This window comes from Chrysemys picta, chromosome 1 (assembly GCF_011386835.1).
Source record: "Chrysemys picta bellii isolate R12L10 chromosome 1, ASM1138683v2, whole genome shotgun sequence".
NCBI lineage: Eukaryota > Metazoa > Chordata > Testudines > Emydidae > Chrysemys > Chrysemys picta.
The window spans coordinates 183080618-184234050 of NC_088791.1; the positions used below are offsets into that span (position 1 = coordinate 183080618).

A 1153433-nucleotide genomic window follows, 5' to 3' on the forward strand; every position below is an offset into this window, starting at 1 on the left:
CAGATATATAAATATTTAAAGTGAACACAATAGGACCCACTACCGATGTTTGTAGCATTGCACTTGTCACGTCTCTCCATTCTTCAGTGTTATTCTCTCATTGCTACTCTTTGTCTTCATTGTTGAAGACAGTTCTTTATTCTTATAAGCAGCTCACATCTCCTACAATACTTGCTGACCTTGTAGAATGTAGTCTTTTGTACAGTTCTGTATTAAAAGTTTTCTTGTAGTTTTTCTATGAGAGGTAAATTTATGTCCACAACTTTTCCCTGTCAATTCTTTGTATTATTTGCTCAACCAAAAGTCTATCAGGTTTGTCATGTATGGTCTTCTTTTTGTGAAATCATGCTGATAATCTTTAAACAATGCATGTCTCCCTTTGTGCTGGCCTAATCTATCTCTGATCAGAATTATCTGTACTTTTCCACAAAACTGCAGTCAAGCATACAGGTTTGTATGGGGTTTTATTATTATTATTTGATCTCCCCTCAAATCTATCTTAAAAATGTGGATAATAGTTACTTCTCTCTAGGCCTTAGCTTTCTTTCCTGTTACTTTTTTATGGATTTCTGTCAGTAGTGCCTGTGACAGATATGGCAATTTCCTGCAATGTCCTTGAAAGATCTGATTGTATTAAGTTTATGTATTATTGTGGGTCAGGATTGCATATTACCTCTCTAGGGAAGAGATGTGCCAGATATTTGCAACCCCACACACTATCTTTGGGGCCCATTGATTTAAATGAATAGATTATGTATGACTGTTCTACTCCATCTGGGAAGGCTATCACAGCTCCTCCAGGAACTAAACACATTGGGTGGGGGAGGACTGAGTTGACTAGGTAAATTCACGTAGGATGTGACACCCCCAGAGAAGTACCACGACCTGGGGAGGCTTGCATATATTAGTTCAAAACAGACCAGAGATCAAAAGACAAAGAAGAGACTTTTGGATAAATAAACTGAATTTAAACTGATCCAGAGCCTTTTGTCTGATGCAACAAAGGGAAAGAACTATACATATAAAGTGATGGGGTCTAAATTAGCTATTACCACTCAAGAAAGAGATCTTGGAGTCATTGTGGATAGTTCTCTGAAAACATCCACTCCATGTGCAGTGGCAGTCAAAAAAGCAAATGTTTGAAATCATTAAGAAAAAGATAGATAATAAGACAGAAATATCATATTGCCTCTATAGAAATCCATGGTATTCCCACATCTTGAATATTGTGGGCAGATATGGTCTCCCCATCTCAAAAAAGATATATTGGAAAAGGTTGAGAAAAGGGCAACAAAAATGATTAGGGATATAGAACGGCTGACATATGAGGAGAGATTAATAAGATTGGGACTTTTCAGCTTGGAAAAGAGATGACTAAGGGGGGATATGATAGAGGTCTATAAAATCATGACTAGTGCGGAGAAAGTAAATAAGGAAGTGTTATTTACTCCTCATAACACAAGAACTAAGGTTTATTGAAATTAATGAAATTAATAGGCAGCAGATTTAAAACAAACAAAAGGAAATATTTTTTTCACACAATGCACAGTCAATCTTTGCCCGAGGATACTGTAAAGGCCAAGACTATAACAGGGTTCAAAAAAGAACTGGATAAGTTAATGGAGGATAGGTCCATCAATGGCTATTAGCCAGGATGGGCAGGGATGGTGACCCTAGCCTCTGTTTGCCAGAAGCTGCGAATGGGTGACAGAGGATGGATCACTTGATCATTGCCTATTCTGTTCATTCCCTCTGGGGCACCTGGCATTGGACATTGTCAGAAGACAGGATACTGGGCTAGATGGACCTTTGGTCTGACCCACTATGACCATTTTTATGTTCTTATTTTCTTAACCTTCTGTCCAGGGAAGCGTTGGAAGGACTTGACATACTAGGGGCCCATAAGACTGATTGGGTACCTCTAGTAGGCTCTATAGCATATGTGTAGGTTCCTTTATTTTAATATGTTTTATCTATAATGCTTTCATCTTAAAAATAAATGTACTTGATTAGAAAAGGCTGTGTGGTAACTTATAACTGAAGGCAATTTTGATGTTGCACTCCATAATGTTTTATGGAAATATGCCTATGACTGTGAATATGATGTAACTGGAATATGCTTTAGGCAAAAGATCTCTTGTAAAGTATCATTACAAAGCTTATAATCTACTGAGTGTGTTTGTCCTATTTGTATGTATGTATCATACTTGTATCTGAAGCTAGAAATATAAAGTATAACTCTGAGGTCCTATTGTAATTATGCAAAGTGTGGGCCATTTATGGTGATTTAGAATCTTGATGGCTTCCATTGACATGGACAATTGGTTATAAATGGTCTGTTTACTTGCAAACCTTCCTGCATGTGTGCAGGCCAGCCCTAGAAGAATGAAAGCTGGGGTCTCACAGGACATGTGACCATGTCACCTGATACTGGAATCCATCTTAAATCTGGTGCTTTTCCATTTAGAAGGAGGTGTGGGGCCAGAGAGACAAAAGATTCCCACCTTGTGCCAAAGCTATAAAAGGGGGTGGAACAGAACAAAGGAGGCTGCCAGTCATGAGAACACCCCTGTTTTCCACCTAAGATGTCTGCTGGAACTAACAAGAAATGTACCAGAGGAAAGGACTGGGCCCAGATTAGGAAGGAGTCTAGTCTGTGAAAAAAGCTTATTGGAACATCTCTGAGGGTAAGATATTACCTGTAAACAGTTTCTTAATGTATTAGGTTTAGACTTGCATGTTTTTGCTTTATTTTGCTTGGTGACTTACTTTTTTCTGTCTGTAATTACTTGAAACCAGTTAAATCCTACTTGTTATACTTAATAAAATCACTTTTGTTTATTTTTAAACCCAGAGCAAGTGATTAATACCTGGGGGAGAAAACAGCTGAGCATATCTCTCTATCAGTGTTATAGAGGGCGGGCAATCTATGAGTTTACCCTGTATAAGCTTTATACAGAGTAAAACAGATTTATTTGGGGTTTGGATCCCATTGGGAACTGGGTGTCTGGGTGCCAGAGATAGGTAACCTGCTGAGCAGTTTTTGGTAAAAGTCTGCAGTTTTGGGGGCGTGGGGACCAGACCCTGGGTCTGGGTTGCAGCAGACTAACGTTTTTGGCTCAACAAGACAGGAGTCTGTCTGGAGTCCCAAGCTGGCAGGGAAAATGGGTTCAGAGGTAATCTCAGCATGTCAGGTGACAGTCCCAAGGGAGTCTCTGTGACTGAACCTGTCACAGCAATAGACTGGTCATATGCTTTGAAGAGAAAACAAAGCACAGATGCTGGAGCCTGTTTAGGTAGTCTGGCTTGCTGGGGATCTCACAATATCACATTATAAATCCAGGGAGCTGTGCAGCCTTAAAACCCTGGTCAGAAGGAGTATGATGTAGATCTCTGCCCAAAAGAGGTGATGGCTAATAGCTGGGAGCCCAAGTGGGTGCTGTGGGAGGACCACAGAATGGGATACTGGTGCTGTTACCCTGAAACTGTGACAGCTCCCTCCACCTAATTTGCGAGATCTTTCCCAGCTCTAGGATGGAACTGGTTTGTTTACAATGCCTTAACATTTTCAGGTTCATGGGGGTAGTTATCTTTCTCATGTGATAGTGTGTTTCTTGATTTTTTTTTTTTTTTTTTTTTTTTTGTGACCTGGTAAAAATGTGTTCCTGTCATCAATTCTCTCATCAACCTTCTCCCTTCTTTGAAAATACTGATGCAACAAATTCATTTAAATTGTGTGCATTGTCTCTTCTATCAATAAATTACCCCTGCTATCTCTTTAAGGTTTTAACCACTCCTCAGAAGCCTACTTTCTCCTATAATATTCATTTCACTGTCAGCTTCAACTTTCTTTAAAATTATTTTTCGATTCTGTTAACCTCATTCTATAAACCTCCCATCCTTTTCTATGCCTGAAGTGTTTTATGTTTCACACTTTTTTCCTCCTATATTATAATACTCTGCACTTCAATCGTGCTTTCCATCTGAGGACCTACATGCTTTACCATAATTAATGAGTTAAGACTCTGAGTGCCCTTCTTAGAAGTAGTGTATTATCTCCATTTTACTGATGGGGAAACTGATGCACAGAAAGGTTAAATGACTTGCTGAAGGTCAAATATCAAGTCATAGAATCATAGAATATCAGGGTTGGAAGGGACCTCAGGAGGTCATCTAGTCCAACCCCCTGCTCAAAGCAGGACCAATTCCCAACTAAATCATCCCAGCCAGGGCTTTGTCAAGCCGGGCCTTAAAAACCTCCAAGGAAGGAGACTCCACCACCTCCCTAGGTAACGCATTCCAGTGTTTCACCACCCTCCTAGTGAAATAGTTTTTCCTAATATCCAACCTGGACCTCCCCCACTGCAACTTGAGACCATTGCTCCTTGTTCTGTCATCTGCCACCACTGAGAACAGCCGAGCTCCATCCATCTAAAAGGAAACAACAGATTTCAGTTTAGGCTGGAATATTTTTTTCATTTCTGTTTTTTTCTCAATAGTCTTTTTTAATAATTATTCCTAGTGTAGACTTGCTGCAGAACATATGGAATTTCTTTCCCTTCTCTGGCAATAGCCAATGTGGGCTATGATTTGCCCCTTAATCTTGATTAGAAACCTAACATAAAGGATTATTGCTATCGCTAAAAATGCTGTTCCACATTTACATAATCAGTTATTTAGTATCCGTCACTATGAGCAAGAAGAGAATTATTTGTCACGTGTTCTGCATAACTGGTTCTTGTACAAAACTACAGCTCAGTTTATATATTCGTATTTGTGGGTATGTTATATACATAATTTTTAAAACATTATTTGGTTTACAAAAGCAAGAACTCAGAAGTTAGGAAATGTGTGTTTTAACTTGAAATCTTGATTTTTTTCCCCTTATGCATATGCATTAATACAGTCTTTAATTACATGATCATATACTGTATTTTCTACAGGCAATTTAAATATAGGGGGTTTACTGTGTGTGTGCACAACACACACAACTGTTCCCTTAATTATGCCTGATTGATTGATATCTATCTCCAATGTAAATTCTTCAGAGCAGGAACTGGGTCTTGTTAAAGTGCTTGTACAGTGCCTAGGACAAGGAGACCTGATCCTGAATGTTATGTTTGGGCACTACTGCAATATATATGTATATGTCTTCTTTCCATTCCTTTTTACATATCTGCTCTCTGTACCTTGATCTGCTGTGCTTTTTAGAATGACTATTCTATTGCAAATTCTCATCAACAGCCTTCTCCCTTTATTATCAAATACTGAGCCACAGAGATTCACACCACGGGTAGTTTCTCCTAAGATCCCCTATCTCTGTACTCTGAGAGGCCAGCTTTTTCCAATTTACAAACTCTGATTCCCTTTTCCTATGAATTCAATAATGGAGAGCCGTGCTCCCTTGCTCTTAATGTAGGCGACGTATGGCTGCCTACATCTGCATCAAATGTAGTACAGGAAGCAAACAAGATGCACTGCTTTGTTCAGACCTGAACTGGCCTTCTCAATAATTTAGTTTATTTTGTTATTTATCATACAAAACCACTACCCTTCATTTGTGGCAAAGGATACTGCATTAGTGAAATGTGTTTCAACATGTTTCTCTAGTTGGAGGGGTAGAGGAAAGGAAAGGAAGGAGTGCAGCTTATGTTAGGAAAGTTTGCTATTAATAGGACATGATTCTGTCACTCTTACTCATGGTGAACAGTACATTACTCCATCAATAGTCTTATTGAAACCAATGTGACTACTCACTGAATAAAGTACTACTCAGGGTGAAAAAGGTTGACAGAATCTGGCTTATAACTCTTGCCTTTTTAGGCAAAATACTTCTGAAATGGAAAAAGATGAAGCAGAAGAGGCAAAAGTCACTCTCATAGTAGCTGGGGAGACAATTGGTTCTAGACAGACCACTGAACTGCAAGTTTATTATGGGTCTCCTAATGAAGAAACAGCAGGATATAGCTTGGGTAGTAGGACTGAGGCCTTGTTTACATTGGAATGTCATCCACCACTGTAGCTGCACTGGTGTAGGACTCTGAAGTAGACATGATTGCAAATTGTGCTGTGCTGATGTAAACTGCACTAGAGGTTTGCCTTTGTACTACTACACCAGTGGCTGAAATCCCAATGGAGATTGGTTAGGGGAAGTGCCATAGAAACAAGGAGAGAAATAGAAGCTACAGAACCTTTCCCCTCACACTGCAACCCTGGAAAAACTCCAAATCTCCTCCTTTGCCTAATGGAAATGTTTGCAACAAGCAGCATTTGCCATACAGCCAGTGGAAAGAGACCGAAAGTATGTCCAGCTTTTGATAATTGAGATTTCCTTTGTAGGAGAAAGGAATAAAGACACAGGGGTTAATAAATCTGAAATCATTGCCACTGTCAAAGAAACAGCCCCGGATGCTGTCATCCCCCCTTCTCCAACTATGGTATTTCTGTATACCAGCAACCTTCACAAAGGTAACTTAGCAGTATTAGAGTTCAGCCTCTGGCTATAGCTCATGTTCTACCTGTAGTGCACAGTACCCATTGGGTGCGTCCTGCAATGGTCACTCCACTGCTGCAGTGATCTGTCTCTTCCTGCGGCCAAGTCACTTTTAAAGTCTCTTCGATTCCAGGAGAGTCCATGAATAAAAACCAAAGGGAACTAATACAAATATATAAAGTGAACAGGAAAGAGAGGGGAATGATTCCCTCTCAGGGTGCATCAGAATCAAGCCCTCCCATCCCTCAGGGAGGGGCCATCAGGCAGCAGGCATCTGGGAAGCTCCTGCCTTCAGTCAACCCTTTTTTCAGGAGCTGAGGGCTGATAATCTGCCCAAAAGTAAACTTTTCTGCTCCCATTTTAAAGTCCTCCTCCAGTCTGTGCATTCAATGCAGGTGAGGTGGGGTGGAGCTGGCTGAGCCCAGAGCCTCTCCTTAACCCATTGTTGCCCAGCATGGGTTTTATATACCCCTTCACACTGTTGACTTATCCAACAGGGAGACAACAGAGCTACTACCAGTCATGCAGAAAACAGTGATCAAGTTCTGCCGTTGTACATTAACTTATTTCACAGTGAAAAAATGACTTTGAGTGTATGTACTAAATTTTCCACTGTAACATATTGGTAGCATTCAAAACACAGAGGCAGCCTCTTCCCCAACAATACTTCCTTTGGTGAATTCCTGATCTTTACTAACTCTTCCCACTGCAGAGGTGCTTTCATTTCCTCCCAGCATGCCTTTTAGGGTCTGGCTGTTTCAATTTGGCAGAGACAAAAAGCTGCAACTCTAAAGTTATCATAAAAAAATACAAACTAATTGGACGTGCAACTGGCTGCTGTTTGTTACATCGCTTTCCATTTCAGCTGGTTAGTATTCTTAATTTCCTTTTCCTTTTCTGGAGGGAAATTGCACATCCTCATACACATCTTTGATCAAAATTGTTCCTGACAAGCTCTTGATCTTTCTCTTTGTGGGCCAATGGGAAATTTTGTCTGTATTTTCAGAATGGTTTGTATAAGTGACTTGAGCTTTGAAGAGGAACACTGTAAAAATCTAAAGAAGTAATCACTGGCCATTAAGTAAGCATCTGCCAACCCTCACAAAGATGGTTGAGGCTCTGTGCAATAACTTCATAATAAATAAATTATAAAATCCACTGTAAAAACAATATAATAAACATCACCATATAAAATGATGGGTTTAATCTGTTACTCTTTTCCTGGGAGCTGCAGGTGGTGGGAGAAAAATTGACTTTGTCCCTTTTGAGTCCCTGACTGTTGGGGGACATGCATGGCCTTGCTTGGACCCTGGTATATGTTACAGCAGCCCTGAGACTACTCTTATTATCTGCTTCCCATGTGCCTCTGTGGGCCCTAGAAAGCAGAGCAGCTGTAGTGCAGTGCACTCCGGCCAGCAAAGGCGCCGACTTTCCAATGTGCCTGGGGATGCTCAATTTTCGGCTCTGCCACAGGCCCCACTTCCATTCCAACCTTTCCCCCAAGGCCCCACCCCCACCCTGCCTCTTCCTACCCCTGCTCCACCCCCACCCCACCTCTTCATGCCCCGTTCCACCCCATCCCTTGAGTGTACCGTGCTCTCACTCCTCTGTCCTCCCTGTCAGCACCTCCTGCATGCTGCGAAACAGCTGATTGCAGCTGGTGGGAGGCGCAGGGAGGAGGGGGAGGTGCTGATTTGTAGGGCCTGCCAGCAGGTGGAACACACTGGGGAGAAGGGGGAAGGCTGATATGTGGGCTGCTGGTGGGTACTCAACACCCACCATTTTTTCCCTGTAGGTTCTCCAGCTCTGGAGCATCCACGGAGTCGGCACCTATGCCAGCCAGGACCCCAATTTTCCTCCTGTGCTGGGAGCGGGATGCGGGATGCAGGGTTGGTTTAGATACCCTATGCCAGCCCTACACTGTCTGAAGAATCCCTCTACACAGATGGTACTCTCAGGGGGCCATTTCTGCCTGTTATACAGCCCCCCTATGCTTCCAAAATGACCTAAAAAAGCCTTTAGAGACATGGTGGGTGGGGTAATATCTTTTATTGGACCAGCTTTTGTTGGTGAGAGAGACAAGCTTTCGAGCCACACAGAGCTCTTCTTCAGGCTTGTCTCTCTGTCACCTACTGAAGTTGGTCCAATAAAAGATATTACCTCACCCACCTTGTCTCTCTAATATGCTGGAAATGACACAGCTACAACTATAGTACAAACAAAAAAAGCCTTGACATGAACGAGATTCAGGTCCAATGCACCAAAAAGACAAACACAGGGAGCAATCCATATCAGAAAAGGAGGAAGGATAAACATTTTGAATAGAGAGAAATAAATGATTCTCTCTCTTTTTTTTTTAAGGGGGACAGTTGGTGTGTTTTGGATAAGTTAACAAAGGGTTAAAAGCATCTCTTCTGAGATATGACAGGCTGTTTTACATATTTACTTATTTGTTGCTAATATTTTTCTGGTCTGGAGCTTGTGCAATATATGTGTGAGCAGAGAAAAAGAAATGATATTTCACAGTTCATGAATCACTCAGGAAATAATCATATTACTTTGCCAGCAAGCTTTTTTGATGGACAGCACCTTGTCACTCTCCTCTCTTCCCGACCAGGGAGTCCTCTTTTATTTTTTAAATATAATATAAACATGTGTACTTATAACATGATTTGTAGAGGCTAGACAATTTTTAAATGAATAATAATTTCTCAACCTCTGTGGTTGTAAAATGTTGCAAATATCGTATAAATAAGATAGTTGATAGGGTTTTTTGAAACCCAAGTAGCCCTATGCAACTAAAGGTTATCAAAAAACTGCAAAGGGGCCAATTCTGTCTCACTGAAGTCAGTGGCAAAGCTCCCACTGACTTCAGTGGGAGCAGGATTGGGTGCAAATTTACAGAAATCCACTTAAGGATTTCTGACCTCTTTCAATTGTATGTTTTGTAATCAAGCAATTCTTCAATAAGAAATAAAAGAGAATAGGCTAAAAAACAGTTTGTTTCTAACTCAGTGTTAATTATTCTGATTCTGTGTCTTTGATGTAATGTTGATATGCTATTTAAAAATAACTGGCTAAGTGGTGCAGCTGATATGTACTGAGGGATATTTACATCTGTCTTTCTCTTTTCTCTCCCCAAGCGCACACATATACGCTCCTGCTGTCTTGCCTCTAGCCAGTTCCGACTCAGATTTTTGCTGCCCAAAAGAAATAAAAAAATATATACTTCTCACAGGCTGCAGTTACTCACCCAATCTACAGTCACTAAATGTTTTGCTTCTTTTAATATTTTGCTGCCTATGGCAACCACCTGTTCTACTTGTGTGCCAGAGCCTGAGAGGACTCGAAGGGGTAAACATTCAGCACAGTGCTCAGGGAATAGAGCACACAGATCCTGTCATGGGCAATCAGAGTTATGCCTATAAATCATGGTACTCAAGCTGTACCAAAAGTTGCTCATATGCGTAAGTGTTTTCTGGATCAGGCCCTAAATTAAAAAAAAAAAAAGCCTGAAGCTGGTTTTTGTTTTTTGTTTAAATTTAGGGCCTGATCCAGCAAAAAATTATGTGTCTGAGTAACTTTGGGGTTTGATGATATACCTACTTTAGTAAACTCACATGTGTATGTGTTTGTAAGGTCAGCCTCTTAGAATTATAGAACAGTCATTAGTGTTCCTGTTAAATGCACAACATATTACTGCCTGGTAAACAAACGAAGAGGATAACTCATCTTTAGTAATGATAGTAACGTGCTCTTTTCTGTTTTATTCCTGTTTCAGAAACCATTGTTAAGGAATGAAAACAGTTCCTGCAAAAGTAGCCACCCTCTCTTGGCTGGTAGCGATGTGTACTGCAGGAGAGAAATTTTTTCATAATGTTCTTCAGCAAATAGTGTTATTTAAGCCCAAGGCCATTGAGTGTGCAACCTGAACTCCCACTAAGGTGTTTTGATGCCTAAGGAATTCTGGATTGCAAACTGTCTATTTACTTAAAAAAATGGCCAAAATTTGCAAATTTGGGCACCTAAAGTTAGACTTCTAAATTCATATTTAGGTACTTAAGTGTCCTCATTTTTCAGAAGTGCTGAGCATCCACAAACACGATTGGAGTCAAAGGACAATATCATTAAATCAATGTAGAGTCAAATTCATTCTTGCAAATACTGGGTAGCTGTGCTTCATAATCTATGAAGCAATATGGCCCAGTGGAAGTTCCTGGTAAGGTGACCAGACAGCAAGTGTGAAAAATCGGGATGGGGTGGGGGGTAATAGGAGTCTATATAAGAAAAGTACCCAAAAATCAGGACTGTCCCTATAGAATCGGGACATCTGGTTACCCTAGTTCCTGGTGCTCAATACTTTTTTTAAATGACAACCTTTTGCCTAAAAAAAAGGCTCAGGAGCCCACTTTAAACTATAGAGATTTGAAGATTTTGGCCAGTGTGTTTTTAGCAAATTGACTTTTGAAGTGACAGGTTTTCAAAAGTGGGAAAAAATCTAGTTACTATAGTCAACTGAAACAAACTTTTACTTTTGATTCTGTTTTGTAATTCTTCTGTTGACCTAGCAACCACCTCTTGAGACGGAGGATTTCCTACACTGATGTTAGAAGCTCTCCCATCAGCATTGGTAGTGTCTTTACTGAAGCGCTTCACAGCAGTGCAGCTCTGCTGGTGTAGCATGTCAAGGGTAGGCAAGCACTGAGCCTGATTATTATTATTTTTTGGGAAAGGCGGGGGAAGAAGAACACTAGCCAGAATTGACAATGTACAAGAGAAAAAGGACTCAAAGTCAGAATGTAAAACAAACTATTGAATGGGCATAATCTTACAAAGATTACCACAGCTCCCCACCAGGCTAGATGACTATAATGGGCCCTATTTGAAGCTGTTCTTGAAATCCACACATTGAGCACAGAGTAGATCATGACAGCATGACGGTTCAAAGAGTCTTCCCTGTGAGAGCTGGTGACATTCAGTATGTCAGAGAGGCTGCCTGTTGCTCAGCAAGTGGAATTCCAAATTGTACTTCTAATATAAAAGCCTCCCATAATCCTGATGACTGTCTGATTTACCCCCCATCAAGGCACTGGAAATTGGGGGAAGGGGGTTGGGATATGTACACTATCTTTCATTATAATATTGAGAAGGCTGGAGGAAGGCTTATTTCCTGTCTGAATTTGTCTAGCATCAGCTTCTAGCCACTGGATGTTGTTAAATTTTGTCTTCTAGGTTGAGGAGCCCGTTATTAATTTTTTGTTCCCCAAGTAGGCACTTAAAAACTGTGACCAAGTCATCACTTAACCTCCGCTTGGCAAAGATAAAAAGATTGAACTACTTGAGTCTCAGGCCATGTATACACTACACAATTTTGCTGATGCAAGTTACATAGAATCATAGAATATCAGGGTTGGAAGGGACCTCAGGAGGTCATCTAGTCCAACCCCCTGCTCAAAGCAGGACCAATCCCCAACTAAATCATCCCAGCCAGGGCTTTGTCAAGCTGGGCCTTAAAAACCTCCAAGGAAGGAGATTCCACCACCTTCCTAGGTAACGCATTCCAGTGCTTCACCACCCTCCCAGTAAAATAGTGTTTCCTAATATCCAACCTAGACCTCCCCCACTGCAACTTGAGACCATTGCTCCTTGTTCTGTCATCTGCCACCACTGAGAACAGCCGAGCTCCATCCTCTTTGGAACCCCCCTTCAGGTAGTTGAAAGCAGCTATCAAATCCCCCCTCATTCTTCTCTTCTGGAGACTAAACAATCCCAGTTCCCTCAGCCTCTCCTCATAAGTCATGTGCTCCAGACCCCTAATCATTTTTGTTGCCCTCCGCTGGACTCTTTCCAATTTTTCCACATCCTTCTTGTAGTGTGGGGCCCAAAACTGGACACAGTACTCCAGATGAGGCCTCACCAATGTCGAATAAAGGGGAATGATCACGTTCCTCGATCTGCTGGCAATGCCCCTACTTATAAAGCCCAAAATGCCATTAGCCTTCTTGGCAACAAGGGCACACTGTTGACTCATATCCAGCTTCTCGTCCACTGTGACCCCTAGGTCCTTTTCTGCAGATCTGCTACCTAACCATTTGGTCCCTAGTCTGTAGCTGTGCATGGGATTCTTCCGTCCTAAGTGCAGGACTCTGCACTTGTCCATGTTGAACCTCATCAGGTTTTTTTTGGCTCAATCCTCTAATTTGTCTAGGTCCCTCTGTATCCGATCCCTACCCTCCAGCGTATCTACCATGCCTCCCAGTTTAGTGTCATCTGCAAACTTGCTGAGAGTGCAGTCCACACCATCCTCCAGATCATTAATAAAGATATTAAACAAAACCGGCCCCAGGACTGACCCTTGGGGCACTCCGCTTGAAACCGGCTGCCAAATAGACATGGAGCCCGATCTAGCCAGCTTTCTATCCACCTTACAGTCCATTCATCCAGCCCATACTTCTTTAACTTGGTGGCAAGAATACTGTGGGAGACCATATCAAAAGCTTTGCTAAAGTCAAGGAATAACATATCCACTGCTTTCCCCTCATCCACAGAGCCAGTTATCTCATCATAGAAGGCAATTAGGTTAGTCAGGCACGACTTCCCCTTGGTGAATCCATGCTGACTGTTCCTGATCACTTTCCTCTCCTCTAAGTGTTTCATAAATGATTCCTTGAAGACCTGCTCCATGATTTTTCCAGGGACTGAGGTGAGGCTGACTGGCCTGTAGTTTCCCAGATCCTCCTCCTTCCCTTTTTTAAAGATGGGCACTACATTAGCCTTTTTCCAGTCATCCGGGACCTCCCCCGATCGCCATGTGTTTTCAAAAATAATGGCGAATGACTCTGCAATCTCATCCGCCAACTCCTTTAGCACCCTCGGATGCAGCGCATCCGGCCCCATGGTCTTGTGCACATCCAGTTTTTCTAAATAGTCCCGAACCACTTCTTTCTCCACAGAGGGCTGGTCACCTTCTCCCCATACTGTGCTGCCCAGTGCAGCAGTCTGGGAGCTGACCTTGTTTGTGAAGACAGAAACAAAAAAATCATTGAGTACATTAGCTTTTTCCACATCCTCGGTCACTAGGTTGCTTCCCTCATTCAGTAAGGGGCCCACACGTTCCTTGACTTTCTTCTTGTTGCTAACATACCTGAAGAAACCCTTCTTGTTACTCTTAACATCTCTTGGTAGTTGCAACTCCAAGTGTGATTTGGCCTTCCTGATTTCACTCATGCATGCCTGAGCAATATTTTTATACTCCTCCCTGGTCATTTGTCCAGTCTTCCACTTCTTGTAAGCTTCTTTTTTCCGTTTAAGATCAGCAAGGATTTCACTGTTTAGCCAAGCTGGTCGCCTGCCATATTTACTATTCTTTCTACACATCAGGATGGTTTGTTCCTGCAACCGCAATAAGGATTCTTTAAAATCCTTTAAAATCCTCAGCCCCCACAGTTAGTATATCGCTCATGCGCATGCATAGTTGGCTTCTTGTGTTGACACAGTGCATGCTCACCAGCTGTGAGCACCATGGGTAAGTGTCCCAGTGTGCACCATGTGTAAGTGAGGTGCACCATGGGTAAGTGTCCCAGGGTGCAGCCCACCATGGTTCAGTGCACTGTCTTTTGCATAGTTTTGGCAATGCTTGGTGGTGCAGAAACGAGTCGTGCAGGGGTGAGTGGGAGAAAAGAGTCAACTTCCCATAAGTCAGTGTTCTCCATCCCATACTTTTTGTGCATATTTGCAATTTCCCATGAACCTGCTTGGGACTTGTTGCTGTCTGCCATCTCTGGCAGAAGCATGGAGCTGCACAGCTGTGCACTATTGCCATGAGTGTTATAAGCACAGGATGCATGATCCTCCGATATCTAAAGAGCTGCAAGAAAAACTGTCAGGAATATGATGATTTCCAGGTGGCCAGTTTGCTGAGGGATGTAGGGATAACCAATTCACAATTGTTTGTGGCATTCACAGAGGAGCTGCAAACAGAGGAGCACTGCTTCTGGGCCCGAGAAATGAGCACTGACTGTTGCGATCACATCTTAATGCAGGCTTGGGATGACAAGCTGTGGCTACTGAACTTTCAGATGTGAAAGGCCACATTGCTGGATCTGGGTGCTGAGCTTGCTCTGAGACATCCAGCACGGGGACATCAAAGTGAGAGCAGCACTGAGAGTGGAGAAGCGAGTGGTGATCACACAGTGCAAACTTGCAACGCCAGATTGCTACTGGTCAGTTGGAAGTCATTTCAGAGTGGGAAAATGCACTGTAGTGGCCGTTGTCATGCAAGCATTCAAGGCCACTAATTGTGTCCTACTGTGTAGAACTGTGACTCTCAGCAGTGTGCAGGACATAGTGGATGGCTTTGCAGCCATGGGATTCCTGAACTGCAGTGGAGCAATAGACAGCATGCTCATCGCCATTTTGACTCCAGGGCACCCTGCCACAGAGTACATCAACAGAAAGGGCTTCTTTTCCATGATTATGCAAGCACAGGTGGATCATCAGGGATGCTTCACTGACATCAATGTGGGCTGATCAGGGAAGGTACATGATACCCACATTTTTAAGAACACAGGGCAGGGGAAACCTTGCTGCATCGTTAGAAGGTGAAAGTGGAACAGCTGTCTGCTGAGTTAGAATAGCCAGACGCCAAGGTTATCAGACAAGATCAACAAGGATCTATATAGTTTAGGGAGGCTTTGAAAAGAGCACTTTAACAGTGAACCACAGTATTGTGGTGTACTGTGCTCAACCTGGAGGAGCAATTTGGGAGCCTGACAGAAACTGTGTAGTGCTTGTTGCTCATCTGTGGATGTATCAATGACAGTGCACCTATTAATGTTGATGGGGTTACTGTACAGTAACCCCAACTACGGTGTTTCACACTGATCTGATGGGTAGTGAGTGTACAAGAGCACTACTTTCATTGCTAGCAGTCACTGTACGTTATGCTTGTTCACTAATGAAAACAGCTTGTGAAAATAATCTAAAGAACTTAAAAGTAAATATAACTTCAAAAAAATTAAGAACCTTAATAAATGAACCCAAGGAAGGAACATTGATATCCATTGTAGCTACACATACATCAACCATGGCTCTCACAGGTCAGTTTATGTGAAGCTGTGGTTGTCCATGCTTTCCCCACCATGTGGAGTGGTAGGGGTAGGTGTGCTGGCCCTGAGACCATGTGGAATTATGACAGGGAGTGTAGAAAAGCGCTGTGCTGCATTCCTCCATCGAGTGCCATGGCAGTTGAGCCCGGCATTGAGCTTGGAGGTGCACAAGATTCTGCAGCATCCGCGTTTGCTGATGGAGAATCTCCATTATGTTCTGGTGCATCTCCTTTTCCTGTACCTTTCTCTTGTCTGCTCTTTCTTTCTTCATACAGTCTGCAATATTCACACTCCAGGTCCTCTGTTCAAGGTCTGATGCAGCACTGGCTTCAGGGATCTCCCAAAACATGTCCTCCCACATCCTCTTTTTTTCTTCTCCTTATCTGGGTCAGTCATTCTGCTGGTGTGAAGGGAGTCTCCCTCAAAGCTGCAACAGCTGCACCTGCAGATAAAACACACACCAAAGTACCATTGTCAGGATTGTAGGAATAAAAAGTGAATTTTTTTAAGATCCAGAACTCCCCCCTTCCCTTGGGTCCTCTAAAGTGTTAAACAAGATAAGCTTATTGATACTTCTGCTTTGGAATTCCTGATCCCCGGTACCATTCTCAGCACAAGCTATGGTGAGTGGGACCTGCCTGGGGTATAGGAAATGACGGGGAATTGCTAGGTTGCTTGAAGCTGTGTATAGGGCAATGGCATTGAATAATGACAACATTTTCCACAGGTGGTGTTGTTAGTCGATACCTCACTCCTGAGAGTAACAAATGCAGTGAGAGCATAGGTGCTGCTGGCATCCTGAAGTTGCCCAGGCCCATATGCTAGCCTGCGTACTGCAATGGTGCCTCCCAAGCACTGGTTTGCTCTACCCCGGCATCAAGATCCCAGAGTTAATGGACTAATGGGTTTGCTCTGGCCCCAGCCTAACGCGTCCAGAGCCCACAGACTGCAGAATCTGCTTTGGCCCTTGCTAAAAGGGCCGAGGGACTATAGACTATTGGCTGTGCTGCCCCAGCCTAAGGATCAGAGCATACGGACTCCTGGGAGCCCCTGTTCCTGCCTACGGGTCGCAGCCTGTTGACTATCTGGGATTCAGCCCTGCTGGACTGGCTGGGACACTAAGGCCTATTTGCTAATTCCCACCGACACTAGGCAGTGATCCCGACGGTGTAGTGAGACAGTGTTGCTTCCCTCCGACCCAGAGGGGGAGGGACGACTGCCGCACCTACTACACCATGCTTCTATTTATTTTTAAATTCAATGTCATTCAAGTCTAGTAATCTGAAAAAGTTTCAGCTGACACAGAATGTGTGCCCAGTTACACAGATGGTCATGAACACATCACCCTAGAGCGCCTCTCTCTCCACTGGATACAGCGTCCAATTAAAGGTCTGTTTTAATATTAAAATCTCTCCTTGGATCTGGCTCTGGCTACCTGAATCAATGTGCCTCACTCCACAACTCCATAACTGATAGCTATATTCCACTGGACTATTGACTGTTGATCAATATGAGAAGGCTCATAACTGCAGGAGATGGAACTTCATAAGAACTGGACTTAGACTATGAAATTCCTGTAGAAATAAAAATAATCACAGACCTTTCACGCATTCAGAACTAAATACAAAGTTCACCTCTTTGCCCTAGTTTTTTTTTCCACAGTAGCTGCTCGCACATGCACACATATGCTTCAGCTACCTTTAAGCTATCTCTACATGCAGAAAAAGGAGAGAGAGATTTTCTTTCCTGATTGGGGCTGCTCAGACACTATGGGGATGATGACTTTATAAATACCTCAGTGTAGTAGACAGTCATTTCCCTTATTCTTAGAATATAACTAGCTGTACACTCAGGGAAGTGAAATGCTTGGCTGGGATTGTAGGATCTTACAATGAAATATTGTGGGTAGAACAGACACATCTCTCATAACTGACCTCATGGACTCTGACTTTCTTTTTTTTTGCCAGATCATTCATCTTTCTAGTTGAATATATATAAAGATACCTGATAGTTGTACCTATCTGCTTTATAAATGTGATTTATTTATATAAATATTTTATAAAAATACAAAATTGTATAATTGTATAATTTCCTAAAAATCTCCAATCCACAAACAATTCAGCTTCCACATGACATACACATATATTTAAGTATCTTTTTAATATCAAAAACAGCAAAGAGGGTAGATACATCATTTTGTACAAAGATGGGTTTGTTTTTACATCCACTTGTCTGTCTCTTATAGAAAGGGTACAATGAGGAGAAAAAAGATAGAAACTATATTCAAAAGAAAGAGACTGCATAAACCTGTATATGGACCCCCACTATAAAGTTCTGTTGATTCCCTTTACAAGGCTAACGTATGTTTGGAGCAATTATCTCAATGATTTAGACCACCTTTCAAAACAACAACATTAAATGTCTGGGTCTGCAACTTTTAATCACATTGAGAAATACTTATGTGAATATAGTGCAATTTAAACAGCATTACCTTCTCCTGAGCCTGTCCCTGGCTTTTATGCCACAGAGGTATTGCAATGACAGCATAACTCCTGAAGAAACCAGGCTGCTAGGACAATCAGGGAAACAAGGATTGCTGTATGAAATATAATAGACCGATGGCTCTCAACCTTTCCAAACTACTGTACCCCTTTCATGATTCTGATTTGTCTTGCCTACCCCGAAGCTTCACCTAACTTAAAAACTACTTGCTTGCAAAATCAGACATAAAAATACAGAAGTGTCACAGCCTACTATTATTGAAAAATGGCTTACTTTCTCATTTTACCATATAATTATAAATCAATTGGAATATAAATATTGTACTTACATTTCAGTGTATAGTATATAGAGCAATATAAACAAGTCAGTATGAAATTTTAGTTTGTACTGACTTCGCTAGTGCTTTTTATGTAGCCTGTTGTAAAAGTATGCAAATATTTAGATGAGTTGAGGTACCCCCTGGAAGACCTCTGCATTCCCCCCAGGGGTACGTGTATTCCTGGTTGAGAACCACTGTAGACTGTCCATCACCAAAGAAGAAGACACAGAGGGCTCAGTTCTGCAACCCTCATTCACAGTGAATAGTACTTAGGTAAGCAGTCCCACTGAGGACCATAGGGGGTTTACCCACACATGCAGGGCAGGGTCTAGACCCATATGTCCAAATCACCTTATATCACAATGAAAAACTAAATCCTAAATAATATCATTGAGTTGCCTCCCCTGTAGAATTGATGTAAGAGCGGGAAATGAAAAGTTCAGTACCACTCTGGAACATATTACTTCCTGGCAGGTTTCTGGCTTTTTAGAGTTTTGAATAAATGAGGAGTGAGAAAAGAAGTGTTTGGCTTTGGCTTAGGTATTGTGTGAAACAAAATTCCTTCTGAACTTGTTCAAAGTCTGGAGCTACATTGAGCTGTATACTGGGGAACTGTACTGGGATGAACAAGCCTCCATTTATACCCAGTAACTCACTGCTTGTCTGTTCTATTTATTACAAAAAGTAATCAAAAGTTTCTTACAACCCTGGGCCACCAGAAAGATTCAAAATGCAATGTGCTGGTGTTAGATAGAGTTCCTAACACTATAAGGTGATAATCAGAAAAAAAAATCCCATTGTGTGTTCCAAGTGTGACTGTGTATATGTTCACACCAAAAACTGATCTCTAGCAGCATACAGACAAGGAGCAAACACGGACTGAGACAATAATAGTAAGCAAATTACATCCTTATGGGTTTCGGAGGCTGGTAAGTGACAAAAGTATCAATGGAACAGTGAAAGGAAGTGGGCCTGGGCATAATTTTTATATATATATATATATATTAAAAGCATTTGATAGAAGGATATAGTGAAATAGAGCTTAGACTAAAACCCAAAGGTCAAAAGAGTCCATTAGTCAGGAATTGCTGTGAGAGTTCCCTTGTTGATCCCTGCCCCAGAATCACCCTCAAAGGAAGGGTGATTTTACTGTGCAGTAGCCTACACAGCCCAAGATAATGCTGACTTGGAGTCTTAATTGTCCTTTTCTCTTTTGCAAACTTGGCCCCGGCTCTGGTGGAGCTCTCTTTGTGGGAGCATATGCAGGGGGTTGCCATGGTTTTCTGGCATTGTATCATTCTTCCTAGGACCTTGGCATTTCAAGGGCAAAGCCAAGAGGAGAGAAGATGGGGACCAGATGTTCTCCATGGCATCATCTTTTTTCTGAGCCTGTAGATTTTCACCTGGAAAGTCAATAGGGAGTTAATGTGCTTGAAACACATTAAGTTGGTCCCTCCCCATGGCTGCTACAGCACAGAAACAGGAGTCTGGTCTGGCAAATGCCAGCATGACTCTGAAAGCAAACACACTGCTACAGGAAGGGGAAAGCCTTTCAGAGGGATTTGGAGAATCCCTCCCATTGCAGCTTTGGGAACCAAGACACTAAGGGTGTGTGTACACTGCAGTGTAAGCCCGGGGTGAGTGGGATTTGAGTCAGCTGACACACATTAGAGAACCCTGGGCTTGAGCTTCTGCAATGGTTCTTAACCCTATATTAAGACTTTTCTAACCCGGGCTTGAACCAGGGCTCTGGCATCCACACTGCATGCTAATGCAAGTCAAACCAATCACATCCCAGAGTCCCTGAAGTGTTCTCAAAATGTAGCCACTAGAGCTCTCTGAACATGATGCGCCGTGGGAAAACGTCATTGCCCACTCTGCACATTACAGGAAGTTTGAACAGCCTGCCAACACAGCCTGCCAGGAGTCTTTTTGGTCTGTGTGCTCCCAGCTACCAGAGCCAGCAACATGAAGGAGGCACTGTTTGAAGAAATTATCTTGCTTGTACTTTCATAGCTGCGTCAGGAAACTGACAGAGCTTCTGCGAGGTGCTGGTGGACATTTCGGCAGTGTTTTCTGACCCACCAAAGGTACCTGATGGATTTCATGATGTAGGAGGCAGAGAAGGAGAAGCACCCTGGTATTGCAGACTTGCACTAGTAGATGTTGCTCTGTACAATCAGCATAGCTGCTGATGCCCGCTATCAAACCATCTAACTGACCTATGATGACCAGCAGTAGGTCCAGAACTTTCTCATGAAGAAAGCTACATTTCTGGAGCTTTGTGAACACCTTGTCCCGACCCTTCAGTGTAAAGACACACACATGAGGGCACCCTTCAGTGCCCAGAAGCGGGTTGTTATATACGGCTGGAAGCTGGATACCCCACACTGCTACAGATCTGTTGCCAACCACAAACTGCACAGTTTTGTGGGCATAAATTGGGCATGCAAACAGATAAATTGGACCAGAGACATTCTGAAAACTGACTCTTTATATGCCCTTATCCTGCAAGTTATTCCATGTGGGCAGAACCCTGCATCTGTGAAGAGCCTAACTGAAGCCAACTAGGCTCTGGGTGCGTGTAGTGGTCTACCTGCACAGAGAAATTTGCAAGATTGGGACCTTAATGACATTTTAAAGAATTGGCTGTCTCGCTGAATTTTCTTAAGGTCTCAAAGCTCTAGAACCAGGTTGGGAAGCAATTATTTGTATGATTAAAAACAAACAATCAAAAAACAAAATACACACATGCATATAAAGGGGAAAAAAGAATTATTTATGCAATTGTTACAAAGAATCTAGTAAATGTATTGGATAAATTCCTGGCCACGTTGAAGTCAATGGCAAAACTCACATTGGCTTCAAAGGAGTCAGGATTTTACCCTTTGTTATTTAATCACAACATTTTATCAATATTGCATTTAGAAAATATATCTGAACACAAAGTGCATAGGTCTTTCCCATTTTATGCTGATTCATTCTAAAAGCAGCAAATGGACTCAAATACTTTCTAGATTTTCTTCTGCCTTATTATTTATGCCACTTTTTATTTCTCCATTGGTTGTAGTCAAGTTCTGTAATCTAGTGTATACTGGTTTTTTTTAAATTAATTATTTCAAGTGAGTTCGTGTATGCCAGACATCTCAAAGATTTAATGATAAATAGTTACTATTCTTGATACATCAGAAGTGCCTTAAGAGAAAACAAATTCTTCCTAAGGGTATCTAAATGAGCTCTGCAATGTGATATGTATCTGCAAGGGAAGAAACAATTTTACATGGAAAAGTACTTTGGATTATACACTTATCCTCTACAGTATAAGATATTTTCACCCTGACTCAGGATAATAGTCAGAACACCCTGACATTTGCTAACTCAACTGGTATTTACATTATTATAAAAGAAATACATTATTGACATAAATTCTGGAAAATTCTGGATAAATCTCTTGGCTCTAGTTAAGGACAATGAAAGTGTATTTTTTGGGGGGGGGGGGGTTCATAATGATATACTTGCCATAGTTTAGGTAACTTTACACAATACAGCAGATCCATATGGCCATGTAAACTGGCTGTGTACTGAGCTGACAGACGACCTGGTAAATGCACAGTGGTAAAAACAAACAGAATCTTGGGGTATATAAAAATTGAGTATATACAATTGTGTATATACAAAAGGATGCTGAAAATATTATAATCTCACATATAAATCAGTGATACACCCTCATCTGGAGTTTTGTGTTCAGTTCTGGTCTTTTTATCTCAAAAAGATATAACTAATTCAATAGACTCATGGATGGATAATAAAAAAAATGATTAGAGGCACAGAAAGACTTTCATGTAAAGACAGACAGAGATAGTGAAAATACCAGAACTGTCCAGTTTTGAAAGGAGGCAAACAAGCATGGTAGGCTATACAAGTAATGCAGTGTCTAGAGAAAGCAAATTGGGTTCTCTTATTTATCCTTCTACATAATACAAGAGCAAGAGATGAAATGTAAAGGCAACAAATTTAAATCTGCTATAAGGAAATAATTTTTCAACTAACACATAATTATCCTATGAATCCCTTTGCCACAAAATATCATTGAGGCAAGAGCTTAGAACAGAGGTCCTCAAACTGTGGACCGTGGACCACCAGTGGTCTGCAATCTCCATTCAGGTGGTCCGCGGATAGTTTCCTCTAAGGTGCGTGCCTGGGGGACCGCATGAAGGGCCACACAACTAATTAGTGGAGCAACACAGGTGTGGCTCCACTAATTAGGTGCCTGGACCCTGCAGAAGATGCACATGTAAGGTGATGTGGTGGCCTTGGGGGGAATAGGGGATAGGTGGGAGAGGGCAGTGGGGTGAGAATAGGGGGTGGGGGAAATTTGGGATGTGCAGGATTGTGACGGCTAGAGAAAGAGATGACTTTCTCCAGCTCCAGAGCTGTGGCTGTCGGGGAGAGATGGCCCTCCTTCCCAGACTCAACTCTGTGGCTGCTGTGGCAGGGCAGAGACCCCCCTTCTTCCCAGCCCCAGCTTGGGGGCCGCTGCGGCTGGGGAGAGAAGGCACATCCATTGCATTAGAAAGGTAAGACTACTGATATTAAATTATGAGTTGTGTGCTTTTATTTGTAGAACAAAAAATGTTTATTATTAAGTTTGTTTTTTATATAGCACTTTTATCCAAAGTGCTTTACAATAGTTAGCTAATGGCACAAACAACATTTTGAAATATCATTAAGTGGTGCACTGAGACTCAGCAATTTTCAAGTGGTCCGTGGAAAAAAAAGTTTGAGAACGACTGGCTTAGAAGATTTTAAAAAAGGATCAAACGTTGATATGAATAATGAGAACATCCACAATTATAGGATAAAAGCTAAAATTCAAATTAGGTATATAAACTCATGTTTCAGACCACAAGCCCCCATTAACTGATGGAGGTTAAAAACATCCTGAATAGTCAGGTAATTCCATAATTGTCAACTACGGATTTTTTTACACCTTCCTCTAAAACAGTGTTTCCCAAACTTGGTACGCTGCTTGGTAAGGGAAAGCCCCTGGTGGGCTGAGCCGGATTGTTTACCTGCCCCGTCCGCAGGTTCCACCAATCGTGGCTCCCAATGGCCGCGGTTCGCTGCTCCATGCCAATGGGAGCTGCTGGAAGCAGCGGCCAGTACGTCCCTCGGCCCACGCCGCTTCCAGCAGCTCCCATTGGCCTGGAGCAGCGAACTGCAGCCAGTGGGAGCCACAATCGGTGGCACCTGCGGATGGGGCAGGTAAACAAATCGGCCCGGCCCGCCAGGGGCTTTCCCTACACAATGGGCGTCCCAAGTTTGGGAAACACTGCTCTAAAACATATAGTAATGGCGTCTCTCAGAGAAAGAATACTGGACCAGATAGACCACTGCTTTCGCACAGCATGGCAACTTCTATGTTCCAGATGACATGCAAATGAACTCTACTATCCCAATCACACTAGGCAGTCTCTTGCCCTCTCTCTTGCTCCTCCTCCCCACCTCCCCCGATCAACTCTAAGCACATTCTGAATTTTCCACGTCACATGACATAACAGTTTGAAAGTCCTCATTAATTGGAACTTCCTTTACTGCTTTTCGGCACCCTCTCTCAGAATTCACATATGATCTCACCTCCACCTTGAAAGATAAACCTAGGAAGATGACTCTTCCTGATTCCTCCAAATACCAATACTCTCCATCTGTGCTCTCCCCAGCCATAAAATCATCCCCCCAACAAATGAACAATCCCATTCATTTCTGGATGTTTATCAAAGTCCTCCATACAAGTTGCAGAAATTGTAGGACAAGACCTGGTCTCTCTGACCAGGTAGGACTATGGGAGTTAACATTTGCACAGGTTCCATCAGAAAAAAGGAAGGCAGAGACACAGGCCTATGATATACTTAAATTGAGCAGAATCCAAGAATACCTATCTAATCTCTCTAAATTCTTACACCATGTCTAGCACCAGGAAATCAGAGTGCCTTACTAATAAGAAATCAAGAAGGTTATCTTTTATATTCTGTAGGAAGTCTGTTGTTTTGTTCTGTGTTTTTATAACATGATTTGGATTTTGATCATTAAAGGAAGAGTGGAAGGGTGACTTTTTTTTTCTGAAGGCTCTGAAGTTTGTAGTGATTCTGAGCACTTCTGGAAGTAAGTTCTACAGTTGTAGACCATTTGGTCTAGTTCTTGCATACAAAAGTTTCACTCTTGAAGTTGGCAATTCCATTGGGCTAGTGCAGCATAGGAGGTCATGATTAAGTTACCTGATGTAACATAGCTTATTATAATTTATGATTTCCATGATAACACCCAAAAAATGCTAGTTGATTTCTAAGTGCAGAAAAAGACACAGTCCCTGGCTCAAAGAGTATACAATCTAAAACATGGGCCAATCTCATGGAGAGCTTTGAATGTCATGACCAAAATCTTGAATTTCATTCTCTATTCAATGGCAAGCTAATGGAGAGTGGACCACTGGGGTGATGTGAGTTGCTGAAGAAACAGACAGCTGTGTCTGAAAAAGTTGGTGCCTTTTAAGGTTGGCACTTTCACTCCTAGGTACTGTATCTAAGCCTGGAAATCATAAATGAGTTGATAACCACATTAAGGTGTGACTCTGACAAGAAGAGATAAGACTACTAGTCAGCAGTATGTGGGAAAGAATGTCCATCTCCAGCCATGGTTATTTGGGTGAGAAGGAGTTGGGTGGCCATATAAGGGCAAAACAGTCAACTTTGGGGATGTGAGGTTCATGTCACGATCCACTTAAATGTCTGGCTCTGTTCCCATGCCTCAGTTGCTGCTTGGGCTGTATTTGACCCATTAAAAGTACTGTTATGCTGAGAGGTACTGGTAACTGCATGAATCACAAATCTCTTTTGAGACTGGGTATGAACACATCCTTAAATTAATATAACTGTTAGGATGAGTTAATCGCAAGCCCATACCCTAAGACAAAGGGGATTGTGAACAAAGGACTTTTGCTGAGGCTCTGTGTGTGTGTGTGTGTGTGTGTGTGCGAGAGAGAGAGAGAGAGAGAGTGTCACACAAACTGGAAACTGAGAGAAACTCAGAGGGGAAGAAAGTCAAGCAGCATCCTGTGAGCACAGCATGAGAGCTAGAGAGAGAGCTTTTGGGACTGGTGTTGGTTAGAGAGGCTTCTTGCTGTAAGCTAAAAAAACTATTAATTTTGTTCTTCATTCCTCCTGCATTCAGAGAAGTGGGACTTTGTACGGCCCTTGTAAATAAAAAAGATTGCATGAAAGAAAATACCAGATTCTATCAATTTCTACTCCCAACTGAAAGGACTTTGACTAGTCACTCATGTCACAAGGAGTAACAGTAGTTTCTCATGCTATATAAATGCAGTATTTTATTGATTCTTGTGTGAGTACAGTGCTTTGTACTGTATCAGTTTTAATACAATCTACTTAAATATTTAATGACAGTGAGGCGGTTTAATCAGTATTTTAACTGGACAAAATTAAATATACCCTCTTTCCTTTGTTCCAATGCAGGAATAAAACAGGCAATTATCTCCATAATGGCAGCCTGTAAGTCTCTGCATGCATCAGAATAATTTCCAAATCATTTAAATTTCTCTAGCTGAAAGGAGAATACTTTATTTAAGGAGAATTTAAATATAATGAAAACAATGTTATAATTTTAAGTGACTGTTATCCATAAAGTTTTAATCTAAATGGTGGTAATTTTAGATCTTTATGAAAATCTTTGTAAGATGTTAAGAACTTGAAACATAGCAGTAGTGCAAATACTTATGAAACTGTCTTTTTTGTTTATTGTATACCATTTCCTCACCATTGTAATGATATTGTTCACTGTTGAATAATTTATGTTAGTACTTCTTTAATTGTGTTTTTGGTATTCATAAGAAAGCATCATTTTGGGGATAATTGCTCACTTTGGTGAAGATCAGCAATTTGGCTCACATACACTTCAGAAAATTAGTCAAAATGTTTGAAGAAGACAGTTTCCTACAAAGATATTATGTGTTTAAAACAAAAACAAGAAAGAATTTATTTCATTTTCGTCTATTGAAGAGCTAGGCAATTATTCTAGAACATTTTGACTTGTTTACCATTGTTCGACAGTGTTTCTAAATACAAGGATCTTTAGTACTATAAATGCCATGGTTTATTTTGAAATAATTGTCAGCCATGATCATATGTTCCCAGAGATACTGAACTGATTTTCAAGGTACTTCATGAAAATTTCAAACTGTAGAAGATAGTTAGACAAAGCTAGTTGGTGAATGGATTGTGAACAAGCTGGAATGTGGAATGTGAACAAGGAACCACATAATTCAATATACAACAACATTATCAGCAGAATTTGTTTTAGTATTTTATTATATTTGTGTAATATGTGCATGCATCAAATAATATTTTTTGAAATAATTGCTACTGTATTATTCAGATAGCAAATGAAAGCCTTTACAAATAATGTCTGTGTCTCATAGAGGTTACAAAGGAAGGGAAAATCTTCAGCTGACATAAATGTTCATAGCTCCAGTGACTTAAACAAAGCTATGACAATTTACACCAGTCAATGGAGCTATGACAATTTACACCAGCTGAGATTTTGCCACCATATGTTCAGGGCCTAATTTTGTCACTCTTACTTGTGCTGACTAGTAGTTTACAAGTAGTCCGACTAAAATTAATTGAAATTAATGGCACCACTTAAGTACTCACCCTGATTAAAGGTGGCAAAATTTAGCCCTTAATATTTCCCCCTATATTTCCTATACAATATTATAGCCAAACCATCCTTGTATGAAGCATCTAGCATATGACTTAATAAAGTTTTGAATATTCAAAATCCAAAGCTTTGCTGAACTCCCTTGCTGTTTTGTAATAAATAGTAATATGCATGTTTCAGGGACATGTTATTCGTTGTGCGTTGTGAAACTTATCACCTTCACTGCAAATTAGATTAATGTATTGGCTTGTTTTGTATTTGTCCAGCATTTAGCACAATGGGGCCATGGTCCATGACTGGAGCTCCTAGGTGCTATGATAACACAAATAATAAATAATAAAATATGGATCTAATAATGGCTACCCCTAAATTATGACATCCTTTTTCCTTCTCATTAATTTTTCCCAGTGACTGCTGTTTCGTCTTTAAATGTTGTAGTGACACATCAACATTGACTTTCAGTCTTTCACATTAAAGCCACTTCTGAGACTGATTATTACTCTGTTTCAGAATGTTATAGAGTTGGGCATTCTGATCACCTTTTGGGGTGTTACATTTGATGGCAGTTACATTACAGGCCTCATGTAACAATGTGCATGTTGAGTAAGCAGCATGTAATCATGAACAATTGAACTTTTTTTTATCAATGCACTTGTTATGCATGTGATCTTATTCAGAAAATAGGTCCTTTCTGTTTAAGGAATGGTTATGTAAAAGACTCACAAATGACTGTTCCAGTATGGACCATTCTCTTGAAGGCACAGTGTCTATTTTATCCAAGGAATGGCAGACACTACAGTTATATTGATGTAGATTGGGATTAAAGTTTTACAGTGCTTCCAAATTCAAATCTTCTGTTCATTTAATATGCTGTCATGATCATCAAAAACCACCTACGTGGGGATTGTGGCAGGTATGATTATTTCTCCCATTGTCTTGTAGTCTTTTTTTTCAAGTTCTGAGTGTCATATTCTGTCACATCTTACTTCATTGTTGACCTTTCTTCAATTAAAAGGAAAAAAGCCCATCCCTTTAGCTCTATTTGCTCAAACAGCCCATATCTCAGCTGTCTGCTGCTTCAGGAAAATGTATTTTAGAAACAGTGTCAGAATGAAGAATCAGAATTCTAATCCCAGTTCAGGGCAATAACATTTGTATACTTGGACACAGCACTGATGGAGAAACTCTTAGCAGGTTTATAACTGAAAATACAAAAAATCTGGGGTCATAAAGGATTACAATTTTATTTTTCCACTTGGGGTATTCTAATTGGAGTTTGTGACCACTGACCTCCTGACTCCTCTTGTACTGTAGTATCTTTTGAATATAATCATCAGCAAAATCTTGTAAATGACCAATATGAACTTCATATGTGATTTCTTGCCATTTACTGTAAGTTAAGATCATAGGCTGTGTTACATGAACCTCTGTTATATTATTTCAATCTCTATGTTAAACTGTGGATGTTAAGAAGCGCGTACTGTCTGTTTTGGTGTCTTAATTTCTGGTCTTGTTTTTTTAATGCTTTTTTCCCCCTAATATTGATAACCTACGTTTTGTTATATATCAAATTGCTGCATGGTAGTGTTTTCAAAATAAAATTAAAACCAAAGATAAATTAATTTGGCAATGGAATCCAATCTGCTTAATGCAAAGGGGTTCTTGCCTTGTGCAGTAACTTTCCGCCCCCCTCTTCGTCTCAAAGTCTACTTTTCTAGCTGGGCACAAAGACTGTGTTTCAGGAAAACATTCCTATTCAGGAAGGTACATAAGTATGGATTTAGCATATGCTGAAGTGCTTTCCTAACTCAGGGCCCAAAGTCCATTGCAATCAATTGGAGTCTTCCCTTTTAGGCTTGGATTAGATCCATAGCCTATTAAAGTCACAGACTGCTGAACCTGCCATATATTGGTTTCACCAATATTTCATACAGAATGACAGTCACCAAGCTCATTTTCATTGTACAAGAAACTGCTTCTTTTTCATTTTGTAATGTATGCTCCAAAAATGTTTCCCTGTAAGAGCAGGGTGGCCTAGCATATCCTTGGAATAATTACACATTTGATTTATATTATAAAGATTAACCACTGACCACAAGTATCTCACTTTTTTCTCTATTAATATTATCTGAATATATTTCTGAGGATTCTAAATGTCATCCACTAAAGGCAACCATTCAGTTTTATTAAATTTCTTGTTGTGTCCAGCAAGGTTTGGCTAAAGGTCTGATCTTCCTTTCCTGTAGCTCCACTTTTTTATGAGTATTTCCCAGCAAGTGTCAGGCTGAAGATATGTATCATGTTACTTTAGGTTAGTTTTCTATAAACTGTTCCCTTCCCCAAATAAAAGGATGGAGGGAAAAGGATCTCAAATATTATGGAAATGTTAATTATGTTAATTGCATATCACAGCTCTCTGTCAAAATAAATCTGCTTCTATCTCCCAGCATGTATCAGAGAGGGGAAAAGGTGATGAGTTCCTACACGAGGCTCCTGAGTCCAAAGTTCAATGAAGAACAGGATGAATTTTACCTTTTCATAGTCATGCTGATTAAAAATTCCTATCTTTTCTTATTTTTTAAGAAAGTGGACTCTTTATAGAGCAAGATCTGTAATGAGACTGTACTGACCCTAGTATCAGGAAATGTAAAGAGTGCAAGCTGTATGCTTTAGTGTAGAATGGTTTCAAAATAGACTCCTATAAATCGTAGAGAATCTCCCCCCCCCCTTTTTTTTTCTAATAAAAAGTCAAAACAGGAAATTTCCTAGACAAGTAAATGAATAGGTGTAAAGATCTGTGACATTTTTAAAACATAAATGAGACTCCTATATGTCTCATTGCCTAATAATATTACAGTATTGTAACACACAGAAAGGCTGACAAGACGGAGACAAACCACAGCATTATCCTCACAACACGGGGGAGAGGACGGGGACACTCCCCAGGCAAACGCCTTCACACCTGCCCTCAGGCGTGCTGGAACAATCTGTCTAGTGGGGGCGCTGAGAGCCATTGAACCAAACTGTAAACCCTGTATATGGTGGGAACCACTTCAAGCCAGGGGTGCATGAGCACCCACAGCAGCACCCCATTGTGCCAGCACCTATGTCTGCCCCAAGAATGAAAGACCAAATGCACCCACCTCTGCCTCCCGCAGCCTGCCCAAGGCACTTTGGCCCGACTCCGGCAGGTGACAGGCACAAGCCCTCCTAAAAAGGCGAGCTTCGGCTGCGAGCCAAAAGCGAGCTGCAACCCCAGCGCTGCTCACCTCCCCGGCGTATAGTGGGCTCCCCGCAAAGCCCGGCTAGTGCCCCCGCTGCCGCACAGCCCTGCGCCCCTTGCCGGCAACGCCCCCGGCACTGGCAGCCCCCGCTTCTCCCGGGGAGAGGAGCAGCCTCGCAGCCCCGTGCAACCCCCAGGTAGCTTCCTCAGCCCAGCCGCCGCTGCTCCCGCGGGCTGCATCGGCCAGGCCAGACCGATGCCTCCCTCCCGCCAGGCTGCACCAGCCCCCGGGCCGGGCGGGGAAGGGAGCTCGGCAGCGGCCGCGAGCTGAGCGGCGGAGGAATCCCCGCTCCTGCATGTGTGAGTGAGTGAGAGCGAGCACGCGCGGAGGGATACACGCTCTCTCCCTCTCCGCCTACCCACCTCCTCCTCCGCTGCCTCCCTGATATAGTGCGGCGCGGAGCGGCGCTGGCAGTCACTTGGCGAGCGGCGCTGCCCGGGCTGTGCGTGCGAGCCGGGAGCTGCGGCCAGAGCGGCGGCGTCGGCGGCTGGGTTTTCCTGTGCTCGGCATCTCTAACTTGGGAACTGTCCACCAGCGTGAGCTCCTGAACATGAGCCGCCTCTCTCTCTACCTGCTCGGATTGCTCCTCAGTAGCGGGCAAGGTAGGAGCGGGGATTTCTTGCATTTCCTAGCTACCCTCCACACCAGAATGCGTCCTAATTACAGTAACCAAAAATAAGCAAAGATCTCACCCCAAAGGCCATCGGGAAAAAAAGCCTGTTCAACCTCTCCACCCCCCAAAGTTGTATTATATTATCTCTTAAAAAAATGTCTACAAGAAAAAAAATGTCATTTAGATGGAAAAGAAAAGAAAAAGCTGGAAGATGCTAACTGCACTTAGCTGCTTTGCTTGGGATCTTGTCTTTTTTTTAGTATTTTTTCTAATAATTAATGTGTTTTGGGTTGTTGGTTTTGTGTGTGTGTGGTTTCTTTTTTTTTTTTTTTTGAAGAGTTTGTGTCAGTAAAAAAAAGACAACCTCAAACCGAGGCATGTTTTGAAATACGGTCCGCTATTTTGTGTGCAGCCAAAGTGGGCTTTATTTTTAAGAAAAAGGATTTTGTGCCCCCCCTCCCCGCACTCCGTTGTCGGTGAGAAGTAATACTTGAAGCCTGCCTGTCAAGATCTTTCTCCTTCTGTAACAAGAAGTGGCTGACGATGGTTCATTTCAGTCTATTGGGAAGTGAAAACGAATTGTTGTGATCAGTAAAGCAGGGTATCTGTGACAGTGAGGTGAATGTGTGAGTATCTATATGTCCGGATATAGGGATGAGTGTATAACATTGAAAATAAAATAATGTTAAAAGGCAGGTGTTTGGAGAGAAGTGAAATATACTAAGATTTCACCTGTATGTACTGTTTGCTTTAATTTTCCTCAGTACAAGTATACACATCGTACAGCAGTTGTCCCTAAGATATAGATTTGGTGTTTTGTATATTACCTGTATGTTTATTTAGGGATTTTTTCTACTTTTAGGGAGAGAGAAAGAAGAGGGGGACAGATAGGAGGGGTTGTGCTTGTGGTTATGACACATTGACCGTGCCCCTTTGTGTAAACTAATTACACTATTTCAAACTGTTCAGACAAGTTTTTGGCGTTAATTTAAAACTGAACTAGATTGCAACACCAGTCTCTTTCTTCCCTCCTAGTCCCCCGTGCAAGGATCTACAAATTACATCTGGAGTCACCACACTAAATTCCAGGACCTGGTGAAAAATGATTTTGTGTATGTGTGTCGCATGCAATTCCTTTTAGGGGGAAAAAGAAAAAAAATCAGTTAAGGGACGGTGTCGGAGCTGGTGCTCCAGACAGTTTCCCCCTCTGCTGCTTTTCTGCCAGCAGGGGGTGGTAGAGCTCCATTCAGGTGATTGCGCTTCTTAGTATCTGGCTGTATTAAGGAAAGAGAGAGAGAGAGTCTGTCTTCTATCATTCTTCAAGCACAGCTTGACATTTTGGATGTGAAGCCTTCATTTCCCCTCTCCCCTGCCCCCCGCCATAGGAGCTGAAGTGACACAATCAGATGCAGATTAGCAACACTCACACACAGACCAGGGAGCATTAGGAATGACTATCTATGGCAGAGAGATTTTATACACTAGCTTGTAAAGTGCCTGTGCGAACTGTTGCGCTTAAAACATTGGGGCTGTAGAGCACTGCAAATCCCCACGTAATTGCAGTTACTGTATGTTTAAAGCCCCTGGCACGTAGGACATTTTGTTTAAGAAGTGGTAAGTAGCAAAGAGCCATCAGATGCTCTTGAGCTATGCAGAAATGCCTCTGTGCTTTCACCATCTCCGAGTGAGCTCTGGAGCTATCACAGTTAACAATTCAGTAACAGTCTGGAGGATTTTCACCATAGCCATACACTGGGGTGGGGGAAGCATCCCTCAGAATTTGCATTGACCCAGCTAGGTGTAGAGGGTATACAGGTGGTGTTTGCAGTGCCTAGAAGGCCGAGAATGGAAGAAAGCAAGTTTGCAAATTGTGATTATTCTCTAGCTGCGCTTGAAAAGGATTGCATAGCCCGGAAATCTAGCATTGCAAATGCCAGGAGTTACGCAGTGGGGGTAAAATTCACAAATACCATTAAGGGAGGCTGAATAAGAGTTTTAACAATGACAAATGACAGAGTTGTATGTATGTGTCTGTATTTGGTATATATATAATATCCGATGGCACTGTCAACAGACAACCACTATTTTTGTAGAGCAAGGGAACTGTATTAGAAAATAAGGGAGAATGAGACTGTCTAGATGTGGAAGGAACAAACAACCTCAATCGGCTGCAATAAATGGTGAATGGGAGTGAAAGAAGCATCTGTGTATAGAAAATCTCTTTATTTAGGTTGCTACGGGAGAAAAAAATATCAGGATTTCTGAAAAATAAACATTGTCTAGGCAAGGAATGTATAGATAAATGTTTACTCAAAGGAAATGACACAAAAACTGAAGGATTTCTTGAAATGCCTTTCACAATCTGAAAGGCTGCTCTGTAGACACTTGGGATTTATCTTCTACTCAGTCTGAGTATTTGGGGATGCTGTAGCAAAGACATTCACATCACCAGCACAAGTATTTAAAAAAAAATCTGAATCATCTGTACAGTATATTTTTTTAATAGAGAAGGAGGCTGGATACAAAAATAAGCTAGTTAACCATCACTGGGGTCATTTGCTTTAGAAATACTAAAAATCTAGGTTGAGGATTTATGTTTCCAGCAATATAGTTGCAGTGGATTTTATGAAGCATGATTGAAGCTATTTCGTTGGGAAGTGCTGTTAGATTGGGGAAAGGAAATTATGATGTATTCCCTTTTAAGCAGTCAAAACGTTTTGAAACTAAGCAGCTGACTGCAAGCAAATGACAGAAGTGAAAAACTGACTAACTTAAGTGCTTATCAATGTCATAATTAGCTAACGAGGCCAAATACTCCCACTCCTAACTTTCATCATAGAGGAGCAAGTTCCTTTTCACTGGCAATGTCATTAAACTGCAACTAAAAAAGATATTTTTTTTGTAACCTCTCATAGGTGCGAGAGAATCCTTCCAGTGTGGAAAGGTCCACATTAAATTAGCACTGGGGGAAAAAACAACCAAAACCCCCAAATACCCCCAACAATACTAGGCTATATATAAATTGATCTTTTATCAGGTGTGGAAATATGGGAACAAAAAAGAGTAGGCTTACTCAATCTTTACTAGTAACTAGGGACACTGATGGATAGTGAATGAACCATTCAAGATGTCAGTGTTCAAAATTTTACTGGTATGGGTAGGAGACTTTTCTCTGGGTTGCCACACTATAATCCTTCCCTTTCATTAAGCTGGAATTCAAAAACTGCTACGGTCAAATTTCAGTTATTTTAAACCCACACATGATGCTGTGGTAAGAGATGCATCTGTATGCTTATCAAATGGTTTTCCCTGCCATTCCCTGTGCTTGAAGTTTCATCCTTCCCTGATGTAATATGGGGAAAGAAGCATGTTTTTAGTTCTTACCTCTGTGTTGCCTATGCAGACATTAATCAGTTCTGCTGCTGTGTTTCCTGCTAGCCACATGCAGTGTTTCCTCCCAGGAAGTTCTAATAAGGCTTTATTCATCAATCAGGAACATCTCTCAAAATAGAGGCCAGGTGTGTCACATAGTCTGTTTTTGAGTGAAATTGCAGGGATGAAATACTGGCTCTACAGAAGTCAATGGGAATTGTGCCATTGACTTCAGTAGGGCCAGGATTTTACCCAGATGTCAATGTCTGGTTGGGCCAAGGTTTTGGGTGCCTTCTAGTACCTTGAAAATCTCCTTTCTCTCCCAGTTACACGTTTATAAAAACATCAGCAACAAAATAAAAATAAAATACACTCCTACCCTCATCTCCCCAAAAAGGAAGTGCATTGCAACCAACCCAGAATGTCTGAGAGTCTACTGTTCACCAACTGATGGAAGAGTCCTATTTTGGGTGGATACAAGGATACCAAGAGTGATCTTTTACCAAGGAAGGGGTTGTTTCAGAAGCGTCACCTGAAGGTGGATGGTGAGGAAACTGAACATTTCTTACAAAGAAAGAAAGAAAGAAACAAACATCCCTGTATTTGGAGGATGGAGGCGTTTTAAGTTAGTTTGCAACAGCGCTATGAAGTGGAAAAAATGGAGAGAAACTCCCAGGAGCTCTTTTATAGAATAAAGCACCAGAGAGAAAGCACTGATTCTTCCTAATAGTTTGAATTAATGTTTTTGTTTTGTTTTTTTCTAGTGGGAGTTGTTTATTTATTTAAAAATACTTTTATCATGCTTGATGAGTGTTAACATAGAGAAATTACCAAATTATAAACGTCTTGCAAGAGAAAATGAACTTCCTGCTTTTTTTTTAAAAGACCTTGGAACATGAACACTCTATTTATTTCCCCTTTTTGTGACCTTTCCGCAGAGGTTTTCCAGCCCTGGTGATTGTATCGTGTTGGTACATGGTTTTCTTAAATTACTGAAGGAAGTTTACATTCAGCTGATGCCACAGATTCCCATTCAAAAAGGTCAAGTTATTAAAATGATGACATTTTAGAAAATTATGACTTATAATTTTGTTTAAATTACAATTTGTGGCTAATTATGCTGTTGTACCTGCATTGTAAGGTACAGTATGAGAGACGAGGACACATATTTCAGTCAGTTATGGAATTCAGATAGACCTTTATATCCAAATATTAGGCAATGGAACTATTCCAAATTATTCCAGCTAAGGATCTGTCCCATCTAATCTTAAAGGACATTTTTGATTTTATAACATTTATTTATTTTATAAAATTAGGGTAATGTGGTTAATGAAGCATATCCTAGGGTTGCCCATATTATAAATTATGATTATTGGACTGGGCCAATTTAATGATTTTGAAGGTCACAAAGTGAAGTGACTTGGCAAGAAAAAATGTGGATATTATATTAAATTGCAGTAATTCAAGCTTTTTGAAGGCACATTTAAGGCTGAAAGACTAAAATTATGCCTGTCATCTTAAAAATATCTTATTAATATCAAGCATTTTAAATTTGATCAATTATGATAGCTAAATCTAAAAAACAAGCAAACAAAAATAATACCCCACAACTCTATCCTCTAGGCTGTTGATAAAATAATTGAATTTTCAGTGGCTAAACTCAGAATAATTTCCAATTACAAGTTCAGCATTTAGAACACTATTTGGTATTACCTCAGTAATCTTGTGATGGCCAGCTTCACAAAGATAATGCTACATTCACTTCAACAAATTGATATTTTGAATAGTTTCCTTACACAGACCAAATGTCCATCAAGACCAGTAACCTGTCTTCTGACAGTGGCCAATGCCAGGTGCTCCAGAGGGAATGAACAGAACAGGTAATCATCAAGTGATCCATCCCCAGTTTTCCATTTCCAGCTTCTGGCAAACAGAGGCTAGGGACACCATCCCTGCTCATCCCAAAACCAAAACCCTGCCAAAACCAACACTGCCCCCTGAAAAAAAACATTACCAAGCAAAAATCACAGGGTGTTTTAGATATTCTGTTGGAAAAGTTTCTATTGTTTTGTAAAAAAGAAACAGTTACAAACATATACAGACAAATATAGTTTTATAAGCCCTTGCTCAGCCTGTGAGTAGTTCCACTGAAGTCTCCTGGGCCTGATCTACTGCGTAGAGCAGTTAATTGGAGTCTTTCTACTGATTTCAGTGGGCTTTGGATCAGGCCCTAGCACCTGTACAAGTACCTTTCTGATTTGGAGCCACAATGAACAGTTTGGATTTTGAAGAAATATAGATTGGGAAGATACCATCTAGTTGGATAACTTTTGATGTGGTTTATGGAACACACTTTCTTTAAGGACTTAATTAACAGAACATTCATAGTGATACACCTATGCTTGAGAATTTACCGCCTTAATGACCTGGCACCGAAGCAGTGTCTTGAACTTCTGAGTCTAAAGTAAGATCTACTGCAAAGTGAGATATGTGTACTGTAATTATTTCTAGAAAACTATTGGTGCCATGACCAAAACTTGTTCACTTTACTCAGATGAGTATTTCCATTGACTTCAATGAGACTATATGTGTGAGGATAACAAACAGGATTTGGCCTTCTAACAGGAATTATTTCCTTCTTGTTTCCAATGTGATTAATTTCAGTAAGGAATGATTATGCATTGAAACGTGTTTCTATATGATGAATTTCAAGTTATCTGCAGTTGCGACACTCCAGATGAGACACCTATCCATAAACAAACTACTGTAAAATACTTTTGTAATGTTTTCCCTTATCCTTCATTTTTTTAGAATAGAAATATATTGTTTATTGATTTACAGTATGATATAATGGGATCTGTCGAGAAATAGGATTAAGAGAGGAACTTTGTTCTGAATATGTCTGTCAAATAATGCATTGATAGATCTTTTGGTAAGGCTGCAGCCATATTAAAGACAGGCTGTGATCTCCTCAGCTCTCACACTGAAAGCAGGGTCAGGTCTGATCTGGTCAGCACTTGAACAGAAAACATCCAAGGCAAATCTGGATGCTGAGGAAGTGATTTTGATAATTCAGTAGGTTTGGGCATAATTCCTTCCCAGTCAGAACTGACAACTACCATCTTTTAGAGAAGATATAAAAATGGGATCCTGATTGTTCATGGTCATCAATAGTACCATAACATTTCTCTGAAAAATAGATCAGCCTTTTCCCTTTATATCCTGGCTAAAATAGTTTGTGTTTTGCCTACTTAAAATTCTCTATGTAATTTCAGCTGGGTAGATTATTTTTTATTTCTTGTTCTAAACAGTTGTACAATGTTGCTGAGCACTCATAAACAACTACTAAAGGTGGATGCATTTCAGCAGTTTGTGAAGTGGTTCTTTAATGATATATCATTTTGTAAAGTTCTTTAGAATTTTCTGGGTTGAAAAATGATACATAAATATAAGATATTAATAGTAATATATTCTGTTGCTGGCATCTGCAGTTTCCTTTTCTAATCAATGAAGTTTACACTGAATATTTACAGTGCAGCCCTAGTTTAAATACCAAGAAGAATGGCGTGGTTTTTGTGTAGACTGAAATTCTTAAATGGAAGTAGTTGGGCACTATACTAGACAAAATGATGGTGTCCTCAATGTTTTATTCAAATAGCATTCTTTGGAACGTATCATGGATTCTAGAGTGAAACAAATTTCCATTACTGTTCTCATTATTAAAACACAATGGACCATGTTCAGACCTGGTGTAGACAGTTTCAAATCCATTAATTTCAAGAGTGTTGCAGCAGGGCTGAATTCTGCCTACATTGTTTAGTGCTTTGTGAGGGTGGCTTTAAACCTGTCCTATGTTTCAAATGAGGAATTTCAAGCAGAGATGAAGTATTTGGAGAGAGAGGTATAGAGCAATGAGAAATAATAGCACTTCTAGCCAGATTGTATGCAGGTGTTTCCAAAGTACCTCCTGGATGGCCACCTTAATAAATCACAGAGAGGGGTGGTTCTGTCCTTTGCTCATGAATAATGCAAACTCTAGAATTTCTCTTAAACTATAACATAAGAGATAAATACTGTCCTTTTTCTACTAAACAATCAAAGCAAAATTAACAAAAAACAATCAAGTACACCTTTACCCCGATATAACGCTGTACTGCGGAGCCAAAAAATCTTACTACGTTAGAGGTGAAACCGCGTTATATCGAACTTGCTTTGATCCGCCGGAGCGCGCAGCCCCGCCCTCCCCCCGGAGTGTGGTTTACCACGTTATATTCGAAATTGTGTTATATCGCGTCACATTATATTGGGATAGAGGTGTATTTGTTTCTGTTTATGAAATGCTGAAGGATGATTGCTAGAAATAAAATAGTACCTACCATTTTCTTTGGAGTCACAGAACATTCAAATATTGTTTATGAACTGGATACTAGGAGTATAGTTAGAATAGTGTTCAACCAGCAAAAGTATGGACTCTTGTGTTTTATGTTGATGCCCAGGGGGCTAATCATACATAAACTTTTTTGTTTCATAATTTTTGGGCATAGTGATCAGTTGTTGTCAGTCATCTTTTTCCAAGCACTTCACATTCAAATAATGCTTCCTTAGATATGCAGAAAAAATCATTGTTGAATAGTACTTTCTGGCAAATAACATAATTACAATATTTCTTTTGCTCTAGCAGGTACTGTGTGTCAGACATAATAGATGAATACAGTCAGATATTACTGTATTCATCTATTATGATTATGGGGTCAAATTCTCCCCTCTGATACACATGTGCAATCCATACTGAAGTCACTGGGTGTTGCATCTGCATATACAAGTGGAGAATTTGAGGCCTGCCCCTGCTACTGGTACTTATGTGAGGACTTCATTACTACAGACCCTTGGTTCTTAATGTTTCATGTTCCATTTGTAAAATACCTGCATGTTTTCAAGCAGTTTTCAACCTGTTAATTGTATTTATATTTAGATATAAATGAAAGGAATTTCCTTTTTTTGAAAATTCAACATTAAATTATTGATTTGCATATACAAAAATAATTGAAAATTACAAAGATGAAAGTCAGTTATATCAAGACGTTATTGCTGCTCAATGACTCTGTATGAGATATGCTCACTTTGTAAGTAAAAATGATTTTCCTCTCTAAATTTCAGTGTTTTATACTCAGCCTGGGATCTGAAAGTCAAGCTGGTCTCTTTTTTGAACATGAATAATCAGTAATAAAAGGTTTTACATAAAATACAATAATGCCCATACACACTCTGTATGAATGTAAAGTTTCAGTGTCAGCACCCTGCTTTCAGTGTTTGAAATTCATATCCTAATTTTTCTCATGTGGCCAATCTATAGTAATATATTCTGAATGTACGCTCTATTTATCTCTATACTTATTTAGTGATTTTGGGAAATTGTTTAACACGAGGAACTCTGCTGACTAAATTTTGGGTATGAAACTGCAATATTTCCATGCACAGAACTCTCACTCTCAAAACTGAGTTTTGTTCTCAAGTGAGGCTTGCAGATTCAGATGTTGTTTCAATTGCAGCTTTCAGGAGCTATTCACAGCTGTGAATAATATGCACCATAACAGCCTTATTCTACAAGCCTTATTAAGTAAATAGGCAAACGTCTCAAGTGAAGGATACAAGATCAAGATCAAGCTGTACCTTTATGGAATCTAAATAGTGGGTATACTTCTGCTTCTCAGGTGAGTGAGTATCTCAGGAACATTAGTGCTCTATAATAGTATAAGAGGACCAAAAGACATGCTGATGTAATAAACTGATTCTTTTTGAGATAAACCATGCTCACTGATTACAAGGAAGATGGTTTCTTTATGTTTATAAAATCAAAATAATATAGGTCTCGCAGGTATTATATGCAACTTTTGGAATAAATGAGAAAATTTTACCTTTGTGTCTTTTAATCATTAAACAGATTTAGCTCGTCATTGCCCAGGTCAATGCTATGTTGAAAGTAGAATATTTTTGTAGAGGAATTTACCTTTCAATGCAAATGCACTGTTTGTGGTTTGTGTATGTCTCAGAGGTTGTTTTCTTTTCTTTTTTGGTTTTGTCTATGGCTTTGTGACACCCGTCAAAATTGTTTTTAAGACATTCAGTATTCAGATCATGTTGCTAAGTCATTGAAGCATTGTGGCTGAATGATTGGATGTTAAATGGATTTGTGCCAATTTATGTGCCAGGCATTGAGTCCAACAGTTTCTTAGCACTTGGGTAAAATTAACCTCCTCTTCCCCCACCCATCCATGAGTTTGTATTAGAATTCTGTGAATATTTTTGATCATGTATGCTGTATGATTTATATGATTCTTTTTACAATTGTTTATTGTGCTTGTTGGACTTTTTTAGAGTGGAAATTTTTTACAGTTTTCCTAACTTCATTGTTGAAGTAGCCTGGTTTTACCATTCATAGCAAGATGAGATTGCATAAATATCCTTTATTTTTGTCAGGAGTGAATTCCTGTCCTGTATATTATTTCTGTGCCGAGAGTATTAGCTGAAAATTCTATTTGCTGGCATGATGATGCTTTTAAAACTATTCTTTGTTATGTGTTTTTTATATATTTTGTTGAGTGTGTACTTTTTCTGTCATACTTCCAGACATCTGAGTGTAAGAAAAGACCTCTCTGGACTGACACCTGAGGAACTTCTTCCTTTATTCTATTCTCTCCTATGAGTACTCAAAAAGAACAGGAGTACTTGTGGCACCTTAGAGACTAACAAATTTATTAGAGCATAAGCTTTCGTGGACTACAGCCCTCCTGTTCTTTTTGCAGATACAGACTAACACGGCTGCTACTCTGAAACCTCTGAGTACTCAGTTCGTGATACCTTCCATTAGCTGGGAGGGTGGTTGGATTCTCATTCTGCTTTGTATTATATGTTAACAGTAAAGCTGATTGGAGAAATTATTTTTTCCTGTGATAAGATTTGATGAAAACAATTTTGTTCTTGTAGAAATTTTTTTTGAATTTTTTCAAGTATAAAAAAAATGGAGGGGGGGGGGATTGGTTTCTCGATAAAAACCTAACATTTTATGGCAACCCAGACATTTTCTGACCTTTTTCTGTTTAAACAAAATGATTGCACCGCACCTGAAGGGGGGAATGTTGTCCAGGCTTCCCGAAGGAAGGTAGCAGTACTTTACGATGGTGGTGGGAAGGAGGTCAGAAACTACTGCAAAAAGGTGGGTGGCAGTCAGCTTTGTGGAGGAAAGCCGACTGCTGCAGAGGAGCACATGGATCGGACAGTGACTTCTCTTAGAGGAGAGTCTATTGATAGGGAGTCTCTAGGTTTTAGTCAGGAGGAGAGGATGGAAGAAGATAATCTAGGGGCCAGATCAGACGAGAAACATTCACATAAAAAAGAATTGGACACTTCAGAAAAGGGCAGACAAATAAACAGTGACAATTTTTTAAAGTGCTTGTATATAAATGCTAGAAGTCTAAATAATAAGATGGGTGAATTAGAGTGCCTCGTTATAAAGGATGATTTTGATATAATAGGAATCACAGAAACCTGGTGGACTGAGGACAATCAATGGGACACAATCATTCCGGAGTACAAAATATATCGGAAGGAAAGAACAGGTCGTGCGGGGGTGGAGGGTGGGGGCGGGGAAGTGGCAATATATGTGAAAGAAAATGTAGAATCAAATGAAGTAAAAATCTTAAGTGAATCCACCTGTTCCATAGAATCTCTATGGATAGTAATTTCATGCTCTAATAAGAATATAACATTAGGGATCTATTATTGACCACATGACCAGGACAGTGATAGTGACGATGAAATGCTAAGGGAAGCTAGAGAGGCTATCAAAATTAAGAACTCAATAATAGTGGGGGATTTCAATTAGCCCCATATTGACTGGGAACATGTCACCTCAGGACGAAATGAAGAGACAAAATTTCTTGATACTTTAAATGACTGCTTCTTGGAGCAGCTGGAACCCATACGGGAACCCACAAGGGGAGAGGCAACTCTCGATTTAGTCCTGAGTGGAGCGCAGGAGCTCATCCAAGAGGTAACTGTAACAGTACTGCTTGGAAATAGTGACCATAATATAATAACATTAAACATCCCTGTGATGAGAAGAACGCCTCAACAGCCCAACACTGTGGCATTTAATTTCAGAAAGGGGAACTATGCAAAAATGAGGGGGTTAGTTAAACAGAAATTAAAAGGTACAGTGACTAAAGTGAAATCCCTGCAAGCTGCATGAACACTTTTCAAATACACCATAATAGAGGTCCAACTTAATTGTATACCCCAAATTCAAAAACACAGTAAAAGAACTAAAAAAGAGCCACCGTGGCTTAACAACCATGTAAAAAAAGCAGTGAGAGATAAAAAGGCATTTTTTAAAAAGTGGAAGTCAAATCCTAGTGAGGTAAATAGAAAGGAACATAAACACTGCCTAATTAAGTGTAAAAAATGTAATAAGAAAAGCCAAAGAGGAGTTTGAAGAACGGTAGCAGGCAAGGCAGCACCCACCTTCCCTCCCATAGAGGTTCAAATGTCAGGTTTGGTTAGGATCTCTGCTGTGGGCATTGTGCTAGTTGCTCCTTTTTAGGGGGGCTGGGAATTTTTCCTTACAGCATATTGGCTTCAATGGAGTGGGGTTTTTTCACCTTCCCCACAGTGAGTGTGAGGGAGGACCTTTTCTGGTGAGGAGAAAAGGTGATTAGGTGATATGTCGCAACTCATTTTGTAAGTGTGAGGCACGTGTCAGGGCAGGTATTCCCAGAGGGAAGGCATCCAGTGACCTGATAAATTGCCTACGACTTAAAAAGTTTTAAAAGGAGGTGTTGGTTAAAGGAATGGAATGGGGCGTGGTGGTTTGGGGCTCCTATGCTTGGAACGGCAGGGAGTCATTTGACTAAACATAGAGTTACCTGCACAGTACACTTTTATCTGCCAGGTAGTCCCACACATCTAATAATAAAGTTGCAACCTGATTAAATCCATATCAAGTGTCTCCTGCCCTTCTTTTGGTATAGCCCGACAAAAGCTATTTTCCATTTCTTGTTTTGTTTGTGGTATTTTTCCCAGTTCTAATGAAAAAATTTGACCAGATCTAGAAAACAGGCAGTTCTTATACATTTATTATTATTTATTTGTATTTCTGTAGTGCCTTGAGGCCCTAGTCATACACCAGTACCCCATTGAAGTAGGTACTTTACAAACACAGAACAAAAAGACCATCTCTGCATCAAGGTTGTCATCTCTCATTTTGCTTTAGTGCTGCTTTGTCAATCCTGACTTTTTGGGCAGGAGGAAATTTACATTTGCTCCTGACTTTTTGCAAGATCTCACCTTCTGCAGTTGAGTTGGCAAGTCACCAGGCCATCTTTCAGATTTCAGTTTTTGTTTGTAATTTAAGTTTATACATCTCTACATAAATTATAAGAAGGGATTGTTTCCCCATTTGAGCCTTTTGTTTTTGAAAGTGGAATGTCTCCTTGCTTATACCCAATCTGGTCTAGGTCAGGCTAGATAGGAGTATTTTTGTGTGTGTGTATGTTTTTAAAAGGAGAATACATCATGATGCTATCACTTTAGATACACTTATATATAAACCTTATTCAAAATGTCTTCTGTTTTATACTGAACAGTAATAATGCTTAATCACAACTTGAACGTCCTTGTGACTATTTTCAAGATTCTGAGTAGGGTGACCAGATAGCAACTGTGAAAAAACGGGACAGGGGGTGAGGGGCAAGAGGCGCCTATATAAGAAAAAGTCCCCCAAAATGGGACTGTCCCTTTAAAAATGGGTCATCTGGTCACTCTATGAATGTGAATGGGTCCAATTCTGAAGAGTGCAGAGTATCCTCCACTCAATTAAATTCAAGAGGAGCTGAAAATCTCTGGGGGTTGCTCAGCAACTCAAAGGATTTAGCTACAGGTTTTGGTGATCTAACACAAGGCTATATTAACCTATAGATGTGGACATTTATGAAGAGGTGTCCTATTTCTACTAATAAAAACATTGTTGGAAAAGCTGACAGTGCATAATGAATTTTACAACTTTATCTGTGAATATTTAATCTGAAAATCAGCAGCATATGAAAGACATGTGAGGAAGAGCTCAAGGCACAGCTTGTGAGACCTTAGCATGTCTGAGGACATGAAGAGGTCTGCCAGAGAAGGAACAGATTGAACTTGGAAGGCAGAATCTTATTCTTACCATATGTGTACAGGTCAAGTGTACTTTGAGCACATAATGTTTTTCATTATGGTTCTGAAAGATTTAAGTATTAACACTGGAAGACCATAGTTAGCTTGATGTTTGGTATGCAAGACTGTCCTTCTGTGCTTAACTGTGGGTTGTGTTTTTGTCATAAGAACTTCTCTCCATTAAGGACTGAACAGAGATCAATAAGACTATTTCCTGGAGACAGAGTGAAGATTGTGGAGATGTCATTTTCTGTGATGTCAGTATCTATTAGGTGTCTGTTGTTCATAGGGTAACCTTTATTGCATCCAAAAAATAAGCTAAGATGAGAGAGTGTCAAACTTTTATAAGAGTTGCAGTATCATGGCATTTCTCACATGTCTAACGTGATTTCACAAATATATGTTCTGTATCTTCAGTTCACATTCCTTTTACAACATTATGTATCTCTGTAAATATATACTGATGTTCCCAATTTTTCAGTGATTTGGTTTCATTACAGCATGTTTAGACAATTAGAGGCCACCTTTTCACATGCTTGTTTACTAAATTCACCGAAAGGTAACTCCAGAGAGAGTATAAGTTCCAGATATGTCCCTTTACTCTGTAAATGTAGATCACCAGGGTAAAGAATTACCAAACCAGCGAAAATGACAATTTCTAAGCAATTGTTAGCAAGATTGCAGAGCAAAGCAAAATATTTTTTTTAACACACACAAATATTCTTGTTACATACATCATCTAGGGTATCATTTACATATTTATTAAAAAGAGTAAGATATTGTGAATTAAATATTGTTGTGCCTTTTTAATATTTGTCATGATTAATCATTTTGTCATGCACTTATTACATTATATTATATTATATATTACATTTGGGGACTAATGTCTCAGATCAAGTATGAACAGAGTGGGAATAAGTTAACTTTGGCTATACTGAAAGAAGGACAGGAGACACTTGATATGGATTTTAATAAGGCTGCAACTTTATTATTAGATGTCTGGGACTACTCAGCAGATAAAGTGTACAGTGAAGGCAAATCCATGTTTATACAAATCATTACCCGGGGCTTCCACCCCCTTCATTTCCCATCCAGGTCCCCAGCCAGTCCATGGCTTAGACCTTACCATCCACTCCCCTCGTAGGAGGGTTAAGGTGGGCTATAAGAATGGGGAGTGGTTGGCTCCCTGCCGTACCAATTATACCGTCCCAGCCCCCGCCCCCCCATTCTGTTCCTTTATCCAGCACCTCCTTTTAAGTGCTTTAGCAGGCCATTTATCTGGTCACTGGATACCTTCCCTATGGAGTACCTGCACTGGACATCTGCCACCAGGAGGTGCCAGCAATTAGCTTAGCTGCCTCCCCCGCAAACCCAGTCGGTTTTCCCTGACATCTCCCAATGTACTCTTTTATAGCAGCCCAAATAGGTGAAGCCCCATTCTCCCGAAGGAGCCCGTTGTACCTTGCACTATGCCAGGATCATCAAGGACGCCAGCAGCTGGGTTGTCAATGATCAGGTACCGCAAAACACGTCCCTCTGTAGTGGGCAATATCTGTGACCAGCATTCCAGATCCTGAAATTGGAAGAATTCATTAAAACTTCCTTTATAGCTGAGCTGTGTGCCCGGAGCCAAGAATTTCCATGCCACTGACAACATCATATGCTGAGGCTCCATAAAGCCAGCGGCATCTGCTCGGGTTCGTTGCTAGCTCCTGGTGCAAGCTCATGAAATCTGTCAAACTGAAAATGAGACAAGGCGTATGCTATGCCATTATTCATCCCATGCTTGGAAGGAAAACAGATGTTAAAGTTTAAACATTGTAGAACTCACTAACTTCATAACCCTGTGTGATCTGTAAATTTGGCAATTGATAACCTGTAGCACTGCCATGTTGTCGCACCAGAAACACACCCTTTAATTAGCCAGCTCTGGTCCCCAAATAACCATTGCAACTAAAATGGGGAAGAATTCCAGGAAAGTCATATCACACACAACCCCATTTTGTGTCCAGATAGCAGGCCATTTCTGGGCACATCATCTGCCTTGATAAAACACCCCAAAACCTGTCTCCCCAGAAACATCCAAATGGATTTTTAAAACTCCCTGTAATAATCATTACTCCCTCCACAATGACACCCCATTAAATTGACTCAAAAAACGTTCCCACACCTTCAAGTCTTCCTTCATCTTTCTGTTAACTCGTATGGAATGGTGTGGCCTGGCTATGCCTGTTGTTGCCACCGCAAGCCTGGCACAAAATGCTCTCCACATGGCAACAACCATGCAGGCAAAGTTCAGGTGCCCCAGAATAGACTGCAGGTCTTGCAGTGTGAGTTTTTTGGCTCCTACAGCTCTCCTAAGCAATCTCAATAGCTTCAGAAGCTTATCCTGAGGGAGTTGCAATATGCCCGCCCTAGTGTCCAGCTCGATCCCCAGGTAGGTCAATGTAGTGGAAGGGCCCTCTGTTTTTGCTTCCACTAGGGTTACCCCCACTTGTTTAGACAGGACCTGAAATGTGTCCAACAGGTGAATACTCTCATCTGACCCGCAAACAAAAAGTCATCTAAATAATGCACCACTTGGCATAGTCCAGCTGCTCGCACCACTGCCCAGTACAACACAGTACTAAAATTTTCAGGATATCGAACAGCTCATGGGCATAGCCTTGTCACAATAAAATTGTCCCTCAAAAGAGAAACCCAAAAGGTCAAAGTTCAGTGGGTGCACCAGCAGCAGTCAAAAAGCAGTCTTGATATCACACTTAGCCATTAGTGCCCCTGGGCCACAAGACCTAATCATACAAACAGCTTCATCAATGGAGGAATAGCACACGAATATAGCGCCGGGTCTATCCCATCATTAACAGAGCCATCTCATGGGTACGAGAGGTGATGAATTAATCGGTATGTCCCTGGACTCTTGGGGATCAAACCCAGGGGGGAAACCCTTAAGTTCTCTATAGGTAATTGATCAAATGGCCCTGCCACCCTCCCCTCATTTAATTCCTGTGTAATCTTTTCTTGAACAATATGTCCCATCCCAAACACTGACTTCAAATTTTTTGACTTCACATGAGTTCTACTCCCTGAAAAGGGGATCTCAAATCCCACAGTAAATCCCTCCCACAACTATGCTCCATCTGCTTTATTAGGGTAATCTCAGAGGAGAACCCTTAGAACCTCCGACCTAACTGGTATTGGTGCCCGTGCCCATTGCACTGCGCCCAGCTTGCCCCTCTCCCCTGCTTGTGTTCTGTGTCCCATAACCTGTTCCAACCGAGCCAAACCTGCCGTTGGCACTTGAGCCACCTGCAATCTGTTTCCCCCTTGTGACCGTCCCCTACCACTCTGGCAAGAATGGGCTGAATGTGTCCCAAAACATGTCCCGCAAGCAGGCCTAAATTTGCAGGTGCTGCGAAAACAACCACTGTCATTAAATGCCCACAAATATAATTACGTGACTCAGGCCCCTCCCGAGCTTCCTGTGGGATGAACCAGCTACTGTCTGTGTGAACCCCTGGTACCCTCGGAGTCATCCACTCCAGTCACACTGTGTGATGAGGTATGTCCCACCGGATCCCAGTTTATGTTGCTGCCTTCAATCAAAACTGCTCATCATAATTAAACCAGGACATGCCCCTAAACATATTGTACGCCTGCCTGATTATGTCCATACGCTTAAACAAGGGAGGGCTTCTCTCCGAGTAAGCCTGTACTATCACACCTGCATAGATAAGGAAGGCAGCCTCCCAATTTTCTCATGTTCTAGTCATGCTTGGCGCTTGGGGAGCTCCCTATTCCACTTGCTCTGCCCAGGCTTACTCTCTGTCAACACCTCCCTGTGCAACAAGGATAATATGTCCATGTATTCCCCTTTCAGGATTTCATCTTAGTTGTACTGAGCAGGTGAACTCCCATTGGGTCAGCCACCCCGGCATAACCGTACTCGGGACTGACTTGTGGGGTATCCTCAGTTCCCTGCACCTCCCCGGCCCCCCACAGGAACCTCTACTCTATCCCATGAAGTTGTATTTCCTAACAGCCAGTGAGTCAAAATGTGCCCAGGGGCTTCATCCCCACCAGGGGCTCCCATACCCGTGTGGGGGGATTGCCCCATCTGCCCATCTCCTGCCTTCCAAATTTGAGCCTATGCCGGGCCTATGCTGTCACCCCGTCCAGGCCCCTCACTCAGAGATGCCTGAAGTTGTTGCAACAATTGCAAATTAATGTGAAGCAGCTGTGTAACACCATTAGTGTCCCCATCAGGGATGTGCCCCCCAGATGGGTTTGCCAGGGGTCTCTGAGACTTCTGCTCCCAGGCCCGGACTATTTATTACTCCACTAGCCCCACTCCTGTCCCCCACAGGTAAACTCACAGCGGGACAGTTTGAGCCTAGACCCCACACCTCACCGAGGCCACTGCAAATGTCATGCATTGCCACACTGCAAGGCAGGATATCACCCATGCCAACAGTCCCCCCCCAAACCTCTGTCTGTTGCAGGTCATACTCACCCCTGGAATTAGCGTCACCCCCATCTCTTGAGTTCAGTGGAGAAGAACATCTTGGTTCTGGGTGACCCCGTACACTTTGAAAGCTCTGCAGTGCTGTTGAAACAAACTCAGAAACAACTTCACTGACCACTTGCTACACAGCACTGCTGACTGTCCCACTAGCAAACACAGCCTGTCCAACTGCATGAGTGGATGCTTTCCCATGAGCATCTCCATCCCTCAGCCCATGAGTCCTGCTGCGTGGAAAAAAGGGCTTTCAACGCTCAGGGCTTACACCTTTATAGCCTTCCGACCTCACATTCCTGGGGGGGGGGGGGTGAGTCAGCGCAAAAAACTGACCACCACTCGCCTTTTGCAGCTGATTCTGACCTCCTTTCACCCCCTCTCCACTGCCATAAAGCATTGTTGCCTTCCTTCGGCAAGCCCAGACAATGTTCCCCCCGTTTCGGGGGTGTAATGCGGTTATTCTCAAAAATTCACTGAGTTGACTTTGAGCTTTGCCCTCACCCATTTGACACAAATATCTCCTTTGAGCTGTGCTTCCATTCATGGACAGAATACAATGTAACTGCATTATCTGAGCTTTATTTTTCTGCAGTATTATTTTCTTTCTAATGGGTGTAAATTGTCTAGTTCAAAGCTGCTCACCTTTTAGATATAGGAGGGCTGGTTTGATGTTACAGTAGCACATTAGTGATCCACAAGCCCAAGTGGCATCAAAACAGCTAGTTTGACTGAGAAATTCAGTGCTTGATCTGCTGGTAATAATTACAATAAATAAATAAAAACACATTTTTCCACAGTACAGGAAAGATATAGAAGTCTATTTGAAAGTAGATGATCTCTATACAATTTTTAATGCATGGGTGTCCAGCTATTGAAATCATCACTCATAACTGACATCATTGTTGTTGTTAGTCTTAGGAGAGACGCCAAAGACTAAGCAAGCGTGGAATCTTTCCTTCCTTCTTAGCGCTAGAAGTGGTGTCTCAAGATCAATATTGCAGGATGGTGTGGGGAGCTTGCATTCCTCCAATAAGAAGTTGTACCTCTACTATATATAAATAAAGAAACACGAGAAATACTGTCCATCCAGTATCATTCATGAGGACTAAAATGATCTGTCTTAGGTATGACCCCCCCTTATCACAGTATCTGAATGTCTCACAATCTTTAATGTATTTATCCACCCAACACCTCTGGGAGGTAGGGAGATGAGAACTGAGGCACAGAGAGATATGTGACTTACCCAAGTCACACAGGAGATCTGTGACAGAAAAGGGACTTGAACCCAGGTCTCTCAAGTCTAGTCTAGTACCCTAACCACTGGACCATCTTTAAAAATAGTAATTGTAGAGCCAGCCAGTCTCGACTCCCACATAGACCACATTTCTACTATATTTATTAGAGTTACTTAATATATGACTTTTATCTGAGACTGTCCACATAATTTATTGTACCAAATTATTAGTATTCGTATATTAAGAGTCAAACAGTAACATTTTGGAAGGCAGTTTATGGTTGCAGCCCCGGACTGGATTTGACTTGGTATGACTGAGATATGAAAGGGTTGGGAGTGTATCACCAGTTCCCAAGCCACCAGGGCTGGTGCAACCATTTAGGCGACCTAGGCAGTCGCCTAGGGTGCTAGGATTTGGGGGGCGCCATTTTCTTTGGCAGCGACCGTGGCAGCCGGATCTTCGGCTGCCCCGGTGGCCGCCGGTATTTAGGCAGAGGGAGCTGGGGCAGTGGAGCACGGGGAGGGCCGCCTGCAGCAAGGGGCCGGGGGGCGGCACTTAGGGGAACTCCCCGCCCCAGCTCACCCCTGCCCCACCTCCTCCCCGAGCATGCCGTGGCTGCTTCACTTCTCCCGCCTCCCAGGCTTGCGGTGCCTAAGCTGATTGGCGCCGCAAGCCTGGGAGGCGAGAGAAGTGAAGCAGTCACGATGTGCTCGGGGAGGAGGCGGAGCAGGTGTGAGCTGCTTCACTTCTCCCACCTCCCAGGTTTGCGGCGCCAATCAGTTTAGGCACCGCAAGCCTGGGAGGCGGGAGAAGTGAAGCAGCGACGGTGTGCTTGGGGAGGAGGCGGGGCAGGGGTGAGCTGGGGCGGGGGGGTGCCTCAGGGTGGGGGGTGGGGAGCTGCCGCAGGGGGGGCACCTCAGGACGGAGGGGCGCCTCAGGGCAGGGGTTCGGGGACGGGGGGGGGGGGCGCAAGGTGGAAGTTTCACCTAGAGCGTGAAACATCCTTCCACCGGCCCTGCAGGCCACTCAGTCCTAGAGACACAAAGAAGTTATGAAATGGGGAAAACCACAGAGCTACCTAATTCATCCTCTACTGAGGTCAGGCTTACACACCACCTTAGCCAGAAAATGTCACCTGGGGCTGTAGGTGCACCACTGCCAATCTAAACAATTCACATAATTTCTGTCTAAAAGCAAAACAAAATTGGAATCTGTTGGATATCTAAGTCCAAAACTTACATTTAGGAAGGGATCGTTGTCTAATGAGTATAGCACAAGAATGGGCATCAGGAATTCTGGCTTTTGCCCCTGGCTCTTACTGTGAGTGACTATGTGACTTTTTTCATTTAGCCTCTCTATGCCACATTCTTCCTTTTAATAAATCGGGTCAGTAATACTTACACACAGGGATATTGTGAGGCTTTGTTCATGTTTGGCAAGTGTTTTGACATCCCTAACTGAAAGGCGCTATAAGTTCTAAGCGGTACAGTTAAAAGTGCTATATATATATGTTATTTACTATTTGTCTTAAAATATATATGCTAGCCAGTTATGTGGTGAGTCAGTTAAGAAGTGATATTCTTTAGACCAGGGGTCGGCAACGTTTGGCATGCGGCTCGCCAGGGTAAGCACCCTGGCAGGCCGGGCTACTTTTATTTACCTGCTGACGCGGCAGGTTCGGCCGATCGCGGCCCCCACTGGCCGCGGTTCACCGTCCTGGGCCAATGGGGTCAGCGAGAAGCCGCGGCCAGCACATCGCTCGCCCACACCGCTTCCCGCCGCCCCCATTGGCCCGGGACGGCGAACCGCGGCCAGTGGGGGCTGTGATCGGCCGAACCTGCCGTGTCAGCAGGTAAATAAAACTGGCCCGGCCCACCAGGGTGCCAAACGTTGCCGACCCCTGCTTTAGACAGCAGAGAAAATGTACCATCTTATAAGAAATGATATCTCTGGTTTGTCAAATTAACAATTGTTGCATCATCTCTGGTCAAGATAACCATTGATGTTCTACATAATAACAGAGGAATAACATGATCTCTGATCCAGCTGTTGACATGAAAAGAGAGGAACTATTAATAGGGAGGAAATACTTCAAAAAGGAGGTAAAGGAGGCACCATTTTCTAGTGGTTGGAGCAGAGGAACTAGGAAACCTGAGCTCTGTTCCTAGTTACCCTAGGTCACAGGGCATGACAGTGGGAGAAGTTACTTCACCTGCCTGTCTCGGTTTTATAATCTATAAAATGGGAATACAAGTACTTAGCCACCTTTTGTAAGGTGGTTTGAAATTCTTACATAAAAGCCACGATAAGTGTGAAGTATTATGATATTAATGAAGAAAATCAAGCCTGGAGTTTCTTTTCTTAGCTGTCCTGAAAGATAACTATTTTTCTGCACATAAACTGTGATAGCATTTTACCAACTTAGAAGCAAATCAGCAACATTTGTGGCATAGTCAAATTAGTTGTTCCTGTGTTCATGGTCTATTCAGTTTATTGTATTATTATTTATTTATATTATGATGGCATTGAGAAGCTTCAGCTGAAATTGCTGGCTATTGTTGTAGGCACTGTTCAAACACCTCTTGAGAGATAGTCCCTGTCTTGTAGAGTTTACAGTCTAAATAGACATGACACACAAAGGGTAGGAGAAAGGAACTATTAATCTTCCCATTTTACTAATGCAAAATGAAACAAAGAGAAACTAACTGCTTACCTAAGGTTACAGAGGAAATCCATGGCAGAGCCAGGATTTAAGCCCAGGACTTCTGATTTTCACAATAATATCTTAACTATAAGATCATCCTGCCTCTGTTATATGACAAGACAAGGGTTCTCCACCTTTTTCTCTCTGAGGCCCCCCCAACATATTATAAAAAAACTCCACAGCCTATCTCTGCCACAGCAACTGTTTTTCTGCATATAAAAGCTAGGGCCAGCATTAGAGAGTAACAAGCAGGGCACTGTCCGGGCCCCATGCCAGATGGGGCCCCACAAAGCTAAATTAGACAGGCTTCAGCTTCAGCCCTGGGCACTGGTGCGGCTCAGGGCCCATAGCTTCAGCCCCATGTGGTAGGGCTTCAGCTTTCTGCCCTGGGCCCCACCAAATCTAATGCTGGCCCTGCTTGGTTCCCCCCCAGGGGGCCCCAGACCCCAGGTTGAGAACCACTGTGATAAGACATAGTAGCAAAACTGGCAACAAAGGTGATGATTAGTATACTAATCTCACTCCTTCAGTCTCTGGGAGCAAAGAATATCCTCCACCCCCTCAGCCCTCTGTCTCCGGGGACTTGAAACTTGCATGAGCGAGTTGGGGCCAGACTGGTTGGTCAATGTGGTGATTCAGCACACCTCCCGGGCCATCTGTGGAGACCCACCGGGAACCTAAATCTCCCCTCCCATTGCAGAGTGCCCAAGGGAGGACCCTGGCAGTATCACCATCTGCCCTGCCCTAGGGGATGAAGTCCTCTCCAGTGCAGCTACTCCCAGGACTGCAGTTGGCCCAAAATATGTGTATTAATGTCTGACTAAATGCCGTCTCTACATTAGTAAAAAGACTAAGCACAGGACATACAAAAGTGTATATCTGTTATATTCTGAAGCATATCCTCTTGAGTCTGTTCTGAGTAGTCATTGATTTAAAAAACAACTAAGCAAACACTCTCTTTGCTGGGAAATTTAAGAAAAATTGCCAGAGTTTTCATAAGACCTTGATACAAACGTTGCTTTATGCACTCAGCTCAGTACTCTGGCTCGGTAGCAGTAATTACAATAAAATATGATACAGTCAAGACTGTTTTTCATAGTTTTGAAATAATCGCTCATGGTTTATCTCTTTGAAGGATGAAAGCAAATTCTGTCTCCTTACCAAATTGTTTTCCCTCTGTGGAAAAACAGACCATTTTGTTATTACAGGTTGGTCTTGAGTGTTGGACTGCTAACGTTTTATCATTGTTTTGGAATAGGATATATGAGGAAAAGGGAGGTCATACTTTGAGCCTACCAGTACTTTTGTCTCTCTCCAGGGCTGGCCTTAGGGAAAATGGCACCCGGTGAACTTTCTTTGGCACCTTTTAAGAACAGCTCCCTGAGCAGTGGGCGGCTGCTCCACCGGCAGAGCAGCAGCAGGTGGCGTGGTGGCGGCACTGTAGGAGTCATGCTGCTGGGAGGGTGGAGAGGAGACACGTCTGAGCCCTTGGCTCCCGCTCCGCAGCCCCATTTACCTCTTCCTCCTGCCTCCCTGGTGGACTCGTCCCTTCTGCCACCTCTTTACCCCGGTGACCCCTCTGACCCCGGCAATCCGGGTGTTGTATCTCTCTCTAACAAGCCTTATTACTAAAGTTGCTGGACTAGGAATCCGTATACTTGGGTTCTGTTCCCTACTCTGTACTGATTTTTTGAATCAGTCATTTTGGAGCCACTTTTGCACTATGGAGTACTGTTTCTCTTTATTTAAAACAGGGATGATCATGCATGGCCATCTTTGTATTTTGCTTTGAGGCCTATGGATTTAAAAAAAAAATGTACACATTATGTAATTGCTAGATTTTTGTCATAATGGTAATGTTAGTTCAAGAATTAAACAAACAATAAAGCCATAACAATTTTGATTAGAAAAATCAAGGAAATACTGAAAGTAACTGATAGGGAATCCTTTTATTTACCAAATAGTGAATATTTGCCTACAAAAGTGTAAGTTACTATGCAGGTGGATGCTCTCACCCACGTTTTATGATACAGAGAGAGTTTTGGAATACCAGCTCCGACACATATTTCCAAAATATCTCCTTACACAAAGTAGATGAAGGAGCAATCTGAAAGAAAATGGGTGTGTTCTATCTATAGCTATATTCACATGATACTGAACATCCACTGCAACAAACTGGAGAAGCTCTGTAAATATCAATATAACCTATTTCAGGTCAGGTCTTGGAGATAGGAGAAGAGGAATTATTAGGAGGAACAGGAACAAGAGGTAGATTGCCAAGGAAGGTTCATTCTGGGACCCTGGTGTCACGGTAGTTTTCAGAACAGCCTGTATTGCATATTAGGTAAGTTTGGGGTGGCTGGCAGAGGCTCCAGCCTCTTTGCTTTGTGGAGCACATATGTTGTTCATGCTTATAACTGGGGACATTTAGAGATAACCGTCCTTCCTTCAGCATGTTCTGCCAATTCCCAGCTTCACAAACTCATGGCTTTGAGTCCCAGCTAAGTTTTTTCACCTCAATTTATGTGCTATTTGGAATTAGCCATATAACAACAATCATAAATATATTACTTACCTAGGAACTTTCAACTGAGGTTTGCAAAATAATAAGGGCTGATTTATGCTTCTTGTTCAGATGAGCTGCACTGAAGAAGATGATGTGCCACCTAAATGGAGGTGGTTGGAGACACAATGGGTGACATATTGACTCCACTGATGTTAATAGCAAAACTTCCAGTGACTTCAGTGGGGCAGGGATTTCACTAATGCCTCCTGTGTTTTGAGGGGAGTATTTTGGGATGTGTCCCCTGCTATAGCCATGCTAGTGCCCACCAGTGTGTGTCCCTGCCTTTGTCCCACACAGAGACACCTATTCCAGGGCCTCTAGAGCTTCCAGAAGTAATACCAGTCACCCCTGTCATGTGCTGAGTACTACTGGGAAGCAAAGAGACTATGCCTCCATTCTCTTCTCCTCTTCTCCCCACACCACATAGGTGCACTGGGGCAGAATAACTCCCTGCCTCTACACTGTTAGGGAGACATAATCTCTCTCCCACCTCTAACTTTAATGGTGACTATTGACACTGTTTTCAACCAGAGTAATATAATTGCACGGAAAGGTAATCGGACATGACCATGGATACAAAGCAATTCAGGGGTAGAACCAGGAAGAGCACTCACCTGCTATATGTCCCTAGACCACACAGCCTTGTAGATAGTACGGTAATCCCCAAAAATGCAAGGTTGAATTTTGGAAAGATTTTTAACTTTAACACTACATTTGAAAGTCTTTAAGCTTTGCAGTTATACGTTCCATAACCTGTATCCACCATAGGCAGAACCAGGAATTTTCATGAACATTGTAAGGGAATGGGGGTGGTGGGTGTTTGTTAGCGTTGTATATTGAGTAAACATTTTCTGCAAATGAGAGAAATCTGAGTAAAATTAAACTTTCTTTGTTCTGTTTGAACTTAAATACAGTTGCTTCTGCTTTAAGATGGCTTGCTCAACAAGGACAGCCCTATTTGTATTACAAACTATGATTTGTCACATGCAAAATATATATCTTTTTTCTAATCTTAATTGTTAACTTTTCCAGAGCAAATCTGTCACTTTGACAAGGTGGATTTCTTATTTAATCTCCAGCCCTTAATGCAATCCTGTGAAAAAGATCCTTTCTGAGTCCAAGTTCTTCATTGTCATGTTGCTAGTGTGCGTTTCTGACCAGAATGCAAAGTAGTTTTAATCCATACATCCCTTTTTCTGTACTGGGATAGATGCCAAATCTATGCCAGCGATTAACTTTTGAATGTCAGCTGTAACAAATACAGTTTCAGTGTAATTTTGACCAGTTAACTAGTTAGACAAAGGAACTGTTTTCATGAAATAGTGCTAGGGTATATTTTCAATTCACAGAAATATTCAAGCTGTTTAACATCTCGAAAGAGAGGGAGAGAGAAGGTCAGAGTGCAAGAATATTCAATTTGTAGAATTTTTTTAAGATTAATTTTTAAGAAACAGCTTTGATTAATTTCTCAAATAATAGCATGCTGGATTGCTGACTGATAAAAGTGACATATAAAACTGTAGTAGTTTTCAGGTACTCTTTACAGAAAGTGTATTGAATGATTATTCCAATTCTTCTGCGTTCTTGCAAAAGGGAAAGAAAACAAAAATATTCCTTCCTCCTCCCCACATGCCTGGCTGTAATCATTAGGATAATATTGTCTGAGACTCTGGGTAGAAAAAGTATTGTAAAAATAGAAAAATACTTAAAATATCAGAAAAATCTGATCAAGCAGCAGCTGTCAATCAAGAACAAAGTACATGACCCCATTAGATGGAGCTGAGTGAATAATACACAACAAATAATTTATTCAGATTAGTGGTATATTTTCTGTTTGCAAATTGTCAAACAAATCAACATTTAAAAATGTATTTGTCATTCATAATTAACTCATTATTTCTTCAGCAAATAAGTTTTAGTCTGCAGATGGCATGGGAACAATTTGTATTTCCAGTTTATAGTGTGTTGATTAGTTGAATAATGTTTTTGTGTTTTAGATTTGATGACATGCAATGAAATACTACAAATTATGAATTTTGTGATGAAATATATACGTCATAATTCACTTAAGGTGAATTTTCTACCGTGAGATCTTAAAAATGCACTTTTGTGAGTATTCTTGCTAATAAAACTCAAACACTGGAATAATAGTAAGCAGACACAAAAGGATCATTGTAAAACGGTGTCATTTTTAGGATCTTGCATATGACTTCAGAGTAGTTTGTCTTTGTCACACTGATGTCAGGTGCTAGAAGTCTTTGCAGACTCACTCTGATATTAGATTAGCTGAACCCTATTAATTCCAATCTGGGAGCAATAAAAGTTTTGCGCATCAGGCAGCGGAGGCCTTGCAAAGAAAATGTGCAGGAAATGTGCAGAGGAGGAAGCTAATTCTGATGTTTATATTGCACTGTGTAAGTCAACAATAAAAAGCAAACTCCAGGAAAGGGGTTTTGAACTATAGTTCAAACTATAGTTTGTGTATGTAAATTTGAACTATAGTTTGTGTATGTAAAATCTGTTCGGGTGAGAGTAGGAACTCTACCTCTTTACAGTTACGAATGCTGATGAAAGTTGCCTTTTCATTCTGGAGAAGACTGATGGAAATTTCCACTGTTTGCTGTTAGAATGCCCAACATTTACTATATTCAGCTGATTCAGTTTGACCAGGAGAAATAGACACATGGAATAGGCTTAAACAGCAATCTGCAACTTTATTAATTATATCATGGGGAGGGGCACTAAATTGCCCGCCCACCTATCATGTGTCATGCATTTAAGTGGTTGCAGTTACTCCTGGGGTAATTCTGGGCCAATGCATATATGCAGAATTCATGTCCCCACAGTTTTCTTTTCTCCACAGAAAATAAATTCTGCGGGAGATGTGCTGCAGTTGCATCTTTCGCCCAGCAGGGGCAGATGTGGTGCTAGAACAGAAGGCAACCAATTCATGGGCCAGAAAAGCCACCTTCAGATAGGGAGGAGGAGAGGTTGCTTTTCTCACAGCACCCTGACTATGGGGCCAAGTGAGGAGGCACTGGATATAGGGGTATGGACTGAGCAGGGCACATGGGGCTGCTGGGGGGGTCACATAGACTGGGGGTCAGAAGGCCTAGTGGAGTGGAGAAACTGGGGTGGGGGTATAGGAGCCAGTGGGTGACTGTATTGAGCAAGGGGCTAAATGGGAGTGGGGGTGCAGAGCCACATGGGGAAAGGGGAAGGAGTTTAGGGACACATGGGGAAGCAGGCAGTACCCACACCCAACAACCCTCCAAGTTCATTCCCAGGCTCCTTCCCAGCAATTACTTCTCTCTCCCTCAGCATCTTCATTACCCCTGACTCCCCCAAGCCTTTGCACTGCTTTTGAGGGGTGCAAGAAATACATTTCTGTATCGTAGTTTAAATGAATTATTACTCAAAGTTCTGTATTAATATGCCTAGTAAGAATCTATTTTTCATAAAACATTTTCTAAATCTTTGTTGTTGTCTGTATTGTTACAGACATACTTACTGACAGGTATTTTGAAATAAATTAATAAAATAATTGAAACCGGCATGATTACATTATGTTATTTTGACAAAGGAAATATGCTGAATTTTGCAGAATTTTAAAATATTGTGCGCAGAATTAATTCTTTTGGCACCAAATTCCTCCAGGAGGAGGCCTCTCAATCTGCAAAGACTTCAAGCTTCTCTACTCCCATGAGTATAAGGTTCAACTGCATAATCCTGGGTCTCATTTACCTCTAGGAGCTGTCCCTTTTAGCATTTCCCCACACTGGACACTGGCCTCAAGTTGTGATAAGTCAGTAATTATAACAGCATTCTGAAAGCCATAAATCCTCTTGTTTCTAACCCAACTGTTATACCTGGAGGCTGCAAGGAAGGTGGAAAAAACCCACTTGGCTACGTGAAATTTGGCCCAGCGGGAAGAAATCCTTTCTGACTTTTAAAAATAGGTGATGAGTCAGACCTGTAGCATCATATGTGGCACAGCTCCTAATCTACAACTAAAGGAAAGGAGAGCAGGAGAGCTAACCAGTGATAAGAGACTTTTGCAAAACCCAGGCTTGGCTCAGATTGGCTGTTGCATGTACATCGTTGTCTATTAGCTCGCCTCATCCCCATTTACACAGGCCATGGCTAAGGAGAAAATCAAAGGGAGATGGGCTGCGAGGGAGCATCCCCCCATCCAGCCACACATGTGTTTGGACTTCCCTTGTTGCCCAAAGTTCCTTTATCCCAACTAAAGGCAGTAAGAGTGTATTGGGGTGGAACAATCCCACAACATATGTACATCACATTCAGAAAGTGTTATTTATTTATTTAAAGTTGACTGTGTCCCTGTTATGTTTCCATTACATTTTAAAGACACAGGTAGTAGAGCTGACTGAGGAGAATGTTATATTCTTTCCATTTTATACTGCAGTCCTGTGGTCTGAGGAAATAGCTAGGCATACTTTTTTCAAATCCTGTTTTTCTTGCAGCTTCTTCTTTTTGTTTAGTTTGTTTGTTTTTGTTAAAAAAGAACTTGCATCATTCCTATTTTCTACATAGGTAAGAAGCAATCATTCTGTTGACTTTGGTTGATAGTGTACTGCATATTAGGAGAAAAAAAAGATGTCATAAGTCTTTTCTTCCCCATGATTCAAACAAAGGAGTGCTAACAGTCTGCAGAGAAGATTTTCAAGGGATGTGCATATTTCAGCATTGCTCACCAAACTGGATTATTTTAAATACATTTCAGTACAATCTGAACTTTTATGGTCTATGATGGTAAGATTCTTTTTTTGTCATGTTTCTGTGCTCAGTTTAAATGTACATCAGACATAGAAGAAAGTAGAATGTGATTTCAATCATTTATTATTTTATTTCCATTAACAATTTTATGTTGTTACATTATTTTTTTTTATACCTCTGTAGATAAATAGGTAGTTTCTCATTAAGCAATCTCCACCTGGTGGCAGCATGTCATAGCCAGCAACTAAATAGATAGATCTAGTGCACTCAGATAAGGTCCTTTTTTCCTTTAAACAAATAGGATGTCAGAGTTTTAGTCAGATAAGTTGTCGTTTAATGTTTAAAACATCTCCTCATATAGGTGAAATATATTTAATTTTAAGATGCTTTTACTCATCTTGTATCTCATGTCACAGAAGTGCCAGGATGGGTGTGCAACTTACAAGGATCCAATGCATAAGCACCTTCTAATGGTGAAGCAATTGCCAAATTCTCCATTAGCATATCTGTATTAATGGCTGCATTACTTCCGTTTATAAAGAACCATGAGTGTTGACTTTAGCCATCAAAATACCGCTAAAGTGTTTCACATTCATATTCTGCATATTGCTTTAGTTATAAAATATGTATTTGGAAGCTCAAAGTTAGCATAATGTACTTTCTTCAAGCATAATTTTGTAGCCCATTGCAAAGAAATGTTCCTTGAATTGCCAGTTTGCCACAGGAAAGAAAGGAAGCTTTTCCAGACAGTAGACACAAGCATCAACCTATCTCATCAAATGAATGTGTGTTCTTCTAACTACAAAGCTATCCATATCAGTTATGTCTGAAGTGGAAGATATGAATATAAAGTTATATATTATATGATTTGAGAAAAGGATCACAGATGGTTAAGCTTTATAAAGAAAAAAATAATTCCTTCTATGTCTATTTTGAGTGTTGATTATGTTTCAAAAATAAAACCACCTTGGCAGCCATTAGGATGGCATATATATGCCTAAATTTTCAAAGATATATGTATTAAAACTCTGTGGTGGGGGAGCTCATCTTTCAGGAAGAAAGATCAACTTCTTGCTGTGTTTGTGTGACCCCTTCAGACAAACTGAAGCTGCAGTGTCAATTAACATAGTAGAATGCTTTGTCTAGCTTTCCTGATTATACACAAATGTTACTGCAATGTTGGGGAGAGGTGGATGGAAAATGGACTTTTTTCCATGGAAAATCTAGACTTTTCATCAAAAGAAGCAAAAACACAAAGCAACACCCCCTCAAAAAAATTGTGTTTGTTTTTGACAAATGAAAAAAAAAATTGGCTGAATACTGAAGAAAAAAAAACTTCAACATTTCTTCCCAAAACTCAACTGTGACAAACCAATTTTTGGGGTCAAAAACTGCCAAAATCCACACAAAATCTGATGGGTTTTTTTGAGGAAAGCAACTGTGACAACTTTCATTTTTTGGAAAACCCAACTTTTCATCAAAAGAGTTTTGATGGAAAATTATTGACCAGTCCTAATATCGGGCTTTGGAGTGTTGTGGTAGAGCAGGGGTCTCAAACACGCTCCCTGCCTGCCTGCCCTGCCCGGCACCACTCTGGGAAGAGAAGGGGGGGCAAAGGGGCTGTGTGTTGCTGTTGCTTCAGGCAGCGCCCCCAGCAGCTCCAATTGGCCGGGAATGGGGAACCGCGGCCCCCCCTTCCCCACGTTCCAGCCTATTCCCGGAGCAGCGTGGGGGCAGGGCAGGCAGGCAGGGATCCTGCCCTGCCCCCGGTACGCGCCGGGCCAGATCCTGCCCCCCGAACCCCTCCTGCAGCCGAACCCCCTGCCCTGAGCCCCCTGCCACACCCTGTACCCCGAACCCCTGCCCTGAACCCCCTGCCTCACCCCGCTTCCCTCCTGCATCCCAACCCACTGCCCTGAGCCCCATGCCGTACCCCTCCTGCATCTCGACCCCCTGCCATACCCTGCACCCCTCCTGCACCCTGACCCCCTGCCCTGAGCCCCCTGCCGCACCCCAGCCCCCTGCCCTGAACCCCCTGCCTCACCCCGCTCCCCACCTGCATCCCAACCCACTGCCCTGAGCCCCCTGCCGCACCCCGCACTCCTCTTGCATCCTAACCCCCTGCCCTGAGCTCCCTGCCGCACCCTGACCCCCTGCTGTACCTCACCTCTCCTGCACCCCACACCCCAACTCCCTGCCCTGAGCCTCCGCCACACCCCACACCCCTCCTGTGCCCCCTGGGGGTAGGGAAGGGGCAGAGTTGGGGTAGGGATTTCAGGGAAGGGGTTGGAATGGGGGCAGGGAAGAGGTGGGAAGAGGCGGGGCAGGGGCGGGGCCTCATGGAAGGGGTGGAGTGGCGGGCCGAGGGCGGCGGGGGGGAGGTGTCAGTTAATGCGGCCCTCGGGCCAATGTACTAGTCCTCATGTGGCCCTCGTGGTCATTTGAGTTTGAGACCCCTGTGGAAGAGGGTGAAGGTGAACACTCACCCACAGTGCCACCTAGTGGTCAGGTTCGGGTGTGGCAACTTGTCTTCCTCTTGGGTGTTACCTTTTCTCAGTATAGATCCACTTTATGTGGATCTTTCCTTTTAGCAACTCAGCCTTCTGGCCTTGCACTTTCAGGATCTTCCCCAACTATGTACAGACTTCTATCATTGTCCCCTTTTTAGAGGTTGGTAGGGTACCCCCTGCCCACCCTCTCCACAGGGCTCCAATCCAGGGCCCAATGGCAGGCAGCTACAATATGCACCTTGTGGTGCTATTTGGCTGCCTCCTTGGATCACTTCCAACTAGTGTACCTGTCATGCTGTCTAGAGTGGCTCACAACTTTGGCAAACTGTTAGAAAACAAGGGCAGATACCCCAAACTGATGGTGTGTTCTATAATTAGATTTCACCAAGTCAGTAACAAATGTGAATTCCTGTACCACTATACCAGTCTTACTATGGAGTCACAGACAGCCCCTTAGTATCTCCAGTCTATCTTGCTGCTCAGACAAACTGAACTTTGTGATATCAGGTTACTTAAACCAAAAATCACACCACATCAAGTTTCTCCCAATCCCAAGAGACTAGTCGGTCACCCCAGATCAACTGGTAGTCCAGATCTTACTCCAAAGACAATGCTGGCAGCCAATTCTATAGTAGGCTTGGGTGTATTAGCTAAGAAAAAAGAACGAGAATTAAAGCAGGTAAAATATAATAGCAGATAAATCACTGTTTGTAACGCAGTGATGTAATAGTTTGTCAGTTTCCCAAAAGTCTTTTCTAGGGCTACCCTGAATAATTTCTGACTTTCCGTTCAGTTATTATGCCCTGTTAGAATCCAAACAGTCCAGTGATAAAGGATTTTTCTTTTAATCCATATTATATCTTCTTCTCACACAAGACAAGCTGTCGGTCTCTCTACCCAAGTGGGCCTTTCCTCTGATGATGGTGTGAGAGGAATGCACTTAGTCTTTTGACCTCTGATCACATACATAAAGGCCACTTGATTGAAATTAGCATTTTCTGTTAAAAATCCTTAAGCCCTTCATTATCATTTCACAAGATTTATTTTATGGGTAATTTAGTTGCAAGGGTATTTATCATGTAAATGTTTGCTATTACACTATGACAGGAATAGATAAGTGAAAACAATAAAAGAAACATCCAATTAGTTTTATGAATTTTGAACACCCAAACCACTTATACATTAACAATCACTTAGATCTACACTAACACAAGTGAATTGGCCTGTGGCCCTGGACTGACCTGGTTTGTGAGCATCACAATCCCCTCTTCCTGCACGGTAAAATAAAGATCTGAACACACAAAAAATAAAGTTTCTAACTTTCAGAAGTCACCAGTTCTTCCTTTGCAGGTTTGGACTGATCACACTCTTCAAGCATCAGGCAGCAAGAGCTCCTGGGATACTCCTTCCCAAAAGCTCAGAGCATAGGTCTGCTCCCTTCCATCAACAGTGTAGGATCAATTTGTATAGTGGGGGTAATGAAGGCAGAAACGATGCACTTGGGTTGCTATTACTAATTCAAGCCAGGGGATGGTTTGCAGCACCCTTCATTCAGCACCTATGCCTTCCACTGTCTGCCTCCTTCTGAGCTGCTCTGCTTCCCCTTTTAAGCCTTCCATCCTGCTTGTGCAGGCTTTGCAGGTGCGGCATGGTAGGGCTGCCTTGTACCAGAGGTGCTCCTTAACCCCTTCTTCTATAGAGTGGAATTACACCCTATTACAGGGAGAGGTGGGAAGTCTTGGCAAAACCTGCAGAGCTATTTAAACGTTTTTAAAGCCTTGTATACATGTATGTCTGAATTGCTTTTCTGATCTGCGCTCATTATTGGGAGAAATATTTGCTATACACATTTTTTTTCTATTGTCTGTTCAATCTATTATTCTTTTTTTTTTATTTGTTTGGTCTTGTGGCATATTTGTATTCTTGATGATTTCTGATACATCTGGTGATTTTGGCTTATTTAGTCATTTATTTATTTATTTGCAAAGTAGCATATCTACTGTCCTGAGTAAGGGATACCTTTTTAATCCTGGCACTTAGGTTGAGGCTATATATTTCTGCAATAAAAGCAGGATTTATATTTTAATATTGCTATTTTCACAATACAGCGGAATGGGAGGACTTTTTACAGCAAAATTAAAATTGATAAATGTTACAAATCAGGGTTGATGATGAAAGTGCAGACAAAACCTAATTATGATTGTTTTAATTTCTTGGATTGTAAAGGCAGGCACTATGTCTACCTCTATGGCCCAAACCTGTTTCATGTGCCTGCATGGAGACCTATTGAAGTCAATGGTCCTGTACAAGGGCACTAGAGTCCACACTTGCTGATTTGATTTTAGGATTCTGCCTGTTTGCAGTCCACCAAGCACAGCAGCACCCAGACCCTGACCGAGGCCTCTGGGAATTAAATATAAAAAGTAAAGGTATATTACAATCTAGTAATATTTCCATTAAAATAAATGTTGCTCTTATGTATTGAAAGTTAAAACATTAAGTTGTTTGTTACGCTGTCCCTGAATTACTGTGCAGAGAGATACAAAAAACATGAACAAAGAAAAGAAGGGGGAAAGAGAAGTAACCTAAAGCAAAAAAATGGAGCTTACATACCAAAGCAATGGATCTCCCTTACAAAGCATGAAATGTAGTACTGCTAGCATGATTTGCAGAAGATAAACTTTCCCAAAAGGATAAATTGTGTATTACTGAGGGTGAAACTAACAGAAAGTAAGGCCTCTTTTCCTTTAAATTTAGCATTAAGAAAAATGAGACCTCCATCCTTCTAAGTGATATCTTAGAAAGGAAATAGATCTAACCACTTCACTAATTATCTTCCCAGCTCAATGCATTTGATTATGACATAAGCATGTGCCCACATGGCATCGACTCAATTAGGTGATCCAAGAAATAGGTTCTGCATTTATGTAGCTGGCCAAGGTTTTTCCTTTTCTTTGAGTGCTGTAGAGATTATGTGCAATTATTACATGGCGTGGATCCACTTCTTTGCTCTGTTTCATCCAACAATATCTCACATTCTCAAGTTGATCAGTTAGCAGCTAAAACTCAATAGATAAGTGGTATTTTATGGCTGATACCATTATTAAATAGAACTATTTTTCATTTATGGAAGTTCAGTTTAAGTGGCAAGGAATGTGTTGCATAAAAGGGAACTGCTGCAGACAGTTTTGTTATGAAGCACTATGATGTGTTTAATCTTCAGCATTTGTTGTTGTATTGTCTTTTAAAAACTAGTAACTAATGACAAATTGAAAATACACTACAAATGCATCCTGAATGAGAGCTGGGTCTGTTGTTTGCTCTGCAAAGTTCTGATACCTGGGAGATATGTAAGAGTATATTGTGGCTTTGTCATAAACCCTAAATAAGTGGCCCTGTACAGTTGCACTGCTCCAGGACAAGGTCAGATCAAATCTGGTCCTTGGTTCCCGCCTTATATCTGGTGCAGGATATTGCTGCCTCAGCTGAGCTGGCTGGTGTGCTGGGTAAAGGAGCCAAGACCTCCTGTCAACACCTGCACACACCCTGCCCACCTGTACAGGAGAGAGAATAGTAGCTGCTCTCTTCCTTTTTCCATGACTTGTAATATGAATGGCCAATACAGAGAAGTAATGGTATGCCATATGTCTACTAACTCCCCTGTACAGATACAGATAGTGGCTCACACTCTGGCCTTTAAAAAGTGGATTTTTATTGAGTAGCAGCAGTGAACAGAAGAGCTTTTGATTTCACATTGCCAGAGGTACACATTTGATTTCAAACACTAATATTGAAACAAAATGAAAAAAAAAAGGGGAAATTTTAACAAGGAAATTGTGTCACAGTGGGTGCACCGGAGAAGAAGATTGAAAACCTTAGTTCAAGATATAAGTTCTATGTATTATTATTATTTATTTCTATTATTATTAGATTACAGTAGGCTGAGGGATAATGGGATAATTGATTAATAAGGCTCTAGTCTAATAACACATAATAGACTAACATTTTATGAGAAATTGACCTAGTGTTATAGCAAGTAATCTGTGACTTGAAAATAGTTTAAGAAAGTAATATTCATGGTTATTTTTAATTTTCTATACAATATATAGACAACTCCACTGAGACAGTACTCCCTCCAAAAGTGGGGAATTTATATGATCTGTTGACATAAGAAACAACAAATGAAAACTGGCATAATATTCTGGATGTTGGAATCTGGGAATAGTACTGAAATATGAATTTTAACTCAGTAAGTTTGGCACTGTCTGGTTACTTGTATGCCTTTCTCAGGTCTGTTTCCTCACTAATAATTCTATGTTGCTGTTATTTTCTGTGCTTCCTTCCCCTCCGTGTATAAGGAAAGTTCTACATTTTGCCAGGACTTATATAGACTTATTTATTCTTTCTTGCAGAAGATGGCAAGCGCCTCCAATCTACCTCATACTCTTGAAAGCAATTGACTTTTGAGAAATAACCAAAACAAATATAACTTAGGTGTTAGAGAACTTGAGCTCACATTCCAAGTCCACTATTGAGGATATATTTCATGCCAAAGAAAAAAAATGAAAAGGTTGTGTTACTCATGCATCAGATAAAGGAAAATGTTGTATAAGTTTATGGAACTCCTGGAGGATTAAAGGTCCCCCCACATAACCTGAATAAATAAATCTGATCCTGCAAGTAGACATTAATCTAATTGGACTCTGTAGATAAATGTGTGGAAACACCTTTAATTAAGAAGCTGGTGCTTTTGCTTGAATCTTGACCCACTTTCCCCCATTATTATTTTGCCATAGTTTAATAATTTCTCTTTTGCATTAAAGAGTAAATCTAATGAGACCAAACAGATTAAGAATAATATTAAAGTGGGTTTTTTTGTCCCTTTCTGTTACATACATGATGTCTACAGTGACTAAAAAAAGGTTCAACTTTTGAAGATTTATGTGTTACAAGTCAGCATGAAGGAATATATGACTGCATTGAGACTATGGGAAATAGTATGACTTCCAAAAGTCAAGGGGTAGGGACGGTTTTATGGCCTGCAGCATGCAGGGGGTCAGACCAGATGATCATAATGGTCCCTTCTGACCTTAAAGTCTATGAGTCTATGAGTTGATCCAATCTTCCTTTGAAGAGGTTAAACACTACAGCCAATGTGCTGGTAAAACTATGGAAGAGGAAGCAGATACTAATAGCTTATATCTTCATTGAGTGAAAAAACTAAAATATAGCTGCCCAAGTTAATTTGGAGATGCAAGGAATCCCAGGCATATCTGAGTAAAGTATATATAGTACATGCAGCCCACATTTCTTTATGGTTCCTTTACATATGCACTTTTGATTGGCCTTTCTTAGCATTATATAATTGAATCCTGTGGCAATGTTATGATATTGAAGTGCCATGTGCTTAGGCCTAGTGTACAACACATCTCCATTGAAATCAATGAAGTTTTGCTTTGCCCAGTTACACCAGAGAAGAGTTGGTTCATAGTTTAAGTTACGTCTATTGAGATAAAGTACGTTTCTCCTGGATTCAGCATCGTAGCAGACCCTTCTTATTTCTTCCAATCACAAGAGAGCATCAGGAGTTGCAGCATTTTTCCAATAGCAATATTAGCTAACTGAAACTGTTGAGGCATGTCCTTGATTACCACTTTTCATACAAATGTGTATTTAGTATTTTCTAGCACAAAACCACTTACATTATATATGAATTTAATCCTTTCTTTATATTAATCATATTGTTAGCCAGAAACATAATGATTATAATAATCTATGCATACATTTCATCCCCTTCCTTTCTCCTGCAAAAGATAAGGTATAATTTTGAATTGACATTATTCCATTATTCTTTATTAAAAGAAGAAATAATGTGATTGACAGTTTATTGTTGCCAGGGTGCTGCTTTTTATTTTATTTTTTGGGAAGACTTACTTCAGACTGTCAGAAAGACAGACAAAATAGCCATTATTCACTCAGTCACATTTCCTTAGATTCTTGGATGCTGGAGATCATCCCAATATATTTCTGTGTGTCTGTCAGTGTTGTGCATGTGTGTGGTTATTGAAACTCATGGGAGAAGTGGCTTTCCAACTTGGCTTTGAAACAAAGATTTTCAGAAAACCCAGCATCTTGGGCTAAAGAAAACCTTTCAGATCTCTCACATGACTAAATGCAATAATATGAAACGTGTCATTTAGAGTTTTTGTAACATTGTCGTTTTTAAAAGCTATATGTAAATCAAACTTTTGAGGAATTAAATGTGAAATTAACAGAGAATATAACTAAAGTGTTGAGGTGAATTTGTCATTACTATGTAAGGGAAGTATTCCTTTGTTTAATTAGATCATGCAGTCTTTTAAAATGATTTTTTTCACTCGTGGTTTATTTACAACTCTTGCTACTAGCAGTTCCCTAGGGATAAGTGCATGAAAATTGCCTGAAACATTTACATTTTTAATTAGCTGAACTCAGGTGTTCTAGTAAGTATGCAACTAAGCTTACCTACTATAAATAATGAATGTAAAGGAAAAATCTAGGGGGAGAAGTTTTGAACACCTCTGCTGGCACACATTGCTGGGAAAAAATGAAAACAATGACTTAGTTTTATTTCAGGTAAACTATTATTAAAATGAACTTCAGAACTTCATTTCTGGCCTGACTTTCAAATCCTGTTAAAAGTCAGTAGGAGGCAAAGGTGGTCATTGGAAATCAGGCCGGTGTGGATATTTATGCTCTAATGTATAGGGCTGGTCTCTGAGTCCCAGAGCATTCTCAAAGTGTATATCTGTATCATTATTAGACACAGATCAACTTTCCCTTGCCACTTTTGCTGCTGTATACCAATTATACAGATATTTGTGTGCTTAATATAATTAACAGTGGTTTAAATATAAAAACTGAGGCTTGGTCTAGATTTGATTAGCACCTCAGAGCCCAGTACTGTACTGATGGCCTGATTTTCAGAGGAGCTGAGTGCTCACAAATGAAACTGAAGTCAGAGGGCCAGATTGTGTACAGCTGCGAAGGTGAAGAGGGAGGGGTAAGGTACTTCCCCCCCTCATGTGGCTCTGCAGAAATCCCCAGAGCACAGGGACCCGTGAAGGCCTCTCACAATCGCAGTCCCTGTGTTCTGACAAGTACTGGGACGTCTTGCTCCTGTTCTCTTTCTTTCCCTGAGAGGCAAGACTCCTAGGGTATATCTACAGTGCAGTTTGAGGGGTGATTATAACTCAGGCAGACATATCTGCACTAACTTTATCTTCTCTACCATTGTTAAAAATTAGCAGTCTAGACACTGTTGCGTGGGCTTCAGCATGGGCTGTACAAGCATGTTGCTAGCCTGCACTGAAGCCTGTGCTGTCACATCTACACTGCTATTTTTAGTAATACTAACACAAATATAGCTAGCTTGGGTATGCCTACCTATGCTGCAATCAATTGTGAGATTGCAGTGTAGATATGCCCCTAGAAGTATAGCTTCACAGCCTCATCTTTAATTGGCAGCCAACAAAAAAGGTGAAAAAAAATCTAAAACCAAATCTCTAAATGAAAAAATAAATAAGTGCCTAGTTTTTTTGTTTTTGTTTTTTGTTTTTTTTAAAGGTTCACTACATTGCATGCTGAGCTCTTCTGAAAATCTGGCCACTTATGTGTGTCTAAATGGGAAATGACCTCTTATGAAAATTCTGGTGTATATGCATGTACTGTAATACTCAAGATGGGCAATGTTTGTAGTTGTTTATATGAGTCACTCAACATACAATCTCATCTGCATCCAATAACTAAACATATGCTACTTGTATAGAGCAGCAATTGTCTAAGATATTTATTCTTCTGTTCCAGGTGGGAAAACCTATATTACTGAGATCCAGCTGTTTCTGAATTTTCCCTTCATACAAAGGGAGTCAGAGAAAGAAACTTGTCTATGCAAATGGCCAGGAGTTAAACATGGAATCTGTATGCTTACTTTTGGGATAAAAATGGAGCTGATACCCAGCTCCAGCTTGGAGCTGAAAACAATTGTTAGTTAGTCATTTTCCAGCAAAATCTTTCTCTAATGGAGAGCTAGTGACTCAGATGCCCTGTCAGCACCAGTCTTTGACCAGTCAAAATAACTAGGACTCTAAGAAATTCATGGCCATGAAAAACGCATCACGGATCGTGAAATCTGGTCTCCCCCCGTGAAATCTGGTCTTCTGTGTGCTTTTACACTATACTATACAGATTTCATGGGGGAGACTAGCATTTCTCAAATTGAGGATCCTGCCCAAAAGGGAATTGTGGGGTGGGGGGGTGGGTCACCAGGTTATTTTAAGGGTGTCACAGTATTGCCACCCTTACTTCTGTGCTGCCTTCAGAGCTCGGTGGCCAGAGAGCGGTAGCTGTTGGCCGAGCGCCCAGCTCTGACGTCAGCGTCCCACCAGTAACCGTGCAGAAATAAGATTGGCAATACCATGCCATGCCACCCTTCCTTCTGCGCTGCTGCCGGCACAGCTGGGCAGCCAGAGAGTGGCGGCTATTGACTGAGGGCCCAGCTCTGCCGGCAGTAGCACAGAAATAAGGGTGGCAATACCATACCATGGCATCCTTACTTCTATGCTGCTGCTGCGAGCGGCTCTGCCTTCAGAGCTGGGCACCCGGCCAGCAGCCACCACTCAGCTCTGAAGACAGCGCTGCTGCCAGAAGCAGTGTAGAAGTAAGGGTAGCAGTACCACAACCCCCCTTACAATGACCTTGCAACCCCACCACAACTCCTTTTTGGGTCAGGACCTCTACAATTACAACACTGTGAAATTTCAGATTTAAATAGCTGAAGTAATCAAATTTACTATTTTTAAAATCCTACGACTGTGAAATTAACCAAAATGGACCGTGAATTTGGTAGGGCCCTACTGATAACTTTAAGAGGGAAAGCCAGTGCAAGTTTTTTGTTACTGGTGGGATTCAAAGAAATGTATCTGAAAGAGGGGATTTGAAATTGTGCTAGGGGAGCAGAGGACAGGGCCGGCTCCAGCATTTCTTCCGCCCCAAGCCAAAAAAAAAGCCGCGATCGGCGACGGCAGTTCAGCGGCAGGTCCTTCGCTCCTAGAGGGAGTGAGGGACCTGCTGCCCCCGAATTGCCGCAGGTGCCGCCCCTCTCCCTTGGCCGCCCCAAGCACCTGCTTGTTAAGCTGGTGCCTGGAGCCGGCCCTGGCAGAGGACATCTGGGCACAATGGGAAGCCTTGTCAGAGTGGAAATATATGACTGGTGGTGGACCATCCTTGAGTATATACACTATATATTCTCTGCCAACTAAATTCCACTGCAGTTGTTCTGCTGAAACCTATTGTGAATAATCACATGAATAATTACAAGTTCAGTCCCTGCTGAATGAAGGGAAGAGAGACAAATAAAACTACATTATCTAAATACTTCCTAACCAGGATCCTAGTTTTCCATGATAAAAAAACAAAATTCTCCAATAAAAAACCCCATAAAAATTTCCTTTTTTCCATGATTAAAATGAAATGCTGAACATTAGGTTCCCTAGCTACAATGTATTTAGACATCAGTTGAACACATTTAATTGATATACAGTAGATACCCATTTATCCGATCTTCCATTATCTGGCTCTTCTCATTAACTAAACTACCAGCAGGACCAATGGCGGGGGGGGGGGGGGGAAGCCGATACAAATTACTGGGGCCCGGCAGTCCGGAAGGGTGCCCGGAGCCCAACTCTGTTGCATATGTTTTTGTCTTTCTCGGTAGTATCATTATTTGTCGATTGTTTTCCGAGTATTTCTGAGTTCTATATGAACATTTGCTTCTGTGCTTTGACAGTATAACAGTGCAGTCTCATGATGGGGGGCCCGAAAAAAAATTTTCACCGGGGCCCGAACCCACTTTCGGCGGCCCTGACCACCAGATGTCCAGGGCTGATTGCCTGAGCCCGAGCTGCTGTCAGTCCTGGGCAGCTGGTGATTTGGTTAATATGGAGAGCTGGTTAATGGAGGCTTGGATAACTGGACTTCTACTTTATATTTTTTTATTTTTTCAGAAAATGTAAAAACTAAAGATTCTCTGTAAGAACACAAACTCCAGATTTTCCATGGCAAATGGCTTTCTAGGATACCTGTTCAAAACTTTGGTTGAGTCCTGCAGTATCTGGATATTTTCTTAATAGTTAGAATAAAGTAAGGGTTTCTTGATGAAGCCTGTATCTGCAAACTTCTGTTGAAAAGATTCTGTTGGAATTTACCAAAAACAAAAAAAAAAAGGAACTAAACAAGCATTCTTTTAAAACTGATGGGGATGCTGGTATGTTCCTTGAAAATAGGAATGTTCTTTGGGATTTCAGGGCCACGTGGTTGCAGGCATACTTAGAGCCTTTGTAGCTGAAGTATACATCTGCCTATCGAACAGCTTACAGTAGCTGCTTAGAAATACTGTAACAGAAATAATTCTAAAAAGATACCATTCTTACCTAGGCATGACTGAACATGGAGGTCAGTACATAAGTCTCTCACAAAAGAGACACTATTTCCCAGTTCAGACTCAGCTTCTTCAAACAGATTAAAGTCATCCTACTAACAAAAGCAGATTGATTACAACATTAAATTGTGACCAAAGGATAGCCACAATATTAAGTCCTTTTTTGGACATTCATTATCGTACTCAGATGCATGTTATAATTGCATTTCCTGCCATTGCTGGGAAAATATCCAGCCTGCTAGAGTAATTTGTACTTCAGAATTAAAATAACCCACACAAAGATTGAAATTACTTTAAAGTTTCTCTTTTTGATTTTTATAGGTTGCAAAAGTTATAAAAGCAAGTATAATTAAGTTCCAGGGAGTGTGGTGGTTCTGATTTTGTCTTGGATTTTACTGAGAGCCAATGGGAAATCAATTATCTCCAATCCCTCCTGAAAATGCTCTCTGCATAATTAAATATATTTCTCCCTCACCTCGCCTTTGAACAAGAATCATTTATGGTGGTCCAGGATAGACTGTACTCCAAATATTCCAGTGAAAACCCAATGTAAAAAAACAAATGTAGAATGCCTGATTCTGTATATTGCACTGAATAATTTAACATTTCAGTGCAAATGATAAGCCTAACAGAAAATAGGTTGGATGAACTGATAGTAGGTTTTTTTTTTGGCCATTAATATTTGTGTACTTTTAAGTGTATTAATAGACTTATCCAAAGATGGATAATAAAAAGAGCAAAACTGAGGGGCTGGGAAGTGTAAGTCAGATCATTTAATCTGGGAATAATAATAAACCTTACTATGTCTTGCTGTCTTTTAAAATAATTTTATTGGATTTTAAACTATTTGATTACAGCCTGGATCTGAGATTAATTTATTAGATGAATTTAGTCTATTTTCCTCCCCACAGAATAAATGTGAATAGATCACCAGTTCTTTGCATTTATTTATTATTTAAATTCAGTTAATAAGTGGTATATAAATAAAATTACTTTTTGGATTGATTGCAAATATTTGAAATCCAAGCAGTGTTGTGATTGGATAGATGGTTAGCCCTTAATTGATTGGTTAGATTGGTTAGTCCTTAATTAATTTTTTTGAAGTGATTTTTAAAAAATACAGCCCCTTTCAGCAAGTTAGGTAAGTGCTAGACACATGAGTAGTTCGCTTAGTTAAGCATTTGAGTAGTTCCACTGAATTGGGTTATGTACCTTACTGGATTTTGGCTTGTGATGGGGTCGCAAGCTAGGAAGAGTTAAAAGCAAGTTAGTCACATCTATCACACCTGTGCTCTAATTGCTTCTCAGCCAGAGGTAGGTGGGACTAAGAGGTGTCAGGTAATAACTTAATGGACTTCTGGGCCTCATAAAAGGGAGAGAGCTCAGCCTGAGTCTGGAATCAGAAGGACTAGAGAGGGTTTGTTGAAGGGGCCTGAGCTTGCAGGATAAGGGAAGACTCAGTTTGATGGTATGTCTACACCAGGGGCTTTCTAACTTTTTCTTTCTGAGGCCCCCCCACCATGCTATAAAAACTCCTCACTTGTACCACGACAATTGTTTTTCTCCATATAAAAGCTAGAGCTGGCGTTAAAGGGTAGGAAGAGGGGCAATTGCCTGGGGTCCCATGCCACAAGGGGCACCTGAAACTGGGACTATGTCTACACTAGCAACTGAATGATAAAACTTTTGTCTCTCAGCTATGTTAACCCCCCCCCCCCAAAAGATCAATGTTTTGCTGATGACAAGTGCCAGTGTGAACAGCACTTTGTCAGCAGGAGTGCTCTCCTGCCGACAACGCTTACGCCGCTTATTGAGGGTGAACGTTTTTTGTTGGCTGGCGAGGCGATAAACAGCGGCTACGCTGTGCACCTTTTAGTGGCACAACTGTAGTGACACTGCTGTGTTGCTAAAAACTGCTTAGTGTAGACATAGCCTAAGTTGCTCAGGCTTCAGCTTCAGTCCCTGGTGCTGGAGCTCAGGGCCCCAGGCTGCAGTCCTGCATGTGGGGCTTTAGTTTTCTGCCCTGGGTCCTAGAAAGTCTAACACCAGAAAAGCTTGGTGGACCCCCTGAAACCAGCTCGCGGTCCCTAGGGGGCCCTGGACCCCTGGTTGAGAACCACTAGTCTACACTATAATTAGAAACCTGTGGCTGGCCCAGGCGTGCTGGCTTGGGCTCTTGAGGCATGGGCTAAGGGGCTATTGAATTGCAGCATAGACATTTGGGCTTGGGATGCAGCTGGCTGTCCCTAAACCTCTGACTGCCAGAAGCTGGGATTGGATGAGAGGGTGGATCAGTTGACAATTGCCCTGTTCTGTGTATTCTCTCTGAAGTAGCTGGTACTGACCATTGGTCTAACCCAGTATGGCTGTTCTTAAAGACAAAGAGCTGGATTCATCCTTCATAGCTCCAGTTTTAACTAGTACTGTAATTTGACTTTTGGTCACCTGTACAAATTCTCCAAATATTTCTGAAGTATTAAGAAAAAGTTCTCCATCTAACTTAATGTCTAACATTCAGTACATAGCTACTGATACAATGGAAAGCCACCATCTTGTTATGAAGAATCTGCTTTCAGATCCATGTGTAAATTGAAGTGTGAGTATAACACACATTAGCGTTAATGTGAAACATCCTTTCCCCTCCCTCAAAAGCATGGGCAATTAGACCCTAAGTGCCTTCTAAAAAGCAAAACAATTGGCAGGGAATTTAGCCTTTGCCACATTCTCAATTCTGTCATTTAGAAGCTGCAAACTGAGAACAGTGTGTGTATTCGGATGCTCTTAGATGACTAAATGTGTTACCCATCAGCATTAGATGTTTTGTGTAATTAAATAAACTAATTGTAGTTAATATGACATACACATTATTCATTGTTGTGCTAGATTGATATTTAGCTATGGATGATGAAATTACTATACATTTCATGACCTATACAACTTGTAAACTGGAGGCTAGTAAAATGTAATGAGGGGAATGGTTGTTGTATAACATTGTCTTTATTTTCAGATTTTTTTTTTATATAAGGTCATATAAGTAACAAACATAACATTGTCTGTAGTATGTTATTTACATTATCTGATCAGCTCGCTATTATTTTTCATGGTATAGAGAAGTATGTACTCGTGCCCATTCTGCATGCCTTTATATTTGGCAGTGACTAAAATGAATAATGATCAAATGTACTCGGTGCTTAGGTTATTGTAACCGGTTTTAATTGTTTCCTTTTTGGAGACATGGAATTAAAAGAATAAAGCATTTAATATTTTAAGACCTCTTTCTCCTCCACTGCCATTCTCTACACAGGGGACACCTTTCTCTAAACAGGTTTCAGAGTAGCAGCCGTGTTAGTCTGTATCCGCAAAAAGAACAGGAGTACTTGTGGCACCTTAGAGACTAACAAATTTATTAGAGCATAAGCTTTCGTGGACTACAGCCCAATTCTTCGGATGCATCCGAAGTCTCTAAGGTGCCACAAGTACTCCTGTTCTTTTTTCTCTAAACAGATGTCATTGACAGTTTAGTTATATGGAAGTGACACCACTTCAGAGCATGGGAAAAGTCCTGCTCAATACCAACCTTTAGCATTTGAAGATCCAGAGCTTGAATCACTAATGCATTAGACCAATTTGATACAGTGTAATTCCATTAAAGTTAGAAGTGAAGTTCTATCACCACTTCATAGGAGTCACTAACACACCTTCCGAGGAATCAGATCCTAACCAGAGTAATAAAAAACAATAGATAGGGCAGATAACAAAAGTGATGCCCAATAAAACGTAATGGGACAATTCCCTGTACTTTTTAATTTGAGAGGAATTCCTTTTTTAACCTATGGCAGCTAACAGGAATTCAGGATGAGGCTTACAGTACTCAAGCAAAACGTCCACTTGCCGTTATCAGCCATAATTCCACTACATTGGCATAGTTGTATATGAAAAATTAGAGCCCTGGCAAATGGAAGTATAGGAACAACTGTTAAATTCCAATAACAAGTGGGCTTTTATCCTGGCTGGGGCATGACAATGGTGGGGGACATGATCACAAACAGTAAATTTAGTGAGCATCTTTTAGTGTGTTGAGTGCCTTCAACTCCTCTTGAAGACAAATGAAAGGAGGAGAGAATAGCTGGCAAGAAGCTGTGTAGGAGGATTGAAAGGTGGAAGCAATAATAGTGTGAAGAGGAGCAATAATGGCGTGAGATTTGAGCTTCTTTCCATTCTAGTTTCTGACTTCTGGTTTGGGCTGTATCCGAGTTATATTTTCAAGATATTTCTCTATAACCATCATGGCTAGAACCTTTATAAAAAAAAAAATAAAAAAAAAAGGCAAACTGAGAGTCTCCTGTAATCACAAGAATCCAGGAGGTGGATCCCTTCCCCCAGCACACACATGGGATTTGTCATTAAATTGTGAGTGTTGTTTGCAACAGTGTTGGAGCTCCCTAGGTAAAGGCTGAGTTGCAGCAGGAGTGAACACCTTCCTGTGTGCAGAGAGGGGAAAGAGGGATATCAGAAGGAGGAAATATTCTGTGAGAGAAAGTGAGTGGAGGGGATAGTGGGTGAGAAGGAAGGTGACATCAGTTCTACAGTTTTCTCTGATCAAAGGGTTTGCATTTTTTCAGCTCTCCTGTACTGTTGCAAGATGCAAACTTTTTGATCGGAGCAAGTTACAGACAGAGGTAATGATCTGTTCCATCTCCAGTCCTTCAGTGGTAGGGAGAGTCCATGTGTCTGGCTTCTCCCTGCACCTAGTGCTCTGTGCCCTGGAAGGGAAAGCTAGCAATCTGCAGCAGAGTCCTGTCTACATTGGTGGGACGTTGATCCCTCTGCCTGCCCCCATATTACTGGGCTTGGGCACAGAAAAAATCCTCTACCTGCTTAAGGGGGCTCTCTCGCACGCACACACAGCTAAAATTGCATTGGGTGAGTTCCTTATTGATTTTTTTTGTCTCACTGGTTATTTTTACATGCATGGGACCCCATTGACTTAATTGGGGTACATGTGTGTACCTAATTAGATAAATTTGACCTAATTTATTTAGGAAGATGTGAATGATAGAAACATATGGAACTATTTTGACCATATATGGTAAATCGGTAGCACCCAAAAGTGATACTGTGCACTTTAATGTTCTTTCCTTATATAGGTAGTCTGTGTTTTTGTTTGTTTGTTTGTTCTGTAGTACTACAACTACAAAATGGGTAAAATGTTAAGAGCTCTATATTTGAATGAAACCCACGGTATCTCTCAGTCTGTGAGGGTCACTCAGCAAGGCTCTGGAGAGCAGGAAGTATTTTGAGCTCTCATGTAATACACACACACACAATGGAGATATCCTATCTCCTAGAACTGGAAGGAACCTTGAAAGGTCATCGAGTCCAGCTCCCTGCCTTCACTAGCAGGACCAAGTACTGATTTTGCCCCAGATCCCTAAGTGGCCCCCTCAAGGATTGAACTCACAACCCTGGGTTTAGCAGGCCAATGCTCAAACCACTGAGCGAGTGAGCTGTGCTTTTAATTTGCAGGTATTCTAATTTTTTTCAGATGAAATGTTGTTGTGATTTGTAGGCATAATATAAAGTTTAAATAATCACAGAGGTAATACTTACAAATTGTAACTTTGTGAAGCTGTAAATTTGTGTTAGTGTCAGCAAAAACTTGCTGCATGCAGTTGCTTAGGAGGGTGGGTATATGGTTACAGAGACAGCCATGTTCTGGTTGAGTTTAGAACCCTGAACAATAGCTATTTCATGAATCAAATACCAAAAGCAATCTAAACTGCGTTTTATTTATAAACTGAAGTTTGATAGTAGTTTTAGACTAAATCTTAGGGAAGAGTTTTGATATATTTTTTTTTAACAGATAACACTGAAGCTGGTCTGAACAATAGCTCTGGATAATGCTGAAGAGATTGTGATTTTTTTGAATGTATTTATTCATTACTTGCCTCTTATTTTATGTTAAAGTTCCATGTAGTTTAGAATGTAGAAAATATCTGTTTAAAATTATGCAAAACAGTACATTGCTGCATGGGTTTGTGTGTCCTATAACACTTCCATAGTGAGCTGTCACCTTTAAATTTTTAGGTATAATAAAATGTAGCTAATCAGACAGCACTCTCATCTGTAAGCCTAACAAGCTCAGCAGGTAGCAGATCAGCTCAATTAAAGTATGCTATATTGCATTCTATAAAGCAGATGCTAAAGCAGAAATGTTTTTAGACCGTTATTAACATCTGTGACTTGTATGACTGTCTTTTATACCAGTTCTCCCTCCTAAAATCCTCAGCTACTGCAGACAACATTTTTCAGGTTAAAAATTGTAATCCTGAATGCGTGTACTATTGTTCTTTCTCACATTCAGTCAAATGTCTAAAATAACTATTATTTATAAATTACTTACTATTGTCAAAACAAGTTAGATTAAATTCAGATGTATTTATTTTTATCAGATTGGCTTCACATGCTATGATCACCTGAGGTTACCTAGTTACTAAGAACTCTGTTCTTTTGTCATTCTAGTATCTAGTGCCTGCTAACTCCATCTTGATTTAGCTCATGGACATGTTTTAGGTGCTTTGATTACTCGTAAATGTGACTAGGAAAGTAAGATTATATTCATTTTATAATAGATAATATGAACCTTCTCAACTTTATTACCACTTTCAACTTACTTTAAAAGCTACCACCAGGTTTATGAACTCACCACTTATTCCTAAAAATATCATTTTTTGGCAGAGTGGGGATATAATTTCAATTTTTAATAAGCCTAATTCATTCACTCTCTGGTATTTCAGTTTCCCAGCAGTGTCATCTGATCTTTCTCTTATGCAGCACTGTCAGTGGTTTTGCAAAAACAAATGGGTTTTCTTATTAGCTGCTTTAATTCATTATTTCTCACATTTTGAACTTTCTGGTACTTTTATGGAGATACACCTATCTCATAGAACTGGAAGGGACCTTGAAAGGCCATCGTGTCCAGTCCCCTGCCTTCACAGCAGGACCAAGTACCGTCCCTACTCTATCTTTAATACTCAGCTTCAGTAACATTCATCTGTTATGTTGATGTGGATTTTTCCAAACAAGATTAGATAAAATTGCAAATGTTCTAAAGTATTAATAGTCTCTCTGTTAATAGACCAGAGCTGCTATTGCTTGATAATAAACTGGAAACTGTTTCCAGCTTACTTTCTGCTTTAAGATGGCATTGTTTTTCAGTACCATTAAATTCAAGGTTTGCCATTCAGGTGATCACTCAGGCAATCTTGCAGATTTGGTCCTCAGGAATAATCATCTTAACTTTTTGGGGCATAACAACCTGAGTGTTGTCCTGTGGATTGTTACATAAGCATAAGAAATTATTTCTCTGGAAGCACGGTGAAAGGGAAGTGAATAGAGAGTTGGCCTTAATTTTACAAGGAAGAAATCTATGGTGAAAGTCAGGAAATAATCTGTGTCCATAAAGTTAATGATATGTCAGTCTAATTGAATGCAATAGAATTGCATAGAACATGGCAGCACAAGACAAAGAGGTATAAATTAAATCAATCTTTGCAGTTCCTAGGAATGTACTACCTTTTCAATCACAAGTATATTGGCATGAAAGAAAGACAGTGCCACTGGCATGGTGTTGGTAAACTGATGTTGCAATGAAAAGTGGAGACTCAGTATTGTGAGTGTTGTACAGAGGCTGGACAAACAAGTATGGATCATCTTAGCAATTAATGGTCTGAGAAAGGCAGGATGCAAGCTAACTAGTTCTGCTGTAAGGTAATTTACTCTAGAGAATGACAACTGAATGCAAGTATGCTTCCATTCATTTGGAGCATACGGGTTGTTCTGCTTGTCTGCTTGCTCACAAATAAGAAGGTGAGTCTGTGAAAGAATGAATAGGGTCTTCATGGTTCCTATGTTTAGGCTTCTAAACGACCATATCATCAAAGAGGATCAGGTAATAGAGTAAAAAGTAAAGGTCCAAGTCCTACTCTTGAATTTTCACACGGACTTCATTGGGAATCCCAGATTCTTGTCAAAGTAAAAAAATGACCTAAAACAGGGACTATTTAAGAAACCATACATATGAAAATTTGAATTGAACATGTGCATATTGACTCTTACACAAGGAAACAGAAAATAGAGTAACTTCTGATAATGGTAAGATTTCTTCAATGTTAAACTGAGGAAAATGGAGATGGGTGATAATAGGGAAAGTATTTTGATATTGATGTGATGAAGTAATCAACAAAGTTGCATTCCATTTGTCATTGTCACTGCTGCCCCTCCTGTACCTGTATTGTGATTAAACTGATGAAACAACAACAACACAGTTACTCCTAGAGAATGTGATTCTGTTTTGCTCTTTCTGAGGAGGGTAGTTTTACATGGACTGCTTCCATATTATGTACTCTAATAGGAGCTCAGAAATGATGGCTCTAAATAATGCATAATCCTCCTTTTTGCTGAGATGTATTTCCCTACATAAATGAAGTGATGATGGAAATAAATTGTTTTCTAGTGTTTTGTAATCTGAATGTACATAAGTGCATTAATGTGAACTGAAATATATTTTGTTGTGGTGGCAAGAGTGCACAAATATGCTTTTATAGATCTGACTTTTTGTTTGGTCGGGGAGCATGGGATTAAGGAAGTGGTTAAAAAAATATTTCCCCCAGGACATATTTGCAGAGGCCCTGATAGGGTTATTGCCTTCCACTGAAGTTTGTTCTCCATTGGGATTAGGAAGGTGTAGCCCTCATTAGCCGTTTCCTGCAGGAAAGGAGTAGCAAATGTCTTCCCCCCCCCCATCTTCTTTTGTTTTAGGTTGATATATAATGTAGTCTTGAAGAAACTCTAGGCCCCTAATATTCATCAGGCCCAGGCTGACTCTGACCGTAAGAAGGTGTCAGTTCAGTGGCCTGTGTAAATTGACATGATCATCACAGTCCACATTCTGGTGGGCACAAGTCCTCATCACAAAGAAGTACTATTGCTCTTGGCACTAATTTTCATTGTTGAATGGGTATTTATTGCAGAGGATAAAGACGGAGTAGGCATGGATGAACTGAGTGTTCCTCTATGTCAGGATTAAGACATTGACGGGGCAGTATGGGGAGGTTTTCACTACTGCTGCCCCTCCTGTACCTGTATTGTGACTAAACTGATGATTACTTCAGTCTGCATGAGTGCTGATATGGACAAGGACACCTCTCACAGGCACTGAATTTGCTTAACTCAAATTTAAAAAGAATGCAGTGAATATACATACACCTCTACCCCGATATAACACTGTCCTCGGGAGCCAAAAAATCTTACCGCGTTATAGGTGAAACTGCGTTGTATCGAACTTGCTTTGATCCGCCGGAGTGCGCAGCCCTCCCCCTCCCCCGGAGCATTGCTTTACCACGTTATATCCGGATTTGTGTTATATCAGGTCGCGTTATATCGGGGTAGAGGTGTACATGATGAATGCCAGTCAGCATTATTCTTGAGGTGCTATCTGAAAGAAAGTACGGTGACAAATGCAATTTTATATTGCTGTGCCTTGTAGAAATATTGGACATAGCCTCAAGTCTCTGTTGCTAGTGCTTGGAACAATTATTATACCCTTAGCGAAGTGTGAGACTGTTTAAGGTGTGATAGAAGACAGTATGTTGAAGTACAGTTTGTATTTACAATACCTGCAACATTGATTTACACCAGTGGGTGAGATTAGAATCTAGTCTGTAAGAAAATAAAGTATCTAGTTACAATGAACATTTTTTTTTTGGCTATCCTATGAAGGAATTATTGTCAATGGAAATATTTTAAGTTGGGCACTAAAAAATACGATCTCCTCCCTAATGATAACCTTCCAGAGAGGTGTCCTTTACCAGCTTGTCACTGTAATGACTTACATATAGGTGTCCTGTGCAACCTCGCTTTAGGTAATCCCAAGATTTCCAGTATAATTATGTTAATTTTCAAGTATAAGATCATCTGTTTTATGCAGCTAGATTTGCCTGGGATCTTGAATGCTCACAAAGGGCCAGTTTCTCTATACTATTTGTTAAAGGAAAAATATTAGTGCTAAGTTTTTTATAATCATATGGTTGGAAATATAATATATTTGTAATGAATTAGGCAGAATTGCTAGCATAATTATTTGTGATGAATTCCAGTCTAATTGTGGATACTTACCTGAACTCTTCCATTTGTTTGACAGAAATGTCTTGTCTCAGGTTGCATAATATACATTGATGCTCCACTAACCAATACTACAATGACAAGAATAACCTTGTGGTAATGCAATCAAAATGTACTCTTCCTCTCTAGGGGTGTTTACAGAGATCACCAGTAGTGCAAGTCTGGAAGCCTCTATCTTCTAAGTAAATGAGCAAAGCTACCTTTACATATCAACACTAAACAGTAGAAATGGAAAAATGCCTTACAGGAAATAAAATGAGTTAATTGTTCTGAAAAATAGTCAAGGGCAGAAGGTTCAGTGGGTAAGAATATATCTTTTTTGAAAAACAAGCCATTACCATACTGCTGACTATTGTGAAAGTCAACAGATTAACACATTTTTGTGCACCTTTGCCATTACATATCAAAGATTAAAATTATTCTGATTTTCTTCCTGAACATAAATAAAACTAGGTGTATCATATTGAATGTTGCGGGACCTGGCTCATTGGCTAGAATGATGTCTCAGCTCATCATTATTGTTTTCAATATGAAGTGGCTCCTGCTCCCAGGATGGAGTGTTCTGCCAGGATGAGAGCAGGGTGGATTGATTTTAATCGCAGATTTTAAATCACGATTTAAGTCAGCAGCAAGAAACCTTGATTTAAATTACTGATTTTAATCATGTTTTGCATTTGTAGTTTTTAGTTATTTTCCTAAAGAGAGATTAACTCTCATAAGTTGGTAGCCATTAAAACATGTTATTTGCACCGAAGTATAGCCTTTACACTAAATTTGGTGTTTCTTTTTGCTAACCAGGAGGATATGCTATCTCTATATATATTTATTTAAGCAATCACGTAGCTTACCTTTACATTTATTCAGATGATTAATTTCTACATGTTTATTATATTAAAATGATGAATCATGGGTTTCTTATTTGCTGGATGATGATTAATTTTTTACTTGTGACTTGTGCCAAGCTCTATTTGGTTGGAAATTAAATTGAAAAACACAAACAGCATTTTAAATGCTTTTATTAAATAAAACCTTAAATACTTGTTTGATCAAAATATGTTTTGCATTTCAAACTAAATGATTTATTAAGTAGTTTTGTGTAGTATAGTTGGTGAATTGAATTGGGTCACCGGGCCATTCAAGATTTTAGAATGGGTAGATTTCACCCTCTCATATATAGTTTTTATTCATAGATTGAAAGAGGAAAAACAAGTTTTCCTGTTTTTTCAACTCCCAATTAGTTTCTTAACTTTGCCTCAACTAGGCACTGAACTGAACTAGCTGAGTAAAGTAAAAGAGAGAAAATATTGTCTCAGCACCTGCAGACGGGGCTACTGCTGTCAAAAGCTGGTTTAGTGATTCAAGAAAACCTGATTCCAGGTGCTTAGCCAGTGACTTCTAGCAGTGGTTTGCTTTTCTTTAAAACTTAGCAGCAAACATGTATTGCTTAATATTTGTTTTTGAATTTAATTTAAATGATTTTAATAGATTAAAGTGTAGGCCTTAACATAGGTTGTCAATATCAAATTTAGCTTTAAATAAGCTTATTTAAAAAAAAAACCCTACATTTAATTTAAATAAATAGAAAGAGAATTTTTTAAAAGGTGAAAAACTATTTACTTTATCAAACCTGGATATTAGCCCTGTGTAACAGACGTATCAGAAGTTTCCATGAAAGTTTATTGTGAATGGGAAACAGGTTAATTTTGAAATAAAGTCTGTAGTCACATACTGCACATGGATGCCAAAATGCCCCATCAAAACCTCCTTTGTTCAGTCTATCTGTACAGCACTTTGAATGCGTAAAGTGCTATATACAGTGCTAAGTAGTAGTATATCTAATGAAAAGATGTTTTAAGACTTTGCATTTTAGGCAAATTATATCTTTGGACAAACTGCAACATAGTAATCCATTGATTTTTTTTATATTAATATTTGTGTAATTAAAGCTGCTGAACAGATGCATTGTGCCTGGTTTCTGTTTGGAGACTAATGGAGCTGGTATGTAACACAAACCAGGATTACCATTTCTTACACAATTGGTGGCAGTACTGAGTAGTCATGGGTATTTTCTTGTTTTATATATTAATTAAAACAACAGACTTGCAGGAAAAGTCTTGTACTCATTTGGTCGCTGATCCATGAAGGTGGCCCTCTGTGCTCAAAGCCGAGCTGAATGAAATTCAGTGAGGCTCAGAACAGAATGAGCCTGTGTGATCCAATTACAGGAGTGGGCCCTTTAGTTGTTTTTTGTGTAGGTTGCAGAAAGGAGGAGTTGTTTTGGCAGAGTAAATTTTCAACTTTGTCCATAGATAATTGTCATAATGTTTGCCATTAAGTGTAATGTTTTAGCTATAGTTTCCTTCAGATATAAGGCCCTGATTCATCAAACCGTCCCTGTCCAGTGTTTAATCACATGCTTAACTTTCACTGACTTTAATGGGACTTGAGCATGTACTTAAAGTTGAACATGTAAATGAATGTTGGGCTGACCAGGGATGAATTTAAGCAAATATGTAATTGTTGTTTGAATTGGGGCCTAAATCCCCAGGGAAAGGGAGAGTACTAATAAGAGAAAGCACATTTGATTCTCTCAGTATATTTATTAATTGAAATCTATTTAAAATTAAATATATAATAGCAGCCCAAAACAACTACGAGTTTGTGTGGAGGAGGAGGGAGACACCCAATTTTTTCTTTTACACATGATTAAATTTAAACTTAGCTATGAGAAGAATATTTGGTTTATTAATCTCTTAAAGTGCCATTTTGTCTTTGTCTGATTTGAGTGGCTTTAAGCCAAGATGCAGTTGCTTCACAGGCTTCAAACTGAAGACTTTGATTGCATCTAAAAGTAGACAAAATGGTGTCTTAAAGATCTTTAGTCTTTAGTTCATTGTAAGTGGGATATGAAAAAAAGAGGGAGGAAAAATAAATCATAATATATAAAGGATTTGTTCCTTTAAGAGTACAGTAATTCTTCCACATTTGTTGTTAATTATATTAACACCATAAAATGCTACTAATACAGAAGAAAAAGTAAAATTTCAGGGTTTTTAAAGTCGAATACTAAAACACTAATAAATATCTTTACGATTCGGGCATAAAGTTCAAGAGAGAATTTGAACATCTGTGTCACTTAAACTTAACTTAAGGCTTAGGTGATGCTAATGACTTGGGATGGGCTCTCTACATCTGGGTGAAATTTCACCCTAGCTATGCAGGACCTGATCCAGAGCTAAATGAAGTTAATGGAAGCTGGACAAGGTGCTCAGTCAGGTTTGAGGCTGAAAGGTGGCTTGCACCCTGCTGAATATTACTTCATAGCAGATAGTTCCAACAGTTTGAACATCACGCTTCATAGATTCTTTAGAGCATTCTAACGCAAAGAAGTTTGTTTCTTATGGTAGTTCTAGTTCTGGATACACGATCAATGTTATTGGGGGAAAATAAACTTCCCATTTTTGAGTGTACTACATTACTTGTTCTTTTTTTTTTTTTTTTTCCCCATAACTTCACAACTGGCTCTGACTGGAATTTATTAGTGGGAAGCTGTGGTGCATTTTAAGATGCTTACAGCAGTTTAGGAAATATTCTTCTTGGAGTCCAAAATATAAAGCATTTTTGAACTTTAGTCTTTGCTGTCAAGACAAAGTGGTATATAATTAGTTACTTCAGTAATCTTTGCACTTAAATAGATTTTACTATTTACTTGCTCAATAAAGAGCTGCTGATGCCTCATGGAAATTTTTTTTGAACATAGTAATCTATAAAATACTCTGTTTCTCTACCATATATTTTCTGATTGCTCTTTGCTGCTAAGGATATTTGCATGATCTTTGTTTTGTGAAGTGCTCATCTGCTGTTTTTTGCTGGTCCCATGCCTTCTTGCTCCTCTTCCTCTTCCACCTTTATCCAATTATATTTCTAAAGCGGTGGTCCCCAAACTTCCCCCCCTTATCCCTATCCACCCCCTCCACGTAGCTGGGAGTTGGGGGACAGGGGAAAGGGAGCAAAGCTGGGGGTGGGGGCAGGAACAGACCCTTGGCCAGGGGCCCCGAGGCCGGGGACTTGGGCTGGCAGCCGAGGCCCCCGGGCATGGGATGTGCAGTGCTCCTCCCCACCCCCTGTCCAGACACCGGCCATGCCCTCCTGAATGTTACTCTGTGTCCTCCTAGAAAGGTGCACCCCACAGATTGAGGGTCTCTGTTCTAAAGCAACTGACTGTGATGGACAGCTGTCAAGACACTCACCAGATGCAAGAGTTACCCATGTTGAGAAGTTTAGTCCCATGTCCTTCCCTGCCTCCTTACTAGAGCTTCAGTACACATGCCCTGTTCATGAGGTACTGCTGAAATCCACAGCTGGCCAACAAAATACACTTTACACTTTAAATTCACTACTTGCGAAGGTCAATGGAGTTCTGCTGAATCAGGCCATAATTTGTCAACACATAATTTGGTGAGCTGTGTGTCCATCCATGTTTCCAGTATGTTTCTTTTTGAAGTCTGTTGTGCAGCCATTGTCCTGTATACTGCCACCTTTCCAGGGCTCAGAAGGTCTGGGTTCAGTTCCTGGTTCTGACATGGACTTCTTATGTGACTTTGGGCAAGTCACTCAATCTGTGTCTAAATTCCCTATCTGTAAAATGGGTATAGCAACACTTCAGCTCCTTGATGAAACAGTGGTGGGAGTTGAAGGTTACATAAGTATCTAGACAGATATTTAGATGGAAAATAGAGGGCAAGGACAGAAAAAGGCAAAGAAGAATAAGAGCAGGAAGAAGCAATGCAAGAGGTGCCTTAACAAAGAGATAAATGCGAGGAGTTAGGGATAAAAGACCATATAAATCAGGAATGCCTCATATTGTCAGTGTACTCAAGTCATTCCAATCAAGAGCATTGCTGCTTTCTCTGAAGCACAGGGCAGAGTGAGGCACCAATTGGTAATTGGGACAGTACTTTATTTAAATTGTGCAACTGATTGTCTGCTTGGCTCCCCAGTCTGACAGGTGGATCAAAGTGAATTGTTGAGAGGCGTGTACAATAAGTATCTCTACCACGCTGCTGACTACACCAGTAAAGCAGAGGAGACTATTCAAATCTCCTGAAAATGAGGAAGTGTCTGTTGAGCTTTGTGGCTCTGGTGGTGTCATACACAAGGATAATGACTATGACCCTTATCCTCTTTATGCATGGTAAAATGGTAGGAGTGGCAAAAAGGGTCTCTAAAAGCCCCATTTCTAGCTGGGGAAACAATTCCCTGGTGTAGGAACTATGCATTTGGTAAGGCTGCATTCCAAGGTGCCCTAGCAAATCGTGGCATAGGAGTGGGAGACCTCATGGCAGGGGCAGCAGGGGGCAGAGCCAGAGTTCTCAGAGAAGCCCAGGATCAGTAGACTGCAAAGGTGGCTTAAAGACTCCATAGTCTCCCCTCTCCTCCCCTGGGATGTGAGTTCAGTATTGGACCTCTAAGAGATGCAGCACAGAATCTCGCCCTATGACATTAAGTGGAGATAAATGGCGAGAGCAGGAAAGAGGAACAAGACAATGTAGAGGGTCAAATTCACAATGTGCCTAATTGGATGCAACTCCATAGACTTGAATTTGAGTGGCTTCTGCTTTCGGCAGTGGTTAACTTCCCCTAAAGTGAATAGAAATGTTTCAAAATATTTCTTGTTATTTAATATTTAAGGACAATTATTCTTTTCTTTGGGTTAAGCTTGATAAATATATTACAGAAATTATTGTTTAACACAATTTTGATTTAAAATAAAATACACTTCTGCTAGATTACTGCTCTTTCGCTCTATTGATTTATTGATTTTTGAACACCAACAGTAACCTTATATTCATTGCTAAAGGCTGAGATCTAATTACTGGCCAAGATTAAGCAGGTCCATGATTGCTGAACTGGTGATTCATATGCTAACATGTCTGCTTATCACATAAGTGATATTTCCAGAGATACAAGGCCAATAAACACTGACTAATACCATATATGCAGTTTAGATATGAGAAAATAATTTCTTTTCCATTAGACCAGGGGTCGGCAACGTTTGGCACACGGCTCGCCAGGGTAAGCACCCTGGCGGGCCGGGCCAGTTTTATTTACCTGCTGACGTGGCAGGTTCGGCCGATCACAGCCCCCACTGGCCGCAGTTTGCCGTCCCGGGCCATTGGGGGCGGCGAGAAGCCGCCGCCAGCACATCGCTCTCCCGCGCCGCTTCTCGCCACCCCCATTGGCCCAGGACGGCGAACCGCGGCCAGTGGGGGCCGCGATCGGCCGAACCTGCCGCGTAAGGAGGTAAATAAAACTGGCCCAGCCCGCCAGGGTGCTTACCCTGGCGAGCCGCGTGCCGAACGTTGCCGACCCCTGCATTAGACTTTCGGCTTGCTAAATTTTACTGAGATTCTTTCTGTTAATAAAAATTAAGTCCTCCCAAAAGCTAAGTATTTGTGTCAAATGACCTTACTCACGAGTCATATGCAGAGAATTTATTGGCTTCACAAACATTTTTTTTTCAATTAAGGTTTCGTGCACTATAGATGTTTCACAAGTTAGCATACAAGACAATAAGTATCTGAGTATTTAAGCCTTTGATATGTCATGTTCCTAGACAGATATGCACTACTTAAACCATAAAGGCCAACATACATTGGCTAATAAGGACCAATAAGTGTAGTTCAGAACTCCTAATGGTACTAGGAAAATGCCTCTATTTAAAGTCTTATAAAAATAATACTTTTGTTCCTTGGCTAGAAGGTCAAATGATTATATAAATTAAGATGAAAGATGACTAATACAATGGGATCTGTAGAAAGAAAGAGTAGATTTTATCATGTAAGAGAGGAAGAAATAGATTGTTGTGGTCACGTGTGGCCTTAAAATCTCTGAATCCATGAAGAAGATACAGAATTAACATGAGACAGGTTATGGGTTTAGAAAGAAGGAAAGAGAAGAATCAAAAGAAATATGAAACACTGAAATTACGAATCTGGAAGACAGGAATGACACTAATAGAATGCGTCTGATGAAGTGGGCATTCACCCACGAAAGCTTATGCTCCAATACTTCTGTTAGTCTTACAGGTGCCACAAGACCCTCTGTTGCTTTTTACAGATTCAGACTAACACGGCTACCCCTCTGTTACTTGACACTAATAGAATAGTTGACTGACTATATTGCTACTTAATTAATATATGTCCTTTCTAACTTGCTACGTGGTTTGTCAATCATGGCAAGTCGTAGTATCCTTGCCAATATGATATCATACTACATAATCAGAAAATTATACTAGGAAATGTATATTCATCCAGCCTGAAGTCCTCAGACTTATCCATAATGTATCCAAATGCATTTCTGAGATAAATACTGTTTCAGTCATATCTGCTGGTGACTGTGACTTTTAATCAAGTGATTGACCTCCTGCTAGAGCAGGGGTCGGCAACATTCGGCATGCGGCTCGCCAGGGTAAGCACCCTGGCGGGCCGGGCCAGTTTATTTACCTGCTGACGAGGCAGGTTCGGCCGATCGTGGCCCCCCACTGGCCGCGGTTCGCCGTCCCGGGCCAATGGGGGCGGCGAGAAGCTGCGGCCAGCACATCGCTCGCCCGTGCCGCTTCTCGCCGCCCCCATTGGCCCAGGATGGCAAATGCCAGTGGGGGCCGCGATCGGCCGAACCTGCCGCGTCAGCAGGTAAATAAACTGGCCCGGCCCGCCAGGGTGCTTACCCTGGCGAGCCGCGTGCCGAACGTTGCCAACACCTGTGCTAGAGAGTCAAAGAGCAATGAAGGTAAGTCGGGGATAAAACAGAGTTAAAATGTTTTTAAAGATCTATGGTTAGTAGACATTAGGAGGTTAGTTAACACATATAGAATGGATTTAAGAATAAGATTTCTTATCCCAAAACATCTGATAAAATGTATGTTAACAGGTCTACTATGTATATATTAATACATATGAGTGTATATGTACATATACTGTATATCTGATAATGCTCAAATTACACAAGCTATTGCTAATCTAGACATGCCCAAAAGGCAATTCTGAATGTAGTTCTCACATTAGAGAAATCTTTTTATGGTTTCTTATGAGTAGAAACAGAATCAGTTTTAGAATTCAATGAACAAGGAGCCCCAAGCTATTCTATGTGGTGGGGATGCCTGGAAGGGAGACATTAGAGGAATAATTATCTTTTATTCTTCCAAAAGAAAAAGAATTCTGAGGGGGAAAAAAACTGGGGAGGCCGGGTTGGTGGCTTTGCATAATTAATATTCAGAATACCTCAATTCAAATGAAAAGTGAATGCAAGCTAGATAGCAAACTGATATATTTATAACTACAAAGAATGAATATGCTTTGTGTTAAGCAATAGCTAAAAAACTTTTGGGAACCATCAAAAAAGAGAGGCAATTTTTGGTCTGTTTATATACACATCAACACATGAAAATACTAATTGAGGGCCCAGTTCAAGAAAGTATCCTGATCTAGGAAAGTGCTCCAGTGTGTGCTTAAAATTAAGCACATGTATATGTACTGTTCCTGAATAAGGATGCTTTCCTGAATTGGAAGTCACTAGAAGTTAATTATTAAACTGATAATAGGGGCAAAAATAATAATTTAGTTCATAAAAATAATTAATCCACACATTCATTTAGAAATATTTGTAAAATATGTATACCTCCCCATTATATCCATAGAGGATACCTTAAAGCTTACCCATTCTGGTAGTATTCCTAATACTAAAAATGGGGAATATCTGTAGAACTGGAAAGAATTTTTGAAATGCACCCATTACACATGCCAACCAAAAATGAATCAAGATATTAAGAAAAAAAATCAAAATAAATTGCAATATTTGTCTGGATAACTGATTCAGCCAGGTTCAGTAGAAATCTAATTTGTCTGTATGCAAAGATCACTCCTGGAAGAAAAATTGCTATTGTCCTTATGTATTGGTCTGACCATAATATTAAAAGGACAAAAAAATCCAGTGAATATACAAACTGCAGTCCAATCTTATTGATAAATGAAGACATCATTCTAGAAAAAAAATGGCTAAAACACTATTAGGAAAAATAATTCCCCAAATTGTCCACAAATCAAGGAGAATATATTCAGGAAAAAAAAATGCCTTAACCAATGTGTCAGTTTCACAGATTAAGGCCAAAAGGGACCACTGTTATTCTCTAGTCTGACCATAACTTTTGGTTGAGCTAGACAATAAAGACATTCAGTCTTAATTTAAAGATTTCAAGTGACAAAGAATCCACCACATCCTTAGTTAAGTTGTTGGAATGTGAATTTACTGTCCCTATTAAGGATGTACACTTTATTTATTTAAGTGGAAACGTGGACAGATGACTAGGGAGGAGTATAAAAATATTGGTCGAGCATGCAGGGGTGTAATCAGGAAGGCCAAAGCACAACTGGAGTTGCAGTTAGCAAGGGATGTGAAGGGTAACAAGAAGGGTTTCTACAGGTATGTTAGCAACAAGAAGAAGGTCAGAGAAAGTGTGGCACCCTTCCTCAATGTGGGAGGCAATTTAGTGATAGATGATGTGGAAAAAGCTGAACTACTCAATGCTTTTTTTGCCTTGGTCTTCACAGACAAGGTCAGCTCCCAGACTGCTGCGCTGGACAGCACAGTATGGGGAGGAGGTGAGCAGCCCTCACTGGTGAAAGAACAGGTTAAGGACTATTTAGAAAAGCTGAACATTCACAAGTCCATGGGGCCAGGTCTAATGCAGCCGCGGGTGCTGAGGGAGTTGGCTGATGTGACTGCAGAGCCATTGGCCATTATCTTTGAAAACTCTTGGCGATTGAGGGAGGTGGAAAAGGCAAATATAGGGCTCATCCTTAAAAATGGAAAGTAGGAGAATCCAGGGAACTACAGACCAGTCAGCCTCACCTCAGTCCCTGGAAAAATCATGGAGCAGATCCTCAAGGAAACCATTTTGAAGCACTTGGATGATGATCAGGAACAGTCAACATGGATTCACCAAGAGCAAGTTATGCCTGACCAACCTGATTGCCATCTACAATGAGATAACTGACTCTGAGGATATGGGGAAAGTGGTGGAGGTGATATATTTTTGACTTTAGCAAAGCTTTTGATACGGTCTCTCACAGTATTCTTGCTAGCAAGTAAAAAAAGAATGGATTGGATGAATGGACTATAAGGTCGATAGAAAGCTGGCTAAATGGTTGGTCTCAACAGGTAGCGATCAATGTCTCGATGTCTAGTTGGCAGCTGGTATCAAGTGGAGTGTCCCAGGGGTCGGTCCTCGGTCCGGTTTTGTTCAGCATCTTCATTGATGATCTGGATGATGGGATGGATTGCACCCTCAGCAAGTTTGTGGATGACACTAAGCTGGGGGAGAGATAGGGTCCAGAGTGACCTAGACACGTTGGAGGATTGGGCCAAAGGAAATCTGAGGTTCAACAAGGACAAATGCAGAGTCCTGCACTTAGGACAGAAGAATCCCATGCACTGCTGCAGGGTGGGAACCGACTTGCTAAGCAGAAGTTCTGCAGAAAATGACCTGGGGATTACAGTTGACGGGAAGCTGGATATGAATCAGTGTGCCCTTCTTGCTAAGAAGGCTAACAGCATATTGGGCTGCATTAGTAGAAGCGCTGCCAGCAGATTGAGGGAAGTGATTATTTCTCTCTATTTGGCACTGGTGAGGCCACATCTGGAGTATTGCATCGAGTTTTGGGCCCCTATCCACAACCACTACACATTCCTGCATCACTTTGTCTAAAACTATACCAACTACATTTTTCTTCTTCAACATGCCATACTATAGTAAGTTTTAGCCTTTCCCAGTATCTTGTGCCTTTGCTGCCTCCTGTTTAGTTTCTTGAACGCAGGCAATCTGTACTTTCCTTTTCTTCAGTGTCTGAGCCAGATCTGCACTTTTTCCAGATAATGTCCCTATATTCCAAGCTACACATCTTATTTTCTGGACCTTCTTCTTTAACCCCCTGTGTCCAGAATGCACAACCAGAGCACTATGCTTTCTTCCAGGGAACACCCCAGTTCCATATAGGGTGTTTAAAGGCCACATTATTGTGTTTCTTTGGCAAAGTTTTATAGCATGCTGCCAGCCTGATGCCAACCTCCCTTCTTTTTTAATTTGGTTTGGGACTGGCTGCAGTGGAGTTTGTTCTCAATTCTGCAAGTCACCGAATGAAAGCACTCTATCAGCAACTCTGCCTCTCTTTTAACTAATAAAATGGTCTCTATTAGCGCTAAAGAAGTAGACAATACAGATGTCCATTTAAAAATTGTTGGAGGGGGGAGGGTGTTTTCTGTTGCCACAGAGGACAGGGCAAGAGGCAATAGGTTCAAATGATGGCATTCTAACCCTATGTTTCTACTTCTTATGTTATATATTTTAGACTTAGAGCTAATGACCAAAACTTTTTCTAAGCGACTAACGACTTTTGGATACCCACTAAATGGGACCTGATTTAGAGAGGGCAAGTGTTTGGCATTTTCTGAAAATGAGATATCTTTAAGGTGTGTCAAATTGGGCATACAAAATCAGCAGTGTCTCTTGAAAACCTTAACCTCTACTCATGGACTTTGCTCTCCTCCATGAAGCAAGCAGAGAAGGAAAAGGCCGCTAGAGAACTCCTCTTTTATCAAGGGGGAAAATCCAATAGCATAGAACTATAAAAGAGACGTCTATACTACTCACCCATACACGAGACCAGTGTCAACATAGAGGGCAAGCAAAGGCAAAGCTTCCTAAATCCCCTCTCCTCTACCCCACATGCCCTCTGCCCTTTTTACTCCTTTTCACTGTTGGAAGCCATGGTAACTTGTGGTAACCTTCAGGCTGCTCTTATGCTTGTGCTCTAGGTGGTACGGAGCTGTCCAGGACAAGGGAATGCAAAGGTGAGCTTTCACTGCATTTGCACTCCCTAGTCTGTATTCGGTGCTGTTTGCTTGTAGCCAAAGCTCTGCATAGGAGGGAGGATAGAAATCTCTTGTACAGTTCTTGAGAGCACTGTAAAAATATTAGCTAATTAATAAATTAGGGTAGCGGGAAGTTACTCATGTATTAGCTTGACTTTAAAATTCATTTCCTACGAGTGTTCATATGAGCAAAATCATCACTCAGCTTGCAAAAAGTGAAGACAAGAGCATGGAAGCATGGCTGAAACTCATTTATTTTTAAAGTCACATAATCAAGGAGTTGAGGACAGTGAGTTTTAAACTTGAATTAATACATGTGATACTGAACGGGGTACTGCTTGGCACAGCAGGCAGACAAAGTTCCTAGAGACCACCCTAGCCTCCATTCTTTTTTTCTTGGACCACAAATGCCATTACATGGTGACCTGATTAGGTGAGAGAATTACATATAGTAAATGCTGTAAAACGGACAGGATACCTAAAAAAACATCCCATCAGAGCCTTAATGAAGAGGTTATCAAGCCAGAAAAGCAGCTTACAGCACCATTTTTGCCTAGGACTGTTCATGCACCTGCAGTTATTTAGGGTGAATGTGACAAGAGAATATTAAACTTTCTGCACTGAAATAATAAATTGTTCTTTGGTATATAGAATAATGATTAGCTGAAGAGTGTGTGGGAGGGGAATCAATCAGTTGTATTCAATCCCAATTCTGGTTCTGTACCCGCTCTTTTAAATTATGAAGTTTCCCCGAGACATTTTAAGCCATGGTAGTGTCTTCAAAGTCTCCTCCTGATTAAAAGAATGTCACTCAACTAATTAGGTAATAGAAACATTACTATATGATCTGTCACAACTAACCAGTTTTGAGTATCTGGTATTACATACATATTTTAAACAAATAAAGAAAATATCTAAAAAGTTCAAGTGCATTTGAATAGTGAATAATTTAAGGAAATTGTCATCTGTTTGTAGACATTCTGTGAGCAGGAAGACCAGTGAATTATTCAACTAGCTCTGATTAATACTCAAAATGTTCTTTTGTGAGCTAACTAACAAGTATCCCCATTTTAGTGACAGAATCTGAGTTACAGAGAGTCAGATTCATGGTCTGCAGAAGTGAATGCACCACTGTTGACACTGCATAAACTAAAGTAAACTCTGTTAAACTGTAAATTGGAACCAGAGTGCAGCACTACCTAGTCCAAGGCAAGTGGTGTCCAGTCCCTATTAGATTATGTGGTTTTAAATACCTTGTAAATGCATGTGGATTATACTTTATGATTTGTGACTTTGCCTCAAACTATCAAACAGTTCCAGAAATAATTGAATTTGTTAATGAATATATTGGAGTATGTTTGTTGTTTCTACCTGTCTTGGGAGAAGGTGGGGGGAATCTTCAAGTTCAAAGTTAAACTGGTATCTTCAGAGTATCAGACTTTGAGGTTTAGATTTCCTCATAATTACATTAAATCTGTTCTCAAAAACTGACAAAATTAAGTTTGATTTGTTTAGATGAAGCCATTTTTATCATTGATCTGGGTCAGATTCATATAAAAGTTTAGGTAATACTTCATTATATGAAATCATTTTTTCTATGCATAATAACCAATCATAAATACTGCAGTAAACAAATGGGGCTAGCCCCTTAGCTGGTGGAAATTGGCATAACTCCATTGACTCAATTTACAGCGGCTGAGGGTCTAGTCCAGGGGTCGGCAACGTTTGGCTCTCCAGGGTAAGCACCTTGGCGGGCCGGGCCAGTTTATTTACCTGCTGACGCAGCAGGTTCGGCCGATCGCGGCCCCCATTGGCCGCGGTTCGCCGTCCCGGGCCAATGGGGGCGGCAAGAAGCAGCACGGGCGAGCAATGTGCTGGCCGCGGCTTCTTGCAGCTCCCATTGGCCCGGGACGGCAAACCGCGGGCAGTGGGGGCCGCGATCGGCCGAACCTGCCACGTCAGCAGGTAAATAAACTGGCCCGGCCCGCCAGGGTGTTTACCCTGGTGAGCCGCGTGCCGAACGTTGCCGACCCCTGGTCTAGCCCATAGTTTAGTAGAGACTTGGGTTTTGAGGTGGGGGAGGGGTGGGATAAGCTGCCAAAAATACTTATGTAAAAAATAATAAAGTTTTGCCCAAGTGAGGTACAACTGAACAGGGTGGATAAAAAAATCAATGTTTAAAAAAGAATACATAAAAAGTGGCTTTTTATTTAAATTAAATTCATGTTTATTTGTTAAAAAATTAACTTATTTGAAATTATGACCTCCTGTGTTAAGGCCTAAATTTACCATAATCTACTGAATCATTGAAATTAAATAAATAAAACAAATATTAAGCAGTAGATGTTTCTGCTGAAGTCAGACCACTGAACTGCTGGAAGTTATTGGCAAGTACATGGAATCAGAGTTTGTTGAAGTGGTAAACTGATTTTTGACAGCAGTAGCCTCTAATGCATGTGCAAAAGAGTATTTTCTTCATTTAGTTCATATAAATAGTTCAGTTCAATCATTAGTTGATTCAGTGTTGAGACACCAGTTGGGAGTTGAAAAAGCAAGTAACAGGAAAGCTATTCTGATGTGGGTCTCCCTAAAGCTCTGCTGTTGAAGTTGCTACAGTGGAGATGATGATGAAACAGGGGTTGGAACAGAGAGACTGGACTAGCATCTCCCAGGTGGGTGCCACTGGATTACAGAATCATTCTCGTGCTCTCGCGCTCTCTCTCTCTCTCTCTCTCTCTCTCTCTGGCCTAGTGACTAGTTTATGTATTTATTTACAGCAGAACAGTCATGGAGCCATAGACAGTGAGATTGAGAATGACTTTGTATGCTTAGGGGTTAGGGCACCCACCTGGAAAGTGAGAGATCCTGTGTCTGGTCCAGCCCCCTGCTCCAATCACTTTCTTTATTTATCCAAACTGGAACAGCTACAATAGGAGAGACTGAGGGAGCCCCGACATCTGAATAGCCCATAGCACAGTGGTTAGGGCACTCTCTATAAAAAGGAGTCATATAAAAAATGGAAACTAGGACAGATTACAAAGGATGAATATAGGCAAACAACACAGGAATGCAGGGGCAAGATTAGAAAGGCAAAGGCACAAAATGAGCTCAAACAAGCTACAGGAATAAAGGGAAACAAGAAGACTTTTTATCAATGCATTAGAAGCAAGAGGAAGACCAAAGACAGGGTAGGCCCACTGCTCAGTGAAGAGAGAGAAACAGTAACAGGAAACTTGGAAATGGCAGAGATGCTTAATGACTTCTTTGTTTCGGTCTTCACTGAGAAGTCTGAAGGAATGCCTAACATAGTGAATGCTAATGGGAAGGGGGTAGGTTTAGCAGATAAAATAAAAAAGAACAAGTTAAAAATCACTTAGAAAAGTTAGATGCCTGCAAGTCACCAGGGCCTGATGAAATGCATCCTAGAATACTCAAGGAGCTAACAGAGGAGGTATCTGAGCCTCTAGCTATTATCTTTGGAAAATCATGGGAGACGGGAGAGATTCCAGAAGACTGAAGAAGGGCAAATATAGTGCCCATCTATAAAAAGGGAAATAAAAACAACCCAGGAAACTACAGACCAAATAGTTTAACTTCTGTGCCAGGGAAGATAATGGAGCAAGTAATTAAGGAAATCATCTGCAAATACTTGGAAGGTGATAGGGAGTAGCCAGCATGGATTTGTAAAGAACAAATCGTGTCAAACCAATCTGATAGCTTTCTTTGATAGGATAACTAGTCTTGTGGATAAAGGAGAAGCTGTGGATGTGGTATACCTAGACTTTAGTAAGGCATTTGATACGGTCTAGCATGATATTCTTATTGATAAACTAGGCAAATACAATTTAGATGGGGCTACTATAAGGTGGGTGCATAACTGGCTGGACAACCGTACTCAGAGAGTTGTTATTAATGGTTCCCAATCCTGCTGGAAAGGCATAACAAGGGGGTTCTGCAGGGGTCTGTTTTGGGACTGGCTCTGTTCAATATCTTCATTAACGACTTAGATATTGGCATAGAAAGTACGCTTATTAAGTTTGCGGATGATACCAAACTGGGAGGGATTGCAACTGCTTTGGAGGACAGGGTCATAATTCAAAATGATCTGGACAAATTGGAGAAATGGTCTGAGTTAAACAGGATGAAGTTTAACAAAGACAAATGCAAAGTGCTCCACTTCGGATGAAAAAATCAGTTTCACACATACAGAATGGGAAGAGTCTGTCTAGGAAGGAGTACGGCAGAAAGGGATCTAGGGGTTATAGTGGACCACGAGCTAAATATGAGTCAACAGTGTGATGCGGTTGCAAAAAAGCAAACATGATTTTGGGATGTATTAACAGGTGTGTTGTGAGCAAGACACGAGAAGTCATTCTTCCGCTCTACTCTGCTCTGGTTAGGCCTCAGCTGGAGTATTGTGTCCAGTTCTGGGCACCGCATTTCAAGAAAGATGTGGAGAAATTGGAGAGGGTCCAGAGAAAAGCAACAAGAATGATTAAAGGTCTTGAGAACATGATCTATGAAGGAAGGCTGAAAGAACTGGGTTTGTTTAGTTTGGAAAAAAAGAGTGAGAGGGGACATAATAGCAGTTTTCAGGTATCTAAAAGGGTGTCATAAGTGTGCTCTTGTTGAGTCAACAGTGTGCTCTTGTTGCCAAGAAGGCTAACGGCATTTTGGGCTGTATAAGTAGGGGCATTGCCAGCAGATCGAGGAACGTGATCGTTCCCCTTTATTCGACATTGGTGAGGCCTCATCTGGAATACTGTGTCCAGTTTTGGGCCCCACACTACAAGAAGGATGTGGAAAAATTGGAAAGAGTCCAGCGGAGGGCAACAAAAATGATTAGGGGTCTGGAGCATATGACTTATGAGGAGAGGCTGAGAGAACTGGGATTGTTTAGTCTCCAGAAGAGAAGAATGAGGGGGGATTTGATAGCAGCCTTCAACTACCTGAAGGGGGGTTCCAAAGAGGATGGAGCTCGGCTGTTCTCAGTGGTGGCAGATGACAGAACAAGGAGCAATGGTCTCAAGTTGTGGTGGGGGAAGTCCAGGTTGGATATCAGGAAAAACTATTTCACTAGGAGGGTGGTGAAACACTGGAATGCGTTACCTAGGGAGGTGGTGGAGTCTCCTTCCTTGGAGGTTTTTAAGGCCCGGCTTGACAAAGCCCTGGCTGGGATGATTTAGCTGGGAATTGGTCCTGCTTTGAGCAGGGGGTTGGACTAGATGACCTCTTGAGGTCCCTTCCAACTCTGATATTCTATGATTCTATGATTCTATAAGGAGGAGGAAGAAAACTTGTTCACCTTAGCCTCTAAGGATAGAACAAGAAGCAATGGGCTTAAACTGCAGCAAGGGAGGTCTAGGTTGGACATTAGGAAAAAGTTACTAACTGTCAGGGTGATTAAACACTGGAATAAATTGCCTAGGGAGGCTGTGGAATCTCCATGTCTGGAGATATTTAAGAGTAGGTTAGATAAATGTCTATCAGGGATGGTCTAGACAGTATTTGGTCCTGCCATGCGGGCAGGGGACTGGACTCAATGACCTCTCGAGTTGCCTTCCAGTCCTAGAATCTATGAATCTATGGTGAGGTGAGAGGATTTGAACAGGGGTCTTTCTCCCCCTTTGGCAGAGATGGGAGGGGAGGGTTAAACCTTGGTCTCTCACATCCCAAGTGAATGCTCTAATCACTTGTCAAAAAATTATAAGATGGGCAGCAGCACCTGCTCCTTAGGTTAGATTTTGAATGGCCTCTGAGCACACCTACTGTTTTGGGCCCCACATGCAACTTAGATGGCTGGATGTCTATCTTCCCACCCCACCCATTTGTTAATTGGTCTGGGGTTAGGTGTGAGATAGGCACTGGGAGGCAGCAGTGTGCATGATGAAAGGAAGAAACTTACAAAATTGTTACCCTGAAAATTTAGGTGCTGAATACTTTTAGGTGCTTACACGGTTTGGCAGGAGTTTTGTGGATTGAAGTGGAGTCAAACCTGGGATTTAAGTGCCTAAATTTAGACATCTGAGTTTGAGGTTTGTGGATCTGGGCCATGGTGCCTAGAAACAATCAATTACATTCACTAACCACAGGTACTATTTCCTTTGTTTTAAATGGAAAATGTTTTGATAAACTTATTTTTTTTTCTTGTCCAGCATATTTTAATAGGGTGGCCTTCCTTGTCAATTGCCATACCCAGCCGAAAAGGAAGTAAGTGATTATAAAAGCCAGTAAGAGGTTTAATTGAGGGAGAAAAACCAGAAGCTGCAGCAGAGAGAAGTCAGGTTAGGCCTTACATCTTCTCCAGTGGCTCAGAGAGCAGGAAAAGACAGTACTTCAGGTAGGAAGGACTGAAACTGGGACTAGTCTGAGAACAGGGTGAAAAAGGTTCCTCACTAGGAACCTGTGTGAATCTGCACAGCCCGAAGAAGGAGGACTGTGACATTCCTTGGTGAGGAGAGATGGTGGAAAACTACAGACAACAGATCATCAGGGAGGACCTGGGACACCTGAAGTCTGGTTGGAAGAAACGTTAGTTTAAGTCTGGGTGGAAAAAAACTTTGTTTATTTGGCCTTAAAGTAGAACACCAGCAGTGGAATTGTGTTATACCTTTTGGACTCTGTGCAGTTCTTAAGGGGTCTTGAGGGAAGAAGAAACTGAGGCAGGGGGATGCAGAGTGGTGCCCCATACCATTCTATGCCTTTTACATACCTCCATATGTTTCCCTCTGTCTTAATCCACATCTTGGCAGCTTGTTTGAATTGTTAACATTTTTTAAATATATATTTTTTTCAACGATATAAGTGATTATTTTCTTGTTTGTTTTTACATAAATCAGAAATATGTTAATGTTATATTAACTCTTCATTTTAAAGTCATGATATGGGACAAACCAACCATGGAACTGGACACACAGACATTATAGTTCTCTTAGCTTCAGAAAGGTGTCCTGCCAGTTGATCACTGTCTGTAAGATGACATTGTCATATTGCTTAGGAACTGATCCTGCCCTCAGTAAGTCAGAGGAAGCGGGATTAGACCCTTATGAGCTAACCTCATCAATCCTTCCAGATTCCGTAGAACTGACACTCCTCTGCTATGTGAGGGTGCAACTTCAGGACCTCATGTAGGGGGTGACAGTACTTTTACATATGCTGAGGCCAGCTCTGTGAGGGCTTTGTGTGGTGGTCACATGCAGCAGCTCTTCTGGGCAGACAGAGTGTGTGGGGGGGAAAGGGAAGGGACGGGGGGGAGGAAAGGGGGGAAAGAACAGAAGAAAGTTGTGGGGAACAAGTGAATCTGTTTCTGTATAAATCTGCCAGTTGTTGTCCCCTGCAGAGTGGCAGGGACAACATAAGGTATTTTAGCACTATAGATGTTTGTATGGGTGCTCTCTCCTGGGGGTTCAACCAAAGGAGGGCAGTCTCACATTGCATCTGGGGCCACAAGGGCCTAGCTGGAAGAGGCGTCCGAAAAGATACATCAACTCAGGTCACCCCCTTGTTGCCCTGATTGAGCATCCCTCCCATGCCAGCCAGGGCCGGCTCCAGGGTTTTGGCTGCCCCAAGCAGCCAAAACCAAAAAAAAAAAAAAAGCCACGATCGCGATCTAAAAAAAGCCGCGATCGCGATCTGCGGCGGCAATTCAGCGGGAGGTCCTTCACTCCCAGGCGGAGTGACGGACCCTCCGCCGAATTGCCGCCGAATACCTGGAACTGCCGCCCGTGTCCGGAACGGCCGCCCCAAGCACCTGCTTGAGAAGCTGGTGCCTGGAGCTGGCCCTGATGCCAGCATTGATTACTTAAGGCTGATTTAACCAGAGCCAATCCTAATGTTGGAAAGTAGGTGAGGACGCTTTGAGTGCCTGCAGACTCCTCCAGATGGTTTCACTAAGTGCTTCCTGTCTGAAGTTTTATGATTTTGGTTTATTTCTCATAGTTCTAATAAATCCTTCAAACCACTGTTTCCTTTTAGTTTTAAATAACACTTGTGTTGTATTTCAAAAGTTACTTATACTGTATTATATTATAGTTCATGAGTCTTTTCTAATGTGCCTAAAACTTATTTTACATTACAACTACAGGACACAGTGACATATGGCTTGTAATTTATTTGAAAAGTAAACTTTATTCAATTCTGTACCTCCCAGTTTGTACCAACTGATAAGCCAAGTAACCTGTGGGGAGAGGAGAGGTAGTAGATCCTTACTGTGATAGTCTGTATATAAACCCATTAAAATCAATATAGTAAAAATGAGTACAATTTTTAAAGGCAAACCAACCACAGTGGTCTTCACAGGGGAGAGTGAACCCTTATTTCTTTGTATTTTGTGTGTTCAACCTTGTAAAACTCCTGGTATTCTGGGTGGGAATTTTTGCAGCTTTGCACCCTTGACTCACATTGGTGAGCACTTACATGTGTGCTCCTGTAAACTTTGGCTTCAGTGCAGCTACTTGTGTCAATAATTGCTTACCAATGTGAGTAAATAGTTCATGATTGGGTGCTATTTCTGGCCTCCTCCATGCCCCCTCTGAATTCTTTGGGTCATAGCATAAAGGGAATTTTTGTTTCCATAAAACTATCATGCAGAGCACATGTTTACCAACAGTCACCATATCAGAGTGTACTTAACAATGGCGGCAATTTTTCAAGTTGAAAGTTAAATTGGTATCTTCACAGGATCAGACTTCAGATGTTATTTAAAGAGGAATTACTAATTTGTTTACTGAACAGGAAACCACTGTGCCATCTCAGATACTGTGACATAATAAATCTTGGTTTATTTATATATTTTTTATAAAAACGAGTCCAGTGGTACCTTAAAGACTAACAGATTTATTTGGGCATAAACTTTCATGGGTAAAATACCTCACTTCTTTGAGGTTTTTTACCCATGAAAGCTTATGCCCAAATAAATCTGTTAGTTTTTAAGGTGCCACTGGACTCCTTGTTGTTTTTGTGGATACAAACTAACATGGCTACCCCCTGATACTTATACATTTTTGTAAAGCAACAGAGGGTCCTGAGGCACCTTTAAGACTAACAGAAGTATTGGGAGCATAAGCTTTCGTGGGTAAGAACCTCACTTCTTCAGATGCAAGTAATGGAAATCTCCAGAGGCAGGTATAAATCAGTATGGAGATAACGAGGTTAGTTCAATCAGGGAGGGTGAGGTGCTCTGCTAGCAGCTGAGGTGTGAACACCAAGGGAGGAGAAACTGCTTCTGTAGTTGGATAGCCATTCACAGTCTTTGTTTAATCCTGATCTGATGGTGTCAAATTTGCAAATGAACTGGAGCTCAGCAGTTTCTCTTTGGAGTCTGGTGCCATCTTACAGCAAAAGAACTCAGGACCAGACTCCAAAGAGAAACTGCTGAGCTCCAGTTCATTTGCAAATTTGACACCATCAGATCAGGATTAAACAAAGACTGTGAATGGCTTTCCAACTACAGAAGCAGTTTCTCCTCCCTTGGTGTTCACACCTCAGCTGCTAGCAGAGCACCTCACCCTCCCTGATTGAACTAACCTCGTTATCTCCATACTGATTTATACCTGCCTCTGGAGATTTCCATTACTTGCATCTGAAGAAGTGAGGTTCTTACCCACGAAAGCTTATGCTCCCAATACTCCTGTTAGTCTTAAAGGTGCCACAGGACCCTCTGTTGCTTTTTACAGATTCAGACTAACACGGCTACCCCTCTGATATATTTTTATGACCCTCTTTCTATTTTTGAAGCCCTATGAGCAAAAATTACTGTGGTTACTGTCTTAAAAAGAAACAGTTTTCCATTGTTTTCATAACTGTCTGCATTATCCATACCATGAGGCTGATCCGGTAATCACATACATTTGGGCAGATTTTTGTGCCAGCAGAGAGCCTTGTGGACACATTCAGTGTCAGGATTGGGCTCCCCATGTATGAAGAACTGATCTTATTAGAGAGACCTCAGCAGATAATGCTTGCTTGGGATGGAATCCTCATGACATTCTACTGATAGTGTGCCCCGTTTTTTGTATAAAGTATATTGTGTAAACTGTGGTCATGTTAATTACTTACAAATATGAGCTGTAAAGATCTTAATGGCAACAGTACCATACAAGAAATGTGTTCTTTTCATGTTGTTAGCTTGATGCCCTTGGATTGACATCTTTCTTGGCAGTAGCGAGTATTTGTTAGGACAGAAATAGTTAAAATGAGCTTATGAGCTAACCTTGAACCATTTAAAGTGTCTAATACTTGAGTGTGGCATGTAAGATCTGCTTGAAAGATGCACATGTTGGATGTCTTGAAGGGAAATGTTTTTCTACCAGTCTTCCTTGCTTCCAGTCTCTTAGAGCAGTAGGAGGGTAACAAAAAGCTTGAGATTGTAAGGCTTTAAATCATTATAACTATTCTCTCAGGAAATCTTGATACATTCTCTCTCTTGGCATTGATTTCTTCTCATATAAACTGCTGACAGAGACAAACAACTTTTCTATTATCCAGATGATGTTTGGCCAAATTTATCCCAGATGTAATGTCATTGACATAACGAGCTAGACTATGGAAATCTTTCATCTGTTTGCTTTTTAGAAAGATTACACTTCTAATTCAGTTGTGTTGTTTCGACATGACTCTTTTAGAATTGACTGTCACCATTAATACAACAGTGGCTTCACATTCTAGGGGAGAAAATACTTTCTATGCTCAGGGGACAAAATTCAACTGTGAATTTCATTACTGTAACCCCCACAGAAATTGCAAGTGTAACTCTGAATGGATTTTTTCAAGATATTTGGTTCATGTAGATTTCTTTTTGACTGGTCTGGCATCAACTCCAGGCTGGAAAAAATAGGTTAGACACTTGAGCTTTTTCTGGTGTCTTAAAATATAAAGGTGTATTCAGAATATATGTATGCAGTATTATTGTAGCTGTGTTGATCCCTGGATATTAGAGAGACAAGATGGATGAGGTAACATCTTTTATTGGGCCAACAGAAATTGGTCTGAATAGAGATGCTAGATTTATGGTTTATTACAAACAGTCTATAACCACTAACAACTCCCCTTCCTTTCCTCCCTGTGACTAGAGGGGTGTTCACAGGTCACTTCTACTTGAATGGTCCCTTGAAATATGTGTTAACTACTTATGTTAAACGATCTCTTCCACCTTTCATTTAATAGTGACAGTCAGAGATAATTTCCCAGATGTGAAGAGGAGTTTTGAGCTCAAAAGCTTGTCTCTTTCCCCAACAGAACCTAGTCTTGTCTCTCTAATATTCTGGGACCAACACGGCTACAACTACACTGCATATATCTTTTTAAAAACACTTGTATAGTGAACTTTTTGGGGATTGATGAACTCTTGTCTCACCCTTGAATTGTGCATCTATTACAATCCCAAGATCTATTTTAGTCTATTTCCCAAAATGTTTTAGGCATAATTACTTAATTCTTTAAAGTACTATCTTCCCCACTATAACGTGCTCTTTGCTTGTTTCAAATATGTTCTTACTCTATTTTTAATCACAGTAAATGCAGTCCCAAGAGCTACTGCACATGAAGAGATGAAGCTTCACCACAGAACACAAAACTCAATTCCTTGATCAAGGAATTGAACAAACATGCTCATCTACTATGTTATTTTGTTTATATCACATTCATGTTAGTTCAGGCAGGTCATCTGCTCTATTGCCAAAACCTATGTGGTAAATAACAGACCAGGGGTCGTCAACGTTTGGCACGCGGCTTGCCAGGGTAAGCACATCGTTTGCCCGCGCCGCTTCCCGCCGCCCCCATTGGCCCGGGACGGCGAACTGCGGCCAGTGGGGGCCGCAATCGGCCGAACCTGCCGCCTCAGCAGGTAAATAAAACTGCCCCGGCCCGCCAGGGTGCTTACCCTGGCGAGCCGCATGCCAAACATTGCCGACCCCTGTAATAGACCATTAGTTGTTGGGTCTGCATTGTATTTTGAAATCCCCATGGCTTAAAGCTGGAGTTTTGGTCTGTGCCTCTAAATACTCCGGTCTGCTCATTGATATGGCTACTGTTTGTCAGGAATGAGTTTAATATTTAATTTGGGAGGCCATGCTTCCCTGATCACATTCATAGACCTCCTCACTGCAGATATTTATACATAGGATGTTATTTAAAGGGAAGTTATTAATTTGTTCAGTCAAATTGTAATCTGTTGGAAAGTCTGCAGGTGATGAGAAAGGAAGTTTCAACCTTACCTTAGTTTAATATGAGTAATAAATATAGTGATAAATATAAAGCGGGAAAATGATCTGGGAATACAGATTTTCTGTACTGATTTGGGCTAACCTGTGTAACCGAATAAATGCCATTTAAACAAATGCTAGTTCCTAGACTGACGTTTTAAACTAACTTTATCCACAGAATATAACTGGCCCTGGAAAGAATGTATAAAGGAAGATGATAGATGTGATGAGATTAGGGTTTAATCATGATTAGCTGACACAGTGCTGAATGCTTGCTGAGAAGAATGGTGGCTGGTCAGGTGTCATCAGTACCATTTTGTCTAAACCTGCTCATCACATTAGTGTTTTGGTTTTTTTTTTTCTTTTTCTTTTTTTTTGTGTGTGAAGACAGGTCCTGAGGTATATATTGGAAACAGGTCATTCCCAGAAACCAGATTTTCCTTGTTGTGTTTTTTCTAAGAAGGACATAAGTCTCTGTTCTGAATGTTCAAACCACAGTTGAAGCAGAATTTATACAGCACTAATGAGGCAGTTTGAAAATATCAATATTACAATACAAAGTTAGCTATTTTAAGAAATACAGCAAATACTGTTTTATAGTTGGTGTTCTTTCCACATTCTTTTAAAATACTTTTTATCTTTAGAAGTTTAAGAAAACCTGGTAGAAAGAGTCTGTGCAGACTGGATGATTGGCTGGTTGAAGAAGGGGTAGTCGGGTAGATGTATGCCTAGTAGTATGTGTAATAACTAAAACAACACGGTTGATACTCTCTTACTCCTTATGTGCTCATTTTCATCTTTATAATATTGCAATAAAATGCTATCGTTCTGATATGCTATACACAGGTATAAATTAATACATAAAGGTGTGAGGTGACAGAGTCAGGCTGTATATCTTTCCTTTAGTGCTTGAATTGCAACCTTTCCCCTGGATGTGTAGGAGAAAACTGACAGATGGGCTTGGCTGTCTGCTTATAGTAATACTCTCAATTTTAGGGTCAGAGATGACAGTCCAGTTGTGATAAAGCACCTTAACATAAAAGGGTTTGTGTAAAATAGAAGCCAATGATCCAATGGCATCTTTGGGCTGTGCACCGAACAGCATGCCAAAGCCTGCAAGTTATGACCTAATGTGCTGATATAAGAATATATCTTATTAGAATTTCATCTTGTGGTAAGTGGTGGTGTAGTAGGTTTCAAAGTTGTAATGGAACAAAATATCAAGGTCGCTGTGCTGATCTATGACTTTATATAAATGCTTGGTTAGTAAGATATGACTCTGTAACTGTCTGCTTTCTCTTATATTAGATGACTCGTTTTTTTTTTCACTCTTCCATTTATTGGCTTTTTCCTTTTTCTTCTTTTAAACTTATCTGGATTTTTCATCTGAATTTAGTGTTTGAGAAAGGTGACTTATTGACAACTCTGGAGCCTGCAGTCCTCTATCCACAGAACAGGCAAAAGAATTGCAAGTTTCCATTCAGTTACTGGCCTCTTTGCTGAAACTGTCAGTGGTGCCAGTTGTACAGATCACAAAACCATCACATCTGTCCATTGGGGATTGGACTGAAAATACCAGACTAATTTCACATATGTCACTTGTTGGATAGTCTGACTTTCTTGATGTGTGATGCCATTGCTGCATTCAGTTTTTCATTTCCTTATGATGCTGGAAACAAATAGAGTGGTTAGTAGTTCCAAATTTCTCTTATTCCTGTATTTGCAATTTGTTCCTTGTGATCAGTAAGAGGTAGATCCTGGATTATATCTACTCTAGTTGTTGTCTCAGCTTATTATCTAGAAAGTCATTGTTCGTTATTCCTCTTAACCTGACAAGGTGCAGATGTAAGATGCAATGGATCACAAACACACAAAATGAAGGTGTTTTTTTTCATTCAGTAAACTTGAAATGCAGTAGGATTACTTCAATCAGTGTAAAGAACTCTTTCTATAACTGCAATTTCATGATTGTGTATTTCTAATGCAAATCCACAATAAAAATGAGGGGATTCCAAATAGTATGGAGCATAAGTAGCCTTGTGATTAACATGAGTGATCTCCCTTGAAATGAGACACTTAAAAGATAAGTGTCTTCTATGTAATTTAAGAAGCTCTTTTGATGTTGCCTGGTTGTTTAACTGTTTGCTACTTAAAATACCCCATGAACATAGTAAGCTGTGGTTTTTAGAATACGTTGAGAGTTGGTCCCAGGATTTGTTGTTGTTGTTATTCTCTCTCTCCTGGTGGTCTATGACAACTCCATTTTTTTTCACCTTTATTTTCCAACATATTTCTCCACCATTTTGTGGTCAAAATGTAGCTCTCTAAGAACTTCTTTGATATCTAGGCTGTCTACACAACAGAACTGAAACATCCCTTGATTGAACCACTGAGATGGTACCAATTTTTAGCACAAATCATTCATTCTGACATTTAGTTATATTGATTTGTGCCCTGAAACATTGCAGTTTTGCACTGTGTCCACACTGGAATACTCTAAACCACTGCAATTTGAACACTCTCTGGGAACCTATCCTAGAGTTCCCAGCAGAGCTTCCACATATGGTGGATTCCAGGAGACCGCAAAAGCAAAATATGCATCACACATGGAATGAGTATCTGAACTCGTTCAATGAAACCTATTTACTGAAGTCCACTCTGGCAATAAACTCAAACTGAACCAGTATTTAACACAGCCGAGAGTAAATATTATTTGGCACAAACATAAATTGTTTGGAGTTCTTTTAAGCATGATAGAAGGATCACAAAGCCATTTTTAAAATGTTGACAAGGTTATAAAACCATTTACTAATTATTTGTATTATAGTGAGTAGAGGGCTCAATTATGACAAGGGCCCCATTGATCTATGAAGAGTATAAATACATCCCTCTCCAAAGAACTTAAAATCTAAATAGAAAAGACAGAACAGGTTGAGGGTGGGGGAGTTCATCCTCCACCTATTTACTTTGTCTACCTCTTGTACATTTTAACCTTCTGATTATGTCACCAAGTTTTTATTTTGTTTTAGACTATATTTTCCATCATTTAAGGGGATTTCTTATTTCCCATCCTCTTTGAATGTATATATTTTAGTATATTTGCTCTTATTTAGAAGAACACATCTCTTTTTAATTAGAGTTATTCCATAGAGCCTCACCAGTTTGCATCTCGCTAATCGGTTTGTCCCATTAATTGCACACCTATTCTGACCGCCTCCGCCAGCTTCTAAGCAGAGATTTAATAGCAGAGTGCACTGTTGAAATTTCATTATCAAGAAACAACCACTTCTTACTAAATACAGAAAAAAATAACTGTTGCATTATCTTTATTTTATCAAAATGTATTGTTTAGCCACCATATTGTGATGAGGTTATTCAGAGTGTCAGTCATTCCTCCAAATTACTGAGGTACTGTTGTATTAGTATTTCTAGTCAAATCTCCAATTTTCTAGCACAGTTTAATTAAAGTTGTGTTTTAATGAAAAATGAAGTATGCTTTTAAGAGAGAATTGGATTTTTTACACACTTCTGTTAAATAAAATGTGAGCTTAATGCTTGTTAAGTTTCACTGCAACTGCCTTAAAACTTTGGTTGTTCCCTTCCGTCATATAAAATACCTTTTCAAAAAGTGTTTTGAATTTCCACTCTTAATGTAAGAGGAAAATATACAAAATTAAACACTTAATAATGAATAGTGAAGTTGGAGTGGAAACATCTGCTGGCAGTTAGGTCCTAGCTGATAGCCTGCTATGGTTATATCAGGATCAGCATGATCAAGCAAATGATCATTTCAACTGTTTAAAAAAAAAAAAGCGAGAAAGAGAAGATTAAATATACTTGTTTATCTACTTCTAAAATTACTATGTACTAGGAATGGGTGAATCCATTGGAATTTATCCAGAGTTAATTCTGTATGGGCTGATTCCAGTTAAAACCATTACAGTTGTCAGACAGAATCCAAAAATATTCTTCTGTATTTAGGATGCTTCTTGTTACTCTGCTCTTCTTACCATCAAGGGCTAACGTTATAATGCAGGGGTTGGCAACGTTTGGCACGCGGCTCGCCAGGGTAAGAACCCTGGCTAGCACATCGCTCGCCCGCGCCGCTTCCCGCCGCCCCCATTGGCCCAGGACGGTGAACCGTGGCCAGTGGGGGCCGCGATCAGCTGAACCTGCCACATCAGGAGGTAAATAAAACTGGCCCGGCCCGCCAGGGTGCTTACCCTGGCGAGCCGCATGCCAAATGTTGCCGACCCCTGTTATAATGCTTATTCTTGAGTTAATCCTGCCCTGAATAGAAGTGTGAGAATGCCTTTTCTTTCTCCCTGATGCATTGCAGCCATGGAACAACAGAGATGTCCAACAGTGAACAAAGCAAGATATCAGTAGGCAGAGCTGTCCCTTGGGTACGGCGAATCTAGGTGACCGTTCTGGGCCCTGTGCTTTTGGGGACCCCACAGGCAGGGAAGTGCGATGGGAGGAGTGTGAGCGAGGGGGTGAGGAGGTGAACAGGGAGGTGACAGGTAGGTGGGGGGGGGGGGGCGAGAAAGAGCCCCCCTACCAGAACCTCCCCCTCCCCGCAGCGCCTGCTGCAGTTCAGATATTTCGTGGCATAAGTAGGCATGGGGAGGGGAGGGGAAGGGAGAGCAGTGAGGGTGCAGCGCACTTGGGGAAGGGGGAGAGGAACTGGGCAGGAAAGAGACGGGGCGGAAAGAAGCAGGGGGGCCTAGGGGGAAGGGATGGAATGGGAGTAGGGCCTGGGCAGAGGGGGGGAGAGCACCCCCCAGCAGATAGGCGCTGAGTTTCTGATGGCCCAGGCCCCGGACACCCCTAGCGACGGCCCTGTCAGTAGGTGCTTTTTTTTTTTTTTCAATTAAACACTGATATCAAGAAGGGGAGGAAGAAGAGAAAGATACAGTAGATGTCACATGGGACAAGGACCAAGAGGGTAAGAGTAGGCAATCCTGGAAGACCATATAACTTGCTTTAGCTGTTATCCAGTTCATTAGACTCAGTGCTTCTATCAGGGCTACACTCATGTCTGTAAATCAACTGGGGTTCACTTTCAAAAATGATATACTCTCTGCTTCTTTGGATACCAACCTGTTTTTTTTATGACTGCAAAGTCATCTTCTGATATGTTAGACTCATTCAGAACATTTGCTTGTTGGTAGAGAATTTAAGAATTCAAAAAGTGAACTGGCAAGATCAGGTCAATATGACTCCTTCCAGTAATAAAATGAATAGCTCACGTTATATTGAAGCTATTCATGACAGGAACAGCAAAGCATTTTGAGAACAAAACACTTTGAGAACAAATTGCTCATTTTGTTGCTGGCATACCATTGAAGAAGCTTGTGAAAATCATCTCCAAAGGCTGACGTGTGAACTCTTAAATTAGGAATTGCTCCTACTAGTGCTTCTGGGAAATCTTAAGCAGAGAAAGGAACTGAAAGCTGTTGGAGGAGTTGCTGCTGATGCTGTGCCCAGTTCCTCAAAAGATTATTCTTTACTTAGTAGTTTTTTGATCCTGCCTAAGTGTCTGAAGATTCCTAACTTTCACAATGCAATGTATGTCTTTCAATTCAAATGCAAACTGTGCAAACATAAGCCATTAGTGTGACTAGCACATAAAATAAGGGTTTTGATCACCTTGCTAAACTAGAACTTACCCTACATCTGATCAGTCACATTCTGAAAGCTAGTGTTGGGATCTCTAATGAATATTTGTGCTTCAGGTAAATTAATTGATCAAAATCAATTTGAGGTTCCAGAAGCTTATTGTGTTAAGTGACTCAAGGAAGCTGACTTAGAAGGTATCTCTCTTCAAGGCAAATGACTATACCTATATGTTGAATCAAATTCCATTGAAGAAGGGATACATACTTTTTTTTAAACAATAATCATACATTTTTATTTCTGTTCAGAAAGATGTAATTCCACCTTGTATTCACATCCCGTTACAGTTTGTTTTGCCTCTACGTTAAACTATATTCAGCCCGAAGAAGACTCTTTCTTGGCAGTTGAGACTGCCAGACATTTTTCAACAAACTAAATACAAGATGTGAAACTTGCCACCTGTAAGTCCGCCGTCCTTAACAACTTTAGCAATGTCTGCACCATTGCCTCTAACACTGTACTCTGACATACTTGAATAAAAGAACGGATTTCTTCTTCATCGTGGCTGATGCTCTTGCAGGTTGAAACCTCTTGACCTTTTTAAAAATGGACTTTGAGATGTAGCAATGCCATTGTCCAGCCACGTGGAAGATACAGACACATGAGGCAATGCATGTGGTTTAAATAGGCCATAGTTTTATTCACCTAAAATATTTGGGAATACCTAGCAATTAACTGTAAAGTGCAGGTCATCATTATTTACTTTATCATTTCCAACTATTTTGGAGGTCTGCTGTCAGTCCTTTCCCCTCCCAACATGGTGTCAGCCAGCCCATTTATGGCCCCTTGCCACCCTTCCCTTGTATAGGTGTTAAGGGGGCTGAAGAGGAAGGAAGGAAGTGGCTCCCTGCGGTACCAGACATTAAGAGCTCAGGGCCCTCCTCTAGCTTCCTCAAGGGCTGTTTTCCTCTAAATCCCCTTCCAATCCATTTTATCTGGTCAGTGTCCCTTCCATAATCCTGCACTGGACATCTGTCACATTTTTGGTTAAGTTGTAACATTTTGACCAAATGACTCTGAAGCACTGAGGGGGAGACAACTTCCCCTCCCCTCCCACACACACACATTGGCCAACCTGGCTGTGAGGGAAAAATTCCTAACACAACCCCAAGGAAAGAGGATGATCAGTATAATACCCCCATAAATTATGAAGAAACCAGTTCTACCCTGACTACATAGATGAGAGAGTGAGTATTGCCAGCCTGATCTGAGTGTGAGAGGGCTCCTCCAGAACTGCCCCATTGTAGAAATACCACCCTGCCTCTGGTCACCTGGAAGGGCAGTGTCCCTCCATCTGGTCCAGCCACTTCCTGTTTCTCCTTGCTCCATCCAGGTAAAGCTTTCCCTCTGCCACTAGTTCTAAAAGGAGCCATTATCAGGCAGCAAACCCTTTTTATTTGGCCAGCCAGTCAAAGGATCCACCACATACAGCTGCGGTGAGCACATTTTCAGTGGGTCAAATGTTAACACTAGATAAAGACAAAAATGGGCGACAAGCAATGATAGATAATCAAGTGTCCATACAATCAAATGTAAACTCTTCCCTCACCCCTTTTGTGTGCCTACATGAACATGTGACCTGATTGAGAATGGGATATATAAAAATAAGGAATTGTATTGGAAGAGAAGTGACTTAAGGAATTAATTAGACTGACTCTTCATGTTGTTGATGCTAACAAAGTGTTGACGACCATAGCTCTACTTTTTTACTTTTTTCATAATGTATCTCTTTCTGTGATGTTTACTTATCGTCAGAAATCCATGGTGAGTGGCTTAATGGTTTTTTGAGTAACACTCCAAGAATATAAAGAATCTTTACCTCTGTTTTATTTATTTATTTTTTTTAGCTGTAATGATTCAGCAAAGGCTAACTTTGCTAACCAAGAAGACCTACCATGCATGACTTTTTGTGTGTGTGTGGTGGTGGTAGTTGCTGTAGGTTCACATGAATGCAGAGTTGTCAACTCTTGTTACTTTTAAAGCCTCTACTTCTTAAGTCAGGTGAGTGTGGGAGAATCTCACTTTGTATTTTAAAAAGATACAATTCTAGCCCTTGTGGTTCCAGAAGAAAGCTTGACAACATGATTGAAAGCATTAATATAACATAAAAGCTGAAAAAAACAGTAGGCAAAGAGCACAGCATTTTAAAATATCAATTTTAAGCCAATCTCATAATTGTTTGGGTCCTGACTTGTGATTTGGGTTTGGTAATACTGTAAACTAAGGGTTCTGCTTCAACTGATTGAAAAGACTCTGTAACTGCAAGTGTAGCCAGGGCCAAACTACTCCAGCACTTTTTCAGTAACTATGGTTGAATCTGCAAGGGCTAGACTAAATGGAATCTATTTTTTTCTAAACTTTCTCACCTTACTACCATTATTGGTGCAGCTCCATAGGTGGTAGGATTGGTTGGAGCTCTGGTGTAGTCAAAGCACAAGAAGCCTCTGGTCTTTTAATCATGAACAGGTTTAATTGGCACATAGTTAAGATGCCAGCAGCCTGACTAAATGGGAGCTTCCACTATTGCTACCACAGAAGGTGGTGAACTAGAGGAAGAGAAGTGATGGTAATTTTGAAGAAATATGCTAGTATAGTGACGCAGTCAGAATGAGTCTCAACCACACTTTCTGAAATATTGCTAAACGTTGTTTGGTCTTGCCTCCACTTGCAGTTAAACAAGCTTCTGCATTAGCTGTCAGAAAAGAGTCAATTTCCTAGTATAGACAAGGCTTAACTATGTAGGCCACATCATGAAGAGACAATGCAATTGGTGTGACAGGCAGAATGACAGTGTGGGTAGAATTTGTTCAGCTTCATATACTCATCTAAAACTGATATAATAGAGGCTGCAGAGAAGGGTATACTGTTAGTTGATTCTGGTCTTTACTTGCAGATACGAAAGTGCTCCTCTATGAATTACTAGTAATACAACCATATCTTGTAAGGGGCAAAAATTTTGTTATTTTTAGTACTTCTAGTTTTATCTTGTACCAAGAGCAGTAGAAGGCAAGTCTCCTGTTTTGTTTTGTTTTTTTGGGGGGGGGGGGTGTGGATTCCAAATCATTGGCTTTCAGATTTAGAAGTTGATTTGATACGAGTGTTCCTATCTCTTTTCAGTATAAACAACCGCCTTAGCACCCTACTGCACTACATTATCAAATTCTTCCTACCTGGAATACTGATACCTGTAGCAATAGCCAACCTTTCCTTTTGTACAAAAACCTGAATGGAATAAATAATTTGTGCGCCCTCATAGAATTTCTGGTTTTGTCCATCAACAAATAATGCAGTAGAGTTTCTTGGATGTGGAAAACTGACATATTCTGTGTTGGGGAGGTTGATTCTCTCAAAAGCCCTGTGACAGGCATAAACTGTCAAGACTCCCTCAAAAGGAAGTGATAGCATAAGGAGGTCACCTCTGAATTGAGCAGCCCTGTAATGTTAATAGTAGCTTTGTAACACAGCATAGCAGTAAATAGTAGTATGAAGTAGGTGGCACAGCAATTATGTAGCCTTAGGTATAGCAAAAGAGGTATACCCCACACTTTCCTTTCCACAGCCTTCCACCCTGAAAAAGTAGTGGTGGCCCAAGTGATTGCCATTATTAATGGTGTAACTTTTTATAAATTATCAGTAGGGGTAACATTGACTTGCTGGAAATGTATTCTAGACATCACAACTAGTGTATGCAGTATTATGACATGGTATGCAGAATGATAAGCAACATATGGTAGGAAAAAAAAATAAGTGGAAAAGCACATGTAATACTGGTCTTATGGGATAGAGGAACATAGGCAGGTATATCATTTGGGCCAAATACAGGTCACCTAATTTAAGGGAAATACAGTATATAACTTTTGAAACCAGAAATTGTCTATCCAAAGCAGAAGCACAGGACATGTCTGTTTTAGGTTGGGAGATAAGAATACAACAACACAAAATAAAAAGCAATAGAGGCTCTGCTTAATTGAACAAATGTATCCATAGCATCTAGATAACATAATGGTGCAACTGCTGGAAGAAAATGTGCAATAGGTGATAATACTAGTGTGTAGATGATCATAGTTTGAAGCTGTGACTCTTTTCAAAGACTTGGATTTATACATGTGGGTACTGTATACCCTTTGGAACGTATTTTAAGCTCCCTCACATTAGAGTAACTTCACTTATCCAGGGGGTTACACTGGATTTACATTTGTATAATATCAGAATATGTTCTTCTTATATAGCTAATATTTTACTGCACGCTTACAGCTGCAGCCCAGCAGATTATCAACAACAGCATAACAGTGTAATTGATAGCACTATAAGTGCCTCATTGTGTTTCATAGTACAGTATTGAGGAGAGACCGAAAGAAAACTCGGCCAATAAGTTAGAGTGAAACAAATGGCAGCTCTGTATAGACCAGGGGTCAGCAACCTTTCAGAAGTGGTGTGCCAAGACTTCAGGGGGTGGGATAGCTCAGTGGGTTGCACATTGGCTTGCTAAACCCAGGGTTGTGAGTTCAATCCTTGAGGGGGCCACTTGAGGATCTGGGGCAAAATCAGTACTTGGTCCAGCTAGTGAAGGCAGTGGGCTGGACTCACTGACCTTTCAAGGTCCCTTACAGTTCTAGGAGTTGGGATATCTCCATTAATTATTATATATATATTATTATTTATTCACTCTAATTTAAGGTTTCATGTGCCAGTAATACATGTTAACATTTTTAGAAGGTCTCTTTCGATGTCTATAATAAATAACTAAATTATTGTTGTATGTAAAGTAAATAAGGTTTTTTAAATGTTTAAGAAGCTTCATTTAAAATTAAATTAAAATGCAGAGCCCCCCGGACCTGTGGCCAGGACCTGGGCAGTGAGAGTGCTACTGAAAATAAGCTTGTGTGCCGCCTTTGGCACATGTGCCATAGGTTGCTTACCCCTGGTATAGACACTCAATTTTTTTTGGGGGGGGGAGAGTGCATATAATAGACTTTAAGTTTAGATTTGTTTCATACCCTTTGAAATGTTTTTCTTAGTTTCTTCTATCCTGTGTTTTTGGTTTGAATAAATATTTTTGTCCTCCTGTGTTCCTTTTATACAAACTCTGCATCTAAGAAATATTGTCTCCTTTCTTTTCTCTCCCTCCCCCCAACATCAGCATCTATTTTTTCAAAAAGTCTTCTATTTTCTGTTCCTTCCTTTCAGTTTTCTTAGTTTTTTTTTTTTTTTTTTTTTTTTTTTGGAGCCCTTCTAATTTTATTTGGGACAAAAATATTGGGAGCCCAGAATACACATTTGCAGCCCATTAAGGGTTTTTATCATCAGGAGAACTTGATTTTGAATCAGAACATAAACACAACTTACCAACCAGGCAGAGCACCATTTTTTGTCAAATCTAGGTGTGGAATGCAAACTCAGGAAAGCATGAGTACACAGTCTCACTTCAAAATGAGCCTGAATAAGTGGAAAATTTAGGCAAAGTGGATACAGTTGTTCCTAGTAGTAATTCCAAAGAAATAACTAAAAACATTATATGCTTCAGTTGTTTTCTTTCCATTAGAAGAAGATAGCTATAGTACTGCTAAAGGACATGATTACAAGTACTGCCAAGCAATATTAGAAATTATATAATTATGTAACTTGCAGCTACTGTGCATCAGGGAAAACTTAGTGATTTCCTTTTATCTATTTTTTCTAGATATCTTGCAGAACTATTTCTTCTTGTAGAATACCACATTTCATTTTTAGATGTTCTCTACCTTCATGGATTTTTGTTTTGTTTTGAAAAGATTAAGCTTCTGTCAGATGACTTCACATTGGAGAGCTGTCTTCTGAGATTTTTAAACTCAGCGAGTGGCTATGGAATATGTCAACTGACTACTGTGTTTTTATTTTTATTACATTTTGATTAAACATTCAACTCAGAGACTTCACTGACCGTTCACTTGGAAATAGTTATGGCCACAGACCTTCAGGTGTGATTTCTCCCCCCCCCCCCGCCCCCCGCTTTACCTGAAGGACCCTTAAACCATTCTGGCAGTGTAAAGGGTCTTGGATGTGAGTTGCTGACAATTTAAGGCTCCTTTATGCTGCCAAAGCTTTGTCCAGGTACAGATGTTTTTGTGTAAACAAGGGACTGGGTCTGGTCTTGAACTTTTTTTGTCAAGCCAATCTCTGGTTGGGCTATCTGTGTGAAACTGAAGATATATATTTTTTTTTTCATGGATTGAGCCATTCAAACCCACATGGCAAAGCCTAAATGGTTCAATTTTTGAGTTGATTCCAACTGACTTTACTCTTGTCACTTCATTACAAATGTCCTTTATTGACATTCCTCAAGATTCACTTCTCACTGAGGCCTGGTCTACACTGATGCTGGGATCAATATAACTATTTTGGTTATACATGTGATTTGTGGGTTTGAGGTGGCATTTTTTTTAACTTGGTGTACAAGCAGTTACAGCAGTGTGTAGATAGTTGCCGTAGGGTACTCACTGAAGGTGGTGCCTTCTCTTGATTATTCTGGGGACTAGCTTCTACGGCAGACACCTCCTTTTGCAGTCTCTTCCCATCCTTTGTCCTTACACTCTGCGACCCCCTCTCTTGCTACAGGAGCTGCAGCTTCCTCTTCAGGACTCAGTCCTCTGTCCAGGTCACTATGTGGTTTCCCCTTCCAGGATTTAGAGTTTCTCTGGACCTGCATCCAGGTTTGCCATGCTGTCAGTGGGTGGTAGGGGAACCCAGGCCCACCCACTCCCCCAGATTCCAGCCCAGGAACCCTACAATGCAGCCAAGATCTGCTCAGTCCCCCACCTTGCTGCTCTCTCCCTGGACTACTTCTTACTTGCCTACAATACGCTTTCTCCTCCATCCTGCTCTCTTCAGGGTATGCCCTACCCTCAGGGCCGGGTTCCCAGCATTCTGCTCTATCCCTAGGTTCCCTCTAATGCATAGTGGGTGGCTGCAGACTTCTTCACTGCAGCCATTTTTGTTGCCAGCTTCCTGGCTTTATACTAGCCTAGTCCCAATCTGCTTATCTGAGCTCCATCTTCCAGTCAGGGATTGCTTCTCCAGCCTAAACCCTTCTTGTGTGGCCTGTCTCACTAGCTGACCCCTTTCTCGGCTTCCTTCACTCTTTCCGGGCTGGTATGGGGTGAACATCCTATGAAAAAAAAATATGCTTTTGTCAGGTGTGTATAATATACACTCACATGTATAAGCAATTTCACATCTACATCCACACTGGATTTGAGGCTGGGCAGGGGTTCTACTGCTAGAACAATACGGTATAGTTTACAGTATTGCAATTTTCGTGTGTAGACCAGGCTTTTGTTTTTCCTGAATGCTAGAACATATTCTGCTAAAAGAATAAAGTATTCTGAGAATTTCAGATACTCTTTGTAACTCAGATCACAGTAATGACTGATAATTTCCATTTTATGGTAATCATTTTCCACTACCATGAGAAGACTTTTCAGAAGCCATCTGCCACGATCCCTGGAGATTCCAGGAAGAATTCAGTAGAATAAAACATGTGAACCCCATGGCAACTGAATGTTCAGAGCCATTTGATTCCAGTAATGGCCTTGCCCTGGAAATGCCTTAATTTGAAGTATTTTCACTGCATGTCCAACAGGATACGTGAATCAGTTACAGTACAACCATTTATTATATTTTTCACTCAAAGTACATAGTACTGGGCACTGAGCCAATACCCCTGCAAAACTTAAGCACAGTGGAGAGAATTAATCTTTATGGCTAGGCAAAAAATTCCCAAACCAAAACAATAATAAAATATTTGACACTGACAATTTATTTCATGTGCATGAATTTCTAACACCATCCAGGTAGAGGGGCTATAGCTACTTCATACTTAAATCTGAATCTAACTTCCCAGACTAAGCCCCAATTTCAAGCATACTTGAGCCATCTTCCCAAAAAGAAATCACTCCCTCTGAAATTTCAGATGCTGGAATTTCACAGTTATGAGAAATGATAGGACAGGTGATCAGCCATTAATTATTTCATATTAGTAGAAGATATTCAATAAGTTAAAGCTTTATCACCAGTAAAACGCACGTTGTCAACATCACATGTCCAAATATACAGAATAATCAGCCTTAAATCAAACTTTTATGTCCTCAAGCAGCATTTTTTGAACTTTGCCTATCTCTAAGTTTTGATTATTATTAGTAGAAGCTTTTGTTTTGGTCAGTTTGTGTGCTTAGGGTGAAATCAATGCTTGCTAACATTTACCTATTAAAAATATAATTCTTCCACACCTAATTGTGAACCAGGATCATATCCTATATATCCCGAATCAGTTGGCCTACACATTTTACATTTTTGGTTGGCCTTGAGAAAAAGTGTCTTAGGGATGTAATATATTTGGAAGCAGAAAAGGTTAGAGAGAATTTATTTTAAAATATATGCATGTATATATAGATTTTGCAATAAGATAGGCAAGGAAAATATTAACTACAGCAGCAATATAAATAGAAAGCACAGGAAAACTGGAAGGAGGGCCGTGAGGGGAAGAGGAAGTGGACTTGTGTAAGTTTAAGAACTATTTGGCATTTTGCTATCCTTGTGTCTTTAGTCCAGGCTGAAAAAAGCCACCGTCCTTGTTCCTTATATATTAGGAAAGTGCAGAGAAATGCTCTGTGCAGAACTGCATGGCATGATGCATTATTTTCCCCCTCCTCCCACTATTTCTATGACTCCTATTTTTCCTTGTGTCCTTAAAGCTTTGTTCTAAAGAAATAAGGTTGAAATCATGTTTCAGTGAGATCTACTAAACACACAGGAGGAAAAGCATTTAGTCATTTAAAAGTGGACTGGACAAAGTGTTTAATACTACTGTAGGGAGCAATCTTGCACTGGCAAAAGGAGGGATCAAATAACAGGGCCGGCTCCAGGCACCAGCTTAACAAGGAGCGAAGGACCTGCTGCTGAACTGCCGTCGCCGATCACGGCTCTTTTTTTTTTTTTTGCTTGAGGCGGCAGAAATGCTGGAGCCGGCCCTGTCAAATAAACAAACCTATTTTGGTTCCAGTATTTTGGGGATGAGGAGCTTTTTAAATCACAGGACTTAATTGTTTCCTAAGCATCACCCTGCAATATAAAAAATCTATTATGTGTGCATAAGTGTATTTGCATATTTAACAAGCTATCTGGGAATTCCCAGTAGCATAGGGTTACCATATTTCAACACTGAAAAAAGAGGACACTCCACGGGGGCCCTGGCCTTGCCCCAACTCCACCCCTTCCCCACCCCCGGCCCAGGCCCAACTCCGCCCCAACCCCGTCCCTCCCCAAAGTCCCTGCCCCAACTCTGCCTGCTCCTCTGAGCACCTTGCATTCCCCCTCCTCCCTCCCACTCTGATCTTCGTTGGGGGTTGCTAAGTGCTTCCCTGCTCCCCACTCGCCCTGCAGCCCCTGCACCCCCCTGCCCCTGCAGCCTCTGTGACCCCTGCTCCCCACTCACCCTGCAGCCTCTGTGCCCCCCGCCTGCCCTGCCCCTGCAGCCTCTATGCCCCTGCTCCTCACTCGCCCTGCAGCCTCTATGCCCCTGCCTGCCCTGCTCCTCCTCGCCCTGCAGCCCCTGCACCCCCCCGCCTGCCCTGCCCCTGCACCCCCCTGCCTCTACAGCCTCTATGCCCCCGCCTGCCTAGCTCCCCCGCTCCCCCGGCAGCCTCTGCCTGGTGCAGGCTTCAGACACTCGGCAGCATGGGTCCCTGCAGCCCCGGCCGCAGCTTCCTTCCTGCTGCCAAGCATGTTCCCCAGCCTGTCTGTCCCCACCAGAAACAGCTCCTGCGGCGCCGGGTTCCGAGCTGCGCAGGGTAGTGGGGCCACAGGAAGGGTTCCCCAGTGGCTGGGGAGCCCCCCTGTCCTCTGCCCGAGGCCCCCCCCCCCCGTCCCCCACCCGAGCATTGTAGCCGGGGCGGCTGGGCTGCGCTGCGGACCCGGCGGATCGTGCTGGGCTGGGCGGACCCTGGCTTATGCCTCCCTATTTCCCTGGACACGTCCGGCTCTTTGGAAATTCCCCCCGGACGGGGATTTGAGCACCAAAAAGCCAGACATGACCAGGGAAATCTGGACGTATGGTAACCCTACAGTAGCATATCAAAGGTGAGATGTCAGCCCTTAAAATCTAATTTATCTCCTTGCACTGGGAACTGGAGATTTCATGCTTACTTGTTTCAAAATGGATGAATAGAGAGGTAGCTATGACAAAAAGGAAATGCCATCATTCATCCAGTGATATGCCTCACTTCCCTGCTCCTTCTCCCCCCGTCCAGCATTAGATAGATCATAAGTGCTGCTGCTAAATGTAGGTGATACATATGTAAGACAAACTGGTTATTAGCTAAGTGCCTTGTACAAAAAAACATCAGAGTAAACCTTTTTCTGTAGTCTTGAGTCTGTTAAAACCTCTATTCATGTTAGTGCGAGTTTTGCCTCAGTTAAAAACTGTGGGAGATGGTCCAAGGTGAGGAGGTAACATGTCCACTCTGAAACTTTGATAGTACTTCTACTCACATGGCAGTATTTTTCAGTGGCTCATGGTGATCCCTGTCGAATATAAAAGTCAGTTAAACTTTAGGTTAGTTTGAAGCAAAGTCATGATACTTGTTGAAGGCCCATTTTCTTTTATCATTGGAACTTATACTGCCTGGATTTAGACAGACTTAAAGTAAAATTAATTTTTAAAAGCTACAGTACAAGACTTAGCTATTGAAGTACCTCCTCCGTCCCCTTATGCATGTATGGAGTTTTTAATTTTTCTGCAGACTAGCTTGTATGTCGGGATCTCAACAGATTGAGCTTTGTCAGTTGAGAAATGTTTTTACTCCTGTACTTCCTACTTGAATCCTCCCATCATTCCTGCTCTAGTTTTCTCTGTGCCTCTGGGCCATCATCAGCAATTACTTTTTTATACAAACATTGTGTTGGGTTGGTAGGACAAAACTGGTGGAACTTGTATATTAAAAGGAATTTCTGTGGTGGAAGAGAGAAATTATTGGTGGGGAAGGTTGAAAGAAAGTGATATATATTAATCACACTCCATCTTCAGCTTCCTTGTACATGTTCCTTGTATCCATCATTTTGCATATTTGTCTCACATTGTGGCCACCATTTAGAACATGCTAGCTGAAGCAATAAATTTCCGAGATAGTGTGTGAGCAAAGAACCAAAGTGCTGTATGTGTCTGTATTGAACAGTATTTCCCAGCTGTTGGCTCAGTCACTTGAATGATGCAAATTCTTCATTTTCTAACTCGTAGTTTGATGCTTCTGGAATTACACCCTCTCATTAGAGGTCTGAATTTGACTTGTTTTCAGACTTCAAATTGCTCATTTTCTGATAATTGACCTTTGGGACAATCTAGTTGTAATAGTTTTTTTTTTTTAATCTGAGAAGTTTTCTATGGATTTCCTTTCTCTCTTACTTTTTAAGACAACTTCATATTTAGAACACTGTTTTGCCATTGATTGTATGGCTGTAAACTTGGCCATTAATCTCTGAGGAGCCTTGTCAAATGCTCTTTGCAAGCCTAAATATAGTATATCCACTGATTTCCCCCCCCCCCCCTGTTATTTATTATGGCAGTAATGTTTTCAAAGAACTACAGAAGGTTAGTTAAGCATGACCTCTCCTGTCTGAATCCATGCTGGCTATCATTAATCAAACTGTGCTTAACCACATGTTCTTCTACCTCATCCCTAAAGATAACTTTAAAATTCATCCCCCCAGTGGATGGTAAGTTTACTGGTTTGCATTAGTTACCTAAGGCTTTTTAAAAAACATCTGTGGTGATGCGGTCTGAAGAGTCCACCCTTCCCCTTCTTTTTTCCCTATGACAAAAATGATATCCTTACCTCTCTTCCAAAAGAAAAAGGAGTCTGCCTGGTGGACTCATTTCAACACTCACTATCAGTTATACGTCTCACCCAGATATGTGCTTTCTCAAACTAAAATGATTCTACTGAGTCCATCTGGTGCTACATTTAAATTAATCAAAATATGTGTAATAAAATGAAATTAATATAGAAGTATATTCTGATTCATTATAGAACTAGAAGTTTCAAGGGAGTCTGAAAGAAGGACACCTTGTCACACTGAAAATTGCCAAAGTTTAACAATGTTTACTGTGGTTTTTGATGGACCATCTATATTTACATTTTTTTCTCTCTCCTTGTATATACATAACTCATAGCACTCGTCACATTTGAAGGTTTCTTATATAATCAGTCAGGAGAACCTTTGTGTTGTATCTGAGGGAGAAAGTATTTTGGTGCACAGCACTTCAGTGAAATACTGAAAAAAAGTTGAGGGAGGAGGGAGAGAGAAAGGGGGGACAATGCTCTCCAAGGATGGCTTAAACAACTAGTGCAGGGGTCGGCAACGTTTGGCACGTGGCTCGCCAGGGTAAGCACCCTAGCGGGCCGGGCCAGTTTATTTACCTGCTGACACGGCAGGTTCGGCCGATTGCGGCCCCCACTGGCCGCGGTTCGCCGTCCCGGGCCAATGGGGGCGGCGAGAAGCCGCGGCCAGCACATCGTTCGCCCGCGCCACTTCTCGCCGCCCCCATTGGCCTGGGACGGCGAACCGCGGTCAGTGGGAGCCGCAATCGGCCGAACCTGCCGCGTCAGCAGGTAAATAAACTGGCCCGGCCCGCCAGGGTGCTTACCCTGGCGAGCCGCGTGCCAAACGTTGCCGACCCCAGAACTAGTGTCTGGTTAGTATATTTTGCAGTAATAATGCTTTTTCATAGCAGGAACTTGCTGAGTCTCTTGAGGCTATTTATATCATCTTGGTGCAGTGAAGTCAGTGTGTCATTTCCACCATTTTATTCTTATGGGTGTGGCTCTACATCCCTGTAGATACTTTGGTTTAACACATATGTTAATGATGTGTACAGTGAATTGTGTGGACAAGGAAGGAAGGAAGATAAAGAAGAAATAAGACCGTACATAGTTAAACTATAAAATTCTCTGCAGATGTTTTTGACCTAATATAGTATTCTCCCCATTTAGGGAGGATATTATGTAAGTATCTGTCAAGAGACATGGATGGAATGAGACAAGGCTCGTATAAATTAGAAGTGACTTTCAGAATATTATCAATGCCCAAATTATTCAAGTGGCAAATTCTTGTGTGCCCAACTTTGAAAAACCTGATTTTCAGACAGTTCTGAGCACTTGCCTTCTGAAAAATCAGTTGCCTACAAGGTGTTTCATGTTGAGCACCAAAAGTCACATGCCACTTCTAAAAAGTTTGGTCTTACTCTTTAAGACAGATGTATAGAAAATCAGGTCATGATCACAAAAGGGATAGATTCAAATGGTAAATATTTAACAAGGGATATTCATACCAAAGAACAGGAAAAATGCTGATCTTAATGATAAATTCCTATAAAACATTAGAATCTGTTAGGTTTTTTAATCTTTATGTTTTTAGTGTAGTGGTAGATGAACTTAAATTAAGACTGCTTCATACATACTAAAGAATATTGTTGGCAGAACAAAGCTGTTTCTGGTGCTTTTACATTTTGCTGATTTGCTGTTAATTGCTCTTGCCTCTCTGAATCTGCCAACCCACTCTGCTGCAGGACTTCATTTCCTCCCCAGTGCCACTTCACCATTACATCCTGCTTTCCCCATTCCATTTCCCCCTTTAGTAAACTGTATTATAACTGGATTATATTGTGCATCATCAACAGCATTGTTTAGGGCTCTATAATGAGCCCGCTTCTCACCCTTGCAGAGGGGAGGGGGGCTTCAAGGAGACCCTTTACTTTCCCGCACAGGCTATCCTATTACCAGTGGCTGCGTGGGGAGAAGCAGCTGTCTTTGGATTGTGATTCTTCCACACAGGGAGCAGGTGTGTGAGAGGGAGTGGCAAGAGGGGAGTAGGCAGAGCACATTGGAGTTGGTATGAAAAATGAAGAAATCTATGCCCTTCCTCAAAAAAAAAAAAAAAAAAATCATGTGGGTGAGTGTTTGAAGATGACTTCCCGTTGAAGCAAGAATGAAGCAGGGACCAGTTTGTGAATGAATGAGTCACAATCTGATTCCTGCCCCTACTACAGTGCACCCATAGTCAGGCTAGATTGTAGTGTTACAATCCAGATCTTGGTGAGTTTAAAGTAGTTATACCAGTGGAACTCATTTAGAAGCAAGTTGACCAACAGAGCTTTTATTAATAGTGGCTATGTGAGAAAAGGAAAGAACCTTGCTTGACTCTTAGGTTGAGTTTCAGGAATAGCAGTTTATAAAACTACCCCTCACATTGATTTTATAAATTGAGAACACTTTGTTTTGAAAGTTTGAGACACAAATAGTGAACATCACAAGGTCATTTTTAGATTCTGTTTTTAGAGTATACAACTATAATCTAAGAAGAATTAATAAAAATCGTAAGTATGGATCTGTTTTCAACTCTAAATATTTTTGCTGTAGATTTTGACTATAGCTTTTCAAAATCAATGATACTTGCTACTCCCTAAGAGTTAGTTATTAATTTATTCTATGCACACACCCAGTGCATGTGTGTGTATGTAAAATCATAGGACAATATTTAGCAACTAGCAAATAATCTTTTTAGCTCTTTGGCTTCTACCTATACTATATTTAAGATGAATATGATTTTTTCTTTATTAAATAAAAATGGATATTAAACTTTGATCATTAGCACTCTTAAAATGTAATTTTCTTTAAATGTCCGTTTGTTTTCACAACAAATTACAGAAATACAATATATAATACTGTATGTGCAAAAATGAATGCATCTCTTATACAAAGAGAGAAAAAGCTGCCTGTCTTTTTGATAACAGTTCTTCCTCTAATACTTAAAGTTAATATTGTTTTTTACTTTCATGGTTTTGGTATGGCCATTTAGGATCAAATAATTTCATTAATTATTCATCATCTCATACCCAGTGTGTATAAAAGGGAGAAGGACATATATAACCAAAAGAAGAACTTGGCCATTATGTTTGACTTTTATATGCAGCACCTATTGGTCTCTGTGTACAGAAAACTAGAATTGTTATTTAGCTCAGACTTTTGAAATGCTAGTGTACTTCCACCATGAAGAAGGTAGAAAAACTGGCCTTCCCCTGCCCTCCCATTTCTATTGTCATTCTTACAGGCATAAAACTACCTTGTGTGGTTTACTGTGGGTGTATTGTTATAATACAGCATTTCAACAGATGATACATTACGAAGTATTTTCTTCAGAGAAAGTACCTTAGTCAGATGTTTGCAGTTCCTATTTCAAAGTTGGTAAAATGAGCCAAAAAGGGAGATCTGTATCTAGAGTATTTTAATGTCTGCACTTAGAAAAAAAATCTTTTGTCAATTTCTGCATTTGAGTTCTGCCAAATGGTGATGTGTATCACAATATCAGGCGATAACAGTATTTCATTAAAACTTTATTGGGGATGAGGAACATTATTTTAATGTTTTCTCTATTGTATTTATGGAGCTGTTTACCAATCAGATTTATATGTTTCTCCAGATCTTCACAGATTAGTGAGGATTATACTGATCCATTGTACACACATTTTATGTGCAACACAAAATTATTCTTGTGCTAAGATAATTAAGAAAATTTTGTCTTAGTAAAAAGACAACTTTTCCTGTCATTCCTTTTTCAATTTCAGATTTGTGTAATGCTACAGTATATAGGGGTGGGCAGATGTCTGCTGGTTTCTTTGTATTTACCAAGATCTAATAAAATAATATCCTTTAAAATAATCATTGTAAATCTAGCTGCTGATCCAGTAGGATATTTATTCCTTAATAAAGGATCAATTAATATACTTCCATTCACTCATAGGTCACAAGGGTTATAGAGGATGGCAAAGAAAATCAGTTCATTCTTAATATGAATGAGTAGAGACAAAAACGACAGAGCAGTGCAAAAGGCCACAAACTGATTACAGCTGATGTAATTTTGACATAGCGTCAATGAATTTCATAGAGCTATGACAGTTTACACCAGCTGACGACAGGGGTACACAACCTAATAATTATAAAGCAATATTTTTAAAAAAGGAATTAATGAATCTTGGGTACATCAATTACTGAGTGTCCAACTCCAGGCCCCTTAAAGAGGTCTGATTTTTCAGAAGGTGGGTGCTTAGAAGTTTTTGAAATCTGGTCCTTTTAAGGTGCATCAAGTTTGGCAACTGGTAACTGAGGCACCCAAAATTCATTAGTCACATTTTAAAACACATTGGTGATTGTGTTTAGAATCAAACACTAGAAAGTTGACATAGCATGAAACTTTAAGAGCTGAAAATCAACAAGCAAGCAATACACTGCCATTTCTCCTTTCCTCTCTGAAACCCGTAATTCAGGTTAAATAGTATGAAATAAGGTTGATTTATTCACTATAAATTAATGAAAGGAACAAACAAGGAATTCTAGGTTAACCTTCAATTTTAGAGCAGATACTCATGTAGGAGAAATTCATATAAAGTTTCCTCAAGCCTATGAAATACTACTAGTATCATTTGACTAGCTTTTAAGAAATACAGCCTGTTCTAATAACAGACCCCCATTAAAGAAAACATCTGCACCAACATGGTTCTTTAATTAGAAAATGGGATTCTCTGATAACTTGGAAACACAGAATTATACAGCTGCAGAAATTTTGTATTGAAGCAGAGGCTATTGGTCCTGATGAAGCAACCTGGATAATTTCATCTTAATTTAAAACACAGTCCAGGGATATGAATATAGACTCCTCAGCCTTTAGCAGAAGGAAACAAAAATTGGATGTGATCCATATTTTGGTTGAAGGGAACTGAAATTCCGCATTGTGAGCCTGAACAAAACACTTATTGTATGGGAGGAAATAGTGGATAGACAAACACCAAAAAATTAGGCTTTTTACAAGATGAGAGAATCATTAATGAGGGACAATAAGAATATCCAATTAGGAAGAAAGATAGAAAAAAATCTGGAGAACTCTCCTAAGTACTTAAACTAGTGGTAAGGAAGCTTCTTCGATGACTGCTATTTAATAATAAAAATATATCTATTTGAGTGAAGATATGCAGGAAGTTTTAATGAACTGTTTCTATCCTGTTGCAAAAGGTTTTTTTTGGTTTGTTTTGTTATTCCCCTCCTGTCTAGTTGGAAATTCATCTGTGAAAGAGAACTTAACAAAATGTCTGTTGCAACCAGTTAGTTAATTCAGTAGCAGACTATAGAGAGCTAAAGTTTACATCCTGAGGGAAGCACAGCACTAGTGACTGATACAAAATGGAGGCTCACTTTAGTAGGGTTACCATATTTTGAGTGTCCAAAAAGAGGACACTCCACGGGGCCCCGGCCCCGACCCGCCCATGCCCCCACCCCAACTCCACCCCCTCCCCAAAGTCCCCGCCCCAACTGCGCCCCCTCCCCTGCTTCCCGCGAACATTTTGATTCGCGGGAAGCCTGAAGCAGGCAACAGGTAAGCTGGGAGGGCTGGGGGGAGGAGGCGCGGCCCAGTATGGCCCCCCCAACCGAGCGGCTCCCTCCGGCGGCCGGCCCTGGCCCCAGCGTCTCCAGCCTGGCTCGGCTCCTGGGGTGCCGGCCCCCGGCCCAGCACCCCCGGCCCCGCACCGCCAGGCCCGGCCCCGCACTCCTCGGCCAGCCCCCGGCCGAGCACCGCCGGCCCAGCACCCAGCGGTGCCGGCCCCTCCCTATTTTCCCGGACATGTTCGGCTTTTTGGGATTTCCCCCCGGATGGGGATTTGAGGCCCCAAAAGCCGGACATGTCCGGGAAAATCCGGACGTATGGTAACCCTAACTTTAGTTGTGAGGTTATTTATTTTCATGTTTCAAAAATAGAGTGCATCTGCTATACTGCCTCTCTTCTTGTCATTTTCTGCACCTGTGGAAAGTGACTGTAAACAAATTACCAGTGCAGGTCCCACACCCTTTGCACTCACTTTACCCAAATGTCAATGACTATACAAGGGGCCAGATGAGGGATAATCAGGCTAATTGATTTTAGAGGGTATTGAAATTTTTATCATTTTGGAGCAGAAAGATTGACTCATGTGGATGTTTGTTGAAATACAGCCTCCAGTAATCTTATTATATTGACTAATCTGTAAACTTTTGTGTAATAAGGGTAAATATAACAAGTTAGATTCTTTACCCTCAGGCTTGTGCTGGAGTGATGGATGCAGAGAAGGACTCTGGAGAAAATCAATAGCAGAGCTCCCTTTTACATCACAAAATTAAGGACGTGATTCGGCATCATCACACTGCGTTTCCGGATTATACCAAGCTGGGCGGGATTGCAAGCGCTTTGGAGGATAGGGTTAAAATTCAAAATGATCTGTACAAACTGGAGAAGTAAATAATTGGATGAAATTCAATAAGGACAAATGCAAAGTACTCAACTTAAGAAGGAACAATTGGTTGCACACATACAAAAATGGGAAATGACTGCCTAGGAAGGAGTACTGCGGGAAGGGATCTGGGGATCATAGTGGGTCATAAGCTAAATATGAGTCAACAGTGTAACACTGTTGCAAAAAAAGCAAACATCATTCTGGGATGTATTAGCAGGAGTGTTGTAAGCAAGACAGGAGAAGTAATTCTTCTGCCCTACTCTGCGCTGATTAGGCTTCAACTGGAGTCTTGTGTCCAGTTCTGGGTGCCACATTTCTGGAAAGATGTGGACAAATTGCAGAAAGTCCAGAGGAGATCAAGAAAAATTATTAAAGGTCTAGAAAACATGAGCTATGTGGGAAGATTGAAAAAAAATGGATTTGTTGAGTCTGGGGAAAAAAACTGAGAGGGGACAGGATATCAATTTTCAAGTACATAAAGATTGCAACGAGGGGGAAGGAGAAGAACTATTCTTCTTAACCTCTGAGGGTAGGATAAGAAGCAATGGGCTTAAATTGCAGCAAGGCAGGTTTAGGTTGGACATTAGGAAAAACTTCCTAACTGTCAGGGTGGTTAAGTTGTCGAATAAATTGCCTAGGGAGGTTGTGAAATCTCCATCATTGGAGATTTTTAAGAGCAGGTTAGACAAACACCTGTCAAAGATGGTCTAGATCAGGGGTTGGCAACCTCTGGCACGCAGCTTGCCAGGGTAAGCACCCTGGCGGGCCGGGCCAGTTTATTTACCTGGACGTCCCGGGCCAATGGGGGCGGCAGGAAGTGGCGTGGGCAAGGGATGTGCTGGCCGTGGCTTCCCGCCGCCCTCATTGACCTGGGACGGCGAACCGCGGCCAGTGGGGGCCAGGATTGGCCGAACCTGCCATGTCAGCAGGTAAATAAACTGGCCCGGCCCGCCAGGATGCTTACCTTGGCGAGCAGCGTGCCAAACATTGCCGATCCCTGGTCTAAATAATACTTAGTCCTGCCATGATTGCAGGGGACTGGACTAGATGACGTCTCATGGTCCCTTCCAGTCGTATGATTCTAGGAAACTGCCTAATTTAAGAGGTTAAAATATATTATTTTTAATAACTTCATTGTTGCCTACATTTTTTTGGTCTATCACAGGATTTTATGCTGCCTCACGTCATTGTTATCTCTGAGAACTGTTCATGTAAGAACAATAGCAATAGCAAAATCCATTAAAGTGGTATTAGAAGCTGAATGGGAGCCAGCACAGAGACTTGAACACAGGATTGATTTGCTCACTGTGGCCTGAGCCATGAAGGTGGGTAGCCATGTTCTGTACCATCTGGGGCTTGCGCATATTCTTCACTCTCAGCGTCAGATATGATGGGTTACAGTAACCCAGCCAGGAGGTGATAAATGCATAGATTACTGTGGCCAGACCTTTTTATGGGAGGAAGGGGCAAGGTTTCCTGGTAAGATGGAGATGAAAGAATGCATTTTTTGAAGCTGATGCCACTGTTGCATCTTTGGAAACTAAGTTTAGTGAGGAGTCAAATAAGACCCTGTCCTGAGGCTTCACATTGCTTAGACTAATGGGGTGGTGTATGCCTTTGATGGAAGGTGTCGACCAGTGGCTCTCAAACTTTTGTACTGATGACCCCTTTCACAAAGCAAGCCTCTGAGAGCAACCACCTCTAATAAATTAAAAATACTTTTTTATATATTTAACACCGTTATAAATGCTGAAGGCAAAGGGGGTTTGGGGTGGAGGTTGACAGCTCGCAAGCCCCCATGTAATAACCTTGTGACCCCCTGAGGGGTCCCGTCTGACTCCCAGTTTGAGAACCCCTGGTGTAGGCAATGCCTTGGGCAGCTCTTCAGAGCACTTCTCCTTTTTGACCAGCATCACTCTCATCTTCCGTGGTTCAGCTTGAGCCAGCTGCTGGTCGTCCAACAGCTTCATTCCCTATGGGCATTCTGACATCTTAGTAGTGATTTAATCAGTTGAGAATGAGATATGTAGTTGAGTGTCATTGACATACTGTTGGCAGCTAGATGACCTGTTGGACTAGATGACCTCCTGAGGTCTCTTCCAACCCTAATCTTCTATGATTCTATGAACCCCATGGAGTCTCATTATCTCTCACAGTGATCACATGTAGATATTGAAAAGAAGTGGGGATAGTGTATGGATCACTTCTGGAGAGGAGAGATTGGAGCCGCTCTAGTTCTGGGCCATTTATTCCTGTTATATTATGTAGGTATGTTAGGACCTTGTGGTCCTGTGCCAACAGCTGCAAAGGGGTCCATCAGTGTGAGTGTGGAGATTTTACCTGAGTCCATAGCTCCAGGTTCACCCTCCCCGCCACCCCGATTAATTTTGGTATGAATAAATGTTATGAACTTTTGGGCTGCACAGAGCCTCTCTCTCTCTCTGTGTATGTGTATATGTATATGTAAACTGATTAGATGAACAATTCCCTATAATTACACTATGTGATATTATTTTTCTTCTATTTATCTTGTCTTAGAGTTGTCTTCTGGGTGCTCATGCTGTCATTAGAGGTGAGGAAGATTATAGGATTCGATATTATTGAGTGGAACAATATACTGACACGTAAATGTGGGCCAAATACTTGCAGTGTGTATAGTGGTGGTCAGTTAGGTAGGCCATGAAATATATGCAACACAAGATGCAGGCTTCCATCTCAGGGCAGGTTGCCATTTGCCAAGCTCGCTGAGTGATGCAACACATTTTACTGCTCCTCTCAGCATAAGAACATAAGAATGGCCATACTGGGTCAGAACAAAGGTCCATCCAGCCCAGTATCCTGTCTACCAATGCCAGGTGCCCCAGAGGGAGTGAACCTAAAAGGCAATTATCAAGTGATCTCTCTCCTGCAATCCATCTCCACCCTCTGACAGACAGAGGCTAGGGACACCATTCCTTACCCATCCTGGCTAATAGCCATTAATGGACTTAACCTCCATGAATTTATCTAGTTCTCTTTTAAACCCTGTTATAGTCCTAGCCTTCACAATCTCCTCCGGCAAGGAGTTCCACAGTTTTTTTTATATATGGAGGTATATCTATCTCATTGAACTGAAAGGGACCCCAAAAGGTCATCAAACCCAGCCCCCTGACTTCACTAGCAGGACAAAGTACTGATTTTTGCCCCAGATCCCTAAGTGCCCCCTCAAGGATTGAACTCACAACCCTGGGTTTAGCAGGCCAATGCTCAAATCACTGAGCTATCCCTCCCCCCAACTAGCCTACTGCCCATTAATTTCATTTGGTGGCCCCTAGTTCTTATATTATGGGAACAAGTAAATAACTTTTCCTTATTCACTTTCTCCACACCACTCATGCTTTTATATACCTCTATCATATCCCTCCTTAGTCTCCTCTTTTCCAAGCTGAAAAGTCCTAGCCTCTTTAATCTCTCCTCATATGGGACGCGTTCCAAACTCCTAATCATTTTAGTTGCCCTTCTCTGACCCTTTTCTAATGCCAGTATATCTTTTTTGAGATGAGGAGACCACATCTGTACACAGTATTCTAGATGTGGGCGTATCACAGCAGGGATAACCTCCTCATTAAAACTATAGTAACACTGCCAATGGTAGTGTGTGCGCAATGGATTATGTCTGCCTTACTTAGTATCTCTTTATATGTCACCAATATGTATTTAGGTATTTGAGACGAAATAGGTCTCTCTTTCAGCCACCCATGTCCCCTTTTATTATGATATGTGACCATCTATTAGTGCCAGGACACACAGGTCCGACGAGGGGGTTGGGAGGGGAAGCTGGTACAAATTTCCGGGGACGGCGGTCCGGAAGGGGGCCCAGCTTCCCCGGCTTCTTCCCCTACCCTCGTTGGCCCTGTTTAACCAGTCCACCCTTGCTGGGGGCCCGAAAAATTTTTTTCACCAGGGCCTGAACCCCGCTCTCAGCGGCCCTGCATGCTATTGTGCCATAATAGGATACCATCTGTCTTTTTCACACTCTAGGGCTTCTATGCTCATGTATTATTTTAGCACTGTTTTCTTCATGTATTCCATGGTAAATAAGTACAATATTTGCATAGTGATTAATGCTATTAAAAGAAACTGGTAGTAGTTTTAAAAATTGTGCATATTTTTCATGCTATCATGAGGTGGAAAAGCACAATGTTAAGGAAAATCGTCGTATCTCAGATAGAACAGTAGGGTAGCTGTTGGTTAATGTTAATCTTTAACTGTATAGAACAGGATCACTTAATAACAAGACAATCAAGAGTGAGAGTTATACTATGCTGTTTGCGTGTTTAACTGCATTCACCCTATAACTGTGCCAAAATTGGCCTGGTTATCAATTATTACACTATAACTATCATATTAGCATGTTTAACTGCTCAAAAATATCACAAAGGAAAGTGAGTGGAACCTGTTTAATTCCCAAAGATTATGTAAATTGAACAGCATAAACATAATGCATGGAGGTTCATGACGCGATATACATAATCTAATACAGGGAAATCCTGGATTTGTTTAAACTCAAAGAAATAAATGATCACTATACATAATCAGGCTTTAAGAAGCAGGAAATTCAAAGCAATATGTGCCCCATTTTTAATATACAGTAAGAAATAATGATTGTTATTGCTACATTTTAACTTTTTTTTCCTGGATTTCCTTTATGTAAAGTGATACAATTCAATTTAAAAAGGAGCCAAACAAATCCTTTATGAAAATGCCAAATCACAATAAGAATGTCACCTGGTTTCCTTCTGTCTGCTCAAATACTGGAAGACTGGGCACTACTAATGTAACACCAAGTCCTGTGGGGAATGAAGCTATAGAAATGTAATCCTCTGATGCCTGCGGTGTAATTTCTGAAACATGAATGAAAATAATATGAAAGTGCCTTTGCAAACTTACCTAGAGCATTCACTGCTGGCAGACACTATAATATGACTCTCTAAAGTCTATTAAAGTAAATGCAGCGTTTCCCCTTGTGATGTTCCCCTGGTGTTATCTGGACCAGTGATCTGCTAGGTCACTCCAATTCTTGACTCTGGGAGCCAGCCTTACCCTGCTCTGCTGTGAGAACCCTCACCCATGGGCTGTTCACGTACAGCCTCTGGCATGTAAGCTGCTCCTTGGATTATGCAACCGAATGACACTAGCCAATATCTCCGGTCCCACACACAACCCTAGGAACCTCCATCTTGCAGTGTCCCGTTATGCCCGCTGGACACTGCAAGCTTATATGCATTTTTCAATTTAACAAAGAAATTGATATGTACCAGGCTTGTTATCCCAAGGGGAGTCTCTGACATGCTTCAAACCAAACACACTGCTAGAATAAACAAACAAGTTTATTAACTACAAAGATAGATTTTAAGTGATTATAAGTCAAAGCACAAGATGTCAGATTTGGTCAAATGAAATAAAAGCAAAACACATTGTAAGCTGATCTTAAGAATTTCAATGTCCTTACAAATTTAGATGCTTCTCAACACAGGCTGGCTAGTTGCCGTTCAGCCAGGCTCTCCCCTTTGATCAGCGCTTCAGTTGCTTGGTGGTGTTGTCTATAGATGGAGATGGAAGAGAGAGGAAGAACATGGCAAATGTCTCTCCCTTTTATCATGTTATTTCTTCCCTCTTGGCGCCATTCCCCCCCACCCCCTTCAGGGTCAGGTAAAGATTATCGCATCGTAGTTCCAAATTGACCAGAGGAAGAGGGGTGACTCACTTGAGAGTCCAGTAGATCCTTTGTTGCTCTCTAGGCCAGTGTCCTTTGTTCCTGTGAGGCTGGGCTGGGTTTGCCCCAATGTGCCCTAATGAGATGTGAACTGCCCCTCTGCTCTTGGAGGGTTTTTGCCTGGGCTTGTTTTAAGCCATGAGGACACATTTTCAGCCTCATAAATATATACGTGAAATTAGAACCTATACAATAGTATAGCAAGGCTCAGTGCATCATGAGCCTTCCGAAGACACCCGACATGAGAAACTTTTAATTGGCCTTCTGTCTACTAGAGTCTTTGGGTGGGGATCAGACTAAAGGTTTGGGAAGACCAGAAAGGAGTAAAGAACATGACCTCATCTCTCTTCCCAACTAGTCAGCAGCAATGGCTGTGTGCACAGTGGCTTTGGGGTGGGGCTGTGGAGAAGTCATTCTTCAGGCTCTGAAATGTGGTTAACAACAAACATACTACCTCCTGAGTATTGGGCAACTCAGTGGAATTCTGCCTGCCAAAATTCCTCCTGGGGTAGTGCAACTTTACATCTCTCAAAAGCTGGTAAGCAAACCCTTAACTTGAGTGAAGGTTTACAAAAAAACAAAACAAACAAAAAAAACAACCAAACAAAAAAACAGAAAGCCCAGCTGTCTCATGACCTCTTGGGAAAAGCATCTGTACAGGAGCAGAATCACAGCTTTCTTGTGAAGTTCAACCAGTTCTGAACTTCTTGTTGGCCCCAAGCTGCCAAATTTCAACGGGAAATGATTTTCTCCCTCTTTAGGCCATTGCATGCTGTAGCACTTCAGATACAGGTAGACTTCTTTTAACATAAAAAGGAACTTTTAGAAATCCAAATTAGGAGAATTGTTCAGCATCAAATTTCTGTTTCTAAACACAGACTTGAAAGTAGCTTAGTTCTGGCTCCTCCATTTCCTTCCCATCACACTATGGCCAGCATTTTGAGCAGCTGAGCTTCTTTCAGTTTGTGTGGTTTGTGTGTGAGGTGGTCAAATTAAATTCCAGAATGGATTTAAGACCTGATCCTGATCCCACTAAAAATTCATCGTTAGGGAAAGCAGAGCTGGGCCCATAAAATGTTGCTAGAAATGGGTAGGGGGTAGGAATGGGGGAAATCATCTTGCCAGAAGGCCCGATACCAGAAAGGGCTCAGAACACACAACTTCCATAAAAGTCAGTGGAAGCTGAGTTCTTCAGCCCCTCACAAGATCAACTCTCAAGTGACTATCCAAGGAAAACAAGGAAAAAGGGCTGCTAAAACTAAAATACCTGGAGCTGTAAGTTTACAGAGCAAGCATGACAATTAGTAAGTAGGAAATTAGTGTGCTGATGATATTCAGAGTAAAGCTAAAAGTGCTGGGTAGCAGTTTTCTTAGCTAGAGTACTCAAACTCTCCTTGCTATCTCAGAATGGGTATATTTTAGAAGTAGACCTCTACCTCGATATAACGCTGTCCTCAGGAGCCAAAAAACCTTACTGCGTTATAGGTGAAACCGCGTTATATCGAACTTGCTTTGATTCACCGGAGTGCGCAGCCCCGCCTGCCCGGAGCACTGCATCACCATGTTATATCCGAATTAGTGTTATATTGGGTCACATTATATTGGGGTAGGGGTGTATTGACTGACAGTACACTCACAATATGGCAAACAAATCTTATGGTATTTTCCTCCAAAGTAAGTTGTAGTGTAACTTTTTTTATTATTATTATTATTTTTATTTTGTTCAGTTAAGCAAGATGCTGTAACTAGCCTTGGAATACTTTAGTTTCAGTGCTGCTTATATTTGAGAAATAATTACAGTTTACAATGGTTCAGTGGAAATACACTTCTACCCCAATATAACGCGGTTGTGGGGAGCCAAAAATCCCTACTGCGTTCTAGGTGAAACGTCGTTATATATATAAATGTCTTTAAATTGCCGGCGGAGCCCCGGGGTAGCAGCAGCAGGGCTCCGGCGGTGATTTAAAGGGCCCGGGGCTCCCCGCAGCAGCCGGAGCCCCAGACCCTTTAAAGCGTTGCCGGAGCCCCGCTGCTACCACGCTATATGCGAACCCATGTTATATCGGGTCGCGTTATAGCGGGGTAGAAGTGTATTATCTTGTAATGAATTACATCTTGAGATCTAGAGCTTAATCGTGCACTTATTGAATCTGTGGCAAAACTCACATTGATGTCCTCATCCTGATGCAAGACCTTAGTCTACTTGAAAAAACAATAGAACATATTGAACTTAATCTGCTAATATTACCATAATTGTACAAGGTAAAGATGATTTTGTCATGTTAGTAGTTGTATCTCTCTCTCTCTCTGTCGCTGTTCTTTATGGATTTTGCGCTTGTATTCTAAAAATCATTTTTTCCTGCATTCTTATCAGTTTGGTTATTATTCTAAATCTACAAGGCAAAATATACTTCAGTCATCTATTCTTATGACTTAATGATTGTAATTTAAGAGAATGCAATATACAGAAAGGATTCAAATACTTATTTGAAATTATATTGTACTCAATAGCAACAAAAAGTATAATATCTGAAAACAAATGCTTTGATTTGCATAATGCTCTAACAAAATAATGTAGATAATGGTCCAAATTAATGTTGCTTATTATCAATTTATGACTTAATAATTGTCAAATTCACTTGATAGCCATAATGAACTCCTTGAAGCAATGCCCTTCAGGTTACTCAGATGGGCAGCGTTAGCTCATGCTAGAACTTTAATAAGTCATTGTATTGCGCTAAACTTGTTCTGACTTTTTATTTACAAAGGATATTAATATATCTTGTAGTAAATAAAGATCTTTTGGTGGGATTTTTAGTTTTCAGCAAAAGCACAATGTTACCTGAACAAATATAAAAAGTGTGCTTAAAAAAAACCACAACTGAAACAGGATCTGTTTATACAATAGGTTGTTACAGATATGATGAAAGATGTTGACAGAACACTCAGGAAAGGATTTACACCAAAGAGTTCTTTTGTTAAGATGACTTTTAAAAACAAATCTGGAAAACAATTGTCATTGCTTGAAGGTCTGAGTATGCAGAGCCCTGCAAATCTGCGGATATCTTCTTATATCTTTGGATATGGATGCGGATATCCGTGGATCATTTTTGCAGATCGGATACAGATAAAAAATTTGTATCTGCAGGGCTCTGAGTATGGCTGCGTCTGAATCTATCTACTGACTTACATCATAAAAAAGAACCAAACCTGACCCCATATGGTTCAATAGTTAACTACCAAAACATTAAATTCTGTAGTATAAAATGGTTCATAGTTTCATACTTTTTGATATTATTGATATTTATAAAGCCCCATTGAATGTATTCTACTGAATAACTTTTTGATTAACGCTATTGATCACTTTTCTATTTACAGTGTAAACATGCAAAAAGGTTCTAGCTCTGCAGCTCAGGTTTTGATGAAGAATGAACAGCTAAATCCCCATACCCAGTTCTGGAGGGGGGAAAAATGTACTCCTTGAATGTCAATATCTAGAATTTTTTTTCATTCCTCAATCTGAAATACTAGTTTAGTTGTGAGGGAATATCATCACATAAAGGTTTCAGGTTTTATTTTTGGTGGTAAATATCAGCTAGACTCTATAGTGTAGCATAATTAATGTGCATGAAGTGTTAATTACAAGTAAAACTGCATGGGGAAATCAGCATGGCAACAGAAGAGCAGCTATAACTCTGGATGCAATTCAAATATGTCTGGGTAGTAACACAAGGCTAGAATCACGGAGGATTACTTCTCATAAAATGAAACAAACAGCATCTGGCTGGCATATAACAAACAGAATTTTTTTTTGTTTTCTCTGACACTGCAGATCCTCCTACATTATGTATATATTTCAACAAGGTGCTATATGAAGTCAACAGTTCTGCTCTTTATTGTAATTCCTAAGAAAGAAATGAAATCACTTATTTTGCCATTATTAGATATATATCACCAGCATAGCTTGGACACAAACAGATTGAAGGTCTATTTTGGTTTGTATCAAATAAACAGTTTACATTTATTTTGAGAATTTTTTTCATTCCTCAGTCTGTATTTGACATTACTTTGTAAACTAATTACAGATAGTTGATGGTTACAAATTGTGGTTCAATATTGTTCTTGCTAGAGAAGTGCTCACATTTTTCCTGGGTAATGTTGAGAGCTCGCACATCATGCTCAACCAAGGTCTACCTTACAATGCAGATAAGACAGGAAAAGGACCAAGGTTTGTTTTGTTTTGTTTTCTGCTAGGTAATATTTAAGCATATATAGCTGTCTTCAAATCAGGCTTGATTAGACAAGAAATGTTGTTGTGTAATATTTGTAGTGAACACACCATATTCAACTTCTTCAATATTCAAAGATTAACTGGTCCTTTTCTTTCAGTATAATAAATAATGCTAGTAAGTGCATAAAAAATGAGGCATCTATATTCATAATGTTACTGAAGATTCTTTGAATCTCCCCACTAATTGCCAGTAAAGCTGTCTTTAATTTGAGTGAGTCTCATGAACAATTGGTTTCACTCAATCTTACTTGCGCATTTAAGCAGCCCAAAACATATCAAAAGTGAGCGTACATTCCTTTGCATGCACATGCTTGTACTCTCTCGTTATTGGCTTTCAACCTGTCTCAATGGATATGCAGTTGCACAATCACTTCCAAATCATTTAAACCATATGCTAAAAGTCAGCTGTATGCTTAAGTGCTGTGCTGAAATAAAGGATGCTTTCTTGACCTGGGTGTGTAGGCCTCTCCTCTCTTTCCAATTTTTCATGAGTGATTGAAAGCCTCACTTTCCCTTTCTGGTTAACAAACATATGTACTGAAGCCCACTGGAACCATGTTGTAAAAGGGCACTAGGGGGGTGCTCCACTCACTCTTCTGCTCTTCTCTTCTCTTTGTAAGTTTTTTAGCCTTCAAACTTTCTTCTCAAACTCAGCATCATTATTTTAAATACCAGGAAAGGGTGCTTTTCTTCAGCTGCCAAAATTAATCATTTTGTATTCATTAATCTTTCACCCATTTTGTCTCTTGCATTCATCCTGTCAACAGTAGATTGACATAAAGTATACAATACAACAAATTCCAAATTTAGCTGAGACCACTTCAGGAAAATGAAACCAATCACATCCCCCTTCAGCATCTGTCTTATGAAAGACCTATCCATAATGAGCAGTCCCTCAAAATAGATTTTGTAGATCTTCCCACATCATCTTACATGCTTCTATAAGCGATGAAATGGCTAACAATGTTGATAGTTAAAGTATCATAATTGGCATGTGGGTTAGAACCGACTGAGGATGGAAGAGCAGTACACACCTCAGAGCTACTGTTTCAGGTTCTCTGCAAACTCACTGTGCATCTGTTACATTTAGTCATATTTTCAGTGTCTTCTTTGCAACCATATAGCCAGAGACTTATTTTTAATAACATAAATACACAATAAAAAAACTGAGATTCTGGGAAGCATTTGTCCACCTTTGTGTCTTCCCAGATAGTCCTTCACACTCTCCTCCCCTCTCTTTCCGCCCCCCAGGAGGATATCCCCACACTTGTAGAACTGTACTGCGCCACTTCAAATAACTGATTAATATATAACATAACTTGGGAATTTAGAGCACACTATGCACAACTTTCATATAAAGATGGTGCAGTAATAAACAGCTAAAAGTTTGCACACTCTAAAAATCAGTTTTTTTAGGAAGTTTTGATATTCAGCAATGTTTAGTTTTGTTGAAATCTCTACAGTGGAGAGCTTCATTGGAAAATATATCATTAGTGAAATTCCACTTTGAAGGCTATTTCCTCTGAGTATGGGCTCTGTTTTGTCTACTTTGTTCAAAAACAGTAGATAAGACTTTTTGTGGGGTTTTTTTTTGTTTTGTTTTGTTTTTGTCCGTCCCCCCCTCCGTGCTTTTGAATATAGAAAGGAATCAATGTTGATTTCTTTTAATGTATGCGTTTGGAGATTTCAGCCTACTATTTGTATAAATATATCTATATATACACATTCTACTAAAATAGCTCACATTAAGAGTATTTAAGTTGCAAAGTAAAGCTATCAGATTCCCCTGGAATTCTAAATATTTTCAGAGATAGAGATGAAGAATTTATGTAAAAACCCCCCAAAAACCTAATTAACTCTGTTTGCTCATAATCCTGCTAATGCTTCTAATTTTATTGTTAGACCGTCCTCTTCTACACATACATGATCTGTTTCGAGTTTTTCCATACCAACCTCCTAAAATAAGGGATTCTGAAAAAAGGTGGTCTTGCAACATAAATTGAGTGGTCACAGGTTTGTTTTACACATTGGCATTATGCTTTCTACATGACATCTTGTGACAAAATAGTCAATAGTAGAATGTTCTAGACTTTGAGAATTCAGTGGCGAGTCATTAGACCCATTATTTATGAGAGCTGTTAATACCTCCCTATAGGAGGGGAAACTACCAGCACCAGTCACTGATGGTTTTTTCCTTCAGTTAAAAGTCTTTCGATATTAACTTTGACAAATACCATCTGATTTCAAACTTCTCATTTTTAGCAAAGGTAATGGGTGTGAACTAGTTCCTACTACATCTGGATCCTCCTCTTTTTTTTTTTTTTTAATCTGTACCAGTGTGGGCAGTCTTGAGTATAGATGTAAGACAACATTTCATCAGAAAGATTTCCTTACAGTTTTGACCGACCTGTTGTCAGTTTTTGAACCAAATGACCATGCAACATTGCTGACCCACAAAGTGCCAGCACAGGTCCTCGTTAGGCGGCTGCAAGTTTCAGAAAGATGAATGGGGCAGTTTGCACCTCTCACCTCGCTGATATCTCAGGCGATCTGCAAACTCAGACAAGCATTGACTCCTGAGTCATGTTTTCAAGCCTTTCTTAACATCCAGGAGGACAAAATACATATTTTAGAATGGAAAGCTGAGATTCTGATCTCATCATGTGACTCCAGGAGATCTGGCTCTAGGCACAAGTCTATAGTGCCTATGCCTTAATCTTGCCCTTCCTGTGCAGGGCAATAGGCACTTTTCTCTCAGCCACAGCTGTCCAAACCAATTTGCAGTAACCTTTTTCATTACTTTTTTCAATACATAGCTAATTTAGCCAAACATGCACGCTCAGGAAATCCTCCCTTAGATAAGTACTTCTCAAGCTTAGGGGAAAAAATGTAGTGTGCATGTTCAGTCGGCAATTTTTTTGGAAGGCTCATAATTCATAAAACTAATTTTCATGAGAACAACGAAGGACACTTCTCTTCATAGACAGCTATTTTCCCGCTAAATTTCAGCTTTCAAAACACTAACTCGGCTGTTTCAAAATGGAACCCCAGCTGTTTCAGCTGCAGAGGTTGGATAAGGGTGGTCTTTTTTTCTTTCTTTTTTTCCTTTTTACTCTATTAATGCTCAAAAATAGCTGAACCAGTGTTGTTCAGACTTCCAAAAAGATCACCTTCAAGCAGATACGTAGTATGAACATTATCAGCTGAAAAGAGAATTCTGAATGTCTAAAAAATGGAATGGGAACTTTAACATTGCTGCCCCTTTTTATATTGTGTTGTGCCACCTGATGCATACCCAAATATGTCTCTACATGGGTGGTTTTTTTTCTTTTTTTTTTTTGTATCTACCATATTCCTTGTGGAAGAAAGAAATGTCTTGTTAAGAGAGCCTCTTGTTAAGGCTCTGGACTGGGATTGGGAGATCAGGATTCTATTTCCAGTTCTGCCAGAAGAATTCCTCTGTGAACATTAGAAGTCCTCTGTACATGTTTTTTTTTAGTAAAAAGAGAGTGACTTACCACTGCCCTATCACGCTGAGGTGTTATTAGGAAACATTTATTCATTAACAGGTGTCTGGCGCTTTGATAGTATGATAATGAGAGATACAAAGAAGCCAATTAAATCAAGGTTTTTTTGTATACAACTTAAGACCAGCTTCCTAACCTTTAATAAGGTGAAATTCTGGCCCTACTGAAGTTAATGGGAGTTTGTTCATTGATTCCAATGGGGTGAGAATTTCTCATGTTGTATATAATTGCCTACAATAGCGATGAACAATAATAGCTAAACTCTGCCTTTAATTTTACCCCTGCAGCCAAAATGATTCTTTTGGGTATAAATGGGTGCAACCGAGGATATTATATCTATGACAAATATAAAACGATAGATTTTCCGTTGGCATAATTCCAGTGGAATCTTAGTCTAAATCTCTACGCTGCTAAAAGTATTGTTTAGCTAAACAGGAAATGAAATAAAATATATAGCATGTTCTGGAAACAGTAATTCAATCTGTTAAAAAACAAAACAAAATAAAGCACAGTTTAAAAAAAAAACCCTAAAAGCCAAGTTTTTAACTGGAAACAATCTGTGATGTGCCACTTCTGTTGTAGCATGGTAGACAACCCAGAATGTGGTGTGCCATTTGCTTCATTCAAAAGGATGCAACGTGTCACATCACTTTTGGTGCCCTCGCATTTTTAGAAACAACTTACATACATTTATTTTTATTCTGTATTAGTCACAATGGCTTGTATTTATACATCTTTGTAATGGAGATTGGGGAATAAACTAATATATGTAGGAGTTTAATCCATTCACTGTTTTTGAGTGTCGAACACAGAGTTCTTGTGTGTCAAAAATCCATGTGGTGTCTCTGAAATCTAAGTCTTACATTTAGATCTGAGTCAGTGGAAAGATGTTTAAAACCACAGCTAGTTAGAGAGCTCTCTGACTATAGATCATGAGACTCTTGTGCTTTGTCCCTGAAAGTACGTGAAATCATTTTCAAACATGAAATGTAGCACACATACTTACCTTGGGTGGGAGTATGCCCACAACTTGTGTACAGGGCCAACAGGCACCTCCTGCTTTTGGGAAGATCATGCCTACCTCTTTCAGGGACAGGCCTGTTCTATTAGGAAAGCTGTGTGTGACTAACTTTTGGAACAGCAGGATGCCCTACTAGCACTTTGAGCAGATGCTTCAGCTGTTGCATCAGTTGGGTCCCTCTTGGACTTATGAATGGCCCCATCTCCAGTTCAGAATGGGAAACAAGTGTTGTAATGCACTTACTTTGGTGTTTTGAAATGTTAAATGGAAAATGTAATGCATCATTTTAGCTTCTTTAGGTTTATGCTATTGATAAGGAAGAGTGTCTAATTTATGGTGTACTTAAAAGGCCTGAACACTCAAAACCTCCACTGCCTTTGGATTTTTGAGCATATCAGTTGTTATGGCAAATGTTGATTAAATCATGGATTGTGATTTGACATTGTGACTCAGGGGGCTTTATTCTTTTCCTCTTCCTCCCAGGTGACGTCTTGCTTATGGTTTTAAGTTAAACAAATGTCTGCATCAAAAACTGCTGTTTTTTCCCTTCTTACAACTGAAATGGGGACTATTCTATAAATGTCTAAAAATTAAATGATTCCTGTGCAGAGATATTCTAAACTAGATATTTGAAACTTGTGTGTGTTTGTATAATGTATATAGCTGTAGCTCTGGCTTATGCAAGGGAGTTAAGACATAAATAAAACTTCTTTGTTTTGAAACCGACCTGAACCCTGGCACAGATTGCAGTCAGAAGCCAGAAAGGTGTGGGAGAACACAGAATATTAAAAGAAGATGACGTTTAGGAGAGCATATACACTCTACATCTAGCCTGCTCACCTTCTAAAGAAGACAATAAATCAAAATGTCACTAAGTCACTTCCACAGGTATGTGGACATCTCAAAACTCCCTGTCATAGTGATTAGACTAGCAGGGGCGGCGCTCCGTTATTTGCCACCCCAAGCACGGCAGTCAGGCGGGCTTTGGCGGCATGCCTGCGGGCAGTCCGCAATCACTCAGATTCGGCGGCGTTTCTGTGGATGATCTGCCGGTCCCGCAGTTTCGGTGTAGCCGCGGCCGGATTACCACCGAAACCGCGGGACCGGCGGACCTTCCGTAGGCACACCGTCGAAGGCCGCCTAACTGCCGCCCTCATGGTGACCAACACGCCACCCCCCGCAGCTTGCTGCGCTGGTGCCTGGAGCCGCCCCTGTAGACTAGAGCATCAGCTTTTCTATTTGTTGACCATGGCATAGTAGAACACTAGTGGAAGCAATGAGGCTGGCTTGCCGCTTTCACTGAGTGCAGATTCTATGCTAAACCTATCAACACTCAAACAGGTATAAGAAGATGTAGAGAAGAATTGCATAATTACACCTAGAAGGGGGAAATGTAAGAGCTGTCTGTTGACTGAGTCAGAGGAGTGAAATGTGAATTATCTATCCTGCAAAAGGAGATGGATTAGTTTACAGCAGTATTTTCCCTTAAAATATTTTATTTTCTGTAAGTATTTTAACTCCCCCCCCCCCCCCCGGTGTTCTGAAGATCTGTAAGCCTTAAATTACTTAATTTGTTTTTTGAACTTGTAAAACCTGCTACTTATAACAGGAACAGCAGTGGCCACTTAAGTTTGCATGATGATTTCCATTCTAACCCAGTGTTTTCAGTTGTTCATAACTGCCAACTCTTTCATCTTTTGGGGTGATGGTTTTATATACTGTGTCCAGTGGTGCATATTTTCTTGTGGCTGATGCTCACTATCAGATCTTTTGTTCTCACCCTCATACGTTTGTTCTTCTTGCTTGATAAAGCTTACTGGGCCAAACAATCTTTTTTTGATAGAAGTGACATCACAAGTACACTTTGGAATTTGCATTTGTTTTTGAAGTTTCATGTGACTTGGTCCATAAAGCCTAGTTCCCCTTAACCTACTTGTGCAGAAGTTTGTTGTTTTTACAAGATATAGAAGTGCTATGCACTTTATAGCATACACTGAAGAGTGCCTCTCACCCCACTCCCCCAAAAACAAAACAAAAACTTATGGTACAATTATTATCTGACATGACATAATGATTGGAAATAACAAGGATTAGGGAGGTAAGTAAAAACAACAATAAGTTCACACAGTTTAGTTGTGAGCAAATCCTTGTAATACAATTAAAATTTGTTTAACATAAAACACCTTTCAAATACACACTTGAGCAGGGGTGAAAGTAAGGCAGTACAGGTCAGTACGGTGTACCGGTAAAAAGTAGTTGCCGATACCGGCCTGTACTGCTGACTTTAAAGTGCTGCACGGCAGTGTTTTAACGTCGTTGCCCACCCCCCGCCACCTCTGGGGGGAGGGGGTGGCGGCAAATGAAGTAGCTGCCCTGGGGCCGCGATTTAAAGGGCCCGGGGCTCCGGTCGCCTCTGCCGCCTTTAAATCACTGCTGGAGCCCCAGGCGGAGCGGGCCAGAAAACACAGATGGGCTGGCTGGGGGACGCTGACCCTCCAGCCCAGACCCGCCCCTTCTGCCTGAGGTTCTGCCCCTTCCGGGGTGGTGGGGGGGGGCAGCAGAACTGGCCCCGTACAGGTAAGAGCTTCATTTTATTTTCATCCCTGCACTGGAGTTATGGTGGAGAGAATATATCAGTAATGTAAGGGTAAAAACATTGTAATTATCCCCAACGTGAGCATTACAAACTCAGTAAATTAAGAGTTAGGGCCAAATTTAATAGGTCCAGACATGTTAGAGTAGGACAAGACACAGACCATGCAATAAACATACAGTTTTGATTAGTGCATAACAGTGTTTATAGTTCTATGTTAAATATGTCTGATTTTAAAGAGATTTTTTTTCCATTTTCCCCCCTTCTTGATGTCACTAAAGGGCAGAATTGAACCAAATTGCTGTCTCCCTATGCTATAAGGGGCCATCTCAGTAGAGGGCAGTCTGGATTGACTGCTGTTGGGAACAATACAAGGCAATAACCATTTTGAAACAGGGCTGTTCTTTGTGGAAATCTATCCTATTAATCATAACAAGCTGAAGCAGAAATTTTCAGCTATGAGGAATATCTGCAAAAAATGACTATTCGTCCAAAACAAAGTTTTTATGTGTAGCTTATACATAGTATAGCAATGAGTTTTAATTGTATAGGAAGTTTGAAGAGCCTATATCTTATTCATGAGATCATTTAGGACAAAAATGGTCTATGGTAAATTTTGTAAAGGACCCATTTTAGACTATTTTTTACTCTACTAATAACATGTATTTGCAAATTCTCTGAATGAATAAAATGAAATCCTTCTGTGACCAAACAGTAAGTACGGTGCTATGTATTCCTTGTGTGTAATAAATGGTTGAATCTCTGCTTTTAGGTGAAGAACACAACTCAATTTTTAACTATACAGAGACAGAAATTCTTTTTGAAGAGGTATCTTGCTTCTTTGTCTTACTTTGGATTTTTATTTCTTTGAGTTTCTCACAACATGGATTGATTTTTTTTTTTTTAATCAAGGCAATGTAAATTATATATTTTTCACTTGATTTTCTTTAAATGACTGTAAATCTGATTCTGTGTAAAACTTAATTGAAAATATTTTGTTTTTACAACTTTGAATTATAAATGCTATTTTTATTTAGTCATTCTTAATGTTAATGTCACTATAGGTAAGATATATTTGAGTTGTACAAAGCTGTTAGGCAAATTATATATACAAATACTCCCATCAGACAGCCGTGATGACATCATGAGTCTCTCTCCTTAAGTCTAAGATTATATCAGGTTCAAGCTGTTGGAACAGGAAAGCAACAAGGGAAAATACCAATTTTCATGCACACAACGATGTTAATAAGGAAACGTGCTGTGCATTTTCAGCTGGATAGTGAGGCTTCCTGCAATGTGATTCCTCAGAGGAAATTGGGCTTGAGCACACCCATTACAAAGAGCAGGCACATTCTAATAATGTACAGTGAGAGCATAATGCAGCCCATAACAAAATGTGATCTTATAGTAACTAACCCCCCAAAATAAGAGATGGTACCAACTGAAGCTTGTGGTGTTAGTGGATGGCAAGCACCACAGACCCCTCTTGGGGGAATACAGCCATGCATACCATAAATTTGGTAGGGTGCAGTGTTAGAAATATATAGATGCAGTGCAAGAAGCAAAAGGGAAAGTCCCGTGGATAATGGAGAGAATTTTAAAAGCATATGCCTCCAATGAAAGCTGTGATTGGAAGTAGACCCTACAGTGGAAACTGCTTCTCATGAAGGAAAATTCCAGTGGCCTATGTAATTCAATGTGCAAGAAGGCAGTCTGCAGAGCAGGGGTATCATGTAGCTCTGCCTCATGCATAAATAAGACATCTTTGTTTTGAAACTGAACTCAGACCTGGCACAGATTGCAGTCAGAAGCCAGAAAGGTGTACGATAACACAGAATAGTAAAAGGCAGCAAAATTTGGGAGAGAGTATGCACCCTATATCTAGCCTGCTCACCTTTCAAAGAAGACAGTAAATCATTACGTACCATCTGGAAAAAGTAGCATGGTGGTGGTTAAGATGCCACCAGGCAAATTACACATTTACATAGATCCAAAGCAACTGAACTGGGCTTTGAAAAGATGCTACTATCCACAGCCCACAATTGATGATCTGTGACAGGGTTTTCTGCTTAGCCAACCCTCTGTCACTCCAGCTCCAATTAAGGGAGGTGAATTGGAGCTGGGTAGACCACCTGGCCCTGATTGGGGAAGCTTGAACAGCTGCTGCCTCATCAGGCTGGGACTGGATAAGAGCCCCAGGGGAAGGAAGGCGGTGGGGGGAGGGGGGTGTTGGAAAGAGGAAAGCTGCAGGAGAGGAAAGGCAGTGAGGGGAAGCAGAGAGAGATAGCTTGCCCACTCTCCCCTGCTGGTGGACTGCAAGAAGGGGACTACTTGTATGGTGCAAAGGCGGTGGGAGCACAGCCTGTAAATAAAAGCACCAGGTGAGCACTACACCAAAAGGTTTCTGTGTGACTTTCTCAGCCCAGCGGGGCAAGAGCCAGGAGGGCCCTGCGGGGATGCTGCTACGTGATCTCTTGTCAGAACTTCCCAAATCCAGAATCTTTATGGTCTGTGATGTGAGGAATGGGTCTTGCAACATAAGCCTGGATGAAGGGTCCAGCATTGTGACAAATTTTGAAATGCCATTTGGTTGCTACAGAGGTGCCTGCCAAATGGTATAAGCCCAGCCCCCAGAGGTCTTCCAGAGAAGACTCTCCCAAGCACTGGAAGGACTTGCTGATGTGAAAATAATTGCAGATTATATCCTCATTGTAGATGAAGGAAGCATTGATACAGAAGCTGAACAAGATCATCACAGAGAACTACAAGCTCTTTCTACAGTGATGCAGGAATAAGAACATAAAACTCAACCCAGAAAAAATGCAACTCAAACAGCATGAGATGAGATATGTTGGACAGCTAATCGCAGCAGAAGTACTAAAAGCAGATCCCAACAAGATCAAGTGAGTCAGACATGCCAGCTTTAATTGATGTAAAAGGAGGTACAGCACATCATAGGATTGATCAATTTTCTGTCTACACCTGGCTGCATTAGCAGAACCCATTCGTCATCTGATAGGGCAGAAAGTGGAGTGGGACTTTGCAGGTTCCCAATAGCAAAAATTTGACACAATGGAACAAATAACTGATGCCCTTGTCCTGAAGTACTGTGAGCCAGGAGAGCCCCTGAAACTCCAGTATGACCCATGAGTGAAACAATTGGGTATAACTCTTTTGCAGGAGAAACTGGTCACTTGTGCCAGCATGGTCTTGTGAGAAACTGAACATGGGTATGTTCAAATAGTGAAAGAGCTTGATATTTGGAATGGAACGAGTCCATCAGTACACTACCACTATGACTACTCAGTAACAGTGTAAGCAGACCACAAACCCATAGAGGCAATCATAGCAAAGCCCCTTCTTAGTGCTCCAAAGAGATTGCAGCACATGTTGATGAGCCTCCAGTGCTATCAGATTGAGATCAAATATTGTCAAGGATGTTTCCTGGTGTTAGCTGACTCTCTGAGCAGGACATATGTAGCCAGCATCAGCAAGTTGGGGGAAGGAGATCAGGACATAGTGAATCCATTAACATGCCTCAATCTCCTAATTACAGCAGTGAAGCTGATGGAAATCAAAGAGGCTAGAGAAAATAACATCCAACAACATTAGTCAAGACAGCAATACTAGCAGAGTGACCAGAAGACAAAAGCTAAGTAATAGTAGGAGCAGAATCATCTTTTCAGATTAAAGATGAGCTCAAGAATGCAGGATAGAATCATATTTTGAAGACCGAGAACTGTTTCACTGCCTGATTATGTAAGAACCCCATGCAAAAAAAAATGCATGCCTCACACCTGCACATTGACCGCTCTCTAAGATGGGCTTGTGTTATGTTTACTGGCTAGGAATGGATACACAACTCGGCTCCCTGATAGAAGGATGTGATGGGGGGGAGGGATAGCTCAGGGGTTTGAGCATTGGCCTGCTAAACCCAGGGTTGAGAATTCAATCCTTGAGGGGGCCATTTAGGGATCTGGGGCAAAAATCTGTCTGGGGATTAGTCCTGCTTTGAGCAGGGGGTTGGACTAGATGACCTCCTGAGGTCCCTTCTATCCCTGATATTCTATGATTCTATGATATGTGCCAGCTGTCTGATAACTGCTAGCAGAAGAGACAGTTGTTATATGAGGTGCCTGACCATAAGAAAAGGTGGGAGAGGACTTCAAGGAAAAGCAGTATTTGATAACAGTCCAGTGTAATTGGGAGGTCAGTGCCCTGCCTGATGCAACAAACAAGTTGGTGATTGGCAAATTGAAGGCTAGCTTTGCAAGATATGGCATTCCAGATGGTGTATTCACCAACAAAAGACCCAATTTACCTGGGAAGAATTCAACGAATTTGCACTCAAATAGGACTTTGATCACCACACCACCTGGTCAGCATAGCCACAGAGTAATGTTAAAGTGGAATCATTTGTGAAAATTGCCAACAGACTGAGGATCTAGCCAATAAAGAGACTGCAGAAGGAGTGGACTAAAGGAGTCATGATGCACTCAGTGGAGATAACTATGCAAGGTGGAAAAGTGATGTGAAGGAACAGGAGACACTTAAACTATGTCTACACTACACACCTTTTAGCAACATGGCTGTGCTGCTACAGCCATGGCGCTAAAAGCCACGCAGTGTAGCCACTGTTTGTCAGCTCTCCTGCCGACATAAAACTTACACCCCCAACGAGTGGGGTTAAGCTCCTGCCAACAAAGCGCTGTTCACACCAGCGCTTGTCGTTGGCAAACCTTTTGTCTTTCTGGGGATGGGGGGGGGAGTTAACACCTCTTGAAAGACAAAAGTTTTATCATTCAATTGCCAGTGTAGACATAGCCTTACTTACATGTAAGGAGACACAACACCTAGAGAGAAATAATCAGAGCGGAGAGACAGAGAACCGTTGGGAGACCAACCCCAGAGGGAGGGAGGAGACTCCACAGAAAAAAGTTTGCTAGGCTTGGAGACTGGTGACAGGGAGACAGAGATCGATCACTCCCAGTGTGATTGCCTGATGAGCAGACCAGAATATCTCAGATTATGGAGCCAGCTGAGTCGGTAAAGATGAGATTCCAATTTGGCTATGTGCTAGCAACCTGTGTCCAAGGGGACTCAGTGTAGGAGTTCTGGGCATTAATTATTTATTTTTAATGTAAAATAGGGAAGATGAATCATGATCAATAGAACTGGACACAGAGAATACCTGTTCCCTGGAGGGATAGTTATTGAGTGGACACCAGAAGAACAAGGAATGCAGGGAGTTAGGCTGGAAGCAACTCAGACAAATGAATAGAACGGTACTCAGTGTTTGATATAGCTCTACTTGTTCAACTTAACCTGCTTTCAGTATCTCTCTTTGCCAGTTATACAGAGGTATGCATGAAGAGCCCAGGAACAAGGGGGTTGGTTCAGAGGGAGGGTCCCCTGAGTGTTGCTAGGATTCACAGGTGAGGAAAACTGGAGGAGAGAAACTCTGAAAAGAGCCCTGTTGTGTGACATCAGATTTGGGGAGGAAAAAGCTGGTCTTGGAACTTCTAGGCAAGAAGGCCTGGAGAGTGAGACCCAGGAACAGGGCCTAAAGGAACGGGGACAGAATGGTTAATGTTTTGTGGTTGGCTGACCTTTGAATAGAATTGAAATGCTGCTGCATATTTACTTTGGGGTTTTGAGGAACTGTTTTTACTATGAAGGATCTCCGGATTGTGGCACATATGAATAAAAGGGTTTGATTTTTTTTTTGATGCTGCAAAACAACATTCCTTTACATGAATGAATAAAGATGACTCTAAGGCAGGTGCACCCTAGAGGCACTCCAGCCAGCAATTGCCTTACTGCAGTCCAATTTGACTTCTGTTCGGCTAATCACAAACTTAAAGTAACCATATGCATGTGTGTATGTGCATGTATCAGAAGCCAAAACTATTTTTTCTTAGTGGCATAAAAGCGTTGTCACTTCAATATAAAATTGCTTCAGTGTTAATGAAGTGATTTGGACTTTCAGTACATTGACAAAGTTATTGTGAAGTTTTTATACACACAGGCCAACGTTTTCAGAAATAGGAGCCTAAATTTAGGTTCTGATTTAGGGGGCACAAATGACACAAATTGCATTGACTTCAAACCGCAAACAGATGGAGGAGCATAGCCTATTTGAAGCTTTTCAGCTTTCTTATGGAAGCTCAATATATTGGAAGGTGGTGGTGGTAGTGTCTGCAGATGTAGCACTTGCTATATCCTTATCACTTTTTTGTGTTTGTTCTCACAGTAAGCATGGACTTTTTTATTAAAGCATAAATGAGTTTGTGTGAAATATTAGTAGCAAAAAATCCTGTATAAAATCTGAAATTCTACTACTAGTTAGAAAACTAAAGTAACAAATAAACATCCACTTGAGTAATTTAAGACTATACGATGGAAAGAATGTAAAGAACTAGCATTATGTACATTTAAAAAATCCATTCAAATATAAAAAAATCACATTTATTACATTTACTCCTTTTTCAGATGGTGAATGAAACTGCAAAGAAGTAACTGTTTGATTTAACTTTCCTTCTAAATATTGGTGGAGAGTTAGTCCAGTAGACTTAATGCTCAAAAGCAGCTTGTATTTTTATTCATTTTAAGATAGTCATTCTGAAATCCTTATGACACTTAGAGCCAGATTTTCTAAATTAGGCATGCTCAATTGCACATGTAATTTGAGCCCACAAATACTGTAATTGTGCACACAGACTGGTAACTGTGAATGCAAATAGCCAGTTAAATATGAAAAATAACGTGAAAAATACTTATGTTTATGATTGGATGTCTTATTATGAAAATCCAGTCAGGAGAGCAGATGTATATCTGTCTAAAACTAGACAGTTTTTTCAAGTTGCATGGGTTTTCTACTTTTTCTGTTAGACATTTTGTTTTCCTGTAAATTATTCCTTTAAAAAATACACAGAATAAAACCATGTATCATGATGCCATTGATTAGCACATCCAAGGAATACTTTGCCTTTAAATCCAAATACAAAAACAGTATTGTGGTACACAGAGCGCTATGCGGAAATAAGACATAATGTCAATAGCGATAAGGATTTCCTTATCTATTCCTCTGAGTTTTACATTTTGTGGCATAATAAAATAATTCAAATTAAACAGATTTTTATATTACAAAAGGGAAAAAATCAGACTGCATGAATAATGGGCTCTTCTATTCAACTGAAATTCAAAGGTCAAATTTTACCACAGAAGCAGTTAACCTTCCTCTCTAGTGAAAATGAAATTAATATATGCTGTATGCATCAAGTTTTAATAACACGTTTGGTTACATAAACTTAATAAACCCCATTTACAATGGTTGTACAAAATGAGCAGTACAGGACAACAAAAATGGCCTTTAACATTCCGTATCACAGTTTCTTAATCAGAGTTTAGGTGTACTTGAAAAGAAAACTGTCATACTTTTCCTGTCAGCTGTCGAAGTCCTCATTAAAGCCAAAATCATAAATTACACATGCAAGATGGATTTTGGTCTTTCAGGAGTGAAAAGAACATGCTATAGACTGCATCTAAATTATGTTATTTGCATTTGCCTTTATCACAAGGACACTGCAAGAATATATCTATAAAATGTACACTATCCATAATCCTGTTGTGTTCTAAAATATACTTGTACATGATTAAGGTAAGATTATGAATCAGTGAGCTATGCATATGAATGATGGTGGTTATAGTATTTAATCAATTTAACCCATGAAAATAAGCTTCAAAATGAAGATACCTTGGGGTATGAGTAAAAGAAAATATTAATTAGTACTACACCCTGTGTAAAATACAAAAACTTGTCTTCATTAACTGTAAAAAGGATCTATAAAATATTCATGAAATAGATAATGATTTTTACCTTTAGAACAATAGTGAGTTATTACATTTGCAATACTGTTTGTAAGTACAGGCCCTTGACATATGGAGTAACAATTTGTGGAGATTTGCCTAGTTACTACTAAGCCATGCAAATATTAAATATATCAGAATTATTAATATGTGGAATTAGGATCAAGAGCTGGAATATCTTTTCTTTGTAGCTATGGATTTCACATTCATGTTGTGTATTTAGGAGGTCATTGGTGTACACTAGTAGTTGAACTGAATCATAGAATATCAGAGTTGTAAGGGACCTCAGGAAGTCATCTAGTCCAACCCCCTGCTCAAAGCTTTCAGAGGCTGTTGGTAACAGTGGAATAAATCTTTAATTCATTCTCAAGCAAAACCCTCATTTATTTCAATGGGAGTTTTGCCAGAGAAGAATTCAGCATTTGGCCCTATGTGATTGGCTGATCAGACTAGGAGTAGATGGGAGTTTGTTTGGATGTAGTATTTTATAATCTGTTTCACTGATTGAATGTGTAGGCTCTTGGTATCCTTCTGAGGAGTTTTATAAATTCATAATTTTCTACCATTCTAAGCTCTTTATTGTCTTCTCTCCCCTCCCCCCACCTCAATCTTCAGTGCTAGAGGTGGAGTGAAGGGGAACTTGTGCAGGCTGGTATTAAATTGTGTACATGAACCTTGCTGTAAGGCTCATTTTAGAAATCTAAAATTAATTTGAATTCAATGGGAATTTCCCTTATATCAGGATTTATTGTTTGTTTTTGTCACAAAGGTAATTATCTTCCAATATTTTAAATAAGATGTCTGTTGGCATGAATCAGTAATAATTGAAAAATAGGTGTCCAAACTGGTTACCTCAAATTAAAAATATTGAACTTGGCTTCTACAAGGGAAAAAAGTATATGCTGTCTGTAGAAGATTCATTTTAACTCACAGAATGCTGGCATAGAAACACTTCCACCCATATGAATTATTTTGAGGCTATTCACTTTATATGTACATACTCTCTCAGAAGATGTCATTAAAGTGGTACAACTGTTAGTCCTTCAAAAGGACTTGTACAGTTATAAACTCATTGGCACCCACTTTTAAGGCACTACATGTGGGGATTTATTTATGTGAATCCTATTAATGGAATTTTCACAGCTAAAAATCCCTATGCGTCACATTGTAAATGTCCTTTTTGTGTGTGTTTGCTGGTAAGTGACTGGTATTCCTACTTAGCATTAGCTTGTGCATATAAAAATTGTGAAATAAGGTAATGCAGTTCCCATGTTGTGATGCTGGAGGCACACCTCGATGTCCCAGGTCAAGAAAACCTCAACCTGAGGAAAAAAACAAACAAAAAACCTGTTTAAGTGTTAGAACAGATGGTGAATTTTAGCCATAATAGTGGAATGATGGTCCTACAGAAAAGGTTTGCCCTTCGCTTGTAGTTATTCATTGTTTCCCCCAGTGGTTGTAACTAGCATCCAGAGTTACATTCAAGAACAGCTGTTTTGCACAGATTGTAACAAACTTGACATCTGTCTCTTACTTTCATGAGAAATCCCTTAAATGTTGTTGAGAACTCAGATGAGTTCAGCAGTAATGCAGGCAACACTTAACAAGTTAAACAAATCCAAAATACTTACTGGCACTGGATAAACATTTTCATTATTTTTTTTATCACCATTTCCTATTTTTACCATTTAAGTGGAACTATTGTTGAATTGTGCCAGAAATCTGTTAGATATATGGTGGTAGGCAAAAACTTAAAAGAAAGCTTTCTTTTATTATTTTTATCATTTCTGTGGAGGGGAGACGCACAATGAAATCATTAGAATGACTGCTAGTATCATCCAGAAACAGGCAATATAGAAAAGCACTATGCAACCTTACTCATGTAGTTATGCCAGTGCAACTCATCCAAATATTAAGTTAGCCATGATAGTCTGGGTTGCCTCTGAGAAAAGACTGAATCACCATTTCAGTCCTTGTGACAATATATCATGTTATAGGGAAAAAAATTTCAAAAGACCACCAACCTCATTTTTACCTAAGCATTTTGTGTGTAACAACCAAACATATTGATAGCCATTAAAAAGTCAAGATTTACTACCAGTTACTTCACAGTGGCATCTGAATTATTACATAATTTCCCAATTGTAAGTAAAGTGAAATACTGAAATGTTTTCTATCGGATCATAGCAAGGAAGGGTTGAAAGGGTCCCTGAGGGGTCATCTAGTCCATCCCCCTGCACTGAAGCAGGACCAGGTATAACGAGACCATCCTGACAGTTGTTTCTCTAACCTGTTCTTAAGAACCTCCAATGACAGGGATTTCAAAACCTCCCTTGGTAATCTATTCCAGTATTTAACAATCCTTATAATTAGAAAGATTTTTCCTAATATCTAACCTAAGCCTCCCTTGCTACAGATTAAGCTGATTACTTCTTGTTCTGCCTTCAGTGGAAATGGAGAATTGATCACCCTCCTCTTTGTAACAGCCCCTAACATATTTGAAGACTGTTATCAGGTCCCCCATCTGTCTTCTTTTCTCTCTAGACTAAACATGCCCAGCTTTTTTCACCTTTCCTCATAGGTCGTGTTTTCTAAAGCTTTTATCATTTTTGTTATCATCTGGACTCTCTCCTAAATTTATCCTAAAGTGTGGTGCTCAAACTGGACACTGTACTCCAGTAGAAGCCTCACCAGTGCCCAGTAGAGGAAGACAATTGCCTCCCGTGTCTTACATTCCCCAGAATATTACTGGTAGTCTTTTTTGCAACTGCATCACACTGTTGATTTATATTCAGTTTTTGATCCACTATATCCCCCAAATCCTTTTCAGGAGTACTACTACCTAGCCAGTTATTCTCCATTTGATAGTTGCATATTGGATTGTTTTTTTTCCCTTTCCTAAGTGCAGTACTTTACACTTGAATTTAATGTTGTTGATTTCAGACCAGTTCTGAAGTTTACCAAGATCGTTTGGAAGACAAGCTTAAAATTAAAAAGTGCCTGTCACCCAGTCCAGCTTGGTGTCATCTGCAAACTTCATACGTGTACTCTCCACTCCATGTCCAAGTCATTAGGGAAAATACTGACTAGTATTAGACCCAGGACAGACCCCTGCAGGATGCCACTACATGCATCCTGCCAGTTGGACAGAAATCCATTGGTAACTACTCTCTGAGTACGGTCTTTCAATCAGTTTTGCACTCATCTTGCACAGGCCGAGGGATATGCTGGCCGCGGCTTCCCGCAGCCCCCATTGGCCTGCAGCGGCTAACCGCGGCCAGTGGGAGCCACGATCGGCCAAACCTGCGGATGCGGCAGGTAAACAAATCGGCCCGGCCTGCCAGGGGCTTTCCCTGAACAAGTGGCGGACCAGCTTTGAGAACCACTGATCTAGACCACATTTCACTAGTTTGTTTGAGAATTTCATACTAAAATCAAGATAACACATTTGTTGCTTCTCCCTTATTCATTAAAAAAGTAACCCTGTCAAAGGAAATTAGATTCATTTGGCACGATAGACACCATATGGAATCTTTAGGGAAATTCTTGCTTATTTATGGTGATCAGTGTATGTGCGTGTATGAGAGAGGCCTCAGTTTCATAGATCAAATCCAAAGTTTACAGTGTCTTCAGATTCAGCATTGTTTTTTGGCTCATGGTCTGTCATTTATAATAGCCAACATGTTTGAACATATTATGTATAATTGCACATTGATACCAAATAATGTTTGTTTGTTTTTTTAAAGACAAACAGGAACATTATGTAAGAGTGACGGGACCCTATTACAACATGTATGCAAAGCACTTAACAAGCCCATGACTATTCCAGGGTGAATCTGTAGATTTCCAATAACGTTTATCATATCTGACTTCCTTTATTTATAGGTAGTTGAAGGGTGGGTTTCTTTGTTTTTTGTGTTGTTGGATCTTCTTTGTTAGGATAAAAGGCTTAACACACTGAGTAAAACAGAATGGAAGGTTTTGAAGTTGATTAGTAGATATTGCAAGCAGTTGCTCTCGACTGATGTAATCAAAAATGTGTTGTATAAACTTTTTCCCCCTCATTTTGATAAATGATTAAATACAGCTCTGGACATAGCTTTCATTTTTTTCAGCATCATGACTTGCTAGGGTTTTTGTTTCTTTGGTCTTGATATCTAACTTTGAAGAACAGTACTGCTGAGGACGTCTTTTGAAATTCATGGAGGTCCTTAATATACCTAGTGGCTTTTATCAAACATCAGTTGTTTAAAACAACAAATCCTAATTATACCAGCCCCGAAATAAGGAAAAGGAATATAATTGTTTTTCATATTCTTCCACCAAGAGGGAGGGACTGGGTTTCCTGATTACCTCAATGAAGGTCAAATATACTAGGCAGTTTTAATAAATGATATATAGACTAAACTCAAACATATGATTATTTCACACGAGAATAGGTTAAGAGAACATTAAGGTCAAAAAGGCAAGAAGTTAAGAAATGCAAGAATTTAAAATCGCAATGCAAGCTTTATTTGACCCACATGTGTATCATAACATAGTCTAATTATATGATCACATATTTTTCCACAGGAGTTCATTAATATTGTATATAATAGTGGCATACATTCCTATCACTATATAAATATTGAAGAATAATCTTGGTAGTAAAATGGCTAAAGCTTTATTTGGTGATAGGTGCTTACTTGCAGTTAGAGCTGGCTGGGAATTTTTTATTTTGAAACTTTGGAAAATGCTGATTTGTCAAATCTAAAAATATTTGCAAAAAATGGTCAGTTTCAACAATTTTTTCATTTTTTGCAGCGGAGGAATTAAAAGATTTCAAAATTGTCAATCGTGTGTTTTGACACTTTCAAAATGAAAAAAAGTTCAGTTTTTTGAGATGTGTGAAATCCCCCAACAAATTTTTGGTTCAACTTTTTTTTGGTTCAAAAATTGAGAGATTTCACTTTTGGGGATAGCAAAAAATAGTGAGATCTCAAAATTTCTCATGAGATAGGAAAATTATTTCCTGCCCAACCCTACTAGCAGTTAATGACATTTCTTCAATCGTTGCTCTTTCTACCTATATATCCATCTGCCTAGTCCAGTTCACTGGTTCCTGTGTGGCTCTCAGATGTAACAATTCAAAAGCTGAGATTTGAACAAGTGTAAATCACATCTCCTGAGACTCCTTTAACATGGAAAAATAATTTCTTTTCCATCAGTTTGCCACTAGAATCTGTTTGCACCCCTGTTTTTTCTGCTTACTTAGCTCTCCAAAGACTATTGTAGTTGAAGGCTGTTGTGCATTTTCAGGGTCATTGTCATTTTCATTCTTTAGTGCTGTGTGTCCAGTAAGTTGTTCTGGAGTGAAAGTCTATCTTCAGATCTGTCTGAATAACTCATAAGTCAGTGGAAGTTGTCTGATATCAACTGGCCATCAACAAGCTTAGGTGTGAAATTAGATATAGCTTTCTAACCATCAGAGGAGTGAAATTCTGTAACAGCCTTCCAAGGGGAACAGTGGGGGCAAAAGAATGAATTAGCTTCAAGACTGAGCTTAATAAGCTTATGGAAGGGATGGTATGATGAGTGCATACATGGTATATAGCTGAGCTGTGACTGCTAGTAGCACATATCCCCAGTGGCCAGTGATGGGATGCTTGAGTTACTACTGAGAATTATTTCCTTGCTGAAAAGCTTAGGGTCCAACTGACAGCCATATTTGGAGTCAGAAAGGAATTTTTCCTTAGGTCAGATTGGCAGAGACCTTGGGGGAGGAGTTTGCGTTCCTCTGCAACATGGGACATAGGTCACTTGCAGGTTTAAACTGGTGTACATGGTAGATTCTCTGTAATTTGGAGTCTTTTTAAATTATGATTTGAGGATTTCAGTAACTCACCAGAAGGTGTTGGCTCTATTAAAAGAGTGGGTGGATGAGGCCCTGTGGCCTGCAACGTGCAAGAGGTCAGACTAGATGATTATGATGGTCCCTTCTGGCCTTAAAGTCAGAGTAAGAACCTCTCCATTAGATGAAAGCAGCCTAAGTGTTCCTGGAGGTGGTCACCAAATTTGAATGTCTTTGGCTTGCAGGTTGGATATGTTTGGAATTCACTTACTCATTGGTCTGTGTAGGGCTGCTGCTCTGTTTTCCCTGTCACAAAAGGGACTCGCCACAGCCAGAGTCTCAGTCCCTTTCTCCAGGACACCATTTATTTTTCAAACATGAAACTTAAGCAAAACATGAAAATAAAGAAACTTCTCTGCCAGCCAAGGGCTACAGTTCCCAGAGGCTTTTCCCCATGCCTCTCTGAATGCTGAAAGGAGGACACACTTTTCTCTTTGATCTCCCTGCTTCAAGCCCTGCTGAAAGAACCTGTCCACGTCCTGCAGGTGCTCTCCAATTCAGATGTTTATAGAAAGCACCTGACCCCTTCCCAGCTTTGCCTGATGATTGAACACGGCTGGTTGGCTCCAGGACCTTCTGGCCCTTAAGGGGCAGATGACCCCTGTTACAGTCTAAAAGATCTAAAATAAGTTGCCTTCCAGAAAATACTACAAGGCTTTTCAATTCACTCAGGAATTTTACTGAAGGGGGTGGTGGTGATGGGCTGTATTCTGGAGTTGAATCTCAGATGAAGTGGTTATATAGTACTTTGTTTGCTCTAATGGGAATAGGCAAGCATACACCATGTATACCATGGCATATAGCTTGTTTTTTAATTTAATGAGTGCAATGCTTATGATGACTGGTATGCTTTTAGGTTCTCTGTCAAGCAAGCCTTTTGTTAACACACCTCTTTATCTGGCCCCACCATGTTGGAGGTGCTATTCTGTGGAAAAGCTTGGTGGGAGATAATGGTTATCCTGGTTGGAGGAATTCATTGCTCTGTTAGTGTGTATATACATTTGAAATTACTAGCAACACCTTTGTGTGTTTTAGGTCTCCCTGCATGGCTTCTATTTCATTCTTAACTTTCCTTGTTTCTTTAAGTAATAAGTTTAGTATTTTAGTAACTGTCCAGAACTAAGTCAATAACGTAGAAAGAGTAATATTTATGGTGTTTTATTAAAAAGATGGATGATTATTTCTGTATCCAGGAACTGTGGGATAACAGCTAATGTACACTTTCCAAAAAACAAAAAAAACTTTGTCCCTGAAATACTTTTAAATAAGGCTTTTCAAAACTGTAGAATTAATAAGTTACTAACGATCTGGATGCTTTGAGACTTCTTACTATATGACCAACAAATGATAGAACTCTTCATGGTGACTTTGCAAAGAAGTTAGAAGTATAGAGAAACAGTTTCATTGTTTAATGGGATTAGGATTGCCAACTTTCTAATTGCACAAAATCGAACATGCCTGCTCCATCCCTTCTCCGGGGCCCTGCCCTGCTTGCTCCATCCCCCCCTCCTTCCGTCGCTTCTCTCCCTCACCCTCACTCACTTTCAACGGAAGGGGGGCTGGGGTGTGGAAGAGGGGGGTGAGGGCTCTGGCTAGGGATGCAGGCTCTGGAGTGGGGCCAGGGATGAGGGGTTTGGGGTGCGGGAGTGGGCTCTGGACTGGGACAGGAGGTTGGGGTGTGGGGGGTATGGGCTCTGGGCTGAGGATGCGGGCTCTGGGTGGGGGCAGAAATGAGGGGTTCAGGGTGCAGTAGAGGGATCTGGGTTGAGGCAGGGGGTTGGGGTGCAGGGGGCATGAAGGCTCTGGGGATGAGGGGTTTCAGGTGAAGGAAGGGGCTCCGGGCTGGGGCAGGGGGCTGGGGTGCAGAGGAGGATGGGGACTCCGGCTGGTGGTGTGGGCTCTGGGTGAGGTTGGGAATGAGGGGTTTGGGGGTGCAGGAGGGGCTCCAGGCCGGGGCCGAGGAATTCGGCATGTGTGTGTGGGGTGAGGGCTCCAGCTGGGGGTGTGGGCTTTGGGGTGGGGTTGGGGTGCTGGAGAGGGTTCAGGGTGCAGGATCCCGGAAGCACTTACACGGCTCCTGGGAAGTGGCCTCCAGGTCCCTGCAGGCCTTACATGCATGGGCAGCCAGTGAGGCTCCGCAGGTGCTGTCCCCGCAGCTCCCATTGGTTACGGTTCCCAGCCAATGGGAGCTGCGGCGCGGGTCCTCAGGGCAGGGGGCAGCACACGGAGCCTCCCTTGTGTTTACGGGCTGCAGGGACCTGGTGACCGCTTCCAGGAGCTGTGTGCAGCTAGGGCAGGCAGGAAGTCTGTCTTAGCCCCGGCCCTCCGCTGTGCCACTGACCAGAATTTTAACAGCGCCAACCAGGGCCACCAGGGTCCCTTTTGACTGGGTGTCAGGAAAGTCTGCTAGCTATAAATATTTGAACATGAATTAGGAGTTGGGCAGGTAATATCCTTCAAGGAATCCTTACAACTCAAACCTTACGCTTGCTCCATCTGTGCTGTGTCTCATCACAAGTCTACATGTGAAACACTTGTAACTCATTTCTTTTTTTTCTCATTTATTTGATAAAGCAATGTGGAAGTACTCTCATTTTCATGTTTAATACTTCTGTGATATTACACTAATCAACACAATTCACCTAAGACTGCGTTCCTTTTTAAAAGTTGTTTGCTCATTGTACTACTTGGGTTATACCTAGCAGTGAGATGAATATATAAACAACTTGTTCCAGTAGGTAGGGTATTTTTCCTATTTTTTAAAAGTTGCATGATTTGCATACAGTAGCTACCCATATGCAGCCCAATCTCTATCAATTTTATTCCAGAGTGGAATAATTTAAAGCTCACAAATTTTTCAACTCTGTAGGAGGGGAAGCAACTTGAAATGGACACAAAGCTGATATACTGTAGTGCTATTTTTAGAATCTTTCACTTAAAAGTACATGCCATACACATGCTGTACACAGTAGAAAAGTTGAAGTGAAACCAACTCTATGGACAAACTTTTGTTTGAACGTCTTTGGCTAGTGATTTCAATGTCTTCATACTTTGCTTCTATGTCATAATCAGGGGCGGCTCCAGGCACCAGCGCACCAAGTGTGTGCCTGGGATGGCAAGCCGCGGTGGGGCGGCCTGCCAGTCGCCGTGAGGGCAGCAGACAGGCAGTCTTCGTCGGCGTGCCTGCAGGAGGCAAAAAACATAGAGCCGTCCCTGGTCATAATACAATATCTTGTATTCACTGCTAGAACTTGCCTTTGATATTCAATAGGACTCGTACTCCTAAATAATTTAGAAACTTTGAAATATCCAGCTCAGGTACCTAAATGAAGATTTTGGTATCTAAGGGTTTGTCTATACAGAGAGTTAGTGGATGACAAGCTGGGGTGTAAATCTACAGCTCTAGCCTGCCATGCACTAAGGTGCTGCATCAAGTGGATCGATTAAAATCAAGGCGATTTTAAATCACCAGCCTCAATTTAAATAATTGATTTTAATCAACTTTTCCATTTGTACTTCAGTTATTTTCTAAAGAAATGTGCATTCCCATTGGTTGATATAATTATTAATAAAACACGTTGATTTACATTTTACAACTAAATAGAACCTTTATATAAAGGTATATTAAGCTACATAATTCCTTAAATAAAATGTATATAATATTTTCAGATTCTTAATTGTACATTTTTAGTGTTAGAAAATGGGGCATGATTATATTTTTTACTACATAATTAACTTTTTTCCTCCTGATCTGTGTCAAACTGCACTAAGATGGTGACTGGAATTTTAATTAAACACCCAAAGCAGCATATAACATTTATTTTTATTAAAACAATCTTACATATTTTGGATGCATAAACTTCTCTTATGAAATTATTTCACATTTATAACCAATGATTTCTTAAAGGAACAGAAGGATTAACTGTAGTCAGTAAATTAAACTGATTATTTCAGGTGGGCCTGGGAAAAAATTCAAATATGCCTAAGTGAAAGTGACTGGAGCTTAAGTTCATATTTGCCTAAATCTCTTGACAGTGACACAACAATCTGCTATATTACTTATGCTGTCCTTCAAACTTTTCAAACTAGTAGAGCTCATCCCCTTCCTCCCTCTCTCCTTCCATCCCTCATTTTTATTCGTGGGTTCAGCTCGTGGTTAATTTCTCAACTTTGAATGGAGTCCAACTGAATAAAAAATTCTGTGCCTGTATGTGATGTTATCTGATTAAAAGATGAATATGTAGATCATTGTTGCTACCACTATTATATAATCGCAACAGATCTTGTACAAAATGTATCAAGTAAAGTGTCTATGGAGAAGTTATGATGTGCTGAATATGATTATCCTATTTGTATGCATGTATCATTTTTGTTTCTGAAGTTATGAATATTGACTATGTACCTGCATTTCAAATGTGTATGCTCATGTGGTTATACACGCAGGATATTTAGCCAGCACATTGTGAAGGGACTATTCAAGCTGAATGACCAGTCAAGGAACACTTAACTCACAATGGACCATGGAAGACACCCATCCACATCTGATGGACTTTCATGTAAATGTTCTAATATGGGTAATGGCCTCTGCTATGACTAAGCAAAGCAGGCACAGACATGTGACTTACCCATGTGACTCCAAACTCTATTTTGTTACCTGTATTTTTTCACAAGCTGTGTGGAGGGCTTTGTTTAAAATAATGGGTTTCCTTCCACATGGCAGAAGCTATACCAGGCCTTGGAAGCATCTCCATTTTGCCTCTTTCCTGCTCAAACCTCTGGACTATGGACTTACAGTAATGGGAACATTCTAACCAAAGGACTGAGGATCTTCCAATGATTTGGAAGCTGCCCAAGACTAAACAAGCCATCAGTTTATTCCATCACTGCTAGAAGCCTGAGCCAAGAGCTTTGCAATTATTGTATGTATTTGATTCCTTTAACCAATTTTAATCCTCACCTTTCTTTCTTTTTATAAATAAACATTTAGATATTAGATACTAAAGGATTGGCAGCAGTGTGATTATTGGGTAAGATCTGAGCTATATAATGACCTGGGTGTGTGGCTGGTCGTTTGGGATCAGAAAAATCCTTTGGTTGATGAAATTGGTTTTAAATAACCAGTTGTCTAGTGTTTTTGGTGATGATACAAGGACTGGAATACCTAAGGAGACTGCTTTTTCTGACTTCTTGTTAGTCAGTTGGTGAAATAGAAGTTTACTTTTGTTGCTGGGCTGATATATCTTATGAGAGAATAACCACCAGTTTTCGGGGTGTGTTTGCCCTATTTCTCAGAAGTTTGTCCTGAATTTGGTATTCTCAGTTGGGACTGAGACACGGTGACACTGTAGAAGAAGTTATTGCTGTCAAAAGTTGGTTTAGCACTTAAACAATCTCTGGTCCCATGTGCTTAGCTAGTGACCTCCCCCAGTTCAGTGATGTGACTTTCTTTAAAACATCATCACCAAACATGGTATTGCTTGAATGGGTTACTTCTAGTCCTCAAATGTATTATGATTGGCATGATTGCTGGATGATTATTAGTTGTCCATATCATAACAGCAGCAGCATCTTCAGCAGTTAAACATTGTTATAAGCTGGGGAGGCATCACTTGGAAGTAACAGAGGAGGAGAAGGACCTTGGAGTATTGGTTGATCACAGGATGACTATGAGCCACCAATGTGATATGGCCGTGAAAAAGCTAATGCGATCTTGGGATGCATCAGGCGAGGTATTTCCAGTAGAGATAAGGAGGTGTTAGTACCGTTATACAAGGCACTAGTGAGACCTCATCTGGAATACTGTGTGCAGTTCTGGTCTCCCATGTTTAAGAAGGTTGAATTCAAACTGGAACAGGTTCAGAGAAGGGCAACTAGGATGATCCGAGGAATGGAAAACCTGTCATATGAAAGGAGACTCAAAGACCTTGGCTTGTTTAGCCTAACCAAAGGAAGGCTGAGGGGAGATATGATTGCTCTCTATAAATATATCAGAGGAATAAATACCAGGGAGGGAGAGGAATTATTTAAGCTCAGTACCAATGTGGACACAAGAACAAATGGATATAAACTGGACATTAGGAAGTTTAGACTTGAAATTAGATGAAGGTTTCTAACCATCAGAGGAGTGAAGTTCTGGAAAAGCCTTCCAAGGGGAGTAGTGGGGGCAAAAGATATATCTGGCTTCAAGACTAAGCTTGATACGTTTATGCAGGGGATGGTGTAATGGGATAGCCTAATTTTGGCAATTTGTCTTTGACTACTAGCGGTAAATATGCCCAATGGCTTGTGATGGGATGTTAGATGGGGTGGGATCTGAGTTACTACAGAGAATTCTTTCCTGGGTGTCTGGCTGTGGAGTCTTGCCCATATGCTCAGGGTTTAGCTGATGGCCATATTTGGGGTCGGGAAGGAATTTTCCTCCACGGCAGATTGGCAGAAGCCCTGCGGGGGGGGGGGGGGTTGCCTTCCTCTGCAGTGTGGGGCACGGGTCACTTGCTGGAAGATTCTCTGCATCTTGAAGTCTTTAAACCATGATTTGAGGACTTCAATGGATCAGACACAGGTTTGATACAGGAGTGGGTGGGTGAGATTCTGTGGCCTGCATTGTGCAGGAGGTCAGACTAGATGATCACAATGGTCCCTTCTGACCTTAAAGTCTATGATTCTAAGATTTACCCTGGTTCTTTGGGTTAAGAATATTGGCAAGAAAATAAGTACTTGATCCATCTGCTTTACTGTGTGCCAACTTCGTTGTCAGGTATTTCTTTCTTCAGTGTCTCTTGAAGTTCTTTCCAAATGTCAATAGCATCAGTCTTTCTGCAGTTTGTCCAAGTGTACAGAAATACATTCAGCATATTTTCTATATTTCACTTTAGTCCAATGTTGACTTCTTTGGCTGTGATAGTTCAATCTATTCTGTCACAATATTCTTCAGAAGTTGCCATCAACATAGGTTACTTCTTAATAAATAGCACAAAACAACCAACCACCAAATTTTGTCATACATCTTGGGGGAGAATTAGATTGGATCTGCCTTCTCTTTTCACTGAAGCTGAAGCAAAGTGGTGGTTGTGGGAGTATTTTGCAATTCCAAAATTTGTTTTTTATTCCTGGAGTTTTAGTCTTTGGCCAAAAGATTCACTGAATGAACACTGCATTCATATGTTATAAGTTTCAGGTTTCCTTCACTATCTTCGTCTAGAGTTCTCTTTACTGCATAGGGAGCATTGTCTGAGAAAAACCCACATACTTTTTTTTTTCTTCAGTTTGCTATATATTTTATTGCTGCTGCTTTGGCATTCTGCGGTATGGTCATTTCCTGATGTATCAGTTGTTTCTGTAAAATGGGGTTGTCTATCTTCTATTGTCACACAAGCACATATTACTGAATCATTATCTACATTGCTCCACTCATCAAGACTCAGATTAACACATCTCCTGTCAGTTTTTTGCACACTGTTCAGTTTGCTTCTCACACTGTACCCAGCAACCTTCCAACAATGTCTTCTCTGCCAGGTGGAGTGTAGCCTGGTTGTAATGATTGAACTATGTCAATGAAATGTTTGTTCTGAACAAAATGAAACAGAGAATTTATTGCCTAAATGAACCAAGCTATTTTTTTCATCTGTGGAGTTTTGCTGGTCCTGGTTATGAACTCATCCATGGTTTTACTGACCGATGAAGCAAGTCTTTTTCTCGTTGTTTGTTTTGTTTTTTAATATAGATACTTTACTGGCTGATGTATGTCTAGTTGCAGCACTGCTGGTGGTATCAGCAGATGACTCTGAAGAAACTGCAGATGCTGGACATTCATAACCTTTTATATCTAAGCTGGACCCAGAAACAAAACGATAAACTAGTTACTCTCAATCACTATTATTATGTGTAGTGCTTTAAAACATTGTAACTTTGTGCCACTGTTTACATTTAATAATTTATGCTTAACCCAGTGTTCTAGGAATAACAATTGATAAACCATAATGATTATCTAAATCTATTTAAACCCTTGTCTCTAGCAACATATCAAACATCTTGAGGGGAAAATATTTTTAAATGTTAAAATTCATAAATGCCTAATAACACTTTATTTTTAAGTAGGAAATCTTCACCTAGGATGTTTGTTGATATTAAGTAATAAAAATCATTTCAGAAGTCCAATAATAAAAGTAAAAATATAATTAATAACTACTCCTACAACAAACTAACATGCAAATTCTATTTTGAATGCAAACATTTTGAAATTCATAAGAAATCCACCAAAACACGAATGTAAATCTAAATTATTTACTAGCATGCTAAGTCCTGGTAGGGAATCCATAAGAATGGTGCAAAAATAAATGTACTAACCTGTTGATCCGGATTGTTCAGACATATCCATGTCCACATCATCATCTTCAAAGTACTTGCCTTCTGAGTAGCATTTTGCATAAGGTTTCATTCTGACAACTAGCCAGGCCTTCCATCTTTGTTGCACTGTTTACATTTGGCACATGTTCCTTATTTTTTAACCCAGAGGTACAGGAATACAAAAATATATATTTCCAAATGGGGTCATTTTTATGACCTGAAGCCATGGCAGTTTTTCCTCCAATTCCCAGGTGTTGGAATCAACATTAGAGGCTGTGCTCTGAAGAATGTTGTCAATTTTCCTCAGTGTCCTGTTTTGACACCACTGTTGCTCATTTCTGGTTCCACGCGTGGCTTCTTCACCCTTGTTAAATCCACCCCACCTGCACCCCAAGAAAAATAGAAGAACATACAACAATACAAAACTTCTGCTAATGTAACCCACTGCCTTTTGCACTGAAGGGAGAACCCTGAGAAAGTAATGGATTTCTGTTTGCTCGTATCTGTCTGTGTAACCTGGAAAAGGACAGCACAAGGCCATTTACATGAAGTGCCCAGAACTGTCCATAAGCAAGGGCTATGGACGCTGAGCAGATGAGTATATTTCCATCAGCTGGAAAGTAAGTTGCTGTGATGGGAGGAGTCCTAAATGGCTCAGTGAATTATGAATAATCAGAGCTCTGGTAGGGAGAAGCTATAAAATAGGGGTATGAGACCATACAAGTGGGCTCAGTGGATGATCCTTATGATATGCATGGTGGTGTCTTTTGGTATCTGAGAACAAGTGGTGCTCAGAGGTAGTAAAAAGAACCACTTAATTTCTAGCTATACTCTAGAACAGGGGTCTGCAACCTTTCAGAAGTGGTGTGCCGAGTCTTCATTTAATCACTCTAATTTAAGCTTTCACATGCCAGTAATACATTTTAACGTTTTTAGAAGGTCTCTTTCTATAAGTGTATAATATATCACTAAACTATTGTTGTATGTAAAGTAAATAAGGTTTTTAAAATGTTTAAGAAGCTTCATTTAAAATTAAATTAAAATTCAAAGCCCCAAGGACCGGTGGCCAGGATCCAGGCAGTGTGAGTGCCACTGAAAATCAGCTTGCGTGTCGCCTTTGGCACGCGTGCCATAGGTTGCCTACCCCTGCTCTAGAATAACATAGTGGTTTGTGCCTTTTAAGAAGCCTAGAAGCAATTCTCATAAGGAAGTGTAGTCTACTGAATCTAGTTGAGCCAGAGCGAAATGCGTGAAAGACATGTTTGTTGTAACATTGTGTGCTATTTCTCTGTGTTAGCTGCCTCCATATCTATAAGGAGAGAGATTAAAACCATGGATATTAAACATAGGATATTGAGGCCCTACCTCAGGTGTCGACAACGTTCGGCACGTGACTCGCCAGGGTAAACACCCTGGCGGGCCGGGCCAGTTTTATTTACCTGCTGACGTGGCAGGTTCGGCCGATCGCGGGCCCCACTGGCCACGATTTGCCGTCCCGGGCCAATGGGGGTGGTGGGAAGCGGCGCGGGCGAGCGATGTGCTAGCTGCGGCTTCTTGCCGCCCCCATTGGCCCGGGACGGTGAACCACGGCCAGTGGGGGCTGCGATCAGCCGAACCTGCCGCGTCAGCAGGAAAATAAAACTGGCCCGGCCCGCCAGGGTGCTTACCCTGGTGAGCCGCATGCCGATCCCTGCCCTACCTAATGCTTCTCTCTTTGATGTTAGCTGACTAAATGGTGCTGTCATTCTGTTTGTGAATTGAGAATTTATCTGCATGAAAGATTGATTAATAATGGTGTGATATAGTTCTAGCATAGTTTAATTTGTGTCTGATGTAGTGACAACTAAATTTACAATACTAGATCAAAGCTAATTCTGAACTTCTTGACCTGAACAGAACTGGACACAAGGGAATTGTGACTTGACGGATAAATCACTTAGTTTTATCCTAATTGCTATTGTGGTTTGAAGAATTCAGTCTTGTGAATGAGGTGAAATAAGCTGAGTTCCCAGTAGGCAGTAGTCTGTGTAACAAAACGAAGAAAGTAATCATACGTAATTTGGTGTGCTTGACAGTTATTTGCTGAGAAAAATCCCCGAACTGAGCTAGTGTGGAAACTGAATTTTTCTTCTATCCCTAGAGGCTACCAGTGGAGGTCACTGGCAGAACAATGTTTGGAATCTGCAATGCAAGCTTCCTGACTTATGTATGAACTTTAAGAGAAAATGAAGATACAATTTTAAGCAGTGGCAGTTGGAAAAACAACTTGTCTAACTCTAGGAATTCTAATCCCAACACAACTCAAGATATATTTCTAGATTGCAAAAACTTGTATCAATTTTGACTGAATCTTAAGATGACTGTACATTTATTGGGGAACATATTTTATTTTAATGCCAACTCAGTGTGAAGATTGCTGAAATGTGCAACTGCTGATATACCGCATCCCTGAATTTTCAGAATGTTTCACAAGGTTGCTTGACTCTAACGGAATCAGATTTAATGAGAGCTGCATAGTTAAAACTTTTTGTAACTTCTTGATAATCTAAGACTTTAAAGAACTTTTGTACATTTGGAAGATTTAGTGCTGACAGAAGGTATTAGGAAAATAATGCCTTCTCTTCAGTTGTCACTTAGAAAGTATGGCCCAGATTATTTCATGTGCCAAGACTCACTTGGTGCAAGAGATGGGAAGTGGAACCGTCATAATTTCCACATTGCGTCTGGACCTGGGTCATCTGCATAACTTAGAGAATCTTGTGGTATAGTTAGACTGCAATTAGACACCTGCGGCTGGCCCATGCTAGTTGACTCTGGCTTTTGGGGCTCAGGGTAAGGGGCTGTTAAAGTGCAGTGTAGACTTTGGGGCTTGGGCTGGGAGTAGGACGCTGTGAGGTGGGGGGAGGGTCCCAGAACTCGGGCAGTAGCCTGAGCCCAAATGCCTACCCGCAGTTAAACAGCCCCTTAACCCAAGCCCCTTCAGCCAGCTGGCATGGGCCAGATGTGGATTTTTAATTGCCATGTAGACATACCCTTAGAGCAGTGATGGGCAACCAGTCACCTGACGTGCTGGCCACTGCTTCCCATAGCTCCCATTGGCAGGGAACAGCAAACCACGGCAAACCTGTCAAACCTGTGCAAATGTAAACTGTCTGGTGGCCCGCCAGTTGATTACCTTGACAGGCCACAGGTTGCCCACCTTAGAGTCTGTTCAGAATTTCACCCTGTATGGCTGTTGAGAGCTCTCCTTTGCAGAGATAATAATCACCTGGTTAGTTAAGACCAGACTCTTCAGTTTAGTGCGACCTCTCTTAGATTTACAGAGTTGCCAAAAGAGGGAAGGATAATCTAGCCTAATAACTTCCTCTACTTAGACACTGGTAAACAATTAACACAGAATGCCATAAGATTGTTCACATAGTCTGCTGAACTGAAGAATAGATCTTGTGCTTCTTGGGTTGGTATGTTTGTGGTGGTATACACAAATCACACACTTATATCTCAGTGGCTGAACAGAATACAATATGCTAATATTTTGTGTATATTGGATAATCCGGTGGCACTTTGCTTTATCTTCCATGTGCGTTTTTAGGGAAGATATGTTGGCATATTGGAAAGATATCTTTTTAATGAACATGATGTTAGGAAGGAAATACTTGACTGTAGTGTGGTGGTAGTTTGGGTATGCTATGAGTGCAGAAATGGGTCAACAATCCAAATGTTTTATTTTTTGGAACCATTTACTTTGTAAAATTCAGGTGCAGGGATGAAGATGTTCCCAAGCATCTTTAAATTAGGTGCTGGACAGTGCATGAGGAATCACTTGACATTTTAATGATCAGTAGTTCTTTGTAGATGGCTCAATAATCAGTGGAAAGGACATTCTCATAATCAACCATACATATTGGAGAGGGGAAGGGAAGTGTTGTGTGTATTTTTATTCCTTTTTATAAAGAATATACTCATTGTAAAATAATATTTATTTTTATAAACCTCTAAGATAAAGGAGCAGTAATCGATCTCATAGCTACTTGTTTTACTAAACATACTTTATACTGCTTTATCCTGCATACTATGCTGTTTCTATTAGAGATTTAAAATAAATTGTATTATATTTATTTAAAACCTATTTTTAAATAGGCAAATGTTGAATTATATTCCTTAATAAAGAGTCCGAGATCAGCAAGACTCTAGATTCATATGGTTACACATTGGATTGGAAAATGGGCAACAGTGTTCTGACTGAAAGAAGCTTGGGAAACCATATGAATCTAAAAAGGAAGCGGAGATGGGAATAGACATGAAAGAGAAGATGATCATTATTTTTAGGTGGAAATAGGTATTGAAAACTGAAGATCAGGGTTTCAGTAACCAATAATAATAATAAATAATTAAAATCCATAAATTGATAAATAATTCAGTAATTGGTATCTATATATCTTGTCTAATTTATAATGGTTGAGTGATCTGAATTTATTAAACAGAGACTACAAATAAATCAATGATGAGTTTCATTAGAAAATTATACAGTTAGCACACAGCAGAAAAGGAAATCGTTTCCACAATTTCTGTGAGAACGCAATCCTGTAGTGATGACCAGCTAATCCCAGCCTTGTCTTGGTTCTGATAATTGCTTAATGCTTGCTAATACTTACAATAAGGTTGTGTATAATCCCATTAGTTCCTCTTTCTATATCATGGATAAAAATACATATTTGTCTGGCACATTTTATAAATTTTTAAGCACCTGATTGGATGTCTGTTAGTTAATGCATTACTTATACATATCCCTGTCTATTGTGATTGAAACATTGCTGGCTAAGGAAAACCACAGGGAATGTGTTAAAGGTCACTATATCTTTCTCCTAATGATTTTAGCAAGTTGGTATTTTTTCCACTTTTTAGCATAACTCTCAAAGCATAGTTGGGGAAGTCTGTCTCCTAGGCAACAAAACACAGCTGATAAGATAAAGAATAGGTAGTTTGGAATCAGTGACCTTCCCGACTTCTTTGATTCCTGTCAAAAGCAGGGGATATATGACTTGTAAAGGAGAGGGAATTGTGACTTGGAATGCTTCAAAGTGAACACTTCCTTCTGTTGAATGATTTATATGTACCTAGGTAACTTTAAAAAGTTGCAATTCAAAATGTTCTGATAGATTAACCTACAGACCTACCCAGGCAAATAACCAGAACCTCATAAATGTTACAGGAATTAATGCTAATCTGAAATAATATCTTTTTCATAAAGGAGCATGTACAGCATGTAAGCTGTCAGAACGAATCACCAGCAGGAAGATGCTGCTGCTGCCGCTTTTAGACAGTGCAGTTGTAAGGGAGAATGCATGGAATTGGTTTTTTTTGGAGGATTATGCCATTGGCTGGGGTGTCATCATATATTTTATAAGAAAAAGATTACAAAATTATCACGGTAATATTTTTAATACTTTCAATGTTATAAGTAATAGTAACCTTCTGGTAGTTAGATTAAGATCAGGGTTGCCTTACTTTTACTAAATGGGGTCCTTCTCATTAAGGCCCTAATCAAAACCTCCTTAAATCAATGAACAGACTCCCATTGACCACAGTGGGCTTTGGATCAGGACTGCACTCTTAAAACAGGATTTCATCTTTCTCCAGCTTAATATTTATTTGCTAGACACAAACCATACAAATAATAATGTCTACATGAAAAGGAACACTTCATATATTCAGAGAAAAAGAAAATACATTTTCATGATGACTTAAAGTGGGTATATGTAGTATATGCCCATTAAAATTGTGGGCCCAGATCTTTAGCTGTGGCTGGGGAGTGCAAAGTGCAAGTCTGTAGAGTTTATATACTACTGAGAATACAGTTCTTGGACTAAACTGAATGTGGCAAGGAATATTGGAACAAAGCAGCACAACTTTAGAATTTACACTTAAACTTCCATAGGGACTTTTAGCAAAGATTAACAATTCATATTTGGCATTCATACATAGTTACTTTATATGGGACAGAAAATGTAACAAACTACATATTGAGATATACAAGACCTTACACTGGCATTATTGGTATAAAAATGAAACTACAGCATTTAAACCCTTTTTGTAGTTTTCCTACAGGAAAAGGGAGTAGAGCTGGGGAAGTTGGGTTATTTTAGTCAATGGTTGTCTACATAGTCATCCCTTAAATGCACTATTAGTTTTAACTTGAAACCTTTTCTCTGTAGGGAAAACAATCTCTTTCAGACTGCTTTTTAAATGAAACTTTATTAGATTTTCACCTGGAAAGTGCACGCATGATTTAATCTGTTAAAACGAGTGACATCGAGTTTGGTTTTTGTTTTGGGTTTGTTTTTTAAAAAGCTGTAAAATATTTTAGGAACAAATAATGTGAACATAGAGGAAAGATTCTCTCCCCCCACCCCTGTTTTATTTAACTAAAGTGTCTCTTTAGTGAAGAAAATAAGTAATTAGCGAGAGAATAACAAGCTGGCAATGTTGGCCTGAAAGCTGCACCCTGTTATCAGGCAACGATCCTGCTGAAATATTAAATGTGCTTTGCTGACTCACTTGTTGCAAGTGTCTTCTTACTCCCATTTTAAGGGAGGTGGGAATGGCAATTTAGAGAGAGACAACCTGTCATATGGGCTGAGAAGTCTGTCATAGCTAAGGGCCACTGAACCTTTTATTCTTGAGGTAAAAAGCATTACAGAGAAAACATTATAAAACAAGAAACTACACACATGCCAATAAGCTTACCAGAATTCACCCTAACAAGGATTCTAGCAGGAACAGTCTTTCAACCACCCCCTTTACCCCTCTAGGGGATCCCTTGTTGTTACAAGTGCATCAGAGTTTCAGCTCAGAATGAACACCTAGTCCCTATGAGGACTTAGTAGGCCCAGTCCTTCCAACCCTACCCTCTGTGGACCAGGGCTCCTGTCGGCTTGCTGGAACAGGAAGAAGGCCATGAGACCATTTAAAATCAGACTAATTATCCAAATCCCCTCACTTTGTGTGCTGGTCCCTGGAGAATCCAGTTTGAACTAGCATAGGCGAACTTCTACAGGGAGCAGCTTAAAAAGGCTGATAACAAAGGAATTACATGAGCATCCCACTCCCTACTAGAGAAGGTACATACAATGCCAGAACAACATATACACCGGGGTCAGCAACGTTCGGCTCGCCAGGGTAAGCACCCTGGCGGGCTGGGCCAGTTTTATTTACCTGCTGACGTGGCAGGTTCGGCCGATCGCAGCCCCCACTGGCTGCGGTTCGCCGTCCCGGGCCAATGGGGGCGGCGGGAAGTGGCGCAGGCGAGCCATGTGCTGTCCGCGGCTTCTCGCCGCCCCCATTGGCCCGGGACGGCGAACCGCGGCCAGTGGGGGCCGCGATCGGCCGAACCTGCTGCGTCAAAAAAACTGGCCCGGCCCACCAGGGTGCTTACCCTGGCGGGCTGCGTGCCGAACATTGCTGACCCCTGATATACACATTTTCATTTTTAATATAACGGACCCCAAGGGATTTAACCCTAATTTATTAAGATTTAATTTATTTCAGTAAACTTTATCTTAATTCTATGAGGTCTGTTCAGGATATTGTTACTCTCAAAGGACTTGGTGAACAACTGTTTAACCTTCAATGAGGAGGTGTAACTGCAGCATGTTTAAGCTTTGATTGAGCTAGCTCACTGAAAATAGCAGTGTAGTTGTGGGGACATGGGTTGGCAGCATAGGTAGCCGCCCTGAGTACATACCCAGTATTCTGCTTGGGCTTGTTCTTGGGCAGCTAGCTCGTGCTGCTGCCTGCACCACCACAATTACACTGCTATTTTTAGCAAGCTAGCTCGATGTCTACGTGTGGTGCAGTTGCACCTCCCAAATGCAGTTCAACAGAGTGAGAAACCTTGGAAGTAGCCAAATTTGGGAAGAAGGCTATCACAAAGCTTATATTCTATCTACTTAAATTACTTAAGCCCTAGTTTGGAGACTGAAATGGTGCATAGACCTTGTGCTGGCCTTCTGCAGTAGGGTGAATTTTGCTACAAAGCTTGGTCTCTGGAAGTATGCTTAATGTCAGAAGAAAGAAAAGGGAAAAACTTAACCCATACAGAAACTGAGATATTAATGATTCCCTATTAAACATAGGATTGATTTCTCTTTTCACTTTACAGTACATTAATGCCAACCTAGTTCTTTGCAGTGAGAGAGATCAACATTTTGGAGGTGGGAGAGAGAAAAAGCTGGGGCTTGATTTCTTGTGTCCTTGAGTATAAAATAATGCATGTAATTAACAATTGTCCTTTCTCTCTCTTAATGGTACTGCAAGAGACATAACATGAGCAATTGTAGTATTTTGACTTCATGTTGAAAAATAATTTTAATTCTTTTTGAGTCATCACTGTTCATAAAGTGGACAGTATTCTGAATCAACGAATGGTGTTATAAAAGTTAGTATAGATTGAAATGTGACTGCTTCTATTATTGACAGTGTTTTCCAAAATTTACCTTTATATTTAGGCAACTGTGCTTTATCTTGTTGGCAATCTGAGTTTGACCACATCGCACCTTTTAAGCGGGGGGCTGGAGAGGGGGGATTTGGCTTGCCGGCCTAATCAAGGGAACGGTGCTTTATGGCTGGGGATGGGGAAAGATGAAAACTGCTGCAAAAGGGTGTCAGCATGGTCGCTGACTCATCCCTGCGAATGCAGGGTTTAAAAGAGGCAGCTCTGCGCCTGAAGCATCCCTTTTACACGGAGCAGGCTGAGGCAGCACCCACCCTCCTTCCCCTTTTGTGGTAAAATACCAGGTTTGGTCAACATCTGCTTGGGCATTACTCTAGCCGCCCATTTTTTAGGGGGTCTGGGAAGGAATTTGTCCCTTACCACCATATTGGCTTAGGTGCAGTTGGATTTTTTTTTTGCCTTCCCCACAGCAGGTTCAGCAAGGGCTCTGTTCATGCATGGCATTACAGGCGGTAGGCCATATGTCACAACTCATTGTTTAAGTGTAGAGCCGATGTCCAGTGCAGGTACTCCATAGGAAAGGCATACAGTGACTGGATAAATGGCTTGGAAAGGACTTAAAAAGAGGTGTTAGTTAAAGGAACGAACAGGAGGTGGTTGGGGACTCCTATGATTGGTACGGCAGGGAGTCAACCCCATTGTTATAGCCCACCTTACCCCTCCTACGAGGGGGTGGATGGTAATGTCCCGGCAATGCTGGAGGGCCCTGGATGGAAAAAGAGGGGTAACTGATAAAAGACCCCCAGGTAATTATGCAATAAACATGGGGTTACCTGCATTGTACACTGTTATCTGCTGCGTAGTCCCAGACATCTAATAATAAAGTTGTGGCCTGATTTAAAACCATGTCAAATGTCTCCTGTCCTTCTTTCAGTATGGCCAGAAAATGACTCTTTGTAAAGAGAGAACACATGAGAAAAAACATATTGCTTGTATGGTTGTGTTTTAGGAAGCAGTAAGCTTTTGTTTTGCTATCTTTTTTTTTAAGGTGTTGGGGTAGGAGCTTCTTTGTCGATGGTTGTATTGCCGCATATCCTATTACTGTCAAGGAGTGCCCGGCACAGCTAAGGAGAGGTGTATATAGAAGTGGCCTTTGCATTCCACTGATCCTGGGCCAGCTGTGTACCTGCCTGGTCTGCTAGTATAATTTAGACTAGCCTTCATCCAACTGGAGTGCAGGAATTGCATAACTGAGAAATAGCTCTGCAGATGTGGGCAAGTTGCTGGTTGTCTGAGACAATTAATTCTTTTGCCTTCAGGTGGCTCTAAATGACCCTGATCCTGAGAAGCTAAAAATGCACCCAGATCAGCTGCACATAAAGCATTCTCTTACAATGGCAACGCAGAGTGAGGTTGGTATAGGAGTTGCTAAAAGGACTATACATCACCAAGGGATATTCTGTGCAGGAGTGATCCATCCGTAGCCAGCCAATATGCTTTTAAGTAAGGGTTACCATCAGCGCAGTGACAAAGCTGCTGTACCACATCCTATCCTCTGGGTTTTCATTTCCCCCTGACTCTCATTGTTCCAAGCTTGAAGTCATTCTTGGGGGGAAAAACAAATATTGGCATTTGTGAAACTAGTTTGTCCAAGGAAATGTTTTGAGATCTTTCTGAAAACTTAGCCATTTACTTAAGTACCCATTTTGTTTCCCCTTACTGGTAGGTTTGCAGATATGTAAAACAGGCAAACAGTAAGGTGACCCGACAGATAACCAGATATGAAAGATCATTATGCTTCTTTTGAAGACTCTTTTGTAACAAAATGACTTCTTCATCTATAACCAGCCACTCGTTTTTGTTTAACTTGAAGGGATCGGGCAATGCGGGTCCTGATAGTCCACCTACATTGTTATTGTCGGCAGAAACCAAACAGGAAAAATGGATCAGTTGCTGTGTCATGTGCACACTTTGAAATTGGATTCAGTTATCCACTGTACTAGGATTGTCTGATGGCCAAGAAATTAATGATTCTGGAGTCTGACTGACATATCCATAGCTGTAATGGATGTAGCTTAACTGGGTAATTTCTAGCACTGAATAACTCACCTATAAAGTAGAGAAAACTGAGCCACAGTTCAGAATGTTAGACACATAACAACTCTCATACTTGCTCCCATATTCCAGGAAAGAACATGCCTCTGAGCTGTTCAATTGTATTTGCATAAGTTCAGAAGTTGGTGCTCTAGGCAAACTGAATGACTTGTCCACGAAAGAATCAATTTTTTCCCCTGATAAAGTTATACTTTGGCGGGTACTTGCTTTTTCTTTTCAAAATTATTCCTCCGTATCACATTATCTAAGCCATTTGCATACCATTGTTATGTCTAAAATCATCTCCACTAAAGGAGGTTATATAACCTCACCTTGATATAAGGCTGACAAACAAAAGGTATTTGGACAGAACAAACATATTCAGAAAGATGAATGCTTTATTTGTGCCATATGCAGGAAAGAACAAGGGAGCTAAAATATCAGAGCCCATCATTTCAAGCTTTGTCTGAACAGCCATCTTTGAGGTCTTTAGCAGATGGGGTGAAACTCCTTCAGGTTAGAAACTCACTTGTAGGTCAATTTCCACTTAATGAGGATAGAGTAGAATGTTACATGTGGAGTTCTGCAAACTTTGAGGGTCTTTTCACTCGTTACAAGGTAGCCATCTCATTGACTGAAGCATTTGGTCATCAAGTCTTGAAAGCCACTATCATCCTTCTTTGAGTTTTCTTTTCCTGTCTCGTCCTCTCCCACCCTTCCTCATTTGTGGATTGCTTGTTAATTCACAGTAGTCTATCTTGAGATGGACAGACTCTGGGCATGTGAACAGGCCAATTTTGCTCCTAATTGTAAATTTGTCGTCTTGTAGTAGGGAATTCAACAGTCTAGAGAAGGAGGAATTAATGTTATGTAATAGAGTTATATTTGCTTCAGAAGATATCATTCTGGAGTTCTTCTGCAGTTCTGTACATTCTGCACAAACAAGTGCCCTCTTGAGCTCTCTCTGTGAATGTTCTTGGATGAAACTACACAATAGACTGACTCTGGCCTGATGGATCCCCTGCTATTGGAAGACCACAAGAACAAAATGTGTTCTATTTTCATCATTAATTCTTCTTCCCTTGAGGCCTTTGATATACTTCAAGTATTTTGGCAATTTGAGTGAGCTAGAATTTAGGTGAGTCAAGTGCATCTATGATCCTTGCTTTCCTAGTTTGCAGAGGCTCATTCTGTATATGTTGAGAACATGGCAAGAGGTACTGTGTGCACCAAATATAGCTTAGAGCAGCTCTGATTTGCTGCACATTAACTTGAGTTTTATCCTCAGATTTAATTGAGTGGTAAACTGCCAAATCAGCATCCAGCTGTCCCTACAATCCAACATAAGGTCTTGAAGGTCTCAATAAAACAGAATTTAAATGCTTTTCAAGTAATCAGCTCGTGGCCACTCATCCCAGTTAAGCTGACAACCCTATTTTCTGGGTCCTTATTAAGTGATGCCAACTCTAATACTCTGCATTTGCACAAAACCCAAACCTCTTGATGCTAGCAATCTGGATTTCCTGATAATGACTGCTGACACATTCCTCACTGGCGCTCCAAAATGGGTCAATTCTAAGGACGTGAAAGAATGATGAAGACACTTTAAATGAATCCTGGAGACTTTGCTCCAGCAAAACTTCAGTAGATCTCTTGCTAGAGTAAAGACTGCAGGAGTACACCCAATATCTTTTTAGCATAATAATTATGTCAGAAGGATGAGTTAGCAGAATTCAGGAAGGCAAAAAAGAAAATAGTGTATTAAAACTGTAATCTCTTCTGAGCAGAGACGTATCTTCCTTTGTCTTGCACTGTATGTTGCTGAGCACAGTATTGGTGCTTAACACAGAGTCTGGGGGGGAGGGGAGAGAGATTGATTTTTCTTTTTATTAAGGAGTATATGGTGTCTGGTAAGTGAATAAGATTTCTGTGCACCAAATAGTCTCTTCCTATTTCCATTGGCCGTTTACATGTACATTTTATCCTCCAAGATGATTAATTTAATTCTACTCCTGGTGTATGTAGCTGTGATTCTGTTTTTTATACACTGCAATGCTAAATGTAAGATGACTCATCCTGGATATTTTTAAATTTGTTCGTTCTTTACTGCTTTTTCATAATCCAAAATAAAAGTAATCTAGGATGTAGATACTTTTTGCTCTGTGTAGAAAACAACAAAGAAAACAGAGAATTATATACTTACATGCTCCACATTACTATATAGAGAGAATTAAAAATATACTGAACTGATCAGAATTTGAAGGTAGAATATCCTTATTTCTTTTTTTTCATAATTGAATCATTTTCAGTTAGGGTGACCAGATGTCCCGATTTTATAGGGACAGTCCCGATTTTTGGGTCTTTTTCTTATATAGGCTCCTATTACCCCCCAGCCCCTGTCCCGATTTTTCATACTTGCTGTCTGGTCACCCTATTTTCAGTTACTAGAGCAGGAGCTACTACATAGCTGTATATTTGGGTTGACTTTGAAATCACAAATATATTTTAAAGCGACATATTATTTCAGCTGTCTAGTTTGTAGTTGATTGGGGTTTTTCCCCAGAGTTATGATATGTCTTCTTTTATGTGGAGAAATTTACTGTCCCTTTGTATTTCCACTTATCCTTTCAGATTTTTTAAAAAAAAATATAATATAACTGTATTGCTGTTGTTGTACTAGCAAATTTGGAAATTAATATGTGTGTGTATATGTGTATATATATATATATATAGAGAGAGAGAGAGAGAGAGAGAGAGAGAGAGATGTAACAGAGATATATAGTGGAAAATACTTTTTTTAGTACCTTCCAATACCTGCATTTAGGATTCTGTTGACAACTTAATGGCAGTGTAAACCCAGTACTGCGATACCATAGTGGAGCTGTATTCTGTACAGTTTCTGAGATATGTGTGTTGTCCTTAAGATTTCCATAAATGTGGTTCCTGTCAGGTAAGATAAAGAGAGAATTGTTTTTTAATTCTGTACATTGGTAATTTAATCACAGCTATATTTGACAAATGATTTAGGAGCTTCAGCCTTTTCTGTGCATCTATAGAATTGTTCGTTTTGAGTGTTACTTTCTAAAAAAGTGTGAGAATTCAAAATTACACTAATATGTGGGAGGGCACATGTCACTGGCAGCTGATAGCCCCAAGTTTGGAAGTGACCTCAGCACACTAACTTTTCAAACTGTTAAGTGACAATAAGATTATAGTAATACCCCATTTTGCAGTTTTGGTGGAAGACTGATGGGTGCTTTGCTTTTGTGACATCCCTTGACACCTGATACATTGAAAAGCAGTGACTTCAAAAGAAATATTTCCCTTTTCTATTTGCTGCATCAGCAGCTGATTGAGGAGATGGGAGATTGGCATGGGGAAAAGCTAAAGCTGTCTAGAGCCAATTTGTCTACATTTTTTTTCCATCTTGCAACTAAGAAGTTTTCAAAGTAGTGGTTTTTTGATTAAAAAAAAGTTAATAGGAATAGTTTGTTCTGTTAGGGGTTCAATGGTAGCAAAGTCAGCTTTAAATAAGATGTATTTTTTCTTAAATGTCACAGACCTGAGTAATTGCTGAACAGAACATATAACACTGCTTATAACTGGGCATAATGCCATTTATTTCAACAAATAAGTCACAGAGACTTAGAAAGTGTAATAAGGTTTTCACATGATTCCTCAGCTGAGGCGGTTTGTAAAAGTACTAGTGATACAGTACAAAGGGAGTGAAACTGAGAATAAATTTAAAATTAATAACTTGCAGATCTGAGGCATTTTATAGACTGTCTGAAAAGGAGATTTGACTGTATTTCTGAATAACTGGCTAGCAGGGTCCCTAGGAAATGTGATCTTCATTAAGTCAGTGTGGCTTCCACCAGGTGTAATTTCCCCAGATATAACCAAACTTATATTTATTGATTTCTAAATCTGAGAAATGTGATGATTCTGAAGGAAATACAATGTGACTGAATGTGTATGGAATTTAGCATGTAACTTCTATCCTGACTCTAATAGGCTTACAGAAAAAAGTCACAAAAGCTAAGTTATGGTAAAAGTAGCACGAAAAATCTAAAGTTTTTTTATGCAAATGCCTTGACTTCAGCAAGGCTGTCAGGAAAATGGAGTTGTCAGTTATACATCTGCAGCCCTGAGAATAACACTTTTGTTGGCTAGAAAATTGGCCTAAAAGGATGGTCTTGTAATTAGGGCCTTGGACTGAGGATATTCCTGAGGGTTGTATTCCTGGCCCTTCAAAAGACTTCCTTTGTGCCATTGGGAAAATTGCCTAATCTCTCTCTGAATGGGGAGGATACTTCCTTCCACCCCTTGTCTGTCTTGGTCAATTTATGTATAGTTCCCCCCTTCTGAGAGCTTACAGTGTTACCACGTACCTGGAACAGCATCTAGTAAAACGAGGCCTTGATCTTAGATGGAGTTACTAGTGCTACCTTAATGCAAGTAATAATGAAATAGCATTTGAAAATGTGAATAATTCACAGCTTTACCAAATTACATTATTTCTTTCTGTAAAGTTTGAGGGAAGAAAGGAAAGAGAATAAACAGTTTCTCAGGACAACTTTCTGGAGTATACCTGAGTATACCCATTGTTGAATATTGGGTGCAGCGAAACTGCTAATGAACATGGTTTAGATTAAAATATGTGCAAGGACAAACTGTGTTTAGAAAATGCAGTTAGCAGGAATGTTTAGCCACAGCGTCTGAAGTAGTGCTGATGGGCAAACAACCTAACTAGTTTTAAAATAGAACATGATCAGTTCAGTTCATGAATGGGATTATATGACAGGTTTGCCTGCGATAGCAAGGGATTTGTCTTGATGAGATCCCTTCCAGTCCTATATTCCTATGTAACCATGCTTGTTGCTGGCACCCATCATCTTCCTTCCAATTAGTTAAATTGAAACTTCGTTTTAACATATACACCCTGCAAGGTCCTGTGTGCCTGAAATACTGCCTTCCTTTTCATGTTACATAATAGATGGGATGCTCTTGGTGAAAACAGGGTAGATTTAAAAAAAAGTAAATACACCTGTAATGTAAAAATAAATTTGAAAATATGACAACATTTAAGGTTTTAATTTATTATAATCTTCTAAAATTTCCTAAATTAGGTATAACAATAATATTAAGCAATACATGTTTGCTGCCAAGTTTTAACAAAAGTTAAGCCAGTGAAGCGGTGCAAGTCACTGGGCAAGCATCTGGAACCGGAGCTGTGGAAGTGCTAAAGCAGCTTTTGACAGCTGTAGCCTCTTCTGCAGGTGCAAAGAATATTTTTTTTTTCATTTCAGCTTATTCGACTAAATGATTCGTTCTTTCAAAAGTAAGAAATCAATTGGGAGGAAAGCTTGCTTTCTTTTTTCAATCTATGAATAAAAACTAGGTGTGGGAGGATGAGATCTATACGTTCTAAAATGGTAACTAGAAACAATTAGTTCAGTAAGTAACTACAGATAATGCTTGGTTGAACAAATCAGTTCGTTTTAAATGCAAAATGTGTTCTGATAAATTTTGATACTTTTTTTCTTGTGTGTCCAACACTTTTAAGGTAGTTTTAATTTAATAAAAATAAATGTTTTTGTGTGTATTTTATATTAATTTGGATTTCCATCCAATTAGTGCTTGACACACATCACAAGTAAAAAGTTGGTCATGAGCTAGTGAATAAGAAATTCATCTTTCAACATTTTCTAACATAAAAAATTAAAAATTAAGAATGTGAATAAAGGTAATTTAAGCTACCTAATTGCTTAAATCATTGCTTACAGCGTATACTTCTGGTTAGCAAGAAGAAGCATCAAATTTACTCTGAAGGCTGTATTCAGTTGCAAATGTGATTTAATGTTTTAATGAGAACCAACATTTCTTTAGGGAAATAGCTAAAAATATAAATTCAAAACACAATTAAAATGGATTATATCCTGCTTGCTGATTTAAATCATGAATGAAATTGGTGATTTAAATCACTTTGATTTAAATCAATCCACCTGGGATGAAAGTGTCTAGATTTATACATCTGAGATCAGACAACAGAGTGATAAGGAAGAGTTCTCTCTCTGGAATCTTTCTCCATCTGGTCTGGCACAATGTACAGCGTGTGCTGAAGGAGAACAAGTCTAAAGTCCACATTTACTTTCCCTAACCCACATTTAACCATGTGGTGTAAGGGAAGAAAGGATTAATAGAGAAATGGGATTTATTTCAGTTTTTGTAGACTAGCTTTGCTGTTGCTGCAGTTGACAGATTAGATTTTATAATACTGTTTTATTATAAATTCTACATATGCCTAGAACATTTTATAGTTATTAATATGATAATATTAACACAAAGAAATTACTAAAGTGGTATTGAGAGGAATCAGGAGGTTATAGTATACAATAAATAAAATGAGAGTTAAACTATTTTATAAAGACTGTGTATGTGTGTGAGAGAGAGATGTTGTATTAGGTGTCATTAAGTGGAGTATCAGTATAAAACAAGCAAGGAAATAATTCTGTTGCTCTTGACCCTGACTAGGCGGCATTTGGAGTGCAGTGTTTATTTAGGGCAGCAATTTAAAAAGACAAATTAGAGTTCAGTGGAGAGAAACTCAAATGATAAATGTGGTTTGGTAAATGAGACCTCTGAGGATAGAATAGAGAAAATTGTGCACATTTAGCCTACATAAAAGAAGAGTGAAGGGAGAGAGGATAATTGTCCACACGTACAAAAGGATATGTTAAAGTGGACGGGGACAATAATGCATTAGTTAGTAAAGAATAGACGAGTAGTAGTAGGATTAAAAGGCAGCATGGTGGATTAAAAATTGGGTGGATGGTGGGAAATATACAGGAACAACTTGGTGGTAGAATGAGCTGTGAAAGGGGAATTACAGAATCAGTTTAACTGGATATGTTCAAGGCTAGACTTGACATCATCCTATCAGGGAGAGTTGCTAATGAACTTGAAATCAGTCCTGCCATCAACCAGGACTAAATGACCACAAGGAGTGCTTTCTAACCAAATTAATTCAATGATAGTACTTATTTTAAGAGGATGATATATTCCTTATCACAACGTGGAAGTACTGAAAAGCTATTAAACAACTATCCATTTTGAGAGGCTTTTTTAAAATCCAACATTTTGTAAAATTTTATTTCAGACATTAGACCCTCTGGAGAATTTAAAATGTGTTTTATTTCCTGGTATGTTGGTTGTTTTCCATGGCTTGATGTGGTTTCTTAGGAGCTTGAAAGTTTTATTTTTACATGGCAAACAATACGTTTTTCCTCATATTAAATGTTAGTTTCAAATCCAGCCATTTTTATCTTGCCTAAACTTCTGCTGATGCCCCAACATTTTCAATGAGTACAGCACAGCTTTGGTAATAGCGTTTAACAGAGCAAACCTACACAGCTACACTACAATAAACAACTATTTTTAAAATGGCATAGTGATTTATAAAAAATAATTAATTAGACCAAAATAAAGCCCTAGATATCTTGAATCTCAAAGTCTTCCCTTAAACATGTATTTTTTAGATGGCGTGCTTTAAGACTCAGATTTGTTCCTGGGCCTAGTGCAGGTGCCAAGGTGTGACAGTTTGCAATTTCCCCTCTGTTCAAGAATTGCTGGAGGCCAGCATAGCTTCTCCTACAGGTGGAGCAGCCTGGCGGACTGTTCTAACTTGGATGCCGGCTGCAGGAGTCCTTGTGACACAAAGCATTCTAACCACTCCCATGCTGCCAATGAGAAATGTTCTCCCTGCCCATCAACATTCCCAGACTCTACCTTGTGCTTAGGGAGGAGAGAGGGAAGTGGAGCAGGCAGCACAGAGTTGGCTCTGCAGCTCTCAAAGAGGGACACCTATACCTGGGGTACTTCATGGGGGGTGGGGGGTTGGCCCTTTTACACCTACTATTCCAGTGCAAAGGTGGTGAAACACACCAGTGAATTCCACCTGAAAGCATCCTTTGATTACACTGCTCTACAACCAAAATGCTTCTGAAATAAATGTAGTCAAATTTACTAATTCTGGGTCACTGAGAACAAAAATGATGCTTAAAATTGTTGATTGGCTCTAGTTTTCAAGATATGCTGTTGGGTCAGTATATACGACCCTTGACTTGGGAATGGTGGAGGATAAGTGAGTTACAAAGGGAAGGGATCTCAATTTAAACCAGAAATGACTAAAATACATCTTTGACTGGATCTATGAATAAATCTATGACTGGGTTTGGACAGTACTTGCTTTTTAGGCAAAATAATGAATGATGCAGTCTGAAGCTGGTATTGCATCATACATGATATGAATAGCATCATGTTATTCCTAGAAGTCATGGATGATGCAATCATAACGAAGCTTACATCACTCTGCTGAACAAATTGCCCTATATCAGCTCTAGAAATCATACAGTGTCGTGCTCTCTTATTTGTCAGTGTTTGATTTTGCAAAGGGACACATTTCTGTTTAGCCAAAGTGAGCAGAGATGCCTCGTACTTGTGTGAACAGTGCAGATAACTTCTGCTATGTTTGTGGTGAAGTGACTTTTGCATCACAAAAGAGCAGTATAACCACTATGGTTAAGAAAGCCTATCACCTTTATTTTGGCTGCAAAATTGGAGATCAGGACAAGAGGTGGGCCTCACACATATGCTGCAACACTTGTGCAACAAATCTTCGCCAGTGGTTGAACAGGAAAAGGAAATCTATGCCTTTTGCAGTGCCAATGATTTGGAGAGAGCCAACAGATCATACCAGCAATTGTTACTTCTGCATGGTGCCTCCAGTTGGGAAAGGTGTGTCAAAGAAGAAAAAGTGGACTGTGCATTATCCAAACATTCCATCAGCTATACACCCAGTACCCCACGGAGAAGGACTGCTGGTTCCTGACGCACCGGAATCATTCTCACTTGAGTCAGACGAGGAAGAGGATGAAACTTCTGGTCCTGAACCATCAATGTCACAGGACCCACATTTTCTCCCATCCTCCTCTGAACCACACCTCATAACATAAGGTGAACTGAATGACCTTGTCAGGGATTTGGAACTACCCAAGAGTAAGGCAGAGCTGTTGGGCTCCAGACTACAGCAGTGAAATCTCCTGGCAGGTGATGTTAGGGTTTCCATGTTCCATGACCGTCAAAAGGATCTTGTCCCATTTTTCTTCATGGAAGGTGATCTTGTAGCCTGCAGCAACATCGATGGTGTGATGGCAGCCCTCAACATCGTTCACGAACCAGATGAGTGGAGGCTGTTCATTGATTCATCGAAGAAGAGTCTTAAAGCTGTTTTACTGCATAATGGCAATGTTTTGCCATCAATTCCAGTTGGTCATGCAGTCCATATGAAGGAAACCTATGACAACATGAAACAACTTTTGAGGTGCATAAACTATGACCAACATCAGTGGCAGCTTTGTGGTGATTTGAAGGTTGTTGGTCTGCAGACTGCATATACAAAATACTGCTGCTTTCTCTGCGAATGGGATAGTCGTGCAAGAGATTCCCACTACATCAAGAAAGATTGGCCACTCCGACAGTCATTGGAGCCTGGGAGGAAAAGTGTTCAGCATCCACCACTTGTTGAATCAAGGAAGATTTTGTTACCACCCTTACACATCAAGCTGGGTCTGATGAAGAACTTTGTCAAGGCCATTGACAAAACACAAGCAGCTTTCAAGTACCTCCGTGGAAAATTTCCAAGGTTAAGTGAAGCTAAGATAAAGGAAGGTGTCTTTGTTGGTCCTCAGATTCGTGAACTTCTTCGAGATGATGCATTTGACCATGCACTGCGTGGCAAGGAAAAGACTGCATGGAAAGCCTTCCAGTTAGTGGCAATACATTTTCTCAGAAACAACAAGGCAGACAACTACAGGTTGTTGGTGGAAAACCTCCTCAAGGCATACAAAAGCCTTGGTTGCAACATGTCACTAAAGATAAATATTTTGCACTCTCATCTAGATTTTTTTTCCCACCGAACTGCAGAGCAGTGAGCGACAAGCACGGCGAGCGATTTCACCAGGACATTGCAACAATGGAGAAACGCTATCAGGGCAAATGGAGCCCATCAATGCTTGCAGTCTATTGCTGGACAGTGACAAGAGATGCTCCATTTAATGAATACAAGAGACAAGCCAAGAAGCGCCGAGTAGACACTGAATAGGACTAAACTATATACATAATCGTTTTTTGCCTTTTGTTTCATAATAAATTTTATTTATATAACCCTTTTGCTGATTTTTAAAGTGTAACATAAACTGGACAGGTGAAATATTATCATGTAAAGGAACCATAAACACATGAAAAGACCTAGGTTTAAAATTTTTGATTAAAACAATATACATAGACATAAAATGTAAAAACTTAAATATCTTAGAAACAGTAGCCAATCAGTTGTTTTAATTGTCATATTTGAATTCAGCACATCAAAATACATAATAAATAGCACATTTTATCTCTGAAGCAGACGACTTCTCAAAAATTGTAGACCAGTGTTATTTGTGTCTTAAGTTGCTGGGTGAGAATCTTAAACAATTGTTCTCTGTGTCCACTGAAGGTGAAAACAGTTACCCAGGAAACACACAACCTTTACTGCAGCTTGCTGCAGGTAGTGTCCAAGGCAGCATATCTTCAGAATATTTAATTTCCAATAGTATTTTAGTTAAACCTGTTACAAAGTGAAACAGGATATTGTTCAAGGAATATAAGGTCATATTTTTAATACTACTTCTAGGATGAGTACACAAGTTGCTGCAATATACTCAGAAGATCCATGGAACCAAGCTATCTGCTGGTATTCTGTTAGGTTTAAGGGCATCGAGAGAGTTTGTCGTCAAGTAAACCAGAATGTTCATGCTATCTGGTCTCATAAGAAATTAGTGTACAAGTTTGTTTTGTTTTTTATGTAAAACTTAAACTTAACTTAAAAATGACATTGTTTCAATGACTATTCTTCCCAAAGTATTAAATTCTGTATCATTACAGTACAGTATTATGGAAATTAATATACAATAGCTCTCTAGATGTCTGAAACAACAATGGAAATGCATTGCTTTAGGGTTTCTGTTTTTTGCAATAGCCTTTTTCAATTTTGCCAGCCTGCTAAAGCTTTGTAAGCACAGATGTAATAGAGGAGGTGATTTTGAATCAGTGTAATTAATGTAAATTACCTCTTTTGATTATATCAGTTTTTCTGTCCATTGTATCTTGCATATTAACTGTACCCATTAATGTGGATGCCTTTCTCTTTAAGTCTTATTGAAGGTAGGGTGCTGTTTAACAGAAGAAATGCCTACCACATTCCAGCTGTGGTTGTGACCTTGTCTGCTCTTGCAACCTAAGAAGGGCTGATTTGTATTAGATTGGAGACATTTGTATTAAACAAATGGTGCCAGAATGAGTGGTTTTTGAAACTCAGTAGTTGCATTCTTCCTTCTGTATGAGAGATACCTTTTCGGTATCATACTTGGAAGCTGTTTAAAGCTCACAGGGACATTGCCCAAAAAAATAGAGGAGTAAATAATACATGTTCCCTTTGATATTGCAGTTGAAATTGTAGGTATCGTAGATAAAGTATATTATAATTATCCAAACTAGATAATTTGCTCAGGCCACCAAACTCAACTGCCCCCCAAAAGAGCCATGATAGTTCTAACAACCACTGTGTTTTAGTTTTGGGGTGAAGAGATAGGTGTCTGTCTGTGGGACGGGTGTGGGGGGGAGGGCACACAGAAGAAGAGGAGCACACAATTAGTGACCAACCATGAAAAGAGTATTTTAAGTCTGTATACTCCAAACAGTGGATTGTGCATAGGGTGACCAGCTGTCCCAATTTTATAGGGACAGTCCCGATTTTTGGGTCTTTATCTTATATAGGCTCCTATTACCCCCCACCCCGTCCCGATTTTTCACATTTGCTGTCTGGTCACCCTAATTGTGCAAGGGAAGTTTGTAGATGGGTTGCAGGCCCTGTATGAGTTGCAGCTCAGGTGCTGGGGGTGAGGGGTTGGAGAGTGAGCTGGGCTTGGTTCCTCACTCAGAGTGTTGCAACCTCATGCACGGGGTTGCAGGGTGATTCGGGTTTGGCTTGTTTGCCCCTCCATTGTGATGGCAGGGTGGCTGGGCCAAATTTGAGTGGCCAAACCCGAGTGCCACTGCCATGCACCAGGTTGCAATCCCCAGAGTGGGGAACAGGGCCCACCCTGCGGGACAGAAACGATTGCTGCAGAAGGAGTACAGACCTTCACACCAGGCCAGGATTAGGGTTGCCATGCCAGGATGGAGGGGGTTGCTGAAGGTAGTCAACACCCCCTCAGCGTGGCAAGGAGGACAACATAGCAGCGGTGGAGGAAGACACTGGCCTATGATTTTGCTCTCCCTGTCACCTGCAAATTTGGATCCTGGGTGAGGCACACAAAAAAATGCAGTTGATGGGTCACCTTACTGAAAAGTTTGGGAGACACTGCTTTACATGACTTCTCTTGAATTACATAGGACTTGTGTGGCAGAGGCAAAGACAGAATCCAATTCTCCAGGACGGTATTCCACCTAGCCACGAGACTGACCTTTTCTCCTGCAATCCCCAGCTTCATTCATTACAAAGCTTCCAACTTCTGCAACAAATGAGGCAGGGATCTTATAGACAGGGCCAGCTCCAGGTTTTCTGCCGCCCCTAGTGGCAAAAAAAAAAAAAAAAAAAAAAGCCGCGGCATCACGATTGCACCGCTCCACTCTTCTGCGGCAATTCGGTGGCAGCGGCAGGTCCGTCGCTCCGAGAGGGACTGAGGGACTTGACGCCAAAGACCCCAGACGTGCCGCCCCAATAGCGGCCGGAGTGCCACCCCTTGGTACTGGCTGCTCCAAGCACCTGCTTCTTTAGCTGGTGCCTGGAGCTGGCCCTGCTTATAGCCTCTTTCTCTATACAACCCTGAGATCCCCAGAGCAGATCTACCTTGTGCACTGAATGAGGCAGAGATCTCCTGGGCGGAAAAATATAGTACATAGTCACAAAGGGCTCAATTAAGCACAGGCAACCTTAATACTGATATTTCCTGACTTTCAAGTGCTTGAGTTTGCAATGTTAATAATGTTCTTTTAATGTGTAGGGTGTATCTCTGTAATTTCTTAATTTAAAAAAAATGGAGAAAAAATGTCATCATGTGGCATCATATGGCCATTAACAGGGATGGAACATTTCCAAGTGCTGCACAGACTGCTACCTCAATCTCCTTGCCCACTCAGTCTCATTTCCCCTTCACCTATTGACTCCCAGTACTGCCCATTTCCTTATGTCTCCCAATCACATTCTCCGCTCCAGTCCTCTCTGTTAGTCCTCGTTCAACACCAAGGCTTCCTGTCCCCTCAATATTCAAATGACTGGCTACTTTCCATGCTGCCTGGACTCAGCAAGGGGACCATTGAGAGCACTGAGAACACAGAATAAAGTACCTCTGCTCTTAGTTAAAGTACCCAGACCTGGACCCAGTATGTCCCACTGCAACGGAAGGCAAGTCTTGCTCAGACCCAGGCTGGAGCATGCTTTGGTGGAATCTTTTGGGGATATTGAGCTGCTAAAATCTAAGTAGTCTCTACTAAGGATGTGCAAACTGAGATTGTTTTTCAAAGGTCAAATTTGGATGGATTTTCACAGGGATGGCAAAAGGTATATCCCAGAGAAAAAGGCTGTCACTCAGCCAGATTTCAGCTCTCTCCCCCAAGGAATTGGACTAGAGCTTTTTAAAAAAACTTGCCAGCATATTTTAATATGGACAAAACAGCAAAGCTTTCCTGAGCCTTGTTCTTAGAAATGGCTCAATCCTTTTGGGTGACGTTTTCCAAAAGAATTCAGCCTGGGGCCCACACCCAACTTGGTCTGAACTGTTGAAATTTGACGAAGTTACAACCCATCTGAAAACAAGATCTTATAATGGGAAGTGTCAGGCAGGCAGCCTTAATAATAGGTTTTACTATAAGCCCTGCTTATAATAATATAGTTTGTAAAGTGTTTTGAGAACCTTTGATGAAAGGTGCTGTGTGTGTGATTTTATTTTTCTTATTTCCTTTGTTTAATATTACATTGTTATATTAGACAGTTACAGATAGGCAGAAAATATTGATTACCACTCTAATAACAATTTGCAAATGCACATTTTAGAGAAATTCAGCAGTTCATGCCAGCATAATGGAGATTTGAATCAAACCTAACATTTTATTATGAACATCTTTGGTTCTAGTTTCAGTATATTTTACACTGCTTTTGATTTTTCTGCATATCATTTTTACTAGACAAAGATGAAAATGGAGAAGTAGTAGAGCCAAATCCTACAAATACTTGCTCTTGTGAGTAACTCTGTTGCAGTCAAGGGTGCTGCTAATTTGAGCAATGATTTGTGGGCCCAGGCGGTTAAGTGACTCATTAGGGACTGCATTCTGCTTCCAAATCTATGTTTTCAATCAGACTACTCACCGCATGGGTGAAATCTGGATTTAGATTGGGCAAACGAATAAATTATTTATTGTATTGTATTGGCATTGTGGTAGCGTAATTAGCTTTCACCAAGCCAGTAATAAAAGTGAGCTCATGTGTCATCACACTGGTTAACAAGAAGCCAACACACAAGAAAGCCTTAGGAATCCCAGCCCCTGGCTTACCACCCAGGCAACTGGACTTCTGTGATAAATGATTATTAAAACCAGAAATCACATAAAAAGTTCTTTCGATCCCAAAGGACCAGCCACTTCTCCAGGTCAAAATATGCCTTCAGGATTTCAACAAATATCATGCTGCAGCCAATTCCTGTAGTAAACTAAAAAGTAGAGGTTTATCACTAAAAACGAAAAGGAGACATTAAAAAGTTAAAGGAATCATATACATTACAATTGATTTCAGAGTCTGTAGATCAGGACAATAGCATGAAATAAGTCTCCCTGGATCACCTAAAAGATTGGGGGTCATCAGTCCTTCATTCAAAGCTTCCTTGTTAGAAATCACAGTCTAGAGAAGTAGAACAGGATTGAAGACAAAGCAGTGATGTCAGAGTCTCCTCTTTTATATCCTCAGCCCATGGGTTTGGAAAGTTAATGGCAAAAAAAGAGGGAGTCTTAGAACACATGCCCTTACATTCCTTGCTGAGTCATGGGACAGCCATTGCCTCAGTGTTCTCTGAAACGTCTCCAGGAGGGGCTCACTGGGCGAGCTGAGTCTCCAATAGCCCATCAACACATGGATGGCTAGTCTGGATGTAAATATGTCTTATGGGTGTCATCCAAGAACAAAACATATTTGAGATGCAAACACATAGCTAGTATTCATAACTTCAGATACATGGATTTAAACAGGATAATCATACCTAACAGATTATAACTTTTCTATTGATACCTTACATGACATACTTTGTATAAGATTTATTGCAATTTTGTAACAGGGGTAACTGTATTAGCATAACTAATTATCTTTCTTTTTATACAGCATCACACCCAGACATAGAGTTGGATGAAGAAAATTAATACTGTTTTGTGGAGGACTTTGCTATATTGAAATCTGGGTTTGTTCCGATTTGGAACAAACCCCAAAACTTTCACTATTCTCTGCAAAAGGAAACCAACCAGGTTCTTGGGCAGTCTTCCTGGTGGACTGCCATGGACACTGGAGTCCTGGGAACTCGAGATGCCAAGGAGCTGCAAGCCTGGGATCTGAGGCTTCCATGGTCTCTGCTCCTCATCAGCCCACCAGGCAGGCAAACTGGCAGGACACCAGGCAGTGTTCTGTCAGAAGCCTGTCCTTGAAATGTTTCAATTTTGATGAAATGGACAAATTGCAAAGAAAAATATTTTGTTTGAATTTTTCTGACCGGCTCTACCAAGTCATGGGACCAAGACTGCATGCTGTTGGACTTTAGTACAAACACAGAACAAAAAGTCAGTCCCACCCCCCAAAGAATTTACAATCTAAATGTAAAGTATAATCAAAGTCAGTGATGTGCAAACTTTTCCTGTTGTCCTTTTCTTACCATGCACAGAATTTGTTGTGCCTCCCTTACTTCTGCGCTGCGGCGGCTGCTGGCCAGGGTTTTCATGTTGTTTGCGTCCCAGAGGACTATTATTTTTAATTCTGCTCCCACCCCGCAATATCCACTCTATTTTTATCCCACTCCTACTATTATGCCAGCTGCAGGACCAGCGGGTTCCCAGTTTCTTCGCACCTTCCCAGAGAACCTCTGGGACCTCCCCATGCAGCTGTGCCCCCATGTTGTGCACCACTGATCTAAGTATAAATTTTATGGACTTTGGTCTTAATCCCACTAAAATCAGTACCAACATTTCCATTGAACTTTAGTGGTTATGGGATAGGGCCCCTGTGTTTGTCTGTTGGCTTCAGTTTTTGCCACCACATAATATGTGCCTTGTGTTTATATCTTTTTAGATTAATTCTAATGTTGCCATTTGTGGTTGCAGTCTTACAACCCATGGGATAAATATTAATAGCTGTTTATAAAACTGCAACATAATACATTATTAGACTACTTTTTTGCAGAAATAGCTGGTATATCCTTTTATAGGATATAAGCATATGGATCATTCTGGTTTGCCTTTGTCCCTGCTGTTGTTTTTTTTTTTTTAACCGCATCACAAATTAAAACAAATAAAAATCCTAACTGTTAAGATGAGGTAAAATAAGAGACACTTCACCAAGGAAAATGATGTTGAATCTTAATATGCATATTTGCTCTAGAAATTTATAAATTTCCTTTTTTATTTATTTCTTTTAACCAAATGAACTGGCTTTGGTCAATCTAACAACTGTATTTCCTTCAACTGGAATGTGATCTCTTTTGTGGCTTGACTAATACTGCAAATAGGTAAGTTAGTGATTTTTTTTCTCTGAAATTGTATGTGCAGTATTATTTGACATGTAGCATGAATAAATAATTTAACCATTCTAATATTTTAAAAAAATGTTTAAAGTTTGTGACAATTAATCAATGCAGATTATCTATACTAATTGGAAATTTCTCTGTACTTAATATATATTTTTCCTTGCACAGCAGTCAGCATGTTCACCTCATTTCTGCTCCTTAGATGATCCACTAATCTGGACTGATTTTCCCTTCTTCATTTGTATTGGCACGCAGAAGGACCAATCACATTAAAGTTGTGGTTTTTTCCTCTGTTGGGAGATGAGTGCTACAAGTCCACTTCAGTAGGATTGCAGTTTATTTTCCCTATATTTTTACAGATGATCGATTTGTAATGTGTAGGGCCCTACCAAATTCATGGCCATGAAAAACACATCATGGACCGTGAAATCTGGTCTCCCTCCTGTGAAATCTGGTCTTTTGTGTGCTTTTACCCTATACTATTCAGATTTCATGGGGGAGACCAGCGTTTCTCAAATTGGGGGTCCTGACCCAAAAGGGAGTTGCAAGCAGGGGGGTCGCAAGGTTATTCTAGGGGGTTTGCGGTATTGCCACCTTTACTTCTGCGCTCACTTCAGAGCTGGGCGACTGAAGAGCGGTGGCTGTTGGCTGGGCCCCCAGCTCTGAAGGCAGCACAGAAGTAAGGGTGTCAATATCATTCCATGCCATTCTTATATCTGTGCTGCTGATGGCGGTGGCTCTGCCTTCTGGGCTCCCGGCCTGCAGTTGCTGCTCTCCAGCTGCCCAGCTCTGAATGCAGCACTGCCACCACCAGCAGCGCAGAAGTAAGGGCAGCAGTATCACAACCTCCCCGACGATAACCTTGCCCCCCCAACTCCTTTTTGGGTCAGGCCCCTACAATTACAACACCCTGAAATTTCAGATTTAAATAGCTGAAATCATGAAATTTACAATTTTTAAAATCCTATGGCTGTGAAATTGACCAAAATGGACCATGAATTTGGTAGGGCCCTAGTAATGTGGCAGACTTTGGGGACAAGAGTAGGAAGTGGCAGAAAATGCTTGGGTTCTACTCCCTCCCACTTGCCATAGCAGGAATCTTATTTCTCTCTAATGAAAATGTATCGGGCTCACCTTACTCATTGCTGTTTTGGCCTCCCACCTCTTTCATTATAAAGATCCAAACCTCATGTACAGAAAGTTCCCAAGTATATATGTGTGTATAAATATATAGCTTGTGAGGGTTGATTGGAATCTGAATAAACTTTTACCAACCTTTGTGACAACAGACTCACCAAAACACTTTGTTTACTCTCAAAGCAGCTGCTTAATTGCTACTAATTTTTATATCCAATTCACATTATGTTTTCTTTTTTCTACCTTCAAGAAGCCACCCATTGTCTTTACTGTATGGTCCACATATACCCTGAGAGGCTGAATGTCCTGTTTATGACTACTGTTGTATACTGCTGCAATCTGTGCACTCTGGCCAGAATGTTTATTGTAGATAGGATTACATGGATAGAGGTATCAAGGTCATCCTCCCATAGCTAACTCTTCAAAGGCCAAAAGGCATTGGGATCATGGAAAGCACTTCTTGATTTGTGGAAATAGGTCTGTTTGTAATCCTGGACATATATGCAGATGTTTTAAATTAGAGATAGTACTGGCCCTCCTAGGACATTTCCATCTGCTCTCCCCAAACTTGCAATATTTTTGGTAAGCCCTGCTGTTACAATAGCTTCAAGATTTGTAGGCTTTTGGATTTGGTATTGCTATTGGGGAAACCTGAATTTGATTTGGAATTTGAATTTGAAACAAACCTATTCCTATTTCTCAGAAAGAGAAAGTAAAGATTTTTCTTCCTCATTTCCTGAAGTTATGTCAAAAATATCTCAATAAACAAATGCAACTTCTATGCATCTAAATATTGAATCCACTTCAAAGAATTTAATTCCTGAACAAACTCCCCTCTCCCCCCTTTTTGCCCTTTACTTGCAAGATAAAATGGTTCAAGATATGTGGTTAACCCACGCCTCATGATTTTCCCTTTGCTGTTTTTTAAAACGTATTATTTACCTCATGACAAAATAGATTAATGTGATAAATCAAACAGTACAGTACTCTTAAGTTATCTTCTCTACTTCAGGAGGCTATACTTCTTTGATTTCTGATGACAGAAAGAAAGGATACATTGCTACACAAATCAGTGATTCAACCAAGTATTAAAGATCAGAGTTTTCACAGTGCTTGAAAAAATGTCCTATGAACAGTTTTAGTAGAACTACTCCACATGGGGATGAAGTACCTAATAAACACCAGGTAGGAGAAACAAAAGCAGTCAGTTTCTTAGGATGTAGGATTTTAATCCCATGAAAATCTAGATCTATTAAGAATCCTTGAAAACTTGATGCCCACGAACACCTGCTAAAGGAGAACCCATCCTCCCACCACTGTTTCCCTGGCTAGAGGGTTTTCTATCCAAAATATATTTGACTTTGATTTTTCAAAAGTGTAACCATATATTTGGCGATAGACTAGAGAGTTTAACTAGTCTTGACATTTCTTTACCATCTTCTAAGAAGAGCAAAACATTGTTGTCTCTGCTATAGTGACAAATAAAGTTGTTCTTTGATGTATCATCTTCATGGACAACAGAGAATCCATCTCTAATACCTTAAGTATGATATCAATAACACATTTCCCATCATCCTTTTCTCTGTGAAGATCACATTTATTCCCTGTTCTAACTACATGGGGAAACTGATACCCTGTTTCCCCGAAAATAAGACAGTGTCTTATATTAATTTTTGCTCCCAAAGATGCGCTAGGTCTTATTTTCAGGGGATGTCTTATTTTTCAGAAATGAAAAATGCCTTATTATCGGTGGATGCCTTATTATCGGGGAGGTCTTATTATCGGGGGGATGCCTTATATTACAACGAGAGGCAAAACTGTAAGTAGGCCTTATTTTCGGAGGATGTCTTATTTTCGGGGAAACAGGGTATCTCAGCTGCCACTCTGTGGCGGATAATGGTCAATGCTGATTTGTCTCCCTGGGTTTGTGTTCACCTGCTTTTATTCTGCATCAGAGTCAAAACGTAAATCAGGATCCAGAAGATACAACACCTACTGGAGGTACATGCCATTTTACCAGAACCAACGTGAGAGGGGTGAAGATTTAATTCCTCCAAATATATAGTGTTAGTGTTTCATAACACCTTTTTTGTTAGGTGTTTCAGACAGTAACAAGGTAGAGATTCAAGTGTCAAAATACTATCTCTTTGAATTATTGTTCAGGGCAGAGCTACGCAAACGTGCACTATGTTACAGGAAAATAATAATGCGCCTTATCAAATCGGTGGCTTCCACCTCTTCAGATGGATGATAGTCTAGATGAGTAATGGTGCACTTATGATGCAACTAAATAGAGAGAGTGTGTACCCAGTGAGATGTTATTAATGTCATTTCTCTGGAACAAAGAAAGGTAAACATCAGTGGTGAAAGTAATGGGGCACTGTTTGGCAAAGAGGTCCTTTTTCAATGAGAACGTGGCTGTTTATATTCTATGCCTACTGCCCATTCATCTGATTGTTAAAAACTGTTAGCAAGATGATTGCATGCCGCCAAGGCACAAGCAAGATGCAGGGGTCAGCAACATACTCTCTTCACCTTCTTCCAGTTTGACAGGAACTAGGTTCATCTCTCTCTCTGCTCTTCGACTTCCACCATCCCCTGGCTATAATTGCTATGGATGACAATGGTAGGCACACTCACCCTTTCAACAAAATTAGTAGCGGTTCTGAGTGAGCTGCCTCTCTTCTTTGAACCATACTCTTGTTAGTATAGTGAAGCCTCCATCGACCAGAAGAGAATATAGGGTAGCACTCTTACTGAAAGATTTAGAGCTAGTCAAGATACAGCCTTGCTCAGAAGGAAGGATGTTTTTATCTGACAACATGCATCCCCTTTCACCACCCGATGGAGCAAATGTTTTGTTTTGTTGTTATGGTGGGGAAAATCCATGTATGTTTCAAATTTTGTCTGGATTTTAGTTCAAAATAGGAAACACAAATATTTTAATTTAAACGGTAGACTTTTTCATGAAAGCTTCCACATCATCAGGTCTTCTTTTTTTAAACACATTTTTTTAAACACAGATCTATTTCAGTGGCTCTTATAAGTCCAATTTTGAGGCAGTTATATATAATTCTCAGTATTCCAGAAAGTTTGAATAGAAAGTTTGAAGGCCTCTGTTTGAATGAATGTGATTGCACTAACTTGTACAGAAGGAAAAAAAAATCAGTATTAGCTTCTGTAGAACCAGAATACTTTGACTTGGAAAGCTTCCAAGGTACATAACAGGCCTTGTTACGGCAATTATAGAAGAATCCTCATATTTAGCTGCACTTCCCTCTTAATGAAAGCATTTCCATTTAAATTATACTTTATTTCTTCGTTGACTAAATCTAGAACTTTTTTCAAAAGCATTTTGTGTGGATGGGAGATTTTCTTATACACAAGACTTTTTTTAAAAAATAGCAATTGTTTTTACTAGAAGTATTGTTGAAATCACCGCACTGCACCTAAATCGGGGGTGGGATGGGGTGGATGTTGTCGAGGCTTGCCGGAGGAAGGCAGTAGTGCTTTATGGTTGGAGGAAGGGAGAACAAAAGGTCAGAAACTGCTCTGAAAAGGTGGGTGGGGGTCAGCTTTGCAGCGCTGACTCAACCCCTGGGAATGTAAGGGCAAAAGGCTTTAAAGCTGCAAGCCCTGGAGTTTCTCCATGCAGCTGGCAAGGCAGCATCCACCCTCACGCCCCTTGATGGAAAAAGAGGGGGAGCTGGAGGAAGCCCCTGGGTATGGAAAGGTCCCAGCAATAGATTTGCTGAAGGAACCTGGATGGAAAAATGACGGGCAGCTGGTGGAAGCCTCCCAAGTATTTATGGAATAAACATGGGTTGTACACTTTTATCTGCCCGGTAGTCCCAGACATCTAATAATAAAATTGTGGCCTGATTAAATCCATATCCAATGTCTCCTGTCCTTCTTTCGGAATAGCTGGACAATGTGAGTCTTCCCCTACAATCATTTTTTTTTATCCTTCCATAAGGATAATGCTATTTCTATCGCCTCATAATCACACTCACCTATATCTGTCTTATTATTCATATAGCCTTTATGGTAGCATCTACTTTTTTGTGTGAGATGAAAACAAAACAAACAAATCTGTTCAGACTAGCCAAAATGATCCCTTTCCAGATAATATAGAGATAAGCTGTTATCTGTCTTCCAATCACTTTTTTTTTTTTTTTAACTTTTATGGGCTAGTGTTCTGCTTTGGAGTAGTAGATTCAGCAGCAAAGAATTTGTGAGGTCACTATTCCACTCACTTAATTGCTCTCCACAGTAATTTTTATTTTAATGTACAAAACTATATTTGTTCTCTGCATCAGACTTCTTATAGAAAGTGTACTGAAAAATCGATAGACGTTTCTCTATAGATTTCAGTGGGCTTTGGGCTAGGTCCAAATATCTTTCTTGACTGAGAATATTTGATAGTACTCTTTACAAGCACCAAATTGACAATAAAAAATGAAGTTCAAAGATGTGCAGTTTTGATATGTTTACAGTTCATCTACCAATTCAACTTTGAACTACTAAAAAAGCTGAGAATAGCTAAATATATTGGGGGGGGGGGGGGAATAACTACCGGTATATCTTTGCATCTGCTGTCCTTAGAGAAACTCCACTGTAACTTGATTACTCAGCCTGGTGACAGATTTTTTCCACGTAGAAGCATACATTTAACATCTCATGTTCTAAGATTTTTTTAGAGATCTGATACTAAGAAGCCTATAAAGCAAAACTTCTTTACACTAAATCACACACTTTCTGTGTTCTGTCCATCCTCCTGAGATGAAAAGATGTACTCTGTCTTCTGGATATTTGCCTTTTAACGACCTGTCAGTTTGTTGAATATTGAACTCATTAGAATATCACAATACATGTTTAGATGCCAAGTCTTTTCATCTGACAGTGCTTCTCTGTCCTCACTAAGTACTAATCAGAACTAATCATTCCTGATTGGCTCATCTGATCAGCAGAAAATGACATTTCTCTAGTAGTAAATTGGTTTTCAGTGACTCAGATATACCAATCTGGAGACTGTCCTATAATTAGGTCTATGTATATTTCCTCTTTCTAATGTTTTATTTTATTTAGAGGAGATCTCTGTAGAAATCCACTGAACCAGAACATTAATTTTCATGTCTCACTTCTCAGTGGAAAATGCTTTAATATGACTGGTCCATCTGTTTGTTTGTTAAGATAAAAGGGCAAGTCCATCAGGGCAGATGGTGTATATAAATCCCAGAGATTCAATTTAGAGGTAAGAAAATGGCCTGTTTTTTGTTTTTAATTAGTTCAGATACAAGATTGATAGTAGCACAATGAGATCTATTTAAAGGTTAATGCTCAGATTTTAGTTGGATTAACACTTTATATGTAATCTAAATGCTGTGGGCCAAATGTTGTTGTCCTGAAATACATCTGTACAATTTCACCGAAGTCTGTAGAGTTACATTGCTATAATTCTCAGTAAAATCTGTCCTTGCATTGTTATGTCTTTAACTTATTCCTGCTGTATGCCACTGGAAGTCTAATGTTTGCTTGATAGGCTCCATAAACTTGGTGTCTTAAAGATTTTAATTTAAAACAGTTGGTTTTCTGATGCTTTTATCAAGTGTCAGTGATTTTTAACTTATTTTACATAATTCTTGTCATACCTCTTTTTATTTCACTTTGTGAAATCAAACCTAACTATTTTTCATATTTATCAAATAAATTTCCTTTATTTATTGACTGTAATGAAAACCCAAACAATAACACTTCTTGACCAGAATAAAGTTAACATTTTATTTTGCTTCTCTATGTATTTTATACTTTATTTATGAATGTAGAAATGTTGTTCCAATATGTATAATATTGTGCAGGAATCCAAGTTCTCTTCTGAAGCACTGAACTGTCATCTAAAGATCTCCTGTAGAACAGTTTATAATTTAACATAAAGCCATGTGGAGGGAGGGGTGTGTGTGTGTGTGTGTGTGTGTGTGTGTTCAAAAGCACATAATTACCATAGAAGGTCACTGAAATATTTTCATTCTTGTTGGCAAAGAGTTTATTTTTTCCAGTAGCAATTCTTTTTGATTCCTGAGGATTGTGTTATGTAGTTGGAGCTTCTAGCTTACATTTTACTGTAAATTTTGAAATCTAGTAACATAAAATATTAAGGTGATAAAATGTTCAACCTTTATAATATTTAATATTTCTTTTTCTTTCGCTGTATGGTTTCAAAATGATGCCATAGTTGTCAGATAATTTTGACTCATATTATACTGAATTAGGTTAGGTTGGTACAATATTGGAAAAACTGATGGCAAACATAAACAAAAAATAATATACTCAATATAAAATATAACTCAAAGTTATAATTTACTTTATAACCAGTGGCTTCTGTTTTCCTCTTATGAAAAAGAGTTATGAATTTAAGTAAATGCATTACTTAGAGGATTCACTGCTAATTTTTTTCTCAGACAAAACTCCTAATGAACTCAATAGTGGTCTTTCCTGAGTTAAGGTATGCAGATCAAGAACTAACACATCCCTAGCTTCTGAGCTGGTCTATCTTCTATTAAAGTTTCTTAGGATGTACTCAGCATCTTATGATATTAGACATTTGTATGTGGAAACTGTCACTTCTGCTAGTAATTTTTTGATATCAGTAAGTAATCAGTTACTAAAGTCTGTTGCTGCTGACCACTAGAGTAATTTCTGAACAGCCTTCTTATTTGACAGCACTCTCTTAAAATTCCAGCTTCAGAAATAGTGTAGGGCTGAAACTTCAAAGTCCAAAGAATATACTCAACATATACATGTTAGTAGGCTATATTATTAGGAGATACAAGACATCGAAAATATTTTCTTCCATTTCTCTCTCCATGTTCATAAGTATTGCTGTCACAAATTACACACAGCTATCAGTTTCTCTGTGTGCTTGCGTGCGTACACACACATTATATAAATGAATAAAATGATGGTTACAGCCTTTTGTTGCACATGCAACATGAAGTGAAAGGCCTATTATAGAATGGCTTATTGGTGCTGACATGCCCAAACCAAACAAAAACGATCCCTCCCCACCAACCAAACAAAAAACAAAAAAAACCTGACATGCCCTGGGTCAGAAAACAGAAAATTCTGCTGTAAATTAATAAGGCGGTCTTACTCATTTGTACTCTGAAACAGCTAAATAAATTCAATAGTACTTTGAACATAATTGCAAATTATGCAAATTATACTTGGATTATTTATTAATACTTTTTTGTATAAGATATTCAAAGATGTATACATACTATAATGATATAGTGCAGGGGTTCTCAAAGTTTTTCTTTCTGAGCCCCCCCAACATGCTATAAAAACTCTATGGACCAACTGTGCCACAACAACTGGTTTTCTGCATATAAAAACCAGGGCTGGCATTCGGGGGCTAACAAGCAGGGCAATTGCCTGGGGCCCCATCCACAGCTCCCCACCCCCCTCCGTGAAGCTACATTGCTCAGCCTTTGGCTTCCACCCCGGGTGACATGGCTCAGGGCCCCAGGCTTCAGCCCCATGCAGTGAGGCTTCGGCTTTCTGCCCTGGGCCCCAGCGAGTCTAACACTGACCATGCTTGGCAGACCCCTTGAAACCTGCCCCAGACACCTGGTTGAGGACCACTTATATAGTTAACTGGAATATTGAACTTTAATTCCCCAAAGAGAACCACAATTCCATATGGTGTCCCTGGGTGAGAGAATTTACGTATAGGACTCTGTAGCTGAAAGATATGTAATGTCATCTTCTACCCCCATGGAGAAACTGGAGCCAGATATATTTATCAGAAATTGTTCTGACCTCCAGTTAGTTTCCCCCTGCTTTGGCCAAAAGAATTCCTTTTGGGGCGGGGGAGGTTTATGGAGAATCCAAATGTTAGTTACTGAAAGGTTTGTTTTACTGTTCTGCCCTAACGAGACTATCCATAAAACTTTAATCTTTAATAAATACATTAATTTAATGAGAATAACAATAGATACTAAACTTGAACTGTCTAATTTAGAGAAGATGGCCTATTTTCTCATTTGTCCGCCAATTACTGGGTTGTATTTTTATAACCATTGGTGACTTTAAGAAACAATAAACACATACTCTTCTTATAGATGATTTAAAACATTGAGCAACTTGACTTCATACAAGCACTGTTTGAGATGTTTAGAAGACAGGCCATGGACACTGAAGTGGTAGAAACTGAAATTTTTGGATTTCCTTTCTCTCTTCCCTCAGTTGGATAGTGAACATGCATATGACAGAAAGGCTGCATCATTTGCTTGGTATATGTAACCCTGAGGAGATGTTTATTTCCTAAATCCATGTTTTAGTGCATAAAATGGTAGTCCAAAGTTCAGAAGTGCAGAGCATGCACAAATCCTTCAGGGCTAAGTTACAACTTTACAATCTATCCTGAGTAAGGGACAACATAAAGCTGCTTACACCCTCCACAAGGCCACGGTTGTAAAGTGAGCAGGACCAACTTTTTCTCCACTATGCAGACAAATAAAGGCTGTGACTGTCAAGAAGTTAGCAGGCGCTCAGCGCTCTTGAAAATTAAGCCTTTTTTAAAGTGTCCAAATATGGATTTAGGATAGTATTAAGACTTCAGGCACTTAAGTTGAAACTTTTGGGCAGGCCTTTAAGTGTAAAGGCCTCCTCCTAACTGCTGACTAGGACATTGCCTGTGAAGTAACGTGAAATGGTGGATGATACAGGGTGAATTGCCCAGTGCAATGGTTCTCAATCAGGGGTATGCAGAGGTCTTCCAGCTTATCTAGATATTTGCCTACTTTTACACCAGGCTGCATAAACAGTCAGTATAAACTAAAATTTCATACAGACAATGACTTGTTTATACTGCTCTATATACTATACACTGAAATGTAAGTACAATATTTGTATTCCAATTGATTTATTTTATAATTGTATGGTTAAAAAGGAGAAAATAAGCAATTTTTCAGTAATAGTATGCTGTGACACTTTTGTATTTTTATGTCTGATTTTGTAAGCAAGTATTTTTTAAGTGAGGTGAAATAGGCAGGGGGTACGCAAGACAAATCAGACTCCTGAAAGGGGTACAGTAATCTGGAACGGTTGAGAGCCACTGGCCCAGTGCACTTCATGTCTCTCAGCATCTGAGAAAAGACCAGTTCTTTTAAAAAAAAATCGGACGAAGGGGAAACTACATTAGAGAAATACTGTATGTTACAAATCAAGCCAAGTAAACATAATTTGTAAATGACACAAACTAGAGAGGGTTTGCACTGTAGGTGTGGTGATTAGAGTTCTCCATGGTCAAACATAACATTTTCAAATTGCCATTTTCAATAATAAAGAAAATTAAATGTTTCACATTTCAGGTCTAAAAGCTACGTGAGGAGTTAGATGGCAATTTTTTCAGGAAATGACTTAGTGTGTGCACAGTATTAAAAATGGCTATTATGCTCTACTTTTGTGTATCTATTTTTTAGTGCCTATTAATCCCATTATCTTAACAATGTGCCTTATTTCAAGGAATATATAATGCAAATATAACTGAAAAGCTTGGGGCCTTCTGCTTCCAGTAATTCAATTTCAAATCCAGGCAAATTACGATTTAAAAATACATTTGTCTGTCATTGTGCCAATAACTGGGTTGACCTTTTCTATGGCCTGACTCTATTGGTGTGCTCCCCATATGAATGTGTGAGACTTTATAAAAGAAAAATTATTCAAGCTGAGGTGCGGGCCCTCCTGGATAGGGGCAGGGTTAGTACAAAATAGGGGTGCAGAGTGTAACAGTGGGATTGGAAAAAGACACATGCCCTGTATCCATCAAAACTCCCACTGCAAATATATAGCAGCAGGCAACTCATTGGAAATCTTATACCTGCCATTTCTTCTCCTCCTGGGGCTCATAACCAAGCAGTCACAGCAGGAGCTCAGGCAGCATTCTACCTCTTCAAATGTACTCCCTTTCTTCCCAAACATTAAGCTATTCTAATTACCTGATACTGAACTTCAGGATTAGGGAGGAGGAAGATGTAGCAGTAGAATATGGACCCTGAACTTCAGAAAAGCTGACTTTGACTCCCTCAGGGAACTGATGGTCAGGATCTCCTGGGAGGCTAATGTGAGGGGGAAAGGAGTCCAGGAGAGCTGGCTGAATTTTTAAGAAGTCATATTGAGAGCACAGAAACAAACCATCCCAATGTGCAGAAAGAATAGCAAATATGGCAGGTGACTAGCTTGGCTTAACAGAAATCTTCAGTGAGTTTAAACACAAAAAGGAAGCTTACAAGAAGTGGAAACTTGTATAGATGACTAGGGATATGAAAATATTGCTCGAACTTTTGGGGTGTAATCAGGAAGGCCAAAGCACAATTGGAGTTGCAGCTAGCAAGGGATGTGAAGGGTAACAAGGGTTTCTACTCAACGGGGGAGGCAACCTCGTGACAAATGATATGGAAAAAGCTGAAGTATTCAATGCTTTTTTTTTGCCTCTGTCTTCACAGACAAGTTCAGCCTGCTGCACTGGGCAGCATAGTATGGGAAGGAGGTGAGCAGCCCTCAGTGGTGGAAGAACAGGTTAAGGACTATTTAGAAAAGCTGAACTTGCACAAGTCCATGGGCCCAGATCAAATGCATCCGCAGGTGCTGAGGGAGTTGGCTGATGTGATTGCAGAGCCATTGGCCATTATCTTTGAAAACTCGTGGTGATCAGGGGAGGTCCCGGGTGATTGGAAAAAGGCAAAAATAGTGCCCATCTTTAGAAAAGGGAAGAAGGAAAACCCGGGGAACTACAGACTGGTCAGCCTCACCTCAGTCCCTGGAAAAATCATGGAGCAGGTCCTCAAGGAAACCATTTTGAAGCACTTGGAGGAGAGGAAGGTGATCAGGAGCAGTCAACATGGATTCACCAAGGGCAAGTCATGCCTGACCAACCTGATTGTCTTCTATGAAGAAATAACTGGCTCCGTGGATATGGGGAAAGCAGTGAACGGGATATATTTTGACTTTAGCAAAGCTTTTGATATAGTCTCCCACAGTATTCTTGCCAGCAAGTAAAAAAAGTATGGATTGGATGAATGGACTATAAGGTGGATAGGAAGTGGCTAGATCGTCGGGCTCAATATGTAGTGATCAATGGCTCGATGTCTAGTTGGCAGCCGGTATCAAATGGAGTGCCCCAGGGGTTGGTCCTGGGGCCTGTTTTGTTCAACGTCTTTATTAATGATTTGGATGATGGGATGTATTGCACCCTCAGCAAGTTTGCGAATGACACTAAGCTGAGGGGAGAGGTAGATATGCTAGAGGGTAGGGATAGCGTCCAGAGTGACCTAGACACATTGGATTGGGCCAAAAGAAATATGATGAGGTTCAACAAGGACAACTTCAGAGTCCTGCACTTAGGATGGAAGAATCCCATGCAATGCTAGAGGCTGGGTACCGATTGGCTAAGAGGCAGTTCTGCAGAAAAGGACCTGGGGATTATAGTGGATGTGAAGCTGGATATGAGTCAACAGTGTGCCCTTGTTGCCAAGAAGGCTAACGGAATATTGGTCTGCATTAGTAAGAGCATGGCCAGCAGATTGAGGGAAGTGATGATTCACCTGTATTCGGCACTAGTGAGGCCACATCTGGAGTATTGTGTCCAGTTTTGGGCCCCACACTACAGAAAGATGTGGACAAATTGTAGAGAGTTCAGCAGAGGACAACGAAAATGATTAGGGGTCTGTAGCACATGAGGAGAGGCTGAAGGAACTGGTCTTATTTAGTCTGCAGAAGAGAAGAGTGAGGGGGGATTTGATAGCAGCGTTCAACTACCTGAAGGGGGAATTCCAAAGAGGATGGAGCTAGGCTGTTCTTAGTAGTGCCAGATGACAAAACAAGGAGCAGTGGTCTCAAGTTGCAGTACAAGAGGTCTAGGTTGAATATTATGAAAAACTTTCTCTAGGAGGATGGTGAAGCACTGGAATGGGTTACCTAGTGAGGTGGTGGAATCTCCATCCTTAGCGGTTTTTAAGGCCTGGCTTGACAAAGCCCTGGCTAGGATGATTTAGTTAGGGTTGGTCCTGCTTTGTGCTGGGAGTTGGATTAGATGAACTCCTGAGGTCTCTTCCAACCCTAATCTTCTATGATTCTATGTAGTCAGTCTACCGGGACCATAACATGTTAGGGCCTGCTTACAGAACATTTGTTGGAGACAATGGACCAGATAACAACACAGCAGTAGCAGGAAAGATTAATTTCCCTGTATGTGAAATTCCTATCTGGAAAAGAGAGAGAGATACACTTTCTGAGAGGTCAGAGTGACCCTTTTTTTAGGGAGCCTACTACAAATTGGGAGAGGGAGAAAAAAACAAAGCAAAAGACCCAGATGTGCACTTGATGTGAGGTTACTCCTTCAAACCTCTAACTTTGGTAACTTGTTTCATAAAAAAGTTTTTAGCCCCAGAAATATTCCTCAAACGGGGGAGGACTCTGGTTCTATATCTTTTTGACAAATCTTGACATTCAAAGACTTTTTTTTCTTCATAAGGCTCACGTGAAAGAGTTCAGAGTGAAGGAATGCATATTTAGTCCTTAGTAATTGTTCTCAGATTTTGCTTTGTTTCTCCCCCTCTCCTCTCCCTTCCTGGTACTCCAGGAGGTTTTGACAAACGTAATAGCCAGGATGGTCTGGATTGGCTCTACCACATTGACTATCTAAACCACGGTGCCACTCAATTCTTAAATTCCTGATACGCTTCCCTGTAGCTCAGAAAATGGGGCATAGCCATCAAAATTAATGGGGATCATAGAGACAATACCTCATTGAAGGATTCTCCTGAAGACCATCTTGCTGTCACAGGATCTTCATGTGGAATTTCGTGAACAAGCTGTCAGCTCTTGTTTTCAGTTTGGACAGTGCACTATATAACATTCTTACAAGTGGCTCCATAAGGACTTATGGGAAACGGTGGGGGCGACAGACCTGTCTGGTTTTAAGATTAAGTTAGATAAGTTTATGGAGGGAATGGTTTAATGATAAAACATAGTAGCTAAGGAAAACCAAGCAATGGTACGTAAATAGTATAATGGCCAACAGGGGTCGGACTAGAGACTCTTGCCTACATGCTCGGGGTCTTACTGATCGCCATATTTGGGGTCGGGAAGGAATTTTCCTCCAGGGTAAATTGGCTGAGCCTCTGGAGGTTTTTCGCCTTCCTCCGCAGCATAGGGCAGGGATCACTAGCAGGAGGGTCTCTGCCAATTGAAGTCACTAAAACACAGGATTGGGGACTTCAACGGCAGAGTCCAGGGAAGGATTCTGTGGCCTGCAGCATGCAGGGGGTCAGACCAGATGATCATAATGGTCCCTTCTGACCTTAAAGTCTATGAGTCTATGAGACTTTGTTTTATTGGAAAAATTTAAATGTGGAAATAATTATCTTTGCAGAGTTAAGTCTTTAATTCTGGATCATTTGGCGAAACAGCAGATGATGAATCTACTTCAAGGATTAAGTGTGTATTCCTGTATTGGCTTGTGTTTTCTTTAGAGTAACTGGAATAAGGAGCTTGGCATGATAGACATGATAGAGCTGCCTTCCTGGCCAAATCAGTAAAGTCTAAATATGACTTCTTTTAGCTAAACCGCTTAACCTCAGCTGACAACTCTTGCAGCATTAGGGAGCTAGGTATTAAATGCTATGACCCTTTTGCCTAGACCCCTGATGTATTGAAATTGGTTATTTTAAATACCAATAAAACCTGGCTAAATGAAGATTTTAAAGTGTCTGAATTTCTCTTGCCTAGGACAAACTGCAGCTCACTCTGCTCTATATAGCATAGCTAAGCAAAATTCATGAGTCCTTCCCCTCCTGTTCACAAAATGTTTTGAGGATTGAAGGGAAGTATCTATATATTTTCATTGTGACAGCTGAATTTCTCTGTATGTATCTTAATTTTAATGCCCTAAGGATCTGGATTAAATTTTTCATGAGAAACACTGTTTTAGAAGTGTCCAAGTTGGGGTATGTCCCATGAGAGGGGCATCTGCAGTAGTAGAAAACAAGGAATAGTGTTGGTTTTTTAAGAGTATAGTACTAGCTGAAGCCTGATGACAAGACTTCTATAAAATATTATTAGAGGCCTGCATATGAGATATACCACCTGCAAGTCTTGTGAATATAGTACTTCTCAGTTGTAGGAATATAATGTGGAATCATGCCCTGAAGAATTAGAACAAAGTATCTTTCAAGAAAATGTAATTCTGTTTAATTTTAGGGACACACTTCGTTTTTCCTCCTATCTTTGTATTATATCTAGACTATCTGTATAGTGTATGTCTTTCCCATTCACATACACTAAATATTTTTATCTTATGTTGTTCGTGTCAAGGTAAATTTCCACCCTATCATTTCTTCCCTTGTAAGAAGACCATAAAAAATAACCCAAACCCTAAGATCTAATGAAGACAAGAGTCCTTTCTACTTCAGTAATGCCTAATTGGATTCTTCATATTATGGATTTGAATTTTGGGCATAAAATATCTTGTGATATCTTACAATCTCAGATAACATGGTCAGTGTATGGTAGGGAAATATCCATTTCTTGGTAATGTTTACTATTCAAAAGACACACACACACGCACACTGTTTTTTTCTCTTTAATATTAACTAAATTTTCTTGCCTGCTGGGGATAATAAATGTATTTCTTTAGAGATGCCTTAGTCTTGTTTTCTACTCATGTCTAGTTCTGATTTATGTGACTTGAAAATAAGTCACATTATAGATGTGGATCAAATATTTAGCATGACATATTTTTTGGTCTGCACTTGACATCATTCTAAAGAGAAATCATAAACGTTTGTCTGCTGAAAGACAAACTTTAGAAAGTTGTATGCAACAGAAGCATTAATGCAATGCAAATTAAATTGGCAGATACATAGAAGCAATCTATTGGCATACAGTATGCTTTATTTACACTATGCATACGTTGAAATTAAATGCAGAAGAATTGAGCAGACATCTTGAAATATCCTTTAAACAGCACTAAAGACGAGGAAATATTTGCAAACATGAACAAATCTCAGAGGAATAGGAAATTGTCTTTCAATAATTATGTAGCTATCACATACAATTTTCTATAATTAGTGGGTAAGCAGAAGATGTTGACTTTCTAATTACATGACAATTCCAAAGGCAGTTCCCCTTTAATTTGTCTTAGTAAATATTTCCAGTGTATTCAGAATTGAAATGCACTACAGCTACAAATTTAAGGTTCATCATATGTGTAGCCAGCTAAATAAAATCAAGGAGGCGGGGGGGAATGAATGAATGGAATGTGTTCCCTCCCTGAGAAAGGGCGGGGGGTACATGAAAAGCCACGTATATCATCCTGAAAGTGAGATTTTCATAAATTGCCAACAAAAAAAATATATGCCAAAATGTAAGTTTGGTAGAAATTTGTCTGGAATTCTGTCTTAGGAGCACTTGCCAGTAGCAACTGGACTGAATTCATTTCAGAATGTGAGGCACCAAAACTGCTGATAGGGAATTAAGGAGGAAAGAAGAGTAATCAGTCAAATTGTAATGTGGGGGAGGAGAAGGTGAATGGTAGTTAAATTGGAGAGAGGAGCTATAAAATACAATGGACTTCAAAGGAGGAAAATATGTGGGGCTGGAAAGGGACTGTAATCAATAGGGGGTGACAAGGAGTCCAGTTGCAGTGAAGTAGCTGTGGATCTGGGGGAAGAGAGTGAGAGAAGAGACCACTGAAAGCAAGAACATCAGCAGAATCTGGGTTGCTGAGAGTCTGATAGGTGAGCTCAAGGAGATGGAATGTGTAAGATAAAGATGTGGATGAACAGATAAAGTGGTCCTGAATCGGGAAGAGTTTCCTGTGGGTGGAACAGAAGAAGGGAATATGGGAGCTTGCAGGAGTGGAGGCTGATGGATGGGTGTGGGAAAGAGGGAAGCAGAGGAGAATGAGATCCATTAAAAGGAGGACTAATTTCCCAGTAGAATCTGTGGAAAATCATCGTGTGGATCATTTGAAAGTAGACTGGGCTGAGTACTAGCCAATATCGTGCAAGAAACAATCCTGCAATAGCAGGGCAGGCTATTTTCTTTTACATATCTACTTTCTATGAACTTTCCTTTCTATGTGGACTTAATAAGATGTAGGGAACAGAAAGGGAGGCCAGCACCTCTTCCCACTTTGTGGACTTTCTCTGCTAAACTGAGAAATGAATATATCTGTTGGTACTAAGTCCTGTTTGTTAAGGAGCTAATTTTTAATAATGGAAAAAATTCTTGTATGTGTGTCTGAATATATTCTAAATGTATAAAAAGAAACCAGAATGTGATTGCAAACATTGACAAGGCCAGTAGGTTAATTTCTTCATGTTGTGATGCAGAAAAAAACTTCTGATCTCAATTTTTGTATTACATTAGATTAATTTTGGTGATTAGAATGGATAGATATCATGTTAATTAGTGAGTGCTGATAATGCTGCTTTCCATATGGCAATGAACTGCCACACTGAGACATTTTCAACATCTGGGGACTGGGGAGGAGTGAATTGTGGGGCTGAGTGAGGGCTGCAGGTTGTCAGAGTGGACCTTGTGATGGGACAGCGTTGCATCAAGAATAGACCCTTGCAAAATTGCATGGCCTCACATCAAGGTGGATTTTTTTTTTCCACAATGGTGAGTAACATTTGTTATATCATCCTTGTCATAGCTGTTGGCAAGTAGTGTACATTATAAATGAAGCATTCAGATAACACAAAAAATAAAACATCAGAATGTCTAGACAAAATATAAAACTCCACTGTGTTTGATGTCACTCCATTTTCAATTAGGGCAGAAAATTTGTACATCAGATTAGTGTGCTTGATTAATAACCATAAATTCACTGGTCTTGAATTAGCCTCTTGTTGGCTCCCCTATTGTTATCTAGATACATAGAAACATGGTGATAATTACAAGGAAAACATTAGCACTAGTATAATATATTCAATATAAAATGTATATTAGTTCAAAATTAAACTATTCCCTAGTTTACACCATTACCCAAAATAGTTCTGTATCATTAATAAAACATTGGTTTTTTTTCTTTTTGTGGTGACCTATAGCCAAATGCATGTACAAGGCACAGTCTCATTACTCTGTTATCTTGTTATAATCTGGCCACTGAAATACCCTAAAACTTCTCCCTGAAGGCCTAAGAAATCATTAATGGTGTCTAATGCACTGCTGTGCTTGCTCATAAGAATATAGCAGATTGGGTAGAACAGATGAATGGTGCAGGATTTGAGTGTGCCCCCAAATCATTAGGGAGCAAGAAGCTTTAATTTTAGTCCTCAGAGCGTTTTTAGTTGTCTTCTTAGATCAAGACCACCCTTCTTTGTAAGTCACACCCTAGCTATCATGTTTGACATTTAATTCTAAAAACATTATAGCACCTTCTTAAAGGGACAGTGTTTTGGAATCCGAAGATGTTATGAGGCTGGAATGCATTTCAAGTATTCCATTGTGACAGTAACTCTTGAAAGGTAACCTGCAAATCTATAAAGAAAACTAATTAAACCAAGAACGTCTGACTAGCTAGTCTGTAAATGGTATTTGGCATAGATATAAGATTTAATTAACTGTTGAAAAATATTTTTCTTTTCTAAGAAATACAGTGTCAATTTCTGGTTCACTAAATTTTGTGACTTCACTCTAGTACTAAATGTGCCGTAACCCATTCAGTAAAGGAATTCAACACAGCATCTGTTCGTGTCCATAATACATCTTACTGTATCTCCTTTCAGCTAACCCAGCCATTCAGTCTGTGACAGATATGTTGATATATTATGGTAATTAGGTGCATTGTGTTGTAGAACAAACAAATGAAATTTAGAGATGCAACTATTACTTACTCCTGGGGGAATTCTGTGTCAAACATGAAAAAGGGATCTCAACCCTGGCCAGGAGTCTGGGTGCTGATCAGCTAGGTAAAAGAGGGCTTTAGCAAATGCTAATGAGAACTTTGGGTGGACTTTAGACAGGAGGATAACTTGTTAGTTAAGAATAGGCTTTAGAATGTGTGTTATGATGTATGTGTAACCATTTGGTCCCGTATTTCACACTGGCTTTTATTTGAATCTCTATTATTTCTTAATTTTTTTTGTTTTCCAGTAGAACTCAGATGCTGTGTTTACTGTACAACCAATGGTCTAAGCGGTAAAACTGGCAAATTGTGGTACACTGTTCCTGTGGGCCCAGAGCAGCTGGGATTTCTGTGGCTATCTGGGGATCAGGGGCTGGATTCCACAGGGGGCACATTGAAGGGAATTGGGTCTGGGTGCATCTGCTGCAATCTGCAAGGCAAACTCAGGGATGGTTAGCCCAGAGGAGAGAGCTTGAGTGGCTAAGAGCGGCTGGTCATGTTAGGAAGCTGACACCCACAGTCAAGACTCCCTGTGGGCACAGTAGCCTGTAAAGCCTGTGTGGAGTGGCTCTACTGATGGTCCATGGTCTAAGTTTAGAGGAAGGATTCCATTCCCTCCAAATCTCATGAAGATCCTTACTAAGGCTTTGTGCAGAAGATTAGGATTTGACCCTTCTGGAAGAAGCTTCTGCTCTTCCAAACTCCTCATCTAGGGCAGCCTCTAAATCTTCCTCTGATTTAAAAACAAACAAACAAACAAAAAAACCTTCAGTAACTACCCTAAACATTGAAGGCTTTTTATTTTGTTTCTTAATATGGTGATGGAGATGTGCTAGTATCTGTAAAGAGTCTGTATGATGGGTATATAAAATATTTTAAAACAATATTTGAAGAGTTTAAAAAATAAGATGGAATAGGGAAGAATGTGACCTAGAAGCTGGTGGCTTTTTTTCTTAAATATGAGAGCTAAATTTGCCATCTGGGAAAACATGTCATTCAGAGACATAGTGGCTCAAGCCTGTTGGAAAAAATTGGTCAACAAAAATAGGTGGCTGGATTTTTCAATAACAAATGCTACTGCAGCTGTCTAAGCTTGAGATGATAAACACGTAAATTTGTTCCACAGAGCCATAGTTAACATGAAAAATGAAAGTTTTAACAACTATTTATCTAAAAGAAAAAAAATGGCCAAATTTTATTTATTTTGTGAGTTTTTGTTCGTTTGTTTTGATTTAAAAAGCTTGATATTGCAACAGTCTTTCTTCAATATCTAACTTTTTTATTGTTACACAGGTGCTGGCAAAGTTGAAAGGAATAGCTTCTTATATCAGCCATAAATCAAAGACCTTGAAAATGCATGAGTTTAATGTACAAATATTGATCATATTTTGGGGTGTTGCTATTTAACCTTAATTCATGAACTCCTGCACATTTTGGGCTCTCAGAACTCACACTGACTTGAATGGAATTTCTGGGTGCACAAGAAGTGGAATATTTGGCACTGAATGAGCTTATCTTATATTTAATGTGTCAGCACAGTGACAGTAAGGTTATGTTTTGTGTGTGTGTGTATTTGTGATAGTGCATACCAGATGGTGGCTTTAGTTAATGTTTTCAAAAGTTTCTCACACCCACACAGAGACATATTTTGTTCTTCAGTATACTGATGTAAGTCCAAAGTAACTCAATTTACTTTAAATTGATTAATTTCAGATTTACTCCAGTGTAACTGATGTCAGAATTTGGCAGGGTCTCTATTTTTCCGCGACTAAACAGTATGTAGTATCCTATACGACACATTTCACTTGAAGTGTATTAAAGCTGTTACTGCTTTACTACCAGATTTAAGGTAGGATTTCTGGTTCTGCAAAACTTTTAAATTAACTCATATATCTTTAAATTATAATAATACTAGAGTGAATAACTGTGCTGTAATCATTTTGGTTGCAGTTGTTCTGGAATAAGTTAAACTGGGAATCCTGCATCACAGTGTTTCATTAACATCAGAGATTTTCAGCTGGATTGAACCCTCTAAACTTTAGAGTTGATTTGTGTAATAATTATAACTCAGAACAAACCATCCTCTTCCCCCCCACCCCGTTTTAAATTTATGAGGTGAAATCTGCTCTTTTTTTAACATACTCTTTACAGAAAAATTGTAAGATATATCAACTTTTAAGGGAAGCAGGACTGACAAGTGAACAGAGGACTAGACTGGGAATCAGGTGGCATAGATTCTGGTCCTGACCCTGCAATTGACTTGTGTAATTTAACATCTGAGCCTCAATTTCCCAGTCATAAAATGTGGATGATAATATTTCACCCATCTTTGTAAAGTATTTTTAGATCTACTCATGAGAAGTACTATAGAGGTACAAGGTAGTAGTAAGATAATTGTATAAAGAGAAAAATAGAAATTTAGCAGAAAATCCAACTGTTAATTAGCAAATTATCATTACAGCATCTTTAAAGAAGTTGTCATACTTGGGAATTCTCCGCCCCCTTCAGTGCTTCATATGTAGTTTAAAAAGCCATTGTGGCTTCTACTTGTACTCTAATGCAGCATACTGTAAGAGCTAATCACAAAAGATGGGACTCAATAATTGAAAATCATGAGACCACTAAGATAATATAAAACTAGGAACATTATCCAGTGAATGTGCAATAATTAAAATATTTTAATAAAAAGATGCTTATTTAGGCTCTGCAACATCTTACCATGCAATCTGATTAATTTAAGGGAATTGCAGTACAATCTAAAAATAGCAACCTGACTGCCCTTTTGCAGACATATTAATGAAGAAAAGATTTAAGACCTGTATTAAACACGCCTTACTCAATGACTTCAATAGGAGTTTTGCCTGACTAGGCAGTGAGTATACATTGAAGAAAATGGCAATAAGAAATTGGTGTCTTTCAGTTAAAACTAGATTTCATTTTCTAAAATCTCAGTGTAGTGATGGAATTGCTGAGTTCAGGTTTTAACAAATTACTAAGAAAAAACAGGTATTGGTCTCAACTTGAAATTAGAGGTTAAAAAAAAAAAGCAGCCAGTGGAACCAAAAAACTCAGTACTGCAGGATATTATGGAAGCAAATGGCCTAACTCGTTTTTAAATTCCAATGTTTAAAGAAGTAAAAAATAGCGACCTACAGTCATATTAGATACGATAAAATCACTAGAGTTGGAAATGCTTATTTGTGAGTGCTTAAGCTGATTACAGACCGGAGTCTGTGACAGTGTTCACTAGCAATACATTGTTCAGCCAGTAGTTGAACTTGTGCTGTATTTTGTTCCAAACAACAAGGGAGTGAAAGCTAGCATTGAAGCTCTATGGAAGTCTTTTTTGTATCTACAGTTTAGTTGTTTCTTAAATGCCTCCTGTTTAGGATGGACTGTGAGTCCCTGTGTCACGACAGAGTCTAAAAGAAACTTCTCTCCATGTTGTATTGCATGATTAGTTTGGCACTGGACAATATATAGAGAAAAGCGAAATACTAGAAAAGCGACTGAATTTAAGTGAACCATTGGTTGGTTCTGCTATTTTAATTCCTGTGTTCTTGTACAAAATGTGATGGGACTCAAGCTGCTCTCCTTTTATGAACATTGCATCATACAAGCTTTAGAGTAAAACATATCAATGTTTTGTTTTGTTTTGTTTTAACTCCATCTTTCTTGCTTACTACTGGGTTATCTGATATTAAAACAATAACTTGTAGGTATACTGTATTCCCAGGACTCTTATAAACTCCAAAGCTACAAAGCATATTGACATTTCATTTTGACTGCTTTTTCATGTTAATAACTTCTTTGTGTTAGCTTAGTGTCACTCTTTTCTTTCTTTTCTTTACCTTCTTGCTTTTTTGTTCCGAAAGAACGAAAAGGAATAACATCAGTCCTCCCTACTGCTGCAGCACAGACAGACTTGCATTTGTTTAAGCAGCAGTGTCACTGGATGTCCCATTCTGTCTAACTGTATGTAATTGAAATGTTCTGCCTCATCATGTCAATTTCCTGGAGTATCTGTAACATACAGAAGACGGGACTAGGGCATGCCAGAATTATTATTGGAGATTTGAGGCCAGATTCCTCTATCTGCCTGAGCAGTGCTTTGCCCAAGACAGGAGCAGATTGGGTAAAAATGGCATTAAAACCCCTTTTATGGTCTACCTGGGACTACCAGGCTGCTCCCCAGAGTAAATTGGAACAGCCTGAATGTTAAATGTGGTATTAAAACAAGTGAAATTAGCAAGTATGCCCACATTAATGTAACCAGTTCACTTTAAATTCAGGTAGTGTGAAAAGATTGGCCATGAAAAGGATTGTTACATATTTAAGGCAAGCCTAAGTACCTAATGAGAGCCCCTTGTGCATTTCAGAAGATGCTGTGACACCAGCCTGAAGCAAGGCATACTTCGTAGGTACAAAGTGAAACCCCACAGTCCTTTGTTTAAATCTGGACAGTTAAGTAACAAGAATGGGAATTTAGCTATTGAATATGTAATGGAGACTATGAAATACACAGGAATTGTGAGCACAGGCTCAGTATAGAAATTATTAGACTGGACTTGCTGAAAGTCCTAGGAGAGCCTGGCTGGTCTCAAATGGAGACAGGAAATTGAGAATATGAACCTGTTCAAAAATGGGGAAAACGGATGCCTGGAACTTGAGCAAGAGGTCTGGAGAGCTGAGATAGTGGATGAGTTCACAGTTCGCTTGGATTTCATTATGGCTAATAACCATATAATAGATGCCAGTAAATGTGCTCTGCAAATTCTGTCTGTGAAAATTCCCATTAAAGAAGTGAGCCAGGTGAAACAAATGCTTTGTAGGTGACTGTTCTGCAGGGAGTATGTTATCCTAGCCCCGGAGTCTGAAACCGTAATTACCACCAAATTACTGGGTAGCTTTCCAGTAAAGGAAAAGGAGGAATTGAACAGCTGCTAAAATTTGTGTGTATATATAGAACAGAAACAGGCACCTGATCCCTTGTTGAATCTTTCTAACAAAGCCAAAAATTGTAAAAAAGTTACCAGTCACTTGAGTAAATGTTGGCACAGGGAGAAAGAGGTGAAGGTGAGCTCCCAGAATTTCCTTACACTTAAATGAGAAGCAGTAATGTTTGAAAATGATTCTGGTACAAAGTTGTTCCCCTAATTCAATAAATATAATTCACTATAACAGCACAAGAGTGGGATGCCAACCTATTATACAAGGACCTCACCAGTTATCAATTTCAAAGAAAAGAGATTTAAAAGCCATTGGTGAAAGGCACATCAAGAAGGCAGATATGAGCCTTCATCCTGCTTTTTGGGCTTCACCCATAATTCTGGTTAAGAATAAAGATGGCAGCACTACATTCTGTGTGGACTATATAAATCTGAAGTAGTTTAAAATAATTTTTTACCCTTTGAATTGAATAGATGATATTCTGTGTATTGTAGTTGGGTTCAGTCTGACTTTCCACAATAGATCTTAACAGTGGGTTGAGTGGAAGTGGATCCAAAAGACAGGTTTCTGGAATGTCACTGCCACCTTTGAGAGACTTATGGAAAGAGTATTTCATGGCACGTTCCACTCAGCCTGTCTAGTGTACATGGAGGGGTTCCTGGAACATGCTTATATTTTCCAACAGTGTCATGGATGGTCTAATCGGCTTAAGTTTCTACTTTAGTCTATTATATATACACATTCTTTTGCACACTTATCACCATAGAATGCCTTCCAGTAGTACCTTAGGCAATGTGACTAATATCTGTCACATGTTTGTTCTTTCGTCCTCGCCCCAGCTGAAGAAGTGCACGTAGTTGTGTTTTTGTTGTGGATATTTTATCCACACACATTGCTATGTTTGTCAGAGAAGGCATGGTCAAAAAATGCATCTTACACTTAGAGTGGAAAGCAGTGGGGTTTGTAATGGTCTCCTGTTCATACCATTGTCTTGGGCCAGACCTCAAGAAAGCAAGCATGCGTTCTCTCTCTCGCACTGATAAGCTTTACCTTTAGTGTAGAATATTCTGTTGTGCTTGAAAAGTGTTAACCATGGTCTTTGTCCTGGAGCCTTATCAACGTTCTAGTTTGTAAATTTGAAACTGGTTTCAAATAAATGGAGACATGCCTCACGCACACAGTTAATAAGGAGGGAATTTCCATTGACAAAAAGTCTAGATACAGAATTTAACAGATTTCGCACATACGTACTTGCATATGTTCAAAGCTTTTTTAAAGTCCCACTCTTACTACAAAAGGTTCTTTGCCAAGATAATCACCGTAGCAAAACTATTGCATAGGTCAGTTGTGAAAGAGAAACAATTTCAGTTTGGCATTTACAGAGTTAAAAATATTTAACTACTATTGTCTTAACATATCCATGTGTCCTAAATTCCTTTCATATTAGAACCAGATATTAGTGCTTATGGAGGGAATGCTATATTGGCACAAAAATATGAAGGATTTGAAAGATTGGTATCTAATTACACTGGAAGTCTAAGTTGTGCTGAGGACAAAAAAAAAGAAAAAAAAATCTTCACTAGGAATATGGAGGCCATTATGAGTATGGGGGAAAACTTGTAGTCAGGATGGATACTCCATTTTTACAATGCCTCTTTAAAGTCACGTATCCAAGGCAACTGGCTAGGTAGCTGGAGAAACTACGGGATATGATTTACAGAGGCCTGGGGACAAGGGTAGAACTGCTGATGCTTTGTCTAAATGACCATTTTGGGACAACAGTTGAAAATATGTGCCCTGAGGAAAAGAACAAGGAATTGATTGCACTAGGGAAGGAGTGTGCTTCCTGGAGAAAGCGGTCTCCTCAAACCTCAAGATTTGCTAAAGTGCAAATGTTCTTGGTTTTACTGCTGGAGTGGTGAGTTTAGGATTGCATGACTAGTTAAAGACTATGGCCAGGTTTATGCTACAAGTTTTGTTGTCATAGCTATGTCAAATAGGGGTGTGAAAAAATCCACACCCCCGACTGTACTAAATATGCTGGCAAAGAACCCTGTGTAGATGCAACTATATCCGCAAAAGAGTTCTTTCACCAGTATCATATGTTCTTCAAAAAGGTAGTTTAACTATCCTGGCAAAAGATCTTATTGTGGTCTAAGCTGTGTCTCCACTAGGGGGCTCTGTCAGTCTAGCTGTATTAACAAAGCCTTTCTAGTGTAAACTAGCCTGAAGAGAGAAGAATCCTGAAATTAAGATGGTGTGATTGGAAACTTGCAATATCATTCACCCTGGTGTGTAGTATCCCTTCAAAATACAAATGTAGGCTTTTAGGCCATAATTAGTGATTAATTATTGTATAGTACATGGGAAGGATCCACCCTGTGATGGCTTTCCCCAGGTTACAACACAACAAGCTAGCATGATTTAAAATGTATTAAATTTGCTTTCAGTTGAACTTGTGCTCCTGAGTTCTTTTGTAACCCTCTGAAGGCACGGAAGTGTTTTGTTTGTTTGTTTGTTTGTTTTTTGGTTTTGTTTTTGGAAAGCAGTCATCACTAACTGAACTCTGGCCCTGGTGGAGCAAGTGGTTCCATTGACTTCCACAGTAATGGAGTTCTACCAGCACTGTGAGCATTTGTGAAAATTCCATGCCTTGATTTGAAGTTAAGCCCTCATTCTTCAAAAGTAGCAAGAGCATCAATGTACATGGAAGGGATGCTGTGAGTAACTGTAGTAGTATTTTGATGCTGTGTTCCTGATCCTACCCATTCAACATCTATTTTGAGAATATGGGTAATATAGATACTATTGTTGCCCTCTGTGAAGTGCACTAATGGAGGTGCTAAAACTTGAATTTATCGGACTTGTTTGCAGTGGAACTGGGGTAATCCACATGTTTTTCATCACTTCTCTTCCCTCCTCCCCCCTTCTTCAAGCCCCAAGGAAGGGAGAGATGCAATGGGAAAGATCAATGAATTTTAATTTGGAATAGTCTGTATCTCTGCAGAGGTGCAGGGTAATTCCAGTTTTACTTACTAGGGAATCCCTCTCTAAGGATAATGTTTTGTCTACAGTGTGTTGCAGGGACCTAGAAGAGTTGTGAGGGAAGCAATTATTGCCTCTAGAGGCAACTGAGTATATGGAACTTGCATTTAGTAGCAGCTCACTGCTCTAAACTGAGATTCTGTCTCAATCAAAGAGAGAACAGGAGCAGAACTGATTGAGGTGAGGGCTTGTACATTTTTACCTCACTTATCTTCCCCTCATGGGGAAAATACAGTGCCCTGCTGAATGAGAGCTTAGAGTAATCCAGGGAATACGTGATTTAAATGCTGATCCTAACACCTGTACACTCTGGATACAGACTATAGATTTGTTTTTGTTTGTTTCAACAGCAACTGAGAGGGCCAGCCAACTATTAGCATAAAGGGTTGGAGTGCAGCTGATTGTGTAGATCCCAGATTGTTGGTTTGCTGACAGCATTCTGAAATGTTTGGAAAAGTGAGTTACAGCCTTTCTTAAACTTTGAAAAGTCCTGGTGACACACATTACATGTTATGGCCACTGTATAAAATCTGAGAAATTATCTCTGACAGAAGGTCAGAGGGGGTTGTGTTTTGTGTGTGCAAAGGTATAGAAATGTAAACGTTATGCTGAAACCTTGTGTTTAAATTTAAATATGCAACAGTCACAAAAGGGTGTGTGGAGTTTTTATAAGGAACACTTTTATTAGACTTACTGTCTATTAGTCCTCTTCATAACAACCCTTAACCTATTTGAAGACTGTTATCAAGTTTCCCTTCAGTCTTTCTCTACACTAAACAAGCCCATTTTTTAAAACCTTTCTTCATAGATTATATTTTCTAAACCTTTAATTATGTTTGTTGCTCTCTTCTGGACTATGCCCAATTTGTCCACATCTTTCCACAGGTATGGTGCCCAGAACTAGACACAATATCCCAACTGATGTCTCACCAGTGCTGATTAAAGCAGAACAGTTACGATGCTCCTGGTAATGCACCTCAGAATATTAGCCATTTTCTGCAGCTGCATCACATTGTTGGCACACGTTAAATTTGTGATACACTCTAATCCCCAGCAATACTACTGTCTAGCCGGTTACTCCCCATTTTGTGTTTATGGTGGGACAGTTTGCTGTTGTGCCTTTAATATTGTTCCTTAGAGAAATAACCCACTTTCCTGCACTCCTTTTTCCCTTAGATTTTCTTCCCCCGGGAAGAAATAAGATATATTTCAGAATGAAAAATTGGGGGTATTGAAAAGAACGCTGGTATAAAATAAAATAATGGCTAAAAATAGGGAAGCTTAAGTTTAGTTGTCATTTAAATTAAATCTAAGGACATGGAAGCTGGAAGTAGGATAAAAATCAATATTAGAACAAATGTGACTTCAGCTGAACAGCAAAGGACATAGAAGCTTGGAATAAGAATAAGATTGATTTATGTACGGATGGGATTTATACTGAAAAGCTAAGGAAATGTAAGACCTTCAAATAGATTTGTATGTAGGATTTACATACTATTATGAACACATTTTTAAAGGGCTAGATCCTACACTTCCTACACAAGCAAAAAGCCCAATACCAACAACAAAAATTGGGCCTGATTCTTAATTGCCTTGCAACTTATGCACTCGATTACTCATTTGCAAAGTGGGAGTAAAATACTACTCCCATTATAAGAAAAGTTCTGATTTAATGGCATTTTACACCCAGTTTGAACAGTATAAATGGCTACAAAAGAAGCAAAAAATGAATGACAAATTAAATAAAGAAAATCTGAATTGGAGTTCCACAATCAACTTTACATAATTTAGAATATTACCTAGGATATTCAACATAATAATGCCCAGGTTTTTGATGTAGATAATTTTTGAGTGAGAACAACACTCACTATATTTTTTTAACCAGTATATTCAACAGGAGAATTTCAACCTAATAACTGGTGCAAACAACAAAACTAAATAACCTAAATCTGTCACGTTCATAACTTGTATTCACAACAGTGGGAGAATAGAGGCCTGATTTTTTTATGCAAAAATAAACATGTTGATGTAAATAAAAAATATCAGTTCACTTGTTCAAATGATTAATTTTATATTGTACATTTCTAATGTTTTCTCAAAATACAAAAATTGAATGAATCTGGGAATCTGAACCATCAGAACTTATTTCAGCACCAAGTTGTTTAGGTGATGCAGATAGTGCAGAAGTAGATACAAGGTAACATTTACAAATGTGCATAAGTGACTTAGGCTCTTGTCTCATTAACTTCTAATGCTCTCTAGGTTTCTCAGTCCTTTAGGTGCTTGGAAAATTTTACCCCAATAAATGAAAAATGTATCGATAGTGTACGCTTATTTTACTGTGCTTTTTTATCATGTATTTTACTGTATTTTTTAATTCTTAGATTTTTTTCTTTCTCCTTATAAAGGTTTGAAGTTTTAATAAAAACTCATACAAAATCAGAAATGATTTATGATTACAACATTATTATTGAAAAATAAGTGACTATATGGTGGTGCCTGAGAGAGAGGGAGAGTGCTCTCTAGTGACTACTTGCTCCCTACAGAAGGTAAAAACCCAACAACTACTATCAGGTAATAGAGATTGTCCTTCATTTCAAGTGGTAAAGGCCCATAATTTTGGAGCAAAAGGTCCTAGGACTTATTTCTGATGTGACTTAATATAGATTTAGTGTCTTCAATATGCAAAATAGTTATCTATTTACACAAATTATGTTCCAAACCACCTCCATAATTAAGATTCAGTAACAGTATGGACAAATCCTGGCAGTATTTCAAATAGTGGTTCAACTTATATATGATTGAAGGATGCTGGCAGAATGGATGGTGACATAGAAGTGTCCTTATTGTTAACTGTGGCTGATGCAAAGGCCCTAGATTTCAACATATTTTTATTTTGATAAGGTCCTAGCAAAATTAAAAGCTGATAGTGTATCCAAGAAGAATGAAATCCAAGAAAGAATCCTCTTCTACAGGAAAATCCAGAAGGAATAAGAAAGTATTAAAAATATTAGATATGAAGCCTGTGAGCTACTCTTAAGAGATTCACAGATTACAGACAGACTGGTGGTGGGATGCAGAGATGGGAAGGTAAATGAGCATTTGTTCAGAGACTGAGCTGACTTCTTAAGTTATACAAATCTGCAAAGTGGTGGAATAGGTAAAATTGCAGGTGCGAGTGTAAGTAAAGAGAAAAATAAAAAAGTGCATATGGGTTTACTGGAATATGAAGGACGGATGTGAGAGGAAAACATGAGGAAATCAAGAAGCACAAGAGAGGATGACAAACCCAACCACCAGCCAGCTAACCGACTATGTGGGAGGAGTGGACACGAACATGCATATAGAGATTGCCCAGCATTTGTGCCAACGTACAGATTTTACCATTAGTATATAACCATTTTACTGGCAAAGCAAGTGAAGTAAAACTGAATGCAATGAAGGAATCCAGTGATGAGATATTGTACGTTGATTTCATACAACTGCCACTGGCCCTGGTCGGTGGAGAGGAGATATAAGCAGAAAATAGATGATTGCCCAGGCTCCAGTGAACCAAGTTCCATTGATAACAAATACTGAGAGTGAATGTGTGATTTCAGACTGAAGACCAATACCGTTTGGAAATACGTTGGCATGATGCCTGTTCTGAGAAATAGATTTTACTCCTCTTCCCCAAGAAGATAGATGATTAAATGCTGGATGTTCCGCTTCTTTCTGGTATCCTACTACTCCTAGAAACAGAGGGTCTGGAGATCATCCACGAGACTTTTTGGTGTGGGGGGGGGAGAGGGGGAAGGATTCCAAGCCTTTCAGTACAAGAAGTTTTACTCAGAGCAATATTGACCATTAAATCTCCAGAGTAGCCAGAACCAGAATAAGACTGATAGTGTCATTTCTGACAGCAAAATGATGATTCCTTAACCAAGTGTCATGTTATTGCAAATGACCTCACCACACATTAAGAGGTGGAGCCCTTTCTGTAGCTTGTCAGAGAAGATGTGTTATTCCTTTTAAGGGCTAGAGAGCCAGAGCAAGTCCATAGCTGATCACACTGACCCATTCCTCCCCCACCAGGTGACTGGAAGAAAGGGGGACTATTTAGGTCCACATTAGTGCAGTAAAAGCTCTCTTCTTTTCATCTGGACCAGGTTGAGGAGCATCCACTGTCCCTCCAGTTGAAGTAATTAAAATACTAGATTTCGTCATGATACACTGTGGTCACTCCTTTTTCAGGGCACTAAGAAGTAATTTTCTTTCTTCACCTGATTGGCCCAAGCAAGGTGTTTGCGTTTTTTTGCCTTCTCCACACAGCAGTTGGGGTCTTAGTGGAGGCAAAAAAACAAAAGGGGGGTTAGTTTATGATGTGTCAGTACATGATATAAGTGTGGCGCAGATGTCTGGTGGCCCCCCGATCCCTACCTGACTCAGTACTCAGGATGGATGCATTTAAGCATTCATCTGACATTTCCTAACTTTGCAGCCTTAATAACATATTTTAATATCTGGGGGTTGTATGTTTATGGATATAAATTATCTATATTAATTATTTTGGAACAAGGGTTATTCTGGGGAGGTGAGGAAATTCGCCATATAAAGTTTTGTAGAAGAAGCCCAAGTGCTTGTAGATTAATACGTTACTGAGTTTATGAATGAAATTGATGACCTAAAGTTTTAGGATGTGGAATTAGATCTGGTGTATAGAAATTTGAAAAATCATAATTCTGTTCAGATCCTCAGTTATAAATAGATGAATAACCTTCAGGTTTGTGAGGTGGCAGGAATGGGGTTCAGAAATTGTCCCTCATTATTCCTACTTGGATTCAATACTTCTGGTCAGTGTGACATGTTTAGAATGCTTTAGAGAGTTTGGCTTGATATTCAAAAATGCCTCTGGTTCTTGAGTTCTTCGAAATTCTCCCTAGCTATTTTTTTCTTTAGCCTTTTAGGGCATTGTGGGGCAGGTTGGGGTGGGAGGGGAGGGGAAAATGTACACAATTGTATCTTCCATGTCATTTCAATCAATTGTCATTATTGTCTTATATGATTATCACATTGGAGGCAATCAAACTATATGATCTGACCTCCATCCCTCCCAGGAGAGGAGCTGCTGTAGAATATCAAATGCAGTATTTTGATCCTGATAGAGGAGATGTCTCACCTCTGGAGCCTTCTCATGGCTATGAAGTGCTGAGGTGCTTATGTCGGCTAAGTGCTATGGATCCTTTTCCTGCCTTTAACAGTCCCAAATCATGCCAAAATAAATAAATAAAATAAATAGATAAAAAGCCAATGAATGCAAAACTAAGAATTTCTTTTATGCTGACTCCTGCTGAGATGTAATTTAAATTCGCAAATAGAAATTTCTGATATGCTCAATCTTTCTTCCTACTTGACCTTTTATGCATGGAATTTCTAAAATATTGCAATAAACCTTATTTGTAACTTTATTTAATCTGTTCCTCAAAAATGTTTAACTGTCACTTAAAACAAAAGTGAAACACTTCGAGCAGAAGCAGTGCCTGTGAGTTATGAAATAATTCTGCTTAAACCATTTATTAGGCTGTCGTGACTATTAGCTTGCTTCGCCAAATTGATAACAATGCGGCAGTAGTTCATAAGTCCCTTTGAAGTTAATTACACTTAGTTGCTAGGTAGCATTTTCTGAGGTATACTGCAAACACATAAAAGACAAACCAATTAAGTGAAAGTATGTAGCACTGGACAAATAATATGACCTTGAATCAGTGTAATGATGAGTAAAATGGGGGGGAGGGGAAATAGAGAACATTTTAATTAGCACTTCAAATAAATTTCATTGACTTCAGACTAACAAAACACAATGTTTTCTAGTCAGCACAGGGAGTCAGTGTCACCACTGTAGTCTTAGATATGAAGTAAAAAATGGTGCATGGAACAGCAGCTTTTCTGAAAAGTCCTGGGAAAGCAATCTAGATGTTTACACAATGTAAAAATGTTTATAAAAATTAGGTAATAGCACATTAATTGATCAATTTGATCACATTAATTGTTTCATCAAAACAAACTCCTTGTTTATCCAGGTCAAACAATACTAAAATAAAACTTGATGGTAGGTCCCATTTATTGGAAGAAATATGAAATGTCAAGGATAGTTTCTCTTGGGGATTTATAGCCCCAATAGGGTGACCAGATGGCAAGTGTGAAAAATTGGGATGGGGTGGGGGGTAATAAGTACCTATTTAAAACAAATCCCCAAACATCGGGACTGTCCCTATAAAATCAGGACATCTCGTCACCCTAAGCCCCAATTCAGCAAATTGCTTAAAGTCCCATTTACTTCAGTGTGCAGCGGCATTCAAAAAAGCTAACAGAATGTTAGTAACTATGAGGAAAGGTATAGATAATAAGACAGAAAATATCATAATGCCACTATATAAATCTATTGTAGACCTGCAACTTGAATACTGCCTGGAGTTCTGGTCATCCCATCTCAAAAAATGGTATATTTACAATTGGAAAAAATACAGAGAAGGGCATCAAAAATGAATGATAAGGGGTATGCAACTGCTTCTATCAAGACTGTTTAGCGTAGAAAAGAGACGAATTGGGGGGGGGGGAGTGTCACTCAATGAAATTAATAGGCAGGTCTCCATATTTAGACTTACAAAAGTAATTATCTCTGAAAGCTGCAATACTATTATAGTAGGAGGATTTTCCTAAGTAACTATGCAAACTGCAAGAAGCATATTACATCACTACCCATGATGCTCAATCTACAACATTTGGGCTTCAACCTTATTTTGTATTTATATATGAAAATATCTACACTGAATGATCAGATCCAGAACATTGTGTATATACATCAACTCTGATTGGACTTGCATCAGAAGAAGCCTGCAAAATTTTTAACAGGCTAAGGACCTGCTTCTGCTTTTGTCTCATGATTCTGTTATGGTTTTGAGACAAGCTAAAATGGAAATATTTCCTTTCATAGTTAGATTGTGAGACTTAGCACAAATCTATTAAAAAGGAGAAAGGGTATTTTTATGTTTAGTAACTTTTTTTTTGTTCTGAATTATGTGCCTGTTGTAGGGGAAGGGGATAAGCTTAGGATTTGGCTGACATATCACTAATGTTATAGAGTAACTGCCTAGGGGCAAGAGATTACTAGGGGCTGGCTGAAAAAATGAAAAATATTTTATTTTTGTCTGATCCCTTAAAGCTTTGTGCTTTTGATTTTTATTTGTGTATTTGAGGTGAGGGATGGCGTTTGCATCTGTGTATGAGCAAAATGTGGTTCATGTAGCTCTTGCTAGTGGTCCACAGGTCACAAGCACCCTCCTTGCTTTAGGTTGCTATTGCAGGCATTCAGATTCAGGAGAAGGAGCCATCTAGCTGCCTCCACTAGGGACTACTGCTGTACAAGGGGAGGAGGGGAAACATGCAGGTGACAGAGACATGTATAATGGAAAAGGTTGAGAACAAATGGAGGGGGGATGAAAAGGAACAGCTAAAGCAGACAGTGTGGTTAACATTTAAAAAAAAAGACAAAATGCTTGTTTGACAGATGAAAATACATTAAATACTCTCCTAATATGACTGTTCCATTGTAAGTTATTGCTTAGTTGCCACACAGTTGCATGATGACAAATGGAAATAGAGGTGATATCCCATGACAGTACAAGGGAAGGGAGACTGGTCCACACTGAAAGAATTGTAGAACCTTTAAGCTATATATAACCATAGAGAGAAGAGAACAGAATTGATTGACAAGCTCAGATAAGAAGAAATCCACCCCTCCCCCACCCCCACACAAGTATTTAGTACATAGGTTAGGAGCACGTTGAACTGCTGAGCACAGTGGATTTCTTTTTCATAGAGCTGCACTGACAACCAAAGTCATTGATCTTTAAAAGAGCAAAGAACAAGAAAAGAGCATTTTTAAATCAAACATCCTATATAGCATCTAGGCATATTGATGCATCTGTTTCATTTCTCATCATCACAAGCTGCTTCAGTACAGATTTGTGATTTCAAATGTGCATATATTGCTTGTGTGATCTATAATCAGGTGAAGAGTCAGCTCGACAATATACTTCCATAAGTCAGTAGCAGTTTGTGTTGAAAAATCGCTTGACCTCAACATCATCAAATGAAAATGGGGAAATCTGCAATCGCAAAAGATGAGCACAGTACATCTACTCTAACAGACCTCATTCTTATGGGTTTTTCTATGTCATCACTCAAGCTAAAGTTAGAAGAGAATGTTACCATCACTACTTCTATGACTGATCTTCTGCCAACAAGAATGTAACAGCTTACAATGGTGGTATCACCGGTGCTATCCATCTATGTCTAGCCTGAAAATGGTGACAGCCAGTTATGTACAAGGTTGCATATTTTGATAGTGACTTAAGGACAAATAGATCCCTGGTGTATTTAATAATGTGCCCCTTTGCTGAACACTAAGAGACTCTGACGTTTTGCAATACTGATGTCATAACTATAAAGGGAAGGGTAACAGCTGTCCTATGTACAGTACTATAAAATCCCTCCTGGCCAGAGACTCCAAAATCCTTTTCCCTGTAAAGGGTTAAGAAGCTCAGGTAACCTAGCTGGCATCTGACCTAAAGGACCAATAAGGGGACAAGATACTTTCAAATCTTGGGGGGGGGGGAGGGCTTTTGTTTGTGTTCTTTGTTTGGGAGTGCGTTCGCTCTCGGGACTGAGAGGGACCAGACATCAATCCAGGTTCTCCCCATCTTTCTAAACAAGTCTCTCCTATTTCAAACTTGTAAGTAAAAAGCCAGGCAAGGCGTGCTAGTTTTACTTTGTTTTCTCAACTTGTAAATGTACCCTTTACTAGAGTGTTTATCTTTGTTTGCTGTACTTTGAACCTAAGACTAGAGGGGAGTCCTCTGAGCTCTTTAAGTTTGATTACCTTGTAAGGTTAATTTCCATACTGATTTTACAGAGATGATTTTTACCTTTTTCTTTAATTAAAAGCCTTCTTTTTAAGAACCTGATTGATTTTTCCTTGTTTTTAGATCCAAGGGGGTTGGATCTGTATTCACCAGGAGTTGGTGAAAGGAAGGAGGGGGAATGGTTAATTTCTCCTTGTTTTAGATCCAAGGGGGTTGGATCTGTATTCACCAGGAGTTGGTGGGAGGAAGGAGGGGGAATGGTTAATTTCTCCTTGTTTTAGATCCCAGGGGGGTTGGAACTGTATTCACCAGGAGTTGGTGGGAGGAAGGAGGGGAATGGTTAATTTCTCCTTGTTTTAAGATCCAAGGGGTTTGGATCTGTATTCACCGGGGAATTGGTGAAAGGTTTCTCAAGGCTTCCCAGGGAGGGAATCCATTGGGAATGGTGGCAGTGGGGATACAGCCTTGACAACTGACAACTGACTTCAGTAAAGTTGTACATGTTATTCCAGTATCAGGGGGTAGCCGTGTTAGTCTGTATCTACAAAAACAACAAGGAGTCTGGTGGCAAAGTCTGTAACTTTCAGTCTATGCATCTGAAGAAGTGAGGTTTTTACCCACGAAAGCTTATGCCCAAATAAATCTGTTAGTCTTTAAGGTGCCACCAGACTCCTTGTTGTTGATGTAATTCTCAAAACTCAGGAAAGTGTAGTCACAAGGAGGCTGGCCCCCGTAAATGATGTATGCCTGCTCTTCTGTGTTAGAACAGGTGCTCCCATTTGTCCATTTAAAAGGGTGATGCAGTGCCTGGGGCTATAGAGGATCAGAGACAATCAAGGGAGAGAGACCTGATGAGTCTTTATTCACAGCCAAAGTGATCTCCTGCCCATTCTGACTGGGCCAAAACAAGAGCCATGGAAAATTTGCTATTTGGAATGCTCACAAAAGTTTGCTTAACTCTAAGGGCTCAATCCTGATCTCATTCAAGTCAATAGGGGGGTGGGTTGGAACGTACCATTTACTTTAATGACACAGCATCAAGCCCTAATTTCTCAGCCATGTTCCAACTCTTGCTATGCTGCACTTCACATAGTCAATTGGCTAAGTAAAGGGATGATTTGGGAAACATATCATAGAGCCTCACTAATTCACCGTAATGACTAGGAGACCAAATGTTGAAATTTGCAATGGTAATGAATCATAAAATGTTCTATATTAGTTTGTTTGACACGTGCGATGTCATTTAAATTATGGTATTTTCAGTGCTACTAAATATACTGTATTTTATTTTGTAAAAAGTGATATTTTAGTTGCAAGTAATATAAGACCATGTGGCAGCATATTGTTTAAGCTTAGGTGAAATGTTGAAGGAGACCACAATTGTTTGTCTGTAAATGATAGGATGGGACAGTTAACGCATTTGTAATTAGTGAATCTGTTAATTTTGATTTAGTAAAATTGCTCAGTCATAAATTTGAAGTGATAGATCATCCATAACTGCTTCAATGTTGCATAATAAGGTCTGATGTAAACTCGTTTGGAATCAGCAGAAATTCTCCCATTATTAATAACCAATAATTAGGTGCCTGCGACAAAATTAAATTCTATGTTTTTGCTGAAGTGGAATAAAATTTTGGCCCTTGAAGATTGCTGCTGCAAGATTTCACTGCAGCACAGACACTGACATTTAGCATTACAGTGAAGTAGTTCATGTATTTTTGAACTATCCGTTCTCCCAACTCTGAATGGACCGGAATTCTTCCTCTCAATTTAACTTATAGGCAGAAACTATCCATCCCGTCAAAAAAACACATTCACAACTAAGACTGCATTTCATTTCTTGCTATTTGACTTTGGTATTCTTTCAGTCTCTCTTCTAGGCTTCAGAACTGGAAAAGTAAAGAAAAGCAAGGATGAATTTTTTTGTTGATTTCTTTCCTATATTGACAATTGTAGATTGCTTATGTAGGCAAAACCATTCCATTAAAGCTTTGATTCTTTCCTTGCTTTTAAAGGCAGCATGCTAAATTTCAGTAAGAGCGTAGCCCAAGGGAAAACTGACAAGGGCTACTAAAAACCTTATAGACTTGCTGCCACCCATTGTGAATATGTCTTTGTAAGTAAAATATTTCTCTTTAATCATCCATGATTTGGTCTAGACAAAAACTTCTGAAGTCATATTATTACCTCACATATGCCAAAAAAAAAAAAAAACCCACTATGTTTTGAGATGGAGAAATGTAGCATTTCTCAAGATTTACAACAAAGCTTAAAAAGATAGATTTATATAATGATACATTTATATAACAGGCTTTCAAGAGCATACTTTTCTTTATTATTCTGAAAAAGCCACCATTACCATTACTCACGTACTTCAAATTAATTTGTTTGTACACAAGCTCAAATGAGATGATCAGCTAAATGAAAATGTGTTTTACTTTATTTCCAGTTATACCTAAAAGCAAAACTGCATCACAGGGGAAAATTAGGTTTATTATGTTTAAAGGGTGGGATTTTTGTTACTGAAGCAGATTCCAAGTTATTGGTTGCCCCGTTCCATGAGATGATCTACTTCTCTGGTGGAGTGTCCTTGTTTGAATAAGGCACTTTTGAGTGTGTTAAGATATATATCCTGGACTTTCTCCTCGGAGAATATTCTGTGGTATGTGAGTGCCTGGCTGTAGATAACAGATTTTGTGGTGTGTTTGTGGTGGCTACTGGATCTGTGAAGGTAAGTGGTGTGTTCCATGGATTTCTTGTATATAGTTGTCTGGAGAGTTCCATTGTTGAAGCTGATTGTGGTGTCCAGGAAGTTGATGGTAGTGTGGAACTTTTCCAGAAAGAGTTAAATGGACAAGTGGTAGTTGTTGAAGTTGTGGTGGAAATCTATGAGAGAGTTAAGTCGTGTTAAGTCATCTGTACAGAGGATGAAAATATCATCAATATATGTCAGGTATATCATTGGTTTTGTAGTGCATTTGCCCAACAATTCTTCCTCAAGGTGGCCCATGAATAGGTTGGCATATTGTGGAGCCATCCTAGTGCCCATGGCTGTTCCGTAATTTGGACAAAGTGTGTGATTGTTGAATATAAAATTGTTATGGGTAAGGATAAAATGGATGAGTTTGACAATGGATTGTCCATTGTGTTGTAAATATTTGAGGCAGACAGCAGTTCTATCATTGTGAGGGATGTTGGTGTAGAAGGAAGTGACATCAGTAGTGGCAAGGATGGGGTCCTGAGGGAGGCGGTTAATGTTGTAGAGTTTGTGGATGAAGTCGGTTGTGTCCTGGAGGAAACTGACCCTTTGTGTGGTGAGTGGTTTGAGGGTGGGTTCCATGAGTCCCGATATTTCTTCAGTAAGAGATGTCATTGCCAGATATGATGGGTCTGCCTGGGTTCCCTTGTTTGTGTATCTTGGGAAACATGTAGAAGGTCCCCCTGGGTTGGATTCTTGGGGGATGAGTTTGGAGTTACTTGGGGAATGATTTGATGATATCCTTACATTTTTGGGTAAGTTGTGGTGTGGAGTCTTTGAGTTCTTTATAGTGGGTGGTGTTGAACAGTTGATTGGCTTCATTAATGTAGTCCTCATGATTGAGGACTACAATGGTGCCCCCAATTGCTGTATGTTACAAACCTCCCCCTGCCCAATATTCTATTTGAAATCCATTTGCAATGGAACAATATTACTAGGGTTAGAAATTACATTCAAGCAAATATAAAGGTAATTTTGTGCACTTTGAAATCTTCTCCTTTCTGATATTCTTTCATCAGATCTTCATTCTGGAAAATATTTTTTGAGCTTTAAACTAAATTTGATTAAGTAGATTAATATACAGAGAAAATTAAATGAGTGACTCAGTAACGATTTAATAATGTGCCTGTATAATATTTACATTACTGCATTTCATCTCTAACTCGGAGAATTATGAAAAATTACATATTTCTTTCCTACTATTTATATACATGTTAATGTAATAATCTCATGTTATACATTCAAACAGTATACAGCATTATTTCCCATGATTACACATCAATGATTATTAATCTGTCTTTGTAATGAGGTAATGAAAATACCTTTTGCATATTTTGACTGCAGCTTATATCAGAGTAGTACATTATCATCACATTGTTCTGGATCTATGCCACAAAGCTCTGAAGTTTCATCATAGCAGACTGCAGGGACAGCTATTAGGAGAAGGAAATGTGGTCAGAGCATGACAGTACTGGGGTAGCCGCAATCCTCTGTTTGTGAATCGCTTCTTAAGTGCCATAGTTAACTGATATGATGATAGCAGGCCAAGGCTCCTTTAAATTGCATCAAGACCCAGATCAGGAGGACACAACTGACTCATTGGTGATCCAATTCCACTTGTTCCCAGCAGACATTGAACAAAACAGATCCCAAAGCTTTGCCAAGGTATAGGCCACAGTTTTGTATAGAGTTGTATTGTCCATTTTCTGATAGATCGGATGCTACACAGTCAAGAGGCACCAACCAGCTTAACCAAAAAAGACAAAATATGTATATCATGAATCAATAGTGTGGCAGTCTAAAGCTGGCCATCCAGCATAATTGTAGTTGTTGTGCATAAAATATAATGAGGTTATGATCGGGTCTATTAAATAATGTACTAAACTGACAAGTTAGTCAGGGAAAAATTCATTTCCTGGGGTGAGGAAGCTATTAAAAAGTGAATAGACCAGGGGTAGGCAACCTTTCAGAAGTGGTGTGCCGAGTCTTCATTTATTCAGTTTAATTTAATGTTTTGCATGCCAGTAATACATTTTAATGTTTTTAGAAGGTCTCTCTCTATAAGTCTATATTATATAACTAAACTATTGTTGTATGTAAAGTAAACAAGGTTTTCAAAATGTTTAAGAAGCTTCATTTAAAATTAAATTAAAATGCTGAACTTACGCTGCCACCCTGCTCAGTCCACTGTCAGCCTGGGGTTCTGTTCACCTAGGACGGCAGCGAGCTGAGCCAGGCCTGCAGCCGGGACGCCAGCTGGCAAGGGGCCGGCAGCCAGGACCCCAGACCTGGGGGGGCATTCAGGGGTCAGGGCAGAGGGCTGGGGGTGTGGGGGGGTGTAGGGCAGAAGGCTGGGTGTGTGGGGTTCAGGGGTCAGGGCAGAGGGTAGTGGGGGTGGCCGGAGTTCAAGGGTCAGGGCAGAGGGCCGGGGTGTGTGGGGGGGTGTAGGGCAGAAGGCTGGGGGTGTGGGAGGTTCAGGGGTCAGGGCAGAGGGCTGGGGAGTGTGGGGGGTGCAGGGCAGAAAGCTGGGGGTGTGGGGGGTTCAGGGGTCAGGGCAGAGGGCAGTGGGTGTGGGGGTAGGTTCAGGGGTCAGGGCAGAGGGCCGGGGTGTGTGGGGGGTGTAGGGCAGAAGGCTGGGTGTGTGTGGGGGGGGTTCAGGGGTCAGGGCAGAGGGCTGGGGGACATGGGGGGTTCAGGACAGAAGGGTGGGTGTGGGGGGGACTTAAGGGGTCAGGGCAGAAGGTTGGGTGGGGGGGGGGTTCAGGAGTCAGGGCAGAGGGCTGGGGTGCTCAGCTCGTGGGAGTGCTCCCAGCCCCCCCTGCCCTGAGCAGCTCATGTCAGGGGGCTGGAAGGGGATATGCCCTGTTCCACCCCATTCCCCAAGGCCCCGTCCCTACCTCTTCTCTGTCTCATCTATAGAGCAGCGAGCATGCTGCCACTCTTGCCCCTCCCCCTTGCAAGGGCCATCTGCTGATCAGTGCAGGGAAGGAGAGGAGGAGGGGCAGGAAAGCACCTCGCTAGGGGAAGAAGCGGGGGAGGGGGGAAGCTTGGCTGCCGCAGGACCAAGCTTCTGCCTCCTATCCCCACAGGGGAGAGCGGGGGGGAGGAGGGGGCTAAGTGGGGCTGGGGGCCAGAATTGCGGCAGGCAGCAGCATGCCACTCAAAATCGGTTTGTGTCCCATGTTTGGCATGCGTGCCATAGGTTGCCCACCCCTGGAATAGACCATATCCTAACAGGGATGTTTGTTCAGACAACAGACAGGAGGGTCTCTCCTTTGAAAAAATCCAGTGTATGTATTATCCATTTCAGTTTTGTCATACACGGGATCTAAAGAAACCTTGAAATGAGCAAAAACCTTTTAAATACTTTTTATGCAACCGTGCAAATAGGATCTGGGTAGGAGACTACCTTACTGTATAGCAAGGGATAAATAACGATCAAATGCCCTGTAGCATAGAGATACAGTTGTGCATTACATGTCTACTGTTGTCTGAGATAAGTGGATGAAATACATTTAACATACTCACGACAGAGTTTAACACCTGGCTGGAAACAATAGATCTGAAGGCCTATAAACATCATCCCCTTCCATGGAAAAACCTGTGTGAGGTGATTTTTGGGGAGGAAATCTGGGACATTGTCTATGTTGGTGACACTTGCCTCCCCCATCCCCTTCAGAAAAGGTCCTCATTCCTGCCCCAAACCTGATAGATCCTCCGAATGATTCACAGAAGGTCAGGGTCTTGTGTGCATTATTTTTACCACCTATGTATGACAGTCTGCAAGGGGACGATGTGTATCCCTTGACCTGCCTACTATTTTCCCCCATGTTACCCATGCTCTTCCCCGTCACACAGCATGGACCACCCACTCCATGGAGAACATATGAACAACCATACTGGGACAGACCAATTGACCATCTAGTTAAGTGTCCTGTCTTCAGCCAGTGGCCAATGCCAGAGGATGAACAGGACAATTATCAAATCATCTTTTCCCTGAAATAACCATCTCCATGGTGTCCAGAAGCTTATGTGAAAGAAGGGGAACAATGTGACATAGGTGGATTGGCCACCTTTCCATGTTCTTTTAGCTACAGTCTGTACCACATCTCTTTAGTTACACAGGGAATCTGAAAGGAAGGCATGACTGTGATCAGTGAAGCTAGGGAAAGATGCAAAAGCAGAGACAGCTAGAATGCTGCTGCTGCTTGTGAGAAAGAAATAGATCTTGCTACAATATAAGGCTTTATATCTCTTTGGCCTAATAAATTGTAAGTAAAAGATCTGACCTGTGTAGCTAAGCACATCAATGATTAGGCTACATGTCTGGTAGACTTTTATTTTTACTCTTGATTATCTGTGTATTCCCTGTCAAATAAACCTTAAAATAATTAAACTAATTAGAAATGGCAACTCTCACCATAAGGGATTATTGTTGTTGGGCACTTCGGAGGTAAAAGGTTTCTCTTTGACCTGAAGGAGAGTGCAAAGTCAGAGGAAGTCACTGTCTAAGCACTCATTCAAAGCCATGGGACCACAGAAATATGTCCTGAAATATGCCTTTGATCTTGCTGGCTTTCTTTGTGTGAGCATAGAAAAATTCTAACTGCCAGGAAGAGTGCTAGGTGACAGATAGGAAATGCCATAATGGATCAGGTCAAGGATCCATCTGGTTCAATATCCAGTCTTTGAGAGTGGCCAAGACCAAGTGCTTCAGAGAAAGATGCAAGAAACACTGTTATGTAGGATGTTATGGAATAATCTGCTGCAAGAGAGAGTTTTCTTCTAACCCCCGATAGAGATTTGCTAATGCTTTGAAGCGTGAGAACATCCCTTCCAAAACTTTTTTTGTTGTTGCTGTATGCTGTTATAGCTCTGGGTATCCTTGTTATCCATATAAAAGTCTAATCCCTCTTTGAGTCCTGTTAAAGTCTTAACCTCTTTGTTATCTTGTGGCATTCAGTTCCACAGACTAATTTTGCATTGTATGAAAAATGTATTTATAAGTTTTGAATTTTCCACCTTCCACTTTTGTTGACTGTTCTCTCTCTAATTACACATAAACTACTACATAAATACTAAGATTTGGGGGGAAGACTAAGAGAGGCAGGCGGAGGAATAGACAGGTTAGTGAAGGGAGTGTGTGGTGTTCTGGCATTGTTTTGGTGCTCATTGGGGGTTTGTTTTGCTGTGGGTGGCGGTGTTTTAGTTTCGTTTGTGTTGCCCGGACTAACAGGATTTAGGTGGGAAGGGTATGACAAATACAGAGGCAGCAGTGGTAGTGACCCAAGCAGTGGAAGACACAATGAAGATGACTGGATGTGGAAGCTGTGGCATGTACATGATCCTGGAGGGGGTACATGAAGAGTTTCATCTGCATGAAGTGACGCCTGATAGAGCTGATGGAAGAAAAGATCCGAGGATTGGAGATGCAGATGGAAACTCTGGTTGAGTTTAGAAGGGGGTTTGAGTAGATGATGGAGCAAAGACACGAGGAGGCTGAAGGGAAAAGCTCAGACTTGCAGATGGAAGCAGGACCAAAGAACTCTGAGGGGAGACTGCTGGGTGAGAAAAGTGGACAGTGGAAGCCTGTGACTAAGAGAACCAGGCAGAGGAAAAGCCGGGCTAGTGAAGGCGAAATAGAGCTCAGGAACAGGTTTGTGGAATTGGAAAATGAAGAAGGGGCACAGCAGGTGGTCACTGAAGGTGAGAGGGCAAGGAAGGAGAGAAGAGCAGCTAGTCCTATAGGAAGAGGGAAAGAGTCAATGGAGATAACACCAAATATGAGCCCCAGGAGGATATGGGATGGGTTGCAGAGGATTGCAAGGGAGAATAGGAATCAAGAGGACTTGCAGCCAGAGGGAACAGGGGATAGACCAGAGAATCGCACCATCACCAGGAAAAGGCAGGTCTACATGCTTGGGGACTCCTTACTGAGAAAAATAGACAGGCCTGTAACTGGAGCTGATCCAGAGAACAGAATGGTGTGCTGTCTGCCGAGTGCTAAGATACGGGATGTAGACCTGAGGCTGAAGAGGATCCTAACGGAAGTGGGAAAGAATCCACTGATTGTCCTTCATGTGGGAACAAATGATACGGCTAGATTCTCGCTGGAATGTATCAAGGGAGACTATGCCAGGCTGCGGAAGACACTTAAGGAATTCGAGGCTCAGGTGATCTTCAGTGGGATTCTGCCTGTTCCTAGAGAAGGGCAACAAAGGTGTGACAAGATTATAATGATTAACAGATGGCTCAGGCAGTGGTGCTATAAGGAGGGCTTTCGGATGTATGGCCACTGGGAGGCATTCATGGACAGAGGACTGTTCTCTCGGAATGGACTTCACCTGAGTAGGGAGGGAAATAGACTTCTAGGATGGAGGCTGTCACAACTGATTAAGAGAGCTTTAAACTAGGAATTTGGGGGAGATGGTTGGGAGATGTCCAGGTAATCTCCATGCCGAATTTTAACATTGAGAGGGAAGAAAAATGAAGTAAGAAAGGATATAGCCATGGGTAGGAGAATGGACATAAGGAGGAAGGATAGTGTAGATACCAGTATAATAGGTGATACTGGCAGTAGAATGTCTGTGCCTAATTGGGTAAAGAATGTGAGCGAAGCCAAACAGCAAAAAATAAGATGTTTGTACACCAATGAGAGGAAACTAGGTAACAAAATGGAGGAACTAGAGTTACTGGTGCAGGAAGTGAAACCAGATATTACGGGGATAACAAAACATGGTGGAATAGTAGTCATGACTAGAGTACAGGTATTGAAGGGTATGTGCTGTTTAGGAAAGACACAAATAAAGGCAAAGGTGGTGGAGTAGCATTGTATATCAATGATGAGGTAGACTGTAAAGAAATAAGTGATGGAATGGATAAGACAGAGCAAAAATCACATTGGGGAAGAAAGCTACTAGAGCCTCCCCTGGGATAGTGCTTGGGGTGTGCTATAGAACACCGGGATCTGATTTGGAGATGGATAGAGACCTCTTTAATGTTTTTAATGAAGTAAATACTAATGGGAATTGTGTGATCATGGGAGACTTTAACTTAGGGTGACCAGACAGCAAGTGTGAAAAATCAGAACAGGTGGTGGGGGGTAATAGGAGCCTATATTAAAAAAAAAAGACCCCAAAATCGGGACTGTCCCTATAAAATCAGGACATCTGGTCGCCCTTCTTTAACTTCCCATATATAGACTGGAGGAAATGTGCTAGTAATAATAATAGGGCTCAGATTTTCCTGGATGCGATAGCTGATGGATTCCTTCACCAAGTAGTTGCTGAACCAACAAGAGGGGATGCCATTTTAGATTTGGTTTTGGTGAGTAACGAGGACCTCATAGAAGAAATGGTTGTAGGGGACAACCTTGGTTCGAGCGATCATGAGCTAATTCAGTTCAAACTAAATGGAAGGAAAACCAAAAATAGATCAGTGATTAGGGTTTTTGATTTCAAAAGGGCTAACTTTAAAAAAATTAAGGAAATTAGTTAGGGAAGTGGATTAGACTGAAGAACTTGTAGATCTAAAGGTGGAGGAGGCCTGGAACTACTTCAAGTCAAAGTTGCAGAAACTATCAGAAGCCTGCATTCCAAGAAAGGGGGAAAAAATCATAGGCAGGAGTTGTAGACCAAGCTGGATGAGCAAGCATCTCAGAGAGGTGATTAAGAAAAAGCAGGAAGTCCACAAGAAGTGGAAGATGGAAGGGATCAGCAAGGAAAGCAACCTTATTGAGGTCAGAACATGTAGGGATAAAGTGAGAAAGGCCAAAAGCTGTGTAGAGTTGGACCTTGCAAAGGGAATTAAAACAATAGTAAAAGGTTCTATAGCCATATAAATAAGAAGAAAACAAAGAAAGAAGAAGTGGGACTGCTAAACACTGAGGATGGAGTGGAGGTTAAGGATAATGTAGGCATGGCCCAATATCTAAACAAATACTTTGCCTCAGTCTTTAATGAGGCTAATGAGGAGCTTAGTGACAATGGCAGGATGACAAATGGGAATGAGGATATGGAGGTAGATATTACCACATCCGAGGTAGAAGCCAAATTCGAACAGCTTATTGGGACTAAATCGGGGGGCTCAGATAATCTTCATCCAAGAATATTAAAGGAACTGGCACATGAAATTGCAAGCCCATTAGCAAGAATTTGTAATGAATCTGTAAACTCAGGGGTTGTACCGTATGACTGGAGAATTGCTAACCTAGTTCCTATTTTTAAGAAAGGGAAAAAAGTGATCCGGATAACTACAGGTCTGTTAGTTTGACGTCTGTAGTATGCAAGGTCTTGGAACAAAAATTGAACGAGAAAGTAGTTAAGGACATGGTTTTACAAAAGGTAGATCGTGCCAAACCAACCTGATCTCCTTCTTTGAGAAGGTAATAGATCTTTTAGACAAAGGAAACACAGTGGATCTAATTTACCTTGATTTCAGTAAGGCATTTGATACTGTTCCACATGGGGAATTATTAGCTAAATTGGAAAAGATGGGGATCAATATGAAAATTGAAAGGTGGATAAAGAACTAGCTAAAGGGGAGACTACAATGGGTCAAACTGAAAGGTGAACCGTCAGGCTGGAGAGAGGTTAGTAGTGGAGTTCCTCAGGGATTGGTTTTGGGACCAATCTTATTTACTATTTTTATTACAAACCTTGGCACAAAAAGTGGGGATGTGCTAATAAAGTTTGCAGATGGCACAAAGCTGGGAGGTATTGCCAATACAGAAAAGGACCGGGATATCATACAGGAAGATCTGGATGACCTTGTAAACTGGAATAATAGTAATAGGATGAAATTTAATAGTGAAAAGTGCAAGGTCATGCATTTAGTGATTAATAACAAGAATTTTTGTTATAAGATGGGGACACATCAGTTGGAAGTAACAGAGGAGAAGGACCTTGGAGTATTTGTTGATCACAGGATGACTGTGAGCCCCCAATGTGATATGGCTGTGAAAAAAGCTAATGCGGTCTTGGGATGCTTCAGGCGAGGTATTTCCAGTAGAGATAAGGAGGTGTTAGTACAGTTATACGAGGCACTGGTGAAACCTCATCTGGAATACTGTGTACAGTTCTGGTCTCCCATGTTAGGAAGGATGAATTCAAACTGGAACAGGTACATAGAAGGACTACTAGGATGATCCGAGGAAAGGAAAACCTGCCTTATGAAAGGAGACTCAAAGAGCTTGGATTGTTTAGCCTAACCAAAAGAAGGCTGAGGGGAGAAATGATTGCTCTCTATAAATATATCAGAGGGATAAATACCAGGGAGGGAGAGGAATTATTTAAGCTCAGTACCAATATGGACACAAGAACAAATGAATATAAACTGGTCATCAGAAAGTTTAGACTTGAAATTAGACAAAGGTTTCTAACCATCAGAGGAGGGAAGTTCTGGAACAGCCTTCCAAGGGGAGCAGTGGGGGCAAAAGACATATCTGGCTTCAAGACTAAGACTGATAAGTTTATGGATGGGATGGTATGATGGGATAGCCTAATTTTAGCAATTAATTGATCTTTGACTATTAGCGGTAAATATGCCCAATGGCCTGTGATGGGATGTTAGGTGAGGTGCAATCTGAGTTACTACAGAGAATTCTTTCCTGGGTGTCTGGCTGGTGAGTCTTGCCCACATGCTCAGGGTTTAGCTGATCACCATATTTGGGGTTGGGAAGGAATTTTCCTCCAGGGCAGATTGGCAGAGGCCCTGGTGGTTTTTCGCCTTCCTCTGCAGCGTGTGGCGAGGGTCACTTGCTGGAGGATTCTCTGCACCTTGAAGTCTTTAAACCATGAGTTGAGGACTTCAGTAGCTCAGGTTGGGGGGTTGATACAGGAGTGGGTAGATGACATTCTGTGGCCTGCATTGTGCAGGAGGTCAGACTAGACGATCATAATGGTTCCTTCTGATCTTAAAGTCTAGGTTGCAAAGTCAAGCACTGAAAAGTTTGGAAATTAGCATTATATAGCATTGTATGTGTTTAAAACACCTCTCATTGATTTCAGTTGCAGCTGTGAGTGCTCAGCACTTCTGCAAATCAGGCCTCAGGTTGGGTAACCAGAAAATAAAGAAAACACATTTACAGTAGTGACCATCTGTGAAAAGTTTGGCTTAAGTGACTTGCCCAAGACCTAGGAACTCTGTGGCAGAGCCAAGGATAGAATCCAGATGCCTGTCTGGGATATCAGTTGGGAGCTCCTGCATAGTTCATGGATTCCCCAGATACCTGTCCTTTCTGCAGCAAGAGGGAGACCCTGGTGCATATCTATTTAGAGTGCGTCAGGCTGCAGACCCTCTTCCGGCTCCTCCAGAACTTTTTACTGATATCCTTTTGTACTTTTCCTCATATCTCCTGATTTTTGCACACCCCATCTGAGGCCACACAAAGTCATGAAACCTCCTCGTCAACCTCCTCCTGTCGCAGGCCATCACAACCAGCCATCACACCAGGAGTAGGAAGCTGGATGCATGGGGGAGCTCTGCAATTGTGGGGCCTATTTCTGATCCCTTGTTTGATCATGTATCTGGGCAGTGTCCATTGCCACCTTAAATGCCTTTGAGGAGCAGTGGGTGCTGCGGGGGGCTATCTGCTCAGTGCCCCCTTCTGGTTCCCTAATTGTCACCCTATGACCTTCAATCCTGTCTCTGTTATTTTGTTTTTGTTTTGTTTTTCTTCTTATGTTGTACCCAGTAGTCATTTGTAGACTGGTACACTGACTGGTCCCTACGCCAGCTAAGAGAGAGGGCCTTTGGCTATGGCCAGGTTTAGCGCCTTCCCCCCAATCTCCCAGCAACCATAATAGGTACACACCACCTAAGTTCTTCAATAAATGAGACAGGGCTTCTACAGACAACAGCCTTCTTTGCTATATAGCTCTAATTAATTCCAGAGTAGGCCCATCCTATGCACTGAACATAGGTGGTTTTGTGAGGGGGAAAAACCATCACTGTGCTTATGTAATTAAAGATTATATCATAATGCATATGCACAAGGAGACTGCATTTTAGGTTGTACAGGCAACCTTAATTCTGGCATATCATAACTTTTGAGTGTTTGACTTTGCAACCTTAATAATTTCTTTGTGTGTGTTTGTGTGTGTGTGTGTGCATGTGTGTGCGCGTGTATAAATAAATGGAAAAACCATAAATTCAATCATTTAGCATCATATTGACACTCACTTAGGTCATCAGGTTGGAACCTTTAGATCTGACTCACAAGCCCCTGCCACTTGAGCTAATGGAGTAACTAATAGCAATAGTAAGTTATCATCCATTATGTGAACCAGCACTATGAGGGGAAGGGCACTGTGCCAGTGGGCATCACCAGTAATTACTGACAGCAGAAGAATGGTGGAACTTGGGAATCTTGGTTTCCATTTCAGACTCTGGAGGGAGTGTGCTTTAGTGATCAGACCTTTCTACTCATTTTCCCCAGGCTTGATCTCTTCTGCCTTGTCTCCTCCAACATGTCCTGTCCTGTGTCTTTCCCAGTGGTGCAGGTAGATTTTAACTCTTACCAATACGGTACCGACCCCTTGACCGTGATCCCCCTCACAAAAATTTTTCCGTGACTAGAGCCCTGCACGGATACAAATTTACACCTGTGGATGCAGATATCTGTGGATAGAAATCGGTATCTGTGGAACTGCAGGGCTCTCCCAGGAACTGCAGCGGCGACCTGGACTCAACCCAGCCCAACACAGAGAAGTCAAGGGAAAGGCCTGCTGAGCTGCCTAAAGCCCTCAGCTGGAATATGTTCTGTATACATGGCCTCTTCTGGAAATTTAGCTCCAAGACTCTGCACATACTCAAAAGAGATTTGCTAAACTGATTCCCCCCCTCCCTCCCAAAATCCAAATTAGGGTGGATTTTCATGGGAGTGGCAAAAGTCACATCCCTGACTCAAAGGCCAGCCCCAGACAGATCTCAAGCCTCTGCTTCAGCACATGTGCATGCTAGAGCTTTTCAAAAATGGTCACAAGAATTTTTTGACTTGGGCAAAACAATATTTTCTCTAAATTCATTCTTGGGAAAATCTCAACCATTTTTGGCTGAAATTTACTGAAACAATTCAGCTTAATTTCAGCCCAAAAAGTTTTAAAGTTATAAGAAACTGAAAATGTGGTCTTAATCTATGAAGTATTCGAGAACCTTAACAATAGGTGACGCTACCCACCTCACCTATAGTATGCGTGCAATCTCTCTCATGCAGCATTTCTCATATTCTACCTATGTCTATTATAGAGAAGGCATGATTAAGAATATAGATTGCAATATTTCAACATTTTGCAGTTAGAATTTTTTTTATTTTGTGACACTTGGCGTACCTCCGAATTAAGTGTAAAGCACTCCATCAAGTAGCTTTTTGGCTGTGACAGGCCACCTACGCTATGTCATGGCTCCACAGAAACCAAGAGCATGACATTCATTCATTTCACCATGAGGTGTGCTACCTGTCATAAAGAGACTTCAGCATTTCTTCACATTTTGTATAAGCTGTTTCCATTCAGTTGTGTTCTCCCACTCGTTCTATTCTTCCGGAAGAGTTGAACAAAATTATTTCTAAATTATACTAATATGGCATTGAATAATACTTGGATTACTTGGATTAAAGTCAGATCCTCTCCCTGCACCCACTTACCAAGCCCAAGTAACCACATTTATCATAGGGGACAGAATCATGCCCCTGGCCAGGAGCGCCACCAGCTTTTCTGCCTCCCTAGGCAGCGGAAGGCCCCACCCCAAAATGCCGCCCCCCACAGAGGTGGCGGAAGGTCCCACCGCCGAAATACCACCGCGGTCGCTGCCCCCCAAATTGTAGTGCCCTAGGCGACTGCCTAGGTCGCCTAATGGGTTGCGCCGGCCCTGCCCCTGGCTAGAGAGCTGCTATCTAGCCAAAACTATGTAAACCAAGCTGTTCTGTACCTCTTTTGGGAAAGTCTGAGTCAGTGGATCTTCTATTATGTTAGGTCAATCCTAATGCACCCCCTTCTTTTCCCATGCCAAATCCAACTGTTCAGGTTCATAGAGAAACCCCCCCCCCCCCCCAAAGGGTAAGGCTCTGCTGCATACAGGAAATCTGCATACTTTAAATGTTTTCCCAAAATCATGCCTCCCTGGCAGCAGAATCACCTATGTTCCATTGCAGTTAGTGATTCTGTGCTTGTGAGGAAAGAGGCAAGAATTAGATCCAAATTAATATTACCATGAATATATTTCTCTCAGATGAAAAGTAGTCACAATAATACTATCCCTTTTTTTGTTTGTTTATGAACTCAAAGCACCCATCATCTGTTAAAATTCTACATAATGTCACTCAGTGCTTAATTTTAAATGCAGATCTTTAAGTTAGGTGAAGCATAGGTAAAATCACATTTTGGCAATGGTCTAAATAGTGGAGAAGGAAAAGTAATAATATGCTAAAAACATGTCCAGCATTTGGGATTGGAATGTGCTTTTGCCCCCTTTTTATTTATTTTCTTCAACTTTAGATTTATTTTACACTTTTTTCCTCCAGTCTTTCTAACCAGTTTTCTGCTGATGCATCAGGAAATTAAGTTTTAGAAATTGAATACAAGATTTTAAAATGTTGAAAGAAGGGAGGAATTGTTTGGAAAACAAGTAACTTCAGCCTTGTTTTGAGTTGTTTAAAAAAACAAAAAAGAAACAACCAACCGACCAGACAATTCCCTCCCCGCCAAGATGTAGAGAAGGCTCCATAAACAATTTCAGCTCCTGTACATCAGAATTGATCCAGACTCTGGTCTTCTAAATGCTGGAGTTGCAAATAAATTTATATAGCTTCTGTGCAAATCTCTGCAGTTTCAGCTCTCATGTTAATCTGAAATAGCATTAGAACCAGGATAATGCCACAATATGTAGAAAGGAGGCCAGGCCGCCACAATACAGCAGCTACACTACCACGGTGCTTATATGTGTCATCTGCTTGTCCCTATTCCTTTCCACCATCGGCCTTTGTTAAGGAAAAGTACTGGTATGGACCAATATGAAGCAAAGAATGGCTGAGATGTACCTGACTTGAGCATCAAATGTAGGTCAACAGTTCCTAAATAACTAAATATCTGGAGCTAGATTGACAAAGGAACTTAGGGTCATGCTCAGCATCACCCCACCTAACTTTTCGGTGCGTAGGCAATTGCTGGAATTAAAACCTGAGTTAGGTCCCTAGGCTTCCAATATAATGAATGGGGAGAGATAGGCACCTCAGAGTAAGATTCACCAATTTGGTGGCTCCCTGCATAGAGAGATGCAACACCACATAGGGGAAGTCATTTTCAAGAGCCAGTCACCCTGATGGCCTGATCTAGCATGCAACGTGCATGCAAGATTACGCCAGTTGGGGTGAAGCAGCGTGCTGTTCAAAATGGCTTCCTCTGTACAGTACTGAGCAAAATCACATCTGGTTTTGTCGCGGTACCGGACAGGGGCAAACCTCTCAAAAAGAGGACTGTTCAGTATAAAACCAGACAAGTGGCCTCCCTATGCCAAGATGAGGGATGTGTCCTAAACCATGCCCCTCTCAGGGGACCACCTCCTTCTCTTCGGATTCTGAGTGGCTAGGGCACTCACCTGCCAGATGGTAGATACCTCATTCCCCTCGGGGGAAGGAGGGCTTTAACCACAGATCTCCCCGGTGAGTACCCTAACCACTGGGCTAAAAGTTATGAGGGAGCTCCTTCTTGTCCTCTCAACCTCTGTTTTGTATAAGCTTGTCTATTTTGGCCCAATCTGGTAGGTGAGCACTGAATATGCTTACCAAATTGGGCCACGCAGGTGAGCTAGGTGGAGGAACACCTCTCTTCCCTCAGTTCATGCATCACATTGGGGCTTAAACATCTGGATGTCTAGAGTAAGGCTGTAGTGACCACACACACAGGCAGACACATAGGCACTTAGGAGACTTTTACTGCAAAAATTTAGGTGCTGAATGAATGTAGGCACCTACAGGGTTTGGCAGCAGTTGAATGGAGGTTGTGTGAATCCCAGTGGGTCCTGATTCTGGGATTTAAGTGCCTAAAATGGCAGTTAAGCACCTAAATCCTTTTGTGAATCTAGCCCCTGATGAGGTTTGTGTGTTTATTATATATTGTGCTCATGAAATCTGCTCCTGAATGATGCACTAGTTTCAGACTGGGGTGTGTGGTTATTTGGTACATAAGGTTTCCGCTTCTTACTTTCCATCAAACTCTGATGCATTTTTTATCACCTTGGTGCAGAAGCACATCAGACATGCTTGCCTGATTTAATACACCTTTTGGGAAGAGGGCAGTATCCTGGCACAGCAACATTTTTCACGGTGTGCTACTTGTTTCTCAGATGCATAGATTATTCCCATTTCTAGTGCTGTGCGTGTGCAGAGATAAAATCAGATTCAAACCTTTAGTTTGAGGAGGATAAATAATTATTCAGAAAAAGAGGAAATGTATATGGTGTCCAGTACTCCTTCACAAGTTATGCACTGTGCTATTTGTTATTAAATCTAAGGGTTTTCTGTCGCACCTGTCTAGATCCTCTAAGCACTTAGATTATTAAATCAGATGCAAAAATACACAACTGCCCCAATTGCCCTAGGACCTTTCCAGCTCCAGTTGTTGTCAGGACATAACTCTGGTGACACCTTGCTAACCAAATTAAATTCTGAAATCAATACACATGTGAAGAGGTAGCAAAACAGAACTTTTTTTTTAAGATGTGTGGGTTTAAAAGTCTATTCAAATTCAAATAGGACATTCACCCATACAATATTGATACTCTATAGATTGTCCTGTAGCAATCTTGGACATACCTAGTACATTGTAGTGAATCCATGCATTGCTAATGTAATCTGTTGATGAAAAAGTAGAACTTCAAATTATAATTGTGGGAGCATATTTAGTAGTTTTTTGCACTGCCAGTAGAGAGAAAGAAAAGGTGCTATAAATTATACCTGTTAATATGCATAAAAATAGATAGGGTTCCAGCTAGTGTTTATTCTTCTATAGTTTGTTTTGAATATTTCAAGTTGGAATACTAGTTAGTGACTGCAGTTGTCACTGTTTTTAGGATCCTTCTTGGATAGATGTATTATAAAGTTAAAATGACTCATTACAAGCTGGAAAGTGCTGGAGAATGATTGGGTAAAGTTGAATGTTAGAAGAACTAGTTAAACTCTGATATGATTAAATCTTGTTTGTATTACATTAGTGCCTACAGGCTACACTTAGGAGTGGAGTCCAGTTATGCTAGATGGGGTACAAACATAGGGCCTAATTCTGCACCTTGCAGTGCTTGAGCAGAATAATGCCTATTTGGAGCACCATTGTCAGTGAAACTGTGAGGACCAAGTAATCTGTGCAGTAGAACTAGAGCTTGGCAAATGATTGACTTTTTTCAGTTTGTGGGCCGAATGGAAAAATATGAAAAATTGTTGGTTAGAAACTAAACATTTTTATTTTACCATAACAAAAAACAAACAAATATTGTTTCAGGTCAAATGAAACGTGTCTCTCAACCCAAAATTTTTGTTGTTGTTTTGTTTTGGGTTTGTTTGGGGTGTAGTTCACCTGTTTTGTTTGGGTTTTTTTTGTTGGTAAGTGAAATTTCTACATTAAACTCTGTGTTAGTTGCATTTAGTTATGTGGTCCCCTGTGATGCCCTCACCATGGTTTAAACATTGTCCGTCATGTCATGGAGCAATCAGTGCTTTCTGTGCTTGGGTGAGGCCCACGTCAAGGAGCGGTGTTCAACCTGTAGATTGTTCACAAAACAGATTCAAGTGGCTAGGGACCTCCATCTAATGCAGCATTTTCTTGAACAAGCCATGCAGCCTGCTTCATCATCAAGACAGTTGTTGGATTGGCGGTTTCCCGTTGATTCCATGAGTGCTACCTCCTCATGGCCAGGAGTATCTCTCTGAAGAGACAGAAGAGACATTCCCCTTCTAGTGGACCAAAGAAAAGGTCGCTTAAGACCAATCAAGACCACTCTCAATCTCGTGGGGACTCTCCCGCCTCCCCTAGGAAGAGTGTGGACTGGCACAGGGTTAGTGCTGGTGTACGGGATGCATGGGTGCCTCTACCTGCACCCTGCTACTGAGTGTGGGGGGGTTAGAGACCCTGTAACATCAACTCTGGTTCTGGCCCCAGGGTCCTGGTTGAGTCCAATACCGATGAGGATGATGGCAACACCAACTGTTTCCTCATTGGCAGCATACCATGTGGCTACAGACCTCTTTCCTACCATCCTGACTTCCTTTGGTCTAGGACTTGACCAAGGCTGCATTGTTTATAGCCCTGTTGTCTGGATAGGCCACTGAACCTTTGGGTCTGTCAGCAACGGACCCCAATGTTCCATTTCCATAGTCTGTGGAAGCAGGGCCAGTAACAGGTTCGGTACAAAGGACCTCAGCACCATTGCAATCGGCCCTACGGATGTTACCATGGCACCTTTCACTGCCATTCACTTTGGCACAGTCAGCTTTTTCGGTACTGCTGCTGACTTCTGGGTCAACACTGCTTCCAGTACTGGCGTACTTGGTGCCGGTGGTACCACTTCCTTCATCGGTGCTGGTCCCCCCCTCATTCTGGCTGATGAATGAGTGAGACCATTTACTCACTCCTTCAAGACTGTCTCCTCTTTTATCCCCAGATACCAGAGACACCTTGGTGTCAAGGTCGGGATCTTCTCTCCGCCCCCCCAATCACCCGACCCACACTGGGGACTGTTTATGGAGGACTTTGTGGTGAGTGTGAGGATTGCCACTCATCTCATGGTTGGGATGGGGGCCCTGGCCCACCAATTCCCTATCCTTTTCAGTGCACTCTGTGGAATCCATCGGACATCCCTTGGTCATGGAGTTCACACTCCTCCACTTGTTCTAAGGTGAGGTCATTTTTATCCAAGAATGACTTTGTAAATTGTACAGCTATGTCTAAATTTGCAGACTAGCTGCTTGAAACCTCCAGAGAGGAGTTTCAGGTGTATGTCCATTAAGGCTGTTTAGTGGCCAAGATGTCACTGCAGTCTGCGCTGGATGTTGCAGACACTTTGGCTAGAGTTATGTCCTCTGGTGACCATGAGAAGGACATCCTGACTATAGATTTCAGGCAATGCTCTCAACGTATAACAGGCCTTAGAAAATTTGCACTGCGATGGTTGGGTGGTGTTTTTGAACAAGATGGATGAGACCCTGCACTCCTTCAAGGATTCTAGGGATGCCCTAGGTTCCTTGGGGGTGTATACACCACTGCAGAGGTGCCACTTCAATGGCCAACAGCAGCAATAATACCATCTGCAATACATCTTTAGAGAGCCTTTTCCTCCCCTGAGACAGCAGGATTACAGAACAGGGCATAGATCCCATAGGAGGAGGCAGTTGGGTCCAAGGTTTGGCCAGTTGACACGCCCTTCCCCAGGACCCCAAGCACCTATTTTGACTCCTTATGCTTTGTTTATCCCAAGGTCTGAATGCAGCCATTTCACAGCTAGTCAACCTCCTTTCCCTTGATCAGAAACAAATGTCCATGGCAGTCCATTAGTGACATCATTGGCTCTCTGACCCTGCTGTTCTCTGCCTCACAGAGATGGCCCAGTATTCACTGTCACTCCCTAGTCCTGCCAAAAAATTGTGGGGCATAAAGGGACCACTTCCCTTATTCCATAGGAGTGCTATTTAGATCCACAAAGGGATTCACAACATTGTAAATAGAGCTAAATTTAAAAACAGACCATGAAGAAAAAAGTACATCCCAGTAACTTCTACTTTTGGAATCACAAAACTGTACATGAGACTGACTAGCTGTTTCAAGAGGAATATTCTTTAATGAGGGAGCAATGGAGGAATCTTTTTTGAATTTTCAAATTTTTGAATTGTCATTATTGAATGAACATGGAGTTACCTGCCTTGTACACTTTTATCTTCTTGGTAGTCCCAGGCATCTAAAGTTGCGGCCTGATTAATAAAACCATATCAAGTGTCTCCTGTCCTCCTTCAATCAGTATAGCCGGACAATAGTGAGCATTCCCTATCTGAACTTGTCTGACAGCTACATATGAACATAGCTGGTGTTTACCAATATATTTGTGTGCTGAGATTATGAGAATTAGATGCATTATAGACTGCAGTATACAGGTTCTAATGCTCACTAATAAAGACATCCACAGTTTCACTTATGAATACTAATGGCTCTTTCTCTGTGTGCAGCTCTGAGTTTTCGGTAGGTCAGATTTTCATGATTAAGATAACAGAACAAATTGAATTCATTTTCTAAAAGAGATGAATGTGAGTAGTGCACAGCAATGGGAGTCCCAAGCAGGCTTTCCCTGGCAAGTTGATGTATAACTTAATGAGAGCAAACCATTAGACAATGAACAAAAGAGGAGACAATGAGCACTGGGAGCTTTATTATGAAATCATTCCTGAGATACTGAAAGAAGTCGCCACCCAGGTGAGCAAGCTGACTGCTAATTCAGAAGAGGATACTGCAGTATGTGCACAAAAGACTAGACAACTGCAGAACTCAATTTCTAACTTCTAATCACTTCTTTGTCACCTAAGTACTTGGATTGCTTTATAGTGTGTTCCCCTGACTCCTGAAACCTTGGATTTCTTCCTTCTTTCTCAAATACTGCTGCCAAGAAAAAAATCTCTTTAATTAGCTGTTTATAATTTTGGACTCCTACTATGTGCTTCAAACTGAGACATAAAATCTACTCTTTTTAAGAGCACAGGTTCCAATTTTCAGGTCCATCTAGACTTTAGGGGAAAAGAGTAAAGGTATTTTGATGCTGTTTTTGCAGCTGACTGTTTCTGGGGACCAGCAGAGGGCTACCTCAGCTGTGAGTATGGGTTAGTGTAGCATGATGGGTGATCTACCCAATGTTTGATTATGCATGCCCCCAAGGGTGGTGGCTTTCTCTCCATTAATGCAAGGAGCGCTTGTTTTACAGAATTAGGTTCCATTATAACTGTGTATCCACCTAACAGAAGACAGACCAGAGCTGCCTCCTAACTGCAGCAGGTAGCTCAATGTGCTAATTAGCATTCTCAGCCTTTCATTACTATGTGAATGGTAGCCCTTTGCGCTCGCTCTCCAGTTACATCCTATACCTCTACATAACCATAGCAGTTGCTCCACCCACAGAGGGGTCACAGCACACTGCAATAGACTGGCCAGCCACTAGGAGCATACCTACTGGCAGGGCCTGGTGGTTCTGACTGGGGGTGGATTAAAAAAAAAAGTCTACCTATTCATTTGGGGTTGGGCCATATGCTCTACCACCTGCTCACTCTGAACACCTACTTGTCTAAAGGAGCAGTATGGAAAACTGAATGTACTGACTCAAAAGGTGCAAAGTTTTTGTGCTGATTTGCTTTCTGATCATGTTTTCAAAGGAGAGGGAACATGAGGTGTCTCATTAATAGATCATGGAACAAGAATGAACCAAATGACTCTAGTGGATAAGGCAGTATAGTTCACTAATTTACATTCTGTGTACGTTCTGAGAAGGAACACATGCATTTTAAATCTTGAAGAGAAAATCCTCTCCTTTTTTACATATTTGAACTTCAGTGGTAGCACATAATTTTAGTTTCATTAAATCACAACAAGGTGCATGGTGATAACTGCCATAAACCAACAGGAAACAACCAAGGTAGTACTGTGTCTGTACAATACAGTCAACAGCTAGGTCACCACGATAGGAATGGCCCTTTGTTCTGATCACTCTTTTCACACTTATATGTATTTAAGACATGCAAATGAGAGGAAAAGGCTAACTGCAGAGTGAAAATAGAGGCACTGGAGTTTCAGTATGTAGTATTGCATACAGAAAAAAAAAGTGCCAAGCTTAATACATGGTAAACAAAGAGCAGGAGAAAGAATCACATTTGAAAAGATAACAAACAAATTCCAGCAACTGGAGGGAGAGGAGGAGCAGGACTAGCTAAAGCATTCAGAATAATCCTATTTCAAATATAATCAAGAAAATAAACCAGAGTGTGGAAAACAATCACTTCAGCACAGTGGCATGTCAAGGGGAGAGACAGAAACGCACATTAGAATAGCAATGCTTTATGCCACTACTTCCATTTTGAGAATCTATTTTCAAGGGTTTAAAACTCAGCCATACGCATTTGCTTCAGGCTGAAACGTGGCATAAGTGGAACTAGCCTGAGAGCACACTTTTGTTTTACCAGTGCTTCAAAACAATACATTATACAATTTTTTTACCTCTTTACTGCAGTGTAATTGAGAAAATAGCCTCTCCAACCTAACAAACATTGCTGTCATGGAACAGTCTTCTTACCTTCCACCCCCCGTCAAAGCGCCTGTGTTTCAACAGTGAGTGAAATAATCTCAGTACATACAGTTTGTAAAGGACAAGAAGAGGAATGGTTCTGTGTAAGTGTCAGGTATTATTATTATTATCGCTGATGTACTTGTGTTCCATACATATGAAATAGGTATTCTGCTGATAGCTGCTGTGGGGGACAAATGCTTATTACAGCAGCGGTAAAGGAACTGAGGAACAGGGTTATGGCTCTAGTAAATAAACATTTAAAGAAATGCATAAAATTCTCAGTTCAATTAAGTGTTTTAATTTTACACACATCCAACATAGCAGTGTCTAATTCCCTCCCTCCACATGCAGCATTCCTATTAACAGTAACAGGAGTCACACAGAAATAAAAGGCCAGAATTGTGAAGTCATCCATCTGGTGCAAATCTGGCATAACACCATTAACTTATGCATTATACACTAGAATAAGCTTATTCAGGCAGTGACTATCTTTTTATTATGTGTATGTACTGCACCTAACTCAATGAAACCTTGGACCCTAATCGGGGTCACCGGATACTACTTCCATAGAAATAACACAGGACAATAAGGTACGGAATTTAGAATTTAGTCCATTACTCTTGGGAGCATTCTGCACCACTGTGCAATGCAGAATTTTGCAGAAATTAATTATTTTTGCGCAGAATTTCCTTTCCCTCCCAGAAATGGGCTGCAGTGCTGCTGGCTGCTACTAGGAGCCTGTGGATCCAGCAGAGCCCAGCTTGCACATAGAAGACACTGCTGGGGGGTAGGGGAATGGGATGAGGAGCTGGAGCGTTTCCGGCAGATGCAGTTCACCGGGCACCCAGAGGGGAGGAGGTGGCAGCGTGCAGGAAACTCCACGCAAGCCTGGGACCAGGCTGTTTCTCCCTCTGGATCACTGGGCTCTGGGGGGTAGGGGTGGGTGTCTGGGCTAGAGGGGCCCTGTGGCTATGCTATGGGGGGTAGGGGATGCAGGTGTCTGGGCCTGGGGGACCCTGCAGCTAGGCTCTAGAGGGAGGGGATGCTGGTGTCTGGCAAGGTAGGGTTCGTGGCTGGGCTGTGGGGGGAGGGGGTGTGGGTATCTGTGCTGTTGGGGCATGCAGGGCTTTGGGGGTTGGCTGTATTGTCTGGGGGGGACTCCACTGCTGAGCTCTGGTGGGGGGAGGGGCAGAGAAACAGGAACTATGTTGTCATAGGGGTTTCTTTATCTCTCTAAACCTGGGGGAATTTTTGTGTGTGTCTGTATTGTTAGACATACTAGCTTACAGGTCTTTTTAAATAAATTATCAAAATAATCAAAACTTGTGTGATTATGTAGTGTTATTTTGACAAAATTTGTAGAATTTTAGAATCTATACACTTTCTTTATTTTTTTGGTGCAGAATTTTTTGGCCCGGAATTCCCCATGGAAAAAAATAATCTCATATTTTTATTATGAATTTGGCTTTTGTGTTATTTTAATGTTTTATCAAATACCTGCATGAGAACATCTTAAACCCCCACAATTTTCAAGTAAACTATTTTCTTCCAACCCAAAACATTTAATTTTGCATCACCAATATGAGTGACCATTCTGTGGATGATGAATATATTGCTAAAAATGTTCTGCCAAGTTGCTAAAACATTTCATTATGTATGTATCCAAAAGAATGTAATGGTTGAGTCTTGGTCTAGAAGAGAGGTGGGCAAACTTTTTGGCCTGAGGGCCATATCAGGGTATGGAAATTGTATGGCGGACCATGAATGCTCACCAAATTGGGGGTAGGGGAGTGGGAAGGGGTGAGGGGCTCCGGCTGGGGGTGCGGGCTTTGGGGTGGGGCCAGAAATTAGGAGTTCAGGGTGTGGGAGGGGTGAGGGTTGGGGATGAGGGTTTTGGGGTGCAGGAGGGGGCTCTGGGCTGGGATTGAGGGGTTTGGAGGGTGGGAGGGGGATCAGGGCTGAGGCAAGGGATTGGGGCGTGGAGGGGGGTCTCAGGGGTGCAGGCTCTGTGTGGTGCTTACCGGAAGCAGCTCCCAGAAGCATGTCCTTCCTCTGTCTCCGAGGTGCGGCCAGGCAGCTCTGTGCACTGCCCCGTCCACAGGCACCACCCCTGCAGCTCCCATTGACTGGGAACTGTGGCCAATGGGTAACAGGGGCGGTGCCTGCGGACAGGGAAGTGCGCAGAGCCGCCTGGTCACGCCTCCACATACTATGTAGGAGCTGGAGGGGAGTCATGCCAGCTGCTTCCTGGGAGCTGTGCAGAGCAGGGTAAGCCTCTGACCCCACTCCCCAGCTAGCACATCAGATCAGGGCAAACCCCTGACCCCGCTCCCCGGCTGGAGCTGACGGCCAGATCAAAAGGTCTGATGGGCCGGATGTGGGCCGTGGGCCGTAGTTTGCCCACCCCAGGTCTAGAAAGTAAATGCTTGTTTTATATAATGCATATGAAAAAGCACATGTTGTACAGAGGATTTAACTGATAGACTGAAAGGACTCCCTTGGAACATTTCTGACCTTTCAGGATGGATAACACTTCTTAAAATCTTGCCTGAATATAGGCCAGTGTCTATAAAAGCTCTAGCTGGCTTCCCCAGTATAAAATATGGATGAAGTATGGAAGCAAGACAGAGTTTTCACCAAATCTGGCCCTATGATAAAGTCAAATCCTGGGAAAATATTTGGATACTTGCTCCTGCTTTGAGGTATGCTATATACCGAGCAATAGAAATATGCTACTAAATTCCTGCACTATTGTATATTAGCACACACTGCATTTCAGTATATGAAAAAAAGTGTATCTAACAGTAAAAATAAGACCTTTGTGTTAGAACATTACTTTTTTTCTTCCTTTTATATAGTCCAATTTAGCATTCATTACATTTCCTTGCTTTTGCTGGATTGTGTCAGAGATTTCATTTTGATATACTTTCTGTATAGGTGTACTGAATTGCAGGGGGGTCTCATTTTTAAAGTGCGAAATTATTTTTTACAAAGAAACAAACTTTGAAGGTGACTCATGGTAGCAATCACGCACTGCTCAAGAGAAGCTGCCAATCTTTCTATCTTGCACTAATGTGTGGCCTGATTCTGCAGGCTTTAAATGTAGCACTACCACTGTGTCGATGGCAGTCTTGTGTGGTAAATATCGATGTCTAGAGTCCATGGAGCAAGCTATAAACTAAGGATCAGATTTTCAAACGTGTCTACTTGAGGTAAGAGCACAAATCCTATAGACTTTCAATATGTGTTCCTTGTGTTCCTGAATCACTTAGGTGGTTTTAAGAATCCCATCCTGAAGCCTTGATTCCAAGATTGTATTGTTCCGTTTGAAGTCAATGGAACTATTCATGTGTTTAAAGCTAGGCATGTGTTTAAATAACTTGCTGAATCAGAGTCAAAAATGCAGATATAAATTAGAAGTAACTACTACTCAGTGGAAGTTGCATATTTCTTGGCGGGTGCTCATAGACTCATTGGTATAGCAAAGACAATCTTCTTTGCTTAGGTACTGTGGCAATCCTGATTATCCTTTAAGACCCTGTTCCTGCCATTGCATCCATGGGGACGGATGCATAATCAGGACTCAGTTTCATTTTTAGATGAAGAACTATGAAATTTACCTTAAGAAAGTTGGAAAGGGGCTGGAGCCCTATAGACAGTGTGGGTATAGGTCCTTTCAGAAAAACATTTGAACTTAATGTGAGCTGAATGAGTGAAGGTCATGCCTACTAGAGCTGAGAAAAGAATTCATGATGAAGAATTTATTTAGTCACTTTAGCCTTACTTTTCTGCTTCTGGAATTATCCATGAGCTGATCGAACCTTCTTCAAATGTATTCATTATTTGACAGTGGATAAGTAGTGAACAATTTTTGGATGAGTGCACAATCACTTCTGGGACACAAACCTCATACATACACATTTAACATTTCTTTTTCATGAGTATTCATGGAATGCAACTTTGAATTTTTCTTTCTGCAAATATTTGTTCCAGTAAAACTAAATCCTGTTAACATTTATTGAAAGCAAACTAAAAAAGGAGGGGAAACTTGGCCAAAATTAATTCATATAGAGTTAGATTGTGCCTCTAGGTAAAATCCTTAGTGGAACAAGCTGCGCTGGATAATACATAGAGCACTTCTAGCCCACTCCTTTTTTACTTGTTGGAGACACCATTGGAGAACTCAGCGCCCACATGTTCTTCTCCTTGCCAGAGCCACAATATGGGTGGATATTAGACAGCAGTGCAGATGGGTGGGTTTGGGAGCCTTATTACCCTGTGCAGCCACACAGATACAGAACACAATCCATTAAGTGTTCAAGTAAATATTCAGGAAAGTTGCACTACTCTATTTACCCAGCACCTAGTCCCCATTAGCCAAGCAATGGACGCTACAAACTAGAAGATAAAAACTACTAAATAAGAAGAATGTCAATGCCTGGGTTCTGAATTTAATTGCACAATGAAGTAGACTTTTTAGCATTTGTAGCACTCTTTTATAACACATAACATCACAAATGCATTTTTGAGCATTAAAAGAACTTGCCAGAATCCCTTTCTGAAATTGGTTTGTTTATAAGTGGCTTCATACACCGTTTTCTGGCTTGTAGAAAAAGGTGTGTGGCACCTTAAAGGACTCCATAGCGTGAAGGAGACTTGCTGCGGCAGCTTCAGACCAGGTCAGCAGGGGGATGTTGACTCATGCCCCTCAGGTGACCAGAAGAGAAGAGCGGACTATTTAGGTCCATGCTCATGCAGGAAAAGCCCTCTTTTACCTGGACCAGGCAGAGGTTTGCAGAACAGTGAATTTATGGGGCTGTGCAAATGGCTTCATAATTTTCCTTCTTTTAAAGTTGCTGTCTCAAAAATATATTCATGCTACAGAAGCTGAAAAATATTTTGTTGCCCAGCTGGGGGGCATAGGGCAGCATTGGAGCAGAAAGAGGATTGCAAAGGTAGGCAGCTATCCTCCACAGCAAGCCTCCTTCCATAGCTGTGGACCTTCTTAGCGGCATAGGAATGAATGTATTCTATGGACATGTTCTAAGCATTTGATGGCATGACTGGTAATCTGGAAAATTCCAGCAAAGATTAAAAACAAAATATTATTATATAGAAACTGCTGTAGAGGGTTAGGTAAATGTTCCAAATAGAGCAATACCCTGTCTCCAACAGTTGCTCATACCAGCTGCTTCCAAGGAAGATTGTAAAACCCTATCATAGACAGTTATCTTTTGCACAGTGTATAATATACTTGTGGAATTCATTGCCATTGATATAACTGAAACAAATAATTTGGTAAGGTTTATCATTTATTTGAATACGGATAGCATTTCTTGTAACATTAGCTAGCTTGAAAAGGATATGAATCATCATGTCTCAGGGCATATGCCAATTTTTCAACTGGAACAGGAAAGAATGGTTTATCTTGTGAGCTAACTCAGACTTTTGGCAAGGAGCATTCGGGGTGGAATTTGCCTTCTCTAAAGCAATAGGTAGGGTACTGGCAGGGTGTGATATTGTTTGAATGGAGGGATTCATGTGTTTCTAGTGACTCTAGTGAGTCTTCATGTTAGGGATTCTGTATGTTCTTTGTGAATTACAGGAGATCAGAGTGTGGAGAATGCATTTTGGGGGGTTATTTTGCTTTTGCTTTAGGAGAAGCCCCTGAGAATGCAAGGTTTAAATAAGTGGGGTGGGGGCCAACAAAAAGAAGCAAACAGCAGAGTTCCAGACCTGAGACCTCCTCAAAGGCAGATAACATTTTGTGGCACAGAAGACATTGTGGAGTTATGGAGATTAAGCTGTGGGTAGAGGAGTTGACAGCCAATCAACTTGTTTGGCATTTCAGTGGGTGAATGATGCAGGGGGTAGACATCCTTTAGGGGATGAGGAAGAAATTGAGCATTAGGGTTATGGAAGGACGAGGAAAGAATCTGGTTGGGTTGGAACCTGAGAGTAAGATGAAAAGCAGAGAAAGGAGACATCCACAAGATCAGATAAACTTTGAACAAAATCCACATAATGTTCTTGTGATGAAATCATTGGCCTCATAGTCAGTGTTCTTGGCAGGGCCGGCTCCAGGCACCAGCCGAGCAAGCTGGTGCTTGGGGCGGCAGCTTGTAGGAGGCGGCATTCCTCCCAATCCTAGGACAGCACGGCCACTTTTTTTTTTTTTTTTTGGTAGTGGTGTTCCGCTCCGGCCGCCCTGTAGGCGGAGGATGGCAGCGCCCTGCAGCAAGCCCGGCAGGGCAGCCCTCCCAGCTGACCGGAGCAGCATAGAGCCCTCCCGACAGGTGGCGGGGCCGCATGGCCGCGCCCCGCTGAAGCCCTGACCTCCCCCCTTCTCGCTCTCTCTCCCCCCCGCTCCCTCCCCCACCCCCCGCTAGCTGGGGCACATCTGCAGCGCAGGGAGTCCCCCTGCACCCTGGCTCTGGCCGCACTGCAGGTTTTTTTGTTTTTTTGCTTTGCCATTCTGGCCGCCCTGTTTTTTGTTTTTTTGCTCGGGGCAGCCAAAAAGCCAGAGCTGGCCCTAGTTCTTGGAAAAGTCACTTCACTATTCTCTTCCTCCATTTCCTCATCTGTAAAACATTGATAATCGTGCTTATCCATATTTGTAAGGTACTTTAAGAGCTTAAATGAAAAATGCTATATAAGTGCAAAGTAATATTATTAAAATGAAGATAATACTTATCTCACAGTGGTCTTGAGGCTTTATCATTAACATTTGTAAAGCATTTCTTAAATTAGATGGAAGGCTCTGCAGTAATGAGTAGTACTTTATATGTGCAAGTGTCTTCAGCTAATGTTAAACAGACAGAATTTCAGAAGAACACAGGGCATGTGGGAACCCATAAAGACCTTATTTATTAGTAGAATTTGGCATGTTATGGTATCTGGACACCTTTAGAGAAATTCCCTCCTTGTCTTCATGTTTCAGATGTTTTAATACCATCACTAAATCAAGGGAGATACCAAGAGCAATTGCAAAATTAGCTGCCAGTCTTTTTGAATGATTAGGTAAACAAATCATCGCCAATAATCTGAAGTCTGTTTATTGATCTGCACTAAAATAAAATAAATGTCAGGAATAGTCTGTTGTCTCATTTTTGTAAGGAGATAGAGTTGATTCAGTAGCTTAAAGTGCCGTAAATTTAGCTGCATATTGCAAAGTAGCCAGAATAACTAGTCTGCTACACCAAAGGGATTTAATCAATAATCCTTTTATATAGATTCTTCACTATAATTTTTTAGGTTTTGTAGACAACTTATAGGAACACATTCATTTTATCTTCAATATTTTGCATCTTTTGTATTATTGTACAATGATAAGAAATGTGTGTTTATTTTCTTTCTAAGAACTAAACTCAAAAATGTATATTTAATAGGCAAAATAATCTCTGATATTCTGTTAAAAATTCTGGAATGTGATACAAAATGAATCTGTTAAATGTAAATCTGCACAGGGCAGTAATGGTGTAAAATTGGAAAGATTATTAAATTATTTATCACCGGTACTGTTTAGATTTAGTCCTTTGTTTCAGAACTGATTATTTGCACTTCCAAACCATAAAGTAAATGTCATGTAAAGCAGTATTTTGCTGGAGATAAGCTACTGTATGCACAGGTGTGGCTAGTCTAGTTTATATACTGCCTTTTCTTTTCCTAAATCTTCTCAGGCGCCTTGCCTGGTTGAGATTAGGAAGCAGATATTGCAGATAATAGTTTAAGATTTAAAATATTCTCAGATTCCAGTTCTGGTTCCAAGGTTAAATCAATGTCATACAAGAAGCCTTTAAGAATCTTAGTGTCTACACTTCCAAATTATATAAGCATTAAAAAGTCAGGTTTGCCAGGAGAGAAAAAAACAGTTCTTTTATTAACTGCAAAAATGCTTGACACTTATTCAGCCCAGGCTTCTGGAAGTATCTAGGCTTGGACAAAAAAAATAATGTATGTATTAGCAGTCATTCCCAAGGTAATATAACATTATCTCATTAACATAGTCACACCCTACCAGGAACATGATAGTTTTCCTTGCTATCATCTGTGTGTGAAGCAATCTTATTTTAAGCAAGGACGTGGCAGTACTTAAAATTATTCTTCTCTCAAGAGTGACTGTAAAATTGCACCTTCTTACTGTGAATATATCTGTTCCTGATGTGTACTCAGAGACTTATCTGCTTTTACAGATTAAGGCAAGTTTAATGTTTTTATTTTCACTTTTTACTTCCCTTAGCACTGAAGAACCAACACAGGTAAGACAGAATAGAAGCCAGGTCCTTCTTTTTTGAACATCCATCACCTTGTTTGGTCTTGCACTTTGAATGTAATAATCATTTACACCTGTGCAAACTCATCGAATGAAATGGGATTTCACAATGTCACCAAAGGCATAATTTAGGGACAATGGAGTTTCACATTTGTAGCTGACTATGCCCTGGAGTTCCTTTATTATAAATGATGGATGAGAAGAAAGAACCCAGCTTGACTGCCAGGTCCCACATAGAGTTCGAAGGGCTGCCAATTTGAAAGAAAACACCTTTTTACTTGGAAATGGACTTACATTTTACATAGACTTTGAGACAAAAAAAAATGCCACTTTTACTGAGTCACTTTTTAACTTAAAACATGGTTTTATTGTATCGTGGGCTCCTTTTGAGGATAGTGTAAAGTACTTAACAAAGAAGACATTTAGCACCAAATATGCACAAAATAAATCTGTAGGCATGGATATCTCTCACATTTTGAAGTCATCTGCTGCACAGTGTTTGCACTAGTGCAATCCCTTGCACACTGACTTTAATTGATCTAACACTTTTACCCCCCACCCCCAAACAAACCATGAATCAGTTTTTAGTACAAATTGTGCCACACAAACTGTTGCAATGGTCCAAAAATGCTAATCAGTTTTCAGAATCTAATTAATTTCCTTCATTTTGTAATATTAGTACTAGCTTGCAGACACAAACAACATCAGCAGTTAATATGTTCCATTGTAGTTTTCAGTGTTCTTGTAGCCCGGTTGGTCCCAAGGTGGGTGAGGTGATATATTTTTATTAGATCAAATTCTGTTGGTGAAAAGAGGCAAACTTTTGAACTTACCCAGAGATCTTCTTCTGATCTCAGCAGTTTAAGTTTTTTGAACCTCCAGAGCACAAACCTAATTCAATTTAGATAAATACTGATCAAATATGGTATTTTGTGTTATAAAAACGAATTAGCTTAATGTGATAAGTGTCTGCCTTGTGTTGTTTTCTCAAATAGTAATAGCTTCAGAATAGGCCTTTCCCTTAGTCAAATAGAACAATTCAGTAAAGAACATATGCATATTGTCTTATCTCCAGGAATGTAATTTATGGAAATAGACTTTACATTTTTATCAGAGAAGTAAATTGTATGTTGAATAGAAAACAAAACAATACTTCAGTTCTGTATCACATCCTTTGTACATTTTTTTCTTAAATTTGTCAGACATCTGCCTTTTAGCAGATTCACACTTACAAACATCAAAAGAAATATTTCTAACAAACTAAGCATTAGCAGCAAAGATACACTACCAAAGGGCTTGAATTTTAACAAACCCCAATAGTCTATGTGAGTTCAAAAATATAATTGCTCTTAAGTTTTATTTAGGTTTAACTACTTGATGTTTCTCATGTGCGTAGGCGAGACTGGATTTCAGGAAGATGAACACCTGCTGTTTATTCAAGTGGTAATATTTTAGTGAAGATATACAGTTAAAAAGATTCAATTTTATTATATTAACTTTTTAGTACATTACAGTAGGAAAGAAAACAGTATGGTCATATTTTTAATAAAATATTTTACATAAACATAAGCTTAAATGAAAGTGCCATATTGATATAACATTTTGGATAACTTTAGACATCTTGGACCATAGTACCAATTGGAACCAAACCACTGATTTAATTAGCATACAATTCCTAAACTTTAAATCATACCATATTTATAGGCCATCTTTATTTTGTATGCATTTACTTGTGTAAGTTTGCTGTCACAATGAATAACAATTGTTGTCTACATACCCTTATGCATATGTATTTTCAGTTACATAATCAAGGAATGCAATGACAAATCGGATTTTTCATGACAATAATTGGAAAGATGGGAGTCTTTAAATAGACATTGAGAGTGAGAGATTAAATATAGTAAGGAGATTACTTACCATTTTATCAGCAATATTGAATAGGCATCAGTCCTTCTCATCAGAGGAGCTGAACCTAAGATGTGTTGTATCAGTGGGAATTGCAGGTGCTTAAAATGAAGCCAAAAGTTATCCTAAGTAGTGATATAGTGAAAGCCAGTCATTTAGGAATAGGAAGTTGTACACCAGCTATTCATGTTTTTCACTCAAGCATTGCATGCCTACTGAGGGTCACTTGCCTATTCCGTTAAAAAAACAATAAATATCAAATTAATCATGTTAATATTTACATCTGATATAAACTGAACCGTTTGTAGTGTAAAGAATAATCTGGGCATGGAACTCATTTCAGTAATTGATACATGACTCTTCTGATTAGTGGAGAAGGAATGACTATGTATCTATTTAGCTCTCACTGGACTTCACCGAGCAATGGGTTGAAAAAATGCAATGCAGTTGCACACGATCATTGTACTAAATATAATGGTTAGGACAAATTACATAAAACCAGTAATTAGTTATTAATTTGTTAGTTCAAGAAACAAAATATATGTTCATGAAAATTAGAGAGAAGGTGGTTGAGACAATATCTTTTATTGGACTAACTTCTGTCATAGACCAGAAACCAGACCTGAAGAAGAGCTCTGTGTATCTTGAAAGCTTGTGCCTTTCACCAAAAAAAGTGGGTCCAATAAAAGATATTGCCTCACCCACCTTGAGTCTCTAATATTCTGGGACCAACCTGGCTATAACAACACTGCAAATTAGACACATGTTTTTGGCCATACTTTAACTTTCTGGAAAATCAATTAAAATTAACATAAGTCTGTGGTTTTAGTTTTTGTGGGGAGTTGTTTGTTTTGATTTTAACTATATAAGCTTTTAAATTTTCTTGAGCAGACTGGAGAGGTAAAACTGAATAGGTAACAATCCCTTGCTTGTATCCTCAGTGAGTTTTATATCCAGGAGCCTTAGTTCTAAATACATTGGCCTCTACCACTTAATTTCATCAGCTGGTAACAGTAGTAGGCTCTTATTCTTTTATGTATACCAGATATTAGAGGAGGATGTGACACATATGGCATCAGTGTGTTACATATACCGCTATAATTTAGCATCTAGCAGAAACCTGCATCCCATGGAATGAATACTGGACTGATCTTTTCTCTCCCGTCCTTTGCAGTAATATGCAAACAACTCAGAGACAGAAAGTAAGTTGTAGTGAGGTCAGAACTGTGAAGTAAAGACAACATGAACTGGGAACCATAAGAAATCTAGCCAGCCAATTGAGAAATAGATGGAAAACAGGAAAGAAATCTATTAGCCAATACCAATAAAATGAATGCAGTTCTATGTGTGGGTGTATGGTAAACCATTCCTTTCCTCATACTCAGATTCCCAGGAATGATGTGGAAACTCCATGCTCTACATTTCCAAAAGTGATTAGCAATTTTTGATGGCCAACATAAGACCATCTTTAGAGGTGTTTGGCTTTCAGAGGGTGGGTTCTCAGCATTTTCTGAAAATTAAGTCCTTTTAAGGTATATCAAGTTGGGCACCCAAAAGGTAAGGCACCAGAATCACTAATCACTTTTGAAAATGTAAGCACGGGAGTTCACACTCATGGTGTTTCTAGTCCTCTATAGTGGAATACTGCATGTAGGGGATCATTTGGCACATAGGTAGTGTGACAGAAGTTGGTAGTGATCCAAAGGGCTATAAAGCTCACACTAAAAGGCAAAATGTTAGCATATTTATCTGACCACATGAGCTGTTAAAATGACACCATTTTAAAACAAGCAAAAGAGAAAAGTTACGAGTAACTCATCCTTTTATTTCATCCAAATTCCAGTCACATCTTAAATTCTATCTCTGGTGTATTTTTGGAAACTCCATCGGGTCATCTACTATTCTAGTCCCTAACCTTGTATTATGGCAGGATTGATTTGATTAGAGGTAGAGAACAGTAATCTTTTTTTAGTGTTGTGATAGTTCCAGTGTGTTGATACCAGGAGCTCTGAGAGTAGGGTCAGTTTAAAGTACACAGCATGGATCAAATTATATTATTAATCAAAATATTATTAATATAAATTACAGACCTTATAAATTCCTAACAGTGAACACTTGTAGAAGAGGATGCCAAATTTATGACTGTCTCTATTGCATCAAGGGATGTCTCATTGTCCTTTAAAACTGCCTATTTTCTTTGGGAACAAATAGATAAATAATGGGTGTAGGTCCTATCCCTGTCTTCCAGCATTAATATTTACTGGCATTAGTGTAGGATTATATAGTTGATTGCTTTTGGGAGTGTTTTACTGTAGCAGTTAAAAGATCAGTAGTATAAGGAGACAAACTTCTTTGAAAATAGGTCACATTTCAAATTCATCAACAATTCTCATACAACTTTCATACCTGTCCTGCAAATGGCTCCATTTCTTTCTGGTCTCCAACTGCCTTACTTCTATCTTTTAAAATAACTTTTATTTCAGAGTTCATTACTTGTGAAATACCTTGTTTTCTTCTACTATGGCCTGCAGAAATTCAATATTGAGTCTTTTTTATTGTACAACTTGTAATTCTAGAAGAAAATGACTTTCACTTTTCAGTTTAACCTATTGATGACAAAGTTTTCAAAATATGCCTTGGCATCATTAGACGTTGAGATAACAAATGGTCACATCCAGTTGAAATGATTCTGTTAGCCAAAGCAGCTGATTTAAAAAAAATCTGACTTTTTTTTTTGCCATTTTGCATATGAGTTAGTAACTGTTTAACTTATTTACATAAAGCTTTCCAAAACTAGTTGCATGTGGGTTTGCTACAGTATATTAATTGTATTTGAGCCGTAATTGATTTGAAAGGAATAAGAAGAACTTTCTCACCTGGAAAACTGAGTTTTATGTGTTGGCCACCTATTAAGCAACAGGAGTGAGATTTTTTGCATTAAAAATACCATGAAAACTTTGATCTGGTGCATACTTACACTAGCTGCTTTTCAAAGATAAAGTGCAAGACTTTAACATGTTTTTCTTTCAGAATAACAAAGCAATTAATTTACTTTTAGGGAATGGCTACACACAGTGCTCTAAACCCTCCAACATCAGAGCATGAAACACACTAGCTCAGGCGTAGGCAACCTATGGCACGTGTGCCAAAGGCGGCATATGAGCTGATTTTCAGTGGCACTCACACTGCCCGGGTCCTGGCCACTGGTCCGGAGGGCTCTGCATTTTAATTTAATTTTAAATGAAGCTTCTTAAACATTTTACTTTACATGCATACATATTTACTTTACATACAACAATAGTTTAGTTACATATGGTAGACTTATAGAAAGAGACCTTCTAACAATGTTAAAATGTATGACTGGCACGCGTAGGGTTACCATATCTCATAAATAAAAAAAGAGGACCCTCCACGGGCCATGGCCCCGCCCATTTCCCCACCCTAGCCCCGCCCCAACTCCGCCCCCTCTTCCCTCCCACTCCCAGCCAGGGGGAAAGGGCTGCCCCAGTGCTACCAGCATCACGGTTTCCCGGGCAGCCCCCAGACCCTGCGCCCCCAGCCGGCGCTTCCCCAGCGCAGCTGGAGCCCGGGAGGGGAAGCGCCCAGCCGGGGGCGCAGGGTCTGGAGGCTGCCCAGCAAACCGTGAAGCCGATAGCGCTCGGGCTTTGGGCAGCCCCTATGCCTCCGGACCCTGTGCCCCCAGCCGGGCACTTCCCCTCCGGGGCTCCGGCGGCTCTGCGTAACTTACACTGTATAAGTTAAACAGAGCCGAAGAGGAGCAGAGACCCCGCAGCTGGAGGCTCTGCTCCTCTTAGGCTCTGTTTAAGAGCCGGGCTGCCCCAGCGCTACCGGCTTTGGGCAGCCCCCGTGCCTCCGGACCCTGCGCCGCCAGAGCCTGGGAGGGGAAGTGCCAGGCTGGGGGCGCATGGTCCGGAGGCAAGGGGGCTACCCGAAGCCGGTAGCTCTCGGGCAGCCCGGTTCTTAAACAGAGCCTCCAGCGGCTGGGGCTCTGTGTAACTGACACTGTGTCAGTTACACAGAGCCCCGGGGGCTGGAGGCTTTGCTCCTCTTTGGCTCTGTGTAACTGACACTGGGTCAGTTACACAGAGCCCCGGGGGCTGGAGGCTTTGCTCCTCTTTGCCTCTGTGTAACTGACACTGTGTCAGTTACACAGAGCCCCGGCGGCTGGAGGCTCCAGCCGCCCCGGCTCTGTTTAAGAGCCGGACTGCCCAAGCGCTACCGGCTTCGGGCAGCCCCCGTGCCTCCAGACCCTGCGCCCCCAGCCGGGCACTTCCCGTCCTTAAACAGAGCCGCCATTTTCCCGGACATGTTCGGCTTTTTGGCAATTCCCCCCGGACGGGGGTTTGACTGCCGAAAAGCTGGACATTTCCAGGAAAAAGAGGACGTATGGTAACCCTAGGCACACGGAACCTTAAATTAGAGTGAATAAATGAAGACTCGGCACACCTTCTGAAAGGTTGCCAACCCCTGCACTAGCTGCTGGTATCAGTTCTGTGGCTCAGCACCTACAATTGGTGCCAGATATTCAGAGGGCTTCATTTCTCATAGAGGTGCTCATATAAGGGTCAGATTTTCAAGAGTGCTCAGAACTCAGCAGCTGCTTTTGTGACAAAACTGATTACCCAAAGAACTCAACACCCGATGTTATGAGCCCTTTTGAAAGACTGGCCCACAGAGACTGAAGTGCCACATAGGTTAGATGGCTGTTGGCAATGTTCACTTATTCCTCCTAAATATGGTCTGAGTTTTCAGAGCAAAATGTTGGACTCAAAACAACTTTGAAGTATTGATTGTATTAACATTATTTTACTTGTTTTTTGATATTTTTTCAGCAAGTAACAGATTTAATCTAGTTTAAAAGGTGTATGTGTTAGTGTTACAAGAGTATAGAGATGTATTAATGCATGTTTGTGTTCCCTACTCCAGTTGCTACCCTAGTTACCAATAAAGAATTGATCAGTTACCACCTGGTCCATCTCTGAATCTTGGCTTGTATCGGCCAAGATCATGACTATTTTGTAATGTGTAACCTAAATCACTCTAAATTAGCTGGTGGAATTCTGAAAAGAGGCAGTAGTCTCAGCGGCTGAATAACCTGATCACAACAACATCCTATATCTTTAGGTCTGTTTGGGCCTAAGGTTTCATATACACACATTAGGTTAATTGAACATGTGTCTAACAGTTCATTCCTGAAACTAATTTTCTTCCTACTAGAGTGATTGGATTGGGGAAAAGTTTTTTAAGGATGACCGGGCATGAATATTTTAGGAAAAGTTAAGAAAAATGTGAGGAAAGTAAGTTTTAAAATCCACCAGCATTTGTACCGCATTCAAGGACATCCAGAACTACAGCTCACATTGCTCTGAATAAAAATTAAATTAATGCAGAGAAATATTAAAAACTAAGGAAGATTTTTAATTTGATGTATGCTGATTCAAAACAATTCTCCCTTTTCTGTGTGCCACTGTACGCAAGATTGGACAAGCTTCAGCAGAGAGTGATGGAAGAAGCAATGGTATACAACCATTAGCATGAAAAAAAAAAGAACATTTTATCAGCAGTAACCACACCACGATATCTCAGTTGCATTTCTTATTATTATTATTTTATTCTAAGTATTGGAAAGTAACAGGAGTGAATTGTTAAATGTTGTATTTTTAATGGCAGCCATTGTATTAAGGTGAAAAGAGTATTTCTAAAGGATATAAGAAAAGCTGGCACAGACTGGAGTTTTAAGTTTACATGGAAACTTTAGTCCCGTGGTTGCCAACATGACCTACAGTAGACAGTAAATCTCTCAGCTTCTGGGAGTATTATATCCCATTCTTTGCCAGTTTGTCAATAGATAAATAGCTTTCCTTAGCAGCTCTGGTTAATTGCCGGAGCAAAGCAAGGCCCTACACTCAACTTGATGGATTTTCCCTGTTTGCTCTCAATCTGGATGTAACACGATAACTTTTCAGTGCCACAACTGATCAATTCCAAAATTTCAGGGAATTTTCTTGGTATCAAAAGGAAGAATCTTATTGATTTGATGGGAAATTGGAATACTGGAAGGGAGAATTGAGGGCGCACCCAACCTCTAGCACATGGAGGGGGAATGTGGGGAAGAAGTGAATGGAAAGGAAGTGGAAAATCAGGAGGCCACAGAACCCATGGCATGGGGAGACAATGGGAACCCTGGTGTGGGAGGAGGAGGGAGAATGGGGGCATATAGAGTCCTTGGCATGGGAAGGCGGGGGAGAATGGAGGGACACAGTGCCCCTGGCATGGGGGAGGAGAATGAAGGACCTGGTTATGGAAGAAGAGGGGAATGCAGGAGTACACTGGGGAATGAGGGGCAATGGCATTTGAGGAGGAGGGCATGGGTCACATATAGCCCCTGGCATAAGGGAAGTGGTGAAGTGGGCTGCAGGGAGTCTGTGAAAGGGGGGGGGGGGATTATTAGACTTATTAGATGCTCTCATGTCTTGTAACATGAGGAAACCCAGTGTTTCCAACACTGTCTGTTTAATACCACATTTCTTGCTGCATTATAGTCCGTTTCCATGACAGTATCTTTCTCAATGGTTTTCTTATGTGTCATCTGTTATCCTCCTTTTTTCTGTCTTCCACTAGGTGATATCCATTTAAGGGCTTGTGTAGGAACATGTACAAATCACTTCATCTTGCTTTCTTGAATCGTCATTTCTACAGTCTGTTCGCCAGCCCTTTGTAGTACATTAGCACTGATTACTTTGTACCACCAATGGACACCAAGTATTCTTCACAAACATCTCTAATAGAATGTGTTAATTTTCCTGTTGTGGGCTTCTAGCATTTGCCAAGTTTCAGAAGCATATAACAAGGTGGAAATTACAATGACATTGCATAACTTTATCTTGGTTCTTGTGTGAATCTCCTTATTTTTCCAGATATTTGTCAGTCATTAAAAACCTCCACTTGCCTTCCAAGTTCTTGCTTCCATCTCTTTATGGAGTTGTCCATCAGCACTGACTGTGCTTCCAAGATATACAGACTCATTAACCATGACATATTCTTCACTATCAGTCACATACTGACTTCTCTTTCAATGATGAGCATTTTTTTTCCGATTCCTAATCCTATTTGATAGCCTCACATTTGACATTGGCAATGCTCTTTTTTCAGGGCATCATTGTTTGTATCCAACAGAAAAATGTCAAGATCTTGAAATTTCCCTATACTCATATCTTCATTTGATGTTGCCTTTCTCACACCAAAAATCTTTCACAATACGGGAAATGATCGGTGACAAAATGTAACCCTGCTGCACTAAAGTGATGATCGCAAACCAATCAGTCTTTCCACTTTCTGTCCTCACGCAGCATTCTGAACCTTCATACAGAATCGGGCCAGTAACACTATCCTTCTAGGAAGCCTAAATAGTTGCAGGAACTTCCATAGGAAATCTCAATGAATGCAGTTGAAAGCTTTGGTGAAATCTATGAATTTCAAGCTTAATCTTCTCCGGTAAGCAACCTCATTCTCAATCAATCATCTCAGGGTAAAGATGTGATGTACATTGTCTTTTTAGTCTAAAGCCTGTTTTCTCAGTACACAGTTTTTCATCAAGGACCCAATCTGATTCTCTTCAATAGTACACTGCAGAACACTTGTCCAGGTACATAAAGTAGTGTTGTTCCTCGCCAATTATCATAAACTAGTTGGTTACCTTTCTTTGGTAATTTACACATAACATCTTTCTTCCAAACTATCACAACTTTCTTCCTCTGGGCAGAATTCTTTCTTCCCAATTATATTACAAAGTTTATGTATTTCATGTACTACTACAACATTTCAGCAGTGATCTTATCTTGACCAGGAACTTTGCCATTTTTTTAGTTGTTTAATTGCTTTCTCAGTTTCTGCTTCTGAAATTCCTAGCAGTGAGATGTTTAATTCTTCATCTTCTTCACATCCATCAGTTGGAATTGTTAGCTCTGGTTGGGTGAGTACTTGTTCTCATCATCATTCCTTTTGTTCTGCTTCCTTTAACTATCTTCCATCTTTCAATTTTATGATACCACTGTGACTGTGAAACTGTGATGACAATTGCTTACCCACCTGAAATAGTGTCTTGGTGTCACCGCTTAGTGATTCATCTTCAGCTTCTCTCACTATTTTTGTGGAGCTATTCTCTAATCTTTCTTTCTCTTTTTCTACATAGTCTCGTTGTAGCATGAGTTCTTCTGGTTGTGGCACTTGTGCTTGTCTCATTTTTTAAAGGCTTTTCTTTCCTCAATCATTTCCATGTGTGTGTGGCTGTATTTACTCTTCTCTTCTTTGTCCTCCTGGTCCAAGTGAAGTTGTGGCTGCTTCCCAGCAAATATCTCAAAGAAAGCCCATTGTTCTTCTGTATCATCATTCTTACCCATCATTGCTGATATCCATTTGAGAGCTGGATTTTAAAATTCCTCTTGCTTCTTGGGTCAGACAGTTTCTTCACATCAAATACCATATTTTTTTTCTTATTTGAGTGGCACGGCATATGGGAGGATGGAATACAAGGAGTATGTGGGGAGGAAAGCAGGAATGCAAGGAGCTTGGTAAACAAACACAATGAAGACTGCATATACTTAGTTATAAACATATGCATGGCTGATAACTCATGTGCCAAATTAACCATTTCAAATTATATTGTGAATTTTAGAGATGTGAACCCTTAGAGGTAGGGCACTGTGGTGGAAGGATGGAATCTTTGCCCAATCTTTCCTAGATAGTTGCATCCTGCACAACTTACCCTGTTACAAAGCCCCTCTTCTTTTACCTGTGTCTTCCTCCCTTTCATTGCTGAGTCCTACCTAATCTCCTAGGACAAGAAATAACAAGGTAGAAAAGTCCTGGATCAGAATTGTAAGCGAAAGAGGAGGGAATCTGACGCAAAGTTTAATGTGGTTCCTCAGTGAGAAGCAAGTGGGGAATCAGATGAGCAGGCCTGTGGCATAATGCTGGGAGGGTGTTGGTAGTCCTTTGCATATTGCTGGAGAAGATGGAAAGGACGTAGAATGGGAGCAGAGGCAGAAATAGAGTGGGGAGGTGGTAGAGTAGGAAAGGGACAAGTTCAGCTCCTAATCCTCTCCTTTCCGAGCAGATCATACTTGGCCCTAGAGTTTTAAGATATAACCTAACAATTAGGGATTTATAATGGTGGAAACTACATAGATTTTATCAGCTCATATGCAAGTAAGACACAGGGCCTTTAGCAACCTTCTGTAACAAATATAATCGACTTAGGGGGATAAAACACCAAACACCATGTATAGCCCTCTCCTGTGGAGATAACACTTGTCTCTGATGTGTACCCAGAGGGACTGTCTCATATTTATACTTAAGGAACACTTGCAAATAAAGTCCCACTGAACTGAATTGTACTATAATTGTAGCACATTTAAAGGACTATCCTTGTTACATTTTATAAAGTGATATTGATATTCCTGACTTTAATCAGCCAAAGTTTGTGCTTATTTTGCTTTTCTACAAAGTTCTGCAAATAGTTTGCTCCTTGTTTGCAGCGTAATTTCCCCTTTGAAAAGAGACTGTCATTTGTAGTTAATTATGTGATGTAAATAAAAATAAATGTTGGAAATAAGCCAGCATCTGAAGTAATCTACATTTGCTTGTGAAATAAGCCAGATTGAAAGCCAGTTTTTTTATAGGTTGGTGCATTAACCTATTGAACTGTCTCCCCCCTATTCCTTCCCCCAGTATTTATCTACATTTTATGGTTTTCAAACAACTGGCCAAAATAGAAAAAGGAATTTAACTACATATAATAATGCAACCAGGATATCTTTGAAGCATGAAGGACCGTAATTTTAAATAAAGCTATTTATGTATTTATTTATTTTTAAAGGGCCACAGAAAACCGCTAAAATCTACTAAACTTCCCTTGTATCTATCCATAATAATTTTCCTTTATGGTGGTGCTTGATATTTAATCCCATTTTTTCTCCAGGAATATATATATATTTTTTGTAGGGGAATGAACTAAAGAATATAATTTGTAATAAGCATGACTACCTAATTCCTTAATCCTCTTCATTAGTCAATCTTATTACTCTTTAAAATTTTGGATCATGTAGAGAGTCCTAAGGGATCAGCTTGCACTGTCTCCTCCCACTCCTCCCCAATTTTAAATGAGCCCTGAAAATGCTATTTAAACTTGTGAGAAAGGATAGGACCATAACCTCCCTTCCTTTTATGTGGCGTGGAAAGGAGTAGAAGGTTCCTAATCGTCTGCAGAAAAATTAGGCAAAGGGGTAGTGTGGGGAGGGAAAATGTGACTTAATGGTATTGTTTCCATCCACCATCACTCCCTCTGCATTTGGGTCTGATCCAAATGCCCATAGAAATCAAATGGGAAATACTCCCACTGATTTCACTGGACACTGGATCTGGCTCCATGAAGGTGGCAGTGCCTCTGTAACAGCAGAAACAGGTATATCCTGATTGTTTGGGAAGATGTACTATATGCAGATTATGCCCCATGGAATTCAGTTTTGGGAAGTGCAATGTGAGAAATATTTGCATGAGTAAATAAGTTAAGACATTGCAGTATTCAGTGATTACAGCAAAGCAGATCCCAAAGTGGATTGTGATAGGTCATTCCTACCTAATGAAAATATAATTTGTATCCTCATGCTGGTTACCATCCTATGTTTAGTCAATTGACTTATTTCCTGTTTGTTGGTGTTTCACTTTTAAAAGCAAATTGATGGTTGCCATTTCTCTATATCCACAGAAGGGCTTTTCAGATGTAATTTACTTCTGTGTTGAGGAGTGGTTCTGGTTTTAGAAAAAAAAGAGTACATGCAAATTGCTGCTAAAAGTGTGAAAAGGTTCTGACAGGATTAAATGTTCGTTTTCTTCCATTTTTGGAACTACTCATTTTTTGGAGATGTCTGTCACAGAATGTACGATTCTAGACGTCTGACTCCATAATTTAATATATAACATTGTGATTCAAAATGTGATATACTGGACAAAAATATCACCCTTCATTCAGATGTTAAGAGCAGTTCAGCTGTTAAGAGCAGTTCAGTGACTTGAACAACATCACAAATGATGAGTCAGTAGCAGAGGCTGGAATAAAACCTAAGAATCCTGACTCCAATATGACTACCCAACCACTAGAAAATTCTCCTTTGCCTAGGTCAGACCTGTCCCCCTATTTTTAATTATAATATTAGTGGAATGTTTTTTTTTATTTATTTATATGGACTTGGATTTATTTTGCATAGTATAAGAAAAGGACATTTGAACTGGATTATTACTAGTTTGCATATCTGAAATTAGGGCATGATGAGAGTAAAACTCACGGTTATTTGTGAAAAAGTTCAGTTAACAAGCATAAATGGAAATTGAAATTTAACATTCTTCTAATAGTCTACTGAGAAACAGGATGGTCTCCATAAAGCCTTTATAATTCATAATAATCTCAGACTGAACACAATTGCATTATCAGATGAAGAGACATTTTCAGTCTCAGATCCAGAGCTTATTTGTTCTTGTTCATGGAAAAGCATCATTTTCTAAGTTTCTATGTATTTATTTATTTTATTTTAAGCTACTTATAATTTTAACAGATAAAGATCTAATTAAAGAAACTATAGCAGCACTGATAAATACATATTCAGTCCCGGGAAGGTGATTTTTAACACCTATGGTTGTCTGGAACCACAGGTTATTTGCTTATTAATGTGTCTAGCTAATTTCATATCAGTTGCATGCCGGTTCTCTACTTAATTAAGAAAACCTTCAAAACAATCCTTTGAAAGGGAATTAATTTCCTAAACCATGATGGAAAGTTAGAAATGGAAACTTGTTAGCACCCATACAATAGCACTAGAAGATCAAAGGGCTTTAGGGGTTAAATGAAAGGGGTTTCAAAGCCAGTCTGTTTCATTATGATTGCAGGCAGGTTATTTCTCATGAGTGTTTCATGGAACCTTTAATTTTTAGAAGCATAAACTGAAATGAAATAATATTTGTGCCTGAAACAATGTTGTTGTTTTTATAATTCCTAAAAGGATTCGTGAGGACTGTTTGGCTGTTCTGCTAAAATTTAAAATGCTGACTGTTTTTTTTTTTTTATTGGATGAGTTACATTAACTTGAGTTTATATAGTATTTTAATAAACAAATAGTTCTGTGAAATACTATATTTCCTTTTTAATAGGTTTTGGGGGTTGAGACGGTAAAGATTAGTTTATCTTCTTTATAATTTGTTGATAAAAATGGATACATGGATATATACTGCTTACTGGTAATTAGAAAACCATTCTGGAGAGCTGAGTTTGCTACTCAGTTCACTTTGGCAGTTAGACCAGTCACAAGATTTCAGAATTGGTTACCACCACTCACTGTACTGAGTTAGTTGCTCATTCTGGGCTGGATCCAAAGAGATAACTTTAGAAGTGGATAGAAAATAGACAGTATGACAGATAAGTCAGTTTCTTGCAATATTCTTGAAAAACCTTGCTGCACTGAGTTTAATTAAGCCTCGTCCCTGCTTCTCTCCACAGTGTTGGTTACAGGATTTCCTCTGCCATTGGCTGGATGTTCCCTGCAAACATGGACTATCCTCTTCTGGTCATCAGAATAAAGCAAGTCAATTAGCTGAGTCTTTGTCTGTCCTCAGTGTCACACTACTTTTCTTTGCATAGCTGGAGCAGCTGACTTTTCTTCAGCTGTTCAAAACTCATTTCCCCTGTTTTTCTTTTTGCTATTCCTTTCCTGAAAGGACTGAGACTTTCCTCTGTGTTTTTCCCTTCTGTGGTACTTGTTTCCATTGTTTTTGGCACTTATGTCAATTCACACTGTCATAGATCCCACCCATTCCACCATTTAAGGGCAACTGCACCTGTGTTCCCCCTCTGTGGTCCCTTGAGGGCACCCACTGTAGTCCGTATCTCCTCAATTATCACATCTCTTGGGTAGAGATCCAGGTCTCTCTTCATTCTGACCAGAGATTCTCCAGTCTGCAGTTCCTTGCCTACTCTGTGATATCCCCAGCAAGACAGACAGTCTAAAGATGCCAGCATCTGCATTTTGCTTTGTCTTTCAAGTCTATGAACAACTAAATTGTCAGCAGTTATGAGTTATCATGCAGCCTTTATAAGCATGCAAATGTATTGTTAAAGTGAAAGTGTTACAGAGAAAACATACTAAAACAATGAAAGAACCTACATGCATGCTAGTTACCAGAGATCACCCCCCAACTCCAACAAGGGCTCTGGTAGAAGTCAGTCCTTCACACCCCACAAAGGAGTTTGTCTGTGGTGACCAATTCGTAACAGCCTTAGCTCAGAACTAGCACAACCATTAATAGTTCAGTTGTTCTTTCATGCAGCTTGGGCCTTTCAGCTTGAGATTCCAGGAACAAGTAATCAAACAGTGGTCTTCTCCTCAGTGCATAGTTTCAAATGTCTGGGTTTTGCATAACTGGGGGTGGGGAATTTGCATTCACCTCCTGATAGATATTCCTCAGGAAATCTACTTCATGTTCCATTCTTATCAGCCACCCTACTCATCATAGTCCTTTAATCATTTGGGCCCACATTAACACTTAATCTTTAATTTAATACAATGAGGACTCCAAAGATACCTAAACATAGTTCAATAGAGTTTTTCAAGGATATTGCAGGAAATTGTCATCTCTGTCACAGTGAGCGAGAAGGCAGAGAGAAAAGAGCAATAGGCCAAATATTAATCCATACAGATAGGTTCTTTAGGTGTAAGAAAAAACAACAGAGAAAGAATGAACATGATAGGTGGGAGCAGACAGGAGGAAATAAGTGATGCCTAGGTATGAAAGCAGAATGGAGGGGTCCACAGTGCTGCAGGCTGGGATGTGGCCAAGGAGAATAAGAATGGAGAAGGAACACATTTCAATGTAAAGAAGATTAACCATGTGGAAAAAAGACATTTGAAACAGAAGTGAAATACATTTTAAATTGTCAAAGAAATCTTTCAGTAATTATAGAAATTATAAGCCATATGGCACTTATAAAAAAAAAGTGTTTGGGTTGAATCAAGTAATTACCTCATGGCAGCAGGTGGCGGCAATGAAGGGGGAAGCCCAGGGAACTGTGGCAGAGTCTGCAGAGAGTGAGGAAAAGTTTCTGCAGGGAAAACCTTGAGACCAAGGGAGTTGCCTCAGGCAGGGATATGTGGAAGAGAAATCTTGTGTTGTATGGCCTTAGGTATGGATTTTGGGAATTTCGAGTTGCATGGGCAATTTATTTTACATTAATAAAACTAATCCCCAAGAAGGGTTATTTTTTACAACAGTGCAAGGGGGAAACTGACGAAGGATGCCTGTAGCATCACCGTAAACCGGGAGGTGTCTGGCCTGGTTACAGGCTCCAATTTCAGGGTAAAGTTCCTATAAAGGTACTACTCATAGAATAATGGATGCTGACCTGAGTTTTCTTTGGGGCGCTTAGCGTTTCCTTTCACTCACCCAAGTTGAAGGCCAAAGAAGCCTACTTTAGGGAACTGCTCACACACAAGCTATGTGAAAAGGGAAATCTGTCCAGAGAAATGCAGAAATCTTTACATTTCACTGCACTTGGGACAATTTTCTTTGTGATATCTCATAGATGACATATTATTTTTATCCAATATCTACTTTACGACTTAGGGCTTGTCTACACTACTGCTTAAGTTGATGCAAATTACGTCGCTCGGTGGTGTGAAAAAACTGCCCCCCCTGAGCAATGTAAGTTACATTGACTTAAAGTGGTGTCTACATTTCGCTATGTCGCTGAGAGATGCTCTCCCGCTGACATAGTTTCTGCCTCTCATTGAGGTGGAGTAATTATGTTGACAGAAGAGCACTCTCCCATTGAAATAATGCATCTTCACCCGATGTGCTACATCAATGCCACTGTATCAATGAAGTGGTGTCAATTTAGCATGGTAGAGAAGAAGAGCCCTTAGGAGAGGTCTGTGACTTAAAAAGCGACTGGTGTTTTTTGTATCTCAATGAAGACTTGTCTTCCTGTTAGAGGTCAGACTTTATTTTTTACAGAATATCTGGATATTGCTTTGAAAGTTGTTTTTAAATTATTTTTTCTACAATTCAAAAAAAGAGAAGCAGCTATGCTAGACCTATTCCACAGAGATGTGTAGTCAGATGAACTCTGGTCACAAATTGAAGTGATGTGGGGCCAATTCAGGGTAACAGATCTATTTAAATAAGAGATCCACCACTCCCTCTTGGCCCTTCTGTTGTGCTGGAGGTCAGTCTGAGAATTGAAGAGGGATCATAGTTACCACTCAGGACAGAATTTCCAAAGCAGCAGGAGGACTGCTTTATTTATAAGATTATCATGCTGCTGAGACAGCTTTCCCTGGTAGACGCTACTGTACATTAACACTTTCTGCCATGTCCTAACTCACAAGGTTCTTATTGTGGATGTTCACTGAGGAACACTACACAAATTTCATAATCAGTACAAGCCTTGTTTTACATAGCAGACATAAGAAAATATACTGAAAGTGCTCCCCGAGCTTCAGTTAGTCCTTGGAAATAGTGGAACTGTCTCTTAAATATTTTTTACCAATTGAACCCAGAATAAGTGGGTGCAGTTCCTGTAGAAGCCAATGGGAGTTCTGCTTGATCACACCAGATGCCCAGATTGATGTTCTATTTGCTTAGGGCAAACTTGTTTTATCCTGAATCTGCTTCTGAATGGTGTCATCTCTGTGAAGTTTCTTGTAATAGGAGCTAAAATTATTTGGAATTCTGCAGTACAGTACAGTAATTGCTTATTATATTTAATTGCTGATTTTGAAGGCAGTATATACTGGGAGAGATTGAATAGTTCAGAAAGTGGATTAATGGTGCCCAGCATTAAAGTCTTGCATCTGGTCTTTCTGCCTGTCCAGGTAAGCCAAGTTGGAATCCTACCTTCCGGATTCATCTAATGAGCAAAAACCCAATGTACCTGTAAGCGCAACATTTCCCTACTATGCTGCCCTTAAAAAATATTGAATTTGCAATAAAATCACCAGTAGGATGGAAAAAGCAATTTAATAATAATTAGAAGTGAAGGTTTTGAGGATTAAGAGACTTTTATGTGTTTCATACCCACTATGTGCATTTCACTTTATGAAGTAACTTTTAAAAAGAATATTCCTAACAGTCCTATGTCTCATTTTCAGAAGGGTCCTGGGAAAGCAAGAATGACAGCAGATGTAAAAAGATGATAAATATAAAATGTCTACATACATATACGGCTATAAACCAGCTCATATAAACATGCTGAAGTGGTTACTAAACATTAAGAGGTGCAGTCTTACAAATAGAGAATGTTTGTGGGATTTATATAGACAGCTCTATTTTTTCCTAGATGATTCTACAGCTCTTTAGAGGCAATATTGCATTGGGAAGAATTGTTTTGCTAATTCACAGGACAGGTTCCTGCAAAGGAAATAAGGAGTGAGCTTTTTGTGTAATAGAAATATTTTGTACTGCTCAAAAGATCTGAAATATTATGTTAAAGTTTTCAACTGAACAATGTGCAATGACTTATTTTATGGCTGTGAAACATGCTACATTGACAAAATCCAATCTTTATTTCATTAGTTACAAAATTACTATTTACCTCATGGGCTAGATCAGGGGTCTCAAACTCAAATGACCACGAGGGCCACATGAGGACTAGTACATTGGCACGAAGGCTGCATTTACTGACACCTCCCCCCCGCCACCCTCGGCCCCGCCCCTGCCCCGCCTCTTCCCACCCCTTCCCTGCCCCCATTCCAACACTGTCCCTGAAATTGCCACCCCAACTCTGCCCCCTCCCTGCCCCTGGGGGGGCAGGAGGGGTGTGGGGTGTGGCGGGGGCTCAGGGCAAGGAGTTGGGGTGTGGGGTGCAGCAGGGGGTCAGGGTGCAGGGTGCGGCAGGGGGCTCAGGGCAGGGGCTTGGGGTGTGGGGTGCAAGGCGCAGCAAGGGGCTCAGGGCAGGGAGCTGGGGTGCAGGACGGGTGCGGGGTGCAGCAATGGGCTCAGGGCAGGGGGTTGGGTGCAGGAGAGGTGCAGCAGGGGGCTCAGGGCAGTGGGTTGGGGTGCGGCAGGGGGCTCAGGGCAGGGGGTTCGGCTACAGGAGGGGTTCAGGGGGCGGGCTCTGGCCCGACGCGCACCGGGGGCAAGGCAGGCTGCCTGCCCGCCTGCCTGCCCTGCCCCCACGCTGCTCTGGGAAGTGGACGGAACCTGGGGAAGGGCGGGTGCAGGGGTGTGCGTGGCTGTTGCTTCAGGCACCGCCCCCAGCAGCTCCCATTGGCCATGGTTTCCCATTCCTGGCCAATGGGAGCTGCTGGGGGCGGTGCCTGAAGCAACAGCCACGCACACCCCTGCAACCCCCCTTCTCCAGGTTCCGTCCACTTCCCGGTGCGACACGGGGGCAGGGCAGGCAGGCAGCATGCCCTGCCCCCGGTGCGCGTCGGCCCGGAGCCACTTTAGGTAAACGCTGGGGGAGGGCGGGGGGCCGCGAGGAGCTCGCGGGCTGCAGAACATAACACTGCGGGTTATGTATTTGAGACCCCTGGGCTAGATCATCACCAAGTGTAAATGATTTATGGCCATTCACATCAGCAGAGATTCTGGTCCATATGTCCCACATGTCCCATATGTTTTCGTGCATGATAATGTTGTGGGAGGTGGGGGAGGGGCAAAAAAACCCAAACATACAAATAAGAACTTTGACTTGTTCCCTTTATTCCTCCCAACTCTACTTTATTAGTTTACCCTCCCCCCCCAAAAAAATGTTTAGGTTCCAAACAATAATAATACGGGGAAACAAGATACACTCATTATTCTAGCTACTCCATTCCTTTTAGTGACCTTCTGTGTACCAAAAATTGCATGCATCTTTGTCTTATAGATAGAAGGAAAAGCATCTGCTGCAAAAGGGAGAAAAGGCAAGATTGATGTTAATACTTTGTTTAAAAGACCCTGATGATGTAGAATATCAAGTGTACTGTGAAATACACTCTTTAAAAAAAGGAATCTGGACCCGTTAAATCTTACTCATAATATTATTTTCCAGTTTAAATTAGTGTGTGGGTCTTTGATCTGCATTAGGAAATGACTTAAGGGATAGATTTTAACAGAAATACTTGAGCTTTTCCTACGAGTTTATTTAAGCATATTTCAGAGAGCTGCCTGCTAAACTATCTGCATTTATTTATTATGAATGCTGTGCAATTAAAAAAATATTTTTTCTCCATTAAACATAAGTTTTCTATGTATTTTTAAAATTAGGTTTGTAGTTTAAGCAATGCTACTCTGGAGTCTTTCCTAAGCTCTCTTCTAAACATCATCGGGGGAAGAACCATTATACTTTTAAAGAGACTTTAAAATAAATCAGAACATGCTATTTATAATAGATTTTTTTTAAACAGTCAGTTTTCTGTTGCATAAATGTACAATTAAACTTGATCCCAGCCAATAAGATCACCAAATATGTTTATCTGTAATTTCTCGGGCAAGGCCTAACTCAAGTGGCTTGAAGAGGAAAAACTTTTAAACATCCCGAAAATTCTCATATCCAGTCACCCTAACTCCTTCTAATGTCATTATTTCTATCCTTTTCCTTTTGAGAATCAAATGTCCAGTGACTTGATAGTTTCTTCCGCCTCTTTGCTACATATACATGCATTCAATTAATAAACAAAAATAGTGCCATGTGACTGAGGTGACCCAATCCCACAATGATAGTAAAGAAAAGAACATAGATCACAAACAACCCAAAAGCTGGACTGTATTAGCATAGGTGCTGTCTGATCCTGAAAATATGTATGCATATGCTTAATATTAGGCTAAATAGAATTATTTGTACATAAAGTTACTCATCTGCATAAGTGTTGCATATGATCAAGGTCACAGATCGTTCATGGAACAATTACAAATAAAGAATAAAGTTGGAACAAACAAAACTGAACAAATCTATTGAATACATTGGTAATTTATGAATAGTTCTCCCAGCTCTTCTTTTGAGAGCTGATCTTGTATCCTTAACTTTTTTAAACATAGTGATTCCTATGAGTATTCCTTTTTTTTTTTTTTTTTTCAAAAAGGCCTATGGCTGCTTTATTCTCCCTAAGCCATTGAGAATGCTCTGCACCTTTCAGGATCAGTGTTGAAGAGCATCATATCTTTTCAAGTGTTGGATTGGCAGTCCTGGTTACTGAAGTTCTCTGCTTATCCACAAAACGTGCAACATTTGAGGTAGCAGTGCAAGTTCCTCACACTTCCCCCTCTGCATGTCTCAAGCCTCTTTTCAGTTGACGAGCATTAGATCAGTTTCCATATTCATTCAGTCCTGACCTCTGTGTTAGCGCTGTCACAAAAGTTGACCGTTTTGACTATGACAGAGCTGGTGTTTGTGATGGAAGAGTATTGTTTTAAAATATTATTACTTTTTTGGAATGACAGGGGTCTTGAATTTGTATTTTCTTCTATGTAGTAAGAGTCAGGTGCTCTCAATCTGGCACCTTTCAGTATCACTAAAACTAGCTTTTTAATAAATAGTCTATTTTTTTTCTATGCAGACAAGTAGGCACCAAGATCAGTACTCATTTATGCAAATGAGTTGCCCATAGGGTTTGTGCCTCTGAGAGCTGATATTGGACAGATAGAAGAAGATACTGGGGGCTCTCAAAACCAGATTAAGACAATCCAGAAGCCTACTAGCACTACTTAAACGAGAAACTATGGGTCCTTATGTACATTAGGGTTGCCAGGTGCCCAGTTTTCGATTGGAACACCTGGTTGCAAAGGGACCCTGGCGGCGCCAGTCAGTACCACTGACCAAGCCATTAAAAGTCTGGTCAGTGGTGCAATGGGGCTAAGGCAGGCTCCCTGCCTGCCCTGGCTCCGCATGGCTCCCAGAAGCACCCAGCATGTCCGGCACCTAGTCCATGCCAGGAACCGCAGCCAATGGGAGCTGCTGAGCCAGCGCTCAGGGCGGGGGCAGCACGCAGAGCCCCCTGGCCTCTCCGCCTAGGAGCCAGACATGCCAGACACTTCTGGGAGCCACCTGAAGTAAGCTCCACCTGGCCAGAGCCTGCACCCCAAACCCCCTCCCATACCCCAGGTCAGAACCCCCTCCAACACCCTAACATCCTCCCAGAGCCTGCACCCCTGGCACCTGCTCTGAGCCCCCTCCCACACCCAAACTCTCTCCTAGATCTCACACCTCAGCCTGTGCCCCAACCCTCTGGCCCAGCCCTGAGCCCCCTCATGCACTCCCAACCCCTCATTCCCAGCCCCACCCCAGAGCCCGCACTCCCAGCTGGAGCCCTCCTGCACTCCAACCCCTGTGCCAGCCCGGACCCCCCCGGAAGGCGGGGCAAGGGTGTTCGGTTTTGTGTAGTTAGAAATTTGGCAGCCCTAACGTACATTCCTGTGTTCTGTGGCACTATGCCATTTTAATGGGGCGGGAGGGAGCTGCAGGCTTCAAAATTAAGATGAATGGGGCAGTTCACATCTCTTGCAGATATTATTTCCATCACTCTGCAGACTCATGCTGACATCAGTTACACTTGGGTCACATTTTCAAAATATTCCGAGTTGCAAGAGTGGCAACTTTTTTTTCTCCTCCCAATGAAAACTGAGATTCTGATTTCAGGCTGAGACCCAAGGAGCTTGGGCCTACAATGCCATGCTTCAATATAACCCTGTGCACTCTGGATTGGTTCAAGGAGCTCTACTAAACTGGCTTAAAAAGGAGCCAGCCAAATAGAGAGCTTATCTGTTCCTTTGCTGTCAGAAACCTTTCATGTTCCTTGCTTCTTTTCTCTAAATTTCTAAAACAGGTCAGTTTGGTATAGGCTATATTTAGGGAAGAAAAATAAATTACTCCATGTGCAAAGCTACTTCTGTATGACTGATGTTTTAGGGGGACTTGGAGGTTGAGTTAAAATAATCCCCATTCAATTGTGCAGGGCTTGGTCAATCACCAGACATGGGTTCAAAAAGTAATTCAGTATACTGGCAACGTGTTGGGGTTATTGTGGTAATGGTGGTGTTTTATGCCTCTAGTGCATCTTAGAGAGTTCACTGTATTTTCAAGAGGGATGAATAGTGAGGTCTTATTTGCTTGTTAGGTAAATAACACACCTTTTTTTTTTTTTTGGAAACTGATAAAGTTTTCAGGCAGACTGAAAATGAAGTTTTTGACACGTGAGATTTGAAAAAAAAATCACTTTGCTTCAATGAAAATATTTCATTTCAATTTTGATCCTTTAAAATGTTTAATTTAAAAAAAATGAAATTACAGTAAATTTTGAAATGAAAAAGTTCAAACCAAGAATAACAAAATTATTTTGAAATTTTTGAAACAAAACATTTCTATTTTTTGGATATTTTTTTTTTCAAAATTAACATGAATTCACAAAACTTTTCAATGTCACTGAAACTGCATTTTTTCTTGCCTCCCCTTCTGCAATATCTGTGAAAATGCATCAGCTATGTGAGAAGTTTTGTACTATACAATAACTATTACATGCAAAAAACTATTTTTTGTTCCAAAAAAAAATTGCCCAGGTTTGTTTACTTGTTGTAGTTGTATGCTGAGATAGTTGTAGGCAATTACTTAGTGTAGCGCCTTGTGTTATGAAGATACAGTTTGTTTTGAAGAAAATGGAGCTATTGTGATTTTCACCAGCAGAGGATCTGATCCACAATTCTGCTCATTCTTTATTAGAAGGCCACTTTCTTTATACAACCACATTTTGTCTTTCAAATGGTCACTTAAAATAGGATTTAAATAGGTTACTTAAAAATATAAACATAGGAAATAAAATAGATAGTTGGAAAGGAGTACTATACACCGCTCTGGTGAAACAGACTAGAAACACAGGTTACGGTGCCTATAAAAAATAGAAAATCTCTGTCTCTTTCTCTCTGTTTACAAGATAAATATGTGGTAGTCCTTTCTTTACAGTTATGTCAAGAGAACCTATTCTACCACAGGTTGCCCTAATAACCATACCTCGGTATCCTTTGTATAAAAGCTGAAGTATCTTCTCTTTGATATGGAAGAAAGCTAATTATATTACACAAAACATTATTGAAGTGCAGATTGCCTTCTCTTAACCACCTGGCACTGTACAACAAGGAAAGATATTTTTTATTTGCATTTATGATAATTATAGGTTATATGTGCTTCACTTTAAGCTAATAAAAAAGGTCTAATTTCCCATTATGTTTAGTAAATTAATCATTATAACTGGGATCTATTCCAGTCTGTCTTCCTCCTTCCCTCCTACCTTATCTGTGAAACTTCATCGACTATGTTAGAATTTTTGTACTATACCACGGATCGGCAATGTTTGGCACACAGTCCACCAGGGTAAACCCCTCACGAGCTGGACCTCTTTGTTTACCTGCCACATCCGCAGGTTCAGCTGATCGCGGCTCCCATTGACCGCGGTTCACCGCTCCAGGTCAATGGGGGTGGTGGGAAGCAGCGACCAGCACATCCCTCCGCCCGCGCTGCTTCCCGCAGCCCCCATTGGCCTGGAGCGGCGAACCGTGGCCCATGGGAGCCACAATAGGCCAAACTTGAGGATGCAGCGGGTAAACAAAGTGGCCCGGCCCACCAGGGGGCTTACCCTTGCGGGCCACTTGCCAAACATTGCCGATCCCTGTACTATACAATAACTATTACATGCAAAAAACTAAGTTTGAAAAACATTATTTAGGTTGCAAAGTCAAGCACTTGAAAGGAGCTCCTTCCCAGTGTGTCCCCTAAACAAGAGGACGGGTCACTGGTCCATATGCTGAGTTTGGAAGAAGGATGTAGGAAAGGGGCAGGATCTTGACCTGGCGTGCTCTTTCCCCAACTTCCTACAGAAGCTGTCTACTGCTAGGGTTTCCAGTGCAATGTTGTCTGCTGCTTCTTTGGAGACTGTGTGGGTTCAGCCTTGGGTTACGATATTCATGTTCAGTTATTGATGTAATATGCTTAGACTTCTGGAAGGCATTTGACTTGGTAGTGCATGAGATTTTGATGGGGGGGAAAAAACGAATGATATAAAATTAACACAACACACCGTGCATTGATTAAAAACTGGCTAACTGATAGTTTCCAATGTACACCTCTACCCCAATATAACGCTGTCCTCGGGAGCCAAAAAAATCTTACCGCGTTATAGGTGAAACCACGTTATATTGAACTTGCTTTGATCCGCCGGAGTGTGCAGCCCCGCCCCCCGGGAGCACTGCTTTACCGTGGTATATTGGGTCATGTTATATCTGGGTAGAAGTGTAATTGTAAATGGGGAATAAACACTGAGCAGGAGTGTTTCTAATGCAGCCCTGCAGGAATCGGGTCTTGGCTCTACAGTGACCTGGACAGATGTATAAAATCATCTCTGATAAAGTTTTCAGCTTACATAAAACTTGTGGGGAGTGATAAATAATGAGAGGACAAGTCACTCACCAAGAGCGACCTGGATCACTTGGTAAACTAAGCACAAGCAAATAATTTGAGTTTTAATATGGCTAAGTGTAAAATGTATACATTATTGAACAAATGTTGTAGGCCATGCTTAGAGTTTGGGTGACTCCTATTCTGGGAAACCTTGACTAAAATATATGTCTGATCATAAGCTCCCAGTGTGATGCTGTAGCCGAAAGGTCTAATGCAATCCTTGGACACATAAACGGGAATCTCAGGTAGGAGCAGAGAGGTTTTTTTAATTTCTCTGATTGGCATTGGTATGATTGCTACTGAAATATTGTGTCCGGAACTGGTGTCCACACTTCAAGAAGAATGTTGATAAATTGGAGAGGGTTTAGAGAAGAGTCACAAGAATGATTAAAGCATTTGAAAATCTGCCTTATAGTGATAAACTCCATGAGCTCAATTTGTTTAGCTTAACAAGGAGAAAATGGGTGTCTTGATTACAGTGCATAAGTACCTACATGGGGAACTAATATTCAAAAGTGGGCTCTTCAATCTATCTGAGAAAGGTATAACATGATCCAATGGCTAGAAGTTTTAAACTAGACAAATTCTTTGGAAATAAGGTGTAAATTTTTAGCAGTGAGGGTAATATAATACCAAGGGTTGTGGTGTACGCTCCCTACTGACAATTTTTAAATCAAGATTGGATGCTTTTCTAAAAGATATGCTCTAAGAATTAAGTTTGAGAAGTTCTACGGTCTGTGCTTCGTACGAGGTCAGGCTAGATGATTACAATGGTCCCTTTTGGCCTCTGAGTCTATGAATTATTTTGGTATACACTCAAAGTTTTCCTGGCTACACAAGTGACAAATGAAAAATAGTGATTTTCAAAATTTTATCTTAGCTTAACCTGAACTACATTTAACAGGATAAAGAAAAGGCACTTTTCTGACCCCCAAGCATTTTTTCCTTCTGGGTTTCCAAGGTCACAATTTAACCCTACATCATACAATTACTAACATTTTATTATTTGTTTATGCTCAGAAATCATTAAAATACTTTTAAATATAACCCAACAATTCTAGCATGTGGTATCCTTTCCATCGGCCTTGCCCTCAGTGCTTGTAACGATGGACAGACTTTGAAGTATTTGGTTTTGGCGCCACTATAAGTACTCTTATAGTGTTCATCACTATGCAATTATCTCAGTTGTTTTGAGGTTCTAACTTATACTGGTGATCATTGATTGTAATGTATGAAACAAGTTGTTACTGGAACAATGCTGAATTGAAAATGGTGCTTAATCCAGTTTCGGTATTGGCAGGCATAAAAATGGGAGGTGGAGGCTGTTTTGACTTTTCTTTCTTAAGTCTCCTTTTTAATTCTTTTCTGTTTTATTTGGTCATATTTTGATTCATGTGAATATATTCTGATTGGTAACCAATTTATAATTAATTATGAATATCATAGTTCATCATTTATATTGATCATCGTAGAGACTGGGCCAAATTTAGACCTGGGTTAGAGGTGCTTACTTTTATTGACTTAGATGGAGGTGTGCTTGTTAATTTTAGTCAGCACTGAATTTGTCCCAGGGTCTAATTCACTGAGATCTGTCACTCTTAAACTTAATTCCGTTTAACTTTGGAGAGAAAGCACCAAGCTGAGTCCATATCATATACTCCAACTATTAAACTTAATTGTAAAACATAAATGAAAACACTTTTTTAATCAAATTAGTCCTACATCAAAAGATATTTCTGATATCTTCTTTCTATATTTTACTCTAAAATAAAACTTTTAAAGCTCATTTGGAAACTAAAGAAGCTCAGAGAATGTCTTCAGGGTATGAAATCTCCTTGTAGTTTGGTATGCTATAGATAACTCATTTCCAACTTTTTTTCCCCCTTGAATTGGACTCCTAGCTGTTTCAGATATTTATTCTAGATAATTGTCTAGCTTTGAAGCCTACTATGCTCTTAAATCTAATTCATTTTTTCTTATCCACTCTTAAATGGCTGAATTATTTTTTCAGCAAAATTGTATATAGTGGGGTTATGCAGTGCCTGAACATTTGAATTGATTGAACATGTTTCAGTGTGTCTTAGGCTGCTGGAAATAATATGATTGTAAACTGATATTGAACCTGGTCCAATGGAATTCTTTCCACTAACTGTAATGGGCATTGAATCAGGCCCATATTTTACATTTTGAATCTATTTTCCTTGAATGCCAAGGAATTGTAAACTGTGAAGTCTCCTAAAGCTCTGTAGTGGGCCCAGTTTTATTTTGCATGAATTTGTTTTCTTTGGGTGATATCATCCATAAGTCTATTCTCAATATTCCACAGGTTATAGCCAGTCTTTCAATTTGCCTCATAACCCTTCCTGAAGTTCTGCAAATTATTTGAAATCCTTAGAAAAATAAACAGAACGAGTTTGGGTTTGTTCTTGTCGCCTGCTTACAATACATTTTGATGACTGCACGTTTTTCTGCCTGGGCAGACCTCTCACTTCAATAAGGCTTTTGCATGGACATGGAACAACTTGTGGGATCAGGGCCTTAATCATTGCCTACATCATGTGACATTTTTTGCAATATTCTTCTGTTAAATAACACAATTTTTTAAGACTCTATTCCTTTCCCCTGCTCTTGAGACTTGTTTGTTTTTCCAGTGTAGTGTTCAGCTGACTATTCATTTATTTCCTCTGACTAAATGTGTTTAATCCGGTGCTATCTGGTGATTATTCCATATTGTCTGCAGTGTTTGCAAAGTCAATTTTTAACATTAAATCAAAGATTAAGATTTCCCACCATATTTCTCCACAATTAATAAATTCAATGTGATCCTACTAAGCAGTTTATTGTATTTTAAACCTCACCTGCTTTCTATTTATATATCTTACAGTGTTTTATAATTCCAACTAAAATGTCTTAAATAGAATTAAGTATCTACATTTAGTTTAAATAGCTGCCTTGAAAGGGTCCTTTCTGTAGCTAGGAATGGATGAAGTCCTCTACAATTTATTACACTCCATCTGTTTAAAATCTTTGTCATCCCACATGGGCTTTCCCATATCAATTAGGCTGGTTAAATCAAAACTCATATCAGACTTCTCTGATCTCGCTTTTCTTCTTGCTTTGTAAATTGCTTTCAGCTGCTTTGACTGAAGGATGCTACAGTAGATAAGATTAAAATATTGGTTGAATATATTTTTTAACAAGAGCCTAAATTAAGGCTTCTAAATCCATATTTAGGCATTTAAATCAGTGGCCAGGTTATCAGCGGTGTTATGAAGTGCTGAGCTTCCAGCTGCAACCATTAAAGTTAATGAATACGGCTGGATGCTCAGCCTCTCTGAAAATCAGGTGATGTATAGAAATGCCTAAATAGAACCTAGATGTAGGCATTTTTTTTTTAAAAAGGTCTTGCCACTAAAAATAGTTTTAGTGAGTTACTCTTTATATTAAACTACAGCATTTTCCCTGCCTGATATATATTTGTACAATTGAGAATGGGCCTCTCACATCAACCTTTTCACACCTGAGCCATCTGTAATGTCCCATGGAGCAAAATGAACTTTGTGTGACTTCTAGCTCTTTCATCAGGGAAAACTAGCTTATTTTAACAGATGTAGAAGTTGTAGATGCTATGACACAAAACCTCCCATGTTTACCTGCAAATCATGCACTCTTTATTCCACAAGGCACCAGGTATAATGAACTAATAATCTTTATTGATCAAGTAAAAATTGCTCTTAGGAGCTTCATATCATGACTCTGTTTCTTGCTGATAAATCCAAAGCAAATGCCCTTAATGACCCTTAATGATAAAATGATGAAGTGGAAATTTATCCTGTACTCTTTAATTAATCCTGAAACTTGATGTCAAGCAATTAAAAATGTAGCAAACATCTCTCAGTACTTTAACACTCTAGAGAAGCAACTCATAATGAACCGGTAGTCCTGCCAATATGCAGTTAAAAACTAACCAACCTCAATAGAGTTTAAATTTGTTTATTGAGACTGCAGGTGCAGTTTATGGGATATTTGCACAAACCAAATTGCAAGCAGATGATCAAGCCACTTACACACTTGTATGGATGACATAAATTATCATTAGCCCAATTGAGACTTCATTCACTGAATACAATACTGGGGAATATGGTGCTACATCACTCCATGGGACATTAGACGTGTCAAAGAACTTTTTTTAAACTTTGAAAAATTCAGATAATTGTTATATAATGCTATATGTATATGACAGAAGTATAAGAGAGAAGATTCTGAAAATATTATTAATTAGTTAACACAATGCTGAGTAAAAAAAAATTGAGAAAACCACACTCCAACTTAAGATGAAATGTGCTCTGAATTTCTTACAGGATAGCTAAGTCGGATAGGCCATCAATTCTGCTAGCATTATGTAGCAAGAACGCTAAACCCATCCAGCTCTTAGAAAAAAAAGGCCCTATGGAGTCTATCAAACACCTTTTCGATGTCCAGTGGAATAACGTATTTCCAATGAAGCCCCTCTGAAAGTGCTGAATGAAATGTCATAGTGCTGGCAAGATGAGGATGTTTTTCAACTGATTTAAAAATATATATTTATTAGGAGTGAAACTGGATAATAGAAAAAGCAATTAGCTGGGCCTTTATCTAACAGGAAGAGATTACTTGTTTTTAACTCAAAGACTTTTGGGTCAACCGTGCCACCCTACCTCATGTTGATTAGACCTTTACTCAACAAAATTTTGACTAATGATGATGCAAGGTGTCTATCTACTTAGGATGGGTAAAATAGGCACAATCAGGATTTTAGTGATTCCTCTTTTTATGAAGTATTGACACAAATTTTAGCTAGAAGCAGATAACACGCTTTTGGATTAAATTCTAGTGTGGGCCTTTTTCCTGGGCCTTTGTGCATTCATTCCTTTAATAACTTTTTATTTATATAGTGCCAAAATTGTGTTAGGTGCTTTAAAAACATGTAGGAAGACAGATCCCTGCCCCAAAGAGATTGCAATTATGGAAGATAAAAAGGAGGTCTGGTGGTATGCAGCAAAATACTTCTTTACTGATTTGTTTGTTGTTTTGTTTTTTGTTTGGTACTCTATAATAATGATGGCATTAGTCTCCCTTTGTGACTATTATATTAATTGCTGTGTGATGAAGCTGATATATTGCCCACCAGCATGGCAGGGGTGTTAAGGAGAGCCTTTGGGCCCATCTCGCTCTGCTCCATTATATCTGTAGCCAATGTCAGGCCTGGAGGTGGGAGAAAAAGAGAGAGCTGGGCCCACTTCAGGGTTGACTGGTAAAGAGGCAACAGCTAGCTACCGCGCTACCTGAAAGGAAGGATCACTAGTCTGCTGACCAAGACAGCCATCAGGAAGCATTTTCTGTCTCCCAGCCAAGGGAGACTATGGAGGAGACCTCAGAACAGTGGTGGGCAACCTGTGGCCTGCGGGCCACACATGACCCATGAGGGTAATCCTCTGGCGGGCCACTGGACAGTTTGTTTACATTTGCACGGCCGCCTGCAGCTCACAGTGGCTGGGAACGGCAAACTGCTGGGTGATGCGGGCGGCCGTGCAATTGTAAACAAATTGTTGCCCACCACTGCCTCAGAGCTTTTGGTAACTGGGTGACTGCAGCCCAGAGAAATAGGCACTTTGACTTCACCAAACTCATGGTTGCCTCACCTGAAGGAGCATACAACCACAGCAGGGTGCTGCCCAAGATCCTTAAGAGGGCACCACAGGAGACAAGCCATTCCAGCAAATGGAACCATAACGAGCATGCCCCAAACTGAAGGGAGTCTGGTAGGAATTAGCCCAGGGCAGTGGATTTAGACTCCCTGCTCTGAGTGCCTCCTGTTCAGGGATCAACTTACACTGGGCCCTGGGTGAGCTGACCCAGTGAAGTGGGAGGGTCTGGGTCCCCTTACCCCCACTGCCTGAAAAACGGAGGTACCTTGACCAGAGAAACAAGGGGGCAGAAGTCAGGCATGCCAACCACTAGGCCACCTGGCCCTCCAAGCAGCCTGTTACAAGCAGACAGTACTGCCATCTTCTCCAAAGTGGGGAAATGCTGGGGGCTTGCTAATGGCATTATAGAAGGAAGCCTACAACCATGGCTAACTTATCTTTGAACTAAATAAGTTACTTCCTGTTTTTCTCTAAGGCTCACTTAGCATCTTGCATCCATAAGGCCTTTCTTTAATTCACCTCTATTTTGGACTGGAACTTTTAAAATAGAATTCTTCAGCATACATATATGTGCTTCCTAGCTGTTTGATCTGATACAGAAACTGCTCTGTTCATATCTTCTCTTTTTCTCCAACCTATAACCTTGATAGGACATTTGTATAACATCTTTGCAATTCTATCTCTGCTGAATTAATCCTAGAAATGAGTCAATGGTTCAGATAAAAATCAGAAACAACTAGAAGATTTGCCCTAAATTCAGTTATTTTGAAACATCTCATGTACAAAAACCTGAGTTAACATTTAACAATTCCTTTCTACTTCCTAGTTTAACCCAGGATACAGAATGGAAATAAAATATCCCAAAAAAACAAAACAGCTACCAACCACATATTCTTTTTATGTTCCTAACTATAGTAAAACCAGGAAGCAATAGAAATCTCAGGGAGTGCCTGATTTTTTACAACAATCACCAAATTATTATTTTTTTATAGTTTAAACATCTGAATTTTGTTTACTGTACTTAAACTCAGAGTCCTTAAAGATTCTTCCATTGCTACATGGAGTATCACAGGAAAAAGGATTGAAAAAGCCAGGGACAATAAGAAGAAAGAAACTTAAAATATCAATGAAGGGGATGAAACCTGGTATTTAAATTAAAATGTTATCATTAACTTCTTCATGCTCCAGCATAAAAGAAACAAGTCCTATCGGGATGAAAAGTTGTGATGTAATAGTTTCCTAAATGCAAAAACATACCATTTATATAAGCCCTTAAGACCAAGCTGAGATCAATGGACTTATGCCATCAGGGAATTTGACTTATATGCATGCTTAAAGGGGACATTCCTCCTTTTGACTGATATCTCATAGTCACTGTAATAATGCGTGGCTGTCCCTCCCCAATCTCAGAGGGAGGCCACACTCACTTGCTCTCGGGTCCCTCTCTAGGCAAGGCTTATTGGGGGATTAGCGGTCTAATGCCCTGGCCCTTTAGGCAGGACAAAGCAGCAAGTAGTCCAGCCTCTGGCCAGTCTGAGCACTAGTCTATTGAGCTCAGGCTATCAGGCCGGGCAGAGCAGCAACAGGTCTGTAGGCTCAGGCCTTCGGGCAGGGCAGAGTACCAAACAGTCTAGGGGCTCAGGGCAGCCCTGACATCCTAGTTCTGGCAGACAGCTCTGACATCCTAGTTCTGGCAGACAGCGGACAAACTCAGGCCTGATGGAATGAAACTTTCTTTCAGGTTGTGGAGTGGCCTTAAGGGTGAATGGCCAGTGGATCTATGTAGTTATAGATTCACCAACCTTTCCTCTTCATCAATCTACCCCCACCATTCCCAACAAAACCCTCTGAAAGGATCCCCTGATAATATGCTCTCTGATGGGCAAACTCCCCAAATCCTGCCCCCTCTCTTGCCTGGTGGAGCTGCACTACTTCTGCTGGCCTACTTATGTGGGTCTGGGGTATTGAAGTATTCTTAATGGAGATCCTGCAATCGGACCATATCATGACTCTTAAGATAGAGAAGATTTAGGACTCTGTTGTACTGAATAGAACAGAAATTCTTTATTCAGGCCACTGAACTCAGAGACCTGCTATTTCGCAAACAGACTAATTAAAAACACAGCCTTTGCTGCCTATTGAAATAGCTAGGGTCTCCCATCAGTCCTGGCCTGGATCTTGTAGTCATGAAAGGGACTACTGAATAGTTATTCAGTGGTACAGATGAGCTTAACCTTTCCCCGTACTTAACAGAACACACAGACCCACTGTCAGTCTTCAAACTCTTCCTTGGGTGCGACTGTATAATTAAAACCAAAACAAAATCTTCCGATAACTTAATGTAAACTTCATCTCAAGCTTCCTTCTGGGGTTTGACTAGGGAATGCCCTTCAGATCTTCCTCTCTTAGTTTTCTCTTGTATTAGTATCACCCTGGATGTTTCCCAAACCAGTTAAGCAGGTAGCTCAACATCAGAATCCTGCTACCCCATTACAACTCTTCATCACTACTGACAGCATTGTACAGGAGAGAGATTGTATATCCCATCCAGTTTCCTCTCAAATTCTACTTTATTCACTGCTGTACTGTGACACCTCCCTATGGCTGAGTGGGTATTTCCCCACAGCAGTTGATGTTATGGTAGCAGTGTTTTTCACAGCATGTTCTCCTGAAAGTGGTGTGCCTAGGAATGCACTGTAAATGTTCATTGGCTTGCACTGTAATATCCTTGGAAACGTGGGAAGAAGCAGTATTTTCTCAGAACCTGCAAGTAGCAAATGTTTGAATTCTGGTTTCTCTGTAACACAGTTATAAACATACCCTCTGCTGGCTTGAGTCTGTGGAACAGCTTAATTGACCTGATGGGCAAAGCATTCACTCATGCATCCAGAGACCTTGAAACCAGTCTTGATACGAACTGTTGCCTGTAATTTAATTTATTAGTTGTTGATGTACAGCAATAACTTAAAAATATGCATGCTGCTGTATATTGGCATCATCAGGTTACCTAATACCTTACATGTCTAAGTGGTTTCAACTGAAATAAATTTGGATGAAATGTAAAACTTTTTGTGTTGTGTAGTCTCTTCACAATATTTTAGTTTTAATTAAATGTCACACTTCAAATAAGTGATGAGCGAGCTTCTGTTAGCCTTATAATGGACTCTCTGCTTGACTACCTCATAAGCACAGATTGCTAGACTAATCACTTAGACAATATTTTCCTGTTCTAATTTACATAAAGGAATATTTTTCTATTCCTATTTACATAAAGCAATGCCAGTAAAGGGCAATGTTGGCTAGGCTGTAAAAATGGGGCAGATGGTCTGATATTTTCCTATTTTGTAAATATTAAAGTACCATATGTAGAAACTGTGATTTCATTTTGATTTCATGGATGTAGATACTATATCTTTTGAGAGTTTATTATTGGGTTTATGCTTAGAATTATAAATGCGGTTGAACATTTTTGCTAAAGCTCTTAAGATAGAGAAGAGAGAGGACTATTTCAGAAGTATATTTCATTCTTGGAGGAAAAGCGTCCCCTATTTTTGCTTTGACCTTTCATAGCACAGTGTTATTTTCAAAACCTATCTAGAACATATTACTTAATATACTGAATTTGCATAGTTCCATCAGTTTATTAAATGCAAGGATATGCTGTGTAACTAAACTCTCCAAACTGTGTAATTGAGATGCTAAGATACTTAATACCCTGTAGAAAATCGGCAAGATTGGAAGAATACCATACCATTAAATGTATATGGGGCTTGTGTGGGGGTAGAGGAGCGCTATACGTTTCTTCATATTTGGGATATTCATCCAGACTCCGAGTTTTTGAGGTCCCTCAATCACCAGATTTATTTGTAGTGTAACTTAAGTGTGAGACTAGCTAACTGGCTTTTATACAGAGTTTGGCTAAACTGACCCTAGGATTTACTTCCCATCCCCTCTTGTAGTTATTATGGACAGGTTAATATAAAGAGGAGTGCTTTGGGTACATCATGGACTTCTGGATGATTTATTGCTTCCGAATACTATAACAAAAATACACATCCTACACTTGGTTTCAAACTCTTTTCCTTTGCTCCAGAATGCGTTTGTCAGATCACACAGCTTCTCAACTGTCCATCTCAGGGGGCCTGCCTCATCTCCATGGACTGCAGGGATGAAGGGTAAAATTAGATCACAGTTCTAGGATTGATAGTGGTGTCAGAGCAAGAATCTGCTATTGGCAATGGAGCAGAGGATGTGCCTGTATTTGTGTCCTGTTCCTGGTTCCATGAGCATCAGAACCATCTGCAAACCAGAACATTATTCTTTGGCTTAATAGCTGTGGTATGGAACTTTGTCACAGGCTCAGCAGGTAAGCCTCGTGGTCATACAGGACCACTCCTGAGGTCTGGGTGAGAGCATCTACACAGCCATTGCCTGATCCCACTCAGCAGAAAATGAGTACCGTATATACTCGATCATTTATAAGCCGACTCCCCACCCCAGATGGATATGTAAAAATGGAAAATTTTTATAACCCATTCATAAGCCGACCCTATAATTCAGGGGTCAGCAAACTTTGGCTCCTGGGCCATCAGGATAAGCTGCTGGACCGAGATGGTTTGTTTACCTCAAGTGTCCGCAGGCACGGAGGTAAACCTAAGTAAACAAAATGTCCTGGTGCCCCAGCTGCTTACCCTGATGGGCCGGGACAGGAATTGGTGGGGAAATTTTTTGTGGGGGAGAAGCTGGGAGTCAGGGGAGTAACCCCTGTGACCACCTCCCACATGACCCCAACCCTAGCCCGGGACCCCCACACTCTCCCCATCCCATCCCTTCCCACCTTATCTGGGAAGGGCCAGGGGAGGATGTCTCTGACCTGGCTGGAGCTGCTCCGGCAGGCTGGGCAACACGGCTGCAGCCTGCTTCGTCGGGCCAGACCGGGCAGCGTGGCCGCAGCATGTGCCAGTGGGCTGGGCCAGGCGGCATGGTCGCAGCGTGCTCCGGCGCTCAGGCGGCGCAGCCACAGCCTGCTCTGGGGGGTGGGGCTGAGCGGCACGGCTGTAGCCTGCCAGCCCCAGAGCTGCAGCTGCTTTGGAGGCTGGGGGGAGAGCCGCGTGGCCAGAAGCGGAGAGACTCTGGCTCCGCCTCTTCCCTTCTGTCTCTTGCTGTGCTGCCTCTCCTTGCTGCCTCTGTTGGGGAGAGGGGCTGTGTCCCACCTCTCCCTCTCTATACCCATTCATAAGCCGACCCCCATCTCTGGTGCTTCCCTTTTACACTAAAAACATTTAGCTTATGAACGAGTATATACGGTAACTCTTCAGGCCTTGCACGATTCGCATTTCCTTTAGCTGCACAAGAGAGTGGTCAATGGAAGCAGCTGCATCCTGAGAACTTTGGAAAATATAGTCACTTCATTTAGGTGCTTCATTAGAAGCTGAACTCTTTTGCAAAGCTGTCTGCAAAGGTCTATCCACACCACAGCCGACTGGGTGCCCCCTAGCCCAGAAAGACAAGCATGATCAAGCTAGAAATAGCAGTGTGGATATTGTGGCACAAGCAGTGACATGGTCTAGATACCTGAGTGCAAGCCTGTCCAATACCCTGAGCCTATACTTGGGCAGCTAGCCCATCCTGCTACAACCTCCACATGACTATTTTTAGTGCACTATCTTGAGCAGAATTAGAGCATATCTGTTTACCCAGGCTGAGAGGCATGTTCCCAGCTGCAGTGTAGACGTATGCAAAAGTAGGCATTGGTGACCCTTTTTTGGAATAAATGTATTCAAATGTTTCCTTCAGTTTCTTCCAGATGTATTACTTGCTTCTTAGTCTCAGAAGACAAACGTTCCTAGTGAAATGGTTTATTTATGATCTTTTCAACTGACATTTTTAACAGTTTACTTCATTTTATTTCATGCTATGCCATAGAAACTTAGTTTCATGTATAGAGAGAAACTTCCTTTCCTTGTTAATAACTATGAGCTGGAATGTATGGGTCTTCTGGCATATGAACCTGTATGTCTGTGATCCCTCGGGACAAACTTTCAGATGTGCAGTAACTGGGGAATTAAGCACATGTATTCCCATTTGGCAGATTAGATTTGTTCCAATCCAATTTTCATTTTATCATATTGAAAATGTGTTATACTGAATATCACTTACTGGGCTTGTGTATTTGGTGGATAGGCAGGAGGAGGGAGGCATTTGTTTGCTGTAACTTGAGTTAGTCTACTATGAAAATTCCTGTGTATACACAACACAATTCCTTAGAATGCACCAACTCCACATTTGTATTAAGGACTGTGGAGTCCTCTTACAAAGTGTACTAAGTTTGATGCAAATTGAGTTAGTTCAGTCCATTGTTTGTGTGCATGCAACACTGCCATAACACTACTTTGGCAGCCCTCCAGCTGCTATTCCACACTGTTTTGTGAGTGTCCCTTACTGACCGGTCTGTTTACCTGCGTGCCCGCCACTTCTCTAATGTTAAGTTGACTAGGGTTACCATATTTTGTGCCTCCCAAAGGAGGACACTCCACGGGGCCCCGACCTCGCCCCCAGCCCCGCCCCTGCCCCGCCCCAACTCCGCCCCCTCCCCAAAGTCTCCACCCCCTCCCCTGCTTCCCGCGAACATTTGAGTCGCGGGAAGCCTGAAGCAGGTAAGGGGGAGTGTGGGGGGAGGAGGCGCGGCCCAGGCTGGCCCCGGCCCTGGGGTGCCGGCCCCGGGCCCGGCCCCTGGCCGACCACCCCCGGCCTGCCCAGCACTGCGGTCCCCGGGCCCCCGGCCGAGCACCCCCGGCCCCCGGCACCGCACCGCCGGTCCCCAGCCTGGCCCCCGGCACCGCCGGCCTGTCCCCTGAGCCCCCGGCCCGGCCCCGCCGGCGCCCCCAGCCCCGCCGGCCCAGCCCCAGCGGAGCCCCCGAGCCCCCGGCGGAGCCCCCGTCCCGTCCCCGGCGGAGCCCCCGAGCCCCCGGCCCGGCCCTGGAGCCCCCGGCCAGGCACCGCACCGCCGGCCCGGCCCCGGAGCCCCCGGCCCGGCCAGGCACCGCACCGCCGGCCCGGCCCAGCCCGGCCCCCAAGCCCCCGGCCCCGCTCCGCCGGCCCGGCCCGACCCCCGAGCACCCGGTCCCTGGCCCGGCCCCCGAGCACCCGCACGGCCTGCCCGGCATGTCCCGATTTTCCCGGACATGTCCGGCTTTTTGGGCTTTCCCCCCAGACGGGGATTTGGAGCCCAAAAAGCCAGACATGTCCGGGAAAATCCGGACGTATGGTAACCCTAAAGTTGACTGAATGTCCCCTCCCTCATTTCAAAACTGGCATGGAGCCAGAATTTGCCCATTTGCTCCTGGATTCAACAGTATCAGTATTGCTATACCATTACTCCAGAAGCCTTTACACCATGTCTCGAGTACCCACTTGTAGTCACGCTGAGACTCTAGATCTCTCCATCTGGGATGAAGTGTCAGTGCAGCAAGCTCTTGAGGCCAGTCACTGGAATAAATATGTATCGTTGAAACCTCAGCATGTAAGTGTCTATCCTCACAATTTTTTCTTATACTATACAGCTGTACTAACTTCCATTCTGGCTGCTGCACACCTGCAGTTATTTTGTGAACTAGGAGCCTTTCGAAGTCTCCACCCCCATCTGCCTCCTTCCCTCCCTCCCTCAGCCACACTCTCTGTTCGCTCCTCCCTATACACGCTCCCACCTGGCAATCTGCTTCTCTCTCATTCTAAAGCTCTGACTGTCAACTATTTACAAGTCAATGCCATGGAGGGCACACACAAATCTATCTATTTTCCTTTTCCTCTCCCCTGCCCAGCAAATGTTCCCCCCCAAACCCATTCACTTACTCAAAATGGCAGATGGCAGCATGGTGCAACTGCAATCTGTACACCCCCGCCCCCAGCATATTCAACTAGTGAAAACATTCACTTGTGTGAAATTCACACAGTTTATTGATTTAATTGTTCCAGGAAAAGGAGTTTGGTTAGTATAATCAATTTACATGACATAAACAAGGGCATTGCATGCCCGTAAAGGTACTAAGGCTGCTGCTCTCTGATGAAGTATATATGCCCAGTAACAAGCATTCATATGGGAAAATAAGTTTACCTTAGGGATATCGTAGCTCTATAGCTCTTAATGGGTTTTCACAGACCTACATAGAGAGAGACTGGAAACAGGCTTCAATCAATCAGTGGAGAATCCAGTCTGTTTTTCTCTGCACCTTCAGCATGTCTGCAGGGGAGATAAGCAGAATTTAAGACAGATACGTTGTTTTCATTTGGTGTGGACATCCTGTGGGATAACAGAATGGTCATTGCCTCCAGTATACCTTGCAATTCTCTTCCTCTCCTACAGCTCTTCTGTGGGGCAGGGGGACCATTCTGGTGAATAGTTTCCCTGCATATCTCACTGGACTGCCTTAGCCTTTTTGAAAAGGGTTATTCTTTGCATCCTAGTCACCTGCCTCAATATAATGTCATCGAGAGTCAGGACAGCATAAAGGGGATGTCGAGGGGATTATTATCCAGCTTGCTCCCCACTGCCCCCCGCTAATCCCTTTGGCCCCACATAAGCACTTCCAAGGCACAGCAAAGCCAAACTGGGAACATAATTCCCAGCTTCCCCACACCCAGCTTCCAAGGCACAATTGCAAACCCAAACAGTATATATTGCCAACCCCAAAATCCTATTCTAGCTCCCTCCTCCACACCCTATCTCTGAGGTTCCTCCAAGACTGGCAATAATCTCAGGAAGGGAAAATCAGAAATGCATGTTAAAAAAATGCTATCATAGCCTCCCTGGAATATGAGCAAACAACTGCTTGTTGTTGTTGTTTTTCCTACTCCCCCAGCCACAGTACCTGCAGCACTCAGACCCTCATGGACAGGGCCTTTCTCAATGGCTGAAACGGCTGGCTAACCTGAAGGGGAAGGAATGGAGAATTCAGAATGCAATGTTCACAGATCTCACTGCAGACTCCCTTCTCCCTCAAATTGAATACAAGAGAGAAGTGGAGGTTGTATTTGAGGCTGAAGAGGGGGAAAAGATAGGCAGTTCTCCAGAGAGAATGTTGCCATGGCAAAGACACTGTAGAGAAATACAGGAACATGCAGAGGCGATTCCGGAGGCAGTACAGAAGAAGAATATTCTTCTGCAGAGCGTACAGCTAGTGGACCCACAGACAATCCTGTGCCCTAAACCAGGATCCAGCCATGTTTTTCAGCTCCTAGACAATGCAAGGTACTGGAAATACCAGCATATGTTCCCTGCTGTACCTCCACAGTTGTGTTTCCAGAGGCCATTCCCCTCCCTGGCCCCAGCTCAGGGCAGTGAGAACAATTGCAACTGGGATCCCAACTCTTTCAAGCTATTTTGTTCCCCTGATAACTTTGAGACCCGACACTCAATTCTAGAAGGGCTAAGAACAAGACAAGGCAGAGCCTTAGATGTTTTCTTGCCTGTGAATTTGAGCTTCACTTCCCCCGTTGTTATGTGCTGCCCTCCACTGCACTGTGTCACTTCAAAGCTGTGTTTCTTTGTTGTTTGAATTAAATGTGTGTTTCTGGTTGTTATATAATTGTTTATGAATGATTGTAACAGTTTTTTAAATTAAATTGTCAGAAAAAAACATAAGTTTTGCATAAATCATAGGTTTTACAAAAGGACAACGGTATAAGCACAGGATAAAATAAGGATTGCCACAATGTGCCACTTCCAACATGCATAAGAGCCAGTATTGCCCATAATACATTCCCCCCATCACCTCCAGGATAACAGTTGGATATACAACTTCTTTGTTGCAGGGCTGAGATTGAAAGAGTGAGCAATAGGCATTAATGACAGTATTGCCCTGGTTGTTTCTGTTTTCTAGTGGATGCTTTGCTGGCAGCTCAAACCTCTGAAAAAGTTTCTGCACCTCAGCCTCCCACCCATTGTTAACACTTTCTCTCTTACTCTCGTTATACGCTGCACAATTCAACCTGCCGATATAATCTTGGGCACAGCTTTCAGCCTATTCCATAAACTGTGCCACTTTCCTTTCAGACAGCAAATTGGACACACCACCGTCATTCTGCATCTACTGAGGCAATAGTAAAACAGTTCCTTCCTCCTGCCCAAATGGCCTGTGAATGGCTTCATTAACCAAGGAAGCACAGGATAAGCTAGGTCTCCCAGGATAACCAGGGCAATCTCCATATCATGAATGTCCATAGTGATCCTGGGGGCAAATTTCTTTATTCATTAAGGCAAATTGAGCTGTTTTGTGAAAGATCCTAGCACTGTGTACTTTTTTAGACCACCCTACATTTATGGAGGAGCGCCATGGAGAAATATTCCTTTCTATTTATAAACACTGAACCCTGATTCCGGGAGGAGGCAAATTGTAGGCATATGGGTCTCATCAGTTGCCCCAGTGCAGTTTGTGAACCCCAGGCATTCAAAGCCATCAATAATCTCCTGAGCATTAAGTTTTATAACCTACTGCAAAAGTACCTTATGCATGGCATCACGCACCTGCGTGACAATGGCCTCAGCAGACCTGAGGATTAAGTGTCAGGACCCCAGTATTGAAAGCAGGCCCACCACAGCTGGGGAAGAGCTCTGTTTACCTTGAAAGCTTGTCTCTCTCACCAACAGAAGTTGGTTCAATAAAAGGCATTACCTCACCCACCTTGTCTCTAATATCTTGGGACTGATTGGTCCTGCTTTGAGCAGGGGGTTGGACTAGATGACCTCCTGAGGTCCCTTCCAACCCTGAGATTCTATGATTCTATGATATGGCTACAACAACACTGCACACAGTAATGGCCCTAACAGTCAATCTCCGTGGGCTGATTTAGTTGACTATAGGCTGCTAATGTTCAAGGGTGACCAACTTCCAGATGGCAATGACAACCCACTTCTCAACACATAGAGCATATGGCATGTTCGTACACTGCCACTGTAGCCCTGGGGCAAGCCCAAGCAATGGCACTGCACTGCATGGAACTGATCCAGGAACAGCTTCCGTAGTAGCAGTTGCTTAGTGTCATCCTCCTTTCTCCATTGTTGCTGCTGCTGCTGCTGGAGAAGCCACTGCTGCAGTCACAGCATCTGCTCGGTGCAATTAGCGAAATTCAAAAACTGCTTCAAGAGCTCAGATAAAGGCCAAACAGCCTCTGAGTATTCACAGTTACTGGCATAGTGCTGCAGATCATTGCTGGGTCCATGCTGGCTGACAGCAATCCCAGAAAAAAAAAAAAAAAAGGAAATAGGGATAAGACAGCAGAATCATGAGATTTTCTTTTTTACTTTGACCCCAAGTTCCAGAATTTTACTGGCTTCCACATGGCTTCTCCTATGCATCCCATAATATGTAGTGAGAAAAATCCCAGAATACACATTGCTCAGCAGCGAAGCAAAGGACTATGGGATACCCTCCCAGAATATCATACCCTTAGTGTGCCCCAAACCCCTGATGTGTGTACACAATGATACAAATTGAAAGGGAGAACAATCATCCCATGTGTACGTTATTAGCATGGCCTAAGTATAGATCACCAACTAGTGCATGTCAACTCAGTGCAAACTAAGTGCCCGGTGTAGACAAGTCCATTATTAGCATTGCCTCATATATTTAAGACCTCATCCAGTAGACAGTATTTGACTATATGTCTACAGAAGGTCACAGAACCTGCCTTTAAGGGAGGCCACCTGTTCATTACAGAGGTTATCTTATTGTTAGCAAAAGGCAAGGGATCCGGGGGCAGGGAAGGGGAAGGAAAAAACAATGCAGTGCCATTTGCAACTGGAAGCTGCACTCACACATTCTCTTCATTCTGCAGACCAAAATGCTGGATTCTGGCTTTGCATAAACCTCCTCCCTTACCACTGTCCTACATTAAACAGAAGTTATTCAAGCTATAAACAAGAGTAATGTATGCATTTTGGTAGTGCATAAGAGCCAACCAAGAACTGGATCCCATTGTACTAGGCACTGTGCAAACACACAATAAAAGACAGTCCATTCCATGAAGAGCTGATTGCTTAATGTATGACAGCAAGTAGTATGACAGTCATTCTGTCCTTGATAGTTTAATTTTATTTGGCTCTGATAATACAACAACCAATAAAAGCTGTTAGCCAAGGAAAAGGATGACAACTTTGAACTACAACCTCTTTGGTGACCTCTGACTGATGTTTGGTCTTCTGAGTAAGAACCTTTCCTTAACTGTGTAGGGTGTTGGCTGCTTCTGGAAACTACTCAAAGGAGTCCACCCAGTCTATTCTCAAGGGTCAGCTGCTCTATTCTGGAGACGGAGGGGAAATAGAATATCTAATGAAGAATTATGTGCTGCAACAACAGGGCATTTTCCACATTGAATTGCAATATAGTCATCCCAGCAATGAGCAAAGTAAGTGTTTAGTTTCTTTGGAGCAGCAGACATGGAGTTTAATTTTGAAAATGCACAGGAGAGCACACTTATAAAGTTTGCGGACGATACAAGCTGGGAGGAGTTGCAAGTGATTTGGAGGATAGGATTAAAATTTAAAATGATCTGTATAAACTGGAGAGATGGTCTGAAGTAAATAGGATGAAATTCCCCAATAAGGACAAATGCAGGGATCAGCAACCTTTGGCACGCGTCCTGCCAGGGTAAGCCCCCCGGCGGGCCAGGCTGGTTTGTTTACCTGCTGTGTCCACAGGTTCAGCTGATCACGGCTCCCACTGGCCGCAGTTTGCTGCTCCAGGCCAATGGGGGCTGCGGGAAGTAGCATGGGACGAGGGATGTGCTGGTCACCGCTTCCTGCCGCCCCCATTGGCCCGGAGTGGTGAACCGCGGCCAGTGGGAGCCGCAATCAACCGAACCTGCAGATGTGGCAGGTAAACAAACCGGCCCGGCCCACCAGAGGGCTTACCCTGGCGGGCCGCATGCCAAAAGTTGCCAATCCCTGGACAAATGCAAAGTACTCCACTTAGGAAGGAACAATCAGCCGTACACATACAAAATGGGAAATGACTGTCTAGGAGGGAGTACTGCGGAAAGGGATCTGGGAGTCATAGTGGATCACAAGCTAAATATGACTCAACAGTATAATGCTGTTGCAAAAAAAGCAAACATCGTTCTGGGATGTATTAGCAGGAGTATTGTAAGCAAGACATGAGAATTATGTCTCTACTCCACACTTATTAGGCCTCAACTGGAGTATTGTGTCCAATTCTGGGTGCCACATTTTAGAAAAGATGTGGACAAATTGGAGAAAGTCCAGAGAAGATCAACAAAAATGATTAAAGCTCTGGAAAACATGACCTGTGAGGGAAGATTGAAAAAAAATTGGGTTTGCTTAGTCTGGAGAAGAGAGGTCTGAGAGAGGACATACAGTTTTCAAGTACATAAAAGGTTGTTACAAGGAGGAGGGAGAAAAATTGTTCTTTTTATCCTCTAAGGATAGGACAAGAAGCAATGGGCTTACATTGTCCCAGCCTTAAAGGGGAAGCTTGTGTATTAAGAACTGCAACATCCAGTGGGGTGAGAAAACTGCTTGTTTCAAATACTGCCAAGTCAAATGAGGTTTAGAGATTTAGACTGTGCACTTATCTTTTATTTTCTTTGGTAACTATCTTTGACCTTTTGGGCCTAAGAGTTATAATCACTTAAAATCTATCTTTCTGTAACTAAGAAATCTGTTTTATATTTTACCTAAAACAGTGTGTTTTGCTTGAAGTGCTTGGGAAATCTCAGCTCAGTTTACAAAGGCTAGTGATCATCCTCTCCACATAGAAGGAGGGATGGACTGGGTAATAAACATACACTGGTCTGGCTTCTGACCAGGGCATGGAATATTCCAGGGGTGCAAGCCTGGGGAGTTGACAGATTTGCTGGTGCCTTTCTCTGTTTTGTAAGTGGCTCAGGGAGCATTCATGCAATCTATCTGGGTTTGGGGTTGCACATGCTGTTGTACTGAGTGATAATAGTTCCCAGAGGGGTTTTCTGCATGTCACTAACATAGCATTCTGAGTGACAGCCCATGCTAGAGAGTTACGGGGGAGCAGCATTGCCCTAATTCCAGGTTGCATCCCGGGGATCCTGTCACAATGGGTTTGGCATCAGTCTGTGAAAATGGGCAGACTTGAGCTCATTCTGATGCCCTTAACAAAGATCCATAGTTGAGAATCCCTCACAGAGAATACCCAAAGTCCAGCACTCAAGCATTTAATTCTTGTTCAGAACAACTGAATAAATTAAAAGTAGTTAAGTAGATAATGACTTAAATCATGCCAACTTGTTACTCATTAAAAGTTTAGAGTGGGTTTTAGAAGAACTTTTGATTTGTAAGTGTTTTAGGCCATTATTGCTGTTCTACGAAGAGGACCACTTTCTCTTACATTACATGGGTTATTAGTCTATAAATTCACATGTGGTCTGTGTCTTCCCTTTCCCAAGCTGTTTATGTAGAGATAGAACAGGTATTGCATAATTGTTTGGATTGTCTTTTATTGATGGTAGTAATTGCCATATGGAGCTATATTATGTATGAAATACTCTTTCAAATCTGTTTTTGGTCTTCTGCTTTCATTTTTTATCCTGTAGTTAACAGCAGTACAGTCAGTACTGTACAAGGAGTTTTTCAAAGTGTTCTAAAATGTAACATATTCATGGAAGAAAGAGGTTTTGTCATATAAAATAATTTTGATAGTAATTCTGCCCACCCCCAACTGTCCTCTCACTGCAAACAAGAACCTTCAGCTTGTCTGTGCCAGCTGACTCAGACTTGCCGGACTCAGATTGAAGGATAGTTTAATTGTAGTGTAGGTGTTTGGGCTCGGGTTGGAGCCTGGGTTCTAGGACCCTGTGAGTGGGGAAGGTCCCAGAGCTCGGACTTCAGCCCACACCCAAATGTCTATGCCATAGTGTAACAACCTCTTAGCCCTAGACCTGCAAGCCCAAGTCAGTTGGCACAGGCCAGCCATGGGTGTTTAGTTCTAGTGTACACATATCCTCAGACTCCCATGATAATAGTGGGTCAAGGAGCTGACGAGGTGAAATCTTTAGTCTATTTGGCCATCTTTAGCATTCACTGGACACAATTGTACTGATCATGGTTTTAAAGGCGTTCAGTCACTTCTACACACCTGTGAGATAGATGAATCAATCATGTGTTTCAAGACAAAAAAGAAGTTGAAAGGACACTATCTAATATTTTTAGAGCCCCAATCACCCTATAATTCTTTTTTATAACTTCTCAGAACTTTGTAAATAAAAGTTCATTCCTTAAAACTTTGGTTCTTTTCCATCTGGCAGGTATTTTACTTGTTTCTGTTTCTAGTAGAACTTGCAATTAGTATGACATTTTTTTTAGTATTCCATTTTGGTGTGTGTGCATATGTAAGCCAAATTCTGTGTGCCAAATTGACTTATGCAGATGCACCTACTTACTCTAGGATTCAGTAAGGCCCTGTGTTAATTGAATTACATCTCTGGAAAAAAGGGTTTCTTATTTCATTTGTGCTTTCGGTGCTGCATCTGCAATAAGCAGCGTGTAAAGTATCGGTATTGCTTAGGTTCTTCATACAGAGTGGCTATGTATTTGAGAGAGTTTTTTACTGTGTGTGAGTGTGTGTGTGTGAGAGAGAGAGAGAGAGAAAGAGAGAGAAACTGAATACTTAGGATCTCCAAGACATTCCGCATCAAGTTAACTTTACTGAGATGTTATAGTTTGTATCTAAAACATGATCTCTAGCTTACTCTTAGATTTCTCCCCCCACCCCCGCTATAAATACTCTGTTTTGGGAGATACTATGTTTAGCTGGCACTCAATCTTTTTTGTGCAGTTTGTACAGTATATATCATACTGTGTATAGGCATCTTTTAACTCATATATGCAAAATGTATTCATGCTGAATTTACATTGTATTTTTCAGCTCTTCTTCAAGTGACGATTTCACTTAGCAAGGTAGAGCTTAGTGTGGGCGAATCCAAATTCTTCACGTGCACAGGTATGTATTTCATTATATCTCCAGGTATGTTTTGCTAAATTTTCAGATCAACCTTTTGTATAATTTGAATGCTATTAATTGGCTTAGAAATATTTTTATATATAAAATATATTGTTTCAATCTTTGCATTGAATTCTGACTGCTTGCATGTTGTGATAAATACCAAGTCCTGCTTAGCTTCACATAATGTATGCTTTCAGACTACAGATTTCAGATGCCAAACAGACTAAATCACTTATTTTGAAATTGATTTCCATTAGTATAAATTATTTATGTATGTTAATTTTTGTTGCTTTATTAAAATAATTTTACTTGTCTAAACACTAATATTAGAATGAATATATAAGATCATAATTGAATCATTTTTGGTAAATAGCTAATGAATAAATTAGACATAGCATACTGCTCTGAAGTTGCACCTGAGTGACTGTTTCAGTATCCAACAGAGCATATGTAACCTGAAAAGTTAGAATTATTTTTTCTCATAAAATCAACTTTTTAGCCAGGGAAAGTTTCAGCAGTACTTTACTAAACTTTGTCAAATAGTTTATTTCTCAAACATAGGACCTGAACCTGAAAGGTACTGAAAAAAAATTGTGCATCAAAGATGCTCTCATATGTGCTTTGACAGGGGTCTGTTTTATCATATCTAATTGGATGTGTATGGAGATGTTAAGAGGGTTAGTGTGGAGATGGCGATGAAATCCTGACCCATTTTAAGTCAACAGGAGTTTTGCCAGGCTTCGTTCTGAGGCATTGAGGTAGTTTTAGTTTGCTGCTGACATCCAGCCCTAAGAGTTGAATTCTGGCCCCACTGAAGTCAGTGGAAAATTATTACTGACTTAAAAAGGGTCAGGATTTCCCTTTGTATCTTTGTCTTATCTTGTTCAATTAGTGAGGTCCAAGGTCTTGACCAATGTCAGGTTGAGACCTGCATAGGTGAGACTGTTGCTTTATTGTTATGGATGGGACTGAGTTACCTGCTGGAGTCAAGGTTCTGCTATTAACTGACTGTGTTTAAAAAAAATCAGGGAACCTGGAGTTTGTGTTTTATAAATCAAATTAGTGACTGGAGTGTTCAGCTTCTCTCAAGATGAGGCCAATAATTTTTCTTAGAGATAATTTTATATATGATGTGCATTTAGAATTATGCCGTCATTGTGGTCAAAATTATCCAAACATTGAAATGAGAATATTCATACTTGTATTGTCAACATGATTACTCAGTAGTCTGTAAACAATGTTTCAGTTTTGTTGCGGTAACAATGGAACTGCTGGATCTTTTAAATGTTATTAGGTAAGAGTTAATTATTCTTTTCAAATGACTCATCAGCAGATGACTCATACTGTGCAAAATACATGTCCTCATAAGCCTTGTTAACAACTACCTAAAACTCCAAACAGCCAAAAGCGGAGGGCCACATCAGGATCTTGTGTTGGTTCAGACTGATCCTGTGTCCTTCCCCGCTCCTGTCTCACTGGGGGACATCTTAGGTTTTCAGGCATATCCTCCTGTCCAGTTAAACAAGTCAACTGAACCTTTGTGGAACTCTCAGCTGTCACTGCTCATTGGGGCATGCAGCCTCTTTGAGCTCTCCACAGCTGACTGTCAATCACCTGCAGAAACCAATCCCCACAGCCACAGGGTCAGGAGGCTTTTCACATACTTGGGAGCCTCGCCGATGTCATTCTCATAATCCATCGGGGCAAGAAGGGTTCCAGGCTCTCCTCCCTTGGCAGAGATGTGATCTGATGTCACATAGCTGCTATACAACAACCTCTGCAGAGAAGTAAACCTCTCTGCCTTGAGATTTTAGTTTTATTCCAAGTCGGGGGAAGGTGTATGTAATTCTGTGATGCAGAAGGTGGTAATACCAGGATTTGATATTGAATCTGGCCCAATGTTATCTGAATATCTAACATATAGTTATATCTGAGGGGATTTATGCCAACCACTCAGGCAGTTGGATGGGTTACAGTTTATTCATTGTGTGTTAAAAAAAGAAAAAGAGCAAAAAAACAACTTCTACCAGCTGGAAATTAGATATTTCTGAAAAGTATGATACAGTTTTAAGGACTGTTCTTTGAATATAGGTCAGTGGTTGCTTACCAATTCCTGGCTCACTTAAAAACTTTAGTCCAATGGCAACTTAAAACTATACGGTAACCATTAAACATGGCAAAATGCACATATTTACTCTTAAATACAAACATGTGAACATGTATCTGATTGCATCTATAATGTTGTGTAATGTTCTTAGTTTTTGGTTTTGTTTTTTTGCCAAAATGCTTTTCTTCCATAGACAATTATTAAAAAGAAAACTTTTTTTCTAAAAAACTGGCCAAATGAAGTTGTAATCCTGGTTCAAAATCTGTTTCTTTCTACAAATGTGATTATTACCATGTCTGTACTCCATGGTAATTTGACACATAACCAAAAACTTGCTTTTGGTTCAGATAGAATATAGTGAAAACACATTTGTGAGAGAAAAATCAGTAGAGCAGGTCAAAAAAAAATGCGACAGTTTGTTTTTTTAATCTTTTTTGAAATTTGAACATAGGCTGGGACCAAGAGGGACCAATTTGCTAGTACTTGAACATTAGATTATGTCATGGAGGAGGGAAAGTTCTCTGATTTTGGTCTTTGAATCTTGTAAAAAGGTTGTTTGGATTTTGGGCAAAGGTTTGATCGAAATCAATTTTTCTAAAATACCCACAGATGTCCCAAATAATTACTGGACAATGTGGACATTTTGGTGATATCTGGCTCAGCTGGATATATAAACATTTTCCTAATTCTTATTAATATCTCAAAATAGTTAAATTATGGCCATCATACTTGCTGGCTTCTCTTTTCTCTTTCTTATAACTTGTGTTCCTCCTACAGACAAGGCAAGCTGGATATTGCAAAGAAAGAACTCAACTGAATGTTACTTAGGGTCTAGCTGAACTTTTCTTTTAACATTGCTTTTTGTAGCGATTGGTGAGCCAGAGAGTATAGACTGGTACAATCCACAAGGAGAGAAGATTGCGTCTAGTCAAAGAGTGGTCATTCAAAAAGAAGGTGTTAGATCACGGCTAACTATTTACAATGCAAATATAGAAGATGCTGGGATATATCGATGTCAAGCAACTGATGCAAAAGGACAGACTCAAGAAGCTACTGTTGTTTTGGAAATTTATCGTAAGTGAAACATAAAGGAAAAACTAACCATAAAAAAGAGGATCTATTTTGAATTCCATTTGCTATACAGAAAATTAACATTAAATAAATATATACCCCTTCTCTATATATCTCATTTTAGGAGCAATAGATTGTATCTGTTGCAGTCAAGCATATCTACTGTGAAAAAGACTTGAATGGAATTGATATCCAGAGTACATTAATCCAGTATGGTATAGCATCATTTATCATCAAGATGCACCATATATACCTTTCTTATGGAAAGGACAAAATGTGTTTGTGAGAGAGAGAGAGATATGCACCAAAATAAATCCTCTTACAATAGTCAAATTGTGCATTGATTTGGAGTGCAAGAGACACAACATATACGTTTAAACCAGTTTGCAATGGCTTTTATGTTAATCTTTTCCTGTTCTTGCCTGCATAAGGGACTTATATGACATAAAATCCTATATGTGATGAGATATAAATCTGTATAAGCCACCAAAGTACTATTATTTTTAAAATTGAGTTAAACAATTAATGGAGGATTATTTCTTCAAAGGTAAATATAATGCATTATGCAAAATGAATATGTAAAAGCATCCTACAGAAACTTTGTCAAGTTGTAATTGACATCACTTTAAAAAGTACAGAATATTGAACTGAATTCTTTACATCAATTAGAAAAATATAATATGCAAAATGCATTATACAGAAGAGGCTTAAGGCTAACACAAAACCAAAAAGAGGAGCCATATTGTGCCATTAGTATTTAAGCAGAATTCCTTATTGATTTGAATGGTGACATTTTCTTAAATATTCATGACAGGATATGGTTCATGGTCAGGCCAAGACTTATGAACTGAAATATGACAGGTAAATGCAAGATAAAATAATAAAGTACTGCAGCTTTAAAGGTACAGCAGATATCAAATGATAGATAATTTTAAAAATAAATGTAATTGATAAAACCACCATTCAGGCTGATGATGACAGTTAACAAGCAATTACATGATGGTTGCAAAGTTGGTAGTTCGAAGAAAGGATTTCATATTCTGTAAGTCATCATTTTTATGCTTAAAGCTGCCAATCACTATACAGGTTGACTACTGTGCAAGATAGAAATCCTTTGAAATCTGTCAGGAAGAGACATAGTAGTTCTTTACAAAAAATAGTTCTCAGGATGGAACAAAAAAAAACCATAGAAAGCCAGACACAAGGTGTGAAGTTTGACAGAAATTTTGCCTGAAACTAGCACATTTAGGGCTAGATGATATGTTGCAGAGGATCAGCAAGATGATTTCCTTTTGGGTCTGAACCTAAGCTAATTGATGTCAATGGGAATTTTTCCATTGATTTCAATGGATATTGGATCAGTTTGTTAGTATCATCGTCACAAGCGGTGACAGCAGTCTATGCTCTGGGTAGCACATGAACTGTTTACTCCAGCTCTCACATCTCTGAAAAGGGAATAGGGAGAGATAGGGGGCAGAAATGTAGGGATGCCTTCTCCTTATCTTTTATGGCAGCCATGAACTGGAGTTGATGGATTGGAGGAAAGCAAAGCAATCTGCTCTGACTAAAGGAGGCACATGTTTCTGCACTACCCATATGCAGTGAGTTGAATAGAGAGAGGATGTGTCACTGAGAAGCAGTTCCTCCAGAGCTCTTCTTAAGTCTGTACAATTCCACAGTGGTGCCTAAAGAAGGTTGTGGAGTAAAAGCCATTTTGCAATAACAGCTAAAATTATGCAACCCTTACTCACAAAACTGAGTACTTACTTATGGTATTACCAACCCCTAGCATTCAAAAATCAGACCTCCAGAAAATGGTCATATTGGCTAAAAATCACATGATTTAAAAATAATTGGGTTTCTTATTATTTGCCTTTTGGGTTTTGAGCCAGTTGATGATGTCAGGCTTTTCCCCACAACCATGATAGAAAGTCCTCCCCACACTACTCACCCCCCCATGAAAACTGAAATTCTCACAATCACTTGCCTTCAACAGCCGGGACTTGAAGAAAAACACCAAATAATGGAGTCAATAGGGCTACTCACTGGAGTAATTAATGCTCACAATATGAGTAAGAGTTCCACAGTTGGGCCCAAAAATGTTGAAAGCAAGAAGAAAGTAAGAAATTATTTTGTATATTCAAACTGAAGAGATTACTTCAAAAGACTCTTATGACACTGTCCCACGTGACATTCTCATAAATGAACTAGGGACATGTGGTCTAGATTAAATTGCTATAAGGTGGATGCATAACTGGTTGAAATACCATACACAAAGACTAGGTATTAATGGGTTGCTATCAAACTGGGAGGGTATATCTAGTGGGGCCCCCTATGTGTCTGACACTAATCAATATTTTAATTAATGACATGGATAATGGAGTGGACAGTGTGCATATAAAATTTCTGGATGACACCAAGATGGAAGGGATTGCAAGTACTTTGGAGGACAAGGTTAGAATTCAAAATGATCTTGATTAATTGGAGAATCAGTCTGAAATTAACAAGATGCAATTCAATAAAGACAAGTGCAAAACACTACACTGAGGAAGGAGAAATCAAATGCACAAATAGAAACTGGGGAATAACTAGCTAGGCAGTAGTACTATGAGACAACAATACGATGCATTTAAAAAAAAAGCTAATATCATTCTATGATATATTAACAGGAGTGTTATACTTAACACAAGGGAGATAATTATACCACTCTACTCAGCTCTGGTGGGGCCTCAGCTGAACTATTATGTCCAATTTTGGACACCATGCTTTAAGGAAAAGGGACAAATTGGAGAAAGTCTAAAGGAGAACAAAAAACATTTTGAAAGGGGGGTTAGAAAACCTGGCCTGTGAGGAAGGGTTAACAAACCTGGGAAAAGAACACTGATGGGGGACCTGATAAGTCTTCAAATATGTTAAGGGCTGTTGTAAAAGGGATGGTAGCCAATTGTTCTTCAAGTCCACAGAAGGTAGGAGAAGTAGTAATGGGTTTAGTTTGCAGCAAGGGAGATTTAGGTTAAATATTAGGATAATCTTTCTAACTGTAAGGATAGTTCAGTACTGGAATTGGTTATCAAGGGAGGTTGTGTAACACCTTTCATTGGTGGTTTTAAAGAAAAGGTTGGACAAACACCAGTAAGGGATGATCTTACTTGGTGCTGCCTAACAGGGAGTAGTGGTGGAATGGACTAGATAACCTCTTGAGGTCCCTTGAGCTCCCTTCCAGCCCTACTTTTCTATGATTCTATGATATTATGCAGTCATTTCTCAAGGGAAATAGTAGAATTCTCATTACCAGGAACATTTATGCCTAGGCTGGCCAAAGCTATAGAAAATACACTGGAAACAGTCCTCTACTGCACTCGCCGAAAAAACAAACTATCTTTCACATCTCTAATTTTCTATGATTTGATGCTGTGTTCAGAGTAACTGTGCATGTAACTTGGACTGCTAAAGAAAACAGGAAAAGCTTGTTAAATTCAGTTTTCTTTCTTTTTAGAAAAGCTCACTTTCCGAGACATAATAACCCCACAAGAATTCAGACAAGGAGAAGATGCTGAAGTGGTTTGCCATGTTACTAGTTCACCTGCACCTGTTGTCAGCTGGTTGTATCGAAATGAGGAAGTCACAACTATTGCTGACAGTTAGTATTTTGGTAACTCTTTAAGTTATATGTTCTATTTATAGATTAAAATATTATTTTAAAAGAAAATATATCAAAACTGCAATGTAGGATAGCAGTGAGTAGTTCCTAAACGTAAACTTTAATTTTACCTATGGATGTGGTGAATTCTCCATCACTTGAAGCTTTAAATCAAGACTAGGTATCTTATTAAAGGATGTACCTTCAATTTCACTTTGGTTTCATATTCACCCAATAATTTTAAAGCAAAATTCAGCCAAGGACTGTTAGCCCATGTAAGCAGTTACTCACATGAGTAGTCCCACGGAAGCCAATAGAGGTACTTGAATGAGTGAGTTCTCACCAACATGTTTAAGGATTGTACAGCTGGGTCTATAGAGTTGTGTATGATTTTCAATCCAAACCATAAACTCTGGATCATCTTCTCTCCCCCATACCTGTTGTTCTCATGGGATGTGGTGTACTAGTGGCTTTCAGTGTCCACTACACACACCTGTGATGTCTTTAGGAAGCAGTTGACTGCCCCAATACTACTTTTTCTGCCTTTCTGGGGCAACAAAATAATTATGTACCTCACAATGCACAGAAAACCTCTTTGGAGAGCTACCTGCTTATTCTCCCACAGCTTTGGCACGAAATGTATTAAAATGCAAGGTTGAGTTTGTACATCCCTCATGCTGGTCATTAATATATGTTTTTTTTCATATTTTTAATTCAAAATTAAATTAAAGTTTATTTAGAGGCGTGAAAGTATGGAACTGTAGCATCACTAAGGAATGATTACAGCCAAAGAAGAGAGGATTTAATAAACCTATTAGGCTTCTTATTGTAAAGCTGAAAAATCACTTATTTGGGTGCTTTCAGATTCTTGTGTGAACCTCCATGGTACAAAAGCCAGACAGAGTTTTAATTGGATTTGCTACTTACATATTGTGTTTAATCTCTGTCATTACTCACATAGTCACATGTGCAGAATTCATGGTGAAAGAGTTACCTGTAGAAGAGAGATGCAACTTTTATATATGTTTCAATTGTAAAAGAAGGTAAGGGTTACAGGATTTTGGAACTAAACAATAGCTGAACAATTAAGCAAGCAGCATTTGCTCAAGGTTACAGTTTAAAGTCTACAAATGTGAGATTTTCTCCAAAAGATCAGGGATACGCTACAGTTTGTTAATTTAATTTGATTTTGCACTTCTGTTATTCCAGTCAACCCTGTTTTAGAAGACTTAATCATAAAAAGAAAATCTTGAGAATTTTTTTCTTAAGATCATGCATTTTAAATTAATCTGAGTTTTTGAAATATTTCCAGTGTGCCATGCTGCATTTCATTATGTAATTTTGAGTTTGTTTCATTTTCTTTTAAGATGTGACAGGACATAAAGCAGTTTAGCTGTTTGAGCCAGATAGATACAAAGTGTTTGGATTTTAAACAGTATATAGTTGAAAAACAGATTAAAAAAAAACAACAAAAAAACGTTTTCTTTTATCCCCTGATCTTGCATTGGGATCTCCTAGCACAGACTGCTATGCCCATACAAATCCCCATTAAAATTCAAGGGGATTCTGCATGGACCAAAGATAGCCGCTCCTGCTGTTGAAATTGGTGCTTTAAATAGTATATAACTAGAAGAGTTTGAGCTGCATGAGTGTTCACAATATCACCTGGACATACCACCTTGAATGGTGGAGAAGAGATTATTCGCTAGTAACCAATTGATCATTATTCCTATAGTATATAATACTTAAATTCATTAAATGTTATGTATACTAAAAGATGAGTTTATTAGAGATAATTAAAATAATGCATATTTGTCTTAATTGTTTTGTTCATAGAAAGCTTAAAATGTAAAATAATTTGACATCTGCAGTTGAAAGGATAATTTCCAGTTATATTATGTAGCTTTTTATTGTGCATTGGGAAGCAGCTTCCATTTAAAACCTTTTTTAGCACCTGCATTGTGGAGAGATACACAGTGATTGGCTTTTTAGTTATAACGTGAAAATATTTCTGCTATATGTGGCAAAGTGAATAAACCTCTAGGATATGATTTAGCACAATTAACTATGACTATTCAGGCTGTACAAAGTCTTGGCAGTTCCTAATGCTTGTATGTGCTATCCACACAGAGCTATCTGCTCACCAGAAAGGAAGTTTGTTCACGGAATCAGAAGTGAACATTTAAAGAATTGTTCCACAGGGAAGTGTAGAGCTGACTGGGAATGGCAACTCCTCATTCTAAAGTAGCTTTACTTCTTCCCCCAGAGCCAAACTCCTAGACATCTGTTCAGTCCCGAGACCTATAGTCCTTCTCCTGTTCATCTATCAGGGGAGGGAAAGAGGGACAGAGGGGTCAGCGGTCCATCATCCTTTGACCAGGGAAATTAAATACAATGACTGGGGAGACCATGACCTCAGGAAAGAGCCCACACTCTGTTAAAAGATTCTATCTTGACTTGATGTTGTATCTTTAAAGTTGGATGTAAGAGCTCAATAGCTCAATGGAATGTAGAACTCTCTGAGCATGTTCTGTCCTCAAAAGTTTAATTGTCACAATCCCATTGTGCAGGCAGCAAGGGCCTGGTACTAGAGATGAAGGTGGCCTGCAACTTTTTTTTTAAAGATCAAACCTTATTCTATTCACCAAGTCAGTGATTTACTCTTTATTTTTGCACAGCAGTATTGCTGCATAAGGAATTAAACACACTGCCTACACCATAGTGCCTATCACAAATACAGCAAGGTTATATGGAGACATTCAGGTCTCTGGGACTGATTGGAGTCAGCCACAAGAGGAACTAGCTACCGAGGGCTAGTCTGAACATCACCCGCAGAAAACTTTTCTATTCACCAGTCCAGTGCTCAAATTGCAAAGGTTTGTCGTACATGCAGTTACAACTTGCTGGATATAGCACAGTTGTAAGGTTCAAGATTACTGTATGTAAATGTTGTTTTGGTCTACATCATAGCTGATTGCAGAGATATTGTACTGAAGACTGGTGTATCCTTCACCCCTTTCATGTATTATGTTGTGATATTATATTATATATTTTCCTTTTTGTCTGGTTCCTTTCTGGGGGGTTTCTGATCATTTCAGTATGGAGTGTGACTCTCTTCAACACCATCACATTTTAGGTCTGTAAGAGATTCTACTAGGGTGACCAGACAGCAAGTATGAAAAATCGGGACAGAGTGTGGGGGGTAATAGGTGCCCATATAAGAAAAAGACCTGAATATTGGGACTGTCCCTATAAAATCAGGACATCTGGTCATCCTACATTCTGCAGACTGTTAGAATTACAGGTGTGCAAACCATTCCAAGTTCAGTTCAAAAAGAGTTTGCAGGATTTTTGGTGGAAACTGGTTTGTATGGCTTTTCAGGTCCTCAAATTCATACTTCTTCATATGGGATCACTGCTTCACAAAACATGAAACAGGAAGTAGGCCTGCGTCCTGATGTTACAACAGAACTCTTATTTATGTTTTCTCCCTGACATTTCAAGATAGATTATGATGACTTTTATTTTTTTTATCAAAAAGCTTAAACAAACTACAGCCTCTCTCAATCTGAGATTACAAATGAAAAAGACTTCTATTGAACTGGGCTGACCCTATTGGACTGATCATATTGGATAGGCTCAACCAATTTAGAGCCACTGAAGAAATGCCATGTGATTTGCACCGATGACTTATCTCAGTGATTTTGGCTCAAATTACATTATGAATGCCATAAAGTGAACCAATAACCGGAGAGGAGAGTTGAGGTTATAAAAAGCTTCTGCTGATAGCTTGAAGAAACAACATTTATGAAAGCCATCACTGCTTCCTGGAAACAAGCTGAACACAAAACCAGGATGGTTTTGCATATTTTTCTGCTTTAAATCAAGAGTTTACACACCTCTAATTAGAACTGTGCAGCTATGCGAAGGAGAATGGGGCACGCTGGGTGAAATTCATCCTGATACAGAGAGCCTGCATAAGTTCTTGTCAGTGGGAGTTTAGTGGTGCATATAGCTTGTGTTGGCTGCCATCACAGAAGTAAATTTCACCCTTTCTCTGGAAAACTACTGTACCCAGGACTGGCTGCGGCTTTTAGGCCCTGCCTCTAAAAGTAAATTTATGGGGGGCAGTGGGACCATAAAACACTCATACTATCATTATTTCAGCTGCATCAGTGGCAGAACGGGTGGAAGCCTTAATGGTTTCAAGTACTTCCAGCATTTTGTCCTCAGCAAGTCTTTGGTGGGGGTGCCTTGCTAGGTCTCCAGCACGTTTTTGTGTGGGCCTCATGCTTGTCTACCAATTAGCTATGGGTGTTCACATCCTACTTTGGGTATGTCTACATTGCAGTAAAAGACCTATGGCTGCCCCAGGTCATCTGACTCAGGCACAAGGGGATAAGTCTGTGGGGCTATAAAATTACAATGTAGACATTTGGGATCAGGCTAGACTTTGTGTTCTGGGATCTTGTGAGTGGGGAGAGTCTGAGAGCCCAGGCTCCAGCCTGAGTCTGAACATCTATACTGCACTTTTATAGCCCATTAGCCTGAGCCCTGTGAGCTGAAGTCAGCTGTCCTGGGGCAGCTTCAGGTTTTTAATTGCAGTATAGACATACCCTTAGTGTCTTAGGCTATGGTGAACGTTGTTGACTATGTGTGATGAGCTGGCAGTGTCTGGTGGCTGTTAACTGCCCACATCGTTTGACTGTGATCCCCTTACAAAAGCATGCAGTTTATATATCAGTGTATCTATGGATATATCATAAAGTACTACTTGTATAAACATGGAGTCTGCTAGAGAGGTTGGATGCTCTCAACTTCGCTCTGAGCATACTTTTATGTGAATCACATTATCCAGGCTTAATGCATGACTGCAAAGGTTCAGGTGAGTTTGCTGTTTCAGTCTGACTTTACATAATTACTATGCAAGGTAGAAACAATTCTTTAAAATATTTGCTATTATGTCTTGAAAGGCAGTAATTCCCTCCAGCTCTGTCAGTGGATAAGTCATACAGAGTTGTGTGTGGCTTCTCTGAGAAATCAATTCAATTCACTTTCCACTCTTTTTCAACTTTCCGATAGGTATTGTGTGTGCTGTGTATTAATCTGTCTGCCTATATGCTAGGTAGTATGGGATGTAGAAACATCTTGGTTCATCTGATCAACCTAATTTAATCATAAGCATTTCTCCTCTTTTTATACACACATTTCTCCAGTATATCCTATGACAAGATTAGGGTGTTTATGGTCTGCAGTCACCCAACATTAGAGTTCATTTTCATTTCATTTTCTTTGATGAACTCGAAATAGCCTCCTTAGCTGAAAAGGCCTGGTGGTTGACAGAACATCCAGCCAGCAGGGATGAAGCTTTTCTTGTATTAAATTAATCCTCTAAACAGCATTTTCCAAATGTTTGAAAATATACATTTTTTTATGATCTAAGAATTTAGTTTCAACAACAACAACAATAACAACAACAACAACAACAAAAGCTAGCAGAAGTTTAAAGAGAGAGAAATGACACCCCCCACACGTTTTGAAAGAGAGAACATTTTGAAGTGTGACTGTCAGAGGATCACACCAGGAAATGGGTTTTACTTCTAGGTGTTTTGGATTGTGACTCTTATTGATTTGAAAATCAGCGATTAGATCTTAATGGCCAGTGTCTGTCTTCATGATCTTAACAAAGGGAGTGGAGCACCAGGACCCCAGTTCAGCAAATCCCTTAAGCACGATGTTATCACAATATTATCTGCAATAAGATCCCAGTCCTGCAACTTGTTTCATATTGGTAGACACCTATTGAAGTCAGCAAGGTTCTGTGAGGTCTGGCTGCACAAAATGAGTTGCAGAATTGGGACATAAATGATGTCATATTGGGTGAAATCCTAGCCATATTGAAGCCAGTGTGAGTTTTATCATTGATTTAAATAGACCCAAGATTTCACCCATTAACTTTAATTTGGAAAAGCAAGGTTCTCAGGATAGTTGGTCCTTGGCAAGAACTGAATAAGGTGTGAGGGAGGATGCATGTAATATATCTTATTTAAAAAATATAGCACAGCATTTAATATTTGGTTGAACGTACTGTATTTATATTATGCTTCTATTGGCACTGCAGTGACAAGTCGGGAATAAAAATGTACAGAAAAACATCTGCATTTCCATTTTATATAGAAAAAAACCCAAACTGAATTTAAACAAAAGATAAACCAATGTGTTTTTGGGGTGAAATAACTTAACTTATAATATTACATTTTAATTTTAAATTGAAAGTGTTTTGTTGATGAACTATTTGATCTCATTAGACAAGTTCATTAATCTTAATAATTTAAATTAATATTCCCAGCATTGTCTTAATTTACTGATATCACTTTATTCCTTACATGGCTTTCTAGATCGATTTGTGATGTTATCAAACAACAATCTCCAAATTCTTAATATCAATAAAAGTGATGAAGGAATATATAGATGTGAAGGAAGAGTGGAAGCTAGAGGAGAAATCGACTTTCGAGATATCACAGTTATTGTCAACGGTAAGGTGTACAGTGATTTTTCTGAAGTTGAAATTAGGTCTTGCTTTCATTGATTATAACATTATATAAACAAGGTTTATCATCTTCTACAAAATCTTAATTAGGCCACTTATTGCAGTATCAACTACATAATATAGAAGTTACATTGTTTTTCTTTAAATAGAAATTGAGTTGTTTACTGTTTACAATTTGTACATTGTGAGGTTTAACTTATGTGGGTTTTTATGTTTAATTTAATTAATATAATTATGTAGTTAAGGAAATTTCATATCTCCTTTAATGGTATAAACGTGTGTAAAGGTAGGGGTTTAAAAAAACATATCCTTCATAGGAAATAGCCAACCACACCAAGCTCAGAGTTCAGACTATAACATGCAATAATTTAGCTAGGTGTATATCTTTCAGTGCGTGACATTTTTTGTTATAAACCACTTCATTTTATGCAGTTATTAAGTTTCACAGTAGCACAGTTATTTTATAAATTGCCAGTATTTAAAACCTGGTTAAACACCATGGACATAATTTGTAACTGTAGGACTACAGCTGAATTAACTGGATATGCCATTGAACATTGCCACTATTATTTAAGTCATTATAAATTTTAACAATTTATTATAAACCCTTTTAACAAGGAATATGAAAGTGAAAGCATAAAATTGAATATGTAGGTTGACCTCACTGTTTAAGTCAGTGTCAGCACAATAAAACATAAGTGAGTGGATCTCTATTCACTTATTGGCCAGCAAGGTTATCTCTAACTTAGGTATTTCTATTATACTAGCTCCTTATTATCTAAGTGCCATTTCTAATATCTAATGTCTTGTTTCTGAATGGCCCTGTCATGCAAACCTTTGCTCCCTTGTGTAATAATGAAACTATTGAAGTCTGGACTGCTTGTGTGAGTAAAGGTTACTCATTGCATGGGTATTCCTTAAATCCATAGCGATAAAGAATAGCTGTGTATTAAAGCAATACATCTTCAGGTTGCTATCAATAGTGCACGGAAAGGGATTGGGAGGGAGGGCAGAAGATTGTGCTGTGCACAATTAAAGAGTATAGGAGTGTGCATGCTTTGTGTATACTGGGGAGTTCCCTAGGGAAAATGTTTCCCTCTGCTTCCTTGGTGTGCAATACTCCTCAGTCCTGGCTATGTGCAATTTCCATAGTCTAGTCTGTAATATTTACTATATCACAGTATTTCTATCTGTAATCCATATTTGAGCTGGGATGTGTGGTTCTCCACACAGATAGACTTATCTATGCTAGTTCGGCTCGAATTAGTGCACTAAAAATAGCAGTGTAGCTGGGGTTGCAAGGGCTGTGGCTTGAGCTGGCTGCCTGAGTACATATAGACCCAGCCCCACCACATATACAGGGAGCTAGCCTGGCCACCACCCCTGTTACCTGTCTATGCTGCAGCGCTAGCATAGGTAAGTCTATATGAGCTGGGAAGCACACACCCCCACCTCAAATGTAGACATACCCTATATGGCTAGGTGTCTCTTACTTAAAAAAAAAAATCATTAACTATAATATATAATAAAGGGATTTGAAGAGAATAAAAAAGCTTTACAGCCTGTAATGCGTTGAATGCTCCAGGTATCCTTGAGTGTTTCACAAAGCAAATGAGATAAATGCCGTTAGTCCCATCACTGGGTACAGAAAAAGAGCAACCATTACGCAGTGAGTTCACTCACAGTTTGGATATTGGAACATAATTTATCAAGGCAGGTAATTGTTGGCCTGAACACTGGAGTTATATCCTTCTCATTTTGAAGGATGCTATGAAATCTTTCACTTCAGACTGGACTTTTAAAAAGAGATGGAGAGGATGGCTGTGTCTGGCACAATGTATTGCATTAAAAATGGTGGGCCAAATTCTAACCTTGTGTGATTGAATGATGTCAGTAGAGTTGTACCTCTTTGCACTCAGTCTGAATCTGGCCCAACATCTTTATCAGTGAACACATCTAGCTTTGAACTCAGTGTTATGATCTAGAGGCAAAAGAGTTACCAACTGAGCAACGCTAAAAGCATTTCACATTGTAGAGTGATATTGATTAAGGCCATCTCCTGCTTGATTTATCGGGATGACTGGCTTCTGCAAGATGAAGCTAAGTGTACTAAATCTATTCCCAACTGGTCTGTAAAGTAACAAATAAATAATTAAATTGCAATGACACCTAACAAGAAAGGGAAATGTCTATTAATCTGTTTCAGCAAAAATGCATCAATTTTCTTTGCCTGTAATACCTTCACGAGTGCAGCCCCACAGTACCTTCCCCTCTTCCATAAAATAAAAATGACTTGGAGGATAGTCATATAATTAAAATAATAATAAAAAGGGTAGGAGAGCTATGCAAGAGGTTTTTTTGTGCATAGATACTGTCCAGCTTTGGAGCTTTGTGAAATCTTCAATTTTATTTTTAATACTGTTTTAATTGAGTTCTTCAGGGAAAGGTCAGTGTGCAGGACCTTGGGGAGCAGAGTGTGCAGAAATGGCTGATGCTGTCTTCAACTCATCTTTTTCCCCCTTCTTCTTAATCATCCTGGCCTCCAGCATCTCTCTGTTCCACCTATATAGCGTCCCTCCCCATCCTTCACTGCAGGAGCCCCCTCATTGTTTTCTAGATCCTTCTCTTGCCCTACCCTTCCAGTGGCTCCTTGGACATTTGAATTCTTGCTACTAGGGAAGTGCCAGAATGGAAAGTGAATAGGTAAAGAAGCAAGTTTTAAAAGGGAACACATTGCACATATATGAATCTCTCTAAGGGATAATTCTTAGAGTACTTTAAAAAATTTAAACACTCTTCAAGTGTTAAAGCACCTATCAAATATGTAAGTACTGTAGTATTAATTCACTCTAGTAGGAGATATTAGGAGCAAAAATAAATAACATATACTGAAGTACTAGATACCAATACGAATGCCACCTCAAAAATACCTAAGATGGACAGACATATCCTTCATCATTTTAATGGTGGCTATAGTATCAGTCTTATACTGTTAGGCTGAAGTATAGCACTTGGTCATATTTGCCTATTTTAAAAAATAGACATATCTTCAGAATATAGAATTTCCCTCATTTAGGTGACTGTTTCCATGCCACTTTCCAAGCTATCCTGAGAAATTACATACACTAAGAAGGATTTGACTGTGTTGGTACTGGATAGCCATTAGGGAAACCCAGAAAGCTACTTGAAGTATTTGTATCAGGAGATGGCACTGTTGTTATCACATATTCAGTTCTTTGCGTATGCATAGCTCATTATAGACAAATAAACGTGTGGTCAATAATGAACAATGTCCGAACATAGGATTAGAATTTACTGTAGTATTAAGTTTCAGAGTAGCAGCTGTGTTAGTCTGTATCTGCAAAAAGAACAGGAGTACCTGTGGCACCTTAGAGACTACAGCATCTGATGTAGTGGGCTGTAGCCCACGGAAATTTATGCTCAAATTTGTTAGTCTCTAAGGTGTCACAAGTACTCCTGTTCTTTTTGTAATATTAAGAAAACTGTCTTTCAGAGGAGGTACAGGTCCAGGTGCAGGTCCCTTGGTACCTTTAAAGATTCCACAGTGCTTTTCTTAAGAGCAGAGTTATTAAATTAAGTGTCCCTAATGAAATATTGACCCAGGAAGCAATTACATCCCACCTACCTAAATTCTCCCTGCAATTTCACTTGGAAAGTATTTTCTTCTTCACGTACTGGTCTAAAATCTTGTGTAGTGTTGCTGAGTGCTGTTAAATCATTGATGAATTTCAAGAGGGAGGTGGATAAATATCAGTTGTATGTTATTTGAAGGGATCACAGTGTAAAGATTGTCTGTAAAGTGCTTTGGATTCCTTTTGGGACAAAAAAGTACTATATAAATGGAAGATCATTCTCATTGTGAGACAGTAACACTCACACTGATTTGAATTATATAAAGAGTCAAATCAAACTTTAAAATTAACAATCTGATTTTTCCTGAAAAAATAATTTCACCTTTTAAAGTTACATTCGAGTAAGGAAAATATTTAGATGTTGACAATAAATTGAAAAAAATATACTGAGGTTGCAGGGATGAGGTCTGCTATTAAAAGTGGAGCTTAAAAGTTTTTGCTCTGAAGAGTGTTTAACAGTCTTACTTTTATACTCAGAGGACTGGATTAAGTGCTAGTCTGGAGTGGAGATATAATAGTTGAGTCATGCAGCTAGCAGGTTAGGACTAGATACTTGTAGGGAATGGGATAAGAGTAGAGTTTGGCAAATGGGAAGAGGTGATGTGGGCCATAGAGGTAACTGGCTTGAGGTAGAGATATACTGGGGATTGTGGTTTGACTCATGGGAAGCAGAGAAGACAAGATTATGTACAGGTAACAGGAGCAGGGCAGACAGTAGTGTTTGATAGTGGAGAAAGGAGTCTTTAGGAGGCACTTATCATACAGGGTAGGGAAGTTGAGAAGATGAATGGGGGGTAAGAGGGATGATGTGTGTGAATGAGAAGGAGGTAAAAGGATGGTTTGGCAGAAGGGCTTGTGATCAGGTGTTGGATGGCCAATTGAAAGTGGGTCATTGATAGGGCTTAGCATACAACACAATACCTGTTTGTTTAAACATTTTCATAGCTTGGCACTGTAGATGAAAAACAAACCTTCAGGGCTTTAAGGTTAGTCCTTCTGGTTGTTGGAAGTGCAATATTCTATTGTGATTTTTTAATTTAATTTTAATTAAATAATTAATATATATATATATTACTTATTTATGGGAACTACAAGTTCTTTTGGACCGGAAGAGGTTTAACCTGGGCATCTTTCAAGAGCTGACAGTGGATTTTTCAGACCATAAAAAATATGTGGATCCTATGCATTACCACTAGAGTAGCCTGAGATATGGATTTGTATCTCATTGAATATCCAACCACTACATAGATTAGAAATGCAGATGATAATATTGATTAACCCCTCACCCCCTTTACTATTTTATATAACTGTAATACCTGTGGGTCCAATCCTGCAAGGCAGTGAGCACCCTGAGCTGACATTGGCTTCTGTAAAAGCTTTCTGAACAAAAGCTCAGTCTCTCGTAGGATTTGGTCCTTTGCTGAAATATAGGGATCATTGGACCAGATCCTCGGCTTGTGTAAATCAATGAATCCCCATTAGGTCAATGGTGCTTTGACAATTTACACCAGCTATGGATAAAACCATCTGTTTAAAAATGGATTCTGGGCTCTTAGTTTAAAATGTTTTGGAGATATAAACTATCCATATAAAAGTCTGCTGTCATGTTTGAGACTGGTAGAGTGAAGGAGATATCGAGGCTAATTTGTCAAGTTAAAAATATACAGCATGTCGTTTCACTTCATTTCTCAACTCCCATTCCTATCTATATGTGGTTGGAGTGCCAACAATTCTTCACCACTCCTTCTGGTCAATAGCACAGGTTCGTAAATCTTGCAGTTCCAGTCCTTTTCTCTTCAAACTTAACTTGACAAAGTCGTTCATGTATCCTTGGTCTTCCACATCCTTTCCTGATGTTCTCTTTCTCCCATGCTTTCTTCTTCTCCTGTTTCCACTTGCATAACTTCATGGTTTTTTGGGTTTACCTTCAAACCATGGTCTTCGAAAACAGATGCCTGCTCTGATACCATATTTACCAATCTCTCTTTGCTGCCAATCAGAAGGGCCAGATCTTCAGCATACATTTGTTTTCTATGTGTCTCCACAGTCTTGATTCTCCTACTAATTAACTCCATAATTAGAATGAAGAGAAGTGGACTCCGCACACTGCTCTGTCTCAATCCCACTGTCATGTCAAAACTCTTTGAAATTCCATTGTTACCACTGTAACTCTTGAGGCTCTATACACTTCCTTTATCATATCCACTTCTTGAAGCCCCCCTTCCATCCACCTCAAGAGTCCAAATACTAACTCCCACAAAACCAAGTCATATGCTTTCTCAAGATTAATAATTGCTACATAGCAGTTATGCCCTCCATTTATCATTCTTTCAGACTTCGGTCTCATTGCAAATATGAACAAATGTACCAAGTAAAGAAACTATTTTAGAAAATGTCATTGTGAATACAATAGAAAGACTTTGCATTCTGATTCTGTTGTGCAGTCAAGACGAATGATATGCTTATTACTATTTCAGGCTTGGTAATGGAGGAACAAGCAACTTACAGAGAGAATGAAAATTGCATGATAGTGTCATTTTTGCACAGATCCTGGGGCAACACAAGGGAGCCTTAAAACAAACTAAGAGGACTACTTCATGATTCCTGCTTGGGTGTGGCCATGTCATCTCTACCCACCTGGATGATTCATGGCAGCCGGAAATGTCTCTTGAGACTGTTGGCAGCTATTGCAATGTAGAACATCCACTGTAAACTGGAGGACCAGGCTAGTGCCTGGCATCCATAGAATAATGGGGAAAGTAAAGTGTTTTAAATCATCCCTTCAGCTGTTCCAGAGACACACAGCCGTTTTAGCCCAAATGGTCAAACCTGTATAACTAAAATTAGGCATCAGCCTCCATATTTAGGCACCCAGATGCATAGCCTGATTTTCACAGTTGCTGAGCACCTGCAGTTGTCATTGACTTTAACAGGAGTTAAACACCGAAATTTGGATATCCAGATTTGAAATGTTTGGCCCTTTTGTTTCGTAGAAGTATTTTGTAAATACATATGTCTTTAAATAAATAAAACACCCAACAAACCAACCAAAGTTATATATGAAGACACGCAGGAGCTGGGTTGTGTGGATAAAACAGTGATATTTACCTGCGCAGTAATTGAGGCCTTACAGACTGAAAAAGGCTTCTTGAACCAAAATGACAGAATTTGGGGGAGTGGGGAAATGAACAGGGGATCAGAACATGACTTTTTTTTTTATTTTACACAGTGCATTTTGCATCATTGAAAATACAGAATTCTTGCTTTGTAACTATGACAGAAGGGGAAAAATAATTCACAGCTAGAATATAAATATTAGGCTCTCATAGCTTGGGTTGATTGTGTTGTGGAGATGATTCCCTCCGTTTTGGGGAGAGGACGAATGGTGTATCTGTTGGAAGACCCTTCCTCCTCCCTGGCACCCCTTAGAGGTTAGTGGAGAGAGGGATTGCAGTCATAGAGGAGACTAATTCGACTGTTAGGCTGGTTTTCTTAACATTGCCTTACTCACAGGTAGAATAGATTCAAATGGAAAACTAAAATGAAGGAATGAGTTGAAACCCAACAGTATCTCTTCATACGTGTGGATGTCAGGTCAATTCCGTATGGAAAAAATTATTTAGTAATCAATGTTCTGGTCACAGTCGGATGACAGAGAGCCTCTGCTGAATACCTTGATAGCTTGGTTCTCAAACTACATTAAAAATAAATAAAAATCCTCCCTTCTAATTTGTGAGGAGAGGAAAATGCCATGAATGTCCTGAAAAAAAGGTTTGTAATATATCTGTCTAGATAACTGACAGTCAACTGTGGAGGTTCCTTGTTCTGGGAATACAATATTTCTATGTCCAATCATACATATGCTACAATAATAAGTATAACTTATTGGCATATTATTATTGCACCATTTGAATATCTCATTTCAGGAAACAGTGCTCAGAAAAATAATGCAGTACTTTGTGATGGAAAGAGCTGAAGTTATTGTGCTCTTGTAGTTTGTATCTATGACCAGGAAGACAGTATAATTGGAGCTATCTATCTGAAGACAAAATCTTCATTATCATCTTCCAGTCGTCAGTCATTACATTCAAATATTTGATTATGCATGCATACCTTTTCTCCAGAATTTTCTCACAGCAAGTCCCGTACATTGTCTGAAATATATTAAAAATAGAACATCTGAAATGTACATTTGCACATTAGCACCTGATTTCACTTTGATTTATGAAAAGTGAGGTTCCCTCAGAGCATAGTGCACCTGGTTTGGTTGGTGTCATAGAATAAGTTTGGAGCTTGCTTTTCCCCTCAGATTATTCTAATATCTGAAATGGTGCTTATGTACTTTTTGCCATTTATGCCCACTGTATATTGTACAGACGTGATGGGGCAAGAAGTAAATGTATCTTCACTTCACTGATGATACAAGCAACTGAATTACAGTTGACAGAAGACACGAATACTAGTACAGAAGGGCAGTAAGGGCCTCAGACTGTTCTCATTAAAGTAAATAACAACAGGCTTGTTGACTTCAATGGGAGAAGAAGCAGGCCTAATGTATTGCCACTTGTTCTGTGTCATTAGATATAGGGTGTGGGAAACATGTAGAATCCTATTATACATATTTTAAGATTTTATATTGTCACCCATCAGTGTAGTATCTCAACACAATTCTCTGCTGAACCTACCTTACATTAGTGTTAGAATATTTTAGTGGTAATTTATTTCAGTCTGATTACTGAGATATTTCTCATTTCTCCGGGTGTCCTTGAAAGCAGGACTGGAATTTAGAATTTCTGGTTAATGAGAAGTCATAGGACCTGTTGATCTTACATCATTTTCCATCCTTCAGTTCATTTATTTGTCTAGTTTTGAAGTCAAAATTGTATAGAATATATGCTGACATTATCTGATTAAAAACTAATCCTTCCAAGCCTAATTATAAGGTATGTGTTTCCTGATGATCTCTCTTCCACAAATTATTCTCTCTAATTAGTTTTCATGGATGACAAGGGAAAGATGTATTCTGAACCCTCCAAGAGCTGATTTAGCATCGAATGGCTATTCAGTGGATTAGTTATCTTGACTTTATTGTACTATAGGTAAAATGCTAACAAAATCCAGGTCAACAAACAAAAGTTTAAAAGCTTTTTTTTTTTTTTTTAAGAAAATGTGTTTGATATGTAATTGTTAGTTTCTGGAGTTTTCAGTTCATTGTTTCTCTCTTAAGCTCCCTCTTTATTACCATCTTGTCTTAATGGTACCTAATAGGCTTGAACCACAAATAAAATTACAGGTAAATCAAGATGGATGGGAAACTCAAATGTTTGGAAGCCTTGGGCCTACAAAGAAAGAATGAGGCTTAGAATAAAATTACTTCATTATATCTCTTTTTTATCATTTGAAATTATTAAGCAAGTTGCTGAATTGAGTCCATAATCTTGAAATTCTTAACTTCAGCGGAGTTTGTGGTCATTGGAGAACTTGCTGTTGGTCCACAAAGAGCTGTCTGATTACCTGGAGTTGGTTCCTGCTCAGGTCCAGGAGCTAGAGCAAATCACAAAATAGCTACAAATTAATTAAACACATTCCTAATATTTTGCCATATAAGAAATTGCTGTAATTGCCAGAGAGATGTTTTGAAATTGAAAGAGGGAGGCAGTGATCTGTCAATGAAAAAGGGCTTCATTCTCTCCTCTGGCCAAGCAGAGCTTGGGTACAGTGGAGGGAGGAGACTGACAGGGAGCTGTTTTTGGTTCCCTGATCCTCACCCAACAGCCACCACATAAGTTAAAGCTGCACAGGGGCACCTCTAAGTTATCCTGCTGACAGGATATCCTTGCCAGCAGAGAATTGGGCTTGGTAGAAAACAGATCTCCTATTCTCCCTGTTCTGTCCTCTTCCAATACACCCTCTTTCTTTCCTTATTCTGGGGAGTGGCATTCCAACACAGGTAGTGTGGAAGTCAGGCAGCAGAGCAAAGTGAACTTGATGGCAGAAAATTCAGGTCAAAGTCCTTGAGCTTCTCTCTTTGGTACAGTACAAGCAAAGAACACATGTGATTTTAAATCTGCTTGGCCGCAGAGGAATTGGGATTTTTGCTTATCTATCAAAGATGTCTAACTATGACGTCTCTAATAATATAATAGATGCTTTTAGTTCATCTTGAGTAGGAATCTTGTGGAAATTAAGATTCATACCATCCATCTTAAGCCCATTCCAGTAGAATAGCAAAATTAGTATCATGAATGGAGATATTAAATGACATCTTCTGCTTTATTGGTTCTTGAAACTGCTTGTTATTATGAATGTTGGTGAGGTGTTCAGTGCAAATTACTGTTGTTTTAGTAATAACTGCATTATATCAAAAATGCAAACTATGCAATTACCAGGACACAATAATTAGTTGGAATTTTTGGAAATGTAATTTTAGATATGGACTGTATATGGAGAACTCTATCACAATGTATCATTTTAAGCTGATGATATTCCTGTCCAGAAAATATACTGTAGTTTGTTTAGAAGAATTAAATATGTTTAATCAAGAAGAACATTAAGGGTTGACACCTAATTTGAAAGTGCCGTCTCACATCAGTGCATGGTTGTCTGTCAGCTGCACGATTGTGTCAAAGAGGGAGGAGAAAAGAGAGACATTTTCATTTCAGGTAGTTTAATTAACACTAATCAGTCTCTTTGCACTGACATGCACCCAGTAGCTATCGTCCTTCAGCTACTTTTAAATCTTTTTTAATAAAGCAGATCAGGAGAAAAACATGCTTATATTCATTTTGTTGTTAGTTTAGTTCAAAAGAAACCATACACAAGTGGTTTGATAACATTAAAATGGAATAATCACGATTAATGTTGTCTGAAGGAAATACAAGAATGCAAATATAGTGTTATCTGATATTATAGGCTGACTTCATTTTGTATTTGTAAATGGAATGCTTAATAAGGATTGCTCTGCTCAAAGTTTCCACAGAAGCAGTTGAAACTTTATATTTTTTTCAATTATTTTACCTCACATGTATTTTTTTACATTTCCTTCAGTTCCTCCAGCAATTACTTTGCTACAGAAGTCCTTTAATGCTACAGCAGATCGGGGAGAGGCAATTACTTTATTCTGTAGAGCCACTGGCTCTCCTGAACCTGAAATCAGCTGGCATAGGTAAGTTCAGTTTAGATCTGTATATCAGAAAGATTTGAAATATGCTACAAGTTTGTATCATATTGAAATAAACTATCTCCATTGTGTTTATGGCTGTTTATAGGGAATTGCTAAACAAATTAAATAACACACATTTGATCAAACTATGTTTATCATCAAGAAAGAGAAATTGGAAAATATCTAACATATTTTAACGTGCCTCACATTAAAGGAGAAACAAATAAAGCTGAAGAACCTATGACTTTAAAAAAGGCTATGGATGTATTTCTCAATTTCTCCATGAAATTTTCACACTCCAATCCCATATACAACTACCTAAAATAACACAGAATACAGATTAATGCTATAAATACATGTCCAACACACAGAGTAACAGTATCATATTATACATCAATACAATGTAAAAAAATATCTATCTTAAGCTGATTTTAGTCATCTGATATTTCAGTGCAGCCAGATATTCAGTAACAGGTATGGGTTCTGTGTGTTGTGTTAGTTTGTCTGAATATTTGATTCCATTAATTACAGACAGGTTGTGGATACTCTTGCAAATCTGATTCTCTTAAAAACAGAAAACTGTTTGGGGGATATAGGGTATAGCTTCCAGGTGAAGTCAGTGAGATTTATATGGTTAAAACTGTGCAATTTTGAAAATTTGCCACATAACGTCTCTAAGGATCTCACTTTTGCATGCATATTTATGGAACGGACTTATATGCCTTTTGTTTCAACACCTGATCTATTCACGAAGGATGCAGTCCAATATCAGGGTGTGAAATAGCTCAGATTCCTTGTATGGACATGTATTTCTATTTGGGGCTTGAATGAATTGTCCCCCTATGTGCTCTTTCAAAGCGACCAAGAGATTAGTGAACATCTTTCAGCGTGCACTGGACTCTGTAGTGATTCTCCTCAGCTATCTTCTCTCATTGTTACTCAGCATTTGAAACTTAAGAGAGTCTGTTAGATTCATCTTAGGTAGATGTTGGTTTCCCTTAACTGATACCTGCTTTATGACACATATTGTGTCAGATGGTATGCTGACTTTGTCTCACATGAATTCATTTGGATTGCAGAAGATGCAAATAAGTGCCATCTTTGCCCCACTCACTAATATAGATGAGAATTCAGTTCCTCTCAGATGAAACAAAAATAACAGAAATCATTCAAAGCCCAAATTATTTGAAGTAGTAATTTGAAATTCACAAACAAAAGTTTCACACTTTGGGAATTTGGTATCCCTTTGAGGTCATGTTATAAAATGTAGCTCCCAGCTGGGCAGAAGTCTCTTGAGTTTATCAGAAATCTGATAACCTCATTTGCCTCACTGCAAGAAGACAATTGAACATGGTGTTTTACATGTTCAAGATGAAAAGAATGGACACAGTCATCTTGTGTCTTGGGGAGCTATATGTTTAGAATTGTCAGTCTTCAGTGCCATATCTTTAGTATACTTTAATTTGAAAGTATCACAGTAAAATATACAAACAAATGAAACACCTTACAGAAGGCCCTATACAAATATTCTGTGGATCAGATACTAGTGAACCAGATCTTCCTTCAGTAGCAATAATGACTCTTCACTAAGAAAAATGGTTGTTGTAGACCTTCCTATACCTCTAGTCGATAAAGCCTTACTCAGGCCCTGAGCCACTGTGTGGTCTAGTGAATGTGGTAAAGGCTTGTGAGCCAGTGGACTTGGGTTTTATTCCTAGCTCTGCCTCTGACCTGTGCTATGAGACCTTAGGGAAATCAATTCACTTCTCTGTTTCTCCTCCTGCCTTCATTTGTTTTGTCTATTTACAATATAAGCTCTCAGGGGAAGCAGGACTGTCTTTGATTATGTGTTATTACAATGCCTGCTACAATGAGGCTTTGATCTTGGTGACCAGGGCCGGCTCCAGGCACCAGTCGAGCAAGCGGCAGATTCTAAGAAGTGGTTTCCCTCCAATCCTTTTTTTTTTTTTTGCTTCGCTGATCCAGCCGCCCTGTAGGGGGCAGCGGCGCGGAGGAGGGGAGCACCCTGCTCGGAGCGAGCTGCGCGCTCCATCTGCCCCAGCCGGTGCCAGGTCTGCAGCAATCCCGGCAAGGCAGCCCACGTCCTTCCCTCCCCGCCGACCGGAGTGGTGCAAAGCCCACCCGGCAAGCGGCGCAGCGGGAGGGGCTGCATGGCAAGCGCCCCAGCTGACGGAAGCCTTGGCCGCCCCTCTTCTCTCTCCCCCCCCTCCGCTCCCTCCCACTAGCTGGGACGCACACTCTGTTGCCCGGGGCACGACTGCAGCGCAGCGAGTCCCCCTGCACCTTGGCTCCGTCCGCCCCACACGTTTTTGTTTTGCTTGGGGCGGCAAAAAAGCCAGAGCCAGCCCTGTTGGTGACAGCACCTAGATGCTACTTTTTGTTTTGAAATATTTAATTTTATTTTTATTAAATAAAAATGTGAAAAAATGTTTAAAATAAAAATTAATCTTTTTGTTTTGGATTAAACAAAACATTGATTTTTTATCACTTCAGTTAGCCCAAAACAAATAAAAAATCTTTTCAGGTTGACCCCAAATTATTTTATTTTATTTATTTTTGGAATTGCCAGTGAAGCAAAAAAATCCATTCAGATTTTGTTTCTTCTGTAATTAATAGAGCAGGTTTGAGGAAAAAAACAGATCAAAATATTTACCTTTCTTATTATTTCTGATAAGTTAATTTTAAAGTTTACTCCACCAAAATCTTGCCACTTGTAGCCAACATGAGGATGCTTTTACAAGAGATTGACCTATAGGTCTATATTTGGAACCTAATTCAAAGTGTTTCCTCAGCATTACTGCTTCATTGACATTATAGAAATATGGTCGGTGAGGTAATATATTTTATTGAATCAAATTCTGTTGGTGAAAGAGACAAGCTTTGACCTACACAGAGCTTTTGTTCAGGTATGGGGTTAGAATGTTATTTTGTCTTGTTTAGTATTGTATGCTATTTATGTTATTGGTGAAACAATGTTATTTTGGCCTTTGTTTTCCCAAGCTATCAGAAAAATCCTATTTAGATTCATCTTCACTCCCCCACTAGAGTTTGATTGTGTTAGATTTTAAAGTAGACTATGAGAAGAAATGTGATCTATTGTTTGAGAGCCATGACTTTGCATTCTGTTTCCAACTATGCCATTGAGTTCTGTGTCCTTGGGCAAGTCTCTTATCATCTCTGTGCCTCAGTTTACTTATCTGTAAAATGGGTACTATATAAAAAGCACATAGAGATCTTAAGGTGAAAAGTGCTAGAAATATGCAGAGTACTATTATTGTCATTTATTTACCACTTACGTCAAAAGGAATAGAAGATTTGCGTTTATGCCAAGATATCTACACGCTTATGCTACATGCTAGCGCAGGGGTTGGCAACCTACAGCACACGTGCCAAAGGCGGCACGCGAGCCGATTTTTGATGGCACGCAGCGGCGGGCTTAGCTTACTAGGATTACATTCTAGTAGAAAAAGTGCACAATATAATTGAGTATATGCCAGGGTGCTGAAGTGAGTTGCTCAAGTACTGATCAACCATCAGAGTATTCACAGGTTTCATTATTTCTAAACCATCTGCACTGCATATATCCCAGTGACTAGAGGTTAGTTTGTTTACTGTTGTGTGGCTAGCCAACAACAGCTGAGAAGAAAAAACTGACACAAGTTGTTTATGTGCCAGTGTACTATATGTGTAAGTAGTATGAAACTATTTTTATACATTATTGCACTAATGTCAATAGTAGTGTCATTAAATCAATGTTAAAACTTATTGGAATGAAAATGTTATATTGTTTCTAATTAATTTGTATTTTAGAACATGGTAATAAAAATCATATGACAAGGAGTTCTGAGCATCAAGATACAATCCAGAATGATTCCCTTATGCCCAGAATTTGGACACATTTATAAAGACACGCAATTACCCACTCCAACAATTTACATCAGAGTGAAATCAACTGCTTTCCAAATATAATGCCAGTCTCTACCACACATTTTTTGGTGTGCTTTTTAAGATAGCAAAATAGTCACTTCCACCAGTGGAAATCACTGAAGTGACTGACACTTCTAAATCAGATTATGAAATACACTGTGTGATTATAAATCCCTTTTATTCTTCAGGAATGGCAAACTTATTGATGAAAGTGAAAAATATATTTTGAGAGGAAGCAATACAGAATTAACAATCAGAGATATCAAAAATATTGATGCAGGTCCTTATGTTTGTGGAGCAAAAAATAAAGCAGGAAATGATAAAAAGCAGACATTCCTCCAAGTTTTTGGTAAGTATTTCACGGCATATACTATCATGCTATTTTGTTTCTTTGTTTTTGTTTTGTCACAGTTATCTGATTGCAGCTGGTTGTAATATTTGATATAAAAAGACATATTGTGACAGATCCTCACTGGGTATAAAATGAAGTCAGTGGAACACTGGCAATTTATGCCATTTGAGGATTAGGCCCATATTGAGGTCACAATTTTATTTGTAGACATCAAAACATGGAGGAAAATAAAGTATCAAGAAGCCGAGTGAGGTTATAAAGTATGGACTTTTGAGGTCCAAATGCCAGCTTAGTTTATTTATTTATTTATTTATTTATTAAATACACGCAACAGTTACTGAGGGGAAATTATAATTCACGAGTTTATATGGAATCGTGCCCCCCGGAGGTGCCTATTGATGCAGCTGCCAACTTTTGGCATTGGGTTACAAGGAAAGCTTTCCCGGCTGTTGGCCACTTTAACCTTTACTCCTAAATTTGACTTTGCAATTCTTTTATCTTCAGTATCTGCTGTTCTACAATTCAGATACAGAACACTGAACTGGTAAATTGTTAATTTTCTCTGGATTCCTTTTCAAAGTTGGTTGTTGGACTGTGAGAAAAAGAAGAGGAAACCTTGTGGGTCAAAAACAGGATATTTAGCCTTCTAAATACAGAATTTTTAAGCCAGATAAAACCATACAAAAGCAGGGTATTTATTATTTATTTTATTCATTTTTTTAAAATGTATTGGTTGATCTTAATATACTTTTTTTTTGTTTTTTACGTGAGAAAGTCGAAAAATCTTATTGCTGTTTATGAACCCTGTTCCTCCAAGCCAACCTATGTGGGTGGACCCTTCTGCTTACACAGGTGTAATACTGTTAGCTTTAATGGAGTTCCATGTAGATGGAGCCCCATTGCCGACACTAAGGCTCTGTGTGGGTGAAGAGGTCAAGACTGCAGAATCAGACTGCAGGAACAAGGCTATAATTTTTTCACTAAAGCCCTAAAGTAAAGAAACATCCCAGGTGCACAATGTCAGATAAAGAAAGAAGGGGAGAAAATAAACCCCAGAGAAGACAAAAAAAAATTCTCACATTTATATCAGCACATAATGTTGCCACCATAAAATAATGTCTCCTAAATTGTTAAATTAAAAATATAGTATAGTAGAGCAAAGCTGCTATTTACATTGGCAGTGTGTGTGGGGGGGAATCTGAAATATGAAAGAACTTGACCATTATAATTCTGAAAATACATAATTAAAACAAAAAGTATACATAAATATTCATTGAAATTAACACTAAATATTAACAATTGAAATGACTGATGCAACAATGTTGAAAGCAAATATACTACTATGTTTTTTCAATTTATCTATTAAGTCCAGGTTAGTTTGTTTGTTTTTTCAAAAGGGCTAATTTCTACCTTTTTATAGAAGTAATACTAAGGATTAAATCCACTCCATCTGTATAAAGTTGTCTCTAAGAGGATGGCATGAGAAGGGTCTTGGGAAAGTGGAATCCACATCCCAACCAATCATCAACCATGACCCCTCTGCACCACTTCTGCAGGATGTTGGGAACATTGGTCTGTGTAAATGACATATCTATAACCCTAACCTTCAGCCTAAACTTTCCCTGTCCTATCTAATGGCTTTCTACATCAGCCTGTATACAGTATTAGGGTGACCAGACAGCAAGTGTGAAAAATTGGGAATGGGGGAGGGGGGTAATAGGAGCCTATATAAGAAAAAGACCCAAAAATCGGGACTGTCCCTATAAAATCGGGACATCTGGTCACCCTAATACAGTATTGGCATGACTTGTGAACAGACCATCCTATATGGAAACTGAGACTGATCGAGGAAGGAAGCTGGGACTTAGATGAGAAGCCTGAGAATTGGTGATTAGGAGTAGTTAGGCAAGGAGAATGGGACTGGGACGAGGATCCTGGTGTAAGGAAGAGAGAGAACTGGAAGTAAGATAGATTGGAAGGGGCAGGACAGAAGGGGTTAAGTTTGGGAAGAATGGGCAAGAGAGTCTGTGTTCACTCGATCACACTCATCTGCAGCGTCTGGAAGGGAACTCATGATTCCTAACTCTCACCAGTCCTGTGGTGTAAGCAAATATCAGTGAAACTCACTAGCAGAGTGCTGTGTTACAAAGAGGATGTCAGCCAAGTGCATTATGTTCTCTGATAGCTGAAGTGGCAGAGGTCTGTACAGTGGATCTAAGGGTTTCAGCCCTGTTGATGACCCATGTGAGCGTTAGTATGATGCTATATGATGGAGTTTGATTAAGTTGTGTTGTTGTTGTTTTTTAAAGAACCCTAAGAAATTATACACCAAAATCTGTTATAAATGAACACAATGGTCACAAATGAACACAATGGTCCATGGAGGAGCTGCCAGCTAATATCCCTAGTGGGCTATGGAACCAGAGTAGAGCACGGACTGGCCCTACATGGTTTCTCATGGTTATCAAAGATGGTCCTGCCCACGATGATGTAGGTCCGATTTTGGTGTGCCATGTCTAGCACAGACCCCAGCCCCAGCAAGATGACTTTCGCTATGACCTTGTAGTCTGTGTTGAGGAGTTGAGGAGTGAGACACAGACTAAGATGCCATTTCCTTAGGTCATGAAGGTAACCCTTCTTAGGCGGCAGTTCAAACACAGCCCACCAAGACGACATGGGGAGCTCCCTGATTCCTAAGGACTTGGCCCAGATGGTGAAGAGGTCCAGACAGGAATGTCTTAGAACTAGTGGTACAACTCCAGGGTCAGCACGTTAATTCATGGAGATTTGTTGGTGGATATCAGATGGAGGGCTTCCAAGAACTCAGCCAGAGTGAGAGGGTGCTCTAGCCAGTCCCAGTCTCCTATACTGACCATAAGGAGTTTGTCCCACCGGACCCCAGAGGTATTGGCATCAGTCGGTTCCGGGGAGAAGAGGCTGGCATAGAAGGCCCTAACCTTTCCCCACATCTCCACTGGGTCCATGAGAGGGATACTGTCCTCTGCCAGGAGGCAGGTGATGTGCTTTTTGGCCCTCTCTTTTTCTCCAGGTGTAGAAGAAGTGGGAGCCACAATCCATCTCCCAAAGAAGCTGGATGCAGGATCAAATGAAAGGAGCACAGGCCAGATGGTCATTGAAGGCCCAAAGTTCATCCCACTTCTCTTGACATTCTCTGCAGAGGGACAGGTCCCACCACCTCCGTGCCAAGGCAAAGATGTGCCTCTGCTTCTGCCTTTGCCAGGCCAGCCAGAACTCCTGGAATGATGCTACAAAGCACACATCCTCAAAAAGACTGTTATTGAAATGCCTGTAGGCCAGCTCCAGCCTCTCAGATGTCATTGAGGCTGTCATGCCCCCATGTGGTGGTGCAAGAATGGGGCCAGCCTAATGCTGGAAGAGTTCTCCTACAAGATGTTAAATCAGGAAATATAAATTAGGTCCAACTCTGAGGGGCATGACCAAGTGTCCTCCATCTGGACATAAGCGAAGATGGTGGAGTCATCCAGGTGGTGGTTGCACCAGATATCTACCAGAGAGTTGTAGTCAGTGGTGCTCCTGAGAATGTTCATTTCTGTCTCCCAAGGTGGTCCTGTGGTTCAGGGTGGTGTTGAAGTCCCCACCTAGGACTAGGAACTCATGCCTGCTGCACCGCCGGGCCCAGTATCAGGGCATAAATGTTAATCAGCTTGAGAATCAGCCCCTCCATACAGTCCTGGAGGTGCAGAAGGTGTCCCAGTGTGACCTTAGCAAGCCCCAGTATCTTGGACAATAGGTGTGGGGAAAATAGGGTTGCCACCCCACCTGAGAGCTTGGTGAAGTGGCTGAAGTACTCCTCATCCCCTTTGACAGCTGAATCAGTGCAAGTTTCCTCCAGAAACATCACAGAAAACTCCCACCCACCCACCTGCCCAAAGAAAAGAGAGTACTTGGCACCTGTGGAGACTCACCCTACAGCCGCTGCCCACCCCTGCGGAGCCACGCAGCCAACTGTGGTTGATCCCAAATGCAATCAAAGAATTGCAGAAACTGCAGGCCCACTGGTAGGCTGCATCATCCTGTTTCCTGGTCCTTTTGCCTTCCCCCATCACAGCTCTCACAGCCTGGAGTAAAAGATTAAAATCCTCCCCACCGCTGCAGAGTGAGCTGCACCTTCCCCGTGGAGCCATGTGTGTCTGCCAACAACAGGCGCAGCTTGTTCCAGAGCATGGTAGAGTCTGAGAGCTCTGCAGCCTCAACTGAGCCCACAGACTCCCGATCATCCTCCGGCTGGGCACCATCAGTGGCCCTGCAGCCTTTGGGCAGGGGCATGAGCAGTCCTCCCTCAATGGTATCAGAACGCTGGTGCAGCACCATGTGCACTGCATTGTCACTGCATGGGAGTGAGTGGCAGAGGGAGCACAGCAGCACACAGTGGAGCAAGGAAGAGGAATACAAATACCACCTCCTGAGGGTCATCCCCCAAGAAAGGGATGAAGAAAAGGGTGACAGTAGCATGGGACAGACAAGGGGAGGGGTGAGGAGTAGAATTAAGGTCCCCAGTGGCCAAGCCACCAGAGTGCAGCAGCACCTCACCAGAGGTAGGGATTGAATGGGCAGGTGTAGGAGGCTCCTGTATGACATGGGCTCACACAATAGCTATATGATCTACTGGGTATATTTCAGTTATAATAATCTAATAATCCTTCTACTGTTTCCAAGAAATGAGGGAAAATAAGAGAGAATCATTGCACCCAACACTAATTCCTTATCATATCCTACAAATATCTGCACAATCTTTATCATACTACTTTTTCACAATACCTTGCATTCACCCTAACAATGCCAGCTTTGATTGCCTGATATTCCTTTTCTCCCCCAAGACTCTTTCTTCCACGTTGTCCCTTACACAAAGAGAAAACTCCTAGTCATAATCTGTAAAGACAACACCTTCTCCTTCAAATCCCTCCTTAAATGACATAGTTCATTCAGAAACCTGCGGTCTGATAATGATTAGGAAGATAACGTCTGATTACTGCTCAGAATTGTGCACACGGCCAATCTATGCTAAAACATCCTATCAGGTTTTTTTTATTGTCCTTGAAACCCTACTTCCTGCTTGTCTCTCTCATCCACCTGTTATTTATTTTTTTCTTTAGAATGCAAGATCTTTGGGGCAGGGACTCTCATTTACTATATGTTTGTAGGGTATGCAGCACAATGAAGCGCTGATCTGTCAGTGCTTCAATATAAAGGTTAAGTAGTAATATAATAAGTTACAACTCCACACTTTTAAACTCCAGACGATGTAGCTGAGAGGGTAGTAAAGGTTTTAGAATGCTGTGTTTTCTGAGTTAATATGCCTACGTCTGTGCTTATCAATATCATTGTTTGGATTTGTTATATGGGCTACAGTTTTTATTTTATTCAATAATTAGTTTGCTATTTTCCACTCCCCCAAAAGATGTTTTCTCCTTATATAAAATCCTAACGTTGGAAGATTACAGAACTTCTACCTCTATTTTCTGGAACACAATATTTTTTGATCTTTGCTAGGATTTTATATCTGTTCTCTGTGATGAGGCTTATATCAGGAAGATATCAGAAACATGCTATTTTCCTTATAGAGGATCTGATCATGAGCCAGTCTTGGTAATCTCTCTCTGTCATTCTGTTTTCCTGCCATAGTGTCGCTCCGTATTGATATTCAATGCCATTCAGGAGATCTCGTCCAAATTAATGTTTAAGACTTGTGCCAAGGTTTTTGCTATAAATTCATTTCTATTTGATCCTTCCATACCTGCTGGGAAACATGGGTGTTAACTGATTTTTTTTTCTTCTGTTTTTGTCATTTCCACTATTTCTGCTATCTGGACATTCCTACTTACATACTGATTTAAAATATTCTATTTTTCTGTTTGTCTCCTTTCTTGTCATAAGCTAGGCCTCATTCTTTTCAATCTTACCTTATAGTTCTACTTTTTATTTCTCTAGGCCATTATCTCTGTCTCTGTGTGGTGTATTTATATATATTGTGACGGACTCAGGCCAGAAGGATATAAGAGGGTAGTGGAAGGCAGATATGAGCAGGTCCCTGTTCCCTGGATAGCCAAACAAGGGCTACTCCAGGCCAATCAAGACACCTGACACCAATTTAACCAGTAAGGTCATTAGGCTAATACCGGCACCTGACCTCAATTAACTGACAAAGGGTCTGCTAAGGCTGTTATGCTAATGGAGCCAGCTGGAACCAATTAAGGTCCCACTTATACTGTTTTAAAAGCTCTCCTTTCCAGTTCTCTTGAGAGGAGCCCAGGTGAAAGGAGCTAGAGAAGAAGCATTACTGAACGCTGAGGTAAGGGTGAAGCTTGGAAAAGGGGACCATGGGGAAGTCGCCCAGGGAATCAAAGCAGCATCAGTGGAGGAGGGAAGCCGCCAACAGCTGCTATCATTAGGGTCCCTGGGCTGAAATCCCTTGGAGAGGGGGAACGGACTTTGGTACAGGCAGGAGACCAAACTGTGCCTACGGGGCTCTAAGGAGCAACAGAGACTGTGGGTATTCCACCTTCCCACCTCCCATACCGGCCTATGATGAAAGTAGCTCAATAAGCTGTAACCTTTGCCACCATACTGGGAAAGGGAGGTCATATTGAGGGCTTTAGCAAGCTTCTGAGGCCACTGTATCCTCCAGGAAGCGCGGGACCCAGTAATACAGGCTCGGAACTTTGTCACAATATATATCTGGAGGTGACTACCCAAAAGCTGTAGGTGCCCTGACATACATTACAAGAGCACAAGTACTGTACTAATTACCTGCTAAACCCTGTGTCAGCCAACAAAGCTCAACCCCCTAGAGCACTCCCGCAAAACTCTCCATCATCTCATTATAGACCTAAGCCCCTTCTCTGAATCATTAATTCTCACATTTGGAGACTGCAATATTTGCTTACCTAAAGTAAGTGTATTAATGGGACCAGATTAAAAAAACAACTAATTCTAATTACATATGTGCCTATGCTTTGTATCAGTTATGCTTATTTCCTCTCTGGGTACAGGACTTAAATTTTGTTTCTATTATTTCTTCTTTTGTTGCTCACGGACATCATTGCTGTTACCTCACTGGGTCACTTGGCAGTTTGATTCTGCCATTCTGCATGTTTGCAATTCCCTCCATTTTTGCCATTGTCAACAGATTTTATCGGAATTCAATCTACACCAAAGTCTTGGGAAAGAAAGAGAGTTGATTATAGACTTCAATTTCTGTTCTCCAATAAAAACAGACACTAGAATCCAAAGGAGTTCTGTTTTCAATGATTGGTTCCGTTCATTTCAAAACTTTTTAAGATAGAACTTTTTTTTGCCAACTCTATCATTTTTTAACAAAGCACTGCTTAAAAGTTATACCTGAAAGGAAGATTAAATAGCCAGTGTTTATCAATTCAATGTGCAAGAGACTTAGCAAAGCTTTCATTGCCATTACACAGTTCCTGGCAATTGCCCTCCAGCAGAAGAGATGCATGGCAGTGTTGGAGAGAATATATTACTGCTATTGCTTTCTCCTCATTTCTTCAGGCAAGTGAGCCGATGCAACTACCATCTCCTTTTCTACCTTAGTTAGACATAACCCAACATATTCCAAACCCATTGCACTGAAGGCATTTTGCAAGAAGGAGCCTCAGCTACCCATGGGTTTCAAGACTAAATAGATATGCTACAGTAGCTCTAAAATGGGACGTGCCCTTTGGAACATGATTCTTCCCCCCCACTTCCTTCATTATCTCCAGATTTACCATCCATGCTGATTGAAGCCTTTATAGTGGATACAAATGGGTAATATTTTTGCTGTATATATTAAATTGGTTAATAAACTTCAGAAAAGGAGGCCTATCAATACCCAATGGAAGTTCCCTGATTAAACACTACAGATCTACCCAGAGGAAGAATTCCGTGCATTCTACAGAGGAGAAAAGTGAACTCTGCACACCAAGGAGTTATCAATATCCTAAATATAATTTCAAGTATTTATCATTCCCACAAAGCAAAAGTGTTCTGTACCCGAGGCAGGGGGACCAGTGGCTAAGCCTGTGTGTGCTGTAAGAAGCGTCTTTCTAACTACCACTGACCCAATTCATTCCACTCAGCATCAAGGCCACCTGCAATACAACATATCTAATTCCATGAGCTGGCTAAGATCTTTTGTCACCTATAGTTAGTTTATACATTTTCTAAATTTACCTCTTGCCTTCCCTATTACTCCTCGGCCTCCCTCTCTCTCGCGCGCGCGCGCTCTCCTAGAAAAGAGATAAAAAATGTTACAGTCCAGTATACCTTGCTATAAAGACAGTGATACCAGTGCTCTCAGAAGAGGAAGTTTTAGATTCCTACTGTATTAATTTGATATTGAAAAATTGCTCAGAAGGAGACTTCTCCCTCATGGCCCATGGGTTCAAGATAGATTTGTCCAAGTCAGTCCTTCCTTACAAGTGTATCTGTAAGTCCTGATTACCTCAGAACCTACAATGCTGTCTCAGGAACCTGCATCTGAAGTAGTTCTGTCTCTTCTTTGGCTTCTCATTGGCCTGCAGCATATTTACCAAATTCATGTCCATTCTGGAAGCAGAGGGGGTTGCAGTTTTGCTATATCTTTATGATTAGCTGGCTTGAGGTAGTTCTTTCCAGAAGCAGCAATGTCTCTGCTCTTAAACTTTTTCCTAGTCCTGAGTCTTATTAACCCCTTGTCCGAAGATCCTACAGGAACTTTCTGACCCTGGGTAAAACTGTGGGCTCTTTTGAAGACATTAAAGAAAAGGACAATCAACAACATTACAGTATTACTAGGTCTTGTGATTTTTATTACGAATCTTGCAATATTTGGTATTTTTCTTAAAGTGCTACCTCTTCGAGTTATTTGATTATGTGAGAATCTCATCTTAAAAATAAATAAAGTTTCTAACCCTCATTCTTTTGCAGAGAAAAGCTTGAAAACCTGAATCCTAAAAGCTGATAAAAACAAAGCAAACAAAAACAAACCCAGCATTTTATTTAAATGGGAAGATATGGAACTAGTGTCACAGATTAGAAAAGGTTCTGTATAATCTTCCATGAATACTTCTGATGGACACTTATCATTCTGTAGATTACTCTTTATGTTCTGGAGAAATAATATCACCTTTATGTATTGATAAAATACTACATAGAGCTTATCTAGTGACTGACCTTGACTGCTCAGACAACAGACATTTTTTTCTTACCTTTAAAGGTTGTTTCTCTGATGGATGTTTAGTCTCTTTGTTAGTGTCCCATTTGTGATTTTTTTTTCTTATAGGGGACTGTCCATTTTGTTTTCTGCATAACAATTTTCACTTTAACTAAGCTTGTGTGCAAGTCCTTTCTTTCCTGAATCTTCTTTCATTCCAGACAGATATCTCAGCAAGATCACAGCTTGTTAGTACATTTTATTGTATGTGCTTTACTTACAATAAAAGCATTTATGTTTATGTTAACATAAACCTTCAACGTTTCTGGATTGGCATCCCAAGATTCCATAATTTCATTAGTGGCATGCCTGGATTGGCAGCACAATTCTTTAATTCCATTGGTTGCTTGTCTGATCAATAGTACTGTAAGCAAGTATCAATTTAATTTGAGAATGGCCTTGTCCAATCAGAGAAAGAACATTTACAGATTTAAAAGTCTGTTCTAGTTTTCCTATCCACAGAAGTCTTGGTACCTCACTGTGGCATAGATGCATAGTTCTCATTTTTTTTTAAATACTATCTTATTATCCTACCTGTATAATTAAAAGTTAACCAACTAACATAATACATTGCAGACCTTTAGGTCAATAGTGAATTATGATTTTCTGGCCTATAAAAACAAGGCAATGAAATAGTATCTTATTCTCCCTTTCAAGCTTTTCTCCTTCCTCTTAATAATAATTGTCAGCTAGGAATATTAATCAGTGGTTAGTCTATTAAATGTCAGCTCCTTGTGTCTAAAATGTCAAACTGAATGTTTTCCTCCTAAAGTGACCCACTAGAAGAAGGTGTTTATGAAATTTAGAATAGTAGAACCTGTAAAGATCAAGGCTTTTTACATGTAAGGTTTAGAACATGCATCCCTTTGGGAAAATTGAATTGTTTGTCATGCATAAATTTAGGGAAATATCCTTGTGCTAATCCGAATAACTTCTACAAAAGGCGGGCACACAAAATTTGTTAGAGGGTCCTGTGGCACCTTAAATACTAACAGAAGTATTGGGAGCATAAGCTTTTGTGGGTAAGAACCTCACTTCTTCAGATGCAAGTAATGGAAATTTCCAGAGGCAGGTATAAATCAGTATGGAGATAACGAGGTTAGTTCAATCAGGGAGGGTGAGATGCTCTGCTAGCAGTTGAGGTGTGAACACCAAGGGAGGAGAAACTGCTTCTGTAGTTGGATAGCCATTCACAGTCTTTGTTTAATCCTGATCTGATGGGGTCAAATTTGCAAATGAACTGGAGCTCAGCAGTTTCTCTTTGGAGTCTGGTCCTGAAGTTTTTTTGCTGTAAGATGGCTACCTTTACATCTGCTATTGTGTGGCCAGGGAGGTGGAAGTGTTCTCCTACAGGTTTTTGTATATTGCCATTCCTGATATCTGACTTGTGTCCATTTATCCTCTTGCGTAGTGACTGTCCAGTTTGGCCAATGTACATAGCAGAGGGGCATTGCTGGCACATGATGGCATATATAACATTGGTGGACGTGCAGGTGAATGAACCGGTGATGTTGTAGCTGATCTGGTTAGGTCCTGTGATGGTGTTGCTGGTGTAGATATGTGGGCAGAGTTGGCATCGAGGTTTGTTGCATGGGTTGGTTCCTGAGTTAGAGTTGTTATGGTGTGGTGCGTGGTTGCTGGTGAGAATATGCTTAAGGTTGGCGGGTTGTCTGTGGGCGAGGACTGGTCTGCCTCCCAAGGTCTGTGAAAGTAAGGGATCATTGTCCAGGATGGGTTGTAGATCACTGCTGATGCGTTGGAGAGGTTTCAGCTGAGGACTGTAGGTGATGGCCAGTGGAGTTCTGTTGGTTTCTTTTTTGGGCCTGTCTTGTAGCAGGAGGCTTCTGGGTATGCATCTGGCTCTGTTGATTTGTTTCTCTATTTCCTTGTGTGGGTATCGTAGTTTTGAGAATGCTTCGTGAAGATCTTGTAGGTGTTGGTCTGTGTCTGAGGGGTTGGAGCAGATGTGGTTGTACCTCAGCGCTTGGCTGTAGATGATGGATCATGTGGTGTGTCCGGGGTGGAAGCTGGAGGCATGAAGGGAGGCATAGCGGTCGGTGGGTTTTCGGTATAGGCTGGTGTTAACGTGGCCATCGCTTATTTGTACTGTGGTGTCTAGGAAGTGGACCTCCCGTGTAGATTGGTCCAGGCTGAGGTTGATGGTGGGGTGGAAGCTATTGAAATCATGGTGGAATTCTTCCAGGGTCTCCTTCCCATGGGTCCAGATGATGAAGATGTCATCAATGTAGCCTAGCTAGAGAAGGGGCATGAGTGGATGAGAGCTGAGGAAGCGTTGTTCCAGGTCAGCCATAAAAATGTTGGCATATTGTGGGGCCATGCGGGTGCCCATAGCGGTGCCACTGGTCTGGAGGTATATATTGTCACCAAATTTGAAATAATTGTGTGTGAGGATAAAGTCACAGAGCTCAGCAACAAGCTGTGCTGTGTCATCATCAGGGATACTGTTCCTGACAGCTTGTATTCCATCTGTGTGTGGGATGTTTGTGTAGAGAGCCTCTACATCCATGGTGGCTAGGATGGTGTTTTCTGGGAGGTCACCAATGCATTGTAGTTTTCTCAGGAAATCAGTGGTGTCACGGAGATAGCTGGGAGTGCTGGTGGCGTAGGGTCTGAGTAGGGAGTCCACATATCCAGACAGTCCTTCAGTGAGAGTGCCAATGCCCGAGATGATGGGGCGTCCAGGATTTCCAGGTTTGTGGATCTTGGGTAATAGATGGAATAACCCCGGTCGGGGCTCTAAGGGTATGTTGATTTGTTCCTGTGTTAGTGTAGGGAGTGTCCTGAGTAGATGGTGCAGTTTCCTAGTGTATTCCTCAGTGGGATCTGAGGAAAGTGGCCTGTAGAATTTGGCATTGGAGAGTTGTCTGGCAGCCTCCTTCTGGTAGTCAGACCTGTTCATGATGACAACAGCACCTCCTTTATCAGCCTCTTTGATGATAATGTCAGGGTGGTATCTGAGGCTGTGGATGGCATTGCGTTCTGCACGACTTAGGTTATGAGGCAAGTGATGTTGTTTTTCCACAATTTCTGCCTGTGCACGTCGGTGGAAGCATTCTATGTATAGGTCCAGACTGTCATTTCGACCCTCAGGAGGAGTCCATGTGGAGTTCTTCTTCCTGTGTTGTTGGTGGGAGGGTATCTGTGTATCAGTGCGCTGTTCAGTGTTATCTTGAAAGTATTCTTTGAGTCGGAGGCGGCGAAAGTAGGCTTCCAGATCACCGCAGAACTGTATCATGTTGGTGGGGGTGCTGGGGCAAAAAGAGAGTCCCCGAGATAGGACAGACTCTTCTGCTGGGTTGAGTGTGTAGCTGGATAAATTGACGATATTGCTGGGTGAGTTAGGGGTACCCCTGTTTTGGCCCCATGTGGCAGGTAGGATTTTAGACAGCTTACGGTCCTTTTTCCTTTGTAGAGAGGTGAAGTGTGTAATATAGATCTCCTGTCTTATTTTAGTAAAGTCCATTTGTGTGGAGGGTTGGTTATTTATGAAAGTCTCCAGGTTGGAGAGCTCTTTCTTGATGTTTTCCTGTTTGCTGTATAGGATGCTGATCAGGTGGTTCCTCAGTTTCTTTGATAGTGTATGGCATAATCTCTCACTGTGGTCTGTGCAGTATGTAGATAGCAATGGATTTTTCACCTTCAGTCCATTTGGTATGATGTCCATCCGTTTGCATTTGGAAAGGAAGATGATATCTGTCTGTATTTGTGCAAGTTTCTTCATGAGGTTGATAGATTTCCATTCCATACGGCTAAGTGCAGTGCCTTGCATGGTGTCAAGTATTAGAGGGGTAGCCATGTTAGTCTGAATCTGTAAAAAGCAACAGAGGGTCCTGTGGCATCTTGAAGACTTTAAGTCTTTAAAGTGCCACAGGACCCTCTGTTGCTTTTTACAGATTCAGACTAACACAGCTACCCCTCTGATACTTGACAAAATTTGTAAGGTTAGCTCTGTGGTCGATGAACATCAAGCTTTATATCTTTCCTATAGAAAAGGAATAGGAGAGTGGTAGATGGGGATTATTTTGAGATTTAACATGATTTTCTTCTATCTTCAAAGATGCAGTTTTGCCATTAGCCAAAATGGACATCATCTCTCATTCTTGTCAATGGGACTGAAGCCACAGGCTGCCCTCAGCCAAGATGGCCACCATTTCCCTACACTGTTAGCTGATAAAAGTGAGGATTCCTTTAGTAAAGGTGGCCACCACGTCCCATTGTTTCCAATGAGGCAAAAGCCAGCCTGCCAGTCAGAAAGAGTGTGGCCCTTTAGTCACTATACAGGTGATTCAGGTGTACGAAAGGGGAATGTTCAAATGCAGGACCTGAAACTGAGGTGGGGATCTGGAAGATGAGGCACAGCAGAGGTGGAGGATGTGGAGGGTATAAGGAATGTGAGTAGAGATAGTGATAGGGAATGTAGAGGGATCAGGAATGGAGACTGGGGAATAAAGAGGGACAGGGGGATGTGGTGGGGTGGTGGGATGGTAAAGAGTCTGTTGGATGCAAGAAAATGAAGCCTTGTTTGAACCCAGTTTTTTGAAATGATACTGGACATGCGTGGCAGCTAGACCATGTTTATCACTTGATCAGGTACTTTTAGACATAAAGAGACCAAGAGAGCACGTTTGGAAAATGTGGAAGAATAAGAGATTGTGATGGGAAGGGGCTGGTGGGTGGGGAAGGAGGCAGGAGGGTGACAGAGCCAGAATTTTGAGAGCAATAGAATGGCATGTCTCCTGCCATAGAAGTTAGAAGAGAGTAACTCCCGACCCTCTGAGTAGTATTGTGGGGCAGGAGGGCATATTTGTGTATACACTTAAGGTTGAATTTTCAACCAGAAAGGAAATATAGATATTGGCAGTGGGAACTTCGCCTAAAAAGTAAAAAGTCCAGAGACAGGAGTCGAAAAAAGTCCCCCACTTCAGTTTATAATTTTTTACAATCCCTCATTTTTGGCTTTGACTCATAAGTTTTGAACTCTACGACTGGCAGTATTGGGCTAGCCAAGATGCACTGTGTCAGCGGCCAAGAGGAAATTATGAGTTCTAGTCTCAGTTCTTCCACTGATTGGTGTTACTTCTGTGCGCTTCATGGTTCTTGTTATTGGCCAAGGCCTCCTAGTGCTTACTTTAAAAAGCAGGTTTCAGAGTAACAGCCGTGTTAGTCTGTATCCGCAAAAAGAAGAACAGGAGTACTTGTGGCACCTTAGAGACTAACAAATTTATTAGAGCATAAGCTTTCGTGGACTACAGCCCACTTCTTCGGATGCATATGCCATAGAAGTTCTTCTTTTTTTAAAAAGCAGGTAAGTATTATCCACCCACTTAGTGGCACTGTTTTGCTGAAGTAGTTCTGGGTACTTGGCTTAGCTATTTGTAACCACTGGACAGCATTCCCCTCCTAAGCCAGTAATACAATCTGATATATTTCTCCCGTCTAACAAATACTTTTGCAAACCAATAGTAAAATGTGTCACATAGTGACTGGTTTATACTGAAGATAACAGCATATTGCTGCTGTTGGTTATTCCTTTAGTTCAATTGGTAAAGGTCTGTGCTGTGGACCGATGGGAGGGTCATTATGGTTCTACAGGATGCAATTTGAGTTTTGTTTAACAAAAAAAAAAAAAACCTAAGAAAAGACTACATGCAAAATACTACAATCTCTTAAAAGAATGTTAAAGTTACAAAGTCTAATATTCAAACATAAAAGAGGCCAAAATTAAGGTGACTAGGACAACCATAAATTTGCCTGCTGTTCCATATGCATGAAGGCACAACCTTTAGTTATATGATCACACACTATTTTTCCAACAGAACCCCTGCCTTGATCAATATATAAGATCGATGGAGTTGTGAGAATGAACCAGGATTGTGTAGTGAATAAGGCTAGAGGACCCCATCTCATTTACTTTGGAAGTTGGAATGTGGGAAGAGAATGAACCAAAGGACTGTAAGAAGAGAAAGGATAGTCTTGTAATTAAGGTAGTTGATTTCCATCCAGGAGAACTTCTTTTGGTCCCTAGATCTGCAGCAGAATTCCCTTATGATGCTATACAGGCAAGTTGTCTAAAGCAGAATCACAATTGCAACCAAAGTTAATGGGAGCTGTGGAGGTTCAGCACCTCAAGCAGTGTGGTCTGAAGGAATGAGCCTAAGCTTGGAATCAGAGCTCATCCTGAGTTCTTATCCTGGCTTTGTCACATATTTACTTGGTGGCATTAGATAAAATACTTTGTTTTAGTTTTCCCATCTGTAAAATGGGAATATTAATACTCTCCTATCTCTCAGGCAAGTTGTGAAAGTAAATTAATTAATGTTTGATGCACTCAAGTACTTCTGAACATAAGCCTTTCTGGAGCTATGATGAGACAGAAAAGTTAGGGGGATCTTCAATTTTTTACTGGCATAGAAAGTTTTTAAACATTGTAATTTTACAACTCACTTTAATTATTTTCTTAACTTAAAAATAATCCCTGTTCTGGGGATGAGAGGTACCATGTAAAATTTTGGTGTGATTTGTTTCTTTTCGGGGGGGATTTGGTTTGTGCATGAATATGTGAGTTAGAAATCAGGATTTTATTATGGGAAACTGACTTAAGCCCTGACTTTACAGCAGCTACTAATACTGTAGAATGTATGACATACAGTTCAGTGGTTCTCACATAGATACCACATTTTGAATTGAGAACCAAATTGAGAAAATCTGGATAAAAATGAAGTAATATTAGAGATCAGCCCCTATTTTATGCCCCTAAACTTTTGACCATGTCTTATCTTCTTCCTGCATGGATGCAAACATCCTTAGGAGAAACAAAATGTATTTATTTGTTAATTTATTTATGAGTAGTTCCATATCTAAAATTTTAACATGAAACAGTCTTGTATTGTTCCAGTGGTCACTGAATTTAATAAACAGGAAAGAGAGATAATGGGTGAAATTCTTCACCGATTTGTTCCACATGAAATCACATTTACTTCATTGGGGTTACACCAAGGGTAAGACTATAGACTTTGTCCCAAAATAATAAGCAAATGTTTAGAGCAGGGGTCGGCAACGTTTGGCATGTGGCTCACCAGGGTAAGCACCCTGGCGGGCCGGGCCAGTTTATTTACTTGCTGATGCGTCGGGTTCAGCCAATTGCGGCTCCCACTGGCCATGGTTTGCCGTCCCAGGCCAATGGGGGCGGCGGGAAGCGGCGCGGGCGACGGATGTGCTGGCTGCGGCTTCCCATGCCACCCCCATTGGCCCGGGACGTCGAACTGCAGCCAGTGGGGGGCCGCGATTGGCCGAACCTGCCGCATTAGTAGGTAAATAAATTGTCCCGGCCCGCCAGGGTGCTTACCCTGGCGAGCCGCGTGCCAAACGTTGCCAACCCCTGGTTTAGAGTATTGAAATTTGTTAGCTTTGTCAAATACACTTGACACAGCGATGTATGTCACCACTGTAACCACTTGTGTTTGCCTTAAAAGAGTCTGTTTGGGATGGTCACAATAGACAGCAGGGACCACTATAGTTAGGGGAAATCATGGAAATAATTTTGGAAACAATTTTCTCACATTTTTCTTTCTAAACTATTCAACTATCAGGCTAAAATTTTTCATGCTTTAGTCTTTGCTTCAAGATGATTTGTGTGTGAAAGACTGAGCAAAATCCTAATAATAGTATAAATATATAGGAAAAAAATGGAAATAAGATGTGTGACCATCTTTATCTTAATCACTTTGCTTATATGTTCTATCCCATTCCCCCAACCTTTGTCTATTTTTGTATGTTTGTTTTTTATCTTTTTAAAATGTGTTCTTTGGGCCAGGAACTTTGTTTTTACAGCACCAAGCACAATGGGACTTGTATTCTGACTGAGGCTTTAGCACACAATAATTTAGCATTAGTAAAGACTCTGGTCCTGTAATGTTATCCGTGCATATGGACCCTGGCATCCATGTGGATTACCAGTTGTCAAGAGTCCACCTGCATGGATCTCTTCAGGATCAGGGCACCAGTTTGGAGAAAATTGTTTCAATAGTTTTGCAGTTATGAAAGGTTAAATTCAGCAGGCTAAAAGGTTTAGACTGATTCAAAGTTAATGTAGTATAGGGCATTGGTCTGTCTTAATATCTGAGTCATCTCAGGGTATGGCTACACTACAGGTACTACCATGAGCACCAGCTACACTCCCATAGGTAAATTCTTCCTACGGCAATAGAATGGATTTTTCTGTCAATAAAGGTAATTCATCTCCCTAAGTTGCAGTAACTAGGTCAGTGAAATAATTATTCCATTGACCTAGCCACGTCTATCCTGGAGGCTAAGTTGGCTTAACTGTGGCATTCAAGCATGTGAATTTTTCACACCCACTGAGCGACACTGCTAGTTCAATTTAAATTTTAAGTGTAGAGCAGGCCTCAAACTCAGGATCATTTCAATATCAGTGTTTTAAGGCATAAGTACAAAGGAGCAGAAGTAAAGTTGAGATTTCAATTTGAACATTTCATGTCTGCACACCTGAGTGCTTGATTTCTCTGCCTTAATATTACGTTAATGCTATTTGTTGGTTAGTTTTTTTCATAGGATATATTTAACTTGTTAATAATGCAAGGTCTGTATTCAATTTTGACCTACATTGTTTTAAAAAATAAGTCCCACTATGCAGTTCGTTTTGCTGTGTTGTCTCATGAATTTTGAAATAGTGCTGCTGATAATCCCAATGGACTAAACATGAATGAACTTTTAAAACAAAAAGGACATTTAAAAATAAACTGCTATTTAATGTTTCTGATGCACAATGAATAATATAATTTATACTTTTAACAGTACAGCCTCAGATAATACATCTTAAAAATGAAACCACATTTGAAAACGGTCAAACAACACTGATATGTGAGGCAGAAGGAGAACCTGTCCCAGAAATTACTTGGAAAAGAGCCATCGATGGAATAACTTTTTCTGAAGGTGACAAGGTAAACCAGCATTTCATGTATGTTTCTACAGGATTAGAGATAAGTCTAAATATGTATTGTCATTTGTTTTGTTGTTTTTATAATTGGAAACTAATGTAGAAAACAATTAACAGGCATATGTTAGAACTGGAGGATGCCCTTATGTTTACAAGGTCATAGCACTGTGGTATAAAAATCCTAAAAAATTAAATGAAAATATGAAACAAAATATGCTGTCAAATTATTAAAAGTCCAACTGTCAAAAATTAAACTTTTAAAGGTGTCCTCTTATTTTGAGTTCTTTAATTTCTTGGTGCCCATCTTGAGACATATGGAACCCAATTTTTAGAGGTGCGGCTCTCCCACAGCTCCCATTCACTTTAGCTGGAGCTTTCGGTGCTCAGCACTTCTGAAAATTGATCTGTAGGTGTCCGAAGTTGGGGACCCAAAAATTGAAGCAGCCAAAATGAAGAACATTTTCGGAAACTTCGGCCTAAATCTTCTGCACCTTTTCTTTACTCCTCTTATCTATTCTTCTCTCCTCATTTTTTTTCTTTTGCTCCCAACTTTCCTTCTTACAGCTCAGAGAGACTCTTCACCCCACTATAACTACAATACATTTGTTTCTACAATGTTTTCTTTCATAACTGAATGGGATGGGAAAGGATAAGATTCTTCCGATATAAACAAAAACATAAATAGATGACAGTTATTGTGGGAACAAAGAACTGTGCAGGAGGGGAGTGGTGAAGGGCAGACAAATATTAGAAAAAAGGCATAATTTTACCCCTAATCAAGTCAACAGCAAGACTTCAGCTGATTGCAATAGGAGCAGGAGCAGGGCTACAGGAGGGGACTGAGTCAAATATTTAAAAATTTCCCTTTCAGTGGTTTCACAATGCTATTTGCTTGCTGGTATTTTTTTTCTTTTTTCATATACATTTTGGAGTTTCTCTGCTTCATTTGAAGGGAGTGAGATGGCATCTTGATTGGTGGCAAAAATGAGAATATTGAGTACAGGAAGCAAAGCAGATGGTTTGTTGTAGCCACTCAAGTTAGAGATATTTCCGTATCCATAATACCATTACTGAAAAATAACCGTACAGTGATTCTGCCAGTCAGATTCTCCCAGAGCCAAACAGTGTACAGGGAATTAGTGAATGGAAGAAAAATGCACATTTTTGCCTCCTCAAGGGTCTGATCTAAAGTGAAAAGAAAATAATGGAATTACCTTCATTGACGTCAAGTGGGCTTTGCTTGAGGCCCTGCCTTTACTCCCTGCACTCTGATTGGATGAGATATTCCCCTTTCAATAAAACAATATAGATGAATATTTGCAATTTTATATCATAATCTTTCCAAGAAATATAAATTAAAACAGAAGCAAAAGACCAACTGAAATATTTTGAGTTAAATTTTGCCAATGGTAGCATCCTTCTATTGCACGAACAAAGGGCAAAATTTCTGGTGTTGGAATGTACCTTAGGATAGCTTTGCCATATCAACCAGTGAACTCAAATAAATTCCATTAATAGTTTGATAACTTTTTGTGCAATCTGGCCCTAAGTATTTCCCTATATTTCATACAGTATTATGCTTTCCATACATTGTGTGAAAGGTTAAAACTCTGTGTGTCATATTAATCCATGTTGCACCTCTTTCTTTTTAGATTGTGCATCAACCTAAAAAGGTAGTGATGAACAAACTCAGTTCAGCTACCTTTTGTATGCTTGACACACTGCATATAAAAGGTCAAAAGAAATGGGATTCAAGAGGGTTGTACAATTGCCTTTTGCTTTTACCATTGAATGTCCCTCTTACTTCATTCATTGCTCATCCAGACAATATTTGATGGGGCAGAGATTAAGTCACCGGCTTGGAAACTTGGCTATTCAGTTTGGAGTTTACTTAAACCTTCCCCAACTCACTTGTATTTGAACCTTATTACAGTGGCATGGTGGAAATTTCATAACCAATGGTGTGTCCTCTCTGTATCGGTTTACATTTACATTTACATTTAGATTGTATCCTGAAAAAGGAGTTTATTTTTAAAAAAGAGCTTTTATAGATACGTTACTTGTAACACCCAAATAAAACATTATGATCAACAATTCTGACCTGCATAGCATAGACTATAAAATGTCTCCAATAATTCCTGCATTGAGCCCAATAATTTATTGTTCAGCTTTGTGGGTAGTATTTATTTAGTCTGTTCAGGGAGCTACCTGCACTGTAAGTGAGGTGAGCCTACTCTGTCACTGATCTTTACTGGCTAAAAACTAATATTGGAATACATTGCAACAATGCATATTATGACTTTACTTCAAAAGTTCTAATTCCTTTGAAAAATATTAGCACATATAAATAGAGGACACTTATGTGATTGTCACTAGTTTTAAATTTAGCACATTTTTTGGCCTAGACTGCTGTGGTATAATCACTAGCTTAGCTTTAAGCACATCAGCTCCACATTCACAAACTGTGGGCACAAGTATGTATCCCCATTAGATTTCTCTCTCATTGAAAGACTCTAGCTAAATTGTCTCAATTGTCTCGTATTGCTAGCAAGTAGGACATTGTGGCTGTTAGCTTTATTTATTTAAAGTTAGCTATTTCCTTCCTTTGGAAATGATAGGAGTATTATATCACTAGCCTGTACCAGAAAAGAAGTACATTTAGCTACATATTAAAGTCTCTCAATAGACAGTATCATTTTTCCATTGGTAATATTTGTCAGACTAGTCATCTGTTTCTCATTAAAAAAAGAATGGAAAGATGCCACCGTTTTTAGCATTTGTTTTCACCAAGTTTATTTGTCAGCAAACATGTATAATGAGATTACAGGGCTTCTGGGCTACAAAATCAACCCAATATATGCTAGAATGTGACTCTTGGGCAGTAGTTCTTAACTTGTTCTGCTTGTTCTACTTCATGCTATTAGATGAGCTAAACGTGAATGAGAAAATAAAGTTTTTCAGTAATGACTCTTATACAGTTTCTTCTCAATAATAGTAAGAAGAAGAATACTGGTACATGCCATATATTTTTGGTTGTTTCTGGATGTGGTACCCTCCTCTTTGGCAGAACCTAATCTTAAAATAAAAAAAGTTACTAAGTGAAGTTTTTTTAATTTGATCCACTATTCTGCCATGGATAGAGTTTTGACTGTTGTACAGTAGTTTTTTTCCAATCTGATTGAATTATCTCTAATTGAGAATGAATAACTGAGAATAAATTAAAAATATGAAGGTTGCTCAGCATTTTTTATTTAGAATGAATCATTTATTTGAAAATAAATATTAAAACTTCTTGTTCAGCATTTGCAAATCAAATCTAGGTCCTAAAAATTTCATGGGGAACATTACAACTGTAGATTCCATCAGTAATATTTAGAACCCAGAGTATAAAAATGTGTTAAACTGTGAAACATATTGATATTAAAATTGCCAATAGCACAAGTGTTGTGTGTGTATGTGTGTATATATATATGTATATGTATATAATTAAAAAAAAAACAATTATTTAACACACTACACAGACACTTAGGACCTAATCCAAAGCCGATGGAAGTTAATGTAAAGAACTCATATTGAGCTGAATGGGCTTTGAATAAAGCTCTTGTTTAAGTAGATAAGCCTATATTATTACAAATGTATGTCATTAAACATTTGTGTTCAAACTATCGAAAGTAGTTCTTTAAAATGTTAGAGCTGATAATGAATTTGGTCTTCATATATAGATTCTTAAGCTGCAAATGTTGTTAAGAGTATAATATCTAGTTCCTCAGCCTTTATTGCAAGCTTTTGCTGCCCCTTTTACTCAGTCCAGTTTTGTAATTACAGTGCAAAAGCCTTATCAAGTAAGTAGCTTACACTTGTGATAACTTTTTTATTTTACATTAAAATATTTAATTGTTTTTTTTTTCAAAATATATAAATAGACCACTACAATTACTATGAAACTGAATTGATATGTATGTTATACAGTACAATTAAAATATACTGAGAAACCAAATGTGGTCCCTTTTTAACTCCTCAGCTTGTATAGCCATTCAAGAGGCCCCTTGAAGGTATGTGTGGAAAACCAGTAGACTGGCCTGTGATGCCCACGAAGCCTTTAGTTTTCCACCTACCCAAGGGGTCTCTTCAGGTGTCACCCCATTAGTGCGCTACGGCCGTGGTGGAAGGGTAGCCAGGACAGAATCCAGTCATGACAAGGAAATATAATGGGTATATCCTATATCGGGGATTGGCAACCTCTGGCACACGGCTCGCCAGGGTAAGCACCCTGGCGGGTTGGGCCAGTTTGTTTACCTGCCGCGTCAGCAGGTTCGGCTGATCGCGGCTCCCACTGGCTGCAGTTCGCCGTCCCAGGCCAATGGGGGCCCAGCCTACCAGGGGGCTTACCCTGGCGAGCTGCGTGCCAGAGGTTGCCGACCCCTGTCCTATATAAACAAACCAACCAAAACTGTACCTGCATTATAGGTGTTGTCATAAATATAAAGGGAAGGGTAACAACCTTCCTGTATACAGTACTATAAAATCCCTCTTGGCCAGGTAACATGGCTGGCACCTAACCAAAAGGACCGATAAGGGGACAAGATACTTTCAAATCTTGGGGAGGAGGGAGAAGGCTTTGTTTTGTCTGTTCTTTGTCTGTCTGTTCTGTGTGCTTGCCAGAGACAGATCAGGAAAGCAAGCAATCCAACTCCATTAGTATTAGTAAGTACTAGTGAAGGGATGCGTTAGCATACTTTTATTTTGGCTTGTGATTTCCTTTGTGTAAGAGGGAGATTTATACCTGGTTTTGTAACTTTAAGGTTTTGCCTAGAGGGGAGATCCTCTGTGTTCTTGAGTCTTTTGTTATTCTGTAAAGTACTTACCATCCTGATTTTACAGAGGTAATTCTTGTACCTTTTCTTTAATTAAAATTCTTCTTTTAAGAACCTGATTGATTTTTTTCATTGTTGTAAGATCCAAGAGTTTGGGTCTGTGTTCACCTGTACCAATTGGTGAGGATATATTTTCAAGCCTCCCCAGGAAAGGGGGTGTAGAGGCTTGGGGGATTATTCTCAAGCCTGCCCAGGAAAAGGGGTGTAGGGACTGGGGGGGATATTTGGGGAAGGTAGGGCTCCAAGTGGCCCTCCCTAAATGTTTGTTTAAATCACTTGGTGGTGGCAGCGTTACTTAATCCAAGGAATAGAGGAGTTTTTAACCTAAGCTGGTAGAAATAAGCTTAGGGGGTCTTCATGCGGGTCCCCACGTCTGTACCCTAAAGTTCAGATTTGGGAGGGAACCCTGACGGTGGACTAGAATGCATCATTAGGCTATAAATAAAGGAACATCATTGTTCATGATTAAGTTGTTTTAAGATCTTCTGATAAAATGTGTGCTACAGTAGGCAGGCACAACAGGGGTTATTTAAGAGTGCTTGTGGCAGGCTTAGATATTCCTTGCTTTTGATTTTGTTTGTTTGACAGAATCTGTTATTTCCACTGTTTGACCCACACAGTTCTTCATAGATTTTTAAGGACAGAAGGGAACCATTATAGTTATTTAATCCAACATCCTGCTAATACAAGCCATAGAATTTCACCCAGTGAATCCTTAATCTAGCCCAACAGCCTGCAGTTGAATTAGAACATTTTTTTTAAAGAAAAACATCACATATTTCAAAGAAAGACTCCATTTGATGGAAAATGTATCATATCCCTTGGTAATCTGTTGCCAATGATTAATTGTCCCCATCTTATTTCCAGTTTGAACTTGGCTGACTTGAACTTCTAGCCATTAAATCGAGTTATGTCTTTATCTGCTAAAAGAAAGAGCTCTCTAAAATCAGGTGTCTCCTCTCTTTGTAAATAACTGATCAAGTTGCCTCTTTACCTTCTTTTTAATAAGCTATATAAATGAAGCATAGTGTAAGGCATATTTTGCAGACAACAAATTATTCTAGTAACTCTTTTCCAAACACTCTACAGTGTTTCAACATCCTTTTTTAAAGAGTGGACACAGAACTGGACACACTATTCCAGTAGTGGTCGCCCCAATGCCATATACAAATATAGTGTCTCCATATTTCAGTTTGATCGTCTCCTCTTTATGCATCCAAGGAACATATTAGCCCCCTTTGCCACATCACCACTCTGGGAGCTCATGTTCAGTTGGTTTAATAAATTTAGTTAAGAGCTCTTTAGACACACACACACACACACACACACACACGCACACAAAAAAAGACTCACCAACCTATTACAAAACAATACTATTTCTATTTGCTCATAGAATCTGCCAGACATCACAGACATGGATACAGTACAAACAATATCCCTCAGTCTTGAATTAACTAACTTGAATATCCTAGTGATTTGTCATTTGAAAACTTATATTTATAGTTAAAGGAGGTTTATTTCCAAAAATTTGTACATTTGAAATTAAACCATGTTTTATGCATACAAAAAGGATTACATAAAACAAGATTTGGCAGAAATAATGTCACTTTAATATGAAAGGCCTTGAAGATTTAAAATATTTACTGCTCATATTACTGTTATGTTGCATGGTAAAACAATTGAAAGTGTTCATTCTGTGAAACTGTCAAAGAAGTCCCACAGAAGCGGCATACAGTACTCTAAAAACCCCCAAACCCACTTTTATACTTGAGATTTAGCTGAAAGATGCCAAAATTGTATACACTTCTTTTGGGCTTAGGCTGAGGTTAGCTTTGGAACTCTGTGGGATTCTGTGGATCTCATATTGGAGTTGAGACAAGATGTTGGCAAAGTGGAAATTACACCTTTGTTATGGATCAATCATTGCCTCCTCTATTTGAGGTCAAGAAACTGACCTGTTTTCATGATTTGCCCTTAGAGGATAGAAATTTCATGCTCTAATAAGAATATAACATTAGGGATCTATTATCGACCACCTGGCCAGGACGGTGATAGTGATGATGAAATGCTAAGGGAAATTAGAGAGGCTATCAAAATTAAGAACTTAATAATAGTGGGGGATTTCAATTATCCCCATATTGACTGGGAACATTTCACTTCAGGACGAAATGCAGAGATAAAATTTCTCGATACTTTAAATGACTGCTTCATGGAGCAGCTGGTACGGGAACCCACAAGGGGAGAGGCAACTCTAGATTTAGTTCTGAGTGGAGCGCAGGAGCTGGTCCAAGAGGTAACTATAACAGGACCGCTTGGAAATAGTGACCATAATACAATAGCATTCAACATCCCTGTGGTGGGAAGAACATCTCAACAGCCCAACACTGTGGCATTTAATTTCAAAAGTGGGAACTATGCAAAAATGAGGGGGATAGTTAAACAGAAGTTAAAAAGTACAGTGACTAAAGTGAAATCCCTGCAAGCTGCATGGGCGCTTTTTAAAGACACCGTAATAGAGGCCCAACTTCAATGTATACCCCAAATTAAGAAACACAGTAAAAGAACTAAAAAAGAGCCACCGTGGCTTAACAACCATGTAAAAGAAACAGTGAGAGATAAAAAGACTTCCTTTAAAAAGTGGAAGTCAAATCCTAGTGAGGCAAATAGAAAGGAGCATAAACACTGCCAAATTAAGTGCAAGAATGTAATAAGAAAAGCAAAGAGGAGTTTGAAGAACGGCTAGCCAAAAACTCCAAAGGTAATAACAAAATGTTTTTTAAGTATATCAGAAGCAGGAAGCCTGCTAAACAACCAGTGGGGCCCCTTGATGATCGAGATACAAAAGGAGCACTTAAAGATGATAAAGTCATTGCGGAGAAACTAAATGGATTCTTTGCTTCAGTCTTCACGGCTGAGGATGTTAGAAAGATTCCCAAACCTGAGTCGGCTTTTGTAGGTGACAAATCTGAGGAACTGTCATGGATTGAAGTGTCACGAGAGGAGGTTTTGGAATTAATTGATAAACTTAACATTAACAAGTCACCGGGACCAGATGGCATTCACCCAAGAGTTCTGAAAGAACTCAAATGTGAAGTTGCGGAACTGTTAACTAAGGTGTGTAACCTGTCCTTTAAATCAGCTTCTGTACCCAATGTCTGGAAGTTAGCTAATGTAATGCCAATATTTAAAAAGGGCTCTAGAGGTGATTCTGGCAATTACAGACCGGTAAGTCTAACGTCTGTACCAGGCAAATTAGTCGAAACAATAGTTAAGAATAAAATTGTCTGACACATAGAAAAACATAAACTGTTGAGCAATAGTCAACATGGTTTCTGTAAAGGGAAATCGTGTCTTACTAATCTATTAGAATTCTTTGAAGGGGTCAATAAACATGTGGACAAGGGGGATCCAGTGGACATAGTGTACTTAGATTTCCAGAAAGCCTTTGACAAGGTCCCTCACCAAAGGCTCTTATGTAAATTAAGCTGCCATGGGATAAAAGGGAAGGTCCTTTCATGGTTAAAAGGCAGGGAACAAAGGGTAGGAATTAATGGTAAATTCTCAGAATGGAGAGGGGTAACTAGTGGTGTTCCTCGGATCGATCCTATTCAACTTATTCATAAATGATCTGGAGAAAGGGGTAAACAGTGAGGTGGCAAAGTTTGCAGATGATACTAAACTGCTAAAGATAGTTAAGACCAAAGCAGCTTCAAAAAGATCTCACAAAACTAAGTGATTGGGCAACAAAATGGCAAATGAAATTTAATGTGGATAAATGTAAAGTAATGCACATTGGAAAAAATAACCCCAACTATGCATACAATATGATGGGGGCTAATTTAGCTACAACAAGTCAGGAAAAAGATCTTGGAGTCATCGTGGATAGTTCTCTGAAAATGTCCACGCAGTGTGCAGAGGCAATCAAAAAAGCAAACAGGATGTTAGGAATCATTAAAAAGGGGATAGAGAATAAGACTGAGAATATATTATTGCCCTTATATAAATTGATGGTACGCCCTCATCTCGAACACTGCGTACAGATGTGGTCTCCTAGAAAAGGTTCAGAAAAGGGCAACTAAAACGATTAAGGGTTTGGAACGGGTCCCATATGAGGAGAGATTAAAGAGGCTAGGATTCTTCAGCTTGGAAAAGAGGAGACTAAGGGGGGGTATGATAGAGGTATATAAAATCATGAGTGATGTGGAGAAAGTGGATAAGGAAAAGTTATTTACTTATTCCCATAATACAAGAACTAGGGGTCATCAAATGAAATTAATAGGCAGCAGGTTTAAAACAAATAAAAGGAAGTTCTTCTTCACGCAGTGCACAGTCAACTTGTGGAACTCCTTACCTGAGGAGGTTGTGAAGGCTAGGACTATTACCGAGTTTAAAAGAGAACTGGATAAATTCATGGTGGTTAAGTCCATTAATGGCTATTAGCCAGGACATGTAAGGAATGGTGTCCCTAGCCTCTGTCTGTCAGAGGGTGGAGATGGATGGCAGGAGAGAGATCACTTGATCATTGCCTGTTAGGTTCACTCCCTCTGGGGTACCTGGCATTGGCCACTGTCAGTAGACAGGATACTGGGCCAGATGGACCTTTGGTCTGACCCGATACGGCCTTTCTTATGTTCTTATGAGTTTGATGGGTCATTGAACTTCCAGGCAACCTGGAGAGGAAGAGGATTGAAATACCACTGATTTTGTTTTGGTAGGACTTGATACAAATCTTTTATCCCCAACTGTCAACATATAGTGGTGCCTGAATGCCTTCTGTGAGATTTGTTCTCATAGATCACCTTACTTTATAAAAGATCTTTGACAAAAGAAGTGATAGAAATATGCTACAGCATTGGTTGGAAATGTTTAATGTTGAGTTAAAACAATTGTGATGTAAAGAGTTTTGAAGTTTTATGCTATGCCTATGCAGAAGGTGAGGATAGATTATGTTGCCTTGACCATCATAGCATCTGTGAAGCACAGTTTCAGCTGGTGCATAGTTTAGTTTAATCTGGGTTCCTGACACTCAGTTACTGGATTGCATTTTTTCTCTCTAAAGAGTTTTCCTGCTACATTATACATCATATTGCTCAGATCTAGACTGAGCAGTCAACTATCAGAAAGGCAAGTCAATATCTTGAGGAGCAAAGGCTGAGTTTATTGTAGCAGTGGCTAATTTGACTGTCTAAGCTTCTGAAAGTTTCAGGAGTGCCCCTATCATGACCTATGAATAGTATCATATCCTTCCTGGCTAGCCAACAGTAGTAGTGGAGTGTGAGTTTATTGATGTTTGAAATGAACAGTTCCTTCTGAGATTGCAGGGTCCTAGTTTCTTTTAAGAAAGCTAGTGTGTGATGTCTGCTCAAAATTGTCTCTTGGTGCTGACAACCTTGCTAATTTTGATATGTCCAAAATGTTTTTTTGGGGGAAAAATCATAGAAAAAATTGTAGCTGGCTGCTCTAGGGTTTCTGTGGTCCTCATACTTTCTTGACCCTAGTTAATCATGTTAATGTGACTGGTCAGTGGTCTACCGCAAATGATAGATGAAGATCAAGATCTTTGTGCATTGGTGGTTCTTCTAGGGCCTGTCTGCTCCATACCCACTTAGCTGCACAGCATCTCGTTGTCGGATTTATAGACCTGTCCCAATCACTGCACACCAGACAGCTCCTTTTCCAGCCTCTAGGCCTCCATTCAGTCATTCCGGACTCTGGCAGCCTCCAGAAATCTTATGAGGTTGAGTTATCTGGGTAGATAACAGTTGAGGGATAACTGATGAGTTTTAACAGAGCTGGCTGAGGTGCTTTCTGGACTGTCAGTGTTGATTTGAAATAAGTCTTGTAACACTGAAGAAATTCCAGAGGAGAGTAAGCAAGCTAATGTGCCGACCTTTTAAAAGGGTAAATATACCTGTCACCCTGACATTGAGCTTGGGAAATATAATGGAATGAATGATGGGGGACTTGATTAATAAAGAATTTAAAAAGGGAATATAATTAATGCTAATCAACATGGGTTTATAAAAAACAGATCTTATCAAATTTGTGGAGAACAGGGAAACATCTGATTTAATTTTATGAATGAAATGTGAGTCAGTTTTCCTTCTTATCCTGCATTGTTGCCCACTGAAGGGGTTAACATCTTTCTTGAAATATGATAAGCAATGCAGCAACTGAGAGGAAGTCACCTAATGTGAATGAACTATCAGAAACTAGCTAACTAGGGGGCAATTACTGTAAATCCACAGATGCATAAATAAGACTGCAGAAATAGCACCTCCTTGTGGAAAGTTACATATACTGCTTTTGAGTGGGTTCAGGAGTCCCAGCAGACAAAGAATTGAGAATGCATAAAATGGGAAGATTGCTATAGAGAAGCGTTCACATTCACTCAGCCTTAGAACTCACATGAGACTTTCACCAAGAGGAAATAGTCTTGAAATCACGATTTGAGGACTTCAGTAACTCAACCAGGTGTTATGGGTCTTTTACAGGAGTGGGTGGGTGAGGTTTTGTGGCGTACTATGTGCAGGAAGTTGAGACTAGATTATCATGATGGTCCCATCTGGCCTTAATATCTGTGAGTCTAACCTTGCTGGAAAGGTTGAAAGACTTTGAAATCTACCAGAATCTCCATATAGAAGATGGGTGACAACTGGTAAGGCAGGCATGCATATAAGCTGTTCATTGTTTTCAAGTTATATTTTATCTTTAATGCTTGTGTTCTAAATAAATACTTTGCTTTATGAAGTCTGGCTGGTCACTGGTAAAACCTGTCATAGCCCTTGGAAGATAACAGGGCCACAAGTGCTGGAGTAACCTCAGGCTTGCTAAAGTGATAACAGTGAAGGGCAGGAGAAATTGCAGCCTACATCCCCATTCTAGAGGAAGAGGAATGTTGGTTCCCACCCCAAGAGAGGTGACAACTGGAGGCCAGAGATTTAGTGGGGGTGCTTCCAAGGAAGCCACAAAAGGGTCAGAGTTGCAGTGACCCCAAAACTTTGCCAAAACTAACTTGATATTTATTTCTGATGATATTACAGGTTTGGTAGATAAAGGTAATAGTGTAATGTAAGGATTGGTTGTAGACCGTATGCTATTTAACATTTTTTATCAATCACTTGGAAGGAAATAAAATCATTACTGATAAAGTCTGAAGATAACACAAAGATTTGGGAAGTGTTAAATAATAGGTTACTGATACAGACTGCTTAGTAAAGTGGGTGCAACCAAACAATATGCATTTTAATATAGACAAATATAAATGTATGCACTTAGGAACAATGAATATAGGCCATACTTACAGGATATGGGACTTTATCCAGGAAAGCAGTGGCTCTGAAAAATACTTGGGGGTCATGGTAGATATTCAGCTGAACATCAGCTCACTGTGGCCAAAAAGGCTAATGTGATCCTTGGATGAATAAATAGGAATAAACAGGAGTAGAGAGGTCATATTACCTATGTATTTGGCATTGGTGTGACTGTTATGGAATACGGTGTCCAGTTCTGGTGTCCATCATTCAAGAAGGATGTTAAAACATTAGACAGTTTGGAGAAGATTAAATGATTGGAAAACATGCCTTGAGGTGAAAGACTCATGGCACTCAATCTATTTAGCTTATTGAGGGAAAGTTAAGGACTGTTTCGTCACTATTTATAAATGCTAACATGGGGAATACATATTTCGTAATAGAGGGCTCTTCAATCTTGCAGACAAAGGTATAATAAGATCCAAGTGACTGGAAGTTGAAGTTAGACAAATTCAGACTTGAAATAAGCCTCCCCCCCCTTTTTTTTTTTTTACAGTAAGAGCTGGTTGAGAATTTTTCGACTGAACATTTTTCATTGTAAAATACTGATTTATTGAAACCAACTTTTTCTAGAAATACAAGTTTCCACAAAAAATTTGTCAGGAAAGGATTGTAAGGTCCAAGATGTAATTTAGAGAGAGAAAAAGGCAACCCAGTCCTATGGTTAGGGCACTCACCTGAATTCTGGGAAACCCAAGTTTAAGTCCTGTGCTGCCCAATTTGGAGCAGAGATGTGATCCTGGGTCTCCCACAGCCCAGGTGACTGTGCTGACCACAGAGCTGTAGAGTTAATGTGTCTCTCTGTGTCTCAATGAATATTTACACATAGGAATGGCTCCAGCAGGAGACATTGAGACAGACTAGATCAGACAGAGCAGGGACTTGAACCTGAGGCTCCCATACCTCCAGGGAGCTGGGCTATTTTCTGAGGTTTGTGGGTCTCTTTCTTTTCATAAAAAGTTATTTGTTTGGACCAAGCCCTAATTTAATTTATTGTTTGGCCTGATCTCTAAACTTACTTAAATACAAAGTTTACATTTTGTTAATACATTATGCAAATGAATGGATAAAATATCAGCCATTTAATCCTTCTGCTAATGCGCTAAATACATGAAATGGATGCTGTCGAGTACTTTATGGGTTGTAATATTTCATGTCATGTTTTCAATAAAGTTCTAGAAGCTTGTAAATGACATTTCTTTCTCTGTGTTATATGCAGTTTTTCTGTGTTTATGTTGATCCCAGGATATTGGAGAGACAAGGTGGGTAAAGTAATGTCTTTTATTGGACCAACTTCTGTTGCTGAGAGAAACGAGCTTTCAAACTTACACAAAACTCTTCCTTAGGATATGTCTACATTACAAAATTAGGTAGACCTAAATTATGTTGCCGTACAGCCACCAGAGTAATTAGATTGCTTTTGCCATGTCTACAGTATGCTCCGTGTGTCAGCAGTTCATGTCAGCACCAGGAGCACTTGCACTGATTTAACTGTCAGCATGGGGCATTGTAGGACCCTTCTGAAAGGCAGCAATAGTTGATGTAAGCAATGCAGTGTCTACACTGACATTATGTCAACCTAACTACGTCGACCGAAACACTATGCCTCTCAAAAAGATGGAATTATTAAGTCGGCATAGCAGGCAAATTGCATCAGTGGGAGTGACATATTGGTATAGATGCTTACACAGTTAGGTTAACATAAGCTGCCTTGTGGTGTAACAGTTAAATATATGGGGACACAGAAGGCTAAAGAACAAAATATAGCTGGGGGAGGTAGGGGCTAGTGGATTATAGATTGTTGTAATAAACCATAAATCCAGTGCATGTCCAGGACTTTGGAGCGGAGCCCGGATCTGGAGCGGAGCCCGGATCCGGAGCAGTGGAGCTGCAGGTTTTTGCCTGGAGCTGGAGCGGAGCCGGAGCACAGCTCCAAAGCCCTGGACACAATAAACACCCCCACCAGCTTTTGCCTTGAATATGTTTTAACTGCTCATGATAAACAATCTGTTCCACCTTGTATTTAGCTGTGACACTCTGTGTATGTCTACACTGTAATTAGATTCCTACAGCTGGCCCGCACCAGCTCACTCCAACTTGCCGGGCTCAGGCTAAGGGGCTATTTAATTGCAGTGTAGACATTTGGGCTCAGTCTGCAGCACAAGCTCTGGGACCCTCCTACCTCACAGGACCCTAGAGCCTGGGCTACAGCCCAGACTCAGACATCGAAACGGCAGTTAAACAGCCCCTTAGCCCAAGCCCCCCAAGCCCAAATCAGCTGGGACAGGCCGCCATGGCTTTTTAATTGAAATGTAGACATACCCTCTGAGTACATTTTCCAGACCTGAAGAAGAGCTCTGTGTAAGCTTGAAAGCTTGTCTCTCTCCCCAGCAGAAGTTGCTCCAATAAAAGATATTACCTTACCCACCTTTAATTTCTTTCCCTACAAATATAGGTTTTTCCCCCCCATTTACCCTTCACTGATGATTTTCCCTGTTACACTGACAGAGAATGAAATTAATATGTTTTAATTTTTAAGCTTTTTTTATGCACCAGCATCTCCTGTCATATCAGTAAAGCTTGGAAATGAATGTTAATTAACTGCTGCTACAGCAAAAAACATAATAACACAAAGTATTGGTTTGTGGACTTCTGTATAAGCAGCAGCTATTTTATGTTTCAGTGATTTTCATATAGTTTTTCAATAGCTATTGTTTCTTTAACTAAGAATGGATATTGTTTCTGAAAATGCATTCAGTTGTTACAGTCATACAATGAGCATAGGATAGGAGACATGAAGTAGTGTACTGTAAGGTATCACCGAGAAATTTCTGAAATATGTAGCCTTTCAGGGTTTTATCTACTGTAGGAGTCTCTTTTCCAAAATCTGCTGTCACCATGGGAGCTGTGATATAGTGGACCGAGAGCAGCATTGGGAGTGAGGGAACTTGGTTACATTCCTGACTCTGCCACTGTTTTGCTATGTGGCCCTTAGTGAGTCACTTAAACATTTTGTGCATCAGTTACCTTGTTAATAACATATCAATAATTGTTACCTAACCTTTGTGAAACAGTTTGAAATGTAGAATAAAATAGCGCTAGATAAGAGATGAGTGGTCCCTTATTAAGCATTATCTTTGCTTAGTATACTGACTACTTATAAAGCTTGTTCTGCTGTTTTTTAAAAAAAACACAGTATAATGGGGAGGAATCTGTCTTTGTTTGAGACCTCCTTGTTGAACCTCATCCTATAAGGTGAATCTGCGCTCGGATGCCATCAATGTTTTAGCGGTCCCAGCTTCATTTTGGGTCATTCTATGACCAAGTTTTTATTTCAGTGGTCTTTGGATATAGAATTCCTTACACATGTACATATGCTTATTGCTACATTCCACAAACCTAGCACAGGTGTGTACACAGGAGTGTACATATACACATGGTGAGGAGTTATTCATGATACAAGAGGGTGTAGGAGTAATAAAGTGACATTTAAAACATAGGTAAATTAACCTACATTTGAAGAAAAACTCCCTGAAACAGAGACTGGTTACATTCTAGAACATTATTTAAAGGCAAATATTTGAAGCCTCATTCCTTAAAACATTTAAAATTAAATTAGGCAAAGAACTAGAACATGTACTGTGAGGAATTATCTTGCATTGGCCGGAAGGTGGGGCAAGTGACCTAACAGGCTTTTTTTAAAATTTCATCTTCAATTTATATAATTCTCTGGTTCTACAAACAAAGTGCAAGTACTTGCAAGGATGTGACACACATGTCAAAGGTGAGGGAATTAATACTATAAAGTACTCTTTAATTTATTGCTGCTACAGCTTTAACCTACCTCATTGTACATTACAGGCAGCTGATATAATGTATTGTGTTAAGGCCCACACAGAAAGGATTGTAATACTCAGGCAAAACAGGATGAGTTAAGGATGGAATTACAATCTACAGACAGAGATTCAGCCTTAATACCAGGTACATTTCTGGTTTTCACAGTTTAAGAAGGATTTTGATAAATTGGAGAAGGTTCAGAGAAGAACCCCAAGAACAATTAAAGGACTGGAAAATATGCTTTGTAGTGACAAACTCAAGGAACTCAATCTATTTAGCTTAACAAAGAGAAGGTGAAGGGGTGACTTGATCACAGTCAATAAATACCTATACAGGAAACAGAAATTTGATAATAGAGGACTCTTCAATCTTGCAGACAAAGGTACAAGATTCAATAGATGGAAATTGAAGCTAGACAAATTCAAACTGGAAATAAGATGTACTTTTTTTAACAGTGAAGGTAATGAACAACTTACCAAGTGTTGTGGTTACCATCACTAGAAAATTTTAAATCAAGATTGATTTTTCTCCTCTAAAAGATAAGCTCTAGTTCGAAGAGGAATTAATTTATAGAAATGTCCTAAGCCTGTCTTATAACAGGAGGTCAGACTAGATGTTTGCAGTGGTCACTTCTGGTTTTATAATCTATGAATCTTAACTTATAATTTATTTGGTTTCCCATTTTTTATCATAATCTTAATATTTCTTTGAACATAACATTCACTTTTTATAGTAATAAAAAAGAGGAAATCTTTAGTGTTGAAATTTGCATTAAAAAAACCATAATAGCCCAATAACATTGCTATGAATATGTGTAGACTAATTTTATGTGAAGGAGTATTGTTTAACCAATATATTTCAGTAGCCCCATTTGGAGTTCTGGTCTGTTGATCAAATACATATTTTTAATGTCTGTTAATTTTGGAAACATGCAAATGCATAAGCAGAAACTATAATGACTCTGTTTATGAGCTTTTATTCTTTAGCAAGTAAACAGTAGTTTAGTATGTGTATTGATTCTGAAAACATATTTCCAGTATGAAATATATCCAGTTACTTAAGTCCAGATGTTCCAACACTTATTTTGAGTAGTATCTTACAGGTTCCGACTAACTTCAATAAGACTATGCATATTGTAAGTGTCTACTCAATGTGAGTTATAGCAGAATCTGGTCCTTAAAATTATTGTAGATATTTGATATGCTCAATTGAAATAATTCTGAGACTCATGGAAATTCTGTGTTCTAGAATTACTGAACTTATTCAACAAAAGTACTCTGCTCACATTGTGAACATTTCTGATTTTTTTTTAAATTACTGTATATACATTGGACATTAATAATTTATTAATTGTCACTATTTTTGGCTATTTTATTTGTTAAAATACCCAAAGTAATCAAACCATATTACAGAGGAGTCATTTACCAAAGTGGGGGGCAAAAGTGTTTCTTAAACCTTTTTTTTGCTTTAGCAACACTCATGTAATTTACATTTGAACAAACACATTCTTTTGAGAGTTGTTTGAGTAACTACGTTTCTGGACTTTGGGAAGTTGTAGTACAAAAAGAAGTTTTATTCTAAGACGTAAACCACAAAGAAGAATGGCATATAATGGGAACACTGCATAAACTTAACTATAGCAATATTATCTGACACTGAAATTAATTTCAGAATGGTGAAACTTGGCAGTTTCACATAGAGAAGGACACATGCAAACATTCTCTTCAGTTCACTTGTTGTTTTTCCAGTTCCTAGGCTGAATACATGATGATTGCTTCTTTGAACTCAATTCAATAATAAAAAGTCTCAGTGCATCTAATGGGTTCTGGTGCTTTAATCAGGTCGATCAGAGAAAATTGTAAAGATGTTTGTTTATTTACACCAGAAGAATTCCACTTCAGTTTTCTGTGCTGCTAGGCTGCAACCTCCCCCTTTCAACATGGGATAACATTCACTCGTGGTGCTATCAGAGCTGACTTCTGTTTACATGAGTGGGAGGTGCATCCACTTATACCAATGCTGAATCTTGCCCATGGACTCCGTTACCCAGGGTTATCAGAACCCCCAACAGGAACAACTTAAGTATTTCACTCCAGGCGGTGTAAGGAAGAAATCAACAGGAACTCAGCAATTCTGTCTGATCAAGGAACAATGCAAGTAAGCATGCTCTTGCCTAACACTGCAGGTTATTAGATTTAAGCACACACAGACATAAGCAATAGGCTTAGAACATCCCAGATATTTACATATATTCTGAGATGGTATTGAGTAATCGACAAAAGGTCAGTGCTGACCAAATGCCACCCTGCCGGGGAGTAAATATCTCAGGAAAATGTCTCTCCCAGGATAGCTCCCGAGGACTGCTCCCAAATACACTCTGTTATCTGAACTTTTTATAGCTAACTTCTACTAAACACAAAGGTCAGACTGACCCTAATAAATCATCACTTTTCCTAACTTTCAATAAACTTTTCCTATCAGAGGCGTCTAGACTCAAGGTTGTCCATCCACATATCTTCTTTCATTCTCAGTTAATTACTTTTTCCTCCCCTCCTCCCATACTGATTAAAACTGCCAGTAATTATGACCTTGCTTCTGAAACCCTCTCTCCAAATTAACCCTTAACTATTTGGTGTTCTATTTCATTAATTCATGGTGTCTGATTCCACGTAATATGGTTGCAATTAGCTTTATCACATTCCGGGATATATGCCTCAAATCTAGAGTAACAACTCGACCAATCTGATTATCATCTATAGCACATAGGGTCTTTACAGTGATGTTAACTACACTCAGTTGAGCATGTTCAGGAAATCTCCCTCAGTGTTCTTATATGGGTTATGACTTTTCTGTGATGGGCCCTTTGCTGTTGTCAGCCGGGAGGTGGAGTGTTGCAAGTCTCACAAATGTGTTATGAGTAATGTGAGTTTGGCCTCTGCTGCAGGAGGTCTCATGACAACATGTTAAGGTCCTCTATATATGATTTAGGAGAAACTTAGAGAAATGGTGCACTGCACTATAAAATGGAAAACAGAGTTCTAGTCCCAGTACTTTTTTTGACATTTTGTTAACATTGATGTGCCCTTCACAACACTTCTATTAACTAAAACCTCATACTGGTGCCTTTAAGTAAGTAATTTTCATTCAGACATTTTACAGGTAGGATAATGCAGAGTTTTCACTGGGAAGCTAAAGATAGATCTGTGAATAGAACCCAAGCTTTTAACATAACAGAGCCAAGTCTCATCTGCTTTGCCACATTGCCCTTTAGAAGGATCATGACAAAGGCACTAACACAGTTTGGCACTGTGTTATGTTCTAATGGCTAGATGACTTTCAGAGGTTTATGACTATTACTGTCTCCAGGCTAGCATATGTAGGTCTTTACCTCAAGTGGTATCAGCTCAAGCTTTTACATCCAGAGGTCATGGGTTCAAACCCTGGAAATGATCCAAACAGGAGTGAGATTGTATGTGGCTGCTGTCCATTATCACTGGAACACACTTTGATCCCAGAGTCAGGAATAGACATCAGGAATCCTGATGCCCAACATTTCATTGCTGTCTAGAGATAATTGTGTAACCCACAAGCCACAACCCACAAAGGAGGTTGATGGGTCTCCCAACATGAACTGATCCACATAGCAGATAATAGCATGCTTTCTCCCACACAAGTTATTCCTACATGTCACGGGGTCAACACATCACTGTTAGAGCCTGAGTCCTTGTCACTCTGGGGATTAGCTCTTTCCAGGTACTGTGCCCTCCTCTGGCGGCCTCTTGATGTATCATCCCTCTCGCTCCAGGAGCTGCAGTTTCCATTTTGTGACTTGGCCCTCCAGCCAGGTCACTGCATGTTTTCCCCTTCTGGGGCATCAGATTATTTCAGGGTAACTGGTCCAGGCAGTCTGCTCTCCTTTACCTGGTCTGCACCACTTCCCCAGTGGGTGGGAGGGAAACCTGGGCCTGCCCTCTGCTCCAGATTCCAGCTCAGGGGCCCTCTCCTCAGCAGCCAAGAATCTGCCCTGTCCCACACCTTGCTGCCTTTCCCCTGAGCCTTTCTGGTTCTCCTCCTTCTCTGGGTTTGCCAGGCTCCCAACTTCCTCCTCCCAGGGAGTAACTGTGGGCTACCTATCCTAGACCCAAACACACCTCCCTTCTCCCATGGAGTGACTACAAAGTAGCCCCCTTCTGCTCTCAGCTCTTGGACTTTATACAGGACCCTTCTATTCCTCCCCAGCTGAGCCTCATTTAATCAATTCCTGCTCCCTGGCTTCTCCTCCAGATGCAGTCTGGGAAGTTAATTGGCCCACCGGGCCACCTTAACCCATTCAAGCCTTGTATGGGGTGGACACCCTATCACACACTGCAGCTGACGTCAGTCTGAAAGTTATGGGTTCAAACTTGTGTGTAATACACACACACACACACACACACAAGTTTGAACCCATAACTTTCAAATTTATGTATATGGAATATATAAAAATCAGACTAAGGACCCTGGAATAATTGAAATGGTGGGGTGACTTTATATTGCAAAATACTGTGTTTAGAAGTGAGTTTGGAGATTTTGTTAATATTTGTCTTAATTTAGTTTCAGTAAATGCATTTTGGTTAATAGGAGGTATTTGTTCAAGAAGAGGGTGAGGTGCTTTAATGTAAGGTATGTTTGGGGCTGAGTGCCAGGTGTAAGAGATTTTTCTTGTGTGTCCAGAAAGTGGAAGATCTTGTCTGCATAAACTTCAAAAGGTCTGAACTTGATTTAATAAATTTATTCATTCTTGACAGTCTAGCTTTAGCATTTATAAATGACTGGATGCCTTAGTGCATTGCTAGTGCACAGCAGAGCCTTTGACTGTAGGACAGCAGTGAGAATCAACAGAGATTAAAAACTGTTCCAATCCAATGGATGTTTATATGGGATGAGTTTGGTGGGTCCAGTTCCAGCTCTCTCATCACAAACTTAGCACTTTTCTTTGCATTAGATTGTAAACTGCTCAGGTTGGGATGTCCCTTACTATGTGGCTGTCCAATGCCTAGTGCAATGGGGACAAGATCTTGTTTGGTCCCTAGAGTGAAACCTCCTATAGCAGGAGGCAAAATCTCTCTGCTCACAGTAAAATTGCAAAATTTGGTAACATGGTAATTGACACACACACAGACACACACTGGGGATATGTCTTTGTCCAAACTGTGTGCTCCTCCAGATCCATCACCTTTCCCCAATCTCTTAGTTTATAAGATCAACTATGACCTTTTTAATTTTACATGCCAGCAATCTGGTTCTGTTATAGGCTCTTCATTTCCAAAAAGGTTCCTGGTTCCTAGTAAACCTAACTCTCTCCTTCCAACACCATTGTCCCATCCACTCATTGAGACTCACTTCTGCCTGTCTAACTGGTCCTGTGCATGGATTTGGAAGCATTTCAGAAAATGCTGACATGGAGGTCCTGGAATTTAATGTGTTAGATAGCAGTCTACGTTTGGCCTCCAGGAACTTTCTCCTGTCTTTTCTTATGTCACTGGTATCTATATGTACTGTCACCACTGGCTCCTGTTCAACACTGTAGATAAGTCTGTGTAGATGTCTCATGAAGTCTGCACCTTCTCACCCAGCAGGCAATTCACCATGCAGTTCTCCTGGTCATCACAAAGCCAACTATCCTTGTGTCTAATAATTGAATCCCCCATTACTATTACCTGTCTCTTCCTAATGTTGGGGTCCCCCAGTGCGAGAGGATACCATGACCTCATCTGGAAGGGGAGTCTCAATTATGGGATTGTTTCCCTGTGCTCCAGCTTGATGTTCTGATTCCCCAAGACTTTTGTTGTCCTCAACAGCACAGAGACTGACAGAATGGGGGTAGGACCACTCTACCATGCCCCTGAAAGTTTCCTCTGTGTGCCTCTCTGTTTCCCTTAGCTCTTTCAGTTCAACCACTCTGGTCTAAAGCGCCAATATTTGGTTTCTGAGGGCCATGAACTGCTTGCACCAAATACACACATATGCCACCTGCCCACAAGGCAAGTAATCATACATACTTCAATGAGTGCAGTAAACTGGATTGCCCCAATTCTGCTGCTGGAGTTCTACTTTTTATTCTTGTAGGTGTTTTTAGCTGTTTGGTTGGGGTGTTTTTGGGAGGGGTTATTGGCCTAAGTTTAAAGTAAGTTTGCTAGATGAGTTTGTCTTTCACACATCCTCTCTAAACTCCCTTGCAAATCTCCCATGTTGACTAGCACATCTGGTTGTTTAGGACCCGTCTTTTTAAACTCCTGTTCTCACTGAGCTAGTCCCGCTTCCTTGTTGCGCGCTCTCTCTCTCTCTCTCTCTTTCTCTAGAAAGAGAGAGAGAGAGACAGTAAAAGAAAGTCATCAAATCCATGAGATTTCCAAGAGATGCACTGAATGTGCTTTTATTTCTTCACACAATGCATTCTTGCCACAGGATGTGTTGAGGCCAAGAATTTAGCAAGATTCAAAGAGGAATTGGACACTTATTTGGATAAAAAATATTCAGAGTTACAATTGTTAATGCTTGCAATTTTTGAAGGGGTATAAAACATCAGGTTTCAGGGTTCAAACCAATCTCTAACAGTTAGGGATTAGGATAAAACCTTCCTGGAGACAGATTGTCCCACATTTGTCCACTGGGGAGTTGCATGCACCTATCCCTGAAGCCTCTGTTGCTTGCCACTGTCAGATAGGATACAGGACCACAATTTCAATATGTAACTAAAACTAAGTGTGATGTGGTGTGCATTAACAAAACATTTTAAAAATAGAAAATGCCTTACACTGGGATTAACTAGTTTTTCCCTTGGTGGTAAAAAAAACATGATTTTACCTGATATAAAAACTCCTCTGTAGATACCATGACATACCTGGTTTGTGCCCCTCCAACTCTGTGGCAAGAGGAAAGAGGAGTGGAGGAAGAGTTTGCTGAGGCTGCAGCACTCAGCAGCAATAGGTCCTGCTTTCTGTTGTCTGTCAGCCAGTTGAAAGTTCAGAGAAGAAAAAGCAGGCTGAAAGATGGAGAGGGATTTGTCCCTTCACCCACTCATAATTGCACCAATGTTCCACAGCTCTCAGCATTTCCAAGTATTTTATTAGCTTATCTGTGGGGTGAGGAGATGTGCCTAGCAGAAGATGGCCTGCCTAGCCCATCTCCATCCCTGTTCTGTTGTCTCAATCCTGCAGGACGCTTTGCACTCCTGCGAGGTAGTGTGTGTTCTCATCTACTAGTGACTTGAATGGGAATTGAGGGAACTCAGCAACTCATGGGAGTGCTCAGTGCTTTGTAGAATTGTGCCTAGGAGAGTTGCCAGAATGAGTGAAACTGCTGTGGGAGCCTTTGCAATATACAGTTATAAATGTACAGTGCCTCTGTGAATGATGAGCAAGGTTTTAAAGTTTAAGTGAACTCAGAGTTATCTTCCCCAAGAGAAGGAGATCTTTTCCCCTGGTTCTCCACTTCTCAATTCGCCTTACAATTTCCCAAAGTGTAATACATTAAAAATAAATAAAATAAAAAAAATAAGCTCATATGGCATTTTGACCTTTTTGCTGCTGGGTCTTACCACAGATCCAGGATCCACAATCTGCTGGCCCATTCATATCTTTCCTCAGTGTGGAAGACTGATGACATTTACTGTTGAGTTTTGAATGCATTATGACAGCCTTCAAAAATCCTGTGTGGCGATCATCAGCATATGTGTCATCTCGAAAATATTTGTATGAGTTAAAAAAGAAAAAAAAATCCACTGAATCAAACAGAGGAGGGCTGGGAGGTGGAATACATATGTCCACAGTTAAATGTTGCTCTGAGTGTATGGTTTAAAAAAGGATCCCATAGATAAGTGAAGTGATGAAATAGCTGTGTAGTGTTTCTGTAATATCACTGTAGCAAGCAGAAAACTTATCTAGAGCCATATTATCACCACTTTCTGTGAGTCAACATACAGAATTGTACCCCCATATTATGATTTTTTTAAAAGTGATTTATTTGAATGAATAGTTTCCTGTAGTCAGTTACAAAACCTGTGGAGGTTTGATCTTGACAGTTTTGCTATTGACTTAAGTAAAAATGTCATCTGGTCAAAGTTCTTGAGCAGAGTGATCCTACTTACCACAACTGCTGCCATGGATAGTTCACACTGGTGATTCTTGTTCACATGCATAGGGTTTGACTGATCATTAGTAGCTAGATTCTGGTAAGTTAGGGTTACCATTCGTCCGGATTCTCCCGGACATTGCCGGCTTTTTGAGTTTAAAAATAGCATCGGGGGGAATTTGTAAATGTCCGGATTTCTCCCCCCCGGCAGAGTGTGGCACGGCTGACAGGACAGCCAGCCGGATCGAGCCACTCGCACGGGGCTCCAGCAGCCAGAGCCCCTCCTCCGCTTCCCCCCTCCTCTTCCCTGAAGCTTCAGATCACTTCCCTCCTCTCTCTCCCCCCCTCCGCCTCCCTGCATTCGCAGATCGCCGGCCATTCGCATCGGGCCTCCAGCAGTCTGGAGCTCCTCCCCCTGCTCCCCCTCCCCTGCTGCCCATGCGCGCCTGGGGGAGCGCATGGAGCCCGACACGCTGTTCTGAGCGGCACGGTAAGGGGGCCAGGGGGTTAGAGAAGGAGTAGGGGGGTTCTGGAGGGAGCAGTCAAGAGACAGGGATCAGGAGGAGGGTTGGATGGGTCAGGAGTTCTGGGGGGGCTGTCAGGGGGTAGGGGTGTGGATAAGGTTTTGGGCAGTCAGGGGACAGGGGGGTAGGGTCCTAAGGGGGCAGTTAGGATGGGGGGGGTCTCAGGAGGGGGCAGTCGGGGATAAGGAGCAGGGGGGTTGGGAGTTCTGGGGGCGGTCTGTCAGGGGGCAGGGGTGGGGAGAGGGATTGGAGCAGTCAGGGGTCAGGGAGCAGGGGGTTTAGATGGGTCAGGAGTTCTGGGGAGGGGGCTTGTCAGGGGGCAGGGAATGGTTGGATGGGGTGTGGGAGTCCCGGGGGTCTGTCAGGGGGCGGGGGTGTGGATAAGGTTTTGGGCAGTCAGGGGACAGGTAGGGGTAGGGTCCTAGAGGGGCAGTTAGGATGGGGGAGGGTTTCAGGAGGGGGCAGTCAGGGGACAAGGAGCGGGGGGGGGTTGGAAGTTCTGAGGGGGGCAGTCAGGGGGCGGGAAGTGGGAGGGACAGAGGTGGGACTAGGGCGGGGCTCCCACCATCCTCTTTTTTGATTATTGAAATATGGTAAACCTAGGTAAGTGAAGGTATTAGAATCTAAACAGGATCAGACCTCATATCTGCACATGCTTTGGGACTGTGTGTTCTGGCAGTCTCCCACTAGCATAATGGATTCTCTGGCTACTCCAATTTATGCTGGAGTCTGAACTGCGGCTCAGCAGTTCCAAAGGGAGCACAAAGGTGTAATATAGCCACCTGTGGCTGATCCTCTTGTAGCCGGAGTATCTTATCCCAGTAACTGGCTTTAAGATTAGATGTGGTTCTGTGGTAAAACTATTATTTTTGATGGCTGTACTAAATAAGGTCTGTATTATATAAGACTTATGTTTTATGATCTTTTTCCTGTAAATTGTGCTCATCCTCCTCTGTAGAACTAACATCTATCTGAATAAAATTGTTTTTTCAGGAATGGAGCCTCTAATAACAAAGTGCAGATGATCGAAAAAAATATTAAATTCTTTGTTTTTATTTTTTCCCTTTTTATTACCACAGAGTTATGTTTTGCCCAGCTTCTCTGTAAGATTCTATCACATGCTGCTAATATACTCATCATTATTAGTCATCAACCATTTCTCCTTAGTGATTTGCACCTTGTAGGCGATGATTTTGAATGACCAGATACAATGTTCTTTCTTCATCATTTCTCTTTCACATGCCTTCATGATTAGAAGCAAACCAAAGTGAGCTCTTCCAAGAACAGCAGCCCGACCTTCTGTTTTATGCTGTAGTGTTTGATTTTGGTATGTGGAGTGTGCTCTGTCACCTGACTACTCACCAGCTAAAATGTTGCAAGTAAGCACCAGCATGAAGCAATAAAGGTTTATATAGTTTATATAGTGTTGTCATTTTTTAAATGCCATCTGGAGCTCTCAAGAATATAATTTTCCTGAATTATAAAAATCTGCATAGTACCTGCTTGCATTTCCACTTTGAATTCTTTGAAAGTAGCCACTATGTCTGCAGATGGAAAGAAAGTCAAAGCAACAAAATGCCTTTACTTCAAGACTAGTTTTTCATGACTTCCTATGTATTACACTGTAGACCTTCAGTTAATGGCTTAGTCTGAATAAGTTCTCCCATGTGGAATAATCAGCTTTCAACCCCTTCAGAAATTTGTAGCATGCGACAATGATTGCTACCTGCTTGAAATCTGTAATAAACCAGATGCTGTTCTAGATGACTCCCAAGGTCTTACATAACAATAATTCAAGTCCAAGACTCTGCTGTAGCATTATTCTGATTCACTGGACATTAAGGCATAAACACGTAGCAATACTCTGGAATTTTCTGCTGTTTTCAACAGGTGCATGGATAGAATACATTTACCTGACGAGTATGGGGAATGTTGTGAATATACCATCCAGAAGGGAGCTTCCATCAGCTTCTGCACGTTGATGGCTGTTGTGAATGACAGCCCTTTCTCATCGTCAAAGGTAGATTCTCAGACTAGGAATTGTTTGTCACCTATTTTTTTTGGACTTCTGGAATTTTATCCTAATCCAGTACCTTCAACTCAGTTGGCAACTCTTCTCTTTTACCTTGTTACTTCAAGGACCAGTTTACTGGGCCATTCTATATCTGCTGGTTGAAATGCTTCAGATTGAATGACTCACAAGTGTCTGGTTTGAAGTTCTTGCTCTTTCACGGATGACAATTCAACAGCAACTGAAAGCAGCAAGTTTCCTGACAATGGTTGTGAAATTCCAAAGATGATTCTGTTCATCAACTTCAATTACTGTGCCTCTTCTTGAAAATTCAATATCATGTGTTCAAAATATCAGTAGACCATATAGTAATGGATCCTTGCTTTTATAGTTAGGAACCATCTGACTGCAGAAAATGAAAGAATGAAGAACTAAGTATAAAGTTAAAGTGTCTTCTTGTTTGGGCTCTGCTACTGTTGACATCTGTGACCGCTACTTTGGAAGAATTCAAACCACAAATATTGCAAGTGCTGTAAATGTTGTGTGTTTTCAGGACAATTATGGGAATGTATTTAAGAAAAAAAACAAGTTTAAATACTAGACCCTTGTTCCTTTATCATTTTGGTAGCTGAAACGTGACATTCTTTGTATCAAAAAAAACCCTGAAGCATATCACAGAAGGTGCAAGTTGTCAGTGAGAAATGCCTGATGTCTCTATACAGTGACAGGCACTGAACTCTAATAGAGTGATATGGGGAGTCATGATACTTTAGTCATAAAAACAAGTTTAAAACTCTAATATGAGAACAAATAAAGTAATTTCAACCTGTCTAGATGTTAAATGTGAGGATTTTATTAGAGATCTTGTACTTGGCCTTCAATAATATAAAATAGATCATTTCACAGCCAAACACACAATCACTGAGCTCTATAGGAGAGAAGATAATCAACACAATGTCACAGCTGCTCTCACCAGACAAACGATACTATCAAAAACCAGCCACAATCCAGTCACTATTTCATGCAGCTGTTCTCACCTGCCACACTACTCCCAGCCAACTCAAAATGCACATTCTGGCAAATGTAAAATGCCATCTCATTTGGTCCAGTAATCCCACAGTTGGAGTCAGAGAAGGGTTTGATCAAACTCAACCAATAACTACGCCCCCAAGTCATACCAGTTGCATCCTGCTACAATTGTGAAGCAAGAAGAAAACAAAAGAGTTTCCAACCATCATCTAATTGTGCACTATCCACCAACACAAAACAACTGAAAAGTTATACACTTGAATCTGTAACATCACTGGACTCATGCCCCTGGAGACATTCTCAGTATCAGAGCACATGATTAGTCCTAAAAGTTGGTTTACACCAAAAGCTGCTATTTTCTCTCCCTGGATACTATTCTCTTAGCAATTTCCTCAAGACTCCTGAAAGAGGCATGTCTCCTCTGGAACCCTTAGATATGAGGTTCTCATCAACCCCACTGCTCTCTTGGGAGCCCTGGAAGATGTTTTCAACCCAGCAGCCTGCCAGTAATTGCATACATGGGACACCAAATGTCAGGAGGAAATTCCAGGGATCACAGCAGGAAAATTCAGGTAACAGGTGATATATAAAGCAATAGAAGTAATAAATAAATTGCAGAGCCCACAGATAAGCAGGTAAGCACACTGATGTCATCATCTTAAAGTATTTGATAAAATTCACTAGAGGTGAACTGAATTTTGGGGTAGGGGTGTTGTATTTATGTAAAGAACCTCTCAACTGGATTTGTGTTTGGAAAGATTTTTATTTTTTATCATGGCTCTACACAGTTATTAACTTTGAGCTCACTTCAGCATCTATAAAGAACAATCTCATTTTGTTCTTGACAGTTTATTGTACCTTGAATATTTAATCTTTAGGTCTTTGTAAATACGGCTGATGGAATTAGATTGCTATCACTATTCAAAATGCTAGGCTGTCATGCTGTGAGAGGTTAAACTTTCCAGTTCACTGAATAGGTTTTACGTGTTTCAGTCAGATTTCTTGGGATGGATTGCTTCGTTGAACTCTCATTTATCAGATCATTAGCTTCTAGTCCTACTTGACTACATTTTGAAAGTGTCATAGATCAAGATTTTAGAAATATAGTCAGCATTATTGTATGAGGTCATAGGGCCATACTGAGACCTCCCATAAGTGGGTGAAACTCCAGTATAGCCAATGCCACAGAATGTGTTCCCTTGTCTAGATTATCCCAGTTTTTACTACATCAATTTTAAAATTACTTTTGTTATGCTGGTGTATTTTTGAAGTATACAGTGCTCCAAATTTAGCTTGTTTTTCTGACATTTTTTATTGTCTCTTAATCTACTACTTTTTAAATTTCTGTGGCACTGTGCTCTCCTATGCGTGCATGACTTAAACAGAATAAGCCAGAGTAGTCTACATGGAGGGAAAAGGCAGCTATGCATAACACTCTCCCATCTGTATAATAGCCTCACTTTCTTCCAGAAAAAAATGGGCCAGGTAGAAAAAAGGGGTTCTGGCCTGGAGTAAAGGAGAAGAGACTGGGAGGAGCTACACTAGACAGTACATTCCCATCCAAGAACTGTAGAACAACACATTAAAAGAGGTTATACAGTAAACTTAATGCTGCTTGAATCAGCATTCCTCTCCTGTGTGTTCTTGGTGACATCCTCCCACAGGCTGAGCGCCCACATTTGGGTTGTCAACCTACACTTGTGCATCACCATGTGTATTGACTAATCCAGCCATGCTGCAGTGGCTGTGTATGGGTATTGGGGTCAGACAAGCCCAGCAGGATAGTACCTCTACATAGCTACCTGGGGGTCTGAAGTGTTCAAGCCCTGGAAACCATCCAGAAAGATAACACAGTGATGGGCATCTGTATAAAAACCTAAATAGATAATGGGATTGTCTGAACTGCTTTTTCTGGGATCGCTTGCCCTCTATGCTCCTCTGGTGATCCCAGAGAACTGGGATGAATGCAATTTTTTTTAAAATACATATATTAGGTGTTTTTTTCCCCCCCATCTACCAAGTTTTACATGGGAGAAGAACTTTGGATAACAATTAAATTTTATGCTACTTTTATGAAAGAGGCTATACAAAAAGCACTTATAATTATCATTTACATATTGGCTCTCCTGAGAAGAGAACCTACCATTTTCAGCAACCGGAAATGTTACTGCTATGCCATAATCTATTGCTGATCATTATGAACAACTTACAGCTGGCATTTGCTTCCTGGAAAGTGCCAGACTGAGTTTATGTTCATCTATTGGCTAATTAATAAGTTGTGGTTTAGTATCTCGCTGATTTTGATAATGTGTGCCACAGTTTAGCTTTTAAGACCCGCTGGATAAGAGTTTACTATTACAGCATTGAATTGTAGAACTGATTGCTTTTGTCCACAGTATTAATTCAAATGGGGATGACTTTCACCCTCATATGTTTAAGAAATACAAAAAGTACAGTGGTCATATTAAAGTTATAATTTGACAACAATTACTGCATAATGATCTCAGCCACCTCATAGATTTTCTCTATACTGAATATAAGAGATAGCTGTGGTATTAATGTTGTATCTCTGGACAAATTCTGACTATTTTAATAGGAGACACTGTATTTTATATGTACATTAAAACATTAATAAACTGAGAGTAAATGAGTAAACTAATTTTGGTTGGTAGCAGTGACATAAAAGCATCTTCAACCACTATTCTAGGCCTAAAGAGTTGGCAGTTAATTTCCTGAGAAACCAAATGGAATTGAAATAACAATGAACAAGACACTATAATACATCTCTACCCCGATATAACGCAACCTGATATAACACGAATTCGGATATAACGCGGTAAAGCAGTGCTCCGGCGGGGGTGGGGGTGGGGAAGAGACGGGGCTGCGCACTCCGGCGGATCAAAGCAAGTTTGATGTAACGCGGTTGCACCTATAACGCGGTAAGATTTTTTGGCTCCCGAGGACAGAGTTATATCTGGGTAGAGGTGTATATATTTTCTAATTATCAAATTATGTCAATGAATATTAATAAATAGAAATGTTTATATGTAGATACATCAGTTTATTCATGAAATACTATATATTCCCATAGCATTTTTATTTCCTCCACTTATATCCTTTTTAAATCTAATAAAGGCATACTGATGACTTATAAAGGAAAAGTAAATAAAGTAATCCCTGATAAAGCCCACTAAGGTGAAAAAAAAAGCATTTCATTATTATTCAAATGGTCTTATGCTTCTCATTGCATACAGTAGAGGGCCTGAATATCAGAGCAGTAGAGTATCAGAGTAGAATATTCACTTTTATAGGTAGTTAGTTTTTATGACCCTGTTGCTAGTCCTAGCATTGCAAAATGTTGTAATATCTTGATTAGTTATCCATATTTGGGTATATTCTGCTCTCAGTTGTACCTATTGACTATAGCGTTTAACCTATTGACTATAGTGGGTTTGCACAGGTGTAGCAGAGAGAAGAATTTGAACTATTACATTTATTTAGAATTTGATAAGGAGATATGGCCTTGCTGACCATTTCTGGTAGTTTGGAGATAGTCATAACTTCTTACTCTTCTAACAAACTAAATAGACAAAATTCATCTGAAACTTAGAACAATGAGGTATGATGGTCAACATTTATAAAGAAAATATTTGCTTTATTTATTGCATACTTCTGTGGTGATAATCACTATAATGTGTGAACACATACCTTGCCATGGCATTACAGTCTAATTACAGAAAAATATTACAATGAAACTAACTTTATGCTAAATTAAATGTTTCCTTTATCATATTTATCATTGTATATAACGCTGATCATTGTGTGTGTGTGTGTGTGTAATATATTTTCCTTTTCTGAAACCATGATGCCATAAATACACAGAGAAACCTGAAGTCCTTAGGCAAAATTCCAATTGATTTCAAGAACATATGCTTTGGATTCATTGGGATTATTCTAACACTTTTCAGAAATATTTTCTCTATTGGATAGTCATACTTCTCATTTTCAGGAACATCATTCATTTTAGCCCAAAAGAGACCTACATTGGACAAATGCAGTGTGAAACATTATTAAAATATATTTACTTCCAAAATAAAGAATCAGAAAACCAAAGTTACTGTAAGAGTTATTTACGCTAAAGGAATAAATCAGATACCATCTTAAGTTTCCTCTGTGACTATTTTTTTTTCTTTTCTCTCATTTTGGATCTTTGTTACACACCTTTTCCCTAATTTCAGCTTTGGCAGGTTGAAAGGAGTGGCACTACTACTTAATAAAGCTATTGTGCTGCTACTTAATAAAAACATCTTCAATTTTATTTGTGATCATAAATAAACAAAAGGGATTGGCTGGGACACATGACTACAAGGAGAGGTTTATAGAACTGGGCTTGTTTAGTCTGCAAAAGAGAAGAGTGACGGGGGGGATTTGATAGGAGCCTTCAACTACATGAAGGGGGATTCCAAAGAGGATAGAGCTCGGCTGTTCTTGGTGTTGGCAGATGACAGAACAAGGAGCAATGTTCTTAAGTTGCAGTGGGGGAGTTCTAGGTTGGATATTAGGAAACACTATTTCACTAAGAGGTTGGTGACGCACTGGCATTGGTTACCTGAGGTGTGGAATCTCCATCTTGAGAGGTTTTTAAGGCCCGGCTTGACAAAGCCCTGGCTGGGATGATTTGGTTGGTGTTGGACTTGCTTTGAACAGGGGATTGGACTAGATGACCTCCTGAGGTCTCTTCCAACCCTAATCTTCTATGATTCTATGATTTATATGAATAATGGAAACATTCACAGTCCCATTAGATAGTATTATAAATACAATAAACCCCCCAAGAATTAGAAGGGATGACCTCAATGAGACAAACCCTCATCCTTCAGGGCATAAACCAACTGATGGATGAACTTCTGCGCTAAACATTTTAATTCTGTAATTGTTTACTTAGACTTTTTTGCACCTTTTCCCCAAAAGATGTGGTAATGACCATTTTTGGAAACAGGAAACCATTGCCCCAATCTGTTTGTAAAAGTCAGACAGTAAAATAATTTCAACAGATATATTTGTATAGAGATAATATAACACATTACAATTTATCAGGGAGAATTTATTGCACAGTACAATAGAAAGGTCCTTCATCATAGTTTAAGCAGGCCTTTTTAAAAAAAAATGTGTTATTTTTGCAGGGCTTCACTAAACCAACAGTCCAAAGACAATGTTTTTCTTATGTCATCTCTCATTACTCTGTATTGCTGTCTTTGAAAGGATAGATTTAGATTCTTCCAAGGAACAAATGTATTACTGTATGTTTATCAGAACTAAGTAGGTACATGTTTAATGATAAGACCTATATTTCAATCGGATCTGCATGGTCTTGAACGAGAATGTTGCCCCCTGGTATTAACCCTAACATCAGGTCTTACATCCTGTGCATCCATCAGATCATTTTTTTCCTTTCTGTTCAACTACCTTACTCCTGTATGATGATAGTTGTTAATGAATGGATAGTGCTGTTAACTACTGCCTATTGTATCTCTGACTTTTTTAACTTAAAGTTACATTCACAAGTCATAAGTTCATTTCAGTATAGGAAGTCTCTGATAGTAATATTAAATGTTACCCAATATGATCCAATTGCAGTTCTCAAGGTGAAATCAGAAAGAGTAGTCACTGGATGTATTGTAAAACTGCTAAAACACTTTTGCTTCAATTTATTTTTTAAACAGGAACAAACTTGATGTAGAATTATCCATTTGTTTATTTCACTTTTTAAAGTAAACCAGTTAAGCAGCATCCAGACAAGTAACAACAGTCATCAGTTTTAACAAATATTAAAACAAAAATTGAAAACATGCCAGACCTGCAAATAAATAAATAAAATAATTTTAAAAGCAAAATTTAAAAAAGATTACAACAAATGAATAAACAAAAAAATCTACGCGAAACGTGATGTATCAAGATCTTTTACTCTAGTAGTTGTTCACTAGTGACTGTAAATTCTGACATTTGTATGAATGTCTTGAGGATATGCATTTGTTTAATATAATGATGACTTGAGGATATGCATTTGTTTAATATAATTTGCAGCATTTAAGATCGACATAGTAGGAGATAGTGACCTTGTTTTATTTCTATCAATTTGAGGGATTTTAGGGCATATTCTTGCGCTGGCATCTACTATTGCAAACCCCTGCACCCATGCAGAATCCTATTGAGTTCGATGGGACTGTGCACAGGAAATGAGGTCTGTGCTATTGGATTCAGAGGTGGGATCAGGACCACAGGTTTCTCTATATAATGATTCCGACATGTACATTGCTGATATTGTGTTGATGTGAACAATTCTGTGAACTGATTTATATGTCAATTTCCTTCATTAATTCAGAAACTAATCATATAGACATGAGGTAAAATCCTTCAAACACTAGCAGCCACAATAGGAATCCTTATGGTAATAAGCAGTAGAGCCAGGCAGCTAGGGTTTACAGGATAGGACCTCAGAGTGCTTTAGATGTTTAAAGTATTGTACAAGCATTAACTAATTACTCCTGACCACACTCCTGAGAGGTAGGTATCATGTCCCCATCCCCCATCGTACAGCTGAAAGAACTGAGGCAAAGAGGTGAAGTGAGTTGCTGAAGGCTGTAAAGCAAATAAACTGTAGAGCGAGGATTAGAATTGAGATGTTCCAAACTCCTAACCCTTTGCTCATTCCTCTGGACCATTTACTTCACAGAAGTTAAAGTGCCACTCTCAAGTACTTAAACACTTTTTTTCAATGTCTATTTTATTTTTCATACTCGTATAGGCTTGTAAATTATATTTTTTCCTACCTGTTATGCCCACCATCAATATGTCCTCCCCCACCCCCAAGCTGGCAAATATTGAACTTTTTTTCCTGGTAAAGCAGAAGCCAATAAGTATGTGTGTATGTATGTTTGTTTGTTTATCTTCTATGTTATATTTCTGTGTTGTCATAAGTATCACCAGTGAAGTCCAGTGGTTCCAGGAGTGTTTCCGGACCGTGGTTTCTTAGTTAATTTGTGTTTCTAGCAGAAAAATAAAAATAAGAAAGCTATCAATAGCTGCTTTTTCATTTTTGGATTTTTCAACTTCTCACTGATATGAAAGAGAACAGAGAGAGACACTGTAATCTTATTTACAATGATTTTAAACCAATATAATTCCATTGACTTGATCAGAGTTACTCCTCATTTACAACAGTGTGAGATCAGAATCAGGCCCTTTAGAATTGACCAACAGATTATATCAATCTTAAAATGATAATTTTGGTGATCTAACTACTTGACAGTGTTCCTTTAAGCATGTACTTATTCCCTTGACCATGGAGTCTAGAATCATAACTTCTCTTTTCTTTAGATTTTTTTAAATTGTATATTTGACAGATTTTGAAATTGCTCAGTTATTAATATTTATTCACCATACATTATGAGATGCTTTCACAACAAATACTGTACATTCAGTCATAATTATTAATGGTGTTTTATATATAAAACAAATACACATATACGTATATATCTATATATGAAACCCTTTCTCTTTCTTGAATCAATATAAACAGAGCCCAGATGGCCGTATAGAAGTCAAAGGGCAGCATGGAAAATCGTCACTGCATATTAAAGATGTGAAGTTGTCAGATTCAGGGAGATATGACTGTGAAGCTGCAAGTAGAATTGGTGGGCATCAAAAGAGCATGTACCTTGATATTGAATGTAAGTTCTAACATTTTGTTTTCTCTTTAAATTTGTTTTAAAAGAAAAAAATACATTCTTAATGGAAGATCAAATTTTACTGGCAATTCATGCTTAAACTCGAATAATTTAAGAAAAAGTGCCCTTCCAAAGTTAGCAATTCTGAACACACCAGATGAAATCCTGGCCCCAGTGAAGCCAATAAGATTTTTGCCAATAACTTCATGAGGGTCAGAGATTCACCCATAATGATATTTTGGTGGCTTCCCTCACTGCCACACCTTATGACTGAACTTGGTAACTTTTTCAAGACTTTCAGGCTGGTGGAGACTAGCTGTGGATGTAAATGTTTTGGGGAATAAAGTAATAACTCATCTGAGCTGCATCTCAGTCTTGAATTGAAGTTTCTAAAAATGTCTGGAATACTCTCTCCCTCACCTCTCCCCCTCTCCCCCCAACTATACTCCTACTTTTGTTATAACCATTCTTGGAGTTCAAACATGTGACAAATCCCCCTGCCTCTGCTGATCTTGTCACTTCCAATCAAAATTTTGTTTGGTGGAAACTTCACAAGCAACAGTAGTGATATTTGTTCATTGGTATCTGAGACTGATTGGTATATTAGACTTCATCTGAAATCCACTGAACTTGATGGGAATCTTTCTGTTGACTTCAGTAGCAATTGGATTGGCTCTATAGTGGAGAGGAAGGAAAGATGAGTAATGATTGTTTTGCTTTTGCTGAATCCCAGTTGGGTGACTCCTAAAGTAGCATTGACAGAGATCTCACAGTAGGCTGCATGTGCCACCTTTTTGATAGGAAGTGAGTCTAAAAAGACAAATGAAAAATATTCAGACTGAAGAATTGGAGCAAGTAATTTATGCTGGATGAAGGAGATGGAGAGATTTGCCAACACAAATAGAACTAAACAAATACAGTAGAAGCTGTTAAACTGAATTATGAAAAATAGCTTTAATGCAGTTATTCATGAACAATATTCATTTGGAGACTTCTGAGGTTTGTGAAATACATTTATGTTTTTGAGAGTGTACTCTCTTAAAAGATGCATTTCTTGAACATCTCAGTGTTATCCCTCAGTGCACAGAAAATATATTCCTTTGTGTACATTTTAATTTAAAATACTTTTGCTGTGTCGCTGGTGTAAGGAACAAAAAATGAATACTCTGATGTGTTCCTTTAAAATCCTGTTGTTAAGATCTGTTTTCCTGTAATACAGATCTAAGGTGACATGAGATATATTATTCAATTGAGATTTTAAAATGGCGACTCTTTTTAAAAATAATCAATTTTACTTCTGCTTTTATATTCTGTGTCCAGTGTAGGGTTATCCAATTACAGAAGTGGTTCATGGGCCACATTATGTGAAACATATGAGCTACAGAAACTTAAGAGCACATTAGAAGCACAAAATTAATACTGAAGGGCACAATAACATAATCTCTAGATGAATACAATGGAATAATGTAGTCAAAGGTCTCTGTCAAAGTAAGAGTTTTAGTATGATAGCAGATGTCCTAAACTGAATTGTAATACCATCTTCCTTCTCAATGCAAGGCAGTTGTATGGTAGATTTACTTTTAACACTTAAATAGAACTAATCAGATGGTATTAAAATCGAAAATTTATTAGCATTTGCTGTTAAATCTGGATGTGGTTAACTGCTCAAACTAATTTGAAATGCCAAAAAACTTTCTACAGTTCAAATTGAAAAATCTTTGAACCCATTAGCAGGTAATTGGTGAGTTTGTTTGTTTATTTGCTGGGTTGTTGGGGTTTTTTTGGACACTTAATATGTTAGCACCATTTAAGATGACAACATTTCAAATGTATAATGCATGACTTGTTGTTTTGACCTCACATAGCATTATATGATTAGACCTAATGAAAATGCTATCATGTTGCCTGTTTTATTGACTCTTTACACTTTTTATATTACTTTTTGAATCTTTGTAAGGGACTCAAATACTTAAGAATGGTTCTGTGACACTGATAACTGAAGTACAATATTTATTTTCAAAGCAAGTGCTCCCTAGTAGCAGGAGTGCAAGTTTCTCCACATTGCCTAAACAGTGAAACTTATTCATGACATGAAGGAAACACCTCTAGTGATGAGAGAATAGTTCTGTCTTCATGCCCATTCTGATTAGACTGCCATTCGTAGTGAAGATTTTTATCATCGGAACACTTGTCCACGAGCAAATGAACTGAGACCACAACTTAATTTGCCCAAACCACAGAGATCTTGTCATTGATAATGACTTCTACTGACCTTACCCATATTTAAATTAGTGTCCTAGAGATTAAAGCTTCTTTATACCAATAATATCAATCTCCCAAGTCATCCGGTTCCCATAATAAAACTATTTTTAACAAAATGATCTCTTCACAGGACACTCTTGCTATTTTTACATACAACAATCTTGTCAAAATCATCAGGAACAAAATGTATTTCTCTCATCCACAAATAAATTGTTTCTCTGTGGCTGATGTAACATATCCAATAGCTGCCTCTTGTTTCCAGTCACTTTCTTGATGATATTTGGGCTGGAGATCTCATCTGACAACCCTACTGTTCCACCAGTAAATTATGCTGTACTCCTACAGCAAAATGGTGAAAAGGAGTGATTCTTTATGAGATTCTGTGAAGTCTGTATAGAACCGATTCTTTGTACAGGTCTGTCTCATCTTACGCGAGGGTTCCGTTCCACGGTTAGCGCGTAAAGTGAAAACCGTGTATAGTCAAAATTACATTGAGTTCAATGGCGGGCGGAATCGTCCGCAATACAGGTACAGTATTGAAGTTGTTATTTTTCTCTTTTTTTTTGTTTTTTGTCGACCGCGTAAAGCTGAAATCACGCATGTTAAGTGCGCATAAGATGTGACAGACCTGTAGAATCTTTGTGATTTTCCAGATTACTTAAATTGATCGCTTTTTTCAGCAGTTCAATAGTAATAACAACAATGTCCTTTACACCTTCTAAATATTTTTAAAAACAAATTTACAAATCCCCATGCAGTTCTTGGAAATAGGTATTATAGTTATTGTATTGCACACTTTACTGAAAACATAGTATTCCCCATTTTACATATGAAGAAAGTCAGATACAGAGAAGTTAAGTGACTTGCTGAAGGCTACAGAGGGAATCCCCAAGTCAATGTTCTAATCTACCAATGTCACACTGGGATTATCCCAGAGTTTTGAATTCCTTGGTTTATATACTAGAATAGCATATGCCATTAAATTTTTTCATTAAAGCCAGAGACATAAATGTATACTACACTGTAATTCATAATTAATACTAGTGTTGTTCCTAATAGTAATTCATAACCATGCCTAATACCATTCCATAAATTAATGTTCTTAACAGTGTTTCCTCATGTTCTTTTTTCATTGATTTGAGTAGTTTGTACAGTCACAAAGAACGTGTCCGTGACACATTTTTCCAGTATATTACATTCAGACGTAATGAAAATTCATAGTTTCATAGTGTCTCTATCTCATCACTTATCAATTCTCAGTGACCATCAGCAGAGACTTAACTATCAGCATGATTGGTGGGAGATTCCACATTTTATTCATGCTTTCTCTTGGAGTTGCTTTTGATGATAAGAGCAATTGCTCTTGAGGAGCGGAAAAGATGACTAGGTCCTGGCATGATTAATTCTGCTCCTGCCATTTATCTGAAGTGCTCACTGCATAGACAGAAATCATAGTGGAGTCTAGAGCCATTCCAAACCCAGACTTTCCTGCAAGTGTCACCTTCATAACAGAGCACCTCAAGGAAGTTTAGGTTGAGGTAAACTTAGTAAGGTAAAATAAACCAATTATAGAAGAAAAAAATTCAAAAGAAAGATTTATTGACTTCATTGGCTGTAACATTTTATTCTTTGTACAATGTCTATTACTTACTAAGCATCAAGAGAGTCTCCCTTGTGGTTACTAATATGTTTCCAATAAAATAAAATATTCCATGGAAAACTTGACAAAAATATAGAAAGCATAAGAAAGAGATTCTTTTTTCAAAAGAGTAGTAAGGGAGTTAGGTATGAAAATCCCATTGAATTTCCATGGGATTTGGGCATCTAACACCATTAGGCTCCTTTTAAAATTCCAAGATTACTGCACAACTAACACTTTAGTGTTTCTAATTAATATTTTGAATCTCTTTATTTAAGAACTGTTTGTTCTCATGGGTGATGGGTATCATAGGCCAGGGCAGGTTAAGCCTCCCCTGACCAGGCCATGGCCCTGCCCATGTTGCATCCTGAGTCCCTGCCCTCCCCTTCCCCCCACACCCCTCTATCTACCTGAAGCCAGCAGGGACTCAGCTCCAGACAGCAGCCCTGAGCTCTGGCCCACCAGCTGCCAGGTGCGGCCCCAGGTTGGTGCTGGGGCCAGTGGGCAGCTGTTGGTGGAGCCAGCAGCTTGGTCTGGCGCGCGGGGGAGCCGGGGCTCCTTCAGCCATGGGAGGGCACTCAGGGCTCCAGTGGGTGGGAGGGCAGGGCCTTGGGGGGAAGAGGTGAGGGGCAGTCTAGCCTGCCCGATGATGGGTGTTCACCTGCCACCCATGTTTGTTCTGAAAACAAAAAACATAAGACTAGAAAAATAAAGAAATCCTAAAAAAATAACAGAATCATGGAAATCTTCCCCGCTCTAGTAATGGCACACACTGATTTCTTGAAACTCTTCAGCAGAATAATTAACATTTTTTGTACTGGGTTGTCATCAGTGGGGTGGGTTGGAGAGCAATGAAGGTAACATAGAATTTGGTCAACCCCAAATGACCCTTTAAATAGTCTATTCGTGCCTCTGAAGCTTCCTCTGTCCTCACTGTAGTCAAAATGATGCACTGATAACATAGATAAGGGAGATTACAGATGTATGATGTGCTGGCATCTCCAAACAACCAGCACTCTCTCTGCACAACAGAGGTTTTTGTTTTGTTTTGATTTGTTTTTTACCTAGCACCATAAACTTTAATACCAAGGTGTTGAATGCAATGTGGTATATTTTTCATGCAGCAATGAGATCTGAACAATGATTACCAGACATATGTGCTTTCATAGCAAAATATTACTTTGTGGAGAAAAAAAAAGAAATCATCATTAAAGCATTACGATACTTTGCAACATTATGCACTGCTGCTTTTCTTCCAAATTACGTTAAACATCATCATTGCATAGTTTGTCTCTCGTCTTGCTGACATTGTGTTCAGTGCTACAGAATAAATAAAGAAATGGTATTACAACACACTACAAAATTTATCTGTAAAGAATCCTATACAGTGTCTATGATGATTTTGTCATTAACACATTCTTTATTTCTTATTGGCAATAGAGTCATTGTTTTTGTTTGCAAGCTGAAGTCAACTTCATTAATGTAAGAGCACTAAATTTAAGATGCTGAGCAGATTATCCTCTTGGACCTTTCCACTTTCTTTTATGTTAGTGAACTGTATTTTGTTGCAGTTTATGCAAATTCATTGGCTCAATGCCATTTCACTTTAAAGCTTTTCAAAGGCATTGCATTACTTAAAGGCAAGTTGAACTACAAATGAGGTCCAGCCTAGAGAACTGATTGAAAAGCAGTTCAGATAAACTGAGACATTCAGGGTTTAATGTAATAAGAACAAATGACCTACCATGTTTGATTCCAATTGATATTCCATTTAAGTTATGTTTGTACTGTTATATATTACTAATGAGAGTAGAAATGTATTGTTCAAATTCACCTTCTTTTCATAGAAGCTGATACAAGAATTTCTTGTTAGTAATTAGTCTCCAAGTCAAAGTTATGGTAGGCTGTCTCTATCCCCTTATATGTTAATGATGGTTATGCATCACATCAATCAACATCAATCATATACCAGGTTCCTCAAAAGATTCTATATATTGACATACTATTACCTAGAATTATAGGATTTACTATGTTCTAGGCTCACTTGTGTTCCTCTTTCTTTTCATTCATGAATAATTCTAATCTTATACATCATATGATAATCTTGCAAAATCTTAATACTACTGGGTCACTTTAGTGACATTGCAATGAAGTGAAGTGAAGAAGGATTGTTAACAACCTGAATGAAGACAAAATAGCCAACATGCTCATGCTGACAAGGCATACCATTTTTAAAAGAACCTAAGTGACAGAGGAGTCTCAGTCCATTTTCAAAAGTGCCTTAGGAATTTAGGAGCCTAACTTCCATTGAAAAAAGCCTATTGGGATAGATCTTTAAAGGTATTCAGGCATTGAATTGAAATATGATTGAAATATGCAGATAGGAGTCTAGTGGGATTGACATTAAGGGGAATAAACACATAAGCAGTTTTTAAAATCCCATGTGGCTCCTATCTGTATCTTTAGGCACCTAAACGCCTTTACAAATTTGTCCCTATCAGCCTAAGCCACTTGTGAACAAGGGATTTAAGATGTCTAGGATGAGCTGCGGGGAGGAGGAAGAGTACATAAGTATCCTATGATTAGAGATTACATTGATTAGGTTAGGAGTTAGGTCGAGGTTGATAAAATAAACTACTTAATTAAAAAGAAAGAAAAAGGTCAGGATTAATCACAGTTTAGTCTTAATGGTGTAAACCATGGAGGACTAGAGAACAGGATGTTAAACCCAGAGATATGGCATAGGAGACATTTAAATGATATCGGCTGCATCCAAGAGACACAAGTATCAAAACATTTTCAAATATTTTCAAAGCATCCTGTCAAACCAGGTACAGTAACGCCTCACTTAACATTGTAATCATGTTCCTGAAAAATGTGACTTTAAGCAAAATGATGTTAAGCGAATCCAATTTCCCCATAAGAATTAATGTAAATAGGAGGGGTTAGGTTCCGGGGAAATTTTTTTCACCATACACAGCAATGATGATTGAGAAGCTTGGTTGAGATGGTGAAGTCAGAGGGTGAGATATTTCCCAGGGAATGCCTTACTGCAAAATGATGAACAAGCACTCGGCTGTGCCGTGAAGGGTTAACACAGGGTTCGGCAACGTTTGGCACGCGGCTCACCAAGGTAAGAACCCTGGCGGGCCGGGCCAGTTTATTTACCTGCTGACGCGGCAGGTTTGGCCGATTGCGGCCCCCACTCGCCGCGGTTCGCCGTCCCAGGCCAATGGGGGCGGCGGGAAGCCGCGGCCAGCACATCCCTCGCCTGCGCCTTGTAGTCTACAAGGCAGCACAAATGGAGGGAGGGGAGACAGCATGGCAGACAGAGACACACACCCTGTGTGTGAGAGAGAGATGTGCATTGCCCCTTTAAGTACACTGACCCCACTCTAAGTACACTGCCTTTTAAGTAGATCAGCAAGTTGAGACAGCAGCTGCTGCTAGCAAGCTCCCTCCTTCCTGAGCCCTGTCGTGCCAGCCTCCCTGCTCTGTGGAGCTGAGGTAAGTGGGGGGCAGGCAGGAGCGGCGCCAGGGTTTTTGGCACCCTAGGCGGGGGTCCTCCCGCGCTCCCGGTTGTCGTCGGCAATTCTGCGGTGGGGGGGTCCTTCCACGCTCCCGGTCTTCGGGGCACTTCGGCGGCAGGTCCCAGAGCTAGTGAAGGACCCGCTGCAGAATTGCCATCGAAGACCCGGAGCGTGGAAGGACCCCCTGCCACCAAATTGCCGCCCACCCAAACCCTGGTGCCCTGGTATCCTGCTGGGCGGCTGCTGCAAGGGAACTTAGGGGAGCGGGGAGCTGATAGGGGGGCTGCCAGTCCACCCTGGTTCCAAGCCTGCACCAGCTACCTCCAATGGGCTGCTCTTCCTGCAAGCAGTGGATAAAGCAGGTGGCTGCCAAGCAATGGGAGCATTGTGCAACTTTACACGACCATGTTCTCTAATTGATCAGCAATGTAACAACAAAACAATGTTAACCATGACAACTTTAAGTGAGGAGTTACTGTACTGTTGAAATAAAATCAATTTTGGTTACACAGATCCTTGTCAAATTATGCTCATAATTGTTTAATTGTAACTTTTACATTAAAGAAATGTTGAGGTTTTAACATGACAACAAAACCCAGGAAATCGATTAAGACTTGCAACTTTTACTTTAACCTTGACCATTATGCACAGCTATGGGAGCAAAAGAGACCTAAAGAGAATAAAAAGTTTTAGGTGTATGAGGAAAGGATCAGGCACATTACATAGAATCTATAAAAACACTACTCCAAGACTCCTTTAGTACCTAAGCAGAGAGGAAGTATGGTCTTGTGGTTAAGGCATGGGTCTGTGTGTCAAGAGATGTGTTCTTGATTCTGCCACAGACTCCTTGTGTTATCTTGGGGAAGTAAGTGGCTCAACCTTTCCATTCTTCTATTTCCCCATCTGTAAAATGTAGCTATCTCTTCCCAAGCTCAGGGGTTCCCAAACTTTTTTTCCTTGAAGCCCACCTGTGCAGCCGCATCAGGCACTGTGGCCCACTATTAACACTTATTAAGGAAAATTGTTAATTTTAATTTTTACATACATATAAACTGTATATAAACTGTAGATGAACAATGTATATGTTTACTTTTCATTGTAATGAAAACAATTCTAACGTCAGAAATCCCTAGCACTATGCACTCAAAGAAATGCCTCAAGATCTTTGAAACCAAACAGTTTTAGAAAAACTACACTTTAAAAAAATGTTGAGAGCAAAATGTGGCGTTCAAACACAGAAATACAGTTTTGTATAAAAGTGAACAAGATTACATGAGTCACATGGAGTTAAAGATGTACTAAAAACTTGACTGAAGAATGCAGTTGTGCCAGCAGATCACCTGGGACTGAGTCACAGCCCAGAGTTTGGTAACCACTGTCCTAGCTCATGTGGGTGTTCTAAGACAATCCTTTAAATATAAGCACAAGGTTAAAATGTGAACTTTAGTTATAGAGTATGTTGGCTTTTTCTCGCAAGCATAATGTAATTTTTAAAGAATTTAACCTACTGTAAAGTATCATCTTCTAGAAAATATTAAATTTTCTGCAGTAAAAGAGCAGCTAATAAAGTAATAAAAATTTCCTGTAAAACAATCTTTGAAAAAAGGAAAAGCTATTTTTCCATCACACGTCTTCCTTTGCATTTCAGAAAATACCAGGGTTACAAATATCAATTTAAATTACTTTGTTCTGTTCTGTTCACATTTTAAGACCACACTTTTCACCATGGTATCTGACTCTTTTATGCGTAATTCTTAGATTTTTTTCTAAGACTATATTATGGGTTGCCAGAACACGGTACTTAGCTACCTCATGTGGTGGTAGCTATTTCACATCATATTGAGAAATCTACTTCTACCTTGAAGTTTATAATTTCACAATTTTACACATTTCAATTTTTTTACAAAAATATCAAGACAGCTATCTTGGGCAATTTGATTCATGGAGAGAAGACAAATAAGAAAACAAAAAACAAACCATGGAGACACACATGAATGCATAGTGGTATAAACACAATCATACAGGGTAAAAGAAGCCTGGGACATACTGCTCTCTGATTTTACTACCACAAACAGTACAAGTATCTGCATCAGATTTTCTTTGTCAGATTCCCTATCTCATGGTCTGATCAAGACAGATCACCAGGAGCACTGACTCCAACTGCAAGAGAGAGTTAAAGGGCATGTCTACACTTACCTCCAGAGTTATCGATCCAGCGGGAGTCGATTTATTGCGTCTAGTGAAGATGCGATAAATCGACCGCCAAGCTCTCTCCCGTCGACTCCGGTACTCCACCGGAGTGAGAAGCATAGGCGGAGTCAATGGGGGTGTGGCAGCAGTCGACCTACCACAGTGAAGACACCGCGGTAAGTAGCTCTAAGTATGTTGACTTCAGCTATGCTATTTTCATAGCTGAAGTTGCGTAACTTAGATCGACTTAGCTTGCCCCCCGCCATAGACCAGGCCTTAGTTACTATCAGGTAATTCCACTGAATGGGAGCACATGGTGGTCCAAATGAGAGATGTCTTCTGTTGCTGTGGGACTGCTCTCACTCAGCATGGCCATGCTTTGCTGGAGAACCATGAGAAAGCCCTGGATTACTAGGAGTTAGACTCCTTGTAAGCGAGGGCAAAATTGTGATATTTGACACTAGTTCCTCTCACATGCCTCTTAGAAGGCTCTCTAAACATGTAAAGAGAGAAATCATTCATCTTCATTCAGTTCTGTCTGACTCCTCCCTGAACTCTTTAAAGACTTCCTCAACCATCCTAAAACATATAAACTAAAAGAGCCTTAGTTTAGTACCTCACCAATACTTTTCTGGGTCTTCAGCTCCTGATGCTTCATCACCTGTCTGAGGTGCCCTGCCAAAGAAGGCTGGAGGATGTGCCATTTCTCAATGATAGCTACATTATCTGCATACTATATTTGTGCCCAGCATAACAACTGAATTGTGATTATATATTCTGGCCATCCAAAGAATCTATGTATGACACATGGCCCACTGATTGGGACACCGCTCCCCATTATTGATGAAAATAAACAAAGAAAAAAATTACAGAATTATATACAGAAAAAAGTAGAACTTTCTGTACCTTTATACTATAGGCAGGCTTGAAAATCCAGTAGGGTTCAATGGTATGTGTGACATCACTATCAGGATTCCAGCTGTGGCATCTCACCGGATGAGGGCTTGTGAGGACTTTGTGACCTAGAGAATGAACTAATGAGCAATAGCAATATGCAGTATGTTTAAGTGAAACATTCAGCATATAACCTTTAGAGTTGTAACTTTTGAATATGCTTGAGTTCACTGTCATTTCTTTCTCCTCTCCAATCCCGCCTTCATTTTGCAAAATGACTTGGAATGACTGGACACCTACATTATACTATGATCTGAAAGAAAAAACAAACTACATTATTCACAATGTACAGTTGCAAGCCAAAGTAGTTTTTGTTTTGTTTTATATTTATTTCTAGGTTTATTTCACTTTGATTCCTGGTGCTTGAGTTTTCAGGAAAAAACAAAACCCAAACCACACCAATATCACTAGACTGGAGATAAAATCCACAAGAGTTGGCAACACTGCTTCCGTGTGAGGGCTCTGGTTGCATTAAAGGACTGTTTCAGACTACATGGTCTTACCTCTGTCATCCAGATATCTCTGATGCTATTTTATGATGAAGGGAAGATGGTGATCGCAGGGTCGGTTTGTCAACCAGTGGCTTTTCTGCTTAAATTTGTAGAAAAAGTAGTTGATCCCAAAATATTGCATCTTACAGAATAGGTATGAAGGGCAACAAAGTAGAGAAGATAGAGGCTGTTATTTCAGGTGGTATGTCGCCTTCACATACTATACAATTCTAATTTTTCAGGAAGGGATAGAGGAGTTGTTATAGGAGGAAGCTGTTTAGAATTACTGCAGGGTAGGTGCCTTCCCTGGCTGCAGACCTCTTAAGGGTCTGTAGGAAAAAGTATGTGAACTTCCCCCCACCCCTCTGAGTTCTAGTGATCCCCAGTGCAACACATCCTAGTCCTCTCTGATAACTATGGAGGACCAGGAGCTCTATAACCATACGATCAGCCTTACTGGGTCAGACCAATGGTCCTTCTAGCCCACTATCCTGTCTTCTGACAGTGGCCAATGCCAGGTGCTTCAAATGAAATGAACAGAACAGAACAGGGCAATTATTGAGTGAAACATCCCATGTTGTTCACTCCCAGATTCTGATAGAGACTAGGGACACCCAGAGAATGGGGTCGCATCCCTGACCATCTTGATTAATACCCATTGATGGACCTGTCCTCCATTAACATACCTAATTCTTTTTTAAACCCAGTTATAGTTTTGGCCTTCACAACATCCCCTGGCAATGAGTTCCATGGGTTGACTGTGTGTTGTGTGAAGAAATACTTGCTTTTGTTTGTTTTAAACCTGCTGCCTATTAATTTCATTGCATGACCCCTAATTCTTCTGTTATGTGAAGGAGTAAATAAGACTTCCTTATTCACTTTCTCTACACCATTCATGATTTTATAGACCTCTATGATATCCCCCCTTAGTTGTCTCTTTTCTGAGCTGAACAGGCCCACTCTTTTTAATCTCTCCACATATGGAAGGCGTTCCATAGACTTAATCAGTTTTGGTGCTCTTCTCTATGTCTTTTCCAAATCTAATATACAGTTTTTAGAGATGCCTGGGGGACATCGCTATTTTCCTCTTTCTTGTTTCCTGTCTTTTAACCAGTTACTGATCCATGAGGGAATCTTTTCTCTTATCCCATGACTGCTTTCTTTACTTAGGAGCCTTTGCTGAGGGACCATGTTAAAGGTTTTCTTAAAGTCCAGGTACACTATATTCACTGAATCACCCTTCTCCACTCACTCGTTGACCCTCTCAAAGAATTCTGATAGCTTGGTGAGGCATGATTTGCCTTTACAAAAACCACGTTGACTCTTCCCCAACAAATCATGGTCATCTATGTGTCTGATAATTCTCAAAAAGAACAGGAATACTTGTGGCACCTTAGAGACTAACAAATTTATTAGAGCATAAGCTTTCGTGGACTACAGCCCACTTCTTCGGATGCATACTGTAGTTTCAACCAATTTACCTGAAGTTAGGCTTACTATACCATAATGGCCAGGATCATTTGTGGAGCCTCTTTTAAAAATTGGTGTCACATTAGCTATCCTCTAGTCATCAGGAGGATAGCTAATGCAATCCAATTCTACCACTCCACAGGGTAGCTGCCTGGGCATAAAGCCAGCATCAACTTAGGCTAAATCTGGTCCACTGTATCTATAGTGTCATCCTGCTGTGCTGAATATTTTTTCCTTGGGAAAAAAAATAGTCAAAAGTTTGAAAACCTCTGGTCGTCTATTAACAAGCAAAAATGTGATTCAGTGTACCACTTGGCTGCTATAGGTCCCTCGGCACACATGCTGAATCAGGTAATTTGCCATATCCAATTCTGCATATGACTCTGAACATACACTAGGGTTGGATCTATGAAATCATTAATTGAATTACCTTCTGGATGTGACAAGTGATGTATTAGTCTGTGCTCCCCTTGCGATTTCTGAGGCATTAAGCCTAATGGGGATAATCAAATGTATGGAGACAGATTTGAGCCAAGGTTTTCCTGCTCTACATAATTTATGCAGATCAACTTCTTCTAGTTGCAGTGCTGACTTGAGACTATTTTTTTTCCTATTTGAAAAGAACAAGAACAATATGAATTTACTTTTCACCCTATCTGAACTCCTCTTCTAAAATGTCACTGTAAGATTGAAATAGTTTTATTAAAGGATCCTAGTATAATAGATGACTTTAGCTTAATTACATGCCTTTACTATGCTGTGCTGTGTATTCTTGTTCTCTGTATGTTGAATTGCCTCCTCATTTTACCATTCAGATTTATAAGCTTTTTAGTCCATCTGTACTAACTATCAATAGTGACTTTTCTACAGCTCTCTTTTCAATAGAGATCCACAAAATTGAAAGCTAAGCTGTTTCCAACCTTCCCCAGAGTCCTTGGAGACTGCATCTAGGTTTTGTGGTTCAGTCTGTGATAGTGTTATGGACCAGCCATTAAGCTTGGCCCCTGATCTGAGCTTAACCAAAGTTCAGTGTATTCAGATCTGGAATTTAGGTTCTTGATCATCTGTATTTTAAAAAGAACAGGAGTACTTGTGGCACCTTAATATTATTCCACTCTGTATGCATCCGAAGAAGTGGGCTGTAGTCCACGAAAGCTTATGCTCTAATAAATTTGTTAGTCTCTAAGGTGCCACAAGTACTCCTGTTCTTTTTGCGAATACAGACTAACACGGCTGCTACTCTGAAACCTGTATTTTAAAAAAGAACAGGAGTACTTGTGGCACCTTAGAGACTAACAAATTTATTAGAGCATAAGCTTTATGCATCCGAAGAAGTGGGCTGTAGTCCACGAAAGCTTATGCTCTAATAAATTTGTTAGTCTCTAAGGTGCCACAAGTACTCCTGTTCTTCTTTTTGCGGATACAGACTAACACGGCTGTTACTCTGAAACCTGTATTTTAAAGTACACTAAGTCCAGTTTTTACTTTTTTACTGACAGTGCTTGCTTTGCTTTGGAACCAGCTCACCATCTGTCTAGGGAAGCATATCTTGCAGAAAAGGTGTAATAATATATTTAAGGTCAGTTCTTGATCTGTTTTCTGGAAGGCTCAAATGAAACCTATGTTCCACATTCGCTCAATCTCTGGTTTGTAATGCATCCATGCTATACCTGTATAAGAAGTGCATAGCCATAAACTTTATTCCAAAGATTTTAACTTTCTAATATATCTGTAAACTATTCTTTATGTGTGACAAGACAATAGGTATTCTAAATACTAGTATATTTCAAATCCTCTGTAAATTCTGCATAATGGATTTAGGTAAAATATTCAACAAAGAAAATGTAGCAATTAGTTGAACTTTCCTAATCATCTCTGTGCCTGCTTAAGGAGATATTTACATATGAGAAGGCCTTTCTATTTAATTCTACTTGGATATGTTTTATTATTCAATTGATGGATATTCTCCTTTGCCACCAGAATTTTGGGGCATTTAACTTATTCCTCAGTTTCCTAGAATACTGTAGTTTTTACCAGATTTGATTTTGCAGCAGTTTATAGTTTATATGCTCCAGCCTCAGTAATTTCAAAAATATGCTTCTATTTTCATGATTACCATTTTTCTGAAACACATACAATATTTCTGTAAGAAACAGAGTGTGTATTTTTGTGAGGCAGATGCTAACTACTGAACCTTCATCAGGACATAATACAATACAATAAGCAATTAACAACAATACAGGCCATACAAAAGCACACATATATACACCAGGGCTTTTTCCATTAAAATTTGATCCTTAATTTTGTTGTAAAAAAGCAACTTATTGGGGTTATATTCTCCATGTGATATCTAGTCCCACTTAAATGAATCTGTGCTTGACTCGGGTGTCAACATTATTTTGTTGTGAATGTGGATTTTGCCACAGTGGTCACTACCATTGTCACCTGGAGACAGGATTGCTGTAATGCCCTCTCCTTTGGGATGAACCTTAAGATCACTGGAAAACTTCAGCTTCTGCAGAATAAGGGAGCCCATTTGAGGAGCATTTCTTGAAGCAAATGCATAGTACACCTTCTGCTCTACAATCTGCACGAGATTTTTATTTGCTTCCTGATGCAATTTATTGGTTATAGTCTTTTAAGATCTTAAGTGGTTGGGTCCTGCTTATCTCAGAGACCACCGCTCTCTTCTCATGATTCCATACCCTAGTTAAATTATAGAATCACAGAAATGTAGGACTAGAAAAGACCTTGAGGAGTTATCAATTTCAATCCCCTGTGCCAAGGCAGGACCTAGTAAACTGAGACTATCCCTGACATGTGTTTGTATAACTTATTGTTAAAATCCTTCAATAATGGGGATTCCACAACCTCCCTTTGAAGCCTGTTCCAGAGCTTAACTACCCTCATAACTAGAAAGTTTTCCCTAATGTGACGGGTTGGATCACAGAACACACCTTGGGAGCTGCCACCTGATGTGCCAAGACTACTTCTGCCCCTGCTTTCCCTGCCAGCTCAGGACCCCAGCACCCTGTCTTGTTGAGCCAGACACGCCCGTCTGCTCCAACACAGACCCTGGGTCTGAATTACTTGCCCCAAAGCTGAAGACTTAACTGAAAACTGCTTACAGAAGTATTCCTATCTTTAACACTCAGATGCCCAACTCCCAATGGGGTCTAAACCCAAATAAATCTGTTTTACCCTGTATAAAGCTTATACAGGGTAAACTCATAAATTGTTTGCCCTCTATAACACTGATAGAGAGATATGCACAGCTGTTTGCCTTCCCCAGGTATTAACACATACTCTGGGTTAATTAATAAGTAAAAAGTGATTTTATTAAATACAGAAAGTAGGATTTAACTTGTTCCAAGTAGTAAAAGACAGAATAAAGTGAATTACCAAGCAAAATAAAATAAAACACGCAAATCTAAGCCTAATACAGTAATACAATTGAGTACAGATAATATCTCACCCTGAAAGATGTTTCAATACATTTCTTTCACAGACTGGACATCTTCCGAGTCTGGGCACAGTCCTTTCCCCTGATACAGCCCTTGTTCCAGCTCAGGTGGTAGCTAGGGGATTCCTCATGATGGCTCTCCACTTTGTTCTGTTCCACCCATTTATATATCTTTTGCATAAGGCGGGAATCCTTTGTCCCTCTCTGGGTTCCCACCCCCTCATTCTCAATGGAAAGACACCAGGTTAAAGATGGATTCCAGTTCATGTGACATGATCACATGTCACTGTAAGACTTCATTACCCACTTGCCAGCACACACACATACAGGAAGACTTACAGGTAAAACAGAGCCATCTACAGTCAATTGTCCTGGTTAATGGGAGTCATCAAGATTCCAAACCACCTTTAATGGCCCACACTTTGCATAATTACAATAGGCCCTCAGAGTTATATTTCATATTCCTATTTTCAGATACAAGAGTGGTACATTTATACAAATAAGATGATCACACTCAGTAGATTATATGCTTTGTAATGATACCTTACGAGAGATCTTTTGCATGAAGCATATTCCAATTACATTAGCATATTTTCATAAAATCATATAGAGTGCAACATCACACCTAATATCTAACCTAAATATCCCTTGCTGCAGTTTAAGCCCATTACTTCTTGTCATAGCTTCATAGAGAAAAATTGATTACAGTCCTCATTATAGCAGCCCTTAACAGTCTTCAAATATGTTGTTAGGTCCTCCCTCAGTTATCTTTTCTCAACACTAAACATGCCCAGTTTTGTTAACTTTTCCTCATAACTTTTCTAAACTTTTAATCATTTTTGTTGCTCTCCTCTGGATTCTGTCCAATTTGTCCATATTTTTCCTAATGTGTGGCACCCAGAAAGGCACACAGGACTCCAGCATAGGCCTTACCAGTGCTGACTAGAGAGCGACAATTACCTCCCATGTCTTACGTATGGCACTCCTGCTAATACATCACAGAACGATATTAGTCTTTTTTACAACTGCATCCCATTGTTGACTTGTAATTAATTTGTGATCCATTATAACTTCCAGATCCTTTTCTTCAGTGATACCACTTAAACAAATATTCCCATTTTTGTAGTTGTGCATTTGATTTTTTTCTTCCAAGGTGAAGTAGTGTGCAGTTATCTTTGTTGAATTTCATCGTATTGAACTGAGACCCGTTCTCCAATTTGTTATGGTCATTTTGAATTCTGATCCCATTCTCCAAAGTGCTAGAAACCCCACCCAGCCTGGTATCATCTGCAAATTTAATATGCATACTCACCACTCTATTTTCCAAGCCATTAATGAAAATGTTGAATAGTATCGGACACAGGACTGATCCCTGTGAGACCCCACTAAATACATCCTCCCAGTTTGACAGTAAATCATTGATAACTACTCTCTGAGTATCGTCTTTCAACCAGTTGTGCCACTCACCTTATAGTAATTTCTCCTAGACCACATTTCCCTTGTTTCTTTGCGAGAATGTCATGTGGGATTGTGTCAAAAACATTAGAATAATCAAGTTATATCACATCTATTACTTCCCCTCTACCCACTAGGCCAGAGGGGGAAATTAGCATGGTTTGTTCTTGACAAATCCATGCTGGCTATTCCTTATAATCCTGTTATCCTCTAGGTGCTTACAAATTGATTGTTTAATCGTTTGTTCCGGTATCTTTCCAGTGAAGTTAAGTACACTGGTCTAGAATTCCCTAGGTCCTCTTTGTTCCCAGTTTTAAAGACAGGTACTATGCTTGCCCTTCTTCAGTCATCTGAACCCTCACCTATCCTCCATGAGTTCAGATTTGCAACCAATTCCTCCCTGTTGGTAAGAGTGACGGGGCTCGGGAAGGGTCTTACAGCAGGTAATTAACCATGAAGGGCCATGGACTTTGGAATTGGATTCCAACATCGCTTTGCTAAAGCCCAGATCTGTTGACCTGCAATTCATGCTGTGAGGCTCATCCCTTTTTCCAGGGCTTCTGGGAGGTTGGGAATACTGAGACACCTTTTTTTGTTTAGAAGTGCCAAGTGTTTTTGAGCTGTTGATTTCAGAAGCAACTTTGTTTGAGGACATTTGGTCCTATTTGTGATTTGTTTCTGCTATTCTCTATGGCACCCTAGTCCCATAACAGCTTAAGAATGAGTGTATGTGCCCTGAACATAAGATTCAGTCCATTTTTAAAAACATAATTGAATAAATAATGTAGGTCTCAGAAACCTGGATTTGCCTTTGATTCTAAGGCTACGTCTTCACTACCCGCCTGAATCGGTGGGTAGAAATCAATCTCTCGGGGATCGAATTATCGCGTCTCGTCAGGACGCGACAATCGATCCACGAATCGACGCTTGTACTCCACCAGTGCAGGTAGGAGTAAGCGCCGTTGACGGGGGAGCTCTGAAGGTTGATTTGCCGCCGTCCTCACAGCGGGGTAAGTCAGCTCGGATACGTCGAATTCAGCTACGCTATTCGCGTATCTTAAATCGACCCCCCCCTCCCCCGTAGTGAGGACGTAGCCTAAGAGGTTGATAGATGTTTCCCCTGGTAGTCTTCTGTTCTCCAAGATGTGTGTATCTACAGAAATTCACAACCTCCTCATTTGCCTTAAGGTCCTGTGGCACCTTTAAGACTAACAGAAGTATTGGGAGCATAAGCTTTCGTGGGTAAGAACCTCACTTCTTCAGATGCAAGATGTCTTAAAGGTGCCAGAGGACCCTCTGTTGCTTTTTACAGATTCAGACTAACACGGCTACCCCTCTGATACTCATTTGTCTTATAAGACTTCCCATACAGGGGATGTGATTTGATCAAAAGTGAGTTAGATACAGCACAGAACACCAGCGTGGATTATATCATTATCAAAAATCAGATCTTGAGGGGGAAAAGTTAGTGCTGACCAGATAGAACAACTTGCCTCCTTCTGCATCCACGCTAATGTCCACTAGTTCAGGAATATCAAGTAATTTTGAGAAATTATGTTCTATGTAATAAGAACTGCATATCTAAAATGCATGATGGGATTGCTGCATTTTGTGGCACATGTTACTGTGGTCAGACCTGCACACATACTTTCTTGGCTCTAGTATGCAGTGTCACGCTTACATATATTTAGAGGCATGCGAAAATTGCCTGCTGGGGAAGTGCCAGTTTTTCAGTTACCCTCCCGACCATTCTCTCTAATCAGCCCATCATCCCAGGAGTCGCCATTGCACTCAGGTTTAGTGCTGCAAGAGTGCTGAACATATCTAATCATAATGCAGGGAGATGCTATGGCAAGCTTTCCTGTTCACAAATCTCTGTTAATATGAAATATCAAATTCTACAGCTTCTCTGCTATTCCATCCTTCATACAAAAGTATTTTCAGGCCAAAATCTGCCCTTTAGATGTTACATATAAGTACCATAGCTCTGACTTAAGTATTTAAGTATTGCATGAACCTAGGTGTGATTAAATTACTCAGTATTATAACCTTTGGAAGAGTAAGATGAGCTCCTGCTTATAGTACAAAACTCAAATATGGCCATGAGAACACATCTCTTTCACTCCTTATTCAATTAGAGCCAGCTGCTGCCTTTTGGAAGAGGAAAAAACTGAATACTTCTGAAAATCTTCGCTTACTCTCAGTAATATATATCATCCTTGATCTACTGCATTCAGAACTCCCAGTGATATCAATCAAGGCCAGTATATACACCTGTAACAGTAAGAGAATTATACCAAAAGATGATGCTCTTTCACAAAGGCAAATATCGAAGGAATTTGCAGATTTGCATTTAAAAAAAAACCACATAGTTAAACCATTCCTGAGGCTAGACTTCAGCATTCGTTTCAGTATTCATGCTTTGTTCTGGTCTCAAAGCTCCTAACACTCCCCTTAATTTTCTGATGTAAATATAAACTGATTGTTTTAGTCTTTTCACGGACTTACAGTTTTCCCTCCTGATCCACCATTTTCTCTAATAGTGTAATACATTTTAGTATTGATTTCAGGTAATTTTACCCACATTTAGTCAAGCTACACTCTTGTGGATGAGACTTCAAGCACACATGCTGAAGATACGTGGATATACCATCTCTGCTTTTTCAGGGTGACAGTGTATTATTGGATCTTCAAATATTATTTATTGGATTACTGTCATGTTTAGAGACCTGAGTCAAGATTGGAGCCCTGTTCTGCTAGGTGCTGTACATATACATAGGAAAAGGCTATTCCTGCTCCAAAGATCTTACAATCTAAATAGAAATCTAAATCTAAACAGAAAAAGGATGGGGGACAGGAATATTAAATGTCCAATTTTACACACCAGGAACTGAGAGAGTAAGTAACTTGCTGAAGGTCACATATGAAGTCTTTAACAGAGTCTTTGACTGAACCCAGTGCTCATAGGTCTCAGTTCAGTTGTAAACACAAGACCATCTTCTCTCATTCAATTAGTTATAGAGGCTTTAGACTGATCTATAGATTATGAGTAAAAAATCCCAGTTATCACTTTGAGGGTTGACAGGTTTTTGTCCCAAGATCACGCCCATTATTATTAAAAATCATTATATAGTTGGGAACCCTGATGTGCACAGTGCAACACTCACACTATAGGAACTCTTTTATATTTACAAATACATATTTTATTAATACATTTATCAAAGTCACACACACGCTAACTCAGTAAGGTAGATAGGGATAATACAGAAAGTATATCTGAACATCCACACTCACACCATCCCTTGCAGAACAACCTGAAATATTAGCCATCATCTTCCTCATCACCATCACCTTCCTCGACTTCACCAGTAGCCATCATTCTGGCCCCTCCTAAGGGTAGGGTGACCAGACAGCAAATGTGAAAAATTGGAACAGGTGTTGGGGGGTAATAGGAGCCTATATAAGAAAAAGACCCCCAAATTGGCCAACACATCCCTCGGCCTGTGCACATCCCGCTGCCCCCATTGGCCTGGAGCGGCGAAACGTAGCCAGTGGGAGCCACGATTGGCCAAACCTGCAGATGGGGCAGGTAAACAAACCGGCCCGGCCCTGCAGGGTGCTTACCCTGATGGGCCGCGTGCCAAAGGTTGCAGATCCCTGAACTAGGGCATCATCTAATACAGTATTACCAGATGAGAATTCTTCCAAAATAAGAGATCCAGAATCCAACATGAACATAAGAATGGTCATATTAGGTGAGACCAAAGGTCCATCAAGCCTAGTATCCTGTGTTCTGACAGTGGCCAGTACCAGATACTTCAGAGGGAATGAACAGAACAAGACAATTTATCCAGTGATCTATCCCCTGTCGTCCAGTCCCAGCTTCTGGCAGTCAGTGGTTCAGGGACACCTAGAGCATGGGGATGCATCTTCACTAATAGCCATTGGACCTATCCTCCAAGAACTTATCTAATTCTGTTTTGAAGCCACTAATACTTTTGGCCTTCTCAACATCCGCTAGCAATGAGTTCCACAGGTTGACTGTGCACTGTGTGAAGAACTGCTTCCTTATGTTTATTTTAACTCCGCTGCCTATTAATTTAATTGGGTTATCCCTGATTCTTATGTTGTGGGAATGGGTAAATAAGGCTTCCTTAGTCACTTTCGCCACACCAGTCATGATTTTATAGACATCTATGACATCACCCCTTAGTTGTCTCTTTTCTAAGATGAATAGTCCCAGTCCTTTTAATCTCTCCTTATACTGCTCTATCCCTCTGATTTTTTTTTCCGTTCTCTTCAACTTTTCCAGTTCATATATAGATAGATAGATAGATATAGATTTGATATAGATTTATAGATGGGACAACAAGAATGACTGCCCTGCACTGAAAGCAGGGGGGCCGTTGCCCAGGCTTGTTGGAGGAAAACAGTAGTGCTTTGTGGTGAATGGGGGCACGGAGGGAGAACAAGATGAGAAACTGCTGCAAAAAGGTGGTGTTGGTCAGCTTTGCAGCCCTGACTCACCCCCTTGGAATGTAAGGGTGGAAGTTTTTAAAGGTGCAAGCTCTGGCGTTGGAAACCCCATTCTCCATGCAGCAGGCAAGGCAGCACCCACCCTCCCTCCCCTTAAGGTGTGATTATCAGGTGGGTTTGAACTTGCTGTGAGCATTGTGCTATTCCCTCCTTTTTAAGGGGGCTGGGAAGGAATTTTTTCCCTCACCACCATATTGGCTTCGGTGGAGTGGTTTTTTTCACCTTCCCCACAGCAGGTGTTAGGGAAGACCTATTATGATGAGCACAAAAGGTGTGGTAGGCTATATGTTGCAACTTATTTGGTAAGTGTGGGGTGGATGTCCAGTGCAGGTACTCCACTGGGAAGGCATCCAGTGACCAGATAAATGGTCTGGTAAAGGACTTAAAAAAGTGGTGCTGGATAAATGAACGGAACATTAGGGGGGTTGGGCTCCAATGGTTGGAACGGCACGGAGCCAAACCCCCTTTCTTATTGCCCATCTTATCCCTCCTCTGGGGAGGAAAGGGGGTGGATAGTAAGGTCCCGACAATGGATTTGCTGGAGGGACCTGGATGGAAAAAGAGGGGGAGCTGGTAGAAGTCCCCCGCCCAGTTAGTCACAAAACAAACAGGGTTTATGTGTACTGTACAATATACACTTATCTCCCAGACATCTAATAATAAAGTTGCAGCCTGATTAAATCCATATCAAGTGTATCCTGTCCTTTTTTCGGTATAGCTGAACAACTGCATACAGTATTCAACAGTATTCAAGGTCTCGGCATACAATGGATTTATATAATGGCATTACGATATTTTCTGTCTTATTATCTATTCCTTTACTAATGGTTCCTAAAATTCTGTTAGCTTTTTTGATTACCACTGCATATTGATGAGATGGTTTCAGAGAACTATCCAAGATGACTACATGAGAAACTCATAGATGAGAACTGACATTGTAGCAGTCCATATTATGAAGTGACACATTTGTAAATTCAAATTTCCATGATAACCTTAGTAGTATATACAGTACTTGAATAAAAATGTGTTGCATATTTTATGGAAACAGAGGCAGATAACGTATTTGTTTAATACTCTCTTTTTTTGCAGATGCTCCAACGTTTGTGTCAAATCAAACCTTGTATTATTCTTGGGAAGGCAATCCTATCAATATAAGTTGTGAAGTATTATCTAATCCTATAGCTTCAGTTCACTGGAGAAGAGGAAAATTAGTTTTACCTGCAAAAAATACTACCCATTTAAAGACTTACAGTGCAGGAAGAAAGCTGATATTAGAGGTAAGGCTTTAAATATAAATTAGCAAATTACATTTATCAGTTGGGAGTCATTTAATTTCTTCACTGGTCAGGAATTATTACTGGAGTTGTATAAAACACTTACAGATCAGATCTGTGATGTAATGAAGAAAAAATCTTATGAGCTATTTATCTCCATATTCCTTGTGATCAGCTAGAAAGAAGTCCTTGGTTCCAATCAATTGTCTTGCCTTCAGTTCACCACTCTCAGTGAACATTAATATAATCTGAGTTGTTTGCAAAGTAGTAAATAAAACATGAACATTTAAAAATATTAAAACTGATTCAGTAGATTCATATTATCAATGATTTAGTGTCTGCATGAAAAGAATTTGGCCATTTCAGTCCAGCTCAAAGCAGACATGTATATGCAGTACAAAACTAATTGGCTTTCTTGTTGGCAGTCTCCATAACAAGGCTGTTGTATAGAGACTAAAGTCCTTTCTTATCTCTTAGGCTACGTCTTCACTACCCGCCTGAATCGGCGGGTAGAAATCGATCTCTTGGGGATCAAATTATCGCGTCTCGTCAGGACGCGACAATCGATCCACAAATCGACGCTTGTACTCCACCAGCACAGGTAGGAGTTAGTGCCGTTGATGGGGGAGCTGCGGAGGTCGATTTGCCGCCGTCCTCACAGCGGGGTAAGTCGGCTCGGATACGTCGAATTCAGCTACACTATTCGCGTAGCTGAATTTGCGTATCTTAAATCGACCCCCCCCCCCAATGAAGACGTAGCCTTAGAGCCAGTCCCAATAAGTCAGGAACAAGCTATGTTGACTGGAACACATGAGGGAAAAACAAGATGCCAAGGATGGGATTTAATTAGGCTGCAACAACTTTATTAAATTAACTCATCTGGGAACTATCTTGCAATAACTCATACTGTGCAGGTCACGATTCCTTCCTTAATCATTTTCACCTGGGGCAGGGCTGATGTCAGCCCCTCCCCCCTCAACAGCTGGTCCCTAGCCCATTGCTTGGACTCCAGCACCTCCTCCTCATATGAGGATTGAGGAGGTGGGGAAGAGGGGATCGTATCCTCACTGTACCAGACACTAGGAGTCTGAGTCCTGTTTCCGGCCTTTTTTAGGGGATGCCTTTCCCTAAGTCAATTTCCAGTTCTGGTTTATCAGGGAAATGGACCCAGTGAAGTTAGTAAATATGGAAATAAAGATTATATACTGACATCCTGATTCAGTATAACAAAATACATCAAAATATGTAAAATTAAAGGAATGAAGTAACATTGCTAACATGTACATTACACCTCTATCCCGATATAACGTGATCTGATATAACACGAATTCAGATATAACGTGGTAAAGCAGTGCTCCGGGAAGGGAGGGAGGGCTGTGCACTCCGGCAGATCAAAGCAAGTTCGATATAACGCGGTTTCACCTATAACGCGGTAAGATTTTTTTGGCTCCCAAGGACAGCGTTCTATTGGGATAGAGGTGTATTTCAAATAAGTATCTGATCTAGTTATTCTACTGAAGTTATAAAGACAATAGAAAACAGAAAGTTTTAACATACATTTGGCTCAGAGTTACAGTAGGGCAGCCCCTAAAGAGTCAGAAAGAGCCTTCCTCAGAAGAGTGTTGTGAAGGTAAATTAATTAATGTATATAAAGTGCTTTGGTGTTGTTGAATGAAAAGTGCTCTAAAAGTGAAAAAGAATATTAACATTACTGGGGAGGGATAATTTCTCAGTATTACGTATATAAAATTACCCAAGACGTAATATTTTAGATCTTCCATTTGTGTGAGTAAAATAAATGTATTTTATATCTGATTGCTAATATATCTTTACATTAAATCTAATCTTAATGAGTTGTTTTATTCTAATTCTTTGATAATTTAGTGCTGAAAAGATTGTGGGAAAGTTTTCTGTGTAATTTCAGCAAATCAGTGTAGTCTATAAAATACAGTGCAGTGCTTACTGTTGACACATATGCTTCTAAGTTGTCAGTGGGCCTTATCATTTTTCCCTTGAGGTCAGTGAAAACCCTGTCATTGATTTCATAGGGAGCAGGATAGTATCTGCTTACTATCATGCAAACAAGATTTTAAGAGACTATAAGAGAAATGGGTTCAAAGTCACTGTGAATTTGACACAAACAAACACTACTGGCTAGCTAGCAATTCTATGTCACTATCTTTATACTGTCTGCTTTTTAATTCAGTTTGTAGTTATGTCACATGAAAAGGAGGTTCACAGATGAAGCGTGATTTTTAAAGCATGAATCCGCTGCCTCTTTGTTTAAGGCTTCTGAGCTGTGAGAACTCCGAGTGGGTGACTGAAAAATGCATCACTGCGGTCTTAGAATATCTGTTTTAAACAAATAAGAGCTGCACAACTTAAAAAATAATGCCAGGAAAGAAATCCCTCCTGACTATTCTTCTCATTTATGTACCTGCTTATTCTCCCTATTGGATCTTTCTTCCCTTTCCAGTGTATCAATAATGACAATGAATGATTGAAAAGTCCTTGAAGAGGTAATGAGAAATGTTCTGAATATGATATCTTGGGTTTAGCAAATCTGTTTCTACTTGTTATAGCCATTACTGGTGCTAATAGCATGTATATATATATATATATATATTGTTAGGGGAGTGAAGTGTTGAAACCAATGGTGTACTGCAAAAATAAGTTAGCAATCAGGAAAATGAGCAATGGTTTACATAATGGTGACTATAAATTTGCCTGAATTCTGAATCTGAGTCCTTCATTCAGTCAAAAATCCCCTTCACACCAATGGGAGTTTTGCTTAAAAGAGGAGGTCAGGATTGGGCCCCTACATTATACATAGGAGATAGAGATCATAAACCTCAATATTCATACAAATTGTAATGTCACAACTTCTGTTAAAAGAATGACCACTAAGGGCATGTCTATATGGAGAGTTAGTGTATAGCAATCTGTGGTGTACATCTACAGTGCTGTAGCATGCCACATGCTAGCTGGCCATTTGGACACTGCTACCACACACTAGAAGTTCCATAGTGCTCTTTGACCCATTGATGTTTCAGACAACAGCAGGTCAAAGTACTCTGTGGAACTTTTAACGCACAGTCGCTATGTCCATACTGCAATTTATTATGTGACTGCTAGTATGCTGCAGATTTATACCCCAGCTTGTCATGCACTAACTCTCTATATGGACAAGTTCTAAGTATCTAATGTTTTAAATCAAGGGTTCTCAGGACAAATTATTTGGTGGCCTCATAGTGTAGCCACCAACTCCTGCTGGTGACCGCTCTCACACTTTTTCCTAAAATACTTAATTAGCTACAGGAAAAACAAATACATGTCCAAATCATTGTAACTGATTTAGTGCTAGCCAAGAAGTCTGTTGTGAAAAGGCTGCTGCCTCACTACCCCAGGGCTGAACCCAAAGCCTGAGCCTCCCCCCCAACCCCCCCAGGAAAGTGGGGAATTCACTGGCTGCCTGGTCCTCCTGCATTGTGCCCCAGGTGTCTCCATAGCAACCAATACCAATGTGGTGCATCCAGGAGCAACAGGGAGGGAGGGGGCAGCTGCTTTGTCCTCCCCCCACACCTTCATCACAGCCCAAGAAGGTGTGGCCGCAAGGAAAGCCCCTGGTGGCCGCATTTGAGAAACACTGTTTTAAATTAAAGTAGTATTACTCAAATACATTTGAGGAAATACATTTAACACCTTTCCCCTACCAATATTTCACAGCCACGCTACTTTCCAGTGATCACAGATAAAGCTATGCATACCCTGAATCTTGCAGTGTCCATTTGTAAGGACCCAGATATCCTGGAAGACAGCTCACCTACCTCTTTCAGTCACCACCTACCCCTAATGTTAGGTTAAATATTTCTAGAGGGCTCGTAGCCTGGTCTCTTCCTCTTTCCTAGGACAAAGTGGCCTCATTTACCTATTATGGACAGAAGGAGGGGCCATGTTGCCTTTAACTTCCCTAGAGGATGTTTTCCATTCAGTGTTGAAACTCTGGATTTGAAATATTTCAACTTATCCTTCTATTGTTTCATGAATATTTTTTCATACAAGCTTTGAAAAAGAGAGAATTTGTCACAGATCCACCACATTTATGTCACCATTTTGTGCAATGTATTTGGCAAGGTAAAATAAGGGGACATCCTAATACTGTTTAAGCAGAATGAATTTAAATTTTGAGAAGGTCAGTGATATTTTTTGTAATTAATCATTAGAAAATAATATTTAAAATTTTGTTTATGCTTATTTTCAAGATTGCTCCCACATCTGACAATGATTTTGGGCGATATAATTGCACAGCTACTAACAGAATAGGAACAAGACATCAGGAATATACCCTTGGGCAAGCTGGTGAGTATATTGTGTCCAAGTTACTATAACCATACCCTTGTATTTTCACCAGTGTGAAGTACAATTGGACTTTTCCGTTCACTTAATTCCACTGGAGCTTTTAGAACTGTCTTTTTAGCCCTCAGAAAATGTGACATTGTGTAGGTAAAACAAACTAGTTCTCACAAAATAAGCTCTCCCCAAAATTTTTGCCCTGAACTTTAAACATTTACTGAAACTTGAGAAAATGCTGTTAACTTTTTAAAAACAATGGGCCTGATTCTTCTTTCACTTATGCTGATTTCATGCCAGTGAGACTCCATTAACTTTAATATGGTTCCTCTTGTTTTATGCCAGTGTAAGAAAAGGAGAATCAGGTCAATTTCTTTCATTTTTGCATCCATTGTTTCCTTCTGAGGAAACAAAATTGCTGAAATTCTGCAGCAAAGCCTATTTTTAAGAGATGTATAGTCCAGGTTTGCCAACTAAAAGTGTGGAATTTTGCCTTCATTTTAGATGTCCAGTTAAGTCCATGGGTTACACAGGTGTAATTTAGAGCAGGATTTGACCCAAGGATTTAGGATTAAATTCATTCAAGCTGTCAGACTTTTGGGTGCTAATTGCAATAGAACTTTTGAATGTGTTTAAGTTCATCTAGAGGATTGTAGATTAATTTAAAAATAAGTTTTTATAATCACCCTTTGTCAGTGATGAGAAGTATGCTTGGTTTTGCAGAGTACTGATTATATGGAAGGATTTTGTTGTTGTTGAATGACTAAAGAAACACGCCAGAGTTGGTTTCATAGCATTTTTTCATTTCTCACATGTCAAATGCCAAAACAGAGCAGTGAACCTTCACCAAGTTTACAGGTTCAAAAAACATTAGGGACCAGTTCTTTAGATGATATAAATCAGCATTGTTCTGCTGAGGAGCTGGTCATAGATCATTTTTCTACTTTAGCTAACTAGAGTTATATAAAGGAGGTCTTGGTGTTTTTGTTTTGTCTTTTAGTAGAGTAAGGAGTTATTTTATACAATATTTTTCTACAATCTACTTTGTTGCAACTGTAATAAAACGTAAGGCTAAAGAATAAGATATACTCTTTACAATCCTAGTGGTAATATATATTTGGTATTATTGCTACTATATGCATTTTCAGACTTAAGGGAGACTGTCTGATGTTTCCTTTACTTTTAAACTTTTATAACACATTGCACAATAGACTACACTTTTATTTCAGTATTTCAAGAGTTGCAGAAGAAAATCGTGTTATTTATTAAGGGGATTTATTGTGTAGAAACCATGCACAGCTTTGAAAGTTTATCCCATTACCTCTAAAGAAAAGACGATTTTAAACATCTTTTATCTTTTTTGTTGTGGTATATCCCTCCTTTGTAACAATTATCAAAACAGCTGTGCTGCCAACGGTAGCCGAAAGTATTATTTATCAGAAACCAAGCAGATTTTCCATCCAACATTAAGTGAGCCTAGTAAACATTTGAGAAAAACATTTTTGATCCTACTTTGGTTTGCCTTTGCCCTCTGCCATTGACTCAAAATAAATATTCTTTTAACCTCCTCATCTGCCTTTTGCATAGAAACACCCTCAGGCTCCAAGCATTATCCATAAAGAGAATTCCTTGCCCTACCTCCACACTCAGCCTCTCCACAACTCAGAAACTCCCACAGCTTAGAATCCACTCCCAGAAAACTAAAATATTTTTCTGGTTGTGGATCATGTTGGTGAGTATTTACTGAAGTGGTCACATATAATGGGAGTACTTGTGTGAGTAAGCTTCCACAACTAGGCCAAAAACACACATTTAGCAACTTATCTGATTATCTTCTAGTGTCCCCACTCATTTGGTTTCAAGACTTTAGACTAGTCCTCAGTTAAAATAGTACATTTGATATGTTAAAAGTTTAGTTCATAACTAAGAAAGTTCTGTACTTCTGAAAATTAGAAAATACTTGCACAGTAAATCTATTTTCTTAAGTTCTTTCAAAGACTAGGTCTTCAAAAATTTTCACATTTCTAGAGATATAAAATAGTAAAAGAGAGAAATCCAACTCCAGGACCAAATCTCTGAAATAATAGAGAAAAACAACACTTCCCAGGTGAAGAGGATGTGACTCCAGGATAGGGAATAAAGAAACACTGGTTGTCCAGTGTTATGTCATGTGCATACCAATGAAATGTGAATCTGACAAGATGAATATCGCTTCCTGCCTCCCCCCAACCCACACACACACACTAGTGTCCAACTCTCCTCTTGACTCCTAATACTTCCTCTATGGTAATAACAAACCAGTTACACCCTCCCAGCTGTTAAGCACTCTTATTTCCTCCTCCCCAATGGCAAGACATTGATTCCCTCCTTTCAAACCTTTCTCCCTATTTACAGGTCAGCAACCTCCCCAAATCAGTGATAGTAGTACCTACAGTAATAGTCCACATCCCCACAGCTTACAATAATGTAATGAAGTCATTTGAACTTTACTGTAAAATACTGCAGTTTTTCATAAAAGTCAAAGTTAAAGTTGGTGTTATAGGCTTGACAGAAAATTACTGACTTTTTATCTCTTCAGTTCTCGTTTCCAAAGCTAAGTGTGGAAGATATAAATTCTCAAACTGAGCCGTAAAATTCATAAAGTTTCCCCAATCTAGTTCTCCAACCTATGTAGTTAGAGATACTCTGCCAAGCAAATTCTCTTAGAATTATTTTTTAAATCATGGCATATATACCATTTCCCAAAAATCAGTTTATCGTTTCCCTGCTGTTTATGCAGAAGCAGCCATCCCTCATATATAGTGTTTCCTAAAGTAGTGTTTTGTACATTACTCCAAAAGGAAGGCATAAAGAAGAGGCTAATATCTTGCATAGGGTGAACTTGCATTAGATTTATCACAGACATATGGTCAGGAAAAGTAATGAAATCCAATGGTACATAAATTATAGCAGCCCAAAAAAATAATCACATGTGTACTTCAGATTATAGTATTTTGTATTAAAAACATGTTGCAGTTCCCTTTGCCACTGCTGCGTCACCTGCTTCAGTTAATGCTGCTGCAGTACATATGTCTACTTAATTTCAAAATACACAATATGGACCAAATCCTGAAAAATCTTCCTAAAGACAATGTTTGCTTTGCTCTGTAGCATTGGTCCTTAAGTGATGTAATTTTAATAACTAGTTCCTCTGCAAACTGATCTGTTTCTATTTAAAATCAATCAATCAATCAAACAAAACTATTATTAAGAATTATGCTTGCAGGAAGATATGCAGGTTTGTTGTAGCCATGTCAGTCCCTTAGAGAGACAAGGTGCATGAGGTAATATCTTTTATTGGATCAACTTCTCTTGGTGAGCGAGACAAGCTTTCGAGCTCTTCAGGTCTTCCAGGAAGACATCATAGATTGTAATAGGTAAACTATGTACACTCCTCCATGTATTTCTTCTGCCCCTATTTGATATGTGAGTCAAATTCTTCTTTAGTCATCCAACACTAGACCCCAGTCTTGTGAACATTCACTACTAGTCAAAGTCCGTTCTACATTGAAGAGTCTCATTGAAGTCCATGAGACTTTTCACAGCATTAAGCAACATACCAGCATCCTATGTTAAGTCAGTGATACTCAACCTATGACTCTTCCTCAGAGTGTATATCTTCAGGGCCACAACGCAGCTTTTGATTCTACAGTCGTACTGGCTATGCCTGTGTTTCTGGTAGACTAAGTAGAACACTGATCTCGGGTGTATTTTCACAGGGAGAGCAGGGCAGTTGAAATGGCAGTATGTAAGCTGTCAGAACCACTTTCCCTTTACTGTGATATGCAAAAAGACTTGTTGCTAGAATTTTTCTTTTACTCCATGAATCCAGGAGGTAAGGAGAAAGAGAGGAGAGAAAAAGTACCTCCAGTCTCCTTCCTAGCATTCAGGAGGGGAAAAGAGGGAAAGAGAGAAAAATTCCAGCTAGCGGAATCATAAAGAGTTTCAACGTAATCAATGTCATGTCATAGAACTGCTTTGTGATGTTTTCCTTGTAATGTTGTGCCAATATGTGATTACACTGTATTATCACCACACATAGGTCCAAAGCTTCAGCTGGTGTAAACTGGAAGCCAATGGAGATACACCAGTTCAGACCAGCTGAGGGTTTTGGCCCAAAGTCATAAAACAATATCACAACACAAACCCAGAATGTTGCGTGATGAGTGATTATTTTATGGCTCTCTCTCTCCAATTTCACTTGCTGCTACAATGGCTCATCAGCTCTTAAAGGCTGACTATACTGGCTACAAGTCATTCTTATGCCGTCATAAGCAATTAACATTTGTTTTATCATTAACTTTATTAATTTTTTGAAGAATGACCCTTAATATCAGCTTCAAAATATTAGTTAGGAAAGATTTTGAGTATATAAGTATGCACTTATTGCAGTGAATTCTTACTTGACAGACATAGGAAATTCAGTATAATAAATTTACTCAAGACAAGGGCAAGAATATTTGCAAAGCAAATATTGCACAAATGCTTTACTCCCACCACTGATTTATTTCTACTTGTTTATTCATCTATATTGCAGATAAGACTGATGTCAATTTTTAAGATTAGCACCTTTTCACTGTGGCAGTAATTTGTTTCAATCACTTCTGTACAGTCATTGACCAGCACTTATTGAAAAATATGTAGCAAAGTTCTGTTCAAATCAAGATAAATCAAGCCACATTTAGTAAGGAATAAAATATAAAAAAAGAATTATTATTAGTTTTATAAAATGTTGTATTCGGTTACATTATTAATCATATACTGTATTTGGCCTTTGCAAATGGCAAAACAAACAATAAAATGTGAAATTCACATTGTATTAGATCCCCACTTTCTGCCAATAGCTCTAATTACAGTGCTATTATTAATTAATTAGTATTTATTTAGCAATTATATTGCAGTCGTATCTACAGGCTTTAGCCGAGTCAGGGCTCCAGTGTACTAAGTACTGTACAAAGATACAGTAAATGTCATTCCTATGCCTCAAAGTGTTTCAATCCCAGGTCCTGTCTACACACACAGCATGCTCCAGTTTAACTAAATTGATTTAAAAAAAAATATATGTTGAACTTGTGCAACTTAACATATGGATGAGAAGTAGGTGAGAAGGAGGAGGGGAAAATCCAGGAATAATGAAAACAGAGCACTCAGAGGATTCAGATCATTGACAGCTGGTTGGTTGTTAGTTTTACTGTCCAGACTGCTTTACTTTTGGTTGATTAGGGAGTCCTTTTAACAATGCTCATTCTAGGTGAAATCCTGGCCATTTAAACTCCATGGGAGCTGTAACATTGACTTCAGTACAGCCATGATTTCACTCTCTGGTTTTAATTTTTAATTGGAAGCACTAATCTTGGGGTTCTCTCTCTCTCTGTATGTGTGTGTGTGTGTATATATATGCATGTATATGTACACACAAAAAGAACAGGAGTACTTGTGGCACCTTAGAGACTAACAAATTTATTAGAGCATAAGCTTTCGTGGACTACAGCCCACTTCTTCGGATGCATACAGAGTGGAATAAATATTGAGGAGATATATATACACACATACAGAGAGCATAAACAGGTGGGAGTTGTCTTACCAACTCTGAGAGGCCAATTAAGTAAGAGAAAAAAAACTTTTGAAGTGATAATCAAGCTAGCCCAGTACAGACAGTTTGATAAGAAGTGTGAGAATACTTACAAGGGGAGATAGATTCAATGTTTGTAATGGCTCAGCCATTCCCAGTCCTTATTCAATCCTGAGTTGATTGTGTCTAGTTTGCATATCAATTCCAGCTCAGCAGTCTCTCATTGGAGTCTGTTTTTGAAGTTTTTCTGTTGTAATATAGCCACCCGCAGGTCTGTCATTGAATGACCAGACAGGTTAAAGTATTCTCCCACTGGTTTTTGAGTATTATGATTCCTGATGTCAGATTTGTGTCCATTAATTCTTTTGCAGAGAGACTGTCCGGTTTGGCCAATGTACATGGCAGAGGGGCATTGCTGGCACATGATGGCATATATCACATTGGTAGATGTGCAGGTGAACGAGCCCCTGATGGTATGGCTGATGTGATTAGGTCCTATGATGATGTCACTTGAATAGATATGTGGACAGAGTTGGCATCGGGCTTTGTTACAAGGATAGGTTCCTGGGTCAGTGGTTTTGTTCAGTGATGTGTGGTTGCTGGTGAGTATTTGCTTTAGGTTGGGGGGTTGTCTGTAAGCGAGGACAGGTCTGTCTCCCAAGATCTGTGAGAGTAAAGGATCATCTTTCAGGATAGGTTGTAGATCTCTGATGATGCGCTGGAGAGGTTTTAGTTGGGGGCTGAAGGTAACAGCTAGTGGTGTTCTGTTATTTTCTTTGTTGGGCCTGTCTTGTAGGAGGTGACTTCTGGGTACTCGTCTGGCACACACACACACACACATACAGAGAGAGAGAGAGTATTATATATAATATAAACTTCCTTAGGCAGACAGCATTAAACAAAGTTTCCTCCTACCTAAAGCAAATACTCACCAGCAACCACACATCACTGAACAAAACCACTAACCCAGGAACCTATCCTTGTAACAAACCCCGATGCCAACTCTGTCCACATATCTATTCAAGTGACATAATCATAGGACCTAATCACATCAGCCATACCATCAGGGGCTCGTTCACCTGCACATCTACCAATGTGATATATGCCATCATGTGCCAGCAATGCCCCTCTGCCATGTACATTGGCCAAACCGGACAGTCTCTACGCAAAAGAATTAATGGACACAAATCTGACATCAGGAATCAAAATACTCAAAAACCAGTGGGAGAACACTTTAACCTGTCTGGTCATTCAGTGACAGACCTGCGGGTGGCTATATTACAACAGAAAAACTTCAAAAACAGACTCCAAAGAGAGACTGCAGAGCTAGAATTGATATGCAAACTAGACACAATCAACTCCGGTTTGAATAAGGACTGGGAATGGCTGAGCCATTACAAACATTGACTCTATCTCCCCGTGTAAGTACTCTCACACCTATTATCAAACTGTCTGTACTGGCCTAGCTTGATTATCACTTCAAAAGTTTTTTTTTTCTCTTAATTAATTGGCCTCTCAGAGTTGGTAAGACAACTCCCACCTGTTTATGCTCTCTGTATGTGTGTATATATATCTCCTCAATATATGTTCCATTCTATATGCATCCGAAGAAGTGGGCTGTAGTCCACGAAAGCTTATGCTCTAATAAATTTGTTAGTCTCTAAGGTGCCACAAGTACTCCTGTTCTTCTTTTTGCGGATACAGACTAACACGGCTGTTACTCTGAAACCTTTCCTCCTATGGTAAATGTCCCAAACACTTATTGTTTTCTGTTAAAGCACTACAGGATTCACTTGCTCCTTTGTGTGCTTTTCTGGGGCAGCTCCCCCCCCCCCCAGCAAGTCAGATAATATCATTTTATTTGTCTTGTACTTACTGTAAATTGGAAAGTGCTTCTGAGCCAAAATGCCATTGTCTTTTTCTGCTGCCAAACTTTAAATAATTGACTCAGTGATGACACAAAAAGTTCCTCTTCTAAAGAGGAATACAATTTGCAGCTGTACCGTTTCTTATGGTTAACTATAGTTATACAGAGCTGTGGATTGTTTTAGCTTATTTTTAGGGTTTGATCCTGCAAGGTGCTGAGGAGCCTCAATTCCCATTAAATCACTCTAATTTGGAATTGCCCAGTGCCTCCCAGGAGGTGTTCAACTCCTGGCAATTCCGGGCCCTTGGTATCTTCTCCTTCTTCATTGCTTGAGTACTTGAATAGCTGAACAAACAACTTTTAGAATGCAAAAATCACATTATTTTTCATCTCTTTTCACTCTGAATACATTATTTCACATCATAGCCTCAGCTTGTAATACAGAAGTCTTCTAAAACTGTGTGGTTTTTTTCTAGGACAGGCTTAGGCTTGACAAGCCAGGTGAGCTTGGCAGATTGTCCCAATGGCTTTCAGAGCCTGAGGTGAGCACAGCCATTCCTGGATTTGCCCAGGTCCAGTTGAAGCATAATATTATGTGAAACCTTAGTGTGCAGGAAGAAGACATTGGTTATTAAACACATATTCTACCTTTTTGTTGAGATTTTAGTAGTAGTATTTCAAAGGGTTGTGAAACATGAATAGAAAGTTGCATTGCCAACAGTGATCTTGAAATTTATCATTTGAATCAATATTTTATTTAAAACAAACATGGTTTATGTGAAGTTTGTGACGGGAAGAGACAAACATAAGGATTTTGTAAGAAAGATCAGTATGAATTTGGTGCTTATCAGCATGATGCTGGACTGAATTAAGGCAATCCAGGAAAAAACCGCTTGGGGCTCCCCAGCCACACTCCCACACAAAGCGACAAAGAGTCCTGTGGCACCTTATAGACTAACAGATGTATTGGAGCATAAGCCTTCATGGGTGAATACCCACTTCATCGGTTGCATGTGACTAACGCGGCTATCCCTCTGATACTTGACTCCTACACAAGACCTCCTAGTTCTCTTGGTGTAGCAGCAGGGTTCATAATTCAGATGAATGGGTCAGTTCACCCCTCTTGGAGCTGTTGGTTCAGTCTGTTTGCAGATTGAGACAGGCACGAGTTACATTCATTTCATGTTTTCAGTCTTTTCTTTGTATCCATGAGGGCTAATTTTTATTTAAAAAAAAAGGCAGCTGAAAGTCTGATCTCATCACATGACTCCAGGAGCTGCAGCTCCATAGATAGGCTTATTGCGCCTATACTTTAATCTGTCCCTGACACGAGGAACATGGCAGTAGCTACAGCAGTGAATAGTGCACATAGGAAACTTACAAGTTAGGCTACCTCATACAGCTCTGCCAGTGAATTTCAGACTTGTCTTGCCAAATTCTTGTCATTATGCAAAACCAAACAGGACACTGATATTCAGCAAAACATTTAACAGTATTTAGAGAGGGAGCGAGGGTTGTCTTTTCAAATCTGCTTCTATTGGGTCAAGGTTGAAGATCTTTCTTGCAGGGAAGTTGGTAGGCATTTGAAGTAGTTGTCCATACCACCTTAGAGTGTGTTGGGAAACAGTTTGAGAGAGAGAGCAGGATTGTTTAGTTGGAAAACAGATCTCTTCATTCCACTTGAATTTGTACCATTTGATGTTTTTGATCATTCAGAGTGAATTTATTAAAGTAAATGGAGTTTTACTAGGGAAAAACTAGTGAGGGGAGAATGAAGCTATAGGAAAAGAAAGAAAAAAATGGAATGTCACTATCTAAATACCTATACCTGACTCCCCATTCTGTTTTTGCACGAAGATTCAATAAAACTGTTAGAGCCAGATTTGGCCGCATTTATTCATGGTGAGTTGTTCCTTGTCCTCTGAGGAATCCTGCTGAAATAAATGAGATTTCTGAGTCAGGCTCTTTACTGAGATGGATTGTGGAGTTTAACATTGCTGTTGATAGTTACAACCCTCACTATTTTTTGAGAGAGAAAGAGAGACCCTCTCACCAAAGATTGATCCTGCAAAGTGTTGAGTACTGTGACCCCAATCCTACAAAGCAGTTAATAAACACATTCTGAACGTTGAACAATGGCTTGATTCTTCTTTCATAGAAATTCATGGCAAAACTCCCACTGATTTAAGTGCTGTAGGATCAGACCCCAAGTGAGTTGTCCCATTGGAAGACTACTCACATGCTTAACGTTAATATGCATACAAATGTGTAGGTAGATCAGGGCCATAATGCTCAGTGTTTTTCAGGATTGAGTTCATATTTGTTAACTAACTGCAAAACTGGACTCAGTTCATTAGTCTGCTAATGCTCTATTTTTTTTTTTTTTTTTTGCTCTCCACTGGGAAAAAATGCTATATTTACCCATTCTGAAGAAGATACTAGATATTTTAATGTGTATTATTTAAAGAAAAATAATACTCTGGTTTTCTTGGTGGTGTCCAGTAACAGTCTCCTGTTCTACTTTCTTTGAGTGACTCACTTTTTTTTATCTAAAGTGTATTGCACTTCTTTATACTTCCATATTCTGTAACGGAATATAACTTTGCTACTCTTTGAAATGCATGGATGGCATTCTTTGAAGGATGTGCCTTTAATGTGCATTATGAGTAAGTGTTTGAGTGTGTTTCACAGTTTCTTAAGTAGTTCTCCTTTAAAAAAATTGGCACGTTGTTAGCTATCATGCAAAATATTTTGCTAGGAAAAAAAAATCCTTTCTGCACCTATGATGTTTCCTCCCATATGCCATGTTTATCATAATGAATCATATACAAAACTAAAAGAATAGGACAGAGGAACCCACTGGATAGTTTTGGGAATTAGCAGCAGGCTCTATTGGTTAACAGTCTCTTTAAGAGGAAAAACAGCATGGCTAACAGAGTTTGGAGGAGAGGAATGCAGGAACGCCTGTTGGAGAGTGGAATTATGGGTTTCCTACAGCCAACAAAAGGATAAAGGGAAGGGAAGGTACCTATTTTACAAATGTATATGGCCCCTATCGTGATAATACCTGAGCACCTCACAAACTTTTTATTGTATTTCACAGCACCTCTGTGAGGTAGGGAAGTGTTTTTCCCACTGTTTTACAGATGGGGTACTGAGGCAAAGAGAGACTAAGGCCATATCTACACTACCACTTATGCCAGAAAAACTAATGTCGCTGAAGGGCATGAAAAACATGACTTACGAGGAGAGGCTGAGGGAATTGGAGTTATTTAGTCTCCAGAAGAGAAGAATGAGGGGGGATTTGATAGCAGCCTTCAACTACCTGAAGGGGGGTTCCAAAGAGCTAGGCTGTTCTCAGTGGTGGCAAATGACAGAACAAAAAGCAATGGTCTCAAGTTGCAGTGCAGGAGGTCTAGGTTGGATATTAGGAAACACTATTTCACTAGGAGGGTGGTGAAGCACTGGAATGGGTTACTTGGGAGGTGGTGGAATCTCCTTCCTTAGAGGTTTTTAAGGCCCGGCTTGATAAAGCCCTGGCTGGGATGATTTAGTTGGTGTTGGTCCTGCTTTGAGCAGGGGGTTGGACTAGATGACTTTCTGCGGTCTCTCCCAACCCTAATATTCTATGATTCTAAACACATACCATAAGTGGTAGCGTCCACATCACTATGTCAGCAGGAGAGCATCTCCTGCTGACATAGCTACCGCTGCTCATTGAGGTAGTTTTATGATGTCGTCTGGAGAGCTCTATGACATTGGCATAGATCGGCTACATGAGTGATCTTATAGTGGTGCAGCTGCGTCGGTACAGCTGTGCCACTCTAAGCTCACTAGTGTAGACATAACCTAAGCCAGTGGTTCTCAAAACTGGTCTGACGCTTGTTCAGGGAAAGCCCCTGGAAGCCCAGGCCGGTTTGTTTACCTGCCGCGTCCGCAGGTTTGGCTGATCGTGGCTCCCACTGGCCGCGGTTCGCCGCTCCAGGCCAATGGGGCCTGCAGGAAGCCGCGGTGAGCACATCCCTCGGCCCGCGACGCTTCTCGCAGCCCCCATTGGCCTGGAGTGGCAAACCGTGGCCGGTGGGAGCCGCGATCGGCCGAACCTGCAGACGTGGCAGGTAAACAAACCGGCCCTGCCCGCCAAGGGCTTTCCCTGAACAAGTGGCGGACCAGCTCTGAGAACCACTGATCTAAGTAATATGCCCAAGGTCTGACAGGAATTCTGTGGTGGAGCATGGAATTGTACCCATGTCCCAAGCTAGTACCTTTACCACTGGGTCATCCTTTGTCTCCACAGAGGTACAGTAGTCACTTATGGTCTCCTCCATCTCCCCATTTTCAATGAGAGTTAGGAAGATGGATGTGTCTTTAAACAGTTTTTTGAATCTTGTGTCAAAATGAACTGAAAATTGTATTAAGTACTGACAAAAGTTCAGATTGATTCTTACTTCATCCCAGATGGTTTGATCATTCGTAGATAAAGACTTCATTTTATGTGAATAGTTTAGTACATGGATAAGTTTTAGTTATCTTCAGAAATCTGCACATCTTTGTACATGTCTCTGACATACCACTCTGAAACAGAGGAATAATTTCTTCTTATATTGTAAGATAATGAATAGTAGAATGTCAAATATGCAAGTAGGAAGCAAATTGCATAGAGGCCAGTTTCAAATATATAAAAAGAGACTCTCTAATCACATCTGAATTTTTTGTCTTCTGCATATACAACAAAAAATGCTTGCCAGTACTTGTCATACACTACCATGTATATAAAATGCCCATGCACAGTACTCATCTGCTGAACCACGTGAAAAACCTACAGAACCAGGAGAGTTTACAAAAAGAAAGACTCTTTAGTTAGTTGAGCCATGTTGTATAAAGCCAAGTTTCTGCTTCTGAAAATGTAGACACTCTGAAATAAATTTCTCACTTTTATTTAATGTCATAGAATCTCAAAAGAAACACCTATGTTTAATATTTGTATTGTTTTTTTCTGCTTTGAAAACTGTGCACTAGTTTTTGATTACAGAGAAAATATTTCATCTCCAAGTTAGACTGCAAATTAATCCTTAAAATGCAAATAGAACAGAAACCTTTCATAAAGATCCTTAACAATACTTTGGAGTCCAATCCAGCAGAAAGAAATGTGTATATGTTTGACTGCACTGCAGAATTTTATAAAAATGGCTAAATAGTTTTGTATGAACATTTTTATATGTTTCTTTAATATTTTATTTATTATGACAATTAATCTTTTTATAGAAATACAGAATCTGAATTCTTCATTTAGGTAGAAGGCACAGCTGATTTAAGTTGGATTTAAAGGCTGCTATTCTCCTTTACATAGTTATATAGTAAATAGGGTTGTCAAGCAATCAAAAAAATTAATCATCATTAATCATGTGATTAATCACATTGTTAAAGAATAATAGAATACTATTTATTTAAATATTTTTGGATGTTTTCTACATTTTCAAATATATTGATTTCAGTTACCATACAGAATACAAAGTGTACAGTGCTTACTTTATATTATTATTTTGGATTATAAATATTTGCATAGTAAAAACAAAAGAAATAATATTTTTTCAATTCACCTAATGCAAATAATGTAATGCAATCTCTTTATCATGAACGTTTAACTTACAAATGTAGAATTATGTACAAAAACTAACCGCACTCAAAAATAAAATAATGTAAAACTTTAGAGCCTACAAGTCCACTCAGTCCTACTTCTTGTTCAGCCAATCGCTCAGACAAACAAGTTTGTTTACTTTTGCAGGAGATAATGCTGCCTGGCTGCTTCTTATTTACAACGTCACCCGAAAGTGAGAACAGGCATTTGGCTGGCACTGTTGTAGTAGCTGGCATCGCAAGATATTTATGTGCCAGATGAGCTAAAGATTCATATGTTCCTTCATGCTTCAACCACCATTCCAGAGGACATGCGTCCATGCCGATGATGGGTTCTGCTTGATAATGATCTAAAGCAGTGTGGACCAACGCATATTGATTTTCATCGTCTGAGTCAGATGCCACCAGCAGAAGGTTGATTTTCTTTTTTGGTGGTTCGGTTCTGTAGTTTCCACATCGGAGTGTGGCTCTTTTAAGACTTCTGAAAGCTTGCGCCACACCTCGTGTCTCTCAGATTTTGGAAGGCACTTCAGATTCTTAAACCTTAGGTCGAGTGCTGTAGCTATCTTTAGAAATCTCACATTGTTTGGCAAATCTGTAGTGAAAGTGTTCTTAAGACGAACAACATGTGCTGGGTCATCATCCAAGATTGCTATAATATGAACTATATGGCAGAATGCGGGTAAAACAGAGCAGGAGGCATACAATTCTTCCCCAAGGAGTTCAGTCTCAAATTTAATTAATTTTTTTTTTTTTTAACGAGTGTCATCAGCATGGAAGCATGTCCTCTGGAATGGTGGCCGAAGCATAAAGGGTCATATGAATGTTTAGCATATCTGGCATGTAAATACCTTGCAATGCCGGCTACAAAATGCCATGAAAATGCCCGTTCTCACCTTCAGGTGACATTGTAAATAAGAAGCGGGCAGCATTATGTCTTGTTTGTCTTAGCAATTGGCTGAACAAGAAGTAGGACTGAGTGGACTTTTAGGCTCTGAAGTTTTTGTTTTTGAGTGCAGTTATGTAACAAATAAACTACATTTGTAAGTTGCACTTTCACGATAAAGAGATTGCATTACAGTACTTGTATGAGGTGAATTTAAAAATACTATTTCTTTTGTTTATAATTTTTATAGTGCAAATATTTGTAATAAAATTAATAATATAAAGTGAGCACTGTACACTTTGTATTCTGTGTTGTAATTGAAATCAATATATTCGAAAATGTAGAAAAACATCCAATAATATTTAATAAATTTCAATTGGTATTGTATTCTTTAACAGTGCAATTAAAAGTGTGATTAATCGCAATTATTTTTTTTTAATCATGATTATTTTTTGAAGTAATTGCATTAGTTAACTGTGATTAATCGAAGCCCTGATAGTGAACAAAAAATATCAATCAACTCTTGTTTTCCTCTAAATTAGCTGGACTGTACTATGAAAGAAAGACAGAAGAGAACCATTTCCTTGGTGAAATGGAGTATGCTTATATTCACTTTAACGCTGTTTAATTGTCCATAAAAGAAAGTTTTTTTCTTTTACTTGTGGTTTCATATCACTGGACTGTAGTGTAGACTTAACTGTTTAAGACAGAACCTGAAGTCATATGCATTAAAATAGTTTATAACCTATGTTTTCTAAGCAGGCTGTTTGAGATGGATTATCAACTGCTTTCTGTAGATTATCTGATTACCACAGTTGAATTAAATTGATGTTTGTTATTTTTTAGATGTGCCATCCAGTCCCTACGGAGTAAGAATTATAGAGTTGTCACAGACTATTGCCAAGGTCTCTTTCAATAAGCCAGATTCACATGGAGGTGTGCCCATTCATCATTACCAAGTGGATGTGAAAGAAGTTGCTTCAGAAACTTGGAAAGTAGTGCGCTCCCATGGAGTTCAAAGTGAGTCTGTTAAAAAGTGTGTGTATATATATATATATATATATTTCTATATATATATATTTCTATATATATGAGACTATCAAGGAGTAATAATATCAATTCTTGTTAACTGAGTCTGTCTCACCTATCAATATTACTTCTTGGGCCATATCCTCAGTTACTGTGGATAGTTCTATTGACCTCTGTGGAACTAAACCTATTTACACAAGCTGAGAATCTGGCCTTTTATAGTCTTTTAAAAGTTCATTGATATTATTTCTTGGTTTTACAGAAGTCTGGTAAACAAACTCAAAGTTATTCAAAAAGTAGTGATTTAGATTTGTTTATTATGCCAGTTATGCAATATGAAGAACACAGTTTGCAAAGTGATCAATCACAAAGAAGTGAAATCACAGAAGAGTTAAATTAAGAGTTTTGAATATGCTTCACTGTGCATTTAATTAAGAAATATTAAGAGTGCTACAGTATGCTATTTAAGTCCTGATGATGAATTATTGATTTTGAGCTACTCTATAACCTTTTATATATTTGTTTATCTTTGTTACATATGTTTTAAAACATATTTATAAAATATTAATAACTAGTGCTAAAATAAATGTCTTGAGATATTGAATGGGTGAGATGCTGGACAGATGGGCCAGAACTTGGCCAACCCTGTGGCCACTTTGTACCACTCTGAAGACACAAAATATCTATAAGCCTCATCTAGAGTCACCTGAGGATTCCCCTGGCATCGGTGAGTCAGGTGAATGCCTAGAGGAGATGGAGGGGTGTTGGCCAGAAGGTGTTGCAGTACAGCAACCCCTGTCAGGCCCTGCCCTGCCTTTGGGTGTTGTTCTCAGCTGGTATAGGTTAGAGTAGCCCTGAGACTCCTAATTTACTCAGGGGCTGAACTAACTTCAGTTGTCTACAGAATTAGGGGAACACAAATGTGTCCAATCTCTCTGACTCTCACGCACATGTTCTGTGTTAAGCATAGTCCAGTCAAATCAAGAGGACAGGACTATCAAATCATCTCGTTTTAATCTTTAGCATGATATTATTATAGCTGAACACAATCTTTTTGACAATTTTCCAGATATGTTCCCATTGTGTGTGTGGTGTGTGTATGTATATATATATATATATATGTTCACCTTTTTCAAATGGGAATATCTTAAAATTAAAGCTTTCTGAATTTGAAATGAAACAGATACTAAGGATTTAAGGATGAGATTTTGACAGCTGGAAACAATTCGCAGACCTGGTTTGGAAATTTTCTGATGGAATATTTTTCTGTTGGAACATGCCAATTTGTCTATAGTAGACATATTCGCAGAAATATGTCAATATTGATGAAAGTTTGTTAAAAAGAAAAAACTGGAAAAAAGTTTTCTGATATCATTGAAATGTTCCATTTTGCCCATTTCAGAGTTGGACATTTCAATTTTCCATTTTGAAATTATATTTGTTTCAAAGTTTTATGTTATATAATCTAAAATAATAAAGGAAAATTGGAACAAAACATTTCAATTATATCTAAGTGAAATCTTTTGATCACCCCCCGATATATATTCTAAAAACATTATCAACAGTTTGTGTAATGGCCATAGTGCATCTTACCACAGCAGTAATATTTAGCCTCCAGAACTCAGAATTTTTGCAGGGAAAACAGGATGTATTAAGAGAATCCATTTCCTCCAGTAGCATGGCATGTGTGTGGATGGTCTTCCTTCTCTCTCCATCCCATTTTTCCTTTTGCCTTAGAGCAAGAATGATGCAATGAACCGAGACTAGGAGTCTGCACTGAGAATTACAACATACTAAACACTCAATGATGAAAAAAATTAAGTTGCATTGCTATGTAGCAGATTGTGATATAGTGAAATGTAATCTGGACCCTGTTACCGTAGACAATACAGTTGGCATCTGGGTGCGATATTAGCAAAATGCTTAATTTAAGCTGAGAGATAGGCTAAAGAAGAGAATGCCTTAGCATTAACTGTGTATCACAGTATGTTAAGACAACTCACCAGTTGACTTTCTTTGAATTTTATTCTTTGTTTTTAATGTTGGGAGTGTACAGAGATGAACTGATTACATAAAAAAGTAATTGCATCGACCGATTCTGTTATCAGTACTTCCTGGAGTTGTCTTTTTGCCATGTTTTCCACTGTTTGATTTTGAAAGATTTTTTTTTTTTGGCATTACACTATATAGCTGATTCATGTGTTTTGAGTTAGGGGAACAAGGCTTATTGATTGCTGGGATTGCTTCAAACTGAGAGTACCCTGGTGAGCCACAAGTACTTGCTGTTTGTGATCAGCACCTCTGTGAACAAGACTGTGAAACTCCTTGGATCTGCATAGCCATACCACTCAACTGGTGCAATGTGGTACACAGCCCCTCAGAATGAGTGGCAATATGGGACACTAAACCTCATAATGCCCCCCATTGTTTCTTGCTGTCCCCTTTTTTCCTCTGTATTCCTTTTTAAAATTCCCTTTTCCCCACAATTTCCCCTCTCTTTCCCTTACTGTCACACTCTATCTCCTTTCAACTATCCAGCTCCACTTCCCTTGAGTCTCTTACTTTGCACTCCAAAAAAAAATCAGATTATCCTCAGATGTCTCAGAAGTAGATAATATTTGTGACTACTTCTGCTAGTAGTAACAGTTAGGAGCCCCACTCTCCAAAACCTGAAGAATCATTTTTCAACTTCAGAGAATCTCTGTGCTTTGTAAATAGATGAAAAATTGAATGTCTGACCATATGAGGGAGCGTTGAGTGTGCAGTTGATTCCAGTAAAAAATTCATCAAGTATCCATAGTTAACACAGGATGATATAGTAAATTGTTGTTTCTGCTAGTATACCGAAGACTTTAATAAAGATTTGTAAAATATTTTATGGATACAGTGCAGTCCTTGAAACTATTGTAAATATAAGAAACTACTGCAATATCTCTGAGACCACTGGAGGAAAACATTCATTTTTAACAGCCCACAACATACACAGATTGGTAATCCTATACTATACTGTCTGACAGAGCAATAAAATGTGCCTGATTTATTTTAATTGTAAAATGGTGCAGATATTGCAAGTGTATTGCATTTCAGTTTTGTTTGGCTGTTCTTAATGATGTACTGTAGTCACAAAACAAAAATCCCCTTATTGACTATCCCTTCATTACAGAGACAGAGAAAAAGAAGTTCACCAAGCCAAAACTATCATAAAATAGTCTTTTTGATCTTCTATGACAAGCAACCACTAACGTTGCAGGACTGCTTCAGCATGTTTTCTAAAAGTCTTTCTAAACTCCACTTCGTTACTTTTTATCCCATTTGCAATGTCATTGTAGTTAACATTGGGATAGCACTTCCATATTAATTCTCTATTTTTAGTTGTTTAGAACTTTTCCAAAAAAGTATCTTTGAGATCGGTTGCAGTTTCTCCTGCTTTTCTGAGCCTACAACCGCTGCTGCTGCTTTTTCCCCTCCCTTATTGAAAATACTTTTCCCCATTTTTGACTTTTTGAATAAGAAAAAAGTCTTCAAATGTAATAAATCTTGAGACTGTTTGTTTCTGTGTGCTTAGATAATTCATAACAAGTGTCCTTTTAAGCCTTTACCCCTGCTATCTTGCCTGCTCCTCAATGGAGGATAGATCCATAGACTTTAAGATCAGAATGGACCATCATGACCTACCCACTCTTGTAATAGATGCCTAACCTCTGGCTGTGTTACTGAAGTCCATAAATCATGATTTAAAGACTTCAAGTTATAGTGAATCCACCATTTATACTAGTTTAAACCTGCAAGTGGCCCGTGCTCCATGCTGAAGGTGAAAAAACCCCAGGCTCTCTGCCAACCTGATCTGGGGGAGATTCCTTCCTGACCTCAAATATGGCAATCAGTTGGACCCTGAGCATGTGGGCAAGATGTACCGGCCAGACAACACCTGGGAAAGAATTCTCTGTGGTAACTCAAGTCCTCCCCATCTAGTGTATCATTATGGGCCATTGGAGATATTTGCTACTAGCAGTTACAGATCGGCCACATGCCATTGTCTGTGTGTACCACATGTCTGCAAACTTTCCTTACTATTTATAAGAAGGTAAAAGTCAAAAAGTCATGGTATGATTTTCTATTGCCTTTCACCTTCTACAGTCATTTAGATCTGTGAAAACTTGGTATTGAATGCTATGAAAGCAGAATGGTAGAGTTTCACACTCTTTTGATCTCTGGTGCAAATGATGGCATTAGGTGCAAAGTAAAGGTGAACCAGGCCCTCAAATGTAGTGTTTCACAATCCCTCCCCACATACTTTGCACGAGTATAAATGACTGCACAATGTACAAGGCAGAGAAGAATCAAACCTCAACTATCTTGCCCTAGTTATGAAATGTAAACCATACTATTCATGTTCTGCTAGGATAGATTGCTAAATATACACTTTCCCAAAGGGAAACTAAATTTCATTCATTTTAATATATTCTGTGGGTCAATACTGAACAGCACAGTCTGTAAGAAGGGTATGTTCTCCTAATTTCTATGCTTTTCTTGCTGTGCTTCATTATAATGTAAACTAGGAGGAATAATATGTTTATTTCCATAAAAATGCTTGGTTCCATGTTTCATTATTACAAAAGGATTTTTTTGTCAGTATGTGGGCTACAAATGGTACAACAGGGTAATTTTAAACAGAGACAGAAAGACACACACACATAGAGAAATGTAAAACTTAATAATTAGGTTTCAACCATGTTTTCTTTAGGAACAATTTGTAAGGGAAAATAAATATATAAATATGTAGCATTTTACAGATTGCTCCCAAATAGTTCTCAAGTTATAAGTACCGGCTCTAGGATTTTTGCTGCCCCAAGCAAAAAAAAAAAAAAAAAAACCTCCGGAAGCAACTGCCGAAGCGCAGGGAAAAAAGTGTCTGGAATGCTGCCCCTGAAATTGTACCACCCCGAGCACATGCTTAGTTTGCTGGTGCCTAGAGCCAGCCTTGCTAACTTTATTATCTATCCCAGGGGTAGGCTACCTATGTCATGCGTGCGAAAGGTGGCATGCAAGCTGGTTTTCAGTGGCATTCACACTGCCTAGGTCCTGGCCACCAGTCCAGGGGGCTCTGCGTTTTAATTTAATTTTAAATGAAGCTTCTTAAACATTTTAAAAACCTTATTTACTTGACACACAACAATAGTTCAGTTATATATTATAGACTTATAGAAAGAGATCTTCTAAAAACGTTATCATGTATTACTGGCATGCGAAACCTTAAATTAGAGTGAATAAATGAAGACTCGGCACACCACTTCTGAAAGGTTGCCGACCCCTGATCTATCTTGAGAATGCATTTAAAATAATATCAGTCCTTCTTTAGGCTCTTGAGGCTATGCATCTCAGGCTTGAAATATCTAAATTCCCAAGTTCAAATGCCAGTAGGGTCAATTCCTCGTGCATCCTTCCTAAATTGGTACCTTGAATTCCATCCCCTTTATTGTGAGAACAGTTTCTCATGAGATTTTAAAAATGAAGGTCCTGTCAGGTCTGGGCACATTTATTAAACTTTCCTATACACATTTTAATAGAGTAGGGGTTTGCCCTTACCCAAATATTGTTCTATGTTCCGTGCCTGGGGCTGATCTTCCCATTAAATCCTATTAAAGTGAATGGGAGTTGTGTATGTGCGACTGATGAGATAGCTGAAGCCCTGAAGTTATACACGTGGGTGTTGCCTCTCCTCCCTGGAGGTGGCTGTATCAGAGAGAGAAAGAATGTATATAATTTGTAAATCTCTTTAGGATCCTTCAGGATAAAAGGTGGTCTATCAATTTATTATGATGTTATTCTGTTTTACTTTTCATAATATATGGTGTTCCAAGAGTACCTCTAGTAAAATTGTAGTAATGTTTATGTGCAGTTCAAGCTTCAGGATAAAACTACTCAGCTTCACTTTGCTGTCTCCAAACAAATGCTTAGACTTATTTGACAGGTGCCTCATAATTCAAATAAATGTACCCTCAAGAGACTTCATACATTTATATTATGTGATCTTCCATGGAGGTCTCATCCACATCTCTATGTGAAAAACACATTATGATAAGGTGTCCTTTCTTGTGCTGAAATCTAATCTTTGTATTATCATGGCATTTCCATAGCGAGGTCATCCAATGTCTGATTGTTTATAGTTATTGCCCATTGCTTCTTGGATTGTATGTTCCATATTAGCCATTTCTTCGTTTCTGAACCATATTGAAAAAAGACTATACAATTGATCTCTGGCCGGGACATTCATGGCAAGAGATCTGTAACTCAGGAGCCCATTCCAATGAGCACAAATTATAAATAAATGCCTGGTACAGTGCAAGCCACTTAGAACAATCCAAAATCTATGAAAACTTGGTTACTCTGATATAGCCAGATGCCTGTTCCAAGATAACACTGTTTTAGTTTAGTTTTGTTGTTTTTATTTTTTTCCTTAAGTGAGAACTATGTATCCAGTTGTAGAATATTGTGGGAATTTAAAAAATATCAGAAGTCATCGTGGTGGTATTTTTTGTGTTTACGTTTTAAATGATACTCCAAGCGACACAAAAGACACGTCTGAGTTTAGAGTCTAGCTTTTATGACTTGACTTTCCCATTGGGCAGTCATTTATACCAATTCAAAATGAGTGAAGAATTGTGTGTCAAATACTAACAAATCACTATGGTGGCATTTTGTAAATGGCTGCATAAGATGCAGGGTAATGGAGAATCAGACCCTTTATTTTTAAAATCCCAGGTAGATATTTTACTTTAAATTAACAAATGGGTGCTTTAGAAAGTATCAGTCTTCATGGTAGCACTAATTCCTGGGATCACAAAGCCATGACATGTGCAGGTAGTGAGCTTTTGATATTACCACTAATCAGTATGGGCACTCTGGTCTACTTGCCAAAGCACCTACCAGCTATCCATGAATTCTTAAACAGTAGACTTACCTGCCTTGTATGTGAGTTATTTCAGTGCAAACCATAGAAATTTCCACAAGTTATAACTATAAACTTGCATTGTGGGAGGAAAACATTCATACTTGATTAAGGATATGTAGTAGAAGCAGAATTGGTTTGTTATCCTAATACGAAAACAGTTACTTTGATTTTAACTTACTATTACACGTGTTACAAGATGAACTTTTATTACCTGTGCACTTTAATTGTGACACTAGAACTAGTATTTTGGGACCTTCCTGACTCTCCATTGTAGGTCTGCTGGAAAGAGAGAAGTTTCATTAATGCCATGATATTTAAGGATGTCATGGGTGCCATGGTCTTTGAGGGGGCAATGCAGACCAGTGAGGGGTTGTGTCACAGTCTGTCCTGTAATCCTGGTTGCCTCACAGTGCTTTGTGGCTGTAGTTCCTAACCTGGCTCCCTCACAAACAGCTTACCAGCATGAAGGTCACATCCTGAAATGACTGTATATAGCTGCAGCCCTGGTCCATTAGACTGACCCCAGCAACCTGTCAGCAACACACCAGTCACACTCTGGCTTCCACTAGCCTTGGTTACAACGAATAAATAATCCCAATAAATTCCCAGTCCCAAATTTCCCCAAAACTGTGTACCCTGAACAGTCCAGTCCTCTCCTGGTCAGCTCGGAGAAATAATAAGGTTTGTTGTTCCTGTAAACTGGGGTAAGTACATCCTTCCCTCTAAACACAGCACTGAGTTGGTTTATGGCAAAACTGAAATAAATGTATTAACAAAATATACACAGGATTATGTGAGTTCAAATATAAGGAATGAAGAAAGAGAGAGTTACAAGTAAAAGAAAACAAAATACACTTCTAAAAGTCTAAAATTAAATCTAGCAAGGTACAAGCTTTGTTCAAGATAGTTTCTTTCACCAGTCAGTCTTCTTCCCAGCCATGGCTGACTTTAGATCAGTCAGGACATTCCACAAAAGTTCAGGGTGCTGGCTTCCTTTGCTACCTTAGGTGAAAAATCTTTACCTAAGTTGGATTCTTACTTGTATTCATCTCCAGATACTTGAATACCACCCCCCCACACACACACCCTTAGTTGAAGGACCATCTTTTTCAGCTTGCAAGAACTCTAGCCTCTTGCGTCTGTCTGATGGATACCAAAGATGGCTTCTGTCTTTGCTTATATCTTCCAAAGTTCAGTAACTTCTTTTCAAGAGGAAGGATGCCCCCATTCTGTTCTTCCATTCCTGTGGGCTTCCCAAACTCCTGTATGATTTCTATGTAAATGGGGTTTCCATTGTTTCTGATTCCACCATGCTTAATTTACATAGGAGACAGGTAGATAGCAAAAAGAACAGGAGTACTTGTGGCACCTTAGAGACTAACAAATTTATTTGAGCATAAGCTTTCGTGGACTACAGCCCACTTCTTCGGATGCATAGAATGGAACATATATTGAGGAGATATATATATACACACTGTGACATTCCCTCCTGTCTGGGCAAACTTTAGAGCCTAATATCAGTGAGTCTTGATAATTCCTTATATAGTGCTAATACATACATTTCGCAGTGATATGAGTCACCAGTGTGTAATTAGCTTTCATAAAAGCCTTCACTCTATATATTTGTTAATACAGTAATATTGTATACAATCATATGATTCGGGTACTTATCACTTGAAGTTCAGCCAGTAGACCAGTAAACTCTTGAAAAAGATTCTTCTCTCCTGCTGGGTGTAGACACCATGCTGTCTTCTCCCACAGTAGTTAATGTAAGGTTTGCCCTCACCTGTTGTTAACTTGATAGGTGTGTTTACGTGATATGTAAATACATTCTCATTGTCTTTCAAAGTACTTTGGAAGTAACTCCCAGTTGGGGAAAACACGTTCCTTTGTCTGGGGCAGACTTGTTTACCAACCTTCCAGCATGCCTGGTTTAAATACGCTTTAGTAATCATTCCAGCATATGTCATAACTCTTAATTCACACCACACACATACATCATGCAAGAATATTAATGATCAGTGTGTTATTAGTTTTCAAATGATACCTCACAACACATATTTTATACAAAGATTATTACAACAGCATTTGGGGTGTAAATACTGGTGTGCTTAGTGTCATAATGGGTTTAATCCATCTTGGGGGGGGGGGTTAATAAGTAGTTAAATGTTTTTACTCAGTTATGACTGTATAATAAATAATCAAAACTGAAATTAAGAAAATAGAAGCCAGCCATAAAATATTACATTTAGAATTAAAATATGCCGGTATGACTCTGGTGCCAGAGTGTTTAACTGAGTTTGGTTATGGGAGGCATATTGGTCAGATCTTATACATTTTCAAAACTGATTAGGTGATTGGAGTACCACTGTTTTGAGTGTCCAACTTGAGGGGGTTTTAAAGGATTTCACAGAGTGAGTATATATAGTACTTTCTGAACATCAGAACCACTTAAGTGTCTGAAATTGGGCACCAAATCTCCCAAAATCACTGATCAGTTTTGAAAAAGTAGACCCCATAATACCAGGCTTAGCAGTATTATCGTCAGTTCATTGTCTGAGCATTTGAGTTTCCTACATAGTTTTGTACGATCAGCAGCCAGTGGTCTTTTATAGGCAACTTTAAGAATAGAAATTACAACTATAATCTCCACTCTCATGAATTGAAGTTCTGTGGATAAAAGCAACCAGATAACAGTATATTATACACGAAGCACTAAAAAACCTGGTACAACTGCAAATAATTACCAAAAGGGAGGGGTATGTGTGTGTGTGTGTGTGTGTGTATTAGAAACTTCCTTTTCTAACCTTCTTTCCAAATAAGCAAAACCCTCATATTCATGTAAATGTCTTATATGGCAGAGAAAGGTTCATTTTGTTTCTGATTTGCAAATACATATTTTAAAATAAAAGACATGGGTAGATTAAGGCCATTTAAGGCCAGTCGGTACATTTATACAGAAGATATGTGAGTATAAAGGGAATGCTAAGTCTGAATATTTCAGGAGGTTTTTATACAGAACCTAATCCTCAAGTGCATGGAAGTGTATATACATCTGACTATCAAAGGTGAATAAAATGACTTGAGAAGTAAAGAAAACCCAGAGAATAATTTCACAGCCTGAGTGCACACCTAAAAGTAACTCAGTGTTATGCCGATATAACCACTGGCAATTCTTGATGTTCTTATTCTCCCGTAGCTTGTAATTTTGTGTCTTATTGCCTTCAATAGTGGAGTGAAAGCACATTGTAAAACGTATGCCATTCTTTCTGATTTATATTTTGCTGCTCTTTAAGAATAAGGACACAAATATTTGAAAGCCTCTAGAAACAAAAGAGTTCTTTTTTCATAAGAAATATATGTGTAACAAATATGTGTGACTAAGCAAAGTATCACTATTCAAAACAAATTTCACTATATATGGTACACTATTACCACTTGTGTTTCTCAGATTTTCCCACTACACTTTTGCTAATGCACATTTAGACCTGTTTTAAGGTCTGTTTCATTATATAATCTAAAGTAAGCTCCTGATATTTAGAAATTCACAGTGTACATGCTGATCATCTATGACAGACTTGCTGATTTGCCTCATATGAATTAACCTTGTTAAGAAAGAGGGTCATGTAATCCAATATTGGATATGAATAACTGATAAATGGAAACCATGGTGCATCTGCAGATTTTGCCTTTCACAGCAGTATTGCATCTATTTTATATTTCCACTTTGTTTATAAACTGTAAAGTACACATTGAATATTTATGCTTAGATAAACTTCAGCTGTATTTTCTAATATAAAACAACATATTTTCTGGCAGGTGTAATATCGTGCAAGCAAATACTTACTTCTTACTGCTGCACGGGGCAGTAAACAAACTGGAGAGGATGGAATGGATAGTCTAACCTTTCCTCCATTACAATTCCCAACATAATTACATGAACCAACATTTTCTCAGTTCTTATCTCCTCCCCCTTTCTTTCTTCCAACTGGCAGCAGTAAGAAATGGGAGCCTAGTATAACTATATAAAGCAACAGAGGGTCCTGTGGCACCTTTAAGACTAACAGAAGTATTGGAGCATAAGCTTTCATGGGTGAATGTCCACTTCATCAGATGCAAGTAATGGAAATTTCCAGAGGCAGGTATAAATCAGTATGGAGATAAAGAGGTTAGTTCAATGAGGGAGGGCGAGGTGCTCTGCTAGCAGTTGAGGTGTGAACACCAAGGGAGGAGAAACTGCTTCTGTAGTTGGATAGCCATTCACAGTCTTTGAACTGGAATGAACTGGAGCTCAGCTGTTTCTCTTTGGAGTCTGGTCCTGAAGTTTTTTTGCTGTAAGATGGCTACGTTTACATCTGCTATTGTGTGGCCAGGGAGGTTGAAGTGTTCTCCTACAGGTTTTTGTATATTGCCATTCCTGATATCTGATATCTGATTTGACACCTCAACTGCTAGCAGAGCACCTCACCTTCCCTCATTGAACTAACCTCGTTATCTCCATACTGATTTATACCTGCCTCTGGAAATTTCCATTACTTGCGTCTGATGAAGTGGGCATTCACCCACGAAAGCTTATGCTCCAATACTTCGGTTAGTCTTAAAGGTGCCACAGGACCCTCTGTTGCTTTTTTACAGATTCAGACTAACATGGCTACCCCTCTGATAGTATAACTATACAAACCACCACCTTGTATAGCAGCATTGCAATGCAGTGGGGATGTAGAAGGAATGTTATGAATGAAATTCATCCCTGTGCAAAGGGTTAGCACAAGGTCTTTGTGTCACTTAAGTGCCATTGAAGCTGTATTTTGAGGTTTTAAGTGCCACCGAGGCCTTCTCTTGGCCCTTTGCATAATCATAGAATCATAGAAATGTAGGGTTGGAAGAGACCATGAGAAGTCAAGTCCAGCCTCTGGCACTATGGCAGGACAAAATAAACCTAAACCATACCCTAAGATGGGATTCTACAACCTACTTTGGAAGCCTATTGTAGAGTTTAACTACTCTTATAGTTAGCAAGTTTTTCCTCATATCTCATCTATATCTCCCTTGCTGCAGATTAAGCTCATAACTATTTCTCTGACCTTCACTGGACATGGAGAACAATTAATCACAATTCTTTTTATACCAGTTCTCCCAGTTTGACAACAAGTCGTTGATAATTAGTTTTTTTCTGAATACAGTCTTTCAAAAAGTTGTGTACCCACCTTATAATAATTTCATCTAGACCACAGTTCCCTACTGTGCTTCTGAGAATGTCATATGGGACTGTGTCAAAAGCCTTACTAAAATCAATACATGTCATGTCTCCTGTTTCTCCACATAAAGTAGGCCAGTAACCCTGTCAAAGAAGGAAATTAAGTTCATTTGGCATGATTTGTTCTTGACAAATCCATGCTGGCTATTCCTTATAACCCTATTTTCCTCCAGGTGCTTACACATTCAATAATTTGTTCCAGTGTCTTTCCAGGTATCTAAATTAGGCTGAGTGGTCTATAATTCCCTGGGTCCTCTCCCTTCCCATTTTTTAAGATAAGTACTATGTTTGCCCTCTTGCAGTCTTCTGGAACTCACCCATCCTCCAGGAGTTCTGAAAGATAATTGCTAACAGTTTCCAGATTGCTTTTGCTAATTCTGTAAATTCCCTAAGCATGAATTTCTTCAGGCCTTGTTGACTTGAATATATCTAACTTATCAAAATATTGTTTAACCTGTTCTTTGCTGATTTTTGACTTCTGTTGCTTCTCCCTTGTTATTAATATTAATTGCATTGAGTCACCATTAGCCTTTTTAGTGAAGACTGAAACAAAATGAGCTTTAAACACCTCAGTTTTCTTAATGTCAGTTATTAGCACTCCTTCCTCACTAAGTAGAGGACCTACTATTTCCTTTAATTTTCTCTAGCTCCTCATGTATTTTAAAGGATCTCTTTTTACTGCCTTTGATGTCCCTTGACATACAATTCAATGGTGAATTTCATCCTACTGGCTAGATTATGGGATTTTGTATACCTGCACAGGAAAGCAAGAGAGCTCAAGTCAACCCCATACTCCCTTCTGCTGTGGATAGCTGGATGAAGCAACTCCTAGGGGATTACTACATCCTCCATCATTCCCACAAGTGGGGACTTCTACATCCTTGCCTTCTCCTGTGTGAGGGTCAAGAATGGGTGGAGTCTCACTTCACTCTCATCTCAACCCCCTTCAGTGTGCCAGAATGTAGAGATATGTATGCTGCACCAGGCAGTGGACGGGCACAGGGTATGTAATCCCCTGGATGAAGGAAGGAAATGGAAAGCAGATTGTGACATAGACACTCTAAGTCACAGTCTGCGTCTTAGGCTGCTCCTGGGGCAGCACAACTATGTCTCATAAAAGGGACATCATTAGTCTATTAGTGTTTAGTCAGAGATGCACATTTAGGAGTCTGATAACAAGATGGAAAAAGCAAAATCCAGAGAAGTGAAATTTATAACTTTTATTGCCTTTCAAATTAACTGCGTGATTTAAGAATATGTGCCTATTTTGGAGATTGGGCAATTTTAATAAATCAACCACGATCATGGATAAAAGTGAATACAGCTGTGCATTATAATACACAGTTCTCCAAAAAAAAAAAAACAGGTGAAAATACATTGGGATTTTATACATGTTGTTTTGTTTATTCCCGCTCCTATATGCAGAGTTTTAGCCAAATTGAAAGGTGTCAGAATTTTAAGCAGCAGTTTCAGTGGAGGTGTGGGACTTGATAAAATAAATTAATTTGTCTTGAATTCTTCAATACACTGAATAGTGATGGAAATTTGCATATCTTTGTGCCATGCAGCATTTTCTTTGGCTTAAAATTGTGAATTTTAAAGTTTTACATGAGTTGTGAAGTAGCTATGATAGAACATTTTTTCTTGGGCAATCCTGGGCTAGCTGATTAAGGAAGTGGCTCCCCTATTTGGGGTTTTGTGTCTTCAAGAAAGTGGCAATCCTGTAACATCATAAGAAAATTATAGAATTGTATAGCCTGTTGAACAAAAATCATTGTAAGGTCTCAAAAGAAAAAAATATCATTTGTGAAAGAATCATCAAATTTGTAATCTTGCATCTTGTAGCACATTGTGACTTGCAAAAAAGAAAAGATAGGTGTGCTAAAACTGTATTGTTGCCAGTGTTTTTTTTTTTAGTTGAGGTGCAAGCAGGAAAGTTCCAGTGTGAAACCCATTAAGGACAGTTGTTCCAGTGGTTAGGGTGTTAGGTTGGGGACCTGGGAGAACTGGGTTCAGTTCTCTGCTTTGTTATAGGTGTCTTGTGGGACCAAAGTCACTTTTTCTCTCATGCATCAGGTCTCCACCTGTAAAATGGTGATAATAGCACTTCCCTACCTCACAGAGACATTGTGAGATGTTCAAGTGCTGTAGTAATGGGTGCCTCATGGGGGACTTAGATACTGTGGGAGATTTTTGATGTAACACTTACAAAAGTGACTAGTTCCTAATGATTGGGCGGAGGGTTGGGGAGAAACGAGTGTAGGCTCCCTATTCAGATCTGAAATAACAGTTTTGTCTGCTGAAAGATTAGGTCAGGCAAAACTCTCCCTTCCCTTAAGAGCCTCACTACACCTCCCCTCTTCTCTTGTCACCTTTCCATAGCATATAACAGGCATCTGCAACAGTTGGCACGCAGCTCACCAGGGTAAGCCCCCTGGCGGGCCGGGCCCATTTGTTTACCTGCCTCATTCGCAGGTTCGGCCGATCGTGGCTCCCACTGGCCATGGTTTGCCGCTCCAGGCCAATGGGGGTGGCGGGAAGCAGCATGTGCTGAGGGATGTGCTGGCCGTGGCTTCCCGCAGCCCACATTGGCCTGGAGCAGCGAAACGCAGTCAGTGGGAGCTGCTATTGGCCAAACCTGCAGACGCGGCAGGTAAACAAACTGGCCCGGCTCGGCCCACCAGGGGGCTTACCCTGGCGTGCCGCATGCCGAAGGTTGCTGATCCCTGTCCAAATATATGACCCACCTTGTTATCTGTTCTCAACCACACTCTTGGACTGGACTAGAAATGTGGAGGTAGTTCACATCAGGAGCTCAGTTTGGGGGCACAAGAATAACTGGTAAAAAACCAGGAGCCCAGCTCTGCAGTTAACAGTAGTGCGATAGGGCAGGAAGCTTTGTATTCTGGCACACAACAGATGGACTGAGAATGGGTAAAGCTTTGATACATTTGATGGAAGGATGAGAGGGATCTGTAGTTTTGGGGGGCATGGGTGAGAGGAAAGGAGTTCTAAAGGCATACTCATCTTCATTACCTCAGGACTGAATGGTACTCTGGGTTACATACTGTATTTAAAAAAAAATATTAAAGTTAATGTTAACATTATATAATACACAGGTTGAGAAAAGTGTCTGTACATCTGGGTAGAGTTATTATGTGCAACTATTTGCTGTAAGTCATACAGTGTTTGTTCATTACAATTCAGAAGCATTAAGTGAAACAAATTCCATGCAAGTGGTTAGGTTTTGAGCATTAGAAGTATCAGAAAGAAAGTACAATGATTTTAAATATCTGAAAGGGCTGTATGAAATGAAAAAAATTAATAATATGAGTTTTAATGTTTCTTGGCTTCAGAATTCACTGATTTTTTGTAATGAATAAATAATCTCATTTTCCACTCCCAGAGGCTACATTTCTCGGAACAGATGTTTAATACAAGCTTTATACTGGTTGCACATCTACTTAAATAATATATATAATTTTATCTGCCAGATCTAGTAAATTTTCATGATAATCATGGGGACTTTTTTCCCCTTTGAAGGGAAAATAATTTCTCTTCACAAATAAAATACACTTCTCAAATACTGTACATGAGACCTGAAAGTAACAGCATCCATATAATGAAGGAAATACTTAAATGTATATTTGAAGACGTAGATGACACTTTTTATATCATTAGTGTGATCACTGAGAGAGAAAACTCAGTAAGTATGGTTTTGCTCCTGTATATATAGAATGTCCTTTGCAGAGACAAAATCATATTACAGTAAGTTTGATGTATTTAAACTGAACTCTTTTTTTGTTGGGGGGGGGGAGGGTTAGGATATTTGGCTGGGGGGACCTTCAGAAAATGTAAAAATGTGTCCATGCACTCTTTGCAGTAGATTGCATCCATGCTGATCGTATTAGATCTGTCAGCAGCCTCTGATACCATTGATTACAAGATGTGTTGATATGACAATGGCCCTCTCGCAGTACACTCATTAACCCCTTGAGTGCCTTCACTCCTTTCTAGTATGAGGAATACAGCAGATATTTTTGTGCAGTTACTAAGATATTGGAATAAATTACAGCTTGGATGAGGGCTACCTGATAGGTCACACTTAATCTGGATGAAGCAAAGGTATTATTAGACGGGAGGGACATCAGCAGCACTGGCAGTATAATTTCAACAGCCTTGCTGGAAGGTATGCAAATCTTATTTTGCACAAGTTCTCTGTTTAGGAGTCTTGCTTGATCCCTGTCTACTCATGGAGAGCTGAATGGCACCTACAGCAAACAGTGCATCATTCCAGATTAATTTGGTAAGGGGGGCAAGTGCAATTATTTTTGTCAGATGCCGAATTTGCTACAGTGATTCATGCTTCTGTCCCCTCAGGGTTAGGCATTATTGCAATGATCTCTCTGACCCTGATCCAAAGACCAGTGATGCTAATGGAAAGCTAATCATTGACTTCAGTGGGCTTTTGATCAAGCCCTTATGTGAGGCAACATCTTGAGGTCTCCTGAAAGTGTAAGATAACAAGAAAGCAATTGCATTCTGCACTAAGTGGAATAACACAAGTGGTCCATGAATTGTAATGGCTCCTCTTGGCTTCCATGTGGAGCTCAAGGTATTAGTTTTGAATATGGCCATCTGCAGTTGGGGATTTTGCTTCCTAAGAACCCATCTTTCCTGACCCTGTACTATTTTGTCACAGCTGAAATTGCCAGTTACGCTCAAACTGGACCTTCCCCTTAAAGTTCCCTCAATTTAGGAATTGGCTCCACTCAAACCTTGATCTGTTAAACTTTTGACATGTTGCAAAGCTCAACTATTTTTTTCAAGAGTTTGGGGAGTGTGGATGGTGGTCATGGATTGGGTCTCGGGGCTGATAAAGGTAAAATACTGGCTGTGTTAGGCAGTTGATTTTATTTATGCTAGTGGAATTTGTAATAGTGTGAATTTATCATTTAGATTGTAAACTCTTCAGAGGAGAGACCATCTACAATTCTGTGTTTGTACAGTGCCTAGCACAATGAGGCCTCATTCTTGGTTGGTCCTTACACACTGCTCTAATAAAATTGATTAATAATACATTTTATATTCTATATTTTTCTAGAACATCTATATAAAGAGACATATGAGTATATTTTATATACATTTATACAAATATTGTATAGAGCTACAATAGATAGTTTTAATAATATTTTTAAGTTAATAGATAAATATTTACAACTTTAATTTTATTCTTATGACTTTTTGTTGCTGTTTTGTTTAGGAATTGTCAAAGGTTTTTGCATTGTATAGTCTCAGATGACCTCTTAGGGTGAAATACATAATAATAATGCACAAAATATTACTAGCATGTCTTCATATTATTCTGGAAGCGGACATGTTAAAAGATCATCTTGCTTGCTACCCCATCATATGCCCAGCCAGCTCTAGTTTCCCCTCACTCTGCACCTCTGGAGTAATCACACACAACACAACTGGAGTCCCAAAATAAAATCTCCCCTTTTCACTTCCAGTTTATTACTATGCAAGTTATATTCCAATACTTGCATAGGATTCCGTCTCCCATCCATCTCTGGCCTCAGGTGCTTTACCCCATGTTACAGGGAAAAACAGGGATCATACAGGCCTTCGACCTGGCTATTATACCTATTCTGCCTGCAGGAGTTCTCTACAGCCTGCCACTAAGGTCTGTGAATAGTCCTTTTTACCACTCTTAGCTGCAGAAGTCTACACCTGTTTCAGACATTTCTTGGCCTTCTCACTAGCTTCTGGCCACTTGGGATATGTCTACACTTCAATAAAACACCTGTAGCCAGGGCCGGCTCCAGCATTTCTGCCGCTCCAAGCCAAAAAAAAAAAAAAGTCGCTATCGGCGGCGGCAATTGGAAAAAAAAAAAGCCGCGATCAGCGGCGGCAGTTCAGCGGCAGGTCCTTCGCTCCTAGAGGGAGTGAGGGACCCGCCGCCCCCGAATTGCCGCAGGTGCCGCCCCTCTCCCTTGGCCGTCCCAAGCACCTGCTTGTTAAGCTGGTGCCTGGATCCGGCCCTGCCTGTAGCTGGCCCAAGGCAGCTGACTCAGGCTCACAGAGCTCAAACCGTAGGGGGTATAAAATTGTAGCATAGAAGTCCCAGACACTCACAAGAAGGGGGAGGGTCCGAGACCCCTGGCTCTAGCCCAAGCCCCGATGTCTGCACTGCAGTTTTATAGCCCCTTAACCTGAGTCCCATGAGTCCAAGTCAGCTGACACAGGCCAGCCACAAGTGTTTTATTGCAGTGTAGACATATCCTCAAACTCCTTCAGCAGGTCCTTACCTGGACAGACCAAACAGCTACACTGTTTCCCTTCAGATCTCCTAGTGGAGAGAATTCTTCTTCATCTCCAATATCTGTCTTTTATTTCTTGTCTCTTCTCCCAGCAGGCATTACTGTCTGCCACATGATCAGTCACATGCTCCATAAAACCAACAAGGAATGGAATGCCTTGCCTTAAGGGAGATGAGACATCATAACAGGGGTAATGGCAATGCTGTTTCCTTAAAGGGCCAGTGCCTTGTTATAGTAAGATAATATGGTTTGTTCCTATTCTTTATCACTCATTATTGTATAGTACATTCATTAAGTAAAATGTTGATTTACAAATAGAAATCCCAGCTCTGCAGCTCTTATGTGCTCATATCGCCAATGAAAGTTAAGAGTTTTCGTGAGCACAACAGCTGCATGATTTGCCCCAGAATTTTTTGTTACATCAAAGTTTTTTAAAAAATTAAACCATGATCTGAACTTGATTTACAAAAAGGGTTTAATCTTCTCAGATTATATATATAGTAATAATTTTATCCTGCCATAACATTGGTTCTATTAAAAGTATAGCAACGACAATCAAAGCTGTATTAAGATTAAAGTTAATTATCCATTGTGAATACTCGTCATGTCCCCAGAAGGAACCATATGTAAGAATGCCTGTTTTCCCCATCCCAACATGGCTTGGGAGTCTTTTTCTTGGACATTTCTGGGAACAGTGGGACTCTCCATCCACTTCTGGCTTCACTGTCCTACTCACAAGGTTCTGCAGTGGGAGAACTGTGCTTCTGACTGAGGGTTGGATGCAGCTTCCTTCAGACCCTACACCAGCCAGAGAAGGAAGAACAGAAATATTTGCATTCACATAACTGAAAACAGAACTGGGTTCTATGGACCCAATTCTCCAAAGACCATTGATCTCAGTCAGAGTTTTTCTGACTCTGACTTCCATGGGCTTTGGATCAGGGTCTTCATTCCTGGGACCATGAATGATAAGCAATCAAAGGAGATAAGTTTAAAAGTAAGAAATCATTTCAACTTGAACACATTCCAAATACAGAAAACCCTATGCACAGAAAAATTCAACCCAGCTAACTCTCTCATGAAACTACACAAAATGATATGTAGAAATACCAAGAGAGAATGAAAGGCTAGTGATTGTTGGAAAGGAACATTTGGAAAGGAGTTTCTGCACCAGAGAACACGAGATCACATGATGCAAAGGATCTGAAATTGTTTGCAACATGTATTACTATTTTAGTATGTACTCGTCTATACATACTCAGCTTTATCAAGTATGTCCTTGTTTCACTTACCACTCTTGTTCCTGTGGAATGATACATTAACAGTTGAGGATATTTGGCTCTAAAATGTATGGACTGCTCCTGCTGTACTTGAGAAATGTGTTCTATATTGTTCTGTCCATGTTTTTGTTGTATGTGTTGGGTATTAAAAGGCACCAGTATCAGTTAGTAAATATAATTATTGTACTGGTGAACATTTATGTCACTGATCACCAAACTTTAGTCATCAGGAAGTTTATAGAGGCATACTGAAAATTTTAAAAAAAGAGAGAGAGCGGGAGAAGAAAAGAAAGTGAATCCATTTAAACAGGTACCTTTCAGCTATTCAATAAGGCGAAAAGATGGATTGATGTGCTTATGCACATGTTGTTGCTTCAACTGAGGAGAAGAATAGGAATATCTTGTAATCATGATAAAAATAGCCTAGTTTCTGTCCTTGTTGCAGAAAAGTATAATTTTGTAAGTAAAATACATCTTGTGAAAAATAAGGCAACATCTCTGAGTACCTAAGTGGACGATGGAAACTGCTATAAAATAGGAAGAGTGTTGCCAAGCCAGCAAATTATGAGACTTACTGAGCTACAGAATTGTGTGAAAGAACAGTATAGAAATAGTTGAAGAAATCAGGAGGGTGTAAAGCCTGAGAAGTTGCAAAATTGCTTAAGGAGCAAAATCCTGCTAATATCAGTTCAAAAACTGTGAGTAAAGTGATAAGGAGAAAGGAATTGAATGTGAGATTAGCCTGTTGAAACTAACACTAAGTACCAAGCAATTTAATTAAAATTTACTCGAGTGATGTGGGACATAGTGAAAGTTATGGAACAAAGTTTTATTGTCTTAGGAAATATCAATATACATGTTCCACACGGTTGGAAAAGTTTCCATATGGAAAGGGGATGGAAAAGTCCTAAAAGAAGGATGATTGGGTCCATGCTGTTAAGGTGGAGATAATTTTATGACATAGATCTATATGTCTTTTGAAAGTGTTGGCAAGCTGTGTTTCCTGATGCGGCTCCTTGTATAGGCACCGACTCCGGGGCTGGAGCTACAGGCGCCAACTTTCCAATGTGCCGGGCAGGGGGAGGGAGAGGACTCACTGCTCAACCCCTGGCTCTGCCAAAGGCCCTGGCCCCACTCCACCCCTTCCTGCCACCTTCCCTGAGCCTGCCATGCCCTTGCTCCTCCCCCTCCCCCCAGAGCCTCCTGCATGCCATGAAACTGCTGATCGGGAGATGCGGGAAGGAAGGGGGAGGCACTGATCGGTGGGGCAGCCGCTGGGCGAGAGGTGCTGGGAGCAGGGGCAGGGAGTGGAGCTGATGGGGGGCTGCTGACATATTACTGTGTCTTTGGCAATGTACATTGGTAAATCCTGGCTCCTTCTCAGGCTCAGGTTGCCCACCCCTGCACTGAGGGGTGAGTGCAGTGCTTCTCTGCTCCTCCCCTCCATTCCTCTGGCGTAGGGAGAGATGTTTGGCCCCAAGAGACCCATTATCCCTTGGTGATGGCTCAGTTTCCAAACTTACAGCTGGTTCCCATCTCTCTTCACACCACTTGCTTGTCCCTCAGCTAAATAACAACCTGAGAAATTCTGACCCCCAGGCTTACATGTCCAGGGAGGCAGCAAGGGAGTGGGCAGTGGCAGTAGCACAACCTAGAGAGGGGCAGCTTCAGAAGAGGGGGCCCCTCTCAAGATTTACTTAGTACGTGCAGATACAGAGTCAAGTCAGGTCAGGGAAAGCTGGCTGGCTCTATTCATGTGTTTTTCCCTACTGTTATCACAGTCAAGTGATTTGAATCAAGTACAGTGATATGAAGAAAACAGTAGCTAAGAAAACCTACATCAACAAACAACTGAAGCAGTGAACTGTGGATATCTAGAAGGGACTGTTTCCTATTTGCAAGAAATATTTTAACAGTCCTCCAAAAAGATTTCACTAAGGATGAAAGCAACGGGGAACTGCAAAACATGAAAGGCAGTGACTGAAAGGAAACCTCAAGATGTTTGTTTGGTGTTTAAATTTGGAATATGTATCTAAATGTCTTTGGAAAACTAAAGTCAGATGCCTCAGTTACATGATTCTTGACAATCACCATTAAGAGCCAGGTTCTACTAAGCTTACTCTGAGTTAGTCTCTGACAACAGAAATAATCCCATTGATGTCTATAGGATTGTTCACCAAGTAAACTACTATTCAGTGTAAGGGTGGCAGAATCAAGTTCTAAACCAGGGGTCGGCAACGTTTGGCATGCAGCTCGCCAGGGTAAGCACTCTGGCGGGCCGGGCCAGTTTATTTACCTGCTGACGTGGCAGGTTCGGCCGATCGCGGACCCCACTCGCCGCGGTTCACCGTCCCGGGTCAATGGGGGTGACGGGAAGCCACGGCCAGCACATCCCTCGCCCGCGCCGCTTCTCGCTGCCCCCGTTGGCCTGGGACGGTGAACCGCGGCCAGTGGGGACCGTGATCGGCCGAACCTGCCACGTCAGCAGGTAAATGAACAGGCCCGGCCCGCCATGGTGCTTACCCTGGGAGAGCGGGCCAAACGTTGCCGACCGCTGTTCTAAACCATTAATTGATTTTACTGTCCTTTATTATCTGATGCAACAATTTGAAGAAAAAAAAGAAAGACCTGATAACAATATGAGACATCACTAATAAGGAACATTAGCAGCTTTTTATGTTTAGTCCATATTCTATAAACCTTTGGTGCAATTGTATGTTTCCTCATTTTTCTTATTATTGGCTTTTGCAAACACATAATCTGAAATGCAGCTCATGAACATATGTTTTGTATTTCATCCAGGTTAGCTGAACAATTCACTGACAACATATAACACAGATCCATCTAAATAGGTTTGTTTCTGTTCTCAGATTATGGTTCTGTTTATGTCTCCAGGTTCAGAATATTTCACTGAATTGTTTGCTGAGCCATAATTTGGATTTAATGTAGTTGAAAGTTGCTCTTTCAATGGAAAATGAAAATGTGACTATAAATAAGTCTCCTCATGCAAATCTAATCCTTGCTAATGAAAAACTATATCCTAAAGAATGTTTTAAGGACAGCACAATTGCTTTCTTGATACTAATGTTGACTCAGTTGTGATGAATGAACCAGACATGCCAAACCCGCCAAAAAAACCTGCAGAAATTTGGGTTGTGAGTTGCTTGTTGGCTAGTTTTTGGCTTGTAGCTTGTTGCTTGTTTGGCTTGCAGCTTGTTGCTTCTTTTTTTTTTTTTTTTTGATTGGCTTCCGGCAAGGGGGGGACAAGCAGGGATGGGGGGGGGGGGAGAGTCAGGGGTGCACAGCGGGCCCACCACAGTCCTAGACTGCACACCAGGAGGATCTAGTCACATAGAGTGTTGGGGCTCTTAGGGATTGGCTTGTTTTGGCCTTGTTTTAAAATGGGATTAGCTTGATTTTTGGTTTATTTTGAAAGTCGGGGTGCTTATTTACTGCATGAAAGTTGGCAAGGGTGGAATGAACCCCTGTTTTCAATTCCATTTGAAGTCCTGATAAGTCTGGATTGACATCTGGGCTACTGCATGTGTTTGCTTCTCAATATATGGAGGGTGTCCTTGAATGGTATATAGAGAAAACAGATAAATGCTAGAATTGAGTAAAAATCTACTGTTTCCGGAATTCAGTGTTGTGATTTTTAAATAAAGATTGGGCCCTCTCTAAATAAAGCATATTACTGTAGTTTAAATACAAGTTAAACTACAGCATCTATAGAACCAGCCACTTGTGTTCATTAAACATTATTAGCTATTGTGTATATTGAGTTTGTTCCAGTGCCCGTCAAAGTCAATGTAAAGATTTACCCTTACTTTTTTGTTTTGGATCAGGGCCTAACATTGTTTTTTAATTTCTGGCATGTCAAATTTTATAACAGTAATTGTTCCACCTGTGTATTATTAGCATTTCTTATTAGATTTAATTCAATGAAAAGATGTATCAAAGATGATCCCTGAGGTATCTTCAGGCATGAGGTTCCTGCAGTTTCTTTAGATTCATTTTGTGTACCTGACATCTAGGAATCCTTAAATTACCTAATAAAAATGAAAATTAAATATGTGGAGGAAGAAAATATTTAAGGGTAATTGTGTTTTGGTGACTGTGTACAAAACATTTAATATGCTTTTGCCAAGTATAGTTTTTTAATCTGTTACAGAAAATTATATTTTAAAATGAAATGATCCATGTAACAGCATATTTGATTCACAGGTAATTAAGCTGTCACTTTTTTTATTTCAACACTGTAATAATTTTATATTATAGTCTACAGACTGGTGCAACTTTCTGACAGAGCCATTATCTCACTGATTTTTAGAAGATCTGCATTTAGTTTTGAATTTTTATTAAACAGACACAACATACGGTCCAAACCTGTTTCCATAAAAGTGAATGGGAGTTGTGCCATTGATTTCAATAGGATAAGGATTGGACCCTTAGTTTTGTTTTTTCTACCAATCTAGTATGCAGCTTGAAATATTTTCATTATTAAAGTGAATCACATAGTCTTAGTCAAATTCTGACATTTACAGCCAGATGCTTGAATCATCATTTATGAAATTAGTTGTTATTTGGGTAAGGCAGACATATGGAATTGGGACAATGAGACTGTTTCTGAATATGAATCAACACAATTCCTACTATGAAGCAAAATCCCTACATTTCTTTTCTTTCTAATTTATTTCCATTCAGAATACATCCCCTCTCTCTGTTTCACAAAACTTCTGTGGCCTAGATCAGAAGATCAAACTTCTGAGGGCTAATTTGTTAGAACTTCTGTGGATCAGTGGTAGAGAGAGGGGGTTTGAGCCTTTCTCTCTCATATACACACATAGATCAGACAGGGGACATAATTTTCTAAACCCATAATATCCAAGGATTGCAGAGAAATTCCTCAAATCTCTTGACTTCCAGAGAAGGCAGGGATATTTTTACAGACTGCCAGTACTTCAACACTATCCCCCCAGACCCATTCTTAATGCTGGCAAAGTTTGCTTCCTTTTCTTCTCCAGTTGCTTCCCTAGATCTCTCACCCTCAGGGGTTTTCACAGCATAGAACCAGTTTACGATTATATGAGTCAGCATAATTTTACAAAGAGGAGGCCACACAGGTTTCAAGGGAGATGATGCAGTGGAGGGAAGCCTTCCCTTCTTCCTGCCCCATCATTGTGGAGCTTGAGAAAAGCAATTGTGTCAGAAGTCAGCGGTCCTGTTTCCCTATTGCCTTGCACCATGTGTAGTCACTTACCAGGTGAGGGCAAACAGGCTGTAAAACACTATTAAATGAGAACTTTCCACGTACTGGGACTGGTGGTAGTTTTCTTATGCTTGCTCACTACAAGGTGCAACATAATGGAGAAGCATACCTGGAGATAGGAGAGATGATGTGTCCTAGTATCAACCATCCTCGTTGTGACAGAAATTTCTCCCATTTAATAGAAATTCTGCAGTGCTCCCACTTTCCAAGATATGCATCTGAGAGCATGGACTGACTGGTTTTGTAGCTAGCGATAGGTTCCACTTGCTTCTGGAAGTTATCAAAACAAAAGATTAATTTCACATAGCAGTTATTCAACCTTTATCTAGGATTTTTTATGATATTTACTTCTTCAGTGAATTAGAAACAGAGACAAAAAGAAATCTGTTCTGTGCAACAGCTAAGTCCACAATCTTCTCAGTGTATTAATGTATACAATATTTCTATTAACTGTCCTCATAAAAGTATCTACTGTGGGATTAAATGTACTATAACTGTATTATTTGTACCCTAGCTTTCCTTTGTTGGGTGATGATTTATGTTGTCTGTGGCAGTCTTGTTGGGGGGGAGTCAATTTAATGTGACTATAAAACCTAAATAATTCCATTCTCATATCCTACTATGATAACCAAGCAATATAAACAACCTAATCTTGGTACCAGAAAATCCTTTTTAAAAATGTGGTTAGATTTATGACACCATTTGTTTCACTGCGAACCTTGCAGTAGCAATCTTTGCACTTTATATAAATGCACTATTCTGCTTGATAGCCGTTAAAATCCTGTGATAATGAACGAGACTTCTCAAGCTGAAACATTTATGGACTGCAGCTGAAATACTGTTTGATTTTTACATGCAGAGACTGATTATTTTTTCTTTTCCTTTCTTGCTTTCTCTCTTTCTTTTAAGTGTTCTGTCCCTTGCAGCTTTTCTCCTACAATTTTGGGTCACACTCCTCTTACACAAGGCCTTTCTAATCCTTCAGAACTATTGTCTGGCACCATATGACTTGCACACCAATAGCTAGCTCCTTACCAGTGGGAAGCACAAGGCCTGGGCAGTTTAGGGTGTCTGTACCATATTTATAGGTCCAATAATGCCTTCAAAACCTGAGAACCTCTTCTTCCCCAGCAGCGTAATTGCTCAACATGTATGACTTGACATGAGTAAGGCCTAGCCATGTTGAGCAATTAGTCTGTTAGTAATCCCAGCAAAGTGAAGGAGTCAGCCTGCAGAGAAGAGTAAGGTACTATTTAATGCATCACACTATTTGAGAGTCATATATGACAAATGCTAGTCATATCACTTAGTGCACTTTTGAATAATGCTCAGAGGCTATAGGGAGGTGGGCAACATGAGAACCTTCAAAAGAATAGAATAGAATGTAAGTAAGAGTGGCAGAAGATGGTCCTAAATTACTGCTGCTCCTCGGGACATGATACTGTTGCCAACAGTATCATGCATGTATATGGTAAATGATGCACACATTAGTAAACCTTCTGGGTCTATTTTGGTTTGTGGAGATGCTTTGCAAATGTAAACCTTATCACTGCAGTGATGCCTGTGAAAGTTTGCCGTGGTGACCATTGATAAAAATCCTGAGTCATTCACAGTCACTTAGGACTGGATGTTGGAGACTGTAACCCCTGTTTAGGAAGAGAACGAGATCAATTTGAAGTTGGAGAGAGAGGAACTGGGCATTATTTTACTCAGATTCCACTGCAATGGGTGCATACATTACACATTTTTGATAATTACTGTATTTAATAATGCACTCCCATCCCCAACATTTCATTACAATGCAATAAATTGCATTATCTGGCAATGAAAAGTCTATCGTTTCTTTGAGATCCTATTAGGCCCTGGTCATTCTACCCTTCAGTAGTTGGATAGTTCCTGTACTTACCACCACCTGGCTATTACTCTAGTGCTTTTTTTCTGCTTGAAGAAAGAAAGGGGTTCTACGTAATATTATGGTTTGTCCTAATTTCTTCCTTGTATTCTTAGAAAAAATCATAAAACAATCAAGGGCTACATCATACCCTCAGATTTTTAAGCAGAACTTTCCATTGATGCCGATGCTTGGGGCCAGATTATGCTGTCAGATTTCAAGCATATTGTTTTCATAAAGCTGTTTTTCAGATCAAGGTATCTGATGCACAGTGATATCTAGGGGATTCAAATATAGGCCATGGTCCTTTAAGCACTGAAGACATGAGTAATTTTACTAATTTAAGTAGTCCCATAGACTCAATCATGTGTATAAGTGTTTGAAGGCTTGGGCCCTTAGATTTTTATGGGGTTGTTAACACATTAGGATTTTATGAAGGGAAGACTCATAGCCACAGTTTGATGCTGTTTAAATTTTAAAAGCATTTGCTGTGCCACTAATTTTTTGTATGCTCGAAGGTTTATTTTGAATGCCATTATTCAGATGTGGAAAGCAGTCATGGCTCAAAGGCACATCAAACAGGGCTGCTGCTTATTCTACTCTTTTCATTTCATCTTGCTATAGTTGAATGCTAAATATTGTAAAATTTCTCTTCTTCTGAAAATATGAATATTCTCAAGTGACTTTATTTTTCAATAGATAATTGCTAATCATTTATAGTTGTTTTTTTTTAATATGAAAGAATGATAAAACTAAGGAATGCTGTCAGACATAACTCTGCAGGTTTGTTTGTGAGGAAATGATCACCATATGTCAATGACTAATTCATATAATATGCTCATAATAAAGTGTGAAATGTTTAAATTCCTGTTTTCCAAAACTCATTACACTCATTTAGCTCCACTTGTAATGGGGCTTCTATCTACTACAGAAAACAAGAGGCATCCAAAATAGACAGGATAATACATATGGAGTCAATAAAATAACAAAAGTAATAACAGAAACAATATGTATTCTGTAAAAAATAAAACTTAAAAAACGATACTAAATCGACCATTGAAATACTTCACCATTGCAAAAAAAAAAAAAAAAGGCTCCCTCGCACAGTGACTCCAATGGAGTCGCACTACCAAAGACTTGCGGTTGCCCCTCGAAGGTGGCTGCACAGTAAAGAGAATACAGCCCTAGCTCTACAGGGCAGGTGAGGGTTGATGTGCTTCCCCTGCAGCACATCCAATCTCCATCCTTTTTCCCCATGTGGATCTGAACCCAGGGGCCTGGGAGGGAAAAGGGAACTTTATTGTCGAGGCAGCTGAGTACCCCTTCAATGTAGGAGCAGGGAAATCATGTTCTGTGGATCCCCATTGTGTTCAGATCTCAAGGCGCATATGTGACGTCAATAACATTTGCATCGATCATGCCAAGTCTTTTCATAATATACTGTACTGTGTTTCCAGAGAGAATCTGAAATCAAACTCTTTTGTAGATTATATTGTTCATTTGTTGTACCTTGTCTGTATATTTGTATTATTAGGAGTATAGTTCATTTCATGCAACTTTTTTTACTGTTCTAAGCATGTGCTTATAACTTCATCCTGAAGTACAGCTACAGTTCTAGAACCACGCTTGATTTGCATGGAATGCTCAGGCTAGGGTTTGATTTTCCCTTCTAATACATGGCACTTACTGATGTGCATCTTGGGAAATCAACTCTTGCTCTTTTAAGTGCTCTTTAACAGCTTGCTGAAGATATTAGGTGATGTATTTATGTCTCTAAGGTTAAGGTGCCAACCTTCTTTTCTGAATCATTTGTTGAGGATGTCCCTGAGTGCCTTGGCTTATAGGCATTCCATAGACCTCTCTTTAAGGATCTACGGATGGGATCAGTTAACTTTTAGATTCTTGATATTAGGACTTAGAAAATTTCTTTTGCTCTTGACAAGAATCTTCTCTCTTTATAGATTTATTAGTAAAACATTGTGCAATTTCCACAGCATGGCAAATGAATAATTTACATACAATGGGCAAGGGCGGACGCTGTGCTCTGTCTGAGGAGCACATGGTTCAGCTCACATTGTGGGGGAGCTGGTGATGGATGCAGACATGTCTGAAAAACTTCTCTAATACTCTTAGTCGGGAAGGACCTGGTGTGGACAGCAGGCAATGAGGGAAGCCCAAAACACATGCATCACAGGAAGGGAGGTGCTATCCCCCCGCCCAACTTTGGTGCTTTGCTTAGCCATTGACTGGGCAAGGGGGAATGGGGTCAGGTGCCTGGTTGCCAGGTGCCTTCCCCCTTTGCCTCTTTAAATTATCTCAGGCTTTTCAAAAGCCTCTTACTCTCCAGTTCATTCCCTGCCCTCTCCTCTCCCCACTTGTAGGTTAGAGGCTGTACTGCTTGTGATGCTGTGGCCTGATTGATCACCCACTTTTAGGAATCGGGAAGGAATTTTTCTCATAGGACCAAATTGCCATTTGGTTTGGTGGGTTGTTTTGTCCTTCTGCAGTCTCCTGGAGTCACAGTTGGATTGGGAACAATAGGATTCAAAGTTCATACAGTGTTGTTAAGACTACTGACTTGTTGCAACTTGTAGCCAGTGTCCAGTGTGGGTACGGGCTAAATGGGCCAGATCTCAGACGTAAATGAGACCTTGGATTTCATTGCTGGATCTTGCACATGTGGGGAGGAAGAGCCTGAAGTCTTTGCAGAATGAAGTCCTCCCCCCACCCCCCGCCTTGTGGCCTCTGTTTCTCCATCCTCCTCATTATGTGGGGTGGTGGTGAGAGGTTTCACAGTTGTGCTGAGTCTATGGGATAGACCAGGAGGGTCCACCCCAAGTTGTTGTTTGGTTTGTGGCCAAAGCCCTGTAACTAGCTTTAATCAAATAACTCCCTGTTATGTTGGAGCTAGGGGTGAGCAGGGTAGTACCTCTCCCTAAGGTATAATTAATAAACTTGCAGCCTGCCATTTAAACCCATTCCATGTGTTTGTCATTCACTTGCTTACTTGTCCCGCTCAATTTACAGCAGCTGATAATGGCCCCAAGGAAGGCGCTATTGCATCCAGTTTTCAACTCGATTTAAGGGAGCCCATGACCTCTTTTCCAGATCTGCATCTTCCATACAGGTGGCCTGGAGGGTGAGGATGCCAGAATAACCACTGAAGCAGCCCCACGCCACCTGAGGGTATGTCTACACAGCAATTAAACACCTGCGGCTGGCATGGGTCAGCTAACACACAGGGCTTATGTTGCAGGGCTGTAAAATAGCTGTGTAGACATTTAGGCTGGAGGCCAAGCTCTGGGACACCACACTGGCAGAAGCTCCTAGAGCCCAGTATCCAGCCCAAGTGTCTACACAGCAATTTTTAGCTTTGCAGCACAAGCCTGAGTCTGCTGATGTGGGCTAACCATGGATATGCCGGGGTCTTTTATTCCAGTGTAGACATAGCCTGAGTGTCCCTTCAGTGGGGACATCATCCAATGGTGTCCAGGGCAACTGTTTGTTAATGGAGTGGGGCAAAAGTGCCCCAATCTTACTGGGGAATCAGGCACGCCATCTCATAGAAATGTGAAGCACTACCAAGCTCTTTATATTTGCACTTGACTTCTGTAACTCCTACACTAATGTCCGCAGATGATATAACTTATTTAATTGCAGCAAAATTTGTATAGTAACAAAACCATTTGAAACTATTAGCATTGAACTAGATGAATATTTTTCACTTTTGTAAATAAAACATTGTAAAATTAGACTCCTAATTTCAAAGCAAATGAATTACAAAATGGCCTTGGAAATGTTATTATCTTAATCTATCATTTTGTCAATTTTTGTTTCATCGCTTTCTTTCCTTTCCTTTTAGCAACGGTTGTTCTTAGCAATCTGGAACCGAACACAACATATGAAATCAAGGTTGCAGCTGTAAATGGAAAAGGACAAGGAGAGTATAGCAAAATTGAGATCTTTCAGACTTTACCCGTTCGTGAGTAATGTCTTTGTTTTTAAATGAAAAGTTAGTTTATTTGTACTCTTGTCAGCCTATTTTACCTCTAGTTCAGCTCATCATTTCAAAAACGATTCACTCTGAGTAAAATGCACAGTTTACAATACCACATTCCCCTAGATTATGATGATCCCTGAAATCTCATTTTCAGGTCATTTGGATGACCCTATATTGGATAATTTCCAATATTTATTTATATTTATCAGAATATTAGAATAATATTTAAAATTTTTACCCTAGAGAACATAATATTAAAGTTTATGAGCATGAATTCTACTCTCATTTATACCCATGCAGTACCACTGATTTTAATGAGAACAGAATGTGGCCATTTCAGTAGACATTTTCCCCAGCAAATTATCCCTTGCCCCTGTTCACTGAAATCCAGATCTCCTTTGTCCCCTGACTTTATTTATAGTATATATGTAAATTTCATGTAAACACATCCCTTTATTTAAGACCTGCTTGATTGTTTTGGCTAATTGTTGCTACGTGAGTTTGAACATGCCCCACCATGTCATCGGGGGGGAACTCATAACTTTACATAAAATGATGCCACACACATTTCATCACGACATTATTGATCAATGAATTATGAGTTTTAAAATGATACTTATAGGCATACTTTGTGCAAAAATTATTACGATAGTGTGTAGGATGTGAATACAGGATCAATTTGGTCATACTAGGTCATTCTTAGTCCATGTCCCACACCTGAGTCCAGTGTTCACCTCCACCCAGGCTCTTCCTCCAGGATTCTCTTAGTTCCAGTCTCTGCCCCAAGTGTTAGGGCTCTTACCCATACTGAAATATGTCCTCTGGAATCTGGAGAGATCTGCCACTGCGACTCTTCTCCAGACACAACAGGTGATTCTTACCAGGCCGAGATTCTGGCCTGTGTCTGTGGGACCCCTGGCTGAGACCAGGTCCTCTTGAAGGTCTTGTGGCAGCAACCCTCCATCTAGGAGGCTCCCCTCTCCAGGAGCGTCTCTTACAGGCTGCCTGTGTTGGTAGGTTCCCCAGAGAGCTCTCTTCTTGGCTCCCTGTTCAGCCCTCTGGCTCAGGCTTCCCTTGGGGGTTCCCCTCTACAGGCTTCTCCTGTCTCCCTTTGGAGTCCACTCTGGCTGAGTTTGGGTAACCTTTATCAGGTCCAATTGTTTGTTTACTAATCAGCCAACTGTCAATTACCCCCAGAGAGGGACTTTGTATAGCAGTCACAGACAGACTGGGCCGTAGACGCTACCCAGTGATAGATGGCTATGTATAGTGTTTGTTCCTTGACAGATAGTTATAGCAAAAGGCATATACTGTTGCCATTAGGCCAATTTTTGCCATGCTTATTCACACCGAGTAGGATTATCACAACCTGTCAAGGGGTTACAGCACCTAGGATACATAAAATCATGTATGGTTTGCAAACTCGCAAACATTTCAAAATACATTTAAAGTTAAAGTAGTTCTGAATAGCAGCAGCTTTTATATGACTGTTTATAATTATCTGGGGCCTGGTCCAAAGCTCATTGATAAAATTGGAAAGATTTCCATTGATCTCAGTGGGTTTTGGATCAGGCCTTTAGTTTGGAAATATTAATCCCTGTAGTTTAAGGTATGTTAAATGCAGTCTGATGCCACAGTGATGGGTGCACTTTTGTTTGCAAAGCTATGGGGAAAAAGGTTAAATAGATTTGTTAGTACTTTGATACATTTGTCTTTTCACTGCTAGTGAAGTCAGGATTGGTTTTGGTAGCAGTTTCATAGAGAGCTTTTCAAATTCAGGGTTGTGTGGTTAAGTTATATCGTGCAACTGTTCACAGCAAGTATGACTAATTATCAGTGCATTCATTTCTATATCAAAGTAAATGAAGCTTTTGTTTAATACAATATATTAGAATACCAAACAGTATTAAACAACTGAATTCAAATTTAAATATATGATGCTAAAGGGCAAGAACTGAATAATCTAACATACCATTTTTGACTCCTTTTTCCGTTGTCCCATCATGTGCATATGTCTGTTTCTTTTAAAAAATACTACTGTACCTACCTCACTACCCCAGGGTAGGTTCATATGCTTAATGTTTAATAAGTTTTTACAACAGTTATCTACATATTCAGAATAATAATTATTTTACGGATACACTTCCCCATTTTATTACTTTGCTCTAACACTATCTTTAAACAGAGGCACTCTCAAAGTTGAGTGACCTGAACTATAATCTGCGTTAAAAGTACTTTTAAAAAAATACTGGCCTCTTGAGAATGACTTTACCACATGTTAAGCATTGGGGCCCTTTCTCTGGCTTGTTGGAGAAGGTGTGTTGCCCCTTTAAGGGCTAGAGAGCTACCTGCTTGGGAGTCAGGCAGCTCCATAACAGGTCAATGTGGGGACACTGACCCATGACCCCCACCAGGTGACTGGAAGAGAAGGGAACTATTTATGTCCAAGTCTGTGCAGCAAAAGGTCCAGTGGTGAGCTGGAGCTGGTTCGCACTGGTTCACGAAAACTGGTTGTTAAATTTAGAAGCCGGTGTAGAACTGGTTCCTAAAGGGGCGGACAGGTGAGCAAACTCCGGTCCGTGGGCCACATCCGGCCCGCGGGACCGTCCTGCCCAGCCCGCCTGAGGTCTCAGCTGGGGAGGCTCCCCCAACTCCTCCCCTGCTTCCCCCCCCCCTCGCAGAGCCCCAGCACACTGCGCTGCCGGCGCCAGCGCTCTGGGCAGCTCTGCAGCTCCTGCTGCTTTGAGCGGCATGGTAAGGGGTTGGGGCTGCGAGCTCCATCGGCCGCGCAGCATCCTTACACAGCAGTATGGTAAGGGGGCTGGGCCGGGGCTGGGAGTAGGGGTTGGATAAGGGGCAGGGAGCGGTTGGAGGGGGCAGAGGCTCTGGGCGGGGTGGTCAGGGGACGGGGAATGGGGGGGGTTGGGTAGGTGCGGGAGTTCCGGGGATCTGTCGGGGTGGTGGTGTATGGGGTCGGGGCAGTCAGGGGACAGGGAGTGGGGAGTTGAGTAGAAGGTGGGGTCCTGGGGGGCAGATAGGGTGGGGGATCTCGGGAGTTGGTGGTCACGGGCCAAGGAGCAGGGAGGATTGATGTGTTGCGCGTTCTGAGGGAGGCAGTCGGGGGAGGATGTGGGTTGGGGTCGGATGGGGGGGAGACGGGCACCGCGCGGTTCGCTACTGGGTCTTCGGTGGCACTTTGGCGGCGGGGGGGGGTCTTCACTCGCTGCAGGTGAAGTATCTGCCGCCGAAATGCCGCCGAAAACCTGGAGCGAGTGAAGACCCCCCCCCCATCGCCAAAGTGCCGCCGAGGACCCAGTAGGGAACCGGTTCTTAGGATTTTGGGAGCTCATCACTGAAAAGGTCCCCTTTTTACCTGGACCATTCTGAGCAGCTCCCACCCGTGGCAGTAGTTAAAATACCAGGTTTCTTGAGCACCTGCTGTGTGAGCATTACACTAGTTGCTTCTTTCTTGGTGGGCTGGGAAGGAATTTTGCCCTCACCAAGATGAAGTGGGTTTTTCACCTGCCCCACAGCAAGTTGGAGGCTTAGTGGGGGCAAAAAATGAAAGAGGGTTAGGCTATGAAGTCACAACTCATTATTTAAACTGGGGAGATATCCAGCGCAGGAACTCTGTGACAGGGCACTCTACTCATTGCTGGATGGCGCCTCCTCCTGGCCACTCTGGGAATTAGCAATGCGAGGTAGAAGTCCCTTCCTGCGGTTGCACCCCCTCTCTCCGTCACTTTCTCTTGGTCTGCAGCTCCTCTCTCACTCCAGGAGCTGCTGCTGCTTCTTTGTGACTCAGCCCTCTGGCCATGTTAGTAATTGGGTTCCCTTTTTGGGAACCCTTTAAAAGTCACTTCTGTCCACGTGGCATCAGATAGTCCTCATGCCTGCTGCTCTGACCCTGTCACTCCCACTGTGACTCAAGCAGTCTTCCTGATCACTATCATTCTGCAGTGGTTGGTAGAGGAACTCAGGCCCACCCTCTACTCTGGGTTCCAGTCCAGGGCCCTGTAGTGAACAATTAAGGTGTGCAGCTCCACCACCTTACTGGATTCCTTCCTAATGGCTTCTTCTCCCCTTCCTTCTTCCTTATCTCAGGGAGGAGGACAGCAGGCTTCCTCCCTGATGCCTTCCACACTGTTGCTAGCCTTGTGGCTTTGTAGAAGCCCCACCTGTTGTCTCATAGATGACCGATCTTCGAATTAGCTTCCTCCAGCTTAAGTCTCCCCCATTTGCATCTAATTGATTGATTGGACGCACTTGGCCCCATTCAGCCCTCTCAGGGGCAGTGTGGGAATATGTCTCATCACAAATTCCATAGGGAATGGATATGGTGCTCAGACAGAATGAATTGGAAAAGAATTTAAAGGAGGTATTCTTTAAAGGAGCGAAAACAGAGGGGTGGTCCTGGGCTCCTATGATTGATATATCAGGAGTCAACCCCCCTCCTTTTTTAGCCCCTCTTACTCCTCATCCAATGGGGTGTGGTGAGTTTGCAGCAGCAAGTTGGCTGGGGACCAGGATGGGTAAGAGGAAGAGCTGCCAGCAGACCTCTGGGTATATGTAAATAATTATGGAATTACCTGCACTGTACAATTTTATCAGTTGGATACTCCCAGACATTTAGGAATAAAGTTTCAGCCTAATTAAACTACATCCAGTGTCTCTAGTTCTTTTTCACAGCAGGCTCTCAAGAAAGCCCCAACACATTTCTAGCCTCTCTTCTTGATGACCTGAGAAAATCAGGCCTAAGACACTGGTTTTATTTTTACAATCACAATTGCACAACAATCATCCCACCCTTTTGCTCAGACAACCAGCTCCATTCTGTGGTGCAGAAAAGATATTGAGTAGAGGTAGGTAATAAATGCTAATAGTTTTTTTGGGCGGAGGGAGGGGGATTTTGAAAGAAAATATTTCCCCCAAATTTCCTGTGATCTTTTTTTTTCAATTTTTCAATGAAAAACCCAGAGTTTAAAAAGTATTTTGAGTTCAGTTTTAGAAAACAGGTTTTCTTTCCCTTTTCTTTGTAGAAAAATCCAAACAATTTGAAAGGAAAAATTGATTACTTTAAAAAACAAAAATAATTTGAAAAACAGCTTTCAGACAAAACTTTCAACAGATCTAGTATTGAAATATACAAGAATCCTGCCCTCTGAAGCATTCCAGGAGTAAGTTTCTTTTACATGGCAGTGCCCTGTTTTTTTCCTGGAAGGGATCAGATACTCAGAGTAAAGATATGATGGAACATGCACCTGAGCTCCAGCAGACGAAAACACAGCTCTCTCCTTTTAGCAATGGCAGTACACTTGAGTCCTGTATTCAAGCTCCGGTTTAAAATGTACTCTGATCAAAATTTCAGCATAAATATTCCTGTTATAGTAGAACCTCCTTGTAAGAAACAACAGGGTCAACATCAAAGGATGGGTTTATTATAAAAATAGAGTGTGTTTGAAGTAAAATTTCATACTTTTCAAGATCTTATAAAATGCTTTTCTTCAAATTCATTCTTAATAAAATGATAGTATTGTATAATCTAAAAGAGCCTCAGGTTTGCTTTGGGACAGTTTATTGCTGCTGTTTATGACAGTTTATTGTCCGTTAATAATGATTTAGATTCCACCGATGGGACTTAAGCACGTGCTTTAAGTTAAGGATGTGTTTAACGATTTGCTGAATAGCATGGGATTACTTACGTGCTTAAAATTAACCAGCTGCTTTTCTAAATTAGTGCCTGCATAAGGAGTCATTTCTTAAACAAGCTAAATTTGAAAGGATAAGACGATATCAAATCACAGAGACTGAGACTATTTTTATTCTAAATCCCTTTTATTTTTAATGTACAAAACTTTGATATGTTTTGTAACAAACGTGACAGCATTGATGCCAAGATGATCATTAAGTATCATGAAGTATGTTGCAGAAAGCTTGAAAACATCCTGTTTGATTATGAAGGTTTTGATTAATAATATTAATTAATCAAACAGTAGAAATAATACATATAAAAATAGAAATATTGAATTTCTCTTCTTCTCTCCCCCCCCTCCCCCAATGCTCAGGTGAGCCAAGTCCTCCATCAATTCACGGACAACCAGGGAGTGGAAAGAGCTTTAAACTTAGTATAACTAAACAGGATGATGGAGGAGCCCCCATATTGGAATATATCGTGAAATACAGAAGTGTAAGTATTCCATTAATCACTGGGGAATGTTTTGATCTATATTATTTGTTTTGAATGTTGAGAAGCGGTTTCATGGAAAACATCAATACTTGGTTTTAAAATAGATTGCTTATTACACAGCTGAAGAAAAAGAAATTTGTAACAGTTGTATATTTGAAATGTATACTAGTTATTGTTATTCCTTTTGATCTTGTTTTTAATGCCAGATTAGTATACTAAATGTGTGACTGAAAAGTCAGAACTGACAAGAAAACTTTCTGAGATTTTGTTTTATTATATAGTAAGTAAAAATGTTTGTTTTGTTTTCAAATCTAAAAAGTTTAATAAGATAGTATACTAAGTAAATGAGAGAGCTGGTATTAGATCCCACAGTATGTGATTAAAGAATATTCTGAAACAAAATAATTAGCCTTTTATGGTTGTGTTTATTTGTGGTGTTATACATGTATAAGGGCATCCTAATGTGCAAATGCAACTTAAATCAGCTTAATTGTTCTCTAGGTTACTAGAACTACAGTTGGAAGTTGTCTTGCCAATGTGTATTTTCTACCTTTTCTACGCATTTAAAGTTTAGTTTAGAAATTCTGATCCACAGATAGATTGCAATGAGGAAGGACTTTTATATATCATAGTAAATGTACCAGCTCTTTAATAAGTAATTATATGATTCTGTTGGGTGGATGTCTGATTTGTAGTATTTCTTCTCAAATCTAGCAGGTTTAAACAATTCACTCCTCTTTGCCACACAGATCAACTCCTTTTTAATGATGTTTCAGTTTCGTTTATGACCATCCCAATATCTTTTACTAAGTAGGTTCTACCACTTATTACTTATTAAGTCATTTTACAAGCCATTTATCCAGTCACTGTATACCTTTCCTATGGAGGACTGGACATCTGCCACAAGGAGGCGCCAGCAATTAGCTTGACTGCCGCTTCCCCGCACCCAGTCGGATTCCCAGACATCTCCTAATGCCATCTGTTATATCAGTTAAAAACATGACAGCACCTAAGTCGGACAGGTGAACCCCATGCTTCCGAAACAACGCTGCTGCCCCATATACTATACCAGGATGTGAAATTACTGTCCCTTCTATGGTCCCAAGGAATTTGGCCACCTCCCTGTTCACATACCTCCTTGCCTTGTCCACCCTGTGGGGACTCACAGCTCCCGCCAGACCCTGCGCTGAAGCATGTCTGGCCAAATCATGTTAACTCCTGGAAAAAGTTCAAGGATTAGCCCCAAGTCCTCCTTGCTCTGAGCATTAGTTCCACCCCTTTAAGGGTTTCCAAATCATTTCCCCAAGATGCACCACAATTATATCTGGGGGCTACTGATGGATGCACAGCATATAGCATCGGTATTAGCTGATCCTGTAACATGCCCTTCCTTGCATGCCAACTGAGTATCGCCTCATCACCGAAGGCCAGCTGCGAACCCTCGGGCAACTTGGACATATGCCTATTGGCCCAAAAGACAATACTATGCCCGCAGATCCACACCACCATCTGCATGACTGGTTGTCCAATATCTGTAATGAGATTACAACAAATTAATGCTGACTTACCACCTGAGGTCTTACATACGTTCGGTACGCAACTGAATGTCAACGCCTGATTGCCTGGATTGCCTCTGATCCCATACCTGCATAAAAAGGAGACCTTTCCCCTTTGGCCATATAACCCTGTATGCCTTCTAAGCCTGAACTGGGCAGATCCAGGCTCACCACCCTGCTGGAAGATCACAGATTCACCCGGGCCGAGTTAATCTGTCTTTGACCTTCGCAAGTGTTATATTATTGAATGCTCATGCCATTGTATATCCCGCAGTTGCAAAGCCCTTCCTATTGAGTCCCTACCAGACCCAGGTACTCGCTCACTGATCCTAAAAGTACCAAAGAATGCTGTCAAGAATGCAGCCCTGAACAAGTCTGCCTCCTGTCCATTATGACATAGCCAAGGATTTGCACAAGATCCCTAAGCATGTAAACCACGATGGGATGACAGGAATCCACCCTGGGGCCACCAGTATGCGACCATCCAGCCAAAAACCTTTGAACTAAAAAACCACTGCAAGGATAAGGATAACCATTTAGCTTAATGATGAATGTAATGGCAGAGAGGTGATTCGAGATTGTGGAGGATGCCAGTTGACAGTTTGCCAACGACAGCATGTACCGCAGTACTTTTTCATCTCTAATGGGCCATATTGCTTACTGGCTTTCCTGATCCTGAAATTGCATGAAATCATTAAAACTTCTCTCACAGCCCTGCCATGTGCACTGAGCAATTGATCTTCACACCACACTGACAACCATTCTATGCCAAGGTTCCATAGCACTAGTGGCATCTGCCTGGGTTCCCCGCTAGCTCCTGGTGCCAGCTCCAGAAATCTGTGGACCTGAAAATGAGACAAGGTGTGTGCTGTGCCATTGTCAACCTCAGAGAGATTATGAAGCAATGTAATTCCCTGGAGCCTTTCCAGGGGCCAAGCCTCAAGGCAAAACACATAAGTTGTGCACAGGCAATTGGATGGGTGGCCCTGCACTGTACCCCGAATTCCTCCTTCTGGAATTATAATCTTAACAACATGGCCAAACCTCACCCCTGACTTTAATTATTAGTATTGTACATAAAAAAGATAATCATTAAACCCAGCCCACAAATTTGACCCAACAGCCTTACTGAGGTAGTTCCACTGGAGGCCATAGCCTATACTTCTGCTGCTTGAAGCTAGCCTTGGGGGAAACCCACAAGTTGTCCACAGGCAATTGGCTGGATGGCCCTGCCCCTGTACCCCAAATTCATTCTTGTGGAATGATTGCCTTAACAACATGGCCAAACCCGACCCTTGACTTTAATCATTATTATTGCATATAAAGGGGATAAGAACCCCCATTAAAAGAAACCCAACACATACATTTGACCCATTGGCCTTGCTGGGGTAGTCCCACAGGAAGTCTTAGACCATTCCAATGCTTGAAGTTGTCCCCTTGCACCGGCCTGCCTTCTGCCACCCACACGCTGTTCAAACAGGGCCTACCTGCAGAAGGCATTTGTTCTACCCTGCGTCCTGTACCTCTCCTCACCATTGTGGCAGTAATGTGCTGTATGAGACCCAAAACATGGTTTGCATGCATGCCTGAACGTACCGATGCTGCAAAAGTCACTGCATAAAGAAATGTATGCCCATGAATGTATTGCATGCCCGCCCGATTATATTTATATATCTAACAAGCCAGGCTTCTCTCTGGGTAAGCTTCAGTTGTAACACAAGCATAGCTAAAGAATGCAGCCTTAGCAAGACACCTCTCCCATGGCTGTCCCCATGTTGGAGGAACTTAATTAGCCTGCATCTGCTTACACTCTGCATCTGCTTATAGGCCCAGACAAATTGAGACAGTTTCTGGCTAGCCCATGTGATTATCCCCCCAAAACCCAACCAAATGATGGGGTAAGCCTCAGAGAAACCACTAGTGCCCACAATCCTCACCTTTGCCACATCATTTTCGTATTGGACCCTAAACCACCTCATGTACCTCTCCCCAAAGCAGATCCAAACACCTTTGCAATTGGGAACCTTTATCCATTGTTGATTTAACTCACTCCTGCCCTCTGTGTCTGCCTCATCTCATGCAATCACCTGAGTAGAATGTCCTAGATCTGGGAGAGCCATTATACCTTGTAGGGCCTGCAAAGCCGTGGAAACAATATCAGACACAATAACCCTGATTACTTGTATCAAATCCCGGCTGACTGCCCCACCATCAAACGCAGCCAGCTCACTTGCCTGCGTGAGTGCTTCACCTTGAGCCCCCCCTTGCCCAAGCCTGATAGGCTGCCCTTTTATATGAAAGGCACTATCCCAGGCTCCCCAGTCCCTCACCCTTATTGCAAGGATCCTCCTGTCCTTGGCTCACACTGGCCCAGATCACTGTACTCCGTCTGCCCTGTGCAGGGTTTGATTCCTCCCCAATTCCCTGTCCCATCAACACTAATTGGGAGGGAGAAGCAAAATTCCACCCCTTGTTGTACAAGGTAAAACCAGAAACCCTATTCCCTAAACCTCTGTGCACTGCACAGCTGCTCTGAGAGGGAACTACACTTCCCCCCCCTCTCCTCGTCTGTATACCTAGGGACAGAATCTGACTCTGAGCTGTCTCCCTACTCAACTGCATCTCCCTTTGTGATTTCACTCTGCTATGCTTGCCTCGCCCGCCTGAACCAGGAGAAAGGGAGAATTAATCCTCCCCGTGTTTCTCCCCGCTCTCATTTTTTCTGTGTCTGCCTGCAGGGCCGGCCCTAAGGCAATTCCACCAATTCCCTGGAATTGGTCCCCGTGCCTTAGGGGGGCCCCGCGTCGTCCAGAAGGAGCTGCCGCTGAAGTCCCGGCGCTGTCTTTGGCGGCAGCTCAATCTCTGCCGGGGAGGAAGATCCCTCTGCTGTAGTGCCACCGAAGGCACTGGCATCTGTTTGAGCTGCTGCAGAAGTCCCAGCACTGTCGGCGGCAGCAGCTCAATCGTTGCTGCCGAAGACAGCAGCGGGATTTCGGCGGCAGCTCCTTCGAATAGGGCCCCGCAGTGACTAAAGCTGGCCCTGTCTGCCTGGAGCCATGCTGGGACAAGAGCCTGCTTCTCCATTCCTCCTCCCTCCTCCCTCTTCCTGCTCACGGCTCTGCTTCCACCTGGAGTGGAGCCGAGTTAAGCTGTAGTACCCCAGAGGACTCCTTCTGAGACTTGCTGTTAGTTCCTGCCTTTCTCCGTGGAATGAAGGCGGAGGAAGGGCTTTGGTCTGTGTAAAAAGGAAGGCTTTCGGCGCAGTGCTGCTCCTTTTCAAACCCTGCATTCCTAAGGGATTTGCTGCAGCAGTTTTCATCTCCTCACACCCCACCACCTCCAGCCATAAAGCACTATTCCCTTCACTGGGCCAGCCCAACTCAAAAAACCCTGCTTATAGGTGCAGGGCGGTCATTCATTTTGTTAGCGACATTACAGTGGTCATTCATTTCCTGAGATCTTCATTTAAAGGGAAAAGGATTTGAAAATGTGTGTTTATTTTCTTATTACAACAGCAGGATACTTAAAACTGTATTTCCTTTCCTATCATATAGTGTAGCATACCTAAACATGGTGGGGAGACAAATTTACCACCAGCAAAAGTAGTGAATTTGACTCAACGAGTGTAAGTTTTATCATTGCACTTGTCTTAACTTCTGCATATGCTATGAGTGACCATACCATCTGCCATCCGCCCAGTATTACCTTACTAGGTGTAACCAGGAGGTCATTTTACCAGCACTGGTGTATAAAAGGAGAGGTACAAGTCCAGATAGACTGTCAGTGTGAAAGAAACCAGGGGCATGAAATTGTGTATTTGGATACATTAAACAGCTGATAGCTAGGACCTTACATTATATAGAAACTAGCAAGGTGCAAGACATTATTTTAAGTGCTATTTTTTATTTACCTTTAGTGTTAGCTCTGTCAATGGGCAAACATATTCTATTATAAATAGTTTTTGTCATGCATATTTCTTATTATGTAATTTCTAGTTTGATGATAGCCGTGGAATTATACAAGTTGTAAACTTGGTATGTGAAGTGATTTTCCTGGACTAACCAAAGCCAAAGAAGATTGGTTGTTCAAAATCAATTGAGAGTGAGGTGGCAGATCTTGCAGTAATAGCCTGAGGGACTAACAGCAGTGTTTATATCACAAATCCCTAAATCTTAATTGACCTATTTAAGTGACTTGCAGTCCAGTAGGTTACAGAATATCTCAGTGGAGATGAGAGGGGGGAAAAAAGCAATTGACATGCTAGTAAAATGAGACATGCTAGTAAAATGAGCAAAGGACTGTTAAGATATAACACAATTGTGTGAAGTCGAGTTTCCAGTTAAATATGTTATGTCTAGATATTTATGTACAGAAAGATATAAAATACATGTTAAAAGTCTCAGGTCAAGATATGGATTTAATGCATGTACACACTATAGAGACCTTAATTCTTCTCACTTATATGTTCTGAAATGTTCCTATGTTACTTAATTCTAGGCCTATATCGGATAAGTTTGGAACTTTAAGTTTGTGTGTTGTATGTTCTTTGGTCTGCCCTTTGGCCAAAATATAATACATTCACTTAAAACATCTGTTTTATGTAATTTGTGACTAGTAAGTGTACAATATACAAAGTCCATATAAACTTTTTGATTTAAATAACAATTCCAAGCTGCCACAAAACATCATTCCTACATTATTCCTGTATACTGAATACTATATATATATATAGTATATATCCATCCATCCCCAGAGAATATTTGATATTGTCCATATTATTATGTGTATGTGTCTCTACATTTTTATTTTATGAAATGTCATGAAATCGTGACATACCAGGTTTTAAAAAAATCAGTGAGTCAAGAAAACATTTTTTCCCCCTCATGGTTATCCAAGAATGAATGAATCTTAGTAAAGAAGAAACTGCATGAAATTGTATTTAATATAAGAACATAAGAATGGCCTTACTGGGTCAGACCAAAGGTCCATGCAGCCCAGTATCCTGTCTACCAACAGTGACCAATGCCAGGTGTCCCAGAGGGAGTGAACCTAACGGGTAATGATCAAATGATCTCTCTCCTGCCATCCGTCTCCACCCTCTGACAAACAGAGGCTAGGGACACCACTCCTTACCCATCCTCCTGGCTAATAGCTATTAATGGACTTAACTTCCATGAATGTATCTAGTTCTCTTTTAAACCCTGTTACAGTCCTAGCCTTCACAACCTCCTCAGGCAAGGAGTTCCACAGATTGACTGTGCACTGTACGAAGAAGAACTTCCTTTTATTTGTTTTAAATCTGCTGCCCATTAATTTCATTTGGTGGCCCCTAGTCCTTATATTATGGGAACAAATAAATAACTTTTCTAATGCCAGTATTATATCTTTTTTGAGATGAAGAGACCACATCTGTATGCAGTATTCAAGATGTGGGCGTAACATGGATTTATATAAGGGCAATAAGATATTCTCCGTCTTATTCTCTATCCTTTTTTTAATGATTCCTAACATCCTGTTTGCTTTTTTGACTGCCGCTGCACACTGCGTAGGTGTATTCAGAGAACTATTCACGATGACTCCAAGATCTCTTCCCTGATTAGTTGTAGCTAAATTATCCCCCATCATATTGTATGTATAGTTGGGCTTATTTTTTCCAATGTGCATTACTTTACATTTATCCACATTAAATTTCATTTGCCAGTTTGTCACTTAGTTTTGTGAGATATTTTTGAAGTTCTTCACAGTCTGCTTTGGTCTTAACTATCTTGGGGAGTTTAGTATCGTCTGCAAACTTTGCCACCTCACTGTTTACCCCTTTCTCCAGATCATTTATGAATAAGTTGAATAGGACTGGTCCTAGGACTGACCCTTGGGGAACACCACTAGTTACCCCTCTCCAGTCTGAAAATTTACCATTTATTCCTACCCTTTGTTCCCTGTCTTTTAACCAATTCTTAATCCATGAAAGGATCTTCCCTCTTATCCCAGGGCAACTTAATTTACGTAAGAGCCTTTGGTGAGGGACCTTGTCAAAGGCTTTCTGGAAATCTAAGTATACTATGTCTACTGGATCCCCCTTGTCCACATGTTTGTTGACCCCTTCAATGAACTCTAATAGATTAGTAAGACATGATTTCTCTTTACAGAAACCAAGCTGACTTTTGCCCAACAATTTATGTTCTTCTATGTGTCTGACAATTTTATTCTTTACTATTGTTTCAACTAATTTGCCGGGTACTGACGTTAGGCTTACTGGTCTGTAATTGCCAGGATCACCTCTAGAGCTTTTTAAATATTGGCGTTTCATTAACTATCTTCCAGTCTACCTGGTTTTGACCATCTCAATTTTTCTTTTCTTATTTTCTTCCATTACTTCTAGGACTTGAAGTGAGCCTTTATGGAAAGGGTAAAGAGAGACAACAGCAATCTGGTAAACGAGAAGGAGATGAAATGAGGAAGAGAGAAATGAGGGAAAAGCTACCAAGAAAGGGGAAATGCAACATGCGCTAGGGAGAATGGAAGAGGGGGAACAACTAGGGGAGGTAGCCTTGAGAACATGACCAGTGTGTAGTGCAACTGCTTTTTCCCCTCGGCAATCTCCTCCTCCATTAAAGCAGTACCTTGGAGCATTATAACCATAGATAGATATTGCTTTTGTTTGGCTAAAGTCCATATTTCTCCAATTGGGTTAAATTATTTTTTCCAATTGGATGCCTAAAGAAATACAATCATATGTTCATGATGCTTTCATCAGAATGAATGGATGCTATTTAAAGTTCTTAGTTATCTGTTAACTGCTTCCCCTCTCTGATCCCTTTTGGTCCCATTTAATTAGCTTTCCTATAACTCCCTCCAGCCTCATTACCAGCCTCTTGATCAACATCTTTGCTTGTGTGTTTAACAAGTATATTAGATAATAAGCTGAACATCAATCAACAGGTTTTCCTTCTTTGGGAGCAGTGTTTTACAATCGCTTATTTGATACTACGGATCAGTTCCTTCATTATTAATATTTCTGCAAGACTCTTGCTAAGACTGAGGAAAGTCTTCATAAAAGATCACAGCAAAGCCATCTGGTCTAGGGCATTTTTCAGCTTGTATTATGTAAATTGCCTGTTCTACTCCTGTCAGTTTTTGCATCTGAGAATTGTTCTGTTTCATAAACTTTCATAAACTTAACCAAGTAATTCTGAAGCACAGATCTTTCTGTTATATACTGCAGAGTATAAAATTATGAATACAAATTTTGCAACACTTCTGGGTTATTGTTTTAGGCCCAAATCCTCACCTACTGCTTTAAGCCTAAGTAGGGAGGCTTAGTGTAAGGGGGAGTTCCATAGATTTGGAAGGGAGAAATCCTCCTCCAGGCCACAGAATGCCAGTGGATTTGAAAAGGAAAAATATGTTCAGCTAACAAAACTTTCCCCTGACACCCCTGGTACCATTGTATCCAGAATCAAATAATGACATACCCAACTTCCTTTGGGGTCCTTTGAATTTTCCCCTGGTTATTGAGCTTTTATGGTGCATTCAGATCACACTTCTGAGCTTTTCTTTGTAACCATGAGGACCAGGAACTTTTTATTTTTTGTCCACTGAAAGCTGAGATTCTTACATAATCACCAGGAGGTGGGGCTATATGAAGAGCATCAAATATTGCGAGACACAATAAAAACGTCCAAGTTGGCAAACAGTGCAGCTCCCCCAACTTCAATGGAGCTTTGTCCATTCCCACCAGCAGCGAATTTGGCATATTGCATTTTTGAGCCATCTCCAGTAAGTAACAGCCTACATAGCTGCTGGTCCAATAACCATAGGCCTCTCATCCCTATTCTGCAAGGCTTGTTCCTAATGAGTTCTCAGACCCTGCTTCCTTGGTGGCATATTGTCTTGCCAGTTCCCAACCAGAGCAAGAAAACGATAGAAGAAACTAATACATCAATATTAAAACAGGAATTGTTTATATCTCTTTGTAGAGCATTACTGCCTACCTGCAGTCCCCAGCTGCCTGAAACAAGTGTGAGTCGCCCACCAACAGTAGTTTCAAAGTTGCTGCTAACCAAATATTGACTAACTTGTTTTTCTTCACTTTTTGGGGAATCAAGGGGAGTCTACATCTTTTAATATTCACCATGCATTTTTCTTTCTTCTTTCGTGAAGATTTCTGGTATTTCCTATTCCCATCTCTCTACTTCACACTGGTTATCTGCTTAGTTCCCAAGGTGATTTTAAAGACTCACCTAAGGTCTCTTTGAAGTCTAAAATATCCATCAGTTCCACTGGAGTACCGTACATTTTTGGCTTTCCTTTGTAAATTATTTGAAGTTTGACTGGATACCACAATGAAAAATTAAAGTCTTTTGTCTTTTTTCCCCAAAGGCTTACATCCTTTTGTGCAGTGTATCCATAAAGCTGTCTCAGGATTAGAGGAAGTTGTTTCCTTTTGAGGATTGGTCCCTATTTTCACTTGTCACAATGTTGATATTAAGGCTCTGAGCTTTTGCAAGACTTTGGATTGGAGGCTGTGGTGGGATTCAGTTCAATTTGGTTCTTTTTTTTTCTTTTTTTTTATCTGCACTAGGAAATATTTGTTTACTTATATGGATATTTTAGAAGACAGCAGTTGTTCTTTCTTCCTTCTTTGGGACACCTACCACATGGCAGTTGAGTACTGGATCTGGTTTCTCAGAGTTCTACTTTGGCTGCCAGTTTCTTGAATTTGCTTTGTATTTTACTAACGTGTATGGTGTCATCTGTCTCTACATCCCAATTGACCAGTAAGTTCTTAGAAGTCTCAGGGATAGTCTATACCGGGGATCAACGAGTGGTGATCGATGCATCGGTGGTTGATTTAACGGGTCTAGTGAAGACCCACTAACTCGACCGCAGATCACTCTCCCATCGACTCTTGTACTCCACCGGATCCAGAAGAATAGGGGGAATCAACGGGAGAACGTCTCCCCTCGACATCTCGTAGTGTGGACCCCCTGGTAAGTAGATCTAAACTAAGTCAATTTGAGTTACACTATTTATGTAGCTCGAATTGCATAGATTGAATTTCCTCTGTAATGCAGACAAGGCCTAAGTCAGTCAATTAGATTTAGATACCTAGTTGTTTTTCATAAATCCATTAGGAGCTTATCTGTAGGCACCAAAATACCTTTAAAAATATGACCTTTAGACATTTTTGAAAAATTTACCATTTGGCTTCATACCTTCTGTAAAGCACTTAGCAAGGAGTTGGCATTATACATATAGTGAATCATATTCTTTGGTCTATGATTTTGTGTGAGGTTTGTTTCAGCAAAGAGATTATACTTTGAAAAAAAAACTCGTTCCCTAAGCCTTAAAATTAATGGAAATTGGCATTCAGTTCTCCTAGTCAGCTTTGAAAATCTCAGTCATAATAGTGCCCAGTGACCAGGCTTACAACATCTGTGATCTACTTAATAAGCAGTGTTACAGAAAACAAAACAAAAAACACAGTGCAATCTCTGAAGCTAATGCTGTTCTAACTGTAACATCTGAAGATTTACATTTCTTGATGTATATTAGAGACAAAACTGCTAATAGTAGTACTAATAGGAGGCCTTTGTACCTAAAGGAACAGATTTTAGATTGCAAGTGCTTGCTTTAAAGGAGCTTCTTGTTTTTTATGTGTTGGTAAAGCACTGTGTACAGCATTCTATAAATAATAATTAGCATTATAATAACAAGAAAAGCCTAATGAGGTAGAAATCTTTCTTTATGGTTCTGTTTTTCTGCTTCTAAAGTAATCAATTAAAGGGGCTTAGCATAAACAGGGAGATTTATAGAAACAGTGAGTGGCTTTCCCACATACATGCACACACACACTAGCAAATAAATTAGCCTGAGCATATTGCTCAGTACTATCCTGAGTAAAGGACTCTTGAAAATTCATATGAGATATCAGTGATAATGAAGGAATTTTCTGCTCTTCTTTTTATCTGTTTACCTAAGATGCCATTGGTGGGCTCTGAATACAGGGTTTATCCCGGTTTAGGGAAAGATGAGGTAGCAAAGCTTGATGGAATCCCAGGCAGCTCACTCTCCCAATTTTGCCTTTATTCTAATTGTTTGCAATTTGTGTTAGCAACATACTGCTAAACCTTTCTCACATGATGTTGTCGTTGAATTCAGTCCTTGGATTTCATCTTTTGAAAACAATATGCCTGTCATGGGGTACATTCACTACTGGGATGCCTCCTTGTGACCACATCTGGGGATTTGCTTCACTTAGATCTGATGCCCTTTTCCTCGCCCTGTGATCTCTCTGTTTCTCTGAGACTCAGGGTGCTCCTTCTTTGTGACACAGCCCTCTGGCCAGGTCACTATAGTCCTCCCCTTCCAGGGTATCAAAGTCCCACTGGATCAGCAGCCAAATTGCCGTTCCAGTCAGCCTTCCAGTCCAAAGCCAGGTTCGTTGCTGCTTTTCTAGTGACTGGTAGGGGAATCCAGGCCTGTCCACTACTCTGTGTTCTAGTCCAGGGACCCTATATCTGGTAACTGTGGTCTGCCATCTCCTTCTGCTACCTTCCTGGACTCCTTGCAAGTTTCTTCTTGATCTTCTGGACCTCCTCTGAGTTTACCGACCCAGACTCCCTCATCACAGGAAGTAACTGTGGACTACTGAACTCTGTAGCTCAAACACACCTCTTTACTTTCATTACTGAAGTATACCAATACAATGTATTTATATATTTATTTATTTTTATTTTTTTGTGTGTGTACCTTAAGATCTCAAAACAATATTTTATATATCCATCTTTTATATGTAATATAATTTCTGTCAAATAACTTGTGCTACTTTCACTGATGAGGGCCTTACATATATGTTTAGCTTCAATAAAAATAAGGCAGTTTTAACTGATTATTTAATTACATGTAATTAAATTAGATGCTCCGTGTGAAAGTTAATAATCATGAAAGGTTTGAATTCAGAAAACTGTAAAATATACTGTATATGATATTATATATCCTACAGGATATTATAAATGAATTCATAACCTACTTGAGTGGGATATCCCGTTAACATAGGGCCAATGAATTTCCATCATTGTTCAGAGTTCTGCACTGAGACTAAGGACAGATGCAGTCACAACTATGTTTTTATGAGCATTTATTTATTGCATTCAGTAACTGATCAACTTTGTTTATATTGGGAATTTTCTTTAAAAAAAAACATTGCTTATAATAAAAATCACTGAAACTTCATTTATTCTAAATGAAGCAGTTTTGTACCTTTACAAGAACATATAAATTGTGATTCTTCTATGCTTTGAAATGGGCATCAGTACTTGAACAAAATACAAATTTATAATGAAATTTTCAAACTCAGGCGCCTAATGATATGTTCTTAAATCCATATTTAGGGACCAAAGTAAAAAATGTCCTAATTTCAGAGGAGCTCATTACCTACAACTCATATTGAAGGCAAAATGGACTGTGAGAACTTTGAAAAAGATTTGGGGCTTAATTTAGGTTATGCAACCTTAACAATTGTGGCTTTAGTATATGAATTTGTGATTATTTAAACTAATATTTGTATCTTTACAGAAAGATAAGGAAGACCATTGGCTAGAGAAAAAAGTACAGGGTAGTAGAGACCACATAATCTTAGAGCATCTGCAATGGACCATGGGTTATGAAGTGCAAATTACTGCTGCCAATAGACTGGGTTATTCCGAACCAACATTGTATGAGTTCAGCATGCCACCAAAGCCCAACATTACTGGTAAGTTAATTTTAAAATATAGTCTAATATTGAACTGGTTGTTTTCTGCTGATAGTATTTAACATGTGTGCTCTTTGATTCTTGCTGCAGTCTCTGAACTTAAGCTTATTGAGAACTGAAAATCTTTTTAACTGCCTAGACTTGACATCCCAGTACTCTTTATTGTCAGCAAAGATTGGATGTATAACCACTAAACTGGAGGAGTTTGTTGTTGTTATTTATATTACCTAGGGCCTAGGATCCCTAGTCATAGGCTAGGACCCCATTGTGCTATGCATTGTACACACACAACAGAAAGATGGTCCCTGCCCCAAAGGCCTTTCAGTCAAAGTTCCTTTCCTTTCACTACTATTGGTATTAGTGAAGTCATCCATAATTGCAGGAGAAACACAGAACCCCAACCTCAGTTACTGGCAGTTAATAAGAGAGATTGCTATTCAGAAATGCACTTGCTGTATCCTTGTAAGTATTTTGTTTTTAATGGTTTATGTTGTCTGTGGTAAATCTATTCATGTGTTGGTATCCTGGGGTTCAGTCCAAGTCAATGGGACTACTCATGCTTTAAATTAAGCATGGTATTAAGGGCTCTGCTTGAGCAGGTTGCATACTCAGCACCTTGCAAGATCAAGCCTTTAAATAGGTCTGTTTTGATTTAATCTCTTTAGTTCCTCTTTAAGGAACTTTAAGTGTATAAAGTCCTAAAGTTCCAACTCTTCAAATGTGACTATTCCTATAAATAAAGTTGCTCATGTGCATAAGTGCTTATGTAATTTGGTGTTAACAGTTTAAAAAAGCAAAAATACACAGCAGTTCAGGGCTAGTAGTGTTTCAGTTATTAACTTCTTGAGGGTTAAAATGTAACCTTTAAAAAATATTTCAAACTGAAATTTGAGGCACAACTTACCGATTCCCATGCATCATTTTCAGCAAAGGTCTAATTTGATTCATTTAATTTACGCAATGAACATAAATTAGTTTTTTAGGATTTTCAGATGTTTTCTAATCTGCTATAACTAAAACATCTTAATTTTAGAACTATGAGTTTTCAAGGTTTTAGTTCAGGTTATGGCAGTACCATTTAAATTTAAAAATCAGTGCTAAACTTTTGCAGCGTCTAATTTTCACAGAGGTTTTATGTATGCTATAAATTACACAGATAATGTATTACACTAAAATTTAAAACTTGCCAAATATATATCAAGGCCAATGGAAAAAAGGAGAAAAGTAATACCATATCAATTCTTGTGTTTCCTATGGGGTCTGAATGTATGAACAGCTCTGGTTTCACTAGTGTTGATTCCAAATGACTTATAGCCTTGATGTATCACTGGAAATATTTCTGATAATTAAAACATTATTTTTTTCTCCTGTTATCTTATCAGCTGCTAAAGAACAATCAACCCACTACATTGTTAGCGGATTTTTTTAGAAAACATATTTTAAAAAGAAATGTCTTAGGCATCTATGTGAATGGCTTTTCCCATATCATCAGAAACAATCCGTTGATATTAAAAGTACTATTTCTGGAATTTATATACAGTTAAAAAGCATGCCACATAACTTAGTAAGAATAGTTTAGGATCAAATCAAGCCCTGGTGTAAGCAGGGTGTTGGTTTGTGCCTTTGGTTGGTGTAAATCGGTGGAAATTTGTTTGGGTCTTGACAGGGGCTCAGTTCCCTCACAGTCCAGTCTACTTCTGTTTGATCCTGCAGTGAAAGGGGATGTCTTATGACATCAATCTGTTTGCCACAGAAACATTGTGGTGTCACAGTTCAGCATTAAGATTTTACCTCAGGACAAAATGGAAATGGAGATGTGGACTGTAAGGAAAAAAGATTTGCTCTAGCAATTATTGTGGGGAAGTTCTATGCAGAAGGTCAGACTAGATGATCACAATAGTCCCTTCTGGCCTTGCTCATATGACTCTATGAAAAAGCTTTCATCTCAATGAAAAAACTTTTGCAAGTAGAAAATGTGATAAAACCTTGTGAAAAACAGAAGAAAGGCAAACCAATTTCCTTTATATGTTTCATATATTTGGAATTGTTTAACAGTATGAAAGTTTCACCTTAATGCTTCTTAGATATAGATATATCTAATGAAATATAAGCGTACCCATTTACAATTGTTTATAATTGTTTAAAATCATAAATAATTGCAACAACTGACACAAACACAAAATACCTGCATGTGTGGTAACAAAGCTCTATACTTGTGTATAAAAGGCAATTCAGGTAACCAACATCTAAATGGAGATGGAGCATTTTTCATTTTATGCACATGCTTTTCCAACTATTTGAACATGTAGCATATAGTCCCTTAGATACAGGTAATTACTGCAATTATGATTATGCAACTAATTAGTTTCCTTGACAACTACTTTTGCAAAGCATAAAGTGGGTGAAATTAACATCCTATGGGAATTCTGTAGAACTTTTTTTAAATGATCTGAATATTTTGCCAGAAGATTCTCAGAAACTCTCTACACAATTCACTGTAGCTATCTGGGAGCCCATCCTCCAGTACAAGGTGCTACCTAGTTTTGAAATGTGTGTCGGGTGTGTGTGTTTTGTTTTTAATCCCTGTGACACTAATAGTAAAGCAACATTTTGGAACTTCAACCCTGATCCCTACACAAACTTACATGCATCCTTAACTTCAAGCAGATGAGTAATCCTTAACTTCAGTGGATCTGCTCACATCTAGGAGAAAAATGACTGGCAGCTTTGTCAGCTTTTTTTTTTTTTTTTCATACATCAGTTTCAGGAGCAATTTTTATTTTAAATGCTGCCCCCAATGTTGATGTGTTGTATTAACAGCCTTGGAACAGTCAGAATCTCTGTGCAGTTCCCACAAACAGAATGACCTTTGCTGTCAGTGTTGAGCATTTTGCTTACCCTTTTAAACAAATGGCTGTCAGTTGTGCTAAAGTACCTTCACTCATCCTGACCAAAGTCATTTAGTGATGGGCAAAGATGGACAATCTATTTAATATGTGATATTTTCTCTGATTTTCACACTGTGCCTGATAGCAGCAAAGATGTCAGTGTTCATCATGCCAAACAGATTCTTTATATCATCAGTATTGACTAGAAATGACAGCTTTATGAGATCTAAAGGTTCATCTCGAAGGGAATGTATTACAGCATATTTTTCTATTGATGCAACAGTTTTTTTTTTATATTAACAGAGTTAGGAAGTCAATATGAATATAATAGCCCCTTTTTCCATCTGTGTCCAAGACATTTGTGTTGGCACTTTCCTGGACCCACAGATAAGCGTGTCTTGAGGTTTTCTGCTTCAGATGTGGTTTAAAACTCTTAATAAAACATAAAAATATCACAGAAATAATTCCCCCAAGTGGATGCTGACAATCTTGGGAACTTCTCATATCCATTAAAGCCTTCGCTTCAGATTTCTAGCAGATTTGAACTCACTCCTTCCATTTAACACCACAGTGTCAAAAGTCACAAATGTAATGTCATACAGGGACTCAACCTACAGAAAAGCCCAAGAAAGTGATTTTGAGGGGAAGAAAATATTCAAAATATAAAAAATGGTAGGTGGTTGTTGATTTTGTTTTACTCAGTTTTTTTTAAACATCTGTTTTATTTTTTTGCCAAGGAAGTTGACAGTGTTCATGGGAGGATTTCCATTCTCCAGTGATGCCTACCTGACTTAGTTACCCTCCTGGCCTTTCTTCTAGGTTCCCAGTTACAGGCCTTAATCTGCCTCCATGAAAACCATGCTACAGTCCTATCTCCTTTTATATCATTGCCAGTAACAAATATTTTTCAGGCCACATTAGGCCCTCAGCTATTTATTTATTCATGCATTTAACCTCATTTTCTTTCAGTTATGTGCTCAGTGATCTACATGCAAACACACTACCTTCACTGGGTTTGTTCCTGTGGTCCAGTAGCTAAATCCTATTAAACAATTCTGTAGATAATGAACATGAAGGAACAGAATCCAGTTCAGCCTTTCTGAATTGTATTGGTCTTCAGTGCTGCTAGCAACCAAAAAGTAGTAAAAACTTACTTTAGTCAATAGTGAGCATGTGTAACTCAAGATACACTGAGGAAGGAGATCTGTTGAATGAAACTATATTATTTTCAGAATGGGACCACTTTTTAAGCAATACATTCAGCTAAGAAGTAGTATCAATGTCAGTTGCTGGCTTCCAGTTCTTATTCTTGTTTCCAGGGAAATGTATGTTTCATCAGTAAAAATAAAGTAATGCGTTTTTAAATACTTATGTGTTTTTGCCCCACTCGTCCCTTCCCATGGAACTAAGCTGGAAAGGATATCAGTGACAACATTGGCTAAGAATAAGAGTCCTTACTTGTAGCTATCAAGTAATAGCTGCCTGCTTATAACTCCAGTAAAAGGACAGTAGAATTCTATAGTATTTCAATTTGAAGGGAATATTTTTAATGCGAACATATTTTAACAGGATGTCTTCAACCATTATTTTTTCTCCCCAGAATGAGCACAGTGATCTTTTGGAGGGCAATTTGCTAAAAAGTTCTGACCATTGCATGTAGGCCAACAGATACACACATCATCAAATCTTTTAATAACAATACAGATCTCTCTTCATGTAATGCTGATTTGATAAAGAAAGTTGAAATTTAAGAAGCCTTTAGTTATGATTGCTGATGTATATTTTGGTCCCAGATGCCACATTTTTAATGTTTTACTAAGAATTTATTTAAATGGAGCACAGTGCATTGGTGTCAGCCAGTTCAAAATGTTTGAGGAGAGAAAAATAAATTATTTACCTGTAATTCAACTCCATTTGGCTGGATTTCTACACTTAGGTTTCATGCTTCTAGCCCAAGACAGGTGGGAACGCTCATAATTCTCAAAAGTTTTTAGACCTGCCTATTCCCCCAAACCAACTGCCTGTGCCTCAGTGCCACCTGGAACATAGTACTGTATTGTACAGGAAGACACTTGTTCCTTAATCTCTAAGAAAAATGTATGTCATATATTGTGGAGATGCTGGTTGTGGCTCCATGTTTGAATTGAGATTTGCATTTGAAGCAGGGATTCAACTACTTTGGTACCTATAAATAATAGAGTATCTTCCTCAAAATTACAGTACCTACTCTTTGGCCCTTCGAGTGTAGAATAAATTAATAGAATAAATTAATAAATTAATAGAATAAATTCTCTGAAAATTTAGAAGTAAATCTGTTAACCAGTTTGAGTAAATATTAATTTTAAAATGGGTCATGTATGAAATTTAGTGCCCTGAACCTGACCTTTCTTTGTCCATTATGATCTTAATAATGAGATCATACAGAATTTGTAAACTTCCCAGACATTTAAAACTCATTGAAAAATTGTGCATATGCTATGTTTGATTATTTTTTTTAGTGCCAATAACTTCAACCTCACATCATCAGCCCTAGTTTCAAGACTGCAACTTTTCTGAATGCTGGGCCTGAGAATCTGTTTCTGATCAGAGGCCCACAAAGCATCTTGAACTAGCTAGTGTCTCATGTGGAGGCCTCAATTGAACTAAAGTGCTCCAGTGCTAATTAGAACCCTTGGGTGATATTTCCAAGATAGAAAGATTCTCCAGTGCATCCATGAAGGTCTTTTCAGCCCTTACTCATTTGTCTTCAGTCATATCTAGAAGAAAGAACAAAAGACAAGTCATCCTAAAGAAAGAATTGAAGGTATCAGTGCTCTCTGAAACAATAAATCTGTAAGCAACAATCCATATTGGTGTATCTAATACAAGGCAGAACAAACTCCCCAGCTTTACCAAGTTACCTAAAACCAATTATCAGTAGTTTGATAGATGATTTGATCCCAAAGTCAGAAGGCTAGGAAAAAAAACTAGTTCCTCTAAAAACTTGCACTAGGTTCCTGAGAATCTTTCAGAGAACATGGCACACACATACAGAGGACAGTGAGACATTAAAGAGCTAGGTGAATTCATACCTGTTTTATGCTGTGAGTATATAATTGACAGCTAGGAATCCAATCAATATTGTATTCTTAGAGAAATGCTTATCCAAAGTGGCAACAAGAAATATATTTAAGTTAACAGCCCCCTCAAATCAGTGATGTAATAGCCATAGCAACCATGCCATCTTTTGCACTTAAGGGAATCCTACAAAGGAATACTAAAAATATGTTGAATAAGAATATTATCTAGTTGCAGACAGGATTTACATATTGTTCTCACTGAAATGGCAAGCTCTCAGTGCAGTTTGGGAATAACTCTGTATACACCATTCCCTGAGGAAACGCTAATGGTTTTATACTGGGTAGGCTAGAAATCATTAACAGACTTTGACAGAACAGCACTTGATGTGACTCTAGAGAGACAAATTTACAAACAACCTCACGCTATTACTATTGCCACATTCACAGCCAGAGAAAGTAGGACATTTGAGAGAAATGTCAAAAAAGGCCTGCACATCTTTACCAAAGGAATTAAATTCTTCCCATATTGTGGCTCATGACAATGTTAAATTAAGTGAAGATTACAGTAATGGAAAACAATAGAGAAATAATGAAAATACACCCATATCTTCCCTATCCCTGTACAGTGAGAAAGTTAGATGAGTAGTGGAGTGACTAGGTTCAATAAAATGAAAAGCCACTTGAAACTGAAATTAACATTTTTTGATCTGTGAAAAAGTTTTCTCTGTTATTTTCATTTCTGTGCATCTTTACTTCCGTTCGTCCAAGTCTGAAAGTAGAAATGTTGAAATATCACACATAGTGATAGTATTAGCAGATTTCCAGCACATAGACCCCAAAGGTTCGGATAGGCCAGTTGTTTAGTTGTTTAATCACACCAAATCGCCAAGCATCTTGAGGTTTGTCTGTCAGTAAGATCACAATTCTGCCTACTTTAATCACATAGAGTAGCAATTTATTTGGTGAGTAGTGTTATTGATTTCTGTGAGCCAGATTCCATCATTCTTACTCACATCAAGTAGTATTTTAATTGCAATGGGGATATTTACAGGATAAAATATTACTCACTTTGAGTGAGCATGGCATAATCAAACTCCAGGTAAGTACATAGAGAAAAAATGCATAGTAATGTGATCACAATGATATCTAATCACAATAATAAAAATACAGCATTATCGAATAAGAACTTTGCATTCAAGGTTACTAATCTCCTTTTTGAGGTGAACCAAATGTCTGATAACACACCATAATAGCATACTAACCCCTCACTGGTACTCATAAATGGAAGGCCTTTAAATCTGAAAATTAACTAAACAAGATAAAGAATACTCAGCCCTAGGTTGTCAAAAGTTGCTAATGATTTTAGGTGCACCATTTTGGGTGCCTGACATTTGTGGAGAGGCTTGATTTTCAGAAAGTGCTATGTCCCCACCCTTTTCGGTGTCTCAGACAGAACTCTGAAAAATTCAGTACTCTGTATCTCTAGTCACTTTTTGAAATATAGGCATCCAGATACCTATGGAGCCAGAAGAACTACACATCACTAAAGACAAGAAAAGCTCTCAACAATTGAAAAATTATATTCTGTGGCTGGGATGAGGTGGATAAACCCTGCAGTGGAGAGACAGGGGGACAGGAACAACTCTGGGTCCAGGAAGCCCCACCCTGACAGGCCTGCTGGGCATGCTTCAGGTGGAGGAGGAGCTTAAAAGGGAGTCTCTTCAGCACAGCACGGTGGCAGGCATAGATAGACAGACTTGCACTAACTGCTACAGAGGGATTATGCCAGGAAAGTAATTCCAAGGGGAGGGATTTATGCATGAAGCCAGGACTCCCCACTCATGGGCCATGTTGCAAGGAACAACCGCAGGCCATAACACATGCCAAGGAGGACAGAGCGGTATGAAGAGACCCAAGGGATGGTATGGACTTCAGATAGCAGATGCCTTCCTTATGGCAACCAAGAGGGCCCCTGGATAAGTACTTGGTGAAGTGGGAGGCCCTGGTTCCCCTACCTAGATGGAGCTGTCGCCACAGTCTCTTATCAATAGATAAGGAGGCTCGCCCCCGCAGAGAATGTGGGCTTGACAGCCCAGTCCTGATGAAGGACATAAGGAAGGTCAGCAGAGAAAAATACAAACAAAAAAAGCCCACAACAAGACAACATAGATGTGGAGAAGCTGCTGAAATGGATCGTGGAGAGCCAACGTCAAAAGGCAATTACTCCAACAGATGGCTGCACAACACCAGCAGGAAGCAGCTCGACAGCCACAGGAGCAGTAGCAGCAATTCATTTGAGACCTGACCACACAACATCAAGAGTAGCAAGAACACTTGGTCCAGCAGATGGCAACACTCCTACAACGTTCTGGAGCCACCACTAATCAGAGGCCAGAGTCCTCTGGGAGGGTCCTGATGTCACGGATCCTGGTCAAGGTAACAAATATGGGCACAGAGGATAACCACAAAGCCTTCTTAGTGACATTTGAACATGTGGCTACTGTGGTGGAGTGGCCGCCAGATCACTGGGCCACGCTTCTGGCCCTCATACCTGACCAGGCCAGCCCAAGGATCCCATGGATGCTTGAGACTACCATCTGATTGTGACTGTTCTTTTAGATTATTTTGATATCTCCCCAGAAATGTACTGCCAATGCTTCCAGAGAGAAAGGTACCCACCAGGGGCCCACTCCCAGGTCATGGCCCAGTGCTTGAAATATTATTGCTGGCATTGGCTAATCCCAGATGGGTGAACTGGAGTACAAGTGACAGAGCATAATGTACTTAAGTAATTTATCCAGTTGGTTTTTTTTGGTTGGGAGATAAGAGTGGGTGCAGAGACACCAGCCAGATGGTCTGTCAGAGGCAGTAGGCCTCACTGAAAATTTTGTGACAGCTGAACAGCCCCCTCCCCCCCTCAACCCTCAAGGGTGGGAGCCCTGAGGTTAGGCCATCACTGAATGTGAAAGACCAAGTGCAGTGGAGGAAACAGGGTGCAGGAGATTGTTGGCTGGGCCGAGACCCAAATACCTTCTGCAACAGAGACTTGGACACTGAACAAGAATGCTTGAGTTCACAGAGGCCTAGAGAGCCAGGGAGTGTGGAAGCTAAGGTGGCATCCCCAATGTAGTGGAGAAAGACAGCAGCCCTGCAGGCAGGCAGTCTTTTCAAGTGTGAGCAGCATAGTCATTTTCAACGCTACTACCCCTTTTATGGATTGTAGCTAAGGGCAAGCCTGGACAGCTGCCCCCCAGAGCCTGCAAGAAGGGTCCAACCAAGATGGTAGCCCACTGAGGGTCTATGGGTCTGAAGTGATAGGCTTAATAGATTCAAGATATAGACAGGCCCTCATAAGGGAAAAGCTGGCTGAGGTCATTGGGATGTTAACTGCCACTATTTTCCTTCACTGTATACACAGAGACATGCACCCGTACCCCACAAAGAAGTTACAGCTTATCTTGGGAAACCACACCAAAACTCTCTGTGATGTGGGGGTTGGCGTCTCTGGACTACCCAGTGGTCTGGGACTGTGAATGCAAGTGCAGGAGAATGATTTGACTGTGGGGGGTGACTGTACTTCCAATTTCAGAGAAGGCTGGATCATGGAACTGGTCTTGCAGGAGTGCAAGAAGCTCCAGGGGAGGGGACCCCTGAGGGACCAGCAGGACCAGCTAACTCAAGACCATTTGAGTAGGGAATGGCTGACCCAAAACAGGGATTCCATATGGGAACAGAAGGGAGACCCAACCTTGTCCCGGACATATGAACAGCTGTCAATAGAGAAGTAAACAACTGACATAAACTTAAACAATGGCCATATATTGAGTTGAGAGAGAAACGACTCTACTGGATTCTACACGACCACGAGGCCAAGGTTTGGGCCCAACTTCCAGTACCTTGTCCCTTTCAGCGGGAACTACTTTGGCGTGTGCATTTGGTTTTGTGCACTGGTTACCAGTGGAGGGAGAAAACCCTGGTGAGAATTATCTATCAATTCTATTGGACAGGCATCTAGAAAGAAGTAAGGGATTACTTCATGGCCTGTCCAGAGTGTCAGTTCACAGGACCCAAGAACACTCCAAGGGCCCTCCCGATAATGATAGTAGACATCCCCTTTGAAAGGATTGGCATGGATTTGATAGGACGGTTTAGAAAAAAGCACGAACGGACACCAACACGTGCTGATAATCATGGATTATGTGACACATATCACCAGGCCATTCCACTTTGAATGACCTACATAGCAACAGAACTCACAAAGGTTTGCCTGGGTGGAAATCCCAAATGAAATAATTGCAGACCAGGAGATGAATTTCATGTCACGACTAATTAATCTATGTTATCTAGCTATGTTAGCTACTGAAAATCAAATCTCAGAGAATATCAGTTTACCACCCACCAACGGATGGGCAACTCAAATGCTTCAGTGGGACCCTGAAGGGAATCCTGAGAAAGTTCATGGCTGAAGACTCTTGCCACTGGGATTGTTTGTTATGGCCCCTCCTATTTGCAGAACCTAAGGCTCCCCAGGCCTCAACAAGGTTCTCAACCGTCAAGTGATTATATAGGAGACAACCCCAGGGGACCCTAGACCTAGTTCAGGAAACCTGGAGGAGAAAGAGCCCAGAGGCTCCAGGTAAGTACAATACATGCTCCAGGTATGAGAAAAGCTGAAGACTTGAAAGGCTTTAGAAAAGAAAAAACACTTAAAGGCCCAAGAGTATCAAGAGCAAGCCTACAACAGGGTCACTGCCCATGTGAATTCTTTCCCAGTGACAGGGTACTGCTGTTGTTGCCCAGCTCAGAATCAAAACTGAATGGCTAGGTGCCAACGGCTCTTTGAGGTGGTATGCCGGATAGGATTATGAGATCTGGCAAACCAGAAAAGAAAGAGACCCAGATTTATCCCATAAACCTTCTGAAGGCATGGCGAGGCTGCACGAGCTTATTCATAACACCCTTCCCCCCAAATCTAGAGTCTCTTACTGCAGGTCTCAGACACAATTCTCTTGGGGGAAGGGCTCTTGCCCAATGGGTTCAGATAGATGGTCTGATATTTCTTTTCTGTGTTCTTGTCACAAACTGGACAAACCTGGCTGATTTGTCACCAAATTTTGGGGTCTGGCTGGCTTCTATAGATGACTCATACACAGCTTTATCATACTAATGGCTCCCCTCATTCACTTAGTGAAGAACTCTAGCCTCAAGAGGGTTGCCTGGTCCAAAGTCTACGATACAGCCTTTAGGACCTTGAAAGACGTTCTAAGCAAAGAACCAGTCCTCTGCCACCCTGACTTCACATGATGGTTCATACTCCACACAAATGCTTCAGACATGGGGTTAGTGGCAGTGTAGTCCTGAAATTTGGGTGAGGAAGAGTATCCAATCATCTATATCAGCTAGAAAATATTTCACAGAGAGAAGGCCTATTTGACTATAGAAAAAGAAACCTTGATGGTGAAGTGGGCCATAGAAGCATTGTGGTATTACCTACTGAGAAACCTCAATCCTCTTGATAACTGACCACACATCCCGCCACTGGCTAAATTGCATGAAAGACACCGATCCCTGGATTATGAAATGGTATTTAGCCTTACAACACTTTCTAGGTAGCCCATAGGCCAGGGAATAAACATCAGAATGCAGATTTCTTTCCTTGGGGTGGGGGAATGCAAGCCTTAGACTTGGACACCCCAGCGCTGAACTTAAGGGGAGAGGTCCATGGGGTAGATAGACCCCACAGTGGCGAGAGAGGGGGACAGGAACAACTGTGAACCCAGGCAGACCTACCCTGGAAGGCCTACTGGGTATGCTCCAGTTGGAGGAGGGGCTCAAAAGGGAGTCTGTTCAGCACAGCGAGGTAGCAGGCAGAGAGAAACAGACCTGCACTTGCTGCTATGGAGGGGTTACACCAGGACAGTATCCCCAGAAGGATGACTGCAGCATGAAGCCAGGAGGGACAGAGAAGTAGTAAGAAACCCAGAGAAGTGTGTTAGCTGAACTTCAGGTAGTAGATGCCTTCCTTACAGTGCCCAAGAGGTCCCTTGGTCAGAATCTGGTGCAGTGGGAGGGCCCGTGTTCCCCTACTACTAGGCATGACTGGTGCCACAGACTCTTACCACTAATAGAGGGCCCATCCCTACTCAAATTGCACAAAACTTCCACTTCAACAAAAAATATGCATAATAGTTTTCACATTTTTTTCCTTGTAAATGGGGCAATTTTTAAAAGTTATCTTATAATTTGAATAAAAATAGGCTTTTTAGGCATAGCAGAACATTGAAATGCTTAACCACCATTTAAATATACAATACTTTCATTCACAAAAGTTAGCTGTCATATTAAATGTAATTGCTAGCATGTTGCTTTACAATTTTAAAAGTCCACTAGTGTATCGAATTAGAGACGACATTTTAAAGAATATTTCTGATGTAAATGTATGTCTGAAAGATTTATATGAAAAAGCTGTCAGAAATCAATTAAGCTGGTGAAAAATTTTCTTAGATATTAAAATTTTAGCACAGTAACTTCCACGAATCTCAAGAAAAAACAACCTGTTTCTTTCCAGGTTGATTTCTTTTATAGTTCATAAAGAAAAATGTTGATTTTGAAAAGGTCTGATAGTTTTGACTATTGGGAAAAAAGTATTCTGTGTAAAATAAAATACTGCAGACCCAGTCTCATGAACATCTGCACACATTCCCAGTAACTGGTTGGTTTTATCACATTATGTCTTTTCAACTCATTATTACAAGAATTCTCATGGAAATAGGTTTTTGATTGTATGAATATTTGAAGAATGTTTGTTGTTTCTATAAAAATCATATGCACACAAAAGCAAAGTTATGAATGTTGTAAGCAAAGTTTAAAGTGTATTGATAACTGTTGATGCAGGTTCAAGCCCTGGCTCGTTCACAGATTTCCTGTGTGACCTTGGGCAAGTTATTTATCCTTCCTGTGCCTCAGTTCTACATCTGCAAAAGGGGGGAGGAGGGAAATACTTCCTATCTCCCACCCTCTGTCTTTTTTGTCTGTTTAGACTGCAAGCTCTTCACAACAGGGACTATCTCCTACTATGTGTTTGTCCAGTCCCTTGCACAATGAGGCCCCATCTTGGTTGTGGCCTGTAGGTGCTACTATCATTGAAATAATGACAATAATAATTATAATAAGGAATGTAAACAGTATAGTTTGGACTATATTTGATTCTTGTGGTTTCTTCCTACTTTGACGATTACCAGACTTGAAAATTCACATTTTTAAGTCAGTTTAATTCAATGTCTCCAGAGATATTGCTGTCTCTAGACCAGATTTTCTACACTTGAATTGTTTTCGATAAATCCACCTACCTTTCTTATTTTGGTCAATATCCATAACCCTATATTAATTGCTGTTTCATCATATTTTCTCAGAAATCTTAATGTGCAGTTTTGTAAATTCAAATATATAAACATTTTGTATTTCCAGACAAAGTTACATAATTGGGGTATAGATTACATGCCAGAAAAGTAGATATTCAACATAATATGCTGAAATTAGCTCTGCCACAGCCATAAATACCAATGGGAACTGTACACATAATGCTTCACACAATACACTGAAATAGTCATCGAAAGTGGCATTTGTGATGAGTAACAGTCTCAGAGGATGGGTAATTGGACATGGAACATTTTCCCACTAGTCTGGAAGGCTATAGCCTTCGACATTAATTCAGTGGCCTGTTTGAAATGAGTTCAACAGTCTCATTCAAATTCCAAGTAAACAATATTGCAAAGACCAGCCGCACACAGTGGCACTCTTGTGGCAGTCTGAACATAAGAGCTGGGTGAATTTGCACAACAATTTATTTAGCAAACCTAGTTTTGCTTTGTGAGCATGAATGAGCCATGAACAGACACTTCATTTTTATGAATTTGTTCATTTTTCACAATTGTTCGACAATTAATGTAAGTGAAAATATTTTAGCTTACGGGTTGCTCTTCACAATTGCTTCAAGTATCCACTGTTTGTAAATCATGCTGGGTGTTTCATTTCCTGAATCAGGTGACTGTTTCCTGATTTAGGATGTTTGTCAAACATTGCACCATAAGTACTCAGATAAATTCATCTTTTCTTGAGGATTTATAACCCTTTCTCTTTCCACATTCTTCCAAACAAAGATGTGCTTATTTGAGTTTTTGTGGAAGTGAATAAAAGGGGTCATGAATATATTGAAGTGAAAGGTTTCAGTCCCCTCCATCCCCAATGTTCACTAAGCTCTTGCTCAGTATAGAGACGATAGATTGAGGACCCAATTCAACAAAACACTTAGGCTTGCTTAATGAGACTGCTCCTATTCTTAAAACCAAGAATGTCCATAAGTACTGTGCTGGATTAGGTCCTGAAGCAAGGAGAGTGAATATCCCTCATGCCCATGAAAGTATTTCCTCCAGAATAATGTTGACACAGATTATTGGGCCATTGTGGGGAAGCATGTGTTGCTACATAGAGATGCTACTTATTGTGTGGATTAAACATTTTGGTATCCAGTTTTGTCATTCCTGCAACTTCAAAGGAACTCATTTTTCACTTTAAAAAGTACAACTTTTGTCAATATTTTCAACATAATTTGTTTTTACTGTTAGAGAGACTGTTTTAGAGTGACTGTCTTTGACATTGTGTAAATATTGCATTAATTATTTTTTCTCTTTTTCTTTCCCACTCTTGCTTTTTTTCTTTTAATTTTTACTTTATCTCACATATTTTACAACCTTTCCACTTTTTTCTCAAATTTACTTTTTTCTTACACTCCTCATTTTCTATAACAATCTTCATCAATGCAGATAGATGCTGTGAAGCCACTAAAGGTGAAAATGGAAGCCAATCATGGCAGCAAAATGCTGCTAGTTTTTCTTTCATTGTAGCCATAAGTCTGTTGTGCATGTTTTGATATTATTAATAAGACAAGCAGCATGTTCTCTTCTTTTCCCTGGGAATGTTATTTTTAAGAGATAAATAAATGAAGACCTGGATAAAAATTTGACTTTCTGGAGCTCTTCTAAAGTATACATTTCCAATTAATATCATAATGGAAGTAATTGATCAATCTATGCACGAAAAATTCTCACAAATGGCTTTTTTATCAACACAGAAACCATATGTCTCATAACAAACACAAGCTGACAATGATTGGCTGTTCTTCTATGTTCATGATTTTATTTATTTTTTTCTCAGTTATAATTCGTTTACTTAAGAAACATGTGCATAGACTTGTATATGTCATTGTGGGTGTAGTGGGTTCTCATGTTTGTCATGTTTGATCCCATATCTGCCCCTCTGAATTTTAAAATGTATTTATATATGATTTGTTCTATCAAATATTCCATTTCATTAGCTACTTTTGCGGTATTTAGTACTATTTTTATGCATATTACAATTGTTTATGCTTTACAATATAGGATAGTTTTAAAGTATTCATCACTATCTCAGTTAAGCTTTGTAAATTTCCCTATTTAATCTATTTTACTTTCTTTTTTCCTCTCTACCAAAATGCCTCTATCCACATAATAGGTCCTTCACCGTTATATCCCAAGGTGATGACCACTTACGGCCCCTGTGCCTGCTTTTTGAAAAAAGAAAGCTGCCATTCCCAACCCTTATTTCCATAGCATGTGTCGGTCATGAAAGACAAGTTCAGAGTTCTTTATCTTGAACTTTAACAAAGAACAGTTAACATAGTTATGACTCATCTGAACTGTTTATTGCACAGTTGGTATACTTAAAAAAGTAGGCCAGATCATGCAGTTAGATCTATGTCGGCAGACCTTTCTTTGTGCATAGAGATTCATTCATGGTGAGGATCCACATGGATGTAAAGGTTCACCCATATGGATCTGATCATGGTATCAGAAACTAAAGGAGTGGAACTCATAATCCTATTACATATTTAATAATCCTAGAAAGCAATGCGGTTCCAGAGTAAGGCAGAAACTTGAGCTTTGTGTTAAGAACTCTTTTCAAAAAGTAAAATTACTGCTGTGAAATTGTGCAATTCTTCAGTACGGTATGATCTTGTGACAAAACATTGAGATATTGAACAAAATTATACAATATTTTTAAATGTTTTTCTTTGTTTTCATTCTGTGCTTTTTAATTTTTTTAAAAGGTTATAAATATACCTTATATTTGAAGAAAGATTGGCCAAAATCAGTGTATCTGCTAAAGAAAAACTGAGCATCTTCACCAATGTAAAGGAATGTTTTCACATATTTAAAAACTGGTAAATGACAATTTTTACCAGTTTCAAATTATTCCTGAAAGCTTTCACTTTAGAAGATAATTGGTAAATCCATTTGTTGTATATCATATCAGATATGGCCTTTTGGAAAATGATCTTGCATGGCTGATCTCTCATCCAAGAGGGTATCCTTTTCCCAAAATGGATATATGTAACTCCCAAGACTGATTTACATGCATTTATAGAAAGACATCCCTCTCTATAAACTGAAATATCTAGTACAACTAGGAAACTTAAGCTCTGATCCAGAAACCACTTTGTGTGAAATCCTGGCCCCACTGAAGTCAATGGCAAAAATCCTACTGATTTACGTGGAGCCATGGTTTCATCCCTTGGCTCCCCCTCCCCCCCCAACTATATTACATCCTTTTTATATCAATGTAATTCCATTAATTTGAATTAAGCTACACCAGCATAAAATTTGTGTGAAAGAGTGGAGAATCAGATTTTCTCGTCAATATACCTACTCGTGGTAATTCAGCATTTTGGCCAATTCAGTAAGACACTTCAGATTCCCCCTAACTTAAGCGAAACATGTGCTTAAGTGTTATACTGTGTTGGAACCCAAAGCCAGAAACGACTGTTTGATCTGACCCTGAAAAAACAGATTATTTTTCATAGAAACTATTGTATTTATATATAATATAAATACATTATATATATAATAAATAAATGGATTATAGGTGGAGTTGTTATCGCTAATTGTAGTTCAGGTTGTCTAATACACTACAGTTGAAGAACCTGTTTTCAGTTGCTTATAACTGCCAAATTCTGCCAGTTTGTTCTAAAATTTTAAATGAGTGTCTGGCTCAGGCTGACTTTGGGTGGGGGGGGGAGGGAGGGAGAGTTTCATGTTTTCTTCAGCCATTTCTGAAAACAAGATTCGGGAAAATATATTGTTTTTCCCATGCTAAAAAAAATATTGTACAAACTTTTTTGTTGAGAAATTCTAGTGCCTCCTTGCTTTGGGGCAAATATTGGAAATTTGTAGACATGTTGCCTTTGTATAAGAAATGTGGCTTTTGCTGTCCCCATGAAGAAATGCCCAAATTTGGTCTAACCTTAATTCTGCATCTGACGAAGTGGGTATTCACCCACGAAAGCTCATGCTCTGATACGTCTGTTAGTCTATAAGGTGCCACAGGACTCTTTGCTGCTTTTACAGATCCAGGCTAACATGGCTACCCCTCTGATAAATGAAAGATAATGAGCAGGCACACAGAATCTGATGAAGCTATTTAAAGACCCACTGAAGCTTCATGGAAAACTTAGTAAAACCTTAATGGGAGTTAAATCTGTGTCTTAGGAGGCAAGCTGGATTCCCTTTTCCCCAAGGGAGCATATTTATGTCATAGTTCCCATAGGGAATGGAGACAATGAGAAAGCTTTATGTCACTTGTACTTCTTCCCCTGATCCTGGGACCAGGCTGGCTTTAGGGGCCTGCAATCAGGGCAGACACCCCGGACACCAACATTCCTGGGCACCAAATCATCACATTCGGTTACCAAATCCCCATTTTTGTTTCTTTTTGATAATAGAGTTTTGGGTGGGTTTGTTTTGTCGCTTACTCCATTTGAGTGGTGGGTGGGCACTGAAAACATTTTCCACCCTGGAAAATAAAGGGCCCTGGGATCAACAAGATACTGGACCAATCACTAGGTTAAATTAGAGAAATCTCAGGGCTACTGGTAAATTACAGCTAGCTGCCTAGTACAGCTGGGGATTCATGGGGCATAAGGACATCTGACCCCACCCCTTTTCCCCTGGTCATACCTTCTACAGCAGGAATAAATAAGGGTGAGTTAAGCTGTTGTTACAGCTGCTCTGTATCACTAGAGTAGGCTCAAAGATCTGACCTAATGAGGTTACATTGTCATTCAGCTACTGCAAGTAAGAGGAGAATCAAGCTCAGTATGTTCTTGGTCTATAACTCAGACTGTGTCACACAGCAGTTTCCTGGGATAATATAGAGATGTATGTATTGGTCTGTAATATAGTTTGAGATGCCTGTCCTTAAAATATTAGTAAAGTAGGATTATTGTACAGGAAATTGTAATATCATGCCTTCTCACAAGAAAGAGCAGGGAAGTAGAGAGAATGGAAGTGCTTACAGATGAAATAATAATTGCTAGATATATACTTACCAGCTTTCGGATTATAACTCAAACTAAAGTTAAGTGATACCCTCTACCCCGATATAACGCTGTCCTCGGGAGCCAAAAAATCTTACCATGTTATAGGTGAAACCGCGTTAAATCGAACTTGCTTTGATCCGCCGGAGTGCGCAGCCCAGCCCCCACGGAGCATTGCTTTAGTGCATTATATCCGAATTCGTGTTATATCGGGTCGCATTATATCGGGGTAGAGGTGTATATAGATGTGCACAGATATAATTTGATACACTGCTGTCATTAAGGCGTAAATGTTAGGTAAGTAAAGTTATTCTTGAAATATAGTAATTCTAAAAAGGCTTTTAGCTTTTATGATTGAAAATGTAACATTTTCCCAGTGTTGTCATGTACCTAGACATTGTTTCATTTAACATAATTTTAAAGTCCTAAATTACACTGAATTTGAGCCTGAAATCCTAATTAGTGACCCAGAGAACTTAAAAATAAGCCTCCACAATATTGTGATGCAACTCAAAGCAACAATAGTTTCAGTATTCTTCACTCTAGATGTGCTACAATTTAAAAACTTTTAAAATCTAGGACTGTATTCTTCCCCAAAGAGGTTTCCTTTGTATCTTTTTCGTTTCCTGAATTTTGACAAGTTACAAACAGGTACAAATAATTTATCAGCCAAATGATTTACATAATAGGAGTACAAGCCAGTGTATAATGGTTTATTTATAACAATAGAGATATTGGAATATAAAACACTGGGCTAAAAAGAGAAATAAAAACAACATAATACTATACACTAAAAGCTACCTATATTTTATACATGAGCAATAAAATGTGTTTATTTGTATTTTTGTATGTTTACATTTTTGTATGTATAATGGACATACCCAAATTCTGTTGCTAGATAAATATAAACAAACACCAAGTACTGTCCAATTTCAAAGCTATAACGGATTTAGAGAGCTGACCACATTGAAGTAAAACCCAGGAAATGTGAACTTTATATGTAAAAACAGAAAATGACATTTACAACATTTAAACTAATGGAATAACACAATAGATATATAGTATGCAAATAACCAAATTCAACTGCATGATCATTTCCTGAGCCAAATCCAGAATCATGCTCCTGTCACCCAATGTCCTCCTGTCATTGTTCACAATGTGTTGAAATACAACTTTAAGTGTACAACCAGCTAATGAGAGGGCTAATACAATAGAACCTCAGAGTTATGAACACCTCAGGAATGGAGTCAAGTATCAGGGGGTAGCCGTGTTAGTCTGTATCTACAAAAACAACAAAGAGTCTGGTGGCACCTTAAAGACTAACAGATTTATTTGGGCATAAGCTTTCGTGAGTAAAAACCTCACTTCTTCGGATGCATAGAGTGAAAGCTACAGATGCAGGCATTATAATCATAATGCACTCTATGCATCCGAAGAAGTGAGGTTTTTACTCACGAAAGCTTATGCCCAAATAAATCTGTTAGTCTTTAAGGTGCCACCAGACTCTTTGTTGTTCAGGAATGGAGGTTGTTCATAACTGAAATGTTTGTAACTCTGAACAAAACATTATGGTTCTTTCGAAAGTTTACAACTGAACATCGACTTAATACAGCTTTGAAACATTACTGCAGAAGAAATATGCTGCTTTTAACCATCTTAATTTAAATTAAACAAGCACAGAATCAGTTTCCTTACCATGTCAAATAGTTTTTTAAAACTTTTTTTTAGTAATTTACGTTTAACACAGTACTGTAGGGTATTTGCTTTTTTTTTTTCTTTTTTGGTCTCTGCTGCTGCTTTCTGCATACTTCTCATTCCAAATGAGGTGGGTGGTTGACCGGTCAGTTCATAACTCTGGTGTTTCTAACTCTGAGGTTCTACTGGATAATCATCTTAAATAAACAAGAATGAGAGGGCAAAAGGGAATCTTATACTGTAATGATTTATGTGATACGGGCTCCAATCTCCTGCATAGGAACCACAATAGGTGGAGCTGACTATATGCTATTTTTTGAACTTCTTCAATCCTCTGGATTGTTGCGGGACAGTTTGGCCTTTGGAAGTAGTTAGAACAGCCTCAGTGCTGCTATGTCTTGTGGAATCTACAATGACCTCCTATTGACCACTATGGCTTCTGGGGAACATCGGAGTACACTGTGCTCACACCATGGCCACTCTCACCCCATTTGCAGGGGCAGTGGAGGAATCTCCAGCTTGCCATTAAAGCAATATAAGACTGCTTTATTCTTCTGTGGGGTCAACAATCTGGGCCTATGTCTTTTCCTTGTTAAAGTCTTGCCACATTTTTCAAATGTACAAAGCAAAATAGAGGGAAAACAATAAATAAGCCTGCACTTACATGACTGCATTCTCATGACATTGTTTATTGCAATTAAACATGGTTTATTGTGTCTACCAGAATGTTCTCCCAATCCTTGATAAGCTGTGTTTATTATGCATAGAACAGTTCTATTCACTACAGTAGGAAATGCACATATAATATCTGCAGAATTGGACACTTAGCATATGTAGTCTTATATGCTAACCCAGGGACTGGCAACCCCGGGATGGTTTGTTTACCTGCAGCGTCCGCAGGTTCGGCTGATCGTGGCTCCCACTGGCCGTGGTTCACCGTTCCAGGCCAATGGGGGCTGCGGGAAGTGCCACGAGCTGAGGGATGTGCTGGCCGCTGCTTCCCACAGCCCCCATTGGCCTGGAACGGCGAACCGCGCCCAGTGAGAGCTGCGATCAGCCGAACCTGTGGACGCTGAAGGTAAACAAACTGTCCTGGCCTGCCAACGGATTTCCCTGATGGGCTGCGTGCCAAAGGTTGCCGATCCCTGTGCTAACCTCTGACTCTGCAGTATTATCTGTCAAGAAGCTACACAAATGTGGGAACTAAATGGTTTATTACCTGTTTGACAAAGGTTGTCATGAAAGGGTAAACATGAGGAGACTGCAAGTTGTGTTTAATGTGATCAAAATATTGAGATTGCTCTCTGGGTTTTCTCATGCTTTGCCTCTGTACTGGATATTCATTGCACAATGTTTCACAGAAGGAAAATACTTCTCAGAATCACATTCAGAATGTGCTTCCACCCTCCAGGATGTTTAACATCTACATTTTGGTTCTAAATAAGCTTTTTCCTCAGTTTACCATCCCAACTTGCATGCTTCCTTTTCCTGACACCAGTGGCATAGTCAGCATGTACCCTCTTGACAGCAGTCAGACATCTTTTGAGGCTCGATGGTCAACTGTTAGAATTGTGCTTCCTTCTTGCATAGTTGCACCCCATCTTCCTTTCAGCTCCTAATAAATCTCAGAAGAGCCAGCATAATGTTATCCAGGGGTTGGCAACGTTCGGCATGCGGCTCGCCAGGGTAAGTACCCTGGCGGGCCGGGCCAATTTATTTACCTGCTGACGCGGCAGGTTCAGCCGATTGCGGCCCCCACTCGCCGCGGTTCGGCGTCCCGGGCCAATGGGGGCGGCGAGAAGCCGCGGCCAGCACATCGCTCACCCACGCCGCTTCTCGCCGCCCCCATTGGCCCGGGACGGCGAACCGCGACCAGTGGGGGCCGCGATCGGCCGAACCTGCCATGTCAGCAGGTAAATAAAACTGGCCTGGCCCGCCAGGGTGCTTACCCTGGCGAGCCGCGTGCCGAACGTTGCCGACCCCTGATGTAATCTATTATTGTCTGGTCCTTGCCTTCCCCAGGGAAGTATCTAATGCAGCCAGTGCTGTTATTCCCCAGATGTACACTTTAAATTACATATTGGGTGAAATCCTGGCCCCACTGGAGTCAATGGAAATTTTGCTATTGATTTTGAAGGGACCAGGATTTTACCCATAGAAAACCTGTATATTTTGTAACTATTGTCTAATAATAAATGTTAGCTGTATTTAGATAATAAAAATAGGCCATTAAGACAAATATTTCTTCATAACCCTAAACCTATTCTATAGAATAGACCCTAAACCCTAAACCTATTCTGTGGGGGGAGGGATAGCTCAGTGGTTTGAGCATTGGCCTGCTAAACCCAGGGTTGTGAGTTCAATCCTTAAGGGGGCCACTCGGGGATCTGGGGCAAAATCAGTACTTGTGAAGGCAGGGGGCTGGACTTGATGACCTTTCAAGGTCCCTTCCAGTTCTAGGAGATAGGATATCTCCATATATTATTATTATTATTATTTCTTTGGAACACATAATTCATTTGTGTAGAATATACCCCATGCTTGGGTACTATGAACAAAGATGTATTTCACCTTTGCAGGAGTCACTGTAATGGTGCAAGGCCAAATGTCCCTCCAAAGCCATCCATTTAACCACCATTTTCCAAATAGTCTGTTTTTAAGAAATAGTCCAACTATTTTTGACTTCCAATCATATCACTCCAGAGAAAACTAGTAGAAACTCTAATACCATATATGAGACCGTTCAGTGGTGTAGATGTGTCTCCATAGATTTCTATACGGGGGGGAAAGTTTTTTTTCCATAAAATAAAGAGTAAAATTACTTTATTAAATTAAGTGTAATTATGTTAATCTGTAGGAGATGAGCATGACATTATTATCCTGACAGAATCTGAATTGAGAGGATACGAGTTTAGCAGACAATAGTATATATACCTCTGATTTCAAGCTGAGCATTTGATATAAATTAGCAAATGAATGAGTCTTCTTTTGATGGGTACCAGTTTACTATTCATATGCTATATGTAATAGCTGAAAGTTCAGGCATTTTAAGGTTTGAGAAATTAACACATGAATAGCACGATTATTTTAGGACTCTACTTGGTAAACATCAGCAGATTATAAACTAGTATCTATCATGTACTATATTTCTAAAAACAATTTATACAATTAAATAAAAGTGTGTAGGCAAGGAGCAGTTGTATCAGGCCCAAATCCTGCAAAGACTTCTGCATGTTCTTAACTTTAAGCATCTGAGTTGTCTCATTGAAGTCAATGGGACTACTCATATGTTTAAATTCAGCACATATGTAAATGTTTGCAGGAATAGGGCCTTAGCGACTTACCTACACATAATTAACAGTTTTTCAGGCACTGGGTTTGAAAATTGTTCTTAGTTACACCCGTTTTCATACTCCTTTATTTTATACAGTATATATAGTATATTATCCTGAGCAAAACTATAATTGGCATCATTATGTGGCATTGTGGACACACTGTATTTTATGCTATTACAGTGAATGGTATAGAATATTTATTTTACAATCCAACGTGCAGTAAAATGGGGAAATAGTTATTTTTATCAAGCATGGCATTTTTATCAGGATGCACATTAACTGAATTGTAACACAAGCTAAGCAAACCAGATCAGTTGTGTATTTTCAGTATTATTTCATTGAAAATGTTACACACTATGTGTTCACTCTGCTACTATGAAAAATACTTTAAGTGCTACAATCTCTGTGAATTTCTGTTTTCTAAAAAAACACTCTAAATACAAACAGTTTCTGGGTTTTTAATAATTAATTTGTGAAACATTAACTTTTAATTTTTTTTCTCATTCCTTTCTTGTTTCACTGACATTCTGCTCCATTGGCTTTTCCTGCCACCTCAGCTTTTTCCCTGAAGAATGTGTGCATAGTGTACATGTAATGTCCCTCAGCATCATTACAAACATAATGTCCATTTATATATATGTAACCTTATGCATGTCTTCCATTTGTTGTTCAATGTCCATTTTATTTTATGTAACCTTTCTATCTCCATTTTTGTAATAAAGAAAATTGAATGAAAGCATCTTTATCTGTATTTTCTTTATTACTGGTGAAACCTCTTGTCCTCGTCCTGTATTTCCGTTATATCATATTTGGCTGACTAGAATTCTGAACTTCATGGACAAAAAGGAGTCCTATAAAAATGGAAACTAGGACAGATTACAAAGGAAGAATATAGGCAAACAACACAGGAATGCAGGGGCAAGATTAGAAAGGCAAAGGCACAAAATGAGCTCAAACTAGCTACAGGAATAAAGGGAAACAAGAAGACTTTTTATCAATACATTAGAAGCAAGAGGAAGACCAAAGACAGGGTAGGCCCACTGCTTAGTGAAGAGGGAGATACAGTAACAGGAAACTTGGAAATGGCAGAGATGCTTAATGACTTCTTTGTTTCGGTCTTCACCGAGAAGTCTGAAGGAATGCCTAACATAGTGAATGCTAATGGGAAGGGGGTAGGTTTAGCAGATAAAATAAAAAAAGAACAAGTTAAAAATCACTTAGAAAAGTTAGATGCCTGCAAGTCACCAGGGCCTGATGAAATGCATCCTAGAATACTCAAGGAGCTAATAGAGGAGGTATCTGAGCCTCTAGCTATTATCTTTGGAAAATCATGGGAGATGGGAGAGATTCCAGAAGACTGGAAAAGGGCAAATATAGTGCCCATCTATAAAAAGGGAAATAAAAACAACCCAGGAAACTACAGACCTGTTAGTTTAACTTCTGTGCCAGGGAAGATAATGGAGCAAGTAATTAAGGAAATCATCTGCAAACACTTGGAAGGTGGTAAGATGATAGGGAACAGCCAGCATGGATTTGTGAAGAACAAATCATGTCAAACCAATCTGATAGCTTTCTTTGATAGGATAACGAGCCTTGTGGATAAGGGTGAAGCTGTGGATGTGGTATACCTAGAGTTTAGTAAGGCATTTGATACGGTCTCACATGACATTCTTATCGATAAACTAGGCAAATACAATTTAGATGGGGCTACTATAAGGTGGGTGCATAACTGGCTGGATAACCGTACTCAGAGAGTTGTTATTAATGGTTCCCAATCCTGCTGGAAAGGCATAACGAGTGGGGTACCGCAGGGGTCTGTTTTGGGACCGGCTCTGTTCAATATCTTCATCAACGACTTAGATATTGGCATAGAAAGTACGCTTATTAAGTTTGCAGATGATACCAAACTGGGAGGGATTGCAACTGCTTTGGAGGACAGGGTCATAAATCAAAATGATCTGGACAAATTGGAGAAATGGTCTGAGTTAAACAAGATGAAGTTTAACAAAGACAAATGCAAAGTGCTCCACTTAGGAAGAAAAAGTCAGTTTCACACATACAGAATGGGAAGAGACTGTCTAGGAAGGAGTACGGCAGAAAGGGATCTAGGGGTTATAGTGGACCACAAGCTAAATATGAGTCAACAGTGTGATGCTGTTGCAAAAAAAGCAAACATGATTCTGGGATGTATTAACAGGTGTGTTGTGAGCAAGACACGAGAAGTCATTCTTCCATTCTACTCTGTTCTGGTTAGGCCTCAGCTGGAGTATTGTGTCCAGTTCTGGGCACCGCATTTTAAAAAAGATGAGGAGAAATTGGAAAGGGTCCAGAGAAGAGCAACAAGAATGATTAAAGGTCTTGAGAACATGACCTATGAAGGAAGGCTGAAAGAATTGGGTTTGTTTAGTTTGGAAAAGAGAAGACTGAGAGGGGACATGATAGCAGTTTTCAGGTATTTAAAAGGGTGTCATAAGGAGGAGGGAGAAAACTTGTTCACCTTAGCCTCTAAGGATAGAACCAGAAGCAATGGGTTTAAACTGCAGCAAGGGAGGTCTAGGTTGGACATTAGGAAAAAGTTCCTAACTGTCAGGGTGGTTAAACACTGGAATAAATTGCCTAGGGAGGTTGTGGAATCTCCATCTCCGGAGATATTTAAGAGTAGGTTAGATAAATGTCTATCAGGGATGGTCTAGACAGTATTTGGTCCTGCCATGCGGGCAGGGGACTGGACTCGATGACCTCTCGAGGTCCCTTCCGGTCCTAGAATCTATGAATCTATGAATCTATGAACATTTTTGTTTCAACAGTTAACACTGATATTTTATCACCAAAGTGCATATATACCATTTCCCCCATTCTTATTTTGGCTTATGTTAGGTGGCTGCTATATTATACTAGAAAAGCAATTATGTAGCTACTACTGGTCTCTTCCTTGAGATGGTTTTAGTGGCCCTGGAAACAGAAATAATTGTATCTCCTCTTAGGGCTTGGCCACACACTCATGCAAGTTGTACCACTTTATACAGTATAAAAGTGCGTTATACAGTATAACTTATTGCCATATGGAAAGGGGAACAAGTTAAATATGTAGAAGTCACCTTTATATTGGTATAACTGCATTCACATTAAGAGTTCTACCCATGTATTTATTTGTGTAAAAAGAAAATCACACTCTGTAGCCAAAATAGTTATACAGTACAAAAACTGTATAGATTAATATTACAGTAATTATGCAATAGTATTTAGAGTTTAAATTGTGCTGATGAGCTCACAACTACTGTATTTGTATTTGCCCCAACTTTAGTGAACAGGCAGAAAATCCCACTGAACCTGTAAATAGGTTGTCAGTCCAAATATAGTGACTAATTAACATAGGTCATCTTCACCTTTCAGGCCTCTGACTGTGATCTCTCTGAATAATACTGTCGGCTGGTACAATGTTGCTAATCAAAACTGCGTGGATTGCACACACCGTGATTTGAGTTCAACAGTTGGCAAGACAAAGGCATTTTCCTTTTTCTTCACTTAATAGTAATGCAACACTTATATCAAACCATACCTTTTCTAAGCCCTCCACAAACATTGGCTGATACTTACAACACTTCCATGAGATAGGTAGGTAAATGGTATTGTTCCCAATTTAAAATTAGAAAGCCAAGCACAGAAGTTAAGTCACTTACCCAAGGCTATATAATGAGTCAGTGGGAGAGCTCATGACACAAAAACTACCCTAGTTGGAGACAGTGTGGAGGAATTCTGGGCTGGTTCTAGGCTATCTCCTCTTAGCTTCCCCGTTGAGGAAGCATGTAGGAAGGAGAAGGCAGCATTCTGAGAGCTGGGTGTGTTCTAAAGATCCCCAGCTGAAGAATGGCCCTTGTTGCAGCTGGGTGTAACTCAGGGCAGCCTCCAGTGATCATGAGATCATGTAGGTGGCTTAGAGCCATCTTTGCCCCTTCGTGTGCTGAGTGCAGTTCTGGTGCATCTGAGAATCCAGGCCTAAAACTCAAGCCTTTGTGTTAGTGATTGAATTCATGTTCGTCCTCATCCAGCATGAGCTGCATTGAAGAGACATCAATATTAAATGCCAGATCCTGCAAGCCCTGCATAACTGAAACTCCCATTGAAGTGAAGGGGACATGAACACATACAGGGCTTGAAGATGCTGTTTCTGTGTTAGCATTTAACACTGATGACCTGTCCCTATTTCTTTAAGACCCTAGTACCCTTCTTTAATGTGATTTTCTGCCATCCAGTCTTTTTTCCTGCTTTTTCAGGTTATGAAATCAACTGGGACAAGCCAGAAATCTTTACTCTTAATAAATGTTGCTATGGTACCATGCCCATTTGTAAATTAACACCTGAAATGAAAACTGCAAAGATCAAAAATTTGGAAGTATGTTTAATGACCAATTTCAATTCCACCTTATATTTCAAAAACTGTCTAGTTTATGGGTGTCACTTCCTAATGAGAGTAAAAACTGTGAAGAAACTTATTAATACCTCAGCTAAGCTACACTCTCAGAATACTTCTACCTCTTTATTTTGCATTATCTTTAGATGGGGCAGTATTGTGTCATTGCTACTTGAGTAAATGTATGATTGAAGTCAATGGAGAGGCCTGTTTAAAGACTGATGGCATGATATTGCCCATCAGATTATCTCCTCTCTCCTCAGTAAATGCTTGTGCACTCATATAGATGCACTTGTCAAAAAATGTTGTTTTCCCAGGATAGATGGTGTGAATTTTAGCCAATATACAGTTGTTGTTTTTTTAATCCGGCTTTCCCCCCCCCTAAAACAGGGGATGTTCTGAGAAAGAATGTAAATGATGAATTCCTCCTGTGTGTGTGTGAGTGTGTGTTCATTTTAAGGAGAGATATGCAGCATTACCTTACACATAATTAATATTATGCATACATGTCTGTCTCACTAGCCCTAATAAGTCTTTCAAGTTCTGTAATGGCAGTGGAGATACAGAGTTGAATATCCAACTAGACCAGTGGTATCAACCTTTTCAGCCATATTATATTCAGCCAAATTATTATTTCAGGAAGGCCAAGGAGCCACAATCAGCACTCTGAAGGATGCGATGATCAGGCTTTTCCTGCTAGTATATAGTCAGCTGGCATAAATTAGAAGCAACCTGCTCTGGGGCAGATAATCAGAGAGTTGGTTGTTGGGTTTTTAGTTTCTTCTCCTTTCCATCTCTCCTGAGCTGCCCCAGATAGCTGTGTGCAAAAGGAGAGCCAGTCTTTGCTAGGCACTAGGCCCAGGCAGAACTAATCAATTGTCTATCTGGCTCTTTCTGTTACACTCACAATCTAGCAGGGAAGCAGGTAGCTGAGCAATCAAGGGTATGTGTACAGTACAACAAAAGCCCAGGGTTAGAAGAACACAAGTTAGCATATCCAGGGTTTGTTAACCTGAAGCTTGAGTGTTTACACTCACTTGTAACCCCAGTTCTATTGGACTTGTGCTCTGGAAATCTGTCAAAAGTATCCCACAATTGCACTGGCCAAATTTCTATGTCCTCTGGAAAGTCAAGTTTGGTGGACAGTCAAGTTTTCCCACACTGCACTACAAACAAAGGGCATCTACACTGTATTATGCAGGCCAAAATTTAACCACCCATAGCCCAGACTGCCTAGTGCTCTTCCAATATGTGGCCACTGTAGCCCTTTGTTTGTGGTGCAGTATGGGAAATGTTGACTAGCCACCCAACTTGACTTTCCAGGGGACAAAGTAATTCAGTCTGTGCGATTGTGGGATACTTTTGGTGGACTCCTATAGCACAAGTCCAGTAGCACTGCATCTACACTGCAAAGCAACAGGGCTTGACCTGACTCAGATTTGGACCCTCCAACACAGTGATGTCTTGGACTAAGCCCTGGTTTAGCACAATTTATATGTAGTCAGAAGAGGGTTAAGCCTGAGTTTGACCCCTGGACTTGCGTTGTGGTTTAGATATACCCTTACTTCTTCCTCCCCTGTGACACAGCAGGTATCCACTGGGGGAGCTGCTGAGCAGCTGCAGAAAGGAAAGACCCAGAGCTGCATGAAGTATCCCCGGGTCATAGCAGAAGTGCTCCTGGAACTGCAGGGGAGGCATTTGAGGTGCCAGGGATAATTCAAAGCCTTCTTTTTAAATATCAAAATCCATGGCCCCAGGAATGCATTTAAATTAACAATAAAATATATATTTTCTTGTTAGCACATTCATCCTCAAGAGCTATCAGTTGGACACCCCTGGACTGGACTCTGAATTCCCTGTACGCCATTCTGGCTATTTCATTTACATCCACTTTTAGATCCTTTTACATTGCCAGAATGGTGTAAAAGGACTTTAGTGTAAAGGAGAATTAAGCCCTAATAACTCATTTGGCTAAAAGAGTCATTAAGGACAATCCTTGCCTAAAAAATAGAGGAAAAATACATTTGGAAAGACTGCTTTTCTACAAGAGCTAATTACGGTATATATAATTCAAAGGAAGGCCTCTCTTGGATTTACAAGAAAAGCATAACATTCTTGATAAGCATCATTTCTGATGCTCACAGCTCCAAAACTGTATCAGCTCTAAAACTGACACTCTCAACTATGAAACTGAAAATATCAACCCCTCTTTCACCCACATTGTCTGTCATTTACAACACATACTTCCATATCTGATCATTGAAGTCAATAGGAGTTATGCGACTGACTTCAGTGTTAGCTGGCTTATGGACATAACTAGCAATAAGCTAATGTATTACTGGGTTTATCTAAGATGGTAGGCATTTGACTTTCTGTGGGTTAACATTCACAATATATCTACAGCAGGAGGAGTTATATGGTCCTCTTATTTCACAAAGACCGTCAGAATCAGAGTGTTGCTGAACGTATCAAGCAACACAGGGCATAATTCTTCATTGTGACAGGGTGAACTAGGCTCAGAGGGCCCCTGCTGGAGTACTCACGGTCCTAACACACCCTGCCCCAGGAAAGTGCAAGAGAGGTGGGCCCTCTAGGCTGCCTAGAGAGGCTGTGAGAAAGCAGCCAATTGGAGAAGAGGCAGCAGGGAGCGGCCAATCAGAGTCCTGTAGGCTCACATGAAAGGAGCTGCTGGACAGAGTAGATTCATTTGCTGGCAAGGACTAGGGAAGTAAGGAAGGTGCTCCTGGCTGGCTGAAGGAGTAAGCAGGACTTCACCCCTGGTGTAAGGGTGAGGGTGAAGGTTCTGGGGCCGCAGGGAAGTGGCGCAGGGAACAGCAGAAGCAGTAACAGAGTAAAAAGGGATGCAGCACGTGGCTGCTATTTGTAGGGTCCCTGGGCTGGGACCTGGAGTTGTGGGCTGGTCCAGGTTCTTCCCACCAGCCAGAAGGTAAGTGGCTTAAGCCCTGATCAAGGGAATAGTCCATGGGTGACCTGGCAGTGGGTCAGCTTTTGTGGGACTGATATTTCCTGGAAGGGAAGAGAACTGAACTTCAAATAATGAACTTCAGCTGGAGAGTGGGGATCAGTTGAGTCTTGGCAGGAGGCAAAGAATCTCCAAGGAGGAAGGCTGGGGACACTGCTCCATTCCAGAGCAGAAACCATTTGAGTGCTAGCCCAGAAGGGGCTGAGGAATAAGCCTAGGAAGGGATGCAGGAAGAGACTAACTGAGGGACTGGGATAGGCCCCGTTGGACTTCTACCCTGGAAGGGGTTTGTTTTGTTCACATACAGACTGTTAGCAAAGATCCACCTGACGAGGGTGATAGTCAGTAAGAGGCACGGCCAGCAGCGCAAAGCTGAAAAAAGAGGAGGCACGCAAATACTGGATAGCGGGCGCTCATGAGAGACATGGACCCCATCACAGTCGTACTCTACTATGCTGCCTTTCACCTATGTGTTCTAGGAGACAGTTATAGGTGATTTCAAAAAAAGAAAATCAAACAGACTCCACTAACATTCAATGTCTTTGTTAGAATCCAGATCTGTTTCTGTAAGGAAACAAATTGAGAAGAACATTTTGGATTGTCACTAACTTTCCCCTTCACCCTGACACATGCTCATAAAAAAATGCTTGCTATGACTTAAAGACTAGTGGCTACAACTTTTAATGCAATTTTCATTAAATCTGAGGGTAGACCTATGAACTGTTGGACACTTACCCGGCCCTGTGGTTACATTGCTAAATACATACCCCTGTGCCTATGCAACACACCCATGCCAGGCAAACTAATGGCAGATGGTATAGCCGCATTGAAATACTCCCATCGTCTTTTCTCAGTGAAAGAAGTGATTGGTCCTAAAGAAGAGTTCTCATACCACTGCTGAGAACTTAGGTTCCCGCCCATAAACACACATTCACTTAAACTCTTACCATGATCAGTTTAGCCATCAGCTTTCCCCTTATCAAATCTAAGTATGGACCAAAGGAACTCTTCTCATTATCAGAGATCTTACTTACATTTTCAATGTAGGAAAATATTTACCAATCCAAAAATGTGAAAAGAAAAAAGTGCGTACAAAGACTATGAAAAGACTGATAACAGATATGAAACTATTTTGTAAAACCATAAATATGCCTTTTAGCTGCTTATCAATTGAGAAATATTTTATTATGGAAAAATGTGAAAGTACTTAAATTTCAAAGATGAGCCTTTTTAATATTTGAACCAGTGACTAATTACTTTGCTTAAAATGAAGGACAGGCCCTTCAATTTGTTTTTGAATTTGAATTGTATCATATTCATCAAAGTTATGTCCATTACAAACACCTCTGGCATTTTCTGCTTTTCTCTTTCATTGTAAGGTGTCCATGTAACTATTTTTATTTTTATTTTCTCTCCCTAGTTCTATTTTACAAAACAATTACAACTGTGCAAGTCCTCAGATTGTCTTGATTCTCAGCACTGTGCTCAAATATTAAATGTTATAGTTTACTTTTTATGTGTATATCCAAAAATAATGCAGCAATAATTAATTATTGATAAAATGTACAAAATAGAAACATAGAGCAAAGAAGAAATATGATAAAAATGCACAATATAAGTTTGTCATGCTGAAGTCATCATCAACATCTTAGGTGACAACTGCCCCAAAAAAGACAGCTAGGACAGGAATGCCTCTTGTGCTAGCCTATAATGGATCATTAGTAAATAAGAGGTATGCTCTAGTAAAATGACAGATTTGCATGAACTCACACAGGAAAATGATAAAAGAAAAAAAAAACCATATCACCTGTGGATGAACACTTTTCACAAAGCGATCACTCCATATCTGACCTATCAGTCCTCATCCTCAAAGGAAACCTGCACAACATTTTCAAAAGACGAGCCTGGGAGCTTAAATTCATAAATTTGCTTGACACTAAAAATCATGGTCTTAATAAAGACACTGGTTTTATGGCTTAGTAAAACAATCTGTAACCCACTAACCCCTTCTTTGTCCTATGACTACAGTGGTGTTAATGGGCCACTGCACCTTGAATGGGCCCATAGAATATGTGTTGACTACTTACCCTAAACAATCTGCTCCACCTTATATTTAGCTGTGCCACTGAGTATGTGTCCCAAACCTGAAGAAAAATCTGGGTAAGCTGAAGAAAATGTCTGGGTAAGCCTCCCACCAACAGAAGTTGATCCAATAAAAGATATTACTTCACCCACCTTGTCTCTCTAGATTTGCTCATGAAAGTTATACATAACAAAACTGTATGACTGTGAAAGGAAAGAGTAAATTGTGATACATGTCCAATTACTGGCCTTTCAGATTCCAAAATATTCATATTCATGAAGTATCGAGTAAGAAATAATCTCACTATCTGAGCCATTCAAATTAAACTTAGCCACATCATTATTTTCTTTTGATTTGCATGTCAAAATGTCACAGCATTGGCAAACTCATATATACGTTTCCATCAACAATAACATTGAATTTGACCAGAAAAAAGAAGTATTGATGCTTTAATGCCCAATAGAAGAAACTGAAGATTCAAAACCATTTTCTTATTTGACAGACTGGACCTGGACAAATGTTATTTCCTTCTTGGCCCATGATTAGAATACTTTTGCACTTCTGTACACACTGTATACTTCTGTCTCTATCAGTATTGGACATAGGAGACACAGGAAAATCCAACTTACGTTGGTAAGGAATGATAATGAAGTATAGTGGCTCAGAGACTAGATAGCTAGACAGTAGTTGCTTTATTCTTTAATGGAAATATAAGGTACGGTATTTAAGACTCTAGTCCCCAATCCTACATAACTGAAGTTTTGTTATTGACTGCAATGAGGGCAGGAGCAGGCCCCTATCGAGGAGGAATAAATGGAATATGTAATCAATTCTAAAAAGTAATAATTTATAATAATCTAATGTAAAAGATTAAGTTTTATAAGTCTTCCTCACTCTGCTGAACACTTTATCACACAAATACCAACTGAATTCCATTGTACTACTCAGTAATTACTCACAACATGAGTAAAGAATTGCACTGCTTAGCCCTAAACTGCTAAATCCTAACACATGAATCTTATAAGGTCTGATACTATTTTCCAGTTTTACAGTCTAGAAAAGGATTATATTCAGCATTATCCTTGTGTGTTTGAAATAATGCAATACTACATTCTAGCTATTTGAATGCTTGTCAAAAGGTACTATTTTTTAATCAAAAGCAAGAGTTTTTAATGAACTAAATAAGACTTGGAAGCTATTAAATCAAAGCAAAGTCCCAGAGCCTTTATAGTTGCAATAACAATGTCTAGTGTGACTTTAGATACTGTTTTTAAGGATATTTGATGTAGGGATGCAAGACATTTGGCATCATGGACAACCTCTATTGAAGGGGTCGGCAACCTTTCACTTTAATTTAAGATTTTGCATGCCAGTAATACATTTTAATGTTTTTAGAAGGTCTCTTTCTATAAGTCTATAATACATAACTAAACTATTGTTGTACGTAAAGTAAATAAGGTTTTTAAAATGTTTAAGAAGCTTCATTTAAAATTAAATTAAAATGCAGAGCCCCCCGGACCGGTGGCCAGGACCCTGGGCGTGTGAGTGCCACTGAAAATCAGCTTGCGTGCTGCCTTTGGCACGTGTGCCCAGGGCCGGCTCCAGGCACCAGCCAACCAAGCACATTCTTGGGGTGGCACCTTGGAAGGGGCGGCTAATCTTGGGGTTGCGGGGGCGCTCGGGGTTTTTTGTTTGGTTTGGTGGAGCAGTGCGCGAGGTTTTTTGTTCGTTTGTTTTTGTTTCAGCAGTGCGGCACGGGGATGGGTGGGAGCTTCGGTGGCGCGGCGCTGGGAGGGGCGGGGGTTGGCGCAGCACTCAGGGTTTGGGCGGCCCGGCGCAGCCCAGCGTCGGGGTGTGGGTAGCCCGGCGCGGCCCAGCGTTGGGGTTTGGGAGGTGCGGTGCAGCACGGCGCTCGGGGGGGAGGTTGGGCGGCGTGGCACTCGGGGGGGGGGGTTGGCGGCGCGGCGCTTGGGGCGCAGGTGTTACGGCTGGGCGGCGCTCTTTTTTTTTTGCCTGGGGTGGCAAAAAAGTTAGAGCCGGCCCTGCGTGTGCCATAGGTTGCCTACCCCTGCTCTATTGCTATGAGTACAAGAGGGCAGTGTGAAAGAGAGGGCAAACAAGGTAATTCCTTCCACCTGCCACCTTCTTTGGTAGTATTTTCAGAATATATCTCCACATAGTTATCAGTTCCTTTAGCTTCCTGACTCTTCAATGATTTTTTTTTGGGGGGGGAGGGGGGAAGGTGTATTTTGAAGGAATTCATGGATTCTAGGCATAACCCAATGGTCCTTACTCTCCACTGCCCTACATCTTGTGCAGTCATTTACACAGTTCAAAATGGGTGTAAAATGCTCAAGCAGAATAATAGGCTTTTACACCATTGCACTCACTTTGCATTGGTATAAATAACTTCAAGGTTCAGGGCAATGGAGAATCAGCTGCAATATTTTTTAATCTGCAATTGAGGAAAAAATAATAAAAACACATGTAAGTGCAAAGGTGGCTTTTCCTATGCGGGGGGGGGGGGGGGTGGTTCTCAAGTATCACTTGTGTATGTATAATTTTTGCACATACACCTCTACCCTGATATAACGCTGTCCTCGGGAGCCAAAAAATCTTACCGTGTAATAGATGAAACCGGGTTATATCGAACTTGCTTTGAGTGCGCACCCCCCACCCCCAGAGTACTGCTTTACCGTGTTATATCCGAATTCGTGTTATATCGGGGTAGAGGTGTAAATACCTGCAGGTGTACTTTTTGTGCTCTATCACAGAAGGCATGATAGATGGGTGATACATGAACATGCAAGCAATAGAATTTACACACACAAAAGCTATTTGAATACACAAGTTTTGCATGTAAGAATGCTATCCCCTTTGTGGACAGACAATAGATTCTATGTTCTGGATGTAGAGGACAGTATATGAATTGTGCTTGTACAGCTGTGTGTGCATATGCAAATGAAAACAACCTTCAGAATACCTGTAGTAACTACTTACAGGGGTGGATAAAGCACAAGTTTTGGAATCAATAAATACTCAGTTCGAGTCTACAAAATTAAATATTTCCACTCATTTCTTCCCACTTAAGAGGAGGTTCTGAATTAATTGCCAAATTCCTCTGTTTCCCTCCCACCTACTTTATTTAAAACTCTTTACTCTGATGCTAAACTAAAGTATTACTAGACATTGAAAATACGGTTCAGTATTGAAGAGTTTAGAGATTGCCAAAACTTTCCACCATTTATTTTAAGAACTTGCACCATTTTTATTATTAAAATCCTGAAAGTTTCATGAATTATTGTCCTCTGATAAGTACTTATTTGAAGAAGTGGATGCACATGGTGCTTTTTTGAAGTAGGCAGTTCCTTTCATTATCATGACGTTAATGTATATCATATTCTTTATGCCACATTCTGTGCAATTAAAAGCATATTATACTAAAAGCTGCATTGGTTTGACAAATGACAATCAAAACACATGGCAAATATAGATTTTTTTTCAGATAAGTGTTTTAAAAGGTATGGTTATGGTTCGATTACTAAAGATGGGTATATAATAAACCTTTCAAGGAATATGTTCAGACTCAATTCACTCAAAATTAACATAGAATTAATAGGATGTGTATTAAGTGTGCAATATACTAGGGGAGCCATGCACATAATGAATGTAAAAATATATTACTATTGTAGCTCGTCAAAGACGGCAGCTAGCACTTTAAGTCCATGTGATACATTATGGAACATTTTGAAAAGTGTCCCGTTGATTTCAATGGAAGCTGAGTTAGGTTAACGCTGAGTCCCACTGACTTCAATAGGAGCAGAGTTAAACTAGTGATGGTCACTTTTGAAAAATCAAATCCTTAAACTATATTTCAGAAACAAAACAAAAAAATAAGCAGCAAAAACAGATGCACTTTTAGGAATAAGCATTACATTATTGCAAATGTCCATAGTAAGGAATGGCAGGAAAGGATAATGGATCCATCAGTATTAGAAAACCAATGATGGAAAACCTATGGCATCAGAACCATCAAGTCCAGCCTCAGACTTTGGTGGAGTTGGTGCCACTATCCTCAGGGTAAGCCAGGGAGACAGGTGTGGAGAAGCAAAATGAGGAAAATTGTCAACTGGGGCAAGGATTAGACCCTCACATGCAAGTATAAAAGTAAGTCTGCATGAAGGAATAAAAGGGGCAGAAAAGACACAGATATCAGGAAAACCAAGGACAGAAGAGGGATCACATAGTTGCTGTGGTAAGAGGAAGAAAAGATCAAATAGAATGAATGGAAGAGAAAGGGGGAGGCAGTCAGAAAAGCAGGGGTCAGAAGTGAGGGAAGGAAAGGAAAGGCTCAAAACAAAGAGAAACTAAGGAATGGCCAGAAGGAAACAAAACAGGAAAGATTTACTGTATGGAGCAAATTTTGAACTAATGAATGGAAATACTGCATATACAATTCATAATTAACCCATGGAACTCATTGCTACATGATAATGCTGAATCCAAAATTTTCAAACTAAAGTTAGGTTCTTATATATTGAGCAGCTAGCAGCTAAGGTTGAAACACTGGGCCCAAGATCTTAATGGATTCACAAAAATATTAGAGATTTATACGTGGAAAGCTAACCTCCACAGGCACTTTAGATTATAAAAAAAACAAACCTTATACCTAAAGATATCAGCTGAACACTAACAGATGGGTCAGAAGAGGAAAATTCTGCAGACAGGTTACAACATAATTATTCCCTACAGAGTTTCATTTTCCTTTCTCTGAGGCATCTGGTGCTGACAACTGTCAGAGTCAGGATACTTGGCTAGATGGAAGTTAGGTCTGAACCAGTATGCCACATTTTATGGGCCACATCATCGTCTTCTGCAGTAAATCATTTGGCAGAGACTTGAGAGGATGAACGTACTTTGAGGATTATTTCATGCAGATTCCCCCTCATTGTTCCATTGAGGGGAAGGGAGTGGGCTTGCCTGGTTCCCGTAGCGCAGACTACAAAGCCTGCCTCCTAAGCTTGGGGGATCCTGCTGGAATCCAGAAAGCATCACAGAGGGAGTCGCAGCACCCCTCGCTCTTGGTTCCCATTGGAGCATCACTGCTAGACTCTCTTTGGCTGTGGCTGCTCTGGGGCCATAAGGGTTAAACAGAAAGATAATGCAGCCACAGAGTGTATTATCTCTTAAGTTTCATGAGCTGCAGGGGGACAATGAATGTGAATCCCTTCTCCCAGCTTTGGCCTGTCACTTCTCCTTCAACTGAACAGGTCTTTCAGCACCCGCCCCCCCGAGCAGTCCCCAGAGCCTTCTTGGGTTCCAGAATTGGTTGGGGCAGTGAAGTTCAGCCTGTGTTTGCATGGGTTGAGGGAGATCCATGTCTGGAAAGTTCCCTTCAGTCTCTTGTGCTAATGCGCCTATAATCTGTTATGTGGATGAATCATTTCAATTCTGAAATAGGAAATAGTGCGATAAAAATGTTCTTGTTAGTAGTAGCAGTAATACTGTGGTAGCACCTGTGGGCCCCAGCTGAGGTCTGAGCCCCATTGTGCAGGGTGCTGTACGAGCTCACAGTAAGAGTAAAGCAGTGGGGAAGCAGATTGCTACTGGCCATGTGGTTTGTCCCTGAGCCATCTTGCTAATGGAGCATATGATGGCTCCAGTAGGTGCCATGTTGTGGGTACATCTTACTGTCCCTCCAAAACTAAGCAATGTGTGCCTTGTCCTAACAAGCATACATGTAGAAGATTGGATCTTGGCCATATCTTCCAACCAACACCTCACACCAGAACACTGCTCTTGGAACCATGTACTGCTGTCGGGCATGTAACATATTCCCCATCCTTGCCAACGGTCAACTACATTCGTTATTGATTCTGCTGTGCTGTTCTGTAGGTACACGGGAAGGAAGAAGCTCCTCCCAGGAGATTCAGGACATAGTCATAAAAAAAAAAAAAGACCTTGATTTCAGCATGCATCTTTTTCTGAAAACTGTTGATATCAGATGAGACTGCAGTGATACATTGATTAATATACAGTATCTTTCATTCCTTTGCATACATACCTATTCAGATCCTTTGCATCTGCATAATTTACTTACAAACATTCAAATGGGGGGAAGGGAGAGGCAGCTGAAAATGAAAGGGAAAATTCTCTAACACAAAGAGGCAGACAAATATACATCAATCAAATATTAATGACTCAGAAGATATCTCAGCCAATCCTGAATCATAAACAATTGCCAGACTCTCGTTGTGCAAGACACCAATGCTGCTGTAATAGGCATTTCCCTGAGATGGCTGGGTTTTTGTGATCAGGAAGAATTAATTATGCAGCCTCCTCCTTTTCTTGCTGGCTGAAAGTTTGACACACGTTATCCTCTGTTGACATAATAATGATACTTGGTTGAGATTTAAAAATAAAGTTGTGTGGGAGTTTTAGCTCCTTATGAAAAAGACCTATAAAATGAAACTCTTTCCAGAGATGGGTGGATGTTTTCCTTTTTTTTATAGGGCACAATTTCTGCTCCACAAAATTCTATAGGATGGTTCAAAACTGTATAGAAATGATCTCTTTTAATATTAAATTCTGTAGGTATTTAGAGGCATTTCTCTAGAACCTCATTCCATTTTATAGGACTTTGCTGGTTTCATTACTATTAACATCTATATTTTTCCATAAAGTGAGTGTACATTTCAGTCTTTTTGACAATCTTGATTAAATTATTAATTCAAAATATATTTGTATGTAAGTTACCCATTGACTGTATAGGCATTTCAGAGTTACAGGGGTACTGTAAGTCAGGGCATGTCAGTCTTTATCTAATGTGTTCAGGTATCAGAAGTCACGCTTGGCAACATTTAACTTGGAAATTTTACATCAAAAATAAATAAACGAATTCATCTCAAATGTCAGGATTCCAAGACTGCTGGCAGGGACATTGCATAAATGATGCATTATTTTCATTTGGGCTATGCAGTGTAGCTGTTATCTAGTGTTTTCCTTTATACGTTAAGCTTTTTGGGAAAAGACTTCAAAGGGAAAAATACTGAATTCTGTTTTATTACATGATAAACTTCTAAATAATGGTGTTATAATAAAATAACCCATGCAAAATGGCATGACATTGATTGCAACAGAATAAGAAAAAACCAGCTCCCTTTAAAACAGGGGTTTCCACTTTTCCTTTTTAGAGCTCTATAACATACGTTAATCAAGCATATATTTCTGTTAAAATTATGCATTGATTTAGTATATATAAGCAACATCAACTTATTATAAAGGCCAGATACATTGTATCTTAGTTAAGGAATTTAATTAAGCAAAACATAGAAATCCATCTAAAAATTATGCGCTTTAACTAAAACTGGTCCAAAGTATATTGGCAGTGATGGTGGGGGTAGAGGAGTGGAGAGAGAAAGATAAAAGCACTGTCAAAATCTTTGCCAGTTTGTGATTATACATTTTGCTCTCTGTCATCGCAGCGCTTGTTTATACTACTGTCAAACAAAATCCTGCCCTTAGTCTAGCAGCTGGGGGGGGTACCATTACTTTGCTGACTGGATATCTGGAACATCATCGCTAGGCAAGCTAGCAAGCAACAACACACTGTTGTGTGCTATTTAGTACTCCCTTGTGTAATTTACTTATGGATTCTATCGTGAGAAGCATAGCAATAGTCAATTTATGTATGGAGTCTGTCACTGGCTAGAATACCACTACCCATTTTTTGATCTATATCCCTTAACCCTCATGTCGTGAGCTCTAGTGGAGGTGCTTTCCAACCTCAGAGGTCAGACACAATTGCTCTTCTGCATGACGGAGGGATACTTCTTCTGTACACAGATAAAACTTTCATTATGAGCTTCCTAAACCTGCCCCCCCCCCCACACACACACACCACCACCACCTGGTAGGTTTTATTCTAAAATTAGATTTATCCTGCATTTCCATTAAAAAGCCATTCTCCAGAGACGTGTACATCCAGAAATTAGCTTTGCCTTGGACTCTAGAACATAGGCATTCAGATCCACTGCAAAATACTTTTTTCACAATTATTTTTTAAAAGTGTTTTTTAAGGTGCAGGTGAGAACAAGACAAAGCCCTGATCCTGCAGATATTTAAGACCATACATACCTTTCCTCATAGGAGTAGTCCTACTGACTTCTCTTAGACTACTCATGTGTGTAAGTGTTTGCAGGATTAGGGCCCATGTTTACTTCTTTTAACACATTTCTTTCCATTTTAATTCAAACCTTGATTTTTAAGGGCCAAATACAGGTTTTGAAGCCTCCTTCTCAATGTAAAATAATCCTATTTAAGTAACTTTGCAATGTATGTGTTTTATTAAATGTTCAGTTTAAAGATTGAGTTTTGTATAATGTTTAAAATGTGTTTCCATGTTAACATTGTGATTCCTTGGTGTTGTGGAATGATATGATATAATGAATTATCAGTTAGATAACACATGTTCTAAAAAGCTTCTTTATTTTTCAGCTAAGCATGTTCTCAAACACCTGAATGTAATCTCAAAATCATCTATATTTCGGGGCTAAACTTTTTAATCCTCTAAACTTCTAATCTCTACTTTCATTTTCACATAAGCAACTCCCCTTTAAATCAAGGGGAGTTACACATATGTAGAATTTGGTTCACAGGAAAACATTATAAGCTAAAGCAATTATATATTTAGGATCATGCTCCTGCAGCAACTTATGTGCATGCTTAATTTTAGGTGCCTGATTAGTTGCATTGATTTAAAATTGGTTCCTTAGTGAGACTGGGGTTTCCTTTTTTTTTTAAGTCCAAGACTTCCTTAAATTGTTGTGAAAAAATGTTATTTTCCGATAGAGACTTTATTTACAAAATCTAATCTTTTCTTTGTTTTAAAGATACCCTTTTTAATGGCCTTGGGCTCGGTGCAGTTATTGGCCTAGGAGTAGCAGCCCTATTGTTAATCCTTGTTGTGACTGACGTCAGCTGCTTCTTCGTACGGCAATGTGGATTGCTAATGTGCATCACTAGGAGAATTTGTGGGAAAAAGAGTGGCTCCAGTGGAAAAAGTAAAGAACTAGAAGAAGGAAAAGCTGCATACCTGTGAGTATCAATAATATACCTTGGGAAAATGCTTAAAACAAAAATTTTGTCTTTCCAACACGTGTATATTGCCTTGGTGTTAAGTTTGTGATATGACAAAAATCATACTTCACAAGTTATTTCTACTACATGGGACAATCAATGAACCTTGAAGTTATCCTGATGTTTGCACTGTAAGGCAACAATGGTAGTATATCAGATGTATGGTAACTGATGGCAAATGTTGCTTTTTTAAAGGATTTTAAGAGTCCCCGTTTTGGCTATTTAAACTATTCTGCCATAAGAGGGACAGTGTTCCTGAGTGAGTAATATGCACAGGAACACGTGGGAACAGATGATAGAGCCATTGTAGCTCCACACATACTCTGCTCGTCCTGAAGCTCCTAATGCAGTGACCTGTGATGCCAAAATTCTGACTCCTGTACATCCTCCGATATTGGTGCCAATGACTAGCCCCAGGAAAAGAGACAAGGGCACACTGGCTTGTTGTGAAGTATGTGAAGCAACATTCTATCTTAACAAGTAGAATTAATTCTAGACAAGCTGAACAGCTGCTACCACTGACGTTTGACATTATGCCTTTTGTGGGCATTTAAAAAAAATAGAAAGGAGAAAAGGTTAGATGTTATAAGAAGGACATGGTGGAACTATAAATTAATACAAAGTGGGATTTTACTGTAATGGCTACAGCAAATACTAGCTAAAAATAAAATAAGTGACTAAGAAAAAAAACGCATGCCGGGGGGTGGGGAAGGCCATATTAATTGGAGGTATATGAAGGAATAGTTCATTTATGTGGAAGGAAATGTCCTTAAATGGTGAGAGATCCATGAGAGCTATGGAAGTCATCCATGTATGTCCTGGTCATATAAGTCAAGGTTACTTTGTGTTCCCAATTTTTACAGTTTCCAAAGCATTTGAAGGAGATAATACCCATAACTTACCTTCCTCCCGTTTTTGAAATGTTTTCCTCCCTTGAATTTTAGATCTGAAAACATTCCTTCTCACCTATGTCCACCTAGCATAATTGAGTAGACATGTAACAAATTCTACAAGTATACTATCTTTATGTGGCTTACAATAAGAGACAGTAATAGCATCGCTTTTTCTATGAATAACACCAAATCTTCAGATTCAATAGATAGAACATCTAAAGACAGAACAGAGCTCTGATTTAGCAATTCATCCCTATTCAGCAAAGCTCTTACGCTTGGGGATAAGTACTTGGCTAAATGGGGATGGATTAAAGTATGTGCTTAGGTAATTTCCTGAATCAGGACCTTAATGTGCTGAAGTTTCAAATGTCACTGATAAGCATTTTATATCTAAGTAGCAAATCCAGATTCATTTTGATCAGTCAATATCTGATTTACCAACAATATGCAGCTTCCAGAAAATACAAAGCTGACCAGTAAGCCCATATAAAAGAGATTTCTGCTAGGATTTCTTCAAGACACTTTTCTGATAGGCGTGATGTCTTATTTATTTACATTTCTTTTTCTCTTGCGATGGTCTTGTGAGATGCAAATCTTGTCTTGTTGTCTTATGATCCCCAGTCTTACATCCTTATTTCAGCATGTTTCAACACATCATATATAGTGTAATGCAGGACAATCTAAAATTTCCAGACAATCTTGAGCAGTCTCAATTTTCTTTTATTTCACATCAATTAGGCATCTTAAAATAAGACATTGGATGTTTGAATATTTTTCAGTGGGGCAGGGATTTTTTTAATTATGTTTGATTTCTGAGAAATGTATTGCCAAGAACTATGTTCCATATGTACTGATTGTAGAAATATAGCCCATGCAGAATTTACTAGGCAACTAAGATAGAACTAAAGTAAGGTGTTTCCTGCAACCTGTATTTTTTTCTGCATAGTGTATGTACATTATTTCTTTATAAATGAAGAGCACATTCTACATGCATTTTGCTTTCTAATAAAATCATATTTTCTAGGATTTGGATATATATATATTTTTCATTGGGAATAAGATTCTAAATATATAGGATAAAATCAGTAGAAATTATAAGACCCTTCATCCATCTCATTATGATCCATAATTGTTGCATATACTTGAAGTAGACCTCATTCTAACGTGTGCCTATATGAAAAGGTTGGCAGTTAGATAGCTCCTAATTAGCACTCAAATGTATCCTAAATTGATCACTTCCAGTTGATACCTTAAAAAATAAATGTTTGACTAATTTAAATGCATTGCAAATTGAATGTCATTTTCACAAGTATATGAACACTGGTGAAGCATCATTTTTACAGAATGCAAAGGGCTGTTGAGTATTATTGTAACACAGAGATCCCTAGCTGGTCAATATGGTTACACTTTTTCTACACTCCCATTTCCTGTCTCTCCAGCAGTCTGCATAGCTACTAGGAAAGAAGGACTCTTTCTGAGACTATCTAGTCACTAAGTGTTAGTTAGAGCTCTCTATCCATATTGCAGATAGATAGATAAGAGCATATGTAAAGTCTCTGTGTAAGAATTATATTATTTTTTTGGCAACAATATAGAAATATAAGACATGAGGTAAGCTAAGACATATCCCTTGTCATGGGACCCAGGCTAAGCGCAGGGAGCTAGTAACCAGGCTGATTTCTGGACTGCAACAGGTCTAGAAATCAGATTGCTAAAGATGAGGGATTCCCCACTTATATGTCAGTTGTCCTGGGTTTTCTGCATTAAAATGATTACAGTTTCTAGGAACCTGATTCAGGATGTGATCTCAAGGAGAGGAAAGGGATGTTTGTTCTTTCAGTACTGGAAGATCACAACATTTTTGGGTACACAATGATTTGCACTTCTAACATAGAAAATTTTATTAGTTATTAATTTGCATTATTTTCTGTATTGTAGCGATTCAATGCTTTGGCCCAGATTTGGGCCACGTTGTATTGGACACTGTTAGAGTGCATAATGAGCAACCACCCCTGCTCACAAATTGCTTAGAATTCATTGTCTGATTTTAGGGGGTGGGGAGAATCAGTAGTTTAAGGGTGGGGAGTCTTCATCTGTTCATAAACAAGGGAAGTGTAAGATAGATATAGATAGATAGATATTTCAAATTGATTTAAATGTTTGGTGGGAGCTATTCAGGTCTGATGAGTAAGGGCCAGATTTTCATTTTGCACTAAGCCTTCTTTACATTGCTACAGCAGTTGAGAGAAGCCATAAAATGCCCATAGCTTTATATTTATACCCACTTTAAGGCTCAGTACCCTGCCAGAGTGTTGTAAAGGGGCCATAGTGCAAATAACAATCAAGCCCTATGTTTTACTTATTGCTTCTGCTGAGGTCAGTAAAGGTTTTTTGCCAGCGAGAAGCTGTCCATTTATTATGTACTCATAAACAAACGCTCTTTTGAGATTTTATGGTACGCATACGTGCTTTTAGGCCAGATAAGCAGCTGCAGCGACTGAATGCTTTGAAGGTTGTAAGAAATTAGGAGCAAACTGTTGAATGTGTTCCAGTGTTAATCGTTGCTAATTGGTTTTGCTTTTTCTTCAGTGACTTTTTGAAAGGAGGGATCATGGTAATTAATAAAGTGTAATGCATTCTGATACCATAATGATGGAGGTTAAGACTCTTTTAATATTTTTTAGAAAAGATGGATCAAAAGAGCCAATAGTGGAAATGAGAACAGAGGATGAAAGAATTACCAATCATGAAGACGGGAGTCCAGTAAATGAGCCAAATGAAACAACACCACTCACAGAACCTGAGTATGTAGCCTGGTATTTCTAACAGCTTTTCACTAACTATGCACTGCCTGTTTAGAATGAATAGACTTTCAGCTATGTGCAAGAAAAAAAAGAAGCATGGATAGCATTGTGGGATATGCTGGTACGCTCTGTTTATCAGTGTATTTTGTTTTAGCAGCGACAGTTTCAGGAAGGAGTGAGCATCTCCATCCCTTTACCACTCACTTGCCTAACCCACAGCACAACATAAGTTGTGGGTTGTCCAGCCCTTCCCTGCTGCTGTGAGATGGGAGGGGGCAGTGGTAATTTCAGACCCCTGCCTTTCTTTTCATTGCTTCTGGCATTGAGGGTAGAAAGAACTAGGAAAATTGCATGCCACATTCCCTTTCCTGTTACCCAGTGGTCCTAGAGATACACTCCAAATGAATGCTGTCCTGCCCAAGCTGCATCCTAATGCTGCTTCTGTGCCCTCTGTGAATGTCGGTCTTCTCTGGTTATCCCCATCATCCCACCCCACATATATTCTACAGTTGTGTAACTTGGAGACTAGCTGTCTGTGCAAGGCCATTTGGTATAGCTGGTGGAACTGTGCTCAGATATTGGCTCCTCTGCTGAGTTGCTCACTTCCCACCCCTCAGCTTTATTGCTGGAAGATGCATGCTGAGGAGCAGCTGAAGGAGCTTTCCAGGATGGCTACAAGGATCTCACAGTCTGTGGTGGGTTCAAGAATCAAGGGGATGTCCCAGGGTTGCTGGCCTTTGAAGGGGAAATAAGGCCTCAGTGCACCTGTGTCAAGATCCGCTCAGTTCCCCAGAAGGGCAGGTAGCAATGAATGAGTTAATTAAGTCAGGCCAGGTTTGGGGATGTAAGGGAGGAATAGAGAGACATGGTGTAGTCTCTAGGGAAGGGAGCTGGAGTACGAGCCTAATATTTGAGCTAGGAGTGTTAGGCAGAACAAAAGCCTGGGGAGTTGTAGCTGCCTGGAAAAAAGCAGTGAGTGCTGCAGGGGGTAAGAATGGCTTCTGCAGGAAGTAAAAGGGTCTGTTTGATTATACGCTAGCTCTGGGGATGAGGACTAGGGACTCCTAATTCTAGGAGAGAGACTGAACCCAGCTCCAGGGAAGAAGATTAATGGGCTCCTGACTCAAAGAGAGAGGAGAGTGAGGAGTTTTAGTGAGAGTCAGAGGCTGGAGCAGGGAGAAGGTACAGAGAGGCCTTGCATCTTCTCCAGTTGCTCAGAGAGCAGGACAAGATAGTCTCTTAGGGAGGAGGGGCAGAAGACACTTTATTTTGAAAGTATTTGAACTCATATAAAGTAGAACTTCAGCAGGGTGCTTTTGTCACATACCTTCTGGATTGTATGGAATTCTTTAAGGGGCCCTGCCCAGAAGGGGAAACTGAGGCAGGGCATTGCAGAGCTATGCTTCACCTGCAGGAGGTTCTCTGGAGGCAATTGTCCCATTACAGAGGGGAAGAGCTATTGACTCCATAGGATCCAAAAGTCTGAATTCTGATGGGCACCAGATTCTGGCCTCTGTTCTACCTGTTATAGCCAATAGAGCAAATTCAGTGGAGCAGCACTGTTGCTATTACCATTTTAAATAATCTCTTCAAGATGTGTGTAGAGTGTGTGACTTGTTTTATGGTAGATCACAAATGAATGTGACACTATTCAAAGTCAGCCACTGAGTTTTCGTTGTGATGAGTATTTGTGATGTGCATATCTTTTTCTTCTCTTGAAAATTGGGTTTACTTGTGAAAATTGACTGATAGTTAAACAGCTATAATGGCAGCATAATTACTGGTACTGGGGCCCTAACCATGTGAACCTAAGGAAGACCGATCAATTACTTAAGAAATTCATCCAGAAAGTAATGGCCCATGAGTCTCAAAGATGGATTTATATTTATGGAAGAAGAGGGTGAGCCAAAGCCTCTGTGATCTTTGGGTGAATGAGAGCAAAAAAATCTCTCACTGCTGTGCAAAGACCCTTAAATAGTAAATTGTATAGAGACAGAAACCAGCAAACTGTAAATTTCTATAGAAAATAAAATAACTTTTGTAAAGGAAAGCAAGTTCTTAATTGCTGTCTGTTTCTGAAAATACAGAAAAGGCTTCTTACTTGCCATCAAGTAGAACTGCAAAATGTAAGAGTCCCTACACAATCAGGGAAGATCCGGTGCTACTGACTGCCATTGATGTTTGTGGGGAAATGCTAGGGGATTCTAATGAGAATTGATGTATGTTTCTTTTTTAAATAACATGTGTCTGAAGAGTTCAAGCTTCAGTTAATAGGCCAACTATAAAAAAGAGTGTATAGTTGGCATTCAGCTGGATAACTTAACTGATATATTCAGCAATACTAGTTTATTGGTCCACTGCAATACAGATAAAATTTTTGGGGAAGAGCTGAGATACTACAGTGAGGAGTGCTATAGAAAACCCATACCTATCTAGATAGTCAGTTTCTGTTGGAAATACATCAGTGAAAAGCTTTCGACACAAAACAACTGCAGCAGAATTTATCACTGGATAATTCTGTGTTCCTGAATCGTGTTATGGCATAACTGTGTAACTATATAATATTACTGCAGTTGTTACTGTGATGCGCATTATATAAATGCTTAAGATAGAACACAATTGATGGGACTTCATCAACGATATGCTGACAGTGTAAACTAATGTGGAGAGTACATACTGTTACACAAAAACAGTCATATAGGCTTAGTATACTGGGACGTACTAGCAGCCATTAATGACAGAAGAGCCAAATTGCAGAACATCCTGAAGACTACAGTAAAAATTGTTTGACTAGATCTTTGAGCCCAGCTGAGCTGCACTCTGCACAAAACTTGATGTGAAAGAGGCGAAGCCCATCCCCGATCCTGGGATTGATTGGGAGCTGGTTTGGTTTCTGGCCCAAGTTAGAGCACCCATAAGGCAGCTCTAACCTCCTCTGGCTGCAATGACCCCCAGTGGGTCATTTGGTAGCCTGGAATAGCTGTAGCAAAGGGACACTCTAGGCACAGCCCTGTCCTCTTGCCATTATCTCCTACACAAAGGGTGGGGTTCAAGAGAGTGGCATAGATCCAGCTGCACTGTACCAACCTGCCTGGAACTTGGAGGGAGGAGCACATATTGCAGGAGGCAATAGTTTAGAAGGGGAGCCAGAAGTCAGTCCGTGCCCATGGCTAGGATGCTAGCTGCAGGTGCAATATCTCTGTAAATACTTCCCTTTATAAAGAGCTGTTTAGTTGTAGAAACATGGATTTCTCTCATATATTACACAGCACATGGTGTGTGAAACATAGTGGCAGTCAGTCTAATGAGACCCACAGCAAGTAAGAGAGTGATTGAGAGGTAAACAACGCAGTGTCTAGAAAAAGAGCTAACAGGCAGCGTGGAGAGACTCAGGCCAGACTTGCATAAACATGTGGCAGCAGGAATTGTGTCTTTATACAGAGCTGACCATGAGGGACAAAGATGAGAAATGAAGGTAAAGCTGTTTTTACTTTCTCATTGCAGGGGGCGGGGAGGGGAAGGATGGGGAGTTAGTACACAGTAAGCTGCACACTGACTGATTGTGTCGATCCTGCTACTGCGAAGTAAAAGTTTCATACTGTGCTTTGGTCTAGACCTGCCTCAAACAGGACTAGATCAAACAGGATAGATCTCAAACAGGAGTAGATCAAATCACACTAGGGAACTTTCAGTGTGCGGTACCAGGGTCCACACAGCCAGCTAGTGGACTGTAGACTTGTACCCTGGCTCGTTGTTCACTAACTCGCCATCTAGACTAGTGGTTCTAAACCAGGGGTATGTGTACCCCTGGGGTACACAGTGCTCTTCCAGGGGGTATACAATTCATCTAGATATTTGCCTAGTTTTACAACAGGCTACATAAAAAGCACTAGCAAAGTCAGTACAAACTAAAATTTCATAGACAATTGTTTATTTATACTTCTCTATATACTATACATTGAAATGTAAGTTCAATATTTATATTCCAGTTGGTTTATTTTATAATTATATGGTAAAATGAGAAAGTAAGCAATGTTTCAGTAACCGTGTGCTGTGACAACTTTGTATTTTTATGTCTGATTTTGTAAGTATTTCAGTGAGGTGAAACTTGGGGGTACAGAAGACCAATCAGACTCTTGAAAGGGGTACAGCAGTTTGGAAAGGTTGAAAGCCACTAATCTAAACAAGCCCATTGCTGCAAAGAATAATGCCTGAAACACTGGGACAGCTGATAAAGGTGTCTTGAGAACTCTGATCCCAGACAGAATGAAACTGTGAAGAGAAATTGTTTGAGATTATTACTCCAGTTTCTGAGAAATGGATTGTCTGGAGGACTAGAACTCTGAAAGGTGCATTTTGTAAGGTAGAACATACCTCACACTCGCCCCAGACACCATGTCTTATAATGCAGCAGAATTCAAATGATTCAGCACCAAATGGGAATTTGAGCACAAGAGGTCTTCCCCTGAGTACCCACAAACCAATAGGAAAGCAGAGTCAGCAAGAAAGACAACCAAGAGCCTGATAGCAAAGGCAAAGAGGCAGGAAGGGATCCCTACCTGGCAATGTTAGATCATTGAAATACACACTTCCAGGGACTACATAATAGCCAAGCACAGATGCTGATGGGTTGGAGAATCAAGACTCTGCTTCCGATGAGGGGTGCCCTGCTGCAGCCACGTGGAGGAACAATCACAGTACACTGAAGCAGTTAAGAGAATGATAAGCTAAGCAGGCAGCCTGCTACTACAAAGGCACCTAGGACCTGAAGTCACTATGCACAGAGGAACAGGTCTGGGTCCAACCATCAAATAGCCACTCAAAGTAATAGTGCAAAGCAACAGTCCAGACTACCGTGGGACACCAATCATATGCGGTAGCTACAGACTCAGGACAGCGATGGAGCCAAAACCGATGATAATTGCAGAGTAGCAGCAGACAGCCAGCACATCCAGAGAGAGGCTGGGCCACAGCCAGGACAAAAAGTATATAGAAGAGCCTCAGACATCAGCTCACTTCATGCAGGAGAGTCATAAGAATTGTTATAAGAGTTATATGAATAACAGGACCAACAGGACACAATCCAACAGAATGCAAGCAGCTTCAGGGTGGAAGCAAGTCCCCTGCCAACAGCAGTAACGCAAACCAGTGGGAGACTGGTTTGAAAACCAGTCAACTTAAAGGACTATGAAGCCTAACAGGCTGCAGTGGACTGGCAGTAAAGCACATGTCCCTAGCGTGGGTTCTGTACTAATAACCTTTGGTCCAAGCAAATCAGCACATGCTTGCACAAAAGCACAACAACAAATCTTAAAGAAAAGATGTAGCAACCTACATGGAGCTTGAAGGAAGGAGCCCAGGTTGTAGAAAGGAAGAGTTTGGAGGGACCACCTGGAACTCAGTCAGTCATGGCTATAATGCTAGATTCAGTTACAATATCCCTGTAAATAGTTATCTCAGTAAAGAGCCAGTTTAATTTTAGAAACATGCAGTCCTTTCATATTATTACCCAGCACAGAGCACATGAAATATGCACCAGCCCTATGCTAACTTGTATTTCCTAATCCTCAGGTAGTCAGCTAATCAGGCTTTCCAACCACTTTGTGATTACAGACCAGCACAAAGCAATCATAGTGGCGTCTAGGATAAAAGTGTTTAATGCTAGGCAGTTCAAAGTCTAGTGTATAGTGATGGAGGAGGCTCAGATTACACTCTTCTTTGTACACAGTACCCTGGTTATCAAGGAGGAAAGTGTTGCAAATAGAGTTTGAGCTGCACAAAGGAATCAAAGTCTTGTTCTAGTTAAATCACTTTATAGAAGGGCAAAAGCTAGTTGTCGAAGCCAGAGTACTTGGCAGATGTTTTCTCCTGAATGATCTTAATATAAGTATGCAGGGCAAATGCTTCACAATTTTTGACTGGGTGGAGGGGAAATAATAACATTTAAACCTTGTGGGGAGAATGGGCTGAGAATCACAACCTAGTTTCATTTTGTCTTGAAACCATTTTTTTCCAAAGATTATAAAGATGTAATTTGTCATCTCCAAAAGAAATCCTAATTGAATATTGAACCAAGCTGAAATTAAAATTTGCAGAGTACTTTGTACACAGTGAGAGGGATAAGAAAGGTTTGAGCACAGTTAGCATTGAGACACCCTTTGCCTTGGATATTGCAGATCCTGATATCCTCATGGGATTTGAGATCAAATTTATTGAATTTAATATGTGATACCAGCGGTAAAAAAACAGTTGCACTGTCTTCCATTGGTTGATTTTGGAGTTGTGCCAGGGTTGACCTCTCTCACTAATAAGGCAAGGAACTACTTACTTCCACACACAATCATATGTCTTTGTGAGCTAGTATTGTCATCAGTCACATGAAAAGTTAGTAAGCAATGGTATTTGAATAGGTTTGGTATTGAAAATAGACCACATATGACTCTTAGTTCAGTTATGCCCCACCAGGATAGAGAAATAGCAATGGCCATACTAGGTCAAACCAATGGTCCATCTAGCCCAGTATCGTGTCTTCTGACAGTTATCAGCGCCAGATGTTTCAGAGGGAATGAACAGAACAGGGCAATTATTGAGTGAAACATTGCCTGTTGTCTGGTCCCAGCTTCTTGCATTCAGAGGATTAGGGATAGACAGAGCTTGGGGTTGCATCCCTGAGCATCTTGGCTAATAGTCATTGATGAACCTTGCCTCCATGAACTTACCTAATTCTTTTTTAAACCAAATTGTACTTTTGGCTTGCACAATATTCCCTGGCAATGAGTTCCACAGGTTGACTGTGTGTTGTGTGAAGAAGTACTTCCTTTTCTTTGTTTTAAATCTGCTACCTATTAATTTCATTGGGTGACCCCTGGTTCTTGTGTTATGTGAAGGGGTAAATAACACTTCCTTATTAATTTTCTCTGCACCCATCATGATTTTATTGACTTCTATCATATCCCCCCTTTGTTGTCTCTTTTCCAAGCTGAACAGTCCCACTCTTTTAAATCTCTCCTCATAGGGAAGCTGTTCCATATCCCTAATAATTTTTGTTGCCCTGATCTGTACTTTTTTCCAGTTCTAATATATCTTTTTTGAGATGGGGTGACTAGAACTGCATGCAATATTCAATATCGTGTGTGTGTTTATATATATACATTGGCATTATGGTATTTACTGTCTTATCATCTATCCTATTCATAATGGTTCGTAACATTCTGTTAGCATTTTTTACTGCCCATACACATTGAGCGGGTGTTTTCAGAGAACTATCTACAATGACTCCAAGATCTCTTTCTTGAATGGTAACAGCTAATTTAGACACCATCTTTCTGTAGCTATTGTTAGTATTTATGTTTTTTAATGTGCATTACTTAGCATTTATCATCACTGAATTTCTTCTGCCATTTTGCTGCCCAGTCACCCAGTTTTGTGTGACCCCTTTATAACTCTTCACAGTTAGCTTTGGACTTAACTGTCTTGAGCAATTTTGTATCATCTGCAAACTTTGCCACCTCACTGTTGAACCCATTTTCCAGATCATTTATGATTATGTTAAACAGCACAGGTCCTAGTACAGATCTTTGGGAGACCCACTACTTACCTCTCTACACTGTGAAAACTGACCATTTATTCCTACCCTTTGTTTCCTGTCTTTTAACCAGTTACTGATCCATGAGAGAACCTTTCCTCTTATCCCATGGCTGCTTACTTTGCTTAACAGCCTTTGGTGAGGGACCTTTTTAAAGGCTTTCTGAAATATTCGAAAATAAGCAAGAGCAAACTTCTCTCTAATTCAAGAACGAACTATTTAAATGTTACAATTGTAGTTACTTTGTGAAAAGTGAAGTGAAGATTTTTTTATATAAATGCAATAACACATGCAACATGACTATTTTTGTATATTAATAATATTGAAAGAGTTCTAATATAATTTGTCATACCAATGGGTCATTTGTGATGCATGGATTACAGTCCTGAAATAGTTGAAAATACCTTGGGAATTACACTGTTAAGGCCTGATCCAAAGCCCAATGAAGTAAATGAGTCTTTTTATGACTGCTACGCAGGTAGCATTATTTAGTTACCTTAGGAAACTGAAAAACTATAACAGATAGCAATGATAGTCTTTTTGTCATTACAATAGGTTGCAAGCCTAGAAAAAAGGTTAATAATTGCTTTGCAAGTAAAAGCATTTGAATTCCAATGGGAAAAATATTAATTCTGGAAACTACAAATTAACATTTGAAAGTAATTTAAGGCATACAGGAAAACTCCAAACCAACAAAAAATTTTGCATGCACTTAAAATAAAATTAAACATTGTCAAAATCTTGTGAGATTTTATTTTTTTATTAAATTGATTACAACTGGAGTTGTGGATTTTTAAAGTATATATCAAACCTAAAAAACAAGCTTGTGAAGATGTTGAAGTCAAAGAAGGGATTCTTTAGATTTGTCAGGTGTCCTATGTTTCTTTCTTTCTCCTTTGTAATTAAAACCATTCTATAATCTTCTCAGACTGATCTTTAAAAACATGGATATCTGAGTTCATTTCCCTACATTCATGGGGGTCACAGGAACTTTTCTATTTGAAATAGTTTGCAATTGTTAGTGACATACTCCAAGTCTACTACTTGTGCATAATCAGTTTGTATTTAATTTCTCACCTAATCCACCCGTCTGTTGCCCAATCACTTGTGTGTTGAGGCATTTCCTTTCCTTCAGCTTCTCAAAAATTATTTTCAAATTATCTTCATCTTCAAACTCACAAATCCCCTCCTTGTCTTGTCTTTGTTGTATTTTAGGTAATTTGTGTTCATTTTTTAACCTTTTGATAAATTGTTTTTTCCTTGTTCATTTCAGCAAGTCTAAATTTCATATAACCAGGGATTGGGGGATTAGTTTGTCTTTATTGATATTAGATACTGTGATTATAAGGTTTTCCGAATAGGTTCTTCAAACAGGCTTTGAAGATTACCTTGATGCTCCTAGAACAATGCAATCTAAACTAAAGGATTTAGCAATTTTCTTGAATACAATCAGATGTCTCATGTTCTCCATTTAAAAATATTCTTCCAAACAGAACCATGATTTGCAACCAATATGTTTGCAACCACCGGCAGCCCCCCTATCAGAACCCTCCCCCCCCAGTGCCTCCTGCCCGCCAGCGAGCCCTGCCGATCAGTGCCTCCTCCTCCCTCCCTGCCGCAATCAGCTGTTTTGCAGCATGCAAGAGGCTCTGGGGGGGGGAGGGAGAGGAGTGAGGACGCAGTGCGCTCAGGGGAGAGAGCGGAATGATGGTGGAAGAGGTGGGGCGGGGCGGGACGGGGTGGGAAGAGGAGTGGTGGAGGGGGTGGAGCGGGGGTGGGGTCTGGGGTAGAGCTGGGGGTGAGCACTCTCCCAGCACATTGTAAAGTTGGTGCCTGTGCCAACATGCACTAGCTACCTGCATTGCAGTGCGTTGCAGGGAGCAGACTCCACAATTTTAGCCCTTAGAGGCTTTATATGAATGGATACTGCACTTACATTTTCTTTAAAAAACAGTTTGGTGCTTATAATATAGTTCTTTATATGTATATAACTATACATATAACAGAAATAACTGTTCTTTAAAAAACAGTTTGGTTCATTATTTTAAGTGAATCATAGCTTTTTCTCATTTCTCACAGGAAACTGCCACTAAAAGAAGAAAATGGAAAAGAAGCTTTAAATCCAGAAACTATAGAAATCAAAGTTTCTAATGATATCATCCAGTCAAAAGAAGATGATAGCAAAGCATAAAATGATGACTACAGCTGTCCAAAAACAGTATTTGGATTGGAGTAACCCCGTGACCAAAACTCTACAGCTGACCTTAATTTCTTGGGCAATTTAAGCTTGGAATAGTTAGTACACGTGTACATATGATCAAACAACTTCTGTCTACAGTACCTCTCTATTTTGTTTTGTTAATGTTTTAGTATGTAGTCCTGGCTGACCACAGTCCCTTGGTATCAATTTGAATCTGCAGAAAAAGTACTGTAATTTATTATATTACAAAGGTGATCTATTTATAAAACCACTTTTACCAAGCTACCCCCAGCCACAGATAATACAACAGATAGCTCCACATCCTACAATGCAAGCTAAACACATGAAAGAAAGTGCCATATACTCCTGTATTTGTTTCCATTGGTAATAGAGCAAAAGATTTAGGTGGCCTTTAAAAGAAGAAGGGGGAAAAAAATCAATCTCAGTATGAAACTATAGACAGAGGGCTGGCAAAGGTTGAATAGCCACCGCGGCTGTGTTTTGCCATTTGACAGAAAATAGAAAGACTGACAATTAGATGGTGACAGACCTGCACATTGGTTTTAAAATATAGTACAAGGTTAATAAACATGATGTACAGATTTAAAACAAAAATGGTTGAATATTTTGCAGAAAAAAAATGGTCTCGTCTGAACTATATGAGTGTTTGACTTTGAAAGGCAACTAGATTTTCAAATATTCTGTGTTAATGTTTGGGAGATCGTGTGTGAACTAAAATGTGGAAACATGTTTTTTTGTGTGAAAAGAAAACTGATTTATGATAATAGCTTTTGGCTTCAAGTGAAATCTTAAAATAAACATGAGCTCAAATTAGTTGCCTCCATGTACTTATAGATATATATAATTCCTTCTTAGTTTTAACCACCTAGTCAAGGAATAAAGTGTTGCATTTCAGTATAACAAAGGAGTTGTTCACCCCAACCCAGTAGGCATGTTGTTAAACAGTTGTCCTTAACACAGCACTTGTTTTGTAGCATAGAAATAATAATTGCATATCCTTTGTATTATAAAAAAAACATATCAAGAAAGGAGGAAGAGAAGAACTTTGAGTAAATGGTTAAGAACATTATCAATTTATTAAATTTGCAGTATCCAATAGTCTAAATATTTTAAGCTGCATAGTCTCCAAGACAATCACTTTTACTTATGCTGAGTGTGATAGCTATAAACTATTATGATCAAATAATCTACTTCCTTTGGTGAAAAATTAATTGTCCTCTATTGACAATTGATTTTACATTATTACTAATTGGAGGAATAACATTTTGTGCCCAGTCCAGCCCTCAGTATCCATCATCTTCTATAATAATCAAGCCCTGACTTTGGAAAAGGCAGACATAGCAAATGACCACTAACTAAAATATCTACTCTTCCGGGGCAAGTTGTGGATCATCCCATGGTAGAACTGCTCCATATCTGAATGCAGACCTGTTATATGAAGGTTTAACTCTACTCAATGGAGTGACACCCACATCTAAATTTGGTTCATAGTCATAGTATGCAACTTTTAATTGATATGGGGTTGTCATGGCCAGGCAGATGACTTTGTGGTTAACTTGGATAAAAAAAAATGTGGGAAATTACCTGTAAGTTGGGAGAATGATTATTTAGCCTCCCTACTGGTCTAATCACTAATGTGTTTAGTGGAGCTCCTGCTGCAGATGTGTTGAAATTCATGGCCCCTGGCTTCCTTTCCTTGGGTTGCTTCTAAAATTGACACATTAGTCAAGAAGAACCCAACAATTTTGAAATGTTTTTTCTTTAAAATCCTTCTTGGCCATCACTTAGGGAAGAATGCACAATGAGTCAAGATGTCAGGGCAGATGGTTGATATGGTCCGGGAAATAGGTTAAAACAGAATCATGAGACAAGAATGGGGTAGTGGAGGTAGCACTGGAATATGGAGGCTGTGAAAGATGATCTATGATTCTGCTGCAAGTCTGTCACTTATAATGTTCAGCCAATGCCTCTGGGTCAAGGTAAGCTGAAGAGGTGGCTCCTCAGAAGCCTGCCTTGTTGCTCCCATGCACTGAGCAGGTAGCAGCACAATCAGCCTGCTAATTTTCTCCTTCGTTTCTTTCTGGAACTGAGTAGTCACTGAGAATCCTTAGTAAAGTGAATGGGACTGGCCCCTAGTCTGTAATTGACAGAGCCACTCCCCATACAGAATACATACTTCTCCCACTGGCAAAAATGCTCAGAGCCAGAGTTCTTTTCAACTGAAGCCCTTTTTTTGTGTGATTGTGTAACCAAGCAGTGTCCTGGACCATTCAGATAGCTTGAGGTAAAGGGAGGGGAAACACAAGGTTCGAGCAATTGTAGGAGAATAGGCTGGTGGGGCTCAAGCATCGAGGGCTGGGGCAGGGAGGAAAATAGTCAGTTAATCCTCTTGGTGGGACATCATCTGTGTATTCCACCTTCTCTACTGTCACCTTCCCCAACAGTAGTTTCTCCAAGCTCATCGAGGAAGTAGGGAACTCCATTCCCTTCATGCTTCTGCCATTAGAGTGCCAGATCTCGTCACTCTTACTCATGCTAAATAAAACCTCACTATGCAAATAATCCAGTGTGAAACCAATGGGATGATTCACACAATAAGGTACCTTTGCACTGTAAGCAAGGGTGGCAGAATCCAGGCCAGACTATAGTTGCATGCCAAGGGGTTATTTCCCCCTGAATCTTGTAAGTGGCTTCTGTGGCTGCGAAGCCCCAGACATTTCCTTGGTCCTTCATCTGTGGAGACAAATTTTGCTTGGATATGGATCTAAATTGGGGGGAGAGAAGTAAGGGGGGAAAATAAGTGCAAAGGGATTTGAAAATCTAAAAGGCCTATACAGCATGTTTATTATTACTATGATTGTACAAGTCTTTAAAAGTAAAAAAAAAACAACCCTACAAATATATTTTGTTATTCAATATATTAATGGGAGCAAAAGCATGTCTGAGTACACTACATTACACAACTGGTATTCCCAGAAGTATTTATTTTTCCTGAAGTTATTTCTCTTGCCCAGGGTGCTGTGTGATGGTCTGAGAATCAGATGGAGCTAAATTAGTGATGGACTATTCCAGGTGTACTCTTTGATTTGAAGATTAATAGGTTTTCTCTTGCTCTTGTCACTGATGCCATGCAGGAGAAATGCAAAATTATAACTGTTTTTTTTACATTATGAAAGAATGAGCTGAAATATCTCTCTTTACTAATGTTTCCAAATGAGGGACAGCTTGTAGTTTAAATTGTAAGATATGTGTAGAACTGGAATAACAGCCTTTCTTTGATTTTCTTTCTTATTATAGACTGAAAACATATCTGTATAAATGTCACTTTTACTGTCTGAAAGTAATTTTAAGTGTTAGTATGAAATGTCAGAAGAGTTGACTGAATATAACTATTGGTAAAAGTAACCTGAATCGTTACACTGCTTTAGATTGGGGAAGGAGGCCAAGAAGTCATTTAAATTTTTGACAGTTCTTGGCAGGTTACATGAAACATGGCAAAGACAATCTCTATTCAACAACAGAAAAAGAGAAAAAGAGTTAAAACTGCTTAGATTTTTTTTTTAAGTAGGAGATTCATTTTGATTTAACACAATATATTTTTTTTAATTATTTGCAATTAAATTTTTGCAATTTATTCTAAAAATATATTATGGAGAGTATTTTTGTTGTCCCTTCCCCCATTCCCCCAGTGATTTATTGTTTTTCGTGGGGGCCCCAGAAATATTTACTATTCTGTTGATGCTAATGCCTGATGTGACAAAGCTTAATTTATTTAGGCCCTAACCTTGCAAGCTATTTTGCAGGGTGGGCTCAGAGCCTCCACCCATGCAGCACCTCATTGACTTCAGTGGGGATGTGCATAGGAGAAGGTTCTACTTGCTTGGAACAGTTTGTGGGATCAGGGCCTAGTTTTTATCTTCTTCATAGATATGTAGAACTTTAGCATACAGTGACAGTCATGTAGACAGGCTGTTTTGACAACAGTTCATAGCATAGTAAATTCCACTTGACATTTTCAATCTTTGAACTGATGTTTATCTGAAAAGTGGCTCTCTTTTCATGATGGTAATGAAATCGATTGAGTCCTTATTCATTTAAGTGCCAATCATTGAACTGTAGTATTACAATCATGTTATTTTTTCTGTTTCTTAGAGCAGATAATCAAGATGTATTTGTGCCTTTGAATAGCATGCCACTCTGCTTTATTAAAAAAAAAAAAAAACTTCAATAATTTACCTACTAATCCTGTTTAGAAGATGTGAAATCTTTACATCATTTCCTCCTCAGAAATGTAAAATATATCTAAGTTAAGCTGGCAATCATATTTTTGAATTCACTTTAATATTTAAAATCCCAAACCTGTAAAAGATTTGGAGAGGTAGCACTTTTGTTCCAATTTCCGGGAGCCATTGTTAAATGCTTTTGCTGTAGGTAGAGAATGGTATGTTCAGGATTTAGGTAGGGAAAGGCATTGCCTTGCGTGGGGGTACTTGGACCCGCTTTTTTTTTGAGATTCATCTAGGGATCCTCCACGCTGTTATTAGTCCTCCATTCCCTCTAAAATGTTCACAACCACTTTCAGATCTGAAAGGAACCCTGGAATCTCTTCCCACCATTTTACTTTGAGTAAAACCTTTGTGAATGTTACCTGCAGAAATATTCATGGCTTCACTGTCTCTGGTATAGCTGTCCCTGGAACTAACTTATTTATTTAGAGTATTTGCTACAGGTATTGGGTGAAATTCACTCCTGTGTAGAAAACCACCATGAGGCCTATGTACTATATATGCCCACAGACCCAAATATTGCAAGTTGACCTGGAGGGATGTGGAGGGGAATCCCTGTGTAGAAACCCATTGAGTGAAATTGTGGCTTTATTTAAGTTAATGATAAAAATCCAATTGACTTCAGTGGGGGTCAGGATTTTATCTATTGACTTCAATGGGTTCCACGTGTGTTCAAGGATCTTCCCACTTGAATCACCTTGGAGAATCAGAAGTGAGGGTATGTCTATACTGCAATTAATAACCCCTGTGGCTGGCCTATGCCAGCTGACTCAGGCTTGCAGGACTTGGGGTAAGGGACTGTTTAATGGCAGTGTAGATCATAGAATCATAGGACTGGAAGGGACCTTGAGAGGTCATCTAGTCCAGTCCCCTGACTCATGGCAGGACTAAGTATTATCTAGACCAACCCTGGCAGATGTTTGTCTAACCTGCTTTTAAAAATCTCTAATGAGATTCCACAACCTCACTGGGCAGTTTATTCTAGTGCTTAACCATCCTGAGAGAAAGTTTTTCCTAATGTCCAACCTAAACCTCCCTTGCTTTAATTTAAGCCCATTGCTTCTTGTCCTTGTCAGATGTTAAGGAGAACAATTTTTCTCCCTCCTCCTTGTAACCACCTTTTATGTTCTTGAAAACTGTTATCATATCCCCTCTCAGTCTTCTCTTGTTCGGGCTTGAGCTGGAGGCCAGACTCTAGGACCCTGGGAAAGGGGAGAGTCCCAGAACTCGGGCTGCAGCTCAGGCCCGAATGTCTACATTGCAAGCTCCTTAGCCTGAGCCCTGTGAGACAGAGTCAATTGGCACAGGCCAGCCACAGGTATCTGATTACAGTGTAGAAGTACCATTAGGACACACATGGGATTTGTGGTATATCAGCCTTATACTGGATCTCTTCATAGGGGATATTTTCCTTATTAGGGTTTAGTACTGATCTCAAAATTGCATCACAATTTTATCCCATACCTTAGCATGTTTTCAAAGTTAGTAAGGAGATGAAGAAATGTTTCCCTCTAAGTAACAAATGGTGATTACCTGACCTTTGAATAAAGGTAAAAGATGTATTCTGTGGGTGGGGGTTAAACTCAATTTGGTTTGCTGCAGACAGCAGCAGTGCTAGGTGGAAAACTACCATGGTTAAGTCAATATTTCTGTTTTGTTTTTGTTTTTTAACAGCCCTATAAAGAAAAAAAAAAGTCCCTTCACACTTCACTGCAACATTTTTCAGATAATAATATAATTTTAAGGAAGCAACTAATCAAATTGATTGCTTTTGGAAAACCACCAAGTTTTAAAGGATTTGCAGAATTTCCACCGTACATGTAAATGAACAATTGATACAAGATTTGATTTGGGCTCGATACAAACTGGAGTCTTTCCACTTACTGCAATGGGCTTTGGATCAGGCCTTTTAAAGATCATATTTTACCAATGTATTTTTCCTCTTAAAAGACATTGTGAGCCCAATGTTGTTTGACTTTCAAACTTAGATTGGCCTTTTCTAGCCCAGGATAATGAAATCAATATGGTCTGCCAAATTTGTATTGGCAGATTTTAAATCACAGTTCAGATTGGAGACATGGCAGGATGACCTGATGCAGTGCAAGAAAGCTGACAAAAATAAGGAAAGCCAGAAAAAGAGACAGCAGGTGTAAAGGATTGAGCAATCTAGAAGAGGGAGCAGCTGTTAAGATGAGAGGTTGCAGCTAGATAGGGTGGCGGCAGAGAAACTGACCTGCTAAACCAGAAGAGGCCTCTGAAGAGGTTAGCCTGAATCAGGGGAGTTTTGAACTGTGAAAGCTACCAAAGGGAGAACATTAGCCTAGATAGACCCTATGATTCTGCCATGTAATTAGGCTATATTTAAAAAATAAAGAAAACTATGGGTGGGAATGGGGGAGAATAACCCATCAGAATGTATATAAGTCAGTACAAAAAATAAAGCAAAACAGTTTACTCCTTCAGGAAATGTTATTGCTAATGGTATAGAGTTCTCGTTACAAATATGTACATTATTTAGACAAGACATAAAAAAAAAGCTTTCCTGCTACAATGAGCACTTGGTATGTATTTTGTATGCTGTGTACAGTGTAAGCTAAGGGATACCATATATTGTTTTTGTTATTCCACACGTTGTCAACAGCCCATTTATGGTATATACCACCTGAATTATATATTGATGCGTTAGCTACCACTGGGGCTAGTTTGTTTATTGTTTTAAAATCTTATGTCCCTCTGAAATGCTGTATATATATCTAAACTGTAAAAATAATAATAATAATAATAATAATGCAAATGCTGAAGTTTTGTATTTATGAAAGACATAGAAAGTATGGCTTAAAGTATATCAATTATTTGTCACTCTTCACCATTTGTATATTAATAGTAAAGATACTTTTACTTTCATGAAGTGTTGCATTTTACATTTACTTTTTTGCTAAGTATCTATCTGCTAGCAAGGGGCTGATTCTGTAGGCAGGATTAATTCAAGGGCATTCACCTTTTCAGAACATTTTAAAGTGTTACAGCATTTTTGAACTGAAACAAAATTGTGTGCTATTGCCAAAAAATCAGATACATGATTTATTCCTCCTTGTTATGGTGCCTTCAAGCAGTGCTGAGAAATGCTCAAGTAAACTTAGGTGTATGATACTCCTTTATCTCAAATATAACATTGATTAGTATTATATTACAGTAACATCAAGAATGGGGCCCCTTTGTGTTCTAGGCACATGATAAGAAAAGCCCTGTCCCAAAGAGCATGGGGACAGATTTTTAAAAGTACTTAGGCACCTAAAGAGGCAGATAGGTGCCGAAGTCTACCAGTTAGACATCACAGGCATTTTCAAACCTGCCGCTAAGCTGCTGCCTAACCCCTGGTGCCTGTGATCCCATAAGTGGCTGCTTTTTGGCCTATTGGCACCTAAACGTCAGCATCCTAAGCACCATTGGATCCTAAGCATTGCTGCTACCCCACCATGAATGACCATATCCGCAGTATTTGGAGGTCATACTTGGGAAGAGCCATAGACTCAGGCAGCAGTACAGCTTTATCCACCACCCCCCAGCCAGGCTCTGATCGTGCAAACACTTAAGCATGTGCTGACTTAATAAATCAATGAGACCATCAACATATGCAAAGCTAAGCATCTCTGTGTTTGCAGGAACAGGGCCCAAATAAACAAGACAGACAAAGGGGAAAGTATTATTATCTGCATTGCACACATGAGAAAACTGAGGCCCAGAGTCAACAACATATAAGCAGGTGCCTAACTTAAAAAAAAAAAAGCGTTTAAAACATTGCTTAATTACCCCCTGATCTGGGAACAGAGAAATTATATGATTTGACAAAGTAATAGAGGACGTTTGTAACCCAGCCAGAAATTGAACCCAAATATCCTACATCTAAGTCAGTGTAGTGCTTTAACCACAAGACAAGCCTTCCCCTCCCCTGTGGCCAAAAAGAAAACATAAAATCGCTTTCTATTATTAATATTCTATTGCTATTGTATGGCTGTATAACCAACTTTAGCTTTTCAGTTCTGCTTTCATATTCCTTGCTTTTGTGGCTCTCAAACCTTTTACACATGTTAAAAAGGTGGGGGTAGAGGAGAATGGATGGCTTCTTTCATGAATGACTGAGTGCTACTTAGGAGAACACTCAGATATTCTGACAAGAACAATTTCCTCAACAGTGTTACTAATGACACTCTAATAAAACTTGCAAGCACAATAAAATATAATTTCTTTTTTGTATTTAGAGACTGGTCAGTTTCATCTTTGGGAAGACATGGAATTGGGTCCTCCTGGCACAGGAAGACACATATGTACATGTGTAAGTCCATCCCTGTTCAGGACAGCACTTAAACACGTGTAACTGTAAGCATGTGCTTAAGACCCATTGAAGGTTACGTCTTTCACACTGAAGGGAAGCCTTTCACTGAGCCTTTCCACTACACTGTAAGGGCAGACATACCCAGAGTCTTATTGAAGCGACGCTTAGATTATACACGCATCTAAGTTCTCTGCTTGTTAAAGATGCTTTCCTGAACTGTGCTCTAGCACAGTACTGCAGTCTTTGGATTTCATTCATTGTAGGAGAATAATCTTTTGTTAAACAAAAAAGAGTCTTTTACTGGAATTAAAAAAACCATCATCATAGCACTAATTCTGCTGAAGAGACAGAATGAACCACATGTGGCAGAAGTTAGTTATGTGGTAAGGCAGCAAAAGAAGCTGCAGCGAGTAGAATAGGGTAGAATCTTAGCTTCGTAAAATTTGTTTTGACGTGATGAAAATTTGGACCAGACAGGACCTGACAATGTTCCTTTAATGAATCTACCAGAAATTAGTTGTTCTGTTGAGGGATACTTTATTTCTTAATAATCTCAGACCAAATAGGGAATTTCTTTGAGGTGTTCAATGGGCTAGCTCAGTAACAAACAAGTCTTGTGTTTGAACATCCTCGTTCACCTCTGGAAGGAAAGCACTCACTCACATAGTATAAGACTAAGTTATCATACAGCACTTTACAGAAGGACAATATTATGTACTGCTAGGACACTTTCCAATGCAATAAAAGAAATAAACATTACTACTATTGAAAAAAACTCTTGTAAACGGACTCAAGACCTACAGCTTCTTTTAAAAAAAAAGTAAAAGCTTGTCTGGTCTGAAAAGGCTTCTTGCACATGAGATAGAGCAAGTTTAATTAAAAGGCCACTTGCAATGAATTGCAAAATATGTTGTGATAAGTAGGCCAGAAGTAAACCTCTGATAGATGATGGAGCTTTACTATGCACAGCTCTTTATGGCTTCAGCAAAATTTTGTAATCAATTCATTCCCTAATGGGAAGTCAGTGTTAATTGGGAGACTGGCATAGTGTGCTTAGATTTCTTGGTATGCATGACATGTCTGGCTGCAGTATTTTGTACTGCCTATATTTTTAAAAGGGCATGTGCGGTAGACAGGTTATAATGTGCTGAAAGTGTAGACAGTTATCTTGACTCCCAAGTGTAGGGTGAGAAATATTTTCTTATGCTGTTGATCACAACATCATCTTATGAGAGAGAGGAGAGGGAGAGAGAGAGAGAGAGTAAAACTCCCTAGTTAATTTAATTTCTGTTAGTGGATAACTTGGCAGTGTTAAATGACCACACTTGTATTTGCTGAAACAGTTTAAGGCCTTGATCCTGACACACAATCTGCTTCTGCAGACACCTGCACCATGTGAAGTACCAAGGCACTGTCCATGCTAGTAACCTTCACTGAAGGATTGGGGCTAAGGATTTCAAAAATGTGACTTAGGAACACAAGCCCGATTGAGTTTCAATGAGAGTTGTACTCCTAACTCATGTGGTTGCCTTTGAAAATCTCATCCTAAATCTGCAGAATCAAAATGAAAGGGAGGTACTAGAAGTGAAATATGAACCACTTTTAATTTGATGTTAATATTGCCTATTATTGCTTAGTGAGGGGAGGGATAGCTCAGTGGTTTGAGAATTAGCCTGCTTAAGCCCAGGGTTGTGAGATCAATCCTTGAGGGGGCCACTTAGGGATATGGGACAAAATCAGTAATTGGTCCTGCTAGTGAAGGCAGGGGGCTGGATTCAATGATCTTTCAGGGTTCCTTCCAGTTCTATGAGATAGATATAGCTCCATTTATTATTATAAAAAGAAGAGAGGGGATGCTAAAAATAATCATCAAAGCTTTGATGGTATTGAAAGACAGCCAGGGAGAAGATTTGTTTTCAGCTGAGAAGTGTATATATTGTTAGAACTCAAGTAAAAGAGTTGAACTGCTTCTTGAGAATATCTTTATTCCAGCTTTCTGTGACTGAGATGAAGATTATCTTTTCACCACCACCATTTTAAGGTTATGTCCTTGGCATTCACCAATACAAGCCCACACAATGCTATGAAGACTTATTCGGTGAAGTTTATCACTCAAACACTTTGTCTTATGTTTGTTTTCTCGCTAAAGCTATATTACCATGTACACTTAAAAGGGGAACCAGGTCCTAATTCCTAATTTGCTAGTAAATAGAGGGATATCAAATCAACAAAAAAGGAGGATGGTCCTGTGGTTAAGACACTGGACTGAGACTTGGGAAATCCAGGCTCCAGTTCTGGTGCTGTCACAGAATCCCTTAATCTCTCTATGGCCAAATTCTCCATTTGTAAAGTGGGGATAGTAATGCTTCCTTACTCACACCTTTTGTCTGGCATGGCTACTTTGGCCCTCATCCTGCAAACACTTATTTGCATGCTTAACTTTACTACCATGAGTGGCCCTATTGATTTTAAAGAGACTACTCACAGTATTAAAGTTAAGCACGTGTATAAGGGTTTGCAGGGTTGAGGCCTTAGAATGTCTTTTACTATATGTATGTATGTACAGCACCTAACTGAATATGGCAGTGATCTCTGCTGGAGCCTCTAAACATTTCTGCAGTATAAAGAATCACAAAAGAGTTAACTAGCTCGCTGTATCCTTTGAAAGTGAGGATTCTTAACTAGAAGGATGAAAAAAGCATACCCTGAATCTGGGTCTGACCATCAGTCTTGATTTTTGGAGCCACAGTAAATAAGAGTCCATTGATAAGTTTGGAAAAGTCAAACCAGACTATTTTTAGTAATAATAATGACTTTTATATAACACCTTTCTTGAACTATTAACCTCAATTGAAGATTTACCATTAACTTCAAGAACAGCAGGATTATTCTCTCTATACATAGTACATCCCTGAAATGCTGCCACCTCTAGTATGAAGGACAACAACCAGCCAACAGGCTGAACAGAGAAACACATATGTTTTTCCCCAGAGAACACCGCCCACCTACGGCCCTAGCAACCTGTCAAATGACACAACAAATACCCAGTGAAACACCAATTGAGAAGCAGCAGTTCCTTCCCCAGAAACACCTTTCTTGGCAACTACATGATTCCTTCTAGATGTCCCTAGTGCAGGATTACACTCTTATTAGAACTACTTTTCCTGCAGGGAGTTTCTGGGGCTCGCCATTCACATTTGGCAGAGCCAAAGAATGGCAGCCCTAAAGGGGCCATTTTGTAAACAGTTGCTGCCTGCTGGGTCTCCCTGCCTTTCAGCTGGTAAGTACTCTCGGCTCCTGTTAGGTTTTCCTCTCCTGTCCCTAAGGTGAATGGAGCATGATTAGAGGTACATACAGAGGAACAAAACTATTATTATGTGTAGCACTTTAACACCCACGGGGTTTGTTCAGCATTGAGGCTCCATTGTGTTAGGAACTTTCCTTCCACATAGAAAGACATGGTGTCTGACCCTAACATTTTGTAATGGGAAAAGATTAAACAAACAAGCAAACAAACAAAGGCTATGGAGAAAAGGACATACCAGGCAAGCACAGCAAACGGTAATAATTATGTTGGGGACTAAACCTGTTAATTTCTTTTTGGTTCATTAATTTATTTTGGGGAGAAGTGGAAGTGGTGGAGGTTGTCAAGAAAGGATGAATGAATACAAGGGCAAGGGAGTTTGGAAGAGGGGCAGTGAGGATGAAGGCTGAAATAGGAAATAAAGAAAGGAAGGGAGGAGGCTGAGGCAAACAGCAGGCAAAAAATAACGTAAAACAATCTGCTGTGATTACCAGGGGCTGTGGAACTGGGTGAAATAGAAGGAATGATATTTTAACAAACCCTGGCTTACCATGCTGCTGAATTAATTGTGTGTAGATTCAAGATAAATTCTTATTGGGTACAAACTTTTTATGGCAAAACTTTACTGCAGGAAATTGCTCCGGATACTTCATACATTCCTGGGGGACCTCTCCATTGATTTTTTTCATGCCTGTTTGCAATTTCTCACCCTGTCCCCGTTTCCTGCTTGATTAGAGGCAGGGCTGCTCAAAGAGAAGAGTGTTCTATGGTTTTCCCTAGCAGACTTTCAGCTCAGTACTGGTCCTACTCATCCCGGTTTCCTTGGTGAGCGCTGACAGGATCATATAGGGAGCTATAGTTTGATTTATTAAAAACTATCTCGGGGGAGGGAGGAATTCCTCTACACACACCTCTTCCATGCTGCAACCCTGATGAATGGTGAAGCTACTCAAATATTGCATTTAATAATGGCAAAGCTGCCCTTTGTCTCTTCTTTTATTTAACATTATCTCTGAACCACTGATTCATCTAATCAGGACTCATCCTACTATTGCTGGTATTAAAACTGTGAGTGAAATGTGATCTGTATTCCTTTATAGAGTTAGCACAATTTTTTTCCTCTCAGGTGCAAAGAAGGTTGTTTAAAATTTGGTAGACCTGTGGTAGTATGGTCTAGCTGTTGGTGCACTTGACTGGGACTCAGGAGAGCTGGTTTCTATTCCTGACACTGCCACTGACCTGTGGGGTGACCTTGGACAAGTCACTTCACAATATTGCTAGCCCACCCCATGCATTCAAAAATCCTGAGTCAGGCCTCTCAAACAAGAGAGTGGCTTAAAATCGTGGTATTTTACAAATAATAATCATGGGGTCCTTGCCCTCTGGCTTTTGAGTCTTTCTCTGCCCCCATGAGGGCTAGAAATAAACTTTTTTTTTCATGAAAGTTTCTCTCCAGGAGCCTGTGGCTTTAAGAAAAACACCATATATCAGAAGACTCATGATAAAATTGTTGGAGTTGGCAACACTGCTTCACCTCTTTGTGTCTCTGTTTCCCCTCTTACCAGTCATCTGTTTCCCCTATTTTGATGGTAAGCTCTTTGGGACAGCAGCTGCCTCTTATAGTGTTGATACAGTGTCTAGCTCAATACAGCCCTGCTCTCTGATTCTGGCCGCTAGGCATTACTGAAATGCATGCAACAACGCTAAAGTTTTTGTGGTGCAAAATGGGGATATTGCATTATTGTTGGTTATAGTACTGATCTCTCTTAGGTTTCTTTATTTAGTTTCTCTTTAACTGGTGTTAGTTGCTTTTTAAGTTGATGCAGAGGTTGTTATAGAACCGGGGACTTAATTTTAACACTAGCCTCTGAAAATGCTCAGTAATTTGCAGCATAGGGAGTCAGAAATATAGTAATGGCCATACCGTATCTAATCAGGTGCCTTGTCTTCAGTAGTGCTCAGTACCAGTTGTTTCAGAGGAAGGTGTAAGGATCCCTGTAAATGACAATTATGGATTAACTTGCCGACAGGGGAAGTTTCCTTCTAACCCTCATCAAATAATGGCTTTATATGCCCTGTAGCATGAGGATTCACAATCTTTTTTTCAAACTATCTAATACAGAGGTGGGCAAACTACGTCCCGTGGGCCACATCTGGGGGGACCATCCTTCTTGGCCCCCGAGCTCCTAGCCCGGGAGGCTAGCGCCCGGCTCCTCCACTGCTGTTTCCCCTCCCCTGCACCTCAGCTTGCTCGCTCCTCCGCTGGCGCAATGCTCTGGGCAGCGGGGCTGTGAACTCCTGAGGCAACGTAGCTGCAAAGCCTGGCCTGACCCGGTGCTCTGTGCTGTGCGGTGGCAGCAGCATGGCTGGCTCCAGCTGGGCGGTGTGGCTGTAGCGTGGTAAGGGGGCAGGGAGCAGGGGGGTTTGGATAGAGGCAGGGGAGTTTGGGGGGGTGGTGGTCGGGGGCGGGGGTGTGGACAGCAGTTGGGGGGAACAGGGGGTTGAATGGGGGCAGGAGTCCCAGGGGGGCAGTCAGGAAGGGGGGGTTGGATGGGGCAGCAGGGGGCAGTCAGGGGCAGGGGTTCCAGGGGCAGTCAGGGGACAGGGAACGGGTGTGTGTGTGGATGGGGCAGGGGTCCCGCGGGGGTCAGATAGGAGGTGGGGGCCGGGCCAAGACCCCCTCCCCTAACCGGCCTTCCATACAATTTACGAAACCCAATGCGTCCCTCGGGCCAAAATGTTTGCCCGCCCCTGATCTAATATGGTGGTAGATGTTCTCATTCTATGTGTAAATAACTAATCCATTTTTGACTCCTCCTGGTAAAATTGTGGTTTCCCTTTTGTACTGGATCAATGAGTTCCACGTGATGCATTGTGTTTAAAAAATGTCCTTTTATCATTTCTGAATTTGTTGCCTTTCGTTTTCATTGGCTATTCCCTTATGAGAAATAGTAAGTAGGAGCACCTGGATTACCTTCTCCATACCATTAATCAATTTGTATACTTCTAGCATGTCTCCTTCACTAAACTAAAAATCTTTGCGATTTTTCATCATGTTCCATGTGTGAAAGCAGAGGGTCCTCTGAATGCAGGGACAGCAGTTGTGATTGGCTCTTACAGGGCCAGTAAGAGCATACGGTAGATAGAGGGGAAAGCCTCTTTCTGGTTTCTTCTTCCTTACCTCCAACAACCAGATAAAAACTTGCCCTGGTGCCTGGATGGGGAATGTCCAGAAAATTCTCCCTCCCAGCTCTGTATATGATCAAAGAATTCTTGTAGACTGGAGAGAGAAGATTTTTGTGTATCTGGAAATTTTTGCAGGAGGCAAGCTTTCCTTCAGTAAAATTGGATTTAAAAATGAGAGGCTAAAATATTGCTGCTTTAACTGTGTATCTAAGTTATTTTTATGGCCTCCATCAACTGTAGTACCTCAGCACCTCACAGTCCTTAATGTATTTATCCCAACAACATCCCTCTGAGGTAGGGAACTGATATTATCCCCATTTTACAAATGCTAATTGCAGCACAGGGAGGCTAAGTAACTTGCCCTAGGTTGTACAAGAAGTCTGTAGCAGAGTATTGAACCCCATGTTTCCTAAGTTCCTGGCTGGGGCCCTAACCACTGGACCAGGGTTCGGCAACCTTTGGTGGCACACGGCCCATCAGGGAAATCCGCTGGTGGACCCGGCCGGTTTGTTTAACTGCTGTGTCTGCAGGTTTGGCCAATCGCAGCTCCCACTGGCTGCGGTTTGCCATTCCAGGCCAATGGAGGTTGTGGGAAGCGGCGTGAGCCGAGGGATGTGCTGGCCACTGCTTCCCGCAGCCCCCATTGGCCTGGAACGGCGAACCACGGCCAGTTGGACCTGTGATCGGCCGAACCTGCGGACACTGCGGGTAAACAAACTGGCCCGGCCCGCTAGTGGATTTCCCTGGTGGGCCGCGTGCCAAAAGTTGCCGATCCCTGCACTAGACCATGCACTCTATCTTCTAGCATATACCAATCATAGACTATACCTTAATGTAAAGGACCACATTTTCAGGGCAGACTTCTGAAATGTAGGGTTTTGTGCAGAAAAACAGATATGCATGATGCTTTTAAGGTGTATTTTATAGGCCTCCTTTAAAAATCTGGCTGTAATAGCATGCAGATTATAGCAACATTCAGTACAATAGAGTGAATCTATCATGAAGTAGAGTTGTCTAGGACTGTCTTGTGCATTTTTGAGCAGCTCCTGCTTCTGGCAGACTCTCCTTGTCATGATGACTGAAATGTATTTGATGGTGAACTGCCAGACTTCATGTTTTCTTCAGTTGGAATTTTTAGGGATGCAGATTAAGACTGCAATATAGTGAACTACTGTGTACTGCCTGTCTGAGAAGCTCTCTAAGTTATTTATTTCAATTTGCTATTTTATTGGAACAAACCTTTTCCATGCAGAGAAATGGTATTTAGCAAGCTTTCTTTTTATTCAGCTACTACCAGACACCCTTAAAGGAGTGAACATTTGATGTGATTCTTTTCAAAATCTATTTAGTAAATGAAGCCAGTTGATCCTGTTTCCCAAGACATTGAGTTCATCTGGGCCATACATAGCCTCCTGCGTACTCATTTTGACTTTACACCTGTTTTACACTTCCTAATTTACACCGGTGTAAACGAGTCTAGATTCAGGCCGCAATTAGCTCCTTAAGAAACACTCTCTTAATAACACCCCATTAATTAGCCACACCATAACCATTCAATTATTAACGGAAGCTACCTACATTTGGTAGCCACAAAAGGTAAAAACTCACAAAAAAAAAAAAAAGAAATACCTCATCCATTTGACAAGTACAAATACCTTTTAAGAATCATTCCCTACACGCATTCCAAATAAAGTTAATTTCTTAATAACGTCTCCCTTGCAGCCAGGTTGGCCATCATCTATTCTCATCATTTTAGGGGGCTGTTAGCAAGTGATTGTCTGCCTCGTCAGAGGGTTTGGTGTGTGCTAGTCGGAGATATACAATAATGCAGTAGAATATCATGAGCAGCAGTTGTAGCAAGGAAGCTGAGATTACCTTTGTTCTATTGTGCTGACACAGAAGCTCCCTTCATTTTGAAACCTCCCAAAGCTGGGGGGGAGGGGGAAGGATAATTTTCTCTAATAGAAGCTGCAGTTTGTAAATGAAGATATGCCATATATATGGATTTTATATGTTAATTCTGGTTTGGTTTAAATGACAATGAAAGTATCATTTAAGTACTGGTTACGTCTACATAGTCTGCATCTAGAGATGTTAGATTAGTGTTTGTACAGTCTTTCCCCTGCACTTTGTGTAGGGTCCATGTTAAAATGCAGAAAAATCAGATACCACTGTATTATAGAGAAACACATCATCACTCCACTGATGTTAGATACAGTACCATAAGACATTTGTTGTATTTTCCCCACTTCTCAGGATAGAAAATACACACTTGCATATGAATAAACACAGATGTGCCATTGTTAGAAAATATTCCAGAAGTGTACATCACAGTCACATCCCTTTGATCAGAATATTGTACCCACTTGAAAGTCTTTGCCAGGCAAACGCCCCATCCCAGCCAGTGCTGCCAAAACAGCTGAGATGATACACATACAAATAAATCATTGTAAGGATGGACCATCTGTGATATGTATCCCAGTGTTGTGCAGGAACGGAAATGGCAACATGTGAAGTCCCAGCTGGGGTTTCAGTATTTTTCACATGATAAAGTGACTTAAGGAGCCACAGTCTCTAATACAACTAAAGCGAACTAGTGATTAAGACATCACACGCTATAATCTTGGTGATTAAAACCAATATCTGACAAAAATATTCAATAGACACAGTGGGACCCATTGAGAGTGAGGTGGAATGAAAGCCCTGAATGGCTTGAATGTATTCCAAAGGAACCTTCATCCTATTTTTAGCAAAGCTTCCCTTCACTCAGGGTGCGGCTGCACTGCAGCTGGCAGTGAGCCTCCTAGCCTGGGTAGACAAATTCAAGCTAAAAGAAGAACAGGAGTACTTGTGGCACCTTAGAGACTAACAAATTTATTAGAGCATAAGCTTTCGTGGACTATAGCCCACTTCTTCAGCTGCTACTCTGAAATTCAAGCTAGCTTCACTTGAGTTAACATTGCTAAAAATAACAGTGTTAGCACTGTGGCAAAGATGGCGGCTGAGACCAGCAAACCTAGCATGAATCTGTGGGCCCGGGCTGGGTGGCACTCTTCCAGATGAGGTGTAGACATACTCTTACAGGGCCAAATCTAATTCCAAGCTTTATTTTTCCAAAGAACATGGGGAATTAGCAGCTTCTCTTGCTGCTGTGCCTTCACCATGCAGGGGCATGAAGGGAAATGGTCAGTAGATCTTCCGCATGCTGATCCACCATCCTAATCCCTGCTCATCTCCTGTCCTGCGTCTGGACCTCTGTGGAGCTGTACTTAAAGCACAGTCAGTGGTAATCCCTTACAAACCCCACCCAAATCCTGCTACCCCTGTGCAGTGGAACCCTACCAGTTTGACAATGTGAAGGGCCTCTGAAAATGAGGGGACAGAATATGTGACTTGTTTCTTGGGACAGAGAGAGTGACTCTATAACCAGTGGTTAGGGCATTCATGTAGGAGGTGGGCAACTCAGGTTCCCATCCCTCTCTCCAAAGACTATTTAAATTTAACTGTTTAATTATACTCCAGAATGGCTTCAGAGGGAGAGATTGAGGCCTGGTCTACACTGGGGGGTGGGGGGATCGATTTAAGTTACCCAACTTCAGCTACGTGAATAACGTAGCTGAAATCGACGTACTTAGACCTACTCACCACTGTGTCTTCACTGCAGTGAGTCGACTGCTGCTACTCCCCCGTCGACTCTGCCTGCGCCTCTCGTGGCAGTGGAGTACAGGAGTCGACGGGAGAGTGCTCAAGGATTGACGCGATAAATCGACCCCCGCTGGATCGATTGCTGCCCGCCAATCCAGTGGCTAGTGTAGACATACCTTGAGAGACATATAGTCTAGTGGTTAGGGCACTCTCCTGGGAGGTGGGAGACTGAATCCCTGCTCCACATCAGACAGAGGGGGGATATGAAGCCAGGTCTCCCACAGCCTGGGTGAGTGCTCTAACCACTTGACTATTGGATAAAAGGGTTGTACCTCTCCCCTCCTTGGTTTTCTATGAAAAACACTCACCTGGCTTATGCGTCTAACTTCAGGAGAAGGTTCACTCTATTAATCCCAAATGGAGGGAGGCACCGAACTGTTGGCTAGCTTAGACAGTTACCCGCTCAGTGGGCTGGCTTTTATGAGTCCCATTTATAGGCACCTACTCTCCATGTGTATTGTATAGGGGGCTTGGGCATATAACTCAGGTTTGGGAGGTGGCATTCGGTGGCAGGGCACCTAAAAGTTGTGAATCCCACCCATAGTATAAGCTTGATTTTCATTGTTCATTTTTAGACTTTTATTGGAAAGAAAACTACAGAAGGCTATTTAGACTGTGTGGTGACGACACAGGAAAGGAAACAGAACGCCAGGTTTGTTGGTAGCCAGAGAGCTTCAAAAGCCTCTTGCAAAAAGCCTCCCAGGAAAACTTTCCTGGGGTTTTTATTTCTCTCCTTACTTTGTTTACAACTCTTCTTAGTGGTTACATTCTTGCGCATAGAAAAGCCAGGCAGTATACATGCACATAAGATAACGAACCCATCTCTTGAGCGCGTGAACACCAGCTGCGAGGGTACAATCAAATCAGCCAAATAAGTTTCCCAAACACAAACGCTGGATTGAAGGTCACTCCTGCCTCGTAGCCATGGGAGCAGTTTGCCGCGCCTGTGGGCTAGCGATTCGGGAGCTATGCATCCCTACATCCCCCCCTGTTTTATTATATATGCGGTGTTTAAACAAAGCACCTTCGCAGGGTAGCATACACAATGTCACTAGATTGGGTAAACATTAAACAAAGCAGCAAAGTAAAACATCAAACATCAAAACTAAGACCCCATACTATAAAAGGGTCTTCATCCACTCTAAGAGTAGCTATGACTAGATATAATCCCACCAAGGAGGAAAAACGTCCTAGCGGATAACTTAAACATAACATTTCAGCATATCAATTTGCTATTGCATGCGATTACTATTATCAGTAAGCTTAAAACAACACATTTCTTTTACTGTCTCACACCCCAGATGTTGCTGGGTGGTTTGCAGACAGGAACAAGGCATGTACTTAACAGACCTTGCATTTTCGGGGCAACGGCCAGGCAGAAATCAGATTGATTCAATACTTGTGCCAGGTGGACCCAAATGTCTTGTAATGTGGTGTCATTAACATACACACAGCTGTCATTAACTTGAAAAAGTAAGTGTCCTGTCAGGTGTAATCTCAGGAGCACTGACTAAAATTAACTGGGCATACTAGGTAGTTTAATTTCCCAGATGTTTTGGTGAATTACCCAATCCCACATGCATCCTCCCCATGGACCCGGCAGGATTCGGTATGTGGGAGGCCACACCCCCTCAACCGGTCCATATGCTTGGAAGGAGCATTGAGAACGTTTGCACTTTTACCCAGAAAGTCTCTAAGTATGTCTCCATGGCCGCAGATCAGATGGTACTCCTGATGTGTCTGTAAGGGCAGTGGGCCAAGCCTGAACATGCTAGATCCCACTGCAATGCCTTCCCAGCCTCAGTGATATTCAATACCATCTTTGTCAGCAACTTTTGGGTCATTGTCTGTATTTTGATGTGTTACAGGGGTAATAGTGTAGTAGAGAAGATGGCAGGGGCAATGGCAACAAGGTGCCTTTGGTACTTATCATTTAAAATCCAATTAGGGAAGGCAATACATACTGAAGGACTTATTCAAAACACAGGGCGCAGCCTGTAGAATAAACCCCAAAATCCAATCAATACCACGTTCCCAAGAATGGGTTCCATAAGTTTCTTCCTGCCAGTGTATAATTTTTTGTTTCTTCACCAGGGTCAGTTCTTAATGTCTCTTGTAGTCAGGAATTCCTGGACTTTGTGGTTTCAATGAAGCAAGTGTTCCTTCTTCTCTTTTCCTGAAACAGTCATGGTTCAGCATCATACAGGGGAGAGGTTACTAGCACATCACCCTGTAATGGTTTTGTGTCTTTTAGAAAAATTCAAAGCAACAGTAGGTCTGTCAGTGGACAAGGGAGAGGTTACTAGCACTTCACCTTGTCTTTTTTCCTTTTTCCTGCTGTCCAGACGGCACAGCAGAACTAGAAGGAGAAATAGGCTTATCATTAGTCAAAAGGTCCTCCCGAGGTGGAGGGGTCTTTTTACAGTGAGAAGCATGGGTCCAGGCAGGTAGTCCTTGGCACTTCACAGCAGTGTTGGTGGTTAACAGCACTTGGAAAGGGCCTTTCCAGCATGGAGCCAAAGCAGTCTTTCGTTGATGGACTTTACATAGACTCAGTCTCCTGGTTTTAATGAATGGCAGGGGTGCTAGGGTCTTTGGGTAGCACTTCTCTACCTGTGAGAAAAGAAACCTAACACATTTCATTAATGCCTGGCAGTGTTTTGCAAATCTTATAGTTGCTCGGGCACATTTAAGCCCCCCCCTTGTCTTGGGGGTCAGCCAAGTTTTGGCTGTGGCCTTGGATGAGCCTGCAAGCTGTATTTTCCTCTCAGTTAACTTATTCTGTGCTTTTTCCTCTTCTCCCTTTCTCGGCTTCTTTTAACCTACAAAGGAAACCTTCACTCTTCCAGTAAAATAACTTTATTACAGAGCTTTGGAGCAACAAACCGGGACAAGTACACCCACTTTTGAGGAGTGCACTCGGTACAACCTCAGGTGTCTAATTGCTTTCCTCCCTCCCCAGCCCTCTGGCTAGAAATCTGAGGTAGCCAGAAGGATCCCATGGGCAATATGGGGAGTGGGTTAACCCTCCATGTCCTTGCTTCCAAAGACTGTTGGTATGCAATTCTTAACAACAATTTTTGCCATAAAACACAAAAATAATCCCTATTGTGCCAGTAAATGCATGGTACATTGAATGCTGTTCAGCTGGCAACCGTTTTCTCTGATGATCTGAAAGACAAAAGAACAGAAGTCTACCCCTTCTGGGCAGTCAGTCATTGCTTAAAATGTTTCCTTGTATTTGTTCATAGGCAGCCCATATTTCAGTGGCTTCTACCTTATTAGTTAGAAACTTGCATTAATACAAATGCTTTCTGGCTTGCTTCCAAATCCAAAGCTATCTACAGCTTAAAGATTTTTACTTAAAAGGGACACAATTAACTTTCCCAGTCTTTTGATTGCCTTTTACTTCTAACTCCTGCTTTCAAACACACAGTGATCTGAACAAGACAACACAACCTATATTGGTAGGTTTGCATTTCCTTTACCTCTGCTACAATATACACTGCACATATTCTGGGGAAAAGCGGCCACTACGCAACCCATACGGGCTCATCAGTGAGCCAACGGAGGGGGAGGGCCATACGCCTAATCATCAATATGGATGGTGGCAGTTAAAGCAGTTCCCCTGAGGCTTCTGCCCCTTGTGCAGGGCAGCTGCCAGCAGGGCCATCTGATGGGTTTGAGTGCCTACATCAGTACACGCCTGCAGCAACTCCGCCAGGGTCGAAGGACTTAGAGAACTCGCTTGCAGCGGGGACCCTGTGAAACGCGCGACGGGCACACTGGCCAATGATGGGAAAAGCTACCTGGGGCGTGCCCACTGCCTGCTCGGGGATGCCCGAAAACTGCCCTGTGCCATATAACTGCTCAGCAAGATAAGCCCCCCCACCTTGTGCTGCTGCTGCAAGCGCCTCTCGCTGGTACTCGCTGTCCCACACAACGTATTGCGCGGGAGACAGCACCATGCGACACATGTCTTTCCAATCTTGGGGGAGCAAGTGATAACCGTTAGACACACCTTTCAAGATCCCCCGGAGCTCGTGCAGAACCGAGTAGGGGAGAGCCTCCCAGTCCACTACCCGCCCCCCGTTTCCATTATTTCGCTTAGAGACGGGGAACGCCTCAAACCCACACTTGGATTCCTTGTCGGTCAAGAGACCGGCCTTGCGCACCGGCTGCACCGCCGCGGCGACAGCGCCCCCCTGCCCGACCGGTAGGCATGGGGGTGCCGCCACGGGCGGCGGCGCAGGGGGGGTCAGCTGCGGGCAGGAGGGGGGTGGCCCATCACCTGGGGGCAAAGGAGAAACCGGCTTAAGGCCGTCAGGGCCGAACCCCTCCAGCGCCTCCTTACAACGCTGCCAGAGCAGCAGGTGCTGAACTGGGGCACGGGGTTCACTATACAAGGTGATCCCAATCCGTATCCAATCAGAAAGCTGTAATGACCCGCAGTCCGGATACCAGGGGCACTGGCGATCTATTTCCCTTAGGAGGTCCTCAATATGAGTGACCGAGACAACGACACATGATCGCTGCCTTATAATCTTTTGTAACTCTCTTGCGTGCTCCTTCTGGGCACTGGAAAGTTTCCCCCCCATACTCACGAATAAGGGGCGGCAAACAGCCGCGGGCGCGCTCGGCGTATCCAGCCGGTGAGTAGAGGGGTATCACGTCGGGGTCACCAGCTGTGGTGACGACACAGGAAAGGAAACAGAACGCCAGGTTTGTTGGTAGCCAGAGAGCTTCAAAAGCCTCTTGCAAAAAGCCTCCCAGGAAAACTTTCCTGGGGTTTTTATTTCTCTCCTTACTTTGTTTACAACTCTTCTTAGTGGTTACATTCTTGCGCATAGAAAAGCCAGGCAGTATACATGCACATAAGATAACGAACCCATCTCTTGAGCGCGTGAACACCAGCTGCGAGGGTACAATCAAATCAGCCAAATAAGTTTCCCAAACACAAACGCTGGATTGAAGGTCACTCCTGCCTCGTAGCCATGGGAGCAGTTTGCCGCGCCTGTGGGCTAGCGATTCGGGAGCTATGCATCCCTACAAGACTGCAGTCTGTCTAATCACCTGAAGAGTAATTACTTTAATTAAGAAATTATTACTGATCTCCGGACAAGCTACTCAAATCAGTGCAGAATAATAGATACATTAATTTGACAATAGAATGACACTATTTGCTTAGACAAGTGCATCAAGCCTTCTTAAAAGAATTGCTTTTGATTATTTTTGTTATTTCAAAGACCCACAAATAAACAAAAAAGTATTTACAGTTTAAGGACCCAGTCCTGCAACACTTATGTGAGTCAGTAGGACCAGCACCACTGGATTTCCCTCTGTTCTAACCTTCCCCCTCAATCCTAGCCAAGCTCATACAAATGAGCTGGAGAGCACCAGGGTAACATTGCTGTACGCTAGTATTAGGAAGGAAAAGGACAAGAAGAATGTACAGAACATTTCTGTGATACTAGCTCTGAGCACTAAGAAGCAGATTTTTAAAGGTGTTTATGCACGTAAAGTTGCAAATTGTTGCCTTGTGGGGTTTTAAAAAAATACCTATGTGCCTAACTCCGATAAACAAGTTTGAAAAGGTTATTTAACGTGAGTTTAGTATTGATGGAAGGTGCTGGCCTTTTTGACCTCAGCCCCTGGATAAAGCTCCTGAAAGAGATGTTAACTGGTACTCAGTGGACCTCCCTTAGGTCAAGTGGGCAGTGCCAAAAATGAATGGGCTAATCACAATAGTTCCTGGTGATGGGTAAGGGTGGGAAGTGCTATACTGACAGCCTGGAGACTGAAGTCCTCTTTTTGTCTGCAAAACAAATGCAGCTCATGCAGAAGCAGCTTCTCCACACTGCCACAGAGACATGTCAAGCTGACTTGGAGGAACCACCTCAAGGGATGAAGTAGGTCACTCAATTATTCCGCCATTAAATTTCCTCCTTTGTTTCTCTATTGAGATGGCCAACAATGGAACCAGTTGTGGTGGGTTTTTGATGCTGACACTTACCTTGGTACAATTCCTAGTTAACCACCAACTCATTTCACACAGGTTGGCCAACTGCCAGGCACCAACATTCACTTGTTGTTGATGGTATAAAGAACAGTGACCGGGGAGCAAAAAGCTTTGCATCCTATTACCACTCACACCCTAAGCTGGTACCCTAAAAGGCTCTCTTTAAAAAAAAAATACCAATTATGTATCCTGAGGTACATAATTCTTAATTCATATCAGTTCTTTTCAAACTTAAATCTAGAGCTTCATTATGCTAATGTAATTTAAATGCTACAGGTGAGGAACTATTGAACCGCTTTGCTGGATTGATTCAAATTATACAAAATAAAACCGGTTTTATAGATAAATGATTTAAATTCCCCCTGAAGTTTCTGTTTACCCTCAAGGTCACATGTTCACCCCAGCCAACCTATGGCACAGAGATATCTGAGCCCATTTTGTAATTCATCATCAGTGTGAGATGACAGGAAAGATATCCTTTTGACTAAAGCAGTGCACTGGGACTCAGAATAGCTAGGTTCCATTCCCAACTCTGACGCAGACATTTTGTGTGATGGAGGGTAAGATGTTTAATTGCTTTGTGTCTCAGTTCCCCATCTGTACAATGGAAAAAGATCAATTCCTTCCTCCCAACTTGTCTATGTAGATTGGGCCAGGGACTGTCACTTACTGTGTGTATATATGGCACCTAGCACCATGAAGTCCAGACTTTGTTTGAGGTCTACAGGTACTAGATGTTCTGATCTCTTCCTCCTGCTATTGGCTTGTAGAGTTTCCAGGTCTGTAACTATAAATGTGAAAGTAGAAAGATCTTTGAAAGATGACATGTCCCTAAAGAGTTCAGTAAAATGCATTTAAAATGTCATAGTTTAAAAAAAAAAAAAAAAAAAAAAGACTCACGAACCGAATGCAGATCTAACACGATATGATAGTTCTGGCTAATGGGTCAAATTCATCACTACTGTATCTCCATTGGTTTCAGTGGAGGTGCCCACATTGGTGAAACTGTTATCTTTAAGTAGTGTGCATGCTCTATGCCAAAACACCTGTGTGGAAAAACTTTGCATAGCTAGAAATTTGAATGTGTAGAATGATAGCTTTTCTTGAAATTTTGGGTCTTCATTTGCACTCTGCTGATCCTTAAATATGTAGACAAAGAAACATTCTGTAAATGTTGTTATATTATCATATATATTTTATTTACACTCTAAAGTTGGGCATGGTCGTCTTTTTTCATTACTAGAGTTGGGAAAATAAGTGGCAGCAAATACTTTATTTAACAAATCTTTTGTGTTGAAAATTGTTCTCTTTTCAGTTGCAAATTGTTCATGAGCACATAGTAGTTTCTATTAATTTGTTAATATCTGCATGTATGTACAGAAAAGTTGTGAGGACCAGAGAGTTATTTTTTCTTCATCCACATGTTGCAGGGCACAGAGAGCCAGCTTTAAAGATGAACTCCTCTCCCCAAGCCCATATAGCTCCATGTTGCTGTTCAGCAAAGCACATGAGCATGAACAGAATACCATTTATGTCATCGGTACATAGGTGTGTTCTTAAATTAAAGCATGTGTTAAGTGCTTTCCTGAAATCAAAATCCACAAATGCAAGGGAATTATGCTAACCAATATTACAAGATGGTTGAGACAGTTAAGATGTACATTAGCTTTTTGGCTTATAAAAATGGGGCCTGATTCACCACTGAATTACTCCAGTCCTGTGCTGGTTAGTGCTAATAGTTATGTTGGTAAATGCTATCCGTGAGAGAGGAGATAAATGCATCTTTCTTTCACTGCTCTTAAAATGGTCAGTGAACAATCCAATTTTTACTTGGATACTGCTGATTTCTGTTTAGCATCATAAATATCTTAACATTTTTCTTAACAGGGTAGAATTAAAAGTTATTTTTAATACTATGGTTATGCATTTTATAATTTAAGATCATTGAGAAAATATTAAGGTTTATGATCCATTTAAATGTGAGATAGAGAAGAAATTACTAATTTCTTAAAAACATTTTTTCTTGAATATTCTAAAACTTTTCGATGTTTTGTACAACATCTGTGGTAGAACTTTCAAAACTTTCCGTGCTCATGAAATTGAAATCTTCTCCATACTTTTCTGGATGAATAATTAACACTTGTCATTTGTTATGACAGAACTAATGCAATCGGAGGAATAACAATACATCATTTTATGCAATTCAGATCAACTACACACTATGTGGCTTTGTTTACTAATCAGGTTGATTTATTCTAAGTCGCATCCAAATTGCTGGAAGAAAAGACAGTTTACATTTTTTTTCTTGACTGATTAAATCTTGAATTGCTCAGTAAGCTCAAGTTCCATGGCCAAGATTTTCAAAAGTGACTAGCAACTTTGGGTGCTGTAGCATTTGGTTGTCCAACTTGTGATACCTTGAAGGGGCCTAATTTTCAGAGCAAGAGTGCTCAGTAGGACTGGTTTAGCATTTTTTTCTTAAACTTTTTTTTTCAACATAAAAATGCTTTTTAACCAAAGAAAAATGTTAGCAGAAAGTATCTGCTTTCATTTTTAAAAAAATAAATATTTTGTTGGGAAAATCAAAATTTGGGGCAATTTTTTTAAAATTAGTGTTTGTATTTTTTGACAAAAAAGTAACATTTTCCATGGAAAAACATCCCATTTTCTGACCAGGTTTAGTTGTCAGCTCTCTGAAAATTAGGCCCCTTTAAGATGTCTCGAGCAGAACATTCAAAAAATGTCACTAGTCACTTTGGAAACTCTTGGCCCATATCTCTCAAATTCAATAAAACATTATACCATAGATGGTTTCCAGTTTTCTTCTAAACACGGGACATGGAAGTAGAAACAAAAATCCCCTTCATGTTTTCAGTGGGTTCCACTATGTAAGGCAGCATGTTAACAGAACACCAACATCTTTAATATGACACATGGGAGAAAAGTTAGAACTCCAGGCTCATGTGCTTTTTTTGACCTAGTTTAGTTCCTGGCATTGTCTGCGGAAGTTAGGATTGCCAGGCGTCTGGTTTTTGACCGGAATGCCCGGTTCATAAGGGACCCTGGCAGCTCTGATCAGCACCAACGACCAAGCAGTTAAAGGTCTGGTAAGCAGTACAGCAGGGCTAAGGCAGGCACCTTGCATACTGTAGCTCTGTGCTGCTCCCAGAAGCAGCAGCATGTCCCCCCTCTGGCTCCTAGGCTTAGGGGCAGCCAGGGGCTCCGTGTGCTGCCTCTGCCCCAAGCACCAATCTGCAGCTCCCATTGGCTGGAAACCATGGCCAATGGGAGCTGAAGGGGCGGCGCCTGCGGATCGGGCACTCCTGCATAGAGCCTCCTGGCCACACCTCCATGTAGCAGCTGGAGGGTGGACATGCCCCTGCTTCTGGGAGTTGTTTAAGGTAAGCGCTGCCCGGAGCCTGCACCCCTGATCCCACACCCCCAACCCCCTGCCCCAGCCCTGATCCCCCTCCCGCCCTCCGAACCCCTCATCCCAGCCCGGAGCACCCTCCTGCACCCCAAGCCGCTCATCCCCAGCCCTACCCCAGAGCCCACACCACCTCATGCCCCAAACCCCCTACCCCAGCCCTGATCCCCCTCCCACCCTCCTGCACTCAAATCCCTCATCCCGAGCCCCACACCAGAGCCTGCACCACAAGCTGGAACCCTCACCCCCCTACCCCAGCCCAGAGCCCCCTCCTGCACCTTGAACCCCTAATTTCTGGTCCCACCCCAGAACCCACACCAACAGCCTAGAGCTCATACCCCCTCCCACAACCCACTCCCCTGCCTCAGCCCAGAGCCCCCTCTCATATGCTGAACCTCTCGGCTCCACACCCCCAGCCTGGAGCCCCCTCCTGCTCCCCAACCTCCTCATACCTGGCCCCACCCCACAGCTCACACCCACAGCTGGAGCCCTCACTCACCCTCTGAGCCAGCCTGGTGAAAGTGAGTGAGGTTGGGGAAAGCAAGCGACTGGGGCGGGGAGGGGGGTTGGAGTTAGTGGAGGGCGGGCCCTCGGATAAGGGGTGGGGCAGGAGCCGGGCCTCAGAGGAAGGGTGGGGCAGGGGCGGGACAAGGGTGTTTGGTTTTGTGCAAGTAGAAAGTTGGCAATCCTAGGTGAAATGTTCAGGTAAAGTTAAAAAAGAGCTGTTTATTTTAAGCTTTTATTCCACTGAAAGAGTGAAGAGGGAGAAATGCAGAACAAAATCGGCTTTATATTCAGGAATGCCAAACTGGGTTTTCTTCAGGAATGGATAACCAGAAAGACAGCAGTTTTTCTGCCCCCATATGTGGAGGGAGATAGGTAATTAGGCAAACTGTACTCTGTTAACTGTGTTTTGTGTGAACCTCCAAGAACGTTGTGGGACAAAGAGGTCAGTGAACCCTTGTACATTGTGTACAATGGGTGGGCTAGCCTGAGTTACTAAAATCTCTTGCCTAATTTATTCTTAATTACACCACTGTAAATAAGGAATAACTCCACTGAAATCATAGATGTTACATTGGTGTGAGTGGAACAGGCCTTGTAGATGGAAATAAAAATCCCCCTATCCTTTGCCATAACCAATCCCTGTGTTTCGATTACATATTCTTTTTAAAATAGTTCTGCACTGCTGCAATATCATGCAGTGTATACCAGGTTGAGGCATAATACAGACTTGTTTGGGGAATTAAATCGGAATTAGCCACGTATAATGAATCCTAGAGCAAATAGCCAGAGGGCAAGTTACAGCTGCTTCCAGGCAGATTTAAATTATGCACTTTTAATTTAGAAGATGTGTGGGCTTTTTCATTACAATTATTTTGAAATAAGCTTTTATTTGATGTTTTGTTCAGATAATCTTTTGTTTGCCTTTTTATTGTTGCTGATTTCATTTAATAGTTTCTTACTGGTTTCAAATAGGTTTTATTGGTTGCTAACATATCTACTGCTCATAAGATTCTCCACTGGGCCATACTCTGCTGGACTAATTGCCACTGGCAGCATGGTCAGCTGTCCTGACTTTTGTTCAGGACAGATCAGGAGCTAAGGCTGTGTCTACACTATGGGGACAATAGTACCATAGCTGTGGAGTCATGGCTATGCTGGCAGAAGGCCATAATGTAGAGTCTAGACACAAACCCGCAGTAATTGAAGGTTTTTTTTCTCCCATCACTGCAGGCACACCACCTCCCCAAATGACTGTAGCTAGGTTGGTGAAAGCATTCTACCGTTGATCTAACTGCATCTAAACTGGAGGTTACGTCGGCATAACTACAGCGCTCAGGGGGGTGGATGTTTCACACTCCTGGATGGAATGTTGTAGTTAGGTTGATCTCAGTTTTAAGTGTAGACCAGACCTAAGTGTTAGTGCAGATAATAAGAGAGGACAGGGTGATCATAGTGTAACTGACTGAATTCCTGTTGGGTAGTTACGTTAAGTCAGATACATCAGCAGTGCTAAGGAAATTTTCAAATCAGGCCAGCTATGGCTTGCCCAAATTTCCTGTCTAGTTTCTTTTGGAGAAGGCAGTTTTCACGTTCTCTTGCTGGCCTCTCATTTGACACAGTGTGTGTTGTGACAGGGGCTTGAGCAGTCATGCCTAGTGGTTACAACCAATGGCCTTGGTCAGGAGTCAGAACCAGGGTCTGTCCAAGACAGACAGCCTGAGTTTGGGGCCAGGGTGAGGGTTCTAGTACTGATGTCTGGGGGGCAGGAACAGGGACAGGGCTCAAGGGGCAAAACCAGGGTCCATAGCCAGAGTCACGTGCTGAAGCCTAGGGTCAAACCAAAGTCAAAGTCAGAGCCCAAGTAGCAAAAATAGGGGTCAAAAGCCAAAGTTGGAGTTCCAGTACCAAAGCCAGTGTCAGTTTCTATGTTCTGAAGCCAGGGGTCAGGATCAGAATTGGAGTTCAAGGTTCCAAACCAGGGTTGGGAGTCCAAGAGTGAGATGGTAGGCAGGTCCATAGCTACAGCTGGCAGGGAGTCCATCTCCTTGCACAAGCACTTCCTGGAACTGCTCCTGTTCTTAAATAGGATGCCTGGACCAGTCAGAGGCCATGAGGGAAGCCATCAGTCCATCCTTACAAGATAGTACTTCCTATGGTGCTTAGCTCCACTGGACTATGTGGTAATCCATGTGGCCCTGCCATGTCTGCTGGGTAGTGGGCTTGGAGACTTTGGACATCCTGCACCCCATAGATCTGGATTCTAGTCCTGTCCCTGTTGAACCTCACAATGTAGTTCAGTATCACCCAAAGGGGAGCTTGGGCAGAAATGTCATGGGTGTATAGTAGAATTCAGCTACTGCTACAAGCCTTTCAATGAGTAAAGAGTATTGTCCTTTGCACACCCCGTCAACTCTGGCCTGTGTGTATGTGGGTGGCATAAGCCACCCTCTTCCTCATCTTGTTTGGGATTTTCATCCCAGAGGATGCAGCTTCCATGCTCCATGGAACACTGCCAATGCAATTATTACTTGCTGCTGCACAGAGGCCCAAGCAAGAAGGCTTCTTGTGCCCTCCTCCAAACTTGGGCACCTGGCAGTTTGCAGGGCACAATCTAGTCCTGATTATCAGCCCCAGGTCAATAGGTAAGTACAGGGCTGGTGCAACCACTAGGCGGACTAGGAGGCTGCCTAAGGCGCCAAGTGGTTGGGGGTGCCAAAAAGCAGTGCCCCCCCAATTTTTTTTAAACAGCGGAGCACAAGGCTGCCACTGCTCCCCGCCTCCCGGCTCCAGAGGTGCCACCTGCGACACAGCCAGTCCCTCCCTCCAGGGGAGCAGCCGGCAGCAGAGCAGGGAAGGGGAGGGTCTAGCGCTAACAGCTGCACCTTCTTCCCCATGCCGTGGGTCAAGCCTGGCTCCCCGCCGCCCCTGAGGCTCTTAGCAGTGGCAGCAGGCTCGGGCATGGGGGGAGCTCAGCCGCCGCTGAGAGCACTGGGAGTGCCGGGGAGCCTGGCTCAGCCCGTGGCGTGGGGAAGAAGGCGCAGCTGCGCTCTACTCTTAGGGCGGAGAAGCTGGGTGTCTACTCTGCCTGCAAGGTACCTAGCCGGGCTGCGGGGAGCCGCACGGGCCCGCGGAGCATCGGGGGGTGGGCAGGTCCAGTCCCTGGCCTGGGGAATGGGGTATGTGGAAGCAACCTGGGCACCTCTCCCCCAGCCAGTGCCACCCCCTCCAACACCCACTGACCAGCTACCTTCTCACCTATATACCCTCCACCCCAACAACCCACCCTGTCCTGCCACTTTTGCCTCTGGGCAACCTCCACCTGGCAACCGCCCCGCCACCCGCCAGCCACGGTCACCTTCACCTTCATGAACCTCAGGAACCCCCTCCCCCCGCCTGCCATCTCCCTCCTGCCCACTCCTCCCTTGTGCAAACCCCTTCCTGCCACCTTCACCCCCCTGCAACAACCCCGGGTGCAGACACCCCCCACCTGCCAGCCCCTTGCAACAACCCCCTCCTGCCCACTTCTCCCTTGTGCCACTCCCTTCCTGCCACTGCCCCCCCTGAAACGAGCCCCTTTTGCCTCTGTGCAGTCTCTTCCCTGCCACTACACCCCTGCCCCCTCCACCTCTTGGCCATCTCCACCCTCTGCAACAATCCCGTGCACCCCCACCTCTCTGCCACCTTCACCCCCTGGAAGAGCCCCCATATGATCGCCCTCTTTGCAGCCTCCCCATACCTCCTGCATTGTGTGAACATCTGGGCCCCTGGGGGAAACTTGGCCATAGGAAGGTGGGGGCTGGACATCAGATGGGGTGGGGGGAGTGCAAGGTGGAAGTTTTGCCTAGGGGGCAAAATATCCGTGCACTGTCCCTAGGTAAGTATAGTGTCACTGCTACTAAATTATAAGCAGTATAATTTTGAAACATGGGTCTCTCTTTTAAGCTGCACTATTAGGAAAAATTAAAGGAGCGTTCATATTGTACTGGCAGCTCAGTTTTCTATCTAATGGGAAAGTTCTCCTCTCCAGTCCCCGTTAAAGATCTCTACAGCTTAGTTAGCTCTTGTTCTGCATGCAGAATATTCAATAGAGCTCTGTTGTGCAGATAGAAGAATTCTACTGCCAATCAGAGTTTCTTCTTCTTCTTCTTTTTTTAAATTTAACATTAAATACCACCAAAATACATGAATACATTATGAATGATGCTTTATCCTTTTGTTTTTCTGGCGGCTTCACATTAACCAATAACAAGCTTTAGAAAAAGAAAACCTTACAATAAACTCATCATCATAAAAATAAGCACATCCAGCCATATGACTACTTAAAGTCCATCCTCCAATTATGGGGTAAATGAAGGTGCCTTGTTACTTTAATATATCAAATTGAAAGAGTCTCCAGAGACAGATTGCAGGGCGCACACATACCAGGAAGATGAAAAAGAAACATCATACCATATGTTCTTAGACTAGAGCTTGGTGACTAATTTGTATTGAATACTTTATTTGATTAATGTTGCCTATTTCTGTCTGTGATTTGATCACAAAGTGATAACCATTTTCTTGAATGGTTTTGTTCAGGAATATTGACCTAATGATTTCTGCAAATAATTCTTGCTGTGTAACAATATGCTTGCAAACAAGTCACAGATATTTGATGCTCACTGTTAGAGCAGGATTTGGTAGTACTGACTGGACATATGGGCCATATAGCATTAGAGCTGTGTGAAACATGCCAATAGTTCTTGAATGACATCTAGACCTAGTATGTGTACATGAGCAAGCGAATCATGCTCCTAGCCTGTAGTGTAGATTTAGCCACTTTGATCTTCAAGCTCTCAGCTCTTCTATATTTTTACTATGATTCATAGATTTCAACGCCAGATGGGACCACTATGATCATCTAGTCTGACCTCCTGTATAATGAGGGTGACCAGATGTCCCGATATTTACTTGTTTGTCCTGCATCCCGACCAATGTTCGGTCAGGACGTGAACTGTCCTGATATTTTAACCCCCGGCGCACAGGTGGAGGGGGCTCGTGCTCCCCTGCCCAAACTCCGCCCCGGTCCCGCTCCAACTCCACCCCGTCCCTCCTCCATTGGATCCCTCCCCACATTCCCACCCTTGCCCCACCCCCACCCCCTCACTGCCCCATTGGATCCCTCCCCAAATCCCCGCCCTGGCCCCACCTCTTCCCCATGCATGCCGCATTCCTCCTCCTCACCCTTCCCTTCCAGGCTTGCGCTAATCAGCTGTATGGCGGCGCAAGCACTGGAGGGAGGGGGGAGAAGCAGGACGTGGCACCCACTTCAAGGGAGGTGGAGGCGGAGCGAAGGCGAGCTGGTGCAGGGGGGTGGGGCATGGAGCTGCCGGTGGGTGCTCAGCCCCCACCAATTTTTCCTATGATCCGGCGGCTCTTGGTTTTTTTGTTTTGTTTTATTTTGTTTTTTTGCTTTTTGCTTTTGTTTTTGTTTTTTCGTCCGCCGCCGGATCTTGGTTTGTTTGGGTTTTTTTGCTCTGCTGTTACCCCCCTCTCCCTCCCGCATCCCGATATTTCACATCTCTCAACTGGTCACCCTATGTATAACACAGGCTATAGAGCCTCCCCAAAATAGTGCCTATAATATGTCTTTTAGGGAAAAAAAAATCCCAAAACGTTGAGAACTGACTCTTGCTGAAAGTTGTTCATTTGGATCGGTAGCCTATTAAATACATTTTGTTTTCCCATAGTATATACTTAGTTTTGACAGATTGAGTCACGATGCTTGCTTGACTTATTAAGTTGTGCACTCTACGTTCTTATCAATATTACCCTCACTTTCCCTGCCTCTTCTCTGTCCTATTGTTTAAGACCATTTACTGTGTCTTGCTCTTACAATCAAATGTAAGCTTTCTGAGCAAATTTGCACTGTACTTAGAACAATGAGAGCTGAATTCGAATTGGGAATTCTAGGTGTTATAATAAGTTAACCTGGATCACCTGGATCGATCAGTCTTCAGCTGTCATTAAGACTGCGCTGATCACAACACATCCACCATTCTTCTCACGTTCTTGCCTTTCTTCTCCATGTTCGTCCGAAACGTTTAACAATGTCATCTTCCCATCTTCTTGGAGGCCGACTAGTGGTCTTTTCTGTTCTCGCGGGTACCACTCAGTAATGATTGCGGTCCACCTATTGTCCGTGAACCGTGCTATGTGGCCCGCCCATCATATCTTATTATATCTGCTTTCCATGACAATATCTTTCACACCGCTGCGTTCTCTGATCATTTCATTTGGGATATGATCCAGAAGAGAAATTCCCAATATAACTCATTCCATTGCCTTTCAGCTACCAACAACCGCTGTTCTTCTCTCTTCGTCAGTGCCCAGGTTTCACTGCCATACAGTGTGGCTGGTAGCACTGTTGAATTGAAGATATTTGTACGTGTGGTCTTGTCAATTTTTCCTTTGAGGACGTCCTTGATGGAATTAAATGCACACCATCCTGCCCAAATCCTTTGCGAGAGTTCTCTGTCATGTCTTGGCACATATTAACTTCTTGGCCCAAATATACTTACTGTTCCACTTCTTCAATTTCCTCTCCTGTTACCATTATTCTGGCTTTTCTTAAGACGTCTGATCGCATGTATTTCGTTTTGCAACAGTTCATTTTCAGACCGACCTGACTGGTTTTCTTGTTGAGTCTTCGTAGCATGCTCTGCAGTTGGTTGGTGCTTTCAGCAATTAGTACAATGTCGTCCGCAAATCTGATCTTGTTCATAACCATTTCAAGGCAGGTGGTAAATAGTTTTGGTGAAATCGCATCTCCTTGCTTTACACCTTCCTCGATCGCGATGCAGAGGGGAGTTTCGAGGAGAGTAATGTCTGTTGTACATCCAGTATTTGCTTCCTTCATCAAACCGATGTACTGCGTATTAATGCCCTGCTCTGCGAGCGCCTTTAATATTGTGTTGAACTCGATGCTATCGAAGGCCTTTTCATAGTCGAAGAAAGCAATGCACAGCGGGCATTTGCATGCCCTTGCTCTTTCTAGAAGTTGGCTAAGGATAAATATATGGTCAATCGTGCTGAAATTTCTTCGAAATCCTGCCTGCTCTCTCGGCTGTTGTTCTTCCAGACTCTGCAAGAGTTGGTTCATTATCACCTTTGTAAAGAGTTTATAGATACGAGAGAGCAGGCATATAGACCGATAGTTCTTAAGATTTTCTCGATCCCCCTTCTTGTACAGCAAGATGGTGTTCGACTCCTTCCAGTTTGATGGTATTTTTCCTTCTTTGAGATATTGACTGAATCTTAAAGCGAGGGCCTTCCAAAGTTTTTCACCCCCTGTGGAAATTCCATCTTTGCCTGGAGCTTTTTCCTTCTTCATCTGGTGTAGTGCACTTCGGACTTCGCTGATGATTATCAGGGGGACGCATTCTTCTGACTCTTGGGGCACGTCTTCACTACCCACCAGATCGGCGGGTAGCGATTGATCTATCAGGGATCGATTTATCACATCTAGTGTAGACGTGATAAAATTGATCCCTGATCGCTCTGCCATCGACTCCAGAACTCCACCGCAGCGAGAGGCAGAAGCGGAGTCGACGGGGGAGCGGCAGTGGTTGACTCGCCGCCGTCCTCACAGCCAGGTAAGTTGACCTAAAATACGCAACTTCAGCTACGCTATTCGTGTAGCCGAAGTTACGTATCTTAGGTCAACCCCCCCCGTAGTGTAGACCTAGCCTTGGAGCATTGGGAGAAGGACGTTGATTCTTGATTTGATAAGTTCTGTATAGAAGTCCTTGCAGACCTCCTCCATCCCTGCTCTGTCAATTACTGTCTCTCTATCCTTGTTCTTCAATGCTGTTACGCTCAATCTATACTGTGCCAATTCCCGCTTGCATGTCCTGAGGCTTTTGCGTGATTCAGCTGTTTTAAGGAGCTTTTCTTTCCAGAAGTTCTCAAAGTTGTCCTTCAGTTTTTGCCGTATAAGTTTGCACAGAATGGAGTACTCGAGGTTGTTATCCAAGCTCCTTTTCATATTTCTCCACTTCTCTAACAAGCTTTTTGTTTCATTGGAGATTCTTCCCTTAGCCTTCTTCATCTTTTCAATTTCAACTGCTTTTATGCAAAGTCTCAGCTTGTCAGCAAAGATACCATAGTCCTCATCACACTTTTCCATCTGGCTCCAGTCAAACCCAGAAATCGCTTTCTTCAGCTTTGCTTCAACAAATGTCTTTGGGCACTATTTCCTGTTTGCCATCTGTAAAGCTTTCTTTTCCACTACTTTGTCGAAAATCAACTTCACTCTAAGCAGGCGATGGTCACTGCCGGTGTTGAAGAGCTGGGTTGGGAATGAAAGAAAGGAGTTCAGAAATTGTATGTGACATTATATTACTTGTTAGCTTATTTACTCATGTTGTTTAAATAAGTTAACGAGTAATATAATGTCACATACAATTTCTGAACTCCTTTCTTGCATTCCCAAGCTGAGATGTGGGAAGATCATTTTTTTGCCCCTGGAATTCTTTGTCATTATCCCTTCCCCTCCTGCTTTGTTGACCCACTTCTAGCTTATGGTTGGCAGTATTGTTGTAGCCACGTTGGTCCCAGATATGAAAAAGATAAGCTTGTCTCTTTCAACAACAGAAGTTGGTCCAATAAAAGATATTACCTCACCCATCTTGTCTCTCTCCTAGCTTATGGGGCATTAATGGGAAATGATGCAATTGATGGGTAAATCGATATTTGTTTGTTTTGCTTCCAAACAACAGAGAATTAAATCTGCTTGGAATTCACTCTTGAAAACAAACAAGGAAGACGAGCTAGGCATGTTAGGGAAAATTTGAAAAATATTTGTCTTCTACATCAATTTGTGATTCTACCATGGCTAAAGTACATTATTTGACACAGCCACCTTGAATCACTTACAAGATTTTTGACATTCCCAGCCCTTTGCCAAAAATCTTTATTTTTACACAACTTCTGGCTGTCCTTGTAGGATACATTAGTGTCAAACTGAGGAAGGATGATTAGGAGTGACAAGTTATGTAGTGTAAACAGTCTATTCTACTAAAATCTCTTCTAAAGATGATTGCACAATGTCTTGGCAAAATGGAACAGACGTGAATTTGTTCTAGATGTGTTCTGCTGCCTCTCTCAACTACTACTTTGGTGAACAATATTTTGATTAATCAAAATGTAACAGTATAATTTAAGTGTCTGCCTAGGTTTAAAAATTAAAAAAAAAATCTGTACAATTAGAGTTGGACCCAAACCAAGTCAGAAACTATCTTTGTTTTGCACATGATCCCTGTCCTTAAGATAAGTTGAACCATAAGTTAAGATCTGAACAAGCCCTGACTTTGAGGTTTTTGAGAGACAGTGGTATGTCTCTTTGATAGCTTAAGCCCATCTCCCCTTAGACTATGTGAATCTATTAATTGTTTGCCTTGAAAATCCACGTACAAATCTGGTAAATTGCTCTTAAGTTGAGTCAATCAGTAAGATTGCTTTTGAAAGCATATACACGGATAGATAAAATAATAAATTTTACTTACATCCTGTCTTTCGCCTAAGATTTAATTATGCCATATAAATACTAGTACCTTTGTGAGGTATATCCATTTCATAGGTGGGTAAGTAGAGATACAGAGAGAGTGAACGAAAGAGCACCTATAGTGTTACTATCTGCTCCTGTGGTTTCACCATGTGCTCTCTCTAGACAGGCTACTGTTAAAGTTAGGTGCCTTTGTTTTTGCTTGTGCAACTTTACCATCTGGGTATCTCAAGTTGGGCACCCAAAATCGGAGGCCACTTTTGAGAATTTGGGCTGTAGAGACACTCTCTTTCTGTGTGGTTCCTATATTCAGGATGTAGGAAGAAAAACAGCTTGCTATGCAAGTTTACCTCAGATGAAACCTGGGTCTCCAGCATAGATACCTTCTGTTTTTCCAGTGCCACAGAGATATTAATTAAATAACACTCTGTTATCCACAAAAAGTGTGAGCTTCTTGTTGCCAATAAAACTGTGTGAGAGTCAGGTGTGTGTGAGATAGAGTAAGGACATTGTCTCCCACAAACACACACAAAATTAACATATAACAGGGAATTTTTATTTCAGGAGACCAGGAATGAGGCTCATGATGTTAGGTTAAATGCATAGAATGTGGAAACAAGGTTAACCATAATCCTGGGCCACACATAGGGCTCATAACAATAAGGGTTCACCTCAAGTCTGCACAAAAAGAGGTGTGTTTGGCCTTGCAAATAGGTGCCCTGTCTCATACTCCATGAATAGAGCAGGTATGCCAGTGTGAATGCTGGCAGGTGTGTGTATTTATTGATGAAGTATTGGCAGAGTCAGATGGTATTCACTGGACTAATCTCCAACCAAGAAGCCCTTCTACTGCTTTTAGAATAAACTTGACGCCAGTGCAGAGGGTCTGTTCTGAACATCTTCCTGGTCTGTGATCCTGGTGTCTATGATGCTGTCCCTCTTTAGTCTGGTGACTAACTTCCCTTCTCTACCACATTAATGACATGTATATGGTTTTACCTTCAGGGTCCTTTGCAACTTAGCCCCTCATTTATATACTTTATTTTATTGTGTCCCCCGCCATCCACTCTGCTCCACCACTGAAGTCAGCCTCCATTGCCTATATTTATTCTTCTCTCTCTCAAAAAAAGGGGGGGTTCTTCTGTGCCGCCTCTTGTACAATATAATCCTTCTCAAGTTAGTCTGTGGAGACACCAAACCTGCACTACTTCAATTCCTCCTTCAGGATGCTTCTGTTATAATGCAAGAGGGAAACCATTAGCTGATAACAGATGTGTGGCCAAAAGGACCTTGGGTATTTATCTTTTGGTTTATATCTTTTTTAAAATATATTTGTTTTAAAATCAACCAATTGAAAACCATCTAGCTGTGTACATATCTGGCCTATGCAGAAGCGTGTTTTAATTATTGTTTTTCTTGTCTCCTACCCTTACTCCTTGTGATTCTTTTATATGCGCTTGTTCTTAATTAGACTAAGATTTTGGGGGAAGACATATCTAGATGTTATCCTTACACTACTAATGAATATTATCATTTATTATTTGTGTTGCAGTAGAATCTAAGAGCTCTAGTCACAGACCAGGGTCCCATTGTGATAGGCACTTAAAAAACAGAACAAAGAGACAGTTTCTGTCCCAGAGCGCTGACAATCTAAGGATAAGACAAGGTGTAATTGCAGATGTTTATTGTCAAACAAGCAATTTGTATTCATTTGAGAGATACCAGAACAAGCAAATTGTGTGTGGTTATTTTTTTATTTAAAAGTATAAGTACATTAACATGAAATTGAGGTACTGCCCTTACTCTCCTGGCAAGTAGGCAATGTAGACTTCAGTGTTCGAGAGGTTGGGGCCCCCTTGCAGTAATTTTATTAGAAACTATGGTAATTACACAGTGTGGGGTGACTAGCACTATTGGAGCCATGTTATCTCTTGATAACTGTATAATTAGCTTGTGTCATTACAACGGTAAATAAGGCTGTATGAGACCCAGCATGAGAGAGAGAGAGATTATCTTTTATTTTTGTTCTCTTGAGCGTTCATGTCTTATCATTCTGATTGTGTAACTCTCTCTCCAAAGTAACATTTTCATTCCTTCTCCCTGCTGTTTTCAAACTGTGATTTCATAGTTATTTATCCATGTTTTAAAAATATACGTCTGGGGCCCATCCAGTGCTCTGGGTGCCTACCCTAAAATTAAAAATCATAACATAAGCAAAAGGCTAACACCCCTCTCCCCCGCCCTCCCCTACAAAGATAGTCACTTCTGGCTTCAGCAGTCTGAACAACAAGGGAATAAAAATGGACTTTGCAGGGAAACCTGAACACTCACAAATCTGATCTCTGGCAGACCAAGGTGGGGAGTAGGTTCCCAAATCAAGAACCCTTCACGGAAAACACTCTTTGCTTTTTCAACACTTTCTATAAATAGATCTTATTTTTCCTTACTGCTCCACTTCTACGTGTTTTCAGTAACTTTCATCTGACTTTCATCTCTATTAAAGTAGTTCATCCTGATAATAACATTTTATTGTCCTTCTATGTTTTCATTTTCACCTTTTTTATGAACACCTTCATAGCAACTTAAAGGTCTTTCCTTTTATGCCAATATGCTAATCTAATTTCTCTCCTATTACTAATCAGAAAGTGTAGGGATTTTTTTTTAATATTATGACTATAGTATGTATATTTTGTGACTTGAATCTCAGGAAAAAGAAAAAAAATGCTTACCGTATGTGTTCTACTGGCTTATTAATTTAATATTATAGAGAATTTAAGCCCAATTCAGCAAAGCACATAAGCACGTACTTAAATTTAAGCATGTGCTTAAATGCTCTCCTGAATTGAGCCGTAAAGAGAGCATTTAAGCACTTGCTTAAGTCCCTCTCTATTCAGGACTGAGTCTAAGCATATACTTAACTTGAAACAAGTGCTTAGGGACTTAAATATGTGCTTCAGCACTCTGAGTGGGCATGCCTTTGTGAATCTGCGACATAATCTTTAAGTCTCCAATTTAGCAAAGTACTTAAGCACCTACCTAACTTTAAGCCGTAAGTCTCATTAAAGTCAATGGGACTATGTTCATTTAAGTACTTTTCTGAATTGGGACACTAATGTTGAAAGTGAGAGACTGATAGGCCAAGGCAACGTCCAAATGTAGTCCGAGCAGACACTGAACCTAGCTCTGCCAATGCAACCCGACTTGGAACTCCTCCTCCCCAGCTAATCATGCTTTGAGCCTTTCAAACAGACTTCAAATGGTGCCTATCTTTATATTTCTCACACACACACACACACACACACACACATTCAGACCAGGTCTGCAGCAGTGAAAGGCTGCATAAACCTACTGAGCCAGCTAGCTATTTGTAAAATCAACAGCAAAAAGCTTCTATCCTAATTTAATCCCAAAACTACATCTACCATATGCCTTCTCCCCTGCACTCACATTTTTTATTCCCTATAGTTTCTACTTAAACACAATTATTTCCATAAATACTTAGGGGAAAAATAAAGGCGGTGTTGTATGAACTATAATGCATCCCCCAAAACTCCAAACAAACAATAATAACATACAATGTGCCTTTTCCATGCAGGGCAAAATCCTTTCACTTGCACCCAACTCAGTTTAAAGCCAAATTGTGTGTGGCCTTTGTGCAGACATGTACAGGTATTTAAAGAAACAAGGAACATCCAACTTGCATGAAACCTGATGAGGAGCCTCCATGGAGAGTGCGGGTGGGGAGAATTGAACTTCTCCTGGTCAAGTTTTCAAAAACACCTACCTCACTTAGGAGTCAGAATCCCGTAGACATTTGAAAGTCAATGAAACTGAAGCTTTTTTTTTTACTTAGACACTTTTGAAAATGTTTCCATCTGTGCTTCAGTTCTGCATCTCTAGTATGGAAACAATATTACTTAAAGACATTATTATTTATTTGTATGGTGGTACTGCATAGGAGCCTCAGTCATGGACCTAGACCCTACTGTGCTAGGTGATTGACAAACAAGCACATGGGTCCCTGCCCCAAATCACTTGCAGGACTGTGAGGAGCCATAGTATATTAACACTTTGAGAATCTCATGGAAGATGTTATTGTTTGATCTATTACCGATAAAGGGGAACCAGACAGCATTTGATAATATAACAATACTAAAAAGGATTTTCAATGAGAAACACACAGTCGTCCAAATCCTGAGACCCTTTCCAGTTTTTACGTGGTCTTTATTCAGGCAAATTCTCATTGAAGTCCATGAGAGTTCAGTGTAGTAAGGACTGGGTACATAGGCCATGGAACTGGTAGGGGGCACCCGGGCCATTGCCTGACCACTTTTTGGCTGGGCTACACCTGAGTGGTGCTGCGACTCTGTGTGGTCTGGCCACCTCCGTGTAAGTGAGTGTTGTTGTGATCTGGCTTGCAGGGTCACAGCGCTATTCAAGTTTGGTCCAGGTGCCCCTCTGTCACAATGGAGAGGCAGGTGAGCCAAATTTGAGTGAGTGACATTGCAACATATCGCAACACCACACACTCACATTTGGAGGGGGTGTGAACATAAGAATGGCCCTACTGGGTCAGAAAAAAGATCTATCTAGCTAGTATCCTGTTTCCCAACAGTGGCCAATGTCAGGGGCCCCAAAGAGAATGAACAGAACAGGTAACCATCAAGTGATCCATCCCCGGTCACCCATTCCCAGCTTCTGGCAAACAGAGGCTAGGGACACTATCCCTACCTATCCTGGCTAATAGCCATTGATGGACCTATCCTCCATGAATTTATCTAGTTCTTTTTTGAACCCTGTTATAGTCTTGGCCTTTACAATATCCTCTGGCAAAGAGTTCCACAGGTTGTCTGTTCATTGTGTGAAGAAATACTTCCTTTTGCTCATTTTAAACCTGCTGCCTTATTCATTTCATTTGATGATCCCTGGTTCTTGTGTTATGGGAAGGAGTATATAACACTTCCTTGTTTACTTTCTCCACACCAGACATGATGTTATAGACCTCTATCATATCCCCCCTTAGTCATCTCTTTTCTAAGCTGAAAAGTCCCAGTCTTATTAATCTCTCCTCATAGGGAAGCTGTTCCATAACCTTCATAATTATTGTTGCCCTTTTCTGCACCTTTTCCAGTTTAAAGAGAAGTGGTGAGAGCTTTCTTATATGTTCTGTCTGGTGATTGATGTGTAGTGATAGGGTGGAAAATGTGTTGCTGTTTTGGCCTTAATTATTTTTGCTACTCTGACTTGAAGAGATGGCAACTGTCTGTAGAGTATTAGCTATGCATTCCCTTATCATGTATTTAAGTAAAAACAATGGATGGTCTGGGACCCATACATTTAAGAGACTGCCTTCTTCCTTATATCCTTCCCTGAAACGTGAGGTCTGATAGTCTCTTGAAGGGCTGTGGTTGATGCTCTGCTTTCTGAGGTTGTGTATGGGTGTTCTCAGTTGAAGACCTTCTTCCTTGATGGCACTTTTTCTGTGATCTCCATCAGAGCCTGAAATTAGTGAACTTCAGGCTTTTTCTTTTTGTTCCTCCTCCCCCCCTCCCCCCCCACGCAAGCTCTTAGATCAGGGGTCGGCAACCTCTGTCACGCGGCTTGCCAGGGTAAGCCCCCTGGCGGGCCGGGCCAGTTTGTTTACCTGCTGCGTCCGCAGGTTCAGTCGATAGCGGCTCCCACTGGCCGTGGTTCACCACTCCAGGCCAATGGGAGCTGCAGGAAGCGGCACGGGCCGAGGGATGTGCTGGCCGCCACTTCCCGCAGCCCCCATTGGCCTGAAGTGGCGAACCATGGCCAGTGGGAGCTGCGATCGGCCGAACCTGCGGACGCGGCAGGTAAACAAACTGGCCCGGCCTGCCAGGTTGCTTACTCTGGTGAGCTGCGTGCCAGAGGTTGCCGACCCCTGTCTTAGATGATCACTATTTTAGTGCTGTACTGGTTTGTTTTTTGTTCTTTCTGATTAATTGGAAGTCTCCAGCTGGGGAGGTTTATGAAGGGCTGGACTGTGTGAGGTTTAAGCTGTGTATGGTTTTAATAATTATTGTCAGGGCCGGCTCCAGGCACCAGCGAAGGAAGAAGGTGCCTGGGGAGGCCAATAGAAAGGGGCGGCACTCTATTAGTGGGACAGCACATCCGGGTCTTCAGTGGCACTTTGGTCGCAGCTCAATCGGGTTTTTCTTTTTCTTTTTTTTTTCTTTTTTTTCTTCGCCGCTTGGGGCGACAAAAAAGCTGGAGCCGGCCCTGATTATTGTACAGCACTTTTTGAAGTTATTGGCATAACAGTAGACAGCAAATTAAGAAATTAACATAAAGGTTATGTAAATAATAAAAAATGGTGTGAAAAATGGGGGAACAAGACAAGAGGCATCAGATGGCATTGTTACATATAGTGGTGTTTTCTTAGCGTGCAAGTAAGTTGTTAGTTTTGGAAGAAATGCTGTGGGTTTTTTTCTGGTACAGTTTCTACGTGGGGAGCTCAGACAATCAGCAAGAGCATTTGCTCGCTCTCAAGAATTTACTCTGGTTAGTGAGATCAGAGTTGCTCCTAGGAATGGATGCTGGAAGATGGCGTGCTGTCTGTGATCCTCTCATTTTCAGGACTGTATATAGGATAAAATAAACAAGTGACACTAAGCGTAGAACTAGGCACAGATTCTCCTCCAATGCAAAGCTGACCTGTGAGGCCCCAACATCTGCTATTTCTTGGCAGAAGGGTAACAAGTGAGATCAGAAGAAGGGAATTAGGGAACTCTGAGACACTGGAAAAAGCAGCAGCGGTGCTGTATGTGAGATAAAAAGAAAAAGAACAGTTGGCAAGTTAGTTGAGACATTTTTAATTGGGCCGATAATTAGATGAGAAAATATATACGGAGACTACACTCTTTCGATTGTAACAGCATCAGACTATATGATAGAAAATGTCACTAAGTCCAGCTCTCGATGAAGAAAACATGTCCTATACCAGCAAACTCCCCTAGCGTAGATGCAGCTTATACTAGCACACCCCCCCCCAAATCTGTTTTGGTGGTGTACCTTATACCAGTTAGTGAGTGAAATAAGTTATCCAGTCAAAAGCTCCTTTATGCTGGTATTCCTATGTTTACACCAATGTCAAATATATATACCTCTAACTGGCATAGCTATATCAGCAAAAGTTTCTAGTATAGACCAGGCTTGATTGTGTTCTATTCTTCTGATGTGCATGATGTGAAAAGGCAAGTAAAGAACTAACCTGTAAAACCATAGAATCCTGTTCATGCATTTCTGGTGTGGCGGAATACACCTTGAAGCAACAATCCAAAGGAAACAATATATTTCATTCCTAATCGAAGAGAGAATGCTCACCATTTAATCATATTCACTGTTTTCCTGCTTTCTCAAGAGTGTTTCTAGAAGCTAACAATGTAAAATATATACTTGTTTTAGGTTGAAATATACATATACCATAGATTTTTTTAAGTTGAAATTAGAGTTTTTCTGTTTGCTTCCCCTATTTGTGCTCTATTTTGTAGCAAAATAAAACAAATATTGTGACCTCAGCTCTTATTGGGGGCTTTACATTTTGATGTTTCATGCTGTTTTTGTTTTCTTTGTGTCCCATGAAATCAGATATAATTTCCCAATTACAGCAGCAAGAGAACAGCTGAGCTACTGCAGGCTTTTCCTCTTGCTGGATTTAGTAAACAAGGTACTCAGTGATTCTAGCAGATGTCTTTGATTTGAGCCATTTTACCTCTTTCCATGGAGCAAATACTAGGGATGATCAAGACCTGGATATGTTCCCATCGACACCAGGAACAATGTGTTAACATGGCCAGCAGCACTAGGATTTCAGCCATTATTCCCAGCAGCTTAATTTTCTGATCAACCATGCTGATCATATGCTCCTTTTAAATAGAATATTCTGCCATTCTCTCTCCTGGGTCACTACACACCACTCAGAATATTATTTATTTATATGTTAATCCACATCTCCCTCAGTTTATCTTATGTTGCCTATTGTCCCCGAGACAGCTCTACATCATACGCACATCTGTTGGTTGAGACTTGCCAGTACCCCCATTACTCTGATGCCTCTTTCCTTTAAGTCCACAGAATGTGTGGCTTCCTTCTGCATAACAAACTGGGATGGCAGTATTCAGTAGCACATTTCCAGAAGTAAGAAATTGGGTGATGCATTAACATCAGGAAAAGTGTGTGCTGGTGGGCGTGGTAGGAGTGGCCCAGTATTTACACTGTATTTATCAGTGCTGTGTTTTATTGAGGGTGATCATTTATTTAATATATGCAATATGCCTTATATTTGCTTGGTGTTTTATAATAATCGAAAAGGACAAAGGATTTTTTTTAAACCCACATGATTTAGAAACTGAAGTTCCATTTAAAAAATGACTTAGGAGTTAAGGGGCAGATCTTCAGCTGATGTAAATTGTCACAGCTCCATTGTCTATGATAATTTATACCAGCTCTGGATCTGCAATGGGATTTGAGGCCCAAAGTCTTCTGAATTTTTTACCCAAAGGCTCTACCTTAAAGAGGTCACAATTGAAGTACCTGATCCAACAACAAGCTGAGCTCCCTGACCTACCACCAATAGTAGGAGCATTCAGCCACTTGCAAGAGGGGTTCAGTACCTTACAGGATTGTGGCCTAAATTAGATGAAGAGCAAACATGATTACAACAAAGAGAGCACATGCAGGTGCTGGTGGGAAAAGGGACCTACCAGAGAAGAAGAGTGGGCAGAGCACAGGATGGAAGACGGTGAGTTGACAGGAGGAAAGGTCTGAGAATAAGGCTGGCTGGAATTGTGCAGAGTCTTGAAAGTGAGGATGAGGAGTTTGAATTTGATGCAAAAAAATTCAAGGAACAACTGAAGAGATGTGATACTGTGGGGTTGGGGAGGGTGTCATGGTCAGGATGAAATATGTTAGCTTTCACCTTGAGGCTCAATAATTCTAAGGGAGAGAGACAAAATCTAACATTATTAAAATCTTCCTTGTAGGCACCTAGACAAAGAAGAATTGGTTATCTAATCCCAATCCATCTCCGTTGTCTTTATTGATGTTTCACTTGCACATATTTCCAGCAGCATAAAACCAGAGCATTTATAGTTTGATGATTCAATTGACATTTGTCTTGTAAACCATTTTTTAAAATGTCATGTTTCAGGTCTGAAAAGGTGTATAATTATGGCCTTGATCCTGCTCCCTTTGAAGCTAATGAGAGCTTTGCTTTCAGGTTCTAGAAAGTGTATTTTAGTTTTGTTGAAATGCTACCAAACATAAATGCAATTTTCCTTTCAAAGCAGGAAAAATATATCGAGAAGCAAGCTGAATTTATATGAAAGATAATATAACTCTACGGGCTGGGCTTGACATCCACCAGTATTAAGAAAGGCCTCCAGCAACAGAGAGTAGAGCCAGGGGGTGTTGCAAGTTGCAGCTGGCCAGCTCAGATTCAGAAATGTCCAGTGGTGGTGGGTCAGGGGACATAACCTGAATGATGCAATGATTCAACACATCCTGTGGGTGTCTTTCAGTGACAGCTTTCTATTTAAGCTTCAACTTCACTTTACGGCTGTCATCCCCCAGCAGAGCCCTAAGGGAAAGGGAATGGTGTACATCTCTAACTGCACTATCTATAAATAAATATAGCATACAGGCATCCTCAGTTCTGGCAAGGTAAATTTCATTATGTCAAATAGCAGACTTAGTACAGAAGTGGACTGCAGGATGCTTTGGGTTCCAATCTTGGCTCTGTCACTGACTCTCTGTCTGCTCCTGGGCAATTCACTTCATCTCTTGTGACTCCATTTTGACAACTGTGAAAAGGGAATAATAATGTTAATCCACCTTTTTGACAGGTGCTTTGAAATGTATGGACAAAAAGCACTATATAAGTGCTAAATATTGTTTGTTGCTATTATAGCTAATGTTGCTCCAGATGTCTGCTTGCTTATCCAATGTGTTTGACTATATAAAATTCTTCATTGTAGTGAATGGTAAATTACAAGCAAAGATCCTAGTATCTATTCCACAAGATGATGTATTTAGAGGGAGATGTTAGAGTTCAAATGTGTAACATAAAGGCCATGCAAGGTAGATTGTTTTATTAAAATTATGTTATAAGTATAAGAGTATGTTCTTGTGACGATTACTTCCAAGTTGGAACTGTCTGGCTCACAGACCTAACTAAAAAAAAAAAAAAATCTTTCCAGCCAGGCTGCTTCCTAATGTTCAAACTTCAAATATCAGACTTTGGAATCAATAGTTATAACTTGCCTTGAGGGATTTCAAAAAAAATACTTTTCATTAAGTTTGTAAACTTCTGAGGAAATCAGGACTCCAAGGGCTTGTTGTGGGTCACAATACCATAAATTTAGTATCGTTGTGTTCTTAGTGAATTTCAGCAGTAATGAAAAATTGACATCTTATTCTTTGGTCTCTTTTATCCTCTGTTTTCCCAGTTCTTATGTTGCTTTCTCAGCTTGTCAGACATGCATCTACTGCCTGGTTTCGAGTAAATTTGGGGAAATAAGGGAGAAATCAAAATAGTAGAGAAAATCGCGTATAAAACTTTTGATCAGGTGTTTTTGCTTACGTTAATTCCCCAAAGATACATATTTTTTAAAATATTTTTAAAATGTGATATTACATTGTGGCATTGAATTAAAAGGAAGAAAACAGCAACTCTATGTGAGGCAACATTAAGGTTCTAACTAAAGTCCATAGAAACAAAGTTATGCTGAATCAAAGATCCCACAGCCCACCTAATTCATCCTTCTTGTGGCTAGTTGCAAATCTTTAGTCTTCTGCATTTCAGCCCAATGGAGACAATGGTAAGAGAAGTCCAACAGGGCTGGCCAACTTGAACCAACTTGTTCCTTTTTTTGGATACTCCTTTTGTTGTTAGATGCTATAACACTGAATCTTGTTTCATCAGCAGTAGCATGTCAAATCCCAAAGTGACGTGGCCTCCTTGCAGATCTAGCACTAACCAGATCAATCTCTGGCTAGGTCCTTAAGGTGGTCAGGCTGTAAATTCAGTTTATGTCCATCACACACAATCTTATCATGCCACCAGAGTTTCTAATGCCCATGTGATTGCCGGCCATGTACCGACAGTCCTTGGTTTACATGCTTTGGAATTCGTTGGTCTTCTATTTTAATAATATGACCATACCAAGAAAACAGCGGAAACTGAACAAGTGCTGGTGGAGACAGTGTCTGGGATTGGCTTTGAATATCTTTGTATCTGCTGATGCTGCATAATATACCACAAATTATCACATTCATATTGCCACCAGTGGTAGTTGTATCTATATAATATAACACACTTTAATTATACCCTATTTTTGTTATTACAATGCTACTTTTTTCTTCCTACCTACCTAATGTAACTATGGTAAATACCTCACTGCACAGGTAAATCAGATATGCTTTGTGAGCTCTTTAGTGGAATCTACATTCCTAGGCTCTGCCTGGAATATAATGTATAGCCATTATTCCAGTTGTGAAGAAAATGCTTACGAGATAGTGAGGGTCTTGCAATGTGCCCTAAAATTAGTCCATTTCTGGATCAGTCTAATGTTGATTTCACAGCTGAATCTCTACCTAAAAATGCTTTATCTCTGGCTCGTGTCTTCTTTCATCCTGGGCTTTTTAAGATTTAGTCCCAGAGGTGTAGAGCTATCATGGTAGATGAGGGATTGAGATGAGGTCATGGATGTAGCCAATGATGTGAACAGATCATTTAGCTTAAGTGCTAAGTGAACCCTGAGGCTTCACATCACTTTGCTAAATGAGGGCAGGGGTAGAAAACTTTGTCAAAGAGGGAGGAGAGCATGTGCTTCATTCCTTGACATATTTCTCCTTTCTTTCCTGCATCACTTTGGTCTTGTCCAGTCTGAGCCAATCTTTTGGAGGCATTGTGACAACCTTATGATGGTGTTGGTTGTATCTGTGAAAAAATGAGAGATGCAGATAGGGGTCAGCAGATTATTGACAATAGAGCTTGTATCCTGTCATCACTTTTCTAAGTGATCTTATATGGATGTTGAACGTATAGGGTACACAGGATGGATCCCTGGCAAACACTATAGATTGAGTCAAGTATCAGAGGGGTAGCCGTGTTAGTCTGAATCTGTAAAAAGCAACAGAGGGTCCTGTGGCACCTTTAAGACTAACAGAAGTATTGGGATTGAGAGCTTTTGGAGGAGAGGACCAATTACCCATGACCACTTGCTGGGTCAGATAGGTGGGGATAGATTGGGGATCATCTGTTTCACTAGGTCAGGGGTCGGCAACGTTTGGCATGCGGCTCGCCAGGGTAAGCACCCTGGCGGGCCGGGCCAGGTTTATTTACCTGCTGACGCGGCAGGTTTGGCCGATCGCGGCCCCCACTCGCCACGGTTCGCCGTCCTGGGCCAATGGGGGCAGCAAGAAGCGGTGTGGGCGAGCGATGTGCTGGCTGCGGCTTCTCGCCGCCCCCATTGGCCTGGGACGGCGAACCGCGGCCAGTGGGGGCCGCGATCGGCCGAACTTGCCGCGTCAGCAGGTAAATAAAACTGGCCCAGCCCGCCAGGGTGCTTACCCTGGCGAGCCGCGTGCCGAACATTGCCAACCCCTGCACTAGGTCATACAAGTGGAACTGCAGCATATGTGGTAAACTGCCTCAAAAGATGAGGAGGGGTTGAGCAGTGTTAGCACTTACACATGATCTCTGTCTGTTGAAATGAGGAGAACCTGGCAATGGACAGAACATCATTGGGAGCAAAGAATGTAGGCCATATTTACATGTTAGGGGACTCTGAAAAAGATTGGGGATCATGGTGGATAATCAGCTGAACATGAGTTCCTAGTGTACAACTCTGTGGCCAAAAGAATGCAATCCTGGGATGCATAAACACAGAGGAATCTCAAGTAGGGTAGGGAGGTTATTATAACTCTATTTGGCACTGGTATGGCCACTGATTGGATACTGTGTCCAGTTCTCGTGTCTACAATTCAAGAAGGATGTTGATAAATTGGACTTCAGAGAATATGCCTTATAGTATAGACTCAAAGAGCTCAATCTATTTAGCTTAACAAAGAGAAGATTTAAGTGTGACTTGATTACAACTCATAAGTATTTACCTGGGGAACAAATATTTAATAATTGGTTCTTCAGTCTAACAGAGAAAGGTGTAACAGGAGCCAATGGATAGAAGTTGAAGCCAGACAAATTCAGAATGGAAATAAGGTGTAGATTTTTAACAGTAAGGGTAATTAACCATTGAAACAATTTACTAAGGGTTATGGGCAATGCTCCACCACTGACAATTTTTAAATCAAGATTGGATTTTTTTTTCTAAAAGATTTGCTCTAGGAACTATTTTGGGGAAGTTACAGGAGGTCAGGCTAAATGATCACAATGGCCCTTCTGGCCGTGGAATCTGTGAATCTATTAATCATATTTTAGTGCTACCAAAGCTGTTGCTATGCTGTTCCCCTGTCAGAAATCCACTTGCAAAGCATCCAGGATGTTGACAGATGTCACACATTTTTGGAGCTTGGTTGTTACTATATTCTCAATTATTTTGGCTTAGGAATGTGAGGTTCAAGACAGAGTGATAGTTCTGCATGGATGGTTGACTTTGAGGATTGAGAGGATTATGCTACTGTTCAGAGAGGTTGGCAGGTTTGTTCTTGTGAAATAGGTGCTGATAGTTTCCACAAGTAGTGGGTTGTTTTTCCCTGGCTCTCACCGGACAAGAGATAAGGCTCTTTCTTGCAAGAAGTGGTTGAATATTTCTTAGGGCTCCAGCTTGTATGATATGCTATTTGTTGTGATATTTGGTCAAGAGGAAAAATATGTGGCAGCCCTCTCTGAAAGAGTTCGACTTTTCATTTGGACCCCCTCAACAAACTTTGAAGTGTTTTGCTATTCTAGCAGTGCATTGTGACTTTCATTAGTTCAGAAAGATGAATACAATTTAAGGAATTGGTTAAAAAGGGAATCCTTTTCAGAAGTACATGGTTTATAACAAAAGAGGCTTCTCACACTGTGTTGTAAAAAGTGTAACTAAAGATTTGATGATGTTGAAAATATAATTATATGGAAATGAATCGTTCAAGATATCATGCAAAAGATGAAGAAGACATTTCTAATTTTCAGAATTCAATGATGGAGCCCACAAAAAGATGGAAGATAGTAAAAATATAGCAATTATAAAAGGCAGAGAAAATGAATTAGGCCTTATCTAACTGTGGCATGTTTGAAAAGGGCAAAATAGGAACTGAGGATAAAATATAATAATGGCTGATATAAAAATGCCTGATTATCTTTGTATAATACTAAAACGTTTTTTCTCTCTAGAATGAGAGAGTAACTGTTTATAATAAAATGCACATTTGCCCTGAAACTTTACAGGGTTTTTTTTGTTTTAAATCCAGTTTATAGAGGTTTCAGGATATTTTTCCTTATGATTTCAAGTAAAATTGCATGCTTTCAAATGTCTCTGTAGACAGAATGCAGTGTAACATGACATGTTAAACTACCACATGACACTATCGTCTGAAAAATACAATAAGCCAAACATAATTACATGATTTCTCAAATCTTTGGTCACAGAATGGAATTACAGTTTGAAGAAAGGACAGATTGATAAATGATTTCCTGAAGAAGAAAAAAAAGGGGGGGGGGGAGCTGACAAAAAATCTGGACTAAAAAAATAGAGGGTTCACAATCCCAACATTTAAGGGGAAACATGTATGCACATTCCGGAGTCAGGAGTATGAGGTGTGTGTTTGAAAGCGTGAGAACAAAAAGTGGGGAGATGTTTGGTTTATATTTGAAAAGGAAAGAAACCAGTAAGTTTTATGGTTCCCTCACATAGTGATCTTTAGAAAGACATCAAGCAAACTGAGTATTTTCACAGGGAATTTTACCTCTTGCTGGCATTAAATATTTGTAAAGAGGCTTCAGATTTTCCCTTTGGAAACATTTCTGACTCTAATCACTGATGGTAAGTGTTTTATTTCTTACATTGGCTTTATTTCAGTGCTTTTCCTGAGTTCAAACATTCTCTTCTTATGAGAGTCTTGCTTAAGTGAGAAAAGCAGAATTGGGCCTTAAAACACCACAGCATTCAGTTTAATCAGGTTTTTAATCTTATAATAAAAGCAGTTAGGGGTCTAGTCTCCCCATGGCATGCATGTGTAACGCCTGTAAACATTAATGGCAGTTCTTACATTACTTTCAAGGTTAAAATTTAGGGACACGTTAAGGGCTGATTTGTAGCCCTTAAAGCCACAATTACATTAGTGGGGTGCAGAGCTGCAGGATACCACTGTTTTATGCCTGCGGAAGACACAGGCAGGCAGAATATTTCTGAAAGTAGTGTCGGAGCACACTCAGATAAATCAGACATTAATGCTAGTGAAAAGGGTTCTGTGTATATTTTCCCTCACCAAGAACAACCCTAAAGACACTACTGGATATAGCAGAGTAGGGAGTAGCTATGGTTATACCTAGCCACATCATATTCCCTTTGGACAAGTCTAGTGCTTCTGGCACTGCTAATGTTCCTGGGATGTTGTGTTTAGGTAGCAGAAGCTCCAGTATCCTGGCAGCCCTGTAGAGGTAACACAAGTTGTGTGAGGTTCCTACTGCCCAACCCTTTGTGCAAATAACAAGAATCTTCCCCCACAGCTCTGAGAACTGCACCAATGCTGAGCTGAGTTAGGGAAGAAAGAAGTTTGCCACCCAAGAGTCAATGACTGAGCATTATACCTGTGGAGACAATAGCTCCTAAGGTCAGTGGGGCAGCCATGTTCCTCAGTGGCTCCTGCTGCACCTTTTGAAAAAGCGTAGCATGCATTCTCCCCAGTGCTAGCCCTCCCAGCAATATGCAGGGGGTCAGTATCCTGGGCACATCAAGACTCTTGAAATCAGTGGGCATTGTTGGATGGTCAGAAGCAGGGCCGGCTCTAGGCACCAGCAAAACAAGCTGGTGCTTGGGGCGGCACATTTTTAGGGGCGGCATGGCCAGCACCAGAATGCCGCCCCTGCCGCCCCTAAAAATGTGCCCCGGCCACCCTAGCTCACCTCTGCTGCTGCCGCCGCTTGCGCACCACGGCACGCAAAACAGCTGATTCGCGCGCCGCTGCTCGCCCTCCCTCCCTGGTTCTCAAACCGGGAAGGGAGGGAGAGATCCCGAGCGGCTGTGGCGTGCAAAACAGCTGATTCGCGTCCCGCTGCTCACCCTCCCTCCCAGGCTTGAGAGCCTGGGGGGAGGAGGCAGGGCTGGGGATTTGGGGAAGGGGTGGAGTTGAGGCGGGGCCAGAGAGTGGGGTAAGAAAAAAAAAAGGGGGGGCGGCCAAAATTGATTTTGCTTGGGGCGGCAAAAGTCCTAGAACCGGCCCTGGTCAGAAGGACTAAAAATCAGACCACTTTCATATAGGTGCCTAAATTTTGGCAACAAAATTTGACAATGCTGGCTTATTGTTTAACTATTGTCTGTTGTCAGTGATATCATGCATTTGTAAATGCCTCATGTTATATAACAATACTAATGTACGTTGTCTTTCCCCTTTGGCTCCTCATGCTGATGCCACAATCCACTGTGACATACGTAATCTGTTCCTATGCTGTCAGAGTACCTTAAAACCAGTCTGCTGAAGGTAAGGAACTGGAAGAAAAAAAGTAGTTTTATGCTGTCTATAAATGCTTCAACTTGAACAATATTAAAAATATGACTCACCTCCACTGCCACCCTTCCAGCAAAGAAAACCCTAAAGCAACGAAGTCTGCTTCATAGTTTGTTTTCATATTACTGCAGATAAATGACACCATCCGTACTAAGTAATTTGTAAGGGTTTTGTGTTGTTGCTACTGCCCCTAATTAAGAGTTTGGTGATGGGGGGAGGAGGAAAGTAGCTATTAGTAGTAATCTCAGTGTGTCCCAACAGCCAGTTGGGAAATCTAGGCATAATACCACAGCTATTGTATGTGCAATTAATCATAACGTGTTAAATTATAAAACTGGAAGGGTACATTTTATATGGAATTCAAAAAGATCTTACTTGGCTTCTGTATTTAATTTTACTAATGAATTTTAGCATGGAATTAAGGCACATAATATGCCTCTGGCAAAAATAAAGGACGTAGGATCGTGTGTAATTACAAAAAGAAGAGGCTGAATTATGTTTTACTCAAGGAAAGGAAGAGCACATTACCAGCTTCAAGCTACCTGCTTACAAATCCTTGAAAGAAATGAAAATAAATATGATGAGGTAAAGAATAAATTTCTTGCTTATCACACAGTATTAGATGCTATACATCGATGATCTAGAGGCTGATCCTGCAGCCTCAATGCAGGCAGCATTGCCACTGAAATCATTGGCAGGTCTGCCTTTGTAAGAGCAGCAGAAATCTGGACTGTGAATTTATTTCCAATCTGTTAGAGTTAAGCCATGAGTCAATGGCAGCATGAAAGGTGCTGCACACCTCCAGGGAGATGCATTGTCCTCATCCCATTGAGTGATTGGGAGGTGAGAATGTTTCACACCAGTGATCGAACCTTTCACCCGGCACAGTACCAGGAAACATGTTTGCTTTTGCAGAGTAGGAATATTAACAGTATACAAGTTTGACCCGTTCCGTACTTAAAACAAACAAACAAAAAAATACTGTTTTGAGTTTCCCATTCTGATGCAGCATGCTTGCCATGAATAACATGAAAAGGTTTAATGGGTGTTGTATGCACCTATGAAATTATGAGGTCTTTAGTTTTTTCATATAAAACACATTTAAAATTTTAATCACATTCAGCAGTCATTTTTCTTAATGTTAAGCACAGACTCTAAAGACTTTTCTATCACTAAGTGAATTTTTTTTGCTAGATTTCCCATTATTAATGCTGTTTCACCTCCACTAGTGATAGCAACATTGAGACTTAGTATAGATAGGTCATCAGCTTCCGCCAGCATTTTATGCTTACAATGTCAGCTGAAGCCAGCACAGCATATGTACTTTGACTGCAATGTTGCTAATCTTGCTGGAGCTGAAACACTATTGGTAACCCCGAGAAGTGTTGCAAAACTCTTCCCTAATGTAGACAAGGCTTCAGAGGAGACAAACACAGTGCTCTTTCTTGCAGACTTTACTTTTGTTTTTTTTTCTCATTCTAAAATAAAGATCAAACAGGCCCAAAATATTTATTTGGTCTTAATGTTTGAAGAAATCTAACAATATGTTAAACACGATACATACAAAAAATTGAAAGTAAATTACAGATACAAATATTGTCTGCAGTAATTTTGCAAGTTAGAATAATGACTTATATATAACTTTAACGGTTTAAAAATAAATAAACCTGAAGGAAGACCAGGACATTAACTGGAGTATATCACCTTATGCTGAGCACTCAACAAAACTAAAATGTTCTGATTATGTTTCCTAGATTCCTGACCAATGTTTTTAAAACATTGGTAAAATGAAAATATCCAGGCCTTATGTAAGAGAGTTGGGAAAACTATCCGACTGTTAGGCAACATGTTTTTAAACATCAGAAGTGGCCTGATTAATTTAATAATTGAAAGACCAGCTCAATCTGATTCATGGTTGCTGAATGATCTGCTTTCCTGGGACATCTGATGGAGAATCTCTAAACTATAAAATCACATTTTTTATAAAAAGAGTTCAGTTCTGTCATCTGATTCATTAGTGTCTATAATTGTGTGCCTTGCTCATTTCAGTTAGAGATCCAGAATGGATATTGCTTTGAGGTCATGGAGTAGGAACAGGTCTGGTCTTATAGTTTTTCCTCAAAGCTTCCATCCATTGCAACAGTTGTTCTGCTGAAAATTAGAGCAGCAAACCCAAAAAACAAACAAAAAAGTGACATGAATTTCATGCTAAATTTCTAAGGAAGTATTACACAATGAGTGCTCTTTAAAGACACATCAAATTTTCAAAACAATGGCAGCATTACTGTAGTTGGGTTCTTTTCAGATGCTTTGTTTTGCTGTGAAATATAGCTATCTCATCATAGCAGTCAAGGAGAGTAATGGCTATGTCCTGGCTTGAGATAATATTAATTTGTGTGTGACTCAGTCACTTTTCTGCCTAGTAACAATGTAATTAATTGTGCAGCGCAACTGGCGGTGTTAGCTGACATTGAATACTCTGTCAGTTGTGTGCAAGTGAGATTTTTTGGGAGACAAAAAACCAAACACAAACTTCATAAGCACCCTTTTAAAAAAAAATGTTTCATGTCAGAAATAACTGGGTTTCTTATGTATCTGATTTTCAATGTCTTTTATTTGCATTTTACAATACAATGCAAATGTTTACAAAGAAGTAAACACGAAGCCTCTAACACAGCAGAGCCAAAGAAATTCTCATTCTCATATAAGGAAATGCTTCCTGCTGAATATGACAGGCAAGGCTCATTCTCTTTCAAAACTAGCATTAATTCAGATTATTTAAATGCTATACTGAAATGAAGGTGTCTCAGACAGTCAAAGAGTAGGGATGGTCTTGTGTTACTGAGGCATAGCTGTACAGTGTATTTTTCCACACATGTACAATTGCCTGTAGTCTGGTTCTGCATGCCTGATTTAAATAATTACTACATAGCTAGTTCTCCGTATCTATGTATTATGCAGATCCCTATACACTAACAGGCCAATAGCATTTAAACAGTCAGAGATCAGGTGTTTGTATAATCACCTTAGTGTTATTTCTCAATAGATGCACATGCGCACACAAATACTCTACAATAGGTCTTCGGGAACATTGCTGTGAAGCTGGGAATAGTATGACAACTCAGAAAGGAAACCAGTCTATTCTGGAACCTTTTTATTTGGCCTCCCTTGTATGACCTTCATGAAGAACTCAGCTTGATCTTATTTTAGTGTAACTTTTATGCAAAAAAATTGCTCTTGTGTATTCAGAGGTTTATTACTCCTGGGGGAATTCTGCACCACTGCGTACATAATTAATAAGCCACACATATTTTTAATTTTTTGCGCAGAGAGGGCTTCTGCTGAAAAGTTGCTGCAGTTCCACAATTTGCCCACCAGAGGGTACTGTGGCCATAGACCACAGCAGCAGCTCCCAGCAAGCTAGGGAAGAGAAAGAGCCTGCCTTCTTCACAGCACCTGTCAGGGCAGGTCAGGAGGCAGACAGCGTGAGGTGCTGGGGGGTTACATGGACTCATAAGGGCTAGTGAGGGAGGACAAATGGGCAGGGGATGAATGGGAGAGGAAATACAGGGCCACAGAGGGGAGGGAGGTGCAGGGTCACATGGTGACAGGGGAGGGGGTTCAGGGCCACATAAAGATGGGGGAGTGGCTGAGTGGGGGCACAGAGGCACATGGGGACAGGGGAGGGGGTGCAGGGCCATATGGGGATAAGAGGAGTGGATGTCTGAGTGGTGGGGGAGGGACATGTGCCTGAATGAATGGGGGAGGCTAGGGGTCAGCCAGGTCTGCATGGGGGAAGCTCCCTAACAGTCCCTAACCACCACCTCCCCCCAAAAAACCTGTTCCATACTTTTCAGACTCAACAACCCTCAAAGATCACACCTGGCTCCTTCCCAGTAATTATTTCCCTCTCCCTCAGCTCCTCTGTTACCCCTGACGCCCCCCAGCCTTTGCACTGCTTCTGGGGGGTGTGGGAAATACAGTTCTGTGTTGTAGTTTAAATGAATTGTTAATCAGAATTCCATATTAATATGCCTAGTAAGGAATCTATTTGTCAAAAATATTTTCTGAATCTTTTTTATTGTATGTATTGTTACAGACATACTTGCTGACAGGCATTTTGGAATAAATTACCAAAAATAATTGAAACGGTTGTGATTATATTGTGTTATTTTGACAAATAAAATATGCAGAATTTTGCAAAATGTGAAAATTTTGTGTGAAGAATTTTTATTTTTTTTTATTTCCCGCTAACTTTAATGCTATATATTGCTGTGCTAGGGGGTTGGAAAAATCTGGTTAAAGCTGGTGGGTGTAACATCTGTACTTTGTTCACGATAAAGGATAAAAAGTTCCTTTGTGGAATAGATAGCTGAAGCAAATGGAGCCACCACCCCCAAAAAAAACCTGCCATGTGCAAGGCTGGAGTAGATGTTGAGCTGTGCAGGGGCAAGGTATTTCCCAAAAAAGAGTAGGGATAGGAGATTAATTAAATTGAAGTTGTATGTGAGAGAGAGACAGAAATGGACAGTGTAGCTTCATGAGTCAATCAGTGCATTATACTAAATTCTAGTGTAAATGTGGGGCGGGACCCAAAATCATAGGTCTGCATCCTTTGTTTGCTGCTGCTGCTGCTTCCTCTTACCCCTGTCAAGGGGGCACTGACCACACACAACAGCATCCTCTGCTATGACATCACAACCCTAAAACCAATGTGGGGGGAATGCCTGGGGAGGGAGGGTCAGGGCTGGAACGTGGGCCTGCCCCACACTGCCCCCGCAGCAGTGGCTGGTTTCCTATAGGGCCAGGCATGGCTCCCCACTCCAGGCATTGTGATCTGGTACATGGGGTGACACTACCACTCAGATTTGGCCTGGCTACTACTCCATCATGATGGAGGGTTGACTGGGCCAAATGTGAGATGGAAGCCCTGTGCAAATGTGCCCAGTCCTGATTTCGGTGGGTGTAATTGCACCTATGGACCCACACTAAAGCCAGTGCCTGAGGGCCCAGTGCCCTGTTACACTGCAATATTGAATATTGTGCCATAGTTGGACATTAGTGTCTAAAAATCCTACGACTGTACCAACTCCCTGACCTCTCCCAATTTTGGAATCCTAGAAATATATAAATATAAGATTTAATCTCTCTTTTTTTTTCTTTTTCTTGATTATAATTTTGAAAATGTAAACTAATTGTGAGGATGGAAATTAGTAATTCCCCCGCTTAACAATCACAGGTTATTCACCATCATACCTACAGCCGGGTTGAACTGGCAGTTTGGCTCCCTATAGGGACAGGCCTCTCAAATCTGGGAACATGCCAGATTATTCCCTGGCATTGAGAGGTGTCTGTCAGTGGTGATTTACTGATGGTATTAGAGCTGCCAAAACTCCTCCCCCATTTAATGTCAGAGGAAAGGCGGCCCAATAAACTAAGCATGAGAGAAGAAGGGACTGCAGTGATGATCCCCACACTGACACTGTTAAATCGCTCAACTTTTCTGTTCCCCAAAGAGGTAGGTTTTTAGTCAGTTCTTGATATTTCTAAAAGCAAAAAGTAAAATGTGTCTGGGCCTGGACCAGTGTGGACAAGTACCATGTGAATGGAGAGATTAATATTAAAAAAAGATATTTTAGAACATAGCATGCAAACCATGTTCAGAGTCAATGGAAACACATCGCTCACCTGTCAGATGTAGTGTACGGGCTTCCTTTTTTAAGACTGGCAGAAAAAAGAAGTGGTTGCTTCTGATTTTATAAGGCATACTGCAGAGCTGTAGCTAGAGGAAACCTCCACTGACCTAAAAGAAGAAAGGCTTTTCCAAACTCATTGAATGCCCAAGTGACAGACTGACAATATCCTGTAATAACCTGAACAAACCTTGTGGAATTAAGATAAACTATTGAATTAGGGTTAATATCTTTGGGGTACATTGATTTCAAAATGCAATTGTGTATGTGTTGTTGTGGCATTGTATATACCTTCTCTAATAAAGGGGGGATGCCAATGTTATCAGCCCTTTGAACTCCCCTGATCCCCACACCTGAGAGGTGCACATATATCTGTTTTTACTAGATTCTTCAGGGATCAACAAACAAAGAGTTTTTGGATAAATATCCCAGTTTTAAACTGGTCCAGGGCCTTTTTATTATATAGCAAACGGACAGGACCCCTGGCCCATGGAGGACTCCAGTCCTTAGGGAAGGGTTGGAAGGATTAGGTGCTGGTTCTGAACTGAGGCTGTGATAAACTTGTGGCCACAAAGGAAACACTGAGTGTGGGATGTTTGAAGGATTGCTGCTTCCAGAGCCCAAGTTAGAGCTGGGGTTAACTCTGGGAAACTTATTACTATGTGTGTTGATTCTTTTATTGTCTTTAATGTTTTCTCTGCACTGCTTTCACCTTATGAATAAAACAGGCTTGCTTAGAAAGAGCTGTGTGGTAACATATAACTGTAGCAATTATACCGGTTAATTGTCTCTGAAGAGAAAGCAAGCAGGTGTCATTGAGCAACCTGTCTGCGCTGAGAAATGCACAATGAAGGCAGTGAACTGTGTAGCCTGGAAATACCCCAGTCTGGAGGGAAAGGGATGCATGTCTCTACCCAAGAGAAGCAACAGCTGGGGAGCTGGTAGCCTGAGTGTTGGTGCCCTAGCTAGACCACTAAGGGGAAATACAGGTGCAGCTGCCATGAACAGTGACAGCCCATGCTAGCATATGTTAAGTGACAAGTACCTTTAAAAGAAACAGTAGAGAGACTGCTTTTAGTCATTTTTAATGAGCATTATAACCTCTGTATGAAACTTCCATTATCCCTCCCACAAGTCTCCCTTTTCACATTTTGTTGTGGGAATTTGTCTGACTGCTCTATTGCTTCGTTCTCTGCTTGTTTAACTCTTTCTTCCTCCAGAAGCATTCTCTGGAGAGGTGCCAAGACACATACAATTTTTCATAGCTGAGCCACTTTTTTCTTAAAGTAAAGTATACTGGCCCTTTTATCTTTATTTAGTGTGCAACAACAATGATGTTCAATGGCAAAGTAGGAGGTCTTCATGTCCTTCAGATGTCTCTGGGGACAAATCCCTGGCCCTTTTCTCCAGTTAAACAGTTTCTTTTGAATTCACATCAGCTATCGATGACTGGCTGTACTTGTCATGGTTTTTGCATCTTTCACAAATTTATTTTAAAACCAAATCCTGTAGCATGCATTGCAATGAAACAAGTTGTATGTATTCCCAGTATTGGTTGAAAAGTGTCACTAAATTTAGAACAACAAAGAAAATTATTTAAAATGGCATAAGTGCAGTCACTGACAAATCTGAATGTTTAAAGAAGTGTTCCTCAACCCTATCAGGTGTATGCAAAGTCAAAACTTTACATTTACTGAAAGAATACAAAATTATTGATAACTCTGTGTGTGTGTGTGTGATTGTGTGTGTGTACGCTGAACATAATTTAGGCTACATCTACACTACAGGGGGGAGTCGATTTAAGATACGCAAATTCAGCTACGTGAATAGCGTAGCTGAATTCGACGTATCGCAGCCGACTTACCCCGCTGTGAGGACAGCGGCAAAATCGACCTCTGCGGCTTCCCGTCGACGGCGCTTACTCCCACCTCCGCTGGTGGAGTAAGAGCGTCGATTCGGGGATCGATTGTCGGGACGCGATAAATTGATCCCCGAGAGGTCGATTTCTACCCGCCGATTCAGGCGGGTAGTGTAGACCCAGCCTTAGAGTAGCAGTGTGGCTGCTTTAGATTGCATGGGTTGGAAGGGGGGGTCTCATATTTTTCTGTTGGCAAATCAGAAATGCATTATAGAGGTTATTGAGAGAAAGCTGTGGAGGGCCTGGCAGCAAGGTAGAGGACAGCTGTGGCTTCAGGCATTGGATCAGGAATAGGAGTTTGTTTGGAACAGTAGAGTAGGCAGATTAGCTGATGTTCTCCTAAAACAATCAATGGTGAAATAGTTTAGTAGTATTAGATCTTCCCACTGATGTCAATGGGCTTTAGATCAGAGCTTTTCTCAGGGTAAAACTTGTGTGTTTAAGGATTACAGCAGGTCACACTGAAACAAAAGGAGAAGCCTATTGATTAGCAAAATGGAAGTGGGGTAGGAAATGACACTACACACCTATTTGTTTACATACATGCCCCCCACATGCTCTGGCCATGCTTCCTGTTGCATGTATCTCTCCCAACATATCCAGACAGTTATTACACCATAGTTATAAGAAGTCTTTAAATCCAAATAAATACAAGAAAGGTGGCTAGTTAGAGGGATTCCATGCTCCACACGGAGTGAACAAAACAAAAAAAATGGAAGAGCACCTCTTAATAAGTTAATCCATTTATTTTCATAGTTGAGAATCTCAAAGGGGGCATAAATATCCTATATTTTGTGGCTCTATTGCTCTCTGTCATAATCAGTGAAAAGCTTCTCATCCTGATCTCTATTATGAACCATGGCTCTGTTGGAATTCTACATTTTTGCCTTTACAAGTTTACTTCTCTTTGTCCTAGTTTCCCTTACACACACACTCATTTCCCCACCCACAAGTTTAATTTCTTCCTATGTTCTGTTAGTCCAAATAGTTTACTTCCTTTTACATGGAGATAAATAATGGGTGAATGTATTCCAGTGTGTGCTTCTGTGAAATATGATGTTTTAAATCATTTTCATTCATTAATCTGAATGAAAAGAATTGTGACTGTGGCTTGTCATGTTCTTGAACTAAATAAAACTGACTTGAAAATTACTGTGCTCTGAAATATAAATTAAAATTTTGTTATGTTTAATTATGAAAAGACACAAAACAATTCAATTGTGCTATTCTGAGTTTTATATTACAGTGTGAGAGGGTGGTGACAATGTAGATGATCTGGTGGTCCCTTCCTGCCTTACACTCTATGACTAATTTATGACCCAGATCCTCTGCTGCGTTAAGTCTGTGTAGCTGTATTGACTTAAATGGATTTATGTGTCTTCATATCAGCAGTAGTTTGTGTCTGTGTATTTAACTACTGTAGGGCCAAATCTTGTTTCCTACGCAAAGCCCAAGAAAATGATTTATGTGAAGGGGATTGAGGCTGAGGGGAAAATGAATCTTCTCCTTTATTACCCACCACCACACACTAAACAACATCAGAAGGTGGGACGTATAGCAGTTGTGCTATTTGCCTCTGCATACATGGTTGCTTGATATTAGGAGGTTGGGAGACTGAATCAGCATAGTTGCCCCGTTACTTCCCACTATGTCCCCCAGACAGGCTTCAAGCAGAGTGCCCCAAGGGTCGGTCCTGGGGCCGGTTTTGTTCAATATCTTCATTAATGATCTGGAGGATGGCGTGGACTGCACTCTCAGCAAGTTTGCAGATGACACTAAACTAGGAGGAGTGGCAGATACGCTGGAGGGTAGGGATAGGATACAGAGGGACCTAGACAAATTAGAGGATTGGGCCAAAAGAAACCTGATGAGGTTCAACAAGGACAAGTGCAGAGTCCTGCACTTAGGACAGAAGAATCCCATTCACTGTTACAGACTAGGGACTGAATGGCTAGGAAGCAGTTCTGCAGAAAAGGACCTAGGAGTTACAGTGGACGAGAAGCTGGATATGAGTCAACAGTATGCCCTTGTTGCCAAGAAGGCTAATGGCATTTTGGGCTGTATAAGTAGGGGCATTGCCAGCAGATCGAGGGATGTGATCGTTCCCCTCTATTCGACATTGGTGAGGTCTCACCTGGAGTACTTTGTCCAGTTTTGGGCCCCACACTACAAGGATGTGGAAAAATTGGAAAGAGTCCAGCGGAGGGCAACAAAAATGATTAGGGGGCTGGAGCACATGACTTATGAGGAGAGGCTGAGGGAACTGGGATTGTTTAGTCTGCAGAAGAGAAGAATGAGGGGGGATTTGATAGCTGCTTTCAACTACCTGAAAGGGGGTTCCAAAGAGGATGGATCTAGACTGTTCTCAGTGGTGGCAGATGACATAACAAGAAGCAATGGTCTCAAGTTGCAGTGGGGGAGGTCTAGGTTGGATATTAGGAAACACTATTTCACTAGGAGGGTGGTGAAGCACTGGAATGGGTTACCTAGGGAGGTGGTGGAATCTCCTTCCTTAGAGGTTTTTAAGGTCAGGCTTGACAAAGCCCTGGCTGGGATGATTTTGTTGGGAATTGGTCCTGCTTTGAGCAGAGGGTTGGACTAGATGACCTCCTGAGGTCCCTTCCAACCCTGATATTCTATGATTCTATGATTCTATGACAGGGCCTGTGCAACCACTAGGTGGACTAGGCGGGTGCCAAGTGGTTGGGTGTTGCCAAAAAGCGGTGCCCCCCAAAAATTTTTAAACAGCGGAGCACAAGGCTGCCACTGCTCCCCGCCTCCAGGTGCCAGAGCGGCCCCCCGTGGCATGGCCAGTCCCTCCCTGCGGGGGAGCAGCCGGCGGTGGAGCGGGGAAGGGGAGGGTCTAGCGCTAGCAGCTGCACCTTCTTCCCTGCATTGTGGGTCAAGCCTGGCTCCACGCCGCCCCCGGGGCTCTTAGCGGCGGTGGCAGCAGGCTCAGGCATGGGGGGGGGGCTGGCTGCCTGTGCCATCGCTGAGACCCCTGGGGGCGGCGGGGAGCCCGGTTCAGCCCGTGGCGCGGGGAAGAAGGCTCAACTGCGCTCTGCTCTTCAGAGGGAGAAGCTGGGTGACTACTCCGCCTGCAAGGTACCTAGCCGGGCTGCGGGGAGCCGCACGGGCCCGCGGAGCACCGCAGGGTGGGCAGGTCCAGTCCCTGGCCTGGGGAATGGGGTATGTGGAAGCAACCTGGGCACCACTCCCCCAGCCAGTGCCACCCCCTCCAACATCCACCGACCAGCTACCTTCTCCCCTATGCACCCCCTGCCCCAACAACCCACCCTGTCCTGCCACTTTTGCCTCTGGGCAAACCTCCACGGCAATCCCGCCCCCACCCATCCAGACACGGTCACCTTCACCCTGCATCAACCTCGGGAACCCCCCCCCCCACCTGCCATCTCCCTCCTGCCCACTCCTCCCTTGTGCAAACCCCTTCCTGCCACCTTCACCCCCCTGCAACAACCCCAGGCGCAGACACCCCCCACCTGCCAGCCCCTTTCAACTACCCCCTCCTGCCCACTTCTCCCTTGTGCCACTCCCTCCCTGCCACTGCACCCCCTGCAACGAGCCCCTTTTGCCTCTGTGCAATCTCTTCCCTGCCACTACATGCCCTCCCCCTCCACCTCTTGGCCACCTCCACCCCCTGCAACAATCCCATGCACCCCCCTCTCTGCCATCTTCACCCCCTGGAAGAGCCCCCATACGATCGCCCTCTTTGCAGCCCCCCCATACCTCCTGCACTTTGAGACCATCTGGGTCCCTGGGGGAAATTTGGCCGTAGGAAGGTGGGGGCTGGATATCAGAGGGAGGGCGCAAGTTTTGCCTAGGGCGCAAAATATCCTTGCACCGGCCCTGTTAAAGCTTCTATTGCCACTACATATGCTCTTCTATCTCTGAATAGAGGACTGAAGTTCCCAAGGCTGTCACCTGGTACATGATATGAACAATAAAATCTTAAACAAACTGAGTATGGTTAAAATGAGCAAGAATTGTTGATGTGTAGGCAGAATTAAAATACATTTTTCTAATGGCTACGTTAGTAACTGAGCAGGACTCTTATCTATTAACTGCATTATAGAACCAAAATGACAATGCCTTTCATTAGAAACATATTTTGAGCAAGTTATTTAATGTACAGTATTGGATATTTCTTCCAACAACATGCAAACATATCTTTTTATGTCACTACTACCTTTATATTTGGGCATATTTTCTATGGTATGTATGGAGAATTAGACTTTTCAATTGTTTTAAGGGGTTCCCTTGTCTCTGTATGTACTGTCAGAAGCCACAGAATTTTGTTCCCAATCCATAACTGTGTGTTGGACCACTCCACACATCAGTATTGCATTGCCAAAGAGCAATTGCCAGTGTTTCATAACCTTCTGTTTTTCTCATATAAAAATTCACCATGTGCCCTTTGTCCCACTGCCAAAATATGTATCATAGCACTGACAGAAAACTTAAAGGCAGCCAGTTTTAGGACATCAGCTATGGCAGTATCAGAATTATCAACATGAGCAGCAAGTGTTCTAAAAGTCTCTCTATTGTGTGCCATGAACAAAACAGTCTGTCACTACCAAATACTTCTCTGCAGAAGATGAAGGAAGTTTATAGTCTGTGTTGACTTGCACAGTTAGTAACATTTCATGAGCAGCGAAAAAGGAATTTCCCTCTGTCCATGTTGCAATTTATGCTTGGCTGCATATTTGGCCAAATCTTGCCTAGGCTTTCAATCATCATTGTGAATTTATGGATTTTTTACAAATGAATATTAAAGCTGAGTGAATAATGCAAAATACTATCTGTTTGTATTCATCTGGATTTTTTTAAATGCGTTCATGTCAGCCATTTTGTACTGTTTTACATTCTCTTTCCATCATGATTCAAGTGATTGCTATTTAATAATGCAAATGTTAATGGAAAACAAAGTTCAAAGTCACATGCACTAGGATTTGTAGAAACCAAAATTTTAAATTCACATACATTCAGATTAGAAGTGCTTGCACTGTTATCTAATTTAGGAACCCAATCTATGTGTTTTATCTGTCCAAGGAACAGAGTTTGAATTTTGAACATGTATGCTTAATCCACAGAGTAAAAAAATCAAAATGATATTAAAAACCCTTCAAATGAAAAATTCAAGGAAATTGTGATCTGCTATTGGCTATTCCCCAAGCAGAAGTAGAGGCTTCATTAGCCAAATAATTTATTAATGGTGAATTATTCATTCAGCTCTAATGAATACAATGCAAACAATGCACCAATTTAACCACACAGAGAACTCATGGAAAATACAGCTAACTGCTTTATGCATAAATTAAATACAGTGCCTAGCCGTACATAATTAGACACAACAGCTCTTCTGTTTAGGATTTATTTTTTTAAAGCTGTTAGATAAAGCTGACTTATTACTTGAAGTACAGTTATACTTCAGTGGCTGGATGCTGCCTTACTTGGTAACTGACTCTTACCTGATCATATGACTTAATCCTGCTTGGCCTATGTAATATAGGAGAACATAATAATAATTGCTTCTTCTGGGCTTTAGAGTATGTTTTTTTGGTTTGTTTGTTTTTTAATTTTCTAAGTACATAGACATTATTTAATAAATGTAAGTCTTGGACATTCACTATTGAACAAAACTTTGCTGGGGACAACATTTTAAATAGTCTTGGACATGCTTTCTCTCAAATCATCAGGAGAAAGGCATTAGCTTCATGCAGATTCAGGTGGATAAATCAATTTCATGGCATTTTGAGGACAGAAGCAGAGGGCTTTTTCAGGGTATGTGTTGTGCTGAGGCATAGGATAGAACTAATTTCAGATAATAAAAAATACTTTTCCTAAAGTTATATAAAATTATTGGATTGTGGTAGTTCTAAATCTACAAATTATATGCTCTCCGTTATAGTCATATCAGAGCGCCTTGCAAACTAATGGATTTATCCTCATAACATCCTTGTGAGGAAGGGAAGTGCTATTATTCTCATTTTACGAATTGGGAACTGAGGCACAGAGAGACAAAATATCTTGTTCTAGGTCATGCAGGAAGTCTCAGGGGTAGCAGGGAATTGAACCAAAGTTTCTAGCATTAGAGGCGAGCACCCTAACCACTGAGTAATCATTCCTCATAGTTAAGTACCTTGTCTCTGTTCTGTGTATGTTTGTGTTATCTATTATGGATATTTATTAAGGGTGAGTTGATCATGGAGTTTCATTCTGTTGTGCAGAAGAGTCTCCCATATGGTATCTTAATTTCATTGTATAGGGATCAAAGAGACTGATCACACTCTCCTGAAGGAAACACCCTGAGAGGGGGTTAAAGGGAAAAAGGAAAGTCTCTGCAAGCTTTTCAAAAAATTTTCTCCCCACTTGTTCCCTTATGCTGGGATGGGTTCTTTCAACCTAAAGAACTAGGCTTGGGCCCAGCCCTGAAAACCTACCTATTAGAGAATCTGTGGCAGTCCACGGACATTTGTACAGAGAACCTGTGATTGCAAATTCATCCCCACAGTGGCCCCTTTGCACCATAGAGAAAGACCAGAATTGTATAGGGGCGCTCTAAAAGCACTGATTCTGACTGTGGGTAGGATTTCCACAGTGTAGAGCACTGTGGAGATTCCAGGCAACACTGTGACCCACAGGGCAGCCCAGAAAAGGTTCCATAACTTAGGCCCCTGGGTACCACATGTCTCTCTCTCTAGCCTTTAAAGCAGCTCAGAATCAGGAGAGCACAAAGGTAGCTTAGGAGTTAAACATAGAGTCTCACGCTGTGTGTGTCTCCCCTGTCCCATAATTACTCTCTGGGTTCCCAACAATGGAGCAAAGTGGCAGAAAGATAATATCTCAGGAGAACCCCTGTGGGACTGGTGGGTGAACGTGTCTCTCCCCTCAGCCCATTCACTGCCATCACCCTCTCCTGTACAGACCACAGACCATGCGAGAGCACTCTACTTACTCTGCCACCTCCACAGCATTTCCATCTTCCTCCAGAGTCCCCCTTCATCACTGGGCTGGGGTAGCTAGGGGGATTCCTCATGTCTCTATGCACTGTGCCCCAATAAGACTCTAAGTATTTTCAGGGCTGGGCCTTAAATAAGCTGTAATTGCACTTTTATTATAGTGCACTTTTAATTGTCATTTAATAAAATAGAATTCATTGATATTTTATTAAGAGACAATAACTACCTTATTAAATCTAAAGGAGTTACTTATGTGAAGCAAAGTATTATCTCATTGACTTACTGGGTTACAATAAAGCTCTCTCTGATTCTGGCACACTCTCTGCACATCTCAGTTGTGTTCATTCTCAAGTACTGGCAGGTCTTGTCCTCACTCTCAAATTTTCTTTTCTTCCTTGAAGAGATCATTGTTAATTACTCACTGTGCCAGGGAGCTATCTCCCTTCCATTTCAGAGGGGATTCACCCAAGAGAAGGTAGGCAGAGGTTCCGTTTTCTGACAGCGTTTCTGCCTGTTGGGAGCAGTTTAAACTCTTACCAGTGGCTCCAAAGAGCCCTGCTGATGTGTGCTGCTGAGGGGAAACACTGAATCTACACAGTCCTTGGTCACCTTTGGCCCCCTTCTTAATCACATTGCTCACTTTCTGGGTTGCATTAGCTTCCTATGGCTGCATGGCAAAAGAGGCTGCAGTTATCACAGTCTAGTCTCCTGACAGACTTTCCTCCCTAAGTCTGTTGACAGCCTTCAAGTTCTAGAAACATTTTGTAATGCTGATAGCAATGTATTTTCTGCCACATTCCAACTACAAATATGGCTGTATCGTTGTGGAGGTGAATGGTTACTGGTACATGGCAGGTGAGATTTTTCTAAAGCATCCAAGTGTGGTTTAGAAAAATCCCAGCATCCATGTACTAGGAGCACAAATCCTGTTCAAAGTTAACGGGACTTATGCTCCTATGTTACTTAGATGCCTTGGGACATTTCACCCTTAAAGCACATTCATACCCTTCAGAATGAAATATGCTACATATGGTGTTTGCCATTAAAAATTCAACCTTTACCAAATATTTCCATGCCCTATGGTTTTTAAGATATGTCCTGTTTCTGAGAATACCAGCTTGCCTTATGTGAGATAGCATAGTAACATTACAAAGGGCTAGATCATGGCCCAGCCACACAAAGGCATAATGTCCAGTAAGACATTTCCTCCCCTCTCACCCCATGTGCCCTGTGTGGCTTTCCCAGTTAGCCAATGCAGGCCATATGGAAAATATTTAACGAGATCAATGGCTGTTACCTCCCTTCTCACTGAACACATTGGTGGAGAGGCGAAGGCAGTGGGTGGAGTCTTAGTAGCCAGCCTGCTGCAGGAGTAAACTGTGACTAGTATGGGCCAAAAGCAGATTATAGTCTCCCAGGATTTTGCCTAGAGAACATGGCCCTTGAGAGGCTCCTAGGACTGCAAAGCTGCAAAGCCCTGGTACACAGGGCTGGTTGTAGAGGCACAATTTGACCCTATATGTTGACAGTTTAATGGTGACCTCTGTAAATGTCAGCTATTATATGACTCTTTGTAGTTGTTGTAACTAACTAGGCTGCTGGGATCAAATTTAGCAAACAGCTGAAAATTCAAATGTATGTGGGAATGGATGGAATAGAGCAATCAGGTGTCCAGAGAGCCATAGTGAAATATGAGAGTGGATGAAATTGAAATGGCCATGAGAACATTTAATGAAAATAACTGTTTACATTTTCTCTTTGGTTTGACTACTGATGGATGCCTCTCACTTATAGGTGCCATAGTCCTTAGGTTCCTTTTCTGCGGTGACAAGTTTTCGAAAGAGGCCAGGAAGGAATATGATCCATTAAAAATACAATTATTCTGGATTAGTTTATGGATTTGTATTTCTGGCTTTCTGTGTCATTACTATATTTTTGTGAACATCTAGACCAGGGATCGGCAACCTTGGGCATGTGGCTTGCCAGGGTAAGCCCTCTGGCAGGCCGGGCCGGTTTGTTTACCTGCCGCATCCACGGGTTCGGCTGATGGCGGCTCCGACTGGCCGCAGTTCGCCACTCCAGACCAATGGGAGAAGTGGCACAGGCCGAGGGATGTGCTGGCTGCCGCTTCCCACCACTCCCATTGGCCTAGAGCGGCGAATTACGGCCAGTGGTAGCCGTCATCTGCTGAACCTGCAGATGCGGCAGGTAAACAACTGGCCCGGCCCGCCAGGGGCCTTACCCTGGCGAACCGCGTGCCAAAGGTTGCCGATCCCTGCTCTAGACATTAAGGTTATTAATAGGGAATAACTTTTCCATTCCATGTGTTCCTACGGTATCCAGAGTTTTTTGTTTGTTTGTTTGTTTGTTTTGTTTTTTAACATTTTAGAGCTGGGCAAGAAGCAGTTCTCTGATCCCACAAACATTTTTGAGATTTCATAAATGTTTCTGTTCCATATGGGGATGAAACCACAATCTTTTAAATTTATTTTGTAAACAAGACAGAGCTCCACCCCCAATAAACCAATAGTCTGGTGATTAGAGCACTTATCTGGCATGTGGGAGATGCAGTTCAAGTTCTTGTGCCGCCATTCTCCCACATCCCAGGTGAGTGCCCTAATCACCAGACTACCAGGATGGATTTCTCTCAGTCTCTAATGTTGGAGCTGTTCCACTTCATATAAATAATTAAATAGTAATTGGAGCTGAGATGGAACTTGGGGCTGCCTCATCCCAGTTGAGTGACATGCCCCTGGGCTTCTGGAATCTCTCTCTCTCTCTCTCTCCCCCCCTCCCTTCCTCTGGTTTTGACAAGAAAATCCACTCTGGTCTTGAGAAACCTTTCCTAACAAAAGATTTAATGAAACTCATACATTCTGGTTTTGGTTCTGATGAATAGTCATTTTCTGACCCCCCACCACCTCCCTCAAAAAAAATAAAAAAGTTTGGTCAAATTCCCAGCCAATTCCATTTTTAATAATAAGTCTTTAGCAAAAAATTTGAGTAATGGCTTCTTTTAGAGCCTTAAGGTTGTTGCAGCTCAGTGGAACTATGCTGATTTACAGCAGCAGAGGATTTGTCTAGTAGGAGCAAGTTCATCCCTTGTGTCACTCTTTTGAGTGAGGAGATAGACCAGGGGTAGATTTGACTCATTACACTTAGGTCCCATGTTTATATTTTGTTCAGATACTTAAAGGCCTTTCATCCTTTCCATAATCATTACTTAATTAATCTCCACTTTCAAGAACTATTTTGAGAGAGATTTGCATTGAGCTTTCCCAAGAATTAGCTGTTGGACAACAATGTCAGAGCTAGAAATGCCACTGTGAGAAGTAGCAGATATTTTCTTTGACGGTGAGTCACACTCATGACTCAGAAAAAAGAGATTGTGTTAATAAATACTCCTAATGATTTTTTAGACCAAAGAACTCCTCTATCAGACTGTGCCAGCACCTATTGTTTCATCTGACTCCTTCAACCCTGCTGGGTGGGCTGCTCAACAGTTGTGTAAACCTGTAAAATCCCACTTCAGTGAGTATTTTCCAGAAAGTCTTTCTAACCTTTGAGGTAATTAGTACATGTTTTCTAACAGATCCTGGTTTTATTTCTTTCTTTTCTCCCAAAACACAAAAAATCACGGTAGGGTTTTGACATATATTAATAAACCTGCCCCAGGAAATTTAAAGTCAAGATTGACAAATTGTCATAACTCATAGCATTGCTCTTCTTATTTGTTGTACTCTGTCTTTCAGACTACCTACCATTTTCTGCAGTTGAACTTTTCTTCTTTCAACCGTTCACACTACAGTTCTGCTGCAAACAACTCTGGGGTTGTTGTTCACAGGATATTACTAAACATATGTTTCACTGTCAAGAGTGTTCCTGAGCATATGGATGACAGAAAACAATTGGATATAAAACACAGACGATTCTCTAGGTCTCAGAAGAGATGGTGATTATTTCTGTTCTACTCTCTTGCTGATAACTTTGGCATCTTTTCCACATAGGGCATCCTGATTTCTTTGCTCTTTGATATCTGGAACCAATGTGTCCTCTCAGAACTCTGCTGTGGCAATGAAACTCTGTTAGCTGATTCATTTATAAACACAGTTTAAATATAGCACATGCCAACACGTTTTAAATAAATTATGGCCGGCCAGCATAGACAGTTGTAACTATTTCACTAACCATTTCCAGAGCATATTCTATACTAGCACTCAGTGGAGTTTGTTATTGCTTATCATTCCCTCAAGACAAATGAGCAAATGGTTCAGTGTTTATTTCGTGAAACAATTTAAAACACCTGCCAGATTTCTAAATTCTTTACTCTTGTGTTCTGTGGCATCAATAGCTCATGAGAGAGTGACACTGCTTTGAAAAAGAGACCAAACTTTTCTACACAACAGTAACTTTAGTATATCCAATATTTCATTTTCTCTTTGTTGCCTTGCCTAATCCTATTACAAATCTTCGTGGAGTATCTTCGGAATGAGAACACTACAGCATTTTCCCCTTCTTCTAGGGTTGGTGATGGAATCCATATGGTCTTTACTTCTGTGAGTCTTGGTAGAACTTATCTTTCTCTACAGCAGGGGTGGGCAACCTTTGGCACGTGGCTCGCCAGTGTAAGCCCCCTCGCGGGCCCAGCAGGTTTGTTTACCTGCCGGGTCCACAGGTTCGGCCGATTGTGGCTCCCACTAGCTGCGGTTCACCGTCTCAGGCCAACGGGGGCTGCAGGAAGCAGCAGCCAGAACATCTCTTGGCCCACACCACTTCCCGCAGCCCCCATTGGCCCTGGATTGTGAACCGCGGCCAGTGGCAGATGTGATTGGCCAAACCTGCGGACGCGGCCCGTAAACAAACTGGCCCAGCCACCAGCGTGCTTACCCTAGTGAGCCGCGTGCCAAACGTTGCTGACCCCTGCTCTACAGCTAAGTGGGAGGTTCTATTTTTGGCTCAGTTTAAGTGGAGTTACCATAGTGCTTAGTGCCTCTTTGTGTGTAATGTGCATGCATGAATATGAATTTGTAAATATGCTGTATAGCAATAGCTGTGTCTAAGGTTGTCTCTCTCACCCCTAGAAGCTGGTCCAATAAAAGATATTATCTCACCCACCTTGTCTCTCGAGGTATGAATATATATTTTAAATATCCTTACTTTTGGGAAGGATCAGTGAAATTTTTGACAAGTGGGTTGAGTGTTGGTGTTTCTAATAACATTTGAAACCACACGATTTTCATGTGTTTCATGTTTTATAATGGAAGGTTCTAGAACTGAAGCAAGGGAATACGATTATAAAGGTTTCTCCATGGTATGTCTTCTGGTCTGATTTGCTTAATCAGTCTGTACTATGTAGGTTGCACATGAAATGAATGATCTATCTAGAGGCACCTACTGAGAGAGCTCTGAACTTTTTAAGTTAAGCTTTTAATATGTGAAGTGTGTGTGTATAAGATGCATTATATTAGGTATATGCACACAATATAATGTATAGCTTTTATCTAAAATGTTGAACAGTATTTTTTCTCATTAAAAAGGAGACCTGAAATGGTTCCCCATTCCTACATTTATGAACTTCAGCTGCATTTAAGTTTTCTTTGTGGACTTTGAAATACATCATTTTCATGTCTAATAAACTAAGAAAGGAAATTAGGTAATTCATTAAATATGCAGCCTTATGAGATTATTTTCAAACTGACCTTTTACCAGCTGCCTAATTGAAATGGTATTATTTTGAAGGTTCCTGCAGCTTTTTTTATTATAGAAAAATGTCAGCACATTCTATACCAGGGGTCGGCAATGTTTGGCACGTGGCTCGCCAGGGTAAGCACCCTGGCGGGCCGGGCCAGTTTATTTACCTATTGACGTGGCAGGTTCGGCTGATTGCGGCCCGCACTGGCCGTGGTTCACCGTCCCAGGCCAATGGGGGCAGCAAGATGCCGCGGGCAGCACATCGCTTGCCCGCGCCGCTTCTCGCCGCCCCCATTGGCCCAGGACGGTGAACCGCGGCCACTGGGGGCTGCTATCGGCCGAACCTGCCGTGTCAGCGGGTAAATAAACTGGCCCGGCCCACCAGGGTGCTTACACTGGCGAGCTGTGTGCCAAACGTTGCCGACCCCTGTTCTATACTTAAAGCCTCTCGTGGCCCTTTTATGTTTTAAATACAAATAATTGTTTTTTGTGTGATTGTAACCAAATGAAGTTCCAATCCTGCAGCCCTTACTTGCATGAGTGGTCCCTCTGAGGTAAGCTGGATCTGGTCATAATATGTTTTGGGTATAAGATTCTCTATGTTATGAACAGTGTCAGTTTTGCTAACATAATTAAGGTTGAGTTGAAATTTCCACCTAAAACAGGGATTTCGACTGTGTTATGTCTGAAGAAAGAAAACAAACAAACCAGTGTATGCTTGCCAAATGTATTGAGCTTACTGTTTGAATATAAAATTAATTTTCTGAAATTTCACAAGTAAATTTGTTAATTAGTTTACAAGTCAAAATTAATTAAAATTGATCTCTTAAGAAATTTAGTACCCTGTCAGTTGTGGGTTTTTGTTGTGTGATTTTAGTAATGCAATAATTCAGACTCTTCCATCTTCCCATATAGTGAAAACTCGATATTTCATCGATATTATTAAAAATGTGAGATTTTAATAGTTGGATAAAAAAATCCTGAGGAAGACGTGGACCTGAGCATGCAGACACTTCAGGCCCGGCCCTTCCTCCTCCAGGGGTAGATGGAGAACCCCTGCAGAGACCCAGTGCAGTCCTGACCAAAAGAACTCCAGAATCGACGTCCGGAGAGTGGTCAGGAAGCCCAGGGCCAGGACTAGGGTGTTGAGCCGGTACCAGAGCAGGGACAGGACTAGTTGATTGAGCACCAGTGCTCTCCCTCGAAGGGAGAGACACCGGAGCAGTCCTGTCCATTTCCGGAGCCGCTCCGACACCCTGCCCTCTAAACCTAGCCAGTTCTCCGGTGGAGATGGATGCATGGCAGAAAGGTAAACGGTGAGATAGAGCAGCGGACCCGCGCTCCACCGGATGGCCTGAAGCGCGGGTGGGAGGGAGCTCGCCTGCCACTCGTCCCCTACCACCAGGCCAGAGCTCTTGACCCAGTTGACCCGGGCGGAGGAGGCCGCCAAACAGATGGTCTGGCAAGCCTCCACCCGCATCAAGTTGCCTGGGTTCTGGACCACGAGGAGCACGTTGTCGGCGTATGCCAACAGGACCAGCCGCAGCTCCGGCTCCTGCAGCACCAACCCCATCAACCTCCTACGGAGGAGACAGAGGAAGGGCTCAATCGCCAGAGCATACAGCTGGCCCGAGAGGGGGCACCCTTGACGTACTCCTCGCCCGAAGCTGACCGGTTCGGTCAGGGTCCAGTTGAGCCTGACCAAACACGCTGCGGAGGCATACAGCACCTGGAGAAAACCCACAAACTGGGGCCCGAAGCCAAAGGCTCGCAAAGTGCCCAGGAGATACCTATGGTCCACCCTGTCGAACGCCTTCTCCTGATCTAGGGATAGGAGGGCGAATGACAGACCATCCCTACACCTGAGTTCCAAGAGGTCCCGGACCAGATACAAGTTGTCGAAGATGCTGTGGCCCAGGACGGTGTAAGTCTGGTCTGGGTGGATCACGTCCGCCAGCACGGACCCTAGCCACAGCGAGATGGCCTTCGCTATGACTTTATAATCCGTGCTGAGGAGCGAGATGGGATGCCAATTCCGTAAATCGCGGAGATCCCCCTTCTTCGGCAATAAGGTCAGCACGGCTCGCCTGCATTGAAGAGGGAGGACCCCACCCTGCAAGGACTCGGCCCAGACGGTGACAAGGTCCGGGCCGAGGATGTCCCAAAACATGCGGTAGAACTCCACGGTCAGCCCGTCCATGCCCGGAGATTTATTGGTGGGCATGCGGCGGAGGGCTTCCGAGAACTCTGCCAGAGTGAGAAGCAGCTCCAGCCGGTCTCGGTCGCCCGCGCTGACCATCGGGAGTTCATCCCAAAGCATTCTGCAAGTGTTAGGATTGGTCGGATATGGGGAGAAAAGGCCTGCGTAGAAGGCCCTGGCCCTCCCGCACATCTCCGCCGGATCCGTGAGGGGGGTGCCGTCTTCTGCTAGAAGGCAGGTGACGTACTTTTTAGCCCCCCTCTTTTTCTCCAGGGCATAGAAGAAGCGGGAACCGCGATCCATCTCCCGAAGGAGGCGGATGCGGGATCGAACAAAGGCACCTCGGGCCCGATGGTCCTCGAGGGTCCGCAGCTCCTCCCCCTTCTCCCGGCACGCTCCGCAGAGGGATGGATCACCGGGGCTGGCGGCCAGATGCCTCTCCAGCTCTAAGACCTCTCATTCCAACTGCCCTATCGCCGCATCCCTCCGTCGGCTGGCGCCCCGGGTGTAGTCACGGCAGAAGAGCCGGGCGCGCACCTTCCCCAGGTCCCACCACCGCCGCGCCGAGGGAAAGGCATGTCGCTGCCCTCGCCAGGCTAGCCAGAACTCCCAGAAGGACGCCACGAAGCCCACATCCTCCAACAAGCTATTATTAAAGTGCCAATAGGCCGGCCCCGGCCTCTCCGCGCAGAGAGAGGCTGTCACGGTGGCTAGATGGTGATCTGAAAAAGGGGCCGGCCGGACGCTGGAGGAGTGGGCCCGGGAAAGATGGAAGCGTGACATATAGATGCGGTCCAACCGGGAGTGGTACGACCGATGGACCTCCACCCGGACAAAAGTGAATGTCGAAACGTCATCCGGGTGGTGGTCGCGCTAGACGTCCACCAGGGAGTGATGTTCGACGATCTCCCGGAGGACATCTGCGGCGGCCTGGTGCTGCTCGGTCCCCGAGCGGTCCCGTTCCTCAAGGGTGGCGTTAAAGTCCCCGCCCAGGACCAGGCACTCGCGAGGATCCAAGGTGCCGAAGAAGGCGGACGCCTGTTGATAAAAACACAACCTCTCTGGGCCCAATGTCGGGGCGTAAACGTTGACGAGATTAACCACAAGCCCCTCCATGCGGACCCGGAGGTGCAGCAGGTGGCCCGGCACAGCCTCGGTGACCCCCAGCACCTCGGGCCATAGGTCGGGGGAGAACAGGGTCGCCACTCCAGCCGTACGAGCTGTGAGGTGGCTAAAATAGACCCTGTCCCCCGACTCCAGGCGCCAGCTAGCTTCAGCGGCCGGATCCGTATGGGTCTCCTGCAGGAAAATCACAGAGTACCCCCCCTCCCGAAGGAAGGAGAGCACCTGGCTCCTGCGGAGACCCATCCTACAGTCCCGGGTGTTTAATGTTGCGAAGATGATCGGTGCCATGAGGAGGGCTGGGGGGGATCCTCGCTAGCAGAGATACCCACGGCCTCCGTCGGGCCGTGCAACAATCCGTGACCTACCCTATAAGCGATCAAGGAGTCACAGAAGAGGCGGACCCGTTGGTAGGCCGCAGCGGCCTGCCTCCCGGTCCTCTTACCCTCCCCCATGAGGGCCCTCGCGGCCTGGAGGATCTGATGGAAATCCCCCCATCGCTGGAGTGCAAGCTGTACCTTGTTGCGGGAGCCACGGACATCCTCAAGGAAGTCCCGTAGCTCCTCTCTCAGCATATGGGGGGGTGGGGTTATTGATCTATGGCTATCCCCTAGTGGGGCCCCTGTCACAGCCCCGTGGCCCACCGAGACGGGCAAGCAGGGGGCAGACCCTCGACGTGGCGTCCGATGGGCTGGCGCCACGTGGCCCGCCTCAAACCCTGGCTCAATGGGGGGCGGCGGAGGGAAAATAGTAGCCCCTGGTGGGTCGGGACAGGGAAAAACAAAGGCTTCTCCTTGGGGGTCATCCTCGGGGATATGGAAGGGCAGGGGGAAGGGGAACAATCAGGCTGGGAGTGGGGCAGAGGAACCACGAGGCTAGCTTCAGAGGCTGGGGCGGGTCAAACAGACAAAGGTTGTAGAGGGAAAGGGCGTGGCAGACAAACAGACTGGAGCTAGCAAGGGGCTGGGGCAAGGGAAAGGGGCAAAAGGCTACAAGGGGCAAATGGGTAGGTAGCAGGGGCAAAGCTGGGGGCTTGCTGTAGGGGGGATGGGGTCAGTACAAAGGAGGGGGGGCACGTGCACCCACGTGCGCTTGCAACAAAAAAGGAAGTCCTTGTAAGCTGGCTGCTGTATCAGGGCCAATGGTGGCAACAGGGCATGGCAAGCCTTGGGGAGCAGCTGAGTCCCAGAGGCAGGAGCCCAAGGCAGATGGTGAGTAGTCAGTGGGGGTGGTGGAGGGGGTTGGGGGAGACACAGATGGACCAGGGGGCAGGCTCCACGCCACACCCCCTGTGTCTCCACAAACACAGTCTAGATCCCCACCACAAGAGCACAGTTCAAAAGTTACTCAGTCCGGGAGGGCCCCCTCCACAGTGGTCTGTAGAATTCCTACGCGCTCCCCCACTGGCAGATGGTCCTCTTCGTCTCCTCAGGGCTCCAGCAGCTCCCCAGCAGCAAACGTAGCAGCTCCAGGCGGCAGTCTGGTGGCCAGCAGGAAGGACCCTTCTCAGGTGGAGGTGGTGGTGGTGGTATTCCCAGCAGCAGGAGCAATGGTTGGGGTCTCTCCCTCCTCTTTTCTGGGGAGTGGGCCAGTAGCGCCCCCCCCCCAAGGGGCTGTAGCTGGAGCAGCAGCACCCAAGGGTACAGGTGGGTCTAGCAGCCAGCCAGCAAGCAGGTAGCAGAGAAAGAGGAGGAGCAGTCCCCTCCCTCCAGGCCAGAGGGCTATAGGAGAGTGATGTATTAGTCCCAGGTCAGACAGGGTTTCTGTTCCCTGAGTGACCAGAGAAGGGGCTGCACTAGAGTAATCAGGATCCTGCAAGAACCAGTTAAGGCAGGCAGGTTAATTAGGACACCTGGAGCCAATTAAGAAGAAGCTTCTAGAATCAATTAAGGCAGGCTAATCAGGACACCTGGGTTTTAAAAAGGAGCTCATTTTAGTTTGTGGTGTGAGTGTGAGGAGCTGGGATCAAGAGGTGCAAGGGAGTGGCTGGAGGACTGAGGAGCACAAGCATTATCAGACACCAGGAGGAAGGTTCTCTGGTGAGAATAAGGAAGGTGTTTGGAGGAGGCTATGGGAAGTAGCCCAGGGAGTTGTAGTTGTCATGCAGCTGTTACAGGAGGCACTATAGACAGCTGTAGTCCATAGGGCCCTGAGCTGGAACCTGGAGTAGAGGGTGGGCCTGGGTTCCCCCCAAATCTCCCAATTGACCTGGACTGTGGGTTCTTCCAGAGGGGAAGGTCTCTGGGCTGTTCCCCAACCCACATGGTGAATCTCTGAGGCAAGAAAATCTGCCAATAAGTGCAGGACCCACCAAGATAGAGAAGGAACTTTGTCACACTGTTTAGTATTAGTTTATTTTTGCAATCTCTATAAAGCTGACATTGTACTGTATGTCCTGCCATATGCTACTGCACTCTCTTACCTCACTTGCTTTACTATTCTTCCAAATGGTAGCAGAGATGTAAGTTGCAAGAAGTACTTTACAAGATGAGGTTTATAGAGATTGAAAAATACACCAAGAGTGAGTGGGCTTTATAGCACTATCTGAATAAGGAAAACTTTTCTAATTTATTTTATATATTTATCAATTTTGTTGCTTACTGTGAACTTCTCCCAGTTCTCAAACAGCATTCTACACCTCCTGATAATGGCAGAGCTTGAAAATAATCTCTTAAAATCCTAAAATGAATTGAAAAAATTATATAAAAACTATACTTAATATTAGACTGTGCCACTAGAAATACACTTGCTCTTACCAATTCATTCAAATCCTTTTAATCTACATCTTAAATGCAAATAAAATACAGTATTTCTGGGGAAAAAATGCTCTACTTTTTTCTTTCCATTTCTTGCCTCTGTGTCTGTGTGCATTTGTCATTGCAACAATTGTTTGATTCACATATAATGTATCTGACCAAAATCACAGAAACAAGGAAAGGATATAATAAGCCACCTAACAGTTTGTACTCTATGCTGCCACCCACAGGCACAGACCTTACCACTATCATAACTACTGAGCACTACAGACATGCACTGCAATGTTTACTCTGGCTTTACAGAGTTATCTGTCTGTATTATCCATTGGGCCCTGCGGATATTTTTGCCAACAAGTTTATGATAATTTGGTTTGCTTGTCCATTTCTATGGATTGTGGGAGGCATTTCTGAGCTGAACAAGCTTGTGAGATGAAATCAGTTGTCATTTAATTTTCTTATGCTTACATATAATTGCTATGAAAATTAAGCGACAGAGTCCTGTGGCACCTTATATACTAACAGATGTATTGGAGCATAAGCGTTCGTGTGTGAATACCCACGTGCGTCTGACGAAGTGGTTACTCACCCACGAAAGCTTATGCTCCAATACGTCTGTTAGTCTATAAGGTGCCACCGGACTCTTTGTTGTTTTTTACAGATCCAGACCAACATGGCTACCCTTCTGATATATGAAAATAAAGAATATTATTCCCCCTGATATCTTTATTGGTGGTACATTTTTCCTGTCAGCTCCATCAAAAATGTTTGTGTGCTCTTGGTTTAGAAATTGAATTAGATGACTTACATTCAGCATATTATCAAAGCTATCCTGTTATCAGGTTAGGAATTTGACTGCTTTTTTTACGCAAATGCAAGGTGCTGGGTCATGCTTTATCAGGTTAAGATGTGACTACTGGTAAAAATTTTAAAACTGCCTAAATTTCCAAAACTCCCACTTGAGGCTGCTAAGGAACAGATGTTCAAAGGTCTTTAGGTAGCTAAAAATGCAGATAGACCTCTAAGTCCCATTGGTTCTTAATGGGAGTTAGGCACCTAACCTGCTTAGATGCTCTTGAAAATCCAACTTAGGCTCCTCAATTACTTAGGTATCTTTGAAATTTTTACCCTGAACCTTGCGCTACTCTGCTGTGACAGGCAAGGGTCTGTATATGTTGTTCACTCCTAATTTCAGGGTGCAGAGGCCAGCATCCCTACATGAGCAGATTACTAAAATGCCCTGTGTGTTTGTGTCAGTCTGTCTCTCGGTCTGACATTAAGATCATCCAAATATCAGTCTTAATTGTTAGCTACCAATAATTTGAAAAAAAAGGCATACATTTGAAACATTGATTCATAGGTAAGAGCATATTGTCAAACAAATACAACTGATACCAAAAATCTACATCGTGTTTCAAAAATAAATAAATACATAAATAAAAGCATCATGTCACAAAAGTTGTGAGCAGCACCATGAACTGAGCTGGGGTGTTTTGAAAACTAATATTTGACTGGAAACACAATATTACTCAGAAGGGATTTCACTTTATGGGGATTTGAGTGAAATATCCAATGTGTCAGTTGTCTGGAATCCAGTCTCTTTTTTTCTTCCTTGACTTAGTGATGTGAGATCAAGGAGATACAAGATTTCCTAAAAGAAGCATCGACTGTGCATCGACTTTTCTGCTCATGAAAATCCCCCTAATTGAGTAACAGAGAAGTAATGATTTTCATTGGCTTTTCCCAAATAACCTGCTTTTTTATCTTCTTAACATAGCTTCATTCAGGGATATCTACTGAAAGCACACTATTGAGGTCCTGTGGTTGTCTCAAGTCCTCTAGGTCAAAGTTATTAGTCGGACATATTAATTATGCATGGTTTGTGATCTTTTTTTATTTCACTGCATTATATAAAATGCATTCTTCATGATTCAAATTATTTGTCATTTTGCCATTTGGGAAGGCTGATTGGAATACGAAGTAGACTTGTCTCACGATCTGCATTTATTTCTTAAAATGACTGCTTCCAAGCTGCCAGTTACAATATTAAGAATTGGCTTACTTTGCAAGCTAGCATTCGGAGAGCAAGATGATTTAATAACAACCCTCCTCCCACAAATAAACTGCCTTTGAGGGAACTTCAGTGTTCATATATAGACAGTGAGTAAGTATTACTTGCTTTCTAGTTCCTGTTCTGTCAGGAAAGAAAGTTGAATATCTTAATATAAGGTAATATGTGAATGAAACACAAATGGTTTTATAAACAAACAAAGCAGAACAATAAATGCCTTACAATAAGTGGTTAGTTTCCAGAAGTTTTTGAAGGAAAAGTATTTCTAGGTTCAATAAGATCAATGTGGCAGGATAAATAATGATTAGCAATATTCACATGACTAAAGCTTTTCCTGGGAATTTTGTATTTTTTATCATTTTAAATATGTTGGACCTAGAGAAGGATATTCCTATTAGTGCATAGTCCTCACACCTAATACATTATGATCCATGTTTGCATTGTAAGCCTCTTAGGGATGGGGCTGTCTCATCATATTTCACTGCCCAGCACAAATCAGTTCCACCATGTTGGTAAGTATTGTTATTCCTGTTTTACATATGGGTAAACTGAGGTATGGAGGTGGGGACAAGTAAGGTATCCAAGGTCACATAAAATGTGTGGTTGTTATAGCCCCATCTCCAGAGGAGCCATCTTGGTATATGTTTTAAAGTAGGGGAGTAATCATGTGACCTGTGGATTGAATCTGACCTTCCTGATGTGTATATGTTTCATTTAAGTAAAAAAACAAGTTATTAACACTTATGGTTGCAGGGAGCCTTCCAAATGTGAACAGAATGTAACCAATGCAATATTGTCCTGCTGAGTCTGCAGGCAGCCTGAAAGAGTGAACCTGAGAGCTATGAACCTGCCCCCATTGTCCCTTATGCTCACTGCAGTGGTGTTAACTCATGTAACTGGTGTTGAAAATAAAATCCAGTTCCTCACAGCTGCTACATTGTGCCAGACTCTTACAGAAAAAGGAAGGGGAGAGAAGTTTAAGTTTTAGCCCCATTATGTGACCAAAAATGCACTGCCAGCTTCCTCCTAAAACATGTAAGATTTCCATTGCAGAGGGCACTCCACATAAGGCCTGACCCAAAGACTGTTGACATCCATGGGAGTCTTTCCACTGACTTCAATGGGCTTTGGATAGAGGCCCGTTGGTAAGCCAAGGGACAGGAATTTAGTTTGAGCAAGCTTTGTAGTTGCCCTCAAACCAATGAAGAGATTATCAATAAGTGTTTATCATAAAATAGAATATGAGTGAATGTTGTATATCATTGCCGATTCCTCAAGGCACTTCAGCGCATGCTTAACTTTAAGCACATGAATAATCCTGTTGAAGTCAATTGGGTTGTTCACCTGCCTAAATGTAGTCCCCTAAGTGTCTTTGTTAACTGGAACCTAAATGACTAATACATACTGCACTGTATGGTCTACATAGTAACTATAATAATAAAATAGTAATGAAAATATTGTAATTCAGTAATGTTTAAATGAATGGTATTGAATACAATATTCCGTGTCAATGTGATGGATATTCTCGACCATATCCAGTTAATGTTAGACAAGTATAACAAGAGTATTTTTACTGATAGCTAATGTTGCTACATAATTCAACTTATACTTTTTCCCCATTGTTTTGAAGTGCAAGTATGGAAAGTCTTAACCAAGATAATTTTCTGTTTTAAAGCCTACATCCCACAGGGTTTAATGGTCATATCTTGCAACTGGCTATAGATTGTGTGGCACAGTGCCATCTTGTGGATACTGCAGGTACTTAGCAACTAGAAATAGGCGCTGGAAAAGGTCATGGGGTGTGTCTACACTGCAAAGAAAAACCCACGGCACTGAGTCTGAGTCTGAGTCAACTGACTTGGGCTCATGCTGCAATGGCAAAAATAACAGTATAGTCGTTCCTGCTTGGGCTGGAGCCTGGGCTCTGACAACTAGTGACAGGAGAGGTCTTGGAGCCCAGGTTCCAGCTGAGCAGGAGCATCTATGCTGCTATTTTTAGACCTGATGCCCTACCCAGGGCCGGCTCTAGGCACCAGCAAAACAAGCTGGTGCTTCAGGCGGCACATTTTTAGGGGCGGCATGGCCGGCGCCAGAATGCCGCCCCTGCTGCTGCTAAAAATGTGCCCCGGCCGCCCTAGCTCTAGCTCTAGCTCACCTCTGCTGCTCACCACTGCACGCCCTCCCTCCCAGGCTCTCAAACCTGGGAGGTAGGGGGAGATTCCGAGTGGCCGCGGCGCGTGAAACAGCTGATTCGCGTGCCGCTGCTCACCCTCCCTCCCAGGTTTGAGAGCCTGGGGGGAGGAGGCAGGCCTGGGGATTTGGGGAAGGGGCGGAGTTGAGGCGTGGTGGGGGGTGCGGTGGGGGGGTGGCCAAAATTGTTTTTGCTTGGGGCGGCAAAAATCCTAGAGCCGGCCCTGGCCCTACCTCTATGAGCCTGCATCAGTTGACTAAGGCTCTGAGGCTCAGTGCTGCAGGTTTTTCTTTGCAACGTAGACATACCAAGAGAGACTGATGGAGTTTAGCAGTTCTCTGCTTAAGATACTGACTCTGGTTTTGTACATAATCTTGTTTATGTAGTTGCTAAAACCATTTCACTGAAACCTAAGACTTCTTTCTTCCTCAAATAATACAGGTTTGTTCATATGCAAGACAAGGAAACAACAAGACATCTGAAAATTGGAAAGCAAATCCCTCTTATTTTGGAAATAATTCCTGTTGCCAACTGCTGAATTGACAGATTAATACATTTTAAACGGTCATTTTATATATTTAAATTAACCTGAGACAATTAGGGTTAATATGCATGTGCACCTATGTATGTGTTTGAGTGCACATGTGTGCACGCACACACACTGTCTGTAAATCAGTCAGAACCCACTCCCTACAAAAACAAACAAACAAAACACTGTGTTTTTATAGCCACAAGAAAAAGTAATAGAATATTGATTTTTTTTTCTCCCTTGAAAATCAGAAATTCCATTCTTAGCCATAAGTAGCTGGTAGTTTCTACAGTGGTAATAATGTGGGATTTTACCATTTAAGAGAGATTTTCTTGTATGAACCTATCAAAGGTTGATTTCTGTTACATCAGGGTGAGTTAATAAAACCTTTTACAAACAGTTGTAAGTTTGTGGTTGCTACCACCATCTTAAATCAATTAAAGTGACATTAAATTACATTATTTAAACTAGTCATATAAAGCATTCTATAAATGTATTCACAAGATATAAGTTATCTATGAAACTAATTTATTCACTGTGTTAGAAAATGCTCAGTAACCACTAGGGAACTACACTACCATGGATAAAGAGAATGCAAAAAAGCACCCAAACAACCATACCAGAGAGAAACACAAAACAAGCAGTTCCCTCAGTTTGATTTACTGCACCAGGGCTACTTACTTCACACCTGCCACACTCAATAAGATCAATGCTAGTGAAAATGACATTTGTGAGAAGTGTAATGTTGCTAGCGGGTAGTTTATGCATATGATTTGAAATTGTATCAAATGTTTACCTTCGGAGAGCACAGTTGTGAAGTCATTTCACATTGGAATCTATAGCAAATAAAGCCTTTCAGCAGGATATGCTGCACGCAGGCAGTGGGGACTGCACCTCAGATATTAATTCTAAGTTTTATTAGAGTGGTTTATGCCAGAACTGAAATTATGAAGAAATGTAAAAGGGAGGAGAGTGGAAAGCAAAGCAGAAGAACAAAAAAAAAAAAATGCTTTACAATTTAGCCCAATGATGTCAAATTCTCTCCCCAGCTGTGTACCCCACATCTTTACCCAACATCCGCTACTTCATCTAGAAAAAAACTTGGAAAACATGCCCAAACATCCCTTTGGGTAATCAAATCTGGGCACTAGCAGATGAAGGCAGATGGAGATTGAATTCCAAAGTCAGGGACCCCAATTAGAATACAACCTGCTACCAACCCTCTTTCATTTAATCCAAAGGACTGCTCACTTGAGAATTTTGGTTGATCACAGATGCCACAGAATTATATTGGGAGACAGTTGAGCTCTAGACACGTCCATTTAGGACTTGATATCAAATCAAGAACTTTAGCCTTTACTCAGAAATGAATTGACAGCCAGAGCATATCTGAGCACACTGTAGTATTGAATAGCCTCAGCCAGGTCCAGAAAGATATGGGTCAATATTTTCAAATATGGGTGCCTACATTTAGACTTCTAAATCCACATTTTTCCTCAGAATATATTTTCTGGAACTTTTATGATCATCATTATTTACATAGCACTCCAAGGCCACGTCTACACTACCATTGTTGTCAGTATAATGTATGTCACTCAGAGGTGTGAAAAAAAACCATTCCTGAGCAACTTAAGTTACACCAACAGAACTGCTGGTGTGGACAGCACTAAGTCACAGGAGAGCTACTCCCACTGACATAGCTACCGCTGCTCGTGGATGTGGTTTTATTATGTTGACAGGAGAGCTCTCCTCCTGCGGGTATAGAGCAGCTACACAAGCAATTTTACAGCAGCTCAGCTATGTAAGCATGCTAATGTAGACATGGCCTAAGTGGCCCTGGCTCTTTAAAATAGTTAGAATGTGTCAGATAAAAGAAAGAAATCTGTGCCTCAGAGAGCTCCTAGGTAACACCACAAGCTCCTAAAGACTGAGCAGGTTCAATACAGAACAGGGAGTAGCTTTCATTACAGCCACAATGCTTCATGTAACAGGTTTTGAAGGGAATAAGGGAAGGAAGGCTTATTTTATTTCACAGGCAGTTCCAAGGTAAGGCCTATCCTGACCAGCCGTTGCTAGGGAGTCTAAAGAGGGGCAAGAGGAAAATAATGTTTTTCTTTCCTTATACATACCTGCTGTTCAAGAGCAAGGCATAATCACAGTCCTTATGTTTTCTGGTTACAGAAATCACCTAAAAAGAACAAGGAAGGGCTGGGCAGAGGCTAGGTCATAATCTTATTCCCTTTGTATGATCCAAGGCCTGTTCAAATGCTCATTTAGTGTCAATGGGAGTCTACTGACTTCAAGAACCAGCTGAGCTGTCCAGGTTCACAGTGGGGAAAGCCTATTGCACCAATCAAAGGGATAGTGCATTATGCACACTCACTCTCAGTGCCTGGGAATTCTGAGAGCCTTTGTTTTCAAATCTGAAATTCAAAAGTAAAACTCACAGATTGAAGCTCCCATCAACTGAAATTTGGAACTATGGTTCATGTTACACACAGCTTTGCTTATATTAAACAGCAGAGGGTAAAGAGAACTAAATCTCTTAGCTCTACACATATGCAAGAGCAGGAAAAAAATCACTTATTTCTCCTGTACGTAGGTGTGTATTAGTCCATTGGAACTCACAAAGGCACTCCTGAGAGAAAGGTTTAATATGCCATAAAAAATATGTCCTTGACAGAGAGGATTTCTAAAATAAGATGTTAATTCCATTTTTAATTAAATGGCTTAATGTCTAACTAAACCTTTTAAAATTCATGCAGTACAAATTAAGTATTTAATGTTATGACAAAGTGACCCGACACCCATCACTGAGCAAAAACTTGCAATGATATTTGACTAGTTCCAGAAAACAAGCAGCTTTGTGTGAATGTAAAACGTTGTGCCAAAAAAGAGGAAAGGCATAAAGAGTATTCAAAGGTTATAGTTAAACAAAATTCAATATAATTACATTATCATTAAATCAGATAATTCAGACCAGGTGATCTAAACTGGGAAAGTTCTGTTTTGGGGGAAAACTCATGAAAGAACTCTCATTATTTTCTTATATTATTATTTAATATTGCAGCAGTTCCTGGAGGCTACATCCAGATCAGGGCCTCACTATGTTAGGCACTGCACAAATTTCCAATTAAGAAGGTTGATAACAAGATTTATCAAGAAACTCTGTTTAAGTACCTTTATGCTGAAGGCAGAACATCCTCAAACAAGATCACTCTCTCTGAGGAAAACATGACATGGTACATGATATGTTGTGTTTGCAATATGGAATTGTTTGGTTTTAGTGCTGCTGGGTTTGTTGTATGTTTTGCATTTGCATGCTTTCCCTGTCTGTAAATGTATTACTGTTCACATTGTTTTATGACATTCCTTGTGAGGGAACTTTGGCTGGGTCACTGACCAGCCTTCTTCTTCACAGGTAGAGGATAAACAATAGTATGATCCTAATAATGCATTTTTAAATTCTGATATCGCAAACTACCAAAGCTGGAAAGCGCTGACAGCACACCTTGGAAATCTAGAATTCAGCACTTTCCAGTGGTGGATATCATTACATTCTATCCCTGCTGGTTCACAAGATGTAATACCTTGAAATGATCACTGGATCCTTAATGCAGGAAAAATAACTGCCATCAAGTCATTTATGAAACAGGATGCTTTCAGCTATTTGCCTTCTCTTCTATGAGACATTTACAGCTGGATCCTGCATTACTGATGTCTATGGGAGTTTGGTTGCTGATTTGAATGGGAAAAGGATCAGGTCCTTAGTTTCTGAAAACAAGCATAGCTCCTGGTTTTCTCAACTGAAGTACGTACAAGGTTGGCACATTTCTGTTAGGTATGAACCTTAAAAATTCCTGTGATTTTTAAGCTTCTGTAGTGAACTAAATACTACATTTATTCACAAAATAATAGATTTTTCTGGAGAAACCTGTCCTAGAAAACAAGAAAGGATTCGGAGATGACCTCATTTAAACATGGGGCAGGACAGTACAGTACAGTACAGAACGAACATAAATTACTGTATTCAGTAAAGAAACTCAATTAAAAAACCACTGTGCAATCACAGATGAGGTTGTTTTTTTCTAATAGGAAACAGGCAGCTTTAAGAGCTGAGAGCATATACTGTCTACAGAAAAACATTTGCAACTCCAGTATCATACTATGCACAGGCAAGCTTCAATGTGTATTTGTATATACATGGTAAGAGGTTAATAGGGGATTTCTGTAATAATTTTTTGGGGAAAATACATAGATCCGTAATAGGAGCATGTGATAGTAGATTCCCTATAGTTGGTCACATTTTATAAAACCCCTTTCCCAAGGGTTTTGCAACTAGGTTATATATATAGTTATAAAATCACTCCTGTCTGAAACTCAACATAGAAGCTCTTAGCCTAAGGAGCATATTTAGTAAATTATGCAGCTATGGGGGAAAAAAAAGAACTTAAACTGGTAAAGATTGTTTTTGACTCTCAGTAACTCCCATCCAACATCAGTTTACAAATAGCTTAGTCTAATTGCTTGTGGAACTTGGGGGGGGGGGGGGGGATTATGTTTAACTGAGCATAGTCACAGTAACTCTTGACATTTATTTTTATTATACAAGTTCTAAATGCATTCTCTCCTGAAGCATTGTGCAATTACATTCTATAAGGTAATTCAGTAGCTGTTGTTAAAAGTGTATATAACATATAAACTGCAGATAAACCAACTTTTGCAGAAGCCAGCTAGTGGAATGAACAATTATTGTTTTTAAAAGAGAAGCTGGGCATAATCCAGCCTGAAACTTATCACTAGCTTAATAATCACAATAATAAAAGGGGAAATATTGCCATAAATGTGCAGTACCCATCTGAGAACATGAATATGTAACAAACATCAAAGATCTTTATGAATTATGTGCTTGTTCTAGGATGTTTTCATGTCAACTATCATCCTTATTGTAGTATGAGTATTCTATATTGCTATCTATCACCTTCATAGTGTTGATCATTCAATGCCCCATGCTTTCCTTTAGGTAGTAGATGGAATGTAATTCATTTTAACCCTCACCTATACACAGGTCTGTATTTAGAGACTAATTATCTAAATTATGCAGTACTCCTTTTCTTGCTAGAATCTATTGATGTAATCAGACCAGTTAGTGGGCTATTTTAAGTAAATTTGTGTGATCCCACATAGCTCAGAAATGGCATACCTTCATCATCTGAAATTTTCCAGGTTGCCTGTCCTTACTCAGAAAAAGGACATTTCATTTTCATGTGCCCCACCCTTCTTGAGTTGCACCATGCACTCCTCTGCTAGTAGTTAAGACTGGCTGGATCTGGCCTAAAGTTTCAGTTTTAATTCTGAATTTCCTGATTCATGTTGATTTCAGATGGATCCTTTGGCTCAAGCCAGGTCTCAGGTGCACATGATGCATATCATGAACAGTCAGTTCCTAGCGATGTGTAGGAAGGCATGACAGTTCTTTGTTTATAAGATAATAATTAGCAGCAGCATATCTGAGAGCTGGATTAAGTCCTCTTTGTTATTTTTTACAATAACTATTGCTACAATGTGGATCTGTGAAAAAAGAAAGAATTAATAGCAAAAGCCAAATTACATTCCCTCTAAGAACCCCAAGAAAACATTGGTTCTGAAAAAGTCATTTTATTTATTAAGTATATAGCAATAATAAAATTATCAGTAGTAGTATGCTCTGAATGGTTGCAAGTTATTATGCATACTCCCCTACTTACCTGGACATTTTTATTACATTTTGTAAGAACATAGTGAGAATAATAAAATCCAAATGCTACATGATTATGCTTAAATATTTAATAGCTAATCATTAAAAAGTCATTCAATGTGTTTGCATTAAATATTTTCTCATAAATTTAATCTTATAATAGCAATGCCTTTTTGGCGATTGCTCCAAACTAAGACCTGATGTAAGCAAATGTAACCCTGTTGACTTCCACAAAGCTGGATCCATAAATTTGATTGTGAATTCCATTCTTTCAGTTTAAAGGACTATAGCAGAAGATAGTTCTTAGTGGAACAGAAACTTTATGAGAAAGGGGATCCCTTAGGGTTGCCAGGCATCCGGTTTTTGACTGGAACGCCTGGTCGAAAAGGGACCCTGGTGGCTTTGCTCAGCCGTTAAAAGTTTGGTCGGTGGCGCACTAGGGCTAAGGAAGGCTTCCTGCCTCCACACGGCTCCTGGAAGCAGCCAGCATGTCTGGCCCGTAGGTGAAGGGGCAATCAGGGAAGTTTGGCATGCTACCCCCGCCCTTCAGCACTGCCCCTGCAGCTCCCAATGGGACTTGCCAGCTGCTTCCAGAAGCTGCACAGAACTAGGGCAGGCAGGGAGCCAACCGTAGCCCCACTGTGCTGCTGACCGGGAGCCGCCTGAGGTAAGCGCTGCACAGCTGGAGCCCGCACCCCAACCCCCTGCCCCAGGTTGGAACCCCTTCCTGCACCCCAACCTAACTCTCTTCCAGAATCTTCATCCCAACCACCTGCCCCAGCTCTAAGCCCCCTCCTGCACTCTGAACCCCTTGGCTCCAGCCCGGAACCCCCTCCTGCACCCCAAATTCCTCATCCCTGGCCCCACCCCAGACCCTGCACCCCCAGCTAGAGACTGCATCCTCTCCCACACCCTAGCCTCCTGCCCCTGAGCCTCCTCCTGTGAGCCCAGTGAAAGTGAGTGAGGGTGGGGGAGAGCGAGCGACAGAGGGAGGAGGAATGGAGTGAATGTGGGAGGGGCTTTGGGGAAAGGGCGGGGCAGGGGTGTTCGGTTTTGTGTGATTAGAAAGTTGGCAACCCTAGGCTCCCACTTGTCAACAGAAAAATCGGTCTTATTCTATACTGGGCTGAATGCTGAAGGGGGACAAACTTTTTCTGTGTCTGGTCTTTGCTTCAGCAGAATGTCTGCCCTTTTGGAGTCCATCTTTACTGGAAAAAACTGCTGCTGTTGGTAAACCTAGGAAACCCCTCCCTGAAGGTTAATATCCCTCCAACAACTGAAGAGGGCATCAACTAAAAACAAAGAAAAGTTGGCTGAAAACTGAGAAGGAAAGAATATGTCTTGGTCTGTAGAAGTGAAGCAGGTTGGAGCACAACTTGTGAGCCTGCCTAGAGGCAGAACTAATTTGCAACGCTATGGTAGGGGAGTTGTAAGGAAGTCTTGTTCCAGTAACTGAGAAGTCATATCCTACCTCCATTCAGAATAGTGGATACAGCTAGAAAGAGAACTTTGGTTATTTAAGGGAGCAGCAGATAATATGGGCAGAGGTTGTTTTTTTTTTATTTAAATACAGTTTCAAAATATCTTCACTTTGTGACCAACTCTATCTGATCACTGTAGGCGGTAGTTTGTAGGGTTTGGGGAAGGAGAGAAAATAGACAATGTAGCCAGTCCTAAGTGTTCAAAAATTCTGAACTGGGCTTTCCAAAACCATGATATTGGCTGCCAGAAGTTGGGACTGGGTGACAGGGGATGGGTCACTTAATAATTGCCTTGTGGTTTTCATTCACTCTGAAACATCTGGCATTGGCTACTGGCATAGGACCAGATACTGGGCTAGGTAGACCATTGGTTTGACCCAGTAGGGCTGTTCTAAATTGGTTTTGAAAAATAGTACATTAGAAACTTTTCAGTTGAAACTTTTTTTCACTGAAAATTGGGTAGACCTAAACATTTAGCAAATGTGTGTAAAATTCAGCAAATTGTTTTGGTTAGAAAAAATTAGAAATGTCAATGAACCATTTTGACATTTCTGAAATGAAACATTTCAATTGTTCAGGCTCAAGTCACAGGGGAACTTAGATGCCATTCACAAAATGAGGTGAGTAGAAGTGTTGCTGCATATATATTCAATAGTCCAGTGCTGGAACAAAAACTTGAACCCAGGTCTCCCATATATCAGGCAAGTGCCCTAATCACGATGCTCTAAAGTCATTGTCACTGTCATGCTGAGGCCCAATGAATATTTAATTATTTATACACAATGGAACAGTTTCAACGGGAGAGACCGAGACACATCTCATAACAGTCTATAGTCCAGTGGTTAAGGACTCTTCTGTGAGATGAGAGACTTGACTTCAAGACCCTGCTCCATATTAAGTGAGGACTTGAATACACATCTCTCACATCCTAGGTGAGTGCTATAACCACTGGAATATTGCATGTAAAGAGGTAGCAGGCGCCACTACCAGTTTGTGAATGGCACCTAAATTACCTTTTGAATCTAGCCTTCATTGCTAATTTTCGCTTCCTTTTTTTTAAGCTTGAAATTGAAACGTTTTGCTTTGGATAAAATAAAGTGCATCATTTGACCCAAAACAAATGTTTGTATAATGCCACAAAGGGGGTGAACTGTCTTTCCCCAATTTAGCTTATTATTGTGTCCATCACAATTAAAAGATGTGATCAATTGGGTTATCACTAGATGATCCAAACACTGGGTAAAACTCAAACAAACCTGGATCTCAAATATAGCTTTCCCTCCCCCCAAAAGTAATTGTAAGGGTTAAAAAGATGTTTAGATCACCAAAAATAAAATACCCACCATTCATGCAGATCACTTTAGCAGCTTTGGGCATTTTTTTTTTAATTCATGCTAAACCTTCTCCCTTAGCTACTTTAATTGATAATCAGGAATTTATCCCTAGGAAACGTAAAAGTGATTATTTATTATGGGTAAGGACTGAGATTACTCAGTTTGGACAGCTCTTCCTGGTTCCTGATTTAAAATCATGCCAAGAAATATGTAATAATGTAAATATTATAAGGATCCTGTATTTTTAATATTTACAAGTCAAACATTTTATTGTGAAATCTAGACAAAAGATTGCTCTGTCTAGACATTTAATCACATTTGAGTAGTTGAGCCAGAAGCAAGCTGGAACACAAAATTAATTTTTTTCAGATCTATACAATTTGGCTGATAAAAAAACAACTCAGATGAAAGATTTGGGTTTGGACGGATTTGGAGAAAGACATTGAGTTGGACCTGTGAGTTGGTCTCTATATTGGAAAGAGGATATACATCTTCAGTTTGTATACTTCATAAAGAACTTTTTGTATAAATTACTGTATCAATGGCATTTGAGTTCAGTTAAGATCCACCATATTTTTCTACTAGGTGAGGCAGTGTGGGGGAGGGATTGTGGGGAAAGGGGAACATACTTGCACATGCGGTGGTTGTATCCAGGGATTAGATGGTTTTGGGAGGAAATTATTAAAAGATTCATTTTTATGACATAATACCACCTTTCCAGACATTCCATGGCCTGCTTACTTAATGATCAACTAAAGGATCTACATTTTAAATGGAATGATAAGTCAATTTATTTTTTTAAAGTAAGCAGCAAGACTTTGTATTGCACATTATTGGAAAAATGTGACTTTTCTTCCTATGGAACTGTGTTAGAGTAAAACATGGGCTGTCCTCGTAATGGAATGGAGAAGCAGCAAAAAGAGGTATTTAGAAATGTGGTCACATTTGAGACTATTTGGAGGAGGAAGGCTCCCTAGACTGCAAGCCAGAATCTTTAGCCAGGTTCATTGAATATTAACTTGATCCTGAATAATAAGTAATGCATGATGTAGCTTGTTAACATTTCATTGTAATTTTGCTTTAATAAAACAAAAAATTGAGGTGCACAGATATGATAGTAATGGAGTCCATGTAAGTACATTAGATATTCATCATCCATGTGTTCTGTCAATCTGAAGTCACTTTCAAATTTCACCAGTTTTTTTCCAAAGGAAACAACATTTTGTCCATCTTTGTTATTGTAATATGTTATAAGACGTTGTGAGATTCAGGCAAATCAGGGAGGAAACTGAGAAACTACTGTGAGTTATTACTTCATGCAGAATTTGATTAAGGTGTCAGCAGTTCAACTATGTAATTGCTGTAATATATTATGCATCCTCCTTTTGATTGTATTTCAAAATAATACAATAAATAACATTAATTATAAGTGCTCATTTGCTCATTATTATTGTTATATATTGTTTGTATTGCAGTGGCACTTAAGAGACCCATTCAAGATCAGGGTCCCATTGTACTTGTTTGTTTGTGTGAATACTGCTAATGTAACCAGAGGTAAACTACATTTCCTGTTTTATATCAACTAAGATTTTTCTACCTGGTTTAATTTTTTTATTAGCGGATTAGAGAGCAAGACTAGTGATTCTGTGGCTGCAAGTCGGTATCCATGAATTTGCAAAAGTCAGATCACTAAGGAGCCAAACAGATATCTTCAGTAACTGAGATATTAGCACAGAAAATTATAGAGTAAGTGACTGATACAAGTTTGTTTAACAGCAGCATAGTGCTATTATCAATATACTTGTTTAGATATTGCTGAAATCACCAATATATATTCAGCACATTTGCCAGATAGTCGTCCTGTACAAATAAAGACTCAGCTCATATGTAGTTTAGCAGTGTTCCATATTTCTCTCTAGTCTCTGTCAAGCAGACATCAGGGATAATATTCATAAAATGAAGGAACATTTTCTGAAAAGGAGTAATTAGGACTGTGCATTTAGGTGACTGTGTGTGTGTGGGGGGGACTTTGAAAAGGAAACCCCACACCTGTTACTTCAACGTTTGACATTATTTTCTACTTTATAAATTGCAGACATCAGATGGAGGAGGAACAAGGAGTATTTTTTGTGCCAAATTAGAGACAGTTGAAAGGCATGCCTCCTTCCAGGAGTGATGATATGTAATTAGTGCCAATCATTATGAGGAACAACAATTATGTACTATATACAGCAGCCTGAAGGAAAAAAAATATATGTGATTGCTCTCTACTATTTTCATAAAGAGAAAATGTCTTTAAATTCCAGTATTACCTAAAGAACTTTTTTGATGATGATGGCTCATATGGTATTGCAACACTTGTTTTAAAGAACAATGAGAAAATTTGTGTAGCAGTGAAGTAGGTATTCTAGTATTTGCTAGATAAACCTTTTCTGGTGTTGTTACCTTAGTTTCTGTCTTGTCTTTTTAATAATTTTCTTTTTTAAGAAGAAGTCAGAAAATATTCAACAGAATACTGTTAGTAGCAACAGTGTAGCAAAATGAATATTCAAATGAGGTTTTGATTTGTATACATTGGCATAAGCATTACCTCTAATATTTGGATATTAACATCTTTTTACCCTTAGTATATTGTTCTTTTGCAGGAAGATGATGTCTGGCATTAACTGGAATGGTATTTCAGGTGTGGCAACCATGCAAATAAGATCTGTAGGAGTAAGAGAGTGCATTTTCAGTAGGTGTTACATTACAAGGATTGCTTGCTGTAAGTTACTAACAGTGTCAAATTACTTCTAAAGTAATTTTAAACTGTATTTTTAAGATAAACTACAAAGTGACCAGGTTTTGCATCATGTGATGCCCAAGAATCTCTTCCAGTCTCACAATTAGTCAATAGTAAACCAACCAAACAAAAACTCTACATATTCTGGATGATAATCAGTTTCCTGTTCTGAACTACCAGTATTGAATATGAACTACTTCTGAAGCACCAGTATTGAATATGAATCTCTAGGGAACTATAGGATACCATTAAACCTGATACCATTTCTGTACTCTGTTAAACTGCTGCTAAGTACTAACTCAGAGGTGAATGCTCTGTGTTGGATGTATATATGCATAATTTTAAAGTGCTTTAAGATTAATGGCATTATATACATTAATGTAAAAGATTATGTTCGCTACAATATTACAAAGAAAGTTTAAAATGCTGATGTTCACACCTGGATTTGTACTAGCTTTAAGAGTCAGGTTCCAAGACTGAATCAAGGATAATAGGTTTGGAATCAGTGGTACTAATATCTTGTGAGCTGTTGTCATAGGATTTCAGTTGCATCTGGAAGAGGGTCATAAAAGAACTCCCTTCTGGTTTTGGATTCAACATGGAACCCAAAGCAGAGGAGTGGGCTTAGATTCAAGATCCAAATCAAATGCCTCACGCCAACCTTGATTTTTCACAGGGATTGAGGTTCAAGTTTCTGAATGTGGTCTGACTCTTGTGAGTATATTAAATTGTATTTTTAGAGAAATACAAATATATATAATAGTATCAGAGGGGTAGCCGTGTTAGTCTGAATCTGTAAAAAGCAACAGCGGGTCCTGTGGCACCTTTAAGACTAAAAGAAATATTGGAGCATAAACTTTTGTGGGTGAATGCCCACTTCATCAGACACAAGATGCATCTGATGAAGTGGGCATTCACCCACGAAAGCTTATGCTCCAATCCTTCTGTTAGTCTTAAAGGTGCCACAGGACCCTCTGTTGCTTTTTACAAATATATAATACTTTATTTAATCCTTTGTGGGCAGAGTGTTGCTTTGGGGCCTTGTTGGGCTTGTATTTGCTTGCTTCAGAACTAAATATTACAGGAAATAGCACAGTGCATCACTAATTCCTAGAACTTCCTAGAAAAAAAGAAATTTATTTTGCTAAAATCTTTGATATTTTGAAATTTGTTGTCATTCTACATTGGAATGAAAATGAGTCTTTTTGAAAATTATTGTGGGAAAAAAATCTAACATTCCCTCCCCTCCCAAATAGCCAATAACTCAGTAGAACCTGATTCACAGTAGACACTTGAACCTGGGTCTTCCACATCCCCAGTCAGTGCCCTAACCACTGGGTTATTCTGGTCTGTTTCTTTTTCTGTCTCGAATCGAAATTTCATCCTGGACCTTGGAAACATTCCAGACCAAAGTTTCATCAAAACTGATAGATTTCTGACTATAAATAATCCCAACCAACTCTTCTGATTACAAATAACTATCTAAACCCTCTGTGCATGGGAAAATCATTTGACAGTGTGTGGACTATTTTGCAATGTATATTACTGGATACAACACATTAGTTTTTTTTCAATCAAGCATGTTTCCCCTGTTTTTGATGTAATTTTTCCTTCCTAATATTTTTATATATCTTAATGGAACTTTTTGGTGATCAAATAGCTTATCATGGCTGCTTTTTTTGAATGTGTCATTTTTTTTTCATATATTAATTCTCTGTACTTATGCTCCTAAACTAGATGACAGTGAATTTGCCTTGTGTTTTTTTTTAACTCTGATTGTTTTCACACGATTTACAGATACTTTTATTTTTACATCTATTACACATTTCTGAAGTGATTTAAGATAATCAGTGCACATCCTTCCCACAAAGAAAAGGAAAAAAAGAAAAATATATTTTGCAAAAGTTAGGCGCACACATTTCTCTGGCACATTAAAGTTGCATTGATAGGAAAGAGTTCAAAGCAGTCACAGAATTGTTTTTGAGCCACTCTTAGCTTTACAGCAAGTTCAAGTGGTGGGAGTGAGGAAGACAATAGAGATGGTCATGTTCACCTTCCCATATATATTTCATCAGATGGAAATTTTACGTCTGCATATACTGTGTTGCTTGAAATTCCACTCCTCTGTTCCATCCTGCTCCGTTCTACTAAATCATATGCTAACAGAGGTTTGATCCAGCTGTGGACAGCTACCTGTAGAATTTGCAGCACTGAAATAGATTTGCTTAGCTCCTTAGTCTCTGAGCTCCAGATGTTGAGTCATTTTACCATGTTGCCAACACTGGTTATATAGTACAGTGCAAGATAGCAACTACACAGTGTTTTAAACTTGCTTCTTAGTGTCAATATAATTAATACATATTCTATAGATCAGGCTACACTCATAGGGCTTCCTACAAGGCAGCTCTGTTGCCTTTGGATCTACGAATGCTGCTATCAAAGACTAGTTAAATTCATGATGGATCTCAGATAAAAGATGGAGAGTAAGTATAGTGTCCATTTTAGACTGTATAGCAGTGACGTGTTATTGCTCTGGGTGATGGCATTTCACAAGCTGACACTGGAGTTGTGCCGGTAGACACATTTAAAGTCTTTTCCAGGGACAGAGAGCAGAATTATTGGCCTATAGTTACCACACAGTGTATGGGCCTTTCCCCTTATAGAGAAGTATAATGATCTCTTCCTCCCACTCTGCTGGTACCTTCCCAATGGTCCAGGCCCAGACAAATAGTTGGGGTAATGCTATGCTTATGGGATTCATGGCACTCTGAGAAATTAAGGTGGTGTGCCATTGGGTCTGGCTTTTCAGTTTCTTTATGGCAGTGTGAACCTTTTCCAGTGTAGATGCATCTACATAAGTTTCAGGTTTAGGGATTGCATCTTCTGCTAATGCATCCAGATCTGGACATTAATGTCTTCAGGACGGTTAAATGCGCACTCAAAATATTCATTCCATCTTTGCACGACTACTTCTTGTGTTTTACCATCAGTCTTGTTTATCGGCCTAGATCAGGGGTCGGCAACGTTCGGCACACGGCTCGCCAGGGTAGGCACCCTAGCAGGCCAGGCCAGTTTATTTACCTGCTGACGCGACAGGTTCAGCCGATCGCGGCCCCCACTAGACGCGGTTTGCCATCCCAGGCCAATGGGGAGGCGGGAAGCTGCGGCCAGCACATCCCTCGGCCCGCGCCGCTTCCTGCCGCCCCCGTTGGCCCAGGACGACAAACCACGGCCAGTGGGGGCCGCGATCGGTCGAACCTGCCGCGTCAGCAGGTAAATAAACTGGCCCGGACTGCTAGAGTGCTTACCCTGGCGAGCTGCATGCCGAATGTTGCCGACCCCTGGCCTAGATATTGTGCAAAGTCCACTTTTGACTGTAAAGTGAGTAAATAGCTTTGAATGCTGTTAGTAATTTATTAGATCTTATTGCCTCTTCTGCCTCTTTTGCCATGTTCTCAAAAGAAGCTTCACTATCCACTTTTGTTCTCACTTGAAAAATACCTTGTAAACATTTACATTCATCATCATCATGGCATTGTCTATCCTCAGACTTGTTTTGCAAATATGAAATGTCTCTTTGGATAGCCAACGGTGACACTTGTAGCATTTTGCTTCTGGGGTGGCATCTACAGCTTCTTGGATGCCTGTGCTTTTGCTATCCCAGCTAATTCTACATGATCCAGGAAGGCACCAAGTGCTTCAAATGTGTTTTTCACTGTGACAGAGTACTTGTTACCAAGTACTGAATTTTTACAGGTGTGTTGTTCCTTATGTACCATAATAGGTGAATACTTGTGTTGAAATCAGAGCAACTGACACTTTAGTAGTAAGGAAACTATGCTCGGTATTTACCAGCATTTGCACCTCTATAGACCATGTATGAGCTTGTTATATTATGATTCTGGACCAATATACAGTCCATCTCCTTCCTGATCTGGTCATCCTTGGATATCCAGGTTTCCCAATAGGTTTCTAACGTGCCTGAATCAACTGCCAGTGATGGTAATGTTGTGAGAAGCACAAAGGGAGAGTAATGTCTTCAGAGTTGCCATTTATTGTTCCAGAATAAAATGGGGCCTGAGAATAGTTTTTAAGCCAGTTTTGGGACAATTTAGTGCTGCATTCATATCTCTGAGTATAATAAATTAATTGTGTGGCAGAACAGATTGCATTGCTGCTGCTAGCTGCTAATAGAATTCATCTTTATTGGTATCTATAGCTTCCTCAGTGGGAGCATAGGATACAGTGATGGATAGCTGCCCATGGTGATGCTTCAACCTGGCATATACTACAGGTTGAAACATAAAACTCTTTCCCTGTAGAGGAATTCATCAAGCATTGCTCTTTTTCAAAATGGCCATCATAGCCCATTATTGTCAGGGGGGATGAGTGCACTAACTCCCTTGTGCTATTAGGAGACAGTGTGACACTGTGAGGAGCAAGTGAATATAGGGGAGGATAGGGAGAGAAGGTAAAAAATGCTGTGAAGGGCAATGGGGACATTAGGAGTGAATCTGGGGGCAGAGGAATTTCAGGAAGGTAGCAGGAAGTATAATGAGGGGTTTTCCCCAGTGTTTATTTGCTTCCATTGTCCTCACTTATGTCTTGTCTGTGTTTAGCTTCAGGAAACTTGATCTTGGCTCAATTCCCTATTCTGCCAAAGACTTTATGTGTGACCTTGGTGTAGTCACTTACTTTCTCTGTGCCTCAGTTCTCCAGCTGTAAAAGTGATAATAGTAGATCCGTGTCTTACAGTGGTGTCGTGAGGATACATATAAGTACTGAGAAAAATAGATGTGGGTTTGATCCTGAGTATTATAAACTGAGGTAAAATAGGTTTTTAAATTTAATTTATATGTTTTAATTGCGGGAAGAATGTGCATAAGTGCAGTCTTAAGAGCTTTCTGGCAAAAAGTGGCTATCTGGACTTATCTTTGCCTAGTTACCTATTTACCCAATACTGGGTAATCAGGATTATTTTTGCTCTGTTTTGTATTCTAGAGGGTGGTGTGAGTAGCTGAAAGTCTCCTTGTAGGTGTTACTTCAGTCTCCTAAAGATAATGTCCTCAGAGGCTGGTGGGGGAAGGGAGGAAAATGCAGCTGCAATGAAGGGGTTCCAGTCTTGTAAGCCTGGTGCTCTTGGCATCAGGTACTCCTGAGCACTAGATCCACTCTTTTGCCTGGGATAGCTCTGCTCCTGCACTGAATTTTAACTAAAACAGAGGATGATTGGATGGAATGTTTTCCATGGAATGTTTTTATTTTTTCAGTAGTATTTAGCTTTGTCAAGGCCAAAGCTTTAGAGAGCAATTTTCTCCAATATCACACAGATTAGGAACGTCTCTGTGTGATTTAAAAGTTGCAACTTGGGAGAACATGCAGCTATTATGTTGACATCAAAGCTTAGAACAAACACTTCAAAAATATGTAAAAATGAGTTCAGATACGAGAGTATTAGATGATATTAAACTTGATCTGTTCTCGTCTGATCACATACTGGTAGGCAACAGAGATTTGCACATGAAGTAACACCTGCTCCATTTCCACCCACAAGCTATGAATTAAATATTGTTCCTTACCCCTGAGCAGATTGATGGGGAGAGCATTTAAGAAAAAAGAACTGAAAATATGTTGAACAAGTTTCACAGACAGTTTTACTGATTTCCCTCCCCCTGCCCTGATATTAAATTTACTAGGTTGACATCTCTTTCTCCTTGCTGGAGATTTTCATAGGCCACCATAGCAGAATACATAAGAAAATGTATTCTGTGTGTATGTCTGTCCAATATCAGACCGGAGTTCTGTCCCCTGCAGGCAGTGAAGCCTAATGGACAGGGAATTGACAGGGAGTCAGGAGCCTCTGGTGCTATTCTGAACTCTGCCACTGATTTGCTGTATGGTCTTGGGCAAATCACCTCACCTCTTTGTGCCTTTTCTTCCTTTCACATGCTGTCTGTCTTGTCTGTTTATATTGTAAGCTTTTATGGGCCAGAGCTTGTCTCTCATGTTTGTACAGCAACTTGCACAATGGGGTCCCAGCCTTGGTTGGGTCAGTTAGGCAGCACTTCAAAATGAGTAATAAATAATATGCTGCTCTGGGACTCAGAAGAGCTGAGTCTCAATTCCTGACTCAGCCATAGCCTTATTGAATGACCATAAGTAATCATGCAGGGCCAAATTCTCCACTGCTATTCTAATGCAAACAATAAATAATAACTGTACACAAAGCCAAGAAAATGTGGACTCTCAGAGTTGTGTGATTATCTAAAATGACCTTTTAAATCTTTGAGCACAGAGGGCATGATTTGTAAGATGGCCTTGTGTGCAGTGATTGGTTGAGTGCTATTGTATCCTTTGTCTCGGTGGAAGCAGACCCATTCAGTAGAAATATTCCTTTCTAAGCAGTAAACTATTGACAACTTCTGTTTCTTAAGGAACAACTTTATTTATTATTTCCTTGTCAAGGGATTTTTTATCTTTTGTTACAGTTGGAGATTCTGACAGAGTATAACTGTCTTGGTGCAAAATCTATCTGGATTTGCTTAATCACAAGTACATTCTTTTGTTCTCACAATAGGACTTAAGTGCTAAAGAGAGAAACGAGTGTTGTACTGGCCCTCTGAACAGAAGAGAATTTCACCTTTTGTGATTCTGGCAAGACTACTCCTGGAATACTGTGTTTATTTCATGAGTACCACATTACCAGAAAGATGTAGAGAAGATGGAGGGAGTACAGGAAAGGGCATCAAATAGTCCTTTGATGACTGGAAGGACTGAGTTATGATGAAAAGACTAAAAGAAATAGGTCCAATTTAAGTAACTGATAATTCAGGAAGGCTCTGATATTTGTCTATAAATATTTGAAGGTCATTAATAACTATCAAGAATGGGTAGGAAGAGTTGGGGGAGGGGAATGGAACTATTAGGAATAATAGGATGTGCTTTTAAAGAGTACTAGAAATTATATTGTAAGGGACAGTCTAGCACTGGCAAACACATAGTTCTAAGCAACTTAGGGCTTGATCCTGCAATATTGACTTCCATGGGAGTATGATAGTCAACCTTTCCTATTTTCTGTAATTATTGTTTAAGATAATCTGGGAACTGAGACTTCCCCACTAGCAAAACACTAAATTCTCACTTATTTATTCAGCAGACATTGCAAAACAGTAACTTTCAGAAGGGGGGGGAGTAAACAGCTGTGCAACCATCAAGTGTTAAGGCATAGCTGTTATCAAAGTAACAGTTCGTTAATTTTAAATATGGCATATATTCTTTTGGGTAGGCTATACCAGTGTCAGCAGTTAAAAGTAAGATTCCTGCAAAAGAAAATAATGTGTGCTGGATAGATGACAACAAGAAAGAAAATAAGAAATATAAATATAAATCAGTGCTATGTAGGAATGTATCATATAACAGGAATATTGAATGTTCAAATTTAGTAATTTAATGTGAAGGAGGCACTTAATCTTACAAACGCAGCATGAAACTAGCTGAAGATGCAAGATGAATTTGGGATGGGATTTTCAAAAACCTTCGTCATTGGTCAAACTTTGTTCCCAGTGAAGTCACTGGGAACTGCACCATTGACTTTAATGTAAGTTGAGTTAGGCCCATGCTGGGCATTTTTGAAAACCCAAGGCTTAAAATTAAACAGTCTATCCTTTGAAGTAAGAAAATACCCATAAACACTTCAGTTTCCTTATGAAAAAAATAGTTTGGAATGAGGAAACAAAATTTTTGAACCATGAATATGTGTTATCTCATCTTACCCCATTCTTCAGCTCTTTAATTGGGGTCTTATCCTGCACCCACTAAAGTCAGTGGGAAAGCTCCCATTTAGTTTAATTGTGTAAGATCAGGTCCTAGTATTTTTTCTGAAACAGAGCTCAATTCTGTGAACACTTATGCACACAAGTTACCTAATTCATGAAAATAAAATTACTTACACAAATAAGTAGTTGCACGATTGGAGTCTTGGGTTGTAAGTTCCTGGCTGATAGGTTTCTGGTCATTAGAGCTGGTTGGGAATTTGTTTGCAAAGGGTAGGTCCACACAGCATTTTGGTGCTTTCACAAGCAAGTCTCCCAGCCTTGGTCATTAGACTTGGGTTAGTGGGTCTCACACTACCACTCTACATAGCTGTGTTAATAGTGCTTTGAAGTGTGGTTTGTGCTCTGAAGCCTAGGGAGGGGAAAGGATGGGTCAGTCTTTGCATGCCCAATTCTACTGGCCATTTTTTTTTCTTAAATACTGTTACTATTTATAATACTACACTGAGGTAGAGAAAGTTGAGGAGTTTTTTTAATATCCTGAAAAGGTGGAGGAAATAAACATTTGATTAGATGTGTGTTCTCCAGCACAAAGAATGTTGTTGATGCTTCACGACCTAAACAGTCATTATAAATAGTTGTTTTTTGACAGCCAACCTTTTCAATGATTTTGTTACAACAACCTTGTTCCCTACAGCAGTGGTTCTCAAACTTGGGCCGTCGCTTGTTCAGGGAAAGCCCCTGGTGGGCCAGGCTGGTTTGTTTACCTGCCGCGTCGCAGGTTCGGCCAATCAGTGCTCCCCCTGGTCGCGGTTCGCCGCTTCAGGTCAATAGGGGCTGGGGGAAGCGGTGTGGGCCGAGGGACGTGCTGGCTGTCTTCTCGCAGCCCTCATTGGCCTGGAACAGCGAACCACGGCCAGTGGGAGCCGCGATCAGCTGAACATGCGGACGCAGCAGGTAAACAAACCGGCCCGGCCCGCCAGGGGCTTTCCCTGAACAAGCAGCAGCCCAAGTTTGAGAACCACTGATCTACAGTGTATTGGCTTTCCTATGGCATTCATCACCATCCTGTCTCAGACCCTCCCAGATATTAACACATTTATATTCAAAACTCGCCTGTGAAGGGGAGAAGTAATATTAATTTAACAGATGGAGAAATGAGGCACACAAGGTGAAATTTAGCACTGGTTTTATGTCAGTCCACACAGACAGATTAATGAGTGATTTAGCCAAGTTCACCCAGGAAGTGGGTGACAGAATAATGAAGATGATTTGCATATATTGTGTTATAGTGCGGTGCCTTAATCGTAAGACCATGTTTCCACCAGATGAATTAGAGATGCATATTGGTGAATCTGTGGAAAATTTTCAAGTTTGTGAGATTAATAAAAACAGTGAAATATTTTCTACCTCTCCATATGCATTTTGCTAAATACAAAAGAACCTTGAGCTCCCCATATGTCTGTCTGTATCTGCCTGTTGTCTCTTGTCTTATACTTAGATTGCAAACCCATTGGGGCAGGAACCCTCTTTTTTGTTCTGTGTTTGTGAAGTCTTTCTATGACTGGGGCTTTTAGGTATAAATAAAAATAACTCCCCCCACCTCCAAAAATACAACGGCCTATCACTTCCCCCACACAATGCTCTGTTTACCATTATAAGGGAGAAAAAAATTGTGAAAGCAATGAAGAAGGCAAATTCATTATTTGCCCATTGCACATCAAGTCATTACTTTTCTGCTCAGTACTCTGGTCACTGGCAACAACAGCAAAAAGTTCACCTTATACCCAGTTTGCCAAGCCTTGAACTGAAAAATGGTAACTTGTCACTTCACAGAGCTCTAATTATCACTGATATTCATCAGTATTGATCAATCGAGTAGCTTTGGTTTTGCATTATCAAATTAAATGTGATACATTTTATGTACTGTATGTCCTTTCTGCAGCCCAGTGTCTCCCACAGTTCTGGACATCTGAACTGATCTCCTCTCTCTGCCAATTAGGGAGGCAGATCATTGCTTGGCTCCACATGGTCTGACCACACACCCATCTGGTGCCAAATTGTCTGCCATAGCAGAAAGTGATGGTTTCTTTTGCTCCTGCCATCACTCCTATTTTAATTTTTCTGCCTAATTTTTTTGGGCAGTGGGAGTGGTATTCTTCATCCTAGGCGTTCCTCCCCCTCGTTGGGTCAGTTAATCTCTTGTGGGTTTAACCCTCCCTGAGCTCCATTTCAGTGTCTCCCTGCCAATTTCTCTGTCCCATACTGGCATGGAAGAGCAGCCAAGAAAGCACAGACTCAAATCCAAGTGGTGCTGTATATGTGAGGCAGCCTTTCCAAGCTTGGCAGACAGCAAGTTGTGCCCAGCCTGCACCCAGCCTTCCATCCCTAACTCCATTAGATCCTGGGGCCATGAGTGAAACAGGCATGTAGGGTCCCCAGCTCACCAAGGCAACCGTGACTCCAACAGGGGAAAATGGATGAGAAACTCCAGTACAGAGCATGGAAAGGCTCCAAAAGTGAGGAGGACTCTGATCACTTGATTTGGGGGTAAATACTAGGGGATCCCTGCAGAGCAAAGAGGGGAGGCTTGTGAGGCTACTAGTTCCCCCTCCCCATCTTAAAGTGTGTCCTCAGCATCCTGGAGAAAGAGGCAGGGCTTCTGTGCATCCTCCCCGCCCCTCCCAAACCAACCAAGAGGGCTGTGATGAGTTCCCCCCGCCTCAGAGGGGGGAATGGAAGCCAATGGGGCAGGATTTTGAGACTGACCTCTAGAGAGGGCTACAGGCCCTAAGGAAAGCAAGCCACAAAAGGCCTTGCCTACGTTTCAGCAAAGCTTCCATACTCGCAAACTGTATTAAAAAGGTTAAGAAAGCTAAAAAGGCTAAAAAGAGGCAGGGGGTGGGGTGAGGAAGGATCACAAAAAAATCCAAGAGATATGACTCTTCCTTTCCCTCCTCCACACAGGAAGGTGATCTGTCTACCTCTGTAACCTGAGCAGGCTCCTGTGAGCAAACCTCAAAGTAAATTTCTTCCCTCAAAAGCCTCCCCTGGGGCTGCAATACACCTTCACTCCTCCATTGAGGGTGTGATTAGGGATGAATAGAACAAGCCTGATAAAGCTAAGCATATTAACCAGAGCGACCCCAGGCTCTGTAACATTCAAGAACCAAAAGGCTCTATTGCTGAGCTACCATAGGTTGGTGCCACTATAGCGTCCCTCACCAGAGATACGGTTATTTCCTCAGAAGGAGAGTTCGATCCTGAGGAACCTATGGATAGAAAGATGGAGGATGCTCTCAGAGAGGGATTTGAAGCCTCTTCTGTCACCCTCAGAGTGTCCTGGCAGCTTCCTTTGCTATGCTTTGCAGGGGCATCTCTTTCCTACTGAAGAATCTCCAAGTCCTTAGGGAAAGATATAACCCTGATTTTGGCTCCACTTTGAAGAGGGTCTACCTAGCCAACAGCATTTGTAGCTGATGCCTCAATGGATGCAATGAAGTTCCCAGCCCAACATCCTCCTTCCCTCCCTCCCCCCTCCCCGCCCCCCGAATCCACTTTATGTAAAAGATTGGATAGGCCTCCGTCCAGAGCTGAAGATAAGTAGAAAGGGTAGAACTTAGAGAACCTATCTTCCTCATTGTACAGAAGCACAATTGAAGGGGGGAATCAGAGCCATTCTCAACCCCAAAAGGCTCAACAAATGGATGAAGAAAATAAAGTTTCAGATGGCGTCCCTGGCCTCTGTGGTGTCATTCCTGTCCCATGGGGACTTGTGACTTCAGTAGATGTAGAGGCTGCATACCCATCTGTCTTCCAGATCCCCCACAACCAACTCTAGCCTGGAGGACTGGGGAGTTTACTTGGAGCCCCAAAAAGCCCAGGGACTCTGGAGCAAGGAGAAGAAGGCTCACTGCATAAACCACCTAGAGTTGAGAGCAGTCAAGCTAGCTCTGAGAAGGTTCTAGACTACTGTAAGGCATGTCTTGTTTCAATCAGATAATACAACGCAATCATGTTTGTATATTTAAACAACCAAAGAGGAACAAGGAGTCCAGCACTACACTTGGAAGCATGGGACCTTTTGCTAGTTTGGAGGGCCCTGATAAGCTATCCTTTCGAGCCTCTGACTTCTGTGTCAGCCTTTTATTTATCCTTTAAGACTTGGTTCTTTGTGGCTGTCCTATTTACCAGCTGAGGATTGTAGCTGGTGACTTAGGCAAAATTGGTAGAAAATCATACAATATGCAACATCCTTGGGAAGATATGTGGAAAACTATTGATTTTTCCATTTGGGAGATAGTGGCTATTTTTTGTTTAATTTATTTTTAGGCAGCACTTTAATAAATACTGTAATTCAAGATACACCTTTAATGCTGAAAAACGTAGAATTGAACAAATAAATAAAAAATGTATTTGACAAGTGTAGCCTTTTTTTCTTCTCAACCAATATCAACAAACAGATCATGAATTCCTTAGCATTATATGTTATTCAAATCTATTTTAATATTATTTGTAATATATGGATTGATCATGATTAGGGTTTCTCAATTCTGATAGATTAAAATCGCATGGTTATTGTTTTGATCAATTTCCTGAGTAGCTGCATATACAAGCACTCTTGCATGACTTGAGTGTATGTTTTAAACATTTTTTTCCTCTAATATTTTTTTCATACAATTTCACTATTGTACAATGAGAAAGTGTACTTCTATTTATCCTAACTTCACTGTACCATTCCTTATTTTGTATACCTTTATCATATTCTTTCCAATGCATCTGCTCAAAATTAAGTCTCAACTTTTCAATCTCTCTTCATATGGATATTATGGAATGCCTCTAGTCATTTTAAATCAGTCTCTGATCCACCTTTTTCTGTTATATAATTTTATAAGATAGGATAACCATAACAAAATACAGTATTCCAGAAGAGGGCATGCCATTGATTTATACAAAGGCATCTCCTTGCTTATGCATCCCAAAGAGCTGCATTGATTTTTAGCCACAAAATGCGGGTTGCGTGGCCAAATATCACACAGCTCTCTTAACTATTTAAGTTAAAAGAACAGTAACAAGGAATCTGCAAGGATCCTGGAAATGTCATGGGTTGGCATAATGAGCTGAAAAATTCTAGAAATTGAACAGTTAAACGGGATTCCCTATAAAAGACTATACACAGCTAAAACATATGAGGAATAATGTTAACATAAAAGCCTTATTTTAAGCTCCTAATGCTTTAACTATTTTTTCCTTCTTTTTTGTATGTCTTTTAATAAAAGGTTTAAAAGATTTTGAATGGTGGTTGTTATAATGGGAATCAGCAGTGAAAACTTGACATGAAACCCTGGCTTATGTTGTGCCAGTGAACAAGGGTTTTATTAAAATCTTGACCAAGATTTTCAAAAGTAATCTGTGACTTTAGATGCTGCAATTTGGGGGTGACACCTTAATGGGCTGAGCACCTGTCCTCCAAAAATCAGGCTGCTGCTTTTTTTAAGGCATTTCAACTTGGGCAGCCACAATCTAGGACTGCAGGATTCCTAGTAATTTTTGAAATCATGGCACTTATCCCTTGTTGGGCTTGAGACGCTGCATTATCAACATAAACGTTGGGGTTAGCTGAAATGTGATAACTAACCCTGAGCTAACCTCAACCACTTTTCCAAGTCTAGAGCAATCTTATGACAGTGGAAATTGACTGTCCTACTTGGTGCAAGCCTTTGTATTTGCACTAGTGGTAGGGGACGGGGGAAGCAGTTTTCACAAAGAAGTTATAAATAAATGTTTCCCTTTTTACCTGACTAGCAACACTTCTCAACCACCTGCAGCTGAAATTAACATAATTGCTTCTTGCTACTTCTGTTAACCGCCTCGAAAGGTCTCTGGATATAAACACTCTAAACATAAGACTTATCTGAACAGGTGTCAGACATTGAGTGTCCCCTTGACTCCTATCACCGTTCTGATTAATTATTTCACATAGAATCATCCAAGTCTAGCGAGAGTTATATTCCACCTCATTGGTAGCTCATTGTGACCTGCTGCAGAGATAGATTGTATTGCAACTCAGTGGCCATCCTTATGAGGTTTGGTGGACAACACAGGGCAGGTGAAGTGAGCTAGTTACTACATGGTTTATGTTCATGGGCTAAGCATGCTTTACTCACTCAGTGATTCTGGTGTTTGTTTGAGAGATCAGAGTCAATCAAATCAAAGTGGAAAACATGACACATGGCTAAATTACTCATCTCACAGCATGCATTGTTTTTCTCATCTGAGATTTCCTAAAGCTAGGACAGAGAGAGAGAGTGCGAAAAGGGCAAGTGGATTAGTAATCTGGTATTGTGTCTCCCTCAGGAACTTCATTAGCACCCTTGCTTTTCCCCTCTAGGCTGTACCTACTATTGTTGGAGAGTAAACCTTCATACATAAATCCTTTGTCTGTTACTAATAATTAATAATTATATAACTCAATAATTAATGTGCATGTTGCACAGAGACTATAGTGATGGGCCCCAGAATCCTGCCTGCCTGTAAAAAAAAAAAGGAGAGAATTATATATAATAGCACCATTCATCTGAGAGTCTAAAGCACTTAAACATTTTTGAACTAAGTCTGCCTCAACACTCTTCCTCATTAAAATGCTATCACCAGTTTACTGATCCACACTCTGCTTTATGGAACCAAAAATCTGCTTTATGGAACCAAGGGTTTATATCTTCCCACTGCATTCACTAGAGCTTCACTCTGTGGTCTTGTTGCTGTATGTCATGTTACCATGGTCCTTGACCCTTTCTCTCTTAAAATTCCAAGCGCACCACCGGGTGTGCCTAGTTGGGCCAGGAGCCCACCTTCCCATCCCTGGGGATGGTGTTTTAGTTTCTAGCTGTGTCTTCTACATCCTCTGAAATAATCACTGTTTCTTTTTTCGTCATAAATTAACTTCCAGCTCAGCTGACCGACTGAAACTATAACCACCTCATTTGTGACTCACTGACTGAACTTGCCAGCTGTTAGATTTGATCTTATGCATATTTAAGTAACTCAGTCATTTGCTTCATATTTAATTGATTTACTACTCATTCGGATCTCTGACTAGCCTCCATGCTCCTCAGACTTCTGTTGCCTAATTCTTATCTTCCTCTTCCTTCCACCATCTACCTCATCCCTCCCTATATCTTAATTTCCCCTTCCATTCTACATTCCACTTTTCATTTCTTCTATCTTTTTCATCCTCTCTCCCCTTACCCTACACCGTATTGCCACATGTTCCTATTGTAACATCTCCCACACCCCTGGCCCTCCCTTTCTCCATCACCACTCTTACCACCCCCCTCATCCATCTCTGTCACCATCTCTACCTTTTAAGCCTTACCCCCATCCCCATCCTTTCTCTTCCCTTCTTTTCTTTCTTCTGTTCCCTCTGGAATGCCCACCCCATCTCAGAGAAGATCACTACCCTTCAAAACTTCTTCACTTCTCACTCACAGCATATCCGAGCACTCAATGAGACCTGGGTCCCCACCTCTGAATCTGCCTGTACAGCCACTCTCTTACAAAAGTCACTCTTCGTTATGCATTTCCCATCAAATGTTAACCCTCAGGAATGTGATGAGGTGTCTGACTTTAGCCCCTCACTTTTTTTCTTGCTCTTCTTCATCTTCTTCCAGCAACATTCCCTTTGCTTCTTCTCTTATGTAAACATCAGCTCCCTGCAACCCTCCTTCCTGACTGATCACCTTCCTCTTTCTCATTTAATTTTGACTCCTGGCTGGCCTTCTCTTCACAAACTCTCACCCTTAGCCTTATCCTTTCAACTTCTATGTGGATATCCCTTTCACAGTTACAGAGTAACCGCACCTATATCCCCTCTTTATGGTCCACTCCAGGAGTGCCAAGTCAGATCTCAGGCCTTCAGCCATCACCTGTCTCTGGGCAGGGATCCAAGTCCTACTGACTTCTGACTGGGGATTGCAAGGCTGAATAGTCTTCTCCAATACAGTGTGATATCCCTAACAAGCCAGTCTGCCTAAAGACCAATACTTGTGTGTTGCTTTCTGTCTGAGATCTATGAACAATGTGTGCCAGGACTTATAAGTCACCACACAGCTCTCTTTCAGCAGAGTACATTTATTTTAAGGAAGAAAGCATCACATGAAAAACCTTATAAAAACAATTAAAATCCCTACACACTTACTAAACATACCAGAATTTATCCAACCCACCACAAAGTCTCCAAGGGGCAACTATTGCAATCCCAGGGAATTCAAAGTAACAGCCCTAGAAAGGGCCCTAAAAGACAGAGCAGTGATGTCCCATACCCCAGGCACTGAGATGGCTGTAATGGTGGGAGTTCTTGAAAGTGATGTAAGAGACACCTCTTTGTACGTTTCTAGGCAACATCATTCTTCCAATGTAGTTACTCCCTCTGCTGAGAATGGCGCTGCCTCTGCTGAAGCATATTTGAATCCTTTGAACTGATTAATATTCCACTGATTACGGTGACTTATTTTCTGTTGCAATCAGGGCTTAGCAACAACACTGTGTTTGTACAGTCTCAAAAAGGACAGATTCAGGAAATGGCGTATAGGTAGCAGAAGGTATAATTAGCTTAGTACGACATTTCGTCCTATATTTATGGCAGACAGTTGCGAGCACTAGGTTGTACTGAGATTTCAAACATTTGCAAAAGAAACAAGGTAACATAAATAATTCAGACATCCCTGGAAAGGAAGAGGAAATGGGAGACATCACAGAGGAAATTGCATAATTTAATTTTTATCAAATGCAGCAATTTGTGCTTTGGGATGTAATTGTTATTGATATCACCTTAATTTGGAATTATAGTAATAGGTAACAGAGAAAATGTGGTGGCTTTTATTTCTCAGGGGCCCATGTGGTGATAAACATTTCCTGCATAAAGCAGATAATTTTAAAATGTTGACAGGTAAACGTAATTTTGTGAAAAGTAGAAACGGATTAGATGAGGGATGGTGTTGCAACACAAAAGCTATAGTTACTATTTAACCTATCAATGCTTTAACTTGCCACTGAAAGTTCAATCTCCAAGAGTAATGGATACATTATTTCAATAAAGGCTAGATATATGCTGCAGGGGAAATATAGTAAGTACATTCCAACTTTATTTTGTATTTGATGTTTGTAAAATGCTGATAAAGTACTTAGTGGTAAATAAATGCCATGGGGAAAAGGCAGATTACTTTCAAAAATTGTCATTTTCCCTATGCCTAAGATAGTCTTGAGTGTCTCTATAAGTTCTGGATCTCCTGGAGGCATTGTAGTACAGGCATGCATAATGCCTCCTGGAATGCAGGAAGAGCATGGCTGCTGTGTTAGATTTTGAAAAGGCACAGAATGTGTTCCATTCCAGTGAGAAGCCGTCTCTATTGATAGGCTTGGCAGAATTCAATTTTTATGTTTTTTTTAATAAGTTGATGCATAATATTGGTGTTTATTTTTAATCATTTTTTTTCTTTTTTATCGACTGAAATTTCACAATTGTGGGAAATTATGGTACGAGGGGGTCAGATAATAATTATCTAATGACAGTAGATGTTGAAATTTGAAAAGTTAAAGTTTTATAACTGTTAAAACACAAATTGTCAACATCATGTCAAAATATACAAAATAAATATCCTTACATCAAACTCTGATAAATTCTCAAGTAGCATTTTTCTCACCTTGCCTGTCTGTAAAGTTTGATTATTACTGATAGAAATATTTTCCATAGGTTTGTGTGCTAACAGTGAAATGGATTTTAACCGACATTTACCAATAATCCAGTGCTTCCAAGCCTATCTATTGATTATTACAAGGAGATGGGGGGGAGGAGCCATCCATGGACCCACCTCCAAGTGAGGGTCTAACTGAGTGACCCCAAGGCAGGCTGTAGGTTCGTAGTGAAAGCAGCCACTCCTGTCTGTTTAATGTCACTACCTTTCAGGGGATATACCCAGCTGCCTGGTAGGTCTGAGAAACTGCTCCTGCCCCAATCTGCTCTTTCCCCTGCTGTCCTCACACTCCTTCACATTCCTTTGAGTAGGCAAGCAAACCAGGCAAATGCTAGCTTCCCATATAGTCATTGAAGTCAGGGAAGGGGAACAAAAAGGCTGTAATTATGCATGACCTCTGCACAGGAATACAACCTGGTGAAAGATTCCACATGCCCTTTCCTCCCATTGTGCATTCTGAGGGGGGCCAGCACAAACTTGCGGTTAACACAGAGGAAACATTGAAGGTGTATTGACTGGAGCATCAGCAAAATGAAAACACAGCCTAATGTATATGTTCAATCAAAGCGGGTGACAGCTACAAAGTGGTTTTTTTCCCCCTTTAGCTTCCATTAAAACAAGTCAGAAGGTGACAGTTGAATTAGAAGATACACAGAAAATACATGTTTAATTTGAACTTGCTCACATTTCTAGTTTATGGATGAGGGCTACATCTGACACAATGAAAAACATAAAAAACACACTGCAGGCATTGTGACAGATTTTTTTATTAATGTCCAGAGGATGATTCCATAACACTTTTTTATTGTTGTTATAATTGTAGGGTGTTCATAATTTATTTGTTTTCCATAACCTCTCAGACGTTCTGTATTATTCCAACAGCTTCTCAGACAGAGGAACAAGTATTACTCAAAACAAATTTCACTGCCTCTGGATTTACAGTACAAAGAATCTGGCTCTTATGCAGTGCTCTATCTGTCAAGCTGTAAATCTCCTGACTACTTTTGAAAATAAACATAATTCATTTTAAAGTTAGTCTGGAAAAGAGAAGGGAACAAAAACAAAACACAACCCCCCCACACAACCAAAGGTCTTAGTTCGAGGTGGGACTCAGCAGGAACTGGAATTTCAATGTATGCTGATGCAAGAGCTGTATTGATCTTCCTTGTAAATGACATCACACTTCCTGTCCTTGTGTTCAGAGCAGGAACCATGTGAGTTGCTTGAACTGGTATGCTTCTCTGAAATGCTGGATTGTCAGTGATCTTGAGCTGTTCACTGGCTTTCTCTCTTGGATTTCTGGAGCCAGTCTTTGGATTTGAGAATCATTTCTGTATTATTTCTAAGATGCTTTTGGCAAAGTCATTGGAACATCTGACTGAGCTGACACACTTTGTTCTACTGGGTTTAAAACATGGTGTTTAACTTATTGTGACAGAGTCTCCTTCCTTTAGAAGAGTCTTAAGTCAAATTTATCTGCACTTGCCTTTAGGGTGATGTCTTCACAAGAAGAACTAGACTTCATGGAATGGCTCTCCCTGAAGCATTGAAGAGAATGGACACAATTGTCTCTGAAACCTACATCTTGCTGCCATAAGAAGCATGGTGCTGAAACCCTGACTGGGGAGGGAACTTATATTCATGAAGCAGAACAAGCCATTTGGCATCATAAGGAACTGGAAATGACTGGATACTCTTTCCATATGGAACTCTAACTAATAGACCTGGTCTAAAAACCCAGGGACAAACTGCTTCTGAAAAAATCATTTCAATATTTTTTCTCATAGTACATCTCTACCCCGATATAACGCTGTCCTCGGGAGCCAAAAAATCTTACCGCATTATAGTTGAAACCGCATTATATTGAACTTGCTTTGATCCGCCAGAGCGCACAACCCCCCCTCTCCCCCTGGAGTGCTGCTTTACCGCGTTATATCCGAATTCATTTTCTATCGGGTCACGTTATATCGGGGTAGAGGTGTATATATTTTTTTCAAAATTTTAACTTCAAACTTTCACAATTCAAAACATTTCAACTAGCTCTATTCTTGGTCAAATCACAAAAATCTTGATGATTATGTTCCTTTGACCAATTTTCAAAATTTCAACCAGCTCTGTAAACTAATAAGTATGGAAAGTTATTGTGTGTGTGTAAGTGACTATAGTATCAGGAAAATATTTAGTGAAAAATGAAAAGTAGTGACAAGATGGGGCCAATTCTTTATAAAAACAGAAGAACCACAGAAAGTGGTCCTTTTTCACCAAAATAGTCTTCTTCAAAAAAATTTCAACTATCTCTGGATGGAACATTCAGTTCCACAAGGAGCAAGCATGTAGCACCAATGGTTATTGCTTTCCAGACGCACCTGGACATTCATATGGGTGGCCCCAAAGGGGACTGCTTTCTGACCTGTCCTAACAACAGGACAATGCTTGGAGGAGAAAAGTAAATGCTACAGGTGGAATACTCTCATTTCAGTGAAAAATTAATACATTTTTACTACAAAAGGTAAATTTTCCACTAGAGGAAAATTCATAATTCATAAAATGTTAGCTGCAAAAAGCTATTTATGGCACTGTATGTGCCTCACCTTTATGTATGTGTACTTGCTTATTATGCATATGTATGCTGTCCTAAGACATACATGCAGGAAGAAAAACCCTTGAATATAGCTTAGTTTATGAATCATCACTGCTTGCTAATCTTTTGTTTCCATGTGCATGGAAAAATTTCTCCTCACATAATGACGATAGTCTTCACTTCGCAGTTATTGATGGCATATTTAGAACTTGGAATCAGCTGATGCATCCCTTCTTTAAGATGATGGTAAAAGTCTCACTTGTCTAATTTAATAGATTGAAACAGGTCTGTGCAAGTGCTGTTGTAAAAATATTCATTAACATTGATGGAGAGTGTTACACAGAACAGCAGACTCCCTCTGTAAAACCTTATAAGGATTCACAGCAGAGAAGGTATGTCAGGAACAGGGTCCAAAGCATCAGTGATATTCAGCTGTCTTGCTACACAGGCCTATCACAGATGCACTACACAAATTAGGGGCAATTGTGATTGATTTTTGAGTATAAACTGAAATGCTGTGGTAGTGCTTAACTGAGAAAGAAGAGTATACACTTGATATATTATTTTCCTCTATTTTAATTTCTTGATGGAGAATGCCCAACTTTTTATGCAAGCACAAATGTTAAGGGTCATATTGGAGCAGCTCTTCTTACTATTCGTGCTGAAAGGAAGGGGGGCAGAGGGAAACTCTTTGCTATCACTTGCACGCCTGTGTAGGACCCAGGGCAAATGCTCCTGCCAGCACTATTTGAGCATGAAAGAAGACTGGCTACCATGGCTGGTGGTGGCACTCTGTGTCCCAAAGGGAAGGTGTGTAGTGGATTAGGAGCAAGGCTAGGGATTTACTCCTCCAAAAATGCTAGCATTTTGACAGAAGGTATGCTGGGAACATCAGATATATCTGTTAATGTGTCTTACCTTGTGAGGCACTGTGTTTCTTATCAGAGATACGGAGTGCCCTCAACTCCCTGAAGTTATTGGGAGTTCTAGATGCTCTAGCACTTCACAGGGTCACGAGCTCATCCATGATCCTGCAGACTCTTCCAGAGGAGCTCTGATTTAAATGGGACTCCCCTTGGATACAAGAGTCTGCCCATACCGATCAGCTTGCAGGATTGGGGCTCTAGAGGTGGCTGATGATATCGACCCACAACTCTCCCAAATCATTCTGCCTGCATCTACCCATCTCTCTCTCTCTCTCTCTCACACACACACACCCACACACACACACACACACACACACAGAGTCTCAAACTACCAGCACTTAATCCCTATAGCTGTGCACCCTCCATGTCCACTGTGGATAACAGGCACAGTTTAGCCTGAAAGACTCATCAAGTGGAAAAAGAAAATAGTCAAGGAGAAATGCTGGAGATGTCAGGGCTTGGGAGTAACATTTCTTACAGCAACTGACAGGTTTTCTTCATCATGGCTTTTATTCACAGGGCTAGAGTCTGTATCTTTCTAGAGCCGCATAGCAGGGATTATATGTGTAAATCTGAGCTATAATGTGAATACTGTAAAGTGCAATAGTTCTACCAGTGTGTGCACAGATTTCAAGTTGCTAACTAAATCAGTGGTTCACCAAATGCAAAAATAGGGGCTAGTGCTATATACAGGGCATGTGTTAAATGTTTTTTTCAGTGCAGCATTTGCATGTTGAGGAACGGTTTGCCACTTTGAAACTACACATGCACAATTAAAATCGAGGCATAGTAATGATATTTTATGTAAGGAGATCAGAGTCTTTGTTCATATGCTGAGTTCTGCGTGAAAAATTGACAAACTATTCAGAGAAAGGAAGATTTTTCAATTAATCCTAATGAAAAAATAAGCCACAAAAGCAAGACAATGCACTGAATAGCTCTGAATTCTGTTGTCACAAACAGAATAATCCATTTAATGTGTTATATGAAATAGAACTGTGTGTGTGTATATAAATATAATTTATTTACTTGAACACTAAATTTAGAAGTATAATATTTTTAGCATTGGGCTTTCTAACTGACTTAACTGGTGTTTAATCCGTTTATCAGTTATTTGAAGTGGATTATGAAGAGAAGCACATTAGAGACCAGAGTTTATGCTGGCTGTTTGACTGAAAATCACAGTTAAGCTATTTTTCTTCTAAAAATTAAGTTTCGTAGCAATATTTGTAACACACTTATACTGATAAGAAGTATAAGTTCTTTTTTATTATATTTTAAATAAATTGAATTCTTCTGAATCACAGATATTGCTTCCTTTTTAAATAAAGAATTTATATAAAATTCTGAACCCTACAATGATTTCAGTAATGTTGTTTGGCAATTCTGCATTCTTATTAGACCATTGGCCTGGCAAAATCCTAGCACAATGCCACAGGTCAAGTTTTGACCTAATTTTAGTGAGTTTAATAAGCAAACGTATCTATGCACCTGAACTAGCAAATGGACTGTTGTATAATAGAGTTTGTGACTGTTCCAGAACAGGGAAATGATCTCATTTTCAGTGAAGTCAATGGGACAACTAATGTGACCAAAGGCTGCAGCATGTGGTAAATAGTGTGTGTTTAACTGTCTGGAGTGTCTCAAGAGCGAGAGTCCCAACTCCAGGGCATACTGTTAAGAAGCAGGGCACAAACCCCAAACTGGCTGCAAATTCCATATTTAGATTTTACCAACCAAGTAACAAGTGTACATTCTTCAGGCACTATAACAGTCTAACTATGGAGTCACAAACAGTACCCTTGGATACTCCTTGCTCACCCAGGCAAGCTTGCCTTTGTGAAAGAGGTCCCTTTACATCAAAGATCACAGCAATACTCAGGTTACTCCCAGTTACAAAGGACCAGTCACTTACCCCAGAGTCAATTGTACCTTAAATATCACACAAAAGACAATGCTTGTAGCTAATCCTATAATAAACTACCTAAATATTGATTAACTAGGAAAAGCAAACAAAAGAGTAATTTACAAGTTTAGCATGTAAACATATACACAAATGAGTTACAGTCTTAGGTTCCAAAAAGTGATAGAAGCTGCCATAATATGCAAATCCCATGTCCTTTAGGGATAACCCAGGTTAAGAATCTGGGGATCCCTTGCTTATGTTTACAAATCTTGCCTTCCCAAAGTCCAAGCACCATAGAGATACAGTTTCTTCTTGTTAGGAATTTTTATTCTTTTCCCACAGAGTTCAAGCTGATGGGAGACGCATGTCTCCTCTTCAGGAGGGAGTGGGAAGGAATGCAATTAACAAAGTCTTTGTTCTTTGATGTTTCACAATGGCTCATTTGGTTTCAATGGGCCTTCTGTAGGATGTCAGCATTTTACATTAACTAATGCTTATTTTTTGTTTGAAGACTTACATGATTGCAGAGGATTCCAAGCAAACACTTGATATCACCTTTTGACATGGGAAACAGATGTTGTAAATTAGATTAATATATGCAGCATCCTACAAATGTTTCATAAAGTCTTAGCACTAAACACATTCTTATAAGCATTACATCTGTTTTAACAATACTAACATACTAATTCCATCTATATATTTGTCAGTGTTCAGTTGAGAGATAGGGTCCCTGTCATGAGCTGGCATTTGGTTTGGCAGCATCACTGTGTGTATATTTACAGAATCATCATTAAGGAGTATAAAGATATAAATCCCACTAATTTAATTTTAAAAATGTAGTTGTTGTTGAAATATGTGGTGTTTATAACAAATCCTTTTGTTTTAAGCTAAACATTCAGTATATTTCTCTGGAGCTATGGTAAAAAGAGGGTCAACTGATGGATTTGACTGTGGCATACTGAGAACTGTAGTTCATAGGCAATGAGGCTGCTGGGTGTGGTATTTCAAACATTTAAAATATATAATGGCTGCCTACTGTCACATGTACTTATAGTTCATTTTCTTGGTGTCAGAGGCATCCATTTGTTTATATTTTGAACAATAAATTGCTGCAGGGTTATCCAGTACCTCAGTTCTGGCCTTTGGAAAGTAGTTTAAGCAAAAGGAAATTTGAATGAGCTTTAGGGAAAGCTACATTTCCTTTCATTGAAGCCTGTCAATGGATGGCAATAATACACAGAGGGCCATCTCTCTGAATATATAAGCAGTTGGCTCTCAGAGACATTATTATGCCTATTGTCTTCTATATTGCACTTTTTTATTTGCTGTGCCAATCGTAACTAAAGTCCTGCATAAGTCCTGTGTGTCTCGGTGTCTCCCTCTCAATTATTGAATCAGTATTTTTTGGTGTGGCTGCTGTCTCCAGGCTATACTCACCCAAGCAAACAAAATATTACCTGTTTCTCAATATCAGCAATTAGATGGTGAAAGGTGCACAAACAATACCTAAAATAGACAGAAAATACACTGCAAGTGTCTCTCTGATGGTATCACAATCAAATTTTGGTCTGTAGCATTTTAAGTTCCAGGTCAGGAAAGCCCGTATGCATGTGCTTAAGTCCATCCCTCTTCAGTACAACAGTTAAGCATGTGTTTAAATCCATTTGACTTCACTAGATATTCTTAAAGTTAGGCATATGATTAAGTACTTTCCTGAACTGAGTTGCTTTTCTGAAATGGGGCCCTAATCAATAGCCTATGCTAAGAAGTTATATCGGTTAATACTGCAATGATGATTTTTGTTACATAGATATGTTCACTAGAAACTGGACTGACTACCAACTTGTTTCACATATTGAAGATGAATGAACAGATATCAGAAGGAGGTAACTTCTATTTATTACTGGTCTAGGCTGGCTTCAAGCCAGTGACCTAAAGGAAAAGGTTCTGTATTCCATCATCAATCCCATAAACTTTCTAGGACTTCAGAAATATTGTCTTCATACCCTCTTTAGTAAATTAATGTGTATATTTCTGTAATTCTTATGTTTTTTTAAATTGTTCCCCAGTGCGATTAGTTTGTTGTTTACTTAAAAGGCTATAGTTTAATTGAGACTAATGTTTTGGTCTGCACCCCTCTCTCTCTCATACATAATTTATATTTTGTTCTGTTCTAATAGTTGCATATTTTGAGTTCAGTGCTTTTGAAAAGATTCAGACACAGTTGGTTGTTGACTATTTTAATTGTTCAAGGCTGAAAGGGTTTCTCATTACTTAAATGTGATATTAATTTAGCTTAATTGAACTTGTTTGTGGTAACTCTTTGCTTATTAATCATATTTTTTCTTGTTGCATCCAGTGTGCTTAAAAGTATAGTTTTGTTCAAGTCTAGTACTAGTTTTCATAAAATCCCAAGCAGAGTTGTACGGCAATATGCATGTACATTTTGAAAGACATCTTGGCACATCAGTGGTACTCCTAAATCAGAGTGTTAGGTGTGGTGCTTTAACTTACCTTAATTCTTTCATGCACTCATTTTTGAAAGTACCTATCAATGGTATTGAGGAATCCAGTGGCACCTTAAAGATTAACAGATTTATTTGGGTGTAAGCTTTTGTGGATAAAAAAACACTTCTTCAGATGCATGGAGTGAAAATGACAGATACATGCATAAATGTATATTGGCACATAAAGAGAAGGGAGTTATCTTACAAGTGGAGAACCAATGTTGAAGGCCAGTTCAGTCAGGGTGGATGTGGTCCACTCCCAGTAATTGATGAGGAAGTGTCAATACCAAGAGAGGGAAAATTGCTTTTGTAGTGAGCCAGCCACTCCCAGTCCCTATTCAAGCCCAAAATTGATGGTGTTAAGTTTGCAAATGAATTGTAGCTCTGCAGTTTCTCTTTGAAGTCTGTTTTTGACATTTTTTTGTTGAAGAATGGCTACTTGAAATCTGTTATTGAATGTCCCGGGAAATTGAAGTGTTCTCCTACTGGCTTTTGTATGTTACCATTCCTGATGTCTGATTTGTGTCCATTTATCCTTTTGCGTAGAGACTGTCCAGTTTGGCCAAAGTACATGGCAGAGGGGCATTGCTGGCACATGATGGCATATATCACATTAGTAGATGTGCAGGTGAATGAGCCCCTGATGGTGTGGCTGATGTGGTTGGGTCCTATGATGGTGTCACTAGAGTAGATATGGGGAGAGAGAAGGCAATGGGGTTTGCTACAGGGATTGGTTCCTGTGTTGGTGTTTCTGTGGTGTGGTGTGTAGTTGCTGGTGAATATTTGCTTCCGGTTGCGGGGCTGTCTGTAAGGGCTACCGCTCTGATACTTGGTATCAATGTTATGTAGTAACTACCATAGCCATTCAGTGACATCTTCGACTTGTTGCTGCTTTGAAATTAACTATATACTGTGGGACACTGAAACATCTGTCTCATGAGGCCTTCATTTGAAAGTATTTGTGTTAAATGCATAACTGTGAAAAGCGCAGAGAATTTGGGATGAGAGCAAATGTATTTTATTCTAATTTTATTTTGTCATTTATGTGAATGGAACGGTTGAGAATTACATATGAAGGGTTGGGACTGGCTGCTCATCAGAAGGTTCATGGAGTTTGTTATACAACTGACGTACAATATAACGTGATACGGAGAATAATGCATTCCATATTTATTTTCTGTAATTTTTGCCATAGGTGCTGAAATTAGGGAGCTGGGGGTGCTGCAGCTCCCTCTGGCTTGAAGTGGTTTCCATTATAAACAAGGTTTACAGTTTGGATCAATGGTTCTCAGCACCCCCACTATACAAATTTTTCCATCACCACTGATTTCTGCACTCCTATTAGCTACTTATATCGCCAAATTAAACACAGTTCTGTTTTTGGTACAATTCTGTTCATATATTTAATCATCATTTCCTAAGCTTTTGAAAGCTGAGCTTTTCTCTGGGTCAATGAAACCAACCACACGCAACATTCAGTCTGCCATTTGTTGTTAAAAGCCAACCCCAAATGAGGCAGTCACTCAACGTAGATTGTGTAGATCTTCATGAGTTCTTTGGGGCAAGGACCATGTTTATTTGTGTTCGGTGTTTGTACTGTGCCTAGCATAATTGGGTCGTGGTCCACAGCTGGGGCTCCTAGGCATAACGAAAATACAAAAGTAAAAGTGCATTACTATTAGACCTGGTCAGAATTTTTTTCCACTGAAAATTTAGAGTTTTCACCAAAAAATCTAAATTTTAAATATTTTGTCCAAAAACCAAACTATTTTGATTCTGAAATGTCACCATGGTGCCCCATGGGAGCTGAGTTCAAATGATGCGTCCACCTATTCTAAAGAGGCTGGGCTCCCAGGCCAGATTAAATTTCTCCTGATGCTCCATATTGTCCTTTCTTGGTGAGGAGAGGTAATGGTATATCATAGCAGTTCCATGGTGCATTATGTGAGATGAAGAGCAGCCCCTAAAGAAGAATAGGCACATGAAGCACCTGAGCAATATCTCTCATGGGGTATGCAGCAGCGATTCAGAATAGTTTTTTTTTCATTTTTGGAATGAAAAATTGTGTTTTGCAGATGAAAACTAAACAAACAAACAGATTTTCAAATGCTCATTTTTTTACCAAAAATAGAAATTGTTAAGGAAAAGCATTTTTTTCATAGACTTTTTTCAATGATTTTTTCAAAAATCATGTAATCAAAAACCAAATTTTCCATGGAAAATCATTTTTGACAGAAAATTTTTGACTGTCTCTAGTAGTATACTTACAGTATGGGCTTTTCCTTATTCACTAGCAATTTGGCAAACTCTGGTTTCAGGTAAATCTGCACTGTGATCTTCCAAAATTTAATTTCTTCTTTTTTTTTTATTTACTTACTTTTCCCACCAAGAAATCTTACGCTCTTGAATTGAACTTGTCTTTAAAGATAAAACCCTGGATATAAAGTTCAATGTCCAATCTGACCTATTACATGTTCAGTAATTAACATCTAATCTCTGACAACTTTAAGAGGTCAGTGTGTCTAACTGAAACACAATATTATAATAGAAAGTGTGTTAAGTATGGTCAGAGTATTGGCAAAATTTGTTTTGTGCAGAGGTGAGCTGCATTGTTAATGGGAAGAGTGAGTAATGAAAAATGTTTTGTCATGACATTTCTTGCGTCTGCACAGGGTCATAAATCTTTCTTTTTGCTACTGTTTAACGACAGATAGATGGCCAGATATTCCAGAGACCTCAGCTCTAATGGAAGTGCCTCAATAAGTGGCCAGAGTTGAGCACTGACTCTCATTCTTCTCAGTGGTAGCTTCTGAATGCTGAGCTCTTGCCACTTATTTAGGTTCCTAAATGGGAGTTAAGGTCTCTTGAGAATCTGTCCCATAGGTCTTAACTATTGGGCCTTGTGCATGAAATGCTAATGTGCAAAGTCCATTGTAGGCAATGAGACTACTTATCTGAAGTTAATCACATCTGTAAAATAATTTGCACCACACCTTTGGTTACTAAACTATATCATGTTCAGTGCATCTTGCACCCATGGAATTTATTTTTTAATTATATATTATGGGCTGCTATTGGAAGGGACTGGAAAGTTTAGCTTTTGGATCAACTTAGAAAATTTGTCTTCTTATGTGTTTTTACTGATCAGTGCACTACACTACACTACAATATAGTAAACTAGCACTACAATAACATAATCAAAATTTAAATGTAAGTAATTCTTGATTTTAGTGGGTGCTGTAGTGAATTCTATGGTATCCACTACATATATACCCACCTTTCTTTCAACTGCCTGCTCCACCGAAGAGTACTAAGAATCAATAGTAATGTCTTCCCTAGAATCAATTATAATTAAGTGTGACTATAAAAATAATGGCTGGCAGTCGTTAAAGGTGACTGCTATATAAGGTCTCTCCATTATGCTGTCCCTGATAGTGAAATGGTGAAGGTGATGTATAAAATAGAAAAATGACCTTTTGCTATATGTCATTATTAAGTTTACATCTTGCTGCTTCTCACTTCATTTTCAAGAAGACAAAATTTTGTTGCTAGATTTTGAGGCCAATCCTGCTTCCAATGAAAGCAATATGAAAAATTCTCATTGAGAGCAGGATCCCTTTATTGGGTGCCCAACAGGCTATATAAAACTGATTTTAAAGTCTGACTGGTGTGCTGAAAGGCTAATCTAGATAGACAGCCAGACATGAAAGGTATGACTTACTACAAATGCTTTCATTTTGCCTGGTTCTAACACGTTATTGGAAAAGATTTGAGTAACCCTATTGGGCAATTTTAAGGTCTACCCTCAGATTAATCCTGAACTTCATTGATTATTATTCTGGCTGATGTATTTTCTTTGCTAAAAACAGGCTACTTTACATTGCCATGGCAACAGCCCCTGAGATTGGGAAGGCTACGGATGTAACCTTGATTAACGGACATCTCCATTGCTCAACTGGAAAAGTTAACATAGCAAGCCAGATAAAATAACTGACTATAAGTACTATCCAAAGCCTCTTCGAGTCAATGGAAAATTTAAATTTTGCCAGAACATTTCTGACCAACTCTAGTCCTATTCCTTCTAGTGGAGGTGGATTCAAATTGCTTCCTTTGTCTGATGCACCATGTGTATGACTGCCAGACACTGGAAAAGGAAGGGCTTCCTGATGATGGCAATGGCAGGGAAGAGGGGGCTTTACAGACTGAGCTGTTGTTTGCATCAGTAGAAGAAATATACCGGAGCTAATCCATACAAAGAAAAAGCAAATCAGTCCTGCTAAGCTTGTTACAATCTGCATTTGCACCATAACTAAGTAAACACTTCCATGAGGCTGTATTTTTATTAATGTGGTTTTCACTTTTTAAGGCAGAGTAATTATGATAAATTTGAAATTAGCAGAGGTTCCTTTGGCACTACCATTTTAAAAAATGGCTTTTGCCATGAAAAATATTTAGGAAAGCACTGACCACATTAGAAACACATTGCTCAAGAACGGTAACAGAGGAGAAGGCCAAATCTCACGCTGTGCCATCCTTAAATGCTACTGCTAACCTGATTATCTGGAATGCAGTTCTTTAGAGGCATATATTAACTAGAATCTCATAATAAACCTTTTATATGCGATTTCTATGAGACATTAAATTTTTGTGCATCTGGCTTTTTGGAGGGGCCATTTGAAGCTGGTGCAGTTCTTGTGCAGCTGACGGGGAATGACAGCACCATCTCTGTCTTGTGATAAATGCAGACAAGTATGTCTAAGGATATCAAATAGCTCATTTTTCAGAAATCCTTAGCTATGACATGAGATACAGATATAAATAGATACAAATGCTAAAGATTTTAGCTACTCATGGGTACTAAATAAATTACCAGCTTTTTATGAGCAAATCTAGCTCATGCAACAGATCTACCTGTCCTGGTCACAAAGACTGCTATAATAACTTTTAGTGCACTACCTATATCAGACATGAAGACTCCTATAAATCTGTCTATGCCTTTTGTTCCTCACTGCTGAATAGGCATTCTGGAAATAGTCAGTGTCTATTCTCATCTATTTGAATTTAAATAATTTGATTAAACATGTCCTTTTTTATTATGAGCTCATATTAGGTGAGGGGTTAGGCTACTCAGTTCAGAGCACTCATTGTCCCCTGTCCAATATGTAGAATCAGCACTTCTGGAATAAATGCCTCCTTGGAGGCAGTGCATTTAGATTAACGAATTAATTTAAATAATTTAAACTCCTATAACCTTGTTGCTAATAACAATGAACACATGAAATAGGCATTTCTTTAAAAAAAGCTCTATTCTTTTATGACGTAGACCAGGGATCGGCAACCTTTGGCACGTGGCCTGCCAGGGTGAGCCCCTGGCGGGCTGAGCTGGTTTGTTTATCTGCCGCATCCGGTTTGACGCTCCAGGCCAGTGGGGGCTGCGGGAAAAGGCACGGGCCGAGGGCTGATGTGGTGTATCTAATGCTGTAGAAACAATACATTATTATGGGTGAAACTGGCAATGAGGCCTATCATTTCCATTATAAGCAGAGTAGGTGCAGAAAATTGGGCCCAACAAGAAGAGTGAGGAAAGTCCTTTTGTGCTGGTGGTGGTGGGATCGCAGCCTCAAACTCGCCTTCTGTTAGGACTGTTGCTATTATGACTGGATCCATACAAGATATAAAGCAAATTCTGTTCATGAGTCATTATTCAGGTCTGAAGTCCAGATCCTTAACTGAGCCAAAGTTCTGCTCAGCACAGCTGAAGAGAGTGGAGACAAACAAATGTTTATGCATCATGATCCTAGTTAGAGCAATTTGGAAGTCCAAGTGGGTGCTGCCACAGCTGAAGATTGCTGGAGCATACAGCACTCAGGCCACTCCACCTCCTATCCCCCATAACTTTCTAGGTACACCCCTTACCATGGAGTGTGGCAAGGGATGGTATAGAATCTGCTATGCGGGCTTTACACACAGGAGGTCCTTTCCCATGGCTGAAGATGGGGGAGGAGATCTCCTTTTGAGTGGACAATGTGAAGGCACTCAGGCATAGGAGACTTGGTTACCCTGCTACAGCTGAGACAGAACTATGCAGACACATTTTATTGCATGGTATGAGGGAGCCTAGAAAGATGAAAAGCAGAGAGGGTCATTGGAACCATTCTTCACCATGCAGTCATTGTTACACTCTTGTTTGATGGGGATCTTTTGGCAGACTTTGAGTTGGGAAGCATTTCAAAATTTAAGGTAGCAAACCACAGAACAAAATTCAAAGTACTATGAAAAGGAATAATCTAATTTTATTTTTAAAAAAGTTTTGATTCACTGCCATTAGGAATAAACACAGGAAATTCAGATCAGGAATTCTGAAAATATTTGTCTTGAATATTAGGTAAGACATTTTACCTTAGATGTATTCCATCAGGATATGTAGGGCAGATGTTGATTTTTCAAGTCTTTAACAAGTTGTTTCTGTGCCTGAAGGAATTCAAACAGGGCCCTTCTGTTTGTTTGTAAATTGGTGTTTCTCCATTCTTTCACTGCTCTGTTGTTAAATGTCACAAATTTACATTTAACATAGAAACCTAGGGAAAGCCACAACAAGAGGTATAATGAGCTGAACTAGAACCTTTCCAGAGCAATAAATCCAATAGATCAATCTCAAACCTATTATGTGCAAGTTAGTTGGTCAATTTTTCATCTCACCAGTTTTCTTTGTAAAAGGGCATAATCTCAGTAGAACTACAGCATGTGCAGCCACTACAGCATCTTTCTAGGACCTACACCTATACTGCAACTATCAGTACAATGTGTTAGTGCAAATGAACAAAGCTATTTCACTAGGCACTTGCTGTGATATGTGCCTTAGTTGGTTTCTGATACCGGCCATAGTTCTGAACAATATTAGATAATCCTGGCACACATCGTGGGGTCTTACTCAGAACAATCTTATTGAGTTGCTGAACCTTGTTTCCAAAATGCAGGCAGATTCCATTTAAAAACAAATGTGAGTCATATTTGAACTTTCTATCTAGACATTTCTACATTAAAATCATCCTGCACAAGTTAGTGCATTCGGTGTTAAAGGTCAAGCTAAATCATCAAGTGTTCATCTTTTAATTCTGTACAGATTACAGAAAAGTGTGTGTGGGGGGGACCCACAGAGCCCAATTTGTGGGTCCAACCAAGCTCTGTCTACTGCAGATCTTGATGTATAACACCTAAGCAGTCCCCTCTAGTGCACTGTGAAGATGCCCAAAGGGTCCTCTCATCATCTAGCAACTTACTGAGAGCAGCAGCATTCCAGATATGACCCCTCCCCAGGCCAATATCTAACATCCTTTCTATTCTAGGGGAGCAAGGGGAAGACTATGAAGCAGGCTATGCTACTTCTGATACCATTGGGAGATACTCAGTTGCCCAGTTGGGAAACTTTATGGGGGCACAATGTGGCTCTTAGAGGTGAGGATTTGGTTCATTAAATCTTCTACAATCAGATTTTTGCCATGATAATCTTATATATTTTACCTATCTTTGCCATCCCCAGATCTCTCCCCACTGATTTTCAGAGATCCAGCCCCAGGGATCTTCCATAGAGTGGTTTATACAGTACCCAGAGGCAGCAGGCAGCATACAACAGGGATATTGCTGTCCATTTGTTGCAGACCTATAGTTAAAGGCAATGTCATGAAGCAGATGTGACTGTGCCACAGGACTGCCCAATGTGTGACTGCCAAGTCACACATTGGGCAGCCCCATGGCACAGTCACATCTGGACTCTCATGCACCAGGCTGCAGAGTTTCTGGAAGGCAGCAAGCATTTACCAGCAGTTTTGCATTTTGGTTAAATGAGAAGCCACCAAACTCCACTTCTCCCTGCTGGATCAGGGCCAGGAACAAGCAGTGAGGAGGTGGTAGCAAAGGTCCATGTAGCAGCACAAGGTGAGGAATTCCACACTTGTCCCAGACTCCCTTCCCCTTTTCTCTGCAGCCAACTATACCAGGCTTCCCACAGCTGTCTGATCACCGTCTTACCTCCCGGCCAAGAGACCCCGGTTCCCTGCAACAACTTATACCTCAGGAATCCCAGCCCATGTATTCCCCCATCAAGGGCCTCAGGATCCTTCCAACAACCTCTACCCCCAATACCTGCCCTCCAGAAGCCCTAGCACCAGCCTAACCCCCAGCAGTATCAACAGCCCCATCAGCCACTCACCTAGCTACCGGTCAAATTTCTATTCAGACTCCCCCACCCAGCTATCTTCACCAGAGCTACCAACTTTGTGCAATTCCTAATTTTACTCTCACCATTGTTTGGAACAGAGTGTGTTGACCATTAACTTATGAGACCATTTGCACAGTATCTCATACATGGAACACACTAGAATTTGGCACCTAATTGGCTCACTATTAGTGCATGTTTTTCCCCCCTGTATTTAGATATTCATATCAGGCTTTTCACGTTCTGCAGCATTGCTCAACATCTCTGCAGGTTTTTTTTATAATTGGATTGAGGATATTCAAAAGCAAATCGGAAAAAAGTCTCTTTTAATATAAGTCATAAACCTTGGGCAAATTGAAAACAGATTGTATAATTATTGTTTAAAAAAAACCTGTTGCACAACACCATATGTAGTTTTACATGCCCCAGAAAATAGAAAGTATAAACAACAATGAAAAACACACTGTAAAGACACATTTCTTTCAGCTATTTAATATGAGTAAATCAGGTTGCCATATTATTTTCAGCAAGACTTCAGGAAGCTAATTGCAAATATGGTAGTGATATGCTTAATAAAGAAGGATGCAAGTTGAAGAACTGACAAGGGGCTCAGAACTACAACTGCCACCACACTGTGCAGAGAGACAAAGGCAGAGTATTGGAGAGAACTTGTTTTGTCTGAGAAGCTGAGACGCTCAGATCATATTTACTTCTTTTGTGTGGAGAACTTTTCTTTAATTGCTACATACACAGGCCACTTCAACACACACACACACACACACACATACACACACACACCGAAAAATAGAGATCTGTACTATTGTAATAGCCAACTAAACTAAAAATGAAAAGTAGCACCACAATGAACATTTAGTCTATTTTACTCTCAGTACATGTATACCCAACTGCTAGAAAAATAGACTCAACAAACCCTCTGTACCATTCTTATATTATGAAGTCTTTAAGTTCATTGCTGCTATTTTGTGTTACTATAACTTTTTAACAGCAGTGCAGTGCTTAATGTTAGTTGGTTAAAAAGTGGGTTGTTTAGAGCTTGTTTTGAAAGCCCAGAGGACTAGTTGTTGAAAAACCTGGCATCCGTGATTTTGTAATATGTCAGCAAATAAAGAATCATAGCAAAGTTATCACAGCTCATCCGTGTATTTTGACAACAGGATTCTAACCACTAATGCATGGTACTTCCACACATTCCAGTATAGTAGTATATGCATGTAAATCAATCATTGCATTGTCTTATTCATTAAAACTGAAAACAGGTAGTATAATTTCTCATTCCTTGTATATTTGCAGTGTTGCATAAAAATAAGTGATACACACCTGCATAAACCTGAATCATTTTAAATTATAACCAGATTCTACTGCATGAAATGCAATAATTCCAAGATTATTATTACACAGTAGTACATTGCAGTCGGTGGAGTTTGTGTGATAGTGATTGCACAGAAAATTAGAAGGTACGGTGTGCATCTGCTGTTTAGATATTAAGGAAAGGTGAGCTTTAGTATCTGTCAGAGGCTATATTCTGCACTGTAATCTGCATCGTTCTACTAGTAATTTATTCTGAAAATAGCTTTTTATTGATAATACAATAACTACATTGTAGTATATTTTGTACAAGTAATGAAGTATAAAGATTATAAGAACTCATTAAAGCTAATACATCTGGATATGATCCTGTTGAAGTTTATGGTAATTTTGCTATCAACCTCAAAGGGAGCAGAATTAGGCCACCTTTGCTGAAAACTGGTATGTTGTTCTACCCATTATTTCACAGCATTTATATTACAAGTAGCAGCTAAGATGTTACAGAGCTACGAATGCCCCCATGCGAATTACACAGCACCATCTGGCTGCAGATTATTACTTTTCTTTAATTTCACCTTCGTTTTCATTTGGAGATAGAAGAAATCTGTTTGATAATTTCTACACTGTGTTGACATTTCTGTGGAGCTTGAAGTGATACTTTGTTAGCCTCAGGTGAAATGACACCATCTAGCCAGTGCACCTCTCTGCCTAGAAATTGAAAATAGTTTTAAAATGCAGTTAGTTCTCAGTACATTGGTGAAGCATGTGAGCTCAAACTGCTCTACGTGATTTCACTCCAACTTGTCTTGCAATTGTGAAACAAACAGACCAAGTTTTAGATCCTTAACAAAACAAGCTGAGCTTTAATTTGATGTGTGGAGTTACAGAGTGTGTGGTGTGTTGCTGTAGTTGTAAACCTAGGTTCAGTATTTACCAAGCTCCAAAGGGTTGTGTAGAAATCCTGGCAGTGCTGCTGTAATTTCTAATAACAATAGTATCTTGAAATTTGATGGGCAATATGTGAACAGGAAAAAAAAAGTCAAAATGTACCAAATTATTCTTTTTAAATTATTTGCTCAGATCCTGCGGTGACGATTACGGCATAAGAACCAGCATAGATTAGAACAGAATCCAATATATATATTTAGGAAATTAAATCTGTAATCTTATAGTGATGTTGCTTTGATTAAGAAGAGGTGACTTGGGCTCAACTGAGATAAGGTATTTTTAAAATCCTTGCTAACTCTGGTTTCCTTCCATTTTAACAGCCGTTAGGAGGGAATAGGAGACAAAAACTCGTAAACCTTTTATTAAACACACAGATGAAGGCGGAAAAACTTTGAAAGTAATTGAAACTTTAAAAAAAGTTAATAAAAACTTCATTTTAACACTTTTCTTTATTCTGTAATGAGGTGGTGTGGCTCCCCTCTGCCATGGAGGGGGTCGAGCCCATCCAGAGACCAGAGTGGGCAGAGCTAGGGAGCTCGTAGCCCGCCCCTCAGAGGGTCAGGCGGCGACCCGGAAGTATAAAGGCTTGCCCTCAGAGCTCACTAGGAAGCAAGCTGCTGGGCAGGCCAGACGTCTCCAGCATAGCCCACAACTGGGAAACCCCTGCAGCCCAAGGTGCACGCCAGGACTGGCCTGACTTGCCCTGCGCTCCCTACACGGAGGAGGTGCCGGACCTGCCCTGCGCCCGCTACCCAGAGGAGTCGCCGGACCTGCCGCTTCTCCACTACCCCGAGGAACCCATGGTGCTGGACCCCCCGGAGGATAACACCATGACTCAGGTACCACTAGAGGGGGAGTCCGGAAGTAGCCTGGGGGCAGCCAACCCTAGTCTGGCCGCAGCACTGCCAGAGCCCATGTCAGTGTGTTGCGGCCAGGATCCCCACTGACACAGCAGCGGGTCGTCTACCGCTGCTAGGGCCCCGGGCTGGGACGCAATGGAGTGGGAGGGCCTGCGTCCCCCCCTGCCACCCAACTCATGGGTGGCACTCTCCCCCTCTCCCAGGCCTTGGAGGCTTGGGCCTACTGTTGTTACTCAGTCCTGCCTGAGCCCCTGACTCATTGCTGCCCCGCCCTGACCCAGGGCCTGGGCTTGATACTCTTTGTACTGTTACTGCTCAGCCCTGCCTGAGGGCCTGAGCACCCGACTCATTGTTGCCCCACCCTGACCCAGGGCCTGGGCTTACGGTGCTTATTCCAGTTACCACAAGGGCCACCAGGAAAGACTCCCATGGACAGACTAATTCCCCAAACCTCAGCAGTGCGCAGTGAGCCGGTGTGGCTCCCCTCCGCCCCGGATAGGGTTGAGCCCCGGCCAGCACCCCTACAATTCCTTTTAGGAGGGATGCTAAGGAGGAGGTAGCATCAGGAATGTCCACTTCATATTCCCAGTATTGCTCAGGAATGCAGCCAAACCTGATGAAGGTGGTCTTTTCATGTGGGACAATGAAGGTGATGATAAATCTTGTGCTCTGAGCAACTTGTGGGGAGGTATCAGCCATAAAGGTAAAACTGTCCTTCAAACTATTCCACTAGCTAGATTAAGCTAATTACCAAGTTACTCCCAGAAAAGCAATGTCCAGAAAGAGGTGGCAACCTCCTCCCATCAAAATTACCCAGTTAACTGGTGATTCCAATTATGGCTTCATCTGTCTGTTTTTAGCACTGCTTCTATCTGTTGCTATAGCAATTTTGTGACCTCACCAGGAACCTAGAAGATCTCTAATTAGTTTTTAGCTTAAATACATCCACTTTGTACCAGTTTTTTGCTTATTTTTATAAACAGTTTTATATAATTTGTCAAGCTTTTGTTAATTTGGACTTTTTTTAATTTTAACCTGTTTTGGACAGCTTAAAATACAGGCCATTGAACAATAGCAATCACTCCTAAAAAACAACTATTCAATAATTGCATTAGGTAACTGGATAACATCTCAGTATTTCCTGTAGCTAAGGGATATTATCATCATCATTGGCGATCCCTTGAGGTCGAGGATGATCTCTTTCACAGCTTTTATTTTTCATGGGTCCTTTGGTGACTGAGGAGTCCGATCCTTGAGCCACAGGCTCATTGGCAGATGTTGCAGGTGGTGTTGGAAGACAGGGTTGGGCCACGATTGCTGCATGACAGTTGTCTTTCCTTTGTTTTCTGCGACCAGGGCAAGGCGATTTTCCTCAAATTGGATGTTCTGTCTCTGACAAGTCTTCGCTAGTCAGGGTTTCTCTCCCCACTTTCAGTATTTCAGCTGGTATGCCATCAGGACCTGGTGCTTTATTGTTCTTCATTTGTTTAATTGCTTTGAAGACCTCCTCAAGTGTTGGTGGGTTGGCAAGAGTTTCCCAGATTGGGTGTTGAGGGATGGAGTCGCAGGTGTCGTCAGTGACAGTTAATTCTCTATTTAGAAGCTTTTGGTAGTGTTTCTTCCAGTGCTCTTTGATGGATTCGTTATCTTTAAGAAGGGTTCTACCATCTTCGGATCTCAGTGTGTGAGGCCACATGAGCTTGGTCTGTACAGGGTCTTTGTCTCACAAGAAAAGCTCCACATATCATGTCTGTCAGCAAATGTTCATATTTCTTTTGCTTTGTCCTCCCACCAGTTGTTTTTGATTTCTCAAACTTTAACACAACAACTCTTGTGTTAAAGTTCCCTTTGAACTTCAGCTTTGAGTTGATACAAGCAGAGCCCTTTCCGACTGGATAGTGGTTGGTTTTGCAAGTTGCAGAAAGCTTTTCTCTTCTGGTCCAAAAGGGGTGTAATCTCAATGTTGTCATTGTCAAACCATTCCTGATGGCAGCAGGTAGCAAGGCCAATGGATTCCCCACAAGCCTCATGGATGGTCTGGTTTAGGGCTTCCCAATCTTCTTCAACACTTGTGTTTTCATTTCCAGGTGTGCACATGGTCAGTTTTTCACTGAGGAGTGTTTGGAAGTTCTCTTGATGCACTTAGGATTGAAGTCTTTGGATGTTGTACTGCCGTCTGTGTGATTTGGATTGCTTTCTATGTTTCGGTGCAATCCTGATGGAAATGACTGACCTCACTAGGCAGTGGTCAGTCCAGCAATCATCGGCTCCTCTCATGACCTTTCATGGTGATTTAGACATCTATTAGATCCTGTGTTCTTACAATGACATAGTTTAGGAGGTGCCACAGTTTTAAGTGGGGATATTGCCAAGTTGTTTTGTACTTGTTGCTTTTTCTGAAGAGTGTGTTTGTGATAACAAGGTCATGCTCTGCACATTTGCTGAGTAGAAGGATGCCATTGGAATTTGTCTTGCCCACTCCTTCCTTCCCAACAGTGCTACTCCATATGTTAGCGTCTCGGCCAACTTTTGTGTTAAAGTTCCCTAAGAGGATTATCTTATCTGTTTTTGGAATGGATAACAAAATTTCATCAAGGTCAGTGTAGAAGGATTTTTTCTGTTCTTCAGTGTCGTGTTGGTGCATATGTACCGATGATAGTGGCAAATGACTTATTGATCAGTTGGATGGGGAGGGTCATAAGGCGCTCATTGATGCTGACAGGGAGCTCAGGCAGGCAGTTGACTAGAAGGTTTTTGATTGCAAAGCCAACACTGTGTATTTGCCTGTCACTTGCTGGTTTTCCTTTCCAGAAGAAAGTGTAACTGCTGCCCTCTTCCCTCAAGTGGCCTTCATCTGCACACCTTGTTGCACTGAAAGCAGTGATGTCGATGTTATACCTCGAGAGTTCTCGGACAACAATTGCTGTTCTGCATTTGGGTCTTTCACTTTTTGATCCTTCTATTAGGTTATGGACATTCCAAGTTGCAAGAAACATTTTGGTTTTACAACCACACTGGGAATGATCCCTCTGGATGTGGTTATGCAGTCAGGTATGATGGGATAGCCTATGTTTGGGGCACCTTTTCTAGCCCCTTTCCCATATGGGATGAATAGAGGGGTTCCTAAAAAGGCCTGCTCAGTCATGACCACTACTGCTGAAAATGCCCCCATATCCCAGTCCACGGGCACATGAAAACCATCTTACGGTCACTGCCTGTGTGTGGGTCTCTGACTAGGGACTCCTGGTGATCATTTCACCTATCCCTGTGGCCACTCGCCCATCGCCGCAGGACTTTTATGGGTACGGGTGGGGAAGAAATTTTTCCTGTGAAAGAAGCCTGTGCATGAGTAGTTTAATGTGGGGGAGCTGTTGTGCACCAGCAGCAACACAAATCTTGGCAGAAGAGGTACCTATGTCCAGTGGCAAGGAGGTCCAAGATGACTGGGGGTTTCTCCTCCATTGCAGAACTTCATCTGCCTTCACAGCCATTGAGAGATGATCCTGCTTCATCCGTCTGTTCTGCTGTTGAGGTCTAATATTGGGTTGTGTTGGGCTGCACTTTTTCTGGTACCTCGCCTTTGACCTTACTGCCATTGGTGACCCTGCCAGGAGTAAAGGACTCCTGACGGCATCACTTTTAGGGTCTTAAATATGTGCAAGCTTCTCCACCATGTCAAGGTGGCAGCCCAAGAAGAAGAAGGAATACTGTGAAATCTCGGGTAACTGAAAACTATTTTAAGGTTGATCACTGGACCTGTATCAAGGTAAAAAATACAGTTTCAGTGCACAATTTCCAGCTATCCCTTAGCAGAGATATTGAAATGTTATTTTCATTCTTTCATCTCCAGTATCCTGTTGTTATAATAACATTAAAGTATATTTTCCTGCAATTATTACATTTCATTTTGAATGTGCCTTGTGACATTTTCCCCTGTCAAAATAAAACAAGTGCACTTCATCTATTTCATTCGCTGACTTGAAGTACACAGCAAATATATTGAATTTTCTTATCTGAACTTTGTTGTTTATTTGCACATCAAAGAAAGCACCTTAAAAAATACAATTCACATATTCCTGTCCATTGAAGTGGGCAACAAAAGCTCGACAGCATTTGATGGGGAATGAAGAATTATATATCAAATGTCTAATTTAAATATCTCTAATGCTGGTATTTCTGATACCCTGCTGTTTAAAAGTTATTAAATTTGTTATTACTTTGCAACCATGCTAACAGGAGACAAAGTATGACGTGAAATGGAGTTTTCAGGATACAATAGTTTAGCCTTGGATGTATTTTAAAAACAAGTAAAGAATGCAATCTTTCACTAGTCCCCTCAAGTAAAAATGACAAAAACCCACAGATGACATTTTAATGGGTTTAGGCCCAAAGATGGGGCTATATAATATAAAGATAGCTTATGTTGAATTCTGTGGATAGATTCAGTTACTGACTCTACAGATCAACAATGGCAATCATGATGGTGACTGACTGTTAGGGAAACATATTTTGGTAGTACCAAGATCTTATCCAACAATGCATATTCCCAAGATAGATTGAATGCCCAGAAATGTTAACCTTTGCACTTAAAATGTTAGTGCATTTTTACATGCATTATGCTATGTAATTTTTGCTCTTCCCCCTTTCAGAATTATTTGCTTGATTCAAAATATTTAGTTAACTTGGATGCACATTGGATCCTTTTACAGGAAAACTATGAAAACAGAAAGTAAATGAAAAGTGTTTTGAACATGTATCTGATATCTAAATGCCATTCTTTGAGGGCTTAGAAAAATATGGTTTCACTTCACTGTAACACAGAACATGTGAATAAAAATAAAGGACGTACATCATAGCCAGGGTGTTAGACTCAGAAATAGCATTAGTCTCCTTAGCAGCCTGCAGCGACCGGAGGCCCACTCAGTGAAGTCCCTCCCCTACATGTGTGATAAATTGGAAGAACGCTTTATTTTCAAGATATGAGTCTGAGGCACTGCAATCTTTAATATAAGAAAAAGGACTTTTGAAGGTTACGCACATCAAAATGGCAGCACTCTGCAAACAGCAGTGCTTGCTGAGTCATCATATTGCTTCAGAGGCTTCAGAGGGAATGAACAGAACAGGGCAATTATCGAGTGATCCATCCCCTGTTGTCCACTCCCAGATTCTGGCAGTCAGAGGCTTAGGAACATCTGTCTAGTCCATCTGTAATATTTTACATAGCCATTTGTCTTAAAGGAAGGTGGCTGGTGAAAGGGTTTTTTCTACAAAGCTCTGAAATCCACTTCTCCCATTCACCCGCTAGAGCCGTGATTTATTATTATTATTTTTTTAAATCTTCAGTGGATACTGCAAAGCTCATGATTGTTCCCTAAAATGTTTGTAGAAGTTGCATTCTGAGTGGTTGAAGGCAAAGAGTTTTTCAATTTGTGCTTAGGACTTTTATGAGTGAGTATTGTTGTGGGTTTTTTATGGGCAGTCCAGCATCTATTTGAATTTTGAATCATCTTTATTTTTTAATTATATATATTAATTGCTGGAAAAGTGCCTAGAGTCGGGGGTAAGCACTTCATATATAACACTGATTGAATATCATATAGTTGAAGGAAAAATAATATACTGTATTAACTGAGAAACAGTATGTGATCTGCAATACGCACAGGGAGACAGAGCTAAGGTTGTACATGGAATCTTAAATTCTGGTATTCCCTGAGTTTTGAATGCTAACCCATGCAAGCCGAAACTTCTCTTAGTATAGGGTGGGTTTTTTGAAGGAGAGTGTTTTTTGCCTTTTTTAATGGAATAAGAGATAATTTGTATTTTTTGACTTAGCCTTCAGTATTTCTCATTACACTAAAGAAGAGATTTGTGTGTCCTGAGAAATTAAACAAAGCAAAGGGGAAAAAAATACTTTTCAATGAAAATGTTCCACTTTGTAATAAACTCAAAAGGATGTTATTGAACAACTATCTTTGATCTTCTAACAAGATTTTGATTGGAAAATATAAAGGATACTGGTGAATGTACATTTAATCCTATTCATTTTTGGGCCAATCTCCTATATTGCTCCTAAGTGAAGTAGATGTTAAAATTAGTCCTTGAGTAGGAATTAGGTAAAAGATAAAAAATAGTAAAATGTTTATGTTGGATTACAAGAAGTGTCATAGATCAATTAACCTTAATTCTGGGAGAAAGTGATGAATTGTTTTCAGCCATTTATGGGTTGCTCTTGGGACAGAAATGGATTTTTTCAGTATAAAACTAAGAACTGAATTTAAATCTCTTTCCAAAATATGATGTTATGGGTAATCTGCCAGGATTAGAAATATTTCTTGAAAGAAACCAGGTGAGTTAAAATTTGAAACATACAAATTGAATAATATGGCTCGCTGGGAGCTAATCTGTACATGTATAAAGATATACCCTATATGCCATTCTTATTCTTTTTAGTACATTTGACATTAAGCATTTGGTAAATCAGAGGTGGCACTTCCAGAAGTAAAACTGTTGCCTTCTGTGACAGAGTTCTGGGAACCAAACACTGAGCCAGCACTCAGGTTGCTTAAATACAAATTAATTCCCCGTAGGATGGACCTGACTCACCCTAATTAGTGGATTAGTATGGGCTGTGGGAGGTCTAATGAGCAAATTGGTCCATTAACACAGACAGTATAAGAAGGCATAGGAAGAAAGTGCAGGTAAGAGAGACTAACTAGCAGAGCCAGAACCAGAAGAAATTGAATTTCTGGGTAGAGAGAACTCTTCCCTCTCCTCTCCTTGGCAGAGAACAGGAGATAAACTGAAACTAAAATATTTGAGATGCTGAGACAAGTGAAGATGCTTTATCTTATACGTTTCAAATCACTATGAAGCATCAGTCGCACCTCCATAGTTAAGCACATAATTCAATTTGTGCTTAAAGCAGGGATTCAGTCATTTTGCTGTGTGTGAAAAATATGCTCCCCCAAATTACAGCTCTCACTCTTTGAGTACAGAATATATTTTATGAGAATTTACAGGTAAATCTGTTAATTCATGAAGGATTTTGTTTTTAAGGAATCCTTTAAGAAATGTACCATTCAAAATTCGAGATTTTTATCCTTCCCCTTAAACCCTTCCACCTTACGAGTGATCTCAGTAACAGTAAAACACACTCTTCCAACTTCCCATATAGTTAAAACTAGATGAAATCTTGACTACATTTGAATTATTTTTTAAGGATGAATGGTCATTTCCCCCTATTATTCTTCATAACTAAAAGTTTCTCCTACAGCAGTGGTTGATGTTCCACTACAGAGAATTCCATGAAGTACTTCCCTTTTCAAAATGAGTGCCATTTCCCAGTGTTTTCAGGTGAGTGGGGAGCAGGCCACAGGCAGAATAGAAGTGCTTGAAGTCCCCTTTCTACTCCACAGCTTGGAAGAGGGTATGTGTGTGTGGGAGTAAGACCTAGAGCTCCCTCTCTTTGCTACCCATTAGGAGCAGAGGCCACTGAAGAGGATGGTTGAGCCGGGGATGGGAAGGAGAAAGTGCAGTACAGACTATTAGGTCAGAAGGGACCATCATGTTCATCGAGTCTGACCTCCTGTACATTGCAGGCCCTAGAACCTCACCCACCCCCTACTGTAATACACACCTAACCTCTGGCTAAGTCACTGAAGTCCTCAATTCATGATTTAAAGACTTCAAGTTACAGAGACTTGTAACTAGTTTAAACCTGTAAGTGACTTGGGCCTCATGCTACAGAAGAAGGCAAAAAAACAAAACAAAAAACAGGGTCTCTGTCAATGTGACCTGGGCGAAAATTCCTTCCAGACCTTCAATATGATGATCATTAGATCCTGAGTATGTGGGCAAGATGCACCAACCAGACCCTGGGAAACAATTCTCTATAGTAATTCAGACCCCACCTCATCTAGTGTCCCATCACCAGCTGTTGGAGACATTTGCTATTAGCAGTTGCAGATTGGCTACATGCCATTTTAGGCAGTCTCATCATACCATCCCCTCCATAAACTTATCAAGCTCAGTCATGATGCCAATTAGGTTTTTTGCTCCCACTGCTCCCCTTGGAACATCCTTCCCCCATCCAGAAGGTGGATGCCTCCAGTGAAGGAACAACTCTCTGCAGTAGATTCTGCTCCTTGCCAAGGAAGAACCTTCTTTTGGCTATTAAGACAATACTCTGCATGCACAGTGGGCAATTGTCTGGACAAAATAACCCTCCACTGGTAACTGTTTAAATAAACTATTTATAGGCAACTACTCTTATTTTAACTCACGGCTTTCAACATTTTTGTGGAAAAAAGAATTAAGCCTAGATACACATCACAGTTATATCATTAACTCTGTGGAAGTCAGTAGAGATACTCCAGGGTTATGCTGGTGTAACTGTGATGAGAATTCAACCCTATATATTTGTGGGGTTGGTTTTTTTTTTTTTTTTTTTTTTTACAGAAATCTGAGGAAGAGGAGAGAGTAGAAATATATAGAACCACTAACCTGTTTAACTTAAAAAATATTCAAAAAATATTTTTCCTAATTTGATAATATGCCTAGACTCCGCCTGCTGGGAATTTCTGTGATAAAAATATCATCTCCTGATAAATAATCATTTAGCTACAAACTGAACCAATGTGGTAAGTACAACAATGAATTTATATCAGAGAATGAGATCAACTCTCAAATGGTAATTTGTATTTCAGCAAGGAATCAGACTATGTTAATTAGGTTGCAGTCCTTACTTGCATGAAGGACTATTCGTGTGAATAAAGATTGCAGCATTGGGCCGTTAATTTGCAATTGATTTAAAACACGAGTTCTTTAGATTACAACTACTTCCTCCACAGATAAGTAGATGGAATAAATATAAAGGCATCTCCAGTTAGATATCTAATACTGTGTTTGCATTCAGTGCTATACAGACAAACTTCCAAAAGAGCTGTCTCTAAACCTCCATAGTATGTGAAATGTCTTATGAATCTCATGTGGATGCAATGCATTAATTTTCCTACACTGGGATTAAATTTGCATTTCAACAATCTTTTTTTAAAGAATCACGTAGAAACAAGATTGAGGAGCCTGGAGGGCTTTCAGCTGAACATAGTATTTGATTATATGACGCATGAAAAAGAAATGTATTGATACACTGGGAAGGATTTAGTGAGTATCTGTAAAAGGAAGCCTGTGGTTACTGAACCAATTCTCTATAAGTTAAGGGGAAAAATAGACAAGTATCTAATGCTGCTTAATGTAGGGGTGACAGCAGGGCCGGCTCCAGGATTTTGGCCGCCCCAAGCAGTCACAAAAAAAAAAAAAAAAAGCCGCGATCGCGATCTGCGGCGGCAATTCGGCGGAAGGTCCTTCGCTCCTAGCGGGAGTGAGGGACCGTCCGCCGAATTGCCACCGAATAGCTGGACCTGCCGCCCCTGTCCGGAGTGGCTGCCCCAAGCACCAGCTTGCCAAGCTGGTGCCTGGAGCCGGCCCTGGGTGACAGGGGTGCCTAATGATTAATACATGTTAGGGTGCCAGTTGATTTTGATTGATGTAATGTTTTAATTCATTAGTAATTTATTACAAGCTTATTATTAATTTTTATAAGCGCTTTTGGATTTGTAGCCAGGGAATGTTGCCTACTATTTCAACACCTGGTTCGTTCAGTAAAGTATTTCTTACTCAGGCAGTAATCTTAGATCAGACCACTTAATATTAATATCCTAGTCAATTAATAACCATTCATTCATTCACAAAGAATAGTATTTCTCAGTTCTGTTAAAAGAATATGTATTTTAAATGGGCACAAAAGCTGGGAATATAATAGTAGAAGAATATACAGTTCAGAGGAAAAAAGAAAACAAATATGGCTTCTTTGATTACACAGGATTAAAAAATAGTTGCAACAAAATACAAACATGTATCCTGTTATTTATGGTCAATTAATATAACTTCTCAGATGAGGTATGTTAATAAGAACTAGGGACAAACAGGCCAGCTGGTAATTCATGCACACTTTACACACACATCTAATGCTTTTCAGAATGATACTTTTGGGTCTCAGTGCAATAGAGGATTCTATCAACAGATAAAGGAAATTATTTAAGAGGAATTGCTATTTTTCTAGTCAATGCCAGGTTCCTCAAGCTCACAAGGTAGATAGATCAATATATGAAGAGGCCTTCTAACTGGACCCCAAGCACTTATCAACTTAACCTACACAGATGAAAAAAGGAAGAGTAAAGGAGTCAGGGGGGTGGTGAGAGAAGAGCTGAGGAAAGATGTGTTTGAAGTTATTAGAGGAAGTGACAGACTGCTGGTGTATGAGCCAAGTTAAAGTGTGTCATGTGTGTGACATCAGTGCATGCATCTTAACGAGGATGTGATGAAGAGGAGAAGGAGAGTTTCCACCAAGACTTGTAGGCACTAGTGGACACAGCAGCTTCCGAGGAGCCTGCTGTTGGTGCTGGGTGATCTGAATGCGCACAGAGGCTAAAACAGAATGGGGTAAGAAATGTGTTTAGGAAAATGCAGCATATGCACTATGAATAAGGAAGGGAAAACACTATCAGAAGTGTATATTGTTGACAATGGAGGATAGCCAATACAGGGCTGCAAAAGATTGTGAGTCATTTGGTTACATACATCAGTGATGGAAACAAAAGCCAGACTGATATGATGTTGGAGAGGAAATCTTAGTGGGGTTCAGTTATGGACTGCAAATTGAGACTAGTAAAGCGTAGTGATGCAACACAACCCCCCTGCTGATCCCAATTTAGGTTACCTGAGGAGTCCTCATTTCACCAGCTGGTAAATAAGCAGCAGGCGGGCTATTCTGATGGAGTTGAACTCCCCCTAGCCCAGCAGTATCATTGCATGTGGCTCCTATTGACTTCAGTGGGAGACACATGCAAAGGAAAAATCTGTCCAGTATAGTTTATTGGTTCTCTCAGGGCCGGCGCTTCCACTAGGCAACCGATTTGGGGGGCGGCATTTTGCCGTCCTCGGCGGAAATTCGGCGGCGGGGGATCCTTCTGCTCCAGGTCTTCAGTGGAAATTCGGTGGCGGGTTCTTCACTCACTCCGGGACCTGCCGCCAAAGTGCTCTGAAGACGCGGAGCAGAAGGACCCTCACCACTGATTACTGAGGAGGAGCACTGCCGCCTAGGGCGGCAAAAACTCTGACGCCGCTCCTGGGTTCTCTATAAGATGACTTCTGCAGGTCACTTACAGGGCTAGCTACTCAAAATCAATATTTTAATGGTTACCTCAGTTGCTCTGTAAATGGAAGAACTGGTAGTTTTGAAGTCTGTGTTCAAAGTTGGGAGACTCCAGAATGGGCTCAACTCATTATCTAAAAGTTATGTGTATTCTTCAAAAGATTACTGGATTATTGGGATTGTACTGTAGCATGTCAAATAATGTAAGTGTTCATATCCATCAGGGCCATATAAAAAGACAAGCAATTGAGATAGGAAATAACATAACTGGGTACCAACACTAAACATATAGGACACTGGTCATGGATGAGCTGCTGATGCTCTTTTCATTCTGAGATGTTATTACAGTCTGTATCTATTTTGCCCTTTCATGTGCACTATAAGCACAGTGAAGCGGTGTAAAGGAAAGATCTGAAAAGGCAAAATCCACTTTTTTATTACACAGTTGAAATAGCTAGATTTCCATGTATTCTAAGAGTCCGATACAAATTATATGACCACGGGTTATACAGAATTTAAGAAAACTGGTAAGAAGGGTTTTCAAATTCTGGAGAAATCAAAGAACAATATGACAAACTTTAAAGCATTTTTCTAGTGAAAAATCTTTTAAATCTACAATCTGTCTAATTGATATATATTATGCGGCTTTTAAAAAATACAAACAGTTAAATCTTTTTTTATTATTATTTTCTCTTAGATCATAGATTCTGCCACTGGAGATATAGTGACTTTAAAATATTTTTTGTGCAACTTTGTAGTTCTTCCTCTAGCAGCTGTTATGGCCTTGCACCTTAATGAATTGAAACACACTTTGTAAAGCTACTTCAGTCCTTCAGTGATTTTTGTTTTTAAGTAAAGAATTTCCATGAAACATTAAGGTCTAATGACTATATATAATATTTTCAAATGTTAATAATTCAAGTAATGACAAATATTTTCTTCCAGAAAAATGGGCTATCAGCATTAGGAACCTGTGTGAAATGATACTGTTAAGAATTATTCATAGAAGCCCCTATCCTGAGAGCTGCTCCACATAGATGGATGCCTATATAAAATCAATGGGACTCTGTGTGGCTGCATGGACACATCTGCACAACTTGTGGGATGGGGGGCAGAGTGTAAATTTGCATATTCAAATGCAATGCAAATGTTTAAAAATTCAGTGAGTCAAGAACTTGATGTGTTAGGGCTCAGTTGCATATTTTAGCTCCAATTTAGGAAAGCATCTCTATTCAGGACAGCAGTTAAGCATGTGCTTGAGTCTACTTGAAGTCCATGGCCCATTTCCTTTCCAGAAGAAGCATGTAGCCCCTATGCTCCCCAAGGGCCCAGAGCTAATATCCCGGAAGCCTTAATATGGACATTCAATGAAATGTCAAGGAATCCTTACATCCCTGCACAGCGGTGTCAGGTTTAATCACAGTCTGGCCTTTAAAACAAGCCAGATGCACTAAGGTCTAGACTCAGATGTGGTTCATTAATGCAAGCATAAAGTTTCACCACAACACATGGACAGTGGGTTTTTTTCCTTGCACACACACCTTAAAAATGACTCAGCCAGTATATCTGCTGAATAATACACACATGTCTAAGATCAAACATGGAAAATTTCAGCTCGAAAAGGAAGTTATGAGCAAATGAAAATAGGGGGCAAATTAGTATGGAAGCTTTAATACAACCTTGTTTATAAATAACATTGGCTGCTGGAGATGAGAATGTTAGAAGTGAAAAAAAGAGAACAGGGAGCTCAGTAAACAAATTAAAAACTCTGGAAATGACCTGTACTTGAGATACAGTATTCTGTGCTCGGACATCTTTCTCCTCAGTAACTGTGTTCACTAGCAGTTTTTTGAAAACTCATGATCTAATTAAAAGAGGATTGAAAAATTTAGGATCCTCCCATTTTACTTATGCACCATCGTGAATTAAATAACTTGGCCCAAAACCGTGACCTCTGTCTGTGACAAATTCTATGTCATATCTTTGAATAATCTAGCTTGAGTTTTATTAACTGTTAGGAAAAAGGCATTTTTTCCAAAATGGCAGTCAAATGATCGCATAGGAGGATACTTAAAATCCCTGTAGAGAATAAATTGCACTGGGCACAACGCAGCAGAAATGCCAATATGGCTCTGTCACGGACAACTTCCTTTAGTACTGCCTGAGTCTGTAACAAATTGTATTGGTGGGCCTTTTCTTTTGATTTATATGCAGTCTCTGCCACTTAATTGTTTTACCTTACATAGTGGAGCTTCTTGATATCTTTCCTGTATCTCTCACCGATCATTTAACAGGCCCTGAATGCAGACAGAATAGGTTATAAGTATCTTTTTAGCCTTTTTCTCTTCCTCAATTAAGCATCTCACTCCTAGGGCAAGAAACAAAGAAGATGTATTTACACCAGTATACACAAAGGCATGAAAACCTTAACAGAAAATTATTTAAAAAAACCAGCATATACACAGTAATATAAGCTTTGACCCTCACTAACTAGATATTGTGGAGGGGCTGGTCAAGGTTCCATATTCAAGGTGACACTGAGTTTTTCACTTAAAGCAGAGATTCTCTTGTGGAGAATATACTGTATCGTCCCCAAATTGACAGTGCAAGATCTGTAAATACAGGTTGAATTTTCAAGCAAATAAAGTTTAAAGTTAATTAAAAATGGGTCCTTTAGGATTTTCTTCCTGTGTCAACTCTTGTTTTGTATCTCTTTAACTAGCCAAGAGCTTATTACTAAATGTTCAAAACAGCACATGCACAGTGTGTGTGTGTGGGTGGGTGGGGGAGGCACTGTGGAGAAGGAACTGATCCAGTTTCCACTGGATTCTGTCTAGAAAATAATCCAATGTCAGGGCCTCTTTTTTCCCTGTGGGTGACAGGCTTCTCCTCTTTCCCCTTTCTCTTAAGGGATGAGAGGACCAGCAAAGGGACAGATCTGCCTGTAGATAAAAGGGAGACAGAGGCAGATAGGGAACACCCAGATTGGACAATTCTTCTTTCATCAGATGCTTGTGCAACCCCACTTAATGGTGGGTAGAGTTGGAGCCCTATAAACTCCCCAGCCAACTGCCCACTGTTGATACCAGTTTAGATTACCTGATGAATCCTCATTTTACCAGCAAGGGAAAAATCAGCAAGAGGACTACACTGGTAGAGATGACATCCCCTATGACATCAGAAGAAGAGAGAAGGGAAACTCTCCTGATTTTAGCAGATGAGGGGCAACTGCATTTCCACATTGCTCCCCCTTATTTTAAGCCATGATTAGCATGTTGAGCTGAAAGTCAAGGGAATCTGTGAGCTACTGCTGCAGTATCTTTAGTTACTTGGCAGATGTCAGGACTCTTGTGAACTTGCTGGTTCAGCACCTCTAGCTTTCTGGGCTGATGATACAAGTCAAGGCACAAGTCTTTGTGATGTCACTGGCTCAGTTCCTCTATCTTGCTAAGACATAGACTTTTATGAGGTCACTGGCTCAGCAATCCTAATTTGATGGGCTGAAATGAAGACCAGGTACCTCTGTGACCACTGGTTCATCAAGATAAAAATATACAAATTAACATCACTAAATTAAAGATTGCAAGCAGGAATAACCAGTTTGGGTGCTACTGGCGACTTCATCATAGGATACAAAGTCAGCTCTGGCATAGGAACCCTTGGAAAGCAAAAATCAGCAGTTTCATGGGACTCCAATGTCCCAGGGAGAATTTTGGTGCTCACCTTTAAATTCAAACTCTGACATTTTTTAAAAAGGGGTTTCCCAGCTGAGCCACTGGACTTTAATTTTATCAAGCTGCTTAGTAAAACAAAGCAAGAAAAAATGAGAAAATAATATAGAATAATATAGTTTTACCTGACACAAAAGGCTACAAATAACTGCAAATTTTTTCAATCACAGTTTATGGCAATCCTAGGAGAATTTTGAGGAATTTGTGCTCTAATATTATCGTAACTCTTTAGCAGCAGATAAACGGAGCAATAATTCCCTTAGGAAAGTGTTTAGTTAAGCTATGTCTACACTAAAGCTTATATTGGCATAACTTACGTTGCTCAGGCGTGTGAATAAATCATCCACCTGAGCGACATAAGTTACACTTACATAATTTCTGGAGTGGACAGCACTATGTTGGTGGGAGAGCTTCTCCTGCTGACATAGCTACTGTGGCTCGCAGGGGCTGGAGTAGTTAAGCCAATAGGAGAGCTCTCTCCCATCAGCTTATAGCAGCTACATTAGAGATCTTGATGCAGCTGCGCCGCTGTAAACTCTCTAGTGTAACCATGCCCTAAGAAATTACTTCTTACTTTGAATGTTCATTTTCCCATGTGGGATAATATGTTACCTGAGGCCAGGAAAATATTTCTCATACTTTCTAATAAAATCACCAGTGTCTGTCATATTTCAGAAATAATAACTGCAGTGACTGTAATTAATTCACTGTTAAAGTCTTGACAAATGTCAATCACATAATAACATTCTAACCTCGCGTATTTAGGTGACTGTCTCTGTCTTTCTTATTGATATGGGTGATAATAGATGTAAAAAATACTTCTCTCTCCTAATTGATTGTATTAATGGATATTTGATATTCTGTGGGGTATACAGTAATGTTTTGTTGAGGGTTAGAACCTGTTTTGGCATGAAGGAATTAACATAATATAGCTTAGTTTTAGTTTAGTCAGAACATTCAGACATCAACAGAATTGGATGAGATGCTGCTTTGATGACTCTTTCTAAATACAATTCTTGGAACAAAGTCTGTACAGCCATGAACATGTGTTTTCTCTTTCATTTTCCTGTCATCTGCAGCCCTGGAGACAGCTGTCTTCATGGGTGCAGTACATGCAGAAGTACTCCAAGACACCTTCCCACTCTAGTCAGTGGTTGAAATCCTGATCCCTTTGAAATAAATGGCAAAACTCCCATTGACTTCAGTGGAGTCAGAATTTCACCATGAAAATGTATGATGGTCATAGCAATGAGAATTTTTATTTTATTTTATGCATAATGCATTTAACACTCATGGCCAAAGTTCACTATCAAATAAGAATGAACAACTTCCATTGCTTTCAGCTGGAGTTCAGCATACTTACCTGAGAACAGACTTTAACTCATTGCCTTCACTATTGATCGGCTTGGCTTTTCCTCAGTATTTATCTTTCTGTTCTATATACGTTGGTGCTCATTTCCAAAGAAATTTTTTATTTGTTTAATATTTTATGTTATTACCCAGTATCCATGAATATAAGATGAATGATCTGTATTGTACTGCATATACCCTATGAGGCAGTGTTAAAGTGTAATTCTATTCAGGAAAAGTAACTATATAAGTATGGCAACAGATGTGCTCTCTCTATGTATTCAGAGTTATAGATGTTTACTTTGGTGATAAAAATATGGTTGTATTTCTTTTCTTTATTTCTATCAGTCCTACAGAGCCAACAAAGCTCAGAGAGAGTAAATTGGATTCTCTTCTAGCTCATCATGGGTAACAGAATTATTAACCATATTCTAATTACAAATACTGTGTCTCCCCTCAAATATATGTATTCAATCTCTCTGGAGAAAATGGGGTTGCAGAGGTGTAACTAAGATTTAACATTGATTTTGGTCCAGCTACAATCCTTTTGCACAGCTTTGGTGCAACAAAGGAGTGCTCAAGCCAGTTTAGCAAGCCTCTTGAAGATGCTGACAAAGTTTATTGAGCAAAATGCTCTCAGAAACTGTCAGCTTCAAGTAGATATTGGTGAATATTTACAGACAATGAATTTTAAAATGATTTTGTCCAAATGTTTGAAGAAACATGGGTCCAAACAAATATAATAAGGGAGAAGAAATATGCTGGGTAACTTAGGTGACCAGTCATAGAGCTCTGATTTTGAACACTGAATCCTTACAACAACCTGAGCTGCAGACCAAGAATTATGTGCTGAATATTGTTCAGTAAATATTTTTTAATGCGAAGAATGATAGACTATCCTTCTTCCTTCATGAAGCAACTGAATATTTCATCTCAGGGATTGTTGGACAAATTCCTAGAAATGTGAGTTTAGATCTGGCTATTGGCCACTCAGAATCATTCTCATGATTTTCATTTAATAAAGACAATAGAGTGTTAGTCGATCTAAATACACTTTTTAAGCTAGTTGGGATCATGTTGCAGTTCATTGTTAGAAGTGGGCAAGATAACTTTTAATCTAGGCAGATATCCAACAAAATGGAAATGTCCATCTATTTATGAGTAGGGTGGATGTTATTTTTATCCTACTCACCTCTGAACCACTGTCGCTGTTGCAATCTCAGTTTTGGCCTTTAATTCTCAGTGCTACCACTGAAAGTAGTACATTTCAAAGTGAAAGCAGACATTCAAATAAAAGCTTCTTGTTTCATGTTGTGCATTCCACCCTGGATCCCATTTCTTGTGGAAGATTCTAGAACTGAAGTCACTGGCAGGATGGTTTACTGACTTGCAGTGTCTGCAAGCTGGTTGGGTACTATGGGGAGTATACCCAGGATTTTTAATATTTTTGGTTCTTGTATTAATATAGTGCCTGGAGGCTAACTCAGGAAAGGGGGCAGTGGTCCATTGAGCCAGGTGATATATAAACACAGTGGTAGAGATGGTCACTGTTAATCTAAGAAGACAGATGAGGGGAGAAGGGAATGTGCATTAATATGCATATATAAAAATCAGTATTATTTGTAGTAGTATATATTATTTATTTATGGTAGCACCCACTACATGCTAGGAATGTTCCCAACACTCAAGGAAAATGATCCCTTCTCCAAGGAGCTCCCAGTCTAAGGTTTTTCCCCTTTTTTTCCCCACCACCAAACCCTGAATCTTATCACTATATGCATAAGGTTAGGAAGGATATTCCTAACAGGGACACTTTGGTGAGAAGCAGATAAATGGTTGGTCAAAGCCAGCATTGTTAATGGCATTCAAGAGGCGGGGGGCAATGGGATGAGACTAAACTCACACAGAACAACCACAGGTCAGAGTGTCGCTGCATTATGAAGTACTTGCACAGGAAACTGGAAACTCAGGGGAACATTTGCTGGCATTGTTCTCTCTGAGGGTGAGGTTTACGTCCAGCTGTGGAATGAGCAGAGGGTTTGCCCCCACCAACCAGGTGATTATTCTCAAGGCATTCACAGAGGACAGGGTCATTCACACAGAGGTCCTATGGTTCTGCATTGGCTCTGCCCCCTGCAACTCTCTTCTCTGGCTTTATGATAGCATGACTCAGTCAGAATCATGTTGCCAGGGACTGAAATGCTAGCCAGTGCTTTCAGAATTCCCCTGGAGGGGTTTCCAAGCATGATGGAGAGGTAATGTGGGCTTAGGGTTTTAACCGCAGGGCTTATGTGGAGACATGTGGATGGTACCTTTGCCCCTATCCACTCTCCTGCCACATATCCTGATCCCTACAAACCCCTGTGGACAGGCTTCTGTGGGGTGGAGGTGCCTCACAGGTGGCACTGCCCTTTCTTTGGTCCTCCCCAGCCGAAATTGACAGGATTTTTGTTGTCTCAATATACAAAGGCAGAGATAATGCCCTATCCCGTGTTCTTCTCCCAATTCAGACAATAGGTTCATTACACAGGTTTTACTTCAGAAAACACTTCATCACCATAAATTACAGGTGATGTGATGATATTTTATAAGAAACATTATTTTTATTTTATTTGAAAATATCAATGAGAAATGTAGTTATTTAACTAAAGATGAGGCAGAGTTGTCATACCACATTAAATACCTTTCCAAATTGAAATTTCTTTCTATGTAATTAGCAATTGGAGTATTTTTAGTTATCTGTTTGGGTTTGTCATCACTTAAAGACAGTTCGATCTATTTATCACTACATTAATCTCATGCTAATGAGCTTAATCTAATGAGTAACCGAGCATTTCATTATATTACATTTATTTGAATACCCATCTTGAGTACATCATATTTAATTGAAACAGTAATTGAGAAAAGGCTATAGGTTAGAAATGAGAATGGAAATAGAGCTTCCACGACATTATATGTTCAGTCTGTGTTTTCCAATCACAGAAAAAAGACAACCAAAATTCTTAGTTTTGCTGGGTTTACTCTCAATTCTAAACATGAGAATCTCAAGGTAGTAATAACCTCCTCCCCCTCGACACACCCCGTCTATTCTTCTAAAAATCTAAATTCTGGGTTGTAATTTACTAACATGCAACAGAAGTCAATATCCACTAAGATTCTAGCCCAATTGCTAATTTTGAAAGGAAATAAAAAATGCTTTGATAATGCACTTTGTGTGGATTATTGGTATTTAAAAAAAATTGAATTCCATCCAAGTCCTGTCTTTTAATGTCTCTAAAGTGACAGTAAATTGTTTCACTGATGTTTGAAAAATGTTAAATTGAATTTTTCTGCTTCTCTCTCTCTCCATACATATATGTTTAAATAGCTAACATATTAAGTGTCACAAACTAATGAATTCATTGAGTTTTCATGTACATTTTACATGTATTTCTGTAAATGTTTCATTTTTATTTAGCTTTAGTTAAGCACTGGATAATGGACACTTAGGATAAGCTGTTACCAAAAATGTACTGCATGCATTAAATGTGAAGGTTGAACTTTTTATCACATTGTTAGTGCATTTGGTCCACATAACTCTCATATGGGAAAAAAACTACCCTTTGCTGTATTATAAATTTTAAGTAAGCAAAACAATATCAATACACAGATCAATTCTGGTCAGGTTGAAAGCTCCATATTATTCTTTAAGGGTTTGATTTAACAAAAATAGAATAACCTTTTGCACTGCTGAAGCCTGTACACAAGATGAGGAAACTAAAGTTTCAAGGCATCTGCAGCCTTATGTAGGTTTCTACAATATGGAAGGCCACCTGGGGTATGTCTCCACTGAGACTTGGCACCAAGGGTTTTTCTTTGCAGTGTAGACATGCCCTAAGTGGCCTTCCAGATTGTAGAAAGCATAAGAGAAAAGAATTAATTTGGAGAATCAACACACAAATGTGTTATCAGAGATGCAAATATTTTCTGATTGGAAATTCAAAATGAGCAATTTCTCCTTTATGTAGGCTAACTGGGTTGGGTATTTTCCCAGGCATTGATCCTGCCATAAATTCCACACAGGGATTCTCCTGCACAGAGCTCTGTTCAAGATTGAGGCCTTGTCATTCTCATTTTTCCCATGTGCCCATAATCATACAGTGAAGTTTTGCAGTGTTAATATTGGTTGATGGGGAGAAGTACATTGGGTCAGATAATGACATTTGCACTGGCTGCCATTAAAAAGTCAGCACCAAGTAACAGCTCATCATCCCATATCTATTTGGTACTGTTTAGAACTGGAGGTATCTATAGTCACCATCTGGTCATGGTTGGCAAATATTGCATTTTAATTGGTTCTTCTTCACATCCTATTGTTAAGAAGGAGAACATTAAAAATAAGAATGCTTTGCACTTTCCATTCCAGGCTTTCTCAGTACTTTACAAACACTAATTACTTTTCACACCACCTCTGTAAAATAGGAAAGCGCTATGATCCTCATTTTATAAATGGGAAAATTGTAGCACAGAGAAGTTAAATGATTTGCCCAAGGTTGCTCAACAAGTCAACAGCAAAATGAGAAATAGAAGTCAGAGTCTAAATTTTCAAAAGTGACTAGTGACTTTGATTTTGGGTGCCCAACTTGAGACACCTTAATGAGGCCTAGTTTAGAGAGGGTGGCCGCTCAGCACTGTCTGGAAATCAAGCCCTAAATGGTGTCAGTTTGGGCATACAAAAACTGAGGCATCCAAAATCATGTAACTATTAAAACTTTAGGCCAAGGTCTCATGATGTGCTGTAACACACAGCCATTCTCCCCCCTTAAAGTGCACATCAGCATTACATAGACTAAGAATAAAAATACCAATTTTAATGAGGGTTCACTTAGTAATAAAACATGGGAAAAATAAAATGCCATTTAGCACAACAAAACTCTAAATTACGTATTACCACACTGAAAATGCAATCATGGCAGCAGCACTAGAAGGAGGGATGAATTCTGTAATCATGGGTGAAAGATAATTGAAGCAATCAAGGCACCAGCAACAGAGGCAGGTTTGGAGAAAGTCTTAATGAAATAGAGTTGGAAGAGGGCTTGGTATTTGTTTTCTCCCAGGGAAACCCACTAAGATAAGAGGTGGATCGTGGGGGGGGGTCTTCCTGTTGTAGATTGCTAAATTTGTTTTAGGGTTCCAGGAAGGGGATCTTCACATGTTGGGTAGATGTGAATGCTTATCAACAGGTAGGACAGGAGTTTGCCTGCACTTTGAACTTGTGTATGGTTTTTATTTTTCCATTCTAAACTGTCAGGACAATATAATGTGAGCCGTGGCAAATTAGGGGCCTAAAGGAAGCTGATTGTGTGCAGCATAAAGTTGAGCTGAGGAAAAATAACATGACTGATTAAGAACTGCTTGACTTGTATTTATTTTTTAAAGCATTTCTTGCCTTCCTTTGATTAAATAAACCGGGCTGGTGCAGGCTGAGTTGACTATGAGGGTGGCCTGGGAGGGAGAATCTACTTATTCAGAGCTCTGAGAGGAAAAATATTACATATGTGAGAGCACATCTGCAGGCATGTCTATATGTGCGCGCACACACACATGCATCCCCTCCCCTTTATTTCTTTATTTTCAGGACCATGACTTTGATGTGGCTTTTATGGAGGGGTTATCCTTACTAGAAAACATAACAAGGGATTAGAATGCTCACCTAATTCCATTTTTTGAGTTATGCATAATGTCCATAAAAGGTATGGATTTATGTATTATATTAGCTTAACATTATGTGTTCCAATCCCTCCAGAAACCAAGTCAAACCATGACACAAGTAAGGATGAAGTGGCTGTCTGGAGCTTCCTAGTCCCTTCACACTGAAAGTGGTGGAACAGCATACTGGCACAAGGGGAAAATGAGGCACCTTACAATCCTTTACACCCTTCTATTAGTGCATAGGACAGGCTACAATCTAGCCCATATGAGCAAATGTCCAGAAAGTTGCTTAGCAATTAATTTTACTTATGTCTTTATTATTTTTATTTTACAATTTTAGTTTCACTTTGTTGCTTGTTTTTACTGTTTGTGCTTTGTTGAACCATTTGAAGAACATGGCCATCAAACATCTTCTATATACGTCTCAGACTCCTGCCTTACATTAGTGTGCACACTTTGTAGACAAAGAGATGTTAGGGGCATAGACTGGCTGAGCCTGGAATTGTGGTGCTAATCGAACACATTTATGTATTTGTTTATTTGAGAAAAAAACCTACGGAAAAAGTGCCCTAGATTTGGGGGGAAGGGAATGATTTGTTTGTGTTGTTTATTAAATTAGCTGTTTACTGCTGAAGTAAAATAAGTCAGTTTGCTACTCAGTTTAATAAAGTTTATGTAAAGAAAGAAAAGTTTGTTCTGTGGCAGCCCCAAAGCTGAAACCCATCCTTATCTATTTCATCAGCTACCAATTATCTTGCATTTTCTATTGCTACGTTTATTAGAATACATGGAGGATGGGGGGAGGTTGTCCATCCCTTTTCTGTTCCTTTTTGGATTTCTGAATTTAAATGGTGTCTCAGATTCTTCTTATTGTGGAGGAAAGGAAGAAAGAACTGTCCTGTGGTGGAAGAAAACATGGGGAAATCTCTAATGTCTCTACTGGAGTACTAGGAACTTATGAGGGAAAGTGTTATCCAGGGAGCACATGGGGAATAGGGTGTCCAAATTCTGCCTTGACTTACATTCCATGCATATCTGTCTATTTAAGTGGGGCTGCAAGCCAACTGTAGAAGGAATGAATTTAGAGGAAGTGGTAATCTTATGGAGAAAAAGAGAACATAAGGACATAGGTATTTCAGGGGTTTTACACTTGTTAGGAAAACATTGGGGATATCAACATAGGTAACTGGCCAACTGCAGCCTCTATCCAATCAAGATCCTGCTGTTAAATAACTGATTTTTCAGTTCACTGACAATTCAGGGGGCAGGGGGCAGGGAGTTTCAGGTAAACTTGAAAATGAAATTTTTCAGAAATAATATATATGAGTCAAATAAAATGTTTCATTGGAAATACATTTTCGTTTTCATTTTGAGCATTTTTAAAGTATTTTTTTAGTTTATTGAAAGACATGTTGAAACAAAAAGTTGTTTAACTGAAAATGTCAAAGCAGAATATTTTAACTTTTGGATTTTGCTTTTTGATGAACACTTTGGTGAAATGGACATGAATTCATAAAATTTTTCAGTGTTGCTGAGTCAGCATTTTTAGCCAAAAATGGTTTGGGCCAAAAAAATTCACACAACTCTAGACAGGAGAGCAATTTACCAGCAGCCTGCTCATAAAATTCTTTGTTATATCAGAGACTTGTGGAACACACCACCTCATGTGTATCTGTCAGCTTTGCTTTGAGACACTTTCAAAAACAGTTTTCATCATAGTGATGGAAGAGCATGCAGCCCTGGAGGTCCTTGTCCCTGAAGAATGGCCACCAATATTTTTTCTCTTTCCATCACAACTGGTCATTCTTATTTTTGTCAGTGAGAAGTAGAGTGCACCTCTGGGTGTTATTAACCTTTCTAAAAAGTCAGTCTTATCCATTTAGCTTTGGGGGATAAAACTTGCTTGTTTGCTTGAAATCTTTGAACACCCTAGAGTGAGGTGTTTGACAGTTAACTTCTGCTTTCTCTTTACACTACCAGAAAACTTAGTTTAAATACCTTGCATTTGTTATATTGCATTTGTTATATAGTCAAGAATTGTTACATGATGTTAAACTTATTAAATGCCACACCTTGAAATATACTGGTTGTGGAACAAAATGCACAAGTTTGTCCCCTCTAAAGCCTCATTTACTTGCACATCAAATTTCGTACTTTCCATTTCCTTTATATTACTGAGACACAAATTGCTTGTGTTAAATGGAAATCAATTGTTAATAGCAAATTAGGTGTGAAAGGCTAGTTCAAAATGTGAAGTCATTGATTTTCTATAAGATAAACTTAATTAAGTGCTTCAGGGATACTAAAGTAATATTTAACATATGCTTTACTATCCTAATTCCTTTACATTGTCAGATATTGATATTGAAATCAAGTACTTAATTTAACAGGGCATCTTGTTTTTAATCTTGGCTTTAGTTCCATATATTTGGTTACATTCTGAGGAGTTCTTTGACCAGAGATGCTAGGAATGTGTTCTGGTAAATTTCACACCCCTTCACTTGAACACTTGGGCTTTGAAATACCCTGCTTGCTAAAATCCTTTTTTCCTCTTAAGACAAACCCTAAAGGATCAGATCCACTAGTCACATTTTCTACAGGGCTAGAAGGAAGTGCTGTGTGTCTAACTGGAGTCAAGGAACATCCTCATTCCAATGGTATAAAGCTCCCAGTAGATCAAAAGACAGCATACTTTAAACTTCCCACTAGTTCAGCAATGAATATTGCCTATCCTCTGCCTCAGGCCAGTGTAACTTTTGTGGAAAAGAAGACAAATTTCTTTGGAAGGTGGATTTAAAAAGTAGCTGTTTGAGTCCTCTCATATACTGCGAATATTAAAAGTAGACCCAGTCTTAGTGGACAGAGTGCAGGTGAGGCTGTCAAGAATGCAGTTGATGCCAAATGCAGTATATCCATGGATATATTAACTCCAAATACCATGCTATGGACAGAGACCCATGAAAACACAGATCTGGATAAAATGATTTTAACTGTAAAGTTAACAGGACCTACATTATTTTCTGCAAAAGGTGGGATTAGGATAAATCAATAAAGCTAGATCCCACAATTTCTGTTATAGAAATATATATATATATGAAATCTACAGGATTGTGATGAGAAGCTGCAGAGATTTCAAAGCAATCTCAGAAAACATGTAACACCTGGAATCTATGCCCACTATACGAAGTATCTGAGCACTACATATTATGTGTATATAATATATATAAGGGTGACTATGCTTTCCATGGTGACTTTAAGATTGCACAACAATACAGTGGAAAGTGAAGACATTTTGAATATTTCAACAATATCATGCAGATACTGCTTTTCTAAATGCACATATAGCATGGATCGGGTCCCAAAATGGTGAATAACAACATAAAAATAAAGTTTTGCATTTACAGTGTACCCTTTATCTGATTATCTCAAAATGCACTACACATTAGAGAATCATTATTAGCTCAATTTTTACAGTTGGGGTAGTGAGGCACCGAAAGGTCTCAGGTGTCTTGTACAAAGTCATATAAAGATCCATATGAAAACCAGGGAATAAAACCCAAGTCTCAAGACTTCCAGCTTGTGTTTTCATCAGAGAAAGAAGTTATACAGAAGTTTACATTGCTGTAAAATCCCAAACTAACTCCTCTTTCAAAATTACAGATGACATTTCCTGAGATCTAAAACAAAGCTGCTGAAATGAGGGTACATAGAATCATACAATGGGGTTTTTATTCAACAATATTTTGATGTTTCTTTTTGAAATGCATCAATGCTAAGGCTCTTTTATAGAATCAAATGATGTATTTTATCTGATTACTACCAAGCCAAAGCTTGCTTTAGGTGGCTGATTGTAACTTTTATTAGATCAAGATACTTAGGAAAACTCTTTACAAGCAAAAGTGCTGTCAGCTGGCTTTTTTATCCATTCTATGAAGCAATTACTCCTGGGATTGCTGATTCTTAATCCGAAGAACTAAGAGATCTATGATGTGTTGCTCCTGTAGTAAATAAGATATTACTTATGTTGCTTTTAATACTAGGGATGCAGAATATGTATTAAATTTGAAAATATATGATTATAATCGTTACTTTGATATACCAAACCAGGTAGCAACAGGTTCTTTGTTATATATAAATATTCTTCTTACATAGAACCATAAACATTAGCTATGGAAAAGATCTATCAGGGTCATCTAAGGTATCCTCTTGTCTGTAGAGAGCTGAGCTCAACAATATATTTTCCAGTGCTTTGTTCAGCCTACTTTTAAATGACTCAAGCAATAATGTTTCCTCCTCTTCACTAAGAAGAGTATTATGCAGCCTACAGCTTTGTCTGCACTAGACCTTTTTTCTCCTACAATTGCTTTCATTACAGCTGCTCCACTAGTGGCGGCAACAGTGGGAGCAGTGATATAGACAAGCCACCACTTGCTGCCAGCAATTTAATTGCCATGTTGCCTAGACCTCTGCAGTTCCCTTGGAATAGGAGAGAGCGAGCAGTTGCCAGGCAATTTTCCACAAGATCCCCATAACTTTAGAATACAATCTTTCTGCTCCCTTGCACCAAAATCGCCGGAATTTATTTACCTTCCAGGTATGGTGCAAAATCATTGTTTGCTGTACACACTGGTGGAGTGCCAAGTTAACCGGGGAAAGGATTTCTTCTGGAAATTTGAACGGAAGGGGAGCTTTTGATTTGGTTTGTAAATGTCTTGCTGCCTGTTGCTTGAATGTATTGGGGACAGAATAGAGAGGTCTTTGCAGCTGTTCTGGTTCTATATGATTTTTAACAGATGTTAAAGTGTCTAAAGCTCAGGAAAATGTGTTCTTTTATGAGCATCTGAATAAATCTATATAAAGAAATAAAAAAGGCATACAATTGAAACTAGAGTAAAATATAACTAAACAGAGAAATGTGCTCATTATGGCACCAATTCAGCAAGGTACTTATGCACATGAGCAATTGAGCAGTTCCACTGACTACGCTGGAGCTATACATGCACTTTACAGTTGGGCACGTCTTTAAGTACCTTGCTGATTCAGGACTAATACTACAAGAACATTTAGTTTGTCACAAGAACTATAAGGCTTTCTTGTAGTATCTTGCAACTGACATGAATGGTGAGGGCTTTTTTTGTTTTTATGACCTGACTAATTTATTTGTTGCTTTGTAGATTATATCTAATAAGGAACGTGTTGTTGTAAATAATAATTTGTTTACTGAGGCATGATGATTTGAGCATGAATTATCACATTGAAATTTATTGCAATTCACTCTGGGTTATTGGCATTAGAAATATATATTGAGAACTACTGTCAGTTTCTTATGTGCCCCAAAAGAACACAAGAAAGATATGTAGAGAGTTTAAAATGTAAAAAATAAAACTAACTAATTAAAAACGGGTAGTCAGAAAGGCTGCAGGATCCAGAAGAATAAATATGGAACTAAGAATCAGAAAATCTTTTATTCTAATTTGGACTTACTGAGTATGGCTGTGCATTGTGTCCAACAATGACATCAAGCATCACGTGTGTTCCTGCGTGCCTATATAGCCTAATCTATAAGGAACAAAATTGCATATCGATATCACACAGGAATTTGCAGACTCCCACTGAAGTATTGGCATCATGTTGGGCCTTTTTTCAATGAGTTTTTCACTTCTTTCCCCTTTTGCAACTCTGTTGTTCGAATGCCGTTGGGATATGGCTACATTAGAATTTTTTGTATTTAGTTAATAGATTGCTAGTTAACTCAAAGTACTTAATGTGTTTGTAAAGACTAGTGTGGACACTCCACAAGCATTTGTTCTAGGCTTTACAAACTTTTGTGATTTACCCTAGGGCAAAGAACAAACGCTTGCAGTCTGGAACAAAAGGTTCAGAAAGGTCCATGCCAGTCTTTGCACACATGTTAACTGTCAATCAGTTAACTCAAAGTAAAACACTCCAGTGAAGACAAATCCTTACAGCCTCCTATAAAAATTCAGTTTGGCAATGTCTACATTACAACAGAACAGTTATGGTGCTGCAGCTGTGCCAATGTAGCCCTGTAGTGTAGATGCTTCCTACACTGAAAGTAGAGTTTCCATTGATGCAGTTAATCCATCTGTCTGAGAGATGATATCTAGGTTGATGGAAGAATTCTTCAGTCAATTTAACTGCACTTACACCAGTGGTTAGGTCAACTTAACTATGGTGCTCAAGGCTCGGATTTTTTTCACAGCCCTGAGCAATGTAGCTAGGCCAATCTAATTTTTAAGTGTAGACCAGGACTTAGTACCACTGTGCCAATATCACTCCAGTGGCAGAGGGGTTATGCTGCTCCAAAAAGGTGTATAATATGCTGCAAAATTTGGAGGGTTTCATCTCAAGGAGGTAAACTTGTGTATGGAAACATGCCAACCTGTGCTAAAAACCACTGAAATCTGTCGGTACAGCTTTTGAGTACACATCAGGCCTAATTCAGATTGATATTAGTAAGACATGGCATGCATGGGAAGGATTGCTTATGCCTCTCCATATCACTTTACTAATATGCCCCTGTGCTGACTTTACATTTTGAGACTTCTTCTGAGAGGGACAGAAAAACATGCTGAATAGAGAGGTAGGTTTATGATGTGCATAACAGGGGATGGGATGTGAACCACCAGTCCCATTTCACTTCTTGTTACCTAAAATACGTTTTAAACCGGCAGTGATGGGCTAGCAAACTAATCCACACCTCACCTCATCAAGTTCTGCTTATGGTCAGATTGTCTTTTCTTCTATGTTTGTACAGTGCGGAACAAGGTGAGGTCCTGGTCTATGACTAGGGCTCCTAGTTGCTATGGCAATACACCTCAATAATAAATAAATAACGAATTAAGTCATATCTCAGTGTTGTCTGAACAATAATATTTTCATACTTATTATCTGAAACAATCTGTAAACAATGTAAGGTTCCACTAATACTAGTTTTATTTATAGTTTCACAAATCTAAGACTGATTTGCTGCATACTTTTTTTATTTAGTTTTGCATTGTATGACCTGTCACTGAAACTCACTTTATTCCCTGGACTAGATTTGGTACCCTGCTGTAAGAGAAGGATAGTGCTGCTCCAACTGCTGCTGCTCTTCCCTGATATTCTATTATTCAATTTTAATTTGGCTAAAATTCAGAACCATGCTTGCCTATGTGCTCTACCCATATCAGAATTAGATGTGACTTTGAAGCCAGTGGGACTCCTTGTGGAATAAGATAGTATTTTATGTGAGTAAGGGAATCAGAATGTGGCCAAGAGGAAGAAGATCTGGCCTTTGATGGATCATGAGATAGAGATCAGTTAGTTGAAACATGCATTGTCTTAGTTAGTAGAATTGAAAGGAAAGTCTTTGTCTCAATAATGCAAAAATATTTTTATAAATATTAAAACACTAGCAAATTCCATTAAACAAGTCATATCAGTTGAGAACTTGCAGGATATAAATAAAAATGTGAAGTGTTCATTGTTCCTACATTTTTTTGGAATTGGGAAAAGATAAAGTATTTTATTTCTTAAGGAGAAAGACAGACATTTATTTTCACAAGAAGAGGAAAAGTTCCCTAATTTGTGCTGAGTGATACCAGCCCTGGAGGAAGCAGGCTATTAACAAGAGGATAACTTTTACGGTGACTTACACAAACACTTTTATAACTGGCACAGATTAGGGTCAATTTCCAAGCTAAAACACATCAATGGGGAAACAGCTGAAGTTAAGACTTTTTCTTTGAAGCATACGTGTAGGATGCAAACAATTTAGAGGTAACAGAAGGGAACAGAGAAGATGAGAGACAGAGATGACAATAGATGTTCCAGTGTCTCTCTGTGGGAGATGAAATGAAATAAAGGTTATTTGGATGTTTATTTGCTTCTTGGTAATCTTATAATTGCTGAAAGGGTGGACTTTTTTAAAGAACAGATGTTTATGAGAGAGTTCAAAATTAAGTTTGGTTCTGTTATGTTATGGTAGCTTATAGGGTTTTATATCTAACTGCTTTTTTCTCATTTGCTAAACTCAGCAGGGAAATGTGAGCTATAAGGGCAAGTATTTGTTTGATTACTTTAAAACTGTCAGTATATATATATGAGCATTTATAGAAGGTTAGCATTAGAGAAGTCAAGACAGAAAATTTTAGATTTTGTGCACCTCAAAATGCACCTCATATCCTGGCCCCTAGGACAAAATGGGGATCTGAACCAGGTGTTTCATCCAAATTAATTTTTCACAAATAAAGGTAACAGGAAGTTGCTCAGCAAGGCCCTGGTCCTGCAAACCTTATGCATCTGTTTCATACACTGCAAGAAGTCCCTCATAGCATAGCTCCATTGAAGTCACAAGGATGTGGCCCCACATCATGACATGATAGCCTTCTTGACACTTTCCATATTTTCTAAGCAGATAACTGCTCTTGTTTTGTAAAGAATATGGTGGCTGGACAACTATCCCTAAAGTGTTCTTATTGAAGATCCTCTAGTAGAGTGTTGTAGCACAGTTTCACCCCCCTCATCACAAAACTGCTTCTTGAGCACCTCAGAGTTCCACCTTTTAGCTTGTGTAGCTGAACACCGAATGGATATGAATGGAATCTTGGATCCTTTTATCTGTACCTAATTTTTAGGAAGCTTTGTAGTGCTCCTGCCATTCTTGTGTGTCTGAGACCCTTCTAAAACTAAGATGTATGGATCTCAAAATGCTTTCCTGATAAAATAATTTCAAAAATATATAAATTAAGAGAGAAAAATAGATGTACCTGACACAAATACAGCAGGTTCAAGTTGAAACCAAGTTGAAGGAATATTATTTAAAAAAACTGAGATAATCTAAAAATTGAACTATAAAAATCATAATATACTGTTTTAACATATAAGTAGTTAGAGACTATTGTATTTCTGCAGATGAAATGTAACATTTTTAGAGCTCTGACCTCTACAATCATATTATGACTGGGTGGACTAGGCCCCGAGGCTTCCTGCTGGAGGCCTCAGGGTCCTGCCACACCTGTCCCAGGAAGAGAGTAGTAGACTGGCCACATCCCATGCAGCCTCTTCTATGCAATCAAGGGGAGGCTGCAAGGGGCTAGCCAATCAGAGGGTTTAAGGCTAGTGTAAAAGGAGCTTCTGTGCAGACCACAGTCATTTGCTGTTTGAAGCCTGAGGAATAAAGGTGGTGCTCCTAGTGGGCTGAAGGACTGCAGCACCATGGACAGCTCAGTTCTGGCAGGGTCTGGGGAAGTGAGAAAGAGCTCCTGGCGTCTTCTTGTGCCTGAACATAGAAGAGCCCTATGGTAAGGGTGAAGCATTGGTGAAAGCTGGGGCCATGGGGAAGTGGTCCAGAGAACTGAAAGCAGTTTTGTTAAAGTGACATGGCGATGTCTGGCTGCTATTCTTAGGGTCCCTGTGCTGGGATCTGGAAAAGTGTGTGGGCCCGGGTCTGCCACATAAGCCACGGGGAAGTGCCCTACAATTGGACAGTGATAAACCCCCAGAAGGGGATCTGAACTGTTAACAGGCCCATCTGGAGATCTGGGGCCAGAACAGACTAGAGTGGGTGAAGAGTCTCCAGGGAATGCTTAAAGCAGTGGTGGGCAACTTGCAGCCCATGGGTCGCAGGCGGCCCATCAGGGTAATCTGATTGCAAGCTGTGAGACATTTTGCTGACATTGACTGTCTGCAGGCATGGCCGCCCACAGCTCCCAGTGGTTCTCCATTCCCAACCAATGGGAGCTGTGGGAAGTGGTGGGCCGCAGGCATGTGCTGGCCACCGCTTCCCACAGCTCCCATTGGCCAGGAACAGAGAACTGCGTCCACTGGGAGCTGTGGGGGGTGGTGCCTGTGGACAATCAATGTCAGCAAAATGTCTCGTGGCCCACAGTCAGATTACCCTGATGGGCCGCCTGCGCCTCGTGGGCTGCAGGTTGCCCACCACTTAATGACTTTGTTGGATTAATACCCCAGCCAGAGGGCTGAGTCACTAGAAACTACCAGAGAAACTGCCAGAAGGGGTCACCATGGACTAAAATAAATGCAGACACATACCCGAACAGGGGGGCGTTCGCAAGAGATGGGTGTGCCAACCTGATATACATATGTATAAAAGACAGACCTTCTTATTAGCTACTGGGAATCGCGAGCTGGGATTGATAATGTATATTGGCTTCTATAAAAGCATGTAAGAAATCTAGTTATTTCATCATACATACTTGTATTGAATTAAAATTCTTTATAATAAAAGTCAATAACTAGAAAAGTCTTCTATTCGGTGATGTTATAAAAGTCTGAAAGTATGGACAAATATGTACCATGTTGGGTGGAAGGGGATGAAAAACCTAGGGTGCTCCACATTATATAATGCAAAATAAAATATTTTAATATAGTAATAAAGCTGTAGTTTTACAAATCAACACTAATGGTCATGATAAAAAGGATGTCTGCATAACTCAAAGACATTTAACTTTTTCTGCGTATTTAGCTGCCTGGTGATAATACTATATGTTACAGTTTAGTCTCATGAACTGTACATTACTAAAGAGCTTGGCGAAAATGTATTTCAATTAAGTTATGATTATTGTCAATTTAAAAAATCTGAAAAGATAAAATGAAAACATTGAGTCATTGACTGACTCCTGCATTGTGATCATAAAAAATGTTTCTTTCAGCTTTTATTTGACAAATTATGGAAAGCTTTCCAATGTGAATTTGTATACTAATGGTAAGATGTACATGCTTGGCACCTAGTCTTACAGAACAGGATTCAGAATGCCATTCACATGGGTTACCTATGAACCTAGGTTCATTACTTGGAACTTCAGTAATGATGATCTCTGACAGTTTGCTAAATTGCTAAGATTCAAAATATCAGCCTTGAATTGTGAAAAAAACAGTAAAAGGAGATGTAGTTATTTTACTTTCCATGACAATAAAAATATTTTAAAATCTAGTAAATGTGTCTGTAGGTATTAGCCTCCCAGTATTGACTTTAATAAGTAACTTCCAAAATAAGAGCAGGAGGCAAATTTTCCCTCTGCTTACATAAATTGTTAGGTTGAGTCACACTTAGAGTTATTGGTCTTCCAGTTACAAGAGTGCTGTAGGAGGGACTTAATAATGTGAGAGAGTTCCAGGTGGAAAGTCACCCTGGAGTTCTCTATGTTAGTACTTTTGTAAATCCCATTTCATATGCTTAATAACTTTTTGTGAATCCCACTCTGGGAGTCTGATTGCTCTTGGCTTATGCTGCAGCTTCTCAGCTAATACTACAGAGATGACTGGTCTTTCTTCCTGGAACAAGGTGCCCTATGGCTCAGCATTCAAAATTAAACTTCAATACTGATATAATATCTTAATTTTAAATTTGAGGGAGAATCCATCTATCTTCTTTAGGCTGATGTTACTCTTAAGAGTAATTCTCAAATCCTCAGGGCCCAGGTTCAGTAATATACTTAAGGATATGTCTAATTTAAGCATTCGTGGAGTCCCACTGAAATCTGCATCTACTTACTAGCTTAATGTTAGACATCTGGGTGAATGTTCTCTAAGTACAGACCCATTGACAATACACTTCTCCATCCTAGCCCTGCCTTGAAAACTTGTCAGGAAACTTTCCTTTGGGCTCAATGGAAAAGGCAAAGTCATATTGCTACTAGATCTTGGATAATGATTTTCCAATTTAAAAACATTGAGCTGAAAAATATGTATGTCACTCACTACATTGTCCACACACAGTTTTTATACCAATTTAAATTTATCAGTTCAGAAACATATAGTTTGTGATACAACCCCGAAGTGTGGAAAATGCAACTATACCACTATAACAGTGCTATATTGGCAAAGTTTATTGCCCTTAATTTAGGTTAATAAGCTATACCAATATAAGCACCTTTATACTGGGATAACTATGCCTACACTTAGGTTGTTGCACCACTTTAACTATAACTGTTTCTGAACCGACATAGTTAAGAGTACAAAACCTGTGAATAATCACTAGAAATTTCAGCCTTGGGTCTTTTTAAAAGCATATTGTAAGTGCAGCTGGATTGGAAAAATGGACACTTTTTCATGAAAATTTCCACTTTTCTCACTTTCATTTAAAAAGAAGGTTACAAAATGCAATGTTTTGATCAGCTCTAAGCTTCTAAAATAAGAGACTTTAATGGAAAATCTCAGTTGTATTGTATATTCCTGGATAATAATCCTTATTAATATTTTTTGTTACAGTTGCTAAATTATATCACAATTCGTCTCTTTCAGATCTTTCCCCAAATTGGATACGTTACCATAGATAGAACTTCCACTTGGGAGCCCATTTTCAGCTTGACTACAGTGTCTATCTCCATCAACATAGGATATGAGGGATTGTTGCCATGCTGCAGAGGCTGTGTGAAGCAAGATGCCTCAAATAAAGTTAGGATGTTACTGAGCATGTCTTGTGCATGTACAAGGCTTCTAATATAACATGCTGAATTATAAGCTGTTTCTTTGCAATTCTGTTGCCTAGGTATGAATTATTTGTGTAGCGTGACTGTGCTTTAACAACAGTTTCTCCATAAAAACTAAGTTTTTTTTCTCTCAATTGTATAAAATGATGGAATAGTAGGATACAACTGCACTATGGAATGTGACACAGACAACATGGCATGTCAGTTAAAATATTAATAATTTTGTTAAATATACCAGCATAAATGCATTAATGTGGGACAATATGTTATCAAATTCAAAACATACCTTCAGCTAATATAGGCATCAAATTTACTCATTTAGGGACAAATTCTGCCACATTTACACAAATTGAGTTGTAGTTTACTTCATGAGTAGCTCCAAGGAAACCAATAGGACTTCTACTTGTAAAATACTATTCACTGTAATGGTGGCAGAATCTTGCCACAAATGTTATGCTAATTAGTTTTGCAGTGCCCTAAGAGAAATTATACATACACTTCAAAATAACAGCCTTTAAAAATTGTATTTACTTTAGATGATTTGAATAATTCTATATTCTCTGTTTGCATAGTAGGTCTACATGTTTGAACATTTAATTATGACAGTCTGGTTTTGAGAGATATAAAATGATCCTTATGGGTCTGGCTGTTACAATCCAGAATTGAAAGGAAACTTTTGGTTATATCATTTTGGCCATTGTTGGTAGGAAACAAACACTCCTAAAGTCTGCATGCCTTAGTTACCATAGCTGCTGGTAATTTTTTGTCCATGTAAGCACTAATAGTTCTGTAAGAGGGTGAAATCTGAATCTGCAGTCATAATTATTGAAGACTTTTATAATTCATAGAAATAATTAAGAGATTGATGTATGAAAGTGAGTTTAAGAAGTGTTCAAGTAATATCCCAGAACAGTTGGGTTTTTGTTTTGTTTTTTACAAAAATTAGACACTCTTTAAAAATTCCAAAGATTAGAATGTCTGCAATGAACAATAAAGAGATTGGCTTGTTCGCCACTGCCATATAATCCTTCATTTCTCACTGGCACACCACCCAATTTACTCTGCCTTCTGACATTTAACTAACACCCCCTCCCCCTAAACTTTGCTAAAAATATACTCAAAGGTCAAAATAACAAATGAATTGATTTTTTGGAAATGGATTCCTTGAATAGAAAATGGAACTTTATATTACCAGAAGGTTATAGATTCATGGGGCAAAAGCCACTTAAAGCATTGCTAGCAGATTTTATTGACCACATTCTTAGCAGCTGTAAATTGGTATAGCTTAACTGAAGAACTGTTGTGATATACCACACGAGGAATATAGAGTCTAAGGTTATGTCTGCACTGTGAGCTACAGGTGTAATTCCCAGCTCAGGGAGACATACCTGCGCTCACTCTGATTGAGCTACCATGCTAGAAATAGTATGTATCCTGTTAGCTAATCCTGTTAAGATTCCTTGAACTGTGAATTACACCCCCAAGTTCTAAGTATAGACCTACCCTGAGGCAGAACTGGCCTTATGAGCCTAATCTTGCTTCCACTGCCACTAATGTGTGTTTTGCTGTTGATGTCAGTGGGAGTAGGAGCAGACCCTCAGCCTGATTCACCACCGTGTTAATTTGATTTTACTCTGGGGTAACTCTGTTAATGTGGAGTTAAACTAGTTTGAAATTGGTGCAACTCAGTGGAGAATCAAGCCCACTATATTTTCAGATTGCAGTCATAAATACAGGAAGAGAAAACCCACTGCAAACTTTAAGCCTGCATTTCCTCTCTTGTATATCAGTTTTTATGTCAATGTAATGAAATAGAGAATTAGGCTCAATCTATCTTGTAATCTCACACTATGTAAAGTTGGTGGGAGATTTTTGAGACACATCCAGTTTTTTGACCAAAAATAATGTTCATCCCCTTAGTATTCTGGTACTTTCTCAACTTCCACAATGTTAAACAAATCTAATTTGTGATATGCTGTCAGAAATAAATATTTATTATTACTTTTACACTCAGATACTATGTCTTATATACTATGTTTTATACGTCTGAAGCACATTCTTGTTCACTGACTTCCTCCTAAGAGAAAGAAATCATATCAACCTTAGAGTTTTTTTATTTTCACTAACTTTCCATGATTCTGGGAAGGCCTTATATATTTCAGCATTACAGGGCCAATTTGCAGGAATTTTCTAGACCTCAGATATGGCCTTGCAATGATGATAAGTCATGAGAGGAAAGAGTGATAAATTACAGAAGATAAGATAATCAGACCTTTGACGTTTTAATATAATGTTTCACAGTCCTACTAGATCCCTCATTTGTCACAGTTCTCTGCATTCTGTTGATCTCAAAGGAAATAAATCATCAGTTTATCATGTTGCTTTTTTTCATCCACCACTGTATCAGCATGCTTTGCACATTGCAATAACAAGCATGACAGGAATTCTGAATCAAGAAACTTAGGATGTTATACTTTCCCAGCTAGCACTCAGATTGATGACACCATGCGTAACATAAACTTTGTGTTGGCACCCATCAAACTCAATAATTTTAGAGCAAGCACCTGCAGTTTAAACTGATAAACAAGTATCTCACACCCCCACATCCTTCTCAAAAAGTGTCTCCTTAAAAATATTCAACTCTGCCGTAAGATTAAGTTGTGTGGTGTTACACCAAGGGTTTTACTAATAGCACATTGTACCATTACAATATATAAGTAATGGGATATTTTTCCAAACCAGATGTTTAGAATTTGCACAAAACAATGACAATCAGCTATAGTTTCTGTATTGAAATCTATTAATTCATTTATTTTCCTTCAGCCCATTTCTTATATTAAAACTTTTTTTTAGGTGTGTGGTTTAAGAGAATGATTGAAGGATGAAGGACCAAGAGCAGGTAATTTAGAAATTAAGATTAAAAAGTATGATATTAATTTACCTGTTGTCTTGAGTAAGTGCAGCATGTAAAGTGTATGAAAGATCACCTTAGGTTTAAGGATCTTTAAACATCTGGTTGTGTCTAGATGAAATATGGACTTTTAGATTTAATTATGAATTGATATGCTTTTTTGAGTATAATATACACAATATTATTTTAAATACTGAGAGTTTTGCCATTGACTTCAATGGGATCATGATTGCACTTTGTGTCTCTTCATTGCATTTTAAAATGTAAAAAGAAAAATCTAAGTCTTCTGTACATTCTGAGTTTCCTTTGTGGTTTTAGGCTAAGACTTGTTTTTTGGGTTCTTTGGCTCATTGAAAACTGTGTTTTGCAGAGACCAAGAGACACAGAACAAACTCGGAGCATATAAAAACTGAGTTTAAACCTACTCTCAGTCTTCCTTTTGTTTTAGAAAAAAAAATATCCCAAACTCTGCTGAAAGATTAGAAGGGACATTGGCCTACTAGGCTTCCCATTTTGAAAATGGGTGATTTCTGGTTTGTTTAGTAAGTATGTAGGAACTTTTATTGTTTATGTAGCTTTTCTATTTGATATTTTTATCCTAAGAGAACAGGTACTGTGCTGAGAAAGAGCCACATTGTAACTTGTAACTGCTGGCACATTCTATTCATAGTCCTCAGGAAGGAAGCAACACACAGGTGACACTAAACTAGGAGGCGTGGTAGATACACTAAAAGGTAGGGATCAGATACAGAGGGACCTAGACAAATTAGAGGATTGGGCCAAAAAAAACCTGATGAGGTTCAACCAGGACAAGTTCAGAGTCCTACACTTAGAATGGAAGAATCCCATGCACTGCTACAGACAAGGGACCGAATGGCTAGGTAGCAGTTCTGTAGAAAAGGACCTAGGGGTCACAGTGGACGAGAAGCTGGATATGAGTCAACAGTGTGCTCTTGTTGCCAAGAAGGCAAACGGCATTTTGGGCTGTATAAGTAGGGGCATTGCCAGTAGATCGAGGGATGTGATCGTTCCCCTTTATTCGACATTGGTGAGGCCTCATCTGGAGTACTGTGTCCAGTTTTGGGCCCCACACTACAAGAAGGATGTGGAGAAATTGGAAAGAGTCCAGCGGAGGGCAACAAAAATGATTAGGGGTCTGGAGCACATGACTTATGAGGAGAGGCTGAAGGAATTGGGATTGTTTAGTCTCCAGCAGAGAAGAATGAGGGGGGATTTGATAGCAGCCTTCAACTACCTGAAGGGGGATTCCAAAGAGGATGGAGCTCGGCTGTTCTCAGTGGTGGCAGATGACAGAACAAGGAGCAATGGTCTCAAGTTGCAGTGGGGGAGGTCTAGGTTGGATATTAGGAAACACTATTTCACTAGAAGGGTGGTGAAGCACTGGAATGCGTTACCTAGGGAGGTGGTGGAGTCTCCTTCCTTGGAGGTTTTTAAGGGCGGCTTGACAAAGCCCTGGCTGGGATGATTTAGTTGGGAATTGGTCCTGCTTTGAGCAGGGGGTTGGACTAGATGACCTCCTGAAGTCCCTTCCAACCCTGATATTGTATGATTCTATGATTCTAGGTGCTGGCCTTTAGGATATCACAATGTATGACAATAGGTTGTGCAGCCTTAAACCCCTGATGGGAAGGGTTCCTTCCCCAGAGACAGGTAATGGTTGGAGGCCTGAGAACTTACTCGGCACTTCTGGATTGGACCATAGAGAGGGAATACAGATGCAGTTTCCCTGAACCTAGGACATTTCAGATAAAAAGTGCTCTTATCCCCATTTTACATATGGGGAAATGAGTCTCAATGTGGTAGCTCAACTCTGAGCCTATCTTTCGTCTCTATCATCATATCCCCATGAGGTCTTCTGGTTTTCTGCTATTTCCAGATATACTTACTCCTCAAGTCTGTTTCTTTAGGAACAATGCTACAGCAGTTTCTTCTTCTTGTTTGATCACCATTTTTCATCTCAGCAGTGGTTATGGGGCTGAATGATGCCTTTCCGCCTCCTTGTGTCTTGTACTATCTTCACAGCTTTGTTCATTTTTTAAACATTTTGTGCTATGCCATTGTTCACCATGTCTATCCAACACATCCTTGGTCTTCCTCTGTTTCTAGTTCCTTGCACTGTATTATGTATTGCCATGTATGACACTTTCGGGGTCTGTTCTTGACATGTGTCCGAACCACTGAAGTTTTCTTTCTCAAATCTTCAATAACAACATTATTTCTTGTCCTAGCCATTTTCTTATCACTTCATTTCTTCATATTCTGCTGTCTTGAAACTCTGTGTTCCCCTCAGCCTATTCATTTCTGCAGTAAATATCTTACATTCATCAGCTTTCCTTATACTCCAGTGTCCCAACCTGTAGTCAGTATCAGCATGATGATTGTTTCATTTATGGTGATTTTAATTTTTGTATTGAAATGTTAACCTTCCAAAACTTGCAGATTTTCCTGAATGCAGTAGTGACTAGTCTGATTCTTCTTTTTTATGTCATCTTCACAATTCCCATTCTTCAATACTAGTCCTCCAAAGTACACAAATTCTTCTACTTGTTCCAGTTTTGTCTCTGACTTTGCTGTTTACATCTTCCCCTTGTCTTGCAATTGCCAAAGTTTTGGTCTTCTCCATGCTGATCTTCCATCCAGATTTTCTGCTTCCCTGGTCTACCTTGTCAGTTATTCCCTACTTGGTCAATCCTCTGAGGTCAATATACTCTACAAATCTAAAATTATTCACATACCTCTGACGTAACATGATTCCTCTCATTTCATCTCTCAGTGCTACAGCCATGACTTCTGAAGAATACTTCTTCCAGTACCAAGTTGAACAGATCTGTCCAATAGCATGTATCCTTGTCTGCTTGTCCTGAGCCATGTCATCATTTTCTTGTCTACACTCACTGCACTCATCATCAACTTGTTGTAGATGTTTCTATAAACTTGATCAATTTCTTGGAGTTGCCATGCATTGCCTTTGCCATGTGTTCCTCACCTATTTGCAATACTTGGTCACTTCCCTGCACCTTTTCCTTTTTCAAACTTTCTATTGAGATCAAAAAGAAGAACAGGAGTACTTGTGGCACCTTAGAGACTAACACATTTATTAGAGCATAAGCTTTCATGGACTACAGCCCACTTCTTCGGATGCATCTTTACTTTTCCTTCTAAGAATCCTGGAATCTGCTTGCCCTCATTTGTACTGGAAAGCTTCTCCAAGACCATTTCATTTACTGTGTTGTGCACATTGTACACCTCTTCAAATATTTCTTCTATTGCTTATTCTTGTTCGCCCTCAGTTATTTGCTGTTGCTTGTCTGTCTTTCACTGTTGATATCTTTAACTCAATACAACCCATGTTGCATTTCTCTTCACATCTTCTTCTTTACATTTTTCACTTATCCAATTGTGTCTGTCTCTCTTCACTTTCTGATTTATCTTTCTGGTCCATCTATTATACTCAGCTCTTAGACTTGCATCTTCCTTTGTATTCTTCTTCAACTTCTTACACTTGTCACTCAGCAGCAGCACTTTATTCATTATCTACACTGGTTTCTTCGTTTTGGCTTTGTAGCCCAATACTTTTTCAGCTGCTCTTGTAATCCCATATTTTATACCATTTCCTGTCTCTTAAATGTTCTTTTCTTCTTTCACAAGAGCCATGATTTTTTTCCACGTGATTTCTTTGTATCCTTTCCTGACATCTGTCTCTTTCAGTTTGTCCACATCATAAATCTAAGTTATCAGCACTCTTTCAGTTACCCTCAGCCTCATCCTGATTGATGCACAAACTTATGATCTGATCTAATATTGGCTGCAAATGATTTGCACGACAACACACTTGATGTCCATCTTTCATTCACAAGCACAAAGTCTGTTATGGTCTTTCTTTGCCCATCAGGACCACATCTTCTGCAGCTTTCTTTGTTGAAATAGTGTGTTCATCATCACCAGATTGTTACTTCAGCAGAAATTCAGTAACCTTTTGCATTTTTCATTTTCTTCATGGAGTCTGAATCTGCTTATTGCTCCAACCCAAAAATTCCAGTCTGGTTCTTCTTTCATATTAAATCTCCCGTCAGCAACAGCATGTCTGGTCTTGAAACTTCTTGTATTGCTTTCTGTAGATTGTTACAAAATTATTTTTCTTCCTTCTGCACATATACTTATACTATGATGGCTGCACCAGATTTGATTTTCCTTCAGCATACAAAGAGATATCTGTTTAAATGTCATAAGAGTCTGGCTTGCCTTCAGCTTTAGCATCAATGTGACTCCATGTTGGTGTCCACCATCTTCTCTTCCCAGTGTCAATATCCTGTGAGCCTCATGGTGGAATTCTCCTTTGTCTACCCATCTCATTTTGCTTTAAACCAATGTTTCCCTACTCATCTTTTCAACATGTGCATTGTTATCAGAAATGTTCCAGCCTGGTAGAATGTTCTTATGATCTGATAAATGTCTTATCCTTTGTGTTTGTGTGATAATTAAATTTATCATTTAATTCCTTGTTCTGCTTATTGTTATGTTAGCACCAATCACATACTTTTTTTTTTGCTTCTGCCTTGGTTTCTGAGCGATGAATAGAGTCTTTGTTTGTCTTGGCAATGACTGAGCTGGTATACTTTTGTTTCTCTTTCCATTCTTCATTAAGTTTCTATGGTTCAGTATTTGCCACGTTTGACCATGACTCCCTAGCTTTCGCCTTGAACAATGTATCATAATCCATCTGCAACATTGTTCTAAACTATCCATTAGCTTTTTTTTTTAAATAATTTAATGAAGATATCCTATTTCCTAGAACTGGAAGGGACCTTGAAAGGTCATTGAGTCCAGCCCCCTGCCTTCACTAGCAGGACCAAGTACTGATTTTTGCCCCAGATCCCTAAGTGGCCCCCTGAAGGGCTGAACTCACAACCCTGGGTTTAGGAGGCCAATGCTCAAACCACTGAGCTATGCACTGGGTCCACCAATGTTATATTTTGGAAGTTGTTGTGTTAGCTTCACCACAGGACACTTTATACAGTTGGAGTACCAGGCATGCCCTTTCACTAGTGGTCACAGCTTGCTACGCCTCCTTAGGTTTAGCATGCCAGCTCAGGCAAGGTCTTGGGGTCTGGCGCTCTGGTGCACACACAGCTTGGAGCCATTAGTGAGAGCTGAGTGAGGCATCAGGACCAACTTCAGGCAAAACTCCCTTTGTGGGTGTGGCTGTCAACTGTGCAGAGGCACTGCTTTTTTAACTCAATCCATACGCTCTATCAATTAGCCAGGCAGTACTCCCAAAACGTTACAGCTGAAGCTATCAATGCTGGAGAAAACCTGATCTACAAGAACAATGCTATCTAATTGTCCCTATGTCAAAGTACTAAGTTTGAGCAAGTGATCACTGAGCATCTAAAAGTTTGAAGGTTTAGCTCCTTTCCAACAAATACAGACATTTTTTCAGATGCTTGTCCAAAATTTTTTTGTATGAAACTACTAAGTCTGAAAAAGTGGGCTGAATACTTTATACAGACAGGCTTTTTTGTTTTCCTCAGGATTTCCTGTACTGCCAATCTTAGGCCAGGCCGGAAATATTATAAGAAGATTCTGTTTCTCAGTATTATGACACTGATGTTTTTTGCCCTAGTCATAACTTGGAAGTTCAGAGCATCAAGCAAACTGAAACTTGGGTTAGTTAAACTTTTTCAGAACTCATTTTTGATTTTGAGTTGAGCTCAAGTTTATCAAGGGCTGTATTTAGTTCTTATTGTAGTCTATAAAAACTGTTGCCCCATCACTAGTGAGCAAAAGGCTCAGATAAACAGGCTGTGGAGCATTATTTTTTTTCCACAGGTTTAACACTGTAAAGTAACTCTTTGTTTTATAGCATGTTTGCACCATTATTGCCCAGCTTCATTTGAGCAAAATGTGCAGTGGGGTAAGTCTTTAATTAAAATATGTAATAGTTGTTTTTGTGTGAAACCACTATTTCTATTGATATAAAAGCAGAGAAAATAAGGGCATGGCTAAGAGTAATTAAGAACTACAGGCATTCCATAAAGCTTTTGTTTGTAATTGTTTGTTTTGCCTTAGTAAACTTTGTATATAATCAATCCTATAGGAAGGGTAATGAAGAACAGCCACTTGGATCCATAAATTTTGATATCATGCTTTAAGGCAGCACAACTTTATATCTGAAAAATTAGGACAGCTTTAGAATATAGGCTGAAGGGGATCTGGAATGTCAAACAAGCACAACTCCCATTTGTTTAACTGTTATCACCTTAAACCATAAAATGTCAACTAAAAACAGAAACTCTTCTTCTCATCAAATGTTCCACACTGATGCAACCTCAGTCTTATACAGCACACTAATCTTTAAACATGAGTTCATTTGTTGAAATTAACTCTGAAAAGCTAATGAAAAAAGCTGGTCATAATCACAAATGATACATCACATCATTACAATTACAAATTGTAAATTATTCAAACAACATTTTAATATGTTTCTGACTGGTTCTCTACAGAAATTCCTTTAGCTCAATTTACTTCTAGCATTTTACAACCGCAGGAGTCTGGAATACAGAACCCATTTACACAACTAAAAGGCCAATGGGTTTTGGCAGTATAATAGTCCACTGCACCATCTAGCCCCATCAGCTAAGCTTATAGCTATCCTTCTAATGGCAATGTCTCAGAAAAACTATCAGATTAAGCTGTGGAATAATGTAATTATTTGTGGCTGTGATTTCTATTTTGCTTCTGCTTTATTAATTAACTATACCCTGGTGACATAAAATATATGCTTATACTGATGGATTTTGTTTGTATTAAGAATTAGCTATTGCTATTCAATGATTTATCCACTATTAATTGAGAAGTGCTCTTACGGTAAATGACAATGAGTTTCAAATATTTTACATAAATGTTCACAAACACAATTATTTAAACTTACAAAAAAACTCAGAAGAAATAATTTGACAATATCACTTATTCCCAGTATATCCAGGTTATGAAGAGACTTTCATATTTTGAGATGAAAGAACCCATCTCTGGCTTTTCATTTTTAAAATAGATGAGAATAAATTAAGTATCTGTTTTGTATAGAGGTATCTTTGCAAAGAAGGTTAAGTACCATTTCACTATAAGAAAATGATAGCTTTTTCTTCAAGTTATTAGTATCTCATTTAAAAATAACATCTGAAGCCAAATCCTCAACTGGTGTAGATCAGCATATCTCCATGGACTTTAATAGAGTTGTGCTGATTTACTCCAGCTGATTTTGTTGTGTATTTTTGGCCCCTGGTATTTTAGTTAGGCTTTCTTACGCTATGTATATCGCTTTTGAATAAAAGCTGTATTTTACTATCTGATCTGTACTGTGTACTCATGAAATCTTTTTAGGTCTTTCATTCTGCAGGAACTGTTGTCAAAGTAGGTATGATATTGGATACATTAATCAATGCAAGTTTGGATCTGCAGATTTCACACATGTGATGGTTATGACCTCAAAACTGGGAGTATGGTATGAGTAAAATAATGTGAGCAGTCCTTGGGGGAGAAAAGGGGAAGATAAGTTTTATAATATCCTACAAAGCTTGCACAGCAGCTGTCAAGAAGTAGACTTCTGCAGCAATAATTCCTTTTCTGCTGCTTATGCTAGTGCTAAACAGAAAAACTATCGCAATGTTTTTGCTCCAAAGTTGGTAAATGTTTTTATACACACAGTTTGAGGAGGGCCAAATGTTACTTAATCTAATGTTCACATATACTGTTAATTCACAATATGAAACAATATTTCCAGATTAACATTTATGACAAAGTTTGACTTCTTGTGCCCATACACACAGAGGGCCTGATTTTTCAGAAAATTTAGTCCTTACTAGCGCATCTATATTCAGATCAAGTGACCTATAGGAAAGCGAATACGAGAAGGAATGCAACTACTGCTCCAATGTTGTATTTTTTTAAAAAAGAGGCCCTAATTGTGCAATCTAACCTTGCACCTATAACAATCATGGCATATAGAAGTAAGGTGCACAGAAATAACTATGCTAATGTTTGTCACTTCCCCCTGCCCTTTTAGCTGTAATGTAAACTCAGGAATATGTGTATGATCCCTTGTAAAGGTTAAGGACTATGCACTTATTGCTTTAATGTGTGGACTGCAATAGAAATTCTATGGCTTCATTTGAAAACTGGAGCAGATCTTGTATTGTAGAGTATGAAGAGCTGATCTTTTTTTTCATTGAAGTAATGTGAGTTTTGCTACTGACCTCAATCTGAGTAGGATAGGGTTTTGAATGTTTATTTTAATGAGAGCATCTTATAACAGATTTATTTTATAGTTCTACACCACAGACCTGATCTTGTTCTCATTGAAGTCAGTGAGAGCTTTGTCACTGACTTTGAAAGGAACATTTTGGACTGCCACCCGCTTCCTTAAAGTACAATTCTTTCTGTATTCCAATTTATTGCAAAAAGTGGCAATATGTACTAATCCAATGTGGTTTTTTTTCAAATATAGATAAAAAAAATCCATTTGACAGAAAATTAGGCACTGTCATTTTTTAGTTCCCCAGTAAATAATCCTGTGTTGACCTAATATAATGTAAGTACTCTTGCCCTAGTTAGAAGATATAAACTAAATGCTTGTGAAGATCATATTCATATTCTGCTTCTAGAAGAAGACATTTAATAAATGAAGTATTATCCCATCATTGTTCAACAATGGCTCAAATGAGTCATTATACATTTAAATATTTGAATTATGCCTTCCTGTGTCAAGATTCATTCAAATGTATTTGCAGCAGCTGGTTTATGTTTATGATTCAGAATTTCACTAATAAATAGCTCTTTTGGTACTGTTAAAGTTTAGGAATGTTCATAAAGTAATTACCAATTTGCCTTTCTTGTATCCATGGCTAACTTACTCCCAGAGTGGCTAATTACTGAAGAATAAATGTTCGTTAAATATTCTTCCCACAAGCCATCTCCTCCTCCCGCTGATTTGTACTAAAAGGCTATTTTTGTTATAATCCTCTGTTTGCTCTATCACAGTTTGTTGCTGTGGAAATAGTTATGATGATTAGAACTTCTTAGGATTGAGAAATAGGATGGAAAGGTCAGTTGTTGTCAGAACAAAGCATTCCCTCTTGCTAAATTAATACAGTAGCAAATGGCTTATCAAAGGTTAGAAAAACCTAAACAAGAGGATATCCATTCAATTATTAGTCTGCAAAGAATATGCATCTTTGAAATTAATTTGGTAATATTCAAAACTTGTGTGGGTGTATAAAGGGTTACTGGGCTCATAGTTGAGGGGAAGCAGTAAACATGATATATCTTGATGTCAATAAAGCTTTTGGCACAGTCCCTCATGACATCTTATAAGGAAACTAGGAAAATGTGCTATACATGAAATTACTATAAGGTGTGTCCATAACTAGTTCAAAGACTGTACTCAAAGAGCACTTATCTTTCAGAATGGAGTGGGTTCCACAGGGCTCTGTTCTGGGTCTGATACTTTTCAACATTTTTATTAACATCTTGGATAATGGAGTGGAGAGTAGGCTTATAAAAGTAGTGGATGATACCAAGGTGGGGAGGGGTTGTTAGCACTTTGGGGGAGAGTATTAGAATTCAAAATTACTTTGAAAGGATTGGTTTTAAATCAACTAGATGAAATTCAATAAAGAAAAATACAAAGTCCTACTCTTAAGAGGGAAAAATTCATGTGCACAATTACAAAATGGGGAATAACTGGCTAGGTAGTGTTATTACTGAAAAGGACCTGGGGATTATAGTGAATCACAAACTGAATATGGGTCACCAATACGATGCAGTTGGGGGAAAAAAGGCTAATATTCCAGGCTGTATTTACAGGAATGTTGTATGTAAGACATGGGAGGTAATTATCCCACTCTACTCGACATTGGTCAGGCCTCAGCTGGATATTGTGTCCAGTTTTGGGCACCACTCTCGAAAGAAAGTGGTGGAGAAACTTGAAATAGTACAGAGGAGAGCAAAAAAGAAGGAGGTTTTGGAAGCCTAACTTATGAGGAAAAGTAAAAAAAAAAAATGGATATGTTTAGTCAGAAGAAAAGACTCATGGGGAACATGGTAACAGTCTTCAAATATGTTGTTACAAAGATGACAGTCATCAGTTGTTCTCCATGTCTACTGAAAGTAGTGTGACGGACTGACAATATTCTGTAATGTCCTGAACAAACCTTATGGAATGAAGATACATTTTGTTGAATTAAGTTGAACTTTTTTTAATTAGAGTTCCTAATTTTGAGGTACATTGTATTAAAAATGCCATTGTGTATGTGTTGTGTTGGCATTGTATATACCTTCTCTATTGGGAAGCGGGATGCTAATGTTGCTCCATTATCAACCCTTTGAAGCCTTCCCCCAGAGATGTTTGCATATACTAGTTCAAACTGGATTCTCCAGGGACAAAGAGAGGGATTTTGGATAAATAGCCTGGTTTTAAACTGGCTCATTGACTCTTCCTGATGCAGCAAATGGACAGGATCCCCGGGACCAAAGAGGAGCCCAATCCTTTGGAAAGGATTGGAAGGACTGGGCTTACTGCGGCCACATAATGGAGTGCTTGTTCTGAGCCAAATCTATCATGAACTTGTATCCACAAGGAATACCCTTTGAGTTGGGGTTTGAAGGACTGCTCCTGCCAAAGCCCATGTTAGGGTTGAGGTTAACTTTTGGCAAACTTAGTAGCATGTGTGTAGGTTCTTAATTTTTTTAAATATGTTTTTTCTGTAATTCTTTTTTACTTTAGGAATAAAGTAGGCTTGCACAGAAAGTGCTGTGTGGGTAACTTGCAATGGTAGCAATTACAGCTCTGATCATTGAAGAAAAAGCAAGCCGGTGTCCCGGGGTAAACTGTCTGTGCTGGGAATAACACAATGAAGGAAGGGAACTATGCAGCCTGGAAATACCCATGGTCAGAAGAGAGAGATGTGCTGATCTCCACCCAGAAAAGCGATGACTGGGGAGTTGGAAATCTGAAAGCGGGTGCCCTTGGCTGGACTTGAGGTCCTGAGGTTCCTTCCAACACTGATATTCTATGATTCTATCACCATTAAGGAGAAATACAGGAACATGTGCCCTGAACTGTGACAGTAGGACAAGAATTAATGGGCTTAACATGATTTAAATTAGGTATTAGGAAAAGCTTTCCAACTATAAGGATGGTTAAGATCTGGAATAGGATCTTAAGGAAACTGTGGAATCCCCATCACTGGAGATTATTAAGAACAGGTTGGAAAAATACCTATCAGGGATGGTCCATATATACTTGGGCCTGCCTGACCACAGGCAAATGGATTAGGTGGCCTCTTGAGGTCCCCTCCAGACCTACTTTTTTATGATTCTAAGATTCTATATATGTATGTATGCAACAAAATGCATTGATTAAAATTCAAACTCTTTTGTAAAAAAAAAATCTCAAAATAAAACCACCATGATTATTTCAGTATTTTAAAATATGCTTCATATACCATTTACATTCAAACTGTAAAATTCATGAGATAAATATATTAAAACTTCTATGCATCATTTCTCTGGACATTAATTGTTAAATGTTATTTTGCAATACACTGATTTCATGGGTGATATATTGGAGTACTACACTAACAGCCTGGAGGCTGCTGTAGTTAAGGGATAGTTGTCATTTACATTATAAACCAAATTTTTCATGAATTTATGCTTCAATTTTATTAATTTGCACTAAACTCAAACTTGGCATATAATTTGTCAACCAATATGAAAAAAATATCTGAAAGAAAAACTTACTTATCAGTTAAGCAATATTTAAATAAAGAACATTCAAAAAGGAATGTCTGTTGTGCTTTCAGTCAAGTACAATTTGTCACTTAGTGAAACTGCAAATGGTTTATTTAAAGAACAGACATTCAGGTATTTTACTTAGTCTTTGATGCTGGAATGGTCTTGATTTTAAAATAGATATATGTATCGGGTTTAGGATTTTTTGTCTTTGTTTATTTTATTTTATTTTGCTTGTTTGTATGTTTTCAGAAAAGTCAGATTATTTACATTTGAAAAGAATTTATTGCATGTATGCAAAAATTCCTTTCTGATCCCACTCTGAATAATACAGAAGGAAAGCACAACAATTGGATTAAAGGCCAATGCTACAGGTTTTCTTGAAATACACCTCTACCCGATATAATGCTGTCCTCAGGAGCCAAAAAATCTTACCGCGTTATAGGTGAAACTGATATATTGAACTTGCTTTGATCCACCGGAGTGCGCAGTCCCACCTCCCCCTCCCCCCCCCCAGAGCACTGCTTTACCACGTTATATCCGAATTCATGTTATATCAGGTTGCATTATATTGAGGTAGCGGTGTACAATAATTCATACTGCAGTGTTTGTCCCGCAGCCAGTAGTCCCTAATCATAGTAAGTAATTATAAATGTGAGGGCACCTGCCACGTGTCATGGATTTTAAGGAGATACAATACCCAATCTACTGGTATTTGGTCCTGCCATGCGGGCAGGGGACTGGACTCGATGACCTCTCGAGGTCCCTTCCAGTCCTAGAATCTATGAATCTATGAATCTATAATAGTGGGAGGAAAAATATTTTCCTACCAGGATCTTGTACCTAGTCATGGTAATAAGGCCCGCTTGTATGTTTCTTGTGTCCTTAACACAACTGCACCAAAACCTGTAAATAAATTATGGGAAAGGTGGCCACAACAACCAACTTCTACAGCAAAGGATCCATACCATAAGAATGTCTGCGAACTGCTTGATTGTTCCCAGCCAAAGCCTGCTGGGAAAGAGACAGCTATTTAACAGAGAACCAATGCCTTTCAGAAAATATCAGCCCAGTTAACAATTAGTGAACATCATCCTCACAATGGCTTGGTCAGCATCATCACCTGTTCAAGGCTGGTTTCTGATGCTGTGGTCTCAGATCATGCCATCTGCCATGGAACAAAACATTGGTAAAGGCACCACCAGTCCCAGGCATGTGCAAAGTCACAAAATGAGTACTTAGTTGGAAAAGCTCATATTCTTGGAGATTGATTTGTCTGTTGGCTGATGATCTGGAATGCAAAATTAACACACGCAAAAGATATATTTTGACAGCCTCTACCAGAGATAACTGTTACTATGGCTATATTACAATTAATGGCCCCTTTCCATTGTGTGTAACTGACAATCAAGAGATTTTAATGTAATTCAGGATTGAATATTTAATTTATTGAGCTACCTTTGGGGTGGTCCATTAACATGAATCCCCTGGGGCTTGTGGTTTCTTTGGGGTGTATTTGTTTTTTTTTTGTGTTTAGGAGGCACTCACAGAAGAGAAATTGGTTGACAGGCACTACTGCTAAAAGGGACCCCCTTTAGATGACATATTCACATGACCTAAAAGACCAGCTATTCTTACAATGATATCATGTCTGAAATACCACATGTGGCGTGGTCTTCACGTTTTTGGGGAATAAGAAGGAAAGAACAGATCCTCTATGGTGCTGAGGACTGGAGTCAGAAGATAAGCAGAGACTTGGCCAGGACTAGTATGCTATTGATCAATTGTGCACAGAATCAATTTAATTTTGAGTGAAACCTTTATGTGGTGAATCAATTATATGCAATAATAATGCAGGGGATGAACAGTAAAATGAATAAATTATGTAGACAAACAGTTATGCAGTGAATCAATTAAGGAATGAATTTATTGCAGAACTAATCAATTATGCAGATAAATAGGTGGAGAAAATTAAACATTATCTGATTTAGCTAGCTTTATTTCTGTTTGTGAATAAATCATGATGTCTGCTAATATATTTGTTGAATGGTTTGTGGAGAAAAATGGTTCATGTATTGTTCTAATTGACTATTCCCTTTCCATAGGGTGTGATTGGTCCTCTAAGTTACACAGCAGTGTTTCTGATCAGATGAAACTTTGTAAGCAGGAGAATGAATAATAGGAGCAATGAATAATGCAACTGATAGTACCAATTTTCAGTGGATAATCATTCTAGCTAAAATATCATTAAACGTTTAGGATGTTTGATCATTTCACGAATAAACTGAAGGTTGTCCCAATATTTGTGAGCAATCGATAATATGGCTCCTTGAATAGTAGCAGAGTGAACTTGACACACTGATTCACAACAATATTTGAAAATAACGAGTTTGCCTTATTCAACAGCTCTACCGGTTAGGCCATTGAGACTGTGTTGGGGGTGGATAAGACCCGCATGATGGCTGAGGCTAAGTAAATAATAAATAATGATGATGAAGATGAATTCATGTGTCAGCTCAGAGGGAGGGAAGGGCAGCATTATATAGGAGTTCCCTATGTGGAAAAACACCAATTAGTCAGCCACACCACAAGGCATGTAGACCTGGACAGGAAACAGTTATACCTTCTCATGGAAGTTTTCAAAATAATATGGGAAAAAGTCAACATCTTGAACATTTTTGTGACCTAATAATCTGGAAAAAAATCGTTTGGGTCAATTGAAAGAGTTCATTTCAATAATTTCAAAATGTTTTGTGTTGATTTTGCCTTTTAAAATTTTAAATCTTCTTTAGTATAAACTAAAATTTCATAATTAAGTCATTTTGACACAATTTGTTTTTCATTTTGAAAATGTTGAAAAATTTGAATTGGGATTCTTTTCTAAACCAACCCTTTAAGTTTCCCCATGATTAGTTTCAAGTTAGACTAAAAGTATTTCATTAGAAAACTCCCAACTATCTCTAACTATATGCCAGACATATTTCTGTTGGGAGCAGCAGAATAGATCTGCCCCCAAAGGGACAGAATCCAGTTGGGGAGCAATTAGGAAGGGCTGGGAAACTCCTGGTAGCCACAGTATGGCCATGAAAAAAGCTAATGTGGTCTTGGGATGCATCAGGCGAGGTATTTCCAATAGAGATAAGGAGGTGTTAGTACCGTTATACAAGGCACTGGTGAGACCTCATCTGGAATACTGTGTGCAGTTCTGTTCTCCCATGTTTAAGAAGAATGAATTCAAACTGGAACAGGTACAGAGAAGGGCTACTAGGATGATCCGAGGAATGGAAAACCTGTCATATGAAAGGAGACTCAAAGAGCTTGGCTTGTTTAGCCTAACCAAAAGAAGGCTGAGGGGAGATATGATTGCTCTCTATAAATATAATCACAAGAAAAAATACCAGTAAGGGAGAGGAATTATTTAAGCTCAGTACCAATGTGGACACAACAACAAATGGATATAAACTGGCCATCAAGAAGTTTAGACTTGAAATTGGATGGTTTCTAACCATCAGAGGAGTGAAGTTCTGGAACAGCCTTCCAAGGGGAGTAATGGGGGCAAAAGACATATCTGGCTTCAAGACTAAGCTTGATAAGTTTATGGAGGGGATGGTATAATGGAATAGCCTAATTTTGGCAATTAATTGGTCTTTGACTATTAGCGATAAATATACCCAATGGCTTGTGATGGGATGTTAGATGGGGTGGGATCTGAGTTACTAAAGAGAATGCTCCTGGGTGTCTGGCTGGTGAGTCTTGCCCACATGCTGAGGGTTTAGCTGATCGCCATATTTGGGGTCAGGAAGGAATTTTCCTCCAGGGCAGATTGGCAGAGGCCCTGGGGTTTTTTTGCCTTACTCTACAGCGTGGGGCACAGGTCACTTGCTGGAAGATTCTCTGCACCTTGAAATCTTTAAACCATGATTTGAGGGCTTCAATGGCTCAGACACCGGTTTGATACAGGAGTGGGTGGGTGAGATTCTGTTGCCTGCGTTGTGTAGGAGGTCAGACTAGATGATCAATAATGGTCCCTTCTGACCTTCAAGTCTATGATTCTATGAATAGATCTGCCCTAGAGGGACAGAATCCAGTTGGGGAGCAATTAGGAAGGGCTGGGAAACTCCTGGTAGCCACAGTAGACTAGTATTGCATTAAAAATAGGAGGCAATGCAGATTCAGCCAGGGAGACCAGTATCCTGAGGGATACATAATTGGAGTAGTAACCTGATAGAATAATTGCAGATGGAGTTATGCTGTTCCTGATTCCAGTTTCTCCACCATTGAGGACAGTTTTTTGTTTTTTGTTTAAACCAGACCAGCATTCAAATACAGAAACACTACCTGTAATTCTGTTTGAGGACTTTAAGGAATTCAACCCCATTGAGATACTTTGGCATAAAAGAACTTAACTTTCTTTACCAAAACTGTATGGTTTATAGTTGTTGTAGTTACTTAGTTTGATAGATTTGGGGATATTAGTACTGATGTTTGGAATCTCAGTTTTGTCCCTATATAAATGGCATAAACTGAAATTCATAGTTTAAATGTTGGGAATTTTCCTCATAATGTAGTTAGATTGGAAACAGTTAGAATACAATCTATGTATGTGTATAATTTATTATGGCTTTCTTAAATGAGGACCTGATCGGTGCTTATTCTTGTGCAATGCAACATCTGCTGAAGAGGTTTTACTAGATTCTATTTTGGGGGGAGGGATAGCTCAGTGGTTTGAGCATTGGCCTACTAAACCCAGGGTTGTGAGTTCAATCCTTGAGGGGGGCACTTAGGGATCTGGGGCAAAATCAATACTTGGTCCTGCTAGTGAAGGCAGGGGCTGGACTCAATGACCTTTCAAGGTCCCTTCCAGTTCTAGGAGATAGGACATCTCCATTTATTTATTTATGTGAAGTCCTGTGGCAGTACAGTCCATTATAGCATGATACGCAGTGAATTGAACCCTTCTATTGCAAATTGTGGAAAAGAGAGAGCTGTGTCATTTCTACTTGGTATGAGTATTTGCAAGGAAAGGTTATGCTTGCACATTCATCTGCATTATTTACCTTACTTTACCTACCAAAACTACTCCAAATTAGTTAACTAGATTCTTGATTAAAATGTTGAGGCTTTGAGTCAAAATGTTATTGAGCAATAGTTTTCTGGGGTACCAAGGAGGACAATTCCTGCCCCTTGAGTCTGAAAAAATTATGAGCATGTTGAAGAAAGGCTAATGAAAGTGGGGGAAGGCCTCTACTCTGTCTTTCTCCTCCACAGCCTTCCAGAGAAGAAGTGACATGTTTATTCTGCAGAGGAGACTTACAATATTCTAAAGACTTTCTAGGCAAAAGAGAGCAGGTGGAGTCCTCTTTCATTATTCTGGAGCCCGAGCTCAGTGTGAGGTCTGTGAAGCAGCTTGTAAGAGCCACCACTATGATCTCCCTCCCCTCTATTTGTGCCTGAGAAGATCAAACTCACCAGGGAGAACTGTGGCTTTGACAGAGCCTGCAAAGAAGTGAGGGAAGTATCCCATTTTTATCTACCTGCAGACAGCACTTCTAGAAATGGCATGTGACAGGGCAGCAAAAGGCACAGGCAGGCTTGGCCCCAGTGGCTGATTCATGATTTTGCCATCCCTAGGCCCTGAAATAATTGCCGACCCCGGCGGCTGGTCCCATATGAACTTGTTTTTTATTTTTAGTCTGTCTAACGCGATTTTGGTTACCACACGGGACCGCACACATGGATTCAAAACGCCGCGTTCAAGCGTGGGTCCGGTGCATATCAAATATTTATTTTATGTAGATACTTTTTTCATTGTAAGTAATTACATTTGTTTACGCCTACACCTTTGAGCGGCAAACTTATTAATTAATTCTGTATAATCCAGAGAAGTTGTTAGATCCTTTTCAATTGTCAGGAGAGAAAGGGAGTTTAATTTTTCTTCACTGATATTAGCCCTCAAGTAGTTTTTCCACCCTTTTTAAAGCCAAAAATGATCGTTCTGCTGAACAGTTTGTAGCAGGTGTGCAAACGAACATTCGGAAGGCAATATCAAGATTTGGAGATACTGAATGAATGTTTCGATTTCGAAGAAGGCTGCAATATCTTATAATTGACTTCTTTTCATTTTCAGGAATTTTGACACCTTCCAAATATGATCAAAAATGTAGACACTTCAAATGATTCTTCTAAATCTCCTTGGTAGCATAGCTGTAATTTTTTAGCATGAACTGTTATATCTGCTGTTGAAGTATTGGTAATGTTAGAGAGAAACTGAAATCTGCTATAAATTTCTTGATACACATTACTTCTGCGTTTCAATTCAGAACACACACGGTCTAGTATTGTTAAAAGAGGTATCTACTTTAAATTTATCTCTACCACACATTTCCACTTCAACTTCGCGCGTCTCCTCAGCTTGCAGTTTACGCTTTCTTTTTCGCTTTGTGTCAAATTCATAGTCTTCAATTTCAGATTTTTCTTTGGCTTTCTCTTCATACATATCAAACAAGTCCCGTATAGAGTTAATGTATCCTATTAGTGAGTTGTAGGGTTCTACAATTGTCTGTATATCAATATAAAAATTTTGCAGTTTTTGGCTAGTTATATAAAATCTTTCCAAGAGTGAGCTCCAAAATACAGCCAGAAAAGCTGCCTCAAGTCGATCGAGTTTTCGCTGCAGGCCTGCAGCTTCATTAAGTGCAACAGGTTTCTCAGTAGCATCTTTCTTCATTGTTTAAGGCTTTAATTATAGCATTCCAGTTTTCACTCAAATTATGACAAGCTTCCACTCGAGATGATCAGCGAGTCTCAGAAAGTTATTACTTTACTGCCTGGCTTCAAATTAGATAGTAAAATCTCCCACTGGTGAGTAGAGGCAGAAAAAAAAATGAATGAAGATGTTGGACATTTGAGAAAAATGAACATGCTTCTTGACAAGTTTCTGCTGCACATACTCCAACCAGATTTAAAGAATGCGCAGAACAAGACACATACACAGCATAAGGATTTATATTCTTAATTCTTGCTTGCAACCCGCTATATACACCAGACATGTTAGTGGCATTGTCATACGACTGGCCACGGCAGTTTGCGATATCTAATCTATAACAATTCAAAGTTGAAAGTACAGCATCAGCTAACTGTTCTGATTTGTGGCCAGTATTTGGTAAAAAACAAAGAAACCTCTCTACTGGTATGCCATCATCGTTTACATCTCAGTATAAAGCCAATTGATCAACATGAGATATGTCGGGAGTTGAGTCAACGCTTATTGAGAAATATTTGGCTTCTTTTACTTCTTTAAGAATAAAAGAGATCACATTTGAAGCCATCAATTTTATAAATTCAGTACACGTATAGGATGCAAGATAAGATATGTTACCTTGACCTTCATTTCCATAACGTGCAATGTGACTTGCTAAAAATGGGTCAAATTCTGCAAGAAGCTCAAGGGCCATCATGTAATTGCCATTATAAGGTGATCCAAATTTTTCCACCTTACCTCTAAATGCAAGTCCTCTGCTTGAAAGTTTCTTTACCACTACTACAATCCTTTTCAACACATTTCTCCAATACATAATGTCTTCTTCCATTTGAAATTTTAAATTCATTTCAATTCTTCCGGATATCTCGCCTCTCCTCACCATTGTCAGTACACACGTTTTATGTTCAGTTGAATTTTCACGTTCACGTAGTCGAGTTGATATGTTTTTCCAGTCATGGTATCCACTCATCGCCAGACTAGAGATCCCTCCAAATAATCAACATGGGGCACAAAACACTGCTCCTTTGCTCTCTGAATATACAAGATATTTCCGTGGCTTTACTTCACTGTTTAAAAGATGTCATTCAAACACTTTTGTTAGAACACGCATTTTATCAGTATATTGCCTTTTTGAGTTAGTAAAATCACTATTGATATTTTGTTTAATACCATGCATTGATAAATACTCAATTGTAGCATCATTCAATATGCATTGGGCCGGGCTGTCACTTATGGTAGATATTCCAATATCAGATTGAATTTCTGATTGATGTGATTTGCAAATCTCTGCAGTATTGTCAAAGATACCCAGATCAACATGATTCCTGGTAGTCTCTGATGCACTAGTATTTGGAACATTTTCTTCAACACTAACCGCAGCTGGAATTTCTTCATTAGTTTTAATATGTACTTTATACACATCAATATTTTCACTTTTTACTTCACTACTTCTTTCAACTTTTTTTCCCTGTCTCACTGTCAGCACTAATTGATACAAAGGAATCAATTTTCGCATTTTTGCTATCATTTCATTTTCCCTTTCTTTCCTCTGTATAGCATTTTTTTTAACTGAGCACCGCTTAATTTCTTCCTTCCAGTCATATTGTTAATTAACGCCTAAGATTGTCGTCGTGACTCCAGTCCAGAGTATGTTGCTTACTAAATGGCATCTCCGTCGCGCCATCATTGGTGGTTTCAATAAGCGCCATCATGATTGGTAGAATCGCGGCACACGATGCTGCGATTACAAAAATGCTGGGCTGCTATTTTAAATTTGCCGTCCCTGAAAATTTGCCGCCCTAGGCCTGGGCCTTCTTGGCCTAGGTGATGATACGCTGCTGCTTGGCCCAGGTAGGTAAGAAATAGGCAAGTTGTTTTCTCCAGCTTCTCCTAGAAGCACCTGTATTTGAATGCTCTTGAGGAATTCCTCAAGACATGCTTAGATTGATTTTTTTTTCCTGTAGGGAAGCAATTTGGATTCCTGTGTTTTAATCAAAGTTTAAATCATTTCCTTTCTTTTATGTCAAGACTCTACCCTTACTTGTGTCACCAGTTTAATGGTTGTAATGAAGAGAGACAGGAATAAGCCTTAAGAATGACAGTATCTAGTATAGGTGAGTTCCTAGCACAAAATACTTCAGTGCACTGCAACACAGTATTCTTACAATTGGGACAGGGGGGTAGTGTATTGTTTCTCATCTTCCTTACCTCCTCATCCTCAGCTCACAGCCATTGTCATGCCAGTTTTGGGCACAAGGGGTCTCCTCAAACACTCCTGAAGTAAAGCCAGATCAGCCTGAGAATTCAGCATCTGGTGCTACAGCTAAACCTGAAAATCGCATGGCTAAACACGCATTTCTAAGGATCCTGAAACCATAGAATTCTTCCTTTCTGTGAGCTAGTTTTAGGCGTTTTGCCTCAGCCCTGAGAAAGGGACAGGCTGTAAAATACACCAATCCAGCAGGAGCCTCTCATTCTTATGGGCTATCTTGTCACAGCTTTTGCTCTGCCCTTGTCCCTTACGCTGCTGCTTGGCCATGTGCAGATTGAGTCCAGTCATGAGGGTAGAGACAACTCAGTTGCTACTCCCCTCTACAGTAAAGGGACAGAAAGTGGGAGGAGCTCGGGCTCCACTCCTCCTTGGGTAGCTGGCTAGATCACCAGGTGGGAGTGTTTCAGAAAAAGAGATTAAATAAATTACCCTCCATCCATACAGCAAGATGGTAACATGGGAGGAACTGTGATGCTGAGTTGCAATTTATTCCATTTCATCCCTTAGTCGGGGGCAGGGTGTAAAGTTACAATCTTAGCCTATATGAGGAGTCAGAGTTAAGAAATAGGATCAAATTCAGCACTATCACAATCAGGTGCCACTCCTATTAAAGTTAATGGAAGTGTCCCCTTTTGACCCCAGGGCTGAACTTGGCTTTTAGGAGCTAATTAGATACTCCAGACTAGCTTTGCCAATGATGTTGACCCACTTTGGGCCAGAGACTTATGATCTTCCTTTTATTAAATAGTACCTTACTCTACAACCAGTTCCACTGAAGCCAGTTGGAACACTCATGGCATAAGATGCTACCCAAGACAAGTATGGGTATTGGAATCTGGCCCTTTGTTTGGACAAGTATTGCTTGTTATTTCAAGCAGCAAATAGCATTAGAGTCTTGCTTCAAATCATTACAATGCATGTCTTCTCTTCTGCTCTTATATTAAGACATATTGCATGCTACAACAGATCTTGCATCTTAAACAAGAATGACATGAGCTTTAGTAACCATTCCTATCAAGCTTGCTTGAAAGATGGGAAGAGTAGAGGAAAATAGTAAGTAAAAATGCAAATAAATAAATGTTGAGCATGTCAGTGTATTGCTATACTTTGTTGTTATACAAACCTGTCAGAAAAGGTGTTTATCTTTCTCAGTCTTATCTGTGAGAATTTATGCAAATAGAGAGAAAGACACGGTGACATATAATTAAACCAGTTTCTCTCCGAAAAAATTGTCCATGTCCTTTAATTCAAAACCAAGGCTATTTTCTTCCTATATGATACCGATTTTTATGGAAAATTAAAGAAATCAAGGGCCTGATTCTCATGTACAGTAAAAGGCCCCTTTACACTACTCTGGCAGTGAAAAGAGATGTAAATCACAGCTGCACCCCTACCTTAAGACCAGCCCTAAACACTGTTTTTGTACTGGTATAACTAAGTCAGTTAGGTGTGTGCTTTCTCACTGAAATTGTTATACAGGTACAAGCATTCATGTCAATTCAGTCATACAGGTATAAAGGTGCATTATACCAGTATAGCTTATTTCCTTACCCGTATTGGAATAGCTATACCAGTATTGAACACCTTCATACTGAGTTAGCTGCATCTACACGAGGGGTGTGCAGGTGGTGGTGGTGATGAGGAAAGGGGTTGTATTCTTTAAGTATACTGGTGTAGTCAAAGTGATACCATTTCTGTAGGTCAACCAGCCTTAAGATCCCTTTACACTGCCAGAATGTTGTAAAGAAGTCTTACTGTAAATGGGAATGAGGCCCCAAATGTTTACAAACAATAAATATTTTAAAATCTCTCTTCTTCAGTTCAGTTTCACTAACTTTATTGGAATGACAAGGTATGAAAGTGTTGCCAAAGTTAATACATCAGGTATACATACAGGGCAAGGTTTTACAGTACGGGGCTTGAGTCATGCTGGAACACACTGAAGTGACGTTCTGGCACTTTTTGTGGGAGACAGAGCAGCATTCCAGTATTCCTGGGAAGTGTGTCCCGTTTCTTAGGGGGTTTTTTTTAGGACTCGAGCACTCTTTTACAAAGATAATGGTGTTTTAAACAATGTGTCCACTGTATATTACTACCCATGTCTGCTCTAGTGACAGCTTGCCACACACTGAAATGTTCTTCCTGACTTCTTATTTTTTCCCTCTTTCTCTCCAAGTTCCCAGGTTTTTCTTCTTCCCTTTTTATCAGGAATTCTTTTATTATTTCTGATAGCTTGAAGTATCTTTCTTGCTCTAATTTGTATTTTGTGCAGTGAAGTAGAAAGTGGCTTTCAGTTACAATTTCTCTTCTGTCACAATGATTATAGTTTGTCCTCCCTGGGTTTCCAGTGTACTATGTCTCCCAGTCTCAATTTTCAGTTCTATAATACTGACACATCTGCTGGTATTATGGACATTTGACTATTGTATTTCTATTAGCAGTACTGTCATTGTTAGTTTACCAAAGTTCTTGGTCAGGACAATGTGATGTTAGGTGCTACACAAAAACATAGAAGGATCCCAATTCTTGCCCCAAAGATTTAACAGTCTAAGGTCCAGATGCTGCTGCTATTATTGTTGTTATTATTTATATGTTGAGATCTGAGCCCCATTGTGTTAAGCATTATATAAACAGAGTGATAGATGGTCCCTGCCCTGAAGCACCATCCTTACTTATTTTAAACAACTCCTAATGCCACAAGTAATCCCATTTTAAATTCAGCTGTAAGATACGTTTGTCAAGTGTCTCCTTTTCCACAGTCTAACAATAAATCTGAGTGGGGTGTGTCTCTGCCTATCATGAAGCCACGAGGTAGAAAAAAAATATTCCATTTCAATGCTCTATCCATTGGACTATATTCCCTATACAGATCTTAATTCACATTTTTCAGATCTAAGCACTAGCTCACTACAGTATGAATAATTTACATATTCTTTTTAAATCTAGGAATAAGGATCAATGTATATAGATGTATGTCAATTTGAGATTAAGTGAGCATTTAAATTGTATGGTATGTCTCTGTAGTGAAGTGATGACTCACTGGTGCAGCACCTCCTTCTGGTCATCCTGGGAATTAGCTCTTCACCAGGTTCAGAGCGCCTCTACTGGCCGGTGTCTCACCTGCCGCTGGCTCTGTGTCCCTCCCAGACCACAGTACCCTTTACCTTGGGGTGCTGCCCCAGCAGTACCCCACCATGCTCTGGGTCTCCCCTCCCAGGGGAACCCCCAACTCTCTATCCCCACCTTGCCTCAGTGGTTACTGCCAGTCGTCATCTACCCCCCACTCATTGGGGCAGACTGCAGTCTGGAAGCCACTCATCACTGGTAAGGGGGATTTGGACCAACTGCCTCTGCCTAACCCCTGGCTACACCTCTGCAGCCCCAGTGCCTCTGCAGGCCTTGTAGCCTGCGGAGTTACCAGGCTGGAGCTCCCCAGCACTACTCTACTCAGGTACCCTTCTCTCCCAAGCAGCCCAGTCCTTCTCTCTCTACAGCTAGAGAGAGACTGAACTAGCTCCTGGCTCACAGCCCTTTTATAGGGCTAGCTGTGTCCTGATTGGGGCATAGCCCCAGCTGTGGCTGCTTCCCCAATCAGCCTAGCCCTTTTTATGAGTGGGGCAACTGCCCCACTACAGTCACATATTTCTGTTTTTTAACAGGTAAATAGTGAGATGACACAATCTGTGAAAATAGAGCCACAGCCTTCTCCACTACCTGTCATAAATAAAGTATGGCATAAATAAAGGGTCGATACCATATTATGATTTGCATTCTTAGCATCCATTAAAGAGATTAATAATAAAAAGAAGTTAATGGCAGTTAAGCATACAGACCACTTTGCAGAAGCAGCTGAATTGGGCTGGTCCATGGTGGTCTGTCAAATCTGATTGAATTCAGAGTCCTATTTGCTACTGTTTTAAACTGATAGTGCTCTTTAAGGTTCTGTAGACACTCCTGAAAATGTGGGTTGAATATAAATAGATAGACAGCCTGAAACAATAGCAGTGTTAGAAGTGTGATCTGCCCACAGTCTCTTTAAAAAGATTGCTAAACTCTGAAATCCAGTGATGAGCATTTCAATGTCACCATTGTGCCCAATTTCACTGGTGACCAAAGCATCCAAAAAAGGAGGTGGACAATCACATTATTAAGATCTACTGGTGAGTAGAATCTTCTTTTGGCATCCCAGGTGATTAGAGCTTGTTTTATGAATGGAGTATGGGAATGTACCAAGTTTTATTTCTTCCCAATTTGACTCCTACATATATATGGTAGATTCTTAAAGGTGCTTAACTTTCCATGTGAAATTTCACAGCTTTGGGGGGGGGGGCTGGTGCTGGCTATAGTGTGATGTGTGTACAGAACATCCTATGAAGCCTTCACATACCAGCAGAAACCAGTGAAGGATTCCAGTACAGGCTGTCCGTGGTTTAACCCAGTCACAGCAACACAGTGAGCTTTCCTGTATGCTTCAGCTTTTAACTGTTTTATTTGTGTCATGGGAGAATGGTGGTGTAACTGGGTCTCTTTTTTTAATGACAATTGTAGATGAGGTGTCAGTTGTCTGATTTACTTTATGAACATTTGCAGTGTCTCTCACCCCCCCTCTTTTTTTATGTTCATTTTGTTTTTTGATGCCTCATCAACAAATATGACCTTATTTTTAAAAACAGCCCATTTAAAATGTATGTGAATGTGTTGGTAAACAAAATTCCCAGCGTGAGGAGAGAAACAGCTGGAAATCTACAAATAACATGTTGAGGATTGTTCAGGGATTCTCCCTTCTTGGGTTTATAAATTGGAAATCTGGTCAGCTCATTAAAAATACAGGAGTACTTGAATAAATAAAATATATAATTGTGTGTCTGGTATGCTGAAGTGCTTATTACAACCACAGATCTCCGTTTTGAAGTTTTCACGTGAAGGTCACCTAAATATTCCAATCCACTACATCAAAATACTTGCTTTCTAGGCATCATCAGTTTAGAAGTGCTGAAAGGAACAAATGCAGCTATTAAGTGAATTCTGATTAGTCCTGCTGCTACAGAATTTTCAAAATGATAGCAATCAAATGAGCAAAGTGTATGGGATGGTGTAATTTTATTCTTAAGTGATTTTTTTTTTAAGGGAAAGGGGGAATTCAGCAAATAAATTAACACCAGCAGGAAGGCACGAGAATAAATTATGAAAAATGACTATAAAAGTCAAACTTCTATGCTGTATAATTATGATAGGAAGAGCAGAATGCAATGTAAACTTTGATAATGTGTAAAGATTGCAAAGCCTGACTCTCTGCAAAACCAACTTGTCTGCATCTATTAACATTTTATGTTTCTATGCAGACTTGTAGACAAGATCTAGCAGTGTTTCCTTTCAGTTGCTAGTGTGACAGTTTTACAATATGTTGCTTCTGAGGTTGTAAATTTGCAATTTTGTGTTTTGCCTGTGTTCACTAATTTGAATTTCATCTGCCTAAATTCAGTGCGTCTCCAAATAGTACATTTTGAATGGATCTCAGGCATATGGGCCTGATGCTTTCTCCCAATCCAGCTCCTTTGTGCACCTCTTGAACTGTTTTTTGGACCTCATAGCAGCATGGCTTAGTCAGGGTCTATACTGCCAATGCCTCCTGTTGGCTAGGGACCTCAAAGCCTTTCCACTTAGTTGTTACTTAAAACAATATCATAGACTCATAGACTTTAAGGTCAGAAGGGACCATTATGATCATCTGGTCTGACCCCCTGCATGCTGCAGGCCACAAAACCGCCCCTACCCCTTCCCTGGACTCTGCTGTTGAAGTCCCCAAATCCTGTGTTTTAGTGACTTCAATTGGCAGAGAATCCTCCTGCTAGCGATCCCTGCCCCATGCTGCGGAGGAAGGCGAAAAACCTCCAGGGCCTCAGCCAATCTACCCTGGAGGAAAATTCCTTCCCGACCCCAAATATGGCGATCAGTAAGACCCCGAGCATGTAGGCAAGAGTCTCCAGCCTGACCCCTGTTAGCCATTATACTATTTACCTGCCACTGCTTGGTATTCCTTTGCTAATATGTTTTACTATTAAACCATTCCCTCCATAAACTTATCTAACTTAATCTTAAAACCAGACAGGTCCCTCGCCCCCACCGTTTCCCTCGGAAGGCCGTTCCAATATTTCACCCCTCTGACGGTCAGAAACCTTCGTCTAATTTCAAGCCTGAACTTCCCCACGGCCAGTTTATATCCATTCGTTCTCGTGTCCACATTAGTACTAAGCTGGAATAATTCCTCTCCCTCCCTTGTATTTATCCCTCTGATATATTTAAAGAGAGCAATCATATCCCCCCTCAGCCTTCGTTTTGTCAGACTAAACAACCCGACCTCCTCTAGTCTTTCATACGTCAGGCTTTCCATTCCTCTGATCATCCTAGTGGCCCTTCTCTGCACCCGTTCCAGTTTGAGTTCATCTTTTTTAAACATGGGAGACCAGAACTGCACACAGTACTCCAAATGAGGTCTCACCAGCACCTTATACAACGGAAGCAGCACCTCCTTATCCCTACTAGATATACCTCGCCTAATGCATCCCAAGACCGCATTGGCTTTTTTCACCGCCACGTCACATTGTCGACTCATAGTCATCCTGCGGTCTACAAGGACCCCTAGGTCCTTCTCCTCTTCCGTTACTTCTAACCAGTGCGTCCCCAGCTTGTAACTAAAATTGTTGTTAGTCATCCCTAAATGCATCACCTTACACTTTTCACTATTAAATTTCATCCTATTTCTGATACTCCAATTCACAAGCTCATTCAAGTCTCCCTGCAGAATATCCCTATCCTCCTCCGAATTGGCAACGCCTCCCACCTTCGTATCATCCGCAAACTTTATCAGTCCACTCCTGCAATCCGTTCCGAGGTCAGTTATAAATAGATTAAATAAAATGGGTCCCAAAACTGAACCCTGAGGAACTCCACTGGTAACCTCCCTCCAACCTGACAGTTCACCCTTCAATACGACCCGCTGCATTCTCCCCCTTAACCAATTCCTTATCCACCTCTGGATTTAAATATCGATCCCCATCTTTTTCAGTTTAACCAATAATTCCTCATGGGGTACAGTATCAAACGCTTTACTGAAATCCAGGTATATTAGGTCCACCGCATTTCCCTTATCTAATAAGTCCGTTACTTTCTCGAAGAAGGAGATCAGATTCGTTTGGCATGATCTGCCCTTCGTAAAACCATGTTGTAATTTATCGCAATTGCCATTAACCTCAAGGTCCTCAACTAGTTTCTCTTTCAAAATTTTCTCCAGCACCTTGCACACTACAGATGTTAAACTAACAGGCCTGTAGTTACCCGGATCACTTTTTTTCCCTTTCTTGAAAATAGGAACCACATTAGCTATTTTCCAGTCTAACGGAACCATCCCCGAGTTTACAGATTCATTAAATATTATCGTTAATGGGCCCGCTATTTCCCGCGCCAATTCCTTCAATATTCTCGGATGAAGATCGTCCGGTCCTCCCGATTTAGCCCCATTAAGGTGTTCAAGTTTTGTTTCTACCTCGGATATGGTAATCCCCCATCCTGTATGCCTCTCGGTCACGGTGCTAGTATTCCTAATACCTTCATTGGCCTCATTAAATACCGATGCAAAATATTTGTTGAGATATTGCGCCATGCCTAGATTATCTTTAATCTCCTCTCCGGCTATAGTCTTCAGCGGCCCCACTTCTTTCTTTGCTTTCTTCCTATTTATATGGCTGTAAAACCTCTTACTATTGCTTTTAATTCCCCTCGCTGGGTCCTTCTCACTCTATCTCTACATTCTCTGACTTCACTAAGGTAAGTTTCCTTACTGATCCCTCCCCTCTTTGTACGCTTTCTGTTTTTTCCTAATCGCCCCTTTGAGTCGGTCGCTCATCCAGCTCGGTCTAAATCTATTGCTTAGTAATCTTTTTCCCTTTTTTGGGATACAGGCCTCTGACAGCTCATGCATCTTTAACTTAAAGTAATCCCAGGCATTATCTGTCTTAAGATTCATTAATGCGTTTGCCCAATCCACTTCCCTTACCAGTCCCCTTAAATTGTTAAAATTAGCTTTTTTAAAATTATAAACCCTAGTCTTTGATTTAATTCTGTTACTCCTTCCATTTAGTTTAAACCGGATTAGCTCATGATCACTGGAGCCCAAGTTGTCCCCTACTATCACTTCCTCAACGAGGTCCTCACTACTCACCAAAATCAAATCTAAAATGGCCTCCCCCCTCGTCGGCTCAGCTACCACTTGATGAAGGAATTGATCAGCAAGCACATCTAGGAACATCTGAGCCCTATTGTTGCTACTAGCGTTTGTTCCCCAATCTATATCTGGGAAGTTAAAGTCCCCCATAATTACACAGTTCCTATTAGTATTTACTTCTCTAAATACAATAAATAGTTCTTTATTCATATCCTGGGTCGATCCCGGCGGTCTATAGCACACCCCAAGCACTATCCCTGGAGAGGCTCTAGTAGTCCGTTTACCCAGTGTGAGTATTGCCCAGATGGACTCCGTGTTATCTATTCCATCAACTATTATTTCTTTACAGCTTATCTCACTATTGACATACAATGCCACCCCCCCCACCTTTACCTTTGTTCCGGTCTTTCCTAAACAGCGCATACCCCTCCATACCTGTACTCCAGTCGTGACTGGCATTCCACCACGTTTCAGTTATTCCTATGATATCTGGTTTTAATTCTCGGACCAAGAGCTCCAATTCCTCCATTTTATTACCTAGGCTTCTAGCATTGGTGTATAAACACTCTAATGTATGTCGTTTAGCCTGTCTCCCATTAGTAACGCTATATGTTACAGGCTTCTTGGTGTTCGTCCCCCCCTCTCCTTCTTATGTCCAATCTTATCTCCCCGGCTATATCTCCTCTTATCTCACTCACTTTTTCAATGTTGGAATCTGGCGTGGAGATTAACTGTACATCTCCCAACCGTCTCCCCAAACTTCCTAGTTTAAAGCTCTTTTGATAAGATGAGCCAGCCTCCCTCCCAGAAGTCTATTTCCTTCCCTACTCAGGTGAAGTCCATCCCACGAGAACAGCTGTCTGTCCCCGAAAGCCTCCCAGTGGCCATACATCCCAAAGCCCTCCTTATAGCACCACTCCCTTAACCAACTATTTATTCTCACAATCCTATCAGCCCTTTGCTGCCCTTCCCTAGGAACAGGCAGAATCCCACTAAAGATAATCTGAGCCTCTATCTCCTTGAGCGTCTTCCCCAGCCTGGCACAATCTCCCATGATTCTCTCTAACGAGAACCTAGCCGTGTCATTCGTTCCCACATGAAGGATTATCAAGGGGTTCTTACCTGCTCCTTTTAGGATCCTTTTCAACTGCAGGTCCACATCGCGTATCTTTGCGCCCGGTAGACAGCACACCCTTCTGTTCTCCAGGTCTGCCCTGGTCACAGGCCTGTCCAATCTCTTCAGTAAAGAGTATCCAATTACATACACCTGCCGTTGCCTGGCAACAGTGTGATCTAGTCTCTGACCCCTCTAGTCCTGACCTGTGTCTGTTCCTACCTTCTCTTATGCTCCCCCTTGTGCCTTCCTCTATCCTCCGGGGGCCCAGGTTTTGTGCTGTCTCCATCAACACCTCCCCTCTCTATTGGACTAGCTGCTCTTCGCTTCTTCCTCACCCTCCCACCTTCAGTCACCACCTGCTGACCCTCCACCTCGTTATCCAAACACCCAAACCTGTTCCTGAGTTCTATTCCCCCCTCACTGGCCCTCCTTTTCCTTGGCCTGCTTCTCACGGTCACATGCTTCCACTTCCCTTGTTCTCCCCCTTCCATTCCCCTCTCACCGTCCTCTACCTCCACCTGCACTGCAGAGCATTCCCCTTCAGCCCCTCCTTGCCTGTCCTCCATCAGCTGCTCAAACCCCCTTCTAAACTCCACCAGGGTATCTACCTGCATCTCCAGCCCCTTAATCTTTTCCTCCAGTAACACTATAAGGCGACACTTCATACAAACATACCTGTGTTCCAGATCCCCTGCTAGGACTATATACATACCACAGCTTCCACATGCGGCCATCTGCATTCTGTCTGCTGCTGCTTGGCTCATGGCTGCTGCAGTCTCTGCCCACAGCACCTGGGGACACAGAGCACACACCACACCACGCCCTCCTCCCTCCCCTTTCACCTCCCCCTGCAAACTCCCACTCAAACTCCCCTGTTAGCCACCCTGTTTGCTGCCTCCGGTGCCTACCAGTGAAGCGAAGTCATTTGAATTAATCATATCAAGGTCCTTATGAGTTCATTGAATTGCTCAAACTAAACTGAGAGAAGCAGCTGTCAGGGAATAGGGGAGAGTGTCCTCTGAGTAACTGCTTTTGATACAGTCCTGGGACATTGTCTGGGACAGCTGCGCCTGGAAAAGGTTCAAAGCCCAGGCTTATACCAGGAGATATACTGTTGGCTTCTCTTTTCTCCTCATTCCCCACTAACTGGAGGAATCCAAACTAGAAGCAAAGGAGCCAAGATCCCCTCTAGCAACTCTGAGCTGCCTGTGTGTTCTGGGAGAGCAAATAATGGACAGTTTGGGGAAGTATGAGAAGTCAGGGAGGTGGCTTTAAAAGAAGCACTTTTATGCGCCCTGCATTCTGTCTCCTAGCTAAGGCAGTGCTTCTCCAGCAATAAAAGGTAGGGTTGGTGTTTTTGTTTTGTTTTAAACAGCAGGCTAACATGTGTAGTTATCCTCATGTAATATCCTAGTAGAAACAAGGTCTCTAGTTTTTACTGCAAGGTAGCTAGGCAAGGTCAACACTATATCACCTGCCTGTAGTGTACCTCACCTAATTTGATAGCAGTAAAACTTCAGAGTCTTGTCTCCACTAGATTTCACAGTGAGATTGCTAGCACACATTATTTAGCCTGAGGTAAAACACACCATTTGGGGCAGTCCTTCCTGAGGGTGCAAAGATTGGATAGTGTCCCCTAACCTCACCAGCTGTCACACTGACTCCCAGTCACAGGGTGACCAATCAGAGACAGAAGCAAGGAAAGAAGCTGTGAGCCTTTCTTTAGATTTTTGCACCACTGTCCTGCAGGCAGAGTGGTGTCACTGGTCAAATGAAACTGAACATGCTAGGTCTCCCCTAGAGTGACCTATCCACAGGTTGGAAGCACTGAGGGAACACTTTTAACCAAATTTATATTAAAATCTCAAATACAGTTTGCTCTTAATCTTGACCCAATTTTGTCTGTTACCGACGTTTGAAAACAGGTTGCTGGCCACTAAGCCTTAGTGCTTCCCCCTTTTCACAAGTCTCATTGGCTAGATAACAGTTTCACCATGGATAAATCTACTAGTCATTATCCATCGACGTAATATGCAACAACAGATTTGCTAGCAGTTCATGAGCCGGCTTGGTCTCTATGCAAGTATGCAGTGACTGGAAGGAAGGCACAGACTGACTCCTGGTGCTCTTCTGCTGAAGAGGTGCAATGGTAAAAAGGGCTAGTGAAACCAAAACCAGGAAGTGAGGGAGAGAAAGAGGGAAGAAAAGAGACCAAATAGGGAGAAATAGAGGGTATGAGAAGATCAAAAGGGAGAGAAGAATGGAGGAGGAGGGGAAAAGGGATAGCCCGAGTGAGAAAAGGAGGCCAGTCGAAAATAAAAATATATAATGGTTCTTCCAGTAAAGAAGGTCGCCACAGTGATAAGTTTTAAAGGAAAGATATCAAAGCTGACTAGCTGTCAGCAGTATCATCTGCTGTGGCTGAAATTGGAATGCAGTTCTTGCCCATGATTGTTCAGGTGTGTATGAGTGGAAATGTATTCTGTCACAGATGTAGAGCTACAGAAAATGTGAGAGGGTAACATCCTCAATAACATTTTTAGGTGGCAGGAAGGAGTTTCAAAGTTTTAAGAAGGCTATTTCTTTCTGTATCCTAAAGATACCTTTCATCTCTCACTGGAACCATGATGTTAAATGAAAGAAATAACAGCTTTAAACTTTTGAAATGACATATCTTATTTATTTTTCTCATTCTGTTCCCCCCCCCCCCGCTGTAAACTCCCTTGTATTGCAGTTTGTTTCCCAATGTAAGAAGGTCCAGACTCACCCCTGCAGTGCCTCCTGTTGGTCATCCAGGGAATTAGCTCTCCAGCCTCTGGAGCACCCTCTGCAGGCTGGTGATCCACCTGTCCCCTCCTTCTCAGCTCCCGTGTCCCTCCCAGGACCCCAGTGTCCCTTGCTCTGGGTGCTGCCCCCTGGCAATTCCCACACACTAGGTCTCCCCTCCCAGGGGAACCCCCATCCACTATCACCACCTTGCCTCAGCACTAGGCCACTGCCAGTCACAAACTAGCCCCCGCTCCCTGGGGCAGACTGCAGCATAGGCCACTCATCACTGGCAAGGGGGGTTTGGACCTGCTGCCTTGGCCTAGCCCTGGGCTGCTCTCTGCAACCCCCAGTACCCCTTGGCCTTCCACTAGGCCACAGCCTGGAGCTATCCAGGCTGGAGCTCCCCACCTCCTCAGCCTGTCCCCAGCCCTGCTCCACTCAGGTACGCTATCCCTAGCTTGCTGCAGCCAGGCCCTTCTCTCTCTGAGTACAGAGAGAGACTGGTGAGCTTCTGGCTGCCCTGGCCTCTATATGGCCAGCTGAGTTTGTTTGGGGCGTGGCCCCAGCTGCAGCCACTTCCCCCAATCAGCTCAGCCTAAAAGCTGCTTCCTCTAGCCACAGCCCCCTGTGGACTGGAGGGGGGTTACCACCCTGCTACACCCAAAAAAACAATATGGTGATATTGTGTTGTGGAAATCGTTCCAAAGATCAAATATCAATTTTCATGTCATGTTTTCACAGGAGACCATTAAAAAGCAAAACAAAAAGGTACACTAACCTGTATTTTTTAGACTCCATACAAAATTCGTAGTGCATACAACCTATTTGGACTTGTTCCTTTACATTCATCAAATTCTGTCCTTGGTTAGGTACTGGAAGCTAGATCTTTATCCTTTCCCCCAAAAGTATTCAAGAAAAAAGAAGCTAAAGTCAAATGACAAATATCTATGGTACTTCAAGAGTAAAACTAGAACAACTTTCAGTTAAATCCCTTGTCATTTCTAGCAAAACTTTAAAAACTGTTGTTTTCACAAAAGGAAAATATTGAAATGATAATATTGGGAGACTGCCAGATAAGGGAAGATAGAGTAGTTGGTCATACATGCTAACCATTCACATATAGTAATTCTAGATATCTAACTAGTTAGGGGACCATTAAAAATACAGTAAATTAAATGTATAGGTGTTGCATAAGCCAATGAAAGTAAAAAAATTCTAGTTTTCATATGTGGCCAGGCAAATCACATGTGGAAATACCACATTTTGGCAAGCAAATGAGCAATTGCAGTAAGCATTCAAATGATCAGTTATCCCTTAAGTGCTCATTTGTGAATGTAAACACAGGATTCACACACACATTAGAGATGGCTGCTTGCAGAAATTTGTCTCCCCCACATTTTATACAAGTCATTCAGTGTTGTATTTGTGCACTCCAGTAGTCCAATGTAATTGATCTAATTAGAATTGTGGACAAATTTTGTTTTAGTGTGTGAAAATTTCACTAGTGTTATATAAAAAGTTAGAAAATTTCCCTCCAGGAATGAATTTTACTGTCACTTGTTGGAAAAAAATCATATTACAATTTTCTATTTTCTGGCTGCAGTGATTTTTTGTTTCAATCAAATATATGTGAAACTGCTTATAAAAATGAATTCTGTCTTGTAGTACATATGAAAAGTTAACATTTACTCAGTTATTTTTGTTTTTGTTTCTTTTTTGTCCCACAATGTTTTGCACAGATCTCTATAGATCAGACCCAAAGTCCACTGAAGTCAATGAAAAGACCCTCATTGACCTTAATGGGCTTTGGATCAGGCCACTCAAGACAATCTGCTCCCCAGGCAAAACTTCACCCAATAGGCCTAGGATGACTAATTTGCTGCCCCTTCATCATGGCAGAAGCCACCCTAGCCAAATAAGCCACCCTAGGCAACTGCCCAGAAATCTGCTGCCCTAGTTCATCTAGAGCTAGAGTGGCCCTTGCCTACAACTCCGTGTGTTGGGATGAGAGGAAGATAGAGATACACTGCATTAAGGATCTAGTTTCAGAGTTAAACCACTGACTTGATTCTTTTCTTTCTGATTAGATGGTTGGAATTCTCTGAATTTTGATGTTTCAATAAAATAAAATGGGAATTATTTCTGAATAAATCATCCTATTTTTTGATTAACTATAGAGCTGGTTGAACATTTTGAAAAAAAAAAGTAAAAAAAACCCAAACACAATGGTGGTGGTGGTGGGGGATATGTTGTGATTCCCCCCCCCTTTTTTTTTTTCCAACTAGCTCTGCTCAGACCTAGTTATTACAGGCATATATGTAGAGAGGAAGCCTGGTCTTGTGATTAAGACACTGGACTGGGACTTAGGAGAGTTGGGTTTACCGCTTAGTTCTCTCACAGACTTCCCCTATGACCTTTTGCAAATCACTGTATCTCAGTTCCCCATCTGTAACCTGAGGATAGTAGTACTTCCTTTCTCCCATTCTTTACCTGCCTTGGCTATACAGACTATAAACCCTTTGAAGAAGCTATCTTACTGTGTGTGTGTGTATAATACAATCTAGTCCTAGCATAATAGGCCTTGATCTCAGTTGTGGCCTCCGGCCATTAGTATGATATGAATAATAAAAATGTGTAGTTAAGTGCCAGCAATATACTGCAATATGTGAACATTCCCAGACTAACTTGTCATATTGTTCAAAAGACACAATTACAAAAGTAAGTGACGGCTAAGTCTGGTGATTTGTGCATTGCTACCCACATGGTATGTAAAACTGGTATGCTGCATCCTGAAGAAGGTGAGTTGCTACAGCCTATCAGGTAAATATATTTTTATTATCTGCACTAATGCTGACAGATTTGTATTATTTACATGGTATTTGGTAATGATGCATTCAAACTTGGTATTAAGATGGACTTTCTTCAGCTGCTCCTCCTGAATCCCTTGTTTTTCATCTGTGTCTGTGGGTCATTGACTCGTCCGTTTTCATCTAAGATTCTTGCTTGGAGAAACTGTTACTCATGAACAGTTGCAGTCTGGAAGCCATGTCAGGGAAATAGTGCATCACCTAGAGAATTTCTAGCAGGATGGCATAAATCAAGTTTAGGCCTCTGGGGTTTTTCAAGAAGCAACTGAATCACATTCCTTTGAAGCATCATCTTCCTTTTCATTCAGTGCTTGGGGCTGTCTTCTGAGTTTTCCTGTCTCTCAAGTGTGATTGGAATACCCATATCATTTGTAAAAGTGATGTGTTTTGTATTGTGTGAAGATGCGACAATGGCTCTGATGTCTTGTTCAGTTATAGTGGAGCTAAATACAGGGCCGAAGAAAACACTAGAATCAATTCTTTAGCAACAAAGAACATAATAATAATAATGTGTACCTTTTAAAGGCAGAATTATATATACCTGCCTCATCTACAATGTAGGTATTTTTGTGATCATTCTGAATCTTGGCCTGGGATATTTATGTCCGTGTTTGCTTCTGTGAGAATTCTTTCTCTTCCACAGCTTTTATATGGTGTTATATGCAGTCAAGAAACAGAGCCTCTGTTTTTGTAGTGAACAAAACTGACCTCTTTAATTAATGAAGATTACACAGAAACTAGCATACAACCTCAATTAGCTGAATGTAATCGGGGGCAATGAATAATTTCAGATAATTGGGAGAATTTTCAATACAATTAATGGACATCAGGATCATGACCCTGTTACAGTTAACTCAGTTATCCAAACTCCTTTTTAAGTGCACAGCTTTCTAATCTGGTTATAACAGGCATACACAAAACAAGAAGCTCTGCCTCCTGCAATGGAATGAAGTTACCTTAAATAAAATAAAAGGTTATGTTTCTTTAACAATGGATACATCTGGTATTTCCTTAACAGTCATCTCCTCTCCCCCACCCCCCGCCATCCCCTTCTCCATGTTCTTACTGCTGTACAAATTCCAATAACTCAATCCCTGTTTTTGTCTAACATGGTTATGTGTGGAGATATGATGAATAGCTGTTAGCAACCAGAAATATGGAGAAAAATTTTCATCTGAAAATAATTGTGCCAACCAGGCTTTAGAGTTACATAACTTCAGGGCCTAGCACGTGTCTATTTGTGCACAGGCATTAAATCCATTATTTACTGGGCTTTAGAGCTTCATTTGTGCCAGGGCTTGCCAGGGCTGAGCCCTGGCACCTCTAGGCTTGGCAGTACCTAGCTCCGGCATCTCTAGCCTTGCTGCATCAGTTATGAATTTTTTAAAAATTGCTTGAGCCCTGGCACCTCTTTCATTACAAATTAAGCACTGCTGGGCATTGGCAAAGACTAAATCAATGATTAGGCTTATAAATAGACCTTGAAAGTACAGTTGTTAATGGACATGGCCCAGGATAAACAAATCTGGAAATACTACCCTCTTTCTTGCATGCTTTAAAATCCCTCAATGTCTTAAGTATGGGATACATATGCACTAGAGCAGGGGTCGGCAACGTTCGGCATGCGGCTCGCCAGGGTAAGGACTCTGGCGGGCCAGGCCAGTTTATTTACCTGCTGACGTGGCAGGTTCGGCCGATCGCGGCCCCCACTTGCCGCGGTTCTCCGTCCCGGGCCAATGGGGGCGGCGGGAAGCGGCGTGGGCTGAGGGATGTGCTGGCTGCGGCTTCCCGCCGCCCCCATTGGCCCGGGACGGCGAACCGCGGACAGTGGGGGCCGCGATTGGCCGAACCTGCCGCGTCAGCAGGTAAATAAACTGGCCTGGCCCACTAGGGTGATTACCCTGGTGAGCCGCGTGCCGAACGTTGCCGACTCCTGCACTAGAGTTATACTGAAAAAAACTGGGAGAAATGTTGAATCCTAGAGAAAACCAATTGTTTTAGGCAATATTCTTGCATTACGTAATCTGTTATAAATTTGTCTTTTAATCTTCAGTATCTCAACATACTTTATTGTATATAGAATAGGAGTGTAGCAAGGAAGAGCAAGGCAAGATCAGATTAGTGTGGGGTTTACCTGTCCCCAAGTGTATATGCTGTTCCCATGACACTCCTAGGTCTTACAAACATGGGAAGTAGGAGACTTCAACTTAGGATCAAATACAGTTTTTTAAAATATCATTAAACTAGTGGGACAGCCTATGATTTGTATTTTGATTTAAACCCCAATTTGAGCACCATTTCCCTTCTTACTGTAACATGAGGCTATATATTTGCTGTAGTAAACCTTGAATCATAAGGTTTCTGACTTCCCCTGCTTTCACTCATACCTGAATGCTCTAAATGGAATGAAAAGGTGTATGTTCATTACCTAGTAATGAAACTTCCTCAGTCCTGCCACGAAGAGTAAACATTCTGAAGTGGCTCAGAAGGTCAAGTCCTCCATGTACAGGAAGAGTACAATTTTATACTAAACCTATTTGTAAGCTATCGAGATACGTTTTGACCTTCAAAATACTGTATCTTTTCTTGAACTTTTTTAGTTTTACTTTGTTTTCCCTAGGCTGCCCAGAAGGCAAAACAGTCAATGTTTGAGATCCTCTAAGGCAGTGGTTCCCAAACTTGTTCCGCTGCTTGTGCAGGGAAAGCCCCTGGTGGGCTGGGCCTGTTTGTGTACCTGCCGCGTCCGCAGGTTCGGCCGATCATGGCTCCCAGTGGCCGCAGTTTGCTGCTCCGGGTCAATGGGAGCTGCTGGAAGCAGCACGGGCCGAGCCGCCGCTTCCCGCAGCCCCCATTGGCTTGGAGCAGCGAACCGCGGCCAGTGGAATCCGCGATCGGCTGAACCTGTGGACGCAGCAGGTAAACAAACCGGCCCAGCCCACCAGGGGCTTTCCCTGTACAAGCAGTGGAACAAGTTTGGGAACCACTGCTCTAAGGCATTGTGCCTTAATAATTCAGCTTGTTCCATACTTTTATTTCTTTCACATTTGTTTTATGTGCATCTTGCAGCTTCCTTGGCCATACTGTCTCTTTAGGGAAAAGAAAAGTGGATAATGAACTTCCCATACTAGTCTTTAACTTACTACATATGAAACTGCCACACAGTTTTAACATATTGGAGGGTGAATGTTTGTGTGTAATTTTCTGAAGTTATTTAAATAAGAAATACCAACTCATCTCCCAGAAATATTAAATTGCATAATTATTGCTAGAATTTGTTTGAAAACAGCAAAAAATTATCCATGAACACAGATTTAAAAACAAACAAACCATTCACTCAGTGGTATTTTTGAATATTTTAAAATTATTTCCCTCAAATATGTGTAAAGGTTTGGTTTTCTTTACAAGAATGGTAGTGGAAAGTGGAAGTCTCATGAATATTTATTCAGGTGGGTTCACACCAGAATTGTGCAAGTGGCCACCTTAAAATATTAGTATTCCCTCCTATTTTTAACAGTTTGACATCCAATCAGGGGCGCTGGAACAATTTTTATAGTGGGGGTGCTGAGAGCCATTGAACAAAACTGTAAACCCTGTATATAATGGAAACCACTTCAAGCCGGGAGGGGTGGGGGTGAGGGGACGGTATCTAGTTTCCCCTAGTTCCAGCACTTATGCATCCAATCAAAGAGCAGAAACAAATGCTGTGTGTTGTAGATATTAAGACATCATGGTCCATTGAGGAGCCAAAGACATACTAAATAGTTGTAATACAGACAGAAAGGAATTGGAGATTCTTATTAACCAAGCTAGCATTTAACAAGAGCCAAACACTTTCTTTGAGACTTGCTGTGGCTGTCACAAAAAAGTGAATCACGTAGAGAATGAAATTGCCAAAGTTGTTAGCATTTTTTTATTTTCAGAAAAGTATTATTTTTGATTTGTTTATTTTATTTTACTCTTACTATGTTCGCCACTAAATTATAAGAATGCTAGAATGTTTAAGGGAATTTTACAAAAACTAAATTTTATCTCTTATTGGTGCAGGGCAGACATGAAAATAGGAGTTAGAGAAAAGACTAGATTATTATTTAGAGAGAGAGAGAGAGGAGACAGATTAAGATGATGTCGAATTTTAGGAAGGTACTTTGAAAAAACAAAGATTGAGTTTAGGAATCTTTGGCTCTTGTCCTGCAAAGACTCTTGGATTATGGGTATGTCTACACTGCAATTAATAATCCCTGGCTGGCCCATGCCAGTTGACTTGGGCTCACAGGGCTTGGGTTTGTGGGTCTGTTTAATTGTGGTGTAGACGTTCAGGCTCGGGCTGGAGCCCACATTCAAGCTGCAGCTTGAGCCCCAATATCCATACCACAATTAAGCAGCTCCTTACCCTGAGCCCCACAAGCCCATGCCAGCTGTCAGGGGCTAGCAGCACGTTTCTAATTGCAATGTAGACATACCCATTGTGTCTTTTGCTTTTTATGCAACATGCATAATATGAGGGAACTGACGGTTCTGGTGGCTTCTGCAGCGTAGAAGACAGTAAGGCCATTAGAGGGCTTGCATATTTAAAGAGGTACTATCCAATTCCTATATACTGTAGATATGTATGCTTGCTCATGTGAATAGTCCCATAAAAGTCAATGCACATATGTAAATATTTTCAGGATTAGGACCTATGTTTGAAAATGTTTGTAGCTTCTTTGACAACACTTCCTTCTTTCTCTTTTGTTTGAGTGTGTGGCGTTTTATTTTTTAGATTCAATATCTAATTAAAGTGTCTTCAGCAACCACTCAAGTCAACAACAAAAAACCTGGTTGCTTAACTGAGTTGATCTTCTAACCTATTGTACTCACCCAAAGTGTCCCCAAATGGATTATGTCTACATTGCCTATGGAAGCGAGCCTTCTAGCCTGGGTAAAGAATTGCACTAGTGGAGCTTGAGCTAGTGCCTTAAGAACATTGTGAATGTTCCAACTCAGGCTGGAACTTGGGCTTTCAAGTTTAGGGAGTCCCAAAGGCTTGAGAGCCCAAACTTCGGTCCAAGCTATTTTTTAAGCTCGCTAGCTCAAGCCCTGATAGCTTGAGTCTATCTACCTGGTGTGGGAGGCTTGAGCCCAGCTGCAGTATAGGCATACCCTTGGGGACAATTTCCTAAGAATGGATGATGCTTAATAAGACTGGTCTCTTTGTTAGGTTTATTTAGTGTCTGCAAGCAGCAGCAAAGAGAAACAAATAAAACAAAATGAAATTAGAATAAAATAGAAGGAAAAGTATATGTGCTGTAATGTAAAGTGGATAGAAAAGAAGATTAACATTGGTACACTGCATGGTAAGCTAAGAGTGATAGGTGAAGCATACCTTACTACTTAAAGGAGGGTCTCATCAAAATCAGCAAGACAACAGAGCCAAGTTTGCAAAAAATAATCTAATATTAGGACAGTCTGGCCATTTATTTAGGTGTTTGAATATGGATTTAAGAACATTTTTATGGCTGACTTAGAACAACGCTTCCTTAGCTCTCGTCCCCTAACGCCCCTACTCTACTTGCGCTACATTGATGACATCTTCATCATCTGGACCCATGGAAAAGAAGCCCTTGAGGAATTTCACCATGATTTCAATAATTTCCATCCCACCATCAACCTCAGCCTAGATCAATCCACACAAGCGGTCCATTTCCTGGACACTACTGTGCTAATAAGCGATGGTCACATAAATACCACCCTATACCGGAAACCTACTGACCGCTACACTTACCTACATGCCTCCAGCTTCCATCCAAGACACACCACACGATCCATTGTCTACAGCCAAGCTCTAAGATATAACCGCATTTGCTCCAATCCCTCGGATAGAGACAAGCACCTACAAGATCTCTATCAAGCATTCTTAAAACTACAATACCCACCTGCTGAAGTGAAAAAACAGATTGACAGAGCCAGACGAGTACCCAGAAGTCACCTCCTACAAGACAGGCCCAACAAAGAAAATAACAGAACACCACTAGCTGTCACCTTCAGCCCCCAACTAAAACCTCTCCAGCGCATCATCAGAGATCTACAGCCTATCCTGAAAGATGATCCTTTACTCTCACAGATCTTGGGAGACAGACCTGTCCTCACTTACAGACAACCCCCCAACCTAAAGCAAATACTCACCAGCAACCACACATCACTGAACAAAACCACTAACCCAGGAACCTATCCTTGTAACAAACCCCGATGCCAACTCTGTCCACATATCTATTCAAGTGACATCATCATAGGACCTAATCACATCAGCCATACCATCAGGGGCTCGTTCACCTGCACATCTACCAATGTGATATATGCCATCATGTGCCAGCAATGCCCCTCTGCCATGTACATTGGCCAAACCGGACAGTCTCTACGCAAAAGAATTAATGGACACAAATCTGACATCAGGAATCAAAATACTCAAAAACCAGTGGGAGAACACTTTAACCTGTCTGGTCATTCAGTGACAGACCTGCGGGTGGCTATATTACAACAGAAAAACTTCAAAAACAGACTCCAACGAGAGACTGCTGAGCTAGAATTGATATGCAAACTAGACACAATCAACTCCGGTTTGAATAAGGACTGGGAATGGCTGAGCCATTACAAACATTGATTCTATCTCCCCTTGTAAGTATGCTCACACTTCTTATCAAACTGTCTGTACTGGGCTATCTTGATTATCACTTCAAAAGTTTTTTTTTCTCTTAATTAATTGGCCTCTCAGAGTTGGTAAGACAACTCCCACCTGTTTATGCTCTCTGTATGTGTGTATATATATCTCCTCAATATATGTTCCATTCTATATGCATCCGAAGAAGTGGGCTGTAGTCCACAAAAGCTTATGCTCTAATAAATCTGTAACCTGCAGTTGCTGTTTTTGAGAATGTTGTTGGCCTAGATGTTTGCAGTTTAGAGAAATAGGTCAATTAAAACATATTTATCACCAAAAAGATATTGAGCCTTTTTTTGCATTAGTAGGTTTGCTTGTAAGTGTCAATTAATATATATTTTTAACAATTTTAGTGTTTCGGCTCTCTGTAAAGCATGGAATATCTAACAGATTAAATAAAGAAAGTAAACCCTTTCATTTATATTAAAAAAAACCTTACAATTTACTTTCAGCAAAAGAAAAAAACATATAAAGCAGCAAAGTTCCTCTTTCTCCTTGTTAGCTTACCAAACTGGTGCATTAAATCTTTCCTCGCTCTGTGGAATCTCATTCCACTTACAGTCTTTGGGTAACAAATTCTCTTCATTAAGAAAATGAAAAGTGTTCCTCCAGGATCCAGATAATAAATTATTTAAAAATTGCAAGAGCAGTCAGTGTTTTTTACTCTACTTCAGCTTTCTGACAATGTCAATTGCCTAAAATTAGGACATAAAATAAAAAGGTAGTGTTGACACTATGTTTTTATATGGAACCCATCAATCAGTTTGCCTTTTATAGTGCCCTTTCTGAAAAAAAAAAAAAAAAAAAAAAAAGGACAATATGATGTACTGAAACCATACTAATGTTCAAACCAAACTAAACTACTGCTGAGAATATGCATGATCAGACAGATGGAAAATCCAGTTGAGTTTTGCTGAAAACATTTGCAATTTCCACACTTTTATCTTGTTGGTGTGAGGAGTCACACACGCAAAAATGGTAGTAACTACTTGAGTGTTTTAGAGAATTTTTTCATGTAATCACTGATGCATTTTGTAATCTTCCTTACAATTGGCACTTGATGTCAGGGGAAAGCATTATTAGAAACAAAATAATGATACTTTCAAATGAACCAATTTCTTTTTAAGGGATATTCTTAAATCCTAGAGATGCAGATTACTTAGAGATACTTGGTTTATGAGAAGAATAGCTCATTGATGTAATTAGAAATATGAGCAGGGCTATTTATTGACTTCAGCCAAGTGCAGCAATCAGTATACTAATGTTGCATACTGTCAGATGATTAGTGTTGTAAAAGCAAAGGTAACGTAGAGGTTATGAATAGAGCTAGTTGGAAAAACTGGTTAGACTCCGGTGTCGATCTCATATCTAACAATATAAGCACCCAGCTGCAGTTGGGATGTTTGAACCTGCCAATAGTTCCGAGTAAAATACAGAGAAGGGCAATAAAAATGATCAGGGGAAAGGAGCAGCTTCCTTATGAGGAGAGATTAACAAGACTGGGACTATATAGGTTAGAAAAGAGACAACTATATGGGAACAGAAAATGAAGTTCTGTCAAAAGGAAAAAGCTTCATGAAATTGTGTCAATTTTGCTGAAATTTAATTTTAGACTGAAAAAAAATCAGACAATGTTGAAATGTTTTGAAATTTTTGGAATGAAGCCTTTCATGCTCTCCTTTCAAAATGACTTTTCAGTTAGACTTTATTATTTGTATTATATATTATAGTATAAAACATATTTCAAAATTTAAACAGAACAAACCCATTTAAAAATTTTCTTTTGAGAATTTCAAACTATTGGGTTTTTGTTCCAAACCAGAATTAAAACTAATTTTGAAATCTGTTCTCTTTTTAAGCTCTAATTAGAAGGCCTTCTACAAAGGAAATGTAGCATCCTACAGGACTCAGTCTGAGAGATACCATATCAGCCTACAGGGGATCCTTTAGTGACACAAAGTAATCACAGAGACTCCTGTGTTGTTGTCCCCCCACCTTCTGATGTCCACTGTGCTGGAAGTACAAATTTTCAGTATCACTTGAAGACTGTGTTTGAGGGATGTTTCCTGGTCTTGCTTGCACTGTAGGGGGCTCTCAAGGAAAATGAAATCAGAGTTAGTATGGAAAATCACATTAAAGCAATGTGGGGTCAGCTATGCTTTCCTACCTTAATGAGCAGCCTGTTTTTTCTTTGTGTTTTGGGGTTCTTGTGTGTAATCATTCTAAAGTCTAAGAAATAAAATAATGTTACATTGCTACCTGCCAGCAAGAGAGATGGGTTTTTTTTTAAATCTAACTTCTCTGTGTGTATGCTGTGAACATACCATCATACCAGTTTCAAGCTCTTTTGGACTGTGAAAGGCTCTATTGTGAACATGGTAACTCTAGAATCAGGAGATAGCAAAGGTGAGCTTTAATGCTCTAATAGCACAACTTGTACTACCATCATCTATGGTGTGTGCAAGATCTGGCCCTCTGTTTTAATCAAGGTGTATTTATGTATTTTGTTTTCTTTGTACTTGCAGGAGAGGAATAAATACCCCTTTTTGTTTACTAATAAGTCACTTACACAGCATTTTTTCAGGCATGGGTTTTAAAGTTTTTTACAGAGGCAACTAAGTAATATCCTGATTTTTAAAATATTCATGCAGAATTAGGGTGACCAGATGTCCGATTTTATAGGGATAGTCCCAATTTTGGGGTCTTTTTCTTGTATAGGCTCCTATTGCCCCCCACCCCCTGTCCCGATTTTTCATATGCAGAACCTATTTCAACCTATGCAGAATTGGGTTATTGACTGTTATCTAGTAACACTGCTCCACTGGCTCTTTTATGAGAACTAGAAATCAGTCATCAGGGATTGTAGAGAAAGGTGAATATGAAAGCCAATGCACCATGCCATTCAAAGGCATGGAGCAGTGTGTGACCTCACCCAGAGCACGACTGTAGAACAGGATGAGAGTGCCAGTCAGAACCCCTAAGGCATCAGAAATTCTAAGGATATATATGGATCTGTCACACACACGTAACCCAACCTCCTCACCGAATACACTTCTCCTTTCCAATCCATAATGCTTGTTATATTGCACATTCAAATACTAGTTTCCTTCATAAAGCACGTCAGGGTTAATCTGTTTTAAGTCCTGGGTCTTTTCTAGATAGAAACATTCAGATGGTGTTGAATTAAGTCACAGTTATAAGACTGGACCAGATCAATTTAGGACTAAGTTAAGAGATCACCAAGTGAGACATTTCTTTACGCTATTCAGAAAACTGTATCAATTACTTGTTTGGAAGAGGTTTCCTATATTCAAGTAGCAGCATATGTGAAGCTCCTCTTGAAGTAAGGCTGCTCAAAATACAATGTCAATTCAAATGGAAACTTCTACAGAAGAACATTTTGCATTATTAATGGGATGTTTCAAAGACACTTTTCCACAAAAGTACCAGTATTCAGTTGAACCTACTGCTGCTGCTGGAATTTAACTACTACACTACAGAGTTAAAAGAAGAACAGGAGGACTTGTGGCACCTTAGAGACTAACAAATTTATTAGAGCATAAGCTTTCGTGGACTACAGCCCACTTCTGTAGTCCACGAAAGCTTATGCTCTAATAAATTTGTTAGTCTCTAAGGTGCCACAAGTCCTCCTGTTCTTCTTTTTGCGGATACAGACTAACACGGCTGCTACTCTGAAACTACAGAGTTAAGTGCTTTTTTAATTACAGCTATCAACATTCCAACTAGAGAGACCTAGAAACAGGGAAGTTTGATTTGTCTGATCAGTTAGGTGTCATCATTCCAGACAAGGTTTTAAAAACAAGTTTTAAGATTTGATCTTTGTGTAGGGTTTTATTTCCAGGCAGTCCAAAATTGTAACTAAGCTCTCAAAGGTATTTTTTAAAATGGATCTTGTATGTGAAATGAAATGTTCTTTCCTCTTGGAGAAAATTCACATCAGAATAAATCATTTAAACGATGATCTACTTTTAACTTCTTGTTTGCTTGAATTCTAAACACTTCCAATGATTCATTCCTCTAGCAGAAGGAGTTTTGTAGGTGTGTGTGTGGTATATAATAAAATAACAAAGATAATGCTCAAAATTAATTAAATCAGGGTTGGGTATAATACTTAGTGTGGTCAGTGGTGTTATATTAGTGAGGGAAAATACAAATTAAACTATTAATAGAAATATTTTTATAATTAAAAAGCTTAAAAATGTAAACATTTATCTAAAGTGCTACAAAGCTAATCCCCTCCATCCCCCATCCTAAAAATAGGATTCATATCTTCTCAATGGACCTGATCCAAAGCCCATTGAAATCAGTTGAAAGACTCTCTTTGATTTCAATAGTGTTTGAATCAGGGCCATTGTCTCCACATCCATCATCATGGGGAGTACCGGCCCTTTGTGATTCAATGAGGAACTGTCTTGGATCAGAAACACCATGCCTTCCTTTAATTGCTATGTACCCAAAGGTAGATGGAGAAAAAGAAATAACCAGTCCAGGTCATCCAAGCACAATAATTTCTCTCCCACTGCTCCATTTGTGGGAAGAGGTAAGGCAGCTGTAGTTCACTGTCCCCTACAAAAAAGCCTTGTCTACACTAGAGATATTTATGAAAAAATTCTCTCTATCTTTAAAACATTAGGAGTCCTAATGTAAGGCCTTTCTGCCATTAGACATTAGATAATATAGTGCTGAAATCAATAAGCCAGATCCTGAGCGTCTGTAACTTGGGGAAGAATTTTGTGTTTTGTTTTAGTTTGATCTCACCCAAACATCATCCCTCCTACCTGAATGTTTTCAATGTTTCATAGCTACCATCTTTGGTTTTTGCAGCTTGAGTCCTTGTATTATTATAAACACATCTACACTAAACAGGTTACAGACAGTAATAGGAATGGTTGAAACATTTTCTGGAAAAAAAAAAATCAAAGAATTAAGCACCAGGGGATATAATTAAACACAAGGTGAGATAATGGGACTCAATATATCACTATGCATAAAAGAAGATGAAGTGGAAGAGGGCAATGACACAGGGAAAAATCACTAAGTATTAAATAATGAGAACTATTATGAAAGTTTGACACAGTCTTAAAGTTTAATTAAAGATATTCTCTAAGCGAACAGATGTTATAAACTTCAAAATCTAGACTGTTTGACTGAAGAAACCTACACTCTATAATCACGGTGGATTAAAGAACAATGACTCTCTAAAAATGCTTCCTTATTTTATTTACTCAGATAGTCAAGGTTGGAGTTCCTGACTTGGTCTGTAGGCTGTCGTCAACAATACAATTATATTTGTGTCACTGCGGAATTTGTGGATTTGCAACTATAAAAGGATTTTTACGTAGATAACTAGGTGAGAGTTAGACTAACAGCAAGATAAGAACAATTCAACACATGTTTAATTCTCAGTATTATTAAAACGGTAGGTTCAGTGCTTCCTTCCTTTGAAAATGGATACAGATAATGGGACAATGAAAGCTAATAGATTACTCTGTATTGTAAAAACGACATGCTTTGGTAATAATCTGAGATCTGACTGATTAAAATAACTGAAAATCACCCATTTGCAATAGAAATCTCATCTTTCTTTGTAGAACAGTAGAGTCTTTGGGGTGTGCATGCTCTTGAAAGGCAGCTGTCCTTAGAGAGTGAAACTTGGATGAAGGGCAAACAGAGTCATTGGTGAAAAACAAGGAGTTGCATGTGTTTTTTGGAGAGAGGAGTGACTGTTGATAGAATATATTGGTGTCTCAATGAGGTCATTTGTGATAGGAGGATTTGTTCTAGAGGAAAGCAAACATAAAAGCTGGTGATGATGGTAAGAATCCATCAAAATGGATTTATTTTTTTCCAGTGGAGAAGCTGTTGGAGAGAGGGGAAAGACAAATATTTGTTGGATAATTATCTCCTGTGTGTGTCTCTTTTAGGATTGTTCCTTGAGTTTGTCAAACACATGACAATGTTCTAATTTGATGTCAGATTTGTAAATAAATACAGAATTATCTTTGTAATCCATTATGACAATGTTGTATAGAATAGTGATAAAATCAATCAGATCTATAAAAAGGAATTCTTAAAAAAATCTTCTAAATCCTATGAAATTTAGTATAGTATATATATTTCTATAGAATCCTAGAGAAAAAAATTCTATTAAATTCTAAAGTACAGTTTTTAAAAAAATAAATAGTATCATTTGTACTGCATTCTGTAGAACAAGTTTGTAGAACAAATTCTGTAGAAATCCTTTTGATTTCTATAAAAACCTATTGATTTAATTCCAATTCAGTTATATCCCTGATTTAAAATTCCAAACTGGAAAAATCCTATTGCCCAGAAACCCAGGACAAGTAGAAGTGTTGTTTGGGAAATTAAAAGTATCAGATGTCCTATCCACTCGATAACTGGGGAATCTAGGGATAACTGTGTGACATCAGAAACAACAGTGTTGAGCTGACAACTAGAAGTAAGGGTAGCTAGATGGGCTGAGTGGAGCTGGAGACAAAAAATGGGGGCGGGTGAGGGGAAAAGTCAGATTGAACAACTGAACTGAGTGACCAGCCAGGAAGGGACTGGGTAGATGGTAGACCTGGAAATGTCTCAATTTTCTCTTTTTTTTTAAGTGTTTTATATATGTTATACAAAACAAAAGAAAAAAGAATTGTATGGAGTGGAATACAGTCTATGAAAAAAACATATTTGTTCATATTTACATGTTACTCTAGATATATTTGTGCCTATAAAGACAAGCTTGTTCAAAATTAGTTGATGACGTTTTGTTACTGGTGTGTTAAGTAGTGCTTAAGTGTATGTTAATTATAGCAATCAAGATTTATGATTATGGAGACTTAGGAATAAGCAAGTACAACCAAGGCCAAAACCCATTTTAAGAGTGGAAGAAGTACTTATACTAGAGAGATTTGCTGTCAAAATTATTTTTTCTTGGTGAAGAACCTCAATAAATTGTTTTAATATTTTACCATGTAGCATGAAAAACACAGCTTATATCACTGTAGCATATTTCCCCAGTCCCGAAATACCAGCGGTTTTTAACAGTTCATAAATGTTGCAAGTTTACTTTTGTGTTACCTCAGTGCCTGATTGATTGCACAATTTTAGACTGTGAGTTTGCCACTCGATAAATATTTTTCCAAGAACTCTATAAAGTAATTATAGCTTTTTTTGCCTAAAATATGGAAATACTGACCCTTTAATTAGGGTTCCATGCTGGGATAGTGGCATGGAACTTTAGTACTTATTTTCGGAAAGACTAAAGACACAAAATTGTTAGCTAAGCGCTGTTAGTATTGTGCTGTTAGCATCGGCTGTGTGTCCCTGAGAAATACTGAAGAAAAGCAAGCAGACATGAGGCTCAATAAACATACAAGGTCTTGTCACCCCCACGGAGGATTTTTTTTTCCAGAGCTGATAGAAAAAATTTAGAATTTCAGAATTTTCTGATGAAGAATCCACCACCTTCCATGGTAGTTTGGTCCAATGGTTAATCAAACCCCACTATTAAAAAACTTGAGCCTAACTTCTAGTGTATATTTTTCAGACTTTTACTTCTAGTCATTGATTCTTGTTATGTCTTTCTAGATTAAAGAGCCCTTTAGTACCTGGTATTTTCTCCCTCTGGAGGTACTTTATACACTGTAATCAAGTCAACTCTTAATCTAATTTTTGATATACTAAACAGATTGAGCTCTTTAAGTCTCTCACTGTAATACATTTTCTCCAGACCTTCAATCATATTTGTGGCTCTTTTCTGCACCCTCTCCGAGTTTTTAACATAAAACGTGGAAAACAGAACTGGGTGCAGTATTCCAGTATCCGTCTCACCAGTGCTGCATACAGTGGTAAAATAATCTCCCTATTCCTATGCTCTAACCCCCTATTTTTACATGCAAGAATAACACCAGCCCTTTTTGCCACAGAATTGCACTACGAACTCAGGTCAATTTGTTTTTTCCATTACGACGCCTACATCCATTTCAGAGTCACTGCTTTCTAGGATACAGTCCCCTATTTTAGGAATAGACTGCATTCCTTGTTCCTAGGAGTATTACTTTGTATTTGGCTATATTAAAACACATTTTGTTTGAATGGGTCCAGAGTGAGATCACTCTGTATGACTGCCCGGTCTACTCTTTCCTCATCATTATTTACCACTTTGCCAATCTTTGTGTTACCTGCAAATTTTATAAGCAGTGATTTTGTATTTATTTCCATATCATTGATGAAAACGTTGAATAGTATCAGGCCTAGCGTAGAGTTGCGTCTGTCCCTAGATCCTGCCGTATACCTAGCTGCCATGGGAGCATTTTTGGCCCAGTGGTATTTAGCAGGCCATAGAGAAAGAAGCCATAACAGGGAATTCAGGCAACCGTGATGCTAGCCATGGATATGCGGCCTGCATTTGCTCTTAATTTTCCATATCCGGCAACCAGATAGGAGATAGATATTAAAAGGAAGTATTTTTAGCCTGGAAACTGATTGGCTGAGCCTAGAGAGTTCTGGGTGTGATGAATTATAAATATTTTCTAAGAAAAACATGCCATTCCCCAAGATTATGAATTGGTATGCAATTTTTTGGATGAATGAAATTTAGCAGGTACATGAAAATAAGATGTAAGGCAGCTGAACTCTAGTATTGCCTGTGACTAGTGCAAACTCCTCACACTCAGTAAAGGTGGAGCTTGTTTAATAAAAATCAACAACAAATAAAACAAAGCAAAAAACAAACAACCGTGGCCATCTGCTTTCTGCTTTACTTTTCTTGTACCACTGATTGGCTAGTGGGAGAAAAAGAAGGAACTCTCATTTTAAATTCACAGCACTTTCCCAGATGGCTTTAAAAAAACAGCATCAAAGATACTGTGCTCCAGCTTCAGTTCTGTTGGGAAATTTCAAGCCCACGTCATTGAAGTGAATTTAAAATTTCCCTCCCATTACCATTCTGTGATGGTAGTAAATCACAAGTGAAGTGAGTTTTTCATACCATCATCTGTGCTGTATCAAATTACACAGCTGAAGTAAAATCCTTTCTAAAGGTACATGTCTTACTTACAAATTACCTAAAAATATCCTTGTTTGTCTCCATCCTTTGTGTTGCTGTTTGACCTGCTGATGTGAGTAGCCAGTGCAGAGGAGTAAAAGGGTCTTTTGTCTTCTTATGCCCCCTTAATCCCCTGCATGTATGTGATGGGTTGGATCACAGAAACCCCCCTGGGAGCTGCCACCCGATGTGCAAAGACTACCCCTGCTCCTGTTTTCCATGCCAGCTCAGGACTCCAGCACCCTGTCTTGCTGAGCCAGACACTCCCGTCTGGCTCCAGACACTACCCAGGATCTGAATCTCCTGTCCCAAAGCTGCAAGTTTACCTGAAAACAGCTCACAGCTTGTCTTTAGCACTCAGATGCCCAACTCCCAATGGGGTCTAAACCCAGATAAATCCGTTTTACCCTGCATAAAGTTTATGCAGGGCAAACTCATAAATTGTTCGCCCTCTATAACACTGATAGAGAGATATGCACAGTTGTTTGCTCCCCCAGGTATTAATACATACTCTGAGTGAATTACTAAATAGAAAGTGATTTTATTAAATACAGACAGTAGGATTTAAGTGGTTCAAAGTAGTAACAGACAGAACAAAGTAAGTCACCAAGCAAAATAAAATAAAATGCGCAGATCTATGCCTAATCAAACTGAATACAGATAATTTCCTCACCAGTTCCAGGGTGCTCCCTTTTACAGGCTAAGCTCCTTTTAGCCTGGGTCCAGCAATCACTCACACCCCCTGTATTTACTGTCCTTTGTTTCAGTCTCCTTCAAGTATCCTGGGGGGTGTGGAGAGGCTCCTTCTTTAGCCAACTGAAGACAAAATGGAGGGGTCTCCCACAGGTTTAAGTAGACTCTCTCTTGTGGGTGGAGACCTCCCTCCTATGCAAAGCCCAGCTCCAAGATGGAGTTTTGGAGTCACCTGGGCAAGTCACATGCTCCTGCGTGACTCAGTCTTTGCAGGCCAACGCCATTGTCCACATGGCATCTTGCATGTCTCCAGGAAGACTTCTCATGTGGATTGGAGCATTCCAAGATGCATTGTTCCCTAAGTGTCTCCTGATCAGGTACTTAACCTGGCAAATTCCTTCCTAAAGAAGCTGACCAAATGCCTCACAAAGCTTACTTAGAAATCAGGCAAGCATACAGCCCATATTCTTAACCTCGAGTAGAAAATGATATATATGTACAAATAGGATGAATAGATATAGTAGACCATAACCCTTACGGAGATATGTTACATGGCACAGGCAGCACAAAACATATTCTAGTTATGTCATACGTACATTTATAAGCACCCCCTCCCCATAAAGCCTTATGGGGTACACTGTCACACCCTCCCCCTGAACTTACTGCCAGAGACTTGGACACTGTCCATGGCGGAGGCAGTACCTGTAAAATTTCTGTTTGTTTCTGGTCACACTTCCTTTCAGTACCTTGAAACTATATGATGTCACTCCTGGGGGTTCTAGCCTGTTTTGGGGTCCCTGGTCCCCAGATGCTTGCAAACAGGTAGGGATGTAGTATTGCTAACAGAATGCAGGCAGCAATACACATTAACGTGGAGGTATCTTGGCATTTAGCCACCAATGCCATGAGGCGGTGTGCCTCAGTTTCCCCTTCTACACAGCAGCATAGGCCTGTTATGCTTTTGCTGCTTTTTACAGGTATGGGCTGTAAAGTAACATGCTGGTGGGGCTGTCCTGTCACCATCCCCAGCATGTATAACAGCTTATTCCACAAATCAAATATGTTCCACATCTTTAAAGGGTTTACCACTAGTGTGAATTCTTTTGTTTTAACCCATAGGTGAATTAGCAAAAGACACAAGGTTAACAGCAAATCTACAGTGGACAGGCTTCGTTCACTCAATTTGACTTGTTTAGCATCTATTGCATTTTCCCAGTTCTCTGTGCCCTCTGGTAGACCTTCTGATGCAGATTCCTCTGCCTCTTTGGGGAAGACTTCTAGTTCGGGCATGTGCTTGGGTCTTTGGCCAGGAAAGGGTGTACTACACCATACTTGTCCTCGGCCCCTCCCTCTGGAGTTTCTCTGGGCTGGGCCCCACACCCTCGTGAAGTTCCTCCCATGAAGAGATTTCCCACCCCCTGTCTTGGAGAGAGAGTTTTATCTCTTGCAAGTGTAGCAAGAACAGCAGCTTTCCCTGGGGTGCTCTGGACCCCTTTGGGCACCCCACTTTCTGTTTCCAATGGGTCAGCTGGATAGACCCCCTCATCCTGGAGACCTGACCCCTAGGTTTCCCTTAAAACCTGATCCACAGGAGAGGGGGCTGGCATTTCAAATGCAGACTTTTCACCCTCCTCCTGGGAAAGCCCCTCCCCACAAAAGGTGGGTGGACTCTCTGGCCCCCCCTGACCTTCCATTTGGGCTTCCCTCTTTGGGCTCCCCGCTGGGTCCGACACTCTTGTGTCCCCTGAAAGGGAAGGTGATCCTGCCCCAGATGTGGACTCACAGCTACCAGCTACAACAGACCTTTCACTGGCCCGCAAAATCCCTCCCCTTCCACTCAGGTTGGGCTGGCACTCAGCTTTAGAGTCCTTGGGGCCTGTTCCCACCACAGTGGTCCCCAGGACCCCAACTTCCACCTTTGGGACACACACCTCTGTGCACCCCAGGGCAGGCCCGGCCCCCTGCTGACCTGCAACTTCCTGGCAGTCAGCAGCTGTGGTGGCCTCCTTGCTACAAGGTGGTACATCCCCCTCCCCCGGGGAGATGATTAGGGGACAGGAGCTGGCTTCATCCAGCTCCTCCCTCTGGAACTTCCCTTGAGCCCCAGAGCTACAGGAACCCAGCTCCTCCCTCTGGAACTTCCCTTGAGCCCCAGAGCTACAGGAACCGGCTACAATCAGCCCTGCCCCCGAGGCTGCATCCTTTACTGCTGCAGAGGAATCTAAGAGACACCCTCCTATTCGCCCAGCAGTCTGTGTGACTTCGCCCCCCCCTCTGGGGCTTTTGGCACAAGATTCCTTCTCACTGCTAACCAACCCTGGGACAGATTCTGCCACACTAAAGAAATCATTCCCCAGTAGAAACGGTGCAAAATTGTGTGCCACCGTTGCAACAGTCAGCTCAGCCTGCAAATCCCGAGTTTGCATGTGTACTTTAGCTAAAGGTGCAAGGACTTTGTAACCCCCGACCAGCTCTAATTCTGCCATTTTACCTGGCAACAGATCCTTCTCCTGGATTAGGTCCCTCCTGACCACAGAAATCTCAGCACCCGTGTCCCTTAATCCAAGAAGCATTTGACCATTCAATTTAACAGCATGCATATGCTCATTGCTGGGTTGTGTGGAAGCAAGCTTTACAAATCCTGTGTGGAAAGAGGCCACAGCCTGGCTCTGAGAAGCCGCAGCTTCACTCAGTAAGGGACACTTATTCCTCAGGTGCTCAGTGGATTTACAATGATAGCACCTCTTGGGCTCCTCTGCTTGCACAGGAAATTTGGGTCGAGTACCAGGGGAATGGGGAGGTGACCGCCCAGCCTCTTTTTTCCCAGACCCAGGGGTAAAACGGTGATTCTGCTTTCCCCCAACCGTATACCCTTCTGCCAGTGGTTTGTGTTTGATTGCAGCTTGGGCTTGTTCATAAGAGTCAGCATACTCAGCTAATTCACCCACTGCATTTACCTTTTTGTCCCACAAATACTGTTTTACCTCATCACTGCACATATTCAGGAAATGTTCCTGAGTAACTAGATCACACATCCCTTCAAAGCTGGTAATGCCTCTCCCCCGCACCCATTTATCTACCAAATCTCTCATTTCATTGGCATAAGCCACATTACTTAATCCAGATCCCCTCTTAAGGCTCCTGAATTTAACCCTGTAGGTTTCAGGTGTAACCTGAAACTGTTTCAAAACCAGTTCCTTAAATTTACCATAGTTTGAAGCATCATCAATAGGCATCTTATTGAATATGTCCAGAGCTCTGCCAGTCAATTTTGCTATCAATGTGGTCATCTTCTGATCTTCAGGGATGGCATGGAGGGTGCACAGTCTCTCAAAGGTGATGAAATATTCGGCGATATCGCTGGACTCATCATACTGTGGACATAGCCGCTCCCATTTGTGGATTTTTGGGGAAGTGGAGCCAGCAGGGGGAGGGTTTCGTCTCTTTGACTCCATAACAGCCAGTTCATGCTTCCGGGCCTCCCTCTGGGCCTCCATAGCCCTCTCGTGGGCAGCTGCCTCTGCCTCCGCCGCCGCTCGCGCCCTCGCTGCCTCCCTTGCTGCCTCTGCCTCCGCCCTCGCTGCCTCCCTCGCTGCCTCTGCCTCCGCCCTCCCTGCCTCGACCTCCATAGCTCTCTTGTGGGCAGCCTCTTCCCTTGCATGTTCTGCCTCCATGGCACTAATTTCTAATTGTCTTAGTTCCAGCCGTCTCTTATGTTCACTTTCTCTCTCTTTTGCTTCCAACCTGGCCAGCTTTAGTTTAATAGCAGCGTCACTGGTACTCATTGTCCTGCTTTCTTGTGCTGGGCTACAACCACTCTGCAGTTCACTGGAACTGAGATCACTAGTACTCATTTTCCTGCTTTCTTGTGCTGGGCCACAACCCCTCTGCAGTTCACTGAAACTGAGATGCACTCAGCTCAGGGGATTCTTAGTTAACAGAGAGCTTCCTTTTCTGTCCCTACTTCCCTTGCCCGAAATAAGCAAACAGAAAATAACAAACCAGTAACCACTTTGTCTGTTCTCCAGCCACCACACTTAAAACTCACTTAAAATCACTACCAGTATCTCAAAGCAATCAGCTGTGCACAGATCCTGCTCGACTACGCCACTGTGACAGGTTGGATCACAGAAACCCCCCTGGGAGCTGCCACCCGATGTGCAAAGACTACCCCTGCTCCTGTTTTCCCTGCCAGCTCAGGGCTCCAGCACCCTGTCTTGCTGAGCCAGACACTCCCGTCTGGCTCCAGACACAGACGCAGGATCTGAATCTCCTGTCCCAAAGCTGCAAGTTTACCTGAAAACAGCTCACAGCTTGTCTTTAGCACTCAGATGCCCAACTCCCAATGGGGTCTAAACCCAGATAAATCCGTTTTACCCTGCATAAAGTTTATGCAGGGCAAACTCATAAATTGTTCGCCCTCTATAACACTGATAGAGAGATATGCACAGTTGTTTGCTCCCCCAGGTATTAATACATACTCTGAGTGAATTACTAAATAGAAAGTGATTTTATTAAATACAGACAGTAGGATTTAAGTGGTTCAAAGTAGTAACAGACAGAACAAAGTAAGTCACCAAGCAAAATAAAATAAAATGCGCAGATCTATGCCTAATCAAACTGAATACAGATAATTTCCTCACCAGTTCCAGAGTGCTCCCTTTTACAGGCTAAGCTCCTTTTAGCCTGGGTCCAGCAATCACTCACACCCCCTGTAGTTACTGTCCTTTGTTTCAGTCTCCTTCAAGTATCCTGGGGGGTGTGGAGAGGCTCCTTCTTTAGCCAGCTGAAGACAAAATAGAAGGGTCTCCCACAGGTTTAAGTAGACTCTCTCTTTTGGGTGGAGACCTCCCTCCTATGCAAAGCCCAGCTCCAAGATGGAGTTTTGGAGTCACCTGGGCAAGTCACATGCCCCTGCGTGACTCAGTCTTTGCAGGCCAACGCCATTGTCCACATGGCATCTTGCATGTCTCCAGGAAGACTTCTCATGTGGATTGGAGCATTCCAAGATGCATTGTTCCCTAAGTGTCTCCTGATCAGGTACTTAACCTGGCAAATTCCTTCCTAAAGAAGCTGACCAAATGCCTCACAAAGCTTACTTAGAAATCAGGCAAGCATACAGCCCATATTCTTAACCTCGAGTAGAAAATGATATATATGTACAAATAGGATGAATAGATATAGTAGACCATAACCCTTACGGAGATATGTTACATGGCACAGGCAGCACAAAACATATTCCAGTTATGTCATACGTACATTTATAAGCACCCCCTCCCCATAAAGCCTTATGGGGTACACTGTCACAATGTATATGCAAGCAGGTTCATGACTGAACACCAAATAATTTTAACTACTAACTGTAAGTAAAGTGTCAATTCAAATACATTAGCTATACATAATAACAAAAACAAATAAAGTAAAAAATCACCTAAAATGTCCCACATTTGATAAGGAGAAGGAATGATTGCAACATAACATAATAGCCTGGCAGATATGTTAGACTGAATTAATCCTACACTGATCTACTGGTAGTCTCACACGTATCTGTATTGTGAACTGAGCTCTTGAGTGACAAGTTGAATAGTTGAGCTGACACTGTAAACAAATTTTGCCAGCAGCAGCACTAGTCTTGCTGTGGTTTGCTTCTGTTGCCTCATTGGTTAACTTTGGGGAATCAGACATGCTATGATGGACCTCAGCTCCATCTTCAGAGGTCAGTTTGGTCTAAACTGAGATGGAGTCAATCAGGTGATTTACTAGGTGGTGTAAGTATTAAAGTTCCTTGTACTGTTGCATAGTAATGTGCTAATCTACTGCCTTTTTTAAAAAAACAAACACTGGGTAAGAGTTTGGTCTGTGCCTCTTGAAGCAGTGAACTCATAGAAATGGGATTGGGAGGGCTAAGCTTGCTTTAAGTCCCCTTTATGCCCCCCCAGTTCTGGCCTGCTCCAGGAGATCTAAATGGCCTCCAGTGGAACTTCGATAACTTAAATTTCCCATTGACTTCACTGGGCAGGACGAAGCCCTTAAGGTGAAATTCATTCCTGAGTGAAGCCTTCAGGACGAGGCCCTAAAGCCTGGGCTCTGCATCCTACAGTGAGCTTGAGCTGGTGTTCACCTGCACAGTAGAGCTGGACAGGAAATGGCTTTCCCATCCTGTGCAAATTTCTGAGATTTCAAAAAAATTCCCCAATCTGAATCAGGCCAAAACAGAGACCTTTTGGTGTTTTTTGTGAAGGGAGAGAGACAGAGATCCACCCCGCTCCCACATAGCCCGAGGGTTATGGTGCTCACCTGGGAATTGGGAGACCCACATTCAAGTCCTCACTCTGCCTGATTCAGAGCAGGGACTTGAACCCATGTCTCCCACACGAGTGTATAACCCATGTGCCTAATAGAGAGATATCTCCTTAAAACATCTATGGGGGGGGTGTAATGAGTTGTGGCTGGGTCATTGTTGCTAGACAAGGCACAACTAGCCCTCCACACTCAGAGGTTTCTGGAATTGGGTGTGATAGTTTTGAGTATGCTCAGTAAGTCCTCTGTTGCTGGACTCAGATGCCATGAGGGCAAATAGTCAGGGCAGCTGCTTTACAGGTGGCCATTTGCACTGTGTGGGGTGGGAGAAGCTGAGCCACAGGAACAGAAAGCGGGCTGTTTCCTCCTAACTCTGAAACATTTTGCAGCAGGTTAGTGATGTTGCTACGCCCTCCAACAGAGAAGCCTTGGCAGTGTTCATTATAGAACAGGGGTCAGCAACGTTCATTATAGAACAGGGTTCGGCAACATTCGGCGTACGGCTCGCCAGGGTAAGCATTTCTCGCCGCCCTCATTGGCCCGGGACGGCGAACCGCGGCGAGTGGGGGCCGCGATCGGCCGAACCTGCCACGTCAGCAGGTAAATAAACTGGCCCGGCCCACCAGGGTGCTTACCCTGGCGAGCTGCGTGCCAAACGTTGCCAACCCCTGATATAGACAGTGGAAATAGGAAGGGGAAAATAGTTATTTTAATTCTATACTTTGAATGTTTGATTGCCAATCCATTTTTGTTAAATGAGTGTGATTCACCAACTTTTCTCTTATTTAAATGTCATGATGGGGAAAGAGTTATTTATTTTTCTATTCTCTGTTTTGTATTTTTCTTGTAACAGGTTTTTTTGGTTGGTTAACTAGTTAGCTGACCAGCTAACTGAGTGACTTCAGCAGAGGAGGAGAAAGAGTCTGCGTGGATTCAAACTGAAAATTTCTACAAGCAAGTGGAGGGAAGATGTTTCTTTTGACTCAGCACACTATATTTTGGTGATCAAAGACTGTCGCTGGGACTGAGGTGAACTCAATCTAAGCTTTTGGATACCCTGAGTTTCTTTCCACTGTTTCTGTAGGGACTGATCTGCTTAGATTTAATTTGTTTTCTTTGTGTTTTTGTACAATTTTAATGTATGTAGCTTATCGAGTAGCAATGTTGTATTGTAAAAATTAAGTTATTACTATAATTTGTTTCTTTATACTAAGATTTTTTAAATGTTGGTACTTAAGAATTAAATTATTTTGGACTTGATTGTGGAGAGGTTGACCTGGTTCAGTCCTTTTTGACAATTGTCAATGACTGAATTCTGGGTCTTTAGGTGCTTTCCTATCTCATAGAGCTGGAAGGGACCCTGAAAGGTCATTGAGTCCAGCTCCCTGTCTTCACTAGCAGGACCAAGTACTGATTTTGCCCCAGATCCCTAAGTGGCCCCCTCAAGGATTGAACTCACAATCCTGGGTTTAGGAGGCCAATGCTCAAACTACTGAGCTATCCTTCCCTCCTATGGAAATTGGGTTTATTAAGCACTGGAGAAGGGCAATGAAGTAAACTCAAGTCCACCCGAAGTTTACAAATGCACTAACTGTTGGTTCTGTTGATTCAGTCTCTGTTCTGTACCCAATCTCCCCTACTGGAGTTATTCTATTTTGTATTAAATATTAATTGGGCTAAAGACAGAGACTTACTCTATTGGCTACTGGTTGTGATACGCCATTGGGACATGAGAGCTCCAGGTGCAAGTCTCAGCTTTGAATCAGAGCAGATCTGCCACATCCCAGCTGAGTCTCATAATTGCTGGGCTATCAGGTATTACAGGATAGAATGAGCTCTCATATTGAGAGGAATTCTATCTTGGACCTGAGAAAGCTTTCCTAGCACAAATTTCACCTAAATTGGTACATCTCCTCCCCCCAAAAAAGATGAATCAATATTTTTTTTTTTTTCAAAAAATCCTGACCACCTCTATTGCACAGAGCTCATTGCAGGAGTGGGACCCAAGTGAGTACTGTTACGCAATGTGTATAATAACTGTAACTTGGTTCACAGACCTAGCCTTACAACATTAAGGTTTGCTCCATTTCCTTAATTAGTTCTCTTAGTACTCCCAGTTGTCAAAAATATGTTTTCAGCTAGCTTCAAAAAGTCTTTGAAATATTTTCATTAATGAATCAGTAATAATTGCACACTTCAGTTTTAATTAGAAAAAAATACATCACATTAAATGGGAGAAATGTTTTAGAAAAAATGACAACGGCAACATGATTTTGAAACTGCATAAATGCAACTCACAAAGGAAAGGACCTTTTATAGGCTTGCCTAATACTTACTTAATGAAGCCTGTGCTGGGCTCCACAGGTGTGACACTACTGAATCTGAGAAGGAAATTCACCTTCAGAAGCTATCAGGTCAAGCCACTTTGACTACTCCTTCTCTCTTTACAGGAACATAGAAGGTGGCAGCCCAAATACTGTTTAACTGAGCACTAACTATGGAATGCAACTAATATGTGGCAACTGTTATCATGCTGTCTGGAGTGGCTCACAACCATGAGTACTTGCTTCAGGCAGACACCTGAAACTGGTGGTATGTTCTATAATTAGTTTTCACCAACTCAGTAACAAATATGAATTCCTGGATCACTATAACAGTCTAACCACGGAGTCACAGACAGTTCCCTTAGGTTCTCCAGTGTATCTTGCCACCCAGGAAAACTGGACTTAGTGGTGAATGGTGATTTACACCAAAAATTACAAAATATTCATGTTGATTCCAGTCCTAAGAAACCAGTCACTTATTCCAGATCAATTGGTACCTTAGATTTCACACCAAAGACAGTGACTAGAGCCAATTCTGTAACAAACTAACTAGAGATTTATTAACTAGGAAAAAATAAGAAAGTTTATTTACAGGTTAAAGCATGCAAACATATACACACAAATGAATTACCATCAGTGATTCCTAAAGTGATACAGTAATCTGTCAATTCAAAATGTCTTTCAGGAGGGACCCGGGGCAACCAATGGCAATCTCTGCCTTAGTTTAGTGTCTCTGGCTCTGTAAGAGTTCAAACAGCAATGAGATGAGATGAGATGTCACTGTTTCATCTTTAAGTTTAGCTTTCCCATCCATGAGATGAGCTCCCCTGCATGTAGCATTTCCAAGATGTGATAGGGTCTTTCACCAATCCTTTGTATTGTGATGTTACTTAACGGCATGTTTAATCTTGATCGGCCTCCTTAATGGGTGGGGGGAATGATCCCTGTGCCTGGGTTCACAAGTTCAGAGCAAATATTTTCAAAGTTATAGAGCAAAACTTACATATTTCTTTATAGCATGGAATACAGGCATTACAAGTGAGACTAATGATTACAGCAACTTACAAGCATTTCATAGAATCTACACATTACATACATTCTTATAAAACTCATAGTTATTCTGAACGCAACCAACATCCAGGTGAGCTGGCTTGGTTTCCAGCTTTGAGTTTGTCAGTTCATAGCTAATGCGTTTGGCCTTGGCCAGAGCTGGCACTTGGTTTACCAGCATCACAACTATGCTCTAGGAAATGATGGTGGATGCATTTGGAATAGTCAGGCTGGGCTGTACAGTATAAATAGGATGAAATGAAGTTTAACTACCAACAAAAAATAGACAGGAATTAGGCTACAATTTTACACAGCACCACCACAACAATTGGGAAGAGGATGGGATGTAGAGGGACTTCTGAGCCTGATGAAGGCCTCTTGTGGGAGGAGAGAATTCTGAGACTAGAGAGAGGTTTCTGAGTCACAAAGAGATGGGGGTGGCCAGGGGTGAAGTTTGTGTCCTGAGTCTGGAAGTTTGAAATGTGAGTGGGTCCAGAGCTGGGTGAGGTGGCTTTGAAGAGAGAAGATGGGAAGAGAATGATTCTGTGTTGGGCCAGCCAGAAAAATAAATCCCATTGCACAAATAAATAAAACTCGGTTTCAAAATTAATTTTTGTTCTGATGTGAAATGAAAATGAGACCTTTTGATTTCTTTTAAAGAATAGCAAATAGCCCATCAAATAGGATACTTACATGGGATGTGGGAGTCTCAGCCGTGCAGAGCAGGCACTTAAGCCCAGGTTTCCATGTGAGTGCCTTACCCAGTGGGTTATTGATGGGTAGATGGCTCTTTCTGTGGCTTTGATCAGAAATACCTGAGAAGTCTTCCCAGGGAAATTTTCATCAAAACAGATAAATTTCTGAAAAACATTTTTGGTTTAATTAAAATAGCATTTTTCTATAAGTTTTGTTGATTTCTTTTTTCCCATTATCATCATTACGTTTGCCACCAACATGCTGGATACCAGAATGGCTACTTTAGGAAGGTGCCCATTTGATCATACTCACTTCAGTGGCAGAGAGACTCTTGGCTATTTCAGCTGCAAGGACAATAGATGAGATTGTCACATATAGACACCCTCACAACATAAAAGTACTGACCCCAGAGGAAATTTTTCAGCCAGCTCTAACTCTAAGCATCCAAAGGTGTTTCAGAGGAATTGAGGAAGTTTTCAACCAGGAGGGGGAAAGGGTGGTTTCATATATAGGTATATCTCCATATATATCTCATAGAACTGGAAGGGACCTTGAAAGGTCATCAAGTCCAGCCCCCTGCCTTCACTAGACCAAGTACTGATTTTGCCCCAGATCCCTAAGTGGCCCCCTCAAGGAGTGAACTCACAACCTTGGGTGTAGGAGGCCAATGCTCAAACCATATAGGGATAGTGAGCTATCCCTCCCTCCACTTGTTTTAGTTTAGTAACCCTCCTATTTGAGGGCCGGGGGTGCTGGGATCAAAGTCAATTGCTGAGTAAGCAGGGGGTGTGGTGTTTGGGAACAAAACAGGAAAGGGATTACCAAGTGATTCCCCCAGTTACCACTCTGCCCTTTACTGTTAAGTGTCCCTCCCAATTTCTCATTCCGAAAGAAGGTAGCAGAAGAGAGGGTCCCTCTTTTTAATTCACACTTCTACTTCAACCACCTTAATCACTCAGCAAAAAGCTTCCCTATGACACTCCTCCTCCTGACCACAGTGTCCCAGTTTGATCAATCTGTATGCATGTGTGCTCATGCATTTGCACAGATTGCAATTTGCAACTCTACTGCTTCTTTTGGGCACCAGCATCCACCCCCATTCCCTTTACATATACAGCTGTGGAATTCTTCTGCCTCCAATCTCTCCTGAGTCTCTCACAGGAAGAATGGAGATTTGCAGTGGTGACATTCTCTGCTATTTGTCAATTATTTTGTATTCACTACTTTTTATAAAGTTTCATCTGGTCAAGGAGCAGAAACAATACTAAATGGTAGGTATTAACCATATCTCTGAAACAGTGCTGTACACTGTTTGTTCTTTGCTGCACTAGCAGTTCACATTTGTTCAGCACTGCTTCAGGAGCACAAGTTGCAGATAGCATTGGATATTTTTCCTAGAATAGGCAAGGTCTGGATGGCTAAATTCTTCTGTTGAGCCACTCAGCAGATTAGTTGGAACTGGCTGGGCTAATAGAGCCCTGCTGGCTCACTGGGGCATGTGCAGTTTTGAACTTGTGGAGCAGGGGTCAGCAACGTTTGGCACGCGGCTCGCCAGGGTAAGCACCCTGGTGGGCCGGGCCAGTTTTATTTACCTGCTGACGCGGCAGGTTTGGCCGATCGCAGCCCCTACCGTCCGCGGTTCTTCCGTCCCGGGCCAATGGGGGCGGCGAGAAGCGGCGCGGGCGAGCGATGTGCTGGCCTTGGCTGCTCGCCACCCCCATTAGCCCGGGACAGCGAACTGCAGCCAGGGGGGCCGCGATCGGCCGAACCTGCCGCATCAACAATAAAACTGGCCCGGCCCGCCAGGGTGCTTACCCTGGTGAGCCGCGTGCCAAACGTTGCCGCCCCCTGCTGTGAAGTATATGCTAACTATTCTGGAAGCACCACCTGCTCACACCTTCAAAGAAGATAAATGATTTTCTAGTGTTGCACAGTAATTGGCAAGCCATGATTAGAACCTGGAAAGTCCAGACTCTGAGACACATACTCAAAACACTGTTATGCTACTTATGTTAGTGTACCAACAAACTGCACAAAAGGTAGAAACATTAACTTCTGTTCCATTAGAAATTAGGAGGAGGTGCAAGTATTTGTTGAAGGGAGGCCAAAATGCATAAGGGGAGAAGTGTCATTTTCAAGCTTATTAAAGGGAATTATAAAACTAATTATGTGTGGAAATTAAAATAATTGAAAATAAATCAACATTAATTGACAGCTGCCACTCTGTTCTGAATTAACTTTGTTGCATCTGACTGTTGCAAGGGTTAAAAACAGAAGCAGACAGGATGTATCACACAGGTTGTATTGCCTAGGCAGAGTCAGATCAGAAAAGAATAGAATAGCAATTCTCTCTGTGAATACCCTGGCTTTGTCAGTTCCTTTGTCAGTCAGACTGTTATTATGACTTCCCTGAACTTAAGATTTTGTGCAGTGCCCTCTCCTTCCCCTGTGACAATTCACAAAGGACTGTTTCAATAAACTTGTTTTAAGGTTGTTATGTCTTTGTTTTCCAGCTGCAGTCTTACTGACCTGGAACAGAACGAAATGTAGAAATGACATTCACACCATTTAATTGGTATAATTAACAGTTTTTTTTTTCACCCCACAGTTGGAGTGATAACAGCTCTTTGAGAGTACAATGCTCCTGGGAACAGGGAAACCAACATCTAATTGAGAATAGAATTTTGTTTCTCCTTAGACAGGACAGTCAGAATTGAAGGCTTCTGGTTATAAATAGCTTATTCTGAATGAAGAAATAGATTCTTCCTTTTGTGGGCCCTAAGTAGTTTTAGGTTTCACCGAAGCTTAAAGATGTCAGAAAAGTCAAAACACATGTTAAAACAATTTATAGTGAATGCAGACGTGAACCAAATTCTTCTGGGCTTTTCCACAGCATGAGGCTTCTCAGGTGCCTAAGGAAAGCCCTTTGGATGACTGCAGTGTGTTCAAATGTAAAAGCCAGGCCTTGACTGATCACCCAGGGTAAAAATGCTAGGTGTTTGGAAAGGCACTTGAATCTGAACTGACTCATGCAAATTAAAAATTGGCTGTTTTTATAATACCAATGTACAGTCTATGGAAGCAGCAAAGGGTATCAACTGTTAACTTCTGCAATTATTTTGAATACAAATGTCTTAATGAGTGAGGATCTCATTATGATGTGCATACTGATTTTAAAAGTGACATTTTAGTTAGAAATGTGCAAAACAAACTGAAGCTCTAGTTGACCTGTTTTCGCTAAAAGGTCATTATTTTATCTGCTAGACAAAGACTCTCTGATTGATTTGTTAATAGATTGGAAAAACCTTTATGTCTCTTACTGAAGGTCTTAACAGAGGCCTTAATTCTAATCAAGTAAGCCTCACACCAATTAGAGCCATTATACAGGTAAGGAAATCGAGGTACAGAGCAGTTAAGTGATCATGCAAGGTTATGCAGCACTTCCTTGGCAGTGTTCAGAAAACAGCCCAGAATTCTTGACTCCTAGCCCCATATTCTAAAAATTAGACCATATCTCCCCCTTCAAATTTACATAAGAAAATGATTTCTGAATATTTGTGGTTATAAACACATGGGATAGCCTGGTGGTATGTGCCCTGTTTTCTTTTTTAAAAATGGTCATCAAGTGGTGAACTAGCATATGCCAAAACTGGATTGGATGCAGTGTCTCAAGCTCCTTCCTTCTCTGGATCTCTAAGGGTATGTCTACACTTCAGCTGGGAGCAAGCCTCCTTGCCTGGATGGATGGACTCATGCCAGTGGGGCTTGAATTAGTGCACTAAAAATAGCTGTGTAGATGTTGCAGTTTGGGCTCTCAAGCCTAGTGGATTTGGGGCGGGAGGTCTGCTAGACAGTCTCTGAAGCACCTACCAGACTGCAGGCAACACAGGCAAAGGAACACCTAGTTTGAGGATCCCTCCAGGCTTAGATGTGCTGGGTGTCAGGATTTAGGCAGCCGTTTGCATGTCCACTGGCAAATTTTCAGGCATGTAGGGAACTTTATCAGTGGGAATTTAGGCACCTATTGGGTTAGATAGTAGCTGAGTGGGGGTTTTGAGGATTTAAATATTGGTCTTAGGTTCCTAAATTGATAGGGGCCTAAATCCCTTTGGTCTAGCCCTTAGTGTTTTTCTTCAAACCCCAGCTCTGGAAACAAGTGATTACATGAGAATTTCAGGTTTTATTTAATATATATATATATATATTCTAACCCTCTTGTTTTCAGGCCGAAACCTGAAAATGTGACTCAAGCATACCACAAAAACTGAAAAACCAGAAGGCAAATAAAATAACCCAAAATACATTTTTTCATAATATCATTGTTTTTAAGGGCCTGACTCATGTTTATTGAAGATCTGAGTTTGATAATACTGCTATAGCTAAGGCACATTTTGTGTAGATTGTGTAGAAAATATTCATGTCAGATGTTTTACTTTTAATTATCAAGTTGAGAAACATAATTGCTTATTCTGATTTTACATAATTGTAGAGATCTCAAATAATCTAGAATACATGCTGGAATAGAAAGTTGTATAGTGAGTTGTTTCAAATATATTTGGAACATTTTTATTAACCAAGTTTTAAACAGCATTATGCAGAGCTGCATATTGTGGTATCTAACATGGCCTGATGTTTGACACTTGAATATGCAAATTGGATAGGCTTTTACTTAGTAGTTATAATGTAATGATGCAATGAAAAAACACACACTTGAATCATGTATTTTTGCAATAAAGCCTAAACAAGGCTTGATTGTAGACCAAATTAGCAACATCTGAAACTTGGGATGCTTTAAAAGGTTTTATTATACTTGTCCTTGGCTAACAGACATTTCTAACTACATGAATGTTCTCTTGTGACCTTTAAGGGAAATAAGTGGTTCTAAGGGATTTACTAAACAAAGGTATATTAATGTCCCCACATTTCAGACCCTAAAAAGAGTGACCTGTCGTCCTTCCCCCTCTCTTTGATTAGATTTCTCTTTAACATTTTGAATAACCTTGTATTAAACTAGAATGCTAATACATCTTATTTCTGACTTTAAGACACTACAAATATACTTAGTATCAAAACGGATTTTTCAACACGTCTCCTATTAAGTGACACAGAAACCTACATAAAGGATGGTACACTCTGTTTTCTCTGTGTCAATACAGACAGTACTTCACAACCAAAAAATATCATGGTTCCATGTAGATAAATGATAAAATTAACACTTAGCCAATAACGTGAGACATAAACCAGAGTGTCTATAATAAATATCACAGTTGAGAGGAACAGCACCTGTATTCTTCCTCTACAGTCCATCAGGGGCATGCACTCTCACAATTTTGGCTCCTCAGACATCACCCTCCCTGGGTAGAGACTCACGTCTTTTGTGGGCATTTCTAGGCTGCACAGTTCCTTCTGAATTCCCCAAAACAGACTGCCTCAGCAGGGCCCCTTTGCCTACTCAGAGGCTATAAACAGCATAATTACCCAGTAAAACTCTTTTTAAGCAAACATTTATTCTTAAGGTAAACTCATTATAGAGAAAACATACAGAAACAATAAAAGAACCTATACATACGCTAATAAGCTTAGCTGAGATCACCCCGTCACTCTCACAGGGGCTCTGGTAGATGATTAGCTCTTACAATCCCACCGAGGGGTATTACTGTGATCACAAGTTCCTAACAACTGTTAGCTCAGAACAAGCACACTCTTGAATTTGTGAGTTACTCTTTTATCCAGTTTGGGACTCCTTTCCCACCAATGCATGCTGGTTTCCATGAAATGGTACTGCATGCTGTAAAGATGCTCCAGGAAGTCCTCCACTAGTATCCATTGCTCAGTGTTTTCCTTTTCTTCCTCATACTTGTCTCACTTCCTCCACTGCTGAAACTCCTCTAATCCTGGAGAACCGCGATGTCTATCGTCTCACCTAATTGGCTCGATGGTGGGCAGAGTCCAAAGCTAAATTCTTCCCCCCTTGAGTGTTGAAATACATCCTAAGCAGCCTCTGAGTATTTGAGGATCCCAGCATAGTGGCATGGTGCACTGGCAGACCCATTCTGGCTAACAGCAATTTGAAAATGGCACTAGTCCACCCAGAAAGAAAGCATGGGGTAGCACAGTGGAAATGTGGTATTTAAAAAAAAAAAAAAAAAACTGCCTTGCTTCAGCTATGAATCCCACACTTCACAGCAAGAAAAATCCCACGATGCATAGTGCTCAGCAGAGAAGCAAAGGACTAGGGGATACCCTCTGAGAACACCACACACTTATGGCAGCAGCTTGTTGCATACTGTGTACGTATAATGCTATGTACATATGGTCCTGTGTGTACATGTTAGTATGGCTTGGGTATTGCGTGTTATCTGATTGCCATAAAGAGCTGTAGATCAAACCCTCTGTGTAGACAAACATTAAATTATCTGGCTTACCGCTTAAAAGATTAAGCTTAACTTAAAAATCTCTGGTTTGATGAGTACATAAGTAAATCTCAACTGTGTTATCATATCTTTGTCGAAATTCATTGTTTGAAATTAAATTTTGCTTTGTTGTCTTATTTCAACTCAATTCCTCCCTTTAAGCCTGACTGAGAACTAGTAACTTTGTAACTGTTCTGCTCTGCAACTTACACTCACTCACCCCCCCCCAGCCGCGCTCTCAGACCCCATCCCCCATCCCCCTTTTTTTCTTCTTTTTCTTTTTCAGCTGTGCTGTCTTTACATGTGTGAGTGAGAATTACCTGCCTGGAGAGAAGCACCTTTTCATCTCTCTCTCTTTTGTAACAGTAATAAAATATGTGTGAATGATTAAAGCTGCCTTCTAACTCCAAAATCTCACTTCAACCCTTATTTTTGTGTTAGAAACTTTAGATTACTTTTACGCTAATTTCACTTGCGTTAGGTTATTCTGTAGTTGGCAACACAACATGTTAATGCCTTACACCCAAACTGGCCTGATTCTGATCTTAGTGTGGTAATGCAACTAGTTATTATTTTGTGTTGGTCTATTTTAAATAACAAAAGCTGTGTGGCTTTGTGATATTTCTCTTTTGTATTTGAACATTACAGTGTTGATGGTTGGTGTGCAGTATTTTCTTTGATAATCTCCCAGAGAGAGGTCTCTCTTTCATTTATGATAATAAACTCAAATGTTGGTGTTTTTAGAGCCCTGCGTGGATACAAAATTTGTATCCACATCCGATCCGCGATCCACAAACATGGTCCACAGATATAAAGCAGATATCTGCAGATCTGCAGGATTCTTAAGTATCTTCTGCAGAACACTGTCGACCTATCAGCTCTCTAAAGACTGACTCCCTCAACCTACTTGATTCAACTTTCATTCTACACACTGGTTAATTAAACTGCTTTTTGAACTTTCACACTTGTAAAATTGCATATTAATGCCATCAGACCCAAAGCTATTTTATTCATGCTGCACTGTTATTGTAACAGTCACTGTGTATGTAATTATTATATCTTTGCTTTCCATGTTGTCAGTAACACATTCAGTTAGGCACATGTATCTAAAAACTACTTAATTTTGAGGTATAGTCATCATATGACTATGAATTTGCCTAAAAATTCAGAATAATATTTACTAAGACAGAAGTAAAAATTATAGTGGTCTTGTTAGTTTTTCTTGACAGCACTTTCAACTATGTTGCTCTATCCAACCTATGTAGTTTCATCCTAATTCATTCTTTAGTTTGAGGGGTTTTGATATCAAGTTGAATTTTAGTTGTTGTAATCTGGTTACTTTATTTAGTTTATGCCTGATACTATTTCTTTGACTTTAGCTGTAGAATTATGCAAATAATGCTTTGGTACTAAGAACAGGAGTACTTATGGCACCTTACAGACTAACACATTTATTTGAGCATAAGCTTTCGTGGGCTACAGCCCACTTCTTCGGATGCATAGAATGGAATACACAGAAAGAAGATATTTATACATACAGAGAACATGAAAAGGTGGAAGTAGCCGTACCAATTGTAAGAGGCCAATCAATTGAGATGTGCTATCATCAGCAGGAGAAAAAAAACCTTTGAAACGAGATGACCTATAGAAGGTGTGAGGATACTTAACATGGGGAAATAGATTCAATTAGTGTAATGACCCAGCCATTCCCAGTCTCTGTTTAGACCCAAGTTAATTGTATCTAATTTGCATATTAATTCAAGTTCAGTAGTCTCTCTTTGGAGTCTGTTTTTGAAGTTCTTTTGTTGCAAAATTGCCACCTTCAGGTCTGTCACTGAGTGGTTAGAGAGGTTTAAGTGTTCTCCCACTGGTTTTTGAATGTTATGATTCCTGATGTCAGATTTGTGTCCATTTATTCTTTTGCGTAGAGACTGTCTAGTTTGGCCAATGTATATGGCAGAGGGGCATTGCTGGCACATGATGGCATATATCACGTTGGTAGATGTGCAGGTGAACGAGCCCCTGATGGTGTTGCTGATGTGATTAGGTCCTATGATGGTGTCACTTGAATAGATATGTGGACAGAGTTGGCAGCGGGGTTTGTTGCAAGGATAGGTTCCTGGGTTAGTGTTTATGTTGTATGGTGTGCGTTTACTGGTGAGTATTTGCTTCAGGTTGGGGGGCTGTCTGTAAGCGAGGACTGGTCTGTCTCCCAAGATCTGTAACAGTGAGGGATCATCTTTCAGGACAGGTTGTAGATCTTTGATGATGCGCTGGAGAGGTTTTAGTTGGGGGCTGAAGGTGACGGCTAGTGGCTTCTGTTATTTTCTTTGTTGGGCCTGTCCTGTAGTAGGTGACTTCTGGGTACTCTTCTGGCTCTGTCAATCTGTTTTTTCACTTCAGCAGGTGGGTATTGTAGTTCTAAGAATGCTTGATAGAGATCTTGTAGGTGCTTGTCTCTATCTGAGGGATTGGAGCAAATGCGGTTATATCTTAGAGCTTGGCTATAGACAATGGATCGTGTGGTGTGTCCTGGATGGAAGTTGGAGGCATGTAAGTAAGTATAGCGGTCAGTAGGTTTCCAGTATAGGGTGGTGTTTATGTGACCATCGCTTATTAGTACAGTAGTGTCTAGGAAATGGACCGCTTGTGTGGATTGGTCTAGGCTGAGGTTGATGGTGGGATGGAAATTGTTAAAATCATGGTGGAATTCCTCGAGGGCTTCTTTTCCATGGGTCCAGATGATGAAAATGTCACCAATGTAGCGCAAGTAGAGTAAGGGTGTTAGGGGACGAGAGCTAAGGAAGCGTTGTTCTAAGTCAGCCATAAAAATGTTGGCATACTGTAGGGCCATCTGGGTACCCATAGCAGTGCCGCTGACTTGAAGATATATATTGTCCCCAAATGTGAAATAGTTGTGGGTGAGGACAAAGTCACAAAGTTCAGCCACCAGGTTTGCCGTGATATTATCGGGGATACTATTCCTGATGGCTTGTATTCCATCTTTGTGTGGAATGTTGGTGTACAGGGCTTCTACATCCATAGTGGCCAGGATGGTGTTTTCTGGAAGATCACCAATGGATTGTAGTTTCCTCAGGAAGTCAGTGGTGTCTCGAAGATAGCTGGGAGTGCTGATAATGTAGGGCATGAGGAGAGAGTCCACATAGCCAGACAATCCTGCTGTTAGGGTGCCAATGCTTTAGATGATGGGGCGTCCAGGATTTCCAGGTTTATGGATCTTGGGTAGCAAATAGAATACCCCTGGTCGGGGTTCTAGGCATGTGTCTGTACAGATCTGTTCCTGTGCTTTTTCAGGGAGTTTCTTGAGCAGATGGTGTAGTTTCTTTTGATAATCATCAGTGGGATCAGAGGATAATGGCCTGTAGAATGTGGAGTTAGAGAGCTGCCTTGGTACTAGGTAATCTTAGTTAGGATAAACAACCTGTTGATGCCTTTAGCATCCTAAATAATTAAGTAAATTGTGGTTTATGCTCATAGCTCTTTGAATTTTGTACTCATTTGTACAATACTAGTCCGTTCTTGCTTTAATTTGCTTTATATTTTAGAATTTCATGTTTTAGTTGAGGCTGTTTTTAAGAGTTGATATATTGTATTACTCATTTTATTTACCGTTTTTAATCTGGTGGATCTCATTTGCATAATCCTTGTTGATTTAATGGTGTATTAGCTTCATTTATCATTTTTTATTGCTTTAATGTTTTCTTTAATTCAAAGTCAAGTTTGGTTGTTTCTTTTTGGGCATTCTTTAATGTATAGGAAAAAATATCCTTGGTAAAATTTATGTGGTTACCCCCTGAGTGCACTCTCATTAATAACAATAATCAATAATTCCAACTTTTGATTTGGTTTCCCTGAAATACTTATAGGAGAAGTAATTAATAATTCCATCTAATGTATTGTTGTTTCACCCAATTATCAATTTTTCTTTTTTGGTAATTTTACTTTGACAATTACCTGGGCCCAACTCCTTTCTACCTCATAATAGTATGTGCAAAATACTGTGGGAAAATGTAAGGCTTCTAAGGTTATTTACTGAAAGGACTGGACAGGGGGAAAGAAGACTGACGGAAACTCTATTGAGATAACTGAGTGCATTAGTTAAGTTCTTTCTATCAGTCAATATACTTGCTGTTTTTCTTCAAATACTCTGTATTCATGGGGAGAATCAGAACTGCACAATTTTAAGTCCCAGATATTGGGAGTTTTTTCTTAAGTGTATTTCTGAACTGTATATTTTATGCAAGATATACAATTGCTGATAAGTGTCTCCTGGCATTTCTTTTGCTATTAAGAAACTTTGAGATTTCATATATAGATTTCATGATATGAAATGACTTTCAAATAAGAAAGAACTCTTTATATTGCAGAAAGCTCATATTACTAAACAGTATGCCAAACTTCCTGTGAGGTTAATATCTGCTCAGACTTATTCACTTTTCTGCCTCAAAAGGTACAGATATCTATCATTAATATAAAAAAATTAATTTTAAGTGCTAAGCATCTGTTTTGACAACTCATAGTCCTTATCTTATGTTGAAGACTGCATTCTTCATTCTATGTTGTGCATGTATTTAAAAAAATGGCACAGACAAATAGACAGTGTATAAAATCCCATAAGACCACCAGTTTTAGTTGGAAAGTACTATCCTGGAACACAGCAGTAGCCATAATATTGTGGGCTAAGTCTTGCCAATGCTGTCTCAGTTTTGGAAAAAAATATTACTTACACTATAGTCACCCACTACCTAAATTGGTTTTACAAAAGACCTGCATCACTGAAATATGCAAAGGACTCCATCTACAAAAGATTAGCCAAAAATATGAATATTCTAAAATATAAGTGCACCATATAAATCATACAAACACATTTGTTACAAAATTCATTTTATATTTCTCCCTAATTTTTAACTCTGACTACAGATATTATAGGATACTGCGGTCTGACTAATATGTAGGTCATGTATCGATTATGCTTAGTAGAGCTCGTTAAAAAAAGACCATTTGTAGTTCATGGGAATTTTTACAGCACTTTTTTAAAGAAAAATTTCCATGAACACTTTTCACTTTTATAATATAATATAATATAATTAATTAATATATGTATGCATATATTTACCTATATGTTTGTGTATACACACACACACACACACGGACAGACAGAATTACCTGTGAAAAATAAGAATGCAATAGTATTAATATTAAAATATCTGTAACAGTTGAAGTTATAAACTATCCAGCTCTCAGCAATTTCAGCATGAACACTCCAACACTCAGCATTTTCATTTAAAAATGAGCTACAGAATGAGCCAGGGATTGATCTATGTCAAATATACTTTAACAAAACTATGGATTTTATTCCACACTTGAAGAACAGCAGAGATCTTGAAAGCATGGTGGCTCTATGTAAAGACAATTGTTCTAGTTTAAGTTGGAAAATTAATCCATTAGGGACATGCTCTTACACTCTTACATGCTCTTACATTCATTCAGACCACTTCTCCTGGCTTCACTCAAGTTCCTGGGTTTTACTTCACGCTCAGCTGCCCTGTTTACATTTTCTATTTCAGTTTCTTTCTCTCCCTTTTTATTTGTTGATAAGTACTTGAATTGGATGGTAACTAATCCAAAAACCTTTGGTGACAATGGAAGTCACCTGAAGTGAAGAGAAGTGAGACAAAAGCTGATGGTCAAGGTCTAGGTAATATGCCAATTTTTCTGCTTGCCTACTCCATCTAAGATCTGGTCTACACTGGGGGGGGTCGATCTAAGTTACGCAACTTCAACTACGTGACTAACGCAGCTGAAGTCGACGTACTTAGATTGACTTACCATGGTGTCTTCACTGCGGTGAGTTGACTGCTGCTGCTCCCCCATCAACTCTGCCAGCGCGTCTCGCCGAGCTGTAATACAGGAGTCGACGGGAGAACACTCGGGGATTGATTTATCGCATCTAGATTAGACGCGATAAATCAATCCCTGCTGGATCGATTGCTGCCTGCCGATCCGACCAGTAGTGAAGACATACTCTAAGAAAGCAGGGAGCCTTGGAGATGTTCTTAATTTGGCTGGGAAGACATCTAGAGAGAATGTTTTTGCTGAGCTGAGAGTTTCTGGTAATAGTCCTTAGATAACTACATTTCATTAAGGACTAGTGAGAATATTTTGTTTACTAAGATATATTTTGAATGCTTTTTTCCGGCTAGTGTAGCATTTGCTTAAGAACAAATGATGTGTAGTTCAGGTTGCAAGATAGTTTTATTTGCACTCTTCAGTCTCCTGCCAGTGCTTAATTTGAAATGAAAGAGGTATCGGGGCTCAAGCAATTTTTTTTTTACTTTCATAACTGATGTGGCAAGCCCAGAGTGCTGCGGCTATGAACTACCAAGCCTAGATGAGCTGGGGCTCAACCCCGGCACAAATTAAGCACTGCCTCCTCCCCAATCCTACACTTAACTTGCCTACAAATTCTCCTTCTTAGGCTGAAATTTTCCTTTCTTGATCTCTACTCAAAACATTATTTTTAAATAAATGGTTTAAGATCTCCCACTGGAAGAGAAAAAAAATCCTCTATTTTCAACTGTCCATGTTCAACAGTTTTTGGATTGTCACAATGAAGAGAACTTCCATGACCATATTATAAAGGATTGCTGTTAACAAGTTTGAACATTTGAAAATTGCATGCCACTCAATAGCAATGGCAATTCATAGTATAAAATGTCAGTAAACTGGAGTTCACATTTCTAGATATATGCACTAGGCATGTATATTCTCTTCCACTACATGTAATGAGTCACTGACTTAGGCAGGTCAGTGTGCATTTCAACAAGGGATTCAGCAGGTGCCACTTTGTCAAAGGTTTACATTAAGGACGCGACTTTCAAATTTGTTGTGAGTATGATTTTGAGCACATACTGTATACTGGTTAGTTAGCTTTCCATTTGCATGCACAAATACACAATTTGCCCACTCAGTTGCAGAACTATATGTGCAAGATAGTCATTCTCTTGTGCGTGTATTAATAGCTGCAACTGCACATGCATAATTGTAAAAATCAGATCAGTCATTATGTTTTTCTTTCAATGTACTGTATATATAATAGCTTAACAGTTGCAAAATGCCCTTATATTTATGCATACTGAGGAGCAGGGCCGGCTCCAGGCACCATCTTAACAAGCAGGTGCTTGGGGCGGCCAACGGAGAGGGGCGGCACCTGCGGCAATTCGGGGGCGGCAGGTCCCTCACTCCCTCTAGGAGTGAAGGACCTGCCACTGAACTGCTGCCGCTGATAGCGGCTTTTTTTTTTTTTTTTTTGCTTGGGGTGGCAGAAATGCTGGAGCCGGCCCTGCTGAGGAGGATTTCAGGACTTACCAAATTGCCATTTATTTTTAGGGTTAGGCAAAGGGTAACCTACTGCTGTGTTTTGGGGCTTTAGTGTCCAGGATTTCATTTTGCACTGGACAAGTTATCTGCAAGTTTGTTTGATTTCTTCCCTTTACAGGTTATGTTCTGCAAAAGTTGTGACCAATACATTAATCACATCACTTAGTGGCTGTTTCTCATTTACCATTCTTATCTGAACAATGGTTGTTAGTTCAAATACCACAGATAGTATTAATTCTTTATTTGCTATTCCTTTTTCTCCTGTTTAACATTTCAGTCCTCCAGTCTGAGAGTAGAAACATCATGTGCTTTAGCAGTACAAATAGCAAATAGTTAAAGTGAACACTTCATGAACAGTCCACAGGCTGAAATTTGTTCACGTGAAGTATAAATTGAACACAAGTGAATGTCTAGTTCATTCGTAGAGAAAAGGTTTGGAGTGTGACCAAAAAAAGGACTCTGGCAAATGAAATTATGTGTCTATTCTACTAACCACTCTTTTGTTGTTGTTTAAAAGAATCATGTTTTCAAACAGAAAGTGAACCTCCAAAGTTCTCTCCACTGAAAAAAAGTAAGTATCCTATTTTAGTGGTTTCAAAATGTGAATGTCCCTATAATAATTCTTTCTTCTTGTAAGAGCTAGCAACATCTGAGATTATTTTTTTTCTTCTAAAGACATTTTGTATTCTCACATTGGCTGAATTTAGCAAATCAGTAATGTGGTTTTAGGAGTATCACAATCAGGTTTTTAATAACACAAAGTCTATGCCAAGAAACTTCCTTCAGCATGATAATTGAACAGTGTCTTGAATGAAAACAAAAAAACAAAAGATGAGTCATCATATAGCATGACATCACTGAAACTTATAATAGCTTTCATTTTACATTGCTTTCCAGCTTGTTTCTCATGCACAGACTGCCTCAGAAGATGGTCAATGCAGTCACAGATTTGAAGAAAAGTTTGAAACTCTGTTTAGAAGGAAAGAACATGAACATTTAGGTTAAAAAAAATATGTGCAAATGGGGCAGTCTCATGGAGTGCTTGCCCTCACCAGCTGCGAGAATTGTTAGGAGCTGAAGTAAAGAGCTAAACAGAGAAAGCTCTTTGCATTGCCAAACAAGAAGATGTTTCATTGGTGTTACAAAATCTAGGAATTATGCCATGTATTCTTGAGAACCATTCAGTGGCACTTTAATTATTTACAATATGCAGATAGAAAGCGCTCTTGTGATGAGAATAACTCACCAGATCAATAAGCAGACAAAAAATAAAAACCTTCAGCTTGTCCCTTTCCAGGGCTTAATCTTAAATAAAAAAGTTTCTCCCTCTTTCAGGATATAAACCAGAAAACCAAAGCCATAATGTTCTCCAGGGGGGCAGGGAAAATCAGGTACAAAGTACCTCCCCCTTGCTGGGGGGGATCAGAATGTTGTGTTTGGTCTTCTGCCAGGCTGAGAACAGCTTTTCATACCATCAGCCCCTTTATTCCTATTTATCCCTTTTACCTCTGATGTTTAGGCTCTGAAGTCCCCAGGAACCCTAGTTGCATCGGTTCTCCAGCCATTTAACCACTTTATAGTTGCCTTAAACTAAGATGATGTCTTATTTCTGTAACCCTTCTGCCCCTCTTAGTTGGCAGCAACAAGGACCAGGTTCAGTATCTTGGAGTTCCGTTTCAATAACACAATGCAACACCGACTCGAGCCCCCACCCAGTGACCTGGGACAATTACATACCACCCCCTGGGTGCCTCTAGGAGGCAATACTTCCCCTCTCGCAAGCACGGAGTCTGAGTGTAACAAAAGCCTTTCAATAAAGGAGGAAACAATGCGGCATTATGTTGGGGAAACACCACAAACAGGGTTCATAACACAAACCATGAGCAAAAGACCCATCTCCAAGTAAATTTGGCAGTGTCCTTTTCCCCTCAGGGTCTTAAGTCCAATCACCCCAAAGTCCAAGAACCCAAAAGTCTCTGTCCCTGGTCAGTGCCGCCCCAGAGTTCAAAAGTTTATCTGCAGAGTTTTACCCCCCCCCCCCCGCCTGGGTGGAAATGGGGGGGGGGCGCACACGGGGTGTTAAAGGGCACCTTACGTGGTCCAGGGCTGACTGCCCCACCTCTCCATGGAATTCTGCTGCACCCTTCACTACGAATGGCTACGCTCTACCAGCTGCTCCTCCAGCCGTCCCTGCAAACTGCTCCGCTCTACTCCGCTCCACTCACTGTTCCGTGGGCCACTCCAACCGTCCCACAAACTGCTCTGCTCTGCCAGCTGCTCCACTCCACCAGCTGTCCCATGAACCGCTCCAACTGTCCCCGCAAACTGCTCAGCTCCGCTCCATGTTCCGCTCCAACTGTCCTGCAAATGGCTCCGCTCTGCCAGCCGCTTAGCAATATATCTTCAGGCTCCCCCACTAGTTAACACAGCACTCAGTGATCTCCGCTCAGTAATTTTAACTCTTTCAGTAATTTCAGCTTGTAGTAGGGGAGTCCCAGTGCTGGTGCACCATTGGCCCAAAGTGAATTCAGTTCAGCAGTCTCTAGCTAGACTCTGAATGGAATCAAAATTAGCTCTGCTATTCAACAGTGGAGAGAGGAGATGGTGCAATTGGTGTTCTAGATCCTCAAAAGGTGCCCATACTATCTAGTACACATACCTGTCCCCAACTTCTCTCTATTCACTGGGTTTTGGAACCCAGGTCCCTTGTCTAGCGAGTGCTACTTAGGTGATGGTGAGACCCTCTGGCATAAAACAGTTTCATTGTCCTTGATTCACATAATCAGGGTAACAACGCTTTATTCCTCCTGCCCCAATAACAGAGAAACTGGGGATCCCACAGCTGCCAAAGTGACCATTTTGGGCTGCCATGGGCTCATGCTAGGCGGGGTGGGTGTGCCTATGCAAACAAGATCAGCCCCTGAAGTTCTTTTCCACACTCGCCATAATTCACCACCAGATGTCAGGGTAGAGCTCATCCTGAATCTGCTTACATCGCCTTAAAATGTAGGATAAGTGTACAAAAATACATAGCAAAGCTTATTTTTCATGGATACAACCCCACAATAAATGTTTGTATCATTGTGTATGATTCTTTCTTGAAAACATACTTTCTAAATCTCACTTAATCCTCTAATGCAGTGGTTTTCAACCAGTGATCTGTGGACCACTGGAATTTGTAGATTAGGCCTAGATTTCCAAAGGGGTCCGCACCTCCACTGAAAATTTGTTAGGGCCCTGCACATGAAAAAAGGTTGAAAACCACTGCCTTAATTGTTCTTTATTGGATGTAGGTCATGGAATTTTAGGCTCAAAATAAGGGATTCTCTTTTCAAATAGAGGACAGGTGGTCACCCTTCCATACTCAGACTCAGCAGCTCACCATTATACCGTTTCTCATAGAAAAGACATTAGTTTAAAAAGATCCCAAATAATATTTATAAATAGTATCAGCAAACATTGCATGCAGTAAGCATGACCACCAAAATATTGGACTGTGTAAGATAGAACTGAGGTCAAAGATCAAAGTTATGTGCTTAGAAGACAAAATGCCTAGTTTTCTGTGATATTGTCCTTCTTAGAGGAGGCAATAGTAATAAAGAGGGGTACCCAGGAATATAGCAGGCCTCCTGTGAAGATATTTTCCTTAAAACTGTAGCAGAAAGTCAGGCAGAAGGGAGGCTGGGGAAAGTTCTAGGTAGAAGCTATACAGTGAAACAAATGGAGAAAGAGAAAGGAAGAGACTGAAATGAACAGTTTTCAGGACACTATTCTACTTAAACTATGCTTGTTCAGTGTTAGAAGAATGTAACTTTTGTGATTCTAAGGACTAAACAACTTGCCCCCACAGTCTACAATGGTTTTGTACAGAGAAACTTGCATTAGAAAACAAATATGATTAAAATATGTTGTGAGGACGGTGAAAATAGGGAGTGTGGAAAGCATGTTTGCCCATTTTTACATGGTTGAGGATACTTGTTTGTTTCCTTGTGCCAGCAAAGGGTCTCTGTGCATGGATCCGAGAAGAAAATGGGCAAAATTCATTTTTTGTAATCTGTTCCTTTTGTACTGCCCTTGTGGTTCAAAAGGGCCAGAAAGCTGCTGGTATAGATTTTAACAGCTGTAGATTCACCCAGTGTGTTTCAGCAGGCATAAGGCTTGCATTGTCCCCTATGTGTGGGGCATAGGGAGCTATGGCTGGAGTTTCACTGTACTCCAGCAATCTCCATCTGACATATGATCCTTGGGGGCCAGAGCCAGCTGCTGTATTTTAGAACAAACTCATGGCTACTCTACAGTGCCAGTATGGGACCAGCCCCAGACTCAGGGAGCCACAACCCATTCCTTTGTGCCCCATAGACAATGGGTACAGCTGAGAATATTGCACAACATATCTTAATGTTTTTCTGCAAAATAAAAAAACTGGGAAACTTTGACCAAAAGTCATATTTTGTCTTTTACATAGTCCCGGGAAATAGCACTGTGTGCATAATATAATCATGCACAAACCTGTTCATTTCTGGTAGTTCTAAAATTCTTCCTGTCCTCTGATTTTACCACTTGGGTGATAAAACTGTTAATGCTAAAATGTCTTAAATTGATTGAAATGCAGTAACAACAAATAAAAATAGCTATATATTGAAGAACTGCAGGAAACTAAGTTGCTACCTGCCTTAAAAATGGACTGATGACATTAAATTTAAATGCCACTATAGCAGTCATGTAAAGAAGCGAATTGCTCATCATAAAGATTAAATCTTCATTGTACTGTGGCAAGTGGCAATGAACTGCAATCCATCTGTACTAGCTTTCTTCAAATATTAGGATTTATCACTGCAGAAAATAATAGCTGCTAATTTTCCAACCAACCACCTGTAAAGAACAAGTCATTGAACAGATGAGAAGTGAGGTTCTCTCCCCCTCCCCCACCATGTACTGCACCTTCAGCTAACTTCATTACCTCTATTTGAAAGAGAGCATATTTCAAGTGTAGAGCAATTATATGGTTCCGTGCCTTGTATACCTTGTTAAAAACTGTAATTTGCTGACATAAAATTAATCCTGTGCTCAGTTTACAGATATAACTAGCTTAGACAATATTTATCTTTTCAAAAGCTCTAAGTACTGGGATCTTGCTTTAGACGAATTTCTTTTCAGCTTGTGCTGTGCTTTAGTTGCATCTTGGTACTAAAGCAAATTCACAGTGATTGATATAGTGTTCTAATGATACATTGCCATACAGTACAATGCAATTTATTTTTGTATGGGCTTATTTATACAAAATCGCTGTTTATACTCCATATGGGTGAAATTCACTCTACCTGCATGGTAGTCGGCTCTATGTGAGTGAAATTTGGAGGTGACATCCACCCTCTAGTCAGAGTTCAAGGTTCAGACCTTCTGTTCCCCAAATCAACTATTCCAAACTATGATTAGCAGCCATAGCACCTGTGCATCAGTGGTGTGAGGTGTTGGGACCACTGGACCTACATATATGTGAATCTGTGGCCAGACCATTGTGTGGTCTTCCATGCCAGTATAGCAGCTCTACCTGTTGGACCTTGTTCCAATGCAGCACCAATGTGGGCCTTTCATAGGAAAAGAACCTTGCATGCTCTTCCAGATAACAGGTGAATTTCACTATATATGTGGCCTATGGATAATGTGTATGTGCACTGAAAATACACACTCACACACCAGCATTATACCCCATGAGAAAGGGAGATACTCATGTGGCACATTTAGAGCTATGTGATACTTATGTATCATTGACAATCTCACCTGCTCACTTTGCAGAAAAACTGAATCACAAAAGATTGAATGATTTATTTGGGCAGTATTTTGGTATACTGTCATAGGCCTAAACCTGTGAACCAGAGGACATGTATTCTGCTCTTTGGCTTGACATGTAGTTGCTGTATGACATTAGGCAAGTTGACTTGCTTTCCTACTTCCCCATCTAGAAAATGTGGTTATGAATACATCTATTTACTTCATCTGGGGGTTATGAAGGCTTTTTTCAGAATGTTCATAGAGTATTCTAGTAGCGCACAGGACACCCACGGGAAAAAAATAGTGTGTGTTTAGCACCCACCAGCAGCCAGCGCCTCCCTCCCCCCCAGCGCCTCCCATCCACCAGTGGCCCCACCAATCAACTTCTCCCCCACCCTCCCAGTGCGTCCCACCTGCAGCAATCAGCTGCTCTGTGGCATTCAGGAGGTGCTATGGGGAGGGAGAGGAGTAGGGATTGGGTGCACTCAGGGGAGGGGGCAGAACTGTGTGGGAAGAGGCAGGGTGGGAGTGGGGTGAGGGCGGGAAAAGGCAGGGCAGGGATGGGGGGTTGGGAGATGGGGTGGGATGGGGTAGGGCCTGGGGTGGAGCTGGGGCAGGAAGGGGCAGGGCGGGTGTGGGTGGCTGAGGGAAGTGGTCAGGTGGTGGGTGGGACCCGGGGCAGAGCGTGGGGGTTGAGCACCTCCGGGGCCTGAATGAAACCAGCCCGTGTGTAGTAGTGTGTATGGAAGATCTATCAGTAAGTGAATGAAATGAACAGACAGTGAACACATTACTCAAGAGTGCTGAAGACACAAGTGTTCTATGCAGATCTTTCTATATATGAGTGCTAGTCAATAACAAACCACCAACTTTGTGAGGCAGTCTTGTTAATTTTGTATGCAGTTTTGAGATTTATCTTCCAAAATCTGAACCATAATTCAACTCACCTGAGCTCATCCAAATGCTTAATGATCATCATAAGATTTGACAGTAACACTGTTCGTTTCTTCTTTAACTACCATAATTCACAGAGTGTGATGTGTACTTTTAACTCAGTTCATGATACGATTTCAAGAATGAGGTTAACTTTCTTGAACAAGAAGTTTATTAACTCGAGTTCTGACTTAGAGCTCATACAAACTGAGTCTTCCACAGTCTGGGACTACAAGCAGATCTTGTGAATGCATACTGTGTTCAAGGACACCTGCAAGCATACCCTACCATCAAGTGCTCCACCCTGTTCTTAAAGGGACAGCTCCCTTGTTGATATTTTAACAATATATCCAATAACAAATATATATCATGTATATGCAATTATAAATCACAACAGTAAATGTGAATGTTGTTTTACTAAATACTATGTCTTATAAGAAGTTTTCAACAACTACATTTATTCTAGGTTCTTCACATTGACATACATTTACTTATGAGCTGACAAGAAGCTGTCTTTTAACCTTCATGAAAAACAAACAAACTTGTGTGAGCATTATGAATGTCATCATACAGTTAATTCTAAGTGACATATTCATACTATAGCATGAGCACCTCTTTAACACTTTAATATCAACCCTGTTTCATACTGTCCATACCGTGAACTCTGTAATCTAATACCTCTTCATTAATTTCTTTGTTCCCAAATTTTCTGAACTTCCCTGTTATATTTCGTACTTATGTGTTTAGAATTGGTTGCTTTTCAATCAGCATTTTTATGATGAAAGCTGTAAAACATCTATTTTGCTGAATTGGAGAACCCACCTTTGAAGTAATACATAAGGGAAATTATGCAAGGTTTTGCCAAATGGGAAAAAGTGTTATTCCAGTTTTGCAAAAGAGGAACACGTGTTGCTTTTTAAAAAGATATAAAACAGGCAAGTATTTCTATTTTGCAGAACAGGTAGTGGAGTATGTATGCATTTATATATGCACACATAATTACATACATAATTTTCATTTGGATGAAAGAGGCTTTTTAAAAATCATTTTTCTGTCTGCTGTACAAGGCACTACAATTGTTGAATCATCCATATATTATATGAAATCCTTTAAAGGGAAAAAAGAGAAGACTGTGTTGCCTGGCAGATTTATTATAAGTGGCAAGAGAATTTTGATAGTAAAACTAAAGAGAAATAGCGTGGGCAAGAAATTCTATGAGACAATAGATTCCCCACCTCTTCTTCACTGGGCTCTGTTCTGGAACTTTCTCTGTTTTCTGTGAGCTAGAATAAAGTTCTCCTCTTTCTTGTCCTCACATGGCATTTTGGACTGAGATTATTTGGTGGCCCTTGTTTTGTTCTGTTTTTCTTATTGACAGAAAAAAGGATTTCAAAGTCTTTGGGGCAAATTCTCAGAATGGGGAATAGAACTGGCTGAAAATTGTGATATTCGGTTTGTGAGAAATTTCGGATTTTTGGAATTTTCAAATTTGCTGAAATTTCTCAGCAAATTAAAATCTTGTTTCAGAAAGTGGGAAGCTCTAGGAGCCATCTTTTCTGGGAATCTGGAAGCATCTGGGATCCCTGCCCCAGACGAATTCACATGGCGGAGCTCCCCCAGAGCTGCAGATCCTGTAAGCTGGTCACAGGACTTCCAGGGTTCCAGCTCCATGGAAGGAACCCTGGAAGTCCTGAGATGCCTGACTTCAGCCTCTGCTGCAGAGCTGAGAGTTGAGCCTGAAATGGAGCTGGGGCTCCCAAGGCTTTCAGGTGCTCAGCCCAAAATGTGGAGCTGCTCTGGAGCCCTGGATGGAGCTGGAGGCTCTAAAGCATCTAGGCTTTCCACTCCATGGCAGGGAGACTGGAAGAGCAGGGAGCTCAGAAGCCTCTCAGGGCTGGCTTGGAGCCAAGGGAGTCTGGTAGCCTTGGAGTCCCCAGCCCCAGGGCAGACCCCATGACGAGGCTGCCCTGGAGTTGTGGACCCTGGAACCTGGAGTGCTTGCAGCCCACTAGGAAACTAGCAAATCTTTTGCCTCCTTGAACTGGCATTTTCCAGCAACACTGGGGCCTTGTCTATACTACACAGTTTTGTTCACAAAAGTCAGCTTTCATCGACAAAACAGTTGAGGTGTACACACAGAAATGCTCCTCCTTCTGATGTAGCTCCCCTGCTACGCCAATATAATAAAACCACTTCGACAAATGGCATAGAGCTTTTAGCAACATAGTTAGAGTGACACTGTGTCGATGTAGACACTGCACTTGGTTATGTCACCCTAATCGGCCTCCAAGAGGTATCTCACAATGCCCCTTGGTTTGTATTCCACTGCCCTGAAGGTACAGAGGTATGAGACCCTCCCCTCCTGGGAATTTTTAAAATTCCTCTTCCTGTTTGCTCAACATGAACAATTCACACAGCATCTTCCCAGATGACCATGTTGGCTTTCCGCAGCAGATGCTCCCCTGTATGTAGCACACCAGAGCTGTTGGATCTGCTGAGTCTATGGAAAGAGGAAGCTGTGCAGTCGCAGCTCTGCTCCAGCCATAGGAACTTTGATACCTACAGGCTGATTGCTAGTGCCATTCAGGAGAGGGAGCATGAGAAGGACATGCAGCAGGGCTGGGCTAAGATCAAGGAGCTGAGGCAGGCATACTAGAAGGCAAGAGAGGCTAATCGTCGCTCTGGTACAGTGCTGAAGACATGATGCTTCTATGAGGAGCTGCATGGCAGCATCGGCGGTGACCCCACCTCCACCATCACCAACTTCATGGATACTTTGGGGGAACCAGAGGCAGCTACCAGTGGACTCAACCCCAATGATAAAGTGATAGATGAGAAAGTGGGGCTGGAGGACAATGTGGAGCACGCAGCAAGGTCAGCTGCTGGCATGGCAAATCAGGACTTCTTTTCCAATCCAGAGGGTTCTAGTCAGTCCAAGTCCTCCAGCTCTGGTGTGAATGATGTAGGAAAGGGGACCTCCGGTAAGTACTAGTTTTGCTTTGATGCTGCATGGTGGGAGCAGATTGAGGTCTCATGTACTTAGTTATATAGTAGAGTGGGAGTAAGGAATAGAAATTAACAACAGAGCCTGTCCATCTATGCAGTGGAGCCACGACGAAAAAGTTTGTTAATGTACATGGGGATGTCCCAGGAATCCTCCATAGAGATCTCTAGGAAAATTTCCTGTAGGTAGACTGCAATCCTCTGCCGAAGGTTACTTGGCAGAGCTACTGTACCAACTGGCAATTATTTCCGCAGGGAACAAAGCGAGACACAGGCAAGCAATATATGGAGTTGGTCTGAAGCTGCACTCATGCATGAGATGTTCCTTTGCATCCTGGGTTACCCTTAGGAGTGAGATGTCGGGATCGACTGCACTCCCCAAACTCCCCAGAACATTCCTTGAGTATTCCTGGTCCCTCACAGTACCCTGTGCAATTCACACCTAGAAACAGGGAGTGAGGGATAATTCAGTGGTTTGAGCATTAGCCTGCTAAACCCAGGGTTATGAGTTCAATCCTTGAGGGGGCCACTTTGGGATCTGGGGCAAAATCAGTACTTGGTCCTGCTAGTGAAGGCAGGTGGCTGGACTCAATGACCTTTCAGGGTCCCTTCCAGCTCTGTGAGATAGGTATATCTCCATATATAACTGGTTTCCCAACAAAAGTTGGAGTTACACACAGCTGTGAGAGCCCTAACTGTTCCTTCCCTTATTGCCATATCCTCTGACCAAAAATTTATGTTTTTTCCTGTTATAAAACTTGAGTCTCTGAAATAAAATGAATCTTTTTTGGTGACATACACACATCGGTCAGTACTGATATTGAAACACAGGGGCTATAGGTAGGAATATTTGCTTACTACAATTAATGCTCAGGAAGCAAGTAGTATGGGGTAATTTAAGGTGGCAAGTAAACATTGCTTGGCTGAATGCATCACATAAAGACACATTACTGGGAATCATTATCAAAATGATCTTTCAAAGCCTCCCTGATTTGAATATCCTCCTCCTGCACCCCTCCAATTGCACTTGTATCTCAAAATCAGCAGCCAGTCAATCAGCCTCAGCCATAAGCACTGACTTCCCCTCTTTCCTGTGGGTGCTCGTCCCCCACTCTGCCCCTGGCCCTGCCCCACTGCACCCCTTCCATGAGGCCCTGCCCCTGCCCTGCCTCTCCCCACCCCTTTCCCACCCCAATTCCAACCCCTTCCCCAAAGTCCCCACCCCTGCTCCAACCCCTCCCTGCCAATATTCCAACTCCTTCCCCAAATCTCCTTCCCCTCCCTCTCAGAGCGTTCTGCCGGTGGCTGCAGAGTACCCACTAATTTTTCCCCATGAGTGCTCCAACACCGGAGCATCCACAGAGTCGGTGCCTATGGCCATCAGCTTTTCATTGGAGGAGAGAGCCTCTGTATAGGGCAAATATCCTCACACACCCACTCCCCACACTTATGCTTTATGTAGGGTGGCAGTTGATGCATAGCTGCCAACATCAGCTTTTCATTGGAGGAGAGAGCCTCTGTAAGGGTAAATTCTCTGAAGGCCATTTCCAGCTTTAAGTGCTTCAAATCCACTTTACACTCATGCATAGGTGCCGACTCTGTGGGTGCTCCGGGGCTGGAGCACCCATGAGGAAAAATTGGTGGGTGCTCTGCACCCAACGGCAGCTCCCCACCCCAGCTCACCTCCGCCTCCACTCTGCCACCTCCCCTGAGCATGCTGCTGCATCCTGCTTCTCCCCCCTCCCTCCCAGCGCTTGGTACTGCGAAACAGTTGTTTCTGGGAGGGATGGGGGAGGAGAGGGAACACGGCGTGCTTGGGAGAGGAGGCAGGGCCGGGGCAGGGATTTGGGAAGGGATCCAATAGGGTCAGGGAGGGGCAGAGTTGGGGCGGGGACTTTGAGGCAGGCGTGGAGTTGGGGTAGGGCCAGAAGCAGGGGGGCAAGGGAGCGGAGGGAGCGTGAGCACCCACCAGTGCCGAAAAAAGTTGTCACATGTGCACTCATGAGGTGCAAAGTGGAGTTCATTGATCAGATAATTTGGCTCCTCATATTCAAGATAATCAGTTTGATAACTCCCTACTCTTGTTCAGAATGGAAATTTACCATCTAGAAACTTCTAACTAAAAAAACTCGGTACTGTTAGTCAGTTCCCCAGCTGATGAAAATTGTCATTGCTTCATTGACTTCAATTGAGCTATGACAATTTTCACATGTTGAGTGTCTGTCCCATGATTTCTGACAGTATATGCGGTCAAAGTAATATGCATCAAATTCAGTAGGTCAAATCAGGGAAAATGAGAGCAGCTTGGCCTGATTCTCCCTTGTCTCATACCAGCTTTACATCGTTACTGTAACTCCATTGACTTCAATTGTATCACTTCTGCTTATCACCAGTGTAAGAGAATCTCGGGTAACTATACTAACTTATGTGGGAGTAAGTGAGGGCAGAATTTGGGCTTGATTATCTCTCCTCTTACATTGGTTTTACAATGATATAACCCCATTTACTTCAGTGGCAGAATTACTCTTCTGTAAGTAATATATAAAACCATCTAAGAAAGGACAATCTACATGCCTGTAAATGCATTACTCGTTAATCATTATTTGTTAGCTTCAGAAAGGCGGCCATGACCGCCTATCTGTAACGCTGCAGCCTTAGAGAGACAAGGTAGGTGAGGTAATATCTTTTATTGGACCAACTTCTGGTGGTGAGAGAGACAAGCTTTCGAGCTTACACAGAGCTCTTCAGACTTGATATTTTTCCAGAGATTCAATACTGAGTTGTCCTGCTATTATTTGTTTAAAGATTTAAGTGGTCCTTGAATGTCATACAATTTGTTTAGGCTTATGTGTCCAGGAACAATGCAATGTGGATTGCTTGCAAAGTGAACATAAAATTTCTACTGAAAATCCGCTTCTTTACTTCTTACATGAAGAATAAAATTGCACAGAATACAGAATTTACTGGATAGCTGGGGTGCAGATTACCTTAATTACGTAGGAAACATGATCTGTATTGTATCATCTGCAATATCCTTAGGGAATATTCACCTGTAATTTATTTTGATGGGACAATTAATGTCATTATAGCTCTCCTTCACTACAGCTGATGGAGCATTTTACTTTAACGGGAAAGAATATGACTCCTAAATATGGTAGTTTGTGTTGATTTGAGGTAGTTTGTCACATCTATATTCTAAATAGTTTCTTTTCTTGAGATAACACATTAACACTGAAATATTAGACTTCATCAGCAGTAACAAACTGAGAATCTGGCATGACATCAATTAAACTTGCTGAGGTGAGGAGAAAGAACCCAATGTGTTCCTTGTTAATATGGCAACACAAAACACTGAAAAGATTACTTTGGATAACATATCATCATCTATAAGGCATGCTGCAGCATCTTTGAAAAGATTAATGTCTTGCACACAGGCAATTTATGGTATTGTCCATGTTATGATTCTATCATTATCTGCTTCTTTGGTTCTTCCTATTAGTTCTGGGTCTCCTACCCTTTCCAATAACACGGTGCTTTCATGACTCCTGCTACAATATATCCACCCCTATACCTTCGTCTCTTTAAGGATTTATAGGAATACGAATAACTGCTATCCCATAGTATAGAACTGGGCATTTGGGGGACATATTTATTACTTCTGGAAACATCACTTGAGTGATGTCGATGTATATTTACTTACTCATTTATTGTCTGACACTGAAATACCATCCTGGAAAGTCATGTTTACAGGACTGACTCTGGGCACCAGCAAACCAAGCATGTGCTTAGGGTGGCATAAATTTCAGGGGCGGCACTCCAGCCACCTATTTTTTTTGCTTCAACAGTTGTGCTCTCAGAGGTTTTTTTTTTTTGCCGGGGGGGGGGGGGGGGCAAAAAACCTAGAGCCGGCCCTGCATGTTTAAAAAGCATTACTGTTAGCTATATTCCTTGAAGAGTATGTGACTTCTTTGGAACTTTAAATGGTGTTAACAGAGGTTGCTGAACTATGCTGTATGAACAACTAGTATTCTGCAGGTAACTTGCTGGTGGTCAGAGGAGAGCTGGCTAGACATGTGATGATGGTTTCCCCTTTTTGTTTCCTGCTGTTAAATTCAATTAAAACACAGCTACGTACAGTACATTATTTTCGAATATTGTTTTATTTCCTAGTGCTATCCATATAAGGATGTCCTGGATCATAGAAGAGATAGAGAGCCCCTTTGGGAGGAAGGGTGGTCTGGTGGTTAAGGTATTGCTGTGGGACTCTGGAGAACAGGGTTGATTTCCCTGCTTTGCTACAAACTCTCTGCATGACCGTGGGCAAGTCACTTGATTTCTCTGTTTCCCAGCTATAAAATGAGAATAATAGTATTTCCCTAGCTCACAGAGGTGTAGTGGGAGGGGGGAAACACATTAAATTAATTTAAAAAATTTGAAGTAATCATATTCTGTGGGAGCCATATATGTTCCTAAAATTGATAGATGGTCCATTAAAATGTGGTCCCCGTTAGGAAAAATTCTAAGAATTCCTGAGGCAGACTGGTGATATGTAAAGACTTGAAGATTATTTTATAGCTCCCTCTTCCCCATTAATACCAAGGATTTAGCATTTAATGTCAAATCCATGGGTCAAAGCTGGAGAGGGGCTGAGCACCTGCACTTCCACAGACTTCAGTGGGGGTTGCAGATATTCAGCACCCTATTGATTTTTTGGAGGGGAAATCTGAAAACTGAAAGGGGGTGGGGGGCACATGAAGCCCTGACAGCTCTTTAGTATAGCCACAGCTTCAAGTACCTCTGCAAGTGTCCCTAGATCAAACAATTGGTTGATGGTGCTCATTAACGCCTTCCAGCAAAACAATACCCCATCTCTGCTCACCCTCTAAGGAGTGTAACATGTTGATACTGTGAATGACTTATCTCCTAGAGATAAAGCAGAATAATTGAGGAGGAAGAGCGGTGAGGGCCATGAAGGTAGGAGGGGAGAATACAGGTATGTACACAGGTTCTGGCATAGAGGGACAGGAAGAACTGGGGATCCTGGTATGGGGGTAGAGGGAAATCAGGGACACAGAATCCCTGGTGGGGAAGAGATTAGGGGATTCTTGTATTTGAGAATGGGAGAAGAGGGTACGCAGAACCCTTATCTTGGGTGGAAGAGGGAATGTGGGGGGGGGGACCAACAGAGCCCCTGTCATAGGAAAGAAGGGAGAAAAGGGGGTAATGAGGGTTCACACAGAGCCCTTGTCATGGGGGGAAAATGAGAGACCCTGGAATGGGTGGAGGGGGAGCCATGGGGGACACAGATCACCTGGAATGTGGGGGGGAGGCAATGGGGTAAGATGGGTGACTCTGGTATGGGGTAGAGAGTGGCATGGAGGAAAGAGGGAAACGGAGCACAGACAGAACTCCTGGGATGGGGGAAAATGGGGGGCACACAACCCCTGCCATGAAGGGGAATGGAGGACCTGGGGGAAGAGGAAAGGGAGTGAACACAGAGCTGCTGGTATGGGACAGGGAGAATGAGGGGCACACAGAGTGCTCTGAAAATTGGAGTAAATCCTATGTTTTGTTCTATGCTTTAGGCAGTATGAGCAGAATTGACAATTCATGGTAAGAGGAGGTAGGACTTTCCTTGTTGATAAATAATTGTGTGGGCTATATTTGAGAATCCAGATCTCATTATGTCTTTAAGGGGATTTATTTTCAGAGGAGATGGATTATCCAGGAAGTCTCAGCACAGGTAGAAAATATACTTTTCAGTAATTTTTTACAGGCACAAAATGAGGCACAAAGAAAAGAAGGGAAGCTCAAGCTGGATGTAAGAACAAGGGACTCTTGGTTCTTTGCTGTCATGTCATGATCACATTAGCTTTTTTGCAAATTACAGTTCATTTATGAAATTAAATAAAGACACAAGGCCTAAAAAAACTTGAACTCTCCTTGAATGTCAAAATTAGAGACATATTATACCAAATGTTTAGGCCTGGGATGTTAAATATATGTATTGCGTTTCAATTGGATAGCTTTAACAGAGAAAGAGCTCCCATTTGAAATTGACATTTTCACTAACTGCTAAACTCCTCACAGAATCACATTCAAACTGCACCATACTGGGTTTCAAGTTACTTTGTGAATACTATGTGACTGATTTTTTTCATGCAATCACACTCTACTGAATCATGTCCTTTTGCAAATTATCCCAAACGGAGTGCCTGAAGCTTCTCTGATGAATACTGAGTGGAGCTTGACAGTTTCAACCTATTGCACATTTTCTACTCATTTTTCCAGGTATTCTTAAAGTGAAAAACAAATTACAAACAGGGTTTTTTGTTTGCCTGTTTTTTTAAAGTTTCCTGTAAATTTAGCATTTTATAAACCTTTGCACTGTCATTTGTTGTAAATATTTACCAAATTCAGTGTTATCGAAAGGCATTTTATGTAATTTAATAAACACTCAAATCTGTTTGGAAATGTGAAGTGTACTCAGTTGGTATTCTGCTGGTACAAGACTGAGAAAAATGGAGCAGGAAAAAATAGGATGGAAATTGGATGAGAGAGTGGGCAGAATGAAAAACAAGAACAAGGAGAGGGACAGAAATTCTGAATAAACATGTATATTTTATATCTATCCTTATACAAAACAGCCACTTGTATTAGCTTACCTCTTTATCCCTTTCAAAGGCTAGGAAAACATTTTAAAATTGTATTTCTAATTTTTAATTATTATTTACATAGCACCCAGAGGGTGGGATGTCCCATAGAGACAAAAAAGAGAGAGACACTTATTCATGCTTGTAATTCTTGTGAATAATCCTCTTTCCCAAAGAAAAATTGACCTGAGGTAGAGTCCTGAAGACCAGAACTTCCCAGAATCATGGCACTCTTAATTATACACTTCTAAGATGACACCCTCAAGGAATTTAGGGTGGGATCCAGAAATCACTAGAATAACACTAGAGCGTCCTGTGGCACCTTTAAGACTAACAGTAGTATTGGGAGCATAAGCTTTCGTGGGTAAGAACCTCACTTCTTCAGATGCAAGCCTTGCATCTGAAGAAGTGAGGTTCTTACCCACGAAAGCTTATGCTCCCAATACTTCTGTTAGTCTTAAAGGTGCCACAGGACCCTCTGTTGCTTTTTACAGATTCAGACTAACACAGCCACCCCTCCCCCCCCCCCGATACTAGAATAACACTGTGATCCACAAAGCCTATGGCCTGGTCTACACCCAAAACTTATGTCAACTTAGCTACATCACTCAGTCACACCCATGGCAGATTTCAGTAAGTTGACCTAAGTCCCACTGTAGACACCACTAGCTTGACAGAATTCTTTTGTTGAGCTAATTACTGTCTCTCGAGGGGATGGATTTACTCAGCAATGGGGAAAACAAACAACCCTTCTATCATTGTAATAAGTGTCTGCACTAGAATGCTTGTAGTGTAGAATACCTGAGTTAGGCACCTAGGCTCCCTATACAAAACATGGGAAAAGATAGGCACCATAGAATATGATTCATAAAACCAACATGCTAGGTGGGGAGACATCTAATTTAGCCTGAGGAGATGTGTGCTAAGCCCTGCCTTTATCACAGAGATATGCACCTATGTCCAGGCTGTAGTATCTTTGCTAGTGATCCAGGAACCAGAGGAAGTTAGATGTTTGGCTGCCCAAGTCATGGGTAGGGCTTTAAAGAGAATGGGGGTGGGGGAGGGAGGAGGAGGAGTTGATCGGCGGGGCTGCCAGTGGATGGGAGGCGCTGCAGGGGGAGGGGGAGAGCATGTTTAGAATTTTAAAATTCTTTTCATCAGATAGGGGATATTCATATTTTTTATGAAGAAATTTAAAGCAAGATGAGGGATCAAACAAAAGCTGCTTAACTAGTCTGTTCTTTCTAGACAACACTGATGTTTGTTGTGTGTATATTTTCCCTCTATTTTTCTTTAAGATATAAATAAAGCTTTTCCACTTCTCCTAAAGCTTCCTACATTAAGAGGCTAAATAGATTTTTTTTCTGGTGTTACTCAACCACAGAGGCTTCACCAGTTATTTGAGTCACTAGATGAAGCAGGTGGGGCCTCTGTTATCTCAGTTGCTTCTAATGCCATGCCAGAGACAGCACAATAGACTTTGCAGCTTCAGTGGTAGAAGAGGGAGCTTTCCTTTCCATTCCTGGCAGGACAGGGTCGGGTCTGGAAGGTGCCCTTTCAAGTAAGTTAGAATGTTACATTTGTCTGAAGACGGTAGAAGATACTGGCTGAAACTTATAAAAGGATATACAGGAAATTAGAACGTGTTCTGCAGGTTCTGCTCAAGTGTTTAACTTGGGGAAATGCTCAGGATGAATGAGATCCTGGAAAACTTTGTTAAACCTGAAAGTTTTGTATTTGCCTAATCATATGGGGATTGAGCCTCAATTTATTGTAAGGAAAAGAATGAGCTACTGCTATCTAGCTAGTGTGTTCCCTCTGGTAGATAAAGACTAAACATCACTTGAACTCCAATCCTACAAACATCAAATTCCTGATCTTGTAAATGACTGCACATAGGTAGACACTGTGCCTGCCCAGAGCCACTTTGAAGTCAGTTGCAGGACTGGGGCCTTATGCAGGTGCTTAACTTTAGTCATATGAATGGTCCCATAAGGTTCAGTGAAATGGCCATATTAGTAAAATTACTCATGTGTATATGCAATTGCAGAGCTGGGGCTTTGGGCCCTGATTCTTCAACAGGGTCAGTATAGAAAGACACAACAGGGTCAGTATAGAGGCCCAATGAGTGGGTGCACAGCTCTACCCACTGAGAGCATGTTGCAGGTATCAGGGGGTTGGTTAGGAGTGGCAGCTTTTCTCCTTCTTTTGGAATCCAAAAATGCCAGTAAAGCTGCTTTCATGTGGTGCAATTTTCTTTTGGCCTTTGAACTTTCCAATGGCTGGGTCTCCATTCTAAAATAATTGGTGAAGTTTTTCTAATATTACTCTACAAGCAAGAAATGTTAGGCTTGCAGAATGAAGCACCCACTCTCTTTTCCTTACAAACATAAAGTCAAATTTCAGGGAAAGCATCACCTCCTGCTTGCAAGTGTAAGGGTAACTTTTTGTTGTTTTAATGTTACAGATCAACTTTCTATATTTAATACAGTATAATCAGATGGAATCTGATTTGAAGACAATGATGATTCTAATTTTCATGAAAGCTGATACCAGACTGGATCAGAAGCTTGAAGAAAATGTGACTGACGGTCTGGTGCCTATGTAGAATTCACTAATTGAATGTTGATTTGTACATTTTCTGTGAATTCTATTGCTATCATTACACTCATTACACTTCTTCGTAACAAGATCATATGTTATTCAAACTGTGTACTTCTAAATTCTTGTCACTGGAATATTTATAGGAGAGTCTTACAGAAATTTTCATGAGAACATTTGGCTGTTTTCATGTGGTACTGTGTTGTTGTTTTATTTGTGGGCATTTTAACACTGATTTCCCTCCTCCCGCAACACTTGTGGAGTTACACACAAGATTTCCCAGTGTAAAGGAGCAGTTCTACAAACCCTTAAGCTCCAATCCTACCACTTGTTATATTCAGGTGGATCCCTGCACACGAGCAGAGCCCCAAAGAGGTCAGTAGGATTCCATGCATGTGCAACAATTTGCAGCATGGGGAACATTTTTGTTACTTGAACTCTGGTCCTACAATCCACTGCATGGAGTCCCAGTGAAGTCAGTGGGCCCTGGAGTTTACCACACAGGTCAGATTGCAGGACTGGCACCTTGAATTTTTCTGACTACCACATGCAGTGTCACTAACTTCAGAAATAATAAGAAAAAGTCCCTACTTTTTATGTAGAACTCGTAAAGGAGGTTAGTATCATTAGCCCCATCTTACAGATGAAGAAACTGATTGAGGACTGCCAAGTCAGGGCTTTGTGTGAACTTTACATTTGTTATTAATCGCTTCTGCTTTCCAGTTCCTTTACCTTAAATGCATGAGGACATGAAAATATAAAGAAACAAAATACCATAATTTCAATAAAAGATAATAGAGAGACCATTTAAAAATAACAGCTACTATTTAGCATGAGGATATGAAAATGTAGAGAAGGCCTTCTAGAGTGTGCAAAGACATTTGTTAGAATTATCCTGTCTATACTGAAGTCACATTACCAGTCCATTCCTGAAACAAACAAAAGGAAGAGAAAAATAGCGAGACAGACACAATCTCCTACTCTCGGGAGATTTTCAAATCTATTTTAGTACAATGCCTCTAAGGAAATTTTCCAAGCAATAGAGAAATTCACCAAAAACAAGTTTTAGATCAAAAGTATGGAGATATTATATCCTTTTGATATCACAAGTCTGTCAAAGGAATATTGTATTTCCAGACTTCTTGAAACTTATTCTAATACTGGTGCCAGTTACTTTTCCATGCTTCAAAAAGCATACTATGCTCTTATTCTCAAGTTCACAATGTGTGTAAATAGTATACATATGTAGTCAGGAATATGGAAAGAATAGCTGTCCTTGTAATAAAAAAAAGTTGAATGGGGTATATTAACATCTCTTCTTCATAAGCATTTAGACTATTAAATGTTTATAGCTACTTATTAATGGCTTCTATATTCCAATTCCTTTTACTTAAATGAATAAATAAAAGCTGCAGTGTCAATAAATCCAAGTACAATACATATATTAATAACTTTTTCTCTCAAACACTAATGCTTTTCTGCACAGGAAGGTTCCTTATAATCAAATGAAATATATAAAAGACCATCCCCGTGGTCCTGCAAACTCTTGCACACGTTTGACCTCAGTGGCATTCCTCACATGAGTATAGCTAACGTGACTACTCATATGCCTAAGGGTATGTCTACACATAAAATGCTGCACCAGTGCCGCTGTGCCGCTGTAGTGCTTTAATGAAGATGCTCTAAACTGATGGGAGATAGCTTTCCTGTCAGTGTAGTTAATCCACCTCTCCAAGAGGCGGTAGCTATGTCAGCATGAAAAGCACTCCTGCCAACACTGCGCTGTCTACATGGAGGTTAGGTCGGTATAACTACGTCGCTCAAAGGGTTTGGATTTTTTACACCCCTGAATGACATAGTTATACTGATATAGGTCTGTAGTGTAGACCAGACGTGTGTTTGCAGATTTGAGGCTTAAACCCTCTGGACCATACCCTGCAGCCATTATGTAAGCACAACATTGAAACTAATGAAAGTTCTGAGTGTGACAGAACAGCATGGTGCGTATTCAGTTTGCTGTTTAAAGGCACACAAATAGAAAGGTACTATAAAATGATTTAACTACTTCAATATGTTGCACAGAAATGAAAGTTTTAAAAAAAGGCAAAATGGGAAAGGTGTTAAATACTTCCAGAAATCAGCTTTGACTTATCCTGTGAACTCTGATTTAAGAATGTGCTTCGGTACCGTAGTCCAATGCTTTCTGTGTTTATGATTATTCAGTCCGATGGCTCATCAACACAGGGGACACAGTAACTTTTAAATCCAAAAAGACTTTAAACAATCTTTTGTGTAAAAGTAATACAGCTATATTATTTTTCCCCTGAGAGATTCCTTAAATAGCCACTGGAGGATTTTTAATTGCTTCCACAAGACAGAAAAACTGTACTTGGACGAGAGCAGCCCATACCACATTATTATCGGGCCCTTTCTAACTAACTGACCTCATTTATTACACTCTCTGGGGCAGATGCCTCAGGCATTCAATATTTAATTCATTACTTTTCAAGTCATGCTTCAGTCTCTTGTCTCTTAATACTATGCATGCACAGTACACAACACTCATCTCTTCCTCGCAGTACCCAACTATATCCAGAGAGACCTCTACTGGATTTGTTTTTAGTTCAATTATATGTCCCTTCTAAGCCAGTGGTTCCCAAACTTGTTCCGCCGCTTGAGCAGGGAAAGCCCCTGGCGGGCTGGGCTAGGCCAGTTTGTGTACCTGCCGTGTCCGCAGGTTCGGCCGATCGCGGCTCCCAGTGGCCACGGTTCGCTGCTCCAGGCCAATGGGAGCTGCTGGAAGCGGCGTGGGGCCGAGGGATGTCCTGTCCCTCCTGACAGGAGATGCTTAGGGGGGAGGGATAGCTCAGTGGTTTGAGCATTGGCCTACTAAACCCAGGGTTGTGAGCTCAATCCTTGAGGGGGTCACTTAGGGATCTGGGGCAAAATCAGTACTTGGTTCTGCTAGTAAAGGCAGGGGGCTGGACTCGATGACCTTTCGAGGTCCCTTCCAGTTCTAGGAGATAGGATATCTTCATTAATTTCCAGCAGCTCCCATTGGCCTAGAGCAGCGGACCGCGGCCACTGGGAGCCGTGATTGGCTGAACCTATGGACGTGGCAGGTAAACAAAACGGCCCTGCCCGCCTGGCACTTTCCCTGCACATGCAGCTGAACTAGTTTGGGAACCAGTGTTCTAGGCAAATACAGTTGCCCTGAGCACACATCTCATCTCTGATCAAGAACAGATCATTGTGTCCTGGCTTTCCTCCTTATATGTGGGGAAAGTCTTGAAAGTCTTTCCTATGGAATTACCTCTACATTATATTTAGAAAAAACATTTTTCTACATGGGATTATAATATATTATGACCAAAATGTAATGGACCCATTACACCGCTGGTGAAATTACACCTCTGTTACCCCAGAGATCTATGTAGCCTGATAAATTTATGGTAACAAATACCTTTGTTCTCAGAGTTGAAGAAAGCCCTTATTCTACGTGTGTTGAATACTTTTGGATTAAAAATGTCTGCCTAACAAAGCTAATGTTAACTATGTCTTTTCCTTGTAATCAAAATTGCATACACATTCAAATAAGAAACATATGACCTGAAAACTTGATAATGTTTGTACTTGTTTAATTCTTGAGAAGTCAGGCCTCTCTAAACAATATCCTTCCATTTGCTTATTACAGTCAATAATTTTTAAGTGGGATCATTTGTTCACTGAATATTGAACTGTGGACAGTAGATACCTTTAAGCTGAAAGTTCACTTTCATTCACCTATTGGTCATCATCTAACTTGCCCTTATAATGAAAAGATAAATGTCCTTATCTTGCTCTCATTTCAAAAAGGCACAAATACATCACCTCAAAATGCCTATTGATTTCATGTACATGTAGAGTAAGGTTTTGGGGTTGGACCAGGTGTCGGAGAAAAACAGAGTTCTCACTCTCTTTTTTGGGTGCAGCAAATCAGATACTTTATTCTCAAGCAATTGCATAGAGGGAGAGAGTGCACTAGGACATAGGGTTTCCCCCTCCTAGGCAGGTCTCTCTACAGGTAAACAATTACAGCAAGCATTTATACCTTTTGTTACATATAATAATAAGCAACAGCTGCATTTTGTTTATACATAGGTCATCCTGATATCTTATTTTTCTCATTTATTTAGACTCTAGTCTACATTCCATATTTATCTACACAAGGTCGCAACAACTTCTCACACAGTTCTTTCCCACTCGCCTCACACAATCCTCGCTTCTACAAATCTCGCATTATTAGGGTTACAGCTAGCCTGACTCTTGCTCACAGAAGAGACTGTATGCATTGAAATCCCCTTCAAATCCGTGTCAGTTCTTGCTGTACTTCCACACACACCCCTTTTGCACTTCTAGTACAACTAACATCCTTAAACCTCCATTTGCATTAAGCCTTGGATTTCAGATTCTATATCAAATGCTTCAACCTTAGGGGTTTTGATTGGATGCAATGACAATGCATCATTAGCATGGGTATGAAAGGTATTACTATTATCACATTCTTTACAACAACAATAACATAATCCTAAACCAAATAACAACAATAAAAGCAGTAACATTCCCACAGTAATAATATGATGGGGTTGTTGTACAATTTAGTCACAAAGCACAATACATCATACTTAGTACATAAAGTAGACACTCTATAATCATCTGTATGAAAGGCATTCTTTTCAACTTGATATATATTTGAAGCATATGAATTTGCCCTTGTAATTCAGAGATTCTTTGAACCTCTGGTAACAGTGAATGCAAATTTTGAAATCGATCAGGCATTAAACTAGTCCAATTAAAGGGTATCTGAAACCTAAGGGATACTTGTAAGATTCTATCCGCAGGCCAGTAAATAATATGATTGCCTGCAGCAGTAGTGAGATTAAAATGTATATCTTGCAACATGGTGGTTTTAACATATACACAGCTATCATTAGCTTGAAAAAGTAGGTGTCCTGTCAGGGTAGTTCCTTGTCCCCTACCCTCCCAGCAAACGTAGTCAAGCACAGTGACAACTTCTCCTGGCTTCAGTTTACGTATACACTGAAACTGTGGGGGTTCTAACAGCCAAAATGTCCATTGACTCCCCAATCCCATCCAAATGTCAGGTGTTATTCCAGGAGCACTAACAACAAATTGGCTAGGCATACCAGGTGGTCTAATCTCCCAGATATCATGGTGAATAATCCAGTCCCACATGCATCCTCCCCATGGACCCGGCAAGGTTTGGTATGTGGGAGCCCACACCCCTCCTACCAGCCCATATCCTTGGGAGGAGCACTGTGAGTATATACAAACAGCAATTTTTTAACCTCACAGATGCAAGCCATTCTTGGGGATCTCTGTTATAATTGTTTAATAACGCCATGAATCATTTTCATATTCCTTAGGTGCTTAGACTAGACTTAAATTCTGCCCCTTCCAACAGCAACTGTTGGGCCGTAGTTGGTAAATTTCTTTCAATTATTCAGGTTTTGCTGCTTCTAAATAAGTACAGGAAGCAAACAGAGGCTAATGGAACATGTTGACTTGAACACAGAATTATGTACAGACAGGACCAACAGCAAAATTACCTTGCTCCATTTAACCTGCAATAACCTCCAATTCTTATGTTTTTCCTTCTTGCTCATCTTTCAGTTGCCCTTTATTGAGCGGTTTTTTTGTGCAAATATCTACCAGAAAAAACATGGGCATCTTTTACAGAGCTAAACAAACACCACCTCCAGATAGTCGGTACACCAACAGCTTTCAAAGAGAGTTGTGCTAAAGATTGCAACACAGCAGAGAGAGACAGACCATGTGATTTGGAGGACTTAATGTATGGTTGGGAATGGCTAAATTCTAATCCCAGTTTAACAACTGAGTTGCTATTTGCCTGTGGGCAAGTTACTTCATTTCTCTGCTTCAGTATTGAAGATGGTCAGTGTTTGTAGAGCAGGGCCGGCTCCAGCGTTTTGGCCGCCCCAAGCAGCCAAAAAAAAAAAAGCCGCGATCGCGATCTGCGGTGGCGATTCGGCGGGAGGTCCTTTGCTCCTTTGCTCCGAGGCGGAGTGAGGGACCGTCCTCCGAATTGCCGCCGAATACCTGGACGTGCCGCCCCTCTCCGGAGCGGCCGCCCCAAGCACCTGCTTGACAAGCTGGTGCCTGGAGCCGGCCCTGTTGTAGAGAGCTTTAACCATGTAAAGAACTATATAAGTGCTAATTTTTTTTATAAACTGAATCCAACAAAATGTGGGGCCCCTCGGGGTATGTCTACCCTGAAATTAGACATCAGCATCTGGCTCATGCTAATTGACTCAGGATCTCAGTGCTTGGGCTAAGGGGCTGTTTAATGGCCATGTAGACGTTCAGACTCAGGCTGCAGCCTGAACTCTGGGACTTTCCCACCTTGCAAGGTCATAGAGCCCAGGTTCCAGCCCAAGCGTGGACATCTATGCCACAATTGAACAACCCCTTAGCCTGAGCCTTGCAAGCCTGAGTCAGTTGGCATGGCCAGCTATCGGTTTTATAATTGCAGTAGAGACATACTGTCAATTTAACTTGCATCAGTTCTTGGGTAGAGGAAGTTGGTGTTATTAGCTCTGCTGCCTTTCTTGAGGAAGGTACTCTCTCCTCCATAAGCTTCTGGGGCACTGCATGGCCATTCCCTCAGCATGTTTTCAGTGGGCTTGCCACTGCATATAGACTGCTTTCTGTAATCCGCACAAGTCTTTTCTCAGGGTGAGGCAGGAAGCAATAACCCATACTCCTACGAATGCAACTGGGCAGGAGAAACCCTCCCTCTTCTGCTTCTATCTGCAAATAGCTGTTTGCACATATAATTACTCATGCTTACACAATTATTGTGTTTGCAGGTGCACTTATCTGGGCATGTGTGTGTGATTGGAACCCATAAAGGCCCCTATTTGGTTGGAACATTCATGGACTCTTTTTCAGTGTCCCTTTAGGTCATTTTCTTTCAATCACTCATTTTTTATGACCTAGGTCTCCCTTAGTATAACAAATCAATGTATCATTAGTATCTGGGGTACCACAGTTATTTATGTGAGCAAAAGTCTATAAGCTTCATTTGGACTGGTTGATTTATTCCACAGTGCTAATATTGTCTTCTGCTGGAGTGGACTCTTCTCTGCAGTTGAGACTATCCATATTAAAGTCTCGATTCAGGATGGAACTTAAACATGGTGTCAAGGCTGATTCCCCACTCTGGCACTTCGAGTGCAGAAGGTGGGGGCCCGCAAAGATTCTAAAAATTAAAACTGGCCACTCCAGGCTTGTATTAAACTCCCAAGGTTACAGCTTCTCTCTGACCTTGACTGAGTAGATGCTGCCACCACCCAAGTGCAGAACCCCTTTGAGAACCCAGGAAGGCACACTTGGGAATTCCTTCCTGTGGGGTACCCTCAAGCCCTCCCCGCCCCCAGGAAGAGCCGAGGAAGAAAAAAAAAAAAGAAATCAGCTGTTGCCTTCTGCTAACTAAACAACATGTGCACAAGCCTCTTAAGACACAAAAATCAAAAATCCAATTTTGTTCTTAAAAGAGTACATTTTATTAATAATAAAAAAGAAAGAAAATACATCTGGGAACTTGGGCATTTGCTAGATTTAAAAAAAACAAACAAACACTACAACAATTAAGCATCAATAATAGCTTTCTTGAGGTCCAGTTTAAAGGTTTCAGGCAAAACAAAAAGCACCTGGGATTAGCACAGAGAAATTCACAAGCCATAACGAAATAAAAGGAATAAACCTAATCGCGACTTCCTATACATTTCCTGATCTACTTACATAGCTGGGATTTTTAAATGAGTAGTTTCTATGTATGATACCGATGATTTTTTCATACCTGGCCCCAAGCTCTTACAGCATATCTCTGCCCTGTCTGCCTCCCCTCCCCCCCCCCGAGAAGAAGAAGAGACAGACAAAAGGGTAGTTGTTTCAATTTTAACAAGTTCTAGCCTTCCCAATGGCTCTTTTGGCTAGGTGCCCCCTCGCTTCCTTTTACCTATGCATAGCAGTGAGATTTTTTAACCCTTTACAGGTAGAGCAATTAGAGAACAGCTACTAAGAGGGATTTTATAACTACTGGCTTTCTGGGTGTTCATAAAAGGGAGCCACCCCCCCCCCCCTTCATTTATCACACATGGGCTTAATTGTAAGCACCTGAAGTCAATGAAACTTAAGCACATGTGTAAGTGCTGTTTGGACCTGGCGTCCAACTGATTAACCAGCCTCAATACTAAGAATATAATAACTAGCAGGACCACGCTAAAATAAAAAGTGACCTCAAACTTTGCCAACACGCTGGGCTGTGCTAAAACAGTTTATGAGGTTTGGATAGGTTCTCTCTCTCTTATCCCTGTCTTGTCTCTGGTGATGAGATTTGGCAGCCTTTTGGCTGGGGTCTGCTACTGTTAAGTTTAAATCTTGAGTGTTGCTGCTCCTAAGAAGAACCATTTGTTCAGCTGGGGAAGTCTATGAATCAGGAATGCTTTACACATGCAGCATTGTCAGGAAGCTGTGCAGAGAGGTCACTAGGGCTTTTTGAGAGAAGGAAATGACACTTACCCAGAAGAGAGAGAACTCCATCGGGGAAGGCTCGGTCATGCTTTTGAAGGCAGTGGTGATGGAATTTGGTGATGTGGGCCTCACAGGCTTGGAAGCAAACTGAACTGCTGAGTGTTTAGATGTTTGCCCATCCCTTGTATAGATGAGACTTTTCATCCGGAAAAATAGTACCATGCCACTGCTTGCAGATACCAAATGTGTGTAGCTGCTTTTGTTTTGTCGTAGGTGTTTTGTTACTCTCAGTTTAGGGTTAGAAGCTGCAATAAAAGTGAAAAGGAATCCTTTGACTCTGGTTCCAGTCTCATTACAGTAGCACTTCAGGGAGCTGATTTTTCTTGACTGGGAGATGACTAAGAGAGAAGGTATGGAATTAATGCATTGCCAAATTCATAGACTGCTGTTTTGTGGTGTTTTTGTGTCTGTGTTCCTCCCTGCCCTAACAAAGTTAATTCTTCTGAAAGCAATATTGTACGTGGCTAAACTTTAAGAGTGGTGAGAAATATTGAGGTGGGAGCACCAAGCTAACAAAAGTGTTCTTACCAGTGCTGCTAGGGTGAGAAGTGAATGCCGCTTTATAGTTATACTATGGTTATAGCTGGATGGCCAGAGAGTGGTGGTTGCTGACTGAGGGCCCAGCTCTGCAGGCAGCAGCACAGAAGTAAGGGTGGCAATACCAGACCATGCCATTCTTACTTCTGCATTGCTGCTCTGCCTTCAGAGCTGAGATGCTGGCCAGCAGCTGCCGCTCTCCAGCTGCTCAGCTCTGAAGGTAATGTCGCCGCCAGCAGCTGCACAGAAGGGTAGCAGTACCACAATCCCCACTACAATAACCTTGCAACCCCCACCACTACTTTTTGGGTGAGGACCCTACAATTACAAATCCCATGACCGTGAAATCAGCGCCTGCAGCGCTGCACGCTCACTCGCAGCGCTGCAAGCTATTCCCCTCGGAGAGGTGGAGTACTTGCAGCGCTGCGAGAGCTCTCTCGCAGCGCTGGCGGCGCGACTACACTCGCGCATCACAGCGCTGCCGCGGCAGCGCTGTGAATCTCCAAGTGTAGCCAAGGCCTAACAAATTTATTTGTGTATAAGCTTTCATGGAGTGAAAAAAAGTAGGCAGCTATAAATATACAGCACAAGAAAAGATGGGAGTTGCCTTATCAAGTGGGGAGGGGGGTCAGTGCTAATGAGGCCAATTCAATTAGGGTGGATGTGGCCCATTCCCAACAGTTGACAAGAAGATGTGAGTATCAACAGAGGGAAAATTATTTTTTGTGGTGACCCAGCCACTCCCAATCTTTATTCAGGCCTAATTTTATGGTGTCAAGTTTGCAAATTAATTCCAGTTCTGCAGGTTCTTTGTTGAAGTCTGTTTTTGAAGTTTTTTGGTGAAGAATGGCCACTTTTAAGTATTTACGTCTTTGCTGTACAGACTAACACGGCTACCCCTCTGAAACCTGCTACAGTATATGTCTTACAGCAATACCCAAATGTCCCAGTTACGGATCAGAATGCCATTTTATTTTTCAGTGCACATGCAAGTAAGAGTGGCAATAGCTACTAAGCTATTCCACTGTTGAGTGCTCCTTGAGACCCTGACTTTGGCCAGTCCTAAACTATAAGCTTAAAATTGGAATAACTATGTCACTCAGTGATGTGAAAAATCCACACCCTGAGTGATACAATTATTTTGACCTAACCCTTGATGTAGACAGTGCTATGTCTTTGAGAACTCTTCTTCCGCCAACATAGCTACCATCTTTCGTGGAAGTGGATTAACTATGCTGATGGGAGAAGCTCTCTAAGGCCTGGTCTACACTACGGGTTTAGGTCGACTTTAGCAGCGTTAAACCGAATTAAGCCTGGACACGTCCACACAACGAAGCCCTTTCTTTCGACTTAAAGGGTCCTTTAAACCGGTTTCTTTACACCACCTCTAACGAGGGGATTAGCGATAAAACCGGTCTTTGCGGGTCGGAATTGGGGTAGTGTGGACGGAATTCGACGTTATTGGCCTCCGGGAGCTATCCCACAGTGCTTCATTGTGACCGCTCTGGACAGCGCTCTCAACTCAGATGCACTGACCAGGTAGACAGGAAAAGACCCGCGAAGGTTTGAATTTCATTTCCTGTTTGCCCAGCGTGGAGAGCACAGGTGACCCCGCAGAGCTCATCAGCACAGGTAACCGTGATGGAGTCCTCCCAGGATCGCAAAAGAGCTCCAGCATGGACCGAATGGGAGGTACGAGATCTGCTCGCCATATGGGGAGATGAAGCAGTGATAGCTGAACTCCATAGCAGTAAAAGAAATGGAAAAGTATTAGAAAAGATCTCCAAGGCCATGAAGTACCGAGGCCATAACAGGGACACACAGCAGTGCCGCGTGAAAATTAAGGAGCTACGGCAAGCTTACCACAAAGCCAGAGAAGCAAACGGAAGGTCCGGGGCAGAGCCGCAAACTTGCCGCTACTACGCGGAGCTGCATGCGATCCTAGGGGGTGCAGCCACCACTACCCCAACCGTGTGCTATGACTCTCTCACTGGAGAAACACACAGGGAAGACAGTTCGGGGAACGAGGAAGATGACGATGGAGGTACTGTAGGTAGCTCACAGCAGCAAGGAAGCGGAGAAACCGGTTTCCCCAACAGCCAGGATATGTTTGTGACCCTGGACCTGGAACCAGTAACCCCTGAACTCACCCAAGACCCTCAGGGCACACAGGAGACCTCTGGTGAGTGTAACTTTGTAACTATTTGTAAACATTACAAAAAAAAAGCAAGCAAGTCTGTTAACGTGTATGGGGATGGAGCGGAAATCCTCCAGGGACATCTCCAGAAAGCTCTCCTGGTTGAAATGGGGTGATTTTATTAAGGGGACATTCAGAGGCGCCCGTTCCTGCTCTTCTGACCAGAAATGTTCATCAAGGAGAAACAAACAGAAGTTTCACACAGTAGCCTGGCCAGTCACAAAACTCGTTTTCAAAGCTTCTCTGATGCGCACCGCGCCCTGCTGTGCTCCTCTAACCGCCCTGGTGTCTGGCTGCGCGTAATCAGCGGCCAGGCGAGTTGCCTCAACCTCCCACCCCGCCATAAAGGTCTCCCCCTTACTCTCACAGATATTGTGGAGCGCACAGCAAGTAGCAATAACAATGGGGATATTCTTTTCGCTGAGGTCTGAGCGAGTCAGTAAGCTGCGCCAGCGCGCTTTTAAACGTCCAAATGCACATTCCACCACCATTCGGAACTTGCTCAGCCTGTAGTTGAACAGGTCCTGACTCCTGTCCAGGCTGCCTGTGTACGGCTTCATGAGCCATGGCATTAAGGGGTAGGCTGGGTCCCCAAGGATCACGATAGGCATTTCAACATCCCCAATGGTCACTTTCTGGTCCGGGAAGAAAGTCCCTTCCTCCAGCTTTCGAAACAGAGCAGAGTTCCTGAAGACGCGAGCATCATGTACCTTTTCCGGCCATCCCACGTTGATGTTGGTGAAACGTCCCTTGTGATCCACCAGGGCTTGCAGCAGCATTGAAAAGTACCCCTTGCGGTTTACGTAGTCGGTGGCTTGGTGCTCCGGTGACAAGATAGGGATATGGGTTCCGTCTATGGCCCCGCCACAGTTTGGGAATCCCATTTCAGCAAAACCATCCACTATTGACTGCACGTTGCCCAGAGTCACTACCCTTGCTATCACCAGGTCTTTCATTGCCCTGGCAAATTGGATCACAGCAGCCCCGACCGTAGATTTGCCCACTCCAAATTGATTCCCGACTGACCGGTAGCTGTCTGGCGTTGCAAGCTTCCACAGGGCTATCGCCACTCGCTTCTCAACTGTGAGGGCTGCTCTCATCTTGGTATCCTGGCGTTTCAGGGCAGGGGAAAGCAAGTCACAAAGTTCCATGAAAGTGGCCTTACGCATGCGAAAGTTTCGCAGCCACTGGGAATCGTCCCATACCTGCAGCACGATGCGATCCCACCAGTCTGTGCTTGTTTCCCGGGCCCAGAATCGGCGTTCCACGGCATCAACCTGCCCCAGTGACACCATGATTTCCACATTGCTGGGGCCTGTGCCTTGTGAGAGGTCTATGTCCATGTCAATTTCCTCATCACTCTCGGCGCCGCGCTGCAATCGCCTCCTCGCCTGGTCCGGGTTTCGCCTTGGCATGTTCTGGCTCTGCATATACTCCAGGACAATGCGCGTGGTGTTCATAGTGCTCATAATTGCCGCGGTGATCTGAGCGGGCTCCATGATCCCAGTGCTAGCTATGGCGCCTGGTCAGAAAAAAGGCGCGAAAGTAGTATCTGATGGACCAGGAGAAGGAGGGCGGGAGGGAGGGAGGGAGGGAGAGAGGGCCGAGTGACGACATGGCGTACAGGTACAGGAACAGGGAGAAACACAAACAACTGTCACACAGAATGGTCCCCCCAAAGATTAAACTGGAAACCCTGGGCTTAGCAGGCCGTTGATTTCACGGAGGAAGGGGAAGCAAATGAACACAGAACAAATCTATTTTTTACATCTTAAGGTGGCAGCCGACGGTGCAGCATGAGTGACAGCCATACCAGTATGACGACGATGGGTACCAATCATAATATACCATCATCTGCCAAAAGGCAAGGAGCTGCTGCTGTGTAGCAATGCAGCCCCACGTCTGCCAGCCCCACGTCCGCCAGCACCCAGCATCGCCCTCGGCCTCTTCTGGGTGCTTAGCAGACAATACTGGGCAATTGGCAGAAAATAGTATATTACGACTGGTAGCCATCATCATCGAAACAGTAGCATGTCTGCCCAGGTGGCCATGATTGACAGCCACACCAGTACGACGACGATGGGTACCAGTCATAATATACCATCGCCTGGCAAGGGGCTGGTGCAATGCAGCCCTACGGCTGCCAGCCCCAGGACTATCACTCATGCTACACCGTCTACCTCCAAAAGGCAGTTAGCAGCTGCTGCTGTGTAGCAATGCAGTCCCACGTCTGCCGGCACCCAGAGGACATATGGTGATGGTGAGCTCAGCTGAGCTGAGCGGGCTCCATGCTTGCCGTGGTATGTTGCCTGCACAGGTAACCCAGGTAAAAAGGCGCGAATCTATTGTCTGCGTTGCTGTGACGAGTGGGGAGGGGCCTGACGACATGTACCCAGAACCGCCCGCGACACTGTTTTGCATCATCCGGGCATTGGGATCTCAACCCAGAATTCAAAGAAAAGGCGCGAACCGCTTCTCGGCTCTCTGAGCTGTGGCGCAAACGTAGTATCTGACGGATTAGGGGAAGGAGGGAGGGCGGGCCGAGTGACGACATGGCGTACAGGCACAGGGAATTAAAATCAAGAACGGTGGCTGTGCATCAGGGAGAGACACAAACAACTGTCACACAGAATGGTCCCCACCAAAGATTAAACTGAAAACCCTGGGTTTAGCAGGCCGTTGATTTGACGGAGGGAGGGGGAAGCAAATGAATACAGAGCAAATCTATTTTTTACATCTTAAGACGACGGTGCAGCGTGACTGATAGCCCTCGGCATCTTTCTGGGTGCTTGGCAGCAAATACAGGGCGGCGTATGACGATGGTCTTCAGGCCTATTGCACAATCGGCTGCTCGGGGAAGACTCTGCTAACGTGCGATGACCCGACTTGTAATAGGACGGCTAATAGTCGTAATACACCATTTACTGCCAAAAGGCAAGCCCCACGGCTGCCAGCACCCAGATCGCCTATGAAGGCTACCAGTCTACTGCACCGTCTACCGCCAAAAGGCAGTTAGCAGCTGCTGCTGTGTAGCAATGCAGTCCCACGTCTGCCGGCACCCAGAGGACATATGGTGACGGTGAGCTCAGCTGAGCGGGCTCCATGTTGTCTGCACAGGTAACCCAGGTAACCCAGGTAAAGAGGCGCGAATCTATTGTCTGCCGTTGCTGTGACGGGGGAGGGAGGGGCCTGACGACATGTACCCAGAACCGCCCGCGACACTGTTTTGCATCATCCGGGCATTGGGATCTCAACCCAGAATTCCAAGGGGCGGCGGAGACTGCGGGAACTGTGGGATAGCTGTGGGATAGCTACCCATAGTGCAATGCTCCGGAAGTCGACGCTAGCCTTGTACTGTGGACGCGGTCCGCCGACTAGAGCACCTAGAGCATTTTATTGTGTGGACACACACAATCGGCTGTATACAACCGATTTCAATAAAACCGGCTTCTATAAATTCGAACTAATTTCGTAGTGTAGACGTACCCTAAGAGCCAAGTACCTCCTATTGACTTCATTGTAACACAAATAATACACAGTAAGTCAGGCAACTCATTTTTGGTTAAGCCTGTCTTGACCTTTACCACACACCCACTTTGTACACCAAGTTAATCAAATCTGAAGACAATTATAATGGTATATATATATATATAATGGCAACTTTTAATGGCAATCACTATTATATATATAATAGTGCTTGCCAACAGAAGTTAGCAGTGTACAATTATTATGGGTAAATGTAATCATTACCCAACTTCTCATCACGACTCAAAACTCCTTTGTTGTATTGCCTACAAACAGCTTGACAACAGTTAGTCTGTCAGTGTGCTGAGACAACTGCTTATCATACTATCCAATTATGTCTCATTATTTCTTTATACTTTATTCTTTATTCTTCCATCTGCTGTCTAATGTCTTATACGTCCATTGTAAACTCCTGGGGCAGGAACCTTCTTTCGGTTCTGTGTTGGTACAGTGCCTCACACAGTAGGTTCCCAAAGTAGTGCCAAGGGGTCCTGGGCACTGTGGTAATACAAATAATTAAATACTATTACCCTCTAATTAGGGGAGGAAATAATTATTTTACTTCCAATACAACTGTTTATGATAACAGATAGTAAAAACACTGAGTCTTCACTAGTGGCCATTACCGGGATCCTGCCACTTTAATAGAATTATAGTGAAATTAGATTTTGAAAAATCCTTGCCTAAGGACTTGGGAATATTCTGCTATTTTGTGACTCAAATAAGCTAAAACAAATAATTTAAACATTTTTACTATTGAAAAAAATTAGCTCCAAAAATGAAAAGTCATGAGCAACTGTTGACTTTTTCAAAACATTTATTACACGTGAAATTTGTGACTTTATTGGAAAAGTTAGAGAAGATTGCCATTTACCAAAACCCCACTCCTCGGAGTCCTTTTCATAATGTTAAACACAAAGTTTGATTAAGACAGTTTTAAAAGATAAGAAATGTGTCCATTTTGAACCCTGCATCTTTCAAATTTTCCAGGAATTTAAAACAGAAAAATCTCAACTAGTTCTAAGGGTCCAAAAACTTTTTAAAAAGCTTGTCAAGCTCACGTGTCTAAGAATACACTTAAATATTTATGAAGTAAAACAACAATTGGAATAAAATTAATCATTACTATATTTTGCATACATCCACGAGAAAGAACAACAACACATAGAACAAATGTCAAAGTTACTCAGTTGACATGGGAACTTAATTGAGACAAAATGAATTGTGATTGGGGGTGCTCACTAACAGCTGACACCATAGCTAGGGCCCTACCAAATTCATGGTCCATCTTGGTCAATTTCACGGTCATGGGATTTGTAATTGTAGGGTCCTCACCCAAAAAGTAGTGGTGGGGGTTGCAAGGTTATTGTAGTGGGGATTGTGGTACTGCTACCCTTCTGTGCAGCTGCTGGCGACGACATTACCTTCAGAGCTGAGCAGCTGGAGAGCGGCAGCTGCTGGCCAGCATCTCAGCTCTGAAGGCAGAGCCGCCACCAGCAGCAATGCAGAAGTAAGAATGGCATGGTCTGGTATTGCCACCCTTACTTCTGTGCTGCTGCCTGCAGAGCTGGGCCCTCAGTCAGCAACCACCACTCTCTGGCCATCCAGCTATAACTATAGTATAACTATAAAGCGGCACTCACTTCTCCCTAGCAGCACTGGTAAGAACACTTTTATTAGCTTGGTGCTCCCACCTCAATATTTCTCACCACTCTTAAAGTTTAGCCACGTACAATATTGCTTTCAGAAGAATTAACTTTGTTAGGGCAGGGAGGAACACAGACACAAAAACACCACAAAACAGCAGTCTATGAATTTGGCAATGCATTAATTCCATACCTTCTCTCTTAGTCATCTCCCAGTCAAGAAAAATCAGCTCCCTGAAGTGCTACTGTAATGAGACTGGAACCAGACTCAAAGGATTCCTTTTCAGTTTTGTACTGACTTTGCTAGTGCATTTTATGTAGCCTGTTATAAAACTAGGCAACTATCTAGATGAGTTAATGTACCCCCGGGAAGACCTTTGTGTACCCCCTGGGGTACACGTACTCCTGGTTGAGAACCATTGTTCTATGCCAACAGCTCTAGAAGCTGCCTCTTTACCTTTCACCATTTGTTCAGTTGTCACCTGACTTTCAGACATCATGACCTCAAATGAAAATGCACATGCTCATTATCTCTCTCTTCCCCGTCCATTAAACATCAGTATATGCAGCATTGTTAGCCTACCTACCTGTATTATGAGTTCCCTGCACTTCCTCCTATAAGACCCTGTTTTCAGTTGCTCATAAATTAGCCAAACTTAAACCATTTGGGATAAACTTTTCCATATCAAGTATGTACTGTCAAACTTTTCTGTGAGAAGCCTGAGTGGCCCCATGCTTTGGAGCAGGAACTTGAAATTTGGCAGGGGTGCCCTTTCTGTCAGAGAAGTGCTTTGGTTGTTCCCATGAAAATCTGTCCAGATTTGGCCACATTATAAGCCTCTGAAAAATCACAGTTCACACAAGCTCAGGTAGAGACTTGCTAGATCCCTGTAGCTAAATTTCCCAAAGATTTGTTTCTCATTGGGCATGCTTCAGCCCAGGGTTCCCAGCTTCTGTAGGTCATTCCAGGTTCACGTACCAGAATAGCAGGTACCCTATCTCTTCCATGCTCTGTGCACCCCTTCTAATGCCCAGTCAGCATGGCAGTGGAAGCTGCCTAATTTGAATGCAGAGAGGACGAGAGCCAGATTAAAGAAGTGCATAGAGGTTGGGGGAATAGATTGAGACAAGGAGGCTAGTGAGGGAGACTGGGCCTGGAGAGGGGAGACTGGACTGGCTGAGCAAGTAGACAGGGGCTAGGGGCTATGAGAAGGCACAGAGGAGATGGGGACTGGTTGGGTGGGAGTGGGGTTTGATAACTAGATGTTAGTGGGGAGAATTATATTAAGTTTAGAAGCTGGGGAGAAGACTAGGACTGAAAGCCTAAGGAGTGAAGATCAGGGTGGGTAAGTAAGGAGAATGGTGCTGGGATGAGGAGTCAGAAGTGGGAAAGAGACAGGGCTGGGTCAGGGATAGATTGGAGAAGGGGTAGAGGCATTAAACTTGGGGAGGGGGGAAGAGGTTGGCAATGGGCAAAAGAGTCCAGTGTCACTCCCCCCCACTCACTCTGGAGCACACTCCCCTGCTGAGCCTGGAATGGAACCTGAGATTCCTTAGTCTCACCCTTCCTCTGCTGTGAGCAAATATCTGTAAAACCCATTGGCAGAGTGTGTCTCTCTTCCCTCTCTAGTGCTTGTCTGCATAGAGGATTGCAACCTAGTGCTGCTATCAATTACTCTGTTAGCTCAAGTGGCAGAGGTCTGTGTTGTGTATCTAAAGATTCCACCCTTTCGGAAGACCCAAGACTTTTGGTGTCAGGGCAAGTCTTAGAAGGTGGCTAATGAATGAGGCTGGGGTCGGTCCTGGGGTCGGTCCAGTTTTGTTCAACATCTTTATTAATGATCTGGATGATGGGATGGATTGCACCCTCAGCAAGTTCGCAGATGATACTAAGCTGGGGGGGCGGTAGATATGCTGGAGGGTAGGGATAGGATCCAGAGTGACCTAGACAAATTGGAGGATTGGGCCAAAAGAAATCTGATGAGGTTCGACAAGGACAAGTGCAGAGTCTTGAACTTAGGATGGAAGAATCCCATGCACCGCTAGAGGCTGGGGACTGACCTGCTAAGCAGCGATTCTCCAGAAAAGGACCTGAGGATTATAGTGGAAGAGAAGCTGGATATGAGTCAGCACTGTGCCTTGTTGCCATGAAGGCTAACGGCATATTGTGCTGCATTAGTAGGAGCATTGCCAGCAGATTGAGGGAAGTGATTATTCCCCTCTATTTGGCACTGGTGAGGCCACATCTGGAGTATCTGGACCCCCACTATAGAAAGGATGTAGACAAATTGCAACGAAAATGATCAGGGAACTGGGTCACATGACTTATGAGGAGAAGCCAAGGGAACTGGGCTTGTTCAGTCTGCAGAAGAGAAGAGTGAGGGGGGATTTGATAGCAGCCTTCAACTACCTGAAGAGGTACTCCATAGAGGATGGACCGAGGCTGTTCTCAGTAGTGGCAGATGACAAAACAAGGAGCAATGGTCTCAAGTGGCAGTGGGGGAGGTCCAGGTTGGATATTAGGAAACACTATTTCACTAGGAGCACTGGAACGGGTTACCTAGGGAGGTGGTGGAAACTCCATCCTGAGAGGTTTTTAAGGCCTGGCTTGACAAAGCCCTGGCTGAGATGATTTGGTTGGTGTTGGTCCTGCTTTGAGCAAGCGGTTGGACTAGATGACCTCCTGAGGTCTCTTCCACAGGGCCGGCTCTAGGCACCAGCGTCCCAAGCATGTGCTTGGGGCAGCACTTTTCAAGGGGCGGCATTCCAGCCCTTTGGGGCAGCATTCCATCCCTTTTTTTGTTTTGCTTTGTTTCGGCGGCGGCAAAAAACCTGGAGCCGGCCCTGCTCTTCCAACCCTAATCTTCTATGATGCTATGTATTATTTTTCTCCCTCATTAAGCAGTAGCCAATCCAAAGGAACTGAGGAGGGCATCTGAGGCTACATTTAAATATACTACTCATAACATACAATTTAAAGTTAAAATGTCTGAGATTTTTTCCTATGTGTATTCACTACTTTAATTAGATCCAATTTATTGGTGAGGGGAGCCAAGCCCAAAGAAAACACACAGTTTGGAACATCTACAAAGAACAGTGTCTTATTTTGAAATTTCAAGTGGGTTTGGAAGAGTACCACTACCTTTCCTCCCCCAATTTAATTCATGCTCTCATACCTTTACACACCATCATTTTGCTGCCATAGTCCTTAATGGGATTTATAATTTGAGTGTTTTATTCTCTATTTCTCTCTATTGGCTAGGTTCCCTAGCTAAGCTACATTTCCCCTGGTGTACTGCAGTGGTTCTGCAGCAGGGGAAACTGTGGTGCCCGGCCAATGAGGCACCTGCTATGAGGCACTGTGTAGTATTGCAAATCAACATTTTTGGATTTAATTTGGTTCACCAAATATTAACAATTTTTATTTGGTGGGAGGGTGTGGGATCCATTTCCTGACCAACTCTTTATTTCCATACTATACACAGTTCATAAATGTAGTTTGCAAAGTAGCTAGGAGTATGTATATTATTATTTTGAAATATACATGGAATGTTACACCTTATGGTAATCTCTCTTATTAGAGCATTAGAATTTTAACTAACTGGGAGAAGCCAAAAAAGGGTTAAAGGGTAATATCAAAACAAATGAATGCATACCTGCTTCACTGTAGTAATGCTTCTGCACATTAATTTTAGGCAGTACATATTTCCTCTTTGTAAATAGATTATTTTCCTTGTTCAATGCCATATGGTACTTTCTCATTGGAAAAGATCATCTTCACATACTTGATGAAACACATAGGGAAGCTTGGGTGTCTTTCATTTGTCCTGTATCAGAGTGTTATTCCACCTGGTTGTATTAGCTTTGCATGGTTTGGTTCACTTTCACAGTGGGAACTATAAATCCATCAGAACACAAAGGAAGATGATGACACTGCAATTAAAGTTTAGATTTATAACAGAGCAGTGTATTCTCAGGGAAACTCTTCATGCAGAAGTGCAGTACAGTAAGAATTGTTCTTTATAAACTATATAGCCTCTTACGGACTAAAAAGAAAGAATGGAGATGGTTCCATTTGCCAGTTTTTCATAGTATTCTAGGGAGTTTTTGAAAATATTTATGCATGAGAGTTCAAATCCAGAAATATTATAGATGGTGTATCAAATAGAACTGAATAATAGTGTGTGTAATCCCAAAGAGTCCAAGCCTCCATTTCTTTTCCAGACCAAACTCCAGATGAAATCTAATGGAGTTTTGCCTCACTGCTGCAGGAACAAACCTTGGCTCAGTGCTACAGACAGCAATGATGATAGCCATAAGAATACTACAGCATTATTCTTACTAGCTACTCCTATAATTTCGAGTCAACCTGGAGAAAAAGACTTTATTTATTTAATTGACATATGTAACTGAGATGTCTAAAGAAAATAAAACCAAATCCTCAACTATTGGTATTGCTCCCTGATTTTAATGGAACCATTCTGATTTAAACCAAGTGAGGATTTGGCCCCTTACATGTTGGAATATGGTACAGTTTGTGCCCTCAAAGGTTAGATAATTGGGTCCAAATTCTACACTAGAAAGCATTAATGTGTTTCCCATTGAAATTAATGATAAACACATGAAACTGCAGGCAATTTTTTTGTTCTTCAAAACAAACAAACAAACAAAAACCACAGTATGTAAAAACATAACTTTTTTTCATTAAATTACTTTACTTTTACAACAGAAAAACTTCAAAAACAGACTCCAATGAGAGACTGCTGAGCTGGAATTGATATGCAAACTAGACACAATCAGCTCAGGATTGAATAAGGACTGGGAATGGCTGAGCCATTACAAACATTGAATCTATCTCCCCTTGTAAGTATTCTCACACTTCTTATCAAACTGTCTGTACTGGGCTATCTTGATTATCACTTCAAAAGTTTTTTTTCACTTACTTAATTGGCCTCTCAGAGTTGGTAAGACAACTCCCACCTGATAATGCTTTCTGTATGTGTGTATATATATATATCCTCAATATATGTTCCATTCTATGCATTTGAAGAAGTGGGCAGTAGCCCACGAAAGCTTACGCTCTAATAAATGTGTTAGTCTCTAAGGTGCCACAAGTACTCCTGTTTTTTTACGTAACTAAACATTTGCTATATCACTGCTCTACAGCCAAAATGCTTCTGAAATAAATGTAGTAAAACTTTACTAATTCTGGGTCACTGAGAACGAAAATGATGCTTAAAATTATTGATTGGCTCTAGTTTTCAAGATATGCTATTGGGTCAGTATATACGACCCTTGACTTGGGAATGGCGGAGGATAAGTGAGTTATAAAGGGAAGGGATCTCAATTTAAACCAGCAATGACTAAAATACATCTTTGACTGGATCTATGAATAAATCTATGACTGGGTTTGGACAGTACTTGCTTTTTAGGCAAAACAATGAATGATGCAATCTGAAGCTGGTATTGCGTCATACATGATATGAATTGCATCATGTTATTCCTAGAAGTCATGGATGATGCAATCATAATGAAGCTTACATCACTCTGCTGAACAAATTGCCCTATATCAGCTCTAGAAATCATACAGTGTCGTGCTCTCTTATTTGTCTGTGTTTGATTTTGCAAAGGGACACATTTTTGTTTCGCCAAAGTGAGCAGAGATGCCTCGTACTTGTGTGAACAGTGCAGATAACTTCTGCTATGTTTGTGGTGAAGTGACTTTTGCATCACAAAAGTGCAATATAATCACTATGGTTAAGAAAGCCTATCCCCTTTATTTTGGCTGCAAAATTGGAGATCAGGACAAGAGGTGGGTCCCACACATATGCTGCAACACTTGTGCAACAAATCTTCTCCAGTGGTTGAACAGGAAAAGGAAATCTATGCCTTTTGCAGTGCCAATGATTTGGAGAGAGCCAACAGATCATACCAGCAATTGTTACTTCTGCATGGTGCCTCCAGTTGGGAAAGCTGTGTCAAAAGAAGAAAAAGTGGACTGTGCATTATCCAAACATTCCATCAGCTATACACCCAGTACCCCAAGGAGAAGGACTGCCGGTTCCTGATGCACCAGAATCATTCTCACTTGAGTCGGACGAGGAAAAGAAAGAGGAAGAGGATGAAACTTCTGGTCCTGAACCATCAATGGCACAGGACCCACATTTTCTACCATCCTCCTCCTCTGAACCACACCTCATAACACAAGGTGAACTGAATGACCAAGAGTAAGGCAGAGCTGTTGGGCTCCAGACTACAGCAGTGGAATCTCCTGGCAGGTGATGTTAGGGTTTCCATGTTCCGTGACTGTCAAAAGGATCTTGTCCCATTCTTCTTCATGGAAGGTGATGTTGTAGCCTGCAACAACATCGATGGTGTGATGGCAGCCCTCAACATCGTTCATGATCCAGATGAGTGGAGACTGTTCATTGATTCATCGAAGACGAGTCTTAAAGCTGTTTTACTGCATAATGGCAATGTTTTGCCATCAATTCCAGTTGGTCATGCAGTCCATATGAAGGAAACCTATGACAACATGAAACAACTTTTGAGGTGCATAAACTATGACCCACATCAGTGGCAGCTTTGTGGCAATCTGAAGGTTGTTGCTCTCTTGCTTGGTCTGCAGACTGGATACATAAAGTACTGCTGTTTTCTCTGTGAATGGGATAGTCATGCAAGAGATTCCCACTACATCAAGAAAGATTGGCCACTCCGACAGTCATTGGAGCCTGGGAGGAAAGTGTTCAGCATCCACCACTTGTTGAATCAAGGAAGATTTTGTTACCACCCTTTCACATCAAGCTGGGTCTGATGAAGAACTTTGTCAAGGCCACTGACAAAACACAAGCAGCTTTCAAGTACCTCTGTGGAAAATTTCCAAGGTTAAGTGAAGCTAAGATAAAGGAAGGTGTCTTTGTTGGTCCTCAGATTTGTGAACTTCTTCGAGATGATGCATTTGACCATGCACTGCGTGGCAAAGAAAAGATGGCATGGAAAGCCTTCCAGTTAGTGACAATAAATTTTCTCGGAAACAACAAGGCAGACAACTACAGGTTGTTGGTGGAAAACCTCCTCCAGGCATACAAAAGCCTTGGTTGCAACATGTCACTAAAGATAAATATTTTGCACTCTCATCTAGATTTTTTTCCACCGAACTGCGGAGCAGTGAGCGACGAGCACGGCGAGTGATTTCACCAGGACATTGCAACAATGGAGAAACGCTATCAGGGCAAATGGAGCCCATCAATGGTTGCAGACTATTGCTGGACAGTGACAAGAGATGCTCCATTTAATCAATACAAGAGACAAGCCAAGAAGCGCCGAGTAGACACTGAATAGGACTAAACTATGTACATAATAGTTTTTTGCCTTTTGTTTCATAATAAATTTTATTTATATAACCCTTTTGCTGATTTTTGAAGTGTTACATAAACAGGACAGGTGAAATATTATCATGTAAAGCAACCATAAACACATGAAAAGACCTAGGTTTACAATTTATGATTAAAACTCTATTTACACAATATACATAGACATAAAATGTAAAAACTTAAATATCTTAGAAACAGTAGCCAATCCGTTGTTTTAATTGTCATATTTGAATTCAGCACATCAAAATACATAATAAATAGCACATTTTATCTCTGAAGCAGACAACTTCTCAAAAATTGTAGACCAGTGTATTAAATGAATCACAAAATACTTTATTCTGAAATTTGACTTTTACTTCATATCAAGTTTTGGTGTATGTGGAATTCTAAATTAAAAGCAAAATCATCTAGGTGACACTATAGATGATGTTTTTTTAATGGTATTTTACTACTGTGAGAGACTAACATTATTTGTTGTAGATAAGCAGGAAGAAATATTATAGAGCCCAGGACCCAAGAGATATAACATAGGTTATCTCACTTTAAATACAACTCTCTCTCAAGTGGGAATGAAAAAAAGACATTGGTACCAAATTCTGGCTCCAGATTGACATGGTCTGTGGTGTTAGTTAAAATTCACTGCACCTTTTACTTTGACTTTCCCCTCTGCACAAAGGGTTCATAATCCTTACCTTTCTCCCATGTATCTAGGCATTTATATCACACTCATCACCATAATATCTGAGCTACCTCAGAGAGGTGTTTGTAAAAATTAGTAAGTTAATGATTGAACAAAGTAGTGTATGAGTGTTATTGTTGGAAGGATTATAGCTGTACTGGGAAAGACAGATGGCCTTAACAGGAGTTGTAGCATGTGGTCCACAAGATACACTCTATAGTCAACCACACTTTAATATAAACATTTTGAAAAATTCCTATAACACATCACCTTAAAACAACATAAAAATTAGATTGATTTTGTTGGCCTCCTTTCACTTAGATCTCTGGATGTACTGGCACTCCTTCCTTTAAAACTTCTGATGTATGCCCTCCTCACTCTCTGTAGGGCCATGTGTCACTTCATAGATGTATGATACCTTCTGAGGTCAATCTCCCCTCCCATTTGTAATTGCTGTAGTTGCTAACAAGGTGTTATGCAATTGATCGAGTGGAAAAGAAATGTTTAAGCAGCAATACAGCAGGGAAAAAATGAGGAGGAACAATGTAACCGACTAGCTCCCTGCAAACCACTAGTGGGCCACAGACCTCACTTTGAGAACCTCTTGACTAGATTATGTAGACTAGAACATGGAACACACCAGCCAACCAGCCTAGTCAGGAATCTCAGACTGATGTTTGTTTTGTTTTTATAATTTTTCACACTGGGTAGGCTTTGTCAGTGAGAGAACCATAAGAACAGTGCTTTTGTTCTAGAATCACATAGACTCTTTCCTTAATCGGGCTAATTCTCAGATAAATCACCAAATCTCCTATTATATTAAAAACAAAACAAAATCCAGGATGTTAAAATCCTTAAACTGATGTAAGCAAGGAAATTCTGAATGAACACTAACACCCACTCCCTCCTTCATTCATCCCAAAGTTTTGTAGGGCTCTCTGAAAAGTCCATGATGTTGTTTACCACTTGTACTGCAGTATGTAGACATTACAGAGAAATATAAGGATGGAGTGCTGCATTAACTTGTCGTCCTTCCTGTGATCAGTTTAATCCAGATATGCTCTTTTGTTATTTTGATGTAGTCCATTGCATTACATTCCTTTGAGATATGTTTGATGAAAAATACAAAACAAAACAAAAATAGTAGCCTGTATTGAATTTTTTTCTCCCAGGGTCTTCAGAATGACTCCAATTTATGGAAAATTTGCCTCAAGAAGTCTGGTTCTCCAGCAGTCTGGAACAGCTATACAGTACAAGTCTTCTATTTCTATTCTTCTAGTTTTAATAACAATGGAGGGACTTGTAGGTATGACAGAGCTTAGTGTGTTCATTATTAACCAGTTACAGTTACATTTACATATTACAAACAGTTACATTTCTGATTGTTCCACTCTGTGGTCAAGTGTCTTCATAAACATGCTATTTGGTTTCAATTCCTTTTATATTCTGCCTCTCTCATCACAGACGTGCATTTCACTAACTTGTTATCCTAAGAATGGTTGATTTCAAACATTAGCTTTACTTCTCTTTATCACTTAAATTAAAATAAATTGGTATGAATGCAATCCCTTTCTTTTCCTAACAGGATTGCTCATGAGGTAAATAAATCCTGTCATTTAAATTTACAAAAATTTTGCCTGAAACTGTATTACTTATCGTTGACTTCCCTTTTCAAACACATTTTACTTATAATATCATAAAGTTCCCTATTTTACTACACTATCTGGTAATCATATAATCTCTTAATATTTTGATTTTAATTTAATGTGATTTTTAATTCATTTATGTATTCAGAGGCAGGGAAAAAGGGGAAGTCTCTTTAAGCTGCAACAACTCATGAAAGGCTGCAACAACGCAGTTTTCTCAGGTTATTGATGAAATCTAGCTATTAGACCAATGGTTTTATTCTCTTGGCCCTCAATTCTATCTTTTATAAAAAAACAACAACAACAACTTAATGCCTTGGTAATTAATTAATAGTAATAACTCCTAATTTTAGGGCCTCATTTACTACAATGTCCTAATAGATCTCCTCTGCCTTTAATTTTCTTCTATTTTTATTGTTTCTCTGGTATAATTCAATTGATGTCAGAGGAGTTACAACTGACTTAAAAATGCTGTAAGTGAAACCTGATTTGAGCAGTAATATTTTATTAAAGCAAGGTCATTACAACAGATTTGATTTGCCATAGTACCTACAATGTACGTATTCATAGTTTGCAATTAAATATATTTAAAAAAATTCTGCTGAGAAGAGTGTTCATTTGATGTATTTTTCTAATGCATATAACCCTTTAAATAAAGAAAACATCAGATTGTTCTAGAGTACATTATGAACTTCTATCCCTAAAAATACCATTGACTTATTCTATCTGCTGGAAGAGTTTAAATCAGGGGTCGGCAACGTTCGGCACGCAGCTCGCCAGGGTAAGCACCCTGGTGGGCCAGGCCAGTTTATTTACCTGCTGACGCGTCAGGTTCGGCCGATCGCGGCCCCCCACTGGCCGCGGTTCGCCGTCCCGGGCGAATGGGGGCGGCGAGAAGCCGCGGCCAGCACATCGCTCGCCCGCGCTGGTTCCCGCTGCCCCCATTGGCCCGGGATGGTGAACCGCAGCCAGTGGGGGCCGCGATCGGCAGAACCTGCCGCATCAGCAGGTAAATAAACTGGCCCGGCCCACCAGGGTGCTTACCCTGGCGAGTCGCATGCCGAACGTTGCCGACCCCTGGTTTAAATCAAACAATTGGAATTGGAAAAGATTCAGAAAAGGGCAACAAAAATGATTAGAGGTATGGAATGGCTTCTGTATGAAATGAGATTAATAAGACTGGGACTTTTCAGCTTGGAAAAAAGACAACTAAGGGGGGATATGATAGAGGTCTATAAAATCATGACTGGTGTGGAGAAAGTAAACAAGGAAGTGTTATTTACTCCTCATAACACAATAACCGGTGTCATCAAAAGAAATTAATAGTCAGCAGGTTTAAAACAAACAAAAGGAAGTATTTTTTTTACATATCACACTGTCAACCTGTGGAACTCTTTGCCAGAGGATGTTGTGAAGGACAAGACTATAACAAGGTTCAAAACAGAACTAGATAAGTTCATGGAGGATAGGTCCATCAATGGCTATTAGCCAGGATTGGCAGGGATGGTATCCCTAGCCTCTGTTTGCCAGAAGCTGGGAATGGGCAACAGGGAATTGATCACTTGATGATTACCTGTTCTGTCCATTCCTTCCGGGGCACCTGGCATTGGCCAGTGTCGGAAGACAGGATACTGGGCTAGATGGACGTTTGGTCTGACCCAATATGGCTGTTCTTATTTTCTTATGTTCTTATGTTAAACAAAAAGTAAAATTGAAGTAGTAAAATGGTAAATCAGATCATAAAGCTCTCATCCATCCATTTCATGATATGCTGATGACGTTCAGTAATTAATTACATTATAGATGCAACTTTAGGCCCTGATTTTGCAAATATGAGTAATGTTAACCATATGAGTAATTCTACTGATTTCATAGGTTCCCTTTCTAAAATGTTGGTTTGCAGAGATGTGAGCATTAAATGGAAAAATTTCAGAATGGCATGAATACTGGAAATAAATAACCATCATTATTACAACAAATAATCATTACTAACTGAAACAGTACTGTTGATTCTTGCAGCTAAACATTAAGTTGAATAATGCATCTATATCCATTTTTATTTATAATGGGTAACATTCAGTTTAAAGAAGACATACATTGATATAACTTTTCAAAATTAAAGGTGAAAAGTCTTGCCCCAGAAAGGCAGCTATCAGCCTCTGCATCCTATGCAGAGACATACAGAGTTTGTTAGAAGGATAGATTCCCCACATTAAAATGTTGATGTTCTTCTACAGGATATTATGTTAAGCATCCTCTTGCAAGTAGGCAGCAATTTGCTGTACATGGCTACCATAGGTGAAGATATTCCCTTTTCTATTAAAAAGCTGACATTTACTAAATCACCTAGCTTAGGTGGTTTTCTTTTGAGCTTTATGCTTAAATCGCTGAGATGTTTGCACCATTTAGGACCTATATGTGAGGCAATTATATCTCATATGTGGAGACAGCTTATTGAATCTTATGGTTTGTCTCTGGTCTTTGCACTTTTAGGAGGGTATAACAATCTATTTCCTTGTAGCCCTTTACTTAATACAGATATTAAGTGATTGGTAATTGACATATTTGAAATATTGAGGCCAAAGTTGAAAAGCATTAAGTGGATGGGGCTTATTTTAAAAAAGACACACTAATTAAAACATCTGAGGCTTTTAGCCATCATAAATAACTCTTAAAGAGAGGAGATGGACTAAATTACCATTTCATTCAATATTGAAAAGAGCTTTGATTGGGTCAGATAGGAAGAAGGTGGTTTATTAAAAAAAAGTTTTTGTTTACATCAAACTCAGAGCCAGTGGTCTCTGCGCAAACTGAATCTTCCATTGGGTCAATGTGGAAAAGCCAAAGGGGGAGAGTCTGTGGTCCTGCAGTTATCCTGCGGATGTGATGTATGCCATTGCAGATGTCTTTGCATTGAACTCAAATAGGACACCATGAATGGCTGCAATATGGATAATCTGGGAGAGCGCTCGGGTGAGGGGTTGTATGATCTATGTTTATGCAGATACAGTTGGTGGTCTGTGATGTGCACGGGCTGTAGCTACTGCTTCAACTATGGAGTAGAAGTCATGGTGATGTGGGAAAGGCTGAATAGCAAATCTATGTACAGACTGTATTTGGGAGGTTAGATTTCACTTCCCCAATCCACCTACACATATCTCTATCTACCCTTATTACTCTCTTTCTACAGAGAAATGATCAGGGCCTTATACTCAAATATACAACTCAACACATGTGGTTAATGCTCACGTTCTCATCAGCCTACCTTATGTTCTTATTGTATCCTGATGCAAAACAGCCCATTAATGGAACCCATAGTCACTGAAAGGAAAATGCACAAAGATTCACATAACATTCTTTCATGTAGATTTGATTATCATGTGTCACTATTGTATCTGAGGTTTACATTCCTTGCAATCCACCATGAGCTTCTTAATCATTGGTAAGGATAGATGAAAACTGGAAACACTAGTATTGCACACACACACAAAAAAGAAGTTGTAATTGTTTCAGAATGCACTCATTCTTTAATTTATTTGGAAAATTCTTGATTTTTTTACTGAAAACATTATCAAAATGTTTATTTTCATTAGTTAACTCTTTAGGAAGATTGAAGCATGTTGTGGAATGGTATCAGGTTCTATAATGGCATCTCATTGAAACAATGACCTTTTCCATTTTGCCAAATTTTTTCAGAATTTTTGAATTCAGTTTGACAGAAATTGAAGATGTATTTGGGGGGGGGGGGTACTGCAGGTGAATCAGAAAAATCTACTGTGCAGCTTCTCCTCTGCCAAAACTCTCCTGAGTTTATTAAAGTTATGTATTCACCTGCACAAAATCCTTCCATCCTAACCATTCTCAGTATTGTCTCTGGACATTTAAAAAAAACCCATATTATGGAAAGGAAATACTTTATTTGTTATAATGGAGAGCAAACAATCTCTCCTGGAGATATTGACTATCTTTTAAGCTTTAAGTGATGGATCCTTTAAGATGTGTAACCTTCATTTGGGAGGACTGAAGGATTAGCAACTGACATCAATAATTCTCTAGAAGACAGTGTGAGGTCCACTCATACAGGATGAGCTTAAACCTTGTCTCTTAGTAAAAGCATTTTCTTGTTAGCCATGAATCATAAGAATCTGATCTTGGGGTGTGCTTATTGCATATGACTCCAATAGATGTCAAAGGAAAATACAAGTGGAACACATCTCTTAGCTAAACATAACAGAAACCCTGTAGAAGACATAAAGTACAAGATGTAATAAATGTTCTACCCTTTATAACCCACAGGAATATAACCTTTAACTTTCTCAGTTTCATTATACTGTTATGTCATATCAGTAGTCACAGAATGGTGCTGTCACACATATTCTTGCATGTTTTTTTTCTTGGCGTCTGAGGTCTGTTCAGTCTTTGAAGAAATACAGTTGTTAATTTTGTGATGCAGTTCATTGTGGAAGCTGTTACAACTTAATCTAACTAGAGTCAATTCTGTGGCCAGAATTACTCCTTGGGACTTGGCAAAATGCTTGGGTTGAGATTTCTGAAAGAAAGAGCTGCCTGTGCTCCATTTGTGACCACGACTGGTAAATACGGTGTATATTAATTACATTAAGGCCATAAAGATACTTCATGTAACTGATTTCTTCTTCAATGGGAAACCAACTTCTGAGAGCTCAGCATTTGCTTCTGCTTGGCAGAGGGGTGAGATAGCCTTTTGTATAGATGGTATATCCAATCAGAGAAGTAATGATATGTTAATGTTAGAATTCTATTTGTGGAGGTCTATATAATCTGATATATTTTCATTTGCTGTGTTGATTTTACATATATCTGCCTATATTTAAGGACAAGTTTTCACATCCCTTCTTTTTGATGATAGAGAAATTCTGTCTTTAAATACTTAAACTACATTTATGTGTAGTCTTAATCTCCTACAGCCACAAAATATTATTCTATTTTAAAAAGTAATGTGGGTAATTTGAAACTTACAGATGTTAAGGTTTTTGGATTTTAAGTGTATTATATCTTGTGTATATTTAACATTCTATAATTGATAAAACAAATATTTAAAACAGATGATCCAGGCATTGGGAATTAAGTTGAATGAATCTACATAGGTTCATCTCATACCAAACAAATTACTAAACCTCTTAATCAGTCTGAATATACAAAGTGAGAATGAAATTTGTGAATGTTAAATTCTTAAATTAATTTCCATTAGTATTACAGCTGAGGCAAACAAAAAATCACATTTTAAAATTGCTTTCTAACTTTGGAGCAGACAGGCAATTACCATTAATGATCCAAGGACTAATATTCTATAACTCCCAACAAATGGCAGGGGAAAACAAAAATGATTAGCAATAACAGTACAATCCTTCCTGAGAGTTCCATAAAATGTTCAAGTACAATACAAGCTTCTTAACTGTAAATGCATACTAGTAAGTGTAAATAGTAAGTGTATATAATAACAAATGGGATCCACTTTAAACTTTTGCATCTGAAGAAGTGAGGTTCTTACCCACGAAAGCTTATGCTCCAATACTTCTGTTAGTCTTAAAGGTGCCACAGGACCCTCTGTTGCTTTTTACAGATTCAGACTAACACGGCTACCCCTCTGATACTTTAAACTTTGTATGTTTTAATTTTTGTTGTCCTAAGAGTAATCTGAATAAATCTTGTTGAATAGGAAACTAGCCTGTTTCTAGAAAAATCTCAAAAAGATACGCCATCTTTTGTCTCAGGTATTTAAAAAAAAATCCTTGGTTTTATTATAATTAGTGAAAAGATCCCCTCTGTTCTCAAATTTCTAGATATACTATATAAAAGAGGTAAAATCCTTATGTAAGGTTCCTCCTTTCTACCTAAATATGCATCTTGAAATAAATCTGTCTTTGACTGTGACTGCAGTTGTTTTTGTACCAGGCCATTAAAAAATTAACTAATCATTAGCAGAATCAGTAGTTTCTTGTTCCATCTTAACATCAGCTATGATTGACTGAACTTTTGGGGAGTGGAGACTTGAACCCAAACTTGGCAGTAAACACCAACTCTTGCATTCCAGACCCATAAACAGTTTTCAGATACTGATCTTTCTTTTTCTTATGTTTATTCATTTTCTCTTTAATAAAACTAACTTTCTATGGGAAAAAAAACATGCAAAATGTGGAATTTCGCTCCCCAAATTACACTGGTCTGAGGTGTAGGACTGATAACCTTCACTCCCGGACCAGTGTCACTTTTAAAACCCTTTATAAAGTTGGTTGTGATCTATTCCCAACAAAAAAAGATAATAAATTGAGCTTCTTTCAGCTCACATATTATTCACAAATAAACGTTTTAGGACCTTATCTTTTCAATTTATTTCAGCCTAACTAATTAGAGCCGGGGGGAAGGGCTACCCAGTTGATTGCAGAGAAGAAAGAACATATGACTCCCTGCTTTGTGGCCAGTGATTGGTGCCACTGTATCCACTGGGATAAATGGATACTGACCCATGCTATCTGACAGGAACAAGAAAATAAAAATCCATCTCTTGCCACCACGCCTGTCTGTTTCACCTTTAATTATGTGGTTTCAAAAGTAAATTATATCTTTGGCAAAAATAGAGCAAGTGAAGCCACATGAATTGCTCGGGTTAGAAAGGAACCTGTCAGAGAACTAGAGAAAGTTGTTCCCATTGTTTCCATCTCTTGTGATATTTAGTGCATATGTTAAAACTCTGGTGCCTGGAGGCATGTGATTAGGTGAGAATCTCAGCTTTCTTTTTTTTTCAGTAAGTTTCTAGCCTTCATGGTTGTAGAGGAAAAGCTTGAAAATGTGATCCAAGAGTATCCTGAAGGCTCAGAATTCGACTAATAAGACCCCCACACACACACCCTTCAAAAAAATCTCATGATATTTGAATGCTTGGAATTGACAATACTGCATTCCAATGGAGGGGTCTGCAAACTGCTAAACAAAATTATTCCAGAATGCTGCTTGGGAAAGGCACATTTTTTATGAAGAAATGAGTGGCCATTATGTTACACCTATATAATAAAGATAACCCATGTTATTTTAACAGTTAACTGCTGGACAATAGAAACCAAAGTATGTGTGGTATAGCTGATAACCAGATCAAAGGAAGGACCTTAGAATACAAGTCTTGGCCTCTATACACTAAGGTGATTTTCACCCATGGAGACCACTGAAAGTAGGGTAAAAATAAGTCCTATTATTTCTTGTAAATATTATAATTTGTTCTGATCTGATAAAGAGCCTTCTCTTCTTCTAAAAGCAGGCTGAAGTTCAATCCCCTTGCCCTTTAGAAAGTCAGTTCTTTCAGATTCCATATACTTCCAAAATGTTTTCAAGCATTTATTTCTACAGCTGCTGTTATTGTCATTCCATATGCATCAAAGCCATGTTTACTGCACATTTTACTGTTTTAATAGGTAACAAAATGTGTTTCTAGAACTCTTTCCTTCCTCTCCTAAGGAGTAGCAACATAAAATAGATGAGGCAAAAGCCTATTTGACCAAAAAGACCAAAGATCTTATTGGGTAAGAGATGAAAGTGTCTCAAGCATCTCATATAATTGCTACTCATGGATTCTTTGCCCAAAGGCATAAAATAGTGTATTTGAAAATATACTCACTGATGTCTCTGCTATCTTGTACTCAAGTGCAGATATCCAAAGTAAAATTATTTGGGACGTAACATTCACTGTATCAGGAAACCAATTAGATGTCATTCAGAGAAGTGAAGATGCAGATCTTCCAAACTCCTACTTAGGAAAAAGTGGATGACAAGCAGGACCATTTCCAAAATCAATTTAAGACACAAGAATTGAAGTAGATGATGATTATGGTATTCCTGATTTGGAGGGCTAAGAACAGTAGATATTTGCAGGATTAATGATATGTGAATTTCCCAAATGGAAAATGTTAGCAAGCAGTGAAAGAACTGACGTATCTAATTAAATACAGACATTAGGACCTAGACAGAATACAAGAGTAAGCAAACAGCAGAAACCAGAGTCATATATAATAAATATAGAAGCAATGCCTGTCAACACAAGGCAAAGGGGTACACTATTGTGAATGTTATAAAGACAACCATTTTTGAAACTGTGTCACACTTAGGAAAAAGTGTAAAGATAAGCACAATACATTCAGAACCAAACAGTTGGAGGTCAAAACTCTAATTATGATATTATAGAAACGGATTTCTTTACTGGATCTCAAATTTACAAAGCAAGGGTCTATAACAGATTGGTTTGTAACAACAGAATAAAATAAAAAGTAAATTTCAAAATAAGGTACTGCTCCTGTTCACAGGAAACATATTCCAAAAAAGACTAGTGCCCAATTTATGTTAAATTTAAATAATCATAATTTTTTTAAAAAGCTCATTTTCCAGAACTGTGCACAAAATGAACCTCCTATAGCAAAGCTACATTGGCATATCCATAAATACAGATCCCACTCAACAAGGCTTGAAACAGGGGAGCAGGAAATTTTGTGTTTTTGGAGTATTAAAGAATTAGCAAATGCAGATGACCAAGTGAGTGCATTATTTCTCTATAGTCAGGATACAAAATATCAGATTGAATTTGATGAGGTGTTTAATGGACTGGGATGCACTATGGATACAATACAATACATTACAGTCCAGTATGCTACCATGTAAAGTCCTGCCCTTGCTGAAATAGGGCCACTTGGAAGAGAGCAGAGACAGCTAAGGCGTAAGATACTTGGAGAAAGAAGGAGGAGAAGGATGTTAGTGAATTGGCTGAGTTAAGTCACACATCAATTTTTGGACACTCAGTGGGGCTGAAACCAGGAAGCAACCTACAAGGAGTGAGTCCTTATTTTTCTGTCTTTTGGAATTGCTAGGGTAAAAACATACACTTTCCTTGGTACTATAACTGGGAAAATGCTGGTGGTCACATGCTGCCAGTACTAAAACATCCTTGGAATTTCTAAATATTATCCCTGACATTTCTTAACTCAAAAAGTGTCACAACTAACATAGGGAAATTCTATATTAAGCTCAGTCCTGCCAGATAAAGAGGAACTGATCAGCAAACTGATAAAAATTAATGGTTGCGTAGTGATCATGACTTGGTCCCATTTATAATGTATGGACAGAATAAAGTCCAAAGCAGTAATATACAGATATAAATCACTTAGTGATTTAGAAGGGTCAGTTTCACAACGCTGAAAATAATTATGAGCCAAGTCAGTTGCAAGGAAGAGTTTTATCAAAACAATGGGACTTGTTTAAGAAAGCTTTACTAAATGACCCAAAAGCCATAAACAAGGTTGAAGGCCATATTGGGTAAAAAAAAATGACTTGGCTTAGAGGGGAAAGGAAGGCAGGTATAAATACAAGTATATGTAACAAATGGAAGATAGGAGAAGTTAGTAGTAATGAATATAAATAAGAAGCTACACATTTTTTGAGAAACACTGTGGAGAAATCACACATTTTTCGTGGGTTGGTCACGACATAAATAGCAAATTTTGTGGATGTGATACATATCTGTGAAATTTGCTATTTATGCTGTGACCAACCCATGAAAAATGTGTGATTTCTCCACAATTCAAGTAAACCCCTATCTATAAGTACCTATGTGGGAAACAAATATTTAAAAATGGGCTCTTCAATCTAGCAGAGAAAAGTGTAATATGATCCAATGGCTGGAAGTTGCAGCTAGACAAATTCAGATTGGAAATATGATATAATTTTTTTAACGGTGAGTAATTAACTATTTGAACTATTTGTCAAGGGTTGTGGTGGATTCTCCATCACTTACAATTTCAAAATTAATAGTGGATGTTTTTCTAAAAGATATGCTCTGGGAATTATTCTGGGGAAGTTCTAGACCTGTGCAATACAGGAGGTCAGAATAGATTATCAAAGTATTCCCTTCTGGCATAGGAATCTATGAAAATATGGGAAGATTTCTTTTGTGTTTGGCCCATAAAGGGATAAAAACATTGGATCCTATATAGTATGTAGCTGCAATAAATGCTTACACTCCCTGAGCTATGGAACAATTATGAATTCAGCAGTGTATTTAAGCATGGGCTTAAGTCCATACTTATTCAGCAAAGAACTTAAAACAAAAGCTTAATTTTAGGCATATGCTTATTGATATCAATGAGACTTATGCACATACTTAAAATTGAAAATATGTGTAAGTACCTCATTGAATCAGGGCTCTAGTCTATTCATATATTGACTCCCATATCACATCATACCAACACAGAGATTCCCTCTCTCTCAAATTCTGTTCTGTTCACTCTTCATTGTTAATATACATCTTTTGTGTTTCTTGTCCATTTTTTTTACTAGCATTCATTTCCCCTAACCATAGAATACTCTTCCTTATAAAAAAAATAAGAGTCTAGCATGGAGTGACAGAGTACTGGGCAACAGCACGCTGGTCACTGCAACTTTATTTAATTACTCTGGAGCAGGCCTTAAGAAGAGCTGTGTTTAATTGATGAGCTGAGGAAAACTGAGGGTTTGTCTACGCTACAAAATTAAGTTGACTTTATCTATTTCGACCTCGAGCCTCCGTAATAAAGTCAATTGTGTGTGGCCACACCATACCCATTGTCTTGATGGAGTGAGTCCTCACTAGCAGTGCCTATATCAATGCACAAAGCAGTGCATCATGTGTAGCTATCCCACAGTGCAACTTGCCGTAGTGTGTTTTGGGAAGTTTGTGCAATGCCTCATGGGACCAAAACATTGTCGAAAGGGAGAATGGGAACATTGCATAGGCATCCCATGATGCACTGTGCTCAACGACAAACAGCCCAGTGGTTTTTGCGTCGTAAAACCACTGCATGCATGCCATAACCCCAGAAGCATGGCGCCTGCTCAGTTGTGCACTCTTCCTGTGATCATCTCAAACACCTGGCGCCTTCTCCTCCAATATTTCCAGAGCTGAAGTAGGGACTGCTGCACAGAACATAGCAATGTCCTGCAAGCAGCCCTGCTGCAAGCCATTGAAAAAAACAATTCACAGTTGCTGCTGGCAGTCATAGAGCAGCTGCATTCTGTTGAGTGCTGTTTCTGGTCCCATGAAACAAGCACTGACTGGTGGGACCGAATCATTTTGCAGGTATGGGATGATGAGCCGTGGCTGCATAACTTTTGAATGCAGAAGGCCACCCTCCAGAAACTTTGTGCAGAGCTTTCCCCTGCTTTGCAGTTCAGCAAAAATGAAAGCTGCTCTGACAGTGGAGAAGCGAGTGGAGAGCGCTATTTGGAAGCTTGCAATTCCAGACAGTTACCGGTCAGTGGGGAATCAATTTGGAGTAGGTAAACCAGCTGTGGGATCTGCTGTGCTCCAAGTGTGCAGGGCCATTAATCGACTTCTTCTACGTAGGGTCGTGAGTGTGGGAAACGTGCAGGACATAGTGGATGGTTTTGCCGTGATGGGGTTTCCTAATTGCGGTGGGGCAATAGATGGCACACATATCCCCATCTTGGCCCCAGACCATCTTGCCAAAGAGTACATGAACTGGAAGGGATAATTTTCAATGGTGTTGCAAGGGCTGGTGGATCACAGGGTGCATTTCATTTCACCACCATCAACATAGGATGGTCGGGAAAGGTTCATGATGCGTGCGTCTTTAGGAACTCAGGTCTGTTAAAAAAGCTGCAATCCAGAACTTTCTTTCCAGACCACAAAATGAACATTGATGACATTGAGATGCCTATACTTATCCTGGGGATCCAGCCTACCTCTTGCTCCTCTGGCTCATGAAGCCATACACTGCCTGTCTGGACAGCTGTAAGGAACGGTTCAACTATAGGCTCAACAAGTGCAGAACGGTGGTTGAATGTGCCTTTGGTCGTTTGAAAGGGTGCTGGAGAAATTTACTAACAAGGTTGGATGTTAGTGAAGAGAACATCCCCATGGCTATAGCTGCCTGCTGTGCGGTCCATAATATCTGTGAAAAAAGGGGGGAAATTTTCCACAGGGGTGGGCAGCTGAGACAGATCACATGGCAGCCGTTTTTGAGCAGTCAGACACCAGGGCAATAAGAAGAGCACAGCAGGGGGCGCTGCGTATCTGCAAGGCTTTAAAAAGCCATTTCAATAATGAGTCACGGTAATGTGAGCTGCTTGTCTGCATTGTGCTTTCCCAAACCTTCAGCTGCCTTGTATCACTGTCCCTGTAAAGCCAACCCTCGACCCAAGCCCAGTGCTTCTATTCAATAAAGAACATTTATTTCTCAAATCCATTTACTTTATTTAACAAACATAAGTAAAGAGGGAGAACAGAAAAAAAAAGGTAACCTTGGGGAAAGGGGTTGTAAAGTTCGAATGGGGGAAACATTTTCAGCTGTGTAACATAATACCGCATTCCAGACCATCAAAGGTCTGTGAATGGGCACCTTCTGTTCCTTGTACCCTCCTCCCATGTGTTAAGTGAAAGGGATAATGGACTTTTTGCCCACACCTCAGGGAATGCTTGGGGGAGGGTGATTCTGCGCCAGGCGATGTTGGCTGGCTTTCTACCAAGGTCGGCAGAGGGACTCTACCCTTCTGCTTCTGTTCCTGCAGTTCCACCAGATGCCTCAACATATCTCCTTGGTCCCTCATAATCTGAAGCATCCCGTCCTGAGCCACACTCTCTTGCTCATTGGAAGCTTTCCTGCTCTCCACGTCCATGTGTCAGCTGTCCCAGAGGCATTCATTATCTCGGTGAACATGTCCTCCCGTGTTCTCTTTCTCCTCCTTCTAATCAGCAAATAAATGTCTGCTTTCAGGTGTTGATGACATGCTGAAGGACACATTTCCAGCTGCTAGTCATGGGAAAAAAATAAAGGAAAATTTTTTAAAAAATTTCATAGCTAGGCCGTTTTCATTAAAAAAAAAGCACCTTATTACACTACATAACATAATCAGAATCTGTAACCTTTCGCTGTGCCATTTTGCTGCTCCAGCCATGGCGAGCAGGCTCCTCCAGGTATTGGGGGGGGCACACTTTAATGAAGTTTATGTCAGACTCATGTTGGGAACAGAGGTAGCTAGTCGAATAATGGCCCTTCCCCATAGCACCATGGGAAGCTGTTTATGAACGGGGTCGGGAACATTTTCACTCCCAAATTGTGGAATCTTTCATGTGGGGCCCCAGTCCTCTATCAGCCACTTTAAACTACTTGCTGACCGAAGCCGAGCACAGTAAAGGCACATTAGTGGCTGTGTGGTTTAGTGATCCAGAATATGGGGGCTCTACATGCCCTTTTTTTTTCTTGTAAGAGCCCTTTTAATAAGAATTTCCCCTGCTTCCCCTGGGCAACCCTATGTGATATCAGTCTCCTGAGGATAACAGAGGCGGAAAGGAAGGAGATGCTGCAAGCGTCTGGATATAGACCTGGTCCTTACGTTGCTATGCTGTGTATCCCAGTGATGCCAGCAGAATTAATTCAGGAGTTGCATGGGAAAGTGTCCTACCATGGTGGAAGAAATAAAACTTTCCTGCCCAGAAACCTTCTGCAAAGAATTGCAGAGGGCCTCCATAAAAGTTTCCAAGAGATATTCCTGGAGGATTCCTGGGCTATCCCAGTTCCCACAAACAGTCTTTTCTGGGGGCCACCCTCTCCATAGCTGGAGCGGCCTCTTGTAAGCAGAGAACCACAGCACCTCGCTTTTTCTTCACAGTAAACGTGCAATACTACCAAATGTGTGTGCCCACTAAAGTTTAACTGGACTTTCATTGTAATTGTATACTCACCGGAGGTGCCTTCCCTGGCATCATGGTCAGCCACCGGGATGTCCTGCGACCCACAGTGCTCCAGGTTTAAAAATATTTCCTGTCTCTCAGGGAGAATGGATCCACCACTCACCAGTCTCCTCCTCCTCCTCCTCTTCCTCATCCACCATATCGTCCTCCTTGTTGTCCCTAGACCAGGGATCGGCAACCTTTGGCACGCGGTCCGCCAGGGTAAGCATCCTGGTGGGCCGGGCTGGTTTGTTTACCTGCCGCATCTGCAGGTTTGGCTGATCGCGGCTCCAACTGGCCACGGTTCACTGCTCCAGGCCCATGGGGGCTGCGGGAAGCAGCGGCCAGTGCATCTCTTGGCCCGTGCTGCTTCCCAAAGCCCCCATTGTGGGAGCCGCGATCAGCCAAACCTGCAGACGCGACAGGTAAACAAACTGGCCCGGCCCGCCAGAGGGCTTACCCTGGCAGACCGCATGCCAAAGGTCGTCAACCCCTGCCCTAGACTCACACACTTGTGAAGTATCCATGTTGCTTGTGGGGGTGCTGGTAGGGTCACCCCCGAGAATCGCATGCAGCTCGTTGTAGAACTGGCATGTGTGGGGTTCAGCACCAGCACGACTGTTCGCCTCCCTTGCCTTCTGGTATGCTTGGTGAAGTTATTTTATTTTCACATGGCACTGCTGTATGTCTCTCATGTAGCCTTTCTCTCCCATTCCATGATCAATCTTTGCATAGATGTCAGCATTTCTTCTGCTGTATCCGAGATCTGCATGCACAGATGCTCCTCCCCACACAGTGATGAGATCCACCATCTCCTGTGCAGACCAGGCTGGAGTGCGTTTGGAGGGTGTAGTCTTCATGATCAGCTGTCATCAATCTGGCATGATTCCAATGCTGATCAAACAGGAAATGGGAAATCAAAAATTCCCGGGGCTTTAGCAGGGGAGGGGCAGTTTCCTGTGTACCTGGCTGCAGTGCAGCAGAGTTGAGAATGATCTCCAAAGCGGTCACAGATGAGCATTATGGGACCCCGCCTGGAGGCCAATTAAGTTGAATTACACAACGCTTTTCACAGAGGTGGATTACCTAAGTCAACATTAGGGGTGACTTAGGTCAGCATAAAGGACCCGGTAGTGTTGACACATACATTAACAGGTCGACTTAAGGCGGCTTCCTTCAACCTAAATTTTTAGTGTAGACCAGGCCTAAGAGGCTAATTAGGCCATTAGGCAAATGATACAAAAGGCACAGGAAGGAGATGGGAAGGGAGGAAGGAGAGGGAGAGAAACTTGCCTCAGAAACTGAGGGCTCCCTAGGACATTAGGGGTGAGGTTATATAGTCTATAAGGGTGGAGGAAATTAATATTGTACATAAGCTGCACCAAGTGTTTTACTAGTAAGAAAGGTCTCTGAGCAGTTTGTGGACTTGAGGATAAGCAGAAGCAAGTGAGCCCTGCCCATGGGAAACACAGAGGCCCATGGCATTCAAACCTGCTCCGAGAGCCTATATGTCTGTTGCAGTATTACACTAAGTAGTTCAGCCTTAAAAAAAAAATAGACTGGTCAATATTGTACTGCTCATCTTGTAAAAGAAGGACCTTTTGCTGATAAAGTAGAACAGGGAAGTGTCCTGGAATAATGGTAGACATGAAAAGCCTGTCAGTGTTCTTGGCTTTTAAATACAATACCTGAAAAGGAATGACTTCTAATTTGGATTGCAACTTCCTGAAACTATTGTAGCTACTCAGAAGCAAATCTTTATTATCGCACCTTTTGCACAATACAATAAAGTTAAACACTACAAAAACGCAGATATTCCAATATTGTGGCGCCTACAACATAAGCTGCTATATTGACAATAAAAAATGTGTCGGCCACCCTTGACATAATTTATACTTCATTCCAATCACTCATGTGCTCCTTTCTCAGCTTTCTTTCCACTAGAGTTGAGCCAAATTCCTTCTGTTTGTAGTCACGTTTAATCTGTGAATAGCTGAGACTTATCTGTTGTAAACATTTGGTTAGTACTGTATAGTTTGCTATAATCTTTCACTGGGGAAATAAGCAATATGAAGTATTAGCACAGCCTTTCCAACGGAAATTTAATTTTCTACAGTTCTTCCAACAGGAGCCAGCATTTTATCATTTAGACATTTTGTGGTGTTGCCCAGTCTTTTTAAATATCAAGAGAATGACTTATTTGATTAAAAGGTAATATTTAACTATTTAAAATGGCATATATACTTTCATTTTCTAATCCAATTTACAGCCCTGCCATTTCTGAAGAATTTCATTGCACACATTTCAGAAGCTCCATCACCATGCTACGTGTTTTAATGAAATCTATAAGTATGTATAGATATTTTACATTATTTTTAATATGGTGACTTTTAATACCCATGAATCTATTGGACTAATGGTCAAATGGGAGACCTAATGAGTATATCTAACACACTACCTGCAAGCTTGCAAACATGGTATTTTCAATTTGGCATCTAGTGAGGTGAAATGGACTAATTCATCCACGGAAAACAAGTACTGTGTACCTAATTCATTAAGAACATAAGAATGGCCATACGGGGTCAGACTAATGGTCCATCTAGCCCAGTATCCTATCTTGTAACAGTGGCTTGTGCCTTATGTTTCAGAAAGAACGAACAGGAAAATTTATCAAGTTCTCCATCCTGTGTCATGCAGTCCCAGCTTCTGGCAGACAGAGGTTTGGGGACACTCAGATTGTGGGGTTGCATCCCTGACCATCTTGGCTAATAGCCATTGATGGAACTATCCACCATGAACTTATCTAATTCTATTTTGATCCCACTATAGTTTTAGCCTTCACAACATCCCCTGGCTCGAGTTCCACAGATTGACTGTGCATTGTCTGAAGAAGTACTTCCTTATCTTTGTTTTTTTAAACCTGCTGCCTATTGATTTCATTGTGTGACTTCTGGTTCTTTTGTTAAGTGAAGGAGTAAATAACTAGGGCAGTCAAGTGATTAAAAAAATTAATTGTGATTAATCGTGCTGTTAAACAATAATAGAATACCATTTATTTAAATATTTTGGATGTTTTTCTACATTTTAAAATATATTGATTTCAAATACAACACAGAATACAAAGTGTACAGTGCTCACTTTATATTTATTTTTATTACAAATATTTTCACTGTAAAAAAGAAAAGAAATAATATTTTTCAATTCACCTAATACAAGTACTGTAGTGCAATCTCTTTATTATGAAAGTTGAACTTACAAAAAAACTGCATTCAGAAATAAAACAATGTATAACTTTAGAGTCTACAAGTCCACTCAGTCCTACTTCAGCCAATCACTCAGACAGACAAATTTGGTTACAATTTGCAGGAAACAATGCTGCCCACTTCTTGTTTACAATATCACCTGAAAGTGAGGACAGGCATTCGCATGGCACTGTTGTAGCTGGCGTCACAAGACATTTACATGCCAGATGCTCTAAATATTCATATGTCCCTTCATGCTTCAACCACCTTTCCAAAGGACATGCATCCATGTTGATAATGGGTTCTGCTTGATAATGATACAAAGCAGAATGGACCGACGCATGTTCATTTTCATCATTTGAGTCAGATGCCACCAGCAAAAGGTTGATTTTCTTTTTTGGTGGTTCAGGTTCTGTAGTTTCCACATCTGAGTGTTGCTCTTTTAAGACTTCTGAAAGCTTGCACCACATCTCGGCCCTCTCAGATTTTCGATGGCACTTCAGATTCTTAAACCTTGGGTTGAGTGCTGTAGCTATTTTTAGAATTTCACATCAGTACCTTCTTTGCATTTTGTCAAATCTGCTGTGAAAGTATTCTTAAAACAAACATGTGCTGGGTAATCATCCGAGACTGCTATAACATGAAATATATGGCAGAATGCAGGTAAAACAGAACAGGAGACATACAATTCTCCCCCAAGGAGTTCAGTCACAAATGTAATTAACGCATTATTTTTTAATGAGCATCATCAGCATGGAAGCATGTCCTCTGGAATTGTGGCTGCAACATGAAGGGGCATATGAACGTTTAACATATCTGGGACATAAATACCTTGCAACACCGACTACAAAAGTGCCATGTGAATGCCTGTTCTCACTTTCTTGTGACATTGTAAATAAGAATCAGGCAGCAGTATCTTCCGTAAATGTAAACAAGCTTGTTTGTCTTAGTGATTGGCTGAACAAGAAGTAGGACTGAGTGGACTTGTAGGTTCTAAAGCAGGAGTCGGCAATGTTTGGCACGCGGCTCGCCAGGATAGGCACCCTGGAGGGCCTGGCCAGTTTATTTACCTGTTGATGCGGCAGGTTCAGCCGATCGCGGCCCCCACTGGCCGTGGTTCGCCGTCCCGGACCAATGGGGATGGCGGGAAGCCGCAGCCAGCACATCCCTCGCCCGCGCCGCTTCCCGCCGCCCCCATTGGCCCGGGACGGCAAACCACAGCCAGTGGGGGCCGCGATTGGCCGAACCTGCCGCGTCAGCAGGTAAATAAACTGGCCTGGCCCGCCAGGGTGCTTACCCTGGCGAGCCGCGTGCCAAACGTTGCTGACCCCTGTTCTAAAGTTTTACATTGTTTTGTGTTTGAGTGCGGTTATGTAACAAAAATAATCTACATTTGTAAGTTACACTTTCATGATAAAGAGTTTGCACTACAGTACTTGTATGACGTGACTTGAAAAATACTATTTCTTTTGTTTTTCATTTTTACAGTGCAAATATTTGTAATAAAAATAATAATATAAAGTGAGCACTGTACACTTTGTATTCTGTGCTGTAATAGAAATCAATATACTTGAAAATGTAGAAAAACATCCACAAATATTTAATAAATTTCAATTGGTAGTCTATTGTATAACAGTGCGATTAATCATGATTAATTTTTTTAATCATGATTAGTTTTTTTGAGTTAATCACGTGAGTAAACGGCAATTATCAACAGCCCTATAAATAACACTTTTTTTTCTCCACATCATTCATGATCGTATAGTCCTCTATCATATCCCCCCTTAGTTGTCTCCTTTTCTAAGTGGAACAGTGTTTTTTTATCTCTCCTCATATGGAAGCTGTTCCATATACCTAAATACTTTCTGATACCCTTCTCTGTACTTTTTTCAATTCTAAAATTTTTTTTTTAGATGGGGCCACTAGAACAGCAAGTAATATTCAAGGTGTGTGTATTGTAGATTTGTATAGTGGAATTATGGTATTTTCTGTATTATTATCTCTCTCTTTTCTAATGGTTCCTAACATTGTCAGCTTTTGTCTGCTACTGCACATTAATTTTTAGAGAATTATCCACAATGACTCCAAGGTCTTTCTTGAGTGGCAACAGCTAATTTAGATCCCATCATTGTACAAATATATTTGGGCTATATTTTCCAATGTGCATTACTTTGCATTTATCAACATTGAATTTCATCTGCCATTTTGTTGCCCGGTCACCCAGTTTTGTGAGATCCCTTTGTAACTTTTCAGAGTCAGGATAATTAAGCCCCAAACTCAGTAATTTTGTATTGTCTTCAAACTTTTAACCTCACTATTTCTTTTTCTAAATCATTTATGAATATGTTGAATTGCACTGGCCCCGGATCCTTTGGGGACCCTGTTATATAGCTCTCTCTCCTGTGAAAACTGTCCATTTGTTTCTGCCCTTTGTTTACTGTCTTTTAACTGGTTTCTGGTCTATCAGAGGACTTTTCCCCTTGTTCCATGACTGCCTACCTTGGGTAAGAGCCATTGGCACCTAGTCAAAGGCATTCTACAAGTTCAAGTACAGCTATCATGTCAGAATTCAGATATGAGTTATGAGCCTGAAATTGATTTCATTTACTCAGGAGGAAATTGGGAGCAACTCCACATGTGAGATCAGTATTTGGGGAAATTCAGCCCTGTACAGAGAATCCAAAGAATCCCACTTAAATTCCACTTAAACCCTATTTTGATAGCAATCTGAGTAGGGTGACCAGATGTCCTGATTTCATAGGGACAGTCCCGATATTCAGAGCTTTTCCTTAAATAGGTGCTTATTACTCCCCAACCCCTGTTCTGATTTTTCACACTTGTCATCTGGTGTCCTTAAATCTGGGAGACAGGTTTGACCATCGATTTTACGGCTAAAGTGAGGCTTAAATGCTGCATAAACTTCTTGCTGAACTCTGCAAAGGTGGGGAAAAAGTCATATTCTGATCATTGCCATATACATTACAAGAGGAATATTGCTTTAATATCAGCAGATAACGTTTTATTTCTTTTTCCTGTTTGCTTGCTTCTTGGCATAAGATTAAAAAGAGTTAAAGTAATGCACTTGTTCATCTGAGGAATGACAACAGAGGGTGGGAATACCTTTACAATGAGTTTCCTCCTCCCCTATGATGGACTGAAAAATCAGCATTGAGAACTGAAGAAGGTGCAAGATACAATCTTATTAGCCGTAGGGAGTCAACTGTTATACAGGAATGACCACTGATTAGGTGGAAATTAGGGGTGTTCTATGGAGTACATGTGTATGCGTGTGCACATGCCCATGACACTCAAACACACACACACAGTGTTAACTGTTCAACATATTAGCTCAGAAATTGAAATTTGGGAGCTTTATTGAGGGAACCAGTTCACAGAGTTCTCTGTATTTCAGCAATAAATTCACTCTATATGCCAAAAGCTATTTATAGCACACAATTTTTACATGAAAACTGTATTACTTCTGCATAACCTATTTCTGCAGAGAATTGGGAATTCTAAGTGCTTATAAACTATTTCTAACATTTAAAATCCAGTCCATTGCAAATGTTAATCTACATATCTCAGCAATGCAATCTGAATATGTTATTAAAATACTACATATATGCAGCTAAGAAAAAAGTAAAAGCACAATGAAAATATAAAATTATAAAACTAGTTCACTACAAGCTCAGAATATAATTAAATCAATGGTTTACAGAAAGCTTTTTTATTATACACAGTTACATTTTATTACTTTTACTGCAAGATAAACTGCCTTTTAAATTGCAATGAAAAAGCAATTATTAAATAGACTAATGGCATTAATGCAATTTAAAAACCTCAGCTTCCAAATATTTATTCTCATGGTTAATAGCACACTCGGTTTATGCTGAGTTTAGCATTAAAATTATTTAATCTAAACAAACTAAAATACTATAACTATGCAACTCCAAGTACAAGGAATTAATTAAAAATAACTAATTACTATGGTATACTCAAGCTAAGATATTATTTTGCTTTTTGTCAAACAAAATTAAAATATGCAGTACATTCGTGTGTGTGTGTGTGTGTGTGTGATATTCCTGGCATCTGAAGTTATAGCTGCAATTTTTAAAAAAATAACTCCAAATACTTTTGGAAGGAATCTGAGCACATCTAAACAGCTCTACACCACAAGGTTGTGTCTGCACACAATTTTTGTATATCAGTTTCCATTACTATCCTGGATCTCAACACAACTTTGTCCTGCAACATTCACATTTGACAAAGCTGCATTCAAACAATGATAGGGTGGTTTAAAATAAACCTTCAATGGTCAAAGCCACAAACACATCTAGATATCATTGTGATTGATATGTTATCAGGACCTAGTTCACCACTGCGATACTCCAGCTTTATGCCAGTCAAACATCATTGTGGAGTTACACCATAAAACTAGAGAACATTGTGGTGAATCGGGTCTTAAATGCAGAGTAGAAATGCATGATTAGCCCTCTGAGTACCACCCTTTGGCCCTTCATTGGAGTAGATTTGCACCACAGTATCTCACTTTATCCAGCCACTGAAGAATTCCTCCAGCATTAAGAAATACTGACATGGTGGTAAGATACTGTACTACCTTCTGCACTACTCCTCCACCCAGCTGCCAGTGCAGAGGGCATGACTTGGGAAAAGCAGCATGGTTGAGGTATCACTGCACCTGGCCAGCTCTGCCAGAATGGGCTCTGACTATTAGCAGCCCACATATATTAGAGCAAACCTAAGGCTGCTCCTATTTAAGTTGGTAGTCAACCCAGGATTTTGGAAGAATGGCTTGAAGTTATCCTGAACTTTTATCTCCTTTCTCCAAGCTGTGCTCTTCATACTAAGCCCCATGCATCAGTATTGTATTACACAAATAAGTAGTTATAACAGTATCTCTGCTTTCCAGGACCTCAGCTGTCTGCTGGCAGTGACCCTGGATAAATCAGGAAATGCTGACAAGCCTAATTGCCTGCAGATATTAGGTACCTAGCAATCCAAGCTAGAGATTTGAACCCTGATGTGATGGGGTTTTGAAGCCCACACTTGCCCTGAAGGGGTTAATGGAGGCCACATGGGCCAATTAACCTGTTAAAATACAAACTGGGAGAATTAAGGTTGAGAGGAAATCCTTAATTAGGAGAAGCTCACTTGTGTGGGAACAGGTGGGGCTTCTATAAAGTGAGGGAGCTGCTAGCAGAAGGGGTTGTAGGGAAATAGGCTGCAGTCATTCTCTGAGAGAAGAGAGGTGTGTTTGGCACTACAGAGGCAAGTAGCCTACAGTTTCCTCCTAGGAGGAGGGAGTTGTGAGGCTCACAAACCGGGGGGGGGGAAGTGTCAGAAGGTGTAGGAGAGGACTCAGGGAAAGGCAGTAAGGTTCACAAATGAACAGACCTTGGCTGCTGATTAACAGGTCCCTGAGCTGGAACCCAGAAGAGAGGGTGCACCTGGATTCTTCTGCTACTCCCTGGGGAAGTGGCACCATAGAGACAGTGAATGGGAAGACTGCTAGTGAGGAAAGATATTGATATCCTTGAAGGAGGAAATACATTTAGTGACCTGGCTGGATGGCCCAAAAAATTAAGGAGCATGTGGTGTTGGAGAGACTGAGAGAGCGCAGCAGCAGCAGGGCATGCAACAGAAGAGGGCTATGGACCTGGAAGGAGCTAATCCGCAGAGTGTCTAGGAGGAAGCACCCCTTAGCAGTGAGTGGACCCCATGAGACTTGACTTGATATATCATGCTGTAATAATGAAGGAAAATTAACCACCAATATCCAGTATTAATCAAACACCCTATATAGGTTCCTCTGCTTTGTTTTAAAAATACTGGTGAGAATAAGAGAAGTGCAATTAATACTAAATTCCTTCCATGCTTATTCAATAGTGCTTATTATTATCATGACTGCAAATCAAAATACTACATTTACTAAATATTAAGGGCAAGGAACCAGTGGAGCAGCAATATTCAGTCTATTTATTTGGTTATTATTATGGCAGGCAAGAAATGTCTCTGTCTCTCTCTCTCTCTCTTTCTGAATAGGTGGAAAATCTTTTAGACCAGATCCTGCAAACATTTATACACACTTCTTCCATGAGACTCACTTATGTGAGTAAACTTACGCACACCCAAGTCTGCAGGATTGGCATCTGTGTTGTTTCACTCTGTTGTCGTCATTTGTTAGTGTTGTTTTTTTTTTCTACTAATGGGTAAGAGCTGTTCCTTATTCAGTAATGCCATGACTAATTTATATAAATGAATATATAAATAATGAATGTGCTAGCTTGAGTTATGGTGTAGACATCAGCCAACTGATCAGCAAAATACATCACAACAACTAATGCAGTAAGCAGTGACTGCTGCCCTTTTTGGTAATTTCTTCAGTGGAGCTGGTGGGGAGATGGTGGTTTTCCCCAAAATGTCAAATGAAAATTTTTAGTTTTTGTGAAAATTATATTTGGCCAAAAATGCTGTTTTTTGTAGAAAAACTTAATACTATGGTTTTTTGTTTTCCAACCCAACGTCCGTCCCCCCCAATCAGCTGAAAGACAAAAAAGTTTTTTGTTTGACATTCACAAATGTTTGTGAAACTAAACTTAAAAAACAAAAATTGTAAAACCCTATTTTTCAACTAACAACTTTTCAGTGCTTTTGAAAATCCCACTGTTTTTTTCCCCCTAAATGCAAATAAATCAGACTTTTTTTTAAAAGTTAACCAAAATGGTTTAAATGGAGTGAAAACAATATAAAGGAAAAACCAAAATAACTGCAAGAAAGAAATAGAGTAGGTGGGTTAGTCCAGTCAATGTGTACTTATTTAGAAGCAAATAGCTAACTCATTCCATTCTGGGGTCCAGTGTCCAACTACCAATGACTGTCAACTAATGAATCTTCTGGAATGTGCCGCACAGAAAATTCCAGGCCTTAAAAGCCCATCAACCACACATCGAAACAGTTCTTGAAACACCATTCACTGAAGCCTTAAAGCATAGATCCCCTTTGAGTTTTGCGAGTGCAAACTAACCTGGCAGAGTATTGTTCGGCATCTTTTGTCTTTATATTACTCCGTAAAAATAGAATTCATTTCTTTATTAAACTTATTTTATTGAAGATATTTTTAAAGTTGCTCTCAAAATGTAACTCATACCAACTACTTGTTCAGAAAGGTATGAGAGAGATCGTACTTTTTTTGTGAACATTAGTGCCATCTCAGCTTCACACCAAAATGTTAAATTAAAAAGAGCAGCTGTTATCAGTTCTTTAGGGCCAGTTTTACATATTATAATTGATTTCCCCCTTAAAACATTAAAAATTGTCCATATGAAGAAAGGGAAGTCAAATGTGTCTGCATCAAACCATTATTCATACAATTAAGGAAACTTGTATTGACTCCAAGGTTGGCAGCACGAGCCAGCCACGACGTAGGATGGCCAGACTGGTGTCAAAGCTACTGGCAGTCATGCTTAGGGCTACCCACATTTAAGTGTCCACTAATAGTTTTTGCCATGAGAGTAACTGAATGCCAATGCAACCCACAGGGTAAGGAAGTGACCAGCTCCCATTTAAAGAATGGACATAGGTGCATTAACCAGGTGGGATGTCACAAGTCCAAACCCACTTAAGGGGACCCTGTGCTAAGGTACTATCACTGACATCAGTTCCATCAGTCTAACTTTATGACAACTTTATTGGACTGGTACCTGCCAAGGGTCCAGCATGTTTAACCCTGGGACAAAAGAGCCCTGTGAAGAGAAGACTAGGAAAAGAGGATGGGCCTGGGTACAAGGCCCCAGTGGATGATTTCCAAACCTACTTTCCTTTTCCTTGACTGGCTACGGTGCAGCTGGGAGTCTGTGCCTTATCTAAGCTTCTCCTGAAATCTCTGAATGCTGTGGATGGTGGAAACATAGGAGGTGTCAGAAAGTGAGACCTGAGAAGAGGAGATGAAAGGAGGGAAATGAGTAATAGGTGTCAATAAGAGAAGTAGAGATGGTGGGATGGGGAAGGGGAAGATAAATGAGGAAAGAGGGAGAGACAAGAAAAAGGATGGAAAATGGGTGTGAGGAAGGTGGGGAAAAAAGGGAACGTTGGGAGAAGGCCTGAGTACTTCCCACATGCTCACCCCATCACTGATCTTGAGATCATTGCTCTGTTTTCCACTTCCAGACCTTAAACTGCCCCTGCCCAACTGCTATCCCCTCTCTCTCTTACCCTGAACTCCTTCCACTCTGCCTCAGACTCTCTCTGAAATCCATGCTAAATCAGATTCCAGCATTGCTACCATTCATAGTTACATCAGTTTTTAATGGCACTCTGTAGACTGTTATATCAACATTGACTAGCCAATTAAGGACTTACACTTGAGATAACTTGGTGTAACATTTTCAAAAGTGCCTAAGTGACTTAGGGGCCTAATCTAGCATGGAGAGAGTTATTACAAATTTGTTGTAAACATATATATGTCATTGTGTGTGTCTCAGTCTTCAGTAATTCTCCCGTGAGGCGCTAGTGCTGCTCCACTTACTGGGAGAAAGGCTTGGAGCCCCATACATTCCCCAGCCTGGCACTGACTCCTCCTCCAGCTCCCACTGTAGATTCTCTTGTCTGACCTGTTCTCATTTCACCAAGCAATATGATGCAAAAAGAAGGAGTGCTATCCCTCTGTTTTGGAGCAGAGGAGATGGAAAAGTGCTCTCACACCTGTCCTTTACCTTATCTCTTGTGTTTGAGAAATCGATAGGTTAGAATATATTTTTGGATCTCTCATTGTATGATTCTGAACATCATACCAATCTGTAACAATCAAAAGTTTATTCGTGGATAATTCATAACGAGAAAAAGGGTAGCCTTTAGACTTTGTCTACAAAACTGCTGCTGCACATATTTCACCCTGTTATGGTCCAGAACTTTAAATGCAAATCAGCTTGAATCAAGTACTTACTAAATACTGGGCAAAAAAAATGAGGAAAAGCTCCTTATGCTAGGCATGGGAAACGGAATGGATTTTATATAAAATCATACCATTCAAAGATCTTTATTGGGCTGAGTTTTCCAGCAACCTGTGATGGAGATAGATGGGGATTTTTTTAAAATATTGGCATAGGATGTGATTTTTTTCTTGTTTGTTTGTTCTTCCCCTCCCCCCTTTTTCTTTTATTTACTATATTAGCTGTTTGATGTCTGATCATTCCAATGTAGCTTTTGCATCTTACTCTGGTATGTGCATTTTGGGTTATTATAGGAAGTTATATATGAGTGATTGGATATTATTGATTATTCAATGGGTTCTGCATTATATACTTTAATATGTGTGCTGTGTGTGTTTGTAGCAATCTGAACTTAAATAAATAACTTTTTTTATATAAATGAGACTGCATAGCTTACATTCCAGGCTTGTATAGATCAAAATGAAGAGAGCATATATATACTCACAATATTAATAAGTACTTTTAGAGAAAAGAAGAGGCTTACAGTCTATCAACTTGTGTTGTAAATCCAGGGATGCCTTCAGACATGCTGGGAAAGGTTGATAATTTCCAGCTGGCACATAGACTCTCTTAGTATCTAGACTTACAGGTCTGAGGAAGCTGAGGTTAATTAAAGGCAGTGAAGTTCTTAAATGTCACAAAAGAAAAATTAGGGCAAAGAAAGTAAGAATCATGTCTCTTGAGTAGTCATTGGAGCGTCTCTTCAATGGAGACTTCTTCCAACTCAGCTGCAACTGGCATATGGTGCGGCTTGTGCAGATGGAACAGCAATGGCACACATACTGCTGTGCATAATTGGCATAGATGTTTAGGCTTTTGTACTTGATAGCTAGCCAGATTTTGTCAAGGGACAATGTTGGCATATGTGAGACAGCATTGTCAATGGCCATTGGCATTAGAATAATAATCCTTCATTATAGCAGGTTTATGGTACATTTAAGGCTAAAGCAATACCCTCACTATCCCTTAAATAGCCCCCTCACCTCCAATCAGAACTCTGAGACCATAATTCTCATATGATGTGATGAACTCCTTTGATCCCAGTGGAGTTGCTCCAAATTTACCTCAGTGTAAGGCCCTGATCCAATCCCCATTGAAATCCAGCAGGATTATTTTCATTAACTTTCAAGGGAAATGGATTAGGCGCTAAGTTACTAATGGCTTCTTTACCATTTTTCTTTCCTAGGCATATTGGGAAAGAGATGGCATGAGCTTGCATTAAACTGGCATATGAAAAGTAGCCTGAGTTCTAAAGAACCCTAAAGTTTGACGAAGTTACAGCTGGGATCTAAACTTCACAGCCCAGGCTTATTTTTTGAATAATATTTTCTTCAGCATAAATATAAGGATGCACTTGTTAATTCCTAAATGCCACACAATGAAAATACAGAGATTCCTGAGGTAAGATTCTTTTACAAACTTTAGACATCGTTTCCTTTTTCATATAATATTTCAACCAATGCACTCTCATACGAGAAAGAATAAGGAAGCCACATGGCAACCTTGTGAATTCAGCATGGTAACCGCAACAAATATGAAATTAATTTTAACGTGAAATTAATTATAGATTTTGACCTAAAAAAAAACTTGACACCCAAGCGTACCCATCCAAAGCTCTGAGGGCCCTTGACTGATTTATATCCACAGTACTAGAGGAGTTACTATATTGTCCATAATACCAGCACATGCGCCTGCTCTTTGTTACCTTATCCCTTCACTAATATCCATTCAAACAGACAGGCTTTCTGGCATGCAATGAAAGAGAGAGGAAAATATGGGGCAGGAGAAAGGGAGGAAACTAAAGTTAAGAGGAAGGGGGGATGCTTTCTGTGTGTCTTCTTATGGCTCTGTAGTTCAAGAACGGATCCCATAAAGAAGTCATGATTTGTCATGTGCCCTAAAGCACTTGTTCTCAAACTAGGGCCGCCGCTGCTTCAGGGAAAGCCCCTAGCAGGCCGGGCCGGTTTGTTTACCTACCACATCTGCAGGTTCAGCCAATCATGGCTCCCACTGGCTGCGGTTCACTGCTCCAGGCCAATGGGGGCTGCTGGAAGTGGCGCGGGCCGAGGGATGTGCTGGCCGCCATTCCTGCAGCCCCTGTTGGCCTGGAGCGGTGAATCACGGCCAGTGGGAGCCACGATCGGCTGAACCTGTGGACGTGGTAGGTAAACAAACCGGCCTGGCCCACCAGGGACTTTCACTGAACAAGCCGATGCCCTTGTTTGAGAACCACTTCCTTAAAGCGAAGTGTCCTGAAAGGAAGATTTTTGCTTTTTGACTTTTTTTTGGGGGGGAGAACAAATAGCAAAAGTAAATAAATAAATTCAGTAAGATACATAGATCTTTGCCTGATGCAGTGTTGCAAATTTCAGCTTGATGAAAAATCAAATCTTGATAACAGAATCAATCTCAGAATCAAAAATGTAGATCAAGCAAGGGTTTTCAAAAATGACTAGTGACAGTGAGTGCCCAACTTGAAATGACTTACAGGGGTCTAGTTCTTAGAGAATGGTTTATCTGCATTTTCTGAAAATCTAAGGTGACCCTAAAATCGAGGTACCCAGAAACCTTTGTCCCTTTTGAAAATCTTAGCTGTAAAATCTGGTGGTAAACAAAATTCAATTTTACACATCACTACATAATGCAATTGTGAAATAGCACTACATAGTTTCATTATTTCTAGGCTAGTGATCACACTTAAAGGACACTGGGCTGGTACAGATTAGTGGATTTACTCATGAATCTTTCTGTTGGGATAGCAGAATCAGGCTTATTCAGTAATGCTGCTTCACTTTCTCTCCAAAGTTGTATTTCAGTGTGCTTGACAGCTGCTATATTCCACCATACAGGAGGAAGCTTTTCAATGGTGGGATTAGTAATCGCTTGCATAGTCTGCATATCCATTTATGGACTCATCCCAAAACTGTGTAGGTGGATCCAGGTACAAATACATAACTGCACTGAAAACACAGGGTCACAAGGTTCTTCCTGTACAAACCAGCTATATAATCAGGGTCTTAGTTTGTTTAAAACATGTCGGGAACCTACAGGACCACGGAGTATGTAAATGTAAAATGGACCCAAATAAAAAAAAACAACCTCTGACCCTAAACCCCCTCTCCTTGAAACTTTGAGGAATTCCAAGTTGAAATTGTGAATCTGGAATTTTCAGCTAATATCTATAGCCTAATAGGCTGAACCAACCCCCACGATCCAAACAGCTTCAAACTAAAATGTGGGGTACGTACTTCTAGATCCAAATCCAATCACTAGAGTTGGGACCCAGCTCTAACATTTTTTATTATTTTTCCTTCTCTGTGCATACCTTCAGCAGAGCTTCTAAGCCCCATTGTAGTGAAACAATCACTTTGTGTCTTGAGGCCCACCTTGCAGTCACACATGCCTAATCATGTGCAGTCTTAATTAGATTACTTTTTCATGTGCATTCATGAATTTTCTCTATATTTTAAAATGTGTGACAAAAATAAAGACAAACACCTTGGCCACCTCTCCAGTGATTCCCTGTCAGAAGAATTGTTGTTCCTTTAGAGGACACTCCTCCTCCTGCAAAAAGATCTTCCTCCGCTTTGCAATATTCAACACCAAATTGTTAAAGCTCATAGTGCTTGTTTTACCTATAGTACAGCTGCTATATTTTAAGGGCTAAATGGTGTTTTAGCACCTAAGGCAAACAGTCACTATAGTGGAACATTTATTACTACCATTTGTGTGAGTATTGACAGTTATCCTTACCTCCACTTTAGTCCTATTAAAAAGAAAGTTGTGTTTAATTATAAGCTTTATAACATAATTGATATTAAAAAGGAAACCAAACAAAGTTCACATTAAGACCTTCAGCTAAGACAATTAATTCACACAAGCATGATTGTTAAGCCAGCACAATGGGCAGCCTACAGGGACCACTCCATCAGTCATCTGATAGTTGGTGGCTTGAGGAAGATGTTTATTTCGCTCAAAGGTGGATGAAGAAGTCGTACATCTTAAGTTGTAAAAGTGGAACAAGAAATACAGGAACCGAAGCTTTTATCCGAAGTAATTATTGCAATCCTTATAGGATTTGGTAACAAAATGGGAATCTTCAGCAGAGTCTGTAGGTGATAATTTACACTGGATTGGGGCCTTATAGTTCTTGTGCCCCTTATGTGATTGACTTTTATTGAGTTATTCCTGAATTACGCTGCTGTGAGAGGAGAACTAAGCCATACAATGTTAAGGAAATGCTGAAACAGTGGGTGAAATATTTATTATCAAAACATATTGACATGGCTTCCTCGTAGGTGTGATACCTGCCAAGGGCCTATATCTGAGATGTTACAGAGAGATTGTTGAGGATCATCTGGCCCTTTGACTACTACCCTATGCTACTCATCCAAGTGAGCACTAATGATATTTTTAGGTATGACCCTAAGCAGATCAGCAGTGACTTCAGGGCTCTGGGAGTAAGGGTGAAAGAGTTGGGGGCAGAGGTGGTGTTCTCTTCAAACCTTCTGGTCAAGTGTAGGGGCCCAGACATAGACAGATGCATCTTGGAGGTGAATGCCTGGCTGCAAGGAGGTTGTAGCCAGGAGGGCTTCAGCTTCCTTGACCAAGGGATGCTGTTCTGGGAAGAAGGACTGGTAATCAGAGATGGGGTCCACCAACCGAGGAAGAGGAAGAGCATATATTCATATAGACTGGCTAACCTAGTGAGGAGAGCTTTAAACTAGGTAAGATAGGGGCAGGTGACAAAAGCCCACACATAAGTCAAAAACAGGGAGTCCTGGGAGAAGCGTCAAACTCTGGGGGGAGCATGGGCCATTATAGCAGGGATAAGGGAGAGACAAGAAAGAACATAGGAGGAAAATCAAATCAGTATATTAGATGTCTGTATACTAATGAGAGAAATATAGGGAATAAGCAGGAAGAACTTAAATGCTAGTTAACAAACACAACTATGACATAGTTGGCATCATAGAGGCGGGACAATACGTATGATTGGAATATTGATATAGAAGGGTACAGCTTGCTCAGAAAGGACAGGCAGGGAAAAAGGGTGTTCCCTTATATATTAAAAATGTATACACTTGGATTAAGGTTTACATAGAAATAAGGGAGAGACTTGTTGAAAGTCTCTGGCTAAGGATAAAAGGGGTGGAAAACAAGGGTGATGTTATGGTAGGGGTCTAATACAGACCATCAAATCAAAGAAGAGGTTGATGAGGCTTTTTTTTAAACAAACAAAATCATCCAAAGCACAGGACTTGGTGGTGATGAGGGACTTCAACTACCCAGACGTCGGTTGGGAAAATAACAGAGTAGGGCAGAAATTATCCAACAATATATTGGAATATATTGGAGACACTGCTTTATTTCAGGAGGTGGAGAAAGGTACTAAGGGAGAAGCTGTTCTAGATTTGATTTTGACAAATAGGGAGGAACTGGTTGAGAATTTGAATGTGGAAGGAAGTTTAGGTGAAAGTGATTATGAAATGGTAGAATTCATGAGTCTAAGGAATGGTAGGAGGGAAAACAGCACAATAAAGATAATGGATTTCAAGAAGGCAGACCATAGCAAACTCAGGGCGTTTGTAAGTAAGATCCCGTGGGAAGCAAATCTAAAGGAAAAAAACAGTTCAAGAGAGGTGACAGTTTTTCAAAGATACATTATTGAAGGCACAAGAGCAAACTATCCCACTGTGTAGGAAATATAGGAAGTATGACAACAGACCACCCTGGATTAACCAGGAGATGTTCAATAATCTGAAAGTCAAAAAAGAGTCCTACAAAAAGTGGAAACTAGTTCAAATTACAAAGGATGAATATAAGCAAACAACACAAGTATGTAGGGACAAAATTAGAAAGGCCAAAGCACAAAATAAGATCAAACTAGCTAGAGACATAAAGGGTAACAAGAAAACATTATACAAATACATTAGGTTCAAGAAGAAGACCAAGGATAGGGTAGGCTCCTTACTCAATGATGGGGGGAAATAATAATGTGGAAATGGCAGAAGTGCTAAATGACTGTTTTGTTTCATTTTTCACCAGAAATGTTAGTTAGACATTTGATCACTACTAAGTGAATGCCAGTGAAAACGAGGTAAGATAGAAGTTGAAATAGGGAAAGAACAAGTTAAACGTTACTTAGACAAATTAGATGTCTTCAAGTAACCAGGGCCTGATGAAATATGTCCTGGGAATACTCAAGAAGCTGACTGAGCTATTAGTGATTATCTTTGAAAAGTTATGGAAGATGGGAGAGGTTCCAAAGGACTGCAAAAGGGCAAATATAGTACCAATCTATAAAAAAGGGGAATTATAGACAGTCACCATAATTTCAGTACCCAGAAAGATAATGGAGCAAATAATTAAACAATCAATTTGTAAACACCTAGAAAGTAATAAGGTGATAAGTAACAGTCAGCATGGATTTGTCAAGAACAAATTATGTCAAACCAACCTAATAGTTTTCTTTGAAAGGGTAAAAAGTCTTGCGGATAGTGGGGAAGTGGTAGCCGTGGTATATCTTGACTCCAGTAAGGCTTTTGATACTGTTTTGCATGACCTTCTCATAAACAAACTAGGGAAATGCAACCTAAATGAAACTATAATAAGGTGGATGCATAACAGATTAGAAAATAGTACCCAGCGAGTAGTTATCAGCGGTTCACAATCAAGCTGGAAAGGCATATCAAGTGGAGTCCTGCAGGGATCATTTCTGGGTCTGGTTCTATTCAATATCTTCATCAATGGTTTAGATAATGGCATAGAGAGGTCACTTATAAAGTTTGTGGATGATATCAAGCTGGGAGGGGTTGAAGTGCTTTGGAGGATAGGATTATAATTCAAAATGATCTGGAGAAATGGTCTGAAGTAAATAGGATGAAATTCAGTAAGGACAAATTCAAAGTACTCCACTTAGGAAAGAACAATCAGTTGCACACATCAAAATGGGAAATGACTGCCTAGGAAGCAGTAACACTGTTCACCCCCCCCCCCCCCAAAAAAAAAAGGCAAACATCATTCTGGAATGTATTAGACAGGGTGTTGTAAGCAAGACACAAGAAGTAATTCTTCTGCTCTACTCTGCACTGATTAGGCCTCCAATGGAGTATTGTGTCCAGTTCTGGATGGCACATTTCAGGAAAGATGTGGACAAATTGGTGCAAGTCCTGAGAAGAGCTACAAAAACGATTAAAGATCTAGAAAACATGGCCTATGGGGGACCGATAAAAAAATTGGGTTTGTTTAGGCTGGACAAGAGAAGACTAAGAGGGGACATGATAACAGTTTTCAAGTACATAAGAGATTTTTACAAGGAGGAGGGAGAAAAATTGTACTCCTTAATCTGTGAGGACAGGACAAGACACAATGGGCTTAAATTGCAGCAAGGGCAGTTTAGGTTGGACATTAGGAAAATCTTCCTGTCAGGCTAGTTAAGCACTGGAATAAATTGCCTAGGGAGATTGTGGAATCTCCATCATTGAAGATTTTTAAGAGCAGGTTAGATTAATACCTATCAGGGATGCTCTAGGTAATATTTAGTCCTGTCATGAGTGCAGGGGACAGGACTAGATGACCTCTCGAGGTCCCTTCCAGTCCTACGATTCTGCGTTTCTGTGAAGTATAAGTTGGGAAACTTTTGTAAAAATACAGGACTTTATCAAAAAAAGAAATGAATGAATTTTGGTAGAGGTGGAAGTGGAGATGTTGTTCCCTTGGGATATGTCTACACCAGGGGTCAGCAACGTTCGGCATGTGGCTCGCCAGAGTAAGCACCCTGGCAGGCCGGGCCGGTTCATTTACCTGCTGACGTGGCAGGTTCGGCCGATCGCGGCCCCCACTCACCGCAGTTCATCGTCCCGGGCCAATGGGGGCGGCGGGAAGCCGCAGCCAGCACATCCCTCGGCCCGCGCCGCTTCCTGCCGCCCCCATTGGCATGGGACGGCAAACCGTGGCGAGTGGGGGCCGTGATCGGCTGAACCTGCCGCGTCAGCAGGTAAATAAACTGGCCCGGCCAGCCAGGGTGCTTGCCCTGGTGAGCCGCGTGCCGGACATTGCCGACCACTGGTCTAAACATTGCCGACCACTGGTCTACACTGATAAAACTCCTGCGGCATGGCTGTGGCTGGCCTATGGCAGTTGACTTGGACTCACAGGGGTCAGGCTGTAGGGCTATACAATTGCAGTGTAGACATTTGGGATCAGGCTGAAGAAAGAGCACTAGCTATAAGACTGTGCAAGGGGGTGGGTCTCAGACTCTGGGCTCGAGCCCTGGTGTGAAATTCTACACTCAGTTTTTAGCCCCGCTGCCCGAACTGTGCAAGGCTGAGTCAGGTGAGCTGGCCTCAGAGACTTAGTGCTGTGCGTTTTTTATCACAGTGTAGACATACCCTTGGAGGCCACAGTTAGAGCTGGTTCAATTTTTTCATAAGAACAGTAGTGGGTTTTTTGTTGTTGTTTTTGAAAATTGTCAACATTAACAACAATTTTCTGTTATTACCAAGTGGCTTGAGGGAAGGGCAACAGCTGGGGCCCAAATGCTCTGAACCACTCTTACTCCCATTCCCATCCGAGCCTCAGCTCCAGTCCCATGCTGCAGAGGCAGCCAATTTTGAAGCAGGTGAAGAGAACTCTGTGGAGATCCTCTGCTACTTCTACCTTGAGGGAGTGATTACCAGTCCTTAAACCTTAGCACCTTAGTTGTCAAATTTGGATTCATACTTTGCCATCCCACTCTGACTCTATTGCTTTTGTTTTTCTGTGCAATTTTGTGAGACCTACCCTTTCAGATAGAATCAAATAACACACAAAAATTACCAGTGTGGAGTGCCTATTTTCTCTTAAGTATCAGGGGGTAGCCGTGTTAGTCTGTATCTACAAAAACAACAAGGAGTCTGGTGGCACCTTAAAGACTAACAGATTTATTTGGGCATAAGCTTTCGTGAGTAAAAACCTCACTTCCTCGAAGTGAGGTTTTTACTCACGAAAGCTTATGCCCAAATAAATCTGTTAGTCTTTAAGGTGCCACCAGACTCCTTGTTATTTTCTCTTAGCAGACGTATGACCATTCACAATATATGTTATCAGGAACAGTTCTTATTTCTTAAACTTCTCAGTATTCAGATCTTAAATAGAACAACCAATTATTATACAACAAATCAACTATTCACAAGTGTCCTTATTACATTAAATGCATGGAAAATATTTACCCTATTTGTTTTTCACAGGATTAATTAATTTGGAATGTTAGAATTTACTTAAACTAATCCTAGGATTTTAGCAGTTTACAGTCAATAATGTCTCCTTGTCACTTGACTATTTAACCAACTCAGTTGTTTCAGTAAAGGTGTTAAGAGCAGCTGTGTATTAACATTAATAATGCTTCCATGTTGACATGAAAGCTTGCTTGTTATCCCCAATTAATTAACCCCTCAGAAAGTGTCCTTCTTCCTAGAATAAATTGCACTGATTTTATAAGGTTTTTTTTTGCTGTCTGAAGACTCCATGTGAAGCAGGATTTGTGATGGTAATATGTGGGGAAATTTCTTTCATTTTATTTTGCTGCTAAGGTTGGGGTTTAGGGTAATCTTAAAACACTGTAATTCAGTTAATGGCTTTGCCAAATCCTCTGATGGAGTTTTTCCAATATTAATTGTTTCCTGGTAACTTCTTAGATGGTAAGTGTTTGGGCCAGGGACCACCTTTTGGTTCTGTTTGCACAGTGCCTGGCACAATAGAGTCCTGGTCCAGGACTAGAACTCTTGGGCATTACTGCATTATTAATATTCTATTATTTATTTATTTTATTTGTACAGCTAGTGGTCCAGAACTTTGGCCTTATTAAATTCATGTTGCATTACTCCAACAATGCAAAGCTTCTTTAAGTGGCCATCTGATAATTATTCTTATGTATGGGAATCTCCTCAAGCGCTTTTGAGCTGGCAGATCTGACTGTCAGCCAGGTATAGCACACAGCACAGGGGACGTGACTGAGGAAAAGCAGTGTGGTAAGAATGCTCATGCACTATCACAATCTCCAATTGCTGTAACTACCCTTTGAATGCTGTTTTAGTTGCTGCAATTTAGAGCAACCCCTAGACTGCTTGAAGTTGATGCTTGAAACCAGACTGGTGGCTAGCAGCTGAAGACTAAGGGAACTGCAAAGGTGGCATACAACCACTTCCGGCCTGTGCTGTGCTGGGCAACAAATAGATGATCCTGAGGATCTTGCCTTGAGGTGTGCATATTAAATGCACAAAATAAAACCTTATAGAGGGTCTCTTAGCTCCTCTAATCTCTCAATCTGAAATTCTGTATCTCATCCATCTCCACGTGGTCACTGTCAGAAGTACTAAAAACCCTTTTCTAGCATCTCTTGAGTGGCCTCCAGGGTTTCTAATTTTTTCTGGCCATTTTTCCCCACACTCGTACCCTATTCACTGGTAATCTCTGGTACTGCTCCCAGGGCTCTATGTCACACTCTTCCCTGAATTCCACTTCCAGAATGCCTCTTCCCACCTTTGTACCGCCACAAATAGCTAATGTCTGGTTCTTCTGGTTCGATTACATGATTAGGTGTTTCCCTTATCAGTTTGGGATGATCTGGAACCACACCCATTGCACCTCAGTCTCCTTTATTTTTGCTCTTTCTCTCAAACAGATACCACTTCAGTAAATGTCCAATACTTAGATTGCTATTAATCTGAGTTGATGTTACAGGATCAGCTGATGCAATTTATTTACCATGGTTACAAAAACATAGATGAATGGTAATGTATACTTGGTAATATTTATTCTATAGAAAGTGTAGAGAGCTTCTTCCTTCCAAGTATGTATTTGGCTAACAGTCTAAAAAGCATTAGCAATCTAGTATCAATTTTTCTGCTTTGTTAGGTTCGCTTGTTCTATTTGGGTCTCGATACTTCCAAAATTAAAATAAGATACTTTACACCTGTTACTGTTTGCATACATACAGCACTAGACTGTCTTGAATAAAATGGAGTTATGTAGTAAATATGTCCACTGTTGAACCGAAATGTAATCTAGAAGGGAGATGATTGTTTAAGTGGGGAAGTTTGCAAAAACATTCATAGAGAGAAACAACTACTAATGAATTTTAACTTATCTTACTGTGCTAATGGGCTCTGATTACCTTCCAATACTGATTGCTAAAAGGAGATGAGGCTTCAGAACAGAAGAGTCACGGGGATTTAATTTAGGAAAATAGTAATGCAAAAATGGAGCTTCTTTCACTTCAAAGTGTAAAATGAGGATTCCTAGAGAGATAACAAATTACCTGAGAATAATTGGACTAATCAGTGAACCATTTTAAAAACTCTCTTTGAAGTTAGCATTCTTGGGGCTTCTATGCATGAGTGTATTTTTTTGGTCTGAAAAATACAGTTTTGTCACCTTGTGTTTACTTGCTGCTCATCAATGGGTTAGACATCTATTGTAATGTAAACTAATAAATAATCTAAATAGCAACAATGCTGTGTGCAAAAAGAGGCATTACTTGGGCGGATCCCTACTTCCTTCCCTTCTCACAGGATTATCTGCATTTAAAAATCTCGCTAAATTATCTGTCTCCTATGCAGGCACTGACCATTTAGGCCTGGTCTACACTACAGAGTTAGGCTGACATAAGGCAGTTTATGTTGACCTAACTCAGTAAGTATCTAAATTACATCATTGCTCCCACCAATGTGTCACCCACTATACTGATCTAATAACTCCACCTTCCTGAGAGGCATAATGCTTAGGTTGATGTAGTTAGGGCAGTGCAATGTCTGTAAGACACTGCATTACTTACATTGCTGACTGGTTATCAGCCTCGCATGGGGACCGACAGCTGGAGCCCCAGTTGTCAGCTGGGCACTGTGCTCACAGCTGGAGCCCTCCTCCTGCCCCCTCCCCCGGCCCCAACACTGATAGGCTGAGCTAACAACTCCCACACTGGTTTTATCAACTCTGAATTGATTCCCCACTGACTGGTAGCAGTCTGGCATTGCAAGCTTTCACAGAGTGATCACCACTTGCTTCTCCACAGGTCTCATTTTAGTGTTGCTGTGCTTCAGAATTGTGGAAAGCTCAGCACAAAGTTCCTGGAAAGTGGCCTTCCGCTATCAAAAGTTCTGCAGCCGCTGCTAGTCATAACACATAACAATGCGATCCCAGCAGTGCTTAGGATGAGAAATGGTGCTCCACCATGTTCAACTGCTGTGCGGATGCTAGCAGCAACCAGGAACTGTTTTGTTCTATGGCTTGCAGTAGGGCTGCTTGTAGGACACCTAGGGGTTACAGTGGACGAGAAGCTGGATATGAGTCAACAGTGTGCCCTTGTTGCCAAGAAGGCTAATGGCATTTGGGGCTGTATAAGTAGGGGCATTGCCAGCAGATCGAGGGACATGATCATTCCCCTCTATTCAACATTGGTGAGGCCTCATCTGGAGTACTGTGTCCAGTTTTGGGCCTCACACTACAAGAAGGATGTGGAAAAATTGGAAAGAGTCCAGTGGAAGGCAACAAAAATGATTAGGGGTCTGGAGCACATGACTTATGAGGAGAGGCTGAGGGAACTGGGATTGTTTAGTCTGCAGAAGAGAAGAATGAGGTGGGATTTGATAACTGCTTTCAACTACCTGAAAGGGAGTTCCAAAGAGGATGGATCTAGACTGTCCTCAGTGGTAGCAGATGACAGAACAAGGAGTAATGGTCTCAAGTTGCAGTGAGGGAGGTTTAGGTTGGATATTAGGAAAAACTTTTTCACTAGGAGGGTGATGAGGCACTGGAATGGGTTACCTAGGGAGGTGGTGGAATCTCCTTCCTTAGAGGTTTTTAAGGTCAGGCTTGATTTAGTTGGGAATTGGTCCTGCTTTGAGCAGGGGGTTGGACTAGATGACCTCCTGAGGTCCCTTCCAACCCTGATATTCTATGATTCTATGACATCACTATGTTCCATGCAGCTGCTTCTGTCTCTGCTCTGGAAATAGGGCAGGATAAGGCATGAGGTGTTTGTAATGCTCACAATAATAGTGCACAGCTGAGCAGCATCCATGCTTCTTGGGCTATGGAGTACACACGGCTAAGCCAGGTTTTTGAAAAAAAGAGCAAAAAGCCTGGGTTGTTTGTCATTTATATCAGAGTGGGTGGTAGGAAACTGCATTATGGGAAGTCAAAGCCATGGGCCCGTGACAATCTTTTGGTTCCACAAGGCATTGCAAGCCATTTCTAAAACCCCTTGTGGCTAGTTGCACTATGGAATAGCTTCCCTCGGTGCACTGCTCTCTGCAAGTGCTGCTACTGAGAGCACACTCCACTGACACAATGAGTGTGGTGTGGACATGCCCAAATGACTTAATTATTGTGGTGGCTGAATATCGACTTCAATTAAGTAGATTTAACTGCCTAGTGTAGATTTGCCCCTAGATTTAGGCAACAACAACAGCTATCAGATGGTGATGCTCATGATAAATGGTAAAAGACTGAAATGGGAGGGAGAGCTCTCACTGCACCAGACCTGGAGGAGGCAATGCTGGGGGGGCTACACAGCAAAACTAGGAGAAAAGGGGTGTGCTCTCCATTTTTAGCAGATGAGGAGGAACTGTATTACCTCCCGACAAAGAATCCTCCTTATTTAACACTGATGATGTTGTTACTTGTTTGCATTGGATCTGGAAATGTATCCCCATCACCCATTACCATCTACCCAATTTAATTTCTAAAATACGTTTGGTTTAAAAATCAAGGACAAGGTTTGGCACAGCACAAGAGGTGCAGTCCACATGGTGAGAGGGCAAAAGTGGCTTTATGCCACCTTTCCATCCTCTGAATTCTGGATCTGGTCGAGGGCTTATTTGGTCCTAGTGTGAATTAGAATAAAAAAACAGGAATTGCTCCAAGTTAATGCATGGCCACCCGTGGCTCACTTTGTGGACCAGAATAGAGCAAACACAGTACACTCTTGTGCAAGAGGGTGACATAGTGATACTCTGCAAGCCCTATACAAGGAAGAAAAATCTTTTGTGTAAGGCATATTACCCAGGGGGCCTTTCTGCCCTCCTTGCAGCTGCCTTATGTTGCCAGAGTGGTGTAAAGGTGGCACAGTGAGGTATAGATTGGTGTCCAAGAAGCAAGCTGGAGCAGAATGGGACCACTGTTTGTACACCTCAAACAAACATTCAGCAATTTGATATCATTCAGCCTCTGACCAAGATAATTAAAAGTTCAAAGGATTAGAATAACACGGATGTCAGATATGCGGTAGATGGGCACAGGACTGTGCTGTAAGATTACAAAGGTACACATTGTACATGGCTCCAGTCAGTGCTACAGTGCTAATTCGTTATTTTAGTAAGTCCTGAATTCATACCTTTTCATTTAAAGAAACCATTGTTGATAAAGTTCCATTTCCACAGTTCATGACAAAGTGTAATATAAAATGAGCATAGAATAATTGTACATTTTTGTGATAAATGAAGCACAAAGAGTAAGAAACAAAAGTGAGTGCAATGTGTGTCATAAATGGATGACAGAGGAACTGTAATAATAAGAAGAAAGAATTCAGTTAAATTATATGCATGAAAAGACATGACTAATAGATGGGGAAAGATACATCAGTTACATTAATGGGGATCAATAATCACTCTTTACAAAAAGAAGGATAGCAGACAAGTGTGTGCCATTAATGATAAGGAATTAAGTACAGTCAAAAAGTCAAGAGCATGTATCATAAAATATGAATAATGAGATTGAGCGATAAAACAAATCTGAGTTCTATTGAATATGATGTTTTGTGGCAGTGCTAATGGTGATTTTCACCTTTACCAGGAAACTGGACCAGCATTAGTGAAGAAATAAGTGGTTGAAAATAAATGTGGAAAATGTATAGCTTTTAAAACTTTCAGTCATTATTATTTTTTAAACCTGCCATTATACATAGAAAATTATGAACAGTTTTCATATTTTGTATTGGATGCTTAAAAGTGTAAGGATGATGAATACAGAACTTACTCAGAAAAGGAGTGCTAGAGCAGCCGTAAATAATGAAGTAATAGATAGCCTAAGAAGAAAAGGGGGTGATGGCGGTGGAAAAAATATTTAAACCATTTGAAGACTAATAGATAGCAATGACAGTTCAGTGCAGATAATGTTAGAATAATGATGACTTTGTCTCTTTATCATGAATCTTTGTATTTCATAAAATATGAGGAATGGAGGAGTAGACGAGTCAAATGGAAGTCATAGCTGCATCATTAATAAATTATGAGGAATAGAAAGGCAAAGAAAACCTTAATACATAGAATAATGAGGAGTTTTTTAAAGTGCAGTCTCTCTGTAAGAACAAAAGAAAACAAAATAGTGAGAGAAAGAGAGGTAATTTTGTGTGCTTTACCAAATTAAGCAGAAGAAAAGGCTGTGACAAAACAGGCAAGAAAAATGTTGTTAATGTATGATGAGGAATAGAAAGCTATATCTCATTTCCTAGAATAACAGTGTTTCAAAATTCTGTACTATAAAATGTACTGTATATGGTAGAGTTGATTAAAGGCACAATACTGCTCTGATACAAAATTAGAGGGCCTAGTTTTCAAGTGAGTTATGGGCTCTCTTTGTATGGCTCAAAAAGGAGCCAAAACTGGCTGAAAATTTCCAGCAGAGAATTCCCCTGATGTAGGAATTCTGCCCTGCTAGGCAAAGAGGCGATGGAAATGGGCATGCACCTCTGTTTCCCCCTGCTATTGGGGTTGGAAAGACGGTGTGCTAGAGCTTCACTGTGCCAATCCTCCACTGGTGCAGGGTTCATTAAAGGTCCTACCTATAACTACATTGCAGTACCTCTAAGTGTCTCAGGAGCTGAGGCCAAGCCCTCAGAATTAGGGAGCTGAACAAGTTCCTTTATGTGACACTCCCTTCTCTCCCCAGTGTCATGTGGTGCTGTGTTGCAGCATAGAAATACCACTTACCCACTTCAATGGGTGGGGGAAGCTGACTAGGCCAGCAGCCAAGAGGGACTGCCCCAGAGCAAGTAGAGTTACCACCTTTGAAATGCAAAAACCCCAGCACCCTTCCCCCCCACAAGGCAAGCCCACCACAACCCCAATCTGTAATCACAAGGCAACTCTGCAACACCCTCTCTCTTCAACAGCCACTTACAGTATCTAGAAAGATAACACATAAAGATACGATTGATAACATCATTTTCTTACTTAAACTGCAGAAGTGGGAACGCTGCAACATCTTTAGTTGGACACAGAAACTTTTAACATTAGATATCCCCATGTATTGTGATAATAATGCAAATCTTTAGATCCACATTAAAAAAAATGGCAGATTAAATTATTTTTCTGGCAACTGGCAAATCCATAACAAAAAAACCCCAACCAGGCGGGTCAAATATTGGCCAGGTATTAACCCTAGCTGCAAGGCAGGGAGACACTTGATGAGGGACACTGGGTAGTTCCTCCCCCAGACTTGGAATCTCTGGCACCCATTGGCAAGTTGGAGAGGAGAGGTACTGATTGGTTAACATCCCCCAGCTCTGATGAGTTAACCTGGAGCATGGGACGGGGGAGCCTCTTGCAGTGCTGTTTCAGCAACTTTGAGCAGTGGAAGCAGCTAACAACCAGGATGCAGAGAAGGACAGGTGAGGATCCTGGGGCTCCTCACTGTAGGGGCAGAGGATTTGGTTCAGTGGGAGAAGTCTCTGCTCTCCAGCATGGAGAGCTCTATCAGCACAAGGAAAGATTCCATGCTGGCCCCACACTCACCCCAACTTCTCAGCATGAGGGGAGGGCAGAGTCCAGGGTCCATCTGAGGAGGCAGATGATGGAATGCTTCTGGGGCTATTGGTGCATCACCCTACCTGCTTGTGAGGGGGGTAGGGAGGGTGGTAGCCACATGGGCACACTACAGCAGACAGGGGTGGAGCTGGTCCCCAGGGGCTGACGTGTGTGTGTGTGCGTGCATGTAGACGAAGAAGGGCCTGTGTTGAAGCTGCTGTGGGAGCACATGATCTTTTTGTCCTGTTGTCCCCTGCCCTCGTTACTTTGGGAAGGTGGGGAGGGCTCCAGCCAAGGGTATGTTGGCAGGCCTATTGGTACCCACTCTATGAGCTGTTCTGAAGGGGCCAGGCAGACTGCTTAGTCGCTCCCTTGCCCCCGGATGAGATGTTGGGAGCAGGGTGCACCTCAATTTTGTATGAGTAATGGTGGCTCCTGGTCTGACAGTCTGTACCAGTCTGGCATCGGCCTTTGCTGAAGTTCATAAACCTAACCTAGCTTTATTGGAATGACAAGGGAAATGGAGGAAGATTTAGAAGTGTGGGGAAGACTTCTGGAGGAATTTCATGTGGTTTTCAAAATGGCATTTGGACTGGTTGGTCAAGACAAAGCTGTAGGTACAATCCAATGCTCAGGAGAGGCAGATTGTGGGGTTTACTTTCAAGATGAGGGGTGTGTAGAGGTGGCCAGAAAGCTGGGTGGCTCAGATCATTTATAGGGATTTCACCTTCCTAAAGATTTTTCCTTGTACTGGTGGCACTAACTATTTGGGGAGAAAACATTTGGAACCAAAATTTCAGTTTCTGAGGTGACAATCTATCCATACTCTAAACAGAAAGCTAAGACTGCTTCAGTTATGAAGTGGGTGAGGGTCTTCATTTTATACTGTCTGCTGTTTAGCATAATTTGTTGTGAAATGCACATCTCGGTAGGGAATAGAGCATTGACAGTATCATTATCTTGATTTCAAGACAACAGATTCTTGGAACTCAACCTCCCTGCATCAGAGATATGCTGGTGATGCCACAACAAATTTGGAACCTTGGTGCCTGACAGCTGTGGGACTAGCCAAGGACTTGCTTGCTCTGTGTGGGGTGGTTGTTGTTGTTGTTGTTGTTGTTTTTGGTGAGAGATCTAGAAGGCCAGATTTACTGAATACACAAATTTTAGGGCACAGGAAGGGATTTGTCACAAGTGGCCCATACCTACACACTAGATGGTGTGATATGTGGTGTCTTTGGCCCAGTGCAGATTGGATCCCCCCTGTTACTACCAGTGACTAGAAGGCCTGTCCTACTAGTGTAGGCTGGCAGGTTTCTCAGACCCATGAATGTGCTTTGTAGTACAGAAGTTCTTACAAGAGTATTCCAAAAGGGGTGAGTACAGGAGGAATGACAGGTTACCCATAACAGTGGAAACCAGACAGGGCTATTGTGAGCTGTGGGAGAGCAGCATTTATTTTTGCCTTTTTTGCACTTTTGGAGTCAGTGAGCTGGGCCTTTGGCACCCATGGCCAGGTCCCAGCAGGCATTGAACTTAATGATATATGGTTATCTACAGGAACAGTGACCTGCCCTTAAATTACTCTTAAAATGAAGGGATGGTAGGCTTATGTGGTGTTGAAGGAAAAACATGTGCAGATGAATGTGTGTTCCCCATAAAGATGGCAAAAACCTTACTAGAAATCTGAGGCCAGCAGCTGGGCCCACTGCTCATACATGGTGATGGCAGCCTCATGATGAGGTACCAGTTTGCTGTGGTATGGAGAAAGACCTTGGAACACTGCATCATGACCTAAATACATTTGGTACCCATTCTTTCAGGATCAGGGCAGCAACATCAGTGACCACAGGTGGGTTTGGCCTGTGGAAGGTGATAGGGTGAAGGAAATCCGCGTTACTGTATTTACATCAGCACCCAGGAAAGGATGGTGGGGAACACTAGAATGTAGCTAACCTGATGTGGCGTTTTTGTTTTTTTTCCAAGAGGGTATCTAATTTTTGGATTTGTGGGCATTCTATAGTTATTGGGCCCAGAAATGGGCAGCCAGGATAACAGACAAATCCCAGATGGGCTTCAGAGATGAAACTATTTGCATACAATGGTTCAGCGGAAGAGGCATGCAGTGAGATCAGCTCATGCCACTTCCACACTTGTTGATCAACAATATGGACCAGGTGCTGCATGGGACAGGATCCAGAAGGTTGTTGACTTGACTAGGCAGTTTGGCCAGAGGCTAGGTTGCTATGGTCAGAAATGCTCACGAGGCAGGTTTTGGTGGGGAGCCGCAGATCCAACCTTCATGGAGAAGGCTCAGAAGAAAATGAATCAGGTATATTCCTGAAGACAGAGGGTTTGCTGGTACAGCACGGGGAAGTCTATTACAATTGGCCTGAATTTTTCAGGGATGATGGTGTATGTTTATCAGGTGGAGGTGCCAACATATTGCTACAGAACATGAGGTAATGGGTGGAGCAAGAGTTGTCATACCAGTTGGCATGGTTGGTGTGTGTTTGTGTGTGTGTGTGTGTGTGTGTGTGTGTGTGTGTGTGTGTGTGAGAGAGAGAGAGAGAGAGACCAAGCTAGTCATGGGGCTCTCTGTGGCGGGTTTTCAGTGCAATTAAAAGATTTGCAGAGGTAAAATAATTGGAAATTTGGTGATAGGCCTTGGGCTTAGCGGATAGGATCAGATCTTACGGCCCTCGCAAGCCAAGTTGCCCACCTTTCTGCACTCTCTGTCCCCCTCATGAGGGATGGGTAGTGGGATTTAGAGCAAGCTGAGTTCTGGGGGTTAGGCTGAGGAGAGCCTACTCTGAGATACTGGTTACATGGGAGAACCCCTGTAACTGCTGCACTGGAACCACTTAAATGTCAGGTATAGGAGAGTATGGGCATTGGACAGGTAAAGCCCTACTCCAATATTTAAGTTAACAAAAGTTGTGGCCTGGCACTTAAAATCCATGCATGTATGTGCCCTCATTTTGCTGCTGTTTTCCATCTCAAGATGTTCAAGGGAGTTTTATCATTGATGTCAGTGGGAGCCGGAATTGGGTGTCAGGAGCTGATCCAAAGCCTATTGAAGTCAATGAAGAATACCACAGACTTCACTGGATTTTGGATCAGAGCCTAATTTAGCACTTCATTTAGGCGTGACCAATATCTGAGTCTCTTGTCTAAAAGATAGACAATGGATAACTACAAAAAATATAATAGTCAAAGATTTCTGTGATATTTTTTGTTTTGAAGGTTAATTTAGTGCTTATGAAAAGTCCCATATTGATGGCTTTAGAAACTGAAGTTCTCTCTTTATCTTTTGAGGCCCAAATCCAGCTCTCCTTATTCCACAAGAGTGAGTAGGATATTTTCATGCAAGTAGGACTATCAATCACAGCACAGTCACTAATAGTGCAAGTTTCCCAACATTGTCTAATCATGTTCCTCAACACTTCTGAGTGTGAGATGACAGAGCAATAATTAGTGTCAGTTATAATAGTTTATTTTATGATGTGGACACCTGTCCACTAGAAACTTGGACTGACAGAAACATCTCTTTTCACATGGGTCACAGAACAGATGTCAAACTATAATGATTTCCATTAGTTTCTGACCTGGACTGGACTTCAGCCAGTGACTTGGAGCTGGTTCTCCAAATTCCATTGCTAATTAGTTCATTTCTGTATTTTTTTAACTGAGGTTTTCACTAGATTGTAGCATCAGGATTGTATTGTCAAATGCTATCCTTATATATTTTTAAATAAAAAATTGCTTTGAAAAGGAGAAAAAGTGAAAGTTTGAATAACAAGCTAAATTTAAAGAGTTTCCAGTGAAGGACTGGGCAGAGAAAGAGCTTAAAACACCTACATAACTTGCTTTATAGGTTCTTCTTAATTTTTAGAGCAATATATATTTTTAAATGCCCTACATAAAATAACACATTTTTAAAAATGTGAATAAACTTTTAGATTTAAGATATACGTAGGAGCGGAGTCATGCTGAAGTAAATGTGATTCTCTGGTCCCAATGACAGGTTTTTGGAGGGTATTTTTTTACATTTTGGGCTGGAGCAGCCTAAACTTTCCAAATAAATGCCCTTCTAAATTCAGTTAGAAATTATCCTTGATGAATATCAGTGGAAAGTAATTGTCCTCCCCTGTGCAAGGCAAATGAACTGTTCAGGATTTCACTGAAACAAGGGTATATTTATCTTGTTATAGTATGCAGAGTGAGCACAGTAGAAATTTTCTAGGTGTGCAGGAGGCACACATGGTACCAAATTGGAATAAAAGAATGAATGTTAAGACATTTACAAATATTTATAGCTGATAATATTGAAATCCTATTTCTGTAGATGCTTCTAGTGAAAGGCATAATTTGAAATAATCAGGGAGTACAAGTAGGTGTGTGATTTTACTGTGATGTATTTCTCTGGAGTTTAATTTTTACTCTTGTTTAATTGGGCCCGTTTATAAGACAGGCATGTCAGCATGAAAACAACTATCTTAACATTGAAGCTTTTCTTTCTATAACTAGCTGGTATTATAATGTACAGTCAGTAGCATGTATCTAGCTGTGTTATCCAGCTCATCTCATGCAAGAGAAATCCTTCAATGACAAGAGAATTCCTGCCATGTAAGAGAAATCCTGCAGAGTTGGCTAGAAGCAGAAGTTGACATTTGGCACAAAAGCAGCCCTGATTGAAGAGAAGTGATTTTGAATGTTCTGATGAAGACTTTTTTAATCTGTGTTATGAGCTTTGAAAATTGTACTCTGCACATGCATAGTGATTTTTTCCTGAGAGCACTGTACTTGTAATAAGCATAACTAAGGAAGGTCACACGGCAGATGGACCTATGGCTAACATAACTGTGCAGTAGAAAATTTAATGAAGGTGAGCAGTGAAGAAGCTGCACAGCTTTTACCTTACAGGATATTAATAAATAGAAGCTGCACAGCTTCTATTGTGTATATTTTATATATTTAGATTTATTTGTGAATAAAACACTGGAGGGGCTTCCTCCTGCAGGTTTTGTAAGGTGCTTGAGATAGGTACTCCAATGGTTCCAAATTGTTCAGCATTAAGGATTTTTTTTCTTTTACCCTGCAAAAACTCCATGAAAAGCCCTTCTAAATTAAGGGAATGGTAAGGCTGCATGGTTAAGCACCCAAAAGTCAGGAAATGACATAGTTATAGTTATAGAAATGACATATATATGGACATATGACTTGTTCATGCCCATAAAAATATGGTCTTCAATTACTTGATAGGATGTTAACTATCAAATAATACCATTTAATATACTTTTTTTCCCTAGAATTTTGGACATGTAGTATGTTTTAGCACTGAGTTTATGCTAGTCTTTTTATGCAAAGTCTAAGAAAGACATTTTTATGAAAAGCACACAAACAGTATTTAAACAACATACTATAGATTGAATATAACAAAGAAAAGCAATAGCAAAAAATGTGTTAACACATTTAGAGGCCACCTACGTGTTTTGTTAATTATCTTTGTATTTAACAGCTTTATTCCTGGAATTGCACCTAAGGTAGTAGTACTGCTAGTTGAAAAATAAACATAAATCACATGAAACTTGACTAAGGGTTCAAATTAAAAAAAAATATTACTGGGTGTAGTGATTATCACTGGGCCTTTTGCTATTAACTGTGTCTGATAATATGAACCACGCCCCAGTAGTAAGTGTTTATTGGAACAAGCACTAAATTATTAAAATCTAAGCTTACAGAGAAGGCCACAATTTTGTAAAGAAATGGATACATGAAGTCAGACTTCTAAATCTCATTTTAAATACTGTACCAAATAAATGGCCTGATTTTTCATAAGTGCTGAGACCCCAGTGGCTCCCATGGACTTCAATGGGATTACTCATGTGGGTGAAGTTATGCTGGGTCAGGGTCTTAATCAGTAAAACTTTCCTTATAATTAGCACAGACCATGTTATTTTGTGCCATTGTAATCTCAGACTCAGTAACATGGGTAGTTTATACAAAATAATAAAAATGTTAAGTCTGTTTTATTCATCCTGTGGACTTTAGCTACATATTAGGTCGTATTTGTGAACATAAATTAAAGCAGAACATCTTCTGAGGATTCTTTACAAATTAGACTACCCTGGACTTTTAACAGTATCTTCAGTTTCATTGGATTTTAATTGTGAGTATGAGCCTATTTTTATGAAACCATAATTTGCTTAAATGTGTACTGGTGGATATTCTACAGAGCACTTTTAAAAATGTCATGTTATATATTCTGTTAAATTCTTACTAATACCTTAATACTTTTCTACTTCCCTCCCAAACATTTTACTTGATTTATAACTTCAGTTCTTTGGCACCTCTGACAGTCCAAACCAGATTAAGGTAACATGGGCTCCCCTGTGACTCTGCTTTGGGGCCTTGCATGGCAGTGGCAATCTCCCTCACCTACATCCCCCACAAAGATTCATTGTAATGGGTTTACTTTCTCCTCCCATAAATGGCAATAGGGATTATAAGGATTATAAACTCAATTCAGTATCAGAAGCAGGGATCTATCTAATCCTTCCCCCAAACAGAAAGGGAATGCATACCATCAGGCTAACTTCGCAGTACTTACCCCTGAAGCAGCTGGTCTGTTTGTGATCAATGAGTAGGCAGGAAGCCTGGGTCCACTGTACTCTAGTCTTCTTCCTACACTCACAGCCCTTTGCCGGGGTGCTGATGATAGGGATCCCAGAGCAGTGGAGTTGAGTTAACACTTTACTGAAATAAGTGGAGCCCCTACCAGGTCAATTGTTTCAGGCTGTCTACAGGCATTTGGGTCATGTTGTCAAGCTTTTCTTCGCAACCATAAGGCTGGAACCTTTTTTTAATGAAAGCTAATGTTTTGATGTAATCACATGACTCCAGAAACTGGGGTCATAAACACAGGCCTATAATGCCTCTGCTTTAATCTGATCCAGCTGTCACTTATACCCTTACTATGTGGCAAATCAAAATGTGATTTTTTATTTATTTATTTTGTTTCATCTGATTCCATCAGTATCCAAGTAATAGTTAAGCATTTCATACATGTTAATTAACAGTAAAGACGTATGGCTAGTTACAGTTTTACTACAAGAGGATGACTATGGTGAAAAGGAAATTGACACTTACTGTAGCTTTTCTTCTATTTTTTTATACATTTAAGCAAGAGCTTAAACAAATTTAGATGTATAAATGCATAAATAGCTTCCCATGTGCCTCAGCCCTAATCTGGAGAGAACACTTCTGGGGCATGAGCATAATCTCCATGTGTTATTCTACTCCATTTTATTCAATATAAAGTTCTTATACCACCCTCTTCACTTAGTGCCTGAGCACCTTCCAGTAGTGCACTAACAATATGAATAACATTTGTTACATATATGTGATGTCATAGATAGTTAATTTTCAGCTTCTTTGTAATTGCAAAGAAGGGTGTCATTATGGTGTTTTTACCCAGGAGCACCAAGGGTGCAACTACCCACCATTTCATATTGGCCACGAAAAAGTCAGCAGATGGTAACAATTTTGTATTGCTACTGTCCTGGACTGACTTTGAACTGCCAACCTATACATGTAAAGTCTAATATTATTGATAGTTTCTTTAAAGGGGGGAAAGATCTCTGACTTCTCCCAGTTCTCTTTCACAGATAAACGCTCTGATGTGTGTGGGACTATGATGGCAGTGGAAGCTTGATGGCATTGTAGTATCTTTGAACATTACTTTTGGTTAGGATTTTTTATAATTTTTGTAAAGCTTGTACCACCTATTGACATGGCAAGTAAGTGTTCTAAATTCAGCGATTAAAGCATAAAAGCGAGAACAGTTTGTGATGATATCACATTTCACTTGTCTGAATTTTGTTTAGTAAGGCTAACACGCAATCCCAGCCTTGGGGCTGTATGTGTATTTTTGATATAATTTTATTCTCATTCCTGTGTAATGTTTCTGCCTTGCACAATTATGGTGAAAAACATGATAGTCAAGGGCTTTTATTCATCCACTTCACACTGAACTGCAGGTGCAAACTGGCTCTAAAGCCACCATGGCTGGTCAAAGCAGAATCACCCAAATATGGGGGGAGTTTCCCAGTGGCATACAGCTGCCACAACACTCTTCCCGCAATAGGAGGACTGTACCTGGGGGGGAAAGGGATGTTTGCTGATCCTTGGGGTAGTGTATTTGAAGACCTCAGGACTCTTGGCAGCCATTGTAACTTAAGAGCAGTATTCATCAAAGGCTCTCTCAAAGCTGCCTCCTGACATTGCACTGTGTACACTTGCTGCAGCATTCATTTAGAAATGTTTTGTTGCAGATTTTGGTACCTAAGGGAATGCTGATTTTTACATTGGCTATACATATTAGTACTACAACAGACTGAATGAATGGAATCCATATTTTTGATAGAGATGCTCACCATTTTCCATCTAAACATTTGTTTTTGTTGGGCAATGTGGTTTGGGAAAACTGAACTTTCTCCTAAGAACATGTTGTCAAGTTTATTTGCTTTCCATTGGGAAATTGAAACAAAATATTTATCACTATGTCAGGTCATCTGAAATTGTAACATTTTGGTTTGTCAAACTTAAACAAGCCTTTTTTGTTTCAGAAAAGTTCCATATTGTGTCTGCCTGAGCTGCCAGGGTGTTTCAGGAGAGTGATAATTTGGATGTCTCATTCTCCCCTATGGGATGGGCTCCCTCCCTGGCTAAACTACATCTCTCATGATATGCTGTAGTTTCTCTTATGGCAGCCTGTAGTTTTAACATGAGTTACAAGTTGAGTTAAAAAATGTGGGAGAGCCTAGGGTTTAACTTGACCTGCTGGCTTGTGTTAAAACTGCACACTACCTTGTCTTCCCCTAGGATTTTTCCTTGTGTTAATTAGCATGTCAATTAGCATGATTTAAGAATGCATATTTTCTAGTGAAGACAAGGTCTAAATTAAGCTAGCTGAACTGGGGGAAAAAAAACCACATCCCCCTCATCTTCCTAAACCGGACAAGACCGTAATTGAGTTAGATTAACATTACTGAAAAGCTTCCATAACCTGCATAGGCACAGTTCAACACCTTTTCCATTCTATTAACTGATCACATTATAGCTACTAGGCTAAATCTAAGTTTCAATTTACATTTGCTATGGCTACAACACAGCCAGCTAACATAATTGTAACCATGTTAATACCTGTGAAGACACAGTTTAAGGGCGTCTTCAACTTGTTAAACCAGTGATTCTCAAACTTGTGTACTGGTGACCCCCTTCACATAGCAAGCCTCTGAGTGCAACCCCCCCTTATAAATTAAAAATACTTTTTTATATATTTAACACCATTATAAATGTTGGAGGCAAAGCAGGGTTTGGGGTGGAGGCTGACAGCTCACGACCCTCCCTCCCCTAATAATCTCATGACCCCTTGAGGGGTCCCGACCCCCAGTTTGAGAATCCCCGTGTTAAACTAACAGTTGATAAGAGCACTCTTTTGTTGTATAGACGCAGCTTAAGGAACTATTCTAACGGAATGTTTTTCATTCAGAAAATACCAATTAATAGAAATTGAAACATTTTGCAGGAGTGTGTTGATTTCAACAAAATGTTATATTGGAACTGAACATTTTGATTTCTAAACAATTTTTCACTTCAATTTTTTATGTACTGTTTTGCGCATATATATAATATTTTATTCAGAAAATTTGCTTTGAAATGTGGAGTTTCCAGCAAAATGGAAATTCCAGGTTTCAACATGCTCTACCCCAGGGGTCGGCAACCTCTGGCATGTGGCTCACCAGGATAAGCACCTGGGCGGGCCGGGCTGGTTTGTTTACCTGCTGCGTCCGCAGGTTCGGCCGATCATGGCTCCCACTGGGTTTGCCGCAGCCAGCACATCCCTTGGCCCGTGCCGCTTTCCGCAGCCCCCATTGTCCTGGAGTGGCGAACCGCAGCCAGTGCGAGCCGCGATCGGCCGAACATGCTGATGCGGCAGGTACACAAACCGGCCCGGCCCGCCAGGGGGCTTACCCTGGCAAGCCGCGTGCCAGAGGTTGACGACCCCTCCTCTACCCTAAGGGATTTTTCTCCCCAGTAATTGAACAAAACAGTTGAGTTCGGATGGTTTGGAAAAGTTGCAATTACAGCATTTCATTTTTGTAAAAAAAGTATCTAAAAACTTCCAAGTTTGGTGTGTTCTGTTGTTCTCAACAAGAGCTAAGGTTTTTAAATATTTTAGATGATGCTGTTGACCAATGAACTGCCTTTGTAATATACTATAGGGGGATACTATTGATAAGTTTGAAATTTTATTAGCTTAAAACATGCTGGCAAGTAGGGCAACATACATTATAGAAATGTTAGGCTTTGCCATAAGAGAGAGGCCTTGTTATCCTGGTTTGAGGAGTATGTATACCCCAAAATGTGATCAAACTAATTGCAACCATATTATGTGCATTCAACCACCCTGCATTAATGAAACAGAACACCCCATAGTTAAGGGTTAATCAGAAAACAGGTTTTTAGAGGCAAGGTCAAAACTAGCTGGCAGTTTCTGCTAATCAGAATGGGAGGAGTGGAGAGAAAATTAAACAACTGAGTATGAAAGAAGATAAGTAGCTGGAGGACCTTGAGTCTGGACACCTCTGATATTAGAAGTTTATTGAAAGTTAGAATAAAATATCATGACCTATGTGTTTTGTAGAAGTTAGCTATAAAAAGTCTTGATGATACTTTGGAGCATTCCTCTGGAGCTATCCTTAGAGAGACTTCTTTTCTAACACCTTTACTCCCTGGCTGGGAGGTGTTTGGCCACCACTGACCCATTGTTGATTACTCAATACCATCTCAGAATTTAGGTAAATATCTAGGATGTTCTAAACCTATTGCTTATGTCTGTGTGTACTTAAATCCAATAAACTGCAGTGTTAGACAAGAGCATGCTTACTTGTATTAATCTTTGATCACATGGAATTGCTGTGTTCCCATTTATTTATTCCTGACACCGCCTGGAGTGAAATAGTTAAGTTCCCACTGTTGGGAGTTCTGAAAACCGCTGGAAACAGCCTGTTTTATTAGTATAAGACGCCGTGTGATGAACTTATGCTAAGGGTTGCTTTTGAGTTAGCCAAACTGGGCCTTGGGATTTAGCCCCACATCAAAAATTGTTCCTTCTTATTATGTGTGATAAACAAGTGACTGCAGAAAGACATGTATATCACAAGCTTGCAAAGTTATTCTGAAATAGTGGGATAGTTTGGGGGTTTTGCAAGATTTTGTAATATAAGAACTAAACAGTTAGACTGCATTTTTGTATGATAGTTCTTAAGAAACTGATTGACGCAAATGCTTAGGCCAATGATTAGAAGTATAATTATGGATACCCGTAATGCCAAATATGAATAGGGGAAAGAATAAAGTTTATGATGGTCATGGAAAAGGGTCAGATATGGACATATGTCTGTATGGTTACAAAAAGGATAGGTATAAAAGATCTGATTTTGTTTATTACATTTTTGGTGCATCAAGTTCCTAAATCCATACCAACACGTTCGTGATCTACTCTGCTGTGCTTCAATGACTGAATTCTTATATCTTTGTTTGCCATAAGGCTTAAGGATATGTGGGTATGCTATCAGTCCCAAAACCTATATCTCTGTATATTGCTTTAGGTTGTTTGCTTATATTAATGAGTGGACTTATTTGATTGGTAATACAATTCTATATTGCTCTCCGTAGTGTATTTCATTAGTCTCCCAAACAAAAAGAAAGAAAGAAAGAATCTATCAAAGAAAGAACCTTTGCTAAAATATTAGTAATCTTGGTACAATAATTAATCACGCTACAATGCTGAGTGTTTTGTTCTAAATTGTTTGTTATGGCTTTTTTGGACATCTGATATCTCTATTGAACTTGATGGAATTAAAAAGTATTTAAATTCATTAAGGTTCCCAAACTAAACTTAACTTTGACCCCTTATCAGTGCCCAACCTTTTCCTATAATCAATTATCTAGTTACCCTACAGCTAGTTGGAAGTTTTAAACTAAAATAATGTTGCTATCTGAATATTTAGTCTCATCAAAATTTTCTGTTGGGAAAATATTGATCTCAATTAAACATTTCTATTTTCTAACCAGAAAATTATAAATGAAACATTTTGTTTCACACACTATTCTTGGGGGGAAATGTATTTTTGACCATCTCTGATTTATACCTTATTGAGACATAAGTCAAGGATGATCTAATCAAGCCTAATATAAACACAAAGCTACTAGTCTTGCACCCTGTAATACCTTTTCTTTTTCTCCTTTCTGAATTGTGATTTGCTCCCAGTCTCACGACCTCTGTCTCTTTTACTTCTTTCTTCCCTGCAACAAAAGATATTGCCGAATCCTGCTGGCCTTTTCCCCTCAATATACAGAGGACTCAGCCTCCACATTCTTCATGAAATTTCCATGGGTGATCCTGCTTCGGAGAAGTGGTTGGGCACGGAGTCCAGGCAAAACATGGAGGAGTCAGAAACCATAGGCTCTTCCTTTTCCATGATGAGAGAATCTGAAAGGTGGTTTGAAGTGGTCAGGGTTGGTTTGAAGTGAAACTGGCAGGAAGTAGTAGGACTCCACCCTGTGGACAGTCAAGTTTGCTTTGGGTGGAAATGAAGAAAACCATTGAAGAAGAGTATGTTAGCTCTATTTATAGGAACTCCAAAGAGTCCATTTGGGTGTAAAATTTATTTCTACCCACATAACATCAGTTAAAAGTAGAGTTGGCCAAAATTCAATCAGCAAAAAAAAAAAAAAAAATCAAAATCTCCCTTTCCTGTCCATTTTCCATCCAGCTAAGCAACAATTCAGAAATTTGTTTGTTTTTTAATTCTGAAATTTTATTTTTAAAGGGAAAAAATTGGAAAAATAGGAGTTCTCTTCTCCATGACTTTTTGTCAGCTTTACATAAAAAACAAGGTGTGAACATACATGTGAAAAAGGAAGCTCTATTCTCTACTGGCTCGTTTAAGGCCATGTAAGCACTGTTAGGATCCCTAGTGTAGACAGAGTCAACAGCATTTAGGTGTCTAACTCCACATTTCACACAGTTATTACACTTAGATTACAATGGTAAGTAGTTAAGGACCAGATGTTAGATTTTATTGCCACAGGCAGATAGGATGATGAGCATGTATTCAGCTGCATAGTTGGTTTTTTTTTTTTTTTTTTTGCTGTTGTCTGCATGGACATCCAGTGAAATTGAAACTAATGAGCTGGCTGTTCTAGAAAGATATAGATACTTTGAGAAATGTAGCTCTCCTATGAATGCATTAATTGTTTATAACTATATTTTGCCCTGTATATAAAAAATAAATGAATACATTTGATTTAAGGAGGCTGATAGGTCAAAAGACTATTTGTTTAATTTGGTTAGAATGATATCCTGAGAATTTCTGCTGGAATCTGTTGCCAATATAATCAATAATCGATGAAGCAGAATGATAAACACATACAGATAGTGATTGTATCAACAAAGTGACTGCTGTAAAATAGAGAGCTTTTCCCTCTTTGCCTTTTTCTATTACAGAGACTGCTCACTATAGTGCAGATATATGAAATTTCACTTTGTTATGCAAATTCTAAACTGATATAGAGCAGATTTTTGATGATAATGTAAAGTTAGATTTACAGGCTTTAAGAATATGAAGCACTTTTCATATTCCAAGCTTCCACTGCTCTCCTCAAACTATGGATCCCCAATTATTCCTCCCTTTTATTCATCATCACTACTTGGGCTTTGGGTAATCTCAGTAATGGTTTGGATCCAGGTCCCATTAATTCAAATTTGACTCCCTGTCACTCAGAAAACATAAATCAACTTCAGGGATTAAAAATTGGAATTTTGGTTTTATTCCAGGCTAAATATATATTTTTGTTTTGAGCCTCTTTGCTGCATATGCACTAGAATCAATCATCGCATGCTACATTGCCCATAAAATGAAATATTTCCCATCATTATTTAGTCCTTTTTGATCGTGATGCTCATGCTGTTCAAAACATTCATTTCAGTCAGTGTGCATTTTACCTTTTTAGTGACAGAAGAATCAGCCCCTTGGAAAGATAAGTTGTCAATGGCAGAAGGATTGAAAATGCAATGGAAAGATGATTCCCATTGACTTCAATGGCTTTGGATTGGGGCCTTACAGGAGATCCTTTTATTTTTATAAAAAGGGAACTTCAGTATTGCAAACCTAATGCAAAAAGTCATCAGACTTGTATTTTCATTTTCTGAGCTATCAGACCATTGTTCCACAGGTCTCCTTCCCTCAGAGAGCTAGTGAGGTTCGCCGCTCCAGGCCAATGGGGGTTGCGGGAAGCAGCGTGGGCCAAGGGATGGGCTGTCCGCTGCTTCCTGCAGCCCCCATTGGCCCGGAGTGGCGAACCGGGGCTAGTGGGAGCCTCGATCGGCCGAACCTGCAGATGTGGCAAGTAAACAAACCAGCCTGGCCCGCCAGGGCTTACCTTACCTAACTTAGCAAAGCAAACCAGCCTGGCCTGCCAGGGGGCTTACCCTGGCAGGCCGCGGGCCAAAGGTTGCCGATCCCTGCTGTAGGAGTTGGGCAATATCCCAACAGTTTGAAAGTCCTCTAGTGGGCCTTCCTGTCACCTGTTGCAGAAGCCATTCAGAACCCTGCCACAGCAGCAGTATACACAGGTAGCTAGGTTTTGTATATTTGTACGTAGATAATAAACATCTATTTGGAATCCAACTATGCCATTGTGATTTTCCATATTCTTAATGTTGTGTAGAGAGCAAGGACACAACAATGCCTCTATGCCTGCACATTGATGAATAGGCTAAAGGTGACGTAAAACTATTAAGAATTCTGCAGTTCCTCACTAGTATGCATGGTGTGAATTAAGAGGGAGTCAAGCACTCATCAAGAGAAATTCAGTTGAGTAGTGAACTCTATTTCCAGTATTAACTGTTTAAAAATGGAGGTTGCAAATTATTGTCATCCTTTTTAGGCACAGATTTCAAGTAAGGTGACAAATTCACTGAGCTATATTATCCATGTGAATAGAGCAATTTCTTGCATTACACCACAGACATGATGGATGAGACAGTAAATTTATTTTTATGGCAGACAAGTGCTTAGCAATCTGCAAAAAGTATTCTGGGTTATTGCCAGGAGTACCTCTCTTATGCCGAATAAAGCAAAAAAAAGTTAAACAGGGGAAATATTTGTCTCATGTGTTCTGTCATTACCTCTCTGTGCCCTTCCTAAAAATGGAATGGGATTATCACTGGAGTAAAGCTAAACTTTAGTTAAGGTCAATATGAATTATAGGGAATGGATGTCAGCTACCATTATTAAAACAGTCACTAATCTCTTTGTTTCTTAAAAAAAATGTAGAAAATTGGCATTCAACCTTTAAGAGATGATGAATCAAAATATAAGAATTAAGCCTACATCTCTCTGTATGTCTACTGAAGTTAATTGAATTACACCAAGGCTAAATTTGATCCATGCTGTTCAGACTACAGAAATTGCATACCGAGGTTATGTATAGAGAAACAATTAAAGCATGTATCTAAGAAGCTGAACAAAAGATCCTATTTCAGCTAAAACATCAGACATTTTCACTTACGTAATTTAGCTACCTGTGTAAATAATGATGTAACTCATCTGAATATCCTTTTTTATTTCACTTTAGGGCACTCATCATATCTATTCCATACCATTACATTGTGCCTTACTGCACCACCTACAAAAAAAATAGATAAACATTCACTTGAGAGCTATGGACTGAGTATTCTTCAACAACATGGAAAATTCAATTTGTTCTTTTGCTCTCAGAATCTTATGTGTCTATAACAGTAGTAATTGAAGCACTATTTTGCTCTGTATTAGTGTCCATTGAATTTTCTGATAGGAACCCCACTAAATTCCTGTTCAGAAGCCATTGAGGTCAGTGGAAATACTCCCATTGACTTCAGTGGGTTTTGAATTAGGGCTTTAGGCATGATCCAGCAAACACTTAATGCTTGTGATTAGTCCGATAGAACTCAAATGGTTAGATATGTGCAAAAAGCCAAGCATGTGCTTCTATGGCCTAAAATGGAATCTAAATTACAGTATCTCTAAAATATGGCCATTTTCCCAATGACAAGAATTGAAAATTGCATAACTTTAGAGCATGGCTGAGTTGGATGGAGAAGGGGAACAGACACCTGGAGACTGTGGAACTAGTGAAAGGTGTGTTAAGGTTCAAGATTTCTTGATTCACTGAAGTTAGAAAGGAACTAAATGTGAATTTTTCTACTTCTCAGTGATGTTTCTCTGTATCTCTAGTGGCTACGTATCTGATCTTAAACTGAGTTCAAAGATTCTCAACTTTTTCCATATTACATCCCCTCCCCCTCCCAAAATAAACTACCAGCAATTGGGGATCTTCCTCCCTTCAACTTGTATAGAACAGGAGGTGGCTAAAACCAACTAGACAGCCTTTTGTGATCCCATCATCTCTCATAACTCTCCAATTAATTGCTTTGGATTACCATTTACTCTTATTTCCCCTACAAATTTAAATTCCTAAATGTGACCTCTTCCTGGAGAACTGCCAGAACCAAACACCAATTCTTTATGCCATCTAAAAATGTGCAATTCCACTAACTGCAGTAGTTAATGAATTGACTGCTAAAATTTCATTGTGGCTCATGTATGGGGGAAAAAAATCAAGAAAATAATGAGAATAATATGATTAATGATTGTATAATCTATACAAATCAAAACAGACCCCTGACAATTGACCATAACTTGTTCCATTTTTTCTTAAATCCTACAGAAAGGATGAAGTCCAATATTACAGCTGGATGAATAATTCTCCAAAAATATATTTCCACTGAAATTTGGTTCTTTTTGAGATCGAAAAGTGTTTACAAATTGGGAAATGTTAGTAAAATTCACAATTTAAAATAGTAAAAAATCCATGCAAAAAAAATTGCTGTGGGGATAGTTGCAAATATTTTCAAATCCATTAACCACGTCTTCTCAGAAACACATGGTTATAAATGATTCTCTTCTCTGTTATGGCCCACTCCTTATCTCAATAGTGAGGAAAAATAATTAGCAGTGAAAGAGTTAAAATGGTAAATTCAACATTATTCCTTTACATTTTAGTCTCCAAATCTCTTCTGGAGCTAAGAATATTCTGTTTTCATTTGCTCAGTTTCATTATTGGTTTATCTTACTATGTTCTAAGTAAACCACTTAGCCCATATCTCAGATTTGTTTATTTGGGATAGTGTTAAATGCAAGATGCTTTTCATATCCTGGAAAATATTATATTTCCATGATATCTACAATTTTTGTATTCCCAATTACATAAAAATGTTGAAAGGAACAAGCCTCATCACCTTCTTAAAACATATCAGTATCTTCATTGACAGCTATATACACTAGTAAAAAAAAGATACATTGAACTGTTTTCATTCCCCAAAGATGATAGTGGTAAAGGAGGTGAGGGGGACAGCTCCATTCTCTAACACACTGTTTCTTACTCTCATGACTTTTTTTTTCCCCAGAGCGGGGAGTGTCACTTTAACAACACTTGGGAGAAATAATGTCTCTGGGATACAGCTTAAGCAGTGAGCTATTGTCTTGGTTCTCTACTTTCTGTATAGATAAAGTTAATCAAGTGTTTAAATTCAACTAGCAGTTATACTTGTGCTATCCCTGCTGACCAAAATGAGGTTGCACAGGTATAAATAAGGACCATATTTATGTAGTATAGGCTGATTGTTGTCTGTATCCTTGGGAACTAGGACATGGTTGTTTTCCAAGGGTTATTTTGTAATTCTTGATTAGTATATGAATGATTTTATTTGCCTGTTTTTTATAAATATGCAAACATATGAGTAACTCAAAGCCATAGTTGCGGGAAAGTTAGCACAGGAGTATGAGACAACATGTAGAAGTGTGCAGAAAATGTTCTGGGGATGGGAAAGAAGAAAGAGTAAAAAAATGTGTTTTCCTTATTTTTGAATGTATGGAAAATAAAGTCCACAAGAGGGGGGCGTGCACCTAGGGAGAACTTGTGGGAAGAAACAGAATTTTGTTTTCCTATTTGCTATAGGAAAAAAGATGCAAGACACCTGGATAAAGACTGAGAACTTGAACTTGATTTGAAATTCTACGAGAAGCCAATGTGGAGAGTTGAGGACAGGTTTGATATGTTTGCGGTATCCTGTGTTGCTGAGGAGATGTGCTGCAGTCACATTCTACCATCTCCATTTGGAAGGGAAACTCCACCCCATTCTAGTGAATGAAGACTTGGCCTCAGTTATTCATGCCTTCAGCATCTGTTGGCTGGATTACGTCAACGCAATATATCAGCATTTAGGAAACTCCAGCTAATTCAGAACATTGCATACAATTTCAAATCATGTTCAAGTTCTCAGTCCTTATCTGCAAAGTGCTGCATGTCTGGACCAAGTATATCTAAAAGATTGTCTAAAACTCTAGGACGAAGACCATGAACAACAGCTATGCTCTTCTGGCACAATGGAACTCCCAACAACTAGAGTAAAGTACTTATGTGTGAAGGACAGAACTTTCTCCGGGGATGGTCCAAGACAGGGGAATGAACTTCCCCACTATCCAGTCCAAGGATGTGGCACATTTCTTTGACCTTGCCTTCTAATATAAATGCACGAGAATAGAAGTGTGTGTAACATCACAAGCTTCTCCCTCTGGGAAGAGGATGAGAGAACAAACAGCACATGTTAGATTTGTAGTCACAGATGCTTATATGTGAGATCTTAGCTTCAGAGAGGAATGCAAGTGTACTCCTAGACTATGGACTGAATTTGACTAATTGTGGGAATGTATCTTCAAAACCAATGGTAGCTGAACCATAACTGCAAGCTCTTCAAAATATTGTCCTCCACCCACCAGAATTACCTCTAATTTGCTTGGGTTCAGGTTCAATCAGTTGTTCTTGATCCAAGAACTTAACTCATTCAAACACTGGGCCATCATGGAGGTGGTATGGTAGTATGTAGTGAAGAAGGACCAGAAAGAAAATTGATAGATGTAGAATTCCATAAGTGAAGCGTTTCATGGTGGAGCTGTAGTTTCCCATCACTACTCATTGTGCACCTGCCTCCAGAAAGGGATAAACCATGTCAGTGTAGTACCCTGGACACTTAGCACCTCACTCATGTGAGGTAGCCTAGTCTCATGGTCAACAACATTGAATGTTGCAGAGAGAATGAGAATGGATGCCTATCCATTGAGAGAAGGAGACCATCCATCAGTGCCAATCCATCAGTGAAATTTTGGTTCCATGTCCTGGCTAGAATCCAGATTAAGCTGTGTCTAGAGCAGGGGTGGGCAAACTATGGCCCGCGAGCCACATCCGTCCCACAGGACCATCCTGCCCGGTCCCCGAGCTCCTGGCCTGGGAGGCTAACCCCCGTCCCGTCCCCCGCTGTTCCCCCTCGCCCGCAGCCTCAGCTTGTTTGCTCCACCGCCGGCGCAATGCTCTGGGCAGCGGGGCTGTGAGCTCCCGGGGCAGCGCAGCTGCAGAACCCGGCCTGACCCGGTGCTCTGAGCTGCATGGTGGCGGCAGCGGCAGCGTGGCCCAGCTCCAGCTGGGCAGCATGGCTGTAGTACTGCCAGCCACCGGTGCTCCAGGCATCGCGGAAAAGGGGCAGGAAGCAGGGGGGTTGGATAGAGGGCAGGGGAGTTTGGGGTGGTGGTCAGAGGGAAGGGGTTTGGATGGTGGTTGGGGGGGAAACGGGGTTGAATGGGGGGCAGGGGGTTAAATGGGGGGCAGTCAGGAAGGAGGGGGGTTGGATGGGGCAGCAGGGGGCAGTCAGGGGCAGGGGTTCCGAGGGCAGTCGGGACAGGGAGAAGGGGTGGTTGGATGGGGCAGGGGTCCTGGGAGGGCTGTCAGGAATGAGAGAAGGGGTTGGACGGGGCAGCGGGGGTCTGGGGGCAGTCAGGGGACAGGGAGCAGGGGTGTGTGGATGAGGCAGGGGTCCCAGAGGGGCTGTCAGGGAACTGGGGGGGGGGGGTTGAATGGGGTAGGAGCCCCAAGGGGAGCAGATAGGAGGTTGGGGATGGCCCACGACCCCCTCCCCTAAGCGGCTCTCCATACAATTTATGAAGCCCTCAGGCCAAAAAGTTTGCCCGCCCCTGGTCTAGAGTGTTAGCATCAGTTAGATGAGCTTTTATTTGGCCTTTTTCTAGCTTCTCAGTGAGTTTGCCCAGTAAGGTTTGACACTGGGTGGTAGTTGGCTAGGACTAAAATATCTAGACATTTTTTTTCAGTGTTGGTCAGACTATTACATGTTTGAAGGAGGAAGGGAAGATTCCTTTTCTGGATGAGATGTTGGCTATTATTTCCCCAGGAGTGGCACCACTTGTTCATGACTCTCTTTCATAAGCCAGGAGAGTCATGGTTGGATTCACAAGTCCTGGCTCAAGATTCCTTTAGAGTATCCCAAACGACTTGATGTGTGAACATACTGAATTCTGCATACTGAATGCAGCTGGGCTGTTGGTTGGTGGGTATAAATGGAGTGGATCCATGCTGTTTGAGAAGACCTCCTGAATGTGTGTGATCTTTTCAGTGAAGTAGGATGATAGTTCTTCACATCAATTAGTACTTGGCTATGATGCAGGTTGTAGGTATTCAGGATTAATGAACTGGTTTACCACCCTCAGTAACTCCTTGGGGTGGGATTTGACAGCCTCAATAGAGGTTGATAAACAAAGAGTTTCCTTAAGACTTGTCCTGGACATTTCACACATGAAATGGACAGCTCAGACTCAAAAGTACTCCTTGCACAATCTAAGCTTACAAGGTAATGTATTTTGTACAGTGGATAAAAAAGATTAAGGATTAGATTAAAAAATAGTTATAGCAGCTTCTCTCACTATGCACATGTGATTTTTTTTTTTTAATCTGAAAAATCCATTCAGGTTAATAGCCACATCCAATTAGTTAACAATTGAAATTCACATACACATTTAGTTTAGAATATGGCCTTAATTTTTTTCTGATTCCTTTGAGTGCTCAAACTACGTATCATCTCTTATGCCTGGTCTACACTACGGGGTTAGGTCGAATTTAGCCATATTAGGTCGATTTAAAAATGAATCCGTCCACACAACCAACCCCGTTCCATCGACCTAAAGGGCTCTTAAAATCGACTTCCATACTCCTCCCCGGCAAGGGGAGTAGCACTAGAATTGACTTTGCTGGGTCGAATTTGGGGTAGTGCGGACGCAAATCGACGGTATTGGCCTCCGGGAGCTATCCTAGAGTGCTCCATTGTGACTGCTCTGGACAGCACTTTGAACTCCAATGCACTAGCCAGGTACACAGGAAAAGCCCTGGAAACTTTTTAATTTCATTTCCTGTTTGGTCAGCATGGCGAACTCAGCAGCACAGGTGACCATGCAGTCCTCCCAGAATCATAGAGTGTAGAATGTTTCTACACTCCCCCTATCATCTTCGTCCCTGAGATTGCAGATTAGAAGGTAAAAAACCACACTCGCGCTGACATTTTCCAAGCTCAAGCAATCCTCCCGCACTGATAGGGCACAGCTTAATGCATGGAGGCATTCAGTGACAGACTCCAGGAAAGCGTTAAGTGAGTGCGATGAGCGGATGCAGGATACGATGCTGAGGCTAATGGGGGAACAAATGGACATGCTGAAGCATGTGTTGGAGTTGCAGGAAAGCCAACAAGAGCACAGACCCCCGCTGCATCCACTGTATAACCGCCTACCCTCCTCCCCATGTTCCATAGCCTCCTGACCCAGATGCCCAAGAACACGGGGGTGGAGGCTCCGGGCACCCAGCCACTCCACTGCAGAGCAAGGCCCAAGCAACAGAAGACTTGATTTGAATGATTTGACAGTTTGATTTGAATGACACCCCCACACCACCCGAGCTACCTCGTCCGTTATCTCAATTTTTTTTAAAATAAAGAAAGAATGCATGGTTTCAAAACAATAGTTACTTTATTTTGAAGGAGGGAGGGTGGTTGGCTTACAGGGAATTAAAATCAACCAAGGGGGTGGGTTTGCATCAAGGAGAAACACACACAACTGTCACACGAAAGCCTGGCCAGTCATGAAGCCTCTCTGATGCACAGCACACCTTGCTGTGCTCTTCTAACTGCCCTGGTGTCTGGCACGAAACGATTGACTGCCGTTGCTTTCACGGAGGGAGGGGCGACTGACGACATGTACCCCAAACCACCCGCTGCAAAGTTTTTGCCCCATGAGGCATTGGGAGCTTAACCCAGAATTCCAAAAGGCGGCGGAGACTGCACCGTTCCATAAGTCGATGCGAGCCATGGTAGTGAGGACGCACTCCGCCGACTTAATCGCTTAGTGTGGACATCCGCAATCAATTGTATAAAATCAATTTCTAAAAATTGACTTCTATAAAATTGACCTAATTTCATAGTATAGATATACCCTTCGTTCCTCAGAGATGGACCCTCTGTAGTAGGATGCCAAAATGTACAGATAAATGCACAATGCTAAGGAACAGAGGTAAAGAACAGGAGGGTAGCAGGACTGAGGCATATAAATCATTTAGTACTTGGGGACTCTTTGACACTGTGCTAATTATAGACTTGATTCAAGATGAAAGTTAAAAACCTGTTAAGATACATAGTCCTATTTAGCTTGTTTTTCAACTCAGTTAATTTCAGTGATTCAACTTAATTATTGTGACTAAAATAGACTAAATTCATCCCAAGTGTAACTATGCTGACTGGATTAAAGATAAAACAGAGATGAATTTGCCTTCTAGACATGATTCTGTCCTCTGATATACAGGTCTAAATCCCATTGACTTTGATGGGAGACACAACTGTATAGAGCCATGTAACCCAACCTGAACCTAATGGGACCTGATTACAACTGTCGGGTTTGGGTCAGATATGAAAATAGCTCAACACTCTTGAGCTTGGGTTGTAGTCTTTGATCACCTCTTGTTACCCACGGGGTCAGTGTGACTTTGGCTGTGTGCCCCATCCCACTGTTGCCCTGCTGTGCTGTGTGCACTGTGGAGTGAGAAGTGCTGCAATTCATCAGCACCCACTCCAAGCACATACAGCACAGTGAGGTGGTGGGTCACACAACCACCTTGCTGACCCCTGGTCAGGAGGTAGCTGGAGTTGGATTGTGGGCATGTGGTTTGGGGAGTGGGAAGCCCCCACCAGGCCAAACCCCAAGGATGTGGAGATGGCTCTGAGACCGGTTCAGGGGGATTAGCCTGGGGTGAGGGGGGAACTGGCCACCCTGCTGATGTGTGGTGCTGGGCTGGAATATCAAGCTGCAGGACAGAGAGTGGGTCTGGGGCGTAATTAACCTGGGTGGCTCTGCAGAGGAAACAAAGTAAAGAAACTGGAGACCAGTCTGACAGCTAGACCCTTGCAATGTGAACTGAACCTGATGGGTCCTAGCTACAAGTGTCAGGTCGGGTCAAGTATGAAAACAAACCATATGCTTCAGCTTGGGATCAGATTGGCTGGATCTTAGGTTGGGTCAGGTTTTAAATTAAGGTAGAGCAGACCTTTATGTCCATGTATCTGAGCACAGACAGTGATTTTAAGGGGAATAAGATATAAAAAATAGGAAGAAATCCACACCACCTCCTCATCCTGTGCAACCCAACTTAGGGATGTGGGAATGCACAAGGTTTCTAACGGAAGGTATATTTCACTCCTTAGGGTTTTATGAATGCTAACAACTAAGTGCTGTAAATGGTTCACCTAGAAACCATTACCCATCTTAAATTGGGATGGATTTGGCTTTGGTGTCTCTCTTATGCAAACATTGAAAGAGGTTTCCAAATCTGAGCTGACACTGTTGGTTCAGCCCTACCCACCACATCCCTGCCCCTCACCTAGAATGCATAGCCTCCAGGAAGGTATTTTATTGAAGTTGGAATATTCCAAGTGCCTACCTGTGCCTGCTTAGAGAGTTTTCTTATAAGTGTGAGTAGAACCTAACCCTTAGAAAGAATCTGCATGGGCTAGTTTACTATCTGCTTCTCTGAATGGACATTGCATGGTCTATGTTGTGTGACCTACATGAATTGTATCCAGAAAGGTCCACACAGTCCAGCTAAAAGCAAAAACCGCAGATTACCTCAAGTACTAGCTACCTGCCAAATCCTTCTCTCTTTATTACTTTCCTTATGTTTATATCTGAGTCAAGTACATGGATGCTTTAAAAAACAAAACAAATTACACTTCCTATTTTATTAAGTGAACTCAGCTCTTTCTGGCACTACTTACAAGTGGGTTATACTCTATTATAGTGATTACATTGGCCTGAGTACTTGATTGTGAAGTAATAATACTTAGCAATTGTGCATTGCTTTACATGTGTCAACATAGCTAAGCATTATTATTCCCAATTTATAGAGGAAGAACAGGAGACACAGAGGGCCCAATCTAGACCCTGACTTCAGTGGAATTGCACACATGGTAACATTAGGCCAGAATGTGGCTGAGATTGAGAGAGATTAAGTCTGATATTTCCAAAGCAGTCTAGGAGATTTAGACACACATCTTCATAAATGTTCTCCTGGTTCTACCATAGTTTTTCTGGACAGGTCACTTAGGATGAGATTTTTAAAGCAGTCTAGGGTGATTTCTATGGAAGATGTGTGTCTAAAGCCCTTCAACGCCCTTAAAAATCTCAACCAAAGTGGTTTGCTCAAGGCTATACAGCAAATCTATGCCAGAAATGGGAGTAGAAGCCAGGAATTTACTCATCTCGGTTTCATGATTCAGCTATTATTGAATGCCTATAGTACCTATGACAAAGGCATATAGACTTTTATCTGTACAAACTGAGAGCCTGGGCACCCCAGAATACCTCTTTAGATGCTGTGATTCATCCCTATAAAAAATCTTGTTGCGTGAAGTGTTGCTGACTTTCCCCTGCCCTCTTCATTTTTGCTCCTCACATCACTAGTAGAAATAGTGGAAATAATACATATTTTTTAGGGCTGTCAATTAATCACAGTTATCTCACATGATTAAAAAAATGAATTGCAATTAAAAAAAAATTAATTGTGATTAATCACAGTTTTAATCGCACTGTTAAACAATAGAATACCTATTGAAATGTATTAAATATTTTAGATGTTTTTCTACATTTTCAAATATATTGGTTTCAATTGCAACACAGAATACAAAGTGTACAGTGCTCACTTTATATTTTTATTACAAATATTTGCACTGATAAACAAAAGAAATAGTATTTTTCAATTCACCTCATATAAGTACTATAGTGCAATCTCTTTATCATGAAAGTGTAACTTACAAATGTACTTTTTTTGTTACATAACGGCACTCAAAAACAAAACAATGTAAAACTTTAGCGCCTACATGTCCATTCAGTCCTACTTCTTGTTCAGTCAATAGCTAAGACAAACAAGTTTGTTTACATTTACAGGAGATAATGCTGCCTGCTTCTTATTTACAATGTCACCTGAAAGTGAGAACAGACGTTCACGTGGCCCTGCTGGTGACACCATCCTCACATCCATTGCCCTCCAGAATTTGTTTGCCTCTGCCTGGGCTTATACCTTTGACAGGAAGGACTGATAAATATATTTGCACCCCCAACTCCTTCATTCTCACGCTCTGAGTCCTATAGTCACTTCTGATCTGCAGAAGGTCATGCCTTGTGGTATCATTAGTGCCCACATGGATGAGCAGTAAGGTGTAGTAGTCAGAGGGCCAGATAATCCTTGACAATCCTTCTGTAATGTCTCAGATATGGGCCCTTGGCAGGCAACACATCTCCCAGGATGCCAGGTCAGGCCTGCACATAGAAAATGTAACCAATGTAATGTAACTACAAAGGTTACTTCTCCCTCACTAGTGTGCTTATATTTCTGAAAATCTTGGGGTTTTTTTCAGAATTGTGAATGATAGAGAAGAAATATTAAATCATGTTTGTCTTCTTTTATGTATACATGCTTCTACTATATGGCAGGTAAAGCTAATTTTAGTGTAAGGTGAAAAATGAAGTGCCAGAAGACATTAAAGATTAGGAGGTAATATGCCATGCTTCCATCCTTGCTCCCATGATCTTTTGGCATTATTCAACACTTTACTCTAAATTTGGGGAAATTGACTTTAATAGAGAGTGATGCATATTGATGTAGTGAGTAGTGACTACTCTATACATAGTGCAGTTCCAGACTAGCATTCTTCTACTCAAGTCAGACCATGTTTCATTTATATTCTTGTAAATACACTTGACACATTTGAGTAACAGCACAGAATAAGCAGGAAAAGCAGTTGCTATTGAAATTTGCTGCCTAAAATGACTTCTGGACAGGAAATAAGAACACTTTGTTTCTCCAGTCATATCAGGAAGGCTCACATTTTTATCATAGTTTTGTTTTGTAATCCCAGTAAGTGCTACTCATTACATTACACTATGTCATTTAAACAGGTTAAGGGCTTTACAGTATATGTTCAAAATAAATGTGCAAGCTTACTCTTATTCCACATTGATTTTCATAAAAGAAAATGAATGAATGTTGGGTACATAACAAACTGCTGCTGAAAAGGCAATTTGGCTTCTGTGCTCAAAGGTCAGAGGAACAGGTCAAAGAGTCTAGAGGACCTTAAAACAAACAACAAAACAAAAATAAGGATTTATATTAAAAAACTCATAAGAACAAGAAAACTGGGTTAGACCAATGGTCCATCTAGCCCAGTATCCTGTCCTCCGACAGTGACCAATGCCAGGTGCTTCAGAGGGAATGAACAGAACAGGCAATCATCGAGTGATCAATCCTATCATCCACTTCCAGATTCTGGCAATCAGAGGCAAGGGAAACCTAGAGCATTGAGTTGTATCCCTAACCATCTCAGCTAACAGCCATTGATGGACCTATCCTCTATGACTTTAACTAATTCTTTTTTGAACCCTGTAATAGTTTTGACCTTCAAAACATCTCCTGGAAAAGAGTTCCCCAGGTTGACTGTGCATTGTGTGAAGAAATATTTCCTTTTGTTTATTTTAAACCTGCTGCCTATTAATTTCATTGGATGACCCCTGATTCTTGTGTTAAGTGAAGGAGTAAATAACACTTCCTTATTCACTTTCTCCACACTAATCACAATTTTGTGGACCTTGATCATAGCCCTTCTTAGTTGTCTTTTTTCGAATTTGAACAGTCCTAGTCTTTTTAATCTCTCCTCAGAAGGAAGCTGTTTCATACCCTTAATAGTTTTTGTTGCCCTTTTCTGTATCTTTTTCAATTCTAATATATCTTTTTTGAAATGGGGTGATCAGAACTGTATGTAGTATTCAAGGTGTGGGAGTACCATGGATTTATATAGTGGTATTATACTACTTTCTGTTTTATTATCTATCACTTTCCAAATGGTTCAATTCTGTTTGCTTTTTTGACTGCCGCTGCACTTCGAGGGTGTTTTTAGAGAATTAGCCACAACTACTCCAAGATCTTTCTTCAGTGCTAACAACTAATTTAGAAATCCCTTTGAAACTCTTTGCAGTCTGCTTTGGATTCAAGTAATCTTGTGTAATTATGGATCATCTGCAAATTTTGCCACTTCACTCTTTACCATTTAATCCTTTGTTTCCTGTCTTTTATCCAGTTACTGATTCATACTGATTCACTTCCATAAAGTCATTTAGTTTAGGTATCATGGAGCACTTTATCAACATTAATTAATTAAACTTAATATTAATCAATAATGTATCTCACATGGCTATTTTATTATCTTCATTTTGCAGGTAGTTAAATTGAGGCACACCGAGGTATTTTATATACAAGTATTTTCAAAGAGGCTCCATAACTTTTCGGTACCTCAATGCCCAACCTGAGAGACTTTGCGCTAGATTTTTGATAGGCGGTTGGCAGCTGCAACTTCAGCTGAAGTCAACCCAAGCTGCAAATGCTGAAAAACAAGTGCTAGATATCAAATGTTAGGCACCCCAAATTAGTAGAGAGTTTGGTCTAAGTGACTTGTGTAAGGTAACCATGCTAGTCAGTGACAGAATGGGGAATATAATTTAGGAATCCCAACTCCCAATCTCCTTCTCAAACCACTTAATAATGGAGTTCCTCTCGTATTGATCATGAACATGAAAAGATTGGAATCAAATATGGGCCCAGAGAATATTACATTCATGTACTTTAAAGTGAAGTAAAATCCTCCATCAAGTAAATTGAACTACCATTCTGAGGATGAGTATATTTGCCTGTTGACCTCTTTGCCCCTCCAACACTTAACCATTATCTCTTCTTCATATGAACCTTTGCTTATTCATGTCTTCTGGGACAAAGTATGGCGACCAGCAAATCCATGATAGTCTATCCCTAAACTATATCGCCACTCTCTCCTTGGTCACCTGTTACACGCATCCAACTGTTTCCTCAGCAGTGTTGTTCCAAGTACAGCGTTGAGGTCTCTAACTCCATTCCCTCCAGTCATGTTTGCCAGGCTGGTCTGCCTTTACTTTTATGACTCTTGAATTAAAAGAAAAGTAGGGATCTATCCAAAGAAGGAGGCAACTCTAAGTGAGAGTGCCCAGCAGGGAAGAGGCAGGGAAAACTACAACTCCCTGTAGGAAGGAGCTCCGCCCAGCCCCTCTTTCTCCTAGCCATCCATCCTTCCTTTCCCTAGTCTAGCAATCTGTAGTGGCCAGTCCTCAAAATACAGCCACCTGGGAATTAGCCAGCATCCTAAGGGCTAGAAAATGGCTGAAAAGTGGAGATATTGTTTCTGATTCCAGCCCTTTTTGACTTGGAAACGAGAAGAAAATATTATCTTGTTAGAGTGTTCTACCATGATTGAATAAGGTAGTCACTATGTTATATGGGTGAAGATAAAAATGGGCAGATTCTTTGGCATAAAGAGAGTGCAAAGCATCTACATTTTTCCCTGCAGGGAATAGTTCTGCAACAGGCAAGTCCCTGCTGATCATAGAGTTGGCATGGAGTATTCTGCACTTTCCTTCCCACAGCTTTTGGCACAGGGGATGTTGGTGCCAGCGAGAGTCCAGGGAGGTATGAGGAGCAGCAGTATCAGGAGTACAATAAATTCTGGCTATCACTAGCTAGAATACTCATTTGACACATAACCAGCTTCATCATGCTCTACTGAGATCAGCAGAAGATGGATGACATATAAAATCTGGCCCAGAGGCTTTTTGCACCATTTAGTTTCATATATAGCAGCCTGGAATATACTATATAGAGTAATTCTTCCCTCATCATGGACTGATTTGTCCTGACATGATGGTATGATACTATGTGATGGTACAAAGGATGTCCCTGTATAATGGTGAATATTGTAGAACTCTGTCATTGTGGAAATATCTGTCCATATACTTTGTCAAATGTATAAACTCCTCGATTTGTGACTTCAGTTATTGCCCTAACACAAAATAAAGTGCATTCTACTTTGAGCAGAATCTGCTATTCAACTGCAACTACAGCTGAATCTGCTACTAATAAAACGACTCAAATCACTGTATTAAAGAACAAGGCAAGAATTAAAAACCAGTAACAGTTACAAAAATTATATAAGCAAGAAGTAATGAAGCACATATTATAACAAACTGCTTCAATAATTAGCTTTTAAATAGCTTTTCAACATTTTGTATTCAGAAAAGGCTAAACATGCCAAGGTGAAGGGAATTGCAGGGATACAAGCCAGATTCTCATGTGGTTGAACTCTCTGAGTGTCTGCTAATATACTTATAGTCTATTATTTATTCCGCACACAATTTCATATACTCATTTAAAAAAAATCATTTAATTCTTGTCTGTTAATTTATTATCCAAAGCAATAAACTATCTTGTATGTACAGTTTCATTGCAAGTGTGTATTTGTTATTAAAAGAAGAGCAGAAACAATCTCTTTCTAAATTAGAAGACAAGTTCAGCAGGAAATTTATCAGTTGACAAGATTCGGGGCCACATTGTGAACCCCTTACTCATTTTGAACAGTACCTTAATTCACAAATAGTCTCATTAAAATTAATTGGACTACTTTAGTAGTAAGATACTGCTTAATGTGAGTAGCAGTATCACAATACAGTCTTTTGTGATTTGACCTCTCAAGTCAATTTGCTCATCATGACCTGAATTGCCAACAGTGTTTCTTCTCTTTAAAACATTATACTGGCACTATTGTAAATATCTCCCTGAAATGTTACAAATTAAGTAACATGAATGGTGTAGCTGTATAGTAGAGTCCAAAATTGTGACACAGAGTAGATTTGCAGTTATGATTGAAGGCCTTAAGAGTGATTTCTGAGGAAAGATCAAGATCTTGAGTGTGATTGGCTCTTAAGAGGCTAGGCAGGATGAAAGGGCACAAAGAGCCTTTTATTTATTGATAGGCATTTACTCTTTGAAATGGGATAAGCAATTCATTATACTATACAATAATTTATATTGGACTAGATCTTCTGTTTGTGGTCTAGCCCTTAGTAAGAGGAAATAGGCTTCTGCATTGCACCTGAAGCAGCCCAGACTGTGACTTGGGGAATTACTGTCTCCCTCTTGTTCTCTACACTGCTTGCAGAAGGGAGTAAACAGGGACACATCTGTACCCCCAGCGTGATCGTGAAACACTGCTACCAGTTGCACTGGAGGGTGGGGTCTAGGCTCTGCCTCCTCCAGCCCACTCCCCTCGTGGCTTTGCTGAGACGACATAGAGGCTCCAGCTCGTGGAGCTTCCTTTCCCTTTTTTCCCAGGACACTGGCAAAAGGGAGTGCCTTGCTTACCCTTACTGGATGTATGGTAGGCTACAATCTGGCCTATTTTGAATTCACAATGTAAATATTATTTTGTGAAATGGGTGCCCGGGGCATTTATTTTCTTGACCTATCCTTAGTAGGAGTAAAATATTTTTAGTGGTTATCTGGTGAGAATTACCTAATAAAATCTGTAAAAATGGTGCACTTTTCTTAGTCAGTATAATGACAGTGGATTGGGCCAAGTGAACTGTGCAAACAAATGGGATAGTACCTTCAGAATATTTAATCTTTTATGTATGAGTTTTGATTTAAGGTGAGTAAAAATGTTGCTATCAACTGGTTTTATGCAAGGTTTTTCTGTTTCTATTTAAAATACATCTGGCTTCTGATACAATACAAATTTTAAAGGCTTATCAGCAGGCAGCACCGCATGTTTTGTCCCAAAGAGATAGATAAAGAAAGGGAGAGAAGAGTGTGTGAATAAAAGAAGCTGCAGTCAGACAGAATTTGCCCTTCATTGCAGTTTAATACTCACTGATATGGGATTAGGAGAAAGACATGCTGAAAGACTAAGGATTTTACTGGGACCCTTCAGAATGATATTACTGTGAGATTTGTAGCACCAGAGTTGATGCAAATTAATGCTTGCTGTGTAAGTTGCTATCATGCTGGACTGGGGAGCATGCTTTCAGTGGCCTCCAGAGTCCATTCTTTTGGGATTTCTTGATGTTAACTCATTTCCAACTAACTTGGTGGAAAAGCTACATCCCTGCCAATATTTAATTGGGCAAAATTAGTGGAGAGGAACCTGAAATGTTGAATTCCAAGGCTGTTGTGGGGAAAAAGTGGCTTCCACTTTCAAACAGAGAAGAGGGATGATGAGAGGGAGAGAAAAGGAAGAGAGTCCAACTTTCCTTATGTCTTTTAATTTAATCTCCTTTTTTATCTGGGTTAAACCTTATCAAATTGAGTTCAATATTTTTGGAGTCCATTATATTAAATGAATGACTTATGTATTCTTATGGGCCAAGAATTGTATGCATGCCCATGGGAAAGGTAAGTACAGCTTCTTCAGGAACTGAGAAGAGTGGATGGTGATTAGTGAAAGTCACTCCATTTGTAACACCTATGGAGAAGCTCTGCCCCCTGGAGAAGTTTGCATAAACTCACTCAAACTGGATCCTCATGGGACCAACAGACAAGGGATTTTTGGATAGCCTGGTGGTGAACTGACTCAGGCCCTTATTCCTGATCCAGCAATTGAACAGGACCACTGGTCCATGGAGGGCCTCAGTCCTTACGGAAGGGTTGGAAGGACTTCGGACTACTTTGATCCCTTAAAATTATGCTCTTGTTCTGAGCAAAAGATACTATGACACTGAAATCACAGGAAAACTCCTCTGTGGGACTTGAAGAACTGCTCCTGCCTGAACCTGTGTTGGAGTTGGGTTGATATCTTGTAAGCTTATTAGCATGAATATAGGTTCTTTTATTGTTTTTAATTTGTTTTCTCCGTATTGCTTTTACCTTAAGAATAAAATATGCTTGCTTAGAAAGAGCTATATGGTAGATTAACTTTGATAGTTACACTGTGTACTGCCTCTGAAGAGAAAGCAGAACAAGCCTGCTTAAGCAGCCTGACTTTTGCTGGGGATATCACACCATGGGCAATGAATTGTTTAGCCTGGAAATATCTTGATCAGAAGGGAGAGAGATGGATGTCTCAACCTGAGAGAGCCAACGGTTGAGGAGCTGGAAGCTAAGAGTGGTACCCTTGCTGGACCATGGAGGGGGAATATAGAGGCATGAACTGTGACACAAGGCTACTGCCTTGCTTCCCTGACTCCTCCTCACTCATTGGCCAGCAGTAAATTACTGTCCCCCACATAATATCAAGAAGGAAGCAGCGGAGTAATTGTTATTCAAGAGGTGTCTATGAGTCACATTACCTCACTGCTTCAGGGGTGTTGCCATTTATGCCCTTACATACCCCTTGCTCAAGACCATACCTAAGTTTTTCAAGTGCCAAATTGTACCATCTCTACCCACAGTATCTTATTTTGAGTAGCATCTTATTTGGCAAATTGTTGAGATTTAAGCAGTGGTATATCTCACGGTGTAAAGCACTACGCTGTGAGTAAGCTTGGCACAATCTGGCTTCCAAAGTTCTGAGAACTGAGCAGCTTCCATTGACTTCCCTAGGAACTACCAGGTACTCATGACAGTTGAAAATCAGGCCACCTATGTAGGTGGAAAGGATGGCAAAAGATTAGTAGCTTAGAGGAGCCTCAAAACATCTAAAGTTTATGTACTCTCTCTCTTTTTTTTAATGTTGTAAATAATAGATATGTTTGTGCAGCATCTAGCCCAATGCGGACCTGATCCGTGATTGAGCGCCCAGGTGATACTCCAATACAAATCACATATGATATCAATGATGATGATAAGTATCAGGGGGTAGCCGTGTTAAACTGTATCTACAAAAACAACAAGGAGTCTGGTGGCACCTTAAAGACTAACAGATTTATTTGGGCATAAGCTTTCATGGGTAAAAACCTCACTTCTTCATCATTTATCACATGATGATGATAAATGTGATAAAATATAATTAAGCCTTCCTGTAGTTTCCCATAAGACAATTATTTACACATTAAATGGATATTTTTTCTGATGAATATAATAATATTTTCAATATGTTTTTCTATCACAATCGTGTGTTTAATGTTTGTGAAGATATTTATTGTTAGATGGAATTTTCTATAGAAATGAAAAACACTATTATTGATTTTAGTTAGTAGATATAAGTGACCCGGTATTTAAGGGATTGTTCTGAGGTCAGGCATTAATTGATGTGACAGTGAAGGGACAGCAAGAGGGAAAGAGGAGCCTGTTTAAGAATATTGTGTAGCTGGCCAGGGGCTTCAAAACTTTAAGGTAAATATCAGATATGCATTGAATCAGTTGAAAGCTTTTCAAAGCCTGAGAATATTTTGAGTGTCAGACATCGCTAATGCTGTATGAATCTTTATAGATTTACACAGTTCAGTGCTGGAAAACAATACACATAACTAAGAAAGCTTCATTTATAGTAAATAAGTTGCATAGATCTGATGACCTCAGAAAACAGATGAAATTAGGTATATTATAATACATCCAAACTATCACACTAGCCTTAAGTCACACCATTTAAAAAAACAAATAAATTGCAGAAGCCGAATGACTATTGTACATTCAGAAATTTGAAGGCCTATAATACAGAACATCATGGACTTAATAATTATAACTAAATTATTTGAGAATGTTAGTGTTAAAAATGTAAACATGTAATAGAATTAGGCATAATTTATTTTTAGTACTCCAGTATAACACAGCAAAGCAGCAGCACCAGCCAGTTATGATGTGACTGGGCACGATTAGAGAAAGAATGGAGACATTTTTCTTGATTTATTTAAATTATTAATCAAAACCTTAATGAAATTATGTAGCAGAAAGATTTTATGTCTGATAAACATGTTTATCCTTGCAACTAGAGCTGTTTAATGTTTTAATTCTTCATTTTAAGCAAAGATTTGTGATAAAATAATAAACAACAAAGCCCATATACATCAGTACAATAATCAATTTCTCTCTCTTCTGTACCATACGTTCACTCCATCCCTTTTGGAAAACATCTAACAATTTAATTTTTATTACAGAAAGTCAAGAGGATTAACTAATAGAAGAAACACATCAGCAGTTGTATTAGAGCATGAAATTAAGTATATTGAATGTAAAACAGCAGGGTGGATTTTTTTGTTTTTTTTTTTACTTACATGGGTAGTATCATTCAAGTCAATGGGAAGGTGCACATAAATAAAGGTCTGTAGGATGAGGTCCTTAAATAATTGTTTGCAATAAGTGAGCATAGTAATCGTATGTATAATTCAATTGTATGATACTAATGTTCACAGATCCTTTCTTATTTTGCTAGCATGGGATTATTTTCTCCAAAGGTTGCTTTGTGCTTTCCTTAGGCTTTGATTCAGGAAAACACTTAAGCAGGTACTTAAGTCCCACTGAAGTCAATTAGGATGGATCTAATCAAATACTTAAATGATTTCCTGAATCGGGGCCTGACATCACAAAGCAACTCTTAACTGGGCTTAGTTGGCTACTTCAATGACATAAGTAGTCCTCAAATCCATAAAGTTAAGCACACACTTAAGTATTTGTAGGTTTGGGACCTGCAATGTAAAGTGGTTAAAATTAAGTACTAGATAAATGAAATATACACAATCAGTTTGTGAGGTGGGCCACCGCAATTCAAGATCACAAAAAAAGTAAACGGACTTTAGTGCTGTTGTGAAAGTTGATAGATAGCCAGTTCCTGTAGTATAGAATCAATCAATCTGTTTATCTTACCAAAAAGAAGAATAAGAGATTACTTGATTATGGTGTATACATACTTTCAAGGAAAGAAAATATTGGTTACTAAAGGACTCCTGAAATGAGAAAGATTTATCAAGAAACAAAGGCTAGAGTTATAAACTACTCAGGGAAGTGGTTGATCTCTTTATGTTTTCAGATTAAGACTCAGTGTTTTTCTGGATGATATTATATAGCCAAACACAAGTTATTGGGCTCAAAGCATGAGAAATTTGATAAAACTCTATGGGGACTGTGTTATACAGAAGTTCAGTCTCGATGATCTAATGGGGTCTTATAGCCTTAAAATCTATTAATCTGTTTTGTAAAACTATTAAGGGCCAGATTCTGTGACCCTGGAACATAGTTGCATAGTATTTTATTCCACAAATCATCCATTTGAGCTCAATGCAATTACTTGTGCGATAAGGTACTTTCAACATGAGTAAGGATTTTGGAAGTTGGCACTGAAAATTAATATGTTCTGCATCATTCTCTTGTTTTTGCCTTGGTTCTTTGCTACAAAAATCAGCCCCTTTCTGTATGTGGTATTTTATTCCTTAATGAGGCTATGTCACTGGGAGTAGTATAGGGATGAGCTAGGAAAGAAATCTTCACATGTGTTGGCAGACTCAACAGGAAGGCTGCAAATTGGTACTGAGACCCAGGAACAAACCACTTCAGCAATTTAGTAATGCTCTTGGCGGAATTTTTGTTGGGAAGGAGAAGAGAAATGTAAATACTTTCAAAGTAAAATATAGAAAGGAACATAAATATCTTTAACCTGTGAGTTTAAAAAAAACAGAATTCCATGTTTTCTGTTGTTGTCACTGATGTTGTTTATTATTACTAGTAAATATTTACATTATCAGTGTGTCCAAAGGCCTAGGGCATCATTATGCTTGGTATTGTATAAACATGGAAATGGGGGTGGAGGAATCCAAAAATACCTCTGTTAAACTTTTATTGTGTTTGCAATGGGATATTCAAATCCTCAATCCTGCAAGCAACTCTGCATGGAAAGATGCCAATTTACTTCAATAGGGTTTGCACGGATGGAGGGATCCCCTCTGCAGAATTATTCCCTGTATTGGGCCCAAATCTTCTGATGCTGAAACTGGAACATACAGACCTCCCTGCTGAGATACAGGTGATAATTCAATGCTAGTTTCCCCCCTAATTTCACTAATAAATTAACATTTGCATTCATTTTTTTAAAGGAAAATATGACCAGCTGGGACATATTGGTAATGTGAGTAAATATTGGGGGACATTCGAGAGCAATATATCAGGTCAATTCCATTTAATACTTTTGGGGCAAATACAGCACTTTTTATTCAGGTAAGAAACACTGGATACTTTTCATTCTTTTTCTTCTCTCCTGTAATGCAGTATTACCTGAATTCTCAGACTGAGTCTCATTGTAAATCTTATATTTCATTTTAAAAAGAAGTTCCTGCTCTTGGCACGTGCTAGATTGAAAATGCCTGATAATGAAGTTCTCTATGCAGCAAAGAGATCAAAGATTGAACGGCTGTGGCATATGAACTGCCATCTTAGATGTGGCCCTTTAATGGGGCATTATTGAGCAGCAATGAATATCAGTGTGGAAAAGCATGTACTACTACTAACTTTTTTGCACCTGTTTGTGAAGCTAAATGAAAATGTGCCATGAAATATTTCACTTGTTGCATGTTGCTAACAAGAAAATTTAGGATGTAGAAAATCTCTGAGTATGGAGAGGAAGTAAAGCCTAGTTTGGAGTAATCTTTAAATGAGTGCACAAGCAAAGACTTAGATTCCTCAGGTGAGTGGATTGAACTGCTGAGTATACAGCCAAAGAATTCTGTCTTGTCCCTCCCAGAGAATGAAAAGCAGGTCAGGCTGCGTGGTTGATTCTGAGCTATCAAAGGATAGAGTCTTCATATTTCTAGGCCAACATTTGAAAAGTTACAAAGTAGCAAAGATACAAATTTTCATTTTTCCTCTTGCCACCCTAATTTTTCCAGTTAAATACATTTGAAATGTTTGAACATTCAAAATTTTGCATTTTTTAAAATAGTAATAATCCCCCTCCATCTCCAACCTTTATTTTATACCTCGTGAAATGGAAACAACTTTGAATTTTGAAAAATCTCATGAATTATTTTCTATTTTTGACTAGGTCTCTTTATAATCTTAACTAAGAAAATACATAACAATTCTAGCACCATTCCCCCCCCCCCCCCTTGTATCTCTGCTTCAGGGCTGGTGGTTTTAATATTTGTATTGGCATTGTTTTTTCAAGTCTGTTTCTCAAGTACCATGTCTCTAGTTTTGCATCTTTGTATATAGCACATTAATAATATCGGATTCTGCAAGTATATTGTTTTTATACTGGAGATTTGAAGCCCATTCTTTACTGTATCCCCAGAATAGACACAACATGGGCCTATTCTCAACTCTGCAAGTGTGCCCCAACTCTAATCACAAGTCCATCTCTGTGACAAAAAGATAGATCATTCATGGTTACTTTCAATGCCTGTTGGGATCTATACAATTGTGTGCTGGATACTAGATCAAGTCAAACAAATTCCTTTCAGGCAATCCACTAGTCTTTGAATAACAACATGTTTTCAAGCACTATAGAGTGCAGAATTGTACCTGGCCTGGAGAGATATAGGAGAGAAGGTACAGCGACAGTTTCATGTGCTGTTCAGTCCAACTACTTTTTGACTTTATAGTCAGCTTTCTTTATACAGCGCTAAAATGGACTAAAATGCTTCCTTCTCATATCATGCTGTTTATCTTTTGATAGTTTAAGTACCACAATCTGCCCATCAATATTTTTAATATATGATCTAACGATTCAGGGGAATAAAACACATGTAAAAGGGCATGCAGTGTGAAGCCCTACTGATAATGAAGATCTTTAATAATGACTTATTTAAAAAGAGGGAATGAAAAATACTGTCTGAATAGGTTTCAGATGGGTAGCCATGTTAGTCTGTATCAGCAAAAACAAAGAGGAGTCCTTGTGGCATCTTAGAGACTAACAAATTTATGTCTGAATAGAGACATATAAAAAACGGTTTTAGTAAAAATTGTCCTTAATTTTACTTGATTACAGCACTTCCCGGGTGGTGATTATTATAGTTCAAATTACAAAACAGTTTCAATTATAAATCACACTATTTACACATTCACAACTTCCCAAAACACTGATGCCTGGGACTAAATTTTTCCATGCTTGTAGTTTGCTTGTTTTGTTTTGACTAGAGAGTGTGACGTTCCCCTGGTGTTATCTGGACCGGTGATTTGCAAGGTCAATCCTTGACTCTGGGAAGCCAACCTTACCCTGGTCTTCTGTGAGAACCCCCACTCCTGGGCTGTTCACGCACAGCCTCTGGCATGTAAGCTGCTCCTTGAATTGTGCAACCAAATGACACTAGCCAATATATCTGGTCCCAGACACAACCCTAGGAATCTCCATCTTGCAGTGTCTAGTTATGCCGGCTGGACACTTCAAGTTTATATGAGTTCGTCAATTTAACAAAGAAATTGATAGCACCAGGCTTGTTATCCCAAGGGGAGTCTCTGACATGCTTTAAACCAAACACACTGCTTTAGGTAGAATAAACAAACCAATTTATTAACTGCAAAGATAGATTTTAAGTGATTATAAGTCAAAGCACAAGAAGTCATCTTTGGTCAAATGAAATAAAAGCAAAACACATTCTAAGCTGATCTTAACACTTTCAATGTCCTTATAAACTTAGATGCATCTCCCCACAGGCTGGCTGGTTGCTCTTCAGCCAGGCTCTCCTCTTTGATCAGAGCTTCAGTCGCTTGGTGTGATGTCTGTAGATGTGGGTGGAAGAGAGAGAAAGCATGGCAAACGTCTCTCAGTGCATCATGAGCCTTCAGAAGACACCCGACATGACAAACTTTGCATTAGATACCACACAATCATGGATGAATGTGGTGATGCTGGGTGTTCCCCCGAGGTACAGAATGTCACCGAGAGGAACTTAGGTGTAGATCCTGCAAAGAATTATGTATGTGCTTAATTTCAAGCACACAGACAGTTCTATGTGACTTTAAAGGTAGACGTCTGTGTACATGTTTGTGTGATCTGGCTTAATTTTGAAAAGTATGGTAGCAGCTTCTGAGTTGTGCAAAGGTGAAAAAATGTTTCCCATTCTTTTTATAAAGTATTGCTATACTTTTGAAACATGAAGTCTCAACAATGACTTAGCTTTAAAATGTACTTCAGTGAACCTAAGGATATATGAAGTTAAGTTTGTGAGGAAATCTTTGTAGGATCAAGACCTTGATTGGTAAATAGTCCTTGATTGGTAAGTAGTCTCCATGATGAAATTATCCCTTATGGGTTGTTATTGTGTAAAGAGAGTGGAAAATCTATTTCAACTTACATTTCCTCATAATTGTTCAGTTGGGAGTTGGAAGATAGGGAATATGGTTTGCCCTTTGTCAAAAGAAGTTGGAGGATCTATAATCTTTAATGTACCTCAATGAACATCATGTACATCAATGAACAGGTGCAATGCCATTTGGATTCCACTGGGGCTTGCTGTTTGGAGCTCCCCCAACCATAGCTGTCCCTGAACTTACCTAAAGATTTCACTTCAATTGACAGAGGGAGAAGCAGTGTGAATTACTGCAGGTTGTGTGTGTGTATGAGATTTTCAAGGAACTAGGTTGCCCGCATCAGTAGGGCTTCCTTAAGAGGGTTGTGGGGTGGGAGGCAATTAGAAAATATGTTATGTAACTAGCACTTTCCCTTTTGAGTATTCCCCAGTCAAAATTAATGGAGTGTTCTCGCCTCTGCTCTGTAGAATTTCTGTAGCTCAATTTTTTGCCATACATACAAATGGCTAGTCAACATAATAATAATGGTTGAAATGTGTCAAGGCTGCTTCCCCACTCTGAACTTTAGGGTACAAATGTGGGGGCCTGCATGAAAACTTCTAAGCTTAACTACCAGCTTAGATCTGGTCCGCTGCCACCATTCCCAAAGCTAATTCCCTTCCCTGGGAAGCCTTGAGAAACTTTTCACCAATTCCCTGGTGAATACAGATCCAAACCCCTTGGATCTTAAAACAAGGAGAAATTAACCATCCCCCTCCTTTTTTCCACCAACTCCTGGTGAATCAAGATCCAACTCCCTTGGATCTAAAAACAAGGAAAAATCAATCAGGTTCTTAAAAAGAAGGCTTTTAATTAAAGAAAAAGGTAAAAATCATCTCTGTAAAATCAGGATGGAAAATAACTTTACAGGGTAATCAAACTTAAAGAGCTCAGAGGACCCCCCTCTAGCCTTAGGTTCAAAGTACAGCAAACAGAGATAAACACTCTAGTAAAAGGTACATTTACAAGTTGAGAAAACAAAGATAAACTAACACGCCTTGCCTGGCTGTTTACTTACAAGTTTGAAATATGAGAGACTTGTTCAGAAAGATTTGGAGAACCTCGATTGATGTCTGGTCCCTCTCAGTCCCAAGAGCGAACAACTTCCCAAACAAAGAGCACAAACAAAAGCCTTCCCCCCACCAAGATTTGAAAGTATCTTGTCCCCTTATTGGTCCTTTGAGTCAGATGCCAGCCAGGTTACCTGAGCTTCTTAACCCTTTACAGGGAAAAGGAATTTGGAGTATCTGGCCAGGAGGGATTTTATAGTACTGTACACAGGACAGCTGTTACCCTTCCATTTATAGTTATGACAAAATGGTTAGAGATAATATCAAATAAAGAATATTATATAAGTTTTAGAACAGAGTTGATAATTTCTGAACTATTTATGGACAATATCCATTGCAATACTAATGTATGGGTGAAATCTATAGTTTGTGCTATGTAGGAGGTTCGACTAGATGATTATAATGGTCCCTTCTGGCCTGAAAAATCTATGAAAGTGAATGCATGTGACTAATAGGACTAGAAGTTTCAATGTTCCCTTTGTAAGTACCTAATTTAGAAATGAAGTATACCTTGATATGTGCTTGCTGTTTTCCATATATATTTTCAAAAAGAGTCCTTTATGCTGCTTCTCTCAACCCTTTCCATAATAGGTGTGCCTAGGGTGTATCAGGGCAAGAAGAGGACATGGCTGGAACATGTGCTTTCATGAAACCTGCTTGCTACTCTAGAGTTCTAGCTGCTGGAAAAATATGCCATCTTAATAACTGCAGAGTAAAGTTAAAACAAGAATAGATGCTTCTTTGAAATTGTGATATTTGAAATTGAAATTCTTAACATTCTGACTCTCCCTGGAGCATATGGATTTTCTACCTATGTCCTTCCCTCTTCATTTATTCTTTGTTCTCGGGTTTGTCTTCATTACACAATTACATCATATTCAAATAAAATTGTGAAGAGTTTAATCAGCAGATTGAATGCTGGACCAAGACGTTTTAGTCAGTGTAGTTCAGCATTATGTCACCTACTCATAATTAAATCCTACATCTAATTACCCCCTGTGAAGATTAGCAATCTCATTTGGGTGCTTAACCCCTTAATTATATACTAAATGCCCAAATGGTTGACACACTCACTATCTTCCTGTGTACAACAGCCTTGCATGCACTCGTCACCCTTCTAAAAATTCCTTTCATGCCTGTATTCTATATCTGTACCTGATTATGCACCTACTTGACTTCTTGGGCATGCAATGTGCTTTGAAAATTCCATCCTGGGGCAGCTAGAATAGATTGAAAGAGTTTTGATTACGCATGCTGATGGAAGTATGTGACTTTTGACAGAGTCCCACACGACATTCTCATAAGTTAACTAGGAAATGTGGCCTAGATGAAATTGCTATAAGTTGAAAAACTATACTCAGAGTTCAGAGTAGCAGCCGTGTTAGCCTGTATCCGCAAAAAGAACAGGAGTACTTGTGGCACCTTAGAGACGAACAAATTTATTAGAGCATAAGCTTTCGTGGACTACAGCCCACTTCTTCGGTATGCATCCGAAGAAGTGGGCTGTAGTCCATGAAAGCTTATGCTCTAATAAATTTGTTAGTCTCTAAGGTGCCACAAGTACTCCTGTTCTTTATACTCAGAGTGATTATCAATGGTTTGCTATCAATTGGAAGGATATATCCACTGAGGTTATACAGCATCTGTTCTCGATCCAAGACTAGTCAATATTTTCATGAATGACTTGGATAAAGGAGTGGAGGCTACACTTATACAAGTTGGGCATGACACCAAGCTGGGAGGGGTTACAAGCACTTTGAAGAAGAAGACTAGAATTCAAAATATTCTTGATAAAATGGAGAATTGCTCTGAAATCAGTGAGATGCAATTGAATAAGGACAAATACAAAGTACTGGCCCTAGGATGGAAAAAATCAAATGCAAAAATACAAAATGGGGAATAGCTGCCAAGGCAACGGTATTTCAAAAAAGGATTTGTGGATTAGACTGGATCACAAATTGAATATGAGTCAATAATATTAAGCAATAATATTAAGTGGTGAAAAAGGCTAATGTTATCCCGGGGTGTATTTACAGAAACATCGTATGTAAGACATGGGAGGTAATTGTTCCACTCTGCTCAGCACTGGTGAGGCCTCAGCTGTGGTACTGTGCAACTTATGAACGTTGTAGCCAAATTGGAGAGATTCCTGAGGGGAGTATCAAAAATGATTATAGGTTTAGAAAACCTGGCTTGTGAGAGAAGGTTAAAAAGACTGGCCATGTTTAGTCTTCAAAAAAAGAAGTCTGAAGGGGGCAACAATCTTCAAAATATGTAATATGTTGTTATAAACAGGATGGTGATCAATTGTTCTCTATGTCCACCGAAGGTAGGACAAGAAGTAATCCACTTAGCTTGCAGTAAGGGAGATTTAGGTTTGATATCTAATTATAGGGAGAGTTAAGCACTGGACAGATTATATAGTGTGGTTGTGGCATCCCCGTCACTGGAGGTTAGGTTAGACAAACACCTGTTGGGGTAGTGTAGGTATATTTGGTCCTGCCTCAGCACAGGCGGGATGGATTGCTAGGTGACTTCTCGAGATCCATCCAGTCCTACATTTCTATGATGCTGTAATTTAAAGAAAGGGTACCACTTCTGATTTTGGATGAGAGGAGTTAATTCCACTATTTATATTCTGATTTTATATTTTTTCCATTTATCTATCTGGGTCTTTCTTTTCTTTTTTCTTTTGTTATTTTAGTTATAGGAAGGAGAAAATTCTGAAAAGTTATATTGGTTTAGGGAATATGTGTATTTTATGAGAATGTTAAAATTCAGAAAAAAATCAACTGTATGGTGATGTTATTCTAGGTATAAAACTGAATAAAGATGTAATGATAAAGAAATGATATCAGTGAAGTTGACTGATGACAGGATAATTGTCTCCTGAAGTTACATAAATGCTTAGGAAAAGGCAGACAAGATATCAGAATTAAACTTGATTTGTGCCCATGTTCCTTGAAATGATGCTATTATTTCTATGAGGCTAAATGATTGATGTATGTTCTCTTGCTTTATGAACTCCACAGAGACTGGGGTGAAGTCTTCACGGGAAGATCCTTAAAGGAAGTGCTTGACTCAAAGAGTCCAGGCTGACACCTCTGGACTGGAGCTGTCAGCCAGACTGTCCCAGAAAAAGACAGCTTAAGTCCACATGGAGAATGGTACAAGAATCCCTTGCTAGTCCTAAATTTCCACTGGATGGGAACAGTTTATATCCCTGTACCTCCACTCCCACTGTGGCTGTACAGGGATGACTGCAGTCCATGAGCTGAAAGTACCTCTGTGGGACCTCCACATAGTTGAGAGAGCTGTGAGATATGAAGATGACCAGTTTAGGGGTTGGGATAGGGGGAAGGAGATTCTTTGCCTTCAGCATCTCTGTGGACTACACCAGGGGTTAGGTCAGCTTAACTATGGCACTCATGGGTGTGAATTAACCACACCTCTGAGCAATGTAGCTAGGTCGATCAGAATCTGAAGTATAGGCCAGGGCTCAATCACAGAACTGTTTTGCACTCATTCTGTGAAGGTAAAACTGATCTGAGGATCAGCCAGGCTGGCATGGTTGAGTCTTATATATTTTGCTTAACACAGGACCAGGTTTTAGCATTTTGTGATTGGAGGGGTTTGATTGGCTGAAGATTTGCCTCATATTTTTATTATTTTGTGTCTTGATGAGACAGAGGGAGTGTTTTGCCAGCAGATATATCTATTTTATGTATCTCTTATGAGCACGTGGCCTATAACTATTACTCCTTGCTTGAAAACCAATATATGAAACAGAAAGTGTAAGGAAAAAATCAGGAATTAAAAAAAATGTTGGGAAAAGTTTGTTCATATGCCCTTCCAAGTCTTTTTATTACTTTAACACCAATAAATGGAATTAATCAGGAAAACATATACAGTATCTGCCTAGAACGAGCGAATTATCTTCTTAAGCTAATATAAGCTATTTCTGAGGTCAGCAAATAGCAAGTGAACATAATTAATTGGAAGCTTCTCTGTGTTTGCATTGTAAGTTCCAAAGTAATTCCCCAGGATATGTGAGAAAATGTTGGATACAGGAGCTGCTTCAACTGCAAATTCTCTTATAATAGTCAATTGTATAATCAATATTTTAAGTGTGAATGTAATAGTCACTGTGGCAAATGCTGCACAGCTTCAAAAATACCATAAACTATGATAAAAGATAGGATAGTCTCAACTGGACATAGCCATCACAGAATGCAAACCCACTTACTCTAAAACAATGTTTCAATAGTTTAATTGGGTACTGTGAAGTAGTATTTAATTGTATGGGATACTACCCAGAACATACAATTTGTGGAACCCATTGCAGTTGTTATCACTGTCTACCACATTGTAAAGATTCTATGAGTGAAGGAAAAACAGCTAGTGACTAATTATTGTGAATGTGAAATGAACACTCTGGAAAAAACACATATAAAAGCAGAGGAACAAAACCAGCTTAGCTATATTTTGGCAAGGCACCAAATTCCATAATTAAATAGTGGAAAATATTGTCCTCATATATGCATGAACAAGTCTCAGTACCATCAGTGTGGGCCTGGATTTCTATAAAATTAGAAATGTCATCAATGTGGTACACATACTAGAGATCAAATGTCACGAGAAAAGAGAATATGAATTGAATTCCCAACTGTTTCATTAATAGACCTCTAATGAATGAGACCTGCAATTTAAAACTGTTGTCATGTAGATTAGTGCATTGTTAGGCTATGTCTACATTTAGAGCCGGGGGTGGGTGGTGATTCCCAGCTCTCAGAGACATGCTCATGCTAGTTCTCATCAGGATGTCATGCTGGTGAGCAGTTGCATGGCCTAGGCACCCTGGTATGTACCCACAGTTTCGGAGTGGGTTTGTACTCAGGGTGGCTGGACTGTACTGCCACTGCATGTCCTACCACCGCTCCACTGCTATTTTTAGTGTGCTAGTTCAATGATAGCTAGTACATGTGTGTCAATACGAGCTGGGACTCATACCATCAGCTCCAAGTGTAGATATAGCCTAAGAGTAAAAAATCCAAAATTACAGAACCAAAGGCAGGTCTAAAGCTCTCAAGGAGTTTGCTACAGAATTTAAATACCAGTGGTCAAGAAGCCTCCCATTTAAGTTAAGCTTTCTGAAGGGCAAGCCATAATCAACACAATATCTGCCATGGTATTACACCAGTGTTGAGAATGGAAAATATTCCTAGCCACATTCAACGACCGTGTATTTCTTACTCCATATAAATCATGTTATCTGATATTGATCAGACTCAGAGATTGATCCTGCACTATTGTCTCAGTAACATGCCCCTCTTAGCTTTCCTAATGATGGCAAAATAAATGTGAATGTTTAGCACAAACATGAATGTATACACTATACAATGCAGCATCAGAGAGATTCTTCCTAGCTATGTGTTGATTGCTGGAAGAGAGAGATCCTTGGCCCCAGAAAGTCTGGCATGAAGTGCTCTGTCTTAACTGGCCACTTAAGGATTTCCCTGATGTGTGAGAATTCTCAGTAACACTCCCACCCCCCAAAAAATGTGGGGGAAGAAGATGACTATTGGGGCTTCTCTGGAGAAGAGTGATAAGCTGTTGGTTAGGGCACTGACCAAGGACAGACACACCTAGGTAGCTGCTTTTCCACTGACTTCCTGTGTGACTTTGGGAAAGTAACTTAGCCTCTCTGTGCTTCAATTCAGCATCTGTAAAATGGACCTAAACTTGAGATGACTGACAGTAAAGTTACCAAAGTCAAAAAACTGACAACAGTTGGTCCTAGTCAACCTTGATATTAGAAACAGGAGATGATGATGATGAAATATGGAGCACCATGTGAATTATTCCTTTCACATCCAGTGTTCATTTCATGCATCTTTAAGGCAACTGTCCTCTAGTCCTCTGTCTTTGCTCCTAAAGTTCTTTAAGAGCCATAATTACACTTCCAAATTTGCTACATAGGTCTTGTATAGCACTGTTGGCAGTTGGTAAAGTGTAGAGCCATTCTGAAGCTATTTTACTTTATGCTAGGACCAGAGTTGACAAACAGGGTATATCTACACTCCAATGTAAGCCCGGGTTAGTAGAATTTGAGTTAGCAGACTCTGGGTTTGTTAGCCTCAGGCTTGAGCATCTGCACTCATTTGTAACCTCAGGTCCCAACCGGGGGCTCCAGCATCTACACTGCATTATATGGGCCCGAGTTCAGCCACCCAAATCCCAGACTTCCTGGCACCCTCTCAAAATGTGGACATACAGCACTTTGTTCATGGTGCAGTGTGGGAAAATTTGACCGACCACCAAACTTGTCTGTCCAGAGGACAAAGAAAGTTGGCCTGTAGGATTATGGAATACTTTTGGCAGACTCGAGAGCATGAATCCAGTGGGCTGCATCTACACTGCAAAGCAATAGGACTTGAACCCTGGGTTCCAGCTTGACTCAGGCTAGGACCCTCCACCCCCCAAGGGGTCCTGGGACCATGGGTCCAAGACGTGTTAATGCAATTTGTGTGCAGACAAGGGGGGATTAGATTTGAGCCTGAGTTCAAACCCTGGTTTACAATGTGGTGTAAACATATGCTTAATGACCCAAGGATTTGGGAGTTGTAAAATTTAGCTTAAAGCCATCTTTGCACATACATCCTTCCATTGTCCTCAGTTGTATAAAATGCAGCTCGGCTATGGATGAGGAACTGACCCACAAAATCATGGATTAACTACCACAATAGACTACCAGATTAAGAGGCAAGCAAAATTGATATTAAAAACTACATTTTGCTTTAAGTATAATGATGACAATTTAGTGTTAGCTGTACTGAAATAAAAGAGGAAAGATTTAGTGCTGTGAAGTAAAACTTGTCTTCAAAGATCTGAGGGGGAAAATACAGGGAATTGACAGAATAAAAAAGGAAGTTATCTCTTGAGGATTATCCTACACACTAATGCAATTGTTTAAAAGATGTTAAATTAAAGTGCAGTTTTCCCCCATCTTATACTTGCCTACATTCAGTACTCATGCACAGCTGTTCCAGGAGTCACTCAAGCATGCAACGATATGCAGCGTGTTGTAACCTGCTGTTTAAGGGTGTCTTTTGCTTTCCTGTAATGATTTAGTATATTGGCCCAGGTCATCTCTTCTTTTAGTAAAACCTGAGCAGTGACTCCCTGGGTAATAAATCTCTGCATGAATCTCATTGCACAGACGCCCACTCACCCTTCCCCATCCCCCCCAAAAACAAATCAAAACACCACACACATTCTCATGTTGGATTTGTCCTTCCTGCCAAATAGATTGTTAGACAGGCCCCAAAGCTGCTGGATTTTACGGATCAGTGGGACGTCAGCGTACGTCCACTGAATCCCTCTGCCTCTGAACCAGCTATGACCTCAGCAGCTCCCTGATTCCCACAAGATAAGCTCCATGGAAAAGATACTACAGCTTGACTCTGTAATATCTTCAGATATACCCTGCATGAATGGAAGGTGGAGAGAAGGGGACTGTCACAAATTTTATGTCAAAACTGTTTTTCAACAGAAGATTGGGTTTTCAACTAAACAAACATTTTCATGAAAAGCATTTGGTAAATTAAAAATTTTAGTTGAAAATAGGAATGCTCCCTCAGCCCCGAATGATGTCCCCCCCCCCCCAGCTTTCGAGTAAAAACCAAAACATTTCAGCCAGAAACTGAAATAGTTTCTTCAGAGTTTCTGCAGTGCCCCAGGGGAGTTGTCATTTGGGTACTGAAGATCTTCATTTTACCCTATTGGGAGACTTCGTCCCCCATTACTCACCATGGACAAATGTTTACCATTGTGCACTGCCTTACCTCAAACACAGGCAAGACTGTGATGCTTCATGTGAGATGTCATCTGACTAGGGAGCCCAGCCAATAGAAGACAACAGCAGCACAAGGGAGCCAAACTACAACTCCCAACAGACAGCACAGAAACATTTCAGAATCAATACATTTTGGTTTTTTTGGCCAAAATTTTCAGGTTTTTATTTTTTGCAGAAAACTTGATGTTCCCTGGGAGAAAAAAATAAATCTGATCAGCTTGAATGGAGAGAAATAATGTCTACCTGGACCCAGCATATCCCCATTCTGGCTGGATTATCCAGTCCTACACCCTCCATCACTATGGACCCCAGCCTTATCGAGAAGCCCCTGTGGGGTTGTAGGTCTTGAGGGATGGTACTTCATAGGTGGCCAAGCTGTCCTTCCCAATGCCGCATCGTGTGTGGTTTTCCAGGGACAATGTAGATTATTGTAAGGTTACCTTTATATTGGGAAGACTCTGAGGTGCAAAGTTTGGATTTGTATCTGAACTTTATGGTGCTTATGGGAATTCAGATCTGGGATTTTGGTTTGAGCCTCTCTCTTCACCTAAAATATTTTACATGCTCAATTGTTAGGGCATGTGAAGCATGATGAGTATAAAATAGCTACCACCTTTTAGTAGAATTGTCTGAGAAAATAAAAGTAATGCTTTCCTGGAGACAAGACACACAGTTTGCTAAAATATTGTCACAATCGTTGCTATTTATTGATTATACTCTGGTCTTATTCAAATAACCTCTTCATTGTAAAATAATACGAGGAACTTTGCATATGGTGCAGATTTCTTACTATGAGGTTGCCACACAGTATAATGAACTGTTTAACTACTGATAAATAGAGCAGTAGTCCTGGGAGCATATTGTTTTTATGTCCTTCAAAGTCTCTGCATGCATCACTCCTATCTACACAACTTCACAGAAAAATGAGCTAGCATCTTTTGAGAAGAATGTCTGGTAAGTAGCACAGGTCCTAGATATGAGAAACAAATTCACTGTTCATTTTTTTAAGGTTCCCTTGAAATAACAGCATTTGGAATGCTCTCTCTATGTATCAACTACATAAATGTTCTTTTTTCATCTTTGGTAATTAGCAGTTTAAGAACATTGTGTATTTTATTTTCAAGATCAGTTTCAATTGTGCAGATTGACACAAAATGTTTCATTATTTTTATGTATACTGATTGCATATGCAAAAAACATTTAACTAATATATGCATGATCAGGGACAATCCGTATTTGAAAGGTGTCATCTACCTCCCTTTGAATATTACTGCAATTTGTGCGTTGTTATGGCATGTTCATAGTTTGGTATCTGGCCAGTAGGTCTTTCTCTTACTCACGCACATTTCATCCTTTATTCTAGTCCCCTTTGTTGTCTTTCCACATATATGCTATCTAAGTGATGCTTGGACATTTCTGTGGCAGGAATTGTTCTGACTGACACACAGCAGGATGACATAATTCTCATTCTGCTCATGGACATTAGCTCAGTAGAATTTTGAGAAGACATATTAGCTTAGTATTTACTGTGAGAAGTGATTTGGCATTACTTTTGGCATGTGGCTTGTAATTCTACTCTGGTTCTTATTCCTCCCTCAACATCAATTCTTTCATCTCTACCTTTTTAGGGTCCCATTGTAATTCTCCCTCAGCAGTGTCTCTTCCATGGACTCCCACAAACAATCAGAACATATGACCTTAACATCTTCTTCCTTCCACTTTAGCTTTCCCTATTCTTTTTTCCATCTTAGATGTTCATTTTCAACATTTCATTTGAACTCTTAAGCACATTGCTTGGTGATTTCTGTATGTATTGTGATCTTGAATGAAGATATAATGTATGGAGCAAAATGTCCATTAACTCTTTGAGTACCTGCAGATTTATAATTCTTTTCATTTCTATGGACAGGCATTGCTGCTATTGTACAATACCTTAAAAGTGGGATCTGCTCTGCATTTTGCCATGCATTTGATTAGTTTTATTTTTTTCTCTTGTGATTTTTTTTTTGGCCACTTGTCAGAGAATTTGCCAGGTGCGTAAACATCAATATAGTGGTTTGAAAGCACTTTAAATCACCAGGGGTGGAATCCTGGCCTTATTGAAGTCAATGATAAAACTCCTGGGGAAAAGATTTCACTCCATATTTTCAAGGATAACTGAGATTATACCAGTTCTTTATTTTTTTTTAAATTAGCCTTAAAAATAGGGATGGAGGGAACATTTTTGACATAGGAAAATTTTTGATGTAACAAAATATTTCTTAAAGAACAATGTTAGCAATAACTTATTGGTACGAAACGCAGTAAGAGTCAGGATCTCCCATTGCTGATCGCTAATGCAAAATGCATTCGTGTTTTTTGTTTTTGTTTTGTTTTGTGGTGGGCGATGCAGAGTGCAGTTGTCAAGGGGTTTAAACAAACTAAGTGGGTCAAAATGTCAGTGTCACAGGAATAATTCATGAATCAACACATCCTCTGACATACTATGTTGTGCTAAAGTGTCCTGAACTACATCAAGCAAATGACATCATTTCAAGAGTGCAAAATATAATAAATGAAGCCATCTGAATTCCTGGGGATCTGAACCAAATTTGAATGTCCCACAAGAAAATATATATGGTTAACTAGCAATTAACTTGCTTCAAATATATTTTTTCCCTGAATTTTCTTATAGCTCTGGGTAGATTCAAATATTGTTAATTTATGATCCACCTGTGCATGTTTTCCCTAAAAGCCTCCTACTACATAAAGGCATTAGTAACCACCCTGTTTTTCCTTTAGATGAAACTACATTTAGAAGTCAGTAGCAGATTAAAACTCCTGCTATTTAGATCATTATTGCTTAAACTAAGTCCTCTGAGGAAGACAATCATTTTTTCCTTTTTCTCTCTCTCTTGCCTTAGAGTGAATGTTCATTTCAAAATACTGCAGGCAGCATAATGAATATTCAATGAGAAGTTTGGTTGTGACACCTGCATCTCCTGCAGAGCTTTAAAACTGACTTTAAAGGGTGACAGAGAGATGATATTATGTGCCTGTAAAAGCAATGAGTTTCATTTAAGGAGATATATATTAAAGCTGCCATGGATGGTTTGATTAATATAGCACTTCAGTGAATTTATCGTTTGCCTCTAAGCAGCACCAAGCAATATTTTATGCCCAAACATGTATCTGGATTGATCCTCCTGTTAAAAACCTAAGTTTTATAGATAATCTTTTGATCCTGTCAGCAGAGTGAATTCTAGTTATAGAGGGGGAGAAACCCACCATCACCACCTTAAAAATGCCAGAATACATGTATTTGTATTTATTACACAATTGCAGCACATTTGAGGGCAGTAAATTGTGACTATTATAAAAATTTGTAAAGATGAACCATGTACACTGCAAAGATAACAGCAGACAAAAATCTAGTCTTGTATCTATTTTTAAGGGGTGGGGAGAGGGAACCAAACTGCTATTTTTTTTTGTCATTAGAATTCTTCTGAGGCATCCATGCTAGATATCTCTCACATATGAATATATTGCCATACCACCACAATGAGGTTGAAAGTGGTATATATTATACTATTTAGCAAACATACGATCAAACAAATAGCACCAATGGACTTCCTGGGCAGTGGCATCCTCTTCTTGTGAGCCGTTCAAGATATTTTCTGTCTTTTTAGAAAAAATGACCATACATACATGTCTATACAAAGACTAACAGCCTCCTAAGTGAGAGAAGGATTAGTGAGGCAAAGCATTCCTTCTGCTAAATTGTTTTCAAGATAGAATTGCCACTAGTGGAAGAAGTTTATAAAATCTTTGGTGTATAATGCATTTCCATTTTTGAATTCAAGGTGTAAGGCCTAATATATGAGAAGCTATCCAGTCTCGTGTAATAGTATGTAAGACTGTGGAGGAGTCATGATCTTCAGGCATAAATTGATATATACTAGCTCAGGGGTAGGCAACCTATGGCACGTGTGCCAAAGGCGGCACGCAAGCTGATTTTCAGTGGTACTCACACTGCCTGGGTCCTGGCCACAGGTCCGGGGGGGCTTTGCATTTTAATTTAATTTTAAATGAAGCTTCTTAAACATTTTAAAAACCTTATTTACTTTACATTCAACAATAGTTTAGTTATATATTATAGATTTATAGAAAGAGACCTTCTAAAAATGTTAAAATGTATTACTGGCACGCAAAACCTTAAATCAGAGTGAATAAATGAAGACTCGGCACACCACTTCTGAAAGGTTGCCCACTCCTGTACTAGCTATTAACCAAACTCTGGTTTTGTTGTGGGTTCTTTTTAAAATCTAAACCACTTCATTTTCATTTTTGTCTCTTTAATACTCCATATCTCTGTATTTGCAATTCATTTGGACTCTCATATAAATATTTATATAAGGCATACTTCATTTTCCTCAAGCTATACTATGTTTGTTTTAATATGAATGGGGAAACAACCAGAGAAATTAAGAACAGACCCAAACTTTGGCCTATTCTCATTCTAATTTATTTTAGGTAGGAAACAAAGAGACCTGTAAGGTCTAGTAGCCTAAACTGAGAGATTTTGTTTATAGATAAGTCCTGCAGCTCTTCTTCAATCCCATGTTAGACAAAACTCCAGTTGACTTCTGACTTCACAGGGAGTTTTGCCTGAGACAGGACTGTAGAATTTATGCCTATTTGGAATAACTATATACCTATAACATTGTTTCCACTAAATAGCATCCCACAAACTAGCCAGTACATTCTCCCAGTAATCAACCAAGGAGTAGAAGAAATGAAATATGCTGAGATAACCCTCTGAGGTAAAAAATACTTCCTTGCCACTGTGTGCATGTGCATGTGTGTGTGTGTGGCGGGGGGGGGGAAGGGGGAACAGGTGATTTTGCCCAGGAGTGGATCTTCATACCCTAAACCTGTCCCGCCTGCTCCTTGTGCACTTTCATGCAAGTAGCCACCCCCACAGAGCTGATATACAGATATACACACCTCTCACATTTTGTGTACCCTCCAAATCCCCCAACTGTAAATCCACCCCCGACCTCCTGCACAGCAGGAGCATATTGGTTACACTGCCAGGGCTGCTTTTATAGGTGGGGGAATTGTTTTTTCCTTGCTGCTGTGAGCTTGAAAATTTGGCTAAAACATCCAAGATCTTACACTGATTTTTCAGAAATAGGAAAGTCTTTTTATTCTTTTATGTGGCCATGGGAACAGAGGAAGAGATGTGTAAAAATCTCTAGTTTTGAGAAGAGATGAAAATTTAGCCTTCATTGAATTCCTGCAGCATTTGCTGTGTGTGCTGTCTTTCTATGGACAATATATTGAATTTATACAATTTCCTCAGAATAGCACCTACCAATTAAGCAATTGCATATCTGCCTGGATTATGGCTGTGAAGATTCCTAGAATAAATTTAACAGGTCTCATAGCCAGCAAGCCTATCTGAAAACCGAACCACTACATACAGAGTATGACTTCTCTTGGTTTGATTTTTTCTAAATATCTTCTCAGTAAGTCATTTCTACTCTGACTTGCATAAAACAGCTCTAACGTTCTGCTCTCTTTCCCTGCAGACATCTATTGAATGAAAGCCCCATGTTTGGAGAGAGAGTATAATATCTAAGCTAAGATTTTGATAGTGATAGATTCTTGGTAGTAACCAGAAATTCTGTACACCCACTCTCTTTAACTCAGGATAGTCACAAGAATTTGAGCTCCCAAATTAAGGCCAATTTTTTCTTCCCTTCTTCATTTGAATATTTTAATGGCATCAATGGAACTATTCATTGGGTAATAAGAGCAGGATTTTCTTATTTAACTTTTTTCTGATGTTCACAGTACTCAAACCTTTGAAAAAATAGTCCTAACTAGTCATGAAAAGAACAAATACTAAACATGTGTAATCCAAAAATCTCTCCTGTGACAGATTGAAGATATGTATTTCTTTTCTTCTTGGGAATAAAATCACCATCAGGATAAAAATTTTCTGTATTTGAAAGGAGCATAGTTACTGCGTGAAAAGCCAGAGAAGAAAAATCTACAGTGCAGTTGGCTCTGAAGTCTGTGTATTATGGTGCTGATGAGAAGTGGTTTTCAATGCTATGATTTTGCCCTAATGAAAATCTATTTAAAAAAAAAAACCGAAACAGGAAAATCTGCATAATAAAAGAATAATTTAAACAAGTCTCACTTTAGGAAAAAATCTAGTCACTGTTTTTTCATTAACCCTGTTGAAAACAGTCAGAGGGATTTATAATGTGCAAGATATGTGAAGGTGAATTTTTTGCTGCTACTATACAGTATGGAAAAATACTGATTTTGGGTAATGGCTTCTTCATAATAAAGACTTGCTAGTCCAAATGAAATATTTGCACTACTTGTTTGAAGAACTGGTGATTTCTGATTAAGCAATATCTATTTTAATATAATTGTCTACTATACATCCTTGTCATCTTCTGTAATGGACATGTCAGGGAAAACGGTGATATAAAAATATTGCCATTATAAGAAGCATAACTAACTTGTGTGCTGTAATTGAAATGAATGAAGGTTTGCTCTCTGCATGAGCAAGAAGTAGGGAAAGAAATCAAATGTTGCCAATTAATGCAGAATCAGATTAACTTCAGTAGATAAATTGATCATTCTGCAGGGAATTCTTTAACCATGAATCTATAAACTCACAGGCCATCATCGATATTAAATTTTCATGTGCTCAGTGCCCCAAAGGAAAAAAGACCAAACATGGACTATTGTAAAATAAAAACATATTTTCCATTTATGTGGATCAGTCAAAATGGATTTTTATTATCTCACCATTACTCACACTGTAAAGGTCTCAAATATTAAAACTAGACTCACTTTTTTCAATCTCAGCAAAGAAATAGACTTTCTGCTGACAAAGGTTTTTGTGGTATGATTTTTGTTTCCGTAAAACCAGGACCAAAATTAATATGGAAACAATTTCTATATTTGTTGCTAAACAGGAAAATACTTGTTTTCCTTTAATACTTTACAATGGACTTTTGGGGGAATTTGATTAAAAGTTGCATTAGTAAAATTATAGTTTTCACTTACAGAGTAATATTAAAAAGTTGTCAGAGCACATCACATACATTAATGTACAGAGAAAGGATGCTTCTGTGGTGAGGGTGCTGGCCTGAGAGAGAGAGAGACGTGTGCACAAACAATCCCTATCTGGAATCCTAATGCTTGTTTTTGTAGATTCTGAAGTTCTCAAACCAGTGAAAAGTCAAACCCACAGCTTGATCTAGAGAAATCAACTGAACCTTTAATCTAAGTGCTCAGCCCTTTAGGGTTAGCTCAATAGATGGGCATGGAAGTTTGCTTCCAGTTCAAATGAAGGATCCACCCAGAAAGAATCATTTAGCTCAACTGACCTTCCCTCTTTTTGTAGGATTATGTCTAGAATCTGCAATCTGCTAGCTTCTCCGGCATTGGGTATATGGCCAGCACCGATAGTCACACCACCCAGTTGTGACCTCTGGGAGACATGTGCAGTGGTATTAAGCAGCTGAACCAGCCCTTATGAAGTTGCAGAATGCATTCTCTTTACAGGTACAGAGCATGCCCCTGCCTTCTCCATGCATTATTTAAGATGGTAGCCTGAGGACTGCATGTGTGGCCAGTGTGCATGGTCAGAGCGCAATGGGAATTAGTAATGCTGGAGACCACCCCCAGAAGAGACATTCATCTTTGTGCACTTGCACAATAGCCAGCCATGCTCTGGCTCTTAGTAAGCTTTGTTTAGGAGACACAGCAGCAAAAGTTGGGCACAAGCCAAAATGGCTGTTCCTTATAGTAAGCAAAAGCATCAAGATCAAATACATTAACAATGGCTGGGTGAAAACAATAAAGCTCATACAGTCTGATAAACTGTATCAAAGCATAGTCTTTTCCAACATACCAGTAAGTGGTACCATTAACAGAACAGATTACTATTCAAGCTAACATGCTGCCTTTCCCCCCTTCTTTTCTTTAACAAATACTGCATCCATGTGTCTGTCTATGCATAAAGAATAGACACTAATCTACTATGGCATCCCAGTCACATTACGGTCATATAGTATCATAGTCACTTCTCATCACAATCATCTTTCAGTACTTTGGTTTGCTATGTGCAAAGTTAATTGCAGTTACATTGAACTGATAAGAACTGACAGCATTAGATGCTATATGAACATCAATGAAGTGGCTATGTTTAAAAAGAGAGAGAGAGAATATTTCCTCCCCTTCTTTTTTTTTTTAATACTTGTTGTCAAGTATACCCTGGTAGAGATGTGCAGACCTTGAGCAGAGTTTAAGAAGGTCATTGGGCACAGTTCTCAGTTGATTGCTGTATGTTTGGATGATAGAACCAGATCCTTTGATTTTAGTGTGGCCTGTAGTTCCTCAGTTTGGTTACCCCAAAGATGAAGACACTCTTTTACTTACAGGTGCCATTTATTTAGCATTGATGGGTTGAGATATTTTTCTCCAGTGCATCTGATCAGACTTACAACAAGACAATGAGAGCTGGAAAACCTAAGTAAAGCTCCCCATTGTCTTCAAATAACCATTTCCTGCCCTGTGTGATGTGATTTAGGTCTAACATCTCGGCTCAGCAAGCCATTGGGGTTTGTCTCTAACTGTGAGACAAACATCACCTTGTTCATGTTAGTAACATGTTATTTCATTTTAGCAGCAGATGAAAGGTGTTGGGTGTAACTGAGAGATGTTATTCTCTCTCCTGGTATTGTAGCTGCTTGCTGGGAAAGAGTTAGGTAGAGAGATGAAAAAGAAGGAAAACAAGGAAGAAGAAACCCCACAGAAATAACAGAGCAAATCTTTAAAAGATTTTTGTCTTTATTTGAGAAAGTGTTCGTGGTTTTTTTGGCTGTACATGGGTTGCATATCACTGAGTTGTATGCAACAACAAATAACATAATATATCAGCGATGCCAAGTACGGCCTGTAGTCTCTTTATAGAACTGAGGAATAGCAAAGTTACGTTTTGAAGGTGAGGTAGGGGTGGAGAGGGGATGTCCTGCTGACTCATAGGCATAGCCCCTGATTTCTCTTAATGGATTCATTGTATGGCTGATTGCCCTTGATAGGCCATCAAAAAGTCTATATAGTGCTGATGCCAATCTGTCTGGGGGTGTAACCCAGAAACAAATCACTGGTTTGTGATGCAGATATATCACGCATATGTATAACTCATAATACAAAGATGATAAATACATATAAACAAGATTATCATACTTAGCAAATCATAACTTTTCCACCAATACCTTACATGGTATATTTTGCAAGATTCATTGAAATTTTGTAATACTGGTATCAATAATATTAAAAACAGTCACCTATAGTCCATACAACACCACAGGGTGGAGGATATATTTTTTTTAAATCAGAAAAAGAATATACTAACCAGTACTATTAATCTGTTCTACTCTCAAAAATGATGGAATCCTGACAACCCAGACACATTTAATAAATAACTGATTTTTGTCTCTTTAAGGAAGTGAACAGCAGACAATCCTATACCTCCCTGAAAACAACAGCATCATAGGAAGAGGTAGAAATTCACAAAACGCAGAAGCATTCAGATTTCCATCTAATTTTACAAGAATTTAAAAACATTATATTCAGTAATACAAAGTGATCCTGACAAGTAGAAAAAAGCAGTTTTGTTATGCAGGAAGTAAATAAAAATAATTTTTTGCCAAGAGGGAAAACCCATCATCAACCTGACCCAAAGATATGAACCGGGTCCAAAATGTTCAAATATAGGGGACTAAAGTTAGGTGCTTTTAAAACCATATTTAGGCATCTGAATAAGTGGCCTGCTTTTACAAAGATTCTAATTACTTCTGAACTCCATCTTACATCAATAAGAGTTGTGGATGCTCCATATCTCTGAAAACCAAACATCTTATATAGGTGTGTAAATATACACTTGGACTTAGGCCCAGATTTTTAAGGGTGTTTAGGCATTACTCTGCTCACGTTGCAAAGCCTAACACAGGTGACAAAGGAACCTAAGTCTCATTTTCAGAAGTGACAGTCTCAGATCTATGGTTGCTAACTTTGTAATATCTAAAAAAATGGACATTCCAGAAAGAGTACCAGAACCTCCTCCACCCCACCTTTCCCCCCAAGGCCCCTCTCCACCTGGCCTCATCCATTGAGGCCCTGTCCCTAACGCTCCACACTGCCTCTTCCCGTGAGGCCCTATCTGCCTTGTCCTTCCCCCAAGGCACTGTGTCTGTTCTGCCTCTTTCCCCAAGGTGCCATGCCCCATTCATTCTTTTTCCCCCCTTCCCTCATCACTTGCTGCTTTTCCCCTCTCTCCCACCTCCTCTCTGGCTGGCTTGGGAGGGACGTACCTGAGGAGTCAGAGCTGGGAGCAGCAGCCACCCAACACAGCTAGTTGGTGCAAGTGATGACCCAGCATGTCCCCACCTCCCCCGCCCAGCAGCAAACAGACTTTAGGTGTCTGGTCTGTACTACTGACACTGTCAGGTCCCCTTTTGGATTGGACTTTCAGATAGAAAACAGGGCACCTGGCCACTTTACTCAGATCTTCAAAGATATTTAAGTGTTTAACTCCCATTAATTTTAATTAGCCCTAATTAGACTCCTAAGTGCTAAAGTCACTTTTGAATATGAGACTTGGGTGCCTCATTTGGTGACAATTTTGGCTTGGTAAGCAGGCAATGTTGTCATCCAATGTCAGCATACAACACTCTTACTTAATTCTGCTCAAATTTAATTGTATTATTATTTATGATTACCACACCCAAAGGTGTACCAGAGAACACACAGATAGCGAGGCCCCTGCCCCAGCATCACTACACCTTTTCATACAATGATACAAAAGTATAGTCAAAAATGAAAAAAATGAAGAGTAATAGAGTATGCTATTAAAAGTCAATATATTAACTTTTTAAAAACTGTAATACAAAGAAGGGTTTTAATAAAATATAAACATCTGTAACTATTCCATATTCCTAGATGATGATCTACACTAACAGTCTATCCACATAGCTGTAATGGCAGGAACTTTTTAAAGTAACTATTCATACAAAATACATTGCCACTTTTAACAAACATTCTTCCCAACTACTCACAGCAAAGAATCATACATGCTGAACTTCATACCTCAGACTGCTCGATTAGTCCACGAGGCCCTGTCCCTGCCCCGCTTCTTCCCACCCCTTCCCCAAAATCCCCGCCCCAACTCTGCCCTTTCTGTTCCCCTATTCCTACCCCTTCCCCAAATCCCTGCCCTGGCCCTGCCTCTTCTCCGCCTCCTCCCCTGAGCACGCTGCATCCCTGCTTTTCCCCCCTCCCTCCTGGAAAGTCCTAAGTGCCACCAAACAGCTGTTGGGTGGCGGGAAGCGCTGGGAGGTAGGCAGAGGAGCGGGGATGCAGCATGCTGGGGCGGGGGAGGAAGGAGGGTAGGGGGCAAGGGGAGTTTGGCAGCCGGTGGAGTCAATACCTATCGCGGGCTGCAGGAAATAACTGTGCGGTCCACGTGCGGTCCACAGGCCACGTGTTTGAGACCCCGATCTAGATTAAGACATAACATACAAGTGGGCATACAAAAGAGGATAAATGGCTGAGAACATGACAAGTTTATGTAAATATGATCAAAAATATAGATTAGTCATTAATGTTTCTGTACTAGTTCATTTTTTTTGTCTCCTATTATTGTCCATCACATTGCAACCTTACTACAACTTCAAGGATTTAATCTAATGGATCTGTTCTTCACCCAGTTGACCATATGTAACCCACGTGCCTAATAGGGAGATATCTCTTTAAGAGGTCTGAGGGCGAGGGGTAGGAATGAGTTGCATCTGGGTCATTGTTGCTAGGCTGATGCACGATTAGCATTCCACATCTAGAAGTTTCTGGAATTGGGTGTGGTAGTTTTGATTATGCTCAATAGGTTCCCTGTAGCTCACGTCAGACTTCATAGGGGCAACTGGCAAGCAGTCGGGGCAGCTGCTTTAGAAAAGGCCATGTATACTGACAGGTTTCAGAGTAGCAGCCGTGTTAGTCTGTAGCCGCAAAAAGAACAGGAGTACTTGTGGCACCTTAGAGACTAACAAATTTATTTGAGCATAAGCTTGCATGGGCTACAGCCCACTTTGTCAGATGCATAGAATGGAACATATAGTAAGGAGATATATATATACATGTTCTCTGTATGTGTGTATATATCTCCTTACTATATGTTTGTTATTCTCTAAGGTGCCACAAGTACTCCTGTTCTTTTTGGCATGTATACTGTGTGAGCTGGGAAAAGCTGAGCTACAAGAACAGAAAGCAGGCTGTTTCCTCCTGGCTCTTAAGCATGTTGCAGCAGGTTAGTGATATTGTTAAACCCTCTACCAGGGAAGCCCTGGCAGTGTTAATTAAGTGTTAAGGGGAAATTGGGAGGGAAAACTATTTTTTTTTATTTTAATTGTATACTTGTTTGATTTAAGTCAGACTGTTTTAGTTAAATTGTCTCAAGCAGTATTATTCACCCACTTTTCTCTTATCTGAATGTGATGAGGGGGAAAGAGTCATTTATATTTTGCTATTCTCAGTTTTGTATTTTTCTTGTAGCAACTTTTTAAAATCTATATACTTAATCTAGTTAGCTAATTGAGTGATTTCAGAATAGGAGTAGGAAGAGTCTACATGGATTCCAGCTGAAGATTTCTATAAGCAAGTGAAAGGGAGATATTGTTGCCTTTGACTGCATAGATTTTGGTGATCCAAGAGTGTAGCTGATACTCAGGTGAACTAAACCTCAGTTTTGGGGAACTCTGACTTTCTTACTGTGTTTCTGTGGTGATTAACCTGTTTAGATTTAATTAGTTTTTTTTTTAATTTATGTATACTGTGAAGTCAGTGTATGTGGATTATAAAGTAGTTATGTTGTTGAACTTTAGGCTTGGTCTACACTACCCCCCTAATTCGAACTAAGGTACGCAACTTCAGCTACGTGAATAACGTAGCTGAAGTCGAAGTACCTTAGTTCGAACTTACCTTGGTCCACACTCGGCAGGCAGGCTCCCCCGTCGACTCCGCGGTACTCCTCTCGCCGAGCTGGAGTACCGCAGTCGACGGCGAGCACTTCCGGGTTCGACTTATCGCGTCCAGACTAGACGCGATAAGTCGAACCCAGAAGTTCGATTGCCAGCCGCCGAACTAGCGGGTAAGTGTAGCCAAGGCCTTAGTTATTATTTATCATGTTGCTTTATCATAATGCCAGTAGCTAAGAATTAAGCTCATTCCTTTTTTTTTTTTTTTTTTGGACTTGATTACAGGGAGGTGGACCTGTGCAATCCTTGCTGAAATTCCTCAGTGACTGAATTCTGGGTCTTTCTTTTTCTAAGGAGGCTGTTTTTTTTATGCACTGGAGCACAGCAGTGAAGTATAATCTAGCCCACTCAAAGATTACACGTAGTCAGGAGGCAATGTGGACACCCTTTCCTTTCTATAAGCAAGTGAAAGGGAGATATTGTTGCCTTTGACTGTATAATATTTAAATATTCCTATTATACAATCAATGATCTGCTATCTGCAGCATATCCCATAGACTGTAATTCACTTATTGACTCAGCAGTGATGGGATTTGTGTAAAATGCATTATTTTCTGGGAGTTCTGTAATTGCAGGTCACTTCATAAACTACTACAGTTCATTTCATTCACTCTATTAGTGGGCATCATTCTTCCACTCAACCACATCTCACACACAGACATTTTCCTTGTTCTATCATTTAGAAGGGGGAAAAAGACTTGTCAATTTCACTCCATAAGCTTTATCATTTAATTCAAAATAACCCAGTAAATGACAGCTCTGAGGTTTCACTGTAATGTGTTTAGGTAGCTGAACATGGTTATGATGTTAAATATACCGTATCAGTAACAATAAACTTCAACACCATCTTGCTTAGAGCAAGTACTTCCAGTTTACATCATTGTGTATCACTTTAGTTTTAAGAAGTCCCATTGACCAATATCTGCGTAGCTTTACAAGTTTAACTGGATTCCTTGGAAGACACAGCCATACAAGAGAGACTTTCAGCTGTTATGTTGGCCTGACAGACAGGCAGATAATGGCAGGCTAGACTTCTACTCCATCATGACCCCCCCGCCCCCCATTGCCATAACACAGAGAATGAAAACACTCAGAAAATTAGCAGTAAAGGGGAAGACTCAACAGTGGAGGTGTTTCCTCACTTGCCTTCCTCGGGCTTCAAGTAATCTCTAGGACAGCCTACACAGTTTGGTCACACTTTGGACCTAGTCTTCAAGTTGGATCCCAGCATAGAGGATATCACAATCCAGTCCCTATTTTGGTCAGACCACCACCCCTAGTACACCTATTACACCCCTATTACACCAGTGGTTAGTGGTCTCCAAGCAACAAGAATACTGGTTCATCCATGAAGGCTTATTGACTCCATCAAATTCAAAAGCCTGCTAAAGGACAGCAGCACACCACCAACAGATCAAGTAGTTGAGGGTCTCCTGAAACATTGTCCTAAAACTCTAGCCATGACTATTGTCCTCCTGGTTCACAAACAACCCCAAATAGCTTTGTTTTTTTTAATCCCAGGACCAGATGAAGGCAGGGATCGAAACATGATTACCGATGATGGGAAAACAAAAGATGAAACACACAGATTGAAAAACTAACAAACAAAAAAATCATCCAAAATTATGCTGAGGCTATACTGCAGGCCAAGACAATCTTCCTGTCAGCCTTCACTGAAGTAGCCAAATCCCATCCTAAGGAGTTATCCAGAGTGGTAAACAACTTCTTCATTGTGATCCCCAGAACCTCAAAGGCATTGTGTGGCCTAGCAGGAAAAAAAAGTGTAATGGCTCCTTTAAGTAGACCCCTCCCCCAAGAGTTGGGAGAGAGGGGTGGCTGGAAGGAGGAAAAGACCCCTCCCCCGGGAGTGGGGAGAGAGGAGTGGCTGGAGGGAGGAAAAGACATCATCTGAGCTGACAGACAGGCTGGTGGGTTTCAGATAAGCTATTTGCCCTAGCACAATTGAAAAAGGGTATAAAAGCCTTGTCCCTCCAGCCTGAGCCTGCTCTGCTGAAACAGAGGCAGGTATCTCTAATCACTGTTAATTAATAAGGAGATTGCAGGAGTTGGCTAGGAGGGCTGGGGCATCCAGGCTTATTACTTTGCATGAACTACAAAAAAATCATCCAAAATTATGCTGAGGCTATACTGCAGGCCAAGACAATCTTCCTGTCAGCCTTCACTGAAGTAGCCAAATTCCATCCTAAGGAGTTATCCAGAGTGGTAAACAACTTCTTCATTGTGATCCCCAGAACCTCAAAGGCATTGTGTGGCCTAGCAGGAAAAAAAAGTGTAACGGCTCCTTTAAGTAGACCCCTCCCCCAAGAGTTGGGAGAGAGGAGTGGCTGGAGGGAGGAAAAGACATCATCTGAGCTGACAGACAGGCTGGTGGGTTTCAGATAAGCTATTTGCCCTAGCACAATTGAAAAAGGGTATAAAAGCCCTGTCCCTCCAGCCTGAGCCTGCTCTGCTGAAACAGAGGCAGGTATCTCTAATCACTGTTAATTAATAAGGAGATTGCAGGAGTTGGCTAGGAGGGCTGGGGCATCCAGGCTTATTACTTTGCATGAACTACAAACTTGGTCATCTTCAGCTTTACACCCTGGGTTTTGCCCTTTGGATAGGCAATTTGCATGTTGTAGTCAGCTCCCTTCTCAGTCATTGCCAGGCTCAATTTATTATTAAGGAAAAATTAAGAGATGGGGGTTTATTGTGTGTTGGACAATCAGTGCAATAGGGTTTCCTTGAAGGATGGATTGGATGCAAGACTTTGGACTTGAAAGTTGACTTGAATGCATTGAAGGGCATTGGTATGGATTTTCCACCTGGACAAGTGGTGCTCTTTGTATTTCGGAGGGGATAGGGACATAACTCTTTTGGATCTCTTTCCCATCCTGGTGGCAGTATCTGCTAGAATGAAGTCAGGGGCAAGTGAGGTGATTCTGAAGTTAAAATGTCACTTTGAGGATAGTGGGCAGAATTTAAGAGTTGGTGTTTGGAGCCAATGAAGAGCCTATTTGTGCACAGCTAGATTTCTAGAACCTTGAATCTTGACCAAGTTTGTCTTAGGTGCAAAGCAACTAACATCTTGAACATTCAAATGTATATTGGAGGAATACACTTAGCTTCACTTGAGGGCATGAGTGAGCCCTCTCAGAATTTGACATTACAGTCTATGAAGGGACAGTATCTACCAAGGCTAATAAAGGGTTCAGCAAAGGAGTAGAGCTTTGGGCGTTAAGGATCTGCAAGGGATGTGCACAGAGAGGTGACACCTTGGCTCTGAGTGTCAAAAATACAGTTGAAGGATGACAGGTAAGTGATGAGTGAGTTAGAGTACTAAAGGAGGGAGGCAACAGAAAATACAGGCAGGTGGTGGGGTCGAGCACCCATTAGCGGTGACACAGGAAGGCATAGTTATTGATTATATTATCAGAGTCTATGTCAAACGTATTTTTGTTATAGTGTTGCTGAAAGTGACACATGCAAGATAGGATTACAGTGCTCACACATATTGTGCAATCAAATATTTTCTTTGTGATTAAAGGCATTAAGTTAAGAATTATGTGGCGTCTAATGGTAACAATGAATTATTTTGTTACTGATTTTTAGAAGGGTGTAATGCATAAAATTACAAATTCTTACTTACAGGGTCCTCACATTTATAAAGGTCATTCCACTAATTAAAGATATCACCATTTCTAGTGGTACTCCCTATGAATATCATAAATCCGTAAAATCTTTCAAATCAGAATTGACTGTTTCAGTGAAGTCATTATATGAATACAAGTGGTCTTTAATAAATGAGACACAACATTCTACTTTAAATTACACCCACATGCTTAAAATTCATGTTTGTGTAAATGATTTGACCCAGGTGTAAATCCAAAATGGATCTTTTTTTTCTGTTTTGTCCTATTTGTGCACATAATGTAATAGAATCCTATTTCAGTGAAAGTTTTGTGTCTGTTACTCTGTACCAGTTTATGTAAAGCATCCTAAAGAATACATATTTGCTCTAAGTAACCAGCCAAATATATTCATTTGGCTTATACTTCATCCTTGTAAATTAAGCCAGGTTTACATTGGTGGGGTGGTCATACTCATCTGTATGGCCACATTACAAAGTGAGATTTAGATAGCACTCACATATTTAACATGTTAGTTTTGATCTCATTCAATAGTAACTGTATTTGTGTTTAGCTACATGTATGCATTTAGATTGAAAGAATGGATAAGTTTAAAAGAACTCTTAGTGAAAACTAACAGTTGTAGAAATAATGGGAGATAAACTGTGTGCACAGGAGACAAAGGCGAATAGATACAGTGTTGGATTGAAATTGTACATCGAGAAAAGGAGATTGGAGAATGTAATAGAACTGGGTTTTGTGAAATGAAAAGGTTGTAATGGTGGTGATACGATAAATTGGTGAGAAGAAAGACAATGAGTTATAATATGTTTAATTGGGAACTTAGTAATTGGATGCACATTTGTGAAAAATAAATGAAGATATGATCTTGGTGAGCTGTGATCATTCAGATTCCACCTACTACCAATATCAGTAGACACAAAGGCCAGGGTTTTCCAAGGAGCATCAAAAGTAGTAGGCACCCAAAATCACATTGAAATTCAATGTGATCTTGGGTGCCTACAAGTCCCTTAGACTCCTTGGAAAATCCTGGCCAAAACTGGCATATCTACCAATACATACCTCCTAGAGTCAGATCATGAGATTTATTAAGTTTACATAAAGACCAAGATTAGAACATTTTAAAAAATCACATCAGTTTGGGTGACGTGCCATTAACTAGATGATGATGATGATTAATAAAGTCCTCTGGTGACCATTTTTTGAACTTTCACTCACCAGATTTACAAGGATAGGGGCTTATCTGAATTTAAATATCCATAGCCACAGACTGCTGCAATCCCTTCTTAAAATAAAAAGTGATGATGGTATGGTATCTGTATTAGTTAGTGGATTTTCCAAGTGAAAGATAGCAAACGCTTACAAAACTGTCTTGTCAAAAATAAATACATTTTACAAAGTAGACTTGAAAAGTTTAGTGAGAGGAAGATTGAAGGTTAACATCCCTACGGGACTATTACAGTTGTTCTGATACTTTAATTGTTCATTTCAATATTTTCAGATGATTGGGATTCTTCTGAAAGTATTAAACTAATGGTTGTTTTGATTACTTCAATGTTCTTGCAAATTTTAACTTTTTGCTTACTAATATGTGCTCTCAACTTTAACTTCAGTTTAACTAAGTGGTGTATCTGTGAAATAGGCATCTGACAAGTGCTGTCAATAAGCCATATTCTTAAATTCAAGGGTAGGACTTATGGTTACTGTGAAATACCATATGAATTTCTTTAGATAATGGATGTATACTGTGCAAATGGGAATGACAACATGAAGGATAGGTTTAAAAGGGGAACTTATGTGTGGCAAGTCTCCTTATACAGTGCATGCAGACAGTTCTTTCTTTATTTCCCTCAACCTCAGGTTCATAAGATGTCCACCTATTTCTCCCATTTATTTTGGTCTTGTGTTTGTCCATTTAGGCTTCTGACTGTGATGCAGATGAATTTGGTTTCTTTATTGATCTGTGTAATGTTTCTCTAGGTTGCCCTTTTTTTGTTCCTTCCAAGTGGTGTGCATATTATCACTTGTCATGGAAGTTGTTGGTGGCATCCTTAAAGCATGTCCTAAATATGTTCATCACCATCTTCTTACCATGTTTGATGCTTTAGATTGTGCTACTTAAAATTTCTGATGTTTCAAGAAACCCTTTCCCGTGGACTCTGAAGATCTTCCAAGGCATTTTCTTTGAATGAATCCATCTTCTTATCAGTTTCTGTTGTAGACTTCCATGACTCTGTTCCATAACGAAGGACAGACATGATGCTGGTGTAAAAAAATTTTATTTTGTGCCAGTGCCAATCATGGTACTTCTCTAAATCTCTTATGAAATTTGTTTGCTGTTTTGATATTCCTTATTTGACATCTACATGGCATCACCATCATTGCACATCTCACTCCCTAGATAGGCAAAATGAGTCTCCTAAACTAACCAATAGGCCAAGTAGAGGGGTGTAGTCTAAGTCCTTCCTTCAAAGGGAATGAGGTGCCTATCTCCAGGCTGGAGGGAGGCACCTACGTCCACTCTAAATTCACAGCTCTGAACTCTCTCCTCAGCCAGGTCAGTCCGGGGTGGGGGGGCAGAGCACAGTGGCAGAGCCCTTATACCTAATAACTAGTGTACACACCCAATATGTGGGAGACCCATCTTTAAATCCTCCCTCTGCCTGATTTAGAGCAGGGACTAGAACTTTGATCACTTCTCTTCCAGGCGAATGTGTTAACCACTTGGCTATAGAGTCACTCTCTTGTCTAATGATTATTTATTCAAAGTTGAATGGTTTTCAGCAGGAGGGTTTGAGAGCCCTACCCCAGCAGTTCAGGAGGGAGGAGAGCTGGATTCATGTGTCTGCTCCAAATCCTTCAGAGGATCCTTCGTGCATCTTTGGTCAGTGCTCTAACCGCTGGTATATTAGGGGGGCACCTCCTTCTCTGCAGTCTTTTGCCCCACAGGTAAGGAAACACCTAGCTTGTGAATCCCTCTGGACCTTAGGCACGAGCTAGTCACCAAGCTAATTGGCAGTGTAGTGTCAGAACTTGGGTTGTTGCACACATGCCCTCTTGCAGAAATGTAGGTTCTATGGGGGCTTTACTGGTGGCAATGTGTGAGCTGTGATGGCATATATACTCCATACTGGCTCTGAAAGAAGGGCCGGCTCCAGGCACCAGCGCAGCAAGCTGGTGCTTGGGGCGGCACGTCCTGGTCTTTGGCGGCAATTCGTCGGTGGATCCCTCAGTCCCTCTCGGAGGGAAGGACTGGCCACCGAATTGCCACTGACAGGGCCACCCAGAGGATTCAGGGGGCCTGGGGTCTTCAGCGGCGGGTCCCAGAGCGGAAGGACCCCCCGCCGCCGAACTGACGCCGAAGACCTGGAGCGGAAGAAGCTCCGGGGGCCCGGGCCCCGTGAGAGTTTTCCAGGGCCCCTGGAGCGAGTGACGGACCCTGCTCCAGGGGCCCTGAAAAACTCTCGTGGGGGCCCCTGCAGGGCCTGGGGCAAATTGCCCCACGTGTCCCCCCTCTGGGCGGCCCTGGCCACCAAAGAATGAAGCGGTGCAGTAGAGCGGCGGCTGAAGTGGCGCCGATCGCGGCTTTTTTTTTTCTTCTCTCTTCGCCGCTTGGGACGGCAAAAAAGCTGGAGCCGGCCCTGTCTGAAAGTGTCTATTGTGAGCTTGAGAGGCCAGTTAACCCATCTGGCTGCACCTGGAGGGTAATTAAATAAAGGCATTTAAAGATGAAGCCCAGCTGTGGAGGAACTGAGGGTGCTGGCCATAAAGAGAGGACATCTGGAGCACAGGGTTGCTGCAGAGAGACAAGGAGCAAATTTGCAGTTGCTGTCTGGGTAGAGAAACAAAAGACCAGGAGGGTCAAGGAGGAAGCCCATGGGTATAGTTGCCCCTGGGATGCTCTCCCAAATTGACATATCTGGCAAGAGCCCAGGAGAAATGTGGAGTAGGCTCTGGTGGTGAGGAGCCCTGATAAAAGGGGAGGATATGGACTTGCAGGGAAAGAATCCTCGGAGGTGTTCAGTGGAGGAACATAGCAAGGAAAACTCAAGAACTATGAAAGCTCAAGACCCAGGAGGGAAGAAGTTGGTTTAAATTAATACTTTTGGCTTAGGATTTATTGGGGGGATTCCAGGGGACATCCTATAAGCCCCAGCCCTGATAGACAGGAGAACTTAGAGCAGCTGTGAGAGAGGCCTGCTGGCAGGCTATGGTATGAAGTCCAGGAGGCAGCAGCTAAGAATCTGATAGAGCAGAACTTGACTGCTGGCTATAGGGTCCCTGGACTGTACCCCAGTGTAGTGAGAGGGCTGGGCAGGTGCCACTAAAAAGGGGATGAGGACAAATGAGTGCTTTAAGCCAATGTGACAAAGATCATGTGGCCTGGACTTGGGGCTGAAGTGTTTTGTAGGGATATTGGACTTTGTTACCCCACAAGGGGTGATGCTGTGACGTGACCTGCCAGAGTGTTGACTCACGAGAAGAGGGAAACCAGCTCCGAACCAGAGCATTCACTGGCAGGGAGTGCTAGCGGAGGAGAACCTGTTACTTCATGCCTAACTGTGAGGGGGAGGGGAGGCACCAGTAGTGAATCAACCCTTCCACAGGTGCCTAATGACTAGGTGTCTACAGAGTTATGTGGTAGCTGAGTGGGGGTGTTGTGGATGGATTGCTGTGGTGCCTGAATATTATTCTTAGGTGCCTCAAGGGGCAGAAAGGCGCCTAAGTCCCCCTTGTTAAACTAACCCATGTTTGAATTCTACCACTTTTTTTTTTCAATCTATTCAAAAATTCAAAGCCATGTGTGGTCTGTATCTTCTGATTTTTAAATATCATTGTACTTAGACTGAGACAGTCATTCACTAGCCCCATTTTCTCCCTTCTGTGTTATGTAGTGGAACAACGATGTAAGATTAAGTGCCAGATTGCCCTATGTGGATGGTTTAGAAATGTAACCTACTCAAACTGCTTGCTGTATGACAATGATTGCTAAAGCATGTATGAAGTTATTTTGAGCATTTATTTCAATCACATTTCAGTGTTTCAGAACAAGAGGTGGTGGAGATACCTGTAATAAAAGTGCTTATTCAATTAATTTTACAGTGAGAGGTTGACTTACATGGGAAGCTGGCATGCCCCTTAAAGTATGTGTGGAACAATTGTGTAGCTCTCTGATCTTGAAAGATCTGAGCAGGCCACTGGAGGATGACATTGATTTATATGTAGTTACAGTACAGATGAGGCACTTTTGCAGGTCATTTGAAAAAAGGTTGGTTATGTGATATACTACATGCTGTTCCTTGTGCACAGAAGATTTTAAATAGGTAGCCTGTGGTTCAGGAGGACCAAGTGATCTATCTCTGAATGGAACAGAGAGCTCTTCTGGGATATTCAGAATTTGCTCAAAGATTTTTCTACTCTGACTTATGCTTCCTACTTAGTGTGATTTTTCCACAGTTTAGGAAACTCAGAATATCTGCAGTATCATTTTCCTTCCAAAATCATGACTACTTTTTCAGTTGCTTGAAAACCCCCCCCCCCCCCTTTTTTTTACTTGGTCTTCAGGGAAAGGGTAGCATAACAGCACAACTCCACTTGAACCATTTTTGTACTGCATGAGGATCTCTGAACTGTGCATTTCAATTATGGTGAACAGCTGCACCAGATTTCCAATCACTTCATATTTATGCATCTGCATCAGCCTCCCTTTGGGCTTAAAATGTAATTCTACTTTGAAAAGTGATTATGTAAAATGTGCACCTTCTTAACTCATCAGATCAGCTCCCTGTTTGACACATTTTGCATCTACTGCATTTTGCTCCTGTTCTCCTTGCAAACAGCTAGAAGACTGTCATCTGTTCCAATAAGTTACACCTGTGTAACCCCATTCAAAGCACTGGCATTGCACTGGTGTCAATGATAACCTAAAATCAAGACAGTCAGGGGTATATGTGAATCAAACTGCCTCCGGTGATAAGTCATGAAAAGAACCCCACCTGAGTTTCAGAACCGAGGCTGAGTTTACTGGTCTAGTTATTATGGAGGGAAATGTTTAAAAATAATAAGCAAATATCTGACAGGTCCTTTGTTAAATGTATTCTTTGTGCTGGCTATGGATAGCTTAGCAGGGACAATCTAAATCAATATAAACCTTATTCCATTACAATGTATAACATATCAATTACTCCATGCTGATGACAATTTATTTACAAACAAACATGATGCATCATCTCCTAGTATCTTTCATGAATAGCAGCGTTTTTATAGTATCAGAGGGGTAGCCGTGTTAGTCTGGATCTGTAAAAAGCGACAGAGTCCTGTGGCACCTTATAGACTAACAGAAGTATTGGAGCATAAGCTTTTGTGGGTGAATACCATGAAAGCGTATGCTCCAATATGTCTGTTAGTCTTTAAGGTGCCACAGGACTCTTTGTAGCATTTTTATAATGTCTCTGATTTTTCAATACAAATTTTAATACAGCAGATAGGTTATAAGATTTGCACAAGAGCTCTGTATATATTTACTAGTGAATTTCCCTTCACCCCAATATCATGCTGAGATCTATGCATCATCCATTTTAAAATTTAAATTTATCCTCCCCTGACAAACGAGATTTTACAAACTAGAATTTTATCCTGGTTTTCCAGATTAACTGGTATTAAAGATGAATCTTCTCCCTATTTTAATTACCTTTGTCAGGTCCTCTCTGTCTGAGTACCCTTGTGTTAGCTGAAAGTGCAAAGTGATTTATTAAGATTGGTTCTAGTAGGGAGAAAATAATAAAATATAAAAGGTACTGATATATCAAAAGAAAATGTATGATGATCTATCCATCCCTGCAGAATCCAAGTGCATCACCAATATTGGAATAACAGAAATAACAATTACGACTTCTCTCTTCTCTTTGTAAGAGGGAGTAAATAGCTATTTTTTTTGTTTAGATTATAGAATTTTTAATGTTTATGGGCTTGTCTACAATGCTGCACTAGTCCTCCCAAGAGGAGTGTAAATTCTAGTGTGCACTAGCATGTTGCTAACTGGCTCATGGGTATCCTTTTGGTGCATGCTAAAATTTCCCAAGTGAGCATTAACCTACTACTGTTTGAAACTGGACTTTAATGCTCAATAGGATGTATTAGTGCTTGCCGGCAAGGTGCACATGGGCTAATTAGTGCTCCACATGCTAATGTAGACTAAAGGAACCATAGAGACAAGCCCTTCGTGTACAGAATTTATTGTGAAAAAGCTAAACCAAAAAGATGTCGGGGTTTTTTTTGGTTTTGATTTGTTTTTCAGTTTACTCTTTGTAATCCATGGTCCTTCTTAATTCTTGTGGGAGTGAGTTCAACTACCTTGGTCCAGCTCCTGTGAGTTCTGTCTCCTGCTGTCAGAGGCTTTCCCCTATTAATTAACAGTTCTACTGATCCAGTGGATGGCAGCTGTTGTGGCAGACGATGGAGTTAGTTAGGGCCAATCACACTGTAAGAAAGATAGGTCTAAAACGGACCTTAGTTAAGCAACAGATTACCTGTACCAACTTTCTCAGGATTCTTTTAATTTTGATTGCTTCACCAAAGAAAAAGACTTGAGAATTGATTTAGTTGTATAGAGTTTATTAAAGATCCCTAACACCAAGTAATAGTACAAGATAGAAGATTAAAATAGAATTTGCTAACACAAAAAAGATTCATCAAAATAACCATTTAGCTCTTCAGAATCAAATTACACAACCAAAGTAGAAAATAAGACATACTTAACGTGACTTTTAGTTTTGTTGTTTTTTTGCCTGGGTCCCTCAGAATAGGACCTCATTTGGGCAAAATGGTTATTAACTCTGGTGTTGCTAACAATCCCCAAATAGATTATAATCAATTTGGTCAGTTACTTACCTGTAATTAACCAGTCACCTTCTGAACGGATCTGACGTAGTCAACCCTTTTAACCTATTTCCCAATGAATTATATTAGATCTTGGAGCTAACATGGGGGGAGGGATAGCTCAGTGGTTTGAGCATTGGCCTTGTCATAAACAGATAGTTAAGGGTTAATGCCTCTTTTACCTGTAAAGGGTTAAGAAGTTCACCTAGCCTAGCTGACACCTGACCAGAGGAACCAATGGGGGGATAAAATGTTTCAAAAGGAAGGAGGGAAGTTTCCTTTGTTTAGTTTCAGTTTCAACCGGAGTGGAAAAGCTCCAGAAATCAGCCTCTTATCGAGTAGTGAGTATTAGTGAAGGGAATAAATAGGTTTATGTTTATTTTCTTTGTAACTTGTCTTGGGCATTAAGGGGTTAATCAAATTGGGTATTCTTTTGTGTAACTAAGTTTTTGCCAGGGAACATCCTCTGTGTTTTGAATCTGTTGTCTGTGAGATCAGCTGGTATGCTATCTCCCAGAGGGTTTTCTTTTACCTTTCTTTTCTTTAATTAAAAGTCTTATTTTTAAGAACCTGATTGATTTTTCCTTGTGTTAAGATCCCAGGGGATTGGATCTGGATTCACCAGGAATTGGTGGGGGAAAGGAAGGGGGATGGTTAAATTCTCCTTGTGTTAAGATCCAAGGGTTTGGATCGGAGTTCACCAGGAAATTGGTGAAGAAGTCTCTCGAGGCTACCCAAGGAAAGGAGTTAGAACTTGGGAGTGGTGGCAGCAAAACCAGATCTAAACTGGTAATTCAGTTTAGGGGTTCACATGCAGGTCCCCATATCTGTACTCTAAAGTCCAGAATGGGGGTGAAACCTATGACAGCCCTGCTAAACCCAGGATTGTGAGTTCAATCCCAGAGGGGGCCACTTAGGGATCTGGGGCAAAAATCAGTACTTGGTCCTGCTAGTGAAGGCAGGGGGCTGGACTTGATGACCTTTCAGGGTCCCTTCCAGTTCTATGAGATAGGTATATCTCCATGTATATATATATAGATAGATAGATAGATATTTATTTTAACACTGATAATTATCTAAGGTAAATTTGTTGTAAATATAGGTGTTTGAGGCTTGTACACTTGGTCTGGTCTATGTCTGTATGCACCTAAACTGTCAAAAGCAGTATGAAACCATTAACTATGGTAGGTACAAGTGCAGTGTTATACAATCTTAACTTGTTCAGTTTCCAATCTATTTACAATAATCTTGATCAGAACCTCTTACAAAATAAGGACACACACTGTAACTCTGACAATCTTTAAAGCACATATACATGCATGTTTACTTATTAATTAAGTACCCATTTTCAGGAAGTGGACAGTTGACTGAGTTGAGTCATCATAAAAGAGATGCTCTGCCTTTGGCTTTCAGCTCAGCTATCATTCACAGCAGGAGTTGACATTGCAAACACAAGTGCAGCAAAGGACAGACCTCTATAGCCTTTTTCCTGATTTGCTAGTGGGCAATCCAAATTGTTGGAAAATATGCATCTTTAATTCTCTTCCTATCTGAGATAGCTACTTGATGTCACTAGAGACTCTCAGGTGGCCAGCCCAGATTGTTGGCTTTCTCCCTTCCGGCTTTTCAGAAGCAATATGCTGAATGAGATGTGCTGTTTTATCCCACTTCTGCTGGGTGATGAAACTTGGTTCCTCTTCTTGGACATGCTGGCATAGACCAATCAGATGGTGACCCCACACTTCTGCCGAAGATTCAGAATGTCCATCCAAAATGAAGAGTCATGCTCTCACCATCCAATCAGGGAACTAGCCATCAGCTTTTCAGTTTTTGCAACTAGAACTAGAATTTTCCAGTCTCTTTGTGCAATACACTTTGTCACACCAGCTTGTTTAAAACAAGTTGGGCCACAGATTTTGGCACACTCCTCTTGGGATATACCTTGGGATATACTGGCTGATTTGATCTGATCAGCAACTAACCTCTTCAAGTCACTTTCTCTGGGCCTCTTTGCAGTGCATCCCTGGGCCAACTTTGCAGTTGTGTTTGTTCAAGTTTCATTTTCTCCATCAGCACTCAGCTAATTGTTGAAATGTCCAGTTTAAAATTCCTATTATCTACACAAAGTCCCTCCACATTCCTTGATGCTCTTAAATTACATTTAAACAGTCCATTATACAATGCAAAGTAATTTCAAGTATCTCCACCAGGCTGGAACAGCTGTATAAATCTGTTCTCCTTGTTCTAACAACAGTGGTGGAATATGGGTGTATATATGGCTGAGTTGAGTCTATGCAATAGTAACCAGACCATTACATTTCTGATTGTTCCACTCTGTGCTCAATGGTTCTTATAAACTAGTGTTCTTAAAACACTATTTATTTCAGAGCCTTTTATTTACTGGATCTTTCAGCACAGGAGTATTTCACTAACTTGATAGAATAAGCTAAGCATGCTTCACTGCAAATATTAGCCTGACTGCTTTACTTTGTCACTTAATGTAAATGAAATCATTATGAACCCAACTCCTTTCTTTCTCTAACAAGATTGTTCAGGTGGTAAGCCCTGTCATTAATGCTTACAATATTTTGTCCAAAGGTGCATCATTTATAGTCAACTTCCCTTTAATACACATTTTAATAATATTAGTTTCCATCACATTCACTATTTTCACTTGGTATTTAGCATATAACATCTTAATGTTTGATTAGCTTAAATGTTTGTTTATTCTTAATTCATTCACAGACAGGGAAAAAGGGGGCAGTATCTTTTGTTGCACCAGCGATACTTTCTTGTGAAAGGCTGCAGCAACTCTGAGTTTCCTCAGATTGTTGAAGAAATCTATCTGCTAGACCTTGAGGTTTTTATTGCCTCAGCCCTCAGTTCTACCTTTTCTAAAACTACCTTGTTGCCTGGGCAATTCTTAAATAGTAATTCATAATTTTGAGGTCTTAGTGTCTACACCATGGAGATCTTTGAATATCAAGGTACAGATTTAATTTGGACACTATTATCAAGAGTGCAGAGATGAGAGCATCCTTGGGATCTGTCCATGGCAGCCTGTGTGGCTAAGCAGCAGATGCAGCTTTCTGTACCTCTTGAAGTTTTTTGAGGTCTGTGGCTTCTGTCCTAAATAAGAGTTTCAGTAATCAGCCCTGGAAGTCATGAAAGCATGAATTACCATGGACAAGGCTGTGCCTGGTAGGTTGGCCACAGTCTCATGGCCAATTGGAAAAGGAAGCTGGTGTTTTTTTCATGATTTGGGTTTCTTGTATATGTGAGGAGACCAAAAGGACCCCAAGCAGGGCCGGCCCACAACATTTTGGCACCTGAGGGGCGGAGCTCAAATGATGCCCCCTTGCTTGGGCCATAACACTGAAAGGTCTCAATTCTGCCTTCTTCCTCTTCTTAGATGCTCCTGGAATACAGCATCAAACTCAGCCATCAGCTCCACAATTTTAAGGAAGTTTCCATTGTTTGGCACATACAACTGATCTGAAGTGCCACACAGTGGTAGGTTTTGGGTAGCAAGCATTCTCACAATGGCAATGAGCCCTTTTCAGAACATTTTGCCAGTAAAGAGACTCTGATGCAATCTTCTCTTGATGCTGATCATCTATGGTGGCCTTTAACCTTAGTCTCATTTCAAGCTCTTTGCACCTATGGAATGCTCTCTGGTGATTTGCTGCCTTCTCATGGTACGCCAGATTTCTAGCCAGATTTTTCCAGTCCTTTGTTCCTGCAGAACCCAATGTGGCTGGAACATTAGACTGGAAGAGTTTGCAACAAAAACAGTATGCAGCATTCTGGGTTTTTGAGTAAATAAGCCATGGCCTCTCCACGTTGTCACCATTGGGGATTTCACACCAGTAATATGTTGGATGGAAACTTCTATTTTCATTGTCTTTGGGGAACATGACATTTTTCACTTGCTGTGGCCCATGCAGTACAAGGAAGTCACTCAGGCTACTGCTCAAGTGGGTCCACAGTCCTGGATCATCTAGACTTAAAGGATTAAACTCAGCAGCAGCTGTTTCTTGTGCCTCCACCACACACTTCTCTGATCTACATTTTTCTTCAGGAATGTGCATGCTTACATCCATTTGAGATGGAGATACGGATGCTGCAGTAGCTGCCAGGTCACCTGCACTCTGACTAACTGGAAGATCAGGCACTCACATCCTCACTGGGGCCTGAAGGCTCACCGTGAACATTTGTGTCTATGTATCTCAGGAGAGCTCCTTCCTGTTTAGATAGAAAAGCTTCCTTTGCTTTCTTTCTTTTTCTGAATGCTACCCCAGAGGGGCATTTTCTTCTTTCACTCATGACTGCTGTTCTGTGCCAGCTATAGTGGCTCTCAACACTCAATTGAAGGGGACAAATAAACAGGCTGGTAGCAGGCCCTGAGTGAGGGAAGATATCAGCTTCTTAAGGGCCTAACTGGCTCCTACTACTTCAGTTGACTGCCTGTTCTCTTCAAGTGGGTTCAGGGAAGCATCAGGAAACAGGAAGCTCCCTGAGAAGCTGGTGTTAATCAATCCAGGCTCCTGGGGGTGCTAGAGAGGTAATAAGAGGCTCCTCCTCCTCTTCTCTCTCTGCAGCTCCTGCTGCTTTCTGTTATTCCCTCTCACCTTTTCTCCTGCCTGCCTATGTCTTTTGTGCCCGCCTTCCTCCAGCACAGCACTCCACCATCTCTGTGCATCTAGAGCAGAGAGAATACATATGCACTAGAAGCAGACACAATTTTCTACACTCTGGATTCTAGTGGTCCCCCCCACAGTCTGGCACCTGAGGCAGCCGCCTCAGTTCGCCTCATGGTAAGGACAGCCCTGATCCCAAGGCAAATCAACAATCATCTGAAGGCACATGTCTGCTTTACAATATGCCCCTTATCATGGACAAGTCCTTTGCAGTATTTTTCTCTTCCCACAGATATTTTCTTTCTTACCTGAGTTTGGCTTCAGCGAGTTGCTGATTGCAGCAAGATGTTAAGAAATGTGGAAGATAGTGCCGTTTTTTTTATTATATATATACAATGGCGATGTATGGCTGGGTAATGTCCTTGCAGTGCTAGCACTTCCACTCAAGTGGTGTCTCTGTCTTCCTAATTGGTTTCATATAGAGGCCTCACTAAACTCCCCCAATTGATTTTCTACATTGAGAAAGAGTACTGAATGCTGTGTGGTTTCTATAGGTGAGAGCTCTGGAGATGGAGACTCATTAATGACCCTGTGTGTTTGGTTTGAGAAGACAGAACCAAGTAGTTCAGGGGGTTCCCCCCTTCCCTACTCTGCAGTCACTTGAAGATGGAACAAGAGTATTTTCTGATCAACAATATCAAATTACAGTTCTAGCAAGGTGAGTATAAATGTACATCTGTTCTTGAATTGGTCACCACCTCCTATCCATGAACGAGTGCTGTTTTTGTGCCATGTCCTAATATTTCTCTGTATCTGTTCTTTTCTGTGGTGTAAGATGCTGGAAGTGGCTAATAAAGTGTATAAGGTTTAGGCATATATCTACCATTAAGTTAATTTTCAAGCACTACAATTATAAACTATGGAACACACATTTAAGGTCCAGATGTTGGTTTTGTCAGAAACTCTGTGTAGGGGGTATTGGAGGCTACACCAACCCAGACTAACTCAGAGAGTCATGCTTCCCTGCCAGCTTCAAGTGGAGGGGCCAAGTAAGAGTATGAATTTAATTAACTAGACCAGCAGCTACAGTCCCCACACCAGCTCATTTGCACTGGCTAGTGCATTGTGGGTGCAGAGCCAAGTTTCCTGCCATTTCCTATTGTTCCCACCCATCTGCTCCAGAGTAGATCTGTATAACCCATACAGCAGTGGAAGGACAAATGACAAGCCTCAAATTAATAAGGAAGAGTGAAAAGCTCATTTTGGTTGAGCACATTAGAGACTCAAGAGAGAAGGTAAGTGAGGTAATATCTCCTATTGGACAAAATTCTGTTGGTGAGAGAGACAAGCTTTCAAGCTTATACAGAGTTGAAGAGCTTTGTGTAAGCTTGAAGACTTGTCTCTCTCACAAACAGAATTTGGTCCAAAAGATATTACCTCACCCACCTTGTCTCTCTAATATCCGGGGACTGACAGTGCTACACAGGAGCGGTGCCAGGGTTTTTGCCGCCCTGGGCGGCAGAGCTCCTCCTCTGAGCATTCGGCGGCAGGGGTCCTTCCACTCCGCGTCTTCGGGGCACTTCAGCGGCGGGTCCCGGAGCGAGTGAAGGACCCGGCACCAATTTCCGCCGAAGACCAGGAGCGGAACGACCCCTCACCGCCAAATTTCCACCGAGGATGGCAAAAGGCCGCCCCCCAAATCCTGCCGCCCTAGGCGACCGCTCTGCATACATTAGATCTGTCTGCCAGGAATTTTATCTTCTCTTGCAATGCACTGACAACAGATTTCTTTATATAAAAGCTAACAAAGAAAATCACACTCAAGAGCTATTTATTTATTTTTTCTGTTTGAACAATTTCCCCCATGCTTGAGTAAAGGAGGAATTTGTTTCCTCTACATCACGGCTACTGTAGCTGGAGTAGCTTAATTGTGGTATATCAAATAACCAAATTAGCTCGGTAACAAGCTGCCAATACATGTCTGACATGTTTAATTTTTTTCCCACTGTACCCTGTAAATCCCTGAGTCAACAAAGCACTTCTGCTATTTAGCAAAACACATAAGTAAGTGTTTGTGTTTAGTCCATTCTTAGTTAACAAAACAGAGGCTCAAGTGCTTTGTTGAATTGGGGACCTTGGTGAAGATCTTTACTTTGTTCCTTCTTTAAGTTAATTATTTTATTTGGCCTTGAGTTCCCATGTTACATCTACCATCCTTCTGGTTGAAGAAGACAAGAAAGGACATCCTTTGGAGTCTCAAGGCAGCTCCTTAATCAACTAGAATGGCTGCTTTTCAATGACATGAGACATCCTCCACACTCACCCAGAGGATGAATGTATTGCCACCAAAGTGCTCTCTTTTCCTGAGGCCGGGGGATGCAGGGGAGAGAGATTAAGACTGGCAATTGAACTCAATTTTCTGACATGGGGATATAGAACACTACCATGAAGATGCTAGACTGGCATTTGCATACATTCTTCTCTGTTCTAAGCCTTGGTGAAGTATCCTCTCACAACCTCACCTTTTTTCATTTGGTTATAATGTTGAGAAATTTTCATCTTTCATGCAGATATTTTCCAAACTTGGTGGCTGGTTGAAGATTAAATTCTATACAAAGTTTTAGCAAAAATAAGTTTAACCATTTGCACATAAGGGAAGTGGTGAAAAAATATACTTTTCACATTATAAAAATCTTTTTGCAATCTCCTCCTGCACCGTTTTGTTTTTGAACTGTTATCTAGATGAAACAGCAATGGGTAGAAAGATGAAATTTTGCTGGGACTATTCAGTGAAGTTTAGTTTTGATGGGCCAAACTGGGGCCCTATGAAAAGTAGTGCATGGGAAATTCCTCATGAACAGGCTTTTTACTAAGGTCATAGAAGTCAACAGGACTTAAACACACACTGAAAGTTAAGCAGTGCTTAAGTGCTGTCCTGAATTGGGAGCCTAAATTCATAAGGTGAGCAGCTAAGGAAAGTTGAACTGTACCTGTGGGAATAGCTTGCTTAGCTGTTTGGAGAAGGGTACATTGAAGATGGACTTGGGCTTGAGGAAAAGGCTTCAGAGGAACCCTTGGTTTAGTCCCTGGGGACCTGGGGAGGTACAAGAGAGGGAGAGAGAGAGAGATGTTGTGAAATTTATAAGATGCACAGAATGGAGCCCTGCTGGGAGATACCTTCAGAAGCTTCACATCCCTTAAAGTACACACGATAGAGGGCCCCTATCTGCAGATCTCCTAAACTTGGGACATGGAAATGGGACACAGTGTTCTGTTCTGCCAGCGAGATATCCAGAGTGTGAAATGTATTATTCATTTGAATAATGAATTTCCTTTTATGGTGCGTGTCCTTCATCTTTGTTTTCTCTTCACTTTTTAAAAAAACAAACAAACAAACAAAAACTCAAGTCAGGAAATAAGTTATTGTTGTACACCTTAACTCTGCTCTGTTATGAATATGCATTATGACAAAAGATCAGATCATCAGCTGGTATAAATCAGCAGACTTTTACCAGCTGAGGATCCTGCCCATAATCTTGAAGTATATGATCATATATTAGTATGTAACACATCCTATAGTTTGTTTTTACAATTCTAGAAACACATGTGTATCATCTTGTAATAATGCATACTGATCTCTTATGTCAACTAGAATCCATTAAAGTCATTTTTATGAAAAATAGGCAGCAAATCATACTTGCAAAGTATAGTACAGATTAAAGTTAAGAATCTCAAAGGACCTAAGGGAGTTGGGGCCAGATTTTTTTAAAGGTATTTAGGTGCCTGAAGATGCCTTTGAAAAAATCCCACTAGACATCTTCTGCCTTTTTAGGAGCTTAAATACTTTTAAAATCTGCCCCTTAGAGCCCAACTCTAATGGATTTCACTGGCAGATGGGCAACAGACTCCCAATGGTTCCTAGATAATTGAACCTAAGAATTTTCCTCTTATATATGGGATACCTAAATTTCCAGCTAAATTAGTTTTATAGTTAAATGTTGCCCAAAAAACTGCAGTTAAAAGAGTTTGATCTCTGCATATATGTCTAGCTCTGTCAACTTCATAGCTAATCACATCACCACCTCAATTTCATCTAAGACAGACTGGCGCTATTTGGAAATAAATTGTGGAGTCTTTGGATGCTGCATAAAATTTTAAGCTACACATTGTAAAGAGATGTTTGTAGAAGATTACAACTTAGAGACACTTCCTCATAAGGGACAGTATTATGAACATAGGAACTGTGTCCTGAAGGCTGGAGTTGGGAACACTGCATGGCCATGTGCAGCAGTTGACCAGAAAAGCTCTCCAGTTTGTTTTGTTAAAGTTTTATTCCTTTCTCATTCATTGGTTGGCTAATTAAGGAACCTCAAGATCATTACACATGTCTTAGAACTTTAGATATATATATATATATAAAATAAATATAAATATTATATATATTAAAAAGTACAAGTCAGTAAAGGGAAAATGGACAATTCTTACAAAGAAATTAGTGTAAATCAGAAAGAATAAAGAAATTACACAATGTTACATGCATATCTAGAGTTATAGAATGATTGTTTAAGGAATAGTAAATAATCAGTTAAATTGCAATGCATAAGAGTGCAAAGTTAAAGTTGCACATGTTTCCTGATTTATTTATTTTTAAATGCTTAACCAGTGGAATTTTAAAGTTTACTATTCATAACCATAGAGGTAATGAAAGGTATTATACTGTGGAATTCAGTCAATGGTTTTTATGGAATATTATATTTTAATCTAATTTTCTGGCCAAAATGCACTGATTGAGAAATACACATGTAATCGTGCCTGGAAAAAATGTGTTAAATCAATTGTCCATATATTTCTTTTATACTATTTTAAGTTTCATTAAAAAAAGTTGTAATAACCAAAATATTTTTAAAAGAAAAAATAACCATCTATTTGCTCTATAATAACACCAGGCAAAAATATACAAGTATGATTAATGCTTTTTGCTTATAGTCCTGAATTAACGTGATTTCTAAAACCACGTTCATGATTTTTCTCCCATGGTGTCAGTACAGGGAGGAGCTAAGGCTAATTGGGTGCCCTAACTGTATGTTTCCATTGTTTTAATATGTTTGTTTGGATTTCTCTAAAATGTAACTGACTGTAATTTCCTGGGTCTGTAATGCCTGTGGGCTTTTTGGAGAGCAGGGGGAAAGATGGGGGAATTGTAACAATTTTGTTTTAACCATACCATTGCTGATTCTACCACTAGTTAAGGTGAGAGGATGTTTGTGGGAATTTGCTTTTTAACTATTTAAAATCTTATACATGAACATTATGTATGACACCCCAGAAAGAATGTTGCTTCTAATGTTGTTGTTTCTAATCAGTTACATATTTTTTAACATCCACCTTAAAAAAAAAAAAAAAAAAGACCTATTCACCAGTTGAAGTAGGTCAAAGCAGACAGTGCATACTGGCCAGCTTAACTGAGCTCCTGATCATATTTTCCTGAATACACATTCACTAGTTTTTCCATCTGTGCTGTCCCTCATATTTTCCTATTCCCATTGCCCAACCCAATTTTTACCCTGCTCCTGATGCCAACATTCTCTTGCATGACTTCCTGTATTTCCCCTTTCTAGTTTTCCCTCTCATTCCCCTTCACGCACACATACTGATCAGTTTCTACCTCTCTCCTGAGCACAAATTCTCCTGCTTGCCACCTCCAAAAATTTTCCTCTTTCCCCTTCTCACTGAGTATATTTAGCACAATAGGTAGAACTGAGAAATTTCAGGATTAATGGTAATTTTGGTTGTTCTAGGAACTACTGCCCTCTCTCAAAATGTCTTCTATCTTCTGTTGTTCTCAATGACGATCAGGTTACAGAGCTGGTATTAGCCACATGTCTTTCAAACTGGCCACCACCTTCCATTGTTCCCAAATGAAGTGAAGTCAAACTGCTAATAGTGTCACCCATACTAAGACACCTGGTCCCATGGGGGAGAGGGGAAGAAGGGAAGGGAGTCCCTTCTCAAAATGGTCATCGAACAAATGGTAGCTGTGGCTGCAATCCCGATAACAATGGGAAATGGCAGCCATTTTGAAAGAGCTGCATGGAATTCTTCATAAACATTATTTATCTGTCCCTTTCTGTTATGAAAAATAATGGCCAGAAAAAATAATGGCCATCCTAAAACAATTATTTGAAATGTTGCCTATGCACAGATTTCAGTGAATTTTAACTAAATGGGAAGTTTGAAGGGTCTGTCTTCCATTAATATCATTTGGGATATAATAATGTCTGACACGGGATGCTAACTTTTAATGACCTGCTTTTAAATTAATTTTAACTCAAATTAATTAACAGAGTTACTTGTAATATTCAGAAGAATCATTCTGTGCTCAAAGAGTAAATCATTTCATTTTGGGGTGGATATAGTGTGTGTTTCATATGTAACTATTTAAATTCCTGCTGTAAGTGTTCCAACTCCACCATAAGTATTGGACCACAAGTGGCATTTCCATAAATATAAAGAAAGAAATTGTCAAATATCTGCTGATAAAATAACAGTTCATATTCAGGGGAAAATTACAATTAGCATTGGCATGTCCATTTAATTTCATTTTAAGAAGCTCCAGGGTAGTGACACATACAGATCGCTTACATAAAGTTAATTGTGTCCACATCTTTATTGTGAATAGTAAAGCAGATGAGTACAGTACTAATATAAAGTGTTTATATAAAATAAGGAAAATAGGGGTTTATTTTGATTTTGTATAGATTGTTTTTCTTGAAACAACTTCTGTTTATGAAAAAATAATAATCTGAGAGCACAGCAGCTCAGCATGCTAGGAGCTAATTTAACTGATGACTGCAGCTCAATTCCTGACATGCTGGTTTGCAGAGTAGGGTAGCTGTGGTTAGTTCTGATTTTTGTACGTGATGATGTACATGGAAAGAGGCAGGGGAGTTTTCTCCTACAGTTTGTGGAAGAATGAATGACCGCTATTCATTGATCATGTATACAAAAATGTTCTGCTACTTGGCACATTATCTCATGAGAATGTAACCATAAGACATCACAGCGTAACATTAGCAGCAATGGCCATTAGAAATGTAGAGAAAGACAAATAGAAATACCATTAACAATATTATGGTGTTTGGAACTTTTGTTTCAGGACAGGAAAGTCCACAAATTGTAATTGAGAAAATATATATTTAATTGGAATTGAGGACTTGCATGGATATCTAAGAAAGTGATAAGGCCTTCCAAACAAAACTGCACAGGGATGAGAGAGAGAGAGAGAGATGATACAGGAGAGAAACTAAAAGTTATTACTGCTAGTTGTAAACACTTTCACTCTTCTAGGCCCCAATCCTGCATCATTGTACATTAGTGTAAATTCACTGACTTCTGTGGGTCTGCTACAGTTTCTCAAAACTCTGAATCTTTGGTTTGTGGGAAATTCTGACATTTTTCAAATTTGGTTTTGTCCCAATTTGGAACAAAAGCAAATATTTGTGCTTACATTTCCTTTGAAACAAACTCTGAAAATAATTCATCTTGGAAATATTTGGAATTTGTTTTGGAAAAGTAAAAAAAAAAGCTTGGATTTAAAAAAAATATTACTCTTTTTTATGGTTACATTATTTATGACATGCCTGGTAGTACATAATTGTACTCTATATTATAGATAGGTTACAATATCAGAAAGGACCTTTGTAATCATCACAGGCCATAGGAATTCCCTGCATTAATTCCTGGTTGAACTAGAGCATATCTTTTAGGTGGAAAAAACATCAGATCTTCATTTTAAAATGATCAAGGATGGAGAATCCATTCAAACCCTGGGTAAGTTGTTTGGATGATTAATTATCTGCACTATTAATATTTGCACCCTATTTTTAATCTGAATTTGTCTAGCTTTAACTTCCAGCCATTGGATCTTGCTATACTTTTTGTCTGCTCCCCATGTAGACAGTTATATGCTATCATTGAATCACCCCCTCTTCTCTTCGTTAAGCGAAACAGATTGAACTCTTTAACATAATTACAACGTTTTCCAATCCATTAATAATTTTCATGGCTTTTCTCTGAACCTTCTCCAATTTAAGAACATCATTCTTGAATTGCGAACACCAGAACTGGACACACTATTCCAGGAGTGGTCACCCAACTGCTAAATACAAATGTAAAATAACCTCTCTACTTCTACTCAATATTCCAATATACACATCCGAGGATCACATTAACCCTTTTGGCTATGGTATGACACTGAGAACTGATGTTCAGTCCAGCATGACTCTAATATTTTTCAGAGTCACTGCTTCCCAGAATAGTCACCTATCCTGTAAGTATGGACTATATTCTTTGTTCCTAGATGTTTCATTTTCTATTTGGTCATATAGAAATGCATATTGTTTGCTTGCACCCCACTTACCAGATAATTCTGCATCAGTGATGTGTCCCCTTTATTATTTACCACTTCCCCCAATTTTTTTATCTGCATATTTACTGTGATTTTGTTTTCTTTCAGGTAATTGATAAGTGTTAAATAGCAGGTCATTCTGTTTACCATTTTTAGATACTAGTTCAACACAAGCTTTCTTCCAGTCCTCTGGAACTCTCCCAGTGTTTTTCCAGACATTGAAAATCAACATTAACAGTTCAGTGAGTGTCTCAGTCAGCTCTTTTAAAATGCTTGGATGCAAATTAATCTGGATTTGCTGACTTTATAAGATGCTTAACTTTAGTAGCTTCTGCTTAACATCCTCCCGAGTTACTATTGGATTGGAAAGTGTTTCCTAATCATTACATAAAATGACTAAATCATCTGGCATTGTTCCCAAATACAGCTCTGAAATACTTAGTGTCTGTTCTCCATTATTATTGACAATTCATTACATGTCCTATTATGAACTACTACTGACATTCTAGGCAAAATGTTCTAATATACTGATTAGAGAAGCAGCTGTTTCCAATAACTTTTACCCTGGAATCATTTTTTTTGAGAGAGAGAGAGAGAGAAATAAATACATATTTTAATACACTGAGTGCTTATTTTTATTTCAAGTGTCAGTGTTTCCTTACAACATAAACAGGAGACATTTTAATCTGGAAAATATGATGTTCCAATCTGTACTATGTAGTGGTTACCCTTCATGATTTGAAACATAAAATAAAAATATATATTTCAACTATTGTCATTTGAATCATGTCACATTATGTAGTGTAGTGCATAATAATGTCTCGTCATCTTCATTTGATGTGATGACTCGACATGTTATGCACTGCTATTACTGATATGCCACAAAATATAAAAGAAAAGAAAAATTTCATTTTGAAACACAATTTTTGATTTTTTCCCCCTCCTGAAAATGGATTTTTTCAAAATCATTTTCCCAGGACATTTTATCAAAATTGTTATACAAAACAATGGTTTTGTCAGAATTGCATTTTCCAATGGAAAAACTGTTTGGATGAATATTCTCCAACTAGCACTAGTCTCTGTGCAGGAACAAAGTTCACGGTAGCATAAGATTGTGGTTTTAGGGTGAGTGAATGTTTGATAGATTAAACTGGCTTTTATTTAATAAAAATACTGTATCCCTTTTCATACCTCATTTAATAATAAATCACTTTACTTTGTTTAAAAAAATAAAGTTAGGGAAAGAAAGGAGAGCAAATGTCCTTCAGAACCTTTCCTCACTGTTTGTTGGTTTGTCTGTTTTTGTACTTAAATATTTTCTGCATGTAGCAGGGCAACAACTCACCCTGCGGCGCCTCCTGCTGGTCATCTAGGGAATTAGCTCTCAAGCCTCTGGAGCACCCTTTGCAGGCCGCGTTTTGCCTTGCCACTGGCCCCCATGTCCCTCCCGGACACCGGTGCCCCTTTGCCTAGGGGTTCTGCCCCCAGCAGTACCCCCATAACTCTGGGTCTCCCCTCCGCAGGGAACCTCCACCCCTCTATCCCCCACCTTGCCTCAGTCTCTGGCTACTGCCAGTCACCATGTAGCCCCTGCTCACTGGGGCCAACTGCAGTGTACAAGCCATTCATCATCGGCATGGAGAGTTTGGACCTGCTGCCTTTGCCTACCCTGGGCTGCCTCTCTGCAACCCCAGTACCTTTCTGGCCTTTATCAAGGCTTGCAGCCTGGGGAGTTTCCAGGCTGGAGCTCCCCAGCTCCTCTAGCCTTTCCCCAGCCCTGCTCCACTTAGGTACCCTCTTCAGCTCCCAAGCAGTCAGGCCTGTCTCTCTCTACAGCTAGAGAGAAACTCTCTGTCTGAGCTCCAGCCTAGCAGCCCCTTTATAGGGCCAGCTATTGCCTAATTGGGGCGTGGCCCCAGCGGAGGCTGCTTCCCCAATCAGCCTTTCCGCAGCCACAGTCCTCTGGGCAGGAGCAGGGTGATTACCCCGCTCCACTGCAGCATTTAAGCTTTCACAACAAAAGTTTCTACATTAAGCAATAATAAAATGTTAATTATTTTCCTACTCTACTGATTTTTAGTGAAGAGCCATTTATAATGTTTAGTGAGAAATATTTACTTTCTAATTACACTTAGTGTTGTCATTCTGGTTGGAAAAATGTCCTTCCAAATGTAACTAGATACTATATTCTCTTTGTGATTCTACAGAGACTGACAAGAAGTTCTGAGAGGTGTGCACTGACCTTCTGTATTATAATTTAGCAAAACACTGTCTCATAGAGTTATACAGTAAAGATATTTAAAGTATCCAGGTTGCACTATGTGTTTAATCAATCTGAAAATTATTAATTTAACTAAACCTGTGGGAAAGAGGATGCTATATTGTCTCTTACTAAATATAAACTACATTCCTCTACCCAGTTTTCAGTCAGACAGTACTAACAGATTCTTGCATGAGGGAAGCCACTCAGTGGCTTCTCAATACTTAGGGTATGTTTAGGGCTTTACTGCACACTGTCTGTATGGTATCTAGTGACTATCAATTCCCCTGTGTATTCCCAGGCAAAATTTTACAAGCCTTTGTTATCCCTGATAAAGACTCCCACCAGATACAGATGTGGTGGGATTGGCAGTTTTATGCATGCAAATATTATGAAGAAAATCAGGCTAGCGGATAGAATTAAATGAATATTAAGAGCTTTAAATTTGATTTCAGATTATGACTTCCTTTTCTGTCTCTTCTTAGAAGATGGCCTCTGCCTCAGAACATGGCCTCTGCCTAAAAAGTGTCAATTCTTTTATCATCTGCCTTACTTTGTGTTGACGAAAATAGTGAAATTATTATCCCATCTAATCAAAGGCTTTATGAATTGTTGACACAGACAAATCAGCTACTGCCCTATGATTTGAGACTGAATTATTATTTATCGGTATTCTTGTTATAAAATGTAACATTTAAAAATAAATTTACCAATTTTCATCCCTTAGTTATTTTTATCAGCTTCTTCACTCAGTGGTCTACCTGCTACCCACTGATAGAGGACATACTGTATAGCTGCTGGAAACCTAATTATACAATTTTTCTTTTAGGACGTATATAGATTTAGTAGAAATGTTCCACTTTAACATTTAACATTGACAAGACTCAATCTTCATAGTTTCATTCTGTGTCTTGCCTGCTCTTTATTGGGGAGAAAACTCCAAGTACAGCTTGTCTTTGCTCCAAATTAAAAAAAAAAAATCTCCAAAGACAGTGTCTGCCAGTCTGACGCACATTAATACCTTCCATTTTGAGTTTTAAAAAGTGGGGTTTTTTTATGCTTTTAATAAAACTGATTTTAATATCAAACCACTTTAGGACTAGCAATGTGCCTAAACCCTGATATTTGACTCTACCTTTATATTAAGCAAAAAACATTTTTGTTAACTTTAACTTAACTTTTAAATGCAAATTCCATCAGTACAATCTCTATTGCATGGATACATACCAAGGATCTGAATGTGAAGAAGCCTTGGAATTAGTTTCTGCAACTTTGACTTACAGTATCTGAAACCTGCATCCCAAGCAAGGGGAAAAATTCATAGGGAAAGGTTGCAGACCAAGCTGGCTGAGGAAGCATCTCAAACAGGTGATTAAGAGAAAGCAGAAAGCCTACAAGGAATGGAAGATGGGATGGATCTGAAAGCAAAGCTACCTCTTGGCAGTCAGAACGTGTAGGGATAAAGTAAGAACTGCCAAAAGCGAAGTAGAGGTGGATTGTGCAAAGGAAATTATAACAAATAGTAAAAGCTTCTATAGACATATAAATAAAAAAGAAAACAAAGAAAAAATTGGACCGCTAAGCACTGAGGATGGGGTGGAGATTAAAGATACTCTAGGCATGGCCCATCACCTAAACAAATACTTTGGCTCAGTTTTTAATAAGGCTAATGAAGAGCTTAGGGGTAGTGGCATGATGGCTAATGGTCCCACTCAACTTCCCATGCTCCCAAAAACCCTCTCTGTCATACCTCTCGAATCTTCCTGGCTCCTCTGAATCCCTGTGAAGAGAAGAACAAATAACAGGAAGGCAGGCAAGTGACAGAACTCATTGGAAATTATTAATAGAATGTTCTAGTTCTGCCATCTTGATTTCTGAAGGATAATGGTCTCCAATGATCCTCTGAGATGACATGCTTTTGCTCTGCCACTTAATCTAGGCTGTGCTTAACTTGCATGAGCTATTCCTAAATTATTTTGTTACTTGGTTGTTTTAGCAGGGAAATGACAAGGAAAGGGGCAGATGAGGGGATGGGTAATGAGTTGAGAGCTCACCCTTCATAAGAGTACTAAGCCTTTCAACTGTACTATGTAACTATTTAGGAGCACCACAGTAAATAACTCTTCTTTGTCGCCATATGAACCTGCTGATGGGAAAGAAATGCTTCCACACTTTTGCAATGAGTAATGCACTCATGGCTAATGAGCCTACTTTATAAATACCAACTCTATGCTATGCATAGGACCCTACCTTCATTCAGCATCCCTTTACCAACCCACTGACTCTGAGAATGATCAGGTTCTAAAGCAAGAGCCCAATTTTTCTGTGTTGTACATCAGTATAAGTCGCCATCATAACTCTTACACAATTCAATTGTGTTTTGTTGGTGGGAACTAGAATGATGGACAAGCAGTTTGAAATAGCTTTTTAATAGTGTCTATACAAATATAATATGTGCTATTGTAAGTGCATACTAAATTTAATCAGAGCCATCCACACAACATCTAATACATTTTTCCATTGTTATTTGGAGTTGCTGTCCATTACATCTTTAGCAAACTCGAGTAATACTATCAAATTTATACATGAAGATAACAGCACAATATGTAATTCACTAACAGAATGAGAAGGGGAACAGTTTCTCAACTTGTCAAAAAAAGAGAGAAGATTGAAGAAAACACTGTGCCTTTTCCTGCTCTCTCCAAGACCAGTAGACCAGTTGTTCACTGCACCTTGGTAGGTGCATTTCTAATGAGCATACAAAGAAAACCCATCTTCTTAGTGGGTGATATCTCTGCGCCTGCTTCTTCTGCCCTTACTTAAGTAAAGCCAGCTACATCGGAAACATTGCCAGGTTGACTGGAGAGTGGAAACTGTACAACCAAATTGCAACTGTGAAAGACAGAAGATGGTGGTTGACAGGCTGCGTGTCGGAGATGTCACTTGAAGGCAGTGCCGTAACCAGGACAAGGTGAGCGAGGCATTTGCCTCGGGTGCACAAAGCTGAGGGGCGCAGAAAGCAGCGGAGGAAAAAAAAAAAGCCGTGATCAGCAGCGCTTCGGCGGCAGCTCTACCGCCGCTGCTTCATTTATTCTTCGGGGCACAGAAAGCGGTGGAGAATTCCACAGTGGGGGAGTCCCAGATCTGTCTGCAGTGAGGGGAGGGGACAATAAAAGAGAGGGGGAATTGCTGATGGCTAGGGCAGTCTGTGGGGATGCAGGGGTGTCCCAATCAGTGTGAGAAGGGAAAGAAGGAGGGAGGACATGGGGGTGGGGAAGTGAGGGAGGTCTGTCTATGGAGTTGGAGGGAAATGTGGCTTTAGGTTTTAGTGAGATCATTTCAAAATAAGAGCTCTGGTATCCCAGCCAGAGGGGAGGGGAGGGGTGGAGAAAGGTGGAGTCACTGCTTGGCTGAACTCCAGATGGAAGGGGTAATCTGGGCCCAAATGGGAAGTAAATCTCCCTCACCCCCAGGGTCAGGGCTGTGCAGCAGCTGGTGCAGAAAGGGGCCTAGTGCTTGCCTTGCCTGAGCGATCCCGTGGCTACCTTCACCTTGTGGGGCCCCTCTGGGCTCTCTTCAGATTGAGGCGGGGGGGAGATAGGGCAGGGGCCAGACCTCTCATGGCCAGCAGGAAGTTAGGGTTCCATGGTCAGCACATCTCTGCCCTAGTCACCAGAAGGAGAGTAATCCTGCCCTGCAAACCTGAACTCCCAGCATTCTCAGGACACATGCTGATCCCTAGTGGCCACTGCTGATATCCAGCACTTCCTTCCTCTCTTAACTGTGAGTCCCTCTCTGGATTGGAACTGGACTGGAACCAAAGACCATCTTGGAAGCAACATTACCAGCCCAAGTAGTCAAAAATCATGAGTTAGACCACCCCAAAATCACAGGCTCTACCGCCGCCACTTCATTCATTCTTCAGGGCGCAGAAAGTGGCAGGGGGAAGGGAGGGAAAGCCGCAATCAGTGGCACTTCGGGACCCGCTGCCGAATTGCCGCCGAAAAGCCGGCCCTGGGGGAGGGCGCAATTTTATATTCTTGCCTCGGGTGCAAAAATACCGAGTTACGGCTCTGCTTGAAGGAGACCTTTAACCTTGGAATTAACTGAAGGGTATTAGTGGGAATGATTGCAGAGTGAGCTGCTATTCAGCATGAGTGAGGGTGTCAGAATCTGGCCCTAAATGATTACTATTCAACATCAGGCTGCAAGGAGAACCCAGCATTGTAATTCTGTTTGACACTTAACACTCTACTTTGATTTTCATCACCACTAACAATTTAGAGTAGCCCAGGGGGCCTGTGTCCTCACTTCAAAATGTTTGTTTGTCTGCAGAAAATATGCACCAGGTCTATGCAGAAACACACACGCACATGCACGCGCGCGCACACACACACACAGTAAAATCAAGACAATAGGAGGGGGAATCTGCAGTGCTGCTAATTACAATACTACTCCTCATCAGCATCTTGCCACTGCTGACTGGCAAAGCACACCACAGCAGTGTTCTGACTGGCTTGTGACTGTAGAGTACCTTCTCAAGTTTGCACATTTAGTCTTATTGAACCTACAGTATTTGTTCTAAATGGCTTTAAACAACAGCAGCACAATTTTGACAGAGTGGTGCTGCACTCAAGAATGCTAAGATTTTCCCAGTTCCATTCTCCAGACCATATATCAGCTTTCCTCCGTTTACTTTTGACTTTTGCATTAAAATATTTTCCCCCTTTACTTCGTATTATTTTGCTACAGTTGGGAAATCACAGGCACTGAACCTACCAGGCTACAAGCTGTCACTGAGGAATAGAAGCAGTGTCAATGGAGAGACATTTGAAGAGTTCCCTTTGCCTGACTGAAACTTGCAAAGAACTCTCGTGAAATGTTGATGAACCCTGTATATTATGCATCTGACTAATCTCTGCATTTCTTTATTTAATCAGGAGCAAGTTCCAGACAAAAGGAAACAAAGTGTAGGAAAAATGACAGAAGAGAATGAAAATGTAAATTGACAAAGCCAATAGGAATGGAAAAATACAAAATTTTCTGAGTTATTTTGAAGTTCATTTGATTACTCCTACCAACTACTTCATAGAGATATGTCTATGATATCATGACTACAGTTATACTGTGCATAAAATAGGATGAGTTTCTATTGAAGAGGGTAGGAAATGAGAATTAATGAGCTTTATTTGACTACTTTTTGTTTTGTCCTTTAAGAAAAAAGAAGGAAACATCAAAGACATTCATTTGTATTTTGTTCTCACTTTTTGTTCAGCCATACTTTTTTAGGAATAGGATTCTGCTTTCATGATGGGATTGGTATTTGGGATGAAACTGAAGTACTGAATCAGAAGGCAAGGTTGTGATTTATTAAACTTTAACATTTCTCCACTCTATCAAATAAAGCTGTATTTCAGCATGCAATCAGTTAGAAATTTGCTTTCTTATTCTTGAGTAAAATGCAGAGATTTTGTCTGATGATAGTTAGTATTCAGTATTAAGGAAAAATCCACTGATAATTTCTAAAGATTATATCCCTGTCCAAAAATGTAAGTAACTTGAGGTTAGCTTGCTGTATATTAAACCACAAATCTACATTCAAATAATATTGCAGAGCTGATAAAAGCAACGACACTCACAATATAGAGCTCAGCTGGAGTGTGACACTTGGAATTAATTTATGATATTATAGAAGAGACAACAAATAAACCATTCTCTAAAAATAAAAGCCAAACCAAGGGACAATGGCATCAGCTCTTGGATAAAAGGTCAACCTGGATTTTCCATCTTTAAACCAGTTCCTTGACCATAGTATTACACTGAGAGCTTTGTGAAAACTACTGCAGGTATTCTTTCGACCAAAATGAAAACAAACTCAATGATGTATGGTTTCATGTCCCTTAAGACTTTATATCATGTCACTTTAACAAGAATTTGAATATTTTTAATATATATATATTTCATAGACACACTCTTTAATGCATCAGATCTGTCATAGATGGCATTACAAACAGCCTTTAAAATGTCAGTAACAGGCCAAATTTGTTTGCATTTTGTGTAGTATTTTTAATACTTAGCAATGTATGCTGCATAATAGCATCAGAAACGTTGCTGTTCAGAAGGTAGTTGTTTAGAAGGCCTCATGAAGCGCTTAAACATTCCCACAGAAGAATCATGCTTTAGAAGTGGTGTACAGGGCATCCATGAGCCAACAACTGCAAAGGCATTTTTTTGACTGGAACAAGCCCTTAGAGTATAAGATAGTCTGCAGTGTGAACTATTATATAAAGTCATGTTCGGAATATTGAATGTAAGAATGTCAAAGTCCCCTGGGAATAGGCTGATGAAATTCTGCTTAAGGAATGCCGTAAAATGTTTGACTACACAATTATTTTTGAGGGATGCAGTGTTCTCAAATCCTTTTGTAAATGCTCATTCAAGGGAAAAAACAAGGCAATATAAATCATGTAGTAATGTTTACTTTGATAGACACTGTTTTTACATTTTAAAGTGCATGGAATCTTTTTATAGAGCTTTGTGACTTCTTATCTTACTCTTCCATATCTCACTGTGACAATGTTTTAATCTTTATGGAGGAAACAAAGTACTGATTATAGTATTTTAGACTTATCTATATAACAGGGGCATAGGCTCTGTAGGGCTTTGTAGGGGAGAGAATTCCCATCAGGCTGGTAGCTTCCTTTCTCTATTATTCCTTTAGGGCAAATCTCCAAAACAGATGTGAGATTTGGGCAGAGTTGTGCCTCTAACTGAATCAGAACATGCGTGGTATCCATTTTAGGATTTTAAAGGGGCTAGACTCCTCCAAGATAGAGGGTCCTGTGATTGAGTCCTTTGAAGAATAGTTGTCTCAGGTAGGAGCTGTGGCTATAAAATAGCCTCACTTTTGTTCTAGCAATACTGGGAGAATTACTATGATTTGAAACCCACAATAAAATCCACAAATGGAGAATTTTTTTCTTTGTTATATATCCGAATGACCTGTGCGTATTTCACTGTGTCCATGTTGGCCATCTGCAGAATGGGCATGATCCAAAACCCAGGGAGAGTTTTTCCACCCATTACGATGGACTTTGGAACTGCCACTCTAACTGCAGATTTAAACAGTTCTCTGATGTTGAATAGCTAATTCTTCATAGAAAGATGAACCCAGAGTAAAGGAACTGATTAGTTTGAAAAAAATATACTTTCTCAACTCATGTTCATTTTGAGGTTCTCTGATGCATCTATAGAAATAAAAATATTTACTGTTACAGAAGTGATTGATTGATCTTATTGAACCATGAATTGGAAAGTTTAACTACAAACACACATTATGCAATTAATTAATCTATCTGAAATCAGTTTGTCTTAGTAATGACCTTGTATGGCTATAGAGAGGAGCAGAGGCTCTCAAACTGTCGGTCGCGACCGCAAAGTGGGTCACCATCCCATTTTAATGGGGTCTCCAGGGCCAGCATTAGACAGGTGGGGGTGGGAAATCAACAGGAAGGGAAGAACAGCAATAGGTCATCATGACTATGGGGGCAAAACAATGAGTTTTGGGTAACATAAGCAAAAGCAAAAAAGCCATTTTGGCATCCATTACTTAGGGGACATAGAGAACTGCACCCTCTGAGCCTGTGAAAGCAGGATCCCCTAGTCTGAGGCGCTAGGGATGCTGGTAGCTTGATGAAAATAAGAAAACTGCTTAGACAAAGATTCTAGCTCACAAAGATTAAGTTGTAGTCACTAGAAAGTATATTATTTTGTTTTGTATGAAACTTTAACCTCCTCCCCCCTCAGTTGGAATCACTTAAATCTCTGTTTTTTGTTTAATCACCTGATTCTTAGGTTATTACAAAACCTTCTCAGTGATGTGTATTAAAGTGAAGTGTAACTCTTCAGTTAACCTAACAGTCTGAATGTGTTCTGTCTCATTGGAGGCAGCGAACTTGATGATTTTCTGTGAGTGTCCAGTAAGAGGGAGTGGTCAAGTCAGTGAGACATCTGTGGGGAACTTAGAAGCTGGGGTTCACTGGCTGTTACCAGAAAGACAAGGCTTTGACTAGCAGAGTCTTGGAGGGTTTGCTGGCAAGACAGACAGTTTCCTGCTACACCAGTCTGCCTCACAGTTTAGCTTCAGCAGAGCTCTCATTCTTGCTAAGGCAGAGTGGTGGCTCACACTCTGGGTGCTTTGAGCACTCCATAAGAGGCCAGAAACTCCTTTTCCTTCAAGGACGTGCTGCAGTAAATACTCCTCCAAGAAGGGGGTTTGTAAGTAGTCTTATTTAAAAACACAATTCATCAGAGGCAGAGAGGGAAATCATAATGAAAGGTGTAAAATACATGCTTTGATCTAAAATTCTTCAAGAGTTTTGAGTCAGTTTAATCTGGGCTGAAGTTAAAGAACTGAATTCAGAAATGATAATGCTTGCATGTCTAGAGAATGCATTCTCTCCCCATAGCTATTTCATTCAGTCAGTGACATTTACCAGGCAATTTCAGAGACCCAACCTTTAGTTTCAAGGTCCTCATGTTGAGTCTTGCCCTCCCTGGAGTCAAGTGCCTTTATAGTCTGTGACCACTTGATGCTCAATTTGTGCCACTATTCATTATCACTCCCACCCTGACATTTTCCATGGGCCACAATGATACTTGCACAAGAGTCCTGACTGGAGATGTGTATTATTTTCTGTTCCATTCTAATACAATTTCCTATTGCATATTTCCAATTACATTAATTATTGTATTGAAGCTGGCTTATTTTTATGTGAGAGATGTCTAATCTGTTACACTATTGTTATTGGTGTCCAGGAAGCTTTGATATCTGCAGAAATTATCATTCTCTTTTCATCACCATGCCTTGTGAACAACTCTCTCCTTCCTGAATGTTACCTTTTTGGGTGCTTATTAGATTCCCATTGACTTGGCCCAAGGTGTAACCTGCAGTAATTCTTCCTCTCAGTCTTTGTTCTAGATGTAAAGACATGTTGCTTATATTCCATGGTCTACTCTGTATCAGATAGCAGTTATTGGCAGATCAATATTCTGTAACATACTCCCTGGCAGATCGTCTCCACCTTGTGAATTATGGTGCGTGGATTTGTGATTGTGACAAATACCCCCTCTAACCTTACCTGGGAAGAATTTCCCCTATGAGGGGCATGCAATCTGGAGTATGGCAGAATGTCATTTGTTTATTTTTGAAGAATGAATATCCACGAATGAAGGGATATTTTTACTCTGAAAATAGGCAGAGGAGTATTTTTAGAATATTTCACTGGAATAGGCTTTCAAGAAACCACAGGTTTGACAAACAAGAATTAAATTTCAGGGAGGAGCAGAAATGGTGTTTGGAGTCAAACGGTACACTTATGCATCATCTGTGGTTGTCAAGGTAACACAGCCTTGGATCCTGTTGACAGAATACCTTCCCAATCACCACTGGAGACACCACAGGTGTCAGACAGTTAAACCATCTACTGCTGTAGAGATCAGTTTTTTCACTGCTGTTCTCAGAGGTAGTCAAAATATTAGTTTTCCAAGAGAAACAGAGCACCATCATAAAATCATGAGTTCTGCAATATAGCTCAGATTCCATCTGTCCTGTGTGCCATTAACAACACCTAACTTCTCATCATTCCAGCAGCTGACAACCAGATAAATTATCCTGACTGCAAAGCATTCAATTATATGCATATGCAGGTTGTGTGCATTACCAAGTAAAATGTTACAGATATGGCCTCCAGCTGCACAGGTCACTGGCATCTTCCTCATTTGCATTTCCCATATAACTACTCTTTGGGACAGCTTGGAAGTTCTCATTATTTAATAATCAGTGCATTTAATGTCTATGAAAAAAAAAATAGCTCTTGGTTTACTTGGGCTGCTGTTAGCTATGTTTGTTTTAACTTTGCCTTCCCACCCACTACCATTCAGGGACCCAACAGTTCACTGACATCCATCATTTGTCTCCCACTGTCTTGCTCTGACTCTATCCTGCCCCATTTCACTATCCTGCTCGTCATCATACATTGCCCTTGGCTGCCTCAGCTTTCAAGCCCATTTTCTATCTCCCTTTCTGTCCTCCCACAAGCTCGTCTGCTTCCTCAAATCCCCTTCTTCGCATCTTCCTCATCTTTATTTCCTTTCGATAACCACGTTTATTTTTAGAGGTGGGCAAAAATTGTTTTGGTGAACAGTAAATTTGCCAAAAATTGCATTTTTCAGGACACCAAAACAAGCCAATTTAGGTCAAGTTTAACAAATGGTTTCAGCTGAGCAACAAAAATTGAATTTGTTGGGGAAATGTTGGAAGTGTTTTGTATTGACATTTTTCAAAATGAACTTTTTCACACTTTTGAAATGACATTTTAAATTAAATGTTTTTAAATCAACATTTTAGATCCCCCCCCTCCATTGTTGTGGTGAGAGAAACTTTAAACACTGTTTGAAACTAACTATATTTTGATCTTAGATTTTTTGGGGATGCCACTGAATTAAAAAAAAAATCAATTATTCACTCAGCTGTAATCTGATTTGGACTGGGGGAAGGAGAGTAAAGGTCTGAAGGAAAATAACCTATAACTGTCAAGAAGTGTGACTAACCTAGCCAATATAAATTACAAGGTATTTTGACACACCCACCCATGTCCACTTCACCTTTTTATTTTTTTTCTGGAGAGTGGGCATGGAGTCTTTCGCTAAATTAAATTGATGCTTGACTCAGATGAAGAGGTAGGAAAAGATGGCTGCAAGTTACCATTCCGCTTCTCCTTTCCTGGAGAGGCTTGGGACCAAAACAGCCTAATGTGCATCATCTGAAGCTGCTCTAAGTGACACAGGCTGCAGTCTCTTTCTATGGGACTCCTCTGCTCTTGTATGAAGTGTTTGAGGGAGACTGAGTGCTGTAGAGCTGCATACATTGGCTTTACGCTACTTGGACGATTCCCATATCCCAGAGGAATTTCTAGATGCCTCTGTAGGACAGCTTTCTGACTACTTTGCATTGTCCGTGAATCTGGCCCTTCATCTGCTGTCATAACTATAAAGGGAAGGGTAACAGCCCTCCTGTGTACAGTACTATAAAATCCCTCCTGGCCAGAGACTCCAAAATCCTTCTCCCTGTAAAGGGTTAAGAAGCTCAGGTAACCTGGCTGACACCTGACCCAAAGGACCAATAAGGGGACAAGATACTTTCAAATCTTGGTGGGGGGAAGGCTTCTGTTTGTGCTCTTTTTTGGGGGGGTTGTTCGCTCTTGAGACTGAGAGGGACCAGACATCAATCCAGGTTCTCCAAATCTTTCTGAACAAGTCTCTCATATTTCCAACTTGTAAGTAAACAGCCAGGCAAGGTGTGTTAGTTTTTATCTCTGTTTTCTCAACTTGTAAATGTACCTTTTTGCTAGAGTGTTTGTCTCTGTTTGCTGTAACTTTGAACCTAAGGCTAGAGGGGGGTCCTCTGGCCTCTTTAAGTTTGATTACCCTGTAAAGTTATTTTCCATCCTGATTTTACAGAGAGGGTTTTTACCTTTTTCTTTAATTAAAAGCCTTCTTTTTAAGAACCTGATTGATTTTTCCTTGTTTTTAGATCCAAGGGGAATCAAATCTTGATCCACCAGGAGTTGGGAGAAAGGAGGGGGGATGGTTAATTTCTCCTTGTTTTCAGATCCAAGGGGGTTGGATCTTGATCCACCAGGAGATGGTGGGAGAAAGGAGGGGGGATGGTTAATTTCTCCTTGTTTTAAGATCCAAGGGGTTTGGATCTGTATTCACCAGGGAATTGGTGAAGAGTCTCTCAACGCTACCCAGGGAAGGGAATTAGCACTTTGGGAGTGGTGGCAGCGGACCAGATCTCAGCTGGTAGTTAAGCTTAGAAGTTTCATGCAGGCCCCCACATTTTTACCCTGAAGTTCAGAGTGGGGAATCAGCCTTGACATCTGCATATTGTCTAATGTAGATATAAACTATTTTGAGGCAGGAGGGATCTTATTGGACTATTCACAGGGTAAGATATAATCCAGTGTGGGTGGAGTGGCAAGATGAGCCCCATAGCAAATCAAACCTGGTATTTAGCCCGTGTGATTCCTCCCACCCCCCACCATTGGTAGTACACCATAGGTAGATGTGAACTTCAAGCTATAGAGTTAGATACATCTATTGGTATAGCACTGACCTGCATATCTTCATTATTGCTAGAGATAGTTAGGAATTTTCTGTCAATTTTTTAGATTGGAAAATGTAGCTCCTCAAAACTGCAAATGTTTCATTCTGAGTCAGTTCAGCATTAAACTGTAGTTCCTTATAGGCCAGGAGTCGGCAACATTCGGCACATGGCTCGCCAGGGTAAGCATCCTGGCGGGCCGGGCCAGTTTATTTACCTGCTGACCCATGAGGTTCGGCCGATTGCAGCCCCCACTGGCCGCGGTTCGCCGTCCCGGGCCAATGGGCGCGGCAGGAAGCCGTGGCCAGCACATCCCTTGGCCCATGCGGCTTCCCGCCGCCCCCATTGGCCCGGGATGGCGAACCACGGCGAGTGGAGGCCGCAATTGGCCGAACCTGCCGCATCAGCAGGTAAATAAACTGGCCCGGCCCGCTAGGGAGCTTACCCTGGCGAGCCGCGTGCCGAACGTTGCCCACTCCTGTTATAGGTCATGGGTAGGCCGGGATGGTATCCCTAGCCTTGTTTGCCAGAAGCTTGGAATGGGCGACAGTCAGGGGCGGCTCTAGCTTTTTTGCCGCCCCAAGCAAAGCAGGTAGGCTGCCTTCGGCGGTATGCCTGCGGGAGATCCACCGGTCTCGCGGCTTCGGCGTACCCACCGCCGAATTGCCACCGAAGCCGCGGGACCAGCAGACCTCCCGCAGGCATGCTGCCAAAGGCTGCCTCACAGCCGCCCTCGCAGGGGCCGGCAGGGCACCCCCCGCGACTTGCCACCCTAGGCACACGCTTGGAGTGCTGGTGCCTGGAGCCGCCGTTGGCGACAGGGGATGGATCACTTGATTACCTGTTCTGTTCATTCTCCTCAGGGCACCTGGCATTGGCCACTGTTGGAAGACAGGATGCTGGGCTAGTTGGACCTCTTGTCAGACCAATATGGCCGTTCTTATGTTCATCTTGCCTCATGATAGCTGCAGTTTTGTCCTGATTCTTCCATATGGGCCTGGGCTCTATGACTGGACTATATCACCCAGGATGCAATGCAGTTAGCCCCTCCACACACACATCTGACTGAGCCACATAGTGCTTCATGGAAGATGTAGTCCAACCAGGGTGCCCAAGTCATAGGAGACAATGTGGGTATGAAATGCCTGAAATACAACTCCTATGAGGCAATGCAGCCCCTTCAAAGGGAAATGCAGTTCAACAAACTGAAACAAACATTTTAATTTGGACTATTGAAAGGTTTCAGTTTAGTAAAAAGGATAACGAAATGTTCCACCGCATTTGAATTAAATTTTTCATTTCGCTAAAAAATTCAGTGTTTCAACTTTTTTGTTACAATCCTGGATGGATTTTTTTAAAATATCAGAATTTGCTGCAGAGTGGAAATTCTGCTTTTCACTCCACTCTGACAATTTATTTAAAAAAAAAATCAATATTTTTTTCTGAAAAGAATATATTGCCTGCTGAACTTATCTCCTTCTAATGCACACCAATGAAAAGCTAAGAATATGTAGGTGTCAAAATAGTCCAGAAGTTTTCATACTTGTCAACTGATGATGGCAAGTCATACAGATCTCTTGTCAAGGATGCAGTTGATGTGTGTAAGTTTTCTCAGTAAAATTACGGATGGTGACAGCTAGAGTTTTCTGTTGATTCTCATCAGTTTTTTCATTTTATGGATATAAGTAAAATTAGATTTTTCCTTTAATTGTGGTAAGATGAGACTAAGAACTCTTAATGAAATATGGAGAAGGTAAAAAGGAACACAGAAGCCTTCCAACACTTGTTGTGGTCTAATTGTTTGAATACTGCAAAGTAGAAAGAGGTCTTGATATGCAGAGTAACCACAACTGGCATATGATTTCTTGATCAAAACCCATCAAGTCATGGAACCTCATCTGGCATATCTTTAATGAACCACTGATCCCTTATGGAGAATCTTGAAGAACTTTCTCTATTCTGCGGTCATGTCATCTATTTTCAGTTGTCTTCACCTGTTATAAGGAATATATGTTTAGAAAACAAGGGCATTTATATAAAAATGGGATTTTAATTGCTCAGTGAGTAGTTGCCCTCACTTTGAACAGTAGTGACCTGTGATGGGACAGGGTGGAAGGAATGGGGTGCAAAAAGAGACAAGGCTCATGATAGGGCTTGATCAAAAGCTCTCAAATGTTCAAAGAAAGTTAAGTACGTTTAAGAGAAGGAAAGGGAGGGGTAATGAACTGGATCCTTAAATGAAAGTTGAGCTAGAGGGCGGGGTGAGCACACACTAATTTGTATTAGAGAACAGTAGTAGTCTGCAGGTGCAGAGTCTGGAGAGCTGGATGTAATGGATGCCGTAGACAGGGAATATTTACAGAGCCCTAGAATTTCATGAAATTCATAAAAGAAGCTTTCCTCACGGACACTTTCCGTTAGCAATGCACACTTTCAAATTTGCACTCCACTTACAAAAGAATAGGAAAGAGATAGACACCACTTGTTTCCCACTAGAGAAAGGGTGTTTGTGCTGTGCAGCTGTTTGATGTTGTTTCATACACAGTGTAATGACTTGATACAACTGAATTACAAAATCATTAAATTCTTTTCTGGAGGGTTGAGGGGAGAGGGGAAATAGTCTTTTTTCAATGGGGAGAATCACTACCAATTAATTTAGTAGCTCTGTTGGTGTAGGAAGTATGATCTAGCCTGATTAAAGAATCTGGATTGTATTGAAGCATCTTAAAAGACAATAGACAATTAAGAAATGTTTCAAAGCCTAAAGATGTTTGTAAAAAGATACCTCAACCTGCTGGTATGTACACATCCAATGCCTCTCAATTATTTTTTTTATATATATATATATATATATTAAACTACTCAATTCTTGTTCAAAGTCAGGGTAACTACTCACTGAGCAATTAAAATCTCATTTTTATATAAATGCCCTTGTTTTGCCAGACATTCGGGCAATTAGCATATTGAATGAGTGTTCCAAAGGCACACTTGACCAAACATGTGAAGACCTCCAGTCCTGCAAAAACTTCATCCAGCTTCTGGTTGAAGTGTAGCTTCATTAGAGTAGAGCCAAGAGTGACTCTAAGGCCAATTCTTCGTTACAAGCTATCCACAAATTAAATGGTCATATGTTAGCCAATGTGCAGTTGCTTAACCAGTGAGACCACAACCACATTGTCAATGTAAACAGGCTGCTGTCATGCCCTGTGTCTACACTGGTTCTATAAGACTATGGAAAGCAATACACTTATCTGGGCTTGTATTCTGTGATTCAGTGCCACAACTAACTGTGTTGCTTTATATTTGCATTCTGGGGTGTTGTGGGGCAACTCATTATCCAGGTGGCTGCATGCTGAAAGATGGATTTATACCTGTGCATTGTTCAGCTGCAAGAAAGACTGGGATGCCTGATGCTGGAGAAACTGCAATCAGGCAAGCAGTGTGGCATTTAGGATACTGAGTAGAGTCCTATGAAGTTAGACTAATTGGGTCATGGATCAGAGCACAGACAGATAGCAAGATACTACACAAGTATGTGTGCTCAGGGGGCTTGTGGGACCATCGTATATCAATTCTTGTGGATGGTCATGGCTGTGCATTTTCACAGCAGTTAACTTTTGTGTTAGCAGTATGTAGGGTAAATTAAGTTGAGGTCTAATCTATGCCTCGGGGAATAGTGGCTGCCACACCTCATGACAAAGAGAGAGGCATATGGATGTGCAAATGCAGTTTGTTATGAGGAAAACCTGTGGTGGAACCCAAGTTAAGTCTGAAGTGAAGATCAGGCCAAAGTGAACCAGCATGGGAGACAGCTGGAAGCCATAAGAAGTGACCCCACAGTGTTGTGTCAGTAACTTATAGTATTATTATTTGTCCTAACATGTAGATATTGTCAAATTACATAAGATTTTAGGTCCAATTGTGTTACCCTTACATGTGCTGGGCAGTCCCATTATATTCCATTGATTTGGTTGCTAAGTATGGTACTATCCAATGTGAATTAGAACATCCCATTTTACCCCTCTATACAATTCTCATTTGTCTTGTTTGTTTTTAGTGATGTTCTTCTATATTAACTATCTGAACAGGTCCCAAACTCTGCCCTGACTCACTATATGCATCTTCATTGGGTTCAGTGGGTTTGTTACATGCAGTATGGGACAGTACTGAGGTGAACCTGGACAATGCAACACTGTTTTGTTTCATAATAAAGTGTGGTGGAGTCATTTTCATGTGTAGAACTAGTCAAAATGTTTTCATTGACATATTTTAAAGTTTTGACTAAGATAAAGTTTAATAGAAAAATATTCATTTTGTTCAGAATTGTTGGATATTTGATGAAAAGACAAAGTGAATGGTTTTGGTAACTTTGGCTCTTTTGTTAAAAAATAAAATTAGTGGGGTTTGTTTTGTTTTTTATGGAAAACTTTTCACTGTTTGAAAGCCAAATCTTTTTTACTGAAATCATTTTTTTTTAATCCAAAAGAGTTTTTGAGAACAGCAGATTTTGGAGTTTTGGTTTTGGGTTTTTGTTGAAAAACTGAATTCTTTATGGAATTTATTGGAAACTTTCTGCACAAAATAATTGATGTTTATTTTTATTTTTTTCCCAACCAGTTCTGATCTTCGTAACTAATGGCAGATGACAAAATTCTGTTGGTAATGTTTGTGTCTTCTTTACTCAATGGAACAGATGAAAAGCAACCCTCCTGAGAATCAAAAAGTCAATAATAAACACCCGTTTTACTAGTTCTGGAAAGTATCCAGGTCTTTGTATGGGCCTCTGATATACTCAAGACACTTTTTTTTTTAATGGAGATATACCTATCTCCTAGAACTGGAAGGGACCCTGAAGGGTCATCAAGTCCAGCCCCCTGCCTTCACTAGCAGGACCAAGTACTGATTTTGCCCCAGATCCCTAAGTGGCCCCCTCAAGGATTGAACTCAGAACACTAGGTTTAACAGGCCAATGCTCAAACCACTGAGCTATCCCTGCCCTTATGATCTGATTCTATGCCTACTGAAATCCAGCATACGCTAAATAAATAAAAAAACCGGTTTAAATTATTATTATAGTCTTCACACAGAGGTTTGCACCATTTTTAAACCTATTTTGTATGTAGAAATAAAGAAATATTCTGTGCCTGAATGATTTTCTCCTGGCCTTCCTGAGGGCTGAGCAAGTCTGAAAAGGGAAGGCATCTCAGTTTAACTGAAGAAAAAATATTCTGGTTTGCTTAACAGTGCTGGAAAGGTTTCCTGGGAACAGGTCAAATGTATTGTAGTTAAACCTATAAAATGTGATTTTTTTGTTCTCTGTTATACAGTATACTTATTTGCATATTTAAAATCTATTTCAGTATAGTTATTTTTTTGTGTCCATGACAATTATACATTATTTAAGATGTAGCTTAAAAACATAAGAATGGTTTGACCCAATATGGCCAATGCTTCATCTAGCCTAGTGTACTGTCTTCCATCAGAGGCCAGAGGCTTCAGAGGGAATAAACAAAACAGGGCAATTATTGAGTGATTCATCCCTTGTCTTCCAGTCCCAGTTTTTGGCAGTCAGAGGTTTAAGGACACCATGAGCATGGGGTTGCATTCCTGCCCATCTTTGCTAGTAACTAGCCTCCATTAACTTTTCTAATTCTTTTTTGAACCCAGTTATATTTTTGACCTTCACAACATTCCCTGGCATCGAGTTCCACAGATTGTGTTGTGTAATAAATATTTCCTTGTGTTTGTTTTAAACCTGCCGTCATTAATTTCATTGTTTGACCCCTGGTTCCTGTGTTATGTGAATATATATGCAGTCACATGTTTACCATATGGTAAACAGGCTACATTTTGTGTGTAATTTAAAATGTTGCCAGTTTACTGTATGGAAAATGTGATTGCATATAAGCTACTATTTGGATAATATAATCATGTATAACCATTTTCTCTCTCTCTCTCTCTCTCTCTCTCACTCTCACACACACACACACACACACACACACACACACACACACACACACACACACACACACACACACACTCTCCCTTCTTTTCATTTTGGTATGGAATGTTAGCTGCAGTCAGAACAAAGAGCTAATAAAGCTTCACATATAAAAATAGTCCAATTCAATGTAACATGGTACAAAACAAATCCACACATCAGCTGCTTTGCTTGTGTTTCATCAACAGGGAAAGGCAGATTTGTTTTGTATCAGAATAATGCTCTAATATGAATGCAGTAATGAATGCCAATGGTTAATGGGAAGATCATTGGCATTGCATGACTCAGAATTGTAAAAGTGGCTTTAAGGCTCTTTGTATCATTGCGTCTGGGTCTGATCCCCTGGTATTCGTTAGAGCAGCTGAGCTGCCTAGTACCTTGTTTAGCCATTTATACCTGTTCTTCAAAGTACATGATGTTACCACTGTGACTTGGTCTAAATTACTTACTGAAGGCAATGGAAAATCAGGCCTCAAGTGTTTGACTTCAAATGATTTCAGAAGTCCTAGTTTCTTTATGCATGCTTTGTCTCACCTAAGTTTCTGAGCATTTATTCTTCCTAAGACCATGTTCCAAGCTGGAAATGTAGGAAGAGGAGAGATACGGTATTACCAAATGAGTTGTCTCTCTGTGAAGTGAACCCAAAGGAATGGGTAATATGTCTCCTCCATCTGAAACCACCACATTAGTCAGGACTTTAGTTTATCACCAGCTCTCATTGCTTTGTTCTCCTTTTAAATCTCACTCTCAACCCTCCTAACCTTTCCTTTCCTTCTCTGCTTTTCTTTCCTCTTCCACATTCCCTGTATTTCCCCTTGCCCTCTTATTCCTTTATCTGTTCAAACCTCTTTCCTTTCTCCTGTGTTGGAGCATAGGGAGCATACGACTGAAAATGTGAGAGCGAGATAGAAGTACATTTTGGCTGTAAGTAGAGATATCCATGATATGTACTACAATATAGCTCACCAACACCACAAATTGTTTCAGGCCACTCAAACAACCTTAGCACTTAGCCTGCTATGTGTAATATCAGAGAAATTTTCTTGCCCGTGTGCACTTAATCTCCAGCAAAACAAGCAATACAAGACATGTAACACATTTTGTGGTTACTGAAGAAGAGAAGGCAGTCAAGCAAACTGTCATTCAAAAGGAGACAGCCAAGATCTTTTGTTGTTCCAATTCTCTATGCTCACTGAAGGATAAGGGCACTTAAAAATACAATAGGAATCTGGCCTGCAATTAACAATAGTACATTTATGTAGCAGTTTGTGTTTATTGTCTATTTCTTCCTGCTACTCTATTCCTTGCAAACTTTTCCCCACCAAAAATTACAATAAGTTTTAGAGTAAGCACTGACAGAATTTATTATTTCCCTGCTTCTGAAAACAATGGCTATCACTTGGGGCTAAGTAATTTTATCATATTCTGCAGAAAATGTTTAATTAACATGAATTAAAAATAAACAGGGAAAAAGGCATACGATTTATCGCTTAGATGTTGTATGTGCATGTGCTGTAATGTTTTCTACTCTGGACCCTAATTGGCAGTGAATCCTATAAAAATAAACAAGTAAAGGGGAAAAAAAGGAGTTGCTAGATAGAACAGAATAAAAAACTGTGTGCTGTATAAATGTTTGGCAAAATGTGTGAATTATGGCATATTTCTTCCATTGTACAATGTGGGTATAATCCAACTGCCATTAAAGTAAACAGATTCACTCCGTTTAACTTAACTGGCAGTGGGATTAGGCCCTTCATTAAATATATTTCATGGGTAGTCTCATATTTTACATGACTGGGCTGAATGTTGCCATCTTCAGAAATTTAATTTTTAAATATCCATTCTTTTATTATGACTGTGTATAAATGACATCCTCTTGCCATAGTTTCTCTTCCATCAAACAAACCAATTTACAAAACAAATTGTGTTCAGATCTGTGTGCATTCCTGCTGGTATTTATTAATGCTGATCCAAAGAGAGAAAAGTAAATAAGTAAAAATTATACCTGATGCCACATTACAGGAAGCCCCTAACCTTAATCATGACATCCGAGTTATATCCTTTCTGTATTTTGATTATGATTCCATCATTGAATTAATACATTCTTTGAGGCATTGTCTACTTACTTTACTAAGGTAGTGTCTATACTAGGACTTTTTAGAGTAGAAATTTCTCATGGTGCACTTCTACTAATGGTGGTAGCACTGAAAGCTGTAAAGTAAACAAAGCTCAGGTATTTTATTACTGTCATCTAATTCCTGCTGCCACTCTATGCCATATAGCTGGATCAAAGAATATGGTCTCTTGCATCTGACTAACCCATTTTTGGTTTTGGCCATTGATACTTAGAGCAGTCTTCAGGCTGTTTTTGTTGATCCCTGTAGCCTGGACCAGCAGATAGCTGGACCCAGAAGTGGAGAAGTATAAAGGGTGAAGTTTACATTATCTTTGCACTGTACACTTTTTCCAGGTGCAGCCAAAGATATAGCTCAGATAATAAGTATTGCAGCTGTTTGGCTCAAAACAATTAATTACATGATATGAGGTATTCATAAGAATAGTGGTATATGCTGGAAGAGTGTTCTTGAGGGCTTTCAGCAAAATTTTACCATGGGGCTACTACCAAATTGACAGGAAGTGAGGGTTATTTTCCTGTGTTTGTTGGAACAGTCTGCAGATACTGCTCAACCATCCTGGCAGACACGACTTACCCCTGGGGCTCACAGAAGCTCTCCTAAGGAATATATTATTCATAGATGTTTTCCTGCTTTAAACAAATTCTCACCTCCTTGTCTGTTAAAAATGTTGTTTGAAAGTGCAAGACAGACTTAATTAGAAAGATATCACTGTTCATTTAAAAGCACATGTAATGCCGGTCAGGTACATTTGCTATTGGAATATTATTAACTTATGCAAAGTTAGAAACTTTAGCAAAAGTACAAGGCAAGTTGCACTTTTATCAATGTTAATTGGTCAACATAAGCCCTAGTCATGACCCTAGGTTTTATGTTGACTAGCTAGCATATTTTAAAACTACCATCAACTTGTCTACTCTAGGATTATAACATGTGTTAGTTAATGTATTAATAAACACATGGCTTTTCTAATATGAACATGATTTTACATATTAGTTTAAGAGGAACATGGTTAGAATTTCTCAGAATGAAAGAACCAGATTCCTAAGTGTTAAATGCTGCTCAACTGTACAAACAATTACAAATTTTATCCAAATCTGTCCCAATATTAGGGAGCAGGAAACTAGTTCAGATAAAATAAAAGCTACCCCAAAGCATTACACTTTTTTTTCTGAGCTTTAAACAAATTTGATGAATTATAGATAACTTTTTATTCACATTACCACATTCTTGTTTTCAGGAGCATATGTGAAAATGCCATGATACTGTGTCTGGAGAGAGATACTGTATCTGTCCTTGCCGTGTTTTTTGGCCTTGCAGAATCTTACAATGTACTGGATGTCTCATGAAAAGGGCTGATTTCACAGTGTATCTGAGACAAAATGGATCTGGATAAACTTAATGAGCCATCTCGTCATTTGGATCCATATCCAAATGAAACTTGCATCCACTTAGAGATATATTTCTCAGCAATATATTTTTGTTAAAGATAGAAAGGATATGTTCTCCTCTTGATATTTGGATTTACATACAATGCTATAACCTGAGCTTGCAGTGTTATGGTCCTCACTGATTGCTGAAGCTGAATGTTGACCCAAATGCAGTAATAAAGCTACACATTTCAATAGTGTCCAGAAGTGCCAACAATATGCTGAGTAGAAGCACGTAGCTAACAGTATCCTATTTAGGAAGTGGGGTACATTTTACAATACCTTTTATTTTACATTTACAGATTTAATAAACTTTTTTTAATAGCAGTGTTTCTCAATCAGGGATATGCATACCCCGGGGGTATGCTAAAGTCTTCCAGGGGATACATCAATTCATCTAGATATTTGCCTAATTTTACAACAGGCTACATAAAAAGCATTAGCGAAGTCAGTACAAACTAAAATTTCATACAGACAATAACTTCTTTATACTTTTGCATATACTATACACTGAAATGTAAGTATATGTATATTCTAACTGATTTTATTTTTAAATTATATGGTAAAAATGAGAAAGTAAGCATTTTTTCAGTAACAGTGTGCTGTGACCCTTTCGTATTTTTATGTCTGGTTTTCTAAGCAAGTAGTTTAAGTGAGGTGTAACTTGGGAGTACACGAGACAAATCAGACTTCTGAAAGAGATACAGATGTCTGAAAGCAACTGCTTTATAGAATCTACCTAGCTCTGTGTCAATCTGAAAATAAATGTATCTAATATCAACAAAAATTAGAGTACCTGACACTTGTGTAGTCCCAAGTGTTATTTTTGGCTTAATACTACTGTGGAGATGTGAAATGCTAGCCATCCTACAAAACATTTCCTACCCTGGCTAGAGAATTTAATTGAATAATAATTAAACTTCTGCTAAACAGACACACCTCAATATCAATACCAAAACAGCAACAGAAACATCACTCATTTTCTGCAGGGCAGGTGTGATTTTAAGACATCAGGGCTCTCTATCTATCCTGATAGTATTACATATCCTCTTATCATGGTATTTTATTTAAAAAGATTTTTGAGAATAGTTTCTCAAATGGAAAGCAATATAAATAATGCTTGTGAGAGATGGAAATAAGACAATGCAATAATAAAAAATCCAACATAAGTCATAAGCAGATAATTACATCAACAAGATATTTAATGTTCTTCAGAAAGTAGATTATTCATTGAATGGGAAATAATATGTTGCCATCAAAATAAGAAATTGAGGGTGGGAGAAAAAAAGCAAACAAGTACAGGTGTATACCATATCAGGAATTCAATCAGGTTCTTTTAAATGTGCTTTCGCTCATGTATGCATATACAAGTCTACATAATGCTGGATATTATTCTACAGAACATAGGGCTCTAGCCATTCAGACAGATTTATGGCCTTACAAAATGAAAAGAACATACGAGTGACTACAATACAATCTATTGAATAACAAACTCATTTTGGCCATCTAGAAAAATAGGTGGTGTTTGTAAGTGTAACCACGGCCAGCTAATTTATTTTTAAACTGTTAACACTAGTGTAGACAGGTCAATTTTAAAATGTGTTGGCTTACACATTTTAAAACCCCTATCTTCCTAGCCTACATATATTTTTGGTTTATTAAAAAAATTGTGTAAGTTCTTGGGGTGCATTCAGCACCGTGCTACCATTGGGTTCAGACTTCAGTGGCTAAGCCATTGAATTACTTACAAGATAAAGAATTGGTACATGGAGAGTTGGTAAATCTACTGAATAAGAGCTTCTATGTTTCAAAAAATGCATCTATGGAAATAAAAGATCAGAGATGATGTTCTACAACACTAAGTCACAGTGCAAAATCTTGATCTCTGTTGTAAGAATGCAATAGGCTGAAGCTTTTGGTCCCTCCTATGAGGTAAGAGGTTTCTGAGGAGAAAACTACCAAGCACAGGCAAGATGCAGGAAGAACATGTGCTATAAACAAAGACCGAAGAAAGACGTTTCTTGGTAACAGTGCTTAATTCACTTTTAGCCGAGGTTTCTGCAAATGTTTCAGGTTTGGTCACCTATGTCCCAGGTGAACAGAACTTGTATACATTTTCTAAGTAAATATTTTATGGTAAAAAATACCCTCATCAGTGTCACCAATTTTCTTTTGAACAATAAACTCACTCACTGCAAAGACCCCAAATCTTTAACTGCTCAGCAAAGGGTCAACATGTGCATCTGTTATATCTTTTTGTGAACAGATCTTTTGCAGTCTCTTCAGCTGAATCTGAGAGGCTGAATCTACGAACAAAACCTGAAATTGGTGTATTGGAAAACTGTTAGCATTTGAAGTGATATCTTAAAATTTTATATTTAGTTTTTGTTTTTTCTGGTCTTGCTTCTCAGATAGGACTCTGTAGGAAACCATGTGCTCTGGGGCAAGCAGCAGACAGTTTGCAGCCAGACAGCCTGGAGTAAGGTGGAATGAGTTGTGCGCCTCTGTATTATTGCTTTGTTTCTCTCTGTTTTTTGCGTTCTTGTCTGTTATAATTCTGAATTCTAGGAAATTAAAGTAACATTCTTTGCAATCTTCCAGCAAGAGTATTTTATGTTATCTTTTTTTCTATAGTGTGAAACATAATGGAAACTGGTAGAAAATACCTTTTTCCCTGCTATGTTGAAGCATAGACCATGTTTTTGGCTGTAAATCTTTCAGCAAAGTGGGGCCAAGTTTTGAGAGACACATAAGCTTTGCCCCCCAACCAAGACAAAATATGGTGGTTATGGGCCTTGTTGAGTTGTATTTTGTTTTGATTTTTTTAAACCCGAACACAGGGAAGAAAACACATTGGGTTGAAACAGACAAGTTTTCCGAAGCTGTAATTTCAAATGCGTATTTTCCTACTAGATCTGTCAATAATATAACACAACTGGTGCTACCCACTGCACTGCTATTTCCTTTCTGTTTGGGGTTAGGGAATGGTCAGTAATATCATTTGTTTATTCAGTAAATTATGTGCCTTTTCTGTCTGCTTTAATGCCTGATAGGTCTTCAGCTGTCTCTATACAGGAAATTTTAAAATGGATAATTTGGATCATTTTTAACATATTCCAAGCTGCACATTCAATTAAAATTAAACTGAAGCAATAAAGTAGCAGCTGCTCAACTGCCTGAAATAAAAAAACTAGAAAATTACTGAGCTGGAGTTGTTCACATTTAGGAGATGCGTGTGTAAACAGTGGAATCATCTCTGCTCTTCTTGAATGCTCATATATCTTTAGTGTTCACTCTGGTCGGTGGATGATGATGATGATAATATACTTTTTTTATAATAATAATTCACTTATATGAAAAATGTTCTTAATACTCCTGAAAAGTTAAGAATTAAAAAAAAGAATGTTAGCTATCATGTACCTCCAACTTCCTGATTTATACATTAATCTGTTGTTTTTTTTAAAGAACAACAAAACAAAAACAAAAACAAATACCTCTAGTTTTGTTTGAGGTTGGCTATGGACAGATTTAAAACAAAGACAGACACTGGTAAAATTTTCAGAAGTGGCCAAGTCACTTTGGCACTTAACTCTGATTTCTGAAAAAAGACCAGCAGCACAGCTGTAGCTGGCCTGGATCAGCTGACTTGGGCTCATGGGGCTATAAAGCAACTGTGAAGATAGTCAGGCTTGTGCTTGAGCTCTGAGACCCGTGTTGGGGGGCAGGGAGGTGGGTGAATCCCCTTTCTGGAAATTAGCTCTTGCAGTTCAGTGCTCCCTTTCTTCTCTTCTCTACTATTTCCTCTCTCCAGGCTTTATAGAAGCCCTGCCTTTTCCCTCAGGTGAACTTCCTTTTAATTAGCACCCTCCAGTCAGCCTAAACCTTCCTAGTTTGCAGCTTAATTGGATGATTGGGCCCACCTAACCTAATTCAACTTTTTCAGGGCTTGTGTGTGGAGTATACCATCACACACTCTCACCCTCAGGACTGCAACCCAGGGGAGGGCAGGTATCTCATTCTCTGCATCTGTTGTAGCTGAGCTTGCAGATCATCTCTCTCCTGGTCTAAATCACCCACTGGCAGATGCATAGCATCTCTGAATTTTTTCCACTGGAACTCCAGATCTTGCCCTGCCTCTTGCAATGCCTGCTCTGCAGCTACCAGTTCTCCTTTAGCTGGTTCACCTGCTCCTCTGAGTCTCCATTGTCTTGTGGTTGATCTCAGTGTTAGTCCTTGCATCAGTTACTTCCCTCTCTGGGGCTCTTTCCTCCCCCCCAGTGTCACGTCACCTTTTAGTTTTTACCCACCTCTTGACTTTCTCCATTATAGGCCTCTGGTTCTTCTTCCTTCTCTGACCCTTGTTCTTCCTCTTTCTTTTCTCTGAGGGCAGGATCTCTTTATATGACTCTTTTTTCCCCACGCACGAAAGAAATTCCTCCTCTGTGTGATCACCTATTAGGTGGGACTTTCTAGGGCCTTGTCTCAGTCCTTGCTAAGGCTCTTTGCATTTACATAAATAGGGGTGCTCCCTCTTCAGGTGTACCCTGCACCCACAGCATTAACATCTTCTGGGTTGGACCTCTGGCCTCCTAGTTCTGGCACATCTTTTCCGTTTCCTAGCCCTTATGACCTATTCTCTTTTTCTCTTCTAGGATTTTATACAACTATTGCTGTTGATCAGTTATGCTCACCAAATACTCCTGTGGGTACATATGTGCCTCCCACAATCTCTGTTGATTTTTCCATTATCTATCCCCCTATGGCATGAACCCACCTATGTTGCTTATCAGCTCTCCTCTGTGGGAGCAGCAACTTCAGCATCCACCCTGGTAGGGTATAGCTTTCCTCAGCAAAACAACAACAACAACAACAAAAAACCCTGTACTGTAGGCATCTCCATTTTCATTTTCCCTTAGGGGTTCTTTGTCAGTTTTGGACACACTCTCTCTCCCCTTTGTCAAAATTTTACTGCCTCACAGTCTCTCTTTAACTCACTGATCCCTTGTTTTAGGGGTGACTGTCATGCCCGTGTTCTTCACCGTGTTGTCATGGCGTGCTCTGGTCACTGCTGGATGATACCCCCTTCTTGTGATTTGGGGGATTAGCTGTGCTCAGTTTAGTGCCTCCTTTCTTCTGTTCCACTGTTGCAGCTCTCTTAGCTTTATAGAAGCCCCATTTATTTCCTCATAGGTGAGCTTCCTTCTAATTCGTGCATCCACTCAGCCAGCCTAAATCTGTCTCATTTGCAGCTTAACTGGCTGATGGACCCACCAGTCTTAATTCACCTCTTTCAGGACTGGTGTGAGGAGTACATGCCATCGCACAGGGTCTCAGGGCTCGGGCTAGAAGTTCAGCCCAAATGTCTATACTGCAATTTTTAGCCACATATCCTGAGCCCACTGAGCCTGAGTCAGCTTACCCAGGCTCTGAGACTCAATGCCTTGTTTTATTTTATCACAGTGTATGTAGATTTAGTCTCCTAAGTCCCATTAACTCAGTGTTTCTCAAACTGGGGCCGCCGCTTGTGTAGGGAAAGCTCCTAGCTGGCTGGGCTGGTTTGTTTACCTGCCCCGTCCGCAGGTCCGGCCAATCGCAGCTCCGACTGGCTGTGGTTCGCTGCTCCAGGCCAATGGGAGCTACTGGAAGCGGTGGCCAGTACGTCCCTGGGCCCGCATCTCTTCCAGCAGCCCCCATTGGCCTGGAGCAGCGAACCACGGCTAGTGGGAGCCGCGATCGACCAGACCTACGGACGGGGCAGGTAAACAAACTGGCGTGGCCTGCCAGGGGTTTTCTCTACACAAGCGGCGGCCCCAGTTTGGGAAACACTGCATTAACTTATAATGAGACTTGAGTTCCCAATTACATGTCATTTTTGAAAATACTATTTAGGCATCTTTGAAATTTTTATCCGCGGTGCCTAGATTAATGACTGGAACTCCATAACCAACTTCACACTTGTAGATAGAAACATAACCCCAGTATTCCAATGCTCAAACAATTCCCCTTGGTCTCCATTATTTTTAGGATCCAGTTGAAAATTGCTTTGTGTTTCTTAAAAATCTCCATGGGCTTCCAGCACATAAGGACTTTGTCTTTCACTTCCCTTGCATTAGTCCCATGCAGCTAGCAATGTCTGCGTCTTCAGACAGCCTGAACAGAAAGCCAGTTTTAGCCATTTACTTCCTTCACCACTGCTATGTCATTTCAGGAAGACTTTCTTTTAAAGTTAGATGGAGAAAGTATCCTCCTTACTTTTTACTCTCAAACTGTTCCATGGTAATATTTGATTATATCTAGTTTACAAGCAATATATACTAGACTTGTAGAGTTCAGATTTTCAAAATCATACAGCACTGGCTTGACTCTGTTCCTGCTGAAAACAATAGAAGCTTCGGTAGGAGCAGAGTTAGGCTAACATTAAGAACTTTTTGAAAACCCACCCTTAATGCCTGTGTGTGGAGCTTTCATCAGACACTATGGAAACAGGTTTCTGTAAAGATGCCTCTTTCTCTTGTCTTTGTTTGCCAAAATAGATATAGCTAGGTGACTTGCAATTGACTTGCTAAAAAGTGATAATGTTCAATTGACATAACACTTTTTATGGAAGTTTGGCTTCTGACCTAATGGCACCAGATACATATGAAAAGCCTGACATGAAAGACCGATGTATTGCAAAAAATAAATTGGTTTGTAAGCTCACAAACAGGACAAAACTTTTTCTTTTTTGATGTTTTTAAATACCTCCTTTGCTTCTCACTTTCGATTAGCCTTGTTTTTTACAGGCTTACAGTGTCACCAATATTATGCACTGGGAATTTTCAAAAATATTCTGTCAGTAGCGTCTTTAGGAATCATCAGTCAGGTTTTCTCTTGCAGTTAAATAGTGTGATAGACCCAGGCCAGTTGGGTACAGCAGAATAGCAGAAGGCAGATATACTGGCCACTGGATTAACAGTTTTCTGTTCCCTGACTGACCAGAGCAGGGGCTGCTCCAGGCTAATGAGAACACCTGACTCCAATTAACCTGCAAAGAGTCAGGTGAGGACATTAAGCTAATGTGACCACCTGACTCTAATTAAGACCCCGCTGATACTATAAAAAGGGCTCACTCTAGTCAGGCAGAGGAGAGCCAGGGAGCCAGAGGAGAAGCAGTGCGGCTGAAGGGCTGGTTAATGAAGGCACCCTCAAGTTACTGATAACGGAGACCTAAGGTAAGGGTGAAGAAGGGAGAAGCAGGAGAGCTGTTGGGAAGTGGCCCAGGGAAAAGTCGCAACTCTGGCAGTGAAAGGTTGGCTGCCAACACCTGCTACTATTAGGGTCCCTGGGCTGGAACCCGGAGTAGAGGGCTGGCCCGGGTTCCCCTCAACCCACCACTACAGGAACACCTCCTGGGAGGGGAGGTCAGGCCCCTGTCAAGACAGGAGGCTAAACTGTTGTAAAACAAGCCCTAGGGACAACAGAGACTGTAGAAGTTCTCTCACCAACCTCCTTGCTGGCTTATGATGAAAAGGGCTCAGTAGACTGTAACCCTGGCCCTAGAGAGAGAAGGGCTATGTGGAGGGTCACAGAGAGCCACTGAGGCTAGCATATACCACCTAGAAGCGCAGGACCCTGCCACAACTGGTGTCAGAAGTGGGATCATGATTGTTCACAGCGTGGTGGAACAAAGAGGTTTTTACTAAATAAATAAATAATAAAGTGCACTGGGGATTTTGGTTTTGGGTTTTTTTTGTACCACCATGGAGGAGGTGGTGAGAGCACTGGTGCAATCCACAGCGGCCCAGCAGGAGGCAACCCGGGCTCAGGCGATGGTGCAACAGGAGTCCATGAGGTTACAGCAGGAAACCAACCAATTATTAATGAGCCAGGTGACCCAAGATCGAGCCCTCCTGTGCAAGGTTGTTGACCAGCTGAAGATCCTCACCACCCAGGTCCGGGGGTCCAATGGCATGCGAACCCTGAGGGCCACCAATTGTCTGACAAACATGACGGCAGATGATGATATAGAGACGTATCTCCTCTCATTTGAAAGGACTGCTCAGCGTGAGGCGTGGCCCCTGGAGCAGTGGGCCAGCATTCTCGCCCCTCTTTTGTATGGAGAGGCCCAGAAGGCCTACTTTGATCTGCCCACTGAGGATGCCGCTGACTATTCCCGGCTGAGGGCAGAGATCCTAGCACGATCCGGGGTGCCAGCAGCGGTACGGGCCCAGAGGTTCCAGGAGTGGAAATACAGAGAGAACAAACCTCCAAGGTCCCAACTATTCGACCTCATACACCTCGCTCGGAAGTGGTTACAGCCCGAGGCATGCAGCCCAGAGGAGATTTTAGAGACTTTGGTCATAGACCATTACATGCGGGGACTGCCACCAGATCTCCGCAAATGGGTATGCCAGAATGATCCATCCACCTATGATGAAATGATCACATTGGCGGAAAGACGGATGACAGCCAGGGAATTAACTGAACTACCCAAGGAAGGCCCCTCACAAATCAAACACTCGACCCTGACCGCGGCGGGTCAGGTGGCCAAACCCCCAGGAAGTCCTAGGTGGAAGAAGAGGGAGGTTGAAAAACAGTCGGGAACCCAGAAGAAAGAGGAAGGCCTAAGTGGGGGGAACCCTGGGACTAAACCCCCTAACCCACGTGATAGGGGAGTAACTAGAAGCAATTATACATGTTATGGGTGCAGGGAGTTGGGGCACATAGCTGCCCAGTGCCCCAATGTCATAGAGCCAATGCAGTGTAACCTGGGGAACGAGGCAGACCCATGTAGCCTACTCAATATTGTAGGGGTCGCAGTCACCCCACATAAATATACAAGGCAGGTAAAAAGTTGAATGGGGTAGAAACCATGGCACTCGTAGACTCGGGGAGTGCTATCACCCTAATTTCGGGTAAATTAGTGAAGCGCAGCCAGTTAATGCAGGCCAAGTGTACAGGGGTAACCTGTGTCCATGGGACTGTTAGCTACTACCCCATCATACCAGTAAAAATTGAAATTCAGGGAAATGTCACTGGGGTGAAAGCAGGGGTAGTCCCAAACCTCCCATACCCCATGCTCATAGGTAGAGATTTCCCCGGGTTTGGAAACTTGCTCCCACCGGAGGAATTGGAGAGAGAGGAGCTCCCCGAACTTCAGGAGGCTTCCACGGTAGAATGTCACCTCCCATTTTTCGCAGAAATTTCCCAGGAGCTATTCCCTGTCCCGGGGAAAGGCAGGAAGACCAAAAGAGAAAGAAGGGCAGATAAGGCCTTGGGTACCCGAATCCTGATACAAGTACGTCTGTGTAGGCAGACGTACACGGGCAACTGAAGGGAAGGGCCCCAAGACAGAGGAGGGGTCAGAGACCACTTCCAACTCCAACCTCACGGAGCCAGCCGAGAGGGCAGAGACAGATCCCTCAGAGTTCGGGCTGTTAAGCCCAGAGAGAGAGACTTTTGGACGGGACCAGGTGGAAGACCCAAGGTACGAGAATGCCAGGAAGGAGGTGGATGAGATAGATGGGGTACCCATAGAGGGAAAGGCCCGGGGGCCAGGGCCTTATTTTGTGATCAAGAGCAATCTCCTATACCGCATCGTGCAAATGCAGGAGCAAGAGGTACACCAGCTCCTAGTCCCCCAGAAACACCAGAAGGCAATATTAAGCCTCGCTCACAGTCACCTTTTTGGAGGGCACTTGGGAGTGGAGAAAACCCAGGTGCGAATCTTACGCAGGTTCTTCTGGCTGGGGGTACATGAAGACATCCGGCAGTACTGTGCCTCTTGCCCCAAATGTCAACTGCACAGCCCTCGTCCACATCTAAGAGCTCCTCTGGTACCTCTGCTGATCATCGAAGTTCCGTTCGAGCGGATCGCTGTGGATCTTGTGGGGCCACTAGAGAAAACGACCCAAGGACACCAGTATGTGCTTGTCATCCTAGATTATGCAGCCAGGTACCCAGAAGCTGTCCCCTTATGAAACACAGCTTCCAAGAGCATTGCCAAAAAATTAGTGGCAATCTTTTCCCGGGTAGGGCTACCAAAAGAAATCCTCACAGACCAGGGAACACCATTCATGTCCAAGTTGATGAAGGACTTGTGTTCCCTGCTCCATGTCCAGACCCTGCGGACCTCGGTTTACAATCCACAAACCGATGGTCTGGTGGAAAGATTTAACCGAACCCTCAAGGCCATGATAAGAAAGGTGGTAAGCAAGGATGGGAAAGGTTGGGACAACCTACTACCATACCTCATGTTCGCCATCCGTGAGGTCCCCCAAGCTTCCACCGGATTCTCCCCCTTTGAGCTGTTGTATGGACGCAACCCCCAAGGCATCCTGGACATAGCCAAGGAAATTTGGGAGGAGGAACCCAGTGAGGGGAAGAATGTAATAGATCATGTACTATGGATGAGGGACTGGATAGCCCGGGTCACTCCCATAGTGAGGGAGCACCTGGAGAAGGCTCAAGAGGCCCAGAGAATGTACTACAACCATCAAGCCAAGCTTCGTCAGTTTCATCCCAGTGACCAAGTAATGGTATTGGTACCCACGGCTGAAAGTAAGCTGTTGGCCCAGTGGCAAGGGCCCTATGAAATAGTTGAACCCATAGGGAAAGTAAATTACAAGGTGCGACATCCAGGACATCGAAAAGTAGAGCAGATATACCACGTCAACGTTCTGAAACCATGGCATATGCGAGAGGCGTGCAGAGTGGTTCAAGAAGAGCTGGACCCAGGGAACAAAAACCCTGAACAAGTGAGGGTGTCTCCTGATCTAACGACAGCCCAGAAGAAAGAGGTAACTGAGATATTTGCCCAATATCAAGATGTATTCTCGACAAAGCCGGGTCGCACAACCGGGACATATCACCACATCATCACAAATGCTGGGGCCAGAGTAACTATGAGGCCCTACCGGGTGCCAGCAGCCAAAAGGGAGGAAATAAAAGCGGAAGTCAGGAAAATGCTGGAGATGGGGATCATCGAAGAATCCCACAGTCAGTGGTCCAGCCCAATAGTGTTGGTGCCCAAACCTGATGGCACCACGAGGTTCTGCAACGAGGTTCCGTCAACTAAACGAGATATCCCAGTTTGATGCCTACCTTATACCCCGCATAGATGAACTAGTGGACTGTCTGGGGAATGCCCAGTACTTGACAACCTTAGACTTGACAAAGGGGTATTGCCAGATTCCCCTAGCCGAAGATGCAAAGGAAAAGACAGCGTTTTCTACACCAGAGGGTCTCTTCCAATATATGGTCCTTCCCTTTGGACTACATGGGACTCCAGCTACCTTTCAGCGCCTCATGGACAAGTTATTACGCCCCCATACCAGTTATGCTGCGGCCTACTTGGATGACGTGGTGATTCATACCCCAGACTGGGAGACCCACTTGGAAAAAGTGGGAGCGGTCCTTGATACCTTCCGGCGCCCTGGCCTTACGGCAAACCCTGTTAAGTGCGCTGTAGGATTCACAGAGGCCAAATACCTTGGCTACGTGGTAGGAAAAGGTCTGGTAAAACCCCAACTGAATAAGTTAGAGGCCATCCAAAATTGGCCTCGGCCGAGTCGTAAGAAGCAGGTCCGAGCATTCCTAGGGGTGGTGGGGTATTACCGGCGTTTCATCCCCCATTTTGCTACAAGGGCGAGTCCCCTAATGGACTTAGTGAAGGCCCATGGTCCTGATCCAATCAGATGGTCCGATGCAGCGGAGAGGGCATTCATGGACCTACGGACTGCCCTCTGCAGTAACCCCGTATTGATAGCCCCAGATTTCACCAAGGACTTTGTCCTACAGACAGATGCATCTGAGGTAGGGTTAGGGGCCTTCCTGTCGCAGATGGTTGGGGAGGAGGAACACCCAATTCTCTACCTCAGTAGGAAACTCCTTCCGAGGGAACAAAAATATGCAGTAGTAGAGAGAGTGCCTCGCTGTAAAATGGAAACGTTACATTATTACCTGCTGGGGCACAGATTTATCCTTGTGACTGACCATGCCCCTCTTCAATGGATGCAAAAGAACAAGGAAAAGAACACAAGGGTAACCAGGTGGTTCTTATCCCTCCAACCTTTCCAGTTCCGCATAGAGCACAGAGCAGGGAGTCTCCATGGCAATGCCGATGGCTTATCACGTGTACACTGTTTTGCGTCCCAAGCTGCCCAACCCTTTGGTGCTGAGCAGGGGGAGGGATATGTGATAGACCCAGGCCAGTTGGGTAAAGCAGAATAGCAGAAGGCAGATATTACTGGCCACTGGATTAACAGTTTTCTGTTCCCTGACTGACCAGAGCAGGGGCTGCTCCAGGCTAATGAGAACACCTGACTCCAATTAACCTGCAAAGAGTCAGGTGAGGACATTAAGCTAATGTGACCACCTGACTCTAATTAAGGCCCCGCTGATACTATAAAAAGGGCTCACTCCAGTCAGGCAGAGGAGAGCCAGGGAGCCAGAGGAGAGGCAGTGTGGCTGAAGGGCTGGTTAATGAAGGCACCCTCAAATTATTGATAAGGGAGCCCTAAGGTAAGGGTGAAGAAGGGAGAAGCAGGAGAGCTGTTGGGAAGTGGCCCAGGGAAAAGTAGCAACTCTGGCAGTGAAAGGTTGGCTGCCAACATCTGCTACCATTAGGGTCCCTGGGCCGGAACCCGGAGTAGAGGGCTGGCCCGGGTTCCCCCCAACCCACCACTACAGGAACACCTCCTGGGAGGGGAAGTCAAGCCCGTGTCAGGACAAGAGGCTAAACTGTTCTAAAACAAACCCTAGGGACAACAGAGACTGTGGGAGTTCTTTCACCAACCTCCTTGCTGGCTTACGATGAAAAGGGCTCAGTAGACTGTAACCCTGGCCCTAGAGAGAGAAGGGCTATGTGGAGGGTCACAGAGAGCCACTGAGGCTAGCATATACCGCCTAGAAGCGCAGGACCCACGGGGACAAAGTCAGAGCTCTGCCACAATAGATTGAAACACATTAACACCTGCACCTGATGTTTTTTAAACACTGCGTGGATAAATGACTCACAGAGTAAAAGGCAATTCACAGGAAAACTAAAAGATAGGCTTGCCAATTAATTCTGACATCCCTGGGGAATGATCTATTATCTTTCAACATTAGTTATTGTAATAAGGCTTTGAGTCACAGGCATGTTGCAGGAGACTTCCTTCTGTTTGATCTGAGTTACAGGAGGCTATTGCCATATAAAATGACAAGGTCAGCATCTACTGACTCCAGTAACTACAGGCACCGGCTTCCTCTGAGCCCTGGGGGTGCTCAAACTACTGCTCTACCACAGGCCCCACCCCCACCCTCACCCTGCCTCTTCCCACCCCTTGCTCTGCCCCAGGCCCTACGCCCCACCTGACCTTCCCCCTCCCCATGTCCCCACCTCACCTCTTCCCAGCCCCGCTCCTTCCCTCCCTCCCAGCACCTCCTGCACACCACAGAACAGTTGATCATGGCGGGTGAGAGGTACTGGGGAGGAGGGGGAGGAGTTAAGAGGCAGGGCCACTGATGGACAGGAGGTGCTGGGGGAGAATAGCTTACTGTTCTATGTTTGTACAGCATCTGGCACAGTGGGGTCCTTGTCTATGAGTGGAGCTCCTAGGTGTTACGATAATACATATAATAAATAATATCCATGAACACTTAGCTTGATCATGCATTTCTTGTAAATACAATATGCAGACTGAGGTCCATAGCAGTTTTGGGTGTGCAAGAAGTGTAGGATCAGCCCTCATAGGTGCTTGTTTAGATAAATACCAAGAATTAAGGTATGAAGGGGATTAGATTTTCAAACTTCCACAAAAATGTTGCTTCTAATTTGTGAGTAAAACTACTGTGATTGCATATGCAGAGAGTCCATTATGAGTGCCTCAATGTGCAAAAGCCAATTTGTCCATTCACAGTTGCAAAAATCTTGCTCCAAAGTATTAATTTGAAAGTTTATAATGCAAGAACATTTCTATTATGGTATTGCCTCAAAGCCCCAATGATGATTGAGTTCCCATTGTGCTGGGTGATGTACAAACATACAAAGTTAGTCCCTGCCCCAGAACAGTCTATTTGATCACATTTCTCTCACTTCCTTTGTTTTGGATTAAATTATTTTCTTTGTGTGACATAGACAAATTTTTATTTTCAAGTACTTCAGAGTAAGCTTCTTGGATATTTATTAATCAAGTTATGTACATTATTTGAAATGTTGCCGTTTTAACAAAACCTAGACACAGATTTCCAACTTACTATTATTTGTATTGCTGTAACGTCGAGGAGCTCACTGTACCAGTATGAGCACAGAACAAAAAGTTGGGCCCTGCCCCAAGAAGCTTACAATCTTTGTATAAGACCAGCAATAACAGTGGATACAGACAGATGGGCAGTGGCCTCAGCACACTGGCAGCGTAACCATTGTCATTTATTTTTTAAGGCATCAGGAAGGCGGATTATGAGGTAGCTTTGCAGAAGTGTATAGGGACTTCCTTCCAAGTTTGTGGGGCAACATGGGAGAAAGCATGAAGGTGCTTATTTGAAAACTTAACAAGTGGGTGATGGAAGTTGGGCTAAATTGGAGATGTGCTCCCAATATTTTAACAGAGGGTTCCCACAGATATTCTCCCTTTGCCTGTAATAAATCACAGGAAGCTAATATGCATGTAGGAAGGAGGAGTGAAGGACTGAGCAATCTGATCTAACACAAATGTCTCTCTCCCAGAACCAGAAAAAGACGCACCACTTTTTGTACTTAACACTTTGACGGGAATTTTTTAACTTTTAAAGTATGCATTTAAAATGTTTAAATATTACATTTGATACTTTGTTTCTGAAAACTATACTGAGTCTATGCGTTGCATACCTCAGTCTTCATCTGATATAAATTTGAGAGGAAGGTCTTGTGAAAGAGCAGTTTGCCCCGGGAAACTTTTGGAAAATAGCTGCCATCCAGTGCATTACAAAAGCAAATAATTGGTTCTTCAGCAATATTTTTTGAGACAAGTCACAGGGACAAGCCATTTCTGGCAACAATTACTTAGCAATATCCAGGGAGGAAGCTGATGAAGCAGGGAAATTATTCCAAATTTCCCTTTAATTTAATTTAGTGCTAATAGTGGGGATATTTTATAGTAAACTATTTAAATATATGACAGGAGTAGAAAATACCAAAGAGGTATGGCAGGGAAAATAAATAATTCAAATAATACCTGTCCTTTTTTTGCTTCTCATTCATGTTCTTCTGTGAGAGGAAAGGTCTTGTGGTTAAGGCACTGAGTGAAGTCTGTGGAGAGTTGAATTCATCACTTACTCTTTGGCCTCAGTTCCCCATAATAGGAATGATATTTTCTCTCACCATTTGTGTGTCTTGCCCAGTTTGACTGTAAGTTTGTCTTATAGATAATGTGCAATGCCTGAAACAATGGAACAGTGCTACAGTAAGGCAAATAATAAATAATGTGATTGTGAGACCAGTCGAGATTAATCTTCATGGGAACTGAAATTACACTTCTTTTTCAGGCATTTAAACTATGCTAATGTCACTCTTGTCCCTTCTTTTAAATCATAATCACACAGGTATCAGATGAGGAACTGATGTTTACTTAGCCCTGGTCTACACTACAGGGTTAGGTTGAATTTAGCCACTATAGGTCGATTTTATAAGAATGCGTTTACACTGTTCCTTCGACCTAAAGGGCTCTTAAAATCGACTTATGTACTCCTCCCCGGTGAGGGGAGTAGCACTAAAATCAACCTTGCTGGGTCAAATTTGGGGTAGTGCTGATGCAAATCGACATTATTGGCCTCCAGGAGCTATCCCAGAGTGCTCCAGTGTGACCGCTTTGGACAACACTTTTTTTCCGATGCACTAGCCAGGTACACAGGAAAAGCCCTGGGAACTTTTGAATTTATTTTCCTGTCTGGTCAGCATGGCAAGCTCAGCAGCACAGGTGACATGCAGTCCTCGCAGAATCGCAAATGAGCTCCAGCATGGAGCAAACAGGAGACACTGGATCTGATTGCTGTATGGGGAGAAGAGTCTGTGCAGGCAGAACTCCAATCAAAAAAGAAAAAATGCTAATATATATGCCAAAATCACATAGGGCATGATGTACAGAGGCTACAACAGGGACACACAGCAGTGCCACGTGAAAGTCAAGTAGTTCAGGCAAGCCTACCAAAACACAAAGGAGGCAAACAGTTGCTCTGGGTCAGAGCCCCATACTTGCCACTTCTATGATCAGCTGCATGGCATTCTAGGGGGGTCCCTACCACTACCCCACCACTATCTGTGGACACCTGCAAGGGGGGAGTCTCACGCAACATGGAGGAGGATTTTGTGGATGAGGAAGAGAAGGAGGAGAATGCGCAGCAGGCAAGTGGTGAATCCGTTCTCCCCGGTAGCTAAGAGCTTTTCATCACCCTGGAGCCAATACCCTCCCAAGGCGGGAACCCCGACCCTGAAGGCAGAGAAGGCACCTCTGGTGAGTGCACATTTGCAGCTACAGTACAGGGTTTAAAAGCAATAGTGTTTAATGTTTGATTTGCCCTGAAGACTTGGGATGCATTCGCGGCTAGTACAACTACTGGAAAAGTCCGTTAACGTGTCTAAAGGTGGAGCGGAAATCCTCCAGGGACATCTCCATGAAGCTCTCCTGGAGATACTCTGAAAGCCTTTGCAGAAGGTTTCTGGGGAGGGCTGCCTTATCCCGTCCGCCATGGTAGGACACTTTACCACACCAAGCCAGTAGCAAGTAGTCTGGAATCATTGCAGCACAAAGCATGGCAGCGAATGGTCCTGGGTTTTGGTCACATTCAAGCAACATTCAGTTTATATCTTTCTGTGTTAGCCTCAGGAGAATGATATCATTCATGTTCACCTGGTTGAAATAGGGGAATTTTTGTAAAGGAACAGTAAAAGGACCCTGTTCATGCTGGGCTGTTTGCACTTGGCTAAAAGGGATCATCCCTGAGAATAGCCACGCGGCGGGGGGGAGGGGTGAAGGGATCATCCCAATAGGCCACACGGAGGGTTAGGGGAGGTGTGTGCTGCACATCTACCCAAAAACCACAGCGCCTCCTTTTAAATGGCAAACCCAAACAACATTGCTTGCTATGGCAAAGGAGGGTGCTGTAGTTTGAAAACATTCCCACATGTTATGAAGGCAGAAGAAGCCAAACCCACATACCCTTTGGCTTACCATGGCTGCCTGGAAACCAAATTCTGTTGCCCAGCCTTGTGTGATGTGTCACCATACCAGCAGGTGCTCAATATAAAAGGCAAAATGTGACCTTGTACCTAAAGCACATGTGCTGTCTGCTGTGAATTGCTTGGTTCACTGTGACAGAGTCTCCCTTTTGTTCTCAGAAATGTATCATCTTAAATTTTACTCTCCCTTTTTATCCTCCCGCAGGTGCAAATGTTTCTATGCCCCCCCTATCATCACCATCCCTGAGGTTATCGCAGATTAGAAGGCAAAAAAACGCACTCATGATGACATGTGTTCTGAGGTAATGCAGTCCTCTTGCACTGATATGGCATAGCTGAATGCATGGAGGCATTCAGTGGCAGAGTCCAGGAAAGCATTAAGTGAGCACAATGAGAAGAGGCAGGATGCAATGCTGAAGCTAATGGGGGAGCAAACGGACATGCTCAGGCATCTGGTGGAGCTGCAGGAAAGCCAAAAAGAGCACAGACCGCTGCTGCATCCATTGTACAACCACCTGCCCTCCTCCCTAAGTTCCATATCCTCCTCACCCAGACGCCCAAGAACACGGGGCGGGGAAGGCTCCAGGCACCCAGCCATTCCACTACAGAGGATGGCCCAAGCAACAGAAGGCTGTCATTCAAACAGTTTTGATTTGTAGTGTAGCTACAATAAGCAATATGGACTTGTCCTTCCCTCCTCCCCCACCTCACCCTATCCCACCTGGGCTACCTTATCAATTATCTCCCTTTTTTAATTAATAAAGAATGCATGATTTCAAAACAATAGTGACTTTATTTCCTTTGCCAGCTCTGATTGAAGGGGGGAGGGTGGTTGGCTTACAGGGAATTCAAATCAACAAAGCGGGCGGGTTTGCATCAAGGAGAAACACACACAACTGTCACACCATAGCCTGGCCAGTCATGAAACTAGTTTTCAAAGTCTCTCTAATGTGCAGTGCACCTACCTGTGCTCTTCTAATTGTCCTGGTATCTGGCTGTTCAAATTTGGCAGCCAGGTGATTTGCCTCAACCTCCCACCCTGCCATAAATGTCTCCCCCTTACTCTCACAGAAATTATGGAGCACACAGCAAGCAGTAATAACAATGGGAATACTGGATGCACTGAGGTCTAACCTAGTCAGCAAACAGTGCCAGTGAGCTTTTAAATGTCCAAAGGCACATTCTGCCACCATTCTGCACTTGCTCAACCTATAGTTGAACTGCTCCTTACTACTGTCCAGGCTGCCTGTGTATGGCTGGGAGCCATGGGAGCAAGGCGCAGACTAGGTGTCCAAGGATAACTATTGGCATTTCAACATCCCCAACAGTAATTTTCTGGTCTGGGAAATAAGTCCCTTCTTGCAGCTGCTCAAACAGCCTGGAGTTCCTAAAGATGCGATCGTCAGGCACCTTTCTCGGCCATCCCACGTTGATGTCAATGAAACGTCCCTTGTGATCCACCAGTGCTTGCAGCACCATTGAGAAGTGCGGTTTATGTACTGGTTGGCAAGGTGGTCCGGTGCCAAGATAGGGATATGCGTTTCGTCTATCGCCCCACCACACTTAGGGAAACCCATTGCAGCAAAGCCATCCGCTATGACCTGCACATTTCCCAGAGTCAATACTCTTGATAGCAGAACATCAGTGATTGCGTTGGTTACTTGAATCACAGCAGTCCCCACAGTTGATTTGCCCACTCCAAATTGATTACCCACTGACTGGTAGCAGTCAGGCGTTACAAGCTTCCACAGGGCTATCGCCAATCGCTTCTCAACAATCAGGGCAGCTCTCATCTTGGTATTCCTGCGCTTCAGGGTGGGGGAAAGCAACTCACAGAGTTCCAGAAAAGTGGCCTTATGCATGCGAAAGTTTCGCAGCCACTGGGAATCATCCCATACCCGCAACACTATGCAGTCCCACCAGTCTGTGCTTGTTTGCCGGGCCCAGGATTGGTGTTCCACTGTAGCAACCAGCCCCACTGCCGCCATGATGTCCCAATTGCCACAGCCCATGCTTTCAGGGACATCTGTGTCCATATCCTCCTCACAATCATCCTCATGCTGCCGTCTCTTAGCCAGGTTCTGCAAATACTGCAGTATAATACACGAGGTGTCTACAATGCTCACAACAGCAGCGGTGAGCTGAGCAGGCTCCATGTTTTCCGTGCTATGGCGTCTGCATGGGTAACCCAGGGAAAAAGGCGCAAAATGATTGTCTGCAGTTTCTTCCACGGAGGGATGGAGGGAGGGCAGACTGATGACATATACCCAAAACCACCCGTGACAATGTTTTTGCCCCATCAGGCATTGGGAGCTTAACCCAGAATTCCAATGAGCAGTGGAGACTGCGGGAACTGTGGGATAGCTTCCCACAGTGCACCGCTCCATGAGTCGATGCTAGCAAGTCGATACTAGTGAGGATGCACTCCGCCAACTTCTCGGTTATTGCTTTTTGTAAGAAGCTTTTGTAGAAGTGGTACAAAATTGACTGTATAAAATTGATTTCTAAAAATTGATTTCTATAAAATTGACCTAATTTCATAGTGTAGACATACCCTGAATGTCTGTAAAACTTTCCAATCATTGTTGATGACTTTAAACCAGTGTTAGTGAAGAGAAGTGATCAGCCCCAGGATCCCTGCTGTTATACTCAGCTAATGTATTGCTCATGGCTACAGCAGGTGTTTCTGTATGTTAATTTGCTCCATATTTCCTAGTTCAGAAACTATGAAAGTATTGGGTGCTAAGGTATTTTGCCTGGAACTGTAGTTAAGTCACAAAAGGAAACATGAGTCAGTTCTCTTCTCTTAAATGAAAATGTGATTTCAGAAATATCAGCACTGCCAAAATCCAGAAATAGCCGCCAGACCCAAAACGAGTGTTTCTTGTCACACCTACGGGACATAAACAACTGGATACATTTAACATTCTGTGGGACAGCTCCTGAGCTGGTATAAATTGATGTAACTATTGACTAAAGCTGGTTGGGAATTTTCAGACAAAATATTTTTTTAATTAGACAAGGCTGTTTCACTGAAACGAAAACTGTTCATGGGAAAAGGGACAGTTTTGGTGAATCCCTTGTTTCAAAAAAATTTGAAAGAGATTTTTGAAGTAATCAAAACACTCCATTTTGATGTTTGCAAATCAAAGCTTAATTTTTTTGTTCAATATGACCGTTTCTTTCAAAACGATAGTTAATTTATGGTAAAAAAAGTTTTTACAATATAAAAAGGTCAAAATCTAAACAAAACCTTTCCCTGAAAAATTTGGATTAGTGGTGCAAGAGAAGTTTCAAGATTTTAACACATCCCACACCCAGTTTGGGATGGTAAACATTTTCAATAACTCAAAACTGATTGTGGGAAAGGAAAACAATTTCCCACACTGCTCCACTATTAAATAGAATGGAGCTCATTTGCACTAGGTGAGTCTCTGGCTCTGTGTCCTTAATCCCCCATGACACAGTCCATTTGAAGCAATATGTTAGCAAAGTTTAGTGTTTGCTTTTCAAAATACTTAGGAAGAAGCAATTCAGGGCAGATAGTGATTATTTTATGATACCTGCTGCACTGTCTTCAATGATAATGTGATTCAATTTGAAAGCATATTATACATGAGCTAGTGGTTGCAGAAAATGTAATTTCATTTTGATTAGTGAGCATAAAAACATACATTTCAGTTATTGCTTTTTGTAGGAAGCTTTTGTAGAAGTGGTAATTTTACTAAATTTTAGTTAACTGTGCTTGAGTAGATATGGCCTTTCATTTTTTAAAACAGCTGGGAAACTCACATGGCTGTAGTCAGCGCATGGTAAAGAATTGTTTAATCTGCAATCAGAAAACTGGGGTATTATGTCAACAAGGTACCTTAAGGGAAATATTATCCAGGTTATTATTACTACTTGATGTATATTAAAAGAAGCAAGTCTTGTCAAGTACTATTACCACTGAACATATGCTGGGAGGGTCTGAAATAATTGTAATGATCATATTATTTGTTAATGGCTGATATATCTTTTAACTACCTGAGAAATAAAGAGAGATATTGAATGCAGCTGCTGATTTAAAGGTAGTATATGCATATGTATGTATGTATGATAAGTCCCTAAGTGTAGGCCCTGAACCTGCAAGTCGCTGCTTGGGACAGACCTCCAAACACAGGGAGACACAGTCCCACTGAATTATATGAGCTGTGAGTTGGGGCAGGGCCTTAGTGGTGAAACTAACAAAAGGGAGAGACCTGAAAACAAACTTACCTCCGGATATTTTGATTATTTAAAAATGTCTTTTTTAAGATCTGATGGTCATCATTAAAAGGTGAACATTTGTCAATAGTTACTACATAATGCCATTCTGTTACTAAATACAGTCTTCTCTCCCCTGCTTCCCCCAGAAAATAAATAAATAAAACATCTTGGAATAGGAAATTAATCTCTTCTGAAATATCTCTGGGTGGCAAAGACTGACTTTTTAAATGGTGACCTGATAAATATAACCTCATAATTTCTTTTTCTCTGAATACTTTAGGAAATTGTGGTATTTTCCCCCTTGATTCTTTCAGTTTTGCAAATTTTATTTTTAAATAAAAACAATTTGAAACAATTTAGTTTGCTAAAATAGATTTTCATGTACTCATTTTAGGTATTTTCTTTAAAGATACTCAAAAATGGTATGAAATACACATGAGATTTAGTAATGTACTGTCTAATTTAACAGAAAAGAAAAACTCTTTGGTATAGCCAATTGAAGTGGTATAATCCATTTCCAAAGAATGGTGGTCTGCAAATACGTTTAAATAAGTAGAATAACCTTATCAGATAACAGCTACACATTCATTTGGTGTAATAAGTTACAACAAAATAAATCTGTAGCTCGTAGATGAAAACTTCCTTTGATGCAAAGCACTTGTAGCATTGGGGGCAGCGGGAAACTACCTTCACTCATCTCATTGTCATACCACTGTTTCTTGTTTTACTATCAACTTTCCCATGCTGAGCTGGTTTGGGCTGGATTAATATGATACTATATTGGCATCTGTGTAGTTCTTCTTATCTTTAAAGCCCCTAGCAAAGAACTAAGCAGTATAATAGTTGGAGGTAAGATGGCTGAGGAACACTTATGGCAGGTGCTCCCAGAAATCGTGCTTTCAATGGAGCCAGTATTTAACCAATTTCTAGCAATAATCTTAAAGGGCTGTTCAGAATGTTATTTAAAGGGGATGTAAACTGAGGTCTCTACCTTTTTTGTTTCCATTGGGTGCTCTATCCTGACCAAATTTGATTGTGGGTGATAAGCCTTAACTCCTGTAGTGTCAGCTGGATGCTTTGGCAATTTTCATTTCCTCTCACCAATTTGTGTGAAGTTTTACTGTGTACTATTGAATAGCTGCTGTCTCCCAACCCATAGCAGCTGCATGTCAGTGATGGGTATAATGTTCACTGTTTGTTTTGTTACCATTTTGGGATCCTTCAAGATGACAAGTGATTTTGTAGCTTGCTCTGGGTGTGTGTACAATATAGTATAAATGGGCACATATAAGGGCCTGTTCTGGTGCCCACTGAAGTCAATAGAAATCTTTCCGTTGGCTTCAATGGATGTTGGAACAGGCTTTAAATGAAGCTGTAAGAAATCATTGCTAGTATATTGTTTGTATAAACGTAAAAAAAAAAAGTCCTTTATATCTAGAATGCAAAGGCTGAATAAGTGATTTCCAATACTTTAGTACTGGTGCATCTAGATTTAATATATGGATTTGAAGTAAGTAACAGACTCATAAAAATGGCCATACTAAGTCAGACTAATGGTCCATCTAGCCCAGTATCCTGTCTTCCAACAGTGGCCAAACCTGTGTCTGACTTGTCTATTTAGATAGTATTGTCTACTTGTTGCCTTGTACTCCTCCATCTGTCTGTATCTATCTGTGGTTTCCTGCCTTATAGTTAGATTTGTTTTTTGTTCTGGGTTTGTACAGCACCTAGCATCTGGGGACAAGGACCCCATTGTGTTATGATGATAAAAATAAATAATGATGCTAATACAGTGATCAAATGTGACAATTAGAATCAACATTAACTAACGCTCAAAATAAAAATTAGTCCAAAAGGTGGTCAGTTGATTTGAGTGACAGCAAACTGCATTTGTATATATTCTCATTTGCATTGTGGTCCACTTTTGTTATCTTTGATTTACTCTGTGGCAAACTTTAAACTTTTAAAGACTTTTCAAAGTTGACACAACCAAATTATATCCAAATTGCTATTCTTTAAAAAAGCAGAAGTGTTTGCCATTTTACTCTGACATCATTACTTAAGGGTCAAATTCATTCAGATGACGAGGTTCTAAGTAAGACCCTATACACCAATGGCCTGACCACTAGCTTTATGTGATGGAGAAGGTCTTTGCACTGGCATCAAATAGGTCTGTGTATTCTGAGCATTATGGATCTATGGTTATATGTATCTAGTGGTTGGGAACACCTGCAAAGGAGCTGTTGCCACTACTCCTACTCCTATTCAGAGTTGGGTAACAACCATGGAGGAGCTGCAAAGAGGCTTGGCTATGTGGTGTGCGCTGAGCAGACAATACATTTCTATTACTGGCAGTAGTTCCAATAGAAGAGTTAAAAAGGGTGGTATGCTTGCAGAAGAGATTGAGGAGTGAAAAAATGCATTGTACAGCTTACTAGGAATCTTTCCACTGATGACAATGAGCTATGATCAGACCCTATATGCATTTGTGGGCGGGGGGAAGAAACACTTTTCAATTCGTACTATGAAGAGCTGACTCTTGATTCTGCATCACTCATCTGATCTATTTACCACTGAAATGTAAACGGCATCCTCATTTAAATTGAGTCAATCTAAAAGAGATTTCACAAATTCTGGCATCCTTATGCAATGTCTAGTGAGGCATCTTTCAACAACATATTTTAGATATAGACAAAATTATCATGGCTTAAAATGTGGCAGACATTTATCATTCCTATTTACAGATTAAAAGCGTCTGTTCCATTAGTACTGCTTACAGAGCTTTTAAATCATTATTTTTTTGCTGACATTGTTTATCTAGCTAATTTTACACTGTATCTTGAGTTCTCAAAAATGCCCATAGGATTGCTTTACTTGCTAAATTCACAAATGCTTATTCATTTTGCTAAAATTCTGTTATTACTGATTGGTTTTACAACAATCCAAATTGTATTCCCTGTTAAAATCTCTTATTCCTTATGCTAAATCCTATAGTGAAGACGTAATCAACCCCAATAGAGAAGAAGAGTCTCACATCAGTTTTGATAGCAACTTCTGTTGACCAGTCAACATTAATGGAGTTGGGAAGGGATATTGGCCTGAACATAATGCCAATATCCATATGCACATGTGAAAGTTAGAGATGTTGCTGCTAGAGAGAAGGATATGTCCATTCATCCAGGGCTGATCTTCAGTGGGTGGAAGTTAAATGGGGAAAAACAGTATCATCTAGGGAGAAATATACAGCTACCCTTTGTGATTCCTCTGGATATGGATTGAGATATTACAAAGCAATAGCTTTGGCATGACTCTGGTTGAAAGTGACTTGTTTGTTGTGACAGCATTTTCATCTGATCCCACTGCCAAAAGACATTTTGCTTGAAAATTTACAAAATATGGGGGGAATGGAAAATTCTTGATAAAGCTCTCCCAAATCTTGTGGTGGTGGTTGTTGTTATTATTATTATTATTATTTATTATTTTATTATTAGTGGGGTTGAGAAAGAAAAGAATGGGCGCAGTGGTGTATATTGAGACATAGAATAAAATAGCAAGCAGAAAGATTTACAGGCTCTCAAACTTTTGATAAATGGCACTGTCATGCTGCTTGGAGTGGTTCACGACTGTGAGTGCCTACCTCAGGGCAGATACCCCAAACTGGCAGTATGTTCTGTAATTAGATTTCACCAGCCCAGTAACAAATGTGAATTTGATCATAGTAACTGTCTTACCACAGAGTCACCAATAGACTGGAATGCCCAAGATGACTATCTTGTCACCCAGGCAAGCTGGAATTAGTGATAAATGGTCATTTACAACAAAAATTACTAAATACTCAGATTGTTCCCAGTCCCAAGAGACCAGTCACTTATCACAGATCAATTTGTACCTTAGATCTCACACCAAAACAATTATGGTTTACAATCCTATAGTAAACTAATTAAGGATGTGTTAACTAGGCTGTCTGACCAGCCCCTGCGTAGGAGGGCTACAGCTAAGGCAACACCCAGCTCCCAAGGTGCGCACACCGTCTGGAGTATAAACCCAAAATTATACCGTCTTGTGCTGCACAGGGAACTGCACAGCATAAGCTCATAAACTTTGCCCCCTCCCTCAATGTGGAGAAGAATATGCAACAACCTTTGCCCATGATTTATGCTTCCCACACACTTCAGTCCAACTCACTGGTTTAGATAAAGCAAAAACAAGTTTATTAATTATAAAAGATAGATTTTAAGTGATTATAAGTGATAGTAACCAGATCAAAACTGATTACCTAGCAAATAAACAAAAAAAATGCAAACTAAGCTTAATTTACTAAATAGGTTGGATATGAATAGCAGATTCTCACCCTAAGAGATGATACAAGCAGGCTGAAGATTCTTAAGGAGCAAGCTGCACTTTCTTTACAGCTTGGAATCCCCAGGTGTTTCATTCACAGGCTAAAAATCCTATTAGCCTGGGTGCAGCACTTCTCCCAGTTCTGTCTTTGTTCCTCAGGTGTTTCAGGAGTCTTCTTGGGCGGGAAGTGAAGAACACAAGATGATGTCACTCCCTGCCTTATATAGCTTTTGCATATGGTGGGAACCCTTTGTTTGAAAGCTTGGTTCCCAGACCGGTTTGTTGAAAAATACTGACATCCCAAGATGGAGTCTGGAGACATGTGGTCTCATCACATGTCCTTGAGAGTCATAGCAGCCATTAGTGTTTTCAGAAAGGCTCCCCAGGTGGGAGATAATCTTCTTCTAAGGACTATTGTTTTTTTCCTAATAGCTCATTGCTCTGAATAGGCCCTTCCTCACCCACTATCTAGACCGAAAGCATCTTGTCTAGTGGCCGTTACCCAGGTTTAACTACATTTGAAATACAGATGAATATTGACTAGATACAAAAATGGATCATGCATACAAATAGGATACTCATATTCAGCAAATCACAACTTTTCCTATGACACCTCAAATGACTTAGCTTGCATAAAATACATTATAATGTATGTCATAATCATAGTATAATAATATCACTGCGAATAATATGGGGTGCAGTGTCACAGATATGTCTTGCAACTCTTAGGAGTATTGTTTGGACAACACTCCCACTCTGTGAGCCTAAAGAAACTTAGCAATTGCCCCCTCCTCCCCCCCCCCCCCCATGGCCCTCTGAGCCTTCTGGTGGAAAATAGTCTGTTATTCTGGCAAGTTGGGGACTCCTTTGATTGGTACAGCATGGAACCAGCCCCCCATCATTAAAATCCACCTTAACACCTCCTATGGGGGGGCAGGGTCGGTAAGGTCCCGGCAAGGGAATTGCTAGAGGGACCTGGATGAAAAGGGGGGAGCTGGTGGAAGCCCCCTGCCCCCTGGAATTGGCTGGAATTGGAGGTTCCTGGCAGTGGATCTGCTGGGAGGACATGAACGGAAAGGTGGGGGGGGGGGGGCTGAAAAAAGCACTCATGCCCCCCCCTCCGGGAATTGTGGGGGTTTTCACCTGCACTGCACATTTTATCCACCAGGTTAGTCCCAGACATCTAATAATAAAGTTGCGGCCTGATTAAACCCATATCTAATGTCTCCTGTCATTCTTTCTGCATAGCCAGACAATTTACACCAGCTGAGAATGTGCGCCTCCATGTTTATGGTTTGCAGTTATTTTCTACTGTTGTACGTACACACCAAATGTGTATGTACTTTTACATCCCTCTCTGATACTCTAATAAATAAAATATAGCTGTGACTTTTATTAAGAGTATGTGTATGTCTGTCTTTCCCGTATTGTTTTATCTCCAAATATTTTGGAAATTCCAGGTTAGATATACTTATTTATTGTTGTATTTGTTTTAAAACAATATAAAAGCTAGTGTATCCCAAGTTAAGTACTTTATTTTTATTGGGCAGATTTAGAGATGCCAGCATTTTTTTTGAACAGATGGAATACTTAAAGCAATTGTTGCTATTTGATCATTCTTTAAAGATATTTGCTTGAGGAAATAGAAAAGAAGCTAATGATAGTCTCACTAACTTGGAAACCTGACTCTAATCAATAGTAGTGTCCTACCTTGGGATTTGGAAACAACACCAAAAAAAAAAATCAGCATTCACACTATCCCATCTAAACCTGAACATAATTGAATTCATTTCAGTACAGAAATGCAATAATAATGTTTGTAATATATGTATAATCTTTTCTGCAGCTACTCAAAAAGGCAAATATAGTGCCCATCTTTAGAAAAGGGAAGAAGGAAAAACCGGGGAACTACAGACCAGTCAGCCTCACTTCAGTCCCTGGAAAAATCATGGAGCAGGTCCTCAAGGAAACCATTTTGAAGCACTTGGAGGAGAGGAAGGTGATCAGGAACAGTCAACATGGACTCACCAAGGGCAAATCATGCCTGATCAACCTGATTGCCTTCTATGATGAGATATAGATACAGGGAAAGCAGTGGATGTGATGTAACTTGACTTTAGCAAAACTTTTGATTCATCCAATTCATACTTTTTTAATTTGCTGTATGGTCTATAAGGTGGACAGAAAGCTGGCTAGATTGTCGGGCTCAACAGGTAGTGATCAATGTCTCAATGTCTAGTTGGCGTCAGTACCAAGCCGAGTGCCCCAGGGGTCGGTTCTGATGCTGGTTTTGTTCAACATCTTTATTAATGATCTAGATGATGGAATAGATTGCACCCTCAGCAAGTTCGCAGATGATGCTAAACTGGGAGGAGAGGGGGATATTCTGGAGGGTAGGGATAGGGTCCATAGTGACTTAGACACATTGGAGGATTGGGCCAAAAGAAATCTGATGAGGTTCAACAAGGACAAGTTCAGAGTCCTGCACTGAGAATGGAATAATCCCATGCACTGCTATAGGCTGGGGACCGACTGACTAAGTGGCAGTTCTGCAGAAAAGGACCTGGGATTACAGTGGATGAGAAGTTGGATATGAGTCAGCAGCGTGCCCTTGTTGCCAAGAAGGCTAACAGCATATTGGGCTGCATTAGGAGGAGCATTGCCAGCAGATCAAGGGAAGTGATTATTCACCTCTATTTGGTACTGGTGAGGCCACACCTGGAGTATTGCATCCAGTTTTGCACCCCCACCCCACTACAGAAAGTTTGTGGACAAATTGGAGAGAGTCCAGTGAGGGCAACAGAAATGATCAGGGGGTTGGGGCACATGAGTTATAAGGAGAGGCTGAGGGAACTGGGCTTGTTTAGTCTGCAGAAGAAAAGAGTCAGGGGGGATTTGATAGCAGCCTTCAACTACCTGAAGGGAGGTTTCAATGAGGGTGGAGCTCAGCTGTTCTGAGTGGTGGCAGATGAGAGAACTAGAAGCAATGGTCTCAAGTTGCAGTGCGGAAGGTCTTGGTTGGATATTAGAAAATACTATTTCACTAGGAGGGTGGTGAAGCACTGGAATGGGTTGCCTAGGGAGGTGGTGGAATCTCCATCCTTAGAGGTTTTTAAGGCCCGGCTTGACAAATCCCTGGCTACTATGATTTAGTCAGTGTTGGTCCTGCTTTGAGCAGGGGGTTGGACTAGATGACCTCCTGAGGTCTCTTCCAACCCTAATCTTCTATGATTCTAAACATTTGTGATGGATAGTAATTTCATAGAACTGATTCCACAGGCTGAGTAACTGCGACACTTCCCAGGTTTCTCTACAAGGGGAACAAATATTCAGCCCACCAAGCTGCGAAGTGGCAATGGAGCTGTTGTTTTTGTGGTTGCTATCATAGTCTCGCAGGGCTTCTGTAGCACCGTCAGCCCTTTTGTACCCAATCCATAGGACATCCATGGAGACTCAGATCCACCTGTCTCCCCCATTTCCATCAAAACAGGGGTTGAGTTGGAATAAATGCTGTATATGTCATTTTCTGCCCCTCTGTGTAGGGTGAATTTCACCCCATGTGCTGGGGAGCAATGAGCCCCTGTGGAGTATAACTCCTCTGGCCTATATGGTATGACAACTGGCTACATAGGGTGCTGGCCTGTTATTGTCTTCCACAGTGGAACTGCACAAGTTCTGCTGAGTCAGGGCTCTTCAGAGTCATGGGAGAAAATTTGTTTTATTACTGTTGCATGATCTATTACAGAAAAATATCGCTATCTCATGATGATCTTGTTTAATCAGAGACATCAAGATTTTTCCAACCTTTTTTTTTTGTACTGTACTATCTTGTTCCCATTTGTGACTAAGACTGTAAGCTCTTAAGGAAGCAGCTTGTTAGTTTGGCACAGTACCTACCCATTTTACAGTGCTGTGTAATAAATTCTTACCTCATATCAAGAGATCTTATAATATATCTTGAAACATTTCCCCCACAGTAACTGTGAAATTACAGCATGTCATGTACTTCCCAATCATTTCACAGCAAACTATTTTAGTCGAACACTTGACTGTAGACATCTTGTTAAAATATAGCAATAAAGCATTGCAAACATAAAACAAGAAATCATAACTAAAAAAAGAAATCTTCTGATGGTTAAGGTGGGGGGGGAGACTGATTTCTAATGCAAAAATTTCTACTCAGAGTACTTTTTTTTTTTTTGAGGTTGCTGCTTATATGTCCAGATTCCTCACTCTGAATTCATCCCATTAGTAAGTGCACAATTTGTCAAAGTCCTGCTGCTACCAGCCCTGGCAGGGAGAGGAGAGGGGAGAAAAAAATTAGAAGGTGGAAAAAATGGCTTGCTTTTCAGTGAAATCTAAACACATCACTTTCATGCAAATGTACCTGCCCTGTGAGAATTTGGTGAGCTATTTCTCTCTCAAAAGATTTTTCCTCTAATTGTTGTATCTGCCACTTACTAAATCTGTTTGCTAAATTATAAAGTCAGCCTTCGCTGCAGGTGTACTGCCAGCCACTTCTTCCACAAAAGATCTTTAGTCTAGTTGTTTTATCTGCTGCTTGCTAAATCTGTTTGCTAAATTATACCTTTCATTGAACTTACACCAAAATCTTCTTAGGAAACAATTAATAGGTACTGACATATTATATAGCATAGCTTATGTGCTTTAGATTGTGTGGGAAGGTCTGAAGGATGGATGTACAAATAATATGCCAGTCAAGAGACTACACAAACACCAGGCCCAGGGCTTTCATAAGGACATACTGTTATTGGACAAATGATATTTCAAAGATATGTGCTTATGTTCCTTAAGACTGACACAGTTTAGTTGCCTTACCTTACTTTATAGTTATTTAAACTTGCCTTTCAAGGGCAGTTTCTGCCACCTCTGGTCATGTTGAGATCTACCTTACTCTGAAAATAACCCCACTGAGCCAGATTCTGTTTTTCTTGCTCATGTTCAATAGTACCTCACTCCACAAGTAGATCCTTTGAAATCAATAAAAAGAAGAACAGGAGTACTTGTGGCACCTTATAATGTGATTGCTCCTAGTACAAGGTGGGCAGAATCCGGACCTAGATAATTAACAATGTTTTGTCCCTAGTTTTGGCTCTTTGATATTGAATCCAAAATGGAAAACAAAATTAAACCTTTAAATCCAATGTGGGCAGTGTTGGTTGATACGTTTTTAAGGCAAGTCGTTTGCTTCTGCAAGTCTCCCCTTCCCTCATCACCTCATGCCTCAGAGGACAAGGCTACACCTTGAAGTGGGACCTTCCTTTTATTCCTTGCGTGTGAGTAAAGATATCAGGATCCAGGCCTTTATTGCTGGCATCTTCCATTTTCTCACCTTGAAACAATCATAGTAAAAATTAATCTATTGCATTTAAAACTAGGGAAGCCATACACCAGCATGGAGAGCAGGTGGCATGAGACTGTCTTACAGGTGAATGCTTTGCTAATATATTTGCCACTTCTTACTGGTCTCATGGGCACTGTGCACAGTGCTTAGCGAATACTATAATAAAACACAGAACAAATTTAGATGCTCCTGGTACTTCACACTGGTAACCCAAATGATAACATTGTACATTAGCTCTAGTTTGCTTCCTTTCTCCTGGGACGTCGAGGTGTTTGTATGTCCCCCCAAAATAGAATAGGGCAGTTGCTATAAAGACAGGAAAAAGCAGGCTCAGTTTCCAAAGTTGTGGCGTCAGTTCCAAGTTTGACGTGTAGCATCTGTTTCAGTACGATTATGATATTCACTGCATGTCTGTCAGTGAATGCACCCTTTACCTATGTGCAATAGAACTGGGCCCTGATTTCAGTCTTCAGTAGGTAGTGGTAAAGGGCCAGATTTGGCTCAGTCTCTATGAAGATGCACTGTGGGGAGGAAGGAACTTTACCTCATATGGTCCATCAAAGTGCTGGTCAGTGAAGGGAAGAGCAATGAGTAAGTCCCTAGGAAATATGCTGCACCCCCGAAGGTGTTTAGCAATGTACACTTGGCTGACGAGAGAGGGAGGGAAAGGGAGACAATTGTATAGGAGCCCTGAGCTCAGGTAGCCCCCTGCCAAAAAAAATCTGTATCATCTGCATAAATAAAGTAAAATAGGATGAGGTAAGGCCAAGCAAATGTGGTGTTCTGGAGCTCCAGGGAGGCATTCTATCCGAGGCAGAGGGCCTCCCTGTGCTCTCCAAGGCAGTGTAGCTCTGTGCTATATTTAATGTAAGGCTGTGCTTAAATGGTACTGTGGAGCCTGTAAGGCTTGCTTCTGCTCCCATTGAAATCATTGTGAAAAGTCCCATTGACTTCAGCTGGATCTGGATCATGTCCTTCATGAGTGATGTCGTACCATAAAATATAAAAGGCCCAGCAGTGCCAGGAGGTAGAGACTTGTGCCATGGGAGAACTAGCACCAGGAATGAGGTATGGGGCGGGTGGGGGGAATTCTTTCTATTTGGATCCAGGATGCCATTTTATAATAGCCATCCACCAGCTTTCATCTGAATGTAATGCATAGCATTCATCCCTTAAATTTTGGCTCAAGTTATGTTTATTTTGTCTAACACAGAGAATATTTCAGACCTTTAAACCTTTAGTGGAATTAATTGCTTAGGGCAAAAATCAATTACTGCCTGATTGGTCTGAAGGATTTATGGGTAACACATAGGCATATAAATAATAGAGCATTAATTTAGACATAAAGAGTAGTGGTAGTAGCCAGGTAAATGAATAGAACATTACGTTTTCAGGTATTAATGAGAATTTATTTTGTCCTTTTTAACTATTCCTGTCTAAAACCATACTTTAATTTCAGACTGTGCCTACAGTCGCACAGCTGCAGCACGGCAGCTGTGCCATTCTAGCGCATCAGTATAGACATGGGCTGCAGTGAAGGGAGGGGTTCTCCCATCCCTGCAGGAAATCCACCTCCCTAGTGGCAGTAGCTAGGTCAACAGAAGAATTGTTTATGCCAGGGGTTAGGTTGGCTTAACTATGTCTCTCAAGGGTGTGGATTTTTCACCCCCCCTGAGAGACTTAGCTATGCCGATATAACTTTTCAGTATAGACCAGCCATCAGAAATGAACTAGATTATTCATCAGCTTCTATATACTGGGAATATCAACTACTTTACTACTATACTAATTTCAGCTCAGTACCTATATAATGAATAGAATCAAACTAAGCTGAAAATTGAATATCTTAGCATGTTTCTTTTAATCTTTATTATTTTTTCAACCTTCTGTATAGATGTTGCTCCTAATTTTATATCCATTTTAAGTATTTTTCAGGCATGAGATAAACACTTTACCACCTGCACATGTATCTTTGTTATTTAGATTTCACCTTTGCTTATTCTGACTCCATCCCAGTTGTAACTTTTGGAGGTGTTTTCTGCAGTTCCTGCTCACAAGAGTGAAGGTCTGGATTCTGATACCTCCCTGTTTCTGCCTTTCATGAAGTCAGAAGATGGGCTCTTTATCTTGAAGGGTTTCTGACCATCACTACTGACAAATTCAGTTTGTCTTAGCTAAACAAAGAAAACATGGGATGAAATCTGGGACCCATTGAAGTAAGTGGACATTTTAACATTGAAATCCAGGCTCCACTGGAAGAATAATCACACTAAATAGTAAGCAGAAGAAAGTTAGACAAAAAATGCTGTGCAGAATCAAAGCTAATGGGGCTGGAATCTATCCTGAACCTTTTGTAATGGGAGGAATGGGGTGGGGCCGAACAGTGTATTTAAAGACAAAAGGGGGTAATTAACAATCAACACACCTTTTGGTATTTTACTTTACTTCTTTTACATGGTATATCGTTCATTATTGTCTTAAATTTGAGGAGGCAAGGGGGTGTACAGGGCCACAGAGATAGCTGAATTCTCCTTCAGGATGGGAGTGAGATCTGGGAGCCAGTATCACTGTTGTCGTCGTCTATATTGCAGAAGCACCCCGGACCCTTAGTCATAGATCAGTTCCCCACTGTGCCAGACACTGCACAAACACAACAATATCTGGCCATAAATAATCACAGGGTTAAACCTTATATGAGCGGATGAACTTTCCAATATGCTAATATCTTTTAACCTCTATGGTATTAAAATACTGTATTTTTGAATACAAATACATTAAACATAGTTTTTAATGTTTATTAAATAATTCATGAAATTAAATTTCATGGTAAAAGATTTTAATTTTTCAGTGTCAGTAAACCACAAATATTAATATTTAAACACAAAACAAAGTAGCAAGATAATGTTTAAAGTTTGAAATGAAACTCTGTGGGTGGGGACTCTGTTTCTTGTTTATGCCTTAATAGAAATATGTCATGGAAGGTAATAATTGTTTTTATTTTTTTAAAAGGAAAAAAAAAAAAACCCTGCAGGACTAATAGCACTGGCCTGAGCCAGATGCTAACCAAGCTTTCACAAACTTGCAGTTCAGTTTTCACCTATAATCTTTGCCAACTATGCCAAACTCAGCAGAGGTTTTATAATAGGAATAAATGTCCATAGGGAGTAGAATGAGAGAACCAATTTCAGGTTCACTTGTAACCAAGCCCAGGATTTAGCTTAGTGCTTCTGAGGTAAAAGGCTATTTCACTAACCCATTATACCATGTAGCTGCCTCCCTCATTATTCTTTTAAACACTGCTATCATCTCCTTGATTCCAAAATATGAATGTGACAAAGTTTGGATGGATTCCATTTTGGTTTTGCTTTTGTTTCCTTTCCTTCCAGAAAACCACTACAACATACAACCACAGTAATAGCTATCAAACTAACACTTGTGCCTGACAGATCTCCAAATCATCAAGCCTTCAGTTTTTAGTACAGATACAAAATTCCCAATGATTTTCTTTTTCTGCCAATACTACGTTGCTGTTGCAACCTACAGTATGAAGCAAAATGTTTTGGAAACATGCAAATGCTACTAATGTTGATTGCTTTTGGCTTACATAGAAATGGAGTGAGATGTCCTCCTTGAATGATGATCCATCCTAAAAACATCTGTGTTGACTTTAACAAACAGGAGTCAGTTGAATATTGAGTTAATACAATGATTTCATTTATATGTATGTTTTACTTCCCAGAAATGAGTTCATAGTTTAGATATATTTTAGTTTGGTATTAAATGTGACCGGAAGAACACCATAATTTTTCTGCACGGTTTCTTCCAGATAGTTTTCTTTAATCATATTTCCAATTCCTACTTAAATAAATAATTCATATATTCTAAGTGGACAAAGTTGAGTCCCTCTAATTTTTAGATACTGTATAGGGATGATTTTGGATAGGGGTTGTCATTAAAAAAAAAAAAGTAACAGTTACTGCCCTGTATTATAATTGTTGTTAAATGTCGACCATAGAAGAGAAGGATGACCCTGTAATTACAGCACTCGTCTAGGAGTTGGGAGACCTGGGTTGAAATCCCTGCTCTACCACAGGTAAGTCACTTACGCCTAGATCCCAAATGTGGTTAGGTGCCTAAATACTTTTTGAGGATCTGCGGCTTAATGCCTCCTATGCCTCAGTTCCCCATATGTAAAATTGGGATAATAGCATTTCCCTTCTTCATGTGGCTCCCATGAGGATAAAATCTTCAAAGATTATGAGGTGTTTATATACTATGACAATGGGCCCAATAAGTACCCATGGTAGATAGACTTCAGAATGTTGACTCTACTAGTTTTCAGTGTTCCTATTCAGTCATGCAAATTAACAAAAAGAGAATACATGGAGGCATTGCTACACTATTTTTTCCTCTTTGCAATGGATGAAGGATACAAATGAGCTATCACTGCATTAAGAAGACTGACTGAAACCTATCCCACTTTGCCTTATACTAGTGTTTCTAACTCAGTATGATGTCTGATAATAGTTCGTGATTTTCCTTTAAGCCACAGCTCCTAAAGTCATGTGATTGTCAGGATCTCATCTTCCATTTTTTCCAAAAAAGAAAATTCCCAGATCACTTGGCTATGGACAAAACCGTGAAACCGAAGAGTTCAGAAACCAGAAGGCAAACAAAATGAATCTCAATTTTTCTTGGTTTAAAAAAAAACAATTTATTTTTAAGCCAATGTCATGATTTTGGGGCTTGACACGTGACTTTTTCAATGCTCAGCAATGGTGATACTGTTATACACAAATGCATCTTCTCACCCCAAAAAGAAGTGTACTGAGCAAACTGTACACTAGTAAATCCTAGCTCAATGTATGAAATCAGATCAATGCCACACATGACAAACATCAGGAAAGGTCTCTTACTGTATATTTGTATGCAGACATTAAGGCTTTGGTCCTTCAAATACGTATGCATGTGGATGAGTTTATACACATGAATAATTCCACTGAACATCCTGAATAAATTTTACCATGTGTTTGTGGGATTGGAGCTCTTATGGGGTAGCACCAAAAATAGCAGGGGTGAGTATTGCTCTAAGTACATTGACAGGGAAATTGATTGAATGATATAATGGGTCTCTTCCATCTCTAAATGCTATGATTCAGTCATGTTTTCCTTGGTAAAGCAGTTCATTCCATTGCATAAAATAAAATACAATGTATGTAATTATATTCATGGGGGAAAGTAGAAAGAAAAAGTGCTCTGTAAAGACTAACATTTGCATCGGCGCCTTCAATTATGCTATCCTCGAATGTAGTGGTTGCATAGTAATTATCAGGGACAGACACTTGGGAAACATTCTTTAATCAAAGAATTTTGATTAGTCTAATCACTCCTCTACAATGACTATGTAAATGTTAAATCTGGTGGTGTTTTAATTTGAAACCATAGGGTTTTTTTATTAAGGAAGACAAAAAAAGTTACTGGTGCTAATGACACTGTTGTGGCTACAGCATGAAATCTGCAAAACAAAATATGAAGGGAATATAAAATAGCAAAATGCTTTAACATAAAAAGCAATATTTCAGATATTTGGCCAAGGACAAAATATGTTTTCCATTACTAACAGATGTTGAGCAGAGCAAAGCTGTCTCCAGTTTCATTTTCTATTTCTAGGAGAAGCGAGTCTTTTTTTATAGGCCAATTACTTTCAGTTGTTGTGTTGCAGGGGGAAGCATTTTTTGTACGTATCTATTTGAATATGCGGTACTTAAGTGGGAAACTGGTGAGAATCTGAATATGTCTGCTTCCAAAAGATTTCTTTCTATTTTTTTTTAAAGATTTCTGCTTGAGCTGAGGTAATGGAGGGTCTTGTGGTTAAGCCATGAGACTAAAACTAGGAGATATGAGTCCTATTCGCTCTGCCACAGAGACTATTTGTATGACAAGACACTTAGGCTCCCATCCTCTAAGAAGAACTGTCTAGGCAGACCCCTATACCCACAAGGACTCTGTATGAAAACAGGGGTCCAGCCACACAGTTCTCTTTGCAGGAGGATGGTTGTAGGGACATGAAAGTTCAGAGATGCTGAGCACTTGCAGCTCTCACTGAAGACAAGTGAAATTGTGGTTCCTCAGTACCAGTGAAAATCAGGCCCTTAGTCTCTTTCTGCTTCGGAGTCCCAGCTGTAAAGTGGATATAATAATACAAACCTTATGCCAACTGATGGATGGCACAGGGGATGTAAAGGGATCCCCTAGGTGGGATATCAGCATAATATTTCACCAAAGCGTAGCATACAAGGTCTTTAGCAAAAGCCAGTAGCCCACTGGTAATCATAGAATCATAGAATATCAGAGTTGGAAGGGACCTCAAGAGGTCATCTAGTCCAACCCCCTGCTCAAAGCAGGACCAATTCCCAGCTAAATCATCCCAGCCAGGGCTTTGTCAAGCCGGGCCTTAAAAACCTCCAAGGAAGGAGACTCCACCACCTCCCTAGGTAACGCATTCCAGTGTTTCACCACCCTCCTAGTGAAATAGTTTTTCCTGATATCCAACCTGGACCTCCCCCACTGCAACTTGAGACCATTGCTTCTTGTTCTGTCATCTGCCACCACTGAGAACAGCCGAGCTCCATCCTCTTTGGAACCCCCCTTCAGGTAGTTGAAGGCTGCTATCAAATCCCCCCTCATTCTTCTCTTCTGGAGACTAAACAATCCCAGTTCCCTCAGCCTCTCCTCATAAGTCATGTGCTCCAGACCCCTAATCATTTTTGTTGCCCTCCGCTGGACTCTTTCCAATTTTTCCACATCCTTCTTGTAGTGTGGGGCCCAAAACTGGACACAGTATTCCAGATGAGGCCTCACCAATGCCGAATAAAGGGGAACGATCACGTCCCTCGATCTGCTGGCAATGCCCCTACTTATACAGCCCAAAATGCCGTTAGCCTTCTTGGCAACAAGAGCACACTGTTGACTCATATCCAGCTTCTCGTCCACTGTGACCCCTAGGTCCTTTTCTGCAGAACTGCTACCTAGCCATTTGGTCCCTAGTCTGTAGCAGTGCATGGGATTCTTCCGTCCTAAGTGCAGGACTCTGCACTTGTCCTTGTTGAACCTCATCAGGTTTTTTTCGGCCCAATCCTCTAATTTGTCTAGGTCCCTCTGTATCCGATCCCTACCCTCTAGTGTATCTACCACGCCTCCTAGTTTAGTGTCATCTGCAAACTTACTGAGAGTGCAGTCCACACCATCCTCCAGATCATTAATAAAGATATTAAACAAAACCGGCCCCAGGACCGACCCTTGGGGCACTCCGCTTGAAACCGGCTGCCAACTAGACATGGAGCCATTGATCACTACCCGTTGAGCCCGACGATCTAGCCAGCTTTCTATCCACCTTATAGTCCATTCATCCAGCCCATACTTCTTTAACTTGGCGTCAAGAATACTGTGGGAGACCGTATCAAAAGCTTTGCTAAAGTCAAGGAATAACACATCCACTGCTTTCCCCTCATCCACAGAGCCAGTTATCTCATCATAGAAGGCAATTAGGTTAGTCAGGCACGACTTCCCCTTGGTGAATCCATGCTGACTGTTCCTGATCACTTTCCTCTCCTATAAATGTTTCATAATTGATTCCTTGAGGACCTGCTCCATGATTTTTCCAGGGACTGATGTGAGGCTGACTGGCCTGTAGTTCCCCGGATCCTCCTTCTTCCCTTTTTTAAAGATGGGCACTACATTAGCCTTTTTCCAGTCATCTGGGACCTCCCCTGATCGCCATGAGTTTTCAAAAATAATGGCTAATGGCTCTGCAATCTCACCCGCCAACTCCTTTAGCACCCTCGGATGCAGCGCATCCGGCCCCATGGACTTGTGCACGTCTAGTTTTTCTAAATAGTCCCGAACCACTTCTTTCTCCACAGAGGGTTGGTCACCTTTTCCCCATGCTGCACTGCCCAGTGCAGCAATCTGGGAGCTGACCTTGTGCGTGAAGCCAGAGGCAAAAAAATCATTGAGTACATTAGCTTTTTCCATATCCTCGGTCACTAGGTTGCCTCCCTCATTCAGTAAGGGGCCCACACTTTCCTTGATTTTCTTCTTGTTGTTAACATACCTGAAGAAACCCTTCTTGTTACTCTTAACATCTCTTGCTAACTGCAACTCCAAGTGTGATTTGGCCTTCCTGATTTCACTCCTGCACGCCTGAGCAATATTTTTATACTCCTCCCTGGTCATTTGTCCAATCTTCCACTTCTTGTAAGCTTCTTTTTTGCGTTTAAGATCAGCAAGGATTTCACTGTTTAGCCAAGCTGGTCGCCTGCCATATTTACTATTCTTTCTACACATCGGGATGGTTTGTTCCTGCAACCTCAATAAGGATTCTTTAAAATACAGCCAGCTCTCCTGGACGCCTTTGCCCTTCATGTTATTCTCCCAGGGGATCCTGCCCATCTGTTCCCTGAGGGAGTCAAAGTCTGCTTTTCTGAAGTCCAGGGTCCGTATTCTGCTGCTCTCCTTTCTTCCTTGTGTCAGGATCCTGAACTCGACCATCTCATGGTCACTGCCTCCCAAGTTCCCATCCACTTTTGCTTCCCCTACTAGTTCTTCCCTGTTTGTGAGTAGCAGGTCAAGAAAAGCTTTGCCCCTAGTTGGTTCCTCCAGCACTTGCACCAGGAAATTGTCCCCTACACTATCCAAAAATTTCCTGGATTGCCTGTGCACCGCTGTATTGCTCTCCCAGCAGATATCAGGGTGATTAAAGTCTCCCATGAGAACCAGGGCCTGCGATCTAGCAACTTCTGCTAAAAAGCAACAGAGGGTCCTGTGGCACCTTGGAGACTAACAGAAGTACTGGGAGAATAAGCTTTCGTGGGTAAGAACCTCACTTCTACCTCACTAACACGGCTACCCCTCTGATACTCAACTTCTGCTAGTTGCCAGAAGAAAGCCTCGTCCACCTCATCCCCCTGGTCTGGTGGTCTATAGCAGACTCCAACCACGACATCACCCTTGTTGCTCACACTTCTCAACTTTATCCAGAGACTCTCAGGTTTTTCTGCAGTTTCATACCGGAGCTCTGAGCAGTCATACTCCTCTCTTACATACAACGCAACTCCCCCACCTTTTCTGCCCTGCCTGTCCTTCCTGAACATTTTATATCCATCCATGACAGTACTCCAGTCATGTGAGTTATCCCACTAAGTCTCTGTTATTCCAATCACATCATAGTTCCCTGACTGTGCCAGGACTTCCAGTTCTCCCTGCTTGTTTCCCAGGCTTCTTGCATTTGTGTACAGGCACTTAAGATAACTCATCGATCGTCCCTCTTTCTCAGCATGAGACAGGAGTCCTCCCCTCTTGCGCTCTCCTGCTTGTGCTTCCTCCCAGGATCCCATTTCCCCACTTACCTCAGGGCTTTGGTCTCCTTCCCCCGGTGAACCTAGGTTTAAAGCCCTCCTCACTAGGTTAGCCAGCCTGCTGGCGAAGATGCTCTTCCCTCTCTTCGTTAGGTGGAGCCCGTCTCTGCCTAGCACTCCTTCTTCTTGGAACACCATCCCATGGTCGAAGAATCCAAAGCCTTCTCTCCGACACCACCTGCGTAGCCATTCGTTGACTTCCATGATTCGACGGTCTCTACCCCGGCCTTTTCCTTGCACAGGGAGGATGGACGAGAACACCACTTGCGCCTCAAACTCCTTTATCCTTCTTCCCAGAGCCACGTAGTCTGCAGTGATCCACTCAAGGTCATTCTTGGCAGTATCATTGGTGCCCACGTGGAGAAGCAGGAAGGGGTAGCGATCCGAGGGCTTGATGAGTCTCGGCAGTCTCTCCGTCACATCGTGTATCCTAGCTCCTGGCAAGCAGCAGACCTCTCGGTTTTCCCGGTCGGGGTGGCAGATAGATGACTCAGTCCCCCTGAGGAGGGAGTCCCCGACCACCACCACCCTCCTCCTCCTCTTGGGAGTGGTGGTCGTGGAACCCCCATCCCTAGGACAGTGCATCTTTTGCCTTCCAATCGGTGGAGTCTCCTTCTGCTCCCTTTCCTCAGATGGGTCATCTAGTCTACTCTCCTCATTAGTACCTGTAGAGAGAACATGGAAACGATTGCTCACCTGTATCTCCATTGCTGGTGCATGGACGCTCCTCTTTCTCCTTCTGGAGGTCACATGCTGCCAAACCTCCTCACAATCCTTCTGTCCCTGCTGCGCCTGCTCTGAATCTTCAGAACATTGTGGCCGTAGAAGCATCTTCTGACGTCTGTCCAGGAAATCTTCATTTTCCCTTATGCAACGCAGAGTCGACACTCGTTTCTCCAGCCTCGAACCTTCTCTTCCAACATGGAGACCAGCTTGCACTTTGTACAGACAAAGTCGCTTCTGTCCTGTGGAAGAAAGACAAACATGGCACAACCTGTGCAGGTTACAACAGCTGATCGCTCACCTTCCATATCACCGTCCTCTTAAGCGCTTCCTCAACTGTTGCAGGAAGGCAGGTGGTTGCAAGATGCCTCACAACTGTGGATAACCCTGGCAAGCATCACAACTAGTAAAAGCCTTTTGACATTTGCAGCTGGAAGGCAGTATGGCCCAGAGCCTGCAAATACTTACACATGTGCCTGACTTTGTTCATATGAGTAAAATTATCTTCATGCCTACATATTTGCAGGAGCTGTGCTCATATAGCTGTTTGTTGTAATTATTGCTGTTTAGAATTTTAGTGTTTGTTTCATTATCAATTGTCCAAAAAAAGAACATCTGGCTGTAAAAAGTTATACTCTTAGATCCACTTTTAGCAGAGCCATTCAAAAATTGGAATTTTCATCCTGTGAGAATTTTCTGGGTTTCAACATTTGTTTTCATCCTGAATTATAATGACTGGAAAGTTGAAATACTTATTTTTTTTTCTTTTGTGGAACATAAAGTTCTGAAAAACTTTGATTCAGAAATGTCCCATTTCAACTTAGTTCAACATTGAACTTCATTTGCCGAAGCTTCTGTGGTGACACGTGGTAGTTCAGATGCCTCATAACTGTATTCTCCTCTTTAGGCCAGGCACCTGCTCAGACTACCCCTCTCATAAAGTGCCATGGTTATGTGACAAATGATGCATTGCAGTAGTCCAATAAGAGGAGAGACCACAGTGCATCATGGGAGATACAGTTCAGCCTGGGAGCCTGGCCAATAGAAGAGAAGGAGGTATAAGGCATCTGAATTACAACTCCCAAAGAGGCACTGCAGCATCTCAGGCAGGCATAGATAAATGTTGACCAGACCAGAAATTAAATGTTTTGTTTCAGTTTTCCAAGTGGGAAATAAAAAAGCATCAGCAAAATTTAAAAATTTCCTGTGCCCCTTTTCCTAGCACAGATCTGAGGCTCCTTGCCCTTACATGTCTCAGGGTGGAATCTCACAAGTCTTCCACTGTTAGGCTATGTCTACGCTTGGAGTTGTGGGTGCGATTCCAGCTTGAGTAGACACACTTGTGCTAACTCTAATCAAGCTTGCATGCTAAAAATAATGTAGCTGCATTAGCACAGGCAGCAGTGAATGGCGGCATGGGCTAGCTGTGCAAGTACATACCTACAGGGTCCGGGTGGGTTTCCACTCAGGGCGGCTAGCCTGTGTTGCTGTGCACTACTGCCCTTGCTACCATGGCTACACTTTGTAATGTACTAGCTTGATAAGAGCTAGTGCAAATTATGAATGTGTGAACTGAAAATCATACCCCTAGCTCCAGGCGTAACTGTAGTCTGGGACCTGGATACACTTCCCAAATGTACCAACAGCTTATCACCCTGTAGGTCTGACTGGATTTGGTACACCTGAGTTCCCTATGGGAACCCCCTAAACAGTGATTGTGACCAACAGCCCTTTTAAAAGAGCAGTTTTATTTAGCAGTTGGAACAAAGTACAAGAGAGGAAAAATAGGATTTCAAAACAACAAACAGATGGCACACATTTAGTTACATCTTATCTTACATTTCACTTTAAGCTGTTAGATTTTCCTCTTAAATTGCAGGAATAGAACCACTACATTTTCCTAGCAATTCTAGATCCTTCTGTGACCCATTCTGGTCATAGACCTCATATTCTGCTATTTTTTTCTTTTCTCCTTGCTAGTCTGCGATGGTCTATGAGCCTATCAGGAAGGTGGCCTTTAACTCCCATTGTTGAAACTGTTGATTCCCCTCCCCCACGAGATAGCAGGAGCATCAATCAGGATTTAACATGGAGAATATTTCCAGAATGGCTGCTCCATATTTTGGGCAGTTATATCCATTTGGTCTCACCGAGTTGTAACCTGTGTCTGCTGTAGGTGGAGGTTTTGATACTGTCTGATCCCGTGTTTTAGAAATTAAGCAAACAAATCAATTTTTTAGGGCTACAGATTGAGATATGCAATTAACATTGATATTTATGATCCTATTACATCACCACTTAAAAAAACTAACAACATTTTGATGGAAAAGTCCCAGCCAACTCCAATATGTTGGCGCCTTAATAAAAATGGCCTGATTTTCAGAAAAACTGAGTACTCAAAAGTCTTTCCAGAATCAGTTCTACATTTATACGTTCAGGCTTGAACAATTTGTTACTATCTTTTTTTTTTTTTAACCAAATGTGATTTTATTTGTACATGTAAAAAGATCCATGCATTGTTGCTTTAAAGTGATTTATTCTTGTAGCCTGCTGGGCATATAGGTTCTGCTTTTTAATCCAGAAAATTACACTTCATTAGAGTAATATTTTTCACCTTTTTTCTGTTAAAATGTAAAATGACTAGTATAAAAGGCTGGCACTATTGAAGTCAGTGGAAAATTTGCCATATTATTTCAATAGAGCCAAGATTTTACCCCTCATTTGCAATCAGATAATGGAGTACTTGGAAATAAATTCTTGTCACAAGAAATATTTGACAGTATTTTCCACTCTTCATTCTTACTGTTTTGAACATAAATATTTGCAGGTACATTGTCCAATAATTTAAAGATAAACACATACACCGTGAATATAATTTATAAAATAATAATAATTAAGAAACAGGTTTTTAAAAATATAAAGCAAATCTGATTATGGCCCATGTATGGACATATGTAACTTGACTCACAAGAAGTAATTGTATAAATAAACAGTTGCAGTTTCACTACCCAAACTGATTGAAAGGCAAAAAAGTGCAACTCAATAAATTAGATTTTTTTAATAAACTGTTTTGTTTATTAAAACCTTCCATGTTTACTAAAATTAGACCAAAATGCAAATATAAAAGAGAACTCCTATCACCAACAGCATATGGCACACAGTCCTACGCAGAATTCTTCAATTAACCAGTGCATTAATAACGAGGAACATCAACGTCTTACCTCTTTTCATCAATCCACAGATCAAAGACTTGACCCTATTGTGTTGGTACTTGGGGCACTCATGAGAGAGAGTCTTTCTTGTGGTATCTGGGTATCAGCTCTCCAACACCACCAGCCTGTTGGCCACTCAACATCTCTCCTCTGGGTTATGTGAGCCCTAACTTCACCTTTCAGGTTAACAATAGGTGTACCTTGTAACAGAGTCCTTGGCAATTCCTCCCTCATGGGGTAGGTTAATCTGACCACACCCAGTTATCTTCACTGCACAGTCACAACACATGCCCCACTTCCCTATTATTTGTCCCACTTCAGGGGCCTTCTTACATCTCTCCAGCTGAGGGGGTCAAAATGAAAGCCACAAACCCCACACATCCAAGATACTCCCTCCATGCAGTCTCAGCAAAAAGGGGTGCGTGGCAAGTCTATAATTCTGTCAATGATCCATCCCCAACATAATGGGTTTGGGGAAATCACTCTGACTGGGTGTCTGAGACAGGCTCTGAGAGTCTGCTGTATTCTCTCCATGGCTATGGTGAAAGTTTCCTCCCTAGATGTTCCCTCCACGGGTTTAAGAGTCACTCCTGCAGTCTACTGCTTAGGACAATCCCACTACTACCACCACCACAACTACTCCCCCCCCCCACTGCCTGCGGTTTCTTCTCTTTTAAAGGCCCCCTCCCTATGGTGCATGATTGACAGGGTCAGTGGGGTTGGGCCCGCCCTGCTGCCAGGGCCTTTCTGACCCCTTCCTCGTCCATGTGGGAACTATACAACCTGTCACACACCCCTGCCCCGGAATCTCTTTCAAACATTCCCCTGTCTTATCCAGTCTCTGCCACTGGCTACTCACAGAAATTCCAGGTCATCTGCACCCAAAGGTGCAGTGTACCTCCGTTTACCAGTTTTACCTTAGACCAGTGGTTCTCAACCAGGGATTCGGGGTCCCCTGGGGGGCTGCAAGCAGGTTTCAGGGGGTCCGTAAAGCAGGGCCAGCATCAGACTCACTGGGGCCCTGGGAAGAAAGTCAAAGCCCCACTGTATGGGGCTGAAGCCCAGGGCCCTGAGCCCCACCACCTGGGGCTGAAGCCGAAGCTTGAGCAATTTAGCTTCATGGGGCCCCAAGCAATTGCTCTGTTTGCTACCCCCTAACACTGGCCCTGGCTTTTATATGCATAAAATCAGTTGTTGTGGCACAACATGGAGGTTTTAAAGCATGCTGGGGGGCTTCAGAAAGAAAAAGGTTGAGAACCCCTGCCTTAAACCATCTCTCTTGTAAACCATACAGCATTTGTGAGCACTTATGATAAAACAAAAGTCTTTTTTTTTTCAAAAAAGAATAAAGATTTAACTAGAAATGAGGGCACATGATGGAAACAACTAATTACAATATAAAACAAAATAAGGAAAATGAAAATCTGGGTCTACACTTAGTAGTTTACTTTCCTGTCTAATAAAGTAGATTTCTCTCCCTCCCCTCAAAGTTGTCTATTGCAGAGATGGTTAGTTCCACAAGAGCCAGGATCCATTCAGGATCCATTTCATGTTCATGAAAGCCTCCTGCTTCTCAGTGAATGGATCCAGAGTGCCTTACCCTACACTTTTTTATATCTAAACAGTCTTTTATCTTTTATTCATAGCCAGAGTGAGCTCCTGCCTGTTTCTCTTCAACTCCAAGTGGTTTTGATTGTTTGCAATTGTCTTTAATGTTTTTCCATTGACTATTCTGGGATGTGGATAGGGTAGACAACAGAACCTTGCACTACAACACTAGGGAGGGGTGACAACTCCCTTTTGCTTGAATGAGTCATCACCAAGGCATGCTATCATTAGTAACTAATTTCTACCCCACATCAATAAAGCATACTTTGAATATAAATTCAAGATTCCTTAAATATTATCCATCCATACATATCACAATGATTGAGTCTTAACAGCTTTTAGATACCTTACATGCTACTCTTTATGTTACTCTCTATGGATAAATATCCTGTAAGAAGTGTAGTGAGTTTGTCAGGTCAGAGTCATTTGCAAAGAACAGGGTATCCGTCGCTAAGAGGTCTCTGTCACATCTACCCTATCCCTGAAATCATCACATTTTATTCTCCATATAGAGTTCATAAACAACATTATTGCCCACCTATTATACAGCTATGGGCCATATTCTGCTATCCTTACTCATGCTGATTAGTTAATTGAAATCATGAAGTACTCTTCTACTGGACATTAGGGTGGCACAACCTGACCCTTTATGAGTCCTAGTTCTGAATCGGGCAGTGCAGGGAGTGTTCTTCATCTTCACTGAGTACACTAACCACTGCAATGACAGCTATTCTGGGGGGGGAGGGGTGTTTTTCTCTTGTGTTTTTTTTTTCCTCATGACAAATTTTGAAGGATCTCAATTGCATTTTGAAATGAAATGAAAATAAATGTTGAAACAGATGTATTCCAGCTACCCTATACAGAGAAGAAATCACATTATACCTTCCTTATACACTCTGTGAGTGAGACACTCCCCTTTCAGACACAGCATACATATCAACATTAATCCAATCAATTCTACATGTCTAGGCTACAGATCTGAGTGCTCCATTCCTCAAACAAGCTAGTACATTATTTATTTTCTAGAGAAAAGAAGAAAATCAGGATTGGGTAGATTATTAAATTCTCACTTGTCAATAATTTCAAAATATTGATAATGATGTAATGAACATGTAAATAATTTATGGGTAAGTGGAAGCAGAGCTAAGATTGATTTTTAGAATATATACTGTGATTGTGCCTTTATTTATGGGGTTGTACGAACTGTGAGAGCATTTGAATATTTATCTACCTTGTCTTAACTGTTAATTTCCATACCTTTAAATTCTTAGGGTTTTCTTAAAATTCCTAATGTCCACTGTTAGATAAGTTAACAAAGATTTTTGTCTATTTACTTGTTTTTAAAATTAAGATAGGGTCAGTGCAGACTTTTGGAGCTTGATAGGGTTTCCCTATACCCCGCCCCTCTCCTGAAATGCAGAGTTTGGGAGGGTACTTTGTGGGCCCTTTGTAGTTTAGGAACTGTTGGGGTCCAGATCTTTTCAGCTCACTCTGTCCTTTTTAACAGTAATTGCAACTAAGGTTTTATCCACACTGGGGAAATGAGGTGTTGTTTATTATTATTTTTTGCATTGCAGTAGTACCTAGGAGTCCTAGTCATGGATAAGAACCCCATTATGCTAGGAGCTGTAAAAATAGAACAAAAAGATGGGCTCAAGGAGCTTATAATCTAATGTATTAGATTTTAACACTGGGCATGGTTAATCATAGGGTTCTTCCTAGGGTTAATCACAACAGGCTAACCTTTTTAAACACAACTGACTGTCTACATAAGCTCCTAAAGTAGTGTTCAATATGTTAATTAAAAAGCGTGTTCTCTATGTTCCCTATGCAGACTTAGCTTTTGTTAATGTCACCCTTTCTGTGAGAAATATAGGGGGGTATCACAAAATATTAAACTGATAGATAAAGTACCAGTCACAGCAGAGAAATAGAATCCTAGCAATACGTTTCAAATGCTGTGGTCAAAAAGATATCTTCCGGATTGTCATTTGTATGCAAATATTTTGGAATATGTTTTGTAGGTATCCCAAATAAAGTGCAGATATTTGAACTATGGAAACAAATCTTCATTTTGGATGGCTATATGCCCTGTCTGCAGGCCTTAGATGCTGAACATTTAATATGACAATTTTTGATTACACAAAATCTCAATTATCACAATAATACCACACTTCTCTTTAAACTATGAGCCTGCAGTGCTATTACTTTGGACTTTTTTATTTGCTTCATGTTCAACCTTCACAGAACCAGTTTAGCAAGGCTCATAATTTCACCTACTGTACTTTTTGCTTTGTTCTTCTCATTTAAAAATCCATGTAAAGTAATTTACATTTTTTCCAAATCTCTTGCACTCCCTTTTTTTTCCTTTAAAGGCCAGAGGCACAGCACTTACTATGAGCAACCCTACAATGAAAAACTCACTCTCTGTGTGACAAGGAGACTCATTTCTACAGTAACAGATTACAGCTTCAAGGTTCCCTCATAAACTATGCTATCCTTAACATTTCAAAGAAATATTTCAACTGTGCTATGTTTTAATGTAAAAAGGGCAGACTAAACAAGTGTTGTGTGTAGGTGTGTGTTTTAATATAGGAAAGAAATTAGATAGGAAAAAAGTAAGTTTTATAGTTTGTTTACTTTGTGCATTTGATAGCCCCAGGGGCCAGATCTTCAACTACTGTAAATCAGAGCAGTTATATTGAGCCAATGGAGAGTCCACTTACACCCTCTGAGGATCTTTCTGCATAGGCTGTTTCAGCTTCCCTGTATACTGAGGCCCCAATCCTGCAATGAGCTCTGCTCAGGTAGACCTCCTGTGACAGATGCTTCTAGCAATTCTGCTTGTCAAGTCATGAGCATCTAGTTCATGGTCCAAAGTGTTAATATACCTGTATATTTTCATACCATTATTCTTGGCTCACAGAGATTGTTACTAAATCAGTTTTTATCTGTTACTACTGAAAGAAGCTAATAGAATTAAGAAGTCCATTGTATACGTTTTTTTCTTCTTTAAGATTGTAAGCTTCAATGAGGCGACTATTTTCTTGTCTGAGCAGTGCTTAACACATCTGAGTTACTAAGATAATACAAAGAATAATTATAATCTACAAACTTTCTCAAGATACTCAGATGATCTAAAACAGGGGTCGGCAACGTTCAGCACGCTGCTCGCCAGGGTAAGCACCCTGGCGGGCCGGACCAGTTTTATTTACCTGCTGACGCGGCAGGTTCGGCCAATCACGGCCCCCACGCGCTGCGATTCGCCTTCCCGAGCCAATGGGGGTGGCGAGAAGCTGCGGCCAGCACATCGCTCGACCGCGCCGCTTCTGGCTGCCCCCATTGGCCCGGGACGGCGAACCGCGGCGAGTGGGGGCCACGATCGGCCGAACCTGCTGCATCAGCAGGTAAATAAAACTGGCCCGGCCCGCCAGGGTGCTTACCCTGGCGAGCCGCATGCCGAACGTTGCCGACCCCAATCTAAAAATATACACATAAACTGTCTTTCTGGTGACAGTAACAACTTTCTTGTGTGTTACAATTTGTCACCAACTAATTAATTAATTTTGGCATCTACAGATCATGAACTTTCATCTGGCATTCTCAGATGGGTAAAGAATTTAATATAAAATATAGAAATACTATATTTACTTCAGCTTTAGTTTTGATGATCTTTTAATAAACTTTGTCATTTTCTCAAAATGCTACTATCCAGCCTGAGGCTGTAATGGAATCAGGAAGAAATTTTCCCCTGGTCAGATTGGGAGGGACCTTGTTTTGTTTTTTGCCTTTGTCAGAAGTATAGCGCACAGGTTGCTTGCTAAGATCACCTGATTATACCTCACCAAAACAATTCCCTGCCATTGCAGGGTCCAGAGGCATTGGTGCACCATAATCTCTTTTATTCTCTGCCTGGGGTAAAGAGAGGGCTGTAATATTTTAATCTAATCCGGGTTACTGGGCTTCATGCAGAATTAATTGGTTGGCGTTTAGTGGCCTGTGATATACAGTGGGTCAGACTAGATGATCTGGTGGTCACTTCTTGCCTTAAAGTATGTGACTCTTTTAACTTTCAGTATATGCTAAAGCTGAAGCTTGCTGAACTGGAACCGATATGACATCAGAATCAGCCCCAATACAGTTAGCACCTGCTAGGAATTTGTTTACTTATCTTACATTAATTCTATATATGAGATAGAAAAATCATAAAGGGTACATGTTAATTGTAATTTGTGCATGAAGATTTGGCTGAATAACTCATTACCAATGAGAATTGCCTAGTTAATTCCCTGGATACTTAACTGAAAATGTACCCAGCTACATTGAACGCCGTGCCTTCAGATTTAGCATTCATTTTAAGATGGCTTGTTCAGGGAATACTGCATTCTGAAATGATCACTGATCTTGTCTTGACTAGCAATTTATTTTAAAATGAATATCAAATTTTAGTTACACTTGCAGGATTTAGTTTAATCTTATATTGTTTTCTTAATCTCCATACAATTTAAATTGCTTCTATTCAGCACAGTTTATGTAATTTACTATGTCAGGTGGGTTACATAGCAATAAAATGGCTCAAGCTCTTACTATAAAAAGCTGGTGCTTTGGGACAAACCTAAATAAAAGAAGGAAGACAAAAAAAGTGTGTGTGTGGGGGGGAATCATATAAGACATTACCAGTAATTTAAAGGGAAAGAGGTTTAAAGATCAGGTCCTTGAACCAGGTTGTGTTGGTTACTTAGTAACTGAATCCCTAATGCTTTATCAATAACTCTATCACACTACACACTCCCAGACAAAGAGGTGGTCTTCTGTGACACAATATTTGACAGCTACTATCAGCTGCCATCCATTTTAGTTTTGACAAATCTTGTTACACTCTGTCACATTTATTTCTCAAACCATGAGCTGCTGTCTCTTTCTATTATGAATGGCATTTTAACCTTACCCATTAAGGGTCATATGAATTTATCAGATTTGTACTGTAGAACTCTGCAGTGTGGCTTTGTTCATACAGTTAAGTTCATACAGCAAAGTCTGCACCTAATTTAGGATCTGCTGATTTTTCAAACTGAACAATTCTCCAAATTTGACATTTTTCACACTTGTTAAACAAGTTGGGAAAACCTTCAAATCAGCAAAAAAACCACAATCACATTATATCAGTGACAAAAGGCAGATGTACAGGGAAAATTTTGATTGGAAGCGAATGCTGAACTTAGCTGGAATAACCTGTAGCTCAGCATTCAGCATTCTCAGCTGAGCAGTCAAGCAGTCACTAGGGAGTATTCTGGCTTCTTGTAATTTTATTCATCTGTCAGCTAAATCAGAGATCCAAATGCAAACCCTTATCCTCAGGGACATTGTGTGGATTATTCCCTGAAGGACTTCAGGGTCATAAACCTGAACTACTCTGATGCATAGAATAGTTCTTCTTCTTTTTTTCTTCAAATAATTCCTTCTGTGACAGATAAACACTTCAGCATTATACATGTTACATAAAGGAAAACTACCAGATTTATTTGGGCATAAGCTTTCGTGGGTAAAAAACCTCACTTCTTCAGATGCATTACCCATGCATGGAGGTTTGATCTCTTCTCATGATGCAACCTGGCTGAATCAACCTGACATTCACTCACTCATTGACATCTTAGGAAACAGAAGTGCTGTTACAAGGACCTTAGAGAGACTTATCGCTTAATTTGAGATTAGCAAGTGAGGTTTCACTCCACGCATCTGAAGAAGTGGGTTTTTACCCATGAAAGCTTATGCCCAAATAAATCTGTTAGTATTTAAGGTGCCACCAGACTCCTTGTTTTTTTTGTGGATACAGACTAACACGGCTACTTCCTGATAAAGGAAAACTGTGTCCCCATTTTTTTCACATATAGACCAGAGCTCTGAGATTGCAAAAGATACAAACAATCTTTAAGTATGAAATAGTGAAAAACCACATATTGCATGATTATTGATGCTTTATTATCTATCAAAACGTCATTCTTCTGGTATGAGTTAATGGCATTTAGGTTTTCTAATAGATTTATAACACACTGGCAAATAGCCTGGAATAGCTTGTACAAAATGTGAGATATGATTGCAACAGCATGTCATAGCATATCAGGGATGGAAATGGAATGAGAGATGTCACAGAATTATCCAAATAAAACACACCCTCATTCACCATTACTGGCTGCTCCCCACTCTTTCAAAATCCTCTCTTCCCTTCTTTTTATGGGTCCTGTTCACATCCACCATCCACATTCTTCCATAAGCTTCTCTCTCCTCCTCTTATTCCCATATGGCCTCACATTTGTCATCATTCTTTCCATTATGGGATCCTCAACCATTCCCTTGGATTTTCTTCTCTGAAGTAAAGTTTAAGAGGTTGTCCAAGTGAGTGAAACTGTCCCACATGCTCCAGTGATGGGGAAAAGAACTGGTTTCTGATTCCTCACAAGTGCTTGTTCCCACAGTTGATTGGACTGGGGCTGTCATGGGAGCTGTGGCAGAAAAGAATACAAATTGGTGGCCATCTAGCTGCTTCTGAAGAATCTCCCCAGACATTTACTCATTTTTCCAGTAGGAGCATGGTCTAGTTCACAGATCTCCTTACCTTGTCAGGGGGAAGTAGTTTGATCTCTTCTCATGATGCAACCTGGCTGAATCAACCTGACACTCACTCACTGATATCATAGCAAACAGAAGTGCTGTTACAAGGACCTCGCAGAGACATATCCCTTAATTTCAGATTAGCAAAATAGGGGCTCCAGGTCTGTGGTTTGACATCAACCCAGCAAGCTAGAAATTACGAGCCATTGACATCACAGAAATGTGTACCACTATATTTGCTCTTCCTCCCCAGGTGTCTTCTGGGCTACAGCTATTATGAACCCAAGGTGTGCACTCATGGAACCAGGAACAGAAAGTCAAATTTTAATTCCACTTACCTGATTATTTGCTTTCCATGATTGCATCATGACAACAGAGGCACACACACACAAGAGGAATTTGGCTCAGGGGAGGTGTTTTAATCCTTCAGTCTGGTTGTTCATGCAAGCCCGTTCCAGACAAAAGGTCTGCAAAGTCTTGGCCAAATCATATTATCAGGTATGTGGGATTAAAATTTCATTTATTTGGAAAAGCTGTTGTTTATGACGTTAATACAAAACTCTTCCAAACAATAAGCAAATGTAGTTGGCGGGGGAGGGGGGGGGGCGGCTATCACAATCTTTTCTGAGTTTCATTTTCTGTTTTCAGTGTTACATTGCCAGCTCTGTGTGCTTTTAGATTGAGTGCCTCCCTTCCTGTTTACAGATAACATAATAAACTATGTAAGCAACACTAGAAATTTATAAATTAATACCTCTGCTGATTATAATTCAAAATTGTTTTGAATAAATATATTAGATTTAAACATGAAAATGACAATATTATTTGACAATATATATAACTACTTGCTAGTACACGATTTTCTATCATTTGTTTTGTAGTTACCTTTACTATGACACTCCCACCCACCTCCTATCTCTCATGAATTCTAATCTTAGCTCTTCTACTTACTTCTGGTTATATTTACGTGCACTTCACCATCCTTATTACTGAATAAAGGCTCATGTTCCTACCTTAGGAAGTAGACCAGTATCATTACCCACTGTAGAGAACATGGAGTTGATCTGTAATAATAATGTTACGAATGTGTTACCTAGCTAATGAGATGCTATATTGGGTTAGTCACAGTGGAATGTATGAATGTATACTGGTTCAATTAATAGTGGGCTGTTGGGAAAATTGTAGAATGATAACTCAAAAGCCTGAGATAAATAACAGTCCAGTACGCACTTGCAAGACAATAGGCAAGCTAGTGATTCTGAAGTGGATATAATGTCTTCCAGGCACCCATCTATGTTACACAGCCTTTTAATAAAGCTGAGCGCCCAGAAGTCAAAGAGTCAATTAATGGTTAATTAAGAAGAGGAAGGGAGGGAGGTGAGTTATTAGCAACTCTTTGAGGAGAGACGCTGACAGAGGAAGAGACTGCAGTAGGGTAATCTGTCCCTCCCAGCCCATAGTTGAGGGTTCCTGAGGTAAGTGGAACCTACCTAATGCTGCAAGGAAAAAATAAGGTTTAGGTAAGATCAAATGCATATAGGCATTTGTTGTTTTAACCCTTTTCTCTGATTGCCATCTAACTTTTGGGTGAATAAACAATATATTTGTTTTGAAGGAACTGTTTTGAGTAACTACAGAAAGCTGCTGGAGGCAAATTTTTTGTTGATGTGAAATATGATGGGGGTTGATAAGTTCTCGCAGTTGGAAAATGGGGGCTGCAACCCAGGGATACAGACTGAGTGGTAGAACTCTGGAGTTCCATGTAGAGAAGTATGGAGGTAGCAACTATGTCACCTCAGGCATGAGCTCAAGAGCAACTGTAAAGGATGTGTAAGACACAGCTCACTGTGTAACCACAATGCCCTCACTTTAAAGGTGAGCTAACTGAGACGCAGAACAGTCATTCTGGTAGAGGTGGTAATAGAAATGTTTCTCTTAATGCGTGTCTCAAACTGTAAGGCACATTGCTTTTCAGAGTGAAAGTACCAAATGTACGTGATTGGCCAGACTCATAGACTTTAAGGCCAGAAGGGACCATAATGATCATCTAGCCTGATCTCTTGCACATTGCAGGCCACAGGACCTCACTCACCCACTGTGGCAATAGACCCCTAACCTCTGACTGAGTAACTGAAGTTAAATCATGATTTAAATACTTCAAGTTACAGAGAATGCACCCTTTACATTAGTTTAACCTGCAAGAGACCCGTGCTCCATAAAGCAGAGGAATGTGAAAAAACCTCCAGGGACTCTGCCAATCTGACCCTGGGAAAAAAATCCTTCCTAACTGCCGATATGGCTATGGATATGCAGTCTTTAATCACTAGACCACATTCTTCTTCCACAGCCAGGGATGGAACCCAGAAATCCTGGCTCCTAAATGATGTCTGACACATAGTTGTGTAAGCCACTGGCAAAGCATGTATCAGACACCCTTCTAGTGGTTGGTCAATATACAGGATAAAGCCTATTACTGCTACCATTTATAGGTTTGAACCCTGCTGATGACTCATGCAAGGGGGAAATATGGGTGATGGAATTTCTGATTTTCTTTTGTAGAGGGAAAAAATCCCACAGGACATTGCATACAAAGATTAAATGTGGTGTGAATAACATAATCACACAATACTTACTCTACATGACTCCTGACAGAGGATGACAAGAAAAGAAACGCTATTGTGTTCAGTGCACAGGGATGAGTCCAGATGAAGTAGGTTCTATTCTTGACTTTGCCAAAGACCCCTCTGCAATATTAGGCAAGACTCCAGGAAACCAAATGAAGGGGGAACTTTAGCATTAACATTTCCTATCTTTTGAATGCTTGATTTTGCAAACTTTAATGTTCTAATGTTCTTGTAATGTTGTTTTCGTATGTAGTTTGTTATATCTTTGTCTATATATAACAAATATATATAACAAAACAAAAAATCTCACAGGGCCAAATTTTTTCTATCCTAAATTTATTTTAATGGACTTATGCCCGGAATGATTTGGATTATACTATTTACACTGCTCTACAGCCAAAATGCTTCTGAAATAAATGTAGTCAAACTTTACTAATTCTGGGTCACTGAGAACGAAAACGATGCTTAAAATTGTTGATTGGCTCTAGTTTTCAAGATATGCTATTGGGTCAGTATATACGACCCTTGACTTGGGAATGGCGGAGGATAAGTGAGTTATAAAGGGAAGGGATCTCAATTTAAACCAGAAATGACTAAAATACATCTTTGACTGGATCTATGACTAAATCTATGACTGGGTTTGGACAGTACTTGCTTTTTAGGCAAAACAATGAATTATGCAATCTGAAGCTGGTATTGCGTCATACATGATATGAATTGCATCATGTTATTCCTAGAAATCATGGATGATGCAATCATAACGAAGCTTACATCACTCTGCTGAACAAATTGCCCTATATCAGCTCTAGAAATCATACAGTGTCGTGCTCTCTTATTTGTCTGTGTTTGATTTTGCAAAGGGACACGTTTCTGTTTAGCCAAAGTGAGCAGAGATGCCTCGTACTTGTGTGAACAGTGCAGATAACTTCTGCTATGTTTATAGTGAAGTGACTTTTGCATCACAAAAGCGCAGTATAACCACTATGGTTAAGAAAGACTATCACCTTTATTTTGGCTGCAAAATTGGAGATCAGGACAAGAGGTGGGCGCCACACATATGCTGCAACACTTGTGCAACAAATCTTCGCCAGTGGTTGAACAGGAAAAGGAAATCTATGCCTTTTGCAGTGCCAATGATTTGGAGAGAGCCAACAGATCATACCAGCAATTGTTACTTCTGCATGGTGCCTCCAGTTGGGAAAGGTGTGTCAAAGAAGAAAAAGTGGACTGTGCATTATCCAAACATTCCATCAGATATATGCCCAGTACCCCAAGGAGAAGGACTGCCGGTTGCAGATGCACCAGAATCATTCTCACTTGAGTCGGACGAGGAAGAGGAAGAGGATGAAACTTCTGGTCCTGAACCATCAATGTCACAGGACCCACATTTTCTCCCATCCTCCTCCTCTGAACCACACCTCATAACACAAGGTGAACTGAATGACCTTGTCAGGGATTTGGAACTCCCCAAGAGTAAGGCAGAGCTGTTGGGCTCCAGACTACAGCAGTGGAATCTCCTGGCAGGTGATGTTAGGGTTTCCATGTTCCGTGACCATCAAAAGGATCTTGTCCCATTCTTCTTCATGGAAGGTGATGTTGTAGTCTGCAACAACATCCATGGTGTGATAGCAGCCCTCAACGTTGTTCACGATCCAGATGAGTGGAGACTATTCATTGATTCATCGAAGATGAGTCTTAAAGCTGTTTTACTGCATAATGGCAATATTTTGCCATCAATTCCACTTGGTCATGCAGTCCATATGAAGGAAACCTATGACAACATGAAACAACTTTTGAGGTGCATAAACTATGACCAACGTCAGTGCAACTTCGTGGCGATTTGAAGGTTGTTGCTCTCCTGCTTGGTCTGCAGACTGGATACACAAAGTACTGCTGTTTTCACTGTGAATGGGATAGTCGTGCAAGAAATTCCTACTACATCAAGAAAGATTGGCCACTCCGACAGTCATTGGAGCCTTGGAGGAAAAGTGTTCAGCATCCACCACTTGTTGAATCAAGGAAGATTTTGTTACCACCCTTACACATCAAGCTGGGTCTGATGAAGAACTTTGTCAAGGCCATTGACAAAACACAAGCAGCTTTCAAGTACCTCCGTGGAAAATTTCCAAGGTTAAGTGAAGCTAAGATAAAGGAAGGTATCTTTGTTGGTCCTCAGATTCGTGAACTTCTTCGAGATGATGCGTTTGACCATGCACTGCGTGGCAAGGAAAAGACGGCATGGAAAGCCTTCCAGTTTGTGGCAATAGATTTTCTCGGAAACAACAAGGCAGACAACTACAGGTTGTTGGTGGAAAACCTCCTCAAGGCATACAAAAACCTTGGTTGCAACATGTCACTAAAGATACATTTTTTGCACTCTCATCTAGATCTTTTTCCACCGAACTGCAGAGCAGTGAGCGACGAGCATGGCGAGCGATTTCACCAGGACATTGCAACAATGGAGAAACACTATCAGGGCAAATGGAGCCCATCAATGCTTGCAGACTATTGCTGGACAGTGACAAGAGATGCTCCATTTTATGAATACTGGAGACAAGCCAAGAAGTGCGGCGTAGGCACTGAATAGAACTAAACTATGTACATAATAGTTTTTTGCCTTTTGTTTCATAATAAATTTTATTTATATAACCCTTTTGCTGATTTTTAAAGTGTATCATAAACAGGACAGGTGAAATATTATCATGTAAAGCAACCATAAACACATGAAAAGACCTAGGTTTACAATTTATGATTAAAACTCTACTATCTACACAATATACATAGACATAAAATGTAAAAACTTAAATATCTTAGAAACAGTAGCCAATCAATTGTTTTAATTGTCATATTTGAATTCAGCATATCAAAATACATAATAAATAGCACATTTTATCTCTGAAGCAGACGACTTCTCAAAAATTGTAGACCAGTGTGGCCTTCAAACTCATACTTCTTGTTTCACACAGGTAATGTACTCCATAAGAGTTTTGACACACTGATTTGTACAATAAATCATGTAAGAGCATGGGCTAGCCTGTGATTATTAAGAAAGTTTCATTTTAATATGCTATGTGTTACTGTGAGAAACTATACTCATAATTTGGCGGCTCCTGTTGGGGGCCTCATAGCCATGATGCATCCCACTCACTGCAGTCCTAGAGTTAAAAACCATCATGCCAGACACAGATATAGGTCTCTCAAGGTAAAATTCCAGTTTCCTGTATGCACTGAAAGTAATTGAGGGACAAAAGTAAATTATCTTTTGATTACCATTTTAGTTACATTTACAGAAACATGTGCTGTCATATGGAGAACAAGGCTGTGGCCAATAATTCAGGAGGATACTACCTGAAAATGATTGTTTTAGATTTAAATTATTCCCCCAAATTTCTCAGCAGCATTCCATAAGGTAATGTTACAGATGTGGTTTGCATAGTTTTACACTGTGAGCTTGCAAGAATCATTAAGTTGAAGTAATTTGTGGAGGAGAAAGTGGAATTAATACCTCAGGAATGCAATCAGACATGCAAACGTACTATCAAATCTTAAAAAAAAAAACTAGTTAAAATAGAACTTTGAAACCAACATTTTATTTTGGATTGTACAGAAAGAAAAGCTAATCTTTCGGACAGAAAGCTCTAGGGGAAAATAGAGTAAATGCTAATAAATAAAATAACTAAATAATAATATTAAAACCACAAAGCTTGACAGAGAAATGCACATAAGTAAGGAAACTGAAGTTTGCCTCTCCATCCATAACTTATTCTGTTATGATGGATAGGCATTGGAAGAGGCTCTGAATACCATACCCTATTACAATAAAATGGAGAGATTGTATCCAGATTTTATGTATTCATTTATTTTATTCGTTTATGTGTTTATGCAAAACATTTCAATGGACCTGTTCAAACCTCTACATGTCTCTGACATTTACTAAAAATACAAATAAATGAAAAGTATAGGAGTCTTCCCACAATCAGGAAAGGTGGGGAACCCACTTCATCCACCGATCACAGCCCTCAGCACAAGCCTCCTTCCCCTAAAGCTTGGGAGAAGAGATCGGCTTTGCAGCATGCCTTGCACATCTACAGTTTTGGGTTATTTGGCTGAGGGCGTCTCCCAGTCAAGAGCTCCTTCCCTCCCACGTCAGCCACAGCCTAGCTTCCTGAAGAATTTCCACCCTCCTAAATCTAAGAAGCACAGACCAAGTTTTCAGAAGCATGCCTGGATTAGGACCCTTCTCCACTGCATGCACTATTCACCACCACTTCATAAGGGAGAGCCTGCAAATTTCGCTTTCAAACTCCTGCCCTAATCTCACACTCTGACACCATGAAGAAGGATTGAAAAGATCTGTAGAATCATCTGCTTTAGACTCTTTTGAAGCCCCCATATTGGAGAAGGCTTTTATCTAGTTTATAACAACACACATATTCCAACTTGACGGGGGGAAGACCATGTATTACTGAACAATAGCTTATTGTGATACTGTGGGTGCACGGGGTATGCATGCTAGATTTTCTCCAACTAGAGTGACAATTGGGTAACTTTGAAATCTTGCTGAAGATGAGTCTCCTTTTCTTGGCTAAAACTGTCAGTCCTGATGCAGGGCTAGGCTCACTGCCTAAGTGCAAGTGACAAGGTTGACAGAATATTACAGATGATACAGGTGAACAAGGTTTTTCCTAAACTGTCTGAGTGCTTTAATTTGAGCAATTCAGCCCTTCTAGGGTAAAGTTATACTGAGGTGGTGGTGAGGAATGGGGACATTTCTAAGTACATGGACAGGGTGATGGTAACTCCCAAGTTTAGAAGACAGTAATTTAAGTCAATGCCGTCTTCAGATCTTAACTTCCGTTGGGAACTGGCCCATCTTCTGCCTTTTAGAGCAGGATAATTTCCCCAGCACAGGGTACTGAAAGAGATAAGCAGGACTTACTTGCTGATCTATAAATATTCACAGCACTTTTGATATACAAATTTCCATGAAGATGTCCGTCAGTTCTTTTAAATGCTGCTGGATACTTCATAATGAATATTCTCTAATGATAATTATTTTCAGATATTCAGCATAAACAAATTAATTGTGCTAGTTTTTTACTCTCTTAATGTGTCATTTCAAAAATCATGCACACTGAAAAATGAAATGTTATATCAAAATATTTGCTGTTAAGCATATGTTTTGCTGACTGAAATCCTTTATTTTCCTAGACAGACTATGCAGATTATCATTGATCTATTTTTATCTGATGTTTCTTAATGTTGAAAAAATTCATTTTTTAGATATAAAGGTACAAACTGTTGCATAAACCTTGCTCAGATCTTGATAGTGTTCTTACAAAATAAAAGTATACAGATGTTTGTACCCTGTTTACCATCAAACCACATGACAAAGAGAAAATAGGCCATGTATCAATAATAACTGAAATATCTTTTCTTTGATGAATCCCCTTTGAAGGTACTCTAGGTACAAGAGTCACTAGCATTTAGAGTGAATCAGAGATCAGATTATAAACCTGCATTTTTATACATTTACAATCATGTTGTATAGTGGCATATTACTTGGCAAAATCTGATGGGGGGGTTGCTAAAATGCCCTTTGAAAAAATTCTTAATTACAGTAGATAATTAACCACTGAACAACCAATTTAGTATTTCAGATGAATCATTAAGTTGAAGTAATTTGTGGAGGAGAAAGTGGAATTAATACCTCAGGAATGCAATCAGACATGCAAACGTACTATCAAATCTTAAAAAAAAAACTAGTTAAAATAGAACTTTGAAACCAACATTTTATTTTGGATTTATTGGACCAACTTCTGGTCATGAGAAAGTCAAGCTTTCAAGCTCATACAGAAATCTTTTTCAGGTTTAGGAAACACGCTCAGTGTCAGAGCTAAAAACAAGGTGAAATAGATTGTTTAGTGTAAGTAGTTGAGACACATTTCAAGGGACTAGTCAAGTTGATGTGGCCCATTAGCACCCCTCCAGTCATAGGGGGGAAAGGAAGCTTGGAGGGTGGGGGGAGAAGGCAGCTTGTGCGGGTGGGTGGGTGAGGGTGAGGGTATTAGTAGGTAATAGATTGTTGTAATAAGCCATAAATCTAGTGTTTATATTAAGTCCATGATTTTATTGTCTAGCAAAGTTGTGAATTTGAGTTTCCAAGCTTGTCTTTTGAAGCTGCTGTGCAGGTTTCCTTTGAAGATGGGGACTGAGAGGTCAGATGTAGAGTGAGTGCTTTGTGAAAAGTGTTCAACCACAGGTGATGGTGTTTTTATCTTATATCATTTTTCTGTAAGAGTTCATTTGATAATGTAGTGATTGTCTCATTTCAAGCACATAGTTGTTAGGGCATTTAGTGCACAGGATGAGGTATGCCCCATGTTGTGATAGGCATATGTAGGAGCCATGGATCTTGAAAGGTGTGTTGAGGGAGGTGTTGGTCATCATGGCAGTGGAGATATGTCTGCAGGTTTTAAATCTGCTGTTCTGGTAGGGTCTGGTGCCGCTTTGAGTTGGTGTATCCTGCTCAATCAACCCTCAACCCTCAATTGACTCATGCAATTTCATTGATGGCAGAGGGGTTGAATGGATGGATTGACAGCAGGCCTTTGTGCCATTGTGTTCTGTGATGTCAGTGGCAAACTTGTTGTTACTTGCTGTAGTTGTATGGTTTCTGTGTAAAATGTACGGTTTAATTATAACTACCTCTTTTATAGTGCTACCCATCCTTGCACAACACGCTCAGGATGCAGTTCAACAAAATAGAAAATGGATCGATAAATTTAGCCCCAAGGACAATAAATAAAAAAGCTGTTCTTTTTTTTAAAAGCGGAGAAAAACAAATTTCACATTGTCTTGCCACAGCAAAACCATAATCACCTACTGTCTGTGTCAAATATATTCAGGGCCAACACAAGAGCTTTAAAAACACTACTGTCAAGTTAAAGCGATTTCACTCATTTATATAGAAACTAGGGCTGTCAAGCGATTTAAAAGATGAATCGCGCGATTACTCACGTGATTAATTTTTTTAATCGTGTGATTAATCACAGTGTTAATAATAGAATACCATTTGTATAAATATTTTGGATGTTTTCCACATTTTCAAAATATTGATTTCAATTACAACACAGAATACAAAGTGTACAGTGCTCATTTTATATTTATATTTATTATAAATATTTGCATTGTAAAAATAAAATAAATAGTATTTTTGAATTCACTTAATACAAGTACTGTAGTGCAATCTCTTTATCATGAAAGTTGAACTTACAACTGTAGAGTTATGTACAAAAAATAACTGTTTTATTTTTGAATGCAATGTAAAACTTTAGAGCCTACAAGTCCACTCAGTCCTACTTCTTGTTCAGCCAATCGCTCAGACAAACAAGTTTGTTTACATTTGCAGGAGATAATGTTGCCTGCTTCTAGTTTACAATGTCAGCTGAAAGTGAGAACAGGCATTCGCATGGCACTGTTGTAACCGGTGTTGCAAGATAGTTACGTGCCAGATGCGCTAAAGATTCATATGTCCCTTCATGCTTCAACCACCATTCCAGAGGACATGCGTCCATGCTGATGATGAGTCCTGCTTGATAATGATCCAAAGCAGTGCAGACCAATGCATGTTCATTTTCATCATCTAAGTCCAATGTCATCAGCAGAAGGTTGATTTTTTTCTTTGGTGGTTCGGATTCTGTAGTTTCCATATGGGAGTGTTGCTCTTTTGAGACTTCCGAAAGCATGCTCCACACCTCATCCCTCTTAGATTTTGGAAGGCACTTCAGATTTTTAAATCTTGGGTTGAGTTCTGTAGCTATCTTTAGAAATCTCAGATTGGCACCTTCTTTGTGTTTTGTCAAATCTGCAGTGAAAGTGTTCTTAAAATGAACAACATGCTGGGTCATCATCTGAGACTGCTATAACATGAAATATATGGCAGAATTCAGGTAAAACACAGAGCAGGAGACATATAATTATCCCCCAAGGAATTCAGTCACAAATTTAATTAATGCATTATTTTTTAACGAGCATCATCAGCATGGAAGCATGTCCTCTGGAATGGTGGCCAAAGCATGAAGTGGCATATGAATGTTTAGCATATCTGGCATATAAATACCTTGAAATGCCAGCTACGAAAGTGCCATGCAAATGTCTGTTCTCATTTTCGGGTGACATTGTAAATAAGAAGCTGGTAGCATTATCTCCGTAAATGTAAACAAACTTGTTTGTCTTAGCAATTGGCTGCACAAGAAGTAGGACTGAGTAGACTTGTCAGCTTTAAAGTTTTACTTTTTTTTTTTTTTTGAGTGCAGTTATGTAACAAAAAATGTATATTTGTAAGCTGCACTTTCACAATAAAGAGATTGCACTATGGTACTTGTATGAGGTGAATAGTATTTTTCAATTTCTTTTATCATTTTTACAAAGTGAAAGTATTTGTAATTAAAATAATATAAAGTGAGCACTGTGTACTTTGTATTCTGTGTTGTAACTGAGATCAATATATTTGAAAATGTAGAAAAACATCCAGAATATTTAATAAATTTCAATTGGTATTCTATTGTCAAACAGTGCAATTAAAACTGCGATTACTCACAATTAATATTTTAAATCATGATTTTTTTTTCCAGTGAATCTCGTGAGTTAACTGCGATTAACTGACAGCCCTAATAGAAACATTGTAAAGAACTCTGGTGGGTATAGGGCAGAGGTGGACAAACTACGGCTAGCGGGACCGTTCTGCCCGGCCTTTCAGCTCCTGGCCAGAGAGGCTAGCCCCTCACCCTTCCCCTGCTGTCCCTCCTCCCCCACAGCCTCAGCTTGCTGTGCTGCCAGCACTCTGGGCGGTGTGGCTGCAAGCTCCTGCTGGGGAGTGTGGCGATGTGGCTGGCTCCGGTCGGGCGACGAATCTGACAGACATGCTGCTCTGAGCAGCATGGTAAGGGAGCGGGGAGCGGGGGGGAGTTGGATAAGGGACAGGGGGTCCCGGGGGCCAGTCAGGGGACAGGGAGCAGGGGGCAGTTGGATGGGGCAGAGGTTCTGGAGGGGGCGGTCAGGGGATGGGGAACGGGGGGGGGGATTGGATAGGCGTGGCAGTCCCGGGGGGCCTGCAGGGGCCGGGGGTGTTGATAGGGGTCAGGGCACAGGGAGCATGGGGGAGGAGGCCCAGGGGGGCAATTAGAGGTGGGGGGGTCCCTGGAAGGGGTGGTCAGGGGACAAGGAGCAGGGCGGGGTTGGATGGGTCAGGAGTTCTGAGGGGGGCAGTCAGGAGGCAGGAAGTGGGAGGGGGCAGATAGGGTGCGGGGGGCAGGCTGTTTAGGGAGGCACAGCCTTCCCTACCCGACCCTTCACACAGTTTCTCAATCCTGATGTGGCCCTCAGGCCAAAAAGTTTGCCCACCCCTTGCATAGGGTGTGATTATGATACATTTAATATTCTTTTGGTCTAAATTCAGTATTTGAAGAACAATTGTATCTTGACTTTAGAAATACCACTCGGTGGTCTCAACCAAAGCCCTCCGAAGTGAATGGAAAGACTCCCATTGAATTTAATGGGCTTTTGGTTCAGGCTGCTGGTCTGCTGAATTTGTGCACATGCATGTTCCCGCACACCCTTTCACTCTCATATCCCTCGTGCAAACCAGTTCCTTTTAGTATCTTGAAGAGGAATCAGAGGTTGAATTTAAACATTATGACCCATTTCTCAGCTTCCCCGTGAGCTCTCGTTAGGATAAATTGAATAATTTAGGATGTTCTTTTAATTAAAAAAAAAACCTACAGAGTGTTGCCATGCCCAGTATGGATCACAGCTGAGAGGGCCAATTTCAGGTCACACTGGACAGACATCCCCACACAGGTGGTATATCCTATCATTAGATTTAACCAAACCAGCATCAAATGTGTACTCCATGATCTCTATATTAGCTTAACTTAGAGCCACAGACCGTCTATATTACCACCCAGACAAACTGGGCTTCCGTGATGAAAGTCACTTACTCAGGTCAATGGATTCTCAGGACCTTACACCAAAGATAACACTGTTGACAATCCTTTAGTAAACTAACTGAAGATTTATTAACTAAGAAAAAAAAAGAATTACTAAAAGGTTAAAGCAAATAAAATGCATTACTGTTGGATCAAAGTGTCATTCAAAATGACAGCAGGAATATGAAATCCGCTATTTTTCTGTAAGTCTCTGGCTTGCCCAAATAGTTTTTGGGCACCTCAGTACTTTTGTTTAAAATTTCTTCTGTCAAAATTCACCAGTCCAGAGATGGGGTAGAAAAGAGGTGGCCAGGGGCCTTTGTTCTTCCTTTTTATATCTTGACCCTTTTTGCTGGAAAAATCTTTGCCATGTCATGGGGTCAGGCAGTTCCATGGCATGCGTTCTTTGCCATCAGTTCTTCATATGCAGTGAAAATTTTGCTTGCACATTCTGCGTACATACCATTTGAGATGTTTTCAGGTCTGACATGCAGGGATTCTTGTTTACAGTTCTTTTGTTATTCCAGAAGAACTAGCCTTTGGACATTTCTGACACTCACAAAGATGTTTGAGTTACAAACATATGGAAAACTTTTCATACTTCCACACACAAAGTTGATAGGTACATTATAACAAGATTATAATACTCAGCAAAGTACACTTTTTCCAATGATACCTCACAAGGCATACTTTGTACAAAATTTATCACAATTTTGTAAATATGGTGACAATATTAGTGTAGACAGTCACCTTACCCTTTAGATAGTATCACACATCTCATTAAGGAATAGAATTACAATGGTACATTTTATTCAGCTCAGCTGTGGACATGTTTACTGTATGCACAGTGGCTATGCTTAATTTAACCTGCAGATGGTGTCATTTATCCCCTAAATTCCAAATGGTTAAAAAAAATCCAAGAATTTTAATTCAAAGTTTTAAAAAGTCAAATACTTATTCAATGAGGCAGTGTTGACTTTCCACTGAAAACTAAATAGAAACAACACCCCCATGAACTAGTGAGAATTGCCACAAATTGTTTTGGACAGTTACATCCCTTCCTGAAAGCCAACATAGTAGCACAAAAATAAATGATTTATATTCCTCCTGCTTTTCTTTCAAAGACAATAAAAATGTATTAAGCTGAAATGCATTCTGAAAGCGGAATTTTCTCAAACCACAATAGCCAAGGATTTCTCTTACATTAAAACATTCCTGCCAACCCAGAACATGGTGAGCTAAATTTAATAGGATCAAGCATACAAATGACTAGTAAGTTAAAAAGCATTTTATTGAAAGGAAAATCTTTTGTCTGAATTTAAGAAAAGAAAATTAAGGTTTTTAAAACTCTATAGCCAAAGTGTATCATAGAATCATAGAATATCAGGGTTGGAAGGGACCTCAGGAGGTCATCTAGTCCAACACCCTGCTCAAAGCAGGACCAATTCCCAACTAAATCATCCCAGCCAGGGGACAAGAAGAAAATGGAGACAAGAAGAAAAACAAATAAGGGGCATGAAATGGAATGAAGATCACTGTTCAGAGACTATGAGGAAAAAAAAGCACAGTAGGACAGAAATATAATTAAAGGACTGGGTGAACATTTTGGTAAAAGGATATTAGAAACAATTTCAATCCCATTACAGAAGCAGTAGTGAATGTAGGAGCTTTGTTGTTGTCTGGGCAGCAAAGGTGAATTCATGAGGATTTCCAATTGATGTGGGCATACAAAAATCAATTGAATATTACTAACTCAATTATAGTCATTGTGGTCTTTAATTACCTACACTTGGGGAAAAAAGGGTCATGGGGAAAGAAGGAGTCAGGAATAAGCAAAAGAGAGCAGTATGCAAACATTAAGAAACATTAGGACACCATAAATATTAAATTGTAGCAACTGAGTAGACTGTGGTTCGCATCCATATGGTATCATTAGCTCTAGATCTGCAAATGCATAACTAATTCCTTCCTAGAAAATAGAATATAATTGCCATACTAACTGCACCTCTGTTCCCTTTCTTTTTCTCTGAGTGTGCTCAGCTCAGGTGTTTGGCATTTTGCCCTGACTTGTCTCAGAATGGAATCTCATGATTCTTCCATCATGGACAAGGACCAGTGTAGCAACCGCTTATCACCCTGAAGGCCTGAGTGGGTTTTGGAAGCTAGTGCACAATGATAGTGACCAACAGTCTTCTTAAAACAAAGTATTTTTATTTAATAGTTGGAACAGAGCATTGTATACAGATTTTAAACAGCAAACAGCCCATAGGCATATTTAGTCTCAGCTTATCTTACATTTCACTACAAGCTAAACTAGATAGTTTTTTCTCTTAAGTTACAGGAACAGAACAGAACCAACTTATAATTTTCTAGTCAGCCCAGATCCTCCTGTGGGTCCTTCAATTTGATCAGTAGCGAATTAACACACAGGTCCACAGGTCCTGTGCCCAGGGGTCCCAGCCAATTTGGGGGCCCTGTCAGGAGTGCCGGAACCTGTGTAGAATTGTGTGTGGGGGGGGAATGGCTCCATAACTGTGGCCCTGCCCCCTGCTCATCTTCTTCTCCCGAAGGCCCCACCCTCTGGTCAGGTTGGAAGTTGGAACCAGGCTGTGGTAAGAGCTGCCAATGGAACCTGGGCCTCGTGGGGAGCCCTGGACCCTCCATCTACTCAGAACAGCATGCCCTGGTGGGCAGGGACATGAGCTGGGACTTGCTTTTGGGCCCAGGACAGGTGGGCTTCCTGTGCAGCTCTTACCATGGCCCGGCTCCAGCTTTTGACCTAGTCAGGGTATGGGGTCTCATGGGGGGGAGAGGAGGAGCATGGGGAAGGGCCTCATGGCAAGGGGGGCTAGGCCCATCTCACCCCCACACCGGAAAGATGCTACGCCACCCATGTTAAGAAGTGGGTGGGCCTTGCCATCCCACTTTTAAAAGTGTCGGGGGGAGGGTATGATCCCGCTAGCACCTCTGGTTCGGGTGCCCCTTATCCCCCTGGGTGTGCTGGGCCCAAATGTTCTTTGTACCCAGGGCCCCAATAAATCTAATCTACCTCTGAATCTGGTTCTGTCAGCGTGACACACCCTGGTTAAACTAGTTTGGGTGCTCCCTAGAAGAGGGTCTTAGAGTCATTAAAGCTACTTGCTCTGGATTGTCTCTTAGGGTATGTCTACACTACGGGATTACTCTGAATTTACAGAATTCGATTTTGGGCAACCGATTGTATAAAGTAGAGTGCATGCGGCCACATTAAGCACATTAATTTGGCGGTGTGTGTCCATGTACCGAGGCTAGCGTTGACTTCTGGAGCGTTGCACTGTGGGCAGCTATCCCATAGCTATCTCATAGTTCCCGCAGTCTCCCCCGCCCATTGGAAATCTGGGTTGAGACCCCAATGCTTGATGGGGCAAAAAACATTGTCACTGGTGGTTCTGAGTACAGCCTCACCCCTCCCTCCGTGAAAGCAATGGCAGACAACCATTTCGCGCCTTTTTCCGGGGTGAACTGTGCAGACGCCATACCATAATATGGAGCCTGCTCAACTCAAGACAGCAGTCATGAACATTGTAAACACCTTGCGCATTATCGTGCAGTTTATGCTGAACCAGAACCTGCAAAACCGGGTGAGGAAGAGGCTGCGACTGCAGCGCGGCAACGAGAATGATGAGGACATGGACACAGAATTCTCTCAAACCGCGAGCCCCGGTGCTTTGGAGATCATGCTGTTAATGGGGTAGGTTCTAGCCATGGAATGCCGATTTTGGGCCCCAGACACAAGCACAGACTGGTGGGACCACATAGTGTTGCAGGTGTGGGACGATTCCCAGTGGCTGTGAAATTTTCGCATGTGTAAGGGCACTTTCATGGAACTTTGTGACTTGCTTTCCCCTGCCCTGAAGCGCCAGAATACCAAGATGAGAGCAGCCCTCACAGTTGAGAAGTGAGTGGCGATAGCCCTGTGAAAGCTTGCAATGCCAGTCAGCTACCGGTCAGTCAGGAATCAATTTGGAGTGGGCAAATCTACTGTGGGAGCTGCTGTGATGCAAGTAGCCAAAGCAATCACTGAGCTGCTGCTACCAAAGGTAGTGACTCTGGGAAATGTGCAGGTCATAGTGAATGGCTTTGCTGCACTGGGATTCTCTAACTGTGATGGGGCGATAGATGGAACCCATATCCCTATCTTGGCACCGGAGCACCAGGGCAGTCAGAACATAAACTGCAAGGGGTACTTTTCAATGGTGCTGCAAGCACTGTTGGATTTCACCAACATCAACGTGGGATGGCCAGGAAGGGTTCATGACGCTCGCGTCTTCAGGAACACTACTCTGTTTAAATGGCTGCAGCAAGGGATTTACTTCCCAGACCAGAAAATAACCGTTGGGGATGTTGAAATGCCTATAATTATCCTTGAGGACCCAGCCTACCCCTTAATGCCATGTCTTATGAAGCCATACACAGGCAGCCTGGACAGTAGTCAGGAGCTGTTCAACTACAGGCTGAGCAAGTGCAGAATGGTGGTAGAATGTGCATTTGGATGTTTAAAGGGTCACTGGCGCACGTTACTGACTCGCTCAGACCTCAGCCAAACCAATATTCCCATTGTTATTGCTGCTTGCTGTGTGCTCCACAATCTCTGTGAGAGTAAGGGGTAAACCTTTATGGTGGGGTGGGAGGCTGAAGAAAATTGCCTGGCCACTGATTATGCGCAGCCAGACACCAGGGCGAACAGAAGAGCACACCAGGAAGCGCTACTCATCAGAGAAGCTTTGAAAACCAGTTTCATGACTGGCCAGGCTATGGTGTGAAAGTTCTGTTTGTTTCTCCTTTATGAAAACCCGCCCTCTTGATTGACTCATTCCCTGTAAGCAACCCACCCTCCCCCTTCGATCACAGCTTGCTTTCTAAGGAAATAAAGTCACTATAATTTAAAATCATGTATTCTGTATTAATTGATTATAAAAAGAGGGAGAGAACTGACAAGGTAGTCTGGGTGGGGTTTGGGAGGAGGATAGGAGGGAAGGAAAAGGCCACTAAAAAAGTTCAAAATAATAACAGCCTTTTGCTTGGGCTGTCCACTGGGATGGAGTGGGCAGGTGCACGGAGCCATCCCTCCCTCCCCTCCCCCGGCGTTCTTACATGTCTGGGTGAGGAGGCTATGGAGCATGGTGAGGGGGGAGGGCGGTTATACAGGGGCTGCAGCGGCACTCTGTGATCTTGCTGCCGTTCGTGAAGCCCCCTCAGACACCAGAGCATGTCAGTTTGATCACGCAGCAGCCCCAGCGTTGCATCCCTACACCTCTCATCTCGAGCGTCTCTCCTCCGTTCACGTTCATCCCTCATGGCCTCATGTTCACTGGCAACTTTCTGTACTGGGATAGTGTGACCTTCCACTCATTCAGATGAGCTCTTTCATTGCAGGTCAATTCCATGATTTCCGAGAACATTTCGTCTCGCATTTTTTTTGCCCCCTTATCTGAGATAGCCTTCAGGACAGAGGAGGGAGGCTTGAAAAATTTGCAGCTGTGGGAGGGGGGGAAAAAGGGAGAAACGTATTTTAAAAGATACATTTTACAGAACAATGCTTATACTCTTTCACGGTGAACAGCACTATTCACATTACATAGCACATGTGATTTCAGTACAAAGTCGCATTTTGCATCTCAATATTGAGTGCCTGCGGCTTTGGTGTTAGAGATCACAGACGCAGGTCCAGGCAACAGAATTCGGCTTGCATGCGGCCATGGTAAACCATTGTCTTTCGGCTTCTACAGCCTTCATAAAAGCAGCGCCCTCCTTTCCCACATACCAAGCAAAGCCCGTTGAGTGCTGTGGTTTTCCTGTTAATATGCAGCAGCAGAAACCAAACTAAACTCCCCCTCCATCCAATGCTCTGGGATGATCGCTTTATCCCTCCTAGGGTGACCAGACGTCCCGATTTTGTCGGGACTGTCCCGATATTTGCTCGTTTGTCCCGCGTCCCGACCAATGTTTGGTCGGGACACTGGACAAACAAGCAATTTTTGCCCTCCGCTCTGGCTCGCGCCCCCTCCCTCGCCCCAACTCCGCCCCCTCCTTCCCCCATTGGATATCTCCCCAAATCCTCGCCCTGACCCCACCCCCTCAACTGCCCCATTGGATCCCTCCCCAAATCCCCGCCTCTTTCCGAAGCACGCCGCATTCCTCCTCCCTCCCAGGCAAGCGCTGGAGGGAGGAGGCCCGGGGGACAGCGGGGTGAGTCCGGCCTGGCCCTGGCCCAATCGCAGGCAGGAGGGCGGGGGGGACCTGCAGGGGGGCAGCCCCGGGTCCAGCCTGGGGAACCGGCTCCCTATGCGCCCATGGGTGGGGGGGCAGCAGCTGTCCGCGTGGGGACTCTGGTTCCTCGGGGCTTCACCTCCGCCACGTGCGCCCCGGCCTGGAGGGGTGTAGTTGGCGCTGGGTGCCAGGCACATGCCTCTGCCAGACATGCGGCGAGGGAGAGGCGGAGGAGCGGCTGGAAGGGCTGGTCGGGCGGCAGCTCCGCCGCGGTGCTGGGGATAATTAGAATCTGTGAGTCTGTCTGCCTCCGGGGGGCAGGGCGGGGGGAGCAGTGCATGCCTAGCTGGGTGTGCGACCCTAGGTGAGGCGATCCCATCCCGCGATGCTTGGGCAAGTCCCGGCCTGGGGTCCGTGGCAAGGTCCCGCTTCTCCAGCGGGGTGTAGCCCAGTGGCACGAAGGTAGCTACAACTCTGCACTCCCGGGCCCGCGGGGAGCTGAAGCCTGCCAGGGAAGGGGCTGCCACACGCTGGCGCGCCCGCGGCCAGCCCAGGACGGTCTCCGCGCACGGACTTGGCGGGGGTTCTCCCCCTGTCCATGCCCATCTCCGCGGCATCGGGCTCTGGGCAGGGGTTGCATCCCGGGACCCGGGGGCTGCTGTTTACATCTGCGTGTGGCCAGCACCAGCCTAGGCGCTTCCCGCTTGTTCGTGCATTTTTTTTTTTCTCCCTACCGGCTTTTTTATTTTTTGGCTCCGCCCCCTTCCCTCCCTCTCCCCCCCCCCCCCCCCCGCGTCCCGATATTTCGCCTCTGTGATCTGGTCACCCTAATCCCTCACCCCACCTCTTGGCTGGTATCAGGGAAGATCCCTGCTAGCCAAACGTGAAAAACTCAGTGGCAATGCCTCCCCTCCCACACCCCCACACCCCCGGCTTGGCTAACAGTAGGGAAGGATTTCTTTTCAGCCACAGGCAAACAGCCCAGTAGGAACGGCCACCTCTGTCCCCTTAATTAAATTCCTGTATTTCAACTAGGTTATCATGATCGATATCACTCTCCTGAGGATAACTCAGAGAGATAAATAATGGATGTTGCTTGAATGCCAGCAAACACTGGGACCATATGCTGCCAGGTTTTGTCATGCAATGATACCAGATTACTTGCTACTAGCATGGCATGGTCAAGTGTCCTACCATGGAGGACGGAATAAGGCTGTAATTCCCAGAAACCTTTTGCAAAGGCTTTTGGAGTACTCCAGGAGAGCTTCATGGAGATGTCCCTGGAGAATTTCCCCTCCATCCTCAGACACGTTAACAGACTTTTCCAGTAGCTGTACTGGCCACAAATGCATCCCAAGTCCTCAGGGCAAATTAATCATTAAAAAACGCTTGTTTTTAAACCATGTTTTATATTTACAAAGATACACTCACCAGAGGTCCCTTCAATAGCCTCATTGTCTGGGATACTGCCCTGGGAGGGTTGGGAGGGTACTTCAGTCAGGCTGAGAAAAAGATCCTGGCTGATGGGGAGAATGGAATGCTGTGTGCTCTCCACAAGCTCATCGTCCTCCTCCTGATCATCATCTTCCCTGTCCGCAGAATCCTCAGGCATGGCTGAGATTACCCCCTCCTCGGAATCCACGGTCAGAGGTGGGGTAGTGGTGGTGGTCCCCGCTAGAATTGCATGCAGCTCAGCGTAGAAGCGGCTCTGACCCAGAGCGACCATTTGCCTCCTTTGTTTTTTGATAGGCTTGTCTGAGCTCCTTAACTTTCATGCGGCACTGATATGAGTCCCTATTGTGGCCTCTCTCCATCATGCCCTTGGAGATTTTTTCAAATGTTTTGGCATTTCGTCTTTTGGAACGTAGTTCTGCTAGCACGGAATCCTCTCCCCATATAGTGATCAGATCCAGTACCTCCCGTATGGTCCATGCTCTTTTTTGATTCTTGGACTGCATGGTTACCTGTGCTGATGAGATCTGCGTGGTCACCTGTGTTCTCCATGCTGGGCAAACAGGAAATAAAATTCAAAAGTTCGCAGGGCTTTTCCCGTCTACCTGGCCAGTGCATCTGAGTTCAGATTGCTGTCCAAAGTGGTCACAATGGTGCAGTGTGGGATAACTCCCGGAGGCCAATACCGTCGAATGGCGGCCACACTAACCCTAATTCGAAATGGCAATGTCGATTTCGGCGCTACTCCGCTCGTTGGGGAGGAGTACAGAAATTGATTTTAAGAGCCCTTTATTTCAAAGTAAATGGCTTCGTTGTGTGGACGGGTGCAGGGTTAATTCAATTTAACGCTGCTAAATTTGACCTAAACTCATAGTGTAGACCAGGCCTTAGTGACTCTTAAATGTAAGCTGTTAGGCAACTATATTTAGTCTCTTGGCCAGGATGGATAGGCTTTTTCACCCAGTCAAATCTGTGGGTGAAATATGCATTCTCACTTTTAGTACAGGCACACCATGTTAGTGGCATCCAGTGCAGATACAATGTTATTAATCATCAAATGCACCCCCACATTTGTCACAGTCAACCAAGATGCATGTTTTCAAAATTTACAAAAGAATGTTTCTGCTGGACAGAGGTGAGTCCTCTGACATATCCCCATGCACCTCTTTCTGTTTTAAACCCATGCCCTCAAGGTGCAAATTTCCCCCCAAATTTACAGATGTCTGTCAGCAGCCAGGCTACTTGCTATTAGTATCATAGTGTTAATCTTTTAATCAAGCTTGTGCAGTTATTATTTTTATTTTAGTCTTTCATCTAGAAGAAATGAAAATGTACTGCTCCAGTGTAAAACTGCTCCAAATGATGAAATCCCCAGGTTGTGGAAAGCTGGTGTAACCAGCTTTATGTCACTATCTCCTACACATCGTCTCCCCTCCCCTGACTGCCCCAAGTGTAGGGGACATGCCAGAGGAAAGGCTAGGAAGAAAGCATCACCACGAGGTTCTGTTGTGCTACAATAATCCCTGCCTTGAATAACAGATCTCGGGCACAAAATCAGTGGAGTTATGTGGCAAGTGCCATCTTGGCCAATACTGGGTATTGAAGTGATAACTGCTAGAGCCAAACACAGGAGTCTCTACAGCCTGATTTACATAATCAGGCTCTCAAGCTCTCAGTTGTAAAAATATCCCTGGTACTAGAGTGGGACATAAAACAGATGGCCAGTATGTTATAGTTACTCTGACATAAATCTCGAGTAACAAAGTCAGTCAGTTCCCTCATAATCAATATTTATCTTCATTTTCAGATGCCACCATTGTAACTCATTGGAACTCAAAGTAGCACCCTGTAGCTTCCCTATTCATCAATGGTATATGGTTATGATATTTCATACAAGGCATGCCTTGCAAGATACCATATGAAAGGTCATGATTTGCTGAAACTTATTGTTCTGTCAAAATATGTATATAGTTATTGTGTATGAAGTTACGAGAGTTTGCTATATGGTTGTTATTGAAATATGTTGTGAATCTGGGAGTTGTCCACAGCTAGCTCCCCGTGACAACAACCCCCCAGCCAGGCGGGTATTAAATGACCATTGATCAGCAGAGGAATTGTAAACAAGAGATTTACAATTCTGTAAAACACAGTTGCACAAGCACCACACAATGAGGATTACTCAACTCTGTGACTCAGCAAGACCCACCAGGACATGCCTAGGCCAGTGTTTTTTTCAGGCACATAAATGTAGGGTATAAAATAAGGGACAGTGGGATAATGAGACCTCCTCTGTCCTCCCCCACCTATTCTGAAGGCAACAAGAACACTGGTAAGATAGACTTCGAACTAAGGAGATTGGCCCCAGGCTGAGAAGGCAATTCAGCCTGTGTATTGAACTGTAACATACCTGCAACATCCACTGTGGTGAGAAAAGCTGTTTGATTCAACTCTTGCTTAGTCTAAAACTTTAGGATTTAGAATGTGTGTTTACTTTTTATTTTTAAGGTAACTAGCTCTGATCTTTATGCCTATTTCTTATAATCACATAAAGTCTATTCTTCTGAAGTTAATACACTTATTGTAACGTTTTATCCTTACCAGTGAGTTTGTCTAAAGTGCTTGGGAAATCTGCTCAAGTTATCAAGACTGGTGCCTGTCCACTTTCCTTTGACAAAGTAGCAAACTAATGAATAAGCTTGCACTGTTCAAGAGACGGTCTTGAGCAGTGTAAGATGTTACATTTTTGGGGTGCAAGGCTGGGGGGTTGGGAAATGTGCTGGTGTTTCCCTGCGTATAGTTATGCATGCCTTGGAGAGTATTCATGCAACTTAGCTGGGTGTACTTCTGCCTGCTGGTGACTGAGTGATGACAGCCCATGGAAGGGTTTGTTGCTTGTCACTGGCAAAGCATTGTGAGAGACAGTCCAAGATGGAGAGTTAAGGGGACACAGCAATCCCATAGTTCTAGGTTGTACCCTGGTTGTACCTGTCACAACCATTCATTTGTAAGTTGGAGGAGTTTCCACCCTGGTCCTAATAATATATATATATATATTAGATCAGATTCTCTCATCTGGCAAGCTGGGGTCAACACAGGACAAGACAATGACCCCAAGATCCTGAGGCTGGTCAAGAATCAGTATGCTCCTATGGCTAAATCAAAGCAGCCAAAAAACTGCTCTGATGCCTGGTTGCCCATTGTGGACCCATTGTGGCAACTGGGAGTCACTGGTGTTCAGAGGTCCCCTGGCCACAGCCCTTTTCTGATGTGCTGAGGGCCAGGAGAAAGACCAAAAAAGAGGCCAGAATTTGTCATCTGTATATAGGCAAATGTATCACTCTTCCTCAGATTTGGTTTTATTGATTATTTAAAAACATACACCTCAGCCTAAGCTCCTTCTCTGGTATTTCCTTCCATAACCTGCTCTCTGTTCTATACCCTAGTAGTTTCCTCTGCACCTGAGTGGGGCACCTGCCCTTTCACATCTTATTTACAGCCAAGCAAGTTTTTACATTTTGCCCAAAAATGTTTTTGGCCATTTGTTGACCACTTATTACCATTTTTCAAACAGCTCTGCAAGCCAGTATGAATCAGCAGTTATTCCACTGAACCTTAAGGAAATTTTCAATCACCTCCTACCAGGATGTCTCCAAAGAGCAGCCTTGTGTCCCTGTGTAGGGTTCTGGAGTTTGCCACCTATTTAAACCAACAAATACCATGCTCTTTCTCAGAACTGAAAGCAGTGTCTGTAGTAATAATTGTTTTATCTTGCTACTTGTTGTACAGTTATGATCCTGCCTCAGTGGGTGTCTTCAAAATGAGACTGTTTGATGAGAAAAAAGTTTAAGAGTCTTCTTATTGCTGTATCTTGCTCTTTATTCTCACCTTGCTTTATATAATCATCATTTTTACCTCACTGAATATATTCATGTCTCTTAAGTTTGCACTCATGTAGAAGTTTGGGAGAGCAATCCTGCCTGGTTGGCTTTTTAAAGTAATTTAGAGCAGAATCATGAAACAGAAGTTAGATAAAATGTTTTTGTTTTTTATGCTTAAGAATCTGAACTCCCAGCATTTTTAGCTTACTGCACTAATTATTTTTGTTCAACCCTTAGCTTTGTTGGAGATTTGTTCAGCCCTTAGCTTTCACAGATTGCTACAGCTTGGCCCATAAGCCCGATCCTGGAACACTCCTCTGCAGCTGCTGTCCCAAAGGATGTTTCCTGTCACAGAGGTCCCGAAGAACAGCATTTTTATAATTGTTGAGTAGAGCTAGAATCAGCAGGAGAAACACCTATTTCACACTAGTTTTCCACCTTTGCCTACCACCTTGTTAGAATTTGGTTCACGATTTTGATCAAATACTCTTTGAAATCAAAAGGAAACCTGCCCGTTGCCCTCACTGGGGTTTGTTTCTGGCCTTTGCTCAGCGATTATACTTTCTCTTTCTATTTGCTCCCATAACCCAATGGATATTTCCAAAAGAAGACATGGGTAAATGAAATTGGCACATTACTAGAACTAGAAAAATGAAGGTTAACTTAATTCCTATAATAGTTTCTAAACACCCCACATGAGAACAAATAGGTCTGGGCCCTCTGTCTGTCTCAGCCCAGCTGCTCTGGGTCTCCTTTGGTGCCTGGCTCTGGGACTCCACTTTTTAATGGATTTCCCTAGGACAGAGAGGACTGTGCAGGAACAACAATATATCTGTCTGCATTAAATTTCTTTCTGTGTTTAGCCTGGTTCCAGCCAGTGACTAATGTTGGTCAAACGACAGGGGAAAGTATTTGTGACTTTTAAACAAATATCCAGTCCCCATTCTACCCTCACAGAGTCATTGAAATTTGAAAATTTGCAAAATTTTGGCCACTTATATAGACAACAAAGAATTTCCTCTTGCTGGGCTCTTGGCCAGATCATTTCTCCGCTGAACCACCCATTCTCTGTTTGCTTGCAGCTCCACATTCTCTGCAGGAAACACTGCACTGAATGTGGCTGCAAAAGGCTTCCAGGTCTCCAACCTTTATGAGATTTTATATGTTGAGATGTGTATGATACTTTGTAAAAGGGGGAAGCAAATGTGTCTTTAGAGATCTACTTGAATATTTCTATTCTAAAGTTAAGAATATAAGATGATAATGAATTTGCAATCAAGTATGAGGTTCAACAAGGACAAGTGCAGAGTCCTGCACTTAGGACGGAAGAATCCCATTCACAGTTACAGATTAGGGACTGAATGGCTAGGAAGCAGTTCTGCAGAAAAAGTCCTGGGGGTTACAGTGGACAAGAAGCTGGATATGAGTCAACAGTGTGACCTTGTTGCCAAGAAGGCTAACAGCATTTTGGGCTGTATAAGTAGGGGCATTGCCAGCAGATCGAGGGACATGATCATTCCCCTCTATTCAACATTGGTGAGGCCTCATCTGGAGTACTGTGTCCAGTTTTGGGTCCCACACTACAAGAAGGATGTGGAAAAATTGGAAAGAGTCCAGTGGAGGGCAACAAAAATGATTAGGGGGCTGGAGCACATAACTTATGAGGAGAGGCTGAGGGAACTGGGATTGTTTAGTCTGCAGAAAAGAAGAATGAGGGGGGATTTGGTAGCTGCTTTCAACTACCTGAAAGGGGGTTCCAAAGAGGATGGATCTAGACTGTTCTCAGTGGTAGCAGATGACAGAACAAGGAGTAATGGTTTCAAGTTGTAGTGCGGGAGGTTTAGGTGGGATATTTGGAAAACCTTTTTCACTAGGAGGGTGGTGAAGCACTGGAATGGATTACCTAGGGAGGTGGTGGAATCTCCTTCCTTAGAGGTTTTTAAGGTCAGGCTTGGGATGATTTAATTGGGAATTGGTCCTGCTTTGAGCAGGGGGTTGGCCTAGATGACCTCCTGAGGTCCCTTCCAACCCTGATATTCTATGATTCTATGATTCTATGATCAAGTGCAATGTCTTTGGAAATGTCAACTACTTATATTTCTCACTAAGAAAGTGTGGAAATTCTGGTGTTACTACTAATTACTACAACAATTCTGTTGTCAGTAAGGATGCTTAGCTGTATTACATCAAATGAGTAAGCTCAAATGGTATTATGCTTTCATTTGGTGTGACAGGGATATAGAACAACTTTAGTTTCTCATTAATTTAGAAATATTTTGTACCCAAGGTCCCAAACCTCCACCATTGAACCCGACAGAAGTCTAGCCATTAGCTTCAATGGGGCCCTTAATTTGCAAAGTATTTCTTGTCTGTTTCCACTCTTTCTTGTGTCTCTTCCCTCCCCCCCAATCATGCTAGCCATGTCCTCTTAACATACACATTTCTACAAAGGATATATATTACATGACCAAGGTTTAGAGGGCACAACTGTAATTTTCCTCTTCCAGGAACAGTAATCATGTCCACTACATGAAAATCATAGATAAGTCTGGAGAAGACCTATTGGGTTATCTATTTCATGCCCTTGAAGCAGTACAGGATTTTTCTGTATCAATATTATGAAGATAGGGACCACATTCTAATTTCTTCTTTGTATTGGAGTGTCAAGATATGGGGGTTTAGTTCAGGCTCCTCATTAATGTTGTTTGTCCTTAGTTTTAATATTTGGCAGATTGATTTGACTTGGTAAAGAAACATTGTCAAATAGTTAAAATGCTATATAACCCAGCTGACATTCTCTCAAAAAGGAAGGATGGTCATGTGGATAAATCACTGGGCTAGGACTCAGATCTGTGTTCTGTGAAATCTGTGACTCAGTGAACAGATCCAAAGTCTTGAGTCTTGCATGTACAACTAAACCCCAAATCAGGCAAGTTTCACAAGGTTTCAGCTTTCACAGTGAATATTTCATACAGTTCCATGTGTACCCTGCCTAGTCCATTGTGTATTACATATAAAATTCACCCTATTACACAGGATTCACCCTTATGCAGCATGTTACAAGAGATATGTAGGGTGAAACCATGCACAGTCACTATGCAATCAAAGACCTGATCCTGCAAGGTGGATCCTCAAGACTACACTATACCCCACTGAAGTTAGTGGAGTTTCATATGAGTGTGGGCATCTGCCCTGCACAACAGCTTGTGGGATGATTTGTAATAATTTCTTAAATCAGTTAAAAGTCCCCATAACAGAACAAGTACGAAAATACTCTTCTATAACCTTCTCATAGACACAGTCAATAGTTTATTGCAATATTTCACGACACTGCTTAAAACAGCATTATGCAAAAATCTCATCTAAATCTAGTATGTACATTTCAGTTGCATAAAATAATTAATTTTTTAAAAACCTCCATAAAATATGCATAATAAATGACAAATGAATAATTTAGCCAGTGTAAGAGAGAAAGGAAGGAAGATATTAAAATAGTACCTCTGACAAGTTATTACTAAACCACTAGAGTTTTGTTCTACAGTATGTGTATTCAGGACACAGCAGTCAAACAAGATGGTTTTTTTTCAAGTGTGTACTCCTGACACGTACTAATGATTGAGCAAATATTTCCATGAAGGACCTTTTGAAGATTTTGTTTCTATATACATTACAGTTTTAAATTACCATCAGTTTAAATAATTCATATTAAGGGGTAGTTTATTGAAATTAGCAGATCTGTAAATCAAACACACTATTTCTGTTATGTTAATCAATGTACTTTTGCTTTTTAATTATTTCCATATTATATCCTTGTGAACTTATAAATATTATTAGATCTTAAAGTGTGTAAAGTGCATATTTTTGGATAAGTTTTAGCCAGGTTAAAAATAGCTTGGTGTAATTCATCCTGAAAGCTTTCAATTTTTGAAGGTCAGATCTTGGTTTACAATAATAATGATCATCTAGTGTTTGTAGTAATACTGGTAAAATAGGGATCTAGGAACCATGTGAGTGTGTGTTGTTACCCAGCCATGAATATTATATAATACTAATCAATAGTCTTGCCAACTCCAAGCATTCAAAAATCACGAGTCAGTCCCATCCAAAAATCATGAGATTGGGTTAAAAAGCATGAGTTGGTATTTTTAAAATTAAATGTAGGTTCTTGGTATGTGACTTATGGCTTTTTGAGGCTTTAAGATTCATGTTTGCAAAGTTTCCTTTGCAATTCTGAGGGCTAGAAATGTCCTTTATATGAGAGAGAGAGCGAGATAGTCTCACATAATCACATGACCTCAGGAGCTCGGGCTTTAAGAAAGCCCCCAAATATCATGAGACTCTTAACAAGAGTTGGCAACACTGTAACATATATTATTGTATGCATCTCTTTTCTGAATCAGAAATAATGTCCCCATTTATGCTTAATTCTCCTTTCCTTGATTGTCAGTATAATGCACTATTTCCTTAAAAAGCCATCTGACAGGCACTTGGCAGGAAGCACATTAGTAATAGTTATGAATTATATTAATAACACCCCCCTGTGTTTATAGAACCTTCTATCTTTCTCACTTAAGGCACATGAAACATTATGTCAATAATCTTTACTCATAGAGCAGATGAATAGATTGTAAGGCCAGAAGGGACCATTAGATCATCTAGTCTGACCTCCTGCATATAGCAGGCCATAGAGCCTCACCAAGTAATCCCTGCGGAGAAATGATTGGGAGCACTCACTTGAGTAATAACTACTTGTGCAGTTGAGACTATTTTTGCAGGACTGGATATGAAATAAGATGCACTGGCCTTTCGGAGCTCAAAAGGGAGGCTTCAAGAGCCAGAAACATCAGACTTTATTTTAATGACCACATGCACACAGGGAGAAAGGAAGAAAGAACACAGCAGCAGGGGGTAATGAAGCAGAGGTGTATCCCTCTCCGTGCTTGGATTGTTGGCCTGGAGCCCACTCAAAGAGGGCTGGTGGACCCTATTCTCCTATTTGAAGGAGTTCTCCTCAGAGGATAAGGGCTGAGACGTGAGGCTGATCTGACTGGACTCATCCCCTTCTTTATGCTTATTCTGAGGTTGAGTAAAATCAGAGATTACACATGGAAAAAAAGCTTTTTAATCTTTGTGACCTTTACCCCTTCCCCATTTGTAGGACAAATATGTGCTATAAATACGACTACAATTTAATCATGGGTATTTTTAGTAAAAGTCATGGACAGGTCACTATCAATAAACAAAAATTCACAGTTCTTTTATGCTCATTGCCAGTTTGTTTTGCCCCTAACCCTTCTGAGGAAGACTCAGGATGTTTGGTAACAGGAAAGGGAAGGTTTATTCCTCTCATTCTTTCACAGAGCTCATGTTCTTCCTTTCCTTTTCTTCTTTCTTCTCTTTCTCCACCTCCTCCTCCCCTGGTGCATCCTGGGAATTGTTGTTCCTGGACTCAAAGCTACCTAGGAACAAATTTATAAACCAAAAACTGGAGTAGCTATTTCCACATACAATGTTTGGATTGAAAACTGAATTAATGACAACTTGTGTATCCACAAATGTAATAAATTATTGTTTGCTGCTGGCAGTAGGAACAATTCAAACCAATAGTTCAGCATTATGACAATTGCTTCAGGCTTCTATACAGCTCATATATAATAGGGGAACTGCCTACAGGGAAGATTATAAGGGAACTTTGAAAAACATTTTCATTTTGTTAGCTCAGCAGTGTTTGTAATTATCAATGTAGCCTATCATTTACTTAGTGGTTAGTTGTACATATGGGACCTTTATCCTGTACTGTAATTACAGAATGTAGAAACAGTACACTTGTTAGGGGTGATTTCACATCAATGGATAGTTAAGTATCATTAAAATTATCCTGGAATATATTTATTTACAAATAAATATTTCCAATCTTTCTTTTAGGGGAGTATTACCAAGTGACCTTTAGAAACAGATGACAGACAAGAAGTTGCTATACTAGAGCAATAATAATATTATTTATAAAGAACTGTCTTGGAAGGCATCTTGGGAGCTATATTGCTAAAAATATTTTTAGAATAACCACTGTTAAGCCTTTTATTTATTACTTTTCATTCTCTTTCACATTTCATTTTTATTTCAGAGGGCATCTAATGCTCCTCGCCCCCCCCCCATCCTGTTTTGTTCCATCTGTTTACATTTTAAGAAGGTTAATTTTAGTTGTGTTTGTTATACAATTGTTTAATTGTAGTTGTTTATTTTCAGGGAAGAGCAAAATGTTAAAATCTGTACTCAGAGCATGCCATTTACTTTCATTGAGCCGTCTACTTTTGGCATGGAAGAGTGGCTTTGAAATCCTCTTATTGACATGAGCTATACCATGGCTAAATCATGTTTTTCTATGCACAAGAAATAAAAAAAGTATATATTTACTTATGCATTAATTTGGGCAGGAAGTGTGTTAAATGTAGTCACTTAATCCAGTTGCATCAATTATTCTTTTTAAAAATACATCATGGTTACATACCTGTAAAAGTTACAGTAAACTCTGGAAATTTTGCTTTAATTAGCACTTTCTCTCTCACACTCTCTCTCTCTCCCTTCCCTCCCCCCACAATATTTTGGTAATAGTTCACTATTACCCCCCAAATCCAAACAAAACTGAAAAAAAAATCTAATATTATTAACTCGTTCCAAAGTGAAATTGGTCATTTATTTCCTGTCTTCTTCAGTGCTCTATTCCAGTACTCTATTCCCTTCCAATGGGGCCAGCGTGGTCCCTTTGCACACATCAGCTGGATGATCATTTTCATCCTTCTAGATCTTGAAGGGCAGAAAGATGACCCACTCATTATATTTAGGGGGGTCACTGATGAGGGTGGCTACCCCCCTCTTCCGCACCCTATTCCTCCTCAGTATATTCACAGGAGTGGTGAACTGTCAGCCTTTATTCTGTTACCAAAAATTTCCAGGTTGTTATAATACGGAATTTCCAAAAGGAGGATGGTGAATATAGGCGTTTCCTACAGAAATGAGGTATTTGCTTTGCTATTTGTTGTAACAGTTCTTCAGTTTCCACAAGTAAAAATACATTTTTATTCTTTCTTTGAGCTAAGGAAACTATTAGAGCTAAACCCAGCCTCTCATTAAGCTTTGAGTGGTGGGGTGTTGGTGTCTTGCAGAGAACTGTAGATCCTTAAATATATTTTTAATACATTATATACAATTTTCCATCAGACTATACATCTCTTTTTATGTGTCTGCAACTTTATTTCAAATTAGCTCACATAGACTTCAGATTTTCTGTTTGTCAATAATACATTTGTGATGGACTAGTGATTTCTAGTCCACACATTTGGATATAGGTATCCAGCCATGTTTAGCTAGGGGAACCTATTTTCTCGAGAGTGCCAGTACAATATATCTATATAGGGTCAATTTCTGAGATGTTTACTTGTTTTTTCACTCATGCCTTATTCAGCCAAAATTCCCATTGACTCCAAGCACAATTTTGAATTTGTAAGACCATCAGAAGATGGCCTATAAAAACTATTTAAATGTTCAGAAGTTTAATCCCAAGTTGTGCTGTCACAACATGGGATGGCCCTTTTAAGGGTTAACCTGGGCTAGTGCATCCCACCTCCATGTTCTGTCCCTTTAAAAACCAGTTCTTTTGGAAATTCTAGTACCTGCAGGGTCATGTGACTTCGGGATGGAAGTGAGGCATGCTGGGGAAGGGAACCAGGCTATAAAGAGCTGCCTGTGGTTCAAAATAGTGAGAAATCCAGGAAAGAGGTCTGAAAGCAGCAGTTGCAACTTGTTGGCAACAATCTCAAGGGGCTGAGAGTCTGAACAGAGACCAGTGTGACTGGGAGTTGAGAATAGAACCCACAAAAGAGTATGGTGGCGAATGTAGTGGAGAGGCTAAGGAGAAGGTCCTAAACAGAGACAGACACAGAATGAAGCAAAGAAGTAGGCAACTTTGGAGACTGAGTGTTGACAGCTGCCTATAGTACGGGGCCCTAGGCATGAACCCTGGTATAGAGGGTGTGTCTGGAATCCCCTATGGCACCCCTTGGTGATGCTGTGTAATAAAAAAGGGAAGGATTTGGAAGCAGTTGCCTGAGGATGAAATAGTGTTATACCCTGGAAAGGGCAGAAGTCAGACAGACCCTAATGGAAGGAAATGGTTAGAAATAGATTTCGGTTTGACATGTGTGTGTGTGTGTGCTATTTACTTTGACTTTGGGAGTTTGTTTGCCCTAAATGGGAGCAATGTTGATTTGTCTGTAAGGCAAACTTCACTGAATTGCTTGCAACACAGAAACAACTGGAAAGTGAGGCACTGAGACAAGAGACACTGAGACACAGCTTGGAGACTAACACATGTATTTGAGCTAAGCTTTCATGGGCTAAAACCCATTTCATCGGATGCATTGCAGTGGAAAATACAGTAGGAAGATATATATATACACAGAGGATATGAAAAAATGGGTGTTGCCATACTAACTATAATGGGAGTAATCAGTTAAGGTCGACGATTATCAGCAGGAGAAAAAAATATTTGTAGTCATGTAGTAACAGTAGGGGTGAAAATTAGCATGGGGAAATAGGTTTCACTTTGTGTAATGACCCATCCACTCCCATTCTTTATTCAAGCCTAATTTAATGGTATCAAGTTTGCAAATTAATTCTAATTCTGCAGTTTCTCATTGGAGTCTGTTTTTGAAGGTTTTTTGTTGGAGTATTGCGACTTTGAGGTCTGTAATCGAGTGACCAGAGAGGTTGAAGTGTTCTCCAACTGGTTTTTGAATGTTATAATTCTTGATGTCTGATTTGTGTCCATTTATTCTTTTGCATAGAGATGTCCAGTTTGGCCAATGTACATAGCAGAGGGGCATTGCTGGCAGATGATGGCATATATCACATTGGTAGATGTGCAGGTGAATGAGCCTCTGATAGTGTGGATGATGTGATTAGGTCCTATGATGGTGTCCCCTGAATAGATATGTGGACACAGTTGGCAATGCTAATTTTTTCCCCTACTGTTACTCACACCTTCTTGTCAACTGTTGGAAATGGACCATCCTGATTATCACTACAAATGTTTTTTTTTTCTCCTGTTGATAATAGCCCACCTTAACTGATTACTCTCGTTATAGTTAGTATGGCAACACCCATTTTTTCATGTCCTCTGTGTATATATATCTTCCAATTGTATTTTCCACTGCAATGCAGCCGATGAAGTGGGTTTTAGCCCACGAAAGCTTATGCCCAAATAAATTTGTTAGTCTCTAAGGTGCCACAAGGACTCCTCGTTCTTTTTGCTGATACAGACTAATACGGATACCACTCTGAAACCTGAGACACAGCTGTAACTGACTGTTGAGCAGGTAAGCAACACTGCATACATATACTGTCAGAATTAGCCACAGAATGTGTCATAGTAGCTAGTACATATCTATCACCTCTGTTGTGTTATTCTTAAAAAAACAACAAAACAATAAAAGAAAATATTCTGTTACTTCAGAATATTCTAGTCTATAAAAGATCTTAATTACCAATGAGCTGAAATGGAACCACCCACTAAAATATTTTCTCTAAGACATAAACAATTCCACTAGTATTACACTGGTCTACAATTTTTGAGAAGTCGTCTGCTTCAGAGATAAAATGTGCTATTTATTATGTATTTTGATGTGCTGAATTCAAATATGACAATTTAAACAACTGATTGGCTACTGTTTCTAAGATATTTAAGTTTTTACATTTTATGTCTATGTATATTGTGTAGATAGTAGCGTTTTAATCATAAATTGTAAACCTAGGTCTTTTCATGTGTTTATGGTTGCTTTACATGATAATATTTCACCTGTCCTGTTTATGTAACACTTTAAAAATCAGCAAAAGGGTTATATAAATAAAATTTATATGATGAAACAAAGGCAAAAAACTATTAGGTACATAGTTTAGTCCTATTCAGTGTCTACTCGGCGCTTCTTGACTTGTCTCTTGTATTCATTAAATGCAGCATCTCTTGTCACTGTCCAGCAATAGTCTGCAAGCATTGATAGGCTCCATTTGCCCTGATAACGTTTCTCCATTGTTGCAATGTCCTGGTGAAATCGCTCGCCGTGCTCGTTGCTCACTGCTCCGCAGTTCGGTGGAAAAAAAATCTAGATGAGAGTGCAAAAAATGTATCTTTAGTGACATGTTGCAATCAAGGCTTTTGTATGCCTGGAGGAGGTTTTCCACCAACAACCTGTAGTTGTCTGCCTTGTTGTTTCCGAGAAAATTTATTGTCACTAACTGGAAGGCTTTCCATGCCATCTTTTCCTTGCCACGCAGTGCATGGTCAAATGCATCATCTCAAAGAAGTTCACGAATCTGAGGACCAACAAAGACACCTTCCTCTATCTTAGCTTCACTTAACCTTGGAAATTTTCCACGGAGGTACTTGAAAGCTGCTTGTGTTTTGTCAATGGCCTTGACAAAGTTCTTCATCAGTCCCAGCTTGATGTGTAAGGGTGGTAACAAAATCTTCCTTGATTCAACAAGTGGTGGATGCTGAACACTTTTCCTCCCAGGCTCCAATGACTGTCGGAGTGGCCAATCTTTCTTGATGTAGTGGGAATCTCTTGCACAACTATCCCATTCGCAGAGAAAGCAGCAGTACTTTGTGTATTCAGTCTGCAGACCAAGCAAGAGAGCAACAACCTTCAAATTGCCACAAAGCTGCCATTGATGTTGGTCATAGTTTATGCACCTCAAAAGTTGTTTCATGTTGTCATGGGTTTCCTTCATATGGACTGCATGACCAACTGGAATTGATGGCAAAATATTGCCATTATGCAGTAAAACAGCTTTAAGACTCGTCTTCAATGAATCAATGAACAGTCTCCACTCATCTGGATCGTGAATGATGTTGAGGGCTGCCATCACACCATGGATGTTGTTGCAGGCTACAAGATCACCTTCCATGAAGAAGAATGGGACAAGATCCTTTTCATGGTCACAGAACATGGAAACCCTAACATCACCTGCCAGGAGATTCCACTGCTGTAGTCTGGAGCCCAACAGCTCTGCCTTACTCTTGGGGAGTTCCAAATCCCTGACAAGGTCATTCAGTTCACCTTGTGTTATGAGGTGTGGTTCAGAGGAGGAGGATGGGAGAAAATGTGGGTCCTGTGTCATTGATGGTTCAGGACCAGAAGTTTCATCCTCTTCCTCTTCCTCGTCCGACTCAAGGGAGAATGATTCTGGTGCATCTGCAACCGGCAGTCCTTCTCCGTGGGGTACTGGGCGTATAGCTGATGGAATGTTTGGATAATGCACAGTCCACTTTTTCTTCTTTGACACACCTTTCCCAACTGGAGGCACCATGCAAAAGTAACAATTGCTGGTATGATCTGTTGGCTCTCTCCAAATCATTGGCACTGCAAAAGGCATAGATTTCCTTTTCCTGTTCAACCACTGGCGAAGATTTGTTGCACACGTATTGCAGCATATGTGTGGGGCCCACCTCTTGTCCTGATCTCCAATTTTGCAGCCAAAATAAAGGTGATAGTCTTTCTTAACCATAGTGGTTATACTGCACTTTTGTGATGCAAAAGTCACTTCACTACAAACATAGCAGAAGTTATCTGCACTGTTCACACAAGTACGAGGCATCTCTGCTCACTTTGGCTAAACAGAAATGTGTCCCTTTGCAAAATCAAACACAGACAAATAAGAGATCACGACACTGTATGATTTCTAGAGCTGATATAGAGCAATTTGTTCAGCAGAGTGATGTAAGCTTTGTTATGATTGCACCATCCATGACTTCTAGGAATAACATGATGCAATTCATATCATGTATGACGCAATACCAGCTTCAGATTGCATCATTCATAGTTATGCCTAAAAAGCAAGTACTGTCCAAACCCAGTCATAGATTTAGTCATAGATCCAGTCAAAGATGTATTTTAGTCATTTCTGGTTTAAATTGAGATCCCTTCTCTTTATAACTCACTTATCCTCTGCCATTCCCAAGTCAAGGGTTGTATATACTGACCCAATAGCATATCTTGAAAACTAGAGCCAATCAACAATTTTAAGCATCATTTTTGTTCTCAGTGACCCAGAATTAGTAAAGTTTGACTACATTTATTTCAGAAGCATTTTGGCTGTGGAGTAGTGTTATCAGTTCACTCCTGTTCATTGCTTCTCAGATAGTTTCATTATATCTATAACCTTTAGCAATTTTTTGCTGTTCAAGAAATATTTCAAAGTCTGTTAAGACAGAACAGACTGTTGCATATCTTTGCCCTCAGCTGTGTAAGTGTCAGGAAAACTGTCCTTAAAGACTGAAGCTCTGCACAGGTCAATTTGTATGATATTTAGGCTTTTATTTTCTATACTGTGCCTTTCAAACTGAACTCCAGATACTGAGGACTCTGATTAACCTTGAATCTGTATTCAAGGTATTAAATGCCAGTGCTGCATGGTCAGTAATGAATATGTATTCATAAAAAAAAAAATCTTGCTGAGAGGACTCACTTTCTCATATATCTGTAAGGCATTCTTATTCAAAGGTAAAATAATTTACTCTTGTTGACAAAAGTAGAGGTGTGAAAAGTAATGACTTAATAATTTTCCCTGTGATGTGAAATTATGACACCCCTAAAGCAATGCATTACAATATGTAAGCTATTAGTCTGAACTAGCTCTCCCTGCCATCTATTTATGAAATTGAGGAAAAGACCTCAAGAACAGACCATATTTGCATTGTCACACCTACTTTTCCTAGATAATCAACAGACATACCTGCTTTGCCAAAGTGATATATTTTGGCTCTTTGGGGCTAAAATACCCTTAAATCTTGGATGCAGGGATAATGAAATGTTGTTATCCTTCTCGTATAACTAAAGGGTGGTAGAACTGTACTTAATCTGAATTAATTGAGGTGGTTACCCAGATGCACAAGAAACCTAATTCTGCTCCCACTGCAGTCACTGGCAAAATTTCCACTAATGTTAACCATTAGGCCCATATTTAAGAAATGAAATAACACATCATATAGTTCTGGTAGGAAACTTTTCATCAAAATTGTTTTTTGGTAGAAAATTGGATTTTTCAGTAACCAATATTTTTCACAAAATCTGTCTAGTTTCTTTGGAAAAAATGTCTTTTCATTGAAAAAGTGAAAAGATTTTGATAAAAACTACTTTAAAAAATATGTTTTGAAATACTCCATGAGAAAAAAAAACTTATTTTCTGATCTCTAATAGTTACATTATAAATCCCAAAATAATTTGGAGTCCTATTGATTGTTCAGCAAGCAAGACTTGAGGGATTGAGAATAGATTTGTCCAATCTGAGGGAGTCTCATGAAATTCAGGATTATTGGTAAAGCTAAATTACTCTTCATTAAAATTATTTGAAGGTTTTGGGGTTCTAGAGTTGGCTGGGGAATAGAAGAATTGTAGTAATGTGGTAGTATCACACTTATCATAGGCCAGGGGTCAGCAACGTTCGGCACGTGGCTCGCCAGTGTAAGCACCCTAGCGGGCCGGGCCAGTTTATTTACCTGCTGACGCGTCAGGTTCGTCTGATCGCGGCCCCCACCGGCCGCGTCCAGCACATCCCTCGGCCTGCGCCGCTTCCCGCAGCCCCCATTGGACTGGGACTGCGAACCGTGGTGAGTGGGGGCTGCGATCGGCTGAACTTGCCGTGTCAGCAGGTAAATAAACTGGCCCGGCCCACTAGGGTGCTTACCCTGGCGAGCCACGCGCTGAACGTTGCCGAACCCGTCATAGGCAATAACATTTGAAATATGACTTGTGTCTAAGGCCCATAAATATAACTAAGCGGCCAGATTTTCAAATGTGCATTAGTGCTCCCTGATTCTAGTCTATTGCTAGAATCTGCAATGCCCAGCCCAAGTATAATTTACAGATGCTCCTGAGGAGCAGGTCAGACTTAAACTATTGGTATATGGTCCCTCATGGACCTTTTATGCCAGTAGAGACTTCAGCATAGAGGAGCTATTCTCTGCCATGTTCCCCTTCTATTTCTCCTTGCCTCCAGAATGCTTCAGACATGCTTCCTTCCATTCTCTGCACTGGTGGTGGTCATGGTGGGGAAACTGGTGTTTGGGGCTTTATCTCCATCAGCTTAACACCAGTGTAAAGTTCATTAACACAAAGGAAATTTACTTCTGGCCTGCTACAGACAGAATACAGCCACTTCATGCTGTCTCAGTAGCTCAGTAGAGCAAATGGCCAAAACAGACTGATGAATCCAACCCAGTATTCTTTATGAACAAAAAAATTAATAACTCCATTTTTGCTAAAGATTTATTTGATCTTATGTAATATTCCTGCTATCACATCCCAGTACCCTTTCCCACAGTGAGTAGACAGATTACTCATGGAGTAAAGTTCTACTTGGTGTGAGTAAACCGGGCTGAATCTAGCCCTCTGATTGCTAACGTATTTTAGTTTTATTAATGTCAGAAAGTTATAGGTAAAACTGATGTCCAAATGCTCTGGGAGAGAATCATATTGCATAGGACTACAGAGTGTAGGCACATTCTACCCTGCTTTCTTTGAAATAGCTCAGTTTCCACACAGGATAGAGACCGAAAACAACAGTGGATGAAAAGTAGTTATCTCAGTTTTCACTGATGGATGGTGTTGTCATTAAAGAAAAAGTAAACTAATGCCTCGTTCCATCAAATAAAATATAAATAGTTTAAAAAAAATCAGCTGTGACAGGAGCGTCTGCTTTACTTTTTCTATCTGAATGTGTCAAGCTGTAATATCAAGAGAGGCAATTACATGAGAAACAAGTCAAGAGCTTTGTAAACATTTAAAATACATAACTTTCCAGTTTAAGTATTGCTTGCTTTCTGTTTGTCAAGCACAGTTGGTGACTGAGGACACAACACTCATTTCTCCCATTCTTATAGTCATCATATATTTCATAAAAGGATAATCTAAAAGAGGCCAGCAGCTGCAACACTGCAGCCTGCTGTTGCTTGTATTCTTGCTCATCACACTTGCATTCATGGAGATTAATCTGGCTGCAGAAGATTTCTATGAAAACTTTCACTTTATGTTTTACAGAAAAGACAGTTCACATGAATATACAAAACAGAGCAAAGCTGCACAGAATGTATCCACTGAATAGACAGATGATAGGTACCTTAGACTGACCATGGGTAAGTAGAAAAGACGATAAAGGAAACTTTTAGAACAAATCAAATAAGAGGGGTGTAGGGCATGTGAGAATTTCCCAGCTAATCACTTATTGGTGGAAAAGATAGAATGTACTATGAATAATTGCAGAGTAGTATTTGACCAGCTGTAGAATTGATCAAATAGGGTGACATTCATCCCTGAGCAGAGATGCAGCACAAGGCCCATGCACCACTTCAGTCCCACTCGAGCTTTTAAAATAGGACTTAAGTGGTGCCTAGGCCTAGTCGTGTGGTTGCCTCAGGAATGGATTTTATCCCTAATTCAGGAACATATTAATGGACTACATTCTTTATTCCTAGTTGTGTACATTTACCTTTAGGCTTATTAAAAACACATGGTTTGCTTGCACCCAGTTTACCAAATGATCCAGATGTGGCAACGACTTTCACTATTTACCACACCTTCCCCCCAGTTTTGTGTCCTCTGCAAACTTTATCAGTGAGAATATTATGTTTTCTTCCAGGTCATTGAGAAAAATATTAATAAGTGTAGGACCAAGAATTGATATCTGCAGGACCCACTAGAAACTCACCCACTGAACTATGATTCCACTTCTAAAATGAAGGACATTGTTCCTGATATTACAAAATATCAGGGAGAATCCTGGAACCTGTGTTGCTATTTCCCCCCCCCCCCCCTTCTGATACCTCTCCATAGCCTCCTACCATTTGTTTGGCTTGTTATGGGTTAATTACTGAAGGAAACCTGAGGCAGAATTTCCTAATGGTTAGAACAGAAGGGGTATAGGAATCAAGAGACCTGACTTCTGTTCTCCACTTTTCCATGGATTTTTCTGTGACATTGGATGACTCAATAACATCTGTCTTTGTTTCCCTCAACCATATCCTCAGCTGGCATAATTCTGTGTAGATCCTTTGGCTTCCATGGAGCAATGCAGATTTACACCAGATGTGTAAGTAGGACCAGTCTACTTTTTCCCTCAGTGTGCACAGATCATCTATTGACAGCAATAGAACTTCTGTATATAAATGGAGAGCAGAATAGTTTTGAATTGGCGAGATTAATTTATAATCTACAATGTTATGTTCAGCAGGTATACACAGTGATTACAAAGGTTAACACGTAGCAACGCATCCCCAGTTTTGTTCAATAATTCAGTAGAGAGGAGTTCTTGCATGAAGTGTTGCCCAAATGTTGTAACTCAGCAGACACATTAAGTCTGCATTCTATCCTTGAACTGCTTCTCATTCTTCTAATAATATTTAGAAGAGTCTCTTTCCCTGTTCGTTACACCCTCTAACAAGGAATGAGCTCTGAGAAAATTAATAATCTCAAGAATTATGTTTAATAAGAAAGTGGACTTTGAAACTTTTGATTTTTTTTATCTTTGATCTTCATTGTTTTGTTTAGTGAGCCTGTATAGTGTGTGTGGAGTGGAGGGGCAGAGCAATCAAAATATGGACTATTAAAAAGGCTGAAGTAATAAAGCACCTTTCACAGATTGAGACATTTAAAATGTTGATATTTTATTATAGTGACCAAAATTTCAAAGGAAAAAGAAAATGGCACAACACAGATTCATTCCTTTGAAGAAAAGATTACAATAAGCATGTAATGTGGTGAAAACTTGACCTATTCTTACTGCAATCTTAAATTTGTAATCTCATGGTTCTCAGAGTTTTCAGAGTGTGATATATAAAGTAGCCTTAGGCAGAGAGAACTCAAAATTGAGTTTACTACAATATGTTCATAGATAATATGGCCATTATAGTCTTTTCAGCATATAGGGCCATATATTAGCCTCTCCTTTTGTGCCACAAAGGGTACAGAAGAAAAAGAAAGGGTAATGAGGAAGATTAAAGGAAAAATGAGATGACAGACACTGAAAGAAGGGGGGAACAATACAAGATATACAATAGAAAAAAAATAGAATGAGGGAGTAGTATGGCAAGAAGGAAGAGAAAATCAACAAGTGGGCTAGTAAGATGTCTGTTATAAAATGTTGGCATTTAAAAATAATTAATGTATGTAACGTCTCTTGCATACAGTAACTTCGTGTGAGCATGTAAATTTCTCAGCCTCTGATGGATGTCATCCTTTTCCATGGTTGCTGCTTACACTGTCCCTACAAGGGTTAACTTTAGCTCTGAATTTTAATATGATTCTTTTCTCCTCCCCATACTATTGTGCACAAAATAGTATGTGTTTTCAATTTTTTCCCCCCCGTCGGAGGATACTCTTTGGATTATTCTTCTGGGGGAAAAATCCCAGTCCATGCTGAGCTGACTAGAGTAACCCCAGCAAGTGTGTACAAGGAGAGGAGGGGCAGGGCACTTTAATTAAAATTACTAAGTGAGTAAGTAGAGGGAGATAAGTTGCAAATTTTGGAACCATATTTAAAAGAGTTCTTGAACTGGAAGTTTGAGGTCCACTACTCTAGGTCATCTCATTAGACTTAGTTTCCTTAAGTGACTTTGAATCCCATTTGTTTCTGTTTGCATCTGCAGTTTCCATGAGCTTTGCTTTTTTTGCTTAACTTGTCTTACACATTTTTGTAGATTTATTAGACCCAAAGTGTTCTGTCATACTTCATCTCACAGTAGCTTCTGAATTGTCACTTTCTTTCCCCTAGTCATTCTGGAATCTCACTGCTTCCTTTCTCCTCAGCAATCTCCATCTACTCAACTTTCTCTTCTTCTTCTTTTTAACTCATTTGACATATTTAAGATGTCCAGCTTGAGCTGCTATTAAGTTGAGGGTGTTTTTGCTCTGCTTTCCTTGTTTTTAGTTTAGAACAAGCCCATAAACTAATGGATTTCACTTACATGCTGAATTTCACTACATCCTTTGCCTAAGGGAGAGACAGAGAAGAAAATGCTTTTTCAGATTTATTTTTCTCCCCTCTGGAGGAGTGATCGGCCAATACTTGACCAGCACAGCTGTTTTTATAAACTCCAGCCTTTTTGTTGCTGTAACGAAATATAATTTACAATGTTAAATTTTCAAGGCATTTTGATGTCCTTTGCCTGTCTTTTATTATGCAGTTTAAGGGTATCTGAAGACATTAATTCTTAAACAACTGACAGGAGCAATAGGTTAATAAAGGAGATTCACTTCATAGATCCCAGTGTGTATCATCAGTCAGTATGCTTATGTCACCATTTTCTATAAGATTGGTCTAAATCTATCTTGGAGAGGGAGTGTGGTCTAGTGATTACAGGAAGTCAAAACTTTCTCTTTCAACCTGTGAAATGTTCCCAGTGAAAGAGTACCCTACCCTAGAATAGCCAATAGCTCAATGGTTCAGGCACTCACTTGGGATGTGGGAGACATACATTGAAGTCCCTGCTCTCCCTGATTCAGAGCAGGGTTTTGAATGTAGTTCACCCCTAACCCAGGTAAGTGTTCTGGCCATATAATCATTTTCTCTGGCTCTGTGAACATTTAACTATTTCTACAAATTGGAATAGTTCCAACAGATGAGATTGAGAGAGAGGGATAGCCTAGAGATTAGGACATTCACTTTGGAGAGTCAGGCTCAAGTCCCTGCTCTACCTGATTCATCCTAAGGGAATGTCTACACTACAAATTTAGGTCAATTTTATTGAAGTCTACATTGACCCTCTGATTTAAGCAAGTCGATTCTGCATGTCCAGACTATGCACATTGTGTCGACAGAGTGCATCCTCATAGCAGGGCTTGCATCGACTCACAGAGCGCTGCTCTGTGGGTAACTATCCCACAGTGCATGGAGCTCAGTGGAATGATGAGTTGGACTTGCAATGCCTCATGGGACCAAAACATTTGCCCGGGTATTTATGGGAACGTGGCATTAGCCTCCCATGATGCACCTCCCTCCCTCCCTCCCTGAAGTCAACGGCAATCAAACCAAGCCTTTTCCGTGCCTTTTTTCCTAAGCCTGGGTAACCCACGCAGATGCCATAGCATGGCAAGCATGGACCCTGCTCAGCTGTACACTGTTGTTGTGAGCATTACAAACACCTCACGCCTTATCCTGAAGTATTTGGTTAGCCGAAGCAGGAGCTGCTACACGGAGCAATGCGATGCCACCGCAAACAGTCCTTCTGGAAGCCATGGAGCGGAGCAATTCGCAGACGCTGGCGACTGTTGTGCATCAACTTGACATAGTGGAGCGCCGCTTCTGGGCCCGGGAAACAAGCACTGACTGGTGGGACCATACAGTTATGCAGCTATGGGATGACGAGCCATGGCTACAGAGCTTTCAAATGCACAAGGCCACTTTCATGGAACTGTGCGAAGGGCTTTCCCCAGCTCTGAAGTGCAGCAATACTAAAATGAGAGCTGCTCTGATAGTTGAGAAGCGAGTGGTGATAGCTCTGTCGAAGTTTGCAGTGCCGGACTGCTGCAGTGTGGAATCAGTTTGGAGTGGGTAAATCTATCGTGGGGTCTGCTGTGATCCAAGTTGCCAGGCCAATCAAAAGACTTCTGCTAAGAAGAGTAATGACTCTGAGAAACGTGCAGCGATGGTGGATGGCTTTGCCATGATGGGGTACTCTAACTGTGGTGGGGCAATAGACGGAACTCATATCCCTATCTTGGCACCAGACCACCTTGCTAAAGAGTACATAAATTAAAAGGGGTACTTGTCAATGGTGTAAGGTCTGGTGGATGACAGGGGCTGTTTCACCAACACCAACGTAGGATGGTCAGGAAAGATGTATGACATGCACATCTTTAGGAACTCCAGTCTTTTCAGAAATCTGCAAGCAGGAAATTTCTTTCCAGACTGCAAAATAACCATTGGTGATGTTGAAATGCCAGCTGTGATCCTGGGAGCCCCAGCCTAACCCTTGCTCCCATGGATAATGAAGCTGTACACAGGCAGCCTGGGCAGCAGTAAGGAGCAGTTCAACCATAGGGTGAGCAAGTGCAGAATGGTGATGGAATGTGCCTTTGGGACATTTAAAAACCTGCTGGCCTAGTTTGCTTACTAGGGTAGACCTCAGCGAAAGCAATATCCCCATTGTTGGTTCTATGTGCTCCATAATATCTGTGAAATAAAGGGAGAAAAGTGTCCTGCAGGCTGCGGGGGTGGAGGCAGATTGTCTGGCAGCCAATTTTTGAGCAGCCAGACACCAGGGCAATAAGAAGAGCACATTGAGGCATGCTGCATCTTCGTGAGGCTTTGAAAACTAGTTTAATCAATGACCCACAGTAATGTGACACTTGGGTGTTGTTCCTTACTTAGTTGTCCCCTTCATTGCATGTACTCCCCTGTAAATTACACCTCCGCTAACCACTGTGTGCTCAATGAATAAAGAGCCTTTTCTCCTCAATCCATTTATTTATTTAGCTCAGTGGTTTGAGCATTAGTTTGCCAAACCCAGGGTTGTGAGTTCAATCCTTGAGGGGGCCACTTAGGGATCTAGAGCAAAAATCAGCATTTGGTCCTGCTAGTGGTCCAGGGGGCTGGACTCAATGACCTTTCAAGGTCTCTTCCAGTTCTAGGCAATAGGACATCTCCATTATTTATTATGCTCACAAACACTGAGAGACAGCAAAGAAAAGTAAGATAACCTGGGGCAAAAGGGCTGATAACACTGAGGAGGAGGAGGGGGAAGGGTTAGAAACAAGGATAGCTTGCTTACAAGTACACTGCAATAATAATCAAAGTTGTGGGAATGGGTCCTTGTACCCTCCTCTGGTGTTGAGTGCAAGGGATACCAGACTCCCCTCCCCCCCGCCCCCCCCCCCCCACACATATCCTAGGACGTCTGGGAAAGGAGGATGTAGAACTGGGCGATGATGGTAGCAGGTTCGGCATAGGCTGGCTTTCTTGAACCTTAGCCAGATGCTTCAACATGTCTGTTTGCTCCCTCATAATCCAGAACATCTCATCCTGCATGCACGCTCTTGTTCCCTGCTCTATCTTTGCAGTCATTGTGCAGGCTCTCTGACAGTGCAATTCTCCATGTGCTGAGCTCTGGTTTGTCACTCTCAGAGGCACGCACTAACTCATTGAACATGTCCTCCCGAATCTTTTTTTCTGCCTTCTGATCTGGGAAAGTCTGTGTCCTGGTGTGGAGGATGTGCGTACAGACAAGGTTTCAGCTGCAAAGAATACAAAGCACAAGGGTAGCATTGACAGTGCATACATTGTTTCCGGTGTAAGGTTAAATCTTTTTTATAAAAGAAACACCTCTCAATGCACTTCCCTGCAAGCCACAATGTAATCACAACCACTGGCTTTTGCTGCTACAGCCATGGTGAGTAAGGCCATGAGGTATGGGCGAGAGGCCTTATGCTGCAGCCTTTGTTAAGACATCCTTGGGATCAATGGTTACAACCTCGGCACAACCTCCTTTCCCATAGCAACCTGGATGGTGCTTGAGGACAGGCACCAGTGTAAAGCCCGACAAATAGTTTGATTGTTACAAAAGCAGCACTGGGTTGGGGTGGAAGGGAGATGAACAGGAAGTGTCCCCCCCCTTTTTTTAAATGACGGCTGTAATATGTGGTGATACCTTCCAACCACAACCAGAGCACGCTCAGGAAAGTGTGGCTGTGTGACCCAGAATTCAACAAACAGGGGCGGATTACTTATCAAATTGCTTGCGGTTTAAGGGCTAGCATTTAAAACTTCCCTCGTTTCCCCTAGGTGACCATATATGGTATCATATAACAGAGGCGGAAAGGGAGCAGATTCTGCAAGTGTCTGGGTACAGACCTGGTCCTTATGCTCTGTGCCGCAAAGATGCCAGAAGAGTTAATACTGGAATGGCGCGGGAAAGTGTCCTACCGAAGAACAGTTCTGTGTAAGCAAGAAAGCTTGTCTCTTTTACCAGCAGAAATTGGTCCAACAAAAGATATTACCTCACCCACCTACAAAACTTCTCTGTTTTTTGACAGTCAGCTCTGAGGATAGGACTCACTGTCATGAACCACTCCAGACATTGTGACAGAGAAATTCCACTTGTCCTCTTGCTTTGCGGTCCTTAATAGTCCATCTTTGTTATGTCTCATGCATTCCTATGTATTGGTTAATCCTTTTAGAACAATTTGTATATAGTCTATGTACATTGTAGGAGCACAGTTATATTTAATTACATATATTCTGCTCAACTTTCTTACTCCCATTTTGTCTTTGGCTCTTCACTTCTGTTTATTTATTAGGTTTCCTCCTCTGTGATTTGTTTTTCTTTTTGGTCTTTCTAACCACACCTAACTGGATCCCACCCTCAGCTCCCAAAATTTGGATGGTTGATTTTTTACTTCTGTTCATATTCTTAGAGGTAAAGAACATATTTTAATTCTGTACTTTCCTACTGCGATCTCAAATGTGGAATGATAATAGGAACGTAAATACGCCTGTTACAGGCTTCTATAGCTAACAATAATATGGTTCACAGAGAATCATTATAGTTAAATGATAGGGGGTTTGGCTTGCATTGATTTCAGGAAGAGCATTGATTACCTTCACTTCACTGTCCCCTTACTATCTGTAATGCCTATAATACCCTGTAATTTAATGACAAGGAATTATATAGTTACAGAAATTAAATATTGAACTCAAACTCTCTCATTCTCTTCCAGCAAAACAGTTGAGTACAAATAAATCTATGCTTAGCTGCATAGCTTCCTAATGACTAAATTCTATTCTTATTTGGAATTTTGTTTTATATAGTTACGAAAACAAAACATCAACACACACAGAATTAATACCTCATTCTACTAGCAATTTCAAATGATTCCATTCAACAGTTATCTTTTTGTGGTGAAATCCTGGCCCTGTTGAAGAAGGAACAATATATGATTAGGCCTTCTAATTCTCTGTCCCCCAAAAGATATATAATTGATTTCATTCAATGGTTCAAGCTGAATAGGTGAACTTCTGTTCCTATTGAAGTGGCAAAGCTCCCATTGACTTCAGTAAGTCCTGGATTTCACCTTTGGTACTTTACTTGAAGCACACTCCATCCAAGTTAAAGAACTATGCAGAAGTGGGTAATGAACAGAACATATTTAAGAAAATAATCAGTATTATTTACTGTACATTATTCAAATAACCAAAGCTAGTTGAATCCCAAAAGGAAAAAAAGTTTCAATGGATTTGAATAGTGTGATTACTTTCCTTAGCTATATTTGACAAATAGTGTGTCATACTGTCTTTCAAATCAAATATTTTTGGTTTTCTTTTGAACTGTAAAGTTTACAAACCTCTTTTTGGTGAAATAATGTACATTTTGTGCAGCCTAGCACAGAATATGGTCCTGATCCTGCAGTATAGAACACATGGATGGATTCCTACACCCATACAGAGCCCCATTAACTTCAGTTGAACTCTGCCCGGGTGCATGGGACCCCAGGTGCATTGTAACTGATAGAATTGGACCCTATGTACCTAAAACTACATGAAATGTGTAAGTATATAGAGAGAACCCATAAAACACAAGATGACATTCTCTGAAGTACAAATTACATATTGAGTTTTGAAATTTTAATATTCAAACGTTAATTTTTTATAATGTTCCATCACACAGAACCTGACATTAGAATGAAAATTTCCCATTGAATGCTAGTAAGAAATGGTAATTTACAATAAAGGTCTCCTATGTCTGTTCTGATTAGCAATAACACTTCTTCTCTAGTTAAAAATGTTGCTCACCATGACAGTCATATGTGATGAACAATATTTTTTTCTAGGAAAGTCCCAGGACATATCAGAATACTCATGCATATTAAATAGCAGTTTAGCTAGTGAATTTCTATCAGATATTCATGTACTTTTAAACATAAGTTTATTTGCCAGCTAAGTCTACCATAACATCCTTTCAATGCACAGCAGGAAAGAAACTCCAAGCATTGCAATCAAATTGAACTATGGTCAAAAATCACATGAGAAGAATAAGCAGAGAGCAGAATTTAAAAAGCATGTTGTCACATTCCCTTTACCTGAGCTTCTAATAGTTCTCACCTGCACCACAGCTCCTGTTTGTCTGGGGTGGGGCATGGCTTCCAGGAATGAGAGGAGCTCCAAAGGATGTCATTTCAGGCAGCTGTGAGATTTCTAGCCAATTTCCCTTTTGAAGCTAAAAGGGATACCTCCAACTTGATAAAAGAACAGGAGTACTTGTGGCACCTTAGAGACTAACAAATGTATTTGAGCATAAGCTTTCGTGGGCTACAGCCCACTTCAGCTACTTATTCAGTTTTATACTGGTGCAATTTCATTGAAATCAGTAAACCAGTGTAAAGCTGAAGGAACACAGTGGTGGATCAGGCTCAATATTGCATTAGAATCTTGTTTTGCACTTAGCTATGTTTCTAATAACACCTTAATAACCCCAGCATGAAATTTGTTTTCATATCAGATTTGTCTGTGTTCAGTTTGACAGCTCGTTCTCATATACTAATTGCTATGCAAATTGAGAGAGTTTGACATGCTGCACATTTGCACCAGTAGCAACATCATATTCATGCAACTGCTATATGCATTTTCCTTTATTCACTCTCTATATAATGGATATGAGAAAAGCAACAGCTCCCGCTTCTGTTAAACATGGGAGTGTGAATTAACCTAGCTGACATGCTGTGCATTGGGAAGTGCAGCATTTTGGGTGGCTTTGCAGGAAACTTGGAGGCTTTTTTATCCTTTCATATCATCATCAACAACTTTTTGGGGAAAGCCCTGGAGGCGCTTCTACAGACCATGCTCTAGACATGAATATGGAAGTTCCCAGGCTGGTGTTCACAAGTCTCTACAAAACAGCAGCCTGAGAGGCTTAATTGCTCCAAGGACACCCTCCCCATCCCAATTTTTGGATCAAAACAAAGTCTAGACTGAAAGGACAGGGATTCATGCTGCTAAATACTGCAATTTGCACTCCTGCCCCAGAAGGGAAACATATATGCAGCACTGTGCTGCATTCTTTTTGTCTTGGGACGGTTTCCTTTGAAGTCAAGTTAAGATACTTGTGTGTTGCATGTAGGACCCAATTAAAACAATCAGATATCTAAAACAGGTTCTTTGCTGAATCAGAGGTGAACTCCTTTAAAAAACCCTATGTTGGAAGACACTTATGGTAAAACAGTTAAGTACTCAGAAGTAGAATTGGGCAGGAAACATTATTCCTGTGTCACAAAAATTTTCACGATTTCAAAGTTATTCCCATTCTGTGTCGGGAAAAGGCTGAACCTTCTAAAACAATTTTTTTTTTTTGTGACTGAGAAACCTTCCTGATAAAAGTTTTGTCAAAACTGATCCTTTCCAAAAGTTTTAGTTTTGACTAATTGGCATTTTCTGACCAACCAACAACTGTTTAGTCAAAAAATTTCCAACTAGCTTTGCTTAGAAGTGAAGGAATGCCAGAATTAAGCTTAACCATGCAAGAATAACTATGACCCTTTGGACTCATGTATTACGACACAGCCTTTAATACCCAAATTCCTACTATTTCTCAAATAATAGTAGAGTTGTTTGGATATTTTGTATATAATTTTAAAAACTGACAAATATTCCATGAATTGTGCCACATTTGCAGTCTGATTTGTGGAGTTATGTTTGATGTTTGCTAAATCTTCAGACAATTTCCAGGAACCTGTGGAAAATGTTTGTGACCCCTTAAGCACCTTTGATAAACCCATGCTTAACCTTTTTGGGCCAAGAAATAATAAATAAAGGCATATGTTCTAAAAAATCAGTGGGAGTTGATAACATGCAATGCAGCCAACAGGTGATCAGCACCTTGCAGATTTAGGCCCTAACATCATATTCAGAAAATGGGTCTGAATTGTATGTACACCCAAAGGCAACGGTAGGAAAAAAGATGGTGTGGGAGGCAGGGGTTCCCTCAAGACCCCTACAGAATCTGCTTCAGTTCCTTATGCTGTCTTTCTCTTTTCCCTCCCGAGTCTCATCTCTCCGTCAGACTCCCAAGGAGGTTCTTGGAGGAAACAAACAAAATAAAAGTCCTCTCCCCTCTTTCTTCCCTTATGGGAGAGGGGAGTCCAATGGAAAATAAAGAGAGGGAATAGTGACCTGGATATGAGGCAGTCTTCCTGGGTCAACTCTTGGGGCTTAGTCTAAATGGGGTCTACCTCCAGCTCCTTCACATGAGGCATACTGCTCTGAGGCTGCGTCATACAGCTTCGGGAGCAGTGAGGCTTGCTGCTGTGTTCCTCATAGCTGTCTGAGGCAGGGCAGTCTTGCTCCTGTTCACCACTCCTTCCTTGCAGGTGCACCTTGTTGTTGTTGAACAGGCCCAAAGGTGCTCGTTAGTATCCTCTCCACCAGTGTGAGGGTGTGCCCCTTCATGGATAGCTAAATTCTCCTTGTAATTACCACAGTGTAAAATCTATTGAAGTCAGTGCCATTGCTCTGAATTTACACTGGTGCTGCTTAAACTAGTTCTTGGTCCTCAACTTGGAGGTTGGATGGCATGTAGAGGATAAGGCAGTAATTCATTCACTTAGAAGTGGGGATAAAAATGCATATAAAAATACACTGACCACTCTCCAGTAGTGCATTGACTAAGGCAAGGGTCACGTGGCAATATTAATGTAATTAAAGACAATGGTAATGTATTCATACAATGGGGAGAGTCGGAGAGATGCACAGTCTATCCTAACTTCAACTCGAGTGCTTTGTTTTGCAACCTTAACATTCTTTTAACATAGTTTGTGTGTGCGTGAGAGAGACAGTGGTTAGAGGGAATACGGGATCCATGCTCAGCTAAAAAAGTAATGGTTACCATTACTCTATATGACAGGAGTACTTGGAACTTCACAGTGACAGTGGTCATGTTTGATCCACCTGATTTAAAAGTACAACCTTCCTACTACATGAACAAAAGGGTAATCTGTTTTAACTGTTATTAGGCCTACGCCACACAGAGTTGAGCTATAGAACATAAAACCACTAACCTGTTTCCTTTTTTCTATCTCTGTCTAAAAATGAGCTTTCTTTTTGCTAACCATTGCTTTTATATATTTAATTCAAACTCCAATTAGTAAAATAATGGTAAACTAACTAATTAAAATAAATACATGTAAATTGTAGGCTTTGGAGATTGCTGTCCTTTAAAAAACAAAACAAAAAACGTAACACCACGTGAGTGAAAAAGTGTCAGGATTACTGGAATAATAATAGTAAACTCTATCATCATTGATGAGTCCTTAACCTTTAGAGATGTGGCCAGGTTTCCTTCTATTATTGTTTAATACTATTTTCTTCCCACAAGATCTTCTCATTTGTTTTTCTTTTTTTTTTTTTGATATCTTGCATTGTAGCTGCTCCGCCTTCTACATTACAAAATTTAATATTTTTCTTAACATGATCTCAAAGTAAAGTGATAGTTTGTATTTGATATTTTTGATATAGTACTTGATGTCATATTGCATAGTGCTAGCTATGTCATCCTTTAATTTATAGATTAATTTACATATTAAACAGGTTTCCTAGAATATTTCTTTCTGCAAGCCCCTTCTTCCTGAACTGTACATGCTGGAGCCAACCACCCACAGTGGCAAACATTATGTAATAAAAGCACTAGTTCTGTGTAGTCTTTTGTTGCATTTTCCAATATTCAGACCTTCATGTCCTTATCTGGGGAACGGAGAAATGCCAAAAGATTACAAAATGCTCCTTATCCACCAAATTAAAAATGTTCCATCTTCCTTGACAGTTTGTATGTCCACCAATTTCAACACTGAACCATTAGTTGGTTCTCTTCCAGATCACACATTGTGTTTCAATGTAGGATCCAAACTTAAGATCTTTTCTTAAATAGAACATAATTTAAGTTGTATGCACTGGCCAATTTTTTTCAAAACTGGGTGCCTGAGCTGGGCATTGAAGTCCATAATTTAGGCACTTACATAAGTGGCCTGACTTTTTTTCCAAAATTGCTGACCACCCACCAGCTACTGAAATCAATGGCACCTGATGGGAGCGTCTGTATTTCTGAAATATCTGTCTGTCTACATTCATCTGGATTTTATGTCATACTCCGTGAGTCACTATTTCAGTCCATGGACTGAATCAATCCACTAGGGAACCAATTCATGCCTAACAAATTTACAGTTGCTTTATCAAATCCCTGTTAGGAATGTAAAGAAAATTATGATGGTAACTTGTAAATCTTCATGCTATAAGGCAAAAATCTCTCTCTCAAAATGTATGTCTCCAAAGTTAGATAAAATGTAGCAGTTGCAATTCCAAAAAACAGTGGAAAAATGTTCTTTATGGTAAAGTTCTATCATAAGAAAAAATAGTTATATCTTTTTTCAGGCCATGTTACTGTGACCAACTCTATGAAATAGACTTTTGGGGAAAGAAAAGTAGCAAATAAAGAAAACAAAAATCAAATTTTCCAATGTGTCTTTTAAATTTTGTTATTGAAAGAAACACCTGACATAGTTGAAGTGGTAACCAAAAGCATTTGAAGCACTTGGAAATCTTATTTATGTTGGGAATAATTCATTTTATAAGAACTACATGTCTCTTGAAAAGATGAAATGCAGCTAAATCCTTCACAACCAAAGCACACTGAAATAAAGAGTGTTATTGTGGCGATGAAATATCCTTTATCAGGATAGACTCACAGGTCTGAGAATAGGATTTTATAGTTATAGATAAAGAAAGTACTTCCTCTTCAAGCAGCCCATACTGCCTCAAATAATGGATGTTTGACAATAATGCTAAAAGCTTATAGGTATTTTTTTTTTGTTCTTTAAGGAAAATCTTTCATCTAAAGAAGAGGGTTGGAGAAGAAATTGTTGTTATTAAACTATCTCTGTTCTCTTATTTCACTATCTGAATTGTCCTTGATAAGCAATATGACTCAGATTAGTACTACAAAAATACCTTTACACCTAAATACTACTCATTCTGATGCTTTTACAGTGATTATCAACTTAATCCCATTGACTTTAATGAAGTCTCATGAAGTAGCTAACTATTCAGCATAAATAAATGGTATTGGAATCTGCTCCTTTACCTCTTCCATTGCAAGGAAGTTTTATAGAAGTATTTGGTACTGATAAAAGTTCCTAAAATGTATTTAAGTACTCTGCCTTGAAGACTCTGAACTTTAAAATCATACTATTCTGTTTGCATAATGTTTTTATTCATGTTTATTCCTTTTTATATCTTTTTTGTGGATTGATTTAGCTGATTTTACAAAGGCAACGAGTCCAAACCTTTTGAACACCTTACCAAAGTGGAATATATAGTAGTCAAGATCACTGCAGCTAACCACACAGATCATGACATCTACCTTCATATATCCAGTAACTATCCCAAAGACACTATTATCCACAACCAGGCCCTCCGATACCACAGAATATGCTCTGAGTAGAAAGTCCGGGATACACACTTTAACACATTCAAAATCACCTTTGCTATATAAGAACACTCCAGCAGAGAAGTACATCACATCATTGAAAGGGGCCACCCAAATACCCTGAGAGAACTTGCTTCAATACAAAAATACAACCCTCTCTGACTGCACACCCCTGGTTTTCACCTACCATCCCACAATGGAACCCATATGGGGTATCATCAGACAACTACAGCCCATACTCAATGGGGACCCCATCCTGAAAGAAATCTTTCTTGAACCCCCCACTTCTGGTCTTCAAACAAACCCCAAACCTCTCCAAACTCATAATCAGAAGCAACCTCCCCACATACCAGGACACACCAACTCCAAGTGACACCAGATCCTGCCAGAACAACAGATGCAAAACCTGCAGACTTATCTTCATTGTTACAGTGATCAACACCCACCCACAACACACTTTTCAAGACCCATGGTTCCTATACATGCCTATCACAACATGTAGTGTATCTACTCCTGTGCACTCAGCATCCTAACAGTAACTATGTGGGTGAACCCAGACAATCACTATGCTCTTGAATAAACTCATACAGGAAAATGACAAAAAACCCATATCATCTGTGGATGAACACTTTTCACAAAGCGATCACTCTATCTCTAACCTCTCAGTCCTCATCATCTAAAGAAACCTGCACAATACTTTCAAAAGACAAGCCTGGAAGCTTAAATTCATAACTTTGCTAGACACTAAAAATCATGGACTGAATAGAGACATTGGATTTATGTCTTATTACAACAATTTACAACTCATTGATGACCCCTGCCCCAGCTGCTTCCCCCTCCACCTCAGTTCCTTTTTATAATAATATAGGGAGATATACCTAGCTCATAGAACTAGAAGGGACCCTGAAAGGTCATTGAGTCCAGCCCCCTGCCTTCACTAGCAGGACCAAGTACTGATTTTGCCCCAAACCCCTAAGTGGCCCCCTCAAGGATTGAATTCACAACCCTGGATTTAGCATGCCAATGCTCAAACCACTGAACTATTCCTCCTCTCCTTGTTTCCTTATGACTGGAGAGGTATTAATGGGCCACTTCACCTCAACTGTTCACTTGAAATATGCATTAACTACTTATGCTAAACAATCTCTTTCATCTTGTATTTAGCTGTGACTGTAATTTTCCAGATCTGAAGAAGAGCTCTGGACAAGCTTGAAATCTTGTCCCTCTCAACAACAGAAATTGGTCCATCCATCATGTTGCTGCTAAAACTATCAGAGGATAAAAGATTTCTGTAGACACCAAATAAAACTGTGTTCAGATTAATTTAGCTCTGCTGCTGAAGAAATCATGTTGGTGAGGTTCTAAGTCAGTTAATTCTCAAGTTCCAGGGTTCTTCAGGTATCTCTCCCAGCAGAACCAATTTTCTGTCTCTTTAGCAACCAGCAGAAAAATGGCTTACCACATTCCCTCTTTGTAAGCTGAAGAGAGAGAGAGAGAGAGAGAGAGAGAGAGAGAGAGAAATGAACAAGAGCCAGCAGGGAGAAAGGAATTTAAGAGACAATTTGCCACTGAATGGAATCAGAGTGCAGACCCAGTGTCATTTGTGGGTGAAACATCATGTCAGAATCATTGCAACACAACCACTGTGCAATGCCTTTCCATAGCATTGAGCTATTCCTTTTAAAAGCCCAGACTCTGGCATCTTTACTTGTGATGTATAATAATTTAGGAATTGTTTACTCAAACATTTAGCCTGTGGCAAGCTGGGGTGTAAATCTACCTCACGTTAGCATGCCATGCACTAAGTGTCAGTGTGGACCCTGCTGATGTACCCTAATGGTTCCTTAATGCGCATTGATCTTGACCCATTTCAAAGCAAGGTGTCATAGATTTCACCCTCACTCTGAATTTAGAGTAAAGATATGGGGACCTGCATGTGAACCCCTAAGCTCAATTAACATCTTAGATCTAGTCTGCTGCCACCACTCCCAAGTACTAATTCCCTTTCCCGGATAGCCTTGAGAGACTTCTTCACCAATTCCCTGGTGAACACCGATCCAAAACCCCTTGGATCTTAAAATAAGGAGAAATTAACCATCCCCCCTCCTTTCTCCTACCAACTCCTGGTGGAGCCAGATCCAACCCCCTTGGATCTAAAAACAAGGAAAAATCAATCAGGTTCTTAAAAAAAAGGCTTTTAATTAAAGAAAAGAAAGGTAAAAGAAAATCCTCTGGGAGAGATTAGCATACCAGCTACTCTCACAGACAACAAATTCAAAACACAGAGGATGTTCCCCTGGGCAAAAACTTAGTACGCAAAAGAATACCCAATTTGATTATTCCCCTAATTGCACAAGACAAGTTACAAAAAGAAAATAAACAAAACCTATTTATTCCTTTTCTAATACTCACTACTCTGATAAGAGCTGATTCCTTGATCTTTTGCACTCCGGGTGAAACTGAAACGGACCCAGACAAAGGGAACTTCCCTCCTTCCTTTTGAAACATTTTGTCCCCCCTTTGGTTCCTCTGGTCAGGTATCAGGTAGGCTAGGTGAACTTCTTAACCCTTTAAAGGTAAAAGAGGTATTAACCCTTAACTATCTGTTTATGACACAAGGTAAGTAAAAGCACACTAAGGAACTGTTAATGCACATCAGCAGGGTCCATATGGACAATGCGCAGCAATGTAGCAAAAAGTAAATTTACATTCCAGCTTGCCATGGACTAACTGTTGATGTAGACAGGCCCTTACTCTACAAATGGTTCCATTGAAATTATTGAGACCACAAATAGAATAATGTGCTATTCTATATAGCAAAAATATCAGAAGTCAGCTTACACGTAGAATACCACTGCTCTAACTACTAGGTCTTAAACTGCATATTTAAAACAATCTATTGAAGGTGCCACAAGTACTCCTAATCTATTGAAACTTTCTGTAACTAATTCAATATATATATATATATATATATATATATATATATATATATATATATATAAAGATTATGGTGTTGAAGTGCTAAAAGAACCAGATCACTGAAGTAGAATGAAAAGGAAGAGTTAATCAAGATGACCTACTGGAAACAATTTTCTGAAAAAAGGAAAAAATAAAAGTATTCTGTGTCCTCTAAAATTTCTTACATGCACTCAAAGTGGGCAATTTAGGTATCTAAGTGCATAGTATTTAATAGAGCATCTGGTTCATTTATAACTCCATAATGGAAAAAAATTGTTCTTGCTGATGTCAAAGTCTAACAGTAGGTGGGCATAGATATATATCTTCATAATGCCATGCAAAACAACTTATTTTTATAGAATTTGGCATACAGAAGCATCAGAAAATGCTTCACAAAGTGTCAGTTATAATGTATGAAATGGAAAAAACCCAACAACAAAAACCCTCATGTCTGAAAATTCCAAAAGTTAAAGAGTCTCCAAGAATGTTAACTTTCCTTTATTACACAACCTGTATATTTAATTATATGCATTAATAGCAAATATGGGACATTTGATAAGGAAATTGGAATAGAAAATGGCATGTATTGTTTACAGCAACACTTATGCTGAATAGCACCTTCCTTATTAGGGTTTTCCTAATAAGGGACTACTTAAAAGGGACACTGTCACCTTTAAAAATCACACTTCTGTCAAACTTTTTATCTACCATTTGTTGCAAGTGATGCCTCTGGTTCCTATAACTGGGAGAGATGAGAGAGAAGTTGAATTTCTCCATTTTTTTTTTTTAGTTTATTTGCCATGCGTATAGTTAGTTTCACTGTTTTTCCTAGAATACTTAGTTAATTTTCCCACTGTTTTGTGTTTGAGTATAGAGAAACATTTTTAAAAAGAGGAAAATGTGATTGGAAAATTATAAATATGAGCATGGAGATTTATTTAAGTATCTAAAAGTAAATCTAAACTCTTTTAAAAAGAGATTAGATTAGATTTCAAGTAGATTTTTCATTAAATTGTAAAGTTCCTTGTGTGTGCTTTATTTCATAACAGATATTGCATTAATAATAGGGGTTTGTTTGCACTGAGGTTTTTCTATTTGTTCCAAAGGAGCACAAAGCAACCACAGCAGAGGCTGAGGATCTGGTGAGTAGTCCCATTGATGCCCATACTATGATTAAGATTACATATTGGATGCGGTTCTGTGCTGTGTTGTAAGAGCACAGGCACCTGTAAGAGCCTCAGGCAGCTGGATGCAGTGCCTGCACTGGGGCGGGGGGAATTCTTTCCCTACTATGTGTTGAGCTTTTTAGTCACTTTATGTTGCCAGAGAGACTTGGATGGGTGGAGGGGAGAAGAATCCCTTCCAGAGAGCTGATCTGTTGAGCAAGGGAGTGTAACTATGACATTGTTAGTTGCCTGACACTATATTCACTAACGCCACATTAAGCAGTACAGTGTCAGGGAATACAGAAAACATTATACCCTATAGACATTTTAAAAAACAGACTCATGTTGTTTATTTATAGTAAAGTTACAAGAATGGCAGCAAAATTAAATAAGTCTTGCTGCAAAAATTACAGTGTAAAATGACTCTAAGGGACAGTGTAGCATAATCAGCACAGATTATTGAGGTAGGAACTACAGTTTCATTCCTTTCTCTGCCAGTGGTGGTCTTGGACAAATAACGTTGAACCAAATTTTCAATCATCGCTGAGTTCAATGTGATCTGCAAGTCCTTGGCATCTTTGAAAATCAGATTGGGATATCTCAAGTTGGACACCCAAAATTGAGTCTCACAGATCAGTGGCGAACCCTGAACATTTTCCCAATCAAACTCAGCATTGCAGTAGATTGATGTCACTTTATTGACTATAGCAACACTGCACCTGGTTAAGGTGCAAGTGAATTTGGCCCATATGTCTGTTTTCCAGGTGTCATAAATGGGATAGCACTTAACTAGTTCTCAAGGGGGTTGTAAGGATTAATTCATTGATGTTTGTACATTGCTTTGAAGTCTGAAAGAGCTAAGCAAATGCTTATCATGATTAAGTTAATAAATATAGGCAATTATACATCATTCTCTTAAATTTGAGGAAAATAGGCCTAATTCTGTACTTTGGAAGCACTAAGGACCATTAGTATATCTAATTCCAATCTAATAATAGCACAATACAGAATGTAGTTGTACAATGTCATATACATGTGGTATAGCACACATGCCCAAGAATGCTATACCATATGTCAGGAAGTCTAATATGACTGCTGCTGCTTGTTCTCATGTCCCATGTGCAACATGACTTTAAAGAGCCACTTGAGCTGTTGAGTACTAGCTATCATTCTGACATTATTTTTGGACCTCATAAACAATTTGAAGATCTCTCTAAAGGGTGTGTATCGTAGGTCTGAAATTTCTATTGACTTTGCTGGGGAACTATGATGGTGGAAGCCATCAGAAGAAAGCTGAACAATATATTAATGTAAGAGCTCTTCTTTAACCATAAGGTCCTATTCTCCAAAGATGTGCTCAGACTTACGTTCTGTTTCTTGTCTGTAAAATGACTAGAATTATTGAATGTGAGAGTTCAAAGAAATTAACTTTTTAGCTCTGAGTGAAATGCCATTTGAATGTTTTTATTTAATTTAATCATAAATAGAGTTGCCGAACAACTTTAGTGGCATTCAAATTTGCAATGATTATTGGAGAAATATTGCAACAGAATCCCAAAAATGGGATTTTTTAAAAAGAAAATTTTAAAGGGAATCAAACTGCCAGCATTACTGATATTGTAATACTGCAGAAAATTACAGTATTGCTCCCATTTCTCTCAACTACAATAGAGAGGTGGGAAAAGAACGGTGAATTTTGGTATCTCATCAGCATACACTGTGCCCTTCAATTCAATTAATGCAACTATTATAAACTTTCAAATTATATGAGTAATATTTGTATTTGATTAACAGCAGTAAATCTGAAGATAGCAAATATTGTCAATAGGACCTATAATCTTCATTAAGGTGATATTTCTCTCCCCTCCATCCCCCGTGCAAAGCCCAAGTAAACAGTCTTTGTGCAGGGTTCTCATCTGGATTGGTAGGGGATGGATAGCTGGTGCTCCACACCCCCTGCATGGGGTTTTGGGACCACAGGATCAGTGCCCCCAATATCCTCCCTCTCCTCCCCTTAAAAACCTATTCCTGGTCAGCAAGAAGAGTCCCTTCTTGTGTGGTGCCACTTGAGTGGTACAACCACTCTCCCTGTAGCCTGATTTAGGGTGTACCGATAATATTAATTTGTATAATATGGGAATTAAATTTATTAAATTATTTTTTATTTAATTTTAATTTATTAATAATATTAATACTTATTATCGTCAATATTAATTAGTATGGCTTTTAGGCTCGCCAATCTGTTTGATCAGAAGATAAAAGTTCTTGTCCTGAATCAGACTCCACAGAATTTACAAAGAACCCTCAGGGGTATGACAGGAAGCTCACACTGAGACAGAAATAGTGTTAAAGACTTTTTATTAAAATCAATAATAGTAAGTAAATGGTAAAATACCCAGAATTCCAAAGTTACAATTGCATTACTGCTATTCAAAAGATACATATGCTAATATAGTATTATATGCAACAAAGCTTTGGTTAATATACTCACACCCTTCCTTGATAACCTGGTGGCAAGAGACACAGGAACAGCCTTGCGGTTCAGGTTTCTCAATTCTTGAGTGAGGGATGCAGTGCTTAGAAGAAGCTAATGCTATGAGCTATTAAAGAGAAAGTAGGGTTTACTTGACTAACTTAAACTTAAAATCAAAACCTAATAAACAAAGAATAAAACTTAGGGAAACCAAGCTGAGCCTAGTTCCTTTGAAACTTAAAGTTTAAGAAGAACAAGTATAGCTGTCATCGTCGATAGATAGAATAGAAATAGAATAAGTAAGTGAGAATAGAGTAAAGTGAGAAATGGAGATGGAGTAAAGTGAGAAATGGAGTACTCTATTGAGGTGGGTCACTTCTTTTTATAGGGCAAATGCCAGAAATCTTTCCTATTATGCCCAAATGTCATTCCTCACCCACAGAAATTTCAGGGTACACTTACCCCATAGGCTAATATGTATGTGCGTATTGATGACAGGTATGTACGCACATCAGTCTCTTGTGGTGTACTTCTTAAGTCTGTAGGTACAACATTGAAAACCACTCTATGCCATTCTTCATTGTCTGTTGGTCTAGGTAAAGGTCTTAGATATAGGCGGGGGTACTTTATATATTTGAATAACAAGATAATGGTCAACTTTACTTTCCTGGGTAAAAGTCTTAATATAGATGTGCTAACTTTGCCTTAGCTTAACATACAGGATATGGCCTATAGGTCTCTTGCATTACAGCCAAACTTACTTTTAATACAAATTTATAAACCTATTACAATAAACCAAATATTTAAACTATAAGAATACATATATATATACAAGCAAGCAGATTAGTCCTATAATCTACACCCCCTCTTCCTCTCCCCCCCACCTCCCTATCGTCTTTAAATGTTCTGGAAAGTCTTCCACTGTGTGAATTTCAATTTAACAGTACAGTACTTTCTAATTTTGGGCTATCTGTTCTGTAGACCTGGTACATATATTAATATTTGATAAGTGTGACTCATTAAAGACATCTTTTAAATGACAGTATAAAATCCTGAAAGCACAGATACCATCAAAACTAAATTTGAGCAAATACATTTTCTCTTTCCAACTAATGATAATGATGCCAGGCATTTGCATAATTTAAAAATGATGAATAGGAAAATGCCTTGTTTATATAATGCTGAATGAATCAATCATATCTGTCTATAAAAAGGAATTTTTCCAAGGAGATGGTATCAATGTTGCTTCGACATTTCTAAAGTGCTTTTGTTTGGACACTTTAAGATTCTCAGTCCCATACGGGAACTTGTGAATGTAACAGACTGGGGCAAAAATTAGTTATTTTTTTAAACTGTGGAAACTACATGGGTCAGATTCTCAGGTGGCATAAATGAGCATAGATGAAACCATGATTTGCACACAAACTGAATACTGTTTTCCCAGTTACAAGTGGAGCTACTCAATTTTCATGTACAAGTGCCTTCTTTCACTGCAACGAACATGCATAATTTTTGTAAGTGCACCTGTTGTGCCCATCACTGAAAATCTAGCAAGTGATATACAGTGATTGTAAATGTGCATTTTTGTTGGAAAATAATTGAGTATTTACTAGAATGTAATCAGGATTGAAATACATGTGTTTAATGGGGAAAAGATCCCTTCTCAAACTCTAGGCAACTACAACTCATGTCTTCAACATTTGGAGAACAAACATTTTTTGGTCTTGTTTTTCACTGTACAATACAATATAGCTTTTTTCTTTCATAGCAATTTATCACCAATACTTTGCAGACATAATAATTATAGAATTATATTTATTATTTGTAGTGCCAAGAAACCCCCATCATAGACCGGGACCCCATTGTGCTATTCAATGAAAAAAGACAGACCTTGCCCTAAAGAGCTTTTTGTCTAAGATGAGAATGTAGCAGTTGGATAAAACGGAGAGAGTGCTAATAAATACTACCGTCTTCTGCTGAGATTCCAAATAAGATGGAGAGCCTAGGAGGTGGAGATCTAATTCAGGTAACAGAAGCTGTAAAGGAGAAAGATTTCATATTAAAAAAAGAGAAAGAAGAACAGCCAGATGGATCTGGAGATCAAAAGAAGACAAAGTCTTGGAGTTCTGGAGCAAAAATCATTGAGAAATTACTAAGAGGCAATACTGAACTTGACCTGAAATGAATATGGTGCAGTAGGGTTGTATGGGGATGGGATGATGTAGCTGTGCTTTATCTAGGAGGATGAAATTTAAGAGATGATAGATTTTACTGGGAATATACAACACAGAACTAGTATTTACACCAAACTTCAGTAATAGTACTTTCCTATCTATACCGGACATGAACTTATTTGAAATTTCTTTTCCTTCCTGATATCTGCAGAGAACAAGTCTGACATTGGCTTTTTGGTTTTGTTTGTTCTCCCTCTGAATCTGAAACTGCTAAGCGAACCTCAGTGCTGATCAGGAGTTTAGCGTCTACTTGCTTAATTTCCTTACATTTAAACATATGAGAAGCTGGGCAGCAGCATTCTGTATGCTTTAGACTTGGCAGCTGTAATTGGAGGAATTAATAGAAAAGAGATGAAGACATAGATGACTATTTAAGCAAATGTGGCTACAGGGACAATTATAAGGATCTGGTGATGGATAGATTTGCAGGCATAAGTGATATTGGAGAAAGGGAGCTGAGGGGCAAGAAGCACAGCAAAGCTACAGGTACCTGAAGGAAGCAGGAGGTTTTTATCCAGGAGAGAAATTGAGAAGCAGAATTTCTTAGGACATCCAGTCTGAAGGAGGAAACGTGTCTTCAACATCCACTTTGATTGGAAGTTTATAGGGTCCAGCACAATTGACAAGAAGAAGACTAGCAAGAAAATGGGAATGAAAGGTTGGCCAGAGACTGAAGCTGATCACACACATCCCGTAAGCAGCCTCTCCAAAAGGGACTTTCAGAGGACACTTTAAAGTTGCTTCCTCCCACTGGTGACCCATAATGAAAGATGTGTCAGCAATATTGTTTCCTCTCCCTGTCCCTGATACTTCCAATAATTCATGCTGGCGTAAGGAGGTAAATGTATACATTTCTGCACCAGTTTAGATATACTTGCAAATTCTGTTTGCTGGCCAAGGTGCTGAAATGTAGTTTTCGTATATCAGGCTTCACAATTTTGGCTATGTCTACATTTGGGGCTTGTTATTTCCAGCTCAGGTAGACATACTCACATGAGCTGCCATCGAGCTAGCACACTAAATAGTAGAATAGCAGCTGTAGCACAGACAATGATGAACAGCAGCATGGGCCAACTTCCCCAAATATAAACCCTCTTAGATTACATGAGTAAATACTTAGGCCCATGCTACCATGGGTACACTACAATTTTTAGAACACTAGTTCAATGAGAAGAAGCACACTTTTATGTCTGCTGAAGCTGGGAATCACACCTCTAGCTCCAAGTGTAGATGTAGCCTTCGTGTATTTTCCTAGGTAATTTTCTACAGTACATTCCAGTTCATCCAAATGGCCCGGGGGGACATTCAAAAGTTTTGACTAACTGGACAATTATATAAATGGAAGTAGTATTAACTACAATAGGACTACACTGGGAACACACTGTGTATTCAGATTTTCAGATAAAGGGAATCTGGATAACTGAAAGTATGCCATATTTACATGTAGTCCACTTTTGTCAGTGGCAAACTGAATTGAAATTGTATGCTTTATGGATTATGAAACTGTTGTCTTTATTATTAACATTATTGCTGGAGACCCTAGACTGTAGGAGTTAACCTATTCTGGCTTTTTAACATCATATTGTCATTTTACATAATTTTGTAATTGATATTAATACAAAACCTCAAGTTTGCATATGGCCAGTAAAATTCTGTAGTTTATTTGTATAAAGTGGTGTCTCAATATCTTATAAATATTACACACAAACCGATTTGCATATTTGAATTATAAGAAAAAGGCCTTCAGCATTCCAAATGTGTATGACTACAGTACTTCATAACCACTCCTGAGGAAAATTATATTATTTAAGATGTTCTTCCTGATGCACCACAATAATGTTTTCATTTCTCCTATTCCATCATTCTGTGCTTACAGGCTAAGCATCCATTTCTGTGTCCATTTAAGTTAATGATAAAATTCCTCTTTGATTTCATTTGGATCAGGATTGGACCAAAGTGTGTGTGAGGGAGAAAGATAAGATTGAAGGACTTTGACCCTAATTCATGAGTCAACAGGATGGCTCACATTAGTAGTGTTTTCAGTGTTAGGACTCTACTTTGAATCAAACATTGTACACACTTAACATATAAGTGACTTGTCTTATGTGAGTAGTCCAGTTGCGTTTAATGTTACTTTCTATTCTGCAACTACTCAATGTTCAATAAGTATGTTAGAGTCTTATTTTCTTCTTTATAAAGCCACACTTTATAAAGAAATAATGCCAGGCTAACAAGTATAAACCTTACTGATGATTCACAAGACTATCTTGGATTTTCTTTCAAACATGTAGCTACGTCCAGAGATTTTCAGTTATAGCATTGCCATTCCTTTATTTGCAGCATCATAAGTGCATAGGCTACTGGCCAAGATTGAATAATGACTTCCTAGAATTATATTCAAATTCACATTTAATGTTAATCACTGATTTCTTAAAATCTTGGTTTTGGAAGAAAAATGCTGCAGGCCTGATTCACCATTGCATGTAGCAGTGACTGTTCCTTTAAGGGAGCAAGGACTTGTGGTCAGTCAACACCTGTTCTATTTTGTCCTCCTTAAAATTGTGGTCCTTTTTAGAGTGGACAAAGAACTAGGAAAGACACAGAAGAGCAGTTGTTAAGCTGCTGAAAATGCTTGCGAAGGAAGCAGCTGGGGAAGCTGCTGGAGGACCAGCCTGAGAGTCCAGAAATCACAAGTTCAAGAGGGAGGCCTGTGCAACCTCAAGGGGAGAGACTGAGCAGGACCTAGAACAGGGATTGGCAACGTTTGGCACCTGGCTCACCAGGGTAAGCACCCTGGTGGGCCGAACCAGTTTATTTACCTGCTGACGCAGCAGGTTCGGCTGATCGCGGCCCCCACTCACCGCGGTTCACCATCCCGGGCCAATGGGGGCGGCGAGAAGCGGCGTGGGCGAGGGATGTGCTGGCCGCGGCTTCCCGCCCCCCCATTTGCCCGGGACAGCGAACTGCAGCCAGTGGGGGCCGCGATCAGCCGAACCTGACACGTCAGCAGGTAAATAAACTGGTCCGGCCTGCCAGGGTGCTTACCCTGGCGAGCCGTGTGCCAAACGTTGCCAACCCCTGACCTAAAAAGAGGGCTGAAAACTGTGCATAGCAAAGATGCTTGGAGCCAGACAGACCTCCAGGGGAAGAGACTGTGATGAATGGGAGACAAGGGGCCAAATACTTTATTGTGGGTTTGATTTTATTTTGGGTTTATTTTTATGTTGATAAACCATTCCCGAAGATGGAGGTTTGTGATTGAACATAAGCCCATGTATTATTCCAGGGACCCTGTGAAGGAGAAATGAAGGAAAGGCACCACAGAGGTATGTTAGACCACCAGGGGGCATTGCATAATAGGAATGCTCTTTTATACAGAAGTTTTACTTCTATGTAACCCCACTGATCACCTCTGAGATCAGGTCTTATAGATGCATAACATTTGTAAAAATCACCAGCTCAGGCAAAAATTCCCTAACAAGTTCAAGAAGTTACAAACACCAATATGTGCAAATGCTGCACATTTAGTGGAGATATACTTATCTCATAGAGCTGGAAGGGACCCCAAAAGGACATCAAGTCCAGCCCCCTGCCTTCACTAGCAGGACCAAGTACTGATTTTGCCCCAGATCCCTAAGTGGCCCCCTCAAGTATTCAACTCACAACCCTGTCTTTAGCAGCCCAAAGCTCAAACCACTGAGCTATCCCTCCCTCCACTTGTTTTCACACAGATATGGACACATAAACTGATATGTGAATGCATATACACCTCTGGACTTTTACACAGTAGACTAGAAAACAGATGGCACATATCCATGCACTGTACCATGCACTGTACCTCTCTGAAGCTACTTTCTTCTCCAGAATAATATTAATGAAAATTGAAAGCCATTAGCTGTTATGGTTGTGGAACAAAACTCAAATATTTGACACACTGTAACTGATGCAGAAGATGTCTGTGTGAGTCCTCAGAATTATTGTTCCAGGCTCTCTGCCAAGTGTGAACTGCCCCATTTATTTCAGTGAGGTATTGACACCTAAATTATTATCACTGGCTATCTGAGTTAGCAATTGAATTCTTTCTGTAAGAAAGGTGAAGGGGGATCTCAGCTACAATTTACTGTACCTGATGTCTCATTTTGGTGCCACAAGTGGATGGTATTTTGGAAATACCACACTTTTTTCCCAGTCAAGAAGGAGTCAAGGCCAAGAAACCTAGCAGAGTGAGCCCCACAAAGAGGGAGACAAGCTCAAGTAGCCCAGTGGAGCGGAGAGCATGCAATCATATTTTGCATTTACACACAATTTACTGTGAATAGTCTCATTTTGATGATTCACATGGATGTAATGTGTTTATAAGTGGCAGCTGGAGGAGTAAACCACTTTTCCCCCTTACTCAAATATGAACACATTACACTGATCACTCCCTCTCACAACCTTCCGCACTGATATACAACTCTGTCTGAACCACACAGCCACACCTCTCACTGTTCACATCCCACACTCCATCATATCCTACCCACTCAGTCACCACTCTATTTACTTATAAGTTTACATAAGAACAGCCATAATGGGTCAGACCCATAGTCCCTCTAGCCTTCTGAGGTTGGCTAATAACAGGTGCCCCAGAGGAAATGAACAGAACAAGTAATCATCAACTGATACATCCCCTGTCACCCATTCCCAGCATCTGGCAAACAGAGGCCAAGGATACCATTCCTGCCTATCCAGGCTAATAGCCATTGATGGACCTATCCTCCGTGAACTTATCTATTTCTTTTTTGAATGCTGTTAGTGTCTTGGGCTTCACAACATCCTCTGGCAAGGATTTCCACATGTTGACTGCACTCATCATCCTCTGATTCATTGATTCTCTCTCACACACCAAATTAATCAGTTCTTTTCTCCTCCACACACAGTTAATTGATTCCACTTCCCCTGCCGCACCAAATCTACTGTTTCTGCATCATATTTTCCAAGTTGTAGCAGCTGTCTCAGCCCTTGTCTCCCAGTCAGATTTCAAGACATCCCCTGACGTCAGGTGCCCCACTTGTTCACTGGATACTCCATTTGCAGGACCAGTTCTTGTGGAGAGACCAAAGGATTGACTAAGCATGCTCAGTTGGATAGGTAAAAAGGCCATCCCAGCTGCTGAGCTCTGTCACCTTACTGAAGGAAGATAAGGAGCTGGATACCTCCTGTTTTCTTCTCTATGAATGGGGAAGTGACTAGCGGAGCTGGACACAATAATGAGGCTTGGACTTGCATCAGGAGTAGTCTGCAGGGGAGCAGAGCACTTTTTTTTTTTTTTGGATCAGGCCTCAGCTGACCAAGGGTAAGGAAGGGAAGAGGGTCAGCTGTGGAAGTGGTGAGGAGCTGCTGATCTTCACTTGCACTCCCAAATGCCCCAGCGAAGGGAGAGCCAGATGCTCATGGTATTCAGCAGGTGCTGTTGTATGCAGCTGTTCCTTTCCTTGTTTTGTTTTTTCCTTTTCCATTTCCTTGAAATGATACAGAGTGAGTAGAACTTTCAAGCTTGAGACTGTAAGAACAACAGCTGCTCTCACATGGTCCAGCATCTGCATTATCTGTTACATTGACTTTGAGTTTTTCTTCATAAACATAAAACTAGAAATTTAAAGTTTTTTCAAAAATGGAAACTAGATGGTTGATGATGGTGTTGATCAGAATTATTTCTTGTCCCAGCTGAGTGAGCAACTAGGGATTATGATTATTCATAAAGTAAGACTGAGGTCCTTATCCTGTAATCCAGGGGTCGGCAATGTTTGGCACGCAGCTCGCCAGGGTAAGCACCCTGGTGGGCCGGGCCAGTTTATTTACCTGCTGACGCAGCAGGTTGGGCTGATCGCGGCCCCCACTGGCCGCGGTTCGCCGTCCCAGGCCAATGGGGGCAGCGAGAAGTGGTGCGGGCGAGGGATGTGCTGGCCACAGCTTCCCGACGCCCCCATTGGCCCGGGACGGTGAACAGCGGCCAGTGGGGGCCGCGATCGGCCGAACCTGCCATGTTAGCAGGTAAATAAACTGGCCCGGCCCACCAGGGTGCTTACCATGGCGAGCCGCATGCCAAACGTTGCTGACCCCTGCTGTAACCGATACTCATAAGAATACTCCTATTTATTACTAGGTGCAAATTTCCAGTCAAATACTTTTTATTTGATGAAGAATGTGACAGTGGGGAACTAAAATTATTCACTAAGTCAGGCCAAATAGTTTCAGATGCATAAAAAATGAAGTTTTTATCATGCTAAGTAAAGAGTAATGGTGTTTAGAATCCTGTGCACATCTGTTTGTTTGCTTTCATTCTCACGTACCCCTGAGGAAGTACACTGTAAGCCAGTAGACTCACACTTTTGGTGGAATTCTCGGAAACATGAAAGAGCTACTCAGGAACCTTGACAGAGAGGACACTAGTTTCAGGGCCTAGGCAATAGAGGCCATGAGGTCCAAACTGCTAAGAGGGATATCAGACATGAGGTCTGTACCTGGAGTGCCTGCTAGGAGGTCCAAAACCAGGCACACTGCCTAAACTGTACCCAATGCCAAGCTAAGGGCATATAGGATTTAGTATTTGGATTCCCTCACTGCAGTCTGGAAAGTGTCCATCAGATCTGTGAGAGAGGGTCCTGAGGAAGTGCAGTTAGAGGTTGTGTTGACATTTCTCTTGTATTTGCAATGAATGCTGGGAGAAATTAAGAGGCTCTACGTCTATCTTCTAAGCTTGTCACTCCTCCCCAGGCATGGATCCACAGAGAGTCTTATGTGAGGTTTGGAAATAGGGCAGAGCATGATTAGGCTCACCCCCTTGTGCCCGGGGAGGAGGATTTCTGCAGGCAACGTAATCTCCCTGTGTGAGTTAAAAGGGCACTATCTGGCCTTCAGTTTTGCAAATTAAGACTTTGCTAAACACTGCAGCTAAAATGTAGAGAAAATGAGTGCAGGAAACATGGGAAACCTCCGAAACTGCACTTTTGTACTTGTGCTGTTTTTACTGCTGCCTCAAGATTCCCTAATGTGCTTTATGTGAACTTGAAAAGGCTCTCAAGTATAGTTCTTATATAGCAAATTGATACCCTGCATCTAGTCACCCATTCATTAACATAATGGAAATGTGAACCAAAGTAGAACATAGATATCCAGTAAAAAAGAAATTGATAATTAAAGCCTCCAGGGGGTTAAACTATAATGTATCTAAATTACAATGTAGATTTTGACTTTCTGCTAAGAACTGGCTTGGAAATCTATCTATTAAAATATTATCAGGAGATTACTCTGTCAGAGCCAGAGAAGAATAAAAGATGTGAGCACACAATATTACAGCCTTTTAATTTAAGGATAATTTAATTCTGTTATATTTCACTTTTAAAAAGTTTTAATAATGTTTGATCATGCCAAAATATTATAAATGATATAGTTTTCTTTAATAGAGACCTTGAGGCCTGGATAATATATCCTCAGTCCTCAGCAAAACTAAGTTTTTATTAGAGAATATGAGGTCATTCATAAAAGAACTACATCTGTTAATCCAAAAAATATCCAGGCCACACACTCTACCACCTTTCAGATTATACTTGGACAAAAGTGTTGTGTCTGTCATTGGTTGACATAGGTATACTTAACCTAGGCAGTCATTTCTTGTTGGAGGAAACTAAAAAGTGTAGGTTTGGAGCATACACCATGACTAGCACAGATTATAGCATATACACATACATGCATCTTTAGATTATATGCCTGATAGAAATGAGAAAGGGAAAATAACATATTAAACAGACCAATTTCATATCAAATATGTGTTAAAGGTGTACTTATTATAGTGGGAACCTGGTTGCACTCACTATTGCTAGCTACCAAACTGTTTGAATTGTAATCTGACCCTTCTCATTTGATCATAATTTTGTGAATGGATACTTTTAAATAATACTTTGCATGTTTGGTCTCTGCTTGAAGGCTATCATTTTAAAAAATGTTTTGGAGTTTGAGTAAAATTCCCTCGGCTGGTTATAAAATGGTGACAGGACAGAAATAAATGTTCCTTTGGGGAGAGGGAAGGAGTAACATGGCACTAGATTCACAAAGGGATTTAAGCACCTAAGTCCAACATTTAGATGTTATTGACAACCTCAAACCACCATTCAGCTCTCGCCTAACCCTGTAAGCACCTAAATTCCCATAGGCGGCTAAGTTTCCAACGGTGGTCATACACAAAGTCCTGACACCTCCAGGCTGCTCAGTGCTTAACTTGTGCCTAAACATACTCAAACTAGACATTCACTGCCAATCTAGTCTTCAGGGTCAGATCTGATAGGCATGCACAGAGCTTGCCTGACTGACACAAGACATCTGCATAGACCAGTGAGCAGGTCAGGTTTTTTTCAGGTTGTCTGGTTTATGTGGATCCCCTGCTCCCCTGAATATTCAATAGCCCAGTGGTTAGTGAACTCATTTGGGAGATAAGACACTTGGGTTCAAATCCCTGCTTCAAATCAGACAGAGATGGGATTTGAAAACAGGTCTTCCACAGTTCAGGAGACTGTTGTATCCACCTGGGTGATGATTATAATGAGATTGGGCAGAGGGATGTCTTTCGCTCTCTGATTTTTTCAGTAGAAAGAACTGACTTGGCTTACACATCTAACTCCAGGAGAGGGTTCACAGCTGAGAATCCAGAGTGGAGTTTAGTGCCTAAATCAGCCCATAGTGCCTTGGCTTAACAAAATGTGTGATAGGGACAGGAGTTGCTGCCTATAATTTGTATGGGATGGGAATTGAGTGATTCAGAGAACACAAAAAGTATATTTCTACATAAAATAAATACATAAAATCACTTTTAATATCAGGAGAAAATCATAGGCATGAGGGGAAGAATCATAGATGCCATGCTGTGAGGATTTCACTTGTGCTGGCACCTCCCTGCTCCCCCAATATCTACCTTCTTCCATTGAAAAGATTCAGACATTGCAATTTAAACTAGTAGAAAGCTGTGCTCAGGAACACACAGCAGTGTAACTCATGAAAAACTTTTTTTTGTTAAATAATGTTTTTCTGCTTTTTTGAAATTTCACTTTTTGAAAAGTTTCAATCAGCTCAAAAGCTAATTTAAAAATGAAGTAAAGTCAGCATGAACTTTGAGGGAGTTATAATAAAAAATCAAATTTTGATGAAAAATCTCATAAAAAAGTTTGACCATCTCTCCACAGCTGTAATCCATAGGGGTAAGGTGTAAATGTCAAAACATAATTGAAATAATTTAAACACTAACATTATTTAGCAGAGGCAGCTTCTTCCCAAATACTGAACTGCCCATTCAACATGTTCTGGAAACTGCTGTCCAGAATGAAATGCAACATCACAGAACGGTCACACCAGAGCCCTTTAGAGATGGACACTTGCTTCTCTACTGCATGCCAATATCCCTCTTATATGCAGCCTAAAAGTGACAGGGCCTCTTTGCATTCGTATCTCATTGCAAAGTTGTTTAATTTGCTTCCTTTTTCTATATCACCACTTCTTAGCATTCTAAATCCTATTGACTGTGTTATTCAATTAGATTATGTTTTTCCAAATTTAATCTAAATGTGTTATATTTGGCTTGTATTTCCAATCTTACGTTCTTTGTATTTCTAGGTGTTCAGAACTTTCCTAGTTGAGAATCAGCTATGAAATATGTTAATATATGTTTTACTTCCTCTTCCACATGATAAATGATGACAAACAAAGTAGATCACGCTTACAGTATTTTCCTCTATCCCAATTGAAACAGAGAGCATCTCATTGCCATTTCTATCTCATGTTATGGGCTACTTACAACACCCCACACGACACTTTCTCAGCAATTACTTTTGACATAATCGGACAGTGTGCAAACACTAGTGATTTTCTTTAGTAGAGGAAATACAACAGAGTATAGAGATGTACTGTACTTTATTAGAAATCACATTAATACCCAACCAGGCAATAAACTGAGTATTTATAATCAATGCAGGATCATATGTCCACAGTAAGCTTATGTTGGTATAACTTATGTCTCTCGGGATGTGAATAAGCCATCCCCCCTGAGCGACATAAGTTATACCGACCTAAGCACCAGTGTAGATAGCGCTATTTCAACAGGAGAGCTTCTCTCATCCACATAGCTATCATTGCTTGCAGAGGCTGGAGTAATTAAATTGATGGGCGAGCTCTCCTCTTAGCTTAGAGTATCTGCACTAACGGCACCACTGTAAACTGTAGTGTAGCCTTAGAGAGGAGGGTTAACAGGAGCTTGAGAGGTGAATTCATCCACAGGGATCTGGAGAAGTGTTAAGTAGGTCAATTAACAGATTCACCTGGAAGGAGTCAGATTTCTTTAAAAGGACTGACAAAGGTGAGTTAGAGAGAGAACCTGAAGGTAGGCAGCTGTGAGTTCTCTGAAAATGGCCTGATAGAAGTCAGGAGAGAGGAGAAAGTTCCAGGGGATGCTCTCTAACTAGAGGCAACCTTCCAGGGAGGCAGTAATGGGATGTTGGTGCTCAGCTGAGGAGCAGAGTGTTGTGGAAGACTAGTGAAGGACTAAAGTTAAGCCTGGGAGGGGTGAACGTGACTTAAATTTGTACTTTTGGGCTTGGGATTTGTTGGAGAACTCCAGGGGAATTCTGTAAGGCATGGCCCTATAGGATAGGTGAGAGTGAGATGTTGGGGAACATGAGGAAGGCAGGTACTGAGTAAACCTGGGAAGGGGCTGGGAGGAAAGTCCTGTCGATGAGCTGATGTAGAAAGAAGCTCAGGGAGGAAGCAGGGAGCCTGAGAGACCTTGCCTGCTTATTACAGGGCCCCTGGAATGGAACTAAGAGAACAGGGAGGGCCTGGGTTTCCCCATTAACCACATAAAAAGGGGATATGAATACTCTAGAGACCAGGGATGGCAGGACTAATGAATTGGAACTTGGGCCAAAGACTTCGACTGAGGCCATGAGCCTATTGTTTATTGGATTTCTGGTTACCCCAGAAGAGGGGGAGGGGAACTATAAGTGACCTGGCTGGAGGGATGAATAACAAGAGGGGAACGTTATCAAAAGCAGCTAGAGGAAGAGCTCCTGCTATGCCATGCCCAGCCATGATGCACCAAGGGTGAGTCCTCTATGCCAGAACAACTCCCAAAACTGAAACTCCATTTTTTTTCTTTCTAAAAATGTATCCATCCCAAAGGCTAAAAAAAATAATAATAATAATAATAATAATCCAGTAGGCCTTCCAGTTAATGGCAAAACATGCAAATCATCCTTTTTCTTTTACCTGTGGGTTTTTTTCTAAGCAAAATAGACAAGTACAGTAAATTAAGTCTGATTGTCAAGCATCTTGAATATCAGTAGAGCTTTGAATGAATAACCAAACGTATTTTGTGTCATCTTAGTAGCCCTCATATAAAATGTTCATTTAACTTTGCTTTTCCCATGGCATTATGTGCCTACTGAACTCATGAGCTTTTGCCGATAACTTTTGTTTTTTTTTCTTAGACCCTAAGTATGTAAAATCCAGTTGGAATTGGTGGTTTTAATGAAAACATCTATATCTGTGTGTATTCTCATCTGTTGAAATTCTGAAGACACTATCATCACCATGATACGAGTCTACAATCAGATGTGGGGTGGGAGGTGGGGTACCATTTATTTTTCTGGTATAGTTTTTAGTGTAGACAAGCTCTTGGGGATCACTTCAGTGCGGGGGCTCATTTCACTTAATGAAAATAGTGCAAACACTACTCTCTATCAACCAATCAAGACACTTTATTAATATGAGTTCACTTTGAGATGGGAGAAGGCAACATATCATTCTAGTCCACCGTAACTTTTAACAAAGACTATCAAATCTATGTTTTTGTGTGAACTTCTTTACTCTTTCATAGAATCATAGAATCATAGAATATCAGAGTTGGAAGGGACCTCAAGAGGTCATCTAGTCCAACCCCCTGCTCAAAGCAGGACCAATTCCCAGCTAAATCATCCCAGCCAGGGCTTTGTCAAGCCGGGCTTTAAAAACCTCCAAGGAAGGAGACTCCACCACCTCCCTAGGTAACGCATTCCAGTGTTTCACCACCCTCCTAGTGAAATAGTTTTTCCTGATATCCAACCTGGACCTCCCCCACTGCAACTTGAGACCATTGCTCCTTGTTCTGTCATCTGCCACCACTGAGAACAGCCGAGCTCCATCCTCTTTGGAACCCCCCTTCAGGTAGTTGAAGGCTGCTATCAAATCCCCCCTCATTCTTCTCTTCTGGAGACTAAACAATCCCAGTTCCCTCAGCCTCTCCTCATAAGTCATGTGCTCCAGACCCCTAATCATTTTTGTTGCCCTCCGCTGGACTCTTTCCAATTTTTCCACATCCTTCTTGTAGTGTGGGGCCCAAAACTGGACACAGTATTCCAGATGAGGCCTCACCAATGTCGAATAAAGGGGAACGATCACGTCCCTCGATCTGCTGGCAATGCCCCTAATATACAGCCCAAAATGCCGTTAGCCTTCTTGGCAACAAGAGCACACTGTTGACTCATATCCAGCTTCTCGTCCACTGTGACCCCTAGGTCCTTTTCTGCAGAACTGCTACCTAGCCATTTGGTCCCTAGTCTGTAGCAGTGCATGGGATTCTTCCGTCCTAAGTGCAGGACTCTGCACTTGTCCTTGTTGAACCTCATCAGGTTTTTTTCGGCCCAATCTTCTAATTTGTCTAGGTCCCTCTGTATCCGATCCCTACCCTCTAGTGTATCTACCACGCCTCCTAGTTTAGTGTCATCTGCAAACTTGCTGAGAGTGCAGTCCACACCATCCTCCAGGTCATTAATAAAGATATTAAACAAAACCGGCCCCAGGACCGACCCTTGGGGCACTCCGCTTGAAACCGGCTGCCAACTAGACATGGAGCCATTGATCACTACCCGTTGAGCCCGACGATCTAGCCAGCTTTCTATCCACCTTACAGTCCATTCATCCAGCCCATACTTCTTTAACTTGGCGTCAAGAATACTGTGGGAGACCGTATCAAAAGTTTTGCTAAAGTCAAGGAATAACACATCCACTGCTTTCCCCTCATCCACAGAGCCAGTTATCTCATCATAGAAGGCAATTAGGTTAGTCAGGCACGACTTCCCCTTCGTGAATCCATGCTGACTGTTCCTGATCACTTTCCTCTCCTCTAAATGTTTCATAATTGATTCCTTGAGGACCTGCTCCATGATTTTTCCAGGGACTGAGGTGAGGCTGACTGGCCTGTAGTTCCCCGGATCCTCCTTCTTCCCTTTTTTAAAGATGGGCACTACATTAGCCTTTTTCCAGTCATCTGGAACCTCCCCCGATCGCCATGAGTTTTCAAAAATAATGGCTAATGGCTCTGCAATCTCACCCGCCAACTCCTTTAGCACCCTCGGATGCAGCGCATCCGGCCCCATGGACTTGTGCACGTCCAGTTTTTCTAAATAGTCCCGAACCACTTCTTTCTCCACAGAGGGTTGGTCACCTTCTCCCCATGCTGTACTGCCCAGTGCAGCAGTCTGGGAGCTGACCTTGTTTTTTAATCTTTAAAATATTAAACTAGAACCTTTGTTTGTTTCTTCCTAATACTGTGTAATACTCTTCCTTTGGGGGAGAGGGGAGAAGGGAAACTTTTTTTTTTACTAAAGTTATTAATGTTCTTACCTTATATATTAAAAAACATACATGGGTGTTAAACTACTGAGCTTCTCTCCACTCTCAAAGAAAGGTAGAGAGTATCAGCTATGGGCTTCCTCTTTATTCGCTGGTAAAAATAAACCATACTGCCAAGGAATGAAGAGAATGAAGAACAGCATTATTGGTCAGCACACTTTACAATACCTAGGTTTGTAGCTGACCTAAATAGGGCCAAACTTGTTTCCATTATTCCCTTCATTTCTCCCCTACTCCTCCAATTCAGTGGCATCTCTCTCACAACTTCAATGTTCTCCAGTGGTCCTACTCTTGAGACTCTCTAACAACCATCGGTTTCAAAGTAACAGCCGTGTTAGTCTGTATCTGCAAAAAGAACAGGAGTACTTGTGGCACCTTAGAGACTAACAAATTTATTTCAGCATAAGCTTTCGTGGGCTACAGCTCACTTCTTCAGATGCATAGAGTGAAACACACAGACAGAAGATATTTATACATACAGCGAACATGAAAAGGTGGAAGTACGCATACCAATTGTAAGAGGCCAATCAATTGAGATGAGCTATCAGTAGCAGCAGAAGAAAAAACTTTGAAGTGATAATCGAGATGACTCATAGAAGGTGTGAGGAGAACTTAACATGGGGGGAAAAAAACTTCAATTAGTGTAATGACCCAACCATTCCCAGTCTCTGTTTAGACCTAAGTTAATTGTGTCTAATTTGCATATTAATTCAAGTTCATCAGTCTCTCTTGTAGTTTCCTCAGGAATTTTCAGGTTTATGGATCTTGGATAACAAATAGAATAAACCTCATAGACTCATAGACTCATAGACTTTAAGGTCAGAAGGGACCATTATGATCATCTGGTCTGACCCCGTGCATGCTGCAGGCCACAAAACCGTCCCTACCCCTTCCCTTGACTCTGCTGTTGAAGTCCCCAAATCCTGTGTTTTAGTGACTTCAATTGGCAGAGAACCCTCCTGTTAGCGATCCCTGCCCCATGCTGCGGAGGAAGGCGAAAAACCTCCAGGGCCTCAGCCAATCTACCCCGGAGGAAAATTCCTTCCCGACCCCAAATATGGCGATCAGTAAGACCCCGAGCATGTAGGCAAGAGTCTCCAGCCTAACCCCTGTTAGCCATTATACTATTTACCTGCCATTGCTTGGTATTCCTTGGCTAATATGTTTTACCATTAAACCATTCCCTCCATAAACTTATCTAACTTAATCTTAAAACCAGACAGGTCCCTCGCCCCCACCGTTTCCCTCGGAAGGCCGTTCCAATATTTCACCCCTCTGACGGTCAGAAACCTTCGTCTAATTTCAAGCCTGAACTTCCCCACGGACAATTTATATCCATTCGTTCTCGTGTCCACATTAGTACTAAGCTGGAATAATTCCTCTCTCTCCCTTATATTTATCCCTCTGATATATTTAAAGAGAGCAATCATATCCCGCCTCAGCCTTCGTTTTGTCAGACTAAACAACCCGAGCTCCTCTAGTCTCCTTTCATACGACAGGTTTTCCATTCCTCTGATCATCCTAGTGGCCCTTCTCTGCACCCGTTCCAGTTTGAGTTAATCTTTTTTAAACACGGGGTTCTAGGTATGTGTCTGTGCAGATCTGTTCCTGTGCTTTCTCCGGGAGTTTCTTGAGCAGATGGTGTCGTTTCTTTTGGTAATCATCAATGGGATCAGAGGATAATGGCTTGTAGAATGTGTAGCTGCCTCTTGTTCATATTCCAACTTATTCATGATTACGACAGCACCTCCTTTGTCAGCCTTTTTGATTATGATGTCAGAGTTGTTCCTGAGGCTGTTGATGGTGTTGTGTTCAGCACGGCTTAGGTTATGGGGCAAGTGATGCTGCTTTCCATAAACCTGGAAATCCTGGACGCCCCATCATCTCAAGCATTGGCACCTTAACAGCAGGATTGTCTGGCTATGTTGACTCTCTCCTCAGGCCCTACACTACCAGCACTCCCAGCTATCTTCGAGACACCACTGACTTCCTGAGGAAACTACAATCCATCGGTGATCTTCCAGAAAACACCATCCTGGCCACTATGGATGTAGAATCCCTCTACGCCAACATTCCACACAAAGATGGACTACAAGCCATCAGGAATAGCATCCCCGATACCATCACGGCAAACCTGGTGACTGAACTTTGTGACTTTGTCCTCACACACAACTATTTCACATTTGGGGACAATATATACCTTCAAGTCAGCCGCACTGCTATGGGTACCCGCATGGCCCCACAGTATGTCAACATCTTTATGGCTGACTTAGAACAATGCTTCCTTAGCTCTCGTCCCCTAACGCCCCTACTCTACTTGTGCTACATTGATGATATCTTCATCATCTGGAACCATAGAAAAGAAGCCCTCGATGAATTCCACCATGATTTTAACAATTTCCATCCCACCATCAACCTCAGCCTAGACCAATCCACACAAGCGGTCCATTTCCTAGACACTACTGTGCTAATAAAGGATGGTCACATAAACACCACCCTATATCGGAAACCCTCTGACTGCTATACTTACCTACATGCCTCCAGCTTCCTTCCAGGGCACACCACATGATCCATTGTCTACAGCCAAGCTCTAAGATACAACCACATTTGCTCCAATCCCTCAGACAGAGATAAACACCTACAAGGTTTCTATCAAGCATTCTTAAAACTACAATACCCACCTGCTGAAGTGAAAAAACAGATTGACAGAGCCAGAAGAGTACCCAGAAGCCACCTACTACAGGACAGGCCCAACAAAGAAAATAACAGAATGCCACTAGCTGTCACCTTCAGCCCCCAACTGAAACCTCTCCAGCACATCATCAAAGATCTACAACCTATCCTGAAAGATGATCCCTCACTCTCACAGATCTTGGGAGACAGACCAGTCCTCGCTTACAGACAGCTTCCCAACCTTAAGCAAATACTCACCAGCAACCGCACACCATACAACAAAAACACTAACCCAGGAACCTATCCTTGCAACAAAGCCTGATGCCAGCTCTGTCCACATATCTATTCAAGTGACACCATCATAGGACCTAACCACATCAGCCACACCATCAGGGGCTCATTCACCTGCACATCTACCAACGTGATATATGCCATCATGTGCCAGCAATGCCCCTCTGCCATGTGCATTGGCCAAACTGGGCAGTCTCTACGCAAAAGAATAAATGGACACAAATCTGACAGCAGGAATCATAACATTCAAAAACCAGTGGGAGAACACTTGAACCTCTCTAATCACTCAGTGACAGACTTGAAGGTGTCAGTTTTGCAACAAAAAAACGTCAAAAACAGACTCCAAAGAGAGACTGCTGAACTCGAATTAATATGCAAATTAGACACAATTAACTTAGGTCTAAACAGAGACTGGGAATGGTTGGGTCATTACACTAATTGAATTTTTTTCCCCCATGTTAAGTGCTCCTTACACCTTCTATGAGTCATCTCGATTATCATTTCAAAGTTTTTTCTTTTGCTGCTACTGATAGCTCATCTCAATTGATTGGCCTCTTACAATTGGTATGTGTACTTCCACCTTTTCATGTTTGCTGTATGTATAAATATCTTCTGTCTGTGTGTTTCACTCTATGCATCTGAAGAAGTGAGCTGTAGCCCACGAAAGCTTATGCTGAAATAAATTTGTTAGTCTCTAAGGTGCCACAAGTACTCCTGTTCTTCTAAGAACCATATTCACTATTCCAAACATCCTCCCTTTATTCTGTCTCAGAGCCCATCATAACCTGGATTTTTGTGCAAAAAAATGAGACAAAACCATTTAGAGACAAATAGGGAAATGGTGGATTGAGTCCGAGTAGCTTGACAACAAGTTTATTAATCTTACAAATATTTTTCAGCTTTCCTTGAAATAAACAATATAATTGGATGGCCAGTGTCATTGTCTTTCTTCCATCCACAAACTTCAAATAATAAAATCACTCATGTGTATACATACCTGAATTCTGATGTAATCAGGATTTATTTCTTAAAGGAGCCTAAGGGAGTTAATCAGATTTTATTTTATTGTATTTTAATGAAAATGAGTGTCTAACTCTCTTAGGCTCCTTCAAAAACTTTGTTTTCTTAATCAGAAGTAAAATAACTAGGAAAAACTGTCACTATAAAAATACTACTTGACCTAAACCAATATTAAGAGATGATGCTAACTAGTTGAATTATCTAGCATATCTGTTTATTCTTTCACACAGTCATTAGGCTTTCTTATTCAGCTTCACAAGTTGAGGGGGAAATGACTTGAATACATGACAAACTTTTGTGCTATTTCTGAACCATACAAAGTGACTTGTGTATTTTTTTAAAAAATGAGCACATTATTTAAGTCAGCAAAACGCCAATCAGTGCCAGTAGAAGATTATAAAACACAATATGAGAGCTTCCGATAAAGCTTCTATTGAGTTGAAAGAGACTAAGTCTTGTTTAATCATGTCTTCAAAATGTTCTTATAAATGCGTTCACTACCTGTGTGTAATCTATAGAGCCTCCAAACCTCCTCTGAATATTTTGTTGTTTTCTTTCCATATTATTACATGTTATTTCAAGTGCTGCAGGCAAGTACATCTAAGACATTTCAGTGGAAGTATGACAAAGATGGAAAAAATTCCAAATCTTACTTTATTACTGAGTTTTAATTCTACCTTTGGTATTTACAGGGCTTCCTTGTATGTCCACATGTTGGGGAAATTAGAAATCTCATATTTACTGTGTTTGATGTAATTATAAGAACCTTATTATTTGCAGAAAAAGTTGATTTTAGAAATGTGGGAGGCAGGAAAAACAATAAAGCACAGAAAATTAAAGATGAATAAAGATAAGTTTTTTGATTCTTAGGTTAGCTTTGTCTTTAGGAATAAATGCACTGGATTAGTCTAAGTTTGCAGTTTCCTTCTCCTATCACTCATTACAATTGAAATGAATACTTTTATTGGAATCTCAGCTCAAAAGTGAGTTTCACAGGAAGAGTTAATTATTGGTGAGGATAACAGATGCCCTTTTAGTTCATAGGCCTTAAGAGCAGAAGGTGAAGTTCTGGGGTAAAATCATGACCTTGTTGACATCAACGGGTATTTTCCCTTTGACTTAAAGGGGCCAGGATTTCACTCTTAATGTCTTGAATTAGTGATCCTCCTTCTTAAACAAGTGGATATTATCTTGTGTTTCAACTCAAGAGGTCATGAGAGGTCAACACACTTGAGCCATCCTCAGAGCTTTGGTCCTGAAGTTCAGTAAGTGTGCTTCTGATTGACACCTGGATTTACTCAGAGAGAGTCTCCTAGAGATATTACTGGTGATATTCTTAGCATAGAAAAACTGCATCACAGCCAAAATTTGGCACTTCTCCAGGATCCAACCTGTGTCCATTTAAAACAACTTAGCATTACCAGTAATAGCACAAGCTGGTGACTTCCAATGTTACAAATCAGATGGGGGAGGGGGGAAGAGTTCAGAGCAGGCTCTGTGGTAGCAGCAGTAATTAGAGTGAAATCCTGGTCCCACTTAATTCAATGAGTCTTGCCTTCAGTGAAGGCAGGAGTTCACCTCTTGCCTTTTGTTGGAGCAAGCCCTAAATTTCAGCTGCATGCAGTCTTCTGCTCTTCCTACTGGTTTGTCCAATTTCGGTCAAAGTATTAATAGAGAACAAATGCATAATTGTCTCCTTGTGTGGCCACGGAATTGATAAGAATACATTGCTTAATGGATATAATCATCAAATAGTTGGAGCGGAACTGTATTTGGTAATTGAATTTACTCTGGGACAGCCCCTTAAGACTCCAGGAAGTTGGCTTATAAGGCAGGATTCTTTAACAATGTCACTGTGTATGCAATTTGTAAATAAAATAGAAAAAAATATATGGGGGTGTGACGTGGAGCACTTGCCCCACACTGGTACTGTGAGGGTTGACTCTACTCTCTGTACCAAGGAGGCCATGCCCCTGCGGCCCTGCTGGGCATGTTTTGGCTGGAGACTAGGTGTAAAAGGGAGCAGCTTGGCTCATTCAGGGCTGACGGCCAAAGAGGGAGGACACACACTGCAAGCTCCAGCCTGGGGACCGTGCAAGCCCCATACGGTGGAAGTCAGGGACACTGAGACTCCAGGGGACGCCCAAGGAGTGATGGAGCTGTTGGGAGCCACATTGACCGAGGAGCCCAGAGACCCCGGAGACTCTGGGACTGCTGCATCAGAAACAGAGTAGGAAGTAGCTCAGCGGGACTAGTTATTGTGCCGAGTGGAGTCAGCATGTTTCAGGCAGATTCCCCACGTGCCACTGAAGGAGCCCTGAGCTGGAAGCCAGTGGACCAGGAAGGGCCCGGGTCCCCCTAACCGACCTGATAGAGGGTGGCCCTAGCGACTCTAGCCACTAGGCAACACAGTCCTCCTGAATCAGGAAGTTATACTGACTCTGGCCGCTAGGCAAAACAGCCCCACAGGAGTGGGCCATTAGACTGACTATGGCCATTGGGCTACACAGCCCTGAGATAGAGGGCAGTCCTACAGACTCTTGCCACTAGGCCATACCACCTTGCTGAGCCAGGCAGTCATATTGACTCTGACCACAAGGCAATACACCCCGGCTGAACTGGGGAGCCATACTAACCCGGGCCTCTGTGGGAAGAGGCCATTACCCTAATTCTAGCCATCAGGCCACACAACCCTGAGAGAGAGAGAGAGTAGTTAAACTGATTTTTATCACTAGGCAGCTCTGCCCCAACACAAGGGGTGGTCATAAAGATGCGACTGCAAGGAAGTAATTACCCCACCCTGCCCTGCCCCAAGAAGGGACAGGGCACATTTGCTCCGTGACAGGGATGTGTGTGGGCACACACATGAGAGAATGGGAGGGAGGGGGTTGGAGGAGATCTTGTTATAACAATAGGCTATAATCATACACAAATATTTCAATAACTAGGGCAAAGTATCTATTCATGATGATGGAACACAGCTCAGCTGATGTGGTACAAAGGCTTGATCATGCAGTGTCTGGAATGGCTCCATTATTTATGTATAGTGAAGCCATGAATGAGTTAAACAGGTCATTCCTAAAATATGCTGGTAAAACCATACCATACCATTATGCATATGCTATATTGTTAACAAACAAAAGCTTAGGAATGGTTGAGCCCTCTCTTTTTTTAAAGAGGACTTTTTTGATCTCTCTTTTGTAAGTACAGTAGAAGTGAAGTTAGCTGAATTTTTTTTTAGCTCTTCTGGCTCTGCAAAATATTCTCAAACTAGTCATGTTTGTAAATATAGTCTGAATATGTTTGAAGATATTCAGTGAATATCACAAGATAATACTGATTATTTGCAATGTACTGTATCTGGCTTTCAGGTTTTGAAATAGGCCATTTGAGTCCTTAGTGTCAGTCTAATACCTACTCAATGAATACATAGAGACTCTTTTTGAAGTTATTGAGTTTGCACATACTAAAGTGCTTGAATAATCTCAAATTGAAACTATGGACTAATAATCACAAATTATTTTGTCAGTATCTTACTAGCTATAGTGCTGACATTTAAACCTGTGATTGTGGCCAAATTAAATACTGGCCTTTATGCTTCTCAGATCAGTGTAAACTTACGTGGAAGGAAGGAAACTTCCCTGGCACTCCTTTTTAAACAAAAAATGACAATTGTTTCGAGCAGTATGTGGCATTTTAGAAATCAGCTTATCAGGATGGATTTTTAGGTGGAGTGTAGGTGAGGTAGTCAACGTGAATAAGTCATCTAGTTAATAGTTCTACAGCTTATGTCACTATCGTTTATAAAAACTGTACTTTCCAGTCTTTTAAAAATAGCAAAACTGTATTTAAAAAAAATATGTTTGCAAAATGAAGTACTAAAACAGTGGTTCTCAAACATTTGTACTGGTGACCCCTTTCACACAGCAAGCCTCTGAGTGTGACCCTCCTTATAAATAAAAAAACACTTTTTCATATATTTAGCACCAATATAAATGCTGGATGCAAAGTGGGGTTTGGGGTGGAGGCTGACAGCTCGCAACCCCCTGAGGGGTCCTGACACCCATTTTGAGAACTCCTATACTAAAACATTAAATACCAACATTAAGGTTCCATATGGAACCTTGTTTCTGATTCCTTGTGCATACATGTTATAGTTTATTGACAGAACTTCAGCTTCCTAGCATTAATGAAGCCAGGCAAATTTACACCAGCTGAGGATCTAGCCTTCAGCTGTATGACCACTTACTATTATTTTGGCAGGATCCCTTCCTCTTTCACTTCCCAGGTTAGGCAGTGCTCAATAAATGAGCCTGGGGTATATAGCAAATGAGTTATAGGTATGATAATCTTACCTCATTTTAACCAGGTGTGTAATGTTGTGCAAAACAAGTCAGCATTGGTAATGCTTATCCACCAACTTGTATGCCATTATATGAGATATATTGGTATGCCTTAGAATGAAGGAATATTCTGGTGGAAAAAGCTATCCCAAAGCTATGGGCGCCAGCTGTAATTATACTGTTTCACTCTTTACATTGTTAACAAAGTAGAATTTCATCAGGTTAATTTATTCACTTTTTTCTAATGGCAAAAGACATTTTTGGGTGGGGGGGAGTTGATTTTTGTTCTTCAGGTTTACTATTTTATCTTTAATTTCTTTGAATAGTGGACAAAGGATTGTCCTGTCATTGAATGTGGCTCTCTTCCCACCCCAACCCCCACTTTAGAAGTGTTTATGCAAATTTGAGATTGAGTGCAGCAGAGGTGTGGCCTGATGCTGTTTTTTCAATTTGCACATTTTTTAACAAATATCAATCTGATTAAGATTCATGGGGGATTAAGAGTTATATTACAAAGTGGATGAGGGGAAACAATCTTCCATTATAGGAGAGATTAGTGGTTCAAAACATATACCCCATTTTAAAGGCATGACTAGTGTATTCCCCACATGCAGTGGAGCCACTCCTTTATTCCAGAGTTACATAATTTAAAAACCAGGGAAGGTATTTTTCTTCTCCCTATATGTGTGATGACTTGGTGTTATCCCTCGACAAACATATTATGGCATGTACCAAAATGTAACATCTGTGTGGCTTCCCACTCTCTTTGAAAACTTCAGATATGTTAGTGTTTAGTTATAGCTAAAATCCAGACATGAAAAAGTCACACATGAAATATAACTCCCAAATCTGAGATAAATTAATATAAATATAATTAATTTAATTCTAATAAAACTTCAAGATACTTTGTTTTCTCTCTGTGTTGAATAATATTAATGAGAGAGAAGCTGTCATTAGAGCAACTATCTCTGTATTTTTAAGATATTACTATATTGTATTGAACACATATAACTATTCTAACTGTAGTGTATAACCTATCATTTAAATCAGCTTCTGTACCAAATGACTGGAGGATAGCTAATGTGACACCAATTTTTAAAAAGGGCTCCAAAGGTTATCCCAGCAATTACAGGCCTATAAGTCTGACTTCAGTACTGGGCAAACTGGTTGAAACTATAATAAAGAACAATATTGTCAGACATATATATAAACATAATTTGTTGAGGAAGAGTCAACATGGTTTTAGTAAGGGGAAATCATGCCTCACCAATCTAGCAGAATTCTTTGAGGGGATCAACAAGCATGTGGACCAAGGGGATCCAGTGGATATAGTGTACTTAGATTTTCAGAAAGCCTTTGACAAGGTCCCTCTCCAAAGGCTTTTACACTAAGTAAGCTGCAACGGGATAAGAGGGAAGGTGCTCTCATGAATTGGTAACTGGTTAAAAGATAGGAAGCAAAGGCTAGGTATAAATCAGTGTTTCTCAAACCGGGGTCACCGCTTGTTTAGGGAAAGCCCCTGGCGGGCCAGGCTGGTTTGTTTACTTGCCCTGTCCACAGGTCCAGCTGATCGCGGCTCCCACTGGCCGCGGTTCGCTGCTCCAGGCCAATGGGAGCTGCTGGAAGCGGCATGGGCCAAGGGACTTATTGGCCGCCCCCATTGGCCTACAGTGGCGAACTGTGGCCAGTGGGAGCCGCGATCGGACGGACCTGAGGACGGGGCAGGTAAACAAACTGGCCCGGCCCGCCAGGGGCTTTCCTTACACAAGCGGTGACCCCAGTTTGAGAAACACTGATCTATAGCTTTAATCAAAAGAATCCTGTTACTCAAATTCTGCACCTGATATTTCTAGGGTATTTTGCATATTGATTTATTTCCAAGAATTCAGGAGAGGACAAGGGGGTGATCTTTGATAACTGGAATCTATACCACAACCTCACTGGGCTTGATCCTGAGTGGCAATGAAACCCAACAGCTTCCATTGACTTCAACATTCCTCCAAACCAAGCCCATTATTCTGGCCCATAATCCCAAGATTGACTACATTTCAAGAAAGGCAGTGAATGTATACACTCCTCCCACATTTTTATAAACAGAAAAAGGTCTTAGATGTCTAAGTTGAGGTAGTTTTGTTAAGTTATACTGTCTTTGAATTAAGTTGCTTAAGAAACCACGGGCATTTTTTGCTTCACTCCCATGTTTAAAGTAGCCCTTTACCTCCCCTAAATACAATTTCCCCATTCTCTTAGAACAAAAAGGGAATGGAGGGGGACTTCTACTTCCCTGACCCATCTCCCCCCCTTCTCATTTAGCTATGAAGCCTCTGCCAACTCCGCATTTTTTTTATTTTATTTAAGAATTGGTGAGTTACACTCAGCACTTGCACCTGCAGCTCTTTTGTGTGCACAATGCACTTTCCGACTAAGGTAATTATGTGACTCTTTAGTACTTTGGCATCTTTATTTTCAAGCCCACAGCACAATAAGTTGGGCCCCACCAGATGGTAGGCACTGTAAAACATAGTTTTATTTGTTCTGAGGCATGAATCAATGTTTCTAACAGTGAAAGTGTATAAACATCCAAAGCATAGAATTGGCAACCTTGTTCAGAAACAGCTCCCACAATCTGTTATTGGGAGGAGGACATTTCTGATATCTTTAGTTTAAAAACTATTTGGTTTGGAAGATCTGGAGATAGAATTATACCCCTTTAATATAATATAATTATATACATAATATTTTATTATAATTATTTTATATAGACATGTGCAATATGAGAGGGGAGGAGTTGATGGAGACAGCACCAATTCCGGGCCCACGGAGGATTCAGGAAGGCATAAGGGGGAGCATAACGGAAGATAGGAACAGACACAGGTCAGTCCTAGAGGGATCAGAGACTAGATTACTAGATCGCAATGTTGCCAGGCAACGACAGGTCTATGTAATTGGAGACTCTTTACTGAGGAGATTGGACAGGCCTGTGACACAGAGTCCGTCTGGGCAATGCTCACACTGGGTAAAAGGACTACTAGAGCCTCTCCGGGGATAGTGCTTGGGGTGTGCTATAGACCGCCGGGATCGACCCAGGATATGGATAAGGAACTATTTAATGTATTTAGGGAAGTAAATACTAATAGAAACTGTGTAATTATGGGGGACTTTAATTTCCCGGATATAGATTGGGGAACAAACGCTAGTAGCAATAATAGGGCTCAGATGTTCCTAGATGTGCTTGCTGATCAATTCCTTCATCAAGTGGTAGCTGAACCGACGAGGGGGGAGGCCATTTTAGATTTGATTCTGGTGAGTAGTGAGGACCTCGTTGAGGAAGTGGTAGTAGGGGACAACTTGGGCTCCAGTGATCATGAGCTAATTCAGTTTAAAATAAATGGAAGGAGTAACAGAATTAAGTCAAAGACTAAGGTTTATAATTTTAAAAAGGCCAATTTTAACAAATTAAGAGGACTGGTAAGGGAAGTGGATTGGGCAAACGTATTAATGGACCTAAAGGCAGAAGAAGCCTGGGATTACTTTAAGTTAAAGATACATGAGCTGTCAGAGGCCTGTATCCCCAAAAAGGGAAAAAGATCACTAAGCAAGAGATTTACACCAAGCTGGATGAGCGACCAACTAAAAGGGGCGATTAGGAAGAAACAGAAAGCGTACAAAGAGTGGAAGAGGGGAGGGATCAGTAAGGAAACTTACCTTAGAGAAGTCAGAGAATGTAGAGATAGAGTGAGAAAGGCCAAAGGCCGTGTAGAGTTGGACCTAGCGAGGGGAATTAAAAGCAATAGTAAAAGGTTTTACAGCCATATAAATAGGAAGAAAGCAAAGAAAGAAGAAGTGGGACCGCTGAAGACTATAGCCGGAGAGGAGATTAAAGATAATCTAGGCATGGCGCAATATCTCAATGAATACTTTGCATCGTGTTTAATGAGGCCAATGAAGATATTAGGGATACTAACACCATTACAGAGGGGCATACAGGATGGGGGATTACCGTATCCGAGGTAGAAACAAAACTTGAACGCCTTAATGGGACTAAGTCGGGAGGACCGGACGATCTTCATCCGAGAATATTGAAGGAATTGGCTCGGGAAATAGCAGGCCCATTAGCGATAATATTTAATGAATCTGTAAACTCGGGGGAGGTCCCGTTAGACTGGAGAATAGCTAACGTGGTTCCTATTTTCAAGAAAGGGAAAAAAAGTGATCCGGGTAACTACAGGCCTGTTAGTTTAACATCTGTAGTGTGCAAAGTGCTGGAGAAAATTCTGAAAGAGAAACTAGTTGAGGACATTGAGGTTAATGGCAATTGCGATAAATTACAACATGGTTTTACGAAGGGCAGATCGTGCCAAACTAATCTGATCTCCTTCTTTGAGAAAGTGACGGACTTATTAGATAAGGGAAATGCGGTGGACCTAATATACCTGGATTTCAGTAAAGCGTTTGACACTGTACCCCATGAGGAATTATTGGTTAAACTGGAAAACATGGGGATCGATATGAAAATCCAGAGGTGGATAAGGAATTGGTTAATGGGGAGAAGGCAGCGGGTCGTATTAAAGGGTGAACTGTCAGGTTGGAGGGAGGTTACTAGTGGAGTGCCTCAAGGTTCGGTTTTGGGACCCATTTTATTCAATCTATTTATAACTGACCTCGGAACCGATTGCAGGAGTGGGCTGATAAAGTCTGCGGATGATACGAAGGTGGGAGGCGTTGCAAATTCGGAGGAGGATAGGGATGTTCTGCAGGGAGACTTGAATGAGCTTGTGAATTGGAGTATCAGAAATAGGATGAAATTTAATAGTGAAAAGTGTAAGGTGATGCACTGGGGGATGAATAATAACAATTTTAGTTACAAGATGGGGACGCATTGGTTAGAAGTAACGGAAGAGGAGAAGGACCTAGGGGTCCTGGTAGACCGCAGGATGACTATGAGTCGACAATGTGACGTGGCGGTAAAAAAAGCAAATGCGGTCTTGGGATGCATTAGGCGAGGGATATCTAGTAGGGATAAGGAGGTCCTGCTTCCCTTGTATAAGGCGCTGGTGAGACCTCATTTGGAGTACTGTGTGCAGTTCTGGTCTCCCATGTTTAAAAAAGATGAACTCAAACTGGAACGGGTCCAGAGAAGGGCGACTAAGATGATCAGAGGAATGGAAAACCTGTCGTATGAAAGGAGACTAGAGGAGCTTGGGTTGTTTAGTCTGACAAAGCGAAGGCTGAGGGGGGGATATGATTGCTATCTTTAAATATATCAGAGGGATAAATACAAGGGATGGAGAGGAACTATTCCAGCTTAGTACTAATGTAGACACGAGAACGAATGGATATAAACTGGCCGTGGGGAAGTTCAGGCTAGAAATTAGACGAAGGTTTCTGACCGTCAGAGGGGTGAAATATTGGAACGGCCTTCCGAGGGAAACGGTGGGGGCGACGGACCTGTCTGGTTTTAAGATTAAGTTAGATAAGTTTATGGAGGGAATGGTTTAATGGTAAAACATAGTAGCCAAGGAAAACCAAGCAATGGTACGCAAATAGTATAATGGCCAACAGGGGTCAGACTAGAGACTCTTGCCTACATGCTCGGGGTCTAACTGATCGCCATATTTGGGGTCGGGAAGGAATTTTCCTCCAGGGTAAATTGGCTGAGCCTCTGGAGGTTTTTCGCCTTCCTCCGCAGCATGGGGCTGGGATCACTAGCAGGAGGGTGTCTGCCGATTGAAGTCACTAAAACACAGGTTTGGGGACTTCAACGGCAGAGTCCAGGGAAGGGTTCTGTGGCCTGCAGCATGCAGGGGGTCAGACCAGATGATCATAATGGTCCCTTCTGACCTTAAAGTCTATGAGTCTATGTTGTGCATAGGAAATTATTCTGTATATAGAACATAAGAACATGTTGGCCCTACTGGGTCATACCAAAGGTCCATCTAGTCCAGTATCCTGTCTTCTGACAGTGGCCAATGCCAGGTGCCCCAGAGAGAATGAACAGAACAGGTAATCATCAAATGATCCATCCCCTGTCGCTCATTCCCAGCTTCTGGCAAACAGAGGCTAGGGACACCATTCCTGCCCATCCTGCCTAATAGCCATTGATCGACCTATCCTCATGAATTTATCTAGTTATTTTTTTAACCAAGTTATGGTCTTGACCTTCACAACATCCTCTGGTAAGGAGTTCCACAGGTAGACTGTGTGGATCGGCCGGGGCAAGTAAACAAACTGGCCCGGCCCACCAGGGGCTTTCCCTACACAAGTGGTGACCCCAGTTTGAGAAACACTGTCATAAGTCTATCTTCTCCAGAAACCTGAATCTCTCTTAGATTCAACCTCTTGCAGAGTCACTGTTTATTCCACCTATTCTGTAAATCTTGTGACAAAACACCAATTAAATCCACAACCTCTATGCTGGGCTGTGAAATAAAATTGTTCCTGACACTGGTCTGCAAACCAGGCTTTTTTGTTGTAGGTTAGAGTAAGAGATCCGTTCTTGGAATGATGGGAGTATATGGTTCATATGCTACTTCACAATAAGATTCTGCTTTTCATTATTTCCTACATTCTTAATCTAGAAAAAAATGTTATATATGGCATCTCTTTTATTCAGAAGCAAAATTCACATACTCTGTTTTGAAAGGCAAACTATACAGGCTTGTAAACAATAAGTTTTTGTTTCCTTTATTATGCAGTCCTGGGACTCTAATGATGTTTCTCCTCTCTGACTTAACTGCATTCCTTTGTAAAGGGTTCATAACTTATATCTTTGCACAAGAGGCATAGCAAATAACTTGTGCTATAGTTACTATAGTGACAGGATAGGTATTGTAATTGCAGGGACACCAAAAGAAACACTATAATTCATCCAGCATTTAGTTGGCATTTATACTGTGCAATGTAAGATATTTGGGGACATTTCTTAGATAGAAAGTGAAATGTAATTCAGTAATAAGATCATAAGAAATGTTATATACCTCTTTCATAAACAGTAAAGAAGCAGAAAATTACAAGAGACATGTCCACACCTAGCTAATGTACATTATTACTCATAAAGTTGAGGACTACCAAAACAGCCTTTGGCTGCTTACACAATCAGTTGGGTGTACTCAAGCTAAAGAAGGGGGGAGTTTAAAACAAAAAAATCCATTAATGACTCTGACCAACCCTCTAGCCTTACCCTTGGAAGGGTGATCTTATGATTAAGGGCACTTGAATGAGAATCATTAGATCTGAATCCAATCCCCCCTTCTTATTCTTTTTTTTTTTTTTTTTTTTTTGCCAATTACAGATGGGAAATGTAAGGAAATCGAGGAAACAAAGAGGAAACAAAAGCTGAAAAATCAAGCATAGCTTTTAAAAAAATTCATCTTGCACTAAGCAAACTATTTGGAATGGCCTTAAGACATGCTCACTGACTTAAAGAATTCTTATTTAGCTTTGATTTTGGAATGGACATTCCATACAGTATACTCATAACTCTTTTTACAAGAGACAATGCAGCAGAAAGGTGCTGAGAAGTTAGACCCTGTGTTGTCTAGTTCAGGGTGGTGGTATTTGAATTAAGCGAAGAGTACATGGTCCAAAAATATCAGATACTGATGTGGTGAATGTGATGAAAGGGTTCATTAAGAGTCAAAGGAAAATAAGTTTCAAGGTACTTGCTGAAACTGAGTATGGCGAATAAATATTTTACCGGGCGGGGGGGGAGGGATGTCTCCAGCACTTATCAGGCTCATACTGTGCAGTATAGCAAGGTATTGTGGTGTGGATAGTAAGATGGTATGGTCTTTGGAATGCCAGAAGGGAATTGAAGGCTCCCATTTAGTTCAATAAGCATTAGACCTGGCTGTAGGTTGAGTGTTGGTGGATGAATGAATCACTCTTATAACATGCAGGGTTTTCCAGTTTATGTGCCCAGCAACTACATTTAATAACACTATTAAACAACTCTATAGCTTATGGATAGAGCACATCCCATTATGCAAGGCACTGTACAAACATGTTCCCTGACCCAAAGATGCGCTTATAGAACATTGCTGTTGGATAACATGACTACTTGTGTTCTAGCCACAGACATGTTCATCTCTTATTCTCTTTGAGCCAGTCTTTTGGAATAAGTGTTGGATGGTAGGAACCAAGATACTTGGACTTGTCTACACTGACAGTGCTGCAGCAGCTCAACTGTACCAGTGCATCAGCATCTCTTTAGTGCCTAGTGAAGATGCTAATTACGCCAATGGGAGAGCTTCTCTCATCAGCATAAGTACTCCAGCTCCCTGAGAGGCAGTAGCTATGTCGATGGGAGAAGCTGTTTTGTCAACATAGCACTGTCTACACTGGGAGTTCAGTGCATATAACTGTGTTGCTCAGGGATGTGGATTTTCCACACCTCTGAGCAACATATTTATACCGACATAAGTTTGTAGTGTAGAACAGGGCTTAGAAGAGGTAGTTACATATATCTAAGCCCTGGTCTACACTACGAGTTTAGGTCGAATTTAGCAGCGTTACATCGATTTAACCCTGCACCCGTCCACATGACGAAGCCATTTTTTTCGATTTAAAGGGCTCTTAATATCGATTTCTGTATTCCTCCCTGACGAATGGATTAGCACTGAAATCGACATCACCGGGTCGAATTTGGGGTAGTATGGATGCAATTCGACGGTATTGGCCTCCAGGAGCTATCCCAGAGTGCTCCATTGTGACCGCTCTGGACAGCATTTTGAACTTAGATGCACTAGTCAGGTAGACAGGAAAAGCCCCGGGAACTTCTGAATTTCATTTCCTGTTTGGCCAGTGTGGCAAACTCAGCGGCACTCAGCAGCACAGGTGACCATGCAGTCCCCCAGAATGTTTCTACATTCCCGTATCATTTCCATCCCTGAGGTTATCGAAGATTAGAAGGCAAAAAAACGCACTCGTGATGACATGTTTTCCAAGCTCATGCAGTCCTCCCGCACTGATAGGGCACAGCGTAATGCATGGAGGCATTCAATGGCAGAGGCCATTCATGTAACACACAAAACATCATCAGTTTGAAACCTGTTGGTCACTGTTCCTTTTTCTGACTCCCCTCCTACATTTTTAGTCTTAGAACAGACCGCGCTGTGAAATTTTACTTTGAATTATATCAATTATGAGTTAAATAATATGGAAGCTCTCTCTCAGTTATAGTCCTGGGTTCCTTACCCTTTCAGCTGCTTTGATGAATTAACATTTTTGTTAGGGGCGGGGGGAATTTTTCATGAAGCCTTTTATAGGGACTAATGCTATCTAGGACTCTGAAATAATCTTAACGTGGCCCATAGAGTGCAATATTTCGTTCTGGATTTGTCATTCCACAAGTTGAACTGCTCCTTCCTACTGTCCAGGCTTCATGAGCCATGGGAGCAAGGGGCAGGCTGGGGTAGGTGCGACCGCACGGTAATGCCATCTGGGAGAGCAGCCTGAGGCAGAAGTCTCCAGCTCGCATGATATTCCAGGCAGGACTGAATCTCCATGAGACGAAACTTATAGAAGAGAATGACCTGGAGTCACTCCCATTCGATGAAGAGGAGGATAGCCACGTCTGTCCAGGCACCCCGATAGACCTCACCAAGGTCTGCCAGCTGAGCGGGGCTGAGCAGGACCCCGGCTGACAGGAGCCGGCGGACGGAGCCCCAGAACAGCAGCAGGCCAACCCGCTCAGCCCACTGCCTGCCTGGGGTTCTGATCATCCAGGCAGGCAGCGGGCTGAGCGGATCCGGTGGACGGGAAAAAAGGCGCGAAACGATTGTCTGCCATTGCTTTCACGGGGGGTGTGGGGAGGGGCCTGACAACATGTACCTAGAACCACCAGCGACAAAGTTTTTGCCCCATCAGGCATTGGGAGCTCAACCCAGAATTCCAATGGGCGGTGGAGACTGCGGGAACTGTAGGATAGCTACCCACAGTGCCATGCTCCGAAAGTCGATGCTAGCCTCGGTACTGTGGACGCACTTCGCCAACTTAATGGTCTTAAGTGGGGACACACACAATTGACTGTATAAAATCGATTTCTAAAAAATCGACTTCTATAAATTCGACCTAATTTAGTAGTGTAGACATACCCTAAGAAACAAATAGGAACTTTCCTTAGGTTGTTGACTGGAGTTTGGGTAAATAGACTATAGTGGAGTTATGGTAACTTTCACCAATTGAGGAACTTTCCTTGGTGTTCATAGAAATCTTTCTTTTAGTAAATTTTCCTCCTCAAAGTACCTTTTTACAGCATTAGGTTCTGATCCTACACCCTTTTAAGTCAGCTGATCAACTGACAAACAACTGGAATCTTCCAGGCTCTTATGCTCAGGAAGAGAAGGTAATGATTTAAAATTTTTAATTTTAGTGACTTATGTGCAGAAGTTTACTTGGCATGTATTTCAGCTTCTCTGCATACAGAAGTATGGTGCAGACTGCTGAACAGCATCCCCATGAGAAAGACTCAGAAAATGTGAGAAACTCCTATTCAAATCAATGGGACACTTGGAATTTTCCTACACGCGACCCAAGGGAGTATTTCTCTTTTAGTTGGACCCATGGCTTTTCTTGTATCTCAGAGGTTGCTACAATAATGAACCATTTTTATTTAACTTAGACTAAATAGGGAGGTACAACCTGTCTTTCTTGTCAGCATTGAAATTACTGATGCCTTGGGGCTACAGCAATTTGCACATCCTTGTTTATCAATATTGTTTACAATGCTGTGATAATAATTGTTCATGGATAAATGATGTTTCCGACTTATCTGTCTTTACAGTGGTGTTATACACATGTAACCATATTGTAATTGATATCTTTGTCTCTTCAGTGGGGGAATTGCAGTGTGGCTGTTTATCGGCTTACAATGGATATCAAATGCTTTTGGGCTGGAACACTTTTAATGGGATACATGGATGTCTTGAAGCTGAGACACATCACAGCTGAGGAAAATGCCAAGTATTACATGAAGAGATCTATTCAAGACACGATTTGCAAGAATGGGAAATATGGTAGTATTTTTGTGTGTGTGTGTTAGTGGCAGATGTTATCATTCTTCAGCCAACATACAATGACTAGTAACATGGGCTAAACTCCAATGCATCTTTATTTTCTCTTATCAACACTAAGCAAATAAATAAAGCCATAACTCAGCAGCACATCCTGTAAATACTTCAGATTACAGCCGACCTTTCTTTCCTACACAGCATCCATAAACACTGTGTATATAACAGTTCTATACTTAATTATAAATCAGTCCTTATTGTGGAAACAAGCACTAATCTCCTCCTTTAATTTAAGTCACACAAAACTATATACCACAGTCAGCAAGCTTCATTTGCCTAATTCACAAAGTAAACAAGTTCACAAATACAGCAGAATGCAAACATTATGGCCCAAATCTTAAATTGCCTCAGCAAAATTGTGCAAACCTGTTTATAGGCACCGTGGCAGGGTGTGCATGCCCTGCACTGGGACTGCGGGGGTTAACCCCTCACTGTGGGCTGAGGAAGCCATGCCCCCACGGACCTACTGGACATGCTCAAAGTGCAACACCAGTATAAGAGGGAGCAGCCTGGCTCAATCTGGGCGGACTGTCATAGACGAAGGAGGTGTGCGGCTGGCTCCTGCTGAAGGGCCATGGGCACTTCACGATGCGGAGGCCAGCCAGCTGACAGCAACCCTCAACCCCCAGGTGCTGGATGTGACTGAGGGAGAAGGAACCGGGGGAAATAGGAAGCCACGAGATGCAGAGAAGTGGGTAGGAAGTAATCCAGGAAGTTTTTGCGGGGAGTTGGTGGGACAACTGGAGGCTAGCTCGGCGAGATCCCTGCCGAGCTGGTGGCAGGCAATCCTGCCACTGACAGGGCCCTAGGTTGGGACCCAGTGGAGAGGGAGGACCCGGGTCCCACTATCCTGGCTGCTGCCCACCCTGAGGTGGCAGCCCATCCTGACAGTAACTGACTCTGGCCACTAGGCCGCACAGGCCTGAGACTGCGGGCAGTGATTGACTTTGGCCCTAGTGACCTACGGGAATGGAAACCGAGAAAGTCCTAAAATGGCTGCTGGAGAGCCAGCAACAGCAGGCGGCCCAGCAGCAGAGCTTTTGCAACAGATGGCACTTCAGCAACAGCAGCAATTGGCCCAGCAGCAGGAACAGCAGCAACAGCTACTGTGGGAGGTGTCCGTCCTACACCAGGCCCAACAGGAGTGCCTGATGCAAGAGGTGGCTATGTTATGGAGTGCCCTCCCCCCCTCCACGGATGCCCATGCCAGTGGGTTTGGAGCCGCAGGGGGCCTGACGGGATGCCTGACCAAGATGGGGCCTGGTGACAACCCTCAGGCATTTCTGGTCACCTTTGAAAGGGTTGCCACCATGGTGCAGTGGCCAAGGGAACACTGGGCCAATCTCCTGGTACCATATTTGACTGACTCCGCGCAGGCTGCCTATCGTAATCTAGAGCGGCAGGATCCTTTAGATTACCAGAAGGTCAAAGTGGCTATCGTTGACCAGACAGACGTGTCCCCCAAAACTTACAGACAACATTTCCACCGGGAGTGGTATCCACCAGGGGCTTGCCCCAGGGCCATGGCCCAGAAGCTACTGGATTACAGTTGGCACTGGCTGGAGCCAGAGAAGCGTATGGGGGCTCAGATGGCTGAAGTGGTAGTGCTGGAGCAATTCATAGAGATCCTCCTCTCCGGAGGGAGGGAGTGGGTGAAACATCTTCGCCCGACCTCGCTCTTGGAGGCTGTCACCCTGATGGAAGACTACCTGGCTGTCAGAGGTGCGAGGTAAAAGGTCTGAGACCCCCCAGCGACTCAGGCCAACCTCTGGAACGAGTCACCTGCCTGCATGAGTCAAGGGGTGTAAGCCCCCAACCAAATCTGATGATAGCTGGGGGGGATGCCCACGAGAAAACAACAGAGTGACCCAACCCTTGATCACGGGAGGAACGGGCTGCCCAGTAAGCCGGTGGGCCCAGGGGTAGAAGCCCCATCCAAGGCGGGATGGGGGAAGTGCTACAAGTGTGGCCAGGAAGGGCATTTCCATCATGACTGTCCTTTTATGGATTGCAACTATGGCCACACATTAGCCACAGGATCCCAGGCATGCTAGACACTGGGGGAGAGGAGGGGGGACATTATGAAGAAATACTGGGAGGATCAAACACTGAGTAGGCTCTGGGAGCAGGTGACAAGCCCTGATGTGGACAGGGATGCCGAGAAACAGACTCCGCAGGGACCCCACTTTGAGGTCCGCGAAGACTGTCTATACTGGGTGGTCCAGGAACCCCAGACCTGGCAAGAATTACATCAACTACTAGTCCTGTGTAAGTACTGGAGGGGCCTGTTATGACCTGCACACTCGGTGCCCTGGGCTGGGCACTTGGGGAGGGAGAAGACTCTACGAACCCAAAGGTTCTTATGGCCTGGCATTCACCGTGAAGTGCGGGACTTCTGTGTGTCCTGTCCAGAATGTCAACAGGCTGGCCCAAAGGGGGTACCAAAGGTGCCCTTGGTCACCCTTCCCGTAGTTAGGGTGCCATTTGAGAGAATTGGCATGGACCTGGTTGGGCCCCTGGGAAAAAGCAGATCCGGCTGCCAATACATTCTAGTGGTGGTGGATTATGTGACCCGATAACCTGAGGTGGTCCCACTACAGAACACCACAGCACCAACTATAGCAGCCAAGCTCCTGAAAATCTTCTCCTGGGTGGGAATATCCAGGGAGATACTAACTGATCAGTGGACCAATGTCTCATCTAAACTGATGGCAGAGCTATATCGATTGCTGGATATGCGAGTGCTAAAGACTTTGGTATATCACCTGCAGATGGACGGCCTCATGGAAAAATTCAATGGGATGCTGAAGTCCATGCTTAGGAAGTTCGTAGAGGATGACCCACTCCACTGGGACAAACTGTTGCCAGCCCTGCTGTTTGCGGTGCGGGAGGTTCCCCAGGCCTCTATGGGCTAATCACCCTTTGAACTGCTGTACAGGCGACAACCCTGGGGAATACTTGACCTACTGAAGGACCCCTGGGAGGAGCAGGAGTCACGGGCCTCAGGCTCAATCCCCTACATACTGGAACTCTGGGAACAGCTCCAGAAGCTCAGAGCGTTTGCAAGAGAAAACCTCCTATGGGCACAGTGGACCCAGGCACATCACTACAATTGAGGGATGCGTCTGCGCACTTTTGAACCACGAGATAGTGTCCTGTTACTACTACCCTCTACAGAGTGCAAACTACTGGCCAAGCCATTTGAGGTGGTTAGGCAGGTGGGGCACATAGACTATGAAGTGCAGCTGCCAGGGAGATGGAAAGAAGTCCATGATTGGAGTAGGACTGGACGCTGGGCAACCAGAGGAGTTGCGGCAGCTAGTCAGGGGCTTTGCCCCCATGCTGTTGCCTCACCTGGAGAAGACTGAGCTGGTGAGTCACCACATCACCACCCTTCCTGGCCAGAAGGTCCACGATAACCATCAGCTGCTTCCAAAGATGTGGGAGTCTGTCCAGAAGGAACTCTGGATGATGCTGGAAATGGGGGTCATGGAGAAATCATGTAGCGAATGCCGGTGTCCTATTGTATTAGTCCCTAAATCCGATGGGACCGTACGATTCTGCACAGACTTCCGGAAGGTCAAAGCAATATCCTTGTTCGACACATACCCGATGCCCAGAGTGGATGAACTACTGGAACAGCTGGGTAATGCGACATTTATCTCAAAGTTAGACCTCAGGAAGGGGTACTGGAAAATACCCCGGGTGCCCACATCCCATGAGAAGATGGCCTTCCCTCCCCCGTTCGGGCTGTACCACTTCGTCACCATACCTTCTGGCCTTCACAGGGCCGCGGCCACATTCCAACGACTGATGGACAGACTGTTACAACCCCACCACTCATACACAGCTGCCATTATAGATGACATAGTGGTGTACAGCCACAGATGGGAAGGACATCTTCAGCACCTCGCAGATGTCTTGCAAGGCCTAGGAGAAACTGGACTCACAGCCAACCCAGCCAAGTGCCACCATGGGCAGCAAGAGGTAACATACCTGGGGTATACGGTGGGCCGAGGGACTTTACGTCCCCTGGTGGACAAGGTACAAGCCTTACGGGACTGCCCGACACCTTCAACCAAAAGGCAGATATGCCAATTCCTGGGCCTGTCAGGATACTAGCCGCAGCCCCTAGCCTGGGGGCAGTGATTGGCTCTGGCCACTAGGCCGTGCAGTCCCGAGCCTGGGGGCAGTGATTGACTCTGGCCACTGGACCACACAGTTCCGGCTGGGGGTGCACAGCCATGACTGCAGTTCTGACCCGTGACAGGCACATAGGCCCAGATCCTCAAAGGTATTGTAGGCACCTTACATCCACTGAAATCAATGGGAGTTAGGTGCCTAAAAACCTTTGAGGATCTATGCGATAATGTCTAGTATGCATGGGTATATGTCAGGACTTTCTGTGGATAAATTTATGTGAAAATCCCCAATATGTGCAAAAGCATTGTTGCACTACCACAGTTGTATGTGTTGTTTTGAAAACTAAAGATTTCTTCTTAAATAAGTAGTGGAGATGTGCATATTGCCACCTCATGCATCCTTTGTGTAGCAGAATGGTGTAGTGGTAGTATGTTGGAATTAAAGGTAATATTTAAATAAGGGGAAGGACAGTACAAACAACCCTTGGTGAGATACGGTGAGTTGGTGATCATAATGTCAGATGATCAAAAACTCACCTTTGAACTGGAGGATACCTGGCTTCTGTAGCAACAATTTGGATTTAAAGTAGCCACATCAAGTACTGATTTTGTTAGAGAGGTTTTGTGGGTTTGTTTCAACCAAATATAGTCCAGAACACGGAGGAAGATTGTTTCTGCAGTCTGCCCCTGTGGTGAAGCATCTTCATTTTAGAGCACATGCACCTTATACATGATCCACTTCTAATAAGGTAAAAAAAAACAACAAGAAATGGGATGGGATGGGGAACTTTGGGGCTCTTATGTATCATAAATGCACAAGTTTTCCTCTCTGCCAGGCTGTCTTTAAGTGGTAAAAGAGAACTCTCTAAGAAAAGAAGACTTTGCCCTTACTAAATTGAGTTATTGTCTAGTGTGAGCAGAGCAGTAAGCCACTCAACAGTGCAGCCAGCTTGTTGTCATAGGTTAGCATGACAGGTAGGGAAAGGGGGCTATGGGAACAGGGAAACTTGTTGCTGTTTTAAAAATTCATTCATAAGGAGGCTTGTACCTCATACTACCCACCCCTTACTGCAAACCATTGTGTGTGTGCTGGATAACTGGGTGTGTGATCATGCTCGCCACATCCCCCTCTCCCCATCCCCCACAAAATGCTCTTGGTGAAACACGTCTCTTACTTAGCACACTCTTGAGTGCTTGGGGCTGGAATTTTAAAGAAGCTAGGCATCCAGTTTCTCACTGAAATTTAATTAGAGTTGGGGACCTAACTCCCTAAGACTGATTTAGAAATTTCAACCTTGATTACAGCCCATGCAGGAGACTGAAGAATTCAATATGGTACTTTACTCTAAAAGTGCATCCATGAAGCAAAGGGCCAAATTTTGCACTTATTCTCCCCACTTCCCACAGGGCCCTTTTGATGCCTCATCTCTATGGTGGAGCCCTCATTTCTTTGTACTTCTTATACATCATAAAGCAAAGTACTGAAGTACTACTTATATTTAACTGGATCTTGTTTTGGTGACCAAGAGCTGGTAGCTATCTTCAGAGTCTGTTCATTTGTACACATGTAGTTTCAGTTTATAGTGATCCATTTGTCAATGACTTCCACAATATTTCATGTTCTGGTGCATTACTGGAAATTTTTAGTAATCAAAGTTTTGTAAATTACATATTTAATTGTTTGAGGGAGATAGGGAAGTTGTGCTACTCACTGTAAATTTTCCTTCCTTGTTTACAATTTGAAGACAGGATTTCATCTGAACTGAGGGAGAATATAAATAAAACATCACAAATGAACAAAATGCTAAGTATTCTATGAGGGTCAAGGGGTCTACTTAACTGCGTAGTGTTACTTTTTTAATGTAGGCTGATGTACTTTAGTGACACTTATCATTATGCTGTACAGACAATAATATGCACCGCATACACTTGTATGTCCTGCCCCGGCTAAACAAAATGTATCTTTAACTCTATGGCAGATGCTCATGGAGAACCTTTAATTATAATCAACATCGCTAGACCCATAACTGTATGTGTCAGCTTTTTATTATTATTTTTTTTTAACAAAAAAAGATGCCATGACACTTGGAAGACAGTTACCAAAGAAAAGGCTTCTTTTTTAACTATAACTTAAAGTGGTGGGAAGATGGGGAAGTGGGAGCGAACCACAAATACAAGAACCAATTTTGACCCATCCTTTTTACAGAACATGATAGCAGAATGAAATAGATTAGAATACATGTCCTGGATCCTGAAATAAGCTATGCATGGCTAAACCTCAATGGAGCCCCGTTGACTTCAATAACTATATTTATTAGAAGTATATAGAAGGATATTGAAAATAACATAAAATAAAATAAAAGAATTCCAGTGTCACCTTTATCATTGCACACCCAGGCTAGACTTTGGGGAAAGTCCCTTTACTATCTACAGAAGGGAGAATACAAATGAAGTTATAAACTGGTGGAAGAGTAGCAACAGATGTTGGTTTTCTGGATCCATGGACATTTATAGCATAATCCATGGTAAGATTCATGGCAATCCTGTAATTCTCCTCGCTTGAGAAGTCAGTTTTTCTTAACATGTATGTTGCAATTTTTTCTGGAGTCAGTTGCTTTTTTAAGACGATATGTGAACTTCTTTTATGCTGCAGGTACTAGTCTGGTGAATTGTAACAGAAATTGAGTGAGGGTTAGGGACATGTAAATAGTATTCTGTTCTGTCAACCAAACACCAAATGGCAAAATACCAGTTTGTACCTCCCAGATTAGTAAAGAATCTGTCTGTGTTTAGTTGTTGGTAAACATCTTTTCTGGAAACTAACAATTATACCACACATCCACCACGTATGGAGGAAATGACACACACTGTCACACTTATGCCAGTGAAAATCAGATTCAGGGCCACCCATATAAAACTGTCCTTTCAGAGTGAGATGCAAACATTAAAGATTTTCTACTGGGTTTCCATGTTAGCTGAGGAAGTGAGCTTTCTGTGCTGGGGATATAGATTTTATCCACAATATTTAAAAATAACCTGAACTTACACAAGTTTACAGGTGATCTTGAAGTGGGCAGAGGGAGAGGGGGTCTTAATTTGTATGTGCTTCATTTGAAGTTCTTAAAGATTTTCAGAGGTAGGTTGCTCAGCCTTTCATATTTCTGAAAATATGATCTCTTTAAGGTGCCTGTTTTGGGTATCTGAAATCATGAGTCACTTTTTGAAAGGTAGGCCAATATCACACAGTCAAGATGAATGGTAACATTTTCAAAAGCATCCAAGTGATGTAGGAGCTTCTCATATTTTCAGAAATGACAGGGACAGATTTTTAAAGGTAAACATGTATGCACTTCTGAAAATCCCACTGGACACCCAACTCCCATTGGCATCAATGGGATGTAGGCTTGTAAGTCACATGCTGTATGGGGATTCTGACTTAACTCTTTCTTTAAAAAAAAAAAATCTCCTTTTGAGGTAGTGTTGCCCTTTCCCCCTCACACCTATGTTTCTTCTTCAACAGTTACATTCCTTCAAGGATCAGTCTCACCTATATCCCTACCTACAAAAAGATATATTTTTTTAATTTCCTCTGTTTAGTCATTTAATATGGCAAGAGAATAAGGCCAGTAGGATTGATAATTTAGTCCTGTCTTCCCCGAGGTCTTACATAAGATGTTTTTTTGTTGAAATTGTCACTACCTGTCTTTCCTGTTTTTTTTTTTTAGTTTACCCTTGAACTGCAAGCTAATTTTGAGTAAGTGTGAGGTTCCTGCTGAAAGCTGTTTACTGCTCTGTCTACAATTTGCAAGACTTGTGAGGCAAGAAACAACTCAATCACTTTAGTCATTATCCCAGTTGCAGTCTTTGCTTTTTATGTTTGCTACCATTTGATGTTTAAAAGTGAGTCATTTTTAACACGTAAAAGGGATTGATTTAAAGGGTCGTGGCCCTAAAATACATATTTTCATGGCACATAATGATTAAAAGATGTCCACTGCCTGAATCTCTAGATGTATTTACATCGTCCTGGCTGCTCAAAATCCTACCTTTCCTTTAGGAGACTTCTTGTTCTGCAGGGTAAATTTAATTGAATATCTGTTCCTAGTTGAAAATGATAAAAAATACCCAAACGATAGAACAGTCCCTTGTGCAAAGCGTAGGGCATTTTAAGCATCTGGGAATGTCATTCTGTTTGTTTCGGATACTACCAATTGTATATTTTTAATCCTTCAAAATATCACGCAACTGCCAGCAAGCTAACCAGCTAACCAGTTAGCTGAACTGACCCTGAAAACCCAACATTTCACTTCTGGCCTTACCCTGACTTTTTCCTGAGGTGACGGATAGGCCTGAAAATATGCCCAATAGAGTGAAATATTTATAAACTTGAAAGGACATTTCAGAGCTGAAGACCCCTCTACCAAATAACTTGACCCAATTTCCTAAGTTTGGAATCCACTTAGCTGAGAAGCCGTGTGAATAGTTGGTGTTCCCACTTGCTTTCTATTGACTTTATTTAAAGAAAAATTCACCTCCTTCCAAGGGACTTGGCTTTATTTGTTACTCTTTGAATGTAAACCTTGCTTTGCTGCTGTTCCTAAGTGTTCATGCAAGACCTATTTCTCTGCTTATGGAGTTAATAAACTACACTTATCACAATGTACCAGAAGAATTTACTCTTATTCTGTTTCTAACTTCTAATTGGAAGGTCAGCAGAAGAGCATTGCTTCCGTAGGGTGGTCTTACAGCCAGCCATACTGACTGAAAGTTGTAATTGGGACTTAGATAATAGAGGACTCTAGAAATTAGTACCAACACCCTGCAGTTGCACTTTAATGTAACTATGAAGTCAAGATTGTGTGTATGTGTGTGTGAGTGTGTATGTGTGTATGTGTGTGTGCGTGTGTATAAAGAGAGAGAGTATTTTATATACTGAGCATAGCTAATTGAGCATAGCATAACTAACATGACAAGTTAACCCAGGGGTCGGCAACGTTCGGCACGCGGCTCGCCAGGGTAAGCGCCCTGGCGGGCCAGGCCAGTTTTATTTACCTGCTGACGTGGCAGGTTCAGCCGATCGCGGCCCCCACTGGCCGCGGTTCGCCGTCCTGGGCCAATGGGGGCGGCGAGAAGCCGCGGCCAGCACATTGCTCACCCGTGCCGCTTCTCGCCGCCCCCGTTGGCCCGGGACGGCAAACCGCGGCCAGTGGGGGCCGCGATCGGCCGAACCTGCCGCGTCAGCAGGTAAATAAAACTGGCTTGGCCTGCCAGAGTGCTTACCCTGGCGAGCCGTGTGCCGAACGTTGCCGACCCCTGAGTTAACCAAATACCTCTTAGAATCATCATAATTGGAAGCTTTATCTGTGCCAGTGTGGATTATTTATGCCAAAAGTAAATTCTCAGAGGTTAAGAATAGGGAAGTTATCAGGTATTCAGAAGAAAATTTCAGAGAATGTTTTGCCCCTGAGTAAATATTAAATGACTTGGGATATAATAGACTTATCAATTGCTATCCACCCTGACTCTATCTTTTTCTTGTGTCCCAGACTTTATTGCAGCTCAAACATAACTTTATGCTTCATGTTCTTAATTTTGCAGCCATTGATCCTGGACCACAACCTGATCCAAACAAAACCCGAATCTAGATATGGGATTTGTAGGGGCAGACACTTATGCCAGCACAGATTCTGCTATAGGATCAGAGCCAAAGCCTCTGCAGGGCATGTCTAATTCTTTTCTCATTTTATTGTTGAGATAGAAAAGCAACATATTTAAGGAATATAATAGTTTTACTCTGAGACTCATTCTCCCAAGTAATATGAGCCTGAGTCTGTCATGGGTTATATAGACCCCATTCTATCACTGCCACTAAGGAGTTAATAAATAGGCTAGCTATCTCCTCACCTGCATCTAATTGCTGGGCGAACAACACTGGGAGATAGGAAAGCTGCAGAGGGGGGCTTCTAGAGGAGACTTCTTCAGCAGCAGACTTGGAGGAAGCCACCGGAAAGTTAGGCTTCTAAGAAGGAGAATCAGAAAACATGAGTCTGGAAAAAGCCTACAAGAGAGGTGAAGAAGAAAGCAGCAAGGGATTGTGAGGCACAGGCCCACCCACTCCTCTGAATTCCAGTCCAGGGACAGTGTATTAAGCAGCTGTATTAATACACTGTCCCTGGACTGGAATTCAGAGGAGTGGGTGGGCCTGTGTTCCTCTTCCATTCTCAGGAAAGGGGATAGTAAAATCCCTTGGAGCAAAGGGACCACAACTCCATGGGATTTGGGGTTATCACCCAGAGGTAACATGCTGGGGAGGGGTGGCATGTGGGATTACGTGCCCCGATAGATTTGTGGCTTGGCTTGACCTGAGCATGCTTACACAGGCTGAGTTCACTTGCCCCCCCTCACACACACTATCGGCAAGTATGGGTCGTCTCTGTTATCACCCCTTCACCTGGTCTATCAGATTCACTTCCCCCCAGAAGGGGAGAGACTATGAATGACTTGGCTGGAGTCCTAAGAGGAAACCACCCAACATAGGCCTAAAAGATTCTTGGCAGAATGGGGGAGACTGAGGCAGAGTTGCTGTAATATGCACAGCCACAAGAGGGTGCTATCTGGCACAGGAACACCCAGACAAAGCCTTTAAAGACCCTTAAATGTTCATGTAATCATTCTAATTTGTATTTATTTCACAATTTGTAATATTGTCTATCAACTAATGGAGAGATTAAGCCTTTCAGGTAATTTATATATATATCCCACATTGTCCTTTGTGCTTGAAACTCTAATGTGAGTTCTGTCTTTCATGTTTAAGCTAATAAGTAGATGTTCTGTTTTAATTATATTTACTTTAAAAGCTGTTAACTTTCCTATTCTTACATCATATTGTTTATCCTTGGTGGGGGATTACTAGTAGTTTTATCAAAAAAAGAACAGGAGTACTTGTGGCACCTTAGAGACTAACAAATTTATTAGAGCATAAGCTTTCATGGACTACAGCCCACTTCTTCGGATGCATAAGTGGGCTGTAGTCCACGAAAGCTTATGCTCTAATAAATTTGTTAGTCTCTAAGGTGTCACAAGTACTCCTGTTCTTTTTGCGGACACAGACTAACACGGCTGCTACTCTGAAACCTAGTAGTTTTATGTAAGTAATCCACAAAACACCTGACTTTGTTTTCCTTTTCTCTCTTCTTCATACAGCTCTCTCTCTTTCTCTGTGTTTAATTTGCCATACCAAATATTCATAGGATGAGTCACTTCCAGCTGCTAGTCTACATGTCATTCATCTCCTAAAACTAATTGTACTTCCCAGGGAATTCTGACTTTAAATATTGGTAGCTATTTTAATCTCCCATGGACACTCTTTTATACTGTATCGCTAAGCAGCAGAAAATTTACCATGATACTACCTGCAAACAAATATTTGTTAAAGGTTTATGTGAAAAGCCCTCATAATGCTGCTAAACAGATCACTTAAAATGTTGGATCCTAATAGATCTTATGAGGATGTGGTTTTAATTTATACATTTATCATCATTAATATAGTGATCAAAGGTTGTAGATAACTTTGGAATACTCTATAACAAAATATGGTATATTCAGTAGTTACCATGAAGAAGTAAGCTTTTACAGTTATCCTACAGTGGCATCAAATATCCTCTCATATTTGTTAGTTGTTTTCTGTTAAATTATATCTCAGGTACCACTGGTAATAGCTATAGATAAATATGTACTTTCTAATGGTGATCACTATAAATTACTTTGAGTCATTAGCATTTATTATAACACCACCATTGGCACTTTCTATATCATGAGCAAATGCTTCTTTCCTTCAATATCTTTGTGATGCAGATGACATGGAATGCTGATGTTCCCTACTTTCCATACTTTTCAAAGTGAAAATGTTTCACCATCAAAGCTAAGTGAAAAGTAGACTTCAGGAAAGATTTCACTTGCTCATCTCTAACACACAGATAAAGACTTAATCTGTACCAGTAATAGAGAACTCAGCTGTACTGCATAATGTTGCAGCAATATATCTGGAGTCTGGTGTCTTGTGGTCCCATTTTTTGATCAGTTATCAATGTACACCCTTAGCTGCCTGTACACTTTTTAAAATGGAGGAAATATGCATAGAAATGTATAGAATAAGTTCATTTTGTAGGTGTGTGCAGCATGCAGCAGTAATCATGCACTCATATTATGGTTGGGTTTTTTTGGACTATAGGAAAGAGAAATGGAACACCGAAAAGGATTTTATAGTGGAAACTATTAAATGTTGGTCTCTGTTGCCACAGATGTGCATATATTATAGAGAATAAAGTCTAGTGGCGATATTTTTTTCAAAGGTGCCTAACTTTCATTTGTGTCTAACTCCTAAATTTATACCAAATAGTATATCCTACATTTATACCAAATAGTCTAGATTAGATATGACCAGATGCAGAAAAAAAGAGGCTTACTCAAAATAAGTTAATGAGGTCACTTACTTGCATTATGTTAATTGTGTTTTTGCCTTTAGTTTGTTGTGTTCTGTTAATTTAGAGTGGTGTGGAATATGGATCATTGTTAAAGCATCTGTTTAAAGAGGTAGATTTTGGAGCAATGATTACAAGGAGGAGGAATATGGGGCTACCTGGTGATTTGGAAGGGCATTCCAGTGACAGGGGCAGAAATAGAAAAGGCAGAGAGTGTTGTGAGAGAAATTGGCTATGAAATTGGCATAGCATGAATCAGAATTAGTAGAGGGCAGGGCTTGAGCAGGAGATAAGTGGTGAGATTCAAGCAGTGATAGAGCCGAGTGCAACCTTGCAGATGAGGATGAGGCATTTGATTTTGATGCAGAAGGAGGACAAATGAAGGAACCCTTAGAAAGTTTGACTAATCATTGAAGCACAAGATGAAAACAAGTTTGGCAACAGCATTTTGGATAGACTGCAGGTGTGCAAGATCTAGAGGAAAAGGTTGTAGTAGTCTAGGCGGAAAACAGTTTTGGCAGTAGCAATAGAGAAAAAGAAGATTTCTGGAAATGTTGCAGAGTACAACAAAATAAACAAAAACAGGTATTTTAGCAACTTCCTGTATGTGAGAGTTGAAGAGGTGTCTCAGTGGAGGGTAATAAGTTAAAAATTTTCATGGCAGAATTAGGTTTGGTTTTTTTTTACTTGTTGTGAGGCATCTAGCACATATTGGAAGCACAAATAGCAAATAATCAGCTGAGGGCCTGGTATATGGAATTATATAACTTGATGGAGGAGTAGCAGCACATTGGGAAATTTTTGAAGATGATATGTTCCCTAAGACCAGGGATCAGCAACCTTTGACACATGCCCACCAGGGTAAGCCCCCTGGCTTGTTTGTTTACATGCCGCATCCACAGGTTCGGCCGATTGTGGCTCCCACTGGCTGCCGTTCGCCGCTCCAGGCCAACGGGGGCTGCAGGAAGCAGTGCAGGCTGAGGGATGTGCTGGCTGCCGCTTCCCACAGCCCCCATTGGCCTGGAGCGGCGAACTGTGGCCAGTGGGAGCCGTGATCGGCTGAACCTGCGGATGTGGCAGATAAACAAACGGGCCCGGCCCACCAGGGGGCTTACCCTGGTGGGCCGCATGCCAAAGGTTGCCGATCCCTGCCTAAGACAATGGAGGTTAAATACGAGTCTAGTAAATACATAAGTAAAATTATATATGGATTTTTTTCCTCAGTGGTTCTACAAAACAAGGTTTTGTTATTGGATTTTTATTGACCAGCCCTATTCTGTGATATTAAAACAAGGAGGGGTTGTGTTAGCCCCCCGGTCCCCACCCACCCTATATATAAATATCAATGCCACATGCCTTGTTAGGAACAGGCATTTCAAAGGTCATTTAAACATCTTATGCTGTGTTGTGCTGCCAGCCATGCTGCCTACTTAACAGAACTATGCAGCATATTTTCTAAATTTTAAAGAACTGGGAGTAACTGAACAGAGTTTGTTTACACAAGGCAGACAACTCTGTTCCAGTGTTTCCTAGTGAATGTCCCAAGTGAAATTAATTAAAACATGATGAGCAAAGTGAGGGAGTCTGACTGTCTGGCTGACACTAGTGTTAGATTTAGCATAACAAGCAAAGTCTTTCATCTGGGATATTCAGAGATCAATGCCAGAATGAAGCCTTTTCATTTTTCTGTTACTCTACATTAAATTGCTCTACAATACTGTACATT

At 40.7% G+C, this 1153433-nt stretch overlaps 1 protein-coding gene and 2 long non-coding RNA genes across 4 annotated transcripts in view; 1 reads left to right on the forward strand and 2 right to left on the reverse strand.

Moving 5' to 3' along the window:
• Window positions 1–4433, reverse strand: part of LOC135977124 (uncharacterized) — a 9753-nt gene extending 5320 nt beyond the window's left edge. Inside the window, exon 1 of the long non-coding RNA XR_010594476.1 lies at window positions 4349–4433. This is a non-coding gene — a long non-coding RNA (uncharacterized LOC135977124). The remainder of the gene's footprint in view (window positions 1–4348) is intronic.
• Window positions 4434–30827: 26394 nt separating this feature from the next.
• NCAM2 (neural cell adhesion molecule 2) lies at window positions 30828–545328 on the forward strand. Of its 2 annotated transcripts, XM_005289286.4 has the most exons (18): window positions 30828–31040; window positions 313704–313778; window positions 316756–316962; window positions 320456–320599; window positions 326998–327135; window positions 337850–337967; window positions 342101–342261; window positions 360332–360477; window positions 395753–395903; window positions 418980–419167; window positions 423427–423523; window positions 438362–438535; window positions 469379–469498; window positions 475582–475703; window positions 488837–489014; window positions 530769–530973; window positions 534593–534712; window positions 544377–545328. In XM_005289286.4, exons 1-18 carry the CDS (start codon window positions 30989–30991, stop codon window positions 544486–544488), a joined length of 2508 nt encoding a protein of 835 aa, XP_005289343.2. In that variant the 5' UTR covers window positions 30828–30988; the 3' UTR covers window positions 544489–545328. The 2 variants fall into 2 exon arrangements, with proteins under 2 accessions (XP_005289343.2, XP_065432355.1); XM_065576283.1 differs by lacking the exons at window positions 530769–530973; window positions 534593–534712; window positions 544377–545328 and adding an exon at window positions 503784–503965.
• An 18657-nt stretch (window positions 545329–563985) lies between these two features.
• Window positions 563986–568379, reverse strand: LOC135977130 (uncharacterized). The gene is made up of 2 exons (XR_010594479.1): window positions 567937–568379; window positions 563986–565945 (listed from the first exon to the last, which is right to left on the reverse strand). It is a non-coding gene; the product is annotated as an uncharacterized LOC135977130 (long non-coding RNA).
• Window positions 568380–1153433: the final 585054 nt, after the last annotated feature.

What these genes read in the sequence shown, in the direction of transcription:
- NCAM2 (XM_005289286.4), top strand. Translation starts at nt 30,989, where the DNA reads ATGAGCCGCCTCTCTCTCTACCTGCTCGGATTGCTCCTCAGTAGCGGG. An exon ending in TATCACAGTTATTGTCAACG is followed by an intron (nt 327,136 to 337,849) that starts GTAAGGTGTACA and finishes CATTTCCTTCAG; the next exon opens with TTCCTCCAGCAATTACTTTG. An exon ending in ACACCACTCACAGAACCTGA is followed by an intron (nt 534,713 to 544,376) that starts GTATGTAGCCTG and finishes CATTTCTCACAG; the next exon opens with GAAACTGCCACTAAAAGAAG.